This window comes from Podarcis melisellensis (assembly GCF_964234715.1).
Source record: "Podarcis melisellensis genome assembly, chromosome: 8".
Taxonomy (NCBI): Eukaryota; Metazoa; Chordata; class Lepidosauria; order Squamata; family Lacertidae; genus Podarcis; species Podarcis melisellensis.
The window spans coordinates 23,594,199-24,747,631 of record NC_138540.1 but is presented as its reverse complement, the minus strand read 5'-3'; the positions used below and the strand labels follow the sequence as shown (position 1 = coordinate 24,747,631).

Genomic DNA, 1,153,433 nt, shown 5'->3' with positions numbered 1-1,153,433 from the left:
CAGGGATTTGTACCAGGACTCCCGATAAGCTTCAGCCCTGTGTATTGTCTGCAACAAAAAGTTGCAGTATGGGGTGCTTCTGTTTAGAGTTCGAGCCGGCCCTGTTCCAGAATACTCCATTCCGCAATGTCTTCAAATTCACATCCGCACCATCAGGGACAACCCAGGATCTTTTGCCACCTGAGGTAAAACTGATGCCCTCGCAGCCCTCCTTTTCCATAGCCCCCTCCCCCACACCTGAGGTGGCCCAGGGAGTGAAAACGAGGCCAGAGAGGAGCAGGTGGTGGGCAGGCAGGTGGGCATCATCATCAGAGGCAGCCGACAACCACAAGAGGTGGTGAGGGGTGCGCTTCTCAGAGGCTGGATCTGCCACCCCTCCTAGCTGTTCAGAGCCTGGAGATACTGCCTCAATGTGCCTCATTGGCAGCCCAGTCCTGGACACCATTCATTTAAAACACTCTTCTGTCACTCTAGCAGTCAAGGCTTCTCTCAAGGAATGCTTGGGACCATCGTTTGTGAAGGGTGCTGAGAGTTTGCATCAGAGGCAGCGTGCAAGTAGAACAGGTTCTTGTAAATGGGAAGGGCGGATGAACGATGCCATGTGTCCCCTTCGGTGAGGCCAGAGGATGGGCAAAGCTTTCGATTTCGGTTGCTCGTTTTCCCTCAATCTTAAATTCCATTCACATTTCCACATTGGAGAGACAGAGGAAGAGAGAGGGAGAGAAGGGTCTGCTCATGTTTAGCTGGACCACACGAAATGTGGGCTTTGCGAAAGAATTGGGAAGGAGATGATGATAATAATAATAATAATAATAATAATAATAATAATAATAATAATAATAATAATTTTATGTATACTCCGCCCTCCCCGGTCAGAGCTTGGCTCAGGGTGGCTAACACAAGTAAAATTACAGTAAAAACATAATAGGAAAAAAAATCCAATTTAAAATACAGGTTAGCCCATAGATCAAAACCATAAGGGGAGGGAAATATAAGGGTCAGACTGAGTCCAAACCAAAGGCCAGGCGGAACAGCTCTGTCTTGCAGGCCCTGCGGAAAGATGTCAAGTCCCGCAGGGCCCTAGTCTCTTGTGACTGAGGGTTCCACCAAGTCGGGGCCAGTACTGAAAAGGCCCTGGCCCTAGTTGAGTGGTGTCCTGCAAGCATTTCAGGAGGGTTTTCCTGGCCAGCAGGGGAGACTAGTGGAAACTGTTTAACAGACTGAGATTCTTGATCTTATCCATAGATGGACAAATCCACAAGAGTCCCTGCATGCAGAAGGTCCCAAGTCCAAATGCCAGCATCCCCAAGTATGTCTGAGAAATCCTGCTACTGCTACTGCCGGTCAGTGTAGACAATACTAAGCTAGGTGGAGCAATGCCCTGACTCGGTTATCAGGCAGCTCCCTCTGATTCCCGTTCCTTGCTTCCCAAGCCACATGCATCTGCGCAGGGCTCTGGGGCGGCGGCATCAGCCAACAGCTTCTCTCTGGCTTCACCTGTTGCCAAGTGATGAAAAGCCAGAAGGAACGCCTCGTTCTTGGGAACAGAGAAAGGCACGCTAGGCTGCCAGACTGGGAGTTTCCATCTAAAGCCACCACCTCAGGCATATCCTGTCTCCTGCAGGGGTTCCAGGGCTGCTTCTAAGTGTATGGGGGGGCTTCCCCCTCCCAAATTAAGGGCAGTTAATTCTATGGCTGCGCACCAATAGTGGGTTCAATAGGCGGTTTGTGCACATGCTGCTTTGCGGGACATCTTTGGGAAAAGAAGAGGCTAAGGACACCAATCCGGATTGGACTCCCTAAAATGGCTGGATGGCGTCTTGTACGCCTCCTTCTAGAAACTCCTGCAGCCAAGCTAGTGCTAAACATATTGTCCTGCTTTCCTTATGGACCATATCAGCAAGGCCGAGAGGGGGGTCTTGTTTTCTGGGCAACCCAGGACCTCCATACTCTGCCCAATCCCCGAAGAGATTGTTGCTTTCTCCCTTACTCAATCCCTGTATGTTAATTGTGGTTCCAAAAACAAAAACAAAACCCTGCTTAAACATGAGCCCTTCCCTATGAATTCATACGGTTATGGATATGGGTTGGGCTGAAAGTTCCATGGATCAGCCCAAACTGGATTGAGCATAATGAATTCAATGTGGCTGACAAAGGGTTTCTGGAAAGCAGAAAGGCCCTCCTCTGTTTCGTTTTCTAGGGATGGGAATAAAAGTGATGCAGAAACCAGTTGTGTGGCCCAAATGTGAGCAGGGAGGCATCTCCAGGAGAAAGCCCCTGCTTTGCATGCAGGAGATCCCGGGTTCAGCTCATTGGATAGTGCTTCAGAAAGCTGCCCGATTGGTATTGTCTCCACCAATGTTGAGAAACATCTGGGTAGTGGGCCATCTGAAGCTCTCCAGGCCTCCCTAACTGGTCCTCAGAACATAAGGAGAGTGTGCTGGATCAGGCCAGTGTCCCATCTAGTCCAGAATCCTGTTCTCACAGTGGCCAACCTCTGAAGAGCCCACAAGCAGGACCTGAGAGCAACACTCTCTCCACTTTTGATTCCTATCAGCTGGTATTCAGAAGCATTGCTGCCTCCGAATGTGTTGTCATGGGCAGCAACCATGGATAGCCTTGTCTTCCATAAATTTGTCCAATCCTCTTTTTAAAGCCTTCAAAATTGTTGGTCATCCCCGATGCCTGTGGGAGTGAGTTCCATAGTTCTACACCCTTCACAGCCCTTGCTCTACACGTCCTCAAGCCATTTTGCCTGGGTGGGATGCCTCCTTGAAGTGCAATAATATGGATGATGGATGGAGAGGGATATGTGTGTGTGTGTGAAATCTCCTGGATTTTGTTCGTTTAATTGCAATTATACCTTTCGTCTAAGGAACTCAAGGTGGCATAAGCAGTCCTTCCCTATTCCTTGCTTCCTTAAACTTCACAACAACCCTGTGAGGTAGGTTAGGCAGAGAGGCAGTGATGGGCCAAAGTGTCACCCAGTGAACTAAGTGAGGATTTGAACTCCGGTCTCCCAACACTCTAACCACTACTCCACACTGGCTCTTTTGTCCTTCAATGTCGCATAGAGTGCAAGGGCAAGAGATGCATCAGCTGCTTCGTGCACTTTCCCTTCAGTCCCATCCCTCACTAGGATACACACACACACACCACAGAAAGTAGTCTGTGCAGGACTGTGAGCCTTACAATAAAAAGGGGTCCCTGCACCGGGTCTATGCTGATTGTCAATGTCTCTCCAGGGCTTTGGAGAGTAGTCTTCCTCAGCCCTAGCTGAAGGGGGTCTTCTGCAGCGCTGTCTTAAGCATATGCGGCACTGGGATGCAAAGATCCACCCGGTGGCCCCCCCCAGGTTGCTCAGTCCCAGGTGCACAGGAGGGCGGAGCCGGCTGACTGGCCGGCCGCCTCAGCATCTCGCTGACTCAGTCACCCCCGAACTGGCAGCACAGAGCCGCCCGCAGCAGAAGAGCCTGCAGCGGCATTCTGACTGACAGGCAGGCTCTTTCCCAGACTCAACTCTCAGGCCCCGGACTCTCGGCTTAGTGCCCCTGAGAGCCCGGCGCCTGGGTGCCCTGCACCCCTAGCGCCTATGGGTAAGTCGGCCCTGGTCTTCTGCATGCAAGAGACTTCAGCCTTTGTTTTGGATGATGAATCAATATGTTCTCCTGCCTGATCCATACAGGGCAACCCCCTGACTTGCATCTGGGCACAGCTGTTTGTGACCCTGAGAGACACAGGAGCACAGCGGATGTTCTCTGGTTCTGTGTCCCTTGTTATCTCAGCCAACTTCGGGAGCGAAGTAGAAGGGTGTTGACTCATGTTTTGGAAATATTTGAGGTTGGCAACTCTGAGGAATGCTCCAGCTGTGGTGGCAGACTGGGTGGAAGTTCTTGTCAAGGATTGTCAAGGGGTATTTGCGGTTGTTAATGTACAGTTAGCTTTTATTTCCCAAGATCTTGGAATTCTTGTTAGGAAATAAAGAAAATACCAGAGAGGGCTTGTTGTCGGGGAACGGAACATTCAACACCAGGACCTTTCCCGCCTCTGTTGATCCAGAATCTGTTGTTTATCACCACTTGGGACATGTCGTATGGTGGGAATTGCGAGGACAGTGACCACAATACCCTCCTGCCCACTTTTGAGAGGCAGGTGTGTGTGTGTGTGTGTGTGTGTGTGATTCAGTATGTCCACAACTGTACTGTGCAAGCATTTTGTGCTTGGGGAAGAGATGGTGGGTTGCATCTAATGTTAGTCCTACTCAGAATAGGCTCACTGACATTGATGAGTATGGCTAACCTGATACCACTAATTTCAGTGGGTCTACTCTAAGTAGGGCTTAGTGCAGGAATGTCCAAAGTCCGTTTTGGGGGCTGAATATGGCCCACCGGTCAGTTTAACTTCTGGGGTAATGTATCTCCTGAAGTAAAATCCTAAAAAAAGACCTCAACAACTTCAACCCTAAAAAAAAAAGGTTAACAACTTTGGTCGGCCCTCATGGCCCTTCACTTCCTCAAATCTGGCCCTCTTTGAAAATTTTTTGGACACCACTGGCTTAGTGGGAAGCTTAGCTGATGGCTAGCCTGGGAAGGCAAGGCAAGCCACCATCAAATTTATGAAGGCCTATCAAGGAGGAAATGGAGCAGATTTGACCTCTGTTGCCCCAGGGGGCAGGACTAGCACTCCTGGATAGAACTTGCAAGGGAAGCAGAATTTGGCTAAGCATTAGGAGGAATTTCCTAATGGCAAGAGCTATTTGAGAGTGGAATAGCCAGCCTCCGGAGTCAGTGGGATCTCCCTTGCCAGAGATATTTAAGCAGAAGCAAGGTGGGCATCTCTCAGGGATGCTGCGCTGGCATTGTCCCTTGCAGAACTTTCACCGAAGGGGGTCACATTGGTGACCTCAAATGTGCATCGCAACTTTTAAGATTCTATGAGATCAAGTCCTCTGGCCACAGAGGTTGCATTGTGGTCAATCCTAAACCTGAAATTTAGACCGCATTTACACCACTGTGATGCAACTTTAAACAGTCATGGCTGTTTAATCCTGGGCACTGAGAGTTGTGAGGAGATCTCTATTTCCTTCAATTGCCAAAGCCCCCTATGAAGAGGGATTGAACGTCAAACCACTCTAGCAAACTATAGCTGTGTGAGAGGCATCGGAAACACCTAACAACTCTCAGCATGCTTAATAAACTACAGTTTCCAGAATTCCAGAATGACTGTTTAATGTGGCATCATCGTGCTTTAAATGTACAGTGGTACCTTGGGTTACATACGCTTCGGGTTACATACGCTTCAGGTTACAGACTCTGCTAACCCAGAAATAGTATCTCGGGTACCAGGGTACTGAACTTTGCTTCAGGATGAGAACAGAAATTGCATGGTGGCGGCGCAGCAGCAGCGGGAGGCCCCATTAGCTAAAGTGGTGCTTCAGGTTAAGAACAGTTTCAGATTAAGAATGGACCTCTGGAACGAATTAAGTACTTAACCCGAGGTACCACCGTATGGTGTGAATGTGACTTTAGGGTTATATCTGATTAAGCTCTACTCAGCATAGACGCATTGAAATGAGGGGACCTTAGTCAGTCTTATTCGCTAACTTATGAGGCAGTGTGGTGTAGCAGATAGAGAGTCAGACTAGGATTTGGCAGAGACCAGGCCTCAAATCCCCAATCAGCCATGAAGCTCACTGGGTGACCTTGGGCCATTCACTGCCTCTCAACCTAACCTACCTTACAGCATTGTTGCAGGGATTAAATGAGGAGGGGAGATGATGGTGTACACCATCATGAACTCCTTGGAAGAAAAGGGTGGGCTATAAATGCAATGAATGAATAAATAATAAATATCTTTAGTGGGTCTGCTCAGAGTTGGACTAGCCTACAAACCCACATTCTCTTCAGAAACTGGTACTCGGGTTCACACAGCCAGTAAAACTCAGATTCTATCAGGCCCCAGCCATTAGCTGTCTGATTCCTCCAGGCTCTGTTCCTGACCTACACTGGTTCTACTTGGGTCATTTAAATAAAAATAATGAATGAATGAATGAATGAATGAATGAATGAATGAATGAATTTTGGCAACCTGAGTGGGAAGTAGGGATGACCAAAACTGGACCATTTCAGTTTCTCATCCCCCGCACCCCCAGTCTTTTTCCAGTTCACCACATTTCTTCATCAGTTTGCATATTTATTTAAAACATTCATCATAGTTTGAGACTGCCTTTCTCATCCTGTAGCCATTTTTGCAGGCAAATTTCCCTGATAAATTTCATTTTTGCAACCTAGTAGGTGCATTTTGATGTTACAGTGTGGGATAATGATAAGAGCAGCCTTTCCCAACCTGTGGGTCCCCAGATGTTGTTGGACTACAACTCCCATCACCCCTAGCTAGCAAGGCCAGAGCTCAGGGATGATGGGAGTTGTAGTCCAACAACATCTGGGGACCCACAGGTTGAGAACCGCTGGATTAGAGGGTTGGACTAGGACCCAGGGAGTACAGGGTTCATATTCCCCAGTTGGCCATGGTTCTCCCCTTAAATGAAGAGGGGAAGAACCATGTATGCCACTTGGAGCTCCTTGGCGAAAAGGGTGGGATAAATGCAATAAATGAAATTGAAAAATAAATGCTATGTGTATTTATGTGTGTATTATTTGGTTGTAGAGGCAAACGTGTCTTGCAATGTGAACAGAATCAGACTTTCCCCAGCTTTATAGTTGGAGGTAGCAACTGACATTTATATTGGAGGTGTGGCGGGTGCATTTTGCCATTTCCCCAGTCTCTACTGCTTAATATTGGGCTGGCTTTTTTACAAAAGGACCGGCCATCCATTTGATCACTCCAGGAGGGGCTCAGATGCTGTTGCTATGGTTACTGCCTTCAATAGAGGCTGTGGGCTGGTGTCTCTCCCCTTGCCCGATTCTTTGGGATGTGACTTCAAAAGCATCAAAACTTAAACGAAAGCCTTTGAACACCTAAGGAATTAAACCAAGGAGCTGAACAAGGGAGTTTAAAACTTAGGAGAGAAAGTAAGGTCGTGGAAAGGAATTTAATCTTTGAAAGTCTGGGCTGAAGATTTAAATTTAAAGGATTTCATTACAATGCAAGGAAACCGGCAAAGAGAATCTGAGCTCGGGAGCTTTAAGACCAGCGCTTTTGTAGAAGCCACAAACAGTGATAGCCAGAGATGTCCACGGGGGTATAACTTAACTATTCAAGCTTATGTGAACCTGAATACTTGCACAATTGGAGCTTTAAGTAGGAAAGGAAATATAAACGTTAAGGAATAATCAATCTAACAAAAGAATAACTTTTTCTTTCCACCCACATTGTCTGCTTCCACCTTACATTGGCTGCTTATTCAGGGCTTCTGAAATAATATTTGCCCCATCAGGATGACTTGAAAACATATGGATAGCATCTGATAAATGACAAGGAATGGCACTGAGCATTTAATAATCGAGATGCACCACCCAACCCGAAGTGCTCAACAGTCAAATTCTGGGTTATCATGGTGGGGGGAGGGATTTTCAGTGCATCTCTACCAGGAGCCACATGCCAGTGGGGGGTGAGGCCAGAGCCAGCAGCTGGTGGTGGGACAACGGATTCTCATTTTGCTTTTGTCCAATAGGCTAGTTTCTATGAATGGTCTCTCTCACACCCTTTTCTACCCTCCATCCAGGTAAACAAGAGGTATTCTATGAATTCAAAGACACATCCTGGCCAGGCTGAAGCTCTCAATGAGGCTGTGAAGTTGTTGTTGTTTAGCCATTTAGTCATGTCTGACTCTTCATGACCCCATGGACCAGAGCACGCCAGGCACTCCTATCTTCCACTGCCTCCCGCAGTTTGGTCAAACTCATGCTGGTAGCTTTGAGAACCCTGTCCAACCATCTCATCCTCTGTCATCCCCTTCTTATTGTGCCCTCCATCTTTCCCAACATCAGGATCTTTTCCAGGGAGTCTTCTCATGAGGTGGCCAAAGTATTGGAGCCTCGGCTTCATGATCTGTCCTTCCAGTGAGCACTCAGGGCTGATTTCCTTCAGAATGGATAGGTTTGATCTTTTTGCAGTCCATGGGACTCTCAAGAGTCTCCTCCAGCACCATAATTCAAAAGCATCAATTCTTCGGCGATCAGCCTTCTTTATGGTCCAGCTCTCACTTCCATACATCACTACTGGGGAAACCATAGCTTTAACTATACGGACCTTTGTTGGCAAGGTGATGTCTCTGCTTTTTAAGATGCTGTCCAGGTTGGTGAAATAGGTGGCCTGGTGAAAGAAGCTGGAGCTGGGGAGAGTCCCAAGGACTAGACAGAGAGGCTTGTGTATGGCAGGATTTGGCCTGCACTTCCTCACTCCTGTTTCACATCATGCATTCGGGATTTGAGTGGTGAAAGGGGAGAGCTCGGGGATTTTTGAGGCTTCTCCTTTCATTGCCACACAAAAGCAAGTTGAACCTAATTTGGGCCCATGGAAAGGCGCACAGCCTGTCTTCGACATTTGTGAAAGACTTTGTAGATACATTGCTAAGATTCTTAGCTTTGCTTGCCTCTTCCATGGTTGAAGTGAGGCAACAAGAAACAAGCTCCAGGGTTAGAGCTTTGGCTCAAATTAAGCATAGGAAGTTGTTTTGTAGTGAGGCAGGCCATGTAGCTCAGCACTGTCTGCTCTGACCGGCAGCGGCCCTCCAGGATTTCAGATGAGGAGTCAGTCTCAGCTCTACCAGGACTGAACCTGAGACCTTCTGCATGCAAGCAGCTGCTTGACCACTGAGAAATAGCCCTTCCCTTAGGACGGTGTTTCCCAAACATGGGTCTCCAGAGGTTTTTGGACTACAACCCCCATCATCCCTGACCACTGGTCTTGCTAGCTAGGGATGATGGGAGTTGTAGTCCAAAAACCGCTGGAGATGCAAGTTTGGGAAACACTGCCTTAGGTCATAGGAAGCTGCCTTCTCCCGTGTCTGACCACTGGTCCATCTAGTTCAGTACTGTCTACACTGACCAGCAGCAGCTCTCCAGCATTCCAGATAAGGGGCAATCCTAGCCTTCCCTGGAGATACTGGGGGTTGAATTTGGGACCTTTTGCATGGAGAACAGAGACTCCACCATTGAGTCCTAGCCCCTTTGGGGCACCTGCAGCATGCCCCCTCCCTCGAAGAGTGCCAGACCAAGCTACCTACTCCTCAATGTGTGGAATAACCTACAGCAGCAGGCAGAGGCTGGTCTCGTTCCAAGCAGGCGGTGTGAGTAACCGGAGCCACAGCAGGAGGGCTTTGGGCCTCTTAGATCAAATAGCATCGCAGACAATAGCCTGCCTGCTCTCTTAGGCACTTGGCAGCCAGAGGCAGGTGTCTGACCAGCGCTCCGCTGCCTTCCAAAGGCGCCTGCAGTAATCGCATCCCACAAGCCAGCCAATGGGGCTTGGGGCTGAGGGAGAGGGGGGAAGCACCTCTGAATTGTCTGGTGTCTAATCCCGTCTCTGCAGAAGGCAGAGGGTGGAGAGAGAGAGAGAGAGAGAGAGAGAGAGAGAGAGAGAGAGAGAGAGAGAGAGAGAGAGAGAGGAGGTCAGTTCTGGCTTGACAGGGAATTCCCTCTCTCACTGAGGAATTGCTGCCTCCAGGGTCTGCTCAGGCGGCCACCCACCTTCCCAGGACTAACCTTGGATGGAGGAGCTAAAAGAAGGAGTCTTTAGGTCAGTACAGTAGTACCTTGGGTTACAGATGCCTCAGGTTACAGACGCTTCAGGTTACAGACTCCACCAACCCAGAAATAGTACCTTGGGTTAAGAACTTTGCTTCAGGATGAGAACAGAAATCATGCTTCAGCAGCGCGGCAGCAGCGGGAGGCCCCATTAGCTAAAGTGGTACCTCAGGTTAAGAACAATTTCAGGTTAAGTACGGACCTCCAGAACGAATTATGTTCTTAACCCGAGCTACCACAGTATTTTCCAGATGCCTTAAACTACAATTCCCATCAGTCCCAGCTCAGCACAGCTATTGGGGAAGGGTGATTAATTTATGTATTCATTTGATTTCACGGGGTTTATATACGGCTCGATTGCAAGAAAACCTCAAAGCAGTTTACAATAAGTACAAAACAATAAAACGATCACTTAAAAACAGTTAAGAACAAGTGCTTTTTTCTGGGGGGAAACAGGGGTACCCATACCCCTAAACATTTTGTGAATCTTTGTACTTTTGTCCATTTACTGAGTTTAGTTTCCCCGATTTGAGCTATAAAATGGTGATTTTCTTTGGGAGTGCCCCTAAACATATTTTCAGAAAAGAAAAAAAAAGCACCAAGAGCAACTATTTAGAACATTTTGGGGAATATAATTAAAATCAACAATAAACTAAAAACCAGATTTAAAACACATATCTGGGGTTTAGAAGTAAGAACAGAAGAACAGCCCTGCTGAATGAAGCCAGAGGATCCAGTTTTTACAGGGGCCAAAAACTTCCCATTATGAGAAGCCCCAAAGCAGGACCTGTGTGCTACAGCAGTTCTTCCCATATTCTCCCCAGCATCTGCTCTCTTGAGGCATAATGCCTCTGACAGGGGAGGTAGGCTCTCACCGCAGCATTTCCATGCTTCCTCTGGATCAAAGGAATGCTGCCAGGTGAAACTTCAAGGAGGGAGGGGTCCTGCAGAGTTCAAGGAGGCAAAAAACAACAAACCCCCCCCCCTCAAGAAAGGTGAAAAGCATTGCTGGGGAGGGCTGCAGCTGGGGAAAGAGTCCCAGAGGCCAGATTCTCCAAGGAGGACAAATCGTTGGCAGGTGACTCGGAAATGACAACTAATCCTGAATGCAGCCGCCAGACTGGTGACTGGGGGTAGCCACCAGGACCGTATAACACCAGTCCTAAAGGATTTTCACCGGCTCCCAATACGTTTCTGAGCACAATTCAACGTGTTGGTGCTGACCGTTAAAGCCCTAAATGGCCTCGGCCCAGTATACCTGAAGGAGCGTCTCCACCCCCATCTTTCTGCCCTTAATACTGAGGTCCAGCTCCAAGGCCCTTCTGACGGTTCCCTCACTGTGAGGTTACAGGGAACCAGGCAGAGGGCCTTCTCAGTAGTGGCACCCTCTCTCCCTTCAGATAACAAGGAGATAAAGTACTAGCCAGTGTGGTGTAGTGGTTAAGAGCAGTAGTCACGTAATCTGGGGAACCCGGTTCGTGTCTCCGCTCCTCCACATGCAGCTGCTGGGTGACCTTGGGCCAGTCACACTTCTCTGAAGTCTCTCAGCCCCACTCACCTCACAGAGTGTTTGTTGTGGGGGAGGAAGGGAAAGGAGAACATTAGCCGCTTTGAGACTCCTGAAGGGGAGTGAAAGGCGGGATATCAAATCCAAACTCTTCTTCTTCTTCTTCTTCTTATTCTAGAAGACATCTGAAGGCATCCCTGTGTTGGGAGGTTTTGAATGTTTGGTGTTTTATTATGTTTCTATATGTGCTGGATAGTGCCCAGAGTGGCTGCATGGGCGGGGTATAAATATGATGATGATGATGATGCTTAATTCCTTATTGACAAAGTACACATATACAGTAGTTCCTAAGTTGCACCAAAGACACTTCCGGGGGGGCAAGTACCATATTTTTCGCTCTATAAGATGCACCAGACCACAAGACGCACCTAGTTTTTGGAGGAGGAAAATAAGAAAAAAAATATTCTGAATCTCAGAAGCCAGAACAGCAAGAGGGATTGCTACGCAAGAAAGCAGCAATCCCTCTCGCTGTTCTGTCTTCTGGGATAGCTGCGCAGCCTGCATTCGCTCCATAAGACACACACACATTTCCCCTTACTTTTTAGGAGGGGAAAAATGAGTCTTATAGAGCAAAAAATACGGTATTTGGCATCCCGTCCGCAGACTTGCAGGCTCTCCAAGTGTCCCTATTTTCCAGGGACATCCCTGATTTAAAGAAGCCTGATTTGATCCTGGAATGTACTGCTTTTCTTTAGGATGTCCCTATTTTCATTGGAGAAGGGACGTGGGTGGCGCTGTGGGTTAAACCACAGAGCCTAGGGCTTGCCGATCAGAAGGTCAGCAGTTCAAATCCCCACGACGGGGTGAGCTCCCGTTGCTCAGTACCTGCTCATGCTAACCTAGCAGTTCGAAAGCACATCAAAGTGCAAGCAGATAAATAGGTACCGCTCCGGTGGGAAGGTAAACAGCATTTCCATGCGCTTCTCTCATTCGCCAGAAGTGGCTTAGTCATGCTGGCCATGGAAGATGTATGCCGGCTCCCTCGGCCAGTAAAGCGAGATGAGCATCGCAACCCCAGAGTCATCTGCGACTGGACCTAACAGTCAGGGGTCCCTTTACCTTTACTATTTTCATTGGAGAAATGTTGGAGGGTATGGAGTTCTCTGACCCCTGAGTCATCTGAAGGCAATTCTGTGTAGGGAAGGTTTTTTGAATGATAAATGTTTTATTGTGTTTTTATATATGTTGCATGCCACCCAGAGTGGTTGGAGCAACCCTGTAAGATATATGGGGCATAAGTAGTAAAATTACGGACGTCCCTGTTTTCATCAGAGAAATGTTGCTGGGTATGGATTTGTGCTCCAAGCTGGACTGTTGGAGCAACACTCCTCCACCCAGGCTTAAGTGCCCTCGACTGATGGGCCGCATACAAGCACACATCACACCTCGCCAGTGGAGGCTGCCCCACCAACCTCAGCCTGTCCCCAGCCAGCATACCTCCTTACTTATGAATATTCCAGTCCCTGCCTTCCACTGTGCTCCTCCTCTGCCGCAGTGTTACCCTTGCAGAACTCAGTAGGGGGAGGATGGGACACAACAAGAGTGATTTATTGGACCTCCTTGTTACTGGCTCTGGTGCTACCTACTCTTTTTTAAAAAAAAAACAAACCAAAAACCAACAACAACACTTATTTATTAATTTTTTGCAAAAAAAAAAGTTACAGCTCTTAACATAAACCATGATTTATTTTTTCCATTGACTTCCTGCCCTCCCCTTCCATGGTTTCCATATTTACCTTTAAATACTGCATATTTTGCCTGTACTATTCAATTTAACCAATTTATCTTAATAATTCAGGCTGTTGATCATATTTCAAGTTCTACACACATTTTCATATCGCTATAATAGTTATTTAAATACTCAAAAGAAGTTTCCAGTCCTCAAGGAATTTTTCGTCATTTTGGTCTCTAATTTTTGCTGTTCATCCTACCGGTTCCACACCCTCCATCATTTTCAAAAGCTAGTCTTCCGTTGTTGGAACCTCTCCTTCTTTCCATCTTTGTGCATCCAATATTTGTCCTGCTGTCGTTGTGTACATCAATAAGTTGACCAGCTCTTTTGGAACATCATTGTCTATCATTCCTAAAATAAAAGATTTGGGTTTCTTGGAAATCATCAACTTAAGCATCTTTTCAATCTCATTATATATCATTTCCCAATAGCGCTTTTCCACTACATATGAAAAAATGTTCCTTCTGACATTTTGCACTTCCAACTTGACTTAGTTTTATACATTTTGGCTAGCTCATTTGGTGTTAAATGCCATCTATAAATCATCACCCACCTACTCCCTGCTTTCTGTCTTCCTAGTCCCAACAGCCACCATCAACCACTTCTTCCATTCATGGGTGAGACTTTGATCCAAACTGAGTGTCCAATTGGAGAAGAAGTGGGGAGGGTTGATTTTTGCTGATTCCCTGTTCGCCATCTGGTCCCCAGTGACACCACTTCCAGTGTTACTCCAGAAGTTCCCACAGCCCTCCAGAAATGCTTTCCAGGGGTCTGAAAGTAGGAGGAAAGAGGAATCAACAAAAATTGTGCCTCCCCTTTGGTGAATGTGGCCTGTCTCTTTATGAGACATGCCTGGTCTGTAACAGAGACTCCCTTCCCGGGGTGTGGTTCCTTCCAAGCTCAGTGGGAACTAATAGGAGCCTATATAGCATCTCCTAGCTGCTGAGTTGTTGATCTGTTGTTCACAAACAAATGCAGCTATTGATATTTTCCTAACCCCTGCTGCTTCCTGCCATGAGGGCAGACCCATCCCAAGGTTTTTGCACAAAGTGAATACTCTTCCCAGACGCCGCAGGATATGCTACGTGGTGTCAGAAGTAAGCCTGTACCTTTGATAATCCAGAAACACTTCTAGCAAATAGAAAGAAACTGCCACTGTTGTCGGATCCTGCGAGAATTTCAAATTTTCTTCTGATCTGTGCTTGTCTGGGAATTTGGGGGAGAACTGGAGAAGGTGGGGACAAAAGCTCCTTCTCTGCCATGCTGTATCATCCCCTCCCTCTACCAGAGCATGTCAGAATCCAGTGGTTGCATAACACAACCCTCAGACTATTCAAGGAAATGGGTCCATCTGGTCCAGCCGTGTCTCCTCTGAATGACACTGGTTCTCCAGGGAACAAATCCTGCTACCAGGAAATGAACCTGCACAGGCTCCAGTGATGGCTAGTTTTGACTCTGGAAACACCATGACAACCCCAGAGTGTGTCCTTTACTTGTTGCCGGTTCATCCTTCTAGTCTGCCATCCTGTTCCCACCGAAACCAACCAGGTGCCACTTTGAGAAGCAAGATGTGAGCAAAACGCTCTCCCCACATACGATCCTCAGGAACTGATGTTCAGGGCCTATCACTCTGATCCTGAAGGTCAGGCTGCCTGACTAGAGCCTGCTCCAATTTGGGCCATCCCTTTTCACAGGAGTGTGGAATATTTTTCAGCCTGAGTAACCTTTTCAGGAGCCCTGTGTCAGTGATGTGGATGGAGAAATTAATGTCCATTAATCACCCCATCCACATCATTGACATGTGGCAGGCAAGTTCCTGTACGTGCTCACACACCCCTCTCGGCATCCTCCATCCAGACAAGCTAGAGTTATTACCAGTGTTCAAAGATATATTCCAGCCAGGCAAAATCGCTAGAAGATGGAGAAGGGGTGTGGCTTGAGAAGGGGTGTGTCCTAGAAAGAGTCCCAAGGACCAAAGAGAGGGGAACCCCTGTGGTACATACACTACTTAGGTCAGCTCTATCCACCAGCAGCAGCCATAATCCTTTGCACTGAATACACAACAGATGGCCTTAATGTTAACATGACATTTGGCAGGATTAGAACTTTTGCAGAATTTGTTTTATTTATTTATTTTAAAAAGCCTGGATAGCTCAGTTGGTAAGAGCATCATCATCATCATCATCGTCATAATTTATTATTTGTACCCCGCCCATCTGGCTGGGTTTCCCCAGCCACTCAGGGCGGCTTCCATAGAAACCAAAAATACACTAAAATATCACAGATTAAAAACTTCCCTGAACAGGGCTGCCTTAAGATGTCCTCTGAATGTCAGGTAGTTATTTATCGCTTTGACATCTGATGGGAGGGCGTTCCACAGGGTGGGTGCCACTACCGAGAAGGCCCTCTGCCTGGTTCCCTGTAGCTTTGCTTCTCACAATCAGGGAACCACCAGAAGGCCCTTGGCGCTGGACCTCAGTGCTGGACCTCAGCATGGTGCTGATAATGCCAAGGTTGCAGGTTCGATACCTGTATGGACCAGCTGCATATTCCTGCACTGCAGGGCATTGAACTAGATGATCCTCAGGGTCCCAACTCTACAGTTCTACAATTCTGTGACTAAGGCTGCTATAATCTTCACAATGACACAAAGAACCAGGACCCTGCAGAGAATGAGGATGACACAAGGGAGAATTAGTTCTCTCTTGGACCCAGAGGGTTGTCAGTTCAAGTCAGGATAGTCACCTCCAATTAAGGATGAGTGAATCTGTCCATTTCTGTTCTCTCAGTTCCTTGTTTTCTCCTCCTGATCTTCAATTCAGTTCTCTGCAATATTGCAATTCATTTACCGGTGCACTCTGTCAGCATTGAAATGTGGATTTCTCCAGATCAGCCCTTTTTCACAAGCAGTTCTGACAAATATACACATATTGGCAATATCTCCATTTATAGGTGTGCTTTATCCTGCTGGGTGTGTTTTTTTCTCTGTACACATTACTTGCCTGAAGATCTGTGTTGCAAAATTCAGAGAAGTGTGGGTTTTGAAAGGCGGTGGGTGTTTCGGTTTGTGGATTTCTTTCTGAAAGCGTGAATCAGGAAAGTCTGCCTTTAAATGCAAAGTGGATCAAATGTCTCCCCCATCCCTGCATCTGACGCCCCAGTACAACCCCCCCTCCCACTGCAATCAGGCTAGACGTTCCTGCCAGGGCCCACTCGGTTGCCTGGGTGCAGGCAAGCTGACATTCCTCTCTCCAGGCCCGAGCAAGCGGGGAGCTTGGCACCGTCCCCTGGTTGCCCTGCTGCTCCAGAGCCGCATTGCTGAGATTCAGCCCCCTGTAAGAGGAGCCCGCTCCTGACACCCGACCCCACTGGGCTCCCTAGGGGGTCTGGGCAGAGCAGGGAATCTCTCCTCTGTCGCCCGGGGAGCTGGAAGGTGCCTTGTCATTTTGCTAGCTCAGGTTTCTCGTCTGTGGCACCGGTGGCCCTACAGGTGCACGGGGGGAGCCAGAAATAGCCCCTCGAGGGCCTGAGCAGAGAGGGAGGGAGGGGAGGCACCCTTGGGAGTGACTTGGAGCTGAGCGGACAAGCATGTCAGTTTCAGCTAGCTGCAGATGTGTGTGGCATAGTGGGGGGGGAGGAACTGGCACAGGGAGGGTTCGTGCATGATAGAAAGTGACCCTCCAATGCGGGAAGAAGGGGGGAGTCTACATGTGACATCAGCATTTCATGCTTTCAATTACAGTGGTACCTCGGGTTACAGACGCTTCAGGTTACAGACGCTTCAGGTTACAGATTCCGCTAACCCAGAAATAGTACCTCGGGTTAAGAACTTTGCTTCAGGATGAGAACAGATATCACGCCGCAGCAGTGCAGCAGCAGGAGGCCCCATTAGCTAAAGTGGTGCTTCAGGTTAAGAACAGTTTCCGGTTAAGAACAGTTTCAGGTTAAGAACAGACCTCCAGAACGAATTGTTAACCCGAGGTACCACTGTATAGCTGACTGAAAAGACATATTTACACTGTGTCACGCACACACACATCTCCATGCTGTAAAGCATTCTCAAAGCAGAAAAGGAACGATGCAATGGAAACAAAGATACCAATAAGAATAACAACGTGAGAAATTGCTGCTTTGAGACAGTTTCATGCAGGTGTTTCTCAAACTTGGGTCTCCAGCCGTCATTGGACTACAACTCCCATCATCCCTGACCACTGGTCCTGCCAGTTAAGGGTGATGGGAGTTGTAGTCCAACAACAGCTGGGGACCCAAGTTTGAGAAAAACTGGTCTAGATGGGGATGCTGTTTGGTTAACACTGTTCAGGGTCGGCCTATGGAATTCCTGCTGCTCTGTGATGGAGCTTAGCTGGGAGTGAGGTTAGAGTGGATCTACTTACAAGTAGGGTTGCCTCCTGGTTTGGAAGGTCCCTCGCAGGTGTGTCCTCCTATGTTGATTCCCCTACTCCCCCAAAAAGAGCCCTAGCTCGTTTACCTGGTGGCAGATGGCAGCAACTCCGTAAGTACCCAGCGACTTGTTACAATTTGGGTTTTTTTCCATGGAACTGTTTATTCAGTTTTCAGCTTCTTCTCATTTTTTTTGGGGGGGGGGATATTTCAATTGAACAAAATAAAAATAAAAGTGCATAAAGAGAAAAAAGGAAGGAAAAGTATATGATATCACTATACGTACAAACAACTACAATTTCATATATGCTTGTCTAATTCGTAGGTGTATGTCCTATTATTATTCAAATACATATAAGGTTATTTAGAACCTGCCATATATATATAAGTTGAAAGCTTTGTTGTATCTTCCATCCATTGACTAAAGAGGGCCATAGATTTCTCTTTCCAGCGCATCAACATCAGCCTTCTGACCATAGTAAAAGCACAAAGAATCCATTTACATTGTCCAGTTGTCAAATTCCATACAGTAGGTACATATTTTTTTTTAAAAAAAAATCCTTTACCTTTTCCCCCACAGTCATGTTTCTACAATCCAATATTTAGCTTTCATCTTGATTTGCTTGCCAAAGTGAGGGGAAGGGGAGAAGCTCCTTCTTCACCTATTTTTAATTTTATAAACCTTTCCCTCTCTGCCAGTTCATTTCCCCACCCCACCCCATAAACTAAGGTTGTGCACACATTACCAGCTTAAAAGGCAGCTAAGTCGTTCTTTTTCCTCAGTTCTCATTTGAGCTTTGGGGGGCAAAATGCATCTAAATGCAGAATTTTGCAAGAAATGGCAAGACAGACCTTGATTGCAGCTAGCACCGTGCTTGCACTGTTTCCCAAACCAGCAGTGGGAGTGCACAGAAGAATGCTTCAAATGTTGCACCATTTCTTCTTAGGAAATGTGCTGCCATCCTGAACATCGGCCGAGGCAGGAATCCTCCCCACACGTTGAGCCAAAAAGGCTTTCTCTTCTTCCCTTACCAACTTGGATGTCCTGGTTTTTGTTGCCCACCCACTGTTGACCTCTGTTGGCCAATGGCTGGCAGCAACAGCAGCCAAGCACCCTGGCTTCTAATTTGCCCATGCACCAATTTTATGCACTCTCTCTCTCTTTCACTCTCTGTCTCTTATTTCTTTTCATGCCCACAATGCCTCACAGCTCTCCCAAGCCAGCCCAACTGCTGTGGTTCCTGTTATGCAGAACGTAACACCGCCACCCCCACAACACACACCCCCGAAACCAGCTGGAGATTTTGGTGGCCAGCTGTTCTCTGATCCCGGCTGGGCATTAGTGTCTGGAACATGACTTCTCCCTTCAGGCATGGGGAGAGACAAGCAACGTCACACGGTCACGGCCGTCAGACTCGCACCTTCCCGCAGAGGGCACCGAAAATATCTTTCTGCCACAGCAGGGGCTGGTGAATCCAGAGCACAGCGGAGATCGTGCAAGGCCGCTGGGTGGCTGATCTGTGGATTTGCACAACTGCCAAACAGCCTGGGCCCATCAGATGTGTCCCCCGCCTCCCACCTCTTGGTGTCGGTTCAAGATTCTTAGCTTTTCGATGGTGAACGGTTTCAATTTCAGGGATAGACCATTGCGCTCCATTCTGGATGGACCAGCCAGAGGGAAATGCGGGGGGAGAACATTCCTCGGCTAGGGAATCATGGCTCATTCCCCCTTTTATTTATTGGTTATGCTTCTGCCTCTCCGTGAATTATCCCATTGGATCACAACAGCCATGTGTGGTAGGCTAGGCCAAATTGTGGCTCAAATCTGGTTCTTGGGCTCCCTGTTCTAAGTCAAGGATTCCATCTTTTGGTGGCTAAGCCACATGCAGTTCTCTGAGATGTTCCAAGCAACCCACATCATTGGTAGCCCACCCCGCAACATCACCAAACAGTCTTTGGCGAGGTTTTTGGGGAGGTGCAAATTTGATCGTAGTGGGGCCACAGGGGCAGTTGCAAAATTCTTGTTGTTGTTGTTTAGTCGATTAGTTGTGTCCGACTCTTCGTCACCCCATGGACCAGAGCACGCCAGGCACTCCTGTCCTTTTATATGCCTGTTGTTATTGTGCGTGGAGTTTTCTTGGCAGGGATACTGGAGTGGGTTGCCGGTTCCTTCTCCAGGTGGATCACACTTAGTCTAAACTCTCGGCTATGACCTGTCTGTCTTGGGTGGCCCTGCACGACATAGCTGATAGCTTCTCTGAGTTATTCAAGCCCCTTTGCCGCGACAAGGCAGTGATCCATGAAGGGGGCAAGATTCTTAGGGGCACAAAATTTCAATAGGGGAAAGAAGTAGTAATAATAAATATAAAATAGTGTGCCCTCCCCCTCACACGGGAAAGCTCCCAGTGTTCACATGGGCAGACTAAGGAGTGGATTTGCACAATGGCAGGTTGCTAGGCCACCCTTGGCACAGGCTTTAGAAAGATACCCGTTCCCAACCAATTCTGCGTCCTACTCTCCACCATACTTGGTGGTCACAGGGCACCACGGCTGCCACTAAGGTAAGTTGCAGAGCATTGATTCCAGCCCAGTAGGCAGTGCTGAGTGTACTTGCCTTGCCCCGGGCACTGGCAACCCACGCTACAACACTGAATGTGATGGAGAGGGCAATGCCCAAGATGGGGATGTGTGTGTGTTCCCCAGGCACCACACCCTACCCACACTATCCTGCTGTGATTGGATTGGATGACCCTTTGGATCCCTTCCCACTCTACAAGTCTGAGATTCTATGGAAGTTGCACAAAACAGCTGCTTGTGGGGCTGTAGGTGGGGATTGCAATATGGAAGTTGCAGAAAACAGCTGCTGGTAGGGTGCAATTTACATGAGCAGGGTGGTGACAGGAAGGGGACGGCTAAATGTGTGTGATTCCTCCCACCGGCTCTAGCTGCACTCCGGCATGCAGCTCGCAACCCTCCACCCGACATCGCTTGCAGTGCTTGGCAGCGATGAGATTGTCCCATCACCACCACCTCCCACAGGGCTGATCCTTAAAACAAAGTTGATGGACGTGACAAGGGAACTGCCTTATAGCTCATGCCCTATTTGGAGATGCCGAGGGTTGAAGCTGGGACCTTTTGCACACAGAGCAGATGCTCTCCCATGGGGCCACAACCCATCCCCTAACTTAGGAACAGTCCTGCTGGATCAGACCAAAGCCCTATCTAGTCCAGCCTCCTACACAGACTCCTTGGAGTTCGCTAACTTAGGTCCATTCATTTTAATGGATCAGCTCAGTGCTTTGTTTTTCTGGAACAAAAGGTTTGTTTGTTTATTGCAGGCCCAGTCGCAGTGCTACACAAACCATGGCAGTAGCTAAATCTAAGATGTGATTGATAAACTCAAGCAGACAATGATCTGTTTTAGAAATGGCCACAACCTTATTGGTTACAGATAAAGTTGTACCTTGGTTGACAAACGGAATCTGTCTCAGAAGTCCATTCGACTCCTGAAAACATTGGAAAACCAAGGCGCAGCTTCTGATTGGCTGCAGCAGCTTCCAGCACTCAATTGGAAGCCGCGGAAGCCCTATCGGACGTTCGGGTCCCAAATAACTTTTGCAAACCAGCATTCTTGCAAACCAGAACACTCATTTCCGGGTTCACTGCATTCAGGAGCCAAAACGTTTGAGTCGCACGGCGTTCGTCAACCAAGGTACGATTATATGGGTGGTTCCAGCCCATATAATCAATAAAAAAAAAATCAATAATTTAATTTTTAAGGTAAGGGAACTCAGTCCCCCTCAAAAAAAAAAACAACAACCTTGGGTCAGCTCTGAATAGGACTTGCTCATAGAATTTGCACATAGAGTTGGTACCACAAGGGTCATCTAGTCCAACCCCCGTAATGCAGGAATTAATTGGACGCCACCACAGATGCAGTAGCCCTCTCCTGCTATTGTTCCCCAGCAACTGGTATTCAGGGGTAAAGGTAAAGGGACCCCTGATCATTAGGTCCAGTCACGGACGACTCTGGGGTTACGGCGCTCATCTCGCTTTATTGGCCGAGGGAGCCGGCATACAGCTTCCGGGTCATGTGGCCAGCATGACTAAGCCGCTTCTGGCAAACCAGAGCAGCGCACGGAAACGCCGTTTACCTTCCTGCCGGAGTGGTACCTATTTATCTACTTGCACTTTGACGTGTTTTTGAACTGCTAGGTTGGCAGGAGCAGGGACCGAGCAATGGGAGCTCACCCTGTCGTGGGGATTCGAACTACCAACCTTCCGACCGGCAAGCCCTAGGCTCTGTGATTTAACCCACAGCACCACCCGCATCCCATTCAGGGGTAGACTCCCTCTAAACATGGAGGTTCCACCGAGATACCATGCCTCCTCAGACTGATCTCACCTCCCCCTTTTCTTCAAGGTTCCGCTTTTGTCCTCGGTTACCCTCGGCTGACGGGCACCCCCGTTCGCAGCTGAGCTCCGCTCCATCCGAGGGGCTGAACTGCTCTCTCCTTCCGGCCCTGTGTGGCATCCTCCTCTCTCTGCTTTGACAGCTGAGGACGGCTTCCTCGAAGCCCCACGGGGTTGCTGGTGGTTGGGGGAATAGAGAGAAGAAGGGGGGGAGCGAACTTCTGCAGCACACAACAGGTTAACACTCCGAGCTGCTGGCTGGCATGACGCCAGGGTTATAAAGCAGGCCGGTCTCTGACCAGAAGGCTCGTCCTGTCGCCAGCACCTGTGCCTTGGCCGAAGACCAGGAAGGTTCCTGCTGTCAGTGCCCCCGGGCAGCCGCCCCCCCTCCAGGGCCAAGCTGGGCACAGAATCCCTCTCCAAAGAGCTATTGTTCCATGGGAATCTGGCTCTCTCCCTGCTCTTCATCTGTCAGCAGGATTTTGAGAGAAAATGCTCCGAAATATGAAGTGAATGCAGGCAGGAGCTGGGCCGGAATTCTCTCATGGGAGGAAAAGGAAAAGAAAGCAAGGAGAGGAGGAGGGGGGTGGGGTGAAATCAACAACAACAAAAACAACAACACCACAAGAGCGTGTCCGAGCTAATGCAGCACTCAGCGAGCGACCCATTTCGAGTGAACTTTTACCCCGGTAGTGGCAGGGATTACCTCTTGCCCAGCCCCGGGTTCCTTGGATGGAGCGCTCACCCTCCCTTGTCCCCTGTGGTGCCCAAAATAGCTGTGGACAGCCCGACGGCAGCTGTTCCTGGAGCACGTCTGGGGCAGCAAAGGCTTGGTTAGAGCGTCGGACTAGGACAGGGGGGAGATCCGGGTTCGAATCCTCACCTCAGCAGCAAAACACATTGGGGTGACCCGGTGTCAGTTGCCTGAGAGATCTCGGCCTGACCTACCCGATGGGGTTGTTGTTGGGGGGTAAAATGGAGGGGATTGGAGAACCAATCGTAGAATTGACAAGTTGGAAAGGACTCAAAGGGTCATCTAGTCCAGCCCTCTGTGATGCATTTATGTCAGTTCCAGCTTCTTTGGGAGGTGCATGAATAAACAGTTTCCCAGGTGAGTGGGTTGGAGTCTTTAGGGCTAGAGCAGTTTATATCCCACCTTTTCTCCAGGAGTTTGAGGTGGCGTATGGGCTTCTCCCCCTCCTCCTTTGATCCCCACAGCAACCCAGTAAAGTAGGTTAAGCTGAGAGACAGGGACTGGCCCAAGGCCACCCAGTGACCTTCATGGCCGAGTGGGTTTTTGAACCCTGGTCTCCCAGATCCTAGCCTGACAATCAAACCACTACACCACAATACAGTGGTACCTCGGGTTACAGACGCTTCAGGTTACAGACTCCGCTAACCCAGAAATAGTACCTCGGGTTAAGAACTTTGCTTCAGGATGAGAACAGAAATCGTGCCCCAGCAACACAGCGGCAGCAGGAGGCTCCATTAGCTAAAGTTGGTACCTCAGGTTAAGAATAGTTTCAGGTTAAGAATGGACCTCCAGAACGAGTTAAGTACTTAACCTGAGGTACCACTGTAGCTCCTTTGAAAGGTGAGAGTTGCTCTTCCACTGAGGTCCTGCTTGCTTGTTCCCCCCTAAGACATCTGGTTGGCCACTGTGAGAAGAGGATGCTGGACTATATGGGCCACTGGCCTGATCCTGCAAGCTCTTCTCCTGTTCTCATTAAGCTCTGGTCCAGGGAGGGCCAGCAGTTCCGTCACATTTAGGAAAAGGGAAAGGACTGTCAAGGGCTGGAGTAATCACATCTTCACCCTAAGAACATAGGAAGAGCCCTGTTGAATCAGACCTTCCTGTTCTCATTGTGGCCACCCAGATGTTTTTAGGAGCCCCCTTAGCAGATGTGCCATCTGTCTAAACTTAAAAAGCATGTTTGGATTTTCCAGATTTAAATTCCCAAACCTAAGTTGCTATGGTCCACATCCTGTCTTCTCTGTTTCTCAAGGTCTCCGGGAGAAAGAGGTCTTTCCTGCCATACATTGTCTGATCCTTTTGCCAGGGGAATGGGGCCTTCTGCATGCCAAGCAGATGTTCTGCCACTGAGCTGCAGCCAAGCACCTGGCTACCCAACTGAGCCGAGATATAAGTCATCTTGTGTCTTGTCCCCTACATATGAGATCCTCTTTTATGGTGATGTGTAGCCAGTCTTCCTGTTTTTGCAGTTTTGAGGAAGAAGCTGCCAGGAGGCTCTGAGTTCGAGTTCTAATTGTGGGCTTGATCATTGGGCTCCTGCTATTTGGATAAGGCTGCCCTTTTGCATTCAATTGAAAGGTTGGTCTGTGAACTAGTGTACGCCAGTCTCTTGCACTTTTAACAGCTGGCTTCTTGTTCCACTTTGTTAGAACTCATTCCCATTTTTGTCAGAACGCTTATCAAGTTGATCTCTAGAAACACAATATTTTTACCAATGGCGACATTTGTTGTCACTGTGTTCAGTCATTATTTGGCATCTATATTTGTTTTAAACCCCAAAAATCCATTTCCCCCCTATCTGTTTTATTAGGATTATACACTCAAATAATAAGTTTCAATTAATAATTGAATGGGTGGCTTTCAACAGAACATTAAAAACAGAATAGAACTTCAAACATTAAAAACTTCCGTAAACAGGTATATAAAGCTTATATAAAGCTCCTAGCTTTATGTGATACGCATGAACAAAGCTGCTTTTCAGCAAACCATTGCTTGCATTTTGTAGCCTTGTGCACCAGAAACTCAGAAAAAGTATTAGGGAGCACCCGAACTTTCAAACACCCTGTGTGCAGAAAACCTGTCCATATTCTTAAAAAACCTGTAAAGAAATGTTCACCCGAACATCTGTAGGCTGTAAAGTCAGTTTCGAATGTCCTGAGTTTGCAATCTTCAAAGCCCATGACACCTTTGGCAAAGGCTGTTCTCCAACTGGAGCGCTCACAGGCAAGTGTTTCCCAATTGTTGGTGTTTATACTAGAAGGGGTGAGCTCCCGTTGCTTGGCCCCTGCTCCTGCCAACTTAGCAGTTCAAAAGCACATCAAAGTGCAAGTACATAAATAGGTACCGCTTCGGTGGGAAGGTAAACGGCGTTTCTGTGCGCTGCTCTGGTTCGCCAGAAGCGGTTTAGTCATGCTGGCACATGACCCGGAAGCTGTCTGCGGACAAACGCTGGCTCCCTCGGCCAATAAAGTGAGATGAGTGCCGCAACCCCAGAGTTGGTCACGACTGGACCTAATGGTCAGGGGTCCCTTTACCTTTTACCTATTTTAGATTTGCCTTGGTAAATCTTTAAACCTCTTTTGTTGACCACCAGCATTACACTTTCCATTTTTAAGTTCAGAATAGAGTAGTTGCTTTGGAAGATGATAACCAGGTATCCGAACCACATGACCAGTCCAACGAAGTTGATGTTGAAGAATCATTGCTTCAACACTGGTGATCTTTGCTTCCTCCAGTACACTGGCATTAGTTCGCCTGTCTTCCCAAGTGATGTGTAAAAAATTTCAGAGACACCGTTGATGGAATCTTTCGAGGAGATGGAGATGGTGTTTATAAGTGGTCCATGTTTCACAAGCATACAGTAAGGTTGGTAGTACAATAGCTTTGTAAACAAGCATTTGGGTTTCCCTGCAAATGTCCCATTCCTCAAACACTCTGCATTTCAATTGGGAGAAAGCCACGCTCACAGAGCTCAGGCAATGCTGGATTTCAGCATCAATGTCAGCCCTTGTGGGAAGATAACTGCTACAGTTTGGTGCAAATTGTCCACGGATTGGCCAATATACATATCAGGATCTGTTTTTACAATCTGATTTCTGAACCGCCCTATTTATTTTATTTTTTGATTTGCCAAAGTATTTATTTGTAGAGCCTTAGTTTTCAAACATTTCAAAAGTCAAATGGACTTCCGGAACGGATTAAGTTTGGTGCTTTTGTTTTTGCTATTTATTTTGCATTTTTGTTTTTGAGGCTTTTTCAGTTAATTTGTTTTTTGACTGTGTGGAACACAGTTCAGCTAGGGATGGATGGATGGATGGATTGTGTGACTGCAGAAATGGATAAAAGCCCCCCATCCAAGCAGTGACTGTTATCAGTGCAGTAAGAAAAAATAGTAATTTTAATTTTATCATCTACAAGACTGTCTTATCTATTTTATCTATTTTATAGTACAGTACATTGATTATTGCTTTCATTTTATGGATCAATGGTCTCATTAGATAGTAAAAATTCATGTTAAATTGCTGTTTTAAAAGTCTGAAATGGATTAATCTGTTTTACATTACTTTCTATGGAAAAGCGTGCTTTGGTTTTGGGATGCTTTGGTTTTGGAACGGACTTCCGCAACGGATTAAGTTTCAGAACCAAGGTAGCACTGTAAATGTTACCTTCCTACAGTAGGCTAATTTCTACAAACATCTCTCCATCAAGGCAAGCAAGAAGCATCATCAGAGTTCAAGGACTCTTTCAAGCCAGGCAGAAAGACTCAAGGAAGATGTGAAGCAGGAACTGTGACTTAGAGGAGGGAGAAAGGTTGTTTTCGGGTGCTCCAGAGAAGCGGACACGGAGCAATGGATCCAAACTACAAGAAAGAAGATTCCACCTAAACATTAGGAAGAACTTCCTGACAGTAAGAGCTGTTTGACAGTGGAATTTGCTGCCAAGGAGTGTGGTGGAGTCTCCTTCTTTGGAGGTCTTTAAGCAGAGGCTTGACAACCATATGTCAGGAGTGCTCTGATGGTGTTTCCTGCTTGGCAGGGGGTTGGACTCGATGGCCCTTGTGGTCTCTTCCAACTCTATGATTCTATGATTCTATGACTTAGAGAGAAATGCAATGGGCAGGCTCATTATTTTGTAGGCAGAGGGGGGTGAGGCCTGCGGTCGATGGTTTCTGCATCTTGCACACCTGTTCAACCATAAGTCCATTCCATACTGTTTCTACATGAAAGAAAGAAAGAAAGAAAGAAAGAAAGAAAGAAAGAAAGAAAGAGAAAAAATATAGATGAAATATAGATGTAGATGTTATAGATTAGCTATAGGTATAGGTATGCCCAACATTTCACATTTAGTTATGCATTTAAGATACATATTAACATGCATATCCCTCCCCCCCCCCAATGTTTTTATTGCATTTTGACAATGTATTTTTGAGCCAAGAACTGTGATGGAACATTCAGGAAATGCAAAAAAGCCAAATTCCAATCCCTTCATTAATCTGGGAGGTGCAGATCCAGTGACTTCACACTGGAATGTCTCAAAGATCAAATTCCTCAAGCATCTCTGCACACAGAGTAGTAGTTGTGTCAGGGGTGGGGGACATTTTCCAGCCAAAAGATTGCATTTCCATGTGAGGCCACCTTCAGAGGAGGCGTGGCTGGGGCAAATGTGGGTGTGGCCAAAGGGGGAAGTGGGTGGGGTGATGGAGAAGGCATCTTACCTGCATGTTGTAGGCTTCGTTTGAGCTCATCATAGCTCGACGTCTCATTCCAGACAGGCAAAGGCGCTTGATGAGACTCAGAGCAGGGCCTGTGAGAGTTGTGGCCCAGAGAGAGTTCTGAGGGCCAGATAAGGAGCCCTCGAAGACCACATTCCAGCTGTGAGCCTGAGCATCTCTATCTCTGTTTTAGGCCTTTGTCACAGAAGGCTCTGGGAATCACCCTCCCAGATCATGGGAAATAATAAATGCTTTGACTTTACAATTCCTGGCTGGATAATAAATAATAATAATAATAATAATAATAATAATAATAATAATAATAATAATAATTAATTTATTATTTCTACCCCACCTATCTGGCTGGGTTTCCCCAGCCACTCTGGGTAGCTTTCAACAGAACATTAAAAACAGAATGGAACTTCAAACATTAAAAACTTCCCTAAACAGGAATATTAGTGATGTATGCAAGTGAGAGCTGGACCATAAAGAAGGCAGATCGCCGAAGAATTGATGCTTTTGAATTATGGTGCTGGAGGAGACTCTTGAGAGCTGCATGGACTGCAAGAAGATCAAACCTCACCATTCTTAAGGAAATCATCCTTGAGTGCTCACTGGAAGGACAGATCCTGAAGCTGAGGCTCCAAGACTTTGGCCACCTCATGAGAAGAGAAGACTCCCTGGAAAAGACCCTGATGTTGGGAAAGATTGAGGGCACAAGGAGAAGGGGACGACAGAGGACGAGATGGTTGGCTAGTGTTCTCGAAGCTACCAGCATGAGTTTGACCAAACTGCGGGAGGCAGTGGAAGACAGAAGTGCCTGGCGTGCTCTGGTTCATGGGGTCATGAAGAGTCGGACATGACTAAATGACTAAACAACAACAACAGCTTTATATGTTTTATATGATACACATAAACAAAGCTGCTTTTCAGCAAACTATTGCTTGCATTTTGTAGCCTTGTGTACTGGAAACTCAGAAAAGGTATTAGGGAGCACCCCAACTTCCAAACACCCTGTATACAGAAAACCTGTCCGTATTCTTAAAAAACCTGTAAAGAAACGTCCACCCAAACATCTGTAGGCTGTAAAGTCAGGGTTTCAAATGTCATAGGCTACCGCATTAATTTGTATTTTTAAAATAAATTTATAGGCTGATTTTTACACTACCTGGAAGAAGAGCCCCTGCCCCCTTCTTCCTCGCTCTGCCCTTTTGCCACATGTCTACAATCTGACATGTGTCTCGCTGGCTGGTCCAAGCCTCTGGGCTCTTCTGCTCATTTCCAGAGGCTGGAATCTCCTTGGTATGGAATGGGCTGGGGCTGGTATTTCGTCTCACCATGAGTGTTATTGATCCAGCTCGGCTTCGGATTTCTCTAGGGCTGGTCTCTTTCTAGGATAAGGAGTCTCCCTTAAGAGTCTGGGATCACTGTGTGGGGAAGGAGACGAGTCTGCCGGACTGGATCACTTGTCTTCCCTCGGGGAAGACCATTTTAGCTCTATTTGCCAGCTTGGGGGGGGGGGGTTGGAGCTGCCAGTTACAGGATCCCTCCATTCCTCCTTTTAAGAATGACAGTTCTCCAAATTCCACAGCAATTCGTGTTTATCATTCTTTTCTTTAAAAAAAAATTGCCAGGCTTTTAGTGATAATATTGCCAAATATACATATTTTTGCAAGCAGCTTCACCTATTACCATGCACCTTTGTGTGTCATTTGCACTAATATTTTTATGCATACCTTCTTCATAGATTTGCGTTTTTGTTTCCTACACATTGGAACTGTGTTGGAGAACTTTGCGTCACAAAATTCAGAGACGCACGAATTTCACATGGCGGCTGTGTTTTCATTTTACATATTGGTTCTTGAAGTGAAAAATGGTTTGGTGCATTTATATCACAGCCTTTTCTCCCAATATTTCATGGTGGTGCACATAATTCTCCTCTTCATTTAATCCCCACAACAACCCTGTCAAGAAGGTTAGTCTGGGAGGCAGTGACTAGCTTCTCACTTTTTCATAGGTAAAGGTAAAGGGACCCCGACCATTAGGTCCAGGCGTGGGTGACTCTGGGGTTGCGGCGCTCATCTCACTTTATTGGCTGAGGGAGACGGCATACAGCTTCCGGGTCATGTGGCCAGCATGACTAAGCCGCTTCTGGAGAACCAGAGCAGCGCACGGAAACACCGTTTACCTTCCCACCGGAGCGGTACCTATTTATCTACTTGCATTTTGACGTGCTTTCGAACTGCTAGGTTGGCAGGAGCAGGGACGGAGCAACAGTAGCTCACCCTGTCATGGGGATTCGAACCACCGACCTTCTGATCAGCAAGCCCTAGAGGTCCTTTCCTTCAGTACAGCATTTCGATGTGTTAATGGAAGTCCAGATATGTGTGTCCCTCTAAAACATTTCTTAGATCTATGTCTCCTGCTCCCTTTCCCGCCACACACACTCAATATGATGTCACTTCCTGTTTTTATGCAAATAAATGGCCATTTTTATGCAAAGTTGGACCACTGGTCCATCTAGCTCAGTTCTTGTCTCCCTCAACTGGCAATGGCTCTCCATCATCTAAGACAGCAAGAACTATTCCTGCCCTCCTACTTGACAGGTCAATAGACAGTGTGGTGTATCAATAAATAAAATTTAAAAAGAGGAAAAAGGCCCCACTCAGCCATGAAGCTTGCTGGGTGGCCTTTGAGTCAATCACTGTCTCTCAGGAATACAGGAAGTTCCCTCATACTGATTCAGGCTGTTGGTCCATCTAGCCCAGTGTTTTTCTACATTGGTTGGCAGCAGTTCTCCAGGATTTCAGAGAATTCCAGCCCTACCAGGAGATGCTGAGGATCCCAAACCACTATTTCACATGCTCTAACATGTGCCTCCCAAGCTGCATTCCTTCTAGGGCCAATCACAGCCTAACCTACCTCACAGGGTTGTTGTGAGAATAAAATGGAGAGGTGGGGGAGAACCGTGGAAGCTGCCTTGAGCTGCTTGGAGGAAATGCGGGTTATACGATGAATAATTGTATTTATTCATTCATTAGATCACACAAATTCTTGCATACCCCAATTTCATTAAAAAAATAAATAAATGTGGCACGCAACCATTATTTCTTTGCAACAAACACCGCTCAAAAATTTGAAATCACAGGTTGTCTACAAAAACAAAACAAAACCCACAATTATTTGCAAAAGGGCCACCACTTATGGATGGGGAGGAAATTGGATTCATTTGAAGATGAACCTACCTAATTTTGCTCTTCATAAAACAGCTTGCAAACCAAACCACAGCCACCCTTCGGAATTCGTGTTTCTCCAAATTTTGCAAGGCAGACTTCCAGCTTTGTGTAATGTGTACAAAAAGCTGTGTGTGAAAAAATGCACATAGCGAAAACAGGATATGGCAATGCATTATATTAGAGGAAATCACTTTGCAAAAAAAAATTGAGCATATAAGGCAAACTCACATGCAAAAACGTGGTAGGAGAAATTTACTCTAAAATATATAACACTCGAATTCATGGACATTCGACAAAGCTGAATGCTGCAAGATTCAAGACAGAGTTTTATATAGATCTAGATGAGATGATAGAGATAGAGATGATAGAGATAGAGATAGAGATAGAGATGATAGAGATAGAGATAGAGATAGAGATAGAGATAGAGATAGAGATGATAGAGATATCCCCTCTCCCTGCCACCACTTTTCTTCCCAACCTTATACTGCATAGAACACTAATGTCTCACAACAAATGTAACTGCTCTGTAGAAAACGCAACCTGAAAAAAAGAAAATGCATGTACTTTTGTAAACCAAAATCTTTAATAAAAAATACTTTAAAAGAAAAAAGAAAGTTCTTTTTCAGCATTAAATTTTGGAACTCTCTCCCACAGAAGGCAGTGAGGGACACCAAGTTGGGTGCCTTTAAAAGAGGATTAGACAAATTCTTGGAGGAGAGGTCTATCATGGCTACCGGCCATGTTGGCTTTGCTGTGCCTCCACATTTCGAGGCAACAGTGCTTCTGAATCCCAGTAGCTGGGAACCACAAGAAGGGAGAGGTGCTCTTGTGCTTAGGTCCTGGTTGTTGGCTTCCCAGAAGTATCTGGTTGGCCAGTGTGAGAACAGGATGCTGGACGAGATGAGCCTTTGGCCTGATCCAGCAAGACTCTTCTTATGTAAAAAGCTGGTTAATTTTCACGAGGCCTTTCCCCCTCCCAAATTGCCACCTGGAAATGTTTAGAAGGGAACTGAAGTCTGAAAGAATGAGAACCCAAAAGGAAGAGGTTTGCCCATCCGTAGCCTCAACTGCTACCTTAAAAAGCCAATACAGTGGTACCTCGGGTTAAGTACTTAATTCGTTCCGGAGGTCCGTTCTTAACCTGAAACTGTTCTTAACCTGAAGCACCACTTTAGCTAATGGGGTCTCCTGCTGCCGCCGTTCCGCCAGAGCCCGATTTCTGTTCTCATCCTGAAGCAAAATTCTTAACCTGAAGCACTATTTCTGGGTTAGCAGAGTCTGTAACCTGAAGCGTCTGTAACCTGAAGTGTCTGTAACCTGAGATACCACTGTATTTATCTGGCAGGGGAAGAATGTTGGCGGCAACTGGGACGAGGATGGTGCTGCCACCGCACAACTTATTAGGGGGTTTGCCCTTCCACAGGTGCGTCTGCTGCCTCTACCCATGTCGGCATCCGCATTCGCTCCACCTCGCTTCTTTCTCACCCAGCCAGCCTCGTCAGGGAGAGAGCGGCCCACCGGCTCTTCCGCAAGCCGGGCGAGGCAGGTGAAGCTAAACTACTTTTGCTAATCCCGGCTGGCTCCAGGGCTGGCTCTCAGGTTACAGAAACCGTGAATGAGATCTATGTTTTAAAAATGTTCAGGCTTCCTGGAATTTCGGCCCCACCAGTTATCTCTTCAGCAGCTTAGGAGCGCCTGCAAGAAGAATAAGCTGGTCGTGGAGCAGGTCCAGGATCTCCCAGGCTCCTCAGCTGCCAGCACACATCTTTGGGAGGTGGGTATCCAACAGCAAGAAAGCCATAGGACTTCTTCTTCCCCAGACATCATTTTTTATCATGCGTTTGCAATTATTTGCACTATTCGTGATGGTACCAGGGGTGGCTAAACGATAACTGGCTTTCAATACTGTTTGCACCTGCAAAAGGTTCAGGCAGTGCTATTTTCCTAGAAAAAAGAGGTGCCAGATCTTGCCATGAACACCTCCCTTGTTCTCTTATAATGGCAATGGCGCCCACCTGAGAAGTGCCAAAACCGAGTTCCGGTAATTTCCGGCTTAAAAAAAATAGCCCTGGGTTCAGGGCAGACGTACTGCTTCGTTTCCAACTGGTGTTTGCCCCTTCTGAAATCCGGTAACTTTTAATACCACAAATTTTCCTTTGGGGGGGGTGGGTTATTGTGCTAAAGTGTGTTTCCGAGTGGCAATATCGCAGCAACGTTGGGGAAGCATCACCAAAGAACCAACAAAATGGAACGATGGCCACATTTGCACCATACATTTAAAGGCCCCTGATGCCACTTAAACCAGTCATGGCACCCCCCTAAAGAATTCTGGGAGCTGTAGCTTGTTAAAGGTGCAAGGGTCATCTAGTCAACCTCCTGCAATGCAGAAATCTTTTGCCCAACTCAGGGCTTGAACCCACAACCTTAAAATTAATAGTCTCATGATCTACCAACCAACCTATCCCAAGAGAGGTTGACTATTAAGCAACTCTGGGAATTGCAGCTCTGGGAGGGGAATAGGGGTCTCCTAACAACTTTCAGCACCCTTCACAAACTACAGCTCCCAGAATTCTGTGGGGAAAGCCATGACTTTTTGAAGGGATATCATAGTGCTTTAAACATATGGTTTGGCATGGAACTGAGGGGATGTAGGAATCTTGGAACAAAAACTGCTCATCGATGTTCAAGACAGAGGAGTGTGCAAATTTCAGGTGGGCTTGAATGCTTCGTTGGCCCACTGAAATTGACTTGCTTAAGTTAGTCGCCGCACTAATAAATTTCAACAGGGCTACTTTGAGTAGGGCTAGCAATAGATACAATCTTTTGAACCACATGGTATTAAACGAATCCTTATCAGTGTGGATCAATCAGCACCAAATTAAGTCAATATCCATGGTAGATACAGTTTTTCTTTGGCGCATGCCACCATGTCACAGATGGGGTCTCCAGTAGTTCTGAGGCTTAACATTTGCCTGGCTAAATCAACCTCAAATCAGAGATTTGAGGGCTCATCCACAGTTGCCCTGCACTTTCCAGGTCCACATTTTCCCAGTCCGAGCATTTTCCCCGCCACTGCTTTTCCCAGGAAAACCCACTCTTGAACTGGAGCAAATGGCAATTCAGATTTGCCACGGAAGGTTGTTTGCTCCAATTCAATGATAAAGAGCAAGTTTTCATGGAAGAAGCAGAAGGGACCTTTAAAGAGTGGACCTATGCCTAGAAATGCGGAACAAAGTTAAGTGTGGATGAGCATCTGCATTACTGTGAAAACTCACCAGTAGAGGGAGCTACTGACCTGTCATCCACCTCGCTCGGGTGCCATCAAAGCACTTAGAAGGCATTACTGCAATGAGTGGTTCTGGCTGTCAGGTGGCACAAAGGGCCAATAGGGTTGGCTCCTGCCTGTATAAAACTGGAGACTCCAGCTCAGCTCCTCAGTCTAAGCTGGGGTGCCATTCCCTTTTGGATGTGCCAGTCAGTGGTGGGTGGGGTCAGAGGCCAAAAGTGGGTGGGGCAATGGATGCAAATTTTTATTCTGTACAGTAGACTGTTTTCTACAAACCCCTGACCCCATCCTTCACCCAGGCAAACAAGGGGTATTATCCCAGTTCAAGGGAACGCTCCAGCCAAGCCAAAATACTCAGGTAGGGTACAAGGCAGGGACAGTAGGGGATATGGCTTGAGACCTGAGACAGAAAAATCCCACAAGTCTCTCTTCTTGGCAGTAAACATAGGTCAGTAACAAATGAAATTGCTAACAATTGGCTGCCCTTCCATAACATCCAAAATCAGCTCCTCACTCCACACAATGGTAGAGCTGGCCGTGAGTTGCACAACATCTGGAAGGTCACAGTTTTGCCCCATCCCTGCACTAAACCGTGGGGCAAAATTCTGCTACAGATCAATAGTGGCTGGTATGCCCATTGCGACTGGTAGGGCAGAAGGCAAGGAGCCCAGCAGTAGGTGGCGCCAGAGCGAATGACAGGCAGAGCTGACTAACGCCGATTTTGTCCCATCCTCCTCTTCTCTGCTGAGTTCCACAAGGGCAACACTGATACTAAGGGGAATGAAGGAGAGAGGCAAAGGAGTGGTTGTAAGTAAGAAGGCAAGCAGATGTGGCAAATGGAAGTTTGTAGGGCAGTGCCCATTTGGCCTAATAGAACAACCTCCACTGCCTGCAAATTTTTGTCTCATACCTTCAGATCTACAATAGCTTGAGAGCCTTGAAATCCAGGCCACCTCATGTCCCAGATGGCCCCAGGGTTGTTGTTTTTTTAAACCAAGAATCCAGGGGGAAACCGAGCTAACTGGGTTCATTGTTGCCTTGTCATTAAGTTGAGACCATTGCTAATGGTTAAAAGGGCAGATAAAAAAGTCGCTTTCCACAAGATTTCAGAGCTATCTTTACAGCCCTAAGCGCCTCACTGAACACCATAGGGACAAATATTAAACTGAGTGTGGGTCATTTAAAGAGGCACAGCTGCTGGGGTCTAAGTTAGGGGTGGGAAACTGGACCCATGCCTCCCCTACACACCGTGGGTCAAATCTGACAAATAGGCAGGGCTCCCCACTTGCCATTCAACCATCCTCAAAATGGCACCAGATGTTTTGCATGGCGCTGTGCCCTGAAGCTCTGGCTATCAGCTGATCATCAGGACTTGTATGGTCGCAGAGGCAGGAGAGGTATCTGTAGTTCACCTGGATAATCTCATGGCAGATGTAAGCCTACAGACCCAATATTCTTCACCGAAGGTCTATTTGACTTGGATTTGCCTTGCCCCTTGCTTTCTGAACAGGGGTGCAAACCTAGGGAAGGCTCCTCTTTGCAACCTCGCTATTTCCAGGGGCATTTTGGAAGTGCTGCTCACCTCCCTCCTAGGACTCCCTGCACTTGATCACCTTTGCGGCTTACCTGCAAATTTGCAGCCTGCCTGTCCAAAGTGGAACAGACATTCCGATAGCCGCTGTGTTGTTTTTTTTACCCTCTGTTCATATAATAGCATTCCTTAGCATATTAGCCTATTTGTACGGAATTAGTCAGAGAGGTATTTCTCTCCCCCACCCCCCAATACTCTTCCTCCACCCACAGCTACGTTACACAAATATTTGAAGCCAGGAATGTTACCTGCAGCATTTCTGCTCCCTTCACCTGAACAAGTCGCAGCAAAGGAGGCCCAGGAATAGAAAGGGTGAGGCGCAGGGCGTGGGGACGAGGAAAGCGGTGGGGAGGGCCCCGCCTGCAGCTGTTTCCATTTGGAGCTCAAAGAGATGGAACACGGGGCTGGCAGAATCGAGGAGTGCCTTGGAATGAGTCAGGCCACTGGGCCATCTCCCTCAGTACTGCCGGCACTGACCGGCAGAGGCCTTCCAGGGTTTTGAGCAGGGCGTCTCCCCCCCGCCCTAGCTGGAGAATACCATTGGGGATTACGTTCCCACTGTGCCAGATGACAGCTGGCTCTCCCAACATCATGGCTTAAGGGTTAGGGGCTATGACCTTGGGCCAACCACCATCTCTCAGCCAAGCCAACCTCACAGGGTTGTTTGTCAGGATGAACTGGGTAGGAAGAGATCCATGTACACCACCTTGAGCGGTGTATAAATGCAATACAGTGGTACCTCGGGTTAAGAACTTAATTCATTCCGGAGGTCCGTTCTTAACATGAAACTGTTCTTAACCTGAAGCACTACTTTAGCTAATGGGGCCTCTCACTGCCGCTGCGCTGCCCGAGCACGATTTCTGTTCTCATCCTGAAGCAAAGTTCTTAAGCCGAGGTACTATTTCTGGGTTAGCGGAGCCTGTAACCTGAGCGTATGCAACCTGAGGTACCACTGTAAACAAACAAACAAACAAACAAACTACAGTGGTACCTCAGGTTACAGACACTTCAGGTTACAGACGCTTCAGGTTACAGAATCCACTAACCCAGAAATAGTAGCTCAGGTTAAGAACTTTGCTTCAGGATGAGAACAGAAATCGCGTGGCAGCAACAGGAGGCCCCATTAGCTAAAGTGGTACCTCAGGTTAAGAACTGTTTCCTGTTAAGAACGGACCTCCAGAACCAATTAAGTTCTTAACCCGAGGTACCACTGTATTGCTCCTTGCCTCTCGTCATCTGCCACCTAAGGCTTTTGCCCCATTCTACCTAACGGTAGGGCCAGTCCTGGGTTGATGTGGCTCAAGCTGGCCAGATGCAGAGGAGGACAGGGCTGCTGCGAATTGGATTATAGTGCATGGGGGAGTCCTTCCAACAGGTGGGTCTTTCCTTCTGGAGAACCTGTCCCCGAAGCCCTATGCTGCCTTTTCGGCCAACCTCTCCTTTGAGGGAGAGGCTTTGCAACTGAACCAGCAACTGTTGCCCACAGATGCCACACATTTGACTCCTCAGGCCGAGCAGACCAGCAACCTGACCTCTGCTGGACTCCAGCACCATCCCAAAGATGACCAGCAGGTGTACCGCAGTTTCAGGCCCATCGGTGTCAGGTGACACAAGGAACCAATAAGGTCCTCTCTGGCTCTAAAGAAATGCAGGTTCAAGTGGCTTGAGGCAAGAGGTTTGGTGTGGGATAGTTTGTTTGTTTGTTTGTTTGTTTGTTTGTTTGTTTGTTTGTTTGTTAAAAATTATGCACGGCTTGATTGTAAGAAACCTCAAGGCGGTTTGTAAAAGATTTTTATCTTTTACAAAACTGAGGGAAAATTGCAAGCCTGCTTTAAAACATACAAAAGTTAAAATACTAAAGCAGTTAGAAAATTACCTCAGGGCCGTGAGTACAGTGTGCTCATGCTGTTGCCAGTAGGTGGTGGTAACAGGACCATTGCAACAGAGGAAGAAGGATAGGAAGAAGAAGAAGCATCTTCTAGGTCCTAGGTGAATACAGCTACACTCTCTGGCCAGTGAGAAAGAACAAGACAAGCAAACCAAGAGATATAGCAAGCTCCCAATAGCTCACCATACACCACGAGATAGTTGCCTCATCACAGATTGTGTGGGTGTCTTGAGAACTAGAAACTTTCTTTTCCTTAAAAAAAGGGGGGGTAATTTTCTGCTTCAAAACTATTATGTTAAGCAGTTTATAAACGGTTGGAAAAAGTTAAATAATTTGAGGTATTGTCCACTTTTGCCCACTTGTGACTAAGGAGGGGTTCGTGTATCAGTTGCAGTTTCTCTCAGTTTCGCATTTTTCCAATGTTCAGTTCTGTTCTCCACATTTTCACATTAGTGAAATGATATTAAATTAGTCAGTGATACTGAAAGAAAAGAAAAGAAACCCCCATGAATTCATCACTATTTTAGTGTGATTTTCTCCAAATATATTTATATATTTCATACAATTCATACACTACTTGAATGTAAAAAAACCCTCAAAATCAGTTTATGAGTTAAAAACGGTTCAAAACAACTATTTAAAATGTTAAAATATATATTAAATTAGCAATGAACAAAAAAAAACCAGATTAAAACGCACACAGCATTATTAGGAATCTGGGTAGGCTTATCTAAACAAGGGCACCAAAAAGAGTACAGTAAAGGTGCTTGCATGAGATCAATAGGCAGGGAGTTCCAAAGTGTAGGTGCTGCCACACTAAAAGATTGATTTTTTTTATTAATGCAGAACAACGTATTATGTAGCACCTGTAACAGTGCGGTCTTGTGGATCCAAGCAGTTGAGTGGGCCTCTATGAGGTCAGGTGGTCTCACAGGTAAACTGCCCCCAAGATGTTAAGGGCTCTATATACTAACAGTAGAACCTTGAACTTGGCCTGGTAGCAATTTAACAAGCTGTGCAAATAGACACAGCTTTGTATGCAAGTTTGCCTCATTTGCGCTTCCTTGCAAAGCAATTTCCCCAGGTATACAGTCATACCTCTGGTTGCGAGCGTGATCCATGCGGGAGGCACGTTCGCAACCCGCAACATTCACAGCCTGAAGCGTCGCATCTGCACACACGCGTGATGCAATTCGGCACTTCTGCGCATGCGTCTGACGTCATTTTGTGTTTCTGCGCATGCGCGAGCGTCAAAACCCAGAAGTAACCCATTCTGGTACTTCCGGGTTCGGCGTGGTCTGCAACCCAAAAATGTGCAACCCGCAGCATTCGTAACCCGAGGTATGACTGTCATGCAATTTTGTATCCTGCCTTTACTATTTGCATTTGTGTGCACATTTCACTCCAGCAGATGCAACTTTGTACATGTGGCTTGGCAGGAGAAATGCCTTGCAACTTTTGCAGGATTGTGAAAGATGGCTGTTTGCCATTCCCTGGAGGTCTCTCCCCCACCCCCTGGAAAGTGTGAATGAGGAAGGTCCGCTTTTAAAACATGAACCGCACTGGACATCTCTTCCCATCCCCAGGTGAGAATGGCCACATTGCCTTTTGTATCTCTCCAGGCTTCTTCTTCGAAAACAGCTCCCTCGAAGTGTCTTCCACAGCAAAGAAGCCAGCCGAGAGATAACAGAGGATGTTGGAAAACAAGCGACAGCTTTGATCAGCATTTCCTGTGACAACAGAGGCGAACCATCTCCCTGCCAGACTCTCTGCAGGGAGCCAAGAACCAGGTTTCGAAAACATTTCTGTGTGGGAGCAGAATTCCTCTCGCTTCGGCCGACTCTGGCAGCGGCAACCATAACAGGATGAGCAGCCTCATCCCCTCATAAATCTGGAGGCAGAAAGGGCCTGGTTCAGAGAGTGGGAGGAAGTCCTCTCAAGGAGAAGACCGGCGTTGAATGTAGCAGAATGAACGTCCCCAGGAAAACACCGGAGGGAGCTGTAGTGTGAATGTGTGTCTGTGTTTGCTTAGATGCTGTCAAACACACACACCCCACACACCTATTTTTTTTTCTAAAAGGATTTTCGTTTCATACATTAAGAATCTAGGGTTGTCTCCAGCTCAGAGCAGACCCACTGAAATTAATGGACCTGAGTTAGTTGTGTCCATGCACTTCAGTAGGTCTACTCTGAGTAGTATGTGTGTTGGAGATAGCCCATGGATCCTAGCTAGGGATGGGGGGAGATACAGTTTGCATTTAAAGGCAAACCTCTCTGATTCAGACTTCCCCAAGAAATAGGTGTACCAAAGCAGTCCTTCGAAATTTGCAGCTTTCTGAATTTTGCAAGGCCGCTATCCAGCCAAGTAAAATGTGTATAAAGTTACACATTCTGGAGTGAAATGTGCGTTCCAAATGCAGGCCGTAAGTGAATACAAAGATGCATCCTATTAGGGGAAATTGATTTGCAAAATTGTATGTGCTAGGAGAAATTCCCACAAATACAGGGATGGATTTTCATGAGGACATTAAAAAAGAAAGGAAAAGAAATGCAAACCGATGTGGAGATTGGAATGTAAGGTTGGAAAAAATGAGCAACTGAGAGGGAATCTAAATGAATAGATTTTTCCCTTTCTTGGCTGTTGCCCAGCTCTCTTTCAAAATAGATAAATACATTAAGTGGAAAATTATTGCAAAAAATAATATCCTACATTAAGACAATGAGAAGTCCCCAACTGAGATTTACCCAGAGTAGGCCCATTGAAACTAATATACCCTATTTAGTCATGCCCATTAATCAACACAATGTCATCTAACCTCCACCAAAATAAATAAATGAGGATGAATGCTCAATAAACAGGTTGTCTGGAAGCACTGCCTGCATAGTTATAAATGTAGCACTTTGTATATAATCATATATAATAGTTGCCTAAGCACCATCTTAACATACCCATTCCACCTTTAGTAGGCATGATTTTAGCCTTACTTCCAACCTTTGAACATTTGTCAGTTTATTTACAATCCCGTGTAGTAGCCTTCTGCAAATGTGGAAAACTACACTGGACCCCATCCTTGACCATTGATCATAAGAGCCAGCTACTAGGGGCTGAGTTCTGTTCACTCCCCCATAAAATATTTGAGGGGGCCAGGACGCCCCCAAAGTTGATGGGCATTGTCGTTCAAATGTGATCAATTATGTGGGATGGGGCTTCCCTGGGTTTCCTCCTCCCCATATTTTACTTAAGTTGGCACCCCTGACCAATGATCATGCTGGTTTGGGATTGTGGAATGACATCTGGAGGGCACCAGGTTGGGGAAGGCTTTCCCTGCTGTGCAAGACTCCCAAGTAGGGACGTAAGGATTTGTCACTCTTGGTTCTCTCCGTTTCTTATTTTTCTAGTCTTAAACAGTGGCGTAGCATGGGGGTGCAGGGGGGGGCCGGCCGCACCGGGCGCAACATCTGGGGGGGCGCTCGCACTCGCAGCTCTCTGCCCCCTGCTAAAATCCATGGGTTAGGGGGTGCAAATTACTTGCCTTGCCCCGGGTGCTGACAACCCATGCTATGCCACTGGTCTTAAATTCAGTCACCCACATTTTGGTAGCAATTAAAAAAAGAAAAAATCCTGCTCAGCATATTCGTGGAAAAATTTGTATGCAGATTTGATGGGTGTGTACATCTTTGAGACCCATTTCTTCTCATTTCATTTTTATGCAAACTTTTCCCTAATATATGCATGCATACACCGGTTAGAGAAATTCAGAAAAGGGTGCATTTTGAAGGATGGCTGCGTTTCAGTTCTCGTATCATGTCAGAAAGTGCAAATTTGACAGAGCTGCCTTTAAATGTGAACTGGATATGAAATAAAGATACATGAGGAACAAGTCGGCCATGCAATAAGTTGCAGCATAGGGTTCAGGATTCCATCACTCCACAAGGTTCCCCCTTCCCACCATTTCTCATTACCACCACACAACAGTCCATCTGCATTCCGTGGCCATAATCACAGGGGCTATTTTGAAGGTCTTCCACCCTTTGGGATTTGTTTTCTCAATATATTTTAAACAAACAAACAAACAAACAAACCATGGATTTCCTCACACCTATCCAAAGCTCTTGACACCACCTTCTTGTTTTAGCTACATATGGATTGGCACTTACGACATTCCAAAGGAACAGAAAAAACTCAGAGATGGAAAAGCCCAGAGATGGAAAGAAGAGTCCCTACCAGAGAGAAATGGCAAAATAAGCCGTTAGATTATGCTGAAATGGCAAAACTGACCAGAAAGCTCAGGGACCAGGGAGACAAGAAATTTAAGATAGAATGGGAAAAGTTTATAATTTATTTAGGAGACCACTGTAAGCAGATGAAAACAGTGGCAGGGTTTTCATCTCACTTGCAAAGTAAGAAATACTATGGACAATATGGATAGACATAAAATGTAGATTACGAAGTAATATGCAGTTGAAAATGTTGACAATAGGACCCGGGGAGGGGAGGAGGAGGGGGGAGTCCTGAGCTTCAGAGTAATCTCATTACATGGATGTGCATTTGGTAAGGTTATAAATTCATATTTGTAAAATCAAATAAAAATGATTTTGGATTGGCACTTACAATCTGAACATCACACTCAGAAGGAATGATTCCAGCTAAAGAAATGATGATTTCTTTAATTAAACAACAACAACGATAACCTCAAAGCTGGTTGTCCCTGAAAACCAAAGGCATAAAAAGAGGAGAGATGGATGAATTTAGGGTTGGAAGAATATCCTCACTCACCGGTCATTTCCGTGAAACACAAAAGCGACTGATACTTAGCCCACTGGCTGCTATCCAATGTTCTTGCTTCAGGCAACGTCCTGCTCCAGTGGGGGTTCCCCGCAAGCCATTGTGGCCGTCAGGCTAGTAGGGATATCACCATGAAGCCGCATTGCTCCCAGAAGACTCTGCCCTGGCTGACCTCGGAGGAACTCAGCTCCATTCTGTGTCATGTAGCTCCTGGGTGAGCATCAAAAGCATTTGCAAGCCTTTTGCATTCCAAAGGACAGGGCCTGAAAGGAGGATGAGGGTCCCTGCTGGGTGGGTTGGATTAGGAGTGGTTTTAGAGAAGCCTTTTCTCAACAATATCATTGGTGCAGCGAAAGCAAAGTGCCAGATTAGCAGGTAATCCTGTTAGGCTGAATCAAAACCTGAGCATCGCCTTCCCCCACCCAAACCACTGTGAACACATGGATACGACACATCCAGCCCACCCACCCAAGGATGCCGCAGATCCCCTGATCCATTAAAAAGAGGGCAGATCAAGCTCCCTTGTCCTCTGCCGCTTCTAGGCAGGGTAGCAGGGGGCATAGGGCGGATCAAAGGGGAATGTTCCCCAGCTGCCATTGTCAATGCTCTCCCTCTAGAAGAGATATCGGAAGGGGGTAGGAGACCAGGCAAGGGAGCAGAGGGACGCCGGAAGCACTCGGCACAAATGCCATTCATCCAATGTGAAATAATTATCCAAATTCGGATCCAGAAGGCAAGAGCTTAAGTGGCCTTGCTAAATTTATTACAGGGCTCATGTAGCAAAGATTTCAGAAAGGATGCAGAAGGGAAAGTTTCCTGAGAAATGTATATGTGTGTGCATTTATTTCTACATGAGATGGGGCAGAGGGAATTAGATTCAGGGCTCATCCAGACTTTATTTTGTGCTGAGTGTCTAGGCATAGGTCCTCACTTTAAAGCTCTGTGTCCAAGTGCGCGCGCGCGCGCGTGTGTGTGTGTGTCCTGGCACTTTCCCAGCAAAAACCCACTCATTACTGCTCAATTGGAGCAAATGGCAATCCATGGGGGGGGGGGGGAGAGACCAAATTGCCTTTGTTTCTTATTCAACATTAAGGAGTAGGTTTTCCTGGAGAAAGTGGTAGGGCTAAAAAAAGGGGGGTGCTTGGACATGGACCAGGAAAGTGCACACCTGTAACTAAAAAGCTCAGGGCTACAGGTCAATGTGGGTGAACCCTCAGTTTACATTTAAAGGAGAATTCTTTCTGAAACTATGTGTGAACTGAAACACAGCCACCCTACAAAATTTGCACTTCTCCAAATTTTGCTTTTTCTTTCTCCAAGGAATCACAGAGGGTGGGCTGAGGGCTCTGGAATTCTCCCTGGAAATGGGATCTGCAGATATAGGAAGACTGAAATGCTCTAGCCTTTGCTGCTAATGCAGAGTTTGTCACCCAGACCCTCAGCGATGGGTGATTTTGTCATGGAAGAGGATATAGCACTCAGGAGTCTGGATCTCACCAACTGGAACAGAACAGGCAACTCCTGACTCCACCCAGATATAGCTAGGTCCACAGCCACCTATTGACTAAACTATGTAATGACACTATCTTCACTGCTTTTGACACCATGTAGTCACAGTGGTTGGCACAAATGTATTTGCTAAGAGTCTTGCGAACCTGATCAGGAGTGTTTTAAACTAAATCCAGATTGACAGGGAGCACATGGTACTGAGGAGAATAGCTTCATGCACAGGAAACTGAGGTGGTGTTACAGAAACCCTCTGAAGGGAAGGAAACTACAAGAAGGAAGCAGCTGGAAGGAATGGCTCATGGCTTCAGTTGTCTCTATACAAATGCACAGAGTATGAGAAACAAGCAAGATGAATCTGAGCTCTTAATACAGGGTGGCAAATATGACATAGTAGGCATCACTGAAACTTGGTGAGTTAAGACTCATGATTGCAATGTAGAAATTCAGGGATATAAGCTGTTCAAAGCGAATAAATCAAATAGAAAGTGGGGAGGAGTAGCATTATATGTACACATGAGAAGAGATCCATGTCCTGGTGCATGGAAAGCACAGTTGCCACATGGAAGATGAAGCAAACATGTTTTCTCCTGTTCCAGAGAGTAGGACCCAAACCAATGGCTTCACATTACCAGAAAGAAGATTCTAACTAAACATCAGGAATAGCTTTCTGATGGTAAAAGCTATTGGACTCCCTGTGAGTGAGTGCTCACTGGAAGGACAGATCCTGAAGCTGAGTCTCCAATACTTTGGCTACCTCATGAGAAGAGAAGACTCCCTGGAAAAGACCCTGATGCTGGGAAAGATTGAAGGCACAAGGAGAAGGGGACGACAGAGGACGTGATGGTTCGACAGTGTTCTCGAAGCTACCAGCATGAGTTTGACCAAACTGTGGGAGGCAGTGGAAGACAGGAGTGCCTGGCATGCTCTGGTCCATGGGGTCACGAAGAGTCGGACACGACTAAATGACTAAACAACAACAACACTGGACTTCCTTGGAAGGTGGTGAACTCTTCACACTGAAGGTTTTTAAGCAGAGGTTGGATGGCCATCTGTACTGGATGCTTGAGCTGAGATTTCTGCATTTCAGAGAGTTGGACTAAATGACCCTCAAAATCTCTTCCATCTCTACAATTCTATGATTCTGTGATATGGGCATTAGTTATGGATGAATTAATTAGTCTCTTTCTAGTCCATGTTCTTTCAGTCTTAAGTGTGTAAAAAGATTGTGGTTTTGTATATACTTTATGCTAAAATATGCATTTTATATGCATTTTGGGGTTTTTCATAGATAGATAGATAGATAGATAGATAGATAGATAGATAGATAGATAGATCAAGATCACAAGATCTGGGGAAGTGCAAAAGCTGAAGGACATCTGGGTATTAGAAAGAATATCTGCTCTGAATATGGGAGGTCCCAGGTCCAGTCTCTCGCCTCTACAGATAGGAATGGGAGGAACCCCCACCTCAAAATGTTGGGCAGCCTCCTCCACCTGTCAAGATTGGCCCTCCAGGGATAGAACAACAAGGATAAGAACTGGCAGCCAGGAAAAGTCCCCCACTCTTGATTTAAATGAGAGTCATTATTTCACAACCCACAGCTATGCCTTTACATCAATGCATGCAAAAGTTATGCAACTCTGCGTCCCATTTTGGCAGGGGGGTGCTGGTGGAATGGACAAGTGAGGGGGATCTAACACCCCACTTCTTGCAACAAGGTGGGGCAGGCATGCCTCCTCCACCCCCTCAGACAAAGCCTTTCAGGTCTTGAGAACAGCGTTCAGCTCATGACCACAACCCTCCGCTGACTGTTGTCAGACAGCTGTTCACCCCGCATCTCTTGGCAGCAAGATCAAGGCACTTTGTGGGAGGAAGCAAACAGAGGAGAAAGACTTTGGCTCCAAGGAAACTTAGGTGGTGGGATCCAAAGTGGGACCTGGACTCAGTTGTGCCATAATTCAGTTTCGTCTGCAGAACAGTGAGAAGCTGTGTTAGCTGTCATCCTTGGGGGCTGTGTGCTCCCCTTTCCCATGGAAAGGAAGGAAATAATCACTCAGTACAGGCTTTGCCAAGCTGATGCCCTCCAGATGTTTTGGACTACAATTCCCAGCAGCCCTACTGGGAGTTGTAGTCCAGAATATCAGGTTGGCAATGGCTGCTTTAATGTATTATGCTTGTTATTATAGCTAAGGGAAAGAGTGCACTCCTAACTCCAGGCTTTTACACAGCTAAGCATAAGGTAAGTCTTTTTTACACAGAGGTAGGGAACATGTAGGGGCACGGGTAGTGCTGTGGGTTAAACCTCAGAGCCTAGGGCTTGCCGATCAGAAGGTCGGCGGTTCGAATCCCCGTGAAGGGGTGAGCTCCCGCTGCTCGGTCTCTGCTCCTGCCAACCTAGCAGTTTGAAAGCACATCAAAGTGCAAGTAGATAAATAGGTACCGCTCCAGTGGGAAGGTAAACGGCGTTTCCGTGCGCTGCTCTGCTTCACCAGAAGCGGCTTAGTCATGCTGGTCACTTGACCTGGAAGCTGTACACCGGCTCCCTCGGCCAATAAAGTGAGATGAGCACCGCAACCCCAGACTGGACCTAACAGTCAGGGGTCCCTTTACCTTTAGGGAACCTGTAATGACCCAGACATTGCTGTACTACAACTCCCAGGTGCCCAGAGAACTGGCCACGTTGGCTGGGAGTGATGGGAGTTGGAGTCCAACAGCATCTAAAGGGCCACAGGTTTCCCTGCTTTAACAGGTACTGAGCAAGTGCCATCTCCAAGACTGTTGGCAGATTTAAAGGCTCATGGCTCTGCAGAGAAACAGTCTGAGAGTCGAAACAGAGGGTGGGAGCCTGGGATTCACAGCTGATACTGGCAAGGAGGAGCCTTTGAAAGGTCCCAAAGGTATGTTGCTGCTTTGGGGGAATTCATGGGACTTTAAATTGATGGGGGCTCAGCTTCTCTGTTTGCAAACAGGTGTCACCAAAGCATTATTGATTCATTGCATTTCTGTCCCACCTTTTCCTCCAAGGAGCTCAAGGTGGCTCCTCCCCTTCCTTATTTAATCCCCACAACAACCCTGTGAGGTAGGTTAGGCTAAGAGACAGTGACTGTCCCAAGGTCACCCAGTGAGCTTAATGGCGGAGTGGGAATTTGAACCCTGGTCTCCCACAGGTCCTCTAAGCATCCTAAGCATTACATCACTACAACAAAGTGATAGCTCAGTCAGTAGAGCACGAGACTCTTAATCTTTGTGTTGTGGGTTTGAGCCCCACATCGGGCAAACTATTCCTTCCCCTCCCTGTCCACAGAATTTTTATTAAAGCTTTCACAAAACAATACTATTATATCCAGAAGAAATGAAATGAGAGAGAGAGAGAGAGAGAGAGAGAGAGGAAGGAAGGAAGGAAGGAAGGAAGGAAGGAAGGAAGGAAGGAAGGAAGGAAGGAAGGTAGGTGGATCCTGGATCTTCATGTGTATTAGAGGCAAAAGGAGTATGAATTGCTTAATACAAGTGGCCGGGGTGTGTGGCCATTGCTGGATTCAGCCCTGTGGAGAGCCAGTGTGGTGTAGTGGTTAAGAGTAGTAGACTTGTAATCTGGTGAACCAGGTTTGCTTCCCCGCTCCTCCACATGCAGCTGCTGGGTGACCTTGGGCTGGTCACACTTCTCTGAAGTCTCTCAGCCCCACTCACCTCACAGAGTGTTTGTTGTGGGGCAGGAAGGTGAAGGAGAATGTTAGCCGCTTTGAGACTCCTTCAGGTAGTGATAAAGCGGGATATCAAATCCAAACTCTTCTTCTTCTTCTTCAGCAGCAGTCAAAATCTGTGTGTGTGGGGACTTCCGGGTTGACGTGATCGGTGTAATGGCGGATTCCCTCCGAGCTCCGGAGGGAATCGGCTCCACTGAGGACGGGTCTTGCCGCGCCGGCGACGCGGGGACCCTCAGAAACCACAGGTGCTGATACCTGCGGACTTGGTGACTCAGCGGGCACCTTAAGCGCCCCCCCGACAGTCGAAGAGCCTTTTTAAAGGCTGCGGAGAAGGTACGGGGGGTGGCGTGGTGCTGAGAGTAAACCGCTATCTCAGTGGAGTGAAGCCGCGAGCCATTCACCGGAGAACGTCAACTTTCTACCTGAAATTTGGACTGGAAACAAACACCCCCGTGAGTAGAAGAAATTTGGACTTTAAAAATTTTTTTTAATTGGGCGATCGGGGGGGATGTGCTAAAGGGAAGTCCGCACCCCCCCTTCATACAGGCAATTGGAAGCAAGGAGCAAAAACCTAAGATCGGTAAAAAGGTCTTACGTCTATTGAGACTGATAAGAGATTCCATTAATTTTTGAGAATAAGCTTTTATTTTATTTTTTAAGTTGTGCTGGAGGGAAGAGGCGAATTTTGGAAACTTTTGTGACCCCCCCCCCCTTGGACCTGGGAGCGTCCTGTATCAACCTAGCCTGAAGGAATTGGAGTTTGACAGCTGTCAACTGAGCTGTCAGACAGCTGAATAAAGGATAAAATTGTATCACTACATATCTCTTTGGTCTAAAGGCGTTACATATAAGCAGATGTGACTTGAAACAAAGTAAATAAACAACAGGTAAAAGGATTGTTGGCGTAGAACTTTGAACAATGGCAACCCCCCTAGGGGAAACTAGTGACATTACAATGGCTGCAGAAGAAAAATTACTAGCAGAAATAGAGAGAGCTTTCTTTCTCGTGGGAATCTTGCAAGAGCAGACCATGGAAATGGATAAACAACTTTCGTCCTTGAGTTCTAAAATAAGCAATCCTGTTGAAGGAACTAAAGACTTGTTTTTGAAAGTCCCCGCAGTCGAACCAGAAATGATATCCTTGGAGTTGGTGGAAAAGGAAGTCGGAGGAGGGAAAGTGTGGACAAAAAATCTTGAACAGAAATTTATGCTGCCAGGAAACAAAGAAACCCTTTGGATTACAAAACTTGAACAGACGAAACTGAGGAGAAAAGTTAAGGAAGAAGTCCCCGGAAACCATGGAATTTTGAAATTTAAAGGAATAAAGAAACACAACTGGGACTTCCTCCTCTTTTCTGGCCTTGATTACTTGGAACTTGGGGGATTTTTGGTAGAGCCCTGGCAACAAGTTTCCTCAATGAGGTTCGAATTGGGAGAAGACGAAGCAATTGTGACAGACATCCTTCGAGACCTGAAGACCAGCAAAGAGGACTATTGGCAGAAAAGCCTGAGAGAGATTGAAAAGGATTTGAGAGCGGTGGATGTGAGGAATCCTGGCTAGGAGTGTTATGAGAGGAGAGTTATTTGGGAAGGGACAGATACCCGGGCAGGGAGGGAGGGGAAAACAGATTCTTAAAAATTTTAGAACTTTTGGTTATTGTAAATTTGACTCATATTTTAATATAAAAAAGGGGAATTTATGGTATAAAAATTTCGATTGATCTTAGAAAAAGGATCTATTGCATATAAGAGAATAGGATAATAATATTGGGCCTAATAGGGAGAATTAAGTTGGAGAATAAGGAGAATAAGTTTAAAGAGGGAAATAAGAACTTGCTGAATTAAACAGGGGAAGTGGGATGTATGTGGGGGGGTGGGGGGAAGTCATATGTGTTGTTTGTCTTTATAAAATGTGAAAACCCAATAAAAATTTATAAAAAAAAACCAACAAAATCTGTGTGTGTGCTTTAGTGGGATAGCATTAAACTAAGAAAGCTTGATTGTCATTTTCTCTCAAGAGCAAATCAATATTATTTTGATCTGTTGTCGTGGGGCCCCTAAAAGGTGTGGGGCCCGGAGGCTGATGCCTCCTCTGCCTATTTGATAATCCGGCACTGTGTGGGGTGCAACTGTTCGACAAGGGCTTAGGGTCAGGCACAGGGGTGTTTTAAATCCCTCTGCAGTGTGTCTGTCTCCTTGTGACAATCTGTTAGCATGCAGCAATTTACCACTTGGATCAAGCAATTTTCTCCGTGTTGTCACAAATCGCCCTCCTGCAAAACGTATGGATGGATGAAAATCAGGGCAAGGGTCATTTCAGAGGCTCGGTTCCTCCAGGTTTCATACCCAACCCTACGTATTCATCCATTATTTATTGTATTTTTAAAATTGCCAAACAGAATTGTATGCCGCTTAACTGTAAACTTTGATGCAGGCATTACTTGGCTGGTGAAGCACACTGCAAAATTTGCAGAAGCACAGGTTTCAATGGATGGCTGTGTTTAGGTTACTCTATTGTTTCAGGAAGAGTGAATTCCGTCAGTTTGCTTTAAAGTGCAAACCAAATTGTATCCCTCCCACCATCCCTTCCCAGAGGTAAGTCCAATTTGACTTATTCCCAGGAGCATGGGATTCTAGGGAAAACTCAGGGTGTGTCAACCCAAAATTCACTTGACACCATTGCAAACATGGGTTGGGGCCAAAGAATGAATATTTTTTGCAAAGGCCTGTATGACTCCCATAAGGAAGACGATCCCATCCTTTCAGCTTCTGCTGTTTCCATCATTTGCAATTAACAAGTTGAAAATGCTGTATGGGGCATTTAATAATAATAATAATAATTTATTATTTATACCCCGCCCATCTGGCTGAGTTTCCCCAGCCACTCTGGGCGGCTTCCAATCGAGTGTAAAAAATAATACAGCATTAAATATTAAAAACTTCCCTAAACAGGGCTGCCTTCAGATGTCTTTTAAAGATAAGATAGCTGCTTATTTTCTTCACATCTGAAGGGAGGGTGCTCCACAGGGTGGGCGCCACTACCGAGAAGGCCCTCTGTCTGATTCCCTGTAACCTCACTTCTCGCAATGAGGGAACCACCAGAAGGCCCTTGGCACTGGATCTCAGTGTCCGGGCTCAACGATGGGGGCTCCTTCAGGTATACAGGACCTAGGCCATTTAGGGCTTTAAAGGTTAGCACCAACACTTTCAATTGTGCTCAGAAACATACTGGGAGCCAATGCAGATCTCTCAGGACTGGTGTTATGGGGTCCCAGCGGCCACTCCCAGTCACCAGTCTAGCTGCCGTATTCTGTATTAGTTGTAGTTCCCGGGTCACCTTCAAAGGTAGCCCCACAAAGAGCGCGTTGCAGTAGTCCAAGCAAGATAACTTGGACATGCACCACTCTGGCGAGACAGTCTGCGGGCAGGTAGGGTCTCAGCCTGCGTACCAGATGGAGCTGATAGACAGCTGCCCTGGATACAGAATTGACCTGTGCCTCCATGGACATCTGTGAGTCCAGAATGACTCCCAGGCTGCACACCTGGTCCTTCAGGGGCACAGTTACCCCATTCAGGACCAGGGAGTCTTCCACACATAATTAAATATGGATGCTGAGTTTTGCTTTTTTAGTTTCAGAAAAAAATGATCAGCTTGAATGTTGAGTTAAATTACTAAGTAGGACTGGTGTTATGTGGTCCCGGCGGCCACTCCCAGTCACCAGTCTAGCTGCCCCATTCTGGATTAATTGCAGTATCCGGGTCACCTTCAAAGTTAGCCCCACGTAGAGCGCATTGCAGTAGTCCAAGTGGGAGATAACTAGAGCAGGGCTTGAAAGGGTTTGGCAGATTGCCCTTCTTGAAAAAGATTATCTCATGAACTAAAAGTATTGAAAGAGCGGAGCGTGAACAATACACACACACATACACATATACATACATATTTAGGGTTGCCATACATCTGGAATTTCCTGGATATAGCTGGAATACAGCAGTCTGAAACAGTTTTGAAATACAGCAACCTTATCACATCTAGGGCATTATTTCATTTCTTCACTCACTGTCACTGGTATGTATGCAAATTCCTGGCTCATTTCAGACTATACAGAACCTTTATTCTCAATAATAATGAAACCCACAGGTGGAGAATACTTTTATAAATCTTTCTTATTTGTAAAGCGGATCTTTGTATGAGTTAACACTTCATTATCCCTTGGGCTGTGCCAGATCTTTGTACTTTTGTCCTTTTCAGGCTGCGACCCTTACGGATTCCATCTTTGATTTCTTTAGTGTGTGTGTTTTTCTATTTTTGTTACGTTTGCGCTTTTTGGTTATTGTTTAACAAATCTCTCTCTCTCTCTCTCTCTCTCTCTATATATATATATATATATAGGAAAGGGGAAAATGCACAAAAGGCTTTTCGCCTGTGGGATTACGACCGGAGAATAGACAGAGGCGAGAGGGAGGGGAGAAAGGCAATTGTTGGCTGGCTGGTTCCCGGGCAATTCATTAGCAGGGCTCTCAGCATTGCTGCGACCGCACCAAGTCAAGTATCAAAGGAAAGGAACAGCTGACAAAAGGGAAGGCTGTTCTGGGGACCGGCGAAAGGTGGGGCCTTGTTCCCAGGATTAGCCCCCCAGTCCCTGGACAAGTGGGAGAAGGTTAGCTCATGCCTCCCCTGCCCAACAAGCAGACGGGCTCCTCGCCGCCACCTGTTTCCGATAAGCTGCCTAATCCCACTCCATAATTATTCTTTATTAATGGACGCCCCTGTCTTCATTACATGCCTTAATTAGTGTTTGGTGAGCAAATACAAAAGCGGGGATCAGAGCGTGTCACATTTTCCAAAGGGGGAAAGGTTTACGCAGCGCTACCAAAATAACTTTTTGTCTGGGAAGTCGAAGTTCCTGTTTCATGCTGCCCACTGAGCCACAGTTGTGAGGAGGGATCCCGCTTAATCCCGCCAGAGAGGCTGGGCAAACCGGCGTGCGTCGCCCAAGGGTCCGTCCTCCCCCTCCACCCTTCCCCAGTCACGGAGCTCATACAGGCCGTGGGGCCTTTCTGTCACACACAGACCTGAAACAAGATTTATTAATGGGTGTTGTTGTTGTTTTAACAACAGCAACAAAAGCAGAAGCCACAAGCAGCATTTTAATTCAGCGCCTTCCTCATCTCCCGCCGCAGCATGATCCTTGGATTTTACCTGGTTGCAGCTTTGAACCCCCTGTCCCCCATCAATCTCCCTAACTCTTTTAAATACAGTGGTACCTCTGGATGCGAACGGGATCCGTTCCAGAGCCCCATTCGCATCCTGAGTAAAACGTAAGATGCGACTGTGCATCTGCATATGCACAGGTCGCGTTTTGCCACTTCCACGCATGTGCATGACGTCATTTTGAGCGCATGCGCATGCGTGAGCGGTGAAACCCAGAAGTAGCCCACTCTGTTACTTCCGGGTCACCGCAGAACGTAACTTGAAAATGCTCAACCTGAAGCACATTTAACCCAAGGTATGACTGTAATCACAGTTAACTTAAGGTTACCAGATTTTTTTTTCAATGAATCCGGGGATGCTTTTCAACTCCCTACTAAATAGATGGATTTTTTTCAGGGAAGTGATTTATAAATCCGGGGACTGTCCCCGGGAAACAGGGACATCTGGTAACCTTAAGTTAACCCCCAAAGGCAAAGTCCGGGAACATGAGAGAATGATGTTGGATTGCTGCTACCGTCCATACCAGCAAGCAGGGCCAATGGTCTGGGGGGACGGGAGCCAAAGTCCAGCCATGTCCATACCCTCCAACATTTCTCTGATGAAAATAGGGACTTCTGTTCCATCATCATCATCATCATCATCATCATCATCATTATTATTATTATTATTATTCTATCCTCAGCCCAGTATACCTTAAGGAGCATCTCTACCCCCATCGTTCAGCCTGGACACTGAGGTCCAGCGCCGAGGGCCTTCTGGTGGTTCCCTCACTGCGAGAAGTCAGGTTACAGGGAACCAGGCAGAGGGCCTTCTCGGTGGTGGCGCCCACCCTGTGGAATGCCCTCCCACCAGATGTCAAGGAAATAAACAACTATCTGACTTTTAGAAGACATCTGAAGGCAGCCCTGTTTAGGGAAGTTTTTAATCTTTGATGTTTTATCGTGTTTTTCATATTCTGTTGGGAGCCGCCCAGAGTGGCTGGGGAAATCTAGCCAGATGGGCGGGGTATAAATAAGTTGTTGTTGTTGTTGTTGTTATCCTTGCTCCAGCCACCCTGGACAGCTTCCAATGTACATGGAAACATAATAAAACATTAAACATTTTAAAACTTCCCTATACAGGGCTGCCTTCAGATGTCTTCTAAAAGTTGTGTAGTTACTTATCTCCCTGGCTCAGGGGTCACATCCTGCCATACACTCCGGTGAAAATAGGGACGTCCAAAGGAAAACAAGGACATTTTGGGGTCACATCAGAAACCGTGAAGGCTTCTGTAAATCCAGGACTGTCCCTGGAAAATAGGGATACTTGGAGGGACTGCAGGGACATCATGTTAAAATTACAGAACTACAGAGTTGGATGGGTCATCTAATCCAACCCTCTGCCTTGCAGGAATCCCAGCTAAAGGCCTTCTAACAATGTCCTGGGCAAGGCAAAAGTCAAACAGTGTCACCGGTGCACAGATCACTTTCTTAACTGCCATGCTGAATGGCCTTGGGCAGAGAGACACCTAGATCAGAGGCCAACAGTCAGTGATGATGGCAGCTGATGTCCAGATCATCTAGAAACAGACGATACAATAATCTTTATTGTCATTGTCCCATACAGAACAACAAAATTGAAAAATCTACATAAGACATTCAAAAACCAACAAGCCTGCTATTCCGGCTATTCCAAACTGGTTAGCCCCCTAAAAACTCTGATACCCCATTATTAAATGCAATATACTCCCACAGAAACTCCTTAAACTGTGTTTAAAACCAAAATTGCATTTGGGTAGAAACTGTTTCTCAGGCGGCTAGTCCTAGCCTTTATAACCCTGTACCTTCTTCCAGAAGGCAGAAGCTGAAAAAGATAATTTCCGGGGTGCGCACTATCCTGCACTATCTCTGCAACTTTCTTATGGCACCTGGAAACATAGATTTGATCCAAGGTGGGAAGAGTGCACCCAATTATTCTTCTCTTTACAACCCTGGACTTGCACTTGAGCATTCCTGTCAGGGGTGGGGGGTTGTTGCAAGACTAGGACTCCCCAGCTTCAAGGATCAGGTTGGCAACAGTGGAGGCATTTAAAAGCATTTATCCAGCTTCCGTTCATATAGAAGCTGGCCTGCCGATCTCTTCTTTCACCGCCTGCAAGCTGTTTAGATCTCTGTCTCTGTGTAAAGCAGCACACAAACAAACAAAAATCTCGAACAGACAGATTGCATCCAGGTTCTGCTAGGATGATTTGTAAATGATGCTCAATTGGAGACCTATGCATAGATGAAAAACCACATACACACAGACACACACACACATACACACACAGAGAGAGAGAGAGAGAGAGAGAGAGAGAGAGAGAGAATCACATTAAAGCCCCGTGCCAACCTCAGCCTGGCCTCTCCTGCCTGCCCCCTTACAACCAGTCCATGGGGTGGCACTGCCAGTCAGCTTCCTCCTCCTTAGACTCAGTGATGCACCTTGTAGAACTTGGGGGTGGGGGTGGAGAGGCAAAACTAGAATCAATCAGCTCTGTCTGTCATTGGCTCTGGCGCCACCTACTGTTGGCCTCCTCACCTTCTGCACCACCAGTCCCATGGGCACCAGCCACCACTGCCCAAAGCCCTACTGGGTTCTCACCAGCTAGACAGAAGCGTGGGCAGGGGCACAGAGAGAATGTTCTTGCACTCCACCATTTTCCAGGGTTGTTTAAATTCATACTTTTTTAAAAAAAATAATCATTTATTTAAAAGTTATTTATTTATTTGTTGCATTTTTATCCCATCCTTTTTCTCCAAGGAGCTCAAGGTGACGTACATGGTTCACCCTCTCATTGTTTAATCCCCACAACAACCCTGTGAGGTAGGTTAGGGCGAGAGGTTAGGCCCAAGTCGGGCTTCATTGCTGAATATTTCACCCTTGGTCTCCCAAGTTCTGGTCTGCCACTCTGACAGTTATGAATTAATCTAAGGGTGTCCTCTAGGTCTCCCACCTAGAGAGGTAGCGACAAAGGAGAGAAGAGCCTTTTCGGTGGTGGCTCCCTGTTTGTGGAATGCTCTCCTCAGTGAGGTCTGCCTGGCTCTGTCATTAACATCCTTTCAGTGCCAAGCAAAAACTGGTATCTTCTGCCAGGCACTTGATCGACACTGAGAATTTTGCTGCCTATTGATGGTGCGGTTTTGCTGCCATTTTGGTGGGCCATTTAAGTGTGGCAGCTCTGGGCCCTTTGGAACTCCCTGCCAATTGATATCAGGCAGGCTGCATTCTTCACTTTACACTTTTCAGCGATAGACAAATCTATTCAAATGCTTAAAAGGTTTGTAGGAGTTATAAGTTGTTTTAGCCTATTCCGCTGTGGTTTGACTTTCTGCACCTCTTAGATTAAGGGCTGTGATTATCTTATTGTATTGTTATTATTATTATTATTATTATTATTATTATTATTATTATTATTATTTTGTAAACCGCTTTGAGGCTTCCCCCCCCCCTACAATCATGTGGTACATAGATATCTTGAATTAAAAATTGTAAATAAAAATGGTCGGAGCCACAAATGTTACACATGTACAGTACGAAAGCTTCTATACATGCTGACACATACTCCCCTCTCTGCCCAGGCAAGTGGAGTTCAGAGTTCGAGGAAACATCCCAGCCAAGCTAAAAATACTTCAGGTGTGAAGCAGGACTAGTGGAGAGCATTCTGAGGGCCAGAAAGAGAGGACTGGGGCAGTCGCATTTGTTCTGAATGAGCGTGATGAGCCCAATTTTGTTATCCTTTCTTTGTGGTTAAAAATAAATAAATCTAGTTGAGCAGCCCTCTGACCCTTCGTAGATAAAAGGTTGGCTGATGTATGGGGGAAGAAAGTCAGCGCAGAGAAAGCCCAGGGAGGTGTGGGGTGGGGGGAGCTGTGGGGAGCAGAGACACTAGTTTTCCGAAGCCAAGCACAGCACGAGCCTTTTTAGCAGGGCTCACCCCCTCTGGTTAATGATTACTGGCCTCAGCAGACAGTTCCAGGCCACTGCCCTGCGAGAAAAGGCAATTAATTCAAGACTAACAGGATTTCAGATTCATAACCGCCTTGGAAGATGCTTTCAGGAGGCGTGGAGCAGGGGTTGATTAAATATATTTGGGGGGCAGGGGGTGGAATTCCAGGTGGCTTCTAAAACAACAGGGGGGGGCATGGATCAGAGTGCCAGGCTCCAGGTGGCAATGCCATTTTGAAAGAGATTCCTCTCTTGCACGCTTGTCCAGGGGACCAAGGAAAGCAATAGACTGCCTGAAGCTGCAGGGCGTCCAAATCTACCCTGTGGTTGTTGTTGTTGTTGTTTAATGATCCTCGACATGTTTAGGAATGCTCTCCTACGTCTTTGGTCCCTTGCCTCCTCTCACTTCTTGCCGGCTACTGAAGACCCTGACAGAAACAAAAACAAAAAACCAAGCTTTCTAGGTGTGTCCACACCATGCACAAACCACTTTAACGGCCATCATTTCGCCAGGATGAACTCTGAGTTTTGTGAGGATCCCAATTATTCTCAGTTAACTGGTCTGTTGCTGCCAGATCCAGCTAAAATGAATGAATTGGGGGGGGGCATAGGGCATCCTCTCCCTCTCCCATTTGCTTATTTATTTGAATGACTTTTTTCAGCCAAAAAAAAAAGGCTCCCACAGTAGATCAGCGAGACAGAGCTAATGCCGAGGCATTCCCTCCTGCCTCCCAATCGCTTTTCCTTTTGTATCCTGCTACAAGCCGTGTCCCTTAATTTTCTGTTGCGCCTTTCAGATTGTAAGCCTGAGAACAGGGCTTAGTTACCCGAGAAGAGCCCTACCAGATCAGATCAGAGGCAGGTAAAGGACCCCTGGACAGTTAAGTCCAGTCAAAGGCAACTATGGGGTTGTAGCACTCATCTTGCTTTCAGGCTGAGGGAGCCAGCGTTTGTCCACAGACAGCTTTCCGGGTCATGACTAAACCAGACTAAACCAGACAGCTTTCCGGGTCATGACTAAACCGCTTCTGGTGCAATGGAACACTGTGACGGAAACCAGAGCACACGGAAACACCATTTACCCTCCCGCCACAGTGGTACCTATTTATCTACTTGCATTAGTGTGCTTTGTAACTGCTAGATTGGCAGGAGCTGGGACAGAGCAACAGGAGCTCACCTTTTCGCAGGGATTTGAACCGCCGACCTTCCGATCGGCCAGAGGCTCAGTGAGTTAGACCACAGCGCCACCCGCATCTGGCCCAGCATCCCCGTTCTCCCAGTGGTCAATAAGGTGCCTCTGGGAAGCTGCATTGCAGGGGGGTTGGACTAGATGACCCACAGGACCCTAACTCTAAAACTCTATGATTCTAAGAAAGACTTGAGTGCAACAGCAACTTTCTCCAGCCATGATTCCCAACAACTGGTATCCTCTGACAGTGAAGTTCCCTGCTTGGAAATGTTGGGGACCTTTCTAGGCTTAGGCAGTGAGCACTAACTAGGTCTGAGCTGGAAGTTCTCTTGAACACCATGTCTGGTTATGTTTGGAGTACCACAACCAACTCCTCTGCTCTGCCATATTTCGTCAGAGTTCCTGGGAAAGAGAACACTTTCTCATGTCCAATGGAAAAGCATCAGCTCACACCCCAAAGTTCCATCTCCAGCATCTCCAGATAGGTTTGGGAATGCCTCCCATCTGGAAACCTGGAGCGCTGCTGCCAGTCAGTGCAGACAATACTACTGAGCTAGACTGACCTTTGTTCAGTAGGCAAGATTCTACCCACATCCCCTCTCCATCCAGGCAAGCAAGAGGCCTTGTCAGAGTTCAAGGGCTCCTTGGCAGCCAGGCAAAAACATGGTAGAGCACGAGACTCTTAATCCCAAGGCTGTGGGTTCAAGCCCCACATTGGGTACAAAGATCCCTGTATTGCAGTGGGAGTGTTTCCCAACCTTGTGCCTCCAGCTGTTTTGGAATTACAACTCCCATCATCCCTGACTAGCAAGACCAGTGGCAAGGGATGATGGGAATTGTAGTCCAAAAACAGCTGGAGGCACAAGGTTGGGAAACACTGGACTAGATGACCCTGGTGATCCCTTCCAACTCTACAATTCTATTATTCTACTGTAGCTCCTCAGTATGGCAGGGGGTGGTAGAAGCCCCTTATCAACAAACTGCAATTTCTAGGTTTATCCATAAACTCTTTCCTTACTCTGGCTTATCTCCAGGAGAAATCCTCTCTCGCTTGTCGGATTAAGACCACTGATATTCAGTATTGCATATCCTTGTACTGGAAGGTTTGTTCCCGGCGCTGCATTTTTCCTCTCCCCCCGCACCCCGCATCTGCCAGTAAGCCATGTGAGATACTTGGAGAATCCAGTTATTCCTGAATGCAATTGGATTTTCACTGAAATTAGGTTTAATTACTTGCCCTCTGCTGTATCGGATGCCCAATTGTAGGGTACCACTTACAACCTGTCTCCCCATGCAGAGGGGGTTATAGAACCTTTGGCTCATGTGCTTTTCACTTTACAAAGAAACCGAATTGGACTGGCAACTCCTATTCTCTCAGAATTTCCAGGTAGGACTTCTGAATGCAACCTGGCCTACCTACCTTTCCGCAAATTCAAACAAATTATTAACAGAGAACGTGGCTAGATTCCTCTTTCGAGAGGAAATCACTGCTTGATTAAATCTGCCCTGCCCAGCTGCTGTTTTCATACATTGATATTTTTAATTTGGTTCTAATTTTTTTATTTGCAACTGACCGGCTCTTAATTTCTATATCGTGTTGCATATCTTATTTTAGACATGCTTCCGACATTCCTGGTATTTTATACCATTTATGTATTACACAAGGTTCTACTTGCTCTGTGGTTCATTTTATTTCCTTCGGGTCTGTGGTGGCACAAATGAAGAATCTCCTTGGAGCTCAAGGAGGGTGCAAAGAAGAACTACAGTGGTACCTCGGGTTAAGTACTTAATTCGTTCCGGAGGTCTGTTCTTAACCTGAAACTGTTCTTAACCTGAAGCACCACTTTAGCTAATGGGGCCTCCTGCTGCTGCTGCCGCTGCTGTTTTCATCCTGAAGCAAAGTTCTTAACCCGAGGTACTATTTCTGGGGTAGCGGAGTCTGTAACCTGAAGCGTCTATAACCTGGGGTACCACAGTACAGAGGGTGGGTTGCAGCCCAGGGGGAATTCTGGAGGCCAGATTGAGAGGTGTGGAGGGCCACATTCAGCCGCCGCCCGGTTAAAAACCATGCCTCCTTGCCCTGTCTTAGGTTGACCTGCCCAATGATCAGCTTCCTGCTTTCAACATAGGATTCCCCCATCCTCACTTTGTCCCTCCTTAGACTTCCATTTCAGCATTCGCATGGCTTCCAGTCAATCAGTCCTTGCAGCCCATCCCCAATGAGCAGCTCCACCAATGAATGGTGGTCCTCCCTTTATCCAGAGACACCCGTCTGCATCCTTTACCCTTGGCAAAGGGTGGGAGATCCGCCATACCACCCCCCTCTTGGCACCTTGCCCTCTCAAGAGAGCTCTTGAATTGCTCTGGACCAGACCCTCAATCATTCCAACAACTCAGCTAAAGGGGTCTCTCCCTCTCTCTCTTTCTCTGCTCTTTTGTTTGTTCTTAGGAAGCCTCGCAGGAGATGGTTTATGCGAAGAAACCCTTCCAAAACAAAGCCATATATTGTGCTGGGCTTGAAATACTCTGTGGGGTGTTTGCTCTCTTTCTCCCTTTCTCTCTCCTTCGCTTTCAGAGCGCAAATGAATGATAACGGACCCCAGCGGGGGAAAGGAAATTGGCTCTCCAGCATCCTGCTGCTGCTGCTGTTATTCCGTGGATGTTGGTTGCAAAACAAGAGGAGAGAAGATGAAGGGAAAGGCCGGCCGGCGGGGAAGACGTCCCACACAAACACGCAAATGCCTCCACTCCGCTTTCAGTATCGAAGTGTTACCGTTGTGCTCGCGTCCCGCTCAAGGGCTTCCCACAGGCATCTGGTTGGCCACTGTAGAAACAGGATGCTGAACTCAATGGGCCATTGGCCTTATCAAGCCAGCTCTTCTTAGGTTAACAACTGCAGTTTTCTTTGATGGGGATTAGATAAATTCATGAAGGGGAAGGCTGTCAATGGCCGCCAGCCGTAGTGGCTAAGTTATATCTCCGCTGTCAGAGGTTTTAGGACTCTGAATATCAGTGGCTGGGAATTGCAGGTGGGCAGAGATCTGGGGTCCTGCTGGTGGGCTTCCAAACTGGGGCTTCTGTTTGACATTGTGAGAAGCCAGTTTCTTCTTATGCCTCGGTCCAGTATATCTGAAGGAGCGTCTCCACCCCCATCGTTCTACCCGGACACTTAGGTCCAGTGCCGAGGGCCTTCTGGCAGTTCCCTCACTACAAGAAACCAAGTTACAGGGAACCAGGCAGAGGGCCTTCCGCCCTGTGGAACACCCTCCCACCAGATGCCAAAGAGAAGAACAACTACCAGACTTTTAGAAGACATCTGAAGGCAGCCCTGTTTAGGGAAGCTTTTAATGTTTGATGCATTACGGCATTTTTATATTTTGTTGGAAGCTGCCCAGAGTGGCAGGGGAGGCCCAGCCAGATGGGCAGGGTATAAATAATAAATTATTATTATTATTATTATTATTATTATTATTATTATTATTATTCCCTTATGCACCCAGTGCACACACAATGCACCAGCCCAAATCTGAGGAACTAGTCAGGGCAAAAATTGACATTCGGCTCAGAGACTCGTTGCTAGTAGGAACTGGAGGGGAGCAGGGGAACTGTGGGATAAAGTGTCAATGCAAACCATAGGAGCCAACTCCTAGGTCCCTTCCCTCCCCCCGCCACAATAAAATATTTGAGAGGGCCCAGAGTTGGTAGGCATTGCCATTCAAATCAATCTTGTGATGGATTATGCAGGGCGGGGCTTACTAACTCTCCCCCCCTCCCATTTTATTCAAGATGGCACTGCTAATGCAAACCTACCCAATTCACATTTTATGACACAAGAGAGCCAGTGTGGTGTAGGGAGTTATAGAGAGTCAAATGAGGACCTAGGAGATCGGGGTTTGAATCACCACACAGCCAGGAAGCACACTGGGTGTGTGGCCTTGGGCCAGTCACTGCCTCTCAGCCTAACCTACCTCTAAGGGTTGTTGTGGGGATTAAATGAGGAAGGGGAGAACCACAGATGCCTCCTTTGACCTCCTTGGAGGGGGAGGAAAACTGAGATATAAATCTAATAAATAAATACAGTAAAATAAATACTACAATGCCATGCCTCCACCTGTCGTTGGCTCTGGCGCCACCTACTGTTGGACCTCCCTGCTCTCCGGTCCTAATGGGCACCAGCCACTGCTGCTTTATAGCCAATGCAGCGATGCTCATAGGCCACTTTCCCATTTGCGCTGGAACAGGAAACATCGTCTCCCCCTCCTCCTATTTATACAGCTTACCTCAGGAATAAACCAATGCCTCTTGTTAGAAACAATAAATCCCCACAAACGTCCAGCGCACATCTGTAACCTCTGGAAAGGGCACCCTCCGACCGTCTGCCAGCTGTGCTCTCCTCTCCGAGTGGCCCAGGCCCAACTCGCCTCTCTGCCTGGGCCGCGGGTGTGTTTGCATCTGCCTGGGCCGCACTGACTGTTTACTGTATTCATAAACAAATTGCAGCTATAAAAGGCTCCAGAAATAGCCTGGGTTGAAGCAAAAAGGGGGTGAAAGAGGAGGAGGAGGAAACAGAATCACTCTCGTCAGCTTTCTGGGCTCTCACTCTCTCCCGTGAAGGCCTCATCACACGGCAGGAACGCACAAGGCTTGTAGGCTGTGCTGGCTGTTGCCACATCTCAAGGTTTGGACCCGATGTTTCAGAGTTCTGCAGCACAATCCTTCACATAGAAAGCCGCTTTACGCTGTGCGATCCATCTAGCTCAATTTTGCCTACACGGGCTGGCAGCAGCTCTGCAGGAGTCCCTCCCAACCCTACCTGGAGATGCCAGGGACTGAACCTGAGACCTTCCACATGCAAAGCAGGTCTCTTCCCCTGAGCTATGGCTCCTCCCCTCAGGCTATTTGTCCATCTATCTCAGTACTCCCTGCTCTGACTGACAGCATCTCCTGGGGGGTCTCAGGAAGGGAACCTCTCTTAGCTCTTCCTGAAGATGGAGCATGGGAACTTCTGCATGAAACGCAGTCCGGTCCACATGTTTATTAAGACATAACTCTCACCGATCTCATTGGAACTTGGGTCATTGAGCAGCCTTCTCCAAGGTGGTGCCCACCAGATGTTTAGCCTGAAGGTAAAGGTAAAGAGACCCCTGACCATTAGGTCCAGCCGTGGACGACTCTGGGGTTGCAGTGCTAATCATGTGGCCAGCATGACTAAGCTGCTTCTGGCAAACCAGAGCAGCACACGGAAACGCCGTTTACCTTCCTGCCGGAGTGGTACCTATTTATCTACTTGCACTGGCATGCTTTCAAACTGCTAGGTTGGCAGGAGCAGGGACTGAGCAAGGGGAGCTCACCTTCTGATCGGCAAGTCCTAGGCTTTGTGGTTTAACCCACAGCGCCACCCGTGTCTAGCCTACAACTCCCATTAATGCTGACCATTGGCCATGTTGGTGAGGGCTGAGGGAAGCTGTAGTCCAAATATCTGGAGGGCACCAGGTTCAGGAAGGGTGCCCTAGAAAGCCTGTATGGAGTTGTAGCTCAGTCTTCTTATCAAGGTCTCCAGAGGAAGAACTGAAATCTTAAGCGAGGAAGGCAGCCCAAAGTTAACTAAGGGAACAGACTATTTCCTGCTTGGCTTGAGGGTGTTTGCTATTCACTTCAAAGAAGCCATCAAATAGAAGATTGTCCTCTATAAAGTAATCACATGGCCACCTTAGCAACCAGGTCTGGAAACCACAAATTAATAATAATAATCTTCTTTCATTTCAAGAAGAAGAATGTACTGTCATTTCAGGAAGAAATTCCAAAGCATCTCACATACAAAAGTGAACAGCAAAATGACAAGAATAACAATTTTTTTTAAAGAAGATTCTCCCAGTAATTAAAATACATAGTAAAACAACTGTGTTAAAACATGCATAATTCAAATACAATGGATTGTATCCAACGAAGTCCGTCCTGAAATTAATGGACCCAAGGTAGTCACAATCAAATAAGTTCAATGGGTCTACTCCGAGCTGGTGTTGGATACAACCTGCAATATGACAAGCCCATTAAAACAGCGTAACGAAACAGTAAGTCAAAGCTGCTGAATCAAGTCTGGAGATGGGGGGAACACTTTTCTAAACCATTGTGTCATCAGTAGCCGGCAGGATGCCAATACGGATGGGGCAACCCCTTATATCAGCAGGAAGAGCATTCTTCAACACCGGGGGCCACTAGTGAAGAAGCCTACCTCCAGGTTACCACAAGCCAATAATAATCAGGCTGCAGCAAAACTAAGCAGGTTCCCTTTGCTGATCTAAAGCCCACATCTGGCAATGGAAGAAAACTGGCTCAGTTGTTAATAGGCTGCCATGGCATATTCCTTAGTGCAAAACACTGCCTGGGCTGCAGCATGCTGCCCCAGCTGTAGCCAATTTTTATTTTTATTTTTATTTGTACCCCACCCAACACATATACAGTGGTGCCTTGGTTTATGAACAGCTTAGTTTATGAACAACTTGGATTAAGTATGCTGCAGACCCGGAAGTAGGTATTTTGGTTTATGAACTTTGCCTTGGAAGCAGAACATGTTTCGCTTCCTGTCGAATGTGTTCCATTTGTAAATTGAGTCCCCCGCTGCTAAGGGAAAGCATGCCTTGGTTTAAGAACACTTTGGTTGAAGAACGGACTTCCAGAAAGGATTAAGTCCATAAACCAAGGTACCACTGTACTGTAAAAGCATAATAAAACACCAAACATTAAAAACTTCCCAATACAGGGCTGCCTTCAGATGTCTTTTTAAAGTTGTATAGTAACCTATCTCCTTGACACCTAATGGGAGGGTGTTCCATAGGAAAGGTGCCACTACCTACAAGGCCCTCTGCCAGTCGATAAAAGGAATATGGGCATCATGGAGCCTAAACACGAAACAGAGCCTTCGCAACATCAAAAGGAAGAAATGGGTGTTATTTTCTCCAAGGTGAACAACTCGGAAGCCCTCACAACAGAGTTAGAGTGGAGATGAAAGGATAGATTGCAGTCTGATAACACTTGAAAACTGCTGACAGGGGAATAAGCCTTAGCGCGCACACACACACACAAACCTGAAAATGGACCATGAGCAACAGTCAGTGTAACTGCAATGCAGGAGGGAGAGAAAGGCCCAAAATGGTATCTATTTTCGGGTCCTGCTTGCAGGTGTCCCACTGGGACAAGATGAGCCTCTGACCTGATCCAGCTGTACACTTCTTATGTTCTTATATTCCGTTTTGGTTCACAATTGTGTCACAATGTCCAAAACAGGTTGGACATGAGTAACAACAGGAAGAAGCAGATAATAAGAAAAATGCCATCAGCATAAATGTGGCGCTTTGAACCCAGCCCATCATCATCATTGTTGCTATTATTATTATTATTATTATTATTATTATTATTATTATTATTATTATTATATACTGAAATGTATCTCTGCTCTGATCTCCCCTGATCCCAGAGCCTTGCACAAAGTTTGGCTATTGGGTTAATCATAAATTCTGGATCAGCCTGAAGCGAACCAGACTTGAGTGCCTCTCAACCCACCACAAAGGCCTGAGGATAAGCAGAGATTGCTTCTGGTTTTAAATGTGGTAACCGGCTACACAGCACAGCACCCAACCCTAACTTGTGTTCACTTGAGTATTCCTTGCAAAAACCCTTTAAGGTAGGTCAATGCCAGTTTTGGTACCAATAGTTTATTTGATTCCACTACCACCACCCTGCTAAATTCTTTTTAATATACAGTGACTCCTCTTTCAATTCACCCTCTCACAATCCCCTGCCCACAGCTATATGCATTGCTTCTCCTTCAATAATAAATAAATAGACTCTGATAACAGAGCCAAGGAGAATGGTAAAACAATAACATAATAAATGTTTCCGGATCCAGGCAACTTGCTTAATGACTATTTGTCCTCATTTGTTTCTGGGGAGAATAGATGATCCCAGCATTTTCCATATTGCAAAGGAAGCGGCTTTGTTTCAAAGGAGCCCCCAATCAGCGTTGATTGTGCTTTGATTGAATTTGCCTGGATGTGATTGAATCCTGCTCAAAAACAGTGAGAGTCTGGAAGCGCTCTCTGTGTTCAGTTCCGCATAGCCACCTCCCATTTCATGGGGACCAGGCATTATTTGACAAGGACCCCAAGGGCCATCAATGCAAGAATCACAGCTAAAGAATCCCTGTCAGATGACCATCCAAACTCACACTGTGGCATCTTCCTTACAAGGCACAAGTTGGCCCTCTGCCTCCCTGTGTCCAGCCCCTTGGTACCTCTATGCCAATGCCCGCACCGCAGTGAAAAATAGATGATCCAGCAGGGAGGAGAAGAAGAAGAGTTTGGATTTGGTATCCCACTTTATCACTACCCGAAGGAGTCTCAAAGCGGCTAACATTCTCCTTTCCCTTCCTCCACCACAACAAACACTCTGTGAGGTGAGTGAGGCTGAGAGACTTTGAAGAAGTGTGACTAGCCCAAGGTCACCCAGCAGCTGCATGTGGAGGAGCAGGGAATCAAACCCGGTTCACCAGATTACGAGTCTACCACTCTTAACCACTACACCACACTGTGGTTGCAGGATGCAACCACAGAGCATGGTATGTAGAGTGTCATTCCTCTGCCACTCTAGGCAGATGTGCTTGTTGGTTAGGATGCAGGCAGCTGGGAAGATTGGACCAAGGGAGATCAAGCTGAAGGTGGTCTTAGATTAGGCTTCCTCAACCAGATGTTTTTGGCCTACAACTCCCATGATTCCTAGCTAGCAGGACCAGTAGTCCCTGACCAGTAGTCAGGGATGGTGGGAATTGTAGTCTCAAAACGTCTGGAGGGCCGAGGTTGAGGAAGCCTGTCTTAGATTCTGAAAACTGTTTAAATGGGGCAGGACCCACTTCTTCTTTTTAACATGGACTTGGGATACTTACCAGTTTCCAGATCTAGTCATGTCAAAGCATGGTAGTCTGCCCCCACCCATTGCCATCAGTCGGAAGGGGGAAGACCACCTTTCCTCAGAGGCCTTCAGAACCCTATCCAGACATAGCAAGAAGGTTTCCACATCTCCAGACCAATGAGACCAGCCTTCCATATCTCCAGAACAAGATGAGGAATCATGAGTTGCTGCAGCACTGGCCGACTTTAACGTCAGCCTGTTCCAGAAATGATGGTTGTGAGAGTCCAACTCTCTAACCTTGGTATGGGGGGTGGGAGATATTCAGGCCCAGCCCCAAAGGGGGATGGTGCTCAAGTCTTAAATTATATGTGATCATGTCTCCCTCTAGTGGCTAGTCGAGCAACTGCTAAGAGCCTAAGACCTCAAAATCACCTCTGCGCTTCACTGGCAGTCTATTCCAAGTCTTCCCTTGGAAATAGTATTCAGCTACATCTCAGCTAGCGAACATGGATTTCTTAGGGGTCAGTATGTAAAAGGCTCTGGACTTTGACCAGAGAGCTAAGGGGGGAAATGTGGATGTGTGGATTCTTTTCTTAGCTCCAAAGCGAGTCATTGAAATTAACAGGAATAAGTTGTCTACGTCAATTAATTTCAATGGATCTACTCCAAATGGGACTGCTGTTGGATACAACCCACTGCCTCCTAATCTCACCTACTTTACAGGGTTGTTGTGAGGGTGAAATGTGAGGACTCCACATATACCACAACTGCTGGCTCATTGGAGGAAGAAGTTTTTTTAAAGCCCAAATAATAAAGATAACAACAATAACAATAATATTGCCGATTGGGAGGGGTGCCCACCTGCCCATGTTTGGCCCTCCAGGGAGGAGGGGAGCAGCAAAAGCCACTACAAAAGCACACACACACACACACACACACACAAAAACCTCCAAGGAAAACAGAGTTGGTAGGGTGGAAGACAGGGAGCCTGACTGTAGGTGGCGCCAGAGCCAATGGCTGTTTGAGCAGCCAGCCTCTTTTTATTGATTACATACAGAGAGAGAGAGAGACACTGATGCTTCTGCTGCCTAATAACAACAGCACCAGAAAAAATATACAACATGCCCACATCACATCATCATTTCAAGGAAACCACTACATTGTTTCTAAGAAAGAGCTGCTTGAGATGATAATGGGCTCCCTCGGAAGGTGGTGGCCTCTTCTTCACTGGAAAGTTTTGAAGCAGAGTTTGGGGAGTGGGGGCATTGTCAAGGATTCTTTAGCTGCGACTCCTGCATTGAAGGGGGGGGGGGTTGGACCAGATGGCTCTTAGGGTCCCTTCCAGCTCTACCATTCTATGATTCTAAGTGGCCTACGGACTTTTTAAGAAGAAGAAGGAGGAGGAGGAGGAGCTCAGCATCTGGGGAACCTGCCCAGGGAGACCAATGAAAGTCTTTATGGGTGCTATTGTGCCCACGGGCACCACATTGGTGATTCCTGGTGCAGACGATGCTGAACTAGATAGACGAATGTTCTCACTCAGCGCAAAGCAGCTTATATGGTACATCTTTTCCAATGACTCTTCTACCAAAATAACACCGCGGGGGGGGGGAAGCCTGTGTCCCTGCAGGTGTTGCCGGACTACAGATCCCATCAGCCCCAGCCAGCATGGCCAAGGGTCAGGCAAGATTGCAGCTGGAATCCGTAGACATCCAGCGGTTCCCCATCCTATTACCAGTGCAAGCCCAAGCTGAGGCTTTTGGGGAAAGGCAACTGGCTTTAAAACAAGTATTGGAAGCCTCTCTCTCTCCCTCCTTCTCTCTCTCTTTTTTACTGATCTACTGCAGCTACTCTCTCTGGGCAAGGAGACAATGGAAGGAATGCAGGCCTTCTCTGCATGGATTTTTAAAAGTCTGAAAAGCAGAAAGAACCACCACTGTAGGACAGGTCAAGGCCTGCCCGTCGTTTCAGCCCATGCCAGTTTTCCTTGTTCTACCTTCAGCTATATACCCAGTTTAGCGGAATTCTGCTTATTTTGCATAAATTGCTGGTTCTGCTAATCCAGGGGAAGGGGAGAGCTGCAGCTGTCCCTGAACTCTCACCTGCTCAGCCCCACCCCTGTGCAGCTGAGGTTTCCCCTGGCAATAGGGCCTGCAGACTTTCAACCTTCTCTCTCTGTGGCCTTGAGGGCTGGAAACTTGACCTTTAAAAGGAAGGAGGGGGGTTGTGTGGGCGGAGCTCTACACCCAACACATTTCACAGCCAAGAAGGTAGTACAGTACAGTTTATGTCCCAATCCCTTAAGAAACAGTTAGGTAAAGGTAAAGGGACCCCTGACCATTAGGTCCAGTCGTGGCCGACTCTGGGGTTGCGGCGCTCATCTTACTTTTTGGCCGAGGGAGCCGACGTACAGCTTCCGGGTCATGTGGCCAGCATGACTAAGCCGCTTCTGGCAAACCAGAGCAGCACACGGAAACGCCGTTTACCTTCTCGCTGGAGTGGTCCCTATTTATCTACTTGCACTTTTGGGCGTGCTTTCGAACTGCTAGGTTGATCAGGAGCAGGGACTGAGCAATGGGAGCTCACCTCGTCACGGGGATTCGAACCGCTGACCTTCTGATTGGCAAGTCCTAGGCTCTGTGGTTTAACCCACAGCATTTCATAAATGAGCTAACATAGCAAGCAGACCATTGCTCTTTAGCCATCCCCCTAGCTCATCCTTTAAAGCTGTGTTCACTGCCAGAGCTGTCAGCTCTCATACAAAGCAAACAAAAGCAAGAACACCCAGGCACCTCTGATCATGCACAGAGTGCCCTATTCCTCAGGCTAAGAAGTCCCTGCAACTACATCCAGGAAGTTTGGACTTCCAAGGCAGAGAGATGGGAGAGGCTTCAGACAAGCACTTCCCCTTTGAGAAAACACATGCGGTGAAATAAAAGGAAGAGGGCTTCTCGGAGCTAGTGCACAATGCTTAGTGCATTTCCAGAATAACCCAAAAGAGTTCTGGTTGCAGGGAGAGAGAACGAGAAAGAAGAGAAATGTGCTTTGGAAACAGGAATAATTCAGACTTGCTCGGGAAAGATCGCCTCCCCGGACGCCCGCTCTCTTACTCGGGAGTAGCCCACGCGTGGGCTCCGCACCGCTTTACTCCCGAGTAAGCCCCCTCGGGCCGCGCTGGGCCGGCCCGGGACGCGGACGGCAGCAGGCGAGGCGGCTCCCGGGCGCCGCGCGCTCCGCCTCAGGGGTGTCCCGGTCCCGCCCCGAGAGCCGCCTCCTGGGGCCGCGCCCCGCCCGCCCGCCGCTCCATCCCGGGAGCTCCTGGCCGAGCTGACAGTCCGGCTCCGCAGCTGCCGCCGGCGCATCAGCCCCGGCTGCGCCCTGCTGCTCGAGCCGTCGGGTCGGAGCGCCGGGCGGCCGCGGCAGCAGCACCTGAGCCCGGGCGGCCGCGGGTCCGGCTGCGCTGCGGCCCGACGCCGCCGGCCCCACGCCGGCCCTGCCTCCCGCCGCCGCGGCTTCGCTGCCCCGCCGTCCGCGCTCGCCCGCCCGGCCGCGCCGTCCAGGATGAGCCCGCGCTACTTCCTGCGCTCGCTGCTGCTGCTGATCCTCGCCGCCTTCTCGGCCAACGCCAGCAACTGGCTGTGAGTGCGGGCGCCGCGACGGGGTGGGAGGGAAGGCGGAGGAGAAGCCGAGCCCGGCCCGCCGGCCGAGGAGAGCTAGGGGCCGCCGGGAGCTGCCGACGCCGCCCTCGCTTGCAGCAGGTGCCGGCAGCCGGAGCAAGCGCCAGCCTCGCCGAGCCAGCCAGTCTGCGGGCAGCGGCGGAGACGGAGCTGTCGAGGTTCCCTCTTCCTCCCTGGTCGTGTCGCCTGGCTTCACCCTGCTTGGGAAGGGGGATTGGAACCCCGAGCAGGTCCCATTTGCCCACTTCATCAGACCCCGCTGCCTGGACGGGGTCTCTTTCTGGGAATTATCTGGCGCGCGCTCGGTCCCTTCGAGGAGCCAGGGTTGGCGAGAGAGGCGCGCTGCTCTGCTCTTAGCTGCAAACGCACGTTTTGTTTAAAAAGTCGTCCTTCTGTAGGCAATAGTATTTCGGGACTCGAAGCAGCCTAGAGATCCAATCCTAGACCTCCACCGAGAGGCTGCGAGGGCGCCTTCTGCACGCGCTCAAGGGCAGTCTTTCTGTAGTTGTTTTTCCCCCCTTGCTGTGACGTTCCCTATTCTAGCATCGGGGTTCTTGCCCGTCAGAACCCCTTCACTGAAGCACTAAGGCGTTTCAAGGCTGTAGGTCTCCCAGGCTAGAATCCTATGCTCACTTCCCTGGGAGTAAGCCCCATTGAATTCAATGGGACAGAAGAATCCCCACTGAATTCAATGGGGCTTAGTGTGCTGTGAGCTCATTAGCCCCAGAAGTTGATTTGTGTTATTTTATTTTATTGATGTCTTTGATTCCTGGAACATGGGCAGCAGACAGAGGGCCTGACTTGAAGAGCTGGTGTGATTTTTTTCAAGTTGGCCTACCTTGTGGGATCGTTGTGACATGAAATAACCTGATGTATGTTAGCCAGAGTGCCTTGGCGAAAGGCTCTCATGAACAAAAATGAGAACTTATTGTAGAGCAGTTTTCGGAACAGAGGGTGTGGTTTCATGGGAAAATCTGACACACACACACACCCTGCATAATTAAGTTAATATTATTAGCCTTGATAAAACAGTGATTGCTGTGCAATCTCTCTGAGTGAATTTTTTAATCTCTAAAAGCAATAAAATCCACTAACTTTTATTTTTTAAGTAAAAATGAGCAAGGACTGGAAGTGAAGACCTCTGCCTTTAGAGCCGATTGAGTTTAAAAGTTTTGCAAAATAAGGTTTTATTTTGTTTTCAGTTGGTTTAATAGTTGGGCACCAGGGCTGATAAGATTGTGAATTTGATGGCCACCTGTTGTACTTCCAACTTTGCTTAACCCAAACGTGAATTCTGCTACCCGTTCTGTCCTCTGGGTCTTTCTAAATGCTGTTCAGAGTGTGTTGACTCTTGTTCACTTTATTGTGGACAATACCACTTTTTGTGGAAGGGGGAAAGACCTTGATGTGGTTCCAGGCTTGCAGAAAATTGGGTGCCGGAGAGAGGAATAGCAGACAGTTCCTGGGGCTTGTGTATACTGCAAGGGTTGTGCTGTTTGTTCGCACAAATCTACATCTCTCAAGCTTTCAGAGTCTGTGCAGTTAACTCCCCACTTAGCCTGTTAGCATTTTCCCGTCGAACACCCACGATGCTCGAGTTTTGCTAAAGTCGCTCCGCCCTGTCGATAGAAGCAAATCCCACTTGGAAGCCAGTGCTGATGTAACATTGAAGAATTCGGAGGTTCTGCGCAGCTTGATTCATACGTCTGGGTTCCAGAAGGGTGCCTTTTTGTGCTTGCTCATCCAGCAAAATGTAGTCTAAGAAAAATATTCTGTTGCCACTGTCAGAAGCAGTGTTGCCTAGGAGTCGCAGGTGAGGAGAGTGCTGTTGTGGTCGAGTCGTGCTTCTGTGATTGGCTGACTGGCTTCTGTGATAGCACATTGAGGGACTAGGCGAGCCACCAGCTTGTTCCAGCAGCAAGGCTCTTTTTATGTGCTGGCGCACTCTGTAGCGCTCAATAGAAGCCAAGCAAGAAACTGTGGCATCTGGTAGTTTGCAAGGGCAGTGTCTAAGAGCCCTGTTGTATGTCCTTTGAGGGAGACCCTATTTGGCCCTTTGAGTCAACTTGGCTCAGTTCATTGGCTTGAAGTTTTCTGTTCTTGGGCTGCATGCAACAGCATCTGCTATCCCATCCAAAAGTAGCTGGACTCATAGTGTGTGTCTTTGCAACAGATCTTAAGAGAGGGAGCTGTGAAATTCTCCTATCTCCCAATGACAATCTTTGCTAACCTCCCTGTGGCATTGCAGTAGATAACTGAAGAATGGGATTGTCGCCTGTCACTACCAATCTCTGGTGTTCTCCAGATGGAAGGGTTTTCCTACCTAGTTAAAAACTCTTGGCTACCTGCAACATTCAAAGCTGCTTTAGCAATGGTCCGATTTAAACCTGTGAACAAGTCTGATTTCTTTGGGGGTTGGTGCCTGTTTTGAGGCAAGCCATTGCGGGACTTTAAACTGCACCATAGGCCCATCTGTTTTGTAGAACTGTAGGAACGTGATGGTTCTGCACCCCATTCACCGCGTGCACACGGCTCAAATATTACAAGTCAGCTTTTCGTTTAAAAAGCATCAGTCAAGTTACTAGACCTCATGCTTTAAGAGTGGGTGGGCACAGAAGAAGGGTGAAATCCCAGAAGCCACAGAAATGGACAAAATACATTTATCGGGGGGGGGGAGTTCTATTTGGGGGGGCACCTGTTAAGGCTTCCGGTTTTCTCCCCGACATGGGCAGGGTGAATCTATTCGTAGTAGATCGAATAGTGTCAAAAATGTTTGGCTTGCATGCTTTATCCAGCTTGTGGTTTACCATGCATAATTAACCATAGATTGCTGATTTGGGTTGATGATTAACTTGAAGAATCCAAGATGGCAAATAACTTGGGTGGCTTTCAAAGACATATGCGTGGAGGATAAAGCTATTGATGGCTCCTAGACACAATGGGTAGGCTGTACCTCCACAGCCAGAGGCAGTATTCTGCTGAATTCCAGTTTCTGGGAATTGCAGGTGGGGTGAGTTGCTGTCCTGGCCAGGTGGGCCACTGGGAGAACAGAATGATGGACTTAGATAGCCATTGGCCTGATCCAGCAGCCATGCTTGTTCTAAACTTGGTTGTAACCTACACAAGTGGAAGAAATAATCTTTTCCTCTTTCTAAAGTTGTAAGTGGGATCTTGCTGCTTTTGCTTATTTTTTTATTCTGGGGTGTAATACACAGGAAATAGAATGGCAGAGTTGGAAGGGACCATGAGGGTCATATGTAGTCCAACCCCATGCAATGCCCAATCTTTTGCCCAATGTGGGGCTCAAACCCACAACCCTGAGATTAAGAGTCTGATGCTCTACCAGGTGAGCTATCTCAGCTATACGGTACACAGCAGAAGAGCCCTTCTCCAACCCAGGAGAGTTATGTCCCACCATCTCTTTGCCAGCTCTTAAAATGCTTGTCAAAGCTTTACTTTCTTTTAATTTGAGCCTTTGTGGTGACATTTTTAGGCTGCTGTGGGGTTGGGGGGGGAATGCTGCGTATTTTGTCTAACTGTATTTTGTCTTATTTATTTTCAAGACGCCTTATGTTTGATTTTCAGCGCAGGAAAAAGGTGGAGTAGAGATGTCAAATCTCCTTCATAATGGAAACGTAGGGAGCTGTTTTATGCAGAGCCAGACTGTTGGTCCATCTAGCCAATGTTGTCGACAATGACTGGCAGCAGCTCTCCAGACTTTCAGGCAGGGGACATCCCCATCCCTACTTGAAGATGCCAGGAATTGAACTGGGACCTTCTGTATGCAAAGCAGGTGCTCTACTGCCCTTCCCTTCAGACATAGAAACCTTGGGATCTGCCTTATCTTGAGTCAGAGCCATTGGTCCATCTAGCCAGTGCTTTCTACACTGACTGGCAGCAGCTGTCCAGGGTTTCAGGCAGGGGACACCCCCAGCCCTACCTGGAGATGTTAGGGAGTGGACTGTGCATGCAAAGCAGATGCTCTGTCTACCACTGAGCTATGGTCCTCCTCCAAATAGTGATGATAATGCATGGCTTCTTTGACTTGTAGATTTGTGACCAGCTTAGGGTGGAGCTACACATCTAAGAGATGCCTGGAGGCTGCTTTTTCTAAGAAAAAAAGAGGGGTGTGTGAATCTAGAATGCAAAGGCAGTGTATGTGTGTACCTGTGTGGTTAACCCTTTTCCTCACTTGCTGCCTGCTTCATGTCTTTTCCAAACCGCCTCCCCAAAGCTCTTGCCTTCCTACAGAGCCCTCCCCCCCAAAAAAGTGCCTTTGCCATCTACGTGGAGGACTGTTTGTGAGCAATTCAGAGCAAATGAAGAAGGGGGTGAGAAAGGGTTAAAGCACCCCTCTCCCCACCACAGCTTCTCAACAAGCCAATTCATTGCAATACATTTTGCACAAGGGTCCTTGGCTGAATTTCCTTGCGGTGCTAAATAAGGCACCTGCAGGAAGGTGGCTCTCTGTGCAACTGCTGCAAGTGCCATTTTTGCATTTGTTGCAGGAGTTTTTGGGGTGCTGGGTGTTGCAACTAGTCCTAGATACCTCCTCCTTCCTCCCCAAGCCCTAACCCCCTGCAGCTGTTTTTTCTTACCAACACCAGCCCATGGCTTTTAAAGCAAACAATCCAATCTGCATTTGTTGTTGTTGTGCACATGCCTGCTGCAAGGCTGCATGGGGATGGGGGCAGCCCTGAGAGTTGAAGCGCTGTGATTTCACACGACTCTGCCTGCCTGCCACCTGACCTACAACCAGTCCAAGAGGTGGACCTGACTGTCAGCTTCCCTCTCCTCCTTAATCTCAGTGTTGCCCTTGCAGAACTCATCAGGGGAAAAGATGGGGACAAAACTAGAATGAATTCATTTTGCCTGCTGTTGGCTCTGGCGCCACCTACTGTTGGGCTCCCTCCTTTCCATCCTATCAGTCCCAACAGGCGCCAGCCAGGCGTGTTTACTGTGCATGTTTAATATGTGCATTCTGTGTGACATGCGTGCTTTCTGAGTGCACAGATTATTTGTTGCAGGCTAAAGCACTTCCCTCATGTTAGCCCCTTAGAGTCTCAAATAACAGTGATCACACCTACGTGGTTGAGAGCAAGGCATGAGTAGTCAAGTTCAAGGACTCCTCCGTGTCCTTTGGAGCAGAGCTACAAACAGTTTGAGTGGATATGTGTTTAGGGCAGTGGTGCTGTGCTGAAATTTTCTGAGCAGGGATTAACCAAGGCCCCCTATTTCTCCTCCATCACCCTTCCACAGTCACAGTTGTTGTGATCTGTACAAGCACAGGGCTGTAGCTCAGCAATTAGAGCATCTGCTTTGCATGCAGAAGGTCCCAGGTTCGATCCCCAGCATCTCCTGCTAGGACTGGAACTCTCCCCCATCTGAAACTCTGGAAAACTGCTGGTGACCTATGGAGAGAATATTGGACCGTGGTCCAAGTGGGTATAAGGCAGCTTCCTGTTCCCATGTATGGGCAAAGTTGGCATTCTCCATGGTAGCACTCGTGGCAGGGATTTGACCTCCATTTGGATGAACTAAATGCAATTTGACTAGTGTATCAAAGCTGCTAGGTGGTGGGGGAATGAACAGAGCATCTCCTATTCAGTAAAAAAAGATAAGAAGAACCAGAACCGTCCTGCTGTATGAGACCAAAGGCCTGTCTGTACCAGTTTCTCAGCACATAAAGTCACTCTCACAAAAGGTAACTATCCTCCTTAAATGAGGATTTGACAGAGGAGATGGCTATCACTAGCTACTACCTATGAAGTCTATGGTCTTCCTCCACTGTCAGAGGCAGAACACATCTGTACTGAATTCTGTTGCATTAGGATCTGCTTGCGGGGGATTTCCCATAGGCTGGCTCCTGTGAGAACTCTGGGCTATGGCCAGCCTCTGGCCTGATCCAGCTTGGCTCATCTTCTCTTCCCACAGTTGCCAACCAGATGCTTCTGGGCAGGACATGAGTGCCCTGGCTCTCTCCTGCTGTTGCACCCAGCAAATGTTCTTAACCTGAAGCACCACTTTAGCTAATTGGGCTTCCCACTGCCACTGCACCGCCAGAGCACGATTTCTGTTCTCGTCCTGAAGAAAAGGTCTTAACACAAGGTACTATTTCTGGGTTAGCGGAGTCTGTAACCTGAAGCGTAAGTAACCTGAAGCGTATGTAACCCGAGGTACCACTGTATTTCTAGAGGGGTAGCTGCGATAGTCTGCTGCAGGCAAAACATCAAGGAGCCCTGTGACACTTTAAAAAGGTAAAGGACCCCTGACAGTTAAGTCCAGTTGCGAATGACTCTGGGGTTGCGGCGCTCATCTTGCTTTACAGGCTGAGGGAGACAACGTTGGTCCCCAGACAGACTTTCCAGGTCATGTGGCCAGCATGACTAAGCCGCTTCTGGCGAAGCCAGAGCAGCACACTGAAACGCCGTTTACCTTCCCGCCAGAGCAGTACCTATTTATCTACTTGCACTTTGACGTGCTTTTGGACTGCTAGGTTGGCAGAAGCAGGGACCGAGCAATGGGAGCTCACCCCGTCGCGGGGATTCAAACTGCCGACCTTCTGATCGGCAAGCCCTAGGCTCAGTGGTTTAGACCACAGCACCACTTTACAGACACTTTACAGACTAACAAATTTACAGGGTGCCGACTTGAATAAAATATCAGGAGAGGCAGTTAAGCACATAATCGATCACAAGACATGGTGCACACTCACAATTTGAATGGCAACGCCCATCACCTTTGGGGGAGCCCACCCCTCTCAAAAATAATTGGGGGGGGGGTTGAAGGGACCTCAGGCCCTAGGAATTCACTCCTATGCAATGTATGTATTGTGGCAGAAGCTTTTGTGGGCTTTAAGAAGTCCATGTTGTCAAGTGGATGAAGCAAAATCTCAGCTGGCAGCTGGAGGTAGGACAGGCCAGAAAGAAAGGAGGGGAATGTAAGGTGGGAGATGATTGGCAATGAGATCCAGACAAGTACAGTTGGTGATAATTGAATTAGGTGATAGCTGAAAGGCAATGAGATGCAAAACCAACAAACAAAAAAGTGCAGTTGGTGATAATTGAGCTGGGGCTTAAATGTATGTGAAATATGCGCAGTTACCCTTTGCAGCAGCAAACCAGGGATGATTCACTCAGCACGGCTAAGATAATTGCATTAAGATCTTCAATGATACAGGGAAACATTATCTTTATTCAGACCCAAATGAATAGTGCTGAGCTTCTTGATGAGTTATAATTCAGCAGTTTTCATTCGAGAGTCTACCTTTCAAAATCTCCTATCCAAATATGGCTCCTTTTGATCCTGAATTACATTGAAATTTTCTACCTGTTTCTGAATACTGCCCCTTTTATTTATATCAGATTGTGTGATTTCTTTCTCTCTCCCGCATCCACAAAGGGATTTGCCTTTTGGTGAATTCACTGACTTTGGGGGAAGGTTCTAAGGAAAGCCACCCTCTCAGTCTCATTCTTTTGTCTATAATATAGGTATAAAAATATCAACCTTGCCATACAGGATTGTTGTTCAGGAATTTCTAAGATAATGTGCGTGATTCACTTCTAATCTGATCTATAGGTACCGCCTTTATCAATGGGGCTGCTTTCTAATGAAAGGCAGCCTAAGCTGTAGTAGCCACTCCAAGCTTACTTGGGAGTAAGTCCTATCGTGCACAGTGTTTATTTCTGAGGAAGCACATACAGTGGTACCTCAGGTTACAGATGTTTCAGGTTACAAACTTTTCTAGCCCAGAAATAGTACCTCAGGTTAAGAACTTTGCTTCAGGATGAGAACAGAAATCACACGGCAGCAGTGGGAGGCCCCATTAGCTAACATGGTACCTCAGGTTAAGAACAGTTTCAGGTTAAGAACGGACCTCCAGAACGAATTAAGTTCTTAACCCGAGGTACCACTGTATAGGCTTGAGCAATTAGTCAAGCAGAAAGACAGCTGATAAGTACTGGGTCGGGCCCAGCCTTGGTCAGTAGATGTGCCCATTGCCAACCTGGTGCCCATCAGCCCCAGCCAGTGTGCTGAGTAAGCCCCACAGAACTGTGTGGGGCTTGCTTTGTACAGGCCTGCACTGTAAACCATATAGATCTCCTTGTGATCATTTTATCTGCCCTGGGACTGTGGAATCAGAGAGCTGGGGAGTACCCCAGAGGCCATCTAGTCTGACCCCCTGCCAGTGCAGGAAATCTGCAGCTACAGCATCTGCTGGGTGGTCTGCTCTGAAACCTTGCTCACCTGCTTCAGGGCATATTCCAGGTTCCCTCTATGTGAGGGGATGAGTGAGTGGGTGCCTGTCTGTAGCCTCTCTGCCACCTTCCAGATGTGTAAGGGAGAGGAATTTTAAGTATTTGTTTTTCACTTCAAGGGCTGTAGCCCCTTTAGGGCAACCTTCCCGGGGGGGGGGAGGGGCAGACGTAACCGTGGGCAGAGCGATCAATGCAAATGTGACCTTTGTGCAAAAGGCTAGTTTCTCCACACGCTGACACACCCCTCTCTACGCACCATCCAGGCCAGTGAGAGATGTTATCAGAGCTCAGGGACACATTCCAGCCAGGCAAAAATACTCTGGGAGGAGATGAAGAACGACTAGTGAGGGGTGTGCTCTGGAGAGAGCCCCCAGGGCCAGATAGAGAGGCCTGGAGGGCCGCATTTAACTTCTGGACTTAGGTTCTCCACCCCCGTTATAATGTACAAGACTTTGGGATCTCCGCTCCCCACCCCAAGCAAAAAAAGCTTTTAAATAGTGCACAAATTAAACATTAATTCTGTGCAACTTATATACAGGACAACCGCAGTTTGGGTCCAGCAGGATGTAAAGACCATTTTACAGGTCACCACTGTATTTTGGGATCCCGACGATTTCTCTTTCCCTCCCTTATTTTTATTTTATTGTTTTAAATGGACCTGGGCTGCTTTGGGGGGAAGACAGATTTTGGGTCCCTCCAGACATCCTTTTCATCACACAGCCATGAGAATTTGTAATGATGGTGTCAGGGCTGTTTTACACGATCCTGCTGTCAATACTGTTTTTCTGTTTTTGCACCTGCAAGAGGTTTGTGGGGCAGATGTGTTGCTTCATTTTCCAGCATGCGTGTGCCCTGCTGAGATCCTGTCCATTTTCATGCCATAAAACTTTCCGGTTCATTTGATTTTTGTTTTTGGCCCGCTTTTGTTGTGCTGTGCTCCAGACAGGACGGGGGCAGAGGGAGCAACGCAGAGCAGTTAACAAAGGGAAAGGATGTGTGGACAGTCCATCGTGAATCCCCTAGTAACACACTATTGTTGCATCAATGGCGTGCTCCAGAATGCACCTGCAGCTCCTGCCCCACCAGTCTGGAAGAACCTTTAATCTGTGGGGGAAAGTGGGGTATAAAATATAATATAATGCTAGAACTGTAGTGTTGGAAAGGAACCCCAAGAGCCTTCTGGCAGTTCCCTCACTGCGAGAAGCAAAGCTACAGGGAACCAAGCAGAGGGCCTTCTCAGTAGTTGCACCCACCCTGTGGAATGCCCTCCCACCAGATGTCAAAGAGAAAAACAACTACCTGACCTTTAGAAGACATCTGAAGGGAAGTTTTTAATGTGTGACATTTTAATGTATTTTTAATCTTTGTTGGAAGCTGCCCAGAGTGGCTGGGGAAACCCAACCAGATGGGCGGGGCACAAATATATTATTATTATTATTATTATTATTATTATTATTATTATTATTATTATTATTGCAAAGTCAAAGCAGTTGCAAAGTCAAAGCAATGATTTAAATGGCTCAGGACCGCAAAACCCAAAGGAACACTTCTCCCCATAGAAACCATCCTGGACTCTGTGTTCATCCTCTGAGGCCCTTTTTGTGCACCTTCTCCACGTGAGGTCCAGAGGGTGGCAACACGAGAACGAGCCTTTTCTGTAGTGGCTCCCCATTTGTGGAATGCTCTTCCCAGGGAGGTTCACCAGTAGCCTTCATTTTATATATTTAGGTGTGTTATTTTATTCTATGAGCTGCCCTGAGATCTTATGATGGGGGGGTACCTAAAGCTAATAAATAAGTAAATAAAATTAAATGAATAAAGCAGGACAAACTATCCTACGAGCCCTCATTGAAAGGTGTCTCCGAGGCCAGTTTTTGGAGGCGAGGACGGCCTCTCTTAAGTCTGGGCTTCCCGGCACAGCTGTCCTTTTGATGTCGTTCTGATGGTGACCCTCAACTGGGAGTCCCCGAAGAGTGTGTGTATGAGAGAGAGAGAGAGAGAGAGAGAGAGAGAGAGAGAGAGAGAGAGAGAGAGAGAGAGAGAGAGAGAGACTGACTCACCAGGCGCAGTTCTTTGAGCTTGTCCTTCAGAAGGGGTGGGAATGGAGGGGGGGCTTGCTTATTTATCATCATCCAAAGTTCCTGCCGAGCCTGTTCCTTTTAAATCCAGCTGGCCGCGTGGGGGCTACAGCTGTGCGTGGAGGGAGCGGAGCGGTGCTGCCTGCCAGGAAGAGGCAAGATAGGAGCTCGCTCCATGGAGATGGCACATCTGCTGTGACACCTCCAGCACCCCTTTCCGAAATCCCGGGGAACCACTGCCAGGAAGTACGGACAGTACCGAGCTTAGAGCTGACTCAGTGGAAGACAGCCTCCGAGATCCCTGAGAAGGGCTATAAGAATAATAATAACAATAACTATATAATAATAATAATAATTTATTATTTGTACTCCGCCCATCTGGCTGGGTTTCCCCAGCCACTCTGGGGGGCTTGATTAAAAATACATCTAAACGTCACACATTAAAAGCTTCCCTAAACAGGGCTGCCTTCAGATGTCTTCTAAATGTCAGGTAGTTGTTTATCTCTTTGACATCTAATGGAAGGGCGTTCCACAGGGCGGGTGCCACTACCGAGAAGGCCCTCTGCCTGGTTCCCTGTAGCTTTGCTTCTCACAGTGAGGGAACCGCCAGAAGGCCCTCAGCACTGGATCTCAGTGTCCGGGCAGAATGATGGGGGTGGAGATGCTCCTTCAGGTATACTGGGCCAAGACTGTTTAGGGATTGGCATCCCTACATATTTAAAGCAGGCTGTAGATGAGATGGCAGGGCTGTGGCAAGCGGGAGGGTTGTGTAACTTTTGGAGAAGGGCTATAGTTCCTTGGTAGAGCATCTTCCTTTGAATGCAGAATTGTAGAGCTGGAAGAGGGACCACAAGACACATCTAGTCGAATGCAAAAATCTTTTGCCCAAACTGGGACTCAAACCCACAGCCCTGAGATTAAGAGTCTTGTGCTTTACCGACTGAGCTACAAGGAGGGTCCCAGGTTTGGTGGCTGACATCTCCAGGCAGGGCTGGCTGGGTCCCCTGTCTGAGACCCTGGAGAAGCACTGCCAGTCAGAGCAGACAATACTGAACTAGGCAGCCCAATAATCTGACTCCGTATGAGAAAGCTTCCTGTCCTCACATGAATACTAGTGGCTGGGAATTGCAAGTGGAGAAAGGGTGCTGTTGCTTGTGAGCTTCCCATAGAGCTCTGGTTGGCCAATGAAATCTTCTTCTTTGGCGATCACTCGTAGCCAAGTAAGATTGTCTTCCATAAACACGGTTTTAACAATGAGTCTGTAAGTAGCTGTGGAAGCCAATTCTGGATCCACACGTCCTTCCACAGTGGGGACATTGGTTTCTGGGCGGGAGCTGATCACGCTGTGAATTTGCCAAGCGTGCCTTCCTCCTAGCACATTTCTCCCTTGCGTCCTGAGTTCGAGTGTCTTCAAAGCCCATGACACCTTTGGTAAAGGCTGTTCTCCAACTGGAGCGCTCGCAGGCCAGTGTTTCCCAGTTGTCAGTGTTTACACTACACCAATGAAATAGGAGGAAGTTGGAATAGAATCCAGATCTAGCAGGGCTCTTCTTGTTCTCTTATTTAAACTACATCGGACTGCTGTAAGATGATGGTGATGTTGATTTTACTTTTACCACACCCATCTGCTGAGTTGCCCCAGTAGTAGTGATGGTGGCAAAATTGGATGGCCTTAAAAGGAGATCACTCAAAGTCATGGAGGATAGGGCTATCAATGGCTACCAGCCAGTCATTTTCAAAAACTGAATTCCACTTGCTGGGAGTTGCAAGAGGTAAGAGTTCAGTTGTCCTTGAGACGACCTTGCAGGGAGCTCCATAGTTGCACTACACGAAGGACCTAATTTTATGTGTCTGGAATTGTCCAACATTCAGCTTTGTTGGAGGGCCACAAGTTCTAGCATTGCCTGTGTGGAAGAAGGAACTCTGTCCTTCTTTCTCCATGCCACATGTGATTTTATAAACTTCTATCCGCCGCCTCTTTGAATCATAGAATTGTAAAGCTGGGAGTGACTCTGAGGATTATCTAGTCCGGGGTTTCCCAAACTTGCGGTCTCCAGCTGTTTTTGGACTACAATTCCCATCATCCCTGACCGCTGCTGCTGCTCCCTTGGGATGCTGGGAGCTGTAGTCCAAAAACAGCTGGAGACCCAAGTTTGGGAAACCCAGATCTAGTCCAAGGAATATGCAGTTGTCCCATACTGGGATTGAACCTTCCACCTTGGCATTATCAGCACCATGCTCTTACTCCCCCTTTCTCCAGCCTAAAAAGTCACAAAAGCTGCAACCTTTCTTCTTGATGGGGGTGTCACTCCCCACTCCCTTGGTCATCTTGCTTGCCCTTTTCCGAACGTCTTCCAACTCTACAATATGCTTTTTGATAGGATTCCCAGAGGCGCCATTAGTCTTTCTGAGAACAGGGTGTTGGGATAGATGGGCCTTTGGTCTGATCCAACAGCCTAGGTCTTCTTACCTTTTTATCCTTGGGATATAAGCAGAGAGAGAGAGTTTAGCCAACTGGGTGGGATACGATTAAATGGACTGCCTTCTCCTTGCCATTAGACTTCCACTGCCTAACCTGGAGATAAACTCTAGCCTCAGGGCAAAGGGAGATGGGGGAGACCACATACCATATGCATTACTGGAGACGAGCGTGAAACTGTTGCGACTCGTTCTGGGTGCGAGCTGGAGGAAAATGCGCCAGAGGGCTTCTGTCTCTCGCTCCTGAGTGTGGCAGATCTGTGTCGGCAGGTAGCAACGGAGGGTGTTAAGCCTGCCTTGGGTTTTTCTTCTCGTGGCCTGCTGTCTGCGCTCCAGGGATGGGCATTTCTGTCTGTTTAATTTCCTCATTTCTTCCCCACCCCCAAACCCCATCTTAAGCAGAGTTTTCTGCATTGGTGTGCAACTGGAAAACAAGGCCTCGTGAAAATTTGTCAGCATTAGAGTACGAATTTCTCCTAACGTGCATTTTGGGGCGAGCAATTTTGCCTAATGTACAGTGGTACCTTGGTTCTTGAACTTAATCCATTCTGGAAGTCCGTTCGACTCCTGAAACCGTTTGAAAACCAAGGTGTGGCTTCCGATTGGCTGCAGAAGCTTCCTGCACTCAAACGGACACTGCGTCGGACGTTCAGCTTCTGAAAAACGTTCAAAAACCGGAACACTTACTTTTTTGGCTTTTTTGGTGTTCGGGAGCCAATTTGTTCATCAACTAAGCTGTTTGAGAACCATGCTTCCACTGTACTCGTGTTTGCAAAGAAATCCCGCCCTAATAGAGAATGCATTTTTAGTATGTCCTTTTCAGGAAGATATTCTTGCATTGCAGGGGATAGACTAGATTATCCTTGGGGTCCCTTCCAACCCTACAGTTCTAATATTCTATTATGTGTGCCTTTGTGCACACTTTACACTGTTACATGCCTTTTTTGGTTACTCATTGCTGGGCTGGAGAATTGCCTTGCAAAATTCGGAGAAGCAGGGATTTCAAAGGCAGGCTATGTTTCCGAAAGCGCAAATAGGTTTGTCTTGAAATAGAAGGGAATGAGATTTCCTCTGAATGGCCTCCTTGGAAAGGAGGCACCTCTCTCCATAGCTGTCAACTTTTCCCTTTTCTTGCGAGGAATCCTATTCGGAATAAGGGAATTTCCCTTTTAAAAAGGGAAACGTTGACAGCTATGCCTCTGTCTGAAACTAAATGGCACACCCTTTAATACTAAAAAGGAACCCTCTCTCATTTCAGCTGGGAGCCTCTTGCTCTGTTCTTCCACGTGGTATTAAGGTGCTAGTCCCTGTGAGGCACTCCTGACGGTCCTCCCTTCAACTTTGCTAGGAATGGTTCATCTAAAAATGAGCTGAAATTCAGACCTGTCTCCTCCAAGCTGGCAGGCATCTTGACCGCTCAGTGGCAGCTGGTGCCCATTGAGGCTGCTGTGGCAAAGGGCAAGGAGGCCAACAGTAGGTGGCGCCAGAGTGACAGACAACTAATTCCGGTTTTGTCCCCACCCTCTTCTCCGATTGACAGAGACTCTCCAATCCAGTCCCTGGAACTTGTTCCCCAATGTCCTACCTACCTATAGTCCTTTCACCTCGAGAGGCAAGGGATGGAAACATCAGACCTTTCTGGTCAAGTAGGGGTCTTGAAGGCTGCAAGATGAGAAGACCACAGGTGGCAGCTTTTATTACATTTTTGGCTTATGGGATGGAGAGCTTTCCCCCCCCACCCTTCCAATCCATATCTAGGAGGACTTGAGAGACTGCCAGAGGGCCAGCGAACATAGACAACATTCAGGAGATATCAAACGCTTGGACGGCTTCCGTGCTGGAATGAATCTGGTCTTGCAGCATTTTTCCCCTCTCTCTTCCCCCACTGCTACCCCATCCTGAGCTGCGATAGGCCTGTGTGGGTCACCTGGGGTCCCCCCAACGGTGGGGTGGGGCCTGCGATTGGCCCAGATCCTGCCTGCTGCATGCCCAGGTGTGTGTGGCATTCTCTGTTGCTTTAGCATGGCGGGGGAGGTGTTTGCTGTCTCCCCAGGCAGCTTGGTGGAGTCTCCCTTTTTCAGAAAACCTGCCGGATTAGTGGTTAAGCTCGGAGAGCGTTTCACAAGACAAGAGGGTGTTTCTTTGGTTTTTCTTTCTCTACCTCCCCCCCCCACATTCCCGCTCCCCATGTCCCACAAGCCCTTTAAAAAAAAAAGTAAAAATAAAGCCTGTAGGAACTCGCACTCTGCGGCATTTCGGAGAAATCAAATATAGAAGGGAACGTTCTGTCAGATTTTCGGTGCCAATGGCACGTTATGCGCAGCCGTGCATTTCGTTTTTCCTCAGTGCTAGAGACATAAGAAGGGACGCGGGTGGCGCTGTGGGTTAAACCACAGAGCCTAGGACTTGCCGATCAGAAGGTCAGCGGTTTGAATCCCCGTGACAGGGTGAGCTCCCGTTGCTCGGTCCCTGCTCCTGCCAACCTAGCAGTTTGAAAGCACGTCAAAGTGCAAGCAGATAAATAGGTACCGCTCCGGCGGGAAGGTAAATGGCATTTCTGTGCGCTGCTTTGGTTCGCCAGAAGCGGCTTAGTCATGCTGGCCACATGACCCGGAAGCTGTACGCCGGCCCCCTCGGCCAATAAAGCGAGATGAGCGCTGCAACTCCAGAGTCGTCCGTGACTGGACCTAATGGTCAGGGGTCTCTTTACCTTTACCCTAGAGACATAAGAAGAGGCCTGCTGGATCAGGCCAGTGCATCCTGTTCTTCCAGATGTCCCTGGGAAGTCCAGCAGCAGGCCCTAAGTCCAGCAGGACTCTGCCCACCTCTGATTGCCAGCAACTGGTCACCAGAGGAATAATACCTCTGAAAGCGGAGGTAGATCTTGGCCATCACGGCTAATAGCCACTGCAAGCCTTTGTCTCCATGATTTCCATAGAAATCATAGAATTGTAGGGGCGGAGGGAACTCCAAGGGTCATCTAAGCCAACCCCCTACAACACTGTCTCGGCTAAAACATCCGTGACTACTCAACCTTTGCTTAAAAAGGACTCCATTCCACTGTCAAGCAGGTCTTTGTGTCATAAAGTTGTTCCTAATGCTTAGTAGGAATAACAACAACAACTGTAATAAATTATTATTATTATTATTATTATTATTTGTACTCGACCGATCTGACTGTGTTGCCCCAGCCACTCTGGGTGGCGTCCAGCACATACAAAAACATTAAACCTTAAAAAGCTTTCCTAATACAGTGGTACCTTGGCTTAAGAACTTAATTCGTTTTGGAAGTCTGTTCTTAACCTGAAACTGTTCTTAACCTGAAGCACCACTTTAGCTAATGGGGCCTCCTGCTGCTGCCGCTCCACCAGAGCACGATTTCTGTTCTCATCCTGAAACAAAGTTCTTAACCGGAGGTACTATTTCTGGGTTAGCGGAGTCTGTAACCTGAAGCGTATGTAACCTGAAGCGTATGTAACCCGAGGTACCACTGTAATCTCCTTTCCTGTAACTGGAAGCCGTTGATTCGGCCCAACCCTCTGAAGCAAGAGAATACAAGTTTCCTCCATCCCCCATGTGACAGTCCATTAGATATTTGAAGATGGCTGTTTGTCGAATCCCCTTTTAAAGCCATCAAAGGAGATCATAGTTAATAACGTAAGAAGAGGTTGACTACAGTATTAAGCCAATGGCCCATCTAGTCCAGCGTCCTATTCCCACAGTGGCCAACCAGGTGCCCATAGGAAGCCCACAAGCCAGGACCTGAGCACAACAACACATTCCTCTCCTGTAGTTTCCAGCAATTGGTATTCAGGATACTGCCTCTGACAGGAATGGTATAGCATCACCATCTAATAATAATAATAATAATAATAATAATAATAATAATAATAATAATAATTTATTATTTATACCCCGCCCATCTGGCTGGGCCTCCCCAGCCACTCTGGGCGGCTTCCATAAAAACCAAAAATACAGTAAAATATCACACGTTAAAAACTTCCCTGAACAGGGCTGCCTTAAGATGTCTTCTGAATGTCAGGTAGTTGTTTATCGCTTTTACATCTGCTGGAAGGGCGTTCCACAGGGCGGGCGCCACTACCGAGAAGGCCCTCTGCCTGGTTCCCTGTAGCTTTGCTTCTCGCAATGAGGGAACCGCCAGAAGGCCCTCGGCGCTGGACCTCAGCGTCCGGGCAGAATGATGGGGGTGGAGACGCTCCTTCAGGTATACTGGACCGAGGCCGTTTAGGGCTTTAAAGGTCAGCACCAACACTTTGAATTGTGCTTGGAAACATACTGGGAGCCAATGTAGGTCTTTCAGGACCGGTGTTATGTGGTCTCGGCGGCTGCTCCCAGTCACCAGTCTAGCTGCCGCATTCTGGATTAGTTGTAGTCTTAGTTCATAGCCATGGGTATAGCCTTCTCCTCCAAGAATTTTAATTCTCTTCTAAACTCGGTTGCCACTTTTGCTGCCTCTTGTGGCAGTGAGTTCCGTAGTTCAGCTTATGGGAGAATGGGAAGGGCCTTGAGGCCGCCCATCCATAGTTAGTGCTTGGAGAGCAGACTCAATAAACACACAAGACATAACCGTCTGTACTTTGGAAGGTATACTATTCATTGTATCAAGGTACACTATTCATTGTATCAAATTGTAGATTTCAATGGAAGTCTCATAAAGTTCAATGAAAAAAGCAGAAGACCCAGTGGATCAGTTCGTTCTCTAGTCAGTTTATGCATAAGGTCCATACATGTAAAAGTATCTGTTCCATCTGTCCATTCAAAGAGTCCAATAATCCACATGAAGCGTTGTTACAGTTCTACAGAATCCTTTCACAGAGTCTAAGACAAGGATTTCCGGAATATTAGCCTTGCTTTGCCATCCTAGGCTTCATCAGTAGAACAGGCTCATATGTAATATTACAGGATAGTGGATCTTATAGCATAGTAGCGGTTGCAGTCAGACACGCCAGACACACTGTCCCAGTCTTCCTCAGTGTGGGAAGGTGTGTTGCATTTCTATTTTAATGGTAGCAATTGTTTCTAAATTGCACACCTAACGTCAGCACATGCACATTTTGTGCAAATCTCTTTCCTTGGGATGGAGGGAGCAATGCATAAGTGGCTGCCTTGATTACTATCAACCAGAGTCATTTTGGACTCACAGCTGTCCATGGAGGCGCAGGTCAGTTCTGTGGCCAGGGCAGCTGTCTACCAGCTCCATCTGGTACACAGGCTGAGACCCCACCTGCCCACAGACTGTCTCACCAGAGTGGTGCATGCTCTGGTTATCGCTCGCTACATTGGCTCCCAGTACGTTTCCGGGCATAATTCAAAGTGTTGGTGCTGACCTTTAAAGCCCTAAATGGCCTCGGCCCAGTATATTTGAAGGAGCATCTCCACCCCCGTCATTCTGCCCGGATGCTGAGGTCCAGCTCCGAGGTCCTTCTGGCAGTTCCCTCACTGTGAGAAGTGAAGTTACAGGAAACCAGGAAGAGGGCCTTCTCGGTGGTGGCACCCACCCTCTGGAACTCCCTCCCATCAGATGTCAAGAAATAAACAACTATCAGACTTTTAGAAGACATCTGAAGGCAGCCCTGTTTAGGGAAGCTTTTAATATTTGATGAATTATTGTATTTTAGTATTTTGTTGGAAGCCGCTCAGAGTGGCTGAGGAAACCCAGCCAGATGGGCAGGGGTATGTATGTATGTATGTATGTATGTATGTATGTATAAATAAATAAATACTACAACTACTACTACTTGGAAACTGCTTTCAGCAAGTCTAGGAACTCAGTGATAGCCAAGGATAGACTCTACCTGATCAATAGTTACTTTTTTAAAAGCAAAAAATAAAAATTAGCATGTTATATGTAACATTCTGGAAATATTAAGAGTATAAGAAAAAAAGTGCAAAAAAGGTAATTCTACCAGTATTACAAAAAGCTTATACTGTAATGAAAAATTCACGAAGCTATTCATACAATGGTCTGGATTAATATCCAATGTGCTGTTGAAAAAAACAAATAGTTCCAGGTGACAATCGTATATTGATATGGTATTTCAATATATGTCATTGTATTATCCGAGCACCCCAATTAATTTTAATACATCATGCATATCCTGAACTGATCTAATTGAATATTTCAAACCCATGTTGTACGTTTGGCAGTAACCAACATTTCTTGTGATATTTAAGGAATATAATTCAATTAGCCATGAAATTATCCTGGTTTTGGGTTGCGTCTGACTGAGTCCTGCTCGGAGACGAACCATTGGAATGAATGGACCTAAGTTAGTTATGCCCATTAATAATTAGTAGTAGTAGTAGTAGTAGTAGTAGTAGTATTTAGGCTGTGGGGTAGGCAGATGTGCTTGGAGCTTCACAGGCCATATTTGAACCCCTGTCAGATCACATTCCCTGTTTGTTTGTTTGTTTGTTTGTTTGTTTGTTTGTTTGTTTTGTTTGTTGTCCATCTGACTGGGTTGCCCCAGCCACTCTGGGCAGCTCCCAACAATAAGTATTGGGAGTAAGCACTACATTTAGGGCTATTTCTCATCTTAAAAACTTTAGGGTTGTATCCCACTCTAGTCCTACTTGGAGGAGAGCCACTGAAAACGACAACTTTAGTCATGTTCATGTACTTAATGGATCTACTCTGAGTAGGACTAGCGTGGGATACAATGCAGCAATTTCTATGGGTCTACTCTGAGTACAGCTTAGTTGGGCACAATCTGCAAATATTTTATTTTTCTCTTTTTTAAAAAAGACCCTCATACTCCAACCACACATAGAAAAATACACAGATCCCCCCCCCTTTCTTATTTTTGTGGTGGGAGTAATTCTTAATGATTTTATGCCTTGTTGTTGTTGTTTAGTCGTTTAGTCATGTCCAACTCTTCGTGACCCCATGGACCAGAGCACGCCAGGCACTTCTGTTTTCCACTGCCTCCCACAGTTTGGTCAAACTCATGTTCGTAGCTTTGAGAACACTGTCCAACCATCTCATCCTCTGTCATCCCCTTCTCCTTGTGCCCTCCATCTTTCCCAACATCAGGGTCTATTCCAGGGAGTCTTCTCTTCTCATGAGGTGGCCAAAGTATTGGAGCCTCAGCTTCAGGATCTGTCCTTTATGCATTAGTGCAGAAGTAATATAGTCTCATTAGCTTGTAACAGTTCTCTGTAATTGCCACATTCTAGGGAAGTGCATGGTTTTTTTTAATCTACCCGCACCCCCCCCCAAAAAAGAAACCCTTTGTGGGAACCCTAAGCCCAGTTCACCCTATATTCCCTAATTCGTTCTGGCTCTGTATCATGTTTGACAAGCAGCCGATAACGTCTTTGCAAATCCATGTTTGTTGTTTTTCATTATTAACTTCTCAAATTCTCTTGCTTCTCTTAATTGCTCAGGTATGCTGAGATATTCCTGAGCACAATAGAGAACATAGAAGTGTTCACACCAAAGGGAAAGAATCCCTTTCAATCTCTGAGTAAGAGACTATATTCCTCTGAAATATTACATCCTGAAACATTATATATATATATATATATATATATATATATATATATATATATCCATAATTTAAAGTTTTTACTTGTATCCATCCTTTATATTGGTAAATCCTGACTCAGGTGTAGAGGGGCTTGTACTCAGCACCTATTTATATCAAACTCATTTTCTAAACAGATTTGACTTTAAGAAATTCTCTTCAACAATCATTATTCCCCACCTAATATCTTCTGAAAGCATGCATTATAGGCTGCTCAAACCTTGAAATAAGAAAATTTGGTTCTCTTACCAAATTTACACAGTTTGCAATGTACACTAAACTCTAATTTGGGATGAAACTGAGGCAGAATAATTAGGCAAACGGAATACTCTGAAACCGCATCCTCTGCTCGTTCATAAATGCAACACAGGGACTTGGCGGTATCTTAAACCCAACAAATTTATGATGCTCAGAAGCTTTTGTGAGCTACAGTCCAATAATGAGAAAGATGTCGTGCTTGCCTCAGTTTTCAGGTGTAGAGAATGGGCATGTAAGGAGGAAATGGTAAGCTGTGGAACCGGGTGGAAATGAGGTGCATGCCACCTTCTTCTTCGTAGAATAATAATAATGAAGAAGAAGAATGCTTTCAGCTCAATTTTTATCTCTTTACCTGCATGCATATATGCATGCCAATTGGGGATAGCATTGCATATGAGGGCATATGCTCCAGATAGCTGCCATCATAAATCTTAGTTTTTAATGCAGGCACAGCCCTTTCTCGTGTCCTCACCAAACGTGCCTTTGAGGGTGGCAGGAATGAGAGAAAGCCCTCCCCAAACAAGTTCAGCGTTAGCGAAACCTTTACAAAATTAATATTCACCCTCCTCTAATTATAACCAAATTCTTTACTATGGTCTTGGTAGTTAGGTTACTGTTACGAGACTCAGCTGCTTCCATTTTGGCTAGTTCTATACTATGTTGCTGTTGCGTGGAATCGTCGTTAAAACATTTTTCTGTAATTGTAAATAAGCTGTGTTTTGCTATTTCAGAAAATGTTTTTGATTGTATGATTGTGTTGCTGAAACCCACCCCTGGGACCTTGCGCTGAAGGGGGCTGCAGAGAAATCTGACAACTGAATACATAAATGGACCCCACCTTTTTGTTTGTTTGCTTGCTTGCTTGCTTGCTTGTTTTGCAAAATTGCTTTGAGGCAGCTTTGCCGCCGGAATTGCAAAAATACAATAAGCCATGCAAAATGAAAGCAAGGGGTATGCATGCATGCATGCACACACAAACACACACACATGCACCCACAACATCAGATAAAAACACCAGTAAATATAAAGACGGTAGGAGCCAAGCAAAGTTAAAGAGAAACCCAGATAAGAGCAGCAGAGAGGTCAAGCATCATTAAAAACCAGTGAGGTTGAACTGAATATTTCTTCTGTGCCTTTATTAATCCTTTGCACCAGAATTTCCTTGGAGATATATATATGTATGAATGCAACAGCACACCCACACACCCCTTCCCACCTCCTGGGTTATTGCTAATAATTTTTTAATGCATAACATTCTGAATAGCAGTTTCAAAAGCTTACAGCACTTTGTGTCTCTTTTCTTGCTCCAGTTCCAACGACGACTTTGTAAAGTGGACCAGTTTTGTTCTCGCCCTGTTGCAAATGGGCAGCAGAGGGTGGGCAGAGAGACTGGCTTGCTTAAAGACGTCTTGAACCTTCCCCCACCAATATAGAGGGTTTTGTTGTTGTTTTGTGGGGGAGAGCAGTCTTGTAAGTTAAACAGCCTGCTTGATGGCAGAAATCCAGAGCTACAGCAGGAACCCTGTGCAACAGAGTTTGACCGGGTTGGGGCAGGACATGTCAATAACGACATATGATTGACAGGTGGGTCATCCCATCTGTCGCAGTTGGCTTGCTCGGTGGAGCAAAAATGATTCCCCGCCCCCTGTTCTGGGCAATTGATTTGTACAGTCAAGAAGATGCTCAGCCAAAAATCTAGGCTCCCACAAGAGGCAGGGATGGCCACCAAACTGGATCCTGAAGGGTAAGATTATCAATGGCTACTACCTACAATGGCTGTTTCCTGTTGCCAGAGGCAGGGTAGGGTGCTTCTGAATATGAGCTTCTGGGAATTGCAGGTGGGGAGAGTTGCTGCTGCTGCCCTTGGGTCTGGCTTGAGGCATCTGGTTGGCCACTGTGCCAGAAGGATGCTGGACTTAGATGGGCCACTGGCCCAATCCTGCAGGGCTGTTACTGTCTTATTCCGGAGAGGTGCTTGGTTCCTCCCTGGCCTTGGAAAGGGCACCGCAGGACAGGGGTTTGTGGCACCTCGGGCTGGGTCGAGGGCGTGGCGCCACCACCTCACCTCTTATTTTTTACGAGAGTGTGTGTGTGTGGCGAAGCAGCCCTGAGGGCGAAGACTTGACTTAGAGAAGAGCCCAGGCAGCGGCGCTTCGGTTGCTAAGCGGATTGGATGTTTTTGTGTAAATGTTTTTCTTACGCAGATGGCCCGAGGACTGTCTGTACGGGAGATACAGTGTCTGCAGAGGAGGGACAGCAGGTTTGTGCAATGTTTTTCTGGCCTGGGCATGCTCGGAAAACATTGCTACCTGGGCAGCCAGCTCCCCTCGTAGGACTGCAAAGGGAATAGAATGGGCTTCTGGCTCCCCGTCGTGGCACCTGATAGGCTGCAGTGAGATAGGTCAATGGGACGATCCAGCACCCAGGCTGTTCTTACAGTTCCATTTCTGATTTAATTTTCATCCATCTATTGTCCAGATCAAGGGAAGCAACAGTCCCACTCTGTTCTGCCTTGCTCAGACCACACTTGGAATACTGTGTCCAATTCTGGGTGCCTCAATTTAAGAAGGGTATTGAGAAGCTGGAACTTGTACAGAGGAGAGCGACCAAGATGACCAAGGGTCTGGAAAACCAGTTGAGGGAGTTGGGTATGTTTAGCCTGGAAAAGAGGGAGATATGATAGCCATCTCCAAATATCTGAAGGGCTGTCTCATGGAAGATGGAGCGAGCTTGTTTTCTCCTGCTCTGGAGGGTAGGCTTGAACCAATGGCTTTGAGTAACAAAAAAAACGAAATTCCGACTAAACATCAGGAAGAACTTTCTGAAAGTAAGAGCTGTTCAACAGTGGGATGCATATACATTGGGATATATTTTTAAAACCTCCCCTTCAGAAGGCTTGTTGAACAAAGTCTTCAACAGGTGTCCAAGAGACTACAGAGATAGTGCCTGTCTGAAACAGCAGAGAGCTTGCTTCACAGCTGAGTAGGGGTTTGGACCCAGGTCTGCCCAGTTTGAATTGTATAGCTGGAAGGTACCACAAGTGTCATCTAGTCCAACCCCCAGCAATCTTTGGCCCAATGTGGGGCTCAAACCCACAACCCTGAGATTAAGAGTCTCATGCTCTACCAACTTTAACCACCATACTTACCATTAAGAACAGGGTCGCAATTCAGCTTCTCTTGGTGTGGGATTGCAATTTTATTTAAGCGTAGAGTCATGCAGTTCTGCTTAGAACTGGGGTTAAGACATAAGAACAAAGTAAGCTGTCTTGTACTGCGTCAGACAAACACCCATCTAGTTTAGCACTGTCTACACTGACTCTAGGGACGCGGGTGGCACTGTGGGTTAAACCACAGAGCCTAGGGCCTGCCAGTCGGAAGGTCAGTGGTTCAAATCTCCGCAATGGCGTGAGCTCCCGTTTCTTGGTCCCTGCTCCTGCCAACCTAGCAGTTTGAAAACACATCAAAGTGCAAGTAGATACATAGGTACCACTCCAGCGGGAAGGTAAATGGCATTTCCGTGTGCTGCTCTGGTTCGCCAGAAGCGGCTTAGCTGTACGCCGGCTCCCTCGACCAATAAAGCAAGATGAGCGCTGCAACCCCAGAGTCGTCCGCGACTGGACCTAATGGTCAGGGCTCCCTTTACCTTTACACTGACTCTATCTCACCTCTCAGGCATGGGACAATCCTTACCTGTAGATGCCAGGGGTTGAATTTAGGACCTTCTGCGTGCAAAGCAGATGCCCTAACACTGAACTGCGGGCTGTTGTTGTTTGAATAGCCTGGGCTTGCAACATCTTTGTAGCTGTTCTCTGATGCACTGTCTTTTCAGCACCCATAGGTGACGAAGAGGCTATTTTTTTTGAAAAAAAAATGATTCCCCCTCCCCTATGTAGACAATAGTCTGGTTGTACTGGTAGGGCGAATGACCCGGGGAGCAGGGGGAGGCAGGCTCCAGCAGGGTAAAGCCAGAGAAAAGCCACCACTTAACTCTACAGGAATTTCCCCCCTCTGTTGAGTCCTGCAAGCAGCTAATTTTAGTGTTGCAAGAAAAACAAGAGTGGGTTTAAGGGATCCTTTTCTCCTCCCAGCAGAAGCTCTTGGGCTTAGCCGGGAGTAGGCAGGGCTCCTCTTCGGAGCTGGCAGCAACTTCTCTGCAGCCCTGGCTTGGCGGTACCTCCAAGCGGAGAAGAGGTCTCGCTCAACGATCAGAGGTTAGCTGGCAGGCAGCACCCCCCGTCGACGACTCACCTAGCAAATCTGCAACCTGGACCTTGTCGGCGTTCCAGGAACACACAGCTTGGCATGTGCAACTGAGTCAAAGGAAACACCCCTGATATTTTTTTGTTTTTCCCCTTGTTATTTTGAGGTTTACAGGTTGCCTCCCTGCGCTAAGGGCTGCTAGGCAATCGTTTAAAAAATGCAGTTCCGAAAGCTGCATTTGATGCCATTTAATTCTAATGGATTTAGTGCCCTCTCTGTCCAGCCCCAGATCTATATGTAAGCACCTCGGGGCTTAGACCTGACTCGTGACCGTGTCAGTCCTTTAAGCAGAGGCAGGTAGATTTCAGAGTTGTGGGAAATAGTTTGGTTTGGAATTTTTTATTTTACTGGAACCAGTTGGAGCCATGTGCAAAAGACATGTAGTTAGAATTAAAGAGCTGAGTGCTTCGTTGGAGCACATTCTGAGCCTCAGAAGTTGTTTCAGTACCAGAATTGACATGAACTCCCAGCCCTTTTACACCCATTTCATTTAAAGAGACCAATTTCATATTTGTCATTCGTTTTATCACCTTGAGCAAATAGTTGGAATTCAAAAGGGGTTTTATGTCCTTTATACATTTTTAGACTTTTGCGATCCCTGCATTTCACACAACCTGTACTGAAAGGCTGCACTTTCTTTCTTGTTTGCAAAATAACGCAGTCCTGTACGTTACGACGTGAACCTTCTCTGACATGTTTATGTAATGTTTGTCTTATATGAAGGTTTGGGGAGAAGAAGAAGAAACCACCATTCTATGGCGAGTCACGAAGCAGGAGCTCCCAATCTGTCTTCTGCATTCTTCTGTATATTTCATTTTTCATTCTTTGCATTTATACCCCACCTTTTTCTCTAAGGAGCTCAAGGTGGCGTTTAGGGTTGTCCCACTCCTCGATTGATTCCCACAACGACCCTGTAAGACAGGTTAGGCTGAGAGGCCAACGACTGACCCAACACCACCCAGTGAGATTCATGACTGAGTGCGGAGTCTGTCCCAAATCTTAGTCCACACTTGTATGTGGAAGCTCCTACTGAAGCAGCTTAATAACAACTGTTTACCTATATTTTGGATTTATAATTATGATTAGGAACTGCCTGTGGTCACCCAACCCCCCTTGATTTTGAGAGCGCTTTAGAGTTTGTTTGCTTCTTCATTAAATTTATATCTCTCCCTTCCTCCCAAAGGAGCCCAGGGTGGCATACACATCACTAATAAAACAATACAATCAAACAACTAAAAGAAAGAAAGAAAGAATAGAGGCAATTAAAAATCCCACATATAACTACAATTTAAAACAGTTCCAGTACAGATGTGGATTAGGATCAAAATATCTTCTTGAAAGTCTTCTTGAAAGAGGAAGGTCTTTAGCAGGTGCTGAAAAGAGAATAGAGACATCATCCATCTAATATTTAACAGGTGTTCCAAGAGATGGGGGCCACCACACTGAAGGCCCTGTTCCTATATCATATGGAACGGTCTTCCTGATAAAAATGTATCAGCAGAAGTTGTCTCCTAGAATGCAGTGCCTAATATATAGGGGACTGAGATTACCTTTTAGGTATTAAATTACGATGGTTGCAAAGAGAAGCTCGGAGTTGTGAACTTAAATGGGATTCTGGGTTTCTGTTTAAACTGATGAGATGTTTCTGTCTGTGGGGGAGCCTCTTGGCGTTTTTCTGGTCTGATAATGAGTAACCCAAGCATGTCGGGGTCATTCTTTGGAATAGCAGTGGCTGAGCAGTGTCTTAAGATGGTTTGTGCAGAGTAAATCTTTCATGGTGGATGAAGGCCTCATTCACCATCCAAACTTCAAAAGCATGCCCATGGAGTCTTGTGCCACATAATAATATAATATTTTAAAAAATTATATCCCACTCTTCTGGCTGGGTTTCCCCAGCCACTCTGGGTGGCTCCCAACAAAATATGAAAAACACGATAAAACATAAAACATTAAAAATCTTCCCTAAACAGGGCTGCCTTCAGATGTCTTCGAAAAGTCAGATAGTTGTTTATTTCCTTGACATCTGGTGGCAGGGCGTTCCACAGGACGGGCGCCACCACCGAGAAGGCCCTCTTCCCGGTTCCCTGTAACAAGCACAAGCAACAAGCAAACCAATAAATCAATATATTTGTTGTGCCATATGACCAGATCCTGTGTTGAGGCTTCGTACGGCTGTGCCCCCCACTGTGCTGTGCAAAGGTGCAAATGGTGGTGGCAGAATCAGGTCATGTCCACGAACCACATACTCCATATCCGGTGTGCTCAATTTGCTAGCTTTTGAAGCCTCGTCCACACCATGTTAGCCACAATCCATATTGATCCCATAGTTTCTTGACCAGGCATAGGTAAACTCGGCCCTCCAGATGTTTTGGCACTACAGCTCCCATCATCCCTAGCCAGTGGTCAGGGATGATGGGAGTTGTAGTCCCAAAACATCTGGTGGACCGAGTTTGCCTATGCCTGTTCTTGACAAACAGAATTGTCGGGTTGGAAGGGAACCCAAGGGCCATCTTAGTCAAACCCCCTGCAATGCAGGAATCACTGCTAAAGAGTCCCCGGCAGATGGTCAACCAACCTCGGCTTTAAAAACTCCATGGAAGGAGAGTCCATCACCTTCCAAGGAAGTCTATTCCACTGTCAAGCAGCTCATATGGTCTGAAGGTTCTTCCTAATGTTTAGCCAGAATCTCCTTTCTTGTCATTTGAATCCATTGGTTTTGGGGTCCTGCCCTCTGATGATCTCATATACCTTACAATAACCCTGAATGAGGCATTATGGCATAGTGGAACCTTCTCTGGCTTGATGTCCTTCAGATGTTTTGAGCTGCAACTTCCATCAGCTCCAGCCAGTATGGCCCACGGTCAGAGATGCTGGGAGTCGCAGTCCAAAGCATCTGAAGGAGGGCACCAGACTGGGTGGAAAGATTGGCAGAGTGGTTAAGAGTATGGGGCTATAACTGGAGATAACTAGGTTCAAATCCCCACTCCTCCACATAGCTCATTGGCAGAACGTGAGCCAGTTGCTTGGCCTTGATCCCCAAAGGGTTGATGCGAGGATAAAAGCAAGGCACATACACCATTTCCATGGAGGAAGGTTGGGATAGAAGGAATGAGTGAGATAACCAGCTTCGAGCCAAGAGAGGGTGACTCAGGAGATTAGTGTTAAAAGCAGCAGAGTCTAGAGGAGACTTGGGCATTTGCTAGGGCTGGCTCCTTGTTTGAGGGAGCCCTTGGCCCCTGAGGGCTGCCATTTTAATTCCCCACAATGCCCTGGCGTGCCTGATGCATTGTTGTTGCTCTAGGCCATTGTGGGGAAATTAAATGGCTGCTAGGGCTTGCACCTTGTTTGAGGGAGCCCTTGGCCCCTGAGGGCCGCCATTTTAATTTCCCACAATGCCCTGGTGTGCCTGATGCATTGTTGTTGTTCTAGGCCATTGTGGGGAATTTAAATGGCTGCCTGCCGCTGTTACCACTGCCGAGTAAGATGCCTAGAATAGGCGCCAGTGCTGGCGATTCGTGCTGGGGGACTGGCTTGGGGTCCCAGCAAGTGCTTGAGGGTGCTGGGTGCTGGTGCCAGGCCTGCTCTTCACAGATGGAAACCTGAGCGAGACGGAAACCTGAGTGCGAACACTCCCGTTCAGTTCTGTGCCAAGACACGTGCCCCAGAAGTTGGCTTCCAAAGGAGAAAAGGATGCTTTCTCTCCCCCCCCCCCCTCTCTGTTTGGACTCTCCTAAACCTGAGAAGCCGCAGAACATTTATTTTGTTTGTTGTCCGTAAAGAAAGGGAGGAGAACCTGTCAAGCTGTCAGACAGCGAAAAGCTCACGGGACGTGTCGCTGCTCGCATTCCCCCCCCCCCCAATTGGCGTGAGCGAATTCGGCCTAGAGGGAACTAACCGACTTTGCTCTCAAAACAACGTTCCCCTGAAAATCTCTCTCCTTTTCACTGCAATTTATTTCTCCTCTCCCTCCCCACCCCACAATCCTACTTTTACCTGCTCCTACCTGCATAAGCACCAGATCTTAACTGACCTTCAAAAGCTATTCTCCACCCCCTTACATTACTTTTGCCACATGGCTGAAAGCTCACTGCAGGTTAAGCTTGTTTCTAGAACATGCAAGGAACTCAGAGTTGCATCTGGTGCTAGAGTTAGTTACCCAGAATAAAGGTAATGGTAAAGGGACCCCTGACCGTTAGGTCCAGTCGCGGATGACTCTGGGGTTGCAGCGCTCATCTCGCTTTATTGGCCAAGGGAGCCGGCGTACAGCTTCCGGGTCATGTGGCCAGCATGACTAAGCCACTTCTGGTGAACCAGAGCAGCGCACAGAAACGCCGTTTACCTTCCCGGTACCTATTTATCTACTTGCACTTTGACATGCTTTCGAACTGCTAGGTTGGCAGGAGCTGGGACCAAGCAAAGGGAGCTCACCCCGTCACGCGGATTCAAACCGCCGACCTTCTGATTGGCAAGCTCTGTGATTTAGATTACAGTGCCAGCCTTTTTTTTTAACCCAGAGTAAACCCACTGTGGGACGCAGGTGGCGCTGTGGGTTAAAGCCTCAGTGCCTAGGACTTGCCGATCGAAAGGTCGGCAGTTCGAATCCCTGCGGCGGGGTGCGCTCCTGCTGCTCGGTCCCAGCGCCTGCCCACCTAGCAGTTCGAAAGCACCCCTGGGTGCAAGTAGATAAATAGGGACCGCTTACCAGCGGGAAGGTAAACGGCGTTTCCGTGTGCGGCTCTGGCTCGCCAGATGCAGCTTTGTCACGCTGGCCACGTGACCCGGAAGTGTCTCCGGACAGCGCTGGCCCCTGGCCTCTTAAGTGAGATGGGCACACAACCCCAGAGTCTGTCAAGACTGGCCCGTACGGGCAGGGGTACCTTTACCTTTACCTTAAACCCACTGTAATCAGTGGTTATAACTAACCTGCATTGCATGGACCAAACTTTACAGTTCTGTGGTTCTAACTTAGGTTCACTATTTTCAATGGGTCTACCCTGAGTAAGACTTAAGTCGGCTGTAATTCTCGCTGCACTGCTTGTTTTTCATTCAAAGGGGAAATACTTCAGGGGGGATTGATTTGTGAGTCTCTTCATACTGGCCTTTGTTTATGCGGGTGCATTCTGCAACATGTCATCAAAACAGTAAAAATTATACTGGACCGCTCACACAACATTTGCTTTATATTTATATGGGAATAGCTGAAAAAAACAATGGAGCCCATTTAAATTATATAAATAAGTACACAGTATGAAGTCTTGTGTTGTAAGAACTGTAATTTTAAGAACTTGGGTTGCGCTTCCTTGCTTCCTCCTCCCTTCCATTCCTTTTTCCTCATGTGTTATGTCTTTTTAAATTGTCAGCCTGAGAGAACTGAGTTCTGCAAACTGCTCTGAGAGCCTTTTTGGCTAAGATGAGGGCATATAAATGTCATAAAACTCATAGATCATGTCAGCAGCATGGATATTTATATTTAAAGGTTTGTGCAATGGGTTTTAAGGGTTGTAGGAACTGCTAGTCTTACTCAGAGTAGTCCCACTGATGCTAATGAATATGGCTTAGATGTCTGGCTCTTCTAAGGCTATACAGAACCTTCTCTAACTACAAAGAACCTTTATTCGCAATAATAATGGATAATACTTTTATTTTTTATATTTGTAAAGGGAATCTTTGTATGAGTTTATTATCCCATAGGAGCTGTGCTGGATCTTTGTACTTTCATCCTTCCAGGCGACGGTGCTTTGTAGTTTAAATTTTGGATTCTTTGTTATTTTTGGACTTGTTAATATATCAATAAAAGGGGTGGGTGAGTTATGGGCTAGTAACTTTTGCAGGTTTAATTTACAAGGCTGGTTTCCATGCTCAATATACACTATGCCTTGAGAGAATCCTTGGTCATCTATGGTGACCAGATGAGTTAAATGTAAGGCTATTTGGGTCCGTGGCTGGGATGCATTTAGAGTCTCTGGGGCACCTATTTAATACATTTTTGCAGAGTCCAGGAGAGGCCCTGGGACTGGTGTGAGCTGCAAGGAGCAACATCTGGCAGCTGTATTTCTAGAGCTGATGCCATGACGCTCCACTCTATCGCTGAAACCACACGCCTTATCTTCATTTTCATCCTCTGGAGCTGCAATAAGTGTTTGTTTGGGAAGGCTCTTATCGGGAGAATCTGTTTTGGAAACGTTTGAAAGGGCTCCTCCTCCGCTTGAGTTTCGGATGCTCCCATCATCTGGAAAGATCTGGGAAATATCTTGGGCCTTTGAACGGGCGCTCTTGTCCGTTGCCAACTGGAATTCTCTCATGCTTCCCTGGCACCTCTTACTGCTGCCGCTGGGAATATCTTATGCTGCTTGCAACATGGTCTTGGGAAAGGGACTGCAGAGGCTGTAGGACAAAGCTAGTGGGGGGGGGGGAATCTGTGGCACACTAGGTGTCACTTGGCCTACAATTTCCAGCATCTTTGGTCATACATTGGCCATGCTGGCTAGTCCAACTATGTCTAGAAGGCTGAAGTTCCCCATCTGGGCAATAGGGGGCATCTGGGATTTCTGGCAGGTTGCTCATGGGCAGAAGAGGACTGCCAAAAGAGCCGTGAGCCAGATTTTGGCATTCCGAAGGTCCAGTCTTGTGACTGCTTGCTGATGGTGCATATACAGCACAGATAGGCAAAACTGTCCACTTTGACTTCTTTCTCTTTCTCATTTCCTCCACTCTTAAGGTCATTTCTCCACATTTCTATCTCAGTTTGCATTTTTTTAAAATTGTGAGAAACCACCGGCATTACAGTGTGAATTTCTGCTGAGAAACACAATTTTTTGTGTGCAATTTTGCCTAATGTTCACATCATTTCAAAGCAATTTCTCCTAATGCGATGTGTTTCCCCCCATGAATATAGGCCTCTATAGGCACACTTTACCATAGTAGGTGTTTTTGTGTACACGCTGCTTGGGGCTGGAGAGCTGCCTTACAGAATTCCAAGAAGTGTGGGTTTCAAGGGACGCTTTGCATGTTGTTTCAGAAAGTGCAAATTAGAGTGTTTGCCTTTAAATGCAAACTGAATTCCCTCCCTGTGTCATCTAGAGAAATACAGTTGTCATGATTTTAGATGGGGTATTATTATTTGATACGTTTTTGATTCCCACACCTGTCTATGTGGATCAATAATACAGTCGTACCTTGGTTTTTGAACAGCTTAGTTCCCAAGTCTTTTGGCTCCCGAACACCGCAAACCTGGAAGTAACTGTTCCTGTTTGCGAACTATTTTTGGAAGCTGAATGTCCAACAGGGCTTCCGATTGGCTGCAGGAGCTTCTTGCAGCCAATCAGAAGCTGCACTTTGGTTTTCGAATGTTTTGGCAGTCCAACGGACTTCCGGAATGGATTCCATTCGACTTCCAAGGTATGACTGGAATTCAAAAGCCAATATATTTAAAAAAAAAAAAGTACAAACTAAATTGAATTTCTCCTTCTCCCCTAATAATCAGCAAAAAGAGAAGCAAACCCCTTTGCCAGAAAAAAATGAGTTATATCTCTGAAAAGCATTCCTGCATCAAAACTGCTCCATTTGGAGACGCTGTAACTTGGAGAAGGAAGGTCTTCCAGGCTCAGTTTTCAGCATCTGCTGTTTAAAAGGGCCAATTAACAGGTGACCTGAGACCATGGAGAACTGCTACCAGTTAGAGTAAGTAATGATGAACTTGAGAGTGCACAACGGCTCAGCATGGCCGGTTCGTATGTCCACCTTAAAAGAGGCCACCAGATTCTTATGTGAAATTGACAAATTTCTGACGCCTCCGACAGCCAGGAAGATCAATATGGACCCTGTGGAAAGGGAAGTCAGGGGTGCACAGAATGCTGCTGACCCTTCAGCTTCTGGTGGGCATTACGGCTACAGAACAGTCAGGAAAGCCATCACCAAGAGCGAGGAATGGAGATATTTCTAGGGTGGGCCATGCACAGTTCAGAGTATAGTTGGAGCCAGCAGAGAACGGCTACTGTTTGGTGGCGGGCTTTGGAATGGGGAGAATCCATAGCATGTTTGAGGAAGAGCTGTGGATACAGCATCCGGATGGCTTGGCTGGTTAGAGTGTGGTGCTGATAATGCCAAGGTTGCAGGTTCGATCCCAGTGACACCTGCATATTCCTGCATTGCAGGGGATTGGACCAGATGATCCTCAGGATCCCTTCCAACTCTACAGGTCTAGAAGGTCCCAACTTCAATCCCCAACATCTGCAGGTAGGACTGGGAGAAATCCCAGTCTGGAATTCTGGAGAGACACAACCAGTGAGTGATACTGAGAGCTAGATGGACCAAGGGTCTGGCTCAGTATAAGCCAGATTCCTCTGTTCCATGTTTGGCTGCAAGAGCAAGAGCAACGGTTCCCAAGAGTTACTTTTATTTTTATAGCAAACAAGTCAGGCAGACAGAAGGCGCTGGAGGTGTCAATGGGTGGATGGACTAAGCTCTCTGTCATTTGAAGGCTTCTTCTGGCTTGGTCCCATTCCATCCAAAGTTGCTTCTACTCACAACCAAACATGGAAGAGGCCTTTCCTTAGGCTGCTTCCCCCACCACCCAGCTTGGCTTGGAAGAGAGGAGGGAGAGACTTGGAGGTGGTTGGGGCCTCAGGGACGCCACAGGATGTGCCCAGTCCCCAGTGGGTTAGTCTGAAAAAGGCTTCAATTGGGGCTGGGACCCCGTGGTAAAGGGCATCTGCTTTGCAGGAATAAGGAGCTCGGGTCAATCCCCAATGGCCATCTCTAGGCAGGGCTGGGAATGCCCTTTGCTTGCTTGAAATACCAGAGGACTACTGCCAGTCTGTGCCAACCTCATGGTGCCAGATGGATGCAAGCATTGTTGCCAATCAGCTTTCTTCTCATTACAGTGGTACCTCGGGTTACATACGCTTCAGGTTACATACGCTTCAGGTTACAGACTCCGCTAACCCATAAATAGTGCTTCAGGTTAAGAACTTTGCTTCAGCTTGAGAACAGAAATCGTGCTTTGGCGGCGCGGTGGCAGCAGGAGGCCCCATTAGCTAAAGTGGTGCTTCAGGTTAAGAACAGACCTCCGGAACGAATTAAGTACTTAACCCGAGGTACCACTGTAATCAACTAGCTTAAGGAGTCTTCTACATGAGTCTCAATGCAACCTCCACACAAACACCAGGAAATCATCTGCAAATGCTTACGAAAACATTGCCCCCCCCTCGGAAAAAAACCCCCAATTGAAAGGCTGGTTAAAAAATCAGCACAAACCACAGAAAATACCTTTCCACCCAACTGGAAAAGCCTGCTGAAAAGAACAAACAAATATGTCTTGAAATGCTTCTGCTTGTCGTATCTCAGCAGAGATACGGGGGCAGCCACGATGAAAGCCCTGCACCGAGTTAATTTGGGCGGGCTTCCAGTCTTGGGGGGGTTGGCAGAGGGGACAAAGGAGGGACTCTCCCCTGTCACTTCCTGGGTCTGTAAGGAGCAAGGCAGCCTCTCGAGTAACTTGGGCCTCACACTATATGGGGCCTTCTATTTTCCTGCCCAAGTCTTGAGCTTCTCCTGGCGGCGCAGCCTGGCTTGCCCAGTGGTTGAAAGGCCTGACTCTGTGAAGAGAGCAGGGAGCCAGGAAAAGCTCAGCCTGGCCTTCAGGAGGGAAGTGGTTTTGAGGGAGCCTCTGGTGATCAGAACGCTGCCCGTGCTGAGGGAGGGTTGTGGCAGCCAGCGCTGGCAGCCAGTGTCCTTCGCTCTGCTGACTTTGGCCGGCTCTCCACCACTTTGGCTTCTCCTAATAGCCCTTGGATACACTGTGACTCCTCAGCCCTGACTGGGCAAGTCCTATCCCTCTCCATTCTGGAGAGACAAAGGACAGCTGTTGAGCTCCGGAGAGCAGCAGGCTCCCAGGCGGGGGGGGGGGGGGAGAGAGAGAGGGAGAGAGAGAGAGAGGGAGAAGAGGCAGGGAGAGGAGGGAATACCTCCAAGCCCATGTGTACATCTTGCGTACAGTAGCAGCTAGGGATAAGTGAAATCTCTCCGTTTCAGGTTCAATTCTCCGCTGTTAAGTTCCATTCTTTATGTTTTCACACTGGATTGCGCTTAAAAGACCAGGGGGTGAGGGATAAGGTCCTCACAAAATACTCGTCAGCAACTTGGTTCGGATTCCTCCTAACGGACACATGTTTGCATGCAAGCTTGAGTAATTATACACGTGTTTTGCAAAGCAATTTCCCCTAATGTAATGGGAGGAATTGAGTGTCATAGTCCTCTGGTTGTTCCATTAGCACAAGAATTTGTGCTTGCCAGGCAGAACAATCCCTTGTGTGCGGTTCTGGGGCTTCTCCTGACTCTCCAGAGCAGATCTGGGGGGATATGTGTGGGGAGGAGAGGGGAAATCCCCCTTGCTCTGGCTTCTACTAGTGCACCAGTTTAGCTGAATGCGCCCCAATGCATTTTCCAATGCAGTTTTCAATAATATATGCATTTTTACGCACACTTGACTGTTGCCTATATATTTTTGCATGCATTACTTGGCTGGAAAACTGTACTGCAAAGTCTGGAGGCGTGTGCATTTAGAAGTGTGCATTTCTCTTTGTGTGTTGTTTCAGAAAGTGTAAATTCAGTAGCTTCGCTTTTAAATGTGGACGGAATTGAATTTCTTCCTAACCAGCAGAGCGCTGAAAGCGGCGCAGTGTGGAATAGTGCACGATGCTAAGGAGTGGCATTCTAGGACAGGAGTGTGTCGTGCAGATACACTTTCTTTTGCATGCTTCGGGGTGGAACGTAAAAGCTACACCTCTTGACTTCTGGGGCCTGTGGGATGTCGGGGGAAGGGATCCTGGCGCCCTCTAGCACCCAAAGTGCTGAAGTACAAGGGGAACTGGCAAGACCAGCAAAAGAAGCTCTTGAACAGCGATGGACCAGTGCTCAAAGCTGGGTGGTGTGTTTGCAAAAGCATCTAGCTCTTGCAACAGCTTTTTGAACTCGAGTTGAGTCAGGCTACTATCCAATGGCAAGAGGAAATAGGAAGTTTGGGTCTATTTCTGCTTTGTAAAACGAAGCCCCTGAAATGAGTTGACTAGCCAAGGGCTGAGGTGCCTTTTTCAGCCCGGGGGCCACATCCCTTTCTGCGCAACCTTTCAAGGGCCACAAGCCAGTGGTAGGCAGCAGCAGAGGCCCAAAGTGGGTGGAGCAATGGATGCAAATATTATTCTGTACACTAAGATAGTTTCTAAGGGACGCGGTGGTGCTGTGGGTTAAACCACAGAGCCTAGGACTTGCCAATCAGAAGGTCAGCGGTTCGAATCCCCACAATGGGGTGAGCTCCCAGTGCTCAGTCCCTGCTCCTGCCAACCTAGCAGTTCGAAAGAATGTCAAAGTGCAAGTAGATAAATAGGTACGGCTCCGGCGGGAAGGTAAACGACGTTTCCGTGTGCTGCTCTGGTTCGCCAGAAGTGGCTTAGTCATGCTGGCCACATGACCTGGAAGCTGTACGCCGGCTCCCTCGGGCAATAAAGTGAGATGAGCGCCACAACCCCAGAGTCGTCCGTGACTGGGCCTAACGGTCAGGGGTCCCTTTACCTTTACCTAAGCTAGTTTCTACACACACTCCTTCTCTTTATCGAGGGAAGCAATAAGCATTATTTTTTATTAAAGATTTGTGGTACAAAACAAACAAATAAACAAGAGAAAGTACATACAGTGGTACCTCGGGTTACATACGCTTCAGGTTACATATGCTTCAAGTTACAGACTCCACTAACCCAGAAATACTACCTCGGGTTAAGAACTTTGCTTCAGGATAAGAACAGAAATCATGCTCTGGCGGCGCGGTAGCAGCAGGAGACCCCATTAGCTAAAGTGGTGCTTCAGGTTAAGAACAGTTTCAGGTTAAGAACGGACCTCCGGAACGAATTAAGTACTTAACCCGAGGTACCACTGTATTGCGTCTCCACTTTCAAATCATAGAGTCTTTTTTTCAGTTTGTATACATTCAGTATGAGACACTATTGTCATAGACATTGGGGGCAAAGAGAGGGGGGAGAAAGAGGGACGGAGAGGGTTGGTGGGGGAGAAATGATATTTTCATTATGAGAGTTGAAGGACACCTTCCAGCTAGGCAGAAAACACTCCAGAAGAGTGAAATGCAGGGTTGCAAGAAGATGTGGCCTGTTGAGACTCTCAAGGGCCAGACAGAGGTTTGGAGGGCCACATTTGGCCCCTGGGTGTGAAGTTCCCCATCCCTGGATTAAAAGAGCGCCATGGTGTTGGTGTTAGTCTTCCTTTTTTATTTCATGACAGTCATTTGTTAGGAAGAAGAGCAGCGAGGGCAATTTGCTGGGGAGATTCCTGGCATTCCCAAAGTGCTTCCTGGCTCATGGTGCAATCCTGTTCACAGCATTGTTCACAGTCGCATTGGGATCAGTGGGGTTTACTTCCAAGTAAGCAGGGTGCAGGATTGTGGCAGGCCTCTCCAGGCAGTACCTCGAAACAGCTACCCAGGGGGGGAAGGCAAGGGTGGCCTAATCAGCAAAAGGTCATCCTAGCATCAGCGAGATAAGGGTTCAAGTGCTTGCCCATCCAAGGTGACGCTGGACCAGTCATACATTCAGGGCTTCGCTTTACCTCTCAGAATTGTTGCGAGGGCGAAATGGGAGGAACTGTGTGTGTCAGCTTGAGCTTTTTCAGTGGCGTGTGGGGGAACGGCAGAATGAAAATGCAATAAAACGATTTGCAACTTTTTATTTGTCAAAAAGAAATTGTCATGGTTTCACAGCGATCCACTTCCTTGGTGGGTGGTTATCGTAATCTTTGCTTTTAGAACTTCTCTTTCGTTCTTGTGACAGTAATGGTTTAAGAGTGGGGAGCTGATGAAATCTTTTTGGGGTGACTGGTCAGGTGCCCATCCCCATGGAGAACTCTTTGCAGAGCCGGCCCTGCTGTTAGGCAAATCCGAGCACTGGGTGTTGGCAGGGGGGTGGACAGGCAATAGCATCTTGGTGTCTGAAGTCAGAGGTGTGTGGCCTTTATTCCCGAAGTTAGCCTGCTGGCCTGCGTACAGTAGAGAACAGTGGCATAGCGTGGGGGTGTAGGGGGGCCGGCCGCACCGGGCGCAACATCTGGGGGTTAGGGTTAGGCAAATCCAAGGGTTAGGGGGCGCAAATTATTTGCCTTGCCCCGGGTGCTGACAACCCATGCTACGCCACTGGTAGAGAAGGCTGTCTCACTGCAAGTCCTGGGGGCAGCATTTAGCTGCCGGTTGAGTCAACTTCTATACAGTGGTACCTTGGTTCTCAAACTTAATCCATTCCAGAAGTCCGTTCCAAAACCAAAGTGTTCCAAAACCAAGGAGCGCTTTCCCATAGAAAGTAATGCAAAACAGATTTATCCGTTCCAGACTTTTAAAAACAACCCCGAAAACAGCAATTTAACATCAATTTTACTATCTAACAAAACCATTGATCCATAACATGAAAGCAGTAATAATCAATGTTCTGTACTATAAAATAAATAAGACAGTATTGTAGATGATAAAAATTAAAATAATTTTTTTTCTTACCTGCGCTGATGATAGTCATTGTTTGGATGGGGGGCTTTTATCCATTTCCGCAGTCACACAGTCAATCAATCAGTAGCTCAACTGGGTTCCACACAGTCACAAAAACAAATTAACCGAAAAAGCCTCGAAACCAAAAAATGCAAAATAAATAGCAAAAGTGCAAAACTTAATCCGTTCTGGAAGTCCATTTGACTTTTGAAATGTTTGAAAACCAAGGCGCTCCGGAAACAATAGCCGACAGCCGCATCGGACATTCGGCTTCCGAGAAACATTTGAAAACTGGAACGATTACTCCGAGTTTTCAGCATTTGGGAACCAAGGCATTTGAGAACCAAGGTACCACTGTGCATATATTTGCAGTGCGGAAAGTCTGTTTCTCAGCAGCAGGGCCCCGCTTTGCAAGCAGAAGAGCCCCAGGTTCAAACCCCAGCATCTCTAGCTGGGCTGGGTGAGACCCCTGCCCAAAACCTTGGAGTGCCACTGCCAGTCAGTGTAGGCATTACTGGACTAGATGGACTATCAGGATGACTCCATCTAAGGCAGCTTCCTATGTTCCTTCACGCTAAGCAGCAAAGTGTGAGCTGGCTGCACGGCTGCACACACCCCATATATTTCAAGCACACTTGGAGCGCATCTGTCAGGGGCTCTGACAGCATCATTTTCCCCAAAGAATCCTGGGAACTGTAGTTTGATCAGAGTGCTGGGGGTTGTAGCTCTGTGTGGGTTAAACTACAGTTCCCAGGATTCTTTAGGCAACGTGATGTATGTGACTCGCTTTTATTTTAACCTTTTCAAAGCTGGTGGAGGCAGCTTCTTTTCACTAAGCGTTTGGAGACAGGGTCAGAGATGGAGTAGCCACGGCTGCTGTTTCGTTTTTGTGGATTTTTCTTTTCTTTTCGTGGGTATTTCCAACGTATTTTACTAGAGTTTTGAATGATCTTATGTGGCTAGCTACCATGGGGAGCTCTTTGAGCAAAATATGGGTTGTATATTAAAGAGAATGAAGTTGTATGGACAAGAGTTGGGGGCCAAAGCAGACGTGACGTTATGGCACCTTTGCATTTAATGTGCAAGTTTTGGACGGGGAATGCAAAAGAGCATCAGATGAGGCAGGGGCTATACTGATAAGTATCAGAATCACAACAGATATGGAAGGGGGAAAGGGAGGGGTTCTCCCCACAAAGCAAGCAAGATAAGGGATTTTCATCACGATTGCAGCCAGGTTATTTACCCCTCCTGTCTGTTGCAATTCTGATCATTATTGCTATAACTCCCTTTGGCAGGATGGGGTACCTCCTTCCCATGGGCCCATCTTGGAAATCCCTGAGGCCACTTGTCAGAAACCACAAACCTCGCCTGCCCATCAGTTGACTTGGTTTGTGATGCCATCTGATGGGCAGGAGGGCAAGGTTAAACCCTGCATTGGATGTGTGCACCTTTTCCCCTTAGGGAACAGATGGGGCACGCAGCCAACACATCAGGATTTAACCCCTTTTTTGCTCAACACCTGATGGGCGAGGGTTTGAATCCTGCTCAGTTTTGCAAGATTCCATGCAAAAATAAAAACCAAAAATAAATTGAGGACTTCAGAGCACCTTGCACCTGATGTCATTTGGGACATCAGTTGATTGACAGCTGAGCAGTCATACCCACTTGTCAAATTTGGCCTCTGGAGGCCGATCCTGATATGCTCCTGGCCCGTGGAGCTGAAAAGGTTCTCTGTCCCCGCTTCAGAGTATATATATCCCACTCCTCCATGAAGATTACTGGGGGTTGTTCTAGATGACCCCTGGGGTGCCCTTCCAGTTCTGTGATTCGGTGATTCCAGGGATCGGACCTGAGACCTTCTGTAGGCAAAGCCGTTGGGCCACAGCAATGGAGGAAAGGGTTAAATGATCTTTACACCCCTGCTGCTATTTGCATTTCTTAAAACCTGCATGCTCAGTGCAAAAAAAAAAAATGCAATGAACCTGCAGTTTGGTCCTTGGCTACTGGGTTTGCTGTTAGGTGGCTGGTATCCACTGCTCACTTCATTGTTGTCCTTGTTCCTCCTCTCTTCTCTCCCCACCCCCATATCGTCCTAGCAGATATTTGGCAAAGCTGTCTTCTGTGGGAAGTATCTCTGAGGAAGAGACCTGCGAGAAGCTGAAGGGTCTGATCCAGCGGCAGGTGCAGATGTGCAAGAGGAACTTGGAGGTCATGGACTCGGTGCGCCGGGGGGCACAGCTGGCCATTGAGGAGTGCCAGTTCCAGTTCCGCAACCGCCGTTGGAACTGCTCCATGCTGGACAGCCTGCCGGTCTTTGGGAAAGTGGTGACACAAGGTGAGGTTTCCCCCCTTTGGTTGCATTGGGCCACATGCAGAAGGTTCCCTGGGTAGTGGGAGGGACATGACTCAGTGACAGAGCCTCCCCCTTTGCATGCAGAAAGTTCTGTGTTCAGTCCCCAGGCTGGGAGATACCCCTGTTCAACAACCCTGGAGAGTTGTCGCAAGTTGGTGAGCTAGATCGGCCCGATGGTCTGCCTTTAAGCAAGCTTTTCTCAGAATCATGAGGACCGGCATCTTGGCTTTTTATTAACAGAAGGACCATGGCACAGTTGTAAAAGCACCTGCTTTCCTTGCAATGGCTCCCAGGCTCAATCCTTGTTGTCTCCAGGTAGAGCTGGAAATGTCCCCTGCCAGAAACCTTGGAGAGTGGCAGTCGGTCAGTGTGGAAAATACGAAATAGCTGGACCAATGGTAGGCCTGGGTGATACATCAATATATCGCCCAGGACCAGTATGAGGAGCAGACCAAGAAGTCAGTTTCACTCAGCAGTACAGTGGTACCTCGGGTTAAGTACTTACTTTGTTCCAGAGGTCTGTTCTTAACCTGAAACTGTTCTTAACCTGAAGCACCACTTTAGCTAATGGGGCCTCCTGCTGCTGCTGCGCCGTCTGAGCATGATTTCTGTTCTCATCCTAAAGCAAAGTTCTTAACCCGAGGTACTATTTCTGAGTTAGTGCAGTCTGTAACCTGAAGCGTATGTAACCCGAGGTACCACTGTATATCGCTGGGGAATTTGCCACCTCTCCCGATTCCCTGTGCGAACAGTGTCTGCGAGAGTTCCTTCCTCCAGCAGCGCTGCTAGCAGAGGGACTCAGATGCAGCGGCAGTTTCAGCAGCAGACTCTGCCCTCATACGACAGAGAGGGAGAAGCAAGCTGTATCGGGGAGGTGCTGATACAGCTTGTTCCTCCCTCTGTATCTTTAAACTGCTCAGCTGAGGAGTGTGCAGCTGCCCTTGCCTCAGTCGAGTAGTTAAAGGAGCCCCCAGCCCAGTGCTGGCTCCCACAAGCTGGCAGCAGGGTGGGGGCTCTGTGAAACTGCTAAGCTAGGGAGAGTGTGGTTGCTGCACCTCGCATGAGCAGTTAAAGGAGCCCTGATGTTCTTGCCATTCACACATAAGCAAGGACAGCTCTGGGGCTGTCTCAGCTGGGGGACGGGGCCTTCCCACCCTCCAGCTGAGCAGTGCGAGCAAACTGCATTATCCCAGCCTGCAAGCCTGGGTAAAACTGCCTTGAGGTGAGAACTAGGGCAGTTTCATCCGGTGTCTCTAAGGCAGAGGCCCATGTATCTTGTTTTTTCAGCATCGCGGTATATCTATGATGTTTGGCTGGTGATGCACCGCAATGTTGAAAAGCTGATATCACCCAGCTCTAAGCAATGGTCTGACTCAGGCAACAGCTATCCTATTTTAAAGAAGCAGGTTGATTAGGAGAGATGCAGGTATCTGGGGCATAGGAAGATTGGGGGGGAAGTTTATATGTATTAGGGGGGGAGGCATACTTCTATAAAGGCTTTCGGGCCAAACACCGCGCTCCCCACCCTGGCCTTCAAGGTGGTGATACACAGTTAAAATCATTTTTAAAAATAAATAAATAATGCAATTCAATGCGTAGGATACGTAACTGACCAACCAGCCCAGCATTATGCATTACAAAGGTTTGTTTTTTAAAAAATTTATTTAATCATTTTTTCAGTCCAAACAGCAACCACAAAAAACACATACAACAAAAACCACAATAACACTAGTAACACAATTTAACAATTCAGATTTGAGTACTGATATACCTATAACTACACCTTTTTGACAATATTTGACAATATTTCCCCACTTCTCCTCCCCCTACTTCCCACCACTTTCTGCCTTATCGCTTAGGTATTCCTTCCAGATTTCTTCATATTTATCCATTCTTAATTTGCGTCGATATGCAATTCGTTCGTATGTAACTAGTCTGTTCATATTGTCAATCCATGTGCTCAATGGGATCTTTTTGCGGCTCTCCCAATTCATCAAAACAAGTTTCTTTGCTTCTAATATGGCACGGTACATCCATTTATTTATTTTTTACCCCTTGTAATCTCCCACGTTTTCGGTATATAATTTAGAATTAAATTCAAATCCCCTAAATAACAATTTCTTTTTATTACTCTTGCTATATATATCCTCACCTCGCACCAAAATGATCTTATCATTGGGCAGTTAATCATGATATGTACTAAGTTTGCATTTTTACTTCCACATTTCCAGCAGTTGTCTGCATTTGTTATTTCCTTCTGGCAAAGTTTTGCTGGAGTCCTATGCATTACAAAGTTGAAGATAGGCAGGATTAATATCCAAGCATCTCCGGCCATTGTCCCTCTTGAATGAGGCTGGTGGGAATTGGAGTCCAGCAACACATGCGGGGCCACAAGATAGCGCTCCACCCCAACCCCGCTCAGGAGTCTCATAGTTCAGGTGCGCTAGATACAGCAGCCAAGCAGGGTCCTCTGGGAAAGGGGCTCACAAGTGGGGCATGAAGGCAGCAGACTCCTCCGGTTGCTTGTTTGCAGCACTCTGGATTCCAAGGTAGACTGCACCTGAATTTGGAGGTTCTATTTCACCAGCACAGCTGATAGCTACCAAATCAGACCATTCATCCTCCCATGAATTTGTGCAAGGGTTCAAAGGTCCAGGATTAAGGTCTGGGATTGGTTTGGGGGCATCCTTCAGGTACTCAGTTATATACACATACCACACACACACACACAAAACAACAACCCAGAGGTCTCTGCCCTTCTCTGTGAACTGCCCCCCACCTTACAGCTACCCACCCACACTCGGGTTGCCATCCTCGCCACCACTGCAGCTCCTTATTTACCGTATTTTTCGCCCTATAGGACGCACTTTTCCCCCTCCAAAAATGAAGGGGAAATGTGTGTGCGTCCTATGGGGCGAATGCAGGCTTTCGCTGAAGCCTAGAGAGCGAGAGGGGTTGGTGCGCACCGACCCCTCTCGCTCTCCAGGCTTCAGGAAGCTATCCGCAAGCCTTGGGAGACCGCGGGAGTTCCCACTGGGCTCCCAAGGCTTGCGGACAGCAGCCTGCAGCCTGAAACCCAGGGAGCATAGCAGAGCACGCCCTGGGCTTCGGGCAGATATCCGCAAGCCTGAGGAGACCGGCGGGAAATCGCTCCGGTCTCCCTAGGCTTGCGGATAGCAGCCTGTTCTGGGGGCTGGGGTCGGGGGAAGCTTGGGCTTCCCCTGCCCCAGCCCCGCACCTGGGGGGGAAATAAAAAAAATCTTTATTTCCCCCAAAAAAACCCTAGGTGCTCCCTATGGGGCGAAAAATATGGTAACTTTCCTCTGGCCGTCTTCAGAACAGGGCTGCAGATTTGTGCTTGCAAAGGTTTCGCCCTGGAAATGCCAGAAATACCAGTGAGTGAAGTCGTCTCCCTCTCGGGCAGCCACAGAGCGAAACCCACGGACGCTAGGCCTGCTATTAACCTCGATTAACTCGGAGGTCGCTCGGTTGCTTTGAGTCTCTGGTGCCTGAGCCGTCCTGACCGCCGGGATGTTTTATTTCTCTGCGCCCACCCGCCTTCTCAAACACCCCTCTCTCCTGTTGAGGCTCTGCGATTGGTGTGTGTGTGTGTGTGTGTTAAAGGGCATTTGTGTCCTTCCTTGCTGGCTGTTTGGGGCTGTGAGAATGGAGCAAAGGCCTCTCGGTGGAGCCTGTGCCAGGATCTTCCAAGACAGAAGGGTCTGTTCCAGTCTAACCACCCCTTGGCAGGGACGGAGTGTTGCAAGACATAATTGAGAACTGCTAAACCAATATTCCTCTTTCGTTAACTCCACCCGCATGCACCTACCCACATGAGGGTGACTGGGGGGGGGGGGAGGTAGAAGGAAGAACACACACAGCCACCAACATAGCTTCACCTCTTCGTCTTCTTCTTTTCCTCCACCCCCCGCTTTTGCAAAGTTGCAGAGAGAAAGCAATAAGAGGAGTTCTCAGCCTGGCTTGGTAGATGTTCCCAGCCTGGGAACAGAGCAGAAAGAGTATTAGAGAGGAGTTTGGACTCTACTGAGAGGAGCTTTGGACAGGGGTGTGTGTGTGTGTGTTTAATTTTCCTTGCTAGGCTTTAATTGGAACCGCACGGGTTCAAATACTGACGCAGCAAGTAAGCATACAGGCTGGGTCTGGAACCATGGTAGAGAAGGAAAGGTTTAAGACACAGGTAGGCAAACTAAGGCCCAGGGACCAGATGCAGCCCATTCGCCTTCTCAATCCAGCCCGTGGACGGTCCAGGAATCAGCGTGTTTTTACAGTGGTACCTCGGGTTAAGTACTTAATTTGTTCCGGAGGTCTGTTCTTAACCTGAAACTGTTAACCTGAAGACCACTTTTGCCAATGGGGCCTCCTGCTGTCGCTGTGCTGCCGGAGCATGATTTCTGTTCTCACCCTGAAGCAAAGTTCTTAACCTGAGGTACTATTTCTGGGTTAGCGGAGTATGTAACCTGAAGGGTATGTAACCCGAGTTACCACTGTACATAAGTAGAATGTGCACTTTAAAATACATCTCTGGGTTATTTGTGGGGCATAGGAATTTGTTCATTCCCCCCCCCAAAAAAAAATTGTCTAGCCCACCACAAGGTCTGAGGGACAGTGGACCAGCCCCTGGCTGAAAAAGTTTGCTGGCCGCTGGTTTAAGAGTTAGCAATTAACAGAGTTAGGAACTGTCAGAACACTGGTTTCCCAAAGCGGTCGGCATTGCCCACCCCCACCCCGTGTCGATGGGACTGTGCCGGGAGTGAAAGCAGACCTAAGGTTCGAAAAGGGGCTGGCATGAAAAAGCAGCTCACAAGGTATTGATGTTGACATCCATCTGTCTTGAAAGAAGAAGAGTTTAGATTTGATATCCCGCTTTATCACTACCCGAAGGAGTCTCAAAGCGGCTAACATTCTCCTTTCCCTTCCTCCCCCACAACAAACACTCTGTGAGGTGAGTGAGGCTCAGAGACTTCAAAGAAGTGTGACTAGCCCAAGGTCACCCAGCAGCTGCATGTGGAGGAGCGGGGAAGCGAACCCGGTTCACCAGATTACGAGACTACCTCTCTTAACCACTACACCACACTGACTTGTGGTGTAGAGACAATGGAGTGTGCCTCTTTGGGTGAAGTCAAACTGACCTCCCCAGGGTGCAAACGTGGAGGTCCTGGGCTTCCCAGACAACAAGACCCCCCTCTCGGTCTCACTAATGTGATCCCAAGGAAAGCAGTGCAATATGTTTGGCACCAGCTTGGCTGCAGGAGTTGCCGGAAGGAGGCGTACAAGGTGCCATCCAAACGTCTTAGAGAGTCCACTCCCGATTTGTGTCGGGTTTATTCCGTAGCCTTTTCTTCTCCCGAAGATATCCCACGAGGCAGCGGCGGTTCAGATCAGAGTTTCCCTTCTCCTAGATGAGCTACCTTCCCAGGCTGATGAGCCCCAGCTGCCCCTAGTTCAGAAGGGATGCTGCAATACTAATGAATGAACTAGGAGCCTCAGAAATAAAGAGTTCACTTCCTTTGCCAATGAGGAACCTCTGTATACGAATATTCCACAATACAACTGCATTTTGAGGCTGCTGCTTCGTTGCTAAATAATTTGTGTGCAGGTGCAGAGTTTCACTTTTTTTATAGTGTCGGAAGAAAGAATTCTACCACCACCATTTCTATCCTTCAAAGATATAAACGCAAAGTGATTTGATAATTAATAGAATGGTCATATACTGATATTTGTTGACTTTGTTTTATTTGCCTTCCTAATCATAGGGACGCGGGTGGCACTGTGGGTTAAACCACAGAGCCTAGGACTTGCTGATCAGAAGGTTGGCGGTTCGAATCCCCACAACGGGGTGAGCTCCCATTGCTTGGTCCCTGCTCCTGCGAAACTAGCATTTCGAAAGCACGTCAAAGTGCAAATAGTTAAATAGGTACTGCTCCGGTGGGAAGGTAAACAGTGTTTCTGTGTGCTGCTCTGGTTCACCAGAAGCGGCTTAGTCATGCTGGCCATATGACCCGGAAGCTGTACGCCGGCTCCATCGGCCAATAAAGCGAGACCCGCAATAAAGCACCGCAACCCCAGAGTCGGTCACCACTGGACCTAATGGTCAGGGGTCCCTTTACCTTTACCTTTAAGAATCTGGGGCCCATGGCAAGCCCTGTTTATCGTGTTTTTAATATTCTGTTAGCAGCCATCCAGAGTGGCTGGGAAAACCCAGCTGGATGGGCAGGGTATAAATTTGTGGTTGTTGTTGTGGTTGTTGTTGTTGTTGGTTTCTTTGTTTGTGCATTAAGGAGCCAATGAACTCAGAGGTTTGGGTAGTGTTGTCTTTTTGAGTAGACTGAAGTTCTAGTGCCTTTTAGGAGCAATTCACCTGATAATGGTCTTCCTTGCACAGAGATGCAGTCCATGGGTAAAACTGAGGTTAAGTAAATAAATAAACCTCAGTTTTACCCACGAACTGCATCTCTGTACAAGGAAGACCATTGCCCGCCATGCTTTGTTTTGTTTTCAGAAGGGGGCTGTGGATCTTTCTCCCAAAAACAGCAATGCAAAGATGAACAGCAAGCAGAGAGAGAAGCAGATAAACAAGCAGTTTTGTGCAGAACAGATTTCGCCAGCTTGCTGTCCTCAGATGTTCTGGTCTACTGCTCCTATTAGTACCACACATCTGGAGGGCACCAGGTTGGTGAAGGGCTTGTGCAGAGCAACGAGCCATTTGGCCAGATCTGTGTAACATGTAGGTTTGTCCCCTAAAACGCTGCTGAGTTCCACTCACCCAAGCACAGGTTATGCGCTAACTCGTGCCTCTTTTGGGGGTTGGGCTAGATCAGGCTTCCTCAAACTCAGCCCTCCAGATGTTTCTGGCCTACAGCTCCTATGATCCCTAGCTAGCAGGACCAGTGGTCAGGGATGATGGGAATTGTAGTCTCAAAACATCTGGAGGGCCGAGTTTGAGGAGCGGAACTAGATGATAACTTGGGTCCCTTTTCAATGCCACAATTCTATTCTTCTTCTCTGCTTTCTCCACCAGGGACGCGGGAGGCCGCCTTTGTGTATGCAATTTCCTCCGCTGGTGTTGCCTTTGCCGTGACGAGGGCATGCAGCAGCGGGGAACTCGACAAATGCGGGTGCGACCGCACGGTCCATGGGGTCAGCCCTCAGGGTAAGTACATGAGTGGGAGTTCAGGGGGTGGAGGAAGGACCACTGAAGGGCTGGGCGGTCGACAGCCCTCCAGAGCAGGGACGTCAGGACGTTTTCCGCTCTGCGCCAAGTTTGTTGCATGCAGCACTGTTTCCATTCCACCCAAAGTTGCATTGTTTGCTGTGCTGTCTGCTGTGCCCAAATAGCGTATTTTATGTAACTGCTTATGTAAATGGTGTTGCTGTTGTGCTATTCCACCCCAATCCCTGTATGTGCAAAGGAACAGCAATTACGCGCCGTTTTGCAGACTGAAAGCAACAGCAGCAGGAGATCCTGGCCATTGTTCACTCAAGTTATTTCCTTTATGGATATGCGACAAAATAAGCAAATGCTGGCAATTTCTGCCCCCATTGCCACCTCCATTGGAATTCTCCAACTTCCCTGCTCCAGATGTCACTGGACTACAACTCCCATCTGCCCTCACCACTGACTATGCTGGCTAGACCTGGTGGGAGTTGGAATTCCAGGATATCTGCAATGTGCACTACATGGGGCTACCTTTGAAGGTAACTCGGAAACTACAAGTAATCCAGAATACGGCAGCTAGGACCCTATAACACTGGTCCTAAAAGACCTGTGTTGGCTCTCAATACGTTTCCAAGCACAATTGAAAGTGTTGGTGCTGACCTTTAAAGCCCTAAACGGCCTCAGCCCAGTATACCTGAAGGAGGGTCTCCACCCCAATCGTTCAGCCCAGACATGGAGGTCCATCTCCAAGGGCCTTCTGGCTGTTCCCTCACTGTGAGGGTACAGCGAACCGAGTAGAGGCCCTTCTCGGTAGTGGTGCCCGCCATGTGGGGAACGCCTTCCTGTCAGATGTCAAGGAGATAAAAAACTATATGACTTTTTAGAAGACATCTGAAGGCAAGCCTGAATAGGGAAGTTTTTAATGTTTGATGTTTTATTGTGTTTTTGTATTTTGCTGGAAACCACCCAGAGTGGCTGGGACAACACAGTCAGGTGGGCAGCATATATATGATAAAATTATTATTGTCATCTGGAAGGCCACTGTTAGCGTAGATGAGCTTTTCTCAAACTTGGTTCCCCAGCTGTTGGTGGACTGCAACTTCCATCACCCCTAGGCATGCAAGGGGCAGTGTCACAATTCAAGGACACATTCAAGACATGCAAAAGCATCGTGGTGTGCACAAAACAGGGCCTCTATGGGGCGTCTCCTGAAGACAGGAGGTGTTGCCTGGGGGAGTCCTGAGGGCCAGATAGAGGCCTGGGGGGCCCATTTCAGTTCCCCCACCCCTGCCCTGTAGCTTCCCAGAGGAGAAAGAGGGAGGGAGTCCCTGTCTTCCAATTGGGCTGAAGCGCTGTGGAATGAGTCATGCTGTCCTCCCCACTTAAGTGCTGCCCTTTGTTTTCCTTTGCCTCCTTGCTCTAGGCTTCCAGTGGTCCGGCTGTTCCGACAACATTGCCTACGGAGTGGCCTTCTCTCAGTCCTTCGTTGACGTCAGGGAGAGGAGCAAAGGGGCTTCCTCCAGCAGGGCGCTCATGAACCTTCATAACAACGAAGCCGGGAGGAAGGTAAGAGCAGAAGGCTTGTACATCATGCTTCCTGGGGAGTGGGGCTGCCACACACGGCTTCCTGCGCTTGCTGGCTTTTGGAAGAGAACAAGTTTCTAGCCCTTAAATCTGCAGAGAGAAACTTGAACGCGTGGGGAACAGCTGGTCAACCTTTTCAAATGCCAGAGGAGGAATGAACACTCTCTGTTGCCCGCCTCTGTGCGTTTGAATCATCTCTTCTCTTTCTGGGCCCCAAAGCTTTCCAGCCAGCAATGGCTGATGGGAATTGTAGTCCAACACATAGGCAGGGCATCAGGTCGGTTAAGACTGCGTTGCCCTACCATGTCACTCATGGCAAAATGAACAATGCAATGTTTTAAAAAGCTTGCAGAACTGGCAAGAAACGAAAATAGCTGCCATGTTTTGGGGGTGTCTTCTGTCTTTCCGTGGAGAAGCATTACCAGGTGTGGACTAACTTTTACTCTCAGTACATTTGGTATATTTCATTTCTCCACCATCAATGGTTATTTTGTTTTTTAAGCAGGAACTTGGGGTGTCTGGGGGACTGGAACAGATATACACCCAATGCCTGAGCCAAAAATCCACCGATATCTGTAATCAATAAAGTTGTGGCCCTTTCTGATCCAGAACATTGTCTGCTTGAATTTATTAATCAGACACTACCGGTGTGGGGGGTATGCCACTGCAATTGGGCCTCAATAAACAAACAAGCTTCATGTTGAGCTCCCCCAGTTTCCCCCCCAGTACTTCCCCCATCCCACTCCCACTGACATATGGGTAGTGGGTGTCACCTGCCTCAAAATCCTAAAGTGTTTGCAGTTTACGAATCTCTTTACATGAAATATCTTGAATCCATTTCACACAAACACAAAATAATAATAATAAATTTTATTTATATCCCGCCCTCCCCAGCCGAAGCCGGGCTCAGGGCAGCTAACAACAATAAAATAATACAACATTCTAAAATCATTTCATTATAAAATTAATTCAAATCAAATTGATGGCAACCATCAGGCTAGAGTTCTATGAGGATTACAGGAGGAGAGAGGGGGTCAGGCTGTGCTCTGGCCAAAGGCCTGGGGGAACAGCTCTGTCTTGCAGGCCCTGCGGAAACATGTCAAGTCCTGCAGGGCCCTAGTCTCTTGTGACAGAGCGTTCCACCAGATCGGAGCCACAGCCGAAAAAGCCCTGGCTCTGGTTGAGGCCAGCCTAACCTCTCTGTGGCCTGGGACCTTCAAGATGTTTTTGTTTGAAGACTGTAAGGTCCTCCGTGGGACATACCAAGAGAGGCGGTCCCGTAGGTACGAGGGTCCTAGGCCATATAGGGCTTTAAAGGTTAAAACCAGCACCTTAAACCTGATCCTGTACTCCGCTGGGAGCCAGTGCAGCTGGTATAACACCGGGTGAATGTGATCTCGCAGCAAGGACCCCATAAGGAGTCTCGCCGCGGCATTCTGCACCCACTGCACCCATTAGCAATAAAAGCAGTTTCATATATAATTTAAAACAACAACAATTAAAGACAGTTGAGAACATAAGATGAGCCTGTTGGATCTGGCCAAAGGCCCAACTAGTCAGGCATCCTATTCTCAAAGTGGCCAACCAGGTGCCCTTGATAGAAATCCCGCAAGCAGGATCTGAGCACAACAGCACTCTGCCCAACTGCAATTCCCAGCAACTGGTATTCAGCCGATTTAATAATAATTTATATATATATATAACCCGCCCATCTGGCTGGGCTTCTCTAGCCACTCTGGGCGACTTGCAGCACATTGTGACTAGCAGCCATTGCTAGCCTTGCCCTCCATGAATTTGTCTAATCCTCTCTTGATCCAAACTGGTGGTCATCACTGCCACCTGCAGGAGCAGGTTCTGCTGTTGAACCATTCGCTGAATGAACCTGCCCTGAATCTCCCAATATTCAGCTTCCCTGGCTGGCCATGCCGCCTTGACGTAAGAAGTCACAAATGTCAGGCATGTCCTCATTGTCATCGTTTGCTGCTTTGTTGTTCGTGTCTTGTTCTATTTTGGGGGGGGGGGGGATTAAAGAACGAAAGGAAGAAAGGAACGTGTTTGTAAGTACAGTGGTACCTCTGGTTGTGAACAGGATCCGTTCCGGAGCCCCATTCGCAACATGAGCAGAATGCAACCTGCATCTGCGCATGCACAGGTCACGATTCATCACTTCTGTGCGTGTGTGTGATGTCATTTTGCGTGCATGTGCGAGCGGCGAAACCCGGAAGTAACCCTTTCTGGTACTTCCGGGTCGCTGTGGGACATATCCTGAAAGAACGTAACCTGATGCGGATGTAACAAGAGGTATGACTGTAAATGAATTTCTGCTCCTTCCCCACCCAGGCCATCCTGAACCACATGCGGGTGGAGTGCAAGTGCCACGGCGTGTCCGGCTCGTGCGAGGTGAAGACCTGCTGGAAGGCCATGCCCCCCTTCCGCAAGGTGGGCAACGTGCTGAAGGAGAAGTTTGACGGGGCCACGGAGGTCGAGCAGCGGAAGGTGGGCTCCACCAAGGTGCTAGTCCCCAAGAACTCCCAGTTCAAGCCCCACACGGACGAGGACCTGGTCTACCTGGACTCCAGCCCCGACTTCTGCGAGCACGACTTGAGGAACGGCGTCCTGGGCACCAGCGGCAGGCACTGCAACAAGACTTCCAAGGCCATCGACGGCTGCGAGCTGATGTGCTGCGGCCGAGGCTTCCACACGGACGAGGTGGAGGTGGTGGAGCGGTGCAGCTGCAAGTTCCACTGGTGTTGCTTTGTCAAGTGTAAACAGTGCCACCGCGTGGCAGAGATGCACACCTGCCGGTGACGTGGGCAGAGCAGACTCCGTGGCTAGAGCAGGGCCCAGAGACTTCTTCGGGGTTGCCCCGCTTGGGAGACGCTTCAAAGGGAAACAGATTTTTTTTTAAGGAAAAATATTTAAAAGTTCCAATAGGGATTGTCTTTTTTTATTTTTCGACGTCGTCATTGTCCTCTTTGGCCTGCTGTATTTATTGCCCAGAACCAAAAACCTTTCTTCCTGGCTTTGGGGGGGTGGCGGTGAAGGACAGGGGTTTGCTCTGCTCCATGGTGCTGAGGGGAAAAGTGTGCCCCCCACCTGCATCACCCCCAAACCCTCCTGCCTCCACCTACAGACCTAAAATGGAAAGGAAAGGTCTCGCCTGGAACAAATCGCCCTTTGCAACGATGCATGTTTGAGACTAGTGGCTGATCCTGGAAAGGGGGGGGGGGCAATTAAAAAAAGAAAGAAAATGTGGTGTAATGGAACGATTTTGGATGCAACTGCTTTTCCACCAGGAAGACATTGGGGTTGGGTTGGGGGGGGGCGTCTGAGGCAGATCATCTAAAGGGCAACGTCCCCCTTCCTTCCTGCATCTCCCCACATAATAAACGCGGGGTGCAATCTGCCAAGACATCTTCCAGGACGTGTCTCGTCAAAATGAACTCTTGCATCATTGTGGGTCACTTCTATGGGGTTTGTGCAGAATGAGGTTCGCAACCTGTGAGTCTCTCTCTCTCTCTTTGCCAAAGTAATTTCCCAAAAAATCACAAGCCCTTGTAGCAGTGTTCAAAACTCCCATTGTTCTAGGCGCATTTTGTGACAGAGAAATTCATTAGCGCAAGCAGTTTCTGAGCGCTGTACTGTGCCTAAGATTTCAGATTAAAACTGCAAAGTAGAAGGAAAGGAGGACCTTTTCCTGCCTCCCCACTTCCAGCTACTTTCTGAAGACTGGAGAAGAGACCCTCTAAAGAATATTAGGGGGTTGGGCAGGGGAAGGACCACACCATGTGAAAAATGAACCTAATATTTTAGCTGCAGTTCATTCATTTTCAGCTTTGTATTCTTGCTATAAAAAGTGCACCTAGACATTGTTGCGCCCATAACCTAGGTGTAAGGTGCCATTAAGCTCCTAGCTTTGATATCTGAGTTTCTAACACTGCCTTGTAGATAAGCTTCCTTATCTCCCCCACACCACCCCGACCCCCAAGGCTATTTGTAATACTTGCTGGGGGAGTGGGGGTTAATCTAAGCCAGGACTCTGTATTCAGACCACATGAGGGGATCCTTTGGCCATGCAGATGTTGCTGAACTACAACTCCCATCAGCCCGAGCAAGCATGGGCTATGGCCAGGGGTGATGGGAGTTGTAGTTCATCCAAAACACCTGTGCGGCCAAAGGTTTCCCTTTACCTGTTGTAGATCCTAGACCAGGGGTGAGGAACCTTTTTCAGCCTGGGGCTATATTCTCCTTGTGGACAGCCTTCCAGGGTCTCGTGCTAGTGGTGAGAGTGGCAAAAGCAAGTGTGATTGGATGCCCTCTCTGCCCTCTATCCAGGCGAGAGAGGTTTTATCACAGTTCAAGGACACACTGCCTTTCATGAGGTTATAGAACAGAGCCAGTGTGGGGTGGGGCCTGGGCAGAGTGTGGGAAGGGTACTTTGCACATGCACAGAGGCACCACCTGACCCCACTTACAGTTACAGTCAGGGGTGCCAACTTGAATAAAGTATGGGGGGCAGGTAAGCCCTGCCCCACACAATCGATCAAAAGTGTTCTTTCCACAGCAGAACTATGGGACTAGGCTCATTGCTTTCTTTCCCTGGTACATATTAAAGGCAAACAAAGATGCCACAGACAGACCAGGTAGTGATCAGCAGGAGGTATTTGCTACCCACATGGGACAAATGAATAGGTAGGAGTGAGATTCTGGTGGAAAAGAGAGAGAGGAACCAGTAAGGACCAATCTTACCAGATTGAAGATCCGGTTGTAGATGAAGAAATCAGGGTCCACCTTGAAAATGCATCCATGTGGAAGCAGAAAATCTAAAGCAGGGCTGGGGGAATCTGTGGCCCCTCCAGATGTTTTTGGACTCCCAACTCCCATCGGCACCAGCCAATATGGCCAAAAGTCAAGGGTGATGGGAGTTGGAGTCTAGCAAGATCTTAAGGACCACTGCTGAGCAGCCTAAACCCTAGTCAGGTCATTCACTTCAACGGCTCCACTCCGAGCATGGCTAGCATTGGATACAACCGTAACTCTCCGCAAGCCACCTGATGGCAGTCCGTGACAGAGGGCAAGCTGAGACAGCTCAGTTGGTAGAGCACAAGACTCTTAACCTGACGGTCATGGGGTTCGAGCCCCACGGTGGGCAAAAGATTTCTGCATTGCAGGGGGTTGAGGTAGATGACCCTCATGGTCCATTCCAACTCTGCAATTCTTTGGGTCTATATGTACATAGGAGTCAATCCCACTGGAGTGGATGGGCCTTGTTTCTGAGATGAGACATACAGTAAGTCTCCTACCAGCCACTGCTATACAATAGGGGACCTCTATGTCCATTTGTCTTGGGGACATTTGTTTAATAAGGCAGCCAAAGTCCCATGAAAAGCACCACCACTCAACCTCCTGCTGCTTGATTCTGGGACAGTCTGTAGGATTGGTGGATGAGCAGAGCACTTTTTTATTTTGCTCTATGGGCCTCGCGTTTTTCTTCTTCCTAACAGAGTGAGGGGAAAGGTTAGGGAGGGGGGATGCAGGCACACATTCAAGGCTGTCTCTGCTGTGGCAGTGATGTGGCGGGGGAGTGCTGTGGTCACTGGAACAAGCTCCAGATGAGGTCCGGCTGGAATATTTTGGCCGCTGAACGACACAGCAGCAAATTCAGTTGTTGGGAACCGAGCCGATTGCCCGGAATGGGCCCCTTTGCTCTCTCTCTCTCTCTGCCAGGAGGGAGAAGGAGGCAGAAGCTTGCTTTGGACCCAACGTCCTGCCCCATCCGCAGTCTTCCCTGTAGACTCTCTTGCCTTGTGGCAGAAGCCAATTCTGCGGGTGTGCAAAGAAGGGGGCTGAAAAGCATCCCTGCCCTATTATCTCCAGCCTTTTAGCAAATGATGCTTTCTTACTGCACTTTTTAAAAAAGTCTGGATACCCGTTGGATATATCTGGCATTCGGCCTCCGGCAGACTCACTAGGTGAGTGATAGATGTTGTGGAATTTGCCCTGTGTGATTCATGGCACGGAAGGAGAAGGTAAAGGTAAAGGGACCCCTGACCGTTAGGTCCAGTTGCAGACAACTCTGGGGTTGCGGCGGTCATCTCGCTTTATTGGCCGAGGGAGCTGGTGTACAGCTTCCAGGGCATGTGGCCAGCATGACTTAACTGCTTCTGGAAACCAGAGCAGCGAATGGAAACACCATTTACCTTCCCGCCGGAGCGGTACCTATTTATCTACTTGCACTCTGACGTGCTTTCGAACTGCTAGGTGGGTAGGAGCAGAGACTGAGCAATGGGAGCTCACCCTGTTGCAGGGATTCGAACCGCCGACCTTCTGATCGGTAAGTCCTAGGCTCTGTGGTTTAACCCACAGCGCCACCTGCATCCCTAAGGAGAAGCTAGCTCTCCTTTAAAGAAAAAAATCCACATTCTGAACATCTCCAGTTTAAGCGCCAATCCAAATGTATGGCTGAATGCTCCTATGAGGATGACACATCCTTAATAGTCATGCTCTTGAAGTCAGGGACAACCACAAGGTTTATGTCCCTTCATTCACCCTAGCAGTGGGGAAGGCGCTGACGGATCAGGTCAAAGTCTTATCATACTCCTGTTCTCACAGTGGCCAATCAGATGCCCCAGTGGGAAGGTCCCAAGGAGGACCTGAGTTCCACAGCAACTCTCCCGAGCAACTGGCATTCAGAGGCATATTGCCTCTGGCAGTGGAGGCAGAACACCACTGATAACCTTATTCTCCTCCATCAACTTGTCTAATCCTCCTTTAAAGCCATCCAAGTTGGTGGCCATCACTGCTTCATGCAAAGCATGTGCTCTGCATAAACAACAACCCAGGTTCAATCCCTGGCCTCTCTGGTTAAGAGCTAGGAAAGACTCCTGGAAACTGTGGAGAGCCACTGCCGGTCAACACAGGCCAGCCTTTCCAAAGCCTGATGTTCTCCAGATGTTTTTGGACACCCAGTTGCCATCAGCATGGGGCTTGTGAGAGTTGGAGTCAGAACAAAATCTGGAGAACACCAGGTTGGGGAAGGCTGGTGTATTTATTGAGCTAAGTCACAGTGGGTCTCCAGCTGGACTACAACTCCCATCATCCCTAGCTAGCAAGAGCAGTGGCCAGGGACGATGGGAATTGAAGTCCAAAAACAGCTGGAGACCCAAGTTCGGGAACCATTGGCCTGGGTAGAAGTCAGCTTCTAACTTTAGGAAGAGTGGTATTTTCAACGGGGTGCCACCCCTTTCCCCATTCAACGGAATGACATTTTTTGGGGACAGTCCCGCGCTCCGTTTCCTGTTCACAAAACCTTGCCGCCAGGCTGGGTATGAGAATGCAGCTCCTCAAGTTGAGGCGCTCTCTCCCGCTTTTCGGGACGAGTCCAGCGATGTGGCTGCCAGCAGGACACTTGTCAGGCTTCCCGCACGGATCCAGCTAGGACAACAGCCAAGAAAGGCAACCGAGATCAGCATGTATGATTAGCGTTCCTGGACACATCGCTTGAAGAGTGACCCTTGTAAATGTCAGCCTGCTCCAGGATTTGCTTTTTCTTTTATTTATGTTGACTGTTAAAAAAAAGAGGTCCAAGTGAAATTAGCTGAGGGATTTGTTTTTCTTGACATGAAACAGCGTTGACACTGGCCTTCCTGCTCCTCATGTTTTCGGCTCTGCAGCATCATCCTGACTCAGACCAGAAGCCCCACTCCCTCAGTCACAAGCAGATTGAGGCTCCCCTCAGCCTCGACAGAGCCTGCATCAAAGATCCCTTATTCCCTCTTCCTTCATCCTCTTAAAAACCTAACAGGCTTCACAGTACTCACTGAAAAAGATGTCACAGTGGCCTCTACTACAAATGACTTCCTTAAAAACAACAGCAGCAGGATTAAAAACCTGTACAATGGGTCTGAAGGCTGCTAAAGCTCCCCCTAGTCAAAAACGTAACTTGCTTTTCTCAACAATCTGAAAGGCAAATTTGGGGAAGGGTCGTAGCTTACCTGTAGAGCAGCTACTTTGCATGCAGAAGGTCCCGGGTTCAGTCTCTGGGAATGGCTGGGAGAGATTCCTACCTCAAACCCCAGAAAGCCTCTGCCAGTCAGTGCAGACTAAATGAACTAGATGGATACTCTCACGCAATATACTGAAAGAATGGGATAATTTTGCACCTGACACCTACAAGGGCTGCTGTCGGACAGTGTCAGCAATACTGAGCTAGATGTACTAATGGTCTGACTAAAGCAGCTTCCGACGTTCATTCATGCCAAGGTGGATTGTACTTCATCACAACAGACCTATCTGCTTCCTTACAACCAATTTAAGGGGTGGTCCTGGTTGTTAGCTCCCTCCTCCTCGCTGCCTTTGTGTGGCTTAATGAGAAGGACGGGGACAAAACTGGAATCGGTCGGCTCCACCTGTCATTGGCGCTAGCTCCCTCTACTGTTGGTCTCCTTGTCTCTTGTCCTATCAACTTTGAGGCCGCTTTGGTTCGGTGTCATCGCTCCAAATGCCATTTTATGGGTGCCTTTGCACACCATAGCCACTTAAAAAGAAGATTGCTACAAGGATAAGGCTTGAGCCACCCGTGGTCTTCGCTGGAGAATTTTTCATGGTGACAGGTGGTAGCAGAAAGCAGGGCAGTGGAGTGATTTCCTGGGAATGCACGGCCAGAGACGACATTGTGGGATGGGCTCCCCCGTCAGCTGTTGGCATTGTTCTGCAATGCAAGAGGTAGCAACCACACAGAACAGAGCTGAGGCACCAGCCTCACAACATAAGGGGGCAGCTGGGAAGCTCTGGGTGGCCCTGGCTCCTCTCCGGATACTCCAGCTGGCTGGCGATAATTGGAAGAGTCTGCAGAGTGCTGTAGCCTGCCTGGAACAGGGAGTGATGAGCTGGGTTTCAGTTTCCCAATCTACTGCTCTAGACCAAGGCTGGCCTGCTTATGAATAAATGAAGCCATCCATCACTAGCAGCCTCCTTAACCCTGGTAGGAGGTTAACTCCGGCCTTGGAGTTCCAGCGGCTCTCAAGGCAGCTGCAGAACAGCAGACCTGTCTTCCTTTGCGTGCGAAGCAAAGTGTGCCATAGCTCGGAAGCAGAACACAGGCTTTGTATGCAGAGGGTCCCAAATTCAATCCCTGGCATTAACAACGCTGAACTAGGCCTGGATCAATGATCTGAGTCAGTATAAGGAAGCTTCCTATGTTCCCAAAACAAAGAGAACCATCCCGATTCCCTGGAGCTATAGGGATCGCTGAGGGACAGGCTGTTGATTCAGAATCAAGTGTAGTTCCTTTCCTCCAGATTCCAGTTCAGATACAAACACAGCGAAGTGTCAGAGTCCAGCTGACACAAAGCCATTCCAGCCAAAGGTTCACAAAGGACCCAGATGCAGGCTGAGCCTTGAGCAATTCAGGAAGTTTAGCTTGATAATAATAAAGTTTTTATTATTTGTACCCTGCTCATCTGCCTGGGTTGCCCCAGCCAGCCTGAGCGGCTTCCAACAAACATAAAAGCGTAATAAAGCATTCAAACATTCAGAACTTGCCTATACAGGGCTGCCTTCAGATGTCTTCTAAAAGCTATACTTATCTCCTTGACATCTGGTGGGAGGGATAATAACAATAATAATTACAGTGGTAACTAGGGGTTACATACACTTCAGGTTACAGACTCCGCTAACCCAGAAATAGTACCTCGGGTTAAGAACTTTGCTTCAGGATGAGAACAGAAATCGTGCTCCGGCAGCGCAACGGCAGCGGGAGGCCCCATTAGCCAAAGTGGTACCTCAGGTTAAGAACAGTTTCAGGTTAAGAACGGACCTCCGGAACGAATTAAGTACATAACCAGAGGTACCACTGTATAATTTATTATTTATACCCCGCCCATCTGGCTGGGTTTCTCCGGCCACTCTGGGCAGCTTCCAACAGAATATTAAAATACAATAGTCTATTAAACATTAAAAGCTTCCCTAAACAGGACTGCCTTCAGGTGTCTGGTAGTTGCTTTTCTCTTTGACATCTGGTGGGAGGGCGTTCCACAGGGCGGGTGCCACTACCAAGAAGTCCCTCACTACCAAGAATATTCCTCCTTCAGGAACTCAGACATGAAGAGCATAATGGCAGGGCTATTCTCCACTGCTGTGGGTTTGCTGAGTGCAGGATTGGACACGTGGACATTACCAGATTGATTTGTCAAGCAACGGTCCCCCCAGTTGGGGAAGGGTCATGGTTCAGCAGCAGAATACACACCCCAAATTCAATCCTCCACTGCTCCAGTAATAAATGATCATGTAGGTAGTGGAAAGACCATGGACAGCTGCCGCCAATCAGTGTGGGCCAAGGCTCGGGAACCTGTGGCCCTCCAGGTATTGCTGGACTCCAACTCCCATCAGCCCTCAGCAACTATGGCCAATGGAGAAGGGTGACAGATGCTGTAGTTCATCAACATCTGGAGATGGACCACATAGAACCATAGATGGCTCCCTGATGCAGGGCATAGACAATGCAGGGACAGAAAAATAGGTCGCAGCTTCCTATGCGACTCTTGTCAATCCTCTCTGGAAGGAAAGCAAAAAGCAGGGGGTGGGAAGAAGCAACCTAAGTGATGCAAAGTAAATTAAATGCTTCAGTTTCATGTTCTTGCTCCCATTAATAGAACCTGCAGGCATCCTACTCCCCCCCCCCAAAAAAAATATTAATAACTGTTTATGATATTCATGTTCAATCCTCCAGCTAGGGACATCTTCCAAAAGGAACTTCTGTTCTTCATTTGGTCAAGGTGGCCTTTGCAACAGCAAGCGTTTGATACCCACAGAGGCCAAACTTTACTTTTCATGGAGGTTGCAGTTTTGTCAAGGTTCACTTCCAGCAATAACTACACAGCAGAGCAGGGGGGTGGGAGCTTTTAAGCTGGACGGCCGCATTCTCTTCTGGGCAACCTTCTTGGACCACATACTGTGATGGCCTGGGAATCTGATTCAGAGGCTGAACCGGAGGAATCCCAGCCTGCACAGGAGTCCCCACCTCCAGGACCAGCTGAACTGGGCCTTGTTTCTGAAGTGCCTGCACCTTTGCCGGATCCTCAGGAGCAGGCACCAGGTGAATCCACTCTGGCTCCGGAGTGCCTACAGGTGAGTCTCCCCCTGGGTCCAGTAACCCTCCAGCCTCTCCTGAGCTGCAGAGGCTCAGGGAAGAGAGGCGGAGGGAACTGGTTTCTCCCAGGAGGAGTGCTCGCCAAGGCCAGGAGAGGCGGGTCTCCTGGGGGCCGGGACCGCCCCTGGCCTCAGAGAAGATAAAGGCCAGTCAGCCCGGTCCCAGTTTGTGGGAGCAACGTCGTTGAAGAGCTGTTTCGGCCAGACCTAGTCCTGTTCCTCCAGAATTCCTGTCCTCGCTTTGGACCCCGCTTCGCCTGTGGAGGACTGTCTGCCGAACCTCGACTCAGGTCCTGGACCTCGCCCCACGGTAACCTCCCCCCGGAACCAGCACACATACCCATGGTGGGAGGGTCCAAGGGCAAAAATGAAGGTGACTTTTATCTTTGTACGGTAGGCTAGTTTCTACACATACCGTATTTTTCGCTCTATAAGACTCACTTTCCCCCTCCTAAAAATTAAGGGGGAATGTGTGTGTGTCTTATGGAGCAAATGCAGGCTCCATGGCTTCAGTGAAAGCAATGCGAAGCCTCCGTAGCACAGCGGGAGCTGCGCTCCAGAGGCTTCGGGCGGCTATCCCTAAAGCCAGAAGAGGAAGAGGGATTGGTGCGCACTGATCCCTCTTGCTCTCCTGGCTTCGCTTCGCTGGAGAGGCCAGTGTGGTGTAGTGGTTAAGAGCGGTAGATTTGTAATCTGGGGAACCGGGTTCGCGTCTCCGCTCCTTCACATGCAGCTGCTGGGTGACCTTGGGCTAGTCACACTTCTCTGAAGTCTCTCAGCCCCACTCACCTCACAGAGTGGTTGTTGTGGGCGAGGAAGGGAAAGGAGAATGTTAGCCGCTTTGAGACTCCTTCGGGTAGTGATAAAGCGGGATATCAAATCCAAACTCTTCTTCTTCTCTACTTCTCCTGCCACTTCACTGAAGGGGCGCTGTGCAGAGAGGAAGAGTATATATTTTTTCTTGTTCTCCTCCTCTATAACTAGGTGCATCTTATGGTTGGGTGCTTCTTATAGGGCGAAAAATACAGTATAGATCTCTACACTCCCATCGAGGTAAGAAAGAAGCATTATAAGAGCTCAAGGACACATTCCTGCCAGTGAAAAATACACCGGAAGGACAACTGATGGGGGGCTCAGCTCTAGTTGGTATGGGGCCTTGGGAGAGTCCCACAGGCCAGGTAAAGAGGCATGGGGATGGGACAGGACATTTGACTCCCCAGGCCTGGGGTTCCTCATCACTGCAGTAGTGGCAAATCCAGCAGGCCAATCATCACCTAATCCAGGTTGGAGAACCATTTTGGTTCTACGGACCCAATCCTTATCGGAATAGGTATTGTGGGTCACATTGGGCAGGTGGGCGGGGCCGTCTGCCTGTCAATCACCTGATATCAGGGCTTCAAAGCACCTCGCTGGCAGGAAGGTGCTGGTAAAATGGAGGAAAGAAACCTTCGATTTAGCAGGGGTTTCAACGCAAACCCCCTTGTGACTCTCCCTGATGGCGTTTCTCCCCCCCCCCCATCCAAGGGGGAAACAAAGTCAAATTGCCGCAGACAATTTTGGGTCTGCTCTTCTCTGAATCATTTTGGCTGTCACAGCGCTCTGCTCTCCGTTGGCAGCTCAGGAGAGGGGAAGGCCAAGGCTGACCACTTCCCTCGTACGTTTCCCCCGTGGCACAAAATTTTTGCTTGGAAGCTGGGCTGGTGCGAGACTTCGGATGCTACTATTCCAAACCACATGGTGCTTTTGACTCTTGTTTTTTGAACCTTGGTCTCCCTTGTTTTTATACCGTATGATTGGCTGCAATATTTCCATCATGTAGCCTGACTCACATTTTTTTGTGGTTCTTTCCCATTAGAGAGAGATTTTTCTGTAATTCTGGCAATTATGTGTTCCGCTCATTTGAGCTTATATTCCTTGCTAAATGTAGAACTCTTCTGCTTCTCTTGTGCCAGGAAGAGAAAGGACAGGGAGATGTTCAGCATTTAGCAAGGCTCAGTAAAGGCTGGAATATCCATTTGCCAAATCTGAGCTTTTCACTAGAAGCATGGGGCTAGTCCCTGTGGTTGTAGCCTAGGGGCGGGCAACTTTTTGCAACCAGAGGCCATGTTCCCCCATGGGCAATCTGTGGGGGCTGCAGAACCATGGTGGGTGGCATCAAATGCAAAAGTGGGTGAGGGATCAGGCATGACTTTTGCCTTTGCATAGTGAAAGTCAGAGGTTGCTACATAACACACAAACATCTCTCCATCCTGGAAAACAAGAGGGATTATCACAGTTCATAAAAACATTCCAGCCAGGCAAAAGCACTGAAGGAGGGAACAGGGTCACTGAGAGGCACAGCCTGAGAACAGAGGGTGTGGACTGAGAAGAGTCCCAACAGCCAGGTAGAGAGGACTAAGGCCCTGGTCTGAGATTCCCCTATTCCACCAGTGGGAAAAGCAGCACCTCTGCTCCAGGTAGTGGCGGAAGCTGTGGCCTTCCAGATTATGTTGGACTATAGCTCCCATGAATCTCAGCCAGAATAACCAAATCAAGGATGATGGGAGTTGTAGTTCAGCAATATCTGGAACCCCACTGGTCTCCCAGTCTCCCATCTAGAGTACAAGGCTGACCGTTGTTCGAGATGGCAATGTTGATGCTGCATTTTTCACCTAGGTGTGGTCCAGTAGGGACCCCAAATCAGCTTATGTCAGGGGCAGCCGATGCAGCACACTTTGGATGTTTGTTACACTACAACTCCCATCATCCCTGACCATTGGCTATGCTGATGGACACTGAAGTCCAACCTTATTTGGAGGTCCCGAAAAATCCCTCGTCCCTCAATGGTAGCAGATCCAAGGGCTGCATGGCTGCCTCGAGAAAGCAGGGAGCGCATCCCTGCCCAAATGCCGTCATTTCCTGATGATTGAGCTTGGCTGCTTTTCCCAGCAGCTGGGAAGGAGAGAGGGCAGAGGGAAACAGCCAAGCCAGAGAGAGAGAAAGCGAACAAACTCCAAAAAGAGTTCTGTAAAGTGGGTGAATGGGCAGGGAAGTGGCAATTACATTTCAATGTGCTGTATTTTTTGCTCCATAAGACACACCTGACCATAAGACACACCTAGTTTTTAGAGGAGGAAAACAAGAAAAAAAATATTCTGAACAAAACAGTGCGTGTATGATTTTTTGTGGTTGGTGTTGTGGCCACAGACATGATATGTGATTTGACAGTGAGTTTGGGTAGCCCAATGCAAAAATCCTGAGGATCCATGTGGATCCATGGAACCACGTTTTTGCGCCATTGTGGCCCCACGAAACAGTGGATGCGGGGGTTTTTTGTACAGGCTGTAGCCACAGACATGCTATATGATCTGATGGTGAATTTGGGGTGACCCAATGCAAAAATCCTGAGGATCCATGTGCTTTTACCTCCCTCCTCCCAGGCAGCCTCCTTTATCGCTAGCATCTCTCATCTCCCTCCCCATCGCTTGCCAATCAGCTGCTCAATGGCTTTGTTTCAACACCCCCTTCCCTCTTTCTAAAAAAGCACGATCTGCTTTTCGCCCCTGGGCAATTCAGCTCCAGGGGCCACGCATTCGCTCCATAAGACGCACGGACATTTCCCCTTTTTAGGAGAAAGAAAGTGTGACTTATGGAGCGAAAAATACGCTATGTAAGGGTAAACGAACAAGCAGCTGACTTATACTAAAATCAGACCTCTGGCCCTACCATACAGTGGTTAGCGACCGTGAGATACTAGATGCTGGACTTGCCTCTGACAGTGTAGGAACTGTACAACATAGCCATTGTGGCTAGTAGCCTTATCCTCCATCAATCTGTCCAACCCTCTTTCAAAGCCCGCCAGTGCCCATGGGAAGAGACAGGGTCACTGCCGGCACCAGGAGGGTCTCTACACACATGGTGCCTCGTCAAAAGTGTCAGCGGTCACAGCAAGAATGAGACGAGCTCTCCTGAAAAGAAAGGGAGAGAGCCTGGCAGGAAGCCCCGCAGGACTGACAAGAAGGATGTTCTCAATGCAAGAGGAAGATAAGTTAAGTTGCTGATGGAGCAATAAAACAAAACAGAAACAGAAACACACTTCTCTTTTACCCCTCCGCAGAGTTGTCCTCAGCCGAGGAATAAACAAAAGGGGAAAGGAAAAGGAACAAAGACGCATGGGGCACCCAGCATGTTCTAAGTGCGCAGGGAAAACAATCAGCAGAAAGCAGAGCAAAACCTGGGGCAGTCGGAAGAGAAGATTCCTTTCCAGCATGGACCAAACAAGGGAAAGGGCAGGGCACAGCCGTGAGGACACTCCACTGTTTATCCCGAACATGACATGTACTTGAGAACAGTCAGGAAGATGCTTGCCCCGTCCTGGCTGTTGTTTGTGTGACCCTAGGTAGACCCCCCCCTTGCACTGTGCAAACATCTGCTCTTTAAGTGTCCAGTGACAGGCCTCTAGTCTGATCCAGCAAGGCAATGCTCCAGTTATGCTGTTTCTCGACTTAGAATAATGCCACCTGGTGGCCTAGCAGGGAGTATATTCAACAAGTCTCCTGCTCCTTGCCGGTGCTTGTAGGGTCTATTTGCATTTTTAACTGCTACCACCAGGGTTAAAAGGAAGGGCGGCTGTTCAGGGGGAAAGCACCTGCTCTGTTTATCCGGTGCTAGTCCTACTCGAGAGTAAACAAAATGGAATTAACGGCATTAACTTAGATCCATCTATTTTGACAAGTCTGCTCTGAATAGATCTTTGTTGGGCACAATCCTTAGCTCTTTAAGGGATGCATTTGACCACAACTGAAATGCTGAGCTCAATTTTAGAAGCTTACTGTTGGTTTGGCCTTCCCACAGCTCTTGCCCCTGAGCCTTCAGCTTGGATTTAAAAGTCCGAGTCGCTTTATAGAACCTTCCACCTATTTAAAAGCAGTGTGCTCAGAGAATCACATAACTGGCTGGGACCTTAAGAGGTCATCCAGCACAACCATGGGTTCAAGGCAGGATGCAACTACAACATGCCTGACAAATAGCCATCAAGTCTCTGCTTAAACATCTCCAGCGAAGGAGAAACCTTCCAATCTCCTGATTCAGCCTGTCTCATTGTCAGACAGAACTTGCCACTAGGACATTTCTCTTAACATTTAACTGAGATATACCTCCCTGTAGTTCCCATCAATGGTTCTAATCCTGCTCTCTGGAGCCACAGAGAACAAGCCTGCTCCATCCCCTTCAGATAACTGAGAAATACCAAGTCTCTCCCTTCATCTCTTTCCTTTTCCAGATTTCTTCATCAGCCAATTCTTTGCCCCCAATGCTGCCATCCCCAAGCAGTCAACCTTAAGAGATTTGTGGGATGCAAAGGCAAGTGCTTATCCACCTGCCATGGGAACAGATGTGCATGTTGTGATTTGCAACACAGACAGGCCTTCCAACTTAAGTATAACAGGCACTGCCAGCAATGCTATTCTGCAAGGAGGACAATTATTTCTAAATAGAAATTAGGTGTTGCTGGAGGACTATGTAAAGATATTTACTTTCCACAGTTTGAATTACGCCAGAGCCACATTAATTATAAGCTTGGGAGTATAAGATGAGAACATCTGTAAAAGGACCGTTATCTAAAACTAGCAGAAATTCCACAAGGATTTCAGGAAAGTGCTTCCCATTTGAATATCCATGTGCAACAAGGGCAGCTAAAAAAGGTATTTTGTTCCAAAGGAACATGTGGTCAATTCAAAGTTACCCAAATATCTTACGTACGTTCTGACAGCTGTTCAAGGCCTCCTTGCTCGTTGCTCAATTTCCCCATCCATCCTGGCCCACAGGCAAATTATCATCATCGTCTTTGGGGAGGTGGGGAGAGAGGACGGTATGTTGCAAGCTTTGCGGACAACTTTGTTGTCGCAACAGAGGGTTTAAAATGTGCTGCCAGCTCATTGTCTCCAACCCTTTCAATGAATTACAAATTCATATTGAAGCATTATGATTTTTTGCAGGAGTGAGGGGGGGGGTTGTGTGTGTGTGTGTGTGTGTGTTCTATTCTCTCAATAGCATACTACCTGGGACTTGCAAAGCAGTATGGCCCCAGGAAAGCCTGCGTGTTACAAAAGGAAAATGCTTCTGCAGGAAGTAAAAGCTGCTAGGACTTTTGCCTCCGAGCTGTGGTTGAAAAACTGTGCTGCCTTGCAGAAACTGCTTGCTTCCTGTATCTGTGGTTGAGAAAGATGCAAACAGTAGTCACCTCTACAAGCATTAAGGAAGTCCCCATCTCTTTCATAGGAACGTAAGCTGCTGCTTTAAACCAAGTCAAACTACTGGTCCCTCTAAGCCCAGCATCGTCTACACTGACTGGCAGCAGCTCACCAGAGCTTCAGGCAGGGTTCTATCTCAGCCCTACCTGGAAATGGTGGGGATTGAACCTGAGACCTTCTGCATACAAAGCAGAGGCTCAACCACTAAGCTATGACCCTTCCTCAGGCTAACCCAGCAAAGGTTTCCCTATGAATCTTGATTGCTTCCATAAAAATTAAAAGCAGTCACTGAAAGCTACTTATTCCCTCTATTCCATTCATCTAACATCAACCATTTCTTTCTCTCTAATATTACCTTCCAAATTACATCTCTGATCCTTCAGTAATTCCAACATATTGCGTTGCTCCAAGAATTATGTCATTTTTATCCCTTTCACCTGCCTCTCGGTTTTCAGATAAAACACTTTTATCTGGCATTTCAACTCTGCTTTTCACCACGGCGAAGCACGGAAAGCCTATTCTCTCTTTCTCTTTCTCCTTTCTTGGTGGCAAAGGCCTCAGATCGTTTTACTCGAGTGCTGCCTTAATAAATTTCTCCACCTCAAAGAGCATTATAATCACCCAGCTCCAACGGACTTAACGCGTGTAAAGCTATCTTAATCAGCAATGCCCTGACAAGTGTGTATTGTTTCTCTAAGTCTACCTGATTTCCTGCTCCAACTCTCCCTCTCTGCTGAGATTATCCTCCTGTCCAGCCTTGCAACATAGCTGTTGCCTGGTTATGTCAATGCAAGGCACAGACACCTACAGCGCATGCATGCACAGAGCGCACAACCTCGGGTTGCCATCTGCTAGAAAGGAGTATAGACAGACACCAGAGGAGGGAGAGACAGACAGAGAGAGAAGCAGAAAAGGTCTGTTCAAACTACCATGGCTGAGGAGGTGCTAATAAAGACCAAAAAACGAGCGTTTTGTCAGCTACACTCCTGATTTTGGGACCAAGATCATGTCAAGGCTGCTTTCTCCCTGTTTCTTTTTCCAAACGGCAATCAGTTATAGCTTGATTTCCAAGGCTCCAACAGAAGAGGAGGAGCACGGGCTGTGCTTGTTTACACAGGCATCATTCTTCTGTAGCTCAGGGCCATAGCTCAGAGGGAGAGCATCTGCTTTGTGAGAAGGTCCTAAGTTCAGTCCTCCGCGTGGATGGAAATGTCCCCTGCTCAAAACCCTAGAGGTGCGCCAGTCACGGTTTGCTTATACAGACCCCTGGGCCCACCTCTAATCCAAACCTGTGTTTAGGGACCCATTTATTTCTCTCTTAAGAATTGGATTGGGTGGACAGCTCAGTTAGCAGAGCATGAGACTCTTAGGGCTCAAACCCATGACCCTGAGATTATGTTGGGCAGAAGATTCCTGCATTGCAGGAGGTTGGACTAGATGCCCATATGATCCCTTTCAACTATAATTCTATGGATCATTTTTTAATCATACATTTATATCAAGGGCCAGGAACCAACTCCCTCTCTCTCTCTCTGGCCCCTGGGGCTCTCTCCAGGCTGAAATCTCACCAGCCATGCTTCACACACCCCTTGAGTGTTTTCACTTGCTGGAACATGTCCTCAAACTCTCTCTCTTGCCTAGGTGGAGGGTAGAGAGGTGTGTGGGTAGCAAATAGCTTACAGTACAAAGGTAAAGACTTCAGTTATCTGCTTCACCAGCTTTCGCCTCCGGCCCCATCCACCATGGGCATGTTGCCCCTGGAAAGTGGCCCAAAAGGAAATGTGGCCCTTGCGCTTGAAAAGCTCCCACCCACCTACCCCATTTGATATGGTGGTAGTGCTGCTGCTGTGATATACCTTAGATCAGGCCATGACTTGGTTGAAGGTCCTGGTCCACCAGTTGATGACCAATGGTATAGCAGGGCTGCCATATGACCAGATTTTTCCAGACATTACCGGTATTTTAGAGGCAGAATTGTCATCTGGAGGGAGTTTCCAAAAGGCTCAACAACTTTGGGGGGGGGGTGTCATGGTTTTTACTTTTAAAAATATGGCAACCCTATGTATAGACCAGTGTTTCTCAACTTTGGGCCTCCAGTGGTCATGGATGATGGGAGTTGTAGTCCAAAAACAGGTGGAGGCCCAAGGTTGAGAAACATTTGTACAGACAATACTGATCTGCATGCCACCCCTGCTTGAAAATCTATGCATGGGCACTCTTGGGAGAAAGCCAGTGTGGTGTAATGGACAGAGTGCTGGACTATGACCTGGGAGACCAGGGTTCGAATCCCCACACAGCCATGAAGCTTACTGGGTGACTTTGGGCCAGTCACTGTCTCTAAGCCTAGCCTGACAGGGTTATTGTGAGGGCAAATTGGTGCAGGGAGAACGATGTGCACCACCTTGAACTCCTTGAAGGAAAAGGTGGGATATAAATATGTAGGTCCATCACAAATTTGCAGCTGGTGAATATCCTTGATATTTGCAGATCTTCGTGTAATTTTAAAGCATATTCCTGCTGTACAGGGATTAACAGCAGGAAAAGAGGAATGGATTTTATGTGCCCTAACGGTCACCAAGACACTTCTGCTTCAAACCTGGAAGGATAAATATCCACCGTCAATAATGCAATGGCTTGGTGACCTCAACACCCTTGCTAAATTTGACTGCACTTCATATAAATACCAGCTTCATATATTTGGATGCCATCTATATTGATCTGTATGTGTAAACTGAGACCAATGTACTGACGTTGAAATGTATTGTGAATGTGAGCTGACCAGGAAGGGTATGCGTGTCACTCTCTTTGTATTGTTTTCTTCCTCTTTCTTTTACGATTTGCAAAAAGGATTTTTTTAAAAAAAGCACATATATTTTAAGGACTCTGTAGCTGATGCCTTTGACAGCCAGGTTAAAATGGTCCCATCTTGGCACCCTTCAACCTACAAGGCACCAGCAGAAGACAATCTAGCATGCTCACAGTGTTCAATCTAAAATGCCCCCCCTTCATCTTGCACACCTCCCTGTCCTGGTGATGTTCACCCAAGTCTATAACATCACTCACAGCCACAGAAATTCAGTAAGAATGGCTTTTAAGCCTCTTGGAATAGCCAACCTAACATCTAACTGATATACACTAAAACAGGGGTAGGGAACTTTTCCCCGAGCCAAGTTTGCTAGTGTGCAACCTCTCAAGGGCCACATGGCAGCAGATGGTGGTGTAATGACTGTGCCTCTTATCATTGTAGTACAGCTATGTACTGGTCAGAGGTTTCTTCTGCATCAAAATCTATCCATCCAGGTAAGTAAGAGTTGCAGTTCAAGGAAACATCCCAGCTTCAAGGAGGGTAGGGGGAGACTGGAGGAGTGGGCCATGGGGAGGGTGTAGCCTGGGCTGATTCCTGAGGGTCAAACAAAGAGTCTCAGGGGGGCACATTTGCCCTCTGGGATTAGGTTTCGCCAGCCCTCAGCTAACAGAAGGGCAAGATGGAAGGCGGCAGACTCTCCTTCACCAGAGGTTTTTAAACAGATATTAAATGGACATCTGTCGGGGATTCTGTAGCTGCCATTCCTGCATTGTAGGGGGTTGGATTGGACGATCCTTGGGGACCCTTCCAAATCTATGGCACCTGCCATAGGGTAGCAGCTGCATGTGAACCAAGCAGCAATGAAGTGGGCAAGGCCATAGACCCCCAAACTGAACTCTGGGACCCCTATAAGAGGGTTTTCTGGCTGCGGCCAGAGTGCTTCGACAGTCCACCATCCCAACTTGAAACCTGGCAATTGCTATAGCTTACAAAGCACACCGCTAATGCCCCCCCCCCGCCTTCTCTCGCACGCTTATTGTGTGTGTTTTCACAGAGCCTTGCACTTCAGGAGCAATTAGCAGCGGAGTTGAACTAATTCCCTGCGCCGCAGCTCCAACACAAACAGCACGCGCTGGCTCCCACTCGGCACCTCTGTGCACACTCACCTCTGTGTTTGAAAAGGGCCAGGCCGGTCTTGCCAAGAACAACACAAATAACTCAGGGCTTCTTCAGGTTAAGAGGCGGCCTTGGAGGGGCAGAGCGGCCTGGCCAGCAAGTCATACTCTCTCTCTCTCTCTCTCTCACACACACACACACACAAAAAAAACATACACACGAGTCCACTCAGCAACCGGCAGAAAGGCAGCCTGTGTTCCAAGGGCCTGGGGTCAAGGAAAAAGAGGAGGAAACAAGGCCCTGTGTATGCAGAACTCTTCCCCTGCCCCAGATACATACACCCCCCGTCACGACTAAAGGTGGAAGGGAAGGATGGGCGATGCAAGGCCGTGGCTGTGGTTTCAAAACAGCTCCGGCTTTCGAAGAGCTCCATTGAGATGATATAAATACTCTGCAAACAGCACCTGTGTGGGCAAGAGACCCAGGCGTGCTGGCCAACACTGCTTCAACACTTACAGCTGAAACAACAACAGCGGGGGGGGGGGAGAAGAAGGGAGGGAGCTTCAAGGGCGTTTCCAGCTTCCAGACCAGGAAGGAGCAGTAGAGCACAGCAACGTGAGGACCCAGGGCCAGGAAGCTCCTGGGTAGTGGGAAAGCACCAGCTCTCCCTGAGCTGCTCAAGCAAAGCAAGGTGTCCTGCTCGGGAGTGTTTCATAATCAGAGTTGTAACTCGTCAGAACTGCTTTCTACACAAATTTCTTTCCCCCTCTCCTAACTATGCATACTTAGGTGGTATGGGCTTCCCATGAGTTCCATAAAGGCTCTGCTTCAGGGGTTGCCAACTTTTTAGGCCCGTGGGCACATTTGGATATGCTGTGGGCACCACTTCCTCTGGTCATTTCAGACCTTCAGATCAGTCCGAGACAGAAAGAGTAAAAATGCGCGCTCACACATTTCCCCAAGAGATATGGGGGAAAGTCTAGTAGAATTAACCCAAGCCTTGGAAAGCACAGAGCTTAAAGAAGAAGTGGGAATGAGAGTCAACCTTCCAACTTCGCCTTTATGGGCGAAGGTAGAAAAAGGCAACCACCCACCACCACCTCATGGCTAAGAGGGCAGTGATGGATGAAGAAGTGAAGAAACTTCACAGGCCTCATGAGAACAGCAGAAGGGCCCCACTGCCCCCACAAGTGCTGAGTTGGTGACCGCTCATCTACTTGCTCAAGCCACGGGGTGGGTGAGTGGCCGGCGCATTGAGATCTATCGAGGAAAGTTGCCGCACAGGTTTCCTCACCAAAGATGAGGACCTTGGCTGGCTGTGTAGAACAAAGAAGCAGTTCTAAAGAGTTGGACTCCACCTGCTGGAAATAGTTTTGATCACATGACTCAGGGTTTATAGCCACAAGGCTCTCGCAGGCAGATTTATAGGATGGAAACATCAAGATCTTAGTTAGCTGGCCTTGCTCTTCCCCTCAAAGTGCATCGGTGGTATGACAGCCCAGTGGATTACGCTGCAGAACTTGAAACGTAAATTGTAAAAGAAACAAATAACACGTTCAAGGCATTAACAGAAGTATGGGGAGCTAAAACTGCCATCGTCCCTGGCTATGTTTCCTATGGCTGATGTAGATCAGGAACATCTGAAGGGCCAAAGGTTACTCATGCCTACTGCAAGGACAGGAGAGGGAAACCTGTGGCCCTCAGCCTAAAATCATATAGGTGGTAAAGAAGAAAAATGGGGTGAAAAAGGGAGAGGGAGAAAGAGAAAGGCACAAAGAGAAAAAAAGATGGATGTGGTCCATTTGATTTTGGCTCCCACCTGACCCACTGCTTGTAGGTGTCCCCTGGCAGATCACTGAGGAGGGAATGTGGCGCTACATAGAAAGGTTCCCCCTCCCACAAAGAGAGAGTAATAAAATCCTGTCTTATCAGAGATCAACCAAATGCAATTTATAAACCTTTACAGACTTTACAATAACTGCATGGTGGTCTGAAAGGCAGCCCACACACCTAAATACTTTGGGGGTGGCAACAGACTGCATACACATCATCCATTTAAAGCACAGCTCCCCACAAGGAATTCTGGGAACTGAATCTTAACTCACAAACAGCTACAGTTTCCAGACCCTTAACAAACTACAGTTCCCAGGATTCCAGTGTGTGCATGCTTTAAATGTATGGTGTGCATACAGCCAGTGTCACACACTTCACGTTTCAGAGGAAGACTTTAGGCTCTTCAAGTCTTTCTCTTTTTTCCATTGTTTTAAAGAGCTGCAGAAAAATCGACAGGTTACTTGCCCCCTCCCCCACACCCCCGCCGTGTCTCGTGGAAACCAATCTTACTCAACAGAGACAGCTAGACAAGAGGATGTTTAAAAGCCCAGGTTATAAAAGAGAAAATTAAAAACCACCACAGCCTGCTCTTCGACTTAGTTTACTTTTCCTAGTGGCAAAATGCACGTTCAAGGAAGACGAATGGGAAAGTTCGGGTGACGCTAGCTCTAGAAACAGGAAGGATGAGGTGAAACTTGGAATGCTGAACTGCGGTGTGGGCAGCTGTCCAAGGTAGCTCTCCAGATATTCTCAAACTGCCCATGGAGCAGCCTGCAACCTTGGAGACACCGTTGTCTCTTTAATAAAAAGTCATTTGCTCGTCAGAGAGGAGACAACACTTTCGCACGAACCAGTAGGATATGGACATGAGTTGTACCATGCAGACTTTCTGGAGCAGAATCTGGTCCTCAACACGCCTGGGCCCAGCTGCTCAGCTCTTCAAGTGAAATCTCTGTTGATCTCTTTGGAGCACATTTGTAAACAGCTCGGCAGCTTGTCCGCTCCATGCAGCCAGCACCGAGTTTAACACGGAGACACTGGAAACATGAATGACTGCATGCAAACCCCAGCCGGAGATTGCTAGGATATGTCACGCCTCTCGTGGACATCTTGTAACAGAAGCCTTTCCTCTTTCTGGGGAGGGGCGGGGAAGCAACAGAGCAACATTGCTGGCAAAGGCAGTCCACTTTCACCATCTAGTGGCCCCCCTCAGAAATGCGCAGAGGTTGGTTCCATCCTAAATTCCTGCAGAAAGTATACCAATCTGGCTCTGAAGGGTCTTGCAGCTCAGAATATGATATGGGTTGGTACACAACAAAGGCTGTATGCTGGGAATGAGTTTTATATTAAAGGGGTGCACAGTATTCTCCAGAAACTGTTCCAGTGGCTAGGGGTTAATATTATTTCATACCGCAAGCCCTTCATTACTTCTGGAGATAGGAACCTGTGATTCTCCAGCTGCTGCTAATACTCTCATTAGTCCCAACCAGCACAATCAATGGTCAGAAATTATGAGCTGTAGCCCAGAAACATCTGGATGCCCACAGGACTTGAGCACATCAGCACTGTCTTCTCCTACAGTTTCCAACAACTAGTACAATACAATCACATCTTGTGCAGGGGTATAGTCCAGGAATGCCGCAACTACTCTTACTTACCAAGCAAGGCAGGGGCTCTTGCAGGGCCATCCAAGTTTGTGCTTCTTTTTGTTATTTAGATTGAGTTAACTCTTCCATTTTCTAAAGGAAAACTTCTTGTACTACCTACTTAATACAAAATGTTATTGGACTCTTATCAGCACAAGCCAGCATGGTCAATAGTTATGGATGATAGGAGTTGCAGTCTAGCAACAACTACAGTGGAAGCTTGGGTTACGTACCATCCTCCTTACGAACGCTTCGGGTAACAAGCTCCGCTAACCCGGAAGTAGATGCTCCTGGTTGCAAACTTTGCCCTGGGATGCGAGCAGAAGTCGTGCGCCAGCAGGAGGCCCCATCAGCAAAAGCACGCCTCATGTTAAGAACGGTTTCAGGTTAAGAACGGACCTCCGGAACGAATTAAGTTTGTAACCGGAGGTACCACTGTAAAAAAACACCAGCTCAGAAAACCTGGCTTTCTCACAGGTCCTATTCCCCAAGTTGGGACCAAAGGATTCCAAAGATCAGAATACAGTATCACAGGAATAAGTATTCTAATACATATTACAAGAGGGAGGAGGGGGAAGAGCAGAGTATGCATATAAAAACCACAGCTGCCTTCTGTTAATTTTTCATTCAGTACGGGCCCCACAAATAATTCCTGGGAGCTGCAGATGAAGAAACAGGCCAAGGAACTAATTATCAGCTGCTGAAGAGATTGCTAGTGTCCTGAGAAACTTCTGTTTTATTTGTTCTGTCCTATTTCAGTATTTTAAATTGCAGGCTACCTTAAGTGCACTGACAGACAGCAATTAAATGCAGTTAAAAGTTTCTGGACCCCCCCCAAAGCCTCTCTAGCCCAAGCTGAAAGACAAAACACAACTGTACTAATACAGAGTGTCATGACAGAAGAAAGAATGCCTAGCAATATTCTGATGTTGCATATATGCACACAAAAGAGAACACTAGCTCTTTTTTCACCTTGCTGATTGGTGGTTGAGGAAAAACTCTTGTTTTTCTTCAGCCTGGACTGAAGGCAAGAAACTCAAGAAAGCCCAGGTAAGTACACCCTTCCCTTTGGCAATTCATTCAGATCTGCAGAGTATATAGTTCAATTATGTACACACTAGCTATACTTCTTGTTGGAGAGGCTTGCCCCCCACAAAAAAAGGGTAATCACTTTGTCATCCAGAACTGTATAATAGGGAATATGGCACGTTGCCCTTTCCAGCTCCCTTTTAACCATGAAGTCTCAAATCACTTAAAAAAAAACCATGCAGACAATGCCCAGTGAAGGCTCAAAAATCAGGAGCGAGGGCAGGAAATCCACCAATCAAAAAAAGCAACATTTAGCGGCCTCTCTTTTCCATTCTGCTCATTGAATAACAATTCCTGTTTGCAAAACAGCCTCTAAATGAAGTATGGATCTTACAGTGCTAAACGTTACATACTTTAAACTAAACTACTATAGTAAGGCCACGCAGGACACAGATGACTAGCCTATGCGCCCTACCAACGATGGTGGACGCCAACTTCCATCAGCCCTTACCAACAGGACTAATGGACAGGAAGGGTGGGAGATGTAGTACGGTCCAGTAACATCTGGAAGGCCAAATGTTATACACCCCTAGACTAAAGCATCAGGTCTAGCAAGGGTCCCTACCAGAGCACACTTAGATGAAAAATCCAGAATTGAAATTGCTGTATCAGAGGATGATCAACTCACAGGTTGAATGAACAGATGCCAAGACTTGTCCAAAATATAAAGAACACTGCTGTAAGCCAAGTACATCATAATAACTGATCACTAAAAAAAAACCTACCCACAAAATACATAGTAGGCGCTAGAAGCCAACACTCACATTTCATTTGTGACCCATTCTCAGGGTGCTACTACTCTAGGAATTTCTTGAAGTTGTTTTACTTTAACTAGGCTTTGAGATGTGCTTTAATAGCTAGAAGCTCACAGCGCAAGAAGTTATTCATGGACATCCCAAAAAGTTTATTTGTTTGCCGTTATTTTACAACAAGAGAACAAACTTCTCTTTTGAGGAAAGGCACCACATTTGGATACTAAATCCAAACCACAAGCATAAAGTAATCAATGGACATTTTCTTCTATGCTACAGGGTTCTGGAATGCACAAAGTAAAAACAAAATCTCCAAAATCCTCCCTACAAGGCAAAATAAATCTCAAAACTGGCCAAGAAGCCTCCAGTCAGCAGAGAATGGAGGGAAGTTTTAAACCAGTTGCTGAAAAGTGAGTCCTGAAAAAAATTATATAAGGGGTGTGTGTCCTGAACTCATAGCTAAAGAAGAGGTTCAGGGAGGGAAAGTGTGCTTATTTCTTTAAAAAGACACACAGACTATAAGTTGTCTCCAATCTCAGTCCTACTCAGAGTAGACCCATTGAAGTTAATAGACATGATGAGCTAAGATTCATTAATTCTAATGGGTCTATAGTGAGTAATATTTAGCTGGATTCAACTCTTTAGACATAAATCATAAATAAAAGTATTCTCAGTCGGGCTTGTGAAGATACTTTATGTTTAATACATCTGAAAAATGCATATACAAAGAACTTAGACATGGAAAAAAGCATCAGTTCAACACTAACGAGACTATAGAATTAGAATTTGGGAAGACTGAGAAATATTAAGCCAGAGTATAGTTCTAGTAAGATCCCTATTAACACTGGAGTCAAAGACCCTCACATGGTGTGTTATACTAAGCAACAACCTGGGGAGGCAAGAGCTGCTGACACACAATGCACTTTTAAGGTAATTCCTCTACTGGTCCCCAAGGTGCCGTATTGAACATCTTTCCCATCCATATTTTCTCCTGATGGAGGCGTATCTCCTTCCCCCTCTTCAAAGAGAATGCTAAACCGTTTTGCGGCATAGTCAGCTGGTTAGCTTCAACCCTCCATTACAGCAGGCAAAGGCCATGTGAGTGGGTTTCAAAATCTCACTCATGTGGCTGATCAGAAGCCTCTGCTTGCCAAGAGAGAGGCTGGTTGTTTAGCAAATCCAATGGACTGCACTAACTTTAAAAAGATGCAGTTCTCCCCTTTCAATTAATGCCTAATAATGTCAAGTTTTGAAAACTAACTACAAAAGAATTAGCAATTGGCAAAGTTAGGTGGGGTTTGTGTAGATGTGTGTGTGTGCGTTACACACCCAAAAAAACAAAGCTTTTGGCGTAATATATAAACAAAAGACTTGTTTACACATTTCATGTTTTAAAGGGCAGGATGGGAATTTCTGACCTGCTTGGAGAAAAGAAAGGGAAACAGATCGAAGGCAACTTCAGAGGAGGTGCAGGATGAACTACACCCCTCTTCAATGGAGCACCAGTTTTGGGACATTCTCATTTCCAGAATACGTTCCAAGGACTGAAACCTGCTCCCCCTAGACTGCAAGCTGGCCACAGAAGATCAAAGAATCCAAGCAGCGCCAGCCTAGCATGATGGGGAAAGGCTTGGAGGCCAGAGCCTAAAAGTTAGTCTGTTACAGAGAAAAATCACCACAAGCATGCCTGAATTTTAAAAACAAAGAAATTAAACAGTAAACAAACAAAAAAAAAACCCTAGTACTGATCAGTGTTTGCTGAAATACAATATTATTATTATTTTTTTAAAAAAAATTCAACTAACTGAAGGGCACTGGAGGAAGAGCACTAACATTTGCATCTCACACAGGGAGTGAATGGGAAGAGGGTGCACGACATTTGTCATTATTGCAAAAACAAATGGGAAAATCTGAATCTTTAGTTTGATTTCAACATTGCTTTTAGTATGACATCAACACCAGCTTTGCAGAAGGGGGCCGTGAAGGGATGTTCATAGCAGCACACATCTGCGGCTCTTCTTCGGCTCCGGAGGCTCCAGGGCAGCCAATATCGCCTCGTCAAATACATTCTTTAGGCCTTTCTGAAAAGGGGCAAAGAGAAAGGGGCTGTCTCATTTTCTGGGTTATTAAAAGCAAACCGTGTTTTTAAAAGCCCACAAAGACAAAGTTAAAGATCGAGTAGAGATGAAGATCCTGCAGTGAAGCAATATTCCTTTCCGAGTGTTTGAACCTTGTTTATCAGTTTTTTATAATAATAATAATAATAATAATAATAATAATAATAATAATAATAATAATAATAATAATACAGAACACCCAACATTTAAGCCCATAAAACAGCCTGAGGACATTTACAGCAAGTCTCAATATTTCAAGAAATGAAGTATATGTACTAAAGCAATTCCCATGGAGAGTGTGTGTGTGTGTGTGTGTGTGTGTGTGTAAGTAAGTAAGTAAGTAATATTACAACTCACATGCTAATGACAATGCATTATCCCCTGTGTTGAAAAAGAAGTAATGATCCAAGGAAAGGGGGCAAGTGACACCCAGGTTAGATTAGCAAGCAAGCAAGAATGGAGAATCCTTTGGCACAAATCAGCCAAGCCGTGTGACGTACCATGTGTTATTGAAGCAGCAGAAGTAGATTTGGAAGCAAGGAATGGTAGTAGACTTCAATAATGGGAAAATGAACAGGTAGGTACTATAGTGTATAAATGTTAAACTGAAGCAAATGAATGCAGACAGGAATAATGCTTCATCAGGCATTTATACAAACAACTAATTTTAATTTTGAAATGTAAAGAACTACAATTGTATGTCTTTTCCTTCCTTCAGACAACAGAAGCCAAATGGTATGACTTTGTTTTAAAGAAGCTTACATTTTACAGTTGCAAGTTTTGAGAATGAGTAAAAATAAGTGATACTGTGTCACTGAAAACAGAAGTTAAGACGTCTGTCAAGCAGTAGCAGGTACACCAAACCTCCTTCCCCTCCCACTTAGAGGACCAACAAATACTCCACTACAGCACAAACAGCCAAAGCAACAGCAAGCCCCACTGCACAGAGGAAAACCAGAAAATCCTTCACCATTTCAGCATCACTTGCAGGTCACTATGTCAGGTACAATCATCATGCAAATACAGTTAACAGAGCCACAAGAGAGAAAATGAATTGCACATCACTTCTCATTTGGATATAAAAACCAGGTTTTCACTTATTCCTCTCAAGTTTAACTTTTGAAATAGACCTTCAGTCCCTTAGCAACCTAACTTATAAAGCTATTAAAGATCCAGCAACCCAAGAAGCAAAAGGTTTAAGCGAGTCCAGTTCATGTTCCATAGCCATAACGAATTGTATAAGCAGTTTCCAATCCAAAAGCTAATACAGAGTTTGCTCTAAGACGTTAAGTAAAGACACAGCTTCTTTCAATCAGGATGGTTTTATTTGTTTTTCAACCAACTTTCTACAGCAGCAGGACAGAGGAAGCAGCAACAAGAAAGGAAAAAAAGAGGAAACTGTTTTAGAATATACAGCATTTCCGTTTGGGTTGAGTTTCCGGAGGCTCGAGGGCAGCTAGGATAGCCTCATCAAACACATTCTTCAGACCTCTCTATAAGACAGAGGGAAGGAGAAAAAAATAGTAGCCAGGTTAGAGGATTAGAGAGAGACACAAACACACACACACTCACACAAGCAGATACAAAGAGCATTCAGGATAAAGGTGGTCAGCAAAGCAGATTTACTTTGTAACAAAGTAGATCTTTGAGGGAAAGGGGAAACAAGACAAGCACAGCAGAGGCTTAGCGAGAATGCTACCTGGATACTTGTAGATGTTTTCTTACCCTATGAGTGAAATATTGTAACGTATCTCTTTCCAAAAGAAGCTTTGTAAGTTAAAAGGAAGAGCTGAAAAGTAGTTGTGTTAGTGAACACCTCAAAGTTGCATGTCCCTCTCAAAATGAAACAAAATCTACTCAGGAAGGCTCATTCCTGGCACTGCCACCACCACTGCCAAGAAAATCACAAGGTAGTTGCTTATCTAAGGGTACGCCCTGCTCAGCTGCAGTCCCTCCCATTTCACATCCTGATGGCACTTGCTCTGGGTGGCCATCTGCTGCTGTCAAGTTCATTTCAGCAGCAACACCTACCTACACAGATCTTTATGAAGGGAGAGCACCACAGGCAATACTTTTGGCCAAATGTAACCTCTAGTTATTTCAAAACTTACTGATATTACAGCAAAGGATGGGTGAGGTTAGAACCCTCATAGGGTGGCATGTCCCGGGAATTCATTTGCTGCTCTCCAATTTCATATTGCTATTCATGAGTAGCAAAATACTCACCACCTACTTTCATGGTTTAACAGCATGCTCTGCCAACTGTAGAAGAACCTAATGGATGTAAATGTAGGCTCAAGTGCTGTTCACAAGCAGTTGGGAGGACTGGCTATCAACAAATCTTTCAGCAATCCTCAATGAATGGGAAAAATCAGTACTGTCTCAACCATGTTAAGAGTTAAGACAATTCCACGCCACCTCTCTGGGGTTGCCATAAAGTCCAGGGAAGCAAGGATTATTGCAGCTCAAGAACACTGGTTTCGGCATGAACACACACCAGCTTATAAAATGGTATGCTCCAGTTACTGTGTCAACAACAGCAATTATGGCCCCTGAGGTCACTAAGACAGGTAAAAGAAATCAGAAATGGGAGCTCTAGACAACTGTGTGTTCTGAACATCAAGTGAACAAACGTTTCTGTCTACAACAGACACATCAATGCACAAACCTGCAGCAACAGGATTTCTAAGAAAACGAACAGCAACTCTGTAACAGATTTGCCACTGTCACAAATTGACAGATAAATATTTGCAACTGAAACTGAAGACACTGGACTCGCCTAAATCTACTGCGCTATACGCAACCAATAGCTCAGAGAGTGAAAGAAATAGGTCCTGCAAATATGCATCTTACCAACACAAACACCCCACCCCCAAACAGACCATTTTTCATTTATCTGTCTGCTTTAGATAAACAATCTTGCACTTAACAGAGGTTTCGTGGAAAAAAATGATGTAAGTGATTAAGTGATTTGATGTCATGGAATAGGCCTACAAGATCATCCAAGCATGTAGTAAGCTCAGCTGAATATCCTCTGGAGAGCCACAGAAGGGATTTCCTGCAACCAGGGACTGTATCCCAGTGCCTGCTGTAAACATTTGCCAGCTCCATTACACAAGTATCAGAGTAATAATAATAAAGTAGTGTAATGGCATAATCTATTACACCATAAAGCAGCAGTTTCTCCCTTGCTTTGTTCTTTATACCGAAAAGCAATTTAGCTGATCCTGGATTATGAGTGTGAAAGCAACTGTTCTAAATACAATCTCAAGCTTAACATGCTTGTTAACTTTGTTTTAGATTTGTGACAGGCTAGCCTTTGAAAAGCCATTTCACAAAAACAGGTTGTTTTTTTAATTCACTATGTTTTCTATAAATTCTTGCCTAAAATGGGTTTAGGAACATTTAAAAGGCCAAAAGCGATATTATCATTTGAGACAACTACAGGCTACAGCATACAGTAATGAGATTCCCTATTTTAGCTATCACCAATATGCAGCCCTCTGGATGTCTGGACTACAACTCCCACCAACCGAATGGGAGTTGTAGTCCAAAACAACTGGTGAGCACCAGGTTGGCAAAGGTTGCCTTAACTTGGAAGAATTATGTGGAAGATTTTGGCTGGAATTTCTCGTTAGAATCTATGAAATCTCAGAAAGAAGGGCCTGCTGCAGCAATGGGTGAGAGCGCCTGGTGGTCACAGCTCAAAACTACAGTGTGTTTCACCACTTGCGTATACCACCAAGTGATAATGAGAACTTAGGTAGAGCCCTAATGCTATTCACAGAATTATAAGCAGAAATATTTCCAGCCCTACGCTTGATATTACAGTTCCATGTCCAACTATGTGTTGGTTGGGATTTGGGAAAGGGATTTGTGGGAAGTCACAATTCCCTGAAAAAGCCTAATTTCTGAAAAGGTGTCGTAGTTTTGCTGCAGTGCCAGTAATATGCAGGAAAAAATAACTCAAAACCTTAAGCCATTTACTATTTTGCAAGTTCATCATGATTCTCATGCATAAAATCAACTGATTAGGTTTAATTACTATTGCAGTTCCGTAACACCACTAATGTTTCACCAACATACACGCATTAAATTTAGCTGTAAAGTATGCTATCTCACATATCAGTTTATTTTTATTAATAGGTGTTCCTGTGCATCAAAGGTAGGTGAAAAACTCATTCAATTCTGTATGTGTTAGATAAGACTGATTTTGAATTGTCAATCATACCAGTTCACTTGTTTTAATTAGTGTTCTTGCATTAGAATCACTCACACTATCACCTAGAACCCTTACAGAATATCAGAACCCACGGTGATGAGATACACAGCTTTATCTGACTATAATTTAGCCGTTTTTCATAACAATTAACCATCCTGACAAAATGTGTGTTTGTTCTATTATATGCTCAATGATAAACACATGTAAGGAAAATAATTTGTTTGCAGTAAAAATGCTCAAGAAAGTAAGTGCAAAATACTTGATAAATTTTTGAAGCTAGTTCTAGTATCTTCAGGTGAAAAACATTTAAATTCTTCTCATGCAGCTACAATGAACCATAAAGAACTCACTTCGCCAAAGAGCATGTTTAGCTCTTCCACTCTACTATGAAAGAAATAGTCCAGAACACCACAAATGAGAAGCCTTACCTGTGTGAGTGCAGAGCATTCCACATATTTGACAGCCTTCAAGTCCCGTGCCAGCTTTTCAGCAGTCTCAGGAGTGATAGGCTTCTGCTTATTCTTGGCAAGTTTCTCAATTGTTGAAGGGTCATCTCTGAGATCAATTTGGGTCCCAACAAGCAAAAAGGGAGTCTTTGGACAATGGTGAGTGATTTCAGGTACCCACTGAAGAGAAGATAAAATGTGATGGTCATAATGCAAATATCAGGATCCAACAACACAGGACACTTTTTACAAAGCCTGACAAAAACTAGTTTGGGGGTCAAAGCATACTCACCTTTTCTTTCACATTTTCAAATGAAGATGGCGAGACCACTGAGAAACAGACCAGAAACACATCTGTCTGTGGATAGCTGAGGGGCCGTAATCTGTCATAATCTTCCTGTCCTATTAAAATTAAAAAATGACATCAGAAGCCTATATTGAGGGGGAAGGCCTTATAAATGTGCCATTTTTTCCAGATAACTATGCAGGCATACGGGGGGGGGGGGGCTGGGAGAATACTACCATAGATTAATAACTTTTTACACCCCAAACAACTTATCTTCCTTGCACCTATCTATGCTCTCAAGATTATGGGCAGACAACAGAAAACTGACAATTTTCATCTAGTATATCAATTTATCAACCGGAAACCAGATCAAGCAGCCACCTTGATTATTTTATAGAATGGTGGTATAAATACCCTAAGAAATTCAGCCTGAGATTTTCAGTTCCATGTTGGAAGAATTCGATACCAATACCACAGGTGCCATGAGTCTGACTTACTCTGATGTCAGGCAGATAAGCAGCAGCAATTCTCCACTTCATTCAGAGAAAAAGCAGCCTATTACTGCCATGCACATTGCAAATTGCCAAATCACCCTGTGAGAAGTAGACACTGCTCTCCACTGACCAGAATTTGGCAAGCAACCACTGGAACCATCCTTCCTCCCGCTGATCTGCCACAGCGCTTACTCACATGCACTACACCATCTATGCATAAGTGCCCATCCCAGCCAGGCACGAACTGGAAGCCTTAGTCACCCTCTGTGCTTAATTTCACAACCTAGAAATACTGTGAAACATCATGAAAGCTGTATGAATGGCAATGTCCACCCTGCCTAAAGGCAAGAAAGGATAGAGTGCTGCCAAAGTAGCATTCCTGGATTGGAAACAGAAGTGTGCACACACAATCCTTAAGACAACATACTGCATAACATAGCCACAAAGTGTGAACTATGCTATTTCATACACCTCAGATGAACTAATACAATAAATCTTCCCCCATTCTCACGAAGTATACTACATCCTCCCTTCTACTCTTCCTGTTACAATGGCTTCTTCCTCTTTACTTCTTTCCCTTTACTATCCTGTTCATCTTCATTCTGTTCCTTCTCTAGTCCCCCAAGAGAAGTGCCTGCCAGATTAGTTCTCAATTCTAGCTGAAACAGCCACTTTTACAAGAAGAGCAAAAGTCTCTCCACTATATTTTAAATCCCTTTCACACCCTCACAAAATGGTCTGAGCTCAAAGGCTGCCTAAGAGGTTACGGATGCAGGATAACAAGAGATTGAGCTTCACCACCTGGGGGCCAACTGGAAAACACTGCTTTGACCACATAATACAGTCATATCCTGCAATTCTGTGTATACTTGATGGCTGAAAGTTTTTTCAAAAATCGAAAGCCAGTCTTGAAAATTTAGGTAAGCATCTAGGAAATCAAGTCACCTGCTATCTCCATGGGTTTAATTTCAACAGAGAGCTTACCTGCTGTATCAAAGAGGCCTAAGGTATATGGCTCTCCACCGATCATCACTGTTACAGCATAGTTATCAAACACCTGGAGAATAAGAGAGAAGAGGCAGAGTGAAAACCTCACCTTCCAAACATGAGCCATATGCAGGCAGGTAAACCAAGAGTCAAAAGAGAAGTGTGGCTTTGTGTTCATGACCTATCAGATGGCTGAGTTCAATCACCACTAGACACAACGACATTGAAGTTGGCATATCTGCCAATAAAAAGAAACTTACAAAAACCTTATTATATTCTTCAAAATGTGCAGTTGCCTCTGTTATCAAGTACAAAGCATAAAGTAAGCAACACAGTAAAACTATAGCCCACTCTTGTCTACTGAAAATCAAATGAAAAAACTGATTGTAACAAGTAGTAAAAATAAAGAGCACAATTGTTTCTTTTTCTCTCTCTTTTTAAAGCTGAACAAGCAGATTTGCTAGTTTTATTAAGACTGAAATCTTAAAAAGGTTCAAGTTATAGACAACAGTTTATGTTAACATTTATATCTTAATGCAGGTAGCACATTGGTCAGCTAGTGAAAAATGGATTCAGGGCTCTGATTATGGTGTAGCAGAATAGTCAAAGCTGAACATTTTACCAACTACACTACACGCATGTGCAAGCAAACATCCACAGAACACAATCCTTTCCAACAGAACATCTTAACTGCAAGCTTCCCATGCTTAGCAAACCATACAATAATGCTTTGTATCATGCCATTGTTTCTTGGTCTCACTGCTAAAGCAGTATTGCAGCAGCCTCTCTCAGATGCTAATTGAAATAAAGAATTGTAATTTCAATGATATTCAGTATGAAATAGAGTGTCTGGGCAGTCTATTCTGCAGACCCCAACTTGCAACAGAATTTCCTTTATCAAATGAGATAAGTGAGAATCTTCAGATTATGACTTTGTAGCAACCCACTTTTATGTTTTATTTAGCTATAAAGATACATGCTTGCTAAATGAAAACCAATTCAGTGGCAGAGGGGGGAATGCCCTAAAGGGATACTATATTGATCTAAAGATAAGCCTTTTGTTAGGCAGCAGTCCGCAGTAACTTATAAGGAGTCTATGCTCTTATCAAAACTAGAGGAACTTGTCTTACACCAGAAAGCCCTGGTTTGCTTTATCATGCTATTATGAGGACCAAGGTGTGATAGCCTGAAGGGAAGATCAAAGGAATGCCAAAAGAAGACAGCTCAAAGAATAGCTGCTCACATCCTTAAGATTTGATATGGTAAGTGAGAACAAAATAACACAATACAAGGATTTACAGTACAGCACAGAAGATCCATTAACTGCTAAGGTGTAGGGGTTAGAGATGTGAAGGTATGGAAGACAACTGGGGGAAAAATAATCTGCCAAGGTCTTTAAGTTTTCCAATGGAAAAATTAGAGACATAGGGGAAAACACGGGGGGGGGGGGACCCTCTTCTGAACTAATGTCTTTTTCAGAATGAAGGAAATACTTTTAAGCCTTAAGGTTTAAGGCAAGGTTTTAAAATACTATTTTATCTTTACACTATCAAAATGCTTTCCAATCATCATGTAATTATTCTTTAAGGTAAGTGATAAGTAATTCCACTTTTAGCATACTGTAAACATGGAGATCTCTCAAATTCCCTGATTCTCCATCAAGTGAAAACATTGTCTATATTTACGAATACCGAGATTAAGAAAGAGTAGAAAGGCTTGTTTCAATCAGTTGAAACCTTCAGTTTCTGAAATTTATTGAAGTAAAATAAGAATTCAGAATTGAATTTCAGTGTCTTTCAGACATTGTTACTGAATAAATAAAAGCTTGTGACGCTAGTATTTATAGCAGTCATGGCCAAACTTGGCCTTCCAGATGATTTGGGACTACAACTCCCATCATGCCTAGTTAACAGGACCAGTGGTCAGGGATGATGGGAACTGTAGTCCCAAATCATCTGGAGGCCCAAGTTTGGCCATGCCTGATTTATAGGTAAACATTTTTTAAAGTGGCATGTGGCTTTCATGTGGTTAATTTTGACCACAATTACTACTACACTTACTTTGTGCTGTGATTAGAAATTTATAACACTGTTCTACTTAGTAATTTAACTCAACATTCAAGCTGATCATTTTTTTCTGAAACTAAAAAAGCAAAACTCAACATCCATATTTAATTATGTGTGGAGGACTCCCTGGTCCTGAATGGGGTAACTGTACCCCTGAAGGACCAGGTGTGCAGCCTGGGAATCATTCTGGACTCACAGATGTCCATGGAGGCACAGTTCAGTTCTGTATGCAGGGCAGCTGTCTACCAGCTCCATCTAGTACGCAGGCTGAGACCCTACCTCCCCATGGACTGTCTCGCCAGAGTGGTGCATGCTCTAGTTATCTCCCGCTTAGACTACTGCAATGCACTCTTTGTGGGGCTACCTTTGAAGGTAATCCGCAAACTACAACTAATCCAGAATGTGGCAGCTAGACTGGTGACTGGGAGCAGCCGCCGAGACCATGTAACACCAGTCCTGAAAGACCTACATTGGCTCCCAGTACGTTTCCGAGCACAATTCAAAGTGTTGGTGCTGACGTTTAAAGCCCTAAACGGCCTCAGCCCAGTATACCTGAAGAAGCGTCTCCACCCCCATCGTTCTGCCCAAACACTGAGGTCCAGCACCAAGGGCCTTCTGGCGGTTCCCTCACTACAAGAAGCAAAAGTTTCAGGGAACCAGGCAGAGGGCCTTCTCGGTAGTGGCACCCGCCCTGTGGAACGCCCTCCCATCAGATCTCAAAGAGATAAACAACTACTTGACATTTAGAAGACATCTGAAGGCAGCCCTGTGTGACATTTTAATGTATTTTAATCTTTGTTGGAAGCTGCCCAGAGTGGCTGGGGAAACCCAGCCAGATGGGCGGGGTACAAATAATAAATTATCATCATCATCATCATCACCACCATGACCTTTTAAGTTAGAGACAGTCTCTAATTCTGCTTTTTCTGTTGCAAATAAACTGGAATATCTCTGAAAGCGGGATTATAGTTTATGAGTATGCTTATCCCACTGCCTCCTCTGGTGTTGCAGATTTTCTGTCCCCCCACCCCCATCAGCTTGCTACTCCAACTCAAATGCTGGATACATCTGTAATTACAGTTTGAATAAAACTAAGCCTTCTGTCATTTAAAGAGTCATAAATGCACCTGTTACCAAACAGAACAATTTATGTGCTATATACTTTTTATGGTCTTTAAAGTCTGATTTAAGTACTACATACATTTCAAATTTTATTTTAAAAAATCCAGAAATTTTACACCTGTGTAGTGATGAAATAGATAGTTGACAGAGTAAACTAGAGACTTTTATAATTACTTATATGAACTGAGAACCAATGGCCCCAACAAAGGAGGCTGCAAATTACCATATCTACATGCTTGGAGAAATACTGATCACTCAAACAGAATATGGATTCAGAAACATGGTAAAACATACAAAAATACAATGCCACAGCCACATCATGTATACACAATATCGCTAAAAGCGAAAACACATAAAATACAGGAATCAACTAATGATATACATGTACCAGTATGTAATTTAACTGACAAGGTTAAGTTTCCCTATTCCCCACGTTGCACAGAAAAGAAAAATATGGAAATGTTACTCTTTACTCACCGTTGGTACATATTCAGAGGGAAATTTATTTGTTGTGTAAGAAATTAGAAGACATGTTTTACCAACAGCACCATCACCCACAACTACACACTTAATCGTCTGCATAGCTGAAGTCTGCTACTTTATCAGGTCCAAGATTAATCTAGAAAGAGCAAAAGAAAACAATTGCATATTTTTATAATTTTGTACAATGGGAATTTTTTTTTATCACTATTACAGCTTCTGTATTAGCACCCCAAAAACTTTAGTCAAACAGGTCTATGACAGTTGAAGCAGCTAAAAAGTTGAAACAAAAAATTCAGAGGCAAGAGACTTTCAGGAGGAATCTATTTTCCTTCTCAACATCTGATAAGGAACCACAATTGATTAAGGAATAATTTCAAGTTGGGCTCTAGTTTTATTTCCTCATCACTTGGAAACCCAATAAACCTTCGTGGAAGCTCAAAGGGCCTACATGATGGAGAAAACATTGCTAAAGTTACTGACACGTTATTTTAAAGGTATTCACCATTAATGCTCCCCTACTTTCAAATACTGTAAGGTTAGGAACAAGAAAGAAGCAAGTATTTATGTATGATCTATGTGCATTTTGTATGATTTTGTCTATGAAGAAATGTGATATATACATACATCTCAACCCACTTCAATTTCTATCTAATCTGAATTTCAAAGTTAATAACAAGCTTTAAATGTCTTGCTCTTGCCAAGCTGGGGACCTCCAGCCTACATATCCGGTACCACAGCTGGAATCTGCCTTCTAACCACAAGCCCTTTCCTTCCTGTTTTGCAAGCAGACACCCAGAAGTAACAATGACATCCTAGCCAACCAAACACACACACTAAACAATTGATATTTTAATTTCAGAAACAATTTCTACTACATAGGAAAATTACTATCTTTCGCGCCACACCTTTTGGCCTGTTTGAGATCAATAACATTAAAACGAACCCTTCAAAATATGGCTTGACATGGCATCTAATTCCGCCCTTTGGTGCTCTAAATCAGTTTCCAGTTATTAAAGGAAATACAAATCAGATGCAGATCTTTTTGCTATTACTGAGGTGAGAGGTTAATGCGCTTTTCTGAAGATGAAACATTTCAGAAAGTTACATATGCATACATATGCATGCTGCCCACTTCCTTTAAAAAGCCCCATTTAGTACAGCTACCTTAGGGTTGCCATGTGTCCAGAATTTCCCAGAATACTGCAGTCGGAAGAAGTCCGGGTAGAAATCACAAAAAAATAAGTGTCTGGGGAAATCCAGACGTATGGCAAGCCTTGTTGGCAGTGTTGTTTTTTGCAATTTTCATTAAAAATAGCTTGAAGACTTTCCTGTCTAGATTTTCACTGTTTGAAATGATAAGCTAGCTACAAAAGTACCTTGGTTTAAGAACAGCTTAGTTTATGAACAATTTGGGATTAAGAACGCTGCAAACCCAGAAGTAGGTGTTTTGGTTTGTGAACCTTGCCTTGGAATAAGAACATGTTTCACTTCCTGTTGACTGTGTTCCATTTGTAAACTGAGTCCCCCGCTGCTATGGGAAAACACACCTTGGTTTAAGAACGCTTTGATTTAAGAACAGACTTCCGGAACGGATTAAGTTCATAAACCAAGGTACCACTGTGTTTCCTTCATCTAGATAAGTACATTGTTCTTACTTCTAACAGCATAGATACACACTAATCGATGAGGTCACAGCTCCCTCCTACTGTTGGGTGTGTTCTCCTTTGAGTCACTGTACTTTGCCTTGTTCCTTTCCTCTGTGTGCTTTACTATCTCTTTTGCAGAGACACACCAACACGGAAGTAGGACTGGAAAAGTACTGAGGAATATTGGATAAGGTGGGAGGGCATACATCTAGCTTGCCTTTAGCAGTTAAGAAGCATTATTTAGAAAGCTTTGCTAACACTTGTTAACACCCTCTCATCAAAGCATGCCTCACTCAGTAAAGTTCTTATGCTGATGCTCAGCTATGGCAGCACAACTACTTAACAGGGCCTTCTGATGCACGCCCACCCACTTTGAACACAAGCCACACCTTACTGTAAGATGTAATCTCAGAGAGCTTTCTTAACTTTCCTTCTCTCACAAGTGTCACATTTTACCTAGTTCACAAAGTGTTCCTACAAAAGTCAACCAACAGGAATGTTACCCATTCTTAGACTTCACCATACCAGCCACCAAAGGAAGATAGGTAGCTCTTCTAATCTTACATATACTACCCTTCAGATCGGAAGAGTAAACTAAAAGGAAAATCCACTGATCATTTTCAGGGTAGCCTGGTTCAAACAATTATGCAGCTATGACTAATTTAAATGAAGTTTCCATTTTGTAAAGCAAAGTGTAGACTAACAATCTGCCATAAGTGGTCAAACACATGTACAACCTTTATACTAACCTATAAGAGTAAATAAGAAGCTTTACTAACACAGTCCATATCCACAACTACTCTGACCTGAAAATACATATTTTGCTCTGGAGAGAGCCCATGGTCAAGCAAGACTCCAGTATTCTTCGATGCTTGGAAAAACATGAAGGTCTGACTTCAGCAGCATTGGAAAATGGGAAGGGCTGTTCCTGATCCTGTGCTGAGCCTGAGACACAAGACGTCTTGCTGCTTTCTGAAGTTTAATGGAATGGGGACATGGCTCCATTCCTCTCCTCAGCTGTGGCGAACAACACTCAACATAATGTTAGAAGACCCTGCCCCTTCCTGGAAGGGGTGGGGCAGGGCCACAATAATACATTTTAGCTGGCCAAATAAGCCAAAATTTGTTGACTCTGATAACTACCTTTCCAGAACAAGGACTAGCACAACCACAAACATTAACTGAAAGTGGTCATACCTGCAAAATTTAGATAGTTAAAGGGCTTAAAACAAGAATATGAGCTCATATAGGTAGGCTCAGTGGATTATTTTTGTGACCAGAGATGGAATCTGAACACCAGTAATAAATTCTTTTCTGAGTGGGGCTAGTGTTAGATCCCAGTATCAAGCCCACAATACACAGATGACAAACACTGTGCCATACTTATAATGCTTTGATGCCCAAAGGTAGAGTTTTCTCTAATCTCATTACATGTAAAAGTATGAGAAAAATATTTTAGAAAGTATGGAGTGAGTTTCTAGAGATTAACACTAGGTATATATTAGTTTCAACTGTTGTTTTAAACCTGAAAGCACTGGATGATACCTTTTAAAGAAAACAAAAAATACAATCCTGCCTTTTTTTTAGTATTCACCCTGGTATTTGCTTTCCTAATTTTGAGGTGAAATGAAAAACATGTTCCCACACACATCATCACCCTGTTCAGATTACATATTCCAAATAGAAGAAAACACACTAGAAACAAGGAGATGGAGAGCACTGAGCAGATGCTTTGCTTCACAGAAGCTCCTAGCAATAGAGTCAACAGACCCCTGGATTATTGATGAAAGAAATTACTGGTGCCCTGAAATCTTAGAAGCTACCTGAATTCCACACAAATAATAACCAGCTGCACTCTTCCTAAACTCACTATGCTAACTTCTTCTGAAACACACTGACAGAAAAGAGAGAGCATTGTTATAGCTTGGTTTAAAGAAGTTCTTCATGAACATTTCTAAGCTAAGACTACCTCATCAGTAGTTAACACTGTTTTTTTTTTTACATTTTTCATCTTTAAATATATTTGAGTAGACTTTAAGCATGACAGAGGCAAGGGAAAGCAAGCCTATGTCTTAAAGGAATCACATAATAGTAAGAGAGTCAGTGTAGTGTAGTGTTTAGAGAAGGCATCCCCAACCTGCGGCCCTCCAGATGTTTTGGCCTACAACTCCCATGATCCCTAGCTAACAGGACAGTGATCACAGATGATGGGAACATCTGGAGGGCCGGAGGTTGGGGATGCCTGGTTTATAGTGTCAAAACAAAAACCTGGGAGGAGCAGGGTTCAAATCCCCGCTCAGTTATGAAGCTCACTAGGTGACCTTGAGTCAGTCACTGCCTCTCAGCCAACCTACCTCAACAGATTTGTGGTAAGAGGGGCAGAACAATGGACACCACCTTGAGCTCCTTCAGAGAAGGTGAGATATAAATGCAACAAATAAATAATAAACATATAGCAATCAGTCTAGCAAAAAAAGGGGAGGGAAGCCCCCAAAATGAAAATAGCTATTCATTGTGTGACCCACACAGGAACATGTTAGTATTCACATGGGACATGACTCACAAGTGTAAGAAACCCTGATTTAAAACTACAAATATAAAGTATAATCAAGATCTTTAAAGTAGGCAAGTATGATACTACCAGTCCAATATAACAGGTTAATTTAGGAATGTCTCAATGAGCCCTTGGATCCAAGTTCCATTAAAATAAAAGACCTCAACAACAATATGCTAAATACAACTGAATGCATTGCTTTGATAAGATATGAATTAAAAATTCACATATGCATAATGGACATGACTTTTAACCTTTCCTTAAAAAATGATTGATGAATGTAACACCCATGGGCACCACAGTGTTCTCAGACACATCACTGATGCTTGCCAAGGCCCTCTGCCTATCTCTAGTTTATGGTTTTTAAAATAATAATGAGCGTTTATTTTTAAGCTTTGGGGTTGTAATGGGGAGGGGGTTGCTTGTCCTTCGTATGCATAGTAAGAGACTTTTTCTTTTGTCTGTGTTTTATTGGTTTGTGGGGATGTACATGCTCTGCCTGCTGAAGGCAGAGTCTGCGCACTGCCAGTTTTCTTCTCTGAAAATTGTATCCTGTGGTGCCCACCACAGTTTCTTAGATTTCCAAATGCTCCCAGGACCCAGAAAGGTTGGGAAACCTGAAAACAATTGCATGGGAAAAGTAATATGAAGTAGAACTCTTGCAAACACAATTTCGAAAGATTCATGTCAATGACACACACACACACACACATACCCCATCCTCAGATAGAAACCTCAAGTTTATGCAATGGAGATAAAAAGCAATAGGAAAAGGAAACTGTTAGATTAACAAGCACTAAAAATAAATAAAAGAACAGCTTGCTGATTGCTTTGCTAAGCAAACAAGTAAACAACGATTTTTGCAGAAACAATTCAACTAGACTAAAGCGTTACAATAGTTAAAGCAGTATATAATTTGTCCCATCTTTCTAGAAACATTGTCCTCTAAAACCAATTGTATTGTAAAGAGGCGCTACTCTCTCTGTAAACTGAGATTTGCCCACATACTCCCTAGGTGGCTACTAACCCACAGTAAAGTCCTCCAAATGCCCTACAGTAATCAATGAGAATTATTCTGGGTGAACATGGCTGACATTTTTTCTAACACCATCTATCATCTGTCTGCATAAATGCACAAGAAATATCTGGGTTAACTTCTCTGGACACATACATTAGGGGATTTGATTTATAGCTAACAGGCAGTACATAGCTTCAAGGTCAGATTAAGTGCATCAATTCCTAGCCAAAGAAGACTACAAACAGAGAGCCACTACAGAAAGTACCACGTTACCATTTGCTTCTTTCTTATCATAAAGGAAGCTTTATAGGGAGCTTTCTACACCAAAAAGTACTATTACATGATTCAGTCTATGCTGGATGCTAGTCAACATGTATCAATATCTAATTATTAGCACATGCACAAGCACACTATGAGAAAAGACAAGTTTGCAGCCATATGCAGAGAGTTTAATTACAAAGTAAAATTGCTTTTATGGCTGTCCTTTTAGTGTCCATGCTTGAAATAAATAACTTATCCTCGTATTGCATACATCTCATTGCACGCATACAGGCCCAAACAACCTAAGGAGTTTCCATCACAAGATTTCTGTGAACATTCTTCCAGTACAATATTTGTTAACAGAAAGCATGATTCTGGTGGTCTCAATACGCGGACACCCAATAACTCACTGTACTTTAACACACAGCAGTAAGACTGATAATAAGGGCTGTAGCTCAGTGGCAGAACATCTGCCTTCCATCTAGTAGGTCCAAGGTTCAATTCCCGCCATCTCCAGGGCTGGTAAAGATCCCTGCAAGAAACCCTGGCAGACCACTCACTGCCAGTTAAGTGCTGGCAGTACAAAGCTAGCTGGACCAATGGTCTGACTCGGTATAAGGCAGCTTCTTATGTTCTTATAAGCCAATGTTCTAGCCATAAAGTATTAGATAGTGGGGAGGAATTACCACCTCACTTTGCAATGAAACCAACAAAACAAATCTGCATTTAGAAGGCCTCAAATTAGTTGTGCAGAAGGCTCAATTATTTCTGGCAGCCACATACACAGATGTGTAGGTGACTACTAGGCAATAGTCTGAAGATCTCAAAACCTTGCTACATTTGAGTGCACTTTCTATAAACACCAACTTCATTTTGGTACCTGCTGAGAAAACATGTATCAAACTGTGTGTGTAAATTAAGATGGATGTTTATTGTATTGTGAAAGTAAACTGTCTTTTTGTTTTCCCCTTTAATAAACTTGCAAGCGAAAAAATCACAACAAAATCTCATTCCACTTAACACCATCTTTGATGGCCAATTCCTTCTTACATTCCAGGGACCCCAATCTGGACAGATAATAATAAAATCTGAGAATTTATAGTGTATTCAAAGTGCTTCAAATAATCCTTACAACCATTCTCTAAAAGCAACGGTGTGCAAACTGAAGCCTTCCAGAGGTTGCTGGACTACAACTCCCATCAGTCCAGCTAAAATGGCACATTGTCAGGGATGAAGAGTGTTGAAGTCCAACAACATATAGGTCAGAAGTTGACCACAGCTGCTCTAAGGCAGCTATATTATCCCCATGTTGCAGATTTGGGGGCAGGCGAAAGAAGAGGACTGATGCTGGGAGAGAGTACCCTTCCTAAGGCCTGCTTGTGCAGAGCTGAAATGTGAATCAGGGTTTTCTCAAATGATAGCTCTCTGCCATTCTGCAACACCAGCTGTACGTAGAACAGTGGACTGACTCAGTACAAGGCAGCTCCATATGCCAATTGTTTGCAACGTGCAATTTATTCTGTGAAAGTACTGTAATATATTCTGTTCTGTGTGGTAAATTTTAAGATTCGTTTAAAAAATGTGAACACCCAGGCACAGTGAAGTTATAGATTCAAGGGGAGCATTAAGAACCTCAATTCTGCTCTTATTATTGTCATGAAACAACAGCCTCATAAATAAGTCACTAAGGTTTCTAGCCTTACTTAAACTTGCCTACTAAGTGGGCTAGTGGGCTGTGATTCTCCTCAGCCAACATAAAAATGTAAGCTAGTGGCCCTTATAGCAGGCTATAAAATTAAAAATGCTTGCTTAGTTTCCAGGCTGGCCACAAACAAGGAGGCTTCCCCTTCTTTGTGGCCAACATGAAAATGAAAGAGACTGGCAGGGGGAGTCCGTCCTCTCCCACTTATTCACACAGATACATGGGATCCCTTTCTGTCTAAAGCAGCGGGTCTCAACTTGTGGGTCCCCAGATATTCTTGCACTACAACTGCCATCATCCCTGACCACTGATCATGCTGGCTAGGAATGATGGGAGTTGTAGTCCAACAACATCTGGGGACCCACAGGTTGAGAAACACTGGTCTCAAATTAGAGGATCTTCTTAACACAAGGCAGTGATATAGTACCTCTACAGATCAGCAATCTGTCTCCTTGACCTTTCATAAACATCTATATACATGGATAGCAATGTATATCTGACTGCGAGGTTAAGACAGAAAGGTTGGCACCTAGCAAATTCCAGTCTCCTAGCCACTGAATTACTGGCATTTTACTTCAAATACAGTAGGTGGCAGGACAAGAGAATACCAATAAAAATGTTCAAGGTACTCAATATACATTAGCTTACATCAACCCTGGCAGCGGTCTTATGAAATAGGCCAGAAGTATTAGCATCTTCTTCCAAATATCACAGATGGGGAAAGTCTTAGGTTGGAGCAGCTTCATCCAAGACCCATCAACCCTAGTCATTGCCCATACTTGCTATGGCTGATGAGTTGTAGATCAGTGACATCTGGAGGGCCAAAGGTTCCCCATGCCTTATCTAAGCCCACCTATGGAGTTTCTGGCATCAGAGGACAAGGAAGAGGAGAGAAATACTTCCTGAATAGTAGCTAAACCTCTCTACTGATTCACCAGCTTTGGAGTGGGGGTGGGGTGGGTAGGGAGTGATTATGGTTTTCATACTGCAGTGAAGGGAAATATATTACACCAGTTTTGGATTCAGACTACGTTTGCTGCATGTAGCTCACAATGAAATCGACAGGACTTGAGGCAAATCATGACTAACTTGTCCTATGGATTTCAATGCAACTACTGTACTCAAAACTGCATGCAATCCATAGCATTTAGAACTCACAGCACTTCACACATAAACTGGCTGCAATCCTAATTAAGAGATCAGCATTATTATCATCCCCTATTTTAGCTAAGCCTGAATACAAAATAACTATACAGTATGTTTTCCCTCCATCCTCCATTTTCCTCTCCCTGTTGTCACCCTCCTTTCCGTTTCCTAGATTCTCAGTGACAACAACCTGTCTACAAAATTCCATTCAACGTATCTCCTTCTGTACTGCAATACAGGGACCTGCCCTGACACCCTTTGCAAGCCCATCAGAAGAAGAGACCTCTTCCACAGGGACCCCCTTCACTGACATCTCTGTCTTGGCAGTGTCCTACATTACAGACCTGTCAAGAGACAGGGGCCTACCATCCTATCCTCTGTAATCCCTTCTGGAGCGGAGACCTCTTCTCTCACTCTCTGTAACACCCCCTGAGGGCAAGGGTGAGAGGCAGGGGCATGCCAACAGAGATCCCCTTTCCTCCTCCAGCCTCTCTGCTCCACTGGAAGCCCACTGGAAGCAGGGGTCTGTCTTCTCCTCCCAAGTCCCTCCCAGGGGTAAGGAACCTGTCCTCCTATCTGCTCCGCAAGCCCCTCACAAGATTGGGAGGGCAGGGTCATATTCAATGGAATCCCCCTTTTCTCTCCCCCTCCTCCTGCCTCTTTCTTGCCAGTTTCCTGCATTAAGAGGGCCTGTCATGGGGGAGGGTGCTGCTCCCAGCGGGGAGGCAAAGGGACATCCCCACCACCTCAAGCAAGATCCTCCCACCCTGCCCCGTATTCTGGTGGGCCAGAGACCGGGTCTCTTCTGCCTTTTTCAGGCCCAGGACACACTTTTCAACCAAGCATGCATTTTGGGACCGATTTCTTTTCACTACACACACACATATATATATTTGTGAGGCAGCAGGGGCTCCTGTAGCAGCCCCCCTTAGATCCGGCCACGAATGGTCTCCAAGTGCTGGGTCGGGGGCCTGATCCAACAGGAGCACCGCCCGTCACTCAAACATATATACAGCAAAATGTTTTTATACATTAGAAATGCACGTTTTAACCCAAACGTGCATTGGGGGAGCCCTTTCTTTCAAGCGGGTCTGAAGCAGACTAAAAAGGCCTGCTCCATATAGGCCTGGATGGGGGGGGAGAGAGAGACCTGTCCCCGGGAGGCCCCCTCCCTGTTCTCTCTCTTCCCCTTCCTCTGCATTGGCGAGGGCCCCGTCCACGCCCAGCTTGGGGGGGGGGGGAGATTGCGGCGGGGATATACACGGAGGAATGTGGGGGAGGGGGGAACCGAGACAGGAAGAAAGGGGGGAAAAGACCGAGCGGGGAGGCCAGCCGGTAGATAAGGGAAGCCGGCGGAAAGGCGGCCCGGTGTCCGCCCTCAGGATGGTGCTGGTGGGGAGAAGAGGAACTGTCTCCTCATAAACGGGGCGCGCGGATAAAGAGCCTAACGGACGCCCCCCCCAATCCTCCGCCAGTAGCCCCCCTCCCCCTCTTTCTTCCTTTCTTCTTCCTCCTCCTCACGGAGCTTCCGGTCGCCCCTCCCCCACCTCGCTCGGGAAACCGTTTCCCCTCCCCCCCGTCAATCAAGCGGAAAAGGATAAAAAAAACCCAGGGCGACAGCGGCGGCGTCTCCCCCCATCGCGTCGCCTCGGCCCCACCGCCAAGAAGAAAACGTCCCCCCCCCCTCCACCCGCGACCCCTCTCCGTACACACCCGGGCCCGTCCGCCTTCGCCTCGGCGGCACCAGCGCCTTACCTCACGCAGGGCGCTCTCGCTCTCCTCCGCCGGGCGTTGGCAGCTCGCTGCGGGGTCTCCTCGCCTGGGCAGCAAGGGCGGGAGGGGGAGGAGGGCCGGGCGTGCGCGCTGACGTCACCGCGCTCCGCAGGAGGCGGGGCTCCGGGAACGGAACAGAGGCTTCGTCGTTTCGGGTGGGAGGGGGAGCGGATGAGCAGAGCCTATTTCTATTAATTTATGGCGTTGATAGGGCATTCCTTTTCCTCCAAGGTGGTGTACGCGGTTCCCTCCCCCACTCCTCAATACAATACCCCCCCACAACAACAACCCTGTGAGGTCGGCCGAGACTGACTCCAAGGTCACACCCGCTGAGAGCCTTCATGGCTGAAAGGGTGGGATCTGAACTCAGCGCTCTCTCCCAGGTCCCAGTCCTGGGAACTGCAACCAACGAATCCATCTTTATTACGGTCAAATACCAGGCAGTTCCCAGGAACTGTAGTTTAGCCTGCCTGTCTGCAGCAAGCAGATTCCTGGCTATTATTTATTTTGGCCTTGGACATAGGAAGTAGGCAGATCTAGACAGTTTGACCATGACTCTCAGGATTTAGCCTCCTCAGCATCTCTGGCATAAGAAGTCTGAGCGAATTGTATTTATTATTACGAAATAAAATACCGTATTTTTCACTCCATAAGATGCACCTGACCATAAGACATACCTAGTTTTTAGAAGAGGAAAACAAGAAAAAAAAATTCTGATCAATGGATGTATGATTTTTGTGGTTTATGCTGTGGCCACAGACATGTGATTTGACGGTGAGTTTGGGGTAGCCCAATGCATGTGGATCCATGCTTTGTAACCACGTTTTTGCGCCCTATTTTTAAAAAACCCATGATCTGCTTTTTGCTCCTGGGCAATTCGGCTCCAGGGACCAAGCATTCACTCCATAAGATGCACAGACATTTCCCCTTACTTTTTAGGAAGAAAAAAGTGTGTCTTATGGAGCGAAAAATACGTTATTATTACTATATTTATTCATACCCTGCCTTTTTCCCTGTTGTGGACTAAAGGTTGTTTCGGATAAAGTTAAGAAGAGCTAGAAATATAGCAGGGGAAATAATTAAAAATAAACATTGATAGAATTAAAACTCTCTATATATTATCTGTTAAAAACATGGAGAAAATTACAATAAAAACAGCACCAGCACGGTAAGAGTAAATTGGGCAGGTTAATTTCTGCCTGGCTTGGCAGGGGATGCTTCCCAATAGATCAGCTTCCCCAGTCCTCCATTCTGTAGAACCAAGTGCCACCAGGGTCTGTCCATTTACCCACCAGGTGCCCTTCTCTTACCCCCTCCTGGTCCCCATGCTAAGTGGTATTATTGCCCTATTTCACCCTATTCCTTGGAACCACTTGGCAACACTCTTCACAGTAAGCATCTCCTTAACTAGATAGAACTTTAGCGGTCACTAAACAACTTTTGAGCATGTTTGTTGATATTACTACTATGTTTTCCACTTAGGCCTCCCAATACTTAAGATATGGATTGATTAAAGGGGTTTTTTTAATTAAAAAATCAATTATGGAAGAAATTAAGTTACATTAATCCAGCTTTGTTTCCCAAGTACTGAAGAGGTTGTCCTGGTTGAGGCTCTTACATGTCGTGGCACTATCCCCATGGTGCCCTTTTCTTCCTTCATCAAACGTCAGTGGAACAGCCAATAGTTTGCTTCCTTATGCTGCATTATCATTGTTGTCAAATCTCAGTTGATCAATATGTGTCCATTTTTATTGATAACATTTAAAAAATTTAACTCTTTGCAATGCTTTTTATGACTGTATTCACTGGTATGGAGTCCTGTCACCTCTTTTTTTAACTTTGCTGCCCTTGGCAGCCATTTTTTGCAGCCACCCTCAGCAATTTTATCAAGATATGAGTGCCAACATCTCCTTTTCTAATTCATTAAGAAACAGCACTGGGTCTATGAGACTTAGTTCCCAGCATGCAAGCTTTAGAACTGCTGCCGCTATGATTCGCTCCCCAGTACCTTAAGACAGAAGTGGGGAATCATTTTCAGTTTGAGGGAGGCAGTAGGCCAGTGGCGTGCAGAGCAGGAGGGGTAAATTATTATTATTAGCCAAGTTACAGGGAACCAGGCAGAAAGCCTTCTCCCTGGTGGCACCCACCCTGTGGAATGCCCTCCCACCAGATGTCAAAGAGAAAAATAACTACCAAACTTTTAGAAGACATCTGAAGGCAGCCCTGTTTAGGGAAGCTTTTAATATTTAATAGGTTATTGTATTTTAGTGTTTTGTTGGAAGCTGTCCAGAGTGGCTGGAGAAATCCTGCCAGATGGGTGGGGTATAAATATTAAATTTATTATTATTATTATTGAGTTTCTGCGTCTCATCCACAAAAGGCTTCTGCATTCACTTACAAACACACACACATACGCATCTGCCTTTCAATACAAGTAAGCACACTTTAAGGACACATTCCAGCTTGGCAAAGAAGTTGTGAAGCAGGGGTGGGGCCTTGGGAGTCCTGAAGGGGGCACATTTGGCCCCCAGGCCCGAGGCTCTCTACCTTGCTGTAATATTCGCAATGGTAAAACATCATATCCGCATTGGGAGTCAAGCCTCCTAACCACAGGACACTTTTATGACTAAGGTGTGTGATAGAAAAGAAACCCAAGTCAGTCGCTCAGCTTCGGGGCAGCTCTGCCTGGCAAGTACCAGCACTCTTCCGGAGAAAGAGTTGCATATCCTTTGTAGGCAAGTTGCAGGGAGGAGTCAAAAACCCACTTCCTAATGCATGTGCTGGAGTCGGTCCTCTTTTGCAAGCATTTGTTTTTAATTGAGGAAAAAACACCAAGCATCAACTTAGTTCAAAAAGAACAACATAATTGTGTTCTCTCTTTGAACAACAGCCAAATGTTCTGTAGGAAGAATCACCCACTACAGCAGCCTTATGTATAGAGCTAACAGCCTTGCTGGATCAGACCAATGTCCCAGCTAGTCCAGAGTCCTGTCCTCACAGGTACCACCCAGATTCCAGAATTGAGAATAGGTGCACTCTCCTCTCCTGCGGTTTTCAGCAACTAGTATTGCTGCCTCCAGTTGTGGCAGCAGAGCATAGCAATCATAGGTAGTTGCGACCAATAGCCTTCTCCCTCCATGAATTTGTCCAATCCTCTTTTAAAGCCATCCAAGTTGTGACTTATCACTGCCTCCCATGGGAATGAATTCTCCCGTTTTAACCCTGTGCTGCAAGATTGCCCTCCAGTTCAGATCATCGCCTCTAAAGTCAGACCCTGACAGGGTCCAAACTAGAAGCAACTGACTAGGAAAAAGACCTTGGAGTCATAGAGTTATAGCCAATGCTAGTCCTACTCAGAGCAGACCCACGGAAGAAGATGAACAAAGCTCTGAATAGGATTTAGTTGGATACAACCCAAGAGTTCTCTTGATAATACTGGCATATAAATTTACTATTAATTTCATCAGATCTGTTCAGAGGATAGCTTATTTGGATGCACCGTAAATAAATTAAGGAGTCAGAACCTCTTGAGCTATTGCAGATCTCCCAGCAGATCCTGATCTGTCTTCTGTCCATCCCCGATATAGCAGGATAATTCTTGTGTGGTTTCTTGGTTTTGTTTTAATTAGTCATGATGATATTGGGGTGGAGCCTCCTTGTTCAGCAGTAAGATTGACCTGGTATGCAGCTACAGCCTTCCATGTGCTCCTTTAACCTGGGGCACTGCAGATATATTGGACTACAACTTCCATCAGCACCAGAAAGTAGAACTGGCTGGGACTGATGGGAGTTGCAGTCCAAAAAAAAAACACAATAGCAACGCTGGAACTGATGGGAGTTATGGTCCAAAGTGTGTGGAAGGAGGAGGAGTTGGTCTAGGTCCACCATTACATAGTAAGGCCTCGGAAGTTGGGCTCGCTGCAAGGGGGTAGCGCCGCTTGCTGGTTTAGCAGCTTCTCGAGAACATTGAGCTCAGCGTCGCGCTTCTCGATGTCATCCGAAGGAGTCCAGGACATGTCGTGCTGCAGTTTGTAGGCACCAAGGAACTCGCTTGGGCAGCTGGCCCCCCATTCCTATGAAAGTGGGGGGGGGGAGAAAGAGAGAAGGAAAGAAACACTTATCAAGTCCCCAGAATGCCAGCAGAAAGTGTCTACACCATGTTACACCAAATCACGCAAAATCGGCATGCACAACCGATGCTCTCTACTGCTAGGCCAGTGTCCTTCAGGCTTGGGTCCTTAGCTTCTTGTTGGACCACAGCTCCCATCACCCCTGAACACTGGCTGACCTGGCTGGGGATGGTTGGGAAATGGGAGCCCACAAACATCTGGGGTGCAAGCCTGAAGAACCCTGCACTATGCTATGACAAGCATGTTGGCCGACCCCTAAAACAGCCTTCTCCAAGTACACTGGTCCCAGCATATCCTACTCTGAATGATAGCAGTTCTCCGGGGTCTAAGGTCTCCAGCTGGGATTGGGAACCTGAGTTCCTGCAGACATTGCTGGACTTCCAAATCCCACCAGCCCTAAGCCACCATGCCCAGTGGTCAGGGATGATGGAAGCAAAAGTACAGGAAAACCTAGAGGGCTACAGGCCATGATCTCCAGAGCCTCAGGCAAGAAGCCTTTCTCCATCACCTGGAGAAGCCAGGGGCTGGAATTGGGACGTTCTGTAAGCAGACAGATCTTCCTTGCCACAAAGTGATGCTAAGTATTTTGCTAGTACAATACAAACAAGATACTTTTTTTCTTATTCCAACACAATCCATAAAGAGAGTCAGGCCAATGGTCCATCTAATCCAGCACCCTGTTCTCACAGTGGCCAAGCAAATGTCTCTTATGAAGCACATAAGCGTGAGCTGGGTGCAATTGCAACCCTCCCCTCCTGCAGTTTCCAGCAAATGGCACTCAGAAGCATACTGTCTCCAACAGTGAAAATAGAACATAGTCATCAGGGTTAGTAACTACTGCCGTCCATGAATTTGTCTAACCCATGTTTAAAGTGATCAAAGCAGATGGCCATTGCTGCCTCCTGTGGAAATGAGTTCCATAGATTAGCTATAGACTCATTCTGAATAAGTAGTTTATCTGTATTCCAGCACTTAGCTTCATTGGATTTTCATCAGTTCTAGTCTTATGGGTGTGGGGGGGAAGCTTTCCTCTGTTCATTTTCTCCACATCAGGCATTATTTTTATAAGCCTCTATAATGTTACCTCTTAGTTGCCTTTTCTCTAAACTCAAAACCCTTTTAAAAGAAGGGGTCAGTACCTTAGGAGAAAGCATGGAGAAGTAGCGCTGGCCACTCTCCCGCCTGTACAGGTAATAGACATTGCCTGGCTTTTTCACAAAGTTGCAGGCAACGTGGTGCAGATCAGCATCTCTGTTAGCCTCTTCCAAAACCTAGAACACCAGAGAGAGCGAGAGAGCGAGAGAGCGCATTAACACCCCACAAGAGTCTTGGATACAAACAGTTGGCTAGAATGTGGCGCTGATAACGCCAAGGTTACAGGTTTGATCCCCATATGGGACACCTGCATATTCCTGATGGAGCACCAAATCACTGAAAATTGGCATGCAAAAACAGATGCTCTCTACAAGTAGGCCAGTGTCCTTCAGGCTTGGGTCCTTAGCTGGTGTTGGACCACAGCTCCCATCACCCCTGAAAACTGGCTGGGGATGATTGTGAACTGGGAGCCCACAAACATCTGGGGTGCAAGCCTGAAGAACCCTGCACTATGCTATGACAAGCATGTTGGCCAACCCCTAAAGCAGCCTTCTCCAAGTACACTGATCCCAGCATATCCTACTCTTCAAAGTCCCTTCCAACTCTACAGTTCTTTGATTCTATGAAATATTGCTCTTTCTCTCAAGCTTGCTGCTTTCCTCCCAAATCACATCACTGAAACTTTCAACTCTAAACTCTGGCTTTGTCCTTCTAACTAGCCTGTGCTGGGGAAGGGGGCCCACCCATCTGCAATCTCACACAGAGTTCTTTTCCTTTGTTCCCCCTTAAGGGCCCATCACCCAGGCAATCAGTTCAGGGGAGTTTTTTTGCCTGCAGAGATCTTGTGGACCTCTTTTCATATGGCTTTGAAGGCGCCAGCAAATCAGCCAATTGGCTAGTGTGCTGTAGTGGTTGGAGATGAGGTTGCTGTGAGGATAAAACAGGGAGGTAGAGAAAAAAACCTCTCTAGGATGCGTTATTTTAGAACTTTGCAAGCCTTTTATAATGGAGTTCTTCCCTTCCCCACATTTACCTTTCTGGCTTGTTCCTGCAAGTACCGGATTTGTTCTGCTATGACGGTCAGTCTGTTGCAGGCATTTGCTCGGGTGAAATCATCGGCCTGTAGAAAAGAACGGAAACAGGAATATTTTTTAAAGAAGACTGGAAATCTGGGTCTCCATATAAGCAACAAAAGTTCAAGGGTGGTTTTTGTACAGCACTTTGAGACATTTGCGCGGAAGGGCATTCATAAATGAACAATAATAATGCATTTTTAATCAGTGAAGGCCCATTGAAATTGATGGAAATAAGTGAAGGCATGTCCATTAATTTCAAGGTGTGTACTCAGGGGTGTAACCAACATTAGTGTGCTCAAACATTTTGACATATGTGAGTAGCAGTAATGACCCTATTTATTTATTTATTTATTAATTATTGTGTTTATATCTTGTGTTTTGTTCTCTACAGAGTTGAAGGCAGAGTACATGGTTCTCCCCCTCCTAGTTTAATCCCCACAACAGCCTTGTGAGGTGGGTTAAGCTGAGAGGCAATGACTGCCCTAAGGTCACCCTGTGAGAGCTTTGTGGCCTAATGGGGATGTGAAGTATACCTGTATACGTTCAGTATACCTGAAGGAGCGTCTCCACCTCCATCGTTCTGCCTGAGGTCCAGCGCAGAGAGCCTTCTGGCGGTTCACTCGCTGCAAGAAGCCAAGTTACAGGGAACCAGGCACAGGGCCTTCTTGGTAGTGGCTCCCGCCCTGTGGAACGCCCTCCCACCAGATGTCAAAGAGAAAAATAACTACCAAACTTTTAGAAGACATCTGAAGGCAGCCCTGTTTAGGGAAGCTTTTAATATTGAATAGATTATTGTATTTTAGTGTTTTGTTGGAAGCCACCCAGATTGGCTGGGGAAACCCAGCCAGATGGACGGGGTATAAATTTATTATTATTATTATTATTATTATTATTATTATTATTATTATTATTATTATTATTATTATTATTATTATTATTAACCCCGATGTCCTAGGTCCAAGTCCGGCATTCTAAACACTACACGGAACCGGCAAATGCAGTTTGGGGGACACGCTGACATGCTCACTCTAGCTGTCATCCAGAGGCCACCATTGCCAAGGCCCCCGGAACAACCACCGAACATTCAATCAGGCATTAATAAACAAAAAAACACCCATTCTGCACGTGCCCGGAGGCTCATCAAACACAGGCGCTCTGCACGCTCTCAGAGGCACCCTCCTCGCTCACCTTCTGCACCTGCTCTGCTAGAGCCACCAAATCCGAAGGCCGAGCCTTCCGCGCAGACGGCGCCAGCTGGAAGTTGGACTCCACCAACGCCGCCCCCTGAGACAAGGCGGCCGGAGACTCAGCAGCGACACCGGCTTCGGACTCCGCTTCCGCCCTGGCCGCCATTCCTCGTGGCACAAGCCCCTCCCCTTCGACCTCCCATTGGCCTCCGATCGCCTTACGTCAGAAAGAAGGCGGGGCACCCAGGGGACAGAACGGAGTAGGCGGAGCCAGCCTTTCCGCCAATAGGGAGGCCACGAACGGGGTGGACGTACGAGTCGCGGAGGGGCGGAGCCTCAGGAGATTTGAGGCGCGGTTCCCTTTTGTAGGCGTGGCCACTCAGAGCCCCTCTTGAGAAAGAAGGCAGGAAATGGGCGGAGCTTCTGGGAGCGGTGCATAGACTTGCTAAAATTTATAGACTACCCTAGGCTTCTGAAGTGGTATTGCGGGTATCAGCCGAACCTTCCCCCACTCTTTTCCCCCAAGGGGAAATCCAAAGTTTTAAGGTTAGCTGTGACTTAACAAAGTCAGGGCGGAAAGTGCCAAGGGAGAGAAAGTCTCTCCTTTTTCTGATCCTGGTCTTGTTTCGCTTGTGACATTTAAGAAGTGCAATCGGAAAAAAATCTCACTGCCTTCGGTGTAGCTGTGCAGCCCTACCCGTGTCTACTCAGAAGCAGGCTACTGAATTCAAGGGGATTTACTCGCATGTAAGTGGACTTAGCATTGCACCTGCCAAGAACATTTTTGTTTAGTCAATTCCATCCAACAGAACACGGACGTGTGTTTTGATTTTTAGCTTTTGATGGTTGAATCTTGAATGTTTTAAACAACTGCTTCTGGAAGTTTCTTTTTTATTTCTTGAGTCTTCTTTTTTTATAGACCACTTCGAGGTTCAAAGCAGCGCATCAAGATTTGCAATGAACAAATAAAAATAACTAAATAAGGATTGCAGTAGAGTAGAACACACACACACACACAATTTAAACCGAGCATTAAAAATAAAGAGCACCCATAAAAAAATTCGGCGTGGTTATGCACAAAACTGGGAGGGGCCTCCGGGAGAGGGGCGGGGCTATTTGCCACCGGGGGCGGGGCCTCTTCCCCGTCGGGGTGGGCGTGGCCAGCCTCCCTGCGCGCCCCTTCGCAGCCGGCGAGCGAGCCACGATGGCGCCCCGGGATCTCCTTGCGCGGCCCCTCTTTGGGCTCCTGTTGCTGGCGGCGCAGCTCTCCGTCCCTGCCGTCGAGGCCGAGACGGACCTTTCCTCGCTTCCCGCGGATATGCTGCTGGCGGCGGGCACGGAGGCTTACGCCCGCGGGGACTGGAGCGCCGTTATCCTGCATATGGAGAGGGCGCTGCGGGCGCGGGAGGCGCACCGGGCGCGCCTGATCCAGTGCCGCTTGCGCTGCGCTGCCAACAGCACCGACGGAGCCCCGTCTCGCCCAGCGGAGGACGAACAGCAGCACCCGGCGCCTCCCGCCGTCGGAGAGCGGCGCCCGCTAGACGACCTCCGCTTCTTCGGGCAGCTCCTCCGCCGCGCCGGCTGCCTCCGCAACTGCCTCCCTGACGGCGCCTCCCGCTACCAGCTCGGCGAGGAGACGGAGCTGGAGTTCCGCAAGCGCAGTCCGTACAACTATCTCCAAGTGGCTTATTTCAAGGTAGCTTGATCACTTGGATCGGGGACTGATGGCAATAGAATGGGGAGGGGGTTCAAATGGATCGGGACCTTCTCAGGGAGGAAAGGAGTCACGGGAGCCCCTCTGGGGTATCGATCCAGCTTGGTTTGGATTCCTCCCAATCCTCTCTGCGTATTTACCGGGGAAGTAGGCCCCGTCGAGTTCGGTTGGATTCAGTTTTAGCAAAAGTTAGAGGGGATTGGAAGAGATGATTTGATGCTGCTGGTTGGAGCCCTAACTGATTTTAATGTTCCTTTAAGAATGTGAGAAGAGCTCAAATCTAGTCTAGCATCCTGTTCTCACAGTGGCCAACAAGATGCCTACTGGGACAGCTTTGTCAGCAGATCAGGAGGCTCTTAATCTCAGGGTTGTGGGTTCGAGCCCCACATTGGATAGAAGATTCCTGTGTTGCAGGAGGGTGGTCTAGATGACCATTGGGGTCCCTTCCAACTCTTAAAGGTAAAGGGACCCCTGACCATTAGGTCCAGTTTTGGCCGACTCTGGGGTTGCAGCGTTCATCTCGCTTTATTGGCTGAGGGAGCCGGCGTACAGCTTCCGGGCAATGTGGCCAGCTCTAGCGAACCAGAGCAGCCCACGGAAACACCATTTACCTTCCCGGCAGAATGGTACCTATTTATCTACTTGCACTTTGATATGCTTTCAAACTGCTAGGTTGGCAGGAGCAGGGACCGAGCAATGGGAGCTCACCCTGTTGCGGGGATTCGAACCACCGACCTTCTGATCGGCAAGTCCTAGGCTCTGTGGTTTAACCCACAGCGCCACCCGCGTCCCCTTCCTTCCAACTCTTACAATTCTACAATTCTGTACAACTCTTACAATTCTGCAATTCTGTACCATGGAAACTGGGAAGCAGGCCCTGAGTCGTCCGTGTCCACTCTCCCCTCCTGTAGTTCCAGCAACTGATATTCAGAAGCATTGCTTCCTCCCACAGTGGAGGCAGAAACATAGCTATCAGGGATAGTAGCCATTGATAGCCTTAGTTTGGCTAATCCTCTTTTAAAGCAGTCCAAGTTGATGGCCATCATTGCGTCTGAATTCCCCAGGGCTGGCCAATTCCCAAGAGACTGCGATCTACTCATAAAGACTAGCAGTGATCTACCCCCTTTTAGGGGGTTCAGGTCAAAGTTGTTGAGCTTTCTTGAAGGAGGAGGCGCAGGGCAAAAAGGTTGAGCGTTTTTAGGGGAGCAAGACTTCTTTGGGGAATCCAGTGATCTACTGGTGATCTACTACAGACATCCACTGATCTACCGGTAGATCACGATCTACCTGTTGGACGTACCTGCGAGTTCATGCACTGTCTGAAGAAGTACTTTCTTTTGTCGATCCCTGATCTTCCAACATTCACTTTGATTTTAATATTCATGTGCAAAATTGTGCTGTCTCCACACCACTGCCACTTTAAGCCTCACTGAACATGGTGGTACTTACTTCTGAGTAGGCATGGAGGGCGAGAAATTATTTTCCTTCTTGAACAATAAGCTGTGTGGCCTTTCAGTGATCTAAAATGATAGCAAGTTCAGGACACAACCTAAAGTCAATACAAATGCCACAAGCATTTGTGGTAGCTAAAGCAAAGCCTCCCCAGTTCAGAGCAGTATACCTTCTCTTATGGTGGGACTTAAATAGCGATGGCAGTCTCTCCCCCCACACTTGTGAGCTTCCATGCAGTATTTCTGGAGACAGATTATTGGGCAACATAGACTTTTAATCTGATTCGGCAAGGTATCTCCTTTGAAGAGGAGCCCTCAAAGTTTTTTATTTTGAAGATACAGCAATGAGATAATTTAGGAGAGATGGAACTGAGAAACAAGGAAAACAAAGAGAATAGGGAAAAAAGCTTGAGAGAAAGGACTTGTGCCTATGGGCCTCACTGCCACTTGGTGGGCTTTTGAAAGAAAAAGGTCAGTGGCCACTAGTCAAAATGCCTAAGTTGAACCTCCAGGTTCAGAGGCAGTTTAGCACAAAACACATTTTTTCCATGCCCTGCTGGTGGGCTTCCCAGAGGTGCCCCCCCCCCACTGTGGAGAAACAGGATGCTGAAGTTTGGTCTGATCCAGCAGAGCTGATCCATGCCATGACCTAAATGAGACAGCTGTTAGTGGCTAGGGCAGGAGGTCAAGTATGGCCCTCCAGGCCCATTTATCTGGCCCTTGGAAATCTCCCCAGGCCTTTTGACGACTCTGCTTTGCACTCCAGATACTTCCCCATCACTAGCACATGGCCCTCAGAAGATTTCCCAGAAGGGAATGCGTCCCCCTGGCTGAAGAAGAGTCCCCGTCCCTCCACTAGGCAGTCCTGGCAGTAGGGAAAACGCTTCCTTGCCATCTGACATCGTGTAGGTTGAGGTCGAAGAAATGTTAATAGGTTCTATGGAAAGAAACAGAGAAACTAGGCTACAGGTACAGAGACTGGAGGAAGGAGAGAGAAAGAAAACAGAAATTGCAAAGCCGCTAAGAGACAGAGCTGAAAATCTGCACAATCTTTCGCATCTCCGCCTGCAAAATTGGATATAATAATAGCGGTTTATCGTGCAAGCTCGTAAGGATTGCAGCTAGATAAATGCATGTGAAATACGCCAAGTGCTTTAAAGTGCCATACAGAGGTTGAACATATTATTAATCGTATCTGTGTCATAAACTGCAGCTGTGGGTGAAAATAATCACACTGGGAGCAAGCAAAAAACAGCACCATCTGCATCTCGAAACGCATCCATTATCAGAGAAATGGTTTTGCCGTTGCTGGCAATCGCAAGCAAGGAGAGCGCTGTTGCCCTCCGGTCCAGCTTGCAGTGTTCCCATTGAGACTTCTGATTAGTCACTGTGACAGGAGGATGCTGGACCAGGTGGGCCACTAGCCTTGGTCCAGCATGCATCAGATCTGTCTCACATCCATGCTTAGGACTGGACCTGCCACTGCATTTCAGCCCCAATCCTGCTGCCACTGCCCCCATGGATGAACCTATGGGCTTTCTCTTTTGCCTCATGCACCGGTGGCTGGGTCAGCTGCAATGCCATTGACCAATGCCTGGACTTTGCCCGAGTCCTGAAAGTATCTCCCCTTTGTTGGAAGCCTGGGAAAAGTTGGACAACTGAATCTGCCACTGGAAATCTGAAGTCCTTCCAGATTTCCTGTAGCACAATTGGAAAACTAAGGAATACTTTGTCCTTATATAGGAAGCAGCCTTGCAGAAAGCCCTGGGTCTCGGTTGCAATGTCTGAACAGAACAAAGCAGAGATGGAGGAGCTGATGAGTTTGAGCTGCCTGGATTCAGGGACAGTTTTTGCAGAAAGGGTTTTGCCTTTAATCACTTTTCCAGTTCTGAAGAGTTGACCCGGCCTCTTATAGTCTCCATCCATTTGTCTGCCACATGTTCACTCCAGCCACTTAGAAAGCGTTTTTCCTGCTCCTTCCCCTGCGGCCAGAAGTTCAGCCCTTCCTCTCTCGTCTCTCTCTCTCCTCCCTACTTCCTTAGGAGGGGCAATGTGCCACGTCCATAGAGGGGCTGCGCAGGAAGACGAAAAAGAGGGGGGCCCTCCCCTGTGGTCTCAGGTTTCAGAGCAAATTCAACAACTGGAGTGGAGAAAGCAAATATGGAAAGAGCCAGGCTCTCTTTCTCCCCCACCAAAAACCAAAACCCCGTTGACTTCTCTGTGTCTGATTCCTAAGCTCTCTCCATTCTTAAAAGGCAAAAACCCGCAGTTTAATCCTCCTGCTTTTCCTATCTATCGGATAGGGTGATTTATGTGCTCCAGTTGGCTGCCCTGCCTTCGCAGTGAACTGCTTGTGGGGTGTTTGCATGCCTTCCTGTTAGTTTTGGGGGGCCCTCTCTAGAAATCCTTTTCATTGTGCGTTCGTGCAAAGCTGTGCTCATGATGGTATCAGGACGGTTAGACGCGTTGCACAGACATACGCCTTCTTTTCCGATTGATGCCTGTTCCAAAACTTCCTGCTGGAATCTTTTTGCAAATGTTCAGGTTCTTTTTTTTTAATATACTTTCAATCATGCTTTATTGTTTTTAGAAAACACAATCCATTAAAACAGCAACAAATCACTACGCAGGCATTAATAACAGCAGCAATCAGGTTTTTCCTCCAAAAGCCCTTTAATATATATATATGTATATCTTTTAAAAATTAAAATACAGTGGTACCTCGGGTTAAGTACTTAATTCGTTCTGGAGGTCCGTACTTAACCTGAAACTGTTCTTAACCTGAAGCACCACTTTAGCTAATGGGGCCTCCTGCTGCTGCCGTGCCGCCGGAGCCCGATTTCTGTTCTTATCCTGAAGCAAAGTTCTTAACCTGAAGCACTATTTCTGGCTTAGTGGAGTGTATAACCTGAAGCGTATGTAACCTGAAGCATATGTAACCTGAGGTACCACTGTATATCAATCATTTTCCAAATAATAAAACCAATTAAAAACCCAGCAACAGCAAAAAATAGGGGATGTCCTTTAAGAGGGATCTGACCAGCTTCTTTAAGATGACTTCTAAAGCACAAACATTGGAAGCATTTCATTGTCTATATCTGTCAGCAAACTTGAATGGAGTGGCCATAAGAAATCTCATTCATTTTTTTCTGCTTTGATGTGCTGTAGCTCCAGAATTGCCCCTCCAGATGGCAATAATGGGCTAATCCTGGGGAAGCATCACAGAGCCGTGAATAAAGCAGAATGATGTGTGTGGACTGTTGCAGAATTCATACAAGCAATTTGAAGGGCGCTTTGAATGGTGGTCGAAGGGGGTGAGGGAGGGGCAGCCTTTTCTGCCTCAGGCAGCAAAATGTCTTTGGCTGGCCCTGAAACTCTCCAACAGCAGGGCTTGTTGTTGCAATTTTGGTAATCTCAGGTTCAGCATCTCTGCATGTGTAGAAACTGGACTGTTATACAAAAGTAAAACATTTTATCTGCCCGGGCTTTTGGTTTTTAATTGGGAGGGTCACTTGGGTGTAACTTGGCTGTTTTCATGCTCATTTTTTATAGTGGGGTAGGGAGAACTTGTGCAGGATATATATTTTAAAAGAACTCTTTGTTTGCATCTGATCTTAATGTCTGTTAGGTCTGTTTTTGTTGTGCACTTTGAGACACGGTAATCATCATCATCATCATCATTATTTTCAAAGCTTTGCTCGCTTCAGCCTCTGATACAGTGGTACCTCAGGTTAAGAACTTAATTTGATCCTGACGTCCGTTCTTAACCTGAAACTGTTCTTAACCTGAGGTACCACTTTAGCTAACGGGGCCTGCCGCTGACGCGCAATTTCTGTTCTCATCCTGAAGCAAAGTTCTTAACCTGAGGTACTATTTCTGGGTTAGTGGAGTCTGTAACCTGAAACGTCTGTAACCTGAAGCATCTGTAACCCAAGGTACCACTCTACTCTTTACTAGCATATCCTATACTAGCATAGGGAAGTTTTTAATATTTAATGCTGTATTGTTTTTAACACTTGATTGGGAGCCACCCAGAGTGGCTGGGGAAACTCAGCCGGATGGCCGGGGTATAAATAATAAATTATTATTATTAATCCCCACACCACACCACAGAGGTTTGGCTCAAACAGTAGAGGACCCCTAGGCTGTGAAAGGCTCCCCAACTTTGGTCCACCAAGTTTCATCTTATGCACTCAACACTGTCTTTATTCCTCCCTCCCTCAGATCAACAAGCTCGACAAAGCCGTGGCCGCAGCCCACACATTCTTTGTGGCCAACCCTGACCACATGGAGATGCGGCAGAACTTGGACTACTACCAGATGATGGCAGGCGTCAAAGACTCTGACTTTGTCGACTTGGAGGCCAAGCCGCACATGGTGAGAACACCATTGGCAACTGTACTTCACCCGTGCCCAGATTCTCCCTCCAACACACATAAACACACATGCACAGAGAGGGTCCATATTCTGCCCACAGGAGGAGCCAACTCCTAGGGCCTGAGGGATCTCCAGCCCCCCAAATAAAATATTTGAGGGGATTGTCCCGTCCCCCTCAAGTTGATGGGCATTGCCATTCAAATGGTGTGCATGCACCACATCATATGATCGATTATGAGGGGCGTGGCTTACCTCCCCCCTCCCCAATATTTTATTCAAAATGGTGCCTCTCATTCTGTCTATGAATTATTACCTAAGCTGGTCCAGAATCTATCCTGGGCTACATATATTCCGCATTTTGAGCCACAAATGTGGTCTCCAAATGGGTCTTTCTGTGGACCGTGTGGCTTTGCACAAGAGACTTAGCAAGTAGGTGTCAGAGTTCAATCCTGCCCAGGGCTGAAACCTGGGGACACCTGTGAGGAGGAGGGGAGGCAGAACCCTCCCCCTCACCACAAAAAAATAAATAAATAAATTCCGGCATCCCTCAACATTCAAACACGGTCATTCCAGCCATGAGAATGGAGGTTTCCACAGCAGCTGCTTGGGTTCCTGAATGGAAAATTCCCACCACAGGGCCTAGAGGTGGCCAATCCTGTTTCACCGCCTGAGGTGAAACAGCAATTGCTGCTGGCCCGCTCCCCTTCTATTGCCGGAACCTCCCAGTTCTTGCAATAGCCAGGGTTCTCCCCAAAGCATTGAAGGCACCTCAAGTTCTGGGCTCAGGGACAGGTAAGATGAGTGGCAACACCACATGCTGGAACACCTCATTCTTGCTGACAGTGGCAGGAACAATGGGGTGTGCTGGTCCAGACCAGAGCAGCTACATTGCTTGTCGAGCCAAACTGCTGCCAGTATATAACACCTTGCTTGTGGGATTCGCACTGGTGGCCAAACTGCAACTGGGCCAAGTTTGAGGTGCTGCCGTATAAGGCACGGTGCTTCTTACTGTACACCTGAGAGACGGCCTGCTCCCTTACATATCTCCTCCCGGTTTCAAAGATCCCAGAAGGCCTCTCCTCATTGACCTGCAGCAGGGCCTCCAAGGTGGGTGCCCCATTCTGGGGAATCCGACAGGCACCCACCCTCTGTGCTTTCCAGAAATAACTGGAGGAATTTTTGTTCTGACAGGCATTGCCAGCTAGATAAAAAGGGTCTTTGCCATGAGCCTTAATAAAGTCTGAGAAATCAAGATTCCTCCAAGCATATGCTATGTGCAGCCTAGCTAAGATTGAGGTTGGTGGACTAGCTTCCAATCTGTGCTTCCCATCTCTCGCACAAGTTCTGACTGCTTCACATGCTTTCCCCTTTTTTTGTAGGAAGAATTCCGCCTGGGCGTGAGTTACTACACGGAGGAGAAGCCCCAGGCGGCCATCTTGCACCTGGAGAAGGCACTTGAAGCCTACTGGGTCGCTGACACAGAGTGCCGAGCCCTTTGCGAGGGGCCGTACGATTACGAAGGCTACAACTACCTCGAGTACAACGCGGACCTTTTCCAAGCTATCATTGGTGAGCCCCAACCAGCGGCCAGAGTGTTGTGGATGAGCGAAAGAAACTCAAGGAATTCTTTTCTCTAAATGCCTAAGCGCCCCATTCACTTTGTGGCTGGACTGCACCACTCAGGAGCAGGGGATGTGGGTGGCGCTGTGGTCTAAACCACTGAGCCTCTTGGGCTTGCTGATCAGAAAGTCAGCAGTTCAAATCCCCGCAGCAGGGTGAGCTCCCGTTGCTCTGTCCCAGCTCCTGCCAACCTAGCCGTTCCAAAGCACGCCAGTGCAAGTAGATAAATACGTACAGTGTTACCTCGGGTTAAGTACTTAATTCGTTCCGGAGGTCCGTTCTTAACCTGAAGCTGTTCTTAACCTGAAGCACCACTTTAGCTAATGGGGCCTCTCGCTGCCACCACGCCGCCGGAGCCCAATTTCTGTTCTCATCCTGAAGCAAACTTCTTAACCCAAGGTACTATTTCTGGGTTAGCGGAGTCTGTAACCCGAAGTGTATGTAACCCAAGGTACCACTGTACTGCTGTGGCAGGCAGGTAAATGGCATTTCCGTACGCTCTGGTTTCCGTCATAGTGTTCTGTTGCCCCAGAAGCGGTTTAGTCATGCTGGCCACATGACCCGGAAAGCTGTCTGCGGACAAACGCCAGCTCCCTCGTCCTGAAAGCGAGATGAGCACTGCACCCCATAGTCGCCTTTGACTGGACTTACCTGTCCAGGGGTCCTTTACCTTTTTTTTTTTAACCACTCAGGAGCATACAAAGTGAAGAGGGATGGGAGTTGGTTTGCCAATGCAGTCTGGGAAAATTAAATCCAAACCACAGCTGCAAAGGGGCAAAGCTTGCATTGAATGGCAAGTCCTGTTTGCAAAGGAACAGTCAGGAGCTCACTTTAAGGATTGTTCCTTGTAGCCACAGCCTTTCCTGCCCCACACCTGACATCACATATAACATTAGGTGTGGTGTAGGAAGCCAGGGTTTGGTCTGTCCTGGGTCTGATATGGCATACAGCGTGTAGGTTACTGCCTCTGGCCTGCAAAACCCCCCTCTAACTCTCTGGTCAGTTCTTAAGAAGAAACCTGGTTTGTCGTCGTTTGTTGTTTTGCCAGATCACTACACACAAGTGTTGAGCTGCAAGCAAGGCTGCGTCACAGAACTTGCATCTCAAACCGGAACTGAGAAGCCCATTGAGGACTTCCTCCCATCTCATTTCAACTACCTTCAGTTTGCCTACTACAACAGTAAGTTGAGAGAAAAGGTCCAGGTCCAATCGTTCTTATTTTTGTGGTAAGAAACTGGCCTGTTTTGTGGTAAGAAACTGGCCTGCTTCCCCTTTCAGTTGTTTTACCCTGTGCCACCTTTTCCAGGAAAAATTATCCTTTGGCCCCTCATGATATCACATACCTAAAACGCACCACACATTGTACACTATACAATAAATGTGTTTTTCTAGATAATGTGTTAATATATACACTTCGTAACACCCAAAGAGGCTTCTAAGCGGTTTGCAAGTACAGTAGTACCTCTGGATACAAATGGGATCCATTCCGGATCTTCATTCGCATCCTGAAGTGAATGTAACCCACGCGGGTCGCTTCCGCGCATGCGTGTGACGTCATTTTGGCCATCTGCGCATGCGCGAGCGGCAAAACCCAGAAGTAACACCCCTTCAGTGAAGCAGGAGGAGAAATGGAAGGGGCTCCGTTTCTCCTGCCGCTTTGCTGAAGGAGCACTGCGCAGAGAGGGAGAGATATTTTTTTTCTTGTTCTCCCCCTCTAAAACTAGGTGCGTCTTATGATCGGGTGCGTCCTATAGAGCGAAAAATACGGTACATTCTCCCTCCACTGTTATGCCTCTGAATAGCAGTTGCTGTTGCTCCCAGGTCCTGCTTGCAGGATTCCCCTTGGGGGAACTGATAATCCGCCCCTCTGGACCAAATGGGTGCCTGGCCTGATCCAGATGCAGGTCTTCTTCTTTTTACGTCCTTATGCAGGTTCTCTCCCCTTTTCCAGGCGGCGACTACGAGAAGGCCATTGAGTGTGCCAAAACCTATTTGCTCTTCTTCCCTAACGACGAAGTGATGAAACAGAACCTGGCCTACTACACAGCTGTGCTGGGGGACAACCTGGCCACGCCCGTACGCCCCAGAAAGGTGGGTGTCCTGGCAGGTGGGGTACAGGGGCTCACGGGTACAACGAAAAGCACACAATAAATATCAAGACTAAATAAGTGAGCATATTATTAAAAAACAGCACTGAATCAAAATATAACCGTTTTAATAACACAACAATGCGGAGGGGATGCATAACACACATACACACAGAGAAGGCCTGCCACAACACAACGGCCAGTTAGTGGCTAAAGACATATCTGAACAAGAAAAGAAAGTCTTTTCCCCCCACAGGGATTCTTAGATAAATGTTATTTTTTTCCCCATTTTACACATATTTGCTGATTATGTTTTTTACATCAATCCATATTCTGCGTTTTCTTCAACTTACCTCTCCTCCTTTCTACAGTTACTTATTTTATATATTTTTATTACTGCTATCCCATTTATATTAGAAAAGAAAAGGAAGTCTTTGCCTACCAGCAAGAGGAAAGCAGAGAGGGGACCATCCTAGTATGGAGTGAAACTTACTTTTTGTAAATTTCTTCAGTGAGTGGGGTCTTAAAAAGATGCTTTGGGGTGTGAGGAATTCAAACCTACTATTCTTTTTGTGATCGGACAACATTTAGCTTGATAAGTCTATATTTGATGAAGAGGCACATAAACTGCTTTCGGGAAACCAAAGAATTTTAATTTTACCTCCTGTAAATGTCAGGTAACCATAAATATAACTGAAAGTGCTTGGCAGCCATTTTTGATTATTTCTATGCAGTTTTACACAAATTCACTTACCAGGCAAAACTAGATTGTATCAATTAAACCAAAATATGTTTCAGATTCCCAAGTCGTGTTACGACTTTTTAGCGCCACCCCCTTTTTTTGGAATTCAAAAGTTGAAACAATTCAACACACCCCTACTGGCCTAGGCTCCCCGTGGAAAGAAGTTCCACAATCTGGGAGCAGCTACTAAGCTCCTCTCTCACACCAAACATGCCTGGGAGGGTGGCAGGATTGAGAGAAAGGCTTCCCTAGGAGATCTCAGACCCCAGGCTGAGGGAGATCTGGTCCTTCAGCTGAACCACGCCACAAGGTTCCCCACCCCTGTGCTGGCTAATCGAGGAATCTGTTTGATTTGCCCGCTTGTGACTTTTCTGTCCTCCTTTTCTCCCCCTGCCCCTCAGGATGTCGAGCTCTATTGGAGACGCAGCCTTCTGGAGAAAGAGCAGCTTTTCTTCGCCTACGACGTCTTTGGGATCCCCTTCGTGGACCCGGTAAGAGGCGGCTCCGTCGGCCTGACACCCGTTCTGTTTTGCCCTTTTTTTAAGGAAAGGCGGATGAGGGGAAAGTGCAAAGTATGGGGCCTAGGGCTTTGAGGTGGGGAAGTGACAGAGCTGGCGCTGTGTGAGTCAAGGAGGAAGGGATCTGTGGATAGCTACATGTTATTGGACTACAGTTCCCATCACCCCCAGTTTCTGAACACAGTGACTGAGCCGCTGAGTCCAGGAAGCTCAGCAGGCCCTGAATTCCACCACCCCTGGTTGTACGTTTTTGGTGAATTCCTTGCGCTAAGTTCTTTTTCTCTCCCCCTGTTTTTAAGGACACTTGGACACCGGAAGAGGTGATACCTAAGAGGCTGCAAGAGAAGCAGAAGTGAGCGCCTTTTCCAATAAACTTTCTCCCCCCCCCCCCCCCGTTTTTTAAAATGCTTTTATATGCCACTTTTTCCTTCAAGGAGCCCCAGGTGGCCCCCATGGCTCCCCTCCTCATTTAATCCCTAGAACAACCCTCTGAGGTAAACGGCCTCGGTCCAGTATACCTGAAGGAGCGTCTCCACCCCCATCGTTCAGCCCAGACACTGAGGTCCAGCGCCGAGGGCCTTCTGGTGGTTCCCTCATTGCGAGAAGTGAGGTTACAGGGAACGAGACAGAGGGCCTTCTCGGTAGTGGCACCCACCCTGTGGAACGCCCTCCCTTCAGATGTGAAGGAAATAAACAGCTATCTTATGTTTAAGAGGCATCTGAAGGCAGCCCTGTTTAGGGATGTTTTTAATATTTAATGCTGTATTGTTTTTAACACTTGATTGGAAGCTGCCCAGCATGGCTGGGGAAACTCAGCCAGATGGATGGGGTGTAAATAATAAATTATTATTATCCAAGGCTGAGAGGCAGGGACTGGCTCCAAGGTCACCCATTGAGAGCTTATTGGCAAAGTGGGGATTTGAACTCTGGTCTCTCAGGTCCTAGTCCAATACTCTAACCACTACACCATGTTGGCTCTCTACTTATGTCTCTGCCTTGCTTGTTCTCTCTCTGGCTTCAAAAGCCTAACTATAGCTCGGAGTTAGGCTTTTGAAGCTGGCTCTCCTTCCCACATCTGCATGGGAACTCTTTCCCCCAACTTCAATTGGCTCCATTCCAAGGTCTACCTGTTGACCTTCCAGCCAATGACACCGCCCTGTCTCTCCATTCTCTGCAGGGTGGAGCGCGAGACGGCAGCCCGCATCTCGGAAGAGATAGGCAACCTCATGAAGGAGATCGAGAACCTGGTGGAGGAGAAGACGAAGGAGTCCACGGACATGAACAAGCTCGTGCGAGAAGGTGACAGGGCAGCCTGGGTGTTTGTCGGTGGCCAAGGGGTCTCTTCCCATGGCTCCCACTGTGTCTCCAGCTCTTGTGTCCCAACTGCAAGGTCTAATCCCTTTTCTTGGGCTTGGGGAACCTGCAGCCCTCCATAAGGACTCCCAACTCCCTTTAACCTTGACCGTTGGCTATGTTGACTGGAGATGATGCAGGTTTCAGCAGCATCTAGAGGGGCCACACCCCTGACATGCCTCTAACCTAGCTTCTGCCGCCTCCTCTCTGTTTAGACTGCTGCAGTGACTTATGCATGGGGCTGCCCTTGAAGACAGCTCCTAAACTGAAGCTAGGACAGAGCTCGAGATTGTTGACTGGAAGGACGAGGCTTAGTCCCAGCTCCAGCTGCACCCAGCGGCCAATTGGCTCCCCCAGAGGACGATGGACTATGGCTCCCAGCATCCCTATCGGTTGAGGGTTGATGGGAGCTGGAGTCCAGCAGCATCTTGAAGGGCCTCTAGGTTCCATAACGCCTTGACTGCTTCTTGTTGCCTCACACAGGAGGCCCCTTGGTGTACGATGGGCTTGGCATCACCATGAACTCCAAGCTGCTCAACGGCTCCCAGCGTGTGGTGGTGGACGGCTTTTTGTCCGAAGAGGAGTGTCGGGCACTGCAGAGGCTGACCAATGTGAGTAGCTGACCTTCAGGTCCCAGAACAGCACTGTGGATGCTCTGGGAGGCTGCAGCTCACTCTAGAATCTTGGTCCAGGGTGGTTCTTTCTCAGCTCAACTGCCTTAGCTGTTTGTCTGACCCTAGAGATGCACGGGGATTGAACCACGAGGGGCCTGTTCTCAAGCTCTGTCATTTGGCCTGAGATGAGTCCTGCTTGAGGGACGCGCGTGGCGCTGTGGTCTAAACCACTGAGCGTCTTGGGCTTGCCGATCAGAAGGTTGGCTCTTCGAATCCACACAATGGGGTGAGCTCCCATTGCTCTGTTCCAGCTCCTGCCTACCTAGCAGTTCGAAAGCACGCCACTGCAAGTAGATAAATAGGTACTGCTCTGGCGGGAAGGTAAACGGCGTTTCCATGCGCTCCGGTTTTCGTCATGGTGTTCCATTGTGCCAGAAAGTTTAGTCATGCTGGACACATAACCCAGAAGGCTGTCCGTGGACAAACGCTGGCTCTTTCATCCTGAAAAGCGAGATGAGCACTGCATTCCATAGTCGCCTTTGACTGGACTTAAACGTCCAGGGGTCTTTTACTCTCTTTTTTTACCTGGGGTTTTCACCACAACCCCAGAAGAAAAAGAGGACTGAAATGTTCAGTTTTACTTGGAGTAGACTTGCTAAGATGTGTAAGACTGAATCAGATAAGTGTTGGAGATGCAATGAGGTCAAGGGTACATTCTTTCATTTGTGGTGGATCTGTAAAAGAGTATTGGGAAATAATTTATAATGAATTGGAAAAAAAAGTTTAAAAGCAACCTTTCCAAAAAGAAAAAAGAAAAACCATAGTCCTTTTTGTTGGGGATAATTCAGATGGAAATTCCCAGGTGTCAAAAAAGGTTATTTATATGCCACTACGGCGGCTTGTGTTTTGTTAGCCCCAAAATGGAAATCTAGCGAGGTCCCAGCCAAAGAAGAATGGCAACTTAAACTGATGGAATACATGCATCTTGCGGATCTAACGTATAGAATAGGAGAACAAGAAGAACATTCGTTTAAAGAAGATTGGAAAATGTTTATTGAATACATGGGGGGAGGGGAATTGTGTACACCTGAAAACATTGGCAGCATTAAGATAAATCCAACAATGTAAATAAGTATCGATGGAAGTAATAATGGAATACGGAATGGTTTAGTTTATATAAAATATGCAGGGATTTATGCTACGTAAAATGAACCATGGAAACAGAAGGGAAGTCATTGCTGTTTTAAAGGTTGTATAAATGAATATTCTAAATTGTAAAGCACAATCTGTAACACAAAAAAATTATAAATAAATAAATGTTCAGTTTTATATATATATATATCTTCTCTACCCTCTCCCAACGCAGGCAGCTGCCTCTGCCGGGGATGGCTACCGCGGGAAGACCTCTCCACACACCCCCAGCGAGACTTTCTATGGTGTCACTGTCTATAAAGCACTCAAGGTAAGCCTCTGAAAGAGCAGAAATCCAGGCTCAGCCTTCTGAACGTAAGAGGGGGGGGCCCTGATGGATCAGGCCGATGGCACCCCTAATCCAGCATCCTCTTCGCACCGTGGGAAACCCACAAGCAGGATTCGAACACAAGAGCCCTCTCCCCTCCTGTGGTTCCCAGCAGCTGGTATTCAGAAGCATCGCTGCCTCCAACGGTGCAGTTTTGTAGACACAAATTGCTTGGATGGGCCTGTTTCCTGTGTAAATCTCTGTCTTTGTCATCAAAGACGCAGACGGAAGTTGCTTTCAGTGATGTTTGGGCTGTAACAAACACAGAAAGCATTGCAGCCTCCTCAGCTAGATCCCAACCTTACTGTGGAATAATAAGCCATGGCCGTTTGTTCCCTCAACTTTTGGGGAGTTTTGAATTGTCGTTGTTAATTTTTCTTACCGATAAACGTTTATTATTTTTGTTTTGTTTTTTAATAATAATTTTTATTGAGTTTTCCATATTTGTCATAATCACATTTTGTCACATATATCAATAACCTTAAACATTGCTCGACTGAGCACCGATCTCCTTCCCTCCCTCTTCTGACTTCCGAACATGTTTACTAAATTCTTAGCATCTCTATAACCCCCTTTTTACTTTCTATCTCCCTTTAACATTTCACCTCATGATATGTAAATCAGCTCCTTATATTCACATTACAAAACATTCCAACTCAAACCTACAAACGTTTTCAAATGTTTGCAATTTTCTTTCATATAAAATATAAATTTGCTCCAGTCCTTTTGAAACAGTTCGCCGCGCCGATTCCAGATCTTCCCCGTTTGTCTTTTTCGTAAACAGCTATTGAGGTGGTTGTTTTTGCTGTGTGTGTACACCATCAAGCGGCAGGCCTAGGATAGCTCAACCGGTAGATCACAGGAATCTTAATCTCAGGGTTGTGGGTTCAAGCTCCAAGTTGGGCAAAAGATTCCTGCATTGCAGGAGGTTGGACTAGATGACCCTCGGAGACCCATCCAGCTCTGCCGTTCTGTGATTCTGCGAAATGTCATGAAATAAACAAATGAACCAGGTGCCTGGGTCAGGGAAGATGGAGCACAGAACCTGTTGTCTTTGGGGCAGTAGTCCATTTTTAAAGCCGGTGAGGGACCAGGGACAGGCCGCTGGAAGAGATAATCAGGGGAGTTGGGCTGGGTGATCATCAGTATGCAGATGATACCCAGCTCTCCCTCTCTTTCAAATCATAACCAGTGAAGGCGGTGAAGGTCCTGTGTGAGTGTCTGGAGGCAGTTGGCAGGTGGATGACGGCTGACAGATTGAGGTTGAATCCTGACAAGACAGAAGTACTGTTTTGGGAGGATAGGGGGCAGGAGGTGTATGGGGACTCCCTGGTCCTGAATGGGGTAGCTGTGCCCCTAAAGGACCAGGTGCGCAGCCTGGGAGTCATTTTGGACTCACAGCTGTCCTTGGAGGTGCAGGTCAATTCTGTGTCCAAGGCATCTGTCTACCAGCTCCATCTGGTATGCAGGCTGAGACCCTACCTGCTGGCAGACTGTCTCACCAGAGTGGTGCATGCTCTGGTTATCTCCCGCTTGGACTACTGCAATGCGCTCTACATGGGGCTACCTTTGAAACTACAACTAATCCAGAATGCGGCAGCTAGACTGGTGTCTAGGAGTGGCCGCCAAGTCCATATAACACCCATCCTGACAGACCTACATTGGCTCCCAGTATGTTTCCGAACACAATTAAAAGTGTTGGTGTTGACCTTTAAAGCCCTAAATGGCCTCAGCCCAGTATACCTGAAAGAGCGTCTCCACCCCCATCATTCTGAGGTCTAGCTCCGAAGGCCTTCTTGTGTTTCCCTCCCTGCGAGAAGTGAGGTTCCAGGGAACCTTGCAGAGGTCCTTCACGGTGGTGGCACCTGCCTTGTGGAATGCCCTCCCATCAGATGTCAAATAAATGAACCACTATCTGACTTTTAGAAGACATCTGAAGGCTGCCCTGTTTAGGGAAGTTTTTAATGTTTGACCGTTTATCATGTTTTTAGTATTCTGTTGGGAGCCGCCCAGAGTGTCTGGGGAAACCCAGCCAGATAGGTGGGGTATAAATAATAAGTTGTTGTTATCCGGGACTGGAACCTCCTCTGTGTGCCTCTTAGGGCCCTCATATCTATGGGACCGCCTCTCTTGGTATGCCCCGCAGAGGACCTTAAGGTCCATGAATAACCATAGTTTAGAGGTCCCGGGCCCTAAGCAAGTCAGATTATCCTCCTTTATTATCAGCCTTTTCAGTGATGACTCCGACCTGGTGGAATGCTCTGTCCAATGAGACTAGGGCCCTTCAGGATTTAACTTCCTGTCGTCGGGCCTGTAAGACAGAGCCATTCCGCCTGGCCTTTAATTTGAATTCAGCCTGATCTTTTATTTCCCTTCTCTTCCTTCCCCCTCCCCTTTTATGAAGATCACCTGCTCTGAGACCCCACAGCTAATTCTCCTCTGGTCTCCTCGCTGGCCGAAGTAGGACCAATTCAGCCAGCTAGCCCTGGGGATTATCTAATTGATTTTTGAATTTTATTGTTATTCATGTTTTTATACTGTATTTTATGCTGCTTTTGTAATTAAGTGTTTTAAAGTGTTTTAAATTTGTTGTTAGCCGCCTTGAGCCCGGTTTTTGAACCGGGAAGGGCGGGGTATAAATAAAATATTATTATTATTATTATTATTATTATTATTATTATTATTATTATTATTCCTCCGCAGCTGGGACAGGAAGGCAAAGTGCCCATGCAAAGTGCTTACCTCTACTACAATGTGACCGAGAAGGTCAGGCTGGTGATGGAGTCCTATTTTCGCCTCGACACCCCCCTGCATTTCTCTTACTCCCACCTGGTGTGCCGCACTGCTATTGAAGGCAAGTAGGGCATTCTGCACATCCTCTAGCGCAAAACACCCTGCCTCAGGCCACACCCCCTCACCAGCCTTGCCTCACACCATCTCTGGGTGTTTCTGGCCTGGCTGGAATGTGTCCTCCAACTCTCGCCAGGCCTCTTGCCTGCTTGGAGTTTGCCTTTCCAAACGCACCATGAGGACTAGGAACGTGAAGGGCTGCTTTCTTTCGAAAGCCAGATCCTTGGGGTAATGGAATCTTCGCTGCGAAGCATGGCAGGCTGGCCGCAGTGGTGCAAACTTTCAGCGCTGCCTGTCTCCCATGCAGATAAACAGGAAGACCGGGCAGATCCGAGCCACCCTGTACACGTGGACAACTGCATCCTTAACGCAGAGGCTTTAGTGTGTGTCAAAGAGCCGCCTGCCTACACATTTCGGGACTACAGGTAATGGCTGTGAGGTAGTGGAGAGAATGAAAAATTCCTTCTCCACTGACAAGAGCAAGGCACTGCGGTGGTTGTGCTCCTGAGCAGCTTTTTGACCTCCTAAGGAACGGTACAGACCCTGTGCCCCTCTAGATCAGCCTTTCTCAACCTGTGGGTCCCCAGATGTTGTTGAACTACAACTCCCATCACGCCTAGCTAGCAAGGCCAGAGCTCAGGGATGATGGGAGTTGTAGTCCAACAACATTTGGGGACCCACAGGTTGAGCACCGCTGCTCTAGATGTAGTTGGACTACGACTCCCATCAACCCCAGCCAGTGTACCCGCTCGTCACGGAAGATGGGAGTTGTAGTCTATAACATCTGGAGTGCCACAGCTTCCTCATCCCTGGGCTAAAGGCTCCTGGGAGCACCATCTGGAAAGGAGGCTGTGTGTTGTGTCCCTGCATGAGTGGCTGCTCTGCCAATGGGGAACCTGAGGATCTCTAGATGTTGCTGGGCTACTGCAGCAGCCATCAGCCCCAGCCAGCATGACCAGCAGTCAGGGGTGAGGTGGGAGTTGTAGTCCAGCAACCTCTTGAAGGTCAAAAGTCTCTTGCCCTGTTCTTAAGATAGTTGGCGAGGTCTAGCTGCCTGAAGACCCACCCATTTTTCTGGTGGTGGAGCCAGGTCAATCAGCAAGAGGGAGTTGCAGGATTGCATAGTTCACTCCCTCTATCCCTGCAAGACTTTTCTCTCTCTCTCTCTCTCTCTCTCTCTCTCACACACACACACACACACACACACACAGAGAGAGAGAGAGAGAGAGAGAGAGAGAGAGAGAGAGAGAGAGAGAGACTGGGCTCATGTTCATGACTTTTGCCTTGTTTATTTTCTTTAAGTGTCTATCCCAGGTTTTTCCACCAGGGGACCTCAGAGCTGCTCCAAAGACTTAACGTTACCCAACATGAGAGTAAAGCGATTAAAATACCCATTTAAAACAATATAAGAGCAGCCTGTCAAAAGACCAGCATAGGGAAGACATGTCAGGCACAGGTAGCCAACCTCTGCCAGGTTATTCTGGAAATAGCAACTTGCTGGAGTCCCGTGTCCGGTTCTGGGCACCCCAGTTTTAGAAGGATATCGACAAGCTGTAGCATGTGTGGAGGAGGGCAACCAAGAGGATTAAAGGGTCTGCAAGACAAACCTTATGAGGAATGGTTGAGGGAGTTGAGTACGTTTAACCTGGAGAAGAGGAGACTGAGAAGTTGATAGGATAGATCCATCTTCAAATAGGCTGTCCCAAATGAGATATAACAACCTTGTTTTCTGTTCTGTGGGCTGCAACGCTGGCACCCAAGGGAACATGTTTGGTTCACCTATCTGCATACATTTTGCTCAGCCCCTTCTGCTCAGAAGGACTTGGCGGGGTTTCCAATTTCCATCTTGAACAATGAGGACTAGAATCCCTCTTTTTTTAAAAAAAAGAGGAAGGAAGGAAAGAAAGAAAAGGGTAGGCAGTTCTGATGCATATTCCCTGCACTATAACAGAGTCTGCCTTTGCTCCATAATGCACTGCAAATTAGAATCTGGAGCAGCAGTTGCCATTATGGTGCCCACGGGTGCCATGGCGCCCCAGTGGTCTCCCCCTGGTGCTTGTAGAGCCTCTGAGGGCCCCACCCCATGGCCACGTGGTAGCAAAAGACCGATTATCTTTTTTCTCCCCTGAGAAGAACATAGAGCTGAAAGGGGAAGTGTGACGCTCTTTCTCTCTTCCTCCTCCAGCTCTGTGCCCTTTTTCAAGTCTCAGATCTGTGGATGTGCCCACGACGCTCTCTTAAAAAGGCAAATGAAGCCAGTGGCTAAAAAACGTTGACAGCCCCTGGGAAGAGGGTCCTTTAAGGACACTTTCAAAACGAACCAGGTGAAAGTTCGTCTGTGTGTTTCTCCGCTCCACCAGAAGGAAAGGCATTGACATAATATCTCCCCCTCTCCTCTGCTAACTCTAGTGCTATTCTCTACCTAAACGGTGACTTTGAAGGAGGAGCTTTTTACTTCACGGAGCTGGATGCCACGACGGTGACTGTAAGTCGGTCCTTTCTCTTTGTGTTCTGTGCTCTTACAGGTGTCTTTGGGCAAAGGGAATCCCCCCCCCCCGGTCATCTTTGCTAGACTCCACAGTCTGTGTGTGACCCTTGGTGCAAACGAGCCAGCCCTGTATTGCCTCCAATATTCGCCCTGCTCAGAGTAGACCCACTGAAGTTAGTAGATTTCATTCATTTCAGCGGAGCTACACCCCTTCTGTGCTGGATTCCGACGTCTTTCGTACATTGCACAAAGAAGCGTAATTGGATCTGGACACATCAAAGAAGCGTTTCAGTTAAATGCATTATAAGCTTTGTACAGTGGTACCTCTGGTTAGGGGACGCGGGTGGCGCTGTGAGTTAAAGCCTCAGCGCCTAGGGCTTGCCGATCGAAAGGTCGGCGGTTCGAATCCCCGCGGCGGGGTGCGCTCCCGCTGCTCGGTCCCAGCGCCTGCCAACCTAGCAGTTCGAAAGCACCCACGGGTGCAAGTAGATAAATAGGGACCGCTTTCTAGCGGGAAGGTAAACGGCGTTTCCGTGTGCAGCTCTGGCTCGCCAGAGCAGCGATGTCACGCTGGCCACGTGACCCGGAAGTGTCTTCGGACAGCGCTGGCCCCTGGCCTCTTGAGTGAGATGGGCGCACAACCCCAGAGTCTGGCAAGACTGGCCCGTACGGGCAGGGGTACCTTTACCTTTACCTTTACCCCTGGTTAAGTACTTAATTCGTTCCGGAGGTCCGTTCTTAACCTGAAACTGTTCTTAACCTCAAGCACCACTTTAGCTAATGGGGCCTCCCACTGCTGCCGTACCGCTGCTGTGTGATTTCTGTTCTCATCCTGAAGCAAATTTCTTAACCTGAGGTACTATTTCTGGGTTAGGGGAGTCTGTAACCTGAAGCGTATGTAACCCGAGGTACCACTGTATAAGAAATCGGGTTAGCAAAAACGGAATTCCACAGCGCCATCTGGTGTCACAGTGTTAAAATGCACAAACCAACACATATAAAGCGAATTCTCTTTGCCAATGTAGCTGAGTCGTAGCTCTCTCTTCCGCTTAATGTTAGCAGTTATTCCAGGGCTCACCAACAGATGCACCGGTGCCCCCCTGAGTTCCCATGAGGTCTCTGAGCCTCCTTCCCACTCACTCAGTGGCCCTCAGTTGCCACGTGGTGAGAGTGGTTTGTTTTGTCTCCCCTGAAACTTCCTTCCTAGGAGGAGGAAGTTTGAAGAAGGAGGAAGTTGGAAAAGTCACACTCTTTCCCACTTCCTTCAGATCTGTGTCTTTTTCTGGGAGTGGCAAGAAGGGTGGGGGTAAATACTTTTTTCTTTTCTTTTTAAAATCCTTTTTATTTGATTTTACAAAAATAAAACTATAACATTCCAAATGCAAATCCACATGTAGATATTACTCTGAATCTCACGACTTCCCCCCATGCCCCCCTATTATTAACATTTACAGCTGCATATTATTCCATACTCTATATTTCATATCAGTCCAATTTATTCATGGTAGATAAATAGATAATTTATTACGGTCAGAGACCAAAATCCATGGTATCTGTTACATTACAAGTGAGATTAAAATCCTGCTAATGTTTCCATCTGCTTGTCGTGGTCTCCTAGATCAGTTATAAATTTTTCCCATTCTTTTTAAAAGTTTTTGTCGTCTTGGTTCCTGAGTTTCCCAGTCAGCTTTGCCATTTCAGCTTAGTTTGCCATTCCTCTCTGGTAGCGACTATCTCTGGGCTAGTAACATGTGAGCGGCTGTACATAAAAAGTCTTTTCTGCTCCTTTGGGATGTCAGTACCTATAACTCCTAATAATAAAGCCTCTGGTTTTTTTCCACAAAAGTTATTTTAAACATTTTTTTCATTTCATTATATATCATCTCCCAGAAAGCTTTTATTTTCTTACCCACCCACCACATATGATAAAAGGTACCTTCTTTTTCTTTACATTTCCAGTAGGTATTTGTACCTGTTCTATACATTGTTGCTAACTTACTAGGAGTCAAATACGAACAGTATTTGTTCATGAATCCTAATGTGCCCACTGGCCTAGAAAGGGTTTGGGACTACAACTCCCATCAGCTCCGGTCAGCACAGCTATCCTGGCGAGGAGCAATTCAGTTTGGGGGGTGCTGTCCAAATCAAAATGGTCCTCTGATCATTTTTTTAACGTTACATTTTAATCTTAAGTTGTATTTTAATCAATTGTTTTTATACCTGGTGTTAGCCGCCCTGAGCCCGGTCTTGGCTGGGCAGAGCGGGGTATAAATAAAATTATTATTATTATTATTATTATTATTATTATTATTATTATTATTATTATCCCCTTTGTTGGTTTCCAGGCAGAGGTTCAGCCCCAGTGTGGCCGGGCTGTGGGTTTCTCATCAGGCTCCGAAAACCCGCATGGTGTGAAAGCTGTGACCAAGGGCCAGCGCTGCGCCATTGCCTTGTGGTTCACTCTGGACCCCCGTCACAGCGAACGGGTATGTAGAATGGCTGTCGCTTTGCCTCACTCCTCCTTTCTCAACCCCACCATGCCCTTCCTTTTCTCCCTCCCCCATATCCAGACCTGTGTATAAAATTCGGCAAAAAAAAGAGGGTTTTGCTGTGTTTCACTTCTGCATTGCAGGCAACTCGGCCTCAAGTTTTCTGCCTCCGCCCTTTCTCCCAGGGAAGGGCTTTCTAAAACACCTGGTTGTTACACAGAGGGCAGAGCAAGGAAGCTTAGTGGTTAGGCGCTGCATCGAAGCAGATCTTTTGGCTAAGCGTTTGGAGGTGCTTGCTAAAAGGCAAGAGCTGTTTAGGTCCCGGATATGGATTCTGAAGATCCATTATTGGCTAAAACGACTTTTTCTTCCCAGTAGGGTCTGGCACCCTTAACTTTAACAGACACATGCAAAACAAAAATGGGGAAATCATCACTGCAAGAGGAACCAAGAGGAACGTAGGTTTCACACTGCAGGCTTATCTGTGGATATGAAAAAGCTGAATCCACAATTAAGCAGTGAATAGGGGGATGTTGAGCTGCAATACCTCATGAGTTGAAAGGACAAGGTATCCAGAAATTAAAGATAACGGGAGGGGGTTTATCCAAAGCGAGGTATTTATCCAAAATAGAAATACCCAAATTTAGAAGAGCTTTTTACGTTTGCCGGATTTAATGTCCTTCCACCAGCAGGGCAAATTTGAAGGCAAACCATATTCAGAGCGAACATGCCTCTGTGGTTTGAAGGAAGTTGAAACTGCTACTCAAGCCCTCCAGTCACGCAGCAAACCCCCAAGCAGAACTGATGATTATTACTTAAAATACTTAATAGAGAACAGAGAACCAGACACTACCTTCAAAGTGGCTAAATTCCGTGCTGCTTCTATAAAATTAAGGAGACAAGCTTTGAATGAATCTAACAACCAATGTCTAAGTATAATAAGAATATTTTTTTAAAAAAATTATTTGTACCCTGCCCTTCCTAGCCAGAGCCGGGCTCAGAGCGGCTAACATCATCTAAATAATACATTATGCATAAAAACAAGCAATTGATCAATTAAAATGCATCCCAAAATTAATTTAAATAAATTAAAAGTAAAGTTCAAACTGGACAAATGACAATCCTCAGGTTTAAACTGAAAGCGGTTAATACTCACCAGGACCAACCAGTTTCCACTGATATTATAATACCCTGTGAGTGGGCTGGGAAACCTCCTTCATGCTTGTTCTTATACAAATAGAAAATGAGTCGGACTGAACCCTGACCAAAGGCCTGGTGGAACAGCTCCATCTTGCAGGCCCTGTGGAAAAATGTCAAATCTCGCAGGACCCTGGTCTCTTGTGAGAGAGCGTTCCACCAGGCTGGTGGTTTTAAATTATGTTTTAAATTAGCGGTTAAGGTTTTAGTTTATATGTTTTAGCTGTTTTATATCTGAATTATTTATTGTGTACTAGCTGGCAGAGCTTAATATTAATCGATTTATGTTTGTATGCTCTCTGCTGTTGCTGTTGTATATGTTGCACTCTGGTCAGTGACCAAAATATTCAAGAGCTGTTTGATTGTAGGCCAAGCTGCCTAGGAAGATGGTGTGTTCTCCTTGCCTGCAAGTGTTTAAACCTGGTTGGGTGGCTGAAACTGCACCCCATAATGAACAGGGGGCTAGAATGGATGACCTCTTAGGGATGTACCAACGATACAGTTCTACAAAAGGCTTGCTAGTTTGCTCACCTTGTTCTCCTCTCATACCTTTCATAATTTCCCAGGCAGCCCTGTGGAGAAATGTGTTGGGGTGTAATTAGATGCTAAAGGGGGGGGGTATATTTATTAGATACTACATTTGTGCATTCAGCAGAGTGCTATCCCTTTGCAGCTTAAAAGGGAAGCTTAAATAGGCTAGTGTTAGCCTTTTAGTGTTAGCAACCCAGGATGCTTTAAGGCAGAATGGATTTTCCTGTTATTTACCGCCTATTCTCCCCCTTAAAATTGCAACCACACAGTCTTGTAAAGGGTAAAAATAACACAAGTCACTCAGTATGCCTGCTGAAGAATAACAGATGCAGCCGGTTTGTTCAGACAGGCTTAAAGTGGCAGTTCAAGTTACTAAAACATGCTAAAGTCTAGCTTAAAATGGAGTCTGAACTTTCAGCTGTTCTCATGGCTGAGAAGGGTGGAAAGAGGATGAACCCAGGCAAGGAAGAGGATATATAGCTATGCCTTTTTCCTGCCAGGACCACCAAGTTCCCCCTAGCAGTTTTTCAGGAACACTCTGTGACCCTCAGCCCCTTCATGCGCCTTCTGGCAAAACATGAGTCGTTGGTTAAATATCCTGCACAATGGGCAGCTGCTTTGGGTGCGGCTGCAGTTTCGCGGTCATAGCACCTGCTTTGCATGCAGAAGGTCCCAGGCGGAGCGCATTTTGGGAGCCCCTGTTGTAGAAACGATAATGTCAGATGGCAATGGTGGTTGCTCGTGAGTAACCAGTCAGGACTCCGACCTGTCTTTTGCAGGTTTTATTTTGGTGCAAAACTATTTACAGTGCAGAGCCACAAGTTCATGTCTGCCTCAATTGCTAGCAGAATCCAAGAGCTTTGTCACCCCCAGCCTCTTCCTTCCTTCTTTGCATTTTACACCTCTGTGCAGGGTGGGCGACGGAAGGGGCGTGCTTCCCTCCCTGCGGCTTGGCCAGGAGCGGTGCTGAGGCTCCCAGCAGCATCCTCTGGTCCTTTCCCCTCTTCCCCACTGGAGATGAGGCTTTCCTCACCACGGGAAGAGGAACTGATTCGCAAGATTTTCGGAGGTTCCCTGTAACCCAGCTGCCCCTCTGCTTCCCTACCCTGTTCCGATGGCAGTACCCTGACAGATAATAATGAGAGCTGAACCCCACCCCACCCCCTGTAACTAAGTCTCCTTCCTCATCTGCCGCAGGAGAGAGTCCAGGCCGACGACCTGGTGCGGATGCTGTTCAACACGGAGGAAACAGAGTTGCCTCCAGAGAAGGAGACCGTGGCGGAGAAAGAGATCGTGGCAGAGAAGGAAATCGTGGCAGAGAAGGAAATCGTGGCAGAGAAGGAGATCGTGGCAGGGAAGGAAATCATGGCGGAGAAGGAGATCGTGGCGGAGAAAGAGATTGTGACGGAGAAGGAGATCATGGCGCAGAAAGAGATCGTGGCAGAGAAGGAGATCGTGGCGGAGAGTTCCATGCCAGCCCCAGCAGAAGACCCCGAGCAAGACGCCACTTTAGGGAAAGATGAGCTGTAATCTCCCGCACGCCAACACACAAATGTACACAACCAAGAGAGCCCAACGAGAGGCACCAACAGGCAGAACTTTTGGGATACTGAGAAGCATAGTGGACCGCCAGCCTGTGGATTGGGACCCTCGTCCGGCACACAAACAAGACTGAACATGACCACCTCCCAAGTGCCTTACATACGGTTGCTGTGGCCCAGGAGGATTTCTTTGGGGGGAGAAGGGGGAAGCTTCCTGTTTCTGTCTGCCTCTCCCTCCCTCTCCCCCTCCCCTGATGTTCTGTTTCTCCAAAGGGGGCCACACCACCAACTGTGTTTTCTTTTTCCTCTTCTTTTTTTAAGGGTCCGGAGGGGTAGCCAGTTTTGGGGTGGCAGGGATAGCTCTGCTGCCCAGAGACTTGAATTCAAATCCCCACTCGGCTGCGAAACTTAGCAGGCGACTTGTGGGCCGGTCGCCATCTCCAAATCTAACCTACCTCACAGGGTTGTTGTGAGGATAAAAGCAGGGGCAGCCCAACAGGCCCTGTCCTGAGATCTGTGGAGGAAGAGTGGGATGCAAATGTACCAAATAAAATAAGATGGATACCACTTTCCTGCTCCGGAACAAGTAAGTGTCTCGTGTAGGTGGAAACCTGTCTTCATACAGAGGTAAAATGTGCATTAGTTCCCCGCCCTCTTTTGCCTCTTGCCCTGCCCACCATGAACATGTGGCCCCTGGAAGGTTGCCTAGAATGGAAGGTGGCCCTTGGCTTGAAAAAAATATTCCCTACCTTGAAGTAGAGGCTGGATGGCCATCCGTCAGGGGTGCTGCAGTTGAGTCCTCCGTTGAGCAAAGGGGTTTTATTCCAGAATGACTGCCAAAGCCCTTTCCAGCTCTAAAATTCTATGATTCTGAGTGTCCCCCAGTGGCTTGGGCACTGTATGTAAAATGAAGTAGACAAAAGATTCTGCCTGTAGGCTAAAGCAGACACGACACAAGAGGAAACTAAACAGTGGAGGGAGAAGGAAATGAGATGATCGGCTGACACGAAATGGGGAAAAGGAGTTCAAAAAGGGGGAACGTTCAGTGAGATGAAGGAAAATATATGTCCTAGGACAGTGTAGTTCAATCTGCAGCCTTTTTGGCAGCCCTCGGCAACATTCAAGAAAAAAATAACCTTAAAGCCTTAAAATTTTACTTTTTATGTCATGCTCTATTAACAAAAGTGCATGCAATCTGCATATTAAATTTGTTTAACAATTAAATCTTATTAGTTTTGTATTTAAATATGTATTTAATTAAATACATGGTTTATATTAAATGAGTTTAACTATATTGCAAACCCTTCAATTTACAATAGGGACAATTTAATTCGGCACGTAGCCCGTAGGTTTTTGTGCCAAAATACTCTTGCTGTCCCCTTGGTATGAAAAGCTGGACTGCCCTGTTCTAGGAGGTTTCTTCAAAAGTAGTTTTAAGGTGGAGCGGTGGGTATATTTGAAGGAATGTCATCTCGTAATTAAGGCGCTGCAGCAGAAAATAAGCAGTTATACGAAACGGGAGGAGGTCTGCAAGATTAGAGACACACAAAGGGACTGTAGAAGCAGATGAAGGGGAGAGAAGTGCTTTCTTAAGGAGAAAAAGGATGTTTCTAGTGAAGAGAAGAAAGGACAATAAACACAGTGACAGCGGAGAGAGCAAAGGGAGCCCGGAGAGGAGGAATGCGATGTCTTTCAGTTAAAGGTAAAGGGACCCCTGACCATTAGGTCCAGTCGTGACCGACTCTGGGGTTGCGGCGCTCATCTCGCTTTATTGGTCAAGGGAGCCAGAGTTTGTCTGCAGACAGCTTCTGGGTCATGTGGCCAGCATGACTAAGCTGCTTCTGGCGAACCAGAGCAGCACACGGAAACGCTGTTTACCTTACCGCTGGAGTGGTACCTATTTATCTACTTGTACTTTGACGTGCTTTCGAACTGCTAGGTTGGCAGGAGCAGGGACTGAGCAACGGGAGCTCACGCCGTCGCAGGGATTCAAACCACCGACCTTCTGATCGGCAAGCCCTAGGCTCTGTGGTTTAACCCACAGCACCACCCGTGTCCCTTGTCTTTCAGTTACAAAGGGGCTATCGCAGCAAAGCAAGTGGTTCACGTGCAAAAGGTCCTGGGTTTGATCTCCCAGGTAAGGCTGGGAGGGTAAACTCAAGAGAGTCACTTCCAAACAACATAGACAACACTGAGCTAAACACAGACCAGTGGTCTTGTTTAGCAGAAAGCATCTTCCTATATAAATCAGTCTATCCAGAAACAGGAGGACAAAAATCTTTATGTTTAAGGGAAGGACAAGAGGTCAGGGCTAGTGCATCTGCTCTCAGATGCACCTGGCATTCCAGGTAGGGTTGGGAATGTCCCCTGCCTGAAATCCTGGACAGCTCCTGCCAGTCAGTACAGACAATAATAAACTAAATGAACCAGCCATCTGACTCCATAAGACAGATTCTTGTGTACCACATAGGGGAAAACTGTGTACAGGCATCCTCTGTGCACTGACCAGGTGTCAGCTATGGAGAGCACCTGTGAGGCTCACTCCTATTCCTCTTTGGGGTTCTCTACCTTTAAGCTAAGGGATGCGGGTGGCGCTGTGGGTTAAACCACAGAGCCTAGGACTTGCCAATCAGAAGGTCAGCGGTTCAAATCCCCGTGACAGGGTGAGCTCCCGTTGCTCGGTCCCTGCTCCTGCCAACCTAGCAGTTCGAAAGCACGTCAAAGTGCAAGTAGATAAATAGGTACTGCTCTGGCGGGAAAGTAAACGGTGTTTCTGTGCGCTGCTCTGGTTCGCCAGAAGCAACTTTGTCATGCTGGCCACATGACCCAGAAGCTGTACGCTGGCTCCCTCAGCCAATAAAGCGAGATGAGCGCCGCAACCCCAGAGTCAGCCACGACCGGACCTAATGGTCAGGGGTCCCTTTATCTTTACCTTTAAGCTGGATTTGGACCTCACCGCACTTCAAATATAGAGTAACAGCCCCTCTGCCTTTCTGACTGTCCTCTGTCTGTTTTTGGGCATTACAACTGAATAAGCGTGTGGGGAGAATATCTCTCTGGTTCCTCCAAGCCAGACATTGTTCTATAAACCTCATATCATGTCTACGCTGCCTCCTCGCAGCACATGAGAATCCGCCACGCTCTCCTTGCGAGGAAAGAAGGTGAAAGCCAGGTTGCAAAGCGTGAGCAGATTGCTAATGAGCAGGGAGAGTTAAATATTTGCAGCTCAGAGGTGGAGGAGAGAGAGGAAGGCAGGCGAGGACCAAGCCCAGAGGGCAACTCTCGGCCAGGGGCCATTTCTCAGCTGTGGGGATGGGGAATCAGATTGTGGTTTGAGTCTCCTCAACAGCTTTTTGGGTGCATGATGTTTTGGTGGGCCCCCAAAAGTAATTATCTCACAGCCGGGAATGTTGCAAAAAAGGAAAGGAGAAGAATCCAAGTGCTCTAAGGAAGTGGGGAGCTTTTGCAGCCCGGGGGCCATATTCCCTTATGGAGAAGGGTCTGGGCGCCACATTCCAGGGGTGGACAAGGGCTGGGTGTTAAAGGTGGGCAGGTCAGTTGATATGATTAATAATAATAATAATAATAATAATAATTTATACCCCACCCATTCTGGGCGGCTTCCAACCGAATACCAAAAACAATACAGCATCAGACATTAAAAACTTCCCTAAACAGGGCCGCCTTCAGTTGTCTTTTAAAAGTAAAATAGTTGTTCATTGCCTTGACATCTGCTGGGAGGGCGTTCCACAGGGCGGGCAATGCTACCGAGAAGGCCCTCTGCCTGGTTCCCTGTAACCTCACTTCTGGCAGCGAGGGAACCACCAGAAGGCCCTCAGAATGATGGGGGTGGAGATGCTCCTTCGGGTATACAGGGCCAAGGCAGTTTAGGGCTTTAAAGGTCAGCACCAACACTTTGACTTGTGCTCAGAAACATACTGGGAGCCAATGAAGATCTTTCAGGACCGGTGTTATATGGTCCCGGCAGCCACTCCCAGTCACCAGTCTAGCTGCCGCATTCTGGATTAATTGCAGTTTCCAAGTCACCTTCAAAGGTAGCCCCATGCAGAGCGCATTGCAGTAGTCCAAGCGGTAGTCTTACCTCTCTAAATGTGGCAACAGACTGTATTCCAGCTGCACAATTGTCACACACAGTTACACACAACCCTCTCCCTCGTAGGAACATAGGTAAGGCTGGGAGGGTAAAGCTGTTGCAGCATGGGACCTTCTGCACTCAGTGCAGGTATCTTCCTTTGAGCCATGTAAGGACGTTGCCTTATACCATGTTAATGCCAGGTGTGGAACCTTTAACCTTCTGGATGCAAAGTGGGTTTCCTGCTCCTCAACTATGCCCCTCTCTCAAGGAAGGATGCAAGACTGGTGCATTATATCAACTCCGATGATATCTCGCCCACTTCTCCAGAGTCTTCCCCAGGTCTGCTAACGTGCCATCCTCTTTCGGCGGAGATTCTGGGGATTTCCAACTCTATGATTCTGTGATCTTAGAGGGTAGCCCCACGTTGAGGCTTCTCCAAAAGGCCTTCCCCTTGGGCATAAGAACATTAAGAAGAGCCTACTGGATCAGGCAAATGGCTCCTATACCCAGCATCCTGTTCTCACAGTAGCCACCAGATGCAGCAGGACCTGAGCACAAGAGCCCTCTCCGCCTTCTGTGGTTTCAGAAGCACTGTTGCCTCCAACCATGGAGGCAGATTGTGGCCATCATGGCTAGTCGCTATTAATAGGTAAAGGGGGACCCTTGACCATTAGGTCCAGTCGTGGCCGACTCGGGTTGCGGCGCTCATCTCACTTTATTGGCCGAGGGAGCTGGCGTACAGCTTCTGGGTCATGTGGCCAGCATGACTAAGCTGCTTCTGGCGAACCAGAGCAGTGCCATTTATCTTCCCGCTGGAGCAGTACCTATTTATCTACTTGCACTTTGACGTGGTTCAAACTGCTAGGTTGGCAGGAGAGCAGTGGCGTAGCGTGGGGTATCAGCACCCGGGGCAAGGCAAGTAATTTGCGCACCCTAACCTGTGGATTTTAGTAGGGACAGAGAGCTGCGAGTGCGAGCGCCCCCCCCCCAGATGTTGCACCCAGTGCGGCCAGCCCCTCCTGCACCCCCACGCTACGCCACTGTAGGAGAGTCGCCATTAATAACCTTTTCCTATTAATTTGTCTGGTCCTCTTTTACAGCCACCCATGTTGCTGGCCATCGCTGCCTCCTTGTGGGAGGGAGTTCCGCAGATTAACCGAGCGCTGCACAACAAAGTGCTTTCCTTTATCCCTCCTCGAACATTCCATTTCATCCAGTGCCTATTGGAGTTCTGGTGTTAATGAAGAGGGAAGGAAACGTTTTGCTCTTTGCTTTCTCTACTCCATGCATACCGACTTCTGAAAATCATGTGTCTTGGTGGAGCGCACCAGCAATTCTCTCAAAGGCAACCCTGCAGAGCAATTTTCCAAACTGCTTTAGGCAGGAATGCGCAGGGCGCGAATTGAGTTCTGGCCTCGGGCCAGGATTCACGCTGGGGGCAGCAGAGGCTGCGTGCACTGAACTGCAAGATATAGTCTGTTTGTGACTGTGGTTTTTGTTTTTTTCACCAGGATTATTTTTATTTTTTTTAAGCATTCTTTCTTTTACACACATACTTGCAGGGTTGGGAGAGTCAATGTAATCAGCAGGAAGCCAAACACTCCCAACCATCTCGTGTCAATGAGGTTTTTTGTTTACGGACAGAGCCCACCCGGATTCCTAGCCCAAATGCCAAGCGCCCCCCACATACGGGGCCTAGGCACAAAGCGAGCCTTTGGACAAGGAGAGGGAAAGGTTATGCTCATTAGCATGCAGCTCAGGGCTACTTTACTAGACAAAGGGCAGGAGTTGAAGAAAGGAGAGGGGGGCAGGTCAAACTTTCCAAATGCCATTGTGTTCGGAGGCCCTGATCCTGCTAAACAAGGCACCTGACACTGACTTCAATGGTGCCCATGTACCACAGGAGCCAGCTCCCTTTGCCCCCCCAATAAAATATTTGAGAGCCCCCCCCCCAGTGCTGGGTTAAACCCTATGGAGGCCCCATGGCAGTCAAAATCTCAGGGGGCCCCTTGCAAGTTATCTCAAAGCTTCTACTCAGTTTGACTGTAATTTTCTTTCAAGATCAAATCAACGCTATTTCGATTTCTTGTTGTGGGGCCCCTCAAAAGTGTGGGGTCCATAGGACGGTGCCTACTCTTCCAATTTGATAATCTGGCACTGTCCCTCACCCTCCCCAGTTGATGGGTAAAAAGGTAAAGGTACCCCTGACCGTTAGGTCCAGTTGCGGACGACTCTGGGTTTGCGGCGCTCATCTCGCTCTATAGGCCAATGGAGCCGGTGTTTGTCTGCAGACAGCTTTTCCGGGTCATGTGGCCAGCATGACTAAGCCACTTCTGGTGAACCAGAGCAGCGCATGGAAATGCGTTTACCTACCCGCCAGAGCGGTACCTATTTATCTACTTGCACTTGACATGCTTTCGAACTGCTAGGTTGGCAGGAGCTGGGACCAAACAACGGGAGCTCACCCCGTTGCAGGGATTCGAACTGCCAACCTTCTGATCGGCAAGCTCTAGGCTCAGTGGTTTAAACCACAGTGCCACATTCAAATGTGTATGTGTGCTGCAACTTCTGATTGAATATGTGATCCCCATGGGTGTAGCCAGGGAAGCAGGAAGGGCAGCTGCCCCCTACCTAAATCAAGTAAAAATAAATAAATTTTTAAAAAGCCTTAGCTAAAAGTAGAAATTGTAGAAAGGTTCAGATAGATTTTTCTGAACACTTGGGGGCAAAATAAAGTCATTTAAAACAACAGATGTTGAGAAATATCATTCCAAATCTGCTAGGCAGAGCAAGACAGAGGATGATGACAGGTGGGTGTCCTGCCCCCTCCCTAATTCCTGGCTATGCCCATACCTGCCTGCCCCCAAATATTTTATTCAAATAGATACCCCTGGCATGCACCAGTTTTCGCTGCATATCTGTGTGGGGGGGGGGAGCCCTTGGGCATCATTCTAATGTGTGCGTGAGAATGTTCCTTACAGCCTGATCCTCTACAAATTTACTCACATCCCTTGGCACTTAGAACCTGCTGCCTTGGGGTTGGGGTCCCTTCCAACTACAGTGGTACCTCGGGTTAAGAACTTAATTCATTCTGGAGGTCTGTACTTAATCTGAAACTATTCTTAACCTGAAGCACCACTTTAGCTAATGGGGCCTCCCACTGCCGTCGTACGATTTCTGTTCTCATCCTGAAGCAAAGTTCTTAACCCGAGGTACTATTTCTGGGTTAGCGGAGTCTGTAACCTGAAGCGTCTGTAACCTGAGGTACCACTGTACCATTCTGAGGTTCTTCCTTTTGCTCATCGCTGCGAAGGGCCCAGCGGAGCTCAGGCTGCCTGGACTGGAGGGCTGGCTCCTCCCGCTCCGGGGCCAGCCTTGCTATAGGGTGGGGGGAGAGAGAGGACGAGAGCAAGGGAGCGCGGGCGGGCGAGCTCGTCCCCTGCCAGAGCGTGTTCCCTCGCGGGGGCGGCCCCTGGCATCGTCGGCCGCCGCTGCAGTCGCTGCCGCAGATCGCCCCGTCGGAAGAGGCGAGCCCTCTACTCCTCCTCCTCCTGCCGTCTCTCCCCGTGGTCCTCTCCCTCTCTCCATGGCCAGCGCGGGGCTCCAGCTGGTGGGCTACTTCATGGCCCTGGCCGGCTTGGTGGGCTCCATCTGCTCGTCGGCGCTGCCCCAGTGGAAGCAGAGCTCCTACGCCGGGGACGCCATCATCACGGCCGTCGGGCTGTACGAGGGCCTCTGGATGAGCTGCGCCTCGCAGAGCACCGGGCAGGTCCAGTGCAAGCTCCACGAGTCGTTGCTCTCGCTCGACGGTGCGTCCCAAGGGTGCATGGGGGGCGGGCGCACAGGGAGAGAGCCGGGGCTACGGTTGCGCCTCGCTGGCGTCCAGCAGGCAGCCTGCGGGTGGGTACGGGAAGCGGGGCTGTCGCCTGACGGGATGTAGCGCAGCCTCCAAGCGTCTGTAACCCGAGGTACCCCCTCTAAATCAAGTACAGTGGTACTTCGGGTTACAGACGCTTCAGGTTACAGACTCCGCTAACCCAGAAATAGCACCTCGGGTTAAGAACTTTGCTTCAGGATGAGAACAGAAATCGCGTGGCGGTGGCAGAGGGAGGCTCCATTAGCTAAAGTGGTGCTTCAGGTTAAGAACAGATTCAGGTTAAGAACGGACCTCCGGAACGAATTATGTTCTTAACCCGAGGTACCACTGTAAATGAATAAAAGCAATTTACTAAAAGTGGACACTGTAGAAAGATTTGGACAGATTTTTTTTTCTGAGCACTTGGGGGGGTTGGTCAAGAGAAATTTAAAACTACTGTTGTTGAGACACTTGATTCCGAATCTGCTAAGAAGAGGTTGATAACAGGTGGGTGTCCTGCCGCCGCCCCCCATAAATCCTGGCTACACCCATGGCAGCATCTACGGATCTGGAACCCCTTGCCACTCAAATATGCTGCGTGTTTGTATGTGGTGGGTTTTAGCTAAGGAGTGGTGGCGGCTGAGAGCTCTGCTTCTATCTTCTCCTAACATAGAAAAGAAAAGCTCCCCCCTCACAATTGCCTTCGATTGTCTCCGGTGCATTGAATTGAATTTAGGGGCAGCGACCTGTGTTGTTGATTGATTGATTGATTGATTAGTTCTTACGTTACATTGGCAGGCATTGCCATATTACATCACAAAACTTATTATACTGTAATTTTCAACCTGTACGTATACTTTATATGCATAAAGAGAAAGGGGAAAGGGGAAAAAAAAACCAAAAAGAAAAAGCTATTCCAAACTTATTCCAAAATCATATATCAACACTTTGGACTTCCTGTCTATCCCGTGGTATATTACTTTTTTCCCCCTTTACAAATGAATGTACTCTTATTATTGTATATTTCTTTACATTTTACCTAATACATTCCTATATCAATCTGCACCCTTGGTCTTGTTCCTCAACTCAGTCTCTCCCCAACGTCAATCGAATGCTTGCATAGATAGTGAACCTTTACTGTATTTTTGAACATATATCTTATATCTATCCTGCTTTTCCATAAATTTTTGTTTTGAGTTGCCTCTCAGGCTATTTGTCAGCTGTGCCATTTCAGCAAATTCTTGTAGCTTGGCATGCCAGTCTATAATTGTCGGGGCTCCTTGTGTTGTTGTTAATGTGAAAATGCCACACAGTTGATATCTCCTCCTCCTCTTTTGCTTTTATTTTTATTACAGTATTAGCTTTCATATTCTTTCATATCCAAGCCAAACCTTGGCATCATATAAAGGCATTGCGAGTGACCTCTGGTGAGCCTTGTCTCAAGGGAAGGCTCAAGGTGATATTTATTATTGTTTAACATTTAGTGCTATTTCGTATCCATGTTGAGCCTTGGCATCATATAAAGGTGCTGGAAGTGACCCCTGGTGAACCTTGCCTCGAAGGAAGCCACGGGGTGACAGTGGTAGCTGTTTACTATTTGGGGGCTGCCTCCAAGTAAGTGCTACCCATTGCAATTACCATATTGGCCCGAATATAAGTCGCACCCGAATATAAGCCAGACCTTTCAAATTGGAGAGGGGGAAAGAAAAGAAGGGAAAATACCCAAATATAAGCCTCTTCATTCCTCGCTGCTCCTGGCTGCATACCGTAATGTCGTGACTATAAGCCACACTTTGACTTTCCACAGTTGCAATATGGGGGGAAAGTGAGGCTTACATTCGGGCCAATGCGGTAATGAACCTAAGTTAGCCATGCCTACTAACTTCAGCGGGTTTACTCTGAGTTGGACTAACTCTGGATACAAACTATTACTATTGATAATTATTATTTTGCAGTATTCAGTATCCACGGTGGGAGGGTGAGTCCCACTGTCATTGTTCTGCAAGAGCACCCCTCCATGCAGTAATGTTGGAGATGCATTGAAGAAGAAAAACAATACAGTGGTACCTCGGGTTAAGTACTTAATTCGTTCTGGAGGTCTGTTCTTAACCTGAAACTGTTCTTAATCTGAAGCACTACTTTAGCTAATGGGGCCTCCTGCTGCCGCCGTGGTGCCGGAGCACGATTTCTGTTCTCATCCTGAAGCAAAGTTCTTAACCCGAGGTACTATTTCTGGGTTAGTGGAGTCTGTAACCTGAAGCGCCTGTAACCTGAAGCGTATGTAACCCGAGGTACCACTGTAAAGAGGAGTGGTGTATGGACTTTCCAGAATAAACCCAACATTAATGCCAGGGCCAGGCCAGGACGTTTTGCTGCTAAAGTGGAAAATGCTTTCTCCACTGCTGTGTGCCCGCTGTTGTGTGCCAGCCTGCCAGGTGGGCATGCAGTGGAAAAGGAGCCTGACAGTCAGGGTACACACGCCCTGGCAGCTGGATCTGCCACTCCTTGTGGCTGTCTGGAGCCTGCCGCCTTGAGGCAACGGCCTCGCTTCGCCTCATAGATGGGCCAGCTTTGACTAATGCAATTTGATTGTGGAAGACCCCCTGGAGGGGGAAAGCTACCAGTCAGTAGGGATGCTGTTTCTTCAACAGATCGCTCTGCTACCAGCTCTCTTCTCTAAGTGCTTTGCATGGGCAAAGCAACCCCTAACAGAGCGAAGATCTAAAACAGTAACTGTGCGTGTTCTTGCATGGGTGCAACTGCTTGCTGAGGATTAACTATTATTTATTAGCTGGCAGTACACCCGGTGTTGCCCCAGGAATCTAAGAAACAGAGACCAAAACCCACTCCTCACTATCGGGAGCCCATCATGCCAAACTGGAATTAGGAAATCTTCAGAGGCAATCAAATTGGCAGAGTTTGGGCCTGACAGATGGATTCAAAATGGCGCCCATGTGTCAGTGTGAGAGAGTCTGTTATCCTCTGCATTGGAGACCCCTTTCAGAGCAGATGGAGCCTTTGGCCTGTGTGCCAGTGGATCTGATTCAAGGTGTAGAGCCCGGGTTAAATAGCACTTTGCCTCTGTGTCAGAGCTTTTTCATCCGTGTTGCATATAACTGTTAAAGGAGCCCTTTGCCTATGTGTCAATGGGTGAGAGTCATTGGGTAGAGCTGTAAAGAGCCTTTAGCCAATATGTCAAAGAGGCCTTTAACAGGTAAGGGAGCCCTTTGCCCATACATCAGAGGTTGGAACAAGGCACTCTTAATTGGGAATGAAATGAAATGCCTTTGTTAAAAATTAGTTCCTGGAAGGGTTGCCATGTGTCCTCTTTTTCCAGGTCACATCCTCTTTTTCATGGGTAGAGGTAAAAAGGTAAAGGTAAAGGACCCCTGGAAGGTTAAGTCCAGTCAAAGGCGACTATGGAGTGTGGTGCTCATCTCGCTTTCATGCCAGACAGCTTTCTGGGTCATGTAGCCAGCATGACTAAACCACTTCAAGCACAACTGAACACCATGACAGTAGCCAGAGCGCACAGAAATGCCATTTACCTTTCCGCTGGAAAGGTAAACCCTTACACTGGCGTGCTTTCAAACTGCTAGGCTGGCAGGAGCTGGGACCGAGCAACAGGAGCTCACTTGGTTGTGGGGATTCGAACTGTCAACCTTCTGATCAGCAAGCCCAAGAGGCTCAGTGGTTTAGACCACATCGTCACCCGCTTTTTAGTGATCCATAGTTAAAAGTAAAGGTAAAGGTAAAGGGACCCCTGACCATTAGGTCCCGTCGTGACTGACCCGCGTCCCTATAGTTAAAAGTAGAAGTCGGCAAATGTGACCTGTCTTTTGCTCTTCAAAATATGGCAACCCTATGGGACATTTTTGAAGGGATGCGGGTGGCGCTGTGGGTTAAACCACAGAGCCTAGGACTTGCCGATCAGAAGGTCGGTGGTTCGAATCCCCATGACGGGGTGAGCTCCCGTTGCTCGGTCCCTGCTCCTGCCAACCTAGCAGTTCGAAAGCACGTCAAAGTGCAAGTAGATAAATGGGTACCGCTCCGGTGGGAAGGTAAATGGCGTTTCCGTGCGCTGCTCTGGTTCGCCAGAAGCGGCTTAGTCATGCTGGCCACATGACCCAGAAGCTGTACTCTGGCTCCCTCGGTCAATAAAGCGAGATGAGCACCCCAACCCCAGAGTCGGCCACAACTGGACCTAATGGTCAGAGGTCCCTTTACCTTTATGGGCCATTTTAAGCAACTTAACCCTGCAATTGCAGGTGCCTCTTTTCCCCCTTGGACACCCCAAAGACAGGCACTTTCTTGTTTTCCAGTTCATATCCAGACTTCCCGGGCACTCATGGTGGTCTCCATCCTCCTGGGCTTTGTGGGGGCTGTTGTCAGCGTGATCGGAATGAAATGCACCAAAGTCGGAGACGAGAATCCCGTGGTGAAAAGCTGGATCGCTGTGTTGGGGGGTGTCTTCTTCCTACTAGCAGGTAAGTAAGCTGAAGGCCAATATATACCCTGTGGGCCTTGTCCCAGCCTGGGTGCCAAATGGGGCCCTCTGGGCATCTCCCTCTAACCTGGGGACTCTCCCTGGTCCCTTGCCTGCTGTATTTGTACTCTCCTTGGGTGTTGTTGTCTGGCTGGGTTGCGTCCTCAAACTCGGAGCATCCCTTTTGCTTGCCTGGATGGAGGACAGACGTGTGTGTATGACAACACGTGGAAACTGGATTGTGCTGCAGATCTGGAGACTGGTTGGCTGCCACACTGCTGAGTGCCTTCTCCATGCTGCTGCTGCTGCCGTATTCAAGGCCAGACTATGTTTCTGGGCATCTTCCCCCTCTTTGCTCTGCTCCTCCTGTCATTCTTCTTGTTAATCAATAGCAACATATTTCAAGGCGGGATGCAGAGGGGTGACCAGCAGTCCAATGGTCAGCCTGGGTATCTGAATCCTGGGGGCAAGGCCCTTGAGGCTGGCAGGTGGGGGAGCCAGTGGAGCTGGGTGGCTGCTGCATCGTGCTCTTGCTGTCACCCCACAGATTCCCTGGGCTGCCTATTTGCCACCACTCACTACACTGAAGTGGACAGTGACGTCTGTTGGTGGCCAAGGGAACTGCAGCCTGACGACAGTCTTACATTGCTATTATACAGTAAGGCGAGAGTAATATTTATTGCTCCACCCACTTTTGCTTCAGGTCTGCTGCCCACCACTGGCACGTAGCCCCCAGAAAGTTGCCCAGAAGATAATGTGGTTGAAAAATACACTCCACCCTTGCTTTATTTGGTGGACTCGAAGTGGCTCAAAACAAATACAACTTTGTGGAAACAAGTTAACGAAGTGGATTATTCCTCAATAAGAGGTTTATCGGGTGCACCTGTTCTGGGCACATCCTGGTTTGGAGCATGAAATGCATATCAAAGTTCTTGTTATACTGGTGCTTAAATGATGATTTGGGGAACACAAGCATGTGTTCAAGATAGTAAAGGAAAAAGCTAGATATATCAGCTTGCTCCGAGGCTTAGTAAGGGCAGTAGGTCAGGCAACATAGCAGTTTCTCCTTGGTCCTATGCCTGCAGATAAGCCTTATAAAGTACATCAACCACTGAATATTGCTTTCGGGGATGGGGGAAGTGGAGACATGTGTTACAAGACAGCAGCAGCCATAGGAGATATAGGACTGCAGGGCCCATTCTCATTGGCTCTGCTAAGAGACCATCTCTGTTTGGCTGCTCCTCCCCTCAAACATTTTCCATTCAAGCTGTTCATTTACTACTTTAAAGAACGGGTTCCTGAGCTTGCTTGTATTTCTTCCCCCCACCCTTTTGTTTATAACACAATGCATGGCATAGAGAAAGCAGACAGAGAAAAGCTCGTCTCCCTCTCTCACAACATTAGAACATCCCATAAAGCTGAATGTTGGGAGATTCAAGACAGATAAAAGGAAGTCCTTCTTTACGCAGCCCCTAGTTGAACTATAGAACTCACTCCTGCAGGAGACAGTGAAAGCCACCAACTTAAATGGCTTTAAAAGAGAACTGGACGAATTCATGGGAAGAGAGGGCTCTCAGTGTGGCTACTTGCCACATCATCTATGCTCTACCTCCACTGTCAGAGATATTATGCTTCCGAATACCAGCTCCTGGGAATCGCAGGTGGGGAGAGTGCCGTTGCACTCATGTCTAGCTTGTGAGCTTCCCATAGGCATGCAATCAGAGACTGAGAGAATGCTGGACTAGGTGGGTTCCTCATCTGATTAAGCAGAATGTTCTCATGATGACTCCCAATCCTGGAACATGAGTGTAATGTGTAGTTTGGCCCCCAATTCCTAATAACTGAATAATTTGTGTTGTCTTCTCTGTTCCCAGGTCTGTGCACTATGACGGCTGTTTCATGGTACGCGGCACGGGTGACGTACGAGTTTTTCAATCCCAGCACGCCGGTTAACGCCAGGTGAGAGCAGGGCCTGCGCCAACCCAGAGTGTGCTTTCTCACACCTCTTGTCAAACCAGAAATCACAGCAGCGGATGTGTGCCTTTCAAAACCCAGAGAGATTGTCCCAGTTGTGTACAGCATTCCCCCTCGATCACAGGTGGGGAACGTTTTTCAGTCCAAGGGCCACATTGCCTTCTGGGCAACCTTCTGAGGGCCACATGCCAGCTGTGGGAGACCATAGAGGAAAGGGATGAATGTAAATGTTACCTTTGCACACCAGGCTAATTTCAATACACACTCACAAACCCATTTCTATGGGGCCAGCAACATGCCTTCGCTGTCTGAGATCTCGCTGGAAATCAGCGCTGATTTAATGCGCCAGAGGAACACAGCACGTTAACCCACCATAATGGTGCAAACACAAGTTCTGATATGCACTTCAATCCCTCCCATAAATTCCTGAAACAGGAAGCTGATTGTCACACCATGTAGCTCAGTATTGTCTACAGTGACTGTTAGCAGCCTAGGGTTCCAGACTAGGGTTGTTGCCTAACCCTACCTGGGGGATGCCAATGGATGTTCCCCAGCCCCTTCTGCATGCAAAGCGGGTGTTCTGTTCTTCTGCCACTCCACTGTGGCCCTTTATTTTTTGCCATCTTGAGGCAACTGAGTTTGCATGTCAAAGCCCCAAGCCACCCCCAGGAGAATGCAGACACAAGGACGCAGAATTTAGGTTAATGTTAATGGGCAAAATTCAGGCCACAGCTTCATTGATTACAGAATGTGAGCGGTATTGGCTTAGGCATTGGCATCAACAGACTATATCTGACTCCTGCCCGCCTTGCAGGGAGTCTGGTAAGGGTAAACCACCAGTAGGGGGAGCCCCGCCAATGTGGATCAACTCGAGCATCCCCTGGGTTCCTGCTGGGGTTGTGGCATGGCCCTAGCCCCTCCCTGGGCTTCGGACAAGATCCACACCCCTGGATTCCTTTAACACAGGGGTCAGCAAACTTTTTCAGCAGGGGGTCGGTCCACTGTCCCTCAGACCTTGTGGGGAGCCGGACTATATTTTGAAAAGAAATAATCAACAAATTCCTATGCCCCACAAACAACCCAGAGATGCATTTTAAATAAAAGCACATATTCTACTCATGTAAAAACACCAGGCAGGCCCCACAAATAATCCAGAGATACATTTTATATAAAAGGACACATTCTACCCTTGTAAAAACATGCTGATTCCCGGACCGTCCACAGGCCGGATTTAGAAGGCAATTGGACCGGATCCGACCCCCAGGCCTTAGTTTGTCTACCCATGCTTTAACGGAATACTCTTGAGCACGGAGGGGCAGATGATGGCCGCACCTCCCCTCCCCCCCACATTGCTATTCCAGTGTCTAACCACCTAACCTTACAAAGTTGTGACAATTGCTACAAGGTAGGCGAAAACCAAGTGGCCAGTGCCAATTTGTCAAGTGGAAAAAGTCCTACCAGGCCCCTCAATGGCGACCAACCGAAGTCCATGGCAAGGCCAATGACGCAACCTGAACAAAGGGTGGGAGGGCAGGAGATCCGTGGTGTGAGGCTGAAAAGGAGCGATTCAGCGTTGTGCTGTGGTTTAAATTGACCCCAGACATGCCCCCCAAGTCGCCTGACTGGACACTTGGCTAACTGGCGTGGTGGGGCCTCCCCAGTGTAAGGCAGGACATAGTCCCGCCCCCCATAATAATGTAATAATTTATAATAATAATAATAATAATAATAATAATAATACCCTGCCCATCTGGCTGGGTTTCCCCAGTCGCTCTGGGCAGCTTCCAACAGAACACTAAAATACAATAACCTATTCAACATTAAAAGCTTCCCTAAACAGGGCTGCCTTCAGATGTCTTCTAAAAGTCTGGTAGTTGTTTTTCTCTTTGCCATCTGGTGGGAGGGGGTTCCACAGGGCGGGTGCCACTACTGAGAAGGCCCTCTGCCTGGTTCCCTGTAGGAGGCGAGGCTTGGCGGCTTGCCCGCAATGTGTCCCCACAAAGAGGTGGAGCCGATTTATCAGGATGTACACCTCAACATGTCTGCTGTTATAATCTACACTTTTTCTTCTTCTTTTTTGGCCTTAGGTATGAATTTGGACCTGCTCTCTTTGTGGGGTGGTCAGCAGGCAGCCTGACCATGCTGGGCGGAGCCTTCCTGTCCTGCTCCTGCCCCAAACCGGAAGAGAGAGGGCAGCAGTACTACCGGCAGTCGCAGCCTTCCACAGCTAGAGAGTACGTCTGAATCCCAAGGGAAGAAAGAGTGGAGACAAGTGACGGGTGGTTCCTTTACGTGTCTGTGGAATGGAGAGGGCCAAGTTGCCTCTTGCAGCTCCAAGCAGGCTAGAAAGTCCAGAGGCACAGTATCTCAGGGGTTATTATTATTGTTATTTTTGGTTCCTTCTCAGATTCATGCACAAGAAGGGATTTGGAACGTCTTCCCCACCCACAGCTCTGCAAAATGGCATCACAGATGGGCCCGTGTGAGCGGTGGGAAGGGAGTCCCAACCTCGTGATATGTTTTCCACCCACCTGTTGTGTATCTGTGGGCTTGAAACTAACAGCCCTCTTTTTATTTCCCCTTCATTTTTCAGGCCCCCTGTAAAAAGGGGAGATCAGTCCGTGTAATGCCTTCAGGGGGAAGAGAGAGACATGGTTCTGGGCCTGAGCTTTTCAATCCAAGAGACCAAAGTGACTATAGCGAGGACATTTTTAAAAAACAAACACAAAGCAGACACCCCACTGTGTTTCCCCAAGACCCCTTTTCCTTATTGGGAGAGAGAAAAATGAAAAACCAGAAATGCATCTTTGAAAATGAAAGTTGCTCGTTTTCGAAATGTAAAAAGGTTGCATTAACTTTTCCCCATGGTACCGTTTATACTGCTCGACAATATGGTTCTACCTTTTCAACAACGGCAACAACAAAATATATAAATGTTTCTAATGGTTTGTACTAAACATTTGTCTTATTAAAATATTTTTATTGCCAGCTTTCTAAAGTTTGTTGTATCCCTCCCCAGATTCTGGGGTGCCTTATAAGTGCTGAACTGAATGGTCCAGCAAGTTTACTACCCATCACATTTTGAGGGGAGGGGGGTATTAGAGAAATTTATATACTCAGCCAGGCTAGCTCAATATTCTCTGCATTGAGGGCTTCATGTATGGAACCTTCCCAGTCCTACCTGGAGTTGCTGGGGATTGAACACAGGACCTTCTGCATGCAAAGCAGGTGTGGACTGAACAGAGTTTTAAAAGTCCCATCCATAGCAGCAAAACTGAAGCAGAGGAATTAGGCTAGCTTTTCCCTTCTTACTCTGCTTAACAAAGATATAAGAGAACAGACTGGAAAGCAAGTTTAGAATATGGTTTACTTACTACATAGACTTGTACTGGTTTTCAGTTAAAGGTAAAGGTAAAGGGACCCCTGACCATTAGGTCCAGTCATGGCCGACTCTGGGGTTGCGGCACAAATCTCACTTTACTGGCCGAGGGAGCTGGCGTACGGCTTCCAGGCCATGGGGCCAGCATGACTAAGCCGCTTCTGGTGAACCAGAGCAGTGCACGGAAACACTGTTTACCTTCCTGCCGGAGTGGTACCTATTTATCTACTTGCACTTTGACGTGCTTTTGAACTGCTGGGTTGGCAGGAGCAGGGACCGAGCAACGGGAGCTCACCCCATTGCGGGGATTTGAACTGCCGACCTTCTGATCGGCAAGCCCTAGGCCCTGTGGTTTAATCCACAGCGCCACCCGCGTCCCTGAGGGTTGAACTACAGTGGCCAAAATGCATTCAGGGGAGGAAGGTGCTTTGAATGTACTTTAGCATGGGCACATCCCAAGAACCTAGGAATTGCAGTTGGCACCTCAGAAAACTACAATTCCCAGCACCTTTAACGAACCGCAATTTCCAGGATTCTTTGGAACCGGGGTGGGGATGGGGAGAGAGAGAAATGTGCTTTCAATGCATGGTGCGTACACAGCCATATAAACATAGGAGTGGCTTTACATCGAGTCAGATCACCCGTACATCTAGCTTAGCCGGCAGTGGCAAAACAGGGTTCTGGACAGCGGCCCTTTCCTAGCCCGGTCTGGAAATGCCAGGGACTGGATTTAGGAGCTTCTGCATGCAAAGTGGATACTTTGCCCATCCCTATAGCTTGAGGGGAAACCCATACAGTAGTACCTCGGGTTACAGACGATTCAGGTTACAGACGATTCAGGTTACAGACTCCGCTAACCCAGAAATATTACCTTGGGTTAAGAACTTTCAGAAATCATGCTCCGGCGGCACGGCAGCAGCGGGAGGCCCCATTTGCTAAAGTGGTGCTTTAGGTTAAGAACAGTTTCAGGTTAAGAACGGACCTCCAGAACGAATTAAGTATTTAACCCGAGGTACCACTGTATTGGGAAGACCAATAAAGTCAGCAAACCCAAGACCGTAGCTGCAGATCCCTGGTGGCAAAATTAACTCCTGGCTTTCCCACCACCAGCCAGCTTGGCCTTCTTGACCCCATGATGTTTCTGGTGTGCCAGCATCCTGCTTTGCCCCCACCCCACTTGATAGTCGTCCAGTTGCTACTGGGGAGCCTCAGCTTTGCTGCTGCCTGTAACTAGCCACTTGAGCCAAATCGTTCATTCCTCTCTCCCCCCCCCCTCCACCTTTCCTCTCATTTTTTGGGCTGATGAATGCAGGAAACGCTAATTAACCTAATCCGTCTGCACACGCAGGATGCCATGGAAAGGGGTGGGGGCAAAGGAGAGGTAATCTTCTCCCCTGCGGCTTTTGTGCCTAATGTGGGCTAATTGGGGCTGCTTTTCTGAAGTTCTAGGCAGCTTCAGAAGCCTCTGCAAAAACCAGCTGGGCCCAAGATATCACGAGCTGCCAAAAGCAGTGTGTGTGTGTGTGTGTGTGTGTGTGTGTGTGTGTTCAGGTGTCAAGCCAGCCTGGAACTGGTTTGGGCTCAGTTCTTCTTTAAGCCATCTAAACAGGGGTGTTGATCCAGTAGCGGAGTAGGTTGCTGTTGGATACAGCTGAAGACTGCAGTCTACCTAGCTCAGAGGTTTTCAACCTTTTTGAGTCCACGGCTCCCTTGACCAACTGCATTCTTTCTGCGGCAACCCTATGGAGCTCAGGAGCCCAGTTATGTCCCCCCCCCTTGCAGAGCTGGCAGCCTCTCACCCTTTTTTGAACATCCTCCCTTGTGGAGTGTTCCTTCAGCCTCCTCTCTCCTCTCCTTGGGAGTCCTCCAGGCAGCCGCTGCCGCCACCCTTGGTCTCTGAGCTGCCCTCCCTGCCCCATAGAGAGGTGTCTCCTCCCACTGCCCCACAGGGATCTGGGAAGCACCCCCCGGTCAGCCCTAGAGGCACCATTCGCCTGGGGAGCTTGCAGCCAGGGCTACTGCAACAAACAGCTGTGCAAGCCTTTGGGAGGAAGACAAGATAGGGCATCAGAGAAGGGAGGGAAGGAGGGACAGATACCAGCGTTGCCTGCAGCAGCCTGGCCATTATTCAAGGCACCCCAGGGTGCCACTGCGCACTGGTTGAAAACCACGGAACTAGCTTATCTCCTTTCTTATGCTTCTCTGCCTTTAAACCAGACTTGGACCAGATAGCCTTTCAAATGGAAGGCTAGAATGATGTGCATTCTTCACCATTTCCCCTCTGAAAATGGCATGCAAAACAACAAATACAGTGGTACCTCAGGTTAAGAACTTAATTCATTCCGGAGGTCCGTTCTTAACCTGAAACTGTCCTTAACCTGAAGCACCACTTTAGCTAATGGGGCCTCCCGCTGCTGCTGCGCCGCTGCTGCTGTGCGATTTATGTTCTCATCTTGCAGCAAAGTTCTAAACCCGAGGTACTATTTCTGGGTTAGCAGAGTCTGTAACCTGAAGCGTCTGTAACCTAGAGCATCTGTAACCCAAGGTACCACTGTACATGGCACACACTGACACCTGGCCCAGGACTCTGAAAATCGCACTTCCACCTGTGGCATGTAAGCCAGTATTACATACAGTATACAGTGGTACCTCGGGTTACATACGCTTCAGGTTACAGACTCTGCTAACCCAGAAATATTATATCGGGTTAAGAACTTTGCTTCAGGTTGAGAACAGAAATCATGCTCTGGCAGCGCGGCAGCAGCAGGAGGCCCCATTAGCTAAAGTGGTGCTTCAGGTTAAGAACAGTTTCAGGTTAAGAACGGACCTCCGGAATGAATTAAATACTTAACCCAAGGTAAGGTAAAGGTAAAGGTACCCCTGCCCGTACGGGCCAGTCTTGACAGACTCTGGGGTTGTGCGCCCATCTCACTTAAGAGGCCAGGGGCCAGCGCTGTCCGGAGACACTTCCAGGTCACGTGGCCAGCGTGACATCGCTGCTCTGGCGAGCCAGAGCCGCACACGGAAACGCCGTTTACCTTCCCGCTGGTAAGCGGTCCCTATTTATCTACTTGCACCCAGAGGTGCTTTCGAACTGCTAGGTTGGCAGGCTAACCCAAGGTACCACTGTATTAAAAATGGCAGCATGCTCTCCTCCAAAGGATACCCAAAGTGAACTCTGCCTGCACACCCACCATACATGTAAAGGACACCTGGGAACTGTCTTTTCCCCCACACAAAGCAGCCAGCACATATAATAAGCAACCATTTCCAGGAATCTTTGTGGGAAGGCATGTGTTTTAAACCTGTGGGGCAAAGGACATAACGGCTTACAAACCTACAAGTGCTCTTACTCCCCGTGTCACAAAGAAAAGAAGTCAGGGCTGAGAAAATGGTGACCTGCCAACCTTCGCCTAGCAAGTTCATGGCAATGAAAAGAAAAATCAGATTTGAGTCAGGCCAGAGTTCCCAATTTAAGATTTACATCCCCAAATAGCTGGTGTGCACTGTGCTGTCTTTGAGCATCAAAGCTCATCTTGCAGGAGGTTTTGGACTTATCCATCCTTGGTCCAGATAAGAGGAGGGGGAGGGTGGACCTGGTTGAAAAGTCCGATAAATGATATTCTCTGAACCTTTTCGGAACCCCAGGCAACAAAGCAATCTATGTGGCCCTCCTGAACCGGCCTCAAGACTTTGAGCTGTCTGGCAGAGCTCCAGAATGTTTCATACCAAAACACAGAAGCCCTTTCTTCCGCTTTAACAGACACTTCTGTTTGGAAGGGCCCAGCAAGCAGCCTCTTGTCTGATGCTCAAGGCAAATGAAGCAGCCGTGAGAATGATTTAACTGTTCACGGCAACAATGGCAGCTCCAACCTGTTATCTTAACACTCAGCATCAAGAGGAGGCACCCACACTTTGCAGGCACTGGGAACAAGCACGTGTGACAATTCCAGCTGCAAACATGGGAAACAGGAAGAGAGGGAGAGGTTTTTGGCCTTTTCTGCACCAAAGCTGCGGTCTTAATCACAGGCCATAGAAGGGGCTGTTTGCATCAATTCTCCAACCCCACTGCAATGCAGGAATCTCGAACCCACAGCCCTGAGACTAAGAGTTGCCTGCTCTACCAACTGAGATATCCTGACATCTTGTCTCTCTCTCCAGTGCTCTTCCTCTTTAGTCTCAGGGTTACCCCTTGTAGAACTCAGCAGGGAAGAGGATGGGGAGAAAGCTAGCATTGCTTGGCTTTGCCTGTCATTGGCTCTAGCGCCACCTACTGTTGGGCTCCCTCCCTTCTGTCCAATGGGCACTAGCCACCCCTGATCCCGCTGGCTACTGTTGGCAACAGAATACCAGACTAAGATGGATTTTGGTCCGATTTAGCAAAATCATTGCATTCTTGACCTCTGAACAAACCCTCTACCAGGAACCCAGGGATCCCGCAGGAAAGGCTCCCAGCCTTTCTTTTGGAGAGGTTGACTGGAACCTCTAATTCCGGAAATAATTGATGTAGCCTTGATCCTCAGTGAAGAAGTGATGGATTTAGTTCTGGAGGGAGGGCACACCGCTGCGTGCCAGGATCGCCTGCCAAGCTCCCAAAGATGCCAATACCTGTTTATGCTTTCTGACCCATAGCCATTTTAATTGCAAGGAAGCCCATCACACTGTTAAAGCCCAAAGCACAGCTGACATGGCTTGGATTTTATTTTTATTTTTTTAAGGAGTCTGATCCAGAGACAGTTCCTATTGCTACTGAACAGGCTGGCAGGTGGGGTTCAATTCTGCCCCCTGTACTGCCAGGTGACGGTTCCTGGGTTTGGTGGTGCAAACTCATGTCACCTTATTGATGATTTAAAACTCCTGGAAAAGACTTAACCTGAATTTCTGGCTTCTCTTCAGATGTTCTGTGGGATCTCCTTCGCAAGGATGGCAGAAGCAGAGGCTCTTGTGCACCCGACTTAAAGGTAAACTCCTAATGTTGTGATCTTCCTTGGGAGGACGTTGTGGTCTTTGAGAGAGGCTCTGTCACTGAGTTAAGGGCCTTCCTTTCAGTCTCCTGTTTCCACCTCCAATAGGATGGGGGCAGGAGGATAATAATACTAATAATTATTACAGTCTTATTTTCTTTCTGGAAAGATGGGAGGGTTTTTCTAGAAATGGCGGAGGAATCAGATTAAGTTCACATTTAAAGGAAAACCTAACAAAGTCACTTTCTCCGAAACAATCACTGAATCAAAACACAGAGAATTTCTATTCCCTTCACAGAGCTAACAGATCTCAGAGTTCCCTAGGAAGAGGGATCGGCTGTTAAACCACTCTGGGAGTTTTAGCTCTATGGGAGGAATAAGGATCTCCTAACAACTCTCTGCACCCTTAACAAAGTACAGTTCTCGGGATTCCTTGGGGGGAAACCATCACTGTTGAAAGTGCTATGCTACTGCAGTGCAGATGGAGCTTTAGTCCAGTCTTGACTGAATGTTTGTTGTGATTTGTTTGCTGGGCTGTTATACAACAATGAGCAGTCAATGAACAATTTGTTCTGGTGTGCTTGCAGGACTTTTTGCTGCTTTCCCCCACAGAAGTCCGCTTCCCTTTTATTTATTTTTCAAAAGTGGATTTGTTCCAAAAGGGTGACAGAGTGCTTTGATCTGTTTTCATTGCACAAGCCTACAATTATGGCATGCGCTAAGATCCCTCCTGCAAAACACTGAGAATCTTGGGACATCCTTTGTCACCCTTTCCATCAACACATGGCCAGCTCCCTTCCATCATGCCTCCTTCCCCTGGTGAGCCGAGTTGAGTCAGTCGCTTTCCTTCCTTTCCCCCCGAACACGACCAGATTGCGCAGGTGAAAACTTAAAATCATTCATAGCTCAGAGGCAGAGCATCTGACCTGCATGCAGAAAGTCCCAGGTTCAGTTCCTGGCATGTCCAGGTATGGCTGGGCAAGACCTGGAGAGATGCTGCCAGTCAGTGTAAAGAGCACTGAGCTTTTAAAAAGAAAATCCACCCAAATTCCTGTGGACCAAAGAAGCCAGGGCCCTTGAGCGATGTTCTGTGTGCTTCTTTCTAGGTCTTAGTGATGTACATCGAGACCTATAAGCTCAGCTAACTAGCCAGGCTAGAGGCCTTGTGCCTTATCTCGTGTTAGGAGCAGCTTTAGTCCCAAGGTTGTAAACAACATCCTTAAGTCTTTACATTTGACAAGAGAGAGTCCTTTGTTTCCTTGCCTAATGAACAGGTAATGAAGGAAAGACCATACATGGTATAATTAGTATTGTGTTGTAACTTGAGATTGGAGGAAGTTTATGCATTATGTACAGTGGTACCTCGGGTTACATATGCTTCAGGTTACAGACTCCGCTAACCCAGAAACAGTACCTCGGGTTAAGAACTTTGCTTCAGGATGAGAACAGAAATCACGCAGCGGCAGCAGCAGGAGGCCCCATTAGCTAAAGCGGTGCTTCAGGTTAAGAACAGTTTCAGGTTAAGAACGGACCTTCGGAACGAATTAAGTACTTAACCCGAGGTACCACTGTATTGCTTTAACAGATAACAGCTATGTATATAAAGCAGGCCTCACCCTTTGGGGCTTTGCTCACCTTTTGGAGAGTGATCCCACTGAGCCATTATTGCTAGCAATAAACACCCTTTGTTTTCTCACCACCACTTGGAGATTTCCTTCAGCCTCAAACGTTAATTTTGCTACATTAGTATGCCGTTTTTAAATTTTTTTCTAGATTACCTTATTCCTTGGGGAACCTTTTTTTATGTGGCAAAGCTGGCAGCACAGAGGACAATTCAGGTGCTTGGAATTGGCATTATTGCGCAACCCCATCACCCTTTATTTTTATTTTTTTATTATTTTTGTAAGGAAGTCTTTTCATGCTTGCCTAACTCGATTTTCCTCAAGCCACTGGTCAAGGAAATCAGCACGAAACAAAAAATATATATGATTCTGATAGTCTCTTGGGAACAGAGTGCATATATGTGGACTCTGAGCACAGGTGCGTTTCATAGAATTATAGAATTGTAGCGTTGGAAGGGGCTCAAAGGGGCATCTAGTCCAACCTCCTGCAATGTTTGTGTGTCTTCATTCTGTAAGGTTTTTTTTTTTTTTCAAATGACACCCATCTCCCCACCCAAAGCAAACAGGGGACAAGCTGGAATCCCTTGTTGGGTGCAAAGCTCAGAGGTTGCTGCAATTCGGGGGGAAGCTGTGGCAATTTTGGGCAGGGTGAGGGTGGAGAGATACCCAGAGCCTTACGTGTGTCTCCTTCTAGCCCTTCGTAGTTCTCCCAATGGCGGTGGCTTTGCAACTGATATCCTTCTGCGTCGCTCTCATTTCAACCCTCTTCCTGGTCGCGGCCACATGGACCGACTGCTGGATGGTTAATGCTGACGACAGCTTGGAGGTGAGGGTGAGGAACAGGAACAGGTAGCTGAGATCCAGCATGTTCTATTACGCTGGGGTAGCCAGCTTGGTCCCTATATATGCAACCATTCCCTATTCTCCAGATCTATAATTGCATCCCCCTTCCCTCAGGGCCCCTCCATAATAAGAAAGGTTGCGGTCACCCTTCTCTGCTTGTAGAGTGCTTTCCCTGGCCATGCCCACCTGGGGCCAACCTTTACATCCAGTGGAGGCAGTTCAATCTGCCCTCAGTCAGGCTCTCCCACCTCTCTACCTCCTTATAACAAGTTCAGAGGGTGGCGCTGCCTGTTGGCTCCCTGCTCCTTAGTCTCAGTGTTGCCCCTTGCAGAACTCAACAGGGAGGAGGATGGGGGCGAAACTGGAATCACTTTACACTTTCTGTCATGAGCTCTGGCGCCACCTACTGTCAGGCTCCCTGCCTGCAAAAGTGTTGGCAGCGAAAGTGTTCATCTCTCCTGGGGTACTTTATGAAATTTGATTGTAAGCCAGCCCTGTGTTAGGCAACCAGCTAGTTATAGTTATAGTAGTAGTAGTAGTAGTAGTAGTAGTACTATAATAAATAATAGGTGAGGAAAAGGTACTAGTATGCTTTTGAACTGCTACGTTGGCAGAAGCTGGAACAACAGGAGCTCACACCATCACACAGATACAAACCACCAACCTTCTGATCAGCAAGCCCAAGAGGCTCGGTGGTTTAGACCACAGCGCCACCCGTGTCCCTAATCATAACAGGAACTGAGCCCAATTACCTATTGGAGCTCTTTGCTGCGCAAAGTGAGTAGCGTATGGCTTGAGAATCCACTTGCAGAGTCGACTTTACCTGTTGCAATCCAACATGCAGAGATGCTTGTGGAGTAAGAAAAGTAGTTTATTATAGGTAGTACATAACTTGGATAGGGAAGTTTTTTCGTTCTATCCTAACCACTTAATCTGGGCAATACAAAGGCAGCCATGCTTGCTCCTTTGTTCTCAGAGGATAGACCCAAAGTGCCCTCTCATCTTGAGGTCCAAAGGAGAAGTGAGAGGAGGTGGAGGAAGTTGTAAATAGGATGCAACCTAAGATGTTTCAGTCTAAAACATCCAGTCCTTTTCAGCTCTGGCCCCAGCCTGGTGGAACGCTCTGTCACAAGAGACTAGGGCCCTGCGGGATTTTACATCTTTCCACAGGGCGTCTATTTTAAACTGTATTCTAACTTATATTTTAATCAACTGTTTGGTTTTTGTTTGTTTGCTTGTTTTAAAATGTTTTCACTGTATTTATATTTGATGTTAGCTGCCTTGAACCCGGTCTTGGCTGGGGAGGGCGGGGTATAAATAAATTTATTATTATTATTATTATTACTACTACTATTATTAACAATGAGATAAAACATTAAGCTTATACCGGTAGGTACAGCGATAGCTTGGAAATGTGGTGGTCCCTTTCTCTATCTGTCTCAGCCCCAAACAACCCCCCTTTTTGCACCCAAAACTTCCGATGATGTTCTTCGCAGGTCAGCCACAAATGCCGAGGACTGTGGAGGGAGTGTGTCACCAACATGCAAGACGGCATCAGGACCTGCGACCAGTACGACTCCATTTTAGCAGAGCACCCCTGTAAGTCTCCAACAGCTGATGGGCTGAAGCATCTTCGGGTGCATTCAAGCTTTCTCAGCCTTTGCACGATTGCAACCCTCCCCTACTACAGTTCACCCCAATTGTTGGGGGTGCTGGGAGGTGTTTCCGAGCATGTTAAGATTGCTGAAAGGGCTGGAACTGATGATCAGGCCTTCAGGAGTGGAGTAAAAATGCAGAGATGAGGGTTGACCAGTGGAGAGTCCTTTCAGCAGTAAGGTTGGATAGGCTTACGTCAGTGGGTGGAGAACTGGATTCGGAACTGGTGGGCCAAATCTTTATCTCCTGCCGCCCTCCATGAGCCAAGTTTGACCTGTCAATATCTGACATCACAATGACATCAGGGGAGCTTTTCTTTAAATAGAGCTGCGCACTGAGGCCCCAACCATTGTCTGATCATTGGGGGCTTGCACTGCAAAAGGCATGACCTCAAGGGCCAAATCGGGAGCCCCAGCACAGTTCTCCACCAGTGGCCTATAGTGATCATAATAATGTGCCCGTGATCTATGGCAATGCAAATAGTCTTTGGCAAGCTGTAATAACACTCCCCTACATTTTTAGAGTTGGACGGGTGTAGTGCTCCAATTTCCAATAAAAATAGGGATGTCCTATATAACAACAACAACAACAACAACAACAACATTATTATTATTTATACCCTGCCCATTTGAGTGGGTTGCAACAGCCACTCTGGACGGCTTCCCAACATATATAAAAACATAATAAAACATTAAAAGTTTTTTTAAAAACTTCCCTATACAGATGTCTTCTAAAGGTTGTACAGTTACTTATCTCCTTGGCTCAGGGGTTACGTAACTCCAGACCCTCCAACATTTATCCGATGAAAATACAGTGGTACCTCAGGTTACAGATGCTTCAGGTTACAGACGCTTCAGGTTACAGACTCCGCTAACCCAGAAATAGTACCTCGGGTTAAGAACTTTGCTTCAGGATAAGAACAGAAATCGCGTGGCGGCAGCAGGAGGCCCCTATAGGTAAAGTGGTACCTAAGGTTAAAAACCGTTTCAGGTTAAGAACAGACCTCCAGAATGAATTAAGTTCTTAACCTGAGGTATCACTATAGAGACTTCCTAAGGAAAAGTGGGGCATTCCGGGATCTAATCAGAAACCGGGACGGCTTCTGTAAACTGGAACTGTTCCTGGAAAATGGTGACTCTTGAAGGGTCTGGTTTGCAAAATGGGGCAGGGGCAGGAGGTCAGAGGCACCCGATTAGGTAAATAAGGAAGCAGGAGCTAAAGGAAGAGGAAGAGGCAGAGAGGTCGTCAGGCCAGGTGCCAGGTTGAGCAGGGAAGAACCAGGGGGGAAGAGCCATAGCTTAGTGGTAAAACATCTGCTCTGCATGCAGAAGGTTGCAGGTTCAATCCCTGGCATCTCCAAGTATTCTAGGAGAGACGCCTGCCTGGACTCCTGTATAGCTGCTTCCAGTCAGTGTAGACCATCATGAGCTGGATGCACCAATGACTCAGTATGTTAGCTTCTTATGTTTCTATTTAAATTAACTCTATCTGGCACCTTGCTTTAATTTTAGGAAAGGGACCTAGCTCAGTGGTTATAGCTCCTGATATGCATGCAGAAGGTCCCATTTTAATCCAGGTAGAGAAATGGGAGGGACTGCTGTGAGAAATCCTGGAGAGCTACTGCCCACTGGTGTAGACATTGATGGTCTAAGTGGACAAATGACCTGGCTCAGTATCAGACAGACTTCAGGGTTCCTCCCAATAGACTCAGCCAGGGGACGCCAGGCCAGTGAGATGCTTCTCTGACTGACCTTCAACTACCTTGTATTTTGCTCTCCCTTCTCAGTGAAGATTGTGGTGACTCGAGCATTGCTGATCACAGCTGACATCCTCTCGGGATTTGCGTTAGTCTTGCTGGCGCTGGGCCTCGACTGCATCAAGTTTCTCAAGGACGAGCCGCACGTTAAGCTGAAGATGCGCTATTCGTCAGGATTAGTCCTGGGAGTCGGAAGTAAGCGCCTTTTCCATTGGGGTCTGGCTTTGTTGTTATCGACCAGGACAGCTACCGAGGCAAGCCTTGAGGTGGAAAGTGGAGTCTCCTGTACAACCTCTCTCATCCCTCATAATCACACAACGGGATGCATTGCCCCTGATTCTAGGACAGGACCACACTGTTTTCCATCTAGGTCTCCTTTTCTGCTGCTTTAGATAAGACAACCATCCTGTGTTGTGCCATGACTCACAATGGAAGCCATTTTGTGTTATGCCCCCACGCCTACAGCCAGCAGCCATTTTGTGTTATGCTGCACACCTCAGGACAGCCATTTTGTGACTGGCCCAAATATGCCCACTGGCCCAAAATGGTTTGCGACCCCTGGCCAGTTGACATGGAGAGATTTTGCCACATATATGAACATATACAGAGGGATTTGGGTAGTGGCCCAGCATATGGCCTCTGCCTTTCTTAAGATAATTGTGTTTTCTTGGCCCACCAGGTGTCCTTGGACTGGTGGGCTCTGTCTGGTATGCCGTCGACGTCTATATGGAGAGGACCACTCTTGTCTTGCACAGTGTGTTCTTGGGAGTCCATTATGACTTTGGATGGTCTTGCTGGCTGGGAATGGTGGGGTCCTCGGGATGCTTCATGGCAGCCATTGTGTTGACTTGCTGCCTTTCTGCCGCCGCAGGAGGTCAGTACGAAGAGTTAAGAGTTCAGAGACAGCAGTAAAGGTGGTGTAAGAGGAAAAACCGTAGTAGTTATCACTGGCTGTGGCTATCCCCCAATTGTCCTAAGGGAGGGGTAGGAAACTTGTGCCTTCCTATAATGCTAGGACCTGGGGCCATCCAAGAAAACCAAACATAGGAGGACTCAGGACAGAGAAAAGTACTTCTTCACACAATTCATGGTTAAATTACGGAACTCACTATACTAAGGTAGTGAGAGCCACCAACTCGGATACCTTTACAGAAGAACTAGACAAATTCAGGGAGGCTATCAATGGCTACTAGCCAGTTTTCACTATGTTCTGCCCCTACTGTTGGAGACATTATGCTTTGGAATACCAGTTGCTGGGAACCACAGTTGCTGGGAGCCACAAGCGGGGAGGGTTGCTTGGGGCTTCCCCTAATGGGCATCTGGTTGGCCACAGGATGCTGGACTAGATAGGCCTTTGGCCTGATTCCACAGGTCTCTCCTTATGTTCTTGCATTCTCCAGATATTCTTGGGCTACAGGTTCCAACCACCTTACTAGGGATGATGGACCCTAGCTGAATTCCCCCACCCAACAGTGACACTTTGGAGGTGATGTCAGGAAACCCTGCTCACAGTGCTCCCCCCACATAGGTGAAGATAACCTAGCAGGGCTGTTACAAGATAATGTATGCACAGTGGTGTAACATGGTGGTGGGGCTACCGGGGCGATTGCTCCAAGTGCAAAAATTCTTACGAGTGTGCCTCTGCAGCTTTTGCTCCAACCTTTTGCCTGCCTCACCTGAACAGCACTCCAAGCAGGAGCTGGGAGAGGATGGGCCCTTGCAACCTTTGACTGTGTGGCGCTCCCCCCCCCACCAGCAGAGGAGGCGGGCAGATGGCGAGACTTGCCATGGTGGTGGTGCCCAAGCCCAAGGAGGTGCATGCACATGTTCCGCCGCTGTGCTGAAGCTCCGTCCAATAGCAACATCAGCGCCACATGGAAATGCCACTTAGGGGGCACAATAATTTTCTTAGGGGGGCAATACTTTCCTTGCCCCGGGCAGAGGCAACCCACGATACGCCACTCTGTATGCACCACTCTCCAAGAGCACTAGAGAGGGCCACGTCGATTTCTAAATATTGTGACTTCAATTCTTCTTTCCAATGCAGGTGCTGCCCCCCGCAGGAGACCTCAGCGCCCGACACACCATTCGCCCATAGTCACTTGCAAGATGTATGCCACGGCTTCCCGCGTGTGACACGGAAGCAAGCGGTCCCAGTGAGCGAACTGCCTCTGGAACAACTGCTCACGAGCGATTTCTCTCCATGCTGGCTTCGAAGGGAAGGCAGAAGACCACTTTGGGGCCTTGCCCGCACGGCGCGTGCCTTCTCCCCCCCCCCTAAAAAACAACAGTCCTACCCCTGTGTGGCTTAGATGACTGCTGGTGAAGGAGGAATAGGGAGCCACACCTTGCCCCACCCCTGATATTGTGACTCTGGCTCAGATCCACTCTCTGATGCTTGTACATTGAGCACAGCTGTTTGCAAAGGAAGCCCTACAGGCCTAGAGCATGGAAATGCTATTGATCACAACACAGCTTCTCCACACCTGGGCTGCATTCACATGGCAGTTTATTCCATTTTCCTGATCTTTCCCTATCTGTGAATTTCCACATTATATTTGTGCTTCCGCATAACGTAAAAGCCCCTTCCAGAAATGCAGCAGAATATGGTGTAAGCTGAGGACTCATTCATGTGCTACTTGCCTCCAGAAAAAGAAGAAAATCCTTTGCAAATAGCATGGAAACGAGTATGAAACTTGCACTACATCCTACTATAGTTCTTTGTCATGTGGAAGCTCAAATGTGATGTGGAAATTAACAGCTAGGGACATGTTGGGAAACCAGAAGGAATCACTATGTGGTTGCCGTGCGTCCCAAGCTCTTTGGAGAGAATCCTGATGCTACATACTGTATATTTATAGCACCCCTAGATGAGATGTGGGGTTGTCATATTGCAACAAGGGCTGGATGGGGGCAGGGGGATTCAATTCATCTCACATTTAAAGGCAAACATATGGAAATTTGTACTTCTCGAAATAGAAGTGCAACCATTATTCAAAATTTACACTTCTCTGGATTTTGTAGTGTGGTTCTCTGACCAAGTAAATGCCTCTATTAGGGGAAAGGGTGTCAAAAAAATAACACCTGTTAGTGGGGAAAATGAAGTTCAAAACTGTATTCTATAGCGTGAGATTGCTTTGCCAAAGTGTGTTTCTTAGGGGAAATTGCATAGGAACCTGTGCATATTAGGAGAAAATTGCACCACAACACTGACAATTTTTCACGAGGACTTTCAAAAAGCATTGGGAACTGATGTGGGAACAAAGAGGACTGAACTTAAGGTTGGAAATATGAGAAACGGAGAGAACCAAAATGGATAGCTTCACCCATCATTAAATACTGGATGTCTTTTGCCAAATCACAACTCCCTTTTTATATATATTTGCAGCTCCAAGGGAGGATAATGTGTCACCTTTCAGCACTTAAAAACAAATTTGCAAAACTTCTCAAATGCGACAGAAATGGAACGAATGCATGGCTAAATCTCAGCCCCCTTTTGAGCTTGAGACCAAGGCCATGTGGTCCTTCTGGCTGCTCCCTGGTTGGCCCTGCTTCCAATCAGCAAGCAAGTGCGAAGACCAGTCTGATGATGCAGAAAAGACACAATGCAATCCAACCAGCCAGCTGCTTCTGGTTTAATTGGAATCTTGCTTTATGGTGTCACACCCTTTTCATAAACCATATAGCTTTTAAAGCACGTGGCATTTAAAGCATATGGCTTCCACCAGAGAAGCCCAGGAACCGTAGTTCCCCCCTCGCAGAGCTATAATCCCCAGCAGCCTTTACAATCAACATTTGCTAGAAAGCCAACGGTTGGTTTGTCAGTGGAGAGAGGGCTGGACTCCTTCTTCATAGATAGGTTTGTGGCCCTTTGGAGGTCAGTGGGCTGCAGAGAAGGTTCTGGTTTCTCTTCAGCGCCTGGGCATCGAGGCAGTCGGCAGCGATCAGTAAGGCACCGCCGGAAGTGGCACAAGCGGCGCCCGCGGCAGCCATCCAATAGGAGTAGCCAAGCTCGTAAGTCACGCCAGGGATGCCCAAGCTGACCTGAAAGGGAACTGAGATGGTGAGCGATCCCTTTTCTTAAAAACAACAACAACCAGGAAGCATTTTATTAGGTATAGTAGGTGAAGAAATACCAAAGGGTGATCATAAATTGTTCATGTATGCTACTACTGCAGCAAGGACTCCTTTAGCCCCCAAATGGAAGCAACAAGAAGTACCAACGATTGAAGAGTGGCAGATGAAAATGGTGGACTATGTGGAATTGGCAAAGCTGACCGGGAAAATCCGAAACCAGCGTGATCGAGCTTTCCTAAAAGGCTGGAGTAAATTTGCACAATATTTGAAGGATCATTGTAAGCATTTACCAACACTAGTAGGGTTGTAAGAAATCTTGTAATGATAATGGTTATTACCTTTTTTATTTATTTGAACATGGAGATAAGTTGAATGAGAAATATGTAAAATGGAAGATGTATGAACGATATGATATAAGGGTGAACTTTGAAAGCCATGAGGCAGGAGGGAGGGAAGTTGATTCGGCTCAGAAGAGCAAAAAACAATGAGGATAATAAGATTATGTTTAAATTTTGAAAATGGAAAAGCAATAAAAATATTACAAAAAAAAGAGATGGTGAGCGATCCTGGACACTCTGCAGGCATCGAACCGGGTGGGAGCAGCACATTTTAAAAGCATGTGTTGATTACCAGAAAAAAATTCTCACTTGTAGGGCTTTGCGGGTAGAAAGTCCCAGGTTCAAATCCTGACATCTCAGGTACTTCTGGGAAAGGGCTGAGACCCTAGGGAACTGCAGCCAGTCAAGGCAGGAGGTGGATGGGGAATGCCCTAAAGAATCCATGTCGCTTCCAAGACGTTCTATACTAAACTCCATTCCCATTGGGGAATGGCCACAACTGTGTGGTAGAGCACCTACTTTGCATGCAGGAAGGTCCCAGGTTCAAATCTAGCCATCGCCAAGCTGGGCAGGGAAAGACTCCCTTCATTGAGAGCTGGTGTCAGTCAGCTAGCAGACTCTGCCATAAGGCAGCTTCTGCCATATAGCTCAGTCAGTAGAGCTCGAGACTCTTAATCTGAGGGTGATGGGTTTGAGCCCCATGTAGGGCAGAAGATTACCACAAGGCAGAGGGTTGGACTAGAAGACCCTCATGTGGTCCCTTGCAACGCTACAGTTCTATGATTCTTCTGTTCATATGTTCTTTTAGGCTACCTTACTTACCTCAAGCTTATACTTTTGAACGGTGTCAATGCCATACCACAGTGAAGCAACCACTCCAGAGAGCCCTGTGAAAGGGAGACCATTCCACATTAGAGTTTCCAGCTGCCGTGGCTTCCTTAATAATAATAATAATAATACAGTGGTACTTTGGGTTAAGTACTTAATTCTTTCCAGAGGTCCGTTCTTAACCTGAAACTTTTCTTAACCTGAAGCACCGCTTTAGCTAAGGGGGCCTCCCACTGCCGCTGCGCCGCTGGAGCACGATTTCTGTTCTCATCCTGAAGCAAAGTTCTTAACCCGAGGTAATATTTCTGGGTTAGCGGAGTCTGTAACCTGAAGCGTATGTAACCTGAAGCATATGTAACCCGTGGTACCACTGTAATAATAATAATAATTTATTTATACCCCACCCATCTGGCTGGGTTTCCCCAGCCACTGTGGGTGGCTTCCAACAGAATATTAAAATACAATAGTCTATTAAACATTAAAGCTTCCCTAAACAGGGCTGCTTTCAGGTGTCCTCTACGATCTCCTCTAAGGAGAAATAGAATTTTAAGTTGTTTTTGTTTTTGAAAAATAGCTGTGCACACACCTTCGGCTGTTGTGTATCCCCCTAGCTAACTTTTATTATCACTACAATAAATGGACAATGCCAACTAGGGCCCACAAATTTCAATGGGTCTATTCTGAGTAGGATTGACACTAGATTGACCTCCATCTCATACAGGGATCGGGGCGGATTTTTATTTCATCTGCATTGAAAGGCGAACCTACCCAATTTTATTTTTACATTTCTATACCACCTTTCCTCAATGGAGCTTAAGGTGGCATGCATTGTTCTCCTGCTGCTCAGAACAACCCTGGGAGATAGTTTAAGCTAAAGGACACCAACTGGCCCAAGGTTACCCAGTGAGCTGAGGGATTTGAACCCAGGTCTTCCAGGTTTTAGTCCAACATTTCTAACCATTACACTCAACCACATTGGCTTTCTAAAACAATTCAAGAATACAGCCATCCTTAGAAATTCGTGCTTCCCTGGATCTTGCAATGTATTTCTCGAGCCAAGTAATGTTTACAAAAGTGTATGTGTTCTTGTAAAGGAGGAGAAACATACAAATGCATTATATTGGGAGGGAATTGCTCTGCAAAAAAAGGTGTAGGTTAGGCAAAATTGGAAATGTAAAAAAAAAATATGCAAATAGTAGGAGAAATGTGCATGTCAGAGGCTTAGTGCTGTCCAGCTGTCCATAGATAAGACTCCGGGCTCCCAGCCAGTTCCAAACAATGGATTTATTTGACAAAGTTCAAACGTACATCTCCAGCGTTTCCATTAGCGTCCTTCCCCTTGTGCGCAGTTGCTCCCTCTAATCTTTCTTCCTCCTTTTCCGCACCCAGCATGCAAGTCTGTGAAAACTCCTCCCCTTACTTCCTCTGTGCCCAGAATGACTTGTTCCAGACTCATCCTCCTTCCCCTCTATGTCAGACCCACTCTCCGACGAGAAGCTACTGATAATCTCTTTAGGCTCTCTATAACTGCTGGTTTCTGTCCTTTCATCTTTTCCCATTTGCCTCTCCCTGACAATGCACTACAATTGAGGGAGGGGGGAATGAGAGCCTGTGAAAAAACGAAATTGGCAGATATGCCCATCCTTGGTGTCACACTGAATTCTGGAAGGGCGAGATCTCTTCGTCATATTCTAGAACATCATCCTATGAATCAGGGTCATATTCAGTGATAGTCCTACTCTGAATAAAGGGCATGACCAGCTTAGTTAAATGGGTCTGCTCAGTGCCAGATTTACGTATAAGCTAAACAAGCTGTAGCTTAGGGCCCCACTCTCTTGGGGTCTCCCAAAAATTTAAAGGTCCATAAACTACCATACAGCATATATTCAACACAAAAAACAGTGACAATTTGTTGTTGACAAAGGACAGCTGGACATATAAAGGGCTCCATTACCTTCAGTAGCTTAGGGCCTCATCAAACCTAAATCCAGCCCTGGATCTGCTCTGAGTAGGTCTTAGTTGGAGACAACCCTATACTTCCACATATTACTCTCTTTCAACTTACATTTACTTATTTTGAACATGAACAATCTGCACTGCTTCGCCAGTACAGCTGTTCAGACTGTAAGAAGTTGCAGGTGCAGACAGTTATAAATGCGGGATCAGGTTTAACCACCCCAATACCATTGTGAGCACAAATCATCATGAATGTGAAATAAAAGGGCACCTGGAGGGTTCCTCTGTTTTTTGGTTGCTGTTAAAGGCTTTAATGCAGGACTAATGTAAAAAGGAAGAGGAAGGAGGCACCCTACAAACAAGACTGTGGAAGGCAAGGTCTAGATCGAGTACTATTCTGCCCCAACCTGAAAGAAGGCAAGGCTGTGCTTACCTCCTAAGAGAAACAGGATCCCAGCAGCCAGGGAGAACTTCTGTTTCTGAAGGACTCTGCCGTGCATTAGCTTGGTACATTTCATGCCAGCAATGAAGGGAGGTATGGCAGAAAGAGTCAGAAAGGCAGAGAGGATCACCAAGACCCGAGTGACCACGAGAACAGCTGGTGGGATGGGGTGAAGAATTGAGAAAGAACAAGATTTTAGAACATGGAAGGCACCTTGAAAGGAGATCAAGATTTAATGGTAGACTGCAGGCAAATTTTGCTGTGGGGTTTCTGATGCTCAGTTATTTAATAATGGCAGCAGCAACAACAAAATCTCCCCCCCTTCTCTCAAAAACCTCCTCTGGGTTAGAATAATAGAACTGCTGAGTTGGAAGGGACCACTAGGACCATCTAGTCCAACCCCCTACAATGTAGGAATCTTTTGCCCAACATGGGAAACTTCACTCCCAACATGGGTTGCCATATGGCTGGATTTTCCCGGACATTTAGCAATTTCCGCCTGGAGACTGGTGACCTGCACACCTTGTAACCTGACCAATGTTGGGCCATTGTTGTGACGTATGGAATAAACCCACTGGCAATAAATGAGCTGAGAGTCGTAGAACTGCATCTTTGACTGGGAGCCTCCGATCCCAGGTTCAATTCCCGAAAAACTCCAGGTGAGGCTGGGGGGAAACTGCTGTCTGAAACTTTGGAGAACCACTGCCAGCCTGTGCTGGTAATATTGAGCTAGATGGACTAATGGTACAGGGTAGCTTCCCGTGTGTCCTGTCCACCTTTGCAACCTGCTCCAACTAGGTGGACCTGATTTATTTTCCTCACCTGGATGCTCGCTGAGATAGGAGATCGGGATGTCACAGGTCCAGAGGTCGGCAACGTTATCAAACACACACTCGCTCCACAACCCCCGGCACCGGGCACTCAGCCCCACTGAAGACAGGGGGTCCTTGGCATCTTGCTAGAGAAGGGAAGAGAGAAAGAAATGTTTTGTGCAGGAATGAGGCACCGCTGGGGTTTTTGTACAGACAGGTGGCGTGAAGTGAGATGGCGTTGAGTAGAAAGGTGTTGGTGGACTAACTCAGTTGTACCCAGGCTGCCCGTCCCTCCAATTCATTGGAGCCTCAGGATTGTGGCAGGAGAGAATCTGTCCCCTATTCAAGGATGGAAAGAACCTGAGGCTCTCCAGATGTGGTTGGACTCCCTGAAGCACCCTTCAGCCCCAAGCATGGCTAATGAACTGGGGTGGTGGGAATTGTAGTCAGTGGAGGCTGGTGCCTATGAGGTCTGGTAGGACAGAAGGCAGGGAGGCCAACAGTAGGTGGCACCAGAGGACATGGCAGGCAGAGCCAACTCATTCTAGTTTTGTCCCCATTCCCCCCCTTGAGTTCAACACTGAGACCAAGGAGGAAGATGAAGACACCCAGGACTACACTCTGGACTCGTTGTAAGAAAGAAGGAAGGTGAGCAGGGTGGAATCATCAGAAGTTGGGTGGAGAGAGACTTTGAGAACTAATTTTTTAATTAGAGGTTCTTAAGCAGTGGCCTGCAGACCACGGGCTGTTCATGAATCGCATTCAGCTGGTCCACAGACCAGGACAGTTGAGAATAACTTCTTCACATAGTGCGTAATCTGTGGAACTTGCTCCTGCAGGAGGCAGTGGTGGCCGCCATACTTGGATAGCTTTCAAAGAGGATTGGAGAACCTCCTGGAGGAGAAGACGATCAATGGCTGCTATCCATGGTGGCTGCGTTCTGCCACCATGGTCAGAGGCATCAATGCTTCTGAATACCAGTGGCTGGAAACCACAGGAAGGGGGAGAGGGTTCTTGTGCGCAGGTCCTGCAGGGCAGGTTTCCCATTTGAGGAATCTGGCTGACCACTGTGAGAACAGGAGGCTGGGCCAGATGGGCTATTTGTCAGATCCAGTAGGCTTTTATGTTATCATGTTCTGACTGTCCTGTGTCTCAGGCACTCTCATCCTCACAGCCCACTCTCTCTCTTTTGTCTGTCTGTCTGTCTGTCTGTCTGTCTGTCTGTATCTTTCTCACACACAGGCAGCTCACTTTTATAAATATTAGTAAATACGTTTGACAGAGCAGGCTCCTGTGCATCCAACACCTGGAGAGGGTTCAACAACGAAGAAAGGAAGAAGCAGCGATGGCTCCTGTGGCCAGTGTTTACCCAGCAAGGGCAAAGCTGGGGGCACTGGCCCCTCTTTATCAAAGTCACCAGAAGCAGGTTTGACCTTTCCAGGAGTACACCGGCCCTCGCCGCTGCGGTATATTTTCCCCAGAGCTTAACGTTCCTATGGCAACCAGGCCTTGGGTTTGACAACAGCACAAGCCAAGCACCCCTCCAGTTCTTCTATCAAGCAAGTTTTCAATTTCTTCAGAGAGGGAAAGGGGGACCAAGAAAATTTTGTATGCTGGGATGAGGGAATGGCTCTGAAGCTGATCCAAGGTGAAGAATTTCCCAAAAGGACTTTGTGTCTTCGTCTTGTAGAACACAGTGCTAGATTGCCCAATGGACTGATTAAGCACATGTTTCAGGTACCAGCAAAGCAGGGGTGCGCACACACACACACACACACACACACAAATGTATTTCTTTTGGGAAGTAATTTAACATTTGAGATTTCCAAAAAATAAAAAGCTTCTAAGTAATCATCATGGGGAAAATCAGACCTTTGTTGGGCTTCCTTATTCTCCACTACAAATATTTTCCTCATTATTCCTCTTCTCTTTTTATTACTTATCTCCTCCTAAGCCAGGGAGTGTTCCTCCTAACACAGATCAAACTAATGCGAGGAAATCAGATCCTGTTGCGTGTCACAAATGACATACATGCATGTGCATTTCGGCATACATACGAGTTCTGTGACATTACAAATACAGTGGTACCTCGGGTTACATATGCTTCAGGTTACAGACTCCGCTAACCCAGAAATAGTACCTCAGGTTAAGAACTTTGCTTCAGAATGAGAACAGAAATCATCCTCTGGCGGTGCAGCAGCAGCGGGAGGTCCCATTAGCTAAAGTGGTGCTTCAGGTTAAAAACAGTTTCAGGTTAAGAATGGACCTCCAGAATGAATTAAGTACTTAATCCGAGGTACCACTGTAGTACAATTTTATTCTATGTTTCAGTATTGTTTTTATTTTTAATTGCACTTGGCGGGGGGAGGCACCATAATCTTGTCAGTGCTTGGGACTTCTGCGATCTAGTGTAAGCTATCTACACCTTGCATAGAGGAGAACAGCCCTGCAAAATCCGAAGAAGCGCAAAGGTTGGCTACATTGCACTTAACATCTCGTTTCGGAACTTAAAGTTTGCCTTTGGAAATTGAAATCAGACAGGTTTGTGCATCCCTACCCACAGAGGAAGCAGGAAAAAATGAAAAGAACCAAGGAAACCAAAGGGCAGGTATTTGGCACAACACAGATTTTGATCCCCCCCCCCCCGCCTCCTTCCCAGCTTTAAAGTCCTCTTAATTTGTTTCTTACCCTCCAGCAATCTGCTCCGGCGCCCAGAACGAGAAGCAAAAAGCCCAGCCCTCCCAGTCCCATCGCCAGGATGTCTGTTGCCACTGCCATGCCTGGGATCTCCATTCCAGGCTCAACTGGGAATTTTCCTTCACAACATCACACACACGCACACACCACACTTTTCTTCTTGGAACCGGTAGACCAGAAGGTGACCAGCAGATCTTAGTGGAAAGGACTTTGGGAGGGAAGCTGGTAAAAGCCAGCATGTTCCCCCTTGTGGAGATGGAAAGAACATGCATTTTGGTTGGCGAAGTCAAACTGCTGTGTTAGCTGCACGATCAGACTGTCTCCAGGTACTTTGAGATCATCTGCAAGGGGTTCAGGTTGCCTGGCTTCATGTCACATTTGCCACCTACGTGCTTAATCTGGATTACTTCACTATCCTACTGAATTTGTTTTGTTGTTGTTGTTCTTTAGTCGAGTCCAACTCTTCGTGACCCCATGGACCAAAGCACGCCAGGCACTCCTGTCTTCCACTGCCTCCCCCAGTTTGGTCAGACTCATGTTTGTAGCTTCGAGAACGCTGTCCAACCATCTCGTCCTCTGTCGTCCCCTTCTCCTTGTGCCCTCCATCTTTCCCAACACCAGGGTCTTTTCCAGGGAGTCTTCTCTTCTCATGAGCTGGCCAAATTATTGGAGTCTCAGCTTCAGGATCTGTCCTTCCAGTGAGCACTCAGGGCTGATTTCTTTAGGAATGGATAGGTTTGATCTTCTTGCAGTCCATGGGACTCTCAAGAGTCTCCTCCAGCACCATAATTAAAAAGGCATCAATTCTTCGGCGATCAGCCTTCTTTATGGTCCAGCTCTCACTTCCATACATCACTACTGGGAAAACCATAGCTTTAACTATACGGACCTTTGTTGGCAAGGTGATGTAGAATTTGTTCTAGAGTTATTCAATTGTTGCTTTTGTCTTATGGGGATGCAGCTTCCCACCCCAGCTATGCTATGCATTTTGGTAGGAAAGGGTTTTAAAAATTTATTTGTGAGACTCTTTTTTGGCAGTTTGTTATGGAAAAGGAGCATACATTCCGAATCACCTGGTAAAACCTCCATATGGATGGGGGGGTTGTATAATAGGAACACATGAAGCTGCATCACACTGAGTCAGATCATTGATTCATCTAGCTCAGTATTGCCAACACGGACTTGGCAGCGACTGCCCAGGATTTCAGGCAGGGGCCTCTCCTGGGCTTACCTGGAGAAGCCAGAAGGGAATTGAACCTGGGACCTTTGGATGATGCTCTGCCACTGGGCTACAGCTCTTCCTCATCATCATTCTGGACAGCCCTGGATTTAGGTTTGATGAGGCCCTGAGCTACTGAAGGTAATGGGGCCCTTTATATGTCCAGCTGTCCTTTATCAACAACAAATTGTCACTGTTTTTTATGTTGAATATATGCTATATGGTAATTTATGGACCTAATAGGTATCTAAAGCCATTTGCATGTAACAAAATGTGTATTTTATCAAAGTAATTGTTGAACTGAAATACAATTAAGAAGTATATTAATAGCGATATTTTAGGGAGCAGGCTAGCAGGCAGGGCCTATTACTTACATCATAGGAGCCTTGTTGTTGTATAATTATAATTATCATCATATATACTCCTGGTATTGAGAACAATGATAAAATTTATAGAGAAGAAATTTAAAACTGACTTCCAATTAATCTCACTGTATTATATTAATCTTCTTATATCTTATAGTGTGGTGGTTTTTTTGATTTTTCTGTTATTTGTTTGTTTGATTGATTGATTGATTGTATGTTTGTTTACTTGTATGTACGTCTGTTTTTCATAAATGTATTTATTTTAAATTAATAAAGTTATATTAAAAACAAAGGAGGCCTGTTGGTTAGTCATGTCCGACTCTTCGTAGCTTCGAGAACACTGTCTAACCATCTCGTTTGATGTCGTCCCCTTCTCCTTGTACCCTCCATCTTTACCAACATCAGGGTCTTTTCCAGGGAGTCTTCTCTTCTCATGAGCTGGCCAAAGTACTGGAGCCTCATCTTCACCGTTTGTCCTTCCAGTGAGCACTCAGGGCTGATTTCCCTAAGAATGGTTAAGTTTGATCTTCTTGCAGTCCATGGGACTCTCAAGAGTCTACACAACACAAAAACTGTTGCTGTATGTAGGTTTTATTTTATTTCTTTTTTTAATCTTATATTTTGGAAATGTACCTCTAGGGGTTTTTTTCCCTTTAATTTTTTTGGGGGCCCCCAAGAGAATGGGGCCCTAAGCTATAGCTTGTTTAGCTTATGCGTAAATCCGGCTCTGATTCTGGAGTCAACAGAATCCAAACTTTCCTTTTCTTTTTTTTAGAAAAAGGGTTTTGTAGGGATACAATCCAGCGATTGCCTCGGTACCCAGTTCTCAGCAAACACCTCCCGTGCTGTCCAAAGCATACCTGAATCTGGATCCTCCCTCAGCAGAGACTTTTCCGTGTGTGTGTGTGTGTGTGCGCGCGCGCGCGCCTCCCCTCCCGTCTTTCAACCAATCCATTTCCTGCCCTCCGCCGTTGGGTACCCGGTGCAGCAGGATGCTGAATCGCATCCGTGGCTCCTGCCTCTTTAAGGCACGGGGTGGACGAGGTGGAGAGAAGGCGGATGCGTTTCTGCAGGGCTGGGGGAAAGGCAGGGCAGGAGACACAGTGACATCACCCAGCCTCCTCCCAAGCCAGAAACGCAGGATCCTAGTGCAGGGGGGCGGGAAGAGAGGGAGAGAGAGAGGACGGAGAGCGAGCCTGCCGCCGCCAATCCAAGGATCCCGGGGAAAATTGCAGGCGTAATTGTAAATATTATTTTTAATCCTTATTATTATTGGAAGGATGCTCCACCATCTATCCTAATACAGGTAAATCCATTTCCTACTGAATCATTGCCAGCCCGCTTCTTTGAGACCAGGCCCTCCTTGCTAAAAGAGATGGGGTGGGCGCCGCCTTACCTGCCTGTTTTAGCTCCAAGAGGGATGGAGGGAGGGGGGTCTTTGAATGATGGTGGTTAAGAGAGAGAAATGTGGTGGAATTTTAAGGTGTGCTGTGGACTTTTGCCTTCACAGAGAGTGAACGGCAGTGACTGAGGGTTTTATCCCACAGATTAGAATAATCCACTAGACTGAGCCTTAGCCTATGAGGGTGTCTAGACTACATCTTTATACTCAGGGCTCTTTTCGTGAATCTTAAGCTTTTTCCTTTTCTTTTTTAAAGTTTCTACTCTTTTGGATCCGGAGATAGAAGGACAAATGGATTTTCAGGTTTATTTCCCCACCCCCTGCTAAGTTTCTAGTCCTTTTGGTCCCAGATATATCAGTGAAGATGAATTTTCAGTTTTATTTTTGTTAAGTTTCTGGTCCCTTTGGTTGCAGAGGTATAAGGCAAAAAAAATTAAAAAAAGAAATAGATGGGCTGTATTCTAGCTTGTTGCCCAGCAAATCTGCCCATTTTCCAGTCTTCTAATCAATGAGTGAAAAGGTGTTGGGATAACAAATTGATGAATGTAAGAGTGCAATTATTATTATTATTATTATTATTATTATTATTATTATTATTATTATTATTATATATGTTACTGTTAAGAATTTATTCCAGGTAATGTTTTGTAAAGAGGAGAGACTGAGCATAAGTGGAGTACAATGATGAGTTTATGAGACTAGGACTGGGAAGACCCAGGGTAAATTCCCACTCAGCCACTGGGTGACTTGGGGCCAGGAACTTATCTCTCAGACTGGCCTACCTCACAGGGCTGTTGTGGGCATAAAACGGAAGCTGCCTTGAGGTATTTGGGGGAAGGGCTTGATAAAAAGGTGCTGTGTATTTTATCATGCTTACCTGACAACATGCGCTTGTATCTCTGTGAATTAACTCCATTCACACTTTTTGCACACAGCCCCGGAATCATTTGATGAAGTTATGTCATAAAACTATGGGGGAAGCACTGCAGAACGATGAACAAAGTTTAATGATGTGTGGGCGAACTGGTAAAAAAGCCACCATGATCCGTTGCTTCGTAGGTCACATCTGCACCATAAAGTTGAGTGCTTGGCTTCCCCCAAAGGATCCTGGGGTTTGCAGTTTACCGCTCCCGACAGTTCCCAGAATTCCTTGGCAGAAGCAATGGGCAGAATTCAACAGCACTCTGGCAGTGCAAGCATTTCCCTCTCTACTCCCCATGAGTTCTGCTTTGGGGGGTTCTGCTGACCCCACAGAACTGAATTAGGGCAGGGATGTGGGGGGATATACAGGCAAAGGAGAGCAGGAGAAAGCTCCATTTCAGTGGAGCAGGGTTTCCCTAACTTGTGTCTCCAGCTCTTTTTGGACTACAACTCCCATCATCCCTAGCTAGCAGCACCTGTGGTCAGGGATGCGTGGGATGTAACATCACAAAAGCAGCCAAATACAACATTTCCTGTTGTCCCAGAGTGGACACACAGGGGAATGTTGCTCCAGCCAGGAGGACTTCCTGTCACACCTGGTCTGGAGCATCCTTTCCCCCTGCGTGTGTGACCAGGTAGATGGGCGTGACCCTGGCAGACCTCATAAAAGGGCTGGTCACGCAGCCATCTTCCCCTTTTCGCCCTTCTCTCTTGATATGCTCTTTTGCTGTGTGCTGGCTCTCAGTCAGCAGCACACGGGCTCATCCCTCTCAAGAGGATGAACCCACACCTTTCTCTGTTAACTGTAACTAAAAGCTAAAGTCTCCCTTCAGTATCATACTGTGAACTGAATGTAAGTAAACCTTATCATTACAGTGGCACCTCGGGTTAAGAACTTAATTCGTTCTAGAGGTCTGTTCTTAACCTGAAACTGTTCTTAGCCTGAGGTACCACTTTAGCTAATGGGGCCTCCCGCTGTTGCCGTGCCGCTACCACGTGATTTCTGTTCTCATCCTGAAGCAAATTTCTTAACCTGAGGTACTATTTCTGGGTTAGCGCAGTCTGTAACCTGAAGCCCCTGTAACCCGAGGTACCACTGTACTTTAGAAAAGAGGACTGTTGTGCCATTACAGTGGTACCTCGGGTTAAGAACTTAATTCGTTCCAGAGGTCCTTTCGTAACCTGAAACTGTTCTTAACCTGAAGCACCACTTTAGCTAATGGGGCTTCTCACTGCCGCTGTGCGATTTCTCTTCTCATCCTGAAGCAAAGTTCTTAACCCGAGGTAATATTTCTGGGTTAGCGGAGTCTGTAACCTGAAGTGTCTGTAACCTGAAGCGTATGTAACCCGAGGTACAATTGTATTGTTTTCACGAGGGAACAGAGGGAATTTACCAGGAACAATCCAATCTGGAGAAGCCAGACTGGATTGCTTAACTCAAAAGGTTCTAACGGATCTATCAATTAGCTTCCTGCTATGTACAAGGGAATGTGCCCTGCTACTAGCTCACTAGTAAGAGTGAGGATATATCCTCTCCTACTATCCTCAACATTCCCACAGGAATGATGGGAACTGTAGTCCAAAACCAGCTGGAGACCCAAGTTTGGGTAACTTTGCACTAGAGGAACTCATTGTGCTGGCTCAAAGCTAGCACAGCTGTTTTGTTGACTGTGACCCAACGTGCTTTAAAAGTATTGTTTGGATGTGACCGATGCCACGTTGCAGAATACCCCTGCCCAAAACAAAACCCCAAAACCCCAAACCCCACCTGTAGACTTGGGATGGATGTCCACTTGTCATCTAGTCCAAGGGACTGCAGGAAGGCAGATCTGTGCAGCTGAAACTTCCACTCCGTATTGCAAGCCTGTCTGATTTAGGGCATCTGGAAAATGTTGCCAATAATAAGTAAAGATAAAGCGCCAGCTTTTCTTCGTAGGCAAAATCCACGATGATTCCTCCCACCACGGCGAGCCCTTCCAGCGACGCCCTCTTCCCCACGTTGTCATCTCAGGAACTGTGGAGGTCCCAGGTGGCAGGGTATACCGGATCCGTCACCCGCCACATCAGCCACCGGGCCAACAACTTCAAGCGGCACCCAAAGAGGAGGAAACACATCCGGCCTTCCCCTCCCCCGCCACCCAACACCCCTTGCCCCATCGACCAGGTCCACTTTAGCGAGATCCACCCGCAGAGGTCCTTCTGGGAACTGTTGTTCAATGGGTGCATTCTCTTTGGGATCGAGTTCAGCTACGCCATGGAGACCGCCTACGTGACGCCTGTCTTGCTTCAGATGGGTTTGCCGGATCAGCTGTATGGAATGGTCTGGTTCATCAGCCCAATATTGGGTGAGTGCTGGGGCCCCAATCCCCAGGAAGAGAGGTTAACTGCTCTGGGAACTGGTGGGACTTGGCAAAGCGAACCGTGGCTGGGTTGTGTCCAATGCTAGTTCTACTTAGTCAACAGTCCATTGAGGTCAATGGGAGCAGCCAGCTCAGTGTCATTCATTCTGATGGGTCTGCTCTGAGAAGGGCTTGGTTGCATGGACTTGCAATGTTCCTAAGGGCAATCCCCTCCTGCTGGTCCCCAGTCACAGGCTGAACTGGTGCCGCCCAACACAGATTGGCTTTTAGCTGAGACCTCTGTCTTGCTCTCCCTGGTCAGAAAGTGCTGAATGACACTCTTCTTTCCAACTCTCTCTCCCTCCCTCCCTCTCTCTCTTTTTGGCAATATATTTTTTTATTGAAAATTTCAAACATTTTCACAGTAAATTCCATATCCAATGATTACGGTACATTGTTTCATAAATCCCCCCCCACAGTGTTTCCACTGAAACATTTTCTACTGTATTATATCTTTATCTATTACTAAACGTTTCTCCATTTACTGTTATCTTGGCGTTTTCCTTCTGTTGCTTTTATCTCGAATCCTGCTGATGATTTCATTTGACTATGGTGGTTTATTTTTAAAAAAATTGTTCCCAAAAGGCCTCCATTCTTTTGTGAAAAGTTTGTCATTTTTATCTTTTAATTTTGCTGTCATATTTGCCATTTCTGCATCTGAAGGCAGCCCTGTTTAGGGAAGTTTTTAATATTTGATGAATTATTGTATTTTAATCTTTTGTTGGAAGCCACCCGGAGTGACTGGGGAAACCCAGCCAGATGGGTGGGGTATAAATAATATTAAATAAATAAATAAATAAATGAAATTAGAAGCCATTCCTTTTTTGTCGGAACCTTCTCTTCTTTTCATCTCTGTGATTATAATATTCTAGCTGCTGTTTTCACATACATAAATAGTTTAGTCATCTTCTTTGGAACTTCTGTCCCTATTATACCTGCAAGGAAAGCTTCCGGTCTTTTGGGAATAACCCATTTAAACATTTTCTTCATTTCATTATATATCATTTCCCAAAAGCCTTTAGCTTTTTTTTGCTCCACATATGGGGGAACGACCCATCTCCCTTCTTCTCTCTTCCAGGTTTCCTGCTGCAGCCCCTGCTGGGAGCCTGGAGCGACAGGTGCGCTTCACCTTTTGGACGGAGGAGACCCTTCATCCTGGTCCTCGCAATTGGTAAATACAGTCATACCTTGGGTTTCAGCTGCTTCAGGTTGCGTTTCTTCGGGTTACGGACCGCCAAAACCCGGAAGTAACCTGTTCCGGGTTTTGGCGGTCGTGCATGAGCAGAAGAGCTAAATTGTGCTTTGCACCATGCACAGAAGCGCCGAATTGTAAACTGCGCGTGCACAGATGTGGGTTGCGAACACTGTGGGTTGTGAATGTGCATTCTGCACGGATCACGTTCGCAACCCGAGCGTCCACTGTAGATGCTTTGTTTGACCCAACTCCCCCAACCGTTCTTCATAAGGCTTGGTTTCCAGATCCAAGGCAACATTTACAACTGTTGTTCCATCTGCCACTGGCCATGTGACCCCTGGAAAGTTGCCCAGAAGGGAACGCAACCAATCTGTGGCTCATGAAAAAGTACCAACTTGAACCCGAGCCTTCTTTGCTGTTTTCTGACTGCCTTGATTTGGTTCCTCCTCCTCCTCAGGGGCGTTGTTGGGCCTTTCGCTGATGCTGAACGGCAGGGATATGGGCACGGCCTTGACCGACACTGTGAGTGACCACAAGTGGGGAATTGCGTTCACCATCTGCGGAGTCATTCTGATGGACTTCTCTGCTGACTCTGCGGACAACCCCAGCCACGCCTACATGATGGACGTGTGCAGCCCGTCGGATCAGGACCGAGGACTCAACATGCACGCGCTGCTAGCTGGTGAGGTTTTCGACATATCGGCAGTGGCAGTGCTGGGCATTTGCTTATTTTCAGCATTTAGCCATGGTCCTCTAGCTGAAAAGACGCCCAGAGCGGCTGCTGAGACAGTTCTGCCCCTCACAAACTGAAATGTCACAACAAGCAAGGAAAAAGGGAACGGGAGGGAGGAGGAAAAAGCAAACTGGAGGATAAGATCTTAAATGTACCTCTGGTTACATACTTAATTCGTTCCAGAGGTCCGTTCTTAACCTGAAACTATTTTTAAACTGAGATACCACTTTAGCTAATGGGGCCTCCTGCTGCAGCCGTGCCGCTGCTGCCCAATTTCTGTTCTTATCCTGAAGCAAAGTTCTTAACCCGAGGTACTATTTCTGGGTTAGCGGAGTCTGTAACCTGAAGCGTATGTAACCTGAAGTGTATGTAACCCGAGGTACCACTGTAGTTGGTGATTTTTTAGTGTTCGGATGACATAACACATATTATTTTGCTGTAAAGTGTGAGCCAGTATAGCGTATGGGAGATCTGGGTTCAAACCCATACTTCGCTTGGCACCCTTGGGTCTGCTGGTATCTCTGAGCTCAGCCTACTTCACAGGCTGGCTGGGTGTGTGCAGAACCATGTATGCTGCCTTGAGCTTAACTAAATTGAAGTCATTTAAATAATCCTTATAGCCAGTGCTTTTTTCCCCTAAACAAATGTTTAGGGGTACTCTCATTTTCCTATTCATATTGAAATACTGCCCCACAATGAGGCCAGACTTAGATTCTCAAAATGTTTAGGGGTATGCGTACCCCCAGAAAAAAACAAAACACTGCTTACAGCAACACTGAAAGATAGGTCTGCATTATTATGCATTATCAGATGGGCAGATAAAGCTAAGAGGAAGAAAATGTGGGTCTAAGGACATCTAGGCATATTCATGGCAGAAGTGAGACTTGAGCTGGGCAATTTTATGATTCATCGTAGCTCAGCCTCTTAAGTCTCTGGGCATTTATGTATTACATTTATACCCTACCTCTCCTCCAAGGATCTAAAGGTGGTGTCCGTGGTTCTCCCCCATCCATATTATCCTAACCCTGTGAAGGGGGTTAGGCTAAGAGACTGCATGGCCCAGTCTCCGGGTCCTAGTCCGACACACTAACCACTAAACCACACTGCCTCTCCGCGTGCATCTCCAGATAGGGCTGTGAGAGAACTCTACAATCATGGAATCGTAGCATTGGAAGTGACCCAACAGGTCATCCAGTCCACCCCCTGTTTGAAAGCCTGGAGAGCTGCTGCCTGACAGTGTAGGCAATACTGAGCTAAATGGACCAATGGCGTGAACTGTCAAAAGGCAGCTTTGTAAGTGCCTGTGAGAGGCGATTTCAACTTTGTTCTCTTCCCCCCTTGGCAGGTCTCGGAGGTGGCTTTGGCTACGTTGTGGGAGGAATCAACTGGGACCACACTGGCTTCGGCAGGGCAGTAGGGGGCCAGCTCCGGGTCATTTACATTTTTACCTCAATCACGCTGACGCTAGCGACTGCCTTGACTTTGGTCAGTATTCCCGAAAGGCCCTTGCAGTCTTTCAGCAAGCTGAAGAAGGTGATGAAGAGCCCCAACCTCCCTCTTCCTCCTTCGCCGCCCCTTCTCTTCGAGGACTGCGGGAACGAAAGCCTCACGGCCCAGAACCCCGTCCGTTTGTATGCCAGTTTCACGAGCCCCATTTCCCCACTCAGCCCCCTCACGCCCAAGTACGGCAGCCTCATCAGCCGGGACAACTCCTTTACGGGGCTGAGCGAGTTCGCCTCCTCTTTCGGGACCTCGAATATCGACAGCGTGCTCATCGACTGCTTCACGGCAGGGCACGATGGCTACTTGAGCATCCCGGCTAGCTTGCCCCGGCAGGGCATAAGCGTCAGCCTCCCTAGGGCCCCCGAAGGATTCCACGGCCACGAAAGTGCTGCCTTGGAAGCAGGAGAGAATGTCGGGGTGCTTGGGCCAGAGGGAGACTGCCTGAGGGTGGGTTCCCTGGACGCAATAAAACCACGGTCGTCGGGAATCCTGAAAAGACCGCAGACTTTAGCCATCCCGGATATTATCACAGGGAATCTCCCCGAGAGCAGTAGGAGAAGGAACGTAACCTTCAGCCAACAGGTGAGTGGTGAAAATGGTTATTTAGTAGTCAAGTTCAGCAAAAGGCTCCTGCAACTTGTTAGAAGCTTCCTTCTTGCTGATTCTGTCTATAATGGTTTCCAGATTGGTTCAGCTGTTTAATCAACCTCCCCTCTTATCCTTAATAGGTTAAATCCTGCTCCATAGGGTGGAGCTTTGGTCGCTGATTCCCTCCCATTATTCCTGTTCTCCTGCAATGAAATGTTTTGTCCTTGTGGGGAACAGGGACCTACTTAATTATGGGGTAATAAAGGGGCAATTCATCAGTTTACGCTGGGCTGAACTGCACAGAAAGCCATTGAAAGCCAAAGGCGGGTGGAGGAAGTTTCTAATTAAGGGTACAGTATCCCTGAAAAGCTCGACAGCACTTTCCACACAGACATGCTGGGGGCGCACAAGTGCATTTTACTGGGGAAACATCACTGTAAATCAAGTCTGGGGAAAAAGATGAGCAGAGGAGGAGGAATATCTTACTCCGGAGCTATGCCAGAGACGTTTTGCTCTTCCTGCTCAGCTCCCGTTCCATGTTGCTTGTACGTTTTTGTATGCCGACCATGGCATCCTCTTTGCGGTGCAGGTAGCAAACATTTTGCTGAACGGGGTCAAGTACGAGAGCGAATTGAACGGATCGAGCGAACTGTCTGAGCAGCCACTTTCAATGAAGCTCCTTTGCTCGACCATCTGCCGGATGCCCAAACCCTTGAGGAACCTCTGCATCAATCACTTCCTAGGTAAACCTGTGAGTTGCTCCTGCTTTTGGCTATATTTGCACATTTGTGGTCCCAAGACTTCACAATGCCTCCAAAGCAGTGGTTTTGCAGGACCACTTGCTGGTCTTCAACGTTTGCCCAAGATGAGGCCCCGATTTTGGCTGACTGCTGCCAAACAGAGCTACTGGATAAAATGTGTCTGTCTGTATGTGTTTTTAAACCTATTACCCGTAGTGGACAAAATACATTTTCTGGGCACCTGAAACTGTCAGCACAGGGATGGGAGGCTCTGTCCATTTTGATTCTCTCAGTTCCTTATTTTCCCCCAATCTTAAATACAGTTCTCCAATTTTTGCAGCTATTTGCATTCAAATAATGATTTTTAAAAATGGACACATCTTTAAATGCACACTTTCCCATAATACGTGCATGTCTGTATATATTGTTGTGAGAACTGCAATGCAGAATGTGGATAAGTATGAATTGTGAAGGATAGTTGTGTTTTGGCTCGCATATTATTTAAGAAAGTGAAAATTTGGCAGATTCATCTTCAAATGTGTAGTGAGCTGAGTTTCTCCTTTATCCTTTTGTTGGTTTTTATTTGCATCCCATTCAAATTATTATTTGCCACTTTCACAGTTATTTGTTGGATGCGTGACACTGGCTGATTTAGTTTAAGCATGCTGTCTTGATTGTTCTGGAAAAGCCATTTCCCGGATAGCATGGAAGAGAGAGGAACACACGAAAGAGCTGAGGGTTAAAAGAATCTACAGCCTTTTTGGCCTTACAATTTCAAACTAGTGGGGAGAACCTTAGGGATGCAACCTGGTACCTAATTCATAGTAGAGGCTATATTATCAATTAGCAAATGTTAACAACGGTGCCAGCATTGTGGAATGGGTGAGACTGTGAGTTAAACGGTAGTGGTGCCATCATAAAAACTTCAGGGCAGATGTCAAAGAGCCTCATGCAAGTAGGGACTGGCTTTCTGGAAGGGTTAATCAATTTCCAAAAATTTTTATACAAATCACTGCTTCTCTATATAGCCCCGGGGTTGCCAAGTCCTTGGAAGCAGGCTGCCTTGCATAACCGCTGCTTGATTTTCTCGCCTTCCAAACTGTGCCGCCTCCTTCACTGTCTTCCAATTCCTCCCCTAGGCTGGCTCTCCTTCGAAGGGATGCTCTTGTTCTATACCGACTTCATGGGGGAGGTGGTCTTCCAAGGGGACCCCAAAGCCCCTCACGATTCTGCAGAGTATCAGAAGTACAACGCCGGAGTCACCATGGGCTGCTGGGGCATGTGTATCTATGCGTTCAGCGCCGCCTTCTATTCAGGTACAAAACCTCTCCGGCCTTCGCCATGGAGACCTTTTTTTGCAGGGCACATGCTGTCTGGTTTTGGACATCGCCGTGGCTTTGTGTAACATCTGCGCACATTCATGTATGTGAATGCATAAACACACGGGGCTGATGCTCCTACTCAGTTTGCCCTTCCCACCCACCCCTGAACCCCCTGCCCATAGCCCACCTCCCCTTAAGGTAAAGGTAAAGGGACCCCTGACCTTAGGTCCAGGCGTGACCGACTCTGGGGTTGCGCCACTCATTTCGCTTTACTGGCCGAGGGAGCCGGTGTACAGCTTCCAGGTCATGTGGCCAGCATGACTAAGCCACTTCTGGAGAACCAGAGCAGCGCATGAAACACTGGAGTGGTACCTATTTATCTACTTGCACTTTGACGTGCTTTCAAACTGCTAGGTTGGCAGGAGCAGGGACTGAGCAACGGGAGCTCACCCCGTTGTGGGGATTCGAACTGCCGACCTTCTGATCGGCAAGTCCTAAGCTCAGTTGTTTAACCCACAGTGCCACCCGCGTCCCTCCCCCTCCCCTTACTCCTCACCAAAGATACTCTGCCTTCCTGGGGAGAGTATTCTGCAAGCATCCCCCTTTCTTCTTGACAAACCTTTGAAGCTTGCCCATGCCACCCTGACACCCTCTCTCTCTCTCTCTCTGCCCTGCTGCTGCAAGCCCAGCTTCGCCACTCTCCACTTCTGTCAATAGGCAGGGAGTTCCAAAGGGTGGGTGCTGCCACACCAAAACAACAATTTCTTACACACGATGGCAGGGCTGGGGGAACTGTGGCCCCCCAGACATTGCTGGGCTCCAGCTCCCATCACCCCATGTTTGAAAGCAACACCTGGATTCCCCACTCACTGTTATGGCAGGCTGCAGTCCAACACACGTGTAAATAGCAGCAGTTTTGAATCATACGGTTGTAGAGTTGGAAGGACCCAGAGGATCACGTAGGCCAGCCTCCTGCAATGGAGGAATCTCAGTCATATACAAGATGGCCATCCAACCTCTGTCTTAAGAGCACTGTAGAGAAAGTGCCAAAACAGATGATGATGATGATGAAGAAGAGTTTGGATTTGATATCCCGCTTTATCACTACCTGAAGGAGTCTCAAAGCGGCTAACATTCTCCTTTCCTTTCCTCCCCCACAACAAACACTCTGTGAGGTGAGTGGGGCTGAGAGACTTCAAAGAAGTGTGACTGGCCCAAGGTCACCCAGCAGCTGCATGTGGAGGAGCGGAGACGCGAACCCGGTTCACCAGATTACGAGTCTATCGCTCTTAACCACTACACCACACTGACTCTCATGAATGTTTAAAGGAGAGGTGACGCCCATCATTACTGAACGTTAGTATTACTGGCTGAGGGTGAAGGAAGTTGGAGCCTCACAACTTCTAGAGGGTCTCCCATCTCCCCCCGCCCCCTGCGTTGAAGTTATATAATAACAACAACAACAACAACAACAACAATAATAACAATAATTTATTATTTATACCCCACCCATCTGCCTGGGTTTCCCCAGCCACTCTGGGCGGCTTCCAACAGAACACTAAAATACAATCACCTGAGTTGCCCCTCAGGCCACAGCAAAACGCACCGGATCTGCTCGAGAGAATAGTCAATGTTCTTCCTTTTCATTCCACAGCCTCCCTGGAAAAACTGGAGGAATATTTCAGCATCCGCACGCTGTATTTTATAGCCTACCTCGCCTTCGGGCTTGGCACAGGACTGGCGACGCTGTCGCGGAACGTCTACGTCATTTTATCGCTGTGCGTCACTTACGGGATTTTGTTTTCGACACTCTGCACGCTTCCGTACTCGCTGCTGTGTGACTACTACCAGAGTAAAAAGGTGAGCCTCGGGTTTGGCGGCCCCCAGTGTATCGCTTGGGGGGGGGGTTTCCACCTCACGGGAATGAAACATATACTTGGCACTGTGGGTCGAGGGACGTAGAGGAAGGAAGGGGAACCTGCGGCCCTCCAAAATGGCTGTCCTCCCTGCCTTCCGTCCCACCACTCCCAAGGGGTGCCAGAAACCGTTTTCCAACCAGAGGCTTTTTCCCCTGTCCCCTGAACAGTTCGCGGGATCGAATGAAGACGGCACCAAAAGAGGCATGGGGGTGGACATTTCCCTCCTGAGCTGCCAGTATTTCCTGGCGCAGATCCTCGTCTCCATAGTGATGGGGCCTTTGACAGCTGCTGTGGGCAGCGCCAACGGGGTGATGTACTTTTCCAGCGTGGTCTCCTTTGTCGGCTGCCTGTATTCGTCCCTCTGCGTCGTCTACGAGATCTCGCCAGGCGAGGAAATGGCCGAGGAGCAACAGCCGCTGATTCTGAGCGCGTGAAGCTGGCGCGGGGAGGGGGATCCCGCGCCGCGGTGCTGTGCGAGAGACAGTGGAAAGGGGGGACCACGGAGCTGTGCCCTTAATAAACAAAAACCACACACAAACCACACATGACTCCTTTTGATGTCTTTAAGTGAAGGAGAGGAGTGGCAACCTCAGAAATGCAGTCCTGCTCATGTCTACTTAGAAGCAAGTCCTGCTGAGTTCAGTGGGGTTCATTCCCAAGTAAATAGGTCTAGGGTTGAAGTCCAAGGATGCTCCTAGGTTGTCAATGCTCTGTGAGAGGGAATCAAACATGTGAGATGGTTCAAGTACTCGACAAATCCACTGAAGTTAAGGGAGCTTTTTTCTAGGTTGGAAAGTGTGGGGTGAAGAACTTATTAACCAAAAGGGAGCAGTTCCCTCCAGGCATCTTTCTTATTCTGTATTCAATTGTAGAATTGGAATGGACTCCCGAGGGTCATCCAGTCCAACCCCGGGCAGCGCACGAATCCTGCCCACAGCCATCCCTGAGTGGGCTTGAACCACCAACCTTCTGCTTAACAGCTAGGCACACTGACCCATTGCGCTACCTGAGATTTGTGCTCATGATTATACCTGAGCAAACCTGCTTTCAATATACCGTTTGCATGTGCAAACGTTTTAGGACGGGCATACAGCTTCGTTTCCAATCTGGGCATTTCCTTTCGCTTCCTGCTGAAATCCTGGGACTCTTCATATCACAAATGTCCCAGGCGGTGTGGCTGTCCTGATTTTGTTGCGCTACTGCTCCAGGCGGCAATAATGCGGCAACACCGGGCGCATTCAGATATGGGCTGTGTTGTCTTGGTTTTCACAGTTGTCATGCTGGCGCCTCTGTCCTGTGTTCCAATGTTCCTTTCCTGTTGTGTTATGGAAATGTGGCTTTTTGATCAACATACCAGCTTGTCGCCAGCTAAATTTCATTCACAACAGTGGGTGCGGCCGGACACAACGACGAATGTCGTTGGACAAAGTTGCCCCTACTCCACCTTTTCCGCACATGCATGGTTCTGTTCTCACATGTGAACAGGGATAACTGAATGCAGGCAGGGCCAGATTTAGGTTTGATGAGGCCCTAAGCTACTGAAGGTAATTTATATGTCCAGCTGTCCTTTGTCAACAACAAATTGTTACTGTTTTTTTGTGTTGAATATATGCTATATGGTAATTTATGGACCTAATAGGTATCTAAAGCCATTTGCACATGTTGCCGTGAACCAGTCCATGCAGAATGTAGGCACCCTGTATATAGACATGAGCAAACCAGTGATATTTTAGGGAGCAGGCTAGCAGGAGGGGCCCATTACTTACATCATAGGAGCCTATACAACACAAGACACTGTTGCTGTATGTAGGTTTTATTTTGTTTTTTATCTTATACAGTGGTACCTCGGGTTAAGAACTTAATTCGTTCCGGAGGTCTATTCTTAACCTGAAACTGTTCTTAACCTGAAGCACCACTTTAGCTAATGGGGCCTCCTGCTGCCACCACGCCGCTTCTGCGTGATTTCTGTTCTCATCCTGAAGCAAAGTTCTTAACCTGAGGTACTATTTCTGGGTTAATGGAGACTGTAACCTGAAGTGTCTGTAATCCGAGGTACCACTGCATTTTGGAAATGTACATCCAGGTTTTTTTCCTTTACATTTTTTGGGGGGCCCAAGAGAGTGGGGCGCTAAGCTATAGCTTGTTTAGCTTATACATAAATCCGGCACTTAATGCAAATATACTGTACACCGCTTCAGATTTTGCCACTTTACTCCTGCAGTTTTCTCGGTTAGTAGGCTGGTTTGTTTGTTTGAAAAATGTATCCCGTCATTTCAAACAAGCAGCCCAGGGGTAAGGAACCTTCCTTCCCAAGAGCCATATGCCTCTGGAAGCGATCTGTTGGAGCATCACAGCAGTGCTCAAAGCAGTTTACAGAAATCCACAGGTGAGCTAAATAGCTTTAAAAAGCATTAGCCATGGGGGGGGGGGAGAGCTCAGCGTCGAATCCAATAAATGCCACATCAATATCAATATTAATATTAAAAAAGCAATAAACACATAACAGCTTCCTCTAGTGAACTCTGTTGGTGAATGAAATGGTCCACTCAGAAGCAAGGAGGTTGTAAGCATACTTAAGGGAGTCCTGAAGCTCCAACAAAAAATATTTAAGGGGAAAGCACTATTGCGGCACAGGGCAGGGAACAGCACGACGAGGACTAGGGTGCGCAATAGGGCCTGGGATGACAAGTGCTTCTTGGGAAAGAAAAAGCTGGAAAGTTGTGGTTGTCATGGAATATCCTGGAGAAGGAATGGCTAGCTGGTTGGCACACTCCACACTGCAACATTTTGTTGTGGGTTCTCACTTGTAATAAAAGTAAAGGTAAAGGACTCCTTACAGTTAAGTTCAGTCGTGAATGGCTGGGGTTTGGCGCTCATCCCGCTTTACTGGCCAAGGGAGCCGACGTTTGTCCGCAGACAGTTTTTCCGGGCCATGTGGCCAGCATGACTAAGCCGCTTCTGGCGAAACCAGAGCAGTGCATGGAAACGCCGTTTACCTTCCTGCCAGAATGGTACCTATTTATTATCTACTTGCACTTTGATGTGCTCTCGAACTGCTAGGTTGGCAGGAGCTGGGACCGAGCAATAGGAGCTCACCCCGTCGCGGGGATTCAAACCGCCAACCTTCCGATCAGCAAGCCCTAGGCTCAGTGGTTTAGACCACTGCGCCACCTGCATCCCTTCACTTGTAATAAGGGTAACAATAAATGCCAACACATTATTTTAAACATTTCACATGCATGCAGTCTTTACAGCAGCCCTGGAAGTTAGGGGTGTGTATTATTATCTCCATACAGCAGATAGGATTCATGTTACAAGAAAGGAGATTCTGACTAAACATTAGGAAGAATTTTCTGACGCCAAGAACTCTTTGATAGCAGGAAGAGCTCCCTTGGAAGGTGGCAGGCGGATACAATTAAATAACCACACACTTTAAAAATAAAATTATCAATATGCACTTGCATAATTAAGAATAAATAGATATAAGCAGTAGTTACAGGTAGGTAGCCGTGTTGGTCTGCCGTAGACGAAACAAAATAAAAAAATTATACATGATAAAGCTATTTTTAACCATCTCACCCCTTGCTTTTCCTGTAAGACCAATTGCAGTCGTTAACAGTCCATCAACAGGTTTACCACACCTATCAGCCAATCACCCATTCCCACCATCCTTCTGAGTAATACCCCTCCCCACCTTCTCACTATATATAAAGGTCTGCTGACTTCTCTTTCAGTGTATCTGAAGAAGTGTGCATGCACACGAAAGCTCATACCAATAACAAACTTAGTTGGTCTCTAAGGTGCTTCTGGAAGGAATTTTTTAAGATATAAGCAGCATGTACATATCCGCTGAAAGGAGATTGCTACATAGCTCAGTCGGTAGAATATGGACTCTTAATATCTGGGTTGTCAGTTCGATTCCTGCATTGCAAGGAGCTGAACTAGATGACCCTCATGGTATCTTCCAGCTCTACAATTCTATGACTCTATATTATATTATTATTATTATTATTATTATTATTATTATTATTATTATTATTATTAATTATTATTATTTTAAAGGATAGCTGAGGCTGCCATCTACACAAGTATGTTGCACATACTTACCTGTGAATAAGCTCCTCTGGTCTCAATGCTTACCTCTGAGTAGGCACTGTGTGGGCATCTCCTTAGCTCAGCGATAGCCTGGTGAGCTCCAGATGTTCTTGCCTACAATCCCCATAATTCCTCACTGTTAACTAATTGGGGTTGGAGTCCAAAGCTAACCGGTCTAAACGCAGAACCAATCAACAGCTGGCATCCTCATTTCCCCGCCCCAACTTTTCTTGTCGGCCAATAAAATTCCTCCCGTGCGATGTCATCCGCGCCCATTGATTGGCTTGAGTTCGGAGAGCCCCGCGTGAATGGGGGATCTGGAAGTGGGCGTGGCTCCGTGCCCAGCTGAGCGTTCTGTTGTGTGAGGTCGGTGTTAATCGTGCTCAGCGATCAGATCAGAACAAGCTCTGCTATTGTCCGGTGAGTCTCTCTCAATGCAAACTATAAAATTGATAACACGAAGGGAGGCTGTTAGCGGGAGGAAATCACTTTAAAACAAACCAACCAGGGTGATGGTCTCAAAGCATCGCTGCAAAGCTTCCCCGACGTTAGTTTCAGGTTTAAGATACTGTACTTCCCTCCTCTTGCTGTTTAGCCAGCGCTATGTGGGATGTGGCGGGCTTGCATTTTTAAGCTGTATTAAATGCTTTTACACCCCACGTTTCCTCCAAGGAGCTCAAGGTGGAAAGGTGGTGGGGCTTAAATATTTAAATATTAAATATTTACCAGGATTTGTATTTTGCCTAATAATAGTAATGGTAATACCATCTGTAAGCGGTTTACATAAAATAATATAAAACGTTCATTAAAAAAATAGCTTTTTCTTTATTTTCCATCTCTCTTCCTTCTCCTTCTTTCGATTTATCCTTTTCTTGTATTTTCCTCCTTCTGACTTAGCTACTTAATCTAAAAAAAGAGCAGTTTTATTTCGGCATATCATAAAAATATACTTTGTAATGGGTATGTATGTATATCTTTGAATAAGTATCAACAAATAAAATAAATGAGACAAAAGTTATTAAAATACAGGTAGCGTGTTGTAGCCGACGTTCAAATCAAAGTAGACTCGTTGAAGTTAATGGGTTATTAATAACTTGGGTTATTAATTTCAATGGGTCTGCTCTGAGCAGGACTAATGCCACCCCAAACTAACAGTTTTAAAAACAAATTGGACACACTTTATTCACAGAAGCATAGAAGATGGCTCTCATATCACCTCTCCGTCGTCTTTTCTCCAGTCTAAGCATACCCAACTCCTTCAGCTGTTCCTCATAGGGCTTGGTTTCCAGACCCATGATCACCTTGGTTGCTCTCCCTTGCACACTTTCCTGCTTGTCAATATCCTTCTTAAACTGTGTTGCCCAGAACTGGACACAGGATCTGACTAAGGCAGAATAAGAGTAGAACTGTTACTCCTATTGATCTGGACACTATACTTCTGTCCATCCAGCCTAGAACAGTGTTAGCTTTTTTTTGCTGCTGCATCACACTCCTGACTCTTGTTAAGCTTGTGGTCTACTAAGACCCCTAGAACTTTCTTATATGCGCTGTGCTGCTGTCAACCCAGATGTCCCCCATCCTATATTTGTCCCTGTTGGAATTCATTTTGTTAGTTTTGGCCCAGTTCTCCCATCTGCTAAGGTTATGGTAAATCCTTGAATCTTGACCCTATCTTATGTGGTATTAGCTACATTTCCTAATTTGGTGTCATCTGCAAGTTTGAACCGGCCCAGTTCCTTCAACCAAGTCATTTATAAAGATGTTGAACAACACCGGACCCAGGACAGAACCCTGCGGCACCCCACTTCTCACTTAAAAAAAATAAAAAAAAAATTATTGAATGATTTTATGTTACAAAAGAAATACAACCATACTACCACTAAATATAATTAAGAAATAAAAATCACATACATCAATATTTAGTTTGTTATTTACCGTCTTATTTCCTCCCAAACATTGCATACAAAAACACACATACGTGCAGACAACCACACCCGCACACAAAATGATAATGAAAGTAAATATTTTTCCCCTTTTATCTTCCAAAATCTTTTCTTCAACTTTGACTTCCTGTCAAGTCCCTTTGCATATATTTTATCTTACAATCGAATGTACACAAAACAATAAACCTTTCTATATGAATTTTCCAATACATTCTGAAAACATAATACATCCTTAATTGTTGTCCACCTCCTTTTAGTTAATTTATCACTCGAATGCCAACACGGAGTCAAAACTATTATTGTATTTTTGCACATATCTTCTATAACCATCCCATTTCCCCGCAATGTTTTGCTTTGAGTTTCCTCTGAGTTTACTAGTCAATTGAGCCGTCTCCACCAATTCGTGTAATTTGATTTGCCAATCTGTTATTTTGGAGCCTCGTGATCTTTTCATCCCTTGGCCACAAGTATATGAGCCGCTGCAGTTGAACAACACCGGACCCAGGACAGAACCCTGTGGCACCCCACTTCTCACTTTTTTATGGAATGACGAGGAACTATTGGTGAGCACTGTTTGGGTTTGGTCAGTCAGCCAGTTTCAAATCCACCTAACTAATATTGTCTAGCTAGCCTACATTTTACCAGGAAGGTCTACTGAAATCAAGAGACACTACATCCACAGCATTCCCCTGATCCAGCAAACTTGTAACTCAAAAAAGAGACTTGTTTTTCAGAAACCCATGGTTGGTCTTGGTAATCAAAGCATCTTTTTCAAAGTGCTCACAGACCGACTGTTTAATTCTGTTCTAGGACCTTTCCTGGTATCTACAGCAAGCTGACCAGTTGGTAGTTGCCTTTTTGAAGATGGGAGCAAAACCTTCCTGCTTCCAGCCCACAGGGACTTCACCTGTTCCCCAAGAATTCTCAAATGTTAGAGGAGGAAGCTCTGAGATTCCAAATGTGAGTTCCTTTGGTAATCCTTGAACGCAGCTCAGCAGGCCGTGGATAGGTGTTGAACAGTTCTACCTTCTCTCTGACACCCAATAGCATTTCTTCATCCTCTCCATGCAGAGAACCTACTATTTGCTTGTTCTTCCTCTTGCTTCAAACATAGCTGCAGAAAACCATTTTTTATTATTTTTAACCTCTCTTGCAAGCTCGTTCTGAGCTTCTCCCTGCAAGCGTTGACTACTCATTTCTACATCATGATTTGCCTCTTCTATACATGCCCATTTTAAACCTAAGAAAAATAAAATAAATGTTTTTATTTATTAGAATTCTACTTTGTGAGACCCTCCTCCTCTTCTTCTTTTTAAATATATATCAAGTTTCTAGACCTTATGACTGAGAAGTAGGCTTGAAATTGTAAGGACATTGTAGGACATTTTAGAAGCTGATGATTAAGGTCTGAGGCTTCACAACCTCTTGACATTTCCCTGAATTGCTGCCAAGATTAGGAAAAGAAGCCAGGAAATGCAAACAAAGCAGGCATGTACGGTAAGTAAATTGTGGTTTGCAGATAGTTTCATTTCCTGAATTCTCTCTGCAAAAGTTCTTTTCATTTTCTTTCTTTCTTTTAAAAAATAGGTCGTTTCGTTACATATAACAGTACAAATGTTTCAGAGCTGCAGAAACAAACAATGGCCTTGCATGTTTGACATCTTGTGGCTCACAATTTAAGAAGGAGAATGTTGCAGAGCAGAAACATGGTTATTGCGGGGAGATAAAAAGAAAGCTATAAATAATATGATGATGATTCCCTGGAAGTACATTGAAGCTGTCAGCAATAAATTCTGGGATGCAGTCAAATCCAGATAAAGCCATAACTTTACAGGAACTTCCCAGCCGTAAGCTTGTCCCTAAGTTTTTGTTTCCTTGACGCAGATGGAAAGCAACACCGAGATGTCTCGCCAAGTCACTGTTCTCGTGATTGGAGCTGGAAGTCGGGGAAGGAATTATTCCTCTTTTGCTCAGCAGTTTCCTGCACGCATGAAGGTAAGAGCAGCTCAGGGATCTTCTGGGGCTTGTGAACACAACCTTCTACTGATGTCAAAATACCTCCAGGTGCAGTGGACTTCAAACCAAACACTTGATACTCATCCCACCCCCCCAGGAAATGCCCCATTTTTCTGCACTGTGATTTTTTCATAGCACAAACACACAGACCAATGATTTGAAATTCGTGCAATTCATGATTTTGCCAGGTCAAAAATTATGAAACCGCTATCACAATATGGACTTTAAACTGGTTTTGGACAATACAGTGGTACCTCGGGTTACATATGCTTCAGGTTACAGACACCGCTAACCCAGAAATAGTACCTCAGGATAAGAACTTTGCTTCAGGATGAGAACAGAAATCGTGCTCCGGCAGCAGCAGGAGGCCCCATTAGCTAAAGTGGCGCTTCAGGTTAAGAACAGTTTCAGCTTAAGAACGGACCTCCGGAATGAATTAAGTACTTAACCCGAGGTACCACTGTATATCAATATATCAACCAGTCCTATTCACAGGTGCGGAGAGTATTGCTTTCACTCAGGCTTCCCGTGGGCATCTGATTGGCTGCTGTGAGCATAGGATGTTGAACTAAATGGACCACTATGCTTTCCATGGTACAGTCGTACCTCGGAAGTCGAACGGAATCTGTTTGGCTTCCAAAACGTTTGGAAACCAAAGTGTGGCTTCTGATTGGCTGCAGGAAGCTCCTGCAGCCAATCAGAAGCTGCAGAAGCCCCATCGGACATTCGGCTTCCGAAAATTGTTTGCAAACGGGAACACTCGCTTCCGGGTTTGGGGTGTTCGGGAGCCAAAACATTCGAGAACTAAGCTGTATTGAAATAGCCTGCATTGGACCGCCATAGTCCAGCTATCTGCTTGCGAGATGCTGACAGCTCTCTCCCTTTGTTAGGTGATTGGTGTGGCAGACCCACATCCATTTGCGAGGAAGAGGCTCCAGGAAGCTCATGGCATTGACGAGGACAATGTGTTTGATGGTATCCAATTATTACTCTATATCTCTGCCCTGCCCTTGCTCCAAAACAGAGAGGGTCCCATCTGTGGTCTTCAGCATAATTCATGTAGGTGTGGAGAGGGGGGGGAATTGAGAAAATTGACCACTATCAGGATGTAGCCTCTGGGTGTCAGAATTCTGGTGAAAATGAAAGAGGCAGTTGCTAGTGTGGTGTGGTGGTTAAGAGCGATAGACTCGTAATCTGGGGAACCGGGTTCGCGTCTCCGCTCCTCCACATGCAGCTGCTGGGTGACCTTGGGCTAGTCACACTTCTCTGAAGTCTCTCAGCCCCACTCACCCCACAGAGTGTTTGTTGTGGGGGAGGAAGGGAAAGGAGAATGTTAGCCGTTTTGAGACTCCTTCGGGTAGTGATAAAGCAGGATATCAAATCCAAACTCTTCTTCTTCTCTTCCAATGTTTGCTTATTCGTCCTATGTCTGGGTGATTCTTTATGGAAATAATGTAAACTCAATTTCGGCACAGCGGACCATGAGACAAATAATGTAGTTTTTGGCCAGAGGTGAACTGCAGAGGAACAGAAACGGCACTTCATTCAGGGCGGAATGGAAAAACGGTGCCTTCTTACATCCCTGTGACATTGCACAGAAGCTAGAAGTTTCTCCAGTAAATATGCTCCCCATCTCCAAAGAGTTTACTGCAACATGCACACTGCTATTTCTCCCCTGCCCTGCCCCCCGCCAGTTTTATCCTCACAACAACTCTGTCAGGAAGGCGAGGCTGAACAAAAATTAATACATCTCTCTGACTGTTTTGGGGCTTGGTTTTTTCTCTCTCCTCCTGCCTCTGGAAACATTGGCTGAGATCTTATTTTGCTTCGTTTCACACACTGAGTTGTATCCAATGCTAGTGCTACTCAGAGTAGACCCATTGAACTAAGGTAGGTTGATTCATTTCAGTGAGTGTTGTCTGTGTATAAATTAGTTGTATACACCCCATTATGGTTCCCCCCCTCCAAGATGTGAGAATGTACATTTGTGATAAATGCCTGTTTGTGGGTACGGCGATTCCAAGATAGATAAATATTTTTTTAGAATTTTCTTCCTAATAATCATTTAAAGGTTATGCTAAATAACAGGAAATGGAGGGGAAGAGAACCCAGCAGCATAATATGTGTAATTTTCTGCTCTTGCGGTTCATCCTTTCACTGTTCAATCTTATTCTTTTAAGACTGGACAGCAGCGGCTGAGAAAGCGAGGTTTGCGGATGCTGTTATCATAGCAACACCTGACAGCCTTCACAAGGTACTGCTAACCTTCTCCCACTCGAGGCTTCTTTTGAGTGAGTCATCTCAACTCTGCTTGCGTGCAAACAGTTTTGGTGGCAGTGCTCAGCTTAGCCCTCCGTGAGAAATAAAAGTAGAAGTAGTTTAGGGATATACTTTGAAAAAGGAAGGAGTTTAGCTTGAGCACACACAGCCTCTGAATCTAACAGTGTCCCCCATACAGCCATGGGAATGCCCACCAAGGATGTTGGAGAATGGAAAGCAGAGAGGAAATTGCCAGTGTCAGTTTGTTCCTTCCAAGTCGAGAAATACAATCAGTATTCACTGCTGTTGCTTTTGGGTCTGCAAAGGATGTGAAATTGGTTACATTCCACCTCCCCCATTTCCTTTTATGTTTATACGAGTGGGGTGGAGTAACTCAACGGCAATTTATTGTGCACAATGAATTAACTCTGCAAATTACCTAAGCCACGTTGTTTCCTGACAACAGGATGAATAGCATCCATTTTGGCGGAAAGCAAACTGCAGAGGCATAGAAACGGCGCTGCATGTGACGAGCGCAAGGCAGAACAGAAAAGGAGGCTGCCTAGTTTCCCTAATATCCGCTTTGCCATATCACACACACCCCTTTCCCCCCTGAAACACCATGTGTGCTTATCCATGCATTTTAGTATGGTTTTTGCAAAGTTTGTTTTACGCATTAAAAACTGTTCTGAAGGAGGAGGCTGTTGGAGTGATCCAAGGGCCAGCCAGTTGCCACTTCCCAAAACCTTGCTTCAGGAAAGGGATGGGGTTATGAGATTGTGCTTAGCGGTGGCTGGTGCCCATGGAGACAGGTAGGGTGGAAGGCAGGGAGCCCACCAGCAGGTGGCGCCAGAGCCAGTGGCTGGCAGAGCCAAGGAAATCTAGTTTTGTCCCCATCCTCCTCCCTGCTGAGTTCTACCAGGGGCAACACCAAGACTGTGTAGTAGGATGCTGGCGGTCTGTGCAACACCTGGGCTAAGCTGTAAGTAGGAAGGAAGGAAGGTGGGGGCAGGCTGAGGTTGCCTCATGCAACCTTATGGGCCAGCCCCCACTGATTGTGAATGATACAGGAACTGGCCAATTGTTGCTGTGCAATTCCATCTTCTGCTGAAAGCCAGAAGACCACCATCCAAACACAGCCAAAATGGAGTCTTTGTGGTTCCAGAGGAGAGGGACCACTGAATAGGATGTCTACCTTTAAGTTGCTATATAAAAAAAAGAGAACTATGTATTTAGAAAAATCCTTTCCCAAGACACTAAGGATGCATTGAAATGTCAGCTGCTTGATGGTAATTTGTGGTGGTCTCTTCCCCACCAGGCGCCGGCAGTGGCTTTTGCCTACAAGGGATACCACATCTTGCTGGAGAAGCCCATGGCGGTAAGTGTTGCCTATGTTAGAAACTCTCATATACCGTATTTTTCGCCCCATAGGGCACACCGGTGGTTTTTTTTTGGGGGGGAAATAAAAAATCCCCCCCACAGGCACAGGGCTGGGGCGGGGGAAGCCTGAGCTTCCCCTGACCCCAGCCCCCAGAACAGGCTGCTATCCGCAAGCCTAGGGAGCCCGGCGGGAAGTCGCACCAGTCTCCCCAGGCTTGCGGATATCTTCCCGGGGCGCGTGGCTCAGCGAGCTTGTGGGGCTGGCGGTGGGGAAAGCAGCGCTTCTCCCCACTGCCAGCCTCCAAACCAGGTTGGGAAACAGCGGGAAAGCGTGCTCCGCCTCCCCACTGTCCCCCGAGCTTGTGGGGCTGGTTGTGGGGATAAGCGCTGCTTTCCCCACTGCCAGCCTCCAAACCAGGTCAGGTTTGGAGGCTGCTATCCGCAAGCCTTGGGAGCCCGACGGGAACTCCCGCAGAACTCCCAAGGCTTGCGGATAGCTTCCTGAAGCCTGGAGAGTGAGAGGCACCGACCCCTCTCGCTCTCCAGGCTTCAGCAAAAGCCTGCATTCACCCCATAGGATGCACACACATTTCCCCTTCATTTTTGAAGGGGAAAAAGTGTGTCCTATAGGGCGAAAAATACGGTATATATTAGCCATTAAATGGCTCCTTAAACCAGGGTTACAGCTAGTTGCCTTTTGGGGGCCAGACAATTCGAAAGTTGTATTTTTCAATATGACTTTTTGGTTCCTGAAATTCAAGCAAAATATAACGGATAGAATTCGTTATATGTGATGCTAGTGTGTGAAAATAGTCGAGATCCAAGGATCCCTAGGCATGCACCTCCAGGTGCATCTTCACTTGGCTGAAGGCCAGGCGCAAAATTTCCCCTGGAGAATTTCGAATGCTGTGTGCTGGCAGGACCTCTTGCTGGAGGAAATTGTTGAGGCCACAGTAGCAAGTCCAGGCTTAACTCAGAGGTATAATGGCTGCATGCTGGACCATAAGGACAGGCTTTCCAGTGGAAAGGAGAAGCTGTCTCAGAGCATGCCAAGCGAGGTCTTTCCTTCCTGGGTCTGTTTTCTGGGCTCCCAAGAATTCTTCCTTGGTTTGTTCTGCTGCTGCCTCTTGGCTCTTCGACGCACTTCCTCTGCCTTTGTAGCACTTGGCTGAGATCGAAAAATGTGCACTCGGCTGAGCCCAAAAGTGTGCATGTCAGCTATAATTTCTTTCCTCAGGCCAGAATCTCTGACTGAATTCCTTGTGAGCAGTCAAGCATTTCTTTTGTAAGTCTCTGGGCTTAATGGTCTCGCGTGGTCAGCCAGCCAACCTCACTGTCTTCAGAAGCCCTCCTGCTCATTCTGAAATTCTAACCGCTGCTGAGAAGACCCAAATGCCTTCAAGTGTGACTCTAGCTAGTTGTTGCTCTTCTTCCGTTGACCATTTCCATATGTCCACGTCCTGGGGGCATTTTTGGACTACAACTCCCATCATCCCTTACCCATTGACTGTGCTTGGCTGGGGCTGGTGGGACTTGGAGCCCAACACTGTCTCTCGAAGGCCTAACCCCTGCCCTGGAGGGATAGGAAATGCCCTATGCTTTTAAAATAGGTAAGAGCAGGGGGTAGCCAAGGTGGTGGCCTCCAGATGTTGAACTACAACTCCCATCAGCCATGGTCAGTAATCAGGGATGATGGGAGTTGTAGTCCAGTAATACCTGGAGTGCATTGGGTTCCCCATCCATGGGCTAAAGGCCCCTCTGTGCTGGAAGCACCATCCAGAAAGGAGTCTCCCTGCTGTGTCTCTGCATAAATGGCTGATCTGGCTTTTATCAATGGAAACAAAGCCAGGGAAGCTGTGCCCTTGGGATGTTCTTGAACTACAGATCCCAAGAGCCCTAGCTGGCATTGCCAGGGATGTTGAGAGTTGTAGTCCGGGGGGGAGGGGCGCACCTGGCTTACCCTAGGTGAGGTGACCAGTGTTGCCTTGGCTGAAACTGATTGTTTATTTTTTCCCCCATTTGATTGATCAGGCAACACTAGAGGACTGTAAAGAAATAGTTCTGGCCTGTAAAACCAATGACGTCATCCTCGCAGTCTGTCACGTCCTGCGCTACCATCCAGTGTCCTTGAAAATAAAGGTATGCCAGCTAGGCAGACAGTGAGGGGAGGACGTACTCTTAAAAATATCAGCCCTTCTAATTCCAAACTCGACCGGTGAGTGTCGACTGGACTGGATGTGAGAGAGATGGTCACTGAGAAGCTAGAGAAGGAGGTGTGGGGGATTAGGGACTTGGGGAGAGGCCTCTTTCTTTGCCTGATACTTGTTCCTTTTAGCTGGAGATGCCAGGAGTTGCACTTGGGACCTTCTGCGTGCAAATCAGGCGGCCCCACCTCCTTGCAGAGAACCTCAGAGCTATAAAGGGCCAAACCCTCTGGCCTGAAGGAAGGTGTGCTGGTTGTTTCTGCCGCACAGCGGGTTCCCCCCTCTAACCCTAGTGTTGAAGGAACCACTTCTCACAGAGACTGAGGACCGGGAGTTTTTAACTCAGAGGTAGCGTTTAGATGAGCCAACAGGCAACCCGTCTAACGCAACACTTCAATACTAAGCCTCTCTCTCATTCACGAGAGGGTGCAGTCCTTTTAAGTGCAAGGAAACAGTGCAGTTCTTACAGGAGTCAAAGGTGGCTTGCCTGCCCTTTATTCTCCTGGTAGAAAGTTCAACTCTGCGGTAATTCACCCAGCCGACTCCCACAGAAGGGATCCTCCTGTATGCCCTTGACAATATGCTTTCTTTCACACTACTGTATTCTATTTTCTATGTCTCCTTCATGTTCTCTTCTCAGACCTCTACTTTACACCTCTGCTGGAATGCACAGAGTTTCCCTTTTTTAAGGAGATGGTTAATGAGGGTCAAAAGGCACCGAACAGTGACTCAGAAGCTTGACCTTAATTACATTCACTTCTTTCACAGGAGAAGGTGGCTGAGAGGTTCCTCTGTGAGTTCTTGCCCAGCCTCCTCATTGGGTGCAGTTGTCTCCTGACCTGTACCGAACACAAACCTCAAATAAACAGAGGAAACCAACTGCATTCGCTGGATTGGTTTCTGTTCCAGGCAGGGGGTAAACGAGTAGACACCCTCGGTTTCTGCTCCCGTTTTCTTTTTCTCTGACAACTCTCTGCCCTATCTGTTTACAGTGGTACCCCGGGTTACATACGCTTCAGGTTACAGACTCTGCTAACCCAGAAATAGTGCTTCAGGTTAAGAACTTTGCTTCAGGATAAGAACAGAAATCATGCTCCAGCGGCGCAGTGGCAGCGGGAGGCCCCATTAGCTAAAGTGGTGCTTCAGGTTAAGAACAGTTTCAGGTTAAGAACGGACCTCCGGAACGAAAATACTTAACCCAAGGTACCACTGTATTTTTGTTTAGGAACTCCTAGACGCTGGACTGATTGGAGACATCTGCCACATTCAGCACCTGGAACCTGTAAGTATAGAGTCATAGAGTCGGAATCTCCTTTCTTGTAACATGAAGCCCCGGGTTCGAGTCCTACCCTCCAGAGCAGGAGGAAACAAGCTTGCTCCATCTTCCATGTGACAGCCCTACAGATATTTGAAGATGCCTATCATATCTACTTTCAGTCTCCTATTTTGCATGCCAAACATACCCAGCTCCTTCAAGCACTTTTCATAAGGCTTCGTTTTCAGTAATACATGCCCAAGTTACACTGAATCCTATGAAACACGCTTCCTTGCACTCATGATATAATAGCATGCCTCCCCGTTTTCTCCTGCCTGTTTCTCTCTTCCCTTTACCCCACCAGCCCCATGCTGCCCTTATTCAGCCACTTGCCTGCATGCCTTTGTAATTATATCAGTTCTGGGGAGTGGCACAGTTTGTCAGCTTTCTCCTGCTTAGTCTCAGTGTTGCCCCTTGTAAGACTCAGCAGAGAGGAGGATAGGGATGAAACTGGAATCCATTGACTCCACCTGCCACTGGCTCTAGCGCCACCTACCGTTGGTCTCCCTGCTTTTCACCCTACCAGTCATCCTTTTGGGCAGTGTACCTGTCCCCAAATTCTTGGTCAAGGACCATGTGTGTGGATGCTGCAATAAAAGACAAATGGTACATTATCGAGCTATTCCAGCCTACTTGTAAAAGTGTTTAGCTAAGTTTCTGAGCGGGTGGGAAAGCTCTCGTAATAATTTCTCGCATTTATTTATTTGCACAGATTTGTGTGCAAATATGAAAGTCTGTTGGACAGTATACATTTTTTAAAAAGAAAGAAGAAAGAATGTCCTAAAACACACACAAAAAACATCAGAAAAGCTGTGTTTGTTTACGTGTGCCTATACTAGTTTATGATTTGCATTGCATGAACATGTTAACGTTATAATTTGCTTATGCTTTTAAGTAAGTTGTAAGTCTCTCAGGGGCCTCTAACAAGTGACCAACAAATCTAATACTTACTGTCAGAGACTGCCTCCAGGTCCCAGCTCACAGAAGACCAACGCTAGCCAGCGGAACTGTACAAAGTCTTTATTGAAGTTTAGTTCCCATTTTCAAACCCTAGCGTGCATCTCTACGTCTAGACCCTAGACCAGCGAAGCCTCATCTGAGTCTCCGCCCCCTGTACACCAGTTCAACACTCTAGCCTTACTCCACCTTCTGCGTTTCTCCTTCCGCCTCTGGGTCCTACTACCCCCCTGGGTGCCTTCCTTCCTGGACGCTTCGGATGCGGACCCCTCGGACTCCTCCCCCTCTCTTCGGCGGGCTTTGGGACCCGGCTCCCTCTCCGGGCTGCTTATGGCGCCACCCTCTTGTACATTTGAACTTGGCGCGCGCGCGCTGCCCCTGACCTTCCTTTTGACCGTTTCCTCGCTCTCTGATGCAGGCGTGGCTAACCCTGACTCCTGTCCTTCCGCTGACGGAGAGCTGCCTGCTCCCGATGCCTGGGGCTCCTCCCCCCTACTGCTCTCCGGTGGGGAAGCTGGTCCCGATTTCCAGCTGCTGCTCTCTGAGCCCTCTCTGGCCCCTCCCTCCTGGGGTGTTCCCCTTGGCAACCCCCTTGCTCTGATCACGGGAGCCCCTTTCTGTGAATCCTCTGATTCGCTGGAGAGACTTAGAGACCTCGGACGGCTATCATCGCTGACTTCTCCCTCGGATTCCTCTCCCTCGGTCTCTAATTCCTCCCTTCCCTGTCCCTCTGCTCCTGAACCCCTGACATCCATCCCCCCCTCGAAGCCCCCCTTTCCCCCCTCCCCTCCTTCCGGTGTGGGTACTGGGTGCTCCGTCGTAGCGGGGGTGCGTGCAGGATACAGTTCGTCCCCCATGTACTCGTCGACATCTCTCTCCTCTGCTTCCATCTCTCTGTCTCCGTGCTCGAACCCCACGTCTTCCCCCAACACGTCCATGTCCGTCTCGCCCCCCTCCCCCTCTTCGGGTGATCCCAGCCAAGGACCACTCAGCCACTTCCTGCGCCACTGCTCCTCTGGTCGATCGTCCCACCAATAAGAGCTGTCTGAGGCAGACCCCGGTGGCGAACCCACCCGGGAGCTCGGGACTGGGGCCTGTTCTTCGTCCGAGTCGAACCCCTGGAATGTGCTGGCCGAAAGAGTGGTTGTGAAGAGCCAGTCGTCGAAATACTCGGCTGGCATGGGCCTGTGTGGGAAGAGGGCATGAAACTCCTCTTTGAGCAGAGGCTCCTCCAAAGCATAGTCCGGAACCCAGCTGTTCGCAGTGGCCGGGGTACCCTCTCTGGCTAGGAGATATTCTACTCCTTCTTCCCCCCATCTCGAGTCTAAAATCTCTGTGACCTCGTTGATGTGCCCCCTCCTTGGCGACCCCCCCTGTCTGGGCCCTTCTCTGGGCGGGTCCGGTGCTGTGTCTGGCTCCTGAAATCTATGAGGTGCTTTGTAGGGCGTGAGCACTGATCTATGGAACACCGGATGCATCCTGGAACCCTCCGGAAGCGCTAACCGGAAGGCCACTGGATTGACCTGTGCCTGGACTTGGTAAGGTCCTAGCTGCTTATGTCCTAGCTTCTTCTTCGCTAACGATCTGGTCGGCACTGCTTGCGCTGCTAACCAGACCCAGTCTCCCACCTGTATGTCTTCCCCAACTCTTCTGTGTCTGTCTGCCTGCACTTTGTATGCGTGTTTTGCGAGTTCTAACTGCCTCCTGAGCTGTTCGTGGACTTCCTGCAACTCCGACGCTAAGGCTTCCGCTGCCTGTGGCTCCCCCTCCCCCACTCTCTCTAAACTCGGGAAGGTTCTGGGATGCCTCCCGTTGTTGGCAAAGAACGGCGTCACCCCCGTCGACACGTGCTTCGTATTGTTGTAAGCGAACTCAGCGAGTGGCAGGTAGTCCACCCATGTCGTGGGCTGCTGATTGGCGTAGCATCTCAGGTACTGCTGCATGATGGCGTTGACCCTCTCCGCTTGTCCGTTGGTCTGTGGGTGTCTCGCCGACGCCAAATTGACTTTGACGTTCAGAATGCCCATCAGCGTCTGCCAGAAGTTCGAGATGAACTGTCGCCCCCGGTCGGAGAGAATAGATCGTGGCAGACCGTGAACCTTGAACACGTGGTCAATGAACAGTTTGGCGGTCTGCTCTGCCGTGGCTACCTTCGCACACGGAATGAAGTGTGCCATTTTAGTAAACATGTCCACCACCACTAGCACTGCTGTCTTTCCCCTCGAACTGGGCAGATCCGTGACGAAGTCCAGGGCCACCCTCTCCCACGGTTCAGCCGGTGTTTGCAGCGGTTCCAGCAATCCCGCCGGCGGTTTGTGAACTGACTTGGCCCTTTGGCAGGTGTCACATCTCGCGACGTAATCCGCGACTTCCCCCCGCATCTTGGGCCACCAAAAGTCTCTGGCTACTAGTTCGACAGTCTTTTCTTTGCCAAAGTGCCCGGCTGTGGGAGCGTCGTGTAGCTGCTGCAGAACCCTTGCGCGGAGGTCGTCTCCCGGCACGTAGAGTGCTCCCTTGTGGAGGAGCAACCCATCGCGTATCTGGAACTCGTCGGCCCTCGCTGTGCCCCTGTGCACCTCCTCCATCCTGGCCTGTGCGAAGGGGTCTTCCCGCAGCGCTCGACGGACGGCCTCCAGGTCCACGGTTGCCGACGCGCATGCCCACGCTTCCGGTGCGAAAATGTGCTTGGCCGCCGGCGGTGCCGCCTCCTCCAGGTATTGCGGCTTTCTGGACAAAGCATCCGCCATCACGTTGTTGTCGCCCGGAATGTACTCTATCTTAAAGTCGAAGTCCGCGAAGAACTCCGCCCATCTAATGTGTCGCTGGTTGAGGAACCTAGCCGTGCGCCAGTACTCCAGATTCTTGTGGTCCGTGTGGACCTGCACTGTGTGTCTGGCTCCGATAAGGAAGTGCCGCCATGCCTTGAACGCTGCATGGATGGCTAGCAACTCCCTGTCCCAGATGGTATAATTCTGCTCCGACTTGCTGAGCTTCCTCGAGTAGAAGGCGCACGGCCTCCAGTCCCCCTGCTGGTCTTGTTGCAACAGGACAGCTCCCACGGCTCTGTCTGAGGCGTCTGTCTCCACCCTCATGGGTCTGCTGGGATTCACATGCAGCAGCTGCTCCTCTGACGCGAAGAGCCGCTTGAGTCTCTGAAAGGACTGCTCCGCTTGCTCCGTCCAGATGAATTTCTTCTTCTTGGAGCTGAGCGTGTCGGTGATGGCCGCTGTCTGCATGGCAAATCCCTTGATGAACTTGCGGTAAAAGTTGGCAAAGCCGACAAACCGCTGGACTTCCTTCCGATTGCGTGGGCTTTTCCAGTCCAAAACTGCGCTAACCTTGGCGCTGTCCATGGCGAGCCCCTTGTCTGACAGCTTGTAGCCCAGGAAATCCACCTCCGTCACGTCGAACTGGCACTTCTCCAGCTTGGCGTACAGCCTGTGCTCCTTCAGTCTCTGCAGAACTTCCCTGACATCCCTCTCGTGCGCCTCGCGCGATTCTGAAAAAATCAGGATGTCGTCCAGGAAGCATACGCACTTCTTGTAAAGGAGCCCCGCCAGCACATGATGCATAAAGGCTTGGAAAGTGTGAGAGCCATTTTGCAATCCGAAGGGCATAACTCTGTATTCGTAGGTGCCCAGTGGCGTGAACATGGCCGTCTTCCACTCGTCGCCCTCGCGCATGCGAATCAGGTTGTACGCCCCACGTAGATCCAACTTGGTGAAAACGCGTCCTTTCCGCACCGTCGCGAGCAGGTCGTCTATCTTGGGCATGGGGAAAGCTGAGGGCTTGGTTTTCGAGTTTAAGATCCTGAAATCCACCACCAGCCTCCGTTGGGGCGTGTCCCGCTTCTTCACAAAGAATACTGGACTGCCTCCCACCGCTTTCGACTCCCGGATGAACCCACGCTGCAAATTGTGATCTATGAACTCCCTGAGTTCCTGCAGTTCATCCTCAGACATGGAGTACAGTTTCCCCGTTGGCAGCGTCGCCCCCGGCAGGAGGTCAATCTTGCAATCATAGGGTCTGTGAGGAGGTAGCTTGTCCACCTCCTTCTCGCAGAAAACCTCCAAAAACTCCGCATACTTGTGGGGTACTGCTTGCAGCGTGCCCAACTGTAACTGCGGGTCCTCCTCTTCCTCCTCTGGGCTGGGTATGATGCAGTGTTCTGCACAGTAGGAGGATCCAAACGTTAGTTGGCGCTGGTACCAAGCCAACGCTGGGCTGTGCCTGTGCAGCCAACTCATGCCTAATACTACAGGCGTGTCTGACAGTTGGGTGACATTGAAGCTGATGACCTCCCGGTGATTCCCAATTTGCATCACCATCGGCGGCGTCTGCTGCACCACCTGCCCCCCTAGCAGTTCCCTGCCATCCACCGTGACAACCTTCAGGGGCAGCGTGGCTGGCAGTAAAGCTATGTTGTGTCGTTGAATGAACTCCAGTCCTATAAAGTCTGCATTACTGCCAGAGTCAATTGTGATAGGCACTTCTAAGGTGAGTCCATTGGGCAGCTGGAGCGATGCGGTGAGCTGCACCACTGGTTTGGGCGGGAGGGGGTCTGTGGGCTGCAAAATCTCCGGGGACTTCTTCACTGACTTGTCTGGCTGGGCCCCAGTGCCTCCTATTCCAGCCAGACTTCGTCGTTTCCCTGCTGTGGTTCTCTCTGCTGAGTTGTTTCCAATACTGTCACTGAGGCTGCAGTTTGCTTGCGGAGCCTCTGGGGACACTCTTTCGCCAGATGCTCCTCACTCTCACATATATAGCACTTCCTGTTCCTTCTAGGCAGCTTCGGTTTTACTGCTCCCGGTGTTAAGGCTCTATTAGCTGAGAGAGCCCTAGCACCTCCAATCTCCATCTGCTCTTCGCCCCCTCCCTGTGGAGGCGTGGACTGCGCACGCGCTGTCTCTCTAGACAAGAGGGGGGGCACCCTCCCTGGTGTGCGTCCCCAACGTCCTTCTTCTTTGCTCCATGGCCGTTCTTCCTGCCTCACCCCAATCGACAGCGCTCTTTCCACCACTTGCTGAGTGGTTGTGGGTCTCTCTCCCCGTGCCATCTCATCTTTGATCTGTGGGCTCAATCCCTCCAAAAAAAGGTCTCTAACTGGCGGAGAATCCTTATCCCAATTCAGCGCGTTGACCAATGCAAAAAACCTGGAATGATACTGCCTGACGCTGGCTTTCCCTTGTCTTAGCCCAAATATGTCCTTTCTGGCAATATCAATGTCTATGTTTGATAAGAAACAGGAATCCATCGCCTTAATGAATGCATCTGCGCTTTGGAGCGCTGGATCCTTGTCCCTCCACAGATTTCGCAGCCATGCTTTCGCGTCCCCATGCAAATGGGACAGGATGAACCCCACTTTCTCTTGCTCATCTCTAAAGTCTCTCTCCAACAGCTGCAGCGCAAACAGCACGTCTGCTCGGAAATTGGGTACTGCTGCAAATTCCCATCAAAATGAGATACAATGCTGGCTCCTCTTTTCCCCAACCCAATCCCCTCGGATCTGGGTCCCGGTAGCCCCTGCTTCGCAAGCCCCTCTAACCTGGCTTGAAGATCTCTGCAGGCAGCCGCCGCTTCTTCCTCTCTCTTCCTGGATGCGATTATTTCAGCGCTGAGTTGTGTCACCGCTTCTTGCAGGGAAGCTATTTTCTGTTCTGTAGTCATCTCGCCTGACTTTTGTGAGCTCGCAAGGCACCAGTCTTCTGCCCTCCCTGCCTCGCTCCCGTAGCGATGCTTGAGGCGAAGAAAACCGGTGAAAATTTGGGATGAGGCTTACTGTCAAAGACTGCCTCCAGGTCCCAGCTCACAGAAGACCAACGCTAGCCAGCGGAACTGTACAAAGTCTTTATTGAAGTTTAGTTCCCATTTTCAAACCCTAGCGTGCATCTCTACGTCTAGACCCTAGACCAGCGAAGCCTCATCTGAGTCTCCGCCCCCTGTACACCAGTTCAACACTCTAGCCTTACTCCACCTTCTGCGTTTCTCCTTCCGCCTCTGGGTCCTACTACCCCCCTGGGTGCCTTCCTTCCTGGACGCTTCGGATGCGGACCCCTCGGACTCCTCCCCCTCTCTTCGGCGGGCTTTGGGACCCGGCTCCCTCTCCGGGCTGCTTATGGCGCCACCCTCTTGTACATTTGAACTTGGCGCGCGCGCGCTGCCCCTGACCTTCCTTTTGACCGTTTCCTCGCTCTCTGATGCAGGCGTGGCTAACCCTGACTCCTGTCCTTCCGCTGACGGAGAGCTGCCTGCTCCCGATGCCTGGGGCTCCTCCCCCCTACTGCTCTCCGGTGGGGAAGCTGGTCCCGATTTCCAGCTGCTGCTCTCTGAGCCCTCTCTGGCCCCTCCCTCCTGGGGTGTTCCCCTTGGCAACCCCCTTGCTCTGATCACGGGAGCCCCTTTCTGTGAATCCTCTGATTCGCTGGAGAGACTTAGAGACCTCGGACGGCTATCATCGCTGACTTCTCCCTCGGATTCCTCTCCCTCGGTCTCTAATTCCTCCCTTCCCTGTCCCTCTGCTCCTGAACCCCTGACACTTATTATTATTTATTAAAAGTTCACATTATTTGTGGTACAGAGTTGGGCCACCTTTGGGGAAAAGTCTGTTTAAACTAAAAAGGTTTTGATGTCATCCCTGGCTGATGGAGCTAATGGGAGTTAGGGTCCAGCAGCTTGTGGGGAGGCAAGTTCCCTACTTAAGTTTTAGCGCTTGATGCTTTCCATTCCAGCAGCACTTGCTCCCTGTCTCGAGACTGACCACGGACTGTTTTTCTCTCCCTGACCCCGCCCCCCACCCAGGTTGGATTCTGGCATTTTGCCCACTCCTTTGTACGAGGAAACTGGAGGAATGAAGCCGAGAGCACCTTTTCGCTGCTCGCTAAATCGTGCCACGATGTCGACCTCATCAATTACTGGATGGGCAGCAGAAGGTACGCAAGGAAGAACCCTTCTCTCTTAAGAGGCTGCGGAAAGGGAGCGAGGTCCCAACTAAAGAAGACTGGCAACTTGACAGAATATACATAACTTGCAGGCTTAACATATAGAATAAGAGAGCAAGAAGAATATACGTTTAAAGAAGATTGCCAAATGTTTATTGAGTATACGGAAAATAACTCTGCACAGCTGAAAACGCTGGCAGCATTAAGATAAATTCAACAGTGTAACTAATCTTTGATGGGTGTAATACTGGGAAAATGATTGGAATAGTTTTTGTAAAATATGCAGGTGTGTGTGTGTGTTTGGGATGTTGCTCTTGTGGAAATCAGACAGGCCCCTGCAGCCCTGAAAGATGCCAAAAATGCATTTGTTTCAAGTTGCAAGTGTTTTAAAGAGAATGGATCTTGTTCCACGTTGGCCCTTTGGTCTGGATTTTATTATGTTTTTATTGTACAAAAAAAAATGTGCTGGTGTTTTATAAATATTGTTATAAATAAATAAACCTCAAAATGCCTCTTCCTCTTCCCTCCCTGATTCTTCTTTCAGATGTTTGAAAGTGTCATCTTTTGGCAACCTGTCCCATTTCACGAAAGAGCACAAGGTTGGTCAAACTTTCCAATGAGTACTTTTTTATGTTTTTAAAGGAAGAGTCTTTTGTGCATTTTGCCGCACTGGGTGAGTGCAGAATTTGAGCTGCGTCCTGCCAGCTTTCAACTTTGCCCCTGAAATAAAATGTGGAAACAATGATGTTCTGAGAGGCAGTTTGTGAATTTAATAGAAATAATAGTTTATTTCTTATACCCTGTCCATCTGACTGGGTTGCCCCCAGCCACTCTGGGCAGCTTCCAACAAAAAACACAATAAAGCATCAAACAATTAAAAACTTCCCTTTACAGGACTGCCTTCAGATGTCTTCTAAAATTCATAAAGTTGTTTATCTGTTTGACATCTGATGGGAGGGCATTCCACAAGGCGGGTACCACTACCGAGAAGGCCCTCTGCCTGGTTCCCTGTAACTTCATTTCTCACAATGAGAGAACCGCCAGAAGGCCCTCGGAGTTGGACCTCAGTGTCTGGGCTGGACGATGGGGGTGGAGGCACTCCTTCTGGTATACGGGGCCGAGGCTTTAAAGTTCAGCACCAGCACTTTGGATTGTGTCTGGAAACGTACTGGGAGCCACATTCTGGATTAGTTATAGTGCGCCATTTGTTTCTCAGCAATGACTTCTCTCCAACTTTCCCTTAGCCGGAAGGAGCTGCAGATCGCTGTTTAGACTGTTCGGTTGAACAAACCTGCCCGTATTCAGCAAAGAAGATTTATCTGGCACAGGCCGAGAGGGTAGGTACTGGGAGAGGTTCTTACCTTGGAGATAGGTTGATTTATTTATTCCCCCACCACAGGTTAACAAGTTACTCAGTAAGGAAAAACCAAACCAATCACTTAATTTTATTTTTTGTTTTTTTTCTGACTGTAGAGGTGTACATTGATCAATTTGCGAGTGCCTGGCAGTTTAGAAAAAGAGTTATGAAAATGATTTCAATTTGCAACAAGAAAATCACACACACACACTTGTTTTTCTTTGTCTATATAATTTAATGTATTCATTTAACTCGCCATTCTCCCAACTTAGGTTTCAAGGTAGCTTTTGACATTTAAAAACACCATTCTAAAATAGAAAGTAATAAAAAGAAACCAGTTAAACACAATAATTAAAGTACATCAGGACATATTTGGAACCAGAAGCTAAAATACAGTTTTCCCCACGGTCAGCAGCCCAGAGATCAGCATTGTCCGCACCTTAGTTTCCAAAGGCCTCTCTTAACAGGAAGGTCTCAGCCTTCTGGTGGAAGGGCATGATAGAAGGAGCCAGTCTAACTTCCCTTGGGAGAGAATCCCACAATATTGGGTGTATATGGTAAATGGCCACAGAACTTGGTGTGGCTAGTTGGGCTGCAGCAGTGTGGTGTAGTGGTTAGTGGGCTGGCTGGGGAGATCCAGTCGTCAGACTCTGGATCCAGCGGAGTTCTTCTTGCGTTCCTAAGATCCAAACTTGTTGAGGATGGGCTGGATCCTGCTGGGACGCTGCTGTTGACACAGTCTTCCTTTTGTTTCATCCCAGGGATACTTTGGGTGGCCAGTGTCTGTGGTCTGCCATAGCGGTGAGTACGATATAGAATCGCTGACCGATGCCTTGCGCCACGGCCCCTACGGAAGGTGCGTTTACGAGTGTGACAATGATGTTGTTAATCACCAGGTATGCAGCCTTGCACTAAACCTTCCTTCCTCTTCTCCCCAGCTGCCCTCCTCCGGTTATTTCTTAACCAAATTGACAAGTCACAGAAATGGCAGCATTATTGTCTTGGAAGATGTTTAGTAGGGCAAGTTCTGGGTTGACTTCTAAAACTTGTTTAGTTATTTTGCATATTTCTTATATGATTGCTGTCCAGAAGAGTTGGATTTTGGGGCATTCTCACCACATTGTGGAGGTATGTGCCTGTGGATTTTGGTGAGGTTCACCAGCATTTTGGTGAGGTTCCTGGGTGTATTAGCGCTAGTTTTTGTGGTCTGGTCTTAGGTACCATCTGTAAGTGAGTTTTCTAGAGTGAGTTCTTTCCTTTCCGCTGATACAGATTTAAAGGGAGGTTTAGACCACATTCTAGTCCATTGGGTGGGGTTAATCTCATAGCCTATGCTCCCCACCCTCCAATTATCCTCTGCACCTTTGCAGTGAATATTTTCTAGAAGTATGAATTGCTTGACTTTAATATAGTACAGGACCGGGGAAGCTTTTTTCAAGCTGAGGGCTACATTCTCTCCTGGGTAATGTCCGGGGTGGCGAAAAGGAGGCAGAACAGTGCAAATTTGACCTTTGTGCAGTTTTCTACACACATATATCTCTGTCTTCCGTTTGGGAAAGCAAGAGGCACAATCAGAGTTCAAGGGCAAAGTCCAGTCTGACATAAACTCTCAGGGAGTTGATAGTTTAAGAGCAGCTGGCTCCTAGTGAGTCTGCAGGGGCAGTCAGCTATATGGCGGTATCTGACATGCACCTCTGATGGCCTCCTGACAACTGACACGAAATAGCAAGGGGACAGTTCCTTATGTCATTTCATTTAACCAATCAGAAACGTCCCTTCAGATTGGTGAAAATAGTAACGACTCCAAGCCAATGAAAGTTGGCCTTGCTTTTGAATTTGAAACCCAAATGTCAATGCTCAACATAAAACTTCTGAATGATGACATTTTTCATTGTCAGTTTTGGGGGTGGGAAGTTTTGTTACGGCTCTAGTTTGCCATTGCTGGACTACAACTCCCATCATCCCTAGCTAGCAGGACCGGTGGTCAAGAATGATGGGGATTGTAGCCCAAAAACAGCTGGAGACCCAACTTTGGGAAACCCTGATTTAAGATTTCAAGGTTTCAGATATTTGTGTATGTGTATAATCTATCACACATGCATCCACACTTTCTATTCCAAATTTGCCAACCCGCAGTTCTCAGATACCCAGTGGTACCTTGGGTTAAGTACTTAATTTGTTCCGGAGGTCCATTCTTAACCTGAAACTGTTCTTAACCTGAAGCACCACTGTAGCTAATGGGGCCTCCTGCTGCTGCCGCACCACCGGAGCACAATTTCTGTTCTCATCCTGAAGCAAAGTTCTTAACCTGGGGTACTATTTCTGGGTTAGCGGAGTCTGTAACCTGAAGCGTATGTAACCCGAGGTACCACTGTAACTTCCATCAGCCCAAGTTGGTGCTTACAGAAGGCATGCTTTGAAACCAGTCTTGAGAACTAGGAGCATCCGTTTAAATAATGGAAATTGAAACCTGCTTCCAGCTCCCTGCCATGTTCTGTACTTGTTATTTCTTGTCCCTCCTCAGGTTGTCAATATGGAGTTTGAAGGTGGAGCCACTGTTGCCTTCACAATGGTTGGCTTCACACACAAACTAGGCGTGAGGAAAACAACCATCTATGGGACAAAGGTAAACTTAACTGCAGGGCTCTGTGCATGAAATTGCACCCACAGGGAATTCCCAATTCTGCAATCTGATCTCCAAGGTACCTGGGCCAGTCACTGTCTCTCAGCCTTACCTACCTCACAGGGTTGTTGTAAGGGTAGACTGGAGAGTGGGGGGAGGGAGTGCATCCATTACCTTGAGATCTTTGGAGAAAAGGTGGGGTCTGAATAAAATTAAAATCCTTCAGTCAGTTTCACCTCTGGTCATATTAAACCCTGGTGGTCTTCATAAAACAGTTTTACTTTCCTGCGTTTTTTATTTTTAGGGAGAGCTTTCCTGCGAGGGTTCAGGACCAGTGGAGATTTATGATTTCCTGGAAAGGAAGAAAAGCAGCTTTTCTCCAGATAAAGCGGCCTGTGTCCCAATGTGCTTAAGTGCTCATAGTGGTGCGGACTACTACCTCATGGAGAGTTTCATTTCAGCCGTGGCGGTGAGTTTATTATGCACATGCACCTCGCTTTAACTCCCCAATAAGTATGGAGTTGTATTGTCGCACCCCTCCACCCCTGCTTCTGAGATTGCCCAATATGCTTTCAAACCCATCTTCAGAGTCATAAAGACAGTACTGTGTGTACACTGGTTTCTGATAGCTACAGGGCACAGCCTGCAGTGCTTTCAAGACTTCGTGTGTGTTGGAACATTGCTGAGAACTTATTTTCCTGCTCGCAGATGCAGATTTGTAGACATGGAACATTCTGAATTGGCCTTGGGTAAGGCTTCTATCAGCCTCAGTTCCATCTTCTGTACAATGGGTACACCTAATAACAGGACCTACCTTATAGGCTCGCCTTAAGGATTCCCAAGAATAAATGTGAATTCAAACACTCTGAAGGGCTCTACAAATGCTAGGCGTTTATTATTCATCTCCAGGCCTTGCTAAAACATCTTTTGTTTTTCTCTGGAAAAAACAGGAGAATAACCCATCTCTGATTCGAACCGGTCCAGAAGACACCTTAAACTCTCATTTCCTTGTATTTGAAGCAGAGAGATCCAGAAAACAGAATCGGGTTGTGCTTCTAGAACCGTGAAAAAGATAGGGGAGGTGATGCTGTATCTCATGGTCAATTGCTATGCTGGTTTATGATTAACGCTACTCTATGCAGCTGAATCACTTATGATGTAGGGAGCAGCTTGCTTGCATACTTAAAATGAAGCAGTTAACAGCTTGCATTCCAAAGATCTTAAGGGCATCCTTATCATTCCTTTATAGCACAAGAACTACAGGAACGTATTTCAATTTTCTAAGTTTGCATTCAAGGAAGACACGCCCTCCCCACTCTTGATTCTGCAGGAGTTTCTCTCCCTGGAAGTCCCTAAGAAGCCCCCAACAGTAACCAGGGAGGGAGGGCTTTCAGTGGGGCTTCCAATATTTTGAGGAACAGCATCCCTGCTGAGGTATAGCAGTGTGAATTCTTTGTACTTTTTGGAAACACTCCAGGACGTTTTGGTATTTATCATTCTTCCCAGCTGTGTGAAAAGGTCTGTTTTAGGTGTTTCATATTGTTTTCAATGCTCCTGCCAACCTAGCAGTTTGAAAGCACGAAGTGCAAGTAGATAAATAGGTACCACTCCAGCGGGAAGGTAAACGGCATTTCCGTGTGCTGCTCTGGTTCGCCAGAAGCGGCTTAGTCATGCTGGCCCCATGACCCGGAAATTGTACACCAGCTCCCTCAGCCAGTAAAGCGAGATGAGTGCCGGAACCCCAGAGTCATCCGCAACTGGACCTAATGGTCCCTTTACTTTTACTATTGTTTTCAAGCCGGTGCTTGCACTGTTCTTAAAACCTGTTTTTGTTGATTTTACTGTATGTTTGCAAATCGCCTCACAGGAAAGGCGCTTCATAAATCAATTTACCCATGGATCAGTCTTGTATTTGAGGAGCTCCCCTCCAGAGTTTCAGACAGCTGCCTGTTTCCCCTTCCTACCTGAAGATGCCAGAGAACGAGATATTTTAATTAAGGATGTTTTAATGCCCTAATAGAAATATATATAAAAAATGTTCAGTAGCACCTTAGAGACCAACTAAGTTTGTTCTTAGTTACAGGTAGGTAGCCGTGTTGGTCTGCCGTAGTCAAAACAAAATGAAAAATTCCTTCCCGTAGCACCTTAGAGACCAACTAAGTTTGTTCTTGGTATGAGCTTTCGTGTGCATGCACACTTCTTCAGATACACTGAAACAGAAGTCACCAGACCTTTATATATACTGGGAGGGTGGGGAGGGGTATTACTCAGAAGGATGGTGGGAATGGGTGATTGGCTGATAGGTGTGGTAAACCTACCCCTCTCCAACCTCTCTCTATATAAAGGTCTGGTGACTTCTGTTTCAGTGTATCTGAAGAAGTGTTCATATACACGAAAGCTCATACCAAGAACAAACTTAGTTGGTCTCTAAGGTGCTACTGGACAATTTTTTAATTCTATTCTATTCTCTCTCTATATATATATATATTTCTACTCTGTCAGATCAACACGGCTACCTACTTGAATTTAATGCCCCAATAGAACTGTTATTCCATCACAACAGCCACCCATTATCTGGAGTAGTGCTCACATTGAGTTACAACAGGTGCCTAACATCTGCGTTTTCTGAAACGAAGACCTTTTTGTTCTGGCTGGTTTTCCCAGCAGGGTGAATGGGTCTTTGCCACAGGTATCAGTCTTAAGTATGGTTTGAGTTTTGTTTTAAATGTACTTTCTGGTTCTGAATGGCCATTCATGTACATCACATTGAGACAGTTCAGAAGGTGATTAACAAATAACTGACGGTAATATTCTGTATGCAAAGCAGATTCTCTACCACTGAAGTTCCCTTCAGACAAATTTAGCCCCTCCTCTTCAGACAAATTTACAAAGGATAAAGCAATTAGTGGCTAGTAGCCACGTTGGCTATATACTGTTATTAATTATTAATTTAATTTATATATTGCCCTATACACGGAGGTACAGTAATGGAGGCAGTATGTGTCCGAATACCTAGTTGCCTGGAAGCAATATTGTGTGATAATGGTTTCATTCATCCCCTCCTTGTCGGCATCTAGCTGGCCTCTTGGGGGGGGGGGGAAGGGGGAGACTGAACTGGACCCTGAACTAGATGGGCCCTTTCGATTTGCATCAGCAAAGTTCTTACGTTCTAAAGGAGTGTTCTACCCCTCCTTTGCTGGCTACTAGCAGAACATCTGCTTTGCATGCAGAAGGTATAATTATACAGTTCTGTGGTGCTATGAATTCCTGGCATCTCCCAGTAGGGCTGGGAGAACCCTGCAGAGGTGCTGCCAGTCAGTGTGCAGTATTTCTCAACTTTGGGTCCCCAGATGTAGTTGGACTACAACTCCCATCATCCCTGCCCACTGGTCCCGCTAGCTAGGGATGATGGGAGTTGCAGCCCAACAACAGCTGGAGACCCAAGTTTGGGAAATACTTGTGTAAAGAGAATGGGCCCAATGGTCCAACTCTGCATTTATAAGAATTCAGTTGCTCATTATGGCAGCACCTATACTTTGGGACTCTCTGCCTTCTGAGATTGAGCCTTCACTTTATTCAACGTCTGATAAAAATATTTTTGTTTAGACCTGCCTACCCAGATGCTTAGAAAGTTGAGGTAACTTTAAACTGTTTTAAGCTGTAAAGTTTTATTGATTTTGTTCTATCTTTTTGCAAACCGCTTTGAGATCTTAAAAAAAAAAATCATTCAAGCTATGTATAAATTTCACAAAATAAATAATAAAAGCTTTTTTGCAGACTGATCTGCCTTTGGGATCTGCCAAATGCAAAACGAAAAAGAGCATGTGCTCTACCACTGAGGAGGAAACCCACAAAGCAAGACTATTTGGATCATGGTGCTGATAGTGCCAAGGTTGCAGGTTTGAGCTCCATATGGGACATCAGCTCATACATTGCAGGACTAGATGATCCTCAGGGTCCCTTCCAAGTCTATAATTCTATTATTCTTTAGTACTGTTTAGTCTGCCTGTCACGGCCAAGAGGTGGCCAGGGCCCTCAAATCTCATCCACTAACCCCTGCAAATGATTTTGTTGTTTTGCCAGACACACCTCTGCTTAGGCATCCTCAGACATTCATATATACAACATACCAAGACCTAGAACTGCAGATGGTGACAGCAGCCACGAAATTAAAAGACGCCTGCTTCTTGGGAGAAGGGCAATGACAGGCCTAGACAGTATCTTGAGAAGTAGAGACATCACCTTGCCAACAAAGGTTCGTATAGTTAAAGCTATGGTTTTCCCAGTAGTGATGTATGGAAGTGAGAGCTGGACCATAAAGAAGGCTGATCGCCGAAGAATTGATGCTTTTGAATTATGGTGCTGGAGGAGACTCTTGAGAGTCCCATGGACTGCAAGAAGATCAAACCTCTCCATACTGAAGGAAATCAACCCTGAGTGCTCACTGGAAGGACAGATTGTGAAGCTGAGGCTCCAGTACTTTGGCCACCTCATGAGAAGAGAAGACTCCCTGGAGAAGACCCTGATGTTGGGAAAGATGGAGGGCACAAGGAGAAGGGGGCGACAGAGGACGAGATGGTTGGATAGTGTTTTCGAGGTTACCAGCATGAGTTTGACCAAACTGCGGGGGGCAGTGGAGGACAGAGGTGCCTGGCGTGCTCTGGTCCATGGGGTCACGAAGAGTCGGACACGACTAAACGACTAAACAACAACAACAACAAGACCTAGAAACTTAATTTTTTTTTATTTACCAGAAAGCTGAATTCTGCACCTTTTTAGTGGGAGGAGGTAGATCAGCAGGCAGGTGCGTAGAAGGAAAACTTCCCTTCCCTCCCACCAGTCCATTAACATTCCTCTGCCAAAGTGGTCCAGGAGGAAAGCCTTTCCCCCAATAAAGTATCTCACAAGGCAGTGACTGTACAGACACCAGAGAAGCGTTAAATCTGGCCAAGGGATGGAGAATGAAGTGAATTTTCAAAGATGGGAGCAGGAAACCTGTGGATGGTTGGATGATGATAAATGCCCAACTGGCAGCAAAGGCAGTGGACAGGGATCATGGGAGTTGCAGTCCTGCAAAGGCTCCCATCCTATGTTGCTGGAAGTACCTCTCCTAGCAGGCGTTACAACGCTTATGTCGAGTCAGGCTGTGAGCTAGGCCATGGGGTGGGGAAGCTGCAGCCCTCCTGGTGGAAGTGGGCTCCAGCTCCCATCATCCCTGCCCACTGGTCATTCTGGCAGGGGTTGAGGAGGGTCCAAGAGCATCTGGCGAGTCACACGTCACCAAACCTGAAGAAGGCTGTGGCTCTATCATGTTGCAAGCTGAGACAGAGCCTGTGTCTGCTCGCTTCTTCTGCACAACAGGCGGTCCTTCATCCTGGCACTGCCTTCTGAGCTGGTAGCGAGAGCCCCACACATTGCTCTTCATTCATTCCGAGCTGGGCTTGCTTCTTCCTGAGCAGCCCTCTCAGCCTGCTGGGCTTGTGCTTTTCTCACTCTTTCGGCGTTTGTGATGGTCATCGGATGCAGGGGGAGGAATCCAGAAAGCCCTGGGCGGGGGAAAGAAAAAGCACTTTGTTGTTACTGTCTATACTCTTCACGGCAGGGGTGGGGGAACCTCTCTCAGCCTGATGGGTCACATTCGCTTCCGGTCAACCTTCCAGGGGGCATGTATAAATGGTGCGTGAAGCCAGATGCAAAAGCAGCTGGAGCAATTTGTGTAGTTATTACCTTTGCACAATAGGCTGCTTTCCCTATCCTCCATCACGGAAGCTAAGCAAAGAGGCATTATCAGAGTTCAAGCCAGACACCTGAGAGAGTGAAGCAGGAGCAGTGAGGGGATGTGGCTTAGGCAGAATTCTGAGGGCCAGATATAGAGGGCTGGAGGGCCACATTTGGTCCCTGGTTCTGAAGCTCTCCTTCCCTGCATTATCTCTCGAGGTCAACTGTCTAAAGCAAAGCACGGTGGGGAGAGTCAGGACACACAAAATCTGAAGTTCATCGCCTTCAGAAAATGTACTGACTATTTCGCAGTCATGTCAGGGGTGTGTGCTGCTGTTAAGACTACAACTCTCATCTGACCCAAACCAATAGTTAGGGACACTGGGAGTTGGGAGTCCAAAAAGATAAAGCTTCCCCAACCCTAGGCTTAAGCGCAAAGCTGTGAAAGAACTGATTGCCTGGTTGTCCGTGACATCAGGAAGCACACTGTGCTTTCCGTTCCACTTGTTCCCCCGGACAAATTTTCAGCTTAAAAATAAACGGGAGGATTAAGAAAAAAAATTCCTGTATTGAAGGTAGTTGAATTGGAGGAGCCCTGGGGCCCCTTATACCCTCTATGATTTTACGAATCATCATCATCAGGAACTGCCTAGGTTCAATGGATAACTGTACAATAAACAGAATTTTATTCAGCAAAAAAACCCCATAGGGATAGGTTATAATAATGCAGGAATTTGGCATGGTGGGGAAACCATTAATAGCATAAACCACATTTAATTTTTGTATAAATACTTTGTTCAACAAGCAAAATGTCAATCTAAGTAAGGGAACGCAGAAAGCGACAACAAAATAGGAGCAACGTTATTTTTTTTCAAAAGAAGGAAACCGGGTGGCATTACCCAGAAGTTTCTCGACGGGCTTGGTGAGGTGGGCGCCATTGGCAATCCAGTATTTCAGCCGCTCGAAATTCACACCAACGATCCTCTCGTTGTGGTCGTTGGGAAGCGGGTCGTAGCACCCAATCTGCTCCAAGTGCTTCCCGTCCCGGGCTCGCTTGTTCTGTGCGGCCACGATCCGAAAGTAAGGCCTGTTGGCGCAGCCACCCATAGCAAAGCGGATGACGGTATGCGCATTGTAGTACTTTTTCAGGAGGCAGTGCCCTGGAAGGGAGACCGTGCAAAGGCAACGTCAACAGAAACCCTGCATTTATTGAAGATTTCTCTCCAGTGGTTAAATAAGCTCAAGGAAATACTTCTTTACACAGAGCATAGTTAAACTGTAGAACTCACTCCCAATGGAGGCACTGATTACCACCAACTCCATAGTGCTTTTCTTCATCCGCAATATATATCACTCATAAATGCTGATTTTTGTTTTTACAACCCCACCTCCTGCCCAGAAGTACCAAATATCTGTTTAGCTACAATTAATTTTTAAGTCGTTTCAGTCTTTAAACAATGGTAAAAAAAAAGGTAAAGGTAAAGGACCCCTGACAGCCAAGTCCAGTCACAGACAACTCTGGGGTTGCGATGCTCAACTCACTTTACAGGCTGAGGGAGCCGGCATTTGTCGCAGACAGTTTTTCCAGGTCATGTGGCTAGCATGACTAAGCCGCTTCTAGCCCAATGGAACACCGAAACCAGAGCAGCGCACAGAAATGCCGTTTACCTTCCCACCGGAGTGGTACCTATTTATCTACTTGCACTTTTTGGCGTGCTTTCGAACTGCTAGGTTGGCAGGAGCTGGGACTGAGCAACGGGAGTTCACCCTGTCATGGGGATTTGAACTGCCAACCTTCTGATAGGCAGGCCCAAGAGGCTCAGTGGTTTAGACCGCAGCACTACCCGCGTTCCTTAAAGAATGGTACCATTCCACAAATCACCATGTGTTCTTGGGAGGTCTATAAATGGGTTCTATCGATGTTGCACGCGTAATAAAACTATGCCCTGTTGATTGAAGAGTTGTGGCTTGCTTCTCTGCTCAATTGTCTCGGACAAGGGCTGCCAGTTTGTCCATTAATATCAAGCCGCAGAGTTGTGAGATCCAGATCTCAAACATGTCTGCTTTTACAGTCTTCCAATGCCTTAAAAACCACACAGCAGTCCATTTGGACAACTTTAAAAGAGGATTCGGCAAATTCCTGGATGAGAAGGCTACTGGTCACAATGTCTATCTTGTTATTATTTACTGTTATTGCTATTTACTGAATTTATACCTGACCCTCCTTTCCCAAGGAGCCCAGGGTAGTAAACAGAGGCAGAGTTTAAAAAACAAATTTGGTACAGTTAACACATTCTAAAAGCCATTACAATTGACAACACCTAAAACTGATCAAAGTTAAAAGCATTCTTTCCCCCAGTGATCTAGAGGCTGCCCAGAATAGTATTCTTTAGCCACCAAATGCCTGGGTAAATGGGAAGGTTTTCAAACTCCTCCCAAAAGTTAATAAAGATGGAGGAAGTCACGCAACTCCACTGCTGGAGGTGGTAGGCCTCTAGGAATCACAAGTAAGGACAGCACTGTTGCGCTCGGGGCTTCCTGTGATCCTCCTATAAAGGGCACCTGGTTGGCTGCTGTGTGAACAGGATGCCAGAATTGATAGGTCTTTGGCCTGATCCAGCAGGGCTTTCTTACTGGTTCCAATGTTGCTCCATCACTACACAAGGACAAAGTATTATTAATCCCACTTACCCAGCTGAACCATGATGTCTGGTTCCTGTGGAGAAGGGGAAACAGAGGTAACGAATCAGATCCCAACACTTAGTCTCATTTTAAAACAAACAAAAAAGCGCCATCAGCTTAGTTATGAATGAGGAACCAGGCTGCCTAAATTTCTGCAATTCTAAAATGAATGAAAGAGGGGGATGTGGAATAGAAGCTAGGCCCAGGGAATGAGAACACAGAATCCTTGTGGTCCATTCCTAACCTGGAAACGTAGAAAGCCCCTTTTATACAGTCAGACCCACCAGTCCATTTACGACTGCCACCTTTCTTCTGGCAAAATATAGGACAGGATGGGGCAGAGCAGTTGGGGGGGGGATTATTTTTTTCCAGCTGGTGCTGAAGTGAATTCAAAGCAATCTATTATAATCTATTGGCGCCTCTGAAATTTGTCACACACCCACATTCACGAATTTGTAAATTTGTCTGTGCTTGGCTACCCACAGCTTAAATACATGACCTTTCACACACCCTTTCCAACACATGCATTTGGAGAGGATGCCTAACTTGGCCGAGTGTGTGTGAGAGAGACACACACACACACACAAAGCATTTTACACTGAAATACGTGGCAATCCTATATTATACAGGACAGGCGGCGACCCTGAATTTAACACAATTATCATCCATCCGCAGCGGCTCTGCAAGGTCTCACATAGCGGACACCCCCGACCTTGGGACCTTCCAGATGCAAAGCAGATGCTCAACCACTGAGCTACGCTCCTTCCCCTCAAAATAAAGTAAGGCACTAGTCCACATGGTTCCGAGAAAAGGGGCTGATTGAAGCAGCCGGCTTCTGCCCCGCGTGGCGAGCTGTACCTGCTGCCTGAGCCCTTAGCTGCCGTTCCCCAAACCCGCGCAAGGCAACTCGGCGCGCTCACACGAGCACAATTCCCCTCCAAGCGACAACCGCATAGACGCTACTTACAAGGACCTGGAGGTCGGAAACCACGTGAGGAGCCCGAGTCGGCCCCGCGCATGCGTGCCCGGATGGGATGGGCGGTGCGAGCGGCGGAACGAGCGTGGGAGAGGCGACCAATCAGAACACGGTGTATTTTAAAAAAAATGACGCCGAAGCGCATGCGCCAGAGGGCGACGGGAGCTGTAGTTCCGCTTCCGCGTTGCTAAGCAACCGCATTAGGCCGCGAAGGTGGGGAACCAGCCAGCGCGTTCCTTGGCCGGGCTCCGGCTCGCGCGGCCGGAGAGCCGGGGGAGGGCGCGGGCCGTGGCCCTTTGGCAGGTGAGGGGGAAGGCGGAGGAGGAGAACGGAGCGAAAGGCCGAGAGAAGCTTCAGTACAACGGCCCAGAGATAGAATAAGAGAACAGGCCCCGCCTCTGTCTTTTGGCCACGCCCCTTTGGCCACGCCTTTGTTGCGCTTGCCGGGTTCCGATGCGCATGCGTGCGCTGGTAGCCTACATGGAATCGTAGTTGGAAGGTATTCCCAGGGTCGTCTAGTCCAGTGTTTCCCAACCGGTGTTCCGCGGCACACGAGTGTGCCGTGAGACGTTGCCTCGTGTGCCGCGAGATGCCTGGAGGGAGGCGGGCGAGTCGGGCGGCGAGAGGCGGGGCGGCGGCGGCGAGGAGAGGCCGCGCCTCCTGCTGCTGCCTGGCGCTCCTCCTCGCAGCCGGCAGCGCTGCCTGGGCGCCTCCGCGCGACTCTGCCTCGCTGGGTTTGGTCTCCCAGCAGAGACGGGTCACACGCGCCCCTCCCTCCCTCCCTCAGCCTGCGCGGAGGGAGAGCCAGAGAGAGGCATCGCTCCTGCGCGGCGGGAGAGGGAGCAGCCGGAGCGATGCCCCAAATGAACGCATGGGACCGGAGGGGAAATCCTCTCCGAGGCGGATTGAGCGCAGCTGAGAGAAGCCTTTCGAGGAGCTGCCGTGTCCCCTGGAAACCCCCTTCCCAGCTCTGCCTCAGCCGCCGCCGCCTCAGTTGCCGCTGTCCCTCAGTCCCTCGCTCTGCTGCCTCCTCCCACCCCCAAAGCTTGGAGGTTCCCCAGCAAGGGGGAGGGAAAAAACTTTCACTTTTGTGCGTCCCTCCCGGCGTGACGCTGCGCGCTGACGTCACGGGGCGGGGCTTTAATGGTGGTGTGCCGCGAGATTTTTTTTCAGTAAACAGGTGTGCCGTTGCCCAAAAACGTTTGGGAAACACTACTCTAGTCCAACCCACTGCAAGCTTTAAAGCACCCAAACATATTAAATTGGCTTCCTTTTAATGGATTAATTGATGAATTTAAATAACTATGCACGTCATCAAACCTTGATATAGGTGCTTAAAAAAAAAAGTATAGAGATAGTTTGGTATATACGCTGAACTTAAAATTTAACCACCCACACTTAAAATTGTGTGCTGTCACGTGTTAGGACAGGCTGTCTGTAATCTTGTCTCTCCCCCCCTTTCTTTTCCTGTTGTTAGAACATACCAGCACATCGAAAACAGCTGGAAAAGGAATTAAATGTGGGTCTCTCCTTGTTCACTCATCCCCACCATTTTATAATTTGTCTTTCCAGACGGATCGACAAAAACGTTTGATTGGTTCATCTAGCCACTAAACCTTGCGGCCCTGAAATAGATCGGTTTATGCCACGTTCCTAACTGCATTTACTCAAAGGTAAGTTTTAATAGTGAAGGTGATGTTATTTGTGGAGAATAAGGTTACCTGTGGCTACTAGACAGCTGTGCTCTGCTGTCGAAGGCAGTAGAACTCTTGAATACCTTTTGCTGGGAGAGAGTATATCTTCACTCAGGTCCTGCTGACAGGCTTCCCAGGGAGGGGTTTCTGGTTGGCCACTCCAAAGACAGGACTTTGGACTTTTATTTTTATGAATTCAATTTTTATATCGCCAGCTATCAAAAGATCCCAGGGCTATGTCCGACATTAAAAACACATTACAGAACATGCATGATAAAAATATAAAAAGCATACTTACAGACAGCCTAATAAGGCAATAGTCATCCTCACAGTCCTCTCCCACACACTTTCCACAGGCTATAGCTTATTTAATGGCTAAAGGCCTGGGTAAAGAAGAATGTTTTTGCCTGGTGCCTAAAGACATGTAATGATGGCTCTGGGGAGAGCGTTCCACAATTGGGGAGCCACCACAGAAAAGGCCCGGCTCTTGTTGTCACCCTCCGAACTTCTCTGGGGTGGGGGATGTAGAGAAGGGCCTCAGATGACAAGCGCATAGTCCGGGTTGGATCAACCTTTGGCCTGATCCAGCAGCCAGGCTCTTCTCAGTTGGAAGTATGTCCCACTCATGTTCAGTAGGCATGGGGGCGGGGGGGGGATGTCTATTCACAGACACAGTGTGCATAGGCTCACAGTCTTTGTTCAGTCCTATATACCCCATCTGACAATAAGAAGGTCTCTTTTTCTCATAACGGGCTTTTAAACATTGCAGGGCTCTTTACCCCTTTGTTGCAACGAGAGCAACTGAGCCGCTGCCCTCATGGAGAAACGCGACACCTTGATGAGGAAGAGCTTCACTGTGCTGCAGGAAATGAGCAACCGGAAGCAGCGGCAGCAGTCGCAGCAGAACAATCCAGTGTGGACTCCTCCATCGAGCGGCAAAACCATCTCCAGCAAAGCAGGCCAAGCAGTGAGGGAGTACTATGAGAAGCAGGTGAGTACTATGAGAAGCAGGTAGGCAATGCCTTGATACAAGCAGAATCCTAGCACGAATTTGAAAGGGCCCTGGATGTCATTTAGTCCAGCCCTGCCTGCTCAGTGCATGATGCCGTTAACGGCAGAGGTTGCTCACGTGGTGCCTCCTTTCTCATCTCCTTTGCACCCTCAATTCCTCTCCTTCCCCAGGCTAAGGAACAGCTGGCGAGCCCTACAAGGTCTCCCTACACGCCCGAGGTGGAGGAACTGCGGAAATCCTTCCTCATGCGCCCTGGGTGCCCCAGGTACAGCCACAGAGCTACTTCAACATCTCACCTTGGTAAGGCTCAAGAGGAAGAGGCAGTCTCTGTGGGAGGCCAGGGTGGTGTAGTGGGCTGGAGGACAGCTTTCCCCAACCTATGGTTCTCCATCCAGGCACTGCTGGGCTGCAACTCCCATCAGCCCCCAGCCAGCATGGCCAATGGTAAGTAGTGGTGGGAGCTGGGAGTACAACAACTTACGGAAGGCAGCAGGTTCCCCATCCCTGAGCTAGGAGGAGCAATGGGCTGAAGTGTTTTTCTGTAGCGCAGAGATGGGGAACCTCAGCCCAGCACCAAAGATGGCCCTTCATGCCTCTTTTTGGGTCCTTGGGGCTCTCTCCAGGCTACATCCTGTTCACAGCCCACACCCCTGCTGTGTACCTGCATGTGTGCTTTTGCCTGGCTGAGATGCATCATTGTACTCTGCTAACATCTCCTTTCCTTTCCCTAGCTAGCAGGACCAGGTCAAGGATGATGGGAATTGTAGTCCAAAACAGTTGGAGGCCCAAGTTTGGGAAACTCTGTCCTAGTCCTGCACTCCACCCTCGTCAACACACAGGAAGGATAGAGATAGGTGTGGGGGTGCCTATAGAGACTAGTCTACTGCAAAAGTAAAGTTTAAATTTATTGCTCCACCCAGTTTTGCCTCTGGCCCCACCCACCACTAGCATGTGGCCCCCCAGAAGGTTGCTGAAAAGGAAATGTGGCCCTTGGGATGAAAAAGGTTCCCCACCCTGCTCTGGGGGCTGCACTCAAGCAGGTGAGATGTGTGCAGTAGCTAGGAGCAAGCAGTCATCTAAGTACTTTAATGAGCACCTTTCCATCCATCATTATCAATCAAGAAGGCATCCTAACTGAACTCAAGAAAATCTTACTTGAACTGTCAGGATGTTGACGTACATTCCAGATAACCGACTCCTGAGCTTGCTAAGTGCTGTTGTAACCCTAACCTGCCCCTCTTCCATAATCTTCTCGCATCCAAAATGTCTCTTTGGGTAGGCATGAGAACCAGTGGTCCTCCAGGATGTTGCTGGACTTCAGTTCCCACCAGCCTCAACCATCATGGCCGGTGGTCAGGGAAGAGGGGAGTTGTGATCATCCAGCAACCTGCTGAGAGCTGAAGGTTTTGTTTTGCGATTTGCTGCATGCTGTCTAAACTGAAAAAGTGGTGCCTCCATTGTTGGCGATTTCCATGCATTGTGTGTGTGAAAGACCCATGTAACCATCTCCTTCCTCCTCCTCCTCCTCCTCCTCCTCCTCCTTCTCCTTGCAGGGAATGAGATAACCAAAGGCCACCTGCCTTGCAACATCAGCACCATAAGTCTGTCCTCCCAGCTCTCCTTGGAAGAATGGAACTTGATACTTCAGAGACCAGATATCTTTGAGTCAAAGAGCTGCCTCAGATGTGAGTCCCTTTGTCTGACTCGCTGGTTCCCACACAGATTCCCACCCCCCTCCTGCTGCAAACCGGAGTTTACATCTTAGGACTATGCAGAAAGGGGTGTGGGGCAGGCAGCTTTTGCTATGTTTAAACTGCAGTGCTTTCGTTTCAGCTGCTATAACTCGCCTCTTTTCAGGCAACTGAGCTGGACGATTTCTAGCCTTCCGATGCGGTACATCCCAGGACAGCCTTCTTTTTATAATGGCAATGTATTAAATGTATCGTTAAAGGGCTCCATTATTGCCCATGACACCCTGGGTGCTTCCAGAAGATTGCTAGACCCGTGTGGGTTTCAGTCGCATCCCAGCAGATTCAGGACTAGCGTCGGAGATGATCCATAGCACTACCTTGACGGTGCCTTTCTCTCCTCCACTCCGTTGCCATTGCGCACACAGATTGTCCGGCCTCATCTACTCAGAGCATGTCTGGGTTGCCTAAGTGGAAAAGTTTCACCGAGGGCTTCACAGGCGGCGTCTACCCAAAAAGCCAAAGCCGCAAAGGAAGCAGAATCCCATGGTACGTCAGTCTGCTGCAGGAAAAGGTAAGGATGTAACTATCAAAGCAGCTTGGCAGAGGAAAGGGAGCAGGGAACTGGGCCGTGCAAGGCTTACTGGAAAGCACTGGCACTGGCCAGGCCCATCCTGGTACCCTGGATGCCGAGCATGGGGGGGACTCATGCCTGTTCTTCAGTATAACCACACTGTTGTGATGTTTAAGGCAACTTTATTTGGTCACAGCAGCGGCCTCTAGGGAGAACGCAAAAGTGGAAACTGCAAGCCTATGAATTACGCAGGCTTATATAGAGCCATGCCCTCACCTTAGTTTTACAGGTGCATGGAAACTAAGTCCCGTTCTCAGGCGGAAAGCATGCCTGCTATATTGGAACCTGTTCTCCATCAGACAAACATTAATGCAGCCAGAGTAATAGAGCTATCCTTCTGCAGTTACAGGTTTTTATATCATGTGTAGGCTATTTATCAAAGCATATACAGTTCTACAATTTCCAGTACGTGCCCTTCCAGGGAGACACCCGAAAGTGGGCCTTTCTGAGTAGGGTTCAACACCAGAGAAGCGCTCTGAAAGATAGAGGGGTCCTGAACTACACGGGCCTTTATAGATCCAAGTCAGCATGATGAATTGGGACTTGGGAACATACAGCTGATGGAAAGATCTCTGGCTTCTGGAGATCATCTGCCTGTCAGAATAAAAAATATTGGGCTACATCAGCAGTCTTCCTTGTATCTGAGCATGGCTGTCTTCCCTCCCTACCCCATACAATAGTCAAGGGCACCTGTTTTCAGCTCGAGGCCACATTCCCTTGTGGGGAGCCTTCTGTGGGGCCCGCATGCCAGCAGGGGGCATGGCCAGAAGCGAAAAGTAGGTGGGTCAGCAGGGGCAGCTCTTTCCCTTTGCACAGCAGCCTACATTCCAGCAGGGCTTCTATACAGAAGCATCCATTTCTCCATACTCTGCCAAGGCAAGTAAGAGGCAGGAACCGAGCTCTGGGACACCTTCCAGCCAGGCAGAAACTCTCAAGGAGGGCATAGAGTAGGGCCAGTAAGGGGGAATGGCCGAGGAGTGCTGCAAGGGCCAGGAAGAGCGGCCTGGGCGGCTGCATTTGGCCTGTGGCCTGAGGTTCCCCACCCTTGCCATGTAAGTGGACAAAGTGTTTATTGTAGAACCAGCCTTGCCTGCTGGGGCACCCATGTCATGCAACTGTAGGAAGTGTCTTTGAGGTCTCAACCTGGCTGTTCTCATCTCTCTCTCCCCCCCCCCCCCAGGAAACAACTTTGCAAAAGATGGAAGCGGAACTCGTCCGCCTTGCCAACTGCGAAGCGGAGAGCGTCCGGAAGGACGACGTGATCTCAGTCCTCCGGGAGGAGCTGGAAGTGATGCAGATGCAGCTGGACCAGGCCCAGCAGGGGGGTGAGCTCGCCCCAGTGGAGAGACCCGCCCAGAAGGTTGGCCCAGTCCTTCTTATTTGTTTATTCATTTATTGCCTTTCTGTCCTGCTTTTCCTCCAAGGAGCTGAGATTGGCGTATACGTGGTTCTCCCCTGCTCCACATTTTACTCTCACAATAATAATAATAATAAATTTTATTTATATCCCGCCCTCCCCAGCCGAAGCCGGGTTCAGGGCGGCTAACAACAATAAAATAATACAACATTCTAAAATCGTTTCATTAAAATTAATTCAACTCAAATTGATGGCAACCATTAGGTTAAAGTTCTGTGAAGATTGCCAAGGGAGGGAGTCAGGCTGTGCCCTGACCAAAGGCTGTGCCCTGACCAAACAACCCTGTGTGGTAGGTTAAGCTGAGAGGCTGAGGCTAGCCCAAGGTTAACCAGCAGGCTTCACACCCAATTGGGGATCCGAACCCGGGTCTCCTGGGTCCTAGTTCGACACGTCAACCACTGTTTTTTAAATTTTCATTTCAACAATTTGCACCATACGGTAAGATTAAATGTGAGTTAAAATTATGAAATCAGTATTCACTTGGACAACCTGCTGAGATCATATTTGGCCGGCCTGAACTCAACTGGAAGGGAGTGCCACAAAAATTGGATCCAAGGCACTGAACACAGAGAGGCTTCTAGTGGATACAAGCCATAGGGGACCACTGGCAGCTACCTCATTGCAGGGTGCGGGACTGGATAATCCCCATGGTCCCTTCCAACTCTATAATTCTCTGATTCCTGCATTGCAGAGGGTTTGACTAGATGACTCACGAGGTCTCTTGCAACTCTGCAGTTTTATGAAAAGAAGGATCCTGAACCACACAACACCACATTGGCTGTCTGTGTGTAATTCTGTAAGCCTCTATATGTGCCAGGGGCTCTTACTTTGCAATCTAACTAAAGGGAGAGCAGGGAAAGTGAATGCATCCTCTGTGCTAATGGCAAATGCTTGGGGATATGTTTGCTGGATTCGCCCTCGGTGGTGGCTGGTACCTATAGCGATTGGTAGGGCGGAAGGCCTGGAGGCCAACAGTAGGTGGCGCCAAAGCCAGTGGCAGGCACAGCCAGAGCCAATGGCAGGCAGAGTCCTTATTCTTCCTATGCTTTGCATCCTCTGTGCCCAGCAGTGGCGTAGCGTGGGTTGTCAGCAAGGCAAGTAATTTGCACCCCCTAACCCGTGGATTTGCGCCCCCTAACCCTAACCCCCAGATGTTGCGCCCAGTGCGGCCGGCCCCCCCCCGCACCCCCCACGCTACGCCACTGGTGCCCAGTATTTCCTACAACAGTTCTGAGATAACCTTCTAAGTTCTAGCAGCATTTCCCCAAGTTACTGGAGGGCTGCGCCCTCAGTTTCCAGCTTCAGCGCCTTCTGAATCTTTTATCCCTCTCCTTAAAAGGAACCGGAAGAAAAACTTACGATGCAAGTGAGTGACCCAAACCTGCGCAGGCGAGGTGTCTCTCTGCCGGTCCTTATTCAGCAGAAGAGCATCCCGGAAGAATTTCGGCAGGAATTGGAGCGGTTGAAATTGGAGCTGGCCCAGACAGACAGACAGGTGGACTCCAAGATGGCGCTCCTTAGCAAGACGCTGCTGAAGGATCAGAATGAACTGGAGCAGCTGGAGAAAGAGGTGAGCCTGAAGGCTAGTTGGGGAGAATTTTTTCTACATTCAAAGCAAATTTGTTTCCCAAGCTCTGGTGTCCTTAGAGCCGAAACAGCACTGTCCACACAAAAGAGGGATGTTTTTGCAGGCATGGGGAACACACAAAGATTTGCAGAAGTACAGAATGTCTGTGGGGCTGGGCAGAACCCTGCCCCCTCCCCAAGCTAGAGATGGGCACCCTTTGACCTGTGGTTCAATTGTGGCCCCCAGGATTGCCTACCTGGCCCTTGGGAGTCCCTTTCCCTTGCTATCCTGCCTTTCCTCCAGGCCACAGCAAGACCTCAGTCTCCAGTGTTCAAACTGACCTGGCTGGCACCCTCCTTATCAGGGTCAGAGTCAGCAGTGGTGAAGTTAGGTCGTTTTAGACTCTGGTCTTAAGGACCCTACTCCTTTAGAAGGTTCAATCCCCAGTGTCTCCAGGTCACCCTGTTGAGGTGCTGCCAGTCCGTGTAGACAATGCTGAACAAAGTGGAGCAAGCTTCTGGCTTGGTTTAAGAAAGCTTTTATGTGCCTAAGTCATCCTTATCACTTCGCTTACTTCCAAATGTGGTCCGCCCTGCTGCTGCGTTTAACGGGGGCCCACCTGCTCACTCTGTGGGGTCCCAGGACCTGTACCCTAAAGTTCTGCCTCGTTGGTGAGTAAAAGGTCTAATCCAGGCAGGGAAAATGGAGGAAGAAGGGGAAACGTTTGAGTAGAGGAACCTAGCAGAGGCCAGTTTCCCCATTTTCCAGTTGTAAATTTGGTTCTGCACATTTCTACAGCAATTTGCACTTTTGAAGGGAAAAAAACCCCCAACAACCCCTAAATTCTCATGAGAATTCACCAGTATTTTAGGGTGGATTTCTCTTAACATACCCTTTTCTGGGGGGGGGGGGCGAATGCAGTTTCCCCTACTATAATGAATTTTTGAATGCTGTTTTCAGTAAGGTATGCATTTCTGTGCAAATCTTCTCCTTAGGGTATGCGTATTTTTCATACCTTTCTTGCTTGGGGAGCCGCAGCACAAAATTTGGAGAAGTGCAGATTTCAAAGGCTAATTACGTTCCAGCTCACGTGTTGCTTTGAGAAGTACAAATTGGATAGTTTCCTGTTAAAACGCGAACGAAATTGGCTTTCTCCCACGCCCTTACTTTGGCATCCCAGTCTTTCTTTGCACTCTCTCTGCGCAGTACTCTGAAATACAGGAAAAGGTACGCTCGGAGGGCGAGGAGGAGATGCGTGTGGAAAGTAGGTCTTACGAAGAAGTGCATATGGAAGAATCGGAAGAGGAGCTCCTTTTTATCAAGCTTCTCGAGTTCCAGAGGATGAACGAAGAGCTGTACGACGAGCTGGAGAAAGTGAAATGCGATTATGACATGGCCACAGGTACCTTTGGAAAGCTGAGATGGTTATATATGGAAACGGGTTGGCTAATATTTTTCTTGGGGAACCAAGAGTCACCCCTTCTGGAGGCAACCTCACATTGTAGGCGCTGATTTAAATGGAACTAAGGTGAGGCCACTGAGAAACAAGAGGGAGTTGTGAGCATGCTCAGTGGAACCCTGAAGGTTAGTTGAAATGCAAAACAATCATTTTGGAATCCTAAGCGGGTGACCTGCTCAAGAGCCCAATGAGAGTTGAGTGTGCCCAGCAACCATGGATTGCTGAGTGTCGGTTGGAAAAAGAAAAGAAAACCAGGGAATGGAATGGAGTTTCCTGGGGTTGGGCATGGTAGCCCGTTGGAAAAAGAAAAGAAAACCAGGGCACAGGGAACGGAATGGAGTTTTCTGGGATTGGGATTGGTTGTCCATTGGACGAGAGCATGCCTGCAAGAAGGCAAAAACAAAACAGCAACATTGGTTTGCAGGTCCCTCTCTTGTTAATTCAGAGGGTTCATGCTAGTGGAGCTTTTCTCTTGATTCCCTAGGCGCGATATCTTCCTTGCAAAGGCAGCTATCCTTTGAGGCATCCCAGCTCAGGAAAGCTCATGCAGAGCGAGAATCATTGCAGAAGGAGCTGAGGGAACGGGGAGCTCAGCTGGAAGCCATGTCTAATAAAGTATGTTGATTGGGGGGTTACACAGTTCTGCTGGGTTTGGATTGCGGGGAAGGCTGAGAATTCTTTTAATTTTTTAAGGCGTGCTCTGAAACAGCTGAATGCATGAGATGGTGAGGAGGGGGCCGTTTCTCAGTGGTTGAGCACCTGCTTTCTGTAAGGAAGGTCTCCACTTCAGGACACTTTTAAAGATGTAGGGAATTCAAATTAATTTGATGTGAATTGTTACAAATTAAGAATCGAATGGAAAACAACTACAGAGTGGGAATGATTAGGTTTTTAATATACACAGATGGAGGGAAATGAAGGTTTTGTTTCAGAAATAATAATTAATGGCTTAATGTGGATTGATAAACGGATGAACAATCCTCACTGATAACAATGGAAATGTTAACTAAAGCACAAGCAGGAATTGACAAAAATGGACAAGGACAAAAGGGGGAAATTGTGAATTAGAGATAATTATGAAATATAAGCAGCAGCAAAGGTTAATTATTGGCACATCTGGGAAGCCATTTTTTTAAATGTTGTACAGTGGTACCTTGGGTTAAGAACTTAATTCGTTCTGGAGATCCGTTCTTAACCTGAAACTATTCTTAACCTGAGATGCCACTTTAGCTAATGGGGCCTCCTGATGCTGCCATGCCACAGCTGCGCGATATCTGTTCTCATCCTGAGATAAAGTTCTTAAACCAAGGTACTATTTCTGGGTTGGTGGAGTCTGTAACCTGAAGCGACTGTAACCTGAAGCGTCTGTAACCCAAGGTACCACTGTATTAAAGTTGTTTAATTCATTATGGATTAACAACTTTTAATTGGAGGGGGGAAAAGGTATCCAGTTCAATCCCCGCTATCTCCAGATAAGGATTTGGAACAGCCTCCTCTCTGAAACCTTGGACAGCCACTGGCATTCATGCAGCCATTACTGAGCTAGTTGGACCAGTAGTCTGACTCAGCATAAGATGGCTTCTTAGGTCCCTGAGAGGGCTGGGAGAATGGATTGCCCCCTCCAGATGTTTCTAGCAGGTTTGCTGCTAAGATCCTAATTGCCTTATGGTGAGATGGCAGGTCTGTGGCTGGCTGGAGGTCCACGTGGCACTTGGAGGAAGTTGCCGTGACTTAGTGGTAGAGCATCCGCTTTGCAAGCAGAATTGTCCTGGGTTCAATCCCCAACATCTCCAGGCAGTGCTGGAAAGGTCCTCAGCCCAAGATCCTGCAGAGCTGCTGGCGGTTAGAAGTAGACATAAGGATGTACCAAGGGCCCTGCTCTTGGATCAGGCCGGTGGCCCATTTTGTCCAGCATCCTGTTCTCACAGTGGCCAAAAGCACAAGAGTACTCGTTCCCTCTTGTGGTTTCCAGCAACTGGTGTTCCAGTAGCATTACTGTCTCCCAACTACGGAGCCGGCGCACAGCCATTGTGGCTAGAATCCATTGACAGCCTTCTCCATGAATCTAACCCTAAACGATTGGTTGGCAGCCATCAGTACCTCCTGTGGGAGCAAATTCTGCAGTTTAAGTAATCAAGGCAATACTGAGTTAGGTGCAGCTGTGCTCTGGCTCAGTCTAAGGAAGCTTCCTGTATTATTATGGGGTGTGCCTTCCAGCTGGGATTTCCGCCGGGCCACAAACATACTAAATGGGGTTGTACCTTTATCATGCTTGCCTTTTTATTTTAGTTTAGCAACTTGAGAGAGGAGAGGAAGCACGAAGAAATGATGGGCTCCATCGAGAGAGAGAATTACAATCTCAGGCAGGTGAGTTGCTGCTCCCTGCCAGTAGCGAGGGCGAATATCTCTGTTTTGGTTTCTCTCATTTTTTTTCCGGTCTTAAACTTCGATGCTCCACATTTCCACATCAGTTTGCATTTTTTGTGTGTGTTGGGGGGGGGGAAGTCCTCAGGAAATTCCTCAGCATTTCCGTTTGAATTTCTCCTAATATGCCCATTATTGCATGCATTTCCCCATTATTTCCCCATGTCCATTATTTGATGCATTTTAAAATTATATTTCCCCATATATATGCATTTGCAGGTGCGCTGCACCCCAGCCTATGCATTTCCCCCCACACCTTACCTGTCGGGGGAACTGCACTGGAAAATTTGGGGAAGTGTGAATTTCAGTGGATGGACTGTGCTTCAGTTCATTTCTTGTTGCAGAAAGTGCAAATCAGGTGGCTTTGCCACTAAATGCAAACTGAATCCACAAAGCAGGTTCCTAAGTTCTAATTGTGGGTCTCCAATGTGGTGCCCATGGGCACCAGTGTGCTTGCCACTACCTCCTTAGGCACCTGCGAAAGAAACCGAGCTTTTCGTGTGCCATTCCTGTTTCTACAGCCTCAGCCTCTCTTACATTCAAGCCATTATTCTGTTTTGTCTTCTGCTTTATTTATTACAGTGGTGCCCCGCAAGACGAATGCCTCGCAAGACGGAAAACCCGCAAGATGAAAGGGTTTTCCGTTTGCGAGTTGCTTCGCAAGACGAATTTCCCTATGGGCTTGCTTCGCAAGAAGAAAACCCATAGGGAAATCTCCGGGGACCTCTTTTAAATGCTGGTGGTGGGGAGCAAAGCCTTTTCCCCCCCTCCGGCCTTCAGAAGAGGTCCAGGAAGGCCGGCGGGGGCCAAAAGACTTTGCTCCCCACCGCCAGCATTTTAAAAGCGGTCCGGGATAGCAGGGAAGCGCTTCCCGCTATCCCGGATGGCTTTTGAAGGCAGACGGGGGGGAGCAAAGACCTTCGCTCCCCGCCGGCCTTCAGAAGAGGTCCTGGACTTTAAAATCCTCCGCTGTCCCAGGGCGATTTTAAAATGCTGGCGGGCGGCAGCGCTGCCGCCCGCCAGCATTTTAAGATCGCTCCGGACAGCGGAGAAGTCCCCGGATAGCGGAGAAGCCTTCACTGCCGCCCGCCAGCATTTTAAAAAACCCCGGGACAGCGGAGGACTGTCCCGGGGTTTTTTAAAATGCTGGGGGTGGGAAGAAAAGCCCTTGTCCCCCCCCCAGCCTTCAGAAGAGGTCGGGGGACAGACTGTCCCCGGATCTGGTCTGAAGGCGGTTTCCATAGGAACGCATTGATTGATTTTCAATGCATTCCTATGGGAAACCGTGCTTCGCAAGACGAAAAACTCGCAAGACGAAAAAACTTGCGGAACGAATTAATTTCGTCTTGCGAGGCACCACTGTACTACATTTCTATCCCACTTGTCCTCCAAGCAGCCCAAGGTGCTGAATACGTGTCTCCCTCTCTCCACTTTTATCCTCACAACAGCCCTTTGAGGTAGGTTAGACTGAGAGATAATGATGGGCCCAAGCTGTCCCCTGACAGCAGCCATCTTCTGATATGCCGTGCCCCCACAGCAGCCATTTTGCACTCTCCCCTCACATTTCAACTATTGCTGCGCACAGTCTTTGGCTGGAGAAAAATTCAGCGCAGTGTGAATTTTCTAAGGATAGCTGCGTTTCGGTTTGTTTATTTGTCCGGGAACTGCAAATTAGGTAGTTTCCCGTTAGAAAGCAAACAAAATCGAAACCTCCATCCTTACTCTTAGTTAACAGTTCTATCTTTATCCTCTCCTGCCACGCAGGACCTCGCTGATCTGGAATCCAAACTAACTGACAAGAGCCAGATGATCGACGACTTGCAGAGCAACGTCAACCGGCTCCAGGCCGAGCTGTTACTGAATCAGCACCATGTTGGGAACCAGCTGAGCCGGCAGAACGATCTGCAGAGGCAGCTGGAGATCTTGCAGCGGGCAGAGCAGCAAACCAGAGTCACTCTGGAGAGCATCAGTGCCAGGGTAATCTTCTCCACAGATCGCAGGGCTTCTTCAACCACTACTACCACCACTGTTACTGCTATTAGGTCCTTGTTATTACCGTTATTGACATTTGCATTTCTTATCGACCCTTCACCACAGCAGTGCAAAAATACACTACTAAACTCAGTTAAAACAAAGGCAGGGCCATTGGTCCATCTGGTTGAGTATTCTCTACACCAGGGCTTCCCGAATTTGGGTCTCCAGCTGTTTTTGAACTACAGTCCCCATCATCTCTGATCACTGGTCCTGCTAGCTAGGGATGATGGGAGCTGTAGTGCAAAAACAGCTGGAGACCCAAGTTTGGGAAACCCTGGTCTACGTCGACTGGCAGAGGCTCTCCAGGAGTTTTGTGCCCAGTGCAACCTGCCAGGGATTGAACCCAAGACCTTCCGTGTTTAATGCATACTTACATGCATATGTGCATGTAATGTTATGAACATACGTTTATGTCTACACTCAGGCCCAAAGTATTTTCACTAGTATCTCAGGAACAGAACTGAATTCTGTCGGTCTGAAAAACGGCAGCTCCCAGAGTCTGGTGGTTGGTGCCCATTGGGACTGGCAGGGAGGCACTTCGTGGCACCAGAGCCAGTGACAGCTGCAGCCACTGCCAATGACAAGCAGAGCCAGATCTAGTTTTGACGGCATCCTCCTTCCTGCTGAGTTCCACAAGGACAACACTAGGGCTAAGGAGAAGGAATTGGACAGCCAGGGCCATCCATAGGGCTGGATGTAAGCAAGAAGGCAGGCAGGTGGGGGGGGGGTGAGCTGCTTATTGTGGGGCTGTACCCCGTTTGCCCCGCTTCCCAGAGTTCCTTGCGGTAAGCCATGCTATTTTAAATGGATAAAAATCTCAATATAAGTTTCTAGAGCTCTTTGAGAAATGGAAACAAATTTGAAAATGGCATGAAACATTGCTCTCGCAAATCAGTAACTGAGAATCCTGGCCGCTTCCGGAATGTCCCTGTTTCAGGGGTGCGATTCAGTCACGTGCTGGGAAATCCAGATTGTGCAACTCAGGTGGATTTGGTGTTCTTGTGCAATAAACCCACTTCCGAGAAAACCAGACCTTTTGCTGTAAGGAAAGTGATAGGGATATTCCCCTGGAAAATGAGAGGGATAAGGACTGCTTGGTGCGATGTTGTTCAACCTTCTCCCAAATAAATCAGAATAAGCAGTGGTCCTACTCGGAATCTTTGTGCACATGTATCAGGACGAATGCAAACAGGTTGTCTGGGAGTGACCTCTGCCTCACTGCATTAGCTTTGATTCTAAGGAATGACATTCTCTAATTTTTGAACTAAGGCACTGTCCACTTCATCCCCCCGACCTTCTTTTCACTGAAAGTTTGAAAGGTTTCGGAGCAGAATCATCCAGGCAACTTACAGCACCCCTGGCACCAAGTCTCCCCAGGCCGAAATCACAGACGACGAAGTTTTAGAGTCCTTGCAGGTAAAGGCAACCATGTGGAAGTCAGATTGTCACTGTGGCTGCAGTGCAGAAGCGGGATGGGGGAATGGAATAGCTGCCTCCATTTCTAACAGAAAGCTCCTCTGTGGATCTATCTTCCAGAAAATCATAACAGACCGTCTAGACTTTTACCAGTTGCTGAAACAGAAAGGGGTGAAAGTCCCAGCTCTGGGCGCCTCCGAACCACCCCCTCCAATCACTACCTCTAAGAAAAAGAGTTCCAGCAGATAGAGATTTGAAAGCTAAAGTCTCTCCTCTTCACATTCTTTCCTAACTGGGGCTTGGTCCATTCTTGGTCATCTTTTATAATTCCTTTTCCTGACTCCAATTAAATGATTGCACTTAATGTTTAGTTTTTCTCTCTGACCCACTTGCCGCTTCCTCTTATTCTGCAAGAAACCTGCTCCTACCAGTGGTGTAAGATGCTAATAATTTGCATTACCACCGAAGCAGTCATGTCATATCGTTGCAATTTAGCTTGAAGACTCAACAGTAGCAACTACTTCCAAAAACACGTTATTTATTTTAATTTTATTGCTAGGGGCCTCGTACCTGGTGTTGCGCAGGAATTCTAAAAGACACACACACAAATCAGTGCAGTTTTTAAATCAGTGGTTGAAATCAGTGCAGGGTTCAGTTCTCCATTGTGATTCCAAATGGCTGTATCCAGACATGGAAGAAAACTTTCTCCTTGATGTCAGGAACCATTGTGCCAAATTTGTGACAGTATCTTAAGAGGTGGCAAAATGAACAGACAAGCAACTTTCCAAAATATATAGCAGTCTGCATTTATGGCCTTGTGGCAAGAAATTCTGTAAGTTTTAACTGTGCATCAATCTGACACAAGTGTAAAAATTGCTCAGGAGTAACCCTTCAGATGAGATATATTTATAGGGTTGTATCCAGTTAAATCCTAATCAGAGCAGACCCACTGAAACAAATGGATCTGTTAGTCACATACATTAATTTCAGTGAGTCTGCTATTGAGTAGGACTAACGTTAGGTCCCACCCTTGATATTGATGGAATAAATATCGATGGGAGGCCAGGTCATTCATTATCTGTGTTCAGTAAGGCACAAATAAATGCACATTTGCTCTGTTCCGTGACAAGAAAAACAATTCAGTCTGCCTTCCTGATTCTTAATTGGTGCCCAGCACCCAAACATCAACAAAAACCACTGCCATGCCCCTTGAGAACCCTCATGCAAAGTTTGGTGACAGTATCTAAGGAGGCGGTATGAACTCATGCCAAAAAATGGGTGAAGTCACACCCAAAATGTTTCAGTACGCTATGGTAATTCAAAATGACACCTGGAGTTCAAACATCAATGCATGCCTCATCTTAGAAAGCTTCGTCCCAAGGTTGGCAGTGGTATCTCGAGAGGTGGCCAAACCTATCCCAGAAAATGGGAAAAGTCACGCCAAAGTGATGTTTTGGTCTGCCACCTTGATTCAAAATGGCGCACGGCATCCAAGCATTAATGTAGATGGCTGTCCCCACCTCTGAACAAGCTACATTTCCTTTGTTGCTTTGAAAATAAATTATATTAAATAATAAAATTATTAATAAATTTTAATAAATGTCTTTTTAAAAAAACTGCATTTCCCTGGATTCTTTGGGAGAGAAACTGTGATTGTTTTAAATGATATAATACTGCTTTAAACGTTTAGCACAGCTGGGACCTAGGAAATGAGTGATGTTTTAATTTCTCCTGGGATTTGGGGGCAGATGCGAATTTGGTGTGTCTGGGTATGGCCTAGAGAGAGTCCCAAGGGCCATACAGAGAGGCCTGGGGAAGGAGGGGTGCTGTGTCTTGGGTCTGAGATTACCCATCCCTGGAATAGATCCAGTTAGCTGGAAGTCTTCCTGCACCTGTTTTAGGGTCCACGATCAGCTCAAGCCTTCCTGGGGCTTCTCCTTTGCCCCACGTGAACAGGGTGCCCTGCTAAGCGGATCACTTGCACATCACCCAAAAGGAGGAAAGGGATTTGCCCGGAAAGGGAGGGCACAGATTTGCATATACTTTTCATAGGCTAATTTATATGAATAGACGATACACCAGGGCTAAATGAAGTGGCCCCGAGGCCTGAAAAGATTATGGTGCACACCCACACCCACAATTGGAGTTCAAGATATCAACAACATTAAACTGTGAAATGAAATTTTAAAATAAATAAAGCATGGATTTGTTGCAACGCAAAGCCGGATCTGATTTCCTTGAGTTATTTCGATCTGCGTCAGTAGGATCGCTAACGATCTCCCGCTGTTGTGGGAGCTGCCTCCATTAAGGCAGACCGGAACCGGGAGCCTGTCCCGCAGGATCTCCTAGAACATTGCTTGAAAACTGCTGCTCTGCAGGACGGAACGAGGAACTCTGGCCCACAATCGGAAGCCCCCTGGAATCCCGGAAGCAGAACCTTCGAGATAATTTGAACTGAAACGGACCTTCTCTGTTCCTGGACGCTGGGCCTGGTGCCTCCTGCCTGCAGATCCCAGAGACATAACAATACCTGCCTGCAGACCCACAGACATGCCGCCAACACCGCCCTCCTAATCCTGTCCGCAGCCAGCAAGATGCGAGCTAACCACAAAGGAGGGGTTTAACTGAAAATGCTAGTGAGCCGCTTGGCTTCTCTCCTCTGCCTCATCACCACACAGGTCCTAAGCAAGATCCATGGTAAGACCCTTACGTGATGGGTGGGGGACAAACGAAACCTAGAACCCCTTCTGTGACTGCCTTTGTAAAAATAAAAGTGGTTCTTAGATTTCATAGAACCAAAGAATTTCAGAGTTGGAAGGATCACTTAAGCCAATCACCATCAATGCAGGAAGCACAACTAACATTTCTTGCCTGCCCGGTAAGGTCATAGGATTGCATTATTGCAATGTCAAAGGTAAAATACTAAAATCTGTTAAAAGCAACGCATGATCGAGGGCGGGACCCAAAAGTGTGTATCTCAGGTGTTCAGCGTCCTGATGAAATCACCAGGAGACTTCAAATCAGCTAGCGCAGGAATGTCCAGCTTTTGTGTTAATTGCCTCTCTTCATTTAGGGATAATTTGTGCCCGTTAGAAAAGAGGGAGCAACATTATGGGGGCTGAGGGCTATATTCGCTTGTGAATATTCATCCCCCCTCTCTCTGCACCCATCCATTCATTCTGTCTCTCCTACACACACAAACTCAAGGGTGCTGAGGCTTTTCACCTCAAGGGCAACATTCTCTTCTGGGTCTGCAGCTTTCAATGAACTTTACTCTGAACTGGGTAAGTCCCAGTACGTCCTACTCCAGGAAGTGGTGATTTAACATTTATTTGTGCCCTTTCTGAATACTGAAGCCATGCACCTCCATTTTAAGGGTGGTAGCAGTGATCAACAATTTTGCATCTCTTCCCGGCCTCCAGATCCACATAAACAGGAATGTGTCACCAGGAGGATTCTCTGTCACCCGAAGGCCATTTGCCAACTTGACAAGCTGACATCTGATTACTATTGCCGGTGTCTGCCAGGCTACAAGGGGGATGGAATAAACAATTGCCAAGGTAAGTTAATACCTGTGTGCACATCTGCCTCTTATGGGGGGCAGCAGAGACCCACAGTGGCTAGAATTCAGTCTTCTATACCACGTTAAAAACATTCCTGCACACAGATAGCCCAAGGAACCCTAAAAATGCCTTTAGTGCAGTGTGTGTATGATGGGGATGGTCAAATCTGTCGATTTTTGTTTCCCCAAGTTTCTCATTTTCCCAATCCTAAGTTTGGTTCTCCACATTTCCACATCTCATTGCATCTCATTAATCAGAATTTTAGTGCAGATTTGTCCTAATATACACAAACTTCTACGCAATTGTGCCTCATATACACATTTTTACAGAGCAACTTTTCAATATGGATTTTTGTAAGTCATATTCACTAATGCATTCATTTTATGCACACTTTGCCCCAGTATATGTATTTTTGCACTTGGTTGCAGAACTGCACTGCAGGTTTTAGAAAAATGCAAATTTCAAAGAAAGGTTGTGCTTTGGTCCACATATTGTGGGAATTACATGTGAATTAAATGAGAATTGAATACAAATTTCTCTGGTATCCCTAGTGCGTAAATATATTGGAACTGGAAAGACCTGGGTTCAATGTTGTGTGTGTGTGTGTGTGTGTGAGAGAGAGAGAGAGAGAGAGAGAGATAGAGATTAATTATTTAATTGCTTCATGATGTTTTGTGGGATATAATTCATAAATGAAATAAGTGAATAATAAACTCACCTATGTAACATTGTCTGGTTTTGGTTTATCACTCCCCCTCCCTCTCCCAGCCTCCATTTACCCAATCTGTAAAATAGGGATATGATTAAATGCTTCCTTCACAAAGCTCTTCTTGTGGAAGAAAGAGATAAAGACAGAGACTGAAAGATGAATTTGTAGACTGAGAATTGCTGCCTATATTATTAATATCAAGTTTTGCAGATACTAATATTGACCAGTTTGAAGCAATTGGAAGCATAAGAACCAACTCCTTTTGGAATAAATCATTGTTCAGACTCTCAAAAATATTATTCAAACTTTTACTGACAGAACTCTTTTAAAATAAAAAAGATCTATCAAATCACATCTCCAAAATATCCATACAATGCATTGTGCTGTCCAGCAAAAAGAGTCACATTTTATAAAATATGAAATAATCCAAACAGACCTAAAAACAAAGGGGTCTCTCTCTCTCTCTCTCTCTCTCTCTCTCTCTCTCTCTCTCTCTCTCTCTCCCTCTCCCTCTCCCTCTCCCTCTCCCTCTCCCTCTCCCTCTCCCTCTCCCTCTCCCTCTCCCTCTCCCCCCACACACTCTGCATTCCAGCCTCCAGCTGTTTACTCTCCCTTCAGGAGAACTTCGTTTACATGCTCACTCCATTGAGTTTGGGAGAAAAGACTCAAAGGCAACTCAATTCTAAATGGAGATTTGCAACCCAATACCTCTCACATAATTAAGGTCACAACACTCACAAGTTAGCTACCAGAGAAACAATGATCAGTTAACCATTAACTTAGCAAGAGCTCAAAGTGCTTTCCTTGGGTTTAATATAGCCTCATGGCTACCTAAACCTACCTAAACTGACCTCACTCTTTGTCTGGTTGCAGACCCTGGGTTCCGCATCACCATTTCCAATGCATCTGTTTGTGATGGGTTCGGAGAGCAGGTCTGTCTCCTCAAGGCAAGAGAGAGGAAAGTCACCTTCAACATCACGGTCTCCATCTTCGGCAGACGCAGCCAGCACGAAGTGTGGTGGTACAAATTCTACTCCGGCCAAAGCCCACAATTCTACAGGTATGCATGTGTGGAGTGCAGAATACAATCTGGTGTGCATCTCTTAAGACGCAGCCCTATCTGTAGTCCTTTTCAAGGCAGCTGTTCACCAGAGGTTGATTTCGGGGAACACGACTGGTTTGACCGCAATGGGCACCGAGCTGAGAGGGTGACTGGGGGGCAGTGCAGCAGTGACTTAGAAGGCAAGAGGCAGGGAGGGGCTGGATTTTGGCATCACTCCAGTTGCCGCTAAAATTTGAAAGCCCCAAGTCTACCACTATGGCATTTGAGATGTCTTTCTAGTTCTGAGCCATTACAGAAGCTTCCAACAATAACAAGAGGCTTTAAAACAGCCAATGAGCTGCTCCCTTCGAAACGAGACAATGAACACAAGGCAGGCACTGCATGTACAATGTCACCAACAATGACACTGATTTCAGAAATTATTTCAGCCCCAAATGCTATTGGGCAGGAACACCCAAGGTGTAATTCCACCCCCAAAGCTTATTGCCCGTTCCATGAATATGTGCCAATCTGACCAGAGTGTAAAAACTACTTGTGGGTCGTTTTCATGCAGTTTGCCCATAATAGCGGCTGAGACAGAGGAAGAAGGTTTTGTAGACCAGATCCTATTTCAGCTATAACTCTCTCAATTTCCTTCCCCAAGTCCTGTTCCTAGATGGATTTCAAGCCTGAGGAAGGAGCATATAAGGAGTTGAGAAGCGCTGTAAAATATGAAAATGATCCGTAGATGATACTTTACACCTAATAAATTATCTGAAATGTATAGGAAGGTTCCTAATAATTGCTGGAAGTGTAAACAGGTAGATGGAGATCGATAGATCGATATTCCATACGTGGTGGACATGCAAGAAAACGAGGGTATTTTGGGAAATGATACATGATAAGATAAAAAAAGATGTTTCGGACGAGTATGTCCGAAAAGCCCGAAGCATTTCTGTTAGGGATTATAGAGGCAGAAGTCTCCACCCCACCCCGCCAAAATGTTAAAGTTGTTTATGTATGTAACAACAGCAGCTAGGATTCCAGATGTGCAGAAATGGAAGGAAGAAGAAGCTCCAACCAAAGAAGAATGGATAACTAAGATAAGGAACTATGCCGAACTGGCAAAATTAACAGCAAAATTAAGAGAATCTAATGATAAGTCTTTTATGGAAGAATGGATGCCTTTTTCAGACTATTTAAAGAAATATTATAGTATGATGAACTCACAAGCAGGATTTGAGCTACAAGCAGCAGAAGGGATTATTATAATATTGTGATTTGATAGGCAGAAGATAGGGGTGCAGCAGAAGGGGAGAAACAACAACTCCATGGGGAAAGGGGTGAGAAGTTGACAAAAAGAAGGGAAAAGACTAAATTGTGCTTTGACTGTATATGTTGAACATGTTGAAACTTAATGAAATGTAATTGGAAAGAGAGAGAGATAGAGAGAAGCACTGAGAAACTGAATGCAGACAAGGCTGAAATGGTTTCAAATGGTGGTGTCAGGGAACTGACATCGGAGCCAGAAGTGGAGGCAGGGCTCCCAAGCGATGCCGGAGAAGGGCCAAGCAGGGAGAGAGGGGACTCAGCAGCTGGGGAAGGAAATCAGCGTAACACCAGGGATAAAGGAGGGTGGATGGGGGAATCGGAGAGAGGGCTCCAGGACTCTTCGCTGGAGATCAGCAGGGAGAGCACAGGTCCTTCGCTACCCACACCCACCCTGCGCAGAAGACTTCCGCGCAGGGAAAGTAGGCGGAGACTTGGTGTCAAAGAACTTCTTTGCTGGAAGAAGTTCAAGAAACACCCACTGACGGATTCTGCTAGCAACTGAACAGCCACGAAGTGAAGGGCTGTACAGCCAGGAAAGGTTTAACCAGGCTACCTAGCCAGGAGTGGCGGCAACTTACGCACAAGCAACCCCATATAACCATTACAGGTGGTCTGAAAGCTTGAGAGTGTATCTTGGGAGATGAAATTAAATGGCTTATTTGGTACATTCTCAGCTGTCACTTACCCCATGGACGTTGCTTTGCAGCTATCGGAGAAGACTGGCGCTTGGGAAGAACAGGCCTCTGAGGATTGCTGTGCATGAACGTGGGCAGGCGCTGACACTACTTTCAATCAAAGAGGATGATTTTTACCCAAATCTTTTCTGGGCAGAAGTGAAACCGAGCACAGCACCCACCAAGGTGGCTGTGGTTGAGGCCTATGACCTGACAGGCTTCCAGCTGTTAAATCCTTCCAATCTGAGATACTATTTTGCTCTGGATAGCATGCCTATCGGTAAGGCAACTTTTAAATTCTCCCCTAGATTTGTTGCAACTTAACGCAAGACAGCAGATATGCGGAAGGGAGGAAGGAAGGAAGGAAGGAAGGAAGGAAGGAAGGAAGGAAGGAAGGAAGGCCAATGCTCATCCTATATAAGAATAGTATAACATTAACAGGCCCTACTCCTCTTGTCAGTCCTGCCTTAAAATAGCAGCAGACATAAGTTTCAAACCTGGTCATTTCCTCTCCATATAATGAGATGAGAATGAACACACACACACACACACACACACACCTACCTATATTTCTACATACCAAAGGAGGTCCCCTTCCCGTACACACACTGAGTGTGTAGAAACCACAACCTTGTTTCTGACCAGCTTCATTTCATTCCAAATTAGCACCCAGATTCGCTATTAGAGGGAACGATTGTCATTTTGACTGAATTTTGCCGAAAGTTGGACTCTTGGGTGAGCGATGAAACCCCCAAATTCATGTAACTGCTCAGTGGCGTAGCGTGGGTTGTCAGCACCCGGGGAAAGGCAAGTAATTTGCACCCCCTAACCCGTGGATTTGCGCCCCCTAACCCATGGATTTGCACACCCTAACCCTAACCCCCAGATGTTGCGCCCGGTGCGGCCGGCCCCCCCTGCACCCCCCATGCTACGCCACTGTAACTGCTGCACAAGTTATGGAAATTAAAGCAGACTGAGCAGTTCAGCCCTTTTTTTGGTTGGATGTTATTATTTTTAAAACGGTCTTTGAGAGTAGTGTAAACACGAAACAAGTAGCTGTAGGAGCTCAGAATGTAACAGGACAGCGGGTGGAAGGAGATGCTCTTGGTGCAAATGGGGCACTCTCCCACCAACCTGCCTTCCTATTTAAAGCTGGTCTAGAGTGTGGCAGCTTCCTCTTCCTTAGTGCTTGCAAAACTAAGCAGGGAGGATGACAGGGACAAAACTGGAATTGTTTGGCTTTGCCATTGGTCTGCCGTTAGCTCTGGCTCCGTCATTGGCTGTGGATCCACCTCCTGGATCCATCTCTCTAGAGGCCTTCCACCCTACCTGCAGCAGAGGTGGGGAGCCGGATGTTGTCGGACTCCCAACTCCCATCAGTGCCGCCCGGCATGACCAAATGGTCTGGGATGATGGGAGTTGTAGTTGTGGGGGGTTAATTTCAGCAAAGGCAATAAATACAGCGTTGCACTAGCCTATTCACTGAGGAGGTTTACCTGCTCCTTAAGCCAGGAGTAGCCAATATGGTGCCCCTCCAGATGTCATGAGACTCCAGCTCCCATCAGCCCCTGCTAGCGTAGCCGACAGCCAGGGGTAGTGATGGGAACTGTAGCCCAACTTCATCTAGAGCAGGGTTCCCCAAACCTGGGTGTCTGGCTGTTTTTGGACTACAATCCCCATCACCCCTGACCACTGGTCCTGCTGGCTAGGGATGATGGGAGTTGTAGTCCCAAAACAGCCAGAGACCCAAGCTTGGGGAACACTGATCTAGAGCTTTGCAGGTTTCCTTCCTCTGCCCCGTAGCCACAAGTCAACACTCTTTACATGGCAGCTCATGACCCAGCGCATTGAGAGGTCTCTCTGTTTTCTTCTGCTGCTTTTATTTTTAGAGGTCGGAGAGTTCTTGGAAGGGGACAACGTTGCCATCCAGTTGCCGAAATACCTCCAGCTTCCTCCGTCCAGCTTTGTCCGGTGGATCAAGGAGCCCCGCCCCATGACGCTGCTGGACAGCCATGCAGTGGTGTTGGCCAACGGCCTGGATGAGATTGAGATCAGAGGATTAATGTACGCTTGCCATCATCCGGGTGCTTTCAGGCTCAGCCTATAAACAGAAAGGTGTCCTCCAACTTCCCACTTTAGGGGGAGGGCTTATTTATTTCGACGGTGTCTGCCATGAGAATCTTGTGGGAACTATGAAAAAAAAAAACACAGTTTAATGTAAAGGGGTGTGGGATCGCTTTTGGTGCATTGTAATGCTGAATGTTTATATTTTAATTTTTGCATCCTAGGCTTTTAAGGAGGCCTCTTTGGTTATCAAGAAGTATATATATTTATAATAATCTTCGTAATAAATTGTATGCGTCAGGGGTGGGGAAACGTGTGGCTCTCCAGATGTTGTCAAATTCCAGTTTCTATCAGCACCATCCAGGATAGCCAACAGGGAGGATGGGAGTTGTAGTCCAACAATATCCTCACTGAGAAGCCTGACACATTGCAATTCAAAGGTTCTTCACTGGGGAGAACAGGTTCCAGCTGCTCCTGACACAAGAACATAAGAAAAGCCTGCTGGATCAGACAGTGGCGTAGCGTGGGGGGGTGCAGGGGGGCCGGCCACACCAGGCGCAACATCTGGGGGGCGCAAATTACTTGCCTTGCCCCGGGTGCTGACAACCCACGCTATGCCACTGGGATCAGACGAACAGCCCATCTGGCCCAGCATCCTGTTCTCACAGTGGCCAACCAGATGCCTGTGGGAAACTCACAAGCGGGGTCTGAGTGCGAGAGCGCTCTTCCCCTCCTGTGGTTTCCAGCAAGTGGGATTCACAAGCATTCACAAGCTTTTGATCATGGAACCGATCTTTGTTCTGCACATGTAAGGACCTGATCTTCTAACGCAGTAGCCCCTACATTCTGGGAAGGAAGGGTGTCGTGTATCATAAGAACATAACAAGAGCCTCCTGGATCATGTCCAATGGCTCACCTAGTCCAGCATCCCTGTGGACACCCAGACAACCCCGTGGGAAGCCCAAACGCAAGACCCATGCTCAGCAGCACTCTCCCCTCCTATGCCTTCTTGCAACTGGTATTCAGAAACAACCTGCCTTTGTCAGGGGAGACGGGGCATAGCCATCATGGCTAGCAGTCTCCGATATCCTCCATGAATTTCTCTAATCCTCCTTTAAAGTTGGTGGCCATCACTGTCTCTCCTGTGGGACCAAGATTCACAGTTCATGCACTGCATGAAGAAGTACCGTATTTTTTGCTCTATAAGTCGCACCAGACCACAAGGCGCACCTAGTTTTTGGAGGAGGAAAACAAGAAAAAAAATATTCTGAATCTCAGAAGCCAGAACAGCAAGAGGGATCACTGCGCAGTGAAAGCAGCAATCCCTCTTGCTGTTCTGGCTTCTGGGGTAGCTGCGCAGCCTGCATTCGCTCCATAAGACGCACACACATTTCCCCTTACTTTTTAGGAGGGAAAAAGTGAGTCTTATAGAGCAAAAAATACGGTACTTTAAAAAAATCTGTCCCAAATATTCCAGCATTCAACTGCACTGGAGGTCCACGTGTTCTAGTCTTACTAAGGGACGGAAGAAACAATTCTCCATCTACTGTCTCTGTGCCATACATAATTTTATAAAGTTTTAACTAAATTAGAGTATGCACATGTGGGAGAGAGAATGTGTGTGCATGAGGGTGTCTAGAACTGAGCACTTCTAGATATTTTTGCTCTTTGGGTTTCAAGATTTCATGAAGCCTATCTCACCATTGTTATCCCTTTCCTCGTCTCTTAGGGACACTGACTTTGGCTATTTCCGAGCACTTGTCTACGATTTTAGCCCTGATGTCCCCGGAAGGGTGTTAAACGCTCAGCGACTCTTCTTAATAAATAGGGGTATGGAATCTCACCCTCCTTCCCTCTTTTTTTAAAATCCTGTTGTGGTTAATGGTTGTTAAAGCGATACACAACAATTCTTTTCTTGATTGTCAGTTTATGCCCAACCATCCCAGGTTTCGCTCTGCAATAGCGTTGGCTACACAAATGAACAAACAATGCCTGAATAGCTCAGTTGGTTAGAGCGCAGTGCTGGTAATGCCAAGGTGGCAGGTTTGATCCCCGTATGGGACAGCTGCATATTCCTGCATTGAAGGGGGTTGGACTAGATGATCCTGAGGGTCCCTTCCAACTCTACAATTCTTTGACTCTAATATTATAGGTATTAACTATTCTGCACCAAAGTATGCTCAGAGCAGCTTATGATGGTGTGGCCAAACAGTACCTGCAACAACAATTTCAGCCAGTTTAAAATACAGCCCAATGTCCTTTCTCAATCCATTCATTTCATCTGCTAGATATTTTGGAATGTGGTTTGTTTGTCTGTCTGCCTGCCTGTTTGTTCGTTTGTTTTCTATACGTTTGGACAGCTCTCGAGGTATCGTCACCAGACTTGGCACAAGGGTTCTTGAGGTGGGGCTGGCAAACTTCGTTACTGTTTGAATTCCAGGCGCCATTTTGAATCAAGATGGTGGGCCAAAACATGACTTTGGACTGGCTTCGCTCAATTTTTTGTGTGACGCGTCCAAACTCACAAATTGTAGCCATTTTTTAATTAAAAAAACCATCCTTTTTATTTATAAAAATATCTGGGCAACGCTCCCTGCTAATAAAATATAAAACAGAAGCATAAGAAAAGCAAGATGAAGCAATGACACAGTGGAAATGTGATCATTGAAACATTTTGGAATCATAAATATACAGCCTCTATATTCCTAAATACTGTGTCAGTAAGGCCGTGCTTGGTACTCTTTTTAATCTGAAGATCCTGTTGTGGTATTTTGTGTCAAGTTTCTGCTATTCACGTGTTTCCTATCAGATATCAGCAAAACCTGCAGTGGAGGCCGGGATGAAGAAAACTGCAAATGCAATCCAGGATTTGAGGGAAATGGTATACACTGTGTTGGTAAATAATTGTGAGCTTTGCTTCTTCTAGTCTTTATTCTAGCATAGTACATAATGATCATAATGCTGCTATAAACAACCATTTATTTCCCACATATAGCGTTGATGCATGAATTATTGTGACATACACACAAACAGAGCCATTTTGTGTGGTGCCACACACCCTACAGCATCCATTTTGTGTGTGTGGCCCCACAACAGTACCTTAAAATTCCTATTGTGTCTGTAGGCTGCAAAAAGGTTGGCAAAACCTGTGTTTAGAATGCCTAAAGCTCAGTGGTAGCACACATGCCCTGCATGCAGAAGGTCCCAGGCAGGGCTGGGGTGGAACCTTGTTGGAAACCCTGCAGTGCTGCTGCCAGTCAGTGAAGACAATATTGAGTGAAAGGCAGCTTCTTAAATCCCTGTTTAAATCACCACTGTATTCAGAACCATGAGAACTGGGACCTTGCTTTATTTTTAAAGGAAGGGCTATCATCCAGCTCCATTTAAAAGGATTCAGGTGGCAGGGGAAGGGCTGGAGAGCTGCTGCCAGTCAGTGTAGACAATGCTGGGCTTGATGTGCACAATGTATGTAGAGCATGCTCCTATATAGTCTCGTTTTCTTCTTTTCTGCAAAGACATAGATGAGTGCAAAAAGGAGATGCCCGTGCATTGCCTGGCTGAAGCAACCTGCATCAACACATACGGATCATATTTTTGTCGCTGTCCGAAAGGCTTGGAAGGAGACGGTGTGCTCAGCTGCATAGGTAGAGGGAACGTCAGCGTCTCTGGTTGTGAAGAATAGTTGGGCTGGGCTGGGGAAACTGTGTCGCCTCTGGGTATTGCTGCAGAGTCCATCAGTGACTGTTCACCCCAAGGTCCTAGCTCAATTTAAAATACAACATTAAAAACAGGTTTGTTTGATATATATATATAAATATATATATATATATAAATATATATATATATAATGCAATCACAATAATAACCGGGTGGGTCCCAGGGATATACAACTTGAGTGCCCAAGGCTAAGGTAAAGAGGTGCAGCTTTAGCATACAATGTCAACTGCACAGTGAAGGTGCCAGACACATACCTGTGGAGAGGAGTTTGACTACCTGGGGGCTGCCGCAGAGAAGGCCCTCTCCTGGGCTGCCACCGCCTTTGCTTCTGAGGGTGGTGGAATTACCAATTACCCTCTGCCAATCCTAGCACCCAGTGGGGGCCTGTAGGAAGGCAGGCAGTCTTTCAGGTGCTTGGGGCCTTAGAGCTTTAAGCACTCGAGTAAGCAGCTAAAATTGGGCCTGGAACTGACAAACATTGTGGCTATGTGAGTCCCAAATGGAGCCCCAGTAACCTGACCACGGCATTTTGGAGCCATTGAAGTATACACGTCTTCAAGGGCAGTCCCATGCAGTGTGGATTGCAGTAACCCAGTCCGGCTAACAGATTATCTCTGAACCTTGGCTGTGCCAGCTGGAGCTCATGGGCATTGTGGGAGGGTTCCAAAAATATCTGGGGTGTTATCAGCTCACCACTTACAGGCCCCCCATTTCTGGTCCGTAATGGGTGGCCTGTAGCTCAGGTGTAGTAGACCTGACTATGCATTCAGAAGTTCCAGGCTCAATCCCTGGCAGCCCCAGCAGACAAGGAAAAAAACAGGTCTGAGACATTGTGCAGCTTCTCTCTCACCCCCACCTTTTAGACATAGACGAATGCACCAGGGATTCCCATGCCTGCGACCAGGACGCGACGTGCCTGAACACCCTGGGATCCTACTTCTGCGTTTGCCAAAGCGGATTTATCGGTGACGGTGTTCACTGCGAAGGTAAGTTGCACAGACTGAATTGAATTCCCCCCTCCATCCCTACACTCTATAACTAATCAGATTTGTAGAATGGCTCCAAACTACTATGAGAGAAAATGAAACTACCTCCTGCCGTCCCGCTTTCTCTACACCACATTATTAAGACTTTCATGTCTTCCTATAATTGTGGGCTTTATCCCTAAACTGAAAAGTCTTCCTGGGCAGGGAAATGTCCTGTCCCTTGACCATCTTTGTTACCCTTTCCTAGTCATATGATATTGTTCTGGAAACACGTTGATTATTTATGGGAGAAGTGTGTGTTGGATGGTTATAAATGAGCAGCAGAGGATAGTTTAATTAGTAATTATACCTCCTCTTACTCACTTGTGTGAGAATGCAAATATGTATTTCAGCAGAGTTAAAAACCACCATCCATGCACATCTTATCTCTATAAGCTATTATGACAAGGTTTTAGAATAATTATTAATATCCAAGGATGCTTTCGGCAGACTCGGATTGCCTTTTCCCATTTTTTGTTTTGCTTTGTTTCCCTCTGAACAAAGAAATCACTCTCAGACTGTTTAGTAAACAAGAAAAAGACAAATTTAACTCACATCAAAAGTCTTATCAGGATCCAATATGTTACAGGGATGACAATCAGGCAGGCAATAATCCTTAAACGTTACAGATATCCATAGTTCAAAATGGAGATTGCTACCTGGAGAAAAGCAAAGAAACGTCCTCCCCCATTGCAGGCAGGGAAAAAATGAGTGTGTGACCCAACAGAAGAGGCAGGGATTAACCCATTGTCTTTTTCCTGTGACCAGGTTTGGGGGTATGACATCATAGAGTCCCCTCTGTACTGGTTCTGAAACTCCACGGTGCCATTGCCCCTGTTTGTGACTGCCTGCCAATCGTGCATTTGAGATTTGGGTTCCACATCCTCCCACATGGTGTGCATGTGTGTCTTTTTGCCGGTGTTCACCTCTCTCTTCTGCTGTTACAGCAAAAAGCAACTGGTCCCCATGGTCTCCGTGGTCCGTCTGTTCCGCCACCTGCGGCCTCCAGAACCAGATGCGCATACGGCAGTGCACTCACCCGGAGAGCGGCATGCGATGTGTGGGCCCTTCCGCTGATCTCAAGCTCTGTCCTAAGACGCAACCCTGCCCATGTAAGCTGTCCTTCACTTCTTAAGCTGGGGCAGACAGACCTCCCTTGCAAAAGGCACATCTCCACTGCAAAAGCACGTTTCTTTTATAACTTCATGGGATCCCACCAGACAACCTCCAGTTGTGCTCACGCCGCTAAGAGAGTGGTCATATCCAAGTCCAGATTTCAGTGCCATTTGTGCTTGCAAGCATTGAGTGGGTAGATGGGGGTGACGCTTTCATTTCCAGTTAGTGCATATTCCATAACCACCTCCTGAGCAATCTCACAAATTTCTATGCTGGAAATGTTCTGGTTTATATTTGTTCCACTTTTGCTGTTCTGCAGCCCCTCTGGACGGCAATCATGTGGAAGCCTTGGGGAAGCATCCCAGAACAATTAATAAAGCAGAATAATTCCACCTCTAATGTGGCACCACTATTCTTGTGTCAAAAACAGGTCCCAGAGCATGCTTGCAATAAAACACCAGTCTGGAGAGGCCCATGGTTTCTTCCAAAAAATCCTGGTTTGTTCTTGCAAGTAGGGATGGATGAATCCGCCAGTTCTGGTTTCCCTCAGTTTCTCATTTTTCCAATCTTGACACTCAGTTCTCTACTTTCCCAAGCACTTTGCATTTCTTTTCTCTATCTTTTTTAAAAAAAAAAAAATCCCCATGAAAATGTGTCATTGTTTCAGTGCAAATATATGCTCATACACACATTTCTGTTTGCACTTTCCCCTAACAAATGCATTTAAGTGTATATTGTTTTGTTGGAGAACTGCACCGCAAAATTCAGAGGAGTGCAAATTCTGAAGGGCAGTTGTTCTTCATATTGCATCTATGCCGTTATTCTGCATATTGATTTAGGAAGGGTGAATTAGGCAGTTTCTCATTTAAATGCAAACAAAAACAGAATTCTGCCCTGTACCTATTCTGAGATGCCTCTCCCTCTCCCCTCCCCTGCTCCCCCTTTGTCAGAGGATCACACATCTCTCGCTGATCTCACAGCACCTCTTATGTCCTTTGTCACTTGACCGCTTTTTATCCCCTCTTCCCTATTGTTCAACTCAAGTCCAGACGAAGTGGAACCATTCTCCTCCCACCCTCCCATTCCTATTTCCTTGTGTGTCAAGTATTTTTAGATTGCGAATCTTAGAGCTGCTAAGCTTCTCTTAGACACACTCTCTCTTCCCCCCTTTTTGCTAAAAGGTATGGAATAAATGCTGTGAATAAATAAAGCCAGGGTAGAGAAAAACCTGAGGAAATAGCAAAGAGTAGAACTGGGAAGATCCTAGCACTCAAAACACATGCACTTAGCCACTGGCTATTGTGCAACACCAGTCATGTCCACAGAAGAAGGAGGAGGAGGAACCTGCTTCTCCAAAACTGATGTCGAGGATTGGTAAACAATTTTCTCCTTTCTTTCCTTTAGACAACGGCCATTGGTCAGAGTGGTCACCCTGGTCCATGTGTTCGGAGAAGTGTTCTGGGATCAAGAAAAGGATTCGAATCTGTGACAGCCCTGCTCCTTCCGGAGGGGGCCTGCCTTGTGAAGGGGAGAAGGAGGAGCTTGCAATGTGCAACGACAGCCAGTGTCCAGGTGCAGCCATCATCTTGCAGAGGGATTGGGCGATCATGAAGGGGACCTTGCTGGGAGAAGCATAAGGCACCCTTTGGGCTTGAATGCTGAATCCTTAGAAACCTTGAGGGAGTTCCCCAGCTGTGAAGCTCTTCCCAAAAGGCGAGGGCGATGGGTTGGACTGGCAGGTGACTCTTACGTCAACACACCAGCAACAGGACAGGGTCCTCTCTTACATCTGAAGGCAGCAGACAAACATAAAGGGCACTTCACTTCCACTCCCTCGTCCATCCCTGTGTCTGCCGCCTGAGGCTGCCGCTGCCTCTTTCTGCCTAATACTAGGGCCGGCCCTGTCTGAAAGCATCCAAGAACAGGCTGCTGGACGGATCTTTGGTTTGATTCAGCAGGGCTCATCTTACATTCTCACATTCCCTTTCCCCAAGACAAGAACATAAGGAGAGCCCCACCAGTCCAACATGCTGTTCTCACAGTGACCATCCCACGAATCGCTTGTTCCTTCCACACTTTTCAATACACTTCCCCATCACTTTCCTAACTGCAAAAGTCTTGCTTCTTCAGCATGATTCTTTCACCTGCCTCCCTTTAATTGTGCAATCCTGAAGTATGCACTTGAATATTTCATAGGAAATACTGACTGTCTGGAGGCAGCAGAATATCATGGACTGACCTGGCTGGTGGGAAGCCCAAACTGAACCCTTTGCTTTCTCTCTGCCTCAGTTGACGGAATGTGGTCTCCCTGGGCATCCTGGACTCCCTGCCCCGTCACCTGCGGACTAGGAGTTGTGAGCCGATCTCGACAGTGCAACAACCCTGCCCCACAGCAGGGAGGGAATAACTGCAGTGGGCATGGGTATGAGGAAGGCTCTTGCGGATTTCCGGTGAGAGAAGCAGGTTTTTGAAATCGTGGCTACAAAGGACAAGAGAACGTTTTCAGACAGGGCTGGGGAACCTGTGACTACAACTCGCATCACCCTTGGCCATCCTTGACTCAGATTCCGGGGGGGGGGGAGTACCCAGATCAGGATCATTGTACCAGTGGAGGGGGATTTAATTGTTTTAGCATGTCCCCTCCCAGGACAAGTAGCAGTTTTGGAGGAAGGGTTTTAATTTAGATAGCAGGCCAAAGGGAAAGGGCTAAGGGATTTCGCCACTAGCAAACTACTTTCCAAAAGCATTCTGTCCCACATGGTTGTTGTTGCTCTTGTTGCTGTTTTTAAAAGGCAAGCATGTCCTGTGCTTTCTGTTCTGAAAATTGCAGTGGTGAGGTTCGAGCAATGCACAGGAAATTCGGCGTCTCCAACCTGCAGATTGTGCCTGCCCCAGCACAATCTTTCAATATGTTGTCAGTCTGGATATTGACACACTCTTCTGTCTCATCTCTCTCTCTCTCTCTCTCTTTTATTTATTTATTGCATGCAGGAGGCTTACTGCAAATACCTGCCCAAACCATCTGAATCTATAATAACAGGGAAACTGATTCAATGAGTACCCAAACATTGGTCAATGCGGCAGTGGGAAGAATACCAGCAACCGGCCAAGTATGGCTTCTCTCAGTTTGTGGGCCAAACTTCATGGTGTTGTGAAGGACAATCCAGCCACTGCTTAGTGAGAATTGGGGCCAGTGCAGACAGAACCATTCTCAGGTGCCCAGAAGCTAAGGGGGGGGGGGGAGGAAAGGAAAAGAATTGTACCAATGGACAACTTTAGCAAAGAACGGTTTGGGAAGAAAACTTTGGAACCGTATTAATTGCACTGAGAAACACCTGGAGTTGAGTATCTTCTCTGGAATGAAGCATCCTGTGAAATATCATGCACAACTATGTCCACAGTTAATGGATTTTGCATGGGTGCACAAGAGTCTTTGGAAATGAACCCAGATGTCGTGTTTGCAGAGGGGCCTTTGCACTGTGGTCATTTGAGGAACCCAGACCACAGTAAAGCAGATGATGGGAGGAGTTTCTGGTCCCAGGCAGCAAAGGGCAGAGACTGGTCAATGATGAATGTGATTAAAGTTCCCCCAGCTTTTATACTGGATCAAATTATTATTATTATTATTATTATTATTATTATTATTATTATTATTATTCTACTCTTAGTTTTGAAAGGCTTCTGCAGCATCATTATTACTCTGTGAAACAGAAAGGACTTATACTTCCAGGGGTGTTCAGGGTGGCATAGGTTTCATGCATCCATCATAAACGACCTACCTTCTCCTAGAAGACATTTTGTTGCATGAAATGGAGGAAAATTCAGGACAGATGAAAGAGCACAGCATGTCTTTAAACTATGGAATTTGCTCCCACAAGAATTAATGGTGGCAACCAACTTTTTTAAAAAAGGTAAAGGGACCCCTGACCATTAGGTCCAGTTGTGATCGACTCTGGGGTTGCGGTGCTCATCTCGCTTTATTGGCCAAGGGAGCCGGCGTTTGTCCGCAGACAGCTTCCGGGTCATAGGCAGATCCTGAAGGGTAAGGCTATCCTTGACGGAAAACCAGTTGAAGAAGGTGGCAAGTGGGGAGAGTCCTGCCTGCAGACTTTCCGTTGGCATCCATTTGGCTGCAGAATGCTGGACGAGAAGAGCCACTGGCATGGTCCAGCAGGGATTAGTCCTATCCTGCATACCCATCTTTGATGGCTTTGAAGGGGGATAAGGCAATTGGCAGCTCCTAGCCAGATTGTCCATGTTTACCCTGCAATATCAGAGGTTTTCAGGTCCCGGTTTGTGAGCCTCCCAAAGGCATCTTTGGCTGGGTGCTGAGAGAACAGGAAACCAGACTAGAAGGGCCTTTGGCCTGATCCTGCAGGGTACTTCTTATTATGGCAATACAGCACTCAACTGGACTAGTAATAGATCTTACTCCTGCAGTGTTGATGGGATGTTGTTGTTTAGTCGTTTAGATGGGATAGAATTCTTCAAAGCATGTGAAGGGAGCAGACTAGTTTAGAGGGTAAAGGGCAGGGGGATAGCTCAGTCGGTTGAGCATGAAACTCTTAATCTCAAGGTTGTGGGTTCGAGTCCCGTGTTGGGCAAAAAATGCCTGCACCGCAGGGGGTGGGACTGGATGACCCTCAGGGACTCTTCCAACTCTACGATTCTATGTGGCTCTCACATCTCCAGCAGCTCCCCTAGTGCTGTGTCCACTGAGGTGCTATCTCACCCTGCCTATTGGTAGGGCCACTCCTGATTCAGCAGCCTGTGTCAGAGGTTGTATCATTTCAAGCTGCCGATGGGATGGGTCACATCATGGAATGTGCCTGCAGATCAACAGCAATTCCTGCAGCAGAAATGTTAGCAAGTCCAGGAAGAGACCAGGCACCTGCAACGCTTCTCCTGCACCATCTGTTCTTCTACCTGTAATGAGTGGGAAGGATCAAGCACTCTTGCCCCCAGCGCTAATGCTGCTGCCATCGAATTCAGAAACCAGACAGCTTTTCTAAAGTGAAAAAAGAGGGAAGCATGATGTGATTCACAGTAGTGTGCCTAAGCTGTGCTTAAAAGGTTGCTATGCTTTGTCACTTCCCTTCGGGCTAGAGACTGAAGGAGACTCTCCGTGCCTCTTTATCTGGCACTCAGGACTCTCCCCAGGGCACACTCCTACCCAGCCACACTCCCTCCCCCCTCTGGTTTGCACCCAAGTGCTTTTGCCTGGCTGGAATGTGCCCTTGCACTCTTGAGAATGCTTCTTGCTTACCAGGATGGAGGAGAGAAAATATGTATAGAAACTAGCCTTCTGTGAAAAGGCACCCCCCCACACTGGCATGTGGCCAGTGAATGCAACCCTTTGGCTTAAAACAATTCCCTTGCCCCACACTAGGAGCATGAAACGAAGGGTGCGCGTTTATGCATGTGTGTGCAACAGCGATGCATCTCTCCCTTTTGAGTCAAACAACGTTTGAAATCCATTTATTGTGTTACCCCAAGAAAGCTATAAAAATAACACATTTCCCCGCCCCTCCCCTTCAAAGATATCATTACAATAAAAACGAAACGAAACCTCACAATTCATGACAAAGTTTAAACTCCACTTGTGTTTCTTAAGCCCATGTTAAGGTGAATCCCAAAAAGCTCGGGCACGCACACCTGAGAGGGGTCAGGCAGCCACCAGGAGGATGAGATGCAGAGGTTGCCGTATCAGACATCAGAAAGTTTACTGGCCATTTCTAGAACAATGTAGATGGATTGTTCTTTGCCCTGCTTCATCTGGGAAATACAACTGCATGAAAGACCTGTGCATGAAAGAGAAGGAATCCCCACCCATAGAAGGGGCAATGGGGTCATGGTACTGGTTTGGACTCATGCACAAGGAATGGAACCCATACCTTGTTGTCCATGTACTGAGTGTGGACCTCTGAGCATTAGCCAGCGGATATCTAACTTTGCCCCCGGTTATTCCAAAAGGGACTCTAGTTCAGCACCACTTGTTACAGCAGGGAAAACAGAGTCAAAATAATAATGAGGCATTATAGATGTCTATGGGCATAGGGAGCTGGGCCCCACACACCTGTCCATTAGGGCACTGCCTCACCAACTTCAGCCTTGATTCCTCCAAGTTCACCTGCCTTCTCACTCTTAGCTCTGCCCTTGTAGAACTCGGCACAGAGAAAGAGGAGGAGGACAAAAGTAGTTATAGTGATACCTCGGGTTAAGTATTTAATTCGTTTCGGAGGTCCGTTCTTAACCTGAAGCACCACTTTAGCTAATGGGGCCTCCTGCTGCTGCCGCGCCGCCAGAGCACAATTTCTGTTCTCATCCTGAAGCAAAGTTCTTAACCTGAGGTAATATTTCTGGGTTAGCAGAGTCTGTAACCTGAAGCGTATGTAACCTGAAGCGTATGTAACCCGAGGTACCACTGTGGTTGGTTCTGCCTGTCATTGGTTCCAGAGCCACCTGCTTCTCAGTCCTAACAGGCACAAGCCCATCACTGTGGACAGCCTGGGGACTTTCAGACTGTGTGGAAGCCTGTAAGTGCTGGCTTCCTTCCTCATATGTTCTTTCTCAACATGGGACAGGGAGGAAGGGAGGTAAAGAAAGAGAAGGGGAGGGAAAGAGAGATGCCACTCCAGAGTTCCCTACAGTTATCTAGAGTGTCAACACCTTTCTTTCCCTTTTCATGGTTTTGAATCTACCAGAGTAAGCTGTGGTTTTGGCAGGTGTATATAGGCCTAACTCTAGCTGAAGCCCAGGTAGGTCAACAACATGCACTCTCTCTGTGCATCCTGTGGGGCTCCGCTCTCCAGTATGGCTATGAATCAACAAAATATGATAGGCCTTTCTCCTGCAAACTGTGAACCTTGTATACCTCTAGGTACAAGTACACTTTACATGCATGCTTGTACACATTACTGTGCTGTGCTTCAGTCCTCGTATTTTTCGAGAAAGTGCGAATGAAGGCTCACCTTTGCATGCATACTAAACAAATGTACTCTCCCATCCTTGCTGCTGACTCCAGGATGCTTCCAGAGCTTCTGGATTTTTGCTCAAGCTGCTCATGACGTGTGCCCAACATTTTGAAATTTGCTAGTAACATAAGCATGCAGATGCACATGCACACTCACTCACACACAGAGTAATTATATATAGTAATACTGCTCCGGGAAAGCATTTTTGTGACCACTGAAGATGTGAGAGAGTGGGGAAAAGAACAACATAAAGTGCTTTAACTCGCTGCTACTTCACAAGCACTATTGCATCTTGGCTGTTCCCAAAGTCTCAGCCCCTGCAGGACAAAAACACATGCACAGTTTTCAGACAGGATCTTTAACAAGGTGCAAATCTGGGTGCTCCCTAGAGATAGTCATTGAGTGGGTGAGAGAGAAAAGGAGAAGGATTTTCTGCTGCTTAATGAGTGACAGATCTGTAGCATTTTGGCTGTGCTTGTTCAGTGGCAGGGGCAGCTGATGTATGTGTCCTGCTTTACTGTGGGCAGTCCTCTGAAAGAGTCCTCTCTTTATGGGATGGAAGTCCAGAAGAAGCCTATAGAAAAATCAAGAAACCCAAACCCAAATCAAAGTGTTTCCCCTTGCCCTGCAAGGGGCTTTTAAACAAACAAACAAACAAAATCACACAGTGTCACAAAAGGGGGCTCTAAAATTCTACCTGGATGCTGCAACAGGATGGGTGAATTGCAAACTGTTCTTAGCAAAGACAAGAAAACAGAAACATACAATAGCAGAAGCATGTGAAACAAGGAAAGTCAATGTTGAAAATCCTGGTCAGAATCAGGAGGAAATTTCCAGAGGTACCGATTATGTGTACTTGGGATAGAATGGGGAACCTCTGGCCTTCCAGCTATTGCTAGGCTACAGCTTGCATCGTCCCTGCCACTTAGCCATGTTGGTTGGGGCTGATGGGAATTGGAATCGATAACAACATCTGGAGGGTTTATAAGAGTACTGTGTCCAATTCTAGGCACCCAAGCTGGAGGGTAGAGGATGGCAATCAAGGGAATCAATAATCTGGTAAGCAAGTTCATCTAGTCCAGCTCTCTGCAGTGCAGGAATATGTGGCTGTCCCTTATCAGGATCAAACCTGCAATCTTGGTGTCATCAACAACATGTTCTAACCAACTGAGCTATCCAGATGATTTATTTAACAAAATTTATATACCCCATGTTTGTAGCTAGCTATATCCTGTTCCCAAAGTGGCCAACCTGATGGAATGAGTTGCTTTAAAGCAAGGGTAACTAACCAGTTGTCCTTCCAGATGTTGTTGGACTACGACTACCATTATCCCCAACCTTTGGCCATTCTGCCTGGAGCTGGTGAGAGTTGGAGTCCAATAGCATTTGGAAGCTCCCTCCAAAACCTCTTACCTTTCTGGAGCCTATTGAAATGTGCTGTGACAAAAGAAGAAGAAGAAAATTTAAAGAAAAAGAGAGCAAGTTTCTTACAAATCAAAATTTTGCACTGGAGCCAATAAAACACACACATTGCTGAATGCTACTCCTTATCACCTAAGCATGAATTTGTTCTGAAATCTAGGGAACATAACCCATCTATAGGGCTTCTAAGCAAGAAACAGCTAGCACCAAACTATATATCATTGTGTGTGTTTTGTGTGTGGAGAAGTGTAATGACAGAGAGCCCATTTCTCCCAAAGATGAAAACTATAGCTTTTTTTGATGTTTTGCTTAGGAATCCATTACAAAGACCAAATAATGATTTGGATTTGATCAAGCAATAAACCTTTGACTCTAGAAACAGTTGTGGAATTGTTTTCCTTTCTTGGGTAGGGGAAGAACAATGCCATCTTTGCACCCCCTCAGAAAGGGGGGAAACCTTATCCATCTTTGAACTCTTCACAATAGCTTACAGAGAAAATAAACCTTACAACATCATGGCGAGTATACTGTATATACAACGTGTGTGTACAAAGTTGTCTTGCTAGGCAAAGCCTTCACCCAGCTAACACAGATATCCCTCAGGTTAATCAAATCATAAAGAGCCGCTTTTCTGTTCTGCAAAGTACTGTAGAAAAACAAACACTTTTTTTTTGGCAGTCTGTTAAAGAAAAGAAGTCCTTAAGTGGTTTGGTTCCAGTTGGCCATGGAGACCTCCCACGATGTGCGACAGGTCAGACCCGTTCTCACTTAAAGGCTTGGAGACTTTTCTGACGAGGTGGAAGAGAATAGATAAAATGAGATACATGATATCCTTAAGGTACTTGATGCTGTGATACACATTTGACCCAGGTTTGCTACACAACCAAGTGCAACACAACACAGGGGTTTTTTAACCCAGTGCATGTCCTGCTGCTAAATGCAACTGCCAGATTAGCTACCCTTCGTGAAAAGGTACGTCGCAAAGGACTGCATTTAAGCTCCAGAGCGCAACCGTCACGTCCTGCCGCAAGCTCTGAAAAAGAATACTTTTCGGTGGCTACCCGAAAGGCTCGTTCCGCCTGGCTGTTGTGCCAAATACCTTTCAGGTCCAATTGTTCAGTTCCTTGCCCTTAATTCGCCGGCTTCCATGTGCCTCTCTAGAGACACTCAGTTGATTTCTCCCTCTGTGAATTCCTCTTTGATGGACTGTTTGCGGGACTTGCAGTCCGGGAGGTCAAAGCCGAAGTCCGCCCACTCATCGGCCCCACTGCGGTTCGGGATGGTGATGGTGTGGCGGACGCGAAAGTGAACGGCTTCCATGACACGTTGCCTCTGCAGCTCGCCGGATGTGCCGATGGAGATGGTGGAGGCATTGCTGCTGGAGCGGATGAGCTGCTGGGCTCCGTAGTCGTGGCCCTGCTTCAGTTCCTGGAGGCCCCTCCAGATAATCATCCGGTACTGCTCCGGGATCTTCAGTGCTCCAAGATCCTGCAGAGAAAGGTGTTTGGGAGATTGGGTTGACAAAAGGACTGGGTGAACTGTAAGAATATAAGATCAGGTTGCCAGATTTTTTTTCAATGAATCCGGGGACACTTTTCAATGAATCCGGGGACACTTTTCAACTTCAGTGGATTTTGTATGGGGTAAAAGGTAAAGGGACCCCTGACCATTAGGTCCAGTCATGGTCGACTCTGGGGTTGAGGCGCTCATCTCGCTTTATTGGCTGAGGGAGCTGGCGTACAGCTTCCGGGTCATGTGGCCAGCATGACTAAGCCGCTTCTGGAGAACCAGAGCAGCGCATGGAAACGCAGTTTACCTTCCCGCTGGAGCAGTACCTATTTATCTACTTGCACTTTGACATGCTTTCGAACTGCTAGGTTGGCAGGAGCAGGGACCGAGCAACGGGAGTTCACCCCGTCGCAGGGATTCAAACCACCGACCTTCTGATCGGCAAGTCCTAGGCTCTGTGGTTTAACCCACAGCGCCACCCGTGTCCCAACTTTGTATGGGGACTGATTTGTAAATCTGGGGACTGTCTCCAGGAAATGGGGACGTCTGGTAACCTTAATATAAGAAGAGCCTGCTGGATCAGGCCAACAGCCCATCTCGCCCAGCATCCTGTTCTCACAGAGGTCAACCAGATGCCTTTGGAAAGCCCACCAAGAGCACTCTTCCCTCCAGTGTTTTCCAATAATTCGCATTCAGAAGCATTGTTGCCTCCACATAGCTATTGTGGCTCATAGCCATCGATATCCATCTCTAGGGATTTGCCTCTTCCAGTCCTGATCTCTCTACCTCATGGCTACTATTTCAAGCCAAATAAATAACAAACAAACATGGAAGGCCCAAGTACTACATGTTTAGCATAGAAAGTGCTCTGGCCCTCCATGTGTGATTCATGCAGGAGAGAATTTGGGGGAGGAAATGAGGAGACACAGAGGCCCAAACAAGTCTCCTGTTCTTCTCAGAGGACTGATTTACAACACAGCCAGTTTTAAGTCCCACTCATGAAAACAACCATGGATTCATGCACAAGTGTTAATTTAGTTAAAACAGAAAGCACTCTATTACAGCTTTCCCTAACTTTGTGCCCTGCAGGTGTTTTGGATTTATTTCGCAGGCAGTTGGAATACCATTGCCTCTCTTTTCTTGCTGATTTTGTACTGGCCATTTTGTACTGGCACTCAGATAACTTTTATGAAGAAATGAGTATCAGCACCTCATGGTTTTTTTTAAAACAACGACAACATAAAGAGTTGGATACCCAAAACGTCTGGAGAGCATCAAGTCATGAAAACTCTGTTGTGAGTTAGGTGTGGGCAAAACTCAGGAAAGATGAAGAGTCTTCATGCAAAAATGGGATCTTTTGCGAATACACAATGCTAAACTTTATGGGGTTAAGCAGCAAGCAGCTTTTGATTCCAGTCTAAGGCTGTGCAAATGGCTCCGGGTGTTTGTGGAAGGAAAAGCCCTTATTCTGCGGGTTTTCTGTTCAGTGCTTGAAGCCCGGAACGGAAAATGACATACAATGTGCAGACATGTGTGTAGGGTTCCCTTAGAGTAGCCTTTTCCAGCCTGGAACCCGCCAGACGTGACTGGACTCCCATCCCAGCATGGCTGATCAGCAAGGATGATAGGAGGGCAGAAGGTTTGGGAAAGGTTGCTCAGGGGACAGTGGGTAGGGATACAGAACTCTGCCTAATTTCTGATCCATACCGCTTTCATATGTTTTTACTATAATTCCCTTGCATCTGCCATTAAAACAACAACAACACCTCACAAAACCCATGATTAATTGCATATTTTCTCTTAGAACCTGTGTTTAAATGTGTGCTTTTCTCAGAATATGTGTTTAAATATGTATCCTCTCAGAATATGTTTTCCTCACAGAATACACATTTAAGGTATTTTCTCTCACAACACATATCTAAATGTCTGTTTTCTCTCAGAGCACATATCGAAATAGGCGTTCCCCCCCATGTGTTTAAATGTGCGTTTTACCTCAGAATACATTGTATTCTCTCTCAGAATATTTTTTTTCTCGCAGAATGCATATTTAAATGTGCATTTTTCTCAGAAGGTGCTTGAAGGTGTGTTCTTCCTCACAATGTATTTTTTGCTCAGAATACATATTCAGTTGTGCGTTTTCCCTTTGTATTTTCTCTCAGAATATGTTTTTCTCACAGAATTAATATTTAAATGTTCATTTTCTCTCAAAATATGTATTGGAATGTTCATTTTTCTCAGAAAGTGCTTGAAGGTGTGTTCTTCCTCACAATGAGTTTTTTCCTCAGAATACATATTCAGTTGTGAATTTTCTCTCAGAATACATTGTATTCTCTCTCACAATGAGTTTTTTTCCTCAGAACACATATTCAAAGGTGTATTTTCTCTCAGAATATATTTTTCTTTCAGATTACGGATTCTAACACATATTCATTCTCAGAATATGTTTTTCTCTCAGGATACATATTTAAATGTGTGCTTTCCCTCAGAATATGTATCTAGCTCAGTATATGTATCTAGCTCAGTATCATCCTGCAAGCTTCCTATTGTCTACACTGACGGGTTTCAGGTGGGGGATATTTCCTACCTGGAGATACCTGGAGATTGAACTAGGGACCTTCTCATCAGATGTCAAACAAATAAATATTTGACTTTTAGAAGACATCTGAAGGCAGCCCTGTTTAGAGAAGTTTTTAATGGTTAACATTTGATTGTGTTTTTAATATTTTGTTGGGAGCCACCCAGAGTGGCTGAGGCAACACAGTTAGATGGCATATTATTATTATTATTATTATTATTATTATTATTTGTATACCACCTTTTTCCCTAAAAGAGACTCAATGTGGTTTACAGAGTAAATCTGGATTATTCTGAAAGTTGCACAAAGTTTTGCATTAACTATTCATGCTTGACAGAACTGACCACATTATTTCACCATATTCTGCTATGTGCTCTTCATATTTTTAGAACAAAAATGCAATCGAAGATTGTGTGGGAAAGTCACATTATTATTATTATTATTATTATTATTATTATTATTATTATTATTCTGCATGCAAAGCAGATGTTCTACCACTGAGTTTTTGGGCTTTTCAACCATACCCGAGTACCCAAGGTTGTGGGGAAGGGTGCTTTATTGTTGAACTAATATTATCGTCAAGATATTTCTCCTGTGACAAGCATGCATTTCAGCTGCTTGAGATCCCCAGTCCCCCCCCCCCCCGCAATCCCATCCCCAAAAACGTTGTTTTGAGAGTGACAGCCCCAAGAGAAACAGAGTGACAGATTTTCTCGGTATTTACCTCTAGAGTTAAGTTCTGCAGGTGGTAAAGAGTCTGTAACCCTTGTGAAGTGAAATAGTCAATGCAGTTTGAGCACCCCAAACCTGTTAAAAAACTGCAGAAGAAGAAAAAGAAAAAAATATATAGATATATATATGGGGGGGAAATAGAATAATGTCCTCAGGTACATTAAACTCTTATCAGTAAGGTAATCTAGGAATGGTAAAATAATGGACAAGCTTCTCATATCCTAGGATGGCTCCAATAACTGATAAGATATTTTGTAATATTGAGGGGAAATGGTTCCTATAACGCGTCCCCTTCCCCCCGCCCTGGCTCCCATTTAATGCTGACAGAAATCAATTTTTAAGAATATGATGGGTTAATAGGGGCAGCTGTAGTAGGAAATGTAGCTTAAGGCAGGGGTAGCCAACGTGGCGCCCTTCAGATGTTGCTGGACTACAACTTCCATCATCCATGACCTTTGGACCTGCTGGCCGGAGCTAGAGGGCAGCAACATCTAGGCCAAATCCATACCAAACATTTAAAACTCTGTGATGCCACTTTAAACATCTTGTTATCCCTTAGCTAAAGAAAACAAGTTGCGAACGGAGCGCTTGCCTTTCTCTCCCACCCTCCTCCCAACAGAGCATTGCCTAAGCCAGAGCTTTCCAAACTGTGTGTCACAACATGTTAGTGCGACGGCTGAAGTGTCATTGCGCGATAGGTGCCCGTATCTCTTATAACGGGTTAGTTTAACCTCCCGTTTGCTAGCAAAACTGAATTACTGTTTTGCGAAACGATGCACATCTAAAAAGTGTGCCACCAACATGAAAAGTTTCGAAAGCTCTGGCCTAAGCAAACCAGTTGCTACAGAGGTTAGTGTGTGGTTAAACAAAAACAAAACCAGACGTTGCTGAGTTGACCCATGCTGAGCCACCTCCTTCCTACCTGACAAGGTTTGGGTCTGGGTTGTAGGGCGGAGGGGGCGTGCAATGCGACCCTGAGACCATGGACTGCGAGGGGTGCCCGCCGTTCATTTCTCCATTGGACTGCATGGTGTGGCTGTTCAGCATTCCCGGCCCTGGGTTCAAGAAATGGCAGCAAACCAGCCTGGTGAGTTTGCAAAATACATTCCAGGTACAACCTTACACAACTCAGGGGCTGCCAACCCTTCGGGTCCAATGGGATCATAGGGAATGTTGAGAAAAGGCCGCAAAATGGCTGCAGCGTAGCACAAAATGGATGCCTTGGGGTGGGGTATGATAAAAAAATGGCTACCCCATGCAAAAGATATGTATATGTATTTAGTGGGGACATTGTGTTGGCTCTAAAGTGGGTAAAGGTGGGCACACAGGTATCGATTGGCACCATGTGTAAGTATCACTGTTCCACAGGCGCATGCTGGGCTTAGAAGGACAGTCTCACAATAATCCCATTGAGTTCACTTGGGTTTACACCCAGGTAGGGATGTTTGAACATGCCTCAATCCATTCCAATATTCATTTGCCCTTTCACCTGGCAATTTTTGTTCTGCTGCTGTTGGGTCCTTTTGCACATGTCTGTGTTCCATCTAGTCATCCTCTGATGCAACAAGTATGTATTTTTAAATGGTGTGTGTGTGTGGTGTGTGTGTGTGTGTGTGTAGCACATAACAGACACAAAAAACCCAGTCATCAACAGATATTCACAATCCTTCCTTGCATGTTCCCTTCCAAAGTTAATAAATTTCCCGCTTAGAATTTTTGCAGCCAAAACAACAAAGAGCCAAAAATGGCTTTGTGATGGGCCACTAGCCCATTCAAAGCCATCTATGGCTCCAAACTTATCTATGTTCACTCAGAAGTAAGTCCCGCTGAATTTAGTGGGGTTGCCGCCAGGTAACTGGGGTTGATTTTGCAGCTCAGTGCAAACTTGATGTCCTATCCCATTTTCCTCACTCAGGCATCAGGCAGAGACAGTTTAGCTGGTCAGTTACAAGTCAAGAATACATTGTGGGAAAGGAAAGCAATTTTAAATTTTATTTGTTTTTAAAACAGAGACTTAGGGTGGTCAAAAATGGGCAGCCAAGTCCAGATGGCATCGTCTCTTCTTGGCTGTTGGAGGGCTTCCCACCCACACATGATAGCCATTATTTTACACTTGAATCCAGTTTGCTAGAACCTTGGGAGTTTTGTAAAAAGAGAAAAAGGAACCACAAAGTAGCTCTCACAAGTTTGGGGAAGGGCTGTAGCTCAGTGGTAGAGTGTCTGCTTTGCATGAAGAACCCCACCCCAAGATCAATCCCCGGCTTCTCCAGGTAGAGCTGGGAATACCCCCTGAGTATGAAACCCAGGAGAGCTGCTGCCAGTCAGTGTGGACAACAGTAAGCTAGATGTTCCAATGCTTTGACTCAGCACAAAGCAGCTGTTTACACTTCCATATTCCCAAATCGCCCCATCTCGGTTCCAAAAGGAAGAGCGGGGCTTCCCGTTTTATTTAGAAAACTATATATCCCACCCTATACAGCCCTGAGAGGCTGGCTCAGGTAGCATGCAAGAAGCCCAAAATACAGGAACACTGAAATATTGACTACAGGAAATGAAATGACAGGGTGTCTGTAGGAACCAGGGAGATTCGGAGAAAGGGTGCTGCACAGACAATAAGAAAACATTCTTGGCCTTTTGCATTAGGTGCCTTGCCTTACCCATCGGCCCAAGGGTGGTCCCAGCACCGGAGCTGTGCTGTGGGGGCTGCCCCACGAGCTGGTTGACGGACGGCAGCTTATTGATTCCTCCCGTGTGATGCTTGTTGATTGGCGAGAGAACTGGGCCATAGGAAGAAGGAGGCTGAAGGTGAGTCCTGCATGGGGAATGGAGTTTGGTGGTCAGCGGCAGGGATGAGTGGGAGGGTAGGAGAAGTTTGCTCCAGTTCACATTTATTTATTTATTTAATCAGCTTATTTAAACTTGCGCTCTCATGAGAACTGCTATCCTGCAATAGCTGATGGACCATCCTTGAGATATTTGAAATTTGCTGAATGGTTTTTGAAAACACAGAATCCTCTCTTCTGTAAGAAATATAAACAAAGCGGCTTGCAACACAGAGAACACGACAGGTGGTGCCAGAGCGAATTAGAGGCAGACCCAACTAAATCTTGTTTTGTCCCCATCCTCCTCCAGCACCCTGTTCACCCTAATAGTGCTGCAAGTTGTTTTGGGGGAAGAGAGGGGGAAAGACAATTGGGGACTTACTGGCGTTGCAAGAGCTGCTGCTGTTGCTGGCGATAGGAGTCGACCAGCTGTTGCGGAACCAGCTCCACCAGCTCCAGGCTCTCCTTGATCTTCATTAGGATCTCAAAGTTCTCTCTGCCACGTACCTGAATCAAGGAGAACAGATGTGAGTTAGAATCAAAAGAGTCGGAAGGGACCCCAGGGGGGTCATCCAATCTAACCCTCCCCCTGTTCAGTGCAGGATCTGCAGCGCTGCATCTGCTGGAGGGATCTCCAGCGTAGGAGAGCCCACCACCTCTCAAGATGACTCTTGTACTAGATGACACTTGAGGGTCCCTTGCAACTCAACAGTTCTATGATTCTATGATCTCAGTTGAAATGTGCTATGGGTTTTTTTTTTGGGGGGGGGACGTTCATTGGAACCTTTTGCAGGCATCATAGGAGGCAGTGGTGAGTTCACTGGTGACTGTGCATGCCACGCTGGAAAGCAGTGGTCTACTTTATCTTAAAACGTGCTAGAGTGGCTTGACACTTGTACAGCATTGCATATGCACACAAACACAAACCAGTCTCAGGTGCTACTTACAGGTACATAATATGTCTCTTCTTCCCCATGCCTCCTTTTCTTCACTCCAGCTCCCAGTGCTGGAATACCTTGAGGACTTTGCTTGAAAGCTGGATGAGGGGAGAGAAGGAAACTGCTCTTAGATAGGGCTTAACTTGAGCCAAGGTTGTGACAGCACAAAGGCATCTTGGGGAGAATGGCAAAGAACCTGCCGCTCAAGGTGGCGTAATGCATTGCTGCCTCAACGGTCCATCATGGCTATAGATAAGACTTCTCCTTGAATTTGTCTAACCTGCTTTGAAAGCCATCCAAGCTGGTGGCCATTGCTGGCTCCTGTGGTTGCGAGTTCCACCGTTTAACCATTTGCAGCATGAAGAAGTACAGTGGTACCTCGGGTTAAGAACTTAATTCGTTCTGGAGGTCTGTTCTTAACCTGAAGCACCACTTTAGCTAATGGGGTCTCCCGCCGCCGCTGCACCACTGCTGCACGATTTCTGTTCTCATCCTGAAGCAAAGTTCTTAACCCAAGGTAATATTTCTGGGTTAGCAGAGTCTGTAAGCTGAAGCGTATGTAACTCGAGGTACCACTGTAGCAATAAATAGGCAGCTTCCAGTGACCTGTCCATGGTCCTGAAAGCCCTGTTCATACCTAGGATCCTACGTCCAATCAGCTCCAGTCATTTGGGTCATTTTAAGTTTTGGTATATAGGAAACTGCCTTATGCCAGACCAGTCCATAGGCCCACCTCGCTCAGTATTGACTTCAGTAACAAGCAGCAGGTTGGGGGCAGCTGTCCTTTCTTGAATGCTGCCCATGATCCACAACCCAAAGACTTACTCCGCTTATTTGGGTTGCCGTTTTTCGCCACACTTTCATTCAGGGCCTGCTGCTCTCGGTAATGGTCCTCATCCGCTTTCCGGTCTCTGCCGGGACAAGCGCAGATTCGGCCTTCGAATGACCTCCTCCCCAAGACCTGTCCGCTAAGAAGCAAAGACAATGTCAAATCAGCAGATGTAAACCTCAATACCAACAGTGGGCTGTATCTAATGTTAGTCCTACCCAGAGAAGACCCACTGAAACCTATGGACATGACTACCTTGAGTCCATTAATTTCAGGGGGTCTGCTCTGAGCAGAACATAGTTGGATGCAACCCAATGACCTTGTTTATAATTATTATAAGACTTGTTACTGTGATTAGCAGTAACATAAAAACATAAATACAGTGTAATGTCTTGTAACGTTAACACATTCATAAAAAAGGTGCAAGTCACAAAAATATTCAAAACAATCCCTCCCTAAAAGAATGGCTGTGGAAAGCTTTAGCAGCAAAAACCATAATCTTCCTAGTTTATCAAAAGCTGGAAGTGGGGGAAAATACATTTTTACTTGGCATCAACAATATGTCAATGAAGGTGTTAGGTGGGGCTCACTGGGGAGAGTGTTCTGCAGTCTGGGAGCCACGACTGAAAAGGCCCTCTACCTCACCATCCTCCACCAAGCCTCCCTCAAAGAAGGAACCCAGTGGAGGACCTCAGAAGAGATCTAAGGGTCTGGGTGGGTTCAGATCAGGAGATATTGAGGTCTCCCACATGCTAAGCTGATACACTAAACCACTGTACTAGTTGTCAAATGGGAAGGGGATAACTTTGCATACTTTCCTGAGCTGCTGTGTGGTGGTAGCAGTGGGAAGCAGATGAATGATAATAAATGAGGAAGGTCCAAAGCCTGACTCTGGGTGTGTTAGGGCCAAACTAGACATAACACAGGAGTTGGTGAATCCATCTCCTGCTGTTATTTCTTCAGTTAATAGCAATTAGAGGGAGGGATGACTTGGTGTGGGTAGTGGGGGATGGGATCCAACCCTTTCCCTCTTGCCCCTAATTCAAATTCTGCCAACACACACCCAGCATGGCCAATGGTCAGGGATTCACTGGCTTCCTATCCGTGGTTTAGCACATCAGAAGTAAGAACCATCACCTTGGGTTTGGCATGGAAACAATCGGAACTCAGTGCACTTGACATAAGGCCAGTCTAAAAAGTATGTGCCAGTAAGCAACCTGTTGGCTGCCCTTCACATGCATTTCCAAACTGTCTTCAAGGGAATACCCCCTATAGAGGCATGGCTCCAATCTTCATCTACCTTCCCAACCCAACTCAAATCGACTCCACTCATCTGACTGTCCACTGGGGAGTTGCATGTCCTCTTGGACAAAGGTCCGTATAGTAAAAGCTATGGTTTTCCCAGTAGTGATGTATGGAAGTGAGAGCTGGACCATCAAGAAGGCTGATTGCCGAAGAATTGATGCTTTTGAATTCTGGTGCTGGAGGAGACTCTTGAGAGTCCCATGGACTGCAAGAAGATCAAACGTATCCATTCTTAAGGAAATCAGCCCTGAGTGCTCACTGGAAGGACAGATTGTGAAGCTGAGGCTCCAATACTTTGGCCACCTCATAAGAAGAGAAGACTCCCTGGAAAAGACCCTGATGTTGGGAAAGATGGAGGGCACAAGGAGAAGGGGACAACAGAGGATGAGATGGTTGGATGGTGTTCTTGAAGCTACCAGCATGAGTTTGATCAAACTGCGGGAGTCAGTGGAGGACAGAAGTGCCTGGCGTGCTCTGGTCCATGGGGTCACGAAGAGTCGGACACGACTAAACGACTAAACAACAACAACATATCCTTTTGGAGAGCTGGTGTTCACATGACTGACTCACTCTCTGGTCTCCAAGGTGATGATGATGAGGATGGGTCTCCTGTTCATTCCACCCACGCAGCTGCTGTTGCACATGAAGTTGTAGAGGATGGTGGTGAATTCGGTACCCACCTGATGAGGGAGAAAGAGGGGGGATAAGGTGTGGTGAGCCATGTTTGGGATGTGCATAACATTATTATTATAGCTGGAGGTGGGTGGGGATCTGGCCCATTTGCTGGAAGAGGACAGGGGAAAGGTGAAGAGTAGAAGGGATCGGCTGGATGGGAATGGGTTTGAGGAAAAGGCATGGCTCAGCAGTACAGCATCTGCTATGCATGCAGATGGCCCCGGGTTCAATCTCTGGCAGTTCCCGGTAAGGCAGTATGAAACCTTGGAGAGGCACTGCCAATCATTGTAGACAGTACTAATCTAAAAGAAGGTCTGTGCAAGGGCAGGATCCCAAATTCAGTCCACAATTTCACAAACCAAACAGCCAATTCTTATTCTTCTTTAAGTTCCAAGTCTCCCAAAATTATTTGTGTGGCGGTCCAATATGCTGGCATGGTTTAAGAACATTTTAAATGTTGATTTTCATCTACGTTTTTAGCAGTTCTCATTTTTATCTGTAAGCTGCCTTGAGTCCTGCCAGGGAAAAAGGCAGGGTAATTATTATTATTATTATTATTATTATTATTATTATTATTATTATTAGGTTTAAAGTGACCCCATAAGCAAGCCTCATTCCTCCACCAAAAAAACCAAAAACAGTTTAGAGGGTGAAATTTATAAGGGGGAAACCTTTGTTGTTGCTGCATCTATCGTTCAACAAACAGGAGTCAGAATCCTTGCTGATCTATGGAAGATCATTCAGAACTCCACTAGTAAATCTTCTGCCCACCCCAATGCAGGTGACCTTTTGAGGTCTCGGACCTTTTCCAGAAGTGGAAAGCAGAGGCTTGGTGTGGTGTAGTGGTTAGAGTGGCAGACAAGGACTCTGGAGACCCAAGCCATGAAGCTTGCTGGATTTCCCTGGGCTAGTCACTATTTCTCAGCCTGACGTACCTCGCAGGGTTGTTGTAAGTATAAGATGGGGAAAACTACACATGCCACTTTGAGCTCTTTGGCATAGAAAGGCACGAAGCATTGCAAGCTGAGCCTGGAATCAAAGTTGCAGTAATGATGCCCAAAATTGAAGCATATTACATACTGGGTAATATCAGAATCAGAGTTGCAATACTGTAATTCTGCAATGTGGAATCAGAGTTGCAATAATTCTGCCCAACAGTAGGGGGAGATCCAAGCCTTCCTATAAGCAGTCTTCATTTTTTCTTCTGGGCTTCCCCTAAAACTCTCCTGCATTTCTCCTCCTTCGAGATGCAGCAGTGTAAGTGAGTTAAGAGCAGTAGAAGGTGGGCATATCCTTTAAAGAGCGAGGAGCTACAGGTGTGCTTCTTGATAGGTGAGGATGCAGAGCACACCTGGTAGGTGTTCCCATCCTGAATGCAGATGCAGCCAACATTTGGTTTTTCTTCCTGGGGTTTGCAAACATTGGCAGTACATATGCCATGCCCCCCAGATCCCTAGTTCAATAAATGCAGAAGGAAGGTAAGGCAAAAGTTAGGAGGCTGCTTTGCACCGAGTGAAACCAGTGGTCCAGCTAGATCAGGATTGCCTATGCTGACTGCCAGTGGCTTTCCAGGATTTCAGACACAGGGACATTCCCAGCCCTACCTGGAGATACCTGAGACCTCCTGCGTGCACAACAGATGCTCTGCAACGTAGCTGCAGCCCTTCATGATACTAAGATAGGTTATTGATCCATCTAGCTCAGTACTGTTTCCACTGGCAGATGAGGAGCTGTTAAAGAAGCTGCATTGTATCCATCGGTCCAACTAGCTTATCTTTCAGGAAGGGGGGCATTCCCAGTTCTACCTGGCGATGCTGGGGATTGAACCTGGTTCCATCTGCATGCAAAATAACGGCTCTGCCACTGAGCTACAACCTCTGTGGTGGATTAAGACTAGGCAATGCTCACGCGTAGCTGCTTTCCCTTCAGAATAAAAACCGGCCGGCTTAAATACTACTTCCTCCCTGCTGCCTTTTAAGGCATATTTAACATGCTTGGCCCTTAGAAGTGGAGAAACCTGATTTGCACCGGTGTCCTCTTCCTTTCCCACACAGTGGGAGGCTGCACTCTGTGCAGCAGGAGTGGCGAACCTCAGGCCCAAGAGCTGGATGTGGCCCTCAAGGGTCTTTCTATATGGCCCTTGAGACTCTTCTCAGGCAATGCCCTTTCCCCTATCCTCACACAATAGCTCTCAATGGCCCTGTTATGCCCTCCTTCTTGACTGTGATCATAGGAGCCAACTCCTAGGGCCCAAGGGGTCTTCGGTCCCCTCAATAAAATATTTGAGCCCCCCCCCCAAGTTGATGGGCATTGCCATTCAAATAGTGCACTGCACCACATCATGTGATCGATTATGCAGAATGGAGCTTCCCTGGGCCCCTCCAATATTTTATTCTATGTGACTGTGATATACTGCCTCTTGTGTGCCTGGATGGAGAGATGAGTGCAGGGCTTGTGTGTATGTGAAACCTCTGGCTGTTACCATATAGTGGTGAGAATAGTGAATTTAAAACTTCAGTCTGCCAGCAGCTGCCTCTACATGAGAAGCATGCTTTTCCTGAAAGCTCCACCCTGTTATCCAATCAACATTGTGAATTCCCAGGCTCCTCCCTCTGGCTCTGAGCCTCAAGAGGTCTAGCAACCTCCACCCACCACCCACAAAAGAGAGAGAGAAAAATTATGCCTTTTGCTTCGAACGTTGCCCCCCCATTAGCAAGTCAGATTACCTGGGGAGGTTCATAAGGAACCATCACGCTCTGCCTCCCAGTTACAGGGTCATCCACGTACTGAGATAGGTTGTTGCCTTCCACGCGGATTAAGTGGCTTGCAGGAGCCGAGAGACCTGTGAAGACAAAAAGCAGGCTTAACTGCAAGTATTTGCTCCTTTAGTTGCCTTTTTGGATGAAGAAGCCAGAAATGCCACTCAGCGGAATGTCAACATCAACAGCATAAATTCCTGTGAGGCCAAGACGCATTGTAATGTAAGCCAACAAGATTGTCCTTCTGACTGGCTGCTGGGGTGAAGCAATCCATCTTACCAACCTCAGTGTGCCCTGATGTGCTTGCTGTCTTGCCATCAGTAAGGGATGAATTTTGCCTCTCATTGGCTCTGGTGCCCCCTAGTGTCGCTCTCATTGAACCAATCGCAATGGACAACCCATTATAAGGGGGCAGAGGCCACATTGAAATTAATAGACATGAAGATGGACCAGATGGCCTGTTGGGTCCCTTTCAACTCTAGAGTTTTATTGTCCTATGGATAACTAAGCTCCACTGATTTCAGTGGGTCTGTTCTGAGTAAATCATAGCTGGAGACAACCCAATGCATTCCAGAACTTCTTGAGAACCAACGGCACACACTTCCTGTTGAACCTGATCTCACCGTCATTGAAGTCGCGCCCGAGCTCATGGTTTGGACACCGCTTCACCACTTCTGTCACATGCTCCGCCTTCTTGTAGACTGGCATGGCTCGGATGACAGTCCCTGGAGGAGGCGGCGTTGACACTTTGATCTGGATGGGGCACGTCTTCGCAATCTGACAGTAGAGCTTCTTGAGCAATGGGGAATACTGGAAAGAGGAACAAGGTACAAATGTGAATGGGGGTGTGCTAGCACTTCTCATTTGTTCTCCATGGATGGCCAGCAAGAGGGGACAACCCATCCACCTGGAAGGTGGATTTGGAAAACCTGTTTCCCTCCTAACCAGCACTGACCTTTGCATTTGCCAAGTGGCAGAATCAATTGTGATGTCATTCTACAAACCTATGGTGCAACCACTTTTGGAATACTGATCACCTCACCTCCAAAGGGGATATTGTAGCATTAGAAAGTGTTCATAAAAAGTTTAGCCAACATTAAAACTTGTGGACATCCAATGAAGCTGAAGGTTGGAAGATTCAGAACAGGTAAAAAGAAAGTATTATGAAACTTACTCCTTCAGGAAGCAGCAATGGCCACGCTCTTGGACCACTTTAAAAGAGGTGGTCCTCTTTTATGAATTGGGCAAATTCATAGAGAATAATGCTATCAATGGTTACTAGAGAATAATGCTATCAACAGTAGCCTTCCTCCATGGTCAGAGGCTATAATGCTTCTGAATACCAGTTGCTTAAAACCACAGGAGGGAAGAGCACTCTTGTGCCAGGGTCCTGCTTGTGGGTTTTCGACAGGCATTGGATAGCTCAGTTGGTTAGAGTGTGATGCTGATCATGCCAAGGTGGCAGGTTTGATCCCCGTATGGGACAGCTGCATATTCCTGCCTTGCAGGGGGTTAGACTAGATGATCCTCAGCATCCCTTCCAACTCTACAATTGTATGATTCTATGTAGCATGCCTAAATCAGGTGTGTGCATTCATAAGTAGGGATAGGCATTCAAAGAAATACAGTCGTACCTCAGCTCCCAAGCATCTTGGGAGTCGAACGTTCCGGCTCCCGAACAATCAAAAACCGGAAGTGAGTGTTCCAGTTTTCATATGTTCTTTGGGAAGCTGAACGTCTGATGGGGCTTCCACCGCTTCTGATTGGCTGCAGGAGCCGCGCTTTGGAAGTCGAACATTTCAGAAGTCGAACAGACGTCTGGAATGGATTCTGTTCAACTTCCAAGGTACGACTGTATAGGAAGCTTCCAAGCTAGACCATGGGTCTGTCTAACTCAGTACTGTCTACATGGGCCAACAGCAACGCTCCAGGACTTCTGGTAGAGGTTTTTTTCTAGCCCTACCTGGGACGGCAGTGAATGAACCTGAGACCTCTTGCATGCAAAGCAGATGAGTTATCTACCACTGAGTTATAGCCCTTTACAAAATTCATTTCAGAACAAATGGAAAATTTGGCTGAATGTGTACCTCTTAGTACAGTTTTCAGATATGTTCTGAAATTAATGCAGAGAGGAATGAATTATCGAGTCAGATGTGGAACTGCAGCTCAAGCCCATTTGTTCTCCTATCAGAGGCGTGAAGGAAGCACTGTAACCCAAAGTGTTTGGAACCCGAGGTGTTTGGAACCCGAGGTACCACTGTAAAGCGCTTTATCTTTACAAATGTAGCTGAGTCCTGTATCTAGTGGCCATTATTTAGAGCCTCCTAGAATGCTCTGGGTGTTGCATAGTTATTTTAGAGGGGAAATGACAACTATTGGGGGGCCACCATTTCCCCCCTTCAGAAATGCTGAATTGGGGAGGGGTCTGAAAATTTTGGAATGGCTCCAGAATCCAGCTTTGCTGCTGGATTCCAAAATAAAACTATTTTTATTTTAAAAAAACTGTTTTAAAAAGAACAAAAGAGGAAATGATCGACAAAATGAATACAAAATACTGATAAACAAACAACTAAATTAATACCAGTATGGTGTAGTGGTTAGAGGGCTAAGCTAGGATCTGGGAGACCCGGATTCAAATCCTCCACTTGTTGAGCAACCTTGGACTGGTCACAACCTACCTCCCAGGGTTGTTGTGAGGATCAAGAAGGGGAAGAAGGGGGAACACTATATGCTACCTTGAGCACCTTAGAAGAAAGCTGGGAATGTAAATATAATACTAAAGTTAAGTTAAGTTAAGTCAAGTTATAATGGAACAAATTAGGATCCGAAAAAACCCCCAAAAGTGATAATGAAATAGAAGAAAAAGTATTGCAGATTTCTGATACAAAGCAGTTCAATCTACTGCTCTTTTGATCCACCCATCCAATTATAGTTCCACTTGATCCCAATCAGCTAATAGGTTATGCTTAACAGGGAGAAATTGATTGACAAGTACTCAAAGGCTGCATACGCATGCCATTTTATTCTGGAATCAATGGGGACTGAGTACTTGTTTCATTGACATTGTCCACGCACAATCTAGATTTAGTACGTCTTCTTTCTTCCTTTTTTCTTTTGCCTTGGATGGGCAAATGTTTCTTGAGGAATCGGTTTCATACTGAAAATAAAAGCTCATTGCAGATTGATCTTGCATTACTCCACAGCATGTCCATTAGAATACAGGTGTAGGCAGGGCCGGCAATAGAAGGAAGATGCATCCACACCTGTCCGATGACACTGTGCAGGTGTGGGCATATACCAAGATCACAATCGCCACTTCCTCCTTCATTCACCTCAGGCAGGTGCAAGGAGGAAAAGGCATGGCTAAACTAATCAAGGGGAGGGTTTTCAGATGTATATCAAGTAACTGCACCAACCCTTGTGGGCAGCAGGATCTAGACTCAGCAGCATGTTGAAGATGAGCTTGAATGACTCAAGATTGAGAAAAACTTCATTTTTCTGTTGCATAGTGTGTATGCTGCCCAAGTCAGCTTAAACCATTTCCATAGTTTGATGGGTAGTTAGTTAGTTTTAAATGTAAGCTACTTTGAACTTTTGTATAAACAACGCGGTATAACTAAGTATAACTAATTAAAATTTGAAATAATAAATTATACGTAATTCTACTTGCTGAACTTTTTGTTTTCAATAGCCACATGCAGGTGTATGATCAGGAGCGAGAAGCTGACCTATGTCGAGTTCAGTCAATAGATACATCACCACCAGGCACAGCTCATGCTAATTATCTACCTGTCTCTCTGTCTACAGAGAAAGCTATCTGAGCAGGTACCACCAGATGACATAAGACAAAGTGCAAATGCACATGGCTGTATCCAGTTAAATCCTGCTCCCAGTAGACCTACTGTAATTAATGCTTTTGACTCAGGTACACACTTCTGCTAGCAATTTTCCCATATACAATGCATTTGTGTATGTCATTTTTCTCTAACATGTTCATTTTTAATGCACCCCCCATATATGCATTTTTTTGTTGCTGTTGTACACATTGGCAGGAGAACAGCCTTGCAAAATACAAATTCTGAATGACAGCTGCATTTCGGTTCATGTAGTGGTCCAAGAAGTGCAAATTCGGTAGCTTCTTGTTTGAATGCAAACATCCCTAGCAAAGACCACAGCCCCACTTTGCCACCCATTGTGGACCAGCCTCTATTAGGCACACCCCTCTGCACCCACCAGTGGTATCCTGATTATTTGGTTGGCCTCTCTCTCTCTTTCATGGCAAGGACTGAGAATGGGAGGGGTTTCCCCAACATGCCAGAGCAAGCACCTTTGCTCAGAGATCCCAAAAATTCACACTGAGTTTGCTCCTTGCATGGATCTGCTGGGACAAGTTGGCTTGAGGTGGAAGCCGTGAATAACAAGACCTCACTGTTGAAAAATCTAGAATACCCAGCTCCAAAAAAAGAAAAAAAGCTTTGAACAGGTAAAGACAATGGCAACCTGACACTGAAAATTTAGCAAGTGATTGCACAGCCCATCACTTACCCCCTGCCACATTGCTATTAGAGCCTCTGGGGCACACACAAAAATTGGCAACCCTCCTTGTTAATGTTTGGACATCTGGTGGGGTATTGGTGTAGTACCAAATCTCCCCTCTGCATTGATCTGGAAAGAGGCATGGGTCAGTTGTAGAGCACATGCTTTGCATGTAGAAGCCCCCAGGTTCAGTCCCTGGCATCTTCAGGTAGGGCTGGGAAAGACCCCTGCCTGAAACCCTGGAAAGCCACTGCAAGTCTGTGTTGGCAATACTGAGCTGGATGCAGCAATGGTCTGACTCAGCTGAAGGGAGATCCCCATGATGCAGAATACTTTCCTCCTCCACTCCCTTCCCTTTCCTCCTCATCCCATTGTGCATCTGCATGCTTTGTCAACTTCAAGCTTCTAGTCCATAGTTTCTAAACCCTCAACACACACACCCAACAGAGTACACAGCGGAAGTGCAAATGCCATTTTCCTAGCGGAAAGACTCCAGTTTTGAAATGCAATGCTTAAGGGGTATGGTAGTTAATCTTCTGGGCTTCACAAAGTTCAAGCCACTGTCACAGACAGACTTCAGATTTGGGGGGGGGAATGTAAGGAAAAGCCCAACTTATACTGACACTCCTCCTAATTTATACAGTTCGCCTGCTTTGTTGCCTGATTAATTTTTGTCACATTCCAAGCCCATCAGTCCAAAAGTTGCACAAGAGCAGTAAATTTTGAATAATTGCTATCATGAAAACTAATAATTCTTTCCCCCCCCCACTCCTTTTGTGCCAAAGAAAAAGCATTCTGTATGGAGTTCAAGGTGGAGTCATTTGAGGACATAGGAGTGAACTCCTAGGGGCCGAGGTCCCTTCTGCCCCCCAATAAAATACTTGAGGGGGCTGCCCCCCAAGTTGATGGGTATTGTCATTCAAATCATGTGCATCTGCTGTTTCATGTGATCGATTTTGTGGGGCGAGGCTTACCTGGCCCCCACAGTATTTTATTCAAGTTGGCACCCCTGTTTGAGGGGCAGTTTCTGATGGGTTCTACATCCCTTGTATTTACTGAACATGCTGAGATAAGGTGATTGTTCTTTCAGTGTGTGAGGGAGGTGGGGGCTGCCACAGGGTTTTGCTGGTTATTCCTTCCCCACAGGGCTGGCCCAATACATTTTGGCACCTGAGGCAAACCACAAAATGCCCCCCAGCCAGGGAAGAATGGAGTGAATGAAGAGCTACACCAGGAACAAGGGTTGTGGTGGAATAAAGATCTGCATCGGGGGAAAGGATGAAAAATTAAGATCTACATTGGGAACAATGGGGTGGGGGAGAGAGAGAGAAATAGAAAGATAGAAAGATAGATGATAGATAGATGATAGATAGATGGATGATAGATGATAGATAGATAGATAGAAGATAGATAGATAGATAGATAGATAGATAGATAGATAGATAGATAGATAGATAGATGATAGATAGATAGATGATAGATAGATAGATAGATAGATAGATAGATAGATAGATAGATAGATAGATAGATATAGATAGATGATAGATATAGATGATAGAGTAAAAATCTACATCTGGATCAAGGGGAGTGGAATCAAATCAACCATACTCGGTGGTTGAAGTGGGAACCAAAGGCTGTTGCAGTGGAGGGGGGCACTTTTAATCACACCAGGTGAGTGCAGAGTCCAGAGGACAGCCCCCACCATTTCCTCCCTACGGGTGGGAGGAGACCGACAGTGCCTCCTAGTCACCAAGTGTCCATTGTAGAGACAACATGGGGGGTGTCCTGCCAAGGAAATCACAGATCTGGTCTCCAAGGAGCGCGTTGCAGCTGTTGTTTCCAGAAGCAGTAGCAGCGGCCGAGGCATTCCTTGGAGGCTGGATCTCCTGCCCCTACAGATCCCGCCACCTGAGGTGGTCACCTCACCTTGCCTCTTGGGTGGGCCATCCCTGCCCCCCTAGCCAACATACACAGCAGGCATGACCCTTCCTAGCTGCTTGTTAAGTCTCTACTTGGGAGGGCTACTTGCACCCATCAATGCCTGTCAATGCACTCCCTCTCTATGCACAAGGGACCTGAGGTTCCCTTTCCGTGCTCCACCGAGCAAAACAATAGGAATAACCAGCCACATAAATCAACCCCAAAGCACCTTCAACAGCCAGTGGCTCATCCAGGTTCCCTCTGAACGTGGCAACGCTTTGCACGTGCCACCGAAAGGGGATGGTTGTTTTCGAAGAATCTCTGGAGGCCTCGCAGGAGCTGTTGGGACTTGACGGGGTTATCAGAGGAGGCTTGTCTGTGTGGGGTTGTGGCAGCCTCCCATCCCACCCCCCTCCAGGCTCTGAGCTGCTGCTGCTGCTCAAGAAAAGGTTTCTTCTCCGTGTCATAACATGGCATAACGAGATAATTTGTACTGAGCGGCTTAGCGTAAAGCACCTCCGCTGTCCCAGAACTTTTTCGTTTCCCAGACATGCTGGGGACGTGCCTGGGAATGTCGGCCATGAAAGGGATCCTTTGACAGGAGTCATCCATGTGTTTAACACCTGGCCAGGGGAGGGGGAATCCCCCCCATAATCCTCAACCCTTCCCCAAAGAGGAACCCCGGAGGGATTATTGGACTCCTCACAAGTGGACAGTGAAGCTGGCAGGGAAACTGGGGAGAGGTTGGAAACCAAGGAATGGTCCTTTTTCACATAAATGGGTCAGGGGAGACATTAAGGCAGTTTCACAGGCAGGACCAGAGTTTGAGACTTTAGTTGACATCAGTAGGGATGCGGGAAATATACAGAAGGAGCCTTTTTTGGCAAATTGGTATAATAAAGCCATGCACTGGTTAGAGTAGCAGACTGGCGCCTGGGAGAAACCAGGGTTCAAAATCCCACCTGGCCATGAAGCTCACTGGGTAACCATGGGCCAGACACTGCCTCTCAAACCAACCTACCTCGCAGGGTTATTGTGGGGATTAAATTAGGAGAGGTGGGAGAATCACCCACTTTGTCTTCTGCCCCGTCTGACACTGGGGTGCGTCTCTTGAAAGGAATGCAGCCCTTGAATTAAAAAAACAAAACACTTTCATACCCCAGGTCTAGAAGTATGCAGATTACAGCATAAGGCATTGATTGATTGATTGATTGATTATGCTGTCCTTTACCTGTAGATCTCAGGGCGGTTATGTATAATGTATAATTCTCTTTATTCTCATACGTTTATGTTGGGCTACATCCAGGCTTCCTAACACATTTGAGTGTAAAAGCAACGGGCTGGCGGGTTGGTTGGAACCTGGACAGAAGCACTTCACACTGCAACATTTTATGGCAGTGCTCTGTTGTCTGTTGTTGGCATCCAAGCTGTATATCCCTTCTTCCTTGTTTGCAAATTCTGGGCAGCAAACAATTGTTTAATGTACGAGATGCTGCAATGATAAAATACCCAACATTCCATTTATTTTTTTAAAAAAATATTTAATTGCATCAAACTTCTTAAACGATACCTTAAAACATCATAAAAATCCAGTTTCCTAAATGCTTCTCTTATCATGTTCAATCTGCAGCAGCAATTTGTGGGCCACCGTGAGAGGCAAAACATGTACAACATAATTTTGCACAAAGAAAATATGATATTTATGTTGGCTAGCCTGGTTCAAATTAATGATTTCCTGGCTTGTGGGGTATCTCCCCCCCTTCTTCTCTCTCCTTGCATTCCTGTTACCTGTGGCTAGTTGGAACCCACCATGGTGGTGACAGAATAGCATTTACGGTATATATAAAAAAGAGGAAGATAATTGTTAGGATTCCATGTCTAAGGATGAAAGGAATGTAAGATTCCCACCCCCACCCCCAAGTCATTGTTGGGGTGTGTATGTCTTGGTTGTAATTCACAACCAAGTGAAGTGAAGGCAATAACCCCCAAAGGCAGTGCTGACTCTAGACTATTCTGAAGTGAACAGTCAAAATAACAGGGTTTCAAATTGAGTTGGTTTTTAAAAAATTAATTTACAGAATTGGCACCCATCTCAGCAAGGACAAATGCACAATTCTTTGAGAGAGCCAACAGGAACATAGATAGTGGTGATCTGGTCGACATAGTGTATTTACCTGGACTTTCAAAAAACTTTCGACAAAGCACCTTGCCATCTCAGCAAGGACTATTGCACAGAGAAGGAAACCTTGTTTTTCTGGCATAGGGAGAGTCCTACTTGCACGCTTCCCAGAGGAATCTGGTTAAGTTTCTGTGAGGATGCTGGACTAAACCAGCCTTTGTTCTGATCGAGCAGGGCTCTCCTTGTAGGCTTATGGGGCTCCACCAAGTGACTATGGAGATGTAAGCAAAGCAAAACTTGAGGTTTTACCTGCCTTTTCTCTCTTAGGTACCACAATCTAAATCCCGGGATATTACCTGGATGGGCATGTTTGGGCAGGTGATGAACATTCCTTGGGAGCTTTTGATGTGAGCTGGTGTTTTTAAGGGACTTTTTGGTGGTGCGTGTTGTTTTGGTGCTCGGGTTGCATTTTGCGGGGAGATGGGAGGAATGTTTTTGACAGCAAAAACATGCCCTGCCATGTAAGGACTAGTCAAGCCATGCACTTTGCTTCTAGAGGGAGGAAGCAAGCAAAGAGAGAGTAGCAAGAGACCATCTCTGAAGAAACAGGAGCAGGGATACCTTTTGTCAATCCCAAATGCCAGGGGTCTGTGGGGCCAGAGGCAAAAGTGGGTAGACCAGGGGATGGCAATGTTATCTGAAGGTTAAAAAAAACAAAAACTTTTACCTTGTTCTACAGTAATATGCACAACCAGAACACAGTTATTCCCCAGATTTTGTGCCTCTGGTTTCTCTCTCTCTGAATTTTGTGGTGCGGTTCTCAACTATCAAATATGTTTAAAATGCATATTTAAGTAATTGCAGATTAATGGGAAACCAGGACATACTGGGTTTCTGAATGAACAGGAACAGACTGATCTGCCCACCCATGCTTCATCAGACATGCGTAATAATTGCAGCTATTATCTTATTAAAGAAGTCTTACCTGCAACCAACTAATAGATTAGTATTGCATTTGCATACATTTGGCTGGCAATAAAAAACAACTGCTCTGGAGCAAAAAACAATTCTATTTTTGTTTTAGATTACCAGACATCGTTTTAGAAGCCTGTATTTAGAAGTACTTGAGTCTGACGCCCAACTAAATCAGGGCACCTTCTAGGTCATCCAAAACGTGTGTGCAGGTGCTATTAAAAAATCACTCTGATGCCGGGGTCATCAGCATTTGGATCTTTTGCATAGCAGCTGCTCTACCACTTAGCTACAATCGTGTACAAAAGGATCGTTTAGGAACAAATGAAAAAAAATTTAACCAAATGAGGCCATTATCCACCCAAACCCCTGTGAGATAGATTACACTGAGAGAAGGTTCTTGGACCAAGGTCATCTTGTGAATCATAGAATTGCAGAGTTGGAAGGACCCCCCCCCAAGGGTCATCTACTCGAACCCCCGACAATGCAGGAATCACACCTAAATCACAGTGAACTTTATGGCCAAGCAGGAATTTGAAGGCTGGATACAGATGTACACATGTAAGGCACCTCCTGATTCCCCAGGGAATCCCTCTTCAGTCTCCCTAGGTCACACATCCTCTTCCCAGCCCGTATCTGTCACTGTTCCTGTTTTGCCTCCTGAATGTTTGTTTGTTTTTGTCTGGGCCAAATGCATCCTTGAACTGCAAACTTTCTTCTCTGGATATAGGATAGACAAAACAACCAATGGTTTGTGACATTGCTCCACCCACTTTGGTTTCTAAACCCTCCCACTCCTTGCCCCAATGGAAGTATAGGACCACAGGAAGCTGCCTTATACTGAGTCAGGCCATTACTCTACCTAGCTTAGAACTGTCCACACTGACTGGCAGCAGCTCTCCAGGATTTCAAACAGGAGTCTCTCCCAGTCCTATCTGGAGATGGCAGGGACTGAACTTGTGGCTTCCTGCTTGCAAGGCAGAGGCTCCTCCACTGAGCCGTGCCCCTTTCGCCAACTACATGTTGGCTGTGGGGGGGAGACAACACAGACCCCTCTAAGCCCCTTGGAGTGAGAAAAAGAGAGGGGTGGGAAGTATAGCAACGCAAGTCAGTTTCAAAATTACTGGGAGCAAATGAGCTGATTCCTGCTTTTCCGGATCCCATTAACCCTCTCGGAGCCCATGCTGTTGACAATAATATACCCCTAATTCTTACAAGGCAATATTGCAAGAACCCTTTTTCAGCTCAAGGGCCACCTATTCTCCCAGGGGCCACATGCCAGGGGAAGGCGGGGCCAGAGGTAAGAGGGATCAAAGCAATAGAGGTGGATTGTACAGTGGTCTAGTTTCTGCACAGACGTCCAGGCACCCCACTCTGTCCTCCATCAGCCTGGTAAGCAAAAGGCATTGCCAGATTTCAAGGGCACATTCCAGCCAGACCAAGTCACTCAAGGAAGATTCAGAGCAGAGCTGGTGAAGGGTGTGGCTCTGGGAGATTTTTTGAGGGCTGGCTAGAGAGGGCTTGAGGGCTGCATTTGGCCCTCGAGCCTGACGTCCCCCATCGCTACAATATTGTAAGACTGTTTCGGGTTAGTGGTTCCATTTTTGCTTTAAAAACGTTTCCCTTGCTTTGTTGCAACCTGCCCAGGGCGAGAAACCCTGTAACAAAACAAGTTCCAGGGAAGGAGGGCCTTAGGCTGCGATTTATATCGTCATTTGCAAACACTAATGATGGGGCCCAATTAATGAGTGGTTAGTGGGCTGAAATCAGAGGAAGAGGTTGCGTGTCGAGACCCCGCAGCCACCCCCTCACACAAGAACACAGATATTAGGTTTATGTTATTGGGCAAATTTTGGCCACAACTTTATTGAATTACAGAATGTGAGTGGTATTGGCTTAAGCATTGATTGGACCTGACTATATCTGACTCCCGCAACCCTAACAAAGTTGTGACTATTGCTACGAGGTAGGCAAAAAACAAGTGGCCAGTGCCAATTTGCCAAGTGGAAAAATTCCTACCAGGCCCCTCAGACAACCAAGGCGACCAACCGAAGTCCATAGCAAGGCCATTGCCTAACCTGCATAATAGGGAGGGAGGGCGGGTGACTGAGGAAGCGAGCCAAAGAAGAAATCCTCTGGCTCGCTCCTCAGTTTAAATGGATCCGGCCACGCCCCCCAGCCAGTGGATTGGCTGGCCGGGCTCTGACGTGGCCGGGATCCCCTAGGCAACGGGGGATAAAGTCCCCCACCCCCGGTGGGGAGTGGGTGGCCATGCGGTCCACCGCAACTCCTCCCCACTGGGCAGTGGAGCAGATTTCTCCTATGTTGCCCTCTAGGCTGAGCAGAAAGTAGACTGGGTTATTCTGCTGGATCTCTGGGTGATTTGAAGCAGATCAACAAGTGCTTTCCGGCTCCCAGCTGCTAAACAAAGGATGCCATCCTGGTCTCCTTCAAGATGAAGTGTGGGTTATATATCCAATAAATAAATTAACAACCAAGTGACTTAACTGGAAACTCTTATGCTCAGACTGTGGAGGCTGGTCCATTTGGACAAACACCTCAACAATTCTTATTTTTGTTTATTTTTTGCATTTATATGCCATCTTTTCTCTAAGGAGTTCAAGGTGGGTTACATAGTTCTCCCCTCTTCCTCATTTAATCCCCGCAACAACCCTGTGAGGCAGGTTAAGCTGAGAGGCAGTGAGGGACCCATAGCCGCCCAGTAAAATTCATGTCTAAGTGGGAATTTGAACCCTGGTCTCCCAGTTTCTAGTCCAACACTCTAACCACTGCACTAAGCTGGGTCTCCTAGCTGAACTCTAACACCCTGTGTTTATTTCAGTTCGAGGGGCAGCATGGCCCGTCAGCTTCCTCTTCCTCTTTAATCTCACTGTTGTTCTTATAGAACCCAGCAGGGAGAAGGTTTGGTGCAAAACTGGAATGTTTTGGCTCTGCCTGTCATCAGCTCTGGCTCGGCCTACTGTTGGGCTCCCTGTCTCCCAACAGGGAGGCACCTAGGAGGCACCAACTAGGCTCATTATGTGGCCAACAATACCAATTATGCATCTGGTTGTGAGATCTTGGGGGGTTCTAGCTAAAGACAGAGTAGAACTGACTAGCCTGAAATGTGCCAAAACCCTGGTCTAGTTATAAAAAGAAAACCACGCTCATTGTTTCCATTTCCCTCTTCCTTTATTGCAAGGAGAAAAGACCAGATCATTTCAGGATCATTACAGCTGACTGGTGTTCTTTGTTGTTTGGCCTTTTGATTTGGCAATTTTTCAAAGGAGCTGTCCCTGGTATTTGTCCTATATGGAGTGAACTGAAAACAACAGCAGCAGCTGATATGGTGGACATTGTGGCTGAGAAGAGGGTGAATGAGAGGCAATAAATAATCATTCTCATATTGTGAAGTATTGTATCATGGCTGACAACACCTATTCTGCATCTGGTTTGAAAAATCTTGGGGGTTCTAGTTAAAAAGCAGAGTAGAACTGACTAGCCTGAAATATGCCAAACCCTGGTCTAGGTGTAAAACGAAAACCAGGTGTAAGACACACTTTTGGGGTGATAGGGACAGGTGATGGCTTTGCTATTTTTTATGCAAATGGATGTCCCATGCAATTAGGCACTTGGTTCGGATTCTTCAAATATGGGGAATTTTCTTTGCTCTTTCCTTTGAATGCATTATGTGTATGAAATGTTTACAATAGTCCTGTTAGCCCATCAGGACCAGCACACAGTGGCCTACCAGATGCCACAATGGGAAGCCCACAAGCAGGAGCTGAATGGAACAGCATTCTCCCCTCTTGCGAGCTCCAGAAACTGGTATCCCAGCAATTGCTTCTGAGACATGCAGGTGGAACATAGCCATCACAGCCAGTAGCCACTGACAGCCTTATCCTTCATGAATTTGTCTAATTCCCCCTTTAAAGATTTCCAAGTCAATGACCATCACTGCATTTTATAAGATAAGATATAGTTGCCAGTTAAAGGCAACTATGGGGTGTTCATCTTGCTTCAGGCCGAGCTGTGTTTGTCCACAGACAGCTTTCTGGGTCATGTGGGCAGCATGATTAATCCGCTTTTGGTGCATTGGAACACCGTGTCGGAAACCAGAGTGCACGGAAATGCTTTTTACCTTCCCGTCGCAGTGGTACCTATTTATCTACTTGCACTGGCATGCTTTCAAACTGCTAGGTTGGCAGAATCTGGGACAGAGCAACAGGAGCTCACCCCATCACGCAGATTCGAAGCGCGACCTTCTGATTGGCAAGCCCAAGAGTCTCAGTGGTTTAGACCACAACACCACCCGCGTTCCTCTTTGGACGATTCTTGAGAGACAGATTCCACAGATTTCTTTTGGATATCGTTTTGTTATTCCAGCAGCGCCTATATCTATATATTGGATACATCCCTGCCCCAAAGTGGTGTCTTGCACGAAGTCAGTTGGATGCAAATCAATATGTCGTAGTAGACCCTTCACTGTTTTTCCTAGACTCTCATGTCCTAAGCCTGCCTGGCCATCAAAAATAGATTAACAACATTTGCTTATTGTGCTAGGGCATCATACTCTCTCTCAGTTGACTTGGGGAGAAACACTTGCAGAGAAAAACTGCCTGGCCATTGCTCCATCTAGCTCAGGATTGTCCACAATGACTGGTAGCAACTCTCCAAGGCTATGGAAGGTGTTTCTCTGAGCCCTACCTGAAGATGTTGGGGATTGAACCTGGGACCTTCTGCATGCAAGGCGTTGAGCTCCCCCCCCCCCACATGCACACACTACAGCTGCAGCCCATACCCAGTTGCCAGATCGGATCTCTCCACCTCCCACTCTGCAGCCCTTAAAGTCTCTTCTGGCTGCCTCATAGCAAGATCCAACTCTCCTTATACACTGTAGAAAATAAAAGAGGGAGACAAGGCAGAGACAAGGCAATGAATGTCTCTCTCTCTCCCCCCCCCCTTTAGTATTTGGAGAGCTGAAGGCTAGCCTTGCCTTGCCCAGAAATATTCCTTCAGAGAAATATCTCTGTGTCCGGAACCGCTAGGTGGATGTGTCTCAACAGAATCCCAACTGATAAGATCCCGTTTATCATCAGCTTTTGACACAGAAGTGTCTAGACTTGAAAAGCACAGGGAGGGGTTTGTCCTCCTTCTTTCTTAAAGGAAATGATCCAAACCATTACTGTTGTTTCCTACTCATTCCTATCCTCATCCCCCCCTAAAAAGCCACACCCTTAATTTTTCTTTTGTTAGGATGATTTTTTATTTTATTTTTTGCATTCCATTCTCCTCATTAGAGTTTTTCCTCCAGATGTGTTTGGGGATGCAGCAGTCAATGAATCCTAAGGAAACTGCTACCCTGGAAAGAGGGAGCAAGGCAAGGGGGGTGGGGGGAAAAGGGAAAAAAATTGCGCCCCGGGCTGCTAATTTCTCTGCGTTCCCTGAGCAAGCAGCTGCAAGGACCCCCTTCCCTGGTTTGGGCAGGTTTGGGCAGATAGCAGTGGAGAGGTGATAATAATGCGTCTGTCATTTCCCTTCGACATGTAGGATCTTGCAAACCGCAAATACCGTTAACCAGCTTGGCCAAATCTGTTAGGACGGATCCTGGGAGATGAGAGCACATGCCTACCGCAAAGCTTGGCTCCTTATTTTATTTTATTTTTTCATTATTATGGATAAGAGCAAGACTCACCCACCCACCCAAAATCGGGGCGCAGAGGGTGGGGGCGGGAAGGAAACATTCTTGGAAGGTATTGTGGTCCAGAGCTGGCGGAATCTTTACACAATGAGCAGTAGGTTTTGTAGATCTTGCTACCCCTGACACGGACAGTGATGGGCTTGCTGGTTTTCACAGTGGCCGACCAGTTGCCTGTTACTTTATGAGAAGCCTGCAAAGAGGGCAACAGGGCTATCTCCCCACTTGTGATTCCTAGCAACTGGTATTTAGAGGGATCCTGCCTCTAACAATGCAGGTAAAATGTAGCTCATATCGGCTAGTTGCTAATGATAGCCTTATTCTCCACAAATGTATTTAACTCCCTTTTTAAAGCCATCTGGGTTGGTGGTCATCACTGATTCCACAGTTTATTCACTGCCTGAAGAATTACTCCCCACCTCATGTATTTCCCCACTACTTTCACACCATGTCAGATTTTATACACTCCTGTCCATTGTCTCTCAAACAGTCAGATAACAAAAGCAACAACAACTATGTCTTCTCTTATTTGCCTTTTATCTAAACTTAAAAAAGAGAGAAGAAAACCCAAGACCAAATGTTGTAACCTTTCATCATAAGGTAGTTGCTCCATCTGCATGATTATTTTTGCTGTCCTTTTCTGAAAATTTTCCGTGCTCTACAATCTCCAACTATGCAATAGCCAATGGAACAACACAACTTTTACAGTGTAGGGTAGTGGTGGGTGCATTTTGTAATGAATAAAAAGAACGAGTCATTTCATTTTCCAAAAACTAGTGGAAATGAATGGACTTTGTTTTCCTGACTCGATCTGTGCTGGGTGAAAGTGCTTAACCATCTCTGTCCACAGTGGAGCTGATGTTAACTGGTCCTAGTAGCTTTCGATTTATTTTCTAAATTGCCCCAGTGGAAGGGAAAACAACATCAAATTAGGCTGAAACCCTAACTCCACTTACTTGGGAGCAAGTCCAATTGAATCTGTGAGGCAGAGGCCATAATGATCTTTAAAGACATCTTTAAAACTTAAAGGTTTCCCCCCAAGCTTTCCTTTTTAACTCTGCTCTGTATAATGCTCAGTTTTATTCGTGATATGTAGTTTTGTCTTGTTTTTATCTAGGTTTTAATTTTTTTTGCTAAATTTTAATTTTAATGTCTTTTCATAACACACTTCAATATTGCATTAAGCAGTATATTTTAAGAATGCGTAAATTAATAAAAATGTGAGGAACAAAATGAATGTGACATTTATGAATGTGAGTTGCATTCAACGTTAGTCCTATACAAAGCAGACCCATTGAAAATAATGAACATGCCGAATTTAGTTCCATTAATTTCAATGGATGCTGAGTAGGAGGCTGTTGGTTGTCACCCTGAGTGACCAACCCAGTATCATTTCAATTAATGAGTAATAAAAGAAACGAGCCCTTTGATAACAAACATGAATGACCCTGTGAAATCAAAACCACTTTGCCTATAAAGGAAGAAACTTGATAGATATTGCTAGGTTACCAAGATAACAGCCCTGACTACTTTCAGAACAGACTTCACCAACCTAGTACCCTGCAAATGTTTTGGACTACAACTTCCATCATCCCCAGCCAGAATGGCCGTGCCCTATTTCGCACCTTCCTTGCATGTTTTTGCCTTTCTGGAATGTGTCATTGAACTCTGACTGTGCTTCTTGCTTGTCTGGATGGAATATAGAGAGTTGTGTGTGTGTATGCAGAAACTAGTCTACTGTACAAAGGTGAAATTTACATTCATTGCGCCACCCAGTATAGCCACTGGAGCAACCCATTATTAGCATGTGGCCCTTGAAAAGTTGTCTGGAAGGAAATGTGGCCCCCAGGTCAAAAGAGATTCCCCACCCTTGCTTTATATGGACAAAACTTTCTATCTGCCTGCTATGGCACTGATGTCAACAAACCCAGGTTTAGAGCGCAAGAAGGTGAACAACTATTTCCCCTGCCTACTGATTTTACAGATTGTGAAACTGAGGTATGGGGATGGGCCCCAGAGGGAGCCTGTGTTGAATTCACAGAATCACTCCAATGCGAGGAAAACAAAGCAATTAAAATTAGTGTTGCATTCAAATATGCGAGAGACTCTTGTCGAAATCTGGCATGAGTATTTGTGGGAGTTTATGGTTAATGCTCTTAATCTGGCCTTAATGCAACAAGGGATCATCTTTGATCCTGCCCATGCAACTGGAGAGCCTCAACAAGCTAAAGGGGGAGGGGGAAAGGCAGGAATGCCTTCCAGGTGAACTCAACAAGAAAAGCAACCGTTGCACTTGGACTTCTAGCAGTCAGTGAGGTTCCTTGCTGAATTGGACCAAGGGGCTATCTTATCCCTACACTGGCAAACCAGATGCCTCTGTGAAGCTCACTAGCAGGGCCTGAGTAAAACAACACTCTCCCTACTTGTGATTTGCAGGAACCAGTATTCAGCATCCTGCTGCCTCTGAAATGGGAGGTAATACACAGCCATCTTGACAAGCAGCCATTGATCACCTGCAATTTATCATTGTTTCTCCTTTAGGGCATCTTCAGATAGTCAGTATCTCATTTAGGGCATCTTCAGATAGTCAGGGGGGCTTCAAGCACATACCTGTTAATTGGGGTTTGCATGGTTAAATTGGAGTCACCCCTAGCACAACAAATGCACTTTTAAAAAAGGCATTTGGCAATTAGGAAAGTGACAAGGAAATGGGATCGAAAGGCATGGGATGAACAAACGACCAACACAAAGATGTGTAAACACCGTGCAAGCAAATCAGCAGAAATGCTTGATGTCATATAACAAACACTCAATAAAGGCTGGGCAGCAGCAGTGATAAACCTAGACAGCATCTTAAAAAGCAGAGACATCACCTTGTCAACAAAGGTCCGTATAGTTAAAGCTATGGTTTTCCCAGTAGTGATGTTTGGAAGTGAGAGCTGGACCATAAAGAAGGCTGATCACAAAAGAATGGATGTTTTTTAATTATGGTACTGGAGGAGACTTTTGAGAGTCCCATGGACTGCAAGAAAATCAAACCTATTCATTCTGAAGGAAATCAGCCCTGAGTGCTCACTGGAAGGACAGATCCTGAAGCTGAGGCACCAATACTTTGGCCACCTCATGAGAAGAGAAGACTCTCTGGAAAAGACCCTGATGCTGGGAAAGCTTGAGGGCGCAAGGAGAAGGGGATGACAGAGGACGAGATGGTTGGACAGTGTTCTCGAAGCTACAAACATGAGTTTGACCAAACTGCGGGAGGCAGTGGAAGATAGGAGTGCCTGGCGTGCTCTGGTCCATGGGGTCACGAAGAGTCGGACATGACTAAACGACTAAACAACAACAAAGGGTTGCAGCCAAGGAAGTCATACTCAGAGTAGGCCCACTGAAATGAATGGACAGAGGTTAGTCACATCAATTAATTCCTGTGTGTCTGCAATGAGTAGGACTAACACGGGAGACAACCCAGTCAAATCTCTCCCTTGTCTGTGCAAGCAAATCTGGATGAAGGCTCAGTAAAGAGGGTTACCTGGAGGGGGCCAAAGACTCTGTTTGCTGGATAAAAACTGGGGTTGCATTCACAGGGCAGTTTATTCCATTTTGCATGACATTTCTTCAACTGTCAGGGGCAGCACATGATGCTTGAGGTGCAGCTCCACCCATTGAGCCGCCTGCCGTGCCACCTACACAGTGCTGCCTCTGCCATTGGCATTGGTGCCAATTTCCAGTAAGATCTTCCCAGAAATTGGCACCACTGCTGGTGCCACTTCTCTGCTGGCACCCACAGAGCTTCCACTGCCTGAGGCAGCTGCTTCGCCCTGTCTAATCGGTGGGCTGGTCCTGCTAACTCTGTTTTTCTTCCAATATATTTTAATAAATTTCCAGCAATTTCACATAAACATTCCGATACATGACAATGTAACATATACACTCTAATATATCACGATTTTTTCTTTTGTTTTGTCAGCTTCGCAATCCCTTTTCCATTGTATTTTTTTTATTTCTCCCCCTTGCAGCACCCTATCTTCTATCTTTTATATCATAACAATGATTCAATAATCTCTAATTCCTTCTGTTGCTCATAGAACAAATCCTGCGAGCGAATTCATCATACTATGGCCCTGCTAACTCTTGAAAGTTCACACAATGTAGAAGTCACTTCCAGAACTATAGAGAATATAGTGCAAGTTTAGCACTCGTTTCCATATTATCTGCAAATGAGTTTTTTTCCCTGGAAGCAAATAACATGAAAATGAGCACTAAAGTTGCACTATACATTCCTCTATAGTTCCAGAAGTGGCTTTGATGTTGGATGAAAGCTAAAATTTAATGTGGAATGTTACAGTAAGGGGAAAGTTGTGACAAACTGTCATGTGATTGCAGCCTAGGTGAGACTAACAAAGAGTCTGAGCTATAAGGCTGCTTCACATGAGCACTTTTAAACTGGAAGAAACCAATGCGTGTGCACGATTGCTGGATTGCTGGAAATAATCCCCCTTTCCTTTTCCTCTCCATTCATTATCTCTCCTCTTTTGCCCACTTCCTCACTCCAAACTAGGGTTTCCATATTTCAAATATGGACGGAAAAGTTGTTGAGCTCGAAAATATTGACATTTTTGAGCTATTTTTTAGAGGGGGCACACCAAAAATGACACTGCCAACATGGCTTGCCATAGTTTCAGCTATTTCTGCCCAGACAATGTTTCCGATTGCCAGCTACATCCAGGAAATTCCAGAGACATGGCAACCCTACTCCAACTCTTTGGTCTGAATTTGGACTTGAAGCATCTCGAGCAGAGAGTTACATTTATTAAGTGTAGTTTACGCTGATGGCAGAATATAAACAATGCAAGCTAGACATGTTCATTACCCCTTCTTTTGCCCGAAGCAGGTGACAGTTTGGGTTCTGGACTATACAAGGCCACTTCCTTGCAGAACACCAAGTCAGCTCCCAATGGGAGATCATGATAGAGTTGTATGCAGTTATGTGGAGAAAGAGGATGGGATGAAGTTCGCCCTCTTCCTCTTGTAATACTAGGACCATCCGATGGAGCGGAATGCTGAAAGATTCAGGACGGGCAAAAGTACCTCTTCACACAGTGCATAGTTAAACAATGGAACGCACTCCCACAAGGAGCAGTGATGACCACCAACTTGAATAAGTTTTAAACAAGGGTTAGACAAATTCATGGAGGATACCCATCAGTGGCTACTCTCTGCTATGGCTATCTGCTGCCTCCACAGATGGAGACAATGTGTGCCTTTGGATACCAGTTGCTGGGAATGGCAGGGGATCACAGGATCATGGAATTGGAGAGTTGGAAGGGACCCCATGGGTCATCTAGTCCAACCCCCTGCAATGCCAGAATCACAGCTAAAGAATCACTTTGTCAATATGGCCACCGTCAACCTCTACTTAGAAGCCTCCAGTGAAGTTTGTATTCCCTGCTGCATCCGGCTCTTACTTGTGGGCTTCCCACAAGCATTTGGCTGATGACCCTGAGAGCAGGACGCTGGGCTAGGTGTCCATCAGGCCTCCTCTTCTTCTGTGTGCTTAGGTCCTCACCTTCTTGCAAGTCTCCACAGCAGCATACAAGGCGTGGAGGGCCAAAGGTGCTTTTCTCACTTCAAGCATCTCCCATGCTTTTTGGGGGAGTGCTAAAGAAGGGAGGCAGCGTGTCCCACAACTGCCATTGCTGCTGCAGCAATTGGACTTGAGAAAAATACTAATTATCTATCAGTTACCAGCTGGCTGGCGTGGCAAGGGGAGAGGAGGGGGGGCATGGGGCAGATATGGCAGCTGCGATCAGCTCCCGGTTTTGACACGTCCAGGCAGCTCCTGCAGGCAGACAGCCTGATAGCTTTGCACATGCTGCCGGGCTACTGACATGCTCCATCATGCCCATGGATCAGAGAGCCAGCTTCTCTGGCCTCCCACCCACTATGAAAATGAATCACAAACAGGAGAGTGGCGGTGTGGGGGGGGGGTTGCTGCCAGGATGTGGGGTTTCTACGAGTTGACCCAGGACCTCAGAGCTGAAGGGGAGCACCCACTGGTCCATTAGTCAGGAGGTCAAAGGACCCTAGGAGGGTGCACCAGCTGCCTCTCAAGGAAGAGCTTGTAGCAATGGGGGCAAGACTAGCCAGCCCCCCTCCATCAGCCAGAGAAGGAGCAGATGCACGAAGTGGACTTCTTCCTCTCTGTCCCATCTGTCAGTTGCCCAGGTGCCTGCCTTCTTATTTAGACAAGCCTACCCAGATGTTTAGGAAGTTCGTAGGAGTTTCCATTTGTCTTTCGTCTATTCTATTGTGGTTTTAAATTTCTGTATGTTTTAAATCATGGCTGTATTTATTTACTTTTTTACTGATAAGTTTGTTTTTTTATTTTTTTGGATACCGCTTTCCCTACAATCAAGGGGTATATAATTTTGTTAAAAAAATAAAACTGAACAGAGGCACACTCTGGTACTATTATTTATAGTTAGTTAGAGCATGGTGTTGGTAGTACCAAGGTTGCAGGTTCGATCCCCGTATGGGACAGCTGCATATCCCTGCATTGCTGAGGGTTGGGCTAGATCAGGCATAGGCAAACTCGGCCTATGTTTTGAGACTACAATTCCCATCATGCCTGACCACTGGACCTGTTAGCTAGGGATGATGGGAGTTGTAGTCCCAAAACATCTGGAGGGCCGAATTTGCCTGTGCCTGGGCTAGATGATCCTCAGGATCACTTCCAACTCCAGTTCTATGATTCTGTGATCTTAACAGCCGCAATACTAAGGCTAATGAGAAATTTCACCCTCTGCCTCTCAGGAAGAACATCATAGTTTGGGGGGCAACCAGCCAGGCACCATCCACCAGCCAGAGGACAAAGAGAGTGCATGGCTGTGTGGATTTAGGGCATGCTGTTGCAATCTATTACAAGTCACTTTGATTAAAAGGTTGGGTGTAAACCTCCTAAATCAAGGGTGGGGAACTTTTTCCTGCTTGAGGGGCCACATTCTCATCTGGGCAACCTTCCAGAGGTCCCACACTGGTGGTGGGTTTGGCCAGAGACAAAAGGGGCCAGATCAAGAAATGTAAAGTTTTGCATTTGTAAAATGGACCAGTTTCTACAAGCATACACAAACACCCCTCTCTCTATTCTCCATCCAGGTCAGCAACAGTGATGGTCAAGGACACATTCCACCCAGGCTAAAACGCCCCAGGAAGGTGCTAAGTGGGGCTGGTGACAGATGTGACCTTGCGGAAGGGGATATAGGTGGGGAAGGGGTGTAGCCTGGGGCAAGCCTTGAGGACCAGGCAAAGAAATCTGGATGGCCACATTCTGTTCATAGGCATGAGCTTCACCACCCCTGCTCTAAACAAATACATTTACCCTATGAGGTCCTTGTTCAGGGGTTGATGATGATGAGGAGGAGGAAGATGATTATGGAGATGCAGCAGAAGCTGCTAAAGAGAGACCCAAGCAATCTTTTGCTGCAGCAGTCACCATGCCTTGAGGCTGAGGGCTAGCCATGATAAGCTACCCAAGACCTGAGTATGCTCAGAGCACAAAAGGGAATAGTGGTTTGTAATGCCAGAACTTTGACTGGCTGGCAGAGGGGAAGCCTCTGGATTGGGTTGCTATAAATACCAGGAGCTTGCATGGCAATTCACACATGGCAGTTGTGAAGGTGTCTGTAGGAAGATCATAGAATCATAGAAGAGTTGGAAGAGACCACAAGGGCCATCAAGTCCAACCTCCTGCCAAGCAGGAAACACCATCAGAGCACTCCTGCTCTGATGCTAGGGATCAAACTGGGACACTTCTGGTGAGCCAGAGAACTGCAGGTTTGAACACTTCCAGAAGTCAGGGATGGGGAAGCTGTGGCATTCCAGCAGCTGTTCAACTTTAAGGCCTCATCTGCACCATGCAGTTAAAGCCCTATGGTGCCACTTTAAATGGCAAAGAATCCAGGGGAACATTAGTTTGCTAAGGATTCCGAGAGTTGTTAGGAGAGCCCTACGCCCTTCACAGACCTACAGTTTCCACAGTATTGATCCTTTTCTCTGGGAGCTACAGCCAGAGACAGGCAAATCTGTCTGTTTTGGTTTCTCACTTTTGCACACATTACCCGTTTAGATGCTTTATTTATTTGCATATTTTACTCTGCTGGAGAACTGCACTATAAAATTTAGAGAAGTACATATTTCGAAGGATGGCTGTTGTTTCGGTTCGCCCGTTTGTTTCAGGGAGTAAATAAGCTCGCTTTTAGATGCGAGCGGAAGTGGCTTTCTTCTCCATCCCTACTGATTGGTTCTCTGTTTCTGACTCTCTGGTTAATTCATTGGCTACACCCTACTGGTCCTCTTCACTCTCATCTTGGACAGCTGCCTGCAGCCAAGGTTCAGTGAGGTGGCTGCCTCTGGTGACAAATGAAGAGAAGCAGAAAATGGTGGCAGCATGTTGGAAATAAGTCCAGTAGATGCCACCCACAGTCTGACCTCCATCCTTTAAAACCCTAAACGGCCTTGGTCCAGTATACCCGAAGGAGAGTCTCCACCCCCATCATTCTGCCCAGACACTGAGGTCCAGTGCCGAGGGCCTTCTGGTGGTTCCCTCGCTGCGAGAAGCCAAGTTACAGGGAACCAGGCAGAAGGCCTTCTCGATAGTGGCACCCGCCCTGTGGAACACCCTCCCACCAGATGTCAAAGAGAAAAACAACTACCAGACTTTTAGAAGACATCTCAAGGCAGCCCTGTTTAAGGAAGCTTTTAATGTTTAATAGACTATTGTATTTTAATATTCTGTTGGAAGCCGCCCAGAGTGGATGGGGAAGCCCACCAGATGGGCGGGGTATAAATAAATTATTATTATTATTATCCTCCAAACTAGTCTGCTGTCCCATCACCATAGCTGAAATAAGAATCAACTGTCCACCTGGCCTGATTTTGTGAATGTAATTGGGGGAAGGGCATCTTATCCTTTGCCTCATGAAGCAAAATGTCTTGGGTTAGCACTGTCCACCTCTCCTTTGTGTACATTCCATTTATTTTAGTGAGGTTTATGTCAAAGAACTTCCTCATCATTGAAAGAGCCCTACAAAATCAGGCCAATAGCCTACCTGGTGCATCATCCTGTTTTCCTACTGGCCAAGCAGATACCTCAATGGAAAGCCCACAAGTTGGACCTGAGTGTAATTTCAACTCTCCCTTCCTGCAGTTCCCAGCAACTAGTAGCCGTTGATAGGCTTATCCTCCATGTATGGGTTGAAACTGTTGTAATATGCAGTTACTGACTCACACTTGTGTGCATGAAAGGGTTTTTGAGACTTATTTTTGTCCATTTGTTTTTACTGAGGGGGATAGGTATCAACCACCATTTTTTTCTTTTCTTCCCCATCCACCAGGTTTGTGTTCAAATCTCCAGAAAGGTTTTATTCTTATTATCAAGCAATTTTTTATTTTTTGCAATTTTAGTGGGGTGTGTGTGCATTTCCAGCATTTTGGGGAAACTTGTTTTTTAACCATGACAGCCCTGGATCCAATGATCTGTCATAAGCTTACAAACTCCACAATTGCAAAATGAGATTGGAGATCCTTTTTTAAAGGCAAAAGGCATATTAAATCGCATTGAGATTCCCAGACCCAAAGCCAATGATAAGGAAGCATGCCAATGGGACACAGAAAGCAATTCTGCCATGGGGATCGTTATGCAAAGCCTAGAGAATTGCCAGCTGATCCATCTTGAGCATTGTGAAACTGCAGCTGAAGCTTTAAGAAAGCTAGAATTTCCATTTGGATTTGTTAGCAAGAGACATCAGGAACTATTCAGGCTAAGGCTGAATTCTGAAAGAGACTGTGGCAAGCGTGCTAACACCAACTGACCAGCTGGCCCTAACAGGCTTTTTTTATGATGGGCAAAAGATCTCTGTTCTGATCAGCTCACCAGGAGATAATTTTGATGCTTTTGCAACAGTGTTGGAAGGATGAGATGCTCTGGACAGAGCCATGGTATTTCTGAAAGAACACTGCTCCCCAAAGGATGAAGTGTTCCTTCCGTCACAAAGCGAGCCTTCTGACTCAAATGACTTATCCCATTCCAGGGAGAATGCCCTGGCCAAGAGAGAGCCTCTTACTTGCTTCAGATGTGGGTAAGAGGGGCACAAGGCCAATGTGTGCTGGAGCAGCAACCCTACCCACGAGGCAACACATTCTAGACAACAATGGGGGAAGCCCCAGAGGAATGTGAACAAATAGAAGGAGACAGAGCAACATGAGCAATATGCTCCTACAGGATCCCTCACGCAGGATTATCAACAATTGGTGTTCTTCTCACCGTTCCCATAACAGGAATTTCTTTAAGAGTCTAGAACCCAAGAGCAGGAACATTCTGATCTCCAACAGTGATGTAATGGAGATCCAAAACAAGGGATCCAGAACGTTAAGACTCAGAGTAAACGACAATCCAAGAGGCCAACAATGTGGTTGATGTTTTTGTATGCTCCAAGTCTGAGCTGCAACATCTCTGCATTAGACAAGAAAGGGTTTGCAGGGCACTTTGAGAAGAACAAATGCCATGGAGTTAAAGATGGTCTTGTATCTTGTATGCTGAAGCAAACTTGGAACTCTTTTCCAAACCATAAATTTATTTGAAGGCCATCCAAGTTGGTGGCCATCATTATCTCTCATGGGAGCAAATTCCATAGTTTAACTATGGGCTGTGTTGAGAGGTATTTTATTTTGTCTGTCCCGAATCTTCCAGCATTCAGATTCATTGGATGGTCCTAAAGATCTAGTAGAGGAGGAAGCACTTCTTTCTGTCTATGCTATGCATAAATTGCACACGCCTCTGTCATGAACTCCCTTTGGAACTGCTCTGCTGTTCTCCAAGGAAGCCAGATTTGTGTGGTCAATCGCCCAAGCCCATCCTATTGCCCTCAGAAGGCACAGCCTTGCTCCAGCAGGTGCTCTCTGGGAACCTGAGTTCCTCCCAATCTTTGCTGAAGAGTTCCAGGGAATTCACCCCCTCAGCAAATGTGATGAAGCCCCCAAGAACACAAAGCTTAAAAACAAAACAAAAAAGTGTGGGAAAGAGTACCAAGATGAACCAGAATAACAGAAGGGAACACCCAGGCGCGGAATGATATTTTAAATGCTAAACAACAACAGTGAGCCACTATCATTCAAAAACATTCCATCACGGAAGTAATACTAATACTAAAACAATTTTATTGACTCCTTCATACATGCTAGCTTTTTCATTACAGGATTATTTCAGTACTTTGAGGAGAAGATAAATAAAGACAGGATTTATTAAATCTATTAAATTTATTAAATTAAATTTGGAATATCTTGAGTAGCATATATAGATTTTTGCAGGACACAGTCATATATATAATGCTTCTTCTGGGGGGATGCAGGGGTACACATACCCCTAAATATTGTGTGTGTGTGTGTGTGTGTGAGAGAGAGAGAGAGAGAGAGAGAGAGCGCGCTTAGTAGCAAAATTTTGCATTACATTTTGCGTCTCTGCAACATTCTGCTGATGGGGCATCTGGGGTGCTTCAAGACTGCCTATATTTTCAGGTAGGATTCAATCACACACTAGCAAATCCAGGTTGTGCAATTAAAGTTGACCCCACCACCCCCAATAAAAAATTATGGAATAAGGAAAGTGACCAGAAAATGAAATGCAAAGTGTGGGATAATAAATGCTTAATGCAACATCTTATAGCCTCCCTGCAAACAAATCATAATGAATGCAGAATAAATAGTTCACCTAAAGGTGATCCTAGTTAAACCCCTATTGAGTTATAGAAATCTCCCTATCAGATAGCTGTCCAGTAAGTTCCAGCTGATAAAAAAAGCCCTGGGCAATATGTATAGAATCATAGAACTACAGAGTTGGAAAGAACCTCAAGGGTCATCTAATCCAATCCCCTGCAATGCAGGAATCACAGCTAAAGAATCTCTGACAAATGGCCACCCAACCTCTGCATAGAAACATCCAATGAATGAGAGTTCACCACCTTCCAAGGTAGTTTGCTCCACCATCAATCAACTCTTACCACCAGAAAATTCTGCCTAATATTTAGCTGGAATCTCCTTTATTGTCATTTGAATCAATTGGATAGTGTCCTCTCCTCTGGAGCAGCAGAAAATAAGCTTGCTTCATCTTCCATGGGCATCCTTCAGATATTTGAAGATGCCTATCATATCACCTCTCAGTCTTTTATTCGCCAGGGTAAACATGCCCAACTCCCTCAACCGTTCCTAATAAGGCTTGGCTTCCAGGCCCTTTGTCGTCATGGTCACCCTCTTCTGCACATGTTCCAGCTTGTCAATATCCTCCTTAAATATATTTCTCTTCGGAGTAGAAGCAAGGGAAACAGTGGCCTTTGGAAGATCTCTACTCTCCCCTAGGGACTTTCAATAATCAATTCATTCTGGAGGTCCGTTCTTAACCTGGAACTGTTCTTAACCTGAGGTACCACTTTAGCTAATGGAGCCTCCTGCTGCTGCCGTGCCACTGCTGTGCGATTTCTGTTCTCATCCTGAAGCAAAATTCTTAACCCGAGATACTATTTCTGGGTTAGTGGAGTCTGTAACCTGAGGTACCACTGTACAGGTATCTCTGCCCTAGAATGGGAGGCCCCTACAGCATTCATTAATTTCAATGGGTCTACTCTGAGTATAGCATACTTGAAAGCAACTCTGGGTGGTATTAGGGATGGTTTTCTCTTCTGGAAGCACAACCTCTCTCAAACCACCAGGAGGCTGATTATCCCAAACTGCACATTGACAAATGGAGAAAGATCTGCTTTGGTCCATAGGATTGACTTGGAGAATCTATGTCCAAACTCTTGTGACATTACTGGGTTGCCCTGGACAAGCTGTTATCTCAACTCAGCTTTACCACCAGAGGCCCATGAACTTACAGTGGCTAGAAGCTCCTTTAACCAGATGTGCCAGCTTAACTATAGTACATCAGGCAGTGGTGACCTCCGTACTGGATAACTGCAATGCACTCTATGTGGGGTTTCCCTTGTGCTTGACCTGGGAACTGCAGATAGAGCAGACAGGAGTGAGGCCCTGTCAGCATGCAATACCTCTGCTCAGAGATCTGGAGTGTTTGCCTGTTCATTACTGGGTCAAGTTCAGGGTATCACAATTGGTATATAAAGCCCTTAACGGCTTGGGGAAAGTTTACTTGCGGGATAGCCTTAGCCCATGTGTGCCCAGTTGACCACTTCAATTAGCAGAACTGGCTCTGTTACAGACGCCACATAATACTCATTCTACAATTGTAAGAAATCAATCATTTAGTGTGGGAGCACCTACACTTTGGAACTCCCTGCCTATTGATACAAGGCAGAGAGGCCTCTTTTTGTCACCTGCTTGAAATATTTTTGTTTTGGCAAGCCTATCCAGACATGCAGAATAATAATAATAAATTGTTGTTATTATTATTTATGCCCCGCCCATTTGGCTGGGTTTCCCCAGCCACTCTGGGCGGCTTCCAGCAAAATATTAAAATGCAACAATGCTGACAAGTGTTTTGATCTCATTTTAATTACCAATGTTAATTCTCTTTTAAATGTGTTTAGCGTTACTTTTTTAAAAAATTGATCATTTTAATATTTCTTGCAAACCACTACTTAGAGGTTTATTGTATTCAAATGGTATATACATTATGCTAAATAATAAATAAATAAATAATGTGCAATCCCAGGATATCTGATCAATGGACACTCTTTCCCTAGCAACACTTACTCAAAAGTATCCCCACTGACGGCAAAACAGTTTACATTCCAAGCAGTTCTTCTTGGGACAGTCATCATCTCAGCCTAACCTACCTCACAGGGTTGTGAACATAAAATGGAGAGGAAGAGCGCCGTGTATGTCACCTTCAGCTCCTTGAAGGAAAGGTGGGAGATTAAAGCATAGATAAATAGATGATAGATGATATAGATGATAGATGATATAGATGATAGATGATAGATAGATAGATATAGATAGATAGATGATAGATAGATAGATAGATAGATAGATAGATAGATAGATAGATAGATGATAGATAGATAGATATAGATAGATATAGATAGATATAGATAGATGATAGATAGACAAGCAAGCCACCATTGCACAGAGCAGGCAACATCTCAGATTCTGAACACAACTGCAATCATGTTCTATGCCTGTTTATTTGGAAGTATGTTTGGTGGGGCTTACACCCTGGTGAGTTTGTCTAGGCATCTCCACATTGAGATTGCAGCTGCCTAACTGTCTGCAGGACTATAGTCAAGGAGATGTAAATCCAGAGTTTGCGTGCATTTCCTCGGGAGTTGGGCTCCATTGAATTCAACGGGGCTACTCCCAAGTGCGAATGGGCAAAACCTGTCTGTTTCAGTTTCTTGTTTTTCCTGCTGCAAGCCCATGTTTTCTCCACATCAGTGCCCGAATTCCAATTTTTTTATATACTTCTCATGAAAATTCACTCGCATTTGTGAATTCCTGCTAGTTATTGGTATGAAGTTTTCCTAACGTGAGCAGTTTTTGCAAAGCAGTTTCCCCACAGCGCAGCACATTTTGGTACATCATTTACACCAATATATGCACCCTTAAAGGATATCTTTACCTCAATATATGCATTCTGATACACTAGAGAAAGACACAGCAAGATTCGGAGACATCCACATTCCAAAGGATGACTGTGTCTTGTCGCAGAAAGTACAGATTAGGTTCACCTTTAAATGCAAACTGAATCATATTTCTTTCCCCATCATACCTGGCTCCCAGGTACTGTAAGTGTGCTTAAGCTTGTGGTGAAAAATCAGTTGAAATCTTAATGCTAGACAGTAGCATGCAAGACTGGGGATGAGCTCATCCTAACACCTTCCAGTATGAGAAGAGTTTTGTGCGTGCCATTTAACTTGGGCTGGTTTATAAATATTACCACAATGATTTAACAGCTAGCGGAACACTTGCTACAATATTTGCATGTGTGTGCAGATAATGGGCTTTAATGCCTGAGTGCCAGCTCTCCTTTTAACAACCACTAGGTAGTGATCATAGAATTGTAAAGTTGGAAGGGACCCTGAGGATCAACCCCCTGCAATATGCAGCCATCCCATACAGGGATTGAACCTGCACATTGGCATTAGCAGCCATGTTGAGCTATTACTAATCACATTAAGGTCTGTGCCATGAAAAGAAATTCTGCCTTTCTGTGGGATCCTGGTCACTCTGGGCTGGACCACTCAGCTAAGGGAGTTCAGTTTAGGGAAGGGAAGCCTAGTGGTAGACCACCTGCTTTTCATGCAGAAGACCACAGGTCCTGCAACCCTGCAGAATCACCAGGGGAGGCTGGGAATGTCCTCTGCCCAAAGCCCTGGAAAGTTGCTGCCAGCCAGTGTCAAGAAGACAGAGCTAGATGGACCAATGGTCTGGCTCGGTATACAGCAGCTGACTATGTTCCTGTGTTTTAAGGAAAGGGCTGTAGCTCAGTGGTGGAGCACCTGTGTTGAATACAGAGGGTCCCAGGTTCAATCCCCAGCATCTCCAAGGTGAGATGTTGAGACTCCTGTATGAATTTCCTGGAGAGCCACTGCCAGCCAGTGAAGGCAGTACTGAGTTAGATGGACCAGTGGTCTGATTCAGTCTAAGGTGGCTTCTTATATTCTGTGATGGAGGCTAGGCTTTGCCCAGAGATGGTGCCCTTATCAGCACCATTTTATGGGTTTGAAACAGCTATATGCTGCCTCCTTCATGACAACTTGCAATAAAACTCAGAAATGCAGTGACGACAGTTAGCGAATAGAATACTGGGAGAACAGTGACGGATATGGCAGGCCGACCCACTCAAAATTACTACAATATCATGAAAGGCCTGGAGCAAAGGGAAACCCAGTAACAACCCTTCAAAGGACAGCCTGCAGAGGGTTGGGGTTGGGGCTGAGTCCCCAAATATTTCAGGAAAGCCTGCAGCATTTGTGGTCTGGCAATGAATTCCAAAGCCACATGCCTGCCAACGAGAATGCCCTTGTACCCAAATAAACAGTTTACTTAGGAGGAGAAGGTGCTGTGGTGCCCTTGGCATTCTCCTCACCACTCAAGCTGCATTATCCTGACTGATAAGGATGAGTGAATCTGTCATCTTAAGCTTCTCGGTTTCTTTTCTTAGTCTTAAGTTCAGTTCTCCACATTACCACATCAATTTCCTGATTATTATTATTATTATTATTATTATTATTATTATTATTATTCTCTCTCTCTCTCTAAAAAAAAAAAACCAACAAAAAAAACCACCCACAACCAAACACCCAATAAAGGGCTCATGAAAATTCGCCATGATTTTAATGTGACGATCTCCTGATATACACATGCTTATCTGCAAGTCTGCCTAATATACACATTTTTGCAAAGCAGTTTCCCCAAACAGAATACAGTTTTGCATGTTGTTTTCACTTAATGTCATGCATGCTTCTTCACCTCAGCCAATGCGCTTTTGCTGTCCGTAACTTGGCTGCCTTGAAAAATTCAAAGAAGCGCAAATTTCAAAGGATGGCCATGTTTCCGTTTGCATATTGTTTCGGAAAGCGTGGAACAGGTAGGCTTGCCTTTAACTGTGAAGTGAATCGAGTTTCTCCTCCATCCCTACTGACAGGAACCATGTGGGAAGGGAGGCCGTGTGTGTCACAGGAGCAGCATAGAAGGATGCCTGTCTATGTACCATGTACCACATGTGTGGTGACCAATTGGAGACTGCTGAGGAAGGGAACTGGCTAAACCTGCTGCTTAACCTGAGTGATACTGGAGAAGTGGGTTCAGACCCCTCTCAACCTTGATGCAGAAAGTGGCTGGTTTGCTTTGTCTGATAGAGCTCAGTGGGTGAGACTTTGAATGAAGCCAGTTCTGAAGGCACGGTCTAAGAGTTACAGCCAACAGCGTGCTCTCCCCAGCTGTTGTTGGACTACAACTCCCATCAGCCCAAACCAGCAAGGCCAGGGTTGATGGGCATTGTAGTCCAACAAAATCTGGAAGGCAACACTTTTGGCTACTGCCAGTCTAAAGGGATATGACACAACCAACTTGCCATACTTAAACAGAGTGGCTGGAGCCACCCAGAGTGGCTGGGGCAACCAAGTCAGATAGGCGGGGTACAATTAAATTGTTGTTGTTGTTGTTGTGGCTATCAGGTCTGGTCAGCACATGGATGCATTGCTACATGGGAAACCCCGCCCACGCTGCACTAAGTTGTATGATCAGATATATGTGTAATAAGTGAACACTAAATGCCACATCTGTTCAGCTATGCCCTGCACCCTTTTGCTTGCATTGCACCAGGTGTGATGGGATTTTGGAACTGGCTTGTTGAGAAAGAGGTCCCATATAATGGACCTAGCTCCCAAAGTTGGACTGAAGAGCGAAAAAGGCAAGATGGTTGTAAGATGCATTGACACATCTGAAAAGTCTGCTTGCCCAATATGGGCAAATGCATATTTAAAAGAACGCCTATTGTCACGCACCAGCATTTGAGGAAAGGCCATAACTCAGTGGGTTGAGCACATGTTGAGCATGGAAAGGGGCTCAGATTCAATCCCTGGCATCTCCAGGTCCTTCAGAAACCCTGGAGAGCTTCTGCCCGTCAGTGTAGGCAGCACTGAGTTAGATGGATCAGCGGCCTGAGTCTTCACAAGGCAGTTGCTTAGGTTCTAAAATAAATAAATAAGATGGCAACCTATTGAGAGTGCATTCCTGGCTGGCAAATCCCCAGCTGAAGGACATGAGAAGCTGCCTTATACGGAGTAGGACCAGTGCTTTCCCCCCTAGAAAAATAGGTACTGGTACTCACCATGAAGTTGTTATAGTAAGTGCCACACTTTTTAACAACAACAAAAAAAGGTGCTGCACTTGAGTACCCCTTGAAAAAAAGCACTGAGTAGGACAATTGGTCAATCTAGCCTAGTATTGTCTTCTCTGCCTTGCAGTGGTGTTCCAGGGCTTCACTGAATCACAGAATTGTAGCATTGGAGGGGACCTCAAGGGCCATCTAGTCCAACTGCCTGCAATGCAGGAATCTCAACTCAAGTATCCATGGCAGATGGTCATCCAACCTCTGCTTAGAAACCTCCAAGGAAGGAGAGTCCACCACTTTCCGAGGTGGTCCATCCCATTATCAAAGCAGCTCTTACTGTCAGGAAATTCTTCACAATATTTAGGTTAGGATCTCCTTTCTTGGAATTTGAATCTATTGGTTTGGGTCCTAACCGCTGGAGAAAAACAAGCTCTCTCCATATTCTATGCAGCAGCCCTTCAGGTATTTGAAGATGGCTTTCACCTCTCAGTCTCCCCTTCTCCAGCCTAAACCTTCAGGCATGAGATTTACCTGGAGACACCAGGAATCAAGCCTGGGACTTTCTGCATGCAAAGGGAAGCCGTTCCTCCACTGAGCTGTGGCCTTGCCTTCCAAAAGAGCCAAAAAAACCAAGCCATGCAACTTACTGTCCAGGTCGCAGATTTAGCCGTGCTGGATTGCTGGAAGGTGACCTCGAAGTGATGCGGCCCCGGGTAGTCAGTGTTGGACGGGATGACAGGCGCTGGGGACATGGTGTCGAAGGTGGAGCTGGGCTGCGAGTAAGGCGAGAGCGTCGGGACATTGGAGGCGTGCTCGGAGCTATAAGGGCTAGAGGAGGCGGCCCTGCTGTCAGTGCTCTGATCCATGCTGTTGTTTAGCAAATTAAACTGAGACTGGAGGAAAGGAAATGGAGGGGGAGGAGGATGGAAAGGGGGGGAGGAGGAAGGAAGGGATGGAGAGAAATAACACCGCCAGTTTAAACACATGGAAATCTCAACACACTCCTTTTTTTGCAAAAGAAAAAGTTTTCCAGGTGTCTTGTTACAGGCACCTTTAAAGGGGTAGCCTCACTCCAGAGAAAACCAGCGTGGGCCATTCATGGCTCAGCTTCTTCTCTTTAGCCACTGCACCACCCCCAATTCCAAACAAGCCACCACTTGTTAGAAAAAGAGAAGGATACTCTTTTTTTTTGCCTTTTGCATTTTTTTCTAACAAGACTGACCTTGATCCAAGATGGAGATGACACGTGTGCAACCCTGCCCCTCCAAAAAAACAACAACACAACCCAGGATATATACATACATGCATACATACATACATATATAATACATATAACAAATTTAGCAAAATGGAACCCTTGCATTTTGCCCTTGGGAAGAGCTAAAGGTTTTGTGATTTGGGCGCTGTCCATTCTGAAAGTGAGACTAAAGGCATTTGCATAAGTGACTGACCCTCATGAACTATCTCGAGGTGTAGCTGTGGGTAGAGATAGAAAGAGATGTCAATTTCAGTTCCTCTCCTTTTTCCAGTCTTAAATCTAGATTGCACATTGCATTTTTTCCCCTTTTACATAAGACAGCATGAAAAAGTGTGTGTGTGCGCACGCGCATTTTTACACACGTTCCCCCTTATTTGTGCATTTTTGCAACACATTTTCCCCTTCTGTGAGCATTTTTGCAAGCTGTTTACCCCACCTTCCAATAGGATGCAAGTTTGACTGTTATTTTCACTAATATGTGCATGCTTGCTTGTATGCAGTCTTTGCTTGGACTATTTCGTTGAAAATCTTCTCTTGGAGAAGTGCTCGTTTCAAAGGAGAACTGTGTTTTGGTTCACATAGTGGTTTGGGGGGGCATATTTGAGAAGTTTGTATTAAAATGCAGACCACATGAATTCCCCCTCCATCCCTGAGCCAAAAGTGATGATGGGAGCTACAGTTTAGCAACCTCTGGATGGCCCATAGCTTCCCCACACCTGGAGGTGATGTCCAAGAATCCTTCCAGCTTTATAAGTCTATGGGTAAGTTTACTTGCAATGGGCCGCAGTGCATTCTCATCCACAGATGTAATAAATGAGCACAGCAGTCATCTGTGGAGGAGCATACAACTATTAAGAGAACTGCAGCCGTGGCTCAATTAAAAGAGCATCAACTTTGCATGCAGAGTAGAGCTTCAAACTGTGACATCTCCAGGCAGAGTTAGGGATTTCCTCTGTCCAAAACCCGGGAGAGCCACAGCCAGTCAGTGTAAACAATACTGAACTAGATAGACCAAAGGGTCTGGCTCAGAATAAAGCAGTTCTCTACTTCCTTGTGCTGGTAAACTTCTCCAAGGAACTGGAAGCAGGTGATAAAACCCATCTACCTTTTTTCAGTATGAGGACTGTGTGCTGAAGGTCCAAGGGTTGTATGCCACACACATACAGCAGATATAAAGCCACTCACACAGGTCATGCCACCCTCATTGCCACTGAGTGGTGTAAACCTCTCCATACAACTCCATGCTTTGACTGGGCCATTTCACCGTTGCGGTGCTGAGCTGTGCAGAGGGGCTTTAAGCCGCTCAGCTCAGCGCTGAGATGGAGAAAAGAGGGTGTTGATTTTGCTGGGGGCTGGTGGGTCCCCTGCAGTGGATGTGGCCCATGGACTTTGGGCATGGCACCCATGAGGCTACCCCACTGATTTCTCCCTGGATGGGCAAATGAATCTTGAAGACTTTGCAAAGAATCTCCCCTGGGGGCAAATGGGGTCCTGGCTTGCCAGCTACCTTTAGCCAACCCCCACCTGCCAGCCTTCTTACTTTCCACTAGTCAACAGGGGGCGGGCACTGTCCATCAGCTTCCTCCACCTTAGCCTGAGTGTTGCCCCTTGTATAACCCAGCAGGGAGAAGGAGGCAGATGGGCACAGCTAGAATGAGTCGGCTCTGCCTCTGGCACCACCTGCTGTTGGCCCTCCTCCCTTTGGCCCCACCACTCCCAATGGGCACCACAGTGCCACACCTGAGGATGCTGTGCAGAAAGCAAATGCCCTCTTGCTGAGTTACAAAGCCTCCTTCCGATCCACTTTCCTTATTTCAACGTATGCATCTCCCACCTTTTTGAGGTCTTCGAGGCAGTTCTTGAGCGTGTTTGAACAAAGTATATTTTTGGTCTTGGCAGAGGCAAGCCTGCACACGTACGTAGGTCTTCCACCCCAGAACAGGCACACAGATTCCCTTGCCCTGTGCTTGGTGTCCATGCTAAAGACCCATGCCAGGGCTTCAATAGCTTTCTAGCATCACTCGCTGGGGAGGGACCATAAACTCAATGGTTAGAACTCTTGCTTTGCACAGAGAAGGCCCCAGGTTGAATTGCGGGCATCTCCCGGTACAGCTGGGAATATCCCCTGCCCAGAACACTGAACACATGACAGGCAGGGCCAACTACCACTTAGCTATGATTCCTGCATTGCAGCGGGTTGGACTAGATGACCCTTGGGATCCCTTCTAACTCCACAATTATAAGCTTCTATGATTCTAACTAACTAGTTTCTGCTGCCATTCTCCTCTCTGCTGAGTTCTTCAAGGCTCTAATGCAGCCTTTCTCAACCTTGGGTCCCCAGAAGTTGTTGCACTACAACTCCCATCATCCGTAGCTGCCAGGGATGATGGGAGCTGTGGTCCAACAACAGGAAAGTCTGCTCTGGTGCATTCAAAAGAAAGCTTGGGTCATTACCTATATCCACACTCTAGGTCTCAGGCTCAAAAAATAAAGTACGCTTCCTGGTTGCCATTACAGAACACAGTTGGGAGAAGGAAGGGTGACAAAGCTAGAACCAGTTAGCTGTGCCTGTCATTGGCTCTGGCGCCGCCTGCTGTTGGGCTCCCTGCTTTCCGCCCCACCAGTCCAAACATCCAGCAGCCACCATGGCATGCAAGGGAAAAAATAGAGAGCACAACAACTGATTGGTTAAGCCCTTTAAAGATCTGAACCGAATGTGGAAGAGAGAAGGAGATACCCAAACTGGTCCAAGAAGGAGGGGTTATGATGGTTTAAGGAAGGTGTGAAACCAGCCCAGGAAGGTGTGAGGATGGGGATAGCACTGAAGGTCAAACAGAGAGGCTTGGAGAGGCATATTCAGGCTCTGTAATTGACCTTCGTCACTACTGGCATGAAAAATACAGCCATTTATTTCTTTGGGAAATTCCTAAACTTCACCTTCACCCAGAACATGAATGTGTGAGCAGTGTACATAAGAATCAAACATCAGTATAATATCATCATCATCTACTCATATGAGTTAAAATAATTTATAAATATATATTTTTTAAAAACGAACTTATATGCCACCTTCTATTCAGGGACAGAGGAAGGGGGCAGTGGGGGCAGACCACCCCGGGTGTCTTCACTGAGAGGGGTGACATTCGGCATGCTGCCAACCCACGACTTTCAAGCCTACCCTGAGCCATCGGGGGAAGAGGGGAGCTGCACCACTTTGCCTGTGCCATTCCCCCCTTCCTCCTTCATTTTGACAGCTCAGGGAGGCTTGGGAGTCATGGGCGGACAGCGTGCTGAATGTCCCCCCATCACGGACCAGCTCTGCCCCTGTGGGTGGCTTGCTCCGTCCCTGGCGGCAGGCGCTTTTGCCACTCCATGCACCCAAGTGGCTATCCCGTGCCTGGGAAGGCACCCTCCATGCCCTGCCCCCCTCGGGAGTGCGCTCCACGCCCCCCAGAGCTCCCCTGCCCTCCTTGGGTGTGCACCTGCCCTGGGCAGCTTGGGCATGTGCTCCACTGCTGCTGCTTCTATTCAGAAGATTTAAGGGCAGTTTACAGTCAAACGATAATACTGATGATGATAATGTACTATAAAAATGCAATAAGCCAACACTGAAATGCCAGAGCAACAGGACCTACAACATCCAGCAGCAATTATCAGCACAATATCTGTGTCCAGAAAAATGCTTGGGCAAATAAGAGTGGGTTTGTTTGTTTTCAGCATACACCAGAAACTGTTGGAGCTAACCTTACCTTGCTGGTGAGCAGAGCCGTCTTAGGCATATCCGGCGCCATGGTGCAAAGATCCCTCCAGCACCCCATCCCCATTTCTCAGAGTTGTTGACCTTTTCCCAAGCCTCTGCGGGGATCACTCTCCTCCCACAGAGGCTTGATGGGGCACAGCTGGCGGGCATGCAGGAGGGAAAGTGGAGGCCACTGGTAAAGCCACGCAGCTCCCCCATTCACTGGGGCTCCTGGAGAGGCCAGTGCCCTGGCGCAACACACCAGTAAGCCCAATGGGAAAGATGGCTCTGCTGGTGAGAGGGTAGTATAGCCATAGAATCATAGGACTGTAGACTTGTAATGGACCCCGAAGGTCATCTGGTTGGCATGTACTAGGGTTGCCATATTTCAAGAACTAAAAATCTGGACATTTGGGGGGGAAGTTTAAAAAACCCAGACATTTTGCCGATTTCCCAAAATCCTCCCCCCTCCAGACGCTAATTCCACCATTGCAATCCCAGACATCTCTGGGGAAATCTGGACGTATGGCAACCCTATCATATACATTCTTTGGCCACACCCATCAACATCAATGGGTCTACTCTAGCACTGGATCCCACCCAATGACCTGACCCTACACCAGATAAAGCAAAACTCTGAAGATCTGTCTGCAAAGCAATAGAAGCTGGATGGATTTCATTTTTGCAGATCCCCGGTTCAACACAGCAATGGAACTTAGTTACCCTCCTCTCCTTACCAACATGCCATCAATCTTAAGATTTTTAAAACTAACCAGACTTTGGAATCAAGGGACAAGTTATAACTTGGGATTCTCGAACCTCACCCACGGATAACTTTCTGATGTTGCACTCTAATAGCTTCCTTTCTTTCTCTTTTTTCTTTTTCTTTTTTTTTTTAAAAAGTACCAACATGAGACATCCATGTCAAGCAAGACCTCCAGCGCGTTGCAACTCCTACAATATCATCAGTGTTCAGTGAGTAACAGTTGGAATTCGGAGCAAGACTGAACTTGCACTGGTGGAGAACACCTCTTTTCTCCCCGAAAATATGCATGCAAAACTCCTTTGTCCTCTTTGATAATACAGTTCCAGGATGCTTTCACCCTCTGCACTATGGATCTTGAGGTGCCTCCTCAGACAGAGATCCCCAAGAATCGGAATTGAGGAGAATTTTGTTTTGTCTGCATTTTAAAGCAAATCAACTAAATTTGCAGTTCTCCAGCTAATATGCCGCTTGAACAGAGTAAGCAGAGTCCGTTTTTTTTAAATGCAGTTTTGGTTCAAAAGACATATACTGAAATCTGTATTTTATGAGGATAATGGGTTATGGCCAATGCTAGGCTTAATGAGACCAGACCCATTGAAATTACCGAAACAAAGGTAGTCATGCCCATTAACTTCAGAAGATCTACTCTGAGTAGGACTAGCACTGGATACCATCTAATGTGTACAAAGATGTAAGGCATATAAAGTGTGAACTTTATAATAGAAATGCATAAAACGTATGTGCAAAAAATGCATATTTCAGGGGAAAGTGTTTACAAGGATGTGTATAATTTAAGCACAACAGAGGACGAGATGGTTGGGTAGTGTTCTCGAAGCTACCAACATGAGTTTGACCAAACTGCGGGAGGCAGTGGAAGACAGGAGTGCCTGGCGTGCTCTGGTCCATGGGGTCACGAAGAGTTGGACATGACTAAACAACAACAAGAAGAACATCAGAGGTGTCTTTCCGGATCTGACTAAAGGTACAGCATTCAGTTTCCCCAGCTGGTCAACCAGATGCACATGGGAAGCCCACCATAAGGACATGGCTGCAAGAAGCCCATCTCACCGTTATTCCCCAACAACTGGTCATTAGGGGCATAATATGCAGCCATCATGACTAGATGCCACTGATAGCTTCCTCCTCCACCACCAAGAATATGTCTAACCCCCATTTTCAAGCCATCACCTAATTTTGCAGTAGCAGCTTCCATAGTTTATCTATGCCCTGTGTGCAGTCCTTCCTCTGGGCTGGAATCTCCTGCCAATCCATTTCTTCAACTGATCCTGTGTCCTTGTCTCATTAGAGAGGGTAAAAAAAACCCATCCACTTTCTCCACACAATGCCTAACTTTCTAAAAAAAACCTCTGCCAAGTCCCACACCCACCTTTACTCAAACTAAACATTTATCCGGTCAAAATACCCCCCAATATTTCTCAGATGAAAATAGGGACGTCCTAAGGAAAAGCAGCACATTCCTGGATCAGTTCAGAAACCTGGATGACTTCTTTAAATCTGGGACTGTCCCTGGAAAATAGGGGCACTTGGAGAATCTGAACTTTCTTTTCTTTTGAACAAAAAAGGCTGCAGGGATAGGAGCTTTTTAGTTCAAAGAAAAGAAAAGAAAATTATAGGGGTGTTGCTGCACCTTGGTGATCATTTTAGTTGCCCTTTTCTACTCCTTTTTTTCCTGATTTGCAACCTCTTCTGAGACTGGGCACAGCATTCCACATGTGACTGCACCATAGATTTCTATAGAAGTGTTGCAATGGGGGCAGAGGGTATAGATTTGCTTTGGTTAGGATGCTATTGTGGACCTCTGCTTAACTGGCGCTTTCTGAAAAGATAAAAGAACACAGTAACAGCCTGTGAGATCAGCACAATGGCTCATCTAGCCCGGGATCCTGTTCTCATGGAAGCCTACCAGATGCCTCAATGGGAAACCCGCAAGCAGAATCTGAGTACAAGATCACTCTCCCCTCCATTGATTTTCAGCAACTGGTATTCAGAAGCATGGCTGTCTCCAACTATGGAGGCAGAGAATAGCCATCACGACTAGTAGCCATTGGTAGCTCTCTCCTCTATGAATTTGTCCAATCCTCTTTTGAAGGCCATCAAATTTGGTAGCAGTTCAGTAACCAAATAATGTGTACAAAGCTGTGAATACACTGGAGTGGTTGGCAGTGTGCATAGAAATGCTAGTGAGATGCATATATTAGTGAAAATGCATCATGTTAGGGAAGACTCCTTGCAAGTAAGTGTATGTATGGTATTTAAATTGTGCGTACTATTACGAGAAAATGCCATGAATCTGGTCAGCATTTTTATCACGCTACACCCTCAAGAGCTTTAGTATGTGGTACTATGACAGAATTACTAAATATAATCCAGCATGGATCAGATCAGAAATCTAGACGAGAGATTACCGGGAGCGCAAGATATACAGATAATAAATGGCTTATTTTAAAAGAAGAAGAAACAAAACCACAACGGTGGCGATTACTGGTGAAGTAAATTAAAGAGACATAGTCACCCTGACTCTGGCAATTATCTCCTAAGGTTACAGAAAACACATGGCCTGTGAGCATTACACAGGATCGGAGGCAGCTACCGTGAGTGATTCATGCCAATTAGCGCAAGTTAAGAGTCAGACCCCACTGAGCACACACCATGGGTGTGTTACACTGTTTGGGAGACAACAAGGTCTAAGGCAGATCACCTTAAATGCTGAGTGATAAATTGACAGATAACTTCTAACTGTGAAGAATCAGATTATAAATCCCTTTGATTTTAGTGCAATTCACTTCTAGGTAATACATTTAGGGTCCAAGCTTGGAAGCAGGATCCCAATGAAATGGCCAGGATTTAATAAATGCAACTTAGAAGCCAGGCTCTGGAGCGACTTTTAAAGTTACAGCAAAGGGTTTGAGCATGAATTAACATTGCCATTGTTCATATAGGAGAGGGAGAGAGAGAGAGAGAGAGAGAGATTGTTTGTCATCGTAAACTTCATGGAAATTTCTGTGCCATTGGAGATGTTCTTGCGGGTTGCTAATTGTTCAGCAGTTTCATGGATCAAAGCAAAAGAGAAATGGAAATAATTACTGTGAAATTGCTTTCTTTGCAAGATAGCTTTAAGAGTATAACATGGTATTTTTCTATATAAAAAGGTATTTGCTGTTTGAGATTGTCAAGGATAAATAATGTCAGAAAAGCTAAGAAGCACGCTACCCGAACGTAACATGTTCAAGCAGAAGTCTCATTGAACTCAGCCTTCTTTTCTCGCTTGTTAAGAGTGCTTAATATACTTGCCTTAAAAGCACATACAGTAATGTATGAATGCCATCAGTGAAACACAGAAAACCCATAAAGAAACAAGCCTTCATATCTGTAACCAAACAATAATCCGCTAATTTCAAAGGCTAGGGCACCAACACAAGAGTCTGGGTTTATCAAACATTAGTCCCATTAATTTCAATGGGTTGTATCCAACTAAGTTAAACCTAAAATAGACTCATTGGAATGAATTGGTCTACTCTAGGACTAATGTTAGATAAAGCCTAATGGGTCTACTCTGAGCAAAATCTAACTGACTACTTAATGGAACACTTAATGGACTACTTAACTATTGATTAAAGGCATTAATCTACTTATAATATTTGAAATAAGAGCCAAGCACATTCATCAGTAATTGCCAGTGAGTGCCTTTCTTTTATTCTAAGGAAGCTCGTTTCCGATGCACTGTGGTAAGGAGCCAAATTCTGTGGGCATGGTGACAAACCCTCCTCTGTCACTCTTTGAAGACCATGCTGAGGACCAAAACATTGTGTTGCATTTCGCTGGAACCCCTGCAAACAGCTGAACTGTCACAGAGTAGGCTACATCGCATGATCCCATTCCTAAAAAGGACAACGTGGATTCCCCTGTGGTCTTTGTTGACTGCCATATCCTAAACGTACTGGGTCTTTGGTTTTACAGATCCCTTTTTGTCCCCAGTTCTCTTGAGCAGCTTCCTAAACAGCCTCCCTTACAAAGTTATGGATGAATGGGGAAATACCACCTCCAGACCAGCAAGAGAAGCATTAAAAAAATTAACATGTGGGAGTCAAGTTGGAGCCCAACCTTTATCTCAACTGGAGACAAAGGTCAAAATACACCACTGAGCCACCGTACCAGATGCCTTGCCAAACAAGCATCCTGTGCTGTAGGACCCAACTCCATCTTCAATGCAAGCCTGCTAGAGTGAGATCAATGCGTCTCCCCACATGCTCAGAAGTGCAAAGACGGTGGCTGGCAGCGTCCCTCCAGGTTTTCAGACTCTCTCTGTCCTACCTGGGGATGCTAGGGATTAAAACCCAGGACCTTCTGCATGCAAAGCAGATGTCCTGTGCCACTGAACCATTTGCTAACAGGCAAAGCCAACATTACCCTGATTCAACCCATCCTGAGCCAGCCCACGCTGGCATTCCTCAAGAATCCACAGGTGCCCTGTTCTGGTCTAGCCAAGCGCCACCGCGTCACGGGAACCAAGCCCTCAGCAGAAGAAAAGTCGACACCTACCGTGGTGTAGTGCTGCATTGGGTTGCTAGCGTACAGCATTTTAGTCTTCTTGGGGTTTAAAAGTAACAGGGGAAATCCCTGTCGCCGGAGTCATGGAGTCAAGGGGTGGACGGTGGAGCCGCGGGGGGCATTTAAACGGCATGCAAAGGTGGGGGAGGGCGGTGAAGTGCCTGTGGTGTGCCAATGGGGAAAGGGCAGTGGAAAGATGTGGGGCTGGCTACTTTGGTGGCTGGCTATTTTGCTTGCTTCTCTACCCCCACCCCCGGCACCCTCCCCACACCTTGGTTCTGTCATCTAGCTGCATCTAACAACAAAACTCATACCCACCCCTTTCCCTCTCTCATGACTATTCATTAAAGAAATAGGCAGGCCTAGACTTGCCCGGTGATGTATTGGACAGTACCACTGGTTCTCAGTGGAAAGGGGGGGGGTTGGAGTGTGAGGTGGGTGTCCTTTCTGCAGAATAAAACTGAGCCAGACTTAATTCCCATGTCCAAAATATTTTTTTAGCTGGATGAAACAGATTTCGGTGGTATGTTGCTTTGTCATGGACAGAGTAAGACTTCTCAGCACGGGCAAACGGAACGATTTGGAAATTGTCCCCAGGTGTGTGTGTGTGTATTTGTGACGCTTGAAAAAAAGGTCTGTTCCCAAGACAGATAGTAATAGATTATTCAAGTCTGTGCTTTAAAGAGAAAGCCTTCTTTCTGCAACAAAAACATGTATCAATCCATCAATCGATAGATGCAGATACAGTGGTGCCTCGGGTTACATACACTTCAGGTTACAGACTCCGCTAACCCAGAAATAGTACCTCAGGTTAAGAACTTTGCTTCAGGATGAGAACAGAAATCATGCTCTGGCGACCCGGCAGCAGCAGGAGGCCTCATTAGCTAAAGTGGTGCTTCGGGTTAAGAACAGTTTCAGGTTAAGAACGGACCTCCATAACAAATTAAATACTTAACCTGAGGTACCACTGTATATGCAAAAGCGCAAAGCGGGGTACTGATTGTGCTGCTTCCATACCACTGGCATGAATGGATTTTAATATCATGGAGTCTGCAAATTGGCAAGCTGCATGAAAGCTTCTCTCTGTTGACCTATAAGGCTTCAGTCCACACCATTAGGGCTGCCATACATCCGGAATTTCTTGGACATAGCCAGGATTCGTCCGCCAAAAATAGTGACTGGGCAGAATTTATGAAAATTGGTCAAAATGTATGTGAAAACCCAGTTGGTTATGATTCAATGGGCCAGAAACTTTGGTTATAATATACAATTGGCTGATTGGGAAAAAGTATGGAATGAAAATATGAAATTTACTGCATGTACGGCGTTAAAGGAGAATATTATGAAAATGGTATATAGATGGTACATTACACCGGCTAAGTTAGCAAAAATGTTTAAAACATGTAATAAGTGTTGGAAATGTAAAGAAAAAGAAGGATCGTTTTTCCATATGTAAGAAGGTAAAGGGTTTCTGGGAAATGATATACAATGAGTTGAAAAAGATGTTTAAATATACATTTGTAAAGAAACCAGAAGCCTTTTTGTTAGGAATAACAGGAAGAGAGATAAATAGAAGGGACTATAAACTTTTTCAATATGCAGTAACAGCGGCAAGAATATTAATGGCCCAAAAATGGAAACAAGAGAAGTTACCGACCCTTGAAGAGTGGAGAATGAAACTTATGGATTACGCAGAATTGGACAAAATGACTGGGAAAATTAGTTATCAACGGGATCACAAGTTCATCGAGGACTGGGGAAAGTTCACGGATTATCTGAAAAGCATATGTGATGAACAGACAACGCTAGTGGGATTTAAAGAGGCTTTGTGATAGTTAAAGAGGTATTGTAAAAAAGAAACAGAAATGAAAGGATAATATTAATTGGCAATATTAAATATAGAAAATGCGTAAAAATAGAAAATATGGATGATTGGCAGAAGAGCTGGTGGAAGTACAAAAACTGGAAATTTGTGAACATGGTTGTGATGATGAATTGGTAAAGGAAAAAATTTAATAAAAATTATTATTAAAATAAAGAAAACCCGGGTGTACGGCAACCCATGTTTTTTGCAAGAGATTTTGCAAAAGTAGCTCAACAACTTTTGTGTCCGGATTTCTACTTTCTGAAATATGGCAACCCTGCACATTATACATTTAAAGTATCTCCATCGCACATTTAAAGTACATGGCTTTCACCCAAAGTACCCTGGGAAATGTAGTTTACCCCTCATGGAGCAACAATCCCCCATGCCTTTAACATACTACAGTTCCCAGGATTGTCTGGGGGAAGTCATGAGTGCTGAACGTGCTTTGAATGTATGGTGTGGATCTGGATAGTTTGTCTTTTGATTGTGTGTGTGTGTGTGTGTGTGTGTGTGTGTGAGAGAGAGAGAGAGAGAGAGAGAGAGAGAGAGAGAGAGAGTCTCAAGGGCTGGCAAAGAGAGGATCAGGAAGCATGGAAGGTGATGGGCAGCTGCCTTATTTACTGCATCAGACCACTGGCCCATCCAGCTCAGAATCATCAACAGCAAAGATGCAGAATTTTTTTCCAGCTTGAGGGCCACATTGCCTTCTGGGCAATATTCCAAGGGCCACATGCCAGTGGTAGGTGGTACCAGAGGCAAGAGCAGGTGGAGCAATAAATGTAAGCTTCAGCTTTGTGCAGTAGATTGGTTTCTACTCACACTTGCAGACACTCATCTCTGTCCTTCACCAGGCAAGCTAGAGGGATGGTCCAGCTGGGCAGAAGCACTTGAGAGGCTGTGCTCCCCCTGCTCTTCCTCCAATGAGACCCCTGGTTCCAGATCTGAGCAAGAACCACCCCTGACAGCATGGTGATTCTTCAGTGTCCACCTTGTTCCCCAGGGCCTCTGGATATAGTTGAGAGTTGTGGCTTGGGAAGAGTTCCAAGGGCCCAAAAGTGAGGATTGGAGAGCCACATTCAGCTCTGGGCCTGAGGTCCTAACCCCTGGCCTATGCTGAACCACAGTGACTCTCCACCCTTTCTGACAGGGCCCATTTCCAATTCTATCAAGAACCAAACCTAGGAGCTTTTGTCTGCCAAAAGCAGGACGCCAAGTCGCCTCTCCTTCCAAAGGAATTGTTTCTGTCCTGCGCTTCCTTCTCAAAGGAGCCCAGGGCAAGCAAGCAATAAGTGATAAAACGATAAAGACCACCTTGAAAACAATTCTAATACAGATGTGGACTGGGAGAGATCTCAACTTAAAAGGCTTGTTGGGAGAGGAGGAGGGTAGGGACCAAAAATATGACATAGACAGCAGCTCTGTCTCTGGAGGGCATTCCAGAGGGCAGGAGCCACCACACTGAAGGCCCGCTTTCTATGTTGTGAGCAAAGAGCCTCCTGGTAAGATGGCATTTGCAGGAGGCCCTCACCTGCAGAACGCAGTGATCGACTGGGTATATAAGGGGTGAGATGATCTTCCAGGTGTCCTGGTCCCATGCTGCATAGAGAGCTTTGTACACCAAAACCAGCACTTTGAACTTAGCCCAGTAATTACCAACCATAGGAAAAGAACTTCACATTCTAACAAGTACATGCATATCAACCAACAGGCTCATCTGGCTCCACATTCACACTCTCAGGACCGTTGGAGATATTGGAATGAAGCCTCCTTTTATCATTCGCTGCCTCCTGTCCATCCTTCTTGCATTCGTCCCCCATCCCTTTATCCATACACTTTCCATGAGCAACGGAGCTCCATTTTCCCAGCAGACTTGAAAGAGTCTGAGGGGCAGCGAGAACGACCACTCTCACTTCTCCAGAAAAGAGGGCAAAAGAGGACAGAGATCTACATCATATTTGCATAATGCTAATTTATATGTGCAAGGGAAGATTTAGAGATAAATACAGCAATTTAATTGGAACAATTTAATTGGAACTTCTCAGCATAGTGAGGATGACTATGCTTGGTCAGCTTGAGCTACTGTCCAGGTGGAAACTGTGGCTGGGCATCTCCCAGGTCTTTCCTTCATCCTCTTCCAACAGAGGGCTGTCCTCTATAAAGTAGGGTACATGATATGGTGTGTGTTGGGTCAAGTGACCTCAACACTGCCCTGTAGCCCATAGTATCTTAGGCTATAGACCAGGGTTTCCCAAAATTGGGTCTCCAGTTGTTTTTGGACTACAACTCCCATCATCCCTAGCTAGCAGGAGCTAGTCAGGGATGAAGGGAATTGTATTCCAAAAACGGCTCGAGACTGAAGTTTGAGAAACCCAGATATAGATCCTGGTGCAGAACTTTACAACTCTGGGCAAGATCAGTTCTTCTGTAAACCACAGATTGGATCCTACTCAGAGTATACCCACTGAAGGTCCTCAACATGACTAACTTAGGTCCAGTGATTTCAGCGGGTCTTCTGTGAGCAGGACTCACCTGGATGCAACCACATCCTCTGGGCTCCCACATAAGGGGCTGCTATTGTGGGGTTACAGTGATTCAGCTCAGATATTATTGACAGGGCTTGGCATATTAGCACTCCACAAGCAGAACCTGCAATAAAATATTGCAGAGGATCCTTGCTTTCAAGAGGGTGGCTGGGAAACCTGTGACCCTAGCCATGTAGTGCTCTCCAGATGTTGGCTTCCAACTCCCATCATTTGTCATTGCGGCTGATGGGAACTGTAGTCCAACAACACAGAGAGCACCGCATTGGCTATCCTTGCCCTAGGCAATGGTAGCTGATGCTTAGCGGGACTGATAGGGCAGAAAGCAGGGGAGTCAACTGCAGGTGGCACCAGAAGCAATGACAGAGCCAACTGATTCTAGTTTTACTCCCCATCCTACTCTTCACAACTGCTAAATTCTATAAGGGCAAGGACTGAGACAAAGGAGTATGAAAAGACAGCCGGGGCCACCCTGTAGGCAAGTTGCAAGTAAGAAGGCAGGTGGACATAGAATAATAGAGTTGGAAGGGACTCTGCAGATCATCTAGTGCAACCCCCTGCAATGCAGAAATATGCAGTTGTCCCATACGGGGATCGAACCTGCAGCCTTGGCATTATCAGCACCATACTCTAGCCAACTGAGCTATCCAAGCACATCCAGAGGAATCAAGGTTGGTGGGGCAGTGCCCCATTTGCTCTAATGGACCAGTCTCCACTGCCTCTGCATGCACTCAACTTTCAAAACCCCTCTGCAAATTATCAGTTCAGATCTCTAGCCAGAGTGTCTTGCCCCTTTTCCCACAACCAGCTGGCCGCAGGTTCAATTCCCAGGGTCTTCAGCTAGGTGATGAAAGTGTTGGAAGTTTGGGTGCAACTCTGCTTGGGGTTAAGACAGATAGAGTGAAGGGCATCCATATCCACAGATGATCCCTGCGCATTTAACCTATCAGCTTCTTTCTCTGTCTTCTGTCTGTTTAGGCTGATAAATCTTAGGTGCCGTGTTTACAACTTCCTCCTCCTCACACTTCTTTCTTAGACCTCAAGATGACAGGTCCTCTTTGAACTAGCCTCTGAGAGATCGAAGGAGCAAGCATGGCTGCCTTGTTCTTCTCTGGGCTAGTTAGACTAGAACTAGAAACCTTTCCAGCTGCTATATATTTCCTAAAATCCTTGTGGTGTATTTCCTACAACAAACAACTTTATTATTCTCTTGCATCTCTCATGGTGTTTCAACAGACAAAGTCTATTCTTTAACCAAGCTTCAGTAGACAAACACTGCTCAATATGCATATGAAAGGGCTTCAGTAGGTAATAGGACCCCAATAGAAAGACCTCTAACTGAATCCCTGGAGAACTCCTGCCAGTCTCTGTAGACAATGCTACTCCACCTAGGCATGTCTACTCAGCAATGAGTTCAGAGTGGCTGACCCCCTAAGCAAGTGTGCATAGGGGGAAGGGCCACAACTCAGTGGTAGAACATCTGCTTTGCATGCAGAAGGTACCAGATCCAATCCCTAGCACCTCCAGGCAGAGCTGGGAGAGATCCTGTATGAAACCCTGAAGAGTTGTTGCCAGTCAGTGTAGGCAATAGTGAAATGGACTAATGGTCTGACTCACCATCCTGTGCCGCTGTGTCTTCAGGGAACGTTTGTAGCTCAGCACTAGAGCACCTGCATTTTGTGTGGAAGGTCTAGTCCACAGCATCTATAGGTAGGGCTGGTGAGAAAGCCCTGCCTGAAAACTTGCGACTCGGGGTTTATCATCTCCTCTGTTTGTCCCCTGCTTTCTCCAGGGAAAACCTGCGGTTTAGTGCCAAGTCAGAACAAACAGCAACCGGGTTCCCTGCAGAATGCAGTTTTGCTCCAATTTAGGGCTAAAGAGTAGGTTTTCTGGGGCAAAGGCAAAGCCTAAAAAGCATAAGGCAAGCAGGAATCTGGTCAGACCCTGCTTCCTAGGCATGGAACAAGCAGAAGTGTGGATGAAGCTTCTGTGCAGACAGTACTGAGCCAGGTGGACCAACGGTCTGAATCAGTATAAAGCTCCTTCCTGTATTCCTAGAACTGCAGCATCAGTATCACCACAGGAAAACATTTTCACGGTTCCTTGTGGCATAACTCAATACCAGCACGAATCAGAGCCTCTGCTTTTGTGCTGTTGACGTGCTCCACCTACTGCAAGAATGTTTGCCTTCCGCTTGTCCAGTCAAGCAACAGAAGCTTTAAACCTGGATAGCACAGTTGGTTAGAGTGTGGTGCTGATAAATACCATGGTTGCAGGTTCAATCCCTGGCTACATATTCCTGCTTTGCAGGGGGTTGAAGCAGATGATCCTCAGGGTCCCTTCCAAGTTTACAATTCTATGATTCACATTCCTACACCTGAGAGATGTTTGGCTGTTCAGCTGAGGTGGATGAACTTTAAAATAAATAAAAAAAGAGGAGGAAGAAGGAAGCAAGCAAGCAAGCAAGCTGGTCTTCCCTCTTGGGACTCTTGCTTCATATCCTCCCCCACCCCAGCAGCCATGGGTCCAACCACGATAAGAGAATGGGGAAGGGGAGGAGAGGGAACCAACATGAGAAACTATAGGCAGTGGCTTCAGCTTCAGTTTTAAAACTCTGGCAACTGGTGCCAGCTGGGGCTAGTGGGGCAGGAGGCAGGAGCCCAGCAGTAGGTGGTGCCAGAACCAATGACAGGCAGAGCCAGCTGATTCTGGGTTGGTCCCCGCCACTTCTCCTTGCTGAAGTTCTACAAGGGCAACACAGAGACACGGGAAGAGGAATCAGCAGGCAGTGCTACTCCCTTGACTGGGTGTAAGCAACGTGGCAGGCAAAGGGCGCACTGATATTGGTGGGACAGTGTGCCACATTGGCCCTAATGGAGTAGCTTCTGTCCACTGTCTCCCAGAGAGAAGCCTTGAGGGATCCATGGAAAGTTACCCCAGAAAGTCTCCCAGAGAGAAGCCTTGAGGGATCCATGGAAAGTTACCAGAGGATGTGTGAAGAGGATGGCACACAACTCCATGGTAAATTACTCCTTTTTGAATGCAGAGGGTACCTGATTTTATCCAGCATGTAAAGGAGTGCTGTGCCAAAATCTTCTCCTGCATCCCGCCCCCAATTTTCCCATCCAATAACATGAAAGGAAATTGCATTTGCAAAATATTGAAAGGGGAGATGAAAATTTCAGAGAAATTCTTGGGTTGTTTGTTTGTTTGTTGTGCATACCTTTTGAGAGGGCCAAGGGAGTGGTCTCTGAACGCCCTTGCTTTTATTCTACACATCATCTCATCAGTGGTCTGCAGCCTTCCTGGGTGCCCATGTTCCAATCAAAGCCCAGGGAAAGCCATTGTGAGTGACTCATCCCATAGCTCTTTCTCAAATCGGGGCAGAGGGGAGAACTGGGCAGGAGGCTGCAGAGCCCCAGAGAAATGTTTACTGGGGAAGAAAGTAACACCAACCACCTGTGACCTCCTTGCAGGTGAGCTCCAACCCTTGCATTGAGAGAAATCCTGCAGAAATTCTAAAATGCCTTGAGAATGAGGCAGAAAATCTGAAGCTTCATTTGCGAGGAAAGCAAGCTTTTGAGAAATCGGAGGACACATTTCATCACACTGTTAGTGTACTGAGAGTGTCGGGGGGGGCAGGTTCAAATCTCTGCTCACTTGTGAAGTTTACTGGAGAACCTTGGATCAGTCTCCCAGCCTGACTTACTTCACAAGGCTCTTGTGTGGGTAAAGTCAAGGGGCTTGAGTTCACTATCTGATGGGAAAGACATCTGCCTGTGATTCTGGAGAGCTGCTGCCAATTAGACAAGACAAAAGGTGGCCCAATGGTCTGATTTAAGCAAAAGCAACTCTGGAAGATGGAGCATAGCTCAATGGTGGAGCATCTGCTTTGCATCCAGAAGGTCTTAGGTCAAGCCCTAGAATCTCCAGTAAAAGGGTCAGTTAGAGTAGATAAGACCTCCAAGGGGGTTTCAGAGAATAGCATTGGGAAACCTTTGCTCAGCCTCATGGGATCTGATCTGTGAGCACCACCACCCCATAAAGTTGAACCTTCTCTCCCATTAAATAGATCCATTGGGACCAGTCCTCAAGAGATCTGAAGCAAAGCATCATCAATATCTATCTCTCTGTGTGTTATCTGGATCAGGAGAGAGAGTGCAGACAGTGAACCAGTGTCTGAAGGGGGTCATGGGATGGATGTGGACCAACAAAGGGAGAAGAAGAAGAAGAAGAGGAAGAGGAAGAAGAAGAAGAAGAAGAAGAAGAAGAAGAAGAAGAAGAAGAAGAAGAAGAAGAAGAGGAAGAAGAAGAAGAAGAAGAAGAAGAAGAAGAAGAAGAAGAAGAAGAAGAAGAAGAAGAAGAAGAAGAAGAAGAAGAAGAAGAAGAAGAAGAAGAAGAAGAAGAAGAAGAAGAAGAAGAAGAAGAAGAAGAAGAAGAAGAAGAAGAAGAAGAAGAACTGGCTGCTCTTTTGCTCCCCTGCTGTGATGCCATGATGACAAAAGTGGTCCCCCAAATTGTTTCCTTTATATATCCATAGGTAGCATGATTAACAAAAATGAGGTTTATTGTGAGGAAATCACATCACGTAAAATTCAAAATGTAAAAGAAAAGGATGTAGTGTTAAAGCAGCAATCTACTGGATTGGGCCAACCTTGAAAGAGCTGACCTCCTCCTTCCCTTGAGAATTTAGCTGGTACAAATGCTTCCTGAGGCCAAACCTCTGCAGGACATGTTGGTAGAGTTTTGAAATGATAGGACAGACAGTACCATTTCAGACTAGGAGTGGGAAATCTCTCTCTCTCCTCCCCCCCCCCCGTGTGTGTGTAGTAGTAGTTGAAGAAGAAGTAGAAGGAAGCTGTTCCATTAGGGCCAAAGGGGCCCTATGATCTCCACTAGTTTCCAGCTGTATTGCCTTCTTACTTACAGCCCAGGAGGTGGCACTGCCTATCACCTTCCACTTCCTTAGTCTCAGTGTTGCCTCTTGCAGAACTCAGTAGAGAAGATGATTGAGACAAAACTGGAATCAGTTGGCTCTGGCTATCCTTGGCTCTGGCGCCACCTACTGTTCATCTCCCTACTTTCTGCCCTACCAGTCCAGACACCAGTGCTTGAAGTCTGAAGTGTCCCTTGAACCAACCCGTCACCATGTCATTTCTCTGCAGCCTCAACTGAGTCAACAAAGCCTTCCACTTTCTTCCATCTCTTACCATTACGGAGTCATTCATGCTTCTCATCTGGAAGACATCCATGGTGACCTCTGTGCGGTTAGAAGCTTCACTGCTCGCTGCATGCCCCGACTGGGGAAGGTCAAAATAAGTGCTGTCAGGTTCCCTGGTGGAAAGGAAACAAGAAGGCTTCAGTGCATCTGGTCTGGTGTCTACTGAATGCAGCCTCACCTTGCACTTCTACTCATTCATTCATTCATATTTAGCAAGGTATATATACCAGCTTAATCCCCAAAATCTTCAATGGTGCAATCAAAATTCAAGATTCCCTGGGATGAGACAGTATGAGTTTAGAGGATCTTGCATTTTCACAACTGATTTGGAGCTACATTAGAGTAAATCCCCCACCCTTAGCTCAGTCAGTAAGTCCCACATCCTAGCTTAAGCTAGGTGGGGGGGGGGATCGTTTTGCAAAACTTAGGATTGCTTGGTACATGGCAGGCATGCAATATAAGGCACTCATTAAAATTACCAATAAAATCAGGTGTTAGCTGGGCTGCTTTTTGCAAAATACAGCCAGCAGTTTAAATATATGCATAATGAAATAAATTTGCAAATTTAATAGCATGTCAAATTTACCTGTCTGGGGCACAGAAAACAGTACAATGAAGGCACTTACTTAATATCAATGGGCAGTGTGTTCCAAATGCCACACTGAAGGACTGATTCCTTGCAAACATAGAGCAGGCATTATGTGGTGCTCTTTGCCTGCAGAAGATCCAATCCCTGGAATCTCTAGGTAGGGCTGGGAGATAGATCCCTGCCTGCAACTCTGGAGAGCTGATGCCAGTCCATATAGGCAGTTCAGACAATATTAAGCTTGTAAGACCAATAGCCTGACTCCGAAGAAGGCTGCTTCCTATGTCCCTGTGATATACATTATTTTGAATTCATGCATTTTAAAATTGCCTTTCGAAACTGTGCATCTCTGCAAACTAATTTCATCTGGAATACAAATGTATGCATGTTGGTTGTTGCATGGCTGTTATTGAAGTTGTAAATTACCCTGTGGATTCTTATTTTTATTTTTATTTTTTTATTTTAAGAAAGCCATTCATTATGGTCCCAGAATCCTGATGGCATAGATCAACCTCCACCAGTCTAGAGCACTCCAGATTGGTGAAGGCTGAAATATTGGTGAAGAGATGATAGAGATGATGGGAGGAAACGGTTCAGACAGAGCCAGGCTTCGTAAAAGCCCTGAAAACACAACCCCTGCACTGTCAACTCCCACTGGACAGGGCTCTGACTCTGAGGACAAGTCCCCTTTGGAACTGTCCACAGTGGAGGGAGGGCACTTTGCTATTACCACTCTACACCCTGGAGGAGCAGCAGTGGTGGTCCCCAGCCCTGCTCGTGCCAATGCTTAAGATAGGCATTGTCTCTGTAAGAGCCCACAGTTCCTTTCCTTCTGCTAAAACTAGACTTGAAGGCAGCACTTTGCTGCAGCCAGTTGAACAGTGTGCACCTGTTGCCCTCAACAGTTTCTTCTGTTTGCAGATGGGCCCATGGCCCCCAGAAAGGTTGGCAACCTCTGGTTTAAATAGGGCATGACCTCTTTAAGTGCAGCAGTTCCCCCCCAGAGGGGGTGGAGCTAGATGGCTGCAATATTATTTAACCCCCCCAGGTGGCTCTGCACCTTTGCTGGAGCTGCATCCTTAGCTGGTGGTATCTGTGCTTCAAGGAGCTGGCCAGGGTCCTGAACGCCTGTCCTGTTACAGAGTCGTGCCAGCTCCTCTGTGGGGTCCTGGCCAAAAGCACAGGTTACTGTAATGCTGGTGTCTGTGCAGGTTGATGTTACCTGCTTGACAATGGGGGGGGGGGGAATAAGCCTTTCTACTATCTGCATCAGCTAGGTGAAGCTCCTAAATCCAGCTATAGCATCAACAAACAATACATGTGGGGTCTCCTGTTTGCCTGCAGTGGGAGAGAAAATTAGCCAAAATTGTGCATGGAAAGTCTGGGCAACAAAGACATTACTGTAAGCTCTTTGAGGCAGGAGCTCATCACTGCAAAGCTCCGTTCACCTAGACGGTGGCATACAGATCATACTTACAGGGTGCTCCAAAGGTGCTCGAATGTGGTGCCTTCGTCTGCTGGGGAAGACTCAGACATCTTCACAGCAGGGGTCTCTGATGAAGGATAGATGGCCCTAAAGGGGAGAGAGGGAGTAGGAAATCAGCTTAGCAAGCTCTGAGGTTTGTTATTTAAAGAAGTGTTCATATACTGCTGTGTCATAAAATAAGGTGGCGTACCATGTTAAAACACAAAGTTCCTTAAAAATAAAATAAAATAGAAGCGCAGATAATTATAAGGGGATTTTGAACAGCCATAGATGTTTGACTGTGAAGCTAGATTGAGGTTGGGAAATTTCCAGCCTTCAAACCAGATTAGGTCTACCAAGCCTCGGCATTTGGCTCTCAAGGCCATTTCAGCCAAGCCACAGCCATCTGCCCAACACCTGATATGTCATAGAAGAAGTTAGGTATCGTGCAGGGGAGGAGCCATAGTTCAGTGGCAGAGCATCTCAGGGCTAGGAATGTCCCACTGCCAGACAGTGTAGACAATGCTGAACTAGATGGACTGGCTCTGCAGCTTTCTCTCTTCCTATGTACAGGTAAAAGTCCTGGTTTAGCCAAAACTGGTAGGACAAGCACCACCAATCAACTGATTGGCACCTGTAAAACCCTTTGCAAGACCTCCTCCCCAATAAGCTGATTGCTGAATCCTGTGGAGTGCATTTGCCTACATGGTTTGGTGTTAAACCATGCAGGCAAAAAGGGTCACTGTGATACACCACTCAGCTGTCAAATTTGGTTTGCATGCAGGGGTGGGGAGAATAACAATCTGGCTTGCCGCCTCCCTCTGCCCCAGACTGCGCTACAATGCTTTGCTACTACATCTGAGGCCAGGTTCCAGTTCTGCCTAGAGCTGAAATGGCAACAATTCAATGTAATGAGTTCTACAGGGCTTTTGTTTCCAAGCACAAGGCCGCAGAGGAGATGAGTGCTAGATCCCCAAGCTCTTGGAACCAGGGGACCAGCCAAGGGATTAAGGAAGGAAGCAAACCTACACACCAGTGAGGTTGGAGGCTCTGGTGTTCCTCTATATAAAAATAAAACATAATTAATTAGCCCTGCCACTAGCTTTATGGATAGATGCTCTTTTCGCTTTCCACATTGGGGTCATAGGTAGAAATTCAGCAGGTATAGAGTCTCCCCCTCACACCATCATGTCTTTGCTAGGAAAGCTTTGCCCTCCCCATTTCAGCCTGTTATTTGGCTGTCAAAGGTAAACAGCTTCTGGCATTCTTTTTTTTAAAAAAGGCATCAGGCCTATAATTAATTGCCTATTTATTTAGAATCATAGAATTGCAGAATTGGCGGGACCCCAAGGGTCATCTAGTCCAACACCCTGCAATGCAGGTATATGCAGGTATCCCCATCTCATCTCAATGGATTGGGGTGGGCAGCTAGTTCACACTGGCTCCTACCCCAGAGGGGCTGCTGGTTGTTTTCTGGGTTTCTTGAGCTTGTGGCTCTTGACCTATCAGTTGTGTTTTCTAAACCTTGTTAGGAACATAGCAAGCTGCCTTAAAGCGAGTCAGAACCATTGGTCCATCAAGCTCTGTACTGTCTACACTGACTGGCAGCAGCAGGGAGTCTCTCCCAGTCCTACCTGGGGGTGCTGGAGATTGAACATGGGACCTTCCTCAAGAAGCAAGAAGCTGCCTTGTGCTGCCATGGTCCTATTGGTCCATCTAGCTCAGTATCACCTCCTACACTAACAGACAGCAGCTCTTCTGGGTTTCAGACAGTGAATGTTCCCAGCCCTACCTGGAGATGTCAGGCATTCAAACCTGGGGAAACAGATTCCTGGGAAAGCAGGTTCTACATGCAAAATAGATGCTTTGCTCCTAATCTGTGCCCCTTCCCTGTTATCCATTTCTGAGGACTCTTACATCTACTGAGCAACTTATTGAGCAACACAGTTAAGAGAAGCCATAATTGCCATGATTCAACAAAAATTTAAAACCCCAAATGAAATGAAAGTAGGAGCAAAAAGGGGGGGCAGGAAGGTATTAATCCACCACATTTCAAGTTCTAGTGGTTCTTCTTTGTTGAAATTTGGGAAAAGATACAACATTTAGAGCTACTAGCACTTTGGATTAATAAATATCTCTTTTGTCCCCTTGCTTTTTGTTCCTAATCGCCATGCACCTGGGTGATGTTCCCCTTCTTCAGGTGGATTCTTCTTCTTTTTTAATATGATTTTTATTGAAATTTACAATCACCAACCAACCCCCACCACCCACCACCAAAACATCACATCTTGTTACATGTATCCTACTTTGTGTTTCATAGATCCATTAGCTTCCGTCCTTCCCTTCCACCAGTTTTCCTATTCCATTCTATAGTTTACAGAGTCTTTAATTATAAATTATGCCATGACATGAGAATTATTTCAATCCTGCCAACGTTTTCATATTTGTATAATTCTCACTTATATAAACCATAAATTTACTCCATTCTTTTTGGTACTTTGTCTCCTCCTGATTGCGAATTCTGTGTGTCAATTTAGCCATCTCAGCATACTCAACCAACTTTATCTGCCATTCTCTTATCGTCGGCATCTCCTGTTGCTTCCACTTTAGAGCTATCAGAACTCTGGCTGCAGTTGTTGCATATAAATATAATCTTTGATCTATCTTTTTAATCCCTTCTCCCACCAAACCTAGCAAAAATTCTTCCGGCTTTTTGGGAAAACTATACTTAAACATCTTTTTTAACTTGTTGTAAACCACATCCCAAAACTCTTATTTTATTGCAAGACCACCAATGCGATAGAAATCGCCATCTTTTTCCTTGCACTTCCAGCAGGTTTTAGGTGGATTCTGAATCCTATGGGGAAGGGCAGACAGTGACTGCCACCTCTCCCAGAAAGCCAGGCTCTGTGAAGGTCCCACTTAGCAATTTCTCTGAGCCCAGACGTGGCAAGGAGGTCAAGGGGGGAAAGCCAGTAACAGGCCAGGAGTTGGGCCAAGTCCTGGGGCCCTCGGCAAGGGATCAGCCTGTCTGACTGCTGGTGGTAGCCTTGACATGGACAGCCATGCTGGTGACATCAGCCTCCTTGGGACCCTCCATAAATAAGCATTTGGTGAGGCAGCTACAGCCACCACCTGAAGTTTCCAGAATGCTTCTGGACCCTGAAAATGACCAAAGGGCTGGAGCAACACACCTGCAAGAAAAGGTTGTGGTGTATGGGGATTTTTAGTTTAGAAAACAAACATAAGAAGAGCCTGCTGGATTAGGCCCATGGCCTGCCTACTCCAGCATCCTGTTCCCACAGTGGCCACACAGATGCCTGTGGGAAACTTGCAAGCAGGATACGAGTGCAAGAGCGCTCTCCCCACCTGTGGTTTCCAGCAACTGGTATTCAGAAGCATTACTGGCTCTGAACATGGAGGCAGAGCATAACTGTCATGGTTATTGTTACAGATAGGTAGCCGTGTTGGTCTGCCATAGTCAAAACAAAACAAAAATTTTCCTTCCAGTAGCACCTTAAAGACCAACTAAGTTAGTTCTTGGTATGAGCTTTCGTGTGCATGCACACTTCTTCAGATACGAAGGTATCTGAAGAAGTGTGCATTCACATGAAAGCTCATACCAAGAACTAACTTAGTTGGTCTTTAAGGTGCTACTGGAAGGAAAAAATTTTTTGTCATGGTTATTGATGATGATGATTTTATTTATACCCTGCCCATCTGGCTGGGTTTCCCCAGCCACTCTGGGCAGCTCACAGCATATTTCAGAACATACTAAAACATCAAACATTAAGAACTTGCTAATACAGGGCTGCCTTCAGCCTCCAGATGTCTTCTAAAAGTCAGGTGGGTGGTGGTCTTGACATCTGATGGGAGGGTGTTCCACAGGGAGGGTGCCACCACTGAGAAGGCCCTCTGCCTGGTTCCCTGTAACCTCACTTCTCTCAGGGAGGGAATCAGCAGGAGACCCTCAGAGGAGGACCTCAGTGTCTGGTTGAACAATGGGGGAAGAGATGCTCCTTCAGATATACAGGGCTGAGGTCATTTAGGGCTTTAAAGGTCAGCACCAACACTTTGAATTGTGCCCGGAAATGCACTGGGAGCCAATAAAGATCCTTTAGGACCGGTGTTATGTGGTCCTGGTGTCTGCTCCCAGTCACCAGTCTTCTCTTCCTTGATTTTGTCCAGTGCACTTTTAAAGCCATCCTAACTGGTGGCCATTACTGTCTCCTGTGGGAGGGAGTTCCAAAGTTGAAAAGTATGTTGCATAAAAAAGCACTTCCTTTTATCTGTGCTGAGCCTTGCAGCTTCATGGGATGTCCATGAGTTCTAACATTACAAGAGAGAGAGAGAGAGGACAAGTTTTCTCCATTCTCCAAACTAAAAAGTCCCAAAGGCTGCAACCTTTCCTCATAGAGGTGTCACAGTGGATGAGTAACAGTGGACCTGAATATATGAAACTTTGGTGACTTGTAGGGAAGCTGGATAGGGTTTTTCTCCTGAGCTTATCATAAGAATCTGGTTCTCAACCACAGCCAACCAGCAACCTCTGGGAAATCCAATTGCAGAACCAGAGAGCAGCCATGCTTTCACCTCTTGCAATTCCCCAGCAACTGGCTTGCTCTGGCAAGACTCTTCTCATGTTCAGAGGCATTCTCGAGAAATTAAGGTGGCAGTCTTCAGCCACCTTGCCCAGCACTTTCAGAGTTCTGGGCTGTTTGCTGCTGTTGTGCTCCACTGCCTGCTCAGTTGTCCCAGTGCTGCTGCCCTCTGATAAGAACTGCTCAGGGCCCCTGCAAACCAGACACCAGCCCTGCTCTTTCTAGAGAAACTCTTGCTGCCACACACAGGAAGCTGTTCTCTCACTGTGCTGCAACCCGTTTCTCAATCATAATAAGATTCCAGTTATCATGAATAGTTCTAAATGAATAGTTGTTTAAATAGAAAGCTACCCCCATAACAAATAGTATTGTCTGCGCTGACAGGCAGTGGCTCTCCAAAAATTCAGGCAGTCCTATCTGGAGATGGAGGCAGGGGTCTATCCCAATCCTATCTGAAAATGCTGGTAATTGAACCAATGACCTTCTGCATGCAAAGCAGAAACTCTGCCACTGAGCTACAGCCCTTCCATCGCTCTTTCTTTCCCACAAACCCCCTGCTTTTAAATACAGTGGTACCTCGGGTTACATACGCTTCAGGTTACATATGCTTCAGGTTACAAACTCCACTAACCCAGAAATAGTACCCCAGGTTACGAACTTTGCTTCAGGGTGAGAACAGAAATCGCACGGCAGCAGCAGGAGGCCCCATTAGCTAAAGTGGTGCTTCAGGTTAAGAACAGTTTCAGGTTAAGAATGGACCTCCGGAACAAATTAAGTATGTAACCAGAGGTACCACTGTATGGTCTTTGGTTCATCCATTCAGTACTCCTTCCAAATTCTAAGTACATGTCATTGATTTGACCCATGGGCCAAATCAAAATCACAGATAAATATGCCCTGTAAAGTAAGACATTGCGGGGGACAGGATTCTGAGTGGGAGTGGGGGGGGGCAGAACCTCAGATAATTGAGTACATGCTTTTCAATATGCCTCGTTCCAAATCCTTATCACTTATTTTTAGTTTTGGATTGCTATTTTGTGCAAGCATGGTAAATCACAAAAGGTGTATGAGCACATGTAGAGAAATACCCATGGATCTCAGGTTTCTTGGCTTGGAGGAACACACACACACACACACAGAGAGAGAGAGAGAGAGAGAGAGAGAGAGAGAGAGAGATGGCTGCTGTTTTGTGTTTTATTCCTGGGAATAGCTCTCCTGACAGGATGATTTGGACTGGAGCCACAGTGTGCAAATAAAGGATGAGATTGCCCCTACTACTAGGCCTGGGGTCTCCAATGTGGTTCGCCCAGCCTCCACTCACAGTACTCCTAAGTTGTGAAATGTGGGGTTTTGGGAAGAGGAAGACCTGTTTGATTGGGATATTGCCTGCTTGTGGGTGGGGTGTGGGTGTGTGGGTGTGTACCTGTGACCAGTGCTATTTCTCTAGAAAAGGATGTGTCAGAAATCACCACAAACACCTCCCCTTGTTCTCTTACAATGGCAATGGTGCCCACCTCAGAGGTGCTGGAACTGAGTTTCTGTGAGTTTTGACTGAGGGGGGGGGGAAAATTCCATGTGGTGATGTTTTGCTGGGTGCTGTCACCCTCTGTGCCCCCTACTTCCATTTTGTTCTTTCATTTTTGTTCAAGGAAAGGCTGCAGACTGCCTTTCTCCATGACCAGCTACTGAAGACACATTTATGGTACAGTGGACGCTCGGGTAGCGAACGTGATCCATGTGGGAGGCACGTTTGCAACCCACAGCATTTGCAACCCACAGCGCCGCATCTGCGCACACGCATGTCGCAATTCGGCACTTCTGCGCATGCGCCGAAGCCTGGAAGCAACCCATTCCAGTACTTCCAGGTTCGGTGTGGTGTGCAACCCGAAGCATCTGTAACCCGAGGTATGAGTGTATTTATATTCTTACAGTTAAAACAACTCTTTTTGGGCAGCCCCCATTGTTGAGCTTTTTTTAGGGACTCAAAGTTGTTGAGCCTTTCTTGGGAAATCACAGGTAAAAATAAAAATACCGTATCAGTAGGACATTGCAGGGGGCAAGCTTCTGCATGCGAGGGGGCAAAACCTCGGAAAATTTTCAATGCTTTTCAATAATATTTGTGGAATCGGGGGGAGGGGTTGTCCCTTCTGTGACTGTTTCTCACCTGCATTGTCCATTTTAGATTGAAGCAATACTTCTCTATTTATGTAACTTTGTAATGCATTTTCATAGGTGGTGCCGCAACAATAACCATTTGCCACATAAACAAAAACTTTGTGAGAGCATTGGCTCAGTCTGGTCAAACTTCAGTATTGGAAATTGTTGATGGTTTCATTTGGAGACTGAGGCTGTGATTCAGAACACATATATGTTTGGGGGCGATTCAGTTCACATTGAAAGGTGAGCCTGCATAACACGTACATGCGAACGTATTTGCAAACCAATACGCAACCACCATCCGAAATTCACACGTGTCCTGATTTTGCAATGCAGGTTTCCATCCAGGTAATGTGTACAAAAAAAATTGGCGCATACTGGGGGAAAGTGTGCATGTAAATGCATGTATTAGTGGAAATTGCTTTGCTGAAATATGCTTTTTAGAAGAAATTTGTGCTAAAATGCTGATGAGGAGTTGTTGCTTTTAACTGCAAATTGCTGCAAAAACGTGGATAACTGAATTCAAGACTGGGGGAAATGAGAACCCCAGAGAACCAAAACTGAGCAGACCCTTCCATTCCTATTGAAATTATAGAAACAGCTGAATGCAAACGCCGGCAAGCATCACTCTCTAGAGCCAAGTCATCCACACACAACTTTTGCCAACGGGTCATGTGTCTGCTGTAGCACTAATGCCCCATCCAAAAATTCAGACCCATCTTTCCTGCCAGAGGGGGATTAGCCAAGGAAGCAAATCCTACCCCCTCTCCCTTACATCGCAGCCTGCAACACCAGGATCTGATTGTGACCATCAAATGTGTGCAAATCACACCTTCTTTTAAAAGGAAAAAAAAATGCTTCTAGAGCAGAGCGAAGGAGGGGAAGGGGAATGTGTCCTCTTACCTGTTCGCAGCCCCCAGTAAGTTTGGCTTTCCCTCAAAGAGACAGAGAGAGAGAGAGAGGCCTAAAGGGTTGAGATTCTGAGTTATTTAACTGCACCCGCTGACAAAGTAGCGTCCCGGTCGCCTAGGTGATGACATTGGAGCTGTCGAAAGCTATGTGAAATGTGTGGCAAAGGCCCGCGCACTCCTTCCTGGAACGCCAAGTGTGGCGGGGAGGGGCTGTTCACTCCCCCAACTGTGTCCCTGCCTTGAGGAATTAGAGAGCAGGCCCTGAAGCAGAAACCCAAGACAACTTGCCTCACCTGGTCAACTGATTCTGTTTTTTCCCTTTTCCTGCAAACTCTCCTGAAAGCATCCAAAACCTTTTGCAGATTCTGCATAGGTATATATGAACCCTGCTTACATCTGGCGTTGTAACTCAGGGTGCCTCTCCCAGGCTATCTGTATTTTTGCAGAAGGGATTTAAAAAGGCATACCAGGGAAATTCAGGTTTACGCAGCAATCAAAGTGGATTAAAGCACTCTGTCGCCAAAGCCTTTGGAAAAGAAACAGACCTCCTTGTTTTGCAGTTAGGAAACTGTTAGGAGAAAGTGCACCGACAAGCTCGAGATGAGCAAATGATTAATGGAATGACAGATTGTGCGAGCAAATTGTGATGAATGCTTATTGTCGGATAACATCTGAATGAGCAGACCTGAATGCCACCTAACTTCTGCATGAGCTTTGTAGAAGCAATGTGGGATGAATGCTCAATATATAGTTGTTCTGAAAGAGGCCACTGACTGTTACGTTTCAGCTGACATCCTGTATGTACATACTTAGGAGTCAGCCCGTTCAAACACAGCCCAATTTATTTCTGAGTAAAGGTGCTTCAAATCACATTGTTATCCGATTAAGTGGTTGTCTTTGTTGGTTAAATAGTGTAGGCAAAATTCTGACAGCAGGCACCATCTTAGCCAGGAAGGAGGAACCTAGAATCACAGAACTGTAGAGTTGGAAGGGATCACCAAAGGTCATCTAGTCCAACCCCCTGAAATGCAGGAATCATAGCACTCCCGTTCCCTGTCTGGGGCTACCAGGAACTAGTGCCCAAAAGCATCTGAAGGGCTGTGGGAAGAACTTTCTGGTGGGAAGAGCTGTTTGACGGTGGAACAGACTGCTTTGGAGGGTGGTAGACTCTTCTTCATTGGAGATTTTTAAGTGGACTAGATGAATCTCAGGGTCCAACTCTACAATTCTATGTTTCTAATTGGAAGGCACCAGGTTGGCAAAGGCTGAGCTAATTGAACACCTGACATTGGACCTTCCATTTCATGCCAACAGCCCTGTATTGTTTTATTGAAGCACACCTGATCTGATTATTTGCATAAGAGTGACCTGTGCAGCCGCAGCAAACAACTTTGCTTCCTTATCATCAGGCGTAGCAATCTGACAAACATGAGGCTTTGGGTCAAGCTGGGGCTAAGGCCTGTTAAAACTTCCGTATAAAGTAAACTCTTTGGAGGCTGCACACACGATCTTGCAATGCACAGACATGCATCGTGCTTCTTTTTCCAGACTGCTTTCCTTAATTCTGCAACCTTCTCCTTATATTGGCACTAGATCCATGAACCAGCATGCAGATCAAAGGTATCCCTGCACTGATGCTTAGCCAGTTTTATTTCTCTACTCATGTCCAATGCTAGTCCTGCTCACAGTAGACCCACTGAAGTTAGTGGCCATGTCTAACTTAGATCCATTAATTTCAGGGTGAGTAAAACATAGCTTGAGGCAACCCTCTGCTTCTGGTCTGTGTAGGTGTCATATGTACTGAGCCATAAATTTATTCCATCCCATTTTTTACTGGGGAGTTTTAAACACACACACACACACTTAAATTGTCTGCAAAAAATGGGGAACTGGATAAACAATATGATACAAATTGCCATTTAAGACTGTGGCAGCTACATAACAGGCAGAACTTAGCTGGTAAAGCTTCTCCATCACCAGTAAGGTAATGCAATAATGAGCATTGACATACCTGTTGGGTTTCTGCCTGTGTCATGCAGCTATTCAAGGCAAAAAATGTGTCTGTTCTTCAAAAGGCAACAAGCTCTCTCTCTCTCTCTCTCTCTCTCTCTCTCTCTCTCTCTCTCTCTCTGTGTGTGTGTGTGTGTGTGTGTGGTTCAGATAGGTCATTTCACAACCAGTCCCTTGAACATTTTGTGGCTGTTCTGGAAAAGAGGGCTGCTAAAGCGTTTTTCTGTTTTATCCCAACCCGATAAACAAATGCAAGGCTTTATTAATTGGGAGAGATATCTTCAGAATCAGGAACTATGCTGGAGCTAGACTGGGTTGCCAGTCACCATCACTCCATCTGTAAATTACCGTATTTTTTTTTCCTATAAGACACACCAGGCCATAAGACACACCTAGTTTTTGGAGGAGGAAAACAAGAAAAAAAATATTCTGAATCCCAGAAGCCAGAACAGCAAGAGGGATCACTGCGCAGCGGAAGCAGTGATCCCTCTTGCTGTTCTGGCTTCTGGGATAGCTGCGCAGCCTGCACTCACTCCATAAGATGCACACACATTTCCCCTTACTTTTTAGGAGGGAAAAAGTGAGTCTTATAGAGCAAAAAGTACGGTAATTCTCTCTCCCATTTGTCTCAGGAAGAGGCCATCTTAATCCTAAAGAAATGCCTGGGCAGGGCCATAGCTTGGGGGTGGTGAGGAAGGCCCCCACCAGAGGTGCAGGCTTTAAAATGTGTCATAAATATGTCTATAAATAAAAATATTAATTAATACCTCATAAGAAAAGGTTTTAAATAGAGGATCTTTATATGATATGTGGGGGCCCTGTTTTTCCCTATTCATTTTTCTTTAAATAGGGGGTGCAATCTGGACAATTCTGCCAGGGGCGCAAGATCACCTAGTTACGGCTCTGTGCCTGGGTCAAATTCAGAACAAGTGAATTGAACATAGACCCCACTGAAATCAATGACCAAGGATGGACAATGCTGCCATTTTCCAATTCTCTCTGATTCTCATTTTGTCTTAAGTATACCACATTTCCAGATCTGCTTGCTATTACATACAAAAACCCATCAGCATTCTACAGCATTATTTCTCCCAACATACTCATTTTTTAATGTGATTTTGCCTTGTAAGGACATTTTTATCCTAATATAATGTATGTTGTTGTGTGAATTTATCCCTCATCCCTTCTCATCACCTAACTTGCACCACGCCAATTTTGATTGGAGCTAAATTAATTTGATTGGAGCCACAACCCCAGAGTCATCTGTGACTGGACCTAATGGTCAGGGGTCCCTTTACCAAGGGACGTGGGTGGCGCTTTGGGTTAAACCACAGAGCCTAGGGCTTGCCGATCAGAAGGTTGCCGGTTCGAATGCCCGCAACGGGGTGAGCTCCCGTTGCTCAGTCACAGCTCCTGCCAACCTAGCAGTTCGAAAGCACGTCAAAGAGCAAGTAGATAAATAGGTACCACTCCAGCAGGAAGGTAAACAACATTTCTGTGCACTGCTCTGGTTCACCAGAAGTGGCTTAGTCATGCTGGCCACATGACCCGGAAGCTGTATGCCGGCTCCCTCGGCCAATAAAGCGAGATGAGCGCCACAACCCCAGAGTCATCCACAACTGGACCTACTGGTCAGGGGTCCCTTTACCTTTCAGTTAACTAAACCACCATGCAATTCTAAGCATGTCTGCTCAGAAGAAAATCCACTGGAATGCAATGGGCTTTACTCCAAAATGAGTGATGCCTCAGTCTATGATCTAGTCCTGTGACTTCTATTAGGGGGAGGAAACAGATATTTTATTTAAGGTATTTTTACCCCACTCTTTAGCCAAAGAAAGCTCCCAAGCAGATTGCAATTATCAATAAGGCAATCCCTGCCCTTGCACTTACTATCGTGACACAACACAAAAGGAAAATTGACTGGGAGGGAAGAGGTGAAAAGCAAACTCAGGCACAAGCTTTCTTTCTGGCAGGGAGGGTGGATTCAAGCTCTCAGCATACTGGAATAGAGTTGTCTCCATTTAGGTATGACATTTATGGAGAATAAGGAAAGTATGAATCTTCATCAATTTAATATACACATTTCTCTGAGCAGATTGAATTTTAAAATGGTTTGGTTTTATACTACCTGCAATATGAATTGCAAATGCACGCATAACATTTTTTAAAATGTGATGACATATTGCATTGGATTTTACTGTTGTGTATTGTGTTGTTATGGGTATAGTATATAAAAGCTATACAAAGGCCATATATGTAAAAGCAGCCCCGGAGTCTCTATAATTTCCCCTTTTAACCCAATTAGTGACTTGTTTACCTACCTCTCCTTTTGCAATTTGCAGCCTTTCCCTAAAAGCTGAGGGCAACTTCCACAAGCTGTTGTTATCGATTTTCTCTCATTACGTCCCATAATTAGCAGAGACGCTGGCCGTGATCAGAAATTAAGAATCGGGGGACAAGTTGGAACATGCTTTATGTACAAAAAAGGGGGGTAAATATTATAGGAGACTCTTCTAATTACAACAGAGTTTTGTTGACATTTCTAGGCTTTGGGGAATGAGTGACGGGATGGGGAAAATGGAGGTTTAATTGCCTGGTGAAGTGTGTTGCATGTAATTAAGTGTGGTACAGATTCCTCTCCGATATAATAATATTCAGCATCGTTTGCCGTTATTAATGGTTAAGGATGTTAGTCGGCATTACAATGCAGCAGGGAAGCCCCATAACCAGGGGCCCTTTTTCTATCTGCCTCTTCGGATTTCCCCCTGGCTGCTCTCTCTCTCTCTCTCTTCTCAGGGGTCTTGCCTTGACCTCTCATGGGTCTTGCCTTCCTTGAGTGTTTTTGCCTGGCTGGAATGTGCCCTTGAGCTCTGATCATACCTCTTGCTTGCCTGGATGGAGGAGAGAGAAGGGTGTTGGTGTAGAAATTAGCTTGCTGTGCAAGGTAAAATGAACTCAGATAATGAGTGGCAGCCCCTGGATAACTTAGAGCATAGTGCTGATGATGCCAAGGTTGCAGGTTCGATCCCCATATGGGACAGTTGCATATTCCTGCCTTGCAGATGATCCTCAGGGTCCCTTCCAACTCTATGATCTATAATGCTGCTTGCTTGCTTGCTTGCCTGCCTGGATGGAGGACAGAGAGGAGTATTTGCAGAAACTTCACCTATTGTAACTTCGTCTTATCTGAACTCAGGAAATGAACTCTCAGCATCACTTGGTGAGGGGCATCTCTCTTACCTACCACAACCACAAAACCACTTTCAGGCTACTACAATGGGTAGGACTAGTGAATAGTATCACTGAGATAATGACTGTGGACTGAATTCAGATAATGCCGCTTGCCTGACTGGGTGGAGGACAATGCGTGGAACAACTGGCTTATGGACAAAAACTAAAATTTAATTTAATTGCTCTAGCCATTTTCACAAAGGTGAAATTTGCATTCATTGCTCCACCCACTCTTGCCTCAGCTTCCACCCACCCCTGGTGATGTGGCCCTTGGGGTGGGGGAAGCTCCTTGCCTCTGATCTGTTAGCATTTCACTCCTCTGTTGCTGGATGTGTGGTTGTTAAATCACATGTCAGTGTTTACTTTCTAGGTTTGGAAAGTGTGAGAACGGAAGTCAGTTTTATCTCTCTTCTGCTGTACTGTACTTTTGTGCTTTCTTTTTTTTTCCCCTCTCTCTCTCTCTCTCGGAGAAGAAGTGAGAGGACACCATGGTTGCTTTGTCCTGTATATAAAGGTAAAGGTAATGGTAAAGGGACCCCATACCGTTAGATCCAGTCATGGCCGACTCTGGGGTTGTGCCGCTCATCTCGTTTTATTGGCTGAGGGAGCTGGCGTTTGTCTGCACACAGCTTCCGGGTCATGTGGCCAGTATGACTAAGCCGCTTGGCGAACCAGAGCAGCGCACGGAAACACTGTTTACCTTCCCGCCGGAGCGGTACCTATTTATCTACTTGCACTTTGACGTGCTTTTGAACTGCTAGGTTGGCAGGAGCAGGGACTGAGCAACGGGAGCTCACCCCGTCACAGGGATTTGAACCGCCGACCTTCTGATCGGCAAGTCCTAGGCTCTGTGGTGTAACCCACAGTGCTATCCGCATCCTGTATATACTGCTTAGAATGCAATCACTTAGAATGCTTCACTCATGCTCCACGATCATTTCTGCTATACTCTGTTGGGTGAGCATGCACATGTATTTTGATATGCGCCGCTGGTGCACACTGGGACTGATTTGTGAACATCCTGGGCTGCACTTCATCCGGAAGAGGAAAGGTTTGTCTCATTCCAGGGGCTGCGTGTGCCCCCCAGGGGTGTTCCGACATAATCTACTGCAAAATTCCAAGTCCAGATTTTAGAAATTTGGCTGTTAAACCAAACTCTTGGTTTGGGTGTGGAGCCATAAGCTGGAGCTGGGGACATCCGAGGCGACTGAAACAGTGGCGGCAGTTCAAAATGTACTCACACCTGCCCAATTACGCAGGAAGGTCCCCACCCAGCCCTGGAGAGGCTCTCCTTGGAGAGCAGCAGAACTGCAAGGAGCAGCAGGCAGGCAATTAAAGGCCCACACAACTGGCAAAGGCAATGAGAGGTGAATTGATTCTCCAGCTGGTACCTTGCAGGGAGCGTGTTGTTCTGTGGCAACTCAGGCAGCTGAACGGGCCGCAAAGCAGGAGACTTTCCCTGCTGCTTGTTAGGGGTTATTCTCCCAGTGTTGAAAATTAGGTTGTATGCTCCTACAGGTGAGGAGCCTGGAGCCCTCCTTGTGTTGTTGTTGCTGCTGCTACTATATTGTGTTTGTTGATGTTGTAACAACAATGTCTTTCTGTTTCCTATTTGATGCTTTCTAAGGTGCAGTTTACACAGAATGAGAGTTTCTTTGCTGATAGAATCTGTGTGTAAAAGTGATGTATAGGCCAACTTAATACATACTTTTAAAATGTTGTTGTTGTTAAATAATGATTGTGATGAAAGGTTTGCTATGAATTTATTAATAATAATAATTCAGTAATGATGGCAAAGAAGGAAAAAACGACACAGGTGTAATATACAGTGGTACCTCGGGTTAAGTACTTAATTTGTTCCAGAGGTCCGTTCTTAACCTGAAACTGTTCTTAACCTGAAGCACCACTTTACCTAATGGGGCCTCCTGCTGCCGCCGGGCTGCTGGAGCATGATTTCTGTTCTCATCCTGAAGCAAAGTTCTTAACCCGAGGTAAAATTTCTGGGTTAGAGGAGTCTGTAACCTGAAGCGTATGTAAACTGAAGGGTATGTAACCCGAGGTACCACTGTAATATCAAACCTTTTATTCATCACCATCACCTTTTTCATTAAGATTGTTTGTTGTTGTTAATAATATTGATATAGATGTGATATATTACTGTTAAATTGTTACTGACATGTATATAAATTAAAATCATAAATAATATTTTAAAAAGATATAGATGCAATAATAATAATGTTGATGATAATAATGTTGTTGTTGTTGTTGTTGTTGTTGTTGTTGTTGTTGTTGTTGTTGTTACATTGATATTCCACCTTTTTCTCCAAGGAGCTCAAAGGTGGCATATACACTGCTCCCCCCCCTCCCAGCTTTCGCCTCTACAACAGCCCTGTGATGTAGGCTGGCCTGAGAGAGAGATAGCGGCTGGCCCAAGGTTACCCTGTGAGCATTATGCCTGAGAGGAGATTTGAACCCATAAAACCATGTGTGGAGGGGCAATGGTGGTGGGCTGCCAGGGGTCACCTGGCGTCAGCCCTGTACACAATGACGACAGGGCGTATGATGCCAGTTACATCCTGCTGACGTCACACTGCTGTTAAGTATCCACCGTGAAGCAGGGCTGCTGTGATTCATGGCAGAAGTGTGGGTTACACCTCCCCACACCCCCTCCAGCTCATGCACTTAGCCGGTCAAGGATCCGTAGCTCAGTGGCAAAACCCCCGCTTTGCACGCAGAAGGTCCCGGGTTCTGGTGTCGCTGTCTCCCTGCTCACTCGAGAACCTTCAAAAGCAGGTTCTCAGTCTTGGGTGACAACTCTATACAAAGCCAACTTTAGTTATGTCCACAGGGCTTCAAATCGAAGCCACCAGCTCCTCCGCTCTGCTTCTTCTCTCTGTGTGTTTTTTTTGCTGCAGTGGTTTTCTTTTTAACTCGTCTTAAGGCACCACAATGGGAAGCTCAGGGAAGATACTCTGGACCAGTCAGCCAGGAATTTTCAAGCGTGGTTTTAATGAGCCTCCTTCTCAAGCTCGGGGAGAAGAGGCGTGACAGGTGGGAGGATCCTCCGCCCCAGATCACAGCCCGAAACAGATGCAGCGCTATTGTCCCTCCTCTGGAAGGCTCTTGTTTTCTCTGATTTCACCAGGGACAAGCTCTTTAGACTAGTTCTGTTACATTTTGTACCTGTTCATTGCAATATCCCCTTGTTGGTTGTTACACTAGCCTCTATGGCAACCGCCATAGTAACACAATTGCACAATGCAAAGGCAGGGCCACCAAGCTTTTGCCGGCTGGGCTGGGCGTGTGGGATAACCCAGAGGGCCCCGCTCTCTTGCAGGTAAAAACTTGGCTCATTGTCTGAAAAGTGGGGGGGGGGCGGCTCCTGACTCGGGTCCTTTGCTGCTTTGCGCTAATTGGAACAGATCACTTTGGGTGCATCCAGACAGCCCTATTGTTTGGGTATTCGTCCAGATTTGTTTTCACGCATTTCATGCATTTAAGGCCCCTTTCTTTCTCCTCCAATGAATCCTGGGAACCTTAGCTTGCTAAGGGTGCTGAGGACTATATCTCTGTGAGGAGTAAACTACAGCAACCAGCCAGGCTTCCTCGGGGAGAGGACCTGTACTTTGGATACGTGTTTTTGAGCCATAATAGGTTTGGAAAGCAAGGAGATAGATGATTTTCTCAGTTTAGTCAGTAGATGCAGATGTGGTGGTGGTTGCGGGAGAGACAAACTCATGAATAAATTAACCAAGAGGACTCATTTTACTGGACCCTGTTGTCTCTCTGTGTGTGTTTTTGTTCTTTCACTCCCTCTGTCTCTCTCCCTCCCTCCCTCCCCCCCTCTTGTAGCATCCCACTTTCTCCCCATTCTTCTCACAGTCTCCCAGAACGTTCCCTTTCTCTCTCCCACCCTGCATTCCATTCAGTGCCTCCCCGACTGATCAGAGCCTCCAAAAGCCCATAGAGCTGAAAGAGGAAGTTTGAAAGAGCAACACTCTTCTCATTTCCTCTATTGCAGGGGAAGGAGCTAACCACTCTGAACACCATGTGATGTGAGCAGGGTAGGACTCAAAGACTGCACAGTCACCAAGGGAAGTGCTCATGGGCACTATCATGCCCACGGGCACCACGTTGGCAACCCCAAGCAGCCGGTATATTGGTAGCATGGCTACCTCTCCAGATGTTGGAAAAAAGGAAGGAATCAGGGGATCAAATAGATCAGCAGTTCCATCAAACAATTTAAGGGTACTGGGGAAGAAGAAATGAATATTTAAACTGAATAGTTCCATCAATCATAGCTGTCTGTCACCTATTCCCCCCTATTATTTCTCCTGATTTGCAAAATAATTTATTATATTAGACTCTGCATAGTGGATATTTGCTCAAATCCTTGCCCAACAGTGAATCTCACCCTGATCTGATCCACAAGGTTGTTGTTTGGCAGAAAATCCATGTATGATATTCATTCGTTCTAACTTACTCTAGCAGGATGGTTGTTGAGGGGAAAAGCCCAACTCTGCTAATTACTCACTCTGACTGCAAGGTTGCTGTTCTTGGCAAATCATGTTTTCTAATCCTCTGACCTACCCAACAAGGTTGTTGTTGAACAGAAGAAGAGTTTGGATTTGATATCCCGCCTTTTACTCCCTTTAAGGAGTCTCAAAGCGGCTCACATTCTCCTTTCCCTTCCTCCCCCACAACAAACACTCTGTGAGGTGAGTGGGGCTGAGAGACTTCATAGAAGTGTGACTGGCCCAAGGTCACCCAGCAGCTGCATGTGGAGGAGCGGAGACGCGAACCCGGTTCCCCAGATTAGAGACTACCGCTCTTAACCACTACACCACACTGGCTCTCAGAAACCCATCTGTGTTAACCTGAGCTTTTGAGAGGGAAAGCTGGGTGCATCCTTTTGCTCTCACCAAGTCCTGGACCCGAATTTTTTCTTGCCACAGCTGCTATCAGCGAAAGAGCACATTACTCCAGTGAATTAACAGCAGGCAAAGCTTTGCTCAAAGAGAGACGTCCTGTGATAACTTAGACCAGAGGTAGCTAAGGTGTATTCCAGGTGTTGTTAAACTACAAGTCCCATCAGCCCCAGACGGCATGGCTAATGGGTAGGGGTGATGGGAACTGGAGTCCAGTGACTTCTGGAAGGCTGGAGGGCTCCTATTCCTGGACTAAAGGCTCCTGGGGGCTGACTGAGACCACGATCCAGAAAGGAGGCTCCCTGCAGTATCCCTGCATGAGTGGCTACCCTGGCTTATATTTAGACTGGCTTATTTGTGGGGTGGGAGGCTAGTGTCTACACACACTCACACACCCTTCTATTCTCCTGCCAGGCAAGCAAGAGGAATCATTGAGCCCAAGGACACATTCCAGCCAAGCAAAAACTCACCAGATAGTTATGGACTGTGGACTGGAGAATGGATGGGATGGAAAGACCTGGAGGGTGATTTATTCAGCCCCTGGACTTGAGGTTCCCTCATCTTGTGTTAGGGCTTTGTGGAGCTGCTCCTCAGCACAGGACCAGGCTTGGTGGACCAACACTTCTCTTCCTTTTTCAGTACTGGAGGCTAGTCCACTAAAGCACTGCTCCACCAAGCCCAATCTGTCTTCACCCAACTCCCACCAACCTGCCTTCTTACTTATATCCAGCCCAAGGGGTGACACTGCCCTCCAGTTTCCTCCTCCTCCTTAGTCTCAGTGTTGCCCTTATAGAACTCAGCAGGCAGGAAGAGGGTGGGAACAAAGCTAGAAATTGTTGGCTCTGCCTATAATTGACTGTGGCGCCACCTAGTGTTGGGCTCCCTGCCTTCTGCCCTACCAGTCTCAATGGGAAGCAGCCAACACTGTTTTTCCAGTCCTAAACAGCATACCACGAAGAATCAAATCTCACTATCGAAACAACCAGAGTATCAAAGTCACGTAAAGGCTAACAGCTTTGATTGTGGCATAGGGTTTTGTTTTTCTTCCCCTTTTTTTGGACTAGAGCTTATGCTAGTTGGTGCTATCATCCATCTTTAAGGTACCATCAAAGGCTCTTTTCTTTTTCGTTTGTTGGAGCAGAGGGTTGACCCACCTGTTCCTCAGGAAGGTTTGTAACTCAAATCATATCCACATCATACATTCAACACACATTCAAAGCACATGATTTCCCCCAGAGAATCCTGGGAACTGTAGCTTCCTGCTCACAGAGCTACAGTTCCCAGGATTCTCTGGAAGCCACATGCTTTAAATGTGTGGTCTAGAACTGGTGTCAGCGGCTGAACATCTGCTTGGCATGCAGAAGGTCCCTGGTTCAGTCCCTGGCATCTCCAGGTATGCTGGGATAGGACCCTGTAAAAATCCCAGAGGGCTGCTGTCAGACAGTGTAGACACTATGGAGCTAGGTAGGCCAATGATCCAACTTTGGCTAAGTTATCCCTCTACAAAGTAAAATTTCATTTCCTTGGGTCCTTTGTCCTCTGTTAAACTGGCATTGGGGAGGAGGTTGCTCCATATAATGGACGGGGGGGGAGGGGGAGGATTGTCCTTTATGGAAAAAAAATAGGATGAAGCAAATAAGAGAGTCGGGGAAGTATAGCAGTTGAGAATGTTGGGCTAGGACCAGAGACCCAGGTTCAAATCCCCACTCAGCAAAGAAGCTCATTGGACCAGTTGTTCTTTCTCAGCCTTGCCTACCTTGCAAGGTTGTTACAAAGATGAAATGAAAAGAGTGTTTACCGCCTTGAACTCCTTGGGGGAAATGGAGGGGTATAAATGTAGTAAATAAAGAAAATCAATAAGGATGGTGGAAAGGTGCCTTTTCCCATGGCAAACCATTAGTCCATCTAGCTCAGTATTGCCTACACTGACTGGCAGCAGCTCTCCAGGGATTCAGGCAGGGGAAACTCCTAGCCGTACATGCAGATGCCAGGGACCAAAACTCAGGTGCAAGGTGTTCTAACCACCAAACTATGACCCTCCCCTGAAGACGTAGGTACATTGGAAGCCACATTATGCAAAAGCAAACTCTTGGTCCATCTAGCTCAGTATTGCCGACACTGACTGGCAGTGGCTCTTCAGGAGTCTCTCCCAACCCTACGTGGAGAAGCCAAAGATTGAACCTGGGACCTTCTGCATCAAAGAGATGCTCTGACACTCAGCTATGGCTCCTCCCCCTGCTTTATTTGCAGATTAAATAAATAATTGGAATTTTAGGAATTAGAGAAAGCAAAACACCCTAGTCTAGCAACTGGCCGGGCACTCCAGCCATCCGTAGGGCCATTTGCCCCTCTACCCGCCTAACCCAATTCCCCCTTCCCTACCTGGCTGACTGGGGTGTGGGTTCAGCTCTGCCAAGGGGGGACGCAGCAGAGGTTGGCACCCTCGTTCAACAGAGCCAAGCTTGCTCATCTAGTCTTTTCTTGTTTCCCCACTTGGGCCTGGGCTGGGAGGGATGAGATGGAGCTTTCCTCCCCTCCTTCCCCTCCCTCTTTGATTCCAGGTTGATGGGAGGGGGGTGTTTCCCCCAATGCGTTGCCTTTTTAACCCTTCCCTGGCATTCTTGGAAGGGGATGGCCAGGAGGAAAGGCGCCTTTTCGCTCTGAGCAGGCGGGAAGGCAGAGAAAGAGAGGCAGAGGGGGAAAGATGGGGAGGAGACTCACAAGAGGTCCTCAAGGCAACCCTCCCACCTACACCGTCCACACTCAAACTAACCTACGGCAAGCATCTTTTCATTGTTGCAGAGAAACTAACTTCTCCATTCCCATGTTCATTGACAAACAGGCACGATCCCAGCTCTGGTCTCTTCAGAAGTTAGTCCTGTGAATGAGGACCGTTGCAGCTCTTACGAATCCTGCTCAGAGTAAACCCATTGAAGTTAATGGGCATGCTTAATTTAGACCCATTAATTTCAGTGGGTCTACCCTGATTGGAAATTGGTTGGATGCAACCCTAGGGCTGCTGCAATCCTAACCCCACACATTCCTGGGAATAAACCTGATTGAATTAAATGCCGTTTACTTCTGCGCAGATGTGGTTAGAATCTCGCGTCTAATGCTGGCTTCAGCTTGTTAAATATCCCGTTGGTTGCATTCAGCGGGTTTTAGACAATGTTAGTCTTACACATTGAGTGCAGCCATGTAAAAATGACAGCCGTGGTAACTAAGGCCCCTTAATAGGTTTAACTCTCTGTAGGACTTAGCTAGAAACATCTCAGTGGGACTTACTTTTGAACTATGGGTGGGGTTGCATTTCACTCTATGTCAAATAGGAATATAGGTAATTCAGTTTGACAACTGTCACACAAAGTGGGCACTTGAGTATCCGCAAGAATTTTTTCTTCCTTGTGTGGAGGGGGGCAGGTTAATTTCTCACACACACACCTTTTTTTTTGTTGAGAAGATTCGTGCTTGCATATTTTGCATTCTACAAATGCTAAAAACTTTTTTTTAAGATGGGGGCGGATCTGGAAATTATGGTTCATGGGTGGGTAGCGAGGCTGCCTTCCTTGCACCCCGTGGACGCCCATGGCCAGATACCTCTCTCTCTCTCTCTCTCTCTCTCTCTCTCTCTCTCTCTCTCTCTCTCTCTCTCTCTCTCTCACACACACACACACACACACACACATGTGCCAAGCAGGACAGCAGCAAAAGGAGGAAATGGTCTCCTCTTTTGGGGTTTCTGTTTGAGAATTCATGAACTGGAGACCTTCTTTTCCGCGCCATTTATACCTCACGCTTGTTTCAAATTTGGAGGCGTCTCAGGAACAACAGAATCCGAAGCGTCTGACTGCACCCCACATAACCGGGTGGTGGTAGTGGCGGTTTTTTTGTTTTTGTTTTAGGGGGAGTAGGATTTTAGACATCGTACTGACAAATCGAGGCTGCAATCCTAACCCCACTTCCCCATTGGATACAATACGGCTTACTTCTGAGTAGGCACTGTTTGCATTGCACTCCAGGGGGGGAAATGCTATCGTGTAGGTTGAACGACACCCGATGTTTATATATATATATATGGCCAAAGGGATCTGTTTCCATTGATCTCTGCGATCATGCCATCCTCCTGTTCCTGATCCCATCTCATTTCTTTACACACACGGCGCGTACACATCATGGACTTTCCTGCAGCACCTACCCGTGCTTGCTTCTCAAATCGCAAAAGATTCTCCCCTCCAGTTTTCATCATTATAAATTATTTTAAAAAGTTGCCTTACCCTTCCCCAGTTCCAACTCTTTAAAAAAGGCATGGAGGTCCATCTTTTATCATGGCAATTTATTACGACGCTCGGCTCGCCCTCTTGCAAACTAACACATGCAGAGAGAGAGAGACACACCAACCCATTCCTCCTCCTGGGAATTTTCTTTTAAACATTTCCCCAATGGTTGAATAGCAGTCGAGGGTTGTGATTTTTTATTTTATTTTTTAAAGCACAGAAGAAACGAAAATGCACACAGATTTGTTTGTTTTTAAACAAACGGATCATATATATATTGTTATATATATATAAAACAAAACAAAACACGCCACTGTTAATGGGGACCCCTCATCAATCAGGCCATATATAAATATAGATATAGATGTGAATGTACCTTTTCGGAAATTGCTCCGGGATGGCAGGCGGTTTTGCAGCTTGCTGCAGATTCCTGGTGGATCCCTTCCTTTGTGGGTGTTTTTGAGGGTGTTCCCCCCCTTCTTCCTGGGTGTTCATTTGTTGTTTATTTGAGCTTATTATAGAGGCGAGTGGAGGGGGAGGGCGGCAGTTGCCTAACTCTGCCAGCGCTGGTCGTGTGTCAAATTAGCCTGTGCGCCGAATGAACCCGCAGCCGGAGAGCGCAGAGCCCCGTGTGGATGCAAAAATAAATAAATTGGGAGGGGCGGCCAAGTGAGATTCGAGACATCAACAAAAACAGCAACGCGAGGGGAACCTGTGCGCCAGGGGTTTATTTCCTTTTGAAAGCAGCAACAGCGCAAGCAGGGCCGAAATGGCACGCAGAAATGTTCCAAGCTAGCTACGTATTCTGCTAAAGGGGATTCTTGGACCCTGCTGCAAGGATTAATCCGAATCAAAGTGTTTCCCTCACCAGGTGTAAACGGGGCAAGCGTCCTTACGACGGCGGAGCGAATCCGATCCGTACGGTCCGTGGCGGCTCAGGCCTCCAAGTTCATGTGTGGCTAGCTACGTCCTGCTTAGAGTAGACCCACTGAAATTAATGAAGCTGTTGCTCATGTCAAAACGGTCTGCTCTAAGGAGGACTAGCATCGAGTGCAACGCATGGATTGCCGTTCGTTCTGTATTAAATCGTATTATCCGCATTAAGATGCTGCTTTTAAAGTTGTTATATTTTATCCACTCCTTCAGGTAACTTATATACCTTTGCACAGGCCGCAAGGCGGTTTGCAGTAATACACGAAATCTATTTTTAAAAACAAAAACAAAACGACAGCCCATTAAAAATCACTGGTTATGGTTATTTAGTAAGTAATAACTAGTAATAATGTCAGGCCCCTGGTAGAACGCTTGATGAAAAGGTGAGACTCTGGCCCTGTCAATATTTTATCCATATTTAGATGTTCTTGTTTTTATGCAGCTTCTTCAACCTGGTGCTCTCCAAATGTTGCGGACTACAATTCCTATGAGCAGGTCTGGCAGGGGGCTGGTGGGAGTTGTACTTCAAATGGCATCTGGAGGGCACCAGGTTGGCAAGGCTGTTTTAATGCACCTGAGCCTCTCTCGGGGCCCTGATGTGGCCAAAGAGGAGCAGAAATCCCGGAACAGATAGCAAAACGAATAGAACAACAACCATTTTGAATGGGAACGCACTTTTCAGAATGCAGCTTTAATTCAGAAATAAATCTGACCCACTTAACTCTGCGGGATTTGCAGGCGAGAAGTGCTCTATAAAAATTTGCAGGAGGGTGGGAGAACCCAATTTTCTCCTGGACAAAGAAAGAAAGTGAACAACTCAAAGCCATCCAACCCATTTTTCCTTGGGAGTAAAAGCCATTGAACTCGATGGACTTAGTTCTGAGTCGTGATTTCACGGTTGAACTTCCTGTAATGGGATTTCTTTATTTCTCAAACTGACCTTTCGAAAGAATAGCAGCAACAATAGTAATAACACGAAATAAATAGTAAAGTATCACCACTAACGTTGAAGCTCATCATTCAGAACCTACTTTCAACGGTAAGTCAGGCGCCCCGGAACAACGAGAAAGCAACAAACAGGATCTCTGGCCATACACAAAGGACCCCTCTCCGCTAAATAGCCCCTCCTACCCACAGATGTGGAGAATCAGCTTTCGACCAAAAAAAAAGAAAGTCTGGATTTGAAGGCAAGTTTGACACCTGCGAAATCAGGTCGAAACCCTGACTAGAAGGGCTACGATGCAGTCACAGCCGTGCCATTTCAGCAGAAGGTGAGCTCTCCCATTTGATTCAATGGAGCCCTATACATGTCTGTTCAAAACGAAGCCCCATTGAGTTCAACGGGACTTCTTTCCGTGTTTATAGAGATCGCTGGCTTCTGGCCCTGCAGTTGGGATGCTATCGTGGAAGTGCCTGGCTAAAGCCACAACCAGCCTGGTTGGTGTCCCACCCTCAGATTTCCCCGTGACTCCAACATCCATAGCCCCTAACCACTGATCATGCTGGCTGGGATTGATGGGAGTTGAAGTCCAAAAACATATGGGGAGAAGCAGGTTCCCCAGCTCCGATTTGGACCGTCACTTGACTTGACTGCCCCTCAGTTCCCTCCATCACTATCTAAGAGGGAGAGTAGAGTACAAGCGAGGCGTCCCTGTGAATGGTCAAGGATGCGGTTTCGCTGCAAAGCTATTAATAAGGCACTTTAGGAGATATGTTTGCGGCATATCACTTAAATCATCTGAGTAGTTTTTCATTTTTTCTAGATAAATTTTTAGATATCATTATGACTGCCATGCAATTCTTAACTTATTTATTAGCTGCTGTTTATTTAACGTTGTTAATATTGTTGCATAGATCATAAATCATATAATACGTCTTCTGCTGTGATTGGGATGCTTAGCTTATTTTTTTTTAGTTGCTGCTGTGTTGTTTTACTGTTGATTTTGTATGATTATGTTATATGATTCACTCCGTTGTTATTTATTATTTGTAAGCCTCTTTAGGCTTCATTTGAATGAAAAGCAGATCAATCAATATAGGCATAACTTTATTACATATGTACTCAGCAAAATGTACTCAGCAAAGACTTAAAAAAAAACACACACAAAGGGAATAATATGGACATTTAGAGGCTTTAATGTATGTAACATGAACTCTGGGACTTTTATCACTTGAGGATGTCATGATGTGCCTTGTATAATGCCCTGGTCCGGTCCTACTCAGAGTAGAACCATTGAAATTAATGGACTGAAGCTCGTCATAGACTAGAACTCAATAGGCCAGGCATGTCCAAAATCCGTTTCGAGGGCCTAATCCGGCCCGCCGGTCGGTTTAATCCGGCCCCTGTGGCAGTTTATTTCCTGGGGTAAAATCCTAAAAAAAACCTCTCAACAACTCCAACCCTAAAAAAAGCAACTTTGATCGGCCCTTTGGTCGGCCCTCAGGGCCCTTCACTTCATCAAATCTGGCCCTCTTTGAAAAAAGTTTGGACACCAATGCATAGGCACACCGACCTAACCCCAAAGGAAGACACACACACGTGGCGTCAGGAAGATGTGAGTTCACATACCTGCAGCACAGCAGAGTACCGGCTATCATGGGCGTGGGGGGGGCAGATGCCCCCATCAATATAAATAAATAAAAATTCATTGCTAACTGAGGTTCTCCACCGCACCCCCCAAAACCAAAAGGCCTGCACCCCCTAACAAAAAAAATATTGGCTACGCCCTTGTAGGCTTTGCACGCATTACCTGGGAGGAAGTGCCATTGTTTTCGGCGGGACTTACTTCCGAGTAATGGGAAGAAGGAAGGTATAAACCCCATCGACTTCCTTTCTTTTCTCTAATAAATATTTATAGCCTACCTCTTTCGATTAAAAAAAAAGAGAGAAGCCTCTCTCATTTTTGAGAACGCTTTATTTATTTATGCATGCATGCACGCATGCATGCATAAATAAATAAATCTTTTGCATGCATGCAAAACTGGCTCAGCCTCAGTCTGGTTGCAATCCTACGCGCCCACTTCCCTGGGAGTAAACCTCCCTGAATGTAGCACTTCCAAGAAAACATACACAGGACTGAAAAGCGAGTTTACGCTAAGAATCAGATCCAGATTGTGGATGCATGATCGGAGCAAATCGGACGGAGAGAGGAAAGGAGAGAGGGTGGGAGGAAGGGAGAAGGAAATTTTTGTCTGGGTTTTAAATTGTATTTGGGAATTAAAGGGCGACGAATGGACTGGTGTGTGAGAGAAAGAGAGAGAGAAAGAAATAGCTGGGGGCGGAGCAGCTCTGTTTGCCCAGATGATCGTTAAGAAGGTGGCGCGCTCTTTCCCGGGAATTGCTTGTGTTTTTTTCTGTTTGCTGAGCGGGAAAGCAGGGCAGCGTTTCTCCATTAGGAAAATAACTGGCAGCGGTTTAACGGGGAGGGGGCATTCCAATCCGTGCCTGGAGACTGCATCTGAGACCTTCTTCTGCATGCAACGTACCACATAGAACTAGAAGGCTGGGTCCATTAAGCTCAGTATTGTGCACTGACTGGCAGGTTTCAGACCAGAGACATTCCCAGCCCTGTCTGGATATACCAGGGATCGAACCAGCGATCTGTTGCACAAAAAATAGATGCTTTACCACTGAGCTATGGCTCTCCCCTGAAAACTTAATTAGGAACCCAGAAAACTGCTTGATATTGAGTCAGAATTTTGGTCCATCTAGCTTGGTAGTGTCTACACTGACTGGCAGCAGCTTTGCGGGGTTTCAGACAGGAGACATTCCCAGCTCTGTTCAGAGACATTGGGAGCTTCTACCTGCAAAGTTGACGCTGTGGTTCTTGATGAAATGCAGTTTAAACAGGAACAGAGGAAGCTGCCGAATCAGAGCAGGGGTCCAGCTAGCTCTATATTTCCTACACTGACTGGAAGCAGCTTTCTGGGTTTTCAGGAAAGAGTCCTCCAGCCCTTTCTGGAATTGTCCGGGATTGAACCTGGGAAGTTTTGCATGCAAAACAAATGCTCTACCACAAAGCTACAGCCCTTGTTTGAATTGCCATTGAGTGGATTTTATCTGTTTATGGCTGAAACGTCATATTATTCATTTCATTTATTTATTGCATTTCTACCCTACCCTTTTCTCCATACAGCTCAAGGTGGGATACATCATTTGTCCCCCAAATATCTGAAGGGCTGCCCATGGAAGATGGAGCAAGCTTGTTTGCTACTGCTACAGAGTGTGGGGCCCAAACCAATGGATTCAAAGGACAAGAAAGAAGGAGATCCCGACTAAACATTAGGAAGAATGTCCTGATGTTAAGAGCTGTTTGACAGTGGGAAGGAGTTCCTTGGAAGGTGGGGCACTCTCCTTCATTTGAGGTTTTTAAACAGAGGTCAGAATCATAGAATCACAGCATTGTAATAATAATAACAATTTATTATTTATACCCTGCCCATCTGGCTGGGCTTCTCCAGCCACTCTGAGCGGCTTCCAAAAAACATTAAAATACTGTAATACATCAAACATTAAAAGCTTCCCTAAAAAGGGAGTAGTGTTGGAAGCGACCACCCGGGTCACCTGGTCCAACCCCTGCAATGTAGGAATATTTTGCCCAATGTGGGGCTCGAACCCATGACCCTTCTTGGGTGGCCACCTTTAGGTGCAGTTCCTGCACTGCAGAGGATTAGATGACCCTTGAGGTCCCTTCCAACTCTTACCATTGTCGTAGGCCATGGACTATGATTTTGTGGTTTAGTCATAAAACTCTGCAAAATGAGCTAGGCTAAGAAGGAGAGACTGCCCCCTCCACAAGATCACCCAGGAAGCTTCATGCCCAGGTGGGGTGATTTGAACCCTGGTCTCTGTCCCGGATCTGATTCTCTAACCCATGGGTAGGCAAACTAAGGCCCAGGGGCCGGATCCGGCACAATCACCTTCAAAATCTGGACCGCGGACGGTCTGGCGATAAGCGTGTTTTTACATGAGTGGAATGTGTCCTTTTATTTAAAATGCACCTCTGGGTTATTTGTGGGGCCTGCCTGGTGTTTTACATGAGTAAAATGTGTGCTTTGATTTAAAATGCATCTCTGGGTTATTTGTGGGGCATAGGAATTTGTTCATCCCCCCCCCCCAAAAAAAATATAGTTCGGCCCTCCACAAGGTCTGAGGGACAGTGGACCGGCCCCCTGCTGAAAAAGATTGTTGACCCCCAGTATACTGCTTTCTACATGACTTTTGTTTTATTTGCTTGAACACAGAGATATATATCTATATCTAGATATAGTATTATATAGTATAGCTAGATATATTTATACATATATATATATAATATTCATACACATATACACACACACACATCTATCTATCTATCTATCTATCTATCTATCTATCTATCTATCTATCTATCTATCTATCTATCTATCTATCTATTATCTATCTATCTCCCCTACTGGCCTAGTGGAATCTTCATTATCATCAACAATAAAAGCAGCGTCCCCTTCTCCGCAAGCCGGCCAGCTGACAACTCCTTGGCCGACCTTCCTAGCTAGCTTCCTAGCGCTTCCTAGCTCGAGAGTCACCGCACCCTGCAGAACTACACCTCCCAGCGTGCCTCGCGGCCTCCTCCCCACCTAATACCTTTTCCGGAAGGGATCGGATAACTGTTTCCGGCCCGGGAAGAGCCGGTTGATTGGCGGGCGTCTTTGAAGCGGGCGCGAGGCCGCCTCTTCGCCTCGGCAGCTGCGCCTTCCCCTCCCCCACCCCATTCCACCGCCCACCCCACCGAGAGAGAGAGGGAGGGGGCTCGGTTTTTTGGGTGGTGGTGGTGGTCTTACCCGCTCTGTCAGTGAGGCGGCAGCGGGGGCGCCCTACAAATCAGCTCCCTTTGCTCAGCTGGGTGGGTGGGTCACCTCTCTCCCTTTATTATTCTCTCTTTTTTTGGGGGGTGTCCCAGTTTCTTCCTCACTTCAAAGACCAAATCCCCCTCCCCTTTTTAAAATTGTGGATAATTTCCTAAGTGTGTGGGTCACACACCCCACTTGTGTTTTGAGGCTGGGGGTCCCTTTCTCTCTTCCTCCCCTCTTTTATTTCAGGGGGGGGGCAAATTATTCCCTTGAAATTTTTAAGGGGCGGCATCTTTTCTTCTGAGGTGTATTCCCGCCCTACCCCGTTTTTCTATATTCCTTTTTTTTGCGTGGGTTAAGGGTCGTTTGTACCTCCTTCCTTTACTTCAGGGGACAGTTCTTTGGCATCCCTTGAAACCTTAAGAGTTGCATTCAACAGCTTTGAGGAGGACCTCTCCCCTGTTTTCTTTTATTGGGGATAATGATATATATCTGCCAGGTTGTGTTTTTGATTTTTGGCGGGGGAGTAATCCACTCCTTCCTTGGGGTCCTCCCTCCTCTTTCTCAAATTCTCACCCCCTCCATCTCCTAGACATTGATGGGCAGCACCTTCTCCTTTGAGGCTGTGTTTTTATTTTGAATATTTCTTTCCCTCTGTATGTGTCCCCCTCCCCTACTTTCTGAGACTTCTCAAAATACAGCATCCTGTGGGCAAGTCTCTACTATTCTGGATACCTCTATATTATATATTTCCCAAGGCTGGGCTAGTTCATATCACCCCTTCACCCACACACATACACATTTCTTTATGGGAAATGGCATCTTTCCCAGTATCCGCTGGATATCTCCTCCACTCCGCTTTCTAGGACAGCCCTTACACTGAACTGTTGCTCTCGGCTTGGAGCAAAACTGTAATGTGAAAACTCCCTGTTCCTTAGCCTCTACAACAAGGTAGACGAACAGGCCTTTTGCCCTTGGGAGACTAGATTTGGTCCTGCTCATTCGCTAGGCTCCCCTTCTCCCTTGTTATTTGGTCAACATGAATTTCTCCGAGGTATTTAAACTCTCCAGTCAGTTGTGCAGGTTCTCTCCGGATGGAAAATGCTTGGTGAGCTTAGCCTTGAGGTGTGCCGTGTGTATCTATTTTATAGATAATGCATTGGTGGGGGGCAAGGACTAAGTGGGCGGACAGGGGGGTTGAATGTGGATTCAGGGAAGGAATGGGAGATGTGGGAACCAGGGGTGGTTTTGATATTTGATGATAATACACATGATTTCCTTGTTCTAACTCAGTTTTATGTTGGGACAGCCTTAGCCAAACAGTATCTGATTTCTGCTGAGGAGAGCAGCATCCATAAAATGAGCCTTTCCACCTAGTTAGCAACCTTGCATGACATTTGCCCATTAAATTCTTAACTGTTTTTAAATGACACCAGGAAATCTCTTCCCAGAAGATGTGCATAGTAATATCAAATTATAAATTGGCTGTGATTTTAAATAACAATCATTTTAATCAGCGCCACCTCTGAGCCCTCTTCTCTTTCCTACTTAATGTGTCTTGTCTTTTAATTTGTAAGCTTTTATTACTATGTTTGGTTCGTAGTTCTAACAACCTGGATTATGATGATGTGAAATCTTTGCCTTGTAGTATATCTGCAGAAGTGCACGATTACTGCGACATTAGCATGCAGAACTGGTGTAGCTGTTTAGAGCTGCAGTCCTGTGCATTGCTTCTTCGAGTGTCAACCCCACTGATCTATTCCAGTGCCCCCAGTTTGGTTTAAATGAACAATTTTGGGTTCCTCTCTCCCCCACCTGCACTTCTTCTTTTGTAGCAAACCATGGTTTGCCCTGTTCAGATGAAATGACATACAATGGTTTGCCAAGGACGAGGAAGTTCAAGAGGAGGAGGAGTGCATAAACCGAAGGTTTTCAGATATAAAAGGGGAGGGGGCTTCTGCACCTGTAATAGTTACATAGAAAAGGGAGCTTCAGCAACTGAAGCTTGTGTGATCAGTTAAAGTTGGAGAAGCCACCACATTTATTTCATTGGTTGTCCTGCATCGGCCTAAGGATAGTTTCTGTGTCATTGGCTGAAGTTACATGTGAACCAAGCTATGTGTATGGGGGTAGAGACTTCCACTGAAGCCATCAGGAGAGCATCATTAACTACGAACCAGACCAAGTTGGCTTTCTGGGGGATACCTATGTCCCCTGGTTTGAGGGGACTTACAAAATGTGTGATTCACCCTACAAAACCCTGCTAAACGATTACAAACCCTACAAAGGTTTGGGAGCGGACTCTAAATTTCAGGGCTTGTAGTTACTGAAGCTCATCAGAAAATCTGTCGGTGCACCTATAAGCGGCTTAGTCATGCTGGCCACATGACCCGAAAGCTGTCTGCAGACAAACGCCGGCTCCCTCGGCCTATAGAACGAGATGAGCGCGCAACCCCAGAGTCGGTCACGGCTGGACCTAATGGTCAGGGGTCCCTTTACCTTTACCTTTAAGCACCTATATTAATTTGTAAAACAGGTACATTTAATATATTAATTGGCAATTGACAAATCAGTTATTTTTACTGCATGACAGGCCTGCGGTATGTCATCAGTCTATATTTTGTAGAGCTTTCATTTTATTCTACAGGTTTTCTGATGGTTTCTCCTGTCTCTAATACTAGAGGATTTAGGAATCACATCTGAAATAATTTTGCCCCCTGTCACTGAGCTAAAATGCTACAGCTAAGTTATTCATTTTTTGTTCTATTCAGGCCTCCGGTGTCCAGTATCGTTTGGTGGTTCGTGATGTAAACACTCTCCAAATTCTGCAGCTCTTCACCTGCCTAGACCAAATCCAGCACATTGAGTGGTCTTCAGATTCTCTTTTTATATTATGTGCAATGTACAAGCGTGGAATTGTGCAGGTGGGCACCTATGCAATATGCTTTCTTTTCTGAAACTTGCCAGTTTCTAAACTGATGGTGTTAAGTAGCAAGTATTTAATACAGGTGCTGAGGAAACAAATGCACTTTACATACAGAATGCCCCCAAGTTCAAACTGGCATCTTTAGATAGGGATGGTAGAGTCTTCTTGAAACCATGGAAAGCCTCTACCAGCTAGTGTGGATGAACCATTGGCCTGACCCTGTTTAAAGCAGCTTCCTATTAATATCAGGTCTTTATTCAGGAACATGAGGACTAGAATTTTTAATGTTTAGGGGAAGGACCATATCTCAGTGGCAGAGCATCTCTGTTTTGCATGCAGAAGATCCCAAGTCCAACCACTGACATCTCTTGGTAAGGCTGAGAGAGACTTCTCCCTGAAATCCTGTATTGCTGCTCCCAGTCACTATAGACAGTACTGAGCTAGGTTGAAAAGCGCATGTCTTTTCCAGGAACAAACAAACTGCAGAACTACGTCCCCTGATGCAAAAAAGTAGCTTTAGGGTTTTGCTAGTTTCTGAAAGAAGCAGAGCTGCTGTCAGTCCTGTGGACGATGACTGAGCTGGGCAGCTGGGTTAAGGACCCAAGTTGATTTCTATCCTTGCTTGGTATCATCATTTACAAACTAGGAATAGCAGGACCATCAAGGTGATGCTTAGCAAAGCAGACTTGAAAGTAATTTCACAAAACTTCCTAGCCCATACATTTTATTTTAATGGCTCACATGTACTTAGTGAAACAACATAATGCTTAATGAAAGACCGCTTATAAAATTTCCCTCCCTGGTCGGCTGGAGGTGATTCATGCTTTCCACAGGCAACTTGGTAAGTGTGAGCCTGTTCTTTGCATCTGAAAAGCACCATATAAATAGGGCAGTATGTAAATTCAATAAACAAAAAATAATTTAAGCAAACCCTTTCAATTCTTTGAAATTTTAATGTGTGGTGGGTCTTTAATAATATCAGAGCACTGTGACATCTTTAAAGTCAAACAAATATGCAGTCATACCTCGGGTTACAGACGCTTCAGGTTGCTCATTCTTGGGTTGCGCATCGCGCTGAACGCGGAAGTACCGGAATGGGTTACTTCCGGGTTTTGGCACTCGCGCATGTGCAAAAGCACTAAATCACGCTTTGCACATGCGCAGAAGCGCTGAATCACAACCCATGCGTGCGCAGACGCGGCACTGCAGGTTGCAAACACTGTGGGTTGCGAATGTGCCTCCTGCACGGATCACGTTCGCAACCCGAGTGTCCACTGTATTGTGGTCCAGATCTCTTAAAGACAGCCACCATCTTTACTGGAGGCCTATACAATTCTGTACCACAACAAACCTCTTGATCTTTACAGACACTCTTTTGGAATAGTTTTGTGGATCTAACTGGATGTAAAGAAGAAGAAGAAGAAGAAGAAAATGCTTACCTCTGTAGTGGGATCCAGCGCCAGTCTTTCATGGTCTTTTGCTGGTGGGCTTGTCTTTTTCTGTTGAAGAGTGATCCTTGAGAGGAAGCTGGTAGGGCTTTGCGTGCCTTGTTCAAGTCAGCCCTGACTTGACTGTTCTTCCTCCCTTGGCTTAGGTCTGGTCCTTGGAGCAGCCTGATTGGCACTGCAAGATCGATGAAGGCTCAGCGGGACTCGTGGCTTCTTGCTGGAGTCCGGATGGCCGTCACATTCTCAATACTACAGAGTTCCACGTAAGTGTGAAATTGGGGCTGCTCTTGTAAGATATCAAATGTTACTGTCTACATCCTAGCCCCTAAAATAGCCTGAAGCTCTTAAAGCTGCAGTGTGCTGCTAAGTTGTACTTGTGGGACCTTTTCTTTAAAAAAGTGAGGCTGCATGATTAAGGAAAGGCTCCTTTAATATTCTTTGCAGGAGAATATAACAAAGAAAGGTAACAAGTCTCAGATTTTAGTCACATAATCTTGGGTATATAAGGAATCATAAACATCTCCAGCTGTCCTGAGGACTGATGCATTGTTTAGTAGCCAAGAACAGGATTAGTGAGCCATGAAGTCTTTGTTTCCTTGTTCACCACCACAAGTTTAATTAAACCACTATCTCAGCCACATTTTTTTTTACTTTTTTTTTGCATTTATGTGCATGTTACTAAGCTACCTCACAGGTAAGGACTATTGAGGTGATTGATGCAGATGGACACTTCAAAGCAATATACAAATTAGAATTGGGATTAATCTCCCACTGATATTTTTAATATGGCACAGTAGCTTGAGATGGCTTTGTGAAGGTCACCATGCACATGGTGAACCTTGCCCCCCCTTAACACATGTCAGAAAATACAGGGTCACTTCCTTACTTAATCTCAGGTAAAGCTTATTTCTGTTTCCAAATATGCAGTCAGTTAGACAGATGTGTGAAGTGAAGGTCTGTTGTGGAGTCTCTGCTCTGGACTGTCCCTGATTCCCCAAATGTGAAAATGTTCCAAAATCAAAGGAAGAGAGAGAGAACACTTTTCTGTTTTTCTTACTGAGTGAATTGAAGGGCTAGTTTGTGAAGGATATTTTCCTCCCGTATTGCATTAGAGCCCATCAGATGCTTTTCCTCAACTGTAATAACTACCCAGGTGTGGAAATAACTGTTGCTCGTTCAGTAAATAAAAGAATAATAGAATCATTGATGATGGCATGCATAGAGCCACTCTCCCTAGAACATAAGAGCTCTGCTGGATCAGATCAAAGGCCCATCTATCCCAGCATCCCAGTCCCCACCATGGTCAGTCCTATGTGCATGACAATCCCACAAGCAGGATATGAGGGCAGTAGCCCTCATAAGAGCATAAGAAGGGCCTGCTGGATCAGAGAAATGGCCCATCTTATCCAGCATCCTGTTCTCACAGCTCAACCAGATACCTGTGGGAAATTGCAAGCGGGACTTGAGTGCAAGAGCACTGTTGCGTCCTGTGGTTTCCAGCAACTGGTACAGTAAGCTCACAACTTGCGTGGGAGTTACGTTCTGGGGATCAAGTCTAAAGCCAAAATCATTTATAGTCAAAACCCCCTGGGTTCAATGGGGGATTGGATTGCCCAAATCATTTCCCCCTAGAACCCAGCCCCCTTTCCACCCCCTTTGCCACGCGTATAAAGCTCAGTGTGCACAAGTTGTGCATAAGTTAGGGGCTTACTGTATTCAGAAGCAGTATTGCCTCCAATCATGGAAGCAGAGCAATAGCCTCCATGAATTGGTTTAATTTTCCTTTAAAGCCATCCAAGTTGGTGGCCCTCTCTGTCTCCTGTGGGAGGTGAATTCCGTAGTTTAACTGCATGAAGAAGTGTTTTATTTTATCTGTCCTGAATCTTTTAGCATCATCAGTTATCCATGAGTTCTAGTGTGATGTAAGTGAGAAAAACGTTTCTCTTTCCACTTTTCCCAGGCCATGCATAATTTTATAAACTTCCGTCTTGCCACCTTTTAATTTTCCTTTTTGCAAACCAAGAAGTCCCGAATGCTACATCCTTTCCTCAAAGGGAAGTCGCTGCATCCCCTTGCTCATTTTGGTCGCTCCTGCTGCCAGTGCTCCCCACGTGCTTACAGTGCTTCACTCACATTTCTCAGCAATAATACCTTCTAGGTTTTTTTTGTGGCAAGACTACTAGTAATCTCCCATAGTACAGGTGAATATTATCCTCATGGTGCGGGCTTATCCTCTCCCTGCATCTTTGCCAGTTCATCCGTTCGATCCATGGCTCTTCCGGGGCCATGCGGCAAAAAAGCAGGCACGAGACTTCACTGTATTGGATAGTTTTAATAGGGTGAAAACTATTCCAGCTATCCAGCTTCATTTTGTTAGTCAGATGCCTGGCTAACAGCATCCCGAGGAATCGAAGATGGTGGGCTCCCTCTACATACCTCTCACAGCTTCCAAATGGCACATGTATGTGGGGGTGGGCTGACAAGTTATTTATTACCCGCCATCAGAACTCCATTTGACCCTGCAGGATTTTCATTAAGCCCTTGCCAAGTTGGCATGTGTGTTTGGGATAGACTTTCTCCCCAGCTGTAAACAGGTTGCTAAATTAACTTGTGGCAGACAGCTGGCTGGGATATGTTGGTGTCTGCACTGTTTACTCTCTCAGGTCCTCTAAATCCATCGTCTGCTGGAGCAGACTGTGGACTAGTGTTTTGAGATGAGCACTTTAAGGATACATAATATCCTTGCATTGTGCACATTGCCCATTTCAGGGATCGCTTAGAAGGTTTTGCAAGTTATTCCTCAGCCGCTGCTGCTCACATTCAGAAGGCCGGGTTATGTCCGACACTAGTTCTGCTCAGAGTTGACCCACTAAAGTTAATGGGCATAGTTTCGGAGTATAAACATAGTTGGCTCTGATCAAGTTCCCATGTATTTTACTTACTTAATGCATCCTGACAATGGAGAGGCTCTGTGGTCCCATCTCTCTCTCTCTCTCTCTCTCTCTCTCTCTCTCTCTCTCTCTCTCTCTCTCTCTCTCCTGCAGCCTGATGACAGTTGAGAGAGGATCATGACCCAGTAGCCATTGATAGCCACCTCCTGCATATATTTGTCTAGTCCTATTTTAAAGCTGTCAGAGTCGGTGGCCACGGTAATGACTGGCAGGCATTGCAACTGGGAGGGGACTGGAATTCCCATTGCTGCTGGGTTTGTCCCTTCTGTTCACTCAGTTTTGTAGCCTTGGGAGGTGCCTGGGTTCCAGGTGTTGGTGCTGGAACATGGGAAGCTGCCTTGTAATGAGTCAGACCCCTGGTTCATCTAACTCAGTTTTCATGCAGAAGTTTTCCCAAGTCCTACTTGGAGATGCCGGGGCTTGAACCTGGTACCTGCTGCATGTAGATTAGGCGCTCTTAACCACTGAGCTACAGTCCTCCTCCCGGTTTTGCCGGAAGTGGATAGAAGCTTCATGGACAGAAGACTTGCTTTTGCATAGTGGTGCACACCTAGTGACTGTCATGTTGTACCTTCATAGATTTGAGGCTAGCCCACTGTATTAATCATTTTGCAGGACTACCATTCACAGGCTCCAGGTGATGCAAAAGACACAGATCCACTGTCTTCTGATGGGAGAGGATTATTGAGAATAACTTGCACAGGGATTCAAATGTTGGTATTGGCTCCCTTTTATTTCCAAGTGCCATTCAAGGAGCCCAGTGGCTTGAGCTTGACTAGGATGATGTTTAAGATTGGCTGGGAATGCCCCCTAAATGTGCCAGATCAGTCTGTAAGGGCCTACAGCAAGGAGATATTATTGGCAGTGAAATTCTGTTCTTTGCAGATTTGCCTTCTGGAAATATTGTAAGATTTTTTCTTTCTTTTCCAGACTGGCCCCCAGTGGCCAGGGACAGTGTAGAGGAAGCTTGCAAACACTGTTGCCTAATGTGAGTTCTCTAAATGGGGTGGGCTTTAAGTCCAATAGATAGATAAGCTATTCATTATGAAACAGTTGCATGCAATTGTATTCACTCGGCTGTTTAGTCACCCGCTTCTATAACTGGGTTCACAACGGCAAGTCTTAACCTGCGGCAATAAATTGTATCTGAAAGATCATTTTCTGATTTGTCTCCTGGTAAGCTAATAGGACTGTAAAGAAGTGAAGAGTGTGTTAACAAGTTCCTTTTATGTGACTCTTGGATGATTTCTGGTAATGCTAGCTATTTTAAGAAGGCAAGTGATAGCATTGAGGAGAGTTTATATTCCTATGAGGTGCTGATTTTAAAGAGAGGCCCCTTATTTCTTACAGTGATAGTTATAAAGCTGTGAGTATTATTCAAATAGTTGTAGCTGATTGGTGGGGGGTGAGAAGGGTTAACTTTTCCTTTATAAGGCCGAGGCATTAAAATTTGTCTGAAGTCCTCCAGATGTTGTTGGGTTGCATCTCCCATCATCCTCAGTCAGCATGGCTAACGGTCAAGCATACCATGAGTTGTAGTCCAACAACATCTCTAGGGAAAGCATGGGCTACCCTTGATTTAAACATTAAATTCCCATGCCCACTTAACTTCTAGCCATTGAATGCCAGCCCAGAGAAGAATAGTCCTTAGAAAACATCTGGATGGTATTTTGCCATGAGCTTTAAGAGATTTGGGAAGCATATTACACACTGGTTGGGCAGCCACCGAGAACCAAATTATTGAGAAGCTGTTAGCGGACCAATAGATCCGTGTTACTGTTATAAGACATATATTTACTCCCATGCATCTGCTAGACACCATGTAGAGCTGAGGAGTCAGCCACTCCTATTTATTTATCATGTTTTGTTTCCTATCCTTTCTCTAAGAAGCTGAAGCCAATATACAATGGGTTATCTAACCCATTTTATCCTCACATCAACCTTGTAAGGTAGGTTGGGCTGAGAAGGTGGTATTGGCCAAGGCCATTTAGTAAGTTTCATGCTGAGCCCAGACCCCGTTTCAGTCCAGCATTGTAATTCTCCAGCTACACCCCCCCCTGTTATTTTGCAGGACGAGTGTGCACTTACAGTTGTATGATGCTTGTGTTTGCACACTAAAAAGGCTCCAGGGTCGCTGCTTGACTCATTACCATTTGGAGCAATGATTGTGGTCTCAACGGCCGGAGGAGCTGCTAGCGGCAGTTTTCCCTCTTTCGGCGAATACTTGGGTGCCCTGTCGCTCTAATCCTTAGTAACTGTAAATGGCTATATTGGTTGAAAAATACTTTCTGTCGAGGAATGTGTGCTGCGTAATCCCCTGAAATCCTGTGCTGACAGACACAGCTATGTAAGGAGGCCCAGTGACCTAGTCAAGTCTGGGACAAAAGTTGACAGTCACTTGAGAACACAAGGTTGTTAAGCGTGGGTTTTGTGTAATGAAAATTGCCAGTCTTGCCACCTGCCTGGGGTTGTCAAAGCTTGGGTGCAGCTCCTTAGCCCAGCTCTTCAGACTGTTTTATCGCGTTACTGTCTAAATACCTCTTGTTTCTCAGCTGTTTTTAGGCTATTTGAAAAATGCTGCTTCTGCTTCTGCTTCGCCTCCCACCCTTCCCTGCCCTGTACTGCAAAACAACAGCTGTATGCTCCTCAGGCACCTTAGCAGTAGGATGTGAGTTTGGAAATTTTAATTAAGTCTGTAACCCCCACATTTGGGGGTGGGGGTGGGCGGGAAGGAAAATCTGTTAGGGAAAAGCTGGCTAAAAGCCCCTGTAGTGGCATTTGCTGGGATTTGCACACCCCCCCCAACATTACAACCTGTTGTTAAATTTCTTACTTTCTCGATCTCGTACATAAAAAGAGGGGTGACTAGCGAGAATCTCGTGCTGGTAGGTGTTGGGTGCCTAAGTGCCTTGGCATTAATTGCCTGTAATGCTGGAAGGTGGGAGCAGGTTGACTCACGAATTGCGGACGATCTGCCCGCTTGTTGTTCCTTATCACTGTAAGCGGAAGGGCTAAATGCTTTACTTTTAAAGTAAACATTCAGGGAAGCGGTGTTGGCACTGGAGCCCGGCATGTTAGGGTGAAGGTGGCACAGCCCCACCAACCTCAGCCTTTCCTAATGCAGCTGCCACTTCACTTACAGTCCAGAGGGTGGCACTGCCAGCACCTTCCTCCTCCTTAGCCTCAGTGTTGCGCCTTGCAGAACTCAACAGAGAGGAGGATGGGGGCAAAACCAGAATTACTTGGCTCTGCCTCTCATCGGCTCGGGCTCCATTTTCTGTTGATCTGTCCGCCTCCCTCCCCGACTTATTCCAGTGGGCATCGGCCACCACTGGATGTTGGTAGAGCTTCATGTCTCTGGAAGACCATTAGTCATTGCCCATACTCCAGTTCTGTCAGGTCCCAATGGTATACGTCTTCACTCAGACCTCTGGGTCTTTTTGAGGTTGCTGTTTAATTAGGTACGGGGAACATTCAGTTTGTCTATGGGTGTGCTTTATCTTGCTGGAATGCTAAGGTCAATGTTTATGGTTCTGTTGTCCTGCAAAATCTGGAGCATATATTTTGGAAACTGCTCTGTAATTTTCTGAATGGTTTATAAATGGATCTAAGGGTATCAAATAAGTAGCAGGGGGCCATCCCTTATCACTACTTGTCTACGAATTTGCCTTTATCATCGTGCACTTGCTTGCAAGTAGGGCAGTCTTCACCAACCTGTTGCCCTGCAGATGTTGGACTACAACTCCCATTGACAACCGGGGATGCTGTGAGTTGTAGGCGAACAACATTCTTGAGTGCACAAAATGAGTGAAGGCCTCTTTCCAGCCTAGATTTGAAATCACCTCTGTAGCTCCCTGATCACCCCTAGATTTTACTGGGCAGTGCACTGCAATCTCTCTTCTGCTGAGATAGGCATTGTGTTGCTGTTTCGAAAGAAATATTCAGTGTCAGGAGTGTAGTCTGAAATTTATATTTTGGCATGACTGCAAACAAGCTGATGAGACGATGGTCTTAAAAGCCTTTCACTGGCTCAGACCCAGAATTAATCTTTTTTTTTTTAATGGACATAGAAAATTATTGCTTGCTACCTTGTGATTAATGTTGCATTGCTGAGGGAAACTTCAAACTCGACTGAAAGTATGTGGATTGAAAGACTAGAGTAGGGATAAGGAGCCTAAGGTGCAAAGGCCAAATATGGCCCTTCAAGCCTCTCTATCTGGCCCTTGGGACTCTAACTATGCCCCACCTCTTTCTGAGCCACACCTCCTTTTCCCACACCACACCCTTCACTGGCCCTGCCAGTTGAGTATTTTTGCCTGGCTTGAATGTGCCCTTCAACGCTAATAATTTATTTATTTATCTCATAAAATGTGTACACCGCTTGATTGTAAAAAAATAAAGTAAATAAAAATGTATATGCTACCGATTCCTTCTAATGAGAGGGCTGAAACAAGGAAAAGAGACCAAACACCTAGGCCCTTGCCCTTGATGGTAAGCAGCTCCTCCACTCTGACTGTACCTCACTCTAACCACCACTGAAATTGGGGCAGCATCTTCACCACTCCTGCTACTTCTCCACCCAGACACTTTAGAGTATCATTATTCACCCCCCCCCCCCAATTTACAGCTGGGATATTAGGGCCACAAGATAGTAAACCAGTATTTCCCAAACTTTGGTCTCCAGCTGATTTTAGACTACAACTCCCATCATCCCTAGCCAGCAAGACCAGCAGTCAGGGATGATGGGAATTGTAGTCCGAAAACAGCTGAGGACCTGAGTTTGGGAAACCCTGTAGTAGACTAAAGCCCAGCTGTATGTGCGTTCCACACTTTCAGGCCCACAGGTGGGTTGTGAGGCCACACCAAGTGGGTCACAACAAAGCTGTTGCTGCCATGTGGGTTTCCAGCTTAGTCTAAGGAGAGTTAACTACATGTGTGTCTAGACCAGGACGCATTTTAATAAGGCACTCATTTTATCCATTTCCACAAGTCCCGCAGTGTGGCAGGAGAAAGGCACCAGTTATTTTTTTAAATAAGATACGTATTTCTGATCGAGCACTTTCTCCTGCCACATGGCAGCACTGGTTTTCCTTTAGTAGTAATGCTAAGTTAACACTGCATGTGTTGTTCTGTGAATTGCCATTTTAGGATTAACAACATGCATTATTACCATAACTAAGTATAAATCAAAAGTGAAAACACAAAAGTGCACCCCATGATGCAGCTTGGGAGTTGGAGATTGGGGCTACAGGTGTGTACCAGTTGAAGACCACTTTTTTAGAACTTTAGGGAAGCACCAGTTAAAATCCCTGAGGGATGTAAGTTTGCTTTTGCTTGTGTGCTGGGAAAAAGGTATCTGAAGCAAAACTGCCATATGTCTTCATGTTTTGTCCCCTAGTTTGGTTTCCCATTCTTTCTGCAGAATGAAAACCACACCATTGTCGAGTGTGGAGATGAAGCTCAGTGGGTTCTGTATAAAAAACACTCCCCCTGCATGCATTTCATCTGCAAAGATAAACAAATACTTCCTCTGTCTCTTTCTCTGTTTCCAACAGCTGCGGATAACTGTCTGGTCCTTGTGTACAAAATCTGTGTCTTATATCAAGTATCCCAAGGCCTGTCAGCAGGGTAAGTGGAGTTAACCTAAAACAGGAAAGGTTTTTTTAAAAAATATTATTATAGCAAAGATTGCCATGATCCGGGGATATCCCATATCCCCTTCAACTGATATTTATCTACCCGCAGGAAGGGTACTGATATGGTGGGGTAACTGCAGTATATGCTTGTCCCACTGGATGTTGGTGTTCACAAGTGAGCAATCCCCTCTTGTTTCCAAGCCGTATTCTGTCAGATGCAGGCAACTGTCCAACTGGTGGTGATCTGTGGAATAAAAATCCAGAGTACAAAATCAAATTAGTAGGGCATGGGGGAATGAGTTTAAAAGTACACTCCTGATTTCTGTGTGGGTAAAGTTTTGAAACAGGAAGGAAGTCAGGTGTGGTTCTTGTGAACAGCAGCCTGATATTGCTAAGCCAACATGTGCAGGCTGACTGGAGGACAGAATGTCTGAGGATGTGTAGCATATCTTTCTGTTACCACTGAATAACCACAACCAGTTCTGCTAACATACATGTCACTATGAATTGGTGCTTTGGGGATATAGCACTGGAGAGAGAATGGTTTTTCCCCCTGGTACAAGTGGGGAAGGCCTTGTCATACATAAAAAACAACAGACATGTTTGGGTAGAAGAACAATGCCAACATGGAGGATATGTGTGTCAACTTGGAAAATGTGGCTGTTCATTTCTACAGCCTTTGATGATTATGTTCTATTTCCACTGTTGGAGGCAGTGTGCCTCTGAATACTGGTAGCTGGGAATCACAGGAGGGGAGAGCTGTTGTTGCACTTGAGTCTTGCTTGTGTACTTCCTGGGGGCATTTGGTTGGCCACTTTGAGAACAGGAAGCTGGACCCTTTGGCCCAACTGAACAGCGCTAATTTTAGGTTCATATTCCATTGGGCAGCCCATGCAATTTAATTAAACATGGCTCTTTTCTCTTTCTTCTCTGTATTTACCATGTTCTCACACACACATGAATATGAATACCATAGGAGAGGCTGAAGATGCTTTGAATGGCATGTGTGGAAATGTTCAAGAAAAGTGGAAGGGTTAAAGAACACACCGAGAAGTTGCTTTATCTTGCAAAAACAGTATCTCCCTGATATTTGATCTTAGGTTACATGTACACAGTTGTTTTTGATTATTATAATAGTAATTGCATAACCAGTATCGTGAATCTGCTGTTAGGCTGGCTCTCCCCATCCACAAGATATGGATTCTTTGTACTTATAAGCACCAGTTTGTCCAATCAATGTTACTCAAATCATGTGCCTAAAGAAATAGGGAAGTATTCTAATATCTCTTGTCTAAACTAGAGGTGAGAATACTAACTTCTACTCCTCCCCTTACGTGGTTCATACCAGTATTTTGAATTAAACATTTGTGGTTTTGTGTGGTCTTTCAGAAAGCATTTCTTCTTACCAAATAAGATGAGGACAGCTGAGAGTCAAGGGTCCTGGGTCAGGGTTCTGTTTTCCTTTCACACGCAGACAGGCTTTCCATTACTTGGTCTTGACAGTAGCGGAGTTTACAATGGTGGTACTTCAGGGCCTTGAAGAGTCGAATGAAAGCAATAGACCTCCACTTCAGAGCAAGTATAGCGTGTGTGTTATGCAAGGCCTCTCAAGAGAACAGGAACTAAGCAGCAACAAATATTCCTTAAGACATACTCATCCATCCTCTAAAAAAGCCTCCTCTGTCCAGGTTTTGTTTTTCTTTGGGTTTGGCCCATTCCTTGGTTGGTATTAATTGCTCAATTTCCCTCTCTCCTAAGTGCTGCCATTTTTGTGTGTGTGTTTGGCAGGAATAGCATTCACAAAGGATGGCCGGTACATGGCCTTGGCAGAGAGGAGGGACTGCAAAGACTACATCAGCCTCTTTGTATGCAGTGATTGGCAGCTTCTGAGGGTAACCCTCCCCCCATTATTCACCTTCCCCTTGTAGGCTCCCGTGTGCCTTGTAACCTTATAGAGCCTGTGCAGATGTAATGTTCCAAATCCCTTTAGCGATAAGGAGTTGACCACCAGTTTGTGCCTTTTCCTTCCACCTCATTCAGTTTGCAAATTCTCTTCGATAGGCTAGAGCTGGTGCTGTCTTTAACCGTGGTTAATGCTAATCCTCCTGGGAATCCAGAGGACTTATTCCAGGGGAGAAGGCAAAGTAAGATAGTGAATTGTAGGGGTGGGGAGCAGGCTAGTTTCTTGCAAAAAGTGAGAAGAATAGTGCTTGAATATTTTTGCTTCATGTCTCAGGCTCTACAAATGCTAGAACCTCAGAGCTAGATTCACCTAGCCAGTTCCATTAACCTAAGGCCTGTACAAACACTTCCTCATGCACAATGGGGTTTCCCGCCCTCTGAAATTGGCTCAGGGAGTGTCAGGAAAATATCCCCAGAAGAGCAAGCAAGGGTGTGTATGCTTGCACAGATAGAACAATTGGAAGTGCGAGATATTTAATTCCACTGTTAGGATTGTATTCATTAATGGATACAAGTTGCTCATGTACACACACACACTTTAAAATGAAAGCTGGGAATTGGGATTATAGTTCAGGTATGGGGCAGGAGGACACCCTGTGGGTGCCCACGATCATTCTTCTCAAAATGTGGTCCAATATTCATAAAAGAAAACAAACTATTTATTTAATTGGTAATGTATTTAGAATCACATAATTACAGAGTTGGAAGGGACCACAAGGGTCATTTAGTGCAATCTTCTGCATTGCAGGAATCGCAGCTAAAGAATCCCTGACAGATGGCCATCCAGCCTCTGTTTAAAAACAGCAAATGAAGGAGAGTCATTTACCTCTTCATATTTCAGAGAAATTTTCTAAGCTGTTTTCCACATCCTAAAATATCACAAATAGCCAAGTCAAAATAATATATTTTTTTTTACAGTACCTCATATAACAATTATGTAAGATGCCTTCTTAAACATTAGTAGAAATGGAAACAGCTGTCATAATGGGGACCATACCTATGGGCAGATTCAAGATGTAGCAGTACAGCAGAGACAACCAGCCCCCATCAACCAACTATAGAAGCATAGGAAGCAGCTGCTTCTCTCACTTCTGCTGTTTCCCCACCTTAAGCTCACACTGAAATTATTTCCTTTGTTTCTGTTTGGAAGCATTTTGATACTGAAACACAGGACCTGGCTGGGACAGAATGGGCTCCGAACGGCTGCGTGTTGGCGGTGTGGGACAGCTGCCTGGAGGTGAGGGGAAACTGCCAGTGCCTCAGTGGAGGGATCTTTTGCCAAACCCATTGCAGTGTGTCAGAGCAGCTGCATCCATATTGACTCAATAGCCCACATAGAAGTGTGGCTGAGAGGTGGCTTTAATGAGAGCATTATCTAGGTAATGGCCTCTTGAGAACAGGCAGGTAGTCTGTGGCCCTCCAGATGTTGCTGGACTGCAATGCCCACCACCTCTGACCATCAGCTATGCTGCCTGATGGGATCTGGAGTCCCAAACATCTGGAGGGTCACAGGTTGCCCCTTCCTGTCTCAAGAGATGGCCTTTGCATCAACTTGTTGAGCGTATGCAATCTGTTGCTGGAATCTGAATGCAAAAACACTTCAAGATTTTGCAAAATGCAGAGAAGATTCTCTTTTTTAGTGCTTAGCACTCAGCACTTGAGTATGGATAATTGACAGGCTGTGCATATGCATTTTTGGACTGGGGCGGAGGTTGCTTGCTTCAAGACCTTCAGATGGGACAGACTAAAACTCTTAAGCCATTGCCAGTCTTAAAGATGTAAACCTTTCATTTCAGTATAAAGTTTTGCTGTACTCCCTCGACGGGCGTCTGCTGTCCACATACTGTGCTTATGAATGGTCACTAGGCATTAAATCTATCGCCTGGAGCCCCAGCAGCCAGTTCTTGGCAATCGGCAGTTATGATGAAAAGGTAAGGCTTCTGAATCCCTGCCAAAGTTGAGTTTGTGCCACAGTTTGTTCCTTCTCTCTCTCTCTCTCTCTCTCTCTCTCTCTCTCTCTCTCTCTCTCTTTCTCTTTCTCTTTCTCTTTCTCTGTGTGTGTGTGTTCACCCTGGGCTTTCTCATCTCTTAATCAGGTGCGCATTCTGAACCATGTGACTTGGAAGAAAATTACAGAATTTGAGCATCCTGCAAACATTGCTAGCCCAAAGATAGTAAGTAGAAAAAGAAGAGTGGTCGGCTCATGCAGCAGGAAACACACTGGGGGGGGGGGGCATTGAGACCTCTTATAATGATAATACTTGGTATTTGTAGAATTCTTCAAAATGTTTTCAGCAGTCCTTACAAAAACTCTGTCAGTATCATTGTCCCCAGCAATGAGGGTGTTCAGGCTGTGTGGCTTACTTAAGGTCATTTAGTAAGCATTCAGCTGAGGTGAGATTTGAACACATCCTGTTCACATCTCAGCCTTTTAGTCACTTGATGTAAATCAGCCAAGTGCTGGTTAGTATGGACAGCTTTGATAATTATTTTCTTTTTGTTTGTTTGAACCAAAAACATATGCAGATGCAAGGGGATTGGAGCATTGCTTTGTGATTGGAGATTAGGAGAAATGTGAGGCACTGCCTTGGTTCATGTGTTCTTCCTGCTCTTCCTCCCCCATGAAATGGGCTTTTAAAACATGGACACCCATGTTGCGGCTTCTATTCTTCAAATTCTCTTGCATCTCTATTTCTCTTTACATCACACAGTCTGGATATCTATGTTTTGATTTGTGTTAGAACAATAGTTGAGAAGGATTAAAGATTCTTCTCACCCAAACCCCACACCCTGTTTATTCTTAAGTTTCTGTTTTCATCTGATGACACCCCCACCACTCAGACCTTGCTTACTGCCATGCTTTCCAGCCCGAGCGTGGATGATCTAGCAACGTGTTTCCTATAAAGAGGTGCAGGCCTGACTTGCCTTTCTCTTCAGATTGTCTATAAGGAGGTGGAGAAATCGCCAGCAGTTGAAGTGGAGAAACTTGCCTTCCCCCCTACCAAGAAAATGGCAAGCTCTCTCTTCAGCACGAAGAGCAAATGTAAGTCAAATCAGGGACCGTGTGTACAAAGCTGCGTTATCACTTGTTTGTTTACTTACTTAAAAGTATTTGAAATAACTTTTACTCTCTTCTGCTGCTCAAAAGACCCCCATGGTGAAATACAAGACGTACTGTGCCCTTAGATGCACTGTGTAGAAGGCAAGACATAAAGGAAAAAGAGAAGGAGAGAAGGGGAAAAACAAATATCAAGCCGTATTTCTTATAACAGCCAGCTGGGGTGGAAGCAGGTTAGAGAAAGGAGGTGCCAAAAGGATTTGGTTTTGCCACAGAAAAAGGTTCAAATACATGATACCCAGAGTGATACCATATGGTTCTTGTGAGATCTTGACTGCTTTTGAGACCATTGACTATAAGGTCTTAGCAGCATACCTGCTTGACTTGGCAGTTGTTTAGCAACTGCTGTGGACTGGATTCTCTAATTCCTGCCAACAGATACCAAAAGATACTAATAGGTAGTTGCTCAGTTTTCCTAGCCCCCCACCCCCACCGCACCACAAATCTCCTGTCCTGGCTGCTTCCATTCAGCATGTGTCTATATAAGGCAGCTGAACCACATCGTGAGACACTGGAGTTATGTATGGTGAGATATATCTCATTTTTGTGAGACTGGGCACTTAAAAGAAGGTTGGTCTAAGTACTCAGTATCTGTTGATTTATTGGATTTATACACTGCCTTTCTGTCAAGCCACTCAATGTGATTTACAGTTTTAAAATACTAAAACATATATATTATAGAGTCTTCTCAATGCCATTTGGGAGCTGGTAGTATGTGTTCTTCCTGGCCTGGGCTCCTTCACTTCAGTAGGGCTGTGTACCAGTCCTGGTGGAATCCCGAACTGAATCTGGCCAATTCAGGTCAACCCATAATTCTGCCAGAATGGGTTGAGGTAGCCTCAGGTTAGATCGGATCTACCCACAGTGATCTAGGGCTGTCAAGGGTGGCGGTGCAGAGCAGTCTTGTAGTGAAGGTTGGGGAGTGGGGAGGAGGAGATCTAAGCAGGCAGCCTGCAGGTGTTTTCCCTCTGCTGATACATGTTTAATTTGGTTTTTAAGTGCTAATTAAACACTTTGCAAGGCCCCCATTGGGGCGCCTGATTGGGCCCTGAATTGAAGCAGTGGGAGGATGTGCAGCCCTAGTACTCTGTGTGCATCATAATATTAAAAGGAAGTTTATTCCAGGATCCATAAAATGAACAATCTATGGTTTAAGTGTCATTATGACTTTTAATTTTTCCTCTCCTTCCAGATGAAATCGCCCAGGTCCCAGTTTCTTTGCATCATGTCAAACCTGCGGTAGACCGAGCAAATCCTAGAATTGGAGTTGGAATGTTAGCTTTTAGCGCAGATAACTGCTTCCTGGCGACCAGAAATGGTTAGTATCTCAGGAGGGGTGAATGAGGACCAATGTGTGTCCTAGTGACTTCGGGTTCAAGTCCTGCCTCTAGAATGTACTCATTGTATGGCTTTGTGTATATGACTCACTTCCCATGTTATAGTTTGGAAAGTAACTGCCCCATCTTACATGGCAAGGGTCTCCTTAATAGGAGTGACCCATTGTGGAGGTTTCTCCAGTTCAGACTGAGTGGTGTGCTCAGTGGTTAGTGCGTGAAAATGCTATTACATTGAGCACAGGCACCTGTCAGCTGTTAATATTCAGCACTTTATGTTTTCATCATGACATCAGCTAGTAACTTCTGTAAAGCTGTGTGTTCTTATCTAGTTTTATAAACATCTTGACTAGCTTGGAATATAAATTTATGTTGACGCTATATTTTTAATATTTTGTTGAAAGCTGCCCAGAGTGCTGGGGAAATCCAGCCAGATGGGCGGGGTATAAATAATAAATTATTGTTGTTGTTGTTATTGTTATTATATGCTTTTGAGGATGGATCTTAAGAGAAAAATGTAACATGTTTCTCTCTCTCTCATGCCCTTGCACTGATAACGCTGTGATTATGAAACTCTTGCTCTGGGAGCATGCCCAGAACATTCCACCCTAAACTTTGTGAGGTCTTGTCCTGCAGACTGGTTTCCCCAAAAATCATTTGAAGACAATTTGGTTGCACAATCTGCCACCTTATTGGTTCTTTTAATTCATGCCCAGGGGGCTGCATAATTTTATTTAGGTACTTCCACCCCATTTTGCAAAACAGCAATCACAAAGCCACTTAACAGTATTAAGCTGCTATAAATACTATTTCAGATAGTAAAAATTCAAATAGTGATCAGTAGAATGAAAACAGCTGTTTAAAATAGGATTCCAAATGGAACATGTTAGTTAAAAGGTCTTTTGAAGGCACCCGTCAAAAAGCATGCAGGCAGCAAGCTTGGTGAATCTCCTTCAGGACTGAGTTCCATAATCACAGAGCCACTACAGAGCTGCCACCATGGAGCTGCTCTTCCCTGCAGATTGATCCTCAGTCAGTGACAGGGCCAGAAGCCAGGCCTTGGATGCGGATCCTGAGACTTTGATAGGCTCATGTAGGCATAGGTGGGGAACCTGTGGCCCTCAAGATGTTGCTGGACTACAGATGCCCTCATTCTTGAACACTGGCCATGCTGGCTGGGGCTGATGGTTCCTAAGAACACTTGGGAGGCTACAGCTTCCTCACCCCTGGCACAGGTGGTTCAAGCAATAACCCGGGACTTGAGGGACTTGGTCATCCCCCGTTTTGTTTTTAATTGGCAGCAGCGTGACCAATTTGAGCAGAGTAGTAATGTGTCTGCACCACCTTGCTCCTGCCACATTCTGAATCAACTGCAGCTTCTGGCTTATCTTTAAAGACAGCTCAATTTTAAATGCATTGCAAGTAATTTAGTATGGCTGTAGCAAGCAGATGGTTAACTGAGGCCTAATGGGCTTTCTCTAGGTTGCAGCCGGTAAACCTAGCCAAAGCTAGTAGAATGCATTCCTGGCTGCAGATGCAACTTGGGCATCTAGAAATAACCTTGGTTCCAGGAGGTATTCTAAACTCTGTGCTTGGTTCTCTAGTATTTGGTTGTATATCTTTATCCAGATTAACCAATTATTAGTACAATTGTGAACCAGGGACTGATTGCATTGTGTGCCTGTATTGTACCTTTAATTGCTGTTTCACGTCCAACAGATAATATTCCTAACGCTATTTGGATCTGGGATGTCCAAAAGATGAAGCTGTTTGTGATCCTGGAGCAGCTGTGTCCCATCCAGCTTTTCCAGTGGGATCCCCGTCAGTCCCGGCTTGCCATTTGTACTGGGAACAGCAGAGTGTACCTCTGGTCCCCAGCAGGATGCGTGTCTGTACAGGTACCAGTGGAAGGTAAGGAAGCTCCAAACTGATACTGCAGACAAGTCAGACCTAGGGGCAATTTTGCTACAGTGGGGAAGGGTATTCTTGAATGGGTTACTGTTACCTACTGGGCAATTAGCAACAACAGGTTTTCTTAACATTTTCTTAAACTGTGAAGCCTTTTTCTAAACTGGCTGATCATTTTCAACATGTCTTTAATAGACAGCTCACATTCTCTAGGTGTGTGATCATTTCAATAACTCTAGGTCAATGCTTGGATTGATGTTACCACATCAGAAATGAACTGAAAGCAGTGTGCTGGTTGGCCCTCATTTGGTTGTTAAATATGCGGTGCTGATTAAACGTATTGCACGTGACTGTGAAAAAACTGAGGCAGTCACAAGTGGATATAAACTCTGTGCTAATCTCCAAAACCATATAGATCATACTTGCATTGCTGTCATGAAGAACAAGGGGTGTGTGCGCGTGTTTATATTCTACTCTGAGTAGGCCCATTAAAATTGGTCAACCTTCTCAGAGTAGGACTAACAGTGGAATACAGCCCATGTCAAGGTTCAATCCTTCACATCTCCAGTAAAAAGGAGTAGTAACAGGTGATGAATGAAACTGTCTGATGGAGACTCTAGAAAGTCACTGCTAGTCAGAGTAAACAACACTAGGCTAGATGGTCGATCTGATTTGATCTGAGTCATCTTCCTACATCAGCTGCTACGGCACACATTCTAGAGTGCTTTCTGCACTTTTAAGATACTGAAAAAAACAAAGGAATCCTAAAATCTTTTAGGATTATTATTCTCTTAATCATCCTTTCAAATTCTGCATGACCAAATTAGCATCACCCACACCCAAACGGGGAGATATTAGGAGGTCTATGTATTTGAAGAACCTCAAAACAGCCCAACGAGTTTTGAGCCTGCTTAAGAGGCCACAGGATGTTGACTGTTGTAGGTCAGGGTAGGGAATAAGACTCGAAAACAAGATGGAGTGGTTGAGACCATGAACAGGAATGCTCCATGCAGTAACGTGTTTGAATACATTTTAGAAAGTAATCCTTAAATATTTACGTGTACAGTGCAATTCTGCAAATTGGAGCTAACGTATGCTTACAACTATCTTTTATCTGAAGGGGTGGGCATTGTAATGATAGCCTAGCAAAATTTTGTGCTTAAAGGGTATCTGCCAGTAAAAATTTTTGATCCCTGTCCACAGGTGACTTCCAGGTAACTTCTCTGTGCTGGCACGCCAGTGGGGACTCTCTGGCTCTCCTGAGTAAGGACAATTTTTGTATGTGTTATTTAGAAAAAGAAGAGGAAGATGTGAAATAGCTACACCCAAAGCTAAGCTGGGTTAAAACGGAAGCCTGGTTTTGTGTACTGGTTCTCCAGCATTGCAAGTGGAGGGGGAGGGTGGAGAGAAACTGCTGCTGGGCTTAGTCTGTATATAGATGTGTGGAAGCTTGTATTTGCCCTTGATGCACTTTAAACAGCTGAGCAGTATAAAATGTTATGAAATAGTGAGGAAACAGGTGTTTTACCTTTAAACTTCTAGATCCATTTACAACATAATGTGTATCTTAGTGTGTAAACTACTTAGTTTATTTTGAAAATAAAATAAAACATTTTTGTTACATAATGCATTATTAAAACATGGCTACAAGGCTGCCATTTTTTTTCATTCTTCAGAGTATGAACAGTATGTGCTGTCGCCTATGAAAACAAAAAATTGAATGAAGGTGTGCAGTGCTGACTTATAAAGGGAAAGCTCTCAGGTTAAACTCAGCACCTGAAATGTTCCCAGAAGCGGTCTGCCTGAAGCAGGATTTGGCCAGCTTTCAAGGGCCCTGGCACCTGCCCCTTCAGTCCTTTACTGAGGTTTCCACTCACTGTTACGGATGCAGTCAATGATAACCAAGGCAACAATTTGGATAGAAGAGCTGCTTGTTGTCCTGTTGGTTGACTTAGAAAACAGAACTGCTTGGATCAAGAGCAAGGAGGACAGTGCTCATTTGATTCCACCCCGTGCCTCCGCTGCAGTTCCTTGGTAAGTGGAAACAGAAATGAAGAACAGCTAGGCAGTCTGTATATTAGCAGCTGCCAACATCTACCTGTTTGTTAAGTCAAGCTACGCAATTAGTTTTGATTTTTTTTTAATACTTAGCGTACAGCCTAAAATCTCCAGACAGTTTGTTCTTCCCAGTATGTCTTGGTACTACACGAACTACTCTTAACAAAACCTCATTTGAATGCCTGCTACCCCCTCCCACTCTCTACCTTAAGGCTGTTACCAGATGCAGACACAGATGGGAACAGTACCAGCCAATTCTGCCCCCCCATTTTTATAATATAGTTGGACAAAGAGGTCTGTCAACGCAACCCTGCACACCATTTTGTAATTATGTTAGCTGGTCTAATAAATTATGATAAGGGCTTTAGGTTAAAAATGCTTTTCTTTGGTATAAAAAATAGTGTAACAAGACCACTGGCAGCACCCAACGTAAAAAGTGTGTGTGTGTGTGTGTGTTTGTTTTACTTGTTTCCCTTCCGTTAGAAGAAGAAGAGTTTGAATTTGATATCCCGCCTTTCACTCCCTTTAAGGAGTCTCAAAACGGCTAACATTCTCCTTTCCCTTCCTCCCCCACAACAAACACTCTGTGAGGTGAGTGGGGCTGAGAAACTTCAAAGAAGTGTGACTAGCCCAAGGTCACCCAGCAGCTGCATGTGGAGGAGCGGAGACGCGAACCCGGTTCCCCAGATTACGAGACTACCGCTCTTAACCACTACACCACACTGGCTCTCAATTAAACAATTGTTTGCTCCTCCCTGCCCGACCTTTGACCCAGCCATAAGGAATAAATAACAGTTAAGATTCACATTTACTTCAAGTTTATTAAGCTTAAATATACCTTGCTTAAGACAAAAAAAGGTCATGCATTCGGTTCCATTCCAGCACCATATATTTTGACACAAATTTTCAGAGAGAGAAAAAAATGGTTCAGAGAAATAAGCACTATAAAACATTGGATTACCAGTACCAAAGCAGGATTTCTTGCATATTAGTGACAAACTTTCAGTAAGCATAGAAAGATTCAACCAGCAAAGGTGACACAGGCCGGGAGCCAAAGCTCATGTGCAGGCACTGGGAGGGCTGGCATGGTTGCTATTTCCTCCCTTCTGGCAGCATCTTATCTCATCAAATGCCACCTGGAAAGATCCGTGACCTTTTGGGGTACCTTTTTGGAGGAAGGATATGAGGAGTTTCCGATAAATCCTTATGCACAAACCTCACATGGCCCTTTGGATCCCAGCCACAGAACATTATTCATGCAATAGAGCAGAAAGTCTCTATATACTTGACTTTTAAGAGATACAGGTTTGTCGAGTTTTAAGGAAATGTCCATAGTCTTTTCTCCTAGCCCTCTTATTAGAGAGGTACTTTGGTGCTATTCATCTAGTTTAGATTAAAACAAAGTAGAAAGCTAATCAAAAATTCCCTTTTCTTGTAAGATTAAAAAAAACTTGATCCCATGTGGCAAAAGTTAATATAAAAATCAGACACTGCTGCTTGTGTGTTCACAGTGAGACTTCTTTGGATATCTGACTGCAACGAGAAGCTGTAGCTAGATGCATTTGCATCTGACTATAGAAGGTTATTAAAGGCAACTACCATCACTCAACCACATTTCCACTCAAATGTGCAGTCTCCAAAGATTAACAGAAAATAACTTGGGTTCTGATAAAATAATCACATTAGCAAAACAGTTCACAACCTGTCAAATTGACAGGTGCTCTCTTTAAATGGAGAGAACTTTTATCCCTGCAAAACAGAACCTCAAGCATACGTAAATATGACACTTGCAAAAGTAATATGTTTACTGATAAGAGTTAAAAATGAAACCATGCTTCAAAATATACAGGTGGCTTACTTGAGACACACTGACGGAGGGAAAGAACTTTTCACTGGAATATTTATTTGACTCACCAAATGAATTTTATGACAAGCAAGACTTGTTAGATGAGCTGGAAACTCCTCTATATGTTCTTCTCTCTCTCTCTTTCTTCTTTCAGGGAGTTGATAGGCAGTGATCTCTCCACCCTTTTTTTGGAAGCAGACTTTTAAAATCCAATTTTGCCTCTTGTCATTGAATAGCCCAACTTGGCCTCATTATTGATGAAAGACATTAATCCCACATAGGTCTCAATGAGAAGAGGGCGCTCCAGCAGCAGAACTCCATTTGCCCTCCCAGGCAGAGGGCACTCCTTGTGGGCCTTCTTCACAGCTTGGATCAGTTGAGTTTTGAAGTTCTCCAACTTAAAAAACAAACGCAAACCATACCTGTTAATTAGACTGAAATCAGAATAGTCAGTAAACCAACACTGCAGAACTTCTGTATCTGTGAACAACTAACTGCAAATGGCTCAAGCGCTTTTTTAAACCCCTCACCAGAAGTGTGCCATGAAATAACAGTTACAGATAGGTAGCCGTGTTGGTCTGCCATAGTCAAAACAAAAAAAAATCCTTCCAGTAGCACCTTAAAGACCAACTAAGTTAGTTCTTGGTATGAGCTTTCGTGTGCATGCACACTTCTTCAGATACACATGAAATAACAGGTTTCATTCTAACTCCATAACAGAAGGATGGAAGAAGCCATACAATTAGCACAGCCAATGGGACTTTGGAATAGGGCTTGTTTCTCAAACAGCATCCCTCCGTGCCATATGGCAAGTTACTTTTGAAACCATGAGGACACTCAAGAGCAGTTTGTTGGCATAGCAAGAGTATCTGCAGTATAAAAGAATGACCCTCACAGGATGGGTCCAGAACCTTAGATGTACCTACAAATTTATATATTTGAAAGTCTCAAGACCTTTCAGTTGGCATCAAGTTGTCTACTGCAAACTCTTGTCAACCTTTTTTGGAAGTAAACCAAACAACTGTCCTTTGCCTGTATGCTTAGATGTGTGGATTTTGTGCTAAGAAAACCAAAGAGAAGACACACATTTTTTAAAAAGGCCAGTGGAGAAGGGGTCAGTAGCAATGGAGAATAATATCAAGGCAGCTAAAATCAATCCCAGCTCCTCCTCCAAATCAAGCCTTTACACTTCCATCAAACCCTCAGAAAGGACAAAGTGTAGGATGCTGGTCTGTCTTATGTACAGTGGTACCTTACTAAAGTTCTGTTATGATTTCTACCTAAAGAACTTGACCTTGACTAAAGTCACCCAAAGAACGTACATATGGCAACACCTTACTTGACAAAGAGATGCAATCTTTTCATCAGCATCAGCCATCGGATGTTCCGTGAAGGTGGCATATGGCACATTTGTGGACCATGGGTTCCATCTATTTATGAAGGAGGCACGGCTTTGTTTATCCCATTGGATTCTGATTCCAAAGCCTTCTCGTCTGAAAAAAGGAAAGATTGTATGCTCACTCAAGCTCCCCCTTCAGCCATGCAGTTTCTGTGAACCCTGCTACCATTTAAACTGTTTTATGGGAAAGCAATGGCACACAGCCTATATAAAAATATGTTACATTGTGAAACCTGATAGCTTTTGTAGTAATTAAAGATGCATGAGGAGCTTAAATGGAGATATGGAAGCTAGGAGCTTAAGCAAAAAGCTTCTAAAGTCCATATCTACTAAAGACAGGAGCTAACAACTGCAAGTCTTCTATAATGCTGTGGGATTTACAAGACAGACAAAACAAAGAACAGGAAACAGAACCAGAACCCACTTGTTCAGTGATTTAGGAGGAAACTCAAATTCTCCAATGGAAATTGTATCAACGGCATTAAGTGATATTCTGGTCACTTGCTGGCACTGCAGGCTGATGAAGTCATATTTACAGATCAAAAGGGACCAATCAGTAATGAGAACCAAGCGTTCCTTCTCATTGTTCCAGTGATCAATTCTGGAAAGGGGGAAAAATAAATAAAGATGAGTTAGCATGGTTTATCTCCCTAAACTAAACACAGATGATAAAGTGAGGAAGGCTTTTAAGAAATAAATTATTCGTACGCATGCCCATCCCAGTTTAAATTGAAAGTCTATTTTTACTGCAGTTAGATACACACTAAAAGGTTTGTAGCATGGTTAGATAATCCTGTAATCAAGAAGTATGGAGTGATAATTCACCAGCACCTCTTCTAAATCATTGCTTGTGGGCCACCCTTGCACCTTCTAGGGCAGAGGCAAAAGTGGGCAGAGCAATGGATATGATCCTTTTCTTTGAACCATAGATTCCAGCTCTGCAAAAGTCAATAGGTCTGTGTACTCTACCCCTATCCAGATCTTGGGTCAATAAAAATTCTAGCCAGGCAAGAACATGTAAGGAGCGGGGCTTGTGGGAGTCCTGAGGGTCAAATGGAGAGGCCTGCAGAGTCACCTTTGGCCTCTGGGCTTGTGGTTTCCCACCCCTGCCTTACTGCCTGGATCAAAACAAGTCAGTCTGGTTCCTGCGCCTGGTCATTCTGTTTACATCTCACCCTGCTTTTGGGAGGCCTGGGGTTGGCATGGTCAAGTGCTTCTTTTAAAGTGGTTGCAGTCAAGAATTTTGTAAAGACTTCTCCTGCCAGATCACAAGATCTTCTGAATGCAGTTTGGCTTGCTTTTCTGATGTTAATTGAACCACCACTCCTAAGTTCCAGCTGTTTTGTTGGAAAGAATGAAAGGAGGGAAACTGCACTGAAACTGCATATCAGATCTGCTACTTACTCAGTCAGCAGCCATACACTCTGCACTTCTCCATCTTCAGTGGGCATCACCACCACTCGTATCTCGTTCACTGCCTGCTCTATTGTTCCTGGCTAAATTAAAACAAAATGGAAATAAATTTTCCCCAGTTAGAGTAATATTGACATCTTTTCACCCCTAACAGAGCCCCCATACACCATTGCAGTCTACCCCAGGATATTCCCCCCACCCAAAAAATTACATGCCCCTTTCTCCTGTCTGCTTCCCAGAGCTTCCAACCACAGGGGCAGTCTACCCCTAGAATGACATTCTTTCTCTTGGAAATTGATTTCCTTCTCGTCTGTCTTCTCACCACAGTTGCAATCTACTCCCTGCTAAATATTCCTCACCGCCCAAAATTATGTGTCCTTTGGTCTCCTCTCTTCTGCCCTCCCAAACAAGAGCCTCCAGCCACAGGGGCGGCCTTGCCCAAATATATTTTCATTTCAAAAGTGAATTTCTCTCTGTCATCTTCTCCACATAACGGCAGTCTCAACCCCACCAAATATCCCCCACGCCGCCACCCAAAATTATGTGTCCTTGGATAGCTCAGCTGTTGACGATACCAAGGGGGCAGGTTCGATCCCCGTGTGGGACAGCTGCCTATTTCTGCATTGCAAGGGGGTTGGACTGGATGACCCTCAGGGTCCCTTCCAACTCTACGATTCGGCGCTCCTCTTCCATTCCAGAGCCTCCAAGCCAGGGATTCCCACTAGAATATCCCCCTAACCGCGCCCAGAATCGCGTGGCCGTTTCTCTCTCCTCTCCAAAGAGAGCCTCCAGCCACAGGGGCAGTCTACCCGCAGTGGCGCTCCCGGGCGCCAGAGAGGTGGGCGTGGCGTCCGCCGCTCCCTCCCCCCTCCTCACCCGGAAGACGAAGTACTCCTTGAGGCGGCCCCCCCGGGTGGGGTTTCGGACGCTGAGGGGCCGCAGGGTCTGCCTGGGCGGCGCCTGCGCCAGCAGCGAGGCGGAGGGCGAGCTGGGCGGCAGCTCCCCCGTCGGCGTGAAGGGCACGTCGGCCTCGGCCGCGGGCACCAGCAGCGCCGCCCCCCCGGAGCCCTCGCAGGAGCCCGGCCCGACGCCTTCCACCGAGTCCCGCATCTGCAGCATCGCCCACACCGGCGCCTAGCGCGCCAGGCCTCTCTGGGGCCGCCTCACAGCAGCGCCTTCTGCGCCTGCGCCTGCGCGGCGGCGGCGGCAACGGCAGCCTCTCTCCTCTTGCCCCCGCGCGCCGCCCAACGGCCGTCCTGAGGGGGCGGGGACTCGGCAGCCCGTAGACTCAGGCGGAGGGGGAAATTTAGACTCATCAGCCGTGGAGGACAAAGGAGCAGCTTCCGGGTCGGCTTCCTCCATACGTTCCACGTGTATCAGCTGCTGGGATGCTCAGTGCTAGGCGAGTTGCTGCTGCTGCTGCGCTCGGCACCTGCTTGCAGGCTTCCCGTAACGGGCAGCTGGTGGGCCGCTGTGAGAAGCAGGTTGCTGGACTTAGGTGGGCAACCTTTGCCCTGATCCAGGAGGGCTGTTTTTGTTGTTCGCGATTGGGGTTGCCAAGCCAGGGTGGCCACCTGTCAGGAATGCCTTCGTTGAGATTCCTGCGTTGCAGGGGGTTGGACGAGATGACCCTTCCAGCTCTAGGAGCATCCCAGACCCTGAGATGTCAGGGACCAGACCTGGGACCTAGGGGTGAACCCCTGTGATGTCAGTAAGCACGACAGTGTTTAAGCATTGCTCACAGCATAGCACCTGGAAAGGAACAACAGAGGATATTGCAGTCTATGCTTGCTATGAAATGCCCTTGCAACAGCCAGTTTTAAGTGCTGCAGGCATTCAGCTCCCTTCTGATTTCACCATCTATATCTACGCTTCACTAAAACCAATGCCCAGATTTTGATTTGTCTGAATACCCAGAGCTCCTGTTTTTATTGGTTTTTAACATCCTCTCCTTATACTACTGTTGTATTGTTTGCATTTCGTGTTTTTGTTTTAGTGAGAACGTTCACTGTTATTTTTACATTGTACACCACGTAGATTGAAATACTTTATGGTCACTTGTACAACTTGTATACAGTGAGATTACACTCCCACTCAGATCTCTTAGTCTTAATTTAAGGTTACAGACATCCCCGTTTCCCGGGGACAGTCCCCGGATTTACAAATTAGTCCCCATACAAAATCCATTGAAGTTGAAAAGTGTCCCCAGATTCATTGAAAAAATCTGGAAACCTTATCTTAATTCCCCTCGTTTACTGACACACACACACCAAACCCGAAAGTCAGTTGCCCTGTTGTTATCTTTTCATTCAGCAGCCTAACAGCCCATGGATAGAAGCTGTTCTTTACCCTGTTGGTGCGACTAATCATGCTTCTATAGCATCTGCCCGAGGGCAGGAGATCAAGAAAGTGCTGGCCAGGGTGTGAATCATCCCTGAGAATTTTCCTCACTCTCCTGAGGCAACGTTCTTCCATGTCATCCAGTAGATAGATAGATAGATATATCAAGTGCTTTTAAAAACAATTGAAATACATGTATATCACTTTTCTCTCTTTATTTATATTATGTTGTTCCCCTTTCTGGGATTGAAAATGTTCAATAAAGAGTAGGCTATAAACACTTCCAATAAATAAATAAATAAATAAATAAATAAATAAATAAATAAGGCACACCTAGTCCAACCCCCTGCAATACACAAATTATTTAGCTAAAGAAGGGATGAAACTAGGTGTTGTTCCACCCGGGTCAAATGCCTAGTTTGGCACACAAACCCCACGTGCATTTCCATAGACACACACACACACAGCCTGAGAGCCGCAATGGCACCCCTCTGGGGGCTTCAGCTGGGACAGTGGCTAGTCCCATAGCTATGGTTTTGGCTAAAGAATCCCTGACAGGCATCCAACTTCTTAAAAACCTGCAATGAAGGAGTCTAAGGTCGGCGGTTCGAATCCCCGCAACGGGGTGAGCTCCCGTTGCTCGGTCCCTGCTCCTGCCAACCTAGCAGTTCGAAAGCACATCAAAGTGCAAATATATAAATAGGTACTGCTCCGGCGGGAAGGTAAACGGTGTTTCTGTGTGCTGCTCTTTTTCTCCAGAAGTGGCTTAGTCATGCTGATCACATGACCCGGAAGCTGTCTGCAGACAAACGCCGGCTCCCTTGGCCAGTAAAGCGAGATGAGCACCACGACACCAGAGTTGTCCGTGACTGGACTTAATGGTCAGGGGTCCCTTTACCTTTTTACCACCTTCCGAGAGAGTCCATTTCACTGTTGAACAGCTCTTACCCTCAGAAAGCTATGTCTATTCCTACAGTTTAGTTGGAATTTCCTTTCTTGCAATCCATTGGTTTGGATTGTGCCATCAGAAGCAGCAGAAAACAAGCTTGCTCCACCTTCCATGTGACAGCCCTTGAGATATTTAAGATGGCTATTATATTTCCTCTCAGTCTCCTGTTTTCCAGGCTAAACATACCCAGCTTTTTCAACTGTTCCAGACCCTTGATCATCTTGGTTGCCCTCCTATGCACACGTTCCAGCTTGTCCATATCCTTAATATCTTTACAGAAGCTTACAGAAAACTTGACCTATCACTCAATATCCAAAAAACAAAAGTGCTGCACCAACAAGCACAAAACAACCCCTCTTCAGTGCCACAAATCCAACTTAATGGTGTAACATTGGGAAGTGTTGATCACTTTCCCCAACTGGGCAGTTATCTTTCCGCAAGGGCCAACATCAATGATGAAATCCAGCCTTGCTTGAGAGCTTTGCGAGTGCAGCTTTCTGCTGATTGAAACACAGAGTGTTTGAGGAATGGGACATTTGCAGGGAAACCAAAATGCTTATTAACAAAGCTACTGTACTACCAACTTTACTGTACACTTGTGAACCATATGCCACTTATAAACACCATCCCCCAACTCCTTGAAAGATTCCATCAATGGTGTCTCCGAAAATTTTTACACATCACTTGGGAAGACAGGCAAACTAATTTCAGTGTACAGGAAGAAGCAAAGATCACCATTGTTGAAGCAATGTTTCTTCAACATCAGCTTTGTTGGACTGGTCATGTTGATCAGATGCTTGATTATCGTCTTCCAAAGCAACTATTATATTCCCAACTCAGTAATGGAAAGTGAAATACCAGTGGACAACAAAAGAGGTTGAAAGATGCTCTCAAGGCAAATCTTTAAAAAATGTACTATCAGTAAGCACTGATAACTGGAAAACACTGGCCTGCAAGTGCTCCAGTTGGAGAACAGCCTTTACCAAAGGTGTCATGGGCTTTGAAGACACTTGAACTCAGGACGCAAGGAAGAAAGGTGCTAAGAGGAAGGCATGCTTAGCAAACCCTTACCGTGATCAACTCCCACCCAGAAACCTATGTGGAAGAAAGTCTGGATCCAGAATTGGCCTCCACAGTCACTTACAGACTCACTGTTAAGACCGTTTTTGGCTACGAGTGAGAAGAAGAAGAAGAAGAAGAAGAAGAAGAAGAAGAAGAAGAAGAAGAAGAAGAAGAAGAAGAATTATTAAACGGTGGTGCCCAGAACTGGACACAGGCCTCCAGGTGGGGTCTGACTTTGACGACTCGTAATGTTGTGACACAGGCAATATGTCGTTTTCTTAGGATCTCACAATGTGTTCCTTATTTGGGAGTTCTTCAGGTGACAACTCTGCAGTTTAATATGTCCTGTCTCACCTGCCCTGATGTGGTTACAGGTAAGTGCTGCCATCTAGTGACATGATTTCGAAAAATTCAGCCCCTGAGAGCTCTATCTAAGGAGAGCATGAACAGCAAACAGTCAGTGGGTTTTAAGCCTATTGATAACATTCCTTCTGTTTTATTTGTGTTTTCATCATGGTTTTTTTATTTAGTTATAAAAAAATATGCTTTAGGCATCCTCTGGGGGATGGAGAAACAGGAATGAAATTCTTCTAAATGTCTACCCAGCTACCTGTTCCCAAATGGCAATGCTGCCTGTCTGTATTGCAACAGACAGAAACAGGAGGAAGTTGACATAGTTTTAAAACAAAGCAGCGACCCTTGAGGTTACTGATTAGGAAGTAAGTCCCTTTGAACTCAGCGAGAATTACTCCTGAGTAAACGTGGAGGGCTGGCCTGCCAATTGCACTGCAATAGGGGGAGGAGATCACTGCATGTTGTGTTGGACCTCCCAAGTTTGGGAAAAACAATTGCAGGAGAGTTTTAAATGTGCGCTGAAATGCAATAAGTATGCAGCTGTGCGAGAGGCAAATTCCAGAGGCAAACCCATTTAAGCCTTGCAGTAACTTAAAAAGGGTAACCGATTTATTGCAACATAACCATTTATTCACTCTAAAGCAGGTCTGGAGAGTGTCAGGTCAGGAATGGGTGGGTAAAGGCAGCTCTCCACAGCTCCCTATCGTGGTACTCTCCCAAGCCATGCCCCCTCCTGGCTCTGCTTCATGGGGGCAAGACCTACCAGAGATGCTTTGCGGTGCTCATTAGGCCTGGCACTCCTGTTCAGACCCTGTATTTTCTAATGAAGGGTTAAATCCACTTGCTTCATGTGATTGACTGCTGGCTCACTCCTGTCAATAAACAACATGAGTGACAGCGAACAAAACAGGTGTGACTTCTCCAACTCTGGGGAGCAGTTGCCAAAGAAGGTCGGATCCTGTGCCTCTCATAGGATGTTGCTCAGACTGTTGCAATTTTCTGGTGGGATTCAGTCACCAGCAAATTCAGGCGGCACAGTTATTATTTACAGTGGTACCTCGGGTTACAGACGCTTCGGGTTACAAACTCCGCTAACCAGGAAGTGGTTGCTCCAGGTTAAGAACTTTGCCCCAGGATAAGAACAGAAATCATGCGCCAGCGGCGCAGTGGCAGCAGAAGGCCATGTTAACGAAAGTGCGCCTCAGGTTAAGAATCGTTTCTGGTTAAGAATGGACCTCTGGAATGAATTAAGTTCTTAACCTGAGGTACCACTGTATTTGTTTGTTAAATTTGTATGCCACCCTTCATCTATAGATCTCAGGGCTGTTCACAACATAAAACTGGCTTGGCACTCTTGTGTAAGAAACTTGCCCCCCCCCAACTTTGTGTGATAGGCAACTGCTCTGGGAAGTTTGGGATAACAGTAGATTGCTGCAATGTCGCAAAGCTTCCCTGCAGACAAATCGGAATGAATGTTTGATAAAGGGCTGATGTTGCCGAATCAACTTCTGCATACTTTGTGCAAGTCCACCACTCCACAAGGATGAATATAAACAGGCTGTCTGGAAGTGACCATAGCAATATATGTGATGGCATGTTTGGTAGGCAGTGAAACACAAGGGGGATCTGCAGCAAAATGTGCCCCCTCTTCAACTGTGCTCTACCTCCTCGAATGTCCAGTGATCATCGATGAAAGCAAAAAGTTGATTTGCTATCAAACTCTTTAAAAATTTCAATGGCCTTTGACCTCCTTCATCTCTGCCCACCGTAATCCCAAGCAGGCACCTTCCATTTTATGTGCAGGAGAAAACAAATGGATTTCTTTTTAAATCAGTGGAAGGTTTGTGTATGCAGCTCTCTGAAATAAGTGGAGGACAGCAGTTCGTGAGCTTAGATTAGGGACTCGCTGTGAGGGAGTGGGAATTCGCAACAAAGCACAGTCGCATTATATGTTATACATACCTTTCAACTGTATAGAAGCCTCAAATACCCATATTTATTTTGTAAAGGTTCTCTTCCATATTTACACCAATCATATACTGGGCCACATTCCTCCAAATTTGGGCCCCTTCTCCCTCTTCCTTCCATTGAATGCTGATGTCCTACACCCACCACTAAGCAGACGTGAGTCATACCCATTCCTTTGTGGGATATCGACTTCCCCTGTAGGGAATTTGTCTTACGTGAAGCACCTTTTCCTAGTTGCTCCTCTATTCCTGGCACACAAGGGGGAGCCAGTCGCTAAACAGTTTTAACAGGAAATGCCTTTATCCCAGAACGGGTTTGCAAGTTATTTCTCTCTCCCTGTTGTTCACTTTATTTTGTGTCTGCATTGGTTCTTCTTCCACTGCAAAAAATATTTGTAACTCATTTAAGCCCTGTCACAAAGACGCAACTGCATTTCTTCCAGCCCCGCAAGGGACCTTAGCTGGAAGCATCTGGAATGAACATCATCGACATGGATGCACAAATCCAGCCATCGCAGGGGCTTATTTTCAAAGCATTGTAAACGGACTTTCCTGATGCCGTGTTCTATTTCGGATGATTTCGGCTTCGGTACTCCTCACAGCTGGCCTGGATCTCTGTCAGCTAGAGCGGCTTGGCAATCAGTCCCCAAGAGGATGTTACTGATCCTGTGAGCGCATACAGGTTCCCCATGGTTTCTCTGAGTCATCAGAAGGTGTGGTTCTTCTCCAGGTGGCCTGTTTGTGGAGCATTCATCCTGAAGGTTGGCACAAAGCTAATGCAGAGATTAGACAACGCCTCTTCTTTATTGAGTGACCGATATGTTGTTATACATATTCCCATTAATAACCTGCTCATTCCACACTTTGTAGTGTACCCGCCATCAGTTTCCTAACTATAAAGGTAAAGGGACCCCTGACCATTAGGTCCAGTCGTGGCCGACTCTGGGGTTGCGGTGCTCATCTTGCTTTATTGGCTGAGGGAGCCAGCATACAGCTTCCGGGTCATGTGGCCAGCATGACTAAGCCGCTTCTGGCAAACGATGAGCAGTGCACGGAAATGCCATTTATCTTCCCGCCGGAGCGGTACTTATTTATCTACTCGCACTTTGATGTGCTTTTAAACTATACAAAGCCTTAAAAAAAGTGGGTTTGTTGTGCCAGACCATTTTAATCCACTTTGATTGCAGAAACCTAAATTTCCTGTATGCGACTAAACGAATCCTTCCAACAAAATGCTGACAGCCTGGAGGCGACCTTGAATGGAACGACTGACCATTGCAATGTGGAAAAAGCTTAATTCCTTGATTCTCATGAGTTGGCCTTGGCTTTAATCGGCCATCGGCCTCTTCTGCCTTGACTGATAAGATGGAAGGAGGAGATTCCCTCGATCTTCCCTATCAGCGACAGCCTGAAAATGACCGATATATCGATCTGTCCATTTCATTTAAGGCATTCATTGCTGTTCAGAAATAGCTCAGCCCCCGTCCCCTTCACGTTTGCCCACTTAACAGCATGTTTTTGTTCCCCTGTGGGCTTGGACCAAGAAACGAAAATCCCTGTGTATTTCACTTCCTGAACTAGGCACTCTTTACTTGCAACATGATTCCAAAGTCAATAAAGAAGAAGTGCTTGTGGCTTTGCCTGCAATTTTTTCTCCTTAGCCAAAACCTTAATGTCTGTTGCAGGTGGAGGGAGTGTTTTCTGTTTTCTGAGTCAGATTTAAAATGACAACCAAATAGTTCTGTAGAACGGTTTGGCTTTACAAAGCATGTTTACAGGGGTGGGGGAGTGTTAGCAAAAGCCAGGCTGTTTAGAGGAAATGGGCACTCCTGCGTTTAAATTTGTTGTATGTCAGGGAGCCTCACATTTAGGGGAATTTCACATTCAGAAGAAGACATCTGAAGCAGCCCTCTTTAGGGAAACATTTAATGTTTAACAGACCATTGTATTTTAATACTTTGTTGGAAGCTGCCCAAAGTGGCTGGGGAGACCCAGCCAGATGGGCGGGGTATAAATAATAAATTATTATTATTATTATTATTATTATTATTATTATTATTATTATTATTATTCAGGAGTCAAATGTGGCCACTATAGATCTTTTCACATAAGCACTAATTAATTAATTTCAAAGGGTATATGCCTAATATGGCAGATGTCAGCTTCAATATCTATTATATTGCTACCCTGTTCTTCCTTCAAAGGACTTAAAGGTAAAGGGTTAAGGAACCCCTGACCGTTAGGTCCAATCACAGACAGCTCTGGGGTTGCGGCACTCATCTCGCTTTATTGGCCGAGGGAGCTGGCATACATCTTCTGGGTCATGTGGCCAGCATGACTAAGCCACTTCTGGCGAACCAGAGCAGCGCACGGAAACGCCTATTTATCTACTTGCACTTTGACATGCCTTTGAACTGCTAGGTTGGCAGGAGCTGGGACTGAGCAACGGTAGCTCACCCCATTGCGGGGATTTGAACCTTCTGATCGGCAAACCCTAGGCTCTGTAGTTTAGACCACAGCAGCTTTAATTGTGGTTTGCAAAGAAACAAACAATCCTTTGGACTGGTAATTTGTTGGGTTTTTAAAAAATGTTGTTTTTTTTAAATATAAAAACCAAATCTAATACATAACGGTAATTTATAAGTCACAATAGATAGTAATGGTTCATGTCTCATTTTCCAACGCTCTTGATGGCCTCCCTTTTTTCTTTAAGATATGCATAAAAGAAGACATCCACATATTTCAATTATCTGACTGTGGAAGCAGGCAAAATTGTGCCAGGTCTTCCAGATTATGATAGGCAGCCAATGGGGTTCAGTTCTTGGTAAGTGTACATGGATTTCAGATTCACTGTTTTTTAAAAAAAATGTGGTTTTTTTGTTTTGTTTTCTGTATTAGGACATTAGAGGGTTTCTTGGGGTGTGTGAAAATCATGTGCTGTGTATGTTTAACTATTTGTGCATGATTGTATATCTTCTCTGGTCAGACCCCCAGGGACGAATGCTGGTCTCCTTTCCCATAATAAAGCTGTATTACTTTTGCGGTAGGGGGCGGAGACTCTATTAAATCCTTACTTAAACCCCATTAGACAATTGATTGAGAAAGAGGCAGGAGCATGACACTGGGGAACCCATAACTGATAAAGACTGGCGAGAAATCTGGGCTGGATTTATGCCAGGTCAGTTTCTGCCAGAGTTAGGGAAAACACTTTTAAACTCAATCACCATTGGTATCCTGAAGTCTGCAGACAATAAATGCCGGAGAAAGTGCTGGGCCCCTGGTTCTTCTTATCCCATGTCGTGGTCCTGCCCAAAGTCACCTTATTCTGGTGGAAAGCATTTTTGGGAATGAAACATATAACTAACCCAAAGCTTCCACCGCCCAGTCCTATACACACTTTCCTTTCTTTCTTTGATTCTGAAACATTGTTACGGCGGCAATATTTAATCGCACGCCTCATTGAAGCAGCTAGGCTATAGCTGAGCTTTGCAGAACTTGAATGAACTATTCAGATGGGGACTTTGGCACTGATGGAACAACTGACTCATAAACTTCGAGCCCCAAGCAATGAACATGCTCCTCATAAGTTTTACACCATCTGGAGAAGTTTTATTTTGTATGCAGTAGCAAAGGAACAGAGCTTTCACCTGCCTAGCAGACATGGACATAATGTGGAACAGCACTTTGGGATAATTTGTATTGAACCAACCAGGTTGACCAGGAAGGTTGGAGGTGGACCTGTTTGATTTCTCTCTTTCCTTTTCTGTATTTACAAAATTATTATTATTATTTTAAGAAAAAGAAAGGCGACAGATGCAACTTTATAGGCACTTTTGCATCTTTGTCCTTTGGCAGGGCTTACTTCAGAGGAGAGGTGGTGCAGAACTTCAATTCAGTTCACACTGAAAGGTGACTCTGCCTATTTTGTACTTTCCCAAACAATACACAAACTGAAACGTAGCGCTTCATCAAAATTCATGCTTCTCTGAATTTTGAAATGAGGTTCTACAACAGAGTAATGTGTAAAAAGGGGGGCATATATTAAGGCAACATGTACATAAAAATGAAAATAACCAACAAATACATTATGTCATGGGATATTGCTTTGCAATAATGTGCATGTAAGGCAAAACTAGTAAAGGTAAAGGGACCCCTGACCATTAGGTCCAGTCGTGACCAACTCTGGGGTTGTGGTGCTCATCTCGCTTTATTGGCTGAGGGAGCCGGCATACAGCTTCTGGGTCATGTGGCCAGCATGACTAAGCCGCTTCTGGAGAACCAGAGCAGCGCACAGAAACGCCATTTACCTTCCCGCTGGAGCGGTACCTATTTATCTACTTGCACTTTGACGTGCTTTCGAACTGCTAGGATGGCAGAAGCAGGGACCGAGCAACGGGGGCTCACCCCGTCATGGGGATTCAAACCGCCAACCTTCTGATCGGCAAGTCCTAGGCTCTGTGGTTTAACCCAAGGCAAAACTGCACACAAACATTTTTATATTCAGAGAAATTCAAGCTAAAATGGTTGCTTTTTTAAAACATGCAAACTGATGTGGAAATGTGGAGAACTGACCTTAAGACTGGAAAATGTAGAATAGGAGGAAAAGCAGAATTGACAGATATGCCCACCTCTACTTGGGAGCAAGTCCCACTTGAAAATAAAGGGATCTTGCAAGTCCATCACAGCCATCTTGGATGAAGAAGTAAATGATCCTCCCCCCCCCAAAAAAAATATTGTGTTCCCTGGGACAACCAGACTTCCAGCTGCAGCTAACTCAACACTGATAGCAGGACAAGATCCTCCATCACAACTGAAGGCAGAAGGGCAGGCTGCATTGCCATACTCAGCTCTGCCTTCCAGCACTTTGCTGCCTCTCTCAGCCTCTGTTGCTCCATGGCAGGCATCCCCAACCTGTGGCCCCCCAAATGTTTTGGCCTACAACTCCCATGGTCCCTAGCTAACATGACCAGTGGTCAGGGATGATGGGAACTGTAGTCCAAAACATCTTGAGAGCCGAAGATTGCGGATGCCTGCTCCATGGGCTTCCGGACAGTAAGAGCTGTTCTGGCAGGAGAACGATCTGCCCCAGGAGCTGGTGGCCGCGGGAGGTACAGTGGTACCTTGGGTTAAGTACTTAATTCGTTCTGGAGGTCTGTACTTAACCTGAAACTGTTCTTAACCTGAAGCACCACTTTAGCTAATGGGGCATCCTTCTGCCACCACGCCGCCAGAGCATGATTTCTGTTCTCATCCTGAAGCAAAGTTCTTAACCTGAAGCACTGTTTCTGGGTTAGCGGAGTCTGTAACCTGAAGCGTATGTAATTTGAAGTGTATGTAACCCGAGGTACCACTGTATTCAAGCGGACAGTGGGTGGCCACCTGCCAAGGATGCTCAAGCTTCAAGATCCTGGCTACTGCCTGCCTGGTTGGTCTAGTAAGCATCCAGGATCCCGTTCAGCTCTTAAAATCCCATGGCAGGGAACCTGCTGCCCTCCAGATGTTGTGGGACTCCAGCTCCCATCATCCTCAACCAGCATGGTCAGGGAGAATGGGGGCTGACAACATCTGAAAGGCCGTAGGGTCCCTCATCCCCGAGTAGTTTGCATTTGGTGGGGGAACCTCAGGCCAGGGATCAAAGCTGCTCTCCCTAAGCCACACCCCTTCTCCCCAGGCCACACCTTTAATTGGTCCTGCTCTGCACCTTCCTTGATTGCCTTTGCATGGCTGGAACGTGCCCTCGATTGCCTCCTGCTAGCTCAGGTGGAGGGAGGGAGGGAGAGCTGCCTGTATGCAGGGTGTGCACATCGAAACCTCTGGTTTATGCCTAGCAGGGTTGCGGCCTGTTGCACAGAGGCAAGACTCTTGCAGTGCAGGATTCACAGCTAAGAGGCACACCCATGGCTCCACCCACTCTTGTTTCTGGCCCCACCCACCCACCCACCACTGGAACCTTGATAGGCTGTCAATGAAAGAAGGAGGCCTTCTGCTGTAAAAAAACAGGTCTTCGATCTCTGCAGTAGGTCACTTAGTTTGTGGTGGCCAAAGGTGCCAATGAAATGGATTGAGAAAACCCTTAAGAGGAGCTGAGTGAAGATCTAGCTGCAGCTGATCTGGGAGGCCTGAACCAGCCACACCTGAAAGTTATAATCATAATTTTTTTTTTTTGCCCAGGGAGCCTTCCCTTCCCAAGCATAGAGCCATCTGGGCTCTGATCCAGATCAGGACTGCAGTGTGTGTGTATGTGTGGCATGGAGAATAAGGATTAAAGCCCCCTTACCTCCCCCTGCCAGGGTCCAAGTCAGGAAAGGGGTGGGTGGGGCACACACCTGCTGTTTACTTTTATTTTTTAAAAAAATCACAAAATTGCTGATTGCATGAATGGCATCAGGTTCCAACCTGGCCCTTGATGAACACAGCTGTGTGAACTTGGTAAGATGAGCTTTAAGAGGAGAAATGAGCACAGGCATAGATGTCCTTTCCCTGCTCGCAACACCTTCCTTCTACAACTAGGGAAAAGATGTGGCTCCACACAAGAGCATCTGCTTGGCATGCAGAAGGTCCCAGGCATCTTGAGGTAGGACAGAGAGACACCTGTGTCTGAAACCCTGGGGAGCTGCTGCCAGTCAGTGTAGGCAGTGCTAAGCTAGATGGATCAATAGTCTTGACTTAGGACAAGGCAGCCTCTTACGTTCTCTTTGTGTGGGTTATGGGCTCTCTCAGGTGCACATATCCAAATTCCTCCTTGAACCTTTTCCCCGGTTAAGGAGGCAATCCTGGTTACACTTACCTGGAATTGAATCCCACTGAACTCAATGGATTTTATGAGTAGACCCACAACTAAATTGACTCACTCCTTGAGCAGGCTTTGATAAGCTTGCGCTGGCAGGGGTACAATCCTAAATTTGCCCATTTGCTTATAGAGCCTGTCTACTCAAAAGCAAGTCTCCCAAGTTCAGCAGCACCTCATCCCAAGTTAAGTTTGCAGTCTATAACAGTTCAATCCTAGCCATGCCCTACTCAGAAGTAAGTCCTACAGAAGCCAGCACAAGTTGCTTTTGGGTAAGCAGGGTTAGAACTTGTTGTTTAGCGCCTGAATATATAACCCACCCTTTCCCTCCCTGGAACTCAAGATGGCTTATGTGGTTCTCCCGCACAACAATCCTTGCAGGTAGGTTAGTCTGAGAGGGAGTGACTGGCCTAAAGCCACCCAGAGAGCTTCACAGCCCAGTGAGGATTCAAACCCTGGTCTCCCAGGTCCTATTCCGGCACTCTAACCACTACACCAGCCATAAAACTGCTAGCACATTTGCAAAGCTGAGCAGGATCTGGTGTGGTTTCAAATTGGATAGTGGGCAGCATGTGGTTGAGATTCCAGCATTGCAGGCAGTTGGACTATTTGACCCACGGGGTCCCTTCCATCTCTGCAATTCTGACTGAGGAACAAGCTCTTGCCAGCTTCATTAAGGGTAAACGTGCAATCAGATCAGGCTACAAAGTTGGTGGAGAGGGGGAGGTTTTTGTCTAAATCCAGCTTTTCTTTGGGTATTTTAAGAGGGGGAGAGAAAGAGGCACGGATGCAAGCTCCCACCTTGGTACGCAGATCCTTGCAACACGAGCAAAAAGAAAACACATATATTGATCGCCCTAGCCAAATCCTCTTCCTCTTTCCAGCTGGCTCCCCTCCTCCTTCTCCGAACCTGAAAAAGTGGGGTGGGATGGCTTTCTGCTTAACTTGACTCTCCAAAATTCAGCGGCTTGTTTAAAGGGGAGGGAGGGAGGGAGGGGAGAGAACAGCTTCTCCTGCAACGGGATAGCTCGCATTCTGCAAAGAAAGAGAGACACAGAGAGAATTAATGGGAGTTTCTCCCCATTGTGCGTGAAGGCGCCCTGGAATGCGCATTGTATCCTGTTTGGAAGGAGCAAAGGTGCGCGCGCGCTTTTTTTCTTCTCCCTCTCTTTCACCGTGCCTGGATTTTGCTACAAAAAGACTATACCTTAAGAAGCGTGGGTCGAGCTCGCGAATGCAGCTCCCTTTGTCTGGACGGATCCTGCCATCCAAGGGCTTCTCCCGAATGCCACCGTCGCAGCAAAGCGCTTTAAGGCTGGGCTGCAGCACACCGGAGAGGGCAGCCGTTTTTTGCGCCTTCTGCCTTTAAGTCTCCCTGCTTTCCCGTGGATGTGTGAGGAGGGAGAGGAGAGCTCGGTTGCTCCCCAGAGGGAATGTCACCCGGTGACAGATCTATCTATCTCCCGGCAAGGGGGACAGAGAGTTCCAAAAGTGCTCTTTTGTAAAGGAACAACAGCAGCAGCAGGAGGAACAGCGACAGACAGACCCGGCTGGGTCAAATGGTAGCAATGAACTTACTTCCTCCGAAAATCGGGGACCTACCAGAACTGTGACTTTGCTGCAACTTGCTGGAGGCACCTCCATCCTGGGGGAGGTGTGGGGCCGAGGATGGCAGCGATGGCGGTCCATGCCCTCGCCCTGTACATCTTTGTCCTCAAGCTGCTTTTCCCTGCCTACGGGAACAAGCTGCTGCCCAACATGTAGGTATTCAAACTTGTCTTTGGATTGGGGCCAAAGCCGGGCGGAAAACTTTTATATATGGGTGCTGTGTGAAAAAGGATAATGGTGGCTGAGAAACTGGACTGTGAAGTGGGAAGTCCTGGATTCAGATTCTGCTCTCTGCAGCAGTTCAGCCAGGATTTTTGGGAGGGGGGGCAGAACCAACGTGATTGGTCAGTTAAGTATTTCTATTGTTTTACTTGACCATGCCACCCCCCACTTCAAATCTGCAGTATTGGAGGGGGGTTATAATACTGCCCCACCTGGGAAAGTTGGTGTAAGAATTCCTGAGTTAATGATAGTTATGAATTGCTATGATTACTCTAAGGTGCTATGGTGAATGCCAAGTATGAGAGTTGGCAAGGTTTTGTATTTCTTTTCTCCTGTTGGACTCCTGTACTTTTATCATTCGTGGGGCAAAGATATTCCTGAAGGAGCGTCTCCACCCCTATTGTTCTGCCCGGACACTGAGGTCCAGCGCAGAGGGCCTTCTGGCGGTTCCCTCACTGCAGGAAGCCAAGTTACAGGGAACCAGGCAGAGGGCCTTCTCAGTAGTGGCACCTGCCCTGTGGAATGCCCTCCCAGCAGATGTCAAAGAGATAAACAACTACCCAACTTTTAGAAGACATCTGAAGGGAGCCCTGTTTAGGGAAAATTTTTATGTTTAACAGACTATTGTATTTTAATATTTTGTTGGAAGCTGCCCAGAGTGGCTGGGGAAACCCAGCCAGATGGGCAGGGTATAAATAATAAATTATTATTATTCAGACGGTGTAGCTTTTTCTAGGCTGGAGAAAGGAAAATGCTTCACCTGTTTGATTTCTGCTTGGTTTACTGTTTTTTTCAAAGGAGCAAGAGTCCTTGTTGCTGCAGGCAATGGAAAAAGCAGATGGTTTTAATTTTTGGATGATCACCAAGGGTCATTATGAACTTTCCCCAATATTTCTGAGGAATGCTTATCTGTGCACAGCAGTTACTATCGTTGTTGCCTTTTAACAGGTGGTGACGCTGAGACTTGATGAGAGCAATGCTGCGATTCCCAACCAACTTACTTGGGAGTAAGCTCCCTTGGGCACTAGGGGAACATTTCCTCCCAAGTAAACCTGCATAGGGTTGTTCTGTTACCAGTTCACTCAATGCTTGCCGATAACACTTTGTACACTCAGCCATGTTCCTTTGCAAAGTTTAGTTTAAGTTGCTCTGGCTTAAAATGTGTTAAATAAGGTTGTTTTTTTAAAATAAAAATAATAACCCCCCCCCGAGGAAGGGGATTACGGTAGTTTATAGTAGTACCTCGGATTAAGTACTTAATTCGTTCCGGAGGTCCGTTCTTAACCTGAAACTGTTCTTAACCTGAAGCACCACTTTAGCTAATGGGGCCTCCTGCTGCTGCCGCGCTGCCGGAGCACGATTTCTGTTCTCATCCTGAAGCAAAGTTCTTAACCCAAGGTACTATTTCTGGGTTAGCGGAGTCTGTAACCTGAAGAGTATGTAACCCGAGGTACCACTGTAAATCGGAGGTAGTCCATGTGGGGTCCTCCAGATGTTGTTGGACTTCCCAATTCCCATTCGTCCCAGCCAGCATGGTTATTGGGGAGGTCTGATGAGATCTGAACAACATCTGGAGTACCACAGGTTAGCCAGCCTAACCTGGATAGTGCATAGTGCTCAGAGCTGCAACCAATTAAACACAGTATTGGGTTAGATGAACAAAGAGACAGTGTGGAGTTAGTGGTTAGAGTTTCTGCCTAGAACCTGGGAGTCCAGGGTCCAAATCTCCCCACTCGGCCATGAAGCTCACTGGGTGACCTTGAGCCTAACCCACCTCGCAGGGTTGCTGTAGATTAATTGGGGAGGGGATAACTTTGTACGCCACTTTGAGCTCCTTGGAGAAAGAGCTGGGATATGAAAGCAACGCCGTAAAATAATAAATGCATTTTGACAGTCTACTCCCAGCCTTTGCCAAGCTGGTGCATCTGGAAGACACCAGGAGAATGAGATCTAATCTACTCCATTTGCAAAAAAAGAAGACATCCCAGGTAGTTTAAACAATCTTTTCTTGCTCTCGTTGCAAGCCAGCAAAGGAATTTTAAGTGTAGGAGGCAGCCAGCATTTCTCCCTGTGCGCTGAACACTTTAGTGCCAAGCAGCAGTTCAGTAGGGGAAGCATTTTTCTTACCTTTTCCCCTGGCCCGCAGGGGAAAAGCTCTACCAGTTGAGTATTTGTGTTTTGTGCAGCTGTTAAAAGACTCACAGAACGCATGGATGCAGAAAGTAATTGCCACGCTGTGCAATGGGACCTGTTCACTAGACTAGAGCAGAGGTGCAGGGCCTTGGGACTGGGGTCCAAATGTGGCCCTCCAGGGCTTTCTGTCTGGCCCCTGGAAATCTTTCCAGGCTGCATGCCTCTCACTTGCCCTGCTTTGCAGACTCCAAGTGTTTTTGCCTGGCTGCAATTTGCCCTTGAACTCCATTAATAGTTCCTGCTTGCTTGGATAGAGGACAGAGGCTGTTTGTGTGTGTGTGTGTGTAAACTACTGTACAAAGGCAAAATTCAAATGGATTGCTCTGTTCACTTTTGCCCCTAGTTCTACCCACCACTGGTACATGGCCTTCAGAAGATGGTGCAGAAGGGAATGTGGCCCTTAAACTGTAAAAGCATCCCTCATCCCACCTGAGAAAGTTCCATAGTCATGGGGCAGTCATGTTAGTCTCTTGTAGCAAAGTCAACACTTAATGTTGTGGCCCCTGAAAGACAAATTTAGAAACTTTCATGGGCTGCAGTAAAGCTCCACCTCCGACAGACGTGAACTATAGTCCACGAAAGCTTCGGCTCTAGTAAAGTTATTAGTCTTTAAACATGCCACCAGACTCCTTGGACTGGTTTTCATTTTTGTGTGTGTCTTCTGCAACATGCCATCTACGCAGCAATAGTGGTGGATTTCTGTTGGACCATCCGCACATCAATTCACTCGGTTGTTCTGGAAGGCCTCCCCGATGTTACTGCATTGTTGCTGTGTAGAGGGGCACTCTTGCGGCATGGGACGCGGGTGGTGCTGTGGTCCAAACCACTGAGCCTCTTGGGCTTGCTGATCACAAGGTCGGCAGTTCGAATCCGCACGACAGGATGAGCTCCTGTTGTTCGGTCCCAGCTCCTGCCAACCTAGAAGTTCTAAAGCATACCAGCCCGAGTAAATAAATAGGTACCACTGCAGCAGGAAGGTAAATTATGTTTGTGTGCTCTGGCCTCCATCATGGTGTTCCGTGCACCAGAAGCAGTTTAGTCATGCTGGCCACATGACCCAGAAAAGCTGTCTGCAGACAAATGCCGGCTCCCTTGGCTTGGAAGTGGAAATGAGTGTGATACTCCATAGTCGAATTCGACTGTACTTAACCGTCCAGGGGTCCTTTACCTTTTTTTACCTATAGTGTAACAAAAGAGCAACACTCTCTGCCCACCCCCCAAACAACCCTGAACATTTATGCTATGAGAAGTTGCAGGATTTCATCAAGAAGCTATAGTGGTACCTCAGATTACATACGCTTCAGGTTACAGACTCCGCTAACCCAGAAATATTACTTTGGGTTAAGAACTTTGCTTCAGGATGAGAACAGAAATCGTGCTCCGGCGGCGTGGCAGCAGCAGGAGGCCCCATTAGTTAAAGTGGTGCTTCAGGTTAAGTACAGTTTCAGGTTAAGAACGGACCTCTGGAACGAATTAAGTACTTAACTCGAGGTACCACTGTACAGGACATCTGTCCTGGAACTCTTGCAGGCTGAAACAGTATTGGAAGTGGGATTATGTATAACTGCCCTGATACCAACATGAGCTCAAATCATCGCAAATGCAGAATAAAATGGATTTCTGGAAGGGCTTTCAGTTGTCCCACCCCCACCCCAAGGCAGTGTGTGTTCTAAGGTTGCCATCTTAAGAGCTCAACCAGGAGAAAGTTGTTCACGCTGCTCAGTTGAAAGGATTGCTCATTTTTACGAGCACAGTATTTGCCTCCTGTCTTCCTCTCCTCGCAATTAAAGCTTATAGCTCTGGCACTTGGCATACGACTGCGTGAATCTTTGGAAAGTTTCCTTACAAGCTTGAGCTCTGGCCAAGAGCGCCATTCTCAACTCAGCGAAATCTTTGTTTTCCTTTGTAAACCGAACCAGGATTGAACAACATAGTAAATCCAGACCAACTTCTCCATATGTTGTTTGCCCTGTGATGGGATGTGTGTGTTAGGCGTTGGGGTTGAGGGCGGGGGGACAGTATCATGTCATCGATGCGCTTTGAAAAACTCCGCCATGATGACATTTTCTGTATTTCTGGAAAACTCGTTAAGTTTATAAGCTGAGCAGCTTGAGGCAGGGATAACCTAGGCTGGTTGAGTGCAAATGCATTTTGAGAAAGCCGTTGTAGCCTGAATTACAACCAATCAAACCCCAGAAGGCTTGGATTCAAGTGGATTTATTGCCCTTTGGATTGGCTCACCACAAATCTCCACCGGCCTTTGTCAACCTGGTGCCCTCCAGATGTTTTGCACTACACCTGGAGGTTTATCAGATTGGCTGGGGTTGATGGGAGTTGTAGTCTAAAACATCTGGAGGACACCTGGCTGGCAAAGGCTGGTCTGAGTATTCTAGTCCATTGTAGGGAGAAGATAAATTGGGTGCGGCAGGATGATTTGCTGTGGAAGGCTTCCCTGTTCTCTAACAACAGCAGCAACAAGACATACCTGCCCTTCTGCCTAAACACCCTTACCTGGCCCATTGAACTCAGTGGTACTTCTGATTAGACATCCATAGACTGTGCAGTTGGAATCCCTGATAGATGGACATTTGGATTTGTACTCTTTGGTCAACTGTGTGTGTGGCTCAAGGAAGATGTGGTGTGGTTCAATTAAAGGAGCTGGGAGAGCAGATAGTGGGAGACAGTCTTCTCTCTCCCGGGGTCTTGGAGAGTTGCTGCTACACAGAATGGATAATGTTGGCTCAATGGGCCAGTGGTCTAACTTGAAGCTGTGTGTCCCATTGAGGAAGGAGCCGTAGCTCATGGTAACAGCATCTGCTTTGCATGCAGGAGGTTGCGGTTCAATCCCCGGCATCTCCAGGTAATTCTGGGGAAGACCCCTGCCTCAAACCCTGGCAGTCAACATAGATAATACTGCATGGACGCTCTGGTTCAGTACAAAGGGAGCTTGCATGTTTGGGTCCCCAGCGATCCAATTGCCAAATGGGTGCACTCCATCAAATGTTTGATGTGCTCAGAATGGGAGTAAAAGCACTCTGAGTACTCTCAGGAACACCCTTTCGTCCTTAGATTTGTTCTTGTTTTAAAGGAAGCAAAGCTCTGCTCCATTTTGGATATACTTAAAAGGGTTATATCCAATGCTGGACCTACTTGGAATAAGCCCTTTGAAATTAATGGACACGACAACTTTAGATCCATTAATGTCGATAGGTCTGCTCTGAGTAGGGCTAGCGTTGGCTGTGACCCAAAGCCTTTCAACTTCACCTGCCAAAAGCTCTGAAAGCAAAAGTTGGCAGTTCTGCAGCCCAGCCCAGGACAGCGTTTATCTCTGCACGTCCCGGTAAAGTAGAGACAGGTGGGGGAGGATTCCCCCCTCCCCACACACATAGGTTTTATCCTGAGGCTCCCTTGCAGCCTTTAATCTAGCCCTGTTAGCTTAACTCATCATCACTGACTGGAACACTTCTTTTGATGAGCTCTTGATTTAGCTTAGCACATCCTGCCTCTCCGTTCCGGCTTCCCTGGAGACAATAGATTTCACTCTCAGGACACGGTTTTAGCTGAAAGAAGAACAAAATTAGCCTGGCTGTAAACAAACATTTCTGTTTGGGGGTTATGGAATCCTGGAGAGCCAAACGTGACTTGTGCAATGTCTGTAGGATTGGCGTTTCCTCACCTAGAGTGGCTGGGATGCTGGTGTAGTAGGTAGAGCCAGAGTGGGGGACTTTCTTGGATCCCAAGGGCCACATTCCCTAGTGGACAACAAGGGGGGGGACAAACATGTCAGTGGCTGGCAGGGCCAGAGGCAAAGCGACTCTTAACTTTGCAGTTTTCCAGCCAGCAAAAAGCAGGTGGGAAATAGGAACAAGGAGAGAGTGGGCAGTCTTTATATTGAGAGGCAGGGGGTGGGGGTGGGGGTGGGGGTGGAATCTGGGTCGAATCCAGCATTAATTAGAGCAGATGCACCAAAATGAATGGGAGCAACTAACATGGGGCCATTGAGGAGGAATTGTTGTTGTTGTTTAGTCGTTTCTGACTTTTCGTGACCCCATGGACCAGAGCACGCCAGGAACGCCTGTCTTCCACTGCCTCCCGCAGTTTGGTCAAACTCATGCTGGTAGCTTCGAGAACACTGTCCAACCATCTCGTCCTCTGTTGTCCCCTTCTCCTTGGGCTCTCTATCTTTCCCAACATTAGGGTCTTTTCCAGGGAGTCTTCCCTTCTCATGAGGTGGCCAAAGTATTGGAGCCTTGGCTTCAGGATCTGTCCTTCCAGTGAGCACTCAGGGCTGATTTCCTTAAGAATGGATAGGTTTGATCTTCTTGCAGTCCATGGGACTCTCAAGAGTCTCCTCCAGCACCATAATTCAAAAGCATCAATTCTTCGGCGATCAGCCTTCTTTATGGTCCAGCTCTCACTTCCATACATCACTGCTGGGGAAACCATAGCTTCGACTATATGGACCTTTGTTGGCAAGGTGATGTCTCTGTTTTTTAAGATGCTGTCTAGGTTTGTCATTGCTTTTCTCCCAAGAAGCAGGTGTCTTTTAATTTCGTGACTGCTGTCACCATCTGCAGAAAGTCCAAGAAAGTAAAATCTCTCACTGCCTCCATTTCTTCCCCTTCTATTTGCCAGGAGGTGATGGGATCAGTGGCCATGATCTTAGTTTTTTTGATGTTGAGCTTCAGACCATATTTTGCACACTCCTCTTCCACCCTCATTAAAAGGTTCTTTAATTCCTCCCCACTTTCTGCCATCATAGTTGTGTCATCTGCATATCTGAGGTTGTTGATATTTCTTCCGGCAATCTTACCACCTGGAGCAGGAACCGGCAAGCCATTCCAGTATCCCTGCCAAGAAAACTCCATGGACAAAAACAGCAGGAGGAATTAGGTGGATACAACAAATTATTTTCAGATAGGACTGATATTGGATCTATTTCCATCCCTCAGTTTCACTTGAATTGTGTTTTCTTGCATTATGCTGCTAGCTAATTCTAAGTAATGATGCATTCCTGAAAGGTCATTTCCTCCCCCCACCCAAAGTAGTGTGGGTGTGGTGGTGGTGGGGAGGGATTCATATCACGATCACTAGGCGATCCATATCCTCTGTGTGCCAATCCCTAAATTATTTTGGAAGAAGGCAGCCGTGATGCCTACCTTGAAAAGTAGGGGTGCACCATCTGTTTTCAGCCAGAGGGAAACGTAGCAGGAGCGATACATGTAAATTTTGCCTTTCTATGGTAGGCTAGTTCCTACACACACTTTTTGGCATCATCTGTCCAGGCAAGAGGAAAGCATGGCCAAAGATCAAGGACGTATTCCAACCGGGCAAAAGCAATCAAGGAGGGTGAGTTACAGGTGTGGCCCAGGGAGAGGAAGCATAGTCTGAGGGCCAGTGAAAAAAAGCCTAGAGGGCCAGGTTTGTCCCCTGTGCCTGAAAAGAACGTCCCACTGTTCAGCCGCGCAAAGAAATAACATCTTTCTTTTCCCTCCAGGCCAAACGTCTGTGCAGAGCAACAACTCTCAATGGTCAGTCACCGACAGCCACGCATCAGCTCCTTCTCTCGGTTGGTTAAAGTGTGGAATCCAAGTTGTCGAGGGCATCCATGGTGCTTGGGCTATGAACGGAGGTATGTGCCATCACTGCGCCGGGTCTCCTGTATTTGTTTTGTTGCTCTTTCCAATTGCTACGTTGCCCGCATCTTGAAAGCTTGCTGGAGCAGCCTCTCCACCCCTTGACCATAATGGGATGCGTTCAGGGTCGGTTACATTCAGAGTGGAACCGTTGAAGTTAGCAGACACGACTAACTTAGGCCCACTGATTTCAGCGAGTAGGACTTAGTTGGGGGTGCGTACAGCCGTCGAAGGGAATAGGCCTATTGCAGTCATGCTCACTGATTTCATAGGGCCGTTTCTGAGGCTGCACCCACACCTTCATTTAAAGCACTATTATACCAGTGCTTTAAATGGCACAGCTTTAATAGCTTTCCCTAAGGAATCCTGGGAGCTGCAGTTTGTTAAGGGTGCTGAGCAGTGCTTTTTTTCTTTCCCTAGAAAAAAGAGGTGCCAGAACTCACCATGAACGCCTCCCTTGTTCTCTTATAATGGCAATGGCGCCCACCTGAGAGGTGCCGGAACTGAGTTCCAGCTGCAAAAAAAAGCCCGGGCATTGAGAATTGTTAGGAGATCCCTATTTCCCTAACAGAGCTACAATTCCCAGAGTTTCGGGGGAAGATTGATGGTTAAATTACTCTGGGAATTGTAGCTCTGTGAGAGAAAGAGGGGTCTTCTAACAACTCACAGTACTCTGAAACTACAGCTTCCAGATTATTATTTTTTGGGAGGGAAGATGCCCTTAAAGTGGTGTCATACTGTGTTAAATGTATGGTGCAGATGCGGTCTGAGTAGGACCAACCTTGGATGCAACACAGTATAAATATATGAAGTTGCTTACAGCTGGGCTGGCTAACCTGGGTGCCTGCAGATGTTTTGGGACCACAACTCTCATCTTCATCCCTGACCATTGGCCATGCAGGCTGGTCCTGATGGGAGCTGGAGTTCAGTAACATCTGGAGGGGCTCCCCACCCCTGCTGTACACAAAAATCAAACCATTGGTCCATCTAGTTTTGGATTATTGAATTTTACCGCAGTGGGCAGCAAGATGAATAATGCAGTTATGGACAGCAGATGAACTGCAGTGGAATGGAGACAGTGCTGCATGCAACAAATACAGAAACAGAAAATGATGGCTTCTTGCATCTCTGCTCAGAGTAGATTCATGTCTATCAGTTTCAGTGGGTTCACTCTAAAGAGGACTAACGTCGGGTGCAACCCTGTGTCCCTGAAAGAAATGAAGACAGCTCCTTTCTTTCTTTCTTTTTTAAAGAAAGTCCTGTCGTGTATATAAGGAATCCCTTGCAGCCTATAATTGTCAGCAATTACCTTGCTGATGGAGAGCTGTCCACCAGTAAGGCTGAACTTACTGATTTATTTCTTCTTTTGGTCTCAAAGTCTGTGTCTTTGTCTGGTGCGGAGAGGACACTTTGAAATGTGAGGGGCTTTGTCTGCTGCTACAGCACTTCAAAGGCTCAGAATCCTCCGTCTTGCAAATGTTCGGCTCGCTCTCATGCGATGGATCTCCCTCCATCCCCTCTTTTTAACATTGTAAATCAGGAAGCATAAACACAATCTCTCTTCTCTTCTCCATGAGACTCTAGCTGCTCTCTTCCTGGCTTGAAAAACATGCACGTTTTTGGCACGCAAAGTCAGAGGGGTCTGTGCTTACTGTCAAGTCAGAGCACGGCAACTTGGTAAAGTGGTAGTAAATCCCAGGTTATACCATTGCTGTGTATATTATTTTGCAAGAGTTACATAAGGAAATAGGCAGGGGTCTTGCCCTGCAAGAGACTGTGCCATCAATGTTTTAACTGTGTTTGTGTGGCTGAAACGTGGCTGAAACATTAACCCCCCCCCATTTTGTCCTGGAAATTTGGGGGTGGGGGAGCTCACGGCCCATCTCAACAGTTCCTTCTCGGTCACTTTTTCTCTCTTCTGGAAGCCTATGGGAGAATCCTGGCATCTCCAGTAGGGTTTGTCTGAAACCCTGGAGAGCCAATCACTGCTGGCAATACTGAGCTAGTTGTGGACCACTGGACTGACTCGGTATAGCAAAGAGCTATAACTTGGTGGTAGGGCATCTACTTCACATGCAGAAGGGTCCCATGTTCAACCCAGGGAGTGTTCTGTGTATGAAATCATGGAGAGCCGCTGCTGGTCAATGTAGGTGATCAGCAGTGGCTGAAGCCCATTGAGACTGGTAGGGTGGCAGGCAGGGAGCCCAACAGTAGGTGGTGCCAGAGCCAATCAATTCCATTTTTTTACCCCTATCCTTCTTCCTGCTGAGTTCTACAAGGGGCAACTCTGACATGAGGGAGGAAGTGGAAGCTGAGGCCTCTTGGACTAAGAGAAGAAGGCAGTAGGGGCAGTAGGGGCAGTATGAGGTTGGTGTGGCAGTGCCCCATTTGCTGAAATGGACCAACTTCCACTGTGCTGAGCTAGATGGGCTTACGGTCTGGCGGTATAAGGCAACTCAAGAGCTGGCTCAGTCATAATCTCAGGGCGGAGCCCCACGTTGGGTAAAAGATTCCTGTATTGCTGGGGGTTGGACTAGATGACCCTCATGGTCCCTTCCAGCACTGGCGGAGGAATGGGGAGCGGGGGGAGCGCACTGCCCCGGCACCATTGGGGAAGGGGGTACCATCATGGCCGCCCCGGGACATGCGCCATGCACCCCCCATCGTGCCGGTGCCACACCCCTGCAGGTGGCCACCACGCCCCCAGGATGCATGCCACGCCCCCAGGGCACATGCCACACCCCTGCCTGCTCTCCGCCCCCAGTGCCGAAGGATGCAGCTTCGCCACTGCCTTCCAGCTCAACAATTCTGTGAATTTCCTTGGGGAGAAAACAGCAAAGACCTGATGAAGAGAGCACAGCAGAGGTTATATTTTCTGAGCATCCTCCGGAAAATCAATCTCTCAAAGGACCTGTTGATGGCATTTTACCATTGCACTGTGGAGAGCGTGTTAACTTATGGTCTCTCTGTGTGGTTTGGGAACTGCACGGCCAGGGAAAAACCAATGCTATCCTGGGTTGTAAAGACTGCAGAGAGAATAACTGGGTGCACTCTTCCCACCTTAGATCAAATCTATGCTGCCAGGTGCCATAAGAAAGCGGCAGAGATAGCGCAGGATAATACACACCCTTCAAATGATCTCTTTCAGCTTCTGCCTTCTAGAAGAAGGTATAGGGTTATAAAGGCCAGGACTAGCCACCTGAGAAACAGTTTCTACGCAAATGCAATTCTGGTTCTAAACGCAGCATAAGGGGGCTCTATAGTATAGTGTATTTTAAAATGGGGTTTCAGAGTTTTTAGGGGTTTTTGAATGTTTTATGTAGTTTTTCAATTTCATTGTTCTGCATGGGACAATGACAATAAAGATATCGTATATCGTATATTATTGAGCTTGACTTGGGCTAGATTTCAGCGGAACATCAGGAGGCTATATTTTCTTTTTAGTGCAAGTTTTTAATAATATATATAAGCTTAAATACATGTGCCAACTAGCATATCTCTATATCTGAAGTTGTCTTCAGATAACTCTCAATTATCTGAGGCAGCACCTGTGGTTGAAGAACTTTTCATTTCTTTATCCTTCCCTATTGCTGATAACACACCAGAAACACAACAGCTTTTGAAAATATTAATCAACAAGTATGTATTTAACTTGCATTACCCATGTTAATCAACCTTAAAATAATAGTTGGCTGATCTACCAGTTAAAGCAGTCAGAGTTTGCAGCCGGGTTCATGATAATCCTTCAGAACTTACTACAACCAAAAGAGCATTTAAAAACACTAATAAACGAGTGTGGGTGTTACTAATTAACAGGTATGACGGTGACTTGCTGCCCCTTGTTAATCAACCTAAAATATTAGTTGGCTGATCTACCAGTTTAACCAGTCAAAGGTTGCAGCCCTTCTATCCATAATCCTTGGGAGTGAAAGCTCCTAGCTCCGTTGTGTATGGTTCATATCATGCAAAGTATGTTTCCTGGCCTCTGTGTTGGCTTCTGGAGCTGTTTCAATTGGCCAACACTGGGCTGTGGAAGCAGATGAATCGGGAGCTTGGCTGCAGCATTGCGGATTTCCTTGATGGGACCAGGGAGGCACGGCAGCTGCTCCACTTTTTTTTGTTATAAGCAGTTGTGTGACGAAGATTGGACAACAGGGGCACTTAGCCATGGGCATGGCCCAAGCAGGGGTTGCAAAATGGCAGGCAAAGGGCACGCACCACGTTGGCAGTTCTGGAAGAAGTCACACATTATTTAATGTTATAATTTTTGGCAGGGAACAATTGCGACCGATTTTGCCTTGTCATTCCAGGAGTATGCAGTTATGTAACTTTAGACCAAATGTGGGGAGCTTCAGGTCCAGGGGCCAAATGTGCCCCTCCAGACCCCTCTGTCGTAAAATTATAGGAAGGCACCCAGCAGAGGGCCATCCAGCCTTCAGTGAAATGAACTAGGATAGCAAGAGGAGGTTCTTAGCATTTTGAGAGAGCGGGACTTCCTTAGATGCCAGATGATCACAGTACAGTGGTACCTCGGGTTAAGTACTTAATTCGTTCTGGAGGTCTGTTCTTAACCTGAAACTGTTCTTAACTTGTTCTTAGCACCACTTTAGCTAATGGGGCCTCCTGCTGCTGCCACGCCGCCACCACCCAATTTCTGTTCTTATCCTGAAGCAAAGTTCTTAACCCGAGGTACTATTTCTGGGTTAGTGGAGTCTGTAACCTGAAGCGTATGTAACCTGAAGCGTATGTAACCAGAGGTAACACTGTAGGCTTTAACATTAGGAACAACAATAAATTTATTAATAGCCCTTTCTCTGATGTGCATCAAATTTATGAATGAAGCCCAATACAGTGTTCAAAACATACCCATTAAATATATACACAGTGATACCTTGGGTTACAGACGCTTCAGGCTAAAGATGCTTCAGGTTACAGACTCTGCTAACCCAAAAATAGTACTGTACCTCGGGTTAAGAACTTTGCTTCAGGATGAGAACAGAAATCTCACAGCAGCAGCAGGAGGCCCCATTAGCTAAAGTGGTGCTTCGAGTTAAGAACAATTTCAGGTTAAGAACAGACCTCCAGAACGAATTAAGTTCTTAACCCAAGGTACCACTGTATACGGAGAGGGAGAAAGAAAGGGGGGGAGAGACAGATTTCTTCCAGCCTTACGAGGAGACAAAATGGATTGACTTTGGGACTCTTTGCTGCTGAGCCACAGAGGATGGGAGCAGCGGTGGAGCTAGCTGCTTGGGCACCCAGAGCGGCGCACATCCCGTGCACCCAGGGGGCGGGGCGAGCCACCCAGGGGGGCGATCGGCGCAGTGATCGGCACCCAGGGAGGCAATCGGTGCCCATTGGGAGCAATTGGAATGGTGATCAGTGCCCAGGGGGGTGGCGTAGTGATCCGCCATGGGGGGATTTTTTCACCTCCTTAAGAATGACACCTGGGGCGGGCTGCCTTCCTACACCCCTGGATGGGGGAGCTGCTCAGGGCTAGGGGGAGCTGGGGGTCTCTTGTCCCAAGGACCTCAAAACCTGTAGCTGACCCTGGGTTAAAAGACAAAGGTCTGAAAAAAGTCTGCCAGTAGCCAAAGGGCTCAAGCTGGCCTGAATGCTTTTAAGCAACGGTGCACCCACATTCTCTCCCTCTCCCTCTCTTTCCTGTGAGCAATACATATCTGGAAGGTAGAATTCTTGACCTCCTCCATCCTGGAGCAGTGGCGGGCTCTGGAGACGAGAGCAGTGTTTTCTGCCAAGTTCAGAGCAAGACGGCCAGAGTGGTTCCACCTGCCCTTCCTCTCCCTCCTCCTCTGGGTCCTGTCAAGTAGGGCTATTTTTCTCCAGCTTAGTTCTCAATGCAATAAGGAGCCATATTAATTTTTATTGGGCTCGACAACATGAGCTTTTATTGGCATCCCTCTTTGAAACCGCATTGCCTGATAGTTCTCCTCCTTGCGGGGAATCCTTCCTAGGCGGATTCTTCTGCCAACTGGCCGCTCCCACACTCTGCCTCTAGCTGTACTACCCGGGTCAGAAACCAAACCTGTCAGATTGCAGCAGGGCACCTTGGCCTTCCTGTTGCACGAATAGAAATGTTGGGTGCTGCCATATGCAGAGTCTAACCAAAGTTCCAGTTGGAGGAGAGAAGCTTAAGAGGTGATCCGATAGCCGTCTTCAAATATCTGAAGGGCCATGGTGTGGAAGATGGAGGGTTACAAAACTTGGGTTCTTCCTCCTCTCTCTTCTGAGCGGTGGCAAGAGTCCATGGGGTTCCAGACCCGCCCCCCTCCTAGGTCTGTATATCTTTGGAAGACTGAGACACAGTGGAGATTGTCATAGCCATAAGGAATATGGTTTATTCGCCTATTTACACCTTCAGTCTGCATGGAGGGAATCCAGATCTTACAGCATGGCCATATCAAGAGGGGGTTGTCCCCCACAGCAGTGCAGGCAGCCTTCAGCCAACCTGCCCAAGATGGACCCCAGTCTTTCTTCTGCCACCTTCTTCCCAGAACCCCTTGCTCCAAAGCTCTTTTTCCTGTCACCTCAAACACACACACCATCACCTGGGTTACATCTGTCTCCCCAGGCCAAAGGATTCCTCTCTGAGGGACCACCAGCCCACCAGCCCCTTTTGCCACAGATTCCTTGCCTGGCACAGTTCTGCAGCTTATACTTTTCATCCATATCTCAACTAATCAAAATCCTACCATTTATCCATTTCTAGGTTTTTTTTGCGGGGGTGTTCCCTCCCAAATCCAGTGTGGTATAGTCGTTAAGAATGGTGGACTAGTAATTTGGTGAACCGGGTTCACTTCCCTGCTCTTCCACACACAGCTGCTGGGTGACCTTAGGCTAGTCACACTTCTTTGAAGTCTCTCACTCACCTCACAGAGTGTTTGTTGTCGGGGAGGAGGGGAAAAGGAGATTCTTAGCTGCTTTGAGACTCCTTAGGGTAGTGAAAGCAGAGACCTCACCTTGCCAACAAAGGTCCGTATAGTTAAAGCTATGGTTTTTCAAGTAATGATTCATGGAGGGCAAGGCTATCAATGGCGACTAGCTATGCTGGCTATGTTCTACCTCCACTGTTAGACGGTGTATGAATATTAGGTCCTGGAAATTCTAAGTGGGGATATGTGCTGTTGTGCCCAAGTCCTGCTTGCAGGCTTCCCAGGGGCATTTGGTTGGGCCCTGTAAGAACAGGACGTTGGGCTAGAAGGGCACTGGCATGATCCAGCAGAGGTCTTGTTAGGTCCTCCTACCTCCTGTGCGTAAGCAGCTTGGGAAGAAGTCTCTTGTCACCTAGGAGAGTTTCTCGAAGCCAAAATAATTTCTCCTGGTTATAAACAACCCATACACCCCTCTTGATGCGAACTGTTAACCGTGGAGGGAATGCAACAATGAGTTTTCATTGATTTTTTTCAAACCTCGGCATGCTTTCCTTGCAGGACATCTGCTCCATCACTTATATTAAACCTGTGGGTTTTTTAAAAAGACGATTGCGTGACGTTGAAAGCAATATCTGTTTTGAGCACAATGGAGAAGGGAGTCTTTTTGGCAGCACGCAACCCAGTTGGGCTTTTTGCCAGTTTGCGAGCTGTTTTGCTGTCTAATGACTGGATATTGCTTTCCCAGACACATCTGGGCCCTGATTGCTTTCTCCATGCTTGGCTGAAACGGGTAAAATATTTTCATGTTTTCCACCACCCCGTTTTATTTCTCTTTTCCTCCTTGCAAAACTAGACTGGAGATGTCGTACATTTGGATGAAGCCGGTTTATGCCTTAAGGCTTGTTCACCATGCTAGCCCTGCTCAAAGTAGACCTTTTGAAGTTAATGGGCATGGCTAACTTGGGCTCCTTAATGTCATTGAGTCTACTTTGAGTGGAACTGAGTTGGATACAACCTTGATCATTTGCCCTGCATTGCAAGGAGTTGGGCTGGGTCACCCTTGGGGCAACAGTTGTACCAATCTGTGTTTTTATGATTCAGTTTCTTTGTGAATTAAAAGCACTAAGTAACCAGGATTTGTCTGGACACTTAAAAAAAAAATTTTTTTTAATGGATATAGCTGGCATTTTCTGCTATGCAGGAAAGTGTGTGTGAGTGCAACACTCGAATACATGCAGTCATTCTGTGGGCTTTTACAGTTAGTTGTGTTTCATCTCTTGCCAATGGGATGTGTTGAAAACATATGTTAAAACCAACACAATGGTCAAACAGTGAAGTTAGACTAATTCAGCTGGAGTCTTAACTATATGTGACGTGAAAGTATTTTTTTCACCTGTAATTTTGGTCGCTTACAGACTTCCACTGGGGGTTTTTTTGGGTGGGAGTCAATCACATACTGAGAAATTCTGGTTGCACAGTGAAAGTTGATCCTGTTAAGGCTCCTGTCTGAAAACCTGGGGATCCGCTGCCAGTCAGTGTAGACATTTCTGGCCCAGATGAACCTTTGGTCTGATAAGTCAGATTCCTATGTTGCTTCCTATTTGCAATGGCTTGATTGCTCTGGTTTGCAGCCAATGTTAGAGCGGACCCACTGAAATTAATAAACAGAGCTAATTTACCTCCATTAAAGTTCAACAGATCTATTCAGAGTAGGACGAACACTGGACACAACTTTCTGCATCTGATTTCTTCTGAATTATGCGGCTGTAGCCTCCAGCTGCAGTAACATTTAACGCTGCTTGTTTTGATGTTTTCTTTTCTCAGGATGGTGTATTACATGGACAACCGGCAGCTCTACAGCATGCAGTATCAGACGGTGTACAGGTGCTGCCCGGGATGGTCTCAGTTTGGAGAGGACGCAGGCTGCCTTTATCGTAAGTGGGCCCTCCTTCATCATGCCGTGTAATGCCACCTGGGATAGCTCAGTCGGTAGAGCATGGGACTCTTAACCTCAGGGCTGTGGGTTCAAGCTCCACGCTGGGCAAAAGATTTCCTGCACTGCAGGTGGGTTGGACCAGACCAGGGACGTCTTAAGCATATCCGGTGCTGTGGTGCAAAGATCCCTCTGGCACCCTCCCTGTTTCCCAGAGTGCCAACCTTTTTTAGGGAGGACGGCACTGCCAGCGACGCGCCCAGCTTTGAGGGGCTGGAGGAGGTGGGCAGTGGCTGGAGGGCAACTCATCCGGCGGGGAAGAGGCAGAGGCTGGACGTGGCAGCTCCCGGCTCAGATGACTGCTTCGTGCTGTGGTGGCCATGGCTGACGGAGGCTCTGGGCGCGGCACGTTACTGCTTCGGCACAGCATGGTGGAGGTGGGTGAAGGTGGCGAGCTGATGCCAGGAGGTGCCATGTCCAGCCTCTGCCTCTTCCCTGGCGCCCTGCACCACTAGCCTCTATAGATAAGACGCCCCTGGACCAGATGACCTTGTGTTCCCTTCCAGCCTTACAGTTCTATGATGTGTCTCTTTAATTTGACATACAGAAACTCATAGAGATTCATGCATATGCTCGTGATTTAGGCCTTGTCTTTTGATGATGTCCACGGTGGCTTACAACAGGTACGAGCTGTTCCTGCATGTGGGCTAGTGTCTGTGTGTAGAAGCATAGAATCATAGAGTTGGAAGAGACCACAAGGGCCATCGAGTCCAACCCCCTGCCAAGCAGGAAACACCATCAGAGCACTCCTGACATATGGTTGTCAAGCCTCTGCTTAAAGACCTCCAAAGAAGGAGACTCCACCACACTCCTTGGCAGCAAATTCCACTGTTGAACAGCTCTTACTGTCAGGAAGTTCTTCCTAATGTTTAGGTGGAATCTTCTTTCTTGTAGTTTGGATCCATTGCTCCGTATCCGCTTCTCTGGAGCAGCAGAAATCAACCTTTCTCCTTCCTCTATGTGACATCCTTTTATATATTTGAACATGGCTATCATATCACCCCTTAACCTCCTCTTCTCCAGGCTAAACATGCCCAGCTCCCTTAGCTGTTCCTCATAAGGCATCGTTTCTAGGCCTTTGACCATTTTGGTTGCCCTCCTCTGGACACGTTCCAGTTTGTCAGTGTCCTTCTTGAACTGTGGTGCCCAGAACTGGACACAGTACTCCAGGTGAGGTCTGACCAGAGCAGAATACAGTGGCACTATTACTTCCCTTGATCTAGATGCTATACTCCTATTGATGCAGCCCAGAATTGCATTGGCTTTTTTAGCTGCCGCGTCACACTGTTGGCTCATGTCAAGTTTGTGGTCAACCAAGACTCCTAGATCCTTTTCACATGTACTGCTCTCAAGCCAGGTGTCACCCATCTTGTATTTGTGCCTCTCATTTTTTTTTTGCCCAAGTGCAATACTTTACATTTCTCCCTGTTAAAGTTCATCTTGTTTGTTTTGGTCCAGTTCTCTAGTCTGTCAAGGTCGTTTTGAAGTGTGATCCTGTCCTCTTGGGTGTACATTTGTTGATTTGCACACCTCGGCGACCCAGGCGTGCAGAGTGCACCCTCATAGGACGGTGTAGGTGAGCAATCGCAACGTTTGCGTATGCAGATTGCGCGGTGTGCGAACACCCCTGCTGGCCCAATGCAAAGCGTGTCGTGCTTCTTAACAATGGGGTAGCCAATACAAATTCTCTCTGTGTGTGGCAGAGCAGAGGGACCAAACATTTGGTGAATCTCTGAGCTGTTGTATGCGCTCAAAGGAACACAGAGCAAATGAATGAGAGGTGGTGATAGTGTGGAGGACCAAAGAGGTCTTCTCAGAGAGGGTGGACGCCTCATGAAGGCATCTTTCCCAGATGCAAGCGGACACTGTACTGTATATAAGCCTCTTCCCTGGCCATACAAGGCTAGGAAGCTCTGGCCTGGGGGGCCAAATGTGATCTTCGTAAGTCTCTCTTAGGCCACATCCTCTCCCACAGGCCACAGCCCTTGGCAACCATATTTTGCACCCTCCTCATGTGTTTTTTGCCTGGCTGGAGTGCATCTTTGAACTCCACTAATGCCTCTTGCTTGTCAGGGTGTAGAATATAGAGTGTGCTTTGATGTGATGTACCATAGAAATAAGGCGACTATACAGAAAATTTGCATTCATTGCTCTGCCTACTCTTGCCTCTGGCTCTGCTGCCGTGTGGCCCTGAAAAGGTTGCTCAGAAGGGATGATAGTTTTGGGCTGAAAAAAATCCCCCACCCACCTCCTAGGATGAACAGTGCTCTTTCTACCCCACCCACTCCACTCCCCCCCAACCCCCTCCCTGGAATTTTGGTCGCAGGCAGCATGGATATCATTGTGCAAGTCTCTGTTTTGGTTCCAGCATCAAGGAGACAACCTCAGAAAAATTACCAGCTTGCATAACCTGACTTCTATACCCATCTGTCTTCCTCATTTGTGGAGAAAACAACAACTAAATGGAGGTATTTCAAGTCCTGAGCTATAATCTCTGAAACAACTTGAAATTAAACTTTTTTAAAAACAAGAATTTCATGTATGAAAAGATAGAGGAAAGAAAGAAAGAAAGAAAGAAAGAAGAAAAAAGAAAAGTACTATTACATTTTCATACATTAATATACAGTGGTACCTCGGGTTACATATGCTTCAGGTTACAGACGCTTCAGGTTACACTAACCCAGAAATAGTACCTTGGGTTAAGAACTTTGCTTCAGGATGAAAACAGAAATCGTGCTCCGGCGGCATGGCAGCAGCTGGAGGCCCCATTAGCTAAAGTGGTGCTTTAGGTTAAGAACAGTTTCAGGTTAAGAATGGACCTCAGGAACGAATTAAGTACTTAACCCGAGGTACCACTGTACAGATGTGCATATTCTTATTATCCTAATACACATGTAATTGTCAGTAACCCAATAGATTCTTTGTAAACTCATTCCATATATTGCTGTATTTATCCAAAGTCTGCGTCTATAAGCTGTCTGTTCGTATGTTGCCAATGTTGTCACGCCATTGATTAAGGGGGAATCGTATCTCTATTCTTCCAGCTCATTAGTACAATGAAACTTGGCGAAGGTGATCTTATGGCCCGAGTGGCATTTGCCCTCATCAGGGGTTGCCCAGAAGGCTCAAAGAAGTTCTCCACTCTTGGCCTAAAGGGGTGTGGGGAGAAGAGGAATCAACTCTATTCTAGTTTGCAAAGACATTGTGGCCTGGTGGTGATGCTTATTCCTACATAGGACCTCAAAAGTTGGGGCTTTTGTTTCCCCACAAGTGTGTAGCAAAGCAAGAGAAATATTCTGAAGAATCTTGTCTTTGTTTTCTACCCTTTCCATTGTTCTTGGTTGGTTCTTACTTCTTCTTAGTGTGGAAGGTGTTCTAAGTTTACATCATTGAAATGCTAGTTGGATCGAGGTCCGTCCCTATTTAAAGCAAAGACCTGCACTGAGGATATTAAACTCTGGACTGTTTTCAAGATCCATCCTCCTCATTTTTCAGAATGTTTGTAGAAATGATCAGGCCACCGGGAGTTGCCTGATATGCCTTTGCACTCTGCTAGTGCGATGCGTTCTGGAGTTTTTCCTAATAGCTTGGGCTGAAGAAGGTAAATTGGGAATCAGTCTATGTACGCTGATTAATTGTGTGGGGAAAGGAGCCAGGCATTGTTGCTCATGGCTGGATCAGACTGCAGGCCCATTATAGTCCAGCATTCCATTCCCAAAGTTTAGAGAGATGCAGTGGTGGTGACGATTAATATGAATTTGGCGAGTCTGTCTAGATGAAACCCTGGATTTCTTTCCCCAACCTGCAATCCCGTATCTCTGAGGGCGGAATGCATATGAGCAAGCTTTGGCAACCCAAGTTCCTTTGTCAAGGCAATGGCTTTGGCTGGCCAGCTAAGTACAATGGTACCTTGGGTTACAGATGTTTCAGGTTACAGACTCTGCTAATCCAGAAATAATACCTCTGGTTAAGCACTTTACCTCAGGATGAGAACAGAAATTGCATGCCAGCAGTGCAGCGGCAGTGGGAGGCCCCATGAGCTAAAGTAGTACCTCAGGTTAAGAACAGTTTCAGGTTAAGAACGGACCTCCGGAACGAATTAAGTTCTTAACCTGAGGTACCACTGTACTGCAATTTAAAAGTCCAGAAGGTTGCCAATAGAAGCAAATGGGTGGGGCTTTCCCTACCCCCTCAATAGCCAGAGCAGAGTGTGAGAGTTGGCCGGATGCTGAAGATTGGAGGGAGTGAGGCAGGTCTTCCACTGCTCTGGATTTTGGAAACCTAATGGGGAAGCAGCCTCTGTTGGAGTGTTCATGCTGTGAGCCCCTCCCTCCCAGGTTGTGTTTATGCATAGATAAAACTATATATTCTAATTCCAGGCCCAGATATTGGCTTTACCAGCCAACACTGGTAGACAGCACCCCTAGCATTATAAAGTCATGTTGAAGATAAACAAAACATTGCACAGTAATTCCCTTTAAAGCAGGATTGCTTTGTTTTATTGTGTATTTTTAAACTGCAAGAAAGGAGATTCCAACTCAACATTAGGAAGGACTTTCTGACATGAAGATCTGGCTGACTGTGGAATGGACTATCTCAGAAGGTGTTGGGAGTCTCCTACACTGGTGGTTTTTAAACAGTGGTTGGCTGCGATTCTTGCATTACAGCGGGTTGGTCTAGATAGCCCTTGGGGTCCCTTCCAATGCTACAAATCTCTGATTCACGATGGATATTTTATAGTTCAGTGGTTGGGCAAATAGGCTAATACTGCTTAGAAACCTGTCTTGCCACGAAGCAGTCTACAAATTAATAAACAGTGAATTTGTAACAACCACCACCATAATACTTAACTCAAGATGCAGCCAGTTTGCCTGCTGTGGAAGGGTGATGAAGAGAGTAAAAAATAAAATAAATAACAAGGATTGAAAGGAAACTTTGGAGAGGGACCAGATAATGGCCTTATCTGAACTCGGCAAAAAGAAGAAGAAGAAAAAAGTACACCCAAATTGGCAATCGGCCAATTAGCTCAACTCAGGAGGGAAAAGAACTTTCATAAAGGTTTCCTGCAGAGGAAGTGAATAATTCCATTCAGGAAAGCAGAAGTCCAGTATAGGAAAGAGAGACGCCTAGAGCAGCATCTTAGCTTGCCATTTGAACTGCTGGCACGGAGAAGGGAGAAGGAAATCTCTCATTTGTAGTTGGAAAGGGGCGAGAGAGATAATGGGGGCAGACACGAAGAGGAAGAGCGTCTGTGCAGAAGAAAAATGATAATAGTCTGTGTCTGTTTATGAACTGGTGTGTAATTTGTCGGAAGAACCCAAAGTTAGGAATGTTTGTGTTTTTGCTTTTTTTTTTTTAACTGCCTGTTAACTGGAGTGGCCTTAAAAGCTAATGAGCTTCTGCGTCTGCCGGTCTTTGTGTTGTTGCCAGCTAGCAATTGTCACGAGTTTTTGTATGGCTGCAGTTGGAGCAACAACTGGCATGCTGTGGAGAAAGGGGAGAGGGGAAACACACCCCCACACCCCCACACCCCACCCCACCCCACACTACAACCCAGGAACCGTCTAGTGCAGCTCTGAAGATGTCGACCCACCAGCTGTGAAAAATGCAAATTCCATGCTAGGGACCATTAGGAAGGGAATTGAAAATAAAACTGCTCCTATCATAATGCCATTGTACAAATCTATGGTGTGACCACGTTTGGAATACAGTAAGCCTACATGTAAGGCTTACATGTAAGGAATACAGTAAGCCTACATGTAATGTGTTTAACTTGTGTGCATTCAGCTTACATGCAGGGCAATTAAAAAAAAAATGTATTCCAGGGAAAATGTCTTTGGCATTGCAAACCGCCATTGAGCCCAATGGGTCTTGACTATACACGATTTTGGCTTTAGGCACGATCCTTGGAACATAATGTAAGTCATGGGCTTACTGTACAGGGTATGGTTCTGCTTGTCTCACCTCAAAAAGGAGCTGGAGAAGATTCAGCAAATGGGTAATAGAAACAATCAAGGGGATGGAGCGACTCCCCTATGGGAAAAAGTTGCAGTGTTTGGGGCTTTTTTGTTTAAGTAAAAAGGGAGTTAAAGATGACATGATAGAAATTAATAAATATACATTCTTCCACCATGCTATGTGTCTATACACATGCGTGTGCGCATGCACTACCGTGCTTGAAATAAACTAGTTCAGTTTCATGAAGCTCATTAAATTAGTTCAAGAATCTCTGAACTACACTTGAAAGTAGTTTCTGTAAGTGCCAGGTGAACTGAATATGAATTAAGTTTATTTTCAGGTAAAACTTTTTTTAAAAAATTACTTTATCTTCAAGTTTATTATTTGACCTTCCCCCCCTTTAAACCCTTAAAGCCTAGATATCATAAATATTTGGGGAGGGGGTATAAATTAAACCATTCAGATTCCAGTATGTATATGTGTGTGTGTGTTTTGATGTTTACTTAAGTATACAGTGGTACCTTGGGTTACAGGTGCTTCAGGTTACTGACTCCGCTAACCCAGAAATAGTATCTCGGGTTAAGAACTTTGCTTCAGAATGAGAACAGAAATTGCGCGGCGGCAGTGGGAGGCTCCATTAGCTAAAGTGGTACCTCAGGTTAAGAACAGTTTCAGGTTAAGAACGAACCTCCAGAACAAATTAAATTCTTAACCCAGGATACCCCTGTATTTTGTAGTTTGGCAAAGTTTGTTACATTCTGAATGCTGGTTTTTATTTTTTATTTTTTTGAAGATCATTTGGATGAACTTCAATTGAGCTGTGAACTGAACTTGTCCGCAAATTTTCTATAAAAAAGCAGGGGGGGGGGATGAATGTGAAATAGAATTAGTTTCTTTTAGGGCGTATTCCACTAGAACTAGTTTCTTTTGAAAATGAACTTTCCAATCTCTCTCCCTCTGTGCATAGGGTGGTTTTATGTTTACACAGAGTACACGCATTGAAATGAATGAACATGGTTAACTTAGGCGTATAGTTTTCTACTCTGCATAAAATTTACTTGAATACCGCCCTTCATGTACCTTGAGATCTACACATGTTTGTTTATTAGAGGCTAAATCTAAAATTGTGTGCAATAATTCACATTACACCACTTTGTATGCATTAAACAGCATACATCACTATGCTGTTAAAAACCACTTTAAAATATTTCAGACCTTTTGATAAAATTGATATGAGTAAATATAATTTTATTAAAGCCATTCTTTCATCTGATCACCTTTGATATTGAGGGCTGTCCTCTGTAAAGTGCGTCATGATCTCTCTCCTCCCACCCCTATTCCTCAGGACCTTCTCATGACTTGACCCACTTTGAGCTGCCTTTTTATTCCTTGCAAACACAGACCTTGAAAATGTCAATGCAAGCTGTGTGAAATTTGCCCAGGAGTACCCTTCCCCTTACAAATTCATTCCTGTTTGACTGAAGGAACTCCATATGGGCTGTCAGGTCAACGCCCACCCCCCTTTTAACAACCCCGTCGCTGAGTTTAGAATTTCTTCATCCCCGTGAAAGGAAAGCTGGGAGATGGATGGAAAACTTTTCACGGAAAACAGATGGTGAACAAGACACCGCAAGAAGAGGCCTGTATACTTTAAACAGCTCCAAGGGGATCTGTAAAATGCCTTGTGAAATATCGGGCTTCCTAGCGGCTTCTTTCCATCGTGTGTGTGTGATTGGGTCTGCTGGATTCATAAGGTCCTCTCATGCTGTCAGATCGCACCTCATAAACGCGCTCTCTCTCTCTCTCTCTCTCTCTCTCTCTCTCTCTCTCTCTCTCGGTTTCATGTTTATCTTTTTTTCTTTAAACCCTCTTGTCTTTTGCTTTGGGCTGTTTGGCTGGCCAAGGTTTGCTTAAAGGTTCAAAAGAAACACCAGAATGTTCCTCAAGCATAGTTGAGACATGGGGTACATCTGCATGATGCGTTTAAAGCAGCATGGTACCACTTTAAACAGTCATGGCTTTCCTCAAAGAATTCTGGGAGCTGTAGTTTGTTAAGGGGTGCCTGCAGGTTTTAGGTTCCCCTCACAGAGCTAGAGTTTCCAGAATGGTTAAGCAATCAATGAGCACAAATGAAATATGCAGATTTAGCTACGGGTGTCTGATGTCGAACCGAGCAGGTTATGGACTCTTTGACATCTTAAGTAGAATTCTGGCAGAGACTTTTCAACACCGTTTCATTACCTTGGGAATACAGGAGGCATGGCTTGAGCGTTGCCTTTTGTCTGGATAAGCGTCCATTGATGGGGATGCTTCTGAAGAGACTTGTGACTCTCAATTCAATTCAAGCAGGTTCCAAAGTTCAGGCGTGGCTCCTCTGATGCAGCCAAAGTAGTGGCGGGGTTCAGGTGTCGGTCAAGCTGAGATGTAAGCCAAGAGGAAAAAGAGACTCTGGTGCTATGTGCATTGGCAGGATGGAGAACCGAGGAATCCGCCTGGTCCAGAGTCAAACCATTGTTCTGCCTAGTTCAATATTGCCCATGCTGACTGGTGATGGCTTTCCTGAATTTCGGACAGCGATCTTCCCACTGTGACCTGGAGATGCTGGGGATTGAACATGGGACTTTTTACATGCATAGCAGATGCTCAGCCACTGAGCCATGGCCTTTTTTTGGATGACAGCAAACAGACATTGGTGCTATCACATTGTTTTCTAGGGGCCAAAATCGATATGATGCTAAACGTGCCATTAGGAATGCACATACCCTTCAATATTTCTCCTATGAAAATAAGGACACCCATCATCATCATCATCATCACCATCATCATACCCCGCCTATTGGACTGGTTTGCCACAGCCACTCTAGGTGGCTTACAACATATATAAAAGCATAATAAAACATTAAACATACTTTCCAATGCAGGGCTGCCTTCAGATGTCTTCTAAAGGCTGTATAGTTACTTAACTCATTGGCTTGGGGGTTGCAATAACTCCATAGCCTCCAACATCTCTCAGCTGAAAATATGGACATCCTAAGGAAAAGCGGGACATTCTGGGATCAAATGAGGAACTGGGATGGCTTCTGTAAATCCGGGACTTACCTAGAAAATAGGGACACTTGGAGGGTCTGGTTTTGGATACCAAGTTGGCTGGATCAGGGCAAAGGGCCAGTACTTTATATTGGTAATGTTTATCCAAAGTCTCTGGGCTCCATTAGGTGACCTATTTATTTAGCATTCATTTGATATGCTTACGTGAAGCTCATGCGGAGGCTAGACTATGTCCAACTTTAATTGAACATCCATCCTTATTTGCTTGCAGAAAGCTTATGCAGACCGTAGGCTACAGCTGGCCTATATTGAGCATTGTTCTCATTTGTTTGTGGGCAGCATTCTTCCTAAATTCATCCTGATTTGCTTGTGCGGTGCTTATACATCTTTCCATTAATCATTCATTTGCCCCATGCTTTCCCTGTTAACTCTCCCAACTGCAAAAAGTCAGTTTTTTAAAAAATGGGTTTGTTGCGCCAGGACGACAGAGTTCTTTAATCCGCTTAATGCAGCAAACCTAAATTCCTGGTTTGTGCTTGAATCTCTCCCACAAAATGCTGACAGCCTGGAGGTGACCTCAAATATAGGTCTTTTCCTGGAGATGCCAAGAGGTGAAACTGGCTCCTTTATTATGTATGGAAAGAACGAGCGCTACCACTTCACTGAGGTCCCTCCCTTATTCTTCCTGAGAACTGAAATTTTAATGCCTTTAATTTCCCATGGCAGAAACAAGAATAGCAGGAAATGTTGTCAGAGTGTAACTTGTTCTGTATTACCGGGGTCATAATTGATGGCACCGTGATAAAACCCAACAAAAGAAGTGTTTATGAATATTATCGTCAGTAATATAGAGTGGTGCAAAAGAGCTGTTTCCCCTGTGCACGCCCCAAATGTATTAACACAACTGCAAATACTTAAGCTGTTGTGGGAAGAGTCATGGCTCAGTGGTAAAGTATCTGCTTTGCATGCAGAAGGTTGCAGGTTCAAAACCTGGCACTTCTAGTTGGGGCTGGGAAAGCCCCACTGTCTGAAATCCTGGAAAGCTGCTGCCAGTCAGTGTAGACAGTACTGAGCTGGACCAGTGGTCTGACTCAGTGCTAAAAGAACTGCCCAAGTCCTTTGTGAGTATGAAGGAAGCTTTGGAAAAGAGTCTAAGGCCTCATCTGCACTATACATTTAAAGCACTGTCACTTTAAGCAATCACACCTTCCCCCAAATAACACAGTGAACTGTAGTTTGTGAAGGGTGCTGAGAGTTGTTAGGAGACTCCTATTGCCCTCACAGAGCTACAATTCCCAGAGTTCCCTGGAAAGAGGGATTGTTGGTTAAAGCACTGTGTTTTATTTGAGCTTTCACATTGTAGGGGAACCAGCCTCATATCACCAGCATGTTTGAGTCTAATTAATGCATGAAGGGGTTAATGCCATAGAGTAAGCTGTCCTGCCAGGTTTTTCCTATGCCACTTCCCCTCACCTTGGGAGGAAATGGGCAACAAAGCCTACTTAGTCTACATGTGTGAGGATGTCTGAGCTGCTCCCTCCAGCTGCATGGCTTTAAGCAACCTCTTTTGTTTCAGACAAGAATAAAATATGAAACTAATGTTTTCCTATACCTATAGCTTAGGAACTTTCACCATTTTATAATCAAGCAACATTTTACTGCCTGAGCAACTATTTCTGACTGCTATATGGAAAAGCACATGAACCTGACCTCTGAAGAATTTTGTGAGGGTACCATTTTATGACTTTCTAAACGTGTGGTCTATTTTTGTGCTAGGGAAATTGGATACATCAAGATTCACTGGAAAGGCAAATGTAAAAGTTTTTACAGCCTATATTCCCATGCTTTCTTTGCTGCATATTTTGCCACATCAAATCTCAGCTAGGGTTCTCTCACCAAAGAACAATTGCCCCAAGTTTGGTTCTTTGCATCTGGGATTTCCAACACACATGACACAAAAGCAGCTTCTGGAAATCTAGTGGAAGCTTAACATTCATTTCTGTGTCACTTGCTTCCAGGGAAAAAAAAACTGCCTGCAACCCTGTGGATCCAGAAAATTGCATGGTTTGGGGTGACAGCATCTTAAAAAGCAGAGATATCACATTGTCGACAAAGGTCCATATAGTTAAAGCTATGGTTTTCCCAGTAGTGATGTATGGAAGTGAGAGCTGGACCACAGAGAAGGCTGATGGCCGAAGAATTGATGCTTTTAAATTATGGTGCTGGAGGAGACTCGAGAGTTCTTAAGGAGATCAGCCCTGAGTGCTCACTGGAAGGACAGATCGTGAAGCTGAGCCTCCAATACTTTGGCCACCTCATGAGAAGAGAAGACTCCCTGGAAAAGACCCTGATGTTGGGAAAGATTGAGGGCACAAGGAGAAGGGGACGACAGAGGACGAGATGGTTGGACGTGCTCTGGTCCATGGGGTCATGAAGACACGACTAAACAACTAAACAACAACAACAACCAACATATAGCTCTACCCTGCTGTTTTTATGGGGAAACAGAAGCATGTATGGAGGAGAATGACATTGTCCAATGACATCCGTTGTTTTGCCACATCATGCCCACTGGTGTGAAAGAAATTTAGCATGACACACTAGTATATCTGTCCAAAAGTATTGTTCACTAATGCAGCAGGCACTGCAATAATGCAATAGGCACTGAAAGGAACATTAGAAAACGGGACAGAAATGGCAGCATTTTAACCAGGAAATCTAACACAACATTTCTCACATCCAGATGCAGCCAGTGTCTGGTCTTCACTGAGCTATCTTTTTTTGTGATTTATTTCCGGGGAGGTTATACAACAAAGAGCATTCATCCTAACAGAGGTTGGGCAATGTCCAGTCTTTGTTGAGCATTTGTTCAGTTTTCTTTGCAGAGGGGTTCAACGATGAGTGGAGTTTCTTGTGTGGTGTTCACACATATTCCCACTGATCTGCATGCCTCTCATACCTTTCAATGTGTTTTACCATCACTTTCTGAACCAGAACATATTTGCTAGTTTTTAAAAGTGGATTTCTTGCACTAGACTAGAGCAATGAGCGCTTGAATTAATGGAAGAATCCTAAAGTTTCCCAGCGTGTGCTTGAACCACTCCTAGAAAATACCCACGGTCTTGAGGCGCCCAATGTGTCCCTGGGAATATATTTACTCTCCTCCTTTTGTGGCTGGTGTTTTGTTTTGTTTCCCTAGATCCAAGAGATTCTTCAGGTGAATGCAGAATGCATTTTGAGCCCAGGCCCTTATCTGACACCAAGGTGCTCTCTTCTCAGTTTACTCCTTCTCTCTGCAGAAATTTATCTTCTCTCTGGACTGGCGGCGGGGGTGAGGTTCTTTCCCAAGCTCCTCTTTGGCGACTGAGTTGGCTCACAAAAATGCTTTAATCTCCTCTGTGCTGTTGATTTTCCCCTTAAATGCTCTTAAAAAAAAAAAAATCTCCGTCACTATTTTGCCAGCAAGCTAAAAGGCTCTGAGAGCTATTTCTTGGATTTAGGCAAATCTGCATAGATGGAGGTGTAGGGTTTGATGAATCTGTCCATTTTGGTTTGGTTGACCCCATTTCCACATCTGTTTGTGAATTGCTTTGTTTTTTAAAATACGCAAAAATTAATGCACATCTATGCATTTCTGACAGAATTTTGCCTAGTATATGCATTGCATCCCCCCTCAATAAAGGTAAAGATAAAGGTAAAGGAACCCCTGACCATTAGGTCCTGTTGTGACCGACTCTGGGGTTGCGGTGCTCATCTCCCTTTATTGGCCGAGGGAGCCGGCGTACAGCTTCCGGGTCATGTGGCCAGCATGACTAAGACGCTTCTGGCAAACAAGAGCAGTGCACGAAAACACTGTTTACCTTCCCGCCAGAGCAGTACCTATATATCTACTTGAAATTTGACATGCTTTTGAACTGCTAGGTTGGTAGGAGCAGGGACCGAGCAATGGGAGCTCACCCCGTCGCGGGGATTTGAACCGCCGACGTTCTGATCAGCAAGTCCTAGGCTCTGTAATTTTCCCCAATTCTCACGATGGGCATCTGGTTGGCCACTGTGAGAGCAGGACGCTGTTTGTTGTACAGCAACCGCCTTCAACTCTCTGCAAGGAAATCCCCTATCCAGCTGGTCTGTCTTGTGTTATGTCTGGCCTCTCCCCATTAGTTTTATTGCTCCTGTAAATTAACACCCACTTGAGATCGCAGGATCACACCTGCTAGTGTCACTGGGCCTCACAGGGATGTTTTCCTTCTTGCAAGAGCTGAAAGGGGTCGACTGTAAATGAAAAGGTACAGCTGAGCCTTTGCAGACACACCTCTTCAGATATGACTCATGCAAAGGAGCAACACAAGAAGAGATTAGCTGCTGGGTCAAACCAATGGCCCATCTTTCCCAGAATCCTGTTCTCACAGTGGCCAACCAGACTGCCCTGAGTGCAGCAGCAAATCCCCACCTGCAATTTCTGGCAACTAGCGTTCAACTGCCTCCGACAGGGGAGGTAGAACCTAGTGACTGTGGCTAGTAGTCTTTGATAGGCTTATCTTTCATGAAGTTGTCCAGTCCTCTTTTAAAGCAGTCCAAGTTGGTGGCCATTACTGGTCCTTTGCAGGAGTTTAACTATGATCTTCCAGCACTCAGCTTCAGTGGATGTTCCTAAATTCCAGCATTACGAGAGAGGGACCATGCACAATTGCATTGGAATCTGCTTCAACCCCAAAATCATTGTATAGGCTTCAACTCAAGGCTCATTTATTCCAGAGGGATTTTATTAATCCCTGTATAAATGCTCAGGAGTGAGCAAATAGTGGATTACGGCCAGATTACTTCTCCTATCCACTTGAATTTCTTACAAAAGTTCCTGAAATTTGCAGGAAAACCATTCTGCTAATCCTCCTCCTGCTAATTCCCATTGTTCAGATTTCCAGCCTCTGTGGGTGTTCTGAGCATGTTGTTTTACCCAGCTGAGGAACAACTCTTTATCTCTTTTGCAAAGAGGTGTTTTTCTTTCCCACTTTGAAATAAACATTTGGGGTTAGTTGGCCAAAAACACCACTTTGAGCGTTACAAAAAGAGATTCTTTTGGAATTTTAGAGGTAAGAATACAGGAGAGGCAAATGATGGATTGCCCATTTAATCTCGAGGGCTGCAGGTGTATCTGGGTAGATTGTGGTACAACCCTGTTTACGCCTGTTTGAGGGAGAATGTTTGAGGGAGTTCCAGGCATCAGTTGCTGCTGCCAAAGTTGACCCTTAATGAAGCTGAATTAGTCATGTCTATCAGCTTCATTGAGTCTACTCTGAGTAGGACTAACATTGGGTGCAACCAATGATTACTGGCCATGATCTCCTCTGGCAAGGTGGCTGGAAGCCATGTGAAGGGAATTCCACACATGTGCTGATATATGTCCCCAGGAACAGATGAATATGTGAATTCCATCCCCCCAGCATCTTATACCCCCCCAAACTTAATTCACCCCCCCAATATTTCAGGAATGAAAATGTATGAAAATTCACCAGTCTTTTAGGGGGCATTTCTTTTAACCCAAACCTTTTTTGGTATGCTGTTTGGACTAATACAGTCATACCTCATGTTATGTTTTTTCAGGTTGCATCATGAGGCAACCTGGAAGTACCAGAAAGGGTTACTTCTGGGTTTCACTGCTTGTGCATGTGCAGCAGCGCTAAATCGCGCTTCGCGCATGCGCACAAGCACCAAATTGCATTGCACACCTGCGCAGATACGGTGCTTCAGGTTGCGGGCTTCTCACGTTGTGAACGGGCCTCCAGAACGGATCCTGTTCACAACCAGAGGTACCACTGTATGCACATTCTAAAAGACAGCTTGCTCTAACATAATGCATCTTCTGTATGTTGTTTTCACTAATGTATGTGTTTTTAAAATGTTGTGAGTCAGATGGAAAATGGGGCCCCTTGCTTTCTGTTGCTCCAGAGGGGAATAATAATGGTAGTAGTAGTAGTAGTAGTAGTAGTAGTAGTAGTAGTAATAATAATAATAATAATAATAATTTATTCATACCTCACCCATATGGCTGGGTTTCCCAATCTGGGCGGCTCCCAACAAAAGATTAAAATACATTAAAACATCAGTCATTAAAAACTTCCCTAAACAGGGCCAAACCAATAGACTCAAGAACCAAACAAATAGATTCAAACTACAAGAAAGCTGAATCTGACTAAACATTAGGAAGAACTTTCTGACAGTGGAATGGGCTGCTCCAAAAGGTGGTGGAGGTTTCTTGGGAGAGGTTGGTTGGCCATCTGTCAGTTATTTTCAGTTCTGATTCTTTCATTGTTGGAAGTTGGAACACGCTTGGGGTCCCTCCTAACCCCCTAGACTTCTATGAATCACCATCTCCATTAACTATAGTACGTCTACTTTGAGTCGGGCTAGTATTGGATACAGCTCTGTGTTTGTGGATGGAGTTCATCCATGTGGTGGGGAGATCTGCTGCCCTGCCGTTTTGTATGGAATTCAGAAACATCGCACTGTTTCTGTTTCCCTTGACTTCCAAGCTGAGCAGAGCATTTCTCTGTCATAGTGGGATCTAGTCCAAAGACTTCTGCTCTGGACATCATCCACTGGAACAGACCCCTTGTCAGAGCGCCAGACAAGATCTGTGGCATTTTAATCGCCATCACGCTGTATGAGCTACACAGTCTTCGGAGCTAATCACTTCACCGTTTTTGGACTGTGGTTCTTAAATTGTCTTAACCTGGCATCAGACACCAATGGCACTCTCTCGTATTACATGATCTATGCCCCTGCATTGTTGGAGACAGTGTGGAGTAACAGGCACATTTTTGCCTGGGGTGGGAATGTGGGAAAGTGCAAAAATTTGGAGCTCTTTTCAGAGATAGCATGCAGTACCCATCAGAAGCTAATTGCAGAGCTAGCCCTGGCTCTATTGTCTACAGAAAGTGACTCTAATCCTGTAGTATCACGTAAGATTTTTGCATTCCAGCTATTAGCCTCTGCAAGATTAGCATCCCGTTAGAAATCTTGAGAGCTAATGCCCTAAGAGATGTGGCTTAGCAACGTATGGGATATAGCTCTCTCGGAACATCTAATTTAACACTGCCATGTAATTCAAGGGGAAACTGAACTTGATTGATTTGATAAAGCATTATATTCCTTTAATGAGGGAGGCAGGTTTAGAGTGGCTGGGGAAACACAGCCAGATGGACGGGTTGTTGTTGTTGTTGTTGTTATTAAATAAGGCAGCCTTGAGAGATTAAGTCATATTCATGGTAGGCATATTTGAAAATATAGCATTGTACTTTGGGCTTTTTAAATGCAAAGCTAATTGAATATCTTATGTAATTCTGTTGTACCCCATTGTACCAAAGTGGTTCACCAGAAGTGGCTTAGTCATGCTGGCCACATGACCCGGAAGCTGTATGGCGGCTCCCTCGACCAATAAAGTGAGATGAGTGCCGCAACCCCAGAGTCAGTCACGACTGGACCTAATGCTCAGGGGTCCCTTTATCTTTACCTTTATGTAATTCTGTTGTACCCCATTGTACCAAAGTTGCTCGTGATTTTTGGCTTTTGCTACTGCTGAAGAGATCCTCCTCCTCCTCCTCCTCCTCCTTCCAACAATGAAAAAGGTCCTTCTAGTGCAGGGGTAGGCAACCTAAGGCCTGTGGGCCGGATGCGGCCCAATTGCCTTCTCAATCGAGCCCGCAGATGGTTCAAGAATCATCATGTTTTTACATGAGTAGAATGTGTGCTTTTATTTAAAATGCATCTCTGGGTTATTTGTGGGGCATAGGAATTGGTTCATTTTTTCCCCTCCAAAATATAGTCCAGCCCACCACATGGTCTGAGGGATGGTGGACCGGCCCATGGCTGAAAATGGTTGCTGACCCCTGTTCTAGTGGTATGACGCAATATGGTAGGGTTGCCCTATTTCAAAAAGTATAAATTCGGACACAAAAATTGTTGAGCTTTTTTGTTCTGCTGCATAGTATAGCGGGCTGGCTGCAGGAGGGTAGTGGCAAATTCGGAAGTGCGAGGTCCCTTCAGGATAGTCACAGCTACACTCCCTTCTAAGATTATGCAATTTCCTTATAATTATACAATAATAATAACTAGGGACACATTATACTGATCAAGGCAGATAGCATGCACAGCTAGATCTGTGGACATACATAGCAAATGATTTGGAGTTCCCTGAGACCTTCTTTTGCGGTGACTTAAGCTGTGTTGCCCCTAGAAGTTCCATTGCACATGGCGGAACTTCCACGCCATTTTTTTTGGAAATGCTTAGCTGTGAGGTGTACAAAAGAGCAACTTCTTGGCGCTCTTCCCATACTTTCTCCAGAACAACCCGAGAGCAGGTATCCTTGAACTCTGATGATGGCTTCCTGCTTGCCCAAATGGAGGCTAGAGAAGTGTGTGAGAACGTCTGTAAAAACTAGGTGAAATTTGCATTTCTTGATCTGCCCCACTTTTGCCTTTCTGCCCACTGCCAGCAGGCATTCTCTGGAAGCTCGTCCAGAAAGGATTTTTTGCTCTTGTGCTGAGAATGGCCTCCAATTCATATTCTAGAGTGTCAGTCAATGGTCTCATCGAATCATAGAGCTGAACGGGACCACAAGAGTCAGCCCCCAGCAATGCAGAAATCTTTCACCCTCTGTGGGGCTCAAACCCACAACCCTGAGATTAAGAGTCTCCTACTCTACTGAGTTATCCAGTGCATCCATATCTCATATGGTCATCTGTCTTTTTCTTTTTAAGCTGTCTGCAGTTACGGCATGTGTTTCAATGGAGGCAAGTGTGCGGAAGGCTCCTCTCAGGTCTGCCACTGCCCTGCAGGCTTCCAGGGCCCCAGCTGTCAATATGGTGAGTAGCTGCTTCAAACTGACCCTTGCGTCCATGTCAGTCTTAAGGTGGAGCTGCCTCTCCACCTGAGTTGGAGACCTGGCTTGGCACACACAGCAGGCTGTTGGGAGTCGACTCCTAAGTGGATGACAACTGTTATGTATTGAGGTTTTCACCCTGGCCACCAGGGATATTGTGTATATAGTTTTCACTCAGGTCCACATAAGTTAATTTAGGCGGGAAACCCTGGGGGTGGTGTTGTTACAATGTTGACAGCCATGCGGAAAGCAGGCCGGCTGAGCTGTTCAGTTCAGTTCAGTTCAGTTCAGTTCAGTTCAGTTCAGTTCCAGCTTACTATAAAGAACCACTTGGAGAAATCTCTGTGTCGACTGCTATGTCCACCCACAACTTACTACTGGTGACGAAGTTGGGATTCGAACCCACGCGTGCAAAGCACAATGGATTAGCGCTTTGGACCTTGAGGGACTGTTTGCCCAATTTTCCAATGCCTGAAATAATTTAATATATAGTTGTGTTCATATATGCTTGTACAAATGGCAGCTGCTAGTGGCCAGCATAAACATGTCTCTTACATATTTGTCTATCTCCAACCTGGCTTGTGCAACATGCCAAGCCGAACTATATAATCATCTTGGTGCTGACCTGCTGATTTGGAATAATTCTTACTGCTGCTCTTGCTGTGTCACCCTCTCTTTTTTACATCCCAAGTCTCCTAGCGAGGTCTCCCTCTTATGTTTGCACGTGTGTGTGATGTCTGAGCGCCGCCGACTGCAATCCTGTATTTGGAAGCGAGACGCAGTCTCCTCTGCCTTTTTGCCAGTTTCCATTGATTCACAACAGCTGAGGAGAGGGAGCAGTTAGGTCATCATAGCAAGAGAGGTTCTCTCTGGGAAAGACCCCGCTAAGTGCTCCTTACATCCCGTAATTCGGAGAGATCTTCCAGTTGGCACGATACATGTGTCTCTTCCTACCTCCAGGAACAAACTTCAGGGATCGCACACATACACCCATGATGCACACACACACACACAAACCCACAGCTAGATCACACAATTTTCTTTTTAAGTAACCTGACCTTAGGCATGCTTGCTTGGGAACTCGGGGTCAATACATTCAATGGGGCACATTTCTGAGCAGGTATGTTTTATGGCTCAGACAGCATGTTACAAAGGAGGCGTGTGAATGCCTCTCTCTCTTTAACCCCCCCCCCTGCCCCAGCCAAACAGCTGCACAGTGAGTTGAGGGGTGGGGGGAGAGACTGAGGTGAATCAGGATTTAGGGAAATGGTCTGGAAGGGGGGGAGAGCTTAATTCCCTACATACCACATATCTGCTAACATTTCTCCAATGAAAATATGGGATGTGGGTGGCGCTGTGGGTTAAACCACAGAGCCTAGGGCTTGCCGATCAGAAGGTCGGTGTTTCGAATCCCCGCAATGGGGTGAGCTCCCATTGCTTGGTCCCAGCTCCTGCCAACCTAGCAGTTCAAAAGCACGTCAAAGTGCAAGTAGATAAATAGGTACCACTCCGATAGGAAGGTAAACGGCGTTTCCGTGTGCTGCTCTGGTTCACCAGAAGTGGCTTAGTCATGCTGGCCACGTGACCCGGAAGCTGTACGCCGGCTCCCTCGGCCAATAAAGCGAGATGAGCGCCGCAACCCCAGAGTCGGTCACGTCTGGACCTAATGGTCAGGGGTCCCTTTATCTTTAAACAACAACAACAACAACGATGACAATATGTTGGTGGCTTCCAACATATATAAAAACATAATACAGTGGTACCTTGGTTCTCAAACAACTTGGATCCCAAACACTGCAAACCTGGAAGCATGTGTTCTGGTTCGCAAACCTTTTTCGGAAGCCAAACATACTCCGTTTTGAGTGTTGCACTTCCGATTTGAGTGCCACACTTCTGTTTTGAGTGTTACGCTGAGATCTGTCAGTTTTTGCTATTTTTTTTAATTTTGTTTTTGCGGCTCTTTTTTGTTGCTTTTGTGACTGTGTGGAACCCAGTTCAGCTACTGATTGATCGCTTGTGTGACTGCAGTACATTGTTTACTGCTTTCATTTTATGGATCAATGGTCTTGTCAGACAGTAAAATTCATGTTAAATTGCTGTTTTAGGGGTTGTTTTTAAAAGTCTGGAACAGATTAATCCATTTTGCATTACTTTCTATGGGAAAGCGTGCCTTGGTTTTGGAACGCTTTGGTTTTGGAACGGACTTCCCGAATGGATTAAGTATGAGAACCAAGTTACCACTGTAAAACATCCTACTGGGACAATGTCAGAGATTGAACCTGGAACCTTCTGTGTGTGAAGGAACTGCTCTGCCACTAAGCTATCTCGCTTCCTCCGATGTTAAGTCTTGCGGGAGTATGCAGAGTGGTGATGGGCCTCAAGAACCTCCGTTGCTGAGTGCACACATCCATTTCATGCTTTGGGGAGTCCTGATTACAGGAGAATCATGAACTCATCTGGTTAGGTGGGTTTTAGCTGCTGATTCAGCATGCTTTCTCCCTCCTTCCCCTTTCTTTCATGGTACATCTGTTTTCATGAACTGTAATTATCATTACAGGTGACAATATAGAAGCACTATCAAGGCATTTGAAGTCTCTTTCAGATAATCTGTTGAAAGCAGATGCAATTCTCTACACACACACACACACACACACACACACACGAGTGTGCGCAAGAGAGAGCACAAATATCATGCTGTTGCAAGAGACCTTTTGTTATCTGTGGGTGTGGTGTGTTCAGCAGGGCTCATGATCCTCTCCTGCAAAATATATTCCCCCTTTCTCTCTGCATAACTTCCACTGCATGCTCCGTTCCAAACTGAAAGAATATCCCAATTTTTCTATCTTTTCCACTGCACGTTCTTGGAAGTAAATGCCAACTGCATCGCAACTCAAAAGTAAGTTCCATTTGCTTCAGTGGGACTTGTTTTCTGGTCAGCGTAGATGGCAGCCTCCCCTAGTTGGGCCCCCTTGAGCTGTCAGTGGACTCCCAACTCTCTTTGAGTCCCAGGCCTAGATGGGTTGGTGGTCAGGACTGATGGGAGTTGTAGCCCGAAGCATCTGGGGGCACCGGGTTGGGGAAAGTTGGTGTACTGGGTTGCCCACCAGGAGAGCTCTTTATAATGCACATTTCCTCAGAGATAAGTGCCATGCTGTTCTGTGAGATTTATTACTGACTAGTTACTACAACCGTGTATCCCACAAAAGGCAGCGATTGCCTCTGATTTGGATGGCTTCTAGTGAAGAATGCATAGAGGCTATCAATGACTCCCCTAAAATAGATTATACTTTCTGCAACAAGGAAAGTGAGGGGAAAACCCATTAGAAAGTGTAGGATAAGACATGCTTCACTCAAAGTTGTACGATCTCCACATACAAGAACTTGGAACAAATGCAAATAGCTCTATAGCTCTCCTTCAGGCTTCATTCCAGTGAATGAGAACAAATGCAGGTTGTCATGAGTGCACATCCCAGATCAAGGCTTATGTCCAGCGCTACTCAAGAGTAGACCCAATGAAGTTAATGGACCTAAGTTTGGGACTCATTAATTCCAGGGGGCCGGCTCTGAGTAGAATCTAGTTGGCAGTGACTCCAAATGGCTCCTTGGCTGCTGAGCTGATGCAGAAAGTCTGAGGAACATAAGAAGACCCAGCTGGATCTAGTCCAGCATCTCACAGGTGCCCCTTATGAGAAACCTCAAGCAAGACACAAGCACAAGAACACTCTCCTCTTTTGCCATTTCCAGCAACTAGTATTCAGAAGCACTCTGACAACGGAGGCAGGGCATAGCCATCATTGTTAGTTTCCATCAAAAGCCCTCTTCATGGATTTGTCTAATCCTTTTTCAAAACCACCCAAGTTGGTGGTCATCACTGCCTCCTGTGGAAGTGAGTTCCAAAGTTTAGCTTTGCACTAGGAGGAGTTTGGATTTGATATCCTGCTTTATCACTACCCGAAGGAGTCTCAAAGCGGCTAACATTCTCCTTTCCCTTCCTCCCCCACAACAAACACTCTGTGAGGTGAGTGAGGCTGGGAGACTTCAGAGAAGTGTGACTAGCCCAAGGTCACCCAGCAGCTGCATGTGGAGGAGCGGGGAATCGAACCTGGTTCACCAGATTACAAGTCCACCACTCTTAACCACTACACCACATTGGCTCTACATGAAGAAGGACTTTCTTTTATCTGCCCTGACTCTTTCAGTACTCAACTTTGTTGAATGTTCACAGCTTCTAGTATTATGAGGAGGGGGGGACTTTTACTATAAACCTAGGGACTCTCAGGGACCCCCTTCCTGGGAGTAGCTTTCAAAGAAACTTGCTCACCTTTTCTCTAAACTCAAATGTTCCGAATGCTACAACCTTTCCTCGTAGCAGAGTTCCTCCCCCCCCCCTTGATCTTCCCCTAAGGAAGGACCCTTGGATTTCTAGAGCCAATGTGGTGTAGTGGTTAACCTGTCAGACTAGGACCTGGGAGACCAGGGTTCAAATCCCCACTCAGCCATGAAGCTCACTGAGCCAATGCCGCTCAGCTGGACCTACCTCACAGGGTTGTTGTGGGGACTAACCATGTGAGCATCTTGGAGAAAAAGATGGGATACAAATGCAAAAACAACAACAACAACAACAACAAAAACGAATTTCCTACCATGTAGGGGTACATGCAGGATTTATTTTCCTGTGTGCACACTTTGCCCTTAGGGCTGACGCCAAGATAGTCATTGCCTCCCCTCCTAAATTCTGGTATCAGATGGCGTGCAAAACAGCAGTTTTAGGCCGAGCCAAATAGCAATATGCTTTTCTGGCCCTGGCTCTTGTACGTCCCGTTAATGACCTGCCTAAAACTCACAGACAGAAATAATGGATTTCCCTTGCTATTAAAACGGGAGTTACATCGGTCCAGGTGTAGATGGTTTGTTGCAGACGATTTTATAGAAGGCTATTTCTCCCCCTCCTATTAAAATCCATGTTTTAGCTCCTTTCAAATACTGGTTTTTTTCTTTCAGTTTCTTCATTATGTAGCTCAGGAGTGGGGGAAGTGATGGGGAGTGTAATCATAGAGTTGTAAGGGACCCCAAAGGTCATCTAATCCAAACCCCTGCTGTCAGAGCTGCCCAAGGTCCCAGCTCACAGAGGACCAACGCCAGTTCTTGTTATATACAAAAGTCTTTATTAAGGTTCAGTTTCGATTCCAAAGCCGCGGCGCACAGCTCTACGTCTCAACGCTAGACCGCTGAAGCTCCGTCTGAATCTCCTCCCCCCAGACACCAGTTCAAGACCCTAGCCTTGCTCCACCTCCTCCTTTGCTCCTTTCTCCTCTGGGTCCTTCTGCCCGCTGGGGTGCTGCCCTTTCTGGACTCTTCTGATGCTGAGTCCGCGGATTCTTCCCCCTCCCTCCGGCGTGCTTTAGGACCTGGCTCCCAGTCTGCACTCCCGGCTGTCCCGTGCGCCTGTGCATTTGAACTTGGCTCGCGCGCCCAGCCGGTAACCTTCCTCCTGACCGTTACGCTGCTCCTTTCACTGCTTCCCCCTTCGGGGGAGCTAGCTGGCTCTGACTTCCCCTCTGTTCCCTCACTCAGCGATAGGGGCGTGGTCAGTCCTGACTCATCTTCTCTTTCCCCTGAAGGGGAAGCCGGCCCTGACACGTGGGACCCTTCCCCCCCGCTACGCTCCGGTGGGGAAGATGGTCCCGATCTCCAGCTGCTGCTTTGGGAGTCGCCGCTGGTTCCTTGCTCCTGGTGTCTCCCTCCCGGGAACCCCCTTGCTCTGGCTATGGGTGCCCCCTTCTGTGAATCTTCCGACTCACTGGACAGACTCATGGAATCTCTTGCCCCACTGTCTTCCTCACCTACACTGCCCTCGGATTGTTCCCCTTCGCTCTCCGCTTCCTCCTTCCCCTGTGCCTCCACTCCTGAACCCCTGACACCTGCAATGCAGGAATCTTCACTAAAGGGGCCGTAACAGATGGCCATCCATGGATCAGAGGAAGTGGGGTGTCTGTCCTTCAGCCCCAAGGCCAGTTCTCTTCTGTGGGTGACATGCCCGCAGTGGGCGGGGCCAGAGGCAAAAATGGGAGGGGCAGCAAATGCAGATATTTCTTTTATACAGTAGGCAGGCAGAAGCAGCCATCCCTTGATAGCAAGTGCCAAGTCTCTCGCCTCTCCAGGTTCTTCTTCCTGAAGAAGCTCCTTTATGAAGGTTCTTGGAACTGGAAGTGGTCTGCAAGCTTACAAAACCTTACCTTTTTAGTCCAAGGGCCGCAGCCCCTTCTGGGCACACTTTCAGGGGCTGTATGCCAATGGTGGGTGGAGTCTGAGGTCAAAGTGGGTGGAGCAACAACTGTAAATGTTTACCTTTGTACCGTAGGCTAGTTTCCATGCACATTTCCATGCCTCTATTCAAGCAAGCAAGGATCACGATCAGATCAAGGACACATTCCAGCCAGGCTAAAACACTCAAAGTGTATGTGAAGCAAGAACAGGGAAGAGTGTAGCCTGAGGAGAGTTCTGAAGGCCACATTTGTATGTGGGCCTGAGGTTCCCCTATCGTAAATGCAGTATTATGCAGCTACCTGTTCCATCTGTACCTTGGATACAAATGCCAGTGTGGTGTAGTGAGCCAGTGTGGTGTAGTGGTTAAGAGGAATAGACTCATAATCTGGGGAACCGGGTTTGCTTCCCCGCTCCTCCACATGCAGCTGCTGGGTGACCTTGGGCTAGTCACACTTCTCTGAAGTCTCTCAGCCCCACTCACCTCACAGAGTGTTTGTTGTGGGGGAGGAAGGGAAAGGAGAATGTTAGCCGCTTTGAGACTCCTTCGGGTAGTGATAAAGCGGGATATCAAATCCAAATTACTACTCTTCCTCTTCTTCTTCTTCTTCTTCTTCTTCTTCTTCTTCTTCTTCTTCTTCTTCTTCCATTTCTTTGCAGTGGGAACTGTTGTGATGTAGTATCAGGATGGCAAGGACTTTCTCGGCCGCAAAAGGCCCCTCTTTTTGCATTGGGGAAAATTCCACCTTCTTGCAAGAGGGGCCTTCCTTTCCTGCCTTCCCCCCAACATTGATTGGGGAAGCGGGTGGAGGTTGGATTTCTCCAAACAGCTGAGTAATGAGCTTGTGTGGCTATTGCACCGAGAGAACCATCTGGAGAGGCCCCAAGAACAAGCCGTTTTTCTCCTTCTCGGCGAGGTTGCCAGGTTGAAATTTCCTTCCCCAAATGTATTCCCCCTGCTTGCGCTCTCCCTCCCCTTGAAACAAAGAGCTCCTTTAGTCGGAGGCCAGGCCTTCTGTTCTGTTTGATGGCGAGGTCCCCGCAGAGCTGTAACAAGCTTATGGGCTTTGCTGCTGGAATTTGGTCCCGAGCGCAGATACATCTTCCTGAATTCCATTATGTGCTCAAGGTGGCTTTGAGTTGGCTCCGCGGATATCCCCCTGGGCCAAGGGGAGAATGTGGACAGGAAAGCAATCTTCCCGTGCACCCCCCCCCGAGGGGTGGGGTGGGGGGAGAGATGAAAGCCCTTCTGACTCGCTTGGGGGCTTCCTGGCAAACTAATCTTCATAGCCCTTTGTGTAAAAGAAGACCCGAGCCGCCGCACGTGGAGACGTGTGATGCAGCAGATAAGCTACAGATGCTGGGCTCAGCATGGAGATGAGGCAGGCAGCCTGGCCTGTTTAGTTTGCTGGTTGCATCTAGCCAGAGATCATCCTGTGCTGGTTTGCAGGGACTTTCATCCATAGTCACGTGCAGTTCATGGAATCCTAGAATTGCAGAGTTGGAAGGGGCATCTAGTCCAAATCCCTGAAATGCAGGAATCACAGGTAAAGAATCCCTGCTTGGAAGATGTCCTAGAGAGCGAGCTGGGTTGGTCCGTTGCAGCAAAACCCAACCCGGGATCGTGTGGCACCTTGAAGGCTAACATGATGGCATGTTAGGTTTTGTAGACTTGAGCCCATTCTGCCAGGTGCATGAAATCTTATCCACAAATATAAAGCAGGGCTGGGTGGATCTAACAGTTTTAGTTTCTCTCCGTTTGTCGTTCTTCCAATCTTCAATTTGGTTATCCACATTTCTGCATTGATTTGTACTTTTTAAAAAACAACCCTGCGTGAAAATTCATCAGTGAATTTTTCTAATAGTACCTCGGGTTAAGAAATTTGCTTCAGGATAAGAACAGAAATCGTGCTCCGGTGGCGCAGCAGCAGCAGTAGGAGGCCCCATTAGCTAAAGTGGTGCTTCAGGTGAAGAAGAAGAAGAAGAAGAAGAAGAAGAAGAAGAAGAAGAAGAAGAAGAAGAAGAGTTTGGATTTGATATCTCACCTTTCACTCCCCTTCAGGAGTCTCAAAGCGGCTAACAATCTCCTTTCCCTTCCTCCCCCACAACAAACACTCTGTGAGGTGAGTGGGGTTGAGAGACTTCAAAGAAGTGTGCCTGGCCCAAGGTCACCCAGCAGCTGCATGTGGAGGAGCGGAGACTCGAACCCGGTTCCCCAGATTACAAGACTACCGCTCTTAACCACTACACCACACTGGCTCTCAAGAACACTTTCAGGTTAAGAACGGACCTCCGGAACGAATTAAGTACTTAACCCGAGGTACCACTGTATACAGGATAAAGCCCTCTCACCTGTGCACATCAAGCAAGCCTCTGTAAAATACTCAGCAGGGCCTCCCCTGCAGATTTTAATACCTGGACAGCTTTGTAATGAGACAGAAGGTCCTTCAAATAGCCTGGCCTCAAGCCTTTTGGGGCTCCAAGAGTTAAAACGAATGTAGCCCAGGTGGATAACATTTAGTTACCAGGGGTGTATTGAAAGATCAAGTGATGGGTTCCTGATCCTATGGACTTGTAAGCAGCCTAGCTGCTGACTTTGCAGCAACTGCAGCTACCAGATGCTCTTCAAGGCTAGCCACACATAGAGCTCCAGATCACCAATGCATTGAGCATATATCCTGATTGGCTGGCACAAAGCTTAGGGAAAAGTTAGATTATGCCCTGACTTTACTGAGCACCAGTTCTTATTGGTTTGCAGGGACATTATATGACTACGAACATTCATTCTGATTTGCTTGCACAATATTTATGCCCCCAATATTTGTTCAGTCCCCCAATTTTCAGAGCATTTTGCTGTCACCTTTCTAACTACAAAAAATTGATTTCTTTTTAAAAGTGAGCTTCTTGTGCTCAGTCAATGGAGTGCTTGAATTCACTTTAATTGTGCAAGTCTGAATGCTGACCATTTTGAAGTGACCTGGATGTGATGTGGCTGAGACCTTTTATAGATGACCTGTCTGTTGAGCCTTCATCCTGACTTGTTGGCAGGGAGGCAAAATGATGTTGCACTTTCCCAGTGCATTTTCACATCAAGCTCCTTATCTGGAAAAGTCAGTTAGGTTGGGAGAACAAGAGTTTCATGCCAACTTGAATTGTGCAACCTGAATTTTCTGGGATGTGATTGGAGCCCACCTACAAATAGTAACAGATTATTATTATTATTATTATTATTATTATTATTATTATTATTATCGTTATTAATTACTTTACCTTTTTCCCTGAGAGGAACCTAAGGCAGCTTACAGATAAATAGGAGCAGCTGAAAACATAGGAAGCAAACAAACAAGCAACCATTAAAAAACAATGAAACATTAACAGAATTCCTATCTGAAATGTAGGAAATCTTTCATCTTTTCATATTTTTACACGTTAAATTTGCAGACAAAAAATTAATAACCATTACCATCAAGTGAAAGGGATTCTAAGGATTCTAAGGATTGCAGCCAACCAAGTTTTACTCAGAGTAGACCCAGTGAAATTAATGGACCCAAGTTAGTCATGCCCAATTAATGGACCCAAGTTACTCATGCCCATTCATTTCAGCGGGCAACAACTCTTGGGTGCAACAGCTGTTGGATACAATCCTGAATGTATTCCTGCAAACATGCTTCTTGTTGCTTCCCCCACTGGGGAGTCTAGGAGTACCAGAGGGTCAAACATACACTCTGCAGCTACGAGCATAATCTTTCACTGGGAGTGCAACCCCTTCCAGAACAGATAGTATCCCAGTTCCTGAGCCAGATTTTCCAATGACCAACAGCATGTGGTGTGCTGAGTGGGGGAGCAAAGCAAGTCTTTAATGTCTGATCCATCTGGCTCCCTGAAGCTTCTGCAGAGAGCTTTGTGTGGAAATAAAGGAGTTGGGGAGACGTTTCTGGTACTTTGGAGACTGACCTTTCCAAACATAAGAGCATCAACTTTGAACCTTTTTTTTTTGCCAAGGGGAAGAAAGCAGTGGAGTATACTCCTGTATTGTTTTTCTTCCCAAAAATACAGACATTTTTGACCTCTGGACCTTGAACTGGGCCACAGATCCCCCTTGTTGCTCACACAAGGTGAGATGTTCCAGGTACCAGGATGCAGCTCATTGGAAGATGTGGAGCAGCAGCCTGGGCTGCCATGGTGAAAGGTCAGGGCACTTTTTGTGCCCAGACACGGGTGGCGCTGTGGGTTAAACCACAGAACCTAGGGCTTGCCGATCAGAAGGTCGGTGGTTCGAATCCCCGCAATGGGGTGAGCTCCCGTTGCTCGGTCCCTGCTCCTGCCAACCTAGCAGTTTGAAAGCATTTCAAAGTGCAAGTAGATAAATAGGTACCGCTCCAGCGGGAAGGTAAACGGCGTTTCCGTGTGCTGCTCTGGTTTGCCAGAAGTGGCTTAGTCATGCTGGCCACATGACCCAGAAGCTGTACGCCGGCTCCCTCGGCCAATAAACTGAGATGAGTGCCGCAACCCCAGAGTCGGTCACGACTGGACCTAATGGTCAGGGGTCCCTTTACCTTTACATTCTGCATGCATGCCTGTGCCCTGCCCTGATTTGTGTGAGCAGAGGTTACTCATCCTCCCATCATTTGATCACAATTCCATGCTTTCCAATGCCTTCCCCCTCCAACGTTTGTAACTGCAAAAATCCTCTGCAAAAAATTCCCCAAGAGGAATGCTTGTTCCAGGGTGATAGAATGCTTCAATCTGCTTTTAATTGCAAGCCTAAATTTCTGACACGAGCTCACACCCTCTGCAAAATGCAGACTGTCTGGCGGTAACTGAAGTGTGAAAGCTGGCGATCGTATTAGTTTGGTTGGTATGAATCAGAATTCACCAAGTTCAAGTTCCTTAGGCACCCGTACTAAAGAAAAACTAGACCTTAGCAGTTCCCTTTTCTTTGAGACAAACGTATCCTCACAATGGATTGTCTGATTCCATAGAATAGCTGCCATATTAATTTTTTTCTGAATGAAGAGGTGGAGTGTGTTTGCGTGTGAAAACGAAGCAGGGTACTTATCTCCAGTCTTAGCGCACCAGAAATAGACAAGATCCAAGGAGAAGGTAGAAGAAACAACGTCATGTGAATAACTTGCAGCCCTTTGGGAGAAAAGTAAGAGAGCTGGGATAGCTCAGTCGGTAGAGCACAAGGCTTGTAATCTCAAGGGTCACGGGTTCAAGTCTCACATTGCAGGGGTTGGACTAGATGACCCTTGTGCTCCCTTCCAACTCTACAATTCTATGATTCTAGACACCTTTCTACTTCTCCATACTGGGACAATCTTGAGTCAACCTTAATATCACTGTAAGTGTTCCCCCCACCCTATTAGGTAAAGGTAAAGGGACCCCTGACCATTTGGTCCAGTTGTGGCCGACTCTGGGGTTGTGGCGCTCATCTCACTTTATTGGCCGAGGGAGCCGGCATACAGCTTCCGGGTCATGTGGCCAGCATGACTAAGCCGCTTCTGGCGAACCAGAGCAGCGCACGGAAACGCCATTTACCTTCCCGCTGGAGCGGTACCTATTTATCTACTTTCACTTTGAAGTGCTTTCGAACTGCTAGGTGGACAGAAGAAGGGACTGAGCAATGGGAGCCCACCCCATTGCGGGGATTCGAACTGCTGACCTTCTGATCAGCAAATCCTAGGCTCTGTGATTTAACACACAGCACCACCTGTGTCCCTCACCCCATTAGTTACATTGCAGTATTTCTGGTTTTTCCATTTTGGTCATTACCTTCATAGCATATTAGGTGGCGGTGGGGGAGTAAAATTGGCTCATGCCTCCGGTTTTGTTCTTGTGGATTTCCCTCTTTGTTCATCCCCTCTTTTTTTGTTTGGTGATTTCCCGGCTCTGACAGGTAAAGTGGGGTGGGGGAGCAGGAGGAGAGAGGAAAGCAAGGCTCCGCTTTGCCCTGAGTTATCTGCTTGTCCATCGGCCAAGTACTAGGTATTTAATAGTTGGCAAGCAGATAGCACCAGACACTTTGATGGAGAGGCTGGGAAGGGAAGCAAGCCAACATATTAGAGGAGCTTATTGAGTTGTGCAAGGAAGTTTGGTAAATGCATTTAAATGGGGGGGGGGGAGTGGAATGCACTCAGGACAAAAGGAGTGTTTGGAGATTCCCTTTTAAAATTTATTTTTACTTTTTAAAATGGGGATTGGGGACGGGGTCCTCCAGATGTTGGTGGACTCCAGCTCCCATCAGCATGGTTGATGGTCAGGGATGATGGGAGCTGTAGTTGAGCAACTTCTGGAGGACCAAGGGCTCCCAAAGCCCTGATCTAAGGGCAGAACAAATCTGCCAAGGATTCTTGAGCTGTGGTTCCTGCATTGCATAGGCTTGGACCGGATGGTTCTGTGTATTTGGCTGCAGAAGCAAGGGGTGGTGGAGGACCAGAGTTTGTTAGAGCCAGAATGGTGCAATGGTTAGAACGTTGGACTAGATTATGAGAGACGAGGGCTCAGACCCCCACTCAGGCACGAAGGTCACCTTGGGACAAGTCCCTGCCTCTCAGCCAGACCTATCTCTCAGGGTTGTTGTGTGGATACATGGAGAAGCAGGGGAGAGAACTGTTTGGGCTGCCTTGAGTTCCTTAAAGGCAAGGTGGGAAACAAACATAATAATGCTAGTTAATGATCACAAATTAATGATTCCACTGAACATGTGCAAAAGCATGCAGGGTTAGAGATTTGTAGCGAAGAAGTGATGACAGAGGACGAGTCTCATTAATCACTTCCTCATCTGGGATGGCAGAAGACCATTGTCTCAGAGGATGAGTGCAATTGAAATCAGGTTTTAAATATTTTTTCGGCTGCAAACAACAAGCTTTACCTAGAATAGTTTCACTTCTTACAAGAGTTACATATATATGTATCTCACCCATCATCACCACCATCACCAATTTGTTATGTTAAGAAGAGGAAAGCCAAGAAGCCCTCCAAGTTCTCAGCTCATTAACTTGATTTATACACCTGGAGCAAAAAGTTCAGGCAGCTGAAAAATCTGTTATTTTAAGGTCCTGCTTTTCGTTTGTTGAAGCCAACTGGTCTTTTCTTTTGCTTTCCTCTGGAGCTCTGGTGAGTCATGTTTACAGGGTGAGTGGGAGGTTGAAATCAGGTGGGAGTTGACAAATCCTGTCCACACCAGGGGTGCTTAGCCCAGCCATATCAGTCTCAGGATTAGGCAGTTGAAGAGGATAGTCTAGTAGGGTAAATAGGGTGTTGCCCCACCAACCCCAGTTTGCCCTCAGCCAGGCCTGCCTGCCTTCTTCCTTACAACCACTGAGAGGGTGTTCCATCTGTCACCAGCTCTGGCTCCCCCTACTGTTTGTCTCCCTCCCTTCCACCCTATCAGCCGCAATGAGCATCTGTCACCACTGGGATGATCCTGGGGACAGTCGTATGTGGAGCCCATAGCCTTGGTTCTCCTAATAGTAGCTTGGCTAACCTCTAGCTAGCCACAAGCTGTGTTCACTAACACAACCGCTCTCTCTCTAAGTCCTCTGGCAGGTGTAGAGGCAGTGGGAGAGAGGTGAGATCTCTCTCCTCTGAGTTTACAGGAGGGGAGTGGGTGGGAGAGCCTCCTGCTGTTTCTTGTCCAAAGCACATAAAAATATATCTCCCTTCAGCCCTCTGTGTGTGTGTGTGCTAGAGGGCTTGAGAAACAAGCAGTGGGGAGAGTATCTTATCTCACTCACACTGAGTTTGGAGAAGGTGAGAAACAGAGGAGCTGGTGGGCGAGCAGGAATCCTGTTGATTCTTCACCTCTCCATTCCAACACACACTTTTTGAGCAGATCTACACATTTGATCAGCAAGCATAGGTCACAGGATCATAGAATTGTAGCATTGGAAGGAATCCAAAGGGTCATCTGGTCCAGCCTCTACAATTGCAGGAATCACAATGTGGGATCTCCCTCTTTATTCCACCCCCCCTTGAACCCTCATATCTGCCAACTAAAGTAAAAAATGCATACCCTTAGAATGAAAGAATTCAGAGCCCAGGAGTTTGCCTCAAGTAGGGAAGTAAGCAGATAGTAAATTTTCATCCCATCTTGTGTTCTGTGCAACCAGCACTGTTTCCATTCTGCTACAGTTCAGCTTCTGCTGAAACCTAAATGAGTCATCCTGCTATCCACTGTGGCTAAAACTACTCTGATTAATTCCATAATTGATTCCAATGCATTTCAGAGGAAGGGAAACAGCAAAAACAAAAGGGGTTTGGACTAGGTGATCTCAAAGATTCCTTCCTTCTTAACTGCTGTGATTCCACAGTAAGTTTTGGTGTGATCTCTATGGCTAAACTATGGAACAGACTCTCACAAGTGGCAGTGATGGCAACCAACATGGGTACCTATGAGATAGGATTAGAAATTCATGGAGGAGGAGGAGGCTGTTCGTATGCTTCTTAACTCTAGTTGTTGGAAACCACAGAAGGGGAGAATGCTGTTGTGCTCAGGTCGTGCTTGTAGACATCCAAAAATGGGCATCTTGTTGGTCACTGTGAGAATAGGCTATTGGACTAGATGGGGCATGGTTTTTCTTCCAGTCTTGACTTCCTTCCTTCCTTCCTTCCTTCCTTCCTTCCTTCCTTCCTTCCTTCCTTCCTTCCTTCCTTCCTTCCTTCCTTCCTTCCTTCCTTCTTTCTTCCAGGAACCCTTTTAAATGTAGCCTCTAATTTTCAACAACACCCCTTCCCCGCAGCTCAGAGTGGCTTATGCAACAATTCAAGAAGCCAAGCAATGTTGAAAATGTGCTAATTAGTGATTATGTGTGTTCTGAGAATAACCAACAACGCAGTAAGCTTTGGTGGTATAACTAATGAGGGGCATGGCAGAAAGGGAGGCCCCTCCCCCCCCTGCCCTCCATCCGTGGGTCCCCTTCAGATGCTTTCGAAGCTGTGTGCATTCCAGCCACCCCTGCATTCTTCCTTGCGGTTCTTGAACTGTACTTACTCTGCACAACGTCAAGCTGAAACAGGGCTCCTTGATAGCAGCATTTTGTCTGCTTTCGGAGGAGAAGCTTTTGCTGACAAGCAGTGTAAACGGTTGCAACAGCTGGCAGGAGCTACACAGGCGGGCCCTGGTCTCCAGAAATGTTTGAACGTTGACTGGTTTTGCTTGTCAGATGCAGATGATGAATGCCCATGTTGAGAAAGCAGGAGCCAAAGCAGGCCTTGATATTTGTTGCATAGAGGTCCAGCTGGAGTTAGGGAAGCGCAGATCAGGGCTCATTGACTCTGGAGTTGCTGTTGGCATCCATCTGCCTCAAGAGATAATGGAGTGCACTTCCGGGGGTGAAGTCAAACCACTGCATTAGCAGTACCGAAGTGACCCCCCTGGGGCACAAGCCTGGGTGGTGGGTATGGAGGTCCTGAGCTGCCTAGACAACAAGGCCCCCTTTTGGCCTCGCTGATGTGGTCCAGAGGAAAGCGTACCAAGTGGTACCTTGGTACTCAAATGGCTTGGCTCCCGAACAAATCAGCTCCTGAATGCTCCAAACCCAGGAGTAAGTGTTCCGGTTTGCAAACAATTTTCGGAAGCTGAATGTCCAATGTGGCTTCCACTTGAGTGCTGGAAGCTCCTGCAGCCAATTGGAAGCCACACCTTGGTTTTTTAATGGTTTCAGGAGTCGAATGGACTGCCAGAATGGATTAAGATGGAGAACCAAGGTACCCCTGTACATCAGGCAGATAGCTCAGTTGATTAGAGCGTGGTCTGGTAACGCCAGGGTTGCAGGTTTGATCCCCATAAGGGACAGCTGCATATTCCTGCATTGCAGGGGGTTGGACTAAATGATACTCAGGGTCCCTTCCAACTCTGTGAATCTATGATTCTACATATTAGTCATGCCTGAAATGGGAGTTACCTGTATATATATATATATGTGTGTGTGTGTGTGTATACAGTCATACCTCGGGTTGAATGTGCTTTGGGATGAGTGCGTTCGAGTTGCGCTCCACAGCAACCCAGAACTAACAGAGTGCATTTCTTCTGGGTTTCACCGCTTATGCAGATGCTCAAAATGATGTCACGTGCATGCACAGAAGCGCCGAAACGTGACCCGCGCATGTGCAGACGCATGGACACGGGTTACGTTTGCTTCTAGATGCAAACGGGGCTCCAGAATGGATCCTGTTCACAAGTAGAGGTACCACTGTGTGTGTGTGTGTGTGTGTGTAACTTAGGTTCATGAATTTCAGTTGGTATATTTTGAGTAAGGCTTAGTTGGATATGACCCTTAGTTTCTACTCCCCTCTCTAAGCTAAGCAAGACACATTCAGAGTTCAGGGACAGGTTCCAATTGGGCAAAACCATGATATGAGATAGGGCTGGTGATGGTTTGGGCCTGGGGAGATTCCTGGGGGCTAGATGGAGAAGGCTGGAGGGCTAAAAGTGAGATTCTGCACCCCTAGAACAGGACTAAAGAAAAGAGTAAATCTTGGCATCGTGGTATCTTCTCTTGCTCCTTGATCATTTTATTTGTTTCTCCCGGGGTCTGTTGACTATATCAGAAACCTCCTCTACGTGTAAACGTTTCCATGCTCCAACTCACTGCTATATGCTTGGCAGATGGGTCTCCTTTTAGGCTGCTTGCAAAACCTGCGCTTACTAAGTCATGCTAATATGGCAGGTATTTGCACGCATTCCAGCGCCAAAGCGCAGAGCCTACCAGCCACCACCTTCTGCTTATCCAGAATGAAAATCCATATGTTGCTGGCTGTTAAAGAAGAAGAAGAAGAAGAAGAAGAAGAAGAAGAAGAAGAAGAAGAAGAAGAAGAGGGGTTTGGATTTGATATCCCGCCTTTCACTCCCTTTAAGGAGTCTCAAAGCGGCTAACATTCTCCTTTCCCTTCCTCCCCCACAACAAACACTCTGTGAGGTGAGTGGGGCTGAGAGACTTCAAAGAAGTGTGACTGGCCCAAGGTCACCCAGCAGCTGCATGTAGAGGAGCGGAGACGCAAACCCGGTTCCCCAGATTACGAGACTACTGCTCTTAACCACTACACCACACTGGTGTAGGAGAATGTGTACCTCTAGCCATAATCCATGACTTCACTCACTCCTGGGCGTTAGTGAATAAGATTCTGCTGGGGTAAATGAAGTTTCAAGTTGATTCTTCAATGTTGGGTATCAAGATAGAATACAATTATGCATGGCATGGAGGAAGTGCGTAGAGAAAAGTTGTTCTCCTCCCTTAATACTAGAATTTGGGGGCATGCAATGAAGCTGAATTCTGGAAGATTCAGGGCAGGCAAAAGGAAGTACTTCATCACATAGCCCAGAGTTGAAATATTCCCACAAGAGGTGGCTACCAACTTTAGAAGAAGTTTAGACAAATTCATGGAGGGCTAAGACTATGCTCTACTGTTGGAGGCAGTAGGTGCCTAAATACCAGTTGTTAGAAACCACAGGAGTGGAGAGTGCTCTTGGTTAGATTACTGCAACACATTATATGTGGGGCTGCCCCAGTGATGGTTCGGAAACTTCAGCTGGTGCAGGATTCAGCCACCAGGTTGCTCACCAGGGTAAGTCAATAACGCCAATCCTGGCTCAGCAATGCACTGGCTGCTGATTAATTTCTGGGCCCAATTCAAAGTGCTGATATTGACCTATAAAGCCATAAATGGCTCAGGACTGCAATACCTCAAGGACTGTCTCTCCCCAGTGGAACCCGACCCAGACCCTGCAATCATCATCTGAGGCCCTTCTTCGTGTGCCTCCTCCGTGAGAGGTCTGGAGGGCAGCAACATCAGAACGGGCCTTTTCTCTGGTGGCTCCCCATTGTGGAATGCTCTCTCCAGAGAGGCTCACCTAGCCCCTTCTTTACATATTCTTTTCTCCCAGGCCTTTGGCTAATTAAACGATCCATGACTTTTTAAACTGGGGTGGGGCGAGATACTGTTTTCATTTGTTACTATAATATGTATTTTTGTGTTGTTATATTGTAAACTGCCGTGTGATCCTCAGATGAAGGGTGGTATAGAAATAATAATAATAATAATAATAATAATAATAATAATAATAATAATAATAATAATGCTCAGGTTTGGTTTATGGGATTCTTACCAGCAACTGGCTGGCCACTTCCAAGTCCATGTATACAATATTCCTTTCCTGTGACAAGAAGCTGGTGTCATGAGTTTGCAGCCTCCATTATTTCTTGGATGGAATATGACCTGGTGCAGGATAGATTTTCTGCACATTCGGAAGACCGCCAGTAATAATAGTTACAGTTGTCAGCTGCTGCTGAATCTCCCATTGCCTTTTCATCTGGCTTCATGCAGGCCAAAGAATTTGATATCCTGACCTCCCTTCTTCAAGCCATGGGGAGAAGAAGGGGCCATTAATGAAATCCCAAGTCCCCCACCCTGACACACTCACCCCAGGGTTTTTTTTGGGGGTGAAATTACAACCTCCCTCGCTTCTCTCTTTAAAAAACTGAAGTTTACGGATAAGGACACAGGAAGCTGTCTTATATCAAGTCAGACCATTGTGTAGCTCATCCAGCTCAGTATTACTCATGCTGACTGAAAGGCTTTCAGGCAGGATTCTCACCCAGCCCTACCTGGAGATGCCAGGAATTGAACCTGGGACTTTCTGCTTACAAAGCAGATACTCTACTGCTGAGCTAAGTCCCTCCTCCAAAGGGGAATGCTGGACGAGATGGGTATTTAGGATGGAACTTCTGAAATCTCAGCACGAGCTGTGTTGGGATCTGGCATGGTTTGGCAGCCCCAGGTGGATGTGGACAATTAGGAGAGATACGTAGCAGGGTGTGTTTGTGTTAAGGTCGGCATCCAGGGATGGAAAATAGGGGTTCTCCACTTTCAATACCAAGTATCAGAGATGGACAAGCCAATCTGCTGGCTCTCTCCATTGCCCTTCGTTCAGAGCCCCATTGGGGAGTGCAAAAGACCTCAGCCAGCCTGGGGGTGGGGCTGAGCAAGAGGCAGTGTCAGCAGAGCCAGAGGGGCAGGATGCAACCTTGTCACCAAGAGCCAGGTGTCACTTCTGCAGATGGGATCAGGCACACGTGCCCAGACGAAGTGTGCGTCTTGGCACAACTGGCATTCCCGCAAGGCAAGCAAGTCTCTTTCAAAGCTGGGCAGGAAGGGTGCGATAACCATTGGGACATCTTGGTTGCTTCTCTTCAGTCCTGAACCTCTTGCTTCATTTTGTATACTTCGGAATCTTGACTTCCTGTCCCCATGTTTGCTGCTGCGCCAGTATTGGTTAGTACCCCCAATAAAGATCTCTTTCTTACAAGGAAGAGCCTCTGTCACTGTGGACAGAGGGGGCTGAATTTGGTCCTGGCGGATTTTGATGTGCAGCAGCCCATCTATCCATGGGTTCAATCTACAAACAACCATGCCTGTATTGTTCTACCTTAAAAACTCTCATTTGCTTCCTTGATCAGACTTTTCAGAATAAGTATGCATAGGCACAAGGACCAGTGCAACAACATCTGTATTTTTGTTCTGACCCCCTCCCCCTGATTTTGCAAAATGTCTATGTTTGTAGCTCCCTCTCCTTTGCACTGGTGGCTCCAGAGCTAGCCAAAGTGCCTTCGCTTTCCCAGAGAGAGCCGTCTGCGAACAAATTCCTGTCCTGCTATTTTTCCACCAGCCAGCCATCCCCTCTGCAATCTCAGCCCATGTACCTCGGAGAGCCGTTAGCTAGCATTTCTGCAAGAACATCTCTTGGCTCGGAGAGCACTTTTGAACTTTACACGCAGCTCATAATTGCTGGCCGCCTGCTGTCTAGTGAGAATGAGTATTATTACTTTTTCCCAACATTATGAGAGAAGGGAGGGGGGAGTCTATAGCTGCCTAATTATTTTGTTATCATCCCATTGGGAGCCATTCAATTTCCTGCCAGTTTCCAATGTGTGGCTGTGCCTTTTCCTCTTTGTAACACAGCCGAGGGATTAAGAATAAGGTTATATGTGGAGGTTTTTATAGTTCGATGGATTGAAACATTAGGTGTGCAAGAGGAGACCTGTTGCTGACAGAGTGCATTTGCATGTTGCAAATAAAGAGTGTGGTTTGCCCTGCCAGCCCAAGGGCAGGTGAGCATCCTTCCTGATTTACTTGCACAGAGCTTACTTGGTGCTTAGTTTATGCCTGGTCTTTATTGAGCATTTGTTCTGATTGTTGTTGTTGTTGTTTAGTCATTTAGTCATGTCCGACTCTTTGTGACCCCATGGACCAGAGCACGCCAGGCATTCCTGTCTTCCACTGCCTCCCACAGTTTGGTCAAACTCATGCTGGTAGTTTCGAGAACACTGTCCAACCATCTCATCCTCTGTCATCCCCTTCTCCTTGTGCCCTCCATCTTTCCCAACATCAGGGTCTTTTCCAGGGAGTCTTCTCTTCTCATGAGGTGGCCAAAGTATTGGAGCCTCAGCTCCAATTCAGGATCTGTCCTTCCAGTGAGCACTCATGGCTTATTTCCTTAAGAATGGATATGTTTGCTCTTCTTGCAGTCCATGGGACTCTCAAGAGTCTCCTCCAGACCATAATTCAAAAGCACCAATTCTTCGGCGATCAGCCTTCTTTATGGTCCGGCTCTCACTTCCATACATCACTACTGGGAAAACCATAGCTTTAACTATACGGACCTTTGTTGGCAAGGTGATGTCTCTGCTTTTTAAGATGCTGTCTAGGTTTGTTCTGATTAATTGATCATTAATTTATTCTTTATTGCATTTATATCCCACCTTCCCTCCAAGGCGCTCATGGTGGTGTACATATTCCTCCTTATTCTCCCCATGTCATCATCACAACAACCCTGTGAGGTAGGTTAGGCTGAGAGGCAGGGACTGGTCCAAAGTCAGCCAGTGAGCTTCATGGCCAAGTATGGAATTTGAACCCTGGCTGCTGAGGCCCTAGTCTAACTCTCTAAACACAGTGCCACACTGACTCCTATCCTGTTGGGGGCTGCCTGCTGACAGTGGGAGGGTCCAAAGCTGTATGTGGGTGGTGCCATCGCTTTTCCGTCTCTCTCCTTCTAAAAAAACACTTTCCCCTCCCACTCCCTCCCTGGCCAGAGGGCTTCTATTCACACTTCATTGATGAGAGCCAGTGTGGTGTAGTGGTTAAGAGTGGTAGACTCGTAATCTGGTGAACCGGGTTCGTGTCTCCGTTCCTCCACATGCAGCTGCTGGGTGACCTTGGGCTAGTCACACTTCTTTGAAGTCTCTCAGCCCCACTCACCTCACAGAGTGTTTGTTGTGGGGGAGGAAGGGAAAGAAGAATGTTAGCCGCTTTGAGACTCCTTCGGGTAGTGATAAAGCGGGATATCAAATCCAAATTCTTCTTCTTCTTCTTCTTCTTCTTCTTCTTCTTCTTCTTCTTCTTCTTCTTCTTCGGGGGAGAACAGACCACACCTGCCAGATGTCTGAACCAGTCGCTTGCAGAAGGCTTTTCAGATTAGGCAAGGAGTCGCATGTGTCATAAGGATGGGGTGGGGGAAAGCCTCAGCCCCCACAGGCCTCTATATCTGCCTCTTGGGACTCTTCCAAGGCCACACCGCTTCCTTGACCACACCCCTTCTCCAAAAGCCACTCCCCTCACCAGCCCTACATCATATCCTCCCTGACTGTTTTCCCCTGGCTGGAATGGGTTCTTGAATTTTCGCCTGGATGGAGGATAGAGGTGTTTATGTGTATCTACTAAGCTGCTGTAGAAAGGTAAAATTGGCCTCAATTACTTTACCCATTTTTGCTTCTGGTCTCACCCACCACCGGCACGTGGCCCCAGAAAATTACCTGAAAGGCAATGCAGCCCTGAGGGCAAAAAAAAAGGTTTTAGGGTCACCACTTGCCCATTCCTGCTTCAGTAATTGTGGGGTGGATTTTAATAGGTAGGAGAGGATTTATTAATTGCAATTTATCCCTCCAGGTGCCCATGTGTGAGGGCTGAGTATACAAAGAGTTTACAACTTTATTTAAAATGTGGGGCAGAGCAGAGTTGCAAGTCCCATCCTTAGCAGAAATATGGAAATCATAGGAATAGGCTGTGAAGGCTTCTTTTAATTAAGTCCAGCTGTGAAGCAAGCTGGCTCCCACTTTCTCGCCATGCTTCTCAGGCTGAGAAGTAAGTTTAACATATGATTTACTTACTCATAATCATGCATTTGTTCGCAGCAGCAACAGCAGTAAAATAAATGCAGGCAAAATGCTTATATTTACAGTATAAACATTCTCTTTTTTTAAAAAAATAAATTTTTATTCATTTTCCAAACACATAATAAAAAACAAACAAAACACAAAACAAAAACATACAAACATTTAAACATGTATAATTTCATAATCTTATTTTCGTGCACCTTCTTTCCCCTGACTTCCCCATACCTCCCTTTCGCTGCATCCTTGTTTTACATTTCTCTAGCAACTCCTCCAGTCAATTAACTATTTAATTCCCTTTCATTAAATTTTCTTTAACTTATTAGTTACAGCTGTAATTCTCTACTTCTTACCCCTTGACATCTTAACACTCCTCAGCTTTACAACAATTTTAAAGATATATTTTAAATTTCTTCCAATCCTCTTCCACTGTCTCTTTCCCCTGGTCACGGATTCTGCCGGTCATCTCTGCCAGTCCCATGAAGTCGATCACCTTTGTCTGCCATTCTTCCAGAGTAGGTAGTTCTTGCGTCTTCCAATACTTTGCCAAAAGGATTCTTGCTGCTGTGGTAGCATACATAAAAAACGTCCTGTCCTTTTTCAACACCAATTGGCCAACCATGCCCAGGAGAAAAGCCTCAGGTTTCTTAGGAAAGGTCCATTTAAGGACTTTCTTAATTTCATTATAGATCATTTCCCAAAAGGCTTTAATCCTCGGGCAGGTCCACCAAAGGTGGTAAAAGGTACCTTCAGTCTCATTACATTTCCAACATTTGTTATTGGGCAAATGATAAATTTTTGCAAGCTTGACTGGGGTCATGTACCACCTATAGATAATTTTCATTATGTTTTCTTTTAAGGCATTACATGCCGTAAATTTAACACCAGTGGTCCATAACTGTTCCCAGTCTGCAAACATAATGTCATGGCCGATATCTTGTGCCCATTTAATCATAGCTGATTTCACCGTTTCATCCTGTGTATTCCATTTCAACAGCAAGTTATACATTCTTGACAGAGTCTTAGTATTGGGTTCTAACAATTCTGTTTCTAATTTTGACCTCTCCTTCTGAAATCCTATTTTCCTGTCCTGTTTAAATGTCTCATTTATCTGATGGTAATGCAACCAATCTCGTACTTTGGACTTTAATTTCTCGTAACTCTGTATACAGTATAAACATTCTCAGGCATGTAACTGGTGCTGGAACAGTTGTATCCATCGCTGGTCAATAAGAAAGAGAGAGAAGGAAGGAAGGAAGGAAGGGGAAATATTTATTTGATTCTTCCCTCCCAAGAGAGGAAGGGAAATGACATCACACAGAGCCTTCTCTACCAATTACATTTCTATGGTTTGAGTCTGCCTACCAGCAATGTGGCCGTGTGGTCTTACCCCCTCACATGCTAACTCACAAGAATATGCCTTGTTAGATTTGACTGCAAATCTCCCACAGTAACTGGTGTGCTGCCAGTTGTCAGCTGTCAGCCTGGGTTTGGTTCATTTGCGCATTGATGCACTTGGAGAACTGTCATAAGAGCAGCTAGGAGAGGGACATGAATAGAAATGGAAAGCAGTGCCAGTGGGCACAGGAAGATGCCAACTCCACTTCAAGACCAGTTGAACCTGTCTTTTCACTTTACAAACCCGCCATGGCTTTGTTGGAAGTGTTGGGATGCAACTTGGCTTGTCCTAGCGGCTGATGTGTCAGCATGGGAAATGGAGAGAGAGAAAGAGAGAAGAGGAACCTCCAAGCTTCCTAGACTGTCCTTTCCCCTGTGCTGACCTCCCTTCCTTGTAGGGTTACCAACCTCATTTCCGACTCCCTTCTTCTCCATGCCCCACCTTGGGAGAGGAGGTGTCAATTTTGGATGTCTGTCCATCCAAGCTGCAGAAGCAAGCCTGACTTGTTGCCTCTTCTCCTTAATTAGAACTCAGATCTTTCTTATCAGGCATGCAATTCCTACAGAAACAAAAACAAACCATAGCTTTCTTGTTTCCCCTAAACTCAAAATCTCAATGGGATTATATCAAGGGCAAAGTGTGTGCCTTTGATCCAGTGATCCAGTGCTAAGTTCATCTTCTGCTAATGCAGGAGTTCAACTCCCAATGCCATCATGCTTCTCTCCCCAGAATGATGGTCTGCGACTGCCTGTCGGAGCTTGTTAGCAGTTCCCCAGTGATGGTGTTTCAACTGGTTAATGTCCTTACGGGAACTTCAGACCCAGCAAGTCAGCAGCATCGGGGGAGCAAGAGGGCTGGGTGAAGGGGAGGATGGCAAACTCTGGCCGAGTTTCTGCGGATGGATTTCTTTCCGGCTTTAAAAAGGATAGGGTAGCAAGCAATGGGAAGGCTCTCTCAACCTCTCGCCTTGTGAAGAGCTGCCGCCGCTTAGACTAGGTCAGGGGTGCAGAGCCTTTGACATCCCAGATGTTGTTGGTGTCCAGCTTCCATGGACCCTTGCCAGCCAGGAGTCAAAGATGATGGGAGTTCAGCAACATATGGAGTGCCACAAGATCCCTGTTTCTAGAATGGACAATATACAGTGGAGGCTGGTCCATTAGGATGAACGAGGCACTGCCCCAGTAACCTTACTCTGCCCTTATCCAGCTCCCTGACTTTTTTCTGACAGCCAGCCCAGGGTGGAGCACTGGCAAGCAGTTTTCTCCTCCTCTGAACTCTGCAGAAAGGAGGATGGAAACAAAAGTAGAATTAATTGGCTCTGCTGTCATTGGCCCAGTTGATTGGGAGGTTTTGTGCAACAAACCCTCTTTCCCAAAAGATCAGACTTTTTCATGCTGAGGAAGGCAATGGGTGAATGTATTGGATGCAGCACCATCTAACTTCCCCATAAGCAGACCAGAATGAATGTTTGAAGTTCCCAGGTGAGAGCTTGGAGGGTTCACTTTTCTATGTATGGAAAAATGATTAAGATATAATTGTGATAGAGGGCCTGGTGTTTATTCTGTCTTCTCTTCTCTTCTCTTCTCTTCTCTTCTCTTCTCTTCTCTTCTCTTCTCTTCTCTTCTCTTCTCTTCTCTTTATTCTCTTCTTTTGCTTATTCTTGCTTCTTTCCTATTAATCTTTTTTAGATTAGTTTCACTTTTTTGCATTTCATTTATTTATTTATTAGAAAAGTTGTAATACATATATGAAATCTTTACATAATGATACATATACATTATATTCGTAAATTCACATTTTCACATTTCATTATGTACCAATATTTATCCACTTCTTATTTCTTACCCTGTGTCTTCCCTCTACCCATGCATGACTTGTTATTATTTTGTAACTTCATTATTGAGATTGTATTTTTGTATCTTACTAATTAAACATTCAATCTTATATATCTGCTTAGCTTAACCTAACTTAACTTTGTGAAATCAGTCTATACATATCAATAAAATCTTGTTGGAGCATCTTTTGGTCATGTATTCTTCTACACATTTCCATTCCTGTTTGAGATTTTTATTAGATTGCATTCTAATTGTCGCCGTCATTTTTGCTAATCCAATCACTTGAAAAAATTTATGTTGCCAACCTTTCAATGTCGGTACTTCTTCTGATTTCCATCCCCCCCCTTTTATTGTTTTTTATGTTGAAAATTCTTAATAAAATTTGATTTTTCTTTAAATGAATGTTTGTTACACAACCAGCATTCTCTAATCTCCCTACAACGAAATTGGGATGAATGCTGAATAAACAGGTTGTCTGTAAGTGCCCTGAGGTTAGCATGCTTCAGGGGAGATCAGTGGTGTTGAATGAGACATATTTGCAGGCCTTTGTGGTGTTCAACATCCAAACATACTAGCCTCTTAAAACAAGGCACGATATTCTTCCTCTTTGTCCCTTAAAAAAACCCAACAATCCAGAGGAAGAAATTTGTGGAACTCAGAAGCTAGCTTGCTGCTTTTAAATATGTAGTTGCTCCTAATAATGGCTTTTATGATGTAGGTACTTGGAATTCTTTCTCCACTGAAGCTTCATGTCTGCGTATTCGTTTGTGGTTTTGTAGGACGTCTTAGGGTAGCAGTTACATCTTGCGTGCATTTACATTTTCTCAATTTGGGGGGGGGGTGTATGTGTGTGTAAAATTATTAAACAGAAATGCATGATTAAGCCTGCCAATAGACTCTACAGTTCAGAGAACAAAAGGATGGAAGGGGCTCCGCCTGGTGGCTTTTGCGTAGAACTGCAAATTGTGGAAATAAATCATGACGGGAGTCAAGGTTCTAGTTTATGAATGAATACTAGCCTCGCTACTAGCGGAGATAGAGAAATTTGATTCAGTTTTCATATACTGGTGAATGTACCTAATTCACACTTTCTGAGGCAGTACGTACAGTGGTACCTTGGGTTAAGTACTTAATTCGTTCCGGAGGTCCGTTCTTAACCTGAAACTGTTCTTAACCTGAAGCACCACTTTAGCTAATGGGGCCTCCCGCTGCTGCACCACCGGAGCATGATTTCTTTTCTCATCCCGCATACTATTTCTGGGTTAGTGAAGTCTGTAACCTGAAGTGTATGTAACCTGAAGCATATGCAACCCGAGGTACCACTGTATACCGAAACACAGCCAGCCTTTGAAATTTTTACTTCTCTGAATTTTGCAGTGCAGATTTCCACCCAAGTAATATGGGGCAAAAAGCATATGCTAGGATAATACATTATACTGGGGCGGGGGGGGGGGGAATTATTGCAAAAAAGTTTATTTGGGGATAAATTTACACTAAACACCTGACAAATTTTCACGAAGAACTGAAAGAAGAATTCACAAACTGATGCAGGGAACTGAAAAACTGAGGGTCTTAAAATGACAGTTTTTCCTCTCTTTTTTTGGTACACAAGAAGTGAAATCTTGATTCAAGCACAACAGTTATCGATCATGTTAGGGAGAGGGGATGAGGACACCTAATCTGATGCAGAAGTCATTGTATGTGGGGTCGGGGTTGGAAGATGAATTAAATGGAGCTCACCTGAATTTTTTTTTTTTATAAAAAAGGTTTATTCTGAAATGAGTGCGTTGGCAAAGGAAATGGATGCACAATTAACTATTCTTTTGCAGGAACTTTTTATGCATTCATTCGTTTGAAGCAATATCGCCCTGCTCTTCAGTCCAAATAAGGTTTACAGTGGATGTGTTGCAACACATAAGGAAAAGGGACTGGAAGGGAGGAAGGGAAGAGAAGCAGCAAATTTACGTACACACTCCTAGTCACATGCTAAGTCTTTGCAATGACCAGATAGGTGCACCAACACCCTGACTCATTATAAAGACAGCTTTCTAAGTTTCCTACAAAGACATTATTGCCTCCTTGGAAACTTGGGCTGCCTGATTCCTGCGTCTTCATCTCTTTCTTTCTTTCTTTCTTTCTTTCTTTCTTTCTTTCTTTCTTTCTTTCTTTCTTTCTTTCTTTCTTTCTTTCTTTCTCCCTCTCTCTCTTTCTCTCTTTGCCAACAGGGATGTGTCCCATCTGTAGATTTTGGTTGCCAGTGGATCTGATTGGTGGGTCTGTTTACGGTGCCTCTGCAGGGGAGGATGATAAGGGACGATCATTGTTCAGGAAGCCGGACAGATGCTGGCAGCCCAGAGGAGCCTCTTGCACTTCTGGAAGCTTCCTCCCTTTTCTCCCTCACTCCTTGAGATGCTATAAATTCCTACACAATAAGCTTGTCTGTTTGGTGAGGTTTTTTTTGTGTGCCCAAAGACAGATGGAAGAGAGGAAAGGGGAGGGGGGTCATTATCGGTTTTAAGTCGGCAAACTACTTTCATGTGGGGATGTCAGAACCTCTGTAAATAAAGGACCAGATGTGCCCTGAATCCTTCCCTCCTCCCTTGAAATTCAATTGTACTTCTTGAGCTGTAGAACCAGTTGCAGATGCTGGCCATTCACTCCTGCGATAAAGTGACAAAAGACAGAGATTTTTTTTTGGGGGGGGGGTTCCTTAAAGACTACGTTCCCTGAGTACAAATTCAACAGGCAGGGCAAGATCCACAAAAGGTAGTGCTCTGTAGTGGTTAGAGCAGGCAGCCCCCAAATTCGGCCCTCCAGCTGTTTTGGGACTACAGTGGTACCTCGGGTTACAGACACTTCAGGTTACAGACTCTGTTAACCCAGAAATAGTACCTCAGGTTAAGAACTTTGCTTCAGGATGAGAACAGAAATCGCACGGCGGCAGCACAGGGGCAGTGGGAGGCCCCATTAGCTAAAGTGGTATCTTAGGTTAAGAACAGTTTCAGGTTAAGAACGGACCTCCAGAACGAATTAAGTTCTTAACCTGAGGCACCACTGTACAATTCCCATCATCCCTGACAACTGCTCCTGTTAGCTAGGGATGGTGGGAGTTGTAGTCCCCAAACAGCTGGAGGGCCAAGTTTGGCGATGCCTGGGTTAGAGTGTCGGTCTAGGGCCTGAGAGACCAAGGTTTAAAGCCCTAACCAGACCAACCATGTTCCCCTTGCCCTGGAGAAGGATTCCAATGCACCTTCACGGGTTTCGGGGTTACTGTGGTGTAATGCTGTACTCGGACCTGTGTTCAAATCTGCATTCAGGCACAAAGCTCACTGGGAGGAGGTGGGTCAATCACTGTCTCTCAGCCTGACCTGCCTCACAGGGTTGTTGTGAAAATAAAATGGGGAGGAGGAGAACCGCAGGCACTCCTTGGAGGAAAAGCTCATATAGAAATGTAAAAATAACAATCACTGAGTTTGGCGGGAAGGAGGCAAATGGCAGGAACCACAGCTTAGGCGTAGAATGGAATCCTTCCGTATAGAAGTTCCCAGATTCGATGCCCAGTAAAAGATAACAGGTGAGGGAGGGGACCTCTGCTGGAGAGCTGCTGCCTGTCAGGGTTACAGTGCTAGTCTCACCAGACATATAACCTGAAGCCACTTCCTTTTGAGCAGGGGAAAGGCTCTCTCTGGCTCAGTGGCACAGTCTCTGCATTGCATGCAGAAGGTCCTGGGTTCAATCCCAGCATCTCCAGGGAGGGCTCAGGAAGACTCTCTGCCTGAAACCCTGGAGAGATGCTACCAGTCAGTATAGACATTACTGAGCTAGGTGGACTGAGGAGTCTGATACAGGATAATGCCACTTCATATGTTCTTAAGCTTATCTAATTCTACTGCATGTTCCAAGGTCAACAGGGCCATTTTGAAATACGTCAGTGAATAAATAAATATATGTAAATTCAAAACAAAACAGTGGCTCCTCCAGTGTCTAGAAGACCCTGATCGTCTGTCAAACCAACAAACCCATCCAGAAGATAAAGGAGAATAACCCAATAAATGTAGATCTTGAAAGTAAAGAATGGGAAGATTTTCCCCATCCCAATTCTTTGTCTGTCTTCTGCCTTCTTCTGCCTCATGCTTCTCTTCTCCTAGGATCTGCTTTTACTTAGGAGTTTTCATCAAATGAATTGCAGAACCGGTGCTTCAGGTTTCAGTTCCATTTATATGCAGCATCCCAATCTCACGGCTTGGTACATTGCCAGTGCACATGTGTGCATGCATGACACACCCCCATTGATGAAGCACTATTAAAAAAAACAACCCCACAACCTCGGGGAAAGGGAAAAGGGACCCCTGACCATTAGGTCCAGTCGTGGCCAACTCTGGGGTTGCGGCGCTCATCTCGCTTTATTGGCCAAGGGAGCCAGCGTACAGCTTCCGGGTCATGTGGCCAGCATGGCTAAGCCGCTTCTGGTGAGCCAGAGCAGTGCAAGGAAACGCCGTTTACCTTCCCGCCGGAGTGGTACCTATTTATCTACTTGCACTTTGACGTGCTTTTGAACTGCTAGGTTGGCAGGAGCAGGGACTGAGCAACGGGAGCTTACCCCATCGTGGGGATTCGAACCACCGACCTTCTGATCGGCAAGTCCTAGGCTCTGTGGTTTAACCCACAGCGCCACCCACGTCCTATGGGGAGATGTCTAAGCACCTGTAATTCAGGGTAAGTGTTCATGGTTGTCCATACCCCCGCAAAAAAAGAAAAGAAGAAAAACAGGAGTGCTCTGTAATGACTGGACATAGTATTCTTGGCAGCTGCCCTCTTCTCATAGATTCCTATGGAAACATTCTTGGATAAGACACTTATTATCAAGGGCAATTGTCTGGAATTATAATGCTGTTTTTGGAATACTTCCACTCCCCTCTCCTCACAGCCTTCACTTCTTTTCCTGCTTTGATCTTTTCCCTTTCTCTTTATTGTTGCCATTATTGCTCCTTGCATATTACAAAGGGGAAAAACAAAAACAATTACAAAAAAATAATGACTGGACATAGTCTAAGCTCCACATAAGCTTTGTGGATGAATATAAGCTCAATGAATCGGTTGTTGGAAGGAGTCCACCCTCCTCGCTCTGGGCTTGTTCACACTTCCATTTGTGCTGTGCCTAGAAAGCATTTTGTGCTTGTCCAACACTTTCTAGGCATGAGGTCTGATTGAGTTTGCCTTTGCCTCACCACTTTCCCCGGGAAAACTCACTCTTTAGTGCTAAATTAGTACAGCAGCCCGCAGAAAACCCAATAGCCATTTGTTCTGATTCAGCGCTAAAGATTGGGTTTCCCTGGGGGGAAAAGGCAGGGCAAATGGAGGTATGCCCCCCCTCTGACATCAGAGCAGCCAGGCCAATAGTAGGGGAAGATAAGCCATCGGACGCTTTCTGCTTGGTCAGCCCCAGTGTGACTTCAGATCGGCTAATGGCATCAAGAGTTGTGATGAAAGGAGAGAGGTCAAAGATGAAGGGGGAGGCAGAGTGCAGAGCAGGAGAAGCGCAACTGCTGAGGCACTATTCTGAGGCACTAGAATATCTGCATTTTGTGATTTGTCACCGTGAGAAACTGTGTGCATGACCTCCATTGGCAAGAACCGCATGGTAGTTTATGGCCCACAAACCACCCATCAGCTAACCCTTGTGATAACAGCTTTTGAGGGGACGCCCTCTGCACTGGGGTTATACAAGCAAGCTGTTAGTCTGGTATGCGGCTTGGATTTCCCCAGTATTTGTCTTGGATGTGCCGGAGCAAACCCTTCGCATGCAGAAGTTCAGTCCCTTGCATCACCGGTAAAAGAGGACAGAGAGCAGGGAAAGATTTTTGCCCAATAGCCCCTTCCTGTGCAGATGATGCTGAACTGGATGTCTCCATGGTTTGGATCTGTGTCTATAACATACAAACAGCCCTGCTAGGCCCATCTCGTCCTGCATCCTGTTTTCGTAGGTGCCTCTGGGAAGCCCACAATTCCAGCAGTACTCTCTTCACCTGTAATACTCAGCAGCAGACAATGGAGGTGGAACCTAGTCACCATGGCTAGCAGCCATTTGTCTCACCCTCTGAGAAAGCCATCCAAGATGGTGTCTCACCACCAGCTTTCGTGGAAGTGAATTCCATCGTTTAACCAAGCACTGTGTGAAGAAGTATTTTCTTCTGCCCAGTAGCCTAGCATGCCAGCTTGGGGGCACAGGGGCAGTTGCTGTGGGTGCGAAATTGTTATGGCTGCAAAATTTCAACACCAGGTGCTGCCTCAATATAGCTGTGCACTTCTGTTGCTGTTGAAAATGGGTTCTCCATGTGAACCAGGAATTGACCTCTCCAGGCAATGGAATGACTCTTCTTTTCTTATCTCTGTAGCTGTGATCTCCTGGGTGCTGCGGACGCAGTTAGGCAGTTGAATGTGCATGCGTACTCTGACTGTTTCCCTCCTTCCCTCCCATTCTACTCCATGCGGCCCTGGGCACTGGCAACCCATGCTACGCCACTGCTTCTGCCTGTCCTACATACCCCCAACATTCAGCTTCATTGGGTGACCCTGAGTTCCAGTATTACAAGAGAGGGAGGACAACTTCTCCTTTTTTTGCTGTCTCCTCGTTGTGCATGATTTTACACACCTCTGCCTCCCCCATTACTCACCCACCAGGGGCCCATTTAGGGCAGTGAGAGCAGTGCGGTTGCACTGGGCATGCAACCAAGTAGGGTGCCTTCCCAAAGCCCAGTAAGCACATGCCTGGCTTCAGAGAGGCTCTGACACGGTCCTAGTGGCCTCCTTCCTCCTTCCCAAAGCTGAGCAAGTGATTACCAGGCTTTGGGAAGGAGGTGGGAGATCTCTAGGTCCCTGCCAAAGCCTGGCTTAAGCTAGTGCCACAATGGCTGGGGGGAGGGTGTCAAATAGCCTTGCACAGACTGTGGCATAATAATAATAATAATAATAATAATAATAATAATAATAATAATAATAATAATAATTTATTATTTGTACCCCGGCCATCTGGCTGGGTTTCCCCAGCCACTCTAGGCGGCTTCCAACAAAGATTAAAAATACATCAAAACATCACACATTAAAAACTTCCCTGAACAAGGCTGCCTTTAGATGTCTTCTAAATGTCAGGTATTTGTTTATCTCTTTGACATCTGATGGGAGGGCATTCCACAGGGCGGGCGCCACTACCAAGAAGGCCCTCTGCCTGGTTCCCTGTAGCTTTGCTTCTTACAGTGAGGGAACCACCGGAAGGCCCTCGGCACTAGACCTCAGCGTCCAGGCAGAACGATGGAGGTGGAGACGCTCCTTCAGGTATATCGGGCCGAGGCCGTTTAGGGCTTTAAAGGTCAACACCAACACAAGGTCTTCTTCTGCACGCACACCTAATGATCCTCTTCCCCTGAAGAATTTCTGCCTGCTGTTTCACCTTGGAAATCAAGAGCGGGTGGGACCTGTGGATGTAAAAGTAGGCGACCCACTCTTGGTTTCACAGGTCAGCAGGGGATGTCGACAGTCTTCTCCCCCAGCTTGCACAAAGGCAGACATTACTTCACAAGCTCCTGCGAATTAAAAACAGCCAGACGTTGATGGGCAAATCCTCTTTTTCGTTTCTAACCGGCCTGCTGATTCACCAGGGTGGTCGGCTGCAGCGCCAGCTTTCCAAACACCTCTGGCAGCAAGCGCACTTCGAGCCCAGTGGCGCTCTGTTCATCTAGGATTGTGGCCTCGACCCTTTTGCGTCTTGCGGCGGTCTGTCCTCGCCGGCCTCTTCGGCGTTTGAGCACACATCATTAATCACCCTGTCATCCCAAACTCTGCGCTCCCTTAGCGGAGAGTTCCTCGCAAGAGGTGCCCCCGCTGTTTGAGTCTGGATGAAGAACTCTCTGAACTGCTTTGGTGCCTGCGTGTGATGTCAAACCATGGCAATGGTTCAAGAACGGAGCGAAACGTTGCTTTAAAGAGCAACCCATCTCAACCAGTTTGGAGCTTTATTTTGGAATGGTCAGGATGGGCTCAGCATGGTTTGCCTAGGAAGGTTTTGGAATCCAGACCTTTCGCTGAACCTGAGCAGGTTTTCAAAACGTCAGGGAAACAGAAACCCAAGGTTCTCCTAGGTGGAATGCTCTGTGTGCTTTTATTTCATATTTCAAGGATTGGGGATCTTGGATTCAGCTTGGTTAAAGCGGATGGGGCAGTTGCAAATGGTGGAAGGGTTTTGGTGGAGAGGGAATGGTGAATTTCTTTCCAGTTTTTTTAAAAAGGGTAGGGGAACAAGCAATGGGAAGAAACACACACACACACACACACACACACACACACACACACACACACACTCTTTGTCTCTCTTTCTCAGTCTCTCAGAGTGTGAAGAGCTGCTACCAGATATAATAAGTCAGGAGTGGAGAACATTTGATCCTCCTTTTCTGGAACATGTGCTGATCGTGGGTCTGGAACCCAAGCCTTATGAGGAATGGTTGAAGGAGCTGGCTATGTTTAGTTCAGAAAAGAGATTGAGCCATCTTCAAATATCTCAAGGGCTGTCACATGGAAGAGGGAACAAGTTTGTTTTCTCCTGCTCTGGAGGGTAGGACTCGAACCAATGGCTTCGAGTGACAAGAAAGGAGATTCTGACTATGGAACGGTCTCCCTGGGGGAGTTGTGGACTCTCCTTCCTTGGGGGTTTTTAAGCAGAGGTTGGATGGGCATCTGTCATGGATGCTTTAGCTGAGATTCTTGCATTGCAGGGGGTTGGACTAGATGACCTTTGGTGTCCCTTCCAACTCTACAATTCTATGATCCTATGATCCAATTGGTCCCAGCCAGCATTGTCATGGAAAAGGAGTTTAACACTTGCCAGTGCAACTGATTGCTGCAGCTTGCAAAACATAGGACTTTTGAAGTGCCCATGACCAGCTGATCATCAGGCAATGTAGTTCCCTTGCAAGAGGTGACCCTGCTGTTCGAGTCTGGATGAAGATCTTTCTGAACTGCTTTGGTGCCTGCATGTGATGTAAAACCATGGCAATGGTTCAAGAACGGAGCGAAACGTTGATTTAAAGAGCAACCCATCTTGACCAGTTTGGAGCTTTATTTTGGAACGGTCAGGATGGGCTCAGCATGGTTTGCCTAGGAAGGTTTTGGAATCCAGACCTTTCGCTGAACCTGAGCAGGTTTTCAACACATCAGGGAAACAGAAACCCAAGGTTTTCCTAGGTGGAATGCTCTGTGTGCTTTTATTTCACATTTCAAGGATTGTAGCTGTGCCGCTACCCACACAATTTGATTTTGAAACACACAGGCACAAAATGGTGTACCAGATGTCATGGGGACTTTCACATGAGCAAAAGTGGGAGCTCTGACATCATTGTGATGTCAGGTGATTGACAGGTGGCTGGCCCTGCCCACCTTTCAATCTTGACCTGCAAGGGGAGGGGAGGATCTGTCTCATTGTCTTTATCCACTATCCCGCCTGGATCTAATCCATATATATTGTGTCTTTGAATATGCAGCTCCCATTTAAGAGGCACAACTAGCAGCTGTTGGCAAACCTGCCTCCCATGATGTTTTGTTCTGTTACCTTTTCAAAGAACCTAAGAGCTCTGCCAGATCTCGCTTCCATGGCTGGCATGGTCATATTGTCTGGACTCATCAGGAGAGGGCCATAACTCGGTAGTGCAGATGTTTTGCATGGCAGAAGGTCCTAGGTTCAATCCCCAGCATCTCCACATAGAGACTGGAAAGAACTCCCTGTCCAAAACTCTGGACAGCTGCTGCCAGTCAGTGCAGACAGTACTAAGCTAGTGATGGACCAACAACCTATATCGATAATACAGCAGCTTTTGCATTGCAAGCCCTGGAGAAGTGCAAATTTCGAAGGATGGCTAAGTTTCAGTTTGTGCATTATTTCAGAAAGTGCAAATTAGAAAGGTTCACCTTCAGTGGACAGTGGTACCTCGGTTTTCAGACGTCTCCATCACCGAACGTTTCAGAACCTGAACGCCGAAAACCCGGAAGTAAATGCTTCTGTTTTCGAATGTGCCTCAGAAGTCGAACGGCGTCCGCTAAGTGTACAACTGTATATTTCTCAATTTTCTACAGACCGCCCATTGTGCCTCAGTTTTTGAATGTTTTGGAAGTCAAATGGTCTTGCGGAATGGATTACTTTCAAAAACCGAGGTACCACTGTAAAGTTAATAAAATTTCTCCCTTTTCCTCACCAATAACACAATGTTTCCACTGTTGCTGTTCCATTGTTGTTAGTCCTCATACTTGGCCATTGTGCCACTAAAATCTCTCTCTCTCTCTCTCTCTCTCTCTCTCTCTCTCTCTCTCTCTCTCTCTCTCTCTCTCTCACACACACACACACACACACACACACCATGAACAGCCCAACATCCTAAGACTCCCCCACTCCGTAAATAGTGGACATTGTATAACTTCCTCACAAAATGGAGGGGCAACGGAGAGAGAGAGAGAATCCTTTGCAACACCTTAAAACATGTTTTAAAAGCCAAACACGGTACCCTGCCTGCTTTGTGTTCAAATACAGGATTTGGAAAAGCGATCCCTTTAAATCTGACCCCCCCCCCGCCATTCAACTCTCTTGCCTGGTTCTTTCACTGTGTGGTTCTCTTCATGAACTCCTAAAACATCTAGGTTTTCAAACGCTGAAGCTTTTCAAAGCTTTATGGGGAGGGGGCAAACACTCAACGGATCAGATTTCTTCACTCTCTTCCTGCTCTCCACCCGCACCTCCAGGATCTTAGAGTACCCCCCCCCACACCCCAGAGTGTCCTTTTCTTTACATTCCCCACATACACAAATAAATCTTGGGGTCTGGTGTCTGGATTGAATAACAACTTTGTGTTTTATGGCTCTCTGAATAACTGTAGAGGTTGGGAGCGAAGGATTCTTTTTGTGTGTGATTGGCATCTAGGGCCGTGGGTGGTGTGTGAGGGTTGATGAGTGAGAGAGCAAGAGTTTTAGAAGCACAATAAGAAGAGAATAAAAGCCCTGCTGGATCAGGCCAAAGGGGGCCCCAGCCACTCCAGCATTCTGTTCTCACAGTGGCCAACCAGATGTCTGCAGCTCTTCCCGCTTGCAATTGGTATTCATAGGCATTTGCCACTCACAGCAGAGGGAGAACACAGATCATGGTGGGTAGTCACTGATAGCTTTATCCTCCATGAATTTGTCTACTCATCCAGGGAGAGTATGACTAAGAAGGTACCTTAAGCGACTTAGGACTGCAATACAGTGGTACCTCGGGTTACAGACGCTTCAGGTTACAGACTCCGCTAACCCAGAAATAATACCTCGGGTTAGGAACTTTGCTTCAGGATGAGAACAGAAATCACGTGGCAGCAGCGGGAAGCCCCATTAGCTAAAGTGGTACCTCAGGTTAACCACAGGTTAAGAACAGACCTCCAGAATGGATTAAGTTCTTAACCCGATGTACCACTGTACCTCAAGGACTGCCTCTTTCCATATGAACCTACCCAGACCCTAAGGTCGTCTTCTGAGGCCTTTCTTTGTGTGCCTCCTCCACGAGAGATCTGGAGGGCGGCAACATGAGAACGGGCCTTTCCTGCAGTGGCTCCCTGTCTGTGGAATGCTCTCCCCAGGGAAGTTCACCTGGTGCCTTCATAATACACCATTAGATGTCAGGGAAAAGCATTCCTCTTTAACAAGGTTTTTGGCTGATTGACATCTGATGCCCTTTTAAAATGTGTTGGGGAAGGAGGCTTAATTGGGTTGCTCTTGTTTTTATTATGTATTTTGTGTTTTTATATTGTGAATTTATGCTGTGAACTGCCCAGAGACCTGCGGGTATAGGGGAGTATACAAATTTAGATACTAATACTAATAATAAAGTACCTGTGGGGGAAGTCCCAGCAGTTCCTTCAGAAACTTACTCTGAATGGTTGGTTGCATCTGTTGGAACATATCCCCGTCCTGGTGTCTGAGTCCCATACAAATGTTGGGGGGATATTTTAGCAGCATAAATATTCAAGCTGAGGGCTTCAAAGGAGCCTCCTTTAAACCTCCCAAAGGTTAGAATGGCTTTTGCTGTCCTCCAGCCTAAAGGTTTTGCTGCCTCTTTCTGCAATTGAGCATCCATTTTAATTCATTTGCGGGGAGGTTATACAAGAACATACCTTTGTATTGTGTTCATCCTGATTTCCTCACCCATCATTTGATCCTCCCACACTTTTCAATGCATTTTCCTGTCACTTTCCTAACTGCAAGAAGTCTGTTTCTTATTTTATCACCAAGCGCTTTAATCCACCTTAACTGCACAAACCTACATTTCTGCTAGGAAACCAAATCCCTCCCTCAAAACGCTGACACTCTGGAAGTGTCCTTAATTATAACTGACGTCTGGGTTTCATTCAGAGGAGCTTTACTCAGGGTAGACCCATTGCAATTTAATGGGACCAAGCTGTTTATTTTAGAGGCTATACTCTTAGTTTGACTACTGCCGGATGCAGCCATCTGTCTAAGATGAACAGCAATCAAATTCCGAAAGAGCCAAAATTGTCAATTTCAACACGATGAGGGTGGATGGCAACAATAGATGTGTAGCTGTTTTTTTTTAACAAAAGATCTGCCACCAGGGGGCAGGATCCTTCCAAAAACAAGAGGGATTGTGGGGTGGAAAGAGATGAAAAGGTGCTTATAAGAGAGACACTGTTTTTGGACAAATTTGTTTGGGGCACTGGACAGATAATGAATGCTTCTGTTTTTATGGTGGGCACCACATTCAGGTGTCGTCAAGATGATTTTAGTTTCTTGGAGGTCATTCATTTCACTGGGTCATCTCTGAGCAGGACTACCACTGAGTACAGCCCTATATCTGCAAACATATTATTTATTTACATCCCTTCTTTTTCTCCAAGGAGCTCAAAGTGCCCTATGTGGTTTTCCCTGCTCCTCCACCCCAAAAGGTAGGTTAGGCCCAGAGGCAGTGACTAGCTGTAAGTCACACCCAGTGAGCTTCATGGCCAAGTGAGGATTTGAACCCTGGTCTCCCAGGTCCTGAATTTAAGGTGTGGGGAATTGAGAAACTGAAATGGATAGGTTTGTGGATGACAGCTCCCCCTGGAATTGCATTCCAGCAGTCAGGGCCCATAAGTTTTTCAAGAGTTCCCTGGCACATGCATTCATCCCCCGCCTCCTTGAGCATGTTGTGACAGCTGAAGTCGCCTGGAACTCACTCTCCCTTGGCTGGACTCCCAGGTCAACTGTTTCTGAGCTTCCTCCTGAAGCCGCCTGGCAGTCCAGACTTAAGAGCCGCCCGAGCCCAGTTTTAACGCTTTCTGCGTCAAAGGCTTTTCACCCAAGTCGGATCTTTGCCAGTGTTTCCCTGAAGTCCCTTAACTGCAGTGTCTTCCTGTTAAAGCCCTGGTCACTGAACAGTAACAGGATAGGTCCTTCTTCTGGTGCCCCAGCAAAGTTCCCTGTAATCATGTGAGACAGGTTCTGGGGATGAGGAAGAAATTTTATCTGGGTTGTATTTAAAGGTAACCCGCTGAATTTGCACCCACCCACCCATTTCCGTATAAATTTTTTATTGGGTTTTGATAACTCTTAACATCCTAAACATAAGATCAGTTTCTTAAATAACAATAACTGACCGTTAATCATTTGAATCGCAGGTACTTTTGCACTCGGCAAATTGCCCTCCTTGGAAAGAAATCTGATAAGCCGAAAGTATCTAAATGGCAGAGCTCAAATAATCATTTTTGGGATAGAGAACGTGGTTTTATTTCTTACGCAGATATCAAGGCACATGGTTGCTCAGCCCACCAGTATATGCAAATGTCTGGCTCATCTAAGATCCTTTATTCTCAATAACGATGGGACTCACAGGTGGAGAATACATTTATTTTTGCATGTCTTTATTATTTGTAAAGGGGATATTTGTATTGGTTAATACTTTATTACCCCTTTGGAGCTTTGTACTTCTGAGTCTTGATTTTCTTTCTTTTTGTTAATGCCTGCACTTTTAAAAAAACAACAACTCAATAAAATGTTTATTTTTTTAAAAAAAATAACAATAATTGACATAACCTAGTAAAAACTAAATCTTACCATAATAAGGGATGAAAACAATATAAACAAAGAGCAAACATTGGGCAGGGATTAAAGAAGAAGTCGTCTGTAGTAGTCTTTAAGGATCATATCCTGTAAGTATAACACCAAAAAGTATCTCTTTTATTTTGCAAATTCAGGAAATGGGTGTACAAAAGAGGGAGAAGACACACAAAGAGACAAAAATAATATATTGATGGACTTCAGCTTTAACCAGATCCATTTAAACACCAATGGTGGAAACCGACCATGTACTTGGATATTGTGGATTTGGGGGGTGGGTGGGGTCAGTCTGGATGATTCTCCGAGTCCCATTCTTGGGGATTCTGTATCTATGGATGTCAAATGTATGAGAGCAAGCTTGCCCAACCTGTCCTTTTGTCTAGCTCATGGTTTTGGCTGATTCACTTAAGCGCCACGGTTAGCATAACCAAAGAAGTTGCTCCCTGCCATAGAACAAATGGGCAGGCCTTTCCTCTACCCCCTCACTATCTGCTAGGAAGGAGAACAGTAGACGTAGTGAGAGTTGGGGAGTACTGAGCAGAAAGCAGGCTGGAAGCTGGGGACACAGAGACACGCTTGATCTGTGCTGGATCCAAAGCTGTGACTAATGGAGAAGCAAACAGTACTGATTCTTCTCAGACTTAAGCTTGAAATTATGGCTAACCTATATTAAGAACTTTCATTCTCTTGCTAATTGTGCTGTTTGAAATGTTCATTTTATATCTGACTTCCTTTAGTAATGTTTTCTTTTGAAATGTTTAAGATAATAATCATTTGGGGTTAACATTGCTGCATTAAAGGTGCCTTCTGTAGTTGACCTCCTTGGTAATGTTTTATTTTGAAATCTTTAAGATAATAGTTCAGTTCCCTGTAAATTACGTTGCTTTGAATGTACGTATACTTTATATTTTGCTTTCTTCAGTATACTTTCTTCAGTCTATATTTGACTCGATTCTGGATTGTTTTATTTGAGCTTCTAATGTAGGCTGTAAACCTCTTAAAAATAAATTAAATTAACCACAAGAAGAAGATCTGTTTGGGTGTTAATGCTGGGAGCTCCTCAATCTTATCCTCAGATTGTATATATGTGTAAATAAAAACAAAAACATACATCTCAAAGACACCATAATCTCTGCTGACCTTCATTCCAAGGAAACAGAATCCGGTAAGTTTCTGGAGTCTTGCGCTGCTCAGAGATTGTGGTGGCATGTAACAGTATTGACACAACTCATAAACTAAACCTTACCAACAAAGGTCCGTATAGTTAAAGCCATGGTTTTCCCAGTAGTGATGTATGGAAGTGAGAGCTGGACCATAAAGAAGGCTGATCGCCGAAGAATTGATGCTTTTGAATTATGGTGCTGGAGGAGACTCTTGAGAGTCCCATGGACTGCAAGAAGATCAAACCTATCCATTCTGAAGGAAATCAGCCCAGAGTGCTCACTGGAAGGACAGATCGTGAAGCTGAGGCTCCAATACTTTGGCCACCTCATGAGAAGAGAAGACTTCCTGGAAAAGACCCTGATGTTGGGAAAGATTGAGGGCACAAGAAGAAGGGGACGACAGAGGACGAGATGGTTGGATAGTGTTCTTGAAGCTACCAGCATGAGTTTGACCAAGCTGCGGGAGGCAGTGGAAAATAGGAGTGCCTGGCGTGCTCTGGTCCTTGGGGTTGGATACGACTAAACGACTAAACAACTAAACAACAACAACAAACAAACTAAACCGAAGTGAACTTACTTGTTCTACATTGACTTCTGCACACTTTTAATTTAAATGTTAGCTTTTCCAGCAGTGCAGTATCTCAGACCTTTCTGCACCAGTAGTTCAAATCAGCTCCAGACTTATCTCTCCAAAAACCTTGCAATCCTGAGTTGTGCAGCAGTCAATAAATGTCCGACTAGCTCCCTACTATAAACAATAGCATCATCTTCCATTAAAAAAAAAGATTGAGGAGGGCTAGTTGTAGTGTGAGGGTAAAAGATGATACTTAACCAAAGATCCAATTTCTTGGAAGGTTGTATCCCAGAAGGCTTTAATTTGCACTTTCTGGAACAGTACACTAACTGAAACAGAGCCATCCTTCGAAATTTGCACTTTCCTGAATTTTGAAATGCATTTCTCGTGCCAAGGAAGGCGCACCAAAAAGAAGAAGAAGCAGCAGCCTGCACTGGGATCAAGTGTCCATAAAAATATACCCCTTAGTGAAAATGGAGATGTCAAAATTATTTCTTTGGTGGAAATTAGAATCATAGGATCAAGGGCTTGGAAAAGGTCCCAAGGTCCGTCTAGTCCAAACCCCAAATGGCTGTGCAAAAATTGGTACATTAGGCAAACTGCCTTACAAAGGTGTGTGTATTAGGAGAAATGTGTATCAAAATGCTACCAAATTTCCATGAAGTTTTTTTTTTTAAATTGCAAACTGATTATGTGGTGCCATGACAATATGCCTTGGACAGGCGGGAGGCTACACCCACCTCTCACATTTGACCCAGAAGGTTGATCTTCATTTGACTTAAGAACAACCATACATTTTTTCTACTTCTCTGCCATACCAGGATATGTTGTGGAACACACCCACCCACCAGATTTGCATTAATTTGCACTTCTGGAGCCAAAGCCATAAATAAATGTCCAGTATTCAAAGTGGGCAAGGAAATTGGGACTGCCAAGTCCTCCCTGCTTCCATGCAGCTGGGGCTTCCATGGTGCAACACTATTGTTTGCAAGCTCCAGTGGGACAGTGCAGATCAGTGGGGCCATACCTTGGTGGGAGAGCACCAGATCTGCATGCAGGTTCCTTGGCTAGCATTTCCAATTAAAAGGATCCGGTGGTAGGTCAGGTCCTTGGGCCTGACACCCTGGAGAGATGCTGCCCATCAAGACTGGACAACAGTAGTCTAGACAGGCAAAGGGTGTATACTGACACAAAGTATACTGCGTTGCTGCCTTTTGGAGAAGGGGCATAGCTCAGAGAGAGTGCATCTGCTTTGCATGTAGAATGGGGTTTGATCCTCCCTGTCTCCAGTTAGAGATGGGCTCATCCGAAGCCCCAGAGAGCTACTGAATGGCAGTGTAGACAATGCTGAGCTAGATGGACCAACAGTTAGCTAACTTTTCTGTGTTCCTATGCATAAAGGTTAGGCATGGAACTTGGGGAGTGGATTAGCATGCATGGCCCAATCCTTACTCCACACCCTCTGAGAACCTGTGAACATGAACACGGCCAATAGCTCTCACTGGAAATCGGCATTAAGCACCAGTTAGAACACTGAGTTTCCTCTTTTTCTTCCTTTGCTTGCAGATGTGAATGAATGCGAAACCGGGAACGCAGGCTGCGAATCCCAGTGCTGTAACACAATTGGGAGTTTCTACTGCAAGTGTCCCGAAGGATCCAAGCTTAAAGATGATGGAAAGGCCTGTGAAGGTAATGACAGCCCATTCAACCAATCACTGTATCATTGGAGGTGGTTTGGGCTTCTCTAGATGCCGGTCCCTGTCTGCCTTCTTACTTGCAAACAGTCCAGAAGTTGTACTGCCTGTCAGCTCCCTCCTCTTAAGTATTAGGTTGCACCATTGTATACTCTACATCCAGATCTTCTATGAGACAACCCTTACAAAATGCTGCATTTTGATGCATTTTTCACCCAAATCGGCTTTGATTCAAATTGAGAAAAGACTGACTGAGCTGTGTTTTAAGCCAGTGATGTGTACTGAGACCTAGTGTAGACCTTCTTGAGCTCAGCAGGGAGGAGAGAATGGGAACAAAACCAGAATGAGTTGGCTCTGCCTGTCTTTGGCTCTGACTCTGTCAGTCACTGACTTCCACTCCACCAACTGCTAGCCTCCTTGACTTCCACTCCACCAGTTCCAGTGGTCACTAGCTGTTGCTGGAGGGTTTTATCCCGGTGTGCCCCATTCAAAGCTCAGTTTCATCTGGGCAGCAATTGAGCTTGGGCCTTCAAAAAGCTTTTCCCCCACCTCTGCTCTAACAATGTTTTGGAAAAGTGTGTTTATGTGTGTTTAATTGCTAAGCCGGATTTAAGTGGATTAGTCTGTGCTGTCTGTTTGAGAGAGGGGTGGTGGTTTCACTTTCCAAAGGCAGAGAGTTTGACTTGAAGGAAGTGAGTTCTATGATTTCGAGTGCCCACGACCAACTTTTCATGCCAAATGCGGCGCATGGCTTGGGTTGCAATATTTTACCAAAGAGAAGCAGGCAGATACAAGGCTCCTGGTCTTTATGGTGTGTGATCTGCGGCTTTTAAAACAATAACATAGGTTGCCTTTATAATTGCTGTTGGCCTTCTTTGTGAATAGATGCAGTCTTCTAAACTATAATCTTGTAAAAAACAGAACACATTTCACCATAGCGGGGCAGATGGCAACCAGGTGTGCTGTGGATTTGCTTAAATCCCATCTGCATTGTATGTCTAAATCAGCATCATACCACTTTAAACAGTCGTGGTCTTCCTTAAAAAATCCCAGTAGCTGTAGTTAGTTGGTTAAGGGTGCTGAGAGCTGTTAGCCAACCCTCTGCCAGAGCTTCAATTCCCATCACTCATAACAAACTATATTTCCCAGGATTCTTTGGAGGACACAGGTCGTGATGTGGTCTAAACCACAGAGCCTAGGGCTTGCCGATCAGAAGGTTGGCAGTTCGAATCCCTGCGACAGGGTGAGCTCCTGTTATTCGGTCCCTGCTCCTGCCAACCAGCTTGAAATCACATCAAAGTGCAAGTAGATAAATAGGTATCACTGTGGCGGGAAGGTGAACGGCGTTTCTGGGTGCTCTGGTTTCCGTGTTTGTTGCGCCAGAAGCAGTATAGTCATGCTGGCCACATGACCTGGAAAGCTGTCTGTGGACAAACGTCGGCTTCCTTGGCCTGAAAGTGAGATGAGCACCGCAACCTTTGACCCCATCCAGGGGTCCTTTACCTTTTTTACCTTTACCCTCTTCTATAGTTTCCCCAATTAATCTGAGACCACGCCTAAATATCTACCTTTGCTCCTCACACTTCATGCCTCTCTGGGTTCTGGGAGACCCAGGGGGAGGAGAGCTTGTTGCAGCAGGAGGGGGGAGACACTATGACTTTTCACCAGCCTGACTCCTCTCTGCCTCTTGGCCTCCATCCTCCCACTCATCCACTTCAGCGTCTGCCTTTGATTCTGCACTGCTGTCTGCCACAGGCTCTCCCAGCTCACTAAGCCCTGTTGCCTCCTCAGCTTCCAACACCACTTTTCCCCAGTCTGCTCCCTCTGACCACTCATCGTCATCCTACCACCAGTCCCCGGGCTCTGAGCCTTCTGAGCTTCCCCAGCTGGTTCCTCCTACCATTCCTCTGCATCCAAACAGTCCATGACCTGATACTGATCCTGTTTGAGTGTCTTTTGCCTGGCTGGAATGTGTCCTTGAATTCTGATAATGCCTCTTCACTTGCCTGGATGGAGGACAGAGAATGGGTGTGTGTATGTAGAAACTAGCCATGAATTAAAACTTGTCACTCCACCCACTTTTGCCTCTGGCCATGCCCCCCACTGCCACATGACCCCTGGAAGGAAATGAGACTCCTGAGCTGGAAAAAGATTCCCTATCCCTGAAATAGGATTCCTCCACAGAGAAAACTGTCATCTGCAAAAAAGAAAAAAAGGGGGGGGCATATTCAGTTCATATTCATAAAAGCACACCCACACGCCCCAGATGTGAAATTGTTTCAAGATGTTTTATGGAAAGCGATTCATAAAAATGGAATCAAATAAATAAATACATAAATAAATAAATGGTTCCATACAAGGAGTGTGAGTGCAAATAAACAGAAAGGTATATTAACAGGACACATAAAACATTTAAGTACATTTTTCATATGTATATATTTATAGTCTTTATTGAAAAAATAAAAAGTACAAAATTACAAGAGTAAGGTAAGACACACACAAAAAAGAAACAAGAAATAGTACCCATGTAGAAAACAAAGCAGAGCAATAACAACATCAAAATTATATTGTGTACATTACAAAAAAATAGGGGAGGGACTTTATTGTAATTAACTAGACCTTAATCTAATATGGTACTGTATTTATGAAAATGATTTCCAAATATTGTTAAATTTATCCATGGCAAGTATATGTTTCTTCACAACTTGTTCATGTGCAGCGAGTTTGTACATACAGTAGACCCTCTAGTTATGTACTGCAGTGGATCCGTAACTTTTGGGTTACGAACGCAACAAACCCGGAAGTGTATATTTCTGGGTTTCGCTGCACGTGCAGAAGCGGTGCCTCTGACTACGGACTTTTCGGGTTACAGACAGACCCCCAGAACAAATTTAATTTGTATCCAGAGGGTCCACTGTATCTTCAATGCAATCATTAAAGGGAACAACTTTTTTTTAAGCACCTGTGCAGGATTTAGCAATTCTGCAAACATTGCTTACAAAATAGAAACCTTTGCAACTGACTCAGTTACATAAGGATTGTGTGTTCCTCAACTAGGAAGGCTGTATATACCATTTCTAAAGACTTTCTCTGTTCACCTTTGCCCCTTGTCCCACCAATTTCTAGCATGTGGCCCCCCAGGAGGAAATATGGCCCTTGCACTGGAAAGATTCCCTATTCCTAAAATAGCAGATCTCTTCAAATATAGGACAGTCTTGTGTAAAATAGGTCACCTGCTCTTATTACCATTCAAGTCATATTTCTTACTAGCCCACAGACCTTCAAATTAAAACACACACACACTCCCAAATATTTGATTTCATGGAAGGAGTGGGACCTCAAATACACAAAAAAGGTATATTAGCAGGAAAAGTAAAACCTTTAAATAGATTATTTGTTATTTTTTAAAAGACATTAAAAAAAACCCAGTGCCCATTAACAAATCTGTAAAGTTGCTCACGACTCTTAATAGTTTGAAACAGAAACTTTTTTTCAGGTGATTCAGTTACATAAAGAATGTGTGATCCATAACACACACCATTTCTAAAGGCTTTCTTGGAAAGGGAAAAATCAAAGCAGAACTAAGTTTGGAAAGTACAGGCTGAAACAACATGGAGAAGGTGGAGCCACAAGGTCAATAGGTTCAAGAATTGGCAGTGGGCCCTGACTAGGTATGGGGCTTGGAGGCTATCTAACAATGGCCCCTGATATTGGCCCTGGCAGCAGGACGCGCATTGCCCAATTGCTGGCTGGCGAAAGTCTCTCCACATGGATGGGGAATTTGTAGATCTCTAGATGTTGCTAGACTCCAAGTCCTTTGGGACTCACCCTAGGTGACTCCCACTCTCCCCAGGACACACCCCTTGTTGCTTTTGCTTGGCAGGAGTGGGTCCTTGAAATCTGAGAGTGCTTGGATGGAGGATAAAGAGGGATAATTGGGTTTCATTCCATGCTAGTCCTACTCAGGTTAGACCCATCAAAATGAATGGCCAGGACTCACTTAGGCTTATTAATTTCAGGGGGTCTGCTCTGCGTAAAATGTAATTGGCTATGACTCTGTGAATGTGTGTAGAAGCAACCCCACTGGACAAAATCAAAATTAGCACTCGTTGGTCCTCCCATTTTTTTGCTTCTGGCTCTGCCCACCACTGATGCATGGCCCCTGAAGGTTGTGTAGAAGAGCACATTGCCTTCAGACTCCAAAAGGTTCTATTCCATTGCATGAGCCAATTCTTCATGGAAGCCCATATTTCACAGGCCCATGTTTAAGTTGGTGTCTGAACCGAGGCCTGCGAAAACTGGTCTGGTCTGGTCTGGGGAAACTTCAGCATCTGTCCAGATCACAACTCATCAACCACATCCTGAAAAAGAAACCATGCAAGTGAGTTGTGCCATGACATGGTGAGTCACAGTCTGGAGATGTGTCGGAGGGTTCAACTGTCTGGTTTTGGTGAACTTCACGGCCAATGTGCATTGACTTCACCATAGAAAAATCGATTGGCTCTGAAGCATATTAGACCAGCAAATTTCCTTGTGTCACCTCCCGTTAGGTGACAGAGAGAATCCCCAGAAGGAATGACATTTTCAGGGGTAGACAAACCAGTGTATTTGTGATCCATGTCTCATTCATGTGCTTTCACCCTTGCATCTAATCTTTCGCGTTTCCACATTAACTTGCAGTTTTTCAACCCATACGAAAATTCACATAAGCACCCATTTCCAAACACGGATCAAACCTAGCTCAGTGGTAGAGCATCTGCTTTGCTTGCAGAAGGTCCCAGGTTCAAATCCTGGCATCTCCAGGAAGGGACTGAGATAGAATGCTCCTCCCAGACCCTGGAAAGCTGTTAGTGGTCAGTTTGTAGACAATGCTGAGTGGAGTGAACCAACATATTCTTTCAAAATACAAAGCAAGCAAGCAAAGTGATGAATATCTATGTTCTGATCCTCATGCTAGTCAAGTACAGATCAGATCAGAGCAAACACTTCAAAGACTGAGTTCTTCATACTTCTCTAGAAACCAGCGTTTGATCAGAGCTACGTCTGGATGGTTACAGGGATAAAATGGCACCTTTGCTTATGAATGTTCATTTAAAGCAAACTGGGAGCATGAAATACTCTTGGTGGGCTGGATGTTCAGGAATTTTAGCAATCATTATTTCTTCTTCTTCTTCTTCTTCTTCTTCTTCTTCTTCTTCTTCTTCTTCTTCTTCTTCTTCTTCTTCTTCTTCTTCTTCTTTCCTTGCCATTAGAGTATATTTTATTGGGGGGTGGGGAGATTGAAATATTTCCAGGCTCCTTGCACTATCAATATGTGTGAAACGAACACTGTTGCCCGTATCTGAGTCAAGCTAAGCCATTTTTAATTTCCCCAGAATTCCCTGGACAGGGATTAGCCTGTTGAATGATTAAAGGTTTCTCAGCCATCAAGGGGAAATGAACCATCTCTTGCCGACGCTTTGGCGATCCAAGCCATGCATCGCTGTTTTGCAATAAAGATTGGCCAGCAGCCTTGGCTAGCATTATATCTGACCCGCGCGTTAGCCTCAAACTGACCTATACCTTTGATCCAAACTTGCGATCACCTCACTCCCCCCCCCCATCCTTCTCAAACAGCTGGGCTTGGAAAGATTAGATGTTCCACGAGGGGATATAGCTCTTTTGATGCTTTCAGTTGTGACTCGGCTGGGGGAAGGGGGCAATAGAAGGTCTTTCATAGCTTGTGAAATCATTTCCATCTCATTAAATGCTTCTATACAGGGAAGAGACGTGGAATCTGGTCCATTACAGCAAATGGGGCACTGGCCCACCAGCCTCAGCCTCCACATGCCTGCCTTCCTACTTACAAACAAACAAATAAACCATTGGCTCTAGCGCCTCCTACTGTCAACCTCCCTGCCTTCCAGCTCCAATGGACACCAGCCACCACTTCCCATAATACCAGGAAGGCTGCCTAGACCATTTATAAAGACCCCATCTGCCCAGTTTTCCCTCTGGCCCCTGCAACTATTGTGATGTTGTCAGAGCTGCCCAAGGTCCCAGCTCACAGAGGACCAACGCCAGTTCTTGTTATATACAAAAGTCTTTATTAAGGTTCAGTTTCGATTCCAAAGCCGCGGCGCGCAGCTCTACGTCTCAACCCTAGACCGCTGAAGTTCCGTCTGAATCTCCTCCCCCCAGACACCAGTTCAAGACCCTAGCCTTGCTCCACCTCCTCCTTTGTTCCTTTCTCCTCTGGGTCCGCCTGCCCGCCGGGGTGTTGCCCTTTCTGGACTCTTCTGATGCTGAAGAGTCCCCAGATTCTTCCCCCTCCCTCCAGCGTGCTTTAGGACCTGGCTCCCAATCCGCGCTCCCGGCTGCCCCGCGCGCCTGTGCATTTGAACTTGGCGCGCGCGCCCAGCCGGCAACCTTCCTCCTGACTGTTACACTGCTCCTGCCACTGCTTCCCCCTTCGGGGGGGTTAGCTGGATCTGACTTCCCCTCTGTTCCCTCACTCAGCGATAGGGGCGTGGTCAGCCCTGACTCATCTTCTCTTTCCCCTGGAGGGGAAGCCGGTCCTGACACATGGGACTCTTCCCCCCCGCTACGTTCTGGTGGGGAAACTGGTCCCGATCTCCAGCTGCTGCTTTGGGAGTCACCGCTGGTCCCTTGCTTCTGGTGTGTCCCTCCCGGGACCCCCCTTGCTCTGGCTATCGGTGCCCCCTTCTGGGAATCTTCCGAATCACTGGACAGGCTCATGGAATCTCTTGCCCCACTGTCATCCTCACCTACGCTGCCCTCGGATTGTTCCCCTTCGCTCTCCGCTTCCTCTTTCCCCTGTGCCTCTGCTCCTGAACCCCTGACAGATGTGGTTCCCCAGAAGGTTGACCTGAAGGGGAAAATGGTCCCCCTATCACTGAAATTGAGGATTCCTTCAAATTTTATTTTTTTATGTAGATTGTATGCATCCCTCCCAGAGTGGGAGTCTCTACCTGCAGGCTTGCAATCTAAAGCAAAAAAGGGCACACAAGGGGAAAGGGGCAGGGAGAAAAGAGAAGAGGTGGGAATCAAACTTGGCTACCAAACAAAGGACTGTCCTCTGTAAAATAGGACCCCTGCTTTTATTACTGTTCAGTTCAATTCATATTTCTTAATAGCCCACAGACCTTCAAATTAACACACACACACACACACACACAGAGAGAGAGAGAGAGAGAGAGAGAGAGATTTGATTCCATACATGGACCTGAAATATACACAAGTAAGGGCATATTAACAGGGCAATTAAAACATTTAAATGGATTTTTATTTTCTTTTAAAGAAAAAAACAACATTAAAAACAACTGGAGCCCATTAGCAAATCTGTAAAAGTTGCTTACAACTCTTAATAGCTTTAAAAAGTAACTTTTGCAAGTGATTTGGTTACATAAAGGCTGTGTGATCCATAACCGGCATGGTTACTGATACCACTTGTAAAGGCTTTCCTGGAAAGGAAGCAGGCAAAGCAGAACTAAGTCTGGAAAGCATAGACTAGAACGACAAGGAGAAGGCAGAACCACAAGGTCAAGAACTGACTGGGCATGAGCCTTAGAAGATGCCTAACAATGCCCATAGTGTCCAATCGCTGGTTTCATACCCAAGTGTCCCAGAAAAACCAGGACATCCTGTTTCCCCCTGCGAGAGCACAGCAGCCATTTTGGGCATTGTGATCTCACACAGTTTTGCACCAAGATTTCGCCCTGAAAAAGCACTTTTTGGGGGGTTGTGAACTCACACAGCTCCCCAGAACATGTGTTTTTGGGTCTCATGCTCTTGTGCCCTGAAGAAAAAAAGGATGCATGACTCAGTTTTGAGACTCAACGTGTTGGAGGGCGTGTGGTTCTCTCCAGGGATGAGGATGCTGTGGATCTCTAGATGTTACTGGGCTCCAAGTTCCATCATTCTAGCCATGGACCATGCTGGCTGCAGCTGATGGAAGCTGGAGTCATTCCAAACCTTTCCCAGCCCTGTCTTGTCCCTGGGCCATTAGCAGATCCTTCCCATCTTCCTTCCTTTTACTTTCACATGTAAGGGAAACATCTGAGTTAGCTAAAGTGGTGCCGCCCACAAGTAGTCGGACTATAACTCCCATCATCCTTGACCCATCAGGATGACTTGGGCAGATGAGAGCTGGGCTTCACATTTTTTGCTCTGCCCATTTCTGAATCTGGGTCCACCCACTGCTGGTATGTGGCCCCTGGAAAGTTTTGCAAAAAGGAATTATTATTATTACTATTACTATTATTATTATTATTCACTTGCCCTTCAGCCTAAGGTCCCAGAGCAAGTTGCAGCACTAAAATGCAATAGTTAAAACTGTTTCAAGCAATCTACAATCACAAAATAAGGTGGGTCTGAAAACTATACATCTCAAGTGGCAAAAGAGGTGCCAGACACACCTCTGTGGAGAGGGTGATTCACAGGTTAGGGGCCACCACAGAGAAGGCCCTCTCCCAGGCCACTACTCACCCTGCAAGCCTCTGAGGGCAGAGGACCTACCAAGAGGGCCCCATCTACCAATCTCAGCATCTGAGATTGTCTGTAGGGAAGGATATTTGGGGCCCAAGTTATTAAGGGCTTTAAACATTAGCATGACACACTGTCCAACTTTTTCAGACCCCAAACTACGACGTGTGTCTTTCAGGATGCACTTTCAGGCAAGTCATGTGACCCGCACCTCATTCTTGCCCTGAAAAAATGAACGGTTTTTATGAGGCGAGATTGTGGCATCCAAAATGGCCGCCATGATCTTGTATAATAAAACCGGGATGTCCCATTCCCCCCTCCCCCAGGGGGTTATGACATGAGCACCTTGAATTGGGCCTTGAAATGAACTGGCAACCAGTGTTGCTGTTTCAGAACTGGGGCTATATGAAATTTGAAAGGGACCCTAGTCAGTAATCAAGATGCTGAATTTTGGACTGATGTAGCTTTCAGGCTGAGAAAGGTCCTACTTTAAGATGCCTGTGCCAAAAACACTGCAATGGATCGCCACAACTGTGACAATTCCCCTGTGACCCAACAGGATTATTTAGGAGCAAAGGAAGCTGTCTTGTTGTACTTGGTCAGACTGTTTAGCCAGCAGTGGTTTTTGAGGCTTTCTGACTGGGGTCATTGCTTGCTACCTGATTCTATTTAACTGGAAAGGCCAGGGATGAAACCTCAGACCTCCTGATGCAAAGCAGATGTTCTACCACTAGGGGTGCAGGAAGACATTTGATCCAGTTCGCATTTTTTAATGCAAACCTACCTGATTCTCACTTTCTGAAACAATACACAGACCGAGAAATATCAACCATTTGAAAGTTGCACCTTTCTGGATTTTGCAACACAATTCTCCAGCCAAGTACCAAGTAATCTTTACAGACATGCATCTGTTAGGAGAAACTGCTTAAAATGATGATGATTATCATTAACGTGCCCCTCACCAGCAGATTTGTGGGTGGGCTACAACAATTAGTTTAAAACTCAGTATTAAAAACAGTTTAAACATATCACATTCATGGAAATCAGGTGGTATTGCCACTAAATTAGGTTGTTTGGTGAAAGTAACCCAAATAAATGCATTACGTTAGGAAATATTGCCTTGCGAAAATGTGTATGCTAAATTGTATACCATTCATGTGTCTGTTAGGAGAAATTAGTGTTGCTGTGTTGATGAATTTTCATGAAGTGGAGAACTAGATTTCAAAAATGGGAAGCTGAGAAATAAACAAAACAGATAGATTCACTCATCCTTGAGTAATGGTCCCCACATTCTATGCACCAGGATGCACACAGGGGGAAGCACAAGTCTTTGGGAACATACATTCTCATTCCTCTGCGTTATGCTAAAGCAGGAATCACACTGGACCTTGAATCAAGACTGTCTGGCCTTTTCCAGAAAGTGTGAAGTGAAGGTGTATGACTTATGAAGCTTTAGGACTCTGTGTGGGTGGTGGGGTCATGGGACAGATGGGGGTCTGTGTGTGGAGCTTTCAGACTGTGGATGGGATTCATGGTTTTGTTGGGAATATGTAGGCTGCATGTCTTGGGCTCAAAGATCGCGACTTTGCTCACTCTCGGCACTTTGGCTTGATGGATGGTCTCTGTCAGGCATTCAGTGACACTGGATTGCAGGAGACCTCATGTTTGAAGTTCTTCTTAAACAAACAGCTGCATAGTGACAGCCACAGGGTGCTAGGGAGCATCAGCCAACCCCACTGGGGTGTCCTGTTTGTTTTCCAAATGTTGTACGAAAGAATGCTTTGATCTCAAAAATCTATATGTCCTCTCTTTCTCTCTCTCTCTCCCTCCCCCCCCCCCCAAATAGGTACCATTAATTTAGGCTCAGGGTTTATCCACACTTACATCTGAAAACATCTGAAGGCTGCTCTATAAAGGGAAGCTTTTTAAGGTTTAAGGCTTTATTATGTTTTTATATATGCTGGAAGGTGCCCAGAGTGGCTGGGGCAACCCAGTCAGATGGGCAGGGAACAAATAAATCATCGTTGTTGTTGTTGTTGTTTGCCTTTTGCCCCACTCTATCCAAGCAAAGGGCTGCACTTAAAACTTCTTTGTCTGAGTGTTGTGTTTTTTTGCCCTAAACTTTCCCTGTAAAAACCTGCTCTTTAGTGCTCAATCGGAGCAAATGTCATTTCAGGTTTTCTACAGATTGCCATTTGCTCCGATTGAGCTTTAATGTGCGATGTTTCAGAAAATGCATATTAGGGAGTTCCTCATTAAAATACAAACAAAATTGAATCTCTCCCCCATTCCTAAATGCTGAAATCTCAGCTCTGGATGGTTTTTGAGCAGCGTTTAGAGGCATAAGATGTGGTGGTCAAAACTACCTCTCCATGGTGGCTGGGCAGATATTTCTGGAATAAGGCAAGACGAACACCCAGTGCTTTTTTCCTTTTTTTAAAATTTAGGGGTACTCTCATTTTGACTCAAGAAAATCACCATTTTATAGTTCAAATTGGAGGGGAAAAATACAGTAAATGGACAAAAGTACAAAGATTCACAAAATGTTTAGGGGTATGCGTACCCTTGTGACCCCCAGAAAAAAACCCACTGCAGACATAGCTAAACCGAGCCCCCAGCCAAGTTGTCCCAACTTACAAGACGGTCTTTTTCATCCATTGTAGAGATCGCTCGATGGACCGCTCTGTTCAAATTATGGCCTAGAGACAGCGAAGAGCTTAGTGTCCATATTTCCAATAGCATGTAGTTTTAAGACTGGAATGGACCCAAGAGCTTGTTTGTATTTGACTTAAAAAAAAAAAAAGACTCAAAGAAGAAATTAAATCTGATTCCCATTAAGGCTGCAAGAATGACAGCTTCGCCGATGTCCGTTTTAATGCTTTCCACCCTTTTGCTCTCTGATCGCTCATCCGAATCTGCTGCCAGGAATCTTTTCCACAGCTCCTGCCCGCTGCTGCTGGGTGTCTGCTTCCAGGGAGTGTAGACAGATCCCGGGTGAGAGCCAGGCAGTCTTGGCTGGGCGGCAGTGATCTTTAGTCACAAGCTCAGAAAGGCTTCCAGTTTTCTGTTTTCAAATCATTGGGGAATTTCTCAGAAGTCTTTGTTCCCCGTTCTCCCGTGAACTGGGACTTGGCCGGCTTCCCCACTGAAGGTCATTCTTGCCAACTTGAGAGTGTTTGAATGGATGAAGTGAGGCCAGGCTGCAACCCTAGGTAAGGGCAAGGGGCCATCGCTTAGTGGTAGAGCTCATGCTTTTCAGGCACAAGGCTCCGAGCTCACCACCCAGCCTCTCTGGTTAAAGTGAGGTTGGGGAACCACATGTGGCCCTCTGCGTCCCCCTATCAGGCTCTCAGGACTCTTCTCGCTCTGCACCCCTCCTCTCCAGGCCACACCCCTTGCCAGGTCTGCTTTGCATCCTCCATTTTGCCCAGCTGGAATCATAGAATTGTAAACTTGGAAGCTGCCCCAAGTGCCATTAGTCTAACCCCCTGCAAGGCAGGGACCACAGCTGAACCATCCCTGACCAATGGTCACACAATCTACACCACCCTGGGCAGCTCCCAGCAGAATAGTAAAACATCAAACTTCCCTAAACAGGGCTACCTTCAGATGTCTTCTAAAAGCCAGATGATTGTTTATTTCCTTGACAGCCGAAGGGAGGGTGTTCCACAGGGAGGGCGCCACCACCGAGAAGGCCCTGTGCCTGCTTAATGGCTTAGGCCCCAAATATCTGAGAGTCCACCTCCGACCCTCCTCCCTAGCTTCCCTCCTTCACTTCCTAGTTCACCCCTAACATAGTTTTCTGTGATGTCCAAAGTGGGAACTATGCTTTGTTCCCTGCTTGCAAACCCGCAATATGAAGCCAGCATTTGAGATGGGGTTAAATAACCATCATTTGCCAGTTGGGATCCCATGGCACATAATGGTTAGTGAAAATGAGGAAGTGGAGGGGGAAATGTGCGAACACAAAGGAAGAAGGAATTGTGTGAGGTTGCAAGGGGTGGGCTGGGGGAGCCTCACTGCTTGACTTGTCATTATGTCTGATCTAAGCCAAAACTTTCAAAATGCAATGTGTGTATATAAATACACATTTATTCATTACCCTTTACAACAGCAGCGATAAGTGATGAAACATCAGCTTGGCAATGCTAAATTAATTAACATCTGCAGCAGGAAAGGGAGGCACTGTCTCCTGTTTAGATACAAACTGAATCTGCTTTCAGTTGTCAACTTCTGATTCCTGGAATTATTTATACGCGCGCGCGCACACACACACACACACACGAAAACATCTCAAAGCAATTAGCAAAAACACATCAGCAATAAACGCATTTCAAATTCAATACAGATACTGCTTGGGATAAAAATCTCTACTGGAGAACCTTGTTGAAAAAGGAACCATAGAATTGTAGAAAATGTAGAGTTGGGTAAAGGTACAGGGACCCCTGACCATTAGGTCCAGTCGCGGGCGACTCTGGGGTTGTGGCGCTCATCTCGCTTTATTGGCCAAGGGAGCCGGCGTATAGCTTCCAGGTCTTGTGGTCAGCATGACTAAGCCACTTCTGGCGAACCAGAGCAGCGCACAGAAACGCCATTTACCTTCCCACTGGAGTGGTACCTATTTATCTACTTGCACTTTGATGTGCTTTCAAACTGCTAGGTTGGCAGGAGCTGGGACTGAGCAATGAGAGCTCACCCTGTCACAGGGATTTGAACCACCAACCTTCTGATCAGCAAGTCCTAGGCTCTGTGATTTAGACCACAGTACCACCCACGTCCCTTGTAGAGTTGGGAGGGACCCCCCCAAAGGCCATCTAGTCAGAGCCGGAATCAAAAGCTAAAGGCTCCCTGACTGATGGCCATCCAACCTGCTTAAAAACCTCCATTGAAGGAAAGTCCACCATTTTTAATGGTGCCTACAATACTGTACAATAGAGATGCTGCCTGTCTGGTATATAACGGGAGGCACAGTTCCTGCATTGCAAGGAATGGACCTCCAGATAACATGATATTTTCAGGAAGAGCTTAGTAGTAGGTTGGGTGTATTAGGGGTATTCTGGACCCAAGATGTATAGAACTTTGTATCCCTGTACCAGCACATTGAACTTAGTCTGGTACTGGTGTTTAAATTCATTAACATAAAGCTGACCTACATATATAGATATAAATGCAATGTGCACATTTTAAATTCAGAAAGTATAGCTTGACAGCCCAACCAGCTGCAGTCCCAACCCTACTTACCTAGGAATTCAATACAACTTACTTCTGAGTAGACATGGCTGGCATTGTGTTGTAGTTCCAATAACATACCACATAGGATGTTCCAAACTCTGTCTCTCTCTTCTGTTTTTAAGCCAGCAGTTCTCAAACTTTCTTCTCTGGGCCACACTTTCAGAACAAAAATTTGCACGGGCCACACCACATATATATATACCACATAAATATATCGGAAAACAAAAAGAAGCAATTCATAGCAGTGCTTGATTTAAAACACAGAACACAACCACTTTGTAATATGGTCCCGGGACTTCCAGAAAGTATAAAAGAATGCAGCTACATAGAACAGGAATCATTTCTCAAAATAGAATTACAAACAAGCATCTTACATATGTACCTTAAGTATGCACACCAACTCAATGAGAGGTGTGAGCTTGCTTTTGCCAAGTAATCTCACTTACATTAGGCCTAATTTGAGACAAACGAACTCTCATCTGCTCATCAACACAAAGAAGCCTTTCCCCTTTCTCATCTTCTGTATTTTGTCAGAGTTGAAAATCTCTGTTCACAACAATGTGTCCCTGTTCATAACTCTGTTCAAACAGTGATTCTGGATCACAGCTAGGATTGTCCTCAGCAGAGGCGCCAGCTTGTGAGATCAATGGGGGTGGGCAACATCCTGATGCCCCAAGCATGACGTCAGGATGTTGGGAGGAGCCATGGACGGAAGCGAACACAGCGGCCGCATGTCTCAATAGCCAGTGGCTCCTCCTGGTGGCACCACCGGCTGCTTCGACCCTTCTCTGTGGTGCAGAGCATTCCCTGTAATGCTCTTACTCTTATTTTGAAAAGATATCTAGGCATATTTTGCAATTATTGTTATTATTATTACACTATATTATGCTATACTATGCTGAAATGTTTAAGTGATTCCTTGATTATCCATGAATCTTCTTGCCACACCCTTCGAGAACCACTTGCCCATAAAAATGAGGCCATTGTCCTCCTGACCCCAAACTGAAACCTCAGGTTTTAACTGCATTTCAGGAAAGAGGGAGAGAAAATGTTTCATGCTTGGGAAGACACATGGATTCTGTTTATTCAATTATCAGCTAATATCTTCCTCTTGAATGTTTTGAAGGGAAGGTGGTGGGGAGGATTGGAGATCTTTCTGGAAGCCATTGTGTAGCACATAGCTTGCCAGTGGCATGTATGAAATTTCCTGTCCTCTTTGTTTATCTGAAACCTCCAAAGCCTTTAGCATGGCACTATTAGAGGAGAGCCAATTTGCTAATCTCTAGAATCAGGCTCTTACTGCCAAACAGACTGGAACAGCTTCTTCCTCTTAGCATAGACACTAAACACACCTCAAGGCCACCAATTTCCTCAGTTAGACGATGCGTGTTTTTCTTTTCAAGAAACGGCGAGCAATTCCATTTGTTGATTTTCCTAATAGGTAGGCTCCCCCCCCCCAATTTTTCCTTTGAGAATTCTCTGAAAGAAGGGCCAGGTCACCAAATCTAGCTTCTTACATCCTGAGATTTTGCTGGCATTGAGTGAAAATTGTGTCGGGCTTGGTCAGGAGAGGCAGTTGCTGCGAGATTTGGCCTAAAGCAAAATTTCAAAGCGAATGTTGATGTTCCTGTGTGGCTGAAACCAGAGGGATTTCAGAGGAAGCCAAAAATAAGATTTGGGGGGGAAAGTTATGAAAAGGTTCACTATTAAGAGGTGAGAGAACTGCCACGTGCTTGAGCAATAACCTAATTAATTTTGGGAAGGGGTGTAGCACAGTGGTAAGGCATGCGGATATTACCAGTCAATCCCTGGCATCTCAAGGTGCAGTTGGGAAACGGCCCCATCTGAAACCCTGGGTAGCAGCTGCCAGTCAGTGTAGGCCAGGGGTTGCTGATCTTTTTGGAGCAGCAGGCACGTTTTGAATTTTGTGAAAGCGCTCAGGGACATGGTATCACAAAATGGCAGCAGTGGAGGCCGAGCCCGACACAAAAATTAGAGAGAGCATTCATTGCTGCATCAGCTGCATCCTGGGCAACATCAGGCTTTGCCCTGATTTGTCCTGCTGGTCCTGGTTGGGGAAAACACACAATATATTGATTTCTCATGTGCAATGATGCTGTTACTGTTTAATACCAACAGGAAAACTTCTCCAGTACCAGGAAAAATGTGTAAGGAGCCCATAGCATGCTCTCTCTCGCAAACTGCCTACATTCACCTCTCTCTGTTGTTGTTGTTTCGTCATTTAGTCGTGTCCGACTCTTCATGACCCCATGGACCAGAGCACTCCAGGCACTCCTTTCTTCCACTGCCTCCTGCAGTTTGGTCAAACTCATGCTGGTAGCTTCAAGAACACTGTCCAACCATCTCGTCCTCTGTCGTCCCCTTCTCCTTGTGCCATCCATCTTTCCCAACATCAGGGTCTTTTCCAGGGAGTCTTCTCTTCTCATGAGGTGGCCAAAGTATTGGAGCCTCAGCTTCAGGATCTGTCCTTCCAGTGAGCACTCAGGGCTGATTTCCTTAAGAATGGATAGGTTTGATCTTCTTGCAGTCCATGGGACTCTCAAGAGTCTCCTCCAGCACCATAATTCAAAAGCATCAATTCTTCGGCAATCAGCCTTCTTTATGGTCCAGCTCTCACTTCCATACATCACTACTGGGAAAACCATAGCTTTTACTATATGGACCTTTGTTGGCAAGATGATGTCTCTACTTTTTAAGATGCTGTCTCTCACTTGCACACAAATATATACAAACACTGCATGCACCCACTCATCTCTCTCTCTGCCCAAGCGCATCTCAGACCACACATATGGCCACATATTCATAAGTTCTGTCTCTCTCACACACCTCCCCCGCAGACCACACATCTGCCCCCCACATCCACACCACATGTGCATCTCTCCTCAAGTGCGTTCCTTCCTCTCTAGCATGCCTGGGCATCCACAGGAATTTTTTCCAGGGAGGGAGGCAGTTTCCCCAGGGGAGCAAAGGAAGACACTGAAAGGGTGGAGCAGGCTCATTTTGCACAAAAAAGAAAAATGAAGGTGGGGGGGAGGGGAGGAAATGTGTCCGTATGTTTTGCCTCATATTTCAGGTTCTAAAAATGCTTGAAACTTTTTGTTTTTGAGAAAGCTGGGCATCTGGGAATTATGGTTCATCTTAGTTGGGGAACCAGACAAGGCCTATGGGAAGACAGTTTGGCAACCCTTGGCTTAGATTTTCTTGGATAATGGACAGGGGAGGGGGAGGAAGTAATTACAATGGTACCGTGGATTAAGAACTTAATTCGTTCTGGAGGTCCGTTCTTAACCTGAAGAGCACTTTAGGTAATGGGACCTCCTGCTGCTGCTGCGCTGCCACTGCACAATTTCTGTTCTCATCCTGAAGCAAAGTTCTTAACCCGAGGTACTATTTCTGGGTTAGCGGAATCTGTAACCTGAAGCATCTGTAACCTGAGGTACCACCATAATTCATTAAGTAGCAATGTTCAGGTGATTGACTGCAATCTCAGCATATAAGGACAGAAGATCTGCTTAGGTTTCAAAGGTTTTGCTCCTTTCCTTTACCTCCTATCCCCTTAGCACAGCCTGAGTCTTCTTCATACCTGGTCAGATGCCACTTCCCACCTGTCCTAGATGCTACCCCATTCAACCAGGCTCTGGTCACCATCTTTTCTTTGCTAGGCTCTGCCCTCTGAATCTCAGAATCTGAGCTTCACGGAACCCATTGTGTGGACATGCCACCAATGGAGAGTGGCTTCAGGGTGCACAGGAAAAAGGCACCAGCGATACACAGAGTGATTGTGTGCACCAGCTTCTGAGAGCTATTTTGCATGCATCTTTATGTTTAGGTGTACACTCAAGGCTTTTACACACTCTCTTTGAAACACAACTTGTGGAGTCCCACATGTTTGCAAACACAGGAATCCAAGAAAGTATAGTTGCCAGAAATCAGAAGAGAAAAATTACCAGTCTGGCCTGATCCTGCTGTGCCTTTTGAACAAAGTTATTCTGTATTTGAGTGAAGCATTTCAGGGTGCAGAATGAAGCATAATTGTCTGCTAACTGCTACATCTAGAGCCACTGCTAAAGGTATTGCTGGAGGTTCCATTTCAAAAATGGGCAGCCCTATAAGGGAGCCAGAATTCTCCTGTGTGTTCACTTGTGGGCCATCCAATGTGCAGAACTTGTTCTTGGGAGGAAGCTAGAACAGCCCCTGCATATGTCCCTGGAGTCTTCCTTGCCAGCCAAATGCCTGCAGATAGGAAGAAGAATACAAAAGCAAAAGGGTGTGATCTTCTGCAAGTTGGATCACTTCTCTGTGGTTGGCTTCAACTATTCAGGGACATGTGTCTCAATCACTTGTTGATAGATTTATCGAGGAAAATTAGGTCTGCTAACAAGTTGGAGATGGATGGGCTTAAAGAATGAGGAACACCGTCCCACCCAAGCAATCAGAGGAATGGGGATGGGAGACATACCTAACAACCAGAAGAATCAGTCATCGTCTCTGAATAGCACACCATTGCTATACTGGCTCTGATCAAGAAATGGTTGAAGCCCAATTGCTCCAAAGGTTCACAGTACCGTTAAAAGTGAAGAGTTGTGTCATTAATCTGGGAAACTGCTTTATATTGAGTCAGACTCAAGCTCAATGACATCTGTACTAACTTCCAGGGTTTCAGACTGAGAGTATTCCCAGCTCTGCTCGGGGATTCCAGGGATTGGACTTGAAGCATTCTACATGCAAAGCAGATGCTCTATCATTAAGCCACTTTGCCTCTTTGCGTTCTGCAACCCCTATCTCACTACTCTGGGAGAGGGAAACCACTCATTGCTCAGATCTCGAAGAACTGCCTTCTCAGAGTTTTCCTGATGTTTTAAGAGCATCAGCAAGACAGAAACTTGAAAAGCACACCTACGCACACAGAATCCCTGACTCCAGTTTCTTTCATTCTTCCTTCTGCAAGGCTTTCTCAAATACAACAATGAAAGGTGCTTTCCTGCTTGTCAGCTGTTCCTTCCCAGCAGCCTGAAAAAGGGGACACCCATGTGGCGATATTGTTGCTGTAGGCCTCTGAACTTCCTATAGGAAAGTTACTTCCGGCTGAGATGTAATGCGGCAGTTCTGACTAGGGATGAATGAATCTTACCATTTTCAGTTTCACTTTTCCTCAATCTTAAATTCAGTTCTCTACATTTCTACAGCGAAAATCCCCATGAGAATGCATCATCATCTTAGTGCAATTTTCTCTTAAAATATATATTTTCATATGCAGTTTTGATCGATGTACATTTTTGCAAGCATGTTCCTCTAAAAGCTGCATTCCCCCCCCCATGCAAGTGTTCCTCCAGTATACACATTTTTGTACAGTTGTTTAGTTGGAGAGCTCCAATGCAAAATTCAGAGTGAGACTTGCTCCAAGCAAATATGCATTGGGTTGCAGTGTGGAACCTCTGTTGTTTTTTAAATTAATAATACAGAACCACATGCCCATGGGTCTCACTGAAATGTACAATGGAAGCGCTCTTTTTCTTTTTTTTGTTCTCACAAAAATCTCACCATCATTTAGTATTTACATAGTACGCATAATATTGTGTTTTACAATACTTACAGCAGTGAATCATCAACAGGGCACTGCCTGCAGGTTTACAATCTGATTTTTAATCTAATCTATCCACATCTACTTTGAGACGGAATTGCAAAATGAAATTCCTCCGAGGAGTTTGTGATGTATCTTATATAAACATGCTGAAGTAATGTCACTTATTGGCAGAAGGGAAAGGGAAGAATCCAAGGCTGGTAGCTCTCTGTGCCTTACTCAGAGTAGGCCCACTGAAATCAATGGGCCTAAGCACAATGGGCATTTCTTGAGGAGGACTGAAGCTGGATACAAACCCGAGGGATCAAAACAACAAAACTTAATAGATTTGTGCAAGCAGGCTGGGTAGCTTTCCCAAACCACCCACCCGAAACTCAGTGATCCTGGAAACAGTTTTACTTTACAACAAGTGAAATTTCTAGCTCTGTTTTCATAGCATGCTATATGAGTCGCGCTTCTAGCTAGTTGAAGTGGGTTTGTAATTTGTACCTTTTTAAAATGATTTTATTTTTTTTAAAGAAGGGGAAATGGAAGAGGAAAACTCGAGGAGACAGGAGGGGGACTTCCAGCTCAGGGGGTCAGATGTGGCCCTCCAGGCCAATCTGTCTGGCCCTTGGAACTATCCCCAGGCCACCATCCGCTGCCTTGAGCCACACCCTCCACTGACCACTTTGCACCTACAGTGCTATGAATTCAATGTGCCATTGAATTCCGACAATGCCTCTTGTTTGCCTGGACAGATGGTGGAGGGAGTTGGCAAATGTGTGTGAAAACGGGCCCTTTGTACAGAGGTGAAATTTGCATCCATTGCTCCACTCACTCTATATCTCTATATATTTAGGGCCCACCTTGCTGAGATAGCTCAGTTGGTAGAGCATGAGACTCTTAATCTCAGGGAAGTGGGTTTGAGCCCCACGTTGGGCAGAGGATAACTGCATTGCAGAGAGTTGAGTTAGATGTCCAACTCTGCAGCTCTATGATTCCCCTTGTATCTTCATTGGGGAAGGCTGTTAAACTGCCTCCCAATGGGTTTATATTTAGGGTGTACACAGACACACATCCACACACACACACACAGCTCAGAGCATAGTGCTGAAAACACCAAGGTTGCAGGTTCGATCCCCGTATGGGACAGCTGCATATTCCTGCATTGCAGAGGGTTGGACTAGATGATTGTGATGGCCTGGGATTCGGACTCAGATGCTGAACCTGAGGAATCCCAGCCTGCACAGGATTCCCCGCCTCCAGAACCAGCTGAGCCGGAGCCGGGGCATGAGCCTGAAGGGACCTCACCTGTGCTGGATCCTCAGGTGCAGGCACCAGCTGAGTCTGCTCTGGCTCCTGAGGTGATGGAGGACCCATTGCCTGCAGGTGCTCCACTCTCAGCCCTGTCAGAGGAAGCTGAGGTTTCCTTTGGGTCCACTAACCCTCCAGCCTCTCCTGAGCTGCAGAGGCTCAGGGCAGAGAGGCGGAGGGAACGAAGTTCCCGCAGGAAGAGTGCTCGCCTCCAGGCCAGGAGAGGCAAGTCACCAGAGGATCGGGGCTGCCCTATGGCTCGGGGCAGATAAAAGCCGGCCAGCCCCAGTCCCAAGTTGCGGGAGCAACATTGTTGGTTGCTAGTTCCTGCCTCAGCTCCTGACCCGTCCTGGCTCCCTGCTTGCAAGCCTGTTCCTGACTTCACCCGACTCCCTGCCCTGAACCCAGCTTCTGCAACTACGGACTGCCTCCATGTTGCACCTTTGACCACGGAACTTGGACCTCACCTCTCGGGTAACCCACGGGACCAGCACAATGATCCTCATGGTCCCTTCCAACTCATATAGTCTATGATTCTGTGATATATATGGGGGGGGGGTGCTAGGAAATCTGCCCAAGTTCCTGCTGTCTGATCGAACGTAGAAACTTGTCCATGGGAAAAGTTCCCAATGCCCCCACTGAACTCGAGAATTCGGTTCGTACCTCCTGAGCCAGAGAGCTAATTTTCAGCTCCGAACAAATCTTGTCAAACTTTTCTCTCTTAATTTATAAAGATTTTTTTTGGCGATTATCATTCACACACCGTGGGACCTTGAAAGAACATATTAACACATCAGGACAGGTTTGTGGGCAGGGATAACCCCGGTGAAATTCCTTTAGCCTTACAAGCTCGGTCCACATGGATGTCAGCAGGCTCCGAAAGAGGTGATGAATAGCCTGGCAACCAAATCGAAGCGAAGATATAATGGTTCCTTGGGAATCATACAAAGAGGTTGCCAAATCTAAACCAACTCCTTCCAGAGCTTTGTCAGCTAAATGAAATCAGGTGACAAGCAAGCATACAGTTGGGCCAACGTCAATAACCTTGCGCCGATAATGTTCCACTTAATTCCAGAAAGTGCTTCATTCTACTGTGAGCCTCCTTTCCAGAAAACGAAATTTCATCCAGTTGGTTAGGTCTTCAGATGTTCTTTGAAGCTATAGGGAGAACCTTCCAGCATCAGCCTGACAACTGAAGGGTGATCAAGGGCTTGGAGCAGCTCTCATTTGAGAGAAGTGGTGTCTTTTTGTTTTGGCAAAGCAAGGTAGAATCTTGATAGAGGTGGGAAGGTGAGGCATGTTGTAGAGAATGTGGGCAGGGGAAAGTTCCCCCCCCCTTCTCTTCTAATATTAGAATTTGGGGACATCCAAATCACTCCTACAAGATGGCAGCAATGGCCACCAACTTGGATGGCTTTAAAAGAGGGCTGGACAAATTCATGGATGATTAAGCTATTGATGGCTATGTTTTATCTCCACTGTCAAAGGCAGGATGGCTCTGAATATCCTTTGCTGGGAGTCGCAAGTGAGGAGAGCACTGTTGCACTCAGCTCTTGGTTTGAGTTTCCCATTGGGGCCAAAAACAAGATGCTGGACTAGATGGGCCTTTGGTCTGATCCAGCAAGGGCTCTTAGGTTCTTATTAATCATACTCTCCTCAGAGGGCTTTTAAAAGAGGATTAGAAAAACTCTTGGAGGATGAGGCTATCCACAGCTGCCAGCCATAGTGGTTATGTTCAGTCTCCACAGTCGGAGGCTGTATGCCTCTGAGACCAGTTTTTGGGAATCTCATGTGGGGCGAGTGCTGCTGTGTACATGTCCTGCTGGCACATTTCCTATAGACACGTTGGGTGGTAGTCAACCAAATAGTAGCACTAGCCCAAAGATTACTGTGTCTGCAATGGGATTTCCCCCATCTCCTCTCCCTGTATATTCCCCAAGCCACCCCTATATCTGCTCTGGAGGGTTGGGGGAAACCCCAGAACAGATTTAAGGGGTCAGAGAGGGAGAAGAAGAGGCAGACATTCCACTGCACACAGAGAACTCCTTTTGCCGATGGAACGTTTTCCACATCTGCATCAAGTACAGCCCATTGTTGGCCACTGTGAAAACAGGCTGCTAGGTGAGGTGGGCCTCTGGGCTGATCCATCAGGGCTCTTCTTGTGTTTTTCACGCGAGGGCTGGCTGGGTGAGAGTTTTGCTCCATCTGCTACAGAAAATGGCCCGCAAAGGCAGTCAAACACCTTCCACTCACTGTGATCTTTATTCCTGGGTGCCTCCTTTCTTCCTCTGCTTACTGGTTTTCTTCTGCAAAATATCCCCCATTAAGGAAGCAGCAAACTTCCCTGCCATTAGTCTTAAGTTTGCCATACGTTTCTTTCTCCCCCTCATTCCAGTTTCTCTTTTCCAGTGGTGAATTTTCACTGCTGTTTTGGGTCATCTATATCATCTGCTCCGTTCTCCAAGCTATTTCACAGTGCCATCTCCCTAGCCCAGCAACAGTTTGAGGTATTATTGGTTGGACCTTCACTGATAAATAATTATAATAATAATAATTTATTATTTGTACCCCACCCATATGGCTGGGTTTCCCCAGCCACTCTGGGTGGCTTCCAACAAAGATTAAAAATACATTAAAATGTCACACATTAAAAACTTCCCTGAACAGGGCTGCCTTCATATATCTTCTAATGGGAGGCCGTTCCACAGGGCGGGTGCCATTACCGAGAAGGCCCTCTGCCTGGTTCCCTGTAGCTTTGCTTCTCTCAGTGAGGTAACCGCCAGAAGGCCCTCGGTGCTGGACCTCAGTGTCTGGGCAGAACAATGGAGGTGGAGACGCTCCTTCAGGTACACTGGGCCGCGGCCATTTAGGGCTTTAATGTTACACAGCTAGGGTCAATTTCAGTTTCTGAAACCAGTCAATTTCAGCTTATCATTTTTTCCAGTCTTAATTCCAGAGGAAAGCAATGGTGGTGAGAGAGATAAGTGGAGCAGGGTGCTCGTATTAAGCTGCACGTGTGAATGGGAACACAGGATGCTTCCTAGTACTGAGTCATACCATTGGTCCAACTTGATCAGTATTGTCTGCCATGATTGGTGGGGGCTCTTCAGAGTCTCGGGCAGGGGTCTTTCTGAGTCCCCTTACCTGGAATTGTAGGGGCCTGACTTTGGGACCTTCTTTATTATTACTTTATTTATGATTTTCAATTTTACACATTTCAATAATTCTATAATCATTTTAACATTTCCAAACTTGACTTCCTTACCCCTCTTTCTGTGGTTCCTTAAATTTATTTTTAACATTTTCTGCCTATCCAGATTAACCTAATTTGCTCATTTATTCATCTAGTTTAAAGATACACTCTTATAAAACTACAGGTTATTGCAATAATCCCCTCAATGTTCTTCTCTGTATACAGTTTATTTGTAAATCTTCAGTAAACAATTTTCATTCTTTTATTAAAAATAGTTTATCTTGATTTCTTATTTTTTTTCTGGTCAGTTTTGCCATTTCTGCATATTCCATAATTTTTTGTACCCATTCTTCTTTTGCTGGGACTTCTTCTTTCCATTTTTGGGCAAGTAACATTCTTGCTGCTATAGTCACATAGATGAATAAATTTCTATACAGTTTGGGTAGTTCTGTCCCTATAATTCCCAAAAGGACCTTGGGACCTTCTGCTTTCAGAGCATATCCTCCAACCACTGAGCTATGTCCCCTTTCTCAAAACACTAGCAAGAAAACCATCACATCCCCTTGTATCATATCGGGCACAATACTTCCCAGTGAAGTCTATTTGTGCTTCCAGCCGGGAGACAGTGGAAGGAAGAAGGGATGATGAGCTTGTCAAACTGCCCATGGAGAAAAAAACTGTCTGCTGACTGTACAACTTGCTCCTTTTTTTCTGAAACAGTTCTGTGTCTTCTAGGAAATCACTTTGGCTTGGGGAAATACAGTTTTGAATCAGAAGCAGGCTCGATGTGGCAGTCAGTTAGCTTTGCGATTCAGAAGGCAGAGGCCACGGGTGCTTAAGAATTTGGTTCTCATTTGATTCAGCCTTGCTAAAAATGACTCGAGGGTGGGTTTATTTCTTGAGCATAAAAGTGTTCTCTGGCTCCTGGCACAGGCCAGCCCAGTGTACCATTTCAAAATGGTATTCATTGCGCTCCAAAACCGCACGTTTTAATTTGGAATTTTTCCGCAGCCAAATCGATACTGCGGAAATGTCTGTGATTCTGAAAGAGAAGCTTTCCTTTCCTCGGCGGCACAATGCGACAAGCATTCCAGAAAAGCAATTTCTGCTTTTATGAGCGTTGCTGCTGAAAAGGAAAAAGGGGGGAAATCGTTGGGCACACAGAGTACCCCTCAGCTTCCTGTGCCCCCCAAAACACCTACTGGGGGGCTGGCTCCAGGTTTGTGGGGGCACTTGCCAGGGTCCCCCACTCCCATTTATAAGGCCCTTTAACCCTGACCTTGGTTGTGATAGGGCTGCTTATTCTTCTGCTATGGGTGTCAACACTGAAAATGCTGTTTAAATTAGGATTGTGTACAGGTCCCCTGATTGGATTTGGGGCTTCATCCAGAGTTCTGAAGCAATCTCAATCCAACCTGAACTGGGTGCACAGTATTTAATTTGGGTTTTTAACCCTGATTAAACATGGTGGGAGGGGAGAAGAACATGCACACAGGCTGCCTGGATATCTCCTTCTCCTCCCCTCCTTCTCACTGCCAACCCCCCCCCCCCCTTTTGAGCACCCTGGATTGTTCCAGGTAGGTCTGAACAGAGGCTGCCTCAATCCAATCCAGCTGAATCCCAGGTCAACCCAGGATCTGGCCCGGATCTGGTGCGCAACACTAATTTTAATTCTTTTGCAATGCACCTGGACTCAGGCACTGCCTGTCATGGCGGGGCTAACCTGTCCATTTCAGTTTTTCTTGGTCTCTTATTTGGCTAGTTCTCCACATTTCCACATCAGTTTACAATCATTTTTTAAAGTCCCCATGAAAATTAATCAGCAATGAGATGTGGATTCCATCTAATAGTGCACATTTTCCTATGCAACGCAACCTAATTTACAGATTTTTTTTTTTTACAATGCAGTTTTCCCCAATGTAATGCATTTTTCTTTTCTTTTTGGCATGTCATTTTCACTAATACATGCTGGATCAGGCCAAAGGCCCACCCGGTCCAGCACTCTGTTTTCACAGTGGCACTTCAGAGGGCTGGACTAGATGGCGCTTGGGTGCCCCTTCCAATTCTTCAGTTCTATGATTCTATGAAATACATGCGAAGGGGAAGCCTGCAAGTGGAACCGGAGTGCAAGAGCGACTCTCTCTCTTTACATATTTAAATGTGCACATGCATGTGTGTGTGTGTTTTAAATGCCCTCATTGTGGAAATGGGCCGGATTGGAACAATGAATGAAAATGAGTTGCAGGGAAATAAACTGACTGTACCATAGGCATCCTTTTCCTGTCACACAGGAATGGTTTGTCTCTAGCTCGCTGTGTGAATAAAAGCATTGATGCTTTTGTAAAAGCCTGTGGATGCTCAGGTAACAACTTCCACAGGAAAGGCCTGCCCACCCATGAATGGACTTCAAGGAGTCAATGAGGCTAAACCTCTCCTCTTCATAGAGAACTGAGCCCAGCTAAGGGGGACGGAGCTTTGCCTTGATCTTTATCCATGCTTCCCACTTCCCCATTCCTTTACCCCATCGTCTCCATCACCAGCACTGAAAGGACTGGGAAAACCATCGCCCCCACCATCATAACAGAGCAATTTGCCCGATAATCTTGTCTTTCAACAGGTTGTATTAATAAAAAAAACCAAGGAAGGTTTGCTTGTGTATCTGCCGCTCGGGCATGTGGGTGGGTTTCGATTTCTTCAGCCGCCAAAGAGAGCTTCTGTGACTGATTAATGGGCAGCGGCGGGGGGGGGGGAGAGGGAGAGTATATGTCTCAGCGGAGTAACATTTGCATTTAATTGTTCTCGCAAGAACACGCAAGAAAGTGCAGCGAGGATACTTGCTGGGTTCCCAGCTCTGGCTCAAGCTCCCGAGGAAAGAATTCATGGTGAAAAAAGAATGAAAATAAAAAATGCCTAAGGGAATCTGGTTCCATCCAAAGAGATTGCTGCGTTGGGGGGCAGGAGCCTATGGGGCAGGGAGAGGGATGTTTTAAGATTCTTAGCAAGGTTTAAGGGCCTTCTCATATGAATAAGCAGTGTCTTGATTTAAAATATCCTGACCATTGCAATGTCATTAAGAAAGCTCAAGGAGCCAGCCGATTCCTTATCCCTGCTTTTAAGTTTTTAACCAAACCAAGAATGTGCAATTTTTTCTACCCTGAGGGCCACATTTCATTCTGGGCTACCTTCTGGGGACCACGGTCGAGTGGTGGGCAGGGCCAGAAGAAAAAGCGGGCGGAGCGATGAATGCAAATAATCTTTGCATGAGATGCAAACCCATGTGCTGAGGGCAGTTGTTTTATAGCCTGCATTTATAACAGGGACAGGGAAACTTTTCTGTCCTGAGGACCACATTATTTCATTGGCAACCTATTAGGGGCTGCATGTTGGTGGTGGGTGGGGACAGGGGCCAAAGTCTGTGGGGCAGAAGTCATGCTTCTTATCTTTGTACAGGGCCAATGAGATGCGTGGCCTAGGGAGGGTTGCAGTGGCCTGGGCAGTCTCAACAACCTGTTAGAGAGAGGTATAGTCATGGCTTGGTAAAGGTAAAGGGACCCTGACTGTTAGGTCCAGTCGTGGCCGACTCTGGGGTTGTGGCATTCATCTCGCTTTATTGGCCGAGGGAGTCGGCATACAGCTTCCTGGTCATGCGGCCAGCATGACTAAGCTACATCTGGCAAACCAGAGCAGCGCACGGAAACGCCGTTTACCTTCCCGCTGGAGCGGTACTTATTTATCTACTTGCACTTTGACATGCTTTCGAACTGCTAGGTTGGCAGGAGCAGGGACTGAGCAACGGGAGCTCACCCCGTTGCGGGGATTTGAACCGCCGACCTTCCGATCGTCAAGTCCTAGGCTCTGTGGTTTAACCCACAGCGCCATAGTCATGGCTTGAGACTAGGTTAAATATTGTCTCCAGTTGTTATGGACTGAAACTAAGTTGCCACTTTTTGGCTTGTCCTTGCATCTCCCTCCTTTTTCCTACGCAGTCTTTATTTACTTACTTAATAAGTATGAAATTATTTCATAAAATTCATGCACAGCTTGATGGTAAAAAAAAAAGAAAGTAGTTTACAAAGAGAGGAAAACAATAAAATTACCAGTAAGAGCAGTAAAGACAACTCTTTTGAAACATTCAGATGATAAAATCAGCAATAAACTCAAAACAGATCAAGCATTCTGCATGTCTGGGTCGGCTTGTCTAAACAAAAACAGTTTACAGCAGACGCCAAGAAGAGCACAGGGGAGGGAGCCTGAAACACAGGGAGAAGGGTACAGGGAATTCCAGCGAAGGTGCTACCAGATTAGAATTACAGAACCAAACAATTGTAGAGTTGGAAGGGACCCCAAAGCTCATCTAGTCCAACCCCCTGCAATGCAGGAATTCTGACCTGGGTGGGCTCAAACCACCTACTGACCCATTGTGCCCCCGAGGAATAAAATACCAATTTCTTACAAATTAAAAACGAGTGTTGTGTGGCACCTGTAACACTACTGTGCAGATCGATGCAAGGCAATGGATGCTGCTGTGTTCTCCAAGAAACAGCCTCTTGTTCTGAGCCTATGAAGTGAGTAACCTTGTCTTCTATTACCTGAGAATTTAACAAGGAGCATGCAAGGCCACCTTTTGCCCCTGGGCTGGAGGTTCCCCGCCCCTGATCTTCAGAATCATGCCTAGTAGTGTTTTGGGTAAATTAAATCAATGCAGACAGAAAAGGAAGGAATTGTGCAAGTATCTGGAAGAAGCCCAGGGCTGATTAATTTGTGCAGTCAAATCCATGTAGGCTTCTTTGCTTCAGGCTGTTACCTGGAAGTGTAGCTATTTTATATATACAGTGGTACTTCGGGTTAAGAACTTAATTCATTCTGGAGGTCCGTTCTTAACCTGAAACTCTTCTTAACCTTGAGGTACCACTTTAGCTAATGGGGCCTCCCGCTGCCGCCGAGCAATTTCTGTTCTCATTCTGAAGCAAAGTTCTTAACCTGAGGTACTATTTCTGGGTTAGCGGAGTCTGTAACCTGAAGCATCTGTAACCCGAGGTACCACTGTATATAATCGTTCCAAGAGCAAGTTCTGCCTTTACGTTATTCAAAAAAGCTCTGTGTGTTCACTGTTCTGTTGCCATGTTCATTCCAGAGGCAGGTTGCTGCATGGCTTCATATTTCCCAAGAGAACCCTCTGTTCTTTGCCGGCTTCCACCAGGGTGCCCATCCAAATAACGTTGGGTGGGTGTGACGCAGGCAGTCACGCCCTGAAAGGTTTGACAGATTCCTTCCTGCATAACATGCGCGGAGCCGGGGGTGTGCTTAGCCGAGTGTGTGCACGGAGCACACAAAAGCCGCTCGTCTTGGCAGCGTACCCTTTCCACACGGCCTCACCCAACCATGAGTGAGCATGTGGTCAGATGCGTACGATTCAAGTCTGTGAAGCTGGATGACTCACTGAGTGCCCCCACCGCCCACCCCTGTTCAGAAATATGTGTGGATTGCTGTTCACGCATGGATTAGTGCAGATAGTTGGGTCTTAGTGGGGCAGGCCAGTTCTTGTTGTCAAGGTAAGATGAAAAGAACTTTTGAGGAGCCAGCGGGGAATCCTCGCTAGCACTAGGACTTGTGGACAGCCAGTGGCGCTGAAGGTTGGAAGATTCAAGGCAGATAGAAGAAAGGACTTCTTCATGCAGCTCATAGTTAGACTACGGAACTCACTCCCACAAGATTCCGTGATGGCAACCAACTTGGAGATCGTCAGAAGGTTGACAAATTCATGGCGGATAAGGCTTCCAATGGCTACTAGCTGGGATGGCTATGTTCTCTTTCCACCGTCAGAGGCAGGTGCTTCCAAGGACCAGCTGCTGGAAACCACAGGAGGGGAGAGTGCTGGTGTGCTCAAGTCCTGTTTGTGGGTTTCCCAAAGGCATCCAGTTGGCCACTATGAGAACAGGATGTTGGCCATTGGCCTGATCCAGCAGGCTCTGCTTATGTGGGTTGTATCCTGCTGTCAAAACAGACCTATTGAAATTAATAAGCCTAAGTTAGTCATAGGTCTTAAGTTACTGAATGGGTCTACTGTGAGTAAGACTTGCACTGGATACAACTCAATGCCTCCCATGAACAGGCTTTGAAGTGGCCCAGTCTGTCAAATACTGCGCCGGATAAATGATATTTGCACCTTGTCTACACAATGCCTTTTGTATCCCAAAGAATACCAATTCAATACCAGTCAACAAAGGGTCTTTACATTCCAAGACCCTAAATTTAACTATGCAACTTTGAGAAAATATGGAAAAAACATATAAAATAACCCGACTGTGTTTATAAGGCTGCAAATGAAATGGGATATTTATTAGTCCATATTTTTATTTTATTTTAAATCCTAATAAGCTACACTCCCAAACCTTTGGGTTTCCAAACTCAGTTGAAAGTGTTGCATTTTGCATTTGAACCCCCCAAGCTACTTATTGGTCTGCTTGCCCCCACAACATCCCTGCCCGCAATTTAAGATTTGCTTCAAAGGTTCTTCCCATAGGTTAATTGGGTAGGTGTTCCACGAGGGAGAGAGCCCCAGGGCTGTGGGATTCCCTTCCATTAGACCCTTGTCAAATCTCAAATCTCTACATTTCTAGCTTTTCAGACATACCTGAAGAACTATCTCCCCCCTCCCCAACTTGGTCTTCTGGTCATTATGCAGATTAGCTGGGTGATGAGTCTGACTGAGTTATTTTTTTCTGACACTCTTTTTCTCTGTGCATCTGTCTGTGTGTGTTGCTGAGCTGTAGTTTCAAGTTTTTCAATTTCGTATTACTGTTTTAATCCTTGGGTCATTACTGATTGCAAGCTGTTTTGGGTGGGCATGTATTTATTTAGAAAATGTACAAACCTAAAAAAGCACACACCAAACAAACCTCCAAATGGTGTACAAGTCTTATTTTATATAAAGCGTGATTAAAATATGCAGACCAATTTGTCCAGAAAAACAGAACAACAAAACCAAAACAACAAAATAGGTTGTATCTAATGTTAGCCCCCCCCCCCGAATAGATCAATGGAAATTACTGGGCATGGCATTGAAATCATTATTGAAATCATTACATTGGTTTCAATGGGTCTACCCTGAGTAGGGCTAACCTGATAAGAATGGGTTGTAGCCAACCTTATTCACAGTGGTGAGCCTGTTTGTCGTGTCCATTATTTTCAATTTGTCTACCTTGCATAGGATTAATACAACCCTTTCAGTTTGGTGTGACTTTCTCCCATTTGGCTTTGAAATATTCAGTCGGGAATATTTCATTGTCTCAAAAAGCAAAACTCCTTCCCGGAGTAAGTGTGTGTGTGTGTGTGTGTGTGTGTGTGGAGGGGGAGGGAGGGAGGGAGAGAGAGAGAGAGAGAGAGAGAGAGAGAGAGAGAGAGAGAGAGAGAGAGAGAGAAGGAACTTTGGAATATTTCACTGATTCTAAGCAGGACTTTCCAAAATGTGGTGTTGATTTAAAGACCGCCCTCCCCTTTCCCCCCTGACTCTCCTGGTTTCTTTTCTTGTTTACATGGCCAATTTTAGAATCCAGATTGGCCCCAAGCCAGGAACTCAATAATGCCCCAGAGCCCATCAGCCAGAATTCCTTTGCTTCTCAGGCATAATTGTGTGTGTGTGTGTGTGTGATGCAGTGTCACACTTTTTTCTTTTCTTTTCTTAGAGTAGCCCAGATAGAACAGGGGAGAGAAAGATAATTTGTGTTGTGAGAGAGAAGAAGGGGGCAGAAAAGCCACTGTGGGTTTGGTCTTTTTTACCTGCAGGGGGCGGATCGAAAGTTGAGAACATTTACTTTTTTTTAATAGAGGAGTCCGTGTGGGAGTGTTGCTCTGAAAAGCCTCCTCCCCAATGACATGTGTGCTTGTAAGCAAGCGGGTGGCTGTTTCACAGAGACATGGTGTGTACATCAGGGCATCCTCACCGAAGAAGGAATTTGTCTCCAAGCTGCAAACAATAGCAACGTTTGAGCAAAGAGAAGAGGGATTTGCTTTGCAACTCTCTCTCTCTCTTTTAAAAGCATTTCCCATGCATGCACATGGAAACCTTGCAGCTTAACCGTTTTCCTTCTGCTGCGCTGGGGTCTGGCTTTTCTTAAACCTCTCCACCACCACCCCTGCACTTTTTTTTTTTAAAAAAAATAATTAATTAAAATTGGATTAGGTTTTGTGCTATGGGACACAAGCAGCCGGCAGAGTTTTGGATACTGCTATTCTGCTGTGCAGCTGTTTTGCACAGCATCCCCCAAGCTACCGCCCTGCACTACCGCTACCTCTGGAGAAACTGTTACCCGTGCTATTTGGGGCAGGCAGGATACGGCAGCGTGGGCCACTCTGAGCGGAGGCCAGGTAAGGTACAGCTTGTTTTGTTCACAACTCCAGGAGCGCTGTTGGCTGCCTGTACAACAGCATAGCTTTTTAAATGCATGAACCTTTTTTCTCTCCCCTGCCTCGGGACAGGTATCACAGGATCCCGGCTGATTCTTATTATTTTGTTTCCAAATGACAGCAGGTATGATTGGCCTTCCTTGACTGGCAGGGATGGGCCCTTTAATCCTTAACTGCATTTCACTAATCAACTTGATTGATAGTTTGCTATTGGCACATATATATATGATGAGAGGTGACTTGTGGATGGGAAGAGCGGTTTGAGAGTGGAATGGGCTCCCATAGAAGGTGGTGGACTCTCCTTCATGGCAGATTTTAAAACAGAGATTGGATGGCCGTCTGTTAGGGATATGTTAGCCGTGATTCTTGCATTTTCAGAGAGTTGGACTTGATGACCCTTTCCAATCCTACCAAGCTGGGGTGTTTTCCATGGTATAAAGTCACATTATCCTGGGAGGGTTTACCTGTTACATTCAGGGAGTATACAGTGTGTATACACAGTCGTTAGTTAAGACAACTATTTATAGATTGTTAATTCATAAAGCATCGAAACAGTTCACAGCAATGCTACCTAAAACCGTACAATATAAACCAGATATAAAAAGTTAAAATCAGAAATCAGGAAAATATTCTTAATTGCCTGTGTAAGCCTGACAGCACAGAAAAAGTTTTCACCAGGTGTTGGAAAGCTGATGCAGAAGGCGCCTTCTGAATCTCTATTGGCAGAGTGTTTCACAGGACCAGGCCAATAAGACTAAAGGCTGGGTTCCCTTTTGTTGTCAAATAAGCCTCGCCAACTCTGGCAATGACCAGCAACGCGCTGGTAGATGATCTCCGTGATTGAGTTGAAATATGAGGGTTCAGGTGATCCCTAAGGTACCTAGGACCTAAGTTGTTCAGGGCTTTGTAAATTAATTAGTTAAGCTGTACACCCATGTGGGCATTCACACGCAACATCTAAGTAGGGTATTGTCTACGCTATAGTTTAGCAGTACAGCTCAACCACATGTGCTCTTCCACACAAAGTCTTAGGTGTGTTTGGAGACAGCTTGTGCCTGTGTTCGGTGTAATGTGTGAACAAGCTTATTCAGCCAAGCCATTGGTTCAGAAAGCCAACTATTATCTGTGCTGACAGGCAGAGGCTCTCTGGAGTCTCAGATAGAGATATTTTCTGCTGCATGTTCCTTTTTTCAAACTGCAGAATTTGGGGATTGAACCTCAAACTTTCTGTGTGTAAAGCAGATGCTCTATCATGGACCTACAGCCCTTAAGATATAGAAGCATTTGAATCTGCCTTGTACTGTCAGACTATTGGTCCATTTAGTGCAGTGTTGCCTACACTATATCTGTGTCACTTCTGCATGTATAGTCTCATCCGTCTCATATCTTCATTGATCTGCAATATTTCTCTATATATAATAAAAATGTAAGGATGTCATCATGTAGCCCCATTGGAGTGTGCTTTCATGCCTGACTGTGTAGTGGCAGCTTCTGAGCAGCTGTAACTGAGAAAGCCAGGCAAAATTGTTCATGGCTGCAGCTCCGGAACATCCCATTTTTGTTTTCTGTTCTGAAAAGCGCTAAAGGAGCACTGGCAGCTATTGCAGAGGGGGGCACTGTGCCAAGTGTGCCAACCAGCAAGCTTCCTCTGCAGAGTGGTAGAGCGGAATAAAAGGCAACAACAAATCATCTTCTGAGGCATAAATGGCCCCTGTTCACATGGAAAGAAAAGAACCAGAGGATTTGCAATGTAAAAGTAAAGTTCCCCCGTCTCCGCCACCCTGTTAATAGCTTGGAGCACATTTCCTGCAAGAACAAGCTAAAAGGTTTCGGCCTTTATAGTGCATGCATGCATGTGCGTGCACTTCTATGTTTCAAAGGTGACTTAGGGCTCCTCCAGTTGACCTATTTACTGAGCATTCCTCCTGATTTGCTTGCACAAGGATTATGCAGCATTTAGATCATTTCTGGTCTCTATTGAGCATTTGTTGTAATTTATTTACTTACTGTTTATTTAAGTAACGTACTTCCGTCTCACCTTTCTCCCAAGCTGGAATACAAGCCAGCTTGTGACATTAAAAAATAAAATCAATTATAAAATAAAGAAGGCTAAAACCAACAAGTTAAAAGCATCGATGAAAACACAGCGCAATGCATCTAAAACCAGCAATTAAATTGGTGTTTGTCCCGACAGCTGTTCAATGATCAGCATAGCCTGCACCTTAGTTTCCAAAGGCCTGTCTGAACAGGAAGGTAAGAAGGAAGGCAGGCGGAAAGAGAATGAGGAGGGAGCCAGTCTGGCCTCCCTTGGGAGGGAATTCCGTAGTACAGTCATACCTCATGTTACGTTTGCTTCAAGTTACGTTTTTTCAGGTTGCATCCCGTGGTGACTCGGAAGTACTGGAAAGGGTTACTTTCGGGTTTCGCCCTTTGTGCATGTGCACAAGCACCAAATTGCGCCACGCACCTGCGCAGATATGGTGCTTCAGGTTGCAGGCATTTCATGTTGTGAACGGGCCTCCGGAACAGATCCCGTTCGCAACCAGAGGTACCACTGTATAGGAGCAGGAACATTATATAACAATGAGTATTCATTCTATATCTGTATGGATGTGCTTGCATTGGTTCATCCTACAGTTTTCAATGCATTTGAAAACTGCATTGGAAGTGTGTCGGACTAGGACCTGGGAGAGACCAGGGTTCAAATCTCTCCTTGGCCTCATAGGCACCGATTCCTATGGGCCAAGACAGTTCCCCTCATGTATTTTTTAAAGGGACTGGGCTCCCTCAATTTTCAGAGGGTGTTTGGCTCCACCCCCTGGCTCCCTGTGACATCACATATGCGACATCCTGCTCCCCTCCATATCCTCTGAAGAAGTCGTCACCTCTTCTTGACCATGAAGCTCACTAGGTGACCTTGGTGGCCAGTCACTCACACTGAGCCTGACCTACCTCATGGGGTTGCTGTGAGTATTAAATAAGGGGGAAGAGAAGCATGTAAACCACCATGAGCTCCAGGGTGCAACAGATAAAGAAAAAAAATAGAATGCCTCTCCCCATCATTCTTCAAGCCTGTTTCTTTTATTTTCATAGATTTGTGGCTCTTAGGCAACATTGTCCTTAAAGGTAAAGGTAAAGGGACCTCTGACCATTTGGTCCAGTCGTGAACGACTCTGGGGTTGTGGCGCTCATCTTGCTTTATTGGTCGAGGGAGCCTGCGTACAGCTTCCAGGTCATGTGCCCAGCATGACTAAGCCACTTTTGGCGAACCAGTGCAGCACACGGAAACACCGTTTACCTTCCTGCCACAGCGGTACCTATTTATCTACTTGCACTCTGACGTGCTTTCAAACTGCTAGGTGGGCAGGAGCTGGGACAGAGCAACGGGAGCTCACCCCGTTGCGGGGATTTGAACCGACAACCTTCTGATTGGCAAGCCCTAGGCTCTGTGGTTTAACCCACAGCGCCACCCACGTCCCAACATTGTCTTTGAATCCACTTTAATTGCACAAACTGAAATCTCCCAGCAAGGTTTAGGTTTTGCAGCTCTGCATAAGTCCTGTGAGCTATATCGGTTCTCATTTGAGGAGCGGCTCACAGCTCCAGTGCCAGAGAGGTCTGCACACCCCTTGGCTGCAGTGGTGCCCCTGGGCCATGGCAGTCTGTGCTGATGTCTGCCTCTGCCTGGCACTTTTGCCACGTTTCCTTGGGTTCTGCTGGAGCCAAAGAATTTGCACAGAGCCTAGTCAAAGAAGTTGATCAACATGATTAATCTGGTTTAAGGGTGTTTTTGTGCCCATGCCTTTGAGGGGCGGGGGAATCACTTTAATTATCAACTGGCACGTCATTCCTGCCCCAGCTCCTTCCCATTTCCTTCATTCATAACTTCAAGCAAAGGTTTCTGTTGCTTCAAGTTTGTAATCGGAGCAGGTGAGCTGAGGACGCCCGTCCTCGCCAGGGATGGGCCAGTCTGTCAATTGTGGTTTCGGTCTCATTTTTTCATTCTCTCATTTTTCCAGCCCAGCCTGCAGCTCATCTGTCTACATTTCCCCATCATTTTGAAAACTCCTTGTTTAAAACAAATGTCTCTGTGAAAACCCAGCGGCATTTTAGTGCAAATTTCTCCTAATATATACATTTTTCATATACATGAATTTGTGCATGTTTGCAAAGTGATTCCCCTCCCACACACAATGCATTTTGGAATGTTATTTTCACAAATATACACATTTGTTTTTTTACACATTTCACCCCAGTACTGTATATGCATTTTTGTACATATGATTACGTGCCTGCAAGATTCAGAGGAGTACGAATTTCAAAGCATGGTTGTGTTTTGGTTCATGGCATATTTCGGAAAGTGCAAAGCAGATAGGTTTGCCTTTAAATGAAAATTGCAGTGGCGTAGCGTGGGGGTGCAGGGGGGGCCGGCCACACCGGGCGCAACATCTGGGGGTTAGGGTTAGGGGGCACAAATCCACAGGTTAGGGGGCACAAATCCACAGGTTAGGGGGTGCAAATTACTTGCCTTGCCCTGGGTGCTGACAACCCACGCTACGCCACTGAAAAATTGAATTGAATTTCTGCCTCTTCCTTTGTCCTCACCATTTTTCTGCACTTAATCCTGAACCTTTACTGCACTGGGGAAGTGAATCATCAGCTTCAGGTAGGGTACAGCTGTGTCCATAGGTGGTAAGGTAAAGGTAATGGGACCCCTGACCATTAGGTCCAGTTGTGGCCAACTCTGGGGTTGCGGCGCTTATCTTGCTTTATTGGCCGAGCATGTGGCCAGCATGACTAAACCGCTTCTGGCGAACCAGAGCAGCGCATGGAAATGCTGTTTACCTTTCTGCCAGAGCGGTACCTATTTATCTACTTGCACTTTGATGTGCTTTCGAACTGCTAGGTTGGCAGGAGTCCATAGGTAGTATCAGATGCTTATTGAAGTGTTGGTGGTTTCCCACGAGGCAAGACACAGTGATAACAGCAAGTAGCTTTATTGAACTACATAACTAGGAAACAGGGGCAAAGCAGCTGCCTATATACATTCCGGAAAGCCTGGGCCACTCCCACTCCCAACATGATTGGCTGTCTAAAGTTCCTAGCTGCGAATCATGACTCAGAGTTCAAGGGCCAATGGCAGAGGCCCAAATCTTGAAATGTTCTGTGACTGGACATCATGTATCGAATCAGAACACAGGAGCTCAGAGTCTTTAGTCCAGACTCAAGCTCAGGCAAACACAGACCACTGAATACATAACACTTATGAAGGTTGACGTGTGGTTGTGTATTCCGTTCCCTGTATGGGGAGGGAGCACAGCTCATTTGTGGAACACCTACATCAGACCCTGGCAGCGCTAGCTGAAAGGGTTAGGTAGCAGGTATGGGAAAGACCCTTCTCAGTCAGTGAACACAGAGAGAGCTGCTGCCAGTCAGAGTAGACCATAGTAGGTTTAAAGGACAATTCGGCATTAGTCTATGAATATACCAGATTATGTACTATCCAGTCATTTGTCAAGTTAGCAACACAAGAGAAGAAACAGGATCAGCGGCTCCTGCCTCATACCGAGCCAGACTATTAGTCCATCTAGCTGGGCATTGTCTACACTGACTGGCAGCAGCTCTCCAGGGTTTCAGGCCATTCCCAGTCCTACCTGGAGATGCTGAGGGTCAAAACTGGGACCTTCTACATGCCAAACAGTTGCTCCACCACTGAGATATGGCCCTTCCCTTAAGACACGGAAACATTAGAAGCTGCCTGATACTGAGATAGTATCCATCTAACTTAACATTGTCTACGACGAAAGGCAGCAGCTTTCCGTGGTTTCAGATGGGGAGCATTCCAGCCCTATCTGTAGATGCAAATTATATATTTGTACAGCAGGTTAGTTTCTACACAGACTGTCCAACAAACATGCCTCACTCTGTTCTCTATTCAGGGAACCAAGGTGAATCACCTGAGTTTAAGGATACGTTCCTGGCAGGCAAAAACACATGGGTGCAGAGCAGAGTCAGCGGTGGTGGTGGGGTGGGTGTGTGGCCCATGGAGAGTCCAGAGGGCCAGATGGAGACATCTGGAGGGCCACATCTGCATAGTGCCCCCAACCCTGGATCTAAGATATTTGCATCAAAGAGTTGTTAGCCAAGAGTTGTTTTTTGACACACTTCACCCCAGTATATGCATTTTTGTACATATGATTACGTGTCTGCAAGATTCAGAGAAGTATGAATTTCAAAGTGTGGTCAGACGTATACACAAACTGGAGCATGTGCTTATCATGCGACAGGAGGGGAGTCCAGGCATTAAAAGAGCACGGAAGCAGTGTGGGCTAGCCCAGCCACACCCACTGACCATGCAACCCTGCTTGGCATAGAGGTCCTGCATATATTGAGGGACAGTAGTACCCATCAGCAGGGACGCGGGTGGCGCTGTGGGTAAAACCTCAGTGCCTAGGACTTGCCGATCGTATAGTCGACGGTTCGAATCCCCGTGGCGGTGTGAGCTCCTGTCGTTCGGTCCCAGCTCCTGCCCACCTAGCAGTTCGAAAGCACTCTTAAGTGCAAGTAGATAAATAGGGACCACTTTATAGCAGGAAGGTAAACGGTGTTTCCGTGTGCTGCGCTGGTGTTGGCTCACCAGCTGCAGCTTTGTCACGCTGGCCACGTGACCTGGAAAGTGTCTTCGGAAGGCGCTGGCTCATGGCCTCTAGAGCGAGATGAACACGCAACCCCAGAGTCGGACACAACTGGCCCGTACGGGCAGGGGTACCTTTACCTTTACCTAGTACCCATCAGCCACATCCTGCTGCCACACCCATCACCAATGCCCCTCACCAGCCATGTGCTGATTACAAACCTCTCTTGTGTGGAGGGGCTTCGTGGGGCTCCTTTGCCTGCCCTTCTAGCAGGGTCATGGCTGATGGGTGGCGCTCCCCTTCAGTACGTAAGGGGGTGCCCTTTCCTACCTTAATCCAAAATGGTAGCCATTATCTGTTTGGTTGGAGGGGCGGATCAATACTAATACTAATACTAATACTAATACTAATACTAATAATACTAAACCCTCTTGTTGGCCCAGTAATCATCCGAGCCCTTTCGATGGGCTAATCTTAGAAACTCGTTCACGCCAAACGCCTTTCAGCCACAAGGGCAATGGCATTCTATTCTATTGTAACCATTTTACTTCTGCCTCATCTGCCCTCACTAATTATCCCTGTGTGCTATCCATGTGCTGCGCATTTTAAACATCGCTCTCGCACCCACCGTTGTCAGAATACGCTGCAGAGAAAAAATCCCAACGTATGCAAGACTGGCCAATTATGCTAATGAAGATTCGGTTATGAAAATTAAGAGGTGGGAGGGTGAGACCAGCAGCCCGCTCTGCACTCACCCCGGGGGTCCCAAAAGCATCTTTTCTCTGCTGGGAGCCTCTCCTTCAGGATCTGAAAAAGGGGTGACGTTCCCTCTGGTCAACTGGTCAATGAGACATTGCTGGGAAGGGCTGCAGCTTAGTGGTAAAGCATCAGCTTCACATGCAGGAAGTTCCTGGTTCGATCCCTGACAACTCCACTTTCATCTCAGTGAAATCCCTTCATGAGACCTTGGAGAAACACAGCTACTCATTGTAGACTAGTGTTCTTCAAACTTGGGTCCCCTGATGCCATTCGGACAACTAGTGCCATCATCCCCTGACCCCTGGATATGCTGGCTGGGGAAAATGGGGACCCAGTGTTGACAAATACTCTATTGAGCCACATGGACTTAATGGTCTGATTCTGTAAAGACAGCTTCCTACATTTGTAGCTGCTAGACCACCTGCTTGCTGGCAATTGACTCCAACAGCATTAAGCCAGTATGGGCTACAGGTGGGTAGGGTTGGGGCTGATTAGAGGCAGCAAGCCTTTTACTGCCTTTGGTAGTTTAGCAGCCTGAGCAATCTGAAGGGAGGGAAGAGGCCAAGGAGAGACCTGAAGGCTGCACTTTCAGGAGAATAAACTGGTGGAGAGAGGTAGGAGGTCTATTCTCTCCCTCTTCCCTGTGCCCTCTGATCTGACAAGAAGATAGAGAGGGAGGGTAGTCTGCTCTTGAAAGTAGCCAAGAGTAGAAGCATTGGAAGCTACCTTGTATTGAGCCAGCTGGCTGGTTCAGTTAGCTCAGTATTGTCCACACTGACTGGCAGCAGCTCTCCAGGGTTTCGGATGGAGGCCTCTCCCATTGCTACCTGGAGATGTCGAGGTATTCCAAGCTAGGGGTGGGGAAACCTTTTTTCAGCCTGAGGGCCGCCTTTCCTCACATACAACCATCTTGGGGCCATATACTAGCATTGGGGGGAAATGGACAAAGCATTGAGTGCAAATTTTGTCTTTCTACATTAGGCTGTTGTTGTTTAGTCGTTTAGTCGTGTCCGGCTCTTCATGACCCCATGGGCCAGAGCACGCCAGGCGCTCCTGTCTTCCACTGCCTCCCGCAGTTTGGTCAAACTCATGCTGGTAGCTTGGACAACACTGTCCAACCATCTCGTCCTCTTCTCCTTGTGCCCTCCATCTTTCCCAACATCAGGGTCTTTTCCAGGGAGTCTTCTTTTCTCATGAGGTGGCAAAAGTATTGGGGCCTCAGCTTCAGGATCTGTCCTTCCAGTGAGCACTCAGAGCTGATTTCCTTCAGAATGGATAGGTTTGATCTTCTTGCAGTCCATGGGACTCTCAAGAGTCTCCTCCAGCACCATAATTCAAAAGCATCAATTCTTCAGCGATCAGCCTTCTTTGTGGTCCAGCTCTCACTTTCATACATCACTACTGGGAAAACCATAGCTTTAACTATACGGACCTTTGTTAGCAAGGTGATGTCTCTACATTAGGCTAGTTCATGTAAACACCCAAGAAGGATGCAAAACAGGGTCTGGGGAGAGGAGGTTAGGCCTGGGGAGAGTTCGGAGGTTTGGACAGTGACCTATGCAAGATCACATTGGAAGTTCCTCCCACCTGATACATAGGTACACAAGGATGAAGAGATGTAGTTTGCTATTTTGTAAGACCATGCTAGGATTGCTCTGTCTTCATTGTCCATAAGCTGTGTTGAATTTGTTTTGTTTTTAATAAAGAAAAGGGGGGAACATTTTGAAAACAAATGGCCTCCTTAGCCCTGTTGAAAAGAAGAACGTAAAGTTGAACTGAGGACAAGCACACCTTGATTCTGACTCTTGATTCCTGCCCTCCCGCCAGCAATCTGTTTGCAACACAATTTATCTTTGCGTTCCTTCTCTTTCTGCCTTTGAACACTCAACCAAACGAAAGCTTGTGAAATGTCTCAATGCATTCCCCCGGTTTCCCTTGAAACATGACAGATGATTCTGAACCTTTTTAGTGCAGAAGTTGAAGCAGGAGGATCTGATCATTTCCCAGCAGGACGCTGGGAAAAGAGTGAGTGCCAACCTTTCTTGGCCGTGCTTTTGAAGCTTCTCTGTGCCCAATTGAGAGCGTTTTGGACCGCAAGGCCGGGTCCTTGTCAATTGAGGGCAACCGGATTTGGACCGCGTCCTAGAAGCGCCCCTTCTCATTAACCACAAGAACCATTTGGGGGAGGTGAGATAGCTTCTCTCAGTGGTGGCTCCACTGACCCCTACAGGGGCAATAAAATAAATATAAAGACATTGTCCATCACCATTTCTCTGCTGGCAGGAAACGCCTTTTGTCTGCATCTTCTGTGTTTGCCTTGGTGCGTTTCTTTCTGGGCAGAAGGCCAAATGGAAGGAGGACATTTGTGAGGAAGCCTCTTCTCCCCGCCCCACTGCAAAAGGAAAAAAGGGGGAAAGCCATGCTCCAAAACCAGAACAGAAGATAAGCATCATGGGCTTGAATGTGCTCGAGACTCATGGTCTCCCCTTTCCACACCACAGAGCTGAAACAAAATCAACCCCAAAGTTTGTATGTGTGTGCGTGCATGTGCACATGTGGAGGGAACTTTTGGATCTGCAGTTTCCAAATTTTGCATGCATATTGCATTACATTGTTTAGACTGCTGGTTAGAAGAAGCTGAATGGTTAACCCTGGGTAGAGTCGCTAGCAAAACCTGCTTGTCCAGGGTTTGGATAGGAGTTTTGAGGGGTTATAAAAGAAATGTGAGCATTTAGGGGCCCTGAATTCTTTCCTGGTTTAGATTAAAATCCAAGCCAGAGAATAATTTCCAGCAATATCCATCTCTCACTTAGCCAGTCCAGCAGTCTTCTAACTCTCTCCCCTCCTTCTTCTGTTTTATACCCTAAGAACTTTTTTTCTGAGCTGAAGCGCTCCATTTCCTTTGGGACAACTTTCCAAGAACCACCTGGTCCTTAGGAAAGGTCTGAAGGCTGGGGTTGGTGCTAGCAGGGAGGGGGACACTGAGGCGAGACCATCAAGCATAGGCCCTGTGCCTCTCTTCATTCATTGTCTGAATGTGTGACAGTGTGTGCCTGTACAGGGCTTTTGTCCTTCCTGTGGAAGCTAGCTGAAAAGCTGCTTCAGGGCTGGGGACCTTGGTTACAATCCACACATAAGCTGATGAGGTACAAATTGGGTCAGAGCTGCTGCCAGTCAGTGTAGCCAGTATGGAGCCATATGGACCAATGGTCTGACTTGGCATAAAGCACCTTCCTATGTTCATTAGGCACATCTGTAGCTTCATGATGGAGCACATGGCAACATGGAGTGCTTCCAGACACCTTGTTTATTAAGCATTTGCTCTGGCTTGTTTATGGGGAGGTTAGACAGTGTTGTGTCAAGCAAGTATCACAAGACTCCAATGCCCATCACTTTCCTGACTGCAGTTTTGCAGGAACTGGGCTCATTGTGCAAGACCACCAAGTAAACTTTAACTGTGCAACCTGAATTGTTGATACGCGATTGAATCCCACCCCAGAATAGCGACAACATCTTCCTAAGCCTGGTCCGTTGGCCTGGCTGGCTGCTCCTCTGGACTCCTGCTTCTGGCTGGCACAAATGCTGAGTTTAACTTGCACCGTGCCCGCTGCTCTGACTGTTTCCATTTTTGCTTCCTTTCCAGATGTTGACGAGTGCCAAGTTCACAATGGGGGCTGCCAGCACAGATGTGTGAACACTCTGGGGTCCTATTACTGCGAATGCAAGCCAGGCTTTCGTCTGCACACAGACGGCAGGACCTGTCTTGGTAAGACGTGGATTTCAGCGGCATCTCAACCTCTCTGATTACTTCCAGTGTCCAGCCCAGCACACGCTGGGAAGACAATGTCAGCCAAAGGGATCTGGCTCTCTTGTAATGAATCATCTCTGCAGAACAATGCGACGTAATCACATTGACTGCCTTTGATTCACCAGGTTTGCTTAGTTGTTAAGAATGGTGCAGCCAGCCTAGGGGTTTTTACTCATGAGTAAGTCCCACCATGTTTAATGGCCCTGCTTCCAAATACAGTGGTACCTCAGTTTACGAACTTAATCTATTCCAGAAGTCTGTTATTAAACCGAAACCATTCTTGAACTGGGGCACACTTTCCCTAATGAGGCCTCTCATCGCCAGTGCCCTTCCACCATTCGGCTTCCGTTCTTAGACCGAGGTAAAGTTCGCAAACTGAGACACTACTTCCAGTTTTGCAGAGCAAAAAACAGGAACAGCTGGTAGGCGGCAAAAGAGGGAGACTCCTGGCCACGCCTGCGTTAAATAGGGCAGGCCACGCCCCCAGAGCTAGCCGATTGGCTGACCAGGGGGTGACACAGCCAGGGATTCCCCCAATCGCGCAGGGGCTGGGACCATGAAGCCCGCAACCCCACCTCCTCTGCAGGGCGGAAGTGGCTTTCCTAAACCGAATAGTTCATAAACAGGGCTGTTCTTAAACTGAGGTACCACTGTAACTGGACATGTGACTGCAGTTTCACAGATCAATTGCCTGTAAGATCATAAGCAGAATCTGCTGGATCAGGCCAATGGGAGGCCATGCTCCACCTTCCTGTTCTTACAATCACCCCAGCGGGAAGCACATGAGCAAGATCTGAGCACAACAGCACTCTCATAAGACCATGCAAATACCCTGTTGTATCAGACCAATAGCCTCCTGTCTTCACAGTTGCCACCCAGATGCCTGTGGGAAGCCCGCAAGCGGGATCCGAGAACGAGAGCCCTCTCCCCTCCTGTGGTTTCCAGAAACTGGTATTCAGAAGCATTACTGGCTCTGCCGATGGAGGCATCATAGCTGGTAGTTTGGCATAGCCCTCTCCTCTATGGAATTGTCCAATCCTCTTTTAAAGCCATCTAGGTTGCTGCCCATCTCTGCCTCCTGTGGGAGCAAGTTCCATACTTTTAAATGGGAAGTGGGTGGTGCTGGGTCTAAACCACTGAGCCTCTTGGGCTTGCTGATCGGAAGGTCGGCGGTTCGAATCCCCGCGAAGGGGTGAGCTCCTGTTGTTCTGTCCCAGTTCTTGCCAACCTAGCAGTTCAAAAGCACACCAGTGCAAGTAGATAAATAGGCACCGTCGTGGTGGGAAGGCAAATGGCGTTTCCATGTGCTCTGGCTTCCATCACGGTGTTCTGTTGTGCCAGAAGTGGTTTAGTCATGCTGACCACATGGTCTGGAAATCTGTCTATGAACAAAATTTGACTCCCTCGGCCTGAAAGCAAGATGAGCGCCATACCCCACTGTCAGGGAACTGCCATCGGAGAGTCAGGTGGTGGAAGGGCTCAAGGAGGCTAGGAGACCCTCGGATGCTGAGGAAGGAACCAGCAGGGGGAGAGAGAGAGTTCCCGCAGAAACTCAGTCGGAGGGAGGGCTACAAGATATTTCCAGTGAGAACAGCGGAGAGGTTTCAGGACCTCCGCTGGGGACGCCCACTCTGCGCAGGAAACTGTCACGCAGAGATTCCAAAAGGAGGGTTTCCGTTAAGGAACTCCTATGTTGGCGCAAATTCCGGAAGCGCCCACTGACGGATTCTGCCAGCGATTGAGGTAGCCATGCGCCCATGGCTCCGCGGACGGGGAGAGTTTAGAAACTAATTGCAGGAGTTAAGAACTCAGCCATTTACGCACAAGCAGCCCCTTAACCCATCACACCCACAGTCTCCTTTGACTGGACTTAAGCATCCAGGGGTCCTTTTCCTTTTACCTTTTTTACTTTAATTATGTACGGTTATCCGTTCTGGAACTTCATCGGATTTCCATGAGTGGGAGAAAAACTTACATCTAACCACTTCTTCCATGCCATGCATAATTCTATACATTTGTACCGGTCATCTCTCACCTTCATATCATCTCTTGCCTTTTCTCTAACCTGAGAAGTCCCTCTCCCCACAGAAACTGGTATTCAGAAGTACCCTGCCTCTGACAGTGGAGGGAGAATATAGCCATTGAAATCCTTATTCTTTGCAGGCTATTGTTAGAAAATATAGATATGATAGGCATTTGTTAGAGGCAGAGCAAGTATTTTGCTTATGGCTATAGATTTGGCTTGCACTAGGACCAAGGACTGCCAATAAGGAGACAACATGGTTTGTGCTAACCATAGCTTAGAATCCAAATAGTGTTTCCTTCTTCCTTTTTTTAAACAAAAGTTATATATCATTTGATTGTAGCAAAGCCTCTTAGCAGTTCACAAGAAAAAAATATTCACAATATCCATAAAAATTAATTGAAATTAATTGAAATTAACAGCAAAAGAGATGAACACCGAGGCAAACCATGGTTTAGAGTGGGTGATTTAATTGTTTTCTCTCCTGCTTACATCAAATTAAGAATTAGTGGGGAAATAGGTGTGTCTGATTGCTCCATGTCTTGGCCTGCTTCTCTTAAGTAAACACCAGTTAGAGGTCTTGTGGAGAGAAACATATTCTTGGATGGAAAGTCTGTGAGGTGTGCCAAGGGAAAAACTTCAGGGAAGTCTCCAAATGATCATTTCTTGCTCTGTTGTTGAAGACTGTAAAGTTTTGCTTTGAATACGACAGTGGGGCACAGTGGGGGGGGGGTGTCTGCTGTGGCCTAAACCACTGAGCCTCTTGGGCTTGCCGATTAGAAGGTCAGCGGTTTGAATCCCCGTGACGGGGTGAGCTCCCGTTGCTCTGTCCCAGCTCCTGCCAACCTAGCGGTTCGAAAGCATACCAGTGCAAGTAGAAAAAGAGGTACCGCTGCGGTGGGAAGTTAAATGGCATTTCCGTGCACTCTGGTTTCTGTCATGGTGTTCACTTGCACCAGAAGCTGACCCAGAAAGCTGTCTATGGACACACGCCGGCTCCCTTGGCCTGAAAGCAAGATATAATAATAATAATAATAATAATAAATAAATAAATAAATAAATAAATAAATTTATTATTTTTACCCCACCCATCTGGCTGGGTTTCCCCAGCTGCTCTGGGCGGCTTTCAACAGAACAACCCCATAGTCCCATATGGCAACCCCACAGTCACCTTTAACTGGACTTCACCATCCCAGGGTCCTTTACCTTTTTTAAACTGATCTCTGGACCACAAGCCAAATGTGGCCCTCAAGGCTTCTCTGTCTGGCCCCCAGGACTGTCCCTCAGGCCATGGCTCTTAGCAGCCCCACTCTGCACCTTTCACAAGTGCTTCTGCCTATGTTTCATTGAACTGTGATATTGCCTCTCCCTTTCTGGGATGGAGAGAGGGTGAAACCTCAGGCTTTTTTGTGGCTAGAAGTGATGCTCATTATTTCTGTCAGAAACGGGAGCAGAAATTGCCAATATTTGCTGATTTATCCCATGACTGGAATATGGACCGGTATTCATTATTGTTGTTTTCAGTCCATAAACAACACATAATTGACCATGTTCCCCTCATGTGGGCAGGTAATAATTCCTCTGTGTTACAAACTAGTCCAACTACCAAAACGTTTTCCTCCACATGTCAATTAGGTGGGGTGTCCAGCAGCTAATTGGATTATTATTATTTGAGTGTTGCATAGTGGCTCCCTTTGGTTTTGAAACAATATACAGTGGTACCTCGGGTTACAGACTCCACTAACCCGGAAGTAGTACCTCGGGTTAAGAACTTTACCTCAGGATGAGAACAGAAATTGCGCAGCAGTGGCACAGGAGCGGTGGGAGGCCCCTTAGCTAAAATGGTACCTCAGTTTAAGAAGAGTTTCAGGTTAAGAACGGACCTCTGGAACGAATTAAGTTCGTAACCAGAGGTTCCACTGCATATGCATTTTATAGTTCTGCAAATCTTGGCTTGCTGCCACACATGCTGACCACCTCCTCCTCCCCAGTTTTTGGGTGGCCCTGTTTGGGTTAAGTGTCATTGGCACTTATCACTTGGGTTTGCTATTAGAGGGCAGTGAGTGGTGCTTTGCATGAGAAAACTGCATAGTTCTGGAACTAAAAGTCTCTGTCAACCGCTACCAATCAGCTTATCAGACCTTTGGAGTAGAAAAGCTCTGAAATAGTCTATTCAATCTCCCCCCTCGCCCTCCCCCCCTGTGTGTGTGTGTGAGAGAGAGAGAGAGAGAGAGAGAGAGAGAGAGAGAGAGAGAGAGAGAATAATAGAATTATAGAATTGTAGAGTTGGAAGGGACCTTGAGGGTGATCAAACCTCTGCTTAGAAGCCTCCAAGGAAGGAGAGTCCACAAACACACAAACACAAAAACAAACACACAAAACACCTGGAGCTGTAAATTTACCACAGAGTTTTCACACCCGTGCATGGTGTCTATCTTCTTGACAGGAAAACCTCTCCCTGTTTCCTTACCTCACCACTAGACAGAGGAGGGAAGCAGCAATGGATTTGTAAAAACAAGAAGCTACACTGCTTTTTCTTCTCCATGGTTGTAACGTGCAAGTGCGATGTTTTGGGATGTCCCAGTTGACCCTGACTTTGTCCAAGCACCTGGCTTTGGGCTGGTTCCTCCTGACCAAGATCAGCTTTCATCCCTCTGAAATTTGAGAAAGGAAAGCCGTGGTCCGAGGGCTCAGCTTGAGCTCACTTTGCGTGGGAGGCCGGCAAAGCACGGGGAATCTTGAGGCTTTTTCAGACAAAGTGATCCCCTCTGGGATGATTCATTTCACTGCACCCTCACTTTGTTCTTAATGGTTTGTTTTGAAGCAAATGGAGCGATGCTTTCCGCCCCGGTGAGACGTTTACAAGCCACAGTGATGAGCTGTACTCTGCTTTCATTTCCGATTCCAAGAGATTCCTTCTACTACAAAGGCCATTCGATTCTCCAGGTTTTGAAGATATTTGTGGAGCAGAGGGTAGCCAGGCTGAGGGACACTTATCAGTTAAAGCACAGGTCACCAATGAAATTTCTGCTGAAATTATGTTTTGAATGCATTCTGTTGTGAGCAATGGAAGAAGTTGTGGTCTCTGTGGTGCCTACAACAGTTTCTTCAGTTTTCAAATATGCACATTAGGTCCAGAGTTCCCTGAATTCCTTGGGAAAAGGGGCTGGCTGTTAAGCCACTCAGAGAACTGTAGCTCTGAGAGGGGAATAGAGCTTTGTTAACAACTCCTGGCACCCTTAACAAAAACTGCAGCTCCCAGAATTCTTGGCGACGGGGGGGGGGGCATGACTGCTTAAAGTGCAATTATAGTGCTTTAAATGTATGATGTGATCTCAAACCATTCACTGGCAAGGGGAAAGTGGATGAGTCCTAATTTGGATGGTACCAGTGACATGGGATAGAAAATGTAGCTTTTGTAGCAGAAAAGTTTCTTGGTCTAGATAAAAAACCCCATCAGCCTGCTGTTCTGTGGTTCACCATATATAAGAACATAAGTGGATCCTTCCTGGATCAGGCCAATGGCCCATCTAGTCCAGCATCCTGTTCTCACAGTAGCCAACCAAATGTCTGTAGGAAGCACACAGGGAGGACCAGAGCACAAGAGGACTCTCTCTGCCCATGATTCTCAGCACCAGTGTTCATAGTCATACTGGAGGAAGCCACAAACCAATCCAAAGACTCCCAGTTTACAAAGATTGCAGGATCTTCCTGCTCTGTTGAGTCATTGCAAGGACCTCTGTGAGGGAGAAATTCTCAGTGGATCATGAACACATGGAGGTGGGTACCATCTTTGGATTTCCTCATTCGGTCAGCAAAATGTCTTGGGCTGGCCTTCCCATCCCAGAGGATGCTGTTGGCCTCCCCTCTCTGCCTGCCACTAGACATGAGGGTCTTTGCTCTAGTGGAGCCTGCGATAGTTCCAGCTGTGCCAATTCCTTCCTCCGGGATTATGCTTGCCTTCTCTCTTTGAGACGGACGGAACGGTGCAAAACCCCACAGCGTCCCATTCGAATGAAAACATTGTGGTGAGCCGGTATGTGCAGTATGGGGTTTCTAGAAAAATAGAGAGCAGAGGGGCTTCTAAACCTTGTAGCAACTTGGCAGTAAACCAAAAAAATATGTAACTTTTCCGTGTCTGGAAAGTGACTTGTGTCCATTCACACCTTTTAGGGGCAGGGCCAGATGCAATGTGCGCACTGTAGTTCTATGGGGACATTATACACCCGCTTGAAGCAGACGCATTTTAAGAGGAGATGAATTAAGTTCAGATGGGGAAAGAGCTTGCTCTCTCTGATCCAAAGACACTGTGGCTAGCTTTCATATTTTTCCAAAGTATTAGCAGTCCCTTAGGCCACATTGAAACCTACTTCTGGCGCATGTGTGTACACATATACAGCCCCCGAGACAGCTAAAAGGCAACAGGAGTCCTGTTGGATCGAACCAAGGGGCCCATGTAGTCCACCTTCATGTTTCTCACAGTGGCCTGTTTGGCAGTGGAATGGACTCCAGGGAGAGGTGATGGACTCTCCATCCTTTGGAGGTTTGGAAGCAGAGGTTGGATGGCCATCTGTCCTGTACTTGAGATTCCTGCATTGCAGGGGGTTGGACTAGATCAGAGTCTTCAAGTGTGCCTGTTTTCCAGGGTCAGCCCTGGATTTGCAGAATCTTCCCTTAAAGTAAGATTTCAGTCCTCATGATTCAGAATTAAGAGTTGCTTAAATGGGGACACAAGAGTGCTGCCTTAAACTGAGTCAGCCCCATCTAGCCAAATTTTGTCTACACCGAATGGCAAAGCTTTTCCAGAGTTTCAGGCAGGAAGTTCTTCCAGCTCTAACTGGAGTTGCCCAGGATTGAATCTGTGACCTTCTGCATGCAAGGGAGATGCTCTGTCATTGAGCTCTAGAAGCTAGGAGCTTTGACTTAATCGGAGCAGCAATGCTCGATTTTGGGGAAGGGAGGGATCACCATACAAATCACCCAGGGCCTAGGAACCCCTGCCTCCTTTCTCTTGTGCTTCTGCACAGGCATGAAAGGGGCTCATTCAGCCAGCTCTCTGCCTGTGTAAATATTTACTCTGAGGGAAACGGTGAATTTGCTCTGACTTGATCTTTGAAATCACGTGGCTTTAATTGTTATTATTTTTTTTAAAAAGCAACATTCTTGACAGGTCTTCTGAGTCTGGAGCCTGCCTAGAGGAAGGGCAGCAGTGGGAAAGGATGGGGGAGAAACAACCACTCGGGTTCACATTTTTAACATGGAAATACCTTATTCACTCTCTTCAAAACAATATGTGAACCAAAGGAAGACTCTCTTTTGAAATTTTGCCGGTGTTCGAATTTTGCAATGTGGTTCTTCAGTCAAGCAACACATACCAAAAATAATGCGTGTATTAGGGAAAAGTGTTCCTACAGATGTGTAAGTGACCTACCAATATACATTGTATTAGCTTGCAAAAATGAGTATATTGGGGAAAATGCACACAAATATGGCCCCAGGGCTTCAATTCTGGTTGTGGGTATTTTTGCGGGAGGCAGTGGAAGATAGGAGCGCCTGGCGTGCTCTGGTCCATGGAGTCATGAAGAGTCGGACACGACTAAACGACTAAACAACAACAACAAATGTTTTGGTATGGATTGAAGAGAAGGCAGCAGAGAGGACATTTAGAAGGTGTTTAAAGGGTACTTCTCACTTAATGCGATTTCATTTAGGTGTCTGGGGGCCCAGAACATAAACCCCACATAAGCGGGGAGTTGTCTGTACTTCCAGTCCAATGTGATGATTGCAGCCCAAAGTGTGTTGTGATGCAGTCGTTGTTGCTGCTGTTGGAAGATGCAACCTGGGAATACCACCCCTTACGGATCTCAGTTACCCTAAGTAACTATTAGTTGCTCGATCAATTGGCCATCATTGATTCAGAAGTACTTCCAATTCAGTGTGATGATCACAACTCAAAGGTATGGGGTTCTTATTTTCTCCCACCCTCCCATTTCCCAGGCCACCCATTCTTTGGAAGTGGAAAATTTAGAGTTTGTAGGTTGGGTATGCAGCAGTTTCCCCTTCGGTCCTGAGACACCGTCAGTTGTGCAAATTCATTTTTAGGAAGCAGTTGGCAGAACTAATGAGCAAAATAAGTAAACAAATGCAGTGCCAGGAATATTTTTGAGAGAAAGGGGGGTGCTTTTGTTTTATTCTTAATAATAGAAAAAAGACTGTACAAAAGATTCCAGTTTAAAGTTGGCAACGAGCCACCAATCCAAATGTGTCTAGGCTGCCATAAAAAAACCCACAAAAGCTTTCAGGCTCATCAGCAAAAGCTGACTAAAGCACAGTGTCTCCAGAATTGTGCTTTAGGAACTGAGGTTTGCTGTTGTCCCAATGGGCACAAAGGCATGACCACAGAACTCGAGAGAAGCTGGTTAGATTTTCCACCCACCCACCCAGAATCTGCACGGTCACTGTGCGTTTATTCTGAAGGGGTGAGTGTTCCTGGCTGCTGATGGGTACAAAAAAGGACCCGGAGGTCATCTTGGGCTCATCCTCTTAGCAAAGCCACCTAATTAACTCCACAGCGAAAATAAAATAAAATCCTGACAACACTTCACTGGAGGAAACCGAACAAAACCAGTGTGTAATTGGAGGAGGAGACAGGGACAGAGAGGTTTTGTCTTTCCTATTTCAGGCCTTGTACACAACAGACACCCAGCTAAATCCTAACCCCCAGATCTGCTGCCTGCAGGGGTTTTAGGGCTGGGTGGAGACATTTTTCCACCATTAGAGAGGAGCTCTTGCTGGCAGGATCGGAGGCTACAGTTACAGCTGTGGAAACCTCCATCGGCATCAGTCGACCACCAACAGAGTTTCAGTAGGGGCAGAGGCAGATTTGGATCTCCCCAATCCAAAGCCTCTTTGCCACTGGGTTCCCGACAGAGGCCTGAGTAATATGCTCCTCCCCAACCACACCAGCCTTCGTGGCTCAGGGACATATGGTGCCTTGCCCACGTTTGCCCATATGCCTGCTTAAATCTGCAGAACTGGCACAGTTACAGGTGACAAGTAATGCCTGTTCTTCATTTGCAATAAATTGATCTGTTAGTATAGCAGCACCCAAACTTTGGAACTCCCTACCTATTGCTAAAAGGCAGGCGTTTCACTGTACAGTGGTACCTCAGGTTAAGTACTTATTTTGTTCCAGAGGTCCTTTCTTAACCTGAAAGTGTTCTTAACCTGAAGCACCACTTTAGCTATTGGGGCCTCCCGCTGCTGCTGCGCCACCGGAGCACAATTTCTGTTCTCATCCTGAAGCAAAGTTCTTACGCAAGGTACTATTTCTGGGTTAGTGGAGTCTGTAACCTGAAGCGTATGTAACCCGAGATACCACTGCACTCTTTTTGGTACCTCCCCCAAACATTTATATTTAGGTAAACCTTCCCAGATACCTAGAATGCTGGTGTGTGTTTTTGGCTTATTGCTGGCTTTTTGGTTTTGTTTTGTAATGTTTTAAATGGTTGTTTTATCTGTTTCCCCCCAAAATGTTATTGTTTTATTCCTTCTGTAAACCACTGTGAGGGTTGTTTTTTTAATACAATCAAGCGGTATATGATTTTTTAATGAAATAAAATAAAAAGCTTAGCACTCATTCCCATATTATTTGCAAACAGATTATTTCTGGATTCAAGTAACACGAAACTGAGTGCTGAACTTCCACCGTTTCCCACTATAGTTCCAGGAGTGCATTTTAACGTTGTCTGAAAACTCGGATATAACGTGGAACTCGACAGTGAGGGGAAAGTCATGAAAACAGAACAAACTGCCTTTAAATGCAGTCTGACTTAGTTCCGTTAATTTCAGTGGGTCTGTTCTGATGAGGAGCTTGTTTGGATGGGTCCCATAGTTTGGGGTTTTTTTGGAATCTGTGTGGTTCACAGCTCTGGGTTTATTTATTTTTTTACAATCCAAGTTGCTGCTTTGAAAGAGTGCCTGGACTCACAAACATTCTGTGCATTTGTCTCTAGAGGGAACTTAGCAGGACTGGAATCAATTCTTTTGCCTTTATTTTATGTTTGATAGGCGGGGATGGGGGCGGTAAGCTTTTTTTGTGCTGACAAGGTCCACCTTGAAAAAGAGACTTGCGTAGTCAGAAGCTGTTTCTTGACTAAGTTGGTGCCACGATGAAATCAAGCTGGGGCTGCCGGTCTTCCTCCCCACACCTCCCCCCCACACCAGTGTAACTTTAGCCCTGGCTTCTAGCAACTGAGGTGGGTGGTATGTATTAAAATGCAATTCTGTGTTATTGGTTTGATTCTTCCTCCTTGACATGTGCCATGTATAATTCCCCATCCTGTATCGACGGGGCTGCCAACCCCCCGTCTTGTTTCACATGTGCATATGGCCTGCTGCGTGCCTTGCCAGAGAATGACTTCTGCTTCTTATTACTTGTCCCGAGCTGGAATGTACGCCGTATGGCAAATGCAAACAGAGCGCTTTGCAGTCGACATGTACAGTTGGGAAAGCTATAAGGTTCAAATGGGGTTATTAGCTTGTGGGGGGCGGGGAAGGGTATTCCTCTTCTTACATGCAACCTGTATTTTGGGACGCTCAAAGAGAATTGAGTGGATGAGTTAGTTGAGAGAAGATACATTAACAGGGACGCGGGTGGTGCTGTGGGTTAAACCACAGAGCCTCAGGCTTGCCGATCAGAAGGTCGGTGGTTCGAATCCCTGCGACGGGGTGAGCTCCCATTGCTCGGTCCCAGCTCCTGCCAACCTAGCAGTTTGAAAGCATGAAGTGCAAGTAGATAAATAGGTACTGCTCCGGCGGGAAGGTAAACAGCGTTTTCGTGCGCTGCTCTGGTTCGCCAGAAGCGGCTTAGTCATGCTGGCCACATGACCTGGAAACTGTATGCCGGCTCCCTCAGCCAATAAAGTGAGATGAGCTCCGCAACCCCAGAGTCAGCCACGACTGGACCTAATGGTCAGGGCTCCCTTTACCTTTACCTTTACCCTAACCCTCCCATTGTCCTCAGGCTGATTTAAAAGCAAAACACAAGGCATGTATGCAGTGAAGAATTTAACATCATTTTACAAGCTTCTTTTCCTCATGAGTGCGGAGAACAACTTCCTGCCAGTTTTATATATATATATACTTTTATCCAGATTACCTTTTTAATCATTTTGATTGTCAGTAATACTTGTATTTCTTTCATTTTAATAAATTATTTTTCACAAAGTTTGCACTCAATGTTAGTCCTACTCAAATCGTTGAAATTAATGGATATGACTAGCTCGGGGCCATTAATTTAAACAAGTCTACTTTGAGTGAAACTGAGCCCCAGGGTAGTTCAGTGTAACTGACAATTGCCTATGACATTAATTATTTACTTCTGTTGAGACAGCCTAGAATTGCATTCGCCTCTGTTGCTGCTTTGTCCATGGAGTAGAGGACATCACCTTGCCAACAAAGGTCCGTATAGTAAAAGCTATGGTTTTCCCAGTAGTGATGTATGGAAGTGAGAGCTGGACCATAAAGAAGGCTGATCGCCGAAGAATTGATGCTTTTGAATTATGGTGCTGGAGGAGACTCTTGAGAGTCCCATGGACTGCAAGTACAACAAACCTATCCATTCTTAAGGAAATCAGCCCTGAGTGCTCACTGGAAGGACAGATCATGAAGCTGAGGCTCCAATATTTTGGCCACCTCATGAGAAGAGAAGACTCCCTGGAAAAGACCCTGATGTTGGGAAAGATGGAGGGCACAAGGAGAAGGGGACGACAGAGGACGAGATGGTTGGATAGTGTCTTCGAAGCTACAAACATGAGTCTGACCAAACTGCCGGAGGCAGTGGAAGACAGGAGTGCCTGGCATGCTCTGGTCCATGGGGTCACGAAGAGTCGGACACGACTAAACGACTAAAAAACAACAGTTGCTGCTGCATTATATATATTCCAATGTATTTGAAGGATTGAATGGTGGGAGCTGAAAGCAAAATTATTTAGGGGAGGGAAAGCAAGCCCAGCACACGGGTAATTAATTTGCACACATTCCTCAGAGTCCAGCAGTCACATTTTGGTGGTGCAGGGTTTTGAATTGGGTACAGGGTTTGTGTGTGGAAAGAGAGTTTTTGGTTGTTGGCATCCATTGGTCCTGAGGGACAATGGAGTGTGCCTCTGAAGGTGAAATCAAGCCACTGTGTTAGCAGCACTGAAGTGACCTCCCCGGGGCGCACACCTGGGCAATATGTGTGGAGGTCCTGGGCTGCCCAGACGACAAGACCTCCCTCTTGATGTGGTCCAAAGGAAAGCAGAGCAATACCTTTGGCACCAGCTTGGCTGCAGGAGATGCCAGAAAGAGGCGTACCAGGTGCTATTCAACCATCAACCCCACTCCAGATTTGTGTAGGGTTTGATCCTTAACTTTTCCTTCTCCCAAAGATATCCCACAGAGCACTGGAGGTTTTCCTTCTCCTAGACAAGCTGGCTTTCCAGGTTCATGAGCCCCACCTGCCCCTCATTGCTACAGCACATGCAGAAACTGCCTTCTTGGTCGTTGGGCCCATCTTTGGTCTCATCTGCTCAGTCTGCCTGAGACTGTCTTCTCATGCAGTGTGAAATATACTCGGAGTCAAGTGTGGATTTCATGCTCTTTATTCAGCTCATAGTAGTGAGGAATGCCAGTTCCCCTGAAATGTCTGCTTTATATACATTATTTACACAATGGGCCCCATGTGATTGGCTAATTCCGGGATTCTCCTGTAGGCCAATCAGGTTGCGGATTCACTTCCACCTGGAGTTGGAATGGGTGGCTCCTGCGGACCAATCAGACTGCTGCATTCTGAATTCTATTGTTCTAGGACCAATCAAACTGCTGCATTCTGAATCCTATTGTTCTAGGACCAATCAGACTGCTGCATTTTGGATCCTGTTCAACTCAGTACAGAACACCGTGGAAGTCCCTAACTCACCGAGGGTTTGAGACCTGATGAGCTTCCCTCACCTGGTTTGTTGTTGTTTCCCCACCTGCCCTGCCCCAACCTCCAGCCATAGAAGTTTCTGAAGCCTTCAAAATAGAGTTACTGTCATGGGCATTATGTGTATGTGTCTTCGGATGAGTTGAGTGGAAGATTATGAGTCATGGGGGTTGGAAGAGAGAGTGTGTGCATTCAGCAGTGCTAATAATAATAATAATAATAATAATAATAATATACAATTTATTATTTATACCCCGCCCTTCTGGCTGGGTTTTCCCAGCCACTCTGGGCGGCTTCCAACCAAATATTAAAAACAATACAGCATCAAACTTTAAAAACTTCCCTAAACAGGGCCCCCTTCAGTTGTCTTTTAAAAGTAAAATAGTTGCTTATTGTTTTTGGTTGTTAGTTTGCTAATGCTGTTAATAGTCTTTTGTGGATTACAAATCCTGTAGTGTTTTGTGAGTCTTAGAATATGACTTTTTGTTGTGGTTGCGCTGTTTAGCTTATGTTTTAATCTTGTCGATAGCGTTTTATAGAAGGTGGTTGTTTTACTGGCGATTTGTTTTGCTGATTATTTGTTAATTGTTCTTTGTGATTTATGTTGAAATCTTGAGAAGAGAAGAGTCACAGCTGAATAGCTCAGTTGGCAAGAGCATAGTGCTGATAACCCCAGGGTCGCAGGTTCGATCCCCCTGTGGGACAGTTGTCTATTCCTACATTGCAGGACTAGTTGATCTTCTGGGTGCCTTCCAACCCTACAATTCTCTGACTCTTAAGTTCCCCATGCCTGACCTAAGCAGTGTGTTATACTTAACATTAGGCCTACTCATTGTAAGTAAGGGGCATGACGGCCAAATGCTGCTCTCTCTAGCATTTAAAACAAGTGCTGTGTTAATGACCGCTCCCCACATCATATGGGGAGCGCCTTTTGTATGGTCACGTGCAGCCCCCACAATCCCATGCGGCTCCCGGCAGTACAGCCTGGATTCGCCCCCCCCACCAGGCTGACCACCTGGAGGTGGCCGCCTACCTCTGCCAGTTACCTAATCCCACCTGGGGAGGCGTTGCCAGGATAGAGTTGGCCAGGTAAGGGGAGGGATCGACCTTCCCACACAATAGTGGGCGGAACTTACCTGGGAGTTCCTGAGTTCAGTTTGTTTACTTCTGCTTTTTTGCTTTCCCTTCCCTTTTGGCATTCCAATGCTCTGCATTAATAAAGGGGGAGGGGGAGCAACTATCAGGCACAAAGTAGGCAGCCTCTCCACCTCCCCCCACTTAAAGGGTAGCCCACCTCATGTGGATTTCGGGAAGTGGGATTAATGTTCAAGCCTGCAGAATGCCAGAGAAAATGATTTTTGTAGAATGAAGGGACATTCAAGATTCCCCCTCCCCCTGACCACCTTGTAAGTAAGTAAGCAGAACAAAAAACCCACATCGCATACATGAAAATCTCACTGATATTTCCTCCTCCCTTGATATTTTTTTGAATGTAATTTCTTTTCTCATTAACTGATGGAAAACGCGTCAGGGGGAAAATATGCGAAGGTAATTTTTGGCAGAGCGCTACTGGAAACAGTTCTATAAAACCCTCAACCAGTTTCCTGAGTGGGGCAGAATATAATTTAGCAAAGTTGCCAAAATGAATAATTTTTTTGGTCAAAATATGGATTTGCTCAGGTTGTAACGCTCTGAGGTATTGAGAACTGGGCACTGTACCCTAGAGAAGTCCTCCTCCAATTTAGGATTTAAAATGAAATTCTGCAGAGGCACAGAATGCCCTTTGAGCTGAAGAAGGTGGTCTTGTTTACCCAAAGCCAAGCAATTGCAGCTCAGAAATCTGCCCCGATTTTCCAAAGAGTGATTTTCAAGATTACTGGGAACTGTTGGGGAACTGTAGGAGCCCTTCAGAACAAAAATGATGTAGAGGGAACAGGAAATCCCCTTCACCCAAATGCACTATGACAAATCCTGTTTACATACAGAGAAGTTGGCCTTGCTATAATTTATGAAGGAGCATTATAAAGCTGTATACAACTATACATGTTGGGTACGAAAGCTGATAGGGAGATGTTTTTTCCTTCTTCTATCATAATATTGAACTTGTGGAAATCCAACAAATCTGATTGTTGGGAGATTGAAGACAGACAAAAGGATGTATTTCTTCATCCAGGGCCTAGTAAAACTGTGGAACTCACTCCCACAAGATGCCATGATGGCAACCAGCCTGGAGAGCTTTAGAAGGCTGCACAAATTCACGGAGGTGAGGCTGCCGGTGATGGCTGTCTTCTTTCTCCACTGTCAGAGGCAGTATGCCTCCGGGTACCAGTTGCTGGAAACCACAGGAGAGGAGAATGCTCTTGTGCTTGGATCCTGCTTGTGGGTTTCCAATAATAATAATAATGCCGGGCTCAGAGCAGCTAACAACAATAAAAGTAACACAACATTATAAAATCAATTCATTTTAAAATCAGTTCAAAATCAAATTAATGGCAACCATTGGGCTAGAGTTCTGTGAGGATTACCAAAGGAGGGGGTCAGACTGTGCCTTGACCAAACACCAGGCGGAACAGCACTGTCTTGCAGGCCCTGAGGAAAGATGTCAGGTCCCACAGGGCCCTAGTCTCTTGTGACAGAGCGTTCCACCAGATCGGGGCCACAGCCGAAAAAGCCCTGGCTCTGGTTGAGGCCAGCCTAACCTCCCTGTGGCCTGGGATCTCCAAGATGTTTTTGTTTGAAGACTGTAAGGTCCTCCGTGGGACATACCAGGAGAGGCAGTCCCGTAGGTACGAGGGTCCTCGGCCGTATAGAGCTTTGAAGGTTAAAACCAGCACCTTAAACCTGATAGGCATCTGCTTGACCACTGTGAGAACAGGGGGCTGGACTAGATGGGCCTTTGCCATGATCCAGCAGCCTGGCTCTTTTATTGTTCTTATTCACAATACTTTCCTCAGATGGATGGCTTTAAAAGACCAATTCATGGAGGAGAAGATTTTTGGTGGTTACTAACAGCATTCGAAAATTGCCAGGTGGATTTTGCACCTGGTTTTTGGCCACGTGCAACCAAGTGAAGATGCCCGGGTGCCAGGATGGCACCTGACATTTCCACCATCTGGAGGCGCGTGCCTGGCGATATTTAGCTCTTGGCTGCTTTCGCACCCTATCAACACATCCTGTCAAATTCTCTATTATATTTTCACTGTGCAGTCAGAACGAATTTCAGGAACCAAAAAGTCGTGTTGGAGAAAAATAGGAATTTCAAACCATCTACCCCCCAAATGGCAACTGGTTTAAGGAGCCATTTGGTGCCTAGCTTATAGACTGAGTTTCTGACACTGGTTACTAAGCACGATGGCTGTGTTCTCCCTCTGCTTCAGCTCTTTTGAGCCTGTGAGCTCTCTGTCTACCAACATCAAATCTGTAAGTGCTCCTTCTGGGTTGAGCAGAGTGGAGCCTGAAATGTGAATGAGGAGGAGAGTGTAGTGGAATCAAACCATTCATAAGTTGCTCCTGGGTTGATCAAACTGGACTGTTAGCTGCTGGATAGATAGCTAGAACCTTGCCGACAAAGGTCTGTATAGTTAAAGCTATGGTTTTCCCAGTAGTGATGTATGGAAGTGAGAGCTGGACCATAAAGAAGGCTGATGCCGAAGAATTGATGCTTTTGAATTATGGTGCTGGAGGAGACTCTTGAGAGTCCCGTGGACTGCAAGAAGATCAAACCTATCCTGGACTGCAAGAACCTATCCTGGACTGCAAGAAGATCAAACCTATTCTGAAGGAAATCAGCCCTGAGTGCTCACTGGAAGGACAGATCGTGAAGCTGAGGCTCCAGTACTTTGGCCACCTCATGTGAAGAGAAGACTCCCTGGAAAAGATCCTGATATTGGGAAAGATTGAGGGCACAAGGAGAAGGGGACGACAGAGGATGAGATGGTTGGACAGTGTTCTCGAAGCTACCAGCATGAGTTTGACCAAACTGCGGGAGGCAGTGGAAGACAGAAGTGCCTGGCATGCTCTGGTCCATGGGGTCACGAAGAGTCGGACATGACTAAACAACAAGTTTTATACAGCCCCCCCCCCAAAAAACCCACCACTCTCCATCTAGGGAAAAGGATGTACTCTGAGTTCAAGAATACAATCCAGACAGGCAAATAAACATCCAAGGAGGGCTAGCATCAGGGCTGGGGAGGGAGCATCCTAAGGGCCTGATGGAGTGGAGGGTTGCATTTTCTCCCCTCCCCTCCCCTCCCCTCCCCTCCAGGGCCTGAGGTTCCTCATCCCCAATATAACATCTCAAAAGGTGTCTGCTTTCCAGTGCGCTGCTCTTCCAGGATCATCTGTGATCCCCAAATAGCCTCCAGGAGCTGCAGAAGAAAACTTGGCTTAGCGTGCAAGAGGGAAAAGCCACAAATATTTTCTAATTTTACTGTAAACGATTCCCCCAGCAAAAAAACAAAACACGGCCCGAAATAGTAATGTGTGACCTTTCCTGATACAGAGAACAATTTGAATTGGTCTTTTGCATTCAGGCATAAACACACAAGCCCCTGATTAACCAGGCAACCCATTTGGGGACCCAAAGTCGGGTCAAAATGTTTGTTGAGCAATGCATAAGGGCTGTTGGAACAGGAGCTGGAAAAGTGGTTTACGGTTCTTTTGCAACGAAAACAAAAACATACACATGCACAATCATCTTGGACTGAGGCAATGAGGAGCTGGATATTACAGAGCCTGGTGGTAGCTATTTAAAAAAATCAAATCAAATCACATATATTTAAACAAAGCTAACAAAAACATTCAAAGCTTTCATAAAGAATGCTGTTGAGGTTCTCTCTTTCCTTCCTTTAAAATATATATATATATATATATATATATATATATATATGATGGTAAAAGCAGGCTTCACTTTTGCCCGCCTGGGAGAAAAACAAGACTAGAAAGGTTTAATAAGCGATCATCTTAAATCTAAAATAACCTCTCCCGGTATGAAACCGTATAAAACTTAAACCAGTTCTTGCTATTAAAGAGGACTTGTTTTTGCATTTCAGAATTAAATAGGCTGTTATACCAACACACAAGCAAGCAAGCACACATATGAAAGCTAAGCTTACAAAGCTGGATGTTTCTTGTTCAAAAGGAATGCTGGGATAATGGGATGGCCCATTGAGCATATAGCTCAAAGCAACACAGTCCTCCCCAAACAGCTCTGAAAGGACAGTATCCATATAGAGAGATCATGCCATCACCCAACCTCCCACAGGAACATTAACTGCTTTTCGCTAAATCGCACCATAGGCCCATCTGGACCAGAACTGCCTGCACTGACTGGCAGCAGCTCTCCAGGGTTTCAGGCAGGAGGCTCTCGTAGCCCTATCTAGAGATGCTGGGGAGAGAACCTGGACCTTCCCCATGCAAAGTAGATGTTCTCCCATGGAGGTATGGCTCTTACGACACAGGAACGTGGGAAGCTGCCTTGTATATACCAAGTCAGACCACTGACTCCATCTGGATTAGTAGTGTCTACCCTGGCTGGCAGCAGCTCTCCAGGGGGGTCTCCCAGTCATTCACAGAGATGCCAGTGGTTGAACCAAGGACATTCTCTACACAAAGCAGAGGCTCTACCAATTAACTATGGTGGAATGCCATAGCAAAAGTAGGATTTTGCCCTTATTCCCTTCCCTTATGTCGGAGAGGTTTGATCTTCTTGCAGTCCATGGGACTCTCAAGAGTCTCCTCCAACACCATAATTCAAAAGCATCAATTCTTTGGCCATCAGCCTTCTTTATGGTCCAGCTCTCACTTCCATATATCACTACTGGGAAAACCACAGCTTTAACTATACAAACCTTTGAATAAAACTAGCCTGCTGTTAAAATGCAAAATCCACATTTGTTACTCCATCCACTTCTGCCTCTGGCCCCGCCCACTACTGGCATGTGGCCCCTGAAATGTTGCCTGGAAGGGAATGTGGCCCTTGGGTTGTAAAATGTTCCCCACCTCCGACTCAAGAGACGTGGCATTACCTTCTCCAAAAGCACCTCTCTCTTATTTGTGGGGAGGGAGGCGGGAGATGTCTCCCAGAGGGTTCAAGATAACTGCCTTCCAAATAATTGTTGCTTGCCAGAAGTTGTTTATGGAAACCCACTGAACGGTTTCCTTTCTAAGATAATATTGTCAGCCAGTCTCTTGCGTGAAAAAGCAGGCTGTGGGCCATGAAATATAAATGTTTCCAGAAAATTTAAAGGCTAATGTACACATTCACTAAAGTCAAGTGGCAAAGCCTTTCCTGGACTGTACCACCGGGCCTGGCCCACTGTGGAGGCCATGTGAGGAGCCCACCTAATGCAGTGGAAGCCGCTGGGTGAAGAGGAGGAGGGTAACCCCATGGGTAATCCCAGAGGATGAAGGCTCGGAGCGAGGGGATTGGTGGTGGGACACTGAGGAGACGTCAGAGAGGGAAGATTGGACAGAGGTGATGGATACAGAAGGGACAACAGGGTTTAATGATCAGGAGGAACCTGTGACAGGGAGCAGTTCAGACTCTGAGGCTGCAGCAGAGGAGGGGGTTAAGATACTGCTGAAGGATCCTAGGAGTCTCCCTCTCGTGCTGCGAGAAGCTCCCCTCCACCCTGGTCTGCAAGAACACACAGAATAATGAGGAGAGCAGAACAGAGGTCAGAGGTGGTCAGATGCAGTTTGAGACTGCTTGGGAAACAGCTAGGAGAGAAGGCGCCTTAGAAGGGGTGGAAGGCAGGGACAGTTCCACAGGGGCAAGACCTACTCAGAAGTGTGGCTGAGTTGCATGCTGTTTCCTTGAATAAAGAGTTAACTTTACTGACAACTGACTGCTTCTTCATACTGACCAGCATCTGATTCCAGCCCGGGCACCCAGAAAGGAAGAGCTGGGAAAGATAGCCTGGAGACCCTCCCCCTTCCAATCAGCGTAAATTGGAGTTGGGAGAACATTTCCACCCAGGAGCTACATTCCTTTCTGGGGAACATATTCTGGACATGGGCGGGGCCAGAGGCAAAAGTGGGTGGAGCAACAAGTGCAAATTTTACCATTGTACAGTTGGCTACACACCGCTCTCTGTCCTCCACCCAGAGAAGCAAAAGGCGTGATCCAGCCTGGCAAAAACATTCAAGGAGGATGCAAAGCAGGGTCAGGTCGGGGTGTGGCCTGAGTAAGGGGGCATGGCTTGGGAGAGTGCCTAAGGCCAGAAGGAGAGAGCTAGGGGGTTGCATTTGACCCCCGCGTGTAAAGTTCTGAACTCTGTACAAAGTAGCTTCTCAAGTTCCATACGTGAAATAAGCCTTTGAAAGTCAAGAAAAGCAAGGCAGATTTTTGCGTGTACCTTTGGGGTGTTTTGAAGCATGACTGGTTGCATAAAATGTTTCTTTCTTTTTTTGTTTACTGCATGGCGTGCAGCCAGAAAACGAGCTTCCCACATCCTTCTTGTCTTGCTGGAAGTTATTTGAATGCAGCTTCAATTGCCATTGACTGTTTGCTCTCTTTCTGGATTGGTCTGGAACCGCTGGGGGCACTTGGAGCCGCCCCTCCTGCCGTCAACACCCCATGATGGCCGTTTCCTTCCTTAAACAACCCTCATCAAAACTTGTCCTTCAACCTCAGCACCTGCCAGGCAGGTGGCAGCGTGGGGCAGAGGGTTTGCCACGTGCAGACAAAACTGTCAATTGGATTCCGTCCTTTGAACCACCCCCAGTTTGCAGCCTTGGATTATGTCACTGAAACCGTGTGGCTGAAATTTCGATCCAAGGAGAACATCCCTCTTTTCATTCTTTTAAAAACGAAACAAGATAGCAGATCCAAAAAGAATGGCCTGTTTTATATCACCAGCGCATTTTTCTGCAGACGAGTCCCATACACGGAGTGTTCTGCTCATTGCTCAGTGACACACTGGTCTGGTTCACAAATGGCAAGTCCACTACTGTGGCTTACTTCGGCTGGGGAACCTTAGGACTAGGGGTCAAGTAAAGGCCTTCAGGCAATTCTGTGTGGCCTGTTAATTTCTCCCCAGCCCACTCCCTTCACCAGCTTTGCTTTGCCCCTCAGATGTTTGTGTCTGACTGCAGTGTGTCCTGCAAAGCAGATCATGCTTCTTTCTTGCCTGGATGGAGAGGGTTGTGTTCAGAAAATAGTTGTCTGTACAAAAGTGTTGCTCTGCACACTTTTGGCTTTGGATCCACCCACTACTGCCATGTGGCCCTCAGAAGGCTGCCCAGGAGATAATGGGGCCCTTTGGTCTGAAAAGGGACTGCCCCAACTCTGCCTTCCTGGGACTTTGTGAATGTGTGGACTCCCAGAGAGGCTCTTGCAACTGCTTTGCTCCATCCCAGTCCTTTTTCAGTGCCGCACTGAGTTCAGCCAAAGTTTGGCTTGGAGTATCATCACTGAAACCAGGGCTCTGGGTTAAGTTTCCTCTATGCTAGCTATGAGCTGTGGACAAGAACATGACTGAAGAAAGCATCTGTTCACACATCATGTAGCTAGTGCAAAATGCAGCAGCTTTGCACTGCTGCTGAAAGAATTTGATTGGCTCCCAATTAACCAACAATGTGTTGGCTCTGGTGCTCAAAGCCCAGGATGCTTGGAACCAGGATGCCTAAAATAAAATCATGTCCCCCATTATATACTCAGTTGATCACTGAACTGTTCAGACGAGGGCTTCCTGCAGATACTGTCTTATCAGAAGGTTTGTTCCAGAATTGGCTTTTAGTGTGTCAGCAACTCCCTCCCATTGAAGCACCGGGAAGGAGCCTTTGGTCCTCCAGATGTTCTTGGGCTACAACTCCCATCCTCCCTGATGACTGACTATGCTGGCTGGGACTAATGGGGGTTGGAGTCCTTAAATCGGCATTGGATATTAGGTGGGCACTGTCTTTGTTGTCTTTTCAACACCTATTGAACGCCTTCCTTTTTCAACAAGCCATTTTTCAACAAGCAGCCGGTATCTGTATTGAAACTGAAAAATGGAATTGTCTTTAATTCTCTGTATATGTGGAATTGTTTTTATTTGTTTTGCATATTGTTGGTCATTATCATTTTACTGTACAATTGGTTCAAGATTTCTATGTGAAGTTGATTCATGACTGCAGTCACATTACTGAGAATGTAAGAAAGGCCCTCTGGATCAGGCCAATCGCTCATCTGTTGCAGTTTGACCTAATCCTGCCGCTGTTCTTTCATTTCCCAGCCATAAACACCTGTGCTATCAACAACGGTGGATGTGAACATGACTGTGTGCAGCTCACCCTCTCACAGCATCAGTGCCAATGCCGGCCAAATTACCAGCTGAAGGAGGATGGGAAGCATTGCATTGGTGAGTCTCCCCTGCCCTTTGAGGGCTCAGATCAAGCAGAGGAATGTGGCAGGCCTGTCTTATACTGAGCCCTGGACCCTTGGTCCATCTAGTTCCGTATTGTTCACACAGCATTTTGGACAGGAGACATTCGCAGCCCTATCAGGAGATGCCAAGGTTTGAACCTTTGACCTTTTGCTCTGCCACTGAGCTATGGACCTTCCCCTAGTAAGTTCCTAGTCCTCATGAGTATAAATGAAGACCTGGTTTAATAAGAACAAAGGAACATGTCTTATATGGATCAGAACATTAGTCCATGTAACACAACAGTGTCTCTACTTGCATGCAGGGACTGTTCAAGGTTTCCAGAAGGGGACATTCCCAGCCGTACCTAGAGATGCCAATGATGGGACCTTCTGCTTGCAAAGCAGGTGCTCTAGCCACTGGGCTACTGCCCTCTTCCCAAATGGTCCTGAGGGCTATATATTGTCTCTAGGATGAGAGACAGGTCTGCAGACTACTTGCATGGAATTGTGTACTTTTAATAAATATAAGGAATGCTACCATCACCACCCTAAAAAAAATATTATTGTCAGGGTCAAATTTGTACAGTGGAAATGCAGTCACCAGTATCTATATTTTAATTCAGTTTTTAAAAACAGGATGAATTGTTTGGAATTAAGTTGGTGTGCGCTTTCACATTTGGTGATTAATTTAACACAATTACAGTGGGGGGTGGGGGGGAGAAGAGAAATCAAGAGCAGCCCAAACTGGCAGCAGATTCACCCACCCCTGGCAGTAGCTCAGTGGTAAGAGCTTCTGATTTGCATACAGAAGGTCCCAGGTTCAATAACCAGCATCTTCTGATAGGGTTGGGTTCAGTCGCTCCATGATACAGCACCCACTTTGCACACAGTCAGCCCCGGGTCCAAGCTCCAGCAACACCAGGTAGGGCAGGGGCTGCCTGAAACCCTGGGGTGGTCCTGATGAAAAAAGGAGACAGTTGTGAGTGCCGTTAGGTGTGCCACCCCCTGGGCTTGCACAGGTGTTCCAAGTGAGATCAGGTGGTCGGGAAATGGTTGCTCATTCATAATGATCACCTGGACCAGCGGTTCTCAACCTGTGGGTCCCCAGATGTTGTTGGACTACAACTCCCATCATCCCTGAGCTCTGGCCCTGCTAGCAAGGGGTGATGGGAGTTGTAGTTCAACAACATCTGGGGTCTCACGGGTTGAGAAAGGCTGGCCTGGACTGAGGCTCCCTGATTCAGGGCCGGATTTACGTTTGATGAGGCCCTAAGCTACTGAAGGTAATGGGGGCCTTTATATGTCCAGCTGTCCCTTGCCAACAACAAATTGCCACTGTTTTTTGTGTTGAATATATGTTATATAGTAATTTATGGACCTAATAGGTATCTAAAGCCATTTGCATGTAACAAAATATGTATTTTTATCAAAGTAATTGTTGAACTGAAATACAATTAAGACAAATTATATTAATAGTGAAATACAATTAAGAAGTAGTATATTGATAGTGAAATAATTATTAAGCTTTTCCCCCCTTTAATTTTTTGGGGGGCCACCAAGAGAGTGGGGCCCTAAGCTATAGCTTGTTTAGCTTATACGTAAATCCGGCACTGCCCTGATTGCATGGCCAGTTTGTGTTTAGAAGGGAGTGCGTAATGATGTTCTTTCCGACACCTTTTGAGGGATTGCTTTGGAGGAAGAGGAGAAGGGAGGGAAGTGGAGCAAAATGAAATAGAATCAAGCCCAGGAATCTCTCATACCAGGGAAGAGACAGAATTATCTCTGAGGAAGCGCTCCCCCCCTTCCCTGCCCCCCCCTTAGTCATCTCTGGTTCCAGCAGAGGAGGGGAGAAAGCCAACGATGGTGAGAGAACCAGCTGGATAATCTCAGCTGGAAGGACTCAGAGAAGAGACAGAAAGGGGAGGATGCTGGGTTGCAGATTAACCTAGAACAGCAGCTCCCTGGTGGAAAGTTGAAGCTGCAGCTCTTCTGGCATCTGAGTGCTGGCTGATCCCTCTTCAAAATGTACTTGAAAGGACTTGGCCCCTGGCTTCCTTTCCTGAACAACTTCATGCAGAATATGCCATTGCCAGTGTTCTTTGGAAAGGGTGTTTGGCCGTTCTAAGAACCCGCACGGCGTAACTTCTCTTCTGCACAAGATGCGAGGAAGCCTCCATCCAAAGCAGTAGCACCCCACTGTTCCTCTCTCATAAGCAGAACTATTTTGGGCAACAGCCTGTGGGTTTCTGCAGATGACCAATTTATTGAGAATAGACTCCATCCAGCTCAGTATTGACTGCACTGACTGGCAGTGGCTGTCCAGGGGGAGTCTCTGCCTTGGACTGCTTCCTTTTGGACCATTTCCAACTGACTCGCTGCCTCCCTTCTCTTCCTAGTGAGAAACCCATGTGCCGACAGGAATGGAGGCTGCATGCACCGGTGTCAGAGCCGGCGTGGGGTGGCACATTGCGAGTGCCACCCTGGATACAGGCTGGCGGCTGACAACAAAGCTTGCGAAGGTACGGGGCGTCTCATGAGGCTCTTGCACAAGTTTTGCAGAGCTGTCCTTTTTCTCTTCCCTCCTGTTCCCCCCATGCAAAATGCCTTGCTAATCTCCATAGATGCTATAATTAGTTGCTCCGTCTGGTCTGGGAGGATGATAAATGAGCCTTCAGCTGCCCTAGAAGATAAGTGCTTGCAAAAACAAAAATCCCATTTACTTCTTGCAATTAATACAGATCTTTCTAGTGTGTTCATGGGGGTGGGGGGACAGCAACCAAAAAACCCTCAGCCACCAATTCTATGCTTGTCCAATATGCTCCATGCATGGGAGAGAGACTCCTAGGACAGGGGTAGCCAATGGGGTGCCCTGCTGATTGTAGACTACAATTCCTATCATCCCTGACTGTTGACCCAATGGTCAGGGATGATTGGAGTTGGTGTTCAGCAACATATTGGGGGGGCGCGCGATGTGGTGTCCTCCTGGTATTTCTGGATAACAGCTTTGTGTGTCATCCTTGTACATGGGCCATACTAACCTCGTACAACTGCACTATGACTCCCATTGTTGGGGAAATTCTGGGGTTGAATAACCAACACCCTGTGGGTTCAGCCTGGACAGCCAATAAAATCCAGGCTCCAGTTGTCAGTCAAACAGGACGTTTATTTAGGTGTTTCAAAGCCAGTGCAACACAACCTCAGCTAGCAAGTAGTTGAGGGATGGCACCCCAAATATGAAAAAAACAAACCACAAGCATTTATACATTTATAAACAAAAAGAAGCAAAGGGGCGGTTCTGTCCATATATGGCAGTACTTCTGCTATCTTCTACTGGTTCAGTCAGGAGGCATAACATCTTAACTTTCCTCACTTCCTTCGTCCTTAACAGTTACAGCAGTAGCTTGTGTTTTCATGTCATTCTGTGCTTCTCTTGCAAACACAGCCTTCACATTCCAGCCTTTACTTACTCAGCCCTTCTCTGACATATTTCAACCTTTAATTTAATTATTTCCATAATTTGTACGACACCCATCATCCCTGACCATACTCCAGGCTGGCTGGGGCTGATGGGAGCTGGTGTCCAACTACATTTAAAGCTGGGGAGTCCACGTGGGGCCCTTCATAAGTTGTTGGATGGACTACAGCTTCCCTCAACCTTGACTATTAGCCAGGCTGGCTGGGCCCTTCAGGTGTTGGGAGTCCAGTGACTATTGGAGGACACCACATTGCCCACTAGAAAACTTAAGAGTGTGGCGACCTAAACAAGATGGTAAAGCATGCTCTGCACTGTAAGATCTTTGCAGCCAGAGAGAGGGTTGTTATTGTTTAGTCGTTTTAGTCATGTTGGATTCTCCGTGACCCCATGAACCAGAGCATGCCTTGAAAAACTCACTTTCTTCCCAAAGCTTCTTTTTTATGTCCATGGAGTGGTTTGCCAGTTCCTTTTCCAGGGGGATCACATTTAGTCTAAACTCTCGGCTATGACCTGTCCGTCTTGGGTGGCCCTGCATGGCATAGCTCATAGCTTCTCTGAGTTATTCAAACCCCTTTGCCATGACAAGGCAGTGATCCATGAAGGGAAGAGAGAGGGTAGCAATGGGCAAACTTTCCACCAGCACTGGGAACAACAGGATTTTAGATCTGGATAGAGAACAGCAATTAGAACAAACGAGCTAACTCAGGTCCATTAATTTCAATGGGGCCACTCTGAATATCCAGAAGCATTGCTTCATCTGACAGTGAAGGCAAAGCATATCCAACACGGCTAGTAGCCACAGATAGTCTTTATCCTCCATGAATTTATCTAATCCTCTTTTAAAGCCATCCAAGTTGGTGTCCATAGCCAGTTCCATAGTTTAACTATGTACTGTGTGAAGAAGCAGTTTCTTTTGACTGCCCTGAGTTGCTCAAAGTTCAAGCTCTCTGGTTCGATGGCAGTCTTCACCCTCAGCTGTTATGCTCACATTCTCGGCAGTTCTGCTCCAATTTCATGGAACCACAGGACTGTAGAGATGGAAGGGGCCCAAAGGTTCGTCCAGTCCAGCGGTTCTCAGCCTGTGGGTCCCCAGATGTTGTTGGACTACAACTCCCATCATCCCTGAGCTCTGGCCTTGCTAGCTAGGGGTGATGGGAGTTGTAGTTCAACAACATCTTGGGACCCACAGGTTGAGAAAGGCTGGTCTAGTCCCACCCCCTGCAAGCTGGCAATTTTGTATGGGGATCTAAATAGCTCGTCTGCATAAAATAGCTTGCTTCTGCTTTCTTTCGTCCAGATATCAATGAATGCGTAGCAGGGATAGCCATGTGTGTGCATGGTTGCCTGAACACCCGCGGCTCCTTTAAATGCACTTGCAATCCAGGCTATGAGCTGGGGGCTGATGGCAAGCAGTGTTACCGTAAGTATCCATCTCCATAGAATCACAGAACCATAGAGCTGGAAGGGACCCCAAGGGTCATCGAGTGCAACCCCATGTTCTTCCCTCTGATGAAAATGCAAGAGCGGAAGATGCTGAGATAAGGCTTTCCTTGGGCGAGTTATGGAGTCTTTTGGTGGGGCCACATAGTCAGCCCACATCAAACATCACTTCACACTAGCTTGTTCCAGATCCAGTGCTGTTTTTCTAGAAAAAGAGGTGCTGGAACTTGCCACAAATGCCTCCCTTGTTCTCTTATAATGGCAGTGGTGCCCACCTGAGAGGCGTCAGAACTGAATTCCAGTGAGTTCCGGTTGGGAAAAAAAGCCCTGTCCAGATCCCTTTTGGGATTCTTTTAATCCCTGAAATAATATATACAGTACCATGATTAATAAAACAAGAGATATAAATTCTCTTGGTACATGTTTTGACTTCCGCCTCTGGATTTTAGTCCAGGTAAATAACCCTTGTTTAAACCTGTATTTAGATATCCAGTTTTTATTGTTTTTATTGTGTTGTGGAATTGCTTCAAGAATCAAAATGCTTCATAGGAAATGATTCGTAAACAAATCAGAATAACAATAAGATTGAAATATCAAGGGGCAGTGTAGGCCTGCGAATTTCAGAATTCATATTTCTTTCTTCTTCTTCTTTTTTTAAAAAAACCTCTTAAATTTTGAATGCATGCAAACTCTTTTACTGAAACGTTGATTTCATGCAAATGTCTGCTTCTGCTTGGCCATGGGTCAATAGATGACTCTGTAGGAAACCAGTCAATAGTGTATCTCTTCATCCTCCTCCTCTTCTTCTTGCTTTTCTAGGTATAGAAATGGAAATTGTGAACAGCTGCGAGACCAGCAATGGGGGCTGTTCCCACCTTTGCCACCACACCAGCAGTGGCCCCGTCTGCAGCTGCAACTCAGGATACCAGCTGGATGAAGACAAGAAGACTTGCATTGGTAATTCAATAACCTGAGCTGGTAATTTGTTAAGTGAAGAAGAAAACTATGGTGAGCATATGAGAGGCAAGGAACTGGGTGCCTTCCAGTCTCTGCTGACCTACAGCTCCCATCATCCCTGACCAGTGGCCATGCTGGCTGGAGCTGATGGGAGTTGGCATCCAACACCGTCTGCAGGGCCACAGGCTTCCCCATCTCTGATCTAAGAGGCACCCCTCACTCTCAGGTGGAAACGCCTCTTCGAAACAGAGACATCCCTCCATCTCTCATATGCAGTAAGCAATGCTGTTACTTAAAGCATGGATGAGGAACCTATGACCCTCCAGATGTTGCCAGACTACAATACTCATCATCCTTGACCACTGGCTATGCTGTTTGGAGGTTTGCCTTGAGAAGCATCTAAGGGGCTCTCCGTTGCTGTTGACAGAGATGACTGGTAACCTACTTCCAGGCTTCCACATTTTTCACTCGCTGAGATCACCTTTCTCAGAAGACTGCTGAGCCCCAGGCTTCCTTCCAACCCTTGAGTTGCAGAGGACGTTGGGGGATCATTCTAGAAGTTGTGTGGTGGTCCCTGTCAATTCTTTTTTCCTGGAAAAAACAGTGGGGGAACTCACCACAAAGTTGTTTGTTTATTGCGGGCTCAGTCGCAGTGACACACAAACACACACCAGGCAGTGACTAAATGTAAGATGTGATTAAGCAGACAATGTTCTGGATTAGAAATGGCCACAACTTTATTGATTACAGATATAGGTGGGGTTTTGGCTCAGGCATTGGGTGTATATCCGTTCCAGCCTCCCTCCCCGCTCCTCGCCACCTCACCATAATAATTACACTAATAACAGTAATAACAACAATAACAATAATAATGTGGTAAGGGAACTCAGTTCCCCCAAGTTTCTGCAAAAAACAACAACAAGCCTCTGGTCCCTGTTTGGGAAAGGGCTCTTTGGCCTTTGGTTGGTCTAGGTATCCAGAGCACACGAACCAACCAGGGTATGGAGGCAACCTTATGGGTTATTTTGTCCTGGCTGCTAAGGGCAGCCAAATAAACTGTGGACCCCTGCATGATACCCTCCATTTTAGGGGTATGGCCTTGAGCAAGCAAGACACACATGTGGAGAAAGCACGGGTCACCTGCCCAATGGAAGCCAGGGTGGATCTTTGGCCCATCAGGGATGTCTCTCCCTGAACTACCCCACCTGACCAGGATCCCAGGGAATGCCTTCTTGGTATACCTGGAAGCTTGTAAGGTAGGGTTAGGGAACAATTTTCAGCCCAGGGTCCACGTTTCCTTCTTTGCAACCTTCTGAGGGCCACATGGCCAGAGGCAAATGTAGGTGGGGCAATGCATCTAAATGTTACCTTCATGAAGCCAGTTTCTACACATGCTTGTAAACCCTTCCCTATCCATCCAGACAAGCGAGAAGCATATATATTGCACTTTATTATAATGAAACAGGCCACTGGTCCATCTGGCCCAATTCAATCCGCTATCACTTCTCCAAGATTTTAGGCAGGGATCTTTCCAAACCCAACTTCCTGAGATTCTTTTAACGGGAGGTGCCAGCAGTTGAACTTCTGCTCCCTCACTCCCAATGAACATCTGAAGCTCTCTTAGACTGAGTCAGGCCATCTAGCTAGGCATTGTCAACACAGACTCCATGTTTTCAGAGAGGAGACTTTTCTAGCCCTGCTTGGAAACGCCAGGGATCAAACCTGAGACCCTCTGCGTGCTCGGCAGGTGCTAATACCACATGCCCAGGGAGACCTGGCTTCCTTTGCCTTCCCCTCCATCAACAACACTAGAAGAATTACTGACAATAACAAGGTCTCCATCTCCAAGCAAGCTTCTAAAAACTCAGCACTCCGTCAAGTTGTAGGTTGCCTGCTGGACAAAGGAGTGTGTGTAGGTGTTTGTGTGTGTGTGTGAATGCCATGATCTCAAATGTCTGCATTTCATTTTATATCACGCCGTGCTGAGTCCCAGTCTGGCAATTAACCTAATCAGAAACTCTCCGCAGATCTTACCAGCCAGGCATTTCCTGGATAGGGAACTGGCTCCGCCTGTGTTTAAATGTTTATGCACCGGATGCATCTGAGCTGCGCGTGTGGAGCGTAGGTCTGTCTGGGTCAGTGCCCGGAGCATCCAGGGGGATCTTCAGAGGACCATTGAGTGCAATTTTGCCTGCATCCTTTCTGCATTGAGGTTGTAGTTGCTGTCCCCCTGCCCCCCACAGGGATTTTCTCAGCTTTCCCATGTCCAGGGGCAATTACTCTGGATGATTCTATTAAATTTCTTAGCACTGAGGGTGTGTGACAGGCAAGGAAGGTTTAGTAGGGCCTGGAATACTGTTTGCACTTTCATTTCAAGCCAGTGTAATTGGTAGACGGTATCTATGGGCAACCTTAGACTTGTATAATAATAATTTATTATTTATAATAATGGGTTTCCACAGCCACTCTGGGCGGCTCACAACAGAATATTAAAAACACAATAAAGCATAAAACATTCAAAACTTCCCTAAACAGGGCTGCCTTCAGATGTCTTCTAAAAGTCAGATAGCTGTCTATTTCCTTGACATCTGAAGGGAGGGCGTTCCACAGGGTGGGTGCCATTACTGAGAAGGCCCTCTGCCTGGTTCCCTGTGATCTCACTTCTCACAGAGAGGGAACCGCCAGAAGGCCTTTGGAGCTGGACCTCATTGTCCGGGCTGAACGATGGGGGTGGAGACGCTCCTTCAGGTATACTGGGCCAATCTGGTTTGAGGACTGATTCAGCATGTTAGATTGGGCCAGATCTGACCTGGGGTAACCCAGCCCTGGCGCAATCCAGGCCTTGAACTGAATGGGGGTGGGCCATGCACAGCCCTGAACTTAATTAGGGTTTTAAACCCCAATTAAACATGCAATCAGGGCAAAGGTAGCCGGGAGAGGAGGTCCAAGTAGAGATTCTCACTTGCATCTCTCCCCCCCACTTTCCCCTCCCTAATTTTGGGAAGTGCTGTAGCTCCCCAGGAGAAAATCTGTCTTGCATGCAGAAGGTCTCCAATCCCCAGCCTCTCCAGATGGGGCTGAGATTGCCCCCCCCCAACCTAAAACCCTGGAGAGCTACTGCCAGTCAGTGTAGACACCACTAAGCCAGATGCCCCCTTCCACCACAATACATGCATTTTTGTACACATCGGTCAGAGAACTGCAGGGCAGCTGGCTTTCAGTTTGAGAGGTAGGAACTGGGAAGATTCCCATTGAAATGCCAGCAGAGCCCAATGCCTCCCCCGTTTCTGTCTTAGGGGGAGGGCCGGGTAAACGTGCTCCTCCTTCACAGGGCTGATGCGGACTGACAACCGTTTCTCTTTCGACCAGATACAGACGAGTGCGGCGCTCGTTCTCATTGCTGCCACCAGGACTGCTACAACTACCCAGGGGGTTACGAGTGCATTTGCTTCGCTGGATACAGGCTGAACGCTGACGGCTGCAGCTGCGATGGTAAGGAGGTGCTATGCGCTCAGCGGGACTCAAAAAATAGTTTGGCGTTGCACCCTTCCATTAGTTTTCAGCTCCTGCTCAAAGGTCCACATGCTTTTTGTGTGTGTGTGTGAGAGTGTGTGAGTGAGCATGCATCTAGGGATGGAGGCATCTGTCAGTTTCCCAGTCTTACTTAAGTCTGGTTCATCTTATTGACCTGCAGTTCAGAGAAGGGGAAACACAAATGATCAAGGGGGTGGAGCAAAAGGTGGCAGTGCTTGGGAATTTGCAGCTTAGAGGAAAGGGAGAGTGAGCAAGGTGACAGGTCAGAAGGCTTATAGAATGTACGCATGGATAAAGTGTTTGCGTGGCGAGTTCCTGCCTCCCCCATGGAAATAAAGACCAGTATTTTAGGTTAATGCGCAAAATTAGGCCACAACTTTATTGATTACAGGAATTGAGCGGTATTGGCTTAGGCATTGGTCCTATCGACTAACCGGCTTCAGCCCGATTGCTAGAAGACCAGCAAGGGTTAACCACCAGTAGGGGGAGTCCTGCTGATGTACATCAACTAGGAGCTCCCCCGGGGTCACCGCTCAGGGGCGTGCCTTAGGCCCACACCTCCATAGGCTTCGGACAGGGCAACGCCCCCCGGAATCCTTTACCGGACTACCCCTCAATATGGGGGAAGGTAATGGCGCTTCCTCCCCCCCTCTCATCTGCATAACAATGCCCTTACCAATGCCTAACCACCACTCGAGCAATAGCTCGCCACCAATACCCTCAAACCTGTAACCAATTCCTAATCCCTGAAGATATGTCGTTCAACCAGATATCATTTCCAGCATCCGAAAGATGCACGCCATCATCTCTGTAGAGGGCCTCCATGCTAAACTGGATGTTGAAGCAGCTGGGGTGCTGGAGCGGAGAAAGAAGGAAATCCTCAGGTGCGCCGGCCCTGAATAGTGCAGGCCATGCCTCCCGGGCCAGCCAATTGTCTGGCAAGGGAGATGATGCGCCCGAGGATTCCCTGCTCTCGTGGGGGCTGCAAGCCAGCCCCTGCGCACGTGGGGGGAGGTCATGAAGCCCGCAACCCCACCTCCTCTCCAGCTCGAAAGTGGCTATAAAGAAAAGTTTTCCTCCCCCTCTCTCATAGCCCAAGAACTCGTGGGCATCCAATGAAGCCGAGTGTTGAAAGTTTCAGGATGGATAAAATAAAATAATCCATATGGCGCACAGTTAAAACTATGGAGCTTGCTCGCACAGGAGGCAGTGATGGCCACCAGAATGGATGGCTTTAAATGAGGGTTAGACAAATTCAAGGAGGCTATTGATAGCTACTAGCCATGAAGGCTGTGCTCTGCCTCCATAGTCTGAGACAGTTATGCTTCTGAATCCCAGTTGTTGGAAAGCACAGGAGGAGAGAGGGCTCTTGTGCCCGGGTCCAGCTTTTGGGCTTCCCTTTGGGTTGGTCATTGTGAGAACAGAAAGCTGGACTAGATGGGCCATTGGCCTAGTCCAGCCATGTTGTTAGATTCTTACATTCTGAAGATTTGTAGCTCAAAATTAAAACTAAAAAAATATATGCCTCCTTTAATTTTTAAGATGTGGATGAGTGCTCTTCAAATAACGGCGGATGTGAACATCTCTGCCAGAACCTGGTGGGGTCTTTCCATTGCAGCTGTCAGATTGGCTACAAGCTCGATGAAGACCGAAGGAGCTGTCTCTGTAAGTGACTTCTTCATCTTTCCACCCGTTTCATCATCATTCTTCTTCTTCTTCTTCTTCTTCTTCTTCTTCTTCTTCTTCTTCTTCTTCTTCTTCTTCTTCTCAACAAAACTAGAGGCATTTTACTTCTTTAGATTGAGAGCCCACTCGATCTGAAAAGCTTTGTGAACATGGTACAGGAAACATCAGCAACCCCCAAAACAAAACAAAGAAATTAAAAGCCAAGACAGCACAGTGGCTCTTCGTTATACCTACTTATATTTGTTTATTTATTATATTTTATTTCCATCCTACCTTCCTCTAAGAAACTCAAGGTGATATACCCAGTTCTGTCCCCTTCTCATTTAGTTCCCAATTTTATCCTCCTCCTTGGAGGAGATGATAGGAGCTGAACTGAGAACATTCTGCATCGGCATGGGAGCCCTTTTCAACCTAAGGGCAACATTCCCTTCTAGGCAACTTTCTGGGGGCCGTATTCCCGAAGTGAGCCAGGGCCAGAGGCAAAAGTGTGTGGAGCGCTGAATACCAATTTTACCTTCAGACGGCAGGATAGTTCCTATGCTTACTTGCACTCCCCCAAACTATGTCCTCCATCCAGGCATTATCCGAAGGGCCAAATAAAGAGGTCCTCTGCCCTGATCCAAAGCACATGCTCTATGATTAGCGACCCTTCTCAAGCTATACCTAAAAATGTAATGCGTGAAGATGGGTCCACATTCAGAAGGTGTGCGTCATTTTGGAAAAGGGCATTTAGAGTCTTTACAACATAAAACAATGAAGACCATTGTACACTGGTCAGCCCCCATATTGAATTTATTTCTTTTGGTGAATGATCAGACCATTTTTCTGGGTCCTTGGCATTCCTTAAATGTCCTTGGCGTGGTTTGCTTATTCTCCGCAGTGCTTGATGAACCCGTGGAGGCCCTGGATAGCCGGCGTCCCATCTTCCGCCCGCTCCCCCACGTGGCGGTCCTGCGAGATGAGCTCACCCAGCTATTTGATGAAGACTACCTTGATGAGGAGGAGGAGGAGGCGGAAGCAAGAGGAGAGCACACACTGTCTGAGAAATTCAGTAAGCACACATGGGACCCACAGCAAAACATTGCACTGTGTCTTCCTTCCTAAAATGAGTGCTCCTGTCCAGGGTTGCAGCCGCCGGCCAGCTAGGCATGCCCTTTTCCCAGGTATTCCATTCCATCATTAATTTTCCTGGTTTTCTCTTCCTCCATCAAAACACACACCAGTAACAATCACTATTCCACTGAACATACGTACCTTTTGTTTCTGACATTCAAATATATTTTATTTATTCTGAACATATTGCACTCCAGTACTGGGAGATGTGAATTCAGTCTTTGTAATTTCCAGCACAATATAACCTGATTTGCTAAACTGTGGTTTGGAACTTAGCTATCCACACCAGCTTCTGTGCATTGCTGAATCTTACGGTGCAGCTGTTTAAATGAATCAAACGATCGATTTGCATCATTATTCCGGACAAGAGCATTGGCCCATCTAGCTTGGTGTTGTTTACACAGACTGGCAGTGGTTCTCCAGGGTTGTAGATGGGACTTTCCCCCCAGTCCTACTGGAGGTCCTAGGGATTGAACCTGAGACCTTTGGCATGTTAAGCACGGAGCTAGGAGCCTCCCCCAGTTAGCCCTCATAAAAGTATTGAGCTACTGTTGCCTCTTGGTTCAAGGTTGAGCTCCATAACAGTTTACCTTTCTTGCAGTCTGCTTGGACGACACTTTCGGCCACGATTGCAGCCTGACGTGTGACGATTGCCAAAATGGAGGGGTGTGCAATGAGGACCGAACAGGCTGCAACTGCCCTGCTGGCTGGAGCGGGATCCTCTGCAACCAAAGTGAGTCGGGAAGGCGATGCCCCGGCAAACGATGGGGCCGCCTTTTATGACCTGTCAAAGTGTTTCCTTCCTAGAGGCCATTAAACGTGAAGAGCGTCAGGGCAGTGGTGAGCCAGCTGGCTTGGAATAGCACCAAAGGCCTGCATTTTATCATGTTTACCTTGGACTAGAGTTACCCGGCAAAAGCGCTCCGTAAAGTTGTGTGGAGGCCGTTGCCGCTATCTGCCCCTTGAGATCCCCGTCTGCAGTCCAGGCATTTTTGTGTGCCTTGGATCTGAGTGTTTGCACTCAGACAGCAGCTATAAACCTATCGGCGGTGAATTAGAAGCACTGCTGGCTTTTGAAAGGCTAATGAACTCTTTATATGACACCAGTGGGAACCTTTGGGGATTCTGTCTCCCAGCACAGTGTCTGGCCACTCTGGAAAAACAGAGACCACCACTCCCCACTACCGCCACCTCCTTCAAGGGGCCAATTGAGTCTGTAGGCAGAATTGAGTCATGCCTGCACCTTCCATGCCCAGTCACCTGTCACCAAATGAACTGATGCCTATCTTAGAAGAAGGTCTTCTTTTTTTACGTTTGGCTTTCACGAGAAAGCCAAACGCCCATCCAGCATTTAACCACATGCCTAGAGAAAATTTGCAAGCAGGACCTGAGTGCGGCAGCACTCTTGCCACTTGTGATTCCCAGAAACTGGGAGGCATACATACCTCTGTTGGTGGAGGGAAAGCATACGGCTTTTATATGCCTCCCCTTGATCTGATTTTAGGAGCCAGGCTGGTGCTTTGGAACAGCTCCATTGCGACCCAGGATTGCACTGCAGGAGGTTGGGCCAGATGTCCCTTGATGTCCCTTGCAACTCTACAAGTCCATGGGTCTATGTGGTCAGGAAGGGAGGTGCCTCTCCTTTGCCCGTCCTTTTAACAGCCCTGGATCATTCCTGGTGAACTCGATTCCAACAGAGGGATCCAGGGTTGCCTCAACCGGTTTTGTCTAAATACTGGGTTGGACCCAAATCAATCTGATTCAGCATTTGATTGAAGCATATCCCTGAAACATAGCCATTGTGGCTGGTAGCCAGCAACAGACTTACCTTTCACAAATCTAATTCTTAATAATAATAATAATAATAATAATAATAATAATAATAATTTATACCCCACCCTCCTCGACCAGAGCCAGGCTCAGGGCGGCTAATACCAATAAAATTTCAGTAAAAACATAATAAGAAAAGAAAAAAGAAAAAAAATTAAAATACAGGTTAAAATTCAATTTAAAATGCAGCCTCATTTTAAAAGTCAAAACCATAAGGGGAGGGAAACAAAAGGGTCAGACTGAGTCCAAACCAAAGGCCAGGTGGAACAGCTCCATCTTGCAGGCCCTGCGGAAAGATGTCAAGTCCCACAGGGCCCTAGTCTCTTGCGACAGAGCATTCCACCAAGTTGGGGCCAGTACTGAAAAGGCCCTCGTCCTAGTTGAGACCAACCTGTCAGGGAACTGCCATCGGAGCTAGAGGTGGAGGCAAGGCTCCAAAGCGATGCTGGAGAAGGGCCCAGCAGGGAGAGAGGCAGCTCATCAGCTGGGGAAGGAAATCAGCGTAACACCAGGGATAAAGGGGGGCAGATGGGGGAATCGGTGCGGGGGCTCGAGGACTCCTCGCCGGAGATCAGCGGGGAGAGCACGGGTCCTCCGCTGCCCACACCCACCCTGCGCAGAAGACTTCCGCGCAGGGAGAGTAGGCGGAGACTTGGCGTCAAATAGCTTCTTTGCTGGAAGAGGTTCAAGAAACGCCCACTGACGGATTCTGCTAGCGACTGAAACAGCCACGAAGTGAAGGGCTGTCCAGACAGAAAAGGTTTAACCAGGCAACCTAGCCAGGAGTGGCGGCAACCTACGCACGAGCAACCCCTATAACCATTACACAACCTAACTACCTTATGACTTGGGACCTCCAAAATGTTGTCATTTGTGGACCTTAAGGTCCTCTGCGGGGCATACCAGGAGAGGCAGTCCCATAGGTACGTGGGTCCTAGGCCGCATAGAGCTTTAAAGGTTTGAAGTCCTCCGCTGTTTCCACTGGCCTGGCCCATCTGCTTCTAGCATCTCATGGGCCTTCTCTGTCTGTCTCCTTCTCACAGCCTGCCCAGAAGGTACCTTTGGAAGGAACTGCAGCTCTACCTGCCTCTGCCAAAATGGAGGCACCTGCAACCCGGTGACGGGAGCCTGCCGCTGCCCGCCTGGAGTCAGTGGGGAACTGTGTGAAGACGGTAAGGCTCAGACCTCTTTTCTGCTCTCCTGCTAGAAGTTGGAAAGAGGGTTGCACTTAAGGTCACAGTCGCACTGCACGTTTTTTATTATTATTATTATTATTATTATTATTATTATTATTATTATTATTATTATTGTGGTACCTTGGATCCTGAATGCCTTGCGAGTCGAATGTTTTGGCCCCCAAATGCCGCAAACCTGGGAGTGAGTGTTCCAGTTTGCAAACGTTATTTGGAACCCGAATGTCCAAAGCGGCTTACGCAGCTTCTGATTGGCTGTAGGAGCTTCCTGCAGCCAATCGGAAGCCGCACCTTGGTTTCTGAACATTTTGGAAGTCAAACGGACTTCCAGAACGGATTCTGTTCAACCAACGAGGTACCACTGTATTGTTATCATTTATTGAATTTATATACCTCCCTATACCCAGAGGTCTCAGGGCAGTTCACAAAATAAAATCAAGATATAGTACCACAAAATACTCAATAAAAACAAAAACCCAATAACCCTCCCAAGTGCTGGGATATCCCTTTAAACAGTCAGCCCCCCCCCCCCCGAATTATGGGAGCTGTGATTGGATAAAGGTGCTGAGAGTTTTTAAAATATCTGGTTTTGGTAATCTGCTGGTGTGATTTGTGAAGGCTTCTGAGAGTTGTTACAGGTCCTCACAGAGCTACAATTCCCAGAGTTTCCTGTGAAAAGGGATTGATGGTTAAATCGCTCTGGGAACTGTAGCTCTGGGAGGGAAATAGGGGTCTCCTAAAAACTCTCAGCACCCTTAACAAACTACATCCGCATGAATTTTTGGGGAAAGCCCTGGCTGTTTAAAGAGTTATCAAAGTTCTTTCAATACATGATATGAATCTGGCCTCAGCCTCCTCTAGCAGGAAAGGCTTGGAACCATACGAATCGGGATGGATATATCTGCCAATTGCTATTTCCCTCTGTTTCTCATTTCCCCCCCTGGTCTTAAGTTGGGCTCTCCACATTTCTGCATGAGTTTCTGATATACATTTTTAAAGTCCGTCCTCATGAACATTTTAGTGCAATTCAATGCAATGCACCCCCTCTGGTTCCACTTATGTATCGCCTCCCGTAAAACATCTGAAAATGATTTCATGCCAGTAATGAAAATATTACACAACTTCATTTATAAGAACAATTAAAACTAACAATTAAAAACAGTTTTCACAAGGAGAGAACAATTTCAAATCAGGTCCGGGTACAGACTGGGATAAAGGCCTTTGTTTCAAAAGGCTTGTTGAAAAGGAAGGACTTCGGCAGGCCTCCAGCTGCATTTTTCTCATTCCCTATTGTAATGCATATTTATTTTCATTCATGTATGCAGCTTCAGGGACGCAGGTGGCGCTGTGGGTTAAAGCCTCAGCGCCTAGGACTTGCCGATCGCGGTTCGAATCCCTGCGGCGGGGTGCGCTCCCGCTGCTCGGTCCCAGCGCCTGCGAACCTAGCAGTTCGAAAGCACCTCCGGGTGCAAGTAGATAAATAGGGACCGCTTACCAGCGGGAAGGTAAACGGCGTTTCCGTGTGCAGCTCTGGCTCGCCAGATGCAGCTTTGTCACGCTGGCCACGTGACCCGGAAGTGTCTCCGGACAGCGCTGGCCCCTGGCCTCTTGAGTGAGATGGGCGCACAACCCCAGAGTCTGTCAAGACTGGCCCGTACGGGCAGGGGTACCTTTACCTTTACCTTATGCAGCTTCAAGCACATTTTCCCTAATAGGCACATTTTGCATCCATGTTTTGTTTGGGGAACTGAATTGCAAAATTCAGAAAAGTCTGAATTTTTGAAGGCTAGTTCACTTACGCTTTGCATCTCGTTTCAGAAAATATGGACTAGGAGTTAGCATATAGAGTCCTTCCTCGCTGGGTCTACAAAGTATTCAGGCTGAGACTTGGTATAAAATAAAAATGCTAATGTCTATTAAAGAAAATGCATTCTTTGTAAGACAGAGTTCTATAGCCCTAGCTAACTACCTAGTTAGAGAAACAAATCAGCCGTGCTTGCACCTTTGTTCTCAAAAGAGAGATCCAAGACTACCTCTTGCCTTGAGGTCCAGAAACAGTGTGTAAGGAGGAGGAGGAAGTTGTAAACAGGATGCAACCGAAGACTTATCAGTCTAAACATCAAGGATACAGAGTTAAAGGTACAGAGATAGTCTAGGAATCTGGAGGTCTGTGACTCTGTTGGTCTAAACCCCTTTCAGCAAGCTGAGTTGCAACCGAACTTCCAACATTAAAAATCCAAATCATATTTCATTCCCATTCCCTGCATGTGGCAGATGCTTTGATGTGCTCATAGTTGCTTTGGGAATTTCTAAAACTAAAAAGCAGTCTATAAATCTTGTAAACAGCAGAATGCTATAGCCATATTTTGTTGATTAATGAAAATTCAAAACAGGGTGCGACAAACTCCCTAAGTGAAGATGGGAGGTGAAGCAATGTGACTGAAACTAAGGAGATATACAGTAAACTTGGTCCCTTCCTTTATAAATCAGATAAGAATTCAGGGGTTCTCTATAAGTGGTGGCCTACACTATTGATCGGCAACAAGGACTCTTAATGTTGGGACTCTTAAGGCAACTTATTCCCAGTTTGGATATCAATTTAAGCTGAGGCACATTGGAAACAAAACAGGACTTTATTTAATCAAACACTTAGTGAGAAATGATGCTTAATGGTTTCATTAGTAAAAGCACAATACTAATCAGTTGTAAATGCTGTCACAGGTTTAAATGAAAACTTTACTGATGAATCTGTTCCACAAAACTATTTCTGTTGCTCTGTAGAATCTGCCTTACAATGCCAGTAAAACAATTCTAGATATTTTCTAGGACTTTTTCCTCTACCTGATGAATTTACCAGGTTTATTGTACTAAACAAACTCCTAATCCCCTTAGCGACTTCCCTAAATTGTCAAAACCAACTTTTCCCATCCTCTCTCCCTCCTGATTTGACGTTTCCCACTGCAGCCATGATTGGTTAAGGGTCGTCAGGAGGTTGATCGAATGTTCTGTCCATCCTGTTAAGAGGTGAGAATGCACTATAATATTTTGGGGCATCCATTATCAGGACGATATAGTGATTACCATCAACTACATGATCACTGCAGATGGTGACAGCAGCCACGAAATTAAAAGATGCCTGCTTCTTGGGAGAAAAGCAATGACAAACCTAGACAGCATCTTAAAAAGCAGAGACATCACCTTGCCAACAAAGGTCCGTATAGTAAAAGCTATGGTCAAACATATCCATTCTTAAGGAGATCAGCCCTGAGTACTCACTGGAAGGATAGATCGTGAAGCTGAGGCTCCAATACTTTGGCCACCTCATGAGAAGAGAAGACTCCTTGGAAAAGACTGAGGGCACAAGGAGAAGGGGACGACAGAGGACGAGATGGTTGGATAGTGTTCTCGAAGCTACCAGCATGAGTTTGACCAAACTGTGGGAGGCAGTGGAAGACAGAAGTGCCTGGCATGCTCTGTTCCATGGGGGTCACGAAGAGTCGGACACGACTAAACGACTAAACAACAACAACAAACAGTTTCACATTGTAACTCACATTTCCAGGCCCTTTGTCTCTGATTGTCCCTCATTTTCACAATATGGGTACCTTGCGTTTTCTTCAGCAAACACATAGAGTCAACAAGCACACGTCCTTAAGCAGCTGTGACCATTCATCAAGGCTCCTAGATAGGTATGAATGGATGCTCAAGGATGTACAAACACACTTCCTTGTTGAATGTATGGGAATGGCACCTCTGCATGATTGTGAAATAAAATACAAATGCTGCTTTCAATGGGGAGAACAGAGATTGAGAGGCATAGGGACTACAATGTTCCTAAGGCCACCAAATGCATTTTCATGGCTGAGTAGCAAATGTCACCCTGGTCTCTTCGATCCTGATCCCCCACTTTTGTCACACAATGCGACTTACTGTATTTCCCCCCACCCTGGAGGTTATTTAAGGGGGGGGGGGAGACGGATGTTTTGTCCAAAGCTAAGAAACAAAAATGAAATCCATTAACATGACCTCACAGCAATAGTTAGGAACATATGGAAGCAATTTGCTAGGAAAGGCAACTCAAGAAGAGCAGGAATGAGTCCAAGAGGCACCTGATACTGCATTAATTTCCCTCGCTCCACGCAAGAAAGATGTGCAGCCATTTTTGGCCTTGAGGGTAATAAGACTAAGCAAGAAGGTATAAACAAAATTCAAAATCGGTCTGATGTCCCAGAGGGTCCTCTGATATCAGCAGCAAATGGAAAGGACTTGGTTTGAGCTGCCTTTAGTGACTGGGATACTAAAGCATCAAGGATTTAGCCCAGCCTCTCTTAGCCTTGGGTCCCCAGATGTTCTTGAACTACATATCCCATCATCCATGAGCACTGGCCACACTGGCCAGGAATGATGGGAGTTGTAGTCCAACCACACCTGGGGACCCAGGTTTGAGAAAGAGGGTAGCCTACATCAGCCTATCATTCTGCTTTGACCATCTTCATTTGTTTGCTTGTTTCCAGGCTGCCCCAAAGGATTTTTCGGGAAGCATTGCAGGAAGAAATGCAACTGTGCCAACAGAGGGCGCTGCCACCGAATCTACGGGGCCTGCCTGTGCGACCCAGGCCTTTATGGGCGATATTGTCATTTAGGTAATCAGCTGGGCACCTTGTTCGCCTGGGGACATTGAGAAGGTTCTTGGGGTCCCCCCAATAAGTGTATTTCCCCTCCCCAAGTCCATTTACTTTTTTTTTTCTTGATTCTCTCCCCCCTGCCCTTCACTCCTGTTCTATGTTAGCTTGTCCAAAGTGGGCCTACGGCACAGGCTGCTCTGAAGAATGCCGGTGCACACAAGCAAACAGCCTGGAGTGCGACAAAAAGGACGGCACTTGCGTGTGCAAACCCGGCTACTCCGGTGACAGATGCCAGAAAAGTGAGTTGCTTTTGTGCAGTGGGTTTCAGGTACTCAGGTTCTTGTAGGGGACACTTAGGAAGCTGCCTTCTGCGAAGTCAGAATATTGGTGCACCTAGCTCCATGTTGTCCACACTGACCAGCAGCTGCTCTCCTGGGTTTCAGACAAGGCATCTGTCCCAGCTCAACTTGTGGAGACCATTTGCAGGCTCTACACCACTCTGCTATGACCCTTCCACTGTAGATGTTGCCGTACTACAACACCCATTATCCATGGCAGCTTAGCCAATGGTCATGAATGATGGGCATTGTAGTCCATCCACATCTAGGGGCCCAGGGGTGAAGGATACTGACTGTCTATTCTGACTGGCGTTGGATCTGTATTTTTCTTTCAGTGCAGCCCCCCTAACCTGGGGGGGGGTCCCCCAATATTGTACTCCAGCTCCCATCAGCCCCAGCCTCAACAGGATCCAAGGTTGGGGAGGACTATTTTAGTGGGGCATCTTGTGGATTAAAACCCAGGAACCTTTTGCATGCCAAGGCTGTTGTCGTCCACCTGTCAGCTGCCCCCTCTCTCCTCCCTGTCCAGCCTTGCATTAAATGCTTGATGTTGCTATCGCCCTTCTCAGAATGTGATCCAGGCTATTACGGCGCCAGGTGCAGAAGCAAGTGCGATTGCCCCTCTGGTTCGCCCTGTGACCATGTCAGCGGAGAGTGTCAGAAGCAGTGTGCAGCGGGCTACCACGGGGAGAACTGCAGCCAGGGTAAGATCTGCTTTGGGGTGTACATAGGAAGAGCCTGCTGGATCAGGCCAATGGCCCATCTCATCCAGCACCCAGTTCTCACAGTGGCCTGTGGTGGACCAGCAAGTAGGATTCGAGCATGAGAGAGCTCTCCTCTTGTGTTTCCCAGAAGCTTCCAACAGTGGACACAGAATGCAGCCATTCTGTCTAGAAGCCATTGATAGCCCTCCCTACTAGGAATTTGCCTAATCCTCTCTTAAGCTGTCCAATTTGATGCCATCGTTGCCTGTAGGCAGGTGACAGCTTTGTTGCACAGGTGGGGAACCTGAAGCCCAGATGTGGCCCTCCATAACTTTCTCATTGGCCTTTGGCACTCTCCCCAGGCCACACCCCTTCTTCTTAGGTCACACTCCTCCACAGCACTGCCTTGAGTGTGTTTCTTTTTTTAAAAAAAAATATTTATTGGGGTTTTTAATAAAAGAGATACAAAAATAATAAACAGCATTGCTTTGTTTTAACAAAATTTCATAACTTCTTTAGACTTCCTCACGTCTCCCGCTCCCACTTACATCGTTAATAAATTTTTCCAAGCAAATTATCATCTTATTTGCAATTTTGTAACCACTCATTTAAATATAATATAACAGTTCTCCAACAAATTTTGTTTCTCTTAATCTCACTTATCATCAAATTCCGATCCAATTTAGTGATGGCCAATTCTTTATAACCAAGCATCCTTCTTAACATTCCACTAAATCACAATATTTCTGTAAATAAATCTTAAATTTCTTCCAATCTTCTTCAATCCTTTCTTCTCCCAGGTCTCGAATTCTGCCAGTCATCTCCGCCAATTGCATATAGTCCATCAGTTGCATCTGCCATTCTTCCAGTGTGGGTAGATCTTGAGTTTTCCAGTTCTTAGCGACAAGTATCCTTGCTGCTGTTGTTGCATACATAAAGAATGTTCTATCCTTCTTTAACACCTTCTGGCCGACAATACCCAGAAGGAAGGCCTCTGGTTTCTTAGTGAAGGTATACTTAAATACCTTTTTCAACTCATTATATATCATTTCCCAGAAGGCCTTCACTTTAGGGCAGGTCCACCAGAGGTGAAAGAATGTTCCTTCATTTTCTTTACATTTCCAGCATTTATTATCAGACAAATGGTATATTTTGGCAAGTTTAACTGGGGTCATGTACCATCTGTATATCATTTTCATTACATTTTCCTTCAATGCATTACATGCAGTAAAGTTCAGCCCAGTGGTCCACAACCTTTCCCAGTCTTCAAACATAATGTTATGCCCAATATCCTGTGCCCATTTTATCATAGCCGACTTAACCATTTCGTCTTGTGTATTCCATTTCAACAGCAAGTTATACATTCTTGAAAGTACCTTAGTCTTAGGTTCTAACAATTCTGTTTCCAACTTCGATTTCTCCACCTGGAACCCTAACTTTTTGTCACTTTTAAAAACTTCTTTAATCTGAGCGTAATGTAACCAGTCTCGCACTTTATCCTTCATTTTCTCCATACTCTGCAATTTCCAATTATTTCCATCTTTTTCTAGAAGTTCCCAATATTTTGGCCAATAGGCTTCCATATTGGGTCTTTTTCGGGCCTTAGCTTCCAGAGGTGAAAGCCACCTTGGAGTTTTATTTTCCAATAAGTCTTTGTATTTTGTCCAGACATTGAACACTGCTTTTCTGACAATATGGTTCTTAAAGGCCTTATTGATCTTAACTTTATCATACCATAAGTATGCATGCCAACCAAAAGCATTGTTATAACCTTCCAGATCCAACACATCAGTGTCTTCGAGAAGTAGCCAGTCTTTTAGCCAGCAGAAAGCTGCGGCTTCATAGTACAACCTTAAGTCTGGCAGGGCAAAGCCCCCTCTTTCTTTCGCATCTGTTAATATCTTAAACTTAATTCTGGGCTTTTTGCCCTGCCAGACAAATTTGGAAATATCTCTCTGCCACTTCCGGAAGCACTCCGTTTTGTCCACAATTTGCAACGTTTGAAACAAAAACAACATCTTTGGCAATACATTCATCTTAATAGCAGCAATTCGGCCTAACAGAGAAAGCTTCAATTTTGTCCAACTATCCAAGTCTCTCTTGATTTCAGACCAACATTTTTCATAATTATCCTTAAATAGACTCAGATTTTTTGCTGTTATGTTTACCCCTAGGTACTTTACCTTTTTCACCAATGATAGTTCTGTTTCTCTCTGAAACCGTTCTGACTCTGTATCTGTCAAATTTTTCCCCAACACCTTCGTTTTCTGTTTATTTAGCTTAAATCCCGCCACCTGACCAAAATCATGAATCAATTGTAATACTCTTTTCGTACTAGATTCTGGCTCCTGCAGTGTCAAGACTAGGTCATCTGCAAAAGCTTTAAGTTTATATTGTTTCGCTCCGACCTGAATCCCTTGCACCAACCGGTCCCCTCTAATCAAATTCAAGAGCACCTCCAAAACTGAGATAAATAACAGAGGGGAAATAGGGCAGCCTTGTCGTGTTCCTTTTTCAATTTTAAACTCTTCTGTTACCACATTGTTAACTATCAATTTTGCCTTTTGTTCTGAATATATCGCATCAATCCCATTTTCAAAACCCCGCCCCACTCCCATTTCTTTTAAATTTCCCTTCATGAATTTCCAAGAGATGTTATCAAAGGCCTTCTCCGCATCTATAAAAATTAGCACTGCTTTGGTGTTTATATCTGTTTGCAAAAGTTCCAAAATGTCAATAATGTTCCTTGTATTTGCAAACATGTGTCTACCTGGGAGAAAGCCAGCCTGATCTTTATGAATTACTTCATTTAAAACTCTTTTGAGTCTGCCTGCCAAAACATCAGCAAATATTTTGTAATCCACGTTTAAAAGGGAGATGGGGCGATAGTTCTTGAGTTGTGTTTTTTCAGTTTCTGATTTTGGTATCAATGTGATAAAAGCTTCCTTCCACGATTCCGGCGCCTTCTTTCCCTCCAGAATTTCATTGCTGACCTCCAACAGTGGTTGAATCAAATAGTCACTTAATGTCTTATAGTACTTGGAGGTCAAGCCATCTGGCCCTGGAGATTTGCCCAGTTTCATGTTCTGAATGGCATGTTCGATCTCTTGTCGTGTTATTTGGCTGTTCAGGAGTAGTCTATTTTCTTGTGAGAGTTTTTTAAATCCATTTTTTTCCAAGAATTGTTCAATCTCAACCTCATTTTGCGGCCCTTGAGTATATAGTTTCTTAAAATATTTCTGGAAGCACTTTCTAATCTCCACGGGGTTCTGGATATTTCTTCCTTCAATTTCCAAATTTGTTACTATATTCAACTTTTGTCTCTTCTTCAACTGCCAGGCCAGCAGTTTCCCACATTTATTTGCCGATTCAAACGTTTTTTGTTTCATTGATTTAATCTTCCATTCTATTTCCTGATTTATCAGTTTAGAATATTGTGCCTGGTGGAGTTTGATTTCTCTCAGAATCAGCTGTGACTTCGGATTTGTTCTTAACTTCTTCTCTAGTTCTTTGATTTTCTCCAAAATCTTGTCTTTCTTTTCATTTTGTTTTCTTTTCTTTATAACATTCTGTTGTATCAAGAACCCTCTCATCACGGCTTTGCTTGCGTCCCAAATTGTTCTTTTTTCCACCGTAGTGTTCAGATTTATCTCAAAATAATCCTTCAAAACTTTTTGGGCCTTCTTGATGATCTCCTGATCTCTAAATAAGTTGTCATTCATCTTCCATCTATAGGAACCGGTTGGTAGTAATGTCATATCCATTTTCAAGGCGTTATGGTCGGAGCAGGTCTTTGGGCAGATTTCCACTTTCCTAACCTTAGGTGCCAGACCTCTAGTAATCCATATTTGGTCGATTCTTGTCCAAGTCAGATGGGCTTCAGAGAAGAATGTTCCTTCTTTTCCCAAGGGGTTTTTCGTTCTCCAAATATCAATCCAGTCCATATTGTCTGTCATTTCGAAAAAAGTCTTTGGTAGTCTGCCATCTTTAGTGACTTTTTGGCTTTGTGACTTATCCATGTTAGTTGATACGATCCCGTTCATATCTCCCATCATAATGATGTTGTCATAGTCCAGATATTCCAGCATGCTCTCATGCAACTTCTTATAAAATTCCGATTTCCCTTCATTTGGTGCGTAAATTCCTAATAGCAAAATTTTTTCTCCTTGATGTTGTATTTCAATTGCCAAAATTCTACCATGTTCATCTTTAAATAGCAATTTAGGTGAAAGGCTCTCTTTTGCATAAATCACCACCCCTCTCTTCTTTACTCTGTCTGAAGATATAAATTCCTGACCAAGTCTTTTATTTACTAATACTTTTCTGTGGAGCCTAGTCACATGTGTTTCTTGCAAACAAATAATGTCCAATTGTTCCTTTTTTAATATATGAAAAATTTTCTTCCTTTTTTCCGGAATGTTGCAGCCATTTATATTCCAGCTCAAAAGTTGCAGAGACATCCTGAATAAATCTGGTTATTTTTCAGGGGGTGGTACCTTGTTCGCTGGATCTTCAGGGTCCAAGCGTGCAGGTGCCTCTGGTGCTCCTGAAGCCCAGATGTGGCCCTCCATAACTTTCTCATTGGCCTTTGGCACTCTCCCCAGGCCACACCCCTTCTTCTTAGGTCACACTCCTCCACAGCACTGCCTTGAGTGTGTTTCTGCCTGGCTGGAATGTTTAATGACCATCCAATAATGCAGGGAATGTAAGACAGAGTTGTTCCACCTGGCCTTTGGCTTGGAATCAACTTGATTTCCTCCCCCTCTTTCTTTTTTACTTTCTCCTTCTGTGATGGAACTCCTATTTGGGAACTTCCCTGGCTTTTTTCTGGCCCACATAGGACCAGTCTGGATAGTTAGCCTTGGTGAAGACTTGACATTTTCATCCCCAAAAAAGTTTTTGATTTGAGTTTCCATTGAAATGAGGCTGCATTTTAATGCTTTAATGTTGTATTTTAATCTTGTTTTTTAAGTTGTATTTCAATCAATTGTTTTTATATCTGGTGTTAGCCGCCCTGAGTCCAGTCTTGGCTGGGGAGGGCAGGGTATAAATAAAATTTATTACTATTATTATTATTAGCAGGTGGCACTGTGGTCTAAACCACTGAGCCTCTTGGGATTGTTGATCAAAAGTTTGGCAGTTCAAATCCCCATGATGGGGTGAGCTCCCATTGCTCTGTCCCAGCTCCTGCCAACCTAGCAGTTCAAAAGCACACCACTGCAAGTAGATAAATAGGTACCACTGTGGCGGGAAGGTAAACGGTGTTTCCGTGCGCTCTGGTTTCCATCACGGTGTCCTGTTGCTCCAGAAGCTGTTTTAGTCATGCTTGCCACATGACCTGGAAAACTGTCTGTGGACAAACGCCGGCTCCCTCAGCCTGAAAGCGAGATGAGCGCAGCAACCCCTTAGTCGCCTTTGACTGGACTTAACCATCCAGGGGTCCTTTACCTTTTACCTTTTTAAAATGTCTTTTACTTCCCTGGAGGGAGGGTAGCATGGGCTGTGTGAGTGTGCTTGGAAATCAGCCTGTTGTACACGGACAAAATTTGCATTAATTCCTCTGTCCACTAGCATGAAAAACCTCCCTACTCCTTTACTAGACTTCTTTTTCTTCAGGGTGTGACTCTAGTTATAGACTCTGAGTGGGTTCATTTACCTTTTCAGAGTTTAAATAAAAAGAGAGCGCTGTGATTCCTGCATTTCAGGGGGTTAGACTCGATGACCCTTGGGGATCCCTTGCAACTGTACAAATCTATGATTCATCAAGCTGATTTATTTAAAGTATTTGCATTTTATGGAATAAATAAATAAATAGTGTGTGTTCTTTTAATTGGGCAACATCGATATCTGAGCATTCATTTCATTTCCTTCTCCTTTTGGATCTTAGCCTATGCCTGATCAAATGTTTGAGGGGTTTTTTTTGCAGAGAATATGTCTTAGTCCCCCAGGAAGAATCTCACTTTCCAGTCACAGAGAAAGCAGGAATCCTTGCTAAGATCTGTCTGGATCACAAGTGCTATGTTGCAGCAATTTGGGCTGATTGGGGTAGGGGGGTAGGCAGTGGTATATAATGATGGACTGGGTGGCTTGAAAGCAACACAAGCATCTTGGTGGAAATTTCAGGCCCCCAAGGAAGGAGGGACAGGAAATAACGTAAATTTTTTTAATGGCAATATTGAGCTCTGGACTTCGATACAAAATCTGGAAGCTATTAAAAGGGAAGAGGAACATCTGTCACCTATTAGCTTAGAGGAAAGAATGCACAAAAGTGATGCTGTTGTTGCTTTAGATCCTTAAATCACTGTGTGTGTGTGTGTGTGTGTGTGTGTGTGTGTGTGTGTGTGTGTGTGTCCACCAATTCCTGCCCCCAATGGACTTTTTTGATTGCGTGTTTGCAGCTCAGGGCTTGCATCTGTGCAAGACCTGCCTCAGCATAAACGAGCACTTCGCCTTTGCACATCCACCAGGCTGCTTCTGTAGTTTAGATCATTTTATTTATTCATTGGTTATTTAAAATGTTTTGGGCTGCATCCAACCAAAGCCTACTCAAGGGGGGATCCGCTGGATGGGATTCGGCATAAGGCAATAGTTCTGTCTGCATAAACCTTTCTGCTTGCCTGACAGAACAGTGTCCACTCTCGTCTTCCTCTCCCATGCACTGTTCAGCAGTGGATGACCCCCCAAGGCAGAATTGGGAAGGAGAGAAGTCCCGTTGTGCTAGCACAACAACTTACCTAAATCTGGCCTGGTTAATTAATATCAATTAACCATTAATTGATATTAATGGGCCTAAGTTAGTCTGTGATTCCTGTGTTGCTGGGCGATTTGATCTGTCTATAATTCTGTGATTAATTTCACTGGGTCTGCTCCGAGGAGGGATAGTACTGGATACAACCCAATCTATTCATTTATGCTGACATGTGCTATTTGTTTTAGGTTACTTTTTATGATTGTGACATGTGCACTATTGACATGTGTTTTAATCCAGTTTTTAGCTTCCTTGGAAGCTTTTAAGCAGAGTTTGGATGGCCACTCGCAATGTATTCCTGCATTGCAGAGGGTTGGGGTCGCTTCCAGCTCTACAGTTCTTAGAGTCTCATAATTTTTTGCATGTTGGTGTTGAGTTTTTATTACAATAAAGTGGTAGATGAATCCAGGGTAATAAATAAACAAACAAACTAAAGTATAGTTGCTAATAGCAGGAGCAATCAGGTCTCTCTTCGTCCAAATGCCTGAAGATGTATCTTAAATAAAGGTAAAGGTAAAGGTACCCCTGCCCGTACGGGCCAGTCTTGCCAGACTCTGGGGTTGTGCGCCCATCTCACTCAAGAGGCCAGGGGCCAGCGCTGTCCGGAGACACTTCCGGGCCACGTGGCCAGCGTGACATCGCTGCTCTGGTGAGCCAGAGCCGCACACGGAAACGCCGTTTACCTTCCCGCTAGTAAGCGGTCCCTATTTATCTACTTTGCACCCGGGGGTGCTTTCGAACTGCTAGGTTGGCAGGCGCTGGGACCGAACAACGGGAGCACACCCTGCCGCGGGGATTCGAACCGCCGACCTTTCGATCGGCAAGCCCTAGGCACTGAGGCTTTTATCCACAGCACCACCCGCGTCCCATGTATCTTAAATAGCCACCTAAAATTATTAAGATATGAGCTGGGCATGCCTCTGCAAAGAAGCAGTTCCGTGTACGAGGAGCCACCACTAAAAAGCCCTTTTGCTGGAAGGGGGGCATTTTGCTTCTTCTTTTTGGCTGCCACTGTCCTCAAACAACCACATTTGTGTTTAGTCAGATTGACCATGGTGACCCCATGTCCTTTTGTTTCTGGGTGTCCACAACATAACCGGCAAATGCCACATGGCCACTCTAACCGATCAGATTAAATGTTGTCGAGGACAGTGAAGGCAAAGATGAGAATTGGATGGAAAACAAATCTGGGCAGATAATCTTGGCGTCGAGAGTTTCAGAAAAAAATCCCATCCCTAGGGACACCTGCGTTGTCTTACTTGCTGCATGTCCTTTGCTTTTCAGAATGCCCAGAAGGCAAGTTTGGCATGAACTGTTTACAGACCTGTTCCTGCGGTGGTTCAGAGTGTAGCCGTTTCACTGGGCAGTGCCACTGTGTGGCCGGGAAGACTGGTGTGGATTGCAGCCAAGGTGAGTAAGGGAAGTCCCATGTCTCCACCTCTGAACACTTGAACGCTCCCTGTGTCGCAGGAAGGAAGAGCTAGAACTTCTCACAGCTTGAAGATGTAGGGAAAGGTTGTGCCCGTTGATTTCACGCAGTGCCCTATGGCATTTTAACTAATTCAGCTTAGTTATGGGCAGAGTAGACTCACAGAGGTTAATGCAACTGAGGTTTATGGAGCCAGCATGGCGTAATGTTTAGTCTATCAAACTAGGACCTGAGAGAGACCAGGGCCATGAAGCTCACCTTGCCTCTCAGCCTAACCTACCTCACAGGGTGGTTGTGGGGATTAAATGAGGAGGAGGAGAACTGCATATGCCGCAGCGAGCTCCTTGGAGAAAAAGGTGGGATGTAAACACAATAAAAGAATAAGTTAATCATGCCCATTAACTTTGGTGGGTCTACTCTGAGTAGGACTAAGCTGGACACAACCCTGTGGTTTCCCCCTGCCCTTGTTATGTTGTTGGGGGATGGACACATTCAGCATTATAGGTAGTATTGAGGGCTAGTCCTATTCAGAGTAGACCCATTAAAGTTAATGGGCACAATTAACTCATTCATTCATTGTGTTTGCATCCCACCTATTCCTCCAAGGAGCTCACAAATGCCCTTGCACACCCTCACACTCACCATCACTCAACCATGTCCTTGCAACAACCACATCACTCCAGCCACTTGATTCTTCCTTCGGTGAAACCTTGACAATGTGTGATTGTGTGGCTACTTCCTCCTGACTGCTGCTTGTTTAGGAAAGACCCACCCAAATGGCTCTGGTGTCCCCATGTGTGCCACAGGTGCTCAGGACTACCTCATGGGGAAGCCGCTGTGGGTGCAGGGGAGCCTAGCGCTGCCTAAAGGAGAACCTAGAGTCCATTGCCAATCCAGGTCTTCAACATTCATTGTCCCTCTCTCTCTCTCTTTCTCTTGATACAGATTGCCCTGAAGGCCACTGGGGTAGAGGCTGCCAGGAGCTCTGCCCAGAGTGCAAGAACGGTGCCCGCTGTGATCCTGCCACTGGCGCTTGCTTGTGCCTTCCTGGATATACAGGCAGCCATTGTCAAGATGGTAAGCAGCTATTGTCTTTAGCAGGGTTAGAAGCAACGGCAAGGATACCTGCTCTGCATGCCAAAGGTCCCAAGGTCAATGCCTGACATCTCAGTCCAACCCCCTGCAATGCCATAATCTCAATTAAAACATCCATGGCAGATGGCCATCCAACCTCTGTTTAAATACCTGCAGTGAAGATAGAAGTGCGGCTCAGGACCGCAGTACCTCAAGGACTGCCTTGTCCCATATGAACTTATCCAGTCCCTGAGATCATCTTCTGAGGCCCTCCTTTGTGTGCCTCCTCCTTGAGAGGTCCGGAGGGTGGCAACATGAGAACGGGGCCTTCTCTGCAGTGGCTCCCTGTCTGTGGACTGCTCTCTCCAGGGAAGTTCGCCTGGCACCCTCATTATACACCTTTAGGTGCCAGGCAAAAACATTCCTTTTTAACCAGGCCTTTGGTGGATCTTATTGACACCCAGCACCCTTTTAGAATGTGGCTGGGGGGTGTTATTGGGTTATTGCTTTTGGTTTGATTTTATATGTTGTGGTCTTGTTGCGAACTGCCCTGAGACCTCCGAGTATAGGGCAGTGTATAAGTTGAATAAATAATAATAATAATAATAAAATAGTTGAATTTGACATGTGTGGTCAACGGAAGCAACACCCAGTGTGGATTCTTCCAAGTAAGCGCCAGTGAAATGAATGGGTGTTGTGTGAGAGCACAGTGCCAGCTGGGCTCCCTTGACTCTGCCATTCTCAATGGCACCCCCCAAATGCTTATGGGCCCTACTGACTTTGCATTGCTCCTCCTCCTCCTCCCCCCATCCCTCCCCAGAGGTGATTTGATGTACCGATCTGGAGCATCAGTTACCTTTGATTGTGTGTTTGTGGAAACGGTTGTATGGAGGATTTAGTAAAATGTTTTATTGCACTGCCCAACCATAATGCCTGTCCTAGTAATAATAATAATAATAATAATAATAATAATAATAATAATAATAAAAATTTTTATTTGTATCCTGCCCTCCCCTGCCAAAGCTGGGCTCAGAGCAGCTAACATCATATAAATAATACAATATACATAAAAACAAGCAATCAAACTATTAAAATGCATCCTAAAATTAATTCAAATAAATTGAAATTAAGATTTGACTGGACAAATGGCAATCCTCAGAATAAAATTGAAAGCGGTTACTCGCCAGGATCAACTATTTCCACTGATATTATAAGGACCTGTGAGCGGGCTGGGAAACCTCCTTCATGCTTGTTCTTATACAAAGAGAAAATGAGTCACACTGAACCCTGACCAAAGGCCGGGCGGAACAGCTCTGTCTTGCAGGCCCTGTGGAAAGATGTCAAATCTCGCAGGACCCTGGTCTCTTATGAGAGAGTGTTCCACCAGGCTGGGGCCATGGCCAAAAAGGCCCTGGCTCTAGTCGAGAAAGAAAATGCAATCTTGTCTGTGTTAAAAAAAAATAAAGGAAAGATCAAGGAATCCCAACAAATAACAATGACTGCCTAAGCTTATAGAATTTGCAGAATTAGCCAATTTGACAGCCAAAATTAAGGAATTGGGATGACAAACGGATAAGGTCCAGGCGGGAAAGCTTTGGGGAGGATTTAAAATGATGTGATACAAAAATCAATTTTCAAGTCGGGGTAACTTTATGAGCAGCGGTGAATTATAACAAAGAGGTAAAAGAAGGGGGGAATGGGTGGATAAAGTATCTGATACGTAGCAAAACAAGGTATATCTAGAATGTCTTGGAATGCTGGGTTGGGGAGTCTGTAAATACCGTGTGATGGAAAAACAGGATGTATAAATTAGACATTGGAAAATGCATTAAAAATAAATAAATCTGTGCAAATAGGCATTTGACTGTGTTTGCAATGGACTCTGGCTACAAGCAATAACTGTTTATTGGATCCCCCCCCCTCCTTTTGTAGTATGTCCACCTGGATGGTTTGGGCAAGATTGCCAAGTGCGCTGCAACTGTGGGAACGAAGGATACTGCCACCCTGAGACGGGGAGGTGTAGCTGCCTGCCCGGATGGACGGGCCACAATTGCCGAAGAGGTATAGGTCTACTCTGAGTAGGACTTAAATGCAACCCGGTGTCAAAGTCACAATAATAATGACTTCCCCTTCCTCCTCTTCAGCCTGCAATGCTGGCCGCTGGGGTCCCGATTGCACCAACACTTGCAACTGCAGCAACAGTGATGGGAGCTGCAACGCTATGACGGGACAGTGTCTCTGTGAAGCCGGCTACACCGGGACCCGTTGTGATCAGAGTGAGTGCCGCCTTCTGGTGTTTTCGAGCCTCCTGCTCACTCTTTGTGCATGTGCGAAGGTGTTGTTAATGTCCAGCCAGCAGAGTGATTATGTGTGAGTGTGAGACACACACACACACACAAACACACACACAAACACACACACAGAGAGAGAGAGAGAGAGAGAGAGAGAGAGAGAGAGAGAGCGCAACTGACTGGGAGGTGATTGAATCTTGTGAGGGCACCACAATGGAGAATGTCCAGTTTCTTGAAGAAATGTGGTGAGCTCCTGAAACCCACCTGTATCAGAGAATCCCAGCCAGATGACTTGAACACTAGGTGGTTCTAAATTGGATTTAAAAATCATTTATTGCCATTACTAACAATCTTTATTTCCAAACTGAATGGAAAATTCAAAATGTGAGTTTTTCCACTCATTCAAAGGAATGTTCCATTAAAAAACACAATTCTTTTCTGTTTCTCATATTTTTGATATTGGGACAAAGTTTTAATATAACCTGGAACAGTCTGTACTGGTCACAGGAAGATCACAGAGAGGGGAAGGAGAGAAATTAGGTTGTATTTCTAATTTTTTTTTAAGGCCTATAAGATAGAGACCCTTTGTTCTATTATAGATTTGGCCAGTCTGTCTGTTTGAAGGAGTAGTAGAAAGTCTGAGAAGTTCATGCCAATTGGGGCAGAAAACATGGAAGTAATAAGCAGGAGAAGAGCTGGTAGTTCTGTAACGGAAAGCAATAGGTAGTTTATAGGATATGTGCCTCCTTTACCTGCATCTAAAGCAGCAAACATTACCTGTCTGAAACCAGGCAGATCTGATGCTTTGAAGTAGTAAGAAGCCTGAACATTTCATGCCACATGAATGGGGAAAACACCAACATTACAGGCAGCAGAAAGACCACCTGAGTCTTCCACTGAAAGCAATATAAAACCAAAAGAAGTTGGGGAACAAGTAAAACAAATAAGCTAGTCAACTTTTCCCTTTTCTTGCGAGGAATCCTATTCGGAATAAGGGAATTTCCCTTTAAAAAAGGGAAATGTTGACAGCTATGGTTCTGAGTGAAAAAGAAAACTTTTAAGAATGAACATGACTGGAGGAGCTTGTTGTGAGGAGAGCATGGATTTCAGGCAAGGCAAGGGCTGGTTCAAGGAGGCACTCGGACTGTGCTTGAGGAGAGCTTGATGTGGCCTCAGCAGCTATCAAACCGAGAATGAGCCTTATATAGCAGCTGCACCCAACTAACCCCACACTGCTGGAAGGTGCCATTTTTAAGTTAAAGGGTGCCAGCTCATTACATCAGTCTCCCTGGGGCCGGTGCAATGGAGTCATCCAAGGGTAGCAGCAGTGCCGCCAGAGACTTGGCCAGTGAAAGTGCTTCTGGGGCTGGCCCTGCACGCCCTTCTGCTTTGGAGTCCTCATCTCCCAAAGCAGGGGAATCAAACATCCAAGATTGTGGCCCCACCAAACTCCTTTCCCCTCCTGAACATCTGGGTGGGAGGCAGCGCTTTCCTGAAAGAAGGTGGTCCTTTTAGCAGCATCTGGTTTTACACACCAGCTCTGCATCCTCTTATAAACCCCTCTCTCTCCTTCTCCCCACCATTGTTTTTATGTGTTCTGATTTTCCCAAGAGTGCCCCGAAGGCTGGTTTGGTCCAAGCTGCCGCCACAGGTGCCAGTGTGACAACGGGGCTGGCTGCGACCATGTCAGCGGGGCTTGCACCTGCACCCCGGGCTGGAGAGGGACCTTCTGTGAACGCCGTAAGTAACCCAAACCCAGGACTTTCGTTACTCATGCTGCTACTATTAATAATATCCTCCCCGCCCCTATTCACAGAAGGCCCTTTCGATCTGCTCACCTTGCTAGGCTGCCAGTCACTCTTCAAATGAGGGCTGTTCCAATAGTTCTCCCAGAAACGTTTTCAGCAGGAAGGTATTGTCCCTGGAGGGGAGGGGTGTCTATTTAAACTCCAGCTTACTCATTTCTCTGCCTCTCCATTTGCCAAACGACAGGAGACTCTTCATAATCGCCTGGTCTAGGAGGGGATACATTCACTGAAAATGTTAGCTTTTTCTCTTTTCTTTTTAAAGAAAAGAACCTACCTGTTTGTTAAGCCTGGCACCAGAGGTCCTTCTCTAAATATCCCTGCCACTCAGTAGGCTTTCTTTATTACTGCTACTGTTGTTGTTGTTTATAAGTCACATCATGGCTGAGTTGCCCAGAGAGCCCTATTTTAGACATTTTCGAAAAAAGAAGAAGATTGCCCAGGATTTTAACTGCTTTTATAACAACAACAACAACAACAACAACAACAACAACAACAACAATTTATTTATACCCTGCCCATCTGGCTGGGTTTCCCCAGCCACTGTGGGCGGCTTCCAGCAAAACACTAAAATACAATAACCTATTAAACATTAAAAGCTTCCCTAAACAGGGCTAAGGGATGGGGGTGGCACTGTGGGTTAAACCACTGAGCCTAGGACTTGCCGCTCAGAAGGTTGGCAGTTTGAATCCCCGCGACGGGGTGAGCTCCCGTTGTTCAGTCCCTGCTCCTGCCAACCTAGGAGTTCAAAAGCATGTCAAAGTGCAAGTAGATAAATAGGTACCACTCCAGCGAGAAGGTAAACGGCGTTTCCGTGTGCTGCTCTGTTTCGCCAGAGGCGGCTTACTCATGCTGGCCACATGACCCGGAAGCTGTACACCGGCTCCCTCGGCTAGTAAAGCAAGATGAGCGCCTCAACCCCAGAGTGGGCCACAACTGGACCTAATGGTCAGGGGTCCCTTTACCTTTAAACAGGGCTGCCTTCAGATGTCTTCTAAAAGTTTGGTAGTTATTTTTCTCTTTGACATTTGGTGGGAGGGCGTTCCACAGGACGGGTGCCACTACTAAGATGACCCTCTTTCTGGTTCCCTGTAACTTGGCTTCTCATAGCGAGGGAACCGCCAGAAGGCCCTCAGCGCTGGACCTCAGTGTCCGGGCAGAATGATGGAGGTGGAAACACTCCTTCAGTTATACTGGACCAAGGCCGTTTAGGGCTTTTTTGTATCTTTACTGTTGCTGCAATAGCTGCTTTTGTCTCTAAGCTTTTTCATCTGTTTTATATTAGTTTTATGGTTCTCTTTTGTAGGCTGTCTTGAAAATCTAGATTAAGTGAATTTAAAAAGAAAGAAAAAGAAAGGTGGCTTTGCTCTATCACCATCTCATACGAATTGGCGCCCAGACTTATCGTGCGGGTTTTTCTTTCCCCAGCTTGTCCTGATGGCTTTTACGGGACGGAGTGTCACAAGGCCTGCCGGTGCCTGAACGGAGCCCGCTGTGATCACGTGACTGGACGCTGCACCTGCCCCGCTGGCTGGATCGGTCCCACCTGCAATCAAAGTAGGTGCCCTGTGCTGGGTGCCAGCCTCTCAACCTCCCCAGCTGACCGTGGACATGCGTGAAAGTGGCGGCCCTCATTGTCTGTTTCCCTTCCGCTACAGCTTGCCAGGCTCACCGCTATGGGGAGAACTGCAGCCAGGAATGCAGCTGCTCCAATGGGGCCACCTGTGACCACATGAGTGGCCGGTGCCTCTGCGCACCTGGATGGATGGGAGAGACCTGCCAGCAAGGTATTGCTTGCTAATAATAAGTAAGGAGGCTTTCTATAGTTACTAGCTATGATAGCTGTGTTCGGCTTCTTCTGTTGGAGGCAGTGTTCTCGAATCAGGTGAGTGCTACTGTGCTACTGTTTCTGGTTGGCTGTAGAGCTTGACTTCCCCTTTCCTTTCCTTTTCTGCTCTTGTTAGCATGCAGGAAGTTTTTCTCTACTTCACTTCTCTCCTGCTAGTGGGTTGCTTCTAAGCAATGACCAGCAAAAATTCCATCTGTGGTGGAGATTTAGGGAGCACACACACACAAGCGCATAGACACATTCCTAAACCACCTAACAAAGACTGCCCAGTTTAGGAATTCTTGGCACTACAGTTTGTAACAAAGTAGACTGGGAATGTGTGTGTTTGAGAGAGATCCTGAAGTTTACAAAAGATAAGGGGGGAGTTCAAACTATAAGTATTGATCCAAGAAAGGGAAAGGCACTTTTAGAAAGATTAAACCCAACTGAAGTATTTTGTGACATTAGCATCACTTGCAGACCATTTTGGCTGTGAGTCCTGGAAGGAAGACCTGCTCCATGCCTTGCAAGGCCTTTTTTCCACCTGGTCTGGGAGGGTGGGCCCCGGACTGACTCCAGCTACAAAAGCTGAGGCTGCTAAACGGAAACTCTTCAGCTGGGCTGTTATCTGAAGGGTTTTGTTGTGTGTGTCTGTGTGTTACTGTTGCTTTTTTTGGTATCATTATTTTTAGACCTTGTCAATGCATAAACAGTTTGGTTGTGTTTTTCGAAATGTAGTCAAATAACACGTTTGTTATGCTGTAGTTATGTATTGCTTTCATGTTGCAAGCCGCTTAGAGCAAGGTCTGAACTGTGGAAAGGCAGCATACAAATATAATTCTGTATGTGCTGGGGTGAAGAGGCAGGACCTGAAAATGTTGTGGGCATTTCCCTCCTCGCAATCCATGAGGGAAAGAGACCTGCCGTGTTCACAGAAAAACGTTATTCACACCTCTCCCCTGTTCAGAATGGAAGGGTGAGTGGCTGTGCGGGTCCAATCCAGGCAACCAATGAAACATGTCCATACTTAAAGGGTGTGAGTGTTCAACGGAGAGGCTGAATGAGTGCAAGCAGGAACTGAGCATGGAGAGCAAGCAGCTTCTTGTGCCTTGCAGATTTCCGAAGGGGCCTTTACCTTTTGTGGGCTTCGTAGGAGCTACTGGTATGCGAATTAGTTTCCTATGGGCTCCAAGCCTGTGGCTTAAACAATTGAGATTCTGAGTCCCTTTTTGTTCCCACTGGAAATTTATTTCAGCTGCGTTCTGATCTGGTTGCTGTTCCCTTTTTTCCTCCCCTGCCCTCAGTGTGTCCCGATGGCTCCTTTGGAGCAAGCTGCCAGCAGCAGTGTCTTTGTCAAAATGGCGGGACGTGTGATCCAGTCACTGGGAGCTGTGTGTGTCCCGAAGGCTGGACAGGACTGGCCTGCGAACAGGGTAATCTGTTTCTTTTTTGCAATAATTAATAATAATTTCTCTCTCAGTTACAGATAGGTAGCCGTGTTGGTCTGCCATAGTCAAAACAAAAAAAATTCCTTCCAGTAGCACCTTAAAGACCAACTAAGTTAGTTCTTGGTATGAGCTTTCGTGTGCATGCACACTTCTTCAGATGCATGCACACTTATTCATAAATACAGTCATACCTTTGAAATCAAACGGAATCTGTACCGGAAGTCTGTTTGACTTCCAAAACACCCAGAAACCTAAGCGCGACTTCTGATTGGCTGCAGGAGGCTCCTGCAGCCAATGGGAAGCTGCCGAAGCCCCGTCAGATGTTCAGCTTCCAAAAATAGTTCGCAAACCGGAACAGTCACTTCCGGGTTTGCGGTGCTTGGGAGCCGAAATGTTTCAGAACCAAGCTGTTCGAAAACCAAGGTATGACTGTAAATAACAAAACTGCTTAAAACAATTATACGTAAAACCACACAGTAAAAAAGCACTATTGGAATGCTTACTATGTTGTTTAGATATGAGGAATGTGTTAAAATGTTAAAAGTAATAAAATAAAGGAGCAGGAATGGAATGTTGTGGCTGAAAGGGATTTCTTATTTACCAGTCGGACTTCTTCATACATAAAATAGCAGGAGGGATAAGTTGCATTTGTGGAATATTGCTATATAACCAATTTTTTTTTTATTGTGGGCTGGCAAAGCGAAGAGTAACCCTGCTTGACATTTTGGGAATATGTTGTAGTTGAATAAAATCCTATGCAGGGATTGAAATATGTACAGCCAAGGGGAAATGAAGAAGTGATAAAGTGATAAAACGCTAAAATATTTCAAGTATTGAAACAGAATTATGAAATGTATGTTACACTGGGTAAGGGAGGGAAGAAAAACATAATGGAAGCAGGGTGGTAAGTCAGCTTTTAGATTTGTATTAAATTAGAATTAATTTGATGTTGATCTGTAAATTTTTTTTTGAAAAGCGATACAAATCAGTGGGCCAAAAAAGTAATAAAATAAAAATAGAGTAAGTTAAAAACTTATCAGAGGAGCAGCTCAAAGGAGCTGTTCACTGGCCATCCTCTTGCTCCTCCCATATGAGGAGGCTAAAATTGGAACCAGCCTGAAGGAAAAAGAAAAATAACAATTGGGCATCTATAATTTGAAACAGAAGGTGCCTTCTGAACTTTTGCTGGCAGAGTAAGCCACAAGGCCTTGCTCTTGATACTATAGGCTCAGTTTCTTCTTGCTGTTGTCAAACGAGCCTCCCAAATTTAAGGAACGCTCCTTTTTTATTATTGTTTGGAAATCCAACTATTGATCTGGTTGGCTAGACATTTTCAATCAATACATCCCCTCCACAGACACTTCTGGGATGATGTTGGCATTAAAACCTCCCGTTCTTCTTCAATAAGAGAGAAAAAGGGAGACCAGATCATGTGAAAGATACCTTTTTTGGAGATGGTCTTGATTAGTTGCCGATGGTCTGTGCAATGCTCTAGAATCAGCCTTTCTCAACCTTGGGTCCCCAGATGTTTTTGGCCTACAACTTCCATCATCCCTGACCACTGGTCTTGTGAGCTAGAGATCATGTAGGCCAAAAACATCTGAGGACCCAAGGTTGAGAAAGGCTGCTCCAGATCTTATTAACCCAAACCTCTATTGGTATATAACAGGTTTCCTTCCCTTGTTGGGCAAAGTCTAGCTGCTGTGAACAGGAAGGAAATTAATTCTTTAGATTTTTTAAGGGTAGAGTTTAGGGAAAAGCTCCTGAAGTAGATCCCGGCAATTGGGGATAAGATAAAGGGTAAAGGGATCCCTCACCATTAGGTCCAGTCGTGGCCAACTCTGGGGTTGCGGCGCTCATCTCGCTTTATTGGCCAAGGGAGCCGGCGTACAGCTTCCGGGTCATGTGGCCAGCATGACTAAGCCGCTTCTGGCGAACCAGAGCAGCGCATGGAAACACCATTTACCTTCCCACCGGAGCGGTACCTATTTATCTGCTTGCACTTTGACGTGCTTTCGAACTGCTAGGTTGGCAGAAGCAGGGACCGAGCAACGGGAGCTCACCCCGTCTCAGGGATTCGAATCGCCAACCTTCTGATTGGCAAGGCCTAGGCTCTGTGGTTTAACCCACAGTGCCACCTGTGTCCCTTGGGGCGGGGATTCGAACCGCCGACCTTCTGATCGGCATGTCCTAGGCTCTGCGGTTTAACCCACAGCGCCACCTGTGTCCCTTGGGGATAAGATTCCCTGGACCTAAGTTGTTCAGAGCTTTGCAGATTAATGCAAGAACCTTGAATCTGGCTTGGTAGTAGATGGGCAGCCAGAACAGATGCTTTAATGATGGTGCCACCTGTTGTTAGCCACACACAACCCCCATAACCTGACGCTCCCATCCATCGGCACCCCATCTGCGGAACTCTCTGGCGCAATAATTTAAGCTGGGGATGGGGAAACTTTTCAAGCATGGTGGCTGCATTCCCTCATGGGATGGATTTATGGGTAAACAGCATCAGAAGCCATGTGATGCAAACTCTTCAGCCATCCCTAGTCTCACCAGAGAATGTAGCTACAGTAAGCCTCCCTGCATGTATAAAATAGATCTCTAAGGGAGGTTGAGCTACATAACCTTGATCTGCTACTTTTCTACTGACATGGATATTTATCGTGTGTTTTGCATTGGAGGGGGGAGGCATTCAGCTCACATTCCCACCCTGCACACCTGCGTTTTGACGGGTAGTCTGTGGAAGGCTCATCTGAAAAGGTCTCTTTCCCTTAGAGTGCACCCAAGGAAAATATGGGGTCAATTGCCAGGAGAGCTGCGATTGCCTGAATGAGGGCTTGTGTGACCGGCAGGCTGGGCGCTGCCTTTGCCGCAGCGGCTGGACAGGAGAGAAGTGCCAAAGCCGTAAGTAGAATATTTTGTGGGGTTTTTTTTATATCAAAACTTATGAACATCCTTACAATAGGCATCTCCTTCACGAGGCATGGTGCAAAGTAATGACACAACAAACCTAGCAATATGTAAGAAACCGAGTTTAAAATCCACATTGCGCCCTCTGAAACAAGCAGTAAAGCAACCTTTGATAAATAAGTGGACTGAAGCAACACTTTTATTGATTTGAGGCCATTTAACATCATTTGATTATTGCTATTCATTAATTTAGCCTCTGCAGAATGATGGCAAAATAACTTTAAAAAACAACAACTGGGGCATAGTGTGCCATGGTGGATATGCCAGTTAAATTGTTTCATGGAATTGCAGAACACCTGAGGGTCATTTAGCCCAACCCAAGCACAGCTGAAGAATCCATGACAGATAGCCATCCAACCTCTGCTTAACAACCTCCGAGGAAGTAGAGGCCACAGTCTTCTGAGGGAGCCCATTCCACTATTGAACAGCTCTTAGCATCGGAAAGTTCATCCTAATGTTTGCTTGGAATCTTGTTTCTTCTAATTTGAATCGGTTGGTTCAGGTCCTCCCGATACTGGAGCAAGAGCAGAAAACAAGCTTGCTCTCTCTTGGCTGTCCTATCCTCTCTGTCTCTTCTCCTGGCTAAAGGAAACATCTCCCTCTTCCGTTCCTCACAAGGCTTGGTTCTCAGACCCTTGTGTCGTTCTGCTTGCCCTCCTCTGCCCACATTCATGCATACAGGGCTGCCTCCATAACTATTTTCAGCGAAGTGGTTTAACAGCAAATAAGCAATTTTAAAAGCAGGTATAAAACAATTTGTGACAGCAGTCACGAAATTAAAAGACTCCTGCTTCTTGGGAGAAAAGCAATGACAAACCTAGACAGCATCTTAAAAAGCAGACATCACCTTGCTGACAAAGGTCTGTATAGTTAAAGCTATGGTTTTCCCAGTAGTGATGTATGGAAGTGAGAGCTGGACCACAAAGAAGGCTGATCCGCCAAAGAATTGATGCTTTTGAATTATGGTGCTGGAGGAGACTCTTGAGAGTCCTATGGACTGCAAGAAGATCAAACCTATCCATTCTGAAGGAAATCAGTCCTGAGTGCTCACTGGAAGGACAGATCCTGAAGCTGAGGCTCCAATATTTTGGCCACCTCATGAGAAGAGAAGACTCCCTGGAAAAGACCCTGATGTTGGGAAAGACTGAGGGCACAAGGAGAAGGGGACGACAGAGGACGAGATGGTTGGACAGTGTTCTCGAAGCTACCAACATGAGTTTGACTAAACTGCGGGAGGCAGTGGAAGACAGGTGTGCCTGGCATGCTCTGGTCCATGGGGTCACAAAGAGTTGGACATGACTAAATGACTAAACAACAATAACAACATAAGACAATTTACTACACTGATCAAAACAAGCAAATTTCAAATGTAGACTGTGATTTATTTTTTTTAGAAAAATATCCATGTAAAATGCTTGAAAGGCTTTTTCTGAACCAAGCCTGGAGTTGCTCTTCACATCCATTTGGAATTTCCCAGTGCAAATTGCAACTGGCATTGCCCGAATCTGGTTTCAATTACGCACCCGCCTCCCCCGGCTGCCGTGAAAGCAACTGGGAACGAGGCTGCGGAAGGTGCCATTCCAAACGGCCGGCTCGGCGCCGTTCCCTAGCCGGCCTACCTTGCATTTTACCCTTTCTGTGTTTGCCTTGGACCGTGGCCATTTTCGCCTTCTGTCTGAGGCGAGAGCCAGCTCAGGAGGTTTGAGTGGAGTTGGCGTGCCCTCTGGGCAACCTCACGTGTGTTGTAAGGCGAGCTGCCTGCCCCGGGTTACTGGCTGCCCTGCTCGGGAACTGGCAAGCACTGGGAGCGCAGCCAAGCTCCTGAGCCAGTGCCCCAGTGTTGATTTTGCTGCGTTTCAGTTCCGTGATGGAGGCGTTAGGACTGCTTCCAAGCTGCTCTGTGCCCAGGGCAAGGAAACTGTCCTTTCGCCTGGCAAATGTTTGCTGCTTGAAATGGTGAATACCAGAATCTATTTTGATTACCTCATCCCCTCCGTCCACTTTTCTTCCATTCTTCCTTTCATTCATATAATTTCCAAATCATGACACCAAGGGGTGGGGTAATTCAGGTCTGAGGTCCAACTGTGGCCCTCTGGATCTCTCTGCCTGGCCCTTGAGACTCTCCCCAGGCCACATTCCTCACTGGCCCAGCTTTGCATGTTCTCTGAATGTTTCTGCCTGGCTGGAATGGGTCCTTGAACTCTTATACAGTGGTACCTCAGGTTAAGTACTTAATTCGTTCCGGAGGTCCGTTCTTAACCTGAAGCACCACTTTAGCTAATGGGGCCTCCCGCTGCCACCGTGTGATGTCTGTTCTCATCCTGAAGCAAAGTTCTTAACCTGAGGTACTATTTCTGGGTTAGTGGAGTTTGTAACCTGAACCATTTGTAACCTGAAGCGTATGTAACCCGAGGTCCCACTGTAATGCCTCTTTGCTTGTCTGGATGGGGAGAAAGAGATGGGGCTGTCTGTGATTGTGTGTAGAAACCTGCCTGCTTTACAAAAGTAAAATTTACATCCGTTGCTCCGCCCACTTTTGCCATTGGTCCCACCCATGGCTGGCATGTGGTCCCTCATAGGTTGCCCAGAAAAGAACATGGCCTATGGGCTGAAATAATAATAATAATAATAATAATAATAATAATAATAATAATAATAATAATAATAATAATAAATTTATACCCCTCCCATCTGGTTGGGCTTCCCCAGCCACTCTGGGCAGCTTCCAACAAAATATTAAAATTCAGTGATGCATCAAACATTAAAAGCTTTCCTAAACAGGGCTGCCTTCAGATGTCTTCTGAAAGTCTGGTAGTTGTTGAAAAAAAGTTTTGCCAACCCTCTGTTATGGGCCCATCTTTCAGTTCAATTTGTCATTTGTTCCGGGGGGAGGGGGGAATTGCTTCCTTTTGGGAGCTCAAGCAGGAAAAGGAGTTATAAAATCTTAGAATTGATGAGTTGGAAGGGACCCCAAGGGCCATCTAGTCCAGTGTTTCCCAACCTTGTGCCTCCAGCTGTTTTTGAACTACAACTCCCATCATCCTTGACTAGCAAGACCAGTGACTAGATTCTAGTCCAACCCCCTGAACTGGAGACTATCACTTACTTATGGCCAGCAAGCCCATGCGGCTGACATGAGATACTTCTCTTTCCCCTATTTGGGAGCTTTGGAGCAGAATGTTCTCTGCAAAAGAATTCCGCTGGGAATCTTGGCAACCGGAGGGGGGCGCTGACTTGGGCAGAAAGTGAAGAAGCTGCAGAAATCAGAAATCAAAACACTCCCCCCCTTCTTATCCGGGTGTGAAAAGCTCTCCCCAAACAGTGCCAAATAAGATTGGAAGTGTTATTTCTGGCTTGAGCCAGCAGCGCTCGGATGCCAGGACAATCTCACCATGATCCAGGGTATTTAGCAAGAACGGCTCCAGTAGTTGGAATTTGCTGTTTTATCTGTCATCGGAAGTTTAACGCAGAACTTTAAAGAAGAGGGTTCTTTTTAAAACACATACACACACACATAAACACAGCTCTTGAGGGGCACAGGCAGGGAGAAATTGGAAACTGAATTTTGAAGTTAGGAGTTGCACAAACACAGCAGCAGCCGCTGCGACGAAAAGTTGCAGCGTAGCAAGTGTGGCTCCTGTTTTGGCATCCTTGCCAGCCAACGTTGCTCTTCAAGGATGCTGTAAGCCAGGGGTAGCCAAAGTGGTGCCCTACGGATAGTGTTGGCCGGTGGCTCCTACCAGCCTCAACCAGCATGCCCAATGGTCAAGGAAGATGGAAGTGGGAGTCTAGCAGCATCTGGAGCTCACCACACTGGCTACCCCTATTGTGAGAGATGGGAACCTGTAGCTTTCCCTTCACCTTGGACCATTGACTATGCTGGCTGGGGCTGATGGTAGTTGAGCATCCAATATCTGGAGCGCCCTGGGTTCCCGCTCCTGATCTGACCTGTAAAACCACATTATGGTATGCACCCAGTCAGTACCTAAGTTTGAGAAGCTGATTACCTTTGGAACGGCTCTGATAAGCATTCATTCGCTGTCAATCACACCTGTGGACTCATCCGCTGCATTTCATACTTGCCAGATTCCATCTTGGCTCTGCCCTTCACCCTTGGAATCCCTTCGAAACGCTACAATTCTATAATTCTACGTTACGAATTTGGCGTGGAGGGATGGTTTAACAGCTTCTTGAAAGTGGGGGGCTGATTGCTGTGTCCGGTTAACCTGAGTCTGTTTGTTTTGATCAGATTCTAGATCACAATGCAATCATGAATGAAGCACCGCAGCCGTTTCTTCTCTTTTTCAGCTTGCCCCGAGGGCACCTATGGGGAACAGTGCAAGCAGCGGTGCGACTGCGAGCATGGGGTCTCCTGCCACCACATTACAGGGGCCTGCGATTGCCCACCAGGGTGGAGAGGACATCACTGTGATAAAGGTGAGGGAGCTGCCAGCTATTCTGGTGGCCAGGTAGGCAAGCCCGTATGCAGGCAGCCAAGCAGGTAAACGAGGAGGTTGTGCTCCATTGCTGCCTGGTGAGTGACCATTTGCTCAAACTTGAGAGATGGGCTGGAGTCAGTGATTTTATAGGGCCAGCCGGAACTCTCGTTTTCCCTTGTATCTGCAGCCCTTCACTGCCCCCACTGGCTGGAGGTTGTATGGCAGGGTAGGTGCAATAATACCTCCATGCTGTGGGGGCGCTGGTGTGCTGCAGAGAGTAGTAGAAAAAAAGAGTTTGGATTTGATATCCCGCTTTATCACTACCCTAAGGAGTCTCAAAGCGGCTAACAATCTCCTTTCCCTTCCTCCCCCACAACAAACACTCTGTGAGGTGAGTGGGGCTGAGAGACTTCAAAGAAGTGTGGCTAACCCAAGGTCACCCAGCAGCTGCATGTGGAGGAGCAGGGAAGCAAATCTGGTTCACCAGATTATGAGTCCACTGCTCTTAACCACTACACCACACTGCCTCTCCAGTAGGCTACTCCACAAGAGTAGGCTAGTGCAGTGTTTCCCAACCTTTGGTCTCCAGCTGTTTATGGACTACAGTTCCCACCATCCCTGACCACTGGGTCTTGCTAGCTAGGGATGATGGGAGTTGTAGTCCAAAAACAGCTAGAGGCCAAAGGTTGGGAAACACTGGGCTAGTGGATGCCTCTTTTGGCAAACTGCTCTGGCGGCACAGTGCATAAGGCCTCTTGAGCCCCTGTTGTGGCAAGGAACCTCCAGCTCACAGACCTAATGTGGCCCTCCTGCCCTCCCCTTCTGGCCTACGATGCTGTTTGGGGCCAAGCCACTCCTGATTGCCTGACATCATATAGGACATTAAGTTTTGGGGCAGATGAGAATGTGGCTGGGCTAAAAGGGGGGAGGGCTTGCAGGCACCACTGATGGCCAGCACCTACAACAATCCTGCACATAATCTCAGCCACAGCATTTTGCAAGCTCTAGCATCCAGCACTGTGCCTGCATGGGTTCAATTTCAAGCCATGCACCTGATAATCAGGTAATTGACACATGGCTGTCGCCTCTTTTTCTCTACCTACCTGCCATCAATCTACTCCCCGTTTCTTCCTCCTTCCAGTACAACTGACTAACCTGCTGCTATGGAATTTCTAAATCCTGGTTAGGATGCGAGGATTGAATGGCACCATCATAAAATGTTACATTGGGGGAATAATATGATGTGGGAGAACCGCCAAGTTTAAGAGGGTATGGGCTTTCCATGGAAAGATGTTGGCTTGCTAACATCTTTTCATTTAGGAGACCACCCAGTTGGGAAAACAAGCATGTTCTGGAAAACAAGCTGATTCCACAGAAAACTGAAGCCCTTTCCCCCCAGAGGCTCCAACAATAACCCCTCTCTCTCAACCCTCTGCTGCTCTGCTCAGTTTCCTTCCTGGATGGCATGAAAAAGGCTGGGTCAGTTTCCACCACCCCTGGCATGGAGCCTACTGCTTTGGGTCCCACCAGCTGCTGGGAACCACAAATGGGGAGAGCAGCTGTTGCACTCAAGACCTTGCTTGGGGGCTTCCCGCAGGGGGGCGTCTGGTTGGCCACCTGTGAGGGAAGGATACCAGACTAGATGGGCCTGTGGCTTGATCTGGCAGCCTGGCGCTTCTCCTGCTTCTGTGGAATACCAGGCAATGGCCACCAACTTTGATAGCTTTAAAAGAAGGCTGGAGAAGTTCGTGGAGCTGCTAGCCACAATGGCTCTGCTCCACTGTCACTGCCATGCTTCCAAACACCAGTTGCTGGCGTCACAAGTAGAGAGGCTGCTGTTGCTCTCAGGTCCTGCTTTTGAGCTTCCCAGAGGCATCTTGGTTGGCCGCTCTGAGAACAAGGTGCTGGTCCAGAGTGGTCTTTCGTCTAATCCAGCCACTGGACTGTTATAGTTTTATTCTTTGTATTCTCTTTGGCGGGTTAGATGATTTCAGGGAGGGTGAGGCTATCCATGGCTGCTTGCCACGATGACGGTGTCCTGTTGCCAGTGTTCGTTGGAGGTGGTATAGCTCTGGGTACCACAAAGGAGGAGAGTCGCTGTTGCCCACAGGTCCAGCTTGTGGGCTTTCCCATAGTGAGCATCTGGTTGGCCACTGTAAGAACTGGACCCGATGGGCCCTTTGGCCTGATCCGACAGGGCTTTGTCTTAACTCTCTTATCTGTCCCCATCACAGCCTGCCTGCCTGGGTCATTTGGGAAAGACTGTGCTGCCAGCTGTGACTGCCCTCCAGGAACGCCTTGCAACCACATCACGGGCGAGTGCAGCTGCCCCCCAGGAGTTACGGGCCATGGATGCGAGCAATGTATGTTCCCCAAGTTCCCCAGTGGGGCTTGCAGCTTGGGCCAGAGTGTTGGTGTCCATTCAGCTTTGGATAATATATATCAGGCATGTCCAACTCCCAAGAGACTGTGACCTACTCCCGGTATAAAAAAACTGGCAGTGATCTACCCATTGTCATTGGAGGGAGGAGTGTGCGTGGGGCGGGTGGATTGCCCAGAGTTGTTGAGCATTTTTTGATGTAGGATTGCCCAGAATTCTTCAGCTTTTATTTGTTAACTTTCAGTAAACCTCATTTAATCCTACAATTGATAAGGGTCCCACGATCTACCAGGATCAGCCGGGGCTCTACCAGTAGATCGTGATCTACTGGTTGGACATGCCTGATATATATATAAATATGGAGTAAATAAAACGGGTGCTCAGCCAAATCCCAGATCGCATCCTGGCAGGTGCCTCATGCTCTTGTAATCCAAACACAGCGGAGGGAGAGCCAAGTGGGAAATGGGATCAGCATCCTCTGTCCAAAGAGGATTAGATTAATAAAGCCTCAAGTGGAAGCCAAGGCTTGGCGCAGAGCGCTGTGGCTCGCCGCCACGATTCGTGCACTTGTGTGTTTTGAGGCTCTCCTTCCATGCTTCGAAGGGTTCCTGCCAACTGACCGGGAAAAGAAACCCTGCCTGGCTGCTCCTGTGCCAGTTTGAGAAACTGCTAGCTGACTTTTCACAGGACGACCAGCATTCTCTTTTTCTAAGAGAAGATGCCAACTGATCGAACAGGGCCTGGAGGACCCTGACCTGGCCTGCTCCTCAGCCTTTGATATCAACATGTTCTGCAGAAAAGTGGAGTTGGTCACAGCACAGAGATGAGGCCGTCAAATGCCCCAAAAGGCTCAGGGGGAGGACCAGGTGAAAGGAGTTTGCAGACCTCACCCAGGTTGAGGGCAGACTAATCTGGGCCTAAGCCAAGGTGGAGAAACTATTTTCAGTCTGAGGGTTACATTTCCTCCTAGGGAATCTTCAGAAGAGTGGTGGTGGTGAGGACACATGTGTGGAGGGCAGAGCCAGAGGCATTAAAAGCAAATGTTCACAAATCCTTCTGTGAAAGTTGCGATTCAGTGCCTTCGCATGTCAAAAAATAAGATACAGCATCTGCTCAGCTTTCAATTCCGTTACGGAAGAACAGAAAACAGGAACCAGCCGCCTCATGGAAAACCTTGCTATGGAATCTCTGCACCACCAATTTGTTGAGTGCCGAAAGAGATCTGGACCCAACCTTCACCATCCCAGCTCATTGTCCCCCTTTCTTCCTCCATGCCCCCTGCCCTTCAGCCTGTCTCCCTGGGACCTTCGGAATGAACTGCGCTCGGATTTGCCAGTGTCCCGGAGTGAACCATGACTGCCACCCAGTGACTGGAGACTGCATCTGCGCACCCGGTTACCACGGCAGCAACTGCCGACAAAGTGAGTTTGCTCTGAATTATTTGCAACGGGATTTGCTTGCATAGCAAGGAATGGGAGATAGCGTTGTTTGGTCTGTGGTTTTAAGTGAGCTTATGGAATTCGCACCATTCGGGTGACTTCATATAGATTAGAATGTTACTGCCTTTCGGATTTTGGACGTCTCCACATTCTGCGAGGTAGGATGTATTGTGTTTGTATCTCGCCTCTGCCCCAAGGAGCCCAAGGTGGTATATACCACCATTCCCCATTTAATCTTCATAACACCCCTGAGGCAGGCTAGGCTGAGAGAGATTGACTAGCTCAGTCACCCAGCGAGCTTTATGGCTGAGTGAGGAATTTGAACTCAGGACTCCCAGGTCCTAGTCTGACACCCTAACCACTATACCACACTTGCTCTCCAGTACATGTTTACACACACACACACACACACACACACACACACACACACACACACGAAGAATGTATAGAGGATGCAGGAGCAGCAGGACGGTTCAGCTCAAAAGATTTAGGGTGATGTGTGCACAGCTGATCTCTGAATAGCTGTCTCCACAAGAGCATAGGAACTTAGGAAGGTGCCTTAGACTAAGTCAGTAGTATACTTGTGTCAGATCTGTGGGGTTTCAAGCAGGTTTCCCACCCCCTACCTGGAGGATGCTGGAATTGAACCTAGGGGAAATCGGCGTGCAAAGCAACAGGCGCTTTGCAACGCAGCTTGCAACCCCTCCTGGTTGGAATCTCCAGATGCTGTTGGGAGAATCGACGCACGATGGCAAAAGCATGTCAGTCCCCCTCCTGTGGCAATGGAATTTGGTTTGACACAAGCAAAACGTTCTGCTTTGGCAGTGCAAACCCAGGCTTATTTTGAATCTTTTCAACTTTTAATGGCTTTTTTTGTTTCTTTACCCAGGATGCCCCTCTGGGCGTTATGGTCCGAATTGTGAGAGGCAGTGCAAGTGCAAGAACGGGGGGCAATGTGTGACCACCACAGGAACATGCCAATGCCCAGCTGGTTATATTGGTGCCGACTGCAGTACTGGTGAGTGGATTGGGACGGGTTGTATGTAATGCAGCGGCTTCTTATATATTGAGTGGCAAAAGGCTAGGCTGAAAGATGAAATATTTGAAATTTCATCATGAAATTTACACAGGCTGGGTTTGGTTTTTTTAAGGTGATGTAAAATATCATATATTTAATTTTTTTCATAAAAATTACAGAAGCTGGTAAAGAGGGGAGATCTTGTTTTATAAAGGACCAGAATATAGGACAAGTTAAGCACTCATTTATGTGTTATTTGCTTCCCCCCTAAAAAGAATCCATTTGACAATAATATGGAAAGGAGTACAGTACTAAATGTGCACTCTGTTCCGCCACATTTCTCAAAGTGGCCTTTGCATCATGTGCAAGCTCAAATATAATACGTACAGAAGTTTACAGTTAGGGAACTGTCAGGAAAATACAATAAACCTGTCATGAGAACGCACTCTTTATTGGAGACAATCCAGTTTTTAAGTGCAGACTGAAAGCTGGTCACATACTAAGGGTTGTTGGAATGAACCCAACCTGTGTCATTTTTTCTTTTCTTTTCTATGAAGGCCTCAGGAGTCAGTTTCTCCATTCCAGAACCTTCTCTGTATCAGAAAACATCATTGGTGGAAAATAACTTCCCCTCCCTACCTTCCGATCTGTGAAATGGGGTTGCTGTTCCTTACTGTAGGGTTGCAGCCTTGATTACGGAGATGTGCTTTTGGGAGCAAACACTAAGAAGACTCTGCTGTAAATGAGACCTTTCTTTGTTGCTCTTTCTCCCCCTCGCCTCCATAGTGTGCCCAGCCGGTCGCTACGGTGTGGACTGTGCTCTAGTGTGTTCCTGTGGAAACACCGCCACCTGCCATCATGCGACAGGCCTCTGCCTTTGCCCACCAGGAAAAACTGGCCCTAACTGTGAGCACGGTAAGCGTTTGCAGCGGGGGTGGGTGGGGTGGGGCGGACAGTTTTCATCCCAGGGCCACGCTCCCTTCTAGGCAACGTCCTGGAGGCTGCATGCCTATGGGGGGTGGGGCCAGAAGTGTGTGGGGACGATGGAGGAGAATTTTACCTTTTGTACACTAGTTTCTGTTAGAATTCCTGATCTATGATTGCAGTCATGGGATTTTTGTCTATCACATGACCGTGTATGTTTTGACTCCACAGAATGGGAAGTGACAGAAACAGGATCCGTGAAGTGGGACTATTGTCCTTTGTTCTTTTTCTCTTTGCTGTCTGATGCTAGAGAGGGAGGGAGCCATTTTACAGTGCTCCGTATGTCTTTATATGTAAATAAAGTAGATTAGCCAAAATGCTGAGCTACTGAGGTCTGTCATGTGCATGATGCACAAAGTGTGCAGATCTCTAAGTGTGCCAGTGTCAGTTGGCATTGGTCACTGTGATGTTCGAGTAGAAGGAAGCTTTTGAAGCTCCCGAACGATTGACCAGGAGGGAGAGAACATGCCAGTTGGGCACGTGTCTCTGCCAGGGTCCTACTCGAGTGTAGGCTGAACTCCTGACAGTTTCTACACATATTCACACGCACCTTGCTGTCCTCCACCCAGGCAAGGAAGAAGCGCCATCGGAGTTCAGGGATGCATTCCAGCCAAGCATAAACTCTAGGGGTGCAGTGCAGGGCCAGTGATGGGTGTGGTGTGGGTTGAAGAGAGTTTTGAGAGCCAGTTAGAGGACTGAAGGACCATATTTGGTCCTAGGCCTGAACTTCCCCCCACTGCCTGCCATTAATGTAAAGTGTCATTTTGTCCAATAGAGCCTGATGAGCATAATTCTCCGGATTATGGCCTTCTCTGTGACAGTCTCTAAGCTGTGAATCTCCCATCCAACAGAGGTGTTTCGGGCTCAGTCATAACATACTGTACTCTCCAACATTTCTCCGATCACAATAGGGACATCCTAAGGAAAAGTAGGACATTCTGGGATCAAATCAGAAAGTGGGATGGCTTCTGTAAATCCAGGACTGTTCCTGGAAAATAGGGACACTTCAGTGAAAATAGGGATACTTCATTACCCCATTTTTCGACACTTGAGATGCATATTTTTAGGACCCAATCTTTCTTCTGTAATTCTAAGTTGCTTTAAACTGGTTTTTAATTTTGTGTTTTAATAGCTGTAACCCACCCTGTGACCTTGGGGTGAAGGATAGGTGGTGGCAGTAGTAGTGATAATAGAATTGCACATTGAAGTTGGGGAGAGTACTGTTGCGCACTCAGTGGCATCTGATTTTAGCCACTGCAAAAGGACTGTAGACTAGAATGGACTCTTAGCCTGATCCAACCATTTGGGGAGGGCTGTGGCCCTCCATGGTCAGCCTCTGGACTTCCTAGAGCCATCTGATTGGCCACTGTGGAAAGCAGGATGCTGAACTTTGTCCTTTGGCCCAGTCCCAACAGGGCTCTCTTCGTGTCCTGTCGTCACATTGCTCCGTCAACAGAAATAGGTGTCTGTCCCTGGCTACCCCCAACCACCATGTCTCACTCTCTTCTTCGCCACCAGGCTGTCCAGGAAACCGCCACGGAGCCGGCTGCAAGCAGACGTGCGCCTGCCGGAACGGGGGGATCTGCCTGGCGACCGACGGCTCCTGCCTGTGTGGGCTCGGGTGGACGGGGAAGTTTTGCGAATTGGGTAATTCTGCATGTGCGGCTCCTATTCCCTCTTGCTACAAAGGTGCAATTGATCCGTCTGCCTTCCCCCGCAATTTGGCTGCGGTCCAGGCTGCTGGAATTTCACTAGAGCCGCTGTGCTAAAACAAAACAAAACCCACCTTCGTTTTCCAGCCACATTTGCAGGTCATGAACGTGGAGGTGGGGGTTTCAGATGTTTGAGAGAATGAGTTTTGATGCGGGGAAGTTAAAAACTCACTGGTCATGTCTCCTGACAATTTAGTTTGGTTTAGGTCCTGCTTTAGGCATCTGGTTGGCTCTGTTAAATGCGCCTGTAGACCAAACTGTTTTTATTTATCGTAATCTCCTTGGGTGATTTTAAAGTGCATTAGACAAATTAATGGAGGACAGGGCTACCATTGGCTACTAGTCACGATGGCAATGCTTGATCTCCAACGTCTGAGGCTGCATGCTTCTGAATACTGTGAGTGGGGAGAAGGCTGTTGCACTCAGGCCCTGCTTTCAGGTTTCCCACTAGGACAGCGTATCTCAAACTGGGTCCCCAGTTGTTGTTGGACTATGACTCCCATCATCCCTAGCTAACAGGACCAGTGGTCAGGGATGATGGGGGCTGTAGTCTAACAACAAGTTTGAATAATAATAATAATTTGACTGGGCATAAAGCACTACTTTAGGGTATTTGCTTGGCCACTGTGAGAACAAGATGCTGGACTAGATGGGCCTTTGACCTGATCTAGCCGGTGCTCTTCTTACGTTCAAAAGGGAATAGTACCAGGTTATGGCCACCTGCCTTGAATGGGCTTTAAAAGATAGCTGGGCAAACTCATTGAGGATATGGCTCTTGGGGCCTAACTAGCCATAATGACTACGTTCCACCTTCATTGTCGGAGGTAGCATGTTCCTGAATGCCAGTTGCTTGAGATCACAAACGGGGAAAGAGATGTTGCACTCAGGATTTGCTTGTGGGGTTCGGGTTGGACACTGTGAGAACAAGATGCTGTACTAAAATGGGTGGTGGCGGGTCTGATCCAGCAGAGCTGCTCCTTTAAAAGAATGCTTTGTAACAATTCCGAAAGGGTATTCTAGAGAGAATCCATTCCAGTCTGCCTTGCATGCAGAAGGTCTAGGAGTCTCTCCTCCACATTGCCAGGTATCATGGAGAGCTGCTGCCAGTCAGTGTAGACAGTACTGAGCTAGATGGCTTCAAAGTCTGCATCAGCCAGCTTTCTTTTTTATGAGAGTAAAAAAAAAGGGGGGGGAGGGAGAAAGCACATGACTGTTTTTCTCCTACCATTAGATATGTATGATGTCAGCCACAGATGTTCTCCAATTGGCATACTGTTTTCTTAATTGAGATCTTGCGTAATTTCCCCCCGAGGAAAAAAATGTTTATGTTTGAAACAAGGCAGGATCTCTGGGAACCAGCTTGATAATAAATCTCCTCGATTTTGGCCTGCTTGAGCTTGAGCGAGACCACCTCTTTACGAGCAGTATGATAAACTGAGATGTGGTCTTCCCCCGCAGGATGTCCGCCAGGGAGATACGGAGCCAACTGTCAGCTGAGCTGCACCTGCCAAAATAACATGACCTGTGACCCCGTGTCGGGAGCCTGCCGCTGTGGGAAAGGGCACTATGGAGACCTTTGCCAACACAGTAAGTGTGGTCACTCCTGTTACTCCAGAAATTTATTGCAGGTTTGGTAACGATCTGACCAGGTGGGTCTAAGCCAAGCCTAAGGCCTGGTGCATTGTATCATTGGCCTCTCCATCTGAAGTTTCAGCCAAGTCAGAAAAGCTAGTCGTGATCTCAAACCACACTACGGGAGAAATTTCAACTTGAACTTAGAAGCACTGGGGAGAAAGGGGTTGGTGATGTTGCCCTGGAAAATATTTGTGGATATCAATGCCCCCTGAAGTCGATCAGAGCAATGTTGCATCATCACATAGGGGTTTTGAGGAGGAAGAATCCCACCCTTAAATTTCACCCACTCCCTTAAAAATCACCCTGTGTAGGACCTCAGGTTCACTGCCCAAAACTGTGGTGGCAAAATGGTGGCATTTGGGAGCTGGGGCGGCAAAAAACCCCCAACCTTTGTTCATTTTGATAACGGCAAGCTGAACACGTGAAATTGATGGACCTGAATGTTGCTGAGTTGGCGAAGGGCAATACAATGAATCTAAATCCAAGGGCTGTTTAGTGCTCTCAGGTTAAATGGGTTGCCAGCTGCAACAAGTCAAATAGAATCCCCTGTCCCCAAATATCTCTTGGTCCTCTTTACACGTGTTTTTAATTTGCTTCCCAATGGCTTTCCATTTCCCTTAGCTTGTCCAGCTGGTTTTCATGGAGTTGGTTGCCAGGAGCTGTGCGACTGTCAGAATGGAGCCACGTGTGACCCGACGACAGGGGAATGTGTGTGCCCCCCGGGTTTCTACGGCAACCAGTGTCAGAAAGGTATGGAACTTTCCGGAAAGGAAAAGTGGCTCCAGAAAGCAGAAAGTCAGCCAATGTTGAGGGGGGATTGTGGACCTGTTTGGGCAGCGTCTCTGCCCACCTGCATGGGGCAACTTTGACAGGATGTTGGGGAAAACCCACCTGCCAAAGTTGGGCTGTGGGAGAGAGAAATATCTGGCCCACTTGGCCAAAAAGGTTCTCAACACCTGCTATATATGCTATTTAGGAGGAGGGTGGGCCATTCCACCCAGGTCTGAGCCATTCCATCTGTTTCTTTAACTGTCAATGGGGTGGTACTTTCATTTTAATTTTGATTTCCTTGGCTTGAAGGAGTGCTCCGGTTGAAAGGATATCTTTCTCTTGCCCTATGGCTGTAACAGTGATGTGGCAGAGATTTGGTTTGGTCCGCACTTTAGCACACTGCCTGAAGCAGTATTCAAACTGAAACTTGGGCTGTCCTTCGAAATTTGCATGCCTCTGAATTTTATGATGCTCTTCTTCAACTAAGCAAGGTGTATAAAACTCCGTGTTAGGAGAAAGTTTGTAAAGAAATGTGTGCATTAGTGAAAATGACATTATATTAGGGGAAGCTGCTTGCAAAGATGGGTATGTTTGAGGAAATGTACGCTGAAATTTGAATTAATTTTTGTGAGATTACATCAGAGCCATTAAATAAATACATACACCCATAACACCATAACATTAGAACAAATTGAAAGCAGCACAAGGTTGAACAGTATCATTAAAATCACTATTCAGAAACATTATGAAGGAAACCTATTTTCCCAAGAACCTATTAGGTTGGTTTATGTGTATTAAGATAATTTGATTACTATAGACCAGATTTTTCTGAACCATTCGCATTTAGTAGGAGCTACATACACCCCCTGCCCCAGTTTTTAGCTACGATAATCTTTACAGCAGTTAAATGGCTGATTACTTATGTCTTGCTCATCTTCCAGGATAACATCCTTCAGAGAGCATAGCAGCAGTAATTTACGGTCTAAGGGTGTATAATATCCTTACATGTCAGAAACATGGGCCTGTACAGATTTCCAAATAGCTTGCTTTTGAAAGCAACTCCAAAAAATGTGTATGTTGTCTGCTCTATTTAAAACATCTGGGGGCCGGGGGGAAGGGAGCAGAAGGATTTTTAAAAAACAAATAATTGCAAACTGCTGCAGAAATATGGAGAACTGAGCATACAGTGATACCTCAGGTTACATACGCTTCAGGTTACAGACTCCGCTAACCCAGAAATAGTGCTCCAAGTTAAGAACTTTGCTTCAGGATGAGAACAGAAGTTGGGCTCTGGCAGCGTGGCAGCAGCAGCAGGAGACCCCATTAGCTAAAGTGGTACTTCAGGTTAAGAACAGTTTCAGGTTAAGTACGGACCTCCGGAACGAATTAAGTACTTAACCTGAGGGTACCACTGTACTGGAAAGATGAGAAACTTGGGGGGGGGGGAAATTTGCTTACCCTTAGTAACAATGGATATCTCTTTTGTGGCCACAGTGTGCGACGTGGGGATGTACGGAGACAAGTGTCAACATCGGTGTGACTGTGAGGGGAACGCTCCGTGTGAGGCGACCAGTGGCCGCTGCCTCTGTCCTCCTGGGAAAACGGGTGCCAAGTGTGACGTAGGTGAGTGCATGTATCATCTTTACAAAGAAACAAGTCACACCTTGTCGAGGGCAGGAGTGGGCTGGCTTCCATATGGCTGGGCCAGCAATGCTGCAGCAAGTTGGAAACTCTGAGTTGTCTGTTAGTCCTTCACACCTGAGCACTTCGCGGCCTGCAGGTACACAGGTGCACTAGGCGATCCGATACCTGCTGGCCATGGAAATGTACCTGAAAATTGCCCCTGCAGCCCCAAAGTTATATTAATCAGCAGCTTACAGGAGTAACGGGCTGCTTTGGCTGTTGCAGCAGTGCTCACTTTTTTGCACTAGGAAGAATGTGAAGGTGGGCAACTTAGGAAGTCACCTGACTACTGGGTCCATCTAGCTCAGTAAAGTCTGCACTGATTGGCAGTGGCATCCCAAAATTTCAGGCAGGAGTTTTCCCTGCATCTACCTGGAGCCACCAGGGATTGAACATGGGACCTTTTCTGCATGCAAAGCGGATGCTCTACCACTGAGCTATGGCCCTTTTGGTTGCTTTAAATAAATTTCTCGTTCATCATTCATGAGGTTCTCAGAGAGGCAGTGCCTGCCCCACCCCCTAAAATTTCTTCCATTTCTTTGGGACTGCACAGCTTTAGCACTTCCTCTTTACCACTAGATGCTCCCAGGTTTAGTCTGTGTATCAGCTGGGATCATGGAAAGGATCATCTGGTCCAACCCCTTGCAATGCAGCACGATGCAGCTGTCCCATAAGGGAACAGAACCTGCAACCTTGGCGTTACCAGTATCATGCTCTAACCAACTGAGCTATCCAGGATTCCCCGCCACACCCAAGATTAACAATCAGGTTCTGCCCCCTTAAGTGTCTTGCTGTGGACTGATGGAAACCTGCCAATCTTATGCTAAGGGGGTAGGAGCCAGCTTTGGAAAGTGGGTCAAACCCAACAGGGTCCTGGGTTCCTCACCTCTGCTATACAGGGCAGACCCTGTTGCTATGGGATTACCGCCTCTGCTAAGTCAAGGCCTCCCGGTCTCAGGACATTTTTATACTTTAAATGTGTATGGCAGAATCTTCGCTCCCCCCGGGGTGAGATTCCTTCCTAGCATTGCACCATCTGTGATTTGACTTGTTCTTCTTGCTAACCCAGATTGCCCACTGAAGAAATTCGGCCCCGATTGTGCTCTGACGTGTGAGTGCTCCATGTCCAACGCTTACTGCAATGCCCAGAACGGCCGCTGCGTTTGCCTCAACGGTTACATAGGGCCGATGTGTCGAGAAGGTAAGGGGGGCCCAAATTGGCTGCGGTCTTAAGAAATCCTGGATTTCTTTGAGTTTATCTATGTGCAGTAGCCTGCTTTGGCCTCCATCATTCCACTGTTCAGCTGCTAGTAGGGAAATGACCTGCTTCCATAATACTGTTCCTCAACCAGGTGAGGAAAATGATTGAGAATCTTTACAGCTGACAATGTGGGTTTGTTTGTTTTTTACTTTCAGTGTGATGTGTGTGTGGTAATATATATAAGCGCATACTAGGGGAAAATGGCTGGTGTTGGTTGGAAGATACTAAAAGTATTGAGGTTTTGAAAGGTTTAAGTCTGGCAAATACAAAATGACATCCGATTATATCCAAACATAGGTGAAAATGTGTTTCTTGATCTCAGGAACCATCATGCAATACTTGGTTACAATAACTTAAGAGGTGTCCTAAATCAGAGTGAACAAACAACTTTCCAAAATATATAGGAGAGATATATAAAATCTCTCTCACACACGTAAATACCTATGTTAGGTGGTCATATTCAAGGAGATCATTTCCCCACCAGCACCTGCAGAATAAAGTAGTCAAGTCCAAAAAAGGCTGCAGCACTTGTACGTTATACAAATCCATCGTGTGTATACATACAGAGAGACTGAGAAAAGTTTGTGTAGGTATCTCTCTCTCTTTAATAATTGTACTGGTCTGTCGTTACACTGTAATGGTTGTCTGAGCACCTAGGGAGTGCAAAACACACATACTGAGCCGGGTTTTGAAAGCCAGCCCCTGTAGGAAGCCACCTCAGACCCCAAATGGGAGAGGGAAGTGCTGCCATAATATGCTACGAGGCTTGCCCTCCCTCAATTTCTCTCTTGCTCACCTACTGGAAAAGGCTTCTCTTGGTACCAGAGATAGAAAGAAAAATTGGTGAGTTGTGTGTGTGTGTGTGTGTGTGAGAGAGAGAGAGAAGGGGGGCTTTTTTTCCAGGGGGAACTCAGTTCCGGCATCTCTCTGTGTAAAAGTAAGGGAAAAAAATTTCTGGAGAGGACACCAAATGTTGTCATCGCTCAGGGTGCCATATCACCAAAGTCCCTCCCTCCCATTGTTCTTTTCATGGGAAGCTATGGGAGGGAAGCTGAAGCAGGGAGATGGGGGTGTTTGTTGCCCCATACATAGGGGTGACACTGCTGAGGAGAGGAGAGGAAAACACCCCCACTGAGAGCCACCTTCCATCAGGGATGCTTTTCAGGCAAGACAAGTGATGAATCAAGGCAGTGAACCAAGGGAGAGCATTGTTGGTTTCTCCCAAATAACCTGTGATCATTAGTCCATCTTAACCCAGTGCTTTTTTTCTGGGGGTACTCAAGGATACAGTGGTGCCCCGCAAGACGAACGCCTCGCAAGACGGAAAACCCGCTAGACGAAAGGGTTTTCCGTTTTGGAGGCGCTTTACAAAACGAATTTCCCTATGGGCTTCCTTCGCAAAACGAAAGCCCATAGGGAAATCTCCGGGACAGTGGGGAAGTGCTGCGAGTCTTCCCCACTGTCCTTGGACCTCCTCCGAAGGCTGGCGGTGGGGCGGAGAAACCTCCTCCCGCTGCCAGCCTTCGGATGGCTGCTCCGAAGGCTGGCGGTGGGGCGGAGAGACCTTCTCCCCGCGCAAGCCTTCGGATGGCTGCTCAGAAGGCTGGCAGCGGGAGGAGGTCTCTCTGTCCCACCGGCAGCCTTCGGATGGCTGCTCAGAAGGCTGGCAGCGGGAGGAGGTCTCTCCGCCCCACCGGCAGCCTTTGGAAGGCTGTTCCGAAGGCTGGCGGTGGGGCGGAGAGACCTTCTCCCCGCGCCAGCCTTCGGAAGATGGCTGTCCTGAAGACTTACGGTGGGAGGAGGGTTTTCCTTCCCACCGCCAACATTCAGAATGCTGTTCTGAATGTTGGCAGTGGGGAGGAAAAACCCTCCTCCCACCGCAAACCCCGGGAACAGAGGAGAAGCACTGCACGCCTTCCCCTCTGTTCCCGTACCTGTCCTGAAGGCTTGCGGTGGGGAGAAAAGCCCTTCTCCGCACCACCAGCCTGGCAAGCGGTCTCCATAGGAACGCATTAATTGATTTTCAATGCATTCCTATGGGAAACCGTGCTTCGCAAGACGAAAAACTCGCAAGAAGAAAAAACTTGCGGAACGAATTAATTTCATCTTGCGAGGCACCACTATACACGGTACCAGCACCCTTTTTTTCTAGAAGAAAAGCACTGTAGAGTGCAGGGGTAGTCAACCTTTTTATACCGCCCACCAGTGCTTGATGGAAGGAGGATCCAGCTTGTGCTGTAGAACCCACTACCGCCCACCTAGAATCCTGAAATGCCCACTAGTGGGTGGTAGGGACCAGGCTGACAACCCCTGGTCTAGTGTCTATAGACTCGGCTTTTCCTGGTTTTGTTTGGGTGGGTGGAAATCAGGATCGCTGGTTCAGATGTAATACTTTGTGCTTTCTTACCACGGTCATGGAAGGGAGGAGCCAACTGGGAGTACTCAGGCTTCATCCCAGTGTGATTTTGGACCTAGGTCATGTCCACACTTATGAGTGTCGGACTAGGACCTGGGGCTTAAATCCCCACTAGGCCACAGGGATGCGCACCACCCTGAACTCCTTGAAAAAAGAAAGGTGAGATAGAATTGTGATGAAATAAATTTGACAGATAGATGAAGCAAAACTAACACATCTTCACTTTCAGGTGGCCTACCACAGCTGCTAACCCACACGAGACGACAACCAGAACAATGTGAGTTGTTTTATATATAGATATATATCTGGCTGATGTGGGGAGCAAGGGGCATCAGAACGTAGGATGCAGCCTTGGACCAAATTAGACCATGGGCTCACCTAGCTCCATAGGGTCTACAATTCAGTGATGGCCAAACTCAGCCCTCCAGCTGTTTTGGGACAACAATTCCCATCATCCCTGACCGCTGGTCCTGTTAGCTAGGGATCATGGGAGCTGTAGCCCAAAAAAACAGCTGGAGGGCCAAGTTTGGCCATCACTGGTCTACATCAACCTTGGGTTCCTAGATGATGTTAGACTACAACACCCACCATCCCTGGCTAGCAGGGCCAGTGCTGAGGGATAATGGGAGTTGCGGTCCAGCAGCATCTGAAGACCCCAAGAAAGGCCTGGGTGATGTATTGATACACCATCCAAGACCAGTATGACGGCAAGACTGCCGGGTGAAGCAGTCTGGTCCTCATTGTGCCAGCAGGCAGCTTCTTTAAATTGCTCCACTGAGGGGGTGGGCACGGCTGTCTGTGCCTCTGGGGAGCAATTTAACAAAAAGCCCACTGTCCAGGAGGCAGAGGCTTGATCAGCTGAACAGGCGGGCAGTTTAAGGAAGCCTGCTTCTTGGCTGATCAAGCCTCCACAGACCAGGTGGGGGCTTCATTCATCTGCTTGCTGAGGGGCTGGGGCAGCTGCACACCCCTCAGCAGAGCAGTATGAAGATGCCACCCACTTGTACAGTGTCTGAGGCCACCGTGCAAACAGAGTACTCACACGGCTTACTCCCTGCCACCTTCTCTCAGGAGAAAAAGGCTGCCCACCTGTGTGAAGGCGGAGGGAACCCTGTGAATGGAGCTCAGCAGGTTCCATGGGCTTGGTCACCTTGGGCAGGCTGCGTCTTTCCTCCCCTGGGAGTAAAGATGCAGCGCACCCGCTTGGGCGGGTGTCTTTGAGGTAGCCTCCCTCCGGCTCGCCTCACTACAGTAGCTCATTCCCTCCACACGCTGGGTGCTGGGAACCAGTGGCGTAGCGTGGGGGGTGCAGGGGGGGTCGGCCGCACCGGGCGCAACATCTGGGGGTTAGGGGGCGCAAATCCACGGGTTAGGGAGCACAAATTACTTGCCTTGCCCCGGGTGCTGACAACCCACGCTACGCCACTGCTGGGAACAAGCTGCATCAGCCCTGGCCTCCCACAAGCAAGTGAAGGGAGTGACCAGTCTCCTGGGAGGAAAAAGACCCGCTGCACCTTCCTGCCCGCAACCCTACCGTCTGGCTTGTGTGAGCCACAGCAATACGATAAAGGGCTTCCTCAGCCAAAGGGCTGGGCGCTGTATCTGGCTGCTGCTTCCTCCCCTAAGGTGGGAAGGAAGAAGTAGCCAGATACATTTCAGATATTGTGATGTCTGAAATACTGCAGTATTTAGCTGCTGATATATCACAATGCTGAAAACCAAACACCGCCCAGCCCTAGTACCTGGAGATGTCGGGGATTGAACCCGGGATCCTCTGCATGCATGGCAGGGGCTACACCACTGAACTATATAGCCCTGTTGCTGAGGCCATGCCTCTAACACATTATAATTTTCCTCTTACAGCTGCACAGTCTCGGACTTTTTACCGGGCTTCCTCCAGGGTGGTTGCCCCATCTGTGAAGCACTAGTTTCTGGACTCATCACTTCCAGCACAGACTTGGGCAGAAGCTGCAAGGGTTGGCTGCCAAGTATGGAACTAGCTCACCTGACTCGCGACACGCCAGGTTGCAGATCTGACCCCTCAAGAGTGCAACAAATCCTAGGAGCTGTCATCCTGCACAGACTGAGTGAAAACAACTCAAAACAAGCACATATCCACTTCAAACCAACAAGGCAGTGTGGAAAACCTCCCCGCCCCATCTCATCCACTCACAAAATCTGGAAACCATTTTTAAGCATAGCCATTTTGTCTGAGCTTCTGGACTTAAAAAGAGCAAAAGCTTGTAATTATGAGTTATTCTTGTTTGCCTGGAATTATTAATAGCAGGATTCTGTATTTATGTAAAGGTATTATTTATGGGCAGGTGTATCAAAAGCTGCATCTTTGTACTTGCTACGCAAAAGGCCCTATGGGTCTGCGTAGCCCTAAAAAGTGTGGGAGACAGAGGGTGGCAGTGTGTTTATTTGAAACACAACATCCCTGGTGCTTGAGATAGAATGATCTCAACAGTCCCCATACTAGCCAGCCAACAGCTTGAGAGTGGCAAGCAGCTGGGAGGTGGGGGAGAGAAGAGGATAGCTCCTTTTAACTCCCAGAAGGCCCCAGGTGCAAAAACATGGCACTATAAAGGTGCAGACTGTTTTGCTGCCTTCCCATGATCTGGCCTAAGCAATTTGTAGAGGAATCGTAGCCTGGCACCACAGATGCACCAGCGCCTGAGATTATTTCACATAAAAAGTCTGTTGGGTTGCTTACTTAGGTTGCCGTTTGCATATACAAAGGAGCCATTAAGCCTGCAATCTAAAGCCATCAGACTTGGGGACAGATGTTTTAACTACCTGGCTTTGCATAAGATGAATTGATGCCCATTGCTCCACCTTTTGTCAACCTAGTGCTCTCCTGCCATTTTGGACTACAAAACCCATCATTCCCCACCAATATATCATCAGAGAGAGATTACAAGAAGCAGGGGCTTGTGAAATGCTATAGGGACATCTCTTCTGCTATGATCCTTGTTTTCCCATCATGGAAGAGGGAAAAGACCATGGAACTTGTTCTGAGCAAGAGCTAAAAGCTTGTTAGATTAATCATGCATGAGCCCTATGGTTGTTGGGGTTTTTTAAGCGTGCTTTCCCCTCCTTGTTTTAGAGTCTTTTACAAGCTTTTTGCCTATACAGCCATGAGGGAAAGCCACTTGCTGTTTTAAACAGAAACTTGGAACTCTGCCAGTTCTGAAACGTGCTTGTTGGCCCACGAACTTTCTGCTGCATCTCTGCCAGCCTACATTGTACTTGCAATGAAGTACTTTTGTGAAGACTCTGCTTAAAAATAATTTGGGAACCAAGACAGGATGAAAAGGACAGGATTTTATCAGCCTGCATGGCACAAGGAGGAGTCAGATCCTGAAGACTGAACACCTAGGGAAGTCTTCCTTTTTAAAAGTAGCGATGGCACAGAAATTGGTTAATTGCAGGACAGCAACAACCAAACAATTCAGGAATTTCACCCCCAAACACACATCTTCACCCTTTCCCTCAATCTTTATCTTGTGAAAGGCGAGGTAGGTTTGCAGCAAAGGCATCATCATCTTACCTTGAACATCCATTGCCAATCTGGAAAACAGAAGTTCCCAGCGCTTCCGATAAGGAACACCACTGAGCCAGAAGACATGGGAAACACTCACTGCCCAAGCTCCTTTTTACAAGGGCTAAGTCTTGGGAAATAAAGAGAGAGTCAGTTAAAAGCTGAGCTACTGTAGCAAAGAGAGAGATAGAGCGAAATAACTCACCATCACCACTGAGATTTTATCATGTGTCATGCATAAGTATTTGAACCCGGCTTTAGAAAGTAATCAGAAACTGTGGAGCTGTACAGTGTTTTATATGTTAAGGTTTCAGCTTTCATACTTGTGCTTGGGGACAACACATCAGAAACTTCCCCCAGCTAAAATTTAATAGAGCAGAGTTTTGCCTTTTCAGCTAAATGGAAGTTTTTATTTGCAAGGTTAGTGCTCCTTTGTCCATAATGCCCTAGCCTGTTTTCAAAAGCACCACCTACCTGCTATCTACTCTCTTTGCTGTCCCCTCAAAGTTGTGTTTTACCCCCAAGCAGATCCGTAGAAATTAATGGACTTAAGTCAGTCATGCCTGTTACATTTACTTTGTGTTGGACTAAGACTGGAAACAATCCATGACCTCTGACTTACTCCTGCCATCGGTTTACAGATCTTTGTTTTTTTCCAGCTGCAATACTGCAGAACGTCTTGCCATACGTCTGACAAAATTATAATGTTGTCACTTGTTTCTATTAAAATATATATTTATATTTATAAACTGTATACACTTTATGCTATCCTCCGTGAAGGCGGCAGATTTTTGGCACACGGTATTATGTCCAACACAAAAATAAAAAATTAATTTGGGGTCGTTCCCCCTGCCCAAAATAACAATAATCACGTTGCACACATAGATGGCCTCTCTGCCCTCCCCAGTTCTATAATATTGAATACCACCAACCTGAATGGCTCTAAAAGAGGATGAGACAAGTTCACCAAAGGCAAGGTGACTGATGGCTACTAAGCTGTGGTCAGGGGCAGTGAATACTTCTGCATATCAGCTGTTGCTGGAAACTGCAGAAGGGGAGGTTGCCCTTGCAAACTTCCCACAGGGATCTGGGTCGGCCACTGTGAGAACAAGAATCTGGACTGGATGGGCCATCGGCCTGATCCTGCAGTCTCGTACGTTCTCCTGTCATTGCCCACATCTTTATCAGGATAATTTTGACATACCTCCTTCCCATCACCAGATTTGGCCTTGAGCTGCTTTTATCATTAAAAATCATCAAGTGCAAAGTGACTAACACACAATCTTATGCACATCTACTCAATAATAATAATAATAATAATAATAATAATAATAATAATAATAATAAATTTATTATTTCTACAGCCACTCTGTAGCCATTTATTATTTCCCCAGCCACTCTGGGCAGCTTCCAACAAAAGCTTTAAAATGCATTAAAACATCAGTCATAAAAAACTTCCCTAAACAGGACTGCCTTCAGATGTCTTCTAAATATCATAGTTGTTTATTTCTTTGACATCTGATGGGAGGGCGTTCCACAGGGCAGGCGCTACTACCGAGAAGGCCAGTTCCCTGTAACTTCACTTCTCACAGTGAGGGAACCGCCAGATGGCCCTCGGCACTGGACTTCAGTGCCCGGGTATACAGTGTTCAGGTATACTCAGACGGCAGCCCTGCAGAATTCAGTGGACCTTACTTCCCAGCTGCAGGGAATAGGAATGCAGCCTAAGAAACTGAGCTTGCACAGCATGATGTCCCTGTTTCAAATCCTGCATGTGCCGCACGTTTGCTGGGTAGCATTAAGGAAGCTGTTCTCTCAGCTTCAATCTGCCCCCCCAACCTGCAATAATCTGCAATATGGGGGAGGGATCATGGTAATATTGACTTACCTTACAGGGTGCTTGCGAAGACCGCATTCGGGGCCTGCATACGAACTGCTCTGAATACTTGACAGTGCTATACAGATGTTTCAAGTAATAATACTTTTTAAAAAGAAACAACTATGTTAGATGATTTTAAGAAAACAGTCAGCAAGGTTTTTAAAAACACATTTTAGAAGCTTGCAAAAATCAAGTTCTGTCCTGGTGCCTAAATTTAGGAGCTTTAGGGCATTTCCCCATAGCACACACACAGAGAGATTATTTGCAGATTTATGAACCGCTTCCCAACCATACGTCCTGACAGCTAATTACAAATAAGATGTAAGAAAGATAAAATGTTAAAGATTACAAACTCAAGTCAGCAAAGCCCATTTCTACAACTGTACCATACAGTGGAATGGGCTGTCTCAAGGTGAGGATCTCTTCTTTGCTAGAGGTTTTTCAATAGAGGTTAGATGGGCACCTGTCAGGGGTTATTTAGCTATGATGACTGCACTCAATTGCACTGGGTTGGACTCGATGACCCTTGGAATCCCTTCCAACTCTATAATTATGGTAGTATTTTCCCACAAAGTGACTGAGCCACACTTGAAACAAAAGCTGCAGGACAAATTACGTAAGAAACACCACTTTAGTTTCAAATATGCTGTATGTGAAATCTAACCAAGATGGCACTCAGATAGCATTTTGTTCCATTTCCTTACCTGAGCCTCTTCACATCTTGTGTGTTCTTTCACGTGGCATAAAGGCCACTTTTGGAAATCTAGTGGAAGTTTAGCGCTCACTTCTGTGTTAATTGCTCCCACAAAATATCTGTTTGCAGCTCTGTCGACCTGGAAAATGGCAAGAGTTTTTTGCGCTGTAATTTCCTGCAGTAGAAAAGGAATATTAGAAACTGAGACAGAAATGTCATTGGGTACCCTACCCCTTAAAACAAAAGCTTCAGATCCTGGGTTGAAGTAGGAAGGCTCAGTGGTGAGAGCACCTGCTTGGCTTGCAGAAGGTCCCAGGTTCTTTCCCCAACATCTCTGGGCAGGGCTGGGAGAGAGATACCTTCCTGGAATTGCAGAGAGCTGCTGCCAGTCAGGGTAGACAATACTGAGGTAGATGGACCAATGGTCTTCCTGTATAGAAATAAACGCTCCGCACCTCGTTCCAAATCATACAAGAGTTTAATCAGCTTAAATAGATATACAGCAAGACGCACCACTCATTTTCTAAAACTACCCTCCAAGCTCACAGGAACTGCAGGAAACAGGGTTACTATAGCAATGCAATTTGTCCCAATCAAAACCACTCTGGTCCACTTGCTAGACTCATGCAGATCCAGAATGTGCAGGATAATTACAGTGGTCAGACACAGGAAAACAAGCTACTTGGAGGGGGTGTATGTTAACGATGAAGTCTAAAAACTTAGTTACACATACTGTATAAAAGGTAGGTGCACTTATTAAAATGCCCCGAACAAAAATGATTTTAAAACACCCAAGAGTCAGCATTAGACATTAAACCCAAATTCATTGTAGCCCATAAGCTAGACATACGTCAAAAGGCAGCCAAGATAAATAAGGCTGCAAGCCCATGCATACTTACCTAAAAGTAAGCCCCACTGGACTCAGCGGAGCTTACTTTTGTGCAAGACATGTTTAGGGTTGCACCGTAAAGGTCAAGCTGGAAACCACCATGCTAAAAAGAATAAAATGGTCCCAGCGCAATGTATTCGGACTAGGAGGAGTCCATTCAAAAGTTTTCAAAGGCATTGTGCTTCCAACTATAAGCATCGCACAGCACTACTGAGGTGCAATGGCTTAATGGCTCATAACATGTATTGGATTTGCCACATCTGTGCAAATTGGCAACGGAGGGTGGAGGGAGGTGTAAGGCTCTGCAAACATCGAACTGATTGCACAGGAATGTGTCCTCGTGGCTGCGGGTTTGGGGGTGGGGGCAGGAAATTGCAAAATTAAAAGCCAGCTTCTACAATTGGTGGGTCACATAACCCCGTTTTCCCTGAGCATTGCAGCTTCCACAATACACACACACACCATGATGAGATGCTGACATGAATCTGGACAGAACATTATCTGTACATCATCTTAACAACCAACAACAGACCACAGAAGATAACACCCAAGGAGGACCTTTAGGACAGGGGCGAAGAACGCCAGCGAAACACCATCTTCAGACAACCAGGTGAACAACTGTGTCCTTTTGTGGAGGGAAGTGGGGAGATGCCTCAACCCAGGTGGTCCCCCAACAAAGGTGCGTCCATTGTGCAGCATGGCTGGAAGGTCATTCATCTCTTTGGACAGCGGCTACCTTACAAGGTAAGGCAAGAGCTCACTTCCGACCCAGGAGGGACATTGAGAGGCAGTCAGCAACCCAGGTCTGTCTTCCCAGGCCCTACAGCTGGCTTTGTGTCCCAAGTGCTCCAGCGGACTAATGTTCGACATGCTCCAGCATTCACACATCTGTCTCTATGCGCAACCGTTCCATGCGCTGAACATTGCGCTCCACGGTGCTGCGGTTGGTGATCTCCTGGGCACAGGATTGCGGGAACCAGCCCTTCTCGCCGTCACGCAGACGCTCACCTAAGTACCAACCTGGAAGGATGAGAGAGAAGGGGCATTTGATCCACTGCTCCTAGCTTGGGCACTGCATTCATTATTGCCTCCACTTCAAAAAGAGCAAAGTTAAGCTAAAACATTCAGTTGCAGCTTCTGCAAACATAAACACAAGCTTTTAATTTTCCATATAGGCTACAAAACTTTTTAAAAAAATCATCCCTATATGCTACTAAAAGGTCAAACTACAATTAAGACTGCTTATTAGATGAGCTGGACAGGTGCGTTTCAACATTTCGGCAGCCAAACATTTGCAATCCTATGCCTTGGTATAAAAAGAACATCATAACTGGAGTAGTTTTAAGACTTCCCAACACAATATATTTATATCTCTTGTAGTACAAACATGATTATTTTAAAAAATCATTAAGAAGCCATACAGCAGCGTAACTGTACACACTTGCAATTTTCAAAAGTCTATTGTGCTGTATATAGGATATGGAGGCTATCATTCATGGTTTCCTAAACTCAGTGTTTCTGAAGTGGCATTTTGTTAAGAGAGAAGAACTTTTTTTCTGTTTATAATATTCACTGCACAGGTGGTGGCGATTTCTCTCTATTTTCAAGTCCTGAGGGCCACATTCCCTCCTTAGTAATCTTCCAGGGGCCAGCAGCTGGCAGGGCCAGATGCAACAAATGGAGCTTAGATTCCAGGCATTAAAAAGCCAGAGATCTCTACACCCATCCAGGCAAACATCACAGTTGAAGGACATGTTTCAGCTGAGCAAAGACACTTGAGAAGAGTGTGGAGTAGGGTCTGGGGAGGTTCCTCACATACACACCCCACAATCACCCCTACAAACTGGGTGTAAAGCCCTAGCAGATCCTACTCTGGTTCCTCTCAAACTGGGCCCATAAATCTATCTCTGGAAACCAATCTCTTTTCAGAGCACACTTACCTTCCTCCCTGGTCAGGACTAAGACAACATCGCCTTGCTGGAGGGAAATCTCATCCGTCTGCTTGGCCAAGTAAGCCCGTACAATCTCCACCTGCTTGAGATCTTGGAGAAACAGAGGGACTCAGAGTGAGTGGCAGCATGGAGACAAAAGGGGCAAAGAGAGAGAGAAGAAGAAAAAGAGCAATGCAAGCATTCCTTTCTCCCTCCTATTCTTTTAGAAAAAACTTTAAAAGCATGAAGTTCAAAATCAGTTCAATGATAAGAATATAAGTGGGAGCTGCAAAGAAAAATAAATGCTGCAGCATGAACTCATGTCCTAGTAGAATTTCTCTTGTTCTAGGTTCTTGCCAGTCATGCCCTTCCCAAAGATACTACAAGGCACAGGTGTATAACCTATATCTGGCTAGCAGATTATTTCCCCACGCCTGCCAGGCCAAAGCACACCATCACCTGATGTCACAGTGTCATTTAGTGGATGATGGGTGGGACTGCCCACCTGTCACTCACTCAACAATGTGATGACATCAGGTGATGCTTTGCTTTGAAGCCCCAATAGTCAGGACTTCAAAGCACAGTGCAAACAACCTTGTGCTGCTCTTTGAACCTCTGAGAAGCGGAGGTTCAAGGAGCAACTCTGGGAGGGAGAAGCGGACTTCGTTCAGTGGAAACTGCTTCCCTTTCCTGGAGTAAGGCATACTCCCACTGCCGATATTATTAAAATATTATTTTATGCACTGTGACTTGCCGTTGTTTTATTGATTATAGTTTAGAAATTATTTATTATAATTGTTAATATGCTGATATTTAATATGATTCTATATCATTCTAATGGATTGTTGAAAATTACTTTATTTGATATGTTGCTTATTTTAAAGTTATGTTCTCTTATCATATTTTTGTATTGGAATTGATTGTTATAAGGTGTACATTCTTTGTTTCTTCAGCTTGTAAACCGCCTTGGGTATTGTAAAATAGAAATGTGGTATACAAATTAAAAGTGAAATGAAAATCAGTCATTGGGTGGTTGGGAATGTGCTATTCTCCAGCAAAGGAGCAATCAAGAGAGCTCATTTTAAGCTCCTGATTGTTCCTTCGGAGGCCTGCACTTACCTGACGTCAGGTGCAGGACAGGTGGGACTTGAGAGCCTTGACCCATGGACCCGAGATTCCCCACTCCTAGTCTAAGGAGCTGAAGTAGGGCAAAACCCACCACATCAACTTCCTGTTTTCCTTTCTCTGTTCAACGGGCAACATTCAGTGGCTATTCACAATGCTCAAGCCTCATTGGACCTTTCTTTTAAGAGTGTGTGTTTGCACTTTGGTAAACCTTCAGATTATTCCAAGCTCTACCAATACCTCCCCTCCCATCTCTCAGTGGCTCCATTTTTGCTGGCATGGGCCACCTGCGCTTGTTATTAAAGGAGCATCAAATGTGTGGGGATTGAAGCAAGGCAGGTCCCCAGATCTCGAGTTGTGAGGGGCCTTCTTCGTCCGGTTGAAATGTATTGAACCAAAGAAACATGGGAAATATTGGGCAAAGATATAGGGAATGCTTCTGTCAAAGTCCCCCTCTCCCTCTCTTCCTTTCCAAGCACACAATTTTCAGTTTGGCAGGCAAAAGACTTTCAAGAACGATAGTTATTCCCATACTGCATTAACATTCAGATTCTGGCTGACTTCTGGGGAGCAGGCAGCTCTCTGGCTAGCCTGCCCTGTAGAGATTTGGGGAAGCTGGTCAAGCAGGGAGACTTTGAGACATTAGTGAATCAATCACATAAGGAGACTCCGGCTGCTGAATCAGGCCAATGGCTCAATTAGTCCAGCATCCTGTTCTCCAAACAGATGCTCATTATGGGAAGCCCGCAAGCAGGACCTGAGTGAAACAGCAACTCTCCCTGCCTGCGAGTCACAGCGACTGGTATTCAGAAGATACTGCCTTAAATAGTGGAGGGAGAACACGGCTTTTAAGTTCAGATCCATAGCTTGCATTGACATGAATTTAGATGAAACTTGCTTTCTATTTTGATGCCATGGTTTTTGTTTTCTGTTTTGAGGCTATGCTCTGGTTTCATTATACAGTAGTACCTCGGGTTAAGAACTTAATTCGTTCTGGAGGTCCATTCTTAACCTGAAATTGTTCTTAACCTGAAGCACCACTTTAGCTAATGGGGCCTCGTGCCACCGGAGCACGATTTCTGTTCTCATTCTGAAACAAAGTTCTTAATCCGAGGTACTATTTCTGGATTAGCGGAGTCTGTAACCTGAAGTGTATGTAACCCGAAGTACCACTATACATCAAGGCCTCTCTATCTGGCTCTTGGAACTACAGTGGTACCTCACGTTAGGTACTTAATTCATTCTTGAGGTCTGTACTTAACCTGAAACTGTTCTTAACCTGAAGCACCACTTTAGCTAATGGGGCCTCCCACTGCTGCCGGAGCGTGATTTCTGTTCTCATCCTGAAGCAAAGTTCTTAATCCGAGGTACTATTTCTGGGTTAGCGGAGTCTGTAACCTGAAGCGTCTGTAACCCGAGGCACCACTGTATTGACTTTCCATTCCGATACTTTCCATTAACTGAACTGCTTCCTGGTTTGCTCATCAAGCACTTTGGGTTTCCCTTGGAAAGCAAACCAGCATATTAAAATGAAAAAAATGCCGGTCTGTATAACCTGTTGGCTTCCTGCCTAGCCTGCTGCCAACAAAGGGAGGGGCTGCATCTCAGTGGCAGAGCAGATGCTTTGCATGCAGAAGGTCCCAGGTTCAATCCCTAAGCAAGTCCAGGCAGGCTTGTAACCCTGAAGAGCCACACTGCACCTTACAGAATCATAGAACTGTGGAGTTGGAAGGCACCCTGAGGATCATCTAGTCCACCCCTGCAACACAGGAACCTTCTGCCCAAGTGAGGCTCGAACCCATGACCCCAAGATTAAAAGTCTCATGCTCCACCAACTGAGCTATGAGCTAGATGGACCAAAGGGCAGACTCAGCATTAGGCAGCATCCTGGGGGTGGCGGAATGAAAACATGAAAGTGCCCCATTTCCTGCAAACACTGAACATTCGCAACAACAGAAATTCAACTTGCTATATTCTCTCAAACTGAGCTCTTCCCTAGACAGCCAAACTCCTCATGAACCACCAGAGGGAGCACTAATCTCAGTTCCTTTTTGGATTTTTGCTCTCTGCACTCAAGGGTGGAAAAAGCCACATTCCTTGTTTAGCACTGTCCTCCCCCCTTCCCCTCAGATCAGGGAGAACAGAGAGCAAGGCATCTCTTAAAGGGGCAGAGCCAAGACCAACACCCTCCCTTGCAGAGAACCGGACCTGCCTGAATGACTCCCCTCTTTCAGGTAAGGGGTTGGAATACTCCCAGATTCTTTTGATCCTTTGCAGTGAGAAGCACCTTCAGGCTGGCTTCAAAACTACCCCAGAACATTCGCCTGCTCTTTGAGGAAGCAGGTGGGAACATCCAGACAGCACTGGTTCTAAAACTGTAACTTGAGACATCATCTATGTTTAGGTGCCAGGCAAAAGACTTTTATTTTAATCCATGATTTGGGCCCTTCATCTGGAGGACAATAGGTATTACTTGTGGCTCCATTTTTTTAAAATCTTCCAGTGGGGTGGGGAGCTCTGTGTCTGACCTGCCTTTTATATATAAAATGGACAGGTGGCTTTAGGTTTTCATTTGGTTCTGGTTTTTATACATCGGGCCTAACATTTGCACCATTTTGTAAGCTGCTTTGGGTCACCTCTTGTGGAAAAAGCAACCGATAAATGCTAACACTGCTAACAACAATGTTAATAATAACTATGATGATGATGCTAATAGCTTGCGACAGGCACGGCCAAAGTGCTGCCCTCCAGACATCACGAGACTACACCTCCCATCAGCCCCAACCAGCACGGTCAATGGTCAGGGATGATAGGAGTTGTAGTCCAGCAAAAATATCCAGAGGGCAGCATGTTGGTTACCCCTGGGCTTAGGGCCTCAGGATAGGCTATACCTAGTGATCTCCATCCACTAGAACAAGGGCTTTTGCAGTCGCAGATAAGGCAAGTTTTAATACTGCACAAGAGAAGAAGAAGCTTGTTGTGCACTCTAGAAACCTGCTTAAATGTTCTCTTGGGCAACAACATTCCACAGTTGCAAAGGATTTTGCCAGTGGAACCAGTGTACCTTTAAATAGAACGGACGCCCTGGGAAAGTGGTGGACTCTGCTTCACTGGAGGTTTTTAAACAGAGGTTGGATGGTCATCTGTTTGGGGCTCTTTGGTTGAGATTCCTGCATTGCAGGGGGTTGGACTAGATGACTCCCAGGGTCCCTTCCAACTCTACAGTTCTATGATTCTATAAGCACAGCACTGGATGCAACCACTTAATCCAGCCCAATGACAACTTTAGAATCCATCAACAAGGGGGTGGAGGGAAGGCGCTCCAGTCCTGTTTTAGAGCCATGATTCAATACTCAATTCACCTCTGCATAAATACAGCAAGTTCTTTTTAAGAGAAGCGCAAGATTTTCAAAGAAGAAGAAGAAGAAGAAGAAGAAGAAGAAGAAGAAGAAGAAGTTGAAGTTGTACCTCCTTTGTTGGCAGTGTCCTTCTCCTTGTCTTCCCTGTGCATCAATGCCCTGATCCATCGGGCACGGTCGCTCCTGCCAAAAGCACATAATTCAGAGCACTTACAAAGCAAATAGATTGTTATGAGATTGGGGAGTCTGGATGATACCCCAAAGTCCCTTCCAATTCTTGAGAACCTGTATCTGTCGGGGTAAAATGCAGAAGAGCAAGCTTGCCAAACCAGTTCCTTCATCAAGTCAATGGGCTTTGGCTGTTAAGTACCGTGATTTAGCGTGACAAAATAAGTTGCTATTTTACCATAGAGGAAAATGGGTGGGCTGCCACATTGGAGAACTATAGGCCAGAGTTGTGGTGAAAGGAACATAAAGCAGTCTGGAAGCTGAAGACACAGAGACTTACATGCTCCATGCTTTGTGGCTTCCCAAAGGAAACCTCATGGAGAAGCAAGATCTGTTGGGAAGTTAATGCTGTGAGCCCTTCCATCCTATGCTCAGGTTGTATAGATGTGCAAATAAAACAATATATTCTAAAGACATCACCATCTCCAGTGACCTTCATTCCAAGGAAACTGAACCCTGGAAAAAGCCCTTAGGACCCCTGGTATCTCTCACTCCTCAGAGACTGGGGTAGCATGTAACAACATAAGCATTATGGACTGTATTCTGTGTTAGTCCTACTCAAAGCAGACCCACCAAAAGCAACGGACCCAAGTTAGGCATGGTCATTCATTTCAGTGGGTCTATTCTGAATATTTGTTTGTTTGTAGCCTTTCTGACTGGTTTGCCTGAGCTACTCTGGGTGGCTTCCAACAGATTAAAACATCAAGCGCAGTAAAACATCATTAGTAGGACTAAGGTTGGCTACAATCCTATATATTTAATGCATTTTATCCCACTGGGAATAGGTTCCCAAGGTGCCTTGCAAATCTAAACCCAGCTACCTTCAGGCTTAGACAAATATAGAGGAATGAGGGATGGAAGTGAAGAGGAAGAAAGCAAGGAATGAGGAACCTGTGTCCCCCAGATGTTGTTGGACAATGCCCATACTGCCTGGCCATTGGTCATGCTGGCAGGGAACGATGGGACTTGTAGTCCAACAACATCCAACAACTTCTCCACCCCTGCACTAGCTTTTAGTTACACAATTCCTGCAAAGACTGGCTGAATTGGTGGTGGAGAATCTGCTTTGCGTGCAGAAGGTCTGAGGTTCAATCCTCAATGACTGCAGGTAGGGGCTGAGAATGTCCTCCGTCCAAAACCCTGGAGAACAACTGCCAGTCCGTGTTGATGATAGTGAACTGGATGGACACAAGGCTTCATCCCATGAAGGCACCGAGGACTGAAGGGTAGGGAAAGTCAGGTACAAACAGCCACCCCCCCCCCAACAGCAAGCACAGAAATCTCTCCAGTGCCCACCCATCCCTTCACCTCTGCTTGATCACATGCCCTCTACCCACTGGGCACAACTGCCCCGGAAGGTATCCAGTGACGCCAACCCTCTGCACCAATCAAACCAATACTCACAGGGATTCCGCAGCCAGCACTATCGCCTCCCGCTTGCCTTCGCTGTCCTTGTTCATGGTCACACGGAACAAGTGGCCAAAGCGGAAGGCACCACTCGAACCCGGCTTGCCGGGGGGAGAAGAGGGAGCATCCGGGTTTTCAATTTTGTCCACCGAAAGCTGGTCAAGCATGGCGTAGTTGAGAACCATGTAGCTCTCCTCGCTGCAAGAAATACAAGAGAGCCGGTGAAAGGGACCAGGCACGAGACAAGAGCCAGGAAGAATTGTGTACAGCGGAATTGCACTAACGTTTTACTTGCTACAAAATGGTTTGCAAACAATGAAAGTGTCCTCAACTGTGATCATTAACTTCCTTCTATAATGGTGGCAGTAGAACCTCCAGGTGTTGCTGGACCACAACTCCCATAATCCCCCAACATCTGGGCATGCTGGGTGGGGCTGATGGGATTTGGAGTCCAGCATATTCTGGAAAGCATGAGGCCGGGGAAGGCCATAAATGGATTAATCTACTGGCTGTGTTGTTTTCGACAGCTTGGGACAAAGCATTCTAAAATATCCCACAGTTCCCTCCAAAGTTCCCTTCTAATCATCATCATTTGTTTGTATTCTGCCTTGGCTGTTGCACCCTCCCTGTGGAACACCCTCCCATCAGATGTCAAGGAGATAAAGAACTACACAACTTTTAGAAAACATCTGAAGGCAGCCCTGCATCGGGAAGTTTTTAATGTTTGATGTTTTATCATATTTTTAATATTCTGTTGGGAGCTGCCCAGAGTGGCTGGGGCAACCCAGCCAGAGGGGCAGGGTATAAATAATAAAATTATTATTATACCATAACATTATTCTATTCTCAAGGCGGCTTACAACTTGGAAAGATTTACAGGATTACAACAATATAACAAAAGCAGTTGCGAGCAATAAATAAAAACATATCAAAATGTGCACCACAAAGTTAAACAATCCCCACACAAGTCATAAGATCTACAAATATACTAAAAGGAATCACAAAGAACATAAAAATTAGCAACTCCAAAATTAAATCTTGACCCCAAAGAGCGCCCCTAATCAATACCCCACATCAAGAGTCTGTAAGCATCCCAAGCAGCAGGTTGTGAAGGACTCTCAACCAAGATGGCATTGGCCTCTTCTCCAGCCTCAACTTTTGTAGCTGGAGTCAGTCAGTCAGTCAGTGCCCCTGCCCCCCCCCCAAGCAGGCAGAAAGAGGCCAGCAAGGAAGGGAGCTGGTCTTGCAGGATTCACATTGAAGAGCAAGATGGTCCTTCCTTAGGGAAATTCTTCATTCAAGGTTCTTTGCTTGCTGTAGGACAGGACTGGGGAACGTGTGGGACCTCCAAGCGTGGATGGACTCCAACTCCCATCAGCCCCAGCCAGCACAATCAATGGTCAGGGGTGATGGGAGTTGGAGTCCAGCAACATCTGGAAGATTGTAGGCCTCACAGCCCTGCTATAGAATGATTTATAAAATGAAATGAAAAATCAGTCGTTCTGGCATTCCGCAGCCAATTCCAGAGAGAGTGACTGAAGCCTGATGTGTGAGAGAGGAAGAGTTTTTCCATAACAGACAGAAGCCTGGCTCCTCTTTGTGCCAAAATTCCCATTAAAGAATCATTTGGGAATGGGCAGGCCACAAACCACATCTCCCTCGGCAGGCACTTCCCACATAAATCAGCCGCTCACCATTCCACAGCGAGCAGGCAAGAGGCATTCCAAGCAGGGTGGGGGGAGATTCCCCCCCCCAGGACATAAAAAAAGAATGAGGGAAGGAAAAAACTAGTGAAATAGAGTCTTGGCCAGGACGGCGCATCTCAGAGAAGGAATGTAGGGACAGGGCCACAGTCCCGCAATCTTGCAAAGAGAAAAAACGAAACAAAAAACCAATGCACAGCGTCTAATGACTTCACATTCCACAAGGAATTTCTCAGCTCCCTCCTTATCGCAAAAGACGGTTCTCAAGTGTTTCTGCACACCAGCGCCTGGCCAGAAACATCCTCGCCACCCGACCCCAAGTGACTGAAAACATCCCGAAACTTCAAAACATCAAATGTTAACCCACTGAAGGGGCAATGGTTATAATAGGAGATTGGTAATCTTTGGGTCCATGGGCACATTTGCAAATCTGAGGTAACTTGTCATGGGCATCTCATGACCACACACACACACACACCACATTGTGCTTGCAGGCTTCCCATAATGAAAGGGCCACAGGATCTCCACCTTTGTGTCTAAAGAGCACCAAAACCCAATGTTGCGTGGGGGGGGGGGGAGAGAAAAGAGTAAGATGCATCCCACTGACACCAGAACACACTCCTCTGAAGAAGCAGCCATTTCCCTCCATCCAGCAGACCTTTGTGACGCGATTGATGGGTTTTTTCCATCTGCAGTTCTGAGCAGCCCTCAAGGTAGTCTGCAAAGCCTCTTTCCGTCAGGGTTTTTTCCTACTGCTGATGCCTCTAGGCATTAACCAGAAGCCCTCACACATTAGGCAGGAAATCTACACAGACTTTTCTTGGGTTTTACCTTGGTTGCTGGGAAGCAGGCCTTAAAAGCACCCATAGACTCAACCCCTCTTAAAGGAATCTACCTAATTTTCTTTTGTATCACAGAAGGATATCAAGAGTGAGACTAAGAGAGAATTAAACCAGGTTGACTTGGGTTCAAATCCCTGTTCAGCCCTTTTTCATGTGCCCGGTAGCTGTGGAGGGTGGAAATGTAAGAACAGGCCTTTTTAGTGGTGGCTCCCGGGTTTGTGGGATGTTCTCCCCAGGAAAGCACACCTGGCATGATCACTTCAGTCCTGGAAGGATGAGCACCCAGCGCCTATTAATGCAATGGTTTGAGGACTTGCTACATTTAAACATATTTCTTTAAAATATCATGTGTTCATGTGGACAGCTATCTGGATATTTGGATGGCTAATACAGATTTGCATATTTTAAATTAAGATGGATGTGTCAGTGGCTATTGTATTTTTAGCGTGAGATGATGAGGGTTTTTTTAATTTCCCATTTTCCCCTCTGTTTTTTATTTCTGTGTTAAATTTGCTATAAATATTAATTAAAAAGAGGCATCATCAGGGCCTGAGATGGTGTTTGCCAAATGAATGAAGCAGAGCGTTGTTGAAGTGCATTGTGAGTGACTTCGTGAGGTAATAAATGAATAAATAATGCACAAAATAAAATCCCCCCTACACGAAGTGAAGTTTGTTCCACTAAAAATGGCCTCTCACACACCTCTTTTTCTTGGTGATGATCAGGACATCGTTGAACACAAAGAGATAGCAGTTCCCACGTCCAGAGCCCTTCCGGAAAATTCCACCTTCTTCCGCCAGAGGCATGGAGAGTTCCCCCCTTTTCAGCAGCCACCGGGAAGCAGAAATCAGTGGGAAGTTCTGGGGAAAGACCCAGGATGACATTGGTCAATATAGCAAATTCAACCAAAGGGTTATAACAAGTACATCATGGAACCAGACACATTCAGAGTTAGCCAGGGGCAAATTCAAAATGGCACTGTCCCCCAGACTGCTCCCAACTTGAGAAACAGCCCCTCCTCAAAATACTCCCCTTCTTTTGTCTACAAAAGGCCCAGATGAACACAAGGCCTAGCAACAAGGTGGGCTCTCTGGGTGTAAAGGTGAAGTTCTAGCAATGGCCAACAACTTGGATGTTTTTAAAAGGGAGTTAGACACAACAACCCTGTGAGGTAGGTTAGGTATAGAAGGACAGCAGTTGGCCCAAGGTTACCAAGGGAGGCTGAGTGAGGATTCACAGGCCCCTAAGTCCAACCAGTACGCCACAACTTGCCATCAAGCCTAAGGGGCAGAGCTGCGCTGGGGAAAAAAGATTGACACCTTCCAAATCTCACACCTTGATCTTTCCAAACTCCAGCTGCTTCTGCAACGTGTACATCTGCTCGGTTCTCTCCATGGTGTGGGCACCCTCGTTGCACCTCTTCACGAGCTGGAGCATAAAGGAGAGGCAGAAAAATACTTTTGTAAATGCAACATCATCTCTATCGTCATCTCCTGCACAAGTGGGAGCTGCAGGAAAAATAATAATGGTGCAACACGGGGGTGCTCCTGTGCACCTCTCCAGCCTGCCAGTCCTAACCCTCCTCGGTGACACTCCATTCCATGCCTTTGGCTCCATTCTATTTCCCATCCCATCTGGTTTTCTGGGCCTCCCCCCTCCAGTCTATCAGTCAGCATTCCATGCTCACTGAACATGCTTACCATATTTTTCGCTCCATTGGACGCACCGGACTTTAGGACGCACCGGACCATAGGAGGGGGAGAACAGGAAAAAAAAATCTTGTTCTCCCTCTCTAAAACAAGGTGCGTTCAAGGTACATTCACCAGAGCTTGTGGGGCTGGCGGTGGGGGGAAGCGCTGCTTTCCCCCACCGCCAGCCTCAAAGATCCCTGAAGCCTTTGGAGCGCAGCGCCCCGCTGCCCTGGAGAGGCTGTGCGCGCAGCCGTCCCCAAGCTAGAGCAGCAAGACAGAGCCCTCCGTCTCACTGTTCTGGCTTGGGAACAGCCTTGCTAGCTTCTGCAGGACAGCGGGGTGAAAGCACCCCGCTGCCCTGGAGAGGCTGTGCGCGCAGTGCTCCGTCTTCCTGTTCTGGCTTTGGGCTTAGCGGCGCAGCCTGCATTCGCTCTATAGGACGCACACGCATTTCCCCTTAATTTTTGGAGGGGAAAATGTGCGTCCTATAGAACGAAAAATACGGTAGTCCTCACTGGGCTGCTTCCCTCCTCCCTTTTGGGGTGGGGGGTGGGGATGGGTTGGGTACATCTGGAAAAGTTGGGATTCCCCAGAGTCTGCTGATCCTTCCACTTTTTGCACATGTATATAATTCAGTTTTAGCTACATTTGCAAATGGTGGAATTAGAGCAGGCATGTCCAAAGTCTGTTTGGGGGGTTCTAATTGAATTAGAGGAATGGGTTGCTAAAGTGTGTCTTGCTGCAATCTCCTGTTAGAGGTTTGACAGGAAAAGCCCCTCCCTAATTTCAGACGCCTCTTGAAAACTATTGTGGCCTTGACAATATGAAATTTTCTCTCAGAATTTATTGATTTGTTTTGATTGGCTCTAGACCACACGAGAGAGCCCCAGCTGTCCAAGAAAGCATCTCCTTGTTTTTTCCTTCATTAGATTAAACACTGAGCGACCAATTCTGGGGCTCCCCCAAACAACCAGTTTATGGAGCATTCATCCTCATATGTTCGTGGGAAGCTTATGTGGAGGTTAGACTATGTCCAGTCCTTATTGAGCATCCATTCCAATTTGCTCTATGGAGCATTTGTTCCCATTTTCAGGAGGGTTATGCGGCAATAAACATTCATCCTGATTTGCTTGTAAGGTGTTTACATGTCTTCCCATTAACCATCTATCCACCACACGATTCTCAACCAATTTGCCTCCCATCACTTTCCTAACTGCAGAAAAGCCCGTTTCATTCTTCAAAAAATGTGATAACACAAAGAGAGCTGAAGAAAGTCTCTTACCTTACTGATGGCCTTCAAAGCCTGAGTCGCTGCTTCGTAAGCTCTACTATGCATCTGGGTTTTCTGGCAGACAGTCTGAAATGGAACAGAACATCCACACCACTTTTTTTTTCCCTTCCAAAACTATTGGCTGCCCCAACCTGCAACCTGTTCTTGGCAGTCCGCTCAGCTAAGGGAGGGGCATATCTGCCAATTTTAGTTTCTTGGTGTGTTTTTTTCAAATCTTGAGGCCAGTTTGCCACAGTTCTACATCAACGTGCAATTTTAAAAATAATTCTCATGAATTATTCCTTCTTACTTCCTCTAATACACACTTTTTTGCAATGCATTTTTTGCCTAACAAAAAGTATTTTGTTATATGTTGTTTTCATAAATAAATGTATCCTGATGCATACTTTATCCCAGCATATGAATTTCTGGACATATTACTTGGATAGAGAACTGCAAATTTTGAAGGATGACTGTGTTTCAGAATAGGTCTGATCAGAACACACAGAACATTACTATTAGAATTGCAGGATTTTAGGTATATCATTCAGTCTTCTCTTTGGGAACATGTAGCAATCTTAAAGAACATGCAGATCAGTGAGGGGCCCAGTAAATCTGGGGCCAAGGGTCAGGTATGTATGTATGAATGAATGAATGAATGAATGAGAAGCATAAGCAGCTTCCTCACCAGGGTCTAGCAGCATGGCCTGTTAATGAGGTTCGAAGGTCAGAGGAAAGAACCCCAGCTTTCAGCCTGATGAATGGTAGACATTAATATTGTGTTTTAATGCTGCAACCCGCCCCCCGCCCCCGGGATGACAGGCAGGTAAACAACAACAGATGGGCATATATATTTTCATTTGCCCCTCTGCTTGCTCTTACATCCATCAAAAGAGGCAGGCGAGTAACTCTCTGCATGGGGTTGATAAGGAAAGAGATCAAGGGAAGGCTGCCACACTCTGGTTTCTGCTCAATGTGTTTCAGGGTCTCTTTAAAGGCAGGATTCGTGGTTCTGCAACAGAACAGAAAACACCACTTTAGCTTCTTGTGACCAATGCAATGCATGTTTTTTACACTTTAAATGGATAACCTGAATACACACACACCAAGTTACCTCCTTTGCAAGAAAGAGTAGAGTATCAAACTGGGAGTTTCAATGAATTCATCTACTACCTACCTTGGATTAAGGGTTGGATTAAGGGTTGAATCCAAATTAGTCCTGCTCAGAGCAGGCCTATTGAAGTCAATGGGCATGACTAACTTAGGGTAATCAATTTCACTGGGCTAATCCAAGTAGGATTAAGTTGGCAATCAGTAGCACTTTCTTAGAATCATACAATTATAGAGCTGCCAGGCATGTTTGTGTTATTATTCCCATATCGCAGATGGGGGAGACTGAAGACTAAGGCCACTTGGGTTCATAGCAGGGGCACGATTCTAAGTCTTTACACCAACCCACATAGGTTGGACTTTAATACACTAAAGCTTATAAATAATCTTTTAAGTTTGGGGGTGGAGGATGACTGAAATCACTTACAACAGCTTCTGAAGGGTCCTCTGTTGGTAGACTTCATTCGAACAATAGATGACGTATGGATTAAAATTATTAGTTGCGTGAGTCTCTACGATGTCGCTGATGTCTGGGATCAGGACGTTCTCCTGATGCCTTTTCTCCAAGTCCTCAAAAAAGCTAGAGGTACAATAAATAAGAGGGAGGTTGAGAAACTGAGTTTCATGGTCAGCCTCCTCTGCACATGTTTCAGCTTGTCAATATCCTCCTTAAATTGTGGTGCCCAGAACAGTTAAGCAGATCCAAAGGTGAACAGTCCAAGGATCTCAGGAGGAATCCTCACAACCACTTTGCCAGGTAGGTCAAAAAAGGTCTGAGGCTTGAGATTTACCTCTTGCTGGCAGCCAGGATATCCCCAATGTTGGAGAACAGGTGGTGGTGATCCGTCTGATTCATGGTGTCCCTCAGTGCCTCCGACTTCATGAAGTGGCTCACCAGGATCTCCAGGCTGCGCATGTAGGAATACTCAGAGGTAATGATCTCAAAGATCGCCTGCAGGGGAAAAAAGGAAAGGATGGAGAGACAGAAAGGTGAACATGAGTGGACAGCCCTTTTAAGCTGATCGTTGATCATAGCTGATCATGGAACTGTAGAGGTGGAAGGGACCCCCAGGGTCATCTAGTCCAACCCCCTGCAATGCAGGAATCTTTTGCCCAAAGTGTAAGTCAGACCCACAACACTGAGGTTAAGAGTCTCATGCTCTTCCAACTGAGCTATGTGGCGGGGGTGCATTTTCAGATGCTGGCAAGTGAAATGTTGGTCTGCAGCCACCAACATTGGCACCATTAATGGTGCCATCTGGATAGAACTGTGGGCAAAAAAGTCTGGGGCTCCAATCTCCAGAATGAGAGATACAGCAACCCACTTTAGCAATCTGACATTTGTTGTTTATGTTCTGGCAATGCATTCTATATCAGGCTGCCTTTGAAGATGATTTGGAAACCGCACGATTCAGCAGTCAAATTGTTGACTAGGCAGCATGGTCAGAACACATAACACCAATTTTGGCATGACTGCATTTGTTTCCTGACTCCATTCAAAAATCATAGTTTTGACCTATAAAACCTGATGTGGCTCAGGACCTCAAGGACTACTTCCTGCCACCTGAATTGAGCCAGACCATGTGATCATAAATCTGAGGCTCTTCTTCTCAAGTGCCCCTCCTCTACTGGAGGTTCAGAGGGTGGCAACACAAGATTGGGACTTTTCAGTGGTGGCCCCCTCCACTTGTGGAATCCTCTCCCTCCCACCCAGGGAGGCACACCTGGAGCAATCTCTGGTCAATTTTCAGGTGCTAAGCAAAGACTCTTCTCTTTGCATGACACTAGTGGGGTGGGGTCTGCAAGTCCTGATCTGTTTTGTATTTTTAAATCTCCATAGCGTGTTCTTATTGGTTTTAATGTCAGCTGCTTATGGTCCCTCCTTGAGAAAAGTGACTAACAAATAAAAGAGAAAGGGAAAAGAAGAGAAGCCCTCTATAAGACTATTAAGCGAAGCAATCTTAAGCAGGGAATAAAGAGAGACACAGCAGCTTGAAAGGAACTCATTGTTTGGGGAGAATTTACAAGACATTCAAAACCATGCCACTTCTCCAATTTCCACAGCATTTTGCGCAACATACTGTACTTTTCCATGTATAAGACGAGCTTTTCTTCCTTAAAAAATGTATTAAAAATGGGGGGGTCATGTTATACACAGATAGTGCATTGTGGGGATGTGTGATTGGTTGCTGCCGTGAGCCGGAGATAGTTAGTGGCTATTTGGCATTTTGTGTCGCGTGCAAGTCGCAGCGTAGGTCAGGCAGGTGAGTGAATTTTGACAATTTCCCCTAAAAAAAAAATCTCCCCCCATTAATTTGGAGTCCCCCAAAATACATGGGGGTGTCTTATACACAGGAAAAAAATACAGTACTCTTCTAACGCCAAGCAGGAACCTTGTTTGAGCCTCCTGGCTTCCCTTACCTCCTGCCGTTTGCGCTCTTCCGGGGATATCTGCTCCAGGATTCCAGCTTCCTGCACCTGCAGAAGACAAATTCTGAGTGACTTGCAGACTCATTGATAGTTTTCAGGTATCCCTTCTGTGGAACCACATGACCAAGGACCCCACACAGGTAGCCATGGGGGTGCAAGAAGGACACTTTAATAATAATAAAAAAGGAAGTCACATAGAATTCAATGGGGTTTCCTCCCTGGTAAGTGGTTATAGGATTACAGGGTGCCCATTTTTATGTTAAGAACTTATTTTATGATGATGATGTTGAAGAATCCATCTTTTGTTTTTAGAACATGGAAAAAAAGTTACAGCAATGAAACTACGAAGTATTGAAGACAAAACAAATCTGCCCCTCTTCACTGCCACTACATATTATCCCAGAGCTAAGTCACTCACACTGAACAAGCCAGATTGAGTTCCCCATTATTTTTGTTATTTATTTATATAACAGTCAAAAAATCTCTAACACAGGGGTGGGGAACATCAGGCTTAGGGGCTGGATGTGGCCCTCTAGGCAGCTCCGTCTGGCCCTTGGAACTCCCCAGGCCACACCCCTAGTTGGCCTTACTTCACCCTCTCCTTAGGTGTTTTTGCCTGGCTGGAATGTGCTTTGAACTCTGATCATGCCTCTTGCTTAGCTGGATGGAGGAGGGAGACTGGCAGTGTGTAGAAATCAGCCTACTGTACAAAGGTAAAATTTGCATCAGTTGCTCCTCCCACTTTAGCCTCTGGCCCCACCCACCATATGGCCCTCAGGACATTGTTCAGAAGGCTATGTGGCCCTCAGGCTGAAAAAGCTCCCCCTACTTTTACTGGTTCACATAAAACAATGCAACATATTCCGTCCAAAATGCCAATCATATCAAATGTTTAAAACAAGCCAACATAGAATATAATCAAAATACAAATAAAATCAGAAAAGTTAAAACATATGTAACCAAAGTACATGTTAGAGAAATGCATGCCTGGGGAGGCTAGAAAGGGTTTGGTAGGTGCAGAAAACAATACAGCCTAATAACAATGGGCAGGGAGTTCTGGTGCCACACTAATGGGTCGATTCCTTGAAAATGCAGAACAAACATTACGTGGCACTGTAGAGTTACTAGGGAGCTCCTTGCTCGGGGAGTTTCCACTCTCACCTGCAACACCCCCAGACAAAGCTTGAAAGGGAAAGGGGAAAAAACATCAGAGCTGCGTTTCAGCAAACTCCATTAATCCTGCCAGGTGAAGCAGATGAACTTTGGAACCATCTCAGGAGGAAATGTTGAGTTGTTTTTTTGAAAAAAAAGTGGAGGAGGACAATACCAGGTCAGATAAGAAAAGGCAGGTGAGCTTCAGAGGCAAAGCCACTCCCTCAGGTCACATCATCCCAACTGAATGTTGCACCATCCATTTCTCCGAGGCAATTCTGTCTGCTGCAGGGGAACTTCTACTGAGAGTCCCACAGTAGCCAAAACACACATGTCAAAAAGGGTGCGGGAGACAGGTGTGCAAATATTGACTGAGGCAGAAGAAATCCACCTGAAGTACATTCCTGGAACACAGGACACTCCCTGATCCAGAGTTAGAACACTGCAGTGGCTCTCCAGGATTTCAGACAGGGATCTCACCCAACCTGACCTGGAGATGCTGGGGACTGAACCCAGGACCTTCTGCATACCACTAAGTTATGACTCCTGCTGCTCCACTTCTGAGAATTCAGTGTTGGTGTGTACCAGTATAGCAGTATGCGGCTTGAGCACATATAGTTCCCACATCATGTGGGAGGTCCATGTGCCAGTCAAGGAAGGGGGCAAACCAGCAAGAGGGTCTTTCCCAGTTGTAGTACTCTCCCCTCAACAAGTCTTGCCTGGCATCCACACTTATATTTTCAGTATTAGGGAAGGATCACAGAGACCCACTGTCAGAAAGAACTCATTTGAGGGAGAGGCAACTCATATATGAATCTGTCTGGTCCCCCTACACCGTTGGCACCACATTTATATTCAGTGGGCTATGTTGCAAAGGTCCGTATACTTAAAGCTATGGTTTTCCCAGTAGTGATGTATGGAAGTGAGAGCTGGACCATCAAGAAGGCTGATCGCCGAAGAATTGATGCTTTTGAATTATGGTGCTGGAGGAGACTCTTGAGAGTCCCATGGACTGCAAGAAGATCAAACGTATCCATTCTTAAGGAAATCAACCCTGAGTGCTCACTGGAAGGACAGATCCTGAAGCTGAGGCTCCAATACTTTGGCCACCTCATGAGAAGAGAAGACTCCCTGGAAAAGACCCTGATGCTGGGAAAGATTGAGGGCACAAGGTGAAGTGGACGAAAGGGGACGAGATGGTTGGACAGTGTTCTTGAAGCTACCAACATGAGTTTGACCAAACTGCGGGAGGCAGTGGAAGACAGGAATGCCTGGCGTGCTCTGATCCATGGGGTCACGAAGAGTCGGACATGACTAAACAACTAAACAACAACAATGTTGCAAAACAGCTCTGCGGAAGCTAGGAAAGTTGGAGGCTAATAAATGCAAATGAGCCCCGAGCTTCACCGACCAGTGGCGCAAAAAGTATTTCTATAAGGTAGCCCCATAGGTACCCAAAATGAAATGGAAGAAAATGACTGTCCTTCAAAAACAGAAGGACCCCTCTTGTGTACCATAGACCACAGATGGGTGGGGCCAGCGGCCTTTCCATCACCTGATGTCACTGGTATATCATGTGCCCATGTACAAAATCGTCAATGACCAGCTAGTGCATTTCATCCTTGCTGTGCCTTTACCTGCTCCACAGCTGTCATCATCATACGTGGCATCATGTGCAGGGCAGGTGGGCATGTTCTGGCCAAAATGGAGCAACTGGGAAGGCCTACTGGGCCTGATTCAAGGAGGTTCCCAGCTGCTCTTCTAAAAGACGGGATCCCTCACCCTCTAGCGATCTCCCATTCCTACCTCTGGCAGCTGGCTCCAGGTCATGTGAGCAGGCCGGTAGTTCTTCACCACAATGGTGGAGGAATCTGTGGCAGGGGGTTCCTCAGGGATGGTTTCCACCTCTAGGAGGTCGTCATCTGACTCGTGGCTGATGGAGTTGAGACCTTTCTCGCGAATCTCTTGATACAGGCGGGGATCTGGGATAGAGAAGTGGGGCGGATCAGCGATGCTGAGAAACCTCAGGTAACTCTTTGCTCCCCAGAGACACACATTTTCCCAACCTATGTGCTAACGCTATGGAAGCACATTACCAATAGGAATCTTATATACCAGGAGGGGATGATGTGGGACCCTCTAGACGTTCCTCAACAACATCTCCCACCATCTCTGACCATTTGGGGCTGATGGTCCCAAAACATCTGTGGGTTTCACAGTACACTGGCTGCCCCTGCTATGCAGTAATAGTGAACACGTTCTTCCGCATTGATATCTTTTATGAAGCAAGCATCAGAAGGATTTGGAGAAAACAAGGTTTGTTCAAGTATATTAAACAATATATTTTAGGGGGAAGAAAACTTTCAAGGAGAATCCAAGTCTCAGCTATGCAGGCAGAAGGTCCCAGGTACCATCCCCAGCATCTCTGGGTAGGTCTGGAGATGTTCCTTGCATAAAACCCCAAAGAGCTGCTGCCAGTCAATGTAACTAATCCTGAGCTGGATGGAACAGGGGTCTGAATCAGGAAAATGCAGCTACCCATGTTAAGAAGCTAAAGGTGTGTGTATGAGAGAAAGAGAGCGAGAAAGAGCAAAAATAGCCCAAACGACACTTGAGAATGGACCCCAGAATGCTGCCTGACTGAAAGGGGAGATGGAATGGAGTATCCTGGAAGAGGGTTCAACTGCCTGGCACCCTTAACACAATCACTCCACACTGCAACATTTTGTTGCAGCTTCCACTTGTAATTCCCATCAAGAACTCACATATTCCAAGGCATCGTGAGTCCTTAGCAGCAGAAAACAAGCAAGGGAGTCGCAGACAACTAAGTTTTACTCAGGGTAGACCTGTTGAATTTAATGGACCCAAGTTAGCAATTCATTTCAGCAGTCCATTCATTTCAATGAGTTTACTCTGAGTAGGGGGCAAGCGCAAGACACAGCGCTGAGGATCCCTAGCTGAACTGATGTAAGAGTAGCCAGGTTGCTACTTCCTGTTGCCAAAAATTTGGGCACCTTGGGGTTGACTGCCTGTGTGAAACTGCTCCCATAGGAACCAAGTCTTATTTTACGACGTCCTGTTGTGGAATGGATGCAAAGGGAAGATTCCCAGGATCAATCCAAAGTCTGACTAGGGTTGCCCTGGAATATCCTGGTCCATCTACTCACCATCTTTGAAGGAACCTCCATGCCGATTCATACGCTTCCGACCAAAGGTTCTCTGTCAAACAGAGAGAGAAAATGAGGGTGGGGGGCAATCATAAGCAGCTACACAGACATTCCATTTCTTAAAAAATCATATTGCAGACAGTGGTGGCTGGTGCCCATTTGTACTGGTGGGCTGGAAGGCAGGGAGACTAACAGCAGGTGGCGCTAGAGCCAATAACAGGCAGGCCCAGAGCCAATGACATGTGGAGCCAACTAATTCTAGTTTTGTTCCCATCCTCTTCCTCCCTCCTGAGAGAGAGAGAGAGAGAGAGAGAGAGAGAGAGAGAGAGAGAGAGGGGAAACAAGCCTACTGTATTATTATTTTATTATTATTATTATTATTATTATTATTATTATTATTATTATTTTATTCAATTTATAGGTAAAGATAAAGGGACCCCTACCATTAGGTCCAGTCGTGACCGACTGGGGTTGCAGCACTCATCTCGCTTTATTGGCCAAGGGAGCCGGTGTACAGCTTCCGGTTCATGTGGCCACCATGACTAAGCCATTTCTGGCGAACCAGAGCAGCGCACGAAAACGCTGTTTACCTTCCCGCCGGAGTGGTACCTATTTATCTACTTGCACTTTGACATGCTTTCGAACTGCTAGGTTGGCAGGAGCAGGGACCGAGCAGCGGGAGCTCACCCCGTTGCGGGGATTCGAACCACGACCTTCTGATCGGCAAGTCCTATTCTCTGTGGTTTAACCCACAGCGCCACCCGCGTCCCTCATTCAATTTATATACCACCCTTTATCAAAAGATCCCAGGGTAAAGAGGAATGTTTTTGCCTGGTGCCTAAAGACATGCAAGTGGCAGGTGGCGCTGTGGCAGGACGCAGGTGGCGCTGTGGGTTAAAGCCTCAGCGCCTAGGACTTGCCGATCGAAAGGTCGGCGGTTCGAATCCCTGCGGCGGGGTGCGCTCCCGCTGCTCGGTCCCAGCGCCTGCCAACCTAGCAGTTCGAAAGCACCTCCAGGTGCAAGTAGATAAATAGGGACCGCTTACCAGCGGGAAGGTAAACAGCGTTTCCGTGTGCGGCTCTGGCTCGCCAGAGCAGCGATGTCACGCTGGCCACGTGACCCGGAAGTGTCTCCGGACAGCGCTGGCCCCTGGCCTCTTAAGTGAGATGGGCGCACAACCCCAGAGTCTGTCAAGACTGGCCCGTACGGGCAGGGGTACCTTTACCTTTACCTAAAGACATGCAATGATGGTGCCAGATGAGACTCTCTGGGGAGAGCGCTCCACAGCACAAATGTAAAGTCTACTCTCACCCCACCCACCATTTCCATACGGCCCCCAGAAGGCTACCTGGGAGGGAATGCGGCCCTCAATCTGAAAAAAAAATCTGCCCTGAAGCACTATGAAATACTAGACATTAGCAATGATTGAACCTTGCCAATCATCATTCAAGGTTATTGAGCAGAGGTTGGAAGTCCACCAGCCACGTATGATCTCGTTGAGATTCCTGCATTGCAGGGGGTTGGACTAGATGACCCTTGGTCCCAACTCTACAGTTCTGTGATCTTGCTCCGTTTGTTTGAACAACTCTTGCTTGTTCAGGACTCCCAGAAGTCTGAACAAGCAACTGAGAGCCAAGCTCCTTCGTAGATTCAGCTGCTGCTGAATTACCCCCACGTGTTTCTCCACCCCACGGCTGGCTCAGACCTATGTACAAACAACGTCCTAAGAGGATCATCCGGATTTGAGCCGAGGGAAACAATTGCCAGCCAGAGAGTTATGTTGCAACGGCAGTTACGTCCGCGGTCAAATTTGCAGCCCCAGTTTGAAAACAAAAACAACCACCCAGAAAACGAGGCGTTTCTCTGGATAAATACTGGGCGGTGTTTTACAATGCAAGAAGAAGGTGCAGAGTCCAGAGTGGAAAGGGGCCTGTGACAATTAACATCACAAAGGTTTGGGTTCAGCATTAAGGAGTTTCTAGCCTAGGCTTGCAGCCTAATAGAGGTGGAACATAGGAAGCTGCTGTAGGCAGAGTCAGACCACTGCCTGACAGCAGCTGTCCAGTATTTCAGAAAGGGAGCCTTTCCCAGCCCTTCCTAGAGATGCTGGGGACTGAATTTGGGGTGTTCTGCATGCAAGAAACATGCTCTGCCATATTGAGCAGGGCATAAATAGAACAACAGCAGCAGCAGCAATGGAATAAGATGCCCCTATTTTCATCAGAGAAATGTGGCACAGTATGCAAGAAAGGATCCCTTGCATTGCTTCTAAAGCCTTAAGAGGAAGCGACACAACCAAGGCCTTTCCCACAGGGCCATAACCTCTTGGTCAATGTGTGTCTTTCACACACACCTTGCAACTTTGGCGTGTGATCTTCTTTGCCTTATTTCAGTTTCACTTTCTCAACGTGTGGGATGGGGGTGGGGGAATCCAAGTTCCAAAGTGACTCAAGCTTTTGTTTAGTTTTCCAGGGACCTTTGCCCCCAGCAGCCCTAACATTATCACTGCAGCACTTCCCCATACTAGACTCCCACCCACCTTGGGTCTCGTTGCAACACGTAACCGATGAACAACCCTCAGGTCAAGAGCTGTCGGGACTCAAACCTTGGCCTTCTTGCTGCTGCCTCTTGTGGTGAGAGACAGAACTGCAGCTGCAGCACCTACCTACCTACCTAGACCAGAGGTGATGAACATCAGGCCCAGGGGGTGAAAGTGGTCCTCCAAGCTCCCGCCCCCCCTCTCTCTGATCTTACTTACTTATATTTATTTACAGCTATTAGCCCATAAAATATGTACAAACATAAAAGCACAGAAGCTCAGGACTCACCTTCCAAGCCCTATTTTGCACCCTCAGATGGATTGCCACCACCTCTTCCACATCATGGACACTCCTGGCTGGGTGCAAGAGGTAAATCTCAAGGGAGCAGAAAGGGCCAGGCAGTGTATAAGCATCTTTTGGTGTTGCTGACTTGCATGTGAGCATGACACCATTGCAAGCACCAGCTCATCCTCAGGACATTCCAGGATCATTTCAGAAGCCAGGATGACTTCTGTAATTCTGGGAATATCCCAGGCAAAGAGAGATGGTTGGAGGGTATGCCGTACTCGGGGTCCCAGTTTACCAAACATAGAGCAAGGGTTGCTAACATGATGCCCTCCAGAGTTCGTTGGGACTCCTGGCTCTTAAAAGCTCCTCCTACATCTGTTTGTTTGTTTCAAGTACAGTGGTACCTCTGGATGCGAATAGGATCCGTTCCGGAGCCGGGTTCGCAGCCTGAGTAAAATGTAAGATGCAACTGTGCGTCTGCGGGTCGCGTTTTGCCGCATCTGCATATGCTCAAGCAGCGAAACCCAGAAGTAACGCGCTCTGTTACTTCCGGGTCGCCACGGAGTGTAACTTGAAAATGCTCAACCTGAAGCATATCTAACGTGAGGTATGACTGTATTTATATACCCTTTCCCCAAGTGCAGGACCCAAAGTGATTCGCCGCACACATCAAAACAGATTCAGCTAAAAATGCACATTTAAATAGGAATTAACATTTAAATAAGTGACCCTATTTAAACAACAGCCAGCACTGGAAACCATTTAAAAGCACAGCATGCATATATTAAAAAAACCCCAACCAAAACGTACAACCGTCCCTTCAGAAGACCCTGCCACAACAGTCAGTTACTGGCCAAAGACCTGTCTGAACAAAGAAAGTGTTTGCTTTCTACTGAAAGGAAAGCAGAGAGGAGACTTGACTAGACCCCTGTAGACGGGAGTTTCACTATCTGGGAGCAGCCACCAAGAAGTCCTTGTCTCATGCCTCCCCGGAAGATTTCAAAACCCGGGCAGGCTCATATAAGGAGGTAGGTGCATACAGGGTCATAACCAAAACCGTGAATTGCACTGAAGTCAGCACTTTCCATCGGTGGAAAAATCACAAATTGGCCACCCTTGCATCCATTTTCTGAGTCAAGCCACATCTGCACCTTGTGGTCCTTCAAAAATGTAAGCGGAGTGTATTCAAAAATATAAGTGGAGTGCATGAACTCTGCCATATATCCATGGCAAGGTTCCCCTCTCCTTCCAAGTTTCCAGGAGAGAAAAGCCCAGTTACATGGACTCTTGTGCTGAAAACGTCCGCCCCTTCACCCTCCCCTTTCCAATTCAGTCCAAATCTCCCTGGAAAAGTTGATAGAAACCCCAAAGTCATCTTCAAATAGAGAGCGTGATTAACTCCCCAGTTCCCAAGGATCTATCAAAGGCAGCACCATATCCTGCTTCCAGATGGCAGGCTGCTTTGCTCACTTCTGGAGTGGACAGAGTTAACTTGTTTTGTTTTAAAATCCAAGTTTGAGCTCTGACCCTCCGCTGGCCAGGCCTCAGCTAATCAGGGCAGTAATTCGGGCCAGCTGCAGCCAAACTGGAGCTCTGTATACATTTGTCCAATCCAGAATAAAAGCATTTGGGACGAGGATGAAAGCTTTAACACTTTGGAAACAAACACACCATTGCTTCAGCAGCTCACAATACAATTTCATTGCATGGGTTCCTAGAGTTGGAACCCCTAAGGGTCTTATCTTCCAACCGCCTGCAATGCAGGGATTTCAGCGAATCCTGAGTACTTCTCGGGCTTCAGAATCCAAACTGTGGTCTGAGTGACCAATTGCACCGGCAAGCCATGGTTTGGAGTCCCTCAACATCTGGAGGGCACCAGGTTGGGGAAGGTGGCACTGTCAGCTTGTTCCTTCCCTGAGGTAGGGTGGAAGGCACTATGGGGCTTTTGGCATGTCCACCTGAAACACCCCTGAAGTCTCAAGCATCTTCTGGGTGAATGGAAGGAATCCACCCAACTCTACTCCAGTTTCGGACTGGGACAAATCAGCTGCTGAAATGCTTGTAACCCCATTAAAACAGGGGTAGCCATGCCCAGGAAGGAAGCATCAGCAGGCTACAACTTCTGCCACCCTGACCATGGGCCATGCTGGCTAGGGACTGATGGAAATTAAGAGTGCAACAACAACTGAAGACACATTGCTGGCTTCCCTGCTAAATGAGAGCCAGCAGGGTGGAGTGATTAGAGTATCAGACAGGGAGAGACCAGGGTTCAAATCCTGACCCCCTCAGCCATGAAGCTCACTGGGTGACCTTGGGCCAGTCGCTGCCTCTTGGCCTAACTCACCTCACAGGGTTGTGGTGGAGATTAAAAGAGCAGGCCACGGTGGAACGGTGCAATGGAGAACTTATGAAACAGCAATGTCATACTAGCTCTGCCTAAGGTATGGTGGAGAACAGCAACAACCGACAAAATACAGTACAAGGACAGGAAGAAACACCATGGACAGAATAATAGCCACACACAAAGAACAACAAAGAGAGAGTCTGAATGCTTCACCTGTAAGACTGTAAATTATTTGATGTGTTAATGCGAATGGAAGTCGTTAAAATTGCAGCGGCGGTATAAGGGTTTGTTATTCTGACTGGTGTGTAATTGGGATTTGTAAGTTTTTGGGATGCAGAGTTAAAGTAAATTATCAAGCCATCAATTCTAACATAGTTTGGCATATGAACAATTGGCATTATTGGTTGTATTATAATGTGGTATTGTGACAATAGTTTGGCATATGAACAATTGGCATTGTTGGTTCTATTATAATTTGGTATTGTGACAATGAGGCTTTTATTGGATCATTGTAACTGAAAACTAATAAAAAATTATTACGCATAAAGAGTGGGCCACCTTGAGATCCATCCATAGAGAAAAAAGGCGGAATAGACATGCAATAAATAACAACAACAGTGGATTATATACCACTGTACCCTCTAGAATAGCCTATAATTCTAGGCTATTCTAGAGGGCCGGTGGCAGTACAAAGGCCCTACCTTCTGCCTTCCAGGGCTCCGGGCTCCTTGGCCATTGCTTTCTTCACACAGTGGCTTCAGGCCGCCCCCAATGAACTTGGAGGGCTCTGCGGGCTCCCCGTTCCCCAGGCCCTTCATGGCAGCCCGGTAAGACATGCTGCGGAGGTTGCGCTTGAGTGTCCCTCCATCCAGCTCCGCTTCCTCCAGGTCGTCGAATGAAATGCTGGGGGCCGACATGCGCTTGGGGTCCATTCGGGCAGCTTCCTTGCTCAAGATGGCCGCCGAGAAGCTCTGGTGCCGAGAGGGGACCTTGGGCTTGGGGCCCTCCGCCAGGCCCTTGGGGATGAGCTGTTGGGTGCCCACCTTGAGGGCGACTGGGCTTTGGGTGCTGAGGACGATCCGGCGAGGCCCAGTGGGCGATGGGGAGCGCTCGGCCAAGAACACAGAGCTGTCCAGCGGGCCCAGAGAGCTGCGCTTGCTGTGTGGGGACACATTGTTGGCGCTAAGGCGCAAATCCGAGCTGACCTGGTGCTCCAGCAGTACGGCCTTGTCTCCCAAGGAGCCGGTCGAATGGCGCTGAGACATGGCGCCGGCGTCTGCAGATTTGTGGGGCCTGGAGAAAGGAAGAGAGAGGATCAGGGTTGCAGTTTTCCAGCACAGGAAGCAAACAAAATATGTGAGTCTCTAGGGATCTGAATCTGCCAAAGCCATGACATAATAAACATGTGGAGACCATTTGGGTGGTTTCATTCAGAATCCCTGAGGAAAATATATTTCTTACTCTTTTTGGAGTAGGTAGTAACACTTAAATGAAAAAAAATTGTTTTAAAATACAGTGGTACCTCGGATGTCGAACGTTATCCGTTCCAGAAGGATGTTCAACTTCCAAAATGTTCCATTTCCGAGGCGTGGCTTCTGATTGGCTCTTGCAACCAGAAGAGCCAATCGGAAGCCACTTGTCTGCCGCATCAGATGTTTGGCTTCCAAAAAACGTTCGGAAACTGGATCTCTTACTTCTGGGTTTTCAACAATCGGGAGCCGAAATGTTCAGCAACGGAGATGATCAAAAACTGAGGTTTGACTGTACCAGGATATTGTCTTATGATATTCTCAGTTGGAGCTAAAGTTACTAAGCATTCCAATAGTAACATTATTCCACAGGCGGCAATTTTTTGCCCTGCAGTTGAAAATGAATACAGTGGTACCTCGGGTTACATACACTTCAGGCTACATACGCTTCAGGTTACAGACTCCACCCAGAAACAGTGCTTCAGGTTAAGAGCTTTGCTTCAGGATGAGAACAGAAATCGTGCTCCGGTGGTGCTGTGGAAGCAGGAGTCCCCATTAGATAAAGTGGTGCTTCAGGTTAAGAACAGTTTCAGGTTAAGAACGGACCTCCGGAATGAATTAAGTACTTAACCCGAGGTACCACTGTATTTTTGTTTGTTTGTTCTGTAATCTAACATCATGTGTGAGTTAATTTTTCAACAATAGCTACGCTCCAGACTTAACTATGCCAGAAATCCTTATTTAATTTGTCTAAATGTTTCCTTTTCTTGTGACAATGATAAGAAGGCCATCTGTCACGTACAATCTAGTTGAGATTTCTGCATTGCAGGAGACTGAACTAGATGACCCTTGGGGTCACTTCCAAGTCTACAGTTGTATGTTTCTATAAATAAATATACTTAATTCTTTCCAAGCCATCTTCCATTTGGCCCATCCCATATCACCAAGAGGGGAACCCGCATAAATTCTTGCTTTCTTCTTAAATTAATTTCTAGGAACAACATTTCCACAAAAGCTGCCACTGAGTGACATTCTTTCAATAAGTGGAAATATGTACCTTTATGGGGTGTTTTTCTTTTTTAAACAGCACCATCATTTGGCTGGTTAATAGGTCATAAAATCACCTGTGCATAGTGCCCCATAAATATTAGCAAAGCATAATATTAAACCTGAATGATTTCATAGGCACCTTGTTGCTTATTCATTCCCATCGAAGCGGTCAATTTCATAACAAGGCTGTTTTTTAAAAAGATAAACATAGAGGCCGCAGAACTCTTTCAGCTTGCAAAGACTAGGGGAGAAAGAAGGCTGCCCAACCTGTTGGATTAGTTTTCAAACTGATTTCCAAGTAGTATTCTCTTCCAGTTTTCTATAGCGGGTTGGGGCACAAAAAGGTATTCTTAATTCAACTCTCCCTGTAAAAGGGCGGGGAGCTCCTCTTCCAGATACCTTGCATGCAACTCCTAGTTTAAAGATATTTGAGGATCCCAGGACATCATTGTTTTCATGCTGGCTAGGATGCAGTAAGTTTCCCCCTTTGTTCCTTCTTCTTTTGGAAGGATTCTAGAAATGTACAGGCATGCTACAACAACACTATTTATATCCCTCCAAGGGGACGCGGGTGGCGCTGTGGATTAAACCACAGGGCCTAGGACTTGCCGATCAGAAGGTCAGCTGTTCGAATCCCCACGACGGGGTGAGCTCCCGTTGCCCGGTCCCTGCTCCTGCCAACCTAGCAGTTCGAAAGCACATCAAAGTAGATAAATAGGTACCACTCCAGCAGGAAGGTAAATGGTGTTTCTGTGCGCTGCTCTGGTTCGCCAGAAGTGGCTAGTCATGCTGGCCACATGACCTGGAAGCTGTACGCCGGCTCCCTTGGCCAGTAAAGCAAGATGAGCGCCGCGACCCCAGAGTCGGCCACGACTGGAGCTAATGGTCAGGGGTCCCTTTACCTTTAAGGAGATCAAGATGCAGTGCATGGTTCTCCCTGCCCCCACTTTATCCTCACAACAACCCTGTGAGGTAGGTTTGGCTGAGAGATGTTGACTGGCACAAGATAACCAGGGAAATTCATGACTACTAGGCACAATGGCTGTGTCCTGCCTCCACTGCTGGAGGCAGAATGTCTCTGAATGGCAGCTGCTGTGCATCAAGTAAAAAGAGAGCAGCCGAGCTTCAGTTCTGCTTGTAGCCTTCCCTGGGCGGCATCTGGGCAGCCTATGTGGGGACAAGATGCTGGGCTTGATTGGTCACTGGCTTGATCAAGCAGCCAGGCTCTTCTTAACAGCTGAGTGGGCAATTTGAACCCTGGTCTCCATGGTCCGATGCTCTAGTTGCTACACCTAGAAACTACAGACCCTGATTATTTAATATGAATGAAGGCATGCAAAGGAGGAAATAATGGATGCAAGAAATGTAGGAGCAGCTTTTGCGCCTAATTCACAAATCTCACTCATCGCTGTTCCTGAAATGCGCCATTGAAAATTGTTCTCCAAGAATAGCCACAATTGGATTTTCACACATATCATAGCACAGATTTTAATCAGGCTGATCCACCTTTCCATGCCCACAGGCAGGTGAGTTTGGGAAAGCGGGCACCAGGGTTAGCAGAGGTTGAATTCTTAAGGGCTCTATAGATAAAACAAAGTATGCTACCTTTAACTCCTAGGAGGAATGATGATGATGATGATGAGGAAGAAGAAGCAGCAGCTATGAACTGCAGCTATTTGGTGCAATGCCTGGAAATTTCTTTATTTACAACCCGCACCTGTTGAGACATGTTATCTAGGGTGCAAGGTAGATTGCATTATTTACTCCACCAGCATTCCTTCCAACCCTGAAGGAGCAGGAACACCCTTTGATTTCTCGGTTGGCAGGTTGGGGCACGGCCAGAGCAGGCAGCGACAGAGAACACACAAGTTAAGAAAACAAAAAGCAGCAAGACTCAAATTCGGGAAACCCTGGACTAGATGATCCTCAGGGTCTCTTCCAACTCCATGATTCTATGATGTCAAGGCCAAGATCAGGATATGGATAAGGTGGGCAAATGCAAAAAAAGAGGATCAGGGTGGGGTGGGCCCCTGCATCTAATAGTTATGTAGAAGAACAAATCAGCTCTAGGTAACAAGGTACACCTGCAGAAACTTTATCTTCTGCTCAACTATTGAAGACACAGGAGGCCTCTGTCCTCTACATTTCCTATCTAACCCTAAAGGTAAAAAAGGGACCACTGAACGTTAGGTCCAGTCGCGGACGACTCTGGGGTTGCAGCGCTCATCTCGCTTTATTTGCCGAGGGAGCCGGCGTACAGCTTCCAGGTCATGTGCCCAGCATGACTAAGCTGCTTCTGGCGAACCAGAGCAGTGCATGGAAACACCATTTATCTTCCTATCAGAGCAGTACCTATTTATCTACTTGCACTTTGACGTGCTTTTGAACTGCTAGGTTGGCAGGAGCAGGGACCAAGCAATGGGAGCTCACCCCATCGCGGGGATTTGAACTGCCAACCTTCTGATCGGCAAGCCCTAGGCTCTGTGATATAACCCACAGCGCCACCCGTGTCCCATCTGACCCTAGTTGCACATAACTTCAACCATGGTGGTGGGGACACACAGAGCGATGCTGGCACAATTAGCTTCCTCAATGAGAGCCAGTTCCACGTGCTGGCAGAACACACAAGCGGGAATGTTCCTGGTTCAAATTTCTCATTTGCTATGAACCTGCTGGCAGTTCTGTTGGTATTATTATTTTCCCCCGAGGATCATACTGTTGACTCCTCCTCCTGCAGGGCTGTCATTAAAAAATTACTTGTGTCATGTATACAAAGGGCTTTCAACATTCTAAGTGCTACACTGTGCTGATTGTAACAATTTGTCTTGTTGGATTTCCAAGTACTAGGCTGCAGTCGAAAGCACAGGAGCCAGGTTGGGAAAATAACATGCAGGCAAAACTGGCTAGCATCAACTCCTGAGACAGGATGTAATAAATGAAAAAAGAATCAGAGAATCATAAAATTGTAGAGACGGAAGGGACCAAAAGGTCATGCAATGAAGGAATCACAGCTAGCCATACAGGACTAGCAGTCAGGTGTGATTCAATAACCACTTTCAGATGAAAATTAAAGCCTGGTTCTATGGGTAGTGCATCTGCTTTGGATGAAGAGAGTAACAGGTCCAATTCCCACCATCTCCAGACAGGACTGAAAATGTTCCCTTTCTGAAAGCCTGGAGAGCTGCTGCCAGTTAGTGTAGACAATACTGAGCTAGCTGGATCAATGGTCTGAGTGACTCAGGATAAGGCCTATCGTTCTCTCCCAGGACACTTTCAGATTCACCATTTCCGGGTGTGATTCCATCATGTGCCAGCAAATTAGGGCTGCACCATTCAAGTTAATTTGGCTCTCTCAATAAACCTGCTTCCCTGCAAAATTTGGACTTTTCTCGGTAAGAGAAGCAAGGTGGAAATGCACAAGAAAGTGTGAAATAGCACCGGGCTTGACTCAATGTCATATAACCTCCTTGCAAAAGAAACAGAACGAGTACTCAACAAATAGCCACTGCTATCTAAGCTTCCCACAAATTTTGTGCAAAGGAATCAGGATGGATGCTCCTTAAATAGGTCACCGTTTTCAGGAAGGAGGTAAACTTTAGGGTTATAGCTCCTATCCAATGTTAGCCCTACTGACTGTAGATCCATTGCAATTAATTGACATAGCTAACTTCAGTCCATTGATTTCAGTGAGTCTGCTCCAAGTAGGACCAACCTTGAACACAACCAGATATGACTAGTTTCACTTTCAAGCCCTTCCGTGAACCCGGGAGAACGCCAGCAAGCCTAAATAGCTTGTAAGCTTTTCATTAGTCAACCCGTTTCCAGCCAAAGCACTTTAAATATTGAAAAGCTTGATCCTAACAGTGCCCCCCCCCCAGCAGTGGCCATGGATTTCATTCAGATTCCTTTGTTTGAGACCTTGGTTTCCCCAAACTATTCTCTGAAGGCTGACCCTATCCAGGTTCACTCTTAAATCAGTCTGACTTAATTTACTCCCAAATATGCCAAGGTGACAGAGAGGCAGCATGGTGCTAGACATGGTGCTGTGTGTTAAACCACAGAGCCTAGGACTTGCCAATCAGAAGGTTGGCAGTTCGAATCCCCACGACGGGGTGAGCTCCCGTTGCTCAGTCCCTGCTCCTGCCAACTTAGCAGTTCAAAAGCATGTCAAAGTGCAAGTAGATAAATAGGTACCACTCCGGTGGGAAGGTAAACAGTGTTTCCGTGCGCTCCTCTGGTTCGCCAGAAGCCGCTTAGTCATGCTGGCCACATGACCCGGAAGCTGTACGCCGCCTCCCTCGGCCAATAAAGCGAGATGAGCGCCGCAACCCCAGAGTTGGCCACGACTGGACCTAATGGTCGGGGGCCCCTTTACCCTTAAGTGCCACCATACTTACTGGGCCTGCACAGGATTGCACCATGGGTACCTGCAATCCTTTGGGGGGCAGGGGCAGGGAGAGAAACAACACCTAAAGTGAGGGGGGATAATTACACACAGAGAGAGAGTAGCGTCTACATATTTTGCTTCATTTCACAGATTCTACAAACTTACTCTTGGTTTCTATTTGGGATATCGGGGATGGGGGGGGAGGAGGAAGGGGCAAGGGGCACAGTTGCGCCCCCCACCCACCCACAGTGCGGTGGATACACATGGATTACACGCAGGAAGGCTACACTCATCATTTACTAAAAATAAAATAAATTATTACAATCCTCTATTATGCTTACTCGAGTACGCATTCAGCTGGCTCATCACGCACAAGAAGCCCGCCCCCTCCACGCCACACGCGAGCCACAATCCAGTGGGGACTCAGACTCAGGAGTAAGTTCCACTTCGACGATGCACCGCTTACGTCAGAGCAAAAGGTGCCTGTTGCAATTTTCCAGCCAATCTCCTTTTAACCCTTTGTACACCGTGCGCCACGCATGCGATTCTCGGGCCGCCTTCCGCAAAAGGAAGTCGTCTTATCAACAACAGGGGCCTGTATCCTGCGGGATCCCTGCTCAGAGTAGACCCGCTGAAATTAGAAGATCCAGGCCTGGAAAAGGATCGGTCCCCTGCTAGCCTAGATTTCGCCCCTCCAGGATTTGCAAGGGGTCGGACTCGATGCGCGCCAACTCTACAATTCACAGATTTGTTCCCTTAGTGCAGAATGCAGCAAGTGAAGCAGCTTTGCTTTATTAACTGCTGGGACGCCCTTTTCTAACCGGGATACATACGACCCGCGGAGGTGACTGCCTGAACGCCCACGATTTGAAACCGAGCCACACAACTCCAAATCACAGCTCCCCATAATCAAGGCGCGCGGGGTGGGGTGGGGTGGGGGGAGAGATGCGAGGAGCCTCCCTCCCGGTAAGGAAGCAATTGGGAAAACTATGCCTTGTCCTCCTTTGACCAGCGAGCTAACTTTCCCACGAGCTCACAAACATCCCCAAAACAAACCCGTGCGCGCTTTTCTCCAAACGCGCTCACCTTCTTTACGTCTCCATCGGGGCTCAGTCTCCAGCGTCAACGGAGCGCCACCGTCCTCGGCCTGGGACAAGAAAGAAAAGAAAAGCACAGGTGTCGCCTGAGAAGGGGGGCTCCACCCTCCGAGGAGGAGCCTGAGATCGAAGTGCACCTGGGCAAGCCCTCCCACTTGGCTCTCTTTCTCCAGCTGGGGCGCAAGAGCCGACCGGTCTCTCTTGCAGCCAGCCTGCCTTGCCATTTGGAGCTTGGGCGTCCCAAAGACGTCCTCTGAACTTCCTTTAACTCTTCCAGGCCGGGCAGGTTCCCACGCGGGCGTCAAGTTACAAAAAGATTCAACCCCCTGGGCTGGTTAACCAGCAAAACGCAACGCCGGGAGTTGCAATTGAAAAAATAAAAAATTAAAACATTAAAAACCCAACAAGAGCGAAGATTTAAAAAACCAACCAGAATTTAAAAGTAGAAATAAAACAGAGTAACTTAGGGTATCTAAGGCTTCTGATACCAGTTTTGGGGAATTGCAGGTGGAGTGATAATGCTGTTGGGGTCAGGTCCTGATTGCCGGGGGCATCTAGTTAGTCACTGGGATAACAGGATGTTGCACCCAATGGTCCCTTGGCCTGATTCAGCAGAGCTCTTCTTACACTCTTATGGAAAGGAAAATGCCATTGGGAGTTCAAATCGCAGAACTCTTAACATTGCTTGGAATTTGGGCCCCGTGCATTAGATAGCTTGGAAACGCTGCTGCAAAGCCCAGATTCTGCAGCTGCAGCTCGCCCTCTGCTGGGTGATGCTGCTTATTGCCTTGAATACACTTGCAACTTACATGCATTTAACTTGTGGGCATTCATCTTTACAAACTTGACAATTAAAATAAATAAATTGAAAGGGTACAGAAAGGGGCGGGGAGGTGTCTGGGGGTGGGGGGTGGGAGAGAACTATGCCAATCCCACTCGCCATTGCGCCCAATGTGTTTTGACTATATAGTGGTACCTCGGGTTACATACGCTTCAGGTTACATATGCTTCAGGTTACAGACTCTGCTAACCCAGAAATAGTACCTCGGGTTAAGAATTTGCTTCAGGATGAGAACAGAAATTGTGCTCCGGAGGCATGGCAGCAGCGGGAGGCCCCATTAGCTAAAGTGGTACTTCAGGTTAAGAACTGTTTCAGGTTAAAAACGGACCTCTGGAACGAATTAAGTTCTTAACCCGAGGTACCATTGTACTCAGTTTGGGTTTTAGACATGAATTGCAGGCATACTGTAAATTGCAGGCATACTGTACTGTATTGAGATGCAGCAATTCGGGTGGTGGGAGAGCCTGCAAACATTTGCAGTCACAATTAGCAGCACGCTGCAAATGCAATTGCTGCCTACGTGGTGCTTTGGCACCCGGACACACAGCTAGTGCTTATGCATATAAAGGTATCCATCCTCATCCTCTCCTGTTTCGGTTTTTCAAGAGCTACAAAGTTCTGCAAAAAGTGCTTGTTTGTTTTTCCAAGTGGGAGTTAAATGTGGAACTTACTGCAGCAATCTAAGTACAAGTGCCCCCGGGAAATGCAGTTTCCCCAGGGTGCATGCCAACTGTTTCCTGGGACCCCTGCTAACAGTGCAGTGTGGTGCTTAAGGTCAGTCTTCAGCCACAAAATGTATTGAGCGACCTTGTGCCAGTTACTGTCTCTCAAGCTAACCTACCTCACAGGGTTAAGTGGTAGGGAGGGCATTCTCTTAGAAGCCACCCCCAGTTCCTTGTAGGAAAAGTAGGATAAAACACTGAAAGGTAGGCAGCTAGCATGCAAAGGCGACTTATGTGCTCCCAAGCATGGTTTTCCCTGTGTCAGAGAACTATGCCAGTGTGGTGTAGTGGTTAAGAGCGGTAGTCTCGTAATCTGGTGAACCGGGTTCGCTTCCCTGCTCCTCCACATGCAGCTGCTGTAGTGGCGTAGCGTGGGTTGTCAGCACCTGGGGCAAGGCAAGTAATTTGCACCCCCTAACCCGTGGATTTGCGCCCCCTAACCCTAACCCCCAGATGTTGCGCCCGGTGCAGCTGGCCCCCCTGCACCCCCCACGCTACGCCACTGAGCTGCTGGGTGACCTTGGGTCAGTCACACTTCTCTGAAGTCTCTCAGCCCCACTCACCTCACAGAGTGTTGTGGGGGAGGAAGGGAAAGGAGAATGTTAGCCGCTTTGAGACTCCTTAGGGTAGTGATAAAGCGGGATATCAAATCCAAAGTCCTCCTCCTCCTCCTCCTCCTCCTCCTCCTCCTCCTCCTCCTCCTTCTTCCTCATGCCTACTTCTAAAACAAAGTATCGAAAACAACATCCCTGCATATTGCCTTCACCAGGGATGGGTAAGCTGGGGCCCACAAACTGCCACTGGACTCCCAACTAGTATGGCCAAGGATTATGTAAGTCCAGCAACTTCTGGGGTGCAGGGACAGGCTTATCATACCTGGCTCACACCACTGAGTTGCACAACATGCAGGCAAATTTTCACCCACTGCCTCCAAATTCATTTCCTCTTATGTGTCATCAACAAGGGGAGGACTTTTTTTGTAGAGGGGGATAAGCCTTGGCTACAAGGCTCTGTCTGGTCACATGACTGATTTAGGGTATGGAAATGAACTACATGTGGGCATTCTCATCCTCCCAACAACAAACCTTTTCTTTAGAGGCCTTCTGAGTTGGGCAGATGCCTCGAGTGCTGTCCATAACAGCTGTGTTCATTTTTGTTATCAGAACCAAAGCTCAAAACGCTGTCCCTCCTTGGCCAATGGCAAGGGATAATGGGTGGAAAAGTAAAAAAAGGTACCATATTTTTCGCTCTATAAGACGCACCAGACCATAAGATGCACCTAGTTTTTGGAGGAGGAAAACAAGAAAAAAAATATTCTGAATCTCAGAAGCCAGAACAACAAGAGGGATCACTGCGCAGCGAAAGCAGCGATCCCTCTTGCTGTTCTGGCTTCTGGGATAGCTGCGCAGCCTGCATTCACCCCATAAGACACACACACATTTCCCCTTACTTTTTAGGAGGGGAAAAGTGAGTCTTATAGAGCAAAAAATACAGTATATTCAAAGCTGCAACAAGTGAGTCTTAGTTTGGATCTCTCCAAAAGAACCAAACCTCAAACAAAGGAGGCACAAAGCTTTTATATAAGTGTAGCAAACACAAACAAAGGATGTCCTGTGTTACAATAGAGAACAGCGTGGGTGGGCAGAAGCAAACTGTTATCCTATCAGAAATAGCAAGGGATAGGGAAAGCTGTACAGAAAAGAAATCTAGACAGAGGAGTCCAGCGATGAGGAGAGATTCCAAATCCTAGAACTGCTTCCCTTCAGATACCCATTCACAGAGCATTTTGGTACCCACTGCCATTGTAAGTATGATATAACCAGGGCTTCTTTCACACTCAAAGAGTATTAAACAATATATAGGTAAAGGTAAAGGGACCCCTGACCATTAGATCCAGTCGTGACCAACTCCGGGGCTGCGGTGCTCATCTTGCTTTACTGGCCGAGGGAGCTGGCGTACAACTTCCGGGTCATGTGGCCAGCATGACTAAGCCGCTTCTGGAGAACCAGAGCAGCGCACGGAAACACTGTTTACCTTCCTACTGGAGCGGTACCTATTTATCTACTTGCACTTTGACATGCCGTCGCAGGGATTCGAACTGCTGACATTCCGATTGGCAAGTCCTAGGCTCTGTGGTTTAACCCACAGCACCACCCACATCCCAAACAATATACAATGGTGGCAAAAAGAAAGGTTGCTTGACTGTTGTCTCAACTGTACACAGAACAAATCCCCCCCCCCCAACGCAAAAACCCAGGACCCAGACTCAGTGCCCAGTACAGTGGTACCTCTGGTTTCGAATGGGATCCTTTCTGGAGGCCCATTCGCAACATGAAAAGAACGAAACCTGCAGCAGCATGTCTGCACACATGCAGGTTGCGATTCACCCTTCTGCACATGCGCGTGACATCATTTTGCGCTTCTGCGCATGTGTGAGTGGAAAAACCTGGAAGTAACCCTTTCCGGTGCTTCCGGGTCGCCACGGTACGTAACCTTAAAGAACATAACATGAAGTGGACGTAACATGAGGTATGACTGTAAATTGTATTCATTATGTAATCAACTTAATGTTCACCGCTTTGTACGCATCCCAAGAAAATGCAGAGGAGCATCCTTTAAAAAAGCACACAGGTTTATTGCATATCAATCTCATGTATAAATCCGTTGTAGCATTGGAAAGATTACATTTGGTATACATTCCTATTCTACAGCATTAACCTCAAAATCAGCGCTTTCTAGTCATTATTTTTTTAAAGGAATTTCTCTACACAAGTACATTGTTTGTTTTTCATCTTTTTATCACAAGCATCAAAGTGAAATTTTTGCAAAAAAAAATCGCCTTTTATTTTAATTATATTCTACACATCACCTCTTTTTTATTTTTTTTTACTTTATTTATTCTCCCAACAAAGCGATTTCGTATTAATTAATAACTGCCACTTATTTAAAATTTTCCTTGGCAGTTCAAGGCTTCTAGCCCCAACTCAAAAAAAAAAAGAACAAATAATAATAATAATAATAATCCCCAAACGAAACAACAACGGAGGGGGGGAAAATGAAACAAAACCCCTAATCACATATACATAAGTGCATCTACTGAATTTTTTTTTCCTTTTTAATAAAAATTTCACAAACGGACACAATAATGACTGCTAAACACAAGTCATGCACAGTTTTGTTTTGTTTTCTTACTTATAAACAGAATAGAAGCAATATACACTCCAGAATGCTAAGGAACTAGCACCTTCCTCTTTCGCAGTGTTTTAAAAACATTATTTGAAAAAACCAGACATTTACAATTGATTAAAAAAAAAAAAAAGCAAGAGAGAGAAGGGGGAGAGAGAGACTATACAGTTCTAAAAGAAATAAAATATCCTAGATCAAACGTGTACACTGTAGCAACAGCAGGAGGATGGGATAAGAACAGGAAGATGAGGACAAATACACAAATCATATTCCTTGCTACCATTTATATATATAAGGTTCTTTTTAAAAAACATGAAAAAATTACATCTTTTTGTAGGTAGGCAGTGGGCTTTTTTGGGGGGGAAAAAAAGCTTGCATTCTGAAGACGCAGAGAAAGACAAGCTAAGACAACGAGGCATATCTACACTAGAAACATATGTCAGTTTTTAATTGCATTGGCTGCCTCCCCAAAATCTTGGAAATGCTAGTTTACTGTGAATGCTGAGACTTTCTGGTTAGAGACTCTCAGCCTTAGCAAACTACAGTTCCCAAGGAACCCTGAGGAGATGGAACGGCTAGTGTTAAGCCACTGAAAGTGCAATTCTGCTCAATTCAGTCATAAGCCCCATTGATTTCAACCAGAGTTACTCCCAGGTAAACCATATACAGCAGAGGCGGGCAGATTTCAGGTCCAATGAATCCATTTTCTTTTCCTAGCACTTTTTATTTCTTTGTTGGATTCACATGGCACCTTTCCTTCAAGGAGCCCCAGACGGCATACGTGGTTCTCCTCCATATTTTACCTCACAACAAACCTGTGAGGGAGGTTTGGCTAAGAGAGAGTGACTGGCCCCAAGTGAGGAGCTTCATGGCTGACTAGGGATTTTTTACCCTGTTCTCCCAGGTCCTAGTCCAACAATCTTTAACCATTGCACCATAGTGCTGCTCCTGAGATCCATTAGCCAGGGTCAGTTGCAAAATGGCGGTGCTATTGAGGACTTGGAGGGCTCTTGTCACAGGCTCAGTCTGAGGATATATTTCCAGGACTAGCTAGGGCTGTCCATAAGAGTCATAGGTCCGTAATGTTGAAAGGGACCCCAACAGTCATGCAGGAATCTTTTCATACACAAATGCACTACTAGTTTTCTCAACAACAACAAAATTAGTTCATCTCAGCAAATTAATTAAAAGCAACTTGTGTGTTGTTACTTTTCCTGGGTTAACACTGATTTACCACCTGCCCGCCACTGGTGTATAGGATTGCAGCCTTCCAGTGCAATCTGAGGCATGTTTACTTGGAGATACGTTCCACTGTGTTTAATGGGGCTTACTCCCAGGTAAGTGGGTTTCAGAACTGCAGCTTCAGTCTCTGGTGTAGATATTGCCCTCTAAGAAATGGCTTTAGAATCTTTTGATCGTCTGTGAATTGCCTGTTAGGGAGGAAGAAGCAAAGCTGCCGTTTGTTTTTTTATTTTTCCTTACAAAAAAATAATAATAAATCATACATCGTTCTGAAAGTGGTATCAACGACTGAGGAATCAGAGACAGCGAGGGGGGAAAGTCGAAAAAGAAAAGAAAATACACTTCGATTAAGGCGAAACAAAACCTTTTAATCACAGTATCTGTTAAATATACAGGAAAACAGTTTGACGGGTTTGTGAAGGACACCTACTGACCATTATAGAAGGAAATGTTTCGAGCCCACATTCTCATTGGCAAAGCGGCGCAAGTAGATCGCGCCATTCCTTCATTTGTTTATTTTTTGTGAGTTTCTACACCATGATGCATCATCCCCCTCCCTTCCCTCCCTCCCCGCTCCCTCAGACCACGACACACACAAAAAAATTACAGCATATTAAAATAATGAATGTTTTAAGTCAGTAGCTTGCAGTACGACGGAGAGAAACTCAATCCAGTGCTTTTTCTGTGGTTCATTATAGTATTTATTGGTGCCTAAATTTGTACATGGTTACAGTCCATCAGAAACGTCCCTTGCAGAAGTTGCCCTGTGGTGCAGCTGTAGTTCATTTGCCATGAGACTTTGGGCAAGAGACCCTCTTTGGGGAGTCAAGGGATGGGGGTTTCTTCCCACTGAGCAAGTGCTTTTCATAATTTGTCACCCTAAACACAGGATTGGAGGAACTCGAAGGCTTCTCCACACACAGAGAAAATAATCTTGCGAAATCCTAACATGATGCTGCCTCATACTGAGTCAGACCGTTGGTCCATCTACCTCAGGGATGCCAACTTTCCAGGATTTCACCAGGCAGGAGCCTTTCCTAGCCCTACCTGGAGATATCAGGGATTTAACTTGGGATCTTCTGCATTCCAAGCAGGTGTGCTACCCATTGAGCCACAGCCTCTCCTTAAGTGCTGGTTTTATATAGGTGGCGGGGGGGGGGGAAGGGTTGTGTTTGCAACATAAAATGCACCTTGGCAATCACAGTGCTTCCTTGCTGCCAAGCTTCACAACATAACCATCTAATTCCGTTTCAACTTTCCTGCCTTGTTTGCTGGCCCTTTTACTGGCTTGAAGAAGAAGAAGACGACTTTGGATTTGATATCCCGCTTTATCACTACCCGAAGGAGTCTCAAAGCGGCTAACATTCTCCTTTCCCTTCCTCCCCCACAGCAAACACTCTGTGAGGTGAGTGGGGCTGAGAGACTTCAGAGAAGTGTGACTAGCCCAAGGTCACCCAGCAGCTGCATGTGGAGGAGCGGGGAAGCGAACACGGTTCACCAGATTACGAGTCTACCGCTCTTAACCACTACACCACACTGGCTCTCTTGAAAGAGCAAGGGGTCTAATTTTGGTTACAAAGTAATGCAAATGCCTTGACCCACACTTTCACCCCATCTCAACTACATTTTCAGGTTCCACTGACTCACTTCAGGGACATTCCCCTGCATCCCTCCACAAAATCATTGACATATTATAGACAGTATCTTTTAGCAGGTGTCGAATGCTGCTTCCTATTTCTTGACCCAACCCGACATTTTGGGCACCTTAGGGAAATCACCAAGCTGTTTGCAGTTCGAGATATATGCTCTTGAAGCACACGTTTGTGAAACAATCCAGAAAAATAGCCAACCAGGTTTTTTGAGGGGCACACTGACAGAGAGGCAACAATGGTGGAATGAACAGGAGATGGAGATCAGTATTATTACGCATACAGACACCAGGATATTGAGCCTGGGGAATGGGGCATTGGACAGAGCAGGCACTTCACTCCATCCAGAATTCTCTGCTCTCTAGGATTGCCCAAATTCACACTCAGGATGCGTGAAAAGTGCCAGTAAACATGAGTTGAAGGGGCTGGTTTCCTCCTTAGATATCCCATTAGCAAGATCATTCTGGTCTTCCAGAGTTACAAGCTTAGCACCTGCCCTCTCTCTCCTATATTCAAACAGCACAGGTGGAGCTGGGCAGGATACATCAGCATCTAAGGAATCCTGTCTAGACACTACAACACCCAGTTCACACCTTTCCATGGAAGCATGTCTGTAACAGCATTGTGGGGTGGGAGGGAAGAAACATAGGGCAATTATCTGTCAAATTTAAACCTACAGTGGTACTTTGGTTCTCGAACGTAATCTGTTCCAGAAGACCGTTCAACTTCTGAAACGTTCGAAAACCGAGGCGCAAAAGGCTGGGCTGCAAGTTCAATTGGAAAAAAAAATTAATGGAAAATACGCAGTGGAAGCCGTTTGACTTCCAAGGCGTGTTTGAAAACGGAAGCGATTACTTCTGACTTTTCGGCAATGTTCGGCTTCTGAGATGCTAGAAACCTGAGGTACCACTGTAAAAACTTAACAAAAGAATCTTAGACTTTTCACGGGGTTTGAATACGGGTGTCAAAGTTCAGAAAGCTCATGGCAACAAGCAAAGGCTCGTCTGCTAGAATTCTGCACTCAGTGCACCCGCCCAAGCAGTAGTGGCCAGCATGTCAAGAGACCCATGGGAAACATCACCTCCTGCACACAGCACAGCACAACATGTGGGGAACTTTGGAGGACAGCTGAAAACTGCTCAGATCAGACCAAAAATACAAGCAGGACTTTGGTGGTGGGGAGGGGAGGAGAGGGAGGACTTCCTAAAAACAATAATAATTATTGGTATCTTCTAATGTAAGTGGCACACTTGAAATAAATGCCATCTGACTTGAATACAGAACACCTCAAGGACTGTTCTTAGGCATTTGCGGTTTGGGTGCTTAGGAGTCGGTGTGTCAAGAGGAGGCCATGGTTTCCATCTAACTGCAATCGTCACTATCTCTGTTCTGCTGCAGTCTGGCTTCCTACATTATTCATCTCGCTATGGCCAAAACATACATGATTATTCACACAATTAATTTCAATGCATTTCGGTAAAAGGGAAACAAACAAACAAACAAATGCAGAAAAGAACGTAATTATTTAACTAAGGTTTGTGGAGAAAAGAAAAGCCCTGCTAGTGAATTCTGCTCATAATTGCTGGCGTGATTTCTGTTTCGGGTGGCATTCTCTGACGCAGAACTCACACATGTGTGATTGTGTGGGGTTTTCTTTTTTAATATAGATATTTATAATTGCAATTTTCTTCTGCCTCCCGCCTTGTTTTGCCAAACCAAACTACCCTAGAAAATAAATAGAACACTTAATTCTAAATGCAAATATGATAGAAATATTATGATGATTATTTTTAAGAAACCAAATTAGATGCAGCATATGATTGTCTGGGAAGCTGGCTGCCAGATTAGCGCTTTCATTACTTATGGGTCATTTGGCACATTGACAATGATAAAAACAATTAATTAATAATGGAAAACAATTAACCCTTCTACGTCCTACTTATTGGTCATATGGCATAATAGCCTTTAATTATACACCATTTTGGTCCTTCACTAGTTACTTATATTAACATTATTATTTTTTCCACAATAATGATATCTAACGCCAAATATATATATATGTATATATAATATAAGAATAAAATACTGTTAAGGAAGAAATAAAATAAATGTGTGTGTGTGTGTGTGTGTGTGTTCCTCTCTTCTTTTTTTAAAAAAATTACAAGTTATATACAGATTAAAGAAAAATCCACCATCCCATAGAATACCCCAATAGTCTTTTATTTTTCTATATATAAAAATTTGGCCCCTGTTTGAACACACAGCCCACGTGAATGGGATGATTTGCTTTGTAGAAACATAAGTGCCAAGGAATGGAATGTTAAGAGTGGCTTCTCGCAACCTGTTCATGGATGATTCCCAGATAAGGATGCTCTCTCCCAGACTTCCTGGCCATGCAAAAGTAGGAATGCCAGATGCGTCCCAGGGGAAGGTTTGCAACCCCCCAACACCGCTATACTCAGTGGTGGCTAATTGGGACAGGTGGGATTAGAAGGCACAGGCAGTGTTGTCCCCTGGGCTGGTTGTTAAGTAAGGAGGCAGGTAGGTGAGGACTTGCTATGATCAGACTGAGGTTGGTGGGCCAGTGGCCTCTTTGCCTAAGTGAACCAGCCCCCATTGGTTACGCTCAACACTGCTTGGCAGTGTGGCAGAAGAGGAAGCTAGGCATCCACTCTAAATGGCTCTGCGTCTTCTGTGAAGAAGAAGAAGAAGAAGAAGAAGAAGAAGAAGAAGAGTAGTAGTAGTAGTAGTAGTTTGGATTTGATACCCCCCTTTCACTCCTCTTAAGGAGTCTCAAAGCGGCTAATAATCTCCTTTCCCTTCCTCCCCCACAACAAACACTCTGTGAGGTGAGTGAGGCTGAGAGACTTCAGAGAAGTGTGACTAGCCCAAGGTCACCCAGCAGCTGCATGTGGAGGAACAGGGAAGTGAACCCGGTTCACCAGATTACGAGTCCACCGTTCTTAACCACTACACGAAACTGGCTGTGACTCTCACCTGTAGGAAGGTGGCACTGAAATTCCCCAAAAGTGAGCAGAGAAGATGCACAAGAATCTGTTTACCGGTATGTTTTGCAGCACGGCTGACACCAGATGTCAGACAGGTTGACCAAAAGTACTGGTGACCAGAAGCCTCGCCAAGCCATCAGCACCTGAAAAGTCCTTCCAGCTTTCCTTCAAAGCTCAGCGCAAAAGGAGAGAATTTGCCCGGTCTCTTCATTCCTCTTAGAGGAAGGAGGTTTCTTACAGGGAAAGGTTTTTCCCTTGGTTTGTATGATCCTGGCCATCGCTCAACAATTAAGGGTGTCCATTGGTGGGTCTCGCATGATGAACCCAGAGATTCTGGAGCCACATCAAGCTTCGGAAGAACATTCAAATAGCCATTCTGCCAGTGATGTGGCTTTCATCAGCCCTCCATGCTGATCTAGGAAGCAGAATACTTGACAACCGATAGGGAAGATCTCATAGCTCAGTGAAAAGCATTTACATGCAGCTGGCCACAGGTTCAAATCCTGACATCTCCAGTTTCAAAAACGGCTCTCAGGTGACAAGTGATTGGAAAGACCCCGTTCCTGAGATTGTGGAAAGTTTCTGCCCATCCAAAGGAGACAATACTGGACAAGAAGATCAAATCTGATCTAAGGTAGCTTTGTTATGTGCGGTGAAACATCTCAGAGCATCTTAGCTAAGCAGAAGAACTGAAATCACAATGTTGATGCTCAGAAATAGCACTGCCTGAGTAAGGCTTGAAGTTAGAGGTGTTTTACCCTTATTGTCCCTCCCAACTCTACAATTCTATGATTTTATTCCTGAAATACAGGTGAGACTTATTTGGTGGCGGTGATGTCTAAAGCAACAGCAGCTAATTAAGCACGTTTGCTAAACTGTGAATCTATCCTTCTTTTTTTAAAGAGCAATGTGCAAATGACCTTTTCACATTTTCGACTTTCTTTGCAGATGAAGAAGTTGGAGAGACCCAACATTCATACCGTCAGAATCTGAAATTTTCTTGCTTGGTTATTGGAAAGGCATTATCTTGGAAAACGACCTAGAAATAGCAGTTAATCTTTTAACAGCTGCAAGAGTAGTGATTGCAAAGAAATGGAAGAAAATTTTTAACTATGGATGTCTATGATGACTCTCATTTTACATACCCATGAAAAAGAGGACCTGTCCTGGAAATAGAGGACCTATGGCAACCCTATTACTGGACTCATTAGGTTTTAGGAGATTTAGGGTTTTGCGGGAGGGTGTAGGTAGAAGTACTTTTTTTTAAAAAAATGGCTGCATTCCAATTTATTGAATCACTCCCCCCTCCCAAAAAAGCTGGCTTTTAAAAGCAAAACTTGAAAATATATGAATGATAATGCATGTGAGAAGGTACCCTGGCACCTGAAACTTTTATCCAGCCAATGCTAATCTTATTCAGACAACACTGGCTGAAATTAATGACTAACTTGGATCCAATTCTGAGTAGGACTTGATTGCATACAGTCCTTAAGGCACCAGATAGACACTTAGCTTCAAGACTTGGAAATGACTTCTGGGTATTGTGCAGGCCTGTAAAATGTAAAATCTAGCCATATTTCCTCTCTCTCAGGGGAACATAGTGCTGCCAGGAGACCTAGCAATCTCTTCAACAGAGTATCACCTTGACCAAACCACAGTTCCCAATATCCTTGCGGTGGGAGGTGGGGAGCCAGGATAGGTAAACTGGAATAATAAAGCTGATCTAAGTTTATGCCGTTGTGAGAAACTCCTTTTTACGGGCAATTATGTAAGGAAGGGCCTGGTGCAGAGTGATCAATGGGAAAAGAAAGAGATGGGAGAGCCAGCTATTTGAGAATGCAAAGTCTCCAGTACAATCGTACCTTGACACCCGAACGTAATCCATTCCGGATGTCTGTTCGACTTCCGAAAAAGTTCGAAAACCAAGGCGCGCCTTCTGAATGGCTGCGGGAACTTCCTGCACTCAATCGGAAGCCGCGGAAGCTGAGTTGGACGTTCGGGTTCCAAAGAACGTTCGCAAACTGGAACACTCACTTCTGGGTTTGTGGCGTTCGGGAGCCAAAACGTACGACTCGCAAGGAGTTCGAGAAGCAAGGTACGACTGTACAGTAACACAGAGATGGGAAGATGAGGCGGTTTCTGAAGTCAGAGCTTGATGTTATCTACAAGGTGGTGCCTTTGACTGCAATCGGTAACCCTGGCTGTCTGCTTCCCTCTCTCCCTGTAACGCCGCAGAAAACAAAAATTCGGAATGTGGCACTGTCATGGTGCCACAAAGCCAGTGAAGTACGACAGGGACAGAAATAAATGCAGGATGTTGCTTATGTTGTTTCACATTCTCCCCCACCCATTAGATAATACTGGGATGGGGGGAGAGAGAAAGGGAGAAACACCCGTCTTAATGTTTCCTCCAGTACAATCACTTCCGGCCTGCCACAATGCAGGTGTCACGAAGCTTTGGGGAGCTGTGGGGCCCATTTGCCTTCTTCACAGGTTCTGCACACCCCACAAGCCAGCAGACACAACATAGCATGCTCTTGGTTACCACAGAATGCTGCTTCCAAGCTGAACTTGAAACTGGAGAGGGGAATCACATGGGTAGCAGGAAGGACCTCTGTGGGCAGATGTGTGCCCACGGGCACCTCTTTGGCAACCTCTGCCCTACTGTCTAGTTCCTGCCTTGGCAGCAACTACAGGAAGACCTGAGCACCTGATAATTACCCCTCTTGCCCAAACTTACTCTAAAAACCATCCCTGTACTCTAAAAACCCCTAAATCTGGATGAACCCTAAGCAAAGCGAATGCTGGACTCACAACAATTCAGCATTAAGGTCTCAATACTATTTCTGTGTCCTGGAACTTGATCTAGAGATGATTTGAAAACATTGGCACTGGACGGGAGGGAATCAGAACTGAAAATCTGCAAACAAAAATAAACAAAAACCAATCAGACACCCTTGTAATACTATTTGTCCTTGTTTTAGGAATGAGTTTAAATAGTGGTTCTGGAATATGGTGGGAAAGGTTGCCGCTTTATACTGAAGAAGTTTGGGGAGAGAGGAATAAGGCTGGCTTTCGATGGTGTTGTCTTGGGACCTTGTCTTCTTGCCAACAGCCTCTGGCCAACTGGGTGCCTTTCAGATGTTTTGGACTACAAATCCCACTGTGCTGGCTGGGGCGGGTGGGAGTTGTGAACACAACATCTGGATGGCACCTGATTGGCAAAGTCTGGTGTTCTGCATGGGAGCTGACCTGGCCACAGAATGGAGGCGTCCCACCTGTTGGCACAAGACTCACGGTTTGACCTCTGCTAGGTCTCTGTGAAAAACTCTGCTGCCACAGTCTGCAAGAGAGGTTGCCAGCCCATCCCGGGGGGGGGGGGGAACAAAAATTGTGGAGCTGGACCCTAGCAAGATGCTTTGATTGATGCCCCCAGGTCCCCCAGGAGTGGCCCCGATCCACACCTGTGTCGAAGCTGCTGTCAAAGTTCCACCAAAAGCACAACTGCGAGGCAGATTTGGCAATCTGGCAGACCAAAACAAGCAAACAGAGGAGTTCAAAGGGAAGCAAAGGGAATTTCTGTAAGACTTGTGATGCTTCTCGGGTCAGAGGGAAGGACGGTCTGTACGCCCCATTTATCAGAGGAGCTGATTTTGTTCTCCCCACCACCACAAAGTCCAGAACCTTAACTACTTCAAGCTATAGGGGAGTAATTCTGTTCTCTGGCTGTGCAACAGGAGAGGGAAATTAGATAGCACCTCTCTTGCCCATTTCAAACTTTTACAGGCTGTTTTCCATCATAAGCACAACCTGGGCAGGTGGGATAGTGAAGGCCATACACAAAGTTTCCTTCCACAGCCCCAGCTGCTCCTCAGCTCAGCACCAGAACTTCACATGTGTGGCTTGTTCCACACATTATGCTGAACACAGCGATCAGCGTGTGTGTGGAAAATTGTGACTTGCACACACAGACTGTACACTCCTTGATTGTTACATGTGAATAACCGTACAAGCATACAGCTCAGTAGATGTGCACCCCGGGCCAGAAAGACTGTGCACTCATCGTCAAACGTAACGTGTGAAAACCCCTCAAGAGAAGTGGCAATGGGTGGCTGTAAACCGGAGTTACAGAGGGGTTTTTTTCCTTTAAAAAAGTGTGCCAACAAGCTTTCCAAAAGGCAACCACTGGGGGACAAGAGAGGTTATTAACCACAGCGAGGCCATCTGAAGAAGAGTGCACCTAAGATGAGGGAAAGGAACTTGACACCTTATTTTCTTTTTTTTAAAGAGGGGGATGGAAGCAAACAAAACTCAACGGAAGTTCTAATCTCAGCAGAACTCCAGTGACTTCATTGGAATGGGACCTGGCCTAGAACGTCGTTTTCTTCTTCTTAGCAGAACTGGATACGAGGGTCAAGGGACTTCATGTGGGGTAGGGTGGGGTTGTTTACAAGGAGGTTTTTGCTGGCTCAGCAACACGGTCTGTAATGTGAGAGGGTGGGGCACGACTGGATTTGCTAACGACAAATGCACCTGGTCTCCCCCCCCCCCCCAGTTTCGCTCCTGGGATGTACTCTTCATCAGAGAGATGGCAGGCCCCCAGGTCTGCTGCGGTGGTGGTTTCCTAGGTCCGACGAAACAGGGAACGAGCTGTCTGTGGTGGGTTCCTTCTCCCGGTGGTGGGTGGGTGAGCCCCGAGGGCTTCCTGTCCAGTCCTCCGCTGCTGACCAGAAGGTCTGAGAAGGGAGACGTGTGGCACCTCGGCCTCCTTGCTTGGGATCTCGGGCCAGGCGCCTTCTCCTCCAGCCTCTCAGAGATGACCGACGGCGCTGAAGCCTCCTGGCTCAGAAGCAGCACCTGCCATGTTCAACCAAGCATCCAGAGAGTTCTGGGAAGAAGGATGGAGGGGAGTGTTCTCAGAAAGGGACAACATCATTGCATAAGCCTAAGGGGGGGAAGAGAAGAAAAACACAGCGAGGGAAAGAGGGCATCAATACATGCTGGTCAGATCTTTGTCAGCAAAGAAAAGTGTGTGTGTGTGTGTGTGTGTGTGTGTGTCAGGATTCTAAGAAAGGCAGTGCAGTGTAGTGGTTAGAGGGCTGGGCTGAGACCCGGAAGCCCAGGTTTGAAATCTCTCACTCAGCTGTGAGGCTACTAAGGGGCACAGTCTCTCAGCCTGGCCTACCTCACAGGGTTGTTGTGAGGACAAAATAGGAGAAGAGGAATGACGCGCACCACCTTAAGCTCCTTAAAGGAAAGGCGGGGCATAAATGTAGTCATGATAAACAAATGTCACCCCGATTCACTTCAAGGGACTTTGGTGTAAGAGCACTTTCCTGGTGGTGTGGTGTGTTTTTGCATGGGACTAGGGACGCGGGTGGAGCTGTGGTTTAAACCACAGAGCCTAGGACTTGCCAATCAGAAGGTCAGCAGTTCGAATCCCCGCGATGGGGTGAGCTCCCCTTGCTCAGTCCCTGCTCCTGCCAACCTAGCAGTTCAAAAGAACGTCAAAGTGCAAGTAGATAAATAGGTACCACACCGGCGGGAAGGTAAACGGCGTTTCCGTGCGCTGCTCTGGTTCACCAGAAGCAGCTTAGTCATGCTGGCCACATGACCCGGAAGCTGTATGCCGGCTCCCTAGGCCAATAAAGCGAGATGAGCGCCGCAACCCCAGAGTCGGTCACAACTGGACCTAATGGTCAGGGGTCCCTTTAGCAAGCACTGTGCTCTCCAGGTGTTGCTGGACTTCAAGAGTTGTGTCTGGCATTCTTCACACTCAGAATATACCCCCGCTGGCTTGTAGCCAACCAAGTCCTACTCAGTGTAGACCCACTGGAATCAATAGACCTAATTGGGTCATGCCTGTCAGTGGGTTTCTTTTGAGCAGTGGGTTTCTTTTGGGTGGGTTTCTTTTGAGCAGGGCTAGCGCTGAATTCAACCCAGCAAAGGGACTGGGTGTGACCGGCCAAGGTCTTTTAATTTTTATGCATCTACTCTGATTAAATCTCATTGGCGGCCCAGGTTGTCTTCCATGAACTCCAGCCCATATGGCCAAGAGATGATGGGATTTGCAGTTCAGTAGCCTCTTGAATGTGCCACGTTGGCTACCCTTGCTTTTGGGGGTGAGATGGGAAATCAGAATGGCTCAGTTTACACATCTCATCCTCTGGCACGTGCGCACTCTCCTTATATTTCAGTTCCCTCACTTCCTGACTGAGGTTGCCCCCTTGCCCCGCACCAAATAATTGATTGGATAGATGGGGAAGGGGGTGACCTGCCTCCCACCTGCTCTGGTGTGTCTATGCATGCCAACCATGGGGTGGCCATGCCCATTTTTAAGCCACACTCGCCACCTCTGGCATGCAGCCTCTGGGGGCTTGGAAGGTGGCATTGTTGTCCTTGAGCCTGAGAAAGCTAGTCCCCCCTCCTTGAGATGGCAATGTCACCACTTGCTTCCAAATGTGGTAAGTGAGCACTGCTGCAATGGGAAGGGGGGAGGCACCCTACTCATTTCTGCTGAGTGGGGCATCCCTGGACCTCTGCCCCCTGATGGCCCCACTGCTTGAACTGGATGAGTTCTTAGGTTGTCCTTGCTCTGGAATCCAGGGGGAGAGGTTTTTTTTTCATAGAAACTGTAGAGTAGGAAGATACCGCCAAGGGCCATCTAGTCCACCCCCCCCTGCAATGAAGGAATCACAGTTAAATAATCCCTGACACATGGCCATCCAACCAGAGGATGGTGTTTCGACTGGACTGATTGATCTGAATCAGTATCAGAAAAGTGTGGTCAGGGAAAACAATGTTCTGTGATCCCCATCCTACTGAGATCCAACAGCAAATGTTGACCATGGAAACCAGGGAGATGAGGGCAGGGTTCCTCACTAGGAAAAGAGGAGGATGGACTTCAGAGTGAACAGTAAAAAGGTTTAGGTTTGGGAAATGAAATCCTGTGTTCTCCCTCCTTCTCAGCTCTACTGCCTTTGGCCAAATCACAATTCTGTGTTGGTGTATATACCATTGTAGCAAAGCAACAACAGGAGCCCTCTGTAAAAACCAAGACTGAAATTGCAGGGAAACAGGAACAGAGAACACAAAGTCCATAAAAAATTAGTAGGTTTCAGCATATTAGTATTAAAAAGACAAAGACAAAGAGACATGCATGGAAACAGGAAATGAGACCTCCCTTTCTTTCTCAACAAACAAGAACATGAGTTTCCCACACAAAACAAAAGTAGGGGAGCTTGAGGTTCTCTGCAGCTCCCATCAGGGAGGGTCTTTCCTACAGACTTAAAATGGTTTAAACAGCAATTCTATCTTCCCAGGTAAAAACCTTAATAACTGCAGTTCTCGGAAGAAAGGCTAGGGGGAGCTATGAGAGAGAATTTTCTCCCCAGGATCAGGGATGCTGTGACAGGATGCATGAATACTGGGGTTGTGTTGCATAAGGACCATCTTCAAAGTAAACCCATTGCAATGAAGAACGTAGACTTGTTCATTTCAATGGGTCTTCTCTGAGCAGAACTCAGCTGGCTGCAACCCGCAGGACCACCACCCAAATTTGTATATGTATCGATGCAGAGGGTGGTCTTCAAACAAGTTGAGAAGGTGGGCAGCTGGGCTCTCAACAGAACTTTGCACTTTGCAAAGCAATGTTTCTTGAGTTTAAGAAAACAGTGGTGATCTGAGAGGCAGTTGAAAGGATCTCTGTCACTTCACCAATGCTCCTGCCAAGGATTCTTGCTTCTTCCTTTTTCAAGGTGAGGAGGAGCATGCTATGGCAGTATGAAACAAGTACTGGGTTGAACCTATTTCTCCATAATTCAATGGCCAGCGAGCATCTTGGTCTATCTAAAGCAGGGCTGGGGAACCTATGGTCCTCCAGAAGTGGTTGGACACCCATAGGCCTCAGCAAGCATGGGCAATGCCAAGGGATGATAGGAGCAACATCTGGAGGGCCACAGATTCTCCACCCATGACCTACGGCAGGAGTTGGCAAGGTAGTGACCTCCTGGTTTGCTTGGGCTACAACTCCCTTCATCCTTAATCAACAGGGGTGATGGAGGCTGGTATCCAAAAACATCTGGAGGGGACCACATTGGCTGGTCCTGCTCCACAGCCTTCTGTATTCCTTCTAGCCGCTAGCAGTTCATGGTGATCTACTGCAGAAACAGCCATGCGGCTGGAAGGAATTTTGAAGGATGCGGTAAGACAGGGAGGTTTGCTGGCTGCCAATTGCACTTGGCAAGTTCTCGGACTTATTTAAACAGTGAAATAAAAAACCCCACCACCAAACCATCTACCCAAGGCTACCTCTCCTGTAAGTAAGGTATGCAACCTACCCCACCACCAAGAAAAAGACCCTCAACATTTCTAGCAACTCATGTCCATATTTGATGCATTTTCTTGGTTCCGCTCCCCAGAGCAAATCTACAAATCACTAGCTCAGCCTATAAAACCCGAGAGAAATTGGCCATGCAGGTTGACCCATTCGTCCTTCCCACCATCGCCTCTGAGGTTAGAGTGGTAGGCAACCCAACCCATAAATCCTGATGAAAACATGCCCCTATAATGTTTTGCGGGACCTGCCACTGCTTGGCTGCGAGTTCCCAGTGTTGGCCATTGCTCATGGGGACCTTCAGCGAGGAAAGGAAACCAAACGGGCTGAACCCCCTTCGTCACCACGAGAGGGAAAACTGCGGAAAATATCCCAAGGGTACACCTACCTGATTTTTAGCCTGCCTGTACAGAGTATGTTTTATTGCCTCAGAGTCTAAGGTGGGGTTATACACATCTTTAACTTCAAAAGCTTCCTCGGACGCCTTGCGTAGATCCAGCCCCTTCCCAAACTGCGGTAACTGCTCCAAATCTAACAGGCCGGCTTCGTCCTCCTCAACACACCTGTACCAATGACCAGGAGGGGAGGGGAGGGGTGGACCTGTTAGCGCATCTGACTGTTCACAAACGGGGCCAAGGTGAGCGTTGCCAAACTCGGGCAGGGGCTGACAACATGCATAGACTGTGGAGGAGCTGCCCGGAAGCTACATGCAGGACGTGTTAAAGGGAAGGGGACACACACAACACACACATACACACACACACAGAGAGAGACAGGCACATGGACGGACAGACGAGGGGCTTGCAAATGACGCCGAGGAACAAGCAAAGCATGGCATGGGCATGGCTGTATGAGCTTGGATCACATGCCGTCTCACTGGTGTGTGGTGCTGCATGCGCCGTTTGATGCTCACTGCCCAGCTGGGGAGCTCTCCCTGGAGATGCCTCAAAGGAGTTCTCAGTGCCCTCTTGCACCAGGGGTGAGGAACCTCAGGCCCAGAGGCCAGATGTGCCTGCCCTGGCCCTGCTATACAATGCAACCCTTGGGATTCTCCCCAGACCTCATTGCTCCTGCTATGCCCCCCTCACACACCAAGTGCTTCTGCTTGGCGGGATTGTGTCCTTGCACTCTGATAATGCCTCTTGCTTGCCTGTATGGGGGTGTGTCAGCACCAGGTGGTGCCCATCCAGATGGTAGGGTGGAAGGCGGGGAGGTCAACAGCAGGTGGCGCCAGAGCCAACGACAGGCCAAGCCAAACAGTTCTAGAGTTGTTCCCAGCCTCCTCCCTGCAGAGTTTTACAAAGGGCAGCACTGAGACCAAGGAGGAGGAGGAAGCTGCGGGCGTCTGCTTGCATGTGTGTGTGTGTGTGTAGCTGAAAGTTATGGACTTCATAATGGAGACAAAAGAGTCCAAAAGGCCCCCTCTAGGCTCTGGAGCACCTAGTTCCCTCAGGGTAATGCCATGGTGAGGAGCTAAAACAGCAAGGGTCTCACCAACTGCAGGTGAAATATGGCGAGCATAGAGGGTTTCAGATACTTCCATGCTCTTGATGAGTGGATTGAGCCTCACAGTCTTTCCTGAAAAATGCTGGGTGATCCATACTACACTTGACTATGCCTTATTTCCCAGCTGAGTGTGTGTCTGCATGAGGTTGAGAGTTCTCATCCATGCTGGGAAGGACACAAGCTAGAGGGGAACTTAGACGTGCCTGCCAGGGCATACAGGGATCCATGGGAAATGCACTTCCCTTGATCCCCAGATGCCTTGGATAAAGCGGATATGTGTGAAGGAGCCCAAAGGCTCTCTCTGCAGCCTGCAGAAGCTTGCATGGGATGCTAATGACATTCTGTGGCTTTGCCTGTCATAGCAGCTCAAGGCCAATGCTGAGAGCTGAGCTAGACTCCCTTCATTGCAGAGGTACCGATGCACCTCTAGGGCGGATGCTTTAGCCACGCCGAATGGATGGTTCACGACCCCCCCCCACGACTTGCCAATGAGGGGTGGGAAAAGCAGGCGTTCCCCCCACCACACACTGAAAGTCCTGTCCCACCCACCTTCGGGTGCGGTCAAAACTCATGGTAAGGGACGTGGCCTCTTCATCTTCCTCATCCTCATACCCTCCTTGCGGCTCTGTCGTCGGCGACGCCGTCTCGTCCTGCGACTTCCCCGTCAAGCTATCATCGTCTTCCTCTTCCAGTTCTTCCTCCTCCTCGTCAACATCCTCCGTTTTGTCATTTGGGAGGCCATGGCACTGGGAGTTGCCATCAGCATTCTGGATTTCAGGCCTGTGGGTTGCAAGTGCAAAGGTTTAGGAGTGGGGTTGTGGTAAACAGAGAGCAAATATGACTTTCAGTTTGTAAAGGTTCTTTTCGGCTGTTGGGTTATAAGAAATATGCTAGGAAATTTTCTCATCCACATGCCTTCCTAACCTCTGCTCCTTTGAGAATGTCTTATGCCCAGGAAAGTAAAAAGGTAAAGGTAAAGGACCCCTGGACAGTTAAGTCCAGTCAAAGGCGACTCTGGGGTTGCGTCGCTCATCTCGCTTTCAGGCCAAGGGAGCTGGAGATGGTCCACAGACACCTTTCCAGGTCATATGGCCAGCATGACTAAACACTGTGAACACTGTGAACACTGTGACAGAAACCAGAGCACACAGAAACATTGTTTACCTTCCCGCCGCAGTGGTAACTATTTATCTACTTGGACTGGTGTGCTTTCAAACTGCTAGGTTGGCAGGAGCTGGGACTGAGCAACAGGAGCTCACCCCGTCACGCGGATTGCAACCGCCAACCTTCCAACTGGCAAGTCCAAGAGGCTTAGTGGTTTAGACCACAGCGCCACCCGCATCCCATGCTTTTTACCTGGAAAGTACACATCCCATGGCCTACAGCTTCACTCCTTACAGCATTCCAGGTACTAATGGATTTACTTTTTGGGAGAGGCATACCTAGGCTCCCTTGTGCCTCTGAAGTCAGGAGAGACCATGGACCAGAAACTCAAAAAGTTTGCTTTTTGTCACTTTCCGCATTCACCAGTGACTTCCCCCCGTGACCATCAGGGTCAGGTCTGCTCTGTTCTGCCTCCCCTCCTCCACCTTGGTCCAGTCTGCCTTCTTCCCTCCTCCCTCAGTTTGCTGCTTTCCTTTCTGCCTCCCCCATTCCAGTGTGGTGTAGTGGTTAAGAGCGGTAGACGTGTAATCTGGTGAACCGGGTTCGCGTCTCCGCTCCTCCACATGCAGCTGCTGGGTGACCTTGGGCTAGTCACACTTCTTTGAAGTCTCTCAGCCCCACTCACCTCACAGAGTGTTTGTTGTGGGGGAGGAAGGGAAAGGAGAATGTTAGCCGCTTTGAGATTCCTTTGGGTAGTGATAAAGTGGGATATCAAATCCAAACTCTTCTTCTTTCATTCCATCCTCCAACTCCTCACCCACTCTCATTCTTTCTTCCCCCCAAACCCCACTGGGCACTCCACTTACACATCTAACAGCGCCTCTGGGAAAAGGGGCAGCTGCAGTGGTCCCTGCTGGTGACCAAATTTCTCTGCCAAGGAGCGCAGAACAGCCTGCACACCTTGCCCGGCTGCCCTGAGCAGTGGAAAACTGCTGGGAGAGCTCATAGCAGGCAGGCTCCTAGTCACTCTGACCAAGAGTGAAGAGACACACTTTTTGCACCCCTTTGGGTCTGTGCACTTGGTGGGCCGACTTGACCAGTCCGTAGGTACACCCCTGCTTTTAAGGCTCTTCTCTTTACCTGGGCTTTTGGCCCTTAATTTGAAAGGATTGGAATTGTGGCTTCTTTGAGTGGGTAGGATAACTAGGCCCTGCCTTTTATCTGTATAGCTGGGTCTGTTTTTGGTTTTTTTTTAAAGATTTTAATTTGGCTGCCCTTAATTGTCTTTAATGGTTTTTTAAAAATAATCTTGATTCCCACATTAAAAATTTACACATAATCAAACACATTGCTCTGTTATGAAAGGAAAAAAGAATTTACACAAAAAGAAAATAGAAAAACAAGAAAAAAGATGGGAAAAAACAGGAAGAAAGTCTTTAATGTTAAGTTGCTTCCAGTCCCTTGGTGGGAAAATAAGCAGCAGCAGCAGCAACAATTTGCACGGTGTTTGAGATTGCCATAGCATATCATGGAAAACTTTTATTTCCCAGGGATCTTCGCTGATGCTCTGAACGGCCTGTATTCTAAGCGGGATGGAAATGACACTCAATCGATATAACACAGCTGAGCTGGAGAAGTTCACAGCCCATGCCAGGTAAATAAGGAACTTGAATGACATCACTCATTTCAAAGTTCTGTATGCTTGGCTGACTATAAACCCGGCGCTGACAGCTTGCCATGCTTAATTCAGATGATATCTTTGCCACAGGCCCACCAGGATCCAGGAACAACATTGTCCCAGACAGAAAATAAGCATCGACCCTCAAGAGCCATCAGAAATGCCGTGATTAGTGTCTGACTTGGGGGCCCCACTCCAAACATGGAATTCTCGACGCAACCCCCCCCCCCACAAATTAAGTATTTTTTCTTTCTTTCTTAAATGTCCATGTTCACATTACATGGCATTTGGAAAGATCAGAATAGCCTGATCATAATTGCAACTGGCACTGCCTAGTAGGATGGAGAGAGAGAGAGAGTATTTGTGTGCAGGGTACAAAAAAGACCCTATTTATTTCTTCTCTTGGTCTGTAAGCTGATTAAATATCCCCCCCCCAGTCAATGTGAGGTTTAAAAAAATTAAGGGTAGGGAGCACACAAGCTCCCTGTGAGCCCTGCATCTCATCACATAGTCTAAACAAGTTCAGAAGCTGCTTGTAATTAAAACAACAACAACAAAAACCCACACATATGAAAGCCAGGTCCCCCCAATTTCATTCTCCCTAGAGATCAATTATGCCAGTCTGCTGAGGATTCCACCTCTAATTTGGTATCAATTTGTGTGTGTTTGCAACTAACGTGGAAAGATTCCTGATTTTCCACCAAAACTCCGTCCTTGACTTTTCAGGGTTTCCTTTTCTCAGTTAGATCTAAAGCACGAAGTTTTAAAAGCAAACTATTTCACAGGGTTTTTGTTTTGTTTTGTTTTGGTACTGAATGAGATTGCCATATTTTCCTCTTGGCTGCAAGGAGATCAAAGCCATCTCCTGCCTAAGACTGTTGTATCAAGCTACTAAGATGCTCCAAATCCATTCTAAGGGAATAGGGGCAGTGGAAAAAGATCACATTCAGCAGCCCTGAGTTACTGTGGTAGGGAGTTCCATACATGCTAAAATCTAAAAGTCAAATTAGCAGTAATGTTTATATAAGGTGAGGCTGAGGAAACCATTTTCTTATAGGTCATGGAATCTGATTCCCAACACTCACAAATAAATCCTTGTACAGTGGTACCTTGGGTTACAGACGCTTCAGGTTACAGACCCAGCTAACCCAGAAATAGTACCTTGGGTTAAGAACTTTGCTTCAGGATGAGAACAGAAATCGCGCGGCGGCAGTGGGAGGCCCCATTAGCTAAAGTGGTACCTCAGGTTAAGAACAGTTTTGGGTTAAGAATTAATTAAGTTCTTAACCCGAGGTACTGCTGTATTCAGAAATCTAGCATGTCAACCTTTCCCCTGAAACACTATTTTCTACATGTGAGGAAATTTTACTCCCTTTTTTGTATGAAGGAGCACTTATGTGAGCCCCCACCTGCAGTCTGTAGTGAAGCAGCTGAGACATGCTCTGTCACCGCACTGTAGAACTGGGTTGTAAATACCAAACTAAGTCAGAAGTACACTATAATGATAATGCAAGCAATCCATTTCCATAAGGCTGTTTCCTAATTCCTTTAAGCTCTTCCCCCAAAATCCTTGCAGATGTCTGCTGAGGTTGTTACTGTCACCATAGTGAATGTACAAAGTTGTCTTAGATGGGGTTTTTCCCAAACTTGGATCTCCAGCTGTTTTTGAACTACAGTTCCCATCATCCCTGACCACTGGTCTTGCTAGCTAGGGATGATGGGAGTTGGAGTCCAAAAACAGCAATACATGTGCTCTACCTCTGAGCTAGGCTAGACACCCCACTTCCCAAAATTAATGTCTAACCAAATGGCCCCTTCCCCATTGTGAGGGTAGGCTCTGATCCTGATCCGGAAGCTCACAATTCATACTCTCCCAGCTCCATCACTAAAAACATGTTGAAACTCAACTCACCTTTTATCTGCTAAGCCCGACGATTGGTTCATCTCGCTATTTGCAATGAAGTTTCTGATTTCGGAGAAATACGAGTCTTCCTTCTCATCTAAAAGTGCATGGTTGTCTGATTCTGAGGTCGGCGAGGAGGCGTTGGTCCCCAGGTGGTTCGTGATGACGCCCGTGTGCTGGCTCACTGCGGTGCCGGAAGAGAACAGGCGCACATTAAATAGAGGACTCCTTCAAGCAGAGGAATGTCCTCTGTAAAGAAGGATGCACGACCAATCTAATGAATGAAAACAAGCCAAATTGACCTGGGAACAACACTTATCCAAAGATGGCCTCATTGGGTTCTCTGCCTCTGAAAAAGTGTTTAAAAAGCGGTCGGAGGTGGGAAAATCAAGGCTCGCCTTTCACTCGTACAATTCTGGGCCTGCACAGTTCCCCATTACCTGGCACACTCTCGTGTTCATGCTTTTTCAGGTGTCGGTCGAGATTGGTCTGCTGGCCGAAGCAACGATTACACAGGTGGCACTTGAATGGCTTCTCCTTGTTGTGGATGTTTCGGACGTGGCGCTGGAGGTTGGATGAAATGCTGAAGGACCGGTCGCAATATTTACATCTGGAGAGAGAAAGAAGAAAGACAGTGTGGGAAAAAACCCCAATAACACGGGAATAAAAGAAGTTGTCTGCAATGGTTGGTTCTCGGGGGAGGCAAAAGGAAGCTTGTGCAAACAGTTCATTAGCTGTGGTTCCTGCATTGCAGGGACTTGAATTGGATAACCCTTAAGGCATGGGTAGGCAAACTAAGGCCCGGGGGCTGGATCTGGCCCAATCACCTTCTAAATCCGGCCCGCGGACGGTCCAGGAATCAGCATGTTTTTACATGAGTAGAATGTGTCCTTTTATTTAAAATGCATCTCTGGGTTATTTGTGGGGCATAGGAATGCCTTCATTTCCTCCCCCCCAAAAAAAAAATATAGTCTGGCCCCCCACAAGGTCTGAGGGACAGTGGACCGGCCCCCTGCTGAAAAAGTTTGCTGACCCCTGCCTTAAGGGCTCCCTTCCAACTCTACAATTCTATGAATTCCTGGGGTGGTGGTGCTTGAGAGGGCCTCAAATGTGGTGGCCCTCAGACACTGGAACACACTCCCCTCCGCAGTTCATCTGAACTCACTACTACATACATTTTGACGTCAGTTGCGCCTTTTTGCCCAAGCTTTTGAAGGTGGACGGTATTACCCAAATTCATTTTGTTTTAGCTATACATAACCCTCCCTGGGATCTCAATGCTGGGCAATGGCTGCATAGAACTAAATAAACAAGCAACCACACTTGCTGCTAGGACCCCAGTGGGAGGCAATCTCCTTTCATTTGCTGACTGTTGCTTTTATTATTATTACGTGCTGTGATACAGTATTTGTTTGTTTTGGTTGTGGGGGGCGAGAGGGGGGAGGCCTTATGGATATTACAATTATTTTACTGTTGGCCACTTTGGATTGTGCAGAAGTATAAGTAGAGAAGCTTACAAAAATAGCTCAACAAATAAAAATAAGACCAAACCACACAATAAAAGGGAACAATAAACTACCAACTACCTAGGCTGGCACCTGATTAATTTACTATTGTAATAATTACAAGAAGTTCCTGCACAAAATGGAGTGCTCCTGTACAAGGTTCCATCCAACCACGCCTTGTTTCCGGATACTCCATTCCACCCTTTTCTCAGTTTTCTGGGGTTTCCTTTCCCTTCTAACACTCGGCCCTTATTGGGCTCTTTTGGGGTTTCCTCCCACTTTGGGTTTTTTCTTTCTCTCTCTAAAGATTTTAGTGCTTCTTTAAACCTTGAGGTTTGGCTAAACAGGGACCCAAAATCTGATTGATTGTGATGATGGTGATGGCCACCCATTTCCTCCTAGGAGCTTATTGGTGTACATTGCTCTCCCACTCCTCAAAGCAACCCTATGAAGTAGATTAGGCTTAGAGTTGGTGAACAGCTGAAGGTCACCAAGCAAGCTTCATGGTTGAGAAGGGACCTGAACATCACACTAGTGCCGGGAAGGATTGACTTTGTTACGGCTACTGTAGCTGCTAATATTGGAGTTGAGGTTGTTAATGATGGCAGCTGTAATAAGCAGTTGTACCAATCTTGGCCCAGGAAGGTTTGTGAGGCTGAATTGAACTGAACTGAATTTTATTATTTCGGTCACAGACCAGTTCCAGCCCACAATATCAAGGAAGTCATAAAACATGATAAGGATACATTTGAATTTCCAATTAGGTATAACAGGGACAATACAGATATAGCAACAGTTGAAAAATATACAAATTAAAAACTTAGTCACTAACATATAATGTAAAACTATCATTTAAAACCTTAATCATTATGATAGCACAGCTTGTTCCCTAAGTTTTATGGCAATCACACAGAATTTGGCTACCCTTAACGTGATCTCAGGATCCTTGTCCTCTAGCAGGGATTTTAGACAGGTTTGTGAGGCTTGTAAAAAACTGATGTGCGAGATCTCCAGTTTTCCTGAAGAGGGCAGCATTGGGGCAGCCAAAAACGGAATTGGGATTTCAGTGCCTGTTGAAGTCAAGCTTTGTTCCTTCCTTGGAGGCTTCCCCCCTCTCCGCCAACAGGACTGCTTATTAGATTTGCTAGCACTTGTATCCTTCAGCCTATTGATGCAGAGTACACAGAGTTTGTTTTCTTAAAAATAAACTTTCAAAGGAGGGGAGCAATTGTCACAATTCTACATTATGCAGACAGCACATACTTTCCAAATGCGCTACAGCTGGGACTGAGACTAAAAATATCTCCCCTATTATTTTTGGAAACAGCGGATATACATTTATGAAACACTCTCCTTTTTGTTTTGTTTTTTGGACCCCGCATTCAGCTTGCGATTTGCCGGCTTTGAAAAACGAGCTGGACTCAAGGTGTTACATGTCACAAAACACTGTCATTAAATCCTCCATTCTGAGGGGAAGGCAGGCTTGCTGAAAAGCAGAGTCATTTCAAATATTTCTGGAGGTGGTGTTGGCAACTTTTAGGGGCATAATAGGAAATCACAATTTCAGAACAAGTCAGGTTCTGAAAACACAGCTTAACCCTGGCTTGGCCTCACTGAGCCATAGTCTAAGTAAGCCACGGTTTCTGGGCTTTAGACATCATGGGAAACTGTGGTTTGTTTAAAAGTGGAAATGGAAGCTTCTGAACATGACGCTTCGCAACCATGAGGTGCAGCAGGAGAACACGTGAACCTGAGGCACATATAAGATTGTGAACATAGTGAGAAATCATGGTTTCCTATTACATCTGAACTAGGCTACAGTGGACAGGGACTCTCAAAGCATGTGGTCCGCAACACAGGGAAAGCCATTGCTATCGCCCTCCAACAGGTGTGTATCCAGTCCTACTCAGAGTGAAATGGGTGAACGTGGCTAACTTAAGCCAATTAATTTCAGTTGGTCTGCTTGGAGTAAGACTTAGGACTTGGCCATGCAAATATAATGTTTCAAGTGTGTTTTAAGTGCATTATACAGATGTGACACTAGATGGCGACGGCGAACTTATGGCAATTTCAGTATATTTTTAAAAATGCTTTTTTAAAAAAAGCATTTTCACAGTGTTTTTAATATGTGTCTAGATTCCACCACAGTGGCTACAAACCACATGCCCTGTACCCCAAAGCTCCTAGTCAATCAATCGTCCTGGTCCCATCCCTACTCTGCCATGAAGCTCACTGGGCTAATAACCTTGGGCTAATCACTGCCTCTCATCCTAACCTGCCTCACAGGGTTGTTGTGGGGATTAAAATGAGGATGGGGAGAAGCATGTCTGCCACCTTGAGTTCCTTGGGAGAAAAGCTGGGACATGAGGCTCTTAATCTCAGGGTCGCTGGTTCAAGCCCCACATTGGGCAAAAGATTTGGCTTGTGACCCTTATGGTCCCTTCCAATCCTAAAATTTTACAATTCTATGAAATATATTTCCATCATATCTGTTGCTGAGATCTACGTCTCTTTCCTTTCTGGGCTACCAAATTCCTGGAACCGTAAGGACTTTGGGAAACAGTTGAGTCACACCTCTGTTCCCAACAACAGGAGTGAGGAGCCTCCTTCATTCCTGGGGTGGGTTTAAAACGGAACAGAAAATATGAAAAGACGTTCTAGCTTCTTTAAGAGACAAAAAAACGCATGCAGGTCAGGATCCCCATGTCCATCACCTATATTATTTGCTGGCACCGTGTGCCATTTAAAGCATATTTTCCTGTTCCTTTTGTTAAAAAAAATAATAATTGATGACTTCAAAGAGCCTTGTGCAAATTAAGAAAAAGCACCCATTGCCTATCTGTTCCGGAAGTCTTTGAAAAGTTACTCTGGACAGCCCCTTGCTTGAGCTGTGAGTGATGGGCACAGAAGTTAGGATACAGAGTTTAGATAATTACCTTGCTTAAAAAAATCAAAACCAGAGGAAGATGTTAAGAAGGCTGTATCTCACGGCTGAGCATACGAGGAGTGAGGGAAAACAGTTATTGGGTTATATGAGTTCTCAGAGGGGTCACTATGCAATCTGTGCTGCTTTTAATCACTGACCTAGACGAAGAGAGGGGCTGGCTTTGCATTCAGAGACGCAGGAGGCCTGAACTGAAACTTCACAATTTCATGAACAGTTTCAGAAATATTTCCCATTCTCAAGTTCTTCCTGAACTGTTGGGGGAGAATTTCCAGTCCTCCCCTAGAGAGGATGTGGAGATAGGGTCTACCCCAGATTTGCCACCCATGAATTCAAGATGCAACTGTGGACCCAGTTTCAACAGAGTTTGATATTATCTTAATCTTATTGCAGGGAGCAATGGGGCTTAGCCCCTACTTTTCCTCACCTAGACCAATTGACACATGAAAATAGGAAGCTACTGTGTATCGGTCAATCTAGCTCAGGACTGACCACTCTGACTGGCAGTGGCTTTCCAGAGTTTAATATGGGAGCTGAACTCTACCTGGAGAACAGATGCTCTACCACTGCAGAACAGATGCTGTACCACTGAGCTATGGTTTTCTCCACCCCCCACCAATGTATTAGCTGGGGTCGATGTTGAGTTGTAGACTCTGGAGAACACCAGCTTGCAGAATGCCGCTGTCGGGAATCTCCCCGTCTTTCTCTTTATTCACTTGCTTTAATTGGTTTTCTCTCTCTCCAACTGATACAGAACATTGCATGGCCATTGGGCATGCTCACACACCATTGACTTTTTGAGATTTGCTTCTCTTTCGGAGAGGGGATACTCCTGCAAACCTTGCCAGTAACATCTGGAGGGTCGTAGTTTCCCCCAACTTTGCCTATACACATTTGCCAGGGAGTACACCACAGTGAAGTCAAATAATTGTAGAACTATACAATTGGAAGGGTTATGCAGTCCAACCCCCTGCAATGCAGGAATCTCAGCTAAAGCATCCATGACAGAAGGTTATTATTATTATTATTATTATTATTATTATTATTATTTACTCCCCAGCCACTCTGGGCGGCTTCCAACAGAATATTAAAAACACAATACAGGCATCAAACATTAACAACTTCCCTAAACAGGGCTGCCTTCAGATGTCTTCTAAAAGTTTATTTATTTGTTGTTTATTCCTTTGACATCTGTTAGGAGGGCATTCCACAGGGCGGGAGCCACTACCGAGAAGGCCCTCTCCCTGATTCCCTGTAACTTTGCTTCTCGGAGTGAGGGAAGTGCCAGAAGACCCTCGGTGCTGGACCTCAGTGTTTGAGCTGAACGATGGGGGTGGAGACACTCTTTTGGATATACTGGGCCGAGGCCGTTTAGGGCTTTCAAGGTCAGCACCAACACTTTGAATTGTGCTCGGAAACGTACTGGGAGTCAATGCAGGTCTTTCAGAACCAACCGCTGCTCAAAAACCTCCAGAGACATCATTGGGGTTTACATCAGAGTAGAATCATCAGAGTTGGAAGGGAACACAGGGTTCACCAACTCCCTGCAACTCAGGAGCCATAGCTGAAGAATCCATGGCAGTAGACATGCCCAGGATTGCCCTGGGAATTGTGATTGGAGCAAAATTTGTCAACTCAGCTCTGCTTTGCTTGCCCTGAAGTTCACGCTCACTCACAGTCAGGTGCTTGATTAATCTCTTCAGATTAAATTGGTCAACAAAGGAACTACTTAAGTAGCTGAAGGGTGGGGTGGTGGTGGTCCAAATATATGAGCTAGAACCTAGCAATGGGCTTCTTCCTGCCCAGGCTAAGCCAGAACGTTTTCCAAGGAGCCATTTGTTTTGCTAAAATTAGAAGCCAACATTGCAAAAAGAAAAAAAAAAACCCCAACAGTGGCCCTTGCTCTTTGCAAAACGCCACCTTCCCTCTCCGGAGTGCCATTACTATGCAGGATTGCCCAGAAGTCAAACCTTGATTGCTAAAAAATAATAAAAATGCACAGACTTTCCCCAACCCCGTTTCTGGGAGAGGACCAGACCAAATACAACTTTATTTTGCTAACTTATGCTAAGTATCAAAGTCTCCTTTTTTGGAAGAAAAATGGACTGAACAAGCTGTGAATGATCCGATGTGTGCTTTGGGCTCCGGACAAGGGAACACGGCAGCATTCATCTCCTTCAAACAGCAAAACAGCCCGACAGACAGATTGGAAGAGCGGGGAGCAGGGAAGCAACTGCAGAATGCGCATGGGGGCGAGGCAGTGGCCATGGAAGCAGCTCTTGACCAAAATGAAAAATAAAACTAAAAACCCTAGCACAGAGCTGAAAGCTCCCATGAAGACAGGGGCAGGGCTTTGGGGTGAAAATTGGAGACCTCGCTCTGCTGATGAAGAAGGAGGCTCCCCCAAATGCAACAGGGCCAGCTGAAAACATTTTAAAGTAATTGACACATGTCAAGTAGACTCTATCCCTGACCAAGGTCCCCAGGATTCTCAGAGGCCCCAAGGTGTGCCTGAAAACCAGACACTCTTTTGTGAGTCCCATACTATGAGCATTGGGATGCGGGTGGCACTGTGGGTTAAACCACAGAGCCTAGGGCTTGCCGATCAGAACATCGGTGATTTGAATCCCTGCAACAGGGTGAGCTCCCATTGCTCGGTCCCTGCTCCTGCCAACCTAGCAGTTCAAAAGCACGTCAAAGTGCAAGTAGATAAATACCTTCTGGCGGGAAGGTAAATGGCGTTTCCGTGCGCTGCTCTGGTTCACCAGCATGACTCTCAACGGCCAATTGCCAATGGCTCTCAACGGCCCTGTATTGTTTCTTAATGGCCCTAGCTTGGCCAGGTCATTTTGCATAGGCTAGTTTGGGAATTCTTCTGCAGCCTATATTTCTCCCCAAATAATAAAAATCCTACTATTTATTAGGGACGCAGGTGGCACTATGGGTTAAACCCCAGAGCCTAGGGCTTGCCGATCGGAAGGTCGGCACTTCGAATCCCTGCGACGGGGTGAGCTCCCGTTGCTCGGTCCCTGCTCCTGCCAACCTAGCAGTTTGAAAGCACGTCAAAGTGCAAGTAGATAAATAGGTACCACTCTGGCGGGAAGGTAAACGGTGTTTCCGTGCGCTGCTCTGGTTTGCCAGAAGCGGCTTAGTCATGCTGGCCACATGACCCGGAAGCTGTATGCCCGCTCCCTCAGCCAATAAGGTGAGATGAGCACCGCAACCCCAGAGTCAGTCACGACTGGACCTAATGGTCAGGGGTCCCTTTACCTTTACCATTTATTAATTTCTAGGGTCTCGCTCCCCCTAATCTATAACACTATATTAGAGTGGTCCTCCACAAGCTCTTTCCTTCTCCTCTACCACTTCTTTTATCCTTCCTTTGCTTCAGACCACCTATTTCTTCCTGCTAAAGCTACTTTTATGCCCACTCTCTTTCACCCCCACCGGCAAATCGTCTCGATAAATGGTTGAAATCCAACCTCCGCCTCCCCCCCAAAATTGGGTTGAAATTTCTCTTTACCCAGCGCCATTATAAAAAACTGCCATTATCCTAATAAGTTTAACTCAAGAGTAAACCCATTGAAATTAATGGGCCTACATCAGTCATGCTCATTAATTTCAATGGATAATTTTAATGGTTTGTGGAGCCCGCCCCCCCCCACCAGCAACAGCAGATATTTTGCGGTTTATCTTCTGCTCCACACCAAACTCTAAAAGGGCACCTGTGGTAGAGAGGCCCTGAACATGGAGGCTCCATTCTGAGGGATCGCAGCTAATGCTTATCTGCTGTGAGTCTGCTAGGCTCATCTACGCTGAGTCGCCATCGCATGATCCTGTGGCAATCAGTTCCACAGATAAATCAGGCTCCTTTATATTTGCCCCAAACCTTTCTTGCTCTTAATTCTCTTCAGAAAAAAAGTCTATATCCACTGTTTCCCGCTGTTTGTCCTGAGATTTAAAGTGACGTTCTCCCTTACCTGTAAGGTTGCTCTCCTGTGTGTGTCCGCAGATGTCTCGTCAGATTTGCTGAACGCGGGAATATTTTACCACAGTACCTAGGAGGCGAGAAGACAGTGAAGTTCAGACCCTATTCTTATGGCTATCACAGGAACAGATGCTCTACCACTGAACGACAGCCTTCCTCCTATAATGGTGTGATCCAGAGATTACGAACCGGCATGAAGGGGTAGAGGGAATCTCAAGCAGAGAAATCAGAAAGAGGAAGAGGCTGTTTATTTCATTTTCTTGGATCAGGGGTCACCAATAGAGTGCCCATTGTGCAATGGCATCCTTGAGGCTTCCTCCGGGTGCCCATGAAGTGTCTGAGCCCCCTGACACCACCGCACCATGCCCCCTTGTCTACAAGTTGGTGAGGCGGCTTACCTTCTTCCCCCTCAACAAGTCCATAGAGCTGAAGGAGGAAGTCGGGAAAGTGATGCTCTTTCCCTCTTCCTCTTTCAACTCTACGGGCTTTTCAAGGCTCATATCAATGCTAATGGATCACTTGCAAAAGAGCAGCTTCTGGGGCCACTCTTTCTACCTCTCTCTGGTGATCTGAAGGAGGAGAGAAGTGAACAGAGAGAGTGGGACTAGCAACACACGATTAAAAATCCCAATTGTGCCCACTGGCCTAGAAGGATGGCAATCCCTGTCCCAGATTTTGAATCCCACCTCAAGCCGAGCCTTTTCTCTCTTCCTTGTTCTTTGCAGCAGTTGCTGATGGCCCTTAGCTTCTTCTTTTTTAAGAAAAACATTTTTATTTATTTTCCAATAAAGACAGCCAATCAACATGTCCACATCATAATCCAATTAAAAACAAAAAACTAAAATAAAAAAGGACCAAATTGTAATCCAAATTTTAATTATTAATTTTTCCGGGCTCCCCATAGTCTGGACCTCTGAAGCACATCTCTAAATCTTCAATCCTGCCTCCTCTCGTTGTTTTTGTATTTCCCACTTCCCGATCTTTAAAGTTCTCCGTCCCTGGCTCTACGATTCTCAGTCATGTCAAAAATCATATAACCTTTTGCCCATCAAATACAGCTTTAGTTGTGTATATATATATATTCAACTGTCTGACTGTTAAGTTGTGGGTGAACATATCAGACGACACAGCGATTCTTCAGACAGCTCTTGTTTATTCACAGGCCAGAACAGAACTGAACTGAAGGGTTCAGCCAGCCTGCTTATATAGAGCTCCACTAGAACGCAACAGTAACCATTTTCTGTAACTATCCAATCACTGAACATCACTTTCAATCCCTTATTTGCATATGTGGACCTGAACTATCTACACTATCCCCCTGCTGGCCCAGGGTGAGAACTTCAGTACATAACACTGACGGCCCTTCGCTTCTTACCTGCAGGTATAACGTTCTTTGCCCTTGCGCAAAATGGGGTCGGACAGCGTTGGGGGCGGCGACCGGAAGTTGAAGGGATGGTGCGGGAGGGGCTGCAAGGAAGCGCCGGCATCCGCCTTCATGGCTGCAAAGCTCTCCAGTTTCTCCGTCATGGTTTCTATTGCCGACATCTGTTCAGAGAAGGGGGAAGGTTTGTCACCCGTAGCGGCCAACACAATTTCTTTATAGATTTTGAACAAGCAGGGTGGCGGCAGGATTCTAGATTCTACCAATCAGGCAGGCCTATAAGCATCCAACCTCTTTTCAGACAGAGATAATTCTGAGTGGGGCCTAGCCACTCCGCTTCCTTGATTTTAATGAGATATTGCTCTGGAGTTCTTCTGCACATTATATGACGCAAGGTGCAAACATTTAGATCAGGCCAGGCTGCAGGAGCCTGTCTGCTGCTTTATCCTCACCTAGGGGTGGGTGAATATGTTTCAGTTTCTCTCATTTTCCTATTATTACTACTACTACTACTACTATTACTATTATTAGTAGTAGTACCGGGTATTTATTGAATTTATATACCGCCCTATACCTGAAAGTCTCAGGGCAGTTCACAGAAAAGATCACAATATATATAATAAAAATAAAAACAACAACCCAAAATAAAAATAAGACCCCCTTTCTACCTTTCAGCTCTCCACATTTCCACATTAGTGTGCGATGTTGATGATGATGATTATATCCTCATGAAAATTCACCAGCATTTTAGCCATTTATCTTAATATAATGTATTTTTATTATACTAGTTTTGCCAATGTACGCATTTATGTGCACGCTTTCTCCTAGTACATGCATATTTTAAAACATGTTACTTGGCTGCAGAACTGCATTGCAAAATTCAGAGAGGTGTGTTTCAGTGCACACATGCTTTCAGACTCTGCAATTTAGGTAAGTTGGGCTTTCAGTGAGAACCATCCCGTCCTTACTCCCAACTTGTTTTTTTCTTCCAAATGTCCCCCCCCCCACACACGTAGAAACCTGCAATAACTAGCACACTGGAGTCTGTGCTAAACATCTCTTCCTTATAGCTGGTTAACATTGTTCTGCAGGGGAAACAGCCCAATAAAGTAAAGCGAAATGGTTGCCCTGTAAGATAAATCTTTGCTGTGTTACGCCAAGAGCTAGGCGATTAAAAACTGTCTTAATGGTATCGTTATGCGGGAAGGAAAGAGCAACGGAGGCTGAGCAGGGTGAAAGGCTCAGAATTAAGAGTCCAGTGTTGTGGACGGGAGGTCACACTTTTGATGGTAGGAGGGATCTTTCAGTCACAAAACAAAGTGCTCTGTTGGGTACCTGGGAGAGCTGGCATTTGCCATGTTCCTGCTCTGTTGAAATGGGACTGGAGATAATGCCTAAGAATGCATACCACTTCTAATGACAGACGGATGTGCCAAATTCAGTTTCTCCGAAGTGTGAAGTCAGTGGCTTTACATTAAAATGTGGAACATGTACAGTCCCCCCCCCCGATTCCCTCCTCTCTCTCTCTCTCTCTCTCTCACACACACACACACACACACACACACACAGAGAATGACTAAGAAAATAGGAGAGAAGGGAAGGGGGGAGAGGCAGAGACAGAGAGAATGAGTAAGAAAAAAAGGAAAGGAAGCGGAAGGGGAGAGAGAGAGAGAGAAGGAAAGAAAACAAGGGACAACATTAAGGAAGGAAGATAGATAGAGAGTGCTGTCCTGATCATTGAGGAATAAATTGCAGAAGGTTGACAACCAATCATAAACCTTAAAAAAGAAAATAAAAGGAGTCCCATAAAAGCCATTTTGTGTTATTTAATAGAACAGATCCTAGGCCTGTCTGATAATAGCGCAAGGGAACAGAGGGCCAGCCCCCGCTGCCAGTCATGTAACAAAACCGAGCGGGTTGCAAAACACTTGGTGGATCTCGTCGAGGGTTCTTTTCACTCAGCCCTTTACCAGAGTACCTGGTGTCGGCTATTGTCGCTCCCCGCTCTTTTGGCACTTAATCACAGAGGGTTTGCCAGTGTGAGATGTCGTGGGCTCGTTCGACAATTCTAAAGGCAGGCCCTGGCCTCTCCGTTTGGCAGGAGCATTTGCTATTTAAGGCAGGAGCAACCGGTTCGAAATGACAAATAAAGATGAGGAAGAAAAGAAAAGCAGAGAAGAGGAAGAAGGAAAGACAGTCATCGGGCCGGGTGGGCGGGGGGGGGGGGTCTTGCCATTAAGCAATCAGAAAGGCTTGCCAATGATTTGTGCAGGCAGAAGTTCATTCGAAACAGATCATGCTGGAGTCATACAAAAATCAGTGCAGGGCGGAAAGCCTTCTTTTGTTTATACCCCTTCCTGCCCCTTGCAAAACAAAAGAGAGGTACATGTCATGTTTTCAGAAATTCCAGCATGGGAATCCAGCATATATTTATTTTTTTATGTTATTGTCCTTGGTTTCCAAAGGCTAGTGTTCTCCGAAATGCCAGATGTTGTACAAATCAGCATTTCGGTTTCAAAACCCCCGCCACGGCCCAGTAAAACTCAATGACAAAGCATTAGGAGTTGGGTATCAAAAAGAGCTGTCCATGGTTAGCTCACCTGTGGTCCTCCAGAGGTGTTAGACTACAACTTCCACCGTCCCCGACATTTAGCCATGCTGGTGGGGGTGCTGATGGAAGGAGGAGTCCAACAATGTCTGCAAAGCAGCCCCATGTTGACTATCCCAACCTTATGCTGATATTTTGCTGTTGACAAATAGCACTTGCAAGGAAATGCCACAGCATGGATTTCAAGGGTTTTAGACAGATAGACTTGTCCCCTTCTAGGAATGTTCCAGGAGTGAGGAACCTTGGTCCCAGGGGAAAAATGTGGCCTTCCAAACCTCTCTCTGTGGCCCCTGTACCTCTCCTCAGGCCACACCCCTCCCTGGCCCTGATTCATACTCTCCTCAAGTGCTTTTGCCTAGCTGGAACCTGTCCAGCTCAGGCTGAAATGGTCCCTACCCCTTGAAATATGGGCACACAATTTAAGCAACTAATCTACATTGCACTGCGAATTACAGCCAGGAAATGGTGTCAGGAACAGCTGGATCTGCGTGCAGCACCCCGATGTGGTGAAGCTTTGGGATGCGTATAGAAGCTACCCGGTGAAATAGCTTCCGCCATTGACTGTGCTCACTGAAGGTGTATATTGGACCTTCCTGGACAGGAAGTAGTTTCAGAAGACTTCCTGTTCTTGTTGATCCTTGATGGAACAACAGTCTTCCTGAACATTGCTGTGTCCCTGTGTCTGGTTATGCTTTAGTCTCGACTTGGTTTGCTCTTTGCTCTTGCCTCCTTGGTTTGTTTTTTTTACTTGCTTTCTGGTCCTGACAACTTGCCGCTCTTCTGGCTTCCAGCTCCCACTACTCTGCTTCTCACAGTTAGGGATGGGCAAGTCTGTCCATTTATGTTTCTCTCAATTTCTAATTTGTTCCAACTTTAAGTTCAGTACGCCACATTTCCAGTTTGTGTGATTATTATTATTATTATTATTATTATTATTATTATTATTATTATTAGGCCTTCGTGAAAATTCACCAGCAAATTTATTGCAATGTTTATGTACAATTTTGCATATTTTTGCAAAACAATTTCCCCTAATACAAGGCACTCTTAATGTTATAATCACAGATATCTGCCTCTTTATGGACACTTTGTCCCAGTATATGACTTACTTGGCTCAGGAACGACAGTGCAAAATTCAGAGGAGTGCCAATTTCAATGAATGGCTTTGTTTCATTTCACGTATTGTTTCAGAAAGTGTGAATTAGGTGGGTTCACCTTTGTATGCAAGCTAAATCTAGTTTCTTCCCCACCCAGGCCCACAACCTAGCCCCGCCATTCAAGAGGTTCACAGCATCACTCAGTCAAGAAGCTTGTTGAATGACCATGAGATACACACTATATTTTAGCTTACCCTACTTCACAAGGCTGTTGTGAGAATCGAATGGGTGGGTGAGTGTGAATGAGGGATTCATACATGCTGCCTGGGCTATTTGGAGGAAAGGAGGTTTGGAAAAAAATAAAGAACTTGTTGATAATTGTGATGGTGAGAACGACCACCATCATTGTATATATTCTGTTGACAGATACTAACTTGACAGACAACCAATGTGACAGATGTTTTCCACGGCCCAAATTTTATGAGATTGACTTTTAGACCCTTCTGTGCCCCCAGCACACAGTCTTTCTCGGAGCGCATAGCTTTCTCACCAGACTTTCTGGGACAGCTATCAGATCATTTCTCTCCTGCTATTCTAACCCACACAAACACAGGATGTCCCTGGCCAGCCTGTCACCATTGTAGGACCTCCTCAAATGGAAAATCGGGGGAAGTTATTAACCAAACTCTCAGGCTGAGACAAAACAATGAAGGAACTAAGTTTAGCTGTGAAAGCAAAACCATATCGGGCGGGAAAAGCTCCAGCCGCAAAACAATGGTTGTTGAGTACCCTGTAAATGAAACCACAGGGTAGACTCTTACTGTTTCCAACAGAAGGGAAACTGAGATGTGACACTGATGGCTTGTGCTTTATCGCTAGCCCCTCTGCTTAAGCGATAGCAAAGGTGCTTAAAGCTGAGAGTGAAGTAAGGGGCCCCTAATATGGTGGGACCCCTGTGCAGGGGCCTTATAGATCTTTTAGCAAAGTCATGGAAACACACAAGACCCTGCAGAAGCACAAGACCCTGCCAATCTGCTCTTGATAGCACTAGGCCAATGGTCTCATTCAATGAAACGTCATTTTTGTGTGCTCAGTTATGAGGGACCCTAGAATAATAGAATCCTAGAATTGTAGAGTTGGAAGGCACCATGAGGGTCATCAAGTCCAACCCCTTGCAATGGAGGAATTTCCCCCCCCAGCGTTGGGCTTGAATCCACGACCTTGAGATCAAGAGTCTCATGAGAACTTGCAAAGTATTTCAGAGCTTTGGGTGCTCTGAAAAGCCCTGGTGTTCAAATAAGGCTAATAATAATAATAATAATAATAATAATAATAAGGTTGCTGCTGATGTTGCTGACTTCAGGCTAGAAACAAGTACCTGGCTGGGGTAGTAAATTTATCTCTGGTGTGCTAGGTTTGTACCTGGGGGACGGGGGACACACACGCACCAATAAAATTTATTAAAAAAATAAAAAATAAAATGTATTTTATCTCCACAAATGAACTTTTTTTTTTGCAATGCCTTTTTGGGGCCGATTTTCTGAGTTGGAAACTACTGCAAAATCCAGGGAATTGCAAAATGATGAGCTGTAGTCTCTGCCAGTCCTACTAAGCGTAGAAGTTAAGGAATGTGAATAACTTAGGCCCAATCATTTCAATGGGTCTACTCAAAGTAGGTCTTAGCTGGATACAGCCCGCTGCTCTGATCCACACATCTGTCCGGGAGGTTCCAGACAAAGTCGGTTCTCATCAAACTGTATCAAAGTCAAATATAACTTTTTTAAAAAAATTGGTCTTACCTGGGGATGAAAAAGCAGCGGGGATGGTCTCAGATACTTCTCCTTCAATGCGCCCACTGAATCTACCACCTTCCGCTTCTCCACCCTGCTGGACAGCAATACAGAGGGTTACATACCTCACAGGGCCTCCAGGGAAAACCAGAAGAATCATAGAATTGTAGAGTTGGAAGAGACCACGAGGACCATCTAGTGCAATGCAGGAATCTTTTGCCCAACATGAGACTCAAACTAACAAACCTGGGATTAAGAGTCCTATGCTCTACCAACTGAACTAAGAATATATGTGTATATAATCTACCCTTCCTGGTTTCTGCCAAGGGATGCCTTACTGTTGTGCCAGGATGATAACAATGGGCTGAAACAAACATTAATCCAACTCAGAGCAGGCCCATTCATGGTTTAAGAGCATGAGTGAAGGACCTCCAACCCAGGGGCCAAATGTGGCCCCCAGGGCTCTCTATCTGGCCCTCACAACTTTCCCAAGGCCACACCTCTCACTGGTCCTGCCAAAGTGTTTCCACCTTGCTGGAATGTGTCCTTGAGCAGCAATAATATGTTATGGGTCCAACTTGCATTTCTCTATTTTCTGAGCTTGCCAGACTGCTAACTCATGGCATCCTCAGTTGGATTTACAACCTTTGACTTGTTTCTAACTTTGAAATATACCCCCCCCAAAAGAACCCGCTACTAATCCTTCACATCTCCCAGGAACTCACTGAGCATGTCTCCTGTGTCCCCTGATCCATCTAATTCATCTGTCTTCTACTCCTGTGCCGTTTCCTGCCTTTCTGTTTTGACTGGCAAAGCTTCCTCCAACCTCTGTTATTTTGGCACGTTTTCCAGCCCTTACGCAGAGGTGCTGGAATCCCACTGGAATAACTTCCATCTCTACCATTACCGTCGCTATTTCCCAAGGAACAAAGCCGAAAATGGTCAGGGCCATTTTTCATACCTGGAATGGCATTCCTAGACGAGCATGCTTGGGAGAGGCAACATAAAGCTTTGAGCAAAGTCCTTAGGATCTCAAGAGTGAGAACAAGGAAGCCCTCCTCATGGAGTACCAATCTGAAAAGGGATCTTGAGAAAACTCGAGTTCCTCTTCCTTACCCACCCCCTCCCGGTTTCTCAACATGCCCGGCCAACATCACCTTGGCTGACACTTCCTTGGCATCTTTCCATATTGACTTCATGGTTTCCCAAACTTCTCCACCGTGCATGATTTGCAGATCACGGTTTCTGGTTTCCTAATTTTGGACCCACTTGCCCTATACAAGCCTATATACTTAAACCCGACACAATTCCCTCAAACAGTTGGATGGCGTCTTGTACACCTCTTTCTGGCAACTCCTGCAGCCAAGCTGATGCCAAAGGTACTGCTCTGCTTTCCTTTGGACCACATCAGTGAGCCCAAGAGTGGAAGTTTGTCATCTGGGCAGCCCAGGACCCCCATTCTCACTGCCCAGGCTTGTGCCCCAGGGAGATCACTTTGGTGCTGCTAACACAGTGGTTTGACTTCACCCCTGGAGGGGCACAACCATTGTCTCTCAAGGCAGATGAATGCCAACAACAATACTTAAGAACAACAACAACAAAAAGGTAAGAAGAGCTTATCTAGGCCAGTGTACAGCTGTACCTTGGTTTTCGAACAGTTTAGTTCACGAACAACTGAGAACTCAAATGTCGCAAACCTGGAAATAGTTGTTCCGGTTTGCGAACTTTGCCTTGGAAGCTGAACATCCAGTGCGGCTTCCACAGTTTCTGATTGACTGCAGGACGCTCCTGCAACCAATAGGCATCCACGCCTTGGTTTCTGAATGCTTTGGAAGTCGAACAGACTTCCGGGATGCATTCTGTTCGAAAACCAAGGTACGACTGTATCAGACCAAGAACGATCAGGAGTGCATGTGCTGTATGTTTGATCGGAATAGATCCATTTAAATGGGTGGACCTAAGTTAGTTGTGCTCATTAATTTGCTACAATAGAAGTTAAGGTAGCCTATGAGTTACAGATACACCTATTACATAGGCAAAAAAGCTTTAAGATGATAACTTGATGAAAACAATCTCCTAGTCCAACAGTCAGCTTGTTTTCAAATGACTCTATCCTAGCCAACTCCCAGGGTCTTCGCGCCCCCCCATAAAATGTTTGAGGGGGGGCCAGGGCCCCCCAAAGTTAATGGGCATTACTATTCAAATAGTGTGTGTGCACCATGTCATGTGACCGATTATGCGGGACGGGGCTTAAATATTTTATTCAAGTTGGCACCCCTGACTCTATCTTCTGGTGGTGGGGATGGCCAGTCTTGGCAGAAGACTAAAATGTCTTCTTTTTTCAATTTGGAAAGAAATGTTTGCTGCAGCACATCATAAAAAAAAGCAATGACACTTTCAGAGTCGTGCTCAAGTTGGTGTTCTGTTTTGTTTACCTGCCACAGAAGAAACCCTATTCATTAGAGCATGTCTGGCCACAGATACTGGCTTTGGAAAATATTTGCTTCATGTAACTGCACATTTTATTTCATTTTAATTGATCCACGTGTATTCGGTTTGTCAATGGCATTGGATATGGAGGTGAATTTATTGGCCACTGGGCTGAGGAACTGAGTTGTTGTTTTTAACTAAAGTTATCGCTTCAATGTTAAGGACCTAGCGCCGTTCATTTCAATGAATAAAATGGAAATTAATGGGCCTAGTTCAGTCATGTCCATTAATTAAAGTAGGTCTACTCTGCACAGAGTTTCCTTGGATACAACGTGATATATCCGCTCCACTTCCCAGTGGGGAGGAGTTGTGGTGGACTGCATGGCCTTGTCCCCCGTTGCCTGGGGGATCCCGGCCATGTCAGAGAGCGGCCAGCCAACCCGCTGGCCGGGGGGCGTGGCCAGTTGTGGCAGTTAGGCATTGTTTGACCTAGTGTGGGGGAGGGGAGGTGTGGCCATCACCTGCCCCTCCATGCTTAAGGGTATCCCATTAAAGGAATCCGGGGGTGTTGTTCTAGTCTGAAGCCCAGCTGGGGGGCTAAGGCCTTGACACGACCCTGACAGGAACACCAGGGGGAGCTTGAGTTGGTCCGCATCGACAGGGCTCCCCCTACCGGTGGCTTACCCTTACTGGGGATTTCCTGCACAATGGGCAGGAGTCAGATATAGTCAGGTCCAGTCAATGCCTAAGCCAATACTGCTCACATTCTGTAATTTCAATAAAGTTGTGGCCAAAATTTGCCCAATAACATAAACCTAATATCCGTGTCCTTGTGTGAGTTATTTCCAACGAGGGGGTGGCTGCGGGGTCTCGACATGCAAACAACAAAACCATGTTGCAGCCACAGCTAACGGTCAACTTTTGTCAGGATGCTGTCAGTGGCTCCCGGCTGGTTGCCCAGGAAAGTATGAAGTTTCTTACCATCCTTTTTTATTTCAATCTTTACAGAGAGAGGCTGTAGAACCCAGCCTCTTGGAAAATGGCGTTGTCCCAAGTGAATCTCCCCCCCCCCATCTCTCCCACATCCTTGTCATTCTCATCGCCTCCTCTACCAGTGCTGCTACGGGCCCTTTGTTTTTGAGCTCTTTGCTCTCCTACTTTCAAGGCTCTCCGGGTTCTGGGAGATGGAGGCTCTGAAATGCTTTCTAATGACAACGTGTCAGCTGGGTGTTGCTCTAGCTCTCCCATGATTTCCCAATTTCCCCCCTCATCTGCCTCTGAGCTCTGACCTCCCTCAAACCCCTGTAGCAAATCTACTGTCTTCCTCTTCCTTAAGTTAGAATGGGGAGGTGGTCTGCACCATTCCTCCTCTGCTCAGTCCCTGAGAACTTTGCTGGCAAGTAGACCAGACCCGAGTGATTGCTTCACACACCAGGGTTGGGGTAACTCAGTAGCGGTGGCAACCCCAACCACTGCTTGCCACCACTGTTGTCGCTGGGGCTCAGTTGGCCTCAGTTGCAAACGCGTGCGATTAAGGCAGGCTATGTTAATACCTGTATATGGGGTCCATGAAAAAAGGAGACGGCTTGGCGTAATGCAGTGATGGCTGTGGCGGCATCTGAGCCTGAGAGATCTTGGGTAATACTTCACTGGCCAACAACTTCCTTTCTCCGTACACGTGGTTTCTCCGGGAGTCCCGGCTCCCATTCTGACTGGCCCGGATACGGTTGCCGATGCTGAGATCCAGCGGCTGCTCCTCCCCGGATGGGTGAGCGGGTGGGACTTTGGGGGGCGGCAAGGCTGGCTTGATTTCTTTTGGCTTTGTGGTAAGGTCGAAAGGTGACTCAGAGCTGGTGCTGCCCAGTTTGTGAAGGTCCCTGGGCGACTTTGGTTCTGCCTTGACCAGCAAGCTGTGGTTGAGGGTGCGGTCCGTAAAAGGGTACAGCGAATGGGGGAAGTTGGGGAGGAACTGGAAGGGGAACATGGAATGGTACGGGAGGGAGCCCATCTTCTTCTCCTGCATCCCCATGAAGCCGGGCCCAAAGTATTTCTCCGCGATGGAGGCGATGGCCTTGATGGAGTCGTTGGCTGCTCCCGCCATGGGGAGGAGCTGCTCTTCGGGGGGAGGGAAGAAGGAATGCTGCGAGTAGAAGAGGGGGAGGTCGCTCATGTTGTTGGCGGAACTGGTGGGCACTGCGCCGCTGCCGAAATCTGGCTTGCTCTCGGACGGCTTGCTCTTCTCCTTCATTTTGTCCCTGTCGCTCTCCGCGTCGCTCTCCAGGTCAGACCCTGTCCCGGTGGTGGTATCCAGGTCCGTTCCTGTGGTGGTGTTGACGTCCTCGAAGTCGCTGGCGTCTGACATGTCGCTGGTCCTGGCCTTGAGCTTCTCCAGGTAGGAGTTCCCCAGGTTGCTGCTGTTGTAACGCTCCTCACCGGAGGCGGGGTGGCCACTGTTGCTTACGGCTGAGATCAGAGGGAGGGCTGGGTTGCCCAGGGGGCTGGGAAGTTTGGCATCTTGAGTGTGGTTGAGGGGGCTTTTCAGCAGCGGCGTTGGAGGTAATAAAGGGGGCCTGGGGTACAGCGAAGGAGGGAAGATGCCCGGGAACCCAGGGGCAAGGGATGGGAACGCTGGGGGAGCGGGGGAGAAGGGGAGCCCTCCAGGGTGCTGCCGGGATGGGAAGTAATCGCTGAACCCCAGGCTGGCATGGTTAAGGGCAGGAGATGGCTTGGATTTGTCCATCATTGAGCTGGGAGTGAGAGGCAAGCCTGGCCCAAATATCCCCCCGGGGTTGTAATGGTTCTTCCCCTCGCAGAAGCGACGGTGCTTGTTGAGTGAGGAGGTGGTGCTGAACATCTGGCCGCAGTCCTTGCACTTGATCTGGGTCCGGCAGTCGGCATGCATGCGCTTGTGGCGGCACAGGTTGGAGAACTGCGTGTAGGACTTGTGGCAGACCTCACCTAAAGCATCAACAGAAACCAAAACACCAAAACCCAATATGAAATTAATATGAAAGAACTGGTTGGAAAGCAGGTGGTGTTTCATAATAAAGTAATGAACAGGACTTCGTTGGATGAGTGATTGAGTGATATTTGTAAAGAAAAAGATCAAAGGAACGTATATAAAGCAGAAAGAAATGATATCATACAATGTAAACCTGTGTAAAAAAGAATGTTATATCAAACAGTATAATGAGAAGGATGGGAAGGATTGTGCGGATGAGTACTTTTACTATGTAAATAACTTTGTTTCTTTTTTAAAAAAATGATTTCTTAGTTTCTTATCTTTGTTACTTCTTTATTTCTGTATAAATATTCTATTTTATATAATTTTCTTTTTTCTTTTACTTGTTAAAGAGATACCGTATTTTTCGCCCTATAGGGCGCACCGCCCCATAGGACGCACCTAGTTTTTTGGGGGGGGGGAAATAAAGAAAAAAATTTATTTCCCCCCCAGGCGCAGGGCTGGCGTGGGGCTGCGCCCGCCCCGGGACAGCAGGCAGCTCTGCGCAGCCATCGGGAGGCAGGCGCGAAGTGGCGCCCCGCTCCGGATGGCTGCGCAGAGCTGCGTTCGCCCCGGGACTGCAGACAGCTCTGCGCAGCCATCGGGAGGCGGGCACGACTTCGCCCCCCGCTCCGGATGGCTGCACAGAGCTGCACTCGCCCCGGGACTGCAGGCAGCTCTGCACAGCCATCGGGAGGCGGGCACAAAGTGGCGCCGGTCTCCCGAGCATTGCGCAGAGCTTCCTGAAGCCTGGAGAGCGAGAGGGGTTGGTGCGCACCGACCCCTCTCGCTCTCCAGGCTTCAGTGAAAGCCTGCATTCGCCCCATAGGACGCACACACATTTTCCCTTCATTTTTGGAGGGGGAAAAGTGCGTCCTATAGGGCAAAAAATACGATAGTACATAATGTTTCTATAGACATGTGAATCTTTTAATCAACAAAGAATTGATAGTTTGTTTAAAACTATCAACCTGAAATCATGATTGTTTGTTGTTATTTTTTACTGGTTTTGGGTGCCACCCTGTTGAAGCGGAGCATGGGGGGGGGGATGGAGGAGTAACATCATTCTACATATAAATTTCAAACATAACCCCTTAGCCCATGTAGCCCAGTGCTGCCTTGCCCTGGTGAGCCAGCAACTTCCCCAGTTCCCAGCAGCAAAGGATTTCGCAGCAAGCAAATTTGCAGAAATGCTGCATCCTAGAATTGTAGAGTTGGATGGGACCCTAAGTGTCATCTAGTCCAACCTCCTGCAATGCAGGAATCTCAACATGGGGTTCCCCATCCAATTTGAAACCACACCGGACCCTGCTTAGCTTTGCAAATGTGCTAGCAGTTTGATTGCTGCCCCTCATGTGAACCTGAAGTAGTACTTTGGCTTACCAAGCCTATTACCTCACTGGAAATATTGGCTGAGACAATTCCTTGTGTAGAAGATGACGGTCACATCCACACCATATGTTTAAAATGCACCCACTGCACATTTAAAAAGCATGGGGCTTGTCCCAGAGAACCCTGGGGGCTGTAGCTTACCCATCACAGAGCTACAATACCCAGCACAGTTAACAAACTACTTAGCCCTGAATACCTGAAGGAGCGTCTCCACCTCCATCGTCCAGCCCGGACATTGAAGTCCAGCTCTGAGGGCCTTCTGGCACAATAAAGTTACAGGGAACCAGGCAGAGGGCCCTCTCGGCCTTCTCTAAAGAATATAACACCGGTCCATATGACACTGGTCCTAAAGGATCTTCACTGGCTCCCAGTATGTTTCTGAGCACAATTCAAAGTGTTGGTGCTGACCTTTAAAACGCTAAATGGCCTTGGCCCAGCATACCTGAAGAAGTGTCTCCACCCCCATCGCTCAGCCCAGATACTGAGGTTCTCCTCCGAGGGCCTTCTGGTGGTTCCCTCACTGTGAGAAGCAAAACTACAGGGAACCAGGCAGAAGGCCTTCTTGGTAGTGGCACCCTCCCTGTGCAACACCTTCCCTTCAGATGCCAAGGAGATGGCGAACTACACAACTTTTAGAAGTCATCTGAAGGCAGCCCTGTATAGGGAAGTTTTTAACGTTTAACGTTTTATTATGTTTTTATGTGTGTTGGAAGCTGCCCAGAGTTGGTTATTTCTGCCCAAGAAAGGGGGCAGGGATGAAGTGGGTAAGGGCTCTTTGCACAGACACAGGAAGAGCCTTGTGGATCAGACCAAAAGGTCCCCATAGCCTGCAACATCTGCATTACATGCAGAAGGTCCCAGGTTCAAAGACCGGCATCTCCAGGTAGGGTTGGGGGAGACTCCCCCTGATTGACAGCCTGGAGAGTCCCTGCCAGTCATTGGAGGCAATTCTGAGCTGGAGAGATCAATGGTCTGACTCTGTATAAGGCAGTTTCCTATGTTCCTAGGATTCGGGGGGGTGGCATGTGGGTGTGCGCTTGCTGCAACGAAACGCGCACAGCCAAATTGGCCCGACTGACTGCGGAGTTCAGCTTTTAACCTGTCAAAAACAAAAAAACCCTGCCTCAAATGTTTACTGAAAAAACAGGAGCCGTGCGTGAAGTGGGGGGTGGGAATTGCGGCAGAATTTAATCTGGTGCTCTGACCTATAAAATTACAGCGGCTGCTGCTGGCAGAGGCCGGAGGGGGTGGCGGTGGAGGCTGCAGCTCAGGATATGTGCAATTATAGTGGCTGGCCCGCTCTCGGAGGCAGCCATGACAACTTACATATGAAAGGTTTGACAGTGCTGTGAATGTGCTTGTGCTGCTTTAAGCCGGAAGAAGTGGCAAAGGTTTTCCCACAGTCAGGGCAAGCGTGCGCCCGTGCGCCGACGTGCTGAGAACGGATGTGCCTCTGGAGGTTGCTGGGGTCAGTAAACACCTGGAAATGGGGAGCGCAGAAAAAGAGAGAGAACTTTTTTGAGGAACAAAGCCACATAAATTCATCTCACCGTGAAGTTCTGTTTACTGGCGACTTATTTATTTCATTTCATTTATATCCCACCTTCCCCCCCCCTCCAAGGAGCCTAGGACAACATAATGTGGTACTGCCCCACCTCCTTTAATTCCTACAACAGCCCTGTGAGGTAGGGTTTATTTCTGAGTGTGTTTTTCGCTTTTTTGCAGAACTGTTGCCAAGAGCAAGTCAGCAATAAATCATATGGAGTAAGTGAAGTTAACGCTTTATTAGAAGTATAAGGTCAGCTCAAGAGCACCAGGCCTAATGAGCACATCAACTCTTCTCAGTAGGTCTTGCGCCTAAGAGGCAGTTGTGGGGACTGAAGGTCCCTGCCTTCCCACAGCAAGTCTCCTCCTCTCCTGGGTCCTTCCCAAGCAATCTGAGACTGTGCCTGGATGCCTGTTCCTCCCTCTTCATGCCTCTCCTAGTACTGTGACTCCAGTGGTGAAGGGAGCCCTGGCTTCTTCACCAGCCTGACTCATCTCTGCCTCTTGGCCTCCCTCCTCTCTGCCTTCTGCACTTCTCTCTGCCACAGCTCACTAAGCCGTTGCCTCCTTAACTGCCTCCTTAACTCTTGTCTTACTCCCAGTCTTCTCCCTCCGACCACTCATCTTCATCCCACCACCTCTTTCAGGGCTCTGAGCCTTCTTCCCTTGGGAGTTCCCCAGTGCCTCCCACCATTCCTCTGTGTCCAGCCAATCCATGGTGTCAGAGCCACCCGTTGTCCCAGCTCACAAGAGACCCAAGTCCAATCCAGTTTATTTACAAAAGTCTTTATTGAAGAGCATTGCTCCTTTTACATTCCATCTCCGTGGCTCTACGTCTGTGACATCAGATCGCTGAAGTCCCCTCTGAATCAGTGCCGCCCCTGCACCAGTTTAAGAGGTTTGCGCTGGACCACCTCTTCCTCTCCTTCCTTTTCCGCAGGGTCTTTCTGCCCCCCTGGGTTCCCTCCCGCCGGGACTCCCCAGAGGCTGAATCCTCTGCCGCCTGTTCCCCCCTCCTTCGTGCTTTGGGGCCGGGCTCCTCCCCAGGACTCTCCTCACTTCCGCGCGCCTCCACATTTGAACTTGGCGCGCGTACGTTGCTTCTGACCTTCCTCTCGACCGCTACACTGCTCCCGGTGCTACTCTCCGCCCCTTCCGGCAGAACGTCTTGCCCCGATCTCCTTCCCCTCTCTGCTTCCTGCTCTGCTCCCCCTGACGCACTGGTAACTCCACCCCCTTCACTCCGTTCCGGCGGAGAAACCGGCCTCAATCTCCAACTCCCCCTGGGGGCTCTCCCTTCGCTCCCCTGCTCCTGACTGCTTCCCCCTTGGGCTCCCCTTGGTCTGACCAAGGGGGCTCCCTTTTGGGAGTCCTCTGACTCACTGGACAGACTCATGGACAACCTTTGGTCATTGTCATCCTCCTCCTCGTCTCTCTGGGATTTTTCCCCCTCACTCTCTGTCTCCTCCCCCATCTGCTCTTCTCTCCCTGAAACCCTGACACATGGCATTTGTTTTATTTCAAAATAGTCTTCCTCTGTCCCTTTATTTCCCCATCTTCAAAGGAAGGTAGGGTTGATGCTCTTGAGTGGTTGGGACCACAACCAGAGTCAATCAATGGCACCCATCACAGCCATACCTTTACACAGTTTTCACATTCAAATCGCTTGCCGCTATCGTGCGACATCTGGTGACGAATCAGGTTTGATTTCCAGTTGAAGGCCTTCGGACATTGGTCACATTTGTACTCCCGTTCCTCAGTGTGGATGATCATGTGCTGTTCCAAGCTGAAAGAGAGAAATGGGCGGACATGTTGCACAGATACTACAGGTCTTCCCATTACTACTAACTCTAGCAAGCCTAATTTTGAAAGAGGTCTAACAGGGTAAGAGGGCTACAGAGTAAACCTGGTGCCCCCCCCCCCCGATGCATCCAGCCCCAGCCAGGATGCTCAGCATCTCACCGGTTCCCAGGTGCATTACCTGTATTTGTTTGGGAACATCCTCTCACAATCCTTGCACTCGTGGACCTGCCCATCGGAAGCCCCTTCTTGCTTGATCTCCTCGCTGAGGGTCTCGTAGAGGGAGCTGACGGCATTGCAAGAGTATTTCTTGTGCCGCCTCATGTCCATCTTTGACTGGAAGAGTTCGTCGCAGTCCTCGCAGCGGTACGTGTGCACTTCTAAGGAAGGAAGGAAGAAGAAGAGTTTGGATTTGATATCCCGCTTTATCACTACCCGAAGGAGTCTCAAAGCAGCTAACATTCTCCTTTCCCTCACAATACACACTCTGTGAGGTGAGTGGGGCTGAGAGACTTCAAAGAAGTGTGACTAGCCCAAGGTCACCCGGTTCACCAGATTACAAGTCTACCTCTCTTAACCACTACACCACACTGGCTGGAGCGGAGAACAGGACAACATCAGAAGAGCCCTGCTGGATCAGGGCTGTTCAGCCCAGCATCTTGTTTTCCCAATGGCCAACCAGATGCTGAAGGAGACAGGGCTGGGGTCACCAACCTACATGGATTAAAACTCACAGAGCAGAGGGCTGGCTACTAGCTGTGATGACTATGCTCTGCCCCCACATTTGGAGATAGCAATGGTTCTGAACCCTGATTGCTGGAAACCACAGGAAGGGAGATCACTCTTGTGCTTGAATCCTGATTGCTGGGTTCCTAACAAGCATCTGGTTGGTCCCTGTGAGAACAGGATGCTGGACTAGATGGGACATTGGCCTGATCCAGCAAGGCTCTTCTTATGTAAAATGATGATTCATTTTCATGAGGACTTCCCCGCCTCCTGCATTGCCAACTGATGTGGAAATGTGGAGAACGGAACTTGAGGCTGGAAGAATGAGAACCCAAAAGGAACGGATTTGCCTTGAGGCCTCCCCAAGCCATCTGGTTGGTCTCTGGGGAAACAGGACGCTGGACAAGAGGGGCCATTTGTCTGATCCAGCAGGCTCTTCTTATGGTTCTTCCTGTATCATAGAAGCGAGGAACCTTTTTATGTCATGCAAGTGGGACCAGAGCCAAAACGATATGCAAACAATATGCAATTGATTACACACACTCCTTTTTTATTTGTGTTGAAATGAATGGGGTGGAATGATGGAAAGACAATGCACCTTGCATTATTTACGCAATCAATTGCGTAATTTGTTCTGCAGATTATCCAGGCTGCACAATTCTGTCACAATGGCCAGTGAGAGAAGTAACGACGGTCTTGGCAGAAGGCAAACTGCAGCAGGATGGAGACAGCGCTGCATGGGAGTGCAGAATGGAAAACCTTCTTACCTCCCTAGCCCAGAGAGTTTAATCTGAAGGCAGACTTAAGGTGGGGGTGAGGCGGAGGGTGAACGAAAAGGCAGACATTGTCAGCAGCACTGACAAAATGCAGAGAGATGCTGAACTAACCATTCACCAAGGCCAAGATTAATTATGTCTTTCCAATGAGGAAAAACCAGCCTTTTAGGTTTTCCAGGGATTCAAATATACATGTAAAGGGGGGAAAATAAAAAATAAAACTCTGTCCTCTGTTTAAATACGAAGTCGATTGCTAACCAGCCGCCACATGAGCAACTGAAGCCAAAGGGAATTCCGAGGCACAGCTCTCTCCGCGCAGTCAAGGGGAAGAAGCCAAATTCTTTGTTTTAAAGAAAAGTGACGGGGGGAGGAGGGAGAGAGAGAAACCTTCTAACGCACATAATAAATTATTGTAGTCAAGGTCAAACAAATTAAAAGGAGGGCAGCTATTATTAAGTTTACAAGACAGCATCCTGACCAGAGTGCCAAACCAAACAATCGGCTTAGCGCTGTAAATTTTCCAGCAGAGCGGTTTCTGGGAGGAGAGTCGGGACAGAGCAGGATTTCTTCCTCCTCGCTTGAAACAGAAGCTTTGGTAAATTTCTTCTTCTTCTTTTTCCCTGCTTTTGCTTTACGGTTTCCCACTTTCCTCAGCACTGAAATCCTCCGTTTCAGAAGCTTGCTTTGTAATTAAAGCCTCTTGCTCACTCGCTTCCTCTAACAGTTTTACTGCTAATATAAAGCCTGTAACTGTCACTACTTTTTAAACTGTTCTTATTCATATTTACAGAACAAACCATAACATTCAATTTAAAAAGATGAGCAAATAAACAGAGGCGTAAAGGAGGGGGGGGTTGTATCCAACGCCAGTCCTTCACAGAGTAGACCACTGAAATGAATGGACCTAAGTTCGTCACATCTATTGCTCCCCATGGGTCCAAGTTGCAGAGGACTACATTGGATACAACCCTTACATACAGCCACTTTTGCATTGCCCCAAAAGAGAGACAGGAATCTTGAAAACAGAAGGCGAAAGATGACAGTGATTTCAATAGCTCTGTATACAGTTAGGTCCTGTGCGGAGTAGACACATTGAAATTAATGACCCAAGTTAGTCATGTCCATCAGTGTTAGGCAGGACCAGCCCTGGATATAACCCATAATGTTCACATGTTTTAATTCACATGTACAAATACAAACTTAGACGGAACTACAATCCTTTAAATAGGAATACAAGACATCTCACTCTAGTGGGGATGACAGGGCTCTGGTGACTGGTGTGTCTGCTCAGTTTGTGTTCCAGGTCTTAAAGGGTTCCAGGTCCTACAGGGGTCTAGGTCTTAAAGGGTTGATGGGCAGGTTGAACGCTGCACTCTCTTTTTATGGTTCCTTATCTTGACACTGGACTAAGAAGACCGTTCTCTCTAAACTGGGACATGTGGTCACTCTATTAGAGAGGCTGGTTGCTGGGAAGTGGGGTCAGAGGATGGGGGGGTCTCTCCCTGTTGTGCTTTGACTTCAGCCACTCCAGAAGGGAATTCCTGGGTGCTGGCTCCTCCCCATGGTCTACAGGAAGAGCAGAGGGTCTAAATGGAGGCTGGGTGTGTGTGGCTTTGGGCAGTGGGAGGAAACTCTGAAGGCAGCAGCAAACAATCAGGAGCATGAATGAGAGGGCGTAGTCTTGCTGCCCAGAACCAGGCATTGCCGACTGGCAGAATCCGAGACCAGGGAGAAGAGTTGGTAGAAGAAGATTGGAGGAAATATAAAATTTATCTACAGAAACATTGTAAAAATTTTGAATGTTAATGACATTGAAATGAACTGAAGGGGTTCTAGCAACAAGGTAAAAAATAAGATTGGATTGATAATAGATAAATTAATTGGATATGAATTTGCTGAACTAATTTTCAAAGGGATACAAAAAAGGGAGATGTGAGGAAGTCAGGAAAATAAGTGAATCAAAGATGAGGAATTAAAAAGAGGGATTTTTGTGTTTTTTTAAAATGTGCTTTTTCTTTTCTTTTTTGTTTTTCTTTTTTCTTTTTTTCTAAGTTAAATTTCTGTATTTTTTGTATTTTATAACTTTATATTTTTGTGTATGTGTTTTTTTCCTTTTTCTGTTTGTTGTTATTCTTAAAACTTAATAAAATATCATTTAAAAAAAAAACACAGAACCAGGCATTGCCTCCCACCCACCCTGGATGAATGGGCGCTTGCATCCCTTCCAAGTGAGCGAGCCTCGTGGTCGAGTGCATCACGCCTCATACTTAAAAGCTTGGTGGGCAGGGTGGGGGGACTGTTGGGACATCTTCAGTGCTTCCCCTCAGTTTTGAATATCTTGCCTGTTTTCTGCATGATCATGCTTGAACTCTATGTCTACTGCCGTGCCTCATGAATGAAGCTATCCATTAGGAGTCTGTGTTGGGTGCAAAACAGGACACCGACTGCAGTCAGATATGTTACAGTTCACCCTGCTCAGTGGGAAATAACCAACCCCTATAGAGCTCTAAATCTCTCTCTGACTTTATGGGGAAGGGAGCGCAGGATCCTCAAAGCAGGTCTGTGCAGCCTCAGGTTTGTGGGCTGACCCTCCAGATCTTGGGAGTCTCCATAAGTCAAACACACTGGGCCACGCCCCTCATTGGCCCTGTTCTGCATCTTCCCCTAGTGATTTTACTCAGAAAGCAGTGTGCTGTCTGGCCATGCCTGTACTTTTGCCATACCCACAGTTGAGGAAATGGGGCCCCCTGGTCTGGAAAAGCTTCCTCACCACTGCCCTAAAGCCTGTTAGTAGAGCTGGTTCACATAACGCTAAGACAAACCAGAGTTTAGTGTGAAGGCACAAGTGTAAGGGTTTTGTGGAGAGACATAGATCAGTGGTAGAGAATCTGCCTTGCATGAAAAGGTCCCAAATTTAATCCTCAACATCTCCAGGTATCAGGCTCAAAGAGATAGTTCTATCATCTATCTGTCTGTCTATCTATATCTATATCACCTATCTATCTATCATCTATCTATATCTATATATCATCAATCAATCAATCTCTATCTATCATCTATCTATCATCTATCTATCTATCTATCATCTATCTATCTATCTATCTATCTATCTATCTATCTATATCTATCTATCTATCTCTATCATCTATCTATCTATCTATCTATCTATCTATCTATCTATCTATCATCTATCTATCATCTATCTATCTATCTATCATCTATCTATCTATCTATCTATCTATCTATCTATCTATCTATCTATCATCTATCTATCATCTATCTATATCTATCTATCTATCTATCTATCTATCTATCTATCTATCTATCTATCTATATCTATCTATCTATCTATCATCTATCTCTATCATCTATCTATCATCTATCATCTATCTCTAATATATATCTATGTCTAACATCTATCTATCTATCATCTATCTATCTATCATCTATCTATCCATCCATCCACCCATCCATCTTATTCTCCATGGAGCTCAAAGTGGCATGTAAGGTTCTCCCCCTCCCCAATCAATCCCCACAATAACCCTCTGAGGTAGGTTCGGCCAAGAGTGAATTACTGGCCCAAAGTTACCCAGTGAGCTTCAAGGGGATTTGAATCCCAGTCTCCCTAAGTGCAACACTCTAACCCAGAGCTTACCAAACTTTTCATGCTGGTGACACACTTTATAGACATGTATCATTTCATGACACGGTAATTCAGTTTTACTAGCAAACCAGAGATTAAGCTAACGCCTTTCCAGACCTGCAGCCGACACACTAATGTGTCGCGACACACAGTTTGGAAAGCTCTGCTCTAACCTCTGCACAACACTGGCTTTTGCCTGAAATCATAATGGCTGAAATCCTTGAGAGAGGCTGCCCATCAGTGTAGACAGACCACTAGATGGACCAATGGCCACACTTGTTATAAGATGGCTTCCTATGTTCCTTGGGGTTAGATTAGGACTCATGGCATTAAGGGAGGGGTTGAATCTCTCCAGGCAATTCTTTTCCGTCATTCTTTCCTGCCCTCTTTGTCAAATTTGTGTTACACGCTTCTGCCTTATGTTCCATCAGGAACACTTAGGACATAGTGAGAAAGTAACCGGGGGAGAAGAGGAAGGGGAGAGAAAAAATTACATCAGGCCGTAATAGCTTTCAAAGAGACCAAGGGGAACATAATTGTAGGATCTACATGCTAATCTACCAGAACCGTATCTCAAAGGAATTCAAGAGCCCTGCTCAAAATTCCTGCAGTGATAAGGGGGTCTGCCACATTTGGCTGCGGCTTGGAGAAAAAGATTTTAATTATCTTTGTGTGGAACATTTTAACATTTCCTTTCTTGTGCAATTCAGAGTTGCACTGGAAAAGCAAGGTGGGGGGAGAGACCGAGCCTTGTCGAAGGCAAAAAAAAGGGCGGGGGATAAAAAAGAGGAAAAGAAGAAAGACAAAGTATTTAAAAAGTCAAATGTTTGATGATGATAGGTTATTATGTTTGGGAAGCAATTAGCCGGCAACTGCCTGCTACTTGATACGCTATTAGGAGGTGGTAGATAAATACTGTGGCATGTCAAAAATGGAACATTGTTGGAAGCAAGGTAAATGGGTTTTTTGGGGGGGGGTTCTGGTAGATTCAGAAATGTGTCATTTTGGAACGAAATGAAATGTATGATGCTCAAGAGATCTTCCAGAACTAAGCAGTCTTCTTCTCCCATTTGTTTCATAGCCTCCCTCAGTATCATCACACTTACAGTCCAGGAAGGACCATACCACGTGGCTGCTGGGAGCATGCAGTTTGGCTTAAGAGCCCAATTCTGAGCATGGGTCAGTGGCCAGGAAGCAGTAACACCGTGGCTTCAACCCAGAGGAAGATGTCTTTTCCTTTGTCAGACCCACTGTTCCATCTAGTTCAGTATCATCTACACTGACTGGCAGCCCTGCCTGGAGATGATGGGGATCAAACCTGGGAACTGCTGCATGCAAAGCGGGTGCTCTACCACTGAGCTATGGAACTTCTCTTAAGACATGGGGAAATAGGAAAGTGCCTTATACTGAGTCAAACCCACTGGTCTACCTACACTGACTGGGGGTGCTGGGGACAGAACCTGTAGCCTTCTGCCTGCAAGACAGATGCTCTGCTTTTGAGCTACAGCCCTTCCCATGCCCACAGGGCAACATTAGAAGCAGAAAGGTCCACACCCAAGGCTGCTGATGCAGCCACCTTGCCTGCAGAATCTCCCACCCCACCCCTGCCAAAAAGCATTCCCTTTTACAGAGCAGAGAGTAGTGTACATGCCAAAGGTCAGTTCCTCAGCATAGCTCTCCTGCAATGAGGATGAAGAAAACGAATTAAATAGCTGCCAACTCGTCACCCTTTGCGGATGCAGATACTGTAGTCCACTTCTTGGCAGAGCTCGTCACTCTTATGATGGAAATGCCGCAATCAGACAATGGGGCAGAATAACAAGCCGAAAAGAAACACTATAGTGCATTGATCCTCTTGGCTTGCCATACCAAGAACTGTGGTGCTGGCTCTCAGTTTCGTTTCAGTTCTGCATTGCAAGCTGCATAATTTGTTCCCTCCGCAAACCGCTTGATGAAAAAAGGTGTCGATGCTTTGCATCCCCTCTGCGGCCTCCTCTTTATGATACATTTCATGAGCCATGCTGGGCCAAGGCAGTGTCTAGTCCAGCATCCTGTTCTCACAGTGGCCAACCAGATGCACATTATGAAAAGCCCACAAGCAGGACGTGAGTACAACAGCTCCTCTTCCCACTTGTGATTCCCAAAAACCAGTATTCAAAAGCATATTGCCTCTGGTAGTGGAGGGAGGACACAGCTATTGTGGCTAGTAACACTGATAGCCTTGTCATCCTTGACTTTGCCTTCTTCAAAGCCATCCAAGTTGGTGGCCATCATTATATATTGGGGGAGAAAATTCCAACAATGGAAGGTGTGTAAGAGTCCAGTCTTGTTTTCTGACCTGTCCAGCATTCAGCTACATTGGATCACCCCAGTGTTTTATAGCATTATCCATTTTTACCAAACCATGCATGATTTTAATTACCTCTATCATGTCCCCAATCCCTTATTCACTCCTAAAACTAAAACACCCCACATGTTGGAACCTTTTCTCACAGGTGAGTTATTCTAAGTACTTCATCATTTTTTGTTTGTTGTGTGCGTGTTCAGGGAGCTTCATGTCTTGAAGGAAATGGGGCAAGGTTGCAGAGTGCGTTCGTGTAAGAATTCTTACCTTCCAAACTGGGTGGGATGTTCCCAGTCGGATAAGTACCTTCTTTCATATACATCAGCAGCTCTTCTCCGGGTTCAATTTCTTTAATAACTTTATAATAAATCTAGACATTTGCAATGAAAGAGAGAGAAGAGAAGAGAAGAGAAAATATTAAATCTGCACAGTCACTTTCGTATGACTTAAAGGCCTTTTTTCCCCCAGAGGGAAAAAGAAAATTGGCCCTTGATCTGTTTGATCTTGGCTCTTTTCAGTTTTTACCCCACCCCCCATCCCTGCTCCCGGCTATTAGTCATATGATAAGTTTGCCAGATTTTCATGGACTCAGAGGGGGGAAAGTCACAATTCAATATAGCTCAAAGCACATGTCTTTTTTTCCCCTGATTGGCAAATACACCTTCCAACACAAACTTGCATTGTCTGGAGGGGGGAGTTGGTCAGTGGCCTTGCAAAAGTCTTCCCACTTCCGCCCGAGTAAAGATCACAGTGCCCCAAGGGTGTTGCCTGCAAGGAAGGGGTTTTCAACACACCCCTATATGTGGAATGATCCAAAGGTCTGCATAGCTTTGATGTCTTCACAGAGCTCCTAATTCCATTCAGCACTGAAGGATGGCTCTACTCTGAGAAGAATTAGATGCAACCCCTAATATTGGTCTCTATCATGCCTCTTGTACTCTTCTGGTTTTTGTTATGCTTGAAATCTTCCTCTCTGATGCATGGAGCAACATCCCTCATGGGTACATGCAATGCTCCTCACTCAACCAGTCTCATCCACTTCAGCTGCAAGCCAAACTATGAGCGTGCAGTAGTGATCTGTGGGTCAGCCACAAAGTGAATGACGGAAAACCCATTTGCCCATATGCAGGAGCTATACAGTTGTGGCAGAGTCCAAGCAGTCATGAGCATCAACAATCCCCCACTTCTGCACCAACCACCATCTCCAAAGTCACACATTCCTGGTAATAGAGAAGTACATGGAACAGGCAGCTGGTTCAAGAATGTTAGCTAGCACTGGGTTTATTTATTTGTAAACAAAACAAAACAAAACAAAACAAAACAAAACACCCACCCCACCTCTATTCTGCTGTATCGTAACATCTCAGGGTGCTGTATAGTGATAAAACATAAAAGACCATTAACAACAGGGTTGTTTTTGAGTAGGAACTTGGGGAAGCTGAATTCCCTAACCCCGTGGCATAGCATGGGTTGTCAGCACCCGGGGCAAGGCAAGTAATTTGCACCCCATAACCCATAGATTTGCGCCCCCTAACCCGTGGATTTTCTCCCCCTAACCCTAACCCCCAGATGTTGCACCCGGTGCGGCCGGCCCCCCCTGCACCCCCCACGCTACGCCACTGCTTTCCCCCTGCATTATAACTAAAAATTTAAATTCATAACAATGCTAGTAGTTATGGGAGAGATTTTGTTATTATTGCTCAATTTATAACCCCCAGGGGGGGTTAAAATACAGGCGCCCCCCTCACTTATGCACTCTTCCCTTGTACGCAACCATGTATATGCATAGTGCCAGGATAGAAATAGATTCAAAGCAGGAAATGGCAGGAGAGAGCTGGAGAGCCCTCGTGGCTTGTGAAGAGACCCTTCCTGAGATCGGAGGAACCTGAAGAGGATGTAGGTGAGGGCAGAGGAAGCCCCAAAGAGACCGAAGGTGTAGCAGGGCTTTGCTTAGGCTGCTCAGGTAAACATAAAGGTAAAGGACCCCTGAACAGTTAAGTCCAGTCAAAGGCAACTATGGGGTTGCAGTGCTCATAATAATAATAATAATAATAATAATAATAATAATAATAATAATAATAATTTATACCCTGCCCATCTGGCTGGGTCTCCCCAGCCACCCTGGGCGGCTTCCAACAAAGTATTAAAATACAGTGGTCTGTTAAACATTAAAAGCTTCCCTAAACAGGGCTGCCTTCAGATGTCTTCTAAAAGTTGTTCTTCTAAAAGTTGGTAGTTGTTCTTCTCTTTGACATCTGGTGGGAGGGCATTCCACAGGGAGGGTGCCATTACTGAGAAGGCCCTCCGCCTGGTTCCCTGTAACTTGGCTTCTTGCAGTGAGGGAACCGCCTGAAGGCCCTCGGCCCTGGACCTCCATGTCTGGGCCATACGATGGGGGTGGAGACACTACTTCAGGTATACTGGGCTGAGTAGGTCTAGCATTATCTACAACCCCTTATGCTGTTCACTAGGGGGATACGTTTCCTTAACATTGGCAGTATGTTTGCAAATAATAATAATAATAATAATAATAATAATAATAATAATGACAACTGAACCCTCTAAGACCATGCCCCTGGTTTATATTTGATGCATTCCTTTCCCCTCTCGTTCTTTTGCTGCTTGTAAATATCTGTCCTGACTTCAAAAAAATAAGCTCATGTGTTTTGTGCAACCAGCCTTGCAAAAACAGCATATTAGCTTTTGACGCAAGTGTCCTAAGGCTGCATTGTCAGCACCCGCGGTGGAGAGGACCTTTCCACAGAGAGGAAGGGGCAGGTGGCTTGACACATCCCACAGTGTGATGTTTCACAGCCTGGTGACTGCAACTAGAGGCAGCAGCTGCATTGGTCTTTCAATACTCACAAGTCTCTTTCTAAACAGAAATCTTCACTAGAGTGGGGAGCTGGGAGATATAGCTGAGCCTAACCTGCGGCCTATGACATGGTGGAAAATGGCAACCTCCTCAGAGATGGGGAAATTTCCCCTGAGAACTTATATAGCTAGATATCCATGTTATCTTGCAAATTAATGACCAATACTCTAAACAAGCAAGCAAACCTTTACTCACCAAAATAAAGGGTTGCACCCAACTAAGCCTGACTCACAGTAGACCTGCTTCATTAATAGAACTAAGTTAGTCAGGTCTAGTCATTTCAATAGGAAGCTATGGTTTTCCCAGTAGTGATGTATGGAAGTGAGAGCTGGACCATAAAGAATTGATGCTTTTGAATTATGGTGCTGGAGGAGACTCTTGAGAGTTCCATGGACTGCAAGAAGATCAAACCTCTCCATTCTGAAGGAAATCAGCCATGAGTGCTCACTGGAAGGACAGATCCTGAAGCTGAGGCTCTAATACTTTGGCCACCTCATGAGAAGAAAAGACTCCCTGGAAAAGAGCCCGATGTTGGAAAAGATGGAAGGCACAAGGAGAAGGGGACGACAGAGGCCGAGATGGTGGGACAGTGTTCTCGAAGCTACCAACATGAGTTTGACCAAACTGCGGGAGGCAGTGGAAGACATGAGTGCCTGGCGTGCTCTGGTCCATGGGGTCATGAAGAGTCGGACACGACTAAATGACTAAACAACAACAACTGTAAACATTGGACACAGTCCAAAGCTCTTGACACTGCATTGGTTCCCATTCACCCCTAGTGCTCCCTCCGGGCCTGGCAGCAGGGCCTGACATCACTGGGCACCAGCCAAGGCCCCCACACCAGTAAGGGCCCATTGCCAATCCCTGGAGCTTCCTGGTCCACACTTTCCTCAATGTGCTGCTTGCTCACCTCTGCTCTCTGCATATGAGTAGCTGGGGAATGGAGCAACAGCCTTTGCCTGCTTTGGGAGTTGGTGTGGAACGGGTGGAGAGAAAGATATGAGTGGGCAGCAATGACAGTGATAAGCAGGAGGTGGAGAACACATTCAGGAAATGAGAGCCTGCTGAGAGCACAATGCCCACCTGTCCTGGAAAACCAGGAGCCAACAGTGGTTTCCTCCCCTTTCCCTCCCCTAAAACATCCATCCCCAACCTGAGGCCCTCCAGATGTTTCTGGACTCCAACTCCCATCCACCCCAGCCAGAACAGCCAATGGCCAGGGAGGATGGGAGCTAGAGCCCAATGAGAGAAGTTCCATCTACACTGGCATTCCGCCGGCTTTGGAAGATGCACCTATTTACACAGGCATTCCTATGATCTCTCCACCTTTGACCTCTCATCTCTTGTTTTAATTGGTGTACTGTTTTAATGAAATTGTCCACACACCCCCAATTTTAATTATGGGTGCTTATATTTTAATGCTTTAATGGGATTGTTTCAGTGTGTCTCTTAATTATGGATGTTTATATTTTAATATCTGTGTTGTTGGCTTTCATACTTGTAAAACACTTAGAAGCCAATATTGACATTAAGTGGCTTGTAATTAATAAGTACCTGCAAGTGCATTTGGAGAGTAGCATGTCAGGGAAGACTAGTATATTAGAATCCCATGCTTTTAATTTTTGCCCTGCAAAGTGGCACTCTTAGAAACAGGTAGCTATAAAGGTGTAGATAGAGGGAGAGAAAGAAAGAAACTTGCATTAAGAACCTAAAGCAACCTGCAATATTATTGATTTCTCATTCTTTTATCCTGTCCTTTTTCCTGGAATGCTTAACAACACGCATATGTTATAAAATATTACAAAACAAAGATTAAAATGACGGTGTGCAATCCACACCGACAATTAAAACACAACACAGCAGAAGACAGAATAAAGTCTATGTGACAACATAGGCTGCACATATATCGTTACTACTAATCTTATTGTTCCTCAGAAGCAAAATGACTTTGGTGGCATGCAGCGGTCCTGGGGATAATCTATAATCTTTTCCCCCATCACCACCACCAAATGTTCCCTTGAAAATCACACAGCTGTTTCAGAAGCTTTGAATTCGCTCTGAATTTGGTTTTAGCCGATATTTGGTGATGCCTCTAAGCAGCTCCCGAGGAAATGCTGAAATTCCGTTGTGCTCAAAGAATGATTCATTCAGTGTGTGATATATACCACCCCGTGCAAGACAGAAGGAGCAGTATTTCATTCCTTGTTGGCCTTATAGGCACAAAACAACTATTGTTTCTCCTCTGCCTTGGTTTACCCTCTGCTTTTCAAAGTGAACCCATTTCTGACACATCTCACCCAGATTTACCCAAATAGCCTGTCAGATATAATTTTAATAAATGGATAAGGCTGGATCACGAACTGCTGCTTTTTCACTTGTTGGATTTATGGACCTTTATTTTGAAAGGCATTCTCACGTTCTCTGAGGGGGTGCATCCGCGCTTTTCGTTCGCCCGCTAGAGGGCACCGTTTACCAATGAAAAGGATGTTGAGCGACAAGGGAATCACTTCCCCAAAACTGGTATACTGTATATCCTACCGCTTCCTTCCTTCCTTCCACCTAGCAAGAGTTAGAGCCATCTCTCGAAAGCTTCCTTGAAGGTGGACACATAAAGGAAGGACCTTATTCCTCAAATAAACCTAAGTGCTAAACTGAAGCTAAAACAACAGCAAAATCCCTTGTAAGCGTCTTTTAATGCAGCAAAAAAGAATGAATAGAAATTTATTCCAGAAGGCGCCACGCACTCAGTCAGATAAGAACAATCACAACCTCATGGCAGGCGAGGTTGAATCCTTCCTCGCACACTGTGGGAGAATGTGTGGACAGGTCGACTTTTAAAGAGAGCTGAGATTGAAGCGGAATTCTGCAAAGTTCATCTCCAGCTTTCTTTTGGGAGCAGGGGGGCAGTTGATCAGTCCGGTAATCTAATCTCATGAAGGTTGAATTTCAGAGCGGATGGGTTATCTCCAGCTAAGTTTTACTCGGGAATAAATCCAGTGAAATTCATGGAACCTAAGTTAGCTATGTCCATTAATTTAAATGGGCCTACTCTGAACAGACACAACATTTTGTTAGGGGGACACATGTCTAGTGAGACTGTCGGTTTTGGTTTCCTCCACCTTCTCATTTTCCTAAGCTTAAATCCACTTCTCAACAACCCCGCATCAGTCCTCAATTCCTCAAGAAAATTAGTTAGCGTTTCTAATAATACACACCTTTCTCTGACGCAACCTTTTCTTTCTTTTTTTGCAAAGCAACATTCCCTGATATAATGCATTTTACGCTATTTTTACTAATATGTGCATTTTAATGCAGACTTAACCTTAGCATGTGCATTTTCTTTTTTTAAAAAAACTATTATTTAGTCATTTTTCACAGAGAAAAAAAACACTTTACAAATTTTAACCTAAACCATAAGTTACTCTGTCAATTGGCTTCCCGTCCTCCCCTTCTATGGTTCCTTAAATGCTGCATATTTTGCCTATACTATTCCATTCATTCAATTTAACCTATTTATCTTAGTAATACATGCTGCTGTTGCTGCTCATATTTCAAATCCTGCTTGCATTTTCATCTTGCTGCAGTAGTTCTTTAAATACTTAATGAAAAGTTTCCAATCCTCATTGAATTTTTCATCATCGCATGTACACATTACTTGGCTGGGGAAGTGCATTGCAAAAATAAAATAAAAATAAAATCAGAGAAAGAGCACCTTTTGAACAATGGCTGCGTTTTGATTTGTGTAAATATTTCGGAAAGTGAAAATTGGGTGGGTTGGAATTTCAATGAGAAGCAAATTTAATCTCTTCCCCCATCCCTACAAAGAACATGGGGAAGGTCTGTAGCTCAGAAGGATAGCATCTGCTTTTCGTGCGGAAGATCCTAGGATCAATCCCTGCCATCTCTCTAGGGATATTTCCTAACTGAAACCCTGGAGAGCAACTGCCTGTCAAGGTAGACAATACTGCACTAGATGAACCAATCATTTCATTCTGTAGAAAGCAGCTTCCGATGGCCTTTTGTTCCTGCATCTAAAACTTCATTAAGTTTCCCGAGTGAGGTGGAGGAAAGGGACATGATGCTAGGTCATGATGAGTTGGCAGTTGTACAGATTTCAAGCTTCCTTTAGATCCTGGCCCAGACACGATTCAAAGTTAAGAAGCCCCTAGCAGCCCCTCTCCATCTACACTGCATTGCAAAGCAGAGGTTTAAAGGCTCCACAGAATGCAGGCATATTGACAAACACAAGGTGACAAAAGATGGGCTGGGGAGAGGGAGAGGGAGAGAGAGAAAAAACAACAATGAAATCGCTGACCTGCTTCTGCTGTGCAAGATCCCCCATTGGACAGACCCAGGTTAAATTTAGAGGGTCCCGGTGCTTTAATCCGGAATCAAGAGAGCTGACCACAAAAACCATTCTGTACGCGATTAGAGGGAAACATCAGATGTTATGGGCCTCAGGAAGCTGAGAGGGCGTGCAGAGTGTGGGGGATACTTCTATCTGCAACACAGCATCCTCAGTTCAGATTATCCTTCTCTTGCAAAAGTCTTCCTTTCACTTCATCCTCTCTCGGTTACCTAAAATCTTCACATCTGAGACACACCCACAGCTCTTATCAAACCAGCCTCCTTACCCTAAGAATGTAAGAGAGAGATTGCAGCCCCCTTGCAATTTGAAGGAAAAGGATGTTTGGGTTATGGGAGTCAGGCGTCCAGAGTTTTGAAACTCCCTGAAAACTTCCTCAGGTTTTTTGTTGTTTTTTTTTTGAGAGGTGGAGAAAACAAAAAGAAAACAGATAAAAAACTCCCACAAAACTTTAAACTCAGCAACCAACAAGAACCCAGTTCCCTCTTCATTATAATTCCTGGAATTAGAACACATTCAACAGAGATAAATATATCAGAGATTAATGCTACTAGTAGTACCATTAATATTTTGACTCCAATGCTAGTCCTACTCAAAGTAGACCCACTAAAATTAATGAACACGGCTAACTTGGCTCAACTGATTTCAGTGGGTCTGCTCTGAGTAGAACTTAGTTTGATGCAATTTCTATTGCTGCTATTATTATTTCTAGGCATAACATTCTGTTGGTTTGTGAACTGCCTGGTCAAGGTGCTTACATTTTACTGGTTTCACTTTTTTTCTGCCATTTCAACATCCTCCTCCTCACCGTTTGAAAAAAGAGAGAAAGAGAGAGAAGACTTCTAAGGTGGCCTTAAGGATGCCATCTGTGACACACTTACCTGGGAGCAAGTCCCATCCTAAAACTTGTTTCAAGTCAGCATCTGTAGTTTTGTGCTACACAAGCAATTCATGGCTGAAATTATCTGTTCGCTGCTATGTGAATCTGAAAGACTAGGTTTTTGTCAAAGAAAGCACATGCTAGGCTCACTGCACTAGGCTTTTAAGGAAGCTGGGGTCTCTTTGTAGTTTTCACAAATTAATGTCACCTCACTGCAGCTACGAGAACATTTCATTTCTGCCAATGTGGATGAGCCATCAATATTCCGTCTTCTTCGGCAACTAGCGAACTTGAATTTTTAAAAAAGGCATTGGAAATTATTGAGGATAAGTATGTGTTGCCTTCTCTTTTTAACTACAAAGATTTTTATCGTTTGGATAATTTGCTAATTCCACAGTAGGTGTTACAAATGTTTGCTCTTGTCGTGAAAAATAAAAACAGCATTTCTGAAGTATGATACGTTCTCTTGGATGCTCATACCAAGTTCAGAATGCCGCAAAAAGCCTCACCCCAAGATCTGAATGAAGAAAAGTACAGAAATATAGGTAAACGCATTTAGCAAAAACTGGGGGGTCAGAAAGCCAGAACAACCTCAGGACGTCTGATTTCCCGAGTTTGCAGCAGAAACTGATAAAAAGACTTTTAAAACCCCAGAGCGTAATTATTTTAGCTAGTGTCAATATAAGAAACACACAACCAGTCTAAGAACTGGACCAGAAATGATTAAAGTGTAGAAATATGAATGAATGAAATGTCTCAGAAGCACGTGGGAAATATGCATCTTTGCTGAATAATGCCTACCAGTGACTATTGGAAATATATAACAAAGCTCTCAGATGCAGCAACTTAAAGAAAATTCAAGGGTGAATGGGGGTGGGGGGGGGAATACAACATGTAACAGAGGAGTACCTTGTCTTACCCGATGCAGAACAGCTTGCCAGACATAGTCAGGTTTCAAAAACGATTCACTGCCAAGTAAGTATGCAGTATCCACTAATTAGTTCTGAACCTCCCCTTTACGGCATTTGAGACACACATTTTGGAGATGGACGAGACTGTGGGTGGGTGATATCACTATTTGGTGGGGATGAATGGAGATTCAGAAATTCTAGAAGCGAGCAAAGGGATTTATCAGAATGCTTAGAAATGGAACATAATATCTCATGCGTATATCTCCCCAAAATGGTGTCTGTTTGGCTAGGTGGTTTGTTTGTCTTTTGAGCCATGTTTGGCTACGTAAAATATTTTACAATTGAGAGGTTGCCAGAAAATCCATTGTGCATATGATAATAGCAAGAGATGAAACTATGAAAGATGAGTTAAACAGAATGTTGAATGATGTGTTTATGGTGAAACTGTAGTCACTTGGGAAGGTGATAAATGCAGATATTATTAATGCATAATATCAGTACTCTCAAATACATTGCTAATCATAATGAATAAAGACGGGTATTGTTTGCTTCATGAAAATCTCCCGGTAGTTTATTGGAATAGTGAATTCGATCAGAATGTTCTCTTGGAAATGCCAATAATCTGAAATGCAAGTACCGTTTGGTTACTGGGAATATGTTTGTAAATTTTCTGAACTATTTGGAAATATTATTTTGAAGGTACTTTAATCTTGAGTCTAGATGTGTGCATACTCTTACAATTCAAAATGTAAATGTGAATTAAAAGACCCTTTGCACATATAGTTCTGAACAAGATTTTGGGTATAAGAACTGGTCCCAGAGTTATGATCCAAAGACAAAGGCTATAGTAACTTTGCTGAAGTTAGGCAGGTAAGGGAAATGAGCAAGAAAATGAAGAAAAAGAATAGTTTCAGCTCGTAGTGGAATAAGCCTGGACTAAGAAGCAGACAACAGGGCCTTTCTTCTTGTGACTCTGTCATCTGCAGTGCAGTGACAAAAAGAGGACATGTTTTGTAGTGGCACCCCAAATATAGAATAATTTTCCTAGGGAGGCCTGCCTGGTGTCACCTTTTAAGTCATTTTGGCTCCAGGCAATTACTATTATTATTTAATTCCTGGGCTTTTAATCTATGCTGCTTTTATTTATTAGGCTTGTTTTAACCATTTTGTTGCATTTTTAAAAATTATAATTTTGCTAATATAGGCTACCTCAGTGAAATTGTCTGAAGAGCGTGGTGGATGTTGTCAAAATCCATCAATAGAAACAACAGATTGCCAGAGACCAGACATAATTCTGGGGAACCAGAATTCCCCGGAAATTCCCTTCTCCACATTCCCACACCAAGTTTGTGAATTCTCTCTCTCTCTCTCTCTCTCTCTCTCCTCATGAAAAATGATCAGAAAGTTAGTGTGCACTTCTCCTAAGATGCACATTTCCCACGCAATTATCCAAATATACTGTAGTCTTGCATGCTATTTTCAGCAACATATGCATTTTTCTGGACATTTTGCCCTAATGTATCCATTTTCAGACACTTTACTTGGCTAGAGAACTGCATTGCAAAATTCAGATAACAGCAAATGGCTGTGTTTTGGTCCGTGCATTGTATCAGAACGCATGAATTAGGTAGGTTCCCCTTTAAATGCAAAGTGAATCTCCCCACACACAGGTGCCAACTCCCTGGGGCCCTAGGTGCCCACAAAATTCCCCATGAAGGGGCCGGGCACCCACAAATTTTGGTGCCAGGGCCATGCAGCATGGACAGCCGTGGGCTCAATCTGGCACTCCTGCCCCCCCTCCATCCTTGATTCTGAGTAGACATAGCTAAGATTACACTGTAATGGGCAGATACAAACATCCCATATTAATTAATTTAGTTATTGTATTTCTAGCCCAACTGTTTCAAGGAGCTTGGTGACAAGGAGCTTTATGACTTAGTGGGGATTTGAACCCTGGTCTCCTGGGTCCTAGTCCAACACTCTAACCTCTACACCACCCAAGCAACACCACAGCTTCCACTACAGCCGCTTAGGTAAATATAGACACGGAATGATGTTCTATGCAAATGTTATTGGTCCAGGCTGGGATCCTGTAGCCAGCTGGCTGCACTAGCTGAGGGATGATGGGATTTGTAGTCCCAAATGCCTGGATTCCTGAGGGCACCAGGCTAGGGAAGGCTGGATTAGATAGGCAGACACATGTATGAAGTATTCAGAGGTTATTTCTCCCCCACTATTACAGGAGCCCTCCCAAAGTTCTGAAACTGAAGAGATCTGAGGAGGGGAAACGACAAGAGCCTCGCTGTCGGTTCACTTCCAAAATGATTTCCAAAAGGAATTAAGTAGTTTAGGCAGAGAAATACCTTTTGGAACCAAGTGGTAAAGAACGTTGTGACGTCATTTTATTTTTTTTGCAGGGGGGAAGAGGAAAGGAAGAAGAAATACAGAAATTGTTTTGTTGAAATGGGTTTCAGCTAAATAACACACCTAGCATATACTCCTCCTCTTCCTCCTCTAGAATCAATGAACTTCCTCTCTTGCCAGCACGGTCACTGATGTTTTAGAATTAAGAAAGCCACTCACTCTACTCTAGGGCTGTAACTTTTAAAAAGTGCTCTTTATTTTCCTACCTTTGCTAGCTGACCATTCAAACGAGCTGATCATATTGAACAGAATTTCTATCTGAATGCTCACTCTGGGAGCCTCATTTCAGCTACAATAAATAAATAAATAATAAAACCCTGAAATCATATTTTAATCATCTATTTACTGGAGATTCCCACCCCTCCCCCCCAAAAAAACCTGGTCATGTCACATGACCAGGTTTTTTTGGGGGGGAGGGGTGGGACATGTCACAACTCAGCACTGGTCATAGTGGAAGTGCTTGCTGCTGATTCAAGAATGCTAGCTTTCGGTTTTCAACATACATTTAAAAAGCACTCGATATCAGAAACTGCGTATCTATATAATATATTTCCAGTTACAGATAGGCAGCCGTGTTGGTCTGCCATAGTCAAAACAAAAAAAAATCCTTCCAGTAGCACCTTAAAGACCAACTAAGTTAGTTCTTGGTATGAGCTTTCGTGTGCATGCACACTTCTTCAGATACACAGTGTGTATCTGAAGAAGTGTGCATGCACACGAAAGCTCATACCAAGAACTAACTTAGTTGGTCTTTAAGGTGCTACTGGAAGGAATTTTTTTATATATATATATATAATATATACATATGCATATATTGACAATAGCTATGTTTTGCCAAGTGCCGGAAACAAAACCAGAAAAAAAAAACCTGAAGCGTAAACAGCTTAATAAGATATTGGGGTGAGGGAGAGGGACAGCTCAGGCTTCAGTCAAACGAAAAGCTATTTAATGCTCCGAAACTAAAACTGCAGTTTCAAACATCCACAGCAGCAGTGACTTCTGTTATGACTTTGACTGCTGAAGCTCAAGAACCGATCAGCGTTTTTTTTGTTTTTTTTATGACTTAGCATTTTGCTGTTACATCTGAAATGAGCCAAAGTGCCACCATTGCCACTACTCAAAAGGCGCTTTTGGTTTTTGCGGCACTCCAAGAAACCTGCCAAACCTGTTTCCCCAGAGTCTACAGTGGCATGGGTGCTCACACTGCAAGCTGCTCTGGCTCCCATTAGCTCTTGTTTCCAGCCAGAGAGAAAACACGTAGAAGGAGCTGTTATAGAAGAGAAGAAGAGTTTGGATTTGATATCCCGTTTTATCGCTACCTGAAGGAGTCTCAAAGTGGCTAACATTTTTCTTTCCCTTCCTCCCCCACAGCAAACACTCTGTGAAGTGAGTGGGGCTGAGAGACTTCAGAGAAGTGTGACCAACCCAAGGTCACCCAGCAGCTGCATGTGGAGGAGCGGGGAAGCGAACCCAGTTCACCAGATTATGAATCTACTGTTCTTAACCACTACACCACATTGGCTCTCTATACCATTTGGGCTGCTCCCCTGCCCATTATCCAAGAAGACTGTGTGTTCTAGAAAGAGCAGAGTATCAACAGGTTTCCCTGCCTTTTGGCCGCCTTCCCTCCATAGGCGCCTGTCAGAGCTGCCCAAGGTCCCAGCTCACAGAGGACCAACGCCAGTTCTTGTTATATACAAAAGTCTTTATTAAGGTTCAGTTTCGATTCCAAAGCCGCGGCGCGCAGCTCTACGTCTCAACCCTAGATCGCTGAAGCTCCGTCTGAATCTCCTCCCCCCAGACACCAGTTCAAGACCCTAGCCTTGCTCCACCTCTTCCTTTGCTCCTTTCTCCTCTGGGTCCTTCTGCCCGCCGGGGTGTTGCCCTTTCTGGACTCTTCTGATGCTGAAGAGTCTCTGGATTCTTCCCCCTCCCTCCGGCGTGCTTTAGGACCTGGCTCCCAATCCTCGCTCCCAGATGTCCCGCGCGCCTGTGTATTTGAACTTGGCGCGCGCGCCCAGCCGGCAACTTTCCTCCTGACCGTTACGCTGCTTCTGTCACTGCTTCCCCCTTCGGGGGGGCTCGCTGGATCTTACTTCACCTCTATTTCCTCACTCAGCGACAGGGGCGTGGTCAGCCCTGCCTCATCTTCTCTTTCCCCTGGAGTGGAAACCGGTCCTGACATCTGGGACTCTTCCCCCCCGCTATGCTCTGGTGGGGAAATTGGTCCCGATCTCCAGCTGCTGCTTTGGGAGTCACCGCTGGCTCCTTGCTCCTGGTGCCTCCCTCCCGGGAACCCCCTTGCCCTGGCTATGGGTGCCCCCTTCTGTGATTCTTCCGACTCACTGGACAGACTCATGGAATCTCTTGCCCCACTGTCTTCCTCACCTACACTGCCCTCGGATTGTTCCCCTTCACTCTCCGCTTCCTCCTTCTCCTGTGCCTCCACTCCTGAACCCCTGACAGCGCCCTACAGGAATGAAAAACCACTGCGCCAAATGATCCAGAAAGTTAGACCTGCCTCTTGCCCCCATCCAAAACACACCACAAGCTTCTTTAAAAACCATACAGTGTGATGGCAGGTATTTTGTCTTGCAAGCTGAAAGCAAGGGGTAAGTAGTTCGCCATGCTCGATTTGCTAGAATGGCAATAAGCAGATATCCAGGGTGAAAGGGCCAGGATTTTAATTTGATAGGTGGAAGTCTTATCTTTGCATTTCACTCAGGATCATCATTTGAAATCAACGATTAACTAGCACAGCCTTTGTGTTTGGATGGGCTAGGTGCCATTTGCAATGCACATCTAAAGCACTGTGAGATCACTGTCACAGTCATGGCCTTCCCTAAAGAATCCTGGGAACTATAGTTTGATTTGGGTGCTGAAAGTTGTCAGGAGGCTCCTGCTCCTCTCTAGGGTTGCCAGATCAGGAGCAACCTAGACCCTGAAATTCCAGGGCCCACACCTGAGACCTAGGAATGGCGCTTGGTGATGTCATGGGGGCAGGTCCTGGAGATGGAGGTTAATTGGAAGAGGGGAGCAGAGGAGGGCAACCTCCTCAGAGTGCAGCCAGCTCCTGCCAGGCTGAAGCCTACAAGCTGCATGCAAAGTCTTCTTAGTGATTTTTAAAATTGTTATTAGATACTCTTGCTTATTAGATACTCTTGCCCACCTGAAAATTCAGGCCTTCCACCAGCCACCTGGAAGGGTCGAAGCAAACCTGGAGACTTCAGGTAGCTGTGCCCCTGAAGGACCAGGTGCGCAGTCTGGGAGTCATTTTGGACTCAGAACTGTGCATGTCAATTCTGTGTCCAAAGTAGCTGTCTACCAGCTCCATCTGGTACGCTGGCTTAGACCCTACCTGCCCACAAACTGTCTTGCCTGTTTTTCGCTGGCTAGGTTCAATCCTAATCCTTCTAAGGATTTGCCCATGGGATGCCCACCTGGTGGAAACTCTAGCTCACATGGCCCTTAAATGTAAACTGTATGATGATCTCCGCCAACAATTTCTAGACCATCTATGTATTCCAATATGGAAACCAGAGACGGAGGTTATATGCTTCTTATTACAGGGGAGAGACCAGGAGCTCACTAAGACAGTAGCTAAGTTCCTCTATTTGATTTTTTTTGTCGCCAAAGTACGCTACAGGATCCTGCCCTTGCTGGAGACCCACAGAGATGAAATAGATTGCTTGCCTCTTCTTCCCTTTGGCAAATGACTGTACTGTTGAAATGGCGACGAGCACAATTCAAAGTGTTGGTGCTGACCTTTAAAGCCCTACATGGCCTTGGCCCAGTATACTTGAAGAAGTATCTCCACCCCCATCACTCAGCCCAGACACTGAGGTTCTCCTCCAAGGGCTTTCTGGTGGTTCCCTCACTGCGAGAAGCAAAATTACAGGGAACCAGGCAGAAGGCCTTCTTGGTAGTGGCACCCTCCCTGTGGAACGCCCTCCCATCAGATGTCAAGGAGATAAAGAACTATATAACTTTGAGAAGACATCTGAAGGCAGTCCTGTTTAGGGAAGTTTTTAATGTCTGATGTTTCACTATATGTTTTATACATGCTGTTAGCTGCCCAGAGTTGCTGGGGCAACCCAGCCATGTGGGCAGGGTATAAAATTATCATTATGAATTATTGTCAGGTAAGACCTGGAGGCCTGGGAACCCTATTCCCCTAATGCACAATGTGTTCACAACCCTTACAACAGCTGCAAGTTGGCATCATTAATTATTACATCCCAAGATAACAAGGAAAGTTTGATTACTCGCCAGCATGGAACCACTTCTAAAAGTGCCAGTTCCTCAGGCCAATGCACTCAAGTGGGTAATCTGGTCCCGCCTTGAATCTGGCTTGGTAACCAATCAGAGATTTTCGAGAATATTGTTGCGTGTTATACTTGGGGTGCTTTGCTGTAGTGTTCTGGTTTTTCTTTTTAAATGCAACCATTTATCAATTCAAATGATAAATCATCAGAACTTTCTCCTGTGATACACTTAACACCACTCTCACTGCCCAACTGGCTCCCAAAGGTTCATCACAGCAGCAGAGACACAAGATGACATGGGGAAGAGAAGTGGATTCCATGGAGCCAGATCATACCTGGTCATTCACAGGACACACAGCTAGGTTTTGTTCTTCGCTGGAGCAAGCCACCCGGATGTACTTCAGCCAGTTCCCGTTTCCTGTCTGGTTGGCATCGACGCAGAATTTCTCAGTGCCCAGGTCATCGCCAATCTGAAAGAGAAAGCAGTGTTAAACAACCAAATTGGAAGACCATAAGCCTGGGGTTTGGTAGCACGTCAAAGTGCAAGTAGATAAATAGGTACTGCTCCAGCAGGAAGGTAAACAGCATTTCTGTGTGCTGCTCTGGTTCGCCAGAAGTGGCTTCGTCATGCTGGCCACATGACCCAGAAGCTGTACGCCGGCTCCATCGGCCAATAAAGCGAGATGAGCACTGCAACCCCAGAGTCGGCCACGACTGGACCTAATGGTCAGGGGTCCCTTTACCTTTACCTTTAAGCCAGGGGTTGGGAACAGCTTTTCAGCTGGAGGGCCACATTCCTTTCAAAGCAATCTCCAGAGGGCCACATGGCACCAAGGGCAGAAGTGGGAAGAACAACCGTGGCAAAAATTTACCTTTGTGCAGCAGTTTGCTTTGTACACATACCCACACATGGATCCCCTCTCTATTCTCCATCCATGTAAGCATGGGGCATTATCAAGAGTTCAGGGACACATTCAAATGCTCAAGGAGAATCTGAAGCAGTGCTAGTGAGGGCTGTGGACTGGGGAGAGTTCTGAGGGCCAAATGGAGGGGGTTGAGGGCTGCATTGGGCCCCAGAGCCGGAGGCTCCCTACCCCTGCTGTAAGTCTTTAAGTAAAGACATAAGCAGGTTGGGAGGGAGAAAAGCAGCCCAACATTTATTGGCCAGGTCAAATTGGTCTGGAAAAATAAGTTGCGTCTTGGAACTCACAACCTCTCTTGGCCTTTCTTCCTTTGTGCAAGCTGAGAAAGTGCATAGTTCCTTCCTACAGTGACATCCACAATTTTGATTCCTCTGGCAAGGGAGCCATGCTGCCATAACCATACCAAAGGCCATAGCTCCATGGTAGAGCATCTGCCTTGAATGTAATGGCTCCAGAGTTCAATCCCTGGCATCTCCAGGTAGGGCTCAGAGAGGGCTCTCTCCCTGGAAACCCTGGAGAGCTGCTGCCAGCCAGGATAGACAATACTGAGCCAGATGGACCGACGACATGTTTCTATACTGTGGGCTGCATCCCTGAATCAAGCAATTTATGCCCGAGTTTTACCCTATAACCCTTCACACAGAAGGGCTTATGTGGAAAAAAAATGAATAAGCCATCACAGTGGTACCTCGGGTTACATATGCTTCAGGTTACATACGCTTCAGGTTACAGACTCCGCTAACCCAGAAATAGTTACCTCGGGTTAAGAACTTTGCTTCAGGAGGAGAACCGAAATACTGCTCTGGTGGCGCGGCGGCAGCAGGAGGCCCCATTAGCTAAAGTGGTGCTTCAGGTTAAGAACAGCTTCAGGTTAAGAACAGACCTCCGGAATGAATTAAGTACTTAACCCGAGGTACCACTGTAGCTGGGTTGCTTATGAAAACCAGCCCCTTGAACAAAGTGTGGCGTTTGCTTCCTAGGATGGGTCATAAGGAAAGGGTTAAAATAGGTGTGATGTGATTGGCCAGTGAGAATGCAAGGGGGGAATAAAAGTTGAGGTTTGGGAGTTCAGAGTTGAGGTTTGGGAGTTGAAGAAGGAAGAGGGAGGAATAGGCAGTGGGTTGGTAGAGTTGTATTGTGAGACAGTGAGAGGAATTGTTAGGTGGAGTCAGATAGATAGTTGGAATAATCAGTTTGGAGTTGTTATAAACTAAGAATAAGAAACTGACAAGAGAAAAATTAACTGAAAACATAAGCTTGTTCCTGCATTTAAAAATAAACTTGATTATTTGTTTATGTTAACAACTGACTGGACTCCGTGTGTCCCTGTGAGATATGGGGTGCTGGCAGCGGAAAAAGCAATCGCAGTGGTGGCACAGGGTCAATAGACCGTCAAACGTCTGGGGGCCCTGTGTGTGATCGCTACAAATAGTATTTCTGGGCATACACAGAGTGACTTTAACCTTGCTACACATTTGAGTTTGAGGTCAAAGGGTGTGACTTTTGGGCAGAGATGGATCCAGATTCCTCTTCCCCTTTTTAAAGTACATTGAAAGAGAGAATGGGGTTGATTAAAAGGCAGCATGCTTCATTGTCAATCTAAGCAACCTTCCCCAACCTGGTGCCCTCCAGATACTATTAAACTCCACTGGCCCATGCTGACAGTGCCAATCACCTGGGATTGTGGGAGATGGAGTCCAGCAACATTTGGAGGGCACCAGGTTGCAGAAGACTGGGCAAAGGCAAGTTATCTCAGCTGAAGCCTAAGAACAGAAGCCCAGTTCCGATTTACAGAAGCACTGATGACAGACATGCTCACAGATACTTAGAAGATACAAATGTGCAAGTGTGGGAAATAAAATGATGGCGGTGACCTTTTAAAAATTCGCAGTTGTTTTCTGTTTCTCTCTCTTTCTCTTCTCAAAGAGCCTCTACTTTCTTCACACAGGAAAGCTAGCAAGTTATGTGAGAGTATCTGCAGACAGGTAGCAAAGATTTTTCACACACACCCTCTTCTTTCTTTCTTTTTCGCAGAGGCAAGTGAGTGTTCTCAAGAGCTTGGGTACTTCCCCAGTGTGATTACTGCAATGTGGTTCAGAGTTGTGAGTACGGTTAAGGAACTGCAGCTGGGATAGGACATGACTCCCAGGCCATTGGCTGGGGTTTGGTGCATGGTGGTTAGGGCATCACTGTTGTAAACCTGGGAGCTTGTGCAAGAGCAGGAATGCTTGAAATTGGGACCCAGACAGGTCTGGCCTGGATCCCTTTGTTAGACAAACACAGGTGATGTATTGCCTGGGGTGCTAAATACATAGCCACAATTGCTTTCACAGTGGATGCTCGGGTTGCAAACGTGATCTGTGTGGGATGCACGTCCGCAACCCGCCGTGTCCGCAACCCGCAGCGGCATGTCTGCGCACACATGGGTTGCGATTCGGTGCTTCTGTGCATGTGCAAAGTGCAATTTAGCACTTCTGTGCATGCGAGACCGCCCAAACCCGGAAGTAACCCGTTCCGGTACTTACGGGGTTTGGCGGTACGCAACCTGAAAAAATGCAACCAGAAGCATCTGCAACCCGAGGTATGAGTGTATTGGGTTTTTTTTTGGGGGGGGGGGGATAAAGATGCTGTAATCCAGGCTGGTTGCAGTTTTAAGGAGGAGGTGAGTAACACAGAGAACTAAGCATTGAGCTCTGAATGCATTTTAGGGTACCAGCCATCGCCCTAGAGACCTGACATAGCAGCAACTATGCCTTTTGGAGTACTTATTGTGTAGGCACACAACTTAAGTGCTCTAAAAGGCAGCCTGTTACTCCACACCCCACCTGTATATTTGTAAATAAACACAACTACTACAAAATGCCAGGGATCTCCTTCCTAAGGAAATCAAAGTTTTGTAAGTGTTGGGTCTTCAAAACTTTTCACTACTCTAAGAAGTGGAGCAGGCTTAACAGTACTAACTTGGACTGTTACTGGGATGTTCTGGGCTCCATTCAAGGTGTGGAAGTGTTAATCTTCAAAGCCTCCTAGTTTGAGAGGTGTCTGGTTTTTTTTATGAATGATGAATACAAAGTGCAATTAGCCGAATGTGGAAAAACCCATTGCATGCAACAATGATTTGCACACCTTGCAAAAGTGATTTGGACCTTTGGCAAGCAGAAAATGACATCTCTGCTTTTGCAGATAAGTATCTCCCAAACCCGCAAAGCTAGTGAATGGGAAAGGGGGAGGGCAGGGGACAGGGGTGTCCAGAAGAACCTCGGACAAGATGGTCACGCCACTTCTGTTTAAAAGTCTCCAATGAAGGAGACCCCACCACCTGCCGAAGGAGTCCTTCCCACTTTCGAAGAGCTCTTACAGTCAGAAAGTTCTTCCTAACGTTCAGTCAGAATCGCCTTCCTTGCAATGGGAACTCATCAGCTTGGGCTCCACCCCCTGGGGCAGCAGAAAGCAAACTTGCTCCATCTTCCATGTGACAGCCCTTCAAATATTTGAAGATGGCTAAGTCTTACCCAAGGGACGCGGGTGGTGCTGTGGGTTAAACCACAGAGCCTAGGACTTGCCGATCAGAAGGTCGGCAGTTCGAATCCCTACAATGGGGTGAGCTCCCGTTGCTCAGTCCCTGCTCTTGCCAACCTAGCAGTTCAAAAGCACGTCAAAGTGCAAGTAGATAAATAGGTACCACTCTGGTGGGAAGGTAAATGGCGTTTCTGTGTGCTGCTCTGGTTCGCCAGAAGCGGCATAGTCATGTTGGTCACATGACCCGAAAGCTGTACGCCGGCTCCCTTGGCCAATAAAGCAAGATGAGCGCTGCAACCCCAGAGTCTGCCACGACTGGACCTAATGGTCAGGGGTCCCTTTACCTTTACTTAAGTCTTACCCAGAATTGATTTGTAGAAATGGACAGGCCTTAGTTCATCATGTCCGTTCATTTCAGTGTGACTACTCAGGGTAGGATTGATATTGGGTACAACCCAATGGGTCTCCTCTGAGTCTACCTTGATACTAACCACGGTGTTTTCAAAAAAACAACAACACATCTTCCGCTTGGGTTATTTCTGTATTATCAAAGCCTCCTGTGTGGACCCAGATAGGGAAACTGGGGAGGTGATGAAAGGGAAGGCAGCTGTCTGTGTGGAGCTGGGGGAGGGAAAGGATTCTACCCCTTGACAAGAGGTGACAATGCAATGCTTTGCTGGCTGTCTCTGCATTTCTTCACTCATCACTTTTGTCTGGGCTCAACTCTGTCCACCTCACGCCCCCCCCAGCCCCCACCTCCAGGCATGTTGTTTTGATCGCCTCACTCTTCTGCATCATTCCTTAGGCCGGCCATTTCTGCTTTCTCATGTTCAGTTATCTTATGGGACGGAGGCGTGGAATTCGCTGGCATGGGACGTAGAGATGGCCTTTGGTTTACATAGGGTTGTAGCCAATGCTAGTCCTACTTGCAGAAGGCCCAGTGTGTTATATGAGGACCTAGGAGACCAGGAATCAAATCCCTAGGACCTAGCAGACCAGGACTTGAAGCTCATGGGGTCGCCCTGGCCAGTCACTGCCTCTCAGCATAATTACCTCACAGGTGTTGTTGTGAGGATAAAAATGAGGAGCAGGAGAAGAATTAAGTATGCCCCCTTAAGCTCCCTGGAGGAAAGGCGGGATGTAAATAAATAGAATAGAATTTTATTATTACGGTCACAGATCAGTTCCGGGTCACTTACAATATCAGGAAAATCATAAAACACAAAAGGAATACATTGTATTGCAATTGTGTATAACAGAGACAATTCAGATATAGCGGCAGTTAAAACAATATATTAAATCTTGATCACTAAAATATAACCTAAAATTGTCATTTAAAACCTTAATCATTTTGGTAGTACAACTTGTTCCCAAAGTTTTATGGCAGTCGCACAGAATTTGGCAACCCACAGGCACACAGAATTTGGCAGGATGTAAATGTAATAAAGAAAGAAATAGATTCGAATTAACGGCTATGGCTCACGTACGTCCATTAACTTCAGTGGGTCTACTTTGAGTAGGACCTGGATACAGCCAGTCTCTTTTAAAGGGAAAGGGAGCGTTGTGGTGGGATAGGTTCTTCAACCATGACAGTGAAATGGGACCTTCCATGAAAGGCTGGTTCCTTCATGCACTGCATGTGGGCTACCCAAAGGTTCACCACTGAGGGAGTCAAGATTAGATGGAGCCTTGGTTCATTAGATGATGCAGGGCCCTTCTTACGTTCTTAGTTCAAAGCCTTGGGTTGCTTTAAAAGAGGATGGGGCAAACTGATGGATGGTAAGCCTATCAATAGCTCCTCGCTACAATGGCTGTGTTGAGAACATAAGAAGAACCTGCTGGATCAGGCCAATGGCCCATCTACTCCAACATCCTGTTCTCACAGTGGCCAACCATATGCATTTGGAGAGCCTGGAAGCAGGATCTGAGCACAAGAGCACCCCCCCTCCTCTGGTTTCCAGCAATGGGCATTGAGAAGCATTGCTGCCTCTGATCATGGAGGGACAGCAAAGTCATAGTACAGTGGTACCTCTGGTTATGTACTTAATTCGTTCCGGAGGTCCATTCTTAACCTGAAACCGTTCTTAACCTGAGGTACCACTTTAGCTAATGGGGCCTCCTGCTGCTGCTGCGCCATCGGCGCACGATTTCTGTTCTCATCCTGAGGTAAAGTTCTTTTTTAAAAAATAAATAAATATCATTTTTATTAAATTTTTACTTTAACAATCCAATCAAATCACATTAAATATTCCAAATTATATATATATATATATATACATATCAAATAACCCAAATATTCTGCCAAATTATTATTTTTTTAATAGGACTTCCCATGCTTCAAGTTCGGAGGGTTCTGATCATCTGAGGTAAAGTTCTTAACTCGAGGGACTACTTGTGGGTTAGCGAAGTCTGTAACCCAAAGCGTTTGTAACCCGAGGTACCACTATAGCTAGTAGCCATCAATAGCCTTTCCCCCCATGAATTTGTCTAATCGCCATTCAAGTCGGTAGCCATCATTGCCTCTTGTAGGAGCAAGTTCCATAGCTGAAGTGTGCTTTGCATGAAAAAGAACTTTCTGTTATCTGTCCTGCTGTGGGAGGCACTACGGATACCAGTCACCACACCAGGAATAAGTAGAATAATAGAATTGTAGCGTCTAGTCCAACCCGCCCCCCTGCAATGCAGGAATATGCAGCTGTCCCATACGGGGATCGAACCGGCAACCTTGCCGTTGTCAGCACCATGTTCTGACCAACTGAGCCAAGTAGGGAGAGCACGGTTGCACTCAAGGCCTGCTTGCTAGTGTTCCACATCAAATGTATTACCTGTTATTATAGGACTAAATCATGTGCATCAGAATAAAGGAAAGCAATCCATAAATACAGGAACAAAATTTAAGTATCCAACAGCTGAATAAAATGGAGGCATAGGGTGTGTGTACATGATGCACCACTGATGACATTGCTCACCTGGGGGGGGGGCGCGGACCCTTTGATCTAAGGCCAGCCCTGGAAATGGGTGTGGATTTGAGCAGCGGCACAAAGCGGCAGCCCTCTCCACCCACCCAAAAAAGCTTGCCGGGTCCTCCTTGCCGGTTTATAGTCCCATGTCAGCAAACCTCACAAGTGCTCCGGCAGTTGAAATGAGAAAACATTGGTCTGAGATCCGGTGTGGGTTTTCACTTTTTAAATGTGCTACCATTAAACTGCAGGAGTTCACAGGGCAAAGGGTTGCAGAGCGAACCACAGAGCTGACCACAACTTTACACGTTTGAAGCAGAGAGTTCTGTGTTTTGAAATTGCCAGCAGAGGGAGAGGAATAAACTGCGCCCTCCCAGAGCAGCTACTGAGAGCAGCAAGGAGAGTGGGGTTTTAGTAAAGCAGGAAATTATGTTCAGCGAGGCAACAAAAGTGCTACAATTGTGGAAAGCCGTGTCCTCATAACCTTTAATGATTATTGTTATTTTGCAAGATTATTGCCATCGCCTCCTTTTTTTTCCTGCCAGCAAACACATCTTCTGCTTTTTTCAGAAGGTGCAAAGAAAGAAAGCTTCTGAGTATTATTTGCACCACAAGTTGGAGAACCTGTGGCCCTCCAGATATTGTTGGATGCCAGCTCCCATCAGCTCCAGCTACAAATGGATGAATATTGTTATTGTATTTTAGTTAGGTTATTGTATATTGGTGTTTTGTTGGGAAATCCAGCCAGATGGGCAGGGCATAAATAAATTATTATTATTATTATTATTATTATTATTATTATTATTATTATTAGTCCCTTTTGGGTTCCCTTTGGCCCTCATTTTTCTCCTTCTCCTCTACGACCCCGGGTCAGACCTGACCCAGGAGTGGAGCTGTGGCCAGCTAGCGGTGTTGGGCCATCACGCAAGGAAGCTGTCTCCATAACTCCCTCGCTCGCTGGAGCCGGGTTCCAATGAGGGAGCCTGTCGCTGGGGCGTCTTGCCACGCGCCCCCTCAAAAAAATGCACCTGGGGCCACAGACCCCCAGTGCCCCCCCCACTATGCCACTGACTGGTCCAAGGTCATCCCAGCAAGTGGGGATTTGAACCCTGGTCTCCCAGGTCAAAGTCCAGCACCCTAACCACTACACCGCACTGGCTCTCTTATTGAGAAGGACTGCCAGGGTCTTGCCCTGTGTCTTGTCTAGCTGCAAACATTACCACCACCCAGCAAACCCTGCTGTGACTGGGGCACTGATCCTGCAAGCATGCAGAAGGCAACCATACTGTGGGGACGACGACAGTGGGGAAGTCCTTGGTGGTCCTTCACAACACTAATAATAAACCCCATAAAGTGCTGCTAAATCCAGGCAAAATAAATTCGCCTTCTGGGTTTCCCTTCCTCTGCCCATTGGGTCGCTTGTCCCCTGCCTTACAAACTCTCCTCTCAACTTCATACAAAGTCCCCATTGTCAATGGACAGTCGTCTTAAGAAGGCCTTTGCTGAATCTGAGCGTGCAATAGGATGTCAGGCTTACATTCCAATAAATAAATCAAACACACTTAAGACCCGTAAGACACCCCAATCACCTTCTTATTTTATTTTTAACCCTATGCCAAGCTAAGTTTTTATTGGATACACTCAACTGATCCTACAGTACGGTAATGGGTCTCTCTCTCTCTCTCTCTCCTCCCCAGCCCCCCCCCAATTTTATGGACAAAAGACCTTTTCTTGTCTTCAAGGGCTGACAAGTTTATCCAAATATTCTCGGCTTAGTACTAGCCCCTTTCTGAATTGATCAGCTCAGTAAAAGGACACTTTGTACCTTTTAAAAAAACCCACACACACACATGAGGGAGACCAGCAAAGGGCAGTTGGTAGGGGGTGAGGAATGTGCTTAAACCGAAGGATGGTGTCAGACGGACAGAACTGGGGTATAACCACTCATCTCTTCCACTTTTCAAACTACTTGGGTAACCCACAGGAGGAGCAAATGGTATAATCAACAGTTCCCCTCCCAGCAAAACTCCCTTTCACCTTTCAGGTTGGCACACTGCAGGTGTGGCCATTAAGTGTCAAATATATACAGTGGTACCTTGGGTTACAAACACTTTGGGTTACAAACTCCACTAACTCAGAAGTACTACCTCGGGTTGAGAACTTTGCCCGAGGATGGGAATGGAAATCGCGTGCTGGCAGCATGGCGGCAGCAGGAGGCCCCATTAACGAAAGCGCGCCTCAGGTTAAGAACGGTTTCGGGTTAAGAACAGACCTCCGGAATGAATTAAGTTCATAACCCGAGGTACCACTGTATATATATTCTGGGATGAGAATTCTAGCCCTGCCTTCTTCTTAGAGACGTACAAATGTATTAGTTTCAGTTTCTCATTGCTCCAGTCCTAACTTTAGTTCTGCGCTTCTGCGCATCAGGTTTTTCTTTTGAAGTCCTAATCAAAATTGATCATCAATTTTAGTGCGCATTACTCCTAAGCTACATGTTTTTGTATGCCGAACATACCCGTTCTTGCAAGCACTCCTCTTCCCCCAAAGGAAAGCATTTTTGCATGTGATTTCCACGTACGTGCCCATTTTTTAGGCTCACTTTCTCCTAATATACAGTACAAGCGCATGTTATGTGCAGTTAACTTGCGCGGTGTCAACCACACGCAGTTGAAGGCGGGCTGGTTGAATCTGTGCGCACTAAACCCAAGCCAGGCTGACAGCTTAAAAGCTCTTTGTGCACTGAGTCCACTCACACGAGCGTCCCAGAGCCCTGTGAGATCTCACGTGAGCATCTCAGAGCCAGAGTGCTGAGCAGGCCTTACCCCAAGCTCAAGGCAGAGAGGTCCCCTTGGGTTACCCAGTGTGCAAACAATGTGTAAGCTTTTTCCCCTGCTTGCTGGGCAAGGCCTACTTGCTGCTTGAGCACTGGGAGTATGTGGGTTTCTCTCTCTCTCCCCCTCCCCATTAGCCGTGAAGGTGCCTCTGAGGGTTTGGGTAACCACAATTTTCATGTATACATGGAACCCTTGGAACAGAATGCCCATGTAAGATACAATAGTACTGTACACATGTTTTGTACGCAGTCTTTGGAGAACTGCATTGCAAAATTTGGAGACCTGAGAAATCTTATTGGCTTCCCTGGAAGTTCTTCAGATGCTTCCCCCAAGCAGGAACTTGCGTCATTTTGCTGTAGGGAAGCAAAAGCAACTCAGTATTTCCCCCCAGCTTTCTCCCAAGCATGGAGAGTCACTCCACCAGTCTCAGAACCCCAAGGCAGTCCTGCCTAGACTAGCAGCCAACCAGTAGCCAACCAGATGACTATGGGAAGCCTGTAAAAAGGACATAAGGGCAACCGTTCTCTCCTCTCATGTAGTTCCCAGCAACTGGTCCTTCCGATACAGGAGAAAGGATATAATCATCAATTACAAGTAGCCATTGATAGCCTTATCCTCCATGAATTTGTCAAATCCTCTCTTAAAACCTATCCAAGCTGGTGGCCATCACGACTTTCCGGGTGTGTGTGAATTCCATAATTTACCTATGTGTTGGGTGCAGAAATATTTCTTTTTCTCCATTCTAAATCTTCCAGTCTTCAGCTCCATTGTATGCCCCCAGATTCTAGTATTGTGAGAGAGGGGGAGAAACTTCTCTCTCAGACCTTCCAAGTGTCCCTATTTTCTAGGGACAGTCCTGGATTTAGAAAAGCTGTCCCAGTTTCTGATTTGATCCCAGAATGTCCAGCTTTTTCTTAGGATGTCCCTATTTTCATTGGAGAACTGTTGGAGGGTATGGAGTTATGCGACTTCTGAGCCAAGGAGGTAAATAACTATACAACCTTCAGAAGACATCTGAAGGCAGCCCTGTATAGGGAAGTTTTTTTTAAAAAAAAATGTTTAATATTTTATTATGTTTTTATGTATGTTGGAAGCTACCCTGAGTGGCTGGGGCAACCCATTTAGATGGGTGAAGTATAAATAAAATTATTATTATTATTATTATTGAATAGGACGTCCCTATTTTCATCTGTGAAATGTTGGAGAGCATGCTCTCTGTCCATGTTCCACACACCACACATAATTTCATATACTTCTACCATGTCCTCCTACTGCCATTCCAGGGATGCGGGTGGTGCTGTGGTCTAAATCACTGAGCCTCTTGGACTTGTTGATCAGAAGGTTGGCAGTTCAAATGCCCATGATGCGGTGAGTTCTGTCTCAGCTCCTGCCAACCTAGCAATTCGAAAGCACACTAGTGCAAGTAAATCAATAGATACCACTGCAGCAGGAAGGTAAACAGCATTTCTGTGCACTCAGGTTTCCATCACGGTGTTCCGTTGCACCAGAAGCGGTTTAGTCATGCTGGCCACTTGACCCGGAAAGCTGTCTGTGGACGGCCTGAATGCAAGATGAGCACTGCAACCCCATAGTCACCTTTGACTTAACCATCCAGGGGTCCTTTACCTTTTTTTACCTTTACCTTACTCCCATTCCCCTGCAAACAAAAAAACCCCTAAACGCACCAATGTCGAAACCTTTCTGTTCTTCCTGCCTTAAGAAATATGGCAAATGGCTTTTCTTTTCAAGAAGAAATTGAACCTGCTTCATACCAAATCTATGCGTCAGCAGGTAAATACCCATAAATCTCCCTGCCTCTGCCTTATAAGAATGGTTGCTAGGTAACTGGAACCAGGCCGGCCTCTCCTCCAGTACGTGTGCTGCCTGTCAGGGTCGGTCAACAGCATGAGTTGTTGGCAACGGCGCAGGGATATCCCTGGGACCGTGGGCCACAGGTGCAGCCATCGAGGCATTAGTCAATGATTAGGCCTCGTAAAATATATGAATAGTGTTTCTTTAAGAAGCTATAAAGTTTTATGGAGGAAAAAATCCATGTGTAAAGCATTTCGGTCTGCTCCATGGCTGGTCATTCAAAATTTCACTCGTTTCTGTCAGGGCCCTGATAATTAAAACTGTGGCAAGGGTCTGGTTTCTATAATGTCGCCCATCTGGCTTTCGAAGATGAAGCAAATGTAATTGCCGGGGCAGCAAAGAACTGTTGTTGGGGTGGTGTGAGGGGTTTTTTGGTGTGTGTGTGTTTTTGGTTTTTTTTGCCATTTACTGGGCTTTCATTTTGTCTCTAAAGCCGGAGGCTTGGGACGTGTAGCATAAACTTACAGAGCACCAAAGATCGTTAATGGACGTTGCGAAGCAGCGGGGAGGGCAGGAGAGGTTACGCCATGTGCTTTATAAGTTTGACACTAGAAGGTCCATTAATGAAAAAGTTAGATTTCAATCTGTGGGGCGGGCGATAATTGTTTGGAACTGTTTGCTAAAAGGTATGTGTGTGTGTGTGTATGGTTTTGTGCATGTGGTTTAGGGACTTAAGAGGTGTTGCATTGTCCTTCAGGGTACCTGAAGTAATAAATAATGGCCTATCATTAAGGAATCAAGTCATCTTCTGATGCCATCTCTCCTTGAAAAGATAAAGGCATTTGTGTGTAACTGTTGTTTTGATTTTAATTGTGGCATTTTTCTAGCTTTATAATTTGCAGATTTGCCTTCAGTTACCATCTTTTGCATGTTTTTAACTTTTCTGCATTTCAGTTTTATTGCTTTAATTTGTGTAAGGTGCGTTGAGTCCTGGTGTGGGGAAAAGGCGGGGCATTAAAAATAAGACTATCTTGTGAAGTTGAGGAGAGGAGAATTGTGAAATGCATTGAAAATAAAGCAGGAGATCCAACGCAAAGCAAAAAAGCCAGAGTGGTGCACGGCTGGCTTTTGTTTTTGTTTTTTTTTCTCCACAGAGCTTCTTTCTATAAGGTCAACCCGATGTCTTTGGAGGGTAAAAATCCCCAACCCATGCTGCCTACTTGCTGACTACAAAACGAGATTGTACAACACAATGCCTTGCCTGATTGTCCCACGCAGCTATCTCACATCATGAAAGGCTATCTGTGCTCCTGAATGGCAACACTGTGTGACAAGACAGTGTCGGGATTGTTGGAGCCGTGTCTTCACTAAGTCAAACAGAAAAAGGTCCCCCGCCTTTCCTCTTCTTCTTCTTTGACTGGGAGAAAATGAGCATATGGAAAATCCCAAGCGGACAGTACTTTGCTTCCCCCCCTTTTTTTCTTTGACCCTAATGGGAACATCAACGGCACATCTGGTATCATTTTAGGACTTTCTGAAGATGTTCCACTTTGGAAAAAGGCAGGAACACCTCCGGGGTGGATGGAAAACAGAGAACTGAGGGCTTCTGTGTAGAAGTTCAAGAATAATGGCAACAGCGGCTGTCAATGCACGTCTAAGGATGTGACCAGACAGTGGTGTTGAATGGGGAATAAGATATGCACACAGAGAGAGTGCAATCCCACACTTGATAAACTCCCCTCATTTTTGCACCATTAATTTATGTCAGGGGTCACCAATGTTTCACCCTCAGGTGGGCCCATTTGCAAACTGAAGAAACCATTGTGGGTACCACTTTCACACTGCGCCCTCAGAGGCAGGGCAGAAGGTCCCGTGAACAATCTCCACCATGTCTAGGAGGGCTGGGGAAAAGACTTGTGTCTGAAAGCCCGAAGAGACACTGCCAGTCTGAGCAGACAATACTAAGTTAGACAGACCAACAGCCTGACTCTGTATAGGACAGCTTCCAAAGTTCCTCTGTATAGTTGGTATCAGTCACCCTTCCCCGAACACGATGACAGAAGCTCTTATTTGAAAGTATGGAAGAGATTTTTTTTAGGCTAAAAGTGCAAGGACCAGAAGCCAACATTCCAAGGTCCATGAGCAAGGCAAATGGTTCATAACTGAACAGAAGGTAGGAAGATGCCCCAACAATTGGCATGCCCTGCTTGCCAAGCTTTTAAAGATGAGGTGGCATGAGCTCATTCACAAGATCCCGTCTCTCTCGGGTTGTGCACACATGCGCTCCATCTGGGTGGGTGCGTCTGATCCCATGTGCCAAGGCGGTGCCTGGTTCTTGGCAGCAAGACTGTGCCTTGTCCCTTTGTCTCCAGCTCCAGCCCCACCACCTCTTATGGTCCCTCTTTCTGGCTGGCGGATGTCCTTCTCACTCTCTGATGGGGCTCTGCACTCCACAGGAAGGCCAGGAGAGAAAGCAGATGATCTACTTCATCCTCCCTAGCGTAGTCAGTCACAAGGGGTGGGCCTACATCCCTGGGTGTCCAACTCCCAACCTCCTCCAACTGGTGGAGCCAAGGGGCCCATGGCAGTTGGCAACCACGGTAGGTACAAAACAAAGTTATCTCTGTAGTGTAATAGATTAGCAACATCGTTGCTGAAGGCAGAGGCAAAATTCCCACATGTGGTCCTCGTTATTATACTCGCTTGGAGATGAAAGCGGACAGGAACATGATAAATTGGACCATGCACTCAAAACTGACGAAAATATTTTCATTGCTGCGTTCTCAATGCAATTATGGGGCAGCCTCCTTGTTGCCCACTGAATCGCTAACATCTCTAATTAGACGTGCTCGCTTCATTCAACTGGCAGCGGCACTTAGTTGGAAAAACCAGGATTCTTAAACTCTGCAAAATGGCCTGCCAAGACAGCGGTTAATGGGCTAACCTTTATTAATTTGTCAACATTCTCTTTAAGTAGCCATTCATGAACAGGGGGAGAAATACGGTCTGCAACCAAAACAGAAAGTATGCAGAACAGTGCAAGAAATGTTAATCTTTTCATATCTTTTTCCATTTGCAAGCCTATTTTCAAGGACTGCAGGACAGGGGAAGGACTGCAGCTCATTGGTAGAATATCTGTCCTGAAAGTTCCAGGTTCATTCCTTGGCATCTGGAAAAAGCTGTTGTCTAAAACCCAGAGAATTATTGCCATTCAGAGTAGACAATTCCAAGCTAGATGGACTGACTCAGTATAAGGCAACTTTCTGGGTTCCTATGAATTTAGGATTTAGCCCATTCAGAAATGCAGGGCTCGGAATGGCCCACTTCTCCATTCTCATTTTGCCACACTGCTTTTGAGAAGGTCTGAGTCAATGGCAGTAGCAATGGCTTGGGTGGAAGGACCACCATTTTCCATGCCGCACGCCGATGCAACGTTGCATCCCCAGCACAGCAAGAGACATTGCTCTGCCCGCTTCATGAAGAAAGCAGGATTGTTTAGGCTCATAGGAAGCTGACTTAGACAGAACCAGAACCCGTCCAGCCAGCTCAGTGCTGTCTACATCCATCTGCATTGGCTCTCCATGGTTTCAAGCTGGGGACTTTCCCAGCCCTACCTGGGACCTGAGCTCTGCCTCTGAACCACAGCCTGTTTCCTCCTGAAAATGGAAAATTTGATGGGGGAGGGGGAAATAAGGAAGCCTAGAATGGCCTTCCCCCCATCCAGATGTTTTGGGACCATGTTTTGGGAGGAGAAAGAGGCTGCCAGGAAGGGGAGAGGATGCTGGGAGTAGAAGGGAGTGAAAATAAAAGTTGGCATGAAGGTGAAAGAGAAAATAAACCAGCAAGGTTTATGAGAATCAGTGTTGATAGGTGGAGCAGGAGCTGAAACTCAAACTCAGAAGTTGCTGCAAATAAGGATTTGCTACACATGGTTTTGATATAACATAACACTACAACACCATCTAGAGTATCGTGTGTGTGCGTGCGTGCGTGCGTGCGCACTATTATCATAAGCAGGACACAAAGCTAATCATATAGTTATGGAAACACGTTGCCCTAAAGCAGATGTACATGAAGAAAGCACTCCAATAAAGGTAGACCGGTCTCCGAGGAAAGGAAAAATCGTATTAATATAATATTTACAAATGAGCAGGCCGGCTTCAGCACTCACAGGGGTACTGGAGAAGCAAGGAGACACCCAGATCCATGGCTTCCCAGCACGACCGAGCTCTCCATGTATGCTGAACTTACTTTGCCAGGTTGCAACAGGCGAGGGTGCCCCTTCCGGGAGCAGTGGGGAAGGAGAACCTCACACAACCTATCTCTCTGTGCTATCTGTTGGTGTTCAGGTGGGACATTTCTGAAAGCTCTCTGAGTATTCCTAAAGGAGTTACCGTGCATTTCCTAAGCATCTTTGCATGAGCAACACCCAAGGTTTCACACACACACCCCCAACCCAGGACACCATGGTGGGAGAGGCAAAACATACCTAACTTTTCTACTTGCACTGTCCAACTTTGCTGCACAAGCCCACCTACTGGCCTTTCTGCTTATATAATGGACACCACCCCAGGCAGACCACCTGTTGGCTGGTCTGCTGTAAGGTGACTTCCTACTTGCACAGCCCCTTGAGTACAAGAGAGGTTACTGCTAGGTAAATGCATTTGGAATTGCAGACCTCCTGCGTGAGCCTCCATGTCTACTCAGACATAAATCCTACTGAGCTCAATGAGACTTAGTCCCAGATAATTTCATTTATTTACGTTTATTGGTGATAAGGTACTGCAAAAAAAATGGCATTCTGCACGCAAGCATGTGTACTGTTCTCATAAAACTTGGTATAAATATATAATACTCACAACTTTCACTGCTCCATTGGAATACTTTAACTTCAAAGATGTATATTGCACTTCCTAAAACTTTTTCTTTTTAAATGTGGGGTATTAATTTCTGTCCTTTTAAAATTCCGTTGTGATGGTTATACATATTGTTTATTGAGAAATCATGTACAGTGGTACCTTGGGTTAAGTACTTAATTCGTTCCGGAGGTCCGTTCTTAACCTGAAACTGTTCTTAACCTGAAGCACCACTTTAGCTAATGGGGCCTCCTGCTGCTGCCGCCACACAATTTCTGTTCTCATCCTGAAGCAAAGTTCTTAACCTGAAGCACTATTTCTGGGTTAGCGGAGTCTGTAACCTGAAGCATATGTAAGCTGAGGTACCACAGTATATAATACACTATTCAGTTCTGTGTGGAAGGGGCACTATTACAGGGGCTACATAATATCCATTTGGCATTTGTAAGAAATCAATCTCTTCATGTGGAAGTGCCTGTACTGTGGAACTCCCTGCCTATTGAAACCAGGCAGGAACTTTTCACTGTACTCTTCCAGGCACCTGCTCAAAACAATTTTGTTTAGGCAAAAAGAATGACTCAGATACCTAGAATGCCAATATGTGCTTCAATCCGATTTCTGTTTATTGCCAATTTTATTTTATTTTTTGGAATGTTTTAAATAGCTGTATTTAACCAATGATTTTATTCTTTCATTCTCTTTGTAAACCAATTTGTTGCTGTTGTTGTTGTTTGTGTTTTAAAAAACCTAACCAATCAAGCAGTGTATATTTTTAATGAAGTAAATAACATGGTTATTTTAACAACTTTTTTTAAAAAAAGATTTCCCTGACAAAGGACCAGTAGAAGCTGAAACATGCTGGACTAATAAATATCTCTCGTTGCTTTTTATTCCCTATTCAAGTCATCAAAACATATGAATTGCTTGCAATGCACTGAGATAGGAAAGCCAGCAGGCTATCCCATGCTGATGTCCATTTTGCTTGTGTAAAGGCCCAGAATGCTAGAGCCTTACAAAGACAGGCGCATGGGGCCATCCTGAGTCTGGTTTTAATACGGAGCCAGCCAATCTCTCTCTCTCCCCCCCCCCAGCAGCCCCAACCCCCTCCTGCCCTTCTGGGTGGACATATTTAGCTCCCGAATGGTTTGACAGTAATGATTAATATAGTGTATTAGGAGATTCCAGTGAAAATATTCGGGATCAAGCTGTGTAGTTTAGTTCTCATCAGCTGGTCGGGTCTACAGGCCTATTAAAAACAGCAGGGGAACTGCAGACTTAATCACAGAGGCTGTGCCCACGGAGGGGAGATGACACACAGACAAGCCGAAAAGATGATGGAGCCGGCCCAAGACATTTGGTGTCTAAATGTCACTCCCTTCCCTCTCTCCCTCCCGCTTCCAATTAACACAGGGCATTGGGCATAGGAACATGGGAAGCTGCCTGGTACCGACTCAGAGCATGGTCCACCTAGCCCAGCATTGTCTACCATGACTGGTAGTGGCTCAGGCAGGAGACATCCCTTGCCCTGCCAGCAATTGAATCTGGGACTCTCTGCATGCAGAGGAGATGCTCTCCCCACTGAGCTGTAGTCACCCCTCTAAAGTAATATTCTAGTCTTCATGGTCCTATATAAAGAGTGGTTTTAAACAGGAGCAGAGCAAGGGGGCTCAGACCATTGGTCCATTAGTTCAGCATTGCCTACACTGACAGGCAGCAGCTGTCCAGCTTTTCAGGGCAATCACAGCCCAACCTGGAGACACCAACTTTGGACCTTCTGTGTGCAAGGCAGATCCTCCAGCATGGAGCTATGGTCCACTTCCATTTAGGATGGTCTCCTTGTTCTCCCCTTAAAAGAAGGGAAGGTATGCACAGGTATTGTTTCAGGGGTAAATCTAAGCCAAATGAGCAGAGGGACAATTGCAGGCTTCCCTTGATCTGCTGGACAGCCGAAGTAGACAGAGAAGAATTTAAACCTCCTACAGTGGGATGGTTCCAGCTGGGCTTGAACTGGAGAATCATAGAATTGCAGAACTGGAAGGGACCCTAAGGGCCATCTGGGTCAACCCCTGGCAAAGGAGGGACCACAGCTAAAGAATCCCTGGCAGATGACCATCCAATCTCTGTGTGTTGCTTCGTACACCAGATGATGTTTTTGATGAGGGCTCCCTCAAACTTGGAGCCTTGGAAATGGGACTTGGGGAAAGCTTCAAGCAATGAAAGCCAATATGGTGCACTGGTTAGAGAGCTGGTCTAGGACCTGGGAGACCAGGGTTCTAATCCCCACTTGGCCATGAAGGTCACTGGGTGACCCTTGGGCCAGGCACTTGCTCTCCACCTAATCCATCTCATAGGGTTGTTGTGAGGAATAATATGGGGTGAAGGAGTATGCATGTCACATTGAGCTCCTTGGAGGAAAGGTGGAATAGAAATGAGATGGATGGATGGATGGATGGATACATACGCTTAGGGACATTTTGAGGTTGGCTTGGGAACTGGGCTACCATGGGATCCAGGAATGGCCAAGTTTTGAGTTTTAGGTCTCTCTCTCTCTCTCTCTCTCTCTCTCTCTCTCTCTCTCTCTCCCCCCCCATTGATTGGAACAAACCAGCCAGCTCCTTGGCTGTGGGCTTTGAGCATGATTCTTAACATTATTAATTAGGAATCGTGACCCAGGGCTCACTGAACTGTGAAGTCCTCTGGGCTAAAATGAAATAAAAATAAACACATTGCAACCTGAATGGAGAGATTAGGTCTGGGGCAATCCTAATAGAGGCTACTGCCAGGTACTGGGTCTCATGCAAATAAATGAAATTATAATTATTTGATTCATTGAAAATACGCATGTCCTGCCTCTCTGTTCAATAAAAATAAAATAAAATAAAAATGACAAAACGACAACAACCAAGGGTTGTATCCAGCTAAATTATACTCAGAGTAGATCCTTTGAAATTAATGGGCCGAAGTTAGACACGCCTATTGATTTTTTAATTGGTCTGCTCTGAGTAGGACTAGTGCTGGCTACAATCCCATGTCAGAATCCTGCAAGATTAAAATAATCCATTTTGAAACACATAGAGATGCTGGTAATAGAATAAAAAAAAAGTGGGAGAGCCCACTCAAAGCATAATTAAAACATGATCTTGTGATGGGATCCATTACAGTAACCAATACATATTCAGTATAAATTGTACTAACAAAATAAGAACCCTTTAACATTGCAAAAATGGCAGGTGGAAAAGGACATTGGCAGCTTTACTTTCGGGCATTCTTCACCTGCCTCCATTGGTCTAAATCATGCTGGCAGTCAGTCATATGGAACTGAGCCCATTCCTTTTTAATAGACTAAACCAGGCATGGGGGCCACGTTTGGCCCTCCAGACATTTCTATCCAGCCCTTGAGATGTTGCCCCAGACCACACTCCTGGATGCCAGAGAATTCCAAAGGAAACTGAAAAATGGGAATTGTCAAGGGTCACATATTTGCAGCAGCAGATCTCCAGGGTCCCAGCCTTGCCCAGCGCTACCTAGGGAGTTCCCTCCTGTGTGGAAAGCGAGAGCCATCTCTCTCTCTCTCTCTCTCTTTCTCTCCCCCCCCCAACCAACATCTGCTCTGACTGTCAGTCAAGGGACATTTTCTTGCTAGCGAGGACAGCTGTTGGCGAACTGCAGGGGCAGTAGCCTGCAGAAGACTCAGCCCAGCTGGAGATCCCCCTGCCACCGCGCTCAGGTTTCAAGCGCAGCTTCCTAATCGTGTGTAGATGCTGGGAAATTCAATCTTTGCGCCGTCCAAGCAGGCCATAAAACAGGCACAGGCACAGAAAAGGAGGACGAGATGTTGGTGGCGCCTGCGGGGCAGCAAAGCAGGCAAAAGCAAAAAGCAAAAAGCATTAGATTGCCCTTTACTGGGCCTGTGTGCCCAAACAGGGGTGGCTGAAGGAGTCTAATTCCAGGCTATGTCATTCCTGCAGGTGTTCCGCATTTCTGTTTGAGGATCCTACTTCGGCACCGGTCTGTATGTGTTTTACATTAGCACAGAAATCCACGTTTCAGTCTGCATGCAATCTCCCAAATCGAGCATCGCTAAATGTATTTTCTTTTGTAATGTGTGTTTCTCTCAAAACGTAGCATTTCGAACACGTTTTCTGGAGACAGTGGTTGAGCCAAGAACATATCCCGAGGAGTGAGAGCACAGGCAGGTAGCTAAATTCAAATGCACACCATTGCCTAGGAGTTGCAGGGCAGGCTAGTTCATGAGTAGGGAATGTATTCCAGCCCAAGGGCCACACCCCCTTCTGGGCAACATTCTGGAGCCCACATGCTAGTGGAGGGCAGGGCCAGGTGCAAAAGTAGGAGGAACAATGCATGGTAAAATTCACAAACCTCTCTCTATCCTCCATCCAGACACCCAAGCAAAAACACTAAAGGGGTGTGTGAATCAAGGCTGGTGAGAGGTGTGGCTGGGTAGAGTCCAAGGGGCCAGATGGAGGGCCTGGGGGGGCACATTTGGCCCTGGAGCTGACAGTACCAACCCTGGTCCAGTTCATATCAGACTTCAAAAATAACAAATTCCTCATACTGTACTTCTCCCAGTACGTTTCCAAGCACAATTCGAAGTGTTGGTGCTGACCTTTAAAGCCCTAAACAGCCTTGGCCCAGTATACCTGACGGAGCGTCTCCACCTCCATCGTTCTGCCCGGACACTGAGGTCCAGTGCCGAGGGCCTTCTAGCAGTTCCCTCGCTGTGAGAAGCCAAGTTACAGGGAACCAGGCAGAGGGCCTTCTCAGTAGTAGCACCCGCCCTGTGGAACGCCCTCCCAACAGATGTCAAAGAGAAAAACAACTACCAGACTTTTAGAAGACATCTGAAGGCAGCCCTGTTTAGGGAAGCTTTTAATGTTTAATAGACTATTGTATTTTAATATTCTGTTGGAAGCCACCCAGAGTGGCTGGGGAAACCCAGCCACATGGACGGGGTATAAAAATAAATTATTATTATTATTATTATTCTCTAGTTCTAAACTATTACCACTGTCATTTCAGCCACTATTCCTTTTCTGGATTTCTCATTTTACACCTGCACAGTGTGTGTGTGTGTGTGTGTGTGTGTGTGTGTGTGTGTGTAAAGTCAAGTACATTTAAAGAACACAATTCAATCACATTTGACTTACTTACAAACAGAAAAGAAAAACTTGAAAGCTATAGGGTGCTTGTTTCATTACCTTTCTAAAAGTTGCGGAGATTTTTCTACAGAACTGCATTCTAATCATGAATACATCTGTCACCCCCCCCCAAAAAAAAACCTCAGCCTTGTGAAGTAGGCTTCCCGTTTTTACAGATGGGCAACTGAAAAGGGAAGGCTTTAACAAGTCCAAGACTGCACAGCAGGACCCGAGCAGGTGTGGGATTTGAACAGAGGTTGAAGGTCAACTCTTCATCAGATGAGGCTACAAAGACCTAGTGAAGACCTTCCACATATATATTCCACATTGGTAGAAAGTGGGGCCACCATCTGCCTATTACATGAACCCTTATTCAGCCATGGCAGCAGAGAGAGGTGAACATGTTCTGGTTTCCCCAGGAGGAAAATCAAAATGGCACACACATACCACCACTGTCTCCTGGTGGTGGTGGGAAATGGGCCAGAGGAAGGGGTAATTTGGTCACTGTGAATTGTGATCCAAACCACCACCAGCCCCGGTCTAATGTGTAGATAGGAACTTAAGTTATCTGTTTGCTCTTGTACTTCCCAAATATTTTGACACAGATCTCTGCTCAAACTTAAGAGAAATAAAAGTACAATTAGAAATGTGCATTTGGGGAGACAACAGGCTTTGGAAGATTATTTAAATGCATTTTTTGAGCAGATAGATTGATAGATGGGTAGATAGATTGGTAGATCTGATAGATAGATGGTAGATATAGTTAGATTAGATGATAGATAGATGATAGATAGATGATTGATAGATAGATATAGATAGATACATAGATGATAGATGATAGATAGATAGATGATAGATAGATAGATAGATAGATGATAGATAGAGATAGAGATAGATAGATAGATAGATAGATAGATAGATGATAGATAGATAGATAGATGATAGATAGATAGATGAGAGATAGATAGATGAGAGATAGATAGATGACAGATCATAGTTTATACTGTAACGGAATGGTTTAGAAAGATGGCATAACACCTGGAAACATGATATGAACCAGAAAGTGACTAATTCACTTCCCCAGAGGTTGGGCTGGCCTGGGATAATAAGGGCTGCCCCATCACTTACAGCCCAGCTTTCTTCTCCTTAGTCTCATTGTTGCCCTTCTAGGACTCAGCAGGAAGGAGGGTGGGGAGCAAAACTATTGGTTTTGTCATTGGCTCTGGCGCCACCTACTGTTGGCTGTTCCACCTTCTGTCCTATCAGTTTCAATGGTCACCAGCCCCCACGGCTAGACAAAATGCTCAAGACTAGTCTTGACATGAGTTTGGAAGGATGTCTGTAGGCATGCCGGCCAATCAAAAGGCTGGGATGGGAACAATTCAAAACCTGGGGATATCTATGATGTAGCAGGGTGGAAAAATATATCTGGGAAGTCTCTCTCCTTCCATAATTACTGGGGTCTCAGTGCAAAATTTGGTTGTGACTTCAGGATCCTGACAAATTCTACTTGCTGAGGGTAAGTAAGCAGCAGCCAGACACACCTGGAATACACCTCGAGCTTAGAGCTCCATTCCCTCTCCCTACCTGCTGAATTACTGCCTGCCATGCAGGTGTGAAGTGCTTTGGAGAACATGAATGAAGACAGTTTAACCAAATCTGGAAGGGAGAGGTGTTGAAAGTTTAGAATTTCTCCATCGTTAGTGCAAAGGTTTCGTTGTTAATTCGCATTAAGGTGTCACAAAGAGACTGAAAAAGCAATAAACTAAAATAACAAAGACATTAAAACCAGAAGGCTGGGGAGAACTCTGGAAGATAATCACTGCAGTGCTTCCCCTACATGAGAAGACAGGCTCTGGTGGATTGAGCGGCCGAGAACAATAGTGGGTCCAACGGTCAAGAAGGAGATTTCTGCACATGCTGAGGGAAGTGAGAGGCAAATGGGGCTCATCAACTTGGGAAGGTAGTCCTAAACCTCCACTGCCTTGTGGGATATATTCGGGAGAAGAAAAGGCTAAGGAGTAAACCCTACACAGATCTGGAGTGCAGACCCTAAGACAGTTGGATGGCGACTCCTTCTGGCCACTCCTGCAGCCAAGCTGGTGCCTAACATATTGTTCTGCTTTTCTTTGGACCACATTAGTGATGCCAAGAGGGGGGTCTTCTCATCTGGGCAGCCCAGGACCTTCAGACACACTGCCCAGGCTTGCACCTTGGGGAGATCACAGTGGCACACTCCATTGTCTCTCGAGACAGATAAATGCCAAGAACTGGTCACTGGCGGATGGGTAAAGATCAACGGGGGAACAAAGGAGCCTAGGAAGATGTCTCATACCAAGTCAGATTATGGGCCCATCTAGCGCAGTACTGTCAACCCTGCCTGCAGCAGTTGTTCAGGATTTCAGAAAGGGGTCATTCTCAGCCCTACCCGGAGATGCCAAAGATCTGAACCTGGGACCCTTTTTTGAACACAAAGTGGATACTGCGGCCACAGCCCTTCTCCTGCATCTATTTATTTGGTCCACCTAACTCAGGACTGACTGGCAGTGGTTCTCCAGATTTCAGAGAGGGCTTTCTTCTGGAATGACCAGGAGATCCTGGGTACTGAACCAGGGAGTTTCTTGCCTGGTGCTGAGTTGCCTCCTACCTAAGAAGAGTTTGTGGAGCAGATGGCATGAGGTATGGGACACATCAGGGCTTCAGAACAGAGGTCCTCCCCACTGCACACTCATTTAAAATCATAGAAGATGGGTAGAAAATGGCCGTAACTCAGGAGCAGAGCATTTGCCTTGCAGGTAGAAGGTCCCAGGTGCAAATCCTTGATATCTCCCAGTAGGATTGCAGATAGACTTCCACCTGAAACTGTGGACAGCTGCTGCTGGCCAGTGTAGATAATACTGAGCTTTATGGACCAGCAGCCTGATTCAATATAAACAGTTTCCTATTTAAATCAGAAGTTCATTCAGTATGCTGAAAAGAAAAGAAAAGAAAAAGTCCTACTGCAGAATGCAAACTGATGATGATGATATTCCTCTGGTTTTTGAAGCCTTTGATGTCTCCCCCCCACCCCCATAAATATAAAAGGTCCAAAGAGCAAGGGAGCACAAAACACAAATTAATTCTTCTCTGCCGAACACACTTGGATCAGAAACAAGGACTAAAAATAGCTCTGATCCTCTGGGAATAAGACAGAGGTGCCCTGGACATTTTGCTGCACTGATTAAGTAAATTAAACCTGAGCTGCTAAGAAGGAAAGGACAGAAAATTCACAACTGGCCACGATGAAGTATGGGCAGGCAGGGAGCTGTTTATGAGGAGAGAAGTACACTAAATGGTAGCATAACAGAGGCATTTCTGTACACGTTACACGACTGGAAAAGGGCTGATTACGAAGGAGAATTGGGCTTGAGTTCGGTGTGCTGGGTTGAGAACTGCAAATTAGGTAATTCCTGATTGAAATGCAAACAAAAGTAAATTCCTTCCCCATCCCCGCTTATATTGTTAAGATAACATTTGCTTTCCTTAGTGGCTAGGGTTATTCCCCTCAAATAGCCCTAAGATTCACTTTGAATTTTCACGGTGAGTGAAATTTGGTGGCAACCCTAGATTTGGGTCATAAGGTCTCAGTGCTTGGAAAGTTTCTTCTCTAATCTGAACAAACATCCCAGCCACTGCTGGTGAACACCCATAAGGCAGCTTTAATATTTTTCTATGAAGCAGTGGCATATACATACTTTTTTAAAAAAATAAAAAATATGAATAATAACCACTTGCATTGATGTGCTCCCTGGGTCCCAGGCAGGAGGCACAGAAACTCCCATATGCAATTTTATACAAACTCTTTCCGCTTCCTTTGAGATGCATGGGACATTTTCATCCCTGGGCAGAAACCTCAAAACTCAAGGCAGAATTTCACTGTGAAAGTGAAATTCCCCAGCCGCAGCCCTCAGCGACACAAGTCACCCTCTTTTGACAACCATTTTACCGGTTGCCAACGCATATGGCAACAAAGGCTGCATTATGTCCGACCGGAATGTTTGGCTTCTTTGGACAGTGATTGTTACGGACCTCATCGCAAAGGCGTTGCTTTCTCATCGTCTAAGAAAGCAGCTCCCGAAAGCTGTGCGGGGAATGAGCGCAATGCAATGGGAACATTTGTTTTGTTTCGGATCGTGAGGGGTAGCTGCTCTCCTTCTTGAACTGGGGCTGACAAGCGAGAGAATGATGAAGGACAGGATTTTCTGAACACCCTCCTGTGCTATCTTCGCATAACTTTGGATTTGCAAGGTTATCAGCAGGGGGCCGTGACTTCAGCGATGACCTCATTAAGTTGGCGTGGCCACGTCAGCACCTTTCCAGAGGCTGGAGCACTCATCATGTGTCAGGGCAGCGCTGGGCAGAGGGAGTCTTCCCATTGACACCTTCTCGGCCAAGGAGATTTGTCTCTTCTTATCTCCCGTGGAGAGAGGTCCCCAACTGGGAAAAAGAGGAGCTTGGTGTCTCGGAATGCAGTTCAGAGACAAGTTCAGCGACACCAGTTGACCGGAGAAGATTAAGCTAACAGTCTGTGAAAGTGAGGGAAATTATAAATGGGTGCCCCCACCCCACACCTCCTGACAACACATTTACTTACAGCTGCTATAATTCGGGAATCGTTCCTATAATTTCAAACAAAACCTCGCAAGTTCCCCTCCCGACACACACCCCAAGCAGGGGCTCTTTTTAACCCTCCTCTCAGGCAATGTGACGCGAGCAAAGTTGAATCCGTTTAATTTGCCCAAAATACAGTCTTTATTCTCTCAGGGCTGGGGTGGGATGACAAGGCACTCCCCAAAGGTCCTTTTTTCCCTTTCCCCTTCCTTTTTTTGAGCATGGAACAACAACAAAAAAAATATTGCTCATTTGCACCTATTATAGGTTGGACACTGTAAAGAAAAGGCCGCTCTCAAACAGCTGGAGTGCCGCGTGAAACGATGCCAGGCCTTCTTACCTTAGTGAGGATCTTGTTCCAAAAAGTGCTCTCTTTTTTTGTGAAAGCTATGTTTTGCAAGAAAAATGGCCCATTTAAGTGGCAGAAGCTGTGCATTCTCTTCTGGGGAAACAAAAGAGGACTCAGCGTGGCACTGAGTCACGCATTGGGGTAAGGCTGGCTTTATGTCACTGCCACATATATTTTTCGGAGAGGAACGGGGAACAATGAGCCCCCTTCACCAGTCATAACCCTCCCCACCCTCCTCCTTTTTCCTATCACAAACAGGCACTGGGCATAAATATTAACTTCAGTTCAGCTGCTTTATGCTAGCTCCCCCCCTTTTTTTGTCAAAAGCATAAATGCAATCACTCAGAATCATACAGAACACAATGTCCAGGAAGAGACATGGGGCTAACCTGACAGCATAAGCACCCCTAGCAATTGGCCTAGGCGGCAACATTTTTAGAGGCAGTGTTCAAATGGGGGAGAACCCCCATCCAGCTCCTTTGCAATATTGCAAAGGACATACCCTCCAGTGTTTCACAGATGAGAACAAGGTGCTCCTGCTTGTGTGGCAGCCCCCCATGCTCTGTCCGAGCACCTGCTTCCCCACTAACGCATTGCTGCATGACTCTCTCCACTAATCGGGGTAGTTGGTGCCTGGTAGGACTGGTGGGGCAGAAGGGCAGGAGCCTGACAGTAGGTGGCGCCAGAGCCAACGACAGGTAGATCCAACCCTTCCACCCTACTGAGTCCAACAAGGGCAACACTGGTCTGGTGTAGAGAACCCTACACGGCTTGGGGCCAGGATGCCTAAGAGGCAATCTAATACAGTGGTACCTCTGGGTTACAGATGCTTCAGGTTACAGACTCCGCTAACCCAGAAATAGTACTTTGGGTTAAGAACTTTGCTTCAGGATGAGAACAGAAATCGTGCAGTGGTGGCAGAGGGAGGCCCCATTAGCTAAAGTGGTACCTCAGGTTAAGAACAGTTTCAGGTTAAGAACAGACCTCCAGAACCCAAGGTACCACTATATGCCCAAGCAATCTCTCCCCCCCCATTTTTTTATTAGTTTTAGCAATCTTTGCACTCATGCCATCTCATCAGAAGGTCCAGTCCATATGATATAGGAAACGGGCCTTCAGTGTAGTGGCACCGAGCTTCTGGAGCTCTCTCCCACGGCATTCCATGATAGCTCAGTCGGTAGAGCATGAGACTCTTGATCTCAGGGTCATAGGTTTGATCCTGACATTGGGTGAAAGATTCCTGTATTGCAGGGGTTGGACTAGATGAATCTCAGGGTACCTTGCAACTCTACAATTCTATGGTTCTCTAGTATTCTATGACACACCGGACAGGCACCTTCTCCATGGTCTTTCTGCATAATATTTCTTATAAAGTTTTCAATTTTACATTTCAAAATAAACATTTTGCAAACTTTAAAATATCCAGTAACTTCCCTTCTTCTCCTTCCATGGTTCATTTCACATACCATACATTCCTGAATATTTTACTGCAACCATTAAAATCAGTTTGTCACTTTCACATCAATCAAATATTATTTACACTGTTGAATTTGTTTTAATGCTGCCAGCATTTTCAGCTGTGTACAGTTATTTTCCACATACTCAATAAATGTTTTCTATGCTAAATATATGTTCTTCTTGCTCTCTTATTCTGTGTGTTAGACCTGCAAGTTCTGCATGTTCTGTGCACTTAAGTTGCCAATCCTCTTTAGTCTCTATGGTCTTTCTGGGACTCACCCAAGACCTTCTGTTTCCAACAAGTCTTTCCCATGAAGATTTTTTCCCATTCCAGTTCGTTTCTGTGCTGGACTTGAAATTGTTTTTATATGTGAAACGATGTTAATTACTTTCATATCTGAATTTTTTTCAATGATTATTTATATGCAAACTTGTTTTCCATGTGCATTTATCATGAAATGTTTAACGGGAAGTGATTCATAATTGGTGCCTATGTTCTGCCTCTGCTCAGAGGCAGTAATCCCCCGAATCCCAGTTGCTGGAAAATCACAGGTGGGGACAGTTGCCCTTGTGCTCAGATCTAAGCATCTGATTGGCCACTGAGAGAACAGGATGCTGGACCAGATGAGCCACTGGCCTGATTCAGAAGGCCTCTTTCTTGTGCTCTGATGTAATAGAAGCACAATGTCTTTGCTATAACAAACTGCAAAATGAGATGAGCGTGTTTCATTTAATCTGAGAAGCTTTGCTGGATATGCTTCATGAAAATTTGTGTGGTCTTAACATTTTGCTAAGTGCATTCCCCCACCCCAATTGGAGAGGGATTTTTTTTTTAAGTGAGTATCAAAAATGAAAGATCCTGCATGGTCACTCTCAGGTTGACACCTCATCTGAATATGAACCTGAGTTTTTAGATTTTTCTGATGATCAGACCTCCCCTCTCAGCAATCTGCCTCTCTCCCCCAAACGTTTCCAGCCTCGCTTACTGAACAATTGAAAGGGACACGGGTGGTGCTGTGGGTTAAACCACAGAGCCTAGGACTTGCCGATAGGAAGGTCGGCGGTTCGAATCCCCGTGACGGGGTGAGCTCCCGTTGCTCGGTCCCTGCTCCTGCCAACCTAGCAGTTCGAAAGCACATCAAAGTGCAAGTAGATAAATAGGCACCGCTCCAGCGGGAAGGTAAACGGCGTTTCCGTGCGCTGCTCTGGTTCGCCAGAAGTGGCTTAGTCATGCTGGCCCCATGACCCGGAAGCTGTACGCCAGCTCCCTTGGCTAATAAAGCAAGATGAGGGCCACAACCCCAGAGTCGGCCACGACTGGACCTAATGGTCAGGGGTCCCTTTACCTTTACCTATTATTACTACATTGTCTTCAGGCTTACAGTTGCGGCTACCTACAGAGAAATTTGTTAAACGTAAGAAGGCTGCCCCTTCCTCACTGCAAAGAGCTCAGGTTGATTTGGACATAGGGCACTCCCCTCACACATTCACCTTCATAGTTGATGACGAGAATGAGGATTTTCCCTTGCCTTCCTCCCCAACCCTTTTCCGACCCTTGCTGTGATTTACAAAAAAAGGGCCTTCTCTAGCTCTTTCTTCAGACGTTAAACCTGATATTTTTATTAAACCACAATAACCCAAACATCCTCCCCTTTATGTCTCCCCTGCTGGGCAATGCCATGTTGAAACAGAAGCAGCCAGAAACAACCCGGGATCTTGCTGTAATTGGCAGGAGTTGACTCTTCCTCTCTTCAACACACACCATGGAACTGAAGGCATAAACACATTAGCTTTGACATGCTTTGGTAAGAGAACAGGATGAAACCGCTCAGAGACATCCTCCTGGTGACGTTCTCATCTATGTTATAAACAGAACCCCAAATGACACTCTACCTCTTCCAGCCTTGCAGAGATCACACACACACACACACACACACACACACACACACAAACACACACAGAGTTCCCAGAGTTAACTGATAATCAGCAAAATTAATTGATTCACCCTTGCAAACATCACCCTCTCTCCAAATTGCTATGTGTCTCTATCAACTTAAATTGCAATCATCCTGATGGATTTTCATCCCTGTAAGCTGCAATGGGAGTCAATGGTGATTGAAAACTGGAATATAAACACGAGTGATGTTTGGAACTCCTTGCTTATTGATCTCAGGCAGGTACCGCCTGTGTTTCTATAGATGCCTGCTGAAAGCTTGCTTTTGTTTTTAATTTCAGCTTGCCTGCCCATATGTATATAATTCACCAAACGCAACCATCAATGCTTTTTCTTTCATCCAACCACTCAAAAGGGTGTGCATGGTTCCAGTACATATGTTTCGACTGGATAAGAGGAGACCGAGAGGAGCTATGATAGCCATCTTCCAATATTCACAGGCCTGTCACAGGCCTGCTCCGGAGGGTAGGACTCGAACCAATGGATTCAAGTTACAAGAAAGGAGATTCTGACTAAACACCAGGAAGAACTTCAGGGTGGTAAGAGCTGTTCTGACAGCGGAATGGACTCCTTTGGAAGGTGGTGGACTCTCCTTCATCTGAAGTTTTTAAGCGGAGGTTGGACGACCACCTGTCAGGGATGCCTTAGTTGAGATTCCTGCACTTCAGGGGGCTGGACAAGATGACCCTCAGTGCCCCTTCCAACACTACAATTCTATGATTCTGAATGCCAGTTTATGGACATTTAATCCATGAAAAGGCAGGTGATTCTTTAGCTGGTTGAAAACCATGATTTAAAGCATTTTAGTTCATGCATTCAGTACAAGGACATATTGTTTTGAAGATGCATTGCTCCTTTGCATTCAGCAGGGGCACCATAATCTAAAAGAGCACATCAGAGAGCAGATACTGAATTAGTTCCTCGTTTTTCGGTTAAACCTGTGGGGTTTACACACAGACACGTTGTCATCACTCAGACTCTCTCCACATGTAGATTTTAAACATGGTGTGCAATTTATGGGAACAGATGCCCCACTCAGTCTAGGTCACATACGCACATGGTCACTCGTAAATCCCTTCAACCCCACTCACACACTAAGCTGCAATTCCATAAAAAAACCCACAATTCTATACTATCTTAAATGTAGCTCCAAATGTATGGAGATACACTTGTTGAACCAGGAACTGCAACAGAACATCTAGGGGTTGCAAATAATAGTGAGAAGCCTAAGATCTAGGAGATGAGGATCAGGCATTCCCTACTAAGAAAGGGTAGACATCTGTTTGTTCCCTACTTGTCTTGCTTTCCTGAACATGCATTCTGATTCTGATTCTCATTCAATTTTATTTTTTGTTTATTTTATTTTTGTTTGTTTGTTTGCTTTGTCCATGTGCACACAAGGAGAGAGACTTGAGTGCAGGAGCTGCATAGGTTTTGGACGTCAACAAGAAAACTACAATACCATGTTTCAATGTTATCTCTAAGACCTTCCTCAATAATATTGCTGCTGTTGTTTAATGAATCCGTTTTCACATAAACCTCAGGGCAATTTACAATCTTCTTGAATTGTCATATGTGTTATGTATTTCCTACCCACCCTTTCAAGATTCATCATGATACTGGGGAAAATAAAATGTTGTCCTCCAGCTGTTCAGAGCTATAATAGCTCTACAAAAATGCAAAATAATAGAGGGGAGGATGGGTTTCACCTCCCTCTCCTTCTACTTTTAGTGCTAGCCCAACACTCTTCCTGAAATGCTAGTTTTCCACATGCAAGACATTTTGTGTTTCTTTTACAAGAGGCAATATCTCAACATTGAATCCTTGCTCTCAGAGTTTGAGGGGGCATGGCCCATCAATACAACAAGTCCTACTGCCCATGGTGTGGCTTCATCTCTTAAGACTCATCACAGATAGAAGTCATCCCTCAATATTACAGTACGAAGGGCACTCCCAGGCATTTTGTTCACTCACTTTTTGGAAGGCACCTACATGAGGCTGTCATCAAACTGCTATTGCTCTGCTTCTCTGGAGAGCTCAGAAAACTCTAATTTTGGAGAAGGAGGTACAGCATCAGTACAGGGGCAGCTCTAGGTGTGTGGAGGCACACAGAATGCCCACCATCAGGTTGACAGGCCCTCCAAGGCAGTTTGCGTGGGGCAGAGAATATCATTCCCATTCCCATTTCCCTTCCATCTCCTTTCTACCCCTTTGTCCCCTCAAGTTCACTTTCCAGGAGCAGGCAGGTGTCTTGGACCTCTCTGTGAATGACAGTGTCACAACGCTGGAGTCAGGTTCCTATTCACCTGGGGACAAGATTAGGGATGCAGAGTGGAAGACGGAGTTGGCCTGAGGGAAAAGTCCCAGAAACTCCTAAACAACCGTAAGCATTTTATTTTTATTTTTCAGATTTGGCATTGCCTTCCTCTGGCTCAGAAAGCTCTGGATCGGAAGCCCAACTGCAATCAGAGTCTCCCTCACTCTGCCACAATATATGACTGTTAAAGCTGGCTTGGGCTTCTTTAAATGAAAAGGCTCATCTCAGGAAGTGAGGAGCTGGCTACTGAGATGGAGCTTCCATTTAGGGGTCCGTCTTGAGGATGGCTGCTGCTGAAGCAACAACTGAGCCCTGCTCTCCTTAAGTATTCAGCCTGAGCCCTGAATGGAGCTGTCCAGGGTACTGCTGCCTCAGCTGAAGTACAATCCAACTTATTTTTGGGTGGTATAATAATGAAGGCACTATTATAAAATGAGCTGCTTTGGAGCACTGTTCACAGATATACGCACAAAAATATGCATCCTGAATTGTGAGGAATCTGGTGCAATCCTGCATGTTCCATAGTAACAACAACAACAACAACAACAACAACAACAACAACAACAACAACAACAATTTATTATTTATACCTCGCCCATCTGGCTGGGCTTCCCCAGCCACTCTGGGCGGCTTCCAACAAAATATAAAAATACAGTAATGCATCAAACATTAAAAGCTTCCCTAAACAGGGCTGCCTTCAGATGTCTTCTAAAAGTCTGGTAGTTGTTGTTCTCTTTGACATCTGGTGGGAGGGTGTTCCACAGGGCAGGAGCCAGTACCGAGAAGGCCCTCTGCCTGGTTCCCTGTGACTTGGCTTCTGGCAGTGAGGGAACTGCCAGAAGGCCCTTGGTGCTGAACCTCAGTAGAACGATGGGGGTGGAGACGCTCTTTCAGCTATACTGGACCGAGGCCACATTAATATCCCCCAGTCCGGAAGCACCATAAGTGTGGAGGAGTGTCAATTAGGGCAAGAGAGGCACTGCCCTCTGAACCTCAGCCTGTCTACCAGTTACCTGCCTGCCTTCTTAATTCCAACTAACTCAGGGGGTAGCACTGCCTATCAGTTTCCTCCTCCTTAGCCTCAGTGTTTCACCGGAAGAACTCAGACGGGAGCAGTACGTGGACAGAATGAGTTGACTCTACTTGTCATTGGCTCTGGTGCCACCTACTGTTGGCCTCCCTGCCTGCTCCTCCACCAGTCGCAATGGGCACCAGCCACCACAGACTCAACACTGCTGGAAGTCAGCCGAGCTTCTCAGCAAAGACTCCAGTCCTTTTCAGGTGTTTCTGTCCCCGTGATCAAACAATCAGAAAATGGGAAGATGATCCTGAAGAGTTCTAAACTATGAGGCAGGAGTACATATATAGAGCAGGCACCTCACTTCAATGCTTTGGCTCCAAGCATAGATGGTGAGAGTTGGATCATAAAGAAGGCTGATCGCCGAAGAATTGATGCTTTTGAATTATGGTGCTGGAGGAGACTCTTGAGAGTCCCATGGACTGCAAGAAGATCAAACACATCCATTCTTAAGGAAACTAGCCCTGAGTGCTCACTGGAAGGACAGATCGTGAAGCTGAGGCTCCAACACTTTAGCCACCTCATGAGAAGAGAAGACTCCCTGGAAAAGACCCTGATGCTGGGAAAGATTGAAGGCACAAGGAGAAGGGGACGACAGAGGACGAGATGGTTGGACAGTGTTCTCGAAGCTACAAACATGAATTTGAACAAACTGTGGGAGGCAGTGGAAGACAGGAGTGCCTGGCGTGCTCTGGTCCAAGGGGTCACGAAGAGTCGGACACGACTAAAGGACTAAACAACAACATAGATGGTGGAGGCATCAGGAGTCACAGTTCTGGGGTCGGGGCCTGTCAGCATGACCCCATTCTGCACAATTAAAATCTGTAAGGTCGGGATGAATGAAGGGGATATCATTGCCCAGGATGAAACTAGGAAGCTGCCTTAATCTGAGTCACACCATCAGTTCATCTAGCTCAACATTGTCCACACTGACTGGCAGCAGTTCCCTAGGTTTCAGGCAGCCCTACCTGGAGATGCCAGCGATTGAATTGGGGCCTTCTGCATGCAAGGCAGCTGTTCCACCACTGAGCTTCAACCCTTAAAGTGAACATTTCTTTCTCTCGGTTCATTGAGATGAGCATGTGTGAATCTTCACCTCTAATAAGAATAACAGTAATAATAATAATATTAGGTTCCTGTTTGCTAGCTAGACTTGCGTTTGTTCTCCCAGCTGCTCGGGGAGTTTCGGCTTCTTTATCTGATGACATCCCTCAGGCTATTAATTTCATAAAAAGATCATTGTTCTTCCAGATGATCTTTACAGAAACATGTCCCTGGAGGACGGAAACATTTAGTTAATAATTTAACACTGCGCTGTCTGCAGATTTTCTGTCTCTCTCGCTCTCCTCCTTCCACACACCCCCAACCCAAAATGCGATCGATGAGGCAAACAATTGGTTTATTGAATCTCCCGCAGGCTTTTTTTATTTTCCCAAAGACACCAAAAGAGAATGTAAAAAGGATAACTGCTCTTGGAAAATATATACATACACATACATACATACACGCACATAAATCAATGCAAGTTGCCAAAAATAATTGTTTTATTTTCTAAGGGAACGTTCAAGACACTATCAGATGCGATGACCCATAACACTGGTTTCTGAAGAGTATGGGGAACAGCTCGACATTTATTGACACTTCGTTTCCAACCTCTGAGGGGGTTTTCTTCTTTCTTTTAATGCTGTTTGCAAGTGAAATGCTTATAGCTCATGATTCCATTTTAAAACTTCTATATTATTTGTAGATGATTGCTGGGAAAAGGTTGGCCATCTCTACAGAATTAACAATGAACCCCAGAAAACTCTATGGACTGATGGGAGAGGTCCAGCTGCCCTGGGAAGCACCAGGAAGTCTCGCTCTACCACTAATGACAAGCTAAGTTACACTCTGGGCAGAAAATTAATTAATTAATTGAATTTCATAACATTTGCACACCTCTTAACCTAAGTTAGTCATGCCCATTAAGTTCAATGGTTCTACTCTCAGCAAGACACGGGATACTCTCTCATTCTCTCTCTCTCTCTCCCCCTCTCTCTATCTATATCTATCTATCTATCTATCATCTATCTATCTATCATCTATCTATATCTATCTATCTATCTATCTATCTATCTATCTATCTATCTATCTATCTATCTATCTATCTATCTATCATCTATCTATCTATCTATCTATCATCTATCTATCATCTATCTATCATCTCTATCTATCATCTCTCTATCTTGTCTATCTTTCTTTTTTTCTATCTATCTATCATCTATCTATCTATCTATCTATCTATCTATCTATCTCTATCTATCTATCTATCTATCTATCTATCTATCTATCTATCTATCTCTATCTATCTATCTATCTATCTATCTATCTATCTATCTATCTATCTATCTATATCTATCTATCTATCTATCTATCTATCTATCTATCTATCATCTATCTATCTATCTATCATCTATCATCATCTATCTATTTATTTTCTAATAATAATATTATTATAGGCTTTGGAGAACTGACTGCTTTTAAGGAAAGGGCTTTTAACAGTGCTGCATTTATTACCTGTTTTCATGCCATCATAGTTTAATTACTTCACACACACACAAACACAGCTTTTTTCTATAAAGAAATATTTAGGGGTACTCTCATTTTCCTACTCATATTGAAATATTGCTCCTTAATGAGACCAAACTCATTGTTTTAATTTTCGTGGATCGCCTTGAGTCCCAATTCTGAGAGAATGGTGGGACATAAATAAGTATTACTGGTATTACCATTACTACTACTAATACTAATACTAATACTACTACACATAACATGGTTCTCTGACTGATGTGCAACAGAAGTTTAAAACAAATAACAAACATCTAAAATAATAATAATGCAATTTTAAAAATCTACTATAAAATCTGAACATACTTAAAAAAAACACACCCTGCAACAACACTTAAAGGTAAAGGTACCCCTGCCCGTACGGGCCAGTCTTGACAGACTCTGGGGTTGTGCGCCCATCTCACTTAAGAGGCCAGGGGCCAGCGCTGTCCGGAGACACTTCCGGGTCACGTGGCCAGCGTGACATCGCTGCTCTGGTGAGCCAGAGCCGCACACGGAAACGCCGTTTACCTTCCCGCTGGTAAGCGGTCCCTATTTATCTACTTGCATCCGGAGGTGCTTTCGAACTGCTAGGTTGGCAGGCGCTGGGACCGAGCAGCGGGAGCGCACCCCGCCGCAGGGATTCGAACTGCCGACCTTTCGATCTGCAAGTCCTAGGCGCTGAGGCTTTAACCCACAGCGCCACCTGCGTCCCACTGCAGCAACACTTAAATTCATTTAAATCACACTGAGAGCTCAACAGTCACAATAACCAACAGTCACAATAACCAACCATTTTTATCCTGACTCTAATCTACAGAGCAAGGGGACTATTCAATTAACCTGCCGCAATGTGGCTGCTTAGAAATGTACAAAGCGGTCTTCGAGAAAATAGTCAGGTCTTGGTAGTTAGGTCTTTGGACCATCTGGCTCAGTAATTTCTATTCCAGCCGATAGCATCTCTCTTCCCTGCCCTTCCTAGAGGTGCTGGGGATTGAACCTGGGACCCTCTCCATTCAAAGCAGGTCCTCTACCACTCAGCCATGCTCCTTCCCTTAAGACAGGCGTCGGCAAACTACGGCCCAGGGACCAGATGCGGCCCACCAGACTCGTAAATCCGGCCTGTGAACCCTGCCACCCGCTTGGTTAATCCCCGCGATGAGCTAAACTGGTGTGCTGTGGTGTTTCCTTGAAAAGAAGCCGCGGACGCCTCGCCGCATGGGGACTGACTTCCGTAACGCTGGCACGGCTTCGGATTGGCTGCAGGAAGCCACACCGACATCTCCACCTGCCCAGAGGCATCCAGAGCTTCGGATTGGCTGCAGGAGCTGTCCAGAGTTTCAGGTGAGAGCTTTCCCCTTTCCTACCTGGAGATGTCGGGGATTGAACCTTGGACCTTCTGCATGCAAAGCAGATGCCCTACCACTGATCCGCAGCCTGGACCCCTAAGTGGCTTATTTAGCATCCATGTCTGAGCCAAGTCTGATGGTCTGCGAGGGGAAACTAGACAAGTGGGGAAAGAGGTTGCCAAAGTTCCTAGGGAAGTTCCTCCTGCAATGATCTGGGAAGGCATCAAAGTGCTTAGACCAAAGTTGGGAAACCTGTGGCCTTTCAGATATTACTGAGTTATAACTCCAAACAGTTCTTTGTTGGCTTTGCTAGTTGGCCTGTTGAGAGCTGGAGGTTCAACAACATCTGGAGGACCACAAACTCCTTGCCATTGGTCTACTTTTTTAAAATGCACATTGGTCATTTAGGGCCCATTCTTGGACACTTAAGTCCAGTCAAAGGTGACTATGGAGTTGTGGTGCTCATCCTACTTTCAGGCTGAGGGAGCCGGCATTTGTCCACAGACAGCTTTCTGGGTCATGTGGCCAGCAGGACTAAACTGCTTCTGGCACAACGGGACACCGTGATGGAAACCAGAGTGCACGGAAACACCGTTTACCTTCCTGCCGCAGTGGTACCTATTTATCTACTTGCATTGGCATGCTTTCAAAACTGCTAGGTTGGCAGGAGCTGGGACAGAGCAACGGGAGCTCACTCCATCATGGGGATTTGAACCACCAACCTTCCGATCACTTTTACCTTACTAGGTATGTGTGGAACCTGCCCCCAAAATCCAGTACACTTTCTAATTCCTTGGAGATTGTTTTTACCTTGACCAGGGACTCCCTTCAAAAACATCAAAATTCAGGAGCAACTCTAGTTCCATGCCTTATCAGCTTTATACTTGCAGGAGATTTAGAATAATATACTTGCAGGAGATTTAGAATAATGGAATTGCAGAGTTGGTGATGAACCCCAGGGTCATCTAGTCTGACCCCCTTACAATCTAGGAATCACAGCTAAAGAATCCCTGATAGATGGCCATCCAACATCCATTTAATGGAAGTTTTCCCAAGGCTGGTATGAAGCCTAGATTAAGAACTGACATCCACATTCCACACATGCATGCATTAACACCCCCTCCCCCCACAAAAAAAAAATTGTTCTTCTAGAGCAGGGGTTGCCAACGCATTGCCCGTGGGCACCAGCGATACCACTAGTTAGGCTACCTTTAAGAGCTAAAGCCCTCATATGATAAACATATGAAACGAACTTCAGAACGTAATAGAATATGACACTTCACTCTCATATTGCTTCCCCCCCAAAGTCTATTTCAAAAAAATAATTTAAAAATAAACAAATAAACAAATAAATAAACAAATCCTCCATTCTGATTGTGGCATAGTCTCACTCTGAGTGTCGATCTGCTGCATCATTTTCTTTCTCCTGCCTTTTTGAGCAGCACCACTCAACCTGACACAAACCACACTGGTGTGTGCGCACACACACACCCGTGCACACACACAGAAACACAGAGAAACACACATACACACACACACACATGGCATCCCAAGCACAGCAACCTCTTGCTATTGCTCTTTTTTAAAGACAACTTCTTTAATTCCACCGATCCTGGCCAGCCTGCTGCATTAATGATTGAGGCATTGCGTTACACACCTGATCACATTCAGCCAAAGCACCGCAGCACATTTTCTGATGTGTCGCAGCCTCTGAATAATTTAATTGCCTGAGCTGCGGACTGAAATTTATTAATGGTGTTGCCGTTGCAACCTTAGTGTTTATTTATGCAGGGTACAATCCAGCCAGAGTTAAGCACCTTAAAGCCCGATGTTTCGTTTCAAAGGGAGGGGGGAGGAAAGAGAAAAAGACGTGCAGACAATCTAGCTTTTTCCTGTTGTTGCATTTGTATTCGAACTTTTGCCCAGGGAGCATAAAATAGGGGGCATGGTTCCTTGCTTGCCCAGTGCCCATCTCCTCAAGAACCCTGTGAGGTAGGTGAGGATGAGAGACTGATAATCAGGTGTGGATTTGAACCCAGGTCTCCCACATCCATGTCCGACACACTAACCACCGCAGCACTCAAACCACTACCTTTCTGTTTTTAAGCACAGCTGGTGCCAGTGATAAGCAGGGTTGGGGAGTTCCTAAGAATTCAATATGTTCAGGGTACGGAAAGCAGAGGTGTTTAAAAGGCCTCAGAGAAAGGAATGGTATTCAAGGATAGACAGACAGACAAAGAGAGACAGAGAGACATATATACACAAACTGCTCTCCAATTTCCAGAACGATATATTGAATTACAGTGGTACCTTGCAAGACGAAATTAATTCGTTCTGCGAGTTTTTTCGCCTTGCGAATTTTTCATCGTGCGAAACACGGATTCCCATAGGAATGCATTGAAAATCAAACTTGCAAGACGTTTTCGTCTTGCGAAGCAAGCCCGTAGGGAAATTCGTCTTGCGAAGCAACTCAAAAAATGAAAAACTCTTTCGTCTTGCGAGTTTTTCGTCTTACGAGGCATTCGTCTTGCGAGGTACCACTGTATGCTCCCACCCTCAATATACACCCAAGTCTCTGAAAATAGCCAGAATTTGCTGGTTGTGATATCGAGGGACTTTCCCCTTCTCTCTTTTTGCACAATTAAATGTCACTTATAGACAAGCTGTTCAGCAAGCTTTCATCCTAATTTGTTTATGGGGATATCAGATGATGTTGACTATTCATTGAGCACCCACACTGACCTGTTTTCAGGGACGTTAGATGACGTGGCATTAAGCAAGTGTTGTCTCACACTTTCTAGAAAACTGTTTGCAAAAGCAGCTTCATAGCTCAAGAGTGCCAAAATCAACATGCATTGCGCTACCTGGAAATAACCCCAGCAAGTAAGGGCCCAATCTGAATGAAACACAGGGCCTTCTTAAACTATCAATTCACATATCTAATGGGTAAAAATGTAAGTCGTATAGCAGCTTTATATGGCAAGAAAAGAACACCATGGAAGGTGTTCAGCACTTCTCATGCTTCATTCTAAATCATAGTTGTGGCGTCCCCTGCAGGCACCCCCATGGCTTCGTACCCAGTGAGACCGAACCAATGGTGCTGGTGCTGACCTTTAAAGCTCTAAATGGCCTCAGTCCAGTATATCTGAAGGAGTGTCTCCACCCCCACCGTTCTGCCTGGACACTGAGGTCCAGCGCCGAGGACCTTCTGGCGGTTCCCTCACTGCAAGAAGTGAGGTTACAGGGAACCAGGCAGAGGGCCTTCTCGGTAGTGGTGCCCGCCCTGTGGAACACCCTACCACCAGATTTCAAGGAAATAAGCAACTACCTGACTTTTAGAAGACATCTGAAGCCAGCCCTCTTTAGGGAAGCTTTTAATGTTTGATGTTTTGTCGCATTCTTCTTATTACTAGTAGTATTCTGTTGGGAGCTGCCCAGAATGGCTGGGGAAACCCAGCCAGATGAGCGGAGTATAAATGAATGAATAAATCATCATCATCACCATAATCATGCTTCCCTACATCCCCGTCTGCCCCATTCCTCAAAGTTTAGGAAGCATCTCTAGGTGAGAAGAGTACAACCCTTACCCCATATAGGCTGCATACACAACACACATTTAAAGCACATGACATCCCCAAAGAATGCTGGGATATGTAGTTTGTTAAGGGTGCTGGGAATTGCAGCTGTGTGTGTGTGTGTGTTGGGGGGGGAGGGTTAAACTACAGTTCCTAGGATTATTATTTTATTTTGGGGGGTGGAATCCATGTGCTTTAAAGGTAGCTTTAATGTAAGGCGTATTTGCAGCCCCCGACCAGCAAAGGACAGTGTGCTCAGGAAGCGGAGGCTGCCAACTTTGACTATCTCGATGTGCGAGAGCTGCCTTTCTCGCTGGGGAAGGGAACGCTGAACGTTCAAGGGGTTCATTTATGCAAAAAGGAAAACAAGGGGCAGCCACATGAAAGCCTGTTTGGGCTCCGTTTCCAAGGCAAAAACTGAGAGAGGCTTCAGTGTGCGTCGGCGGTCTGAGCCAGCAGCGAAGCAAATGACCCACAGAAGGTGAACCTGATGGCCGGTATAAGGGCCTTTTTATATACTTTTGGCTTGGCTTCCCGGCTGCCAGCGATATAATGTAACATAGCCGCGCTCCTCGCAGAAATAATAATAAACTCTCACCAAAAACAAAAAAGGATATTTGGTTATGATACATCCCTCAGGTATATGGGGGTCTAAAACCAGAGACTGCATTAATGGTCTGTATTAGGGATTCTTTGGCCGTGGTCCACGGAGCAGTCAGCCCCACTGAAAGCAGCGGGATCAAGGATTTATTTACTTAATTCGGGGTGTGTGTGTGGCGGGCGGGGGGGGGGGCAACCTCGGTTCTCCTTACAAAGCTCAAAGCAGCTTACATTATCACTTTGACATGAAGCTAGGAGACTAAAAAAGCATTTCCTTTTTAAAACACACACACAAAATAAAACACCACTCAGTACGTTCACTTAAAGCCTGCAGATTGTTATTTTTTTAAAGCATTTTCATTCAACATTGTTTGAAGGCAGCCAGATAAGACCAGATAGGATCTATAAGGAAAGAAATGAACCTCAGAAAAGGCCCAGCTGCATGGCTCAGTCCTTGCTGAGGTGGGCTGTACCACTTTATATTATGATATCTCAATGGAGTGAAAGCTCTTTCACACACACACACACACACACACACACACACACAACACTTGCAGAAAAAAATGGAATCTTCTTCCTGACATTGTAGCCTTCTATATGCAGGGAGTATGTACTGCTGTCCCCTTGGCATTGGGAGCATTCAGTCATGTTATTATCACCAATATATTCAGTTTTACGCCCCCAACTATATATTTGTGTAAGTGTTAGTTGGAGAACTGCATCACAAAAGCTGGATAAGTGCGGATTTTGAAGGATAGCTGTATTTTGTTTCTCATATTGTTCAGAATGTCCAAATTTGATAGAGTTGGATTTAAATGCAATCAAATTTATCCCCCATATCTAGATATCGACACTCAATTTGCATGTTTGCATAGTTCTGCCTTTAGTGGAGGGGAGTTCATTTTTTAATGCACATTTATTTATTTCATAAAACCTATACACTGCTTGATTGTAAAAAACCACACACAATAAAATCAAGACAAATCCACAACCATACTTTAAAACATACAAAAATTAAAAACAGATCAAAATTACATTTAGTCTGCCTTTGCTGCCCAGAGGCAGAAAAGGAAGCACTGAATCTCTTACACTGAAGATGCAAAATTCCAGAAATGCACCTTCAGAAGCGAAGCAGGCATTTTGAGTTTAACTCCACTAAACATACTCAGTACATTAAAACTGCAGTATCTGCGTTAAAATATGGGAGATGTTGAACATCCCTGGCTCAGATCTGCACATAGCCATGAAATACACTGGCTGGTGTTGGCCACATCACTTGAATCCCTAAGAGGTTGCCTGATGTTGAGCCAGACCATTGGTCCACCATGTTCAGCACTGACTGGAAGCAATTCACAAAAAAATCTTTCCTAGCTGTACACAGAGATGCTGGTGCTTCAGAACTTTTGCAAGCAAGGCCATGACCCTTCACAAACCTACCTACTCCACAGGGCTGCTTAATCCAAAGCACATGTACTCAGAAGAGAAGAAAACCTGCTCCCCACACAAAAAAAAATCAATGGGGCTTGTGCCTAGTAAAAATACCTAGGATTGCAGTCAGTGATGATAAACTATTAACTCCATATATGGACCTGATGGAAGGATGGGATACAAAAGCAACGACTACCTTTGGCTCCTTCCTTCTCTTATTTCCGACATTATGATTCTGAGATCAGCTTGTTGAATGCCTTGTCTGAGCTAGCCCTACCCAAGCGGGATGGATATATAAGAGGGCCAAGCGGCAGTAATTTGGTGGATTGTTTTGAGGTAGGTAGATAGAAAGGTAGACAGACAGACAGGCTGGAAAAGAGGGGCATTTGGAGGGTCTGGGCCAGTTGCCATTTTGTTTACAGGCCTAATTGAAGGTGCTCGTGTTAAATGTTGAAAGCCCTAAACAGCCCGGCCCCAAATATCTGAGAGAAGACCTCCTTCTGTGCTGACCCTCTCAGCTGCTGAGATCGGCAGAGGGGCACCTCTCAGTAGCTGCCCTGCCCTCAAAGGCTCAGCTGGTGGGGGGCAGCCTAGAGATATCCCTAATTTGGAGAAGCCATCCTGGTTTCGGATTTGATCCCGGAATGTCCACTTTTCCTTAGGATGTCCCTATTTTCATTGGAGAAATGTTGGAGGTTTATGGAGTTATTGCAACCCCTGAGCCATCTGAAGGCAATCCTGTATAAGGAAGGATTTTTTTTAAATGTTTAATGTTTCATTATGTTTTCCTATATGTTGGAAGCTGCCCGGAGTGGCTGGGGTATAAACAGTAAAATTATCATTATGGAATGGGACGTCCCTATATTCATCTGAGAAATATTGGAGGGTATGCAATCATCAAAATCAATGAGAATTTGAGAATGAGCATTTCTGCAAATTTCAGTTTTTCTCCCTGTTCTGTGTATCCAATCCTAAATTCAGCTCTATGTATTCCCCTATCAGTTTACATTAAAACAAAACAGCAGAAAAGCCCCCATGAAAACCCCTCAGCATTCTAAAACAAATTTCTCCTAATGCAGTATACATGTATTTGCATACAATTTGGGCTAATATGCCCATTTCAGCAGAGCAATTCCCCCACCCATATTAAAAACTTATGCACCCTGTTTTCACTAATATATGCATTCGTATGCACATGTCGTTCGGGTACGTGTATTTTTGTACACATAGCTTGACTGGAGAACCGCACTGCAAAAATCAGAAAAGTGCAAATTCCAAAGGATGGCTGTGTTTTTGTTCGTGCATCGCTTCAGAAAGTGCAAATAAGGTACAGTGGTACCTCGGGTTACATACGCTTCAGGTTACAGACGGTTCAGGTTACAGACTCCGCTAACCCAGAAATAGTACCTTGGGTTAAGAACTTTGCTTCAGGATGAGAATAGAAATCATGCAGCGGCGGCGGCACAGCGGCAGTGGGAGGCCCCATTAGCTAAAGTGGTACCTCAGGTTAAGAACAGTTTCAGGTTAAGAATGGACCTCCGGAACGAATTAAGTTCTTAACCCGAGGTACCACTTTAGTGAGAATGGAAGCAAATTTGTCTGCTGTCCCTATAAGCAATTTACATAAGATATACATTAAAAGTATTGATAAAACCAGATTTTAAAAGCAAGCGAACCCATTTCCCCACAACACGCACGCCCTTATCCATGCTACCGAGCTGTGGGAACAAGGATTCCCCCCCCCACCCGGCACTGTAAGAAAGGAATGTGAATTTGAGCCCACCCCAATGAATGGGAGGTGTGCTTGCGAAGAGTTCATGAGATTGGGCCTCCAGCGAGCGCATTGTCTAAAGACAACTCCTAAGGTTTCGTACCATTGAAAGGACAGATGCCGTAATGAGAGCCGCGGAAGATTTGGCTTGGCCGTTTCATGCAGGTGAATACCTGTAAACCCCCCCCCCACCTACCCACCCCCCATTGTATCTGGTGGCTTCCGGAGGTAATCAAAACAAGCATTCAGATAAGGGAGGTGGGAGGTGGGATCTTCTCAGCTTATTCTCTGTTGCAGCTTTGCGTTTTCCTGGGGAGTTGTGGTGTGTGGTCAGCAACTCCTTCCATGAAATACCAAGGAGAAATTGGAGATTCCAGCTTTGGGGAAAACACTTTCGAAATTTACTGAACCGTCGCATTATGACTATACATTCTTTCCTGCTACGCCATAGAACGCATTAATAGAAATTATCAGTTATGCTGTTCTGTGGCTCACGTTTGCCTTTTAAGTGCCCTGTTTTCAGTCTAGGGCAACTGACCAACCTTTCTGGGCAGTAGATTGCAGTTAGGGAACCCGTGGCTCTCCGGACGTTGCCAGATTATAACCCCCATCATCCTTGACCATTGGCCATGCTTACTGGTGATGATGGAAGTTGACTCACCTTGCCCTCATGTGCTCCCTGAATACCTTAAATTGCCACAACCACAAGCTTTTCACAGTAGCAGATTGGTGTGATAATTGTTGAGGTCATTGCATTAACACCCACAGTTGGGCAGGAAACCATTTGCAAAGAAACCATCATGGAGAGCACAGGTATCATGACATCAGTGAGCTAATTAATACATGCCATGTGACAGAGGTTCTTTGTCTCTGTTCAAAGCACCAGTGGTGGCATTTTCTGAATGAGTTGTGCTGGCCTCAGAGATTTGTTGCATCAGAAGGAAAAAGTCGGAATGGATACTCGGAATGGATATGTGACGGTCAGGTTGCTTCATAGTCCTGCCACCACTTGGTGGGCTATGCAGGCCTCATCAAAAGGTTGACTGGGATCAGCTGGTAGATCTCAATATTTGGTTCTCCAGTTGTTTTTTGGACTACAACTCCCATCATTCCTAGCTAGAAGTCCCAGTGGTCAGGGATGATGGGAGCTGTAGTACAAAAACAGCTGGAGAACCATGTTTGAGGAACCCTGGACCAGCAAGTAGGGATGGCATTTGAGAGATCTGTTGCATTTGAAGCAATATTGGACAAAACCAGATTAACAACAGACTCTGTAAAATAGAGGAAGCAACCTAAACTGGTCTGTATCCACGTATGGGGGGTTTCCTCTCTTTTTTTGAGGGGGGGAGTACAGTATGTGCAGACACGGGTGGCGCAGTGGGTTAAACCACAGAGTCTAGGACTTGCTGATCAGAAGGTCGGTGGTTCGAATCCTGCGATGGGGTGAGCTCCCGTTGCTCGGTCCCTGCTCCTGCCAACCTATCAGTTCGAAAGCAAGTCAAAGTGCAAGTAGATAAATAGGTACCACTCCGGCGGGAAGGTAAACAGCATTTCCGTGCGCTGCTCTGGTTCGCCAGAAGCGGCTTAGTCATGCTGGCCACATGACCCGGAAGCTGTACTCCATCTCCCTCGGCTAATAAAGCGAGACGAGCGCCGCAACCACAGAGTCGGCCACGACTGGACCTAATGGTCAGCAGTCCCTTTATCTTTACCTTACAGTATGTGTACATGATTTTGTGTGCACACATCTTCCCCCCCCCCAAAAAAGCTGAGGTTCTCAGAATGCTTTGGACACCATCCGATCCTACTCTGCCGACTCTGTTGCAGCAGCCTCAGCATGAATGCCATCGCAGCGGCCCTGTTCAAAGAAGGCATAACATTGTAAAGCTGCAGACTGCTATTTTGAAGATTCTTTCCTCTTTCTCCAGAGGCTCAGAAAGCCGTAGAGATAGACCAGTAGCCGGCCCTACTGCTATGTAATTAAGGAAGTTCAGCAGCGCAAACATTTCCTCCCGTCTCCAATTACATTTAACAGCCCCACATGTGCTTGGAGCCCAGCACATCCCAGCCGTGTGGAACTCGTCCCCCCGCCGTGATCTTGGGCTGGCCCAAGCTGACCATTTTATGAGAGATTTGCTCGCAATAAATCCCCATCTTGCTTGCTGGTGGTATATCAAGGAGTAGCTTAAAAGCTGTAAAAAAAGGAGGGGAAAGCCGAGGGGGAGCAGGAATGAAACGTAGGAGCAAGTTATGAGACAAACTTTATGGGCAAGATTTGACAGCTGCTCCTCCAAAGACTGGTGGAAAAGGAAAAAGGGAAGGGAGAAAGAAAAGGAAAAGACTCCATGCCAAATGTGTTTTATTGCCTCATTGAAAGAGTTGCTTCAACAACAGCAAAAAGGAAAGAGCATATATATTAAAAACGATGTTGCAATTTCACTATAACCAAGGTACTAGCATCTCTGGACCAGTTCCAAAACAGCCATTTTTTTTGTGATTTTGCAAGTGGAAGCTATCTAGGAGGCTATCTGTACGTTGCTGTCAGGAAGAAAATAATGCATATTATGTTCTTTTTTTTTCTTTTTTAAGAGAAAAGCCATGTCCTCACTGAGTAAACACCAGCAGCCACTATACAGCTGAGTCTGTGGACAGTGATGGGCTTAGAGTCCCTGTGAGGAACTGAGAACATTTAGCATAGGAAATTATTACAATTGTTTTCCTTGGGTATTTATCTCATTTTAACCTTATTCTACTACACTTCATTTTATTCACTTATTCGGAATGGGCAACCTTCTTTGGCATGCGAGAGCCACACTGCAGAACCTGAGAAATGAAGCAAAATGCATGGGCACTAGTCTCCGCATTTGTCCAGACGCTAGCCTGCTCCCACTTTTCAATTTTGCATGTATTCTTGTTTATTGATTTGTAGTATTTGTCTCTCTCCAGAAACAATTCCTGTGGATGCCCGTGGTAACAACTTTCTGATACAGCTTTCTATGTGTGCATTTCTGTTTCTGGATCCTACCACCACCATCCAGGAGATTTATCTGACACAAACTATGTTGCCTTGCCATAAGCACTTAATAGGTAATGTGTTTTAACTAGGTTTGTTTTTTTGGTTGCCATTATTATTATTATTATTATTATTATTATTATTATTATTAACAACGATACAAGAGTGGCAGATGAAAATTATTGAATATACAGAACTGGCAAAACTGACAGGGAAACTCTGAAACCAGCATGATCAAACGTTCCAAAAAGACTGGAGTAAATTCATACAATACTTGAAGGACAATTGCAAGCAATTAACAACACTGGCAGGACTTACTGTATTTTTCGGCCCATAGGGCGCACCTAGTTTTTTTGGGGGGGAAATAAAGAAAAAAATTATTCCCCCCCCCCAGGCACGGGGCTGGGGCGGGGGAAGCCCAAGCTTCCCCTGACCCCAGCCCCCAGAACAGGCAGCTCTCCACAAGCCGTGGGAGAGCTGTGCGACTTCGCGCAGACCTCCAATGGCTTGCAGAGAGCTGCGTGAAGCCCGAAGCCTGGGGGGCGCCCCCAGGCTTCGGGGTGCAGGCAGCTCTCCACAAGCCGTGGGAGAGCTGCGCAAAGTCGCGCAGCTCTCCCATGGCTTGCGGACAGCTTCCTGAAGCCTGGAGAGCAAGAGGGGTCAGTGCGCCCCGACCCCTCTCGCTCTCCATGCTTCAACGAAAGCCTGCATTCGCCCCATAGGACGCACACACATTTCGCCTTCATTTTTGGAGGGGGAAAAGTGCATCCTCTAGGGTGAAAAATACGGTAGTTAAGAAGACTTATTATGTTGACGATATATACCTTTTTACATATTGCTTATATTTTTGACAGTTGAAGGGACATCATGCAAAGAGGAAGAAGTACAAATGCTATGATGAATTGATTTTAGAATGCTGTATTATTTTACTATCGTTAGCCACTCTGAGCCCGGCTTTGACTGGGGAGGGCGGGATATAAATAAAATTATTATTATTATTATTATTATTATTATTATTATTATTATTATTATTTACAAAATAATTAAGGTAACCATGAGGTGGGAGGGAGAGAGGTCAATAGTTTATTTGAATAAATAATGTGGAAAAATATGAATGTACATTTATAAAATGGAAAGTTAATAAATATTACATTTTTAAAAAGAAAAAAGAAAAGCCTGGCTGCTAATTGCGCTGGAGGCCCACCTAGCTCAATCTCCTATTCTTGCAGAGAACAAGATGTCTCTGGGAAACACACAAGCAGGACTCTGCGTGCAACAGAGACCTCCCCACTTGCAGTTCCTGCTGATGGTATTCAAAGGCATGCTGCCCCTCCAACACTGGAGGCAGAATATAGCCATCGTGTCTAGCAACCACCGATAAAGGTAAAGGCAAAGGGATCCCTGACCATTAGGTCCAGTCGTGGCCGACTCTGGGGTTGCGGTGCTCATCTCGCTTTATTGGCCGAGGGAGCCAGCGTACAGCTTCCGGGTCATGTGGCCAGCATGACTAAGCCGCTTCTGGCAAACCAGAGCAGCGCACGGAAACGCCGTTTACCTTCCCGCCGGAGCGGTACCTATTTATCTACTTGCACTTTGATGTGTTTTCGAACTGCTAGGTTGGCAGGAGCAGGGACCGAGCAACAGGAGCTCACCCCGTCACAGGGATTCGAACCGCCGACCTTCCTATCGGCAAGCCCTAGGCTCAGTGGTTTAGATAGATGCATATAGATGCACCACTCTTAGGTTCTGAAGAAATATATTTCACAATTCATCAGGAATCACCTGTATGTGGCAAAGGAACAGATCACAGCATCCCTATTCTCGCAGCCCACATGGTTTCAATTGGCAAGTTTAGCCTCTTGCCAAAGAAAATCTATTCCTCCCTGACTAGCATGGGAATGCAGTCTACTTGCCTCTTAGTAGATGAATAGCAAAAATAAATAAATAAATTGCAGGCTAATAACTTGGTGAGTCTTCTCCAAAGACTCACTGTCAATAACATGGGAAAAATTCAATCAGGTTCCTATTTAAAGACAAATCTATCTAAAGTCACACTTCGTGAATCCACGTGGGAGCCCCTCAAACAGAACCATCCTCCCAAATTCTTACTTCTTTGAAATTTGCAATGCAGTTCTCTCACCAAGCAGTGTGTACAAAAAGGTATGAAACTGATAAACTGGAAGAATAAAGATATGATCCCCTTTAATAAAGGATTGACGTTATGGTAACAATCACAACTTATGAACGGACTGCTTACAGATGTAGATAAATATGACAATATTTAGAATGAGTTTATACAAAATATAGCAGGCTATCAATATTTACACATATATTAGGACAATAATATAAAATGTATATAAGAATGTATGGTTTAGGGTATTTTTCCATATATTGTATATTCTTGTATATTGTTTCTTTCTACGCATTTTGGTGCTTTTTTCTTCTTTTTATCTCTCCCCCCCCCCCGTATCACTTTATTTCTTTATAATTGAAAGCTTTTCAATAAAACATTAATACCAAAAAAGCATTGTTTACAAAAGGGGGGGAAGGGGGAAGTTTGCATAAAACCCTTATATAGGGGAAGATAACAAACAAAACTGCATTAGATTAGGGCAAATTTATCAAAACTATGTATTGGTTTAGGCAAAATCACATACAAATATGTGTATTTTAGAGGAGTATGCATAGACTAAAACTCTGACAAATTTTGCTGAGGACTTTAAAAAAGGAAGAATTCCACCCTGGTGCAGAAATGTGGAGAGCTGACCTTAAGATTAGAAAAGTGCATAACTGAAACTGGCAAATTTATTCATCCCTACTTACTGCACAACCCATATCTACTCAGAAGTAAGTTCCATTGAGTTCAATGGGGCTTACTGTGCAGCCCTGGGAACCTAAGGAATGGATGCTCTGCCCCGGATATTAATGGGAGGACAGCAAGGTTTGGGCTTTAGTTTATAGACAAGAGTAATAAAATGCACACCACAGGCTCTCTCTGCTCAAAACTATGTGGGCTCAGAGCTTCCTTTTCTGCTTGGCTGCTGAATGGAGTCTCCCTGTCAGTGTTAAGTTTAATGTCTATCCCTTATCAGATCAAAGCAGGTTGGAGTTTCACTGTTCTGATTCCTGCCATTCTCCTCTCATTCATTCCTACTTCCTGTTCGCTGAAAGTCAAGCTCCCATTCACAAAGAGCCAGGGGGGCCTTATCTCCTTACCTCTTGACCCTGAATCATGGCTGCAAGGAGGGGGGGGGAGGGTTTAATTTCTTGCCAGGGACCTAACAGGTGACAAAGTCCTTGGTTGCAGTGCCTTGAAAGGAGGAAGAAATGTCTTTTTTCCCCTGGGGTAGAGGACGGCGATGAGGCTGGAAGGCCCCTGCAGCATCTTTGAATGCTGTTGAAAGAAAGAAAGAAAGAAAGAAAGAAAGAAAGAAAGAAAGAAAGAAAGAAAGAAAGAAAGAAAGAGGGAGGGAGGGAAACCTAACATTCACACCCAGATGAAGCAGCCACTTCTATTTTATTTGAGTGGTGTGAGTAGCCTCCAGGAGGGCTAGGGAATGTTTAAACCTGCACACCAGTCCCCCATCTTTCATTTCATTTCATTTCATTTATTTCATTTCATTCATTTGTTGCATTTATATCCCACCCTTCCCCCCGAGCTGCTCAAAGCTGCATACAATGTTCTCCCCTTCCTCGTTTACCGTATTGGCCCGAATATAACTTGCACCCCCCCACCCCCCCACAATTCTGATCATGAAAAGTTAAAGTGCGGCTTATATTCGCGACCGTACGGTATGCAGCCAGGAACGTGGGGCAAACAGCAGTGCCCGTCTCGCACGTAGTCTCCCGTCCTCTCTGCCAAGGCCGGGAAGGGAGAGAGCGAAGAAGCGGAAAGGCTTATATTCCGGTGCAGCTTATATTCGGGCCAATACAGTAACTCCCACAACAATCCTGCAAGGTAGGTTAGGCTGAGGAGTGGTGACTGGCCCGAGACCACTCAGTGAGCTTCGTCGCTGAGTGGAGATTTGAACCCTGGTCCCCCCAAGTCCTGGCCCAACACTCTAACCACTACCCCATGACTGGTCACAGTTTCATTTGTAGCCCGCAAACTTAAGACAGCCTTACTGAACTCAGAAGGGGGTGGGGAATCTGCAGCGATAATGCATATATGTTGTTTGTTTTTAAGATATTGGCTCTTGGGTCATAGGGGATGTGGCTAGAGGGCCTTTGAGGTCCCTACCAACTCTTCAATTCTGTAATTCTAGGAACTCTGCATAGCAGGTTATGCTGGGAGATACCGAGGTCACCTTGACAGACAAGTGATGTTTTGGGGTGTGAGTGTCGAGCCAGTGGCTCAGGGGTTCAGGGGAAGACACTCAAATTGCATGGCCTGTAAAGGACGGAGAAACAGACATTATTAGAATTGCGAGTTTAGAGGAGGGATCCGAAAGATTGTTGTTTGGGTAAAAAAGATTGTTTTTTGGGTAAAAATCGTTGTTTGCAGTAAAAATAATAATAACAATAGTGCAAACAATTTCACAAATGCAAAAGTGTGCAAATGACAAAGAGCTGTCTCGTGGCCGTTCAGGGTGTTGAGTTCAGTATACACTGCACCAGCTCTTTGTTTTATTTTTCGTATTATTATTCTAAAAAAAACTTGGCTGAAACTTTGCAAGAACTCTCTCTTTTTTTTATCAGGTTTCACAGCCAGGCCACTTGAGTGAAGAAATGTCTGGTGGGTTGAGATTCTGACACATACTTTAAGCAACGGCCACGTGAGGAGTGCCAGCATTCATTTAAAGGAAGAGAAAAAGGGGGAGAAAGGGGAGGGGGAACGCAACCTCTTTAATATCAATATCCACACATTCTTCTGGGGCTTTTGGTGCAACCAATTGCAACCTTTCAAGCAAAGCACTTGCTAGAGTGACGATCATTTGCTTGCGCATTATCTGGGTGTGCACGAGCTGTTTGTGTGTGCGACTCTTTATTTTAAGAAGAAGTAGTTTGACTTAAACAAAGCACTCCTAACTAGCTAGTTTGCTCCGCCAAGGCGAGGGTTAAGAAACCCTGCCGCGCTTGACAAGTACAAGGTGAAGTGGGTGGTCAGCGAAGTCTGAAAGGCACCCTTAACCCCTCTTGGCTGAGAATCCAGGCTCTTGTTCTTTCTGCTGAACCCGCACATCATCACTTGGTGATAGGAATCAGAATGAGGCGGCTGGAGCCGGCCAAAGCTTTCCTTCTTAAAGAGACAGCCGCTTCAGGCAGACTCTTTCATCCAAGGAGAGAAAGAAATAAAGGAAGGAAGAAACAGTGCTTCCATATTCTTCTGCCCCACATTCCCCTTCCCCTGAAACTGGAAAGATTCACCAGTATAGCACCAGGCTTCTGATAAAGGCCCAGGAGTGAGGGCTGCCGCTCAGAGGTTTGCTGGCCAAAAGTCCCAGGGTCCAAACTCCAGCATCTCTAGGAAAGCCTAGGAGATGATGCCTCCAAAAATTCCTTGAGATACTCTGCAGCCAATGTGGATAATACTGAGGGAGGTGGGCCAGTGGTCTGACAATACAGGAAGGCGCACTGTACAAGGGTGTTCACTGGTTAAAAGACATGAGTGTACAATCAATGCATTTGTGGTGGAATTTGGAACATTTTGCTTGCAAAGCAGATGCTCTGTCAATAACATACAGTGCTTTCCTAATTCCTGAAAAACTGAGTGTTCTTAATATCTTCTTGTAAGCCTCGATTTAAGGGCTGATGTTGCACATGCACACATTATTATTATTTATGTATCACCCTTCATCCTAAGATGTCAGGGCGGTTCACAGAATAAAATACAAGATAAAAACACAAGTAAATAATTAAAACAACACAGCAAAACAATAACCGCCCCCTTCCCACAGACACATTTAAAAGGCTGTAGAAAATTAATCAGCTGAAGGTCTGGCTGAAGAGGAATGTTATTGCCTGGCGCCAAAAAATTTATAAAGAAGGTGCCAGGCGAACACAAAATCCTGTGCAGGGATTTGCTTGAGTTAATAGCCAATAATGTTCATAGTTCAATCCCAGAACCTTTCTTTTTTTGTAAAGGGGGAGGTGGAAGGACATTACAAAATTAACATTGGTTGAAGCAAGATTGGAACTGGTGTGTTTTTGGGTGACCACTCACGCTTTCCATAAACTTACTCAAAGGCCTTCTGCTACCCTTTCGGCTTCAACGTCTGCAATATGGGGATAGTGATTCTGGCCTACCTTACAAGGTTGTAAAGTTTGCCAAGCTACAGTAACATAGGAAGTTGCCTTAAACAAGACAGATTCTATGACTACTTTGTCCAAAGGTTCTTCTAAGAATCTCAAGCAGAGCAAGTCCTCTGCTCAGCAAGTCCTCTCCCCACTGTTTTCTGATCCTTTCAGCTTGTAATACTATGGATTGAACCTGAGATTGTTTGCATGCTAAGCAAATGCTCTACCACTGATCTATAGCTAGGGATGTGTGGCGGGTGGGGAGAAATCCCATTCAGTTTGCATGCAAGGGCATACCTATGTGATTCAAACAGTCCAAAACAACACAAGAACTGAAAAACATCAATCTTTGGAAAGTTGCACTTCTCTGAATTTTGCAGTGAAGTTCTGCAGCCAAGTAATGTCTAGGAAGATGCATATACTGGGGTAAAGTGTGCATAAAAACGGATACATTCGTAAAATGAATATGTGAAAATGCACTATATAAGGCAGAATTGTTTTGCAAAAAAAGTATGCGTTGCACAAAATTGCATGTGAACATGTGTATATTATTAGATCTACACTAAAATGCTGATCAATTTTCATGTGAACTCTGTGTGTGTGTGTGTGTGTGTGTGTGTGAAAAGATATTTGCAGACTGATGTGGAAATGCAGAAAACCGAACTTAAGATAGGAAAAACGAGGGGGATTCAATTTGGAAGATTCAAAGATTCGCCCATCGTTAACTGTGTCCACTCTAAAGCACCACTGTGTCACATTTAAAAATGTCTGCACTGTGTTCCCTACAGCCAGTGTGGGCTGCAAATCACAATAATGCAACCCCAGCAACAACTAACGGTAATTAAGACTATGAAGCGCCTACGTAAATCCTATCCATCCCGTTCAACACTGGAGAGCCCGGGCCACAGACAGACTGTAAAGGTGGTTCCAAGATGAGTCGGAACGGCAACTGTGTGGGCCTGCCGATTGCTTCTTGACCTCTTTGGAACGATTAGGCGTCTCGCTCCAAGCTTTGCTGCATGACATGAAAGCTTTTCTCCTTCCTTCTGCCTTCTGAATTGAGCGGGTGGGCGGGAGGGCAGGAAGCAAAGAGCTGACAGGGCACAGTCATCACTGGATTGTTCTGGGAGGTACCTCATTTGCAACAGAGGCACGGCGGGCACGCATTTCGCATTTGGTGGGCCTTTGAACTTCCGAGGCAGCTTCGCAGGCATGTTCCCGTCTTTGTTTTCACCGCTGATCCGACTATCAGGGGAAGGCTGTGTGTGTGTGTGTGTGTGTGTGTGTGTGTGTGTGTGCACGTGTGCGTAAAGGCTCACATCAGAAGTGGGTAAGAGGGAAAGGTAGACATTTGGAGTCATAGAATTATAGGATTGTGGAGCTATAAGGGACCACAAGGATCATCTAGTCCGATCCCCTGCAAAGCAGGAATCTTTTGCCCAACATGGGGCTCGATTAAGAGTCTCAGGTTCTACCAGCTAACTCTGGCTTCCGCCCTTTGCTTCACCTTTGAAGGAAACCAGCAGAGAAGATCTTCATGTTGAACGCAAGGAAAGCACAGCAGCTGTATCAGCCTGCAGACCCATCTTGTTCAGCACACTGTTCTCCCAGTGGTTGACCGGATGTACGTGGAAACCCTGAAAGCTTGACATGAGTGCAACGGCACTCTGCCCACATGCAATACCCAGAAACTGCTGGTCAGAGGTGTAACGCCTTTGATGGGGGAAGCAGAACACCTTTGTCCTCCATGAATTTATCTAATCCTCTTTTGATGACCATCTGTCATGGATGCTTTAGTTGAGATTCCTGCATTGCAGGGGGTTGGACTAGATGAACCTTGGGCTCCCTTCCAACTCTACAGTACGTTTCCAAGCACAATTCAAAGTGTTGGTGCTGACCTTTAAAGCCCTAAACGGCCTCGGTCCTATATACCTGAAGGAGCGTCTCCACCCCCATCGTTCAGCCTGGACACTGAGGTCCAGCGCTGAGGGCCTTCTGGTGGTTCCCTCATTGCGAGAAGTAAGGTTACTGGGAACCAGACAGAGGGTCTTCTCGGTAGTGGCGCCCGCCCTGTGGAACACCCTCCCTTCAGATGTGAAGGAAATAAGCAGCTATCCTATCTTTAAAAGACATCTGTAGGCAGCCCTGTTCAGAGAAGTTTTAAATATTTAATGCTGTATTGTTTTTAATGGGTGAGGTATAAATAATAATAATAATAATAATAATAATAATAATAATAATAATAATTACAATTCCATGATTCTTTAAATCCATCTGAGCTGGTGGCTGGACCTGCAGAGGCCTTAAGGGTGTCCATTTAGCACCAGTGGCACAAAGGTCATCTCAGCACCTTCTCCTCCACACTGGTGAGGTCCATTTCCATTTGATTGATAGGGCAGTTCTAAGCAACCTGTGGGCGTTGAGAGGCCATTTTGCACGATACAGATGTGTGTATGCACATTTCTGTTTCCCCCAGGGTGGGGTTAACTCCATGGATTTGCTTTGGATAAAGCTCTTCTCTGTAACTTTATGCCTTACTTTCCATCCTCTCTTGCTCTACCAAGAACCCATCCTTTCTGGCTTCTTCCCCACCTGACAGCATCAGTGCTCAGGTGATAAGCCAGGATTTCAGAGATCTGATATGCTAGCTATCAGTAACATGATCAGCTTGGAGGTCAAATAACTTAAAGTCAGGCTAAACAGACTATTACTATAATAGGCCTATCTCTAAGTACACTGCCTATCCCTATCTGCGCAGAGCCTCAATGGAAAAGTCTAAGCATCATTATTTGTACGGCAGGAGCAAAGGCAGAGAGGTGGACGGGAAGCTAATTCTCCATAAGTAGGAAATGGGCAGGTAAAGAAAGTTAGCTGATGATACACAGCGCTATTTTTCTAGCAAAAGAGGAGCTGGAACTCACCATGAACAATGCAATGGCACCCACCTGAGAGGTGCCAGAACTGAGTTCTGGAGAGTTCGGGCTGGAAAAAGCCCTGATGAAACATGCTCAATGCAATATTAAGACCACTTTAGCTCAGGCAGAGAGGGCTTTCACATTTGTAGGTCCCTGGTGATGGAACTCTTCCCTCAAGGAGACTCCTTACTGCATTATCATTCAGGATTTCCCATTGTTTCACTCAAACACTTTGATGGTTTGTCTCGCTGGTTAAGACAACTGAGACACAGTGTCCCTTCCTGGGGATTGCAGGTGGAGAGTTACTGTTGTACTCAGATCCTGCTTATGGGCTTCTCAGAGGCATCCAGTTGGCCAACGGGAGAAGAGAATGCTGGACTAGATGGACCTTTGGCCTGACCCTGCAGCCAGGATCTCCTTACGTACTTAGATATTTTTTAAAGATAATAATAATGGCCCCCTCATCATCCTGGGCTCCTGCATTTCTCCTGTTACTGGTGTCCAACTGACTGTTCTTTTTTTAAAAAAAATCAAACATAAAGCTCTTGAGCAGTTGTATTCACACAGAAGACCACACTCTCCTCTCCTCCATGCTCTGTACAGTGGTACCTCGGGTTACATACGCTTCAGGTTACAGACTCCGCTAACCCAGAAATAGTGCTTTGGGAAGAATTACCGACAATTGAAGAATGGAGGATGAAGTTAATGGACTATGCAGAACTGGATAAACTAACAGGAAGAATTCGAAACCAGTGGGACCAGAAATTCACGGAAGACTGGAGTAAATTTACGGACTATTTGAAAAGTATTTGTAAAGATCAGACGACGTTTGTAGGTTTGCAAGAAGTTCTGTGAGGAGTATTGTTGGAAATATTGCAAAAACAGATAAGGGGAAGGGTAATTTGTTAAGAGACTTAAAGGCAATATAAAGTTAAGAAATGCATAAGAAGTGGATAAAATGGTGGATTATCAGGGGTGCTGATGGAAGTCTAAAAAGATTGTATAAGTGATAAGTTTCGTGGTACACTTTATAAATTATATGTTAAAATCAATAAAAATTATTATATAGAAAAGAAAAGAAATCGTGCTTCAGGTTAAGAACTTTGCTTCAGGATGAGAACAGAAATCGTGCTCCAGCGGTGCGGCGGCAGCAGGAGGCCCCATTATCTAAAGTGGTGCTTCAGGTTAAGAAAAGTTTCAGGTTAAGAACGGACCTCCATAACAAATTAAGTACTTAACCTGAGGTGCCACTGTATATACTATCGGGAAGGATCCTGGCTTAGCAGTAGAGCCTCTGTTTTGCATGCAGAAGGTCCCATATTCAATCTCTGGTTTCTCCAGGTGGGGCTGGGAGAGATTGCCATCTGAAACCTTGGAGAATGACTGCCAGCCAGTGGAGGCAATACTGAGCTAGACATACCAAGGGTTTGACTCAATGTAAGGCAATTCCCAGCGTTCCTACAGCATCTCAGCACATGCACCGGCCTACAGCTCTGTCCAGTTAATCAATAGCCTGAACTGAATTTCATGCTTGGCTTGAAACATAGCTCATTAGAAAGGAAACAGAAAGGTTGGCCTATCCATGCAAGACACATTTGTACATACCACCCAGTTCAGGGATTGCAGGGGTGGTGGGGCCAGAAATTTCCCAATTCACATTTTAATGCAAAGCTGCCTGTACTGTGATAGATCCAGTCTTGTGATAGATTTCCAGCCCCAAAATGTATGGACTGGGGAAAGTACACACAAAAACCATGTACAGAACTTCTTCTCCCAGACTTTTGGTGGCTATTGGTGTTTTTGCTGCTGTCACATTCAACTAAGTTTCAGTCAGGGCAGACCCATTAAAAATAAGTTAGTTATGTTCATTAGTTCCAATGGGTCTACGCTGCATAGTACTAACATTGGATGCAATCCATGTAAGAGGAGCCAGCTGGATCAGGCCAATGGCCTGCCTACTCCAATGTCGTGTTTTCACAGTGGCCAACCAGATACCTTTAACACATTTTATTTTTTCTAACTGATCTAATGCCATACTTTATGCTTTTTAAAAATTCTGTAAGTCACCTGGAGATTCGTTATATGTTGAGCAACTAATAATAATTATAACAGTATTGAAATCAGTGTTCTACTAATTCTTGGGTAGGCAAACTAAGGCTGGATCCAATGCAATCACCTTCTAAATCCAGCCCGCATATGGTTCGGGAATCAGCACATTTTTACATGAGAAGAACGTGCATTTATTTAAAATGCATCTCTGGGTTATTTGTGGGGCCTGCCTGGTGTTTTTACATGAGTAGAATGTGCCCTTTTATTTAAAATGCATCTCTGGGTTATTTGTGGGGCATAGAAATTTGTTCATATTTTTCCCCCCTCCAAAATATAGTCCGGCCCCTCACAAGGTCTGAGGGACAGTGGACCGCTCCCCCACCGAAAAAGTTTGCTGACCCCTGTACTAACTGAACTAATACATTTTCGCCCATTTCGGTCTACTCTGAGCAAAATTTCATTGGTCTCGAACCTATATTATATGGGAAACGCAAACAAAAGCACTATTTATTTTTTAAAAAACAAAGAAATGCAAATGGCTATGAAAATAGGGGCTGCAGACTAAACATAAGGCTGAAACAATAAGACAGAGAAATGGAGAGAAGCACAAACTAACAGATTCATCCATCCTTACTCTCTTTAGAGATCTTGCAACGCCACGTTCAAGGGGCTTATTTATTTGACGGTTTCCACGTGGAGAGGGCGACAGCCACCACCACCACCACAACCACCACTGCCCAATTCTCCCATCTCCTCAATGATAACAGGTAGGTTATCTGCAGCACAGTCTGCAGACCAGGCCTCCCAGAATGGGAGAAGCCCTGGTGGCTTGACTGAAACCCGATTCCTGTCAAGAGCTATTTTCTCTGGGAGACAGAGGAGACATTGTAACCCCCCTCGGTGCTCGAGTGTGGCCTTGGCTACTGCCAAAAGACCACCTTTCCTCCCCCTTCCTTCCCTGAGACAAAACAGAAACAACCCGCTCCCCCCCAAACCCACACCCACCCCGGCTGTCAGTCCTATCGAGAGCTGTTGAAAGGAGGTGTATAAACCCAGTAGCGCAGCTGAGGAGATAACTGTCAAACGGCATGAAAAGCCATGCCTATCTTCTCAGCAAGAGGAACTGGGGCACCAGCAAAATTGTAGCGTGAGGCCAAACACTCTTCGGCATCTGTGAGGTCCTGCTTTTATTTTAATTTTAAATTTCTTTGAAAGTCAATTCCTTAGTACTGCTATAAAAGAAAATGGCGGGCGGTATCAAGGGAACTCATGTGTTTCCAAGCCATGTGTGAGAGAGGAGGCCGACTGACTCATTTGAGGGCAAGGGAAGTGGGCCTGGGTTTTTATTTTTTATTTTTGGAGCGGGGAGAATACATGAACTAACCCTGTTTTGTGTGTGTTTGTGTTAATTTTTATCTTTAAAGCAAGACAGAGTAGAAGCAAAAGGAGGGAAACTCAGAAACATGCCATGGAGGGAGTGCTGGAGGCTTCTGACGAAAACAGAAACGGGAGGAGAAATTGCTAATGTTAGCAAATATGGTTGATATCCACTGTTGTTACTTTCAGTCTGAAAATGGTATGTACTTATTACATCCATGCCCCCACATTTGTACTGTTTCATTTGCAACGAAATGAATGCGGTGGAATAGCATGACTACAATGTGATTTACGTAACTAGCTATGCAAAGCACATAAATGTATATTACGTAATTTCACCATAACAGATAGTGAGATGAATGGGGTCTTTTTTTAGCAGAAGGTGAACTGCAGCAGAATGGAAGCAGTGCTGCATGTGATGAACAGAGTGCAGAACAAAAAACGGTGCCTTCTGACATCCCTACTAGAGTGTCAATGCACAATGGATTTGTGCCCAATTCCTCAGGCACCAGCCAGTCAGGCCAGAGGATGGACCTGCCTTTGAAAGCCACATTTGTCCCTCGGTCTGAAGTTCCCCAACTCCTGCAGCTAGGTAGACAACAGGAAACTATTACACATACTTGTGAATGACCCTTGCCTGAAAACAGTACAGAGCTGGATGGCTCCAATGGTCTGACTTGGAATAATCCTGTGTTCCTAAATGCCCATTGGATCGAAATCCATAGGTTAGGTGCAGCCTCAACAGACCCCAAATCCACCACCTGAGATGGCTGTGTCTCTGCCGCATGGAAGGTGGAAGGACCCTACCGTAAAAGAAACCACAATGGTAACTGCTGTTGGGTCAGATCAAAAGCCCACCAACTGCAACATCTGAAAGCACCAGTCACTGTAGAGAAAATACAGAGCCAGATGAACCAGTATAACTTAGTATAAAATTCTTGTTTCATTTTGTCCCATCTACAGAGAGCTCTAGTGAGGGAAGGGAACCATAGAGCTGTAAAGTCCTAAAACTCATCTTTCCAACCCCAACAGTGACAAATAAAAATAAATCTCTCACCTTGGTTTTAGAGTCTTGGTGTTGTCTCCAGTGGAAGTCCTATTTAGAGCAGACCCACCTAATGTGCCCAAGTTAGACATGTCTATTAACTTCAAGGGGTCTACTCTGCGTAGGACTAGCATTGGATGCAAACCCCTGGATTTCCCCCAAGAAAAGGCTTTCCCTACATTTCCACATCTGAAGACTTTCCTGGAGCTTCCCCCTTCCCCTTCTCCATCTTTCTGCTTCACTGAAGTCATTTATGGGAATAGGCCATAAATCTAGATAATTTATATGCCTCGTGCCTGCATGGGCCCTCTTCCTCCTATGCCCCTTTCCAAGGACTCAGCGAGTGCAATTTGAAAGCAATTCAACAGACAGCGGCCCTGATCCAAGAACAACCTCTGAGCAGAAGGAAGTCCCTGAGAGCCTGCAGGATGCTAACAAGGACCTGACTGCCCAGGAGTAGCAGTCGCTGGATGCAAAGTGCTCTCTAAGCACAGGGGCAGGAAATTTGAAGAGAGTCAGTGAGGTGTAACAGCTGGAATGGTGGATGAGGACAGGGGTGGTGAACTTCACGCCCAGGGGCCAATGTGGCTCTCCAGACCTCTCTTTCTGCCCCTCTGAACTCTCTCCAGACAACTCCCCCATCACTGGCCCTGTTTCACAATTCAATCTTCTCCTTTTTTGTTTTTGCCTGGGTGGCATGTGTCCTAAAGGTAAAGGGACCCCTGACCATTAGGTCCAGTTGTGACCGACTCTGGGGTTGCGGCGCTCATCTCGCTTTATTGGCCAAGGGAGCCGGCGTACAGCTTCCGGGTCATGTGGCCAGCATGACTAAGCCACTTCTGGCGAACCAGAGCAGCACACGGAAACACCGTTTACCTTTCCGCTGGAGCGGTACCTATTTATCTACTTGCACTTTGAAGTGCTTTCAAACTGCTAGGTTGGCCAAGCAATGGGAGCTTACCCCGTCGCGGGGATTCGAACTGCAGACCTTCTGATCGGCAAGTCCTAGGCTCTGTGATTTAACTCACAGCGTCACCCGCGTCCCTTGCATGTGTCCTAGAAAGCTAATAATATCTCTTGCTTGTATGGAAGGCAGATACAAGATGGGTGCTTGAGTATGTGTGGAAACTCTCCTTGTGTAGCAGGATAAAATGTATACTTGTTGCTCCACCCATCTTTGGCTCTGGCCTCTCCCACTTCCTGGCATGTGGCCCTTGGAAGGCTGACCAGAAGGGGATGTAGCCCTCGTGCAGGAAAAGGTTCGGTACCCAGGGAAACCAATCTCTATTCAACCATGAAGCTCATTGGATGATCTTGGGCCACTCATTCTGGAATTTCACCACCATTCTGACTTTGACAACCTGCCCTGGGGATCTGGTGGCAAACACACACACACACACACACACAAAAAACATGCTTCCCAAGCTCTACCCTGTCCCAGATGTTAGGAGTTTGCTTAATTCATTTTCCAGTCCAGAATCTGAACTGATAAAACTTCGCTGCCTTCCTGCTCCGAATATTCATTTATAGGATTTCTGACCTGCCATTCATTATAAGCTCCCAGGGCAGTTTGCAACAATATAGCAATCAGTTAAACCAATATACAAGCAGAAGGATAGGGCGGGTCATCAATATCTCTATCTATAGATCAGCTGTCAAAGGCCAGGATCAAGAGGCTTGTGACCAGGCTATGTAAGAGATGTACAAAATGAAGGTGGCCAACCTGCCACTGTGAAGAGGGAATTCCACAGTTTAGGGGGTTGCCACAGAGAAGACCCCACCAAACTTCTAAGGTGGTGGAGCTCCCAAGAGCCTCCCCCTCTATTGATTTTAACACCCAAGAGGGTCTGACCCAAAGGAAGAGGAGGAGCTTTCAGATTTTGGGGGCCTACCATGTTTAGGGCTTGATGAACTAATGTGGTCACCTTGAATTGGTTCCGGTCCTCCTATATCTCGCTGGTGTTGTGGCTGACCCCACACACATCCAAGGAAAGGCGGAAGAGTATAGTCCTGTTACCCAGTGTCATTTTTCTAGAAAAAGAGGTGCTGGAACTTACCATGAACTCCTCCCTTGTTCTCTTATAATGACAATGGTGCCCCCCTGAGAGGTGCCAGAATTGAGTTCCGGCAGGGGGAAGAAAGCCCTGCTGTTATCATGTCCTATGTCCACCATGACCATTGGGTAGGGGTGTGTGAGTCTCTCCTGCCCCCCTTCTTGCAGATTTAAGGAGCCCCTAATAGGCCGGGCCACCTCTGGGATTGCTGACACGCATTGTATTATCCTGCTATTCAAATACGGCCGAGGAAAGAAATCAAATTTAATTCCCCATTCCCCTCAGATGGGAGACTTTAAAATGAAATTAATGAGCACTGCCTCAAGCTGCTGAACAATCAAGCTGTTTTCTTTTATCCTCACCCCCTCCCCTTAAAAAAAAAAAATTAAACCCTTGGAGTCAAGAGAGGCTATAAATTTTACAATAAGCCCAGAGAAGCTGCCCTTTCCTTGGGCTTCATTTTAAATAAAATAAAATAAATAATAGCCTCGGCCTGTGTGTCTTTGATCAGAAATATTACTGAAGGGGAGGAGGTGACGGTGCTGGGTGGGGGGTTGACTGGGAAGGAGAATGGCTGCGAATGTGTGAATAAATGGCTCTACAAGTTGACAGCCAAGCCAGGAAGCCAGCTATTTAAGTTAAAGCCCTGCGATATGTACGCGGGGAGTGTTATCTCAACCGCTAGGATGACTATAAAATATCTTAACAGTTTTTGGCCGCTTGGCTGGAGGGCGGGGGGCTCCCCGACTATCTGAGGCGAACCGAGCCCGTCCGTCGTCGTGAAAGGAGACTCTGTGCTGGGAGTCTGCTGGGCCTGGAAGCTGAGGGGTCCCCCTCAGAAGCTCTCAATTGTTTTTAAATTCTGTTTTTACAAGGAGAGGGAGATTTATAGGCTCTTGAGGGGAAGAAAATGATGTAACCTGAGTAAATCAACAGGCCATTTATTCCTGGCCCTGTTTCCTCTCTGTCACTAAAGTTCTCGAATTAGCCCCCAGTACTCTGTCTTTTAAAACACACACACACACAGCCGCAGACATCTTGCAGAGATAATTGAAGGTATGGCTTCTCTGCCCCCCGCCATGCCCCCCCCCCCGCAAAGCAGGGACCATGATGAAGCCCTGAAAGTCACGTGGGCCTTTGCCAGAACCAACAGTTCAGCAACAGAAACAACGTCTAAATGGGCCAAGTTCTGATCTGAATCTGATTGTGCAGACCCAGTCATTTGTCTTTCTGCCATAGGAACCAGTGACATAATGGGTGCTGTGGATGTTTCGGTGTGTGGCATCAGGGCCACAAAATGGTGTTTGCATGTCCCCTCCATCCCCCATCTGAGGTGGGGTGAAACATGTACACCACCCATCAGCAAAATCAGAGGGACACTCTTTGCACCTCTCCTCTGTTCCGAATGGATGCAAAATTGGATGTAGGGACACATTTAAGGAGGCATGGCCAATGTAGGAGAAGCAGAGCCAGCATAAACAGGGAATGAGCAGGGAGCGCAGTGGAGTTATGATGGAATATTTACTGAGGTCTTTTGTGTCCAATGAGATTCTGGTGGCCACAGCGCTACCAACGGGTGTCACATTGATGACCCATGTTCCAAGGCATTGCAGGGAATTAAAACAGCAACTCCTGGACCCAGGGACTTTTTTCAAAAGGGTGCACAGCTAGCTCCCACTGGTTCTTAGCTGCAGCTGGTAGGTACCATGTTGCCTGCATTGTGGAAGCCTAAATCTGTATGCGAGGTTCCACTCTGTTGGGGCATCAATGTTCTTTACATTCTCTTCCGCAAAAAACGAAGAAGTTCAAAACACTTGCTATTCTCTCCAAGCTCAGCCGGCTCTGATGTTTCTCTGCCTCTTCCCCCAGATTTTTTTTTTTTTTTAGGGAAAAAACAAAAAACCAACTCTCAAGGAGAGGGAGTGCCAAAAGGGGCTGCAAATTAGGAGAGCGTTTTAACCTTTGCCCTAACTAAACCGCAGGACTTGTTGTCGGCATTGAACCTGGCCCTAAAATCTCTGTTCGGAGGAGAGAGATTTTTACAAACATAATTTGGATTGAAATGCGCTCCAAGCAGAGTCCGTTCTTCATACTCCCCCCCCCCCCCGAGAATTCAAATGCAGAAGGTATAACAGCAATTGTGCTGACATCTTGCAGCCATTGAGTCAAAAGAAAACCAATGCAGGAAATGAGGCATTTTTGAAGATTTCGGGGAGTGAGAAGCTTTGACCTCTCACCTTTCGATATTGATATAAAGATTCTGCCATTACTGTTTATGCCCAAGAAGGTCAGGGCTGGTGGGGAAATCCTTTAGCTTGACATTTATCTTAATTCAATGGTGGTTTCATTCATTTCAGGGATTCCATGTCTGCAATTGCCAGCCAAATTTAGTGAGGATATGACAGAGGGATATATTTATACAACACACACACGAGGGAGAGAGAGAGAGAGAGAGAGAGAGAGAATAGCTATTAAAATGCAAACCTTCCTCTTTTGCCAAAATCAAAGGGGTCTGTGTGTAGAAACCTTGCACAACTTAAAAATCTCAGACGGAACAGTAAAGCTTCCCCCTTAACTTAGAATGTAAATGGTCTTACATAATTTCTTTTGAGTACAGTAGCACATTAACATCTTTCTTTTTGCAGTTGGAAGGCATTCAAAAGTTAAAACAATAACCTCAGACCAATTTAAAAAAAACAAAAAACCCCAGACTGGTAGCGATTCTAGAATGAGAAGTTAAATCTGCAATACTACAGCTGCTTTGTAGAAGTAAAAGATCCGTTTAAATCAGTAGGACTTGCTCCAAGAAAATGCACAGGCAATCAGGCTTTAAGGCATTTGCAATTTGTAATTCTCTGCATGTTTACTAGGAAGCAAATTCCACTGAGTTTAGTAGTGTTTACTTCCAGGTCAGCGTGCATGGGAGAGTAGCCTTAGGCAATGGGGCGGGGGGCAAATTTTCCCTTTCCCTGCCTATGCACACACTTTGAATACATGAGGGGGCAGGCCTGTACCCAGTCACTCCCTGAGGGTGACACATCTGACCCCCCCAATGGCTTTGAGTTTTGCATTAATGTGTTTGAATCTGGTTAGTCAGTCCCATGTAAAACCCCAAATACAGTGGTACCTCAGGTTACATATGCTTCAGGTTACAGACTCCGCTAACCCAGAAATAGTGCTTCAGGTTAAGAACTTTGCTTCAGGATGAGAACAGAAATCGTGCTCCCGCAGCGCGGCGGCAGCAGGAGGCCCCATTAGCTAAAGTGGTGCTTCAGGTTAAGAACAGTTTCAGGTTAAGAATGGACCTCCGGAACGAATTAAGTACTTAACCCAAGGTACCACTGTAGATCCCGCAAGTCTGAAATCCACCTATCTCTTCCCTGAGGGAAGGCAAGATTAGAAGAGGAGGGGCAGGGAATGAGGACAAAAGCCCCATCTGCACTATCCATTTAAAGCTGGATCATACCGCTTTAAACAGTCATGACTCCTCCTCCAAGAATTATGGAAACTGCAGTTTGTCAAAGCTTTGAGTGTTGTAATGAAACCTCTATTCTCCTCACAGAGCTACAATTCCCCAAGTGGTTTAACAACCAACTCTCTGAGAGTTGTAGTCAATGTTAGCCCTATTTGAAGAAGACCCGTTGAAATGAATGGACCTGGTGAACATAGGTCCATTAATTTCAATTGGTCTACTCTGAGTAGGGCTTTCTTGAATGAAAGCTGAAGAGAGTAATTTAAGGATTGCTGTGTACACCTCTATTGCTGTATATACCTCTATTGCCGTTTATACTTTTGGTCTCTGATACTCTACCCAGAACTGTTGGATCAAATGTTCAAAGTGCAAATGAATCAATCTCTGTATTATTGACAGTGTCCCATCCATTTCTCCATCTGCCATTTGGACTGCCAGTGAAAGGTTTCTCCCCCTCCCCACCCATTTTTTTTTTAAATGATTCTGATAAAATGACTTATTCTTCCTAGCCATTGATTTTTTTTCTCCCAGTGCACACTGTGGCTGGAATCACCACCATCGCCACCAATACTAAACCACCCCCCATGCAAAAAAAGCAACAACCCAAAATTCAACCCTTGCCGTTGAAAAAAAAAGGAAAGAAAAAGCCAAGGGTATAATTTTCTTCAATCAACTGCAGCTCATGACTGCAATTATCCAAAATCTTTCCGAACCTTGCTGTGATATGCGAGGGACAGGTCTTGGAGCCTCGGTGGGTGGCTCCCTTTCATCTGGCTTCTCAAACTGTTCTTTATTGTATGGTTTCAAATTAGTGCTAGCAGCAATGAGCAAATTTGATAATTCAATCTCAAATTAGTTAATGTAACGGGCCAGGAACCACTAACTAGGGGCCTTGCCTTGCAGGATGAAAAATGCATCTTTACCATAGTTAGGGAGACAAAAGTTAACCAACCTGTCCTTTCAGGACTCTGCATAGGCGTTCACATGTGTGCGTGCGTGTTGTTAAGAAAGGACAGATGAGCCTAGTCCCTTTTCTTGTCACATGTTCAGCCATGAATAGCTTTCCATCCCATTTTCTGCAGAAAATGTGCAGCATTTAAGTCATTTACGTCTCCCCCCTAACATGACTTGGCCACTGTACTCCATGCTCTGGTAATTTCCAGATTGGATTATTGCAATGACCTCCTTGTGGGGCTGCCCTTGAAGGCGACTAGGAAACTTTGATTGGTCCAAAATGCAATGGTCTGATTACTGGGCTGGGTTTCCTTTCTGATCTCACATAAAGCAGGCTGGCATGCCCTCCAACATTTCTCCGATGAAAATAGGGACATCCTATTTATTATTATTATTATTATTATTATTATTATTATTATTATTATTATTCCCTGCTCATCTGACTGGGCAGCTTCCAATATATATAAAAACATAGTAAAAACTAAACATTAAGAAAAAAACCCCTTCCCTATACAGTGGTACCTCAGGTTAAGAATTTAATTCGTTCTGGAGGTCCGTTCTTAACCTGAAACTGTTCTTAACCTGAAGCACCACTTTAGCTAATGGGGCCTCCTGCTGCCACTGCGGCGCCGGTGCATGATTTTTGTTCTCATCCTGAAGCAAAGTTCTTAACCTGAGGTACTATTTCTGGGTTAGCGGAGTCTGTAACCTGAAGCGTATGTAACCCGAGGTACCACTGTACATGGCTGCCTTCACATGTCTTCTAAAGGTTGCATATTTACTTATCTCTTTGGCTCGGGGGTTGCAATAACTCCATACCCTCCAACATTTCTCCAATGAAAATAGGGACAGATCCCGAACCTGAGGCTCAAATACTTTGGCTACCTTATGAGAAGAGAAGACTCTCTGGAGAAAAACCTCATATGTTGGGTGAGATTGAGGGCCCAAGGAGAAGGGGATGACAGAGGACAAGATGGCAGGACAGTGTTATAGAAGCAACCAGCATGAATGGTCCATGGGGTCATGAAGAGTTGGACACAACTAATCATCAGTGGCGTAGCGTGGGGGGTGCAGGGGGGGGCGGCCGCACCAGGCGCAACATCTGGGGGTTAGGGTTAGGGGGCGCAAATCCACGGGTTAGGGTGTGCAAATTACTTGCATTGCCCCGGGTGCTGACAACCCACGCTACGCCACTGCTAATCATCTAAACAACAACAAGAAAGGAAAAGTGGGACATTCCGAGATCAAATCAGAAACCGGGATAGATTGTAAATCCAGGACCGTTTCTGGAAAATAGGGACACTTGGAGGGTCTGGCCCAGTTGCCAGTTTGTTTCCAGGCCTAATTGAAGGTGCTCATGTTAAGTGCTGAAAGCCCTAAACAAGTCAGGTCCCAAATACCTGAGAGACCACCTCCTTCTGTGCTTACCCTCTCAGCTGCTGTGATTGGCAGAGGGGCACCTCCCAGTAGTTCCCTTGCCCTCAAAGGCTCAGGTAGGGGAGGCAGCCCAGGAGACGGCCTTCTCTGTGTCTGCCCATAAGCTGTGGAACTCCCTCCCCATGGAAATGTGCCTGGCATCTTCATTATGCCTCCTCTGGAGGACAGCTAAATACACATCTCTCTACCCTGCCTTTGACACCTGAGGTATCTATTTTTAGAAACCACCTTATTTTTTTATGATCGGCGGTTGTTTGATTACTGCTATTAATGTCGCTTTTTAATGCTGCAACCCACCCTGGGACCTTGGCAATAAATTGTAGTAATAAAATAATAACCACACTCCTCAATTTGCCACACTTATTGTCTGGATAGAAACAGCACATTGAAAGCACCCGCTTGCACCCAAAGGCTCTTCAGCAATGCAGTCACTTAAGGATACTGGGAACTGTAGCCCTGCAAGGGGTAAGCCACAGTTCCCAGGATGAAATTCACAGTGTGAATGCAGCCTCTGAGCAGAAGTGGCCTCGGTGAATGCTCTGCAGGCTGCGTGGATAATTTATCTGCATGTGGCATTGACAGCGGCATGGTGCCTGGTGCCAGGGGCTGTATATGCACACACAACTCCTTGGTCAGTCCTCTTTAGTTTACCTTACAATGTAAAACTAGTTGGATTCATCTAGGCCAGCTAGGACCTATATGATTATAGCCTACACTATACGGTTGCCCCAGGACAAGGTTTGTTGGTCCTTATTTCTTATTACAGTGGTACCTTGGTTCTCCAATGCCTTGGTACTCAAACAACTTGGAACCCAAACACTGCAAACCCGGAAGTAAGTGTTCCGGTTTACGAACACTTTTCGGAAGCCGAATGTGCTCTGCTTTGAGTGTTATGCTTCCGTTTTGAGTGTTACGCTGAGGTCTGTCTGTTTTTGCTATTTATTTTGTGTTTTTGTGCCTCTTTTTTTTGTGTGTGTGTGACTGTGTGGAACCCAGTTCGGCTACTGATTGATTGACTGTGTGACTGCAGTACATTGTTTATTTCTTTCATTTTATGGATCAGTGGTCTCTTCAGATAGTAAAGTTCATGTTAAATTGCTGTTTTAGGGGTTGTTTTTAAAAGTCTGGCACGGATTAATCCATTTTGTATAACTTTCTATGGGAAAGTGCACCTTGGTTTTGGAACACTTGGGTTTTGGAATGGATTTCCAGAACGGATTAAGTTTGAGAACCAAGGTACCACTGTATATTTGTGTGCTTGTTTTATTTTATTTTTTAAAAAATTTTAAACATATTTTTATTAAAGATTTCTATGTGCAATGTCTCTTTTTTTTCCAAGTTACATTTTCTACAGTTGACACAAAACACATACACGAAGTAGAATAGACCCCACCCCCCAATCACCGTGCTTGTTTTTGTTTTTAGGGATAGAGAGTCTATTTCTGTTCCATGTCAATTTCTCATGTGCCAAATCATCAGTACAACCTATCCAGTCTTCTGTCTTTCCTTTTTAATACAGAAAAAAACAACATATACTGATATGCATTTCCTCCTAAATTTTGGGTTGTTGTTTTTTTTGGTATGCAATTTCCCTTAAAACACATCTCAGTACACATTCAACTCCCAAATTGCACATTGCTGAATGTGTTTGCATTTTACCCTAAAGTTGGCATTTTTGTATGGATTTCCCCCATAAATGTACTTTTTGGAAGCAAAACTGCGTTGTAAAATTTAGAGAAATGCACCGTGCAAATGATAACTGTGTGCTGATCCACGGATTAGTCCAGGAACTGCAAATTAGGTTCGTTTGCTTAAAAATGCACACCAAATGCATATGCCTATATTTTCGACATTGAACTTGTGTGTGTGTGTGTGTGTGTGTGTGTGTGTTTTTGGTGGAGAAAATTTCCCTCCCTCTGTGCATATGAGTGACTTGGGGCTTAAAAAAAAATGCTTACAACGGCCAGTTGTAATGGCAACAATGGATGCAATCTATCAAGTACAGCTTCTCTTTATTTCAATGGAAAGTTGCGTGGGAATAACCCTTGATGGAATACGCTGAATACTTTCAAGTCATTGGCAATCCTGCATGAATTTTGTCAGTGCGGTGCTGTGCCAACCCCAGATAAGATGTGAGATGAGTAGGAATCAGGAGGCTGACCATTTGCAACAAGACTTGGGTTTGGGTAGCAGGTTGTGATGCAGCAGGAAGAGGAGAAATGCGGGATTTTTGGTGCTTCAGCAAAGGATGACAGCAAGGGCACAGAAAAAGAGAAGGTTGCCTTTCGCCGAGTCAGCCCATTAGTCTATCCGGCTCAGTATTGCTGGTGGAAGCTTTCCTGGGTTTCAGACCGGAAATTTTCCTAGCCCTACTTAGCGATGCTGGGAATTGAACCAGGGGCCATTTGCCTGCATGCCACATGGCTCTACCGCTGAGATACAGTTCTTACTTTAAGACTTAGGAACCTAAGAAGCTGCCTTTCACTGAGCCAGGCAACTGGCCCATCTTGTTCAGTCCTGTCCATACCAACTGAATGGTGGCTCTCCAGAATTAGGGAAGGGGCTGTAGCACAGGGGGGAGAGCATCCGCTTTGCATGCAGAAGATCCAAAGTTCGATCCCCGGCTTCTCCGGGTAGGACTGGGAATGTTCCCTGCCTTTGAACCCTGGCCAGCTGCTGCCAGTCAGTGTGGACAATGCTGAGCTAAATGGGCCAATAGCTTGACTCAGTATGAGGCCAATGCTCTGGTCAGAATTTCAGACAGGAATCCTTCCTAGCGCCTAGTGTAGATGTTGGAGTCTGAGCTTGGATTTTTTATTTTTTGCAGAAAAGGAATGTGCTAACCACTGAGCTATTCTGTCTAATGAGAAAGAGGGGTGTTTTTAATTGAGTAGGGTGGGGCAAAGGGTATAGCACACACCTTCCTTGGTAATATAAAATAAAGAGAAGAGAAATCCATTTTTTTCTGCAAGCAAGTTATAATCAAGAGTTCTGATTTTCCCTACTCCCAACTATATATATATATATATATATATATATATATATATATATATATATATATATATATATGATGCTTAAATACATTTTGGCCCTTCTGTCCAAGCATCTGATCCCCAACGTTAAAAGCCAGAAAACACAGGCACTAGACAATGAGTCAGTAAAGAAAGGGCTGGAGCACAACTAATGCTTGCGAAGCACGGTTCATCCTTTCTTGGGAATGAGAATGCTATCAGTAATATATGAATGCCAGGCAGTTTGCTTCAAATTCTGGGAAGCTGTGAAGTTGAGATGAAGAGAAGGATTGGAGAGAGGCTTTCAAAAGCGCCAGTGTTGTGTTGAACTCTCTACTTTAATCAGAGCTGAAAGGCCTCCGGCCTGGAGCCGAGTGACAGATGATTCTCCCCTGAAAATGTTTTCAAATGGAACAGAAAACGCTGTTTATCTGTGTGGTCTGAGCTCATTTACTCCAATAGGAACCTTCAGCTCCTCTCTGACTGAAAGCCAGGTCTTGTTCTCCCATCTGATGGATGAATTGAATCTGGAAGTTTGATCCCGTCCCCTGAGATGTCATTTAAGTCCACAGATACGTCCGACAAGCAGAGGGACGCGTCAGTCCCTTGGCTCATCTCTCTCTCTCCCTCCCCGCCTGCCCCCACCTTCTTCATTCACTATAAGATCCTCTCTATTCACTACTCTCCCCTCACCCTTCGCTTTTCTGATTTTCTTTTTTTAAATTAAGTGTCGTATTCTTGCACTGCAGGGCTTATTAGACTTGTATGCAGCACACATCATGACACACTAAGATGCTTCTCTTTTTGGAGGGGGGAGAATAAATTAAATGTACAATTTTTGAACTTTGAAATGCTCAGCTTTTGACTTTTCGGGACATGAAATCTAACTCAATCTGAATAATAAAAAATGAATGAATGAATGAATTCAGCTAAAGTTATTTGCTGGTGCGGATATGTTGCCCAGGTCTAGTTGTTCCCTAGCTAGCAGCCACACAGCTCCCAGAAAAACAAATGTACCCACAGGACTCTCCATCCGTGTTGCCTTCATGAATGGGAGCAGACCCACCCACCCCGAGGGACTGTGTTTCTGCAATCCTGATGTTCCCACAAGGTGAGAGAGTGCTGCAGGTGAGCTTACCACACTTTGTCTCTCAAAGCTTGGCAGGTAGGGGCATGCAAACTTGTTGGGGCATCTTCACCACTTCTGTTGGGTTCTGAACTTCTTTCTGAACTCCTGAATCATGACTCCGGAGCTCTGTGGCTGAGTTGCCCAATGACTGGGGCCTTTAGGGGAACCACAGAACTTTGGATCCAATTTTTTTAATTTTTTTCTGAAAAAGCTTATTTGGCTTTTTTTCCCCCTCTCTAGGCTGCTTTCAGCAATAACTTCCTACCTGACTGGGAGACACTCCGGTCTCTGCTGCAGCAAAGAGGTTGCCACATGCCATCTGATTCCCCAACCATTATACAACAACATTCCTGTACAAGCTACAGCGCTAGACTGTGTCCTTTCCTAATATTACCAGAGGCTAACATTAAACCACTTGTTGTGGACTTAGGACTGCACTGTAGATGGGCGCAGGAAGCTACCTTAGGCCAAGTCCGAATTGGTCCATCGAGTTCAGTATTGTCTGCACTAACTGACAGGAGCTCTCCCGGGTTTCAGGTGGGGCACAATTCTGGAGATGCCAGGCTTTGAACCTGGTAATGCAAAGCAGGTCACGACCCTTCCCCTTTTGGTCTTACCACATTTTTTCTTTTGGGTGTTCCTGATTATCTGTAGCCAAGGCTTCTGCTTGGCTGGTATTCAAATCTGCATACTTATCTGACAATCATAGCCTGCATGGTGTGACTCTTCCTATCCATTTCCCTTAGTTCCGGCTTCTGTTCTCTGTTGCTTCTTGCCCTACTCCTGAACTGCCTCTTTGAAACCTGACTCACTTAACCCACAGACATGGGCTCACCAGCAGTGGACTGGTAACGGATGCCACCGATCTTGCTCATCTGCCAGCTGGTGGCTCCCTCCTTCCCTCCAGCATTTGACAGCAGAAAAGGACACACTTGCCAGTTTCATTGTCAGATGAGTAAAGGATTCACCATATGATAGCGAAGAAGGGAGATGAATAAGAGGCTTCGGTCGAGCCTTACGGTATTCTTTGCCTGTATTAATTTCTCATAAATGCCAAAGGCACTGATGGCATGTGTGCATCCCCTAAAGATATATGGACATTTCAGAGCTCTCAAAATTCAGAGCGAAGGATGTGGCAGAAATTGGATTCAGTTCACGTCTACATTTCCCAAAACAGTACACAAACTGAAACACAACACACACACACCCCACTTCAGAATGCACACTTTTACAAACTTTTGCAGTCAAGTCCTTCCATCAAATGATGTGAACAAAGATGCATATACTAGGGGATAGTGTGCATAAATGCGCAAATTAAAAAATATATAACTGTCAGGTGCTGGTGTGGTTGCTCGAGAGCAAACAGGCAAGACTCTGACCTGTCTTTTCCAGGCTTTATTATTAGTGCAAACTATTTACAGTGAAGAGCGTCGCAAGTTCATGTCTGGCTCACTCGCTAGCAGGATATGGGAGTGGACGGTCCTTATACCTCCTCCAGCATAACAGTCGCGTGAACCCCAACCTTCTCTTCCCTTCCCTGCACCTAAACCTACTGCACAACATGGGCGGAGGCAAAGGGGTACTTCCCTCCCCTCCTGTTTGCTCAGGCGCAGTGTTGAGGCTCTCCCTACCATCCCCTGCTCCCACCACTTCCTCTCCACTGGAGGTGGGGCTTCCCTCCTCGCCAGAGGAGAAACTGCTTTGCAAGATTTTCCGAGGTTCCCTATAACACAACTGCCCTTCCACCTCTCGCCTCTGAGCTGATGGCAGTTCCCTGACAATAACATTAAACAATGCATTTTAGTAAGGGGATCTGCTTGCAAAAATATGCCTACTGTTACATGCCACCCCAATCTCTGAGCCGGGCAAGATTCCAGGGGTTGCAAGCACTTACTCAGGGTTTGTGTTTCCTTTTGGGAATGAGGCGCATTGTCTTTAGGATATATGATTTATTTGCACATACATACAACCCGAGCCTGTGGAGGGGTTGGAGGGGTGCACAGCATTAACAGTCTAAATGGGTCGTTTCTCCCACAGCCACAGCCTTGGATTCAAACAAGAAATGAAACCTTGTGCTCTGCCTCTCTCTGTCTTTTTAGCCTACAGCTTGTACACCTCCAGCTTCTCACTCACATAACAACTAACTCTCAACTTCGGCTTTATTCCTCTTCACCATATCTGTGAATTGAGAGAGGGGCCCCATCCATTTGCCGTTTCCCACAGAGCCCCTTCCTTTGCTCTCCTTACACCTCACCAGGAGGCTAGTCTGGCTATTTCCCAAAATTTGAAGGCTTGATTAGCTGACTGGGTCCAGGGATTAAGTGCCTGGCACCCACAAACTCATAACAATACAGTACAGTTGCAATTTGCACACGTTTAACATGCACAATTTCCACTTTACGTGGCTGAAGGCTGACCAGTTGAAACCACACAATTTAAGGCAGAGAGTTTAAAAGCTCTTTTTGCATGGGGCTTTCCCAGCATGTAAAGAGCTTTTAAGCTCTCCGTCTTGCTTACCAGACTCTGGGATACTCTCACACAAGACTTTGGGATACCCTTGAAAGATCTTGTAGGAACTTGGACAGCCCTGCAAAATCTTGCAAGGGCATCCCATAGTCCAGTAAGCAAGGCAGAGAACTTAAAGGTTTTCTGCCTTACTTTGGGAGAGGTTGCCAGGGCTGCTTGAGGCGCCTGCTCCGGAAAGGTCAGGAGTGGTTCAGTATACCCATTTTTGCATATGCATGCCATCTCCTGAACATAACTTTCATGTAATACACAATCGTACTATACTGAGCAAAAATTAAAATTAAAAAATGCCTACAGAAATTTGTGTATTAGGAGCAATTTGCCCTAAAAGGCTGATGAATTTCCATACATACTTTTGAAAATTTGCAAACTTATGTGGGCATGTGGAGAACTGAACTTAAGATTGAGGAGCTGAGAGAACTAAAACAGAAAGAATCCTCCATCCCTAGAAGCAGGTGATGTGGAAAACCCCGGAGAGCCCTACTATTATGGGTTAGATGAACCAATAGTCTAACTTAGTATAAAGCAGCTATACATTTTGTTGGACAACAACTGTGTGTAATACCTGCATGTCTGAACTACAAGGATCAGATATGTGAAAGAAGTTCCGATCTCCACCACACACACACACACACACACACGAATATAAGATGATCTTGCAGGATCAGGCCAATGGTCAACCTAGTCCAACATCAGGTTCTCAGAGTGACCAAGAAGATGACAGCAGGAAGCCTGCAAGCAGAGCTGGGATTCAGAAGCATCTGACAGTATTGGCAGAGCATAGCCATTTGGCTAGTAGCTATTGACAGCCTTGCTCTCCATGATTCTGCTCAATCCTCTTTTAAAGCCCTCCAAGTTGGTGGCCATCGCTGCCTCTTATGGGAGCAAGTGTTGCTCTGTGTGAGCATCTTTTACCTGTCCTGGATCTCTCAACATTCAGCCTCATCAGGTGCGTGCTATGAGTTCATTTTCTCTATCCACTTTCTCTGTGCTGTGCTTGGTTTAATACACCGTATTTCTCGCTCTATAAGACGCACCTGACCATAAGACACACCTGGTTTTAGAGGAGGAGAACAAGAAAAAAAATTTCTCTCCCTCTCTGTGCAGCGCCTCTCCAGCGAAGCGAAGTCAGAACAGCAAAAGGGATCACTGTGCAGTGAAAGCCCCTGAAGAGGCTTCGCACGGCTACCCCGGAAGCCAGAACAGCAAGAGGGACCGCTGCTTTCACTGCGTACCGATCCCTCTTGCTCTCTTGGCTTCAGGGATAGCCACACAGCCTGCATTTGCTCCATAAGATGCACAAACATTTCCCCTTACTTTTTAGAAGGGGAAAAGTGCATCTTATAGAGCGAAAAATACGGTACTTGCCTCATGTAGTCTCTCACTTGCCTCTTTTCAAACCAAAATGTCCCAAGTCCTGCAACTTCTCTTCACTCCCTTGATAATTGTGGTTGCCCGGGCCACCAGGGGGCTCATTGGAAGATGGCCGACAATAACATATCTCCGACCCACACGAGGTAATTAAGAGACTGTTATGGGAAGTATGCAGCCTTCCTTGCCCCCCCCAAGGGGATGGGGGGGACTGCCTTGCCAGCGGTGTCCATAATGCACCCCCAGATTCGAAAGAAGGGGGTGTGGACACTTGGCACGAAGCCCTCGAGTGAAGTCGGTTCTTCCTGATGCTGTCTCCAATTAGCGCACTGGTTCGCATTAGCTCAAAATATTTAATTGGAAATATATAATTGGAAAGAAGCTAATGCACATACATCAAGTGAAGATCGGGAGTAAAGACTGCTGATTAATGGGATCTCTGTGAGCGGAGTGACGGGCGTGAAAATAAATCAAGTGAAGAATCAACATCAAGAGACTGGTATATTGGAGTGAAACGGAAAGGGAGGGGAGGAAAAAACTTTTCTTTTTTTGCCTTATGTGAGTACCAATAACCCTCCCCTCCAGACAGAGAGAAGAATCGTTGCTATTATTAATCACAAGCAGGAGACTAAGAACTGTGTGGGAGTGGGTTATTGATTGAAGAGAGGACTGGTGGAAATACCGGGGAATGAAAGGAAAGTTTTATGACACAGTTAAAAATGGAGTTTCGTGAAGACAGGCTTGCCTAAGGTGGACAAGAGGGAGGAGGACCAGGGTCATTGGAATGTGAATGTATGGTTATCGGAGCGTTATCTTGACCTGGCAGAGAGCCCTCTGAGATATAGATTCGCAAGCCTGTGAATCAACGGACAGACAGTGGGAATGTTTTTAACGGAGGTGTGGAAATGGCGTCTGTCCTTTATGTGATATGATTTTTGGAGAGTGTAAAACCCACACAGGAGATGTTTGTCTTTCACCCGCTTGTGAAGATTATCAGAGATCACAAAGAAAGGAATATATGATAACAACAAGAAGATGAAGAAAATAACAAAAAGACTATCTGGACAGAACTGGATAGAACTGTTTGATCAAGGCAGCAGCAAGAGTGATGTTTTGACCCCTTTCGGAACTTGAAGTATGGGTACCGCCAACAAAAAAATTAAAAATCTGGCTGTATAATTTGGATTTAATGTGATTTGGAATTGATGTGATTTGATTGGCCTGTTAATAAAAATTACATATTTTTTAAAAAAGATAATTGTGGTTGCCCTTTTCTGAATCCCTCTATTGGCACACTCTGTGTCAGAAGCATCTGCCATAACCAGGTGCGGAACACTTTTTTTCAGCCTAACCAACCTCGCAGGGTTGTTGTGAAGTTAAATGGAGCTGGGGGTAGAACCGTGTATACCACCTTGAGCTCCCTGAAAAGGAGGTGGGATAGAAATAACTAATTTGACAGGTGGCATGTCTTACCTAGGAAACTATTATGGACAGACCGGGAGTGCATCACAACTCCCAATGACTTAGCTGCACTTACGTCTAGGACTGAGGCACGCAGCCAAAAATATTTGCTAACAATTCTGAAGGCGGTGTTAGTGTGTCAAATGTTTGCGTTGTGCATGCAAGGCTAGTGTGATTTCAAATTGTTTGTTGTTGCACATTTGGCAGCGTATGCCGACGACGTGTTGACGGCTCGGTGTAATGTTGCAAGAGAGGAGAAGCTTTATATAAGAAGCTCTCTCGGGAAATGCTGGGAATGGACTCGCCTTCCTTAGGGAGGCTGTGTGATTGTAATCGCGCTCCAGATAAATTCTTTACAGTTGCTTGATCCAATTTAATGAAAACCTCACTGAACACCCATACATTAAACATGAGCCATCAAGCCCTGCTTGTAACGCATCTCAAAAATATTTGCCATGAAAACAAAAGCAGACCAGAAATTTCAGGCACAGCCAAAGGGAAAAAGAAAGAGAAAAAGTTGAGTTTCGGTGATTTGCAAGGAACATGCACTGGTGTTCATGTCTAAGGGTTTACTTGCACAGACTCTATCCTGAAATAACCCCCTGACTCTCCTTTTTCATCCCAAGGCCTGCATTTTCTTCTAGACTACCTTCCAAGGGCCACAGGTCTCTTGAGCAAATAGGTTACACTGGGCATGACCATTGTGCAGAAAGGAGGTTCCCAGGGCATTGGCAAATGTTTAAACTGGGATAAGGGAGCTTTCCCATCAACTAAGCATGACAGATAAACAGGAGGAGATTTGATGGGTGCTTTGAGATGTGGTTCTCTCTCACTCTCTCTCTCTCTCCCTTTCCACAGACAAGATCATGTGCAGCTTAAGAGATACTCAGAAGCCTAACAGGTGGGAGGGATGTGGATGGTCCACTGTGTCCAGCAGTTAAGGGAGTAATGACCAACACACACACACAGAAGCACACACACACACACACAGAGAGAGAGAGAGAGAGAGAGAGAGAGAGAGAGAGATGTGAGCACACAGTCCAGTGCTGAAATTCGGCCCATTGCTGGTCTCTAATGAAAGCCAGATTGCTGTTCAACAATCGTCCCACTGTTATGAGACACTCTTCCTGGGCTAACAGGCACACGGTTGCCTGTGTACTCATGAAAATGTGCATGTACCCCGTGTGCCCAGCTTAGAAGGGTTTTGAAACCCTGCTTTATGTTCTGGTGATGGAGTGGAAGGTGAATAGGGGGGCGGGGTCATGGCAGCAGACTGCAGCACTCCTAATACTTCTCTAAACAAATGGCAGTGGGCATCTGTTAAATACTTTTCCCTCTGCTGGCTTAAAAACGCTTGGCATGGCCCTTTCAGAGCAAATAGGACTCACCGTCACAAGCACTAAATAATTATTTGGAATTCCTGCCAAATGAATGCTTCTTGCAACCAGCAGTGATGGTCAGGGTTTGGAAAGGTGGGAACAGGTCTTGTGGAAGCACCAACCCAGGTTCAGATTCAGCTCCTTGACTCTTCTGCCTAGCAACAACAGAGCTGTAACGCAAACTGTGTTGATGCTGTTGTGGTTTAGGTAATGGAACAAAGTTAGAAGAGCCCTCCTGAGACAGAAGAAGTGTCCATCTAGCCCAGGTTCCTGCTCTGTCAGTAGACAATGAGATGACTCCAGGCATAGATAAATGAGTCTATTCAGCAATAAAACTGCTGGCACATTTGCAAAGCTAAGCAGGGTCCAGTATGGTTTCAAATTGGATGGGAGACCATGTGTTGAGATTCCTGTATTGTAGGGAGCTTCACTAGACGACCCTTAGGGTCCCTTCCTTAGGGTCTACAATTCTATGATTCTATGAAGCCTGTTAGGAAGGACTTTAATCCCTTTAACTCCATATTGCCGACTACACTGACTGGCAGCAACTCTCAGAGAGGAATCTTTCCCAGTCCTACCTGGAAATGCTGGTAGGAACTGAACCTGGGACCTTCTGCATGCAAAGCAGATGTTCTACCACCAATCCCATCCTGCCCAGTTTCTACATCCCTCTCCGGTTTTGGCGCATTTGAAAAAGCATTTCAATATCCAGAACCTATTTTCTGTCAAATGTAACTTGAGACATTGCAACAGTTTTATCTGTCCAGAATCAGTGAAAGACTGAAATGTGAGCTTCAAGTTTTCAATTTGAAGAAATCCCAGAGCATTCTTCTCCAATCTCCTTCCCTCTAGATGTTACTGGACTACATTTCCCATCGTTTTCTGAGGCTGTTGGGAACTGGAGTCCAACAAATCTGGAAGGCATCGAGTTGGAGAAGACTATACAAATCCAACATCCTTTAGCATAGACATTTCTACTACGTTATCCCTGAAACTGGAACTTTAGATGTTACCCAGAATCCTGTGCTAGGAAGCACTAATGCGAGCCACATTATCTCTCCCCAAACTGTGTTTTGCTACCTATAATAGAGGCTCATTTCCATAATGCATAGAATTTGGCTACTGAAAACACAGTAAATGGTTTTGTGAGTCAAGTCTGATGAATTCCAAATGTGCTAATGTACCATCTATTGTGTACAGTATGTCCTGGAAAGAATTTAGCCTGTTCCTACACAGTATGACTGTGTTGAGAATTTGTGAGTTCAAACATTTTTCAACTGACATACATTCCCACTCTCTCTCACACACACACTCTCTCGTTGAAACAAAATACACACACAGCACGCTCCTCTGATCTGAAACAGTAGGTGGCATCCAACTGAGTTCTACTTAGAGTAGACTGATTGAGATGACTGGATCCAAGTTTGTCATGTTCATTACTTCTAATGGATCTACTCTGAGTAGATCCATGTTCATTACTTCTAATGGGTCTACTCTGCTGGATACAGCCCAGGCTGCCTCCCACAGAATCATCAAACATATCTGGGGGTGCTAACTTGAATGAAATATTGGGGGGCAGGTAAGTCCCATCTTACATAATCGATCACAAGTTGTGGTGTAGGCACACTGTTTGAATGGCAATGCCCACCACCAAATTTTGGGGGACCTGGCTACCTCAAATATTTTATTGGGGGAGGGGGAAAAGGACCTCAGCCCCAAGGAGTTGGTTCCTATGTATCCTTCGCATATCCCACTGAAATTGACCAAGAAAGCTCAAGAGCAAAGATCTGGTGCCCTTTCATAAGAACCAATGTTTGAAGGTAAAAAACAAAACAAAAACAGACACCCTCCATTATGACATGTGCATTAGCAACAGAAGAGGCATGTTGATGATCGCGTTAAACAGAGCCGGATGCACAACCTCCCAAAGATCATTTGAAATATTATCTTTCTTTCTTTCTTTCTTTCTTTCTTTCTTTCTTTCTTTCTTTCTTTCTTTCAAGAAGGTGAACATTCCCCATAAACTCAGCCATTTACACAGACAAGCAGACAGGCACTCTGGTTTCTGATTTGATCCTGGAATGTCCTGCTTTTCCTTAGGGCATCCCTATTTTCATCAGAGAAACGTTGGAGGGCAGGGAGTTATGTGACCCTGCCAAGCCAAGGAGATAAGTAACTATACAGTCTTTAGAAAACATCTGAAGGCAGCCCTATATAGGGAAGTTTTTAAAAATGTTTAATGTTTCATTATGTTTTTATGTATGTTGGAAGCCGCCCAGAGTGGCTGGGGCAACTCAGTCAATAATGGAATAGGATGTCCCTATTTTCACTGGAGAAATGTTGGAAGGTATGAGTTCCTGAGCCATAATATAAATATACTGGTCCTTCCCCTTTGGTCTTCTGCCATTTCCTCCTCCTCCTTCAAGGAAAGGGTCACAGTTCAGTTCCTTACACTCAGAAGCCCCCAGGTTCCATCCCTGTCTCCAAGTAGGCCTGGGTAAGATTCTGGCCCAAGACCAGCTGGAGCTACTGCCAGTCAGTGTAGGCAATAATGAGCTAAATGGGCCAATGGAAGCATCCCATGTTCCGATGAACATATTTCCCTGTCTTAGACCTCAGTTTCTTAGCTTCATCAGCCACTGCATCCGCAAGCCAAACTGGAGACTGAGTCCACCAGATCTTAACACATCAGAGCAATGTCAGCCTGCTCCACTGCTGGACTGCCATTTTGCTTAATATATTACTGGCTGCCTTTACCCACAAAAGTGCCCCTGGCCGATTCTGTGAGTGGGTGGATCAAAGAATGGTGGTTAAAGCAGACATTTAAAAATAAGGCAAGATGGGCAGAGCTCCTCAATTAAATTCTGCAAAGGCAAACACAAAAGTTCGGAGGCATCTTATCAGCTGAGACCCTCCCATTGTCCCACGGCCAATAGAACCCGTAGGATTTAGTGCACACTTATTATCCTGCGATCAGCACTTTGTGGCTTGGCAACCCGAAACCTTTTATTTATGGAAGAATAATGAAATTATATTTTAACCGCCTCACATCAAAGTTCAGTGCTTCCGATAAGTTTCCACTACAGCTTCGCCCCAGGGCAATGCAATCCCTTTTATTAATACTTTGTCCTGGTTCATAGATGGATGAATCACTACATGGATATCAATACAACCTTTAGCCACAGACTATTATTAAAATCAGCATCCATGGCGATTTTAGAAGGTTTCATTACACCTCCGTGGGCAAGCACACTGCAGAGATGCAAATCTTTCAGGCACTGATTACAATAATTTCGTAGCCGAGAGCCCAGAATACCACAGTCCCAATTTATTATATTTTATTTTAACTGCCATCCTAACATGGAGGACAGAAACTTTGTTGGAAAATATCCACATTTACTATCAAAATTTAGGGGGGGGGAATCTATTATTTTCAATAAGGCTCATTTAAATTAATAGACCAAATGTCACTGACTTCAGTGAGTAGGATTAGCATATACACCCTTGGCGTATATGACAAATCTGTATACAAAACTGTGCATGCAATGAGAAATGTGTGTGAAAATGCTGGCAAGTTTTCACGAGGTCTTTTTAAAAAAGAATAGCAAACTGATGCAGAAATGGGGCAAACATGTGAAGAGGAGAAACAAAAAGTGACGGATTTGTCTATCCTTAATGCAGGCAGGCAGGCGAACACCACATGTTCCAATCTTGTCTGTTCCCATGTCCACTTAGGTTTTCTAAGGACATCAGAGGAACCCAGCTAGACTTGACCAAAGGTCCATCTATTCCATCACCTAAGCCATATTCTAAACCATATTCACACTATGACTTTAAAGCAGTGTTTCCCAAACTTGGGTCTCCAGCTGTTTTTGGACCACAACTCCCATCATCCTTAGCTAGCAGGACCAGTGGTCAGGGATGATGAGAACAGTAGTCCAAAAACAGTTGGAGACTTGCGTTTGGGAAACACTGTTTTAAAACAATATGAATCCACTTTAAGTCATAATTCGGTTCCCCCTCCCCCCCCAAAAAAATCTGGGGTCTGTAGTTTGTTAAGGGTGCTGAAAGTTGTTAAGAGATCCTCTATTTGCAGAGCTATAGTTCTCAGAGTTCCCCATGAAAAAGGATTGGTTAAACCACATTGGGAACTGCAGCCCTGTGAGGAAACTAGGGGTCTCCTAATAACTCAACACTATTAACAAACTGCAACTCCCATAATTCTTTGGGGGAAGCCATGGCTATTCAAAGGGATATCATAGTGCCTTAAATGTGTGGTGTGAAGGTAGCCACAGTCTTCAGCTTGAGGCATCTGGGAAGCCCAGCATGAAGGCAGCAGTGCAGCCCCCTTGTTTGTCCCACAGTTATCCAGACGGGAAACAGACAGGCCCATCCATCTCCACCTGGGATGGAGAACCTGATGCCTGCCAGATAGGCCTGGTGTACAACTCCCATCATTCATGACCATTGGCCATGGCTCATGGGAGTTGCAGTCCAACAACATCAGGAGGGCACCAGTTTGGGAAGGCTGAAGAAGCAGACCCTCCAAGTGTCCCTATTTTCCAGGGACACCCCAAATTTACAGAAGCCGTCCCAGTTTTTGATTTGATCCTAGAAGGTCCTGCTTTTCCTTAAAGGTAAAGGGACCCCTGACCATTAGGTCCAGTTGTGACCAACTCTGGGGTTGCGGTGCTCATCTCACTTTATTGGCCGAGGGAGCCAGCGTACAGCTTCCGGGTCATGTGGCCAGCATGACTAAGCTGCTTCTGGCGAACCAGAGCAGCGCACGGAAACGCCGTTTACCTTCCCACCAGAGTGGTACCTATTTATCTACTTGCACTTTGACGTGCTTTCGAACTGCTTTTCTTTAGGATGTCCCTATTTTCATTGGAGAAATGTTGGAGGGTATGGAGTTATGTGACCCGCAGAGCCAAGGAGATAACAACCTTTACAACCTATACAACCTTTAGAAGACACCTGAAGGCAGCCCTATAATAATAATAAATAATAATAAAATTTTATTTATATTCCGCCCTCCCCAGCGGAAGCCGGGCTCAGAGCGGTTAACAACATTAAAATGATACAACATTCTAAAATTATTTCATTATAAAATCAATTCAAATCAGATTAATAAACTATATAGTTTTATTACATTTTTATATGTGTTGGAAGCCGCCCAGAGTATGATGATGATTATTATTATTATGGAATAGGACGTCTCTATTTTCATGGGAGAAATGTTGGAAGGTATGAGCAAGGAGATCTGCTGAAGACTGCCACCACCCTCAACTTCATAGGCCTAAGTCATATTTATAGCTCCTTTGCCACGAGATGCATTTAGAAAACAAGAAAGAAAGCAATACCCAGTGTAGACCATAACCTAGTTCTTACTGAGATGGTTACCCTGTGACCTGGTTGTGCTAATTTCTGGACTCAGGCTGGAGCTCATGTGATTCAACGGTCCTCTGTAAAATAAACAAATCCCAGCACATAGAAAGCTAGGGTGAAAACCCTTCTCCCTGACATAGTAGCCTTCTGTAGGCAGGGACTTTTTCTGTCATTCCTACAGGCCAGACACAGCTTCACTATCTCATTGAGAGCTGAGCGCTTGAGGCAGCCACTCTTGGAAACGATGCTCTTCCATGCTCTCCACCAGGTCTCAAGTTGCATTCTTCAACTCCTTCAAGGCCAGCGCAACAAGGAACATTCCTTGCCTTTCTCCGTGTCATTATAAGATAATCTAATACAAAAAGGTCTCCTATTTTCATCTAGGCATTAAACTATCTACAGACAGTGCAGTCAAGAGTGAAGGTTATTTATGTCATGCTTGTTAAAGAAGTACCCCTTTCAACACACGAGGAACACAGTTCAACTGGAGAGATAAGGAAACAGCCAGAAATGTCCCTTTTCTTTTTCCACGAATTATCTCTTCACTCCCTCTTAAGGTGGAGAGGCCAGGCAGAGCTAGCTAGCTTTGAAAGCTAGTGGAAATGGTTGTGTTCAGAATCGAATGGCTTTCATTCTGATGGTGATTCACAGAAATAAAAGTGGCTGTTCCAGAATGGGAAATAATAATTTAAAAAATGCATTTTTCAAGTTCAGATTTAAGACACCAGCCTTGTAAGAAGATGGAAATCTCAAATGCAGCAGTATTTTTTATAAACAATAACTACAAAAACCTATCTGTCCCCATCCCACCCCAAAGTTTGTCATTTTCTGGATCACTGGGGGCAGTTTACACTGCAAGGCTCCACAGGACTTCCACAAAACACACATGGAGGCAGGCAGTTGCAACACCGTATGGTATATTGAGGGCTACAGTACCAGGTAAGGTTACTGCAGCCCTTACCCCAGAGGTTTACAACACATGGACATATCCTCCAACATTTCTCTAATGAAACTAGGGATGTCCTATTATTATTATTATTATTATTATTATTATTATTATTATTATTATTAATCATCCTGCCCACTCTGGGCAGCTTACAACTCACATAAAAACATTTTAAAAAATTAAACATAAAAAACTGCCTTCAGGTGTCTTCTTAAGGTTGCGTAGTTATTTATCTCCTTGGCTTGGGGGGGGGGTTGCATAACTCGATACCTTCCGAAATTTCTCCAATCAAAATTGGGACATACTAAGGAAAAAGAGGACATTTTGAGATCAAATCAGAAACCAGGGCAGCTTCTGGAAATCCAGGACTGACCCTGGAAAGTAGGGACACTTGGAGGGTCTGAATGGGCAGCAGTCTGCCCACCAGAACCTCTGGCAGGGCACAACATAGGAGCCAACTCCTAGGGGGTGAGGGGTCTTCGCCCCCCCATAAAATATTTCAGGGGGGTGAGCCCCCCCAAGTTGATGGGCATTGCCATTTAAATGGTGTGCATGCACTGTGTCATGTGATTATGTGGGGTAGGGCATACCTGCCCCCCTCTCCAATATTTAATTCAAGTTGGCACTCCTGGGGCAACAGAAAGTCTCCATAAATCTCCCTTCAAAAATCCATGATGCATGATGGACTCTTTGCCCTTCCTAGCTCAGTTCCTGTTTGGACTGATTTGGTAATGTTGCTGGAGAGCTCTTAGCAATATGTCCTTGGGGTATGTCTGTTGAAAATACAGTAAGTGATCTCTCCAGGACTGGTGCTCAAAACACGAGCTAAGTCCCAATAATCAATGTACTAAACTTCAGCCACTAGAACAAAGTTCCACCTTAACAGCCATGCCGAAGATCCCCAAAGCATCACTTTTTCTACATCTGTGGGTCTGAAGAAGCCCTTTTGCAGCTGCCCATGTCACTAGGCTGGGCCCACTCCTCATAACATCGCTAAGACAGCTAATAAGGCTCCCGATGAATGATTAGTATGAATTTCTGCACTGCTAATTTCCGTAACTATCACTCTCTGAAAGACAGCTCAAGGGATTTTCGGGTGCGGGGTTTGCCTCTTGTCCCTGAAAACAGAGGGCTGCATTATTTGACAGAGCTCAAATCGGCGTGTCCGGTTTCAGTGGCCTAATGTGGGCTGCATTTTAAAATGATACAATATTTTGAAATGTGCAACTGCCTCGCTGATGCCTCCCGCTTCGTGACAGGCCCTTGGGGACTCTGCTTCCCGACTGAACGAGGCACCTGATGTGATGCCTCACTCTGGACATAAGACGAGCCCGGCTGGATCATAGAAATCATAGAACTGTAGAGTTGGAAGGGACCCTGAGGATCATCTAGTCCAACCCCCTGCAATGTAGGAATACAAAGCTGTCCCAAACAGGGATCAAACTTGCAACCTTGGCATTATCAGCACTGCGCTCTAACCAACTGAGATGATAGTCCATAGTCCCATTGTAGTTCAGCATTTTGCTCTTACATTAGCCAGCCAGACACCCCTGGGCAACAGCATCACTCCTCCCTTGTGATTCTCAGTGACTTGTAGTCAGAAGAATTATGCCTTTGAAAGTGAATGGAGAATGCAGCCATTGTGGTTACTGGCCACTGAAAACCTTCTCCTCCATTAACATATTGAGTCCACTTTTTACATCTTGAGTCCACATTGAATGAGATTCCAGCGATTAAGAGCAGAAGTCCAACATTCTGCTCTCACACTGGCCAACCAGAGGTCCATGGATCTGCAGTTCCTCCAGAGTTGCCATATTAAAGATGAATCTACCAGATTCACAGTCCCTGAAACATGTAAACCGAAATAATAAATAATACAGTGGTACCTTGCAAGACGAAATTAATTCGTTCTGCAAGTTTTTTTGTCTTGTGAATTTTTTGTCTTGTGAAGCACGGATTCCCATAGGAATGCATTGAAAATCAAACTTGCAAGACATTTTCGTCTTGCGAAGCAAGCCCATAGGGAAATTCGTCTTGCAAAGCAACTCAAAAAATGAAAAACTCTTTCGTCTTGCGAGTTTTTCGTCTTACGAGGCATTCATCTTGCGAGGTACCACTGTAATAATAATAATAATAATAATAATAATAATAATAATAATAATAATAATTTATTATTGGGTTTCCCCAGCCACTCTGGGCAGCTTCCAGCAAAATATTAAAATACAATAATTAATCAAATATTTAAAGCTTCCCTAAACAGGGCTGCCTTCAGATGTCTTCTAAGCGTTAGATAGTTGTTTATTTCTTTGACATCTAATGGGAAGGCATTCAACAGGGTGGGCGCCACTACTGATAAGGCCCTCTGTCTGTTTCCCTGTAACTTCACTTCTCGCAATAAGGGAACCACCAGAAGGCCCTCAGCACTGGACCTCACACCCATCCTTGAAAATTCACATTTCTCAATCTTGCAATGCAATCAAGCATTGTGTTCAAAATACAAAGACTCATAGAACTGTAGATTGGAAGGGATCCCAAGCATAACAACCTACCCCTAGGGGCCAAGGGAGTCTTCCCCCCAATAAAATATTTGAAAGGGCCAGGGGGCCCCAAAGTTGATGGGAATTGCCATTCAAATGGGGTGTGGGTGTGTGCCATGTCATGTGATCCATTATGTGGGGTGGGGTTTGCCTGCCCCCCAAATATTTTATTCAAGATGGCACCCCTGATCCCAAGGGGCAGCGAGTTCAATTCTCTGCAAGGCATAGATCCCTGACAGATGGCCACCCAGCTTGGTAAAAATAACACACCAAAGGGAAATTGCTTTGCAAGAAGAAGTGGTGTATATTAGGAGAAACTTAACACTAAAATGCTGGTGAATATTCATTCTTGAGGGGGGGGGGAGAGAAAAGGGGAACATGGAGAATGGACCTGAAGACTGGAAGAAGGAAAAAAAACCTGAGAGAAACCTACACTGACAGGTTCCCCATTAGCCTTACTCAGAGCAGACCCTCGGAAATCAATAGATGTGGCAACTTATGACCACTAATGTTGATGGATCTACTCTGAGTAGGACTTGGTTGGCTTCATTCCGAAGACACACACCTCCTGTGTAGCCTTGAGAGCGATCTGTCTGGAAGCAAAGGACACCTGGAACTTCAAACAGTTTTCAAACCCCCGTCAGACTGGAATGTAATTAGAGCAAGTTCAACAGCATCCTGAAGCAGCAGAGGTCAGAGAGCAAGAGAGAGAGATCTGGCAGAAGGACTGAGCTGGGTCATTACCATGGGGGGAGAGGGTAGGACATGTACGACAAACCTTTAAGTCCCTTAATGACCGTGACCATTTCAGTTTGGGTTCCTCATTGGAGACGATCCGCCCTCAATTGCAATACGAACCATCTTAAACTTAGAACCTCTAGTATTGATAATTGATAGAAGCCAGCTTTGTGCGATGCTCGATTTAGAGAGCTGCAGCCAGTGCTAGCCCTACTCAGAATAGGTCCATTGAAGTTAATGGGGGTGGCTAAGAAAGGTACCCTAATTTCAATGGGTCTAATCTGAGTTGAAGCTAGTTGGATACAAACAATATTTCTGCAAGCAATTTCACCTAATATACACATTTTTTAAAATGTACACCTTCCCATTATATATGGATTTTTGCATTTTTAGAAGGATTGTGGGGAAGGGGTAAAAACAGGACCAGTGAATTTTTGGTGAGAGTGCTCTCTCTCTCTCCCCCCATTTACAAGTGACCACATTGTAGTTGTGACCAAGGGTGCCAACATAAGTAAAATATTGGTGGGGGGCAGGTAAGCCCCACATCATCCACCACAAGACGCAACATGCACACACCATTTGAATGGCAATGCCTATCACCTTTGGGGGGCCCGGTCCCCTCAAATATGTTATTGGGGAGAGGTGAAGGGACCTCAGCCCTAGGTGTTGGCTCCTACGGTTGTGACATTTTGCTCAATTCTCTCTGTGGTGTGCGCGTAGAACTCTCCAACACTTTACAAAGAAAATTCTCAGGAAATCAATCTGAACATCTCTTTTGAGAAATTTCAGCCCAGCCAGCCACAGTCGCCTCTGAAGACAGGATCGCTTAGAGAAATCGGCTGCACGCAATCTCAATATTCAGCCAGGTTTGCGCTGGAGCACCTGAACTAGAAACCTTAATGACGCTTAACTGTGATGAATTACTATATGATAACACCATAAATAATAAACAAACCAATTTATGTCGTGTGTACATTAGAATATTTGTAACTTGCCAAAGGCTCCCTGGGGCGGCTAACAAAATTGTAAAGCAGGTGCATAATGAAAGCAACAATTAAAACATAATTGCCCCCAGAAGCAATCAATTAAGTTAAAAAAAAAAATTATAACAAGTCCAGCAGGGGTTTTGGTTAAAGGAATCTGTATAGAAGGTCTGAGGAAGTCATAGCCCTTCAGGTGTTGCTGAACTACAACTCCCATCATCCTTGGCCATAGGCCATTCTGGCAAGGGGTGATGGGAGTCGGAGTCCGACAGCACCTGGAAGGCCAAAGGTTTCCCACCCGTGGTGAATAGCATACTGAATTATTATTATTATTATTATTATTATTATTATTATTATTGAATAGGACATTCCTATTTTCATCTGAGAAATGTTGGCGGATATGAAACAGGATGCTGGACTAGGTCCTGATCCAGGAGGGCTCTTCTTACTTGCAAGCGGTGCATCAAAGCATCAGCACACATGGAAATAGTGTAGGAGGCAGATTAATATGCCAGATCTACATCCAAGACTGCTGACTCAGTTATTTTAAAACTCCAGTAATTGACTTTGTTGGGTTTTTTTGTTTTTGTTTCTTAAAATGGCATTAGCATTTAAATGGTAACAGCATTATAAAGGTGAAGGTTCAGCAGAATATGATCAATTTATTGAAATTTGCAAATGTTCCCTTTGAGTGTGTGTGCGTGCCTGCGATACGCACACAGAGACAGCTTTTCACGCTGCTGGGGTTTTATTTGGTGTTATGTCAGGAAAAAAGTCTATAGCATCAAGTAGCACTCTTGAGTCGGCAGCTGCTAGGTGGAGACAAGTAAGAATTTTACCCTTCAATTTCTCACCCTCCTTCCAAAGCTTCATTTCCTTCAAAGCTAGTCCCGTGAATATAAAAAAACACACACCCAGAGCTGATCTTTTTGCAAAAATGTGGGGAAGTTTATCTCCCATTGATCCACTGCCATGAGAATCATTAGTATGCAATTATACAAGCATATTCGTATACACTTACTAGTATGCAATTGTGTTTTTTTCAACTGAGCATTGGAAATATTTGACATGAGAATGCAGTTGCATTGCTTATGATTATATTTTATGTCCTGCTTAAATGATGTCAAATTGGCTTCTGAGCCATGTACAAGTATAAAAAACGAATGGCATAAACATCCAAATGTAAAGACCCATGATAAAAATGCACAATAAAGCAATTGCCTAAGAACAATAACATATAAACATGCATTATTAGGATATGCCCCCCCCCCAAAGCAATCCCATCAAAACGAATCAGCAATTATAACAGGAGACTAGGACCTGAGTTTTCCACAATTCATGGTCTTGACCAGCTGGACTAATCTCAACACCCTTTCCGACTTTATGGACAGCATCACATGAGAAGAAGCATGGTGCAGTGGTCGGAGTGTGGACTAAGGCTGGGGAGACTCAAATTCAAAGCCCTGTGAAGTTCACTGAACAAAGAATGCCTCAGTATGTATCTGGTTTTTTCCCTCGGAGAAATGGGCAAGAATCAACCCTTTCAATAAAACAAAATCGTCTCACTGAGCAAAAAATCCAGCCAGGAATGGTGGATCGGAATTAAGCAGAAGAACTAAAACCCCATGCCTTGTGCCTCCTGCAATGGAAGGCTTAAAACTGGTGGTTATGTCCAACATTTTTCTATGGGAACATCTCCAGGCTGGTGCAGAACAGGGGTTAGGATCCTGGCTCTCCACGTGACATGGTCCAGCTTTGGATAGGGTTTCCATATTTCAAGAAGTAAAATTCCTGACACCCACAAAGTTGTTGAGCTTTTTTTGTTTTTGTTTTTTAAGGAAACCACCCAAATTGTTGATAAAATAGTGATTTTAAGCTTTTGGAGTTGTTTCCGCTGTTTTCTTCCATCACATTGCCATACACCTGGGTTTTCCCTGACATTTTTTTTTTTTTTTACGATATGATAATCTTTGTTGTCATTGTCCATACAGAACAACGAAATTGAAAAAAATCTACATCAGACATTCAAAAACCAGCAAGCCTGCTATCCCAGCTATCCCAGCCTGCTTAACCCCCTAAAAACTCTGATACCCCATAATTAAATACAATATACTCTCATAGACACTACCTTACACTGCGTTTAAAACCAAAATTGCATTTGGGTAGAAACTGTTTCTCAGGCGGCTAGTCCTAGTCTTTATAACCCTGTACCTTCTTCTAGAAGGCAGAAACTGAAAGAGATCATTTCCGGGGTGCGCACTATCCTGCACTATCTCTGCAGCTTTCTTATGACAAACTCCACCCCCGTGCCATTTTTGCACCAGAAAACCAGGACATGTCAGAAATTTTCCTGAAGTATGGCAAGCCTAGCTTGGGATCCAGCAAATTCGTGCTGGACCTGCTCTCCCTCCCCAGTGCTCCTCTGATAGCTGCCAGTGAAGATAGCGCACACTCCCCTGTATTTTCAGTGATTGTAGGGTTGCCGTATCTTGAAGAGCAAAAAAAGAGGACAGCCTGAGCCACTGCCAACCCGAGCCCGGGAAAGAAGGGCATGGGCATGCAGGGCCATCGGCGTGGACTGGCAGCAGCCGCGGTGTGCAGAGCTGCCTGTGCCCCTCGCCCCCTCAAAACCCCAGTCATTTCCTTTAAAATGTGGAAACCCCCCTGGATTGGCATTTTGGCCCCCCAAAAGAGGACATATGGCAACAGGAACCCTGCATAAGTGGAGCCTGTCCCTTCCAGCTCATCCTCACCCTTTCTAGCAGCGTGGAACAGCGGTTAGGGTTGCTCTGCACAGTCCTAGAAATTGCATACTAGATCAATAATCACCAGTTCTATGCACATTTAGTTCTATGCACATATAGTTCTATGCACATTTTTTTCTGAAAAGGGAGATTTTTTTTAAAAAAAGCAAATTTGGCCCAATGGAAAAGCAAAACTAAATAGTACATTGTGTATGTTTGTGTGGCAGATAAATTTGCAAAGGTACAAATTTCTTTATTTGGTAAGGCTAGAATTGCACTAAAGAAAACGAAACAGGAGGCACACTCCTTATTCCAGAATGTCGCACATGCATTCAAATGCTTTTTTTAAAAAAATGCTTTGTTAGAAATTTAACTTAGGTCACATTTTTTTAAAAATGATTTTTTTAAAAAAAATGCATAATTTTAAGGGAAAGCAAGACAGGGCACATATTAAAATATTTATTCCCAACAATCATGAAGTGCCCCATCTTGCAAAGCAAACCAGAAATGGTGTTTCTCGACTGGATAATCCAGAGTTAGGTATTTAGTTTGCAATCCTCTAAGTGCTTACCTGGCAGTAAGCCTCACTGAATTCAATAGGACTTACTTCTGGGTAAACATCACTAGGTTTCCACCAAGGTAAAGTTTCCTTTGGAGTTTAAAATTTTAAAAGGCTTATGTCTCATAAATCGCTGGATGAGACTGTGCTTTGCCCACTACGTCCCTGCCCGGCTTTCAAATGTGGGGCCAATTCTGTTTAAAGAAAAGTCCCAACAATATGTCACACCCCAAACGTCTAAGTCTTTTGTTTTGTTTTTAAAGCCACTCCTAAACTGGTTTGGAGCATTCATCTTTTGTTACTTGGGAGTTAAGAGAGATTCACACGGCCTGTAAACAAGGCAAACGACGTTCTGCCTTAACCACAAAATTAGAACCCATCTCAACTTTCTTAAAAATAATAATAATGAAGCAACAACAACCTCTGGACTGTTTCCTGAATTGGAGAAGCTCTTAATATCGCAAGGAATCCATCTCAAACTTCTGAAACATTTGTCGCTACCAGAAGTGCCAGCAATTTTTTATGAGCCTGATGTTTTCTCGTCCTTACTGCAGCCTCCTCTGCCAGCAAATCTTTCCAGCTTCGGCTCATGTTAGCAGAGGCCCAGGGACCGTGCCAAAAATTAACTCAAAGTGTATCCTCCCCTCTGTTCAAGGAAGGTTCATTAGCGGCCAATTACACTATACAAGGGACTTGCTATCATATAAAGCTATGTCAACGATCCAAGCCGGCAGATTTTGTGAAGGCTTTTCTCGGCATTTCCCCAGAAAGGGGGAGACACGCCCGCAAGAGGAGCACTCAGTAGCACTTAATAAACTTGGTCATCTGAGCAAAATGTAGCCAAAATATAGTGTGCACGCACTCACACACCCTTGCGAATTGCATGCCCTTGCAAAAGTTCGCAGCTGGGAAAAGGGACATGCGCATAACGGCCTTATATTCTCATACCAGGGATCACTGCCCACGCTCAGCCTGTCCTAGGATTTTATTTATTCTGCAACAGCCAGTTATTCTGCAACAGCCAGTCCTCAGGCCTATATACTAGTAGGGAACACATTCTCTGGATTCCGATCTGTGCATAGTTAAAACAGCATCATCCGCACATGAGTGGGAAGATACTGGCACACTTGTGGGACACACAATACATTTTCAGAAGTATGGAATTTCTTGGGGAGGGGGGCAATCCTAAAGCAAGGGGAGGACTAAACAGCTCAATTATTGCTGAGCATGTTCAGTGAAGTCAGAATGCTGAATGATTGTTGCAGGGAGGGGGCAATGGAACACTGGGGAGGGGAAATGGAATGGAGTATTCTGGAAATGTGCATGGCCGGCTGAAAACTTGATGCCAGGCTGCAATGTTGCACAAGATCATGTTTCATTTTGTTTTCCTTTTGGAGATGATAGATATAGATAGATAGATAGATAGATAGATAGATAGATAGATAGATAGATAGATAGATGATAGATAGATAGACAGACAGACAGATAGTCTTAGATCCTCATGTAAGTTAAGGAAATAATAATAATAATAATAATAATAATAATAATAATAATAATTTGTCATTTTACTCACAAGAATAACTGAAAGCAATTTACAAATGCAACAGAAATGTCAAAATCCATTACAATAAATGTAATCAGTAAAACCCTTACAAGCACAAATGCATACAAACAAAAGGCAAGTCTACTACTTCATCAAAAGAGGCCATGAATATGTAAAACCCTTTGAACTAAGGACCAAAAACCTGTGTGGAAACAAAAGTTTATGCCTGGTGCCCCAAACGAGACAAAGATGGTGCCAGGCAAACCTCCCTGGGGCCGAGCATTGCACAAGCTGGAAGCCACCACTGAAAAGGCCTATGCCCATGTTACCAGGCCTCCAACAGAGGAGAGGGGCACACAGAGAAGGGCCAGGTCAGTTCATATGGAAGGGAAGTTCATGGAAGGAAAGCTTCCTGTCCCCCTCCACTCTGAACCAGCCCCCATTGTTCAGGAGAGACCTTCAACTGTTCAAAGAGGCATTTTGGGTGTGGGGGGTACAGATGGTCCCAGAGGATGTGAAACTTTCATTGGCTTCCTTATCTTATCCCGAGGATCTAAGGCGTTATCACTCACGCATCCAACAATGATTTAAATAAATGAAGGATTGCATCCAGCATTAGTCCTACGCTGAAATTAATGGACGTGATTGAGGTCCATTAATTTAAATGGGTCTGCTTCAAGCAGAACTTAGTTTGATACAATCCAGGGACTGAACAGGGATAGCAGAACTGCATGGGGTTATTTAAAGATTTCATTTCCTCTTCCTTTTACATTTTTCAAAGAACAGAACAGAAATAGCTAGGGTGTGGAAGGGAAGACACTGAAAATGAGAAATCATCAATATGCATATTCCTTTAGCTACTGTACAGCCTTTTGTCCAAATTGTACAACTCTATGTCAGCAATGTTGAATATTAGAATGACTGGAATGCATATTTTACAGCTTATTCAAAAATAAATAAAATGCTATGTTCTTTTATCTAGTTTCCCCTGTATTTTCTTGATGGGTATATTTTCTGGTTCTTTTAAACCATCTTTATTAACTTTCCCAGAAGAATCTTATATATTTCTGCTGCTTAATGCTGACTAGCCAGCCAGAAATCACAAGTGTTTGACTTTCTTTTCTTTTCTTTTTTGAGATTCAGCAAATATTTGGCATCTTTCAAGTATCGTTTTTCAACAGAGGAGCATGGGGGAGGCAGAACCATCATCTCAACCACACAGATTTAATCCAGAAGGCCATCTCTATTAGAGGCTGCAGAACCAACTTTTAACAACAGAGGGCACCTTTATACAGTAGTTATGTTACATTTCAAATGACTATACTTAAAGGATACATGATAATCAAAACATGTTCTGGACCATCAACTAAGCTCTTTCTAAAAATCCTGTTTTTAAAACTCGTTCTCTGATTATAATATGAGTATGCTATAGGTTTTATTGTTTGGAAGATTTTTTTAGAGTTGATTTTTTAAAGAAAAGTTGGCTTAAAATAAAAACCTGTTGATGAAGAATTAAACACTGATTTTAAGGGCAGGGGAAAGATATTTACATATAGATTCAATTCTGGAGAACTTGCTTTCCGTTTCCTTGATCTATAAGGGACTATCTTATGTAGAAAACGCCATCTTTAAATCAAACATGCAGAATAAAGGGCATAAAATATCCTACCCAAATACCACCCCCAATTGGTACACCTTCTTGGAACAAATCTGTGTCTGCACTTGCGATTCTAAAGCAACAACTAATGTGACTTTCCAATACTGCCACAACTGGCTGTTCAGGACTCCCCAAGTCAGGATTTGATGGATACCATTCTCACTGAAAGTTCGTTCACTGTTTTCTCGGCCTTTCTCCTTGCTACCTCGAAATTATGATGATATGGAAAATCATTATCATCATTATTTTTTAAACAGAGGGCATTTGAATGCAACGCCTCATCTGCCGTGACTATGCATTTCAAGCCAATCTAATTTCCTTTTCAGCTCCTGCATTCGCTTTCCTTGGCTGGAGAATTGCATTGCAGAATTTGGAAGATTGCAATTTTCAAAGAGCCGCTGTGTTTCAGTTTGTGTAGTGTTTCGCACCACACAAATCACACAGATTTGGAAGATTTGCCCTAAAATATAAAGTGAATCAATTCTCTCCCCATCCCTAATTAAGACGCGTGCGCACACACGTGTGTGTGTGCGCACACCCAAACACACAACTCCTTCATCCCTCATACTACATGCATGTTAGGTCCTCTCACCCTCCAGCTAAGCCCAACTGCCTCATTGAATCATGTCCTGTGTAATTCTTTTTATAGCATTTGTATGTGGACTACCAACATGGTTTATTCTGAAGAATGGGTTTCCTGAAAGCCCAGAATGAACCAATGGTGGTCTTCCGGTATGCTACTCTACAAAACCTTCAGCCCCCATGACTGTTTGCATTGGATTGGATGGGACAATGTACACACACGGAGGGCTTTTCTAAAGAAAAGCGTTGAGAATAACCTTCATTCATGAGGAGTTTGTACAGGTGTGAAAATGACAGTCATTCCATCACATCAAATGCCCGGACAAGTTCTATTTGAGAAGAGCGGAGACTTTCCCCCTTTCCTTGTCAGCTTGAACACAGAAACCATTTGAAAGAGAAAAATGAGGGGTGGGTGGGATTCCTGATACTAAACTATACAGTGGTACCTCGGGTTAAAAGCTTAATTCATTCTGGAGGTCTGTTCTTAACCTGAAACTGTTCTTAACCTGAGGTACCACTTTAGCTAATGGGGCCTCCTGCTGCTGCCACGCAATTTCTGTTCTTATCCTGAAGCAAAGTTCTTAACCCGAGGTACTATTTCTGGGTTAGCGGAGTCTGTAACCTGAAGCGTCTGTAACCCGAGGTACTACTGTAGTTCTTGTGTGATTCCAGGGCGATAGGGGACTAATAATTGCTGAAAAATGAAAAATAAACCCCATGGATCATATCTGAACTCACTTTGAAATGCCGTTCCATACGTAAATGAAAAGCAGGCCTGTAGACAGTCCTATAGCTGGTTTCATGGAAGTAACTCAATGGACACACTTCTGAGTAGACAAACATAAGATTGCCTTGTTCAGCTCAGTGATCCTCCAAATTATAGAAAGTTCTCCTCCCATGCAAAAGAGGCTTCTCCTCTTCTGTCTAATTCACAATACAAATTGAAAATATCTCAATAGTTTTAGTGGGTGTGTGGTTGAGCCTTCCTACTTGCTGTGAGCTGGCTGAGGGTGACATGCCACTAAACATTTTTTTCCCCAGCACTCTGCATCCTCCCTACACTTCCCGATCTGAAAAGGGCCAACTGGAGAAGCTGCCTCACCAAACCAACCCTGCCGTAGCCTGGAGCTGAGTGTGAGCAGTGCAGCTGGCATGGGACAAAGTGGGATTGCAATAGTGGGCAGCCAGAGGCTGCCTCATCAACCTTGGTGCCTGCCTAGGAAAGCAAGCCTAGAAAGGGAGACTAAGATTCTGTCAGCAGGTTCTAGGAACCTCATAATCTCTTTGCTGTAAGGTTTCAGGGATGGTATGTGAGTTTGTTTGGGTCTTTGGAGGAGTCAGGAGGCTGAGAGATGTCAAGTGGAAGAAGGAATATATGTCAGTATTTATTTCTTAGTAATTTGCATTCTGGGTATTATTGTGTTTATTTGTAATATTTGTGGTGGGGGTGGTTTATATATATAAAGCAGCATAGAAATGGTCTAAATATATAACCAAGATTATGCCTTTCCCTGGTTTTTAATTGAGGAATGGGAAGCCAGGGAGTCTGGTTTAACCAGTGCCTGAGATTGGCCTTTTATCTTAAAGTTGTTGGGGTTTTTTAAAGGCTTAAGTAACAAATAAACAATAAGCTGTTGCCAGGATCATGGTGATATTTTCACTTGGTGAAAATACATTTGGTGAGAGCAATGACAGACCCTATTTTCCAGGGACATTCCTGATTTAGAGCAACCATCCCAGTTTCTGATTTGATCCTGGAAGGTCCCGCTTTTCCTTAGGATGTTCCCATTTTAATTGGGGAAATGTTAGAGGGTATGGAGATGTCAAAGAGAACAACTACCAGACTTTTAGAAGACATCTGAAGGCAGCCCTGTTTAGGGAAGCTTTTAATGTATGGTGCATTACTGTATTTTAATATTTTGTTGGAAGCTGCCCAGAGTAGCTGGGGAAGTCCAGCCTATTATTATTATTATTATTGAGTTATCCAACCCCCAAGCCATCTGAAGGCAATCCTGTATAGGGAAGTATTTTTTTAATGTCTAAAGTTTTATTATGTTTTTATATATGTTGAAAGCTGCCCAGAGTGGCTGGGGAAACCCAATAAGATGTGTGGGGTACGAATAGCAAAATTATCATTATGGAATGGGACGTCTCTATTTTCATCACAGAAATGTTGGAGGGTATGCAATGAATTACGGATCTGTAAACCTTTGGCTTCTGGCCCCACCCACCACTGGTGCGTGGCCTCCGGAAAGTTGCCCGTGAGGGAATGCAGCCCTCAGGCTACAAAAGGTTATCCTTCACAGATGGACAGCTTTAGCTGCCAAGCTCCTCCAGTGATGGGAGAAACATCTATTGCTAAGTAGGTACAGTGGTACCTCGGGTTACAAACGCTTCAGGTTACAGACTCAGCTAACCCGGAAGTAGTACCTTGGGTTAAGAACTTTGCTTCAGGATGAGAACAGAAATCGCGCGGGGGCAGCGGGAGGCCCCATTAGCTAAAGTGGTACCTCAGGTTAATAACAATTTCAGGTTAAGAACGGACTTCCAGAACGAATTAAGTTCTTAACCCAAGCTACCACTGTACTACAAAAAGGCCCCCTTCAAGCTTAGGACCTGGCAACTCCACCTCTCTGAAGACATCCAGGAACCAGTTCCTGAAGTCTTCCTCTTTGGTGCATTTGTGTTTCTGCGTGGTTTTGTTTTTGTTTTCCCCTCAAAGGGAAAAGGAGACTCCAGAGGCCACCAAGTGCATTACTATTCTTCTGGTTCCCGAGGTGAGATCATGGCTTGGTATCACATGCAGGCAGCTCATTAGCTGTCTCCTGGAATTGTTTCTTTGCCCAAGCCAGTTCCTTGCTATTATTATCCTCAACTGAAGGCAGGAGATTTCAGCTGGTTCCCTTGTTTGCCTAGTGATTTTTGGGGACACACACACACCTTTCTTCTTGCTTGCTTGCCTGGGAGCCAGATGCTATTTCCCCTTCACCTAATCTATTCCTCTCACATCTCCCAATACTCAGAACATAGGAAACTGCTCAACAGTGAGTCAGACCATTGCTCTGTCTAGCTCAGTCTTGTCTGCAACCCTATGAACCACCGGATATTCTTGGATTAAAACTCGCGTTCTCCCTGAACACTGGGCACGCTGGCTGGGCCTTATGGGAGTTCAACAACATTGTGGAAGGGGCTCTCCAAGCCTAGTTTAAGTTCATTGGGGGTGGATGTCCAGCCTCTGTTTGAAGACCTCAAGTGAGGGACAGCCCACTACCCCTCTAGGGGATGCACAAACTGTTGTCAAACTGCCCTTGGCATCAAGACGTTTTTCCTGAATGTTCAGTGAAAACCTGTCCTCCTCAAGCTTAAGCCCATAAAATACAGTCTCGCATTTTCCATCGGCTCTGCCCTCTTCTATCTGGCAGCTCTTCAGGAATTTGACGAGTACACTCATATCCTCCCCAGGTCTTCTCCTTGTCAGGCATAGCTAGGGTTGGAGGATAAATTCACCCGGTCCACTTTTTATAGCACAACAATCAGAATAATCAATGCTGGGCTTAACCTGCTGGTTTTGAATGGAACTGTCAATCAGATTATGCACACCTCCAGATTTTACAGTGAAGTTTCAGTCCCCCTCAAAATTGCACACATAAAAATGTGCAATTTGGTACTTTTCTTTTTAATGTACAAAAGAAATGCACATTTTATGGTAAAATGCACTTGAGAAAAGACAAAGATGCATGTTTTAAGGAGGAATCTGTACAAAATGAACACACAATGTGTCCAGTTTTAAACGAAAAAATTGCCACGGTGGTGTCGGTGCACAGATACCTAATCTTTATTTGCTAAACAACATCTACAGACACTTGCAACAGGTCCTCAGTCTCTTTCAGCCAATTTCTGCATCAAATTTATAAATTCAAAATTCCATTTTGATACACATTACATTCTATAACCACACATTTGCAAGCAATTTCTGTATGTTATTTTCAGACTATATCTGTGTGTCTAATGCCTGCTCCCCCTTCTTAAAGATCTTTAACTTTAAACCAAATAGAGACCTCCTTCAAATAGAGGACACCTAAGTCACCCTTGCTAAAGCCTTTTCTGAGCTTGCCACACAACTCAGGGCTAATTTATCTCAAGGCGTCTCTGTCAAAAGGAGATGCAAATGGGATATACAAAAAGAGGAGATGCAGTTTATTGGATATTAGTGCCCTAAATGTTTTTGTTGTTGGATATCTGTTCCATTTAAGCACATGGATAAGACAGACACCTTTTAAAGGAGTATTTGAACTCTTCTGGAGAGGAAAGAAAACGTATGGCTTTATTTTATTTTTCCAGCATCAAGAACTTGAAAGCTTGGCTGTGAGGTTCTTTGGATAACCTTGGCTCTGAATGAAAGCTTGCTCTTATTTTTAAAAGCTCGCTCTGTTTTAAGCAGAAACACCCTCCCCACCCCCAAACCAGAGTAAGGGATTCCCTCCTCCTGAGTCGTTCAGCACAGACAGTGATACAGAGAGGGCAGGCTGCCCTCTGAAGTGGGAGAAAGAAACTCAGCCGTGAATCTGGGCATTCATGCTCACTTTGGGTGGACAGGGTTGAAAGCACAGAGCCACCCAATGTTGTCTTCTCCCGCAAAAGGGCTCCCCCACTTATTCTCTCTCTCTCTCTGAAGCAGCGTCCGCTAACCTCCAGTGAGAAAACTACCTTGCAGACTCCCATCCCTTAACCACAGCTGCAGGCCTAAAACACTGCCAGCCTTTATTCTGCCACGCATCCCGTGGCCTCCTGTCCTCTGAACATCCTGTTCACTCAGAGCTTTGATCCAGCCACATTGGCCAACACACCCCAATCCACACAACCACCCTGCTCAAACAAACCCTGCTCCATGCTCCTCAAGGGAGCCCAAACTCAGGGATATGTCAGTATCTCCGGGGACAATCACTTTTGCACAGTGATTCCAAGTGCTCAGGGGGTTTCACATACAGAATCTCGGTGGTTCTTACTACATCTGGGCAAGGCGAATCAGTATTATGTCCCTAAGTTAGGTGGGGGATGAGGAGACGGAAGAGAAAAGATCTGGAGGGTGGCAACACGAGAACGGGCCTTTTCTGTAGTGGTCCCCCATTTGTGGAATGCTCTCCACAGGGAGGTTCACCTGGCGCCTTCATTATATATTTTTAGGGCCAGGCGAAAATGTTCTTCTTCAATCAGTCCTTTGGATGTATCTCTGGAAAGTGTGTGTATATGTGTGTGTGTGTGTGTGTTGTTTTGTGGTTTGGGTTTAATTATTTACTTGTGTTTTATCTTGTATTTTATTCTGTGAACCACCCTAAGATCTTTTGATGAAGGGTGGTATAAAGATCTTTTGATGAAGGGTGGTATATATTTATTGGTGTTAGCCGCCCTGAGCCCGGCTCTGGCTGGGGAGGGCGGGGTATAAATAAATTTTATTATTATTATTATTATTATTATTATTATTATTATTATTATTGAAATTAAACAAACAAACAAAGAGAATATTTTTGGACAGACGAAAGGAAGTACTTCTTCACACATCCTGTAGTTAACGTGTGGAATTTGTGAGCACAATATAAAGTGACGGCTGCCAATCTGGATGGCTTTCAGAAGAGATTGGAAAAAAAGAATATCAGTGGCTACTAGTCATGATGGCTATAGACTACTTGCTAGGGAGGAACAGTGGGGAGACTGCTTCCATGTCCTGTCTGGTGGCTTCCCATAGCCATCAACTTGGCTCCTGTGCGAACAGGATGCTAGACTAGATGAGCCATTGGCCTGATCCAGCTGCAGGTCTCTGCTTATGTTCTTCTGACTTCCCAGAAGCTACCTGATGTTGAAAGCCCTGAGCTGGATTCAGTGGTCTTATCCAGCAAAGCAATTGGGAAACACGGGGGCAGCGAATTCAAAGTTCTTAGAATCATTTTCCATCTGCTGAATGGACACAGCCAGGCCTCTAATGGCTTGGGCAGTGAAAATACACAGCTGATTCATCATAATTGTGGGATTTCCCTTACTCATTCCATGGAGTCTTGAGCCACTACTACAATCTATGAGTTTTCCATAATGGCTTTTAAGCCTTGTGTTGCAGGCTGTTTATGACACACTTGTGCTTGCTTTAGAGATTTGTTTTAATGCTGTTGGTGTTATTTAGAGAGGGATTAAATTCAAACAGCTTTATGGGTGCTAATAAATGTCTCTTATTATTACAGGCATTTTGATATAAAAACCTCATACAGGTACTTTCCCTGTGAACTATGTAGATTTGATTGATTAGGCCGTGTGTGCAACACAGTGGTTTATTTTACACTTCAGTGGGCATTAAATCTTTCGTTAAGATTAAAACTGTACTTCCTACAAGAAAGAAATCACTTTGCAGTTATTGGAAGGGAAAGTTGTTTCACCCAAGATCCAATGGAAAGGGGACAAAAAAAGAAAAAGGAGGAAACGGAGACAGTGGTTTTCAATTATGTTATTCAAGAGCTTTTGTCAATGGTTATTAGATTGTGTCTGTCATCCCTAATCTCTAGCCTGGAATAAACTCGCATAACATCATTGGCAACTCCAGTTAAAGAGGATCGGGTAGCAGGTCTGCTTGAGGTTCTGGAGAGCTGCTGCCAGTCAGAGCAGACAGTGCTGGTCTAGATGGACAAATGATCTGACCTGGTGTAAGGAGGTGTCCTGCGATCCTCTATAGCCTATGCTTTGTATTTAAGCATTTGCAGGTTCCGTTCCCAACATTGACACCTAAGAGATTTCAAGAATAGAACCACAGCGTCTTAGAATTGTAGAGTTTGAAAGGTCCACGAGGGTTATCTGGTCCAGCCCCCTGCAATGCAGGAATCTTTTGCCCAATGTAGAGCTCAAACTCACAACCCTGAGATGGATAGTCTCATGCTCTACTGACTGAGCTATCTACAAGTGGCGGCTGGGACATTGGGGCAAGTGGGACACTGCCCCACCAACCTCAGTTATTATTTTTATGTATTACAGAACCAAAACATCTACAGCCACCCCCACCCAAAAGATGTAGTTCGTATAATATAGTAAAGTCATGGTCCACCTCAAAATCTCAGTCTCAGTTATCCACAAAAGGAGAAGCAAATCATGCCAAAACTAGGCAAAAGACTTTGCTTTCTTACTCATATCCAGTCCAGGGTGTGGCTCTCCATCAGTCTCCACCTTAAGTCTGGATCTTGCCCTTGTAGAACTCAACAGGCAGGAGTGTGAGGCCAAAACCAGGATTATTTGGCTCTGCTTCTCAGTGGCTCTGGCTCTACCTACTGTGGGGCTGACTGTTTTCTGGGCCACCAGTCCCAATGGACAACAGTCACCAACAATACCAATACTGGCAACAGTGGTGCTTTCTCAAGCAGATCAGGAGGCTCATTCCTATATAAACATCACCTGACATCTGATGATGCTAATGGGGCTGTGTTGAAGAGACCATCACAATAATGTCCTCCCAGAAGGTTGTCATTGCTGGCACTGAAATACCTCCTAGATGTAGGCTGAAACCAGAATAGAACCTAGTAAAACAGGACTATGAAACCTTTGGCCCTTCAGATGTTGTTGAGCTACAACTCCCAGCATCCATGACCACTGGCCAGCCTGCCTGAGGTTGGTAGTAATTGACATCTAACAGCATCTAGGAGTCCACAGGTTCCCTACTCCTGCAGCAGAACCTAATCCAGTGTCTGCCAACTCCTCCTACTAACTGCAGACTCTGTGGCTTCAACATCACCTAACATTAATATTCCTGTCCCCTCACATTTGCTACATGTAGTGGTACCTCGGGATGCAAACGGGATCCGTTCAGAGCCCCGTTTGCATCCAGAAGCAAATGTAACTAGCGATGGCACGGCTGTGCATGCGCGCGTCACTTTTCACAGCTTCTGCGCATGCGCATGATGTCATTTTGAGCGTCGGCACATGCATGTGCGGTGAAACCCGGAAGTAACACACTCCGTTACTTCCAGGTTGTTGCGGAGCACAACTCGAATGTGCTCAACATGAAGCATATTCAACCCGAGGTATGACTGTACAGAGTTTCCCAAACTTAGGTCTCTAGCTGCTGTTGGACTACAACTCCCTCATCTCTGGGTAGCAGGACCAGCTGAAGACACATGTTTGGGAAACCCTGATCTAGCATGATGGAGGATTCTGTGGAATTCAGATGCACATACATTTTGAGTCAGTCCCAATGAAAGCATTGCCCTACGATGGATTTTGGAGCCACCTAAAGCGAAGCTCCTCCTCAGTCAAAATATTTGAGGAATGTCACATGAAGCCCAAAGAATTTCGTCAAGGGTAGCAGACTTCCACAACGTGGTCAAGTCAGGCATCCCTTGAGCTGGGTCACATCTTAAATCCATTTTATCAGAATTTAAAATACAGCATTTGTGCTTGGGAGTTTTGATTCAGCCAAGGAGTCAGTTAATTACTGTGCTTCTTGCCTAAGCGCCTTGCGGAGCCTTGAAACTGTTCCCACGAGCAAGGCTCTTGGCTCAGGCAGAACGGACAGGCCGGCCGGCCTGCCTCGCAGCCTTCAGACAGGCCACCACCAGGGAACACATTGATGAATGGCCGGTTTATAAGGCTGTCATGCCACTTTTGCCCTCTGGGAAATGCGGGAGTCTCTCAAAACAGCTTATTACCAACCTGTGGCCAAGGCAATGATCAATCACGCTGATCAGATATGGCAAACATAGCAACTGATACAAAGAAGATTCCCGGCTGCTTTGGCTTGAGGTTAACATGACAAATGATAGCGGGGAGCAAGAATAACTAAAGTGTGTGCGTTTGGGAGGGGGGCTGGAGGGAGGTCAGGCTGGAGTGGAGCCCAAGAGTGTGCTCACTGGCAAACCATTGTGGAGCAACGACACCACGAGTTAACAGCAACGCCTCAGCCCCCAGCCCCCACGCACAAATATTTCTTGCTTTGCTTCTATCAAAACAACCTACAAAGTATTCACTATGAACAATTCAGGAGGTGTGCACAACACCACAACAAAACAAAAACTGTGGATAGCCCTTGGACCTTGATTTCATATGTGTATTTTTGAGATGACATAATTTCATTGCTGAACTTGATAACCTCTCCACCACCCAGGTCCACCACCATTGCTGACCAACAATTCCATCTAATCCAAGTGAGCTGAGTGAATTTGCACGCTCTTGCTTCTGGAAAACATTTAAGGAAACTCCAGAGAGTTTTAACAAAGGGGGGGCCAGAACCAGAGATGAGGAAAGGGATCGATTAATCTGTCATTTTTTGTTTCTCTCAGCTTCTCATTTTCCCAGCCCTAAATTCAGTTCTCCACATCAGGTTGCTCTTCTTCTTTTTAAGCCTGCATGGAAAATTCATCAGCCTTTCAGTGCAAATTTCTCCTAATATAGACAATTTCACATTCAGTTTTGCCTAATATGCTTTTTTAAACAATTTTTTCCCTCACAATAACACGTTTTGTTTCTTGTTTCCACTAACATGCATTTTCATGCAAATTTCCCCCCTCATTTATGCACTGCTGTACACAGTATTTGGGCTGGAGAAAGGCACTGCAAAATTCAGGGAAGCGTGAATTTCAAAGGACGGCTGTGCTGCAAGCCTTACTATATACATATACACTTGATTTTCTTTGTAGGCCACATTTCCGCAGTTGAAATCATGCTCAAGGTGGCTTGTGGCTTACAAAATAAAAAAAATACATAACTACAACATAACAAAAGTAGTCACAAAAAATAAAAATACATTAAAAATATTAAAAATATTAAAAATACACAACCAAACCGAATCATTTCCACATAAATCACACGATTTAAAATAAAAATGGTGGGGGAGGGACAGCAATAACCGCCCCTCACAATAAAACCCCAAATGCCCAAATCCAAAAATCTGTTCAGAATCCTCAGCTTTTGTAGCTGGAGTCAGTCAGGGCCCTACCTTCCCAGACCAGGTGGGAAAAGGCCTGCAAGGCAGGGAGCAGTTGTTCCAGGACTCACCGAGGTCATTCCACAACATCAGAACACCTGAAGGCAGTCCTGTTTAGGGAAGTTTTTAATGACTGATGTTTTAATGTATTTTTAATCTTTTGTTGGAAGCCGCTCAGAGTAGTTGGGGAAACCCAGCCAGATGAGCACGGTAGAAATACAGTGGTGCCCTGCAAGACGAATGCCTCACAAGATGAGAAACCCGCTAGATGAAAGGGTTTTCCGTTTTTCGATGCGCTTCGCAAGACGAATTTCCCTATGGGCTTGCTTTACAAGACAAAAACGTCTTGCGAGTCTTGCGATTTTCCCCCGCTTCCCTCCCCCTTTTTCTAAGCTGCTAATAGCCTTTTAGCCGCTAAGCCGCTAAGCCGCTAATAGCCACTAAGCCGCTAATAGCGCTAATCCACTAAGCCGCTAATAGGGTTGCTTCGCAAGACGAAAAAACCGCTAGACGAAGAGATTCGCGGAATGGATTATTTTCGTCTTGCGAGGCACCACTGTAATAAATTATTATTATTATTATTATTATTATTATTATTATTATTATTAGCTACCTTAGACTAAGTCAGGCCATTTTGCTCGGTGCTATTTACATTGCCTGGCAGTTGCAGTAGAGGGTGCAGAATAGCAAAACAACAACAACAAAAAACCCCTTCCCAGTGGCAGGGCAGGATTGCTTACACAGATTGAAGCTAAGCAGGTCTGGACCTGGCCAGAATATAGACTGAGCAGTGGTTGCAGTGTGGTGGAGTAGAGAGATTTGCACGTAGGCTTGCTTTGACTAGGGATGCTGGGCAATTTCATCTGGCCCATATTTTTAAGCCATTTGACTTAATTTGCACATTATATATGTATACTGCTCTATGCTTGCAGACTTCAGACTCCTCCACGTTTGTTCCATTTTTCACAGAAGTGTCCCAAATAATTGAAACATTAACATCACTTATAAAACCCAAAACAAAGCAAAATCCTAAAAAGCACAACTCTAACATGTTGCTGAGGTGGAGCTTTCTCTTTACAACCCTCCTGGCCTCTCCCAAAGCATTGGGCCCCACCTCTGGATTGGTCTCCAGTCTCTCATCCCATTCCTCCTCCACTCTGGCCAGCCCTGCCAAGAAGTCTCCATGGGGCTCATGACACCCGCTTCCTGATCCTTTGAGATGGAGATGCAAAGAGTTGAACCCAGAGCATTCGGCAGGCATAGCAGCTGTCTGTTACCGAGCCAGTGTCCCTCCACTCTGCAATCCGAATATTCCTTGTACACCAAACAAACCAAGCAAATTCTCTTGCTGAAGTTCTTACGTTGTAAAAATGAAGTCCAAAGCTCGGTTTATCAGCCATTTCACATATTACAAAATTCAGAGGTTGCCAGTTTTTATAGACCCCTGAGTAGATTTGGATTTTTGAATGAGTGCCATCCGGCGCTTCTCTCTCTGTCTCCCTCCCTCCCTCCCATCCTGTACCCCCAATGGATCAGTCTACCCCCAAGAAACAGAGAGACAGAATATACATATGCACACACAAGTCATATCTAGTAAAATTAACCTGAGCCTTGAAAAGTACATAGAGCTGAAAGAGGAAGTGGGCAAGAGTGTCACTTTTCCAACTTCCTCCTTCAACCCTATGTTTCCTTCAAGGGAGAAAAAGGTAACTACTTATCATCACTTCATGAATAAGGAGGCTATAAGTACATGGGTGGGAGGGCTCAGAAGCTTGTGAGCACTAGGGGGAGACCTCAAGTGCACCCTACAAGTGCCACACTGGCCATCTATACCAATGATAGAAAATCTGGGTTTGCCACCACGTTTACACTTGACAGGGAGCTGAGCCAAACCCAGCTCTCTGCTATATTTAGATGTATTCATTCCGACACATTTCCCATCCTGCCATCCCATTAAGCATTTCCAAGGTGACATGTGAGATTGATAAAAGAAAAATAAAACCAAACAATCCAATACAAAAAGCAAAACAATAGAACAGCAGAGAGCAGTCATAAGAGCGAAGCCATCTGCAGGTGTCAAACAGCGTAGTCTAAAATACAATGTCATCACCTGGTGCCTGAAACTCATAAAGGCAAGTGCCGGGTGAACACCCCTGTGGAGGGCATTCCAGACTGGAACACCTCCACATGAGCCACATTCTCCAAACATTCTGGACCTTTCCAAATAATATCAGGCTTGTGTGGGAGCATGCACTCCTTAACGCACCAACATCCCAAACCCAGATTTGACTCATTCATACACCGCACTTCTAACTGTAGACTTTGGAAGAGGAGGGGATGAGGATCTTAGGTGACCTAGGTCTTCATGATGCAAACCCAACAGTCCATCTACACTGGATCTCTATGTGGCTTCCTAAATATTTGGGCAATTGCGGTATGGGCCCTGCTAGAATCTCGATTTCCTTGTGATTAATAAGCAGCGGCATTGCTTGTTATGAAACGACAAGGTATTTAAGAGGAGCTCTGCTGAGATGCACTTCACTCGATGTATTTACTAAGTACATCTAAATACACATGTACGTGTGTGCACGCGCTTGTGTGTGTGTATGCATTCAAAGTTAAGAGATCTAAATTGTCAAGCTGCAGGTGAGCAGGTATAATGGGCCCAAATTCCAACTCTCAAGGGCGTGGAAAGTGCGGACACCGCAGTGCAACAATGCCAGACAAGCTCTGTCGACCTGCATTGTTGGTTTTTTTCTGGTGCTTTTAAATGGCAGGATCCATTTCACGGAATTGTAAAATCACAGGGCTGAGAAGGGAAGCAGAGTCAATTTGCCGGGAGAGTTCCCTGTTTGGACTTCATTGGGAGTGTAATCTCCTGTTTAACAACAGCGGAGGGGCAGGGGGGAGTGATGTCCGTTATCTTCTTTACGCCTAGAGGAGGACACATTCATCACTTATCATTGGATGTATCTCGGTTGTTAACTCTCCGACACTTGTTAGAGGAGTCTTTTTTGTGCCTGTAGCTAAGAACTGATGCTTTTCTCTTTTCTCTTTTGGTTGAGTGGCTTCATGGGGGGGGGGAGGGAGGGCGAGCTTGTTTGCGAGCAAAATTAACGAGCAAAAGAAGGTCCTCAATGAGACAATAATTTATTACTTCTGGAATTGGCAGGTTTTGACAGTGGAACTCATTGGATAATATATTTCAATTGAGAAAAAAGGACGGGCGAAGAAGGGTTCTTTTTCTAGAAAGACTGAAAACGTTGGTTTACTTAACATTCAGAACATGACACTTGGGCACCAAGTCTTATTTTAAATAAAGCCTGAAAACCCCTCAAAAGTTTACATTAAAATTACATTATTATTATTATTATTATTATTATTATTATTATTATTATTATTATTATTATCATCATCACCACCACCACCATTATAAATTTAAAAACATGCAAAATTCAATTCTGCAGCTACATGGCACCACAGAAATGGAAAACAGGATAGCCAAAATAATTTGCTAATTGTTTGTGCATCTCAACTTGGCTTAGGATTGTGCATGCCATTCAGAGAAATGGATAGATACAATATTGTTTCATATATTTATACCAGGGCAATCTAAACGGTATCTGTATCTGTATCTATCTATATAGCTATAGCTAAATCTCACAATGAACAATGAACCCTAAAATGCCAAATAAAGCAATAACAGACCCCCAAAGGACATATTTTACACCTACTCAGAATTTCCCTGATCCAGAAACCCAAATTAAGTAGCCTCCAATAAACATCCAAAATCACTCATCCCACCAACAGCCCACCCAATCTCTGCAATATCTCCAATGTCAATATGCAATGGATGGGATGACAAAATAAAATGTAGGTTTGCCATGGGGTGTTGCATCCTTGCTTCAGCGGCAAACGTTTTCCCCTTTGCATATGCCAGTGAAGAGCTGTGCACTGGTGCGTGTGTGTGGCGGGTGGGCGGGAGGGGGGACGACGCACGCAAAATGTATCAGGGGAAGGAGGAGGGAAAAAGCTCTGCCTAATGGCTACCAGACTTGCAGAGTGTCAGTTCTAGTGTTTTCTACAGATAGATTTTCAACTCTATAATAATCATGCAGCTAAGATACAAGGTTCCTTGTTGGCAGTAACCTACATGACATGACTCAGAAGGCAGGTGTTATTCTAATTAGCTATTGTTGGGTTATCAAAAGTCAGAGCTGATTAAAGCCACTAAGTACAAGCGCAGTATTTTATTTCAAAGAATATTATAAACTCCATGCTGGGACCCTTTCAGTACGGACCTACCTTCCGGAGTCAGCTAAGAGCCCATGCCAGCAGTAATCAAAACTGAAATCTGCATAAACCTTCGGGGTTTTTTAATTCAAGCAGAGTCATTTCATTAGAAATATGTTACTTTATGAAATCTGTTCGCCAGCAAGGGGAGAAAAATGTGACTTCTTAAGAAAAGTGAATGGCATCTCTTTAGTGATTAAACCAAGATTAATGGAGGCTCCCACTGGTGGGCCTAAGTCCATTTTATTGCTAATTCATTTAGGTACTATTTCAGATGTACTTGATGAAAGTCACCTGCTAGGAAGTCATGTTTTGGCAAGTAAGGATAGCCATTATGGTTGAAATCCCAAATAGATTTTTTTTATTATTATTAAAGAAGCTTTGAAAAGTGTCTTGAATTAGGCAGTCTTCTCGGGGATGTATTATTTAATGTACTCAATTAGTTAAAAAAAATAAAACGAGAAAGAGAGGGATATTTGGGTCACTGATGAACAATGCACAAAGCCATTGAGTGCATTTCCATCTATCCGCTCCGGCATAAGCATGGACAACAAGGAGGGGGGAAACTGGCCCTCCAAGTGTTGTTGGACACCAGCTCTCATCAGCAACAGCCAGCATGCCCCATGGTCTCAAGGATTGATGGGAGTTGTAGTCCAGCAACACCTGGAAGGACAGGCTGCTCGTCCCTGATGCAGAACACAGGGCGATCCAACATCTGGAAGAACCTTGGGCATCCCAGATCTACTCTAAGCAAGGAGTCTGTTTTGAGAAACATGGTCCAATAGTTGGGGGAAATGGATCCTACTTTCCCCATAAGGTATTGGAGACAGTGGCATATGGCTAGGGGTGTGAATTTTTGACGTAAATATAGTGGGCTAAGGGCTGGTGGCAGTGCAGAACTGGTGTAATGCAGACAGAATCTGAAACTCATTGGTTCTCTGGAGCCCAGTAATAGTTACCTAACAGAATCGGAGAGCTGATCTTTGCAAATTATGAGATGAACTAACCTTAGCTGCGCCTCTTGAATGGATGTGTGGATCGGAACTTAAGTTATCCATGGGCTTCTGCACTTTCCAAATGTTCCAAAGTAGCTCTTTGCTCAAAAGGCATTAAATGGCAATTTTAAAAGGGCATACATTTGAGAGAAAATGCACATAGAAATACACATTCTCAGAGAAAAGAACGTTTTGAAGTATGTGTCTAGAAGTGCACCATTTGTGTTTGCAAATTTTATTTATTTTACTTGCAGGTTCATACAGAAACAGGACTGAAGAGATTTATGGTGAACTAATGCAAAAGCGACACAGGCACATGGTCTGATTTCCCAATCCTACACAGGTCTTCTTTTCTTTTCTTTTCTTTTTACCAGTTACCCCAATCTAATTCATGGCTAGCTGGCCACCTGAAAGTTCACCCAGCAGTCTTTATTCAAAGCCCACCTAGGTGTCCTGATGCTGAAATCTTGAGATCCAGGGAGTAGAGCTAAAGAACCAAAGTTTTGGCAGATCAGGAAATGGTAGTGGAAATTGCCTGCGTGTTTCATGTGTCCCTTGTCCATAATGAAAATAAACCAGTCTTTGCTGTAGTTTTTAGTCTTCAAACAAAACATAATTGATGACAGGCTTCCCACCCCACCTTGTTTGCATTGTATATCCTTTGCATTGAAATAAATGGTGTGGCACAATGTAATTAATTGTGTAAAATTCCACCACAGTTGCACAAATAATATCGTTTTTGGCGGAGGCCGAACTGCAGCAGTTCGGAAACAGTGCTGCTAACAACAAACACAAGCAAGAGTAGAATGCAATGCCTACAGGTAAGGGAAAGATGGCAATCGGCAGTTGGGTAAGAGCTCAAGTGTACATTTTGCCTCTTGGTAGAGCCTGACTGATTGACCCATGGAGCATATTTATTCATTTTTATTAACCACATTTATTGTACACTTTTCACCATGAAGCTCCAGATAATACACATGGTTCTTCTTGCCCACATTTTATTCTCACAACACCCCGGGGATTGAACCTGCATGCAAACTTGTTCTGCCATTGAGCTATGGATGCACCTGACCAATAATAGCAATATTGAATTTGCATGCTGTTCTTTAGTGTAGGCTCTCAAAGCAGCTAATAGATCATAAAACCAAAACCAAAACACACCAACCAAAAGTTAGAAGGAGACTTAAATATTTACTTTACCTAGAAACATCAGCCTTAAGACACATACCCCAAGTTGCATCAAGGTTTTGCAGCAAAACACCCAAAAAACAGAATGTGTATCATATATATTTTTTTCAAATGCCTGTATTCCAATTTAAAGGGATGCTTTTAAAACTAAACATTCCTGCTGGTATAGTTTTCCTTAGAACTTATTAACTTGGCTCATTCAGCACTTTACACTTTATTTTCCTTTCTTTCTAAAGTACCTGAATTTAACAGCACTATAACTGGAAGTGGAAAACAAACAAACACCAAAATCCTATATACCTGCAAATGAATTCACAACATGAAGTTTAACTTCAAATCTGTTTTCTTCTTAGACATTTATTATTTCTGTTTTAGACCACTTACTACCAGATAAAATAAAATAAAATCCAGAGTGATTTACAAAAAATATAGTAGGAAAACACAAAACGAAAGCCAAGTCATTTAAGCCAGTGTTTTTCAACTGGGGGCCATATGGCCCCAGGATATTCCAAGGGGGCCACAGGTGAAAATCGTATAAATGAGGGGCCACGACACAAAATTTGGGGGCCACAAAGGGAAGTGAGAAATGGCAAAAACAGAGAAGTTACCAAGAAAAGAAAACAGAAAAGAAGAAAGAAAACAGACAAGTGAAGAAAATAGAAAACAGAGAAGTAGAGTGAACAGAGAAGTGACCGTGCCTCTGACTGGATTTACAAAAATTATAAATAAATAAAAATATAAATAAAACATGTCCTATTTGCAAGCAAAACATTTAAATAGCTACATTTCTACCGGTAGGGCAGGGGGGCCACAGGAAGGAAACAAAGTCGGAAGGGGGCCATGGTCAGAAAAAGGTTGAGAAACACTGATTTAAGCCACAATAATCAAGATTCCACATGAGTCTTTTACAGAGGTTGGCTAGGAAAATGCGATGCTGCTGCGAAACAAAGCGTCAAAGGACATCGACACAAACTACTTCCTCCCTCCCGGGAATAGAAAGCAGATATGATTTGGTTCACACTTAAAAGCAATTTGAGCTGATTCGCACTTTCCAAAACAATATGTGAACTGAAGCACAGTCACCCTTTGGAATTCACACTCCTCAAAATTTTGCAATGCAGTTCTCTAAAAAACAATAAAATGTGTTCACTGTGTAAAGTGTGCATCTATCTATCATCTATCTATCTATCTATCTATCTATCTATCATCTATCTATCTATCTATCTATCTATCATCTATCTATCATCTATCTATCATCATCATCTATCTATCTATCATCTATCTATATCTATCTATCTATCATCTATCTATCTATCTATCTATCTATCTATCTATCTATCTATCTATCATCTATCTATCTATCTATCATCTATCTATCTATCTATCTATCTATCTATCTATCATCTATCTATCTATCTATCTATCTATCTATCTATCTATCTATCATCTATCTATCATCTATCTATCTATCTATCTATCATCTATCTATCATCTATCATCATCATCTATCTCTATCTATATCTATCTATATCTATCTATCTATCATCATCATCTATCTATCATCTATCTATCTATCATCTATCATTTATCTAAGCAAAGATATCATATAAAAATGCATTATGTTAGGGAAAACTGCATACACACACAAAAATGTGCAATATGCACAAAAATGCTGACAGATTTTCAAGAGGTGAACTTGCAACCAGAAAACCGAAAGAAGCCAAAACTGGCAGATTTTGCCCATCTCTACTTCTCTCCACGGACCAACTTTTGAAATGAATTATGCAGGAAGAAGGGGGAGAGGATTCCCTTCCCACGCTGACAAAGTTCCCTGAAATCAGATTTGGATTCCTTGGGTGTGCAGAGACATGCGAAGACAAATCTCATCCTCCTCCTGTTTGACTCTGTTGGTTCACCCCCTTGGCCTTCCAGTGATTCAGTCTCTCTTTACTATCCCGGAATGCCCTTGTTTTACAGTTCCTTTTAAATGCATGTGTTAATTATCTTGCCACTGCTGTAATTTCTCCCTGTAGTCCATTAATTAAGAGGTCACAATTTAAGAGCATGTTTACCCAATAAGCTTTCTTTTTTAATTATCTTAATTGCTTGGATAATGACAAAGACTCTGTCCTCCCCTCCTCCCTTTCTCCTTCATTGGATTAGCAAACAGCATTTGGGGAGGGGGGGTGAAGCTTACAAGAATGGGTTTGTTAAATGTATAGGGACGTCTACCCTTGCCATGTCTTATGGCTCAAGAATCAATATAAAAGGGCTTTTTTTCTGGGTGTGGGAGAGGGTGTGGGAGAGGTTTGTCTCATGCTTTATTAGTAGATAATTAATTAAGGATGTCATTTATACTGCCTTTTGCAGAGGGGGACAGGAAACAAAAATAAATGTGTTGGGGGGAAATTGTATTTGGAACCATCATTTTCCATATTCGATTCTGATGATACAGTGCAGTCTTCTGTTCAGAACCACCAGTCGGGTTTAATAGCTTCTCACCTCCTTTGCAAAAAAGGAGCCAAACAAAATTTCCAAGCTTATTTGAAGGATTCATAAAAGGGTTTTCTGAAATTGAAGAGAAGGTGTGGGGCACCAAGTAGAAATTTAATTGTTAAGTGGGAGGGAGGAACTGCATGCAGAGAAAGAATTCCTGCCCCCCAACATCATGTAGGACAATATTTGACATGCAGACAAAAGGCGATTCCTTGGGTGGCTCTCTCCCCCCCCCCCCAATTTTAATAAAGCAAAGGCTTCGTTCAGATTAGCTATCTTGGGGAGCTGTCTAATCTAAAAGTAATATAAATTAATTAGAAGCCACTTAGGGGGAGCATGATTGATGCATGGAAAAATAGATGTGTGTCCCGTCCCCCCCCCCCACAATTTTTTTTTTTTGTTTCTCTGACGGATTACGGATGAGTGTTTAAGAGTTCGTTTGACCAGCCTGTCCACGTGTTTTGTCGATTGTGGCGGTGCCAGTCCGCACCAGTGGCTCCTTGGTAGTTAAAGACTCTTTAATAAAGATTAAGATGTCAAAGGGCCCTGCACTGAACAAAATCCCAAGTTTATTAACTTCTCATTATCAGCTTGAAATATGAAGGGCATTTTCTGCCCGCCCCCTTCTTGCCACCATCCTTGCTAATACTAAAATATCCCCTTGCAGTGGGAGCATGACTAGGTAATGTGTGTTTTGGAGGAGACAAAACAGCCAGCCGCTGACGCCAACATTTCCCCTGTTGGCTTCAGTGGGGCTGCCTTCACAAGATTACACATTTGGGGACAACTTTTCCAACTCCGTGGCTGCTTTCGGCACCATAAGAAACAAAAACGTGTGCCAAGAAATCTGAATTCTGTTAATCATATTTGCAGAATTGCTGTAATTACATATCCTGAAGCTTTGTACCAGGGATGAGGAACCAGTAAAGGTTGCTGGACTACTACTCCCATAATTCCTCACTGCTGAATATGATTGTAGGGACTGATCGGAGTCTAACAACATCTGGAGGCCCCATAGCTTCCCCCCACCCCTGCTTTATACTGTTTTGGATAAGAGCATTGAGGACACTGATACAGTGGTACCTCGGGCTACATACGCTTCAGGTTACAGACTCCGCTAACCCAGAAATAGTACCTTGGGATAAGAACTTTGCTTCAGGATGAGAGCAGAAATCGTGCAGCAGTGGTGCAGCGGCAGCAGGAGGCCCCATTAACTAAAGTGGTGCTTCAGGTTAAGAACAGTTTCAGGTTAAGAACAAACCTCCAGAACAAATTAAGTTCTTAACCCGAGGTACCACTGTAGTTCACAGGTTATTGGAGATCTTTCATCAGCATCTTTCCAGTGTCATGGGCTTTTATCAAGCCTGCCTACACACTTTCTCAACCATGTTTCCCACAACTATAAGGGAACATTGGGGTGATTCGTGGCGCACATGCAGCCTCCATAGGCCTTCCCAGGAAAGCACCATGGATGTGCAAAGCTGTACCTTTGCACTGAAGTCACTGCTGCTGCTGCTGCTGCTGCCGCCACCTCTGAATTTTGCTGCTCAACGGCTCATAGGAGCATGAGTGCAATGGGAGAGGAAGGTGCACAGAAAGGGCCATTCCCATTTACCTGCCTGGCAGGCTAAGGTAAGCATGGGAAGTCTATTGCAGCATGGGCCAAATGTAGCCCTCCAGGCCTCTCTATCTGGCATTCCAAACCTGTTCTAAGCCACACCCACTTCTTAGCCACACCCATTCTTCACAGGATACGCCCCTCGCTGGCCCAACACCTTCCTTGACTGCTGCTGCTTGTCTTGAAGGTGTCCTTGAACTGTAACATTGCAAACACAGTCTGGAGAGATAAGTGTGTACATGTGCAACTCTATTGTTTTAAGATGTAGCCAACTGTAGAAAATGTACAAATCACTTCCATTGACCCACCCACATTTGGCTCAACCCAACCACCCATGGGGGCATGTGGCCCCCAGAAGGTTGCCAAGAAAGAATATGGCCCTCAAATTGAAAAAAGGTCCCCGCCGCTTGTCTAAGGCATAGGGACTAGTAACTTGCTTCTATCAGAAAAAAAACCCACCTGTGTTCTGCATTTTCACTCACTAGGCCACATTATTTCCTTCTTTCTACTTTCTTGCAGGACCAGACAACTGGCACACCCAAACCTGTTTGCAGAATAGAAGCTGGAAAGGGATTTATCAGCAAGCAAATGTTAAGAGCGTAAGAAGGGCCTGCTGGATCAGACCAGTGGTCCACCTATAGCTAAGCAACAGCACTCTCATACAGTAGCCCATCAGATGCTTTCAGGTAGCCCACAAGCAGGGCAGGAAGCCAATAGCTGTCCCTTTCTGATGCTTTCCATCAATTCAGGGGTGCTGAAGAAACTTGAATCCTTCCACTCAGCTAGCTGCTAATCTTGGGCTTTAGGATTGGGGTTCTCTATAAAGAAGGGATGGGGAGCCTCAGGCCTAGGAACCCTATGTGGCCCTCCATGCCTTTCTAACTGGCCCTTGTGACTTTCTATAGGACACACCCCCTGTCCCCAAGACCATACCCATCACCAGCCCTGCTCTGCAACCTCCTCAGTATGTTTCTGCCTGGCTGGAATGTGTCCTTGAACTCCAATGATGGTTCTTGCTTGTCTGGATGGAGGACGTGTGTGGAAACAATCCTACAGGACAAAGGGAAAATTCACATCTCTTGTTGTGCCCACTTTTGCCTCTGAGCTTGCCAACTGCTGGCCCTCGGCCCCCACAAGGTTGCAAGATGGAAATGCAGGTTGAAAAAAGGGGTTTCCCATCCCTGCTCTAGAGCAAAACTAAGTCTCAGCCTGTCACTTGCAACTGCCTCAGAAGTGGAAACACCAATCCTACTTCTTCTCTCTTCATGCTTCCCCTGGCCCCTTCCACCGCCTTGATAAAGCAGGAATGGTGGAGGCCGGCCTCCCAGCATTCAAGAGGAGGTGGCAAACATGAGCGGCGAGATGTCTCTTTCAAAAGGTATGTATGTACAAAAGGCATGATAAGTGGAGCCAAATGGCTGGGAGTGGCCAATTATCAGGCCGACGTATCGCTGTAGTCCCTCGAACTTTCTCAATAGCCGCAGAGTTCCACAAATACTCTGTTTACCAGGCCAGGTAAAGAAAGGGACTCTTAAATGCAGTGCAAATATGACTTGCCAGAGGACTTTGCTTTCTCACCTACTCTTGGGCTTTTCAAATCAGTATTATTAATTGGCCAGCTTATCGGTAAAGTGCTGTCTGGCAGTTAAAGGATGTTTCCACCCATCGCGTCACTGCATAGAAACTGAGTAATGTCAGTTGCAAGGACAAATAGCTTCAGAGCTTTGGATGGATAAAGATTTCCACCCCCTGATATTATTTGATTAGTGGGTTTTTTATTTAAAAAGTCATACTTCCCATCTTTTACTTGTTTCCATTTTTCTATCTGACTATATCACAATGGTTTATCTAAAAAGTGCCTGTTCTAAATGAAAAGTTAAAGAAAAGTCTATTGAAAGCTACGTCAACTGAAAGGTCTTGAACCGAGTTTGGAAGGTGCATACATGAGTTGGGTTTCACAAGTATTCGATGGAAAGTCCCCCATTATTGGTGGCCACCAGAATCTGGACTCAAACTTAGTCACCTTACAACAGACACATTAAAATAAACGAGATTTAAGTTAGTCAGAGCATAAGGCTCATTTATTTTAATGGGTCCACTCTAAGTCTGAACCCAATTTGTTCTTTATTAATGATAGCCAAATCAGGTCTCCACACTTTTATATACATGAGTTTGTTTGTTTTTTCAGAGGATGACCTTTCTCTCATTTTCAGAACTTAAGTATTGCTAGACTATGTAAGCAACTTAAGCAAGTAAGCAATACAAGTCCTGCCTCTGTATCTGGCTTTTGGAACTCCTCCCATGCCAATGCCCTCTCCCCAGGCCACACCTCTCAATGGCCCTGCTATGCACCCTCCTTGAATGCTTTTGCTCAGCTGAAATGTGTCCTTGGACTCTGATGCTTCTTCCTTGCCTGAGTGGAGAATAGAGAAGGATGTGCTTGGGGGCTGGGTGTAAAAAGTAGCCTACTGTGCATTTGTTGCTCCATCCCATTTTGCCCACGACTCTTCCTACCACTGGCATTTGGCTGGCATAAAGCCCTAAATGACCTTGGAGCAGTATACCTGAAGGAACATCTCCACCTCTATCATTCTGCCTGGACACTGGGATCCAGTGCTGAGGGCCTTCTGATGGTTCACTCGCTGCGAGAAGCCAAGTTACAGGGAACCAGGCAGAGGGCCTTCTCGGTAGTGGCACCCGCCCTGTGGAACGCCTTCCCACCAGATGTCAAAGAGAAAAATAACTACCAAACTTTTAGAAGACATCTAAAGGCAGCCCTGTTTAGGGAAGCTTTTAATGTTTAATAGGTTATTGTATTTTAGTGTTTTGTTGGAAGCCGCCCAGAGTGGCTGGGGAAACCCAGCCAGATGGGCGGGGTATAAATAATAATATATTATTATTATTATTATTATTATTATTATTATTATTATTATTTGGTCCCTAGAAGGTTTTACAGAAGAAAATGTGAACCTTGAGCTAAATAGGTTTCCCTGCCCCTTGCTTTGGAAGATCAAATTGTTGCGTTGCGTTGCTTTTCATTTTTCAGTCTCTTACAAGAAAAGCTAAATGTCTACCGATATTTAGTTTAGCGTTTGTCTCAAGCATCAAACTTATTGCAGAATGATGCTATATGAATACTTTTGAGTTCATGGATTGATTCGTTGCGCAGGCAGGTGGTACAAAGAGAAGGGCAGGTTTATACCACCACCACCCCTCGACCAAATACCCATGCTAGCTATTGTTTCTTTTTTGATGTCATAATTTTAGCATTCTGAGGAACACAAACATTCACGAAACAGATGCTTGCAGACTTGGCTGTAACTCAGGAACAGCCCAGGCACAATTCCAGCACTGAATAATACGTCTTGCTCTTATGACCTAATTCATCAACACTGTGTTCTGGGTGGGGAAAAGAATATCTTGTTAACCGGAAAAGAGCTATATATTGAGGGAGGGGAGGGGAAGACTAAATAAAGACTTAGCTTTCTATTTTCTGCAAACCTCTGACTTTTTGAGAGCCACTGATAAGGGCTGCATGGCATGGACATAGCCTGGCTCCTCGGTTGCCCAATCTCACCTTCCACTGACAAGTCACAGAAATGTAGGAGCCGCTGTGGTGTAGTGGTTAGAGTGTTGGACTAGATAGAACGTGGGAGAGGAGGGTTTGAATCCCGACTTGGTCTTGAAGCTCTCATTGGATGACCTTGGGCCAATCACTGTGTCTCAGCCTTACCCACCTCACAGTGTTGTTGTGAGGATAAAATGGGTAGATGGAGCATGATCTCCTTGGAGGAAAGGTGGGCAACAGACAATATAAAATAAATGGATTTGATGTGGCACCATCCTCAACTGTCTCATTTGCCCTGGCATCACCTCCAAAGCCTTCTGGGTCACTATTGAGCTCTTGGCTGAGCAAGGGGGCTTCTGGCAACCCCTTTCTTTGCCTTCATTAAATGCCACAGCTGAAGTTAGGCATGTAAGTGTCATTCAGTTAGGGGTCCCTGCTTGCTTGAAACATTGGATAATTTTTTGGGGGGAAACAAATGTGTTTGAGAAGGCAACGGAAAGGGCATTAGCTCTGTTCCAGAGCAACTGCTATGCATGGAGAAGGTCACAATTTCAACACCCAGATAGGCCCCTGCCAGAAGCCCTGGAGAGCAGCTGCCTACCAGTGTGGATAAATGGGAGCTAGATGAACCAATGGTTTGGCTTAGTAGAAAGCAACACTTTATGTACTTAGAAATTTATTGCTTTCACAAGGCTCTTTTCCTCTATTGTCCTTCTTGCCAGTACTTAGAACTTTCCCACCAGACAAGTCTTCTGGATCCACACTCTGACTTCACATCCTGCTTATATTGGTCTAACACCTCATCCAGTTGATGAATGTGGACCGGTTATTTGTCTACTCCTCTTTCTCTCTTACTTCCCCCTCTGTCCTTGCCCTTTTCTACACAATATTTATAGGCGTGTTCACACATTGCGGGCCCTTTCCCATTTACTTTTCTATAGTGGTAGAGTGGCCGTATGATCCAAAATCTTTAATAGTGGATTTGTAGCTGATTTGTCTCCACCACTGATTTTATCTTCCTTTATGAACCTTCCCTGGTGTCAGGAGCCTTGGGTGAGCACCTTTTCTCGGTCCCATCAACATCAGAGGCAGGGTTGATGGTGACATGAAAGTGCATTTTCTGTGGCTGCTCCCAGTTTGTGGAATTCTTTGTGTTCAGTGTGAACATGTACATGATGCTGCCATGACTTACTGTGGTTAACAGTTGGCCAATGGATCCCAATGGATCAGTGGATCAAATTTGACCAACAGACCACTATATCCTTGGATACACATTGGACTGGATCCAGAATAAGTTGGACAAATTTACTTTCCACTGAAATCAATAGAACTTTACTTACAGCTAACTTGCTTTATTGATTTGAAACAAGACTTTTAACCCATTCTAACCAGATCAACACCAAGCTCAGCCCACCTCAGAGCTTTCCAAAGACTGGCTCCTCTATCCCAGCATTCTAGAAACATACTTTTTGATCACCATTGACAGTTCAGTTCATCTCAATACAAAGACATTTCATTAGATCTAAAAAAGGATAGGCACATCAGTCTATTTCTGCACTGTGTCAATTTCAGACATTTAAGGTCATTCCATCACATTGCTGCATGAATTTAGGAATTAAAGGAAAGACTGCATACAAACATTTCTATTTACATATTGCAAAGCAGCATTTAAGTATGTGATTATCTCAAGGTATGCACATCTCTAAAATATTATTTTAATGTACCTGTTTGCTTATTTTTGAGCAATGACCTGTATCACAAAATTCAGAAAAGTGCAAATTCTACATCTTTTGATCTGGGTGGTGCAACTTAGGTTAGGATCACTTAAGAACAAGGGCCAAAAGAAATTCTCCCTTCTTACTCTGAAAAGCAGTGGCAGGAATATTACTAGAAGAATCTAATTGGCTCAGTTTTTAGCACTCATTTTCCTGGAGGAGGGGGGGGAGTCTCTACATCTCCCCACACCGATTTCTCCTGCTGCAAAACTCTGGTTTAAGAGATCTTAATAGGCCTTTCTGATGATATATATTTCCCTCCAAATGGTGCAGCACAATTCAATTAACTCAATATCAGGCACATCTGATGATAAGTGACATTATTGATGTCACCATCTGGCTTGGATAATGCATGTATAAAATATGTACACTAAAACAACCCTTCTTCCAAATGCTATACTGGCCAGGAAAAAACAAATAAATGTTGCTCTGCTCCGTAGCCTAATCTCAGAGCATCTAAATAGGTTTCGCATTATGCAAGAGACAGTCATTCCCATGCTGCTTTCTAGAAAAGTCTGCTCATTAGGCATATTCAACTTATGTCTCTACTCAAAAGCACCCCGTGGAAGGAAGACCAGGAGCTGGCTATGGGGAGGTGTGAGGGGGGAGCTATGGCTCTATTTGATAGAGCACAAACATGGTAAACTTTCAGTATGGGCAAGCCTTTCTAATTATCCAGTCTTCACAGAAGTCGGGCAGGTCACCAGAGGGTGACCTTCCTCCACCCACCCTCTTGAAAGCCTGAAGGCATTCACGAACACTGTCCCAATCACTGGCGCGGGGGGACAGGAGCATGCTATAATATTACACTCCCCCCCCTTAGGCAGCATTGCCCCAAGATTAAGAACGCATTGCCCCCTTAGACTCTAAAGGTTTAGACTAGGCATGTGCTCAGTTATTAATTTTAGGCGTCTTCATCTATTTCCAGAATATTTACAGATTCTCCATTTTGAATGATAATGCACCATTCCAGGAGCCACAGAGAATGGGAAAACCTTTTGCTAGGCCATTATGGATGGCTGAATCTATCCAATTTTTGTTGTTGTTTCCCTTGAGTTTCCTATAGATTGGTAACTCGGGTAACATACGCTTCAGGTTACAGACTCCGCTAACCCAGAAATATTACCTCAGGTTAAGAACTTTGTTTCAGGATGAGAACAGGAATCGTGCTCTGGCGGCGCGGTGGCAGTAGGAGGCCCCATTAGCTAAAGTAGTGCTTCTGTTTAAGAACAGTTTCAGGTTAAGAACGGACCTTCGGAACAAATTAAGTACTTAACCTGAGGTACCACTGTATTCATAAAGGTGTTTTAAAATTTCTAAATGTGTTTTGATTTTATTTTTTATCTGAGAACTGCCTTAGAACATTTGGAAAGGGGGGAGAACAGATGTATAGCTATAATAGCTATAAAGCTCAAATTCTAACCACACTTACCAGGAAGTTAGCCCCATTGAATCTAATGTGATTTACTTCTGAGTAGACACGGGTGGGATTACACTGCAAGTTTTATTATTATTATTATTATTTTGCATTCATCGGGGGTGCCAACAAAGCCAGAATTTGTGTCAGAGTTCTCAAAGATCAACCTTCTCAAGCACTGCTTTGGGTCAAGCCCATGGATAAGTCTGCATTTTACCGCCAATCAAATGTGTCCTGCGTGTGTTCCCCCATAGAAAACATTACCAGATCATATTATTAAACACCATGTTTTGTTAAAATGCCCTATTGTTGCCTATTATTATTATTATTATTATTATTATTATTATTATTATTATTATTATTATTATTAAATAATGGGTTTATATACCGCCCTATACCCAGAGGTCTCTACCATGAGCAGACCCACTGAAATTCAGCAACCCAACTTATCCATGGGCACTGAATCCAATGGGTCTACTCTGAGTAGGACTAATATTGGCTAAAACTCTGTTAGAAAACATTATGCCCCTCTCAAAACTCTCATTTTTGCAAGACAGTGATCCAAGCTTCTTTTCACTCAGCTCAAGGGGCCAGGATCTGATCAGCATTGGCAGAAACTCTCAGAGTTCACCCCCCCAAAAAAATCCTTTCACTGCCATGCCAATATAGAGACCGTTACGTCACCCGCCAGTCTTTGCCCTGCTGCCTAAGTTAGAAATGCAGTTTTGGAATCCCAGGAGGGGCAGCGGTCCAAAATTTGTGGTGTTTTGTCTGTCGCTGGGGCTGGTGATTTAAGGTTTGTCAGAGAATGTCAGAAAGGCCAGGAGGCCGAGGGCTTCCTGATGATGGAGGATTTTCTTTCACATGACCTTCCTGAAGTTGATTTCGGGCCCCAGACAGCGCGGCCTTCAGCTTTGACAGGGGCCGGCTGGCAACAGACTCCTGAAAGCTCTCTGGGGGCTTTCTAGCATTCTTAAATGAAGAGGCTTGGGGGTGGGGGCTGTGTGCCTCTTAGGCATCCAGATTATTATTTCACAAGCAATCATCTGGGTAAGTGGGATAAGAGAGAGATGCCTCCATGTTAATGCCAACCATTTTGCTGTTCATTTCGTTTTGTGACTGGCATGGGGGAAGGAATTCGTTTTTTTTGCCTTTTAGTGAATCTGCATGTCCCAAACTAATATGCAAACTGAAACACAGCTCTCTTTTGCAACTCACACCTTTTACAAATTTTGCAATGCATTTCTCAAACTAGGCAAAAAAATTAAAAATCCTTCTTTTGGTCCGTCCGTCCATCTCCCTGCTTTTACCAAAAATGCATTCTATTTGGGGAAATTTGCTTGGACAGATGGAGTTGCTAGGCAAAACTGTATACAAATGCATGTATGTTAGGAGAAATGTGCATTAAAACACATTTATGAATGAATTTTTCTATGAACCATTCCAGTTATGTGAGCATTCATTTGCATTTCAGCAGGCAAATGCTCAGTTCAACCACCATTCTGAAACACACTATTTTTGAGTCATCGTTTTCTTTCAGTAAAGTGAGCCAGACGATCTGGGCACATGTGTGCATCAAAGGAGAGAGGAAGAAAGTATATAGAAATAGAGTGCTTGAGTTCTTGTGACAGAGGGAGCAAACACCAAGTGGGGCTCGCCCAACATAAATGAAAAAAGCCAAGCCAGTAGCATACAAATATTTATTTTTTAAATCCTAGTACTTAGTCCCCAATACTGTGGGATTCTTCTGCCCACCCCTCTGAAGGGGACTCAAGAGAGTGATGACAAGCCAGAGGGCCTTTTCAGTTGTGGCTCCCTATTTATGGAATGCTCTCCCCAGTGAGGTCCACCTAGTGCTATCACAGACTCCTTTTCAATTCCACTATAAATATATATCCATGCAATTTTTCCTAGCATACATATTTTTTGCAAGCTTAAAGCACACTTTCCCCTAAAATGCATTTCTCGCACACATTTGTTTTGGTCAGAGAACGGCACCACAAAATTCAGAGAAGTGTGCATTTCAAAAGAGAGCACTGTTTTGATTTGCATATTGTTTCTAGAAGTGCAGATTAGGGAAGGCTGCATTGAAATGCAAACAGGTCTGAATTTCTTTCCCTTCTCCAGCTATTTGTGCTCATATTTGTTTTCCTTTGAGTGCTTGGGGCACCCTCAAAAGGCAACATATAACATTGAGCACCAGGAAACAACACGAAATGCATCGGTGTGTTCAGGAACAAGGGTGGAAGGTTCAATTCCGGTCAACCTGGGCAGCCCAGGTCCATGAACTTTCCTTGACCAGCTTCCATGCTCCCATTTGGAATGACAAGGCCAAATATCCAGTAATTAAGAATCAATAGCTTCTTAGTGCACGTGCCAATTAATCAGGCCGTGGTAAGGAGATTAACACTTCTCCACAAGAGTTTTCTCCCATCTTTATCTCTGAGAAACTCCACTGAATCGAGCAGAAGCAGTTGGTGGCTTGAGTCCTTGGTAACAGCTTGGGTTTTCAATATTGTCAATACCATAATGATGTAGGTGATTAACCGTCCATTGGCAAAGCCCTTTCCCCTCTCGGTTAATGCAAATAAATGGATGAGGGCAGAGCACCCTTTAGATCATTAGCATGGCAACCTTTTTGTAAAATCAAGTTGATCTTGCCTGCTACCTCTTTCCCAAAGCCCTTGGACACTCTTGTTGACCCCCCCCCCTTTAAATTGCCTGGGCTGGCAGAGAGATGTGAAGCTAAATCAATTCTTCATTAGCTTAGAACCCAGTTTATATCTGCAGATTTATGTAAGGCTTGTGATGCCAAGGGAATGAAGGATGGGTGTCAACACCATGCGAGTGAGATAACTGAAATGAACAAGCTAAAGGAACACAAATACAACATTACTTTCTTGTGGCATACCAGAGGGGTGAGCAGAACTCGAGTTTGTGGTATCTAACGTGTCACATTTTGTTGCTAGAATTGACTGGTGCATGAGGCATTTGTGGTGACCGAACCAGATTCAAAATGGTGACTTGGAGGTGGAGCCAGTTGACCTACTGTGCTCCATGAGTCACACAGGGATAGCCTTTGTATACAAGCAAGCATCTACCAATGTCTTCTTAGGAACCAGGGATTCTAGCACTGCTTTCAATACTAGATCTGAGTTGGCAATCCATTCACACAAAAATTCACCCTATGTTCTCCTGCCTAATGTCTAGCAATATGAGAGGGAGGGAGGGATAATAGACTCTTGTTAAGAAAGCCTTGCAGATCTACTGCAAATCACCCAGAGATCTACCAACAGATTCTTTTATAGCAACACTCCCTGCTGGAGGTGTGGGTGTCATAGCTGCACCAGAAGTCATATTCTTAATGGAAACAAGAGAACTGGAACTGTAAAAAAGATATAATACTGGCATGAACTGCTCAACCTACAATTTCTTCTGGGGGGCAGGAGTTACCTCCCTTCCTGTTAAGACATGCACTGCTCAGCTCAGCTTTCAAACAATGCTCACAGAATATTTGACCAGTAATTTCTTTTAACAGGCCATGAACTAGCCATCTTGGTGTCTGTGGATCAGACCAGAGCTATGACATGGGACATTATATTATGTTTTGCCCTTGATATAACTCCTCTAGGGATGGAATCCTCTATTCATTCAGAATTTTCTAAAAGGTCAATCAGATTAGATGGAAATTAGATGGTTTCTGGCCAATGTAGTGAAGCTTGTTATCTGTCAGGTAGCTTTCAAGCAGTGGTAAAATTACAGACTAATTTTTTGCCCCCAAACAGCATCAGCTGCCATGACTGAGTAAAAAAAGTACAGATGTCAAACAGATGTCAGCAGGGTTGGGTATTCTTGGTGGCCACCTTCTGGCTGCCATATCCTACCCACAACAAGCACTGTGTCATTCTGGGACGTTCAGTGTGTGTTTGAAAATGCTAGTACCCACGTGGAGTGGTTGCTAATGATGTAGGAAGACACAGTTTTCTGTTTTGCCGCATGCAGCACTGTTTCTTTTCTGCTGCAGCTCACCTTCCACCAAAAACTACATTATTCATCTTGCAGCTTGTTGTGGTGAAACTATGCAACTTATGTAATATACGTGACAAATTATGAAGATTACATTGAAATGAATGGAGTAGAACAGGCTTCCTCAACCACAGCCCTCCCGAAGTTTTTGGCCTATAACTCCCATGATCCCTAGCTAGCAGGACCAGTGCTCAGGGATGCTGGGAAGTGTAGTCTCAAAACATCTGAAAGCAACAACATCATGTACCATTCGGAAGGTGGTGGACTCTCCTCCTCTGGAAGTTTTTAAATAGAGGTTGGGTGGCCATTGATTAGGGATGATTTAGTTGTGATTCCTGCATTGCTGGGGCTTGGACTAGATGACCATGGGGTTCCCTTCCAACTCTATGATTTCCATTCCGGACAAGGGATGAATAAGCGAACATCAACAATTTATGTTTCTGTTTGTGTCAAAAGTCTCCAGCATCCCTAGTGGCTACCATGTCGTTCTTTTTCTGAATTCCCCAAATATGGGGAATGTTAAGGAGGAGAGTTTAAAACAAAACCCCCAAATGTATTGGAGGGGTTGCCCTTTACCTCCCCTCCCATACCCCCTACCAGAATTATGAAAACGGACTCTTTATTTCCCTTTTAGGAAATAGGGTTACAAAAACTGTTGTGGTTTTTTGGAGTGGGGTGGAGAGAGATTTTGGTTCAATCCCACCTTCAGCCCCAGTGTAGGACATTTGCTTGGGAATTGCCAGACATGTAAAGATCAAGATGGCAATTGTCGTTTGTCCATTAAACTTTGTTCTGCAAGGCGTCCAGCGGCTGTTTTGCTCCTGCCTCTGCGTTCCATGCTTCATTTCAGGAAAATCAAGGATGCAAACTTCTTAGAGGTACTTAGTTTCCATGGTAACCTAAGCTGACCTCAACATTATTGTTCTCAAGAGGGGAACTGACTTTACTATATGTTCATTCACTGAATTAATGGACTCCTCATTCTTTTACTAACGGTGGCCTAACAATGAAAAAAAGAGAGGGAGAGAGAAATGCTGTTTTGTTTTTTTTAAAAAAAATAAAGACACACACTCTCTCTTTCCCTCAGACAACTGTCCAGTCTTTTGTTGAAGGGCTTATTGCAATGAAGTGAGTCTATTTAAAGGGGGGGAGAGAGAGATTATAAAAATCAACTCAAAGCTGCCTCTGTTGTGGCAGCTAAACACACTTTTATTTCATAGAGTCAGAAACTATAAAACAAGCAAATTGAAGTGCTGAACGAACCTGAAATACCACAGCAGAGTGTGTTGAAAGTGGATTTGAGATATAACAGATAGATATTGTTATACAGAAGGCTGTGATTCTTAGCCGCTATTGTTCAATTTGTTTCTTAAACCACAACTGGACCTTCACTCATTCCTCCATTTTTTAGTTTTTATTTTTGAACACAAGACCGATGTAAGAAATGTAAATAGACTTGGGAGTGAGATAACATAACTGTGGGTCACCATTAGGGAAGAGGAAAACCCCATACTGCCCACATTTTAAAGTGAAACCACTTGATTTTTAGCTCCTGGACTAGAATGCAGTTATCAGGTGGAATGTGTACTTCTCAGCAGTTTCGATACAATAGGCGATGTGTATGGCATGGGGGAAATATATCACAATGCATCTTTTTTTGGGGGGGGGATGTAAATTAGATAGATAGATAGATAGATAGATAGATAGATAGATAGATAGATGATAGATAGATAGATAGATAGATAGATGATAGATATATAGATAGTTAGATAGATAGATAGATAGATGATAGATAGATAGATAGATAGATAGATAGATAGATAGATAGATAGAGGATAGATTATTTACAAAATGCTTAATAAGGAAAAGGCATGACAAATAAATGCATTTCAGAGCATTTTTTATTTTAAAAATCCAAAAATGTGATGGAGCAGTGCATGTGAATTAGTGCATGGTCAGGCCTGCATAACACATAGCTCTTCAACATTTCACAGTTATGCTTTTGGGGAACGGACAGGCTTCGTTGTCGGAGCAACTGCTTTGCATGCAGGAGTTCAATCCCCAACATCTCCACTTAGGACTGAGGGGAGACCCAAAAAGGTCTTGTTTAACCCATAGCTGCAGCCTTGTATGCAAGCAGAAATCAGCGCTCTCTCTCTCTCTCTCTCTCTCTCTCTCTCTCTCTCTCTCTCTCTCTCTCTCTCTCTCTGCTTTTCCAGTACGCAGCTTTACCTCTAGGTCACACATCACCTCAAACCCTGCCCTCAAAACTCAGGCTTTGTCCTTCTAACTATCTCAGAGCTGGAGGAAGTGCCCCACTCATTTGTCGTCTGGCCCAAAGCACCCCCCTTTTTTTGCTTTCTTAAAAGGGCCTGTCACCTTTCCCTTTGTTCTCTTTTAACACTTGCTGGCTGCAGGGGGTTAAGTGTCTGTCACCCAGTCTAACACCCCATACCTAGATTAAATTATAAATAACACTTACTGGATCCAGGAGTTTAGAGGAGTCTTGCACCTCACAAACCTATAACGTTATTTTAATCCTTCTCAGGGACAGATTCTGCTATTTATTCAAGAATTTTTTAGCATGCCAGTTAAGTCAGAGGGTTTGCTGGCCAATGCAGACAGGCTTGTTACCTATAGGTAATGATGGAAGAAGGTTTCTGTTTTGCGGCCTTCACCATCTGCAGCACTGTTTCAGTTCCACTGCAGTTCATCTCCCACCAAAATCTACATTGCTTGTCTCACTGTCTGCTGTGATGAAATCGCACAATTTGTGTAATTTATGTAATTACGCAAATTGCATTGCCGTTACACTATTGCACCCTATTCATTTCAAAGCAAAGGAAATGCAATGTAACTATGTATTGTCTGTGGAATGAAAACTACAGTACAACAGTCAATGTGAATGATATTTGCTAAATACATTTCCATTCTGGATGTGGGATGCGGAAGTAGACATGTGCAATTTCCGCTCTTGTTCATTCAGATTTCTCCAAATCGAGGTGCTTTAAACAAAAAACCAAAACAAAAAACCACACTAATTCATTTGAGGAACATTTCAGGTTTTGACAGCTTCTGAAAACGGATATGTTTAAACACACCCTTTGACTGCCTTGTTTTGTGTGTGATTTATATGGCAATAGCCATTGGCTGCAAACACATAAAATCTGCCCGACTGATATTTTTAATAACACACCCTTCCCCAAATGAATATGTTCACAAGCACCATAGCTTTGAATGCATACTTAAACAAAAAACCAAAAACAAAAAAACCAGGAGAAGAACTGAGAACATTTGATGCCAATAAGTGCAAGGAGTTTTTCAGAGAATACAAAATAAACATCATGGTTTGCTTTGCACTGCATTGGAACTGCAGGGAATCTGTGAACTTTGAGCAACTCAAGTTAAAATCTCCTGACCAAACGTGTGTGTGTGTGTGTGTGTGTTTAGTACTGTTATTATAAACGTGGCAAAGGCCTTCGGCAAATTGGCCCAAGTCATAATTGCTCCACAAAAGACAGTTAACAGTTCCCCTGCTCTTCTCTAACTACCTTCCTGACTTCCCATTGAAGCCTAATTTCCCACTCCTTGAGGTCATCATTCATCAGCCCCTCAGATCCCACTGGGGAAGGCCCAGCAGACCTTTTCTCTCTCCCTTATAACCGGAGGCCTTTCCTTTTTTTTTGATGGCCCTGTCCTCTATAAAATGTCTCCACTCTCTCCCAGTGGGGTGAGCTATGTTTATAATATCCAAATAATGATTTCACAAATTATCATAATTATCAATCAATCATCTTCTTTTGAACAATGCCTTCTGCAAGTATCAGATGGCTTGGGTGACCTGTAGAGTGTGTGTGTGTGTGTGTGGTTGCGCAACATAAACAGAGAGAGATTTATTGGTTCCATGGCTGCTAATGCTTCTCTGCAATGACATTTAGTGAATTTGGGAATAAATCTGCCCCGATAACTGCCAGGCTTAGATATGGGATGCAGTTTCTCAGGGCTAAAGGATTCGGCTCATCAAAAGAATAAAAGTAACAACAACAACAAATGTTCCAAATTTCTATAAAGATGTGCCCCCTTTTATTTATTTGCAATACAGTCTTCAACAGTCTCTAGCGCTCTTCAGGAAAACAAGGTCAGCATATATCAAAAGGGGCTTTCCCCGCCAACGTGTTCACTGCATTTTGCATAGCCTTAATCACATTTATTACTTTAAAAAAGTATTCACAATGCAAACTCGAGCAGAAAGGAAAGGTCTATCATCTTAAAGATTGACTCTCTCTCTGTATTGTTTTTTTAAAAGACAATGTTATCTCTCCCCACAGAGTTTCTCCTTGTTAATGGATAAATCTGGACTCGCCAGAAAGTCACAGAATAAATTCAGAGCCTCCCCCCACCCCCACAACCTTCTTGGGCAAATGTCTATCCTATTTGATTTTGATAAGACGGCTATTGAGCTTTAATAATGTTGCCTATCCATTTCAGCTGGCCCTTAACATGTCTCTTTATTTGTCCCTAAAGCCTCTTCAAGCAATGCCTTTTTATTACAAGTCTCTCCGCATGGTCTCTGGGGAGACGGGGTTGACAAAGAGTGATAGATAGATAACTCTATAGATTATCTCCCACAGCTGTTTTCCCTCCAGTAGCCCCCTTAGGCGATTCCCTCTAAGTAAACAGAGGCTAAAGGGGGGGGGGGAGCATACTGGAGAAAGATGTCTTCCAAGGTTCTTTAGTTATCATGCTTGGGAAAAATAAAATTAAACAGCCCACACTAGACTGGCCTGTATGGATGCTTCTTTCTTCCATCTTCTCTGCAATTTTCAACCATTTTTTTCCCCAGGGGAAAGAGGTCTTGCCTTGGAAATGGCTTATCATGCACTAGAAAAGTAGGGAGTGTGGTACCCTTTCTAACATTAGAAACAGAGAGGATATAAAGCTGCCTTTAGGTTTATTTCCTCCCTCCCCAATTTGATCTACACCAGGGTTTCCCAGTCATTGTTGGACTACAACTCCCCTCATCCCTAGCTAGCAGGACCAGAGGTCAGGAATGATGGGAATTGTAGTCTAAAGAAACACCCAGAGACCCAAGTTTGGGAAACTCTGATTTATGTCATTCACTGGAGAGACATTACTACCTGGACCCTCTGCTCTTCCCAGCATTGCTCTGCAAGGAGCACACCTTGATAAAAAAAATCCATACAAAATGGGTGAAATACAGTAGTAACCTTATTCAGAACAGACCCACTGAAGCCAGCGAAGAGGATTTAAGGATATAAGAAGAGCTGTGCTGGATCAGGCATCCTGTTATTGCAGTGGCCAACCTATGGGAAGTCCATATGCAAGACCTGAGGGCAATGCCACCTCTCGCCACCTCCAATTTCCAGAGGCTGGTATTCAGAGACAAACTGTGTTCAACAGTGGAGGTAGTAAACATAGCCATCATGGCTAGTAGACATTTCATTAAGTCTTCATCTCTAGAATCTAAGCACCGCTTTGTGGCATCCCTTGCAGAAATCAAACATGACGGATTCTGCTCACACCTTTAGGGCAGAGAAAGGCACTGGTACAGGGTGATTTTTCATTCTTTACTCCTCTCCACTGTCTGGCGGTAGTTCCTTCTGTTTAGCACCAGGTTCCTTCACAAGCCATTAAGCTTAGACTTGAACTCTTTACCCTACTGCTTTGACCTCTGTTGGCCTGGCTTCAAAATCCGACTGGCCTTCAGAAAATTTATCACCTCATAAACCGCCGGTAGTGCTTCTTTACAATGTGTTTAGGCTAGAGTCTATGTCAAATATTATAATTGTCATAGTTTATGTTTGCAGTTGGTGGGGTGTGTGTGTGTGTGTGTGTGAATTAAGGCAGGAAAATGAGGAACCAACCCAACTGTGGATAGTGAATGTCCAGTTGGCCTACTCTCGCCCTGCCACCTCACTGTTCATTTCTGTTCAGTTCTGCATCCTTCTGCACACCTGCCCAGAAAAAGGCAACCAAACTTATCAAGGCCATGAAACAACATCCCTATATGAAGAAAGGCTGGAGCATTTGGGAGTTTTGAGTTGAGAGAAAAGGTGTGCAAGAGATGACATGATAGAAGTGTACAATATTATGGATGTCATGCAAGAAGTAGGCAAGGAAACATTTTCCTTCCTCTTTCATGACACTAGAACTCATGAGCATCCAATGTGAATTTGCTGTACCCATAAGTCCTGTACTTTTATTTCACTAATTGGTTTAATTGGTTTTTGCAGATCCTCTAAGTTGTTATATTTTAGCAGACATAACCTGTTTCACCACATTCATGTTGCTCGAGTCTTTTTTATGGGCGTCATGGCAAAGTCTACATGAATATTTGCATGCATTTCTGTGCAAATTTCTCCGTTTTTAAAAAAAAGTGTTATAGTGTGCATTTCTGCTGCTACTGTTGGGGAAGAGCACTGCAACATCGGGAACACTGCAAATCTTGTTGGATAGCTCCGTTTATTTATGTATAGCAAAATAAATGAATAACTTGTATGTGGCAATTACATTTTTTAAAAAAAATCAAAGCGGTTTACAACAATTGTACACACACAATAAAAGCCACATGGTTATAGATCACTGACTAGTTTATCTAAACTGCCTCCATAATCCCAATGGCAAAGAAAAAAAGTTTTCAGAAAATGTTTAAAGGCCAATGTAGAAGACACCTGCTGAATCTTTACTGGAAGATGCCTGGACCAATGACAGGAAAGGGGGGCCTTCTAGATAGTTCCACCTCCCTCAGAAGTTTCTAGGGGTTTCCTGGAGGAGGGCCTTCTCTGTGGCAGCCCCCTAGGTCATGGAATCCCCTCCCCACAGAGGTACATGTGGAAACTTCGCCATATAACTTTTGCTGAATGGTGAAGAAATGCATATTTACCATGACCTTTGACACCTAAGATGTGTGCTTTGACAGCCCCACCCTATTCCTACAAATGCCATCTGGTGATTTGTTAATTCAGTATGAGGAATTGTTGATTATTCTATATGATTTGTATTCATAATGTTCTATTATGTTCTAGCATGCTATTCTTATTTATTGTTTGTAAGCTGCTTTGGGATTCATTTGAATGAAAAGCAGCATAGAAATGGAGTAAATCAAATCAATCAATCATTTTTTAATTTTTAATTGTTATAACCTGCCCTCAGACCTGCTGATCAAGGGTAGGTCATAAATTTAACAACAGCAGCAGCTCAGTTTCATGTCAAATGAACCATCACTTTGAGAAATGCAAATTAGGTAGGTTCACATTTTAAAAATTGTGAGACATTTAAGGAGGATGTTTCTCCCCCCCCCCAAAAAAAATCAAAATAAAAAATTGTATGTGTGCCTCATTGCAATAACAAGCATTTAGTGATGAGCTCACATTGACTGGGTACAAATGGAATGGGACTTATTGCTAACACATCATGAGAAAGTCCAGGAAAACTGCAAAATGGCTTCTAAAAGAAGGAGGATGGGATTCCATTTTTTGAGGGGGTGATAAATGAGGTTATGATAATAAGGACTGTCCCCACATGGCTTGGGATAATAAGAGCCCTCCGAGGTCCAGACAAATGGCCGATGAGTTATGAGATGAACAAGGTAAAAAGTTCAGCACTACTGCAAGGTCACAGGGTGGTCAACAGAGGGCATTTCATGTGGGACATCCCACCCCCCAGCCCTCAAGTTGAGCTTCTAAAGGAAAAGATTATTTGCCTCATCTCATCCTGGAGAGAATTGGAATAGACTGTGTTGCGTATAGATATGTCTATGTATCTCTTTTCAAACTGCCTCTGGAGCCAGCCAGATCTAGAGTTTCACAATGTTTGGCAGAAGCTGCCCGGGTGTTTCGTTTTAACTTTCAGAGCTCAGAAAGTGTCATTAACAAGACAGCCATACAAAGGGGGCAGGGAAAGAGTTGCTCTAGTTTTCAATCTGAAACAGCAATGGTTTCTTAAAAGGAAGTCTCTGGAGGTATGCTACCGAAAATATGAAATCTCATAAAAAAAGAAAATAAGCCAAAATGAAGCACAGAAAGAACACCTTTAGGCAAACACATGTTGCCATTGCCTAGATAGGTGATGCAATGAAGCGCACCCTCCAACTCAGTTAGTTGTTCCACTAAAAAAGCAAACTGGATAGACTTTGGCTGGGATAAGTGTAACAATTTGGCCTAATTCAATAAATAGGCAATGGTAAGCAGGGCTGCTTTGAGATCCCATATAACCCGGCAAACATTGTCAGATTAGAATATATTTTGGGCACATTCATACTGCTTTAAAAAGTCATGGTTTCCCCCAAAGAGTCTGGGGAGCTGTGGTTTGCTAAGTATTGAATTGATGCTTTTGAATTATGGTGCTGGAGGAGATTCTTGAGAGTCCCATGGTCTGCAAGAAGATCAAACTTATCCATTCTTAAGGAAATCTGCCCTGAGTGCTCACTGGAAGGACAGATCGTGAAGCTGAGGCTCCAATACTTTGGCCAACTCATGAGAAGAGAAGACTCCCTAGAAGAGACCCTGATGCTGGGAAAGATGGAGGGCACAAGGAGAAAGGGACAACAGAGGACGAGATGGTTGGACAGTGTTCTCGAAGCTACCAGCATGAGTTTGACCAAACTGCGGGAGGCAGTGGAAGACAGGAATGCCTGGCGTGCTCTGGTCCATGGGGTCACGAAGAGTCGGACATGACTAAATGACTAAGCAACAACAACAAGTATTGTAGTGCTGTAAATGCATGGTGTGAATGTGGCTGTGGTGTGACCTCTAAAACTCATGTCCAATTAAAAACAACAACAACACAGTACTAAGGGCTAGAAAGAAAGTAAGAATCAGGATTCTCTGTGACCCAAATCTGCCAGGTGTGATGCCTGACTCATCGGAACCTGCCAGTCCCCGTCTGCAGATCACCCAAAGCCACAATATTCCCACCACTGGTTCAGTAGCATATTCCAGGTTCTGCCCATGAATCATCAACATCTGCAAAGCTCCACACATGATACAGCGGAATCTGCCAGGCCCTGCCCATGGTTTGAAAATCTAGCCTACAAGGAAGTGCCCTGGCCCCAACTCCCTCAATTTCAAAAACTACCACACTGAAAATGCAGACTCACTGCTACCCAGACATTTGTCAAGAGGGATGTTCTGGGCTGGAGCTCTGCATCCAGATTTCCATCCTCATGGCTTACTGCAGTGACCGTGTTACCAGCAAAGTAGCCTTTGGAAGGGGCTTTGCAGCTGATTTTCAGTTGTTTGGGCCTTGGGTGGAGAAGGTTTTCACTGATACCAGGTCATGGATACAGTTGTGGCGATCACACAGGGTCCCCAGACATTTCACCGTCTATTGTTCCCTGTGCCACCACTTTATTTCTCGCTGCCACCACCCAGGCCCTACCTGGTAAAATTCTTAGTCCAGTCAGGGTTAAATTGGAACATAAACTTCTGTTTGTTTATTGCAGTTTAACAAGCGTGTGGTTTCATAAACGGTATCAGTCAATTACAATCATGGGGTGCCTATCCAGACCTATAACTTCCGCTACCTGCTCTCACTCACTAAACCACCTCTCAGATATTTACTTGTCTTCCTAGCTCCTAACTGTTCCTGACTCAGCTTATTTCGCTACACCAGTGTTTCCCAACCTTGGGCCTCCAGATGTTTTTGAACTACAATTCCCATCATCCCTGACCACTGGTCTTGCTAGCTAGGGATGATGGGAGTTGTAGGCCAAAAACATCTGGAGGCCCAAGGTTGGGAAACACTGCGCTACACTAACTCAACCTACCCACAGACTCTATCCCCATTCACTTCCACTCCAACCAACCACCCAACTCCCAACGAACTTCTCCCTTCACCCCTCCCAGAGCTGGTTTTATAGTCCCTCTGACTCCACCTCCTGGGTTCTGATTGGGTAACCTGTTTAACTGTTTCACCTCCAGCACTCTCATATGTTAACATCACAACAGTCCCCTTCCAGCATGTATAACTGACCACATGGTTTCTAAGAGTTCCGAGAGATGAAAATTTTAGGCAACGCATTTGCTTCCACAGAGTGGACTCAAAACCTATTTATAACAAACAATTTTATTTTCAGTGCCACAGAGGATTTCTAAACTTTTGTCTAGCTTGACCCAGAACTGAAGCCTACATCCTACCTGAAAATCATGCTGAGCCCACAAACTAGACATAAACGGAACCCCCTGCACAATAAGAAGGGCATTCCTGTTCCAATATGCAAACGACAATATGCAAATCAACAAATTTAGGTGGATATTCAGGAGACCCACTTCCTCGCCCCTGGAACAAGGAAGCAGTCTAGGCCCCGTCATAACCAAATACAGAAGTTGCACAACTTGGACAAGATCAAAAGGCATTTTTTCTCTCTCCTACCTTTTTAATGCAGCCAGCTTGCAAAGCTGTCTCAGGATCCGTAAGCATTTGCTGAAAGCAAAACAAAAACAAAGGTCACTTGGCAGATCTGGGGAGCAGTGAGACAATGCAAATCATATTGAAATAATACGAGTAAAAGTATGATTTTAGACTGGGAAACAAGCAAACAATGATTTGCATACAGCGATGGCACTAGGAATGGGTGAATCTGTCAGTTTGGGTATCTTGTTTTTCATAACTTAAGTTCTGTTTTCCACATTTCCACATTTTCTCTTAATATACGCATTTTCATTGTGTGAAGTTTTGCCTGGTGTAAATGATTTTTTTTTTTTTGGCAAAACCATTTCTCCTAACATGCAACACTGTTTTGTATATTATCTTCATTAATATAGGCATTCATTTGCACACTTTACCATAACATATATATGTGTGTGTGTGTTTCTGCAGCCATTGCTTGGCTAGAGAACTGCATTACAAAATTCAGAGAAGGGCCAAGTTCAAAGATGGCTGTGTTTCAGTTTGCATAGCGCTTCAGAAACTGAATTAGGTTGATTCACTTTTAAATGCAAACCGAATTGGATTCCTCCCCAGTCTCTAGATGGAACGCAAGGAGGGTAAAACCAGGCATTCAAACTGAATAGAGAATTCCAGGGATGGGGGAATCAATCTAATTCTCATTTGACATATGCTCCCCTCCCACTGCAGTCCATTCCATTCAATTTCTACATCAATCTAAAATGCACACTAAAAAATAAATAAATCACTCCATTCAAAAGCACCCTCGTTAAGGGGATAAGCAGAACAATATGAACATGTCAACTAGCATGTTATCTCTCTCATGGTATATACATGCATGCAGTTTGTTGCTTAAAGACTCCTGTCCCAAGCTTGATTTTCACCTCTGCCATGACCTACCAAGTGGTCTTAAGAAAGCCCCTCATTCTCATACTCTCTCCTATCAACACAGGAATGACAATATGCTTGGAACTTGGGGGATTGCAGGAAGGATTATTTGTTTATAAGCACAACAGGGATGTTGTGATAAACTAAACAGGTGATGGGCAAACATGAACTATCCCAATGGATTGCTTGCAAAAAGGGTCAGGGCACCAGAGATGTGCTGCAAGCATGCAGAATCATGGCAGAGCTCAGTATGACTATGGATCGTATCCAATGCTATTCCTACTCAGAGGAGACCCACTGACGTTAATGGACATGACTAACTTAGATTCACTGCTTTCAACAGGTCCACTCTCAGGAGAGTTTTGTCAGAGACAAACCCATGTTGCTTCAGGAAAGAACAGGAAGCCCTTTATACTACAGTGGTACCTCGGGTTACAGACGCTTCAGGTTACAGACACTTCAGGTTACAGACTCCACTAACCCAAAAATACTACCTTGGGTTAAGAACTTTGCTTCAGGATGAGAACAGAAATTGTGCGGCGGCGGCATGGTGGCAGTGGGAGGCCCCATTAGCTAAAGTGGTACCTCAGGTTAAGAACAGTTTCAGATTAAGAATGGAAATGGACCTCCAGAACGAATTAAGTTCTTAACCCAAGGTACCACTGTACTTCATTGGTCCAGGTGGATCCAATGGTGAAAATGGATGGGTGAAGTCGGTCCAGAGTCTCATGGGTCTTCACTGAAAAGCAGCCACCTACAGTTTGGTGACATGGGGAATCTGTACAGAGCCAACAGTTCCACACGCACCCTCACTGCCACATACTGAACCCATGCAGTTAAGAGCAGATTGGATTGTCACAACTGGAGAAAAGAAACAGGCAACAGCCATTTGAGGCAAAACCTGTTCTTTGCCCACTAACTGTGGTGCCATTTAAACTCCCTTCACTGCGGATGGTGCACTTGGAAAAATATGTCCATTCTAGTTGCTTTGCCTCTAAAAGGGATATTGAAGAGCTGGGGAAAGGTTCAGAAAAGGATAGCCAAAATGATCAAGAGGTTGGAGCAACTTTCTTATGCAGATAGGTCACAACATTGGGGGTTTGCTGGTTGTTTGTCTGTTTTTAGTGTAGGGAAAGGTGAGTAAGAGAAGGCCTGATGGAGGTGGGCAAAATTATACACGGTGCTGTGACTGTGGAGAAAGTTTACCTCTCCTCCCTATACTAGAACTCAGGACATTCTGTGAAGCTGAATGCCTAGAGATTTATGGCAGACAAAAGAAAATGCTTCTGCACACAGCAGCACATAGCTAAGACAAGTAGTGGTGGGTGCCAACTTGGCTGGCGTTGAAGGAGAATTAGACAAGTTCGTTGAGGCTATCAATGGCTGCCAATTATGATGGCTGTGTCCTACCTGGAGGAATCATGCCTCTGAATACCAGTTTCAGGGAATCACAGGTAGGGACAGTGCTGCTCTCCTCAGACCCTCCTTACAGACTTCCCATCAGCCTCTGGCTGGGTAATGTGAGAACCCGAGAAGAACATAAGAGCCCTTTGGACCAGGAACAATTAGTTGAGTATCCTGTTCTCACAGTGGCCAAGCAGATGTTTGTGGGAAACCCAAAAAAGTATGTTAGTTTAGATGGCACACTGGCCTGATCCAGCAGAACTCGGGTTGCATCAACTAAGTTCTCCTCAGAACAAACCCATGTAAATTAATGAACCTAAGTTAGCCGTGTCTATTAACTCAAAAGGGTCTACTCTGAATTGGACTAGCAATGGCTACAACCCTTTCATGCTTTCACAGCGCCCTTCAGACATCTATTTACTTACTCTCTTGCACGTAAATGTCTGCCATTTATTTCCATGGGGCCGATAAAGGTCTTCAATCAACGGAAAAGTTGTGGTGGAGCAAATCTACTCCCTACACCTAATCATGGGTGGTCCAGCCTCCACCAACACGGATCCCTTTGCCCCTCCTATCCTATAGATCATTGCCATACACAGGGCCCACGTGTAGACATTTCCCTGGTTTCTTAATATTAACAGTAATCACTCATTATCATCGTCAGGATTTCAGACCTAAATATATTCGCTGTATTTTTCTTTCTTTCTGTTCCTTCCCTAATAACCCTCAATATTCTCTTTCCTTTTGGACACATTTGCACAGCTGTTTTCTGGGAAGCTCCTGCAATGGTTCCAAGATGTCTTTCTGGAGTCGTAGTAGCTAATTTGGAACTCACAGACTACTCCAGCTATTTCTTCTCTCTCTCTCTCTCTCTCTCTCTCTCTCTCTCTCTCTCTCTCTCTCCCACCCCCGTTTTCCAGGGTGGAACTCTGAGCTACAGAAGTCCTACACGTTCTGCCCAATAAATGTGCCAGCTGAGTGGGTCTGGCTCCATCTCTGTGTTTGCATGACCCGGCCTGGGTAAGGCCGCCCAATTTCCTAAGTTCAAATATGTTGGCAGGGCTTTTCCCCGAGCTCAGCTGTGACAACAAAGTGTCAGATTTTAAATATGAAGGGTTTTCTAACCCCTCCGATGTTTTACGTTTCTTTTAATAGACACCAAAAATTGTGGTTTCGGAAAGCTGCGAAAAGCAAACAGGAGCGAAAGGTGAGCGCCGGAGGAACAAAGCAAAGTTTGTCGGGGGGAAATCAGCACTCCAGGCTGCATGCTAAATAGTTTTGCATGCCCCAATGCGAGCAGACGGGGCTGGTTCGATGGAGCAGAACCGAGCTGGGGTTTTAAAGGGAAAGGACAGTCCTTCTGGGCAAGGCCAGCAGCCCACACTCAGCTTGTCAGCCCAATCAGGATATACGGAAATTTAGGGAGGGTGTGAAATTTCTTCATTACAGTCTAAAGGAGGATTTAGCTACCTAGTGCAATATACACTAAGATAACAAAGCCAATTTTGATCCTGAATGAGTCTCTCTTTGGAGTTCCCACCAGGCTGAAGGGGCAAGCATCCATATTGTCGGAGAACCAGGAATGTACGAAACCGTCAATATCAGTTTCTCACCCGCTCCCCCAATCTTAATTCAGTTCTCCACTTTTCTGCATACATTTGCATTGCAGAAAAACTCCTCCTGGAAATTCGTTAGCATTCTACTTCCTAATACAGTGGTACCTCGGGTTAAGAACTTAATTCGTTCTGCAGGTCCGTTCTTAACCTGAAACTGTTCTTAATCTGAGGTGCCACTTTAGCTAATGGGGCCTCCCACTGCTGCGATCGCACGATTTCTGTTCTCATCCTGAAGCAAAGTTCTTAACCCGGGGTACTATTTCTGGGTTAGCAGAGTCTGTAACCTGAAGCGTCTGTAACCTGAAGTGTCTGTAACCCGAGGTACCACTGTATGCACAAGTTTGCAAGCAAATTTCCCCAATGCAATGCATTTTTGGTGTGTTATTTTTGCAATCAAATGCATTTTCATACACAATTCCCCCCTGATATATCCAGTTACTTGGTTAGGTAAATGCCCCATGACATTTTGAAGGATGGCTGTGTTTCAGCTTGCAAATCATTTCAGGTAGTACTAATTAGGTAGTTTTGCATTAAAATGTGAACCACCAGACTGAATTTCAGAGAGAGAGAGATTATTTCTGTCTCCATGCCATGTGTCATTTTATATGTACCAATCATATCACCTATTACTCCCCTTTTCTCTAAACTTAGAAGCTCCAAACAATGCAACATTTCCTTATAGAGAGACCAAGACCACAGTGGAACTGCCAATGAAGAACTGAAGAGAAAGTCCCCAAGATGTGAAATATCAAATTTGAAAAATTCTGAGTGGTATTCAGCACAGTCCTACATAGAACACACCCAATGGTGTTAGTGGACATGGCTAACTTAGGTTCATTAATTTAAGTGTGTTTCCTCTGAGCAGGACTGAGCAGAATGCTACCCTCTATCCCAGCATTGACAATTCCAGCAAAAATCCATTCCTTGTTCCTGGATGAATAGAGAGACAAATAAAAATTTCCAAAGGAGTTTGAACACACACACACACAAATGCACTCTATCATACAAGCATAACAACATTTCAGCAGCCACTGCTGAAGGACAGCTTTGCATTAGCAGTTGCTCTAGGGCTGGCAGCGGCGGGGAAGGAATCCTGTCCCTAGATTTTCCTTCCTGGAGTTGGGAGATGGGAGAGGTTTTGTTGCTGGCGCATTGGGGTTTGTGCAACTCCTCCCCACTTTCTACAACCAAACATGTCAGGAGACGCCATGTGAATCTTTTTCAAAAACAGTTTACAAGTTGGCATGCGCCATCTGTGCTTAGCCCTAATTTGATTACATTCCCCGGATGGATCACAATGAGCTTATGTAAATAGTAATATTATCCATTCATCCCATGTGCTTGGATAAATGGTTATTTCGTGTGTGTGTGTGTGTGTGTGTGTGTGTGCGCGCGTGCGTGCGCGTTCATGTGTGTGTGTGTGTGAAATTAAAGCACACAGGCATGCAAAATGGATGGATATATGGATGTATATATTGGATGTATAGTTACGGAATCTATTTGGCCAAACTGCTGTTTTGCTGTGCTCAAGATTGCATATGGCATCAAGAGTTTTTCTTTCCTTTTCCAAAATATTTCCAATAGATTTAAGCCTGAAGACAGATAATGGGTTGCACCAAGTGCTAGGCCTACTCAGAGTAGACCTACTGAAGTCAACAAACATGACAAACCCAGGTCTGTTGATTTCCTCTGGAGGTGGAGACTCAGGTGCAGCAAATTCCTTTTCTTCTGGAGACTGCTCTCTGCTGGGTGTGTCCCTGACATTGGCCAATGGGGTCTTGGTCCCCACTGGTCCAGAAATATATGGGTGATCTCTCTGTGTTGGCTGGGGTTGATGAGAGTTGTAGTCCAATACATCTGTATGGCACCAGGTTGGCAGAGGATGAGTCAATAAGTCAAGGGACTTATTCCTCTCTAATTAAAAATCCTGTATTGGTCCTTGGAAGGCATAGATAGATAGATACCCCCCACACACACACACTCTTTAAGAAAGGAGGAAAAGGAAGGAAGGAAGGAAGGAAGGAAGGAAGGAAGGAAGGAAGGAAGGAAGGGGTAGAACCCAACCATAAGCTCACATTAAGATGCAATAACCACCCATGCACCCATTTTTAATTTAAGCACATGAATCCAATGTGAAATTGCCATGCATAAGAAGCACGTTCAATTGCTGCAAGGATGATTAGGTCCTCAGACCACTGCACAATGGACAGCAGGTGTTTATCCTTCTAGGCCAGGCATAGGCAAACTCAGCCCTCCAGATGTTTTGGGACTACAACTCCCATCATCCCTAGCTAACAGGACCAGTGGTCAGGGATGATGGGAATTGTAGTCTCAAAAAACATCTGGAGGGCCGAGTTTGCCTATGCCTGTTCTAGGCTGATGGTCTTGGGGTGACCATAAGGGCTTGCCAAATCTGCGCAAGTTGTCCTGGAATGGTTAAACAGTTTTGTACTCCAAGGAGCCAAGGGAGATATACATCCCCCACAAAAGAAAACCACCACAGATTGTATATCCCCACAACACCCCCAATAGACAGCTAGCAGGCAGCTGCCGCAAGATCACTCAGCAAGCTTCATGGCATGTGTGCATGGTCTCAGCACTTTGCACTATGCCAGCTCTCAAAGACCTGGCGAGGGCCTTTGATGGGCTGAAGATGAGGCGTTTGATCAGGATGTGTTTGATGTTATTTGAATATGAAACAGAGAGGGTGGTGGTGGGGAGCTGGCTTAATATTTAACCGCAGATCAGATGCTTTTCTGCGCTAGCATTCACCTCCAAGCTGAGTGTCTGTTGTCTCCCCAGTATGCAGAGTTGCACTCTTCACCCTAATCCCTCCAGACGGTCCTCAAACACAGCCATGATTAATCGTTTTGTCACTCTGGGCTATGGCACCAGGCAGATACTGTGGAGAGAGGCCACACCCAAGAGCCCAGCTGTGATAACTCCCAGGTGTGGGAAAGTTCATATATAATGATGATAACATGGTTAAAATGAACTAATGGCAGGGTGAGTAGACAGGTCTGACTCCATAGCACCTGACTCCACAGAACCAGCCTTGATCAATGACCAATGTTCAATCAATAATTATCATCCTTTATCTGTTTATTAGATTTCCTACCCAACCTTCAACGTGAGATTCCAGGGCAGGTTACAACAACTTAAAAAAAAAAATTAAAATCAGTTAAAACAATTACAATCAAGAGCATAGGGCGAGTCCCTAGATGATAGATAGATAGATAGATAGATCATCATTTTGGTCATTTATATACAATTTCATACTTTAAAGAAGCCTCTGATATCCTAACAATATCACAAATGAAAGTAAAATACAAAAAATAAAAATCTATGTTTCAGAGCAGCACAGGGCAATTAGGTAAGATGTTCTCTTAAACACAGACAGTATTTAATGGGGAAAGGGTCAAAGATATGCAAGTAACATGCATATCCCATTAGACAACTGTTTTTGCAAGGTTGTTCCATAAGGAACGGGCAACACCAGTGAAATGCAACTGAAAGGGGAAAAGTTGAAAGTTTTGTGCAGCTTCACAACCAGGTTCACCTTTACCATTGAAGCTTTAGATTTGTTCTTTCTCTATGAACGGCACATATTAAAAGCGATTGTCGACTTTGTTGAGAGATGAAACCAAGATGAAACTGAAAAATATATCAAAACTCCTGGCTTAAACACACACACACACACACAGCAAGAAGTAATAACCTTCCCCCGCCGGCTTTGGTGTGATCATATCCCACGATAAATATCAGGAAGTTAAACACGTCGTCTAATGGGGATCATTTGTAAGAAATTCAGTATGCAGAGGACTTAAGACTTTTGGCCAAGACAAACAGAAGACAAGGTAGAGATTGCAGAATGGCACCTTTCCCTTTGCCAAGTAATTGGAGGATGGTGATAGGAGGATGTTAAGTACAATCCCACAGTCTTCAGGGCCTATTTGGTTTTTATATGGCGTCCTTATCAGGCTTTAAAAGTCCAGTGTTTGTGAGCTGATGAAATGTACTTCAAGCTTTGGCAAGGTTTCCCCCCCTCAAGGAGAAAAGGGGGGAAATAAATACTGTAAGCTCATTACATGTGTTTCTGTGTGTAGAAGAAATAGAAATCTAATTATGAGGTGTATTCTTTTCCTTTCATGTAGCAATCTCCCTCTTCTGGGACATTTCATTTATTTATTATGTCAGGCCCTCCAAGTGTCCCTATTTTCCAGGGACAGTCCCGGATTTACAGAAGCTGCCTCAGTTTCTGTTTTGATCCATGAAAGTCCCGCTTTTCCTTAGGACATCCCTATTTCCATCAGATATTCTGTTGGAGGGTATGGAGTTAAGCGACCCCCGAGCCATCTGAAAGCAGCTCTCTATAGGGAAGTTTTAAAATGTTTGATGTTTTATTATGTTTTTATATATGCTAAAGTGGCTGAGGCAACCCAGTCAAATGGATGTGGTTTAAATAGAATAACAATACAGTCGTACCTTGGAAGTCGAACTAAATCCATTCTGCAAGTCCGTTTGACTTCCAAAACATTCGAAAACCAAAGCAAGGCTTCTAATTGACTGCAGAAGCCCCATCAGACGTTCAGCTTCCAAAAATAGTTTGCAAACCAGAACAATCACTTCTGGATTTGCAGAAGTAATTTGCAGCCTTCGGGAGCCAGAACGTTTGAGAACTAAGCTGTTCAAAAACCAAGGTACAACTGTAATAATAATAATGCCGTATTGGCCCAAATATAAGCCACACCCACAAATAAGCCAATTTTTGTAAGGTTGCACATTTAAGATGCACTTTAACTTTTCACTGTCGGAATTTGGGGGGGAAAGTGCAGTTTATAATCAGGTCAATACGGTAACAACAACTATTATTATTATTATTAAATAGGATGTCTATTTTTATCGGAGAAATGTTGGATTGCCATCAACCGATTGGACTCAAATCAGGCTCAGTGACAGCAGCAGGTCAGCTTTGCCTTGACTCATGAAGCATCACATTTTGGAATACCCAGATCTCTGTAGACTTATTCACGGCATTCTCATATTTTTAAACTCACCCCCCCCCCAATCCAAACAAATATAACGAAGTTGTACTGTACAATTTTCAGGAGAAACTAACATTATTTTTTGTTCTTTGGAGGGGGTCCCTCTTTAATATTGGGGGGGGGGGTTCAAAGCCTCACTTCAATAAAACAAAGTAGGCACAATAAATCATGGGTTGGTTTTGCCTGTACACATATGATCCATCTCTTCATTTCATGCAATCCTTTTTCGTTATAGAACTGACCTCGTTATTGACGAAGTAATAAAAGGGAATGAATTTGTCCGGTGCTTTGGTTATTGATAAGCTGTTTGTTAAGATGATCTGTAATAATCATAAGTAAATAAGGGCTGCCCATATATCTTCTGTAATGGTAATGCACAGGGAGTGAGGGAGACAGCGATAATTGGCAGATCCAGGTTAGATATATCTTGCTAAAAGGTAGCGTTCAGCTTTCATTCTTCACTCACAAGGAGTGTTGAATGGGGAAGAGGGGCTTCACTGCCCTGAAGTTAATGAAATGTTAACAATAACAATAACAATAACAATAATAATAATTTATTTATACCCCGCCCATCTGGCTGGGTTTGGCAGTTATTTCTTCAAATGAGATATGTACACTTTACTCTCAAAATTGGGGGTTTCCAAAGGGACCTTGAAAATGCTCCCCTGTCAGTGTGGGCCCAATTTGTATTGTGTGGCTGGAATAACAATTCAACTGACCCACTTAGCTTGTTTAGTTCTTTAGGACACTGGTAGACCTGAAAGGCTCTCCATGAGTCTTACAAAAGATGTCAGAATTTTGTGAGGAGCTGAGATGGCTAGCGAAATTTCTGAAAGGGGGGGGGATGCTTTGATACTGGGTCTTACCTTTCATTCAACTCAAAGTGAAGGGTGGGGGACCCAGCGCTCGATAAAGCCGTTTTTTTGATAAAGCCAGTAACAGATTTACAGGGGAAGCCTCCCTAGCCAAAGGACATTTTCTAAGTTTCTTTGGTGGCTAAACCTTCTCTCTTCTTACGGAGTGTAGTACTGCTAGCACTTTACAGCCCAATCCTATGCAATTTTCCTGAGACATTAGCCCTGCTGTGTTGAGTAACTCATAAGTAAAATGTGTGCAGGATTGCTATGCTACTTTGCTTTGTGCTAATGCTATGGAGAAGGTATTCCACGCCCCCCCCCCAATCTCGCCACTTAAGTCAGCCACCTATGTGGTGAAAAGACACATGAAACATCCGCCTTTTTAAACACTGCTAGAGTCCAGGGGGAAAGCTGGTTATTTTTCCTACACTGTCTGGGAACATAACCCTTCCTGATACCCTGACAGAAAGGATGGGATATGTCAGTTTGAGACCCACCAGCCACCGAGCCAAATGTCACTTTAACATGACAGGGTCTTAGTCAGTCTGCCTGTTAGACGGAGAAAAATGACCCCCATTAGTGCCGTGGAAGAAAATAAAGTTGCATCCTGAAAGGTGAAGTAGAAAAAAAACCACACACCCACAAACCCCACGCTGAATTGGAACAGGGTGACAGGTACTCAGCATCTGTCATGTTGAGACATCCCAGCAAGGTGAAAATGAAGATCTGTACCTGGTATATTAACGGAGAGTGTCTCTTACAGTTTCAAACACAGTGGTGGGGGGAAATGGCCAAACAGAAGCAAAGCCCATTGAGTGGAATGGGGTTTGCTTCCGACTAAGGCTAAGGGGTGGGGAGGGTTTTCAATAAAGCAGAACTTCCTTAAGAACTTAAAAGTCCTGGTGTAGACTTAAATTTTTGCCTCACAGGGGCCAACTAGATGTGTATGTGAAACCCACAAACATGAATGCAATAGCACAGACCTACTCGTGTTTTCTGGCAAATAGAATTCAGAGACATATTGCCTCTGATACAGGAGTAACCAGTGATTACCTTACCATTCATGAATTTGTCTAATCCTGTCCTAAACCTGTCCAATGTGATGACCACCACTATCTTTTTTTTTAATTAATAATTTATTTACAGCATAGTCCACAACAACTCATACATACATACAAACAAACCCACCACCATTGACAATTTAATTATTGAAATTAAACTCCTATCCCCTTACATAAAGAAAACAAACATAAAAATAAAATACTTCCTTTATCCTGTAAATGGCCTCCTTATTTACTTCTTGTATACTGTTTCTTTTATATGTGATTATTACAATTTTTCCTAGTTATGACTTAAAAAAACCCACAAAGTCTCCTGTAGAAATTAATCGAAACAAGTCCAGGTATATATATTGGGGCACTGTTTGGTAAAGTATTCTCTGCATTTTCCCCATTCTTTTCGAAATTCTTGTCTGGGTTGACCCCTAATTGTCTCTGTTAATCTGGCCAGTTCAGTAATAATCTAATAATTTATCCTGCCACTCCGTTTTTGTTGGCACAAATCCTTTTTTCCTATTTCTGGCAATTAAGGTCCTCGCCGCACCTGTGGCATAAAGGAATATTTTCCAATCTTCTTTTGTTATACCTGTGTCTGTTATTCCTAATAGGAGAGCTTCTGTATTTTTCACAAAGTTATATTTAAACATTTTTTAAAGTTCATCATATACTATATCCCAGAAGCTTTTGATTTTTTTTCACAGGTCCACCAGATATGTACAAGTGTCCTTTGTGCTTTACTGCACCTCCAACACAGGTTTGCTTTTGTTTTATACATTTCAGCTATTTTGGCAGGTGTTAAGTACCATCTATAAAACATCACTCTATCTTAAGGGAGCATATTGTGCAATGTACATTTCACGCAGTATTATACCACTCTAAGAAGTCATGGCTTCCCCCAAAGAATTCTGGGAGCTGTAGCTTGTTTAAAAAGCTGAGTCTTAAAAAGCTTTGTCTTAGAGAGCTATGATTTCTAGACTTCCATTGAAAGCGCCATTGAATCGTAGCTCCATGGTGGGAATAAGAGTCTCCTAACAACTCCCAGAACTCTTAACAAATTCAGTTGGGAATCCATGAGACTCTTACTCTCAGAGTTGTGGGTTTCAAGCCCTAGGGGCAGGCATCCCCAACTTTTGGCCCTCCAGATGTTTTGGACTACAATTCCCATCATCCCTGACCACTGGTCCTGTTAGCTAGGGATCATGGGAATTGTAGGCCAAAACATCTGGAGGGCCAAAGGTTGGGGATGCCTGCCTAGGGGGCCGCACTAGATGACCCTCATGGTCTCTTCCAACTCTATGATTCTGTGATACCCAGGACTTTTTAGGGAGAAAGCATGACTGTTTATAGTGTCATGATACTGTTTTAAATATGTGGTGCAGTTTGGCCTATGCTTTAACTAGGTGCATCGTGGTATCTGTTTTTAATCTTCCCACATTTAGCTTCACTGGACGACTTTCAGGTTTTAGTATTATGAGAGGAGGAGAGAATACTTCTTTTCTGGATGAATTTGCAGAGAACTAGGCTGCTGTATGCTTAGGGCTGCAGCCTTAATCCCATGGAAAACTCAAATTATTAAGAGGTACGTGAAAATATATGCAGCATTCTTGCTTAAGCTAATGTTCAGTGCCATTTTTCTTTCTAGAGGCAAATTGTGGTATTGTTTTGCCACAACATCGTAAAGACTTCTGCTGCTCAAAAACAGGATATATATATAAACACATGTTAACTTGGGAGAGAATGACTGCTGGCAGTAATCGTTTTGAACAGGGGAAAGAAACAATAGAGGGAATTAAACAGAGCCCCATTTCTTCCTTTCTTCTGAACTAATAGTGGGCCATTGATATTCACTCCAGAGAAAGGTTAACACAGCAATTCCGTGGATTAACTTTCGTCATAAGCATATAATCGCTTTCCTATTTTTAAGAAAGTGCACAATGTTGTTTTATCTGAACAGATGGGGGTACCAGGTGAGTTCACTTTTAAGAGCTGTTGAAACAATCTTGGGCACAATTTGATAATATTATGCTTGGAATGATAATATTATGTTTGGAAAGACCCAATATTTTATTTCATCCGCCAGACGACGGAGAGTGGGTGGTAATTTCGTCGCTTTTTCTTGAGACAGGAATTCCGGGAGACCAGTTCTGTAAGGGATGACAATGCCTTCCATGGGTGGGAATTAATGTGTTCTGGAGCCATTAAAATGTTACATACAATCTGTGCTCATTGTGGAATACCCGTCTCCAGAACTCTGTTTTGTTAAGGTATTGCAGTTCAAAATAAGAGCGTATCCACCCTTACCTTTTGCCCCACACATTCTATGCACAGATGAACGCCTTAAAGCTCTGCATCTGAGCTCTCTCATTTTTTGTCCCAGAACTTTCCCCATGAAAACCCACTGTTTAAGGCTGAAGCACAACAAATGACAATTTGTATTTTCTGTGCATTGCCATTTGTTCTGATTAAGTGGTAAGGAGTACATTTTTGCAGGGAAAGTTCCAGGGCAAACCCCCCCACAAACGTTTAGAAACAGAGCTTTAAAGCATGGACCATGTCTCGAAACTGCAGCGGAAAGTTAAGTGTGACTAACCACTAAGAAACTCTAGGACATGGGTTGTATCCAATGCTATCTTACTCAGAGTAAGAGTGGAATTAATGGACATAGCTACCTTAGATTCATGAATTTCAGTGGATCTAATCTGAGGAGGACTACCGTATTTTTCCGTGTATAAGACGATGCTTTTTGCTATTAAAAAATAGGCAAAAAATGGGGGTCGTCTTATACATGGATAGTGAATGCAGAGGGGTGTGTGTGCAATAAATGACAGCAGCAAGCAGGAGATTGGCAGCAGCGATTGGGCGGGTGATTGGTGCTGTGGCATGGTCTACTGGTGATTGGCTGTGGCAAGTGGGCAGACAATTGGCGGCTGCGGGGCAAGGTGTACAATTGGCAGTGGCTGTGGCAAACGAATGGCAGTGGCGGGCAGGTGGATGAGCAATTGGCGGAAATGACCTCCCCCACCGCCCAAAAAAGCTAAACAACTTAATTTCTTAATGTTGGGTTTAAAAAAATAGGGTTCGTCTTATACATGGGGGAGTCTTATACATGGAAAAATATGGTAATCCTGGATATATCCAGTGCTAGGAACTCAGATATATAAACTAGGTGCCACATGGAGCTTTAAGACCAGGTTACAGTCACCACAATGCAGTGTCTAGGCACCTCCCACCCAACACGGTCTCTGAAACTTAGTAGGGACTGTGCCTGCCTGATTCCCAGTAGAAGGGAACTGGATTGAGTTGGGCCCAATACAATGAAGGCATGGTCCTTGTTAACCCAAGACTATGGGGGACCACCAGTAGTGCTTCCTCAGATATCGGGTTGGGACATACTGAGTAAGGTGGTCCATACCTGGGTAAGGCAGCCCAAGTCATTCAGGGCTCTGCACACTGGTGCAAAAATCTTTCATCCAGCCCAGTACCAGATGGAAAGGCAGACTAGGTTTTCTCTCTCTGGTGTCACATGTAGATGTTACTCTGCCCACACCACCAATCTAGCCACAGTATTCTGTACAGTGGACCCTTGGGTTACGTTACCTTCGAGTAACATAATCCTCGGGTTGCAAACGTGGCAAACCCAGAAGTGTGTACTTCTGGGTTTTGCCGCGCACGCATGCGCAAAAGCACCTAATCGTGCTGCGCACATGCATAGAAGGACGCCCCTGGGTACGAATTATTTGGGGTGTGCACGGACCCCCAGAATGAATTAAATTCATTTCCAGAGGGCCCACTATACTAGCTGAACCGTGCTAACCAGGCTCAAGTCCGCACATAGAGCACATTGCAGTAATCCAGCCTTGAGATTGTCAGTTATGGACTACTGTGGTCAAGGTGTCCCTGGCCGGGTTTTGATGCAACAGCCCAAAGATGGTGATAGATCATAGGACTGGAAGGGAAGACCGATTAATGTAGTAACGAGCATGCCCATGTTTCAATCTCCCTTTCCCCCCTTCACTTTTCCTTGAAGAATGTCTCTGTTCAGAGAGTGAGCTTCAGCACATGATGCCACATTCTTTTAACCTGCTTTCCCTGCTGAGCTAAGTGAGGCATAATGAAGATCCGCTGACCCAGACCGAGCCAAAGTCACAAAATAAAAACAAGACGCCGTTTGCCCTATGCTAGGAACCGCGTAGAAGATTCTGAACATTTGCTTGTATGCATTGTGCCAATTCCATCATCAATCTGCATCTCTGCTTATGAGATGCAGGTTCCTGAAGTTTGATGTCCTTGTGGTGGTTATTTTAACCAGCCATAGGTCAGTTTTACACATTGGTGGGTTTGCCTTCCCTAGTCTTGGTGTGCCCAACAGCTAGGGCACATTTTTTGGGGGAAGCCCTGAATGCGGCTTCAAGATACAGTGGAGAAACTGCGATCATCTTGGTGTGATTAATACCACCTAGGAATCCACAAGACTGCATAAAGGCACCAGGTGATGAATGAAGCTCACTACACGAGTGATCCTAGTCAGCACTCTGTTTTTAAAGTTATTTTGCAATTATCTCTGAAAAGTGACCAAAAGGCTGCATGCACACCAACCAAAAGGCTGCATGCACACCTGCCCCAATCCAGAATTCCTAGTACTTGTCCTCAACATACTGCTTTCAAGCTAGATTGATTGTAGATCTTGCTAACCTCAAGGGATATGTCAATGGGCAGGTGTGGATACAGCCCCTATTGCTGGGACTGCTTACATCTGTTTTCAAATGGACCCGCTGCCGGGTGATGCAGACTCCTCTACAGTGTGCTTTTATTTTTGCAACGAAACGGGTTTCTCAAGAACTGCAATGCCTGCTTTGCAGGGGGGTGGGACCAGATGGCCCTTGGGGTTCCTTCAAGCTCTACAATTTTCTCTAATTCTAGGAAGCGTTTTCAGAGCAAAAAAAGTAATACATCTAGACTGCGTATAACTATGGTAAAAGAAAAACAAGTATTTAGCCTCCATTGCTTCTAGATGAAACTGGAGTGTATGTGCAGCTCAAAAAGAAGATGGTTAGATTTTGGCACATATTTCCATAAAATCTCTCTCCCCCCCCCCATTTTAGGTTCAGCACTACTGAAAAGACTTGGAGAAGGTTTTCCTTTATATGGATTTGCTTTCCGCTGTTGCCGCCGGCAAAGATTTCGGCTGTGGGGCTGGGAGACTGCCAAATTCACAAGTACTTTATTATGCTTTGAGCTCTATATTAGCAAGAGTTTCCTTGGTGGTGCGTCCAAAGTTTTTGGCCATTCATAGAATTTGGCTGCCTTCAGATAAATGATTATTTATTTTGGATGCCTCAATCCAAAAAATGTACTTTAATAAACCCTCTTCAACAGCGTAAAGAAATTTCCTCTCTAGCGTCTGGCTGCATTATGAACATTTGTGGTGTCCATGAAATATTGGTCATAGTTATAAGACATAAACAGAAGTGCCTTTTGGCAACGCTGCGCAGACAGAAAGAGAGATGCATCTCTTACCATCAATGTTCCTTTTGGCATAATAGAAGGAAGCAAAGTCAGAAAGGCACTGAAATAAAAACTCAGCGTTGAATTTTCTGCAAAGCTGCATTCAAGGAACATAGCAGAACCACAGACATTCAGCTACTTTTCCAGGATTGTGAATAGCCTTAATCAAGGCGCTGAAAGATGGGCACCTCTGAATGAATGTGCAAACAAACTGGGAAGACCTTGTAGCCCTTGATCAAGATTTTCAGCCATTGTACTGGAGGTTAATTTTCATCTGGAAAGAGTTGCATTCAACAGGAAAACAACAATAGTTTGGTTGGATCTGAACACTGGCATGTGTCCAAGTAGAAGATGTTCCACAATGAACATAAAGTAATAAGGATTTAATGTGTGTCTTGCTAGAAGAGACCAACATCCTCATAATCCAGAACTCTTTTGTTTCCAACTGGCACCAACTAAGATGCCTTTGGAAGCCCAAGAACATACAATGTTGTGTGCCCTACCAATGAGCTACGGCCCTTACCTTTATCCCACAAAGCTTTCCCTCTACGTTGGATAACTTTTCCAAGAGCACATGGACAGCTTTGGGTCCAATATTACATTTGCTGCATGTCTCCTGAATATTCGAACTCTGTGTTTGACATCCTAATGCAGAGATGGGCAACCTGCTGCCAGAGATCTGTGTTTGACCTTCAGCCTAATATCAAGAGCTCTCTGCGAGTGAGCCATTTGGGAGAGAGAAGGAGGTGTCAGAAAGAAAAGGGGTGTCAAAGAGGGAGAGGGAGAGAGAGGGCAATCAGGTGTGACATAATGAGATAAAAGGGGAGAAGGGATTGAAAGAAAGAGAGAAAGGGGGTGTCAAAAAGAGAAATACAACAACTTTATTGTGGGCATGCTTAGACTCCTCAAGACCACCATTCCAAATTTAAGCCCAGGGGGACCTTTGAAAAATGACTGTTGTTGTTTAGTTGTTTAGTCGTGTCTGACTCTTCATGACCCTGTGGACCAGAGCATGCCAGGCACTCCTGTCTTCCGCTGCCTCCCTCAGTTTGGTCAAACTCATGCTGGTAGTTCGAGAACACTGTCCAACCATCTCGTCCTCTGTCGTCTCCTTCTCCTTGTGCCCTCCATCTTTCCCAACATCAGGGTCTTTTCCAGGGAGTCTTCTCTTCTCATGAGGTGGCCAAAATATTGGAGCCTCAGCTTCAGGATCTGTCCTTCCAGTGAGCACCGAGGGCTGATTTCCTTAAGAATGGATAGGTTTGATCTTCTTGCAGTCCAAGGGACTCTCAAGAGTCTCCTCCAGCACCATAATTCAAAAGCATCAAATCTTTGGCGATCAGCCTTCTTTATGGTCCAGCTCTCACTTACATACATCACTACGGGTATATATATATAATCTCCAAGGCGGCTTACAGCTGCAGAGAGCAACCAAGCCTGTGCCAACCTGTGATGCTTTCACATAGGTCAATGCAACAGCAACTCTCCTCGCCTGTAGCTCCCAGAAGCTGCCAGTTCTGTCCTCCGCACCTGCGTTTGCTTCTTGCCTTCACCTTCAAAAGCTTCCCATGACCTTGTTTCTTTTTAGGTCTCTCTCTGCTCATTTTCTGACACATTCCCCCTGCCTGCGACCTTTTTGCTCATCCAGATCTCATCCACCCAACAACAGTACAGATAATATGATATGCTGCTTGAGCTGAAAACTGCATTGGATCATTAGGGGAATGGGAAAGGCTGCGGACAACTAAGTCTCCTGCACATAGTCCAGGAGATGCAGACCAAGTCACCTTCTACCAGAAGTGCCACTGCCTTCTCTCTTCTCTCTCTACGTAACTTGCTTCGGAGCTGGGATGAAATGCTGCTACCATGTGCACCGCACAAAAAAAATCCAGAATTCATGAACACACACACACACAAACCTTTAGAATCACAATTTTTAAAGGACATTTTTGTAACCAGAGTCCAGGGGATACTTAAAAAAATTCTTAAGGATGAATGAGAGTCAATGATGTGAAGTAGTAACTAGCTATGTACAGTGATTCTCCACTTCCTGTGCTCTGTTGCCAAATCCTTAACTATAAATTCGCCAATTAATTGGGAATATTGGAAGGAAAGAAAAATGCTTTAGAATGTTAGTTGTTTTTTTAAAAAAGCAAAGTTTATGGCGTTAGTGCTCCTCAGAGAAGACTCCTTGAAAATGACAGGCATGGCCAACTTGGATCCCTCAATTCCACTGGGTTGTATGCTAGTCCTACTCAGCGTAGACCCATTGAGATGAATGGGCATGGCTAACTCGGCTTCTATCGCGTCAATGGATGCGGCTCAGAGTATTAACTCAGTTGGATACAATCCTACCTGCCCGGATTACTGCTTAACTAGCAAAAACCTCCAAGCGTGCACATAAAACTAGACAAACTATGCATAAGATACGACTGATAAAATCAAACTTTAAAACAAGCTCATTCTGGCCAAGAGCATGAAAATCCCCCACTCTCATTTTTCTTTCAGCTCCAGCCTGCATATGCTTTCAATTCCACAGCCCTAAATCCATTTCCACTTGTGCCGAGTGTGCCGAGTCCTGAATCTCTGGCAGACGCTACTCATGCGTGTTCAAGCATTTCTCCATAACCATGATAGCTGAAGTTCACTCCAAGTCTGAAAGGCAAGCACAGAGCAGATTTCCAGGCCCGCCTCCCCTCCGCCTATCCCCCTGGCTAAACCGCCAGCGTTTATTCAAGCAGGCAAATGTCATATTTATATCCCTATATACTTTATACTATCTTGTTCAATTATGAATGGACTGGATTGCTTCATATATATTTCTATAATATTAAATCCTTTACCCCTGTGCCATTTAATTGTCTTCCGTGACAGCTTTGGCATTTGTCATTGCCCCTGCTGTCCCTCTTAGCCCCAAAGATAAACCATCCAGAGGGTCATAAACGTCAGGCTATGATTATTGATGCCTTCATGGAAATTGATTATCTATTTGAGAGACACAGGCCCGTGATATACAGCTGCCCCTCTGAATTCACACCAGCTCCTTGGAAAGATAAAGAGGCTTTGATTAGATTTTTCTATTAATTCAGGGTCTTTTTTTATTATTATGTTATTTTACAAAAGGGATTCCAGCATCGTATGACCCATATCTTAGGAAATAATAAAATTGTCTCTGTTTCTGGTGTTGTGTGCATGCATATTGTTAAGCGTAAAGAGGTGGGCAACTATTTGACAATGTAGCCGCCCAGCCTACAATGCTTTTAGAGGCCTTAATGTCTAAGGCATCTTTTTCTCCTTAATGTATGCAGTTTTGTGAGCTTGTTAAAAAAGATCCAAACAGAATCCTCTCAGAGTTTGTGTTGGCATTTATCAATTTCATAGGGTGACTTGCAAGTCTCGGTGGTTGGGTGCAGAACATAGAAAGCTATGCCAGGGGAAGGTATGCAAAGCATAGTGTGACCTTGTACCTTCTGGAGCAAGGACACGGGGGGGGGCAACTTGAATAAAATATGGGGGAGGCAGATAAGCCCCACCCTGCATAATCCATCACAAGACATGGCACACTCACCCCATTTGAATGGCAATGCCCATCGACTTTGGGGGGCCCAGCCCCCTCAAATATTTTAGGGGGTGAGCTGAAGTAACCTCGGCCTTTAGGAGTTAGCTCCTTTGCGCAGGGAGGAAGAAAGAGTATCATTCATCGGTGCAAGCCATCAGATCACAGAGCAGGGTGGGTTAGGATCCCTGTCATGGATGATTTTTCTACGGTCAAGGGATTGTTTTGTCTGGATAGAGGGGCATTCAGCCTCACGTTTCCCAATCTGCAAGCCTGTGAGTGTGCAGCCCAAGCATAGTTGCTCTGCCTCAGTGAGCATAGGGCCGGCCCCACCATTAGGCAAAGTGAAACAGTCACCTCTGGTAGTGGTTAATGTGGTTTGGGTGGGGGCCAGTGGTAGTGTGTGCCACCTGAAAAGAGCTTTGTGCACCTGCTAAGATTGAATCATAAAACCATACCATTGTAGAGATGGAAAGGACCACAAGGGCCACCTAGTCCACTGCCTTCAATGCAGGCTAAAGAATGCCTGGCACGTGGCCATCCAGCCTCTGTTTGAAAACCTCCAATAAAGGAGAGTCTACCACCTTTTAAGCTACTTCTTTTCAGTGTTGAACAGCTTGTACCTGCAGAAAGCTCTTCCTAACGTTTAGTCAAAAGCTCATTTCTTGTAGTTTGAATCCATTTGATCAGGTCCTCCACTTTGGAACAGTGGAAAGCAAGCTTGCTTCCATATGATAGCCCTTCCGATTTTTGAAGATGGGAACACCATCTTGCATTTGGCCTCAGGCAGCAGAACATCCCAGGCTTCCCCTGACAAGTTCACCGTAACATAAATATTGAGCTGTAGTGAGCTCTGACTCAACACTGCGCTGTCATTTTCTTAATTTCAGACAAAGGAGTTTATGGACTGCAGAACAATTGACTGCAAAAGGGACAAAGCCAACAGCCTCTTTGTCAGCAACACAATGAAACCGTGAGCCACACAACGGTGAAAACGATTCAGCTGATCACGAATCTGCTGAACATGACGCGACAGAAATCAAAGCTAAAGAACTGCGGCAGCGACATGGAAGCCACTCGATGCCACAGGAGGTGAGGAGGTGAAGTTCCTCCTTACACCGACCTGTTCTAGCCACCGCGCTCCTGACTGGGTGGCCTCAAAGGCCCAGTCTCAGGAGGTGTAAGCCCCTTAGCAAAACTCTTGCCAGTGAGGGCAACATTGTAGGTACAGCAAGGTCTGTCACAGGGAACTACTTAGGTCCAAAACATGATTCAAAGAAAAGGTCAGGAAGCAGCCCAGAGTTCAATATTACAGGATGTTCAGGCAATGTGCAGCACTGCAGGGAGGAGGAACCAGAACAAGGAGCCAGAGACCTATTTCACTTCCAGCAACAGCACAGCTTTAAGAGGAATCTACTCTGGCCTCCTAGACCACCCCGACTGGTAGGGAACGAATTTCAGGGATTGCTTTTTCCCAAGCCACACGATGACTGTGGCTCAGTAGAGGCATGCTATGTCACTCTTGGGACCTTTTCTTTCTGGCCTTCATGGAGATAGGGAAGTGGCTCCACCACCTCTTCTGACATCTCCATGGGTTCTTCAGCAAGTCTCCTCCATGCTGGTTCTAGGTTGGACCCTGCCAGTTCCTCAAGGTTCTCAACCTTTTGTGGTGTTTGGTTCATCCTCTGATGACTCCATGTCTATTTGCAGTTCAGACTTTCCATTAATGCTGGGGGGGGGGGTTTGCTGGCTTTTCTGCATGCTTTATTATTTTTATTTATGCTCAGAAACCATCTTTGTGTTTTTGTGTGTGAATAGTTGCAAATTTAGATGGCATAATTTGTTCCAACCTTGCATTTCCATTAATTAGATGATGCTTTGTTTTTCTAAAAGGCGCAAAAAGAAAAACATTGGAAGTTGTGTACAACCAAATTAAGAGAGGATGACCAGGAGCTTGCCTGCTTGCTTATTAATTTAATTACTTTTTTAAAAGCATATTATGCATTGGATGTTTTGAATTTTTTTATTTAGTACCACAATGCTTATCTTCACTTGATGCACTGTTTTGTGAAGGTGGGGCAGGCATACGTTGATTAAAATAATTCAACATACAGTGGTACCTCGGGTTAAGAACTTAATTCGTTCCGGAGGTCCGTTCTTAGCCTGAAACTGTTCTTAACCTGAAGCACCACTTTAGCTAACGGGGCCTCCCACTGCTGCCGCTGCGCCGCAGCTGCATGATTTCTGTTCTCATCCTGAAGCAAAGTCCTTAACTCGAGGTACTATTTCTGGGTTAGTGGAGTCTGTAACCTGAAGCGTTTGTAACCTGAGGTACCACTGTACTTTAAAATTGTATTTTATTTATCCATTGCTCACTGGATGTCAGCGATGGGATGGGTGTAACAATGTAGTAACTAACTAACGAATAACCTTGTTGGTAAAACAGCTATGGCGACACGGAAACTATATTGTGTTTTTATAAGGGGGGGGGAGCAAAGCCATTTCGCTGTCTACAGCAATTACTTGAGATTGCCACCTGGATATGGAATAATTTTGTACGTCTATTGAGAAACCTTTCCCTCCACCCCACCCCCACCTTCTTGCATGGCAGAGTTCTGGGTTACTTTCCACTGATAGTCCCCTCAGGACCTCTTGTTTTCCTGATAATCTTGAATTCCTTCTGCACAATCCAAACACATTAAGGTCTCCCTTACACCCTCAGCCCTCAGCTGAGTTCTTTTCAGATGGCTCATAGCTTCCTGTGCATTAAACAGAACAGATACCTATCCTTGTTCTCTCTCCAATGGAATGGAACACTTCAACCCTCTCATATGGCAGGACTGCTATCTAGACACAGCTTAAAAGAAAAAGAAAAGGAAAAGATAGCTGAACATTTGCAATCCATCTCTCTTTAAAGAGAGATATAGGCAGCAGCTGGCATTAAGTACAATAAATTTCTCCAAAAGCCCCCCCCCCCAAATCCGGCCCTTATGGAGAGACTATATAGTTCAGCTGTAAAGCCTTGCATGTGGAAGATGAGAGTTTCAATTCTAAGGCTAGGGATGTGGTAGAAATCCAATTCAGTTCACATTTAAAGGCCTGTTTATGTAATTCTCACTTTCCGAAGCAATATGCATACTAAAGCGCAGCCATCCTTTGCAACACGCCACTTATCTGAATTTTGCAATGCAGCTCTCTGGCCAAGTTTTGTGTACAAAAATGCACAAACCAGTGTAAAGTGTGCACAAAAAGAATTTACATTATGTGCGAAGAATAACAAATATTAAGGCCAATTGATTTGCAGAAAAAGTGTGCACTAGGGGAAAACTGCATACAAAATGTGCGTGTTAGGAGAAAATTGCACATAAATGCAAATAATGAATTTTAATGAGAACTTGGGGGGGGGGACCCAGCTGATTTGAAAATGTGGAAAACAGAACTTAAGAATGGAAAAATGAGAAACTGGTAGAAATAAAAAACCCCACAGTAGATTTGTCTATCGCTACTGTCATGTCATATCCAGTTAAAACGATTAGGTAGCAGCTGGATCATTGAGTTGTTGGGTAAACTGGAAAAACTGATGCTTCAGCTGCACATGTATGCCCCCTGACCATGCACATCCATCCACACTTACTCCTGAAAAAGCATCACCACTTTTCTCAAGCTTATTGGGAGTCTGATCTTCCATCAGTTGGGGAAGCAAGACTCAGCTTCCCAAAGTCTAAGTGCAGGGGGGGAAGGGTGACTGATGAGACCCTGGGGCTGCCAAGGAGAACCTCTGAGGAAACATCAGTGCCCACGGGCACCATGTTTGTGACCCAAGAGATGGGAAAGACCTTTCTCTGCTTGAGACTCGAAATTACCCTCCCCACACATGGAAGGCCCATAGCTCAGTGCCAGAGCATTTGCTCTGCAGGTAGACTGTTTCAGATTCAATTCCCACATCTCCAGGCAGGGCAGGGAGCAACCTGGGAGGGCTGCTGCCAGTCAGTGTAGACAATGCTAAGCAAGATAGACCAATAAAAGTTAGCTTCCTATGTTCCCAGCCAATAGACACTCGACATTCTGTGCCCACTAGGCATGCATAGTTCTCATTGGGATGTTTGGGTTTTTTCCTGCCCTTTTAGATTTCGTCCCCCTGCTCAAAATAAAGGTTTTCTTCGCCTTCTGAAAATCTTGGGTCTCCCCCAACCCCACTCATGCTTCTCTCTTGTTCCTCACTGGTCCCATGTTGACAACAACCCTGTTAACACTCACCAGCTGAAGACGCTGTTATGCAAACAAAATGGGGGGGGGGAGAGCTGGAGTTTTTTTAATGCATTTTTCCTATGGTTATGTCCAAGAGCAAGGAATCTTATTGTGCTTCTCCATGTGGCCAACTCTAAAATGATGCCCATGATTTCAGGAGGGGGGGATAGCTTCTTTTTTAAAAAATAAAATCCATGGACTTGTCAGTGAAGAGTTCGAAATGTGACCAGAATGCTAAGATTCAAAAACTCAGAGCCAAATTAAAACACACACGGACACACACACACACTTTTGAGCCCAAAGACTACTGTGCAAATTGGGCTGGGTGCTTTGTTCTTCTAAGATGTGCCTCTCGTCTGGCCATTTCACACCTTATCTCTGATAACCTTTAACCAGGCAGCTTAGGTTTTGCTGTTTTGTTTTGTTTTCTTAAAAATCAAACTACAGTATGAATTGCATGAAAGGGGTTCTGGAGCTTTTTTTTGTCCCCTGCTCACCCTTTCACTCGGACTGTCCCTTCCTCCTCCTCCTCCTCGCCTCCCCCCTCGCCGACACACACCGAGGAAGCACAGAGGGAGAATGCGAAAGTGAGTCCACCATCATCGCTGGCACCGCAGACAATGTCTGTCTTGTGTGAGTAATTTAGCGCTGTGGCCAGTCAATGTGGTTTCTGGGCCCGGTGCCCTGACCCTCTTTAGAACGGCTCTGTCTCTCCGGCACAGTGTGAAACATTTCCTTTCACAGCGCTGACACTTTGCAGATTGAGACATCAGCCCTGTCCAACTGCAGCAAATTAGCAATTTTTCTTTTCCTAATTGGAAATAAAAATGTTTTGCAAAGGGGCGAATTTGGAAAAGGAGGGGGGAAATGCAGGAGGAGGTCAATGGCTTTGCACTTTGGTTTGAGATTATATTATATTAATTTTTTTTTAACATGCTATTGTTTTCCAGATTCATGTGTTTATTCCCTGAGACACACATTTTAACAGCGTACTGTTAAAACGTTCACGGCATCAGCCTCCCAAAAGATTAGCTATAGTTCTTCATTTATCTCCAGTTCCTATTAGCTATAGTTCTTCATTTATCTCTAGCTCCTAAAAGCCACTGGGGGCTTCTTAAAATTTCTATTGATTTCCCCCCCTCACATGCACACACACTTTGCTGTGAATAGTCTGCAGAAGCAGGAATGGGAGAGCGCTGATCACTTTAGGGAGGACTGCTGGGGATCTGCACATATGATATTGGCAAAAACTAACAAGACCACAAGATTCTCCATGGGGCTTACTGGGATATGATATATAATGAGTTAAAGAAAATGTACAAAAGTATGTTTGTTAAAAAACCAGAAGCATTTTTACTAGGATTAATAGACGAAGAAATCCCCCCCCCCAAAAAAAGACCAAAAGCTGTTTAAGTATGCAACAACTGCAGCAAGGATTTTACTAGCTCAAAAATGGAAGCATCAGGAGATAACAATGATACAAGAATGGCAGATGAAGATGATAGAATATGCTGAACTGACAAAGCTGACAGGGAAACTCAATAATCAGTGTGATCAAACATTCCAGAAAGACTGGAGTAAATTTATACAAAATTTGAAGGACAATTGCAAGCAACTGACAACATTGGCAGGGCTCAATTAATAAGACTTATAATGTATATATACCGTATTTTTTTGCTCTATAAGACGCACCAGACCATAAGACGCACCTAGTTTTTGGAGGAAGAAAACAAGAAAAAAAATATTCTGAATCCCAGAAGCCAGAACAGCAAGAGGAATCGCTGTGCAGCGAAAACAGCAACCCCTCTTGCTGTTCTGGCTTCTGGGATAGCTGCGCAGCCTACATTCGCTCCATAAGACGCACACACATCTCCCCTTACTTTTTAGAAGGGAAAAAGCGAGTCTTATAGAGCAAAAAATACGGTATATATATATATATACCTTTTTGCATATTGGTTATAACTTTGATATATGATGGGATATAATGTAAGGAGGAAGATGTACAAATGCTATGATATGAAAAAGAACTAAGGTAACTGTGAGATGAGAGGGAAGGAGGTCGATATTTTATTAGAACAAATATTGTGGGTAAATGTGGTTATATCTTAATAATATGAAATGGAAATTTAATAAATATTATTTTTTTAAAAACACAAGAAGATTATCCAAGGGGAAAGCTTGCTATGGCGCTGAACATTCTTATGCTTTGGTTTCTGGATAGAAACTGGCACTTACAGCGTGATCAAAGTTCCACCTTCCCCAAGCGGATAGATTGCGGGGAAATCCCACTTTGAAAATCTCACCTAGCATCACTGTTTCCCTTTCAATTGGGAACATGGAAAGCTACTTTTGCTGAGTCAGACTGTGGGGCCATCTAACCTAGCATTATGTGTGATGACTGGCAGCAGGTCTCCAGAGTAGGGATACAGGTGGTGCTGTGGTCTAAACCACTGAGCCTCTTGGGCCTGCTGATCAGAAGGTCGGCAGTTTGAATCCCCATGACAGGGTGAGCTCCCTTTGCTCTGTCCCAGCTCCTGCCAACCTAGCAATTTGAAATCACGCCAGTGCAAGTAGATAAATAGGTACTGCTGCGGCGGGAATGTAAACAGAGTTTCCGTGCACTCTGTCTTCTGTCATGGTGCGCTAGAAGTGGCTTAGTCATGCTGGCCACATGACCTGGAAAGCTGTCTGTGGACAAATGCCAGCTCCCTTGGCCTGAAAGCGAGATGAGTGTCGCAACCCCCATAGTCGCCTTTGACTGGACTTAACCATCCAGGGGTCCTTTACCTTTACATTTAGGGGGAGCGTCTCCACCCCCATTGTTCTACCTGGACACTGAGGTCCAGCCCTGGGGGCCTTCTGGTGGTTCACTCACTGCGAGAAGCCAAGTTACAGGGAACCAGGCAAAGGGCCTTCTCGGTGGTGTCGCCCGCCCTGTGGAACACCCTCCCACCAGATGTCAAAGAGAACAACAACTACCAGACTTTTAGAAGACATCTGAAGGCAGCCCTGTTTAGGGAAGCTTTTAATGTTTAATGCATTACTGTATTTTAATATTGTGTTGGAAGCTGCCCACAGTGGCTAGGGACAGGACCTTTGTGGTGACTGCCCCTGTACTGTGGAATAGCACACCGGTCAAGGTACAACGGGCACCACTTATCTACACTTTCCAAGAACCAATTGGAGACAGCCCTTTTTGTTTTGACAGCCCTTTTCAGCTCGAGAAATGGGTCTCTGCCATCGGTGCGCTTATTTATTTATTTTTGCATTTTTAAATCTGTTGTTATTTTCTGTGCTGTTTTTAACTGTTTTAGGTGCCGTGTTGCATTTTATACATCACCCTGACGCATGTGCTTGGAAACAGATTGATAAACTCAATTATTACTATGATTATTATTGGTGGGAAATTGGGGGAGGAGTCATTTTGTCAAATTTCCTTGGGGGAGGGAGGTGAAATTCTTCAATAGGTTTCTTTTTCCTCAGGGGAGGGGAAAAAACATCTGAGCAAAAGGTAGAGCTCTGGATCTTAGTTCAGCTGTCATTCCAAGCCACAGCTTTGAGGCCGACTAAAGCTTACAAACTAACATAGATCCTGATTTAGATTTTCAGGCCAACTGCAAAATATGTTAAGTTAGGTAATAGGCCCATCTAGTTCCCTGGTGTCTGCACTGACTGGCAGAGGCTCTTGAGAGTTTCAAGCAGAGTTCTCTCCCCAGCCTACCTGGAGATGCTGGGGACTGAACTTGGAACTTTCTGCATGCAAAGCAGATCCTCTACCACAAAGCTATGGCCCTTCCCCAACAGAGTAGGTGCTTGTCTGATAAGACAATCGTGGCATCCTGGGAAACTGCCTTATACTGAGGCAGGCCATTGCTCCATCCATCTAGCTCAATATTGTCCACACTGACCGACAGCAGCTCTCCAAGATTTCAGGTAGGGGACACTGCCAAACCTACCCAGAGATGCTGGTGGTTAAAGCTGGAACCTTCTGCATGCAAAGGAGATACTCCGCTACTGAGCTACAATACTTGCTCTCCAAACATTGGATGCAAACCTGGATTTGCCACTGAGCCAGTGGCGTAGCGTGGGTTGTCAGCACCCGGGGCAAGGCAAGTAATTTGCGCCCCCTAACCCATGGATTTGCGCCTCCTAACCCGTGGATTTGCGCCCCTTAACCCTAACCCCCAAATGTTGTGCCCGGTGCGGCCGGCCCCCCCTGCACCCCCCACGCTATGCCACTGCACTGAGCTGGGCTTTATTTGAGCGGTGAGAGGTGAAGAAATGCAGTCCCCCCTCGAAATATGTCAGACGTTTCAGCTATGGAGTGAGATAGCCTCACATTCGCTTCAAATATAATATTTGATGATGTTTCAGTGTGCAATTCATGTACTGTTTTCCCCACAAAGGAGGGGACAAAACAATAGTTAGCTGGGAATATTTTTGTTTCATAGACTAGACTAGACTAGACTAGACTAGACTAAGAAGGCACCACAAGGGCCATCTAGTCCAACCCACTGCAATGCAGGAATCTTTTCCCCAATGCAAGTCTTGAACCCATAATTCTGAGATTAAGATCCTCGTGCGCTACTGGCTAACCTGCTCCATAAATTGCTCAGCACCATTGAGCACTGGCACGCCATTTTTTCCTTTAAATAAAGTCCCCTTCTTCAGTAAACATTCCATACAATAACATATTTGCAAACCAGACAAGTCATTTCGGACAATCAACATGAAGGGATTTTTTTTATTTTATTTTATTTAGTTTCCCTCCTTCCGGAATTCGTTAAGGAGGGCTGGCACACCGGGCCGAGGCAAAAGTGCATTGGCTCTGGAAACAATGCAAGGACATGGAGTGCACTGAATCCCCCACAACCCACCCACCCACCCACCCACCCCCACCTTCCGATAAAAGCATTTGACAGCCATGCCTAATAATTCTTTCTGGTGAGTTCCCCTTCTCTCCCCCTCCCCTTTTTTAAACTTGATGTCTTTATGTGAATATGAAGCTAGAATGAAAAGCCCTGGCCTCACCCCCACGAGCGAGGGGGAAAGGAAAGAAAAAATTTAAAAAACTACGTACGAGAGGGAGGAAGAAAAAAAGAGTGAGATACAGGCTCCCTGCCGTGATGCAGGCATCTCTGATGGCGGCTTCAGAAGGTCGCTTTGTGAGGGGGGTGGGGAGGAAAGGGAGTCTTCTTCACCGAGACTTGCGACAATAGGTGTTTTGTCTGAGAGGGATAGGATAAAAAAAAAGCCAGAAAGTGGGCAATGGGTTGTGTGCGAGAGAGAGAGGAGGGGAAGATCAGGGTAGGCCTTTGGGGGCCTGCAGATGTTGGAAAAGGGATGATTTATGAGTCCAGTGTCCTCTGTGGCATTTGGCTGCCATCCCAGACCTTCGCTTTAGTGGCTCTGGGTGGGAGGGAGAGCAGTGGGCAGAGGCGACTCCATAACTGAAGCAATCTTGATATTTACCTTGTATGGGCAAACTGAAGGGATGGTGGGTGGGGAGAAGGGGGGAGAAGAAAGGGCAGCGGAGTAAAAAAGCAGCACTGCTCTGATGACTCAGAGACATCCCAGAGATGCCAGAAGGACACTCAGACCAGCCCAGATGGCATCTTGAACCACAACAAAAACTAAGTACCTAAAAAGAAATAGCTAACGTTCTGGTTTTATCTGAAGCCTTCAAACAGAACGTTTGGGTCTCTACGGAGCACCTCCAGCCAGCAGATGGCGCAATATGTTTCCTTCGCATGTTGCCATCTTGGTGTTACGTTCAGAGAAGTGCCTGGACGTTCCGGCCATGTTGGGACATGCTTGAGTTCATCACCAATGCAGCGTTTGGTTAAAGTACAGTGGTACCTTGGTTCTCAAACACCTTGGTACTCAAACAACTTGGAATCCAAATACTGCAAACCTGGAAGTAAGTGTTCCAGTTTGTGAACGTTTTTCGGTTCCACCCTCTTCCAACTGTTGCTCCTTATGATCCCCTAGTTTGCACCGAATGGCAAAATAACCTAATCTGAATTTTCTGAAGCACGCAAATGAAATCTGTGTCATCTTCTGCAATTCTTCTGCAATTTTCTGAATTTTGCAGTGTTGTTCTATAACATGCACAAACATGTATGCATTAGTGTAAAGTGTGCTTTCGAATGCATCTATTGGTTAAAATAACATGCAAAGGTTTATTATATATGGGGGGATGTACACTTTAGAATAATGTACACTTTAGAATAAACTTGCACTAAAATGCTGGTAAATTTTCATGAGGGTTGTTTTTAAAAAGCAAACTGATGCAGACATGTGGATAGATAGCTGAACTGAAGACCGGCAAAACTGGAAAAATTTACTCAGAAATCCATGGCCATACCCAGTTGCTGGGAATCACAAGTGGGGAGAGTGGTGTCAAGTCCCACTTCCTGGTTTTTCATAGGCATCTGGCTGGCTTCTGTGAAAACAGCAGGTTGGACTAGATGGGCCATTGACCTGCTCTGCCCTGTCGTCTTCACAATTAGCACTGTTTCTGTTCTACTGCAGTTCAGTTTCCACCAAGCACTATATTATTTGTCTCACTGTCCACTATTTAACATAATTTATGTTATCAATTGCACAATTAATTAATTAAATGTAATTAATGACAAAATTATTTCAATGGAAAGGAAACACAATTTAAATGGGTCGATTGTTTGCTGGTTGACAAACAAGAAAAAGAGCTTGATTTCCTTTCCGGAAATGGACAAATAAGTGAACAGCAGTGATTTCTGCTATTATTACCACTTTTGCCTGAATTCTTTGATATCCCTACTCTCAAGTCTGTTTTATCCTGCATCAAAGCAGCAGCAACAAGAAAGGAAATCATACTTGAACACATTTTTCTAAGGCTATTCTTCTCTCAAAATTTCTCTTGAAAGTTTCTAAATGTGTTTCCTTTCCAAATAATGTATGGTGGTGCTGTGGTCTAAACCACTGAGCCTAGGGCTTGCCAATCAGAAGGTCGGTGGTTCGAATCCTTGTGATGGAGTGAGCTCCCGTTGCTCAGTCCCAGCTCCTGCCAACCTAGCAGTTTGAAAGCACATCAAAGTGCAAGTAGATGAATAGGTACTGCTGCGGCGGGAAGGTAAACAGCATTTCCGTGCACTGCTCTGGTTTCACCAGAAGCGGCTTAGTCATGCTGGCCACATGACCTGGAAAAACTGTCTGCGGACAAACATTGGCTCCCTCGGCCAGTAAAGCGAGATGAGCGCCGCAACGCCAGAGTAGTTTGCGACTGGACTTAACTGTCAGGGGTCCTTTACCTTTACTGCACTGTAAGATTTGGGAAGTGTGAAAGCTGCTGAGTAATTAACTGTGCAATTGCAGGGGTGGACTAGAGGACCCCTTTGGTCCCTTCCAACTCTACAATTCTATAATTTTATGCATATCTACTCAGATGTAAGACCCACTGAGTGTTTTTTTATAAAAAAAAACTGCAGTTCTGATTCACCTTAGTTCAGGAGGTGTGGATTTGCACTGCAGGAAAAGATGCAATGAAAAGATTGCAATGAAGGAAAAGATCAAATGCTTCAAACTTCCCCGGTGAGAATAATAGTATGGAGTGAGACTTACTTAAAGTTACTTATGGGTAAACATTCTCAGCATAATATGGTAAACATGCATGAAACCTCTCTGTGCCAAACCAATAGGAAGCACGGAAAGCAGTAGCCTGGCGAGCATCTTACGCAAACAACCTCAGAAAATCAGGATATTAATATGCACTCAAATTAATCCCCCAAGCCTTCTGAAGTCTGCCCATTACTTCATATAAACTATACATAAAATTAGCCTGGATTACCACTAATCCAAAACCGTGAGCCAAGGGAAGATCCAGAAAACTTCTAAGTGTGTGTGTGTGTGTGTGTGTGTGTGTGTGTGTGTGAGAGAGAGAGAGAGAGAGAGAGAGAGAGAGTTTGTGTTCACAGCCAATTTTTAAATAAAAAAAAATAGTAGTAACATGCAGCCAAATATCATATTGCCAGGAATATGATTTAGGGATATTTACTGCCCTTTCCATTTTTCAACATATGCTCTTCCAGCTTGCCTGAAACACATTTGGTTAAATAAACACTGTTGCCTGCAATGTAGGTTCAACTGGAAAAAAAAGCCGAATTATGAACAAACAGCTCCATGATAACAAAACTTGAGTTCAGATTCACAAGGTGGCAGAACACCACAGTGTGTGTTTGGGTGGGTGGGTGCCTGATGCCAATCTGTTTCACAGAGCGAAGCAGCTGAAGTGAGAAATTGGAGTATGCACTTTTTCTGTTCGCAACTACTGTGCTCATTTCAAGCTGAACCCAAGCCTATCCAAAATTTGGGGTCTGCCTGAAATTGGCCCCCTTTCCATTTCTTTGTAAAAAAGGGGGGGAGGGTTGCTGCTGCATTCTTTGAGGGCACCAAGACTATCCAGAAACAAAGTTCTCTAGGGCACCTTGGTTCTTCCTATCTTTGTTGTTGCTGTTTAGTTGTTTAGTCGTGTCCGACTCTTCGTGACCCCATGGACCAGAGCACACCAGGTACCCCTGTCTTCCACCGCCTCCCACAGCTTGGTCAAACTCATGCTGGTAGCCTCGAGAACAGCGTCCAACCATCTCATCTTCTGCCATCCTCTTCTCCTTGTGCCCTCCATCTTTCCCAACATCAGGGTCTTTTCCAGGGACTCTTCTCTTCTCATGAGGTGGTCAAAGTATTAGAGTCTCAGCTTCAGGATCTGTCCTTCCAGTGAGCACTCAGGGCTGATTTCCTTCAGAATGGAGAGGTTTGGTCTTCTCACAGTCCATGGGATTCTCAAGAGTCTCCTCCAGCACCATAATTCAAAAGCATCAATTCTTCGGCGATCAGCCTTCTTTATAGTCCATCTCTCACTTCCATACATCACTACTGGGAAAACCATAGCTTTAACGATACAGACCTTTGTCATTGTCATATCTACACCATGCATTTAAAGGGCTCTCATCCCACTTTAGTTGTCGTGGCTTCCCCAGTGCTGTTTTTCTAAAAAGAGGTCCCTGAGGTCACCACGAACTTCTCCCTTGTTCACTTAGCAATAGTGCCAACCTGAGAGGTGCTGGAGCTGAGCTCTGGTGAACTCTGGATAGAAAAAAGCCCTGCTTCCTGCAAAGAATTATGGGGACTGCAGCTTGTTAAAGGTGCTGGGAACTGTCCCTCTGTGTGAAGTCTCCTATCAGCTCTCAGCACCCTTAGCAAACTATGCTTCCCAGGCCTTTTGGAGGAATCAATGGTTGCTGGAGTAGGATAAGGTGGCTTGGAAGGCATGGCACGGAGGTGACCAAGGAAACTACATTTCCCAGCGGTTCTAGGAAACTGTCTTTCCCATTGGTGTTGATGTCCAATGGGACAAGACTAAAGTAGTACGCTTTTGTTGTTGTTTTTTGTCATTGGTGATGCTATGTAAGTTTTGAGAACAAATGAGGATTTGGGGGCAGGGAGATTCATTCTTTTACAATGAAAGGGTGAAATTAAACAATTGGTATGCTAAGTGCCTAGATAGATGATAGATACACATGATAGAGAGATAGATGATATATTTGATAGATGAAAGATAGATAGATAGATAGATAGATAGATAGATGATAGATAGATAGATAGATGATAGATAGATAGATGATAGATAGATGATAGATAGATAGATAGATGATGATGATAGATAGATGATAGATAGATGATAGATAGATAGATGATAGACAGATAGATAGATGATAGACAGATATAGATAGATGAGAGAGAGAGAGAGAACAGTGAGAACAGAATGCAGGAATAGATGGACCATTGGCCTGATCCAGCAGACTCTTCTCAGATTTTTTATGACTGAACCTAGGCAAAGCAGATGTTTTTGTGGCTGAACTGTGGCCCTCCCTGTCTGGTCTTAGACCTCCTTTGGGGAAAAAATGCAAGGCGGACAGAAGAACACAAAGACTAAAGAGAAAAGCAGTCCAAAAGGTAGAAGATGCTGAGTTTAAACCAGGGTTTCCCAAATTTGCATCAGATTTGGACTACAACTCCCATCATTCCTAGCTAGCAGGACCAGTGGTGATGGGAATTGTAGTCCCAAAACACCAGCTGGAGCAGCGGTTCTCAACCTGTGGGTCCCCAGGTGTTGTTGGACTACAACTCCCATCATCCCTGAGCTCTGGCCTAGGGATGATGGGAGTTGTAGTCCAATAACATCTGGGGACCCACAGGTTGAGAACCGCTGAGCTGGAGGCTCAAGTTTGGGAGGCCCTGGTTTAAAAGATGCTGAGTTTAACTCCCTCTCCTCCATGTCAGCCCACATGCGCTCTTCACTAAGCATATGCATCTATTCTCACTTAAGCAGAGCAAACCGCAGCTGGCTAGCAAGTGCTGTCAAGGCTCTTGGCGCCTGAGTCATTCCTTGTGCCAAGCATGGATAACGTGAAGAGCTTGCAAGCGTGCTTTGTACGCCTCTGGCCAGCCTCGTACAGGCAGATCTTGGCCTTTGGCAACAGACCAATCAAAGGCTCATCTCTAAGAATCAGCCGCATCAGCACAAAATACCTCCACTCAAAACGGTTGCTCCCCTCCCTTCTTTCATTTCGATCCGACAAAACATATTTTCCCATGGAAGGAAAAGGCCGGCCTTTGTGAAAACGCCACAGCCTGCCCAAGTTACAGTAAAGGTTAATCGCAAACAAGAGACAAGAGGGGAGAAAGACAAAGAGCATCATAGACTTCCCGTTTCAATGGATGTTTTCAGAAATGTATGAATAATTTAAATTATCATTGCCAGAGTTATTTATTCGAGAGATCGGGGTGGGGAAATGCCTGCTCTCTTTTTAATTTTAGTTATTTATTTTATAATTCTCCCCGCGCGCACGCACACACACACACACTTTCAATTCTTTCCATTTTTGTCTCATCCCTTTTAAGTGCTGCATTGGCTGTTTTGGGGCATTTGAATCAGGTTTTTTTCCTCTTCTTCTCCGCCCTCCGGAACAATGGGATGTATGAAGACTGAGGGGGCAGCTGAAGAATACCGCCCTTGTTGTCCTCTCTGCTAGTTGACGTTGATTAATGAGGGTGCGGACATGGGCAGAATGTGAGAGAGGGAAGGGGGAAATTAAGAGGACCTGGGGGCACCAGAAGGAGGAAGACAAGGAGGTGACAGCGGGGTGCCAGAACCGTGCCAGCTTCATTGCAAAGGCACGGCAAAAAGGGGGAGCGAGGGTCACCCAGCTCTGTCTTCCACCCTACAAGGTTGCCACAGCCCTGAAGATGTTACTTCGCAGCAGGAGTGGCATTTATCCCTGAGAGGTCACTGTTCTCTCCAGTTAGTATTCCAGGGTTCAGAAGAGAGATGTTGTAAATATCTGCTCCCAAAATGAAAACCGTGTACAGTGGTACCTCGGGTTAAGAACTTAATTCGTTCCGGAGATCCGCTCTTAACCTGAAACTGTTCTTAACCTGAGGTACCACTTTAGCTAATGGGGCCTCCCACTGCTGCCGCTGCGTGATTTCTGTTCTCATCTTGAAGCAAAGTTCTTAACCTGAGGTACTATTTCTGGATTAGTGGAGTATGTAACCTGAAGTGTTTGTAACCTGAGGTACCACTGTACTTGATTTTATAGGTAAGCCTCCCAACCACACTGCAAGCTAGCAAGGGTTTGGTGTCTCTGTGTTGTCCCCCCCATCCCTGCTGAGATCTGGGGCAAAGGGAAAGTGGTGATTCCATGCATTAGAATACAGTGGTACCTCAGGTTACAGATGCTTCAGGTTACAGACGCTTCAGGTTACAGACTCTGCTAACCCAGAAATAGTACCTCGGGTTAAGAACTTTGCTTCAGGATGAGAACAGAAATCGTGCTCTGGCGGCGCGGCAGCAGCGGGAGATCCCCTGCTTCAGGTTAAGAACAGTTTCAGGTAAAGAACAGACCTCCGGAATGAATTAAGTACTTAACCCGAGGTACCACTGTAATCAAGGGCGGCCAACTCCCAAGAGATTGCAATCTACTCACAGAGTTAAAAAATGACAGTGATTCAAAACTTTTTTAGGGGTTCAGGTCAAAGTTCTTGAGCTTTTTTTAGGGGAGCCAATGTCGCTGAGCTTCTTCGGGGGGAGCCAGTGATCTACCAGTGATCTACCACAGACGTCCAGTGATCTACCGGTAGATCACAATCTACCTGTTGGACATGTCTGCATTAGATGATGTACAATCCAGCCAGTTGTGCAGCCACCATTTAGGCTGGCATTCATCTGGGCTTTTGAATGAGGAACACAACAAAATAAAGCCAGGTCCACATTTCTGAAGGCGGGGGATCATGGGTGATTGAGCCAAACGTGCCTCTGATGTGCATCATGAGGCACAACAGCAATTGCAAAAAAAAAGAGGCTAAGAATATGTCATTGAAAGGACTGCCTATATAATCTTTTGCTGATAAGTAGGCTGAAAATATGGGATGAGCATCTGGGAAAACAGAATTAGCTAACGATTCTTGAGGAAGCCGATCTAAGAACATATAAAGAGTCCTGCATTCTCTTCCCACCTAAGATGCTGAGGGGAAGTCCACAAGCAGGGCATGCGCACAAAAGCCACTGTTTTGGCCTGTACTTCCCAGACTAATAGACAGTTGTAACTTAAGTTATCCTTTGGTATTCCCGCTTCTTGAATATTTTGACACAGCTCCTGGCTCAAGAAATATGGTGTTAAAATAGCAATGTGTAATTGGAGAGAACACTGGAAAATAAATATAAATGTCTGTGAAGTTTTTTTAAACAAACAAACATGCAAACCATCAATTAATGAAGAAATGGAATCGACTTACTGGTGACCATAAGACCCTATGATTCTTTGAAATGTGAAAACAGACAAAATAGAGATATTCACTCGCCCATGGAAATAGCTGCAATACACCTGGGGAATCATAGCAGCAAGCACTATAGAAATGTGACTATATAAATTTCCCCTTACAAAATGCAATAATCTATGCCCCACAGACCCAAAATCTTGATAATTCTGTCAGGCAGGTTCAAAATCTGGCTAGGATTTCACTTTATGTGAAAACTGGTGGCCAGCTTACTAAATGTGAGAGAAAGCTTAGCTAATGGCACAAGTCTTTAGTTCTCCAAAAATTCTTTGGACCTTTTTCGTTTGAGGAGAAGCTGTTGTGTTGTTGTTGTTTTTCCCTTCATTTTTTTTGGGGGGGGCATTACATGTTTACTTCTGGAGCACCTGTGCTTTGATGTCACAGGGACACAATAGGCAGAACTAGGAGAAGCACAGAACATCAAGGTGAGGGATCTCTCTGTTATGCACAAACACCCTTTGGAAACGGACTTCCACACCACACCTTGATCAAAACTTGACAAAACAATTGTAGGCAGCGATGGACAATCTGTTTACTTTGTTTCCTCTGAAGTTTCTCATTTTCCCACTCAAGTTCACTTCTCCACATTTCTCCATTAGTCACTTGTTATTATTAATTGTGATCACTACTACTACACAAGAAAGAACTCGCTGAAATGCAGTTAATGTGCATCTTCCCTAATATGCACATGTTTGCTTGCAATTCTGCCTAATAGAAGGCACTTTTCACAAATATATGTACATTGTGTTGCACATTTCCCCATAATAAATGCATTTATGTGTGCACGTTTTGGGGGGTGGAGAATGACACTGCAAAATTCAGAGAACTTTAAATTTTGAAGGACAGCTGTGTTTGACTTTATCGGTTGTTTTGGTCGGTGCAAATTAGGCAAATTCGCCTTCAAAATTTATCCCACAACCTCAATTTCCAGCAAGAAAAACTGCTCTACGGGCAGATCAAGCCCATAGCCTGCCAGCTCCTCTGCTTCTTTAGAAGATAAATCAGACATAGCAATGACTCAAAAAATCTCCATCCATCAGCTCCAATGCACACATAGAGCTCTATCATACTGGGGACTTCAGTCATTCATTTAAAAGGGAAGCTTCTTGCTTACAGTTGAGATGCAGATGAAGCTCCGTACTGAAACTGAAGTTAGAGCCCCTGTTTGTGCGGAGCTCAGGGTATGCATTACAGCCCAGTAAAGACTGAATTGGGACCTGCACAGGCCAAGGCTAGGACTTTGTTTGGTAAGCTAACAGGGGTTGCCTGCGTGCATACTTTGGTGCTTTATTCAAGCTCAGGGATGTGCAATAGACACGTGCCAGAATAATAGTAACAATAGCAATTTAGTGACTTCATTTGTTTTCATTATTGAAAGTGTCAGTTGTTTCATGGCTCATTCGCTTATTTTTCATTTGCTTTCATAACTGATTCAAAACCAGTTCATTTGTTTTCATTATTCCCACACTGTTTTGCTTCTCTCTGCTTTCGATGGGAAACCGAAGCAGAATTCTGTTGCCTGTAACTTCTGTAATCTATGACCAAGTGGCATGTGATTTTCAGATGATTACATGCCCATTCAAGGTATCGGACCTGTCAGATTGCCAACAGGTTGTCGGAAAGGCCCCCATTTTATAGGCAATTCCACACACATCCCATAAGTGTTCCCCTTAGAGTTCAAAGAGAGGCACAGCTGCTCTACAACTGCTGCTACCTTCGGTGTTTGCCATCCAAGAGGCACAACATTTCTGAAGGACGAGGCCTTCTAAATTCCAGCTAAGGCAAAAGGTTCCTTCATTTGATTCACAATTTTTAATGCCACACAAATGCACCCTAATTGCTCCCCCCCCCCCCCGCTGCATACTTTGACCAATCCACACTGCTCTAGCAGAGCTTGAATTGAACTGAATGAGAGATTAATGCTTCTGTATGCTAAATTCATTTACTTGTATCCCCACACATTTCCATAACTACGTAACGCTGGATAACTCAGTCGGTAGAGGATGAGACGCTTAATCTCAGGATCATGATTATGGACAGCTCTTAACTGGTCTTCTAAAATTTGTTTATATAACATTTTCTGACCATGCTATGATGACTGTGGTTTCTGTCCTACCCTGTTTAAAGGGACTATTTTGAAAAGTTGAAATAGCATTTTTGTATTGTTTTGTATTGGGTTTTTTTTGGGGGGGGGGTATCTTGTTTCTAAGAGCAGGGATAGAAATCTCTCTTTTTAAACGTGTCCTCACTTCCTTCAGTTGTCTGAGAGATATCCCAGTGGAGATGAGGGTGTGGATGAGGTAACACTATCTCCTCCCCCAGAATCAGCTTTTTAACTTCCCCAGTACTCACTGTGCGCCAAGAGCATCTTTGTGTGGCATGTGGGAGTCTGTGGCCACTTGCAACACCATGTATTAATTTGGGCAGGGGGAGAAGAGCAATTAGGGTGCATTTGTATGGCATTAAAATTTATTTTTAAAAATAATAATGCAAAAGTGAGATATAAATGCAACAAAAAGGGTCAGAAAGCAGCAGCTGAGACAAGACAACTAATGCATCAGGGTTTATTTCCTGAACTCTGACACTGGCTTAACCCAGACGAACAACAGGCCTCAGGCTGCAGTCCTCCAGGCTCTTAGGCACGTGTATTGTGTTCTCTTGTTAGAGATCCTCTGAGACTTGGAACTCTCCTGAGGTCACACCTCCTCTTCCTAGGCCACACCCCTCACTGACCTGTTTTCCCCATCCTACGACAAGTTTTTGCCTGGCTAGGATTTGTCCTTGAATTCTGATAATGCTTTTCGTTTCCCTGAGTGGAAAATAGAGAGGGGTGTGTGGGTATGTGCAGAGCCTCCAAGGGTCTTGGATTTACAGAAGCCATCCCGGTTTCTGATTTGATCCCAGAATGTCCCGCTTTTCCTTAGGACATCCCTATTTTCATCGGAGAAATGCTGGAGGGTAGGGAGTTATGTGACCCCCGAGCCAAGGACATAAATAACTATACAACCTTTAGAAGACATCTGAAGGCAGCCCTGCATTGGAAGGTTTGTTTAATGTTTAATGCTGTATATTATGTTTTTATATATGTTGGAAGTCAATCAGGGTGGCTGGGGCAACCTGGTCAGATGGGCAGGATATAATAATAATAATAATAATAATAATAATAATAATAATAATAATGTCCCTATTTTCATCAGAGAAATGTTGGAGTGTGTGTGTAAAGTAGCTGCAAATGTAACAATTGCATTCATTGTTTTGCTGATTTTGTTCTGGTTTCGTTTCCCCTCTCCACCAACCCAGGCTTGTGGCCCCTGGAAAGTTGCCCAGAAGGGAATGTGGCCCCAGTGCTGAAAACTTCCCCCCATCCCCATGAAGCAAGCTTGACCCAAAGAACCTTAAGGACTGCGGAGGAGAGCAAAGACGCCAGGTCTGGATGTGGGTGCTGCAGCTTGCAATTATGTCCTTGCCTCATCAGGACTATCAGAGCAAGGCTTTTCTCCCCCTTCTACTTCTGTAAATCTTTTGTCCCCAAGGACTCTTCCCCATTGGTTGTTTGGAACCTCTGTGATGGCTTGATGGCAGTCCTTTCTCGTCGTGACAAAGTCTTCAAACCCCCTTAAGTCCCATTCTCTCCCCAATTGGGTCCTTCTGAGGCAGCCACCTTCTGCTTCCAATGCCAGGCCTCCAGCTATCCTCTTGCAATGGCACCCCAGGGAGGATCTGAGCCCCAACGCGATTGAGGGAACAAACGCTGGAGCTTAACTACAGCACGGCCTGGCATAGAAAGAAGGGAAGGGACGTGTGTGTGTGTGTGTGTAAGATTAGAACAAAGATTCCGTCCAATTTGCTCTTTTGGGCATTGTGGAAACTGGCTTGTTTCCCAGTATATCACTCTGCCATTCAATAAGGTCAACTGCCGAGCAACCCTTCAGTCCTCCTGATGGGTTTTGAGGAGAAACTGAATGGAGCGCAAATTAGCCAACGTCGTGACGAGCTTTTTCACTGTCACTCCAGACCTGACAGTCCAAAAAGGGAAATAAGGATTAATAAAAAACCTAACGGACTTTCCTCTTTCCTTTAGCTGAGCAAAGGTTTCTTTCTTTTTTTCTTTCCCTTTTTTTATAAAAAACACACACTATTGTATGTCTTTCCCTCCACCCCCCTTCTCTTCTCCTTTCCCTACAATATTCCATGCATTTTGCCCACTGCAGGGAAGCTTTTAGTGAAGAATGGATTGGTGGATGAGGAGCTTACATGCGCCACACAAGTACCCCCTTAGCTACCCATGCCTACAAGACTCCAGCCATGGACGGAAGGGATCCTCATCTGCATAATTATTGTCTGTGCTATATAATTCAATTTCCCTCAGGAAATTACCCCACCCAGGGTGTATCATTTCATACCTGTCTAATGGCAAGCACAACAAAGGCAGGAAGGAGCATTTGTTTGTCTTCCTACTCCAGGGATGGAGAACCTGTGGACATCCGGATACTGGTGGACTCTGGCTTTCATTCGTCCCAGCCAGCTGGGAGTGATGGGACTTATAGTCTGTCCACCATTGAAGGAGCATAGGTCCTCCATCTCTGGTATATGTTAAGAGGTGGTGACCCTCCAAGGTTTCCGGCAGCAGTATTTCCCAACAGGACTTGGTCTTTGCCACTTTGTGACCAACAAACAGCAGGGACTGGCATGTAGATCAACCAATCAGGAGAGAGGGAGAGTTGGAACCTGACAGTTAACAGTGAGACAGGGCCTGGGACTGTCTGACAGAGTAGGCAAGAATTGCCTGTGTGTTGGACAGGGACCTGGGTTTTAGATTTAAGGACTTGCTCTCTGGGTGGGCAGTAGGAGTCTCTGCATATCTTAGCAGACTTAGGTATTAATCTGTTAGGGAAAATAGATTGTGAAGTAGCTCTCCATCAGTACTAGCAATTGTTTGTAGCCAGGTAAGGTACCATCTACCTGAGGCAAAGGCTAGGAGAGCAGCTGGAAGTGTTTTACAGATAGGGTTAAACAATAGCCATCCTGGAACACGGACAGCTTGAAAGTATTGAGTTAAGACCAGTGCTATTTTTCTAGAAAAAGAACACCTCCCTTGTTCTCTTATAATGGCAATGGTGCCCACCTGAGAGGTGTCGGAACTGAGTTTTAGCAAGTTCCAGTTGAAAAAAAAAAGCCCTGGTTAAGACAGTTATTAAACAACACTGTTAAAATTGTCTAATGCCTAGGAGCCCCCCCCCCAATCTTTTGGCCACTCCCCACCCCCAAAATTGATGGACATTGCCATTCAAATGGTGTGTATGCACCACATCATTTGATCATTTATGTGAAACATAGCTTACCTGCCCCCCCTATTTTATTCAAGTTGGCACCCTTTGTATTGTGCCTCACAAAAATAGTCACTAAGCTACAGTTTCTTTGAGTGTAAACAAATAAAGTTCCTGTTCTGTTTTGCAAGTGCCCCATCCTCACTCAGGAGTAGTGGTCATACCTTGTTGCTGGTAAATAAGAACGCTACCACAACCAGTTAATACCAGAACCTCCATTGTGACAATGTAGGAAGGAGTTAACAAATAACACACCCTTTCCAGCAGACAAGTTACCCAGCACCCATTCTAAGTGAGGGTGTCTGTCACAATGGCAGCAGCTGAACCTTGGACTTTCCAAAGCATGTACTCTCCCAGTGGGCTATGGCCCTCTCACAGGCAACAATGTTTTCTTTGTCTATGAAAGAAGGGGAAACTCAGGTCCCTTCATATTACCATCTTGCCTAACTCTGAATGTTGGTATTCCTCAATCAGATAGAATAGCAGTAGGCTTTGGACAGTCAAAAAAGACAGTCACTAAATATGTAGAATGTCTTCAACTTATGGAATGCAGTGGGGTAGGATGTGGAATGGGTCTCAAAGGAGGCAAAGACAAAGCAAAGGGCTTTTCCGGTGAAAAATTTGTACCCTGCATGAGAGGAGCTGCCATATATACACAGGACACAGGAGAAGGGATGTGAAAATGGTTGAATCCATTGACAGAGGTCATAAGAAGAGCATAAAAAGTGCCTTCTGGATCAGGCTAAAGGCCAATTTAGTCCAGCATCCTTTTCTCACAGAGGCCAGCCAGATGTTTGTGGGGAAGCCTGCAAGTGGGACCTGGGTGCAAATGTGCTTTCTTAACTTGCATTGTCAAGCAACTGGAATTCAGAACCCTGCCTCTGACAGTGGAGGCAGAATGTAGCCATCTACAGGTGAAACTCGGAAAATTAGAATATCGTGGAAAAGTTCATTTATTTCAGTAATTCAACTTAAAAGGTGAAACTAATATATGAGATAGACTCATGACATGCAAAGCGAGATATGTCAAGATTTTAAATGAAACCCCCAAATCAACACAGACTGTGGAAACTTCACACTGGACTTCACGCATCTGGCATTGTGTGTCTCCCCATTCTTCCTCCAGACTCTGGGTCCTTGGTTTCCAAATGAGATGCAAAAGCTGCTCGCATCAGAAAAGAGATTTGGGGAGCCATGTCATCAGCTGGTGTTGGTCCACTGTGCTTCATTAAGTCCAGGGTCAACGCAGCTATCTACCAGGAGATTTTGGAGCACTTCATGCTTCCTTCTGCAGACAAGCTTTATGGGGATGCTGACTTTTCCACGATATTCTAATTTTCCGAGTTTCACCTATAGGTTAGCATACCCTGGTAGGCTTCTCTTCCATGAACCTGTCTAATTCCCTTTCAAAGATATCCAAGTTGCTGGTCTTTACTGCCTCTTGGGAGAGTGAATCCCACAGTTTTAACTATGCACAGTGTGAAGAAATACTTTGCATTAGAGGACCCCAAGTCCTAGTGTCATAAGAGAGAGAGAGAGAGAGAGAGAGAGAGAGAGAGAGAGAGAGAGAGAGAGAGAGATTATTTTTCTCTCCATGCCATGCATCGTTTTATATGTGCCAATCATGTCACCTATTACTCCCCCATTCCTCTAAACTAAGCAGTCCCAAGCTTTGCACCATTTCCTTATAGAGGAGTCACTCCATCCCATTGATCATTTTTGTTGCCCATTTCTGAACTGGTAAGAAGGAAAGACAATGGCAAATGTTGGTTTTGTGAAGAAAGAAAGGGGGCTGTATACATGTATGGTGGAAATGCTGGGAGGCTAGAAACTTGGGGAATATGGTAACATAAATCATACATGAAATATCTGCTTTCAGACTGATTGTTGTGCATACTGAGCAATGCGAAAGATCTAAGTTTCCAAATAAGTTATCATTTTCAGGTGCTGCATATCCTAACCTTCACAAGAATCATGTGCTCAAAAAACCTGGGAAAGTAGCTGGAAACCATAGATGTAGTTAGAAACTTATGTCAAAACAAAAAAAATTCCTTCCAGTAGCACCTTAAAGACCAACTAAGTTAGTTCTTGGTATGAGCTTTCGTGTGCATGCACACTTCTTCAGATACCAAATGAGATGCAAAAGCTGCTTTCGTGCATGCACACGAAAGCTCATACCAAGAACTAACTTAGTTGGTCTTTAAGGTGCTACTGGAAGGAATTTTTTTTGTTTTGACTATGGCAGACCAACACGGCTACCTATCTGTAATTAGAAACTTATGGTAATGGATGGCAATTTTTCTACTGACAATAACATTTTAAAATGTGGACATTATAAAGAAAGATTGAAAAGCTAGAATCTGGGATTGCTATATATTAAAAGAGAATTTGGGACTGAAAGAGTGGGGATAGATCATATGCTAAAATATATTAAATCAACAATTTTTGCTAATGTAACATTATTATAGCTTTCCTTTCGTTAGAACAAAAATGGGTAGTGATTTTTCATTCCAGACTGTAACTCATGTACCTCTATCTATCATCTATATCTATCTATCTATCTATCTATCTATCTATCTATCTATCTATCTATCATCTATCTATCATCTATCTATCTATCTATCTATCATCTATCTATCTATCTATCTATCTATCTCTAGCTATCTATCGTTCATCTACGCATTTGCATTCATTACTCTGTCTCAGCATTTGGAGAGCATCTGTGTCTTAGTGTCACAGCACATCCATTGCTTGCAGAAGGTTCCAAGGACCAGCTGTCCCATCTCCAGGCTGACCCTTCCCCCCCTGGTGGTTGGCATGGGATGTTAGAAAATAACTCCCCATCTCCCTCTAAGTCTATTTCCCTTAACACAGGAGGAGCCCAAGTCCCTGCTGCACAACCTTCTTAGGGCCACATGGCTGTGATGGGCAAGGCCAGAGGAAAACTTGTGTGCTAGGCTAGTTTCTACCCAGGCTGAGACGCACCTCTCTCTCTCTGTTCTAACCAGGCAATGATCAGAATCCAAGGACCTATTCCAGCCAGGCAAAACCACTTCAGGAGGGTGCAGCCCTCACAGGGCTGGTGAGGGATGTGGATCACATGGAGAGACCCGGAGGGCTGCATTTGGCCCCTAACTCTGAAGTTCTGCCTCCCTGTGCTACGTCTTCCCAATCATTCCTGCTAATGAATGAGGGAGAGTGCATCATTTTTTCTTTACTGTCATTTCCAGTGTCATCAGACACAGAAGGAGCTGTTCTTATGCGATTCCAATTTAGACCCTGCAAAGATCCTGCATGCAGCAACTTTTTTTGAAGAAAAAAGAATGCCATGATCAAGCTGCTCTGTATATTTGCTTTTGTAAACTTTCAAGTACTCTCTGAGTACTGGGAGGCATCCAGAAGCTTCTACCTGCTCACCACTTCAAACTGCTGGCATTTTAATCTCATCAAAGGATCTGCCTCCTCCCTCCTCCCCTTCCTGCTGTTTTGACTTTCCCCGTCTCTCACTCTTGTCACATTTGCTAGCTTGAAATGAAAGCAGAACTTACATTTACAGACTTTGCAACCTGCAAGGCTGCTCTGAGCGATTTCTCAAACAATGTCACCGAGCGACTCCTTGCTTTTCTGAGCCTTGTTGCAAATGAACAGCTCTAACGCAACCCTTTGAAATGGATAAAGATTTGAGTTGTGTGTGTCTCTCTCTCTGTGTGTGTGAATGCATCATGTGCAGTCCGCATTTATGAGTTGAACGAAACCCTCAAGCAAGTCCCGTGGGAAGAGGCCCATGTGAATATTGTCAGTTAATACAGTCGCAGATACCAAAAACCGTGGCAGTGAAACTCATGAATCAGATTCTATGTTTCCCATTCCTCCCACACCCATGGGCAATACTGGAAAGGTGGGCAAGACACTTGTCAAAACCCGTCATTGCAATGATGTCAGAGGACTCGATTTTTACCCATATGGCTTGAAACCAAACCGTGTCAACATAGACACATAGCCTTGTGCTTTGTGAGATCCAACCATCAGCTGATCGTTGGGTTTTATAAAGCACTTTGCAGGGTCTTAACACAGGGCTTTGCTGGCAACCTACCAACCTACTGACTACCAATGTCTTGAATAACCCCTTTTGGTCCAGACATGCCTTCGCCTGCCCTCCACCTGACATCCTATACGGCATCAGGTTTAGGGCAGGTGAGCATGGTTTGGCCAAGATGGTCTCACGGGAAGCCTAGCAAAGCCAACTGGGCCTGTGAGCCAGAGGCTCCCCATGCCAGTTCTTAGCAAATCTTGATAGTGGCAACAGGAATAATTTCCTAGAGCCAGTTTTGTCAACTGACTGAACAACAACAACAAAAGTTTGCATTGCTTATAAGTATCAGCATTTCTGCAGCACAGATCTCCACCCCAAAAGTCTGGAAAACACTCCAAAGTGGAGGCCAATGAGGCATTTTGTTTCCCGAAGCAGAGACCCTACCTGCAACAAATGCCTTGTTGCATTGTTTTGACAACAATCCCTGCTTTCATCCCTTAGAATCCAATAATTTAAGCCATACATGAATTAGGAATGAGTGAATCTGTCAATTTTGGTTTCTCTCTATTTCTCATCCCCCCCCCCCCAATATTAGTTCTCCACATTTCAACATGGGTTTGTGAACCCCTTTAAAGAAAAAGAAAAGCTCCTCACGAGCAAGTAGCCAAGTTCTAATATACACATACTTGCATGCAATTTTGTCTAATGTCCACATTTTGGCAAAGCAATTTCCTTTAATGCAATGCATTTTGTATGTAATTTTCACAAATATGTGCATTTTTGTAAGTATTAGTTTGCTGGAGAACTGCCCTGCAAAACTCCAAGAAGTGCTAATTTTGAAGGACAGCTACATTTCAATTTGCATTTTTGTTTTTGAAAGGGTGAACTATGCAGGTTCGCCTTCAAGTGTGGACTGAATCAAATCTCTCCCCCATTAAAATGCACACAGATTGAATTCCTCAAGCACCCCTTAGTCTCAAGTAAATTGCAATGCAGGAACACAGCCTGAGAGCACAAAATTTCCCCTTTCAAACTCCAGAGCCCCTGACATGCATCTGAGTAGTTCTAAATGCAGAGGAAGAGGCTTGTTGCCAAATAATTTTATACTGAGTTGCAAAGGGGAGGGAATTACAGACTTTCATTGCACCACAGAATTAATTTCTGCCTTCTAAAGTCTGCTGTGCAAGTTCATGACACGGAGGGAGATTGCTGTCAATGCTTCTTCGAAATCCATCTGGGATAATGCGCTTTCAGCGCTCCTGGCTGTAGGTAAGTACATCCTTTAAATCAGCCACTAGCTCCAAATTCAAACAAAGTAAGCTTCCCTGCCCATTTTCCCCCAAGAAAGGAAGCTCAGCGTCCCCTTTATGAATTGTGAATGGCCCACCTAATTTAGACTGAATTATACCCTAACCTTCATTTCCCCTTTACGTCTCTGCTCCATTCAGAGGTTTCTGACTTCAGTTAATTCACTAACAATCCCGGCTGGTTCTTCTCAGCTCCAGCTTCTTTAGCGCATTGTCCGTGGGAGCTGCATGCTCCTATCTGTGCTCCTATTCCGCTCTCCAATTAACCTACTGCTGAGACGGCTTTACCTCTCTCTCCTTTGCCCATTCCAGCGCACTCTTCTCCCCACCCCCTTCCTCTTTTTTAAAAAACCTTTTCAACTCTACAAGATCCCTTCCCATTCCCTTCACCCCTGGCACGACACCCTGACACGGGCACATATATGAAGATGAGCAACGGCTAAATCGCACGCCAAGACAGACACTTGTTCCCACAGTCCGGCACAAATTTACAGCAATGCACCAGATATTGCAATGCACTGAGTGTGAACTGGGACTTGAGGGGTAGTCTTGTCCCATAAGAACAGCAGGAGAGCCTGCTGGATCAGGCCAAAGGCCCACCTAGCCCAGCAACCCTGTTCTCTCCAGGGGCCAATCAGAGACCAGCAAGCAGTATTCGAGCACCAGAGCGTTCTCTCCTCCTGTGGTTTCCAGCAACTGGTATTCAGAAGCGTCACTGCCTCAACTGTGGATGAAAAGGTGAGCCATCATGGCTGATATCCCTCTTCTCCATGAATGCAATACTGTTTGGCTACTTGGATCTGTGGAACGTACGTGTTTACAAGTGCTATGTGATGTTTGCACTGCATTAGCAAGGAGTTGGGTTTGGGGGGTTTTTTTAGTGTGCCAGCACCTGTGCTTTTCTGCTCCTTGCCTACCCATACCAGGCAGGAACCCTCCAGTAGTGAGCCGCTCAACTGTATTCCCACCATCTGAGTCACTGGTGCATACTAGAATGGAGAGGCGGAGAGGTGAGGTGACTGGCATGGTGGGCATGCTGCAAATGCACTGGCAAAGCCCATCTGGTGCTTCTGACAGCACGTTTGCATTTGCCACTGCTTCCCCCTCCACCCCATCCTGGCACACAACAGCAACTCAGCCAAAAGGAGGTCGAGTGATTGGTGCTGCCCAACAATGAAGAAGAAGAGTTTGGATTTGATATCTCACTTTATCACTACCCTAAGGAGTCTCAAAGCAGCTAACATTCTCCCTTCCTCCCCCACAATAAACGCTCTGTGAGGTGAGTGAGGCTGAGAGACTTCAGAGAAGTGTGACTAGCCCAAGGTCACCCAGCAGCTGCATGTGGAGGAGTGGGGAATCGAACCCGGTTCGCCAGATTACGAGTCCACCGCTCTTAACCACTACACCACATTGGCTCCCATATGCTACTGATGCCAACACTATGTTCTTTTAAACACCTGCTGAAACCTTAACATATCTATTTCAGCATGCCTACTCAGTTACCTATAGTCATTTGCAAAGTTTTACTGATTTGTTTTTTCCTGCTTTAATAATTATTATTTCAACTATGTTAGTTTCTTTTTCTAAAAAAAAAAAGGTGTGGATTTTAGCTGTGTTTTGTTTACCATTTTAGTTGTACAGTAATTAGAGATTGCTTTGATTAAGCGTTTTGCTCATCTTTCCAGGTGAGAGAATGGGGTTGCAGCCAACTCAGAGGATCCCTGTTGGAATTATTTGGTCTACGATAGCCATGTCAATTAATTTCTTTGGGGCTGCTCTAAGTAGGGCTAGCATTGCATGCAGTCGTAGGTGTGAGGCATTGTCGAATTTCCATTTCCTCTGAGCTCTAGTGCATGCATCCTCTTCCGCAGGTCCTTGACTACCTGTTGGCCACAAAGGCCTGAATGCTATAAAGAGGACTGTCCGGCATACTTAATCTCGGAAGAATTAACCTGTGCTTAACATACACTCAGGTCCTAAGCCTTTATGCATTTTGTCCAGCTGCTTACTACTTGAGCTAGAACATATAGATTGGTTGATACAGATTGCCCTGGGCTCCTTTGGGAGGAAGAACGGGATAATAAATAAATCCTATGGATGGATGTAATGCTAGTCCTACTCAGAGTAGACCCACTGTAATTAATGAGTATCACTAACTTTGGTCCATTAATTTCAATAGGTCTACTCTGAGCAGGGCATCATTGGATACAACCCTATGCTGGCAACACTGGATTAATCTATTTTTGATTGATTCTGGTAGCTATTTGAGTTCTGCCTAAGAGTGTGGCACATCTACCTCTTGTATTGCTTGGCTTAAAAACAAAACAAAACCCCAATCACACTATCTACTCCCCTTTAATAATAATACCTTTATTGTCAATGTACAACCTGTGTATAATGAAATTAACCGAGCCTCCCTCCCCTCCCCAAACACTCAATCTCATTGCGCTCTGTGTGCTTGTCGCACAACACACCATCCCCGAAAGTAAGTTGCACTATATTATTTTCCGTTCAGCAGCCTAACAGCCCATGGATAGAAACTGTTTTTTAGCCTGTTAGTACTACTTATTATACTTCTATATCTCCTGCCTGAGGGTAGAAGATTAAAGAGGTGCTGGCTGGGGTGTGAATCATCCCTAAGAATTTTTCTTGCTCTCCTAAGGCATCGATCCTTTGCGATGTCATCTAGCGGGCTCAGGGGACAGCCCATGATATCATGTGCTATGTTCACCATCCTCTGTAAAGACTTTCTGTCCATAGCTGTCAAGCCAGCGTACCACACTGTGATACAATATGAGAGGACACTTTCTATTGTGGACAGGTAGAAGGAGGTCATCAATTGTTGTTTAACATTGTTCTTTCACAAGACCCTGAGGAAACGGAGTCTCTGTTGGGCCTTCCTAAGCACCTGAGTTACATTGTTTTTCCAAGTGAGGTCTTCACTAAGGTAAACTCCCAGGAATTTAAAGGAGGAGACTCTCTCCACACAACCCCCCTCCATGTCCTTTTCCCTAACCACCTAGGATGCCACTTCACACATCTGAGAAATGCCCACAAAAAGTTATGCCAATACATTTATTAGTCTTTGGGTTGCTACAAGCTCTGCTTTCCATCTGATTATATGTGCTGGTACAGAGCACCAACATCTCATTTTATAGACATAGACACACAGAGAGAGCATCACAACTTGGCAAGCCTGCGGTGAGGACGTCCTGCTTTAGACTTCTTTCACACCAGCGGCATTGGGAGGGTCCTCACCAGCTTTTAACTCTTAACAACAATGTTTTGCTTGCCAGCATAGTCCTCTTGCCCAAACTATGACAGCATCCTTCTTTTAAAAAAATCACCCTCTCCCGTGTTGCTTGGAACAGTTAGGCCAACCCATTACAGCCACTCTAAAGGTGTGGGGGGCAGGGCGAGAGGATGTTTGAAGACCTGGGGAGGAGAAGCTTCCTTATGGAAAGTTGCAGCCAGCTTGGATTTTTTTCAAACCAAATTGTAAACCAAAATTCAGTAGAGGAGTGGGGTGGGAGAGGCATTTTATATTTTATCAAAGTATAGGTACCAATAACTCATTTTATTAATTTTTATTTTTTTAACAAAAAACAGGCTACAAGATTCTCTTTTTTTCTGAAATAAACATGTCCACCCCCCAACTTATGGATAACGCACCACTAAAAAAATGTTTTCAGAATAATTCTGAAGAAACTAATTCTGAAACAATGCCAGAAAACAGATCATGGCACAATGGTCTAAAAACTCTTCCTTGAGAAATAATGGAAAATTCTCTTTCTCATGGGGAGCTTGTTCTGTTAATTTATGGTGCCAGCTGAACTCCCAGTTCTTAGTGGAAACCTCAGCATAAAACAGTTGTTGGAGTCATGATCACAAAATGTTCCATAGTTTCCAAAACAAGCAATGCTCTGAAAACCACCACTGTCTTATGTAAAATCAAGTCAGGAAAGCAAAGTAACTTTGAAAGAACAGATCAAGACAGAGACGAGTGCTGAACTATTTTTAGACACATTTTGCTCTGTAGTCTCAACCTCCCAAAATAATGGGAGTGCCCATCAGCCAGCGACTTGGTTAAAGGATTCCTAATAGCACTCCTAATGGTGTGAAACTGTGCATTTCAATTTGTTTATTCAACTTTTGCCTAGCTCTTGCTTCGGGATGCTTGGGACAGCTTGCGTGTGGGTCTCTCTGTGTCACACTCAGGCGAGGGCTTACATGCATGAATAAGACACCGATCACCTAACACAGATAATGTTCTCGTTACTCCATATCTCTTCCAGTACAAAGTTTATTCAGTTCAGGCAATTCACAGAATCACAGAGTTGGGAGGGCATCTAGTCAACCCCGACACAGCAACCATAGCATCCTTGACAGATGGCAGTCCAACCATCACCCAAGGCATCCAATTCAACCATCAAACCATCCATGCCACTAAGACATTTCTCCTAATCTTTAGTTGAACTCTGCCTCCTTGCATCCTGGCTCCCACTCTCAGACACAGTACTCAGACTCTCAACTCGACTATTTCCCCTAGGCTTTATTCCAGAAGTTTCTGCATGGTTTAAACATAGATTAGGCTACAGGTTGCATGGCTCAGAAATTCAGAAGCAGGACTCTATGGTACATGATACCAGATTTACCCCCTGGCCTCCCTTTTTGAAGAGCAAGGTGGGCACAGACATTTGGGTGGTTTTCATCCCATGTGTTGGACAAGCAAGCAGGCACTCCCAGAAGTGGGTTAGGTCTGCTTACCCAACAGTACATCTTTGGAGACAGGACCTGAGCCTACCTAGCCAACTTGTTGTGCAACAAGTTGCCAGGACAACCTATTGCTCCAGGGGTGGAGCTGGGGCTCACTCTGTGGTTAACAGGCTCTGCCCGGAGACAGAAAGGCACACCTGTGCTTCCAACTCCATCACATCAATATCAGTCCTGTATGGGAGCTCTCCCAGGTTCTGAAAAGCCTGGTCCTCCTCCTCCTTTTACAGCTGGGGTAGCTAACCTGATGTTGCTGGCACTCCAACTCCCACCAGCCCCAGTCATAATGATTCATGGTCAGGGATGGTGGGTGCTGTAGTCCAACAACATGGCAGGTTAGCTGCCCCTGTTTTACAGTCTACCTGGAACTGGCTTCCTGCATCTAGCCCTGGGCAATTTCTGTTGAGACCCAAGTACCTTCCAGGCTTTGAGCCTTTGTGGGGGTCCAGCTTGGCCAAAACAGAAGATGCACAAGCAGTCAATCTGTGTCAGGAGTGGGAGTCAGGAGCAGGTCAGAGATAAATTGCATGGCCTCAGTGAATTTAACTCTTTATTGAAGGAAACAAAGTCAACCCAGAAGGCCAGGTGACCTAGTGAGCACAGCCACTCATCCTGGTAGATCTTGTATGAGGCAGCTGTGGGGACTGAAGGTCCCCGCCTTCCCACTGTTGCTTAAGTCTCCTCTTCTCCTGGGACCTTCTGAAGCAATCTGAGACTTCTGCATCATGCCAATCTTTGCTCCACTGTTTCCATACCTCTTCAGGTTCTGGGAGACCAAGGGGGGAGGGGAAGCTGGTCACAGCAGAAAGGGGACCCCCCCTGGATTCTTCAGCAGCCTGCCTGATCTTGGCCCCCTCCTCTCCAGCCTCTGCTTCTGCCTCTGCTTCTGGACTGCTCTCTGCCACAGACATTTCCTGTTCGCCAAACCCTATTCCCTCTCCAGTTTCCGACACCTCCTTCTTCCAGTTTTCCCCCCTCTTCTCCCTCTGACCACTCATCGTCATCCCACCACAAATCCCCTGGCTCTAGCCTTCTCCCCTTGGGGGTTGCCCAGCTGGTACCTCCTGCCACTTCTCTGCATCCAGCCAATCCATAACAATGTGCAATGACGGCATGCAGAAACCCAAATCTTTGCTGTTGCTGCTTTTAAAAATCCCCATACAAAATTAGAACCAGGGTGTGCTTTGAGCCGCATTCACATCCTAAGTAGCCTACACAACTCCTGTGCTCAGCAGCTAGTATTGGCTGCCCAGACTCAATATTTTTTATATTAATTTACAGGGCTCTAAAAAATTTGGGTCTAGGATACCTCAAGAACTGCCTAATTCCTTATATCCCTTCTTGATCCCTGAGGTCTGGAGGGCAGGGAGTCACTGTTAGTGGTCCCCCATGGCTTCAATGCACAGCCTTTATTGGCTATATCCTCATATGATCAGTACCGTGGGCCCAATTTTGTGAAACTCCCTTCCAGTTCAGATTTGATGAGCCCCCTCCCTGTTGAACCACTGGCACCTATTGAAGAGTGCTCCCTGCCCACCCATAGCAGAATTTTAATTGAACGCTGGTTTTATAATTTTAATCCATTTTTTTTTTACCTTTTCTGTATTGTATTTCTCATGCACTGCTTAGAGATAATTGTAGTTAAGTGGAATATAAATTGTTTAAATAAAAAAGGGGGGGAAATAAGCCAGTACAGCAGCACACCATTAAATTAACCTCTTGTAACCAACATTAAGCATGCATTTTATTGTCTTGAAATCCCTACATTCAAGCCAAATCTCTCCCCAGACATAATAAGAACAAAAGTCGAACAGGATGGCAGAAATATATAAAGGACAGCCCGCTCGCCCCTCAAAACCCCAACCCCCAGCCCTCATGTGCAAATTGGCTCAGGACCAAGTGAACATAATATTGGTGTAGTTTTCCGAAAGTGGTTTTTCAAAATCAGTCAGTAAGAAAGTCAATATGGTGCATAGTATCCATTTGTTTTGATTTATCTCGCTAACTTCAATTGACAGTTAATTCATCAGAGGAGGAAAATGTCGGTCTAGAGAAAACACAAATCATGAAGGATAAAGGAACAGGGTGGAAAATGTAACAGTGATAATACAGGTAATAAACTAAAAGGCACATTATCCCCTGAACTCCATCTGCAGTTTTACTGATTATAAATTAAGAGCATATCCATTGTTATAAACAAGACCAAAATGAAATGAACCAATATAAAATGAAAATCTGCAGGGCTCTGCATGGGATTAAATTCATCTGCTCAGACCAATGGGTCTAAAGGAGAAGGAGAGGTGAATATTCTTGAATTGACAAGTTACCTTTTCAGATGTTGCGTCATTGGAGAGAAAATTCACATGTAGTTTCAAAATTAAATCATTAAAAATGAAAAGAATAAAACTTGCATGCATATATATATATATATATATATATATATATATATATATATATAATCAAGGAGCTTTTAAACGTGTGTCAGGGGAAAGTTGGTGGAACCTGGCAGCCCCAGAGTCAAAGGCCAGAGCTATCATTAGAAGGCATATTGGAAAGTGTTTGTGAATCCCAAGACAAATTGACTTGATCAACACCTCCACATCTAATCTGTGGGTCATAACCTTGTTCTTAACCAAAGTTTGTACTTCTCAAGTGTTCTGATGCAGTTCTCAGCTCACTGAGAAAAAAAAAAATCAAAATATATTTCAAAATGCCTATTTGGAGAGAAAATGCATTTGGAAATGTGTTTTAAGGCAAAGCAAACACAAAAACACATAATGCACCAGGCTATGCTCAAGGTCTTCTTAATAATGTATAAAACTACAAACAACTTGTGGCCAGGTTGCCTGAAGAACCACCTGCCCCTGTGAAGACCTGTAAGATCACTTAGATCATTTCAGGATTATTATTATTTTTACCTGTGACACACTTATCCTAAAAAACATCACAAGGCAATGGCCCAAAAATTCATTTCTGCAAGTGCCCTTATTTCTAGTTTTTGTGTTACTTTTGTATACTGCTTGGTGGTTATTTATTAAGCAGTTCGAACACTCTTTAAAACAAACAAACAAAACGTGTGTTGAAATGCAGAGTTCCACGCAACTTTTTAAAACAACCACAAGTTAATCCAGAAATGGAATGTGATGGACTTAATATGAGTTAACATATACCATAAGAAACAGGGAATGGAAATGCAGAGATCTATGCAATCACACACAACAGAGAAATGCTTGTAGGTTAGAAAATAATACAATTGGTTACTGTAGGAAATGCAGAACTTGGACACAGGGCCGGCCCACGCATGAGGTAAGGTGAGGTAATTGCTTCAGGAGGCAGAATCCACAAGGGCCTCCAAGGAATAGTTAAAGATGGCCTCTCATCTTGAGGTCCAAGGGAGAAATGGCAGGAAGAGGAAGAGGAGGAGGAGGATGTAAACAGGATGCAAGCTAAGATGCATTGGTCAAAACAAGAAGGAGGTAGAGAAGTAAGCTGACAGCTCAAAGGTACAGGGATAGTCTGAGAATATGGTTGCTCCTCACTCCGTCTTAAACCCGTGCAAACCCCTGTTCTGCATAATTGCACCCAGACTTCCAACAACAACCAAACAACACAACCCCAGTCCAAAATACTATACAAAATTTATACATCAACAAACAAATGGTATGTAGGGGTACAGTACATAGTACACCTTTCAGAGGCCAAGGAAAAGAGGTGCATCTTCAAAGGGGAGGGATTTCTACAGTACTGGATATATTATGGAAGTGGTGGCTGGCGCCCATTGGAACCAAAGCCAAAGAAAGACAGAGTCAACTCAATCTAATGTTTTCCCCATTGTCCTCCATACTGAAGAAGAGAAAACTGACAGACAGCTCTACCTCCTGAATTGGTTGTAAGTAAGAAGATAGGCAGGTGAGGTCTGGTTGAGAGCAGGCTGAAGTTGGTGGGGCAGTGGCCCATTTGTTCAGAGTATTATAGAGAAGGCAAGACCATAATCCATTAAAAAGAAAAGAGGAAACACTATTTCTACGCCATGCAAGAATTTCTGCTCCTGACAGGTCTCTCTCCCCCCCCCCCCCCCAAAGCTGAATCCAAATCCAGAGGGGAGGAGGGGAAATAGAGGGCTGTCACAGAAAAGATTTTGGGCAAAAGACAGATACACTAAAAAGGACAGGTTATCTTTGGCTGGGGTCCAGTTTCCTGGGAAACAAGCAGAGAGGAGCTTAGCTTTCGAGGGCACTGCAGCTGTGCATAGATTTTAATGAGCACACAGGATTTTAACAAAAAAAACAGCATCGAGGGTCCCAGAGATTCTAGATACTTTGCAAGCTCCTTGGGGCAGAACATTTTGGTTCTGTGAGTTGTTTTACGAAAGGAGGAAAAAGCTAGCTGCAGAAACCTTGGAAAAAGAAGCCTATCAAAGGAATGGCCTTCCTTTTAACATTTCCCTTCCACACAATTATCACACTCGCATTTATCCCACTGATGCATCAATTATAAACTTTTCTCCTTGTGTGTAAGATGCCAACCCTACCAGCTTTTCAATTGCAATGGCCTTGGAGGGAGGTGGCTTGGCTCAGCTGTAACACTCCCTGCTCAACAACCATGGTTTGCAGGAGTGAGAGATGATGAGTTCCGGAATCACCATTTGCTAGCCTGGTTTAAAGGGAGTGCTTAAGCCACAGTTTCCCAGTTGGGACATCAGAGGTAACTGTAGTTCAAACAAACTGCAAGGACTCTTCTGAAGCTGGGCAAATGTGAAGGGGAGTAGGGAAGAAAAAAATGCTTAAACTCATTGGTGGTTTCAATTCTGACAAACCATGGTGAGCAGCTGAACTCTGAGCCTTGAAAGGCATTATGCAAGTGCAGCAAATCTCTCTCATTTATCTTTCTTTTATCCACGTCTGCTTGTGGACTGAAGCCCTTCCTCCAGCCAATGGAGATCTTAGTCAACCACCTCATTGGCTTCTGAGAGTTCAGCTAGCATTGCCTACACACTTTGAACCCTAACTTTTCCACCTTAAGTTCTAGAAATTGCTTTTACAGTGGTACCTCAGGTTACATACACTTCAGGTTACATACGCTTCAGGTTACAGACTCCGCTAACCCAGAAAAAGTGCTTCAAGTTAAGAACTTTGCTTCAGGATGAGAACAGAAATCGTGCTCCTGCAGCGCGGTGGCAGTAGGAGGCTCCATTAGCTAAAGTGGTGCTTCAGGTTAAGAACAGTTTCAGGTTAAGAACAGACCTCCAGAACGAATTAAGTACTTAACCTGAGGTACCACTATATATATATATATATATATATATATATATATATATATATATGGCAAGCTGAGATTCTTGAGAACCTAATTTTTCCCCCCCAATAAAATATTTGAGCAAGCCAGCCCCCAGCCCCCCAAGTTGATGGGCATTGCCATTCAATAGGTGTGCATGCACCACATCATTCATTCGATTCGGTGGGGTGGGGTTTACCTAGACCCCCCAATATTTTGTTCAAGTTGGCACCCCTGCTCAGTCCCACACTCTGTGCTTTGCCCTGTAGTCTCTAGGCTGAATTGACAGCACGCTGGACCTTCACCTGGGAGATCAGAGTTCAGAATATACATCACCTTCCAGGCTCGACAGACTGCACACAACATTCAGCCGTAACGCCACCCAAAGCAGGGAAGCACGGCAATCTGTAAAAGAGTGGCCATGGTAGATAGCCAATTGTGTGAACGATGCAAGAGTGAGCTGGCTTTAGTATGGGGAGGTGTTGCATGTGTCTGTAAGGGAAATGGCAATCAGGTATCTGTTTCAGGGTTTGCATGCTATAAAAATGTGCTATGCCTCTTGCAAGAGATGCACCTGCCATTGCAGTTTGTTACGATGTACAAGCCTGCCTCGGGCCAAACAGTCAGGAGCCGCTATGAGATAAGGAGAAACTTGGCTCTTTCAAATGCTTTGGTGCATAGGTGACCGAGCTGTGGGGAGAAGAGGGTTAGCTTCTCCTTTACACATTTGTCCCGAAACATGTGTCTAGTGTTTCTTATGTCATCAGTGGCTGTTATCCCAAGTTTAAGGCAGTTCACAACTTATGGTCGTTTACAGCTTACATCCATCTCAGTAAATCCAGAAGGTGTCTGATGGAAAGGGGCAAGAAGGAGAAGAAGAAAAAGAAAAGAGAGGGGGGAGACGCCAAGCATCTTAATCCCCCTGTTCATTCATGCTCTCCGTAATGTTCTTTCAGGCCTCTGCTGAGAATCTAGGCTTGAAATGAAGGCTGATAAATTAGTCTAGAGGGAAACAAGGCAGATTCAGCTTGTAAAAGGTCATTCCAACTTTGTTCTGGGTGAGGGTTTATCTTGACTGCAGCTGCGACAGACAATGGGCAAGACCTAAATGGCAGAAAACTTAAGCTCTGCTCGCGAAATTACTGTGCTGATAAGGTAGAATGGACTTTAGTAAGATCTAAATGGGAAAAAGGGGAGGTGGGTGTGAGTTTGGGGGGGAAAGGCCGGTATTTTTCTAACATGATTGAACAGGGATGACACAATAAGATGTGCAATTAAACCAAAGATTTCTTTTTTCCTGGGCATTATCTCAAAGGGAAGAAATATACCGCTGGCTAATCAGATAAAGAAAGGTAGGAAGAAATCCAACCTCCCTCTCTTCACAGAATGAGCTGCCCTCCGTATAAGCTTATTGCGAGGCAGGACATAAGAACCGCAGGCAGCACAAAGGCCTTCTCTCAAGTACTTACAAACACCGTTGTCATTCATCATAAATCTGTGCTCTTTCACAAAGCAGGAGGGGCCACAGATGAATTTTCAAAATCAGTTGCCCGTCAATTCTGCAGGAGTGAAATTTTGAAGCGAATCTGGAGGTTTCTGCTCAAGTAAAATGCCAGATAAATATTGTGGTAAGTCCCCCCCCCCAAAAAAAAACCTCTGCTTCAATAAACCTAGCAATATTTCACAGGAGAGTCCTGCCATTCCAAATTTCAAATTAGAAATAACTCACTGGCACAAGGCCAAGCAAATTCCAGCTCTGGAGGAGAATGAGGGGACGTTTTTGAAGAGAGATGTTCTCCTTTCTCCAAAGACACTTTGAATTTCAAGAACATTGGGGCAAGTAACATAGTCCAGACAGATTGGGGAGGGGGAAAATTGGGGAGGGGGAAATTGAGGGAATGGGCTCTTCAGAGAGGTGCCCCTGCTTTTTTTTTTTCCTTTTTACCCTTTCCACTTGAACCTGCATTTCCTCACTCATTGTGAACCAATTTAATGGTTATCAGTCTGGATCTTAATTAAGTCTAACCAGCATCCACTTCTAACCTCATGGTCTGAACAGGAACCTCTTATCTGTTTGCTTTGTAGAGGGTTTAAGGGAAGAAAAAGAACGAAGAGCTGTGCGAATGAATCTGTGGGTTTTTTAGTTGGGATGAAGAAGAATTTTGTTTTGCCCTGGATTTTCAAACCAGCAGAACCTAATTCACACCCCCTGAACTAATAGACAAATCGGGATGTAATCATGCATTGAATTTTGCAGTGTGATAACAGTTCTCTGCTCAAAGCATATACCAAATGCATTAAAATACACATTTTATGATGAAATTAATTCATACATGCATACATCAAAAATACATGTGCACTGAATGATAAAATAAAAATTTAGCTACAGGAGTTGTTGTTTTTGTTTGAGATAAACTGGTTGATGAGGAAATGGCATAGAATGAATGAACACCTGCAACATTGACACAGGTTGCTTCCAGACAACCTGCCTTTTGAACATTCATCCTGATGTCTTTGGAGGGAAGGAGTGAGATGAATCTGGCTATTTATTTGGGGCTCATTCTGATTTTTTGGACAGATTAAGTTACATGATATTGCACGAAGCAAGCATTTAGTCCACACTTCTCAGTGCGCTGACCCCCCTCACTTTCCTTATCACAAACCCCCCACAATAGATTGCATTGTGCAAGAGCACCCCATCAAATTAAGTTGCACAACATGAATTTGCCAATATGTGACTGAATCCCACCCCAGAATTAGGACAGTATGGAAGCTTTTAGCTTACAGGAAAGACTAGATATGGAGGCTGTGGGGGTGGGGTGGGGGGGAAAACCTGTCAAGGATGGAAAAATTTGCCATGTTTTGGTAAATGGGATAGCCAACCTCTTCAGCTCATATGTCTTCATATCAGTTTCTTTCAGTTTCTCATTTTTTCCAATCTTAAATTCATTTCCCGACGTTGACACATCTATGTGCATTTTTCCTTTTCTTTTTTAAAAAAAGCCATGTAAATTGATTGGCACGTTAATGCAAATTTATCCTAATATACGAATTTTTGATTGCAATTTTGCCAAATTTACACACAAATTTCTCCAATAAAATGCATTTTTCAGGTCATTTTCATTCGTATGTGCATTTGACGCCCACACCATCCTGTCACATGCATTTTTGCATACATTTCTTGGCTGGAAAGTTGCACTTCAAAATCCAGAGAAGGGCTAATTTCAAAAGATGGCTGTGTTCATGTGCTGTTTCAGAAGGTGTAAATTAGGCAAGGGGAACAAAAATGCATTCTATTAGCAAAGTGTGCATATGAAACAAACATGCATACAGAAATGTGTACGTTGTGAGAAATCCACATTAAAACGCTGATTAATAATAATAATAAGAAGAATCACAAAGTGATATGGAAATGAGGAGAACTGAGAAATGACAAATAGTGGTGCTGATAACACCAAGGTCACTGGTTTGATCCCCATACGGGACAGCTGCATATTCCTGCATTACGGGATGTTGAACTAGATGATCCTCAAGGTCCCTTCCAGCTCTACAATTTTATGATTCTATAGCTCTTGCATTAGGCAGCTTCTCTGCCCAGACTATATTTTAACTTGGTTAAAATGGATTACTTATTTTGCAGAGCCTCTGAGACGCTCGATTTCAATAAATAGAACCTTTCTTCCCTAAGTTTGTGCCCTGAGTCTTCTTTAAGGGCGTGATGGCAAAATACCCTTCTGTACTTCAACGTTCTTTCCTGACCGGACTTTCCAAGGGGAAGAAATCCAGATTGTGCAGAAGACTGCATTTGTAGAAAGGATAACATTCCAGTGAAAAGAAAACAGGGCCCTGTATTCTTGCAAGCTTTCCCTGACAAGGGGAAAAGGCTATTTTTCAAGCCCCATGGTCACAAATGGGCTATTCTTGGTTCTCTCACTCGTTCTCAATTTTGTTTTTAATAGAGATGATAAAATACCAGGTTCAGAGGCTGGTATTCATAGATGTCTCTCAAAGATGAAAAGAAAACATTTATTTCCTATTTCTGCTTGTGAATCAGAGTGTTCTATTTTAAGGAAAATGCCCTCTGTCGGATTACCGATGAGTTATTACCCCTTATGGAAATAAATGGAGAAATATCACAGAGGTATTCTTAGTCATTCTTTCATTGGGTGTGCACACATCCTCCCCCCTCCCTGTCTGTCTGTCTCTTGCTTCCCCTCTTATTCCTTATATACCCATGTTTCCAACTCATTCCAAGCACAGTCCCGGATTTCTTGGCACACGGGGGCCGAGAGTGACCTCTTAGCCTGCTTCTGATGTCATCCACGGGTTGAGCATCAGAGAGAGAGAGAGAGAGAGAGGCAGCTGGAAAGACATTTGCTTTCAGCAGTTTGGACATTTCATAGCCATTTCTAGGATGAAGACCTAGTTCTCTTGAAATGAGTCGGGAAGGGCCATAACTTAGTGGTACAGCATCTGCCTTGCATGCAGAAGGCCTCAGCATCTCTAAGTCTGAAACACTGCCATCCACTAGAGACAATAGTGAGATGGATGGACAAATGATCTGACCTGGAATAGGCAGTGCCCTGCATTCCTGTGCAGTAGGGCATCTCCTCTGGGTTCAGTCCCAAGCAAAACAGACAATGCTATGCTGACTGTGTAAGGCAGCTTCCAGCATTCCTTTGGGCAATGGGAGACAAACCACAGATTACATCAGGAGTTGATACAAGCAGGACCGGTCTCTTAAAATAAACCCTAGACAGTGCCGCTTGGCTAAGGATCTCTACCAATGTCACTTTTGAAAGGTCAAAGGTGGTGCTTCTCTTTGAGTCTTGACTCACTAAACATCACCCATACGTGGATCTCAGATCATGCAATGAGATAACAAAGGGTATCTGTGGACAGTGCCATTTAAGGCAGCATAGATAATAAACAGCACTTTCCATTATACAACACCTGCATTTTAAAAATGTAAAAACGTAAAGGTAAATGAACCCTGTCAGTTAAGTCCAGTTGTGAATGACTCTGGGGTTGCGGCACTCATCTCGCTGTACTGGCCGAGGAAGCCGGTGTCTGTCCGCAGACAGTTTTTCCGGGTCATGTGGCCAGCATGACTAAGCTGCTTCTGGCGAAATCAGAGCAGCACACGGAAACACCGTTTACCTTCCCACCACAGCGGTACCTATTTATCTACTTGCACTTGACGTGCTTTTGATCTGCTAGGTTGGCAGGAGCTGGGACCGAACAACGGCAGCTCACCCTGTCGCGGGGATTTGAACCACCGACCTTCCGATCAGCAAGCTCTAGGCTCTGTGGTTTAGACCATAGCGCCACCCACACCCCAATTTTAAAAATGTATGGATTTACAAAAGGATAAAATAAAAAAAAGAAAATCAAGTTACTTGGAAAATCCCCCCCATACAGGATCCAATTATTGTATTATTTTTTAAAAAAAAATATCTCCAAGAAAGCAAGACTCCTAAGACAGTTACACTCTGGTGGTGTAATCCTGCACACATATTAAAAGGAGGTGAATCCCGCTGATCTCTATGATGGCAAAAGCCATGTTCTCTGCAAAGAGGATCACATGCTCAGCTTCCTTCAGGCTTTTAGTGATGCAAAGCCTTCCATGATTTTGTGGCCAATATTACTCTCCAGGATGTCACTTCTCAGCCTGCTCTTCATTAGCAAAATAAACAATGCTGTGATTAATGTCATTATTTACTCAATAAATGATCTAGATCATTGTGCATGCATGTGTCGCCCCCCCACCTCTGCTCCAGGTTTTGTTTTCAAAGGACCCAGGGGTAATAAAGGGAAAACACAGTGTGATTTATTTCAGGGTGCCGTGACTTGGACGTTCTGTGTCAGCAAGCAAGGGAATAATAAGCTTGAGGGAGGAGGGTGTAAAATTCAATCCCATCGTGCAGCATAACCGAGCGCATTCTACATTTTGGACTGAGTTTTCTTTGCAAGGAAAAAGATAGGCCAATGTAGGGATCCAAATCAGCTCACATTAATGCATGCCGCTTTTTGAGCCAAATCAGGCATTACTCACAGGTAGGGACAGTTTGCAAATACCTGTATAAACCATGCCACTCCTGGAACAAGGGTAGGTAACATGGTGATGTTGGACCACAGATCACATCATCTGGGACTGAAGTTCAATATCATTGGAAGGACACTGCATTGTCTACCCCAGTCCAGGAGTTGCAGATCATGTTTGTTTAATGGAATTTGCAAAAATCAAATTCGACAAGTCTTCCTAGTATGCAGACTGGAAGTGGAGTTAATTATCAGCTTTCACACTTTCCCCAACACATTCCTCAGTGACGACAAAATAAAATAAAAATAGACATACGTTTTAGAAGGTGTATTTTAACATAAAATGCCATATAAAATCTGGGTTGTAACCAACTACAGTGGTACCTTGGGTTAAGAACTTAATTCGTTCTGTAGGTCTGTTCTTAACCTGAAACTGTTCTTAACCTGAGGTACCACTTTAGCTAATGGGGCCTCCCGCTACCGCTGCGCCGCTGCCACACAATTTCTGTTCTCATCCTGAGGTAAAGTTTATCCCGAGGTACTATTTCTGGGTTAGCGGAGTCTGTAACCTGAAGGGTCTGTAACCTGAAGGGTCTGTAACCCGAGGTACCACTGTATGTCTTGTTCTGAGTAGGTCCACTTGAAATCAACAGTGCTGATTTAGCCATGACCATTAATCTTATTGTATTTAAATATGAAAGTGGATTTTGTTCAGATGAAAAAATAAATAAACCACAGATTCTTATAAATGGATGGAATGGATGTCTGGATCAACATGTGCAATACTGTGCAAAGAACATGTGCACATTTGTTCAAAACACTGCCCTCACCTGCTCTCAGTGATAGCATCATGTAGCCAAATTATGATTTGGTTATGTCAACCCATTTGGTTATATTTACTGTTGTCATGCCAGGTATAGTGTCATGACATCAGCCTGTTCAGTATGTGGTCCCTGATAGGTTGTGCTGTTCTAAGTGATTCTTAATTCAAGCAGCAGCATTAGTGAACAAACAACACATATTGTTAAAACAGTGAATAAAATCTGGTGAAAGTTTGGTGGAGCCCCAGTAATTATCACTGCTAATGAGGAGAACGGAAGATGGAAGTCCAATGGGTATTTTGGGGTAGCTGAGAATTGTTTGCGTTAGGAGACAAAGATTTGTTGCTTTCTGTAGTAGCCGAAGAAACAAAGGAGCTTTGAAGAAATGTGAGGTGCTCCTAGGAAAGTGTGTGTTCTCTCACGTCCACTGCGAAAAATAAAAATTAATAGCATTGGAAAGTCAACAACATTTATGACAGATAATAGAAAGGGCCTGTACCGAGTCTGGCGTTCAGGAAAGAAAGGAGATATGAAGCATTACCGAGTATGTGAAAATAAACAAAGACTTTTATCAGAAGAAGAAAAGGACAAAAGTTTGCTGCAAGGTTATGGAGAAGTAATATAGGCTCTTGTTAGCTTGTATGGAACTTCCAAGAATTAAGAGCAATTTAGGGAATCTCAAACATCCAGGATTTTGCAACCTTGACACAAAACCACATATATTTGCTATGGCAGATGTCCCAAAGAGGGAATGGGATGAGAACCTTATACAATATGACCTTACCCATTTGTAAACATAATTGTAGCTAACTCTTTCCATTGAAATCAATGGGAGGTAGCTGTGCTTCCTTGAATCCTGTCCATATATGCTTATTCCAGACAACCTGCTAAGTCAGCCCAAGAGCCCAGAAAGAGTTCAGCTGAATTATGACTGAAGCTCAGCCTTGTCCAGTTGCAAGGGATCCTTTTTCAACCCAAAGTCCACATTCCTTTCTGGTCTACCTTGTGGCAGGCAGTGGAGAAGGTTACATGCCAATGGTGGGTGTGGCCAGAGGCAAAAGTGAAGAGAGAAACAACTAGAAATGTGACCTTTATATAGTAGGCTAGTTTCAGCAATCACACCTCTCTATATTCTTTAGCCAGGCAAGCAAGTGAGTCGAGTCCAGGGACGTACACCACTCAGGAAAAACACTCAGGCTATAAAGGAGGACCAGTGAGGAGTGTGACCTGGCGACAATCCTGAGGACCATATAGATCAGGCCTGGCCAAACTTGGCCCTCCAGCTGTTTTGGGACTACAATTCCCATCATCCACTAGTCCTGATAGCTAGGGATGATGGGAATTGTAGTCCCAAAACAGCCAGAGATCCATGCTTGATATAGATAGACCTGTGGGATGCATTTGGTCCTGGGCTTGCAGTTCCCCACTCCTGACCTAGTCCAACCACTTGTTTTCCACAGTGGCCGCCATATGCTTTCAGAAGTCCACCAGCTTGGCAATGAAGGCACAACAGTCAGACAGTGCCCAGTGCTGTCTGTTCCAGGGATAGGCAACATAGCTTCCTTCAGATGATGGAGGCTTGGAGCAATGGGAGTTGGAGTCCAGCAACATCTGGAGGACACCACATTAATTACTCCTGCTCTGCTCTAACTGGCAGCAGCTTTCCAGGGTATCAGATGGAGAAGAGACTTGTACACCACCTTCTGTCTCGTCCTTTTAACCAGAGCTACCAAGCCCCAAACATGGGACCTTCTACATGTGAAACATGTGTTACCCTAATAAATTATGGTCTCTTTCCATTAAAAACAACTACCCTCAAATGTTGTATCCAAAGTTAGTCCTACTCAGCCTAGACCCATTGAAATAAATGGACCTAAATAGACATGTCCATGAATTTTAATGTGTCTACTCTGAGTAGGAGTAGTGTGGGGTACAACACCAAGTTGCTGCTGTTATTTTCTTGGAACTTTGGAATGTTCCATTGAAAAGCATTTTTAAAAAAGGTTTATGTGTATATACAATTTAATGTTTACTGGTGGATTTAGAGCAGTGTTTCCCAACCTTGTGCCTCCAGCTGTTTTCGAACTACAACTCCCATCATCCCTGACTAGCAAGACCAGTGGCAAGGGATGATGGGAATTGTAGTCCAAAAACAGCTGGAGGCACAAGGTTGGGAAACACTGATTTAGAGGGCAGAGTAAGGACCAATTTAGGTCCCGCTGAAACCAGGAGGACAAATTAGTCATGACGGAAGTTCCATTTGTTTTGAAGACCAGGCTAACCTAGCCTGGATGCAACCCAGGGATGTCAGAAATGCATGTACACAATGGATACTATTTATTGCCTCAACATCCATCAGGGACAATTTAATGATTTACATTTTTAGAAGTATCTGCCAGGGCTGGGCCGTGGGAAGCAGTCTGGAGCCGAAGTCAGAAGGCTGGGAACTAGGATTCGTGACTAGAGTGCAATTGGGCAGGACCAGAGAATGAGCAAAAGAGGCCAGATCAAACAGTAGGCCAGAAACGCAGTACACACACATAGAGGTATCCACAGATGAACAGTGCCTGTCTCCTCATCTGATCCATGCAGATCAGTTGAGGGAGGGGTTATCACAGCAGCTGCTGGTGCCCACTGGGACTGGCAGGGCAGAACAACAGAGAGGTTGAGCCAGGGCCAACGATAGGCAGAGACAACTCATTCTACTCCTCAGCTCTAGAAGGGCAACGCCAATGCTTGCTTGCTTGCTTGCTTGCTTGCTTATTTATTTATTTATTTATTTATTTATTTATTTATTTATTTATTTTTCTACTACCACCAAAATCAGTGGGGTCTTATGAAGATGGGGGCAGAAAAATTGCTTGGGGAGACAGATCAGCCTCTACCCCAGGGCTGGGGGCGGGCGGGCTACCCACCTCTGCTTTAGAACCATGAGGTTGAGAAATTCTCCATCCCATTTTAAGTTTCTGGAAATAAGAAGAATTACTGACAAAAGAAGAATGGAAACTGATGGACTATGCAGAATTAGATAAATTAACAGGAAGAATACGAAATCTGCGGGACCAGAGATTCACAGAAGACTGGCATAAATTTACGGACTATTTGGAGAGTAATTGTGATGATCATATTACGCTTGTAGGTTTGCGAGAAGTTTTGTAAGGTGGACTATTTGAAATATTGCAAAAAAAGGTAATGAGGGGGACTGTTAGTTAAGATCATTAAAGGCAATAGGAATTTAAGAAATGCAGAATAAGTGATAAGAACGGAAGATCATCAGAGGGGCTGATGGAAGTCCAAAAAGATTGTATAAGATGTGAAGTTCTGTTGTATGAATGATAACTAATATGTTTATATATATATATATATATATATATATATATATATATATATATATATATGAGAAATTCTCCATCCGAAACTGAGTGACAGCCAGGAGTTTTAGGGAGAAGAACTTTTTTAAAAAAAAATATGCACCAGGTATCTGACTCCACATGAAACCCTCTGAACAATGAGCAGCCTAGAATATCTTTTCCCAGCCTTGAATCCCTAGATGTTGTTGGACTATGACTGCTATGGTCCCTGACCACTGCCAATGCTGGCTGGGAATGGTGGGTGATTTAGTCTACCGAAGGGGAAAGCTGGACTAAAGCTACAGTAAGTCTCTAAAGGGGTTGTATATGCGGCCTTCAGAAGTTGCCTCTGTTTAGCAGCCAACCAACACTCTCCCCCCCCCACACACACACATACAACTGACGTGCTGCGCTCCTTAAGGAATGTTTTCCTTCATTCCACAAGGTGTTTCCGTTTAGCTCATAAAATGTATATTTTAATGTGTGCAAATCCAGGCCTGCCTTCATGTCCACACCCTGCTTGGAATGGCCTGATATTTCCAAGGCTGAAAAAAAGGAGGTGGGAAGGAGGATGTTTCTGCAAGCAACTCCGTAAGGTGGTGCTAATCAAACATTCCGAAAGTTATGAGATTCACGGTTGAAGTATCCCAGGGAAGGAAGATCTTCTGAGGCACCTTTGTTAAATGCAGTGGAAAGCTGTTGAGAGATTTGGCAAAGGATCCTTTTTTCCCCCAACCATTTTTTTTGGGGGGGGAGTGGGAGGAGGTAGTTTTGATAGGTTAATCATATTTATTCCTCCATTCAATAATCCATTGTGTTGCGTGTGATTGGTTCTTCTTGGGCAACCTGAGCAGAAGTCCTGATTCATTGACAGATGGTGAGAAGGTTAGGGATGGTGTGTAAAATTCCAGAGATTGCAGCCATCTAAGTTCTACTTAGAGGAAACTGGCTGGAATGAATGGACCTAAGTTAACCATGCCTATTAATTTCAACAGGCTCACTCTGAGTAGGATTATATTGGATACGAACCCAGATTTGGCTAGTTAAACCTGTCATCTGATTAAATGACTGCTGGGAAGCCTGTGGCCCTCTCAGACTTCATCTCCCATAAGCCCCAGCCAGCATGGCCCATACTCATAAATGGTGGGAACTGAAGGCCACTGAATAGATTTCCATTTGTGTTGAGTATTTGATGAAGTCATAAGTGGTAGTAGTGGAGAATGGGTAAGAAGCTTATTTTGTTGTTGAATTAAACATGCATGGTTTTGTATATTGGGGTGGGCAGGCTTCAGCATGAAATGATGGGACATTTGCTTTGCTTGAACAAACATTCACCCAGTTCAGTATCCCATGTCCTGATCCATCCACAACAGGCACTCAAAGGGCCAAGTGATGCAGTGGGTGAGGGGCTGCAGGACTATGGAAAGCTCCAGGTGAGCAACTTGCTCCAACAAAGACTTTCTCATGCCCTCCCACCCACCTGAAGAGTGTGAGCCCTTAAAGCTGTGGTTCTCAACCTGTGGGTCCCCAGATGTTGTTGGACTACAACTCCCATCATCCCTGACCGCTGGTCATGCTGGCTAGGAGTGATGGGAGTTGTAGTCCAACAACATCTGGGGACCCACAGGTTGAGAACCACTGCCTTAAAGGCTGCTCCCCAATCCAAGCACTTCTTCTCCTAACCTCCCCCTTTGCCACTGGGCAAGTATAGTAGAGCAGGAAGTACTTAAACCTTCAGGTGACTTGGCCTTAGGGGAACTCACCTTTAGGGTCCTGTCTCGCATTCCAAAGCACAGGTGGATTATCACAAACCCACTCCAATTCACAAATAGATAAGAGCGTAAGGAGAGCCCTGCAGCTGCATCAGGTCAAAAGCCCATCTGGTCCAGCAGCCTTTTCTCACAGTGGCCAACCAGATGCCCATTATGAGAAAGCCTGACAGCAGGACTTGAGCGCAGCAGTTTTAAATGTTTCGAATTGCTGTTCCAAACTCTTTTTCACTGATATGTGGTTTTACCCTTTTTGCAAACCACTTTGCAGTTGTCGCTTTGTGTTCGTGGTATATTAATTTTATGAAATAAATACGAAATAAATGAAATGCTCTCCCCTCACCTGCGATTCCCAGCAACTGGTCTTCAGAGGACTGCTGCCTCTGATAGTGGTGGTTTAACACACCTAACGTGGAAAGTAGCCACTGATAGCTTTATCCTCTGGGAATTTGCCTAATACGCTTTCAGACCCACCCATGCTGGTGTCTGTCACTCCCTTTTGTGACAGTAGCTTAACCATGCAAAATTCTGTCGTTTTATGCTTGTCCTCAACCTTCCAATGCCCAGCTTCACTGGATGCCCATGAGTTATAGTCTAATCAAACAGGGAGAAATGCTTTTCTCTGCCTTCTTTCTCCCCTCCATGAATTCCTCAGCCAGTGGCACAGGAGTCTTAAGAGTTGGCTGCCCTGTCCTTTTTCCAGGCATGAGACTGGGGCCACGCCACAGCCAGATGCCTCTGGAAGTGTCCAAAGTAAACTGTTTATGCATCGCATTCAGGATGTGAAAAACCCTTGCCACTTCATGCATCTGACACTTGGCTCGACAATAAATCAGCCAGATCTTTTACATGCCACAGCTCTCAATGCCTTTTCCACCGGCACCTCGCTAACAAGGCTGCTCTTCTGGAATCTGTCCCCATGGAAAGCATCACACTTTTGCCTTGTGAAGAGGAAATCCTCCACCCTCCCAACACCTTTGGGGTACAAGGGAGGAGGGAGGGGAGATGTACAATGGCAACAGGAATGCCAGCCTAAGAACAGGGAAAGTCACACATGTAAGAGGAAGGAAGGTTGGGAGATGATCTGGTTTCTAGCCAGATTCTTTTAACAATGCTCAGATTAGGAGAAGAGCAGCATCCAGTGATTGCCAGGAAAATTATTTATCATCGCAGGTGAAGAGGACCACCACAAGTGCCAAGCGGGAAGATGTCTATCCTTGCATATCAAGTACTATATACAAAGACACCACCAATGACAGTCAGCAGTAGATACATGCAGTGGTGGCTGGTGCTCACTGGGACTGATAGGCTGGAAGGCAGGGAGCTCAACAGTAGGGGGAGCCAGAGCCAATGATGGACAAAACCATTGCTTCCTCCCAGCCCATGCATGTTTGCAAGCCCTCCATGGCAGATCATGTGGATTCTAACCTTTCGCAAGAGATGAGAGGACCTGGCTGAGATGAGAGCAGACTGGCGTTGCTGGGGCAGTTGCCACTGTGCTCTAATGGACCAGCTTCCTGTGGATATATGGAATCACTATTCAAAACAGAGGTGCTCAAAAACGTGAGCATCCATGCTCGATGCAGAGGTGGCCTCATCCAAGGTAGGCACAGACCACCTGTTGAGCTTGCAGAGACTCGAACCACAGCTTGCACTTCTATCAAGGGGTCTACCAGCCTCACAACTCCCACCTGAAAAGGACCGCTCCATTCAGCCCAGGAAATGCAGGAGCTGAATGGTGCTGCCTGCTCTGTTCCTTCTTCCTTCTCTCCCTCTCTGAAGTACACCCCCCCTTGGGAAAAAGGGGGTCAGATTATTAGGGGCCCCTGACCATTAGGTCCAGTCGTGACTAACTCTGGGGTTGCGGCGCTCATCTCGCTTTATTGGCCAAGGGAGCCGGCGTACAGCTTCCAGGTCATGTGGCCAGCATGACTAAGCCGCTTCTGGCGAACCAGAGCAGCGCACGGAAACGCCGTTTACCTTCCTGTTGTAGCGGTACCTATTTATCTACTTGCACTTTGAAGTGCTTTCGAACTGCTAGGTTGGCAGGAGCTGGGACCGAGCAATGGGAGCTCACCCCGTCGCAGGGATTCGAACCGCTGACCTTCTGATCGGCAAGTCCTAGGCTCTGTGGTTTAACCCACAGCGCCACCTGCGTCCCCAGGCAGGTTTCCTACCTTTGCTTTAAAAAGTGTTTTCTATGAAGCAGCCCAACAGGTTTTTTGGGGGGTGAGAAAGTGGTAGCTTCCCATAGATTCCCATACCTAGCTAAGAATGTACAGTGGTACCTCGGGTTAAGAACCTAATTCATTCTGGAGGTCTGTTGTTAACCTGAAACTGTTCTTAACCTGAAGCACCACTTTAGCTAATGGGGCCTCCTGCTGCCACTGCACCGCTGGAGCATGATTTCTGTTCTCATCCTGAAGCAAAGTTCTTAACCCGAGATACTATTTCTGGATTAGCAGAGTCTGTAACCTAAAGCGTATGTAACCCAAGGTACCACTGTACTTATCCACGCAGAATGGCCAGGATACAGAGGTCTCAGCATGGTGACAAGAGTCCCCTGCTTAAGAAAGCCCTGCTGTGTGAGTTTTGGTTTTTTTGTGTGTTTTTTGAGGTTAACACAGGTCCCAGTCAGTTTTGCTTTTGGACGGCTTCCCTGCCTGTTGAGAGAAGAAGTTCCTAAAACTAGCAGCGCCTTTCCGACAGGTTTAGTGGGAAGCAAATGCAACCTGTCAAGCAGCTGCATCACATGTTTGCCTTGACTCTCACCCAGGACAGGAAGCAAAAACACCAGCAGTTCCATTTATTGCCTGACCAAAAAAAAAAAGGAGCTCTCAAAAATGTTCCTAGAAAGTGAGCTGCTTTTCTAGTTCCAGTTTTCCTGTCAAAGTTAAGAGAAAATTGTCCATCATGTTTATATTTTGTGAGGAGAGGGGGGCAGGACTTCTCATACCGCTAGAGATATTTAGCAGTGAGTTCAATAACTATATGAAGACTGTTTACAAAATCAGGTTTTAAAAGCTTTGCTGTCAGAAACTGAACATATAACTAGGTCTGCGGGCACAGCATTCTATGCAGTGTTGCTGTTCTTAAGACACCCACACATTCTGTTCCAAGTATATTCAGATTCTATGCATCAGTACAGAGTACTCAGAATGTCAGCACAGGACCTGGGGAACTAGGGTTCAAATCCCTGCTCAGCCATGAAGCTCACTGGGGTGACCATGGGCTAGCCACAGTCCCTCTGCTTAACCTACCTCACAGGGTTGTTGTGATGGGGAGGGGCAGAACCACGTAGCCACCTAGGAGAAATGGTGGGATAGAGATGCAAAACAGTAAAGAAGAAGAAGAGTTTGGATTTGATATCCTGCTTTATCACTACCTGAAGGAGTCTCAAAGTGGCTAACATTCTCCTTTCCCTTCCTCCTCCACAACAAACACTCTGTGAGGTGAGTGGGGCTGAGATACTTCAGAGAAGTGTGACTAGCCCAAGGTCACCCAGCAGCTGCATGTGGAGGAGCAGGGAATCGAACCCAGTTCACCAGATTACGAGTCTACCGCTCTTAACCACTATACCACACTGGCTCTCAAACAAATAAAAGGGGGAGGTTCTCAAGGGTGTGATGCTAGCAAGTGGACATTTGCTTCCCCACCCCCCCAAATGCCAGCAAGCCCAACCCCTGACCACTACCCTCCTTTTAAACCAGCATTCCCATCAGAGCTGAACTTTGAATTTCCCACAAAGCCCTTAAAAAAAGCCATTTCTCAAGAATTCAATCTTATGAGGCCATGGACCCTATAAAGAATAGCTGTGGAACTTCCAAAAAGTGTGTTTGTGGGACTGAAACCGAATCATTCATAACAATAAATAATCATTGCACAATAAAAATCAGAATATCCACGAAGACATGAAATCAACAAAGCCAGTCTTCTTCCCGGTCCTGGAGGTCATCCAAAAACAAAGGCTGCACCTTCCTCCAAAGCCAAACCAATCACCATCGTATTAGTCAAAAGCCTTCTTACCTCCCATCCAAAGTTTGCTTCTTTCAACGTCATCCTTGGAAAGGTCATGTAAGGCCCGAATCTTTCCCCAATTTCAATCTTCTTTTTGGTCCAGATGCCCAGCCCTGCCCCTGGAATGGAAGACTCCCTCAGCTCAAAGTCGGGCGGGATTGGAATGTCATCGGGGATGTAGACGGGAGCTTCATACGGAGAGCCTTCCTTGGGGTTGAAGTCCTCTCCGGCGGGGAAAGGGGATGGCGGCCCCACGGGGATGGGGGACATGATGCTGTCCTCGGTCTCCTCCTCCCCACTCTCGCCTGCTAGGAGGTCTGCCTCGGTTTCGTACATGTTGTTCACAATCTCGTTGTCACCTTGAAAACACACACACAAACAGAAAGAAAGGGATAAGCGGTGAGATCCTCTTCTCTTGGGCAAAGGGAATAGTCAAGCACTCCCTGGGTACCAAGGTAGTGAGATTGGCCTCAGAAACAGGCTTCTGTGGAACCAGGGGAGGACCTGACAGGCTTCATAAGGACTGCTGCTGTCCAGCAGAGAATACTGCTTCTTATGCCCTTTTAATATGTGTTGGGGGGTGTTATTGTTATTTTAGAGCCGCCATACGTCTGTATTTCCCCGGACATGACCAGGATTCCAAAGGCGGAATTGACGGGGGGGGGGATTTCTAAAAGGTGGCGATTTGCCCTGAATCTTAGGCAAGTCAATGGGAAAATTGTGTATTTTGGGCATTTTTGTTAAAAAGAACTTGGGGATCTTCCTAAACAAAAAGCTCAACAAATTTTGGGGTGTCCTGGTTTTTTGTTTTTTGAAAAATGGCAACTCTTGTGTTATGTTTTTTGTGCTTTTATATTTTATCCTGTGAACTGCCCTGAGACCTGTGGGTATAGGGCAGTATATAAATTCACTAAATAATGATTTAAAAAATGCTAGTTGAAGATTCTGTTGACTCTATCAACCACTGACATTGTTTAAAGAGATGGAAAGGACCAAGCTTTGCATGTGGAAGGTCCCATCATCTCCAAGTAAGGATGAGAATGTCCCCTTCCTGAACCCCTGGAGAGCCTCTGCCAGTCAGTGTAGACCAAGGGTCTGAGAATAAGGGTAAGGCTAGGGATGAATTTGAGCAAGGAACACATGGGGACAGTGTGCTACATTTACTATTTCCCTCTAATATTTCTATGTATTTTAGCAAAGCAAAAGCCATGCATATATCAGCTTCGCAGGCCAAGATGTGTGCATCTGAATGAACTATGTAAGGCCATGTTTATTTTTTACAAGCAATGGCAATTCCTGAGTCACAAGCAGCTCATCTTTGCAAACTTACTGGGAAAAGTACCGTACATATTCCTTTATTGAGGAAAGTTGTTAAAAAAAAAACATGCCTCCCTCCCTCTCTCTCTCTCTCTCTCCATCTCCCCCAACAATGTTATAGTCCTACCATGTTCCTGTAGTATAACTATGCCACCCGCAGTTCAGGCTTGGCCACAGACGCCATTCAAAATCCATGTCTGGATCTGGTTCAGTGAGTTACTCAAAAGGAGGTGAGCAGCCAACCTGCCCTTGAAACCATGCCTCTCGCTTTTATGCCCTGCTCGGCAAGCCATAGAGAACAGTTTCTCCTTGAACACAACAGCATCGCCAGCATATGCACAACTGTACTCAGATGTAGGGATAGGTGAACGTTTCCGTTTTAGTTTATCTCAGTTACTTATTGTTCTAATTATAAGCTCATTTCTCCACATCTCCACATCAGTGTGTGTGTTTTAATGAAAAGTCCTTGTGAAAATTCATCAGAATTTTAGTGTGAAAACAGATAGGTAGCTAGCTAGGTAGGTAGGTAGCAATTTTGCCAAATATACACAGTTTCACAAAGCAATTTGCACTAATATAATGCATTCTGGTATGTAATCTTCACCAACATATGTATTTATGTACACACGTTACCCTGGTATATGCATTTTTGCAAGCATTGCTGCAATGCGCTCTATGTGGGACTGCCCTTGAAGCTAACCCAGAAGTTGCAACTAGTCCTGAATGTGGCGGTTCGACTGCTAACGTAGAAACTGAGTAGGTAAGTCAAAGGTTTGGTAAAGGACCTGGGCTGCAGAACTGTCATGGAAAGGTACTGAGTTCAATGAAAATTGGCTTTTTGACCATGAATCTAATTTCATTCAATACAGCAGGTTGGGTTAATAAGCTGATGGATAGGAATTTGTCAAAAAGAAACTGGGAGCTAGCTAGCTAGATATACGACTGAAGTTAAACTCGTCTCTCCACTGCAGTGTACATATTACTCGATTAAAAAAAACAAAACCCTTCACATCAGGAAGAAGGTTTGCCTGTGATTGAATCCTGGGTTACGGCAGGGTGGTGGAAATGTGCTTCTCGGTTTAATGGCTGCAGAAAAATAGATTCATAATCCGCTTACAAACAGAGCCCTTCAGGAACTATTTCAGATCTATTCTCTGCAGAGAAAACAAAAAGACCCAAACCTTTAAAAGTCATGTGGCTAAAACACTTATTTAATTTAGGAGCATTCAGAAGAGTAATTATGAGCCTACAAGTGGGTAGGGGTGTCTTTTATTTCTTCTTCCACTGATTTGTGCCTTCCGCTCACAAAAGCAGCAAAGAGCCGCAGCTGTTTCCCTCATGCACTAAAGTTCTATGTTGTTTGGGAGCAGAGGGAGAGAGAGAAAACACCCCCAGAAAACATTCAAATAGGACATATGCAGAACAAACGTAAAATTGCAAGGGAGAGCAATTAGCTGAATTAGTCAGAGTAAGTGACCACATCAAGGAACCAACAATGCGTCCGGTCAGGAGGGAGCATGGCACCCTTGGTTGCAAAGGAACTGTAGCACAGATGGAAGACGCTCAGCACCATACAGGAATGAACCGTTCACTGTGTCCTCTGTTGTTACTTTTAAACACACACACACACACAGGCTAAATACCCTTAATCTTGCAAAGTCGTTCTCCCTCCGCCCAACCCCAAGAGCAATTAGGAAATTAGTGTGATTATTTTAGCAGGCTGCAAATTGCGACACTTAAAACTGGGTTGCAAAGGAAGGCTGTAATTCCGCAGTCACCCGTTACATCCCCTTTCTGCTCTTTCACTTGCTTGTTTGTTTGTTTTGCTAAAATGCATTGGGGGGGGGAAGCAACCTGTTCGATGAGCTTCTGAAGAAAAGTTAAAAATAACAATACAGTGGAAACCGCTAAATGTCTCTAGCTAGATTTCTGCATTCTGTCAGAGTCTCGGAGATGCTGGGTTGTCTGCAACTAAGTTTTACACAGAGCAAACCCACTGAAATTAATGGACCTGTATCTGTTATAGGACTAACATTGGATACAAAGTGCTAGAACTCCATCGCCTACCTCTACCCCTGTTGGCACAGACAGGCCATTTCTGCTACTCAAGACAGTGGCTCCAAACCACACAATACCTTTAAAGCACTCTGGTGCCATTTTGAATGGTGGTAGAAGAACCCTGGGAGCTGTAGCTTGTTAAGGGTGCTGAGAGACATCAGGAGACTCCTGTTCTCCTTCACAGGACTACAACTCCTAGAATTCCCTGGGAAGATGGATTGGCTTTCAAACCATTCTGAGAGCTGTCCTAGGCGGAGATGTTACCAGGGATTGAACCTCGTATGCAAAAAGTGGATGCTCTACCACTGAGCTATGGCTCTGGGATAGCATGTTTCTCTATGAGCCTGGCAATGTAGAAAGGTACAGGTAGGGCTACAAGACCCGGACCAACACTATATGTTAAGCTTTTAAATAAATAAATAAAACCCTTTCATATGTGGCAATCGGCTGGGTTGTTTCCCTCCCCTTTCTCACTTTTTTTTGGGGGGGGAGAACAAATTTACCTTTCCCCAGCCCAGCCATCAGCTGCAGGCTCCCTGCTTTCTTTGTGCCATATTTCCCTCCTCGCTCCCCGCACCCCCCTCCCCAGAATAACAATCCAACAACTGCCTCATTGTGGACTCTGGAGCAATGTGCGGGACTCCTAGCGAGAATATTAATGGCTGACCTCTGATGTAATCGGGGAAGGGGAGGGAGGGAAATAGCACCCGACCGAAATTGCAGTTTTCACTTCAGCGTGGAAAGGCATTTTTTGTGCTGCCGAATAGGAGCAGAGCAGTTATAACAGCAGGGCTCGACTTTTAAGGAATGAATCTTTCATCCCTTTTATATTCTCAAAACGGGGCCTCTGGCCTCTGAGAAATATTCCCCTCCTTTTCTTTTGAGGCCTCATAAATGCTTATTCTGAAAATCATTGCTTTGGATCACTAAAGGGATAGGAAGGAGGATTTTTTTGTTGCGTGCATTCCGGGGCGAATGCATCTATCGCTTATGAACATTTCCTTCAGCGAGAGAGAAAAAGAGAAAGAGAGCGAGAGGAGGGAGGGGGGGAGAGAGAGGGCAATCTTGCTTACGCAAACATGCCCCCAGAAACAAGCCTTTCAGAAGCATTATACACCATAATCCCGAAAATACTTGTGGTTGCAGTAAATGTTTCTCCTCTGGGTATTAGCAAGTCAAATTATTTTCCACTCTATGATTAGCCCCCTTTGCACTTATGAAACAGGGATTCCAACCAGGCTGAGGAGGGAAGGCTGAGTTTAAGAGCAGAGTGAGACCATCGAAGGGGAACTTGACATGACAAGCTGCCCGGCTCCTGAGCAGTATCGAGGGTTCTTTTTGTCGCTGTTCCCTCTGTACTTAAGGGCGCCTAGAGGGTTGTGCGGCAACCTGCCTGAGAAATATCACTTCTCAAAACCAAACCTCTACTGCGATGACAAAAGCCAACAGCTCCACCTGCTTCTCTGACCTTAACATTTCACGTGGTGTCAACTCCTGTCCCAAGTGTAATCTGCTTTCATAGTTGGAATCAGGGGTTGGCATCATTGGCCGTCTGCTGACATCCACACACGGTCAGGGAAATAGAGGTATCTACGTAATACCAAGGGACGCGGGTGGCGCTGTGGGTTAAACCACAGAGCTTAGGACTTGCCGATCAGAAGGTCGGTGGTTCAAATCCCCACGACGGGGTGAGCTCCCATTGCTCGGTCCATGCTCCTGCCCACCTAGCAGTTTGAAAGCATGTCAAACTGCAAGTAGATAAATAGGTACAGCTCCAGCGGGAAGGTAAACGGCATTTCCGTGCGCTGCTCTGGTTCGCCAGAAGCTGCTTAATCATGCTGGCCACATGACTCGGAAGCTGTACGCCAGCTCCCTCGGCCAATAAAGTGAGATGAGCGCCGCAACCCCAGAGTTGGCCATGACTGGACCTAATGGTCAGGGGTCCCCTTACCTTTTACCTTATACCAAGTCAGACCACTGGTCTATCTAGCTCACTACTCCTAGATGCTCCTGGGTTTTACGCCATGAATAGTCCCAGCCCTACCTTGAATTTGGGACCTTCTGCATGCAAATCAGGTTCTCTACCACTGAGCTATGGGCTTTCTCCACTGCCAGCCTCCAAAGCCTTTTGGTCCTGCTCTTCCTTCTCCTCTCTTTTGCCTCCAAGGTGAGCCCAAGATACTTTGTGGCCTGAGGAGAGGGCACCACTACTCCTATAGCATGTGCAGGATGAGTCTGGTCCAAACATTGGTGACAGGATGGCATCCTCCATCACACCTGAAGGCTCTTCTCATTGAGGTGTGTAAAATTATGCATGGTGTAGAGATATTGGATAGGGAGAATACTAGGACCCAATGGGGCTATACAACGAACCTGAATAGCAAGAGACAAAGAGCAGACAAAAGGAAGCCCCTCTTCACATATGGATTTCCCTCCAACCGAATGTAGCGATGGTCACCAACTTGGATGGCTTCAAAAGAAAATTAGGTTATAATGTTGCCTACGGTCTACCTCTGCTGTTGGAGGCAGTATCCCAGTTGCTTGGAATTGCAGGTAGGGAGAGTTGCTGTTCCACTCAGGTCCTGCTCATGGGCTTCCCAAAGGCATATAGTTGGTCACTGTGAGGACAGGATGCTGGACTAGATGGGCCACTGGCCTGATCCAACAGGGATTTTCAGATGCTCTTAAACCAGCAAGGTATCTGAAAGGTGCAAATAAAGGGCTGCTTGGCACTCACAGATCTGTCCTCCAGCAGAGGGGAACCATTGCCCTCACTTCACACCAGCATCCATCATTTCACTCTGCTTAATGGAAGGCCTGCCCTCCATCTTTCCTTTGCTCTCGATCTCTGGATAGCATTGCAAATTTGGCTGAGAGAGAGAGTCAGTATCAGTATCAGTAACAATGAGAAGTGAGTGGTAGTCATTGGCCACTATGAGTAGAGGATGTTGGACTATATGGGCCATCAACCTGATTTAGCAGACTCTTATTATGTTCTTATTATGGGTCACTTAAACAAAGGGCCCTCCAGACATCGTTTTCATTTTGTATCCACGATGAGTTTTGCTCACGATGGTTTGGGGACAGTTATATGCAATTCCACTTTCAATACTGATGGTGTCAAGAAAAGTCTATCAGTGCATGTCCTATAACTTCCTGTTGAAATTCTGCAACTTTTCATCCTGCAAATGTTCTGGTGTTTGTTTGCTTTTTATCCCACTTATGGTGCAAGAGTGCTGCTCCAGATGGCATTAATGCAGGGACACTGGAGAAGCATCACAAAACAACTCGTAGAGTGGATTGATATGTGGACGGTCCAGTATAAATCCACCACAAATGCTCCTTTGCTTGCAACAGTGACATGTTGCAGATTGCAGCAGTAGTCTGTAGGAGCCTGATGCCATGCTTTGGCACAATGTATTTTAATTACGTGTGGATATTTAATCATTGATTTTTATACTCATAAAACACCGAGAAGCCATTTCCGGCATGTTAAGTGGCATATAAATTAAATAATGGTGATGCTTTGCACTAAAGGCTAAGTATGATGATTGCATTTTGGGGTCATGCCACCAACAGCTTAGGATCTGGCCTGTAGCAGTTTTGTGAAATTCCGTCACATTATGTGTTTTGCCTGACACATGGCAGCCCTCCAAGGCTCAGATTTGGCAGACAGCTGGAGAACTGGATGTTCACAAGAAAGAAAGAAAAAGAGGAAAAGAAGGGGAGCGGGGGGGGGGAGAGAAAGGGAAAACGGGTCATTTTTACTTGGCCATAAAGTAGCAACCAACTCTTTGGGCTGCACAACCCTGACAGGCATGAAGAGGATTCCCCGGAGTGGGGGAGGTTGTTGGCTTAGGAATCGTATGGAGGGAGGTGGGGAGATAGAGAGAAGGTGTGGGGAGTACAGACAGCCTGTAGAGGCAGAGAGAATAATTGCTGTTTCTTGGTTATGAAAGGCAAAGTGTAACATTTTGGACTAAGGAAGTGAACATCTGAAAAGAAACAGTACATAATAGAGGCAGGTATGACTGGGAGGCATAGCAGTGAGTTTCACTCATCTGCACCCACCCAAAGACAATTCAACTCAACATTGCTGAAGGGTTGCCATCTTTTACCCATCACGCTCCCCGCTCCATATATTTGAACTGAAAGATTACAGCCCAAATGGACAGCTGCTAGCAACATTTATGATAACAACATCAACATCATCACTGATCATAGCTGTCAATGTTTCCCTTTTTTAAAGGGAAATTCCTTTATTCAGAATAGGATTCCTCACAAGAAAAGGGAAAAGTTGACAGCTATGACACTGATATCTATCTATCTATATCTATCATCTATCATCTATCATCTATCTATATCTATATCTATCATCATCTATCATCTATCTATCTCTCTATATCTATCATCTATCTATCTATCTATCTATCTATCTATCTATCTATCTATCTATCTATCTATATCTATCTATCTATCTATCTATCATCTATCTATCTATCTATCTCTATCTATCTATCTATCTATCTATCTATCATCTATCTATCATCTATCTATCTATCTATCTATCTATCTATCTATCTATCTATCTATCTATCTATCTATCATCTATCTATCTATCATCTATCATCTATTTATCTATCTATCTATCATATATCTATATCTATATCTATCATCTATCATCTATCATCTATCTACCTACGGTATCTCTCTCTCTCTCTCTCTCTCTCTCTCTCTCTCTCTCTCTCTCTCTCTCTCTATCTATCTATCTTTCTGTCATCTATCTAATCTATCTATCTATCCATGCAAGTATTAATAATAATGCTGCTTCTGAAGGCAGCTGAGAAGTTGCACATGATTGAGAAATCTCAAAAAGCTTCTTCTTCTTCTTTTATGTCTAACTCTTACAATTTTGGACGTGGCATTTATCCTGTGAAATAGGTCAGTGCAGGGAAAGGAAAGCCACAGCAGAAAGAAAAACGACAGTGTTTAGCAAAGCAAATTACAATTGTTACAAAAGTCAGTAAGTGGGCCAGCAAGACCCTTAGCAATATTCAGGTGGACCGCTGATCTAGGAGAAGCACTGGATATTTTTTATGGCTTTCAGGGATGTAAATTCTTTCCTTTGTAACTTAATGGAACAAACCCAAAGTCAGGGGTCATAGACTTCTCCCTCGCTTGGACACAAATCATTTTGGATGAGGGCTGAGCACACCAGAAAAAAAGAAAGAAAAAAGCACGGAACATTTCACACCTTTTGCAAAAAAGTGGGGGAAATAGTGAATTGTGTCCTGTTCTTGGTTTCCAAGTGGGGCAGAGGGTTGCAGCAGGCCGCTGCTTCTGTCTAAGCAATCACTCCAAAATGCTTCCAGGCGGGGAGGGAAACCTGGTTCAGTGCCGCACAGAACCATAAAGAGAACATATTTGGGGAATAGACTTAAGGGAAGAGCAGAGACTTGCTCAAATCTGTCAATTTCAGCGTGGCTTATTTTTCACTTTCTCGTTTTTCCAATATTAAGTTCAGCTCTCCACATTCCTGCATCTAATTGTTGTTCAAAGTCCTTGTGAAAATTTGCCAGCATTTTATCCCATATTTTCCATAATACACACACTTTCCCCCCACACAAGCAATTCTCCTTACTATAATTCATTTTTTGTATGCATTTTCGTGAATGCACGTTGGCACGTTTACACACCCTTTCCACTAATACACATGCATTTTCTTCTTGAACACATCGCTTGATCAGAAAACTGCTCTGCGAAGCCCAGAGAATCGTGACTTTCCAGGGATAGCTGTGTTTCAGTTCAAGAACAGCTTTGGAAAATGAAAATTAGGTCGCATCGCATTAACATCCAAACTGCTTTCCCCTTCTCTCTAGAAGAAACTACATGCAGCTGTAGGCAGTGCTGTGAGCATGCTGCTTAAGTAAGAAAATCTGAACAAAGGAAGCCAAAATTCTGCAATGAGAAATTCTTTATTCTGCAATCCATGCTCATTATGCCAGAATTAAACACAACTGTGTGATTCCACAGACTCTGAATCATTTATCTGATTATTTTTTTACAGCTTTGGGTATCTTGTTTTTGAATGCCATGGGGTGACCTTGGGCTAGTCACAGCCTCTGAGCCTCACCTACCTTGTAGGGTTGTTCTGGGGATTAAATGAGGATGCTTGGCTGTATGTGACAACAGCAAGTATAACATTAAATGCACAGAAATGGAAAGAAGAGAAGGTGCCAATGAAAAAAGAGTGGCTTCTGAAAGCAATGGACCATGCAGGAATGGCAAAACTGACAGCGAAGTTATGAGATCAGAATGACGGATATATTTTATGGAAGAATGGAGGCTTTTCGTGAACTATATTACTGTTGATGTTATTATTGTTATTATTATTATAATTGCAGCCAAATGAAATTGCGGGCAGGTTTTGAGATAAAAGCAGTGGAAGAAAAAGGATAAAATTATTGCAATTATTTTTTTGCAATAGGTAAACATACAACGCAGTAGAAAATGTTGGACAGGATTGACGGAAGTCAAAAATTTGAATAAGATGTAAAAGTATGTTTAATAACTGTTGAAAAAGATACGTTAAAAAAAAACTAATATTTTTTTTTTATATGTTGGAATAAGAACACTGTGCAGCTGAGGGTGGAAAGTCAAGTTATGAAACAATGTATTTGATTTGAAGGTTATTATGAAAATGTGACACACACACTTGACCACTGAGCCACTTGACCACTGAGCCACAGACCTTCCTCTGTGTGCACTGTGTGATCACTTAGCGGTAATGTGTCTGCATTTACATGGATGTCTGCTAGGGATGGTGTGTACCCATTTGAACGCTTGGAGACTTAAGTTCAAATATCCTGAGAAAAGGGACTGGGACCCTGAAGAACAAAAATGCTAGCAGCATTCATTAGCAAAAAAGAAAAAGAAAAGAAAAGAAAAGAAAAGAAAAGAAACAAAGGACCAATCCAATGACAAATCTGGGGACCTTTGGATCAGGTCAAAGGTCCATCTAGTCCAGCATCCAGTTTTCACAATGGTGAACCAGGCACCACTGGTAAGCCCAGAAGCAGGACCCAAGTGCACTAGTATCCTCCCAGGAACAAGTATTCAGAGGCAAGTTGCCTAATCAGTGGAGGGAGAACATAGACATCATAGCTTATAGCCAGGTTTCCTCAACCTTGGCCCTCCAGATGTTTTTGGCCTACAACTCCCATGATCCTTAGCTAGCAGGACCAGTGGTCAGGGATGATGGGAGTTGTAGTCTCAAAACATCTGGACGGCTGAAGGTTGAGGAAGCCTGGCTTATAGCCATTGTTAGTTTCATCTCCTGCACAAGGGGTGGAGGACCTGTGGTCCTCCAGATGTTGCTCCACAGCAACTCACATAGTCTCTGACCATTGACCATGCTGGCAGTGGTGGTTATAGGAGATGGGAATCCAAAAGCACCCAGGGGGTTGCAGGTTCCTCAGTCCTGCTCTGTAGCATGGAGAAGAACCCTGCTGGATGAGATCAATTGCCACCTAGTCCAACATCCTGTTTTTACGTTGACCAACCAGATGACTATTAGAAACCAACATGGAATTGTGGGTGGTGCCCATTGGGACTGATAGGAAGGCAGGGAGGCCAACAGTAGGTGGCACCAGAGCCAATGACAGATAGAGCCCCCTCCTTGTAGTTTTGTCCCCATTCTCTTCCATGCTGTGATCCACAAGGGCAACACTGAGGCTAAAGAGGAGAAAGCTGCCAGCCCAGGCCAGCTCTAGGACCCTAATGATAAACAGGAAGGCAGGCTGGTGGGGTCTGGCTAAGGGCAGACTAAGGCTAGTGGGGCAAATGCCCCATTTGACTGAACAGTCTCACTTCCACTGCTCTCAAGAGGCACCCAAGTGTAACAGCAAAACAAAAGCAGGGGTGGAGAGTTGGTCAATGCCGAGAGCTGGAGTGCATGTGGGAATCTGGCTGGTTTGATGCACTGCTGAAGTAACAGAATGCCTACCAATTTCATGTCAATTGGATGGAAACAGAGCTACATGCCGAAGTAAGCAGGAAGGGTCTCCATTGAAATCCATAGTGGAAGGAAGATAAAATCCAAAGGAAGGCAAATGAATTGAAAGTGAATTCAAACCAGAATGGCATCAGAAACTTAACTGAAAAACATTATTTTAAAAATAAAATACAAACTCCTAAACTTTGTTCAGATTCCACCATCCCCTGGCTTAGAATAGAATTATCTTGAGAAAGGGTTTTGAACACACAAGACCACAAGGAAAATAAGTGCAGAAGAAAAGTTTTTTTACTCTGAAATCCATTTACAGTATAAAATTTCTCCACAACGTTATGTAAAAGTGGGTCTTATGGATTTAAATGAGACGGGGGGGGGGAGAGAGAGAGACTTCGAGAAGCAAGGGGAGGGGAGGTTCCACGTGCCTTCGCTTTCTAAAGATTAAATTAAGGTATTTTCTTTTATTAAAAGGATTTCTGCTGGTGGAATGGAGACTAAAGCCTGTAACAATATTTCAAAGTGTTTTTAAATGCACATTTTCCCCTAGTAAAAGCAGCAGGGAAAGTGTCCAAATACTTCTCTTCTAAATGCCAGTATTATATTTCTTGTGAAAGTTGAGTTCAGCCAGGCATAAAATATATTTCCGCACAGAAGTCTTATTAGAATCATTAACCAGAGGCTGCTGTCCAGAGCTAAGCATTACCTTTTCACTTGCTTAACCTTCTCTCGATATTCAGGTCGTAGACATGCAAGATGTGTCAAAACCCGATAGGATTGGAAATTCAGCATAACTCTCTTTCCCCACCCACCTGATTCTGGAAAATAACAGAGGACATTTAGGGTGACTCCAGATTGTTGCTATTTTCAGATAGGATTCAATCACTTACCGCCAAATTCAGTTTGTGCAATTATAGTGCCGTGCAGCAAACCCACTCCCCCAAGAGATGAGGCTTTTTTTTTTGTAATAAGCAAAGTGGTGGGAGAGTGTGGAAAACAAACAGAATTAATGCTAATCAAAGAGCCAATGCCGTCTAATCGCCCTGCAAACAGATCAGGATGAATGATCAATAAATAGGTTGTCTAGAAGTGCCCTTAATTTAGATCATTTAATCATGATAAGAGGCTCCGATAAAACCTTGGATCTGAATGCAGTTTGGCAAAAGTATTAACAGGACAAATATGCTGCAACCGTACGCACACAGGCATGCATGTGAGTCCCTGAATGCAGTGGAATTTAGTTTGGTGGAAGCATGGTTAGGATTGGCACAACACAGCATTCTGTTATTTATTTTTTGCTTTGATTCTGAGTAAACACGGACAGGTGGAGTCCTCCAGGTGAAGTCCGCTGGGATTTCAGCTGAAGGGAATTGCAAGCTATTTGCTTTACAACTCAAGAAGAAGGGAAAGGATGTGTGTGACTATTACTGCGGGAAATTAAGGAGCACTGCAAGTTGATTAGTAAACAGCAGCAACAGCAACAACATAAATTAGGATGCATGACTTCTGTTGGATAGATGGATGGGTTGCTTTTTAAAATATAGCCAATTTGGATGCTTTGAGTACAGAGCAATTTTTTTTTAGGGCTCTGAGATTATTAAAAGATCAATTTGCATTTTTATTCTTGGACCGCAGGGAAGTTTTTAAGGTGTGACATTTTAATGTATTTTTAATCTTTGTTGGAAGCCGCCCAGAATGGCTGGGGAGGCCCAGCCAGATGGGCGGGGTACAAATAAATTATTATTATTATTATTATTATTATTATTATTATTATTATTATTACTACTACTACTACTACTACTACCTTCCTGGAAGTAAACCTCCCTGTGTTCAATGGGACTGACTTCCAAGCAGACATGCAGAGGACTGCACTGCAAGGCCACCGTTCTCTGAATACTTACATGGGAGTAAATGCATTCAGACTCAGGAAAACTTTCTTCTAGATCAGCACGTGCATGGAGTTACATGAGAAGTGTCCTAAGCAATGGGTAATCCATCGTCTTTGGCACAATTATTACAAGCACAGGAGTCCTGTCCAGTTTCCCGCCTGGACACCGTAGTGCTCAAGATGCCTCTGAAGATCAGCTGAGGTTGCACTCAAGTCCTACTCATGGGCTTTCTAACCAGGGATGGGGGAGAACTTCATTTCCTATCACATTTAAAGGCAAAGCTACTTAATTCGTGCTTCCTGAAAAAACGGTGTAAACCAAAAACACAGCTGTCCATCGAAATCTGGACTTCAAGGGGTATGTGTGATGAATATCCTAGTGTGCATGTAAATGCATATATTAATGAAAATGACATGTCGAAAAAATGCATTGCATTAGAGAAAATTCCTTTGCAAAAGCAAATTTGTATGCTGTGTACTAAAATGCTGGTGAATTTTCAGGAGGATTTTTTTAAAAAAAATTGCAATTTGATGTGGAAACGTATAGATTTGAATATAACACTGCTTAGAGTGTTAAGCAGTATATAAATGCCTGAAATAAAAAATAAATGATTGGGAAAATGAGAAACGGAGAGGAACCAAAATTGGCCGATTAATCCATCCCTGTTCTCAGCAGAGGCATCTGGGTGGCTACTTTGAGAATGCTGAACTTGATGTGCCTTTGGCCTGATCCAGCCCCATGGCTCTTCTTCTGTTCAAATACTGCATGCAAGGAGGTTGAACAGTCGGATGCAGTGCATATTATAATTTCTCCTCACCAGATTTTTCAAAAATGAAAATTGAATTATAATACCTATATAAATTCAAGCAGCGTCATGGATTATATGTGTCAAAACAAAACTGTCAGAAAACTCCCTTCTGAGAAATTTCAGCTCAGATCATATGGAAAGAAAAAAATGTTGCTGGTTCAGAGAAAGTCTAGAGATGTTCCCCAGAAAATTCTTTTCCTGGGAAATTGCAGCTCAGGTCTAGATTGCAGGTCTGAAATAAATGTAGGGGAAATTCCCCCCCCCCTTCCCGGAATATCACCTTCTTTTAAAGACTGAATGCCTTCTCCTGCTTCTTTTTGAGGAAGGAAAATATAAAACTATGTTACTGTATTTGTTAATATTGCTGCAGGGATATCTGCCAGGATATATTGGCAGATATAGATGCCCACAATGGGGAACAAAGTTGATTCGCTTCTTGTTTAAAGATGAACCTATCTAATTCATGCTTTCCAACACAATACTTGAACTAAAACACAACGATCCTTCAAAATTCGCACTTTTCTGAATTCTGCTATGCAATTGCCCAACCAAATGTTGTGTACAAAAAAAATTGCATATATCAGGGTATAGCTTGCATAACAAGGCATGTGTTCTTGAAAGTAACATACCAAAAATGCATTATGTTAGGGGAGATTGCTTTGCGAAAATGTAGCTATCAGGAGGGATTCACACTACAATGCTGATGAATTTTCATAATAAAAACAACAACAACAAACTGATGTGGAAATGTAGAGAACTGAAGATTACAGATATGAGACGCTAAAAGATTGTCCGATTTCACCGTCCCACAAACAATACACAAACATACAATTCACATAGCCTTGCTAGCAAAGGGCCACTAGTGGACTGTCAAAAAGACTGACTTTTGAACAGTGGCTGAAGACAGATAAGCAGAGAGAGATGTCTGAAGTGGGAACTCACCCTCATTCAACCCTTACACCATGATGAAAAGGGATGCTGCGTAATAAATTCTGGAGCTTTCTCATAGAAACGTTCATTAGCAATTTGGAGGAAGCACAAAAAAAGTTTCAGAAAACGCACGGGGGTGGGTGAGCATACACTTATGAAGAAGAAGAGGGAGAAAAGACACAGAGAAATCGTGCTATTTTCTTTGGAAACGCTGCCATGTCAGCTTTGATAAAAGCATGGACAAAGTTTCCAGTTCAGCGAGAAGTTCTTTCAGGTGGAAATGTACGAAAATAATAGAAACGGGAAAGAAAAGAGAAAGAAACAGGGCGGGGGAGGGGAGGATGGAGCCGGGAAAGGGGGAGGGAGAGAAAAGATGCAACCTAGCTAAAATTTGGAAAATATTCCCAAAGGGATGGAATGTGAAGGCTTTCGAAATATTAGATGAAAGATGCTGAGCAAATTAGATTTCTCTCCCCTTTGGCCTTCCAAAGAAAGGAAGAAGAAAGAAAGGAAAATGGCAGATAGTGTAAAGTATGCCTTTGAATCCTGGCCCTCAAAACTCCAGGAAAAAAAGAAAGAAGAATAAAGAATTTGAAACTCTCCCCAAAGAGAGCCTGCATTGGGAATTCGCATCCCTGCCAAGCGCAGGCATCGCCTCTGTTGTCATTGCCTCATTGTCATTCTCCTCACTTGCGGTTCCCCGGGGTCCAGAGCAGGAGTCTTGGCGCTATTAACATAGTAGATTAATAGGGTGGGCTGGAGAGGGGGTTAAGGCATGTTCACAAACATGCTAAATATTAAAAATAATCGATAGCAACTTATATCTCCTAGAGGGCCCTGCACAAACATACCCTCTGGCACTAGGTGAGAGAAGGGGAGTTAGCGGAGATATCAAAACGGACCCCAGCAGCCAGAGGCAGCGCAGGATAAAAGGGGAGCTGGGAGGATAAATGCTGGACAGAGGGCTGAGCCGTGAGGTGGATGTCAAAAGCAGAACTCTTTTACAAGAGGGAAGGGATGCATTTTAACCTAACAATGTGGGACAGATTTTTTTCCCCTTCCCAGATCAACCACCCACCCCTGCTTGTTCCAACTTTACAATTACACACACACACACACACACACACACACACCATGTCTTAGAGGGCTGTGTAAAAGAAATCTGAGGCCATTTCTTCTCTCTCTCTCTCTCTCTCTCTCTCTCTCTCTCTCTCTCTCTCTCTCTCTCTCTCACACACACACACACACACACACAGTGTTTGATACTTTCACCCACGGCTAACTCGCTTCGTCCCTGACATTACCTTCAGTGGGAGTTTCTGGGCCCAAATTATCGCAGAGCTTTGACACCAAAATGCGTTCGCAAGGGAAGCATTTCTCAAAGCTCCCGGTTATTTGCAAAAAATTCTCATTTATATTCTCCTAATTCATCTCCTACCTACTCTGCCACCGCTCCCCACCCCAAAATAAAACCTCTTACCACAAAGCATTTTCAATTAGGGATACTGCTGGATTTGGGAGTTTTAGAAGAAGAAGAAAAGCAAGACATTTATTGACTGTAGCAAGTTGATTGCTCTAAAATGAATCGCCAAGAGCCGAGTTGCAAACCAATATATTTTTTTTTTGGGGGGGGGGGATTCAGAAATTATGCAAAGCCGCTGAATTTCTAACTTGTGCTATATTTTTAACTGTGCGACGTGTGCCATGTGGGGAGGGATCAGAGCTCGGTGGGAGAGACACCCACTTTGATCTTTGCTTGCTTTGTCCATTAGGACTGGTGGGATGGAAAGGAGGGAGGTCAACAGTAGGTGGCACCATAGCCAATGGCAGGCAGAGCCAAGTGATTCCCTGTGGAGTTCTACAAGAGGCAAGACTGGGGCTAAGCAGGAGGAAGATGGCAGGCAGTGCCATTCCTTGAACTGGTTGTAAGGAAGAAGGCAACACAGGTTAGGACAGGCTGAGATTGGCAGGGCTCAATTTGCCCTAATGAACCAAGCTCCACCGGTGGCAGGTGGCAGGGCATGGGAAAGGAATTCTCTCTGCCTCAAGATGCTGAGCAGCCGCCCCAAGTCAGAATAGAGAATGGCGGGCTAGTTGGACAAAAAGTCTGACCTGGTGTAAAGAAGGCTTCTATGTTCCATGTCTGCCCTTCAGATGTTCACCACTGAGAAAAACAGGGGAAACCCAGATGTCAGGATCAGATCATGACTTAACAAAAAAACAAAACCAAATTATGTCTGAAACTATCCGGGTGAATTTTCAAGCTCTATTATCTTACAGAACAAGCCTGTCCATGTCTACTCGGAAGTAAGTCCCACTGCATCCAATGGGGCTTAGGTAAATGGACTCAGGATTGCAGCCTTATCAGTTGACACAATGCTACACGGGTTGACTCAGAAGGAAGCCGGTACGCGTAAAATAACGCTTAGTCCTGGGTGCGTTGGGAATGAGCTCGGACCCTTAATTCAGTCTTAATTTGGCCAAAATTAAAGTGCGCAGGGTAGCTGGACGAGAGCGGGCTTTGCCAGTGGTGCCCCATGTGCATGATCTGCTCTTCCCAGGGGAAACATGCCTGGTGCCACCACTGTGTTTAGGTGCCAGACTGAGACTTTATTTTATTCTGGTGGTTTAGTCAACATAGGCTGTGGCGCTCATCTTTTAATGGGGAGGGGCAGGGCTTCTCCTTTTCACTGTATTGCTGAATCAGAATTTGGCCATTTCATCTCATAGAGTCATAGACTTGGAAGGGACCCTGAGGATCGGCTAGTCTAACCCTCTGCAATGCAGGAATATGCAGCTGTCCCAATATGGGGATTGAACCTGCAACTTTGGCACTGTCAGCATCACGCTCCAACCAACTGAGCTATGCATGTCTTTTTAAACTTCTAAAATGGTTTTATTGTGTTGCTAAGTTGCACTGAAACTATTTTCTCTCATAGTTGAATGACTAATACAGTAAATACTGCTGCTGCTGCTGATTTCTCATAGGTGAAGAGACTCCAGGGACCATGCTAAACTCCCTTTTCCATGCACAAGGCTTGACTTATCTGTATCAATACAAGGGGCAGCTGGGCACTTGCAAATGGAGGGAGGTATGTTGGAAATCTTAAAAAGCAGAGACATCACCTTGCCAACAAATGTCCATATAGTTAAAGCTATGGTTTTCCCAGTAGTGATGTATGGAAGTGAGAGCTGGACCATAAAGAAGGCTGATCGCCAAAGAATTGATGCTTTTGAATTATGGTGCTGGAGGAGACTCTTGAGAGACCCATGGACTGCAAGAAGATCAAACCCATCCATTCTGAAGGAAATCAGCCCTGAGTGCTCACTGGAAGGACAGATCCTGAAGCTGAGACTCCAATACTTTGGCCACCTCATAAGAAGACAAGACTCCCTGGAAAAGACCCTGATGTTGGGAAAGATGGAGGGCACAAGGAGAAGGGGACAGCAGAGGACGAGGTAGTTGGATAGTGTTCTTGAAGCTACCAGCATGAGTTTGACCAAACTGCGGGAGGCAGTGGAAGGCAGGAGTGCCTGGCGTGCTCTGGTCCATGGGGTCACGAAGAGTCGGACACGACTGAACAACTAAACAACAAAATGTTGGAAATGCCCCTTCCAGCGAAGTGGATCAATTAAGAAGACTGCTCTGTTTAGCAGGAGCTCTATATACACAGATGGAGTCTGGACGGAGCTATAAATGAAGGACCAGCCCATCTCCCCCATCCATCCTTCTGGCTCTCTGCATGAGCTGACCTCTTGTCATACCCTGGCAAGTCAATTGGCTCCCGTTCTGTCCTGATTCAGTAGACTGCATCTACAGATAAGCACACCTAAGGCCCCATCTGCACAGTGCATCTAAACCAGTATCATACCACTTTAAGCAGACACGGTTTCCCCCAAGGAACTGAGAATCTTGGGAACTGTAGTCCATTTAAGGGTGCTGAAAGTTGTTAGGAGGCCCCTTTCCAGCTATAATTCCGTGGAAAGTGGAGTTGCCTGTTACACCGCTCAGAATGGTAGCTCTGTGGATAGGGGTTCCCTAACAAACTGCAATTCCCAGAATCCTTTGGGAAAAGCCATGTCTGTTTAAAGTGGTATGACACCGCTTTCAAAGTGGTATGATACCGCTTTCAATGTCGAGACTGGATGAGGCCGTAGAGAGCTCCAGGAAACTGACTTCCCAGTCCCTACAGCAGCCTCCCTCAACTCCCCCCCCAAATGCTCCACTGAGGGTTGGGAGCCTATTCTGAACGGAGAAGGCTGTGCCTAAAAACCAGGCTCAGGGCCACATGAAACTGCGATTGCAAGGTGACCAGTGGGTACACAGGGTAAACTGACATGGGCACATTCTCTTCCCTCCTATTTCGAATCAATTTAGTTTTTATTAGCTTTCCCGGGGGAAGGGAAGTGTGGAGGCCAAGAAAACCAAAGCACCCACCTGTTTCTAAGAGTTCTTTTCCAGATCCTCATCAATATTTCGTGTGCAGAAAACCCTAGAAACACCCCCACCAAGTTTTGTTTTATAGTTCAGCCTTTTCCAACCTGCTGCCCACCCTAATATGTCATTGGACCAGCTAGGGTGGCCAACAGAAGTGTGGGGTGGTAGGAAATGGAGTCTGGCAACATTTAGAAAGGACCAGGTTGAGGAAGGCTGGCAGAGAGGACAGTGAAAATGTGATTGTTATATACTGAGTTGAATAGGATCCAAAAGGCAGCAGTCTGATTGGTCCTAGAACAATAGGATTCAGAATGCGGCAGTCTGATTGGTCCTAGAACAATAGGATCCAGAATGCAGCAGTCTGATTCGTCCACAGGAGCCACCCAATCCAGCTCCAGGTGGAAGTGAATCCGCAATCTGATTGGCCTACAGGAGAATCCCGGAATTAGCCAATCACGTGTGGCCCATTGTGTAAATAATGTATATAAAGCAGACATTCTGGTGGAACTTCCATTCCTCCTCACCACTATGAGCTGAATAAAGAGCATGAAATCCACTCTCGACTCCGAGTATATTTCAGTGATAATGCCACCAAACGTTTTCTCTATGGATGTTGTCTTTCGAAGAGGGCTCCCTATGCTCTTGCCTTTAGAACCAAAGACTGGCTTTTGTCACCAAGTCTGCCTAAAGCAGACATAGAGACATAGGAAGCTGCCACTGGCTGGCAGTAGCGCTGGAGGAGAAGCCAGGCATTGAATCTGAGAGTTGAGTATGGAAAATTCAATATCAATTTGAAGCTCATTGGGTGGGTGGGGGAGCCATGGGAGGATTTTAAATTCTGCACTGAAAATGACACTTGAACTAAGTTTGGAGGTCCTTTCCTAGACAGCATGTGTGAATGACTTTTGAGAAAATCTAAGCTCTCCCACCACCACAAAAGTTGACAAGTCTAGCAAAGGTTCTCAGGTGGGTTTCACACAATCTTAACTGGAATGCAGAGTAGTTTTAAGTCCATGACCTACATCTTCTGATGGGACACATCTGGTGTATGTGGCCAAGGTTAGGACATTCATCTAATGTTTGGTTGACCTTCACTAGGCAGCAAACCTTTAGTGTAATGGGCTGTGATCTATGGAACTCCCTGCCTGTAGACGTTAGGCAGGAACCACCCCTGCCTTCTTTTAGATGTCTCGTAAAATCTACTTTTTAGACACAATACCTTTTTTGTTTTTGCTTGTAAACAACTGGTACGTATTGCTCATTTCCCCCTACATTTTCCCCTTGCTGTTTTGTTGATTTTGTAGAAGAAAAAAGTTTTAAATATATTAATTGATTTATTTAATTGTAAGTTATCTTGTAAGCCACCTTGGTACAACAGTGTGGATCATAAATATTCAAATAAATAAAAATGATAAATAACATGCCTAACGCTAGCAATAATAATAGCGATAACGATACCATCGCCATCCACTGTTAGGAGGTACCCGGAGAACCTGGCTCTGTTTAAAACTAGTGCATTATTCTAAAAAGGATTATTTATATGCAAAAGGCTCCAGGGACTCTTCAGGGCCTACTGCATCCCCCTATTTCCTCATTGCTTTAATATTGCCTCGGGCTGGGTGGGATGAAATGGCTAGCAAAGACGCCGTAATTTTGATCAGAGCATGTTCCTTTGGGTGGGGGGAGGGTGGGGTGGGGGGAGAAAAGAGGCTCTTTGTTTCAAAGAAATGTGATTTGGCCTTTTCCCTCTTTCCCTCTGTTGCTTGGTTAATATACTACTTCCAGTCGCCCTGGGGCTAGGAAAGGTATTCCATGGAATGGCTGAAATCTCTGTGCTCCACCCCCCCCATACCCTTCCTGACACACACACACACACACACACACACACTTCCCCACCACCCTAAATCTTAACCGACTTCTTTCCTCAACTCATGGCTGAGCACCACCTAAGCTGACAGTAGGAACTTGAGATTTGATTTCACCCTCCCCTCTCCTGCTCCAGATGGAATAAGTGAGCACACAAAGATAGAAAACCATGCTAGTCCTACTCAGAGTAGACCCACTGAAATTAATGGGGATGACTAACTTAGGTTCATTCATTTCAGTGAGTCTCTTATGAGTAGGACATAGCTGGACACAACTCATAGGAAACTGCCTAATACCTGGGCATGCCCTCCAACATTTATCTGATGAAAATTAATACTACTACTACTACTACTAATAATAATAATAATAATAATACTTTTATTATTTATACCCCACCCATCTGACTGGGGTGCCCCAGCCACTCTAGGTGGCATTCAACATATATTAAAACATTAAACATTTTTTAAAAGAGCTTCCCTAAATAAGGCTGCCTTCAGATGTCTTCTAAAGGTTGTATAGTTACTTATCTCCTTGGCTTGGGGGTCGCATAACTCCATACCCTTCAACATTTCTCTGATGAAAATAGGGACGTCCTAAGGGAAAGTGGGACATTCTGGGATCAAATCAGATGGTTTCTGTAAATCCGAGACTGTCCCTGGAAAATATGGACACTTGGAGGGTCTGAGATTGCCATGCCTCTTGCTGATTTGCCACTGGGCCATTTTCAAGGTATTTGTGTTAATTCACAAAGCCCTAAACAACTTGAGCTCAATGTACTGCAAAGAACATCCACCTTGATTGCCAAGACCCTCGGTACTTCTGGTAGTTCCTCATGCCCTTGAAGGTCCATTTTGCCTTCAGTAGGGACTGAGCAGACTCTGTCCTGCAGAAATCACAATAGAGGTTTGGCAGAAACCATCTGCCCCTTCTTTCAGATGACTTTGAGAAACTTAGTAGGAAACTTAGGCCTTCACAATATGAATTTTCTCTTTTGAACCAACCAGTATTTGCCGATGTTTCATTATAACCCTGCACATTGCATGCCACCATGTCATACTTTTTCTTTAAATGGAAGTGCAGGTTATAACTGCTTTAATTAATAAATAGTAAAACAAATTGGACAAGTTCCTTGGTAAAGATGGGATGAAGGCAACGTACCCTGTGAAAACTAGAAAGTGAAGGTCTGGCTGGGAAACTGACTAGCATTCAAAGGAGGGCATATGCCACTCCAAGGAGCCAACACAAACCACTGCAAATATAACCTGGCAAAGTTGGTGCAGATCTCTAGTTTTGTATGGAGGATGTGAAGAACTGGAATAGGTGGGAAAAATAGATATCTTTATGGGACCCTGCAATTGGTAGACACCCACCGCACTGGACTAAAGAATAGCAGACTGGCTGCAATGTCTGCCTTGTTGATCCTATCATGGAAAGGGTGTGTAAAGTTGCATCCAGCTAGACCATACTCAGAACAGACCTACTGAAATTAATGGACCTAAGTTAGTCAGCTTCATTCATTCCAATGGTTCTCCACTCACTGAGTACCCTAGAACTGGACACAATCTACAGAGTCTTCTTTTCAAAGCTGCCCAGGGAGGCATGTCTGATGGATACTAAAGTCTGCCCCCCCCCTCTAAAATAATCCATTGTAAAAATACTGAGGTGGAAAGAGGAAGTAGAATATGAAATGTTGAAGAAAAGGCAGGAACGTGCGAGGTAAGTGAAGCCACTGAGAAAGCAAATATCAGCTCTTAGTGGGGTCACTTGTCCAAGCTTCTTGTCAAGTCTGGTGGTACACCTCATCTGACACATACCCAACAAGGAGCACCTAGTACATTTCAGTCGGTCGTCTCCTACTCAGTTTTATTCAGAGTAGACCCTAAGTCACCCATAGCATTGGATACAACCTAATATTTAGAAGCAGAACCAGGACTGGGAAATGAACTGCAGAGCTCCATGAATGGAAGAGGAAAAGAAGAAGAAGAAGAAGAAGAAGAAGAAGAAGAAGAAGAAGAAGAAGAAGAAGAAGAAGAAGAAGAAGAAGCAGCAGCAGCAGCAGCAGCAGCAGCAGCAGCTATGCTTCAAGAAGGGAATGGGGCCACAAGAGAGAGAAAGGGCTACTATAGTTAGCTGTGTTAAGAAGATGCCTCCTAATAAAATGGGGAAAATATATAAGTAATTTTTGAAAAGAAGGATTTTGGGCTCTGGCATAGGAAGTAATAGAGAAGTTACTTATTTAGATGTGTCCCATTGCTATGATCTGGTGCAAGTCTATTCCTTTCCTGCCTCCTGGGTGTGAATAATAAGATTCTTGAGAGGTTGAGGGGAGGGGATTATTTAGACAGGACCCACCCCTTTGTTTAATCCTGTCAAGGTGAGAGAAAGCAGTGATATTCCCAGGCAGATCTTGTGTGATTTTACCCATGAATAGGATGTTAGTGGAAGGTTGTTCAGGGGAGCAGGTACATAGTTCTGAGCGGGGAACAATTTGCAATTAATCTGGTTCCGTGCAATTCACCACAATGAGGCGCAACAAGTGTTTCAAATGCTCACAAGTGTTTGGAGAGGTGACAATATTTACAAAAACAAAACGGGAGATTTTGTACAAGCCATACGTGAGAAAATAAGACGAGTCCTACTGGATCAGGCAAAAGGCCAGACTAGAGCTAGACAGATATGCCTAGATCAGTTCCTCACTCACATTTACAGTCTCCAGCTCACTTCACCCACTTTCTTGCATCAATTTGCATTTTTTTAAAATAAATAAATTTGACTTAAATATTCATATGCACATTTCTCCTAGCATACACATTTGGGAACATAATTCCACTTAAAATGGTACAGCTTTGCAAGCGATTTTGCCTAAAATGATGCATTTTGCAATTTTTTTTTGTTTGGTTGGTAGCTTTACACACAAAAGTGCCTTGGAGTGATTTACAATCGCACACATGCACACACACACACATTGCTATCTGAACTTTCCCCTTTTGTACACAATTTTGGAAAGAGAGAAGCATCACAAAAGAGTGTGAGTTTGCAGGATAGTTGTGTTTCTGTTATTATATTGGTTGGAAAGTGTGTTTCCATGCCTCTGCCCCTCATCCTTAGACCAGACTACAGGTATTTTTAGTTTCTAACATTTGTTGAAGACCTACGGATCATTGTATAGTGGCCAACACTGGATTAACTTCTGGTGGCACAAGAGAACCAGATAAGGGGGTCGACGAAGCTCAAAACTCCCACACTCCTCCCCAAAGAAAACTACTTTAAAATATATCATTTTACAATGTTTGCATTTCTCACTTCCGTAACTCTTGCCACCTCAATAACTATCCACACCTCTGCACGTACAACACACAGAGAAGCTGTTTGTGGTGGGGAAAGCAACCTGGGATATGTCTGCGCTACAAATCTAAACATGTTTAAGGTTGATTTAATAGCCAGGCCTCAAATTGTGGAAGTTTTAGAAATGGCTGCTCTACAACGGGGACAGTGGTCTGCAGCAAGACGCCTGTGCCTGAATTAAAACTGTAATTCCCAGGACTATTTCAGCGAAGCCACAACAGTTCCTGGCTTTAAATCTGCACCGTTGCCATTCCCTTAAACCGCATGTTTTCGAGTCAATTTGCATGATCCAAATCTTCAAGATCTTCTTTGAATGGGATCAGTTCAGCCAGCTAATGAACTGCTCTCTGGTTATTTACAGAGTTGGGGCAGGGACTGCATCAAAGTTGGGTGCGATGGCACCTGCGAGATGCGAGGCATTTGAAAGCAACAGCCTGATATTGCTCTCTCTCCCTCCCCTTTCCCCTTCCCCCAAACCCACACCTCTCCCTCTCTCATATTTCAAACCTTTTCAGCTTTCTAGATTCCCCCCTGCTTCCCTTTCCCCCATTTAAAGAACACCGGCACATTTGAGAAAATAGCTCAAACCAAATTCCCTTGCACATGCCACGTTCTATTGCAACAGTAATAAAGATGTTTATAGTTTTAACCATCAAATAAAGTGCTTAATTCCATAGAGCTTGTCCCCCCCCCCCCCATCCGCTCAGGCCGTTCGACGGCTTCATTTAGCAGGCCGGCGTTTAAAGGTGGGGGGGGAGGGAAAAAAATTCATTAATTTTTATTAACAGGGAGAGCCATTTGTTCCCTGTGACAATATTTGACTTGTCGAAATGATTTTTCACCTCTGCCATGAGGTGCGCGCTCCGTCCATACATCACCCGATTACTCTGAGAGCAGACAGAGTTGCAGTCATTAGCTAGTGAATTAACGACAATCCACAGCACTATTAATCACGCTGACAAAAGCGTTAGCTGGCTGCTGACCCGAGCGCAGCTCTGGGACGCAAGCCGTAAGAGGGGAGTGTGCAGAAGCCTAGGAAAGAAAGGGATTTTCCCTGCCTCTCTCTCTCTCCCCCCCCCCCACACCAAATTATGGAGGCAAAGGAATTTATTTCGTTTGTTTAGCTGGTTTTGCTTTTTTTATAAAAAAAGTAAAATCGGCAAGAAAGCAGCAAACGGAAGTGATGCACCTGCCGTGAGATTGCTACAAAGGTCATAACAGAAAGTAAGTTGGGCGGATTCCTATGGCTTCGTCCCTTTGCAATGCAGAACCTCTGCAACCTTGGTGAAAGATTGGTAAAGGCTGCTCTCTCACAAGGCAGGGTTGTGTCCCTGCTTCACTTCCAAGGGACTACAGGAAGCAGCACCGGGTGCAAGATTTGGCTTTCTCAGAATCACAGTTTTCAATAAAAATAAATAAAGTTCCCCGTTTTAACGGCCTAGCAAAGATGAGGGTTTTTTGTTTGCTTGCTTGCCCTCTTGTCTGTCTGTTCCCAGCTTATTTCACACGTTTTCAACCAAACGGTTCTTGGCAAAACGCAGGCAGCGATGAAATTGTCTGTGTGGAAGATCAAATCAAACCGCCACTGGAAAGGTGCAATGAAGAGCAGGTCTGAAGAAGAAGAAGAAGAAGAAGAAGAAGAAGAAGAAGAAGAAGAAGAAGAAGAAGAAGAAGAAGAAGAAGAAGAAGAAGTAGTAGTTTGGATTTGATATCCCACCTTTCACTCCCTTTAAGGAGTCTCAAAGCGGCTAACATTCTCCTTTCCCTTCCTCCCCCACAACAAACACTCTGTGAGGTGAGTGGGGCTGAGACACTGGCCCAAGGTCACCCAGCAGCTGCATGTGGAGGAACGGAGACGCGAACCCGGTTCCCCAGATTACGAGACTACCGCTCTTAACCACTGCACCACACTGGCTCTCTTTGACTGGTGATAAGAAGCAAAACAAAAGCAAAACAAAACTGGGTGACAGGCGGGTCCTTATATGATGTGCCGCCCGTGCACCTTGGCTGCCAACCACCTTGCCTCAGATGGCAGATGGTGTAAGCAGTCCCAGAAGTGGGGGGCTAGGAGGGGAAGTGTCCCCCCAAATGCAGAACATAGGCAAATAGAAGCAGGAAGGGGAGTTGATTGTGGCCCGAAGCCATATGGAACTTCAAAGGTATGTTTTGAATTGTGCTCACTGGGCGACCTCAAGCCAGTCGCCATCTCTCTGCCTAAACTACCTTGCAGGGACATTGTGATAACCTGGAGAGGAAAGGTAGGGATATAGGAGCCAAAATACCTCAAGAAAAATAAGGCAGCTTTTTATCTGCCAAGCATTCTGAACCTATAACTTTATGCACACAAAGGCCAGGCCGGGAGGAGGAATTCAATTTTGCTTGCATTCTAAGGAGAAAATGCACTTAATTCCCGAGCGAATACATGAATGGAAACACAATTGCCCTTGAAATCTGCTTTTCTCGGAATTTTATGCAGCAGTTCTGCAACCAACCAACATGTACAAATCACATAATCCTAAGGGAAAGTGTGCATTTAAAAATGCATACGGTAGCAAACAAGACATGCACACCACAACATGTTATATTTTGGGGAAAACTTTGTTACAAAAAAAAAATCTGCCTATTAGTCAAAACTGCATACAGAAGGGTGTGTACTAAGAGGATATTTGCGCCAAAATGCTGGCTAATTCTCATAAGGATCGCAAATTGCTGCCGAAACGTGGGGAACTGGATCAAAATCGCATAAAGATGAGAAGCCGAAATTGACAAATTCATGCATCTATATGCTCACATATCCCTCATGTCATCAGGAGGGCACCACGTTGGCAACTCTTGATTTTTAAGACCTGCAGGCAGCCAAAAGCCCACAGCTTCACTTTCGGTGAAGGTGCAACGTTGGTGGAGGGCATCACCCGTTGAACTTCTGCCTTCCATGCAGCTAAAGGAGACTTTGTTAGGAGGGAAAGCAGCAGTTCTTCAACCCTCTTGCACTCCGCCACAGGATTTGATCAGGTCAAGCATATTTTCTTTTGCTCTACGGAATAATTTTCTGATCTGTTTCTAGTTACTTGCTTTTATCGGTTTAATTCTCCTTTTTTTTTAAAAAAAAAAAAGGAAAAAAGAAAGAAAAAGGAGGGGAGGGGAGAAAGCCGGCGCTGCAAGGGAAGTTAGGTTCGGAAATCCATGATTTCCTGTCAGCTAACTTGAATCAGCCAAACAGGAGGCAAAGTGATAGTCTCCTTTAATGCTATTACTTAATATATAGCAATAAGCAGGGGTTTAAAGCAGGTTTTGGACACAGCCCCACTGGGGAACCTGTTGCTGTGCAAACCCCATTGAAATGAATTGGCAGAGTGGGGGGGACTGTTCACCGCATGTGCCCACCTTGAAACATCTGCCCCAGGCTTGCATTCTCAGCAGCACTTGATACCTTCCACCGTTCAGAGATTTCAATAGGGACATGTCTTGTGTGTTTAGAGAACACACAAGGATTCGTAGACTCGTAAACTCAAGGATTCATTGGGACTTAGGAAGCTGCAGAGTCAGATCATTGGTCTATGTAGCGCAGTACTGTCTGCACTGACTGGCAGTAGCTCTCGAGAATTCCAGACAGGGAACATTCTCAGCTCTGTTTGGAGAAGCCAGGGATTGAACCTGAAACTTTCTGCAGGCAAACCTGGTGTTGTACCACTAAGCTACGACTCTCTCCCTGCAGGAAGATTGTCCCTTCTCCCAGTTGAACATTACAGTCGTACCTTGTTTGACGAACGCCTTGGTACTCGGACATTTTGGCTCCCGGACACCGCAAACCCAGAAGTCAGTGTCCAGTTTGTGAACGTTCTTTGGAACCCGAACATCCAACGGGGCTTCCGCCGCTTCTGATTGGCTGCAGGAGCTTCCTGCAGCCAATCGGAAGCTGCGCCTTGGTTTCCAAATGCTTTGGAAGTTGAATGGACTTCCGGAACAGATTCCATTCGACTTCCGAGGTACCACTGTACTGCTCTCTGCCCACAGTACGTTAAACTGACCATAGCAGCTTGCTCTAAAAAAGGAAGATGTAAACAAAGGGCATTTAATAGAATGCTTCACTTCAGAATAGTACTTCTTAGAGCAGCGGTTCTCAACCTGTGGGTCCCCAGATGTTGTTGGACTACAACTGCCATCATCCCTGAGCTCTGGGCTAGCTAGGGGTGATGGGAGTTGTAGTTCAACAACATCTGGGGACCAACAGGTTGAGAAAGGCTGTCTTAGAGGCTCTGGGTTGTCTCCAACATTACTCAAGGTAGACCCATTGAAGTTAGAGTGTGATGAACTGAAGCCTGTTAATGGGTGCACAACCTCATGTTCCACTCTTATGGGTCCAAATGGGAAATATTAGAATCACAGAATTGTAGAGTTGGAAGAGACCCAAAGTTATGGCTAGTCCAGCCCCCTGCAATGCAGGAATCACAGCCAAATAATCCTTGATAGATGGTGATCCAACCTCTGCTTTAAAAAAATTAGAAGAGTCCACCACCACCCAAGGTACTCCATTCCACTGCCGAGCTGCTTTTACCATCAGAAAGTCCCTCCTAATGTTGAGTCAGAATTCCCGTTCTCGCAACTGGTTTGAATTCTGTCCGGAGGACCAGAAAACAAGATTGTTCCATGTTCCATGTGTGACACCACATAGAGGAGACACATGGTCATATACGTTGGCTCCACCCCCTGTGCCTCCCAGCACTCCTCACCCCACACTCCCTGTTCCATCCCTTTGTGCGCTGAGCAGGGCCTGAATGAAGCTTGCACCCATGCTTGCTTGCACCCATGCAGAACCCTCCTTCAGACATTCCCTTATCAGCTTGGGAGGACTATGGGACTGAATAGGCAGGGGAGGAAGGTTGGGGGCATGGCCTGCAGGCACACTGCCAGCACCCTGAACACGGACTTCCTGTGCAGATGCATGCTGGGAAATGGAAGCAAGTTGACCACAGCTTAACAGCATCCTCCCCTCCCCCCATTGCACATCCTCACTGTTTCAGGTGGTGAGAGAAGGAATATTGCCATGATGGCACTGGGGGGGGGGTGACACACACACAACTGACCCCTTTAAGGAATCACGTGGTCCTCCAGGACCATCAGTGAGTGGCAGAACACTTCTCACCTGGAAGTAGCCTGGTTTGCATATGGGAAGTTCACAAAGTCTTGTGTGCAATCTGGGCACTATTGCAAGATGGGGCTGGTTGATCCCATGCCTGTTCCCCAAGTTCAATAGCATTCAAAACAGCCAAGGTGGGAGCCAGCAGAAAGACATTCTGCTATGTCTGCTGGGTCTTGAGTACTCTTATCTAGATAGGCAAGGGAAAGGAAAGGACAAAGGAGTGGGCATATAAAATCATAATAATTTAATAATTTTATTATTTATACCCCATCCACCTGGCTGGGTTTCCCCAGCCACTCTGGGCGGCTTACAGAACATATAAAGCATAGTAAACATTGCATCCATGTGCAATGCGCTCAAGATACATCCAGCCCCTTTCAGAAGGTTGTAACCAATTTAAACTTGCTCAGAGTAGACCCACTGAAATCACAGGGCCTGAGTTTGCCATGTCCGTTCATTTCAACGGGTCTCTTCTAAGCAGGACTGACACCGGATACAACCCAGAGATTTAATATGAAGGAATCAAGAGAGGAGGGGTAAACCCAGGGAAATAAGAGCAGACACATATACATACTGTTTTTTGAATGCACGCATCCCCTCCTCCACATCTCCCACCCCAAAGCACCCACACAAGCTTGGGCAGAATCAGGGCAGTGCTGTGCCAGTAACAAGTCCCTGGTGATTAGGGACAGTTGTGGGGGATGTTTCTGAACATGAACATTCCTTACACAACTCTGCATAATGGATACAGTGGTACGTCGGGTTACAGACGCTTGAGGTTACAGACGCCGCTAAAATAGTACCTCAGGTTAAGAACTTTGCTTCAGGATGAAAACAAAAATTGCCTGGTGGCAGTGGGAGGCCCCATTAGCTAAAGTGGTACATCATGTTAAGAAGAGTTTCAGGTTAAGAACGGACCTCCAGAATGAAGTTCTTTACCCAAGGTACCACTGTATACCCTTTCTGGGCTGATAGTCCTGTTTGGAAGCCAAATAGGTGCTTCCTTTCTAGTTACCTGCCACCTTTGCTCCTGAGACCTGGAGAATGTTGGGGGAGGAATATAGAGATTAGGGTGCAGCTCAGAAGTGGTGGTGGGTGGGTGGAGGACAAAGCATATCTGAGATGGGGTTTCCTCAGTTGCCTTTGGAGTGGTGCAGGTTCCTGCACGGCCTCCATAAGACTGGGGTTCCACAGGTCCTTCTGGGAGCTGGGAGACACCTGCGCATATAGCTTTGCAGGAGTCTAAAATTCAAGTAACCTGTTTTTCTCCCCCGCATATCTGCCAGTGTGTGTTTGCACACCCAGAGATACAGGATTACCACTTAAACTGATTTGTGAGCCACTGAAAATCGGGTCCTACATGTTTTTCTTCCACCCCACTTCCTTCAATCGTTCTCCCCCCCTCCCCCTCCCCCTTACCACTTACTGGCTCCCTTTGTATTTTTGCCCAGCAGTGCATGTAAAACGAAAACATGAAAATGTTACACAGACTTTTCAACTTAGGGTCTCCGTCCCCCACACATTTTTCACATTACCAGATATTCCCCTGCCTGAGTTAAACTTAAGCGGGTCTGGAACAACTTCATTAACATAAAACCACATGATAATAGAAAGCAGAGCCATTTAATGGTTTATTTTCTTATTATCTTATGATATATTTCATCCCTTCCCTCCCTGCTGCCCTTTCCTCTGAGTGCTACTACATTCTTTCTGGGGGTTTTGCTCTAGTTACTGGTTCCAACATTACTCCAGCTCAGCCACAGAAGTGATATAGAACAGGACAATGGAATCCATACCCCTGGGAGACTGTGCAGGCCCTGCCAAAATTATGGGGTGCCAAACAGCATGCCCACACTTCCATCTTCTATATTACTGGACAAAAGCCATTGCAGCACTGTACGTGACCAAGGAGATGTCCTGTCCAACCCCAAGCACTGAAGGAATGGGGAAATCGGTCAGTTCCGGTTTCTTATTTTTCCCATCTGAAGTCCAGTTCTCCACGTTTCCACATCAGTTTGCATTTTTTTAAAAAAACAAAACCCTTGTGAAAATTCAACAGCATTTAAGTGAAAATTCAACCTAATATACACAATTCTTTTGCAAGCAATTTCCCCTAACAAAAATGTACTTTTGTATGTTATTTTCAAAGACACGGGCATCACTTTGCACAGTATACCTTGGCACACGTTATCCGGTCGGAGAACTGCATTGCAAAATTCAGAGAATTGCAAATTTCTACGTAAGAGTATGCTTCAGTTTGTGCAATGTTTTGGAAAGTGCAAACTAGGTAAGTTTTTCTTTAAATGCAAACTGGATTTCATTTCTCCCCCACCCCTAGGAGAACCCCCTGTTTGCAACAAAACACAGAGATTGTAGTAAGGGTGAACAGAGAAGCCTACTTCCAGTCTATGAAAGTTTAATATGTTTTATGTGTATTGCTTTGGGACCGTAATAAAGATTGTTGTTGTTGTTGTTGTTGTTGTTGTTGTTGTTGTTGTTGTAATATGTTTTATCCCTTTACTCTGATTACTCTCTCTCTCTCTCTCTCTCTCTCTCTCACACACACACACACACACACACACACACAGTGCATGAAAATTTGCATTTCAGTTGCACTGAAGAATATTGAAGAACAAAAAATCAGGAAGATGAGGTGGCTGCGTTAGGTTGGCTCACGGGAAAAAAAACAAACCAAACAAAAATATCCAGGATCCTGAGTGTAACTCACTGGTAGACCACATCCCTGATGGATGTGGGTTCATTCCTTCCAGTTATGGAACCTCATGTTTGTAGGACTCTTCTGCCCAAGATCACGGACAGCCACTGTGAATCATAGGAGCCAAATCCTAGGGGCCAAGGGCTCTTCAGGGGGCCCCAAATTAAATATTTGAGAGGGCTGTCCCCTTTCAAGATTAATGGACATTGCCTTTCAAATGGTGTGCATGTGCCACATCAATTGATCGATTATGTGGGGTGGGGCTTAGCTCTCTCCCCCCCCCACAGTATTTTATTCAAGTTGGCACCTCTGCTGTGAATCAACAGAGACTAAATGTAAGAAAAGCTTGCTTGCTTGCTTGCTTGCTTGCTTGCTTAGGCCTATCTGGTCCAGCATCTGGTTCCCACAGTGGCCAACCAGATGCCTGTGGGATGCCTGCAAGCAGGACATGAGTGCAAAAGCTCTCCCCGCTTACAATTGCCAGCAACTGGTGTTGCGAAACATACCACCTCCAACAGTGAAAGTAGAACATGGTCATGATGGCTGCTAGCCTTATCAATGGGTTAGACGGACCAACAGCCTTGACTCTGTATAAACCAGTTTCCTGTTCTCATTGGGGACATGCATTCATCTATCAAAACCGACAGGAAATAAATTGAAGCAAATGCCACGAGTAAAGGAATTGTCAAATTGTTTGGCGGATGTTATGCAGCCTCCCCATATACTAGTTCTCAACCTGGTGCCCTCCATATGCTGCTGGACTGCAACCCCCATCGCCTTTGACAGCTGACTAGGCTTGCTGGGACCAATGGGTGTTGGAGTCTAACTATATCTGGAGGGCCAAAAGGTTCCCCACATCTGGGCTACCTGATCATTTCCTGATTGGAGGTTCTGCACAGCAGCATAATGTCAGCACCAACACACACAGGGTGGGGAGCGCGGCTGGCCAATGCAGCCCTTAGCAAGTGGAGAGGAGAGGAGTATTGGGTTTGGGCCACACTGGGGTCGCCTTGTTTGTAGGGTTGCCTTGCTTGTGCCCCCTCAAAAACTGTAACCCCCCACCCACTGTGCCCCTGATTCTGTAGACAGTATCTGGGACCTGCTGCATACAAGCCATGTGTTCTAGCACTGAGCAACAGCCTTTCCCCATAGTGTAGAAATCAGGTGGTCCATGCCTGGAGAGGCTCCATGTGGAGTCTGCATTCTGTGGGCCCCCCTTACAGCTTCCATAGTGTGTTCCTTGAATTTCTCACTTCACTGTTACTGAATGGGTTGTATGCAAACACAGAAACACACACACACAGCACTTCTTGGGAACACCCCCTCCTAAAAAAAGAAAAATCAGCACAATTTTGAAATGAGTGCTGAGAATCAATGCAGTTTTTAAAAGTCCCACCTGCCAGCCATTTCATTCAAAATAGCACCCAATTGTATTCAAAAAGACAAAAACCTGCTCCTCGATCTCAGGAACCACCGTGTAAAATTTGGGTATGATGTCTTAGGTGGTTCAGATGCATAGCCTACAGACAAACAATGCACATATTTATGTATCTACACACACACACACACACACACACACACAATGGTATGAACTAGTATTCTGCACTTGAGCAATAGAATTATAGAAGTATTACCAAAAATAAGGCACCTGAAAGTGATGGGCCTGGATTTTCCATCTTCCTGTGACCCTCAAGCGCCTATAACCATCTTCATGTAACCTTGTCTCCCTCCCCAGTGCCGCCCGGCATAATGGATTTCTTTAAATTAATAATGCGTAAAAGGAGATTTACGCTGCCGTGCTAAAATATTGTGGTTTTTTTGCCTTTTATTCATGCATTTGTCACTGTAGTCTCTAATAGAGGTGTTCAGCCTGGGGATAAATAATGAAGAGGCAGGAGTGGGGAGTCTGTCATAATCTAGAGGCATTTGCAAATTCATCACCAATATTCTTTGGGAAGGTAGGAAAGAAGGAGGTGAAAAATATGCCGCGCGGCTAATATATCTCATTGATTTTCCCTTTCCCATTTATTTTGAGAGCCCACTTTGAGCTATGATAGAATGTGGATCCTCGAAATAGCCATTGCTTTTAAAAGACAAGGCTGGAACAGCTTCCATCAGGATCTCGGCAGACTTCTGGCAAAGGGGCGAAGCTAAAAACACACACACATACACTGTAAGCAAGGGGTGCTCGGTTGTGGTTCCATTTGCTTTTGCTGATAATTTAATTACTGCAAATGCCAAGAGGGAAGGGAGGTCTTTGCCCAGCCATTTCCCTGCAAAGTAACTTAAAACATGGTTTTCTCTTGCTTGTTTGTTTTTGCCAAACTCGAAATAGCAATGGAACAGAAAAGAAGCCGAACCAATTTAATTCGCTTTTAGCTCCAGCCCAGAAAAGGAAAACCAAAATGATCAAGGGGATGGGGCAGCTCCTTAATGAGGAATATGGATGGGTTACTGTCAGCTTCTCATTTTTCCAATCTTCCCTTTAGCTCTCCACATTTCCATCTCAGTTTGCAATTTCTTCTTTTTAAATCCTCGTGAAACTTTGTCAGTAGCATTGTAGTGCAAATAGCTCCTAACATACACACTTTTGCGGGAAATTTCCCCTAATAAAGATGTATTAATATATGTGCTTTCCTTCCCACATTCCCTAGTATATGAATTCCCCTCTCCCCTACACATTATTTGGTTGAAGACCTGCATTGCAAAATTCGGAGAACCGCAGATTTTGAAAGCTGCTTGTGTTTAGCTTTGTGTATTGTTTCAGGAGGTGCAAGTTTGGCAGATTCATCTTTAATTGAGTAGTGAACTGAATTTCCCCCCATCTCCAATGAAGAAAGGGGTACAATGTTTGGAGCTTTATAAGTTTGTTATGGGGTGGGGATTGAGTAAGGGGAGGACATGACAGAGGCATATAAAATTACACATGGCCTTGAAAAAGTGGACAGGGACTTCTCCCTCTTTCACAATACACAAACTTAAGAGTCGTCGAATGAATGTAAAGGGTGGGGAATTCAAAACAGATAACATGAAGCATGAACTCTTCACAGAGTGTGTGGCTAAACTACGGAATACACCATTGCAAGCTGTAGCAATGGAATATTTAAAGAAATATTATCATATGATGAATTTGCAAGCAGGATTTGAACTATGAGAAGCAGAAGGAATTAGAGATCATTGTATGGTGGCTACGATTTAAGAGAGAGATGGCAGGGTGCAGCAAGGGGGAGAAGTAACAAACACTATGGAAAACAGGAGGAGAAGTCAATAAAATGAAAGAGGTCCGGAGGGTGGCAACATGAAAACAAGCCTTCTCTGCAGTGGCTCCCCGTCTGTGGAATGCTCTCCCCAGGGAAGTTCACCTGGTGCCTTCATTATACACCTTTAGGTGCCAGGAAAAAACATACCTTTTAAACCAAGCCTTTGGTTGATCTTATTGCCATTCAACACCCTTTTAGAATGTGGCTTTGTGTGGGGGGGTGTTATTGGGTTATTGCTTTTGGTTTGATTTTATATGTTGTGGTCTTGTTGCGAACTGCCCTGAGACCTCCGGGTATAGGGTGGTGTATAAGTTGAATAACAGAATGATGGTGGTGGTGGTGATATTTTGCTGTGTGTATGTGAAATTTTTGAAATTTAATGAAATATAAACTAGGTGGGGTGGGGACAAGGTGTAGCAATGGCCTCGATCCAGTATACCTGAAGGAGCATCTCCACCCCCATTGTTCTACCCAGACACTGAGGCTCAGCGCCGAGGGCCTTCTGGCGGTTCCCTTAATGCGAGAAGCCAAGTTACAGGGAACCAGGCAGAGGGCCTTCTCGGTGGTGGCACCTGCCCTGTGGAACACACTCCCACCAGATGTCAAAAAGAAAAACAACTACCAGACTTTTAGCAGATATCTGAAGGCAGCCCTGTTTAGGGAAGCTTTTAATGTTTGATGCATTACTGTATTTTAATATTTTGTTGGAAGCCACCCAGAGTGGCTGGGGAAGCCCAGCCAGATGGGCGGGGTATAGATAATAAATTATTATTATTATTATTATTATTATTATTATTATTATTATTATTCTACCAGCTTGGTTAGTTTTAAAAGCCAATTAGAAAAAAAGAATCATGGAGGATAAGGTTACCAGGGACTACCAATCATGATGTCTGTATGTTAATTAGGAGCATAGGATGCAGTCTTATGCAAAGTTAGATCATCAATGCATCTAGCTCTATATTGTCTACACGGGCGGCAGCAGGTCTCCAGTAATTCAAACCCGAGCCTCTCCCAGCTCTAGCTGGAGATGCCAGGGATTGAACCTGGGACCTTCTGAATACAAAGCAGATGCCCTATTACTCTGTTCCCCCAAAGATACTTGCAGACTCAGAGACAGAATGCCTCTGGATGCAAACAGCATAGCCTTAGATGGCCTGCTCCCATGAAGTTTAAGGTTGGCATGCAGCCTTTCATGCCAGATCCACTCCTTTCTTGAAGAATGGAAGTCCTGAAAGGGGCTGGCCTATTGATGGGAACCCAGCACTCTCCCTGCCAGTTTGGTCAACATTTTGGATGCAGAGGCCTGGCATGGAGGGTGGGGATTTGACTCCTCAGTGGGTACAAAGGTGTCTAGAGGACCTGATTCAGATGTTTCTGGCTCAAAACGCCATGTTGCTTTGCAGAAGCTTTGCCTCCAGTACAGACCCAACCGATCTGGCCAGCTGCATCTCATCTAAGTCACAATTCCAGGCTGATATTCAGGGTTCAGATAAGGATTTGAAAGCAGAGAGACCCAGGGACTGCAAGATCTGATGCAGGTGCAGGAATGCATAAACTGCCTTATTAATTCCCTCTCCCTCAAAGTTCCACAATAGGCTAAAATCTTGGAAGAAAGCAGTATAGTAAAGGTAAAGGGACCCCTGACAGTTAAGTCCAGTCGTAAACAACTCTGGGGTTGCGGCGCTAATCTTGCTTTACTGGCCGAGGGAGCCGGTGTTTGTCCGCAGACAGTTTTTCCAGATCATGTGGCCAGCCTGACTTAGCCGCTTCTGGCAAAACCAGAGCAGTGCATGGAAATGCCGTTAACCTTCCTGCCACAGTGGTACCTATTTATCTACTCGCACTGGTGTGCTTTCGAACTGCTAGGTGGGCAGGAGCTGGGACAGAGCAACAGGAGCTCACCCTGTCGCAGGGGTTGGAATCGCTGACCTTCCGATCGGCAAGTCCTAGGCTCAGTGGTTTAGACCACAGCGCCACCCACGTCGCAGCTAAGGGGTACAGCTATGTTTTCCAAATGCAGAAGGTCCCTGGTTCGATCCAAGAGAGCAAGTAACATGAAAGGCCTCTCTCTGCTTGAGATCAAGAAGACTTGCTGCCAGGCAGAGGAGAGGACATTATCGAGTGCTAGATGAACAAGTAGCCTGATGACCTGCTGTAAGCCTGCTTCTCATGTTCCTAAACTGCATCTTCCTCTCTCCCATGCTTGCCCCCTTTTAATGCTCCAGTTCTGTTTGTTTTCCCCCAAGGTTTGAAGAGACTGGATTTCCCCCCCTTTCTTTTTTCAGAAATCTTGCGCTCTGATCTCCAGCGTAATGAGCTGTTTCTCGGGGCTTGTGCTGCACCTCGCTCCCTGAGAGGAAACGCGGCTTGTATCGAGAGAGGAAGGAAAAAGGAAAACAGATGGGAAGGGCACAGAATTGGAACAAGTGCATTGGCCAACAATAAAACAGGTTCCTTTGGCTTCGGAACAACAGAAAGCGCCTGCGAAAATCTGTACACAATGCGAGCCCAGACAACAAAGCTGAAAAGCAAAATAATTCTGTGAACCTAGAGCACAGCCACTTTCTGTAAGGAGAGATGGTAATCGGCAGTCGTGCTTTCTATTGATCGCATGATGCAAAGCCAAGACTCTAAGGGTTGGTGTGTGCTGGGGTTTCCCCCCCCTCTCTCTCTTGGTCCCCCTTTGAAAATTATTGTTATAAATCCACTACCAGGAGAAGAAGGGAAAAGAGCTCAGCCAGAGCTGAAAATGCCCAGTGCCAGCAGGTACTCTGTCCAATGTGCCAGTTCGATATGATTAATTTAATTTGCTGGCAACTATTCACATTCGATTTGCCTAAAACACTAGATGAGGGTATGTGTGTGTGTGTGTGTGTGTGTGTGTGTGTGTGTGTGTGTGTGTGGAAGCTATTCTACCTAAGCTATTTTATCTTGTGTTTGTGTATGTTGCATTTAGCATCAAATGGTGGCCAAGCAAAGACACTTAGTTCGCCCGATTCAAAAGAATATTGGAAATATAAGTTTGCACAAATAAAGTGGGATAAGGCCCTCTGTCACCCTGGAGCAAAAAATCCACTTTTAAAAAAGGAAATGTTCTTTTGCAGTTATTAAAGCAATGGGGAAATTCACTGAAAAGTGTGGGATGAGCAAATGGATAAGGTGAAGATATATAAACCCCACACAAACAAGCCAGAATCAGTGCTCACTGTCTTATAACAAATGAATCAGAATAGTAAAGGCCGGACATAGTCTAACCACTGTGTGAGCTTTGTGTAAGCAAATCAGAAATGTCAATAAACAGTTTGTCTGGAGGAGGAACAGCATGACACCTTTGGGTGGGTAGTGGGGTTAATTTTAGTACTCCAAACCAATTCATTGGAAATTTGGGGGAAGTAACTGGGGGGGCATTTTGGGATAGTAAAAAATTCCGTAAGAATGAAACCATGAGCATTATGTCAGAAAATGGGCATCCATCTGCTTTCCTTGATCTGTTTGAGTACGAAAAATGTCACACAGGGACTTTTTTTTACCTAAACACGTTAACATTGGCCAGAACAAATGTGCAGATCGGGAAGGTAATTATTCGTCAAATACTGCAGCTCCTTGACATTTTAGCACAATTATTATTATTATTATTATTATTATTATTATTATTATTATTATTATTATTGATCACTTGATTGTCGTAAAACCTCTAAGTTGTTTACAAGAAATATTAAAGTTATCAATAAAACAATTAAAAGGATTTAAAAATAATCAAAATAAACAGTTAAAGAGATTAAAGCTGCCAGACATTAATAGTTCTCAGCTAAAAAAAAAGAAAATAAAGTCAAAACAGGTTTAAAATGTGTGAGAAAAGATGGGTTTAGAAATGTGTACTTTGTGAAAAACTACAGTCAAAAATACCTATTTACATGCCTGTGAATTTTTCATGCATATGCAGAGTAATGCAGAAATTGAACAGGCATTAGAGTTTGAGAAGAAGGGTAAGATTTCAGTTTAATAAGGACAATTAATGTTTTCCCTCCCAAAGTAAAAATGCCCTCTTTGCTTTTTTTGATCTCTGGAGGACAGACCATTACGGAACAAATAGGCTCAGCGGTGGAAAAAGAGACATCAACAACGCTTCATGATGCAACATAGTGCAGTACAGATGTGGTCAGGAATACAACTCCCATAATTCCCGACTAGCAGCCATTCTGGCTGTGGCCTATGGAAGTTGAGGAGAGGGACAATAGTGAATGTCCATTGGTGGTCAGCAATAAGAGTTACCATCGCTGGTAAGCCCCTCCCCAAATCACCAGTATGCTTGACATGCATACATCACAACTAACCATTAACTCGAGGCATCTGGACTCACAACTTTCGCATAATTGATTCATAATGAACTAACATGGCTGGAAATCAGCATAGTTTGATTATTATTTTTTCCATGGGGATGTCATGTCTTGCTCGTGATCAGCCTGGACTAGAGATATGATAGATGCAGGGGTGCCCAAACTTTTTTCAATGAGGGCCAGATTTGATGAAGTGAACATTTTTTTAAGAGGCCAGGAGGCTGGATTAGACCCCCAAAATGGACTTTGGACATTTTGGACATGCCTGATTTACTGAAAGCTATATCAGGTGGACAAATCTATAAATTTAACTTTTTTCTCAGTTTCTCTAATCTAATGTCCAACTTGCTACATTTCTTCATCAGTTTACATATTTTTTAAAAAGGTATTTGTGAAAATGCACAGCTTTTTAATGCATATATCTCCCAAAATACATACTTTTGTGTGCTAAATAAGCAGTTTTTGAAAGCAACTTCCTGCAATATAATGCACTTTTCCATGCTAGATTGAGTAACATACAGTTTTAAAAAACACATTCTCCTGAAAAATGCATTTTTGGGTTGGAGAAATGTGTTGCAGTATTTGGAAAATTTTTGTGGAACTGTAGGATGACTTGCAACACTGTGTTGTGTTGTGTTGTGTTGTTGTGTTGTGTGTATGCACGTGCACATGTCCCAACATTGTTGATGGATCTCGCATAAAGCAACAAGCAAACACAGAGTCAGAAGATTCTCTGCAGACAGAACCTCTGAGGAATCAAAGCAAAGTCAAAAGATGTCAGACAAACATAAATTCCCATGAAGGCTTGTTTGCAGAGCAAAGAAATCAATTGCATCTGTTTTGATCAATCCATCAGTTAAATCTACATGAATTTCCATTTGAATAAAACAAGAGTGTTGTGGTGGAGAGGCGCATTTGTTTTGTACCATCTTAGAGAAGCTGTTCTATGTCTTCCAAGACAGCAGCTGCCAGCTATGATGTTTGCAAATTCTTATATTATAGATAAGTAGTGTGTGTTTTTTAAAGCAACCCACAAACTACCACTGCTGCCCTATTTGCCAACCTAACAGGTTTTAAACCAATTACTATAACCAATCAACCAACTAAACCAACCCTGGTTTGCACACCTCCAATAGATCTGTAAAAGGAGTAAGCTTTTCCTGAGAAGGAATCTGAACAATGTCAGAGAAGAGATGGGGGGAAATGCCCTCAGAATTTGCCAACACAAACCTCAAAATACTGCCCCCCTCCCCAATTGCTTCGACAACAAGTCAGCCAATTCCGTTAGCAGAGCTGGCACAGTTTCTCACAAAGGGCTGCTAAAGGGAAGACACAACGACTTTATCAGTGTTGTTTTAGGCATAGACTTTTAGGCATAGACTTTTTCCTGCCCCCTTGTCTTCTGAGTGACTTAAAACTGAATCTACGGCACTTGTGTTCTTTGTAGGCCAGGAAGTCATGGGAGAGGGGGCAGCGCTTTCCCCTGCCTTGTCTGTCACAAAGATTTAGTCATGGTGTGGGCCAAACATGGAGGACCACCTCCGCTGATGTCTGAAATCAATGAGGTTTGGCGGGCTTCACTCTGGAGTTGGATTGTGAGCTGTAAAAAGACCCCAGTTCAAGTCTCATCTTGCGAGGTGACCTTTAGCTGCCCCCCCCAGCTCCAGCTCCAGACTGGTCTAATTTTCCAAGTTTACGTTTAATACTACCTTACAGGTTGGAAAGGGATGCAGGTGGCACTGTGGGTTAAACCACAGAGCCTAGGACGGAAGGTCAGCGGTTCAAATCCCCACGACGGGGTGAGCTCCCGTTGCTCGGTCCCTGCTCCTGCCAACCTAGCAGTTCAAAAGTGCAAGTAGATAAATAGGTACCGCTCCAGCGGGAAGGTAAACAGCATTTCCATGCACTCCTCTGGTTCACCAGAAGCGGCTTAGTCATGCTGTCCACATGACCCAGAAACTGTACGCCGGCTCCCTCAGCCAGTAAAGCAAGATGAGCGCTGCAACCCCAGAGTTGGCCACGACTGGACCTAATGGTCAGGGGTCCCTTTACCCTTTACAGGTTGGAAAGATTACTATGCCATTTAGATAGCAACAATGCTTCACAGATTTCACAAGCCTATTGAACAATATCCCTTTCTCGCAATTTCTTTGCTTCTCCCCAAGACATCCTGTAAGGCAGGTTTATGGTTTAGTCAATAGCACATCATGTAGACTGTGCAGTTCCTGGTCCAGGTCCCAACTCAGCCACGAAGCTATATATGTGATCTTGTGGCCATTGCTACCAGCCTAGCTTACCTCTCAGGGTTATTGTGGAGATAAAAGGGGCAAGGGCCATGTATGCTGCCTTGAGCTAATTGGAGGAAGGACTAGATAAAAAATGCTATGTCTGAATATGAGATTGCAATGTCAAACACTGCAGCCTCTAGTTGGAAATTAACGGTACTTTAAAAAGTGCTCAACCTAGGCTAGATTGCGTCCATTAAGTTTTCTCTCACGTCAGAACTTTGTGGTAGGTCACTTCTGTTCCCATTTTACAGATGAGAACAAAGGCTGAGAGACAAGGAATTGCCAAATGCCACAAAAAAGGAAACAATAACACAGGATGTGAGTAATCCAGGTCCTCATAGCCAGGTGAATAGGACACAGGTGAATAGCTGAATGCGAGGTAAAAGCTTCTCTCTCCCTCCCTCCCTCCCTCCCCCCCCGAGTTCTCAGCAACATTTCAGCAGTGCTGTCCCCAATAAAAAGGGTAATTAGTCTGTTTCATAACAGTGCATAATGAAGATTGCAGATGAAAGGCCTGGATAATTTGCTGGCAATTAAGAAAGGTCAAGAGGTCAATTTATGAACAACTGAATCGCTTTACCTGAGGGAAGCCACTTATGTAACACAAGAAGGTCCCTCTCCTTTGTCTCTATTATCTCCCCATTTGTACATTGACATTTAAGTAAAGGTGTAATTTATCAGTCAGGAGGAGAGCATGATCAAAAACAAAAAAGGATTGGGAGCCTATTATAAAAAGAAGAGGAACCCAGCAAACCCTCTTGGCATTTTCAAGTGTTCCCCTTGTCTGTCTTGTAACAAGGTAAGCCAGGAAACTTTAGGTTTCCCCCTCTTTTTTACACATAACCTGATGAATGTGGGTGGAGGAAGATGGAATCCATTGCTCCATCCCTACACACAACGGCTGTGCTTTCAGTCTGAATTCTGCAGAAATGATCTTTCCAAAAAATCGGGACCTCCAATCAGGAGCCCCCAATCCTCACATGCCGCCAAATGCTGCGTCTGATGGATGTGATTACATTGTGCAAGTAAAGGGTCATTTGCTTGAAAGAAGGGGAACTCTGTGTAAATTTAACTGGACCCCACTGGCTCTTGGTAGTTGTTTTTCCCCTCACTCCCAAATCCCTTTTTTAAAAAAATTCCTAATGAAAATACTCAGCATTCTAGTGCAAATTTCTCCTCATGCACACTCTTTCCTTTTCATTTTTGCAAAGCACCTTCTTATTTTTATGTTATCTTCACTTACATATGCATTTTTACAGACACTTGACACCAGTACATTGCTACCTCGGGTTAAGTACTTAATTTGTTCCAGAGGTCTATATTTAACCTGAAACTGTTCTTAACCTGAAGCACCACTTTAGCCAATGGGGCCTTCTGCTGCTGCCGCCACGCCGTCGGAGCACGATTTCTGTTCTCATCCTGTACCAAAGTTCTTAACCCGAGGTACTATTTCTGTGTTAGCAGAGTCTGAACCTGAAGCGTATGTAACCTGAAGTGTATGTAACCCGAGGTACAACTGTATATGCATTTCTGCGTACATTTCTTGGCTGCAAAACTTCATTGCAAAATTCGTAGAAGTGCGAATTTTGACGGATGGCAGTCTTTCAGTTTACACGTTGCTTTGGAAGGTCAACTTAAGGAGGTTTGCCATGAAATGCAAATATAACCAAACGTCTCCCCCATCCCTAGTCTGGACTTGTGCCCAAGGTGGAGCTCAAATTCGTAACTGGAGAGACAACTCAAGCCTGGGTTCCAACTGCTAGACCAACCAAGTAAGCTTCCTTATCCCAATGGGCTAGAGCAGTGTTCCCCAACCTTGGGCCTCCAGCTGTTTTTGGACTACAACTCCCATCATCCCTCACTAGCAAGACCAGTGGTCAAGGATGATGGGAATTGTAGTCCAAAAACAGCTGGAGGCCCAAGGTTGGGGAACACTGGGCTAGAGCAATGACACCGTACAACAGCTTCTAAATTGTATCCCCCATTCCAGTCTGAGCTGTTAAGAGTCACTGCTCAATCTTGATGCTTCCCCAATGGGTCAGCCTCTGTACTTGGTGTGGAGGGCTACTTCTTGCACTTAACCACAGCCAGGAAAATCTATTTGGCTGACTCTGACAAGGCCTGAACAGCTTATGGAGAGGGCTGTAGCTCTGTGGTACACCATCTACCTTGCATGCAGAAGGTCTTAGCTTCAGTCCCTGGCATGTCCCCCATCTAAAATCCTGGACGGTTGTTGCCAGACAATATTGAGCTAGATGGTCTTAGTATAAGGCAACTTCCTATGCCTCCGTAGGAGAGCCTTACAAAAGAATCTCCCTTTTCTTATCTAGATAAGAGCAATGTCTCAGAATTTTGTCCCTCCTTCTCCTCCCCCATGCAGCTAATAGCAACCCAAAATCTTACCCAGGCCCCGAATCAGGTAGAATGTCTGCTTCAGAAGACCAGATTCTACCCAGATGCATTGGCATTTTCCCAATGGTCAAGGGAATTTGAACTGGCCACAATGATGTTGTGACTCAGGATCCAAGGAATTCTCATTTTTCTCTTTCCCCCCTTTCATTTTCCGCCTCCCCCTGCAAAAAAAACAAAAACCCTCCAGTTACCCCTTGAAATAATTAAATTGGATGAGGCAAGATACCTGATCAGTTTAGCTTTCCAGCTCCTCCATTCTCTCTCTCCCCCTCCCCTTCACACAATAAAAATAAAATAAAAATCGAACAACAAGTCTGAGCGCGAGACGGTGCTTGATGCCAGCGGGTCAATGGCCAACTTAACCATAACAAATGCGAACTTAGCCTTTCAAAGATGTTTAAAAACTTGAGTGCTAGAAGAGGCTTTGGATTTCCTCTGCTTTTCCCACCCTGCCAAGTCGCAAACTCATTATCCCCACACCCCCCCCTTCCCATTCCTCATTCTTTGGCTGAAAAGCCTCCCCAGCCATCCTAAGGAGGGCAGGATTTACAGATACATTTCCTTCTAAAACACCGGACGTTTCTCCCAATCATCCAGGTTCGCAACCTATACAAGCAGGAGATCTCACCAGCACCGGAAGAGTTAAAATATTTCACCTCTGAGTTAAGGGAGAGTAACTGCTCCTTCCCATCACAGCTATTGGCTTCTGTCCTCTCCTCTTGTTTTGAGAATCTCAGAATGTGCGGCCTTGTGTAGAGAGGAGATTGCCTCCAATTTAATTTGGCTGTTTTGTCTTTGTTTTATGCAGCAGAAATGGATTCAGGATCCTTCTCAGGGCTTCGTGTGCTATATTAAAGTTCTCGTATATACACATATCACCATAAATGCCCTCTGAAAAGGTCAAAGAACAATTGTTCGGGTGTTAGAGAGGACACCTAAACACTCGTCTAGCAAATTTCGCTAGGCTCAGCCTCAGGAAAAAACGGCCCACCAGAACAAGGACATAATCTCGCCACTCACTTTGGGTTGTGCCTAATGCTAGTCCCACTCTGAGCAGACCCATGAAAATGAATGGAAATGGTGAGCGTAGGTTCATTCATTTGAATGCATCTACTCTAAATAGAACTTATTTGGATGCAGCCCTTGGTTTTTTCTTTTTGCAGGCTCACCAGTGGTTTGTTTCTACGAATTGCGAAGTCCTAAAATGGGGTGGGTGTGGGCAAAGGGGTCTGATTTACCAGAAAGGCCCTTGGAGGCCAGATCAGGCATGGTTCAGCAAGCTCTTATGCTTGGTATAGAGTTGCCATCTAAGAACATCACAACTGCACAGATCACACCAAAGGCTCATCACATCTGACATCCTATTTCCTGCAATGTCCAATCAGATAGTGCTGGGAAATCCACAAGGAAAGCATAAAGGCCACAGCACTCATGCACACACGTGTGTGAATCCACACCCACACATAGACTGCCTCTGAATCCGGAGACTCCATTTGGCTACCTGTGTCTCTCAACAGCTGCCAATAAATTTGAGGAGTGGGAAAGATCAATAAATTCATGGCAAGGACATCACAACCAGTGGGCATTATCCAGTCTGGTGACAGCAAACTCCACAAATTAATTACAAGCTGGGCAAATTACTTCAATACTATTTGAATGCAATTTTCTATGTGGGCTTTCTTTAAATAAATTTTTTTTGCAAAATTCATGCCATAAAGGACCAAGAGAACTTGAATGAACATGCATGAAACTGAGAGGACAAAGATGGCAAACAGGAAATCTGCCTTATAGAATCAGATCCTTGATCCATCTAGCTCAGTATTGTCTACCCTGACAAGGAGTGATGCTCCAACATTTGAGACAAGGTTTTCTCCCAGCTTTACCAGGAGATGTCGGGGACCAAACCTGGGACTTTCTCCATGCAAAGTAGCTCATAGTACAGTGGTGGCCAAACTTGGCCCTCCAGCTGTTTTTGGACTACAACTCCCATCATCCCTAGCCAACAGGACCAGTGGTCAGGGATGATGGGAATTGTAGTCCCCAAACAGCTGGAGGGCCAGGTTTGGCCACCACTGTCATAGTACAATGCATCACTGGTACATAGTACAATGCTCACCCATATCATAAACTTCCTATATGTGAAGCTTCCTGTGGGAACTGGTGAGAACTGAGCATGCTCAGCTGGCACGGAATGTGGATTGAGCATTGTGGAAAATGGAGGTGTGGGTGGGAGAGGACATAGAATGAAGCACACTGGAGAAGAGCAAGGCTGACTGCCTGGAACATTCCAAACGGAAACATTTTGTTGCAGATCCTGCTCGTATTAATCGTTTTAATTTCTAGTTTTGAAAACCATGTACCATCAATGCTGCAAAAAGAAAAGTATCCCAAATGCAGGTTTTCAAAGATTTCTTGCAGCTCCAGAGGAGAATCAGAGAGACAAGAGAAAAACCCATTGTACAAGAAAACCTATTGCACAGGATGGCGAAAGAATGTGAAACAGCAAGCTTGGAGAGCAATCAAATGGGAAACTTTGACGGGCATTGATTGGCTGAACCGGAAAAGATGCACAATAGTTAACCAGTCTCTATGCCCCTGAATGAGGAACAAGAGATCTCAACCAACATGCAGTTATTGAAAATCCTGACCTCGGAAAGCTTGCATGTCTGCTTTTCTAGATATGTGTTCTGAAGATGAAATATGCCTTCGGTTCACTAATTTATTTTAAAGATTTCTATTCCACACTTCTAAGTATTCCCAGGGTTGCTTATTGCAATACAACAAAAAAAGATAATAATAAATCACAGATTTTATTTTTAAAAAAGAATACGTGTAAGATTTAGATAGCTTTTAAAAATAGAAATGTTACTCAGATGGAGAGACCATTTTAACTCCATATATATATATATATATATGAAAGAAAAACGGGGGCTTTAAAAAATAAACACTGCTCAGCGTTTATGCAAGAAGAAGAGAAAGAAAATAAAGTCACCACCGGCATGTGGAGTGTAACAGCGGATCTGCACAAATTAAGCAACTGCCTTCTTGGCTTGCATCGTGTGGTTTTCCCAGAAAAAACAAATTCTACTGCCCTGCAGAGCACTCATGCTTTGTGATAGTGAGGATCAGAAATATGTCTCACTTTGTGTATAAATTGAATACCCAAGGTGGGTCATCTAGGGCTTTCTGCTGGCATCGGCCGCAATGCTGGTATTAGAATTATTTGGGGGGGGGAGTGTAGATGAGCGTGAGTATAGCATCCTTAATGGGTCCCAAAAACCTGGAAGAGGCAGGAGATACAACCTCAGACTTGGGATACTCTGCAGGAAGTTGGTATCGTTAGCTCTGTTAGGGTGGTGGTCCTTCTGTGAGCCCCTGGCAAATGCTCAACCTTGTTTCCCTCTGGGGCTTTGCCCCATTTGATGGAACGCAACTGTGGTTCTCCTGCGACCGAGAGATCACAGACCGTGTCCCACCAGTTGTACCGGGTTCCTCGACCACAAGCTACCTCTGCCCCTGAGGAGCAAAGCAGAATCGCTACATTTTCCCTGACGAGTCAAAAATTATCCTGAACAAGCAAATGAAGAACGTTGCTTCTATTAGCACTGGCAAGGCGACAGTCAGATTTCTCTCCTGCTTTTCCAGGGCTTCAGGCGCTCATCCAAAAGCGTGGGAGAGAGGTAAGACTTGGCTCACAGAGTCCACGCTACATACTTGGCAGGGTTTTTCTTTTGGTAACTCACAACTATAAAGTGGCCCATGTTTTTTCCTCCATGGGGTCATGGTGTGGGCAGTCTATAGCATTGCTTTGCGTGCAGAAGGTCCCAGGTTCCATCCTCAGCATCTCCAGGTAGATGCATCCTCAGCATCTCCAGGTAGATGCAAACCTTGGAGAGATGCTGCCATGGACATGGCTGAGATAGATGGACCAACAGTCTGATTTGGTATAAGGTGGCTTCCTACGTTCCTATATTGTTAAGGCACATAGGTCACATGTCAATTTTGCTTTGTGGGGGAGAAAGGGCCATTTACAGGTAGAACATAAGGATATTGGAAGAGCCCAGCAGGATCAGGCCAAGACCCATCAGGTCCAACATCCTCGTCTCACAGAAGTCAATGAGATGCCGCAATGGGAAGCAAGGTAGGGACAGATGAATTGAGCTAGTTGTCACCTGTATCACTTTTGCAAGTGTTAAACCATAAGTCCAATACAACAGAATTTTCCATTATTATCATTTTCTGAAGTGCTCAAAATGTGCATTTATATACGTATTTTCTCTCAAAATACCCAATTTGTCCTGTGACTTTGTGCATAATAACTAGTAATAAACCATAAGCACAATTCTGAAATAAGGTGTTGTTGTTTTAATAAGAACTGTGACAGACAGTGTGAAATAAACACAGAACTGCATGTTAGTCCAGGAACTGCTGTTAGGCCTGTTCCACTGGGAATTTTCAAAGATAACTGTTGTATTTAATGCCAGCCTTACTCAAAGTAGAGCTACGGAATCTAATGGGCACAATCAACTTAGCTTCATTCATTCCAGTGCAGTTTACCTGGAGGATAACTTTTCCCTGTATTTCTACTGTATTTTGCTTTAAAACAGTTTTTTGTAGGTCTTTGGACTGTAATAATAAAGGATAACTTAGTTGGATACAACCACAAGCATCCTCTGCTTACAGGTTTGCCAGATGCTAAAACTTCAGCCAGGACTTACCTGGCTCCCACCAAATACAATTTTCACATATGCAATGATGATTTTAAATATTTGTACTTCTGTAAATCTTTGCAGATTCACCCCTTCCTCTTCTGCACAGATGTAGCTCTTTTAGCTACATAAATATCCGCACTCAACCCTGAACATAAGAAGATGTTGGATTAGGTCAAAAGCCCATCTAATCCAGCATCCTGTTCTTACAGAAGCCTGCAAACGGGACCTGAGTACAACACCAACTCTCTCCCCCCTTGTGACTTCCTGTGGTCAGAGATGGACTGCCTCCAGCAGTGGAGGAGGAATATAGCCATCAGGGCTTGTGGCCATTAATAGCGCTGAACTTCTCTACTCCCCTTCTAAAGTCATCAAAAGAGATTATGATAAAGAAGAACATAGGAAGAGCCTTCCTGCTAGTTCATGCCAGTGGCTCATCTAGTCCAGAGTCCCTATTCTCACTGTGGCCAACCAGATGCCTCTGGGAAGCCCAAAAGGAAGACCCAGAGTGCAATCATGATTTCCCAAATTGGGAGTCCCAAAAGCTGGTATTCAGGGACAGTGCCTTGGACATTGGCGGGGGGAGCATGTCCATCACTGCTGGTAACAACTGAAGCTTGGAATTAGAGGGAATGAAGTTCTTAAGAAGGGTAACAGCAGCAGCAATGCAAAAATGGATGAACTGGAACCTCACGTCTCGCAAAAGATTACAAGTTGGCATGCCCTCCAACATTTCTCCGATGAAAACAGGGACGTCCTATTCCATAATAATACTAATATAATTTTATTATTTGTATCCCACCTATCTGACTGGGTTGCCCCAGACACTCTGGACAGCTTCCAACATATATAAAACAATAATAAAACATTAAACATTATATTTAAAAAAACTTCCCTATACATGGCTGCCTTCAAATGTCTTCTAAAGATTGTGTAGCTACTTATCTCCTTGGCTTGGGGTTGCATAACTCGATACTCTCCAACATTTCTCTGATGAAAATAGGGATGTCCTAAGAGGAAATGGGACATCCTGGGATCAAATCAGAAACCGGGACACCTTCTGTAAACGGTCCCTGGAAAATAGGGACACTTGGAGGGTCTGAGTTAGCTTGCTTAAATAAAAGATTGTTGTTCTTCTAAAGCATTCAGTGTTTTCTTCCTCTTCTTCAATTTTGTTTTTGCTGCTGGGATTTTAGAGAAACTGCTCCCCCCAAATAAACACAAACATGATCTGGCATGACAAGTCCTAGTATAGAGATTTGTCTGCAATACCGAGGCGAGAGGGACAATGTGAGACAGGAGATGATAACAAGCCCCACCCATTCACCCATTCACCGATATTTGTCCACCTGCTCACATCATCCAGGGCTGTAGCCGAGCAAATAAAATAGTACAGCCATCAGCAGATAGCTAAAGTCACGGTTAATTTCAGGTAGCACTGTTTGTGTGCGCCGAGGATGAATGCAGACTCTTCAGAAATGGGACCTGACAGATCAAAAGCAAACGTTTACTAAAGGACACCTTAGGCAAGGCAGGACGCACACCAAAGTATCCAGAGTTGCCAGGAAAACAATGTCAGCAAGATAAATGGATGCACAGCTCAAAAAGTCAACACACACGTTGATGGAGAAGAGGTGAAAACTTGACACGTCGTGCCAGGGAAGTTCTGAAGCTGTGTCACGTACATTTCTGTGGCTGCAAGCCACCTGAACAAAGGTAAACAGGTACTTCTGTAGGGGCTATACAAGAGGATAGGTGTGTCCTACCCTTTGCCCCCCATTTTTTTTTTAAACCCAGATCTTCAAAAGAGGGAGGGTCCAGGGCTCACCTGCATTTTGCATGCAGGAAGTTATTGCGTTCAGTCCTGACAACTCTGGGGAAGAGGGGAAAGAGGAGGATCTCAGGAAGTGGGGCTGGGAAGGACTCTTCTGGAAATCTTGGAGAGATGTTGCCAGTCAGAGCAAGGAAGACTGGGGTAGGTGGACTGATAGACTGTGGGGCAAAAGTGGAGAATCTCGGGCTTGGAAGCCACCAGAGGTGGCCAGTCTGTGTCACATTATTATTGCTAATAATTACAATGGTCAGCAGGCAGCAGTTGAAGTTGTATGTGGGTTTTCTACGAGGCGAGAAGCAGCGATAACAGCAAGAGGCTTTATTGAGCCGATGGTTAACAAAACAGAACAGTCAAACAGGGGCAAAGCAACTGTTTATATGTATTTCTGAAGGCTGGGCCACTCCCACTCTCAACGGGATTGGCTGTCGGAACCGCCCAAGATGCAAATCGTAACCCAGAGCCTATGCCAGTAACCCAAACCCTGACAATGCTATGTGATTGGATATCATGAATGGAATCAAGATCAGAGGGTTCTGGATCCTTGTCCAGACTCAAGCCCAGGCGAAGCCAGGCCACTGCAAACATCACAACAGCGCTGGCAGTTATTCGATGAATAAATTGATTCAAATTTGAAGTGTTTCAAAGCAGCTTACAGAGATTGTATTAGGCTCCACCCCTGGCTCCAAGACCTCTCCACTGACTCAGAAAAGATCACACATGCAAACACACACCACATAGACTCTCCTAAGCCTTAGGAGACCACACACACACACACACACACACACACACACACACACACACAGGTCAGCTAGCTGGAGAGCAACAATACAATGGTAAGATTTCACTGCACATTTCAAAGGGAGGATTGAAAGATAATGGGGCAGGGGCTGGTTTTAACAAAAAATCAAAATCAAAACCTCTTTTTCCTTTCTTTAAAAAGAAAGAATATAGCTCCTCTCTCTCCCCACCCCACCCCCATTTTCTGGCAAGCTAAAGGAGAATAGTACTTCAGTGCCCAGCTTAGATCTATTTTCCCCGATGATGATAAAATACGGGAATGCAGGGTAATCGTTCCTTTCTCCCACCTTCCTGATTTATAAGTGTTTATGACTAAAGGGTCAAATGAATGAAAAGCACCTGGGGACCCCTGAAGCAGGAACAAGCCGTCAGTGTGATAGCGGTTCCTGAAGTGCCAGGGATAGAGATAGCTAGTCCGGCTCAGTCAGACAAATTAGATAATTAAATGGAAACAGGCTAGATAAATTGCACTTTCCTAATTGGGTTATCAGGAAACAATAGCGCTCGGAATGACCTCACTGTCTGTGTAGCCCGAGACGCTACGGCCTCCCGAGGAAACTAGAAAGGAGTCGCTCGTCTCGGCCAGGGTTATTCTTGGCCTCAAAAACGAAGCTTTTCATGGTGGGGGGAGATGTTGAATTCCCCTGGCTCCCCCCATCCCACCCCATCATCACCACCAGGGCCTTCTCTGGGCTACTAAAAGCATCTGCTGATGGAAATCAGATTTGAAATCATTGGGGTGGGGGTGGGCAGAGTGCGCAAAAGCCATGCAGGGGTGAGGGAAGCACATTCAGTAGGAAAGGCATCTTACATAGAGATTTTTTGCGAACCAACCAGGATTAAGAAATAAAAAATAAACATTGAAGGACTCCATGTCCCATCATCCCTGACTGTCAGCCATGCTGGCAGGGGCTGATGGGAGTTATAGTCCAGCAACATCTGGAGAACCACAGATTACCATCATTGTTGGAAATCAATGGGAGCCCAGTTTGAACATAAGGTTCATTGACAGGTCATCCTTGCTATTCAATGCCTCCTGTGTACAAATGTACAACAGGTATGGGGCAGGGGCTGCGGGTTTCTAAATGTTGTTGGGGACCTCCAGCTGCCACCATATTTGACCATTGGCTGTGCTGGCTGGGTCTGATGGGAGTTGGACTCCAACATCTGGAGGAACCCAAGTTCCATAGGCCTGTTCTAGAGTGTCCTAGTGAGCAAACTCAGCCAGCTTCCATCTGTGTCAGCTAACATGCGTATGAAGATGCAGAAGTTCATTGTGTGGTTGAATTAATATTGAGATCTTCACGAAATCATCTCATGGAGAGGCAGCTCCCATCTTCATGCCAATGAAGGGAACTACTGTATGAGGAGATAAGCATGGGCCGGGAGGAGGATTGGCTGTTACTGAAACAATTCTTACAGATTTAACACATTTATTGCAGAATGGTTTTTCCACGAATGCATCTTTGATTTGTTCTGTTTTGATATATGCTCCAGATAGAATTCAGGGTAGCATTCAGGAGATCATTAGGTCAATGAAAACATTTCTCCTTGCCCAATGAAGCACTCTCCCCTTTCCTCCTCAGGCATGATGTTCTGGGGGTATTCCCAACCCTCCAGAACAGATTTTGGGAAGGGACAGGGGCACATAGTGGGGAGAGAGCGGGGAACGCCTAGTTGCTACAACCAGAGTCTTTGTTCTGGTTTCCACTAATGGCACAAGTGTTTGAAACCAGCCTCCTGTATTGTTATATTATTTTGATATTTGTTATTAATAGAGTTGTTGCTGTTAGCCACTCTGGGGCAGAACATGAAATATCTGTTTGCTTTTGGGTCACTTGCCAGAAAACAAAATTCTGTGACACTCGCCTCCCAAGTTGTCCTTTTTAGGTGAACAGGCCAGTTTGTGAAGGAGCTCTTCCTCAGGCCTGTCCTCAACTGCTGAGCCCCATTCACAGAATCACTGCAAGCAACTAAGCTCTGCCCCGACTTTTCTCTGCTCCTTATTTTGACTAAGTACAAATTATTCCCCTGAGGCTGCTTTTCAATTAAAAGTAAATGGGAGTGCCTATTCATGGAATTCATGTAATGCATGTAGGTTGGGCCTGGGATTATTCTGTTCCTGGACACTGTGATCAATGTGTTCTTAACCTCACAATTAGACTACTGCAATGCTGTGTATGTGGGGCTACCTTTGGGTGCAGTTCAGAAGCTGCAGCTAGTGCAAAATGCAACTGCTCGTGTGCTTATCGTGTGCATGGATGGGAGCTTTTTGTTATGCCACCATTGCTGAATTCCAACCCCCATCAGCCCTACCAAGCATGATCAACTGCTGGAGATGATGTAGTTCTGCAACATCTGGAGGACCAGATGTTTCCTACTCCCAGCTTACTAGGACTCCCAGCTTCACAGATATAACACCAGTGCTCTACACTGATTTTCTATTAGTTACAGAGCCAAGTATGACCTTCTGGTCTTCACATTTAAAGACTTTACCAATTCGGGCCAGGATACCTAGCAGACTGACTGCCTCTCCTGGTACAACTGAAGCTATTTATTTATTTTTTTAAGACATTCCAGCGAGACCCTGCTGGTCATGCCACAGTCAGAGAGTTGCCACTTGGTGACGATGTGAAAAAGGGACTTCTTGGTGATATCACCCACCCTCTGGAATGCTCTCCTTCAGGTAATTCAGGAGGCAGAAACATTAATGACCCATGGATTTCTCTTTAAAATATAGATGTTTGCCCAAGCTTTCCTAGACTCTGAGTTTTAAAATATTTATTTTTAGGAAATAAAAAATGAAGGAGTGTCTCCACTCCTTCGTTCCAGTTCTGAGGGCCTTCTGGTGGTTCCCTCACTGTAAGAAGAGATGTTACAGGGACCAGGAAGAGGACCTTCTCAGCAATGACGCCGCCCCTGTGGAATGCTCTCCCATCAGATGTCAAGGAGATTAATACCTATACAACTTTTAGAAGACACCTGAAGACAGCTCTGTATCAGGAGGTTTTTAATGTTTGATGTTTTATTTTGTTTTTATATATGTTGGAAGCAGCCCAGAGTGGCTCGGGCAACCCAGTCAGATGGGTATAAATTATTAAATTATATTAATTAAATTGAGGGTTGTGAAGTCATGGCTTCTAGCCGTGATGGCTATCTTCAATCTTCACTTTGTGAATGCAAGTTGTTGGAAAGCACAAGTGGCAAGAATGCTTCCCAGGGGCTTCTCTTTGGCCACTGTAAGAATAGGGTGCTGGGCTGTAATGGACCTTTGATCTGATCCAGCAGCCAGGTTCTTCTGATGCCCTCATGGACAGTGCCAGAGTTTGTGTGTATGTGTGTGTTGAAAAACATGATCGCTTAATTTGTATAGTTTAGTCTGATACACCAAAGTGAGTATGTGTACATTAGAGAGATGGGGGGAAGGAGGAAGCAAGCAAGCAATAAAGAAAGCAAGATCAAACATTTTAAGGAGGACTTCAGCATATTGCTTATGTCTGAAAGCCTTTCCCAAATCACTAGCCCTGAGGCTGTGAACTGCATGGACCTTTAACTTCAGCCTCTAGTTTTCCTTCATTTCACCTAACTGGTTTAAAGAAGTGGGGGATTGAACCAGTTCACCTCCAGTTAAATTAAAGGCTATTATGATCTGATTGGAAGTCACAAGTTAATTTCTGTAAATTGGTTACAAGCCATGCACTTTTCTTTTCCTTTCTCATTTGCAGCATGGGACAAAGTGGCAAATGTTTTAATGGGGGGAGGGGGGGAATGACCAGGGCTGTATTTGGGTTTGATGAGGCCCTAAGCTACTGAAGGTAATGGGGCCCTTTGTATGTCATGCTGTCCTTTGTCAACAACAAATTGTCACTGTTTTGTGTTGAATATATGCTATATGGTAATTTATGGACTTAATAGGTATCTAAAGCCATTTGGACATGCTGCTATGCAACCAGTCCATGCAGAATGTAGGCACACTCTATATAGAAATGAGCAAACCAGTGATATTTTAGGGAGCAGGTTAGCAGGTGGGGCCCATTATGTACGTCATAGGAGCCTACACAACACAAAACACACTTGCTGTATGTAGGTTTTATTTTATGTGTTTTTTATCTTATATTTTGGAAATGTACATCCAGTTGTTTTCCTTCCTTTAAATTTTTTTGGGGCCCCCAAAAGAGTGGGGCCCTAAGCTATAGCTTGTCTAGCTTATACGTAAATCCGTCACTGGGGATGACAAGTGGACGACAAAGCATCATTGCAGAAAGTCTGCAGCGTGTCCGCTTTTATTTCCTCTAGAAACGATGCTACTACCTAAAGCCACTTCAGCTCAAGGTTCTTATTAAGATACCACATTCCCTTATTCTTATTTTGATTTGAAATGACAGGAAACCAAAAACACTGAATGCAGACTTCTCGTTCGAAACCTCCGCAAGATCTAATGAAAACCATTGCTTGAGGGCTCTGTCCAAAACAATGTTTTAAGATTCTCTGACTGGAAAAGCGCTACTGGTATTCTCAAGCTACTTACCAGGGACAAAGCAGGCATGAGCTATGATGTTACTGGCATGACAAATAGCTTGATATATGTCCGCCCCATGCAATTGCTTCTACGTCAAAGTAGGAACAGATGGATCTATCAGTTTTGGTTTCCCTTAGTTCCTCAGTTTTCCAATAGTACGTTTTCCAATAGTACAAAAGTTCTGTGTAAATTCATCTGTATTTTATGGTGTGCATTTCTCCTATGTGTGCAACTTTGCCTAATATACACACATAGTTTTCCTTAATGCAATGCATTTTTATTGTTACTAACACTGATGCCTGCATTTCCAGACACTTCTTTGTCCTAATATGTGCATTTTTGTACACATGATTTGAATGGAGAACTACATTTCCAGAAGTGCAAATTTTGAAGAAGAGCTGCGTTTTAATTTTGCAGATCGTTTCATAAAGTGTGAATTAGGTAGGTTTGCATTAAAATGAGAACCAAAATTAATTTATTTCCCATCCCTTAGATTAAAGTACTTCAGAGAACATTACATTACATTACGCCCCTCTGGCTCCCTCAGATTTAAGGAATCTATAAGCATAGCACATTCCTGCTTGGGTGACAGCCATGCTAAAAATAAATAAATGTGAAGATGCTTCAAAATTATGTAATTACATTTTATATGGCTCAGTTCATCAGCAAGTTAAGAATCATGATGGGGTCAGTTTCACCCATCACTAATTAAAATAAGGAGGCTGGGTGGAACTCATTAATCTTATGGAAACTCTTTCAGTTCCATTCAGATGTTTTGACCAAGATAGAACCTTTGTTTTGAATTTCAGTATGAGGGAAAAAATTTGATAGCAACCTATAAAGCCTCATGCAGCTGAAGACCCCAGTACCTCAAGGACCACCTCTCTCAATGTGAACCAACGCAATCCCTCAGCTCATCTGAAGCCCTTTCCCACATGCCCCCTCCAAGGAAGGTGCAGAGGTTGGCCACAGAAGAAACTGACCTCCTCAGTGGTGGCTCCCCATTTCACATTTTCACTTGCCCACTAGGGCGGTTCATAAAAAAACTTTTTTTAAAAAAAATGCCTGCTCCAAAGGTCTTATCATACTACACCAGGGATTATATAGCTATATCTGAAATTTCATGCATATCAGTTAATATCTTAATCCTGCTCCACTGAATTGAAATTTCAGCCTTTACGACATAGGAAAACAGCCAAGTAAACAGCTATTTTATGAACCGCCCTGTTGCCCATGTTTTCGACCCTGATTTGTAGGGTATTTAAGGCATGGCTGTGGTCTCTTTTAGTCTACTTTGTTACAGTGAGAAAAGTTGGGTTGGAACTGCCCAACCTAACATACATATTTATAGATTGACAGTAATCTTGCTCTTAAAAGTAGTTCTAATGGGTTATAGCCAGCTCTGTGCACGTGGAGTTCTGCTCATGAAATGGGACTTCCACTTCCTTTCACTGTGTACCCTCCAAATGTGCTTAGAAGGGTCCTCCTGGAGCAGATTTTGAGGGTGTCCAGGGAGGGGCTATAGAGAAGTGGCGAGGAAGGGAAGGGAAACTACCATCCCACAAGTGGAAGTCTGTTGCCCACCCCATATGATGCAAAGATGTTTCATTTCAATTTGTTTTGCACATTGTACAGTGGTACCTTGGTTTAAGAACAGCTTAGTTTATGAACAACTTGGATTAAGAACGCTGCAAACCCAGAAGTAGGTGTTTTGGTTTGTGAACTTTGCCTTGGAAGCAGAACATGTTTTGCTTCCTGTTGAGTGTGTTCCATTTGTGAATTGAGTCCCCCGCTGCTATGGGAAGGCACACCTTGGTTTAAGAACACTTTGGTTTAAGAATGGACTTCCAGAATGGATTAAGTTCATATACCAAGGTACCACTGCACATCACTTTGAGATACTTTCGTGGGAAAAGTACCAAAGAAATAGAGCAAATAATGCAGAATTAAAATGCACTTACACGAAATCAAAACTTTGGATGAACTTGACTCCAGCTGCATGCATTTGTCCACTCACAAATGAGTTTCTGCTAGCAATTTCACCGGTTCGGCTTAAACAACACGTACAGCGTTTTGTAGCTAGACCTTCCTTGAGCCCTCCTTTACCCCCAGAGCAAAGCTATGATGACTGACTTAATTACTCCTCTGGAATTCATCTTCTGGAGGGATACCCCCCCCCACCCTCTTGGCATATTATTTACACAACTTGATAATGAACCTCACTCTTTTCTGCTTTCCTCCTAGGGAGTAGCAATCGAAGGCAGGGGGGGAGGAGGGGGAGGCCTTGAAATGAGACAACGAGGCCAAAGGCCACATCCTACTTTGATATCTTTGTTGATAACGTATTGTACAATTAGATCAATTTGACAATTTCCATTATGGCTGATAAAATATTTATCGAGGCTCGGAGATGATGTCCAATCCCCCCACCTCTCGTGCCATTTGTTTTACTAATGGGGGCGAGACGTACCGAGTCAGTGAGAGGCAGTCAAGATCTCCCAACCTCCTGGCATTCCACACACACACACCCACACACACCCTGCAACACACACCCCCACACACCACCTCCATCCTCCGCTTTTCTCCCTCGAATTCTTGCATTAGGTTTGCAAATTGTCAGAAAGGGTCATAAATTACCAGCACTGCACAGCCAGATGGATGCCCAGCTGACAAGGTAGGTAGATGGCTTGTGATGACATTGTTTCTTGGGAGCATTAATCAAAAGCAAAGAAAGAAAATATTTCTGAAATTGGGCCATAAGTCTAAATATTAAGGAACCAGGAGCCAGCTGTTGGAAGATCGCTCGAGAAAGAGCTGACAATTAGGAAGTGAAATGAAACCAAGAGTGGGGGGGGAGGCGGGGAGACACCCTTCTTTTATTTAACACATCAATTTAATCAGGTTTCAATTGTGCAAGGGGAAAAAAATACAGTTCATCTCCTCTTCCCCTTTGCTTCTGTGGCTCTGGAACAGTAGCATGTTACCAAAGCTTCGGAGACACCCTCCAAAAATATTTGGTTGTCGCTAACTAAACCCTACTCAGAGGAGACCCTCTGAAATTAATGGAGCTAAGTTAGTCATGGCCCTTAACTTCAGTGGGTCTACTTTGAGTCACACCAGCGCTGGATGCAACCGCCAAGTAGCTCCAGTTTGCAACAGTGGCACATAGATATATAAAGAGGGTTGCATCCGACCCTGCGTAAGAAGCATTCTGCTCATGCAATGGGACTTCCCTGTCCTCTCCACTCCTTGCATATTGTGTCCTATTCTACTCAGAGTAGACCGACTTGAATTAACAAACCTAAATTATGTTTGTTAACCTTAATGGGTCTACTCTAAGGAGGACTAGCATTGGGTACAACCTATAGTATCTCTACTGTAAGATGGATGAGTTTTTGGTTCCTGTTTGTCTGACTGCCACCACTGACGGGGCTCACACCTCCTCAACTGGTACTGGCAGGTTAGCCAACATGGTGCCCTCTAGATGTTGTTGGACAACAATTCCCATCAGGCCTAGCTAGCATGGCCAGGGGTTCAGGATGATGGGAGTTGCAGTCCAAAAATATCCAGAGGACAATACATTGGCTATTCCTGTGGCACTATGTTCAAATACAGCGCAAGTCAGACTGGTTGAAAGCTCTCATATCATTTAATGCACAAATGTGACATTATTCAGAAGCTTATATTTTTAGAGGGAGAAAGGGGGCACTTTTTTTAGTGGATTAAACACTGATCCTATTGTTTAATGGCTTAAAATTACAGGTTTATCAAAACTCTTTGGAGAACCCCATGATTTCTTTCTTTTGCACTCCTTGAGCACTTACTAATGTATTTGCCCTCACTTGCTATGGCCCTCACTTGCTCTTGCCCTTAATTGCCTCCTGCTAAATCGGTTCAGCTGCGCAATGCCGTTTTGGTCCCTGATAGGTTGGGATCGCCATGAGACTTAATACACTGGAAGTCAGGGGGGAAACATTGCATGTAACTGCCCAAATAGCATCATGAGCACAAGTCAGCGAGAAAACACAATGCAAGGACCTCTGGAAAAGGCCTCTGTCACTGTGCCTGAGGGTGATGCCCTTGTGGTTCTCTTGCTTTGTCTCCGGGGAGGTGGGCAGAGGCCACTGGCCCTTTAAGATCAAAATGTCCAGTGCCGCTGGGCAGCCTTTGTCTGTCTGCGCCGCAATCGCAAAAGCTATTGTCCTCTACAAATTCGCTGGCAAACCTCTCTGTGTCCCCGGGATTTATCTCATACACATGATGCGGCTTTGTGGAAGGGGATCGGGAGCGACTTTGCATTCCTCCAGTAGGATGATACGGGTTTGTATCTAAATCTGTTTCTTATGACCCACCTCACATGGCCGGTGTCTGCCCGATGCACTCACAGAGGTCACGGGAGGTTGAAGCTGTCAGCGCCAATGGGGAGAGAGATGCTTTGCGGGGGGGGGGGGGCAGAACCTGCCTGCTCTGTGCCCAGAGATGTCAGAGGACCACAACCATCACTTGAGATTGGGTGGTGGGAGATTCTGGCTGCTTACACTTGTCCGCTCGCCTTTCCCAACTCAGCCCTCTCAAACTTTATACAGAGAAGCAATTAGAGGGTGTCAAACTGTTCTCTAAATTCAGAGGCTTTGGAGAAGAGGATGACAGTGGCTGTGAGCTGCTGCAGACCCATCGCTTTTAAAGAGGCCTTCTGGGCTCAAGGCAGTTGCAGCAGTTGCCAGTAGAATCGTAGAGTTAGAAGTAACCTCAAAGGTCATCTACTCCAAGCCCCTGCAATGTAGGAATCTCAGCTAAAGCATGTATGACAGATGGTCACACAACCTCTGCTTAAAAACCTCCAGGGAAGGAGAGTCCACAACCTCCTGAGGGAGACCATTCCACTGTCAAACAGCTCTTCCTGTCAGAAAGTTCTTCCTGACGTTTAGTCGAAATCTCCTTTCTTGTAACTCGAAGGCACTGGTTCAAGTTCTACCCTCCAGAGCAGGGGAAAACAAGCTTGCTCCATCTTCCATGCGGCAGCCCTTGGGCTATTCAAAGGTGGCTATCACGGCTCATATCATTCTCCTCTTTTCCAGGCTTGGGTTCCAGACCCTTGATCATCTGCAAGACAGAGCTGTTCCACCAGGTCTTTGGCCAAGGCACAGTCTGACCCCCCTCCTTTGGTAATCCTCATAGAACTCTAGCCCAATGGTTGCCATTAATTTGATTCTGAATTGATTTGATTCTGAATTGATTTGATTCTGAATTGATTTGATTCTGAATTGATTTTAGAATGTATTTTAATTAATTGATTGTGATTTTATGTAAACTGTGTTACTTTTACTGTTGTTAGCCGCTCTTAGCTTCAGATGGGGAGAGTGGGATATAAATAAAATATTATTAGCATTATTATTACTATTGGTTGCCCTCCTCTGTACATGTTCCAGCTTATCGCCATCCTTCTTACATCGTGGTGTCCCAGAATTGGACACAGTATTCCAGATGTGGTCTTCCTTATCTCCAATGCCCCTGGGTCCTGCCCCAATGGGCCCAGAGGCACTGAAAGACAGGAAGGAGGGAGGGTGACATAGCTGCCATACTGAGCATTTTTCCACAGTGTTGGACACTTGGAGCCACACTGCTATCAGCTTCGCCACTGGTCCCTGCTGCTGACTTCTGCTGCCTGTCTCCATCCAGCCCCTGGTAACCTTTGGGGGCCCACCAGGAAAGTATGGAGAAAGCCATCAGCAGCGACTTTGCACAGAAATCCATCAAATGTGATCCCAGCCCTACATATTATCTCTGTAGTCTGAAATGATGTGGGGAAAGTAAGGAACCTTTTCTGACTGAGGTCCACACTCCCATCTGAGCCACTACCCGGGGGGCCATATGGCAATGGTGAGGTGAACCAGAGGCTAAAATGGAGGATACAAAAGATGTGAATGTTACCTTTGTACAGTAGGCTGGTTTCTACACCTTCACATAGACACACATTTCCAGTGCTATTTTTCTTTTTAAAAAAGAGGTGCCAGAACTCACCATGAATGACCCCCTTGTTCTCTTAGAATGCCGATGGCGCCCACCTGAGAGGTGCCGGAACTGAGTTCTGGTGAGTTGTAGCTGGGGGGGGGGGAGCCCTGAAAGTCTATAGCTTCCATCCAGGGAACAAAGAAGTGATATTAGAGTTCAAGGCCATATCTGAGCGATGCAAGAAAACATTTGAGGAGGGCATGGAAAACGAGGAGAGGGGTGTGGCTGAGGAGAGTTCCGGCAGCCATGTAAAGATTGCAGGAGGGGCACAGCCAGCCCCAGGGCTTGATGTCCCTCAACCCTGCGCCAGAGTCAGTTTGAACATTTCGGGAATCTACCATTGCAGCAAGGGCACAGTAGACATGTCTTCCTCAAGGGGAGCCCCAGAGATGATGCTCTGCCACTGAGCTCGGGGATAACAATTGCAGTCTTAATGTGCAGGGCTGCTGTAAGACCACTCCTCTATTGTCCGCACAGCACCTTCTGTTTCAGCATACCTGGAAGACTCAGCATTCTTCAATGCAATCTTATTTCAAAAGGTCGGGGTGTGTGGAAATGTAACAATCACTGTTCAGACCACGAGCCCCGACAGCGGAGTCTGAGGGGGGGTGGGGAGGAAGCCCACAGCTGACTAGTCTGGGTTTCCCAGGTATTAGAAACAGAAGTTGCAGGTCAGCCGAGAGTGGCATTAAAACAGGCCGGTGTGAAAAGGCCTGCTGGAAGAATAGGCAGGCAAGCGACATAGGTCAGGACCTCCCGAGCTGCGCCTGTCAGAAAATGATCATAAGAGTTATATTTGCCCAGAGGGTGTGACAGACAGGCCTACCTGACAAGCAAACAGACAGGTCCATATATTTTCTTGCTTTGCTTTGCTTTTCTGTTTTTTACCCCCTGTGCGCTGTGAAAATGAAGGAGCTGTTATATACTGGAAGTTCAGGATGAAGGAAAACAAGAACATATAAGAAGAGGGGGATGTATGCCTTATGCCAGTTCAGATCATTGGCCCATTGAGTTCAGTATTGTCTACCCTGACTGGAAGCAGTTCTCTAGCATTGAATACAACCCAGTGAGTCTACTCTGAGTTAAATTTAGTTGGATTCAGTGCTTTTTTTCTAGGGGGATGCAGGGATATGCATACCCCTAAACATTTTGTGAATCTTTGTACTTCTGTCCATTTACTGTATTTATCTTTCCAGATGTGAACTATAAAATAGTGGTTTTCTTGAGTCAAAATGAGAGTACCCCTAAACATTTTTTTAGGGGGGAAAGCACTGGTTGGATTCAACCAAATTACTCTGCTGATTACAATGTCTGTTTATTGAGGGGCTCTGCAAAGTATGGAATACTAATCTTGCACAATCAAAGGGAACTTTTAACTTTTATGTATGAAACTCTAACGAATTTGGAATCGTTAATAGATCAATACCAAATAAAATGGGAATGGATCTTGAAAATAGTAAATGGACTTGGGGAGGAAAAACATTACTGGTACTGTTTGTTTGTTTTTAAATTAAATTTTGTACAGTCTTTTAAAAAGTTGCAAAATCTGACCAAAAAAGGAATGGAATAGACTGAGGAATGAATCAGGGTATAAGTGACATGAACCAGCCATTGACTGATATTGATTGATTGATTGATTGATCCATCCATCCATCTCTACACTGAAGGGAAATATTTGGACAAGGCATCAAGACTTCTAGGTTTTTGCACACTTGATGACGAGTACATTTGGGGAAAACACCTCTAGGGATGATGGAAGGAATGTGAGTGGGGAGTTATGTTCAATTTGTTATTATGCCATCCTTTTCTCCCTACTAACCTCCTCATTCTTTCAAAAATAAAATTTGGAAATGTCCCTCCCTCACAGCACTATCCCACTGCTCTGCCAGCATCTGAAGGGAACCCCCTAGATGGGAATTAGCACGCCCCAAACCACAAGCCACTAATCCACCACTTGAGCAAACCTTAGCAGCCAACACGCTTGCATTTTGAACTCCATCCACGGGAACATGGAAGTGTTCTGTTACCACCTCTTCAAACCACCAGACCTCTTGGAGGGTTGGCCGGGCCAACTCCAACTCACTTCTTAAAGCATACATAAAGACCGAATTCATCGGCTCAGCCCTCAGTCGTGGTATTTTAAAAAAGCATTCAGCTAGCCAGTTAGGTGAGGCGTTATTTTTCAACCGGTCAATAAACATTCCCTTCATTGCATTAGACATAAGAGCAACAGACCAGCCTACTGGATCAAACCATCTAGTCCTGCATCTTGTTCTCACAGTGGCCAAACAGACAACTGTGGAAGGAGAATGGAGGTCTCTGAACAGCTCTCAGCACTCTTAACAAGCTACAGTTCCCTGAATTCTTTGTGGGGAAGTCATGACTGTTTAAAGCAGGGGTCAGCAAACTTCTTCAGCAGCGGGCTGGTCCACTGTCCCTCAGACCTTGTGCGGGGCCGGACTATATTTTGGAAAAAAAAATGAATGAGTTCCTATGCCCCACAAATAACCCAGAGATGCATTTTAAATAAAAAGACACATTCTACTCATGTAAAAACACACTGATTCCTGGACCGTCTGTGGGCCGGATTTAGAAGGCGATTGGGCCGGATCCGGCCCCCGGGCCTTAGTTTGCCTACCCATTGTTTAAAGTGCTATCACCATGAGAGCTGGCACAGTGTAGTGGTTAGAGTGTTGGACTAAGACCTGGGAGATCAGGGTTTGAATCCCTGCTTGGCGATGAAGCTCACGGGGTGACCTTGGGTCTGCCACTGCCTCCTGGCCTAACCTACCTCACAGGGTAGTTGTGCGGATTAAATGAGTAGGGGGAGAACCATGTATGCCACCTTGAGCTCCTTAGAAGAGAAGGTTGGATATATAAATGCAGTAAAACAAAACTGTCTTAGGATGTGCCATTACCACAACTTACAGCACCAAATTCTACAAACAACTCATAAAAATATGGCGGAAACCATTAAGCTCGATTGTAAATATTATTATTATTACAGTGGTACCTCGGGTTAAGAACTTAATTCGTTCTGGAGGTCCATTCTTAACCTGGAACTGTTCTTAACCTGAGGTGCCACTTTAGCTAATGGGGCCTCCCACTGCTGCCACGCAATTTCTGTTCTCATCCCAAAGCAAAGTTCTTAACCCGAGCTACTATTTCTGGGTTAGCGGAGTCTGTAACCTGAAGCGTCTGTAACCTGAAGCATCTGTAACCCGAGGTACCACTGTATTATTATTAATAATAAACAGATTTTATTTCTTAAACAAATGTTACAAGTTATTCTATGTATATAGTTTAATTCTATTAATTTGACGTCTTAATCTGTTAGAAGCTGCCCAGAGTGGCTAGGGCAACCCAGTCAGATTGGTGGCATATAAATGTTGTTGTTGTTGTTGTTGTTGTTGAACTGCATTTTAAACCATCGATTTTTTCAATACTTTCAGGGCTTCTTGTCTTCATCTGCAAGCTGTCTTGAGTCCCTCCAGGGGGAAAGGTGGTTTGTATGGAGAAAGAAAAGCTGTATCATTTCTGCCGCCAGTTGCAAGAACCTTCTGCTGACTAGGAGCTCTGCTGCACCTTGTGGGTGGCCGGACAATATTCCTCTCTGCTAGGGACTCTGACTTCTAATCCTCCCGCGAACGCTGCTGCCTGATTTGCTTTCTTGGCGACAGATAAGTCATGTTCCAGCATCCCTCACATGGTGACCGGACACCACCTCTCAGTGTCTTTGCGGGCAAGAATTAGGGTGAAACAAAAGCCTGCCTATTTGGTCGCCCTTCCTCTGGAGAGGCTTAAGGACATTTTTGTCATTTTTGAACAGCTAATGTCTTGCAGGAACAGGGGTGGCTGGGATTGTCTAATCTCTTTAAACTTAATCTTTCCTTCAACACACACACACACACAAATTAAAAAGTTGGGTACAGATGCCCCGGACGGGTCCGTGTTTCACTAATGAAACGAATTAGGTTAAGATTTCCTCAAAGTTTTCAAGCCTGCCCCAGATTTCTCTTTCACCCTTATTATTTTTCTCCATCACCTCAATATTCTTTTGTAGACCAGTGCTTACAAAACGCACAGAAGCATTTCAAAGGTTTCAGGGCAGAATTATTAATTTTATGTTACAGTATGTGTGTGTGTGTTGAAGTATGTGTGTTGTGAATACACACACACACAATATTAACCTTTATTAACAACCCCAAAGTGCAGTAGCAGGATATTGCATCCTACCATATACAAAGCAAACAAACAATAGAGGCAGGAAAAAGAAATCGTGGCACACCAATATAAATCAGTACTTCCGTATTTCCTTATCTGGCATGGATGGTGAATGTTCAAGCGTCTAAGTAGGAAGCATGGGAAATAAATTCCCACCAGATGACAAAAAAGTATTTTGGATCCACCACACCCCCTGGAAAGACACAGTTTATATGCATTCCCCACCCACCCACAACAGCCAAAGTCCATAAATTATTAGGCTACACAGATTACAGCACAATTTTCATTACGTATCGACAAATTAATGTCATATATTGTATTTGCTCCATTATAAAGTATTATTACACTTGTACTTTGGTTCTCAAACGCCTTGGTACTCAAACAACTTGGAACCCAAACACTGCAAACCCGGAAGACGAACATCCTCCATTTTGAGTGTTACACTGAGGTCTGTCTGTTTTTGTTATTTATTTAGCATTTTTGTTTTTGCGGCTCTTTTTTGTTTTGTTTTTGTGACTGTGTGGAACCCAGTTCAGGTACTGATTGATTGATTGATTGATTGATTGTGTGACTGCAGTACATTGTTTATTGCTTTCATTTTATGGATCAGTGGTCTCGTTAGATAGTAAAATTCATGTTAAATTGCTGTTTTAGGGGTTGTTTTTAAAGGTCTGGAACAGATTAATCCGTTTTGCAATTACTATCTATGGGAAAGCGCGCCTTGGTTTTGGAATGCTTTGGTTTTGGAATGGACTTCTGGACTCGATTAAGTTTGAGAACCAAGGTACCACTGTATTGAGATGAATTGCAAACTATCCTCACCCAAGAAAGGGTACGCCGGTAAGACTAAACTCTCAAAAGGGATGCACAATTACAGGCATACCCCCCATTTATGTGCATGACCGCACATCATGCTAAACCCAGAAGTGACCTGGAAATGTCATAAAGATGTTACTGAAATGTCACTAAAAGGGTGGAACGGGGATGGAATGGGGTGGCCAGCACAACAAGGGAGGAAACAAGAGAGGTTATTGTTTTGTTGTTTTGGTTGAATTATTTACTTGTGTTTAACCTTGTATTTTATTCTGTGAATCGCCCTGAAATCTTTTGATGAAGGGCAGTATCTCAATTTAACAACAACAACAACCAGTTTAGCATCATGAGTGCTGTTCCATCCCTTCTTTGATAGGAACTGATCTTCCCCACCCTCTGATTTTCTATAGGTTCCTTCCTTCTCTCCAGCACAGGAACGGAAAGAACCCAGGAGAGTCTGCACTGATATCCTGATTTGTTTCACGGCTCCTAGGCCCTTTGCTACATCCATTATGAGCAGCGAATCCTGACACCAGTTCTTCCTCACTCCTCAATCCACTGATTTCACTCGAATCATTGTGCCCTCTGGAAAACTGCTAGGCACTCATGCTTCAGTGAAAACCTTCTTTGAATAGCTTGGTTGGTTAACAGTAGGTGGAACAGGACTGACATACATCCGGATTTTCCTGGACATGTCCAGGAATTGGGCTGTAGAATGATATCCAGGCGGATTTATGCTAAATCGGGAAAATGTCCGGGGAAACCCAAGCCTATGGCAAGGGGGGTATTTTTTTAATTAAAAAAACAAATACACCAAAAAATCCAAAAAAGCCCCAAAACTTAATTTTGGGGCAGAGATGTTCCTAAATAATGCTCAATGACTTTGGGGTGGGGAGCTCCCAACAACTGTATCTGGAATTTTGCTTTTGGGAATATGGCAACCCTAAGGTGAAAGGACTGAGCTAGACTCTGGATCAGAGATGGGTGGGAAAATATTGCTAACAAGCAAATCAACAGAGATCTCAACAGTTCTTAGTAATGTAGACCCTCCAAGTGCCCCTATTTTCCACTGGCCCACATTTACAGAAACCGTCCTAGTTCTGATATGATCCCAGAACGTCCCGCTTTTCCTTAGGATCTCCTTGTTTTCATTGGGGCATTCATCCATTCAGCATCTTAAAAAGCAGAGACATCACCTTGCCAACAAAGGTCCATATAGTTAAAGCTATGGTTTTCCCAGTAGTGATGTATGGAAGTGAGAGCTGGACCATAAAGAAGGCTGATCGCTGAAGAATTGATGCTTTTGAATTATGGTGCTGGAGGAGACTCTTGAGAGTCCCATGGACTGCAAGAAGATCAAACCCATCCATTCTTAAGGAAATCAACCCTGAGTGCTCACTGGAAGGACAGATTGTGAAGCTGAGGCTCCAATACTTTGGCCAACTCACAAGAAGAGAAGACTCCCTGGAAAAGACCCTGATGTTGGGAAAGATGGAGGGCACAAGGAGAAGGGGACGACAGAGGACGAGATGGTTGGACAGTGTTCTCGAAGCTACCAGAATGAGTTTGACCAAACTGTGGGAGGCAGTGGAAGACAGGAGTGCCTGGCGTGCTCTAGTCCATGGGGTCATGAAGAGTCGGACACAACTAAATGACTAAACAACAACAAATTTTCATTGGAGAAATGTTGAAGGGTATGGAGCTATGCGACCCATGAGTCAAGGAGATAGGTAACTATGCAGCCTTAGAAGATGTCTGAAGGCAGCCCTATATAGGGAAGTTTTTAAAAAAATGTTTTATTGTGTTTTTATATATGTTGGAATCTGCCCAGAGTGGCTAGGACAAACCAGTCAGATGGGCAGGGTATGAATAAAATTATTATTATTATTATTATTATTATTATTATTATTATTATTATTGAATAGGGTGTCCCTATTGTCATCAGAGAAATGTTGGAGGGTATGAGTAATGCTAATCTTAACTCTGGGGCTAGGCCTGTCCTGTTACCTTTAAGGTTAATATTGCCTTAGAGCTTTGCAGTGGAGACAGAACATCTGAATACTGTGCTGCCTTCATGCCCCTTCAAAGTTATCTCACGCTCGGTGAGTTGGTTCCAAGTCTCCTTAAACAGTTAAGTGCACTGGGGGTGGAGAGAGTTTGCCAATATGTAAAGGAGGCTGTATTTCCTGAATCTCCAGAGTGGAAGCATTGTGTTGATTAGAGGTTGAGGTTATGAAAGTGTTTACTCGGCAGCTCTGTAAACACGGCTGCCTTTAAATTAAACTAAATCACCGGGAGGAAGCCGGTAGGGTGAGAAGCTGGGCAGCAGCAAAGCTCAAGTTGGCCCAGTGAAAATGTCTAAATCTGAATCACCTTCATCATTCCCCCCCCCCTTGCTTTCCAGGGTCAGCACTGACTCCTCGCAAACGGGTCTCCTTCCAACGCAACTTCGTTGCTTCGCAAACAGAGGTGGAAATTCCTCCCAAGAAACGGATCGGGGCCAAGGGTGAACCAATCATTCAAGGTTGGCTGACTAATCAAAGGCAGTGTTGACAGGCAGAGGTCTGTCAGCACTTGTTCCCTTGGCTAACTAGCAATGCCACATCCTGGTTTTCCCTAGTCGACTTCCTTATGTCAGATGGCAGGCTTGCATTGCCCTCCAGGATAAAAAGCTTATACTGGTATAAGACCCTCCAAGCGTCCCTATTCTCCAGGGACAGTCCCAAATTTACAAAAGCTGTCCCAGTTTCTAATTTGATCCCAGAATGTCCCATTTTTCCTTAGGACGTCCCTATTTTCATTGGAGAAATGTTGAACTTGGAGTTAAGCGACCCCTGAGCCAAGAAGATAAGTAACTATGCAACCTTTAGAATACATCCGAAGGGAGCCCTGTACAGGGAAGGTTTTTTAAATGTGTTTTTATGTTTTTATATATGTGAAATGGGATGCAGGTGGCGCTGTGGGTTAAACCACAGAGCCTAGGACTTGCTGATCAGAAGGTCAGTGGTTCAAATCCCCTCCATGGGGTGGGCTCCCGTTGCTCAGTCCCTCCTCCTGCCAACCTAGCAGTTCGAAAACACGTCAAAGTGCAAGTAGATAAATAGGTACCACTCCAGTGGGAAGGTAGACACCGTTTCCGTGTGCTGCTCTGGTTCGCCAGAAGCGGCTTAGTCATGCTGGCCACATGACCCAGAAGCTGTATGCCGGCTCCCTTGGCCAATAAAGTGAGATGAGTGCCGCAACCCCAGAGTCGGCCACGACTGGACCTAATGGTCAGGGGGCCCTTTACCTATATATGTTGAAAGCTGCCCAGAGTGGCTGGGGCAACCCAATCAGATGAGCAGGGAGGAAATAGAAGGGGAGGAAAAAGAAGGGGAGGAAGAAGGTGATGATGATGATGATGAAATAGGACACCCCTATTTTCATCAGAGAAGTGTTGGAGGGTATGCGGTATGTCCCCCACTAAACAAATATACCAGTGGTGGGAATTTAATAAATTGGGCAACTCCACCTCTCCATACCAACACTGATATTGCAGTGGGGTAGCTATTGAATGTGAGTTTGAAGAAAAGGTAGGTGAAGATAACTGCGGAAGCTTGAGATGGTGAACTTTCAGATTGAGAACCATAGTCACTTCTGGGCAACCTTCAGATGGCCACATGCCAGTGTTAGGCACAGCCAGAGGCAAAAATGTGTGTAGAAATAATGTAAGAACTAAAGAATGTTAGAAGAGCCTGCAGGATCAGAGCAATGGCCCAAATAGTCCAGCATCCTATTCTCATATGGGCCAAACAGATTCTTCCAAGAAGCCCACATGGGAAGCCTGAACGAAAGAGCCTCCTTCTCTCATCCGTTAGAGCACAAGAGCACTGCTGGATCAGGCCAAAGATCCATTAGCCCAGCATCCTGTTCTCGCAGTAGCCAAAACAATGCCTGTGGGGAATCTGCGAGCAGGACCCAAGTGCCAGAGAAACTCTCCTCTCCTGTGTTTTCCAGTAAATGGTATTCAGAAGCATAACTGCCTCTGACCTCTCCTCTGTGAATGTGTCCAGTCCTCTTTTACAGTCGTCTAAGTCAGTGACCTCCTGTGGGAGGGAGTTCCACAGTTTAACTCTGCACTACGTGAGGAAGTGGGGTGCGGGTGGCGCTGTGGGTTAAACCACAGAGCCTAGGACTTGCCAATCAGAAGGTCAGTGGTTCGAATCCCTGTGATGGGGTGAGCTCCCATTGCTCGGTCCCTCATGGTGCATTTAATTTTTATTAAGAGTATAAAAATATATAATTTTTATTAAGAAAAACATGAAACAATGCAAAGAACGAATACTGGGTATTGCTCACCAGGTACAAAGTAAAATACAGCCATGATGTGTATAAGGCAGAAAACAAGAGCAGCATGTTCAGTTAAATAGACAAGCCAAGAAGATTAAGGAATTACAGGGGGTGGCTAGGTTGTCCTAGCCACTTAATAAAAGAAACTTAATAAAAGAAATAAACATGAACCATTGGGAATCAAAAGTATATATATATTGTTTTGTTTTTCCATACATTGATCTATAGTGTTGTGTAAGTTTATCAGTCAAAACCAAGTACCATCCACTGTCGTGTCACTTGTGGATAGTACATTTGCCTGCATCTTTTCAATGTGTGATGCCTTTTTTGCATGTTATGTTCTTTCGTCTTTACAAACCTCTTTGAGGGACTATATCTATATATATAGTACCTCTTTCTCTCTCTCTATATATAGACTATATAGATATAGTCAAACAGTGTTTACATTTTATTAAACAAATAAATAAACATTATATACATTTTTCTAAACACACTTTGCCCAGGTATATTAATTTTTTTGTACACATTACTTGGCTGTGGAACTTCACTGCAAAATTCAGAGAAGTGTGGGTTTCAAAGGATGGCTACATTCCATAGAATCACAGAGTTGGAAGGGATCCGAAGGGTTATCTAGTCCAACCGCATGCAAATGGCTACACAGTTCCTAACAGGTGGCCACCTGACCTCTCCAATGATGAAGAGTCTGCCAACTTTCCAAGGTAGCCTGTTCCACCCTCCAGCAACTCCTTAATTTCACATACACATTTTTGTCTCTCGTATCATTTCAGGAAGTGCAAATTTGTCCAGTTCGTCTTTAAATACAAACTGAAAAAAAAATAAAATTCTCCACCATCCTTAACTATCCACATTTATTTTTAAATGTATTGCAGGAAGGATTATATGCAAGCAAAGTTGTGTAACTTCTGAAAAAAGCTAGACGTTGGGATGCCCTCACCAGATCAACTAGCCCAGGCTTAGACAAACTCTGGCCCTCCAGATGTTTAGGACTACAATTCCCATCATCCCTGACCACTGGTCCTGTTAGCTAGGGATGATGGGAGTTGTAGTCCCAAACATCTGGAGGGCCGGAGTTTGCCTATGCCTGCACTAACCAATCCTTCATCCTCCCCATCTAAATAGGAAGGCTACCCACAAACAAATGAATCTTTGGTACTCGTTCCATCAAACCTTGCACCAAATACCAACCCCCACCCCCCTCAACAAACAGGAAAAGAAAGCTTTTTCCAGGGGGAGAAGGCTTCTCCTATCCCCCTCCGCTCACATCCCACCTCGCAATACAAAGCGTTCTCTTTTCTTGTTTATTGAGACAGTTTGGAATATTTAAACAGTTGTATATTCAAAGATTACAATGATGGAAGCGGGAAAAGAATTACCTACAGACTGGGTTAGCCTGTTTGATCAATGCATAATCAGATAACTGCTCTGTCTTATACACACACACACAAGCACAAGACGCGTCTTTAAGCAAAGATCAGCCACTCAAATTCTAATTCCTTTTGCTAATTAAGCAGCCTGTTAATTGCTCTCAGGGTCTCTAATGCCATGTCATTATGCTTTTTAACCGCCTGCTTGACATCAATAGGGTTTCAAGCACATGCAAACAAAGAGGGCATCTGACACTTAATAAATTAGGTTAATGCTGGTGCTTTTAACTGGCCACTGGCATCTTGCCTTACGCACGGATCTCCCCCCCCTTTTTTCCCTTTCTTTTTTTTTGTGGGGGGTTAGCGAAATTTCCTCACCTTTTCCAGCAAAATAATAATAATAATAATAATAAAATTAAAAATGCAACAGGGTGGTGGGGGAGAGAGGAAATGATTTATCAGGGCAAAAGCACCTGCCAGATCAGGCAATAAAAGTCTTCATTGTAATATGGAATAAAGTTAGGGAGCTCTGTTTGCTCTGGCTTTGAAATGGGCTAACTGGGAACCAAAGAACTGGAGAGCTGGAAAGGACCTCAGGGGTCATGCAGTCCAGCCACCTGCAATGAAGGAATCACAGCTAAAAAAAAAATCCCTGACAGACAGCCATCCAACCAACCTTTCTTTAAAAATCTCTAATTCAGGAGAGTCCACCACCTTCCGTAATAGTCCATTCCAATGTTGAACAGGTCTTCCTAATGTTTAGTTGGAATCTCCTTTCTTGTACAGTGGTACCTCGGATTAAGAACAATGGTTTCAATTTAAGAACGGATTCCGGAACAGATTAAGTTTATAAACTGAGGTACCACTGTAATTTGAATCCATTGATTCAAGTCCTACCCTCTGGAACAGCAGAAAACAAACTTGCTATACAAAAGTTACCTAAGACTTGTTCGCATGTCACCACTGAGCACAAGGTGTCTCTGCACGTGTCCAAGTATTTGTGTGTGTGCATGTGAAACTTGTTGACTTGTACAGCTGAACAATTGCGCACATTGGGACACAGGTTGTATAGCTGTTGAATACTACCCGTGAATAAATGTCAAGTATTTGTAAACACAGGGTCATCACAAACTAAGTTTTACTCAGAGTGAGCCTACTGAAATCAGTGGGCCTAAGTGGATCTTGTGCATAAATTTTGGCAGGTCTACTCAAGCAGGATAAAATGTTGGACACACAAACTGTACACTAGTTGGTTGATTGGTTGTTGTTGTTTTTAATATGCCCTTCACCAAAAGGTCTCAGGGTGAGCTACCACAATTAAAACACAACACTAAGAACAGTTTAAAACAATCTACAATCGTAGAAATAAGGCGCGCACCTTCTATTTCCTTTATAGAGCTAAACAAAAATACCAGAGTGGTTTAACAATCAATCCTTCTTTCTAGGGAACTCTGGAAATTGTAACTCTGTGATGGGAATGATGGAGGGTTCCTCCTAGTTGCTCTCAGCACCATTAACAAACTACAATTCCCAGCATTCTTTGGGAAAAGCCATGACGATTAAAGAGACATTATGCTGTTTTATAGGGGAGCATGGGGCCTGAGTCTTCTTGGAATATTTTTGGGTGTTTTCTAGATTGTAGTTTCCTGGAGATATCACACCTGAATATCATCACTCAGAGGATCGGCAGCTATATTCCAAAAAGTCTGGGGGTAAATCACACACATTGGAAAATCCATGTGTGCAGTGTGTGCCAGCGGAGAGTAAACAAAAGGTTTGTGTACCCCTTTTGCATGTCATCCCCCCCCTTTCACCTCTCCTCCACTGATGCGGGACGGTAAGAAAACATGTGGCTCAAGTTGAACCACTCCAGCTTCCTCTCTCCATTAGTCCAAAATAAATTCCCACTGGCAAAACTGATGAGTGAGAAGTCTTGTCTGCCTGTCATAGATTAGTCTCAGAGAAGAAAGGAGGAAAGAAGGTAGTGTCAGAGACATGGCACATTTGGGGGGAGGACCAAGTGGTGCATGTGAGCGTGCACAGCCACACATTAGACCACAACTCCTACAAAAATACCCAGTACAGAAGAATAAAGCAGTAAAGCTTTTCCTGCAGTAAAACACTGGGGGGGGGGTGTTAATAGGATTTAGTTCATGTTATCTCCTCTAATCTCCTCCACATTTGGGGGGCAGCATGTTAAGGGACTGACCATTAATTATTATCTTTATTGGGGATACCAACTTGAATAAAATATTGTGGGGGGCCAGGTAAGCCTTGCCCCGCACAAACGATCCCAGGACGCAGTGCACACACACCATCTGAATGGGAATGCCCGTCAACTTTGTGGGGGCCCAGCCCCCTCAAATATTTTATTGTGGGGGCTAAATCCCTCATGGCCCCTAGGAGTTGCCTCCTATGATGCCGATGAATTAAATTTGTATACAGTGGTACCTTGGGTTACATACGCTTCAGGTTACATACGCTTCAGGTTACACACTCCACTAACCCAGTAATAGTGCTTCAGGTTAAGAACTTTGCTTCAGGATAAGAACAGAAATTGGGCTCCGGTGGCGCGGCGGCAGCAGCAGGCCCCATTAGCTAAAGTGGTGCTTCAGGTTAAGAACAGTTTCAGGTTAAGAACGGACCTCCGGAACGAATTAAGTACTTAACCCGGGGTACCACTGTACTGCCCTATATCCACAGGTCTCATTGCATTAATTGATGCAATGTTATTTTTCTTCATCTAGAAACAGCTAAACAGGCACACACAGAATCACAGAACTGCAGAGTTGGAAGGGACCATGCGGGTCATCTAGTCCAACCCCTGCAATGCAGGAGTTTTTTCCCCAAGGTGACACTCGAACCCATGACCCTGAGATCAAGAGTCTCATGCTCTACCGACTGAGCTACCCCAGAAGCTTGTTCAGCCTGTGCCGTTCCTTCCACTTGATTCAGTGCAGAGGGTATAAAGAAGTTGGATCCAGAGAGCTTTGTTAGAACTTAGGTTCTATTAAAATCAATGTCACAAGTTTGTTCTGCCTTAAGCCTCATTCATAGCAATAAATTTAACTAATGGGCACAGCAAGTTATGGGGTTGCATCAACCCAAGTTACTTGTGGGCATTAATTGCAATAACCTACCCTGAATAGAACAAGCACTGGGTCAAACCCCTGCTCTGGGGAAGGACTGTAGCTCAGCACATCCTTTGCACCCATAAGGTCCCAGGTTCAGTTCCCAGCTTCTCCAGGCAGGGCTGGGAGAATCTCCCTGTCTGAAACCCTGGAGAGCTGTTGCTCTTCCTTGTATTGAACTAGATGGACTCTGTGGTTTGGCTTGGTATGTCACCTTGTTATGTTCCTGTGCTATGTTACAGGGTTGGGTAGGGGTGGCCAAGTGCTCTACTTTAGAGACTACAATCCTATATAGATGAAAGCCACAGGGAGAGCCATCAACAATCAATACCCGGACAGCAGATTGAGCAGGCACACAGGTAAACTGGTCACCCTCTTATCCCCCAAGTACTGCTGGGAACTGTAGCTGATGCTGAGATGTGCTGGAAATTCTGTTATAGCATCTCTTTCTAAATCTGCATCTATTCGTATAAATTAGGATCTGCAATTTTCATGCAAATCTTGGCAATGTGCAAGCGAGCACTTTAGGCAGTGCCCAAATGCTGCAGTTTGCCTTCCAGGCCAGCTTAGCTACCCCTTTTCTGCTGTCCTTCCATTGCCGGGTTGAAGTCCTTCCTCTTTCGACAGGCCTTTGACCTGCTCAGGTAACTTTCGACTGCTGCTGCTATTTTTGTGGTGAAGCTTTTTATTTGCTCTGTTGTATTTTTTCATAAAAAATAAAATCTCTCAGTATTTTTTTTTTAAATGTTGATTTAATTGTGGTATTCCCCCCCCCCCTTTATTTATTTACCATTCTTTTATATCCCTCTTTTTTCCTTCAAGGAGCTCAAGGTAGCATACGTGTTCCCCACCCCTTCATATTATCGTCACAACTTCCCTGTGGCTCAGCAACCTTAATGGGAGAGTGGAGATTTGAACCCTGGTCTCCCAGTCAATTTGAACTCTGGTCAATCCAGTCCTCCAAACAGGACCTCAATACAATTGCATTATATTTACATTGTACTGATGGCATCTTTAGTGTTGTTAGCTGGCTTGGCTTGGCTGGTTGCATAAAAGACGGGGTAAACATTTAATAAGGAAATGCTTATCACTATCTCAGTTTTGGTTAGTGCCAATACAAAACCTTGTGTTACTTGCCGAAATACCAGATATCACCGTATGCATGCCAAGAGTCAAATGCAGTCAAACATTGTATGCAACTGTGTTGGTTCATTATGAAAAGGAACTTGCAAGCCACCCTGTTTGATCAGGACCAGCTAAAAGTGGTACAAAATAGTGAGCAAGCTTTTGTGTTTGTAAAACTATTATTGCATGCCAACTGTCATATGCTGGCATGAAATTGTGTAATATATTCAGCAGTGTCACAGATCAAATATTGCAGAGGTGGCCAATGTGGTGCCCTCCATATGTTGTAGGCCATGACTCCCATCAGCCCTGCCCAATGGCTGGGTATGTTGGGACTTTGGGGACCAAAACATCTGAAGGGCATTGGTTAGCTGTGAAATATGAAAATCAAATGTCAGTGGATGTTCAATACAGATACCAAATAAGTGGAAAATATTCAGCAAATATCTGAGCATTTGGGAAACAGAATATTCACACTCATAATTTATAGGGGATAAGCTGAGCAGATCAGTTGTCACAAACAAAAAAAATAACTAAACTGCTGAGACATGATTGAAAGCTTTAATTTCTGTCCTTTGACCATGGCAATTGTTTCCTATTATATTTGGTTTTCATCCTGTTATGTTCTAATTATTATACATTAAGTACTTTCTGTTTTCTGCTGTAACCTTTTCCCTGAAGCATTTGTTTCGGTACATCACAAATATTCGAGAGAATGTTTTGGAGCCGTCAGCTCTGCATCACAAGCAATGTGGAGACCCTTTGCTGGGACAGGGATGAGGAGAAATTCAGTTTGATTTGCTTTTTAAAAGCAAAACCAACTAAATCACACGTCATCTGAAACAGCACAGGAACAGAAATACAGCTATCTTTCAAAAATTTCACTTCTCCAAACTTTGCAATGCAAATAGACAACTAAGTCACGTGCACACAAAACAATAATGCATATGGGAAAAGCCACGAGAAAATAACATGCGAAAATGCATTCAATTGTGGGAAAGCGATTGCTCCTAAATGTATAAATTAATTAAAAAATGTGCACTGAAACGCTGGTGAATTTTCGTTTTCATTTTTTCAAAAATGCAGTGTTGCAGAAATGTGGAAAAAGAATAAACTACAACTTACAGATCCTAACCACCCCATGCTAGAGTCACCTGGATTGATGCCTTACATTAAGAAATAGCTTCGGTCCATCGTAAGTAACAGCAACTGTAAAAGAGACAGTAAGCCCTTTCCCAGATGGCAACTTGAGCAAGCAGCTTCAAACCAGAACTTTCAGCGGCAAATGCATAACTGGATACCCACAATGGGCCGAGGTGTATTCAGTTGTCTGGGACAAGTGTTATAGGGCCTTAGCAGTGTCCAAGGAGCTAACGAGCAATAAATACACCACAGCACACCCGCATCAATTTAAATAGTCTCGGTATGAAAAGAATGTAATTAATTAAGATATGTTGATTTACAAGAACCGGCATGGCTAGCAAGATTGATAGAAAACTCCTTCCTGTCCAAATCGGTCATGCTTAATCTTGACTTCAGCTCCCTGCGTTGGGATGCTAGCTCTTTGTCGGCTCTTAAGGAGGAGGGGGGGGGACTGAAGGAAGGCAGCCTCTAATTCTTCACAGTCTAACTTGTGTAAGCCCCTGGTTTGAATTTGGCCTTTCGGCACTGAAAGGAGGAAAACCGTGTTCCTACCGACTTACAGGAAGGATTCAGGCACAAATCAAAGCAGGGGAACTCCGAAAGGGGTGGAGGTGGGGAAGACTTTCTTTATTAAATTATTTTTACAAAACGAAGCTGAAAAATCGTCTCTCTCTCCCTCACCCCCTGCCACCCACTTTCCCTTAAATCTGATTTCTTTTCCTCACCAGGCACACAGCATCTGGTAAAAGATAGGATTGTGCCATTTGCGGGATGGGATTTTTTAGAAAGGAAAAAAAAAATCTCTCCCTTCTCCGCTCCCCTCTTTCTATAATGATCTGCTTCTCCTTTCAGACACTCAAGTTTTGTTTACGCTGTTTTAGCCCTGAAGTAATGGCAGAAATCACTGGCTTGCCAAGAGGTGGATCTCAGACCCAGACAGGATGAGCCCCAAACGTTTCTGCTTTTCATGAACGCCTGATTTAATTTTAATTTTTAAAAAGAAAAGAACAAACTGACCTGCTGTGTAGAGATTACTGGTCTCATATTTTTATTATTTGCTTATTATTTACTTTAGAGATTTCTACCCCAGCCTTCAAACCTGTCCCCAGTATGATTCTTACAAGAGGCCTCTTTTGTCAGCCAGAGACATTTTTCACAGTTTAATTTTATTTTTTTGTCTCTGATATAGCCTGCCTTTCTCTACAGATACAAGGTGTTTTACAGCAAAGTAAAACAATATAATAAACTGTTATTCTTAGAACAATGAAGAGTAGACAAAAGACAACAAATTCTAAAAGTTTGTAACTTTTTTAAAAAGTCCACTGAAACAATAGAGTCTTAATCGCTTGCTTAACCGTGGAAAACGACAAGCCCGAGTAGGGAAAGAAGTTCCATAATCTGTGCACCATAATAATAACAACAATAATAATAAAAGGTCTACTAATTGAGCATATCTCAGTGGCAAAAAATGCAAGAGGGGCAGCAAAGGGGAAGAAATTTGATTTTGGTTTGCATTTTAATGGGAAACTATCTAATTTGAATCAAATCGTGAAGCGAAGCACATTTAACCTTTGAAATTTGCACTTCTCAGAATTTCACAATGCAGTTCTCCACCCAAGCAATCTATACAAAAATGTGCTGATATTAGTAGAGAGACTGCATTTTAAAAATGCATACATTAGTGAAAGTAACATAAACAAATAACAGGAGAAATGGAGGGGGGATTTTTATACTGGTCAAAACGACATACCAAAACATGTAGACTGGGAGAAGTTTGAACAAAAATACTAACAAATTTGTATGAGGATTTTTTAAAAATTGAACATTTATGTGGAAGCAAAAAGAACTGAATTTAAGAGTGGGGAAACTGGGAAACTGACAGTTTTGTCTATTCCTTGTCTCAAACTTCCTACATGGGTTCACATGGGAGCAAGTTAAATGTAATCCGTGTGATGGTTTGTTTGGGGTTTATTTGCTCATTTAAATGTTTTTTTTAAAAGTTTTAAATCTCCTGATGCTGGCTTTTAACATTTCTATTACATTTATGGAGGGTTTTTTTTAAAAAAAATATGGTTGTCATATTTGTGTGGTTGTTTTTTAAAAAATAAAAATAAAATATTGCTCTTATGGCTGTGCTCTTGTATCTTAAAACTGCTAGCTTCCTGAACTCAAATGAAAGGTGGGATATACATTTAAGAACTTAAGAAGAGCCAGTGACTCAGCCAGTCCAGTGTCCTGATCTCACAGTGGTCAACCACATGCCTGTGAAAATTTCACAAGCAAGACCCAAGCACAAGAGCAACTCTCGCTTCCTACAGTTTTCAGCTACTAATATTCAGCTTGTCCTTAAAAAATAATAATAATGCTTTATTGAATCCAAAAAGAAAACAGTCAACAAAAGAATAATACACATTACCCAAAGATAAAATATTTTCATCTTACATAGCTTCTATAGCGTCTTCCAATCACCCCCATTGTGGGTTCTAAGTAGTTTTAGCATATTGCACTTATCTTTCTCAGTCAAAACAAATCTCAATTCTCTTGAATTCCCCAAATTTTCTACTTTCCTACAGAAGTCACTCCAGACCTGCCAACGAGTTCAGGTTTTTACAACGCTCCCTGAGTTATTTTCTACACATGTCCCATTCTCTCATAAACGTTTGTTCTGTGTGGTCCCTTAATTTTTCTGTCATCCTTGCTAATTCTGCGTATTCTAACCATTTTGACTGCCAGCTCTGGTATTCAGCTTGTCAAATTGGTCGAACAAGCAACCCTAAAAAGGGATGTTATTTTCTAGATGTGACCGACAATGGCACAAGAACCAAAACAAAATACAGGCATTGTTTATTTATGTCTCCCGCAACCTGTGGATTCCTTGGTATCCACAGTTTAATGACCATGTAGAAACAATACAGTTAAAAAGAAAAGAAAAGCAATGCTTCAAAAACCATACAGCACAGTATATAGCACAATGAGAACCAGATTAGACATCCTTCCCTCAATTCTCAAGGTTTGGGGCTGAGTATTGCCACTAATCTAACCCAAATGACATTACCCACACACACAACAGTGAGGTAGTAGCAGGATCAAGGGAATCCCAAAGTTTGCAAAAGTACCAACAACAACAAAAAGATAATCTTTGGATCACATATTCCTCACCCCCAGTGAGTTGGGCAACCAGTGCTTAAAAAAAAAAAGGTTTAGGGGTACTCTCATATTCCTACTCATATTGTAATACTGCCCCTCATTGAGGCCAAACTTAGATTCACAAAATGTTTAGGGGTATGCGTACCCCTAAGTCCCCCTAGAAAAAAGCACTGTGGGCAACTCTCTTAAAAAAACAGCCAACAGTCCAGTAGGGACTAAGCATTGGAATGGGAGGAGAGGGAGAAAACAGGGGGCATAATGGAGTATTATGTAAGAGGGCATCAGCTGGCTGACTCGAACCCTAATCAAGAGCAATCCATATTTCAACAGAATGATGATGATTTCCATTTGTGTAATGTGTATATAACCTCAAATTCCCTATAGAATATATGTAGCTTCAAATGGACTTCCATCTAAAATGTATTGTAGAATGAGTGAGACAAGTCTCACTTGGAATGATGTTCCCCAGCTCAGGCACTCTCACTGAGAAAGTCCTGTTGACCTAAGTGATCATGTATGGGGGAAGGCAATCTTTAGTGTATCCTGGACCCAGAATGTTGAGAATGGCTTTCGTCCAACATGGCACCCTACAGCTCCAATCAGCCCCAACGGTGCATGCACAATCAAGGATGGTGGGAGATCTTATCATACTTTGGATGAGATCCCCAAAGTCTAAAATGACAGTGTGGACCCACTAAGGAATCCCAAAGGGCATTACATGGAGGGATTGGAATTCCATTGCCTAAGTCAAACCATTGGCCCATCTTGCTCTGGCCTAGAAGTTGCTGTCCAGGGTTCCAGGCAGGAGTCTTTCCCAGCCCTACTTGGAGATGCAAAGTAGATGATCTAATGCTGACCTGCAGAACCTCCCAATAAAGCATAGGGAGCAACCTGAGTCAGAGCACTGGTCCATTTAGGTCAGTATTGTCCACTCTGACTAGCAGCGGCTCTCCATCAGTTCAGGCAGGAACCCTCACCCAGTCCTATCTGGAGATGCCGGGGATAGAACCTGGGACCTTCTGCATGCAAAACAGATGCTTAACCACCGAGCTATGCCCTTTCTGAGAAATCTCCCTTGCTGTATATGTGTATATATTCTCCTGGCTTCCCTCTTGAGCAGTTTCCTGAGAAGGGATGTCCAAATGTGTTTTAAATTTCAGCTGAGGTGAAATTTCAGAGGCTGCCAGTCCTAATCATTTTGCCTTTTCACCCAGTCCATCTTCCTTGGAAGGCAAATGTGGCGCGACAAGCTCAAGAGAAAGGTTGCTCAGGGAGGTAGTGACAGATCAGAAGGGACCTAAGATGCATCACCATCAGCAAAGACTGGAAACCATATTTTGTTCTCTTCACACAGCATTTTGACTGCAGTGGCCTCAGCCAGTGATCATTCTGGTCATCATGGGATGTGGGGCTTCTCTCTCAAGGAAGGCTGGCTTCCTTGACGACAAGACAGAACTGAAAACTAATGCAAGACTGTATTTCATCCCTCTGAGCCATACCCCAACCCTGCTATTGAAGCAATGAAGTGGGCTAACAGGCACCGAAAACATAACCCATTCAGGCAGGAGGGAAGAGGGGAGTTGCACTCCCCCCCATCCCCAACCATGTTTTACACCATGGGGGGGGAGCCAGTGGTCCTCCAGATGTTGTTCGACTCCAAATCCCATCAGCCCCAGCCAGCATTGGCCAAAGGTCAGGGATGATGGGAGTTGTAATCCAACATCTGGAGCATCACAGGTTCCCCATCCCTTGGTTAAACAGGGTCACAGGTACAGAGGGGGAAGAAATTTCGGTTCAACAACAACAACAATTTTATTATTTATATCCTGCCCATCTGGCTAGGTTTCCCCAGGCACTCTGGGCAGCTTACAGCATATATATAAAAAGAAAACATCAGTCGTTAAAAACCTCCCAATACAGGGCTGTCTTCAGATGTCTTCTAAAAGTTGTATAATTCTTTATCCCCTTGATATCTGAGGGGAGGGCATTCCACAGGGAGGGTGCCACTACCGAGAAGGCCCTCTGCTTTGTTCCCTGCCAGAAGGCCCTCAGAGAAAGACCTCAGAGAAAGACCTCCGGGCTGAGCGATGGGGGTGGAGACGCTCCATTAGGTATACTGGGTCAAGGCCGTTTAGGGCTTTAAAGGTCAGAACCAACACTTTGAATTGTGCTCGGAAATGTACTGGGAGTCAGTGAAGATCCTTTAGGAGCCACTCCCAGTCACCAGTCTAGCTGCCACATTCTGGATTAGTTATACTTTCCAGTCACTTTCAAAGGTAGCCCCACGTAGAGCACATTGCAGTAGTCCAAGCGGGAGATAACCAGCGCATGTACTACTCTGGCGAGACAGTCTGCGGGCAGGTAGCGTCTCATCCTGCGTACCAGATGGAGCTGGTAGACAGCTGCCTTGGACACAAAATTGACCTGCACCTCCATGGACAACGGATGTGTCCAAAATGACACCAAGACTGCACACCTGGTCCTTCAGGGGTACAGTTACCCCATTCAGGATCAGAGAGTCCTCCACACCAGGCAGCCCCCTGTCCCCCCAAAACAGTACAGTGGTACCTCGGGTTAAGTACTTAATTTGTTCCAGAGGTCCATACTTAACCTCAAACTCTTCTTAACCTGAAGCACCACTTTAGCTAATGGGGCCTCCTGCTGCTGCCACGCCGCCAGAGCACGATTTCTGTTCTCATCCTGAAGCAAAGTTCTTAACCTGAAGCACTATTTCTGGGTTAGCAGAGTCTGTAACCTGAAGCATATGTAACCCGAGGTACCACTGTACTTCTGTCTTGTCAGGATTCAACCTCAATCTGTTAGCCACCATCCATCCGCCAACCACCTCTAGACACTCACTTAGGACCTTCACCGTCCTCACTGGTTCTGATTTGAAGGAGAAGTAGAGCTGGGTATCATCCGCATACTGATGAACACCCAGCCCTACCCTCCTGATGATCTCTCCCAGCAGCTTAATGTAGATGGGTGCATCTACCTAATTTGCACAATAGGAGAACTGAAACATAGCCATTCTTCTTAATTTGCACTTTTCTGAACTGTGCAATGCAATTTGCCAGCCACATTAAAGGTAAAGGTACCCCTGCCTGTACAGGCCAGTCGTGTCCGACTCTAGGGTTGTGTGCTCATCTCACTTAAGAGGCCGGGAGCCAGCGCTGTCCAGAGACACTTCCGGGTCACGTGGCCAGCATGACGAAGCTGCTCTGGTGAGCCAGCACCAGCGCAGCACACGGAAACGCCGTTTACCTTCCAGCTATAAAGCGGTACCTATTTATCTACTTGCACTTAGGGGTGCATTCGAACTGCTAGCTGGGCAGGAGCTGGGACCAAAAGACGGGAGCTCACCCTGTCACAGGGATTTGAACCGCCGACCATGCGATCGGTAAGCCCTAGGCACTGAGGTTTTATCCACAGCGCCACCCGTGTCCCCAGCCACATTACGTTCCCAAAAATGCACATACTGGGGTTAAACACACATCTTAGATGCATTACGCTGCAGAAAAAAACTTTTTGCATTTATTGTATGTTGTGGGAAATTGTATACAGACCTTTATATATGAGCAGAAGAATAACTCTAAAATGATGATGAATTCTCGTGAGGACCTTTTAAAAAATATTGTGAAATAATGTGAAAATGTGGAGAAGTGAACTTAAGCTTGGGGGAAACAGAGACACTGAAATAAACAGATTCACACATCTCTGTCTACAGGCTCCCTAGCCTAGTATTTAAATAAGGTGTCAATTAGACCTTAGGCTTAGCCAGCACCCCCCCAAGTCTGCCCTTAAATATACTGCCTGCCATTAAATATGTCCCAGAAATCTCTGCAATGTGGAAGGGATTCATAGCAGACTAGTTAACAACAGCAGTAATAAGGGTAAGAATAATAATATTTGCAATTGTAGCCCATTTGTCCTCGAAGGTGGCATATATTGCTCGCCCATTCACATCACACACCCTCAACAACCCTGTGAGGTAGGTTAGGGAAAGACACCCAAGTGAGCTTCATGGCTGAATGGGGATTTGAGCTCTCGCATCCCAGGTCCTAATCAAACACAATAACCGCTATGCCACACTGTCTAAATATGAAAAGAGGCACCTTGAAAGGCAGTGGCCAAAGACTGACCCAATGCAGACTTCTCTAAAATCCCAGGTGGACACTGTGGGCCTTAAACCTATGTAGAATTACACTGTACGTATATATATTGATCAATTATCATGGAAATAAAATATTTATTCCATTTTCTGGATACGCTGGCACAAGGCCCTTGGCAGGAAACAAGCATATAAGGCAGGCAGAAACAAAAGTTTTCAGTTCATCTGGAAGTTCCGAGCTTTGTCCGAAATCTCTCTGCTGTGCTTCTTGCTTATTGAATAAGTGAGACAAAGCCCTTGCCGAGAGCTTGAATGTGCGGGACAAACGGGCAGTGGTGAAAAATGAATGCAGTTTCAAAATGCAGAAAAACAGATGTGAGTCCTCAGAAGAGGAAGGGAGAGAGCCCATCTCAACGTGTGGACTTAAGCCACGGGTTGCTTTGCTGACTTCATTTTAAAGTTGCTTACCCCAAAGTTGAAGGGGTTGGGGGATATTTATATGCATCTAATATCTGTAATATTAACAGCACTTTTCAAACTTTGTTCGTGGAAGATTGCACTGGGCAGGGGAGGGGAGGGGAGGGAGGGCTTGGGTATGCTTTCAAGTTCCAAGAGCTGGTGTGGAGCAAAAGGTGGACCCTCATTAAGGCTCCACGGACGGTTGTGATGTATAGAGTGAAATATTATGGAGAATGAAAAGCCAAATCCTAGCGTAATCTCTACAGAACAAAAGACTTTCGGGGGTTTTTATTTTTAAAAAGCAGAAAATTGTGAAAGGTGCATATATCAAAACGTCAGTTTTATATTAAACATGCATGTGGCGGAACCCTGGATTGCATGATCTGAGTTAGAAGGCTGGATTACTGGACTCGTGGGGAAATTGAATAGCCATGGAGACAATGAGGCGGGACGGTGGGAGACCTAAATTGGGACATACCAAATCTAGATAAAAAGGGGTAGTTGTAGATGGAGAGAACCTTTTGCCCAGCCATGTATTTCGACCTGAAACCACTGTTTTCACCTGTTGTTGTTGTTGTTTTAACCACCAGGTCAACTTTGCTTCTGATGCTGGAGTTCCACCAGGAGAAACAAAAGCCAGCAGTTATGCAATATCCAAAAAGCTAGACTCAGAGGAGACCTACATTGTTGCATCTGAGGGGCACCAACTTGGCTGCTGCTGCTGTACCAGTTGAGGAGCTGCCAGCCTGGTTAGCAGTAGCAACCAAACACATTGGACCGAATCCAACTAAGTCCTCTGAACAGACCCACTAAAATTAATGGACCTAAGGTGTCCATTTTTTAATGTTTATTTTTACATTTATACCCCACCTTTTCTCCAAAGAGCTCAAGGTGGCATACATAGTTCTCTGCCTCCCTGTGTTATCCTCTGTCTTAGAAATGCTGCCTCTAGGAGTAATGGTGTTGCTCCGAGTAAGCTCCACCTGCCTTCCCTTGTCAGTCGTCAACAGCAGCACCACCCCTTACGGTGGCTGCTTAAGGCCAATTGCCTCTTAGCTCTTTGCTCTCCTGTTTTCACTACTCACCAGGTTCTGGGAGAAGGGGATCTGGAATGCTTTCTAGTGATAATGTGTCAGTCAGCTGCTCGGACTCTGCTTCTTCCCCCTCCTCTCCTCCCATTATCTCCCAGCTTTGCCCCTCTTCTGTCTGTGAGTTGTGGCCTTCTGCAAACCACTGTTGTACATCTATACTGTCTTCCTCTTCTCTGGAAGGTTGAGGACGACGAGGAGGAGGAGGCGGTCTCCACCGTTCCTCTTCAGTCCAGTCCCTGACATCCTCAGACCAATCTTGTGAGGTATGTTAGGCTGAGGAAGACAGTGTGATTGGTCCCCAAAGTCACCCAGACAGCTTTGCAGCCATGTGGGGATTTGAACTCTGGTCTCCCAGGTCTTCGTCAAGCACCCTTAACCACTACACCACACTGAAGTTGTCCATCAACTTCAGCGAGTTTACTTTGAGTAGTACTAGCATCAGATACAACCCATGCAAATTAGCAGTCTACATTAGCCATAGCCATCATTTTTAATGGGCCTACCCCTGAGCAGAACCAACTTCCACAGAGCACAACTTATGTCGCTTATCCATCAGTAGTTAAGCAAACTATTTTTCAAGGAAACTTTTCTGTCATTATGGATCTGACTCAAGATTCCCCCGAAAGCTTGAACCCCATATCTTCCCAATACAGAATTTTTAGACCACATTTTTAAAGATGAAAACGAAGAAACAGCCCCGTTTGGAAATTTCCCTCTTATGTCATCTTCTGGCTTGTCAACAGTCAGTAAAAGCAAGCAATAAAACTTCTTCACAAGAGTCCAATATTAGAACGTATGCAATAACATAGCCATTGGTTTGGGGTTTTCTAAAAAAAAAAAGTTAATATTGTCCTCAACTACCGACTTCATGGTTATACAGTGGTACCTCTAGTTACGAACTTAATTCATTCTGGAGGTCCGTTCTTAATCTAAAACTGTTCTTAACTAGAAGCGTGCTTTTGCTAATGGGGCCTCTTGTTGCCGCTGCACCGCTGGTACACAATTTCCGTTCTCATCCTGGGGCATAGTTCTCAACTCGAGGTAACTCTTCCAGGTTAGCGGGGTTTGTAACCTGAGGCGTTTGTAACCTGAGGTGTTTGGAACTCGAGGTACCACTGTATAGATATGTAAAAGGAGACTTCATGAAACCCGGCACACTCAAAGTACTGTATCTGGAATTCTGTGCCACAAAGTCCAGAATTCAGCAATTTAAATAATAACAATGGAAAAGTAACTCCTGCCTCTTAACACACTCTCTCCCAAGACACCCCCCCCCCAACACTGCTTGGCACCCTTTCCTCCAGCATTTTCCTTCTGGCCTTGAACTCTGATGATGCTTCTCATTCCCCAGATGGATGCACGAGGGTGAAGAAACTAGCCTACTCACATTTCTTGCTCTGCAGTACAGTAGGTGAAATCTGTCTCCATGCATTCACACACACACACCCTCTCTATATGTGCAAGCGAGAGGCATTACAGGGATGCCGTCCAACCAGGCAAAAGCATTCAAAAAGGGTGCGGCTTCTGGGAGGTGGTGTGGCATGAGGAAAGAGCCCTGGGGGCCAAACAGAGAGTCCCAGAGGGCCACGCGTGGCTCCTGAGGTTCCCCAGCTGTGTTTTAGATCATAGCAGCTGGAAACCTTCTGTGAGAGCCTGTGGCTGGAAGGAAATTCCCTGGAGGGAAAATTCAAGAGGTCTGGAGGGGCCCATTTTGGACCCAAGGTTCCCCACCATTGCCCTACATGAGCGTTCCATTCATTTGTAGATGAATCAGGTGGGTGGTATGGTGGGTGGACAAAGAAAGAAGGAGGTCTTCTCATGACTTATCATGAGCAGAGGAACAACCAAGGAAGGCAACTTCCTCGCTGGCCTTTGGTCCTGCAAATTTGCAAGCTGCACTTGTCCCAACGTTCCTTCGTGGACCTCGGAGGTCTCTCTCCGTGTCCACGCATTTCTGCTATTATACCCAAGATGCTAATTGCAGGGTTTTGCCCTGTGGTGTTGTGTGTGTGTGTGTGTGTGTGTTTAATAGCACGACAGCAGCGACCGATGCAAAGAACAACAGCCCCTCGCGCATTTTCCCGAGGCAAGGTTTTGACATGTCGACAACTTTATTATACCCCGCTCCTGACTTAAAAAACAAAACCCCCTTTTAAAAGGACCGGGCTCTCTTTCGGAAAAGTGGAATAAAACTCCTAAAAGTGATTGCTACGACTTAAAAACTTCAGAAAGAGAAATAAACTCACGGCCATGTTCATTATGTTTGGCTGCGCACTGAGTCAAAAAAAGTCTGGGTGATTTTATTCGATTTTGTTGGCAGACATCCTGATACGGTTCCAGCATCATAAATAATGTAAAGTTAAGAGGTTTGGGGGAAGTTTATGCTGGGAGATTGTTTTGTCTCTCTCTCTCTCTCTCTCTCTCTCTCTCTCTCTCTCTCTCTCTCTCTCTCTCCCGCCGCTTGTTGCTGTTCCTTATTTGCAACTGATTTCTCCCTCCACCACCATCCGGCCCCCCTTGCTACAGTCCTTCAAAATGCACTTAAAAGTGTCCACAGTTGATGTTCATCATCTCCGAGTGTCTGGAGCAGGCCTGGCCTCCTTGCATGTGTTTCATCAGGATTTCTGTTCTGTTTTACAACCTTAATTTTAAAGGGCTAAGAACATAAAAGTCAACAAAACATGTACTTTTATAACCGCTATATCTAAAAAGAACTCGGCGGACGACAGGCTCATTCTTACGAGCTTACTGGTTTCTGAATCACCCCTGCTTTGCATTGCTCCCCAGCCAAGATCGTTTCGGCAGGGAGCAGGTCAGAGATCTTGCTGCCTATTGCACACAGGACAAAATTCCTCACACAGAACAGCGTCGGCGAAGCAATCGGTTTTATGTGCATTTACTTGTCCCGGACCAATAAGCGCAACCATAATCCTTCTCTATATGTGGATCAAAGACTCCCCTACGGCAATCCGCAAACGAAAACAGAAACAACACGGCAATCCTATGCATGCCTTCCTATAGAATGACACTGTTTAAGCTGCCGCTGGTTTTTACAAACTCTTATTCAGTCAGGTTTGTATAACTTCTGTTTCATGTTACTTTTCTGCTGTGAAACTTTGCTTTGCGATGGTCTAATGACAGAAACCACTAAATTAGGCTAAAGCTGAATTTACTCAGAAGTAAGCCCCCTGTGTTTATGTATAAAATATATTTGTATACTGCAATTTCATTTTTTTTAAAAAAAACAAAACCATCAAATCCGTTTGCAACAATTATAGATACAATAAAAAAATTGCTTCCTCATTATTCTCCATCTCCATATTATTAAACTGGACTGCAGTCATTTGAACCCTTCCCATTGAATTCAGTAAGAATATAAAGGATTGCATGCACCATCTTCAGTACCAAACACACTTATTTCAAAGTAAATTCTGTCCAAACCAGTGGGTCTTAGCAGGCTTTACATAGACTTAAAGCACTCAAGATTTCTGGTCTTCTATTTCTAAAATGCTTTTTCACATTCCTGCCTTTCATCTGGAACTTAAAAATAAATAAATCAAGAGACAGACAAGTTTTTGTAAATTTCATTTTATTTTAGCTCTCCTTTCAGGGCTAGTGTGACTTACCCAAATAAGTGCAAACATTGCTACAGCCCCACTGTCTTACAGAAAGCCTACTGAAAAGTTATGGGCACCACGTTTTATGGGGGATATTAAAAAGCTGGAACGTGTGCAGAGGAATGTGATCAAGATGATAAAAGGTCTTATGAGGAACAGTTGGGGGAGTTGGGTATGTTTAGCCTGGGGAAGAGAAGACTGAGAGGTGCAATGAGAGTCATCTTCAAATATCTGAAGGGCTGTCAGATGGAAGATGGAGCAAGCTTGTTTTCTGCTCCTCCAGAGGGTAGGATGCAAACTGATGGATTCAAATCACAAGAAGGAAATTCTGACTGAACATTAGGAAGAACTTTCTGACAGTAAGAGCTGTTCAGCAGTGGAATGGTCTACCTTGGAAGGTGGTAGGTTCTCTTTCATTGGAGGCTAGATGACCATCTTTTGAGAGCTGGATTAGATGACTGTGCTTGCTCGTCCCAGCCTCTGCCCAGGAGTCGGGCTGTGGCTGGGACAATCAAGCATGGAGATCACCCTCTGGACCTCCAGGTGGCATCACGTGATACATCATGTGACACATCACATGATCACACCCCCTCAATGTGGGGGGCAAGTTGGTGCCCCTGGTGGATGTAGAACATAGCCTTTATCTTCCAACACGGCATCTTATCGGAGTAAATTTCATAGTGGTGTGTGAAGGAGTACACTCTTCCAACCTCCAGCTTCATCCAATGGTCCCACGGTCTTGTTTCTCCATACTATGCATAATATTATACACTTCTATCATCACAGCTCCTCTCCACCTCACCATGCTGTCCTGGCCTCTACCTTCCTTCCCCCATCTTTATACACAGGGATTGGCCATTCAATTCAAGCCTACATGTGTAGACATGACACTGTTGTTCTGTTATTTTACTCAATAAATTGCAACTGCGTGGCCCCCATATGTGTGGGAAAGAACGGCAGAGTCAAGCATTCTGGAAAAGGAGAATCTGTGTGCACTCATTCTGTCAGCAGGGAAGCAGAAACAGGGGTGCAAGGCAGCCTCACTTGACATCCTGCCCTCCATCCAACATGCACAGCACTGTTTCCCTTCCACTGCAGTTCATCCTTTGTTAAAAACTACATTACTCAGGTTCATTGCCCACAGTGGTAAATTTATGTAACTTATATAATTAATTGTCTTTTTATATAATTCCACTGTGGGAGAGCCTAATCAATTACATAGTGAATTCACAACAGTTAATACCAAGCCCATCCACTAGAGCAGGCTTCCTCAACCTCGGTCCTCCAGATGTTTTGAGACTGCAATTCCCATCATCCCTGACCACTGGTCCTGCTAGCTAGGGATCACGGGAGTTGTAGGCCAAAAACATCTGGAGGGCTGAGGTTGAGGAAGTTGCACTAGAGTAATTCTCATCCCCATTTCCATCAGCAATTCCCCACTTCTTTAAGTAAGAGCATCATCCAAGCCAGCCCTCCCGTCAACTGTCAATGCAAATGCACATATTATTCAGCCGCCACCAGCACCCCACAACTTTTTTGTACGTTATTGTAATATTATATTCTCAAAATATTGTTCTATTTTGGCTTTGCCAGCATACCAGAGGGCAGGAAAGAGGTACTCAGTTTTGACTTGGCAGCAAGCCCTCTGTGTCTTAAACCAGAGAGCTATCTCCTCCCCATCAAATTTTTTAACACATCCAAACCCTGTGTGTGCAGCCTCCCATCTACCCCAAACAGTTTGTTGGCTGTAAGGCTGGTTCCCCACCTCTGTTTTCAGCGCTACAGAATTTTAAAGACCCGCTTGAATTTGTTTACTTTGGGCTCGTTTTCTGGCAATTAAGGCCCCGTAAGTGAGCAACCAGTGACATTAATGAGGTTTCGGTAATATACATCACCCAGTGGCAGGCTTGCTTCTCGGGGTGGGGTGGAGGGAGAGGGAACTGAGGATGCTAAGGAGGGAGGGGAACTTGATCCCTATGAAATGGAACAATATTGGCTAAGACACGCTCGTCTCTGGCAGACTGAAGCCATCACCAAAATTGTTTGGCACAGTCTGCTGCTGCTCTGTTCTTACAGCCTCATAGCAATTTGAACATTAAGTATTTTGCGGGTAGAGGGGGTGGGGGTGCAGGTTACGATACTTAACATTTATACAGCATTCTCTGATCCTCCAGAAAGAGCCTGCCTCTGAATTGCAAGATCCTGGGGAATAACAATAGGAGAAGGCTACTGCCCTCTAGTCCTGTTTGTGGACTTCCCAGAGGCATCTGGTTGGCAAGTCCAGGAGGGAAAAGAATGCTAAACTAGATTGGTCCTTAAGTCTGCATCCAGCAGGGCTTTTTTTAATGGGTGGCTCAAGTCCTTCTCAAGCATGGCCTTCCAGAGGGACAGCAGTGCCAAGTCTGCCACAGCAATGATAGCAACAAATCTCATGACACCTTCATACATTCATGATAGTGGGAGCTTTTGTGGATGAGAGTCCGTTTCATTGGATATGTGTGATAAAGGAACCCTATGTGATGATATATTGGTTATATATTGTTTAAAGGTAAAGGGACCCCTGACCATTAGGTCCAGTCGTGACCGACTCTGGGGTTGCGGTGCTCATCTCGCTTTATTGGCCGAGGGAGCCGGCGTACAGCTTCCGGGTTAATGTTTAATAGGTTGTTGTATTTTAGTATTCTGTTGGAAGCCGCCCAGAGTGGCTGGGGAAACCCAGCCAGATGGGCAGGGTATAAATAATAAATTATTATTAATTATTATTAAGACTGGAAGGGGCAACACAGGATTCTCATGTGCCTCCATACTGCTATTTTGTATGGAAGACGCATTCAAGCACATATTGGAAATTTATGTTTGTGCAGCTAAAGAGGAGTACGGAGCTCCAGTACTCTGGGAAAACAAATCCATTTGCTTCAAAAAAGGTAATTTTTGCTGTTTGGGGAAAATCAGAGACAATGCATTGCAAAATGTAAGGAAGAACGGGAAGATGTGTGAATACCACCACAAGCAAATTCTAAACCAGAATTCTAAATAGCAATTTTATATCTGCAAGTTCCTTGTCATAAAAACTCCCTGCAAGTAAATCAGAATGAATGCTCAATGAAGCCCAGAATTAGTCTAACCTTTAGTTGAGATTCCTGCATTGCAGAGGGTTAGACTAGATGATGCTCAGCGTGTCCCTTCCAACTCTACAATTCTATGGTTCTATGAATGCCCGATAAATAGCCCATCTGGAAGAAGGGAAGTCAGAGTGTTCTGAGAAAAAAGAGAAACAGGAGTGGGAACTGCCAATGATCGCTTATTCGTCCCATGTCCAGATTGGAAATCAATTCAGCAAATAGAATCAGTATTCATTCTAGTTGTTGCTTTTAGTCTGCTAATGATAGCTAATTTATTGCATCTTCCCTTCCCACTCCATTTGCATTGTGTTTCCTTTGCAAGGAAATGAACCGGGTGGAATAATGACAATGTAATGTACGTAGTTAACAGCGTAAATTTTGTAAACTCACCACAGCAGACAGTGGGGGGGGGGGGACATCACAGTTTTGGGTGGAAGGTGAACTGCAGCAGAATGGAAACAGTGTTGTATGGGCCAAAAACAAGACCTCCTTGCAAAATATCTGGAGGAGGACATAGGCTGCAGGGGCAGGGCGATGGCACTTGCAGTGACAGGGATGGGAAATGGAGAAAATCTTTGCTAGCTTGGACCAAAAAGCCAAGGGAAACCCAAACCACTCTTTTGGGGTGGAAGATGGTCACATGACCCATCCCAGTTAATCTGAGTTTCAGAGACGGAGAAGTCATCTTCAGTTCCTCTCTTGGCTCATCCTGCATGATGCTACCTGAGCTCAAATATCTGGTTTCAGAAAGTCAGCATCTCCTGTTCAAGTGCTGGTGGAGTAAGGCTTCTTGCCAGACAGGTAACAGGTATAATAGTTGGGTTCTCACCCCTGCACCTACCTCACTGAGGACTAGATATTCCTAAGAGGGGGAGGTAGTTCAGCATAATTGTTTTCTTACTAGAGACTTGATATTTGGAGTGGGGAGAGTCTCATGGTGATATCAGCTTCTGGGGAAAGTGGCTAGATATCCTCTTTGCAGCTCTGGGGCATAAGCGAGGAAGCTACCTCACACTAAGTCAGACCATTGACTCATCAAGATCAGGATCATCTACACTGAACGGCAGCAGCCTTCGGATTTCCAGAAAGGTTTTCTCCCAGCCCTACCTGGAGATGCCATGGATTGAACTGGGAAATTCTGCATGCAAAGCAGATTCTCCATCACCAAACTATGGTCCTTCCCCTGTTCATGGTTTCCCTTGTCATTAATGCTTCCCAGAGGCCAGCTGATGGTATATTTTAACCTCTTTGCCCCGATCAAACAGGCAATTTTTGATTTGCTGCACACAATAACACAAAGATACACACGTTTTCCAAAAACAAGTACATGGATGCCTTTTCTTTTCCTCTTTCTCTCTCTCTTCTCTTTTGCAATTGAAACATCAAGTCGGGAGAATGTTAAAGGTAATTAAGAAGGATTCCGAGGGGACCAGACCATCACTGGCTCTCCCGTATGGCAAACACAATAGCCCACCACTGTGAGGGCCAGAAGGCTTGATGGCACTTTATTTAAAATGTCTATCTTGCCTTGATGTACAGCTCATATTGCGAAATCGCAAGGAAGACCTATTATGGCACGGAGGAGCTCTGACAGACGCAGCCTGGGACTGCTCCATGAAAAGGGAAACAGCAAGAACTCCTTCACACTGTCCAACTGCAGCGCAGCATGGAATCAATATATTTCTAGATGAATTCGTGGAGGAACTTTTGCTCGGGAGGGCAGGAGAGGAAGAACAGCAGCGGTCACACACACTCACACAAGCACAAAAGAGGAACTGCAGAGAGATGAGAGATGAAGGAGCACAGCGTCTTCTGGCAAGAATGTAGAGACGCTAAAAGAAGCTGTTAAATTCCATGGATATTTAGGAAAACATCTGCAAGTCCATATCATAGAGTAAATTTCAGATAATAAGCTGACAAACACACAAGTAAATATACATTGCAGTGTGCAGCCATAAACCTGTTCAGGTTGCCACTTAAAATTCAGTCCCCCTACCCCACCCTAATCTGAGGGTAGTGATTAAAAACAAAATACGGTATATGGCATTTCTATCCATTTTAGCTTCCCCCCATTTTTGCATTTTCTCAACCTCCAGCCCAGCTTGCCCCGCTTCTGCATCAGCTTGCGATTTTCAAGTCCTCACAAAAACGGGCACACGTCTTCATGCAAATGACTCTGAATGTGTTCTTTTTTTGCACACCATTTTGCCTCATGCACAGATGTCTGAAAGCACTTTGCATGGAGAGCTGCATTTCCAACCAACCCTCCTGGGGGTTAAGATAATCAGAGGGGCACCTCTTGGTAGTTCCACCTCCCTCAGAAGTTCAAGGTTGTGGGCAGCGTGGCCCAGGAGAGGGCATTTTCTGTGGAAGCCCCCAATATGTGGAGTTTCCTCCAGTGGCGGGCTCTGAGCTCTCAAATTTCAGTGGCGCCCCATGTGGTCTAGCACCCTCTGCTTCTCGCACTCTGTTCTACAGCATAGTTTGGGTACCCCCTGCAGTGTGGCTCCCTGTACAACCATACTGGTTGTACCTCCCCTCCCTAAAAATGATTCTGTTCTCTCCCCACAGAGCTAATTCTTGTGTCTCCACCCCCATCATTCAACCCGGATGCTGAGGTCCAGCTCCGAGGGTCTTCTGGTGGTTCCCTCCCTCATTCTTTTCATTGAATATATTTATTAAATATATTTATTGATTTCCTTTTCTCCAGAAAAGTGAACTCAAAGTGACTAACTTTGTCTATCTCTGCCTCCACTTCTTCTTCTGTGTCAAATTTTAGATTAAAATCCCCTCAGGATAGCTACCTGTACTCTTATTAGAGATGGGGAGGGGGGGGCAAGTAATTTCACTTTCACTCATTTTTCCAGCCTTAAGTTCAGCTCTCCACATTTCCATATCAGTTTGGAATTGTTCTCTTCAAGTCCTCCTGATAATTCGCCAGCATTTTACTAGAGACTTTTCTTTAACATACGCATTTATCTATGCAATTTTGCCTAATATACATGATTTGGCAAAGCAATTCCTCCAATATAAAGCATTTTTTGTATCTTGTTTCCATTAAATGAAGATTTTCCCCTAGCATACGCACTTTTTTAAACACATTACTTGGCTGGAGAACTGCATTGCAAGATCCAGACGTTTGCAAATGTCAAAGGGTGACTGTGTTTCGGTTCACGTACTTGGTTTGGAAAATACAAATTAAGTGGGTTTGCCTAATCCAATTTCTTCTCCGTCCCGGCCTCCTACACTTTGCAAAGTCCCATTGCACACTGATGGTACGATATGAAATTATATATCGTTCAATTAGATGTATCAACTGCTTGAAAAGCTCTCCAAGTGGTGTACAAACAATAATTATTCAAAGAATAGCTGTATTTAATATTATTTAAAACAACATTTTAAAACTGTATTATTATTGTTATAACTGTAAGGTAATGTTTTCCTAGAAAATGGGTTTTAAGTACCAAGTTTCAGTTTTCTGACTCTTGTGGAAGTACATAAACTTTATTATTATTATTGCACATCAGTATGTCGCAGGGAAATCTCTCTCTCTCTCTCTCTCTCTCTCTCTCTCTCTCACACACACACACACACACACACAGTCACCCGCCACCTTACACCTCTATTAGCAGCTGCTTTCGTTCCAATTAGGCTACCAATAAAGACAAATGACTGTGGCAGACTCAATGCATTTTTTCTTGTCAGACACAACCCATGCAAGCTTTCTGCATGAGCAACCAACTGCTAAGGGAACCAGTTGCTGCAGCCTTCCGTGCTAGAAGCATGCAAAGCACCAGCAGCTGGCATTGCCAGGCACTTGCTGAGGCCCACGTCACATCAGCGGGTCCACTGATAAGCCTGCCCCAGACATCTCTTGGCCCCACTACTTCCCCTCGTTGAGAGTGACCGGCAGTGCTATTTTTCTAGAAAAAGAGGTGCCAGAACTCACCACGTACACCTCCCTCATTCTCTTAGAATGACAACGGCGCCCACTTGAGAGCCGCCGGAACTGAGTTCCAGCGAATTCCTCCTGAGGGGGAGGGGAGCCCTGGCGACCAGACATCTGCTCACATCTCTCTCTTCCCAGGATAGGAAGCCTAAGACCCTATGGATGTTGCTGGACTACAGCTCCTATCATCGCTGACCACTGGCAATGTTCAATAGGACTGATGGGAACTGTAGTCCAAAATATCTAGAGGATACTGTGTCAACTAAAGGTAAAGGGACCCCTGACCATTAGGTCCAGTCATGGCCGACTCTGGGGTTGCGGCACTCATCTCGCTTTATTGGCTGAGGGAGCCGGTGTACAGCTTCTGGGTCATGTGACCAACATGACTAAGCTGCTTCTGGCGAACCAGAGTAGCACATGGAAACGCTGTTTACCTTCCCACCGGAGTGGTACCTATTTATCTACTTGCACTTTGACATGCTAGGTTGGCAGGAGCAGGGACCGAGCAATGGGAGCTCACCCCGTAGCGGGGATTCAAACTGCCAACCTTCTGATCGGCAAGTCCTAGGCTCTGTGGTTTAACCCGCAGTGGCACCTTAAAACATGCATGGCTTTTCGAACCCTTTCCTTTAACCACTGCAGGTGCACACATCACATTCTTTACTGTAAATAAGGAGTGGTTAAGGTAATAGAACAAGGCAGGATTCTATCTAACCTATGGTTGGTTGGTTGGTTGGTTAGTTTATTTACACACACGCCTATAGGACACTCCCTGGTAAAAGCAATCAGCCCCAGCTGAATTGCATTGTGTAACAATATTTCATTTCTTGGAATTTGATTCCATTAAAGAAAAAAAAAACAGTCGTCGTCCAAGTATGCAGCTTGACAAATCCTTTATTGTGTTCCTAGTCAATGGATGTGAACTGTGCACTTGGGAATTGCTTTGTTGATATGATTGCTTTAAATCGGTTTGTAATCATTCCTTATTAAAACCGGTTAATAACATATAGGGTTAAATGAGAATGATCACAAGGAAATATTGGGGGGACGTGGTTCCTGCAATAAATGATTGTGTGGCGGAATGCTCTTCTTCAAGGTTTCAGCCAGTCAGTCATGGGGTTTTTCCCCAGGACGCTCCATTCCAGCCCATCGCTAGCCCACTGCCAGCCAAACAGATAATCAACATTCTGTGCCTATGGAGCATATTTAGTCCACACAGGGCTGTTTGGGTTGGGCAAATCTGTCCATGCCAGTGTCTCGTTTTCCAAATCTTAATCTCTACTTTGCCTCATCAATTTGCAAAAAAACCCCCCAAAGAACAAAAACCTCTCTTTCTTTTTCAGGTCCTTGTGAAAATTCAGCAGCAATCATCCTACACACACATTCTTGCAGTCAGTTTCGCCTAATGCAATGTCTGTAAGTTCCACAACGTACGCATTGTTACAGACACTTTTCCGAATATTCGCACTGTTGTAACCCTGACTTGGTTGGAGAACTGCCTTACGATATTCAGAGAAGTGCAGAAATTCGATATTCAGAGAAGTGCAGGATTCACAGATTGTTTCAGGAAGCTCAAATGAGAGGGTCATCACTATGTGCAAACTGATCTGAATTTCTCCTGATCTCTCTTTGGGGGTTCTTGCCATTAGCCTAAATTTCTCAACTTTTGCAAGATCTGGCTTTCTCCCACAGGAGCCAACTCTATGAGGCCTGGGTCCCTTCATCCCCCAATAAAATATTTAGGCCCTTCACAATATTTTCTGCAAGTTGGTGCCTCTCTCCAGCCCTTTGTTTGAGCAGGCAGAAACTTCTTGCACACGGTGGAGGAGAAGCTAGAGGGCATTGGAGGAGGGCTGTGCTGTACCCAGTTGTCTGTGGCAGAGGAAGGTACACTCTGAAGAGCTGAATATGGAACAATATTTTGTTCAAGTTGCCATATTTTTTCTAAAGGCTGTTGAAACTTTCCTCTTATGCATGGAAGCTGCTGTTTTGACTACATATGAATCCATATTCAGATTATATTAGTGTACAGAATGCGAGGGAAACAATAAAGGCATGCTATACATTTAAAACCTATTCAACACACATTTAAAGCACATGGCTTTCCCCCCCCAAAAAAAAAAATTCCTAGGAACTGTAGTTTCCCTCCCCTCACAGAGCTACCATGTACAGCACACTTACTAAACTACAATACCTGGGATACAACGTTTCATTCAGTATTAAAAAAAGGGAACATACAGTGGTACCTCGGGGTTTAGAACTTAATTCATTCTGGAGGTCCATTCTTAACCTGAAACTGTTCTTAACCTGAGGTACCACTTTAGCTAATGGGGCTTCCTGCTGCCGCCGCACAATTTCTGTTCTCATCCTGAAGCAAAGTTCTTAACCCGAGGTACTATTTCTGGGTTAGCGGAGTCTGTAACCTGAAGCATCTGTAACCTGAAGCATCTGTAACCCAAGGTACCACTGTAATTAGATTTTAATTTCCTGGTCAGCCCAAAATGGTTGAAGAATTGACCTTCCCTGCTCAGGAAACATTTCGCAAATCCCTGTCCACCCACCACACAATTTCTCCATCTATAAAAAAAGGAACATGGGAAGCTTCCTTATATCAAGTATGGCTATTGGACCATTTATGATCTAGTTCAGTATTGTGTATACTGAGTTTCCCAGGATTCCCATGTAGGGGCCTCTCCCAGCCCTACCCAGTGGCCAAGACTGAACCTGGGACTGCTACCACTGTGTGACACATAAGAATGTGCAAAATGGCCTCTCCAAAATATCTCTTAAGTGGGGTCCCTGCAGAGCTGGACACTTGCCCATCTCTGCCACCCCCGGCACCAGCCCTGCACCCGAGAAACCTCCCTGCGATGTGCAGAACTTCTTCAGAAGATCTGTTTTTACCCTGGCAACTTGGAAAGGGTTTCCCGATGTTAGGAAAGTTTGAAAGAGAGAAAGGAAAACACACCAGCAACAGAGAGTGTTGCCTGGAATCGAAAGTTCTTCCCGCACCCAGCCTGCCTTTATTAAGGCGCCGTTTTATTGTGGTGGGGGAGATGACACTCTTGCAAGCTGCACTCAGGCCTATCAGCAGAAATCTCCCTTTTGTCTCACCGAACGCTATTCACAAGGTCTCCAGCTCTCTGGCCTGAAAGAGTATTGATCTCCCGGCGAGCAAAGTCCAGCGTTCCATTAGTCCAATCTGTTTTCAAGCTGACACAATCTCATCATTTGTCACCCAGGCCTGTCCTGCTGTGTTTGTTTAGGAGCAAGACATTCGCTTTATCTGTCACTTTCCAGTTCTCGCTGTATCTTTTTTTTTTCCTTCCCCTCCCGATACAGAGTTTATTGGAGCCAAGGTCCCCCCCTCGCCCAAGTCATTAATAAAAAGAGATTATGATATGCCAATAGGATTCCAGAGGAATCTGGATATTTTTAGATGTGGCTGTCTGCTCAGCTGCAGCGGGGGCAAAATTCTCTCATGACAATGGGAAACTGGAAACTGGAGAGAAAGATGGCCCTGTTTGCAGCCAAACGCTGGTGCTACTCAGAGTAGACCCACTGAAAATGAGGATATGTAAGTTAGGTTCATTCATTTCAGTTGGCTTTGCACCAGATACAACCCAAAGCCACTGAGGCTCGTGGTTTGCTCACGTCATCCAAGGTCACATCAAAAAGCAAGAAGACCCTTAAGACTCAAAACATTATGTTAAATAAAATGAGAATTTGCTATGAAAACTGAAGATAATTTCATATCCTATGGGAATGGACATTGTAGCGCTACCCTCCCCCCATAATGGGGCTGCCCTCCACAATAATTCAGAAACCTTCAACAGGTCCAAAATGCAGCTGCACACTGTTGTGCATGAAGCAAAGTTTCATGAGACTCCTCTCTCCCCATTGGCCTACATTCACCCTCATGTGTCCATCAAACCAAAGGGCACCGCCTCCCCACCCAGCACCCACAGGCCATACCTGAAAACAGTGACTAAGGGATGTCCACAACCCAACACTGCCTCAGGTAAGTGTGCCACTATTTCTGAAATCTGACCTGCCCAGACTGCCCGCCAATTAACTGTGTTGAAGGAATGCCACTCCAACAGACAAACATCACCCAACAGCCTTGAATAGGTGAGATAGAATAGACCCACAGCAAATTAGAATCTCCCCCCCCAAAAAAAAAATGCTACTCAGGGATAGTGCAGGGAAAAGCATGCTTAAGTAGCCTGTCCCCATTCACCCTTGTGCCATAACGTTCTTCTACAGAGAAAGGGGAGGGGAGGAGGGGTGTAGCAAATTTCCCCTCTCAATAAATGGGTGGAATTGCAGAATTGAGGAAGAACTACCAACGAAAGAAGAATGGAGGATGAAGTTGATGGACTATGCAGAATTAGATAAATTAACAGGAAGGATTCGAAACCTGCGGGATCAGAGATTCTTAGAAGACTGGAGTAAATATATGAACTATTTGAAAAGTAATTGTGATGAACAGATTACGCTAGTAGGACTGCAAGAGGTTTTGTAAGGTGGATTATTTGAAATCTTGCAAGAAAGAGTATGAAGAGAATTATTAGTTAAGGATAATTAAATGTAATACAGAAATTGAGAAATGCAGAATAAGTGATAAAGAACAGTAAATCATCAGAGGTGTTGACGGAAGTCTAAAATATTGTATAAGATGAGGAGTCATGTTGTATGACTGTTGGAACTGATATGTTAAAAAAAATCAATAAAAATGTGTGTGTGTGTGTGTGTGTGTGTGTAATTGCAGAATTGAGAACAATTCCCTTCCAACGGCACAATTCTATGATTCTCTGGTTTGCAAATGTTCCCAGAGGCCCAGAAAGGCCGGCAATTTTGAGGACCAGAATACAAAGTCCAAATACAGTAATATTATAAATCAGTTAAGCCTAATTTTCCCCTAACAGCAAACATCCTCCCTAGAACGGACTATCAAAAAGAACTCAGAATCTGGTCCTGTGGGTCACAGAAATGCACTTATGAGATGCCGCAGCAGGGCCTGCTGTTTACTGTGAGAAGTGGTTGCAGGAAAACCCAAGAAATTGGATCGTTCAGGGCAAACGTGATGGGGTGCCGAAGACCTCTTGCTGTTCAATATCACAGAGAGGTTTGGATTAGGGAGGTAATACATCACAGGATACACTCCCCAATAAAATTTTAAACACTCTCATTAACTAACAGAAGTCTATACACAGAAAACAGCTGTACAGCTGTTAAGGATTGTCTGCACTCATTTTGTGTCGTATGCAGGGCTCCGTCAGCAAACCAGGAGTGAGTGGGGAGAGGGGGAGGACAAAAGGGGGTGGGTGGGAGTTACTCGCAATGGAAAATTCACACCGGACTCCAGATCTTGGTCATTTCAACCACACAGATGTTAACCAAGTTTTCGAGTTGGCCTGCTCTGTGGGTTTCTTGCAAGATGGAATGGGTTGCAATATCTCCTTAACCCCAAACAACAGTAAAAGCAGTTTGCTTGCAACAATAAAGAGAGAGAGAAAGAGAGATGAGTATATCCCTTTTCCATGAGTATGGTTAGTCTTCATGGACATACAGGACACCATGTTCTTTCCTTTATGTAGAAGGGATAAGGTTACGTTTTATTTGCAGAAAACTTTGCGGCAGCAAAGCCAATTCTTTAAAACACACAAACACACACACACGACTGCAACTCAGGAATTCTCATCAATCAATTTGCCACATCGGTATGGAATTCCATTTTTGGGGCCAGATAGTAAGGGCCGTGTCTAACTAACTTTGACTCAGAGTACATCTATTGAAGTGAATGGACCTAAGTGAGCCATCTTCATTAATTTCAGCTGGTCCAGCATTGGATACAACCTATAATCCCTTTTTAAAAAGAAAAAAGAAGAAGGAAAAAAAATACTCTCTTTGCTACTCAAAATGTGAGGGTGTGTGTGCTATTTTTCTCAAGGTGAAATTCAGAATACATATTTTTTATATATATAACACACACACACACACCTACACCTCTCTCTCACACACACCTTTGGGGCATTTTTTTAAAAAATAGCCATCAACAATAATAACAATAATAATAAATATTTGGGGCAATTTTTTATTTTTTATTTTTTTTTTTGGAAGGAGGGGAAGAGAAAAAAATCACAAGTTCATAAAGCCCAGATTCCCTGGGCAGGATATATATATATATATATATATATATATATATATATATATATATATATTATTACGTCTTTTCTATTTACTTCCTACCTAGATAAGATCTTAATCGCAGCCCCCAAATTATCCACCGTGACATTTATCAACTCTAGTCATCTTTTCTTTAGCAAGCTCCGCCTGACCAGCCGGCATTTTATCCACCCCTTCCTTTCAATGGAAGTTAATTTCGACTACACGATTTATCTTGCTGGGCTAACAGTGCTGAGGCAGCCCACCTTTTCAAAGGGCTGGCCAGGGAGTGAATTATAGCAGAGTTGTCCGGTGATTGCGTTCCAGAGGGAAGGAGAATGAGAAGCCAGTGTGTCGTCCCGATGTGGCGCTGGGACCTTTTCAGCCCGCGAAGAAGAAAAGATTAAACCTCTGACCGCGGGGCTGACAGGCAAGTGTTATATCAGCAGACAAAGGCCCGAATACCTGAATAGAGCCGAGCTCCATGTCCTTCCAGATCAGGTGGTGTTTACAAGGCTAGCCACTGACCCTAACCTCCACCCCCTTCCCTCGCATTTACATGATATCAGTAGGGCAGCCTTTAGCCCCCTCAGAATCCGGCCTGTCTGCGTCGCCTTCCCATTAGCATAACTGAGAATTAGCAACGGGCAAAACATTAAAAAGGTCAGAAATCCATTTGCACACAAAGTGTAGGCCCCAAAAATATATGTGTGTGTGTATATTAATATCTGTCTCTGTCCTGTTTGCACCCATGTAGGCTCCTGTTTAGCTTTGCCATGAGGTTCATTCCATATCATTTCATGCTCAAGCTGTAATTGTTAAATATATAGATTTAAGGAGCCTTGCAGGCATGGCCCACTCCAAAAATATTTGGCGCAAGCTCCAGTCACTGAGTGTTAGCCCAAGAGTCCAGCTGGTGCCATCTGGGGTAGGATAATAAGATGCCTTCACAGAGGGCCTCCCAAGTTGCGTTTTCCACATTCTCCCTGCCTTCTCTCTCTCCCCCCACCAACCTGGTTCACACAACTGAGCAAGCCAGGAAGATGCTTCAACAAGACAAAGTTTTAGGAACGCTGGGCTTTGAGAAACACAAGCCAGGAAGTGATTCACCAGGGAAGATGTGCTCTCAATATACGCCCCCTAACTAGAGGTGCCAGTTGGCCAGCACTTAACCCCTTCCTCTGGACCTAGATCAGGGGTGGGAAGACTTTGGCAGCTCAATGACCATATGCCAGTGGTGAACAAGGTCAGAGCTAAAAGTTAGCAGGTTTACCTCTTTTTTTCAGTTTTTGCACACATACACCCACACACCGACACCCCTTCTGTATCCTGTATTCAGGAGAGCAAAACACATTACCAGAGTTCAAGGACACATTCAAACTGGGCAAGAAACACTCAAGGAGATTGTGAATCGGGGCTAAGGAGGAAGAGTCTGGTGGGCCAGATAGAGAGGTCTATGTGGGATAACCAGCCTCAGATACCTAACATGCTTAAGTCTAATTCAGGCATAGGCAAACATAGGCATAGGCCTATGTTTTGGGATTACAATTTCCATCATCCCTGACCACTGGTCCTGTTAGCTAGGGTTCATGGGATTTGTAGTCCCAAAACATCTGGAGGGCCAAGTTTGCCTATGCCTGGTCTAATTCATACATGAAGGGGTTAAACCATAGAGTAAGCTGTCCTGCCAGGATTAGCTCACCTTGGGAGGAACTAGGTCATCAAGCCTTTGTTCTCCAGTCTACCTGAGAAGCTCAATGTGTGAGGTCTAAGCAGGTTGCTCTAAGCTCAGACTGCATGACTCTTAACAAGTCTCTCTTAAGTTCCTATTCCAATAAATTAGGAACTTTCATCACTTCGTCACCACCATCATTTTATTTGGAACAGAGACTGACCGAATAGGATTCTCCAATGAAATTGAACAGGAAATCATCTCACTTATTTCGCAGAGGCCGATGCCTAGTGGGTTAGACAGCATGTGGCGGTCACCTCCAAGCAGTGCCAGATTGTCTATGGGCCCCACGACAATGGATCAATATATATATATATTGATTTCATCTTGAAATAAAATTGGTTTATTAAAATTGTTGGTCGGCAAAATCAAGAGCATATTCGGAGATTATTTGCGAGGGCGGCAGCCATGGGGCCTCCACAAGGTTTAGAATCATAGAATTGTAGAGTTGTAAGGGACCCGAGGGTCATCTAGTCCAACCCCCTGAAATGCAGGAATTTAACCCTGCACTGCCTCCAAGGCATCTTATATTAACGTAAGCATTGCCTTTTTGGATCTGGCCAAAAAGCCATATAAGTCCAGCATGTCTCTGCCACAAGCAAGACCCAGAAGCTGCAGTGCTCTCCCCACATGGGGTTGCTAGAAAGGGGGAAATCAGAGGTAGCAAGACTTCAATTGTAATTGGAAGAGAGTATTCCACTAGAAAAGGGACGCAGGTGGCGCTGTGGGTTAAACCACAGAGTCTAGGATTTGCCGATCAGAAGTTCGGGGTGAGCTCCTGTTGCTCGCTCCCTGCTCCTGCCAACCTAGCAGTTCGAAAGCATGTCAAGTGCAAGTAGATAAATAGGTACCGTTCTGGCGGGAAGGTAAACGGCATTTCTGTGCGCTGCTCTGGTTCGCCAGAAGCGGCTTAGTCATGCTGGCCACATGACCCGGAAGCTGTACACCGGCTCCCTCGGCCAATAAAGCGAGATGAGCGCCGCAACCCCAGAGTCGGTCACGACTGGACCTAATGGTCAGGGGTCCCTTTGCCTTTACCTTTATTCCACTAGAGGGACCTTAGGCCTGATCCTGCAAGCTGTTCCTATGCCCCCCCGCCCCCCATTTGTAGAACCAACAACGAACAACTATGTTTTAATCATATTTTTTGTTTTTTTAAAAAACCATTTTCTTCAATTGCATATTCATTCCCTCCTTCATGAGGGGCAAAGCTGAGCTTGCAACAGCTCTCTTGACAGATGTTAAAACGCTTTGCTTTTGCAAAGTTTCAAGAAGTCAAACATCTTTTAATAACCTTGTAAGTGGCCAGTGTTCTTTGTTCCCTGGGGGTAAAACTCTTCGTGAACCACAGACTATTAGTACAGGGTCCCTGCCAGACAATTAGCCAAGGAGTGATTAAATGAGGAATACATATTTGGGTAGTGAACAGAGTGTATTATTTTTCTCTTTTCTTTCCCCCCCCCCCCCCGATTTATGTCATGCTAAATATATCTGTTGCTTGGCATGCGTCCTGAAGATTTGGTTTCACTAGGGATGAGCACTCCCCCCCCTAAAAAAACCCCTCTGACTGAGAAATATATCATACACATCCGCTATTATCTTAGCTTGCATTTTTTTAAAAAAAGAGAGAATGCAACTAACTTAGGAAGAAGGTGTAGTAAAGGCAGTGAAAGGACCAATGACTTTTTAAAAAGGGAAAACATTAACTGCTTTAAAGCTAGAAGCTGTATCAGCTGAAATTTTGATTCCTATGGAAGTGTTTAAAATATAGGAGTCCCTTCTTCCTTTGAGTCTGGCTACTCTGCCTTTAACAACAACCTGTGCAGCTCATACACACATCTGCCCTCATGGGAAAAACTTCATTTGCAAAATGGAGATGAGCCAATATTCTGTTGTCATTTTAAAAAAAACCAAAAACATTTACGGTATACTGTAGCCAAACTTCTTAACTGATGACTGCAGCTGTGAGATGCAGGCATTAGCAAAGTAATAATGCTTGTCTTCATGCTGCTGTGATAGCCCACTAAGCTGTTGTTAAATGCAGAAGAGCAGAATGGGCTGGTTTTCCTCAGGTTAGTTGGCAACCCTGCCCTGCAGAGTACAGTGGTACCTCGGTTTTAAGAACAGTTCGGTTTAAGAACAATTCAGTTTACAAACTTGCAAAACTGGAAGTAGTGTCCTGGTTTGAGAACTCTCCCTCGGTCTAAGAACGGAATCTGAACGGTGGAAGGGCACCGGCGGTGGGAGGCCTCATTAGGGAAAGCATGCCTCGGTTTAAGAATGGTTTTGGTTTAAGAATGGTCTTCTGGAACGGATTAAGTTCATAAACTGAGGTACTACTGTATTTCAAACCGCCAGGGGGGAATAAAAGGTCTGGAAATTTAAATTTGATTTGATTTTTGGGGCCAGGGCTCAAAAGAGCAAGAGGTAATAATGGTTATGTGCTCTTCCTTTGTTGCTGTACAACACAGAACCATAGAAATGTAGAGTTGGAAGGGACCCAAAGGGTCATCTAGCCCAACCCCCTGCAATGCAGGAATCACAGCTAAAGAATCCCAGAGAGATGGCTTTCCAAGCTCTGCTTTAAAACCTCTAGTGAAGGAGAGTCCACATAAAACAGAATACTTTTCTTATAGAGCAACCATGAACAGCACGAACAGTCCCAAAGCCTGACAATTGCTGAACTCTGACCTGGCTCCTGGCTCCTCCCCCTGACCTAGATGGCTCCGCCCCAACAAGTATTCCCCCCTTTTTTTGAAAATCTACAAGGCTCTTGGGAAATTAAACAAGAAATGACTACCCAACATATACTTCTCTCAGTGCTTCAAGAGAGGGAAACAGATGTGATGAATAAAATCCTGGTTTTACTAAAAACCGAGACCTCAAAACTGGGACCTGTTCCGAACTAAAAGTGGGGGGAAGTTAAATCCAAAGCATCCTAGCACCTGAATGAATCAAAAGCATTCTCTATTGATTCAAGCAGTAAGCAAATCAGGGGGTCGGCAGCAACAGCAGCAGCGTGGATAGAACTGTTACCTCCTTGTGGAGGCCCCTGTGCAGGGCCTTGGTTGTGATGAGCAGCCTAAACTTGACCAGATGATCAAAATGTCCAAGGGGAATCAAAGGAACACAGGATGCTGTCTTACACATCAGTCCGTCTGACTTAAACTGGGTGGTAGCAGCTCTGCTGGGTTTTGCACACTCCCAGCCCTATGCGGAGACGCCTGGGACTGACTCTTGGACCTTCTGCAGAGACCTTCTCTGTAGAAAGAACCCTTCCTTGTGTGAGTAAGAGTAGTGTTCCTTCTTCCAAAGACTGGCGGGGTTTTTGGGAGAGGGACCACCACCAGGTAATATAGTGGTACCTCAGGTTAAGAACTTAATTCGTTCCGGAGGTCCGTTCTTAACCTGAAACTGTTCTTAACCTGAAGCACCACTTTAGCTAATGGGGCCTCCGGCTGCCACCGCACCACTGGAGCATGATTTCTGTTCTCATCCTGAAGCAAAGTTCTTAACCCGAGGTACTATTTCTGGGTTAGCAGAGTCTGTAACCTGAAGTGTATGTAACCTGATGTGTATGTAACCCGAGGTACCACTGTATATCTGAGATGCCTATCCTATCCTTCCTCCAAGGCAGAGCAGGTGCAGTGATGTAGAGGCAGCTGCCCCTCATGTGGTGGACGCCCCCGAAGGTGGCACTCCTTTGGGTGCCCCACCTGCCCCCCAACCTTTACCACCACCAGCACCTGAGAACCGGTGCTAGGATTGACACCAACTCCCACCAAGACCTCCCAAGATTTCAGTCCGATCTGATCTCACCCAAAATTGGCGCCACAGCAGCAGCCCAATGTCAGAGGAGGCATGGGTGAGCAGAGTGGCAGAGCACAGCAGCACTTCCTGTTTGGGGCTGCCCCCAGGTGAGGCTTTCCAAGGGTGGGAAGGCAGAGATTGGGCAAAGGTATTGCTGAATCTTCATCCTCCCCACCCCAAGAGGGGTGGCAAGGCTTCTCCTTGAGGGGAAGCCCTTGAAGAGCCTCATGCCCCCATCAACATGGTCTCCTAGTTGAAACTAGATGCTCTTTTTCACTACAACCCAGTGGCTGGCATAATCTTCCCAGAGACACCACACCATGCATATAAAGCTCCCCCCCCCCACCTGCGCTGGGTCAGACAGTGGTCCATCTCATCTAGTACAGTATCTTCTGACTGGCAGTAACAATGTTGGAAGATACTGCTGGTCTTTCTAGGCTCAGTAATGTCCACACCGACTGGCAGCAGTTGTCCAGGGTTTAAGGCAAAGAACAGCTTCAAGTGCCTATCTGGAGATGTCTAGAATTGAATCTGTGACCTGCTGCATGCAAGGCTCTACTAGTGATGGGCGAATCTGTCAGTTTCTCCAGGGTTTTTTCCTCACACCCCATTTTCCCGATCTTAAATTCTGTTCTCCACAGTTTTGCAGCAATTTACCATTTTAAAATAGTCTTATGAAAACTTGCCGGCAGCTACAATTCAGATAGTATTATCAAATGCATAAGAGCATTTCAACATCTTCAGTGTCTTCCTAACTCCTAACTTCCATATATATGTGTGTGTGTGTGTGTGTGTGTGTGTGTGTGTGAGAGAGAGAGAGAGAGAGAGAGAGAGAGAGAGAGAGAGAGAGACTCACTTTCCTAAATTAGAAAAAGGTCTATCTAGCTCAGCATTTGGTTTCCAAAACAACCAATCAGATGCTGCTGGAAAATTCACCTGCACAAAATTTGGTATATAGGAAGACTCACTGGTCCATCTAGGTCAGTTTTGCCTAGGCTCTCCGGGTTTTCAGTCAGGGAATGTCTCCCAACCCTACCTGGAGATGCTGGGGATTGAACCTGGGACCTTCAGCATGCAAGTCTCTAACAACGAGCTACATCCCTTTCCCCAAACAGCTCTCCCTTGATTGTCCAAATATTCAGAGGTTAACTGCCTCTACACCACAGGTAGGCATGCAGCCCCTGGCCTCATTGCAAAAAGTCCTCTGCCTGTAGAGAGACAGGAGACATGTAGCTGTCCTCTGAATTTTGCGATATGGTTCCCCAGACAAAGAATGCATGCATACAAGATAATCACGTAGTTAAAATGCATTCATTGGTGAAAACAATGATCCAAAAAAGCATGTTCTATAAAGCAAAATTGTGTGCAAAGGTGGGTAGGAGTGGGCAAAATTGCATACCTGAAAACAGGCATATTCGGATAAATCTTCATCTGATTACTTGCAAATTCTGTGGGGTCTTTTTAAAACAAACTCATGCAGAAACATGGAGAACTGGAGTTAAAGTTGGAAAAATGAGGAACAAGGAGAAATTGAAAATGACAAACTTTGCAATTCCTACCTGCTATCGTTCAGTTCAGATGTCTGGCACAAGTGACCTGCCCTCTGCTGACATATCAACTGGATGGGAAGAATGAAAGGGGGGAGAAAAGCTGTCTTCCCTCTGCTCCCCACTAGCTTTGTCCCTATCCAGAACCAGCATGCTGCCCTCAAACAACGAAAAGATTCCCCCTTTGTCGTACGTGCTGGTTCCCTTTTGCTATTGTAATAGTGCCGTGAATTTTGTTTATTAGTTATGTTTATATCTCACCTATGGGACGCGGGTGGCGCTGTGGGTAAAACCACAGAGCCTAGGACTTGCTGATCAGAAGGTTGGTGGTTCGAATCCCCGCGACGGGGTGAGCTCCCGTTGCTCGGTCCCTGCTCCTGCCAACCTAGCAGTTCAAAAGCACATCAAAGTGCAAGTAGATAAATAGGCACCACTCCGGTGGGAAGGTAAATGGCGTTTCCATGGCTGCTCTGGTTCGCCAGAAGCGGCTTAGTCATGCTGGCCACATGACCCGGAAGCTGTACGCCGGCTCCCTGAGCCAATAAAGTGAGATGAGTGCTGCAACCCCAGAGTCGTCTGCAACTGAACCCAGCGGTCAGGGGTCCCTTTACCTTAAAGTTAATGGTCATTTTGGCTCAGGCCAGTCACCTGATTAAAGAAATCTCAGTTGATTAAGTATGTGGATTTTAGTTGATTAATTGGTTGGTTAAACAAGCACACAGTTGCATGGGGTAAAAAAAACAATGGCACCAAGGCAAGACAACATGCTTTCTTTGCCTTTAGATGACATAGCTGGGTTTAATGACAGCCTTGAGCAAGTCAAACTCCTGGCTATTCGTGTGGATGGGTCTACTCCTAGTATAACTATCACTGGGCACAACCCATCACTCTGAAACAGACTTGACTTCTGTCGAGCCAAGTTTTCTTGCCTGCCCCCTCCAAAAACCCTGACAGTTTTGCAGGATGCAAAAACGAAGAAGAAGTGGAAGGAAATGTCAAGTGTAATTACAAAACACCATCCATCTTGGGCAAATCAACCTTTTTATTGTTATGAATATTATTTCAGGGCTCCCCACCCCACTCCAAAAAAAAAAAAAAAGCGATGTGCATATTCCCCCTCTCCCCAGGTCACCCCATTCAAGGCTCCCCCACCCTGCTAATAAGGAGCCGTGGCTGGTTAAGCAGCTAATTAGCATGCCGTTTGTTAGACGAGTTAAGAATGTCATTAGAGAGAGTAGGCAGAGCCCGCCTGAGGAATGCAATGTGAAGGGTTACCATAGGGATCTTTTTGTGGTCTATTCATTCGGAGGGTTAGTCTAATCACTATCATAAGGCAAGGATTGCTTGGATATAAACTTCAGGTTAACATCTGATTAGATCACCAGGGAACAAAGCAGCTCAAAAGCAGTTTGTTTGTTAATCCTTTGGGGGTCCAACTCAAATTCTCTAACTTGAGTAAAGAGCTTTGGATCTAGATTTGGTGATGGGGTTTTCCTCCTCCTCCTCCGAGTTTGAAGTTGAAAGGGAAGTTTGAGGTGACAATCACAAGTGTGGATTCAGCAGTGATCATCTACCCACGTCCCCAGCAATAAGTGTCACCGAACTTACTTCCAAGCAGACACACACAGGGTTGCTCTGTTAAGACACACCCATGGAAGAGAGAACAATGAGCAGCCACAATAAAAAAAAAGTTAAAAGGTGCCTCCGTGTTGGAAAGCAGCATAACCCTGGAAAGAAGTTGCCGAGGGGACAAACCGATGGGGCAGTTAATCTACCTTGTTGATCTACCTGGGCTCTATCCCTCCTTTCTTCCAAAGAGCTCAAGGTGGCATACATGGTATTTCCCTTCCCTGTTTTATCCACACTATAACCCTGTGAGCTAGGCTAGGCTGGGAGACAGTGACTGGTTCAAGGTCACCAAGTTAGTGGGGGTTTGAAGCCTGGTCTCTCAGGTCCTGTTCCAACACCCTAACCACTACACCATATATACTGTGCTGAAGGTTTCCCAAAGCTACCTACCTGTCTTTCCTTTGGAAATAGGATGCTATGTTACAATGGTGGGGAACCACAATGCCCCCCATCAGCCTACGAGCCAAAACACTGACCCACCAGAGGTTCCAATTTGGCCTGGGGGACTATTTTTCCAAAACCACGCCCACCTGTCTATCAGGTGATGTAAGCTGATGTAAGAGTTCAGTCCTGCTCGGCTCAGCCATACGAGTTTCCTTTGCTTACACAAAGCAGGGTTGAACCCTCCACCCATCAGCTTATGGGGTGGAGTGCTGAAGCTTTTGCTTGGTCCAGCTGTCTCCTTTCCACATAGGCCAACGCTGACAGGTGGGTGGGACAACCTGCCTGCCAATCACCTGGCACTACTGTGGCATCAGCTGATATTGGAGTTGATGCTCATGGAGGATCTAAGGATATGGTCCAAAGGGAAAAGAGAGTCCCTACCCTCTGCTATACCAGATAAACTCCATGATGTTAGAAAAGCAGGAATAGTTGGATGGCACCAGATAGCACTGGCAGCAGGAGCATGGATTTCACACTCACACACATGGATTTCACCAGAATTTTCTCTCCCCTTTGGTCATTACTGAAGTGCTTCTCAGAATGAATGGAAAGAACAACAAAGTTGGGCACACTAGCCATTCACCTTTCTAGCTCCACCCATGCACCAAGAACAGCCGAAGGAGCAGAAGAGTGGTGAGCAACTAATCCTTAAATTTCCTACTATGTCACCAAAAAAGTGCAGTTCCTCCCTCTCCAGAAATAAGTATCAAGGAATGGGGAGTTCTCCTTGATAAACGGGAGCCTTGCTCTGTGACTAGGCAGGTGAAAAGAACTCAGATATGCAGCCACAGACTCCAGGTTAATTAATCTAGAATGATTTTAGCATGGCACCATTTCTACCATTGCAAATGTGAATTTAAACCTCCCAGACCTGGTCGTAAGCAAACAGCAATAGACTGGCACCTGTGTGTTTGTTCTACAATTAATTCTTCAGGGAAACAAGGAACAGAATATTCTGTAGGGCAGAAACTTACCTTTCCAAGGCCTTGCTATAAGTGGTGTTCCTCTTTGCCCTTTTTCCAGCAACTATCTCTGCTCCATACATCTCCCTGATAAGCAGAGTTTGCCAACCTTTAAAGGAGCACTTTGATCCGGCAGCTATTAGCAGGTGATAACAATTTAGCTTCATACCATGAAAAGTTGCACCTGCTGATGTCTCCATGCCAAATCTCTGTTAAAAGGGCAGGAGATCATTATGTTCTGGGCCTCCGTTCTAGCTTGTTGACAACCCTATTGTTAAGAATCGTCGGAAGCTGCTTCCATCCAGCTCATTTGATCCCAGAATGTCCCACTTTTCCTTAAAGGTAAAGGGACCCCTGACCATTAGGTCCATTTGCAGACGACTCTGGGGTTGTGGCATTCATCTCGCTTTACTGGCCGAGGGAGCCAGCGTACAGCTTCCGGGTCATGTGGCCAGCATGACTAAGCTGCTTCTGGCGAACCAGAGCAGCGCACGGAAACGCCATTTACCTTCCCTCCAGAGCGGTACCTATTTATCTACTTGCACTTGACGTGCTTTCGAACTGCTAGGTGGGCAGGAGCAGGGACTGAGCCACGGGAGCTCTCCCCGTCATGGAGATTCCTACTGCCGACCTTCTGATCGGCAAGTCCTAGGCTCTGTGGTTTAACCCACAGCGCCACCCGCGTCCTCAGAAGGGCATACCCTCCAACATTTCTCTGATGAAAATAGGGGCGCCTTATTCCTTATGTGTTTGTTTGTACCCCACCCATCTGACTGGATTGCCCTAGCCACTTTTGGCGGCTTCTAACGTATATGAAAACATAATAAAACATTAAGCATTTTCAAACTTCCCTATACAGGGCTGCCCTCAGATGTTCTTCTAAAGGTTGTATCCCTGGCTTGGGGGGGGGGAGTCACATAACTCCATACCTTCGAACATTTCCCCAATGAAAACAGGGATGTCCTAAGGAAAAGTGGGGACCCAGGTGGCGCTGTGGGTTAAACCACAGAGCCTAGGACTTGCTGATCGAAAGGTTGGCGGTTCGAATCCCCGCAGCGGGGTGGGCTCCCGTCGTTCGGTCCCTGCTCCTGACCACCTAGCAGTCTGAAAGCACCCCTAAGTGCAAGTAGATAAATAGGGACCACCCTCTAGCAGGAAGGTAAACGGCATTTCCATGTGGCTCACCAGATGCAGCTTCATCACGCTGGCCACATGACCCAGAAGCTGTACGCTGGCTCCCTCGGCCAGTAAAGCAAGATGAGCGCCGCAACCCCAGAGTTGTCTGCGAATGGACCTAATGGTAAGGGGTCCCTTTACCTTTATGTCCTTCTGAACCAAAATTAGATGTTTTTAGACGCCAAGCCATTGCTGAAGTGTCCACTCTCTATTTGCAAGGGAAGAGGTTGAAGACTTCATTAGCAGCCCTGCCCATGTGACTTCCTTAGCTCCGCCCAGGTTCCCCACCAGATCCAGGTACCACCAGTCTTCCCTGATCGATAAGCTTCCACTAACCCACCAGTCACAGGAATCACGCCCCAGAAAGCACTTTACACGAGACCTGTGTTTGCCTTCTTGACAAAGGTGTTTCCACAGCACCGACTGAGGCACAACTCTTGTCCCTGTTTTGAACTACAGCAACTTTAGCCACCTTTCCCCTCCCCACAAGCCATTTAAACATCAACATCATGTCGCTGCCTTGTCCGACATCACCAAGGGATGCTACTGCTCTTAAAAGATGTTCATTAAATCACCCTGAATAATTTCCTCGCAGCTCTTGGAGCTGCCTACCAAAAAATTTGACAGTGGCATTTGCTTGTTACCCCCTTTTTTAAAAAGAGAGAGGGAGGGAAAGAGAGGGAGAGAAGGAGTGCAATAAAATACACCAATCACAAAGCATTTTGCGGCCCGCACCATGCTGTTCACTACAGACGCAGCAGGTCAGAGACTCGGTGGGAATTAACAGTTCATTGAGGACCAAATGATTTTAATGTTATCAACACATCTTTCCTTCTGGCATAGGAGTGCACGACTTATGAGGAGAGAGAGGCAATTTGTTTGGTGAATTTCATCCTTTGTTATTGAAAGCTGCTGCATTTTGATGTATAAAGACTCTTGCCATTAAGCCGCAGGACATAAACGTCCCGTGGGCTTGCCAGGTTGTTTGCTTCTTATTTGATTTTTAAATAAAATTGACTTTAAAAGTAGCGTGGCATGATTTTTTTTTTATTTTTCAAAGTGTTTTCCTGTTCCTCTTCCAAGATATTTCAAATTTTTAACCCAGAAGCAAGCCTCGCCCAGCTACTTGGAATGGGAAAAGAATAGAAAGGAACTACCTTATTATTTCAAGTTGAGGGAAGAAAGTTTTCCAGTCAGTCTGGAAATGATAGGATGATTTAAGGGTACTTTTTCTAGATAAAAAAAAGATCCAACACCATCTACACCTCAAGTGTGCACACCCACTTCATATAAATTAAGAATCCTGGGAGCTGTAGTTTGTGAGGGGTGCTTGGAATTGTGACTCTGTGAGGGATAAACTACTGTTCACAATATATAGCGGTTTATTTGAAAGACAACGTGTGTGTTCTCAGAGGCGTTAACAACATATTTCCAGCGCAATCCTATATATTCCCAATGAAAAGCAAGCGTAGTTCAAATATACTTTCTCCAAAAGCCGGAAGCTTTTCTGCTAGGCTTGATGGGAGAGGAAATAGGAAAAGCAGATCAAAGGTTATTTATATATGCTATGACTCCTGCTAGAACTTTGTTAGCCCCAAAATGGAAAGTACCAGATTTACCAACAGTTTCAGACAAAGATAGTGGATTTTGCAGAATTAGCAAAACTGAACTGCAGGGTCCTAAACCAGGAGGAAACAAAATTCCAAAGAGATTGGAGTAAAATTATGGATTATATAAATAATAACTGTAGAAATTTGAAGACTCTAGCAGGACTGAAATAAATCTTACGACGTGGACTGAATATAATAAGAAACTGTGGAAAGGAGACTGAAGTAAGAAAACCTGTTACAGGGAGGGAGGGAAGTCAATGCTCGGCAGAGTGTTGGGGAAGAATGTGGGTAGATGACTGTTGAATATTACTCTATTTTGTTTGTTTGTGTGAAATGAAAAATCAATAAAAAGAGATAAGAACAAAGAAAATCAAGCCTGGCTGAGTTCATTTTAAGTGAACAACTGCAGCCATGAATATTGCTTGCATTTTTGTACCGGGAAGGGGGGTGGGTGAGTCCTAAGAATATATGAAAAGCCTGCCGGATGAGGCCAAAGGCTTATGCTAGTCTAGCATCCTGTTCTCACACCGGCCAAACAGATCCCTGTGGGAAATCTGTAAGCAGGATCCAAGCACAAGGGCAACTGGTATACCAGCAAATTGGTATTCAGAGGCATTGCTGCCTCTGAAAATTTGCCCAATCCTGCTTTAAAACCATCCAAGTTGGTGGCCATCACTGTCTCTTGTACAAGTGAGTTCCACACTTCAGCTATGTGCTGCATTACGAAGACTTTTTCCATCTGCCTTCAGTCTTCCAACATTCAGTTTCCTTGGGTGCATTCTAGTGTTAAGAGAGGCGGATAAAAAAAATTCTCTATCCACACTCTCCATCCATGCAATGTATCGTTTTACAAACTTAAATCATGTCACCTCTTACTTGCCTTTTAGTCAGTTCTGTGTGAGCCCACAACCTGCTAGGGCTAAGTTTGGTGTTGATTTAATGCCTATTCTTCTGTTGACTTCCATCCTAATGACGAGGCACTGGTGGCTTCAATGCAAATCTTCCCAATTCATTTCCCAAAACGATATTCAGCCTGAAAGCCACCTGTCCTTCAAATTCTGCACTTTCAAGGATTTAGTGATGCCGTTAACTGACAAAATAATGTGTACCAAAAAAAAAAATGTCTTTATTGGGAGACAGTGAGCATAAAATGTACGTTAATGGTGAAAATAACGTAGTAAAATGCAATATATTAGGAGAAATTGCTGGAATATATGTGTGCATCAGGCAAAATCACATACAAAAATTGACTCAATGTGCAGTAAAATGATGGCAAATTCTCATGAGACCTTTTTAAAAAAAAAATCACGAACTGGTGCAGAAATTTGGAGAAATGGACTTAACAGTGGGAAATGAGAAAATCTGAAATGGATAGATTCATCCACCCATGGGCAGATGCAGTGGCGTAGCATGGGGGTGCAGGGGGGGCCGGCTGCACCGGGCGCAACATCTGGGAGGGCGCTCACGCTCACACTCACAGCTCTCTGCCCTAGTGCTAAAATCCACAGGTTAGGGGGGCGCAAATTACTTGCCTTGCCCCGGGTGCTGACAACCCACGCTACGCCACTGGGCAGATGCATGAAAACCCAGCCTCAAATTAGGGGGTGGCAATGATAGATAAACCTCTTTCTAGACAGTTTCCACTGAAACATCAAATTGGCGACCTCCAGATGTTGCTGAACTACATATCCCATCAGTGTCATCAAGCAGGGGGCAGGGAAGATGGGACATGTGGTCCAGCATCATCTCTAGGGCTTCACATTGGCAATCACTGCAGAGGAGAAAATGAAATGGGATGGGGAGAACCAATGTATTATTTAATTGGCTATTGTTTTCCTGCCAGCTCTTTTCAGTCTATTTCCAGATAATTAAACCAAGCTGCTAAACAGGTGTAAGCACACTTGTTAAAAACAATGGTTTTTGGTTGCTAAAAAGGAGAGACCTTTACAAAGGCTGATCTTGGGGGGGGGGGAGGAGATCCTTAAACCCCAATGACAAAGGGGTCCCTCCTACAGGATGTAAATAATCCTATTTCACCCTTCGGAAAATCTACCAAGTCCTAAAAAACAGAGTCCACTTAATCCAATACACTCGAGCCCTAGGAAAAGTATAACCAACAGGTTTCCTAATGCTAACACCCCAAGGTGTGTCCTTGCCTAAACAATCCCTTCCGTGCCATTTTCCGCATGGTGTTTAGCAAAGGCTGCATAGAAAGCTCTCTGTGCCTTAAACAGAATTTGCAGGTGCACCACCGTTGACATTTGGTACTGTTCAAAAAATCTTTGAAAAACTCAGCCTGTTCATTGGGGATTTCCCCACAAAAAGCTCACATTCAGTGCCGTGGAGAAACTTATATCGAACACCAACCTGAACGTCAATTCGCAAAATCTTGCAAGGATTAGACCTTTAAATATAAAATAACAATGACTCCCAATGACCTATTTAGTGAGTATTTCTCCTTATTTCTTTACAAATAGGATGGACTATATCCAGTCCATATTGAGCATTTATTCTGAGTTGTTTGTTAGCCATGGGGGGTTCTTATACAACAATAAACATCCTCATTTTCTTGCAAGACATTTGTTTGCTTTCCCATTAATCGTCTGATCATCCCGCACGTTTCAGTGCATTTCCCTGTTACTTTCCTAACTGCAAAAGGACAGTCTCTTTCTTTCTTAAGTGGACAGAGCACTTTAATGCACGTTAATTGCCTCAAACCAAAAAGGTCCAGAATGCACTTCAATTGCTCCTAGAAAACCCACGAGTGTGGACTGTAGCCTGGGGCAGCATGTCCCATTTCACTGTTTGAGGTGAAACAGGAAGTGCTGCCCCATCATGCTGCCCCCACATCTGCTCCGCTGAAGCATCCCTTACCTAGGTGACACAGTGGCAGGTTCCCAAGAGATCTCTCTGGAAATTAGTGGCAATGCTGGTGCCAGAGGCAGTGGGGGGAGTTCGGAGCCCATGGAGGCACCACCCATCGGGGTTTCTGCCACCCAAGGTGGCTGATTCACCCTTCCTCATTGGAGGACTGGCCCTGAGTGCAGTGGATTGATTGTGGAATGGGACATCTTAAGTGGGCATCTTAAAGAAGCTTCATCAGACCTAGGTCCCTACCAGCATACTGCAGAATAAGGGACCCATATGTGATCAGCAAGTTGAGGGGGTGCACTTTGCTGTGAGAAATTTTGGAGTGACATGGGAGCTGGTTTAGGTCCTGGGGGCGACACCCAGGAGCTTGAGAGATATTGAGCCCTGTGAGATGAAGGGGTTACCATCAGTACTCCAGCACAGTGCAGATATCAGTATTGATGCTCTTGAATTATGGTGCTGGAGGAGACTCTTGAGAGTCCCATGGACTGCAAGAAGATCAAACTTATCCATTCTGAAGGAAATCAGCCCTGAGTGCTCACTGGAAGGACAGATCCTGAAGCTGAGGCTCCAATACTTTGGCCACCTCATGAGAAGAGAAGACTCCCTGGAAAAGACCCTGATGCTGGGAAAGATGGAGGGCACAAGGAGAAGGGGATGGCAGAGGACAAGATGGTTGGACAGTGTTCTCGAAGCTACCAGCATGAGTTTGACCAAACTGTGGGAGGCAGTGGAAGACAGGAGTGCCTGGCGTGCTCTGGTCCATGGGGTCACAAAGAGTCAGACACGACTAAATGACTAAACAACAACAACAACAATTTGAGTTGGGGGCGTTAATTGCTGGACATCACTCAGATAGATTTCATGTACTAAGTGACATAAAAATGGTCTTAATAAAGAGTGATGTGAACCCTTGCTGACCAATGGGGCACAGCGGCCTTCAGTTTGTGTGAATATCTGTTAAGTAGAATTTGGTGAGGAATATTGCCTTTGCATAATTCTCAGTTCAGAATAAACAGACAGGGAGACATAGGGTTGCAGCCAGCCACGTTGTACTTGAAGTTGACCCATGGGCCAGGCAGAGAAGCCCAAAGGGCTAGATTTGGCCCCCAGGCCTGAGGTTCTCCACTACTGTGGTAATGGAATCAATCATTTTAAGAAGGCCAATAACTCTAGAGGTTTTCCAAGCAGAAGATCTCTACAGATGGCCATGTTGTTGACTAGCTAGCATGGCAGCAGTATTTGCTTCCTCATCCCAACAAACACATGCAAAAGACTTGTAGTCTAGATATTACTATGGGTTAAGACTCAGCCACTCTGCAGATGTTATTTTCCTGTACCCTCTGCCACCATGCTGTCACCTGGCCCCACCACCCTCCATACTTCGGAGGGTAAACAATTGGAGAAATTAATGGAAGGGAAGACTTTCAGTGCCTACTGGCCACAATGGCTATCTTTTCCCTCCACTTTAAAAGGCAATATCCTTCTGAATAGGGACGCAGTTGGAGCTGTGGGTTAAACCACAGAGCCTAGGACTTGCCAATCAGAAGGTCGGCGGTTCAAAATCCTGCGACGGGGTGGGCTCCCGTTGCCCGGTCCCTGCTCCTGCCAACCTAGCAGTTCGAAAGCACATCAAAATGCAAGTAGATAAATAGACACCACTCCGGTGGAAAGGTAAACAGTGTTTCGCCAGAAGCGGCTTAGTCATGCTGGCCACATGACCCGGAAGCTGTACGCTGGCTCCCTCGGCCAGTAAAGCAAGATGAGCACCGCAACCGCAGAGTCGTCTGCGATGACCTAATGGTCAGGGATCCATTTACCTTTATCCTTCTGAATATCATTTGCTGGGAGTTCCAAGTGGGGAGGCAGTGGTGGCCACCAGCTTGTATGGGTAAGAGGACTAGACACAGTCATGTAGGAGAAGGCTATCAATGGCTTCTAGCCATGATGGCTACACTGTGCCTCCACAGTTGGGAGGCAGCAGTGCTTCCAAAAAATTTTTTTGCTGGAAATCACAGGAAGAGAGAAGGTTCTCGTGCTTGAATTATGCTTCTGGTTTTTGACAGGCATCTGGTTGGCCACTGAGAGAACGGGATGCTGGACTAGATCCAGGAGGTTCTTCTGATGTTCTTATGAGAGTGGCTGTTGCACTCTAGTCTTGCTTGTGCAGTTCCCCTTGGCATCTGGTTGGCCACGCTGAGAACAAGATGCTGGACTGGGTAGATATTCGGTCTAACCCAACAGGCTTCCCTTAATTTAGTGACTGCATTGATATCCTATTTTATTTATGCCTTCAGTTACCTGAATTGACCTGCGTAGACCTGTAAGATCACTTAAGTCATTTGGGGTATTTTTATTTTTATTTTTTATTTGGGGCTCCATACTCTACAGAGCAGAGCAGTGACCCTAAAACAGGCATATATATTTTTGCTATTTTTAAAGATAAAAGAGAATACTCCCCCTTCCAATTGTTCTGAAACGACATAGAAAGAAAAAGGAAGCACTTTAGAAAGCCGGGGGGAATAAGTAGGAAATGAACAGGAATTCTGATGGGATGGAAGAATCGGGAGCTAAAGAGGATTTGAGGACTGCCAAAAATGAGGTCAAGGGCCCATGTGCATGCACACACACACACACCTGGTCAGCACCCATTGGCTCCTGGGTTAAAGGCTGGCCTAAATGAGTCACAACAGAAATATCTAGTAAAAAATAAAATAAAATGAAGGCACGGGTCACCTCCACACCCGTCCATTTAAAGTGCATTGCTTCCCCCAATGAATCCTGGGAACTGTGGTTTATTCCTCACACAGCTGCAATTCCCAGCTTCCTTCATGTGCAATCTAGAACCCCAGTCATGCTCCTCTGATGAACGCAGATGAATGGGGATAGGTGCCTGAAGCAGAGCTGGCATCATTGGCGAATAGCCACAGCTCAGCAGCAGCGCTTTTGTTTTGCAGGCAGGCGGTCCAAGGCTCAATCGTTGGCGTTTCCATGTAGCGCTGGGAATTGCCTCCTGCCTGAAACACAGGAGAACTGCTGGCAGTCACTGGAGACAATGCTGAACCAGGTGGACCAATAGCCGGATTCAGTATAAGATAGCTTCCCATGCAATGGATGCTGCATCCACCATACAACACAGACACACACCGGGCCTTTTCTGTCCTCCTTCCGAGCCATGCCAAAGGCGCATGCAGAGACTACCACGCTGGCATCTAGAAGGACTCCTCGTCCCTTCCTCTCCCCCACCCCGACATTCTTATTTGTGAAGGTGCCCAAGACAGGAGCTCACTTAAAAAAATGTTCCCTTACGCTTGTGGCGTAACAGCCCATTCAAGACAGATAAGCCCCTTTAGAAATGAAGGGGAATTTAATTCAGTGTTTGAGTGACAGTAGGAAGATTTATCCGCTGGCTAGACAATACGGCCTTTGCAGCTTTAATCTTGCCCAGACAATGGGCTGTTTCTCGGGCCTCATCTTGTGCTTTTCCCACGATGGTCGGTGATTAAGCGGCTACTTCATTGGATGGAAGCCACTATCTCTCATTTAAGAGTGTTTGCGGCTCTGTCAAGGCCTACGGAGGGAGGGCAGGAGGTGGGAGGAAGAGGAGAAGAAAGAGGGAAGAGGAGGGGGAGATTCAGACCCATCTAAGAGAGACTTCCAAGAACCCAACTTGGTCTTGACCTGTAGAAGGTGCGTCATACTGAGGACGTTATATGCTTTCTATCTACGGCAGAAGTGGAGGACCCTTTTCAGCCTGCATAAGGCTGAACATTCCCATGTCTTACAGAAAGAGTCATAGCTCAGTGGCAGAGCATCTGCTTTGCATGCAGAAGGTTCAAGGTTCAATCCCCAGCATCTCCAGGTATGGCTGAGAGATACCTTTACCTGAACCCTATGGACTGCTGCTCCTGGTCAGTATAGACAGAGGGGGCTGGTTCATTAGAACAAGTGGGGCACTGCCCCACCAACTTCAGTCTGCCCTCAGTCAGTCCCCTGCCTACTTACTTACTTACTTACTTAAAACATGTACAGAGGGCAAAAAAAAAAAACATGTACAGAGGGTGTCCCCACCTGTCAGCTTCCTCCGCCTTAGTATCAGTGTTGCCATTGCACAACTCAACAGGGAAAGGGATGGGGACAAAACTAGAATTAGCTGGCTCTGCCTGTCATTGGCTGCAGCTCTTCCTATCATTGGCTCTGGCGCCACCTACTGTTGGGCTCCCCGCCTTCCACCCCACCAGCCACCACTGAGTGTAGACAATACAAAGCGACATGAAACAATGGTCTGACTCAGCATAAGACAGATTCCTATATTCCTACTCCCTTCTGGACAATGTTCCAAGAGCTATCTGCTGGGGTAGAGCAAATTTTAACCTGTCCTGTGCAGTGCTATACAAAGTATCTACACACAGACACACACACCCCTCTGTCTTCCAACCAGGCAAGCAAGTGATATGACCAGAGTTCAATAATGCAATCAAACCTGACAAAACCACCCACATGCTTAAAGATCAAATGAGGCTGGTGAAGGGTGTGGCCTTTTCAAGGGTGAGGTGTGGGGGTCTGGAGGGCAGTTTTTGATCCCCAGACCAGAGGTTCCCTACTCTTGATATGTGGTGCATTGAATCCTAGGCTGTCCTGATGGGCAGATGCCACAGCCATAGCTAATCAATATCACACTTATGGAAGGCACCCAGTTAGTTCATCATTCATCCCTTCTGACATCTCCGTGTGTAATGAACAGCTGTTGGACCACACTGAAATTTAGAGTTCCCATAGTTGCTCAAGTAGCATTATGCCAAAAAAGAAGGGGGGGATCTGCTAGTTGCTATCACCTTGTGTCACATGACAACACTCCAGTTTTCTGTTCCATTACCAGTTGAATGTGCTGTGCAGTGTTAGGCTGCAGGCATGGGCCAGTTCGAAGTGTCTGCAATGGTATCTTGCCTGCTAATCTTGCAAAGCCCCTGAGCAACCATACCATCAGATTATGGGTTTCACCCAACTACGTCCAACCTAGAGTAGACCTATTGAAACTGATGGACCGACATTAGACATGTGCATACATATCAGTGGGCTACAACTCTATTCTAAAACCTGTCAGCTCTACTATATTATACAGTGGTACCTCTGGTTAAGAACTTAATTCGTTCTGGAGGTCCGTTCTTAACCTGAAACTGTTCTTAACCTGAGGTACCACTTTAGCTAATGGGGCCTCCTGCTGCCACCGCCGCATGATTTCTGTAGCACGGCCAATATCAGGGATGATGGGAGCTGTAGTCTAGCAACATCTGGCGGCAGATCTCTCTCACCTTGATACACTGCTGAACTTCCTGATTAGCATTTGTCCGGCGCCAAACAAGGGTTTGCCTTTGTCTGTATGATGTGTGGAACCTGGTCCACAGTGACACAAACTTCCTTAACAGAGAAACCCTGCTAAATTTTCACAGTCGAGGGAGAAGAAGGGAGGGGAACTACCTGTCAAGCACCATCCAAATCAACCTCAGCTTTGCAAAATGCCAAACACAGCTTAAAGGATTTGAGGTTACCCCGCCCCCAACTGCCCAAACCACACCCACTTCTGTGTTATTCTGAAGAGAAGAGGGGAACTTGTCAGAAATTGACAAAAGGCTGGATGAGATTATTTGTGTTTCTTTTCTCCTTCCAGGGGTATCTTTCCCTTAATTCCTGAAACTAGATTCATGGATTATCCTGAACTCTAAGCGATATCATTTTCCTCTTTCTATCATAATGCCACAGTCAATGCTGAACAGGTGGAAAGCCACAAACTCAACAGCACCAATGTGGGGCACCTCTCTCTATTTTATTTTACACCCTAGCAAATCACAGGATATAAGATTCCAGAGGATGCTTTGAAAGCTCCTTTGGAATTAGTTGAAGGGGTGTGTAGAAAGAATTTATGGTGAGGTGGTTATCAATGAATTCACAGCTACAATTATCTCAGTAGCTCCATGTGGGAAAATAAAAAATCCTGTCCCCCACCCTGCTCCATCTGATTGCATTTTATTCAGGATATGGGATTCAGCTATGAATGGCAAGATCACATATTATATAAGAACACACGAAAACTAAACAAAACCTAATTCAAGGGAAAATAATCAACCTTTGTAATGTTCTGTAAGGATGCAATATCTCTCTATCTTCCTATATACATAAAAATGTAATGCTGTCATCAGGGGTGTCAACTTGAATAAAATATTGGGGGGCGAGGTAAGCCCCACCCCACATAATCGATGACATGATGTGGTGCATGTACACCATTTGAATGGGAATGCACATCAAATTTGGGGGGCAACCCCTTCAAATATTTTATTGGGGGAACCAAAGACCCCTTGGCCCCTAGGAGTTGGCTCCTATGGCTGTTTATATAATATGGTTTATATTTTGAATTAGATATATATGGGGACATCCAAATCTTTTAACTGCTTAGGACCTCTAAAGGTCTTAATCTGGCCCTGGCTGGTTCATCGAGGCAAAGGGGGCACTGCCCCATCAACCTCGGCCTGATCTCGGCCTGCCTGCTAACTTACAACTAGTCCAATGGGTGTCACCTGCTGTTAGCTTCTTCTTTTTAGATCTCAGTGTTGTTTTTGGAGAATTCAACAGGGAGGAGTTGAGGTTCCTAACTCTACCAGCCCCAAAGAGCACCAGCTACTGCTGCATTTATCTCACACAGAAAGTGATGAAGTATATAAAATGAATATAAGGCTATTTGGCCACTTGGCTAACCTTAAGTAGATCAATAAGTTACATTTTTGTGGATTAAATTAATGTGCGTAATTAAAAACAACAACAACTGCAGATTGGGTTCCTTGTTTGGATTTTGAGCAAAAGCAATTCACTGTCTTTACATGTAAAATGGGAAGGGGTGCTTACCCTGAAGGGCTATTGTTTGACACAATACACAACACAAGGAAGAGTAACATAAAATAAACAGGTGTCTGCTAATGTAGCGTTGTAGCTAATGAAGTCCTATTTAAATTCATGAACTTGAGGTATTCACGTCTGCTCATTTCAATGGGTCTTCGCTGAATAGGAATATTGCTGGATGGGTTTTTATTATTGTACGAAAGATCTGGTCAAGCCACCAATTTCATACAGAGCCATTGAAAGGAACAATGAGGAACCATCTATCCCATTTTGGGAACTATCAATCTACTTTTGGCTGTCCTCTTTCAACCTGAGCATTCTCCTCCAGCATTACAAAAACAACAACAACAACATTTATCTAGAAAAAAAAACTCAAAGTGCTTCCAAAAAACATTAAAACAGAAGCACAAAAACAGGAATAAAACAACCCAAAACACACCAGACATGTTTATCCAAAAAAGCAAATCCCACTTAACTCAACACCCTCCTGAAATTTAAGCAGGAAATGAAGATTATTTTGTTGTAGATTCTAAAGTGTACTGTTCAATCCTAGTTCTTTTTCCCGGTGGACTGGAACGTTCCTGGTCATCTTACTAAATTATTCTAAGTGCAAAAAGAAACTGGCAGTGTATGTTTTATTTAATTTATTGCAAACACTGCCCCCACCAAAATACCCGAGGTGGAAGGAGAGTCCTTGGAGGTGATAGTGCTGGAAGCTCCAATAGGGATGAGGGATAAATTTGGTTTGGTTCATTGTTTACTGTCAGATTCCCTAATCCCCACCTCCTGGTGCAATACAGGAACCGAAACACCACTACCTTTTCAAATTCACCATTCTCTGAATTTTGAAATGCAGTTTCCAACTAAAGAAGGCATACAATGATCTCCATCAAAATGCCTATATGACTGAAAATGGCATACAGAAATGCTTATTATTAGGATAAATTGCTTACAAATATGCATCCATTAGTCAAAATGGTATACAAAAGTGTGTGTGTGTGTGTTTAAAATATGAAATATATGAAATATATATATTCAAAATACGTATATTTAAAATATGAAATGTGCACTTAAAATGCCCTGATGAGCTTTCATCAGGGCATTAAAATAAATACATAAATGACAAAGTCTGGAGTAGGCAACCCAAGGCTCATGGGCCGGATGCGGCCCAATCGCCTTCTTAATCTGGCCCGTGGATGGTCCGGGAATCAGCGTGTTTTTACATGAGTAGAATGTGTGCTTTTATTTAAAATGCATCTCTGGGTTATTTGTGGGGCATAGGAATTCATTCATTCCCCCCAAAAAAATATAGTCCGGCCCCCCACATTGTCTGAGGGACAGTGAACTGGCCCACGGTTGAAAAAGGTTGCTGACCCCTGGACAAAGTGGTGCAGAAATGAAGATGTAGGGGTGGGAATAAAACAAAAACGGACTGGCCATTCCATCCCAACTCAAGTGAGATTTTAAAGCAGGTCTTCATAAATGTGAATGGGTCAGGAATAAGGTTTTCTGAAACTGATGCCATGTTCTGTAAATAGGATTGGCAGACAGGGCTCATCCTAAAGAGAGGGAGCTGTCTCAAGCACTGCTTGATGGGAGTGGCTGCAGCCACCCTCTCTGTCATTTTTCCAGAGCTCCACTCTGACCCGATTGATTCAGCTCATAGTAGTGAGGAATGGAAGTTCCCCCCAAATGTCTGCTTTATATACATTATTTACACAATGGGCCCCACATGATTGGCTAATTCTGGAATTCTCCTGTAGGCCAATCAGATTGCGGATTCACTTCCGGTGGCTCCTGCGGTCCAATCAGACTGTTGCATTCTGAATCCAATTGTTCTAGGACCAATCAGACTGCTGCATTTTGGACCCTATTCAACTCAGTACATAACACAGACTACATTGTTTAATAGAGCAGTGCAGCCTTAAACAGAGTCAGACCCCCTGACCCCATCTAAGCTCACTGTGGCCTACATTGACTGGCAGCGTCTCTCCAGGATGGGAATCCCTTCCAGTCATACCTGGCGGTGCTGGGGATTGAACCTGGGACGTTCTGCATGCCAGGCAGAAGCTCTTGCCCTGAGCCACAACCCTTCCCAGCCATCACCATGGTTGCGATCCATTAAGACCCTCCATGCTGGCCTAAAGCAAACAGAAGCTGTACCACAGTAACTTCTATTCATCTCCACGGGGGTCATTCCTATTGGACTCCTATTGGACCACAGCCTAAAGCTTTTCAGGAAGTTATGGAATGCCCCTGTCATTATTTCCTGATCCAAAATGGCAGGTAAGGTTACCGCATCGAGAGTCTCCAGCTCAGTGGAAGGAAGTATTGAAAATCCCCTCACTATCCCCTTGTTTCACGCTCTATAATGTGATGCTTATACATTCTTTGGTAGCAGATTAAATGGCTAAGAAATAAAAACACCAAGAGAAAGCTGGGAGGGGAGAGGGGGAGAAGGAATCAGAAAAAGGGAACAAAGCTCCTAAGTGTCTAAGGCGAGCGGTTCAATCTCCAGGAGGGGTTTATGGGCTCCAGCACCATGTGCCACACAATACAAGATAAACATCTGTTGTTATTTCAGTAAACCTAAATCAGATGTTATATATATATTTCTCAGAAGGGGGAAAGTGGTACAAGAGGGAGGCCTCCTCCTGTCCCCAGTTTATCAACAGCAGCTTTATCCAGTGTGAAGGAGTTCAGATTAAAGGGAAAGGGGGGGGAGAGAGAAGATGGCTGGCAAAGTCCTACTCAGAGTCGACCCCTTGGAATCAATGGACATTACCAACTTATGTTCTTTGATTTCAAATGGTGTACTCTGAGTAGGGTTTAGTTTGGATACGACCATGATGATGATCATCTGCTAGCCATTGTTAGTTCATAATAATAATAATAATAATAATAATAATAATAATAATAATAATAATAATAATATTTTATCATTTATACACCGCCCATCTGGCTGGGTTTCCCCAGCCACTCTGGGTGGCTTCCAACAAAGTATTAAAATACGGTAGTCTGTTAAACATTAAAAGCTTCCCTAAACAGGGCTGCCTTCAGATGTCTTCTAAAAGTCTGGTAATTGTTCTTCTCTTTGACATCTGGTGGGAGGGCGTTCCACAGGGCGGGTGCCACTACAGGGAAGGCCCTCTGCCTGGTTCCCTGTAACTTGGCTTCTCGCAGTGAGGGAACCGCCAGAAGGTCCTTGGCGCTAGACCTCAGTGTCTGGGCAGAACGATGGGGGTGGAGACACTCCTTCAGGTATGTTTGGGAAGTATTTTATCCTTGGGAAGTTTGGGAAGTATGTTATCCTTGGCCCCATTTTACAGATAGAAAGCCACAGGCTACCTAACATGGTGACTGAAGAGCGATCAAGGCCAATATTTCCTTGTTCTGGAGCACAGGAACATAAATGGAGATGGGATGGAAGAGAGAGAGAGAGAGAGGAGAGGAGGAGGAAGAGAGGGAAGAAGAAAACCACCACAGAAGGTCAAAATGGACATACCACAATGTTTCAAAACATCATGTTGGTCCTAGTGGGCAAACACCTGATAAGTCTACTCTCTAGTGACCCCCCTCTGTAGACATATTGACAATTGAGAAGGCAAAGTCATTTCTCTTGGAAACTGTTATGATGCAACTCAAATCAAAGGTGGTTGTTCATTTAAAAAATAACTGAGATGGTCCACCAAAATAACCAACCCAACCAGGGTTTGTCCTTGAGGTATCTTGACCTGAGAGGTCTGAACAGTTAGGAAATCACTACTGTACCTGGCATTTAAAAACACGCACGCAGACACATTCAGAAAAGGGTTAGTTTGCTTAATTGCCAACCCTGACAGCTTGTCTACTTTTCATCATTATACCCGTGGCAGCGGGAAAAGTCGAGCTAAGTTAATATTCCAAGCTGTTTCTGTTTTCGACATATTAAAAGGCATATTATAGCTCAAGCACCAGACGGCATATGGAGTTCAGAGCTCCAAAGCCTGAGGGTAAAGCTGTGAGGGGTTATGGTTGACCACGGGAGATGTTGTAAAAAGGAAATTTTGCAAGGTATGGTTCCAGGAGCTGTGGATTGCTGGGGCTTCTCAGCCATAGTACTTACCAGAAGCAACAAATGAACTATAGACTGACTCCCGGATGAAGTTAACAGCGATCAGCTCTCATGTCCCGTTCCAGATGTGGCTCTCTGCAGTTTTTTAATTTGGAAATTCTGCAGCGTGCTCCAATTTAACAATGCGCTTCTAACGACCCCAAAACGTATGAGCCGTTTTTCTTTCTTTTCCCCTTTTTTTTATTTACCTTAGCAACATAGTGAGGGGGGAGTAACGGACATATTTCAAGTTTCCTTTTATTAGATTTTTAATTAGTGTGCAATTATGGGGGTGCTGGGCCGTGTGGGTACCTTTAAAAAAAAACAAAATAAAAAAGCATAGAAACAGACACACTGTTTTTTGCAAGATCTGCTCTCTCCAGCAGCCCATTGCAACTGTCTCAAACAATTCTGCTGAATGAACATTTATTGAAGCAGAATTGAGGCAGTGTACACAATATATACATTTTAGCACACACACACACACACACACACACACACAAACAGACCCCAAATAATCCTGGGACCTGTAGTTTCTTAAGGGGGCTGGGAATGTGCTCCACATTTTTCCCACATCAGTTTGCGAAATGCTATATTGGTTTATTTATTCATGACATAAAAAACTATACATGGCTTGATTGTAAAACAAACAAACAAACAAAGCAGTTCTTAAAAAGAATAGAATAATAGTATTATTGGGGGGGACAGTTCAAAACATCTACAGTGGTACCTTGGGTTACAGATGCTTCAGGTTACAGACGCTTCAGGTTACAGACTCCGCTAACCCAGAAATAGTACCTCGGGTTAAGAACTTTGCTTCAGGATGAGAACAGAAATCGCGCAGCTGCGGAGCGGCAGCATCAATCTCTGGTGTGCAGAGATATAATAATAATAATAATAATAATAATAATAATAATAATAATAATAATAATAATAATAATAATATGGTTATACTTTGTGCATCTGACTGGGTCTCCCCAGCTACTCTGGGCGGCTCCCAACAGAATATTAAAACACAATAAAACATCAGACACTAAAAACTTCCCTAAACAGGGATGCCTTCAGGAGTCTTCTAAGAGTCAGATACAGTGGTACCTTGGGTTACATATGCTTCAAGTTCCATACGCTTCAGGTTACAGACTCCGCTAACCCAGAAATAGTACCTTGGGTTAAGAAATTTGCTTCAGGATGAGAACAGAAATGGGGCGGCAGTGGGAGGCCCCATTAGCTAAAGTGGTGCTTCAGGTTAAGAACAGTTTCAGGTTAAGAACAGACCTCCAGAACAAATTAAGTTCTTAACCTGAGTTACCACTGTAGTTGTTTATTTCCTTGACATTTGATGGGAGGGCGTTCAACAAGGTGGGCACCACTACCGAGAAGGCCCTCTGCCTGGTTCCCTGTAACCTCACTTCTCGCAATGAGATAAACACACCCCAACCTTTAAAATCTCCAGTGCAGGAATGGCCCAATACATCTGAGCACCTGAGGCGGACCTCAAAATGATGCCCTCCTCCCCACCAGGGAAGAAGAGGTGAGGGAGGATCTACATGGGGAACAAGGGGGAAAGAAATGTCCATACTGGAATCTGCTGTCCTAGTGGATCACGCTGCTTGAGGCAGTCGCTTCACCTTGCCTCATGCCCTGCTTCAACGAGTTTATCGTGTTTGCTTAAGTGACAGGGACAACATTGTGAAGTGGAAGGGGAGAGATGTAAAAATAAATGCCTTGCGCATACCAAAAGTGGCAGAAAGCAGAAAGATCCCAGAGGATCTGGCTTGAATGAAACTTGTAAAAGTCCTATTACTCTCCTCCCGGCTGCCGCTCACAGAATTATTTGTTTTGATGTCGTCGGCAGCCCTGCCCCTTACTTGCAAATTGCTTAGTCAATACTGTTTTTAAATATGTTGGAGAGAAGCATTCCAAAGCTTTTACACACACACACACACACACACACACTTAAAGTCCGAATTAGCAGTGACAGCCAAGGGGTAGTGGCAGGGCTCAATTAAAAACAAAAAAGAAAAAGTTAACATTCTGGATATTATAAACTTGTTCTTTTATGATGGAAGCCTGGTGCTCTCAGTTCTCGTTAAGGGTCTATAAAACATTTCCATTAGAAGCACCAGGTAGGCAAAAGGGAGGCTCGTTTAAAATAAATCCTGCTCGAAACTTCCCCCTGAGGCATTGGTACAAAGCTGACATCCAAGGTTTTAAACCCTGAAATGCTTTGTAGATGCTCTGCCACGAGAGACCATTAAGTGGCATATACTCTATTGACAGTCTGAGAGGCTCTCCCCGATACAGACATTCTCAATGACTTCCATTCATTTCAATCGTGCTTTCTCCTCTGTGGGTCAGGCCTAAGGCCAGCTGGTTTAATAGCCAAAATAATAATAATAATAATAATAATAATAATAATAATAATAATAATAATAATAATGTTGCTGCTGCTGTTTCATTGCCTTTCACCAACAGCTCAAGGCAATGCACAAAATTCAATAGAAACGGCTTTTAAAGGTTTAAAACAACACAGAAAATAAGAGCTACTAAATATACATTCATAGCAAATACCCATTTACCCAGCTTGGAAAGCCAGTCTGAGCAAAACTGTCTTCTGTTGTTTCCAGAAAACGCAGGGACAGGATGCTGTTCCACAGAACAGGGGAAACTGCACTAAGAAACTTAAGGAGTAGGCGTCTGAGATCTTTGCGAACATCACACGTGTACAGTGGTACCTCAGGTTAAGTTCTTAATTCATTCTGGAGGTCCGTTCTTAACCTGAAACTGTTCTTAACCTGAAGCACCACTTTACCTAATGGGGCCTCCCGCTTCTGCCGCATCGCTGGAGCATGATTTCTGTTCTCATCCTGAAGCAAAGTTCTTAACCCGAGGTACTATTTCTGGGTTAGCAGAGTCTGTAACCTGAAGCGTATGTAACCCGAGGTACCACTGTGTATGTGGTGCTCAGGCAGTAGAAGGTCATAGAATCATAGAGTTGGAAGGCACCCTGCGGAACATCTAGTCCAACTTCCTGCCATATGCAGCTATCCCATGTGGGAATGGATCCTGCAACCTTGGCATTATCAGCACCACACTCTAACCAACTGAGCTATCCAGGCTGATGGAGAAGCTCCCCCAAAGATCTCAGTGACCTACTGAGTATATAAGGAAGAAGGCCACATCTTATTCTCTTTTAAACCCTTGCAGCCTATTCATAGTCAAGCACGCACACACACACACACACGCACACAGACACCACAAGTGTGTGCCACAACCGGTTACACTGGCTACAGCAGAATGCTCATTTCAGGCCTAATTTCAGTGGTGGGAGGGGAATCTATGAGTGCCAGGGGAGGCGTCTACGGGTCCATGTGTTCCCGCAGGTGCCTAATTGATAGCTTAGCCTAAAGCAACCCCCAAACAGAGCAGGGTCAACTTACCACCTTCCAAAGTAAATACACATGGTCATCTAGAAAGTGTGTGTGTGCATGCGCGCATTCATAAGACAATTAATCTAGAGCAGTGGTCGGCAACCTAAGGCCCATGGGCTCATGGGCTGGAAGCAGCCCACGGAGGTCGTGTAACCAGCCCATAAGCCGCCCCCAAACCGAGCCGCCCACTTGCCGAGTCCCCACGTGCTGAGCTACACTGGTGCAGCACGGCATGGGGACTCTCTTCCACGGCTCCAGAAATCACTTCTGCACATGCCCAGACACTGAAAATCACATCTGTGTATGTCCGCAGCACTGGAAATCATTTCTGTGCATGCCCAGACACCGAAAATTGCTTCTGTGCAGAAGGAATTTTCAGCATCTAGGCAAGCGCAGAAGCGATTTCCAGCACCGTGGACATGCGCAGACGCAATTTCTGGTGTCGCGCTGCACTGGCCCGGCCCACGGAGGATCTCTGCGGGAGTGATCTGGCCCATGCCCAGTAAGCCTTGCCGACCCCTGAGCTAGAGACTAAAATAAGCTAAGAACACATCACTACATTGCTGCAGAGATTACGGGGGGCATATAAAACATGGCTTGTTCCAAGGATGGACTGGCGGATCCAACAGCTGGACAGCTAGCCTTGCCCCCAGGTGTGGCAGAAGTGGGATAAGGTTCAGAAGATTGAATGCACTGAGGATGAACATGCAGTACCCCTGTGCTGAGCGCATATTTTCACATAGTATTAGAACATGGGGACCTGCCTTGTTCCAAGTCTTTCATTCAGCTATGAATCTTCCCCAGTTGATGCTCGCTCTGATTCAGACCATTCTTCTGTGTTCATCAGAGGAGAATATCTATCCATGCCTGAGTGGGCATCTAGACTGGACATCATGGAAGCCTCAGGAGAGATGATAGAGGACAAGGGGGGAGTCTTTGTGCCAAACAAGTTGCAGAAGAAAATGGCCAGTATTTGTCCATCTAGCTTGTCTACACTGCCACCAGCTCTCCAGGCTTTCAGACCCTTCCCAGCCCTGGCTGGAGATGCCACAGACTGAACCTGGAACCTTCTGCATCCAAAGCATATATTCTGCCCCAGAACTATGGCTGTTGTTGCCAGTTAATATGGGAAGCTACCTTATACTGAGTCAAACCATTGGGTCTTTCTACCTCAAGTGAGAAAAGGACCATCCTTTGTGGAATCAAGCCCTGGGAAATTATGGGATAACCAAGCACTGAAAACATATGGAATGTGCATGTCTATATGGAAGTGACACTTACATTATACTTTAATAAGCATTTAAAATAATTTGTTAGCAGCATGCCCACTGGGACAGATAAACTTTTTTTTCCCTAAGAAAACAAAAAAGCCTTATCAATTCTCTCCTTTCCTACCTTGATATCAGTTCCTGGGAACAGTAGTGGGGAGAGCCACTATTGTTCTCAGATCTTCCTTGCCAGCTTCCCAGAGACATCTGGTTGGTCTCTTTGAGAACAGATGGGCCTTTGGCCTGATCCAGCAGGACTGGATTGCAGAGGGTTGGACTAGATTGTCCTTGAGGTCTCCTCCACCTCTACGATTCTATGATTCTACTACTCTTCTTACATGCTTGTAGTTCCCAGTTGTGCATTATGTATCCAATCTGGGAGAAGTTCTGGATTCCAGCACAAAAGCCAAGGTGGCCAGTTTTGGGGGGAAAGTCCCAAGTGAAATTTGTGCAGTTTTTCATGCAACTGAGCAGGGATAGGCGACCAGGGGTAAGTTCTCCTCTCTCCCCTCACCTTTCTCCTAAGCATGACTCTGCCTGAACTGGATTCTCCTTGCAGCTGTGGCTTGCAGTCAACTCATTAACATTACTTAGGCATCATTTTTTATTGCTGAATTATACTATGTTTATACTGCCGAATTCCATTACTTAATTGCTTCACTACTGGAAATGTCAAGGGGGGGTTCTCTCCCTCTCTCTCTCTCTCTCTCTCTCTCTCTCTCTCTCTCTCTCTTGCCTAAGTCGCAGGGATAAACAAGTTTCTGTACTCCGCTACCCTAATTAACTGCATATTTCATATGAACGGCTGGCGTAGACAAATTAAGCAGAAGAGCAGTTGTTTAATCAAACTGGAAACTCACTCAGCATGAAAGTGGGTAAACCTCAGAAGATATGTGCTTCAGGTAAGGGGCTACCCATGGCTCTGGGATCATTAAAAAAGAGAAAGAAAAATGGCCTACAGAAATGACAATGACAAAATCCGCACACTTCCACACGCCGCCTGTAAAAGCAGACACTGCAACAGGTTTATTTACTTGGAAGAGTTCTGGTACCAGCCCCAGGTGAACCACAGCTTAAGACCATGGGACCCATTGCTAGGGCTCATCCTGTCCAACTTTAAATTTCTCCATAAGGCTGTTTGTCCCTATTACAATGCTGAGGAGAGTTTGCCACAACCTCCTCCCCTAGGGTTCCTATATGTCCGGAATTTCCCGGACATAGCTGGGACTTGGTCGTCAAAAAGAAGTGCCCGGGTAGAAATTGCTTAAATATCTGGGATAATCCAGATATACGGCAGCCCATGTCAGAAGTGAATTTTTGGCAAATTTCATTGGGGGGAAAAATAGCTCAAAAACTCATGGTTCCTGTTCTTTTTTGAAATTTTGCAAAATAAAAACCTCAACAACTTTGGCAAGGAAAAAGCCCAACACACAACTTTTTGGAATATGGCAACGCTATTCTCCCTTGAAAAGGAGAGAAGAGTTGGTTTGGAGGGGGGCATGGCTTACCACATGGGCTTCCCCCACCTCAATAAGGAAGAGGCGAAGTCCAGGCTATTTAATCCAGTGTTTTTTTCTAAAAAAATATTTAGAGGTACTCTCATTTTGACTCAAGAAAATCTCCATTTTATAGTTCAAATTGGGAAAAATAAATACAGTAAATGGACAAAAGTACAAAGATTCACAAAATGTTTAGGGGTATGCGTCCCCCCAGGAAAAAAGCACTGATTTAATTCAGCTCCACCCCACACTCCTCCCTCTTTTTCTTGCAACGCCCACCCACCTGCCCCTTGCAGTATGGGCAAATTTTGATTTGGTGGGGGTCTGATAAAGAGGAAGGGTGTCCTTCTGACCAGTGTCAGAAACTCAGATATATAAGTTAGGCACCAAAGGACTCCCTAAACCAGGGTTACCTTCACTAAAATGAAATGCCTAGCTGCCATTTGGGGGCCAGGCGGTTCAAAAGTTGTATTTTTCAATATGACTTTTGGGTTCCTGAAATTCATTCTCATGCAGGTCAAGATATAATGGATAGAATTCTACAGGATGTGTTGTTAGTATGTGAAAACAGTCTAGCTCCAACAATCTGCAGGTATGTACCTCCTGATGGTGGAGTTTGGTCGCAAGTGGCTCATAAAGGTAAAGGGACCCCTGACTATTAGGTCCAGTCGTGGCCGACCCTGGGGTTGCGGCGCTCATCTCGCTTTATTGGCTGAGGGAGCCGGCGTACAGCTTCCAGGTCATGTGGCCAGCATGACTAAGCCGCTTCTGGTGAACCAGAGCAGCACATGGAAACTCCGTTTACCTTCCCGCCAGAGTGGTACCTATTTATCTAGCTGCACTTTGACGTGCTTTCGAACTGCTAGGTGGGCAGGAGCAGGGACCGAGCAACGGGAGCTCACCCCACCATGGGCATTTGAACCGCCAACCTTCTGATCAGCAAGTCCTAGGCTCTGTGGTTTAACCCACAGCGCCACCCGCATCCCTCATAGCCAGGTGCAAAACGTGCCTGGCACATGGCAAATTTCGACTTTACACCGGAAAGGAAAAACACTTCTCAATCTCAGCCCAAGAGGCACATTCTGTCGTGTACACCTATCCTCCCACATTCCAGCAGGGGCTGGAGTCAAATGAAAGCAACTTCTCTTTTTGTTCAGCAGACAAGTTTCTAAACATGCCCCTTTCTGCCCCCAACAAGCAAGAGGCGTGGTCAGGGTTAAGGACATGTTCCATTGGGGTGCAAAACAGAACCAGCGAGGGGTGCGGCCTGATGAGAGTTCTGAGGGCCAGGTAAGAGAGACCCAAGGCCCTTGTTCAGACCACAGGCCTGAGGATCCCCATTCCGGGCTCTGAAATGGGACAGTTGTTCATTGCTGCCAGATCAGCGCCAAATGGGAAATAATCCAGTGTTCGGCAGATGGCAAGTATTTTTCTGTCACCATGCAGCTTGTAACCCTATGAGGCTCCTCATCTCTGTGGGCACCTCACCCAAATAGCAAAGTATGCCAACTTTTATTTACATCTCGGCTCATTAGCTTAAGAGCCGTTTAAGTGGGAGGGACGGGGGCTTCTTTAGGTAAAATCAAAATGAGCCAAAAGACAGAGAACTAGCTAAAGCATCTCGAAGTAATTCTGTTTTTGGCCGAATAAACACAGTGAGGATTCTTTGACAGAGGGGAGAGGGAAAGCGAAGTCAAATTTCTTTATCCTTGTGTCTTCCACCACCACCACACACTTTCCCTTCACAATGTAATACACTGTTTGGTGGGCCGGTGAGGGGCACATCCCCCGAGACCCCGGCAGAATCCAGGCCTTTGGTAATGGATTCCTAATACCCAACGCTCCTGTCAACCTCTTTCCCGTTTCCCTTTGAACGAGGGTAGTCTGTCGGGAAAAAGCAATTTAAAACCCCTGGTAAAGGGAGACCGTGAGGTAAAGAGGGAAGAATGATCCCTTATCAAGGCTGCCAATGGAGATGACCCCACTGGTGCGGTCAGGATGCCCTTCAATGCCTTACTTACCCCATTATTAGAAGATGATTGATATTCTATAACCAACAAAGGCCTTTAAAAAAAAAAGTATCAGTCTGACTTTCTTTTTTAAAAGGGGGAAGATTAACACCTAGGAGGGAGGGGAGAAAGGGAACTCCATTTGGCTCGTCTACCCTGGAACTCCTTGGGATGAAACATGAGAGTTCTCAGCTTCAGTTGACTGGACCAAGTGGCTGGAGGCTGGGCCTGGAGGAGGAAGATGTTGCGTCTCAGCGCTCTATAAGAAGGAAAAGGAACACAGCCTGACATATAGGCTATGGGGTGGCTCCTAAAAAGCAGCAGAGACTGGTCCAGGAGGGCAAATGGGGCACTGCCCCACCCAGTGCCGGATTTACATATAAGCTAAAGAAGCTATAGTTTAGGGCCCCACTCTCTAGGGGCCCCCCAAAAAATTAAAGGGGGGAACTGGATGTACATTTTTCAAAATATCAGGTCCATAAATTACCATATAGCATATATTCAGCACAAAAAACAGCGACAATCTGTTGTTGACAAAGGACAGCTGGACATATGAAGGGCCCCATTACCTCCAGGAGCTTAGGGCCTCATCAAACCTAAATCCGGCCCTGGCCCCACCAACCTCAGTCTGCCCTGAGCAACAGTCACCACTGCTAACATTCCCTAAAGGTTCCAGACCCTCCAACATTTCTCTGATGACAATAGGGATGTCCTATTCCATAATGATATGTTTACTATTTATATCCCACACATTTTATTGGGTTGCCCCAGCACTCTGGGCAGCTCCCAACATATATAAAAACATAATAAAATATTAAACATTTAAAAATAAATCTTCCTTTACAGGACTGCCTTCAGATGGCTCAGGGGTTGGATAACTCCATACCCTCCAACATTTCTTCAATGAAAATAGAGACATCCTAAGGAAAAGCAAGGGACGCGGGTGGTGCTGTGGGTTAAACCACAGTGCCTAGGACTTGCTGATCAGAAGGTCGGCTGTTCAAATGCCTGTGACGGGGTGAGCTCCCATTGCTTGGTCCCTGCTCCTGCCAACCTAGCAGTTCAAAAGCACATCAAAGTGCAACTAGATAAATAGGTACCGCTCCGGTGGGAAGGTAAACGGCGTTTCCGTGTGCTGCTCTGGTTTGCCAGAAGTGGCTTAGTCATGCTGGCCACATGTCCCGGAAGCTGTACGCTGGCTCCCTCGTCCAATAAAGTGAGATGAGTGCCGCAACCCCAGAGTGGGCCATGACCTAACAGTCAGGGGTCTCTTTACCTTTACCTTTAAGCAAAAGCAGGACATTATAGGATCAAATCAGAAACTAGGATGGATTTTCTAAATCAGGGACCTCCCTGGAAAACTGGGACACTTGGAGGGTCTGAGCTTCCCATTGCTTCATGGTCACAGCTTGATCAATGCTCATCTAAATCAGTAGTTTCCAAGCTTTTTCAAGGCCTTTTTCAAGGCAATGAACACATCCCGTGTGGCCCTTACCCTACAAAAAGCATTATTCAGAATAGCAGCTTGCATGACCCACTGCGGAAGATAATAACAGAATGACGTTCAAAACAGTAGCAATTAATCAACACAATTATTCAAAACCCAACCCGAACTATTTCGTTTAATTAATTCAACAAAACAGATGGACTTGGTCCAGCGATGCCAGCTTTTCCAACCCCAGTGCCCTCAGCTGCCCCTTGATTTCCCACCCACAGTAACCCCCCCCCCCAGAGGGCAATACAGCCCACTTTGGGAACCGCTGGCCTAAATCAACCCCTATCATTTCGCTTGGCCTTTCTGGAATCTTACGGAGGTGAAGCTAACAGTTGTGAAGATGTTCCCCCTCTGATCCTATACACAAAATCGAAGTTTACACTTGGAGGCCAGGGAGAGGTATGACCAGGAGAGAGAGGATATTGTCAGAGAAGGAGCTGTGGCTTTGGAGAGAGTCCCCACAGCCAGATCGTGAGGCCTGGAGGGTTACATTGGATGACCGGGCCCAAAATTTGCCACTTTAGCCTTAGATATACAAATTGGTTGACAATAAATAAAATAAAATAAAATATTACAGGTTTTTTATGAGCAACAACAGGCTACATGTGGCCTTAAGTGCTCATCCAAGTGCATTTATACACACAGCTGCTGACATGCCTCCACCCCAGATTTAGGGCAAAACTCCAGAATAACATTCATTCACTCAATTTTTATTTTTTAAAAAATGTCTACTTAACAACTGGCTGCTTTTATTCCCAAATTAGACACAGATCTGGACCCTTGTTCCAGTTTCCTGCTAAAATTACCCCCATCCACTCATATTCACCCTCAGAAAGTGCTCTTCCTTGTAAACAGCACCTTTGCAGGGGAATTAGCAGCAGGAAGGCAATGCAACGAGCGTCTGTGGTTCTCCCCTTCCTCAATTAATCCTCATCACAACCCCATGAGGTTGGTTTGGCTGAGAGGCAGTGACTGGTCCAAGGTCCCCCAGTGGACTCCATGGCCGAAGTGGGGATTTGAACTCTGGTCTCCCAGGTCCTAGTCTGATACTCTAACCACTACACCACACAAGCTAAAAGATTGTTCTTGGTTATGGTGGTGGTTGCTGTTCGAGATAAAAGTTGCCAGTTTAATAACACTAATATGCACATTTTTGCAAGCAACTCCACGCCCCCACTCCCCAAAAAACAGAATGCATTTTAATGTACACTTTCCCCTAATATCCACATTTTTGTATACTGGAAAAAATAGATTCATCAGACAATTGTGCAATAATATCCTTAGCATAAATATTAAACAGAAAAGAGCCTTGTTTTACACCTTCTGTTGACTGCATTTCAGCTGACAGTTGTCCATCTTTGCCATCACTTTTATTGCAGTGCCTGTGTATAGATTCTTGATAAGGATTTTTGAATGTGTTATTTGGTTGGAGAATGGCCTTGCGAAATTTAGAGAAGGGCAGATTTTGAAGGACAAGCACATTTTGGTTCCTAGAACTATTGAATTTGGCGAGTTTGCATTGAAATGCAAACCAAACCTAATTTCTCTCCCATCTAGTTGGGCTAGTCCGTACTTGCAAATAAAGGTAAGGGAGAAATTGATTCAGCTCACGTTGAAAAGTCAGGACTTACCTAATTCACCGTTTCTGAAACAATATGCAAACTGAAATGCAGTCAACCTTTGACATTCACACTGAATTCTGCAATGCAGTTCCTGAATTTTGCAATGCCTACATTAGAGCAAAGTGTGCATTTATATGCATACATTAGTGAAAAGAAATAAAAAAAAATGCATTATACTGAAGGCAAAAATGTTAACATTAGGAGAAAATCATACTAAAATGTGGGTGAATTTTCATGAGCACCTTAAAGCAACAACAACACACAAACTGATGCGGAAATATGAAAAAATCAATTTTTGCAAATTGAAAGAAACTGAAACGGACATATCCTCGCATCCTAAGTTGCAAGTGCTGAAGTAGCAGACGAAGCAGTTGTCTCTATGCTGTTTTCGGATCTCTGAAATTAATACACCATCATTAAACTTGTATAACTGTTTCATTAAAAGAAGATGGATGGGAAAGAGAGAAGGAGAGTGGAGAGGTATCGCACAGAGCAAAAACTCTAGAGATCCGAAATTCTTCCCCCGATATTCCAAGGCACCATTCGTATCCTGTCACTCACTAGATGGATGTGAGGTCCAAGCTGTTAACCAACTCTCCCATTCAGAAACATCCTCCCACTACACATTATTGCAATTTAATATTTTCACACAGAGACACATCATTATCTTGGAACCTGACACTGCAAGGATTATTTTGTAATTTCCCCCGTAGAACATCTATTCCCTACCCACCCTAATGTGAGCTTCAAGACACAGGCGTGAGCAAAACAGACTTCCTTTTCCTTTGCCCTTTTATTGGAGAGAAATCCAGCAGCCTTTCGGGTTTTGTGCAAACTTTTTATTTATAGAATAGGAATCCTTGCATAGTAGCTTTTTCATTTTAGAATCCATATAAGAATATACAAACACAAGGAGAGCCCTGTTAGGTCAGTCCATGCACAACCTTTTTTGTAATCCAGGATTTTCCAAACTTGGGTCTCCCGTTGATTTTTGACTACAGTTCCCATGATCCCTGAGCACTGGTCTTGCAAGCTAAGGATGATGGGAGTTGTAGTCCAACAACAGCTGGAGACCCAAGTTTGGGAAGCCCTGGTATAAACCTCTGATTTATCCTGCACAAAGGTAACAGTTGCATTCATTGCTCTACCCATATTTTCTCTGGCCCCAAGATGATTCCCAGAAGGGAATGTGGTCCTCTGATTGATAAAAAATCCTCACCCTTGATTTAAGTCAAGGGCAAAGAAATTTGTGTTGAATGGGGACAGAAGTGAATTCTGACCTCAGTGAATTAGGGTGGGCAGGTGAGGCAAGGAAATCTGGGAATGAGGCTGTGGCGGAAGCCTCATATTTGACATTGCCGTGGTCCAAGGTTTCCAAAAAGACAGGCGAATGTTAAGGCTGAGGAGCGTCGCCCTCCGCTCCTAAGTGCTGTTTACCACTTGCCATTAATTACGCCTTTCAAGTCAAAACGAGCAGGTTTCGTTAACTTTGCCGATGCCAAAGCCCTGCCATTGGACGCAAACTCATTCCCTTGCCACGTTTGTTTTGATAGGTTTTAGATGTGTTAATAGCACTTAAGGAAAAAAGAAAACATTATAGCAAAGCCCATGTTTATTTATGAGCGTTCTGAAGGCTACAGCACATTCCCCTAAAGGGCAATGAAGATGGTGGTTCTTTTTCCTTTCCATGAAATCAGATTAGAGGAGAAGGATGAATTGATTATGTCATTTAATGGAAGTATTTGGGGGAGGGGAATTGCTTTAGAATTTTACGTGGCGCTATTTTGAATTGAGACAGGAGGAAAAGCAGTGATAAAATCTAGAGATGGTGTCCTGCTCAGAGTAGGCAAGCATTGCATACAACCCATAATTAGGCCAGTAGCTCAGTGGTAGAGCATCTGGTCTGAATGCCATGCAAAGGCTCCAGCTTAAATTCCCAGCATCCTCAGGTAGGCCTGGGAGGGAGCCTTACAGAACCACTGCCAATCAGTGTAGACCAGGCATAGGCAAACTCAGCCCTCCAGATGCTTTGGGACTGCAACTCCCATCATCCCTGACCACTGGTCCTGTGAGCTAGGGGTGATGGGAGCTGTAGTCCCCAAACATCTGGAGGGCTGCCTGGTGTAGACTATGCTGGCTAATAGCCATGTGCCCTCTTTTTCCAGGACATGTCCTCTTTTTCACAGAGAGAGTCATAACAGCGATCCATGGTTAAATGCAGAAGTCGGCAAAGGTGTCCTCTTTTTTGCTCTTCAGAATATGGCAACCCAGGACCTATGAACTGATTCATTATAAGGCTGCTACCTATATGCTTGTAAGACCCCTATCTAAATTGACCACTGATGCATCACTGTAAAGAGATGTCAAGAGATGACCACAGATGGGAAGAAAAATGTATGGGATAATTTATATGCATAAATGCAGATTTGGAAATAATTACACTCATTCAAATAAAAATGCAGTCCATCTCACTCTAGCACAGCCTTTCTCAACCTGTGGGTCCCCAGATGTTGTTGAACTACAACTCCCATCACCCCTAGCTAGCAAGGCCAGAGCTCAGGGATGATGGGAGTTGTAGTCCAACAACATCTGGAGACCCACAGGTTGAGAACCGCTGCTCTAGTAGGAAAGACTATATCTAGGTGACATTTTTTTGGCTAGCTGCTTAGTCTGCTGCTGTCCAGGTTCTTACTCTTGATGGGAAGTTTAAACCCTGCCCCAGTATCCTCCTTCTCAGGGTGATCTGTAAATTGGATTTGGACCAGGCAGCCCTTCAAATTGCAAAAGTGGAGGGTTATCCCTGCTCACCCCACTTTTGCCCTCAGCTGGCAGTGGGTTATATTAATAGATCAGTGGAATTGTAGAGTTGGAAGGAATCCCAAAGGTCATGTAGCCCAGCTCCCTGCAATGCAACTCAGCTAAAGCATCCCTGATGGATGGCCATCCAACCTTTGTATGAAAACCTCCAATGAAGGTCCACCACCTTCTGAAGAAGTCTATTCCACTGCCAACCAGCTCTTCCTGTCAGAAAGGTCTTCCTAATATTTAGTCAGAATTTCCTTCCTTTTAATTTGAATCCAATGGTTTGGTTTGTACCCTCCGGAGGAGAAGGGGGGAAAAGCTTGCTCCATCTTCCATCTGACAGCCCTAAGGATATTTGAAGATGGCTCTCAGTCTTCTCTTTTCAAGGCTGAACATACCCACTCCTTCAATTGTGCCTCATAAAGTCTCAGTCCTACTTAGAGTAGGCCCATTAAAATTAACAAACCCAAGTTTGGCATGTCCATTCTCATCAGTGAGTCTGCTCCAAGTGGAACTAGTGTTGGATGCGACCCAGTGGTTGCTCTCTAGAGAGGCGGAAGAATGCATCTCCAATGCACAGAAAAGGGTTATCGTTCCCTTGGCAAAACTTTTTGCATAGCAGACTTAGCAAAGTTCTCCACAACTCATCATCTACGCTATAAAAAGATAGTTATTTTAAAAAGCCAGCTATTTTAAAAGATAGTTCTGCCATGTTCAGCTTTAAAGGTCCATTTTATTTCTACTTGATCAAACACAGGGAGCTCTGATCATTTGCTTAA

At 45.7% G+C, this 1,153,433-nt stretch overlaps 18 protein-coding genes and 3 long non-coding RNA genes across 41 annotated transcripts in view; 11 read left to right on the top strand and 10 right to left on the bottom strand.

Moving 5' to 3' along the window:
- The first annotated feature begins 70,064 nt into the window (after window positions 1-70,064).
- WNT4 (Wnt family member 4) lies at window positions 70,065-123,173 on the top strand. The gene is made up of 5 exons (XM_081923798.1): window positions 70,065-70,191; window positions 110,745-110,980; window positions 118,038-118,169; window positions 119,599-119,741; window positions 122,100-123,173. Exons 1-5 carry the CDS (start codon window positions 70,115-70,117, stop codon window positions 122,565-122,567), a joined length of 1,056 nt encoding a protein of 351 aa, XP_081779924.1. The 5' UTR covers window positions 70,065-70,114; the 3' UTR covers window positions 122,568-123,173.
- Window positions 123,174-144,585: 21,412 nt separating this feature from the next.
- LOC309377015 lies at window positions 144,586-148,162 on the top strand. The gene is made up of 2 exons (XR_014171368.1): window positions 144,586-145,322; window positions 145,388-148,162. It is a non-coding gene; the product is annotated as an uncharacterized lncRNA (long non-coding RNA).
- Window positions 147,060-168,802, bottom strand: CDC42 (cell division cycle 42). Of its 3 annotated transcripts, none has more exons than XM_081923912.1 (6): window positions 168,685-168,802; window positions 158,597-158,738; window positions 154,929-155,001; window positions 153,457-153,566; window positions 153,147-153,344; window positions 147,060-148,460 (listed from the first exon to the last, which is right to left on the bottom strand). In XM_081923912.1, exons 2-6 carry the CDS (start codon window positions 158,699-158,701, stop codon window positions 148,371-148,373), a joined length of 576 nt encoding a protein of 191 aa, XP_081780038.1. In that variant the 5' UTR covers window positions 158,702-158,738; window positions 168,685-168,802; the 3' UTR covers window positions 147,060-148,370. The 3 variants fall into 3 exon arrangements, with proteins under 3 accessions (XP_081780038.1, XP_081780039.1, XP_081780040.1); XM_081923913.1 differs by having other exon boundaries at window positions 168,643-168,737; XM_081923914.1 differs by lacking the exon at window positions 147,060-148,460 and adding an exon at window positions 148,672-149,989.
- Window positions 168,803-171,495: 2,693 nt separating this feature from the next.
- Window positions 171,496-176,384, bottom strand: LOC309376957 (uncharacterized protein C1orf50 homolog). The gene is made up of 4 exons (XM_081923916.1): window positions 176,192-176,384; window positions 174,961-175,047; window positions 173,972-174,103; window positions 171,496-172,775 (listed from the first exon to the last, which is right to left on the bottom strand). The coding sequence occupies exons 1-4, from the start codon at window positions 176,354-176,356 to the stop codon at window positions 172,590-172,592; spliced, it is 570 nt and encodes a 189-aa protein (XP_081780042.1). The 5' UTR covers window positions 176,357-176,384; the 3' UTR covers window positions 171,496-172,589.
- Window positions 176,385-177,359: 975 nt separating this feature from the next.
- On the top strand, window positions 177,360-203,848 carry P3H1 (prolyl 3-hydroxylase 1). Its single transcript, XM_081923558.1, has 15 exons — window positions 177,360-177,886; window positions 183,580-183,732; window positions 185,112-185,301; window positions 186,401-186,532; window positions 187,304-187,443; window positions 188,583-188,672; window positions 188,999-189,051; window positions 189,877-189,998; window positions 190,536-190,663; window positions 192,033-192,128; window positions 194,889-195,039; window positions 195,343-195,460; window positions 197,445-197,520; window positions 199,869-200,009; window positions 202,938-203,848. The coding sequence occupies exons 1-15, from the start codon at window positions 177,395-177,397 to the stop codon at window positions 203,268-203,270; spliced, it is 2,415 nt and encodes an 804-aa protein (XP_081779684.1). The 5' UTR covers window positions 177,360-177,394; the 3' UTR covers window positions 203,271-203,848.
- A 6,956-nt stretch (window positions 203,849-210,804) lies between these two features.
- CLDN19 (claudin 19) lies at window positions 210,805-220,691 on the top strand. 2 transcript variants are annotated; one of them, XM_081923887.1, is made up of 5 exons: window positions 210,805-211,186; window positions 215,556-215,720; window positions 217,594-217,678; window positions 219,781-219,927; window positions 220,101-220,691. In XM_081923887.1, the coding sequence occupies exons 1-5, from the start codon at window positions 210,964-210,966 to the stop codon at window positions 220,177-220,179; spliced, it is 699 nt and encodes a 232-aa protein (XP_081780013.1). In that variant the 5' UTR covers window positions 210,805-210,963; the 3' UTR covers window positions 220,180-220,691. The 2 variants fall into 2 exon arrangements, with proteins under 2 accessions (XP_081780013.1, XP_081780014.1); XM_081923888.1 differs by having other exon boundaries at window positions 210,807-211,186; window positions 220,287-220,691.
- A 5,215-nt stretch (window positions 220,692-225,906) lies between these two features.
- On the top strand, window positions 225,907-234,099 carry LOC309376948 (claudin-16-like). Its single transcript, XM_081923904.1, has 6 exons — window positions 225,907-226,033; window positions 228,353-228,484; window positions 229,998-230,100; window positions 231,944-232,108; window positions 232,593-232,787; window positions 233,961-234,099. The coding sequence occupies exons 2-6, from the start codon at window positions 228,371-228,373 to the stop codon at window positions 234,047-234,049; spliced, it is 666 nt and encodes a 221-aa protein (XP_081780030.1). The 5' UTR covers window positions 225,907-226,033; window positions 228,353-228,370; the 3' UTR covers window positions 234,050-234,099.
- A 1,332-nt stretch (window positions 234,100-235,431) lies between these two features.
- LOC309376941 (claudin-16-like) lies at window positions 235,432-243,408 on the bottom strand. Of its 2 annotated transcripts, none has more exons than XM_081923894.1 (5): window positions 243,055-243,408; window positions 240,377-240,512; window positions 239,546-239,710; window positions 237,151-237,215; window positions 235,432-235,957 (listed from the first exon to the last, which is right to left on the bottom strand). In XM_081923894.1, the coding sequence occupies exons 1-5, from the start codon at window positions 243,157-243,159 to the stop codon at window positions 235,763-235,765; spliced, it is 666 nt and encodes a 221-aa protein (XP_081780020.1). In that variant the 5' UTR covers window positions 243,160-243,408; the 3' UTR covers window positions 235,432-235,762. The 2 variants fall into 2 exon arrangements, with proteins under 2 accessions (XP_081780020.1, XP_081780021.1); XM_081923895.1 differs by lacking the exon at window positions 243,055-243,408 and adding an exon at window positions 241,618-241,792.
- A 2,269-nt stretch (window positions 243,409-245,677) lies between these two features.
- Window positions 245,678-258,457, top strand: SLC45A1 (solute carrier family 45 member 1). Of its 2 annotated transcripts, none has more exons than XM_081923588.1 (9): window positions 245,678-245,953; window positions 248,907-249,315; window positions 250,448-250,540; window positions 251,022-251,246; window positions 252,643-253,382; window positions 253,978-254,131; window positions 255,268-255,444; window positions 257,105-257,310; window positions 257,537-258,455. In XM_081923588.1, the coding sequence occupies exons 2-9, from the start codon at window positions 248,919-248,921 to the stop codon at window positions 257,801-257,803; spliced, it is 2,259 nt and encodes a 752-aa protein (XP_081779714.1). In that variant the 5' UTR covers window positions 245,678-245,953; window positions 248,907-248,918; the 3' UTR covers window positions 257,804-258,455. The 2 variants fall into 2 exon arrangements, with proteins under 2 accessions (XP_081779714.1, XP_081779713.1); XM_081923587.1 differs by having other exon boundaries at window positions 245,818-245,890; window positions 257,537-258,457.
- A 3,318-nt stretch (window positions 258,458-261,775) lies between these two features.
- LOC309376834 (putative oxidoreductase YteT) lies at window positions 261,776-285,675 on the top strand. 2 transcript variants are annotated; one of them, XM_081923709.1, is made up of 15 exons: window positions 261,784-261,884; window positions 264,218-264,367; window positions 265,292-265,402; window positions 266,314-266,398; window positions 267,604-267,677; window positions 269,001-269,060; window positions 271,094-271,201; window positions 272,492-272,548; window positions 280,337-280,467; window positions 281,021-281,075; window positions 281,721-281,813; window positions 282,595-282,729; window positions 284,358-284,459; window positions 284,761-284,925; window positions 285,407-285,675. In XM_081923709.1, exons 2-15 carry the CDS (start codon window positions 264,272-264,274, stop codon window positions 285,521-285,523), a joined length of 1,389 nt encoding a protein of 462 aa, XP_081779835.1. In that variant the 5' UTR covers window positions 261,784-261,884; window positions 264,218-264,271; the 3' UTR covers window positions 285,524-285,675. The 2 variants fall into 2 exon arrangements, with proteins under 2 accessions (XP_081779836.1, XP_081779835.1); XM_081923710.1 differs by lacking the exon at window positions 264,218-264,367 and having other exon boundaries at window positions 261,776-261,884.
- Window positions 285,676-289,181: 3,506 nt separating this feature from the next.
- On the bottom strand, window positions 289,182-538,210 carry MRPS16 (mitochondrial ribosomal protein S16). 4 transcript variants are annotated; one of them, XM_081923935.1, is made up of 4 exons: window positions 538,207-538,210; window positions 292,866-292,890; window positions 291,074-291,334; window positions 289,182-290,002 (listed from the first exon to the last, which is right to left on the bottom strand). In XM_081923935.1, exons 2-4 carry the CDS (start codon window positions 292,876-292,878, stop codon window positions 289,878-289,880), a joined length of 399 nt encoding a protein of 132 aa, XP_081780061.1. In that variant the 5' UTR covers window positions 292,879-292,890; window positions 538,207-538,210; the 3' UTR covers window positions 289,182-289,877. The 4 variants fall into 4 exon arrangements, with proteins under 4 accessions (XP_081780061.1, XP_081780062.1, XP_081780060.1 ...); XM_081923936.1 differs by lacking the exon at window positions 538,207-538,210 and adding an exon at window positions 522,139-522,142; XM_081923934.1 differs by lacking the exon at window positions 538,207-538,210 and adding an exon at window positions 293,824-293,951.
- CCDC27 (coiled-coil domain containing 27) lies at window positions 294,023-309,541 on the top strand. 2 transcript variants are annotated; one of them, XM_081923615.1, is made up of 14 exons: window positions 294,023-294,135; window positions 295,405-295,505; window positions 296,296-296,517; window positions 296,709-296,838; window positions 298,092-298,223; window positions 298,655-298,800; window positions 300,041-300,220; window positions 301,617-301,847; window positions 303,051-303,246; window positions 303,788-303,918; window positions 305,593-305,670; window positions 307,492-307,704; window positions 309,073-309,177; window positions 309,298-309,541. In XM_081923615.1, exons 3-14 carry the CDS (start codon window positions 296,344-296,346, stop codon window positions 309,424-309,426), a joined length of 1,845 nt encoding a protein of 614 aa, XP_081779741.1. In that variant the 5' UTR covers window positions 294,023-294,135; window positions 295,405-295,505; window positions 296,296-296,343; the 3' UTR covers window positions 309,427-309,541. The 2 variants fall into 2 exon arrangements, with proteins under 2 accessions (XP_081779741.1, XP_081779740.1); XM_081923614.1 differs by having other exon boundaries at window positions 309,073-309,541.
- Window positions 311,567-328,018, top strand: LOC309376803 (uncharacterized protein). 2 transcript variants are annotated; one of them, XM_081923634.1, is made up of 13 exons: window positions 311,567-311,874; window positions 312,600-312,737; window positions 314,323-314,509; window positions 316,530-316,777; window positions 318,387-318,561; window positions 320,291-320,391; window positions 321,371-321,442; window positions 322,077-322,205; window positions 323,142-323,264; window positions 324,251-324,415; window positions 325,824-325,991; window positions 326,709-326,869; window positions 327,411-328,018. In XM_081923634.1, the coding sequence occupies exons 1-13, from the start codon at window positions 311,808-311,810 to the stop codon at window positions 327,474-327,476; spliced, it is 1,800 nt and encodes a 599-aa protein (XP_081779760.1). In that variant the 5' UTR covers window positions 311,567-311,807; the 3' UTR covers window positions 327,477-328,018. The 2 variants fall into 2 exon arrangements, with proteins under 2 accessions (XP_081779760.1, XP_081779759.1); XM_081923633.1 differs by having other exon boundaries at window positions 311,571-311,874; window positions 321,371-321,457.
- On the bottom strand, window positions 329,883-400,119 carry TP73 (tumor protein p73). Of its 2 annotated transcripts, XM_081923624.1 has the most exons (12): window positions 399,996-400,119; window positions 380,694-380,939; window positions 347,583-347,769; window positions 346,927-347,042; window positions 344,096-344,205; window positions 342,217-342,359; window positions 341,401-341,489; window positions 340,836-340,960; window positions 340,289-340,443; window positions 338,554-338,686; window positions 337,624-337,717; window positions 329,883-334,303 (listed from the first exon to the last, which is right to left on the bottom strand). In XM_081923624.1, exons 1-12 carry the CDS (start codon window positions 400,035-400,037, stop codon window positions 333,983-333,985), a joined length of 1,761 nt encoding a protein of 586 aa, XP_081779750.1. In that variant the 5' UTR covers window positions 400,038-400,119; the 3' UTR covers window positions 329,883-333,982. The 2 variants fall into 2 exon arrangements, with proteins under 2 accessions (XP_081779750.1, XP_081779751.1); XM_081923625.1 differs by lacking the exons at window positions 337,624-337,717; window positions 338,554-338,686.
- Window positions 430,767-454,353, top strand: WRAP73 (WD repeat containing, antisense to TP73). Its single transcript, XM_081923725.1, has 12 exons — window positions 430,767-432,039; window positions 433,703-433,855; window positions 435,452-435,568; window positions 443,812-443,884; window positions 445,681-445,784; window positions 447,005-447,091; window positions 447,651-447,785; window positions 447,951-448,028; window positions 448,792-448,897; window positions 450,165-450,290; window positions 452,026-452,217; window positions 453,418-454,353. Exons 1-12 carry the CDS (start codon window positions 431,971-431,973, stop codon window positions 453,531-453,533), a joined length of 1,356 nt encoding a protein of 451 aa, XP_081779851.1. The 5' UTR covers window positions 430,767-431,970; the 3' UTR covers window positions 453,534-454,353.
- Window positions 455,074-460,132, bottom strand: TPRG1L (tumor protein p63 regulated 1 like). Its single transcript, XM_081923841.1, has 5 exons — window positions 459,807-460,132; window positions 458,922-459,013; window positions 457,942-458,118; window positions 457,458-457,611; window positions 455,074-456,515 (listed from the first exon to the last, which is right to left on the bottom strand). Exons 1-5 carry the CDS (start codon window positions 460,047-460,049, stop codon window positions 456,321-456,323), a joined length of 861 nt encoding a protein of 286 aa, XP_081779967.1. The 5' UTR covers window positions 460,050-460,132; the 3' UTR covers window positions 455,074-456,320.
- MEGF6 (multiple EGF like domains 6) lies at window positions 468,395-682,307 on the top strand. Of its 5 annotated transcripts, none has more exons than XM_081923410.1 (39): window positions 468,395-468,426; window positions 481,910-482,044; window positions 490,766-490,875; window positions 508,698-508,802; window positions 551,908-552,030; window positions 595,286-595,408; window positions 617,658-617,783; window positions 620,185-620,307; window positions 622,561-622,683; window positions 623,523-623,660; window positions 627,030-627,152; window positions 628,737-628,859; window positions 629,761-629,931; window positions 630,595-630,726; window positions 632,867-632,995; window positions 637,531-637,659; window positions 637,806-637,940; window positions 638,549-638,683; window positions 646,716-646,841; window positions 647,806-647,937; window positions 649,867-649,995; window positions 650,079-650,210; window positions 651,837-651,965; window positions 653,459-653,587; window positions 653,689-653,817; window positions 655,163-655,291; window positions 658,082-658,210; window positions 662,585-662,713; window positions 664,950-665,078; window positions 666,385-666,516; window positions 667,424-667,552; window positions 668,339-668,467; window positions 670,055-670,183; window positions 671,707-671,835; window positions 672,505-672,633; window positions 674,149-674,277; window positions 675,407-675,538; window positions 678,244-678,291; window positions 679,878-682,307. In XM_081923410.1, the coding sequence occupies exons 1-39, from the start codon at window positions 468,410-468,412 to the stop codon at window positions 679,940-679,942; spliced, it is 4,773 nt and encodes a 1,590-aa protein (XP_081779536.1). In that variant the 5' UTR covers window positions 468,395-468,409; the 3' UTR covers window positions 679,943-682,307. The 5 variants fall into 5 exon arrangements, with proteins under 5 accessions (XP_081779536.1, XP_081779535.1, XP_081779537.1 ...); XM_081923409.1 differs by lacking the exon at window positions 468,395-468,426 and adding an exon at window positions 473,388-474,149; XM_081923411.1 differs by lacking the exons at window positions 468,395-468,426; window positions 508,698-508,802 and adding an exon at window positions 473,389-474,149.
- Window positions 681,553-684,330, bottom strand: LOC309377018. Its single transcript, XR_014171373.1, has 3 exons — window positions 684,142-684,330; window positions 683,447-683,513; window positions 681,553-681,688 (listed from the first exon to the last, which is right to left on the bottom strand). It is a non-coding gene; the product is annotated as an uncharacterized lncRNA (long non-coding RNA).
- A 260-nt stretch (window positions 684,331-684,590) lies between these two features.
- Window positions 684,591-719,819, bottom strand: ARHGEF16 (Rho guanine nucleotide exchange factor 16). Its single transcript, XM_081923602.1, has 15 exons — window positions 719,601-719,819; window positions 712,310-712,901; window positions 706,436-706,487; window positions 705,075-705,250; window positions 702,108-702,164; window positions 700,478-700,638; window positions 700,114-700,266; window positions 699,459-699,588; window positions 698,589-698,663; window positions 696,951-697,043; window positions 696,318-696,475; window positions 693,068-693,268; window positions 691,545-691,618; window positions 686,961-687,062; window positions 684,591-686,040 (listed from the first exon to the last, which is right to left on the bottom strand). The coding sequence occupies exons 2-15, from the start codon at window positions 712,871-712,873 to the stop codon at window positions 685,901-685,903; spliced, it is 2,136 nt and encodes a 711-aa protein (XP_081779728.1). The 5' UTR covers window positions 712,874-712,901; window positions 719,601-719,819; the 3' UTR covers window positions 684,591-685,900.
- Window positions 719,820-724,721: 4,902 nt separating this feature from the next.
- On the bottom strand, window positions 724,722-728,098 carry LOC309377054. The gene is made up of 2 exons (XR_014171412.1): window positions 727,135-728,098; window positions 724,722-726,865 (listed from the first exon to the last, which is right to left on the bottom strand). It is a non-coding gene; the product is annotated as an uncharacterized lncRNA (long non-coding RNA).
- Window positions 728,099-734,818: 6,720 nt separating this feature from the next.
- PRDM16 (PR/SET domain 16) overlaps window positions 734,819-1,153,433 on the bottom strand; it is a 438,483-nt gene continuing 19,868 nt past the window's right edge. The window contains exons 2-17 of one of the 5 annotated variants that reach the window (XM_081923468.1): window positions 1,007,272-1,007,621; window positions 933,482-933,532; window positions 793,812-793,946; window positions 778,023-778,125; window positions 770,448-770,646; window positions 770,105-770,252; window positions 768,248-768,401; window positions 764,082-765,486; window positions 760,108-760,195; window positions 754,598-754,767; window positions 753,215-753,292; window positions 745,226-745,395; window positions 744,795-744,969; window positions 740,650-740,880; window positions 738,983-739,157; window positions 734,819-735,204 (exon numbers count right to left, since the gene is read on the bottom strand). In XM_081923468.1, coding sequence (XP_081779594.1) covers window positions 735,070-735,204; window positions 738,983-739,157; window positions 740,650-740,880; window positions 744,795-744,969; window positions 745,226-745,395; window positions 753,215-753,292; window positions 754,598-754,767; window positions 760,108-760,195; window positions 764,082-765,486; window positions 768,248-768,401; window positions 770,105-770,252; window positions 770,448-770,646; window positions 778,023-778,125; window positions 793,812-793,946; window positions 933,482-933,532; window positions 1,007,272-1,007,621 — 3,767 coding nt within the window. In that variant the 3' untranslated portion in view covers window positions 734,819-735,069. The remainder of the gene's footprint in view (window positions 735,205-738,982; window positions 739,158-740,649; window positions 740,881-744,794; window positions 744,970-745,225; window positions 745,396-753,214; window positions 753,293-754,597; window positions 754,768-760,107; window positions 760,196-764,081; window positions 765,487-768,247; window positions 768,402-770,104; window positions 770,253-770,447; window positions 770,647-778,022; window positions 778,126-793,811; window positions 793,947-933,481; window positions 933,533-1,007,271; window positions 1,007,622-1,153,433) is intronic. The other 4 variants (XM_081923469.1, XM_081923471.1, XM_081923472.1 and 1 more) reach the window with 4 other exon arrangements.

Coding starts and splice junctions, on each gene's coding strand:
- WNT4 (XM_081923798.1), top strand. CDS start 70,115: ATGAGCCCGCGCTACTTCCTGCGCTCGCTGCTGCTGCTGATCCTCGCC. Junction 110,981..118,037: donor TGGGAAAGTGGTGACACAAG/GTGAGGTTTCCC, acceptor TTTCTCCACCAG/GGACGCGGGAGGCCGCCTTT. Junction 119,742..122,099: donor ACAACGAAGCCGGGAGGAAG/GTAAGAGCAGAA, acceptor TTCCCCACCCAG/GCCATCCTGAACCACATGCG.
- CDC42 (XM_081923912.1), bottom strand. CDS start 158,701: ATGCAGACGATTAAGTGTGTAGTTGTGGGTGATGGTGCTGTTGGTAAA. Junction 155,002..158,596: donor CCTCTGAATATGTACCAACG/GTGAGTAAAGAG, acceptor CTTATTCTCCAG/GTGTTTGATAACTATGCTGT. Junction 153,345..153,456: donor TTGAAAATGTGAAAGAAAAG/GTGAGTATGCTT, acceptor TCTTCTCTTCAG/TGGGTACCTGAAATCACTCA.
- LOC309376957 (XM_081923916.1), bottom strand. CDS start 176,356: ATGGCGGCCAGGGCGGAAGCGGAGTCCGAAGCCGGTGTCGCTGCTGAG. Junction 174,104..174,960: donor TGCAGGAACAAGCCAGAAAG/GTAAATGTGGGG, acceptor CTGGTGTTCTAG/GTTTTGGAAGAGGCTAACAG. Junction 172,776..173,971: donor TCTCCATGCTTTCTCCTAAG/GTACTGACCCCT, acceptor CCACTTTCATAG/GAATGGGGGGCCAGCTGCCC.
- P3H1 (XM_081923558.1), top strand. CDS start 177,395: ATGGCGCCCCGGGATCTCCTTGCGCGGCCCCTCTTTGGGCTCCTGTTG. Junction 183,733..185,111: donor TGGAGGCCAAGCCGCACATG/GTGAGAACACCA, acceptor CTTTTTTTGTAG/GAAGAATTCCGCCTGGGCGT. Junction 200,010..202,937: donor ACCCCCGTCACAGCGAACGG/GTATGTAGAATG, acceptor CATCTGCCGCAG/GAGAGAGTCCAGGCCGACGA.
- CLDN19 (XM_081923887.1), top strand. CDS start 210,964: ATGGCCAGCGCGGGGCTCCAGCTGGTGGGCTACTTCATGGCCCTGGCC. Junction 215,721..217,593: donor TGTCTTCTTCCTACTAGCAG/GTAAGTAAGCTG, acceptor CTCTGTTCCCAG/GTCTGTGCACTATGACGGCT. Junction 217,679..219,780: donor AGCACGCCGGTTAACGCCAG/GTGAGAGCAGGG, acceptor TTTTGGCCTTAG/GTATGAATTTGGACCTGCTC.
- LOC309376948 (XM_081923904.1), top strand. CDS start 228,371: ATGGCGGTGGCTTTGCAACTGATATCCTTCTGCGTCGCTCTCATTTCA. Junction 230,101..231,943: donor CATTTTAGCAGAGCACCCCT/GTAAGTCTCCAA, acceptor CTCCCTTCTCAG/TGAAGATTGTGGTGACTCGA. Junction 232,788..233,960: donor CCTTTCTGCCGCCGCAGGAG/GTCAGTACGAAG, acceptor TTTCCAATGCAG/GTGCTGCCCCCCGCAGGAGA.
- LOC309376941 (XM_081923894.1), bottom strand. CDS start 243,159: ATGGAGATCCCAGGCATGGCAGTGGCAACAGACATCCTGGCGATGGGA. Junction 240,513..243,054: donor CCGGAGCAGATTGCTGGAGG/GTAAGAAACAAA, acceptor TCCCTTCTCTAG/CAAGATGCCAAGGACCCCCT. Junction 237,216..239,545: donor GATCCTGTTTCTCTTAGGAG/GTAAGCACAGCC, acceptor TCCCTTTCACAG/GGCTCTCTGGAGTGGTTGCT.
- SLC45A1 (XM_081923587.1), top strand. CDS start 248,919: ATGATTCCTCCCACCACGGCGAGCCCTTCCAGCGACGCCCTCTTCCCC. Junction 250,541..251,021: donor CATCCTGGTCCTCGCAATTG/GTAAATACAGTC, acceptor CCTCCTCCTCAG/GGGCGTTGTTGGGCCTTTCG. Junction 254,132..255,267: donor CTGCATCAATCACTTCCTAG/GTAAACCTGTGA, acceptor TTCCTCCCCTAG/GCTGGCTCTCCTTCGAAGGG.
- LOC309376834 (XM_081923709.1), top strand. CDS start 264,272: ATGGGAGCAAAACCTTCCTGCTTCCAGCCCACAGGGACTTCACCTGTT. Junction 269,061..271,093: donor TGCTGGAGAAGCCCATGGCG/GTAAGTGTTGCC, acceptor TTGATTGATCAG/GCAACACTAGAGGACTGTAA. Junction 272,549..280,336: donor ACATTCAGCACCTGGAACCT/GTAAGTATAGAG, acceptor CCCCCCACCCAG/GTTGGATTCTGGCATTTTGC.
- MRPS16 (XM_081923935.1), bottom strand. Junction 290,003..291,073: donor GCCCGTCGAGAAACTTCTGG/GTAATGCCACCC, acceptor TCCCCCGCCCAG/GGCTTTCTGGATTCCTCCCC.
- CCDC27 (XM_081923614.1), top strand. CDS start 296,344: ATGGAGAAACGCGACACCTTGATGAGGAAGAGCTTCACTGTGCTGCAG. Junction 300,221..301,616: donor TGGAGAGACCCGCCCAGAAG/GTTGGCCCAGTC, acceptor TCTCCTTAAAAG/GAACCGGAAGAAAAACTTAC. Junction 303,247..303,787: donor CGATTATGACATGGCCACAG/GTACCTTTGGAA, acceptor TTGATTCCCTAG/GCGCGATATCTTCCTTGCAA.
- LOC309376803 (XM_081923633.1), top strand. CDS start 311,808: ATGCTAGTGAGCCGCTTGGCTTCTCTCCTCTGCCTCATCACCACACAG. Junction 320,392..321,370: donor ACTCTTCTTAATAAATAGGG/GTATGGAATCTC, acceptor GTTTCCTATCAG/ATATCAGCAAAACCTGCAGT. Junction 322,206..323,141: donor CGGTGTGCTCAGCTGCATAG/GTAGAGGGAACG, acceptor CCCACCTTTTAG/ACATAGACGAATGCACCAGG.
- TP73 (XM_081923624.1), bottom strand. CDS start 400,037: ATGGATGTCTTCCAGATGAGAAGCATGAATGACTCCGTAATG. Junction 341,490..342,216: donor CGGCAACCCAAATAAGCGGA/GTAAGTCTTTGG, acceptor CCCCTCATCCAG/CTTTCAAGCAAAGTCCTCAA. Junction 338,687..340,288: donor GACCACCCTTGGGCCGATGG/GTAAGGCAAGGC, acceptor TCTTGAACCCAG/GGCCGGGAATGCTGAACAGC.
- WRAP73 (XM_081923725.1), top strand. CDS start 431,971: ATGAATTTCTCCGAGGTATTTAAACTCTCCAGTCAGTTGTGCAGGTTC. Junction 432,040..433,702: donor CTCCGGATGGAAAATGCTTG/GTGAGCTTAGCC, acceptor TGTTCTATTCAG/GCCTCCGGTGTCCAGTATCG. Junction 447,092..447,650: donor TGTGGGACAGCTGCCTGGAG/GTGAGGGGAAAC, acceptor CTTTCATTTCAG/TATAAAGTTTTGCTGTACTC.
- TPRG1L (XM_081923841.1), bottom strand. CDS start 460,049: ATGCTGCAGATGCGGGACTCGGTGGAAGGCGTCGGGCCGGGCTCCTGC. Junction 459,014..459,806: donor AGGAGTACTTCGTCTTCCGG/GTGAGGAGGGGG, acceptor GTTTTAATTTAG/CCAGGAACAATAGAGCAGGC. Junction 457,612..457,941: donor CCTCCTAAATCACTGAACAA/GTGGGTTCTGGT, acceptor TCCTTTTTTCAG/ACGAGAAGGCTTTGGAATCA.
- MEGF6 (XM_081923409.1), top strand. CDS start 474,058: ATGGCAGCGATGGCGGTCCATGCCCTCGCCCTGTACATCTTTGTCCTC. Junction 651,966..653,458: donor AGGGACCTTCTGTGAACGCC/GTAAGTAACCCA, acceptor TTCTTTCCCCAG/CTTGTCCTGATGGCTTTTAC. Junction 658,211..662,584: donor AGGAGAGAAGTGCCAAAGCC/GTAAGTAGAATA, acceptor TCTCTTTTTCAG/CTTGCCCCGAGGGCACCTAT.
- ARHGEF16 (XM_081923602.1), bottom strand. CDS start 712,873: ATGTCTCAGCGCCATTCGACCGGCTCCTTGGGAGACAAGGCCGTACTG. Junction 700,267..700,477: donor ATCCTGGCTGCCAGCAAGAG/GTAAATCTCAAG, acceptor TTGTACCTCTAG/CTTTTTTGAGGACTTGGAGA. Junction 686,041..686,960: donor AGTCCTGACCAGGGAGGAAG/GTAAGTGTGCTC, acceptor TCATCCTTCCAG/GTTGGTACTTAGGTGAGCGT.